The sequence below is a fragment of the Homo sapiens genome, chromosome 5 (genome assembly GCF_000001405.40).
Source record: "Homo sapiens chromosome 5, GRCh38.p14 Primary Assembly".
Lineage (NCBI taxonomy): Eukaryota > Metazoa > Chordata > Mammalia > Primates > Hominidae > Homo > Homo sapiens.
In genome coordinates this window covers 179,430,483-180,544,942 of record NC_000005.10, presented here as the reverse complement: position 1 = coordinate 180,544,942, position 1,114,460 = coordinate 179,430,483, and the positions used below count along the sequence as shown (strand labels likewise).

At 48.3% G+C, this 1,114,460-nt stretch overlaps 15 protein-coding genes, 13 long non-coding RNA genes, 3 other non-coding genes and 13 pseudogenes across 150 annotated transcripts in view, besides 151 other annotated features; 23 read left to right on the top strand and 21 right to left on the bottom strand.

The window, feature by feature from the left end:
* The window catches only part of CNOT6 (CCR4-NOT transcription complex subunit 6), an 83,980-nt gene extending 33,416 nt beyond the window's left edge, over positions 1 to 50,564 (bottom strand). For 6 of the 14 annotated variants that reach the window (NR_163438.1, NM_001370472.1, XM_017009672.2 and 3 more), the window contains exons 1-2: positions 50,180 to 50,564; positions 15,555 to 15,668 (exon numbers count right to left, since the gene is read on the bottom strand). Coding sequence is in view for 9 of the 14 variants with exons in the window: in NM_001370472.1 (NP_001357401.1) it covers positions 15,555 to 15,666 (112 nt within the window). In the remaining 5 variants the exon portion in view is untranslated. The other 8 variants (XM_047417436.1, XM_047417440.1, XM_047417438.1 and 5 more) reach the window with 4 other exon arrangements.
* Positions 4,587 to 4,756: an enhancer, noted in NCBI's record as "active region_23769". NCBI's record gives its function as "activates an Ori minimal core promoter by ATAC-STARR-seq in GM12878 lymphoblastoid cells {active_cell/tissue: GM12878}" and the evidence as "EXISTENCE:reporter gene assay evidence [ECO:0000049][PMID:35858748]".
* LOC100329129 (proteolipid protein 2 (colonic epithelium-enriched) pseudogene) lies at positions 10,285 to 11,165 on the top strand (annotated as a pseudogene).
* Positions 12,930 to 13,584: an enhancer, noted in NCBI's record as "H3K27ac-H3K4me1 hESC enhancer chr5:179958359-179959013 (GRCh37/hg19 assembly coordinates)". NCBI's record gives its function as "activates a minimal SCP1, AML or CMV promoter by ChIP-STARR-seq in primed H9 embryonic stem cells {active_cell/tissue: H9 hESC(primed)}" and the evidence as "EXISTENCE:reporter gene assay evidence [ECO:0000049][PMID:30033119]".
* Positions 16,978 to 17,479: an enhancer, noted in NCBI's record as "NANOG hESC enhancer chr5:179954464-179954965 (GRCh37/hg19 assembly coordinates)". NCBI's record gives its function as "activates a minimal SCP1, AML or CMV promoter by ChIP-STARR-seq in primed H9 embryonic stem cells {active_cell/tissue: H9 hESC(primed)}" and the evidence as "EXISTENCE:reporter gene assay evidence [ECO:0000049][PMID:30033119]".
* Positions 49,795 to 50,054: a silencer, noted in NCBI's record as "silent region_16769". NCBI's record gives its function as "represses an Ori minimal core promoter by ATAC-STARR-seq in GM12878 lymphoblastoid cells {active_cell/tissue: GM12878}" and the evidence as "EXISTENCE:reporter gene assay evidence [ECO:0000049][PMID:35858748]".
* Positions 50,085 to 50,184: a silencer, noted in NCBI's record as "silent region_16768". NCBI's record gives its function as "represses an Ori minimal core promoter by ATAC-STARR-seq in GM12878 lymphoblastoid cells {active_cell/tissue: GM12878}" and the evidence as "EXISTENCE:reporter gene assay evidence [ECO:0000049][PMID:35858748]".
* Positions 50,355 to 50,494: a silencer, noted in NCBI's record as "silent region_16767". NCBI's record gives its function as "represses an Ori minimal core promoter by ATAC-STARR-seq in GM12878 lymphoblastoid cells {active_cell/tissue: GM12878}" and the evidence as "EXISTENCE:reporter gene assay evidence [ECO:0000049][PMID:35858748]".
* Positions 50,625 to 50,824: a silencer, noted in NCBI's record as "silent region_16766". NCBI's record gives its function as "represses an Ori minimal core promoter by ATAC-STARR-seq in GM12878 lymphoblastoid cells {active_cell/tissue: GM12878}" and the evidence as "EXISTENCE:reporter gene assay evidence [ECO:0000049][PMID:35858748]".
* Positions 58,212 to 59,411: an enhancer, noted in NCBI's record as "BRD4-independent group 4 enhancer chr5:179912532-179913731 (GRCh37/hg19 assembly coordinates)". NCBI's record gives its function as "activates an origin of replication core promoter dependent on BRD2, P300/CBP, MED14 and CDK7 cofactors, and independent of BRD4, by STARR-seq in HCT116 cells {active_cell/tissue: HCT116}" and the evidence as "EXISTENCE:reporter gene assay evidence [ECO:0000049][PMID:35650434]".
* Positions 61,659 to 77,710, bottom strand: LOC102725231 (uncharacterized). Its single transcript, XR_941323.2, has 4 exons — positions 77,579 to 77,710; positions 77,272 to 77,341; positions 76,674 to 76,832; positions 61,659 to 61,828 (listed from the first exon to the last, which is right to left on the bottom strand). It is a non-coding gene; the product is annotated as an uncharacterized LOC102725231 (long non-coding RNA).
* Positions 69,587 to 70,118: an enhancer, noted in NCBI's record as "H3K27ac-H3K4me1 hESC enhancer chr5:179901825-179902356 (GRCh37/hg19 assembly coordinates)". NCBI's record gives its function as "activates a minimal SCP1, AML or CMV promoter by ChIP-STARR-seq in naive H9 embryonic stem cells {active_cell/tissue: H9 hESC(naive)}" and the evidence as "EXISTENCE:reporter gene assay evidence [ECO:0000049][PMID:30033119]".
* Positions 73,680 to 73,879: an enhancer, noted in NCBI's record as "active region_23768". NCBI's record gives its function as "activates an Ori minimal core promoter by ATAC-STARR-seq in GM12878 lymphoblastoid cells {active_cell/tissue: GM12878}" and the evidence as "EXISTENCE:reporter gene assay evidence [ECO:0000049][PMID:35858748]".
* Positions 76,681 to 77,880: an enhancer, noted in NCBI's record as "CDK7 strongly-dependent group 2 enhancer chr5:179894063-179895262 (GRCh37/hg19 assembly coordinates)". NCBI's record gives its function as "activates an origin of replication core promoter dependent on BRD2, BRD4, P300/CBP, MED14 and CDK7 cofactors, with strong dependence on CDK7, by STARR-seq in HCT116 cells {active_cell/tissue: HCT116}" and the evidence as "EXISTENCE:reporter gene assay evidence [ECO:0000049][PMID:35650434]".
* LOC124901153 (uncharacterized) lies at positions 79,647 to 81,927 on the top strand. The gene is made up of 2 exons (XR_007059087.1): positions 79,647 to 79,968; positions 80,384 to 81,927. It is a non-coding gene; the product is annotated as an uncharacterized LOC124901153 (long non-coding RNA).
* RNU6-525P (RNA, U6 small nuclear 525, pseudogene) lies at positions 100,331 to 100,434 on the bottom strand (annotated as a pseudogene).
* LOC124901152 (uncharacterized) lies at positions 101,703 to 103,184 on the bottom strand. The gene is made up of 2 exons (XR_007059086.1): positions 103,088 to 103,184; positions 101,703 to 102,213 (listed from the first exon to the last, which is right to left on the bottom strand). It is a non-coding gene; the product is annotated as an uncharacterized LOC124901152 (long non-coding RNA).
* Positions 102,356 to 103,555: an enhancer, noted in NCBI's record as "P300/CBP strongly-dependent group 1 enhancer chr5:179868388-179869587 (GRCh37/hg19 assembly coordinates)". NCBI's record gives its function as "activates an origin of replication core promoter dependent on BRD2, BRD4, P300/CBP, MED14 and CDK7 cofactors, with strong dependence on P300/CBP, by STARR-seq in HCT116 cells {active_cell/tissue: HCT116}" and the evidence as "EXISTENCE:reporter gene assay evidence [ECO:0000049][PMID:35650434]".
* Positions 120,603 to 121,102: an enhancer, noted in NCBI's record as "H3K4me1 hESC enhancer chr5:179850841-179851340 (GRCh37/hg19 assembly coordinates)". NCBI's record gives its function as "activates a minimal SCP1, AML or CMV promoter by ChIP-STARR-seq in primed H9 embryonic stem cells {active_cell/tissue: H9 hESC(primed)}" and the evidence as "EXISTENCE:reporter gene assay evidence [ECO:0000049][PMID:30033119]".
* Positions 174,171 to 174,672: an enhancer, noted in NCBI's record as "H3K4me1 hESC enhancer chr5:179797271-179797772 (GRCh37/hg19 assembly coordinates)". NCBI's record gives its function as "activates a minimal SCP1, AML or CMV promoter by ChIP-STARR-seq in naive H9 embryonic stem cells {active_cell/tissue: H9 hESC(naive)}" and the evidence as "EXISTENCE:reporter gene assay evidence [ECO:0000049][PMID:30033119]".
* Positions 191,351 to 191,580: a silencer, noted in NCBI's record as "silent region_16765". NCBI's record gives its function as "represses an Ori minimal core promoter by ATAC-STARR-seq in GM12878 lymphoblastoid cells {active_cell/tissue: GM12878}" and the evidence as "EXISTENCE:reporter gene assay evidence [ECO:0000049][PMID:35858748]".
* GFPT2 (glutamine-fructose-6-phosphate transaminase 2) lies at positions 191,607 to 244,245 on the top strand. Its single transcript, NM_005110.4, has 19 exons — positions 191,607 to 191,732; positions 206,343 to 206,450; positions 208,366 to 208,464; positions 208,990 to 209,115; positions 213,390 to 213,448; positions 214,109 to 214,243; positions 216,605 to 216,666; positions 220,048 to 220,127; positions 220,638 to 220,755; positions 225,987 to 226,150; positions 227,885 to 227,980; positions 228,082 to 228,179; positions 228,482 to 228,602; positions 230,979 to 231,136; positions 232,399 to 232,513; positions 237,640 to 237,767; positions 240,004 to 240,171; positions 242,359 to 242,520; positions 243,335 to 244,245. The coding sequence occupies exons 1-19, from the start codon at positions 191,726 to 191,728 to the stop codon at positions 243,377 to 243,379; spliced, it is 2,049 nt and encodes a 682-aa protein (NP_005101.1). The 5' UTR covers positions 191,607 to 191,725; the 3' UTR covers positions 243,380 to 244,245.
* Positions 192,953 to 193,453: an enhancer, noted in NCBI's record as "H3K4me1 hESC enhancer chr5:179778490-179778990 (GRCh37/hg19 assembly coordinates)". NCBI's record gives its function as "activates a minimal SCP1, AML or CMV promoter by ChIP-STARR-seq in naive H9 embryonic stem cells {active_cell/tissue: H9 hESC(naive)}" and the evidence as "EXISTENCE:reporter gene assay evidence [ECO:0000049][PMID:30033119]".
* Positions 200,575 to 201,492: an enhancer, noted in NCBI's record as "NANOG-H3K27ac-H3K4me1 hESC enhancer chr5:179770451-179771368 (GRCh37/hg19 assembly coordinates)". NCBI's record gives its function as "activates a minimal SCP1, AML or CMV promoter by ChIP-STARR-seq in naive H9 embryonic stem cells {active_cell/tissue: H9 hESC(naive)}" and the evidence as "EXISTENCE:reporter gene assay evidence [ECO:0000049][PMID:30033119]".
* Positions 201,520 to 201,814: an enhancer, noted in NCBI's record as "tiled region #8548; K562 Activating non-DNase unmatched - State 20:ReprD". NCBI's record gives its function as "activates a minimal TATA promoter and a strong SV40 promoter by Sharpr-MPRA in K562 cells {active_cell/tissue: K562}" and the evidence as "EXISTENCE:reporter gene assay evidence [ECO:0000049][PMID:27701403]".
* Positions 207,715 to 208,258: an enhancer, noted in NCBI's record as "H3K27ac-H3K4me1 hESC enhancer chr5:179763685-179764228 (GRCh37/hg19 assembly coordinates)". NCBI's record gives its function as "activates a minimal SCP1, AML or CMV promoter by ChIP-STARR-seq in primed H9 embryonic stem cells {active_cell/tissue: H9 hESC(primed)}" and the evidence as "EXISTENCE:reporter gene assay evidence [ECO:0000049][PMID:30033119]".
* Positions 208,259 to 208,803: an enhancer, noted in NCBI's record as "H3K27ac-H3K4me1 hESC enhancer chr5:179763140-179763684 (GRCh37/hg19 assembly coordinates)". NCBI's record gives its function as "activates a minimal SCP1, AML or CMV promoter by ChIP-STARR-seq in primed H9 embryonic stem cells {active_cell/tissue: H9 hESC(primed)}" and the evidence as "EXISTENCE:reporter gene assay evidence [ECO:0000049][PMID:30033119]".
* Positions 210,163 to 211,150: an enhancer, noted in NCBI's record as "H3K27ac-H3K4me1 hESC enhancer chr5:179760793-179761780 (GRCh37/hg19 assembly coordinates)". NCBI's record gives its function as "activates a minimal SCP1, AML or CMV promoter by ChIP-STARR-seq in naive H9 embryonic stem cells {active_cell/tissue: H9 hESC(naive)}" and the evidence as "EXISTENCE:reporter gene assay evidence [ECO:0000049][PMID:30033119]".
* Positions 212,139 to 213,126: an enhancer, noted in NCBI's record as "OCT4-NANOG-H3K27ac hESC enhancer chr5:179758817-179759804 (GRCh37/hg19 assembly coordinates)". NCBI's record gives its function as "activates a minimal SCP1, AML or CMV promoter by ChIP-STARR-seq in primed H9 embryonic stem cells {active_cell/tissue: H9 hESC(primed)}" and the evidence as "EXISTENCE:reporter gene assay evidence [ECO:0000049][PMID:30033119]".
* Positions 214,117 to 215,104: an enhancer, noted in NCBI's record as "H3K27ac-H3K4me1 hESC enhancer chr5:179756839-179757826 (GRCh37/hg19 assembly coordinates)". NCBI's record gives its function as "activates a minimal SCP1, AML or CMV promoter by ChIP-STARR-seq in naive H9 embryonic stem cells {active_cell/tissue: H9 hESC(naive)}" and the evidence as "EXISTENCE:reporter gene assay evidence [ECO:0000049][PMID:30033119]".
* Positions 215,105 to 216,094: an enhancer, noted in NCBI's record as "H3K27ac-H3K4me1 hESC enhancer chr5:179755849-179756838 (GRCh37/hg19 assembly coordinates)". NCBI's record gives its function as "activates a minimal SCP1, AML or CMV promoter by ChIP-STARR-seq in naive H9 embryonic stem cells {active_cell/tissue: H9 hESC(naive)}" and the evidence as "EXISTENCE:reporter gene assay evidence [ECO:0000049][PMID:30033119]".
* Positions 221,129 to 221,814: an enhancer, noted in NCBI's record as "NANOG-H3K4me1 hESC enhancer chr5:179750129-179750814 (GRCh37/hg19 assembly coordinates)". NCBI's record gives its function as "activates a minimal SCP1, AML or CMV promoter by ChIP-STARR-seq in naive and primed H9 embryonic stem cells {active_cell/tissue: H9 hESC(naive and primed)}" and the evidence as "EXISTENCE:reporter gene assay evidence [ECO:0000049][PMID:30033119]".
* Positions 230,900 to 231,194: an enhancer, noted in NCBI's record as "tiled region #4162; HepG2 Activating DNase unmatched - State 4:PromP, and K562 Activating DNase matched - State 4:PromP". NCBI's record gives its function as "activates a minimal TATA promoter and a strong SV40 promoter by Sharpr-MPRA in HepG2 and K562 cells {active_cell/tissue: HepG2 | K562}" and the evidence as "EXISTENCE:reporter gene assay evidence [ECO:0000049][PMID:27701403]".
* Positions 238,004 to 238,517: an enhancer, noted in NCBI's record as "H3K27ac-H3K4me1 hESC enhancer chr5:179733426-179733939 (GRCh37/hg19 assembly coordinates)". NCBI's record gives its function as "activates a minimal SCP1, AML or CMV promoter by ChIP-STARR-seq in naive H9 embryonic stem cells {active_cell/tissue: H9 hESC(naive)}" and the evidence as "EXISTENCE:reporter gene assay evidence [ECO:0000049][PMID:30033119]".
* Positions 238,518 to 239,032: an enhancer, noted in NCBI's record as "H3K27ac-H3K4me1 hESC enhancer chr5:179732911-179733425 (GRCh37/hg19 assembly coordinates)". NCBI's record gives its function as "activates a minimal SCP1, AML or CMV promoter by ChIP-STARR-seq in naive H9 embryonic stem cells {active_cell/tissue: H9 hESC(naive)}" and the evidence as "EXISTENCE:reporter gene assay evidence [ECO:0000049][PMID:30033119]".
* Positions 245,398 to 245,898: an enhancer, noted in NCBI's record as "H3K4me1 hESC enhancer chr5:179726045-179726545 (GRCh37/hg19 assembly coordinates)". NCBI's record gives its function as "activates a minimal SCP1, AML or CMV promoter by ChIP-STARR-seq in naive H9 embryonic stem cells {active_cell/tissue: H9 hESC(naive)}" and the evidence as "EXISTENCE:reporter gene assay evidence [ECO:0000049][PMID:30033119]".
* Positions 249,690 to 252,711, bottom strand: LOC124901151 (uncharacterized). Its single transcript, XR_007059085.1, has 2 exons — positions 252,643 to 252,711; positions 249,690 to 249,972 (listed from the first exon to the last, which is right to left on the bottom strand). It is a non-coding gene; the product is annotated as an uncharacterized LOC124901151 (long non-coding RNA).
* Positions 251,740 to 252,382: an enhancer, noted in NCBI's record as "H3K27ac-H3K4me1 hESC enhancer chr5:179719561-179720203 (GRCh37/hg19 assembly coordinates)". NCBI's record gives its function as "activates a minimal SCP1, AML or CMV promoter by ChIP-STARR-seq in primed H9 embryonic stem cells {active_cell/tissue: H9 hESC(primed)}" and the evidence as "EXISTENCE:reporter gene assay evidence [ECO:0000049][PMID:30033119]".
* Positions 251,740 to 252,644: a biological region, named in NCBI's record as "H3K27ac-H3K4me1 hESC enhancer GRCh37_chr5:179719561-179720203".
* Positions 252,305 to 252,644: a silencer, noted in NCBI's record as "silent region_16764". NCBI's record gives its function as "represses an Ori minimal core promoter by ATAC-STARR-seq in GM12878 lymphoblastoid cells {active_cell/tissue: GM12878}" and the evidence as "EXISTENCE:reporter gene assay evidence [ECO:0000049][PMID:35858748]".
* Positions 252,655 to 253,024: a silencer, noted in NCBI's record as "silent region_16763". NCBI's record gives its function as "represses an Ori minimal core promoter by ATAC-STARR-seq in GM12878 lymphoblastoid cells {active_cell/tissue: GM12878}" and the evidence as "EXISTENCE:reporter gene assay evidence [ECO:0000049][PMID:35858748]".
* Positions 252,860 to 311,800, top strand: MAPK9 (mitogen-activated protein kinase 9). Of its 15 annotated transcripts, NM_001364611.2 has the most exons (14): positions 252,860 to 253,095; positions 257,876 to 257,968; positions 264,335 to 264,503; positions 264,907 to 265,147; positions 275,534 to 275,663; positions 280,104 to 280,162; positions 283,121 to 283,259; positions 295,805 to 295,970; positions 297,433 to 297,504; positions 302,188 to 302,370; positions 303,788 to 303,912; positions 304,956 to 305,019; positions 306,540 to 306,611; positions 308,417 to 311,800. In NM_001364611.2, the coding sequence occupies exons 4-14, from the start codon at positions 265,104 to 265,106 to the stop codon at positions 308,557 to 308,559; spliced, it is 1,197 nt and encodes a 398-aa protein (NP_001351540.1). In that variant the 5' UTR covers positions 252,860 to 253,095; positions 257,876 to 257,968; positions 264,335 to 264,503; positions 264,907 to 265,103; the 3' UTR covers positions 308,560 to 311,800. The 15 variants fall into 15 exon arrangements, with proteins under 15 accessions (NP_001351540.1, NP_001351542.1, NP_001351537.1 ...); NM_001364613.2 differs by lacking the exons at positions 257,876 to 257,968; positions 297,433 to 297,504 and adding an exon at positions 297,017 to 297,088; NM_001364608.2 differs by lacking the exon at positions 264,907 to 265,147.
* Positions 253,155 to 253,344: a silencer, noted in NCBI's record as "silent region_16762". NCBI's record gives its function as "represses an Ori minimal core promoter by ATAC-STARR-seq in GM12878 lymphoblastoid cells {active_cell/tissue: GM12878}" and the evidence as "EXISTENCE:reporter gene assay evidence [ECO:0000049][PMID:35858748]".
* LOC100419721 (zinc finger protein 670 pseudogene) lies at positions 286,232 to 287,263 on the bottom strand (annotated as a pseudogene).
* LOC124901218 (uncharacterized) lies at positions 317,202 to 317,300 on the top strand (annotated as a pseudogene).
* RPS8P7 (ribosomal protein S8 pseudogene 7) lies at positions 317,921 to 318,610 on the top strand (annotated as a pseudogene).
* Positions 335,597 to 335,816: a silencer, noted in NCBI's record as "silent region_16761". NCBI's record gives its function as "represses an Ori minimal core promoter by ATAC-STARR-seq in GM12878 lymphoblastoid cells {active_cell/tissue: GM12878}" and the evidence as "EXISTENCE:reporter gene assay evidence [ECO:0000049][PMID:35858748]".
* On the top strand, positions 335,732 to 444,148 carry RASGEF1C (RasGEF domain family member 1C). The gene is made up of 14 exons (NM_175062.4): positions 335,732 to 335,915; positions 406,885 to 407,067; positions 407,231 to 407,353; positions 408,428 to 408,565; positions 416,333 to 416,533; positions 417,260 to 417,334; positions 423,794 to 423,883; positions 425,495 to 425,597; positions 426,077 to 426,156; positions 426,239 to 426,334; positions 430,402 to 430,497; positions 433,363 to 433,486; positions 442,800 to 442,872; positions 443,418 to 444,148. The coding sequence occupies exons 2-14, from the start codon at positions 406,891 to 406,893 to the stop codon at positions 443,440 to 443,442; spliced, it is 1,401 nt and encodes a 466-aa protein (NP_778232.2). The 5' UTR covers positions 335,732 to 335,915; positions 406,885 to 406,890; the 3' UTR covers positions 443,443 to 444,148.
* Positions 336,941 to 337,733: an enhancer, noted in NCBI's record as "H3K4me1 hESC enhancer chr5:179634210-179635002 (GRCh37/hg19 assembly coordinates)". NCBI's record gives its function as "activates a minimal SCP1, AML or CMV promoter by ChIP-STARR-seq in primed H9 embryonic stem cells {active_cell/tissue: H9 hESC(primed)}" and the evidence as "EXISTENCE:reporter gene assay evidence [ECO:0000049][PMID:30033119]".
* Positions 407,395 to 407,894: an enhancer, noted in NCBI's record as "H3K4me1 hESC enhancer chr5:179564049-179564548 (GRCh37/hg19 assembly coordinates)". NCBI's record gives its function as "activates a minimal SCP1, AML or CMV promoter by ChIP-STARR-seq in primed H9 embryonic stem cells {active_cell/tissue: H9 hESC(primed)}" and the evidence as "EXISTENCE:reporter gene assay evidence [ECO:0000049][PMID:30033119]".
* Positions 417,624 to 417,693: a silencer, noted in NCBI's record as "silent region_16760". NCBI's record gives its function as "represses an Ori minimal core promoter by ATAC-STARR-seq in GM12878 lymphoblastoid cells {active_cell/tissue: GM12878}" and the evidence as "EXISTENCE:reporter gene assay evidence [ECO:0000049][PMID:35858748]".
* Positions 417,764 to 417,813: a silencer, noted in NCBI's record as "silent region_16759". NCBI's record gives its function as "represses an Ori minimal core promoter by ATAC-STARR-seq in GM12878 lymphoblastoid cells {active_cell/tissue: GM12878}" and the evidence as "EXISTENCE:reporter gene assay evidence [ECO:0000049][PMID:35858748]".
* Positions 418,040 to 418,334: a silencer, noted in NCBI's record as "tiled region #5800; K562 Repressive DNase matched - State 20:ReprD". NCBI's record gives its function as "represses a minimal TATA promoter and a strong SV40 promoter by Sharpr-MPRA in K562 cells {active_cell/tissue: K562}" and the evidence as "EXISTENCE:reporter gene assay evidence [ECO:0000049][PMID:27701403]".
* Positions 427,677 to 428,442: an enhancer, noted in NCBI's record as "H3K4me1 hESC enhancer chr5:179543501-179544266 (GRCh37/hg19 assembly coordinates)". NCBI's record gives its function as "activates a minimal SCP1, AML or CMV promoter by ChIP-STARR-seq in naive H9 embryonic stem cells {active_cell/tissue: H9 hESC(naive)}" and the evidence as "EXISTENCE:reporter gene assay evidence [ECO:0000049][PMID:30033119]".
* Positions 451,065 to 451,209: an enhancer, noted in NCBI's record as "145 bp enhancer 81 fragment used in the MPRA reporter construct; PK_construct_4475". NCBI's record gives its function as "activates an SV40 promoter by MPRA in K562 cells {active_cell/tissue: K562}" and the evidence as "EXISTENCE:reporter gene assay evidence [ECO:0000049][PMID:23512712]".
* Positions 451,128 to 451,145: a transcriptional cis regulatory region, noted in NCBI's record as "GATA motif; enhancer activity is reduced when this motif is scrambled". NCBI's record gives its function as "necessary for full MPRA enhancer 81 activity {active_cell/tissue: K562}" and the evidence as "EXISTENCE:site-directed mutagenesis evidence [ECO:0005528][PMID:23512712]".
* Positions 454,287 to 454,416: a silencer, noted in NCBI's record as "silent region_16758". NCBI's record gives its function as "represses an Ori minimal core promoter by ATAC-STARR-seq in GM12878 lymphoblastoid cells {active_cell/tissue: GM12878}" and the evidence as "EXISTENCE:reporter gene assay evidence [ECO:0000049][PMID:35858748]".
* LOC646058 (histone PARylation factor 1 pseudogene) lies at positions 457,888 to 459,334 on the top strand (annotated as a pseudogene).
* Positions 472,803 to 473,510: an enhancer, noted in NCBI's record as "H3K27ac hESC enhancer chr5:179498433-179499140 (GRCh37/hg19 assembly coordinates)". NCBI's record gives its function as "activates a minimal SCP1, AML or CMV promoter by ChIP-STARR-seq in naive H9 embryonic stem cells {active_cell/tissue: H9 hESC(naive)}" and the evidence as "EXISTENCE:reporter gene assay evidence [ECO:0000049][PMID:30033119]".
* Positions 472,834 to 472,913: a silencer, noted in NCBI's record as "silent region_16757". NCBI's record gives its function as "represses an Ori minimal core promoter by ATAC-STARR-seq in GM12878 lymphoblastoid cells {active_cell/tissue: GM12878}" and the evidence as "EXISTENCE:reporter gene assay evidence [ECO:0000049][PMID:35858748]".
* On the top strand, positions 473,184 to 633,292 carry RNF130 (ring finger protein 130). Of its 3 annotated transcripts, NM_018434.6 has the most exons (9): positions 473,184 to 473,487; positions 504,296 to 504,490; positions 531,632 to 531,882; positions 564,743 to 564,814; positions 566,658 to 566,740; positions 574,437 to 574,533; positions 577,933 to 578,137; positions 581,379 to 581,472; positions 589,274 to 589,876. In NM_018434.6, exons 1-9 carry the CDS (start codon positions 473,241 to 473,243, stop codon positions 589,287 to 589,289), a joined length of 1,260 nt encoding a protein of 419 aa, NP_060904.2. In that variant the 5' UTR covers positions 473,184 to 473,240; the 3' UTR covers positions 589,290 to 589,876. The 3 variants fall into 3 exon arrangements, with proteins under 3 accessions (NP_060904.2, NP_001397758.1, NP_001267730.1); NM_001410829.1 differs by lacking the exons at positions 581,379 to 581,472; positions 589,274 to 589,876 and adding an exon at positions 624,517 to 633,292; NM_001280801.2 differs by lacking the exon at positions 581,379 to 581,472.
* Positions 483,053 to 483,819: an enhancer, noted in NCBI's record as "H3K27ac-H3K4me1 hESC enhancer chr5:179488124-179488890 (GRCh37/hg19 assembly coordinates)". NCBI's record gives its function as "activates a minimal SCP1, AML or CMV promoter by ChIP-STARR-seq in primed H9 embryonic stem cells {active_cell/tissue: H9 hESC(primed)}" and the evidence as "EXISTENCE:reporter gene assay evidence [ECO:0000049][PMID:30033119]".
* Positions 509,703 to 510,902: an enhancer, noted in NCBI's record as "MED14-independent group 3 enhancer chr5:179461041-179462240 (GRCh37/hg19 assembly coordinates)". NCBI's record gives its function as "activates an origin of replication core promoter dependent on BRD2, BRD4, P300/CBP and CDK7 cofactors, and independent of MED14, by STARR-seq in HCT116 cells {active_cell/tissue: HCT116}" and the evidence as "EXISTENCE:reporter gene assay evidence [ECO:0000049][PMID:35650434]".
* Positions 517,020 to 517,314: a silencer, noted in NCBI's record as "tiled region #9602; HepG2 Repressive non-DNase unmatched - State 23:Low, and K562 Repressive non-DNase unmatched - State 10:DNaseD". NCBI's record gives its function as "represses a minimal TATA promoter and a strong SV40 promoter by Sharpr-MPRA in HepG2 and K562 cells {active_cell/tissue: HepG2 | K562}" and the evidence as "EXISTENCE:reporter gene assay evidence [ECO:0000049][PMID:27701403]".
* On the top strand, positions 529,546 to 529,640 carry MIR340 (microRNA 340). The gene has a single exon (NR_029885.1). It is a non-coding gene; the product is annotated as a microRNA 340 (primary transcript).
* Positions 536,892 to 537,393: an enhancer, noted in NCBI's record as "NANOG hESC enhancer chr5:179434550-179435051 (GRCh37/hg19 assembly coordinates)". NCBI's record gives its function as "activates a minimal SCP1, AML or CMV promoter by ChIP-STARR-seq in naive H9 embryonic stem cells {active_cell/tissue: H9 hESC(naive)}" and the evidence as "EXISTENCE:reporter gene assay evidence [ECO:0000049][PMID:30033119]".
* Positions 543,032 to 543,239: a silencer, noted in NCBI's record as "fragment chr5:179428704-179428911 (GRCh37/hg19 assembly coordinates)". NCBI's record gives its function as "represses an EF-1alpha promoter that drives an FKBP-Casp9 reporter gene in an ReSE screen in K562 erythroleukemia cells {active_cell/tissue: K562}" and the evidence as "EXISTENCE:reporter gene assay evidence [ECO:0000049][PMID:32094911]".
* Positions 556,886 to 557,420: an enhancer, noted in NCBI's record as "OCT4-NANOG hESC enhancer chr5:179414523-179415057 (GRCh37/hg19 assembly coordinates)". NCBI's record gives its function as "activates a minimal SCP1, AML or CMV promoter by ChIP-STARR-seq in primed H9 embryonic stem cells {active_cell/tissue: H9 hESC(primed)}" and the evidence as "EXISTENCE:reporter gene assay evidence [ECO:0000049][PMID:30033119]".
* Positions 564,705 to 570,414, bottom strand: LOC124901150 (uncharacterized). The gene is made up of 2 exons (XR_007059084.1): positions 569,790 to 570,414; positions 564,705 to 566,384 (listed from the first exon to the last, which is right to left on the bottom strand). It is a non-coding gene; the product is annotated as an uncharacterized LOC124901150 (long non-coding RNA).
* Positions 569,672 to 569,731: an enhancer, noted in NCBI's record as "active region_23767". NCBI's record gives its function as "activates an Ori minimal core promoter by ATAC-STARR-seq in GM12878 lymphoblastoid cells {active_cell/tissue: GM12878}" and the evidence as "EXISTENCE:reporter gene assay evidence [ECO:0000049][PMID:35858748]".
* Positions 598,370 to 605,693, top strand: LOC101060066 (dnaJ homolog subfamily B member 6-like; annotated as a pseudogene).
* RPS15AP18 (ribosomal protein S15a pseudogene 18) lies at positions 610,717 to 611,168 on the top strand (annotated as a pseudogene).
* Positions 618,692 to 619,192: an enhancer, noted in NCBI's record as "H3K27ac hESC enhancer chr5:179352751-179353251 (GRCh37/hg19 assembly coordinates)". NCBI's record gives its function as "activates a minimal SCP1, AML or CMV promoter by ChIP-STARR-seq in naive H9 embryonic stem cells {active_cell/tissue: H9 hESC(naive)}" and the evidence as "EXISTENCE:reporter gene assay evidence [ECO:0000049][PMID:30033119]".
* Positions 626,951 to 627,868: an enhancer, noted in NCBI's record as "H3K4me1 hESC enhancer chr5:179344075-179344992 (GRCh37/hg19 assembly coordinates)". NCBI's record gives its function as "activates a minimal SCP1, AML or CMV promoter by ChIP-STARR-seq in primed H9 embryonic stem cells {active_cell/tissue: H9 hESC(primed)}" and the evidence as "EXISTENCE:reporter gene assay evidence [ECO:0000049][PMID:30033119]".
* Positions 636,895 to 637,054: a silencer, noted in NCBI's record as "silent region_16756". NCBI's record gives its function as "represses an Ori minimal core promoter by ATAC-STARR-seq in GM12878 lymphoblastoid cells {active_cell/tissue: GM12878}" and the evidence as "EXISTENCE:reporter gene assay evidence [ECO:0000049][PMID:35858748]".
* TBC1D9B (TBC1 domain family member 9B) lies at positions 637,046 to 682,872 on the top strand. 2 transcript variants are annotated; one of them, NM_198868.3, is made up of 22 exons: positions 637,046 to 637,239; positions 640,131 to 640,241; positions 645,636 to 645,754; positions 650,329 to 650,557; positions 651,476 to 651,734; positions 653,357 to 653,564; positions 656,631 to 656,840; positions 665,154 to 665,315; positions 665,746 to 665,896; positions 666,420 to 666,634; positions 668,906 to 669,023; positions 669,756 to 670,041; positions 671,695 to 671,824; positions 671,953 to 672,051; positions 673,413 to 673,481; positions 674,448 to 674,688; positions 675,109 to 675,174; positions 677,094 to 677,165; positions 677,448 to 677,498; positions 679,055 to 679,105; positions 679,583 to 679,689; positions 680,815 to 682,872. In NM_198868.3, the coding sequence occupies exons 1-22, from the start codon at positions 637,122 to 637,124 to the stop codon at positions 681,493 to 681,495; spliced, it is 3,753 nt and encodes a 1,250-aa protein (NP_942568.2). In that variant the 5' UTR covers positions 637,046 to 637,121; the 3' UTR covers positions 681,496 to 682,872. The 2 variants fall into 2 exon arrangements, with proteins under 2 accessions (NP_942568.2, NP_055858.2); NM_015043.4 differs by lacking the exon at positions 677,448 to 677,498.
* Positions 637,125 to 637,184: a silencer, noted in NCBI's record as "silent region_16755". NCBI's record gives its function as "represses an Ori minimal core promoter by ATAC-STARR-seq in GM12878 lymphoblastoid cells {active_cell/tissue: GM12878}" and the evidence as "EXISTENCE:reporter gene assay evidence [ECO:0000049][PMID:35858748]".
* Positions 637,195 to 637,334: a silencer, noted in NCBI's record as "silent region_16754". NCBI's record gives its function as "represses an Ori minimal core promoter by ATAC-STARR-seq in GM12878 lymphoblastoid cells {active_cell/tissue: GM12878}" and the evidence as "EXISTENCE:reporter gene assay evidence [ECO:0000049][PMID:35858748]".
* Positions 637,195 to 638,092: a biological region, named in NCBI's record as "H3K27ac-H3K4me1 hESC enhancer GRCh37_chr5:179333851-179334628".
* Positions 637,315 to 638,092: an enhancer, noted in NCBI's record as "H3K27ac-H3K4me1 hESC enhancer chr5:179333851-179334628 (GRCh37/hg19 assembly coordinates)". NCBI's record gives its function as "activates a minimal SCP1, AML or CMV promoter by ChIP-STARR-seq in naive H9 embryonic stem cells {active_cell/tissue: H9 hESC(naive)}" and the evidence as "EXISTENCE:reporter gene assay evidence [ECO:0000049][PMID:30033119]".
* Positions 637,385 to 637,434: a silencer, noted in NCBI's record as "silent region_16753". NCBI's record gives its function as "represses an Ori minimal core promoter by ATAC-STARR-seq in GM12878 lymphoblastoid cells {active_cell/tissue: GM12878}" and the evidence as "EXISTENCE:reporter gene assay evidence [ECO:0000049][PMID:35858748]".
* Positions 641,873 to 642,372: an enhancer, noted in NCBI's record as "H3K4me1 hESC enhancer chr5:179329571-179330070 (GRCh37/hg19 assembly coordinates)". NCBI's record gives its function as "activates a minimal SCP1, AML or CMV promoter by ChIP-STARR-seq in naive H9 embryonic stem cells {active_cell/tissue: H9 hESC(naive)}" and the evidence as "EXISTENCE:reporter gene assay evidence [ECO:0000049][PMID:30033119]".
* Positions 650,476 to 650,976: an enhancer, noted in NCBI's record as "H3K4me1 hESC enhancer chr5:179320967-179321467 (GRCh37/hg19 assembly coordinates)". NCBI's record gives its function as "activates a minimal SCP1, AML or CMV promoter by ChIP-STARR-seq in primed H9 embryonic stem cells {active_cell/tissue: H9 hESC(primed)}" and the evidence as "EXISTENCE:reporter gene assay evidence [ECO:0000049][PMID:30033119]".
* Positions 650,977 to 651,477: an enhancer, noted in NCBI's record as "H3K4me1 hESC enhancer chr5:179320466-179320966 (GRCh37/hg19 assembly coordinates)". NCBI's record gives its function as "activates a minimal SCP1, AML or CMV promoter by ChIP-STARR-seq in primed H9 embryonic stem cells {active_cell/tissue: H9 hESC(primed)}" and the evidence as "EXISTENCE:reporter gene assay evidence [ECO:0000049][PMID:30033119]".
* Positions 668,620 to 669,819: an enhancer, noted in NCBI's record as "CDK7 strongly-dependent group 2 enhancer chr5:179302124-179303323 (GRCh37/hg19 assembly coordinates)". NCBI's record gives its function as "activates an origin of replication core promoter dependent on BRD2, BRD4, P300/CBP, MED14 and CDK7 cofactors, with strong dependence on CDK7, by STARR-seq in HCT116 cells {active_cell/tissue: HCT116}" and the evidence as "EXISTENCE:reporter gene assay evidence [ECO:0000049][PMID:35650434]".
* Positions 677,270 to 677,796: an enhancer, noted in NCBI's record as "H3K4me1 hESC enhancer chr5:179294147-179294673 (GRCh37/hg19 assembly coordinates)". NCBI's record gives its function as "activates a minimal SCP1, AML or CMV promoter by ChIP-STARR-seq in naive H9 embryonic stem cells {active_cell/tissue: H9 hESC(naive)}" and the evidence as "EXISTENCE:reporter gene assay evidence [ECO:0000049][PMID:30033119]".
* Positions 682,873 to 683,659: 787 nt separating the features above from the next.
* Positions 683,660 to 685,940, bottom strand: MRNIP-DT (MRNIP divergent transcript). The gene is made up of 2 exons (NR_134283.1): positions 685,731 to 685,940; positions 683,660 to 684,913 (listed from the first exon to the last, which is right to left on the bottom strand). It is a non-coding gene; the product is annotated as an MRNIP divergent transcript (long non-coding RNA).
* Positions 685,565 to 685,694: a silencer, noted in NCBI's record as "silent region_16752". NCBI's record gives its function as "represses an Ori minimal core promoter by ATAC-STARR-seq in GM12878 lymphoblastoid cells {active_cell/tissue: GM12878}" and the evidence as "EXISTENCE:reporter gene assay evidence [ECO:0000049][PMID:35858748]".
* Positions 685,765 to 685,964: an enhancer, noted in NCBI's record as "active region_23766". NCBI's record gives its function as "activates an Ori minimal core promoter by ATAC-STARR-seq in GM12878 lymphoblastoid cells {active_cell/tissue: GM12878}" and the evidence as "EXISTENCE:reporter gene assay evidence [ECO:0000049][PMID:35858748]".
* Positions 686,126 to 707,667, top strand: MRNIP (MRN complex interacting protein). Of its 2 annotated transcripts, NM_016175.4 has the most exons (7): positions 686,126 to 686,212; positions 691,506 to 691,565; positions 696,877 to 696,965; positions 700,716 to 700,791; positions 702,879 to 703,036; positions 703,984 to 704,071; positions 707,058 to 707,667. In NM_016175.4, exons 1-7 carry the CDS (start codon positions 686,147 to 686,149, stop codon positions 707,550 to 707,552), a joined length of 1,032 nt encoding a protein of 343 aa, NP_057259.2. In that variant the 5' UTR covers positions 686,126 to 686,146; the 3' UTR covers positions 707,553 to 707,667. The 2 variants fall into 2 exon arrangements, with proteins under 2 accessions (NP_057259.2, NP_001017987.1); NM_001017987.3 differs by lacking the exons at positions 696,877 to 696,965; positions 700,716 to 700,791.
* Positions 686,595 to 686,704: a silencer, noted in NCBI's record as "silent region_16751". NCBI's record gives its function as "represses an Ori minimal core promoter by ATAC-STARR-seq in GM12878 lymphoblastoid cells {active_cell/tissue: GM12878}" and the evidence as "EXISTENCE:reporter gene assay evidence [ECO:0000049][PMID:35858748]".
* Positions 692,549 to 692,598: an enhancer, noted in NCBI's record as "active region_23765". NCBI's record gives its function as "activates an Ori minimal core promoter by ATAC-STARR-seq in GM12878 lymphoblastoid cells {active_cell/tissue: GM12878}" and the evidence as "EXISTENCE:reporter gene assay evidence [ECO:0000049][PMID:35858748]".
* Positions 693,141 to 693,300: a silencer, noted in NCBI's record as "fragment chr5:179278643-179278802 (GRCh37/hg19 assembly coordinates)". NCBI's record gives its function as "represses an EF-1alpha promoter that drives an FKBP-Casp9 reporter gene in an ReSE screen in phorbol 12-myristate 13-acetate-treated (for megakaryocytic differentiation) K562 erythroleukemia cells {active_cell/tissue: K562(+PMA)}" and the evidence as "EXISTENCE:reporter gene assay evidence [ECO:0000049][PMID:32094911]".
* On the bottom strand, positions 698,875 to 699,111 carry RN7SKP150 (RN7SK pseudogene 150; annotated as a pseudogene).
* SQSTM1 (sequestosome 1) lies at positions 706,865 to 738,550 on the bottom strand. Of its 3 annotated transcripts, none has more exons than NM_001142298.2 (9): positions 738,352 to 738,550; positions 733,261 to 733,369; positions 721,890 to 721,985; positions 720,856 to 721,085; positions 720,620 to 720,761; positions 719,717 to 719,797; positions 711,697 to 711,911; positions 711,161 to 711,356; positions 706,865 to 708,507 (listed from the first exon to the last, which is right to left on the bottom strand). In NM_001142298.2, the coding sequence occupies exons 3-9, from the start codon at positions 721,936 to 721,938 to the stop codon at positions 708,350 to 708,352; spliced, it is 1,071 nt and encodes a 356-aa protein (NP_001135770.1). In that variant the 5' UTR covers positions 721,939 to 721,985; positions 733,261 to 733,369; positions 738,352 to 738,550; the 3' UTR covers positions 706,865 to 708,349. The 3 variants fall into 3 exon arrangements, with proteins under 3 accessions (NP_001135770.1, NP_001135771.1, NP_003891.1); NM_001142299.2 differs by lacking the exon at positions 738,352 to 738,550 and adding an exon at positions 737,820 to 737,934; NM_003900.5 differs by lacking the exons at positions 733,261 to 733,369; positions 738,352 to 738,550 and adding an exon at positions 723,802 to 724,038.
* Positions 707,880 to 708,174: an enhancer, noted in NCBI's record as "tiled region #15558; HepG2 Activating DNase unmatched - State 17:Gen3', and K562 Activating DNase unmatched - State 14:Gen5'". NCBI's record gives its function as "activates a minimal TATA promoter and a strong SV40 promoter by Sharpr-MPRA in HepG2 and K562 cells {active_cell/tissue: HepG2 | K562}" and the evidence as "EXISTENCE:reporter gene assay evidence [ECO:0000049][PMID:27701403]".
* Positions 707,949 to 708,098: an enhancer, noted in NCBI's record as "active region_23764". NCBI's record gives its function as "activates an Ori minimal core promoter by ATAC-STARR-seq in GM12878 lymphoblastoid cells {active_cell/tissue: GM12878}" and the evidence as "EXISTENCE:reporter gene assay evidence [ECO:0000049][PMID:35858748]".
* Positions 716,468 to 717,272: an enhancer, noted in NCBI's record as "H3K4me1 hESC enhancer chr5:179254671-179255475 (GRCh37/hg19 assembly coordinates)". NCBI's record gives its function as "activates a minimal SCP1, AML or CMV promoter by ChIP-STARR-seq in naive H9 embryonic stem cells {active_cell/tissue: H9 hESC(naive)}" and the evidence as "EXISTENCE:reporter gene assay evidence [ECO:0000049][PMID:30033119]".
* Positions 720,642 to 721,179: an enhancer, noted in NCBI's record as "H3K4me1 hESC enhancer chr5:179250764-179251301 (GRCh37/hg19 assembly coordinates)". NCBI's record gives its function as "activates a minimal SCP1, AML or CMV promoter by ChIP-STARR-seq in naive H9 embryonic stem cells {active_cell/tissue: H9 hESC(naive)}" and the evidence as "EXISTENCE:reporter gene assay evidence [ECO:0000049][PMID:30033119]".
* Positions 721,180 to 721,718: an enhancer, noted in NCBI's record as "H3K4me1 hESC enhancer chr5:179250225-179250763 (GRCh37/hg19 assembly coordinates)". NCBI's record gives its function as "activates a minimal SCP1, AML or CMV promoter by ChIP-STARR-seq in naive H9 embryonic stem cells {active_cell/tissue: H9 hESC(naive)}" and the evidence as "EXISTENCE:reporter gene assay evidence [ECO:0000049][PMID:30033119]".
* Positions 723,424 to 723,603: a silencer, noted in NCBI's record as "silent region_16750". NCBI's record gives its function as "represses an Ori minimal core promoter by ATAC-STARR-seq in GM12878 lymphoblastoid cells {active_cell/tissue: GM12878}" and the evidence as "EXISTENCE:reporter gene assay evidence [ECO:0000049][PMID:35858748]".
* Positions 723,614 to 723,873: a silencer, noted in NCBI's record as "silent region_16749". NCBI's record gives its function as "represses an Ori minimal core promoter by ATAC-STARR-seq in GM12878 lymphoblastoid cells {active_cell/tissue: GM12878}" and the evidence as "EXISTENCE:reporter gene assay evidence [ECO:0000049][PMID:35858748]".
* Positions 723,827 to 724,536: an enhancer, noted in NCBI's record as "H3K27ac-H3K4me1 hESC enhancer chr5:179247407-179248116 (GRCh37/hg19 assembly coordinates)". NCBI's record gives its function as "activates a minimal SCP1, AML or CMV promoter by ChIP-STARR-seq in naive H9 embryonic stem cells {active_cell/tissue: H9 hESC(naive)}" and the evidence as "EXISTENCE:reporter gene assay evidence [ECO:0000049][PMID:30033119]".
* Positions 723,984 to 724,233: a silencer, noted in NCBI's record as "silent region_16748". NCBI's record gives its function as "represses an Ori minimal core promoter by ATAC-STARR-seq in GM12878 lymphoblastoid cells {active_cell/tissue: GM12878}" and the evidence as "EXISTENCE:reporter gene assay evidence [ECO:0000049][PMID:35858748]".
* Positions 725,057 to 726,256: an enhancer, noted in NCBI's record as "P300/CBP strongly-dependent group 1 enhancer chr5:179245687-179246886 (GRCh37/hg19 assembly coordinates)". NCBI's record gives its function as "activates an origin of replication core promoter dependent on BRD2, BRD4, P300/CBP, MED14 and CDK7 cofactors, with strong dependence on P300/CBP, by STARR-seq in HCT116 cells {active_cell/tissue: HCT116}" and the evidence as "EXISTENCE:reporter gene assay evidence [ECO:0000049][PMID:35650434]".
* Positions 725,057 to 726,668: a biological region, named in NCBI's record as "P300/CBP strongly-dependent group 1 enhancer GRCh37_chr5:179245687-179246886".
* Positions 725,144 to 725,303: an enhancer, noted in NCBI's record as "active region_23763". NCBI's record gives its function as "activates an Ori minimal core promoter by ATAC-STARR-seq in GM12878 lymphoblastoid cells {active_cell/tissue: GM12878}" and the evidence as "EXISTENCE:reporter gene assay evidence [ECO:0000049][PMID:35858748]".
* Positions 725,534 to 725,713: a silencer, noted in NCBI's record as "silent region_16747". NCBI's record gives its function as "represses an Ori minimal core promoter by ATAC-STARR-seq in GM12878 lymphoblastoid cells {active_cell/tissue: GM12878}" and the evidence as "EXISTENCE:reporter gene assay evidence [ECO:0000049][PMID:35858748]".
* Positions 725,704 to 726,003: an enhancer, noted in NCBI's record as "active region_23762". NCBI's record gives its function as "activates an Ori minimal core promoter by ATAC-STARR-seq in GM12878 lymphoblastoid cells {active_cell/tissue: GM12878}" and the evidence as "EXISTENCE:reporter gene assay evidence [ECO:0000049][PMID:35858748]".
* Positions 725,959 to 726,668: an enhancer, noted in NCBI's record as "H3K27ac-H3K4me1 hESC enhancer chr5:179245275-179245984 (GRCh37/hg19 assembly coordinates)". NCBI's record gives its function as "activates a minimal SCP1, AML or CMV promoter by ChIP-STARR-seq in primed H9 embryonic stem cells {active_cell/tissue: H9 hESC(primed)}" and the evidence as "EXISTENCE:reporter gene assay evidence [ECO:0000049][PMID:30033119]".
* Positions 727,632 to 727,701: a silencer, noted in NCBI's record as "silent region_16746". NCBI's record gives its function as "represses an Ori minimal core promoter by ATAC-STARR-seq in GM12878 lymphoblastoid cells {active_cell/tissue: GM12878}" and the evidence as "EXISTENCE:reporter gene assay evidence [ECO:0000049][PMID:35858748]".
* Positions 727,812 to 728,261: a silencer, noted in NCBI's record as "silent region_16745". NCBI's record gives its function as "represses an Ori minimal core promoter by ATAC-STARR-seq in GM12878 lymphoblastoid cells {active_cell/tissue: GM12878}" and the evidence as "EXISTENCE:reporter gene assay evidence [ECO:0000049][PMID:35858748]".
* Positions 732,740 to 733,518: an enhancer, noted in NCBI's record as "H3K27ac-H3K4me1 hESC enhancer chr5:179238425-179239203 (GRCh37/hg19 assembly coordinates)". NCBI's record gives its function as "activates a minimal SCP1, AML or CMV promoter by ChIP-STARR-seq in naive H9 embryonic stem cells {active_cell/tissue: H9 hESC(naive)}" and the evidence as "EXISTENCE:reporter gene assay evidence [ECO:0000049][PMID:30033119]".
* Positions 737,333 to 737,502: a silencer, noted in NCBI's record as "silent region_16744". NCBI's record gives its function as "represses an Ori minimal core promoter by ATAC-STARR-seq in GM12878 lymphoblastoid cells {active_cell/tissue: GM12878}" and the evidence as "EXISTENCE:reporter gene assay evidence [ECO:0000049][PMID:35858748]".
* Positions 737,673 to 738,232: a silencer, noted in NCBI's record as "silent region_16743". NCBI's record gives its function as "represses an Ori minimal core promoter by ATAC-STARR-seq in GM12878 lymphoblastoid cells {active_cell/tissue: GM12878}" and the evidence as "EXISTENCE:reporter gene assay evidence [ECO:0000049][PMID:35858748]".
* Positions 738,077 to 747,346, top strand: MGAT4B (alpha-1,3-mannosyl-glycoprotein 4-beta-N-acetylglucosaminyltransferase B). 3 transcript variants are annotated; one of them, NM_014275.5, is made up of 15 exons: positions 738,077 to 738,456; positions 742,974 to 743,159; positions 743,249 to 743,389; positions 743,476 to 743,609; positions 743,990 to 744,036; positions 744,346 to 744,459; positions 744,684 to 744,759; positions 744,875 to 744,989; positions 745,307 to 745,437; positions 745,633 to 745,740; positions 745,822 to 746,015; positions 746,352 to 746,430; positions 746,509 to 746,596; positions 746,666 to 746,778; positions 746,875 to 747,333. In NM_014275.5, exons 1-15 carry the CDS (start codon positions 738,360 to 738,362, stop codon positions 746,896 to 746,898), a joined length of 1,647 nt encoding a protein of 548 aa, NP_055090.1. In that variant the 5' UTR covers positions 738,077 to 738,359; the 3' UTR covers positions 746,899 to 747,333. The 3 variants fall into 3 exon arrangements, with proteins under 3 accessions (NP_055090.1, XP_024310117.1, NP_463459.1); XM_024454349.2 differs by lacking the exon at positions 738,077 to 738,456 and adding an exon at positions 738,609 to 742,139; NM_054013.3 differs by lacking the exon at positions 738,077 to 738,456 and having other exon boundaries at positions 742,068 to 743,159; positions 746,875 to 747,346.
* Positions 738,260 to 738,921: an enhancer, noted in NCBI's record as "H3K27ac hESC enhancer chr5:179233022-179233683 (GRCh37/hg19 assembly coordinates)". NCBI's record gives its function as "activates a minimal SCP1, AML or CMV promoter by ChIP-STARR-seq in primed H9 embryonic stem cells {active_cell/tissue: H9 hESC(primed)}" and the evidence as "EXISTENCE:reporter gene assay evidence [ECO:0000049][PMID:30033119]".
* Positions 738,260 to 739,222: a biological region, named in NCBI's record as "H3K27ac hESC enhancer GRCh37_chr5:179233022-179233683".
* Positions 738,463 to 738,532: a silencer, noted in NCBI's record as "silent region_16742". NCBI's record gives its function as "represses an Ori minimal core promoter by ATAC-STARR-seq in GM12878 lymphoblastoid cells {active_cell/tissue: GM12878}" and the evidence as "EXISTENCE:reporter gene assay evidence [ECO:0000049][PMID:35858748]".
* Positions 738,663 to 738,792: a silencer, noted in NCBI's record as "silent region_16741". NCBI's record gives its function as "represses an Ori minimal core promoter by ATAC-STARR-seq in GM12878 lymphoblastoid cells {active_cell/tissue: GM12878}" and the evidence as "EXISTENCE:reporter gene assay evidence [ECO:0000049][PMID:35858748]".
* Positions 738,803 to 739,222: a silencer, noted in NCBI's record as "silent region_16740". NCBI's record gives its function as "represses an Ori minimal core promoter by ATAC-STARR-seq in GM12878 lymphoblastoid cells {active_cell/tissue: GM12878}" and the evidence as "EXISTENCE:reporter gene assay evidence [ECO:0000049][PMID:35858748]".
* Positions 742,994 to 743,063: a silencer, noted in NCBI's record as "silent region_16739". NCBI's record gives its function as "represses an Ori minimal core promoter by ATAC-STARR-seq in GM12878 lymphoblastoid cells {active_cell/tissue: GM12878}" and the evidence as "EXISTENCE:reporter gene assay evidence [ECO:0000049][PMID:35858748]".
* Positions 746,597 to 746,665, top strand: MIR1229 (microRNA 1229). The gene has a single exon (NR_031598.1). It is a non-coding gene; the product is annotated as a microRNA 1229 (primary transcript).
* Positions 748,296 to 750,957, bottom strand: LTC4S (leukotriene C4 synthase). Its single transcript, NM_145867.2, has 5 exons — positions 750,805 to 750,957; positions 749,260 to 749,359; positions 749,087 to 749,157; positions 748,921 to 749,002; positions 748,296 to 748,690 (listed from the first exon to the last, which is right to left on the bottom strand). The coding sequence occupies exons 1-5, from the start codon at positions 750,860 to 750,862 to the stop codon at positions 748,549 to 748,551; spliced, it is 453 nt and encodes a 150-aa protein (NP_665874.1). The 5' UTR covers positions 750,863 to 750,957; the 3' UTR covers positions 748,296 to 748,548.
* Positions 748,317 to 748,528: a silencer, noted in NCBI's record as "fragment chr5:179223416-179223627 (GRCh37/hg19 assembly coordinates)". NCBI's record gives its function as "represses an EF-1alpha promoter that drives an FKBP-Casp9 reporter gene in an ReSE screen in K562 erythroleukemia cells {active_cell/tissue: K562}" and the evidence as "EXISTENCE:reporter gene assay evidence [ECO:0000049][PMID:32094911]".
* Positions 748,317 to 748,532: a biological region, named in NCBI's record as "ReSE screen-validated silencer GRCh37_chr5:179223416-179223627".
* Positions 748,373 to 748,532: a silencer, noted in NCBI's record as "silent region_16738". NCBI's record gives its function as "represses an Ori minimal core promoter by ATAC-STARR-seq in GM12878 lymphoblastoid cells {active_cell/tissue: GM12878}" and the evidence as "EXISTENCE:reporter gene assay evidence [ECO:0000049][PMID:35858748]".
* Positions 748,553 to 748,602: a silencer, noted in NCBI's record as "silent region_16737". NCBI's record gives its function as "represses an Ori minimal core promoter by ATAC-STARR-seq in GM12878 lymphoblastoid cells {active_cell/tissue: GM12878}" and the evidence as "EXISTENCE:reporter gene assay evidence [ECO:0000049][PMID:35858748]".
* Positions 748,643 to 749,352: a silencer, noted in NCBI's record as "silent region_16736". NCBI's record gives its function as "represses an Ori minimal core promoter by ATAC-STARR-seq in GM12878 lymphoblastoid cells {active_cell/tissue: GM12878}" and the evidence as "EXISTENCE:reporter gene assay evidence [ECO:0000049][PMID:35858748]".
* Positions 748,643 to 749,834: a biological region, named in NCBI's record as "H3K27ac-H3K4me1 hESC enhancer GRCh37_chr5:179222110-179222782".
* Positions 749,162 to 749,834: an enhancer, noted in NCBI's record as "H3K27ac-H3K4me1 hESC enhancer chr5:179222110-179222782 (GRCh37/hg19 assembly coordinates)". NCBI's record gives its function as "activates a minimal SCP1, AML or CMV promoter by ChIP-STARR-seq in naive H9 embryonic stem cells {active_cell/tissue: H9 hESC(naive)}" and the evidence as "EXISTENCE:reporter gene assay evidence [ECO:0000049][PMID:30033119]".
* Positions 750,898 to 750,967: a silencer, noted in NCBI's record as "silent region_16735". NCBI's record gives its function as "represses an Ori minimal core promoter by ATAC-STARR-seq in GM12878 lymphoblastoid cells {active_cell/tissue: GM12878}" and the evidence as "EXISTENCE:reporter gene assay evidence [ECO:0000049][PMID:35858748]".
* Positions 751,142 to 751,769: an enhancer, noted in NCBI's record as "H3K4me1 hESC enhancer chr5:179220175-179220802 (GRCh37/hg19 assembly coordinates)". NCBI's record gives its function as "activates a minimal SCP1, AML or CMV promoter by ChIP-STARR-seq in naive H9 embryonic stem cells {active_cell/tissue: H9 hESC(naive)}" and the evidence as "EXISTENCE:reporter gene assay evidence [ECO:0000049][PMID:30033119]".
* Positions 751,318 to 751,467: an enhancer, noted in NCBI's record as "active region_23761". NCBI's record gives its function as "activates an Ori minimal core promoter by ATAC-STARR-seq in GM12878 lymphoblastoid cells {active_cell/tissue: GM12878}" and the evidence as "EXISTENCE:reporter gene assay evidence [ECO:0000049][PMID:35858748]".
* Positions 751,488 to 751,567: an enhancer, noted in NCBI's record as "active region_23760". NCBI's record gives its function as "activates an Ori minimal core promoter by ATAC-STARR-seq in GM12878 lymphoblastoid cells {active_cell/tissue: GM12878}" and the evidence as "EXISTENCE:reporter gene assay evidence [ECO:0000049][PMID:35858748]".
* Positions 760,042 to 760,567, bottom strand: LOC100884169 (NADH:ubiquinone oxidoreductase subunit A12 pseudogene; annotated as a pseudogene).
* MAML1 (mastermind like transcriptional coactivator 1) lies at positions 767,660 to 812,121 on the bottom strand. Its single transcript, NM_014757.5, has 5 exons — positions 811,516 to 812,121; positions 778,202 to 779,617; positions 775,854 to 776,093; positions 773,700 to 773,796; positions 767,660 to 771,048 (listed from the first exon to the last, which is right to left on the bottom strand). Exons 1-5 carry the CDS (start codon positions 811,828 to 811,830, stop codon positions 770,066 to 770,068), a joined length of 3,051 nt encoding a protein of 1,016 aa, NP_055572.1. The 5' UTR covers positions 811,831 to 812,121; the 3' UTR covers positions 767,660 to 770,065.
* Positions 771,588 to 771,788: a silencer, noted in NCBI's record as "peak5609 fragment used in MPRA reporter construct". NCBI's record gives its function as "represses an SCP1 promoter by STARR-seq MPRAs in K562 erythroleukemia cells {active_cell/tissue: K562}" and the evidence as "EXISTENCE:reporter gene assay evidence [ECO:0000049][PMID:32103011]".
* Positions 784,616 to 784,695: an enhancer, noted in NCBI's record as "active region_23759". NCBI's record gives its function as "activates an Ori minimal core promoter by ATAC-STARR-seq in GM12878 lymphoblastoid cells {active_cell/tissue: GM12878}" and the evidence as "EXISTENCE:reporter gene assay evidence [ECO:0000049][PMID:35858748]".
* Positions 794,695 to 795,195: an enhancer, noted in NCBI's record as "H3K27ac hESC enhancer chr5:179176749-179177249 (GRCh37/hg19 assembly coordinates)". NCBI's record gives its function as "activates a minimal SCP1, AML or CMV promoter by ChIP-STARR-seq in primed H9 embryonic stem cells {active_cell/tissue: H9 hESC(primed)}" and the evidence as "EXISTENCE:reporter gene assay evidence [ECO:0000049][PMID:30033119]".
* Positions 811,217 to 811,717: an enhancer, noted in NCBI's record as "H3K27ac hESC enhancer chr5:179160227-179160727 (GRCh37/hg19 assembly coordinates)". NCBI's record gives its function as "activates a minimal SCP1, AML or CMV promoter by ChIP-STARR-seq in naive H9 embryonic stem cells {active_cell/tissue: H9 hESC(naive)}" and the evidence as "EXISTENCE:reporter gene assay evidence [ECO:0000049][PMID:30033119]".
* Positions 811,529 to 811,588: a silencer, noted in NCBI's record as "silent region_16734". NCBI's record gives its function as "represses an Ori minimal core promoter by ATAC-STARR-seq in GM12878 lymphoblastoid cells {active_cell/tissue: GM12878}" and the evidence as "EXISTENCE:reporter gene assay evidence [ECO:0000049][PMID:35858748]".
* Positions 811,829 to 812,028: a silencer, noted in NCBI's record as "silent region_16733". NCBI's record gives its function as "represses an Ori minimal core promoter by ATAC-STARR-seq in GM12878 lymphoblastoid cells {active_cell/tissue: GM12878}" and the evidence as "EXISTENCE:reporter gene assay evidence [ECO:0000049][PMID:35858748]".
* Positions 812,479 to 812,578: an enhancer, noted in NCBI's record as "active region_23758". NCBI's record gives its function as "activates an Ori minimal core promoter by ATAC-STARR-seq in GM12878 lymphoblastoid cells {active_cell/tissue: GM12878}" and the evidence as "EXISTENCE:reporter gene assay evidence [ECO:0000049][PMID:35858748]".
* Positions 813,302 to 866,287, bottom strand: CANX (calnexin). 14 transcript variants are annotated; one of them, NM_001363993.1, is made up of 16 exons: positions 845,841 to 846,014; positions 845,173 to 845,368; positions 839,091 to 839,264; positions 838,612 to 838,685; positions 837,753 to 837,811; positions 836,563 to 836,704; positions 835,884 to 835,965; positions 834,878 to 835,070; positions 828,649 to 828,838; positions 825,162 to 825,275; positions 824,383 to 824,539; positions 821,924 to 822,139; positions 821,164 to 821,283; positions 820,160 to 820,286; positions 818,184 to 818,263; positions 813,302 to 816,352 (listed from the first exon to the last, which is right to left on the bottom strand). In NM_001363993.1, the coding sequence occupies exons 2-16, from the start codon at positions 845,329 to 845,331 to the stop codon at positions 816,299 to 816,301; spliced, it is 1,941 nt and encodes a 646-aa protein (NP_001350922.1). In that variant the 5' UTR covers positions 845,332 to 845,368; positions 845,841 to 846,014; the 3' UTR covers positions 813,302 to 816,298. The 14 variants fall into 14 exon arrangements, 13 of the variants coding, with proteins under 13 accessions (NP_001350922.1, NP_001350924.1, XP_011532967.1 ...); NM_001363995.1 differs by lacking the exon at positions 845,173 to 845,368 and adding an exon at positions 828,943 to 829,044; NR_157048.1 differs by lacking the exon at positions 845,173 to 845,368 and having other exon boundaries at positions 821,164 to 821,279.
* Positions 839,207 to 839,707: an enhancer, noted in NCBI's record as "OCT4-NANOG-H3K4me1 hESC enhancer chr5:179132237-179132737 (GRCh37/hg19 assembly coordinates)". NCBI's record gives its function as "activates a minimal SCP1, AML or CMV promoter by ChIP-STARR-seq in primed H9 embryonic stem cells {active_cell/tissue: H9 hESC(primed)}" and the evidence as "EXISTENCE:reporter gene assay evidence [ECO:0000049][PMID:30033119]".
* Positions 839,708 to 840,208: an enhancer, noted in NCBI's record as "OCT4-NANOG-H3K4me1 hESC enhancer chr5:179131736-179132236 (GRCh37/hg19 assembly coordinates)". NCBI's record gives its function as "activates a minimal SCP1, AML or CMV promoter by ChIP-STARR-seq in primed H9 embryonic stem cells {active_cell/tissue: H9 hESC(primed)}" and the evidence as "EXISTENCE:reporter gene assay evidence [ECO:0000049][PMID:30033119]".
* Positions 844,722 to 844,781: an enhancer, noted in NCBI's record as "active region_23757". NCBI's record gives its function as "activates an Ori minimal core promoter by ATAC-STARR-seq in GM12878 lymphoblastoid cells {active_cell/tissue: GM12878}" and the evidence as "EXISTENCE:reporter gene assay evidence [ECO:0000049][PMID:35858748]".
* Positions 845,592 to 845,881: a silencer, noted in NCBI's record as "silent region_16732". NCBI's record gives its function as "represses an Ori minimal core promoter by ATAC-STARR-seq in GM12878 lymphoblastoid cells {active_cell/tissue: GM12878}" and the evidence as "EXISTENCE:reporter gene assay evidence [ECO:0000049][PMID:35858748]".
* Positions 845,922 to 846,331: a silencer, noted in NCBI's record as "silent region_16731". NCBI's record gives its function as "represses an Ori minimal core promoter by ATAC-STARR-seq in GM12878 lymphoblastoid cells {active_cell/tissue: GM12878}" and the evidence as "EXISTENCE:reporter gene assay evidence [ECO:0000049][PMID:35858748]".
* Positions 846,342 to 846,871: an enhancer, noted in NCBI's record as "active region_23756". NCBI's record gives its function as "activates an Ori minimal core promoter by ATAC-STARR-seq in GM12878 lymphoblastoid cells {active_cell/tissue: GM12878}" and the evidence as "EXISTENCE:reporter gene assay evidence [ECO:0000049][PMID:35858748]".
* HMGB3P22 (high mobility group box 3 pseudogene 22) lies at positions 850,157 to 850,765 on the bottom strand (annotated as a pseudogene).
* CBY3 (chibby family member 3) lies at positions 863,909 to 866,383 on the top strand. 2 transcript variants are annotated; one of them, XM_047417524.1, is made up of 2 exons: positions 863,909 to 863,950; positions 865,678 to 866,383. In XM_047417524.1, exon 2 carries the CDS (start codon positions 865,923 to 865,925, stop codon positions 866,358 to 866,360), a length of 438 nt encoding a protein of 145 aa, XP_047273480.1. In that variant the 5' UTR covers positions 863,909 to 863,950; positions 865,678 to 865,922; the 3' UTR covers positions 866,361 to 866,383. The 2 variants fall into 2 exon arrangements, with proteins under 2 accessions (XP_047273480.1, NP_001157916.1); NM_001164444.2 differs by having other exon boundaries at positions 863,909 to 864,070.
* Positions 865,945 to 866,204: an enhancer, noted in NCBI's record as "active region_23755". NCBI's record gives its function as "activates an Ori minimal core promoter by ATAC-STARR-seq in GM12878 lymphoblastoid cells {active_cell/tissue: GM12878}" and the evidence as "EXISTENCE:reporter gene assay evidence [ECO:0000049][PMID:35858748]".
* Positions 865,945 to 866,707: a biological region, named in NCBI's record as "H3K27ac-H3K4me1 hESC enhancer GRCh37_chr5:179105237-179105852".
* Positions 866,092 to 866,707: an enhancer, noted in NCBI's record as "H3K27ac-H3K4me1 hESC enhancer chr5:179105237-179105852 (GRCh37/hg19 assembly coordinates)". NCBI's record gives its function as "activates a minimal SCP1, AML or CMV promoter by ChIP-STARR-seq in naive H9 embryonic stem cells {active_cell/tissue: H9 hESC(naive)}" and the evidence as "EXISTENCE:reporter gene assay evidence [ECO:0000049][PMID:30033119]".
* Positions 870,648 to 887,181, bottom strand: LOC105377763 (uncharacterized). Of its 2 annotated transcripts, NR_134259.1 has the most exons (4): positions 886,462 to 886,837; positions 881,840 to 881,968; positions 880,526 to 880,620; positions 870,648 to 870,928 (listed from the first exon to the last, which is right to left on the bottom strand). It is a non-coding gene; the product is annotated as an uncharacterized LOC105377763 (long non-coding RNA). The 2 variants fall into 2 exon arrangements; NR_134260.1 differs by lacking the exons at positions 880,526 to 880,620; positions 881,840 to 881,968 and adding an exon at positions 886,846 to 887,181 and having other exon boundaries at positions 886,462 to 886,636.
* A 4,520-nt stretch (positions 887,182 to 891,701) lies between these two features.
* Positions 891,702 to 1,022,486, bottom strand: LOC128966623 (uncharacterized). Its single transcript, NR_185480.1, is given in 5 exon segments — positions 891,702 to 892,954; positions 1,020,228 to 1,020,643; positions 1,020,863 to 1,020,923; positions 1,021,469 to 1,021,526; positions 1,022,239 to 1,022,486. It is a non-coding gene; the product is annotated as an uncharacterized LOC128966623 (long non-coding RNA).
* On the bottom strand, positions 891,710 to 893,660 carry LOC100502572 (chromosome 5 open reading frame 60-like). Its single transcript, NR_171894.1, has 4 exons — positions 893,591 to 893,660; positions 893,029 to 893,370; positions 892,486 to 892,649; positions 891,710 to 892,038 (listed from the first exon to the last, which is right to left on the bottom strand). It is a non-coding gene; the product is annotated as a chromosome 5 open reading frame 60-like (long non-coding RNA).
* SPATA31J1 (SPATA31 subfamily J member 1) lies at positions 899,897 to 903,399 on the top strand. Its single transcript, NR_131066.1, has 6 exons — positions 899,897 to 900,144; positions 900,857 to 900,914; positions 901,453 to 901,513; positions 901,733 to 902,074; positions 902,503 to 902,617; positions 903,065 to 903,399. It is a non-coding gene; the product is annotated as an SPATA31 subfamily J member 1 (long non-coding RNA).
* Positions 910,159 to 930,765, top strand: HNRNPH1 (heterogeneous nuclear ribonucleoprotein H1). 52 transcript variants are annotated; one of them, NM_001364233.2, is made up of 15 exons: positions 910,159 to 910,494; positions 910,786 to 910,878; positions 921,779 to 921,906; positions 923,546 to 923,701; positions 923,908 to 924,051; positions 925,536 to 925,674; positions 926,620 to 926,798; positions 926,883 to 926,954; positions 927,011 to 927,144; positions 927,294 to 927,429; positions 927,833 to 927,892; positions 927,985 to 928,074; positions 928,725 to 928,817; positions 929,348 to 929,397; positions 929,984 to 930,765. In NM_001364233.2, the coding sequence occupies exons 3-14, from the start codon at positions 921,810 to 921,812 to the stop codon at positions 929,395 to 929,397; spliced, it is 1,350 nt and encodes a 449-aa protein (NP_001351162.1). In that variant the 5' UTR covers positions 910,159 to 910,494; positions 910,786 to 910,878; positions 921,779 to 921,809; the 3' UTR covers positions 929,984 to 930,765. The 52 variants fall into 52 exon arrangements, with proteins under 52 accessions (NP_001351162.1, NP_001351154.1, NP_001351163.1 ...); NM_001364225.2 differs by lacking the exon at positions 929,348 to 929,397 and adding an exon at positions 920,828 to 920,965; NM_001364234.2 differs by adding an exon at positions 920,828 to 920,965 and having other exon boundaries at positions 910,159 to 910,878.
* Positions 911,939 to 912,439: an enhancer, noted in NCBI's record as "H3K27ac hESC enhancer chr5:179059505-179060005 (GRCh37/hg19 assembly coordinates)". NCBI's record gives its function as "activates a minimal SCP1, AML or CMV promoter by ChIP-STARR-seq in naive H9 embryonic stem cells {active_cell/tissue: H9 hESC(naive)}" and the evidence as "EXISTENCE:reporter gene assay evidence [ECO:0000049][PMID:30033119]".
* Positions 919,661 to 920,445: an enhancer, noted in NCBI's record as "NANOG-H3K27ac-H3K4me1 hESC enhancer chr5:179051499-179052283 (GRCh37/hg19 assembly coordinates)". NCBI's record gives its function as "activates a minimal SCP1, AML or CMV promoter by ChIP-STARR-seq in primed H9 embryonic stem cells {active_cell/tissue: H9 hESC(primed)}" and the evidence as "EXISTENCE:reporter gene assay evidence [ECO:0000049][PMID:30033119]".
* Positions 920,446 to 921,231: an enhancer, noted in NCBI's record as "NANOG-H3K27ac-H3K4me1 hESC enhancer chr5:179050713-179051498 (GRCh37/hg19 assembly coordinates)". NCBI's record gives its function as "activates a minimal SCP1, AML or CMV promoter by ChIP-STARR-seq in primed H9 embryonic stem cells {active_cell/tissue: H9 hESC(primed)}" and the evidence as "EXISTENCE:reporter gene assay evidence [ECO:0000049][PMID:30033119]".
* Positions 920,446 to 921,275: a biological region, named in NCBI's record as "Sharpr-MPRA regulatory region 11836".
* Positions 920,981 to 921,275: an enhancer, noted in NCBI's record as "tiled region #11836; HepG2 Activating DNase unmatched - State 1:Tss, and K562 Activating DNase matched - State 1:Tss". NCBI's record gives its function as "activates a minimal TATA promoter and a strong SV40 promoter by Sharpr-MPRA in HepG2 and K562 cells {active_cell/tissue: HepG2 | K562}" and the evidence as "EXISTENCE:reporter gene assay evidence [ECO:0000049][PMID:27701403]".
* Positions 921,331 to 921,500: an enhancer, noted in NCBI's record as "active region_23754". NCBI's record gives its function as "activates an Ori minimal core promoter by ATAC-STARR-seq in GM12878 lymphoblastoid cells {active_cell/tissue: GM12878}" and the evidence as "EXISTENCE:reporter gene assay evidence [ECO:0000049][PMID:35858748]".
* Positions 931,056 to 931,115: an enhancer, noted in NCBI's record as "active region_23753". NCBI's record gives its function as "activates an Ori minimal core promoter by ATAC-STARR-seq in GM12878 lymphoblastoid cells {active_cell/tissue: GM12878}" and the evidence as "EXISTENCE:reporter gene assay evidence [ECO:0000049][PMID:35858748]".
* Positions 934,931 to 994,389, bottom strand: RUFY1 (RUN and FYVE domain containing 1). Of its 17 annotated transcripts, none has more exons than XR_245276.4 (19): positions 994,064 to 994,389; positions 984,745 to 984,918; positions 982,279 to 982,396; positions 977,381 to 977,482; positions 975,518 to 975,641; positions 967,807 to 967,868; positions 963,931 to 963,996; positions 959,078 to 959,147; positions 955,296 to 955,397; positions 953,202 to 953,318; positions 951,298 to 951,465; positions 949,980 to 950,077; positions 948,262 to 948,381; positions 946,122 to 946,251; positions 942,957 to 943,051; positions 939,019 to 939,067; positions 937,284 to 937,361; positions 936,478 to 936,658; positions 934,931 to 935,567 (listed from the first exon to the last, which is right to left on the bottom strand). XR_245276.4 is itself a non-coding variant. In NM_025158.5 (18 exons), exons 1-18 carry the CDS (start codon positions 994,371 to 994,373, stop codon positions 935,424 to 935,426), a joined length of 2,127 nt encoding a protein of 708 aa, NP_079434.3. In that variant the 5' UTR covers positions 994,374 to 994,389; the 3' UTR covers positions 934,931 to 935,423. The 17 variants fall into 17 exon arrangements, 12 of the variants coding, with proteins under 12 accessions (NP_079434.3, XP_047273733.1, NP_001035542.1 ...); XR_245277.4 differs by lacking the exon at positions 936,478 to 936,658 and adding an exon at positions 936,327 to 936,453; XR_007058642.1 differs by lacking the exon at positions 994,064 to 994,389 and adding an exon at positions 989,153 to 989,287.
* Positions 937,066 to 937,125: an enhancer, noted in NCBI's record as "active region_23752". NCBI's record gives its function as "activates an Ori minimal core promoter by ATAC-STARR-seq in GM12878 lymphoblastoid cells {active_cell/tissue: GM12878}" and the evidence as "EXISTENCE:reporter gene assay evidence [ECO:0000049][PMID:35858748]".
* Positions 937,193 to 937,693: an enhancer, noted in NCBI's record as "H3K4me1 hESC enhancer chr5:179034251-179034751 (GRCh37/hg19 assembly coordinates)". NCBI's record gives its function as "activates a minimal SCP1, AML or CMV promoter by ChIP-STARR-seq in primed H9 embryonic stem cells {active_cell/tissue: H9 hESC(primed)}" and the evidence as "EXISTENCE:reporter gene assay evidence [ECO:0000049][PMID:30033119]".
* Positions 937,694 to 938,194: an enhancer, noted in NCBI's record as "H3K4me1 hESC enhancer chr5:179033750-179034250 (GRCh37/hg19 assembly coordinates)". NCBI's record gives its function as "activates a minimal SCP1, AML or CMV promoter by ChIP-STARR-seq in primed H9 embryonic stem cells {active_cell/tissue: H9 hESC(primed)}" and the evidence as "EXISTENCE:reporter gene assay evidence [ECO:0000049][PMID:30033119]".
* Positions 941,202 to 949,039, top strand: RUFY1-AS1 (RUFY1 antisense RNA 1). Its single transcript, NR_110560.1, has 9 exons — positions 941,202 to 941,336; positions 942,171 to 942,566; positions 942,677 to 942,879; positions 944,845 to 944,870; positions 945,308 to 945,458; positions 945,554 to 945,675; positions 946,588 to 946,690; positions 947,982 to 948,121; positions 948,350 to 949,039. It is a non-coding gene; the product is annotated as an RUFY1 antisense RNA 1 (long non-coding RNA).
* Positions 967,371 to 968,570: an enhancer, noted in NCBI's record as "CDK7 strongly-dependent group 2 enhancer chr5:179003374-179004573 (GRCh37/hg19 assembly coordinates)". NCBI's record gives its function as "activates an origin of replication core promoter dependent on BRD2, BRD4, P300/CBP, MED14 and CDK7 cofactors, with strong dependence on CDK7, by STARR-seq in HCT116 cells {active_cell/tissue: HCT116}" and the evidence as "EXISTENCE:reporter gene assay evidence [ECO:0000049][PMID:35650434]".
* PRDX2P3 (peroxiredoxin 2 pseudogene 3) lies at positions 972,070 to 972,856 on the bottom strand (annotated as a pseudogene).
* Positions 972,564 to 973,064: an enhancer, noted in NCBI's record as "H3K4me1 hESC enhancer chr5:178998880-178999380 (GRCh37/hg19 assembly coordinates)". NCBI's record gives its function as "activates a minimal SCP1, AML or CMV promoter by ChIP-STARR-seq in naive H9 embryonic stem cells {active_cell/tissue: H9 hESC(naive)}" and the evidence as "EXISTENCE:reporter gene assay evidence [ECO:0000049][PMID:30033119]".
* Positions 985,391 to 985,510: an enhancer, noted in NCBI's record as "active region_23751". NCBI's record gives its function as "activates an Ori minimal core promoter by ATAC-STARR-seq in GM12878 lymphoblastoid cells {active_cell/tissue: GM12878}" and the evidence as "EXISTENCE:reporter gene assay evidence [ECO:0000049][PMID:35858748]".
* Positions 989,128 to 989,304: a silencer, noted in NCBI's record as "fragment chr5:178982640-178982816 (GRCh37/hg19 assembly coordinates)". NCBI's record gives its function as "represses an EF-1alpha promoter that drives an FKBP-Casp9 reporter gene in an ReSE screen in K562 erythroleukemia cells {active_cell/tissue: K562}" and the evidence as "EXISTENCE:reporter gene assay evidence [ECO:0000049][PMID:32094911]".
* Positions 990,009 to 990,509: an enhancer, noted in NCBI's record as "H3K4me1 hESC enhancer chr5:178981435-178981935 (GRCh37/hg19 assembly coordinates)". NCBI's record gives its function as "activates a minimal SCP1, AML or CMV promoter by ChIP-STARR-seq in primed H9 embryonic stem cells {active_cell/tissue: H9 hESC(primed)}" and the evidence as "EXISTENCE:reporter gene assay evidence [ECO:0000049][PMID:30033119]".
* Positions 993,755 to 994,464: a silencer, noted in NCBI's record as "silent region_16730". NCBI's record gives its function as "represses an Ori minimal core promoter by ATAC-STARR-seq in GM12878 lymphoblastoid cells {active_cell/tissue: GM12878}" and the evidence as "EXISTENCE:reporter gene assay evidence [ECO:0000049][PMID:35858748]".
* On the top strand, positions 994,439 to 1,010,398 carry LOC105377762 (uncharacterized). Of its 3 annotated transcripts, none has more exons than XR_941315.4 (4): positions 994,439 to 994,999; positions 1,004,111 to 1,004,268; positions 1,008,802 to 1,009,178; positions 1,009,619 to 1,010,398. It is a non-coding gene; the product is annotated as an uncharacterized LOC105377762 (long non-coding RNA). The 3 variants fall into 3 exon arrangements; XR_002956240.2 differs by lacking the exon at positions 994,439 to 994,999 and having other exon boundaries at positions 1,003,923 to 1,004,268; positions 1,008,802 to 1,008,909; positions 1,008,985 to 1,009,178; XR_941314.3 differs by lacking the exon at positions 994,439 to 994,999 and having other exon boundaries at positions 1,003,923 to 1,004,268.
* Positions 1,000,247 to 1,000,306: an enhancer, noted in NCBI's record as "active region_23750". NCBI's record gives its function as "activates an Ori minimal core promoter by ATAC-STARR-seq in GM12878 lymphoblastoid cells {active_cell/tissue: GM12878}" and the evidence as "EXISTENCE:reporter gene assay evidence [ECO:0000049][PMID:35858748]".
* Positions 1,013,960 to 1,014,565: an enhancer, noted in NCBI's record as "H3K27ac-H3K4me1 hESC enhancer chr5:178957379-178957984 (GRCh37/hg19 assembly coordinates)". NCBI's record gives its function as "activates a minimal SCP1, AML or CMV promoter by ChIP-STARR-seq in naive H9 embryonic stem cells {active_cell/tissue: H9 hESC(naive)}" and the evidence as "EXISTENCE:reporter gene assay evidence [ECO:0000049][PMID:30033119]".
* Positions 1,014,566 to 1,015,172: an enhancer, noted in NCBI's record as "H3K27ac-H3K4me1 hESC enhancer chr5:178956772-178957378 (GRCh37/hg19 assembly coordinates)". NCBI's record gives its function as "activates a minimal SCP1, AML or CMV promoter by ChIP-STARR-seq in naive H9 embryonic stem cells {active_cell/tissue: H9 hESC(naive)}" and the evidence as "EXISTENCE:reporter gene assay evidence [ECO:0000049][PMID:30033119]".
* LOC100289470 (chromosome 5 open reading frame 60-like) lies at positions 1,019,769 to 1,022,447 on the bottom strand. Its single transcript, NR_171571.1, has 4 exons — positions 1,022,239 to 1,022,447; positions 1,021,469 to 1,021,526; positions 1,020,863 to 1,020,923; positions 1,019,769 to 1,020,643 (listed from the first exon to the last, which is right to left on the bottom strand). It is a non-coding gene; the product is annotated as a chromosome 5 open reading frame 60-like (long non-coding RNA).
* Positions 1,025,839 to 1,026,614: an enhancer, noted in NCBI's record as "H3K4me1 hESC enhancer chr5:178945330-178946105 (GRCh37/hg19 assembly coordinates)". NCBI's record gives its function as "activates a minimal SCP1, AML or CMV promoter by ChIP-STARR-seq in primed H9 embryonic stem cells {active_cell/tissue: H9 hESC(primed)}" and the evidence as "EXISTENCE:reporter gene assay evidence [ECO:0000049][PMID:30033119]".
* On the top strand, positions 1,026,323 to 1,038,402 carry LOC100128622 (uncharacterized; annotated as a pseudogene).
* Positions 1,029,972 to 1,030,819: an enhancer, noted in NCBI's record as "OCT4-NANOG-H3K27ac-H3K4me1 hESC enhancer chr5:178941125-178941972 (GRCh37/hg19 assembly coordinates)". NCBI's record gives its function as "activates a minimal SCP1, AML or CMV promoter by ChIP-STARR-seq in naive H9 embryonic stem cells {active_cell/tissue: H9 hESC(naive)}" and the evidence as "EXISTENCE:reporter gene assay evidence [ECO:0000049][PMID:30033119]".
* Positions 1,035,472 to 1,035,521: a silencer, noted in NCBI's record as "silent region_16729". NCBI's record gives its function as "represses an Ori minimal core promoter by ATAC-STARR-seq in GM12878 lymphoblastoid cells {active_cell/tissue: GM12878}" and the evidence as "EXISTENCE:reporter gene assay evidence [ECO:0000049][PMID:35858748]".
* Positions 1,044,482 to 1,044,982: an enhancer, noted in NCBI's record as "H3K4me1 hESC enhancer chr5:178926962-178927462 (GRCh37/hg19 assembly coordinates)". NCBI's record gives its function as "activates a minimal SCP1, AML or CMV promoter by ChIP-STARR-seq in naive H9 embryonic stem cells {active_cell/tissue: H9 hESC(naive)}" and the evidence as "EXISTENCE:reporter gene assay evidence [ECO:0000049][PMID:30033119]".
* Positions 1,048,775 to 1,048,824: an enhancer, noted in NCBI's record as "active region_23749". NCBI's record gives its function as "activates an Ori minimal core promoter by ATAC-STARR-seq in GM12878 lymphoblastoid cells {active_cell/tissue: GM12878}" and the evidence as "EXISTENCE:reporter gene assay evidence [ECO:0000049][PMID:35858748]".
* Positions 1,052,786 to 1,052,928, top strand: LOC124901224 (U4 spliceosomal RNA). Its single transcript, XR_007059181.1, has one exon. It is a non-coding gene; the product is annotated as a U4 spliceosomal RNA (small nuclear RNA).
* Positions 1,071,558 to 1,072,057: an enhancer, noted in NCBI's record as "H3K4me1 hESC enhancer chr5:178899887-178900386 (GRCh37/hg19 assembly coordinates)". NCBI's record gives its function as "activates a minimal SCP1, AML or CMV promoter by ChIP-STARR-seq in naive H9 embryonic stem cells {active_cell/tissue: H9 hESC(naive)}" and the evidence as "EXISTENCE:reporter gene assay evidence [ECO:0000049][PMID:30033119]".
* Positions 1,072,058 to 1,072,559: an enhancer, noted in NCBI's record as "H3K4me1 hESC enhancer chr5:178899385-178899886 (GRCh37/hg19 assembly coordinates)". NCBI's record gives its function as "activates a minimal SCP1, AML or CMV promoter by ChIP-STARR-seq in naive H9 embryonic stem cells {active_cell/tissue: H9 hESC(naive)}" and the evidence as "EXISTENCE:reporter gene assay evidence [ECO:0000049][PMID:30033119]".
* Positions 1,075,994 to 1,076,718: an enhancer, noted in NCBI's record as "H3K27ac-H3K4me1 hESC enhancer chr5:178895226-178895950 (GRCh37/hg19 assembly coordinates)". NCBI's record gives its function as "activates a minimal SCP1, AML or CMV promoter by ChIP-STARR-seq in naive H9 embryonic stem cells {active_cell/tissue: H9 hESC(naive)}" and the evidence as "EXISTENCE:reporter gene assay evidence [ECO:0000049][PMID:30033119]".

Sequence of the window (1,114,460 nt, the reverse complement as noted above, 5' to 3'; positions counted from 1 at the left end):
CACCCAGGCTGGAGTGCAGTGGTGTGCTTGCTCATAGCTCACAGTAGCCTTTAACTCCTAGGCTCACGTGATCCTCCTGCTTCAGCTTCCCAAGTAGCTGGAACTACAGGCGTGAGCCACTGCGCCTGGTTCCCTACTAAGTTTTCTGTGTCTTTGCCCTCTTCACTCAAGAGAGGGGAAGGGTATGCCTAAAGAAGCAAACAGAGCTCCTGAATGGAGACATACAACTTCTACGGATTTATGGCGGTTCATTTTCAAAGCCTGCCAATTTGTATAGCTCCTTTTCCCATACAGGGTGATCATAATTCCATCTGCCAGAAAAATAAGCTGACAATTCAAGAAGGTAGAAGGTAGCCAGAAAGAAAACCACAAAGTCTGGGAATAAGGGAAAGGAAAAAAAGCCAAGTAAAGGAATAAATCATATATGAGGTAGAGGCAGGAAGACAAGGAGAACTCGGATGCCTACCATACACACACACGATTCTGGAATAAATTTCTAAGTACCAAAAAACCAGGAAAGAAATGAAACAGAATAGTTATCAGCATAACTCAAACACTAGAATTCAAATATGAAAACAGTTGTCAGGTTTGAATTCATTAAAATGTAAAACTTCTTTCTATATGGTGAAGACACCAACTTATATGGGAAGCTAACCATTATTCAGTCAATTTTCAGTATCCACCATGCTGGTATGGGGATAGAATGGTAAATAATAGCATGTGCCTGCCCTCATGATTTCCTGTGAGTTTTATAATGAGAGAAAAGAAAACAAAGAAATCAACAGGAAAATGAACAATGGATAAGAATAGGTCACTTAAAAAACAAAGTCATGGCCAGGAGCGGTGGCTCACGCCTGTAATCCCAGCACTTTGGGAGGTCGAGGCGGGTGGATCACGAGGTCAGGAGATCGAGACCATCCTGGCTAACACAGTGAAACCCCATCTCTACTAAAAATACAAAAAAATTAGCCAGGCGTGGTGGCGGGCGCCTGTAGTCCCAGCTACTTGAGAGGCTGAAGCAGGAGAATGGCGTGAACCTGGGAGGTGGAGCTTGCAGTGAGCTGAGATCGTGCCACTGCACTCCAGCCTGGGCAACAGAGCAAGACTCCCTCTCAAAAAAAAAAAGTCATATTAAAAATAAATCTTCAAACTCAGTAATAAAAAAATGTTTACGATAGCAAAATAAAAAAGACTAATATCCAATATTGACAAGAAGGGGGAAACAGACACATTCTTTCATTTTGGGAAACATGCAACTATTTTGAAGCCAATCTGGTAATATCTACTAAAATTTTAAAGCTGAGTCGTCTTTGCCCCATCAATTCCACAATTTGTGATTTACCTTATGAAAACACTTGTTCAGGTATGCTAAGACATATATTGTTGGGGAAAATTAGAAATATAAACGATCATGAATCGAGCATACTGAATTACGTTTCATTCATGTAACATTCCTTAGCCATATTCTCTTTTAGAATGAAATAGTTACATACACTGATGTGGAACTATGTTCACAACAAATGAAGCAAAAAAAGCAAACTTCAAAACATGGTACTTCATTTTTGTTTAAAAAATCAGAGTGCAGGCCGGGTGCACTGGCTCACGCCTGTTATCACAGCACTTTGGGAGGCCGAGGTGGGTGTACCACGAGGTCAGGAGATCGAGACCATCCTGGCTAACACGATGAAACCCCGTCTCTATTAAAATCACAAAAAATTTAGCCAGGAGTGCTGGTAGGCACCTGTAGTCCCAGCTACTAGGGAGGCTGAGGCAGGAGAATGGTGTGAACCCAGGAGGCAGAGCTTGCAGTGACCAGAGACCGTGCCACTGCACTCCAACCTGGGCGGCAGAGTGAGACTCCGTCTCAAAAATAAATAAATAAATAAATAAATTTAAAAAAATTCAGAGTTTAAAAGATTAGTAACAGAAGTAAAAGAACATAATGTACTAGAGAAAGATATATCTCTACCATTGAACTACGCAATACAAGAAATTAAGGATCCTAATTTTCAGGAAGAGGTCAATGAACAAAAGGAAGTCACCTTTTGATAATCTCATATCTATCTACTTCTTCCCCACAAAATTGTACATACTCATAAGTACCCAAAAACTTGCATTTACTTTTAAGCAGCTTAGTGACTTGAGGAAGGCTGGGATTATCCTGACCTATGTTAAGAGCCCTGTTTTGATAAGTGATTTCATTATAAAATACCCAGGATCCTTTATTGCTAAATGCTAAGAGACAAGAGAAATCAATTTATGTGTTCTGAAATCACGTGGGTGATTAGCAAACACTAAAAGAACTAGGTGTAATTAGTATACCTACCAGGAAATCAAAATAACTATGCATTTGCAGATATAGAAAAAAACTAACAAGCGGCCGGGTGCAGTGGCTCACGCCTGTAATCCCAGCACTGTGGTAGGCCAAGGTGGGTGGATCATTTGAGGTCAGGAGTTCGAGACAAGCCTGGTCAACATGGTGAAATCCTGTCTCTACTAAAAATAAAAAAATTAGCTGGGTGTGGTGGCGCGGGCCTGTAGTCCCAGCTACTCGGGAGGCTGATGCAGGAGGATGGTGTGAACCCAGGAGGCAGAGCTTGCGGTGAGCCGAGATTGCACCACTGCACTCCAGCCTGGGCGACAGAGCGAGACCCTGTCTCAAAAAAAAAAAAAAATTGGTAGCCCAAACCAGAAACCCAGAGCCGACGAGCTCAGCAAAACCTCAGCAAAACCTAAGCAGCACAAGAGAAATAAAAGAACAAAAGAAAACTACACGAAGACACATCATTATCACACTGCTTAAAAGAGTAATGGCGAGAGACTCTTAAGGCAGCCACAGAAAACAGGCATACATAAAAGAAACAAGGATAAGAATGACCTTTTCTCAGAAACAATGCACGCTGGAAGGCCACAGAGCAACACGGAAGAACTCACCATGACATACGCCTTCCAAATCGTCACAGCTACTAGGAAGGCAGAAGGATTGCTTGAGGCCAGGAGTTTGAGGCTGCAGTGTATCACAATAGTGCCTGTAAACAGCCAGGGGGCACTGTAGCCTGGGCAACAGAGCGAGACCCCGTCTGCTAAAAAAATTTCTCTGGCCGGATAGTGCCACTACACTTCAGCCTGGGGGACAGAGCAAGACTCCATCTCAAAAACAAAAAAATACCAAAAAAAAAAAAAATTTCTCTGGCCGGGCATGGTGGCTCACGCCTGTAATCCCAGCACTTTGAGAGGCTGAGGTGGGTGGATCACGAGGTCAGGAGATCGAGACCATCCTGGCTAACAAGGTGAAACCCCGTCTTCACTAAAAATACAAAAAATTAGCCAGGCGTGATGGCAGGTGCCTGTTAGTCCCAGCTACTCGGGAGGCTGAGGCAGGAAAATGCTGTGAATCCGGGAGGCGGAGCTTGCAGTGAGCCAAGATTGCACCACTGCACTCTAGCCTGGGCAACAGAGCGAAACTCTGTCTCAAAAAAAAAAAAAAAAAAAAAAAAAAAATTTCTTGGCCAGTTGTGGTGGTTCATGCCTGTAATCCAGCACTTCGGGAGGCCGTGGCGGGTGGATCACGAGGTCAGGAGTTCGAGGCCAGCCTGGCCAACATGGTGAAACCCCGTGTCTACTAAAAATAAAAAAATTAGCCAGATGTGGTGGTGCGCACCTGTAATCCCAGCTACTCAGGAGGCTGAGGCAGGAGAATCACTTCAACCAGGGAGGCGGAGGTTGCAGTGAGGTGAGATTGTGCCATTGCACTCCAGCCTGGGCAAGAGAGTAAGACTCCATCTTAAAAAAAAAAAAAATTCTTAATTTAATTTAAAAAGAAGAAAGAAAATAAAGTACCGAAACATATGAACTGTCAATCTAGATTTCTATGCTCAGCAAAAACCTCTTTCAAAAATAGGTCAACAGAAAGGCTTTTCCAGACATAAAACCTAAAATACAAAAAATAAACAAAAACAAAAAAATCACTGGCAGACCCCATTACGTCTTTTTGTCAGAAGGAAAATTACAGAAACTTGCACTAGAAAGAAATGAAAAACATTGGAAATGCTAAGTATACGGAAAAATACTAACCAATTTTCCTATTACTTGAGTGTTTAAAGTAAAATAACAATGTATTTTGAGACTTACACCATATGGAGAAATAACATACATGACTACAATAGCATAGAGGCCAGGAGAGGAGAAACAGAAATACAGGTGCGCCTCAACTTACAATGGGGTTAGGGTCCAATAAAAACATTGTAAGTTTAAAATGTCGAAAATGTATTTAATATACTTAACCTACCAAACATCATAACTCAACCTAATCTACCTTAAATGTGCTCAGAATATTTACATTAGCCTACATTTGGGCAGAATCATCTAACACTAAGCCTATTTTTAATCAAGTGTTGAATATCTCATGTAATGACTGAATACTGTAGTGAAAGTGAAAAATAGAATGGTCATATGGGTACTCCAATTACGGTCTCTACTGAATGCATGACACTTTCATACTATCAAAAGGCGAACCATCGTGAGCCAGAGACTGCCTGTATATTGTTGTAAGACTTTTATGAGTGAAATGGTATAATATTACTTATTTGACCCTAATCATATCAATAACTGCATTAAATGTAAATGTGTTTAATGGAACTAAAAAAAGGGAAACCCACTGGTATACACTGGAAAGCACCAGTTTCAGAACATCACTACAACCAAGGGGGATATAGTCCCAATGAGTGACAAGTGAGTACAGGGTGTCCACAGTAAGTCTAAAATGGAAGCGTCCAACAGTCTCTGCCCCAGGGACCCTCGGAACTGACCAGTCAAGGCCCCACACTGAGAAAAAACTCCAAAAATGGAATTAAAATTAGTAGGATAGGAATAAAAAAGATGAAGGAAAAAGATAAAAATGAGAGAGAGGAACAGAACCAGAAAGTCTCAGAAAGCAAGTTCCCACAGTTGTGAACACTCTGAAAACTACAGAAAAGGGAGCACAGACATTAGTACAACTACCCTGAGTCACATCTTCTAAGTTTAGAAAAACTGAATTCAAATGAAAATGAACAGGCTGGGCGCGGTGGCTCACGCCTGTAATCCCAGCACTTTGGGAGGCCGAGGCGGGCGGATCATGAGGTCAGGAGATGGAGACCATCCTGGCTAACACGGTGAAGCCCTGTCTCTACTAAAAATACAAAAAATTAGCCGGGTGTGGTGGCGGGTGCCTGTAGTCCCAGCTACTCGGGAGGCTGAGGTAGGAGAATGGCGTGAACCTGGGAGGCAGAGCTTGCAGTAAGCCGAGATCACACCACTGCACTCCAGCCTGAGTGACAGAACAAGACTCCGTCTCAAAAAAAAAAAAAAAAAAAAAAAAAAAAAAAAAAAAAAAAAAAAAAAAAAAAAAAAGAACAGAAAAAGTACTGAAGTCAAATCCCAAAAAAATTATTTTAATAAGTTGCTATAAAAGCATACTCCAAACATGCCCAAAAAACTATTACCTAGTATTTCAAAATGAGGTGAAAGATATTTAAAAAATGATAGAAGCAAGAAAAGAACAAAAAATTTAGAAAAGCTCAGTAAAGGAAAACTAAACTACAAGGAGCCTAATAATGAATAACTACAAAAAAAAAAATTTAAGGAGGAGGAAATGCAGTTTTTTTTTGTTTGTTTGTTTTTAAAGAGATAGGGTCTCACTCTGGGGCCTTGCCATCTTGCTCAGGGTGCTTTCAAACTCCTGAGTCCAAGTAATCCTCCTGCTTGGCTGACTTTTTTTTTTTTTTTTTTGAGATGGAGTCTCGCTCTGTTGCTAGGCTAGAGTGCAGTGGCATGATCTCAGCTCACTGCAACCACTGCCTCCCGGGTTCAACAAATTCTCCTGCCTCAGCCTCCCGAGCAGCAGGGACTACTGGCACATACCACCACACCCAGCTCATTTTTTGTATTTTTAGTACAGATGGGGTTTCACCATGTTGGCCAGAATGGTCTCCATCTCTTGACCTCATGATCTGCCTGCCCTGGCCTCCCAAAGTGTTGGGATTATAGGCGTAAGCTACCGTACCCAGACAATTTTTTTTCTTTTGAGAGAGGGTCTCACTCTATCACCCAGGCTGGAGTACAGTGGTGCGATCTCAGCTCACTGTAACCTCCACTTCCTGGGCTAAAGTAAAGTAATGCTCCCACCTCAGCCTCTTGGGTAGCTGGGACCACAGTTGCACACTACCACACCTGGCTAATTTTTTTGTATATATATATATATATATATATATATATACCTTTTTCTCAGACAGAGTCTCGCTCTGTCGCCCAGGCTGGTGTAATCTTGGCTTACTGCAACCTCCGCCTCCCGGGTTCAAGCAATTCTCCTGCCTAGGCCTCCTGACTAGCTAGGACTACAGGAGCACGCCACTATGCCCGGCAAATTTTTTTTGTATTTTAGTAGAGACGGAGGTTCACTGTGTTGCCCAGGCTGGTCTCAAACTCCTGAGCTCAGGTAATCGGCCTCCCTTAGTCTCCCAAAGTGCTAGGATTACAGGCGTGAGCCACCGCGCCTGGCCTAAGAAGGGATTAAATGAGAATTAACTACATTAATCCTTGTATTTTTTAATAAAGATGATGTTCCGGCCAGGTGCGGTGGCTCACGCCTGTCATCCCAGCACTCTGGGAGGCCCAGGCAGGCAGATCACGAGGTCAGGAGATTGAGACCATCCTGGCTAACACAGTGAAACCCCGTCTCTACTAAAAAATACAATAAATTAGCCGGCAGTTGTGGCGGGCACCTGTAGTCCCAGCTACTTGGGAGGCTGAGGCAGGACAATGGCTTGAACCTGGGAGGCGGAGCTTACAATGTGCGGAGATCCAGCCACTGCACTCCAGCCTGAGCAACAGAGCGAGACTCCGTCTCAAAAAAAAAAAAAAAAAAAAAAGATGATGTTCCACCATGTTGCCCAGGCTGGTCTACTGTATAATCTACCCACACTGGCCTCTCAAAGTGCTGGGTCTGGTGTGAGACACTGCACCCAGCCTTAAAACTTATTTAAATCACAAATAAGCGAATACTTAAAAGATCTGAAGTTAGTCACTTTCTTATACACTGGCAATGAACAAATGGAATTCAGAATTAAAAATACACCATTTACACCAAAAAAAAAAAAAAGAGAGAGAAAGAGGAATAAATCTAACTAAATATTTACAAATTATATATGAGGAAAACCACAAAATTCTGAAGAAATCAAAGAACTAAATAAATGGAGATATTCTATGTTCACAGATATGAAGACACAATACTGTCAAGATGTTCTTCCTAATTTGATATATAGACTAAACAGAATCCCAAAGTCCCATTTAAATTCAGCACTTCTGCCCTGTGAAAGACACGGTCAAAAGAGTAAGACAACCCACAGACCGGGAGATATTTTTGCAAAAGACATATCCGCATTTTTTAAAAGTTTAAAAAAAAAACTCTTAAAACTGAACAATAGGAAAACAACCCAATTTAAAAACGGGCAAAAGATTTGAACACACACCTAACCAAAGCAGATATACCCATGGCAAAAAAGCATATGAAAAGATGGCCAATATATATGCCATTAGAGAACCGCAAATTAAAACAACGAGATACTGCTACACACCTATCAGGATGGCAAAAAAATCCAAAACACTAACACCACCAAATCCGGAAAAGGATGTGCTGGTAGGAGGGCAAAATGATACAGCCACTTTAGAATACAGTTTGGTACTTTTTGGCAAAACTAAACACACTATTCCCATATAATTCAGCAATCATGCCTCGTTGGTATTTACCCAAAGGAGCTGAAAACTTAATGTCTACACAAAGAACTGCACACAGATGTTTATAGTAGCTTTACCAAAAATTGCCAAAACTTGGAGGCAACCAAGATGTCCTTCAGTAGGTGACTGGGTAAATAAACTGGTACATCCAGACAATGGAATATTACTCAGTGCTAAAAAAGAATGAGCTATCAAGCCATGACAAGACACAGAGAAAACATAAACATCTATTACTAAGTTAAAGAAGCTGGCTGGGCACAGTGGCTCATGCCTGTTATCCCAGTGTTTTGTAAAATTAAGACAGGAAGATCACTTGAGGCCAGGAGTTAGAGACCAAGCTGGGAAACACAAGACCCCTGTCTCTACAAAAAATTAAAATATAAAAACTTGCCTTTAGCTGGGCATGGTGGCATGCACTGTAGTCCCAGCTACTTGAGGGGCTGAGGAAGGAGGATTGCTTGAACCCACGAGGTCGAGGCTGCAGTGAGCCGAGATGGCATCACTGCACTACAGCCTGGGTGACAAAGTGAGATCCTGTCTCCAAAACAAAACAAAACAAAAAAGCCAGGCATGGTTGTGTGCACCTGTAGTCCCAGCTACTCAGGAGGCTGAGGCAGGAGGATCACTAGAGCTCAGGAGTTTGAGATTATACCACTCCATCCAGCCTGGGCCACAGAACAATGATATCTTATCTCAAAACAAATAGATAAATGGGACTTAATTACATTAAGAAGTTTCTGCACAGCAAAAATAATAATAATGATAATTAACACTACAGAATGAGAGAAAATATTGGCAACTACACATCTGACAAAGGGTTACTATATAGAATCTACAAGGAACTCAACTCAACATGAAAAAAACAACCCTAGGCCAGGCACGGTGGCTCACACCTGTAATCCCAGCACTTTGGGAGGCCAAGGCAGGCGGATCACAAGGTCAGCAGATCGAGACCATCCTGGCCAACATGGTGAAACCCCATCTCTACTAAAAAAAAATACAAAAAATTAGCCGGGTGTGGTGGCGGGTGCCTGTAGTACCAGCTACTCAGGAGGCTGAGGCAGGAGAATGGTGTGAACGTGGGAGGCAGAGCTTGCAGTGAGCCGAGATGACACCACTGCACTCCAGCCTGGGCAACAGAGTGAGACTGTCAAAAAAAAAAAAAAAAAAAAAAAAAAAAACCCTAATAAGTGGGCAAAGAACATGAAACAATATTTTTCAAAAGACAAATTGCCAACAAATACGAAAAAAATGCTCAACATCAATAATCATCAGAGAAATGCAAATTAAAACCACAATGAAATACCATCTTACACCACTCAGAAAGGCTACTATTAAAAAGTCAAAAACAACAGATGCTGGCAAGGATGTGAAGAAAAAGGAACGCTTGAACACTGTTGGTGGGAATGTAAATTAGTACAACTTGTATGGAAATCAGTATGGAGATTTCTCACAGAACTACAAATACAACTACCATTCTATCCAGCAGTCCCACTACTGGGTATCCCCAAAGGGAAAGAAATCATCATGTCAAAAAGATAACCTGCACTCGTGTATTGTAGCACTATTCACAATAGCAAAGATACGGCCTCAACCTAAGTGTCCAACAATGGATGACTGGATAAAGAAAATGCAGTGTATATATACACCAAGAAATACTACTGAGTTATAAAAAAGAATGAAAGCATATCTTGTGCAGCAACCTGGACAGAACTGGAGGCCGTTATCCTAAGCAAAACAACTCAGAAACAGTCAAATACCGATGTTCTCACTTACAAGTGGGAGCTAAACAATGGGTACACATGCACATACAGAATGGAAAAACAGACACTGAAGATTCCAAAACACGGGAGGGCGAAAAAGGTGAAAAAGTTACCTTTTGGGTACAATGTTCACTATTAGGGCAATGAGTACACTAAAAGGCCAGACTTTGCCACTACACAATATATCCGGTAAGAAAACCGTACTTGTGACTCCCTCTGCCCCAGACGCCCCCTTCCTAGCCAGATGGCTGGGTGTGCAGTGTCCTCCACCCCACGAATCAGTGAGCACATCTTCTGCGTCGCCAGGGACTCCGGCCCATGCCATGGTGGATTCCAAGGGCCTCTCGGACCCCAGGGACTCCGGCCCATGCCATGGTGGATTCCGAGGGCCTCTCGGACCCCAGGGACTCCGGCCCATGCCATGGTGGATTCCGAGGGCCTCTCGGACCCCAGGGACTCCGGCCCATGCCATGGTGGATTCCGAGGGCCTCTCGGACCCCAGCGACTCCGGCCCATGCCATGGTGGATTCCGAGGGCCTCTCGGACCCCAGGGACTCCGGCCCATGCCATGGTGGATTCCGAGGGCCTCTCGGACCCCAGGGACTCCGGCCCATGCCATGGTGGATTCCGAGGGCCTCTCGGACCCCAGGGACTCCGGCCCATGCCATGGTGGATTCCGAGGGCCTCTCGGACCCCAGGGACTCCGGCCCATGCCATGGTGGATTCCGAGGGCCTCTCGGACCCCAGCGACTCCGGCCCATGCCATGGTGGATTCCGAGGGCCTCTCGGACCCCCGCTGCTGAGGCCAACTTCTTGCGCACCCAAAAGGGAATCCTCCAGGTTTGCTAAGATTACATTGTGCCTGGTGATCCTGATCTACTTCAAGTGCCTCCACACCAGACTATTCCTCCCTGTTGGTGGCTGAAATGATACTTGCTGCTACTTTGTCAGCTACGTGTGTGATCTGCACACCAAAATACCATTCATCAATTGGCCCTGGAGTCATTTCTTCCAAACCCTCTTAGCAGTGATCCTCTACCTAATCACCTCCATTATCGACAATGTTGAGAAAGAAAACCACTCCAAAATCATCGCAGGGGTACTGGGCCTAATTGCTAAGGGCCTCTTTGGCTTTAATGCCTACGTCAACCTTCCCCTTTCGGTAGCAAAGATATACAAGATATACAGCAGCCCCCACTGGCCCCACAGATGGCCCAGTGTAGGCAAACTCCCCTCATTTCTCTCTGTAACCTGCAAATAAGTTTTCCATGGAAATAACTCTTCCCTGTCCCAACACCACCACTTCCAACCAACCAATTCCCACCCCCCTATAGAGGTAAAAGTGCCTTCATTGGGAGAATATTGTCTTCCAGCCTGCCAATCAACCCTGATGGGTGTGGCCACCTTTATGGGTATGCTTAGGTCCTGCTTCTGCAGTATCCAAAAGGAGACACGAGTTTTGCCTGAACCATGCCACCACCTAAGCCATAAAGTGAGGGAGGAGGAAGCCTTAGATTTCAGAGTCCAGGCCCCAGGTGGTGACCCACTCCAAATAATCTCCTTGGTGTGAGTGGTGGTTCTATGGAGGGATAAATAAATAATAAACAGATTGTTAAAATATAAAAAAGAAAACTGTACTTATACCTCCTAAATCTATAAAAATGAAATAAATAAGTTAAAGAAGCCAATCTGGGCTAAGTAAGTTGGCTTATGTCTGTAATACCAGCACTTTGGGAGGCTAACGCGGGAGGACTGCTTGAGGCCAGGAGCTCAAGACCAGCCTGGGCAACAAAGGGAGACCCCTATCTCTAAGGAAAATTTTTAAAATGTTAGCTGGGCATGGTGGCATGAGTCTGTAGTCCCAGTTACTCAGGAGGGTGAGGTGGGAGGATCACATGAGCCCAGGAATTCAAGGATACAGTAAGCTATGTATAATCATGCCACTGCATTCCAGCCTGGGCAACAGAGCAAGACCTCATCTCTAAATAATAATAATAACAATAAATTAAGAAAGGTTACTTTAGAGGCGTCTCCCCTCTTCCTTCCTATGTTGTATTACGGTGATATATATATATATATATATATATATATATAGGTTTTCATCCATGGTTCCTGGTTCCTAACTCCCATAGTCTTTGTTATAATGTTAGAGTGCTTAAGGCCTCAGGAAACAGGATCTATGACCTTCTCCTATCCTCCTTTCCCCTGCCCAAGGCAGGACTCTAATCTCACTGTGGGTCAGAAGACCGTCATTCCAGAGAGGGTCCTGCCCCATACCTTAGAAGAAGGAATGCTACACAGCCCAAGAAAAGTCTGAGCAGACATGCCTTGCTTGTCTAATAATCACATTTCTACAGCTGTCAACCATGCCTATGTAATGAAGCCTCCATAAAAACCCGAAAGAACAGGGTTCAGAGAGCTTCCAGATAGCTGAATGCACGAGGTTCCTCCTGAAGGGTGGTGTGCCCAGGGAGGGCATGGACACTGCACTTTTTCCCCTACACCTTGCCCTGTGCATCTTTTCATCTGTATCCTTTGTAATATCCTTTATAATAAACTGGTAAACGTAAGTAGATGTTTCTCTGAGTTCTGTGAACCACTCCAGCAAATTAACTGAACCCAAAGAGGGGGTCGTGGGAACCCCAACCTGAAGCTGGTCAAAGCTCTAGAGGCCCAAACATGGGACTGGTGATAGAAGTGGGAGAGGGCAGTCTTGGGGACTGAGTCCACAAACCGTGGGATCTGATGCTACCTCCAGGAAGACAGTGTTGGAATTGAATTGGAGGGCACCTAACTGGTGTCTGCTGCTTGCTGTGTGGGGAAAAGAAACCCACACCTTTGGTCACAGAAGTCTTCTTTTGTGTTGATGACTGTGGTGGTGTGAGAGCAAAGAAAAAACATGGGTTGAGGGTTTTTCCCTATATGTGTATACAGAACTTCTTCCCAAAGTTCAGGGTAAGCAGAGAACAGTGACTCAAAGTCACCAAGGAGTTCACAGCATGTGGTGGAAGGAGGAGAGGGTGGAGGAGAATCTCCTCAGCCTCAGAGATGTATCTCAATGACCTGAGTGCTTTCTTGCGTATCCTAATGCTGTAAGATAGGGGACACTTCCTTACAAGCAAAGGAATTGTAATGCAAAAACTGCTAATAAGGGCTGAAAAAAGGAGAGGTAAATATAGTCAAATGCCAATCCTGAAAAAATTAAAAGGGAAAAATAGGAGTGGTGACTGACTGTGCTTTGAGAATAACTACAAAATTAGTGCATATTTCTCTTTGGGCTCCCCTGGCACAGAAAGCCAAATCTGACAGGTGAGAAGAAGAGAAATTTCACTCTCCATGACCACACCTACTTACTGAGCTGAACTTGGTTTAATAAAGTCCAGCATTCTAGAAATCAGAAGAGGGGTCCCTCTCCCTCTCCCCGGTCTCCCTCTCATGCCACCAAAGTTGTGAAAGCCGAGGCTGGACTGTACTGCCGCCATCTCGGCTCACTGCAACCTCCCTGCCTGATTCTCCTGCCTCAGCCTGCAGAGTGCCTGGGATTGCAGGCACGCGCCGCCACGCCTGACTGGTTCTTGCATTTTTTGGTGGAGACGGGGTTTCGCCATGTTGGCCGGGCTGGTCTCCAGCTCCTGACCCCGAGTGATCTGCCTGCCTCGGCCTCCCGAGGTGCCGGGATTACAGACGGAGTTTTGCTCACTCAGTGCTCAATCTTGCCCAGGCTGGAGTGCAGTGGCGTGATCTCGGCTCGCTACAACCTCCACCTCCCAGCCGCCTGCCTTGGCCTCCCAAAGTGCTGAGATTGCAGCCTCTGCCTGGCCGCCACCCCGTCTGGGAAGTGAGGAGCGTCTCTGCCTGGCCGCCCATCGTCTGGGATGTGAGGAGCCCCTCAGCCCGGCCGCCCAGTCTGGGAAGTGAGGAGCGTCTCTTCCCAGCCGCCATCCCGTCTAGGAAATGAGGAGCGTCTCTGCCCGGCCGCCCATCGTCTGAGATGCGGGGAGCGCCTCTGCCCCGCCGCCCCGTGTGGGATGTGAGGAGCGCCTCTGCCCGGCCGTGACCCCGTCTGGGAACTGAGGAGTGTCTCTGCCCGACCGCTACCCCGTCTGGGAGGTGAGAAGCGTCTCTGACCGGCCACCCCGTCTGAGAAGTGAGGAGCCCCTCTGCCCGGCAGCCGCCCCGTCTGGGAAGTGAGGAGCCCCTCTGCCTGGCAGCCGCCCCGGCCAGCCGCCCCAGCTGGGAGGGAGGTGGGGGGCGCCTCCGCCCAGCCGCCCGGTCTGGGAAGTGAGGAGCCCCTCTGCCCGGCCGCCACCCCATCTGGGAGGTGTACCCAACAGCTCATTGAGAACGGGCCATGATGACAACGGCGGTTTTGTCGAATAGAAAAGGGGGAAATGTGGGGAAAAGAAAGAGAGATCAGATTGTTACTGTGTCTGTGTAGAAAGAAGTAGACATGGGAGACTCCATTTTGTTCTGTACTAAGAAAAATTCTTCTGCCTTGGGATGCTGTTAATCTATAACCTTACCCCCAACCCCGTGCTCTCTGAAACATGTGCTGTGTCCACTCAGGGTTAAATGGATTAAGGGCGGTGCAAGATGTGCTTTGTTAAACAGATGCTTGAAGGCAGCATGCTCCTTAAGAGTCATCACCACTCCCTAATCTCAACTACCCAGGGACACAAACACTGCGGAAGGCCGCAGGGTCCTCTGCCTAGGAAAACCAGAGACCCTTGTTCACATGTTTATCTGCTGACCTTCCCTCCACTATTGTCCTATGGCCCTGCCAAATCCCCCTCTCCGAGAAACACCCAAGAATGATCAATAAAAACTAAAAAAAAAAAAAAAAAAGAAATCAGAAGAGGGAAAACAGGAGAGACCCGTGTGTGTACTGACCTCTACTATGGCTGCAAAGGCAGGCATTTAAGTTTACTCAACAGGTTAACCAGAAATTTTGAGCTGACAAAGGAGGAATGCTATTATCCTTATTTCCTTTTTGCTTCCTGTTATATAGCACTTTTATACCTAGATTTGTTATGTTTTGTCTATTAGTTATTTATACTTGTGCACTCCCTCTCACTCCCTAATGTCATAAGCTCCATAAAAAGCGGGACTTTATAGATCTTCCACGCACGTGGGCCAGCGCCAGGTAAAATGTTTTACACACAGCATATGCTCAGTATGTCTGCTGCATTAAATTTTTAAAAATCAAGGGCGGTCAGGTGAAAGACGACAAAATTTGTTCTGTACTATTTTAGAAGGCAAAAATCAGAACAAACTGAAAGGAAAGTAAGGGGAAGCATAATAGGCCAACAGTAACACAAAACTTCATTAGCACTGGTTGCCCTGAGAAGTAATGTCCCTTCACCATCTTCAAAATATTTAAAAAGAGACTGTGTGCCCACTGGCAGAGATGCTGGGGAAAGGATATCCTTCACATCTGAGGGCTCATATATTTCTTTGAATATGTCCAGATTGCATTAAAAGGGGAAGGGAAATTTGAGATCTTCTTCAAACTCTTAAGATTTTGTGTTTCTGAATAAGGCTGTCCTCAGTGACTCAGACTCAGAAGCCAATGAAGAAAATAAGGAGAAACAAACCTACCCAAAACCTATACAGATCAGCCATTCCTACCCCACCAGAAATCTATCATTGACAATGCAAAAGCTCAATCCTACTTTATCAGAGAATCAAATACCAGAACAAATACGTGACTGGGCACTAGCACTTCACATGTGTTATTTTCATTTCATCCTTGTTATTATTTTACATTTATGTATTTTGTAAGAGGACACTGATACTGAGAAAATATTCAATGAATGGCTTTTGAACTTTGACTCAAATCATATTCTTTTCATTGAACCTTCCTGCTTCTAAGATAAGTTACTAAAATACAATCATTTATAAATACATTACATTTGTAAAATATAAAATCAATGTTTCTTTCCTGTATTGGCATTAGAAAACTCAGTTTACTACCATATCTTAATTTCCATACCATAAATTCATGCTTCCATGTCTTACCACTTATTTCAAGCTCTGCCCAGTGGGATTTCTTTCCATTTGCTGCTTCCTCAGAAGACATAATTGTATACATCCTCCGAGGGTCAGGGGGCTCGTATTTTTCTTTGGGCATGCCTGTTAAGAAAAGAAACCAATCAGTATTCTAAAAAATCAAATAAACAAAAGCCACAACACCTTTTTTTTTTTTTTTTGAGACGAAGTCTGACTCTGTCACCCAGGCTGGAGTGCAGTGGCACGATTTTGGCTCACTCCAACCTCTTCAAGCAATTCTTCTGCCTCAGCCTCCCAAGTAGCTGGGACTATAGGCGTGCACCACCATGCCGGGCTCATTTTTGTATTTTTAATACAGACGGGGTTTCACCATATTGGCCAGGCTGGTCTTGAACTCCTGACCTCATGATCCGCCCGCCTTGGCCTCCCAAAGTGCTGGGATTACAGGAGTGAGCCAGCATGCCCGACCCACATCTTTTAAAAGTGGACACCCATATTACAATCTCTACCATTTCCCACTGAAAGAAACTAGGAGCTTCTTGCAGAAATTGATTATTCCAAGCACAGGACAAGACAGATACAAACAAGCTGTGAAGCTAACAAGGGTGCAGCAGCTGTGGGGGACACAGAAGCCAGCTTGAAGAAGCTTCCACTGACCAACTATGAGACAATCTGAACATCAGAAAAATGACTGCAACTGAGTCATCATGAACTTCATGAATTCATAATTTTATCTAAAAATCAAAAAACTCAGTCACCTGAAAATTAGAAAATAAAAGAATCGGCCAGGCATGGTGGCTCACGCCTATAATCCCAGCACTTTGGGAGGCCGAGGCGGGTGAATCACGAGGTCAGGAGATTGAGACCATCCTGGCTAATGTGGTGAAACTCCATCTCTACTAAAAATACAAAAAAAAAAATTAGCCGGGCATGGTGGCAGGCGCCTGTAGTCCCAGTTACTCGGAAGGCTGAGGCAGGAGAATGGCGTGAACCCGGGAGGTGGAGCTTGCAGTGAGCCAAGATCGTGCCACTGCACTCCAGCCTGGGCAACAGAGCGAGACTCCGTCTCAAAAAATAAATAAATAAATAAATAATAAAAGAATCAAACATTTATCCTGCATTTCTGGCAGAAACTAGGTGAGTGACTGTTTTTAACAGAATTCTAGCTAATAAATCCAAAAAGAGTTACATAATTAGAAAATAATCAGTTTACAATCTCTAAGAAAATAATGGATCTAGGCAATGATCAATGGTTAATAAAACCATTAAGTGTGAAAAAAAATCAGTGGAAAATTTTTAAATGGATAGTCAGGCTACAACAGTGGTTCCCAACCTTTTTGGCACCACGGACCAGTTTCGTGGAAGACAATTTTCCACAGATTTGGGGAGGGTGGGGTGGTTTCGGGATGAAACCGTACCATCTCAGATCACCAAGCATTAGTTAGATCGCATCATAAGGAACGCACAGCCTAGGTCCCTCGCATGCGCAGTTCACAAGAGGGTTTGTGCTCCTATGAGAATCTATTGCTGCTGCTGATCTGACGGGGTGGACCTTGGGCAGTAATGCTTGCTCACGTGCCGCTCACCTCCTGCTGTGCGACCCAGTTCCTAACAGGCCATGGACGAGTACCAGGGTTGAGAACCCTTGGGCTACAAGACCTAAACCCAATGATCAGTCTCATCGTTAGGACAACCAGACATTACGTGCTTCCCAATAAGACACCATGAGAAGTACACATAAACCACCTATGTCCTTGACCCCTCACCAACAAAGTTAAAAACTGAACCTGAATCAAATCCAGCCTCTCTAGATCTGATACTAGTTTACACAAAGTAAGGGATCTAGAGGAACGTGTTTAAAATAACACCACAGGACACAACCATGTGAACGTATTTAATACTACAGAACGTTACACTTGCTTATGTAGTAACTATCATGTTGTGAATTTTACAATTAAAAATTTTTTTAAAGTAAAAATAATACAAGAATACAGACATCCAGACGCAGAATACAGAAGTTCTAGATGACAAAAGACCAAATATCTTGAACAAATCAATGGTCTGAAAAAGAGGAGTAAAATGAAACATATGGAATAAATGACTTAAGAGGCACAGCAATCAAATGCAATGTACAGACCTTGTTTAATTCCAACTTAAACAAATCTGGTTTTTCTGATTTTGAAAATGAGAGAAACCTGAAGATAGACTAAATATCAGTTAATATTAAACAAGTATTGTGATTCAGGCACAGTGGCTCATGCCTGTAATCCCAGCACTTTTGTGAGGCTTGGGCCCAGGAGTTTGAGACCAGCACCACCCTGGGCCCCATCTCTTACCAAAAAAATTAAAAATTAGCCAAGCATGGTGGTATACACCCATAGTCCCAGCAACTCAGGAGGCTGAGGTGGGAGGATCGCTTGAACCCAGGAGGTTGAGGCTGCAGTAAGATGTGACTGTGTCCCTGCACTCCAGCCTGGGCGACAGTGAATCCTGTCTCAAAAAAAAAAAAAAAAAGTTTTACGGTTGTATGTGATTTTTTTAAATTCTTGTCCATTATAGATACATTCTAAAATATTTAGGTGAAATAAAACATCACTCCCATGCATATTCCCTCAAAGCCCTTGTTCTTGTCTCGCTTTTATTCTTTTGGATAAATCATAATCCTGGTTTAACCAATTGTCTACCTACTCTGTATACCCATGCAGCTAAACATAGCTGGAGAAAAGCCTATGACCATGTAAGTTTAAAGTGAGCCAGTCAGCAATCATTCCTCAGACTCTGTATACTGCCCAGAAATAATACTGTAAATTCCTAGTCTATCCCCTTCTCCTAGATGACTTCTGTCTTCAAACCTCTAACACCTACTCCTCCATCCTCCCTCTCAGCTGATGACCTGACTTTCGCAGTGAAACAGAATGCCAGAAGGGCCCTTTCTACGAACTCCCACCTATGCCCATCTATCCCTGCCCTTAGCACGTAAGCCATTTGTGCAATTCGATCCACCCCCTCATTCTGCCTATTCAAGGACATTACTCTGGCAATCCCTTCCTTCCTCTCATCACATTATGCCTCCCTCCTGGATCTTTACCTTCAGCACACATATATGTGCTATTCTTTCCTCTATTAAAAAGTCTTAAGTTCATTTCTCGCTCCAGCTACTTTGCTTCTCTCATTCTCTCTATAGCAAAAACAATCCTCAGGAATTGTGTATGTTCTCTGCCTTCTCCTCCCAGTTAAACCCATTCAAGTTCGTAAGTGTTTTCAACCTTTCACCAAAAACTATCAAGAAGAAACCCAGTAGCCAGGCACAATGGCTCACGCCTATAACCCCAACGGCTTTGAGATGCTGGGGAGGGAGGAACACTTGAGTCCAGGAGTTCAAAGCTGCAGTGAGCCATGATCATGCCACTGCACTCCACTCTGAGTAACAAAGCACAACCCTGTCTCTAAAAATATTTTGTTTTTAATTTTTTTTTAAAAGAAGAAACCCAGTGATCTTATATTCTTATTTCCAATGGTCACTTCTCTGACCTCTTTTTGCTTATGATCAGCATTTGATATAGATGATCGCCCCCGCCTAGAAACACACTGCTTGGCTTCCAGGATATCGGTTTTCTTGGTTTTCCTCCTAACTCTTTAGATTTAGTTTTTTCTAGTTCTTCCTGCAGAGTTGCAATTATCTCCATTTTACCAGAAAACAGAAACTCAAAATGGTTTAAGCAATTTGCCCACTGTTACAAGGCTGGGAAACAGCAGAGTCAGGCTTTAAATGAGTCTGATTAAAAGTTAAAGCTACTTTAATTATGCTATGCTGCCTCCCTGCTGACAGGAAATAGAACTACTTTTTTTTTTTTTTTTTGAGACAGGGTCTCACTTTGTCACCCAGGCTGGAGTGCGATGGTGCCATCTCTGCTCACTGCAGCCTTCACCTCCCAGGCTCAAAAGCCATCCTCCCCTCAGCCTCCCGTGTAGTTGGGACTACAGGCATGCGCCACCACACCAGGCTAATCTTTGTATTTTTTTTGTAGAGATTGGTTTTCGCCATGTTGCCCAAGCTGGTCTCAAACTCCTGGGCTCATGCGATCCACCTGCCTCAGCCTCCCAAAGTGTTAAGATTAGAGGCATGAGCCACCGCACCCGGCCTACTTTTCAAACATAGAAATGGGTTTTGACTGTTTAATCAAAGCACAGAAGGAAGTAAGTAATCCTAAAAAGCTTCTTAAGAATATAAATGGTGAGATAAAACAAACTGGTCTTATACGTTAGTTTCTTCAATATAGAAATATAATAACTGCTGTTTTTAGACGGATAAAAAAATATTCAATACAAAAGAACAAACACAAAGAAGTGCTCCTTCTGTCTAGAGAACCATATGGTAAGGAAAGTGCTCTTTCTGAATGACACGCATGTATCAGTAATAACCTAGAAAATATAAAATGCTCTGTTCTATGCTACCAGAGCTTGATGACAGCATCCCTTAAGATCACCTAAATGCCACTGTTCTGACCAGACTCCACTTACAAAGTAACTATCTGATCTTCATTAGCTTTCCCAGATAGAATTTAATAATGGTAAGAAATTGCTCTGACCAGCTGAGATTAGTATTTTTGTCCTATTAATCATTAGAATTATTGATGAAAGTTCAGAAGTCTGATTTATCAATCTCATGTAAGCTTAGTGTGAATCAATGTTCAGTTTGATCATACTTCAGGAAGTGTTACTGGACTAAGAAATCTGAAAACCATGCCCTGTACCTGTGGTCATTCTATCAAACAGTCTTGATTTCCACCTAGGCAGCCAACCATTCCCTTTCTTGGTTTTTCGTATTGTGAGACTGGCTGTCTTAAAATTTAAAGTACTCATCATTTTAAGCCCCAAGGCACTGAAGATCTCTTCAGTGCTTCTCTATTTTCCAAATCTCTGAGATTGAGAATTAGGAAGTAAAAAAAAAAGGCTAGAATAAAAGAAACATAGCAAATTGGACATATGCCCACTGAAAAACCCAATCCATTTTTCTGGGAGTCTAACAAAGTATAGCACTGCAGATTAGGTAAAGGAAAGGATATAGGAATACATGCAGTTTAGGATCTTTCCCAAGGCTGTGAAATCAACAAGTACTTCTTGCTCTCTAAAAAGTATAGTATGTCACTGAAGATTACTACCTAAAATAATAAAAGTATTCCAAAAAACACCTGAAAACTTTCAAGAATTACAAAAGAATTTTTTTTAAAATAGCTAGGCCAGAGTCAAGAGTCAGCAGGCATATAGCACCTAACTAGTTAACATCTTACCAATCAAATGCCAGACATCACTACTGATCCTGGCACAATCAAACAAAAATCTCTACCTGTTTCGGTTCTCAGAGCACTTTTTCATGATCTTAGAATAATTATTTCACTTAAAGAAACACAAAACATTCCTTGTATTTATTAGAAAGACATGCTTTCAGATCTGCTTATGAAACAGCTTAAACATACAAAACCTATGGCCATCCTGGGAAAGTTAGTGGTGCAAAGCAGAATTACAAACCATGAAAAGACTATCCAGGAACATTTAAAGAGCGGCCTGCACGTATACCATAAACTTTGAATGTCTGCCAGAATCTAGAGGGAGAAAAAAAACCTTCAGGAATCCAGTCTACTTCACACTTGCAGAAATGCTGGGGGTTAGCGGGAGCTGGGGATAGGAATCACAGTGAGGGGTTATAAGAGACTTAGCAGAATATGAAGTAAAGTGAAAAGAAATGAAAGTGAAGAAAACCAACTGGAATGAAGATACCCACAAAGACCAAGCAGAAAAAGTTACATTTAAAGCACTTAAATATATTTGAACCTCCTCTGGTTAGGAGAGAGGTGAAAAGAAATAGTTGTTGAAAAGAGAACCCTAAGAAAGGGGGAGAGCCTCTGGTCTATTTTTCAGTCAGGAATCAAACATGTTCAGTGAAATTAGGGACAATCAAACATTTGAGTGTGCCCCTGGGAAAAGGATTTGTAGTTACAAAATAGTAAAAACCAGAACTGAAATCCACCCATCCTAACAGCCCCTAACCAGCAGATATGCCACAACCCCCTGCCCCACCCCAGTAAGCAAAAGAAAAGCCATCTCTACTTAACCTTCAAAATGAACATCTAAGGGGAAAAGAAAAGGGGTACCTGAGAAGCAACTGTAAAAGACAAACTGTTTTTCCTCTATGCTCACACTTAACACAAACGCTTGTGACCAGATGTGTGAAGGTTTTTCCCCACACACCAAGCAATTCTCCAGCATATACCACACACCTGAGTGTCCTATAGCTCAATTCAATCCTGACAGTATCTACCTGGAGTTAGATCCCACTGAGATTATGGGCTGAGTCCCACAATACTGCCCCTCTCTTCTTCAGACACAAGTAAGGTCATCACCCACACTTCTGATGACCGGCTATAAAGCTGGGTTCCCAACACTCCCTCCTGGAGTTGGATTAATTTGTTAGAACGGCTCACAGAATGCGGGCAAACACATTCACTGGTTCGTTATAAGGATATGGTAAAGTATACAGATGAACAGACAGATGAAGTTGTATACAGGGTGAGGAACAGCGCAGGGGTGCAGAGCTTCCATGCCCTCTCCCACCTCAGCCTACTTTGGGAGCTAAGGCAGAAGGATCACTTGAGCCCAGGAGGTCCAGGCCACAGTGAGCAGAGATAACACCACTGCACTCCAGCGTGGGCAAGAGTGAGACCCTGTCTCAAAAAACAAGACATACAAGCAGCCAACAAACATGAAAAAATGCTCCACATAACTAAACAGAAAAATGCAAATCAAAACCACGAGATACCATCTCACACCAGTCAGAATGGCTATTACTAAAAAGATAAAAACTAACAGATGCTGGCGAGGCTGCCCCAAAAAGGGAACACTTATACACTGCTGGTGGGAATGTAATTAGTTTAGCCATTGTGAAAAACAGTTTGGAGATTTCTCAAAGAACTAAAAATAGAACTAAGCCAGGCCCAGTGGCTCACACTTACAATCCCAGCATTTTGGGGGGCCTACGAGGGCGGATCACCTGAGCCAAGAATTCAAGACCAGCCTGGGCAACAAGGCAAAACCCCATCTCTACAAAAAAAAAATACAAAAATTAGCCAGCATGGTGGCATGTACCTGTGGTCCCAGCTACTTGGGAGGATCGTCTGAGCCTAGGACATGGAGTTTGCAGTGAGCTGAGATCACACCACTGCACTCCAGCCTCGGTGATAAGAGTGAAACTCTGTCTCAATAGACAGATAGATACATAGACAGACAGATAAAAATAAATAAATAAAAAACCAGAACTACCCGTTTGGCCCAGCAATTCCATTACTGGTTCTATACCCAAAGAAAAATAAATCTTTCTACAAAAAAGGTACATGCACTGGTATATTCACTGCAGCACTATTCACAATAGCAAAAACATGGAATCAACCTAGCTGCCATCAACAGTAGGCTGGATAAAGAAAATGTGGCACATATACATCATGGAATACTACATGGCCACAAGAAAAGAATGAAATAATATCCTTTGCAGCAACATGGATATAGCTGGAGGCTATTATCCTAAGTGAATTAACGTAGGAAAAGAAAACCAAATACTGTGTAAGTGGGAGCTAAACACTGGGTACATATGGACACAAACATGGGAACAATAAAACTAGGGACTATTAGAGGGAGGAGAGGGAAAGGAGTGCAAGGGCTGAGAATGTACTGACTACCTGTGTGATGGGATCATTTATGTCCCAAACCTCAATGTCACACAATATACCCATGTAACAAACCTGCACATGTACCCCTTGGATCTAAAATAAAACTTGAAACTATTTTAAAAAAGTAATTACTCAGTCTGTAAGTCAGCGCATATACCTTTGAGTATTTACCCAAAAGAAATGAAAATATACACACCCCAAAAGATATGTATATTGCAAAAATAAGTAATTCAAAATCTAGGCTGTTGGAACTTGTTAAATATTTTGAGCCTTAAGAGAATGTGATTATGAAACCTGAGTCACTTAAACAGGCAACTGTAACCTAGGCAGCTGTAGCTTTTGCTTCTCTGATTATAAATTACCTTATTTCTTACCTACATTGTTCTGTAAAATGTCGTAAATGACTAACCAGTGAGTGCCAGGGAAGATGTCTTTCCTCTTCCTCTTAACTGCTGATATTCATTACAGATTAATTTCCCTCTTTCCTCCTCTTTCACACAAAAACTTCATGACTACCACATTTTTGGAAGATGGAATGTGCCAGGCGCGGTGTCTCACACCTGTAATCCTAGCACTTCGGGAGGCCAAGGCAGGCGGACTGTCTGAGCTCGGGAGTTCGTGACCAGCAACACGATGAAACCCTGTCTCTACCAAAAATACAAAAATTATCTGGGTGTGGTGGCGGGTGCCCATAGTCCCAGTTACTCGGGAGGCTGAGGCAGGAGAATTGCTTGAACTCAGGAGGCAGAAGTTGCAATGAGCTGAGGTTGCGCCACTGCACTCCAGCCTGGGCGACAGAAAGAGACTCCATCTCCAAAAAAAAAAAAATAATAAAATAAAATAAAAAATAAAAAGATGGAATGTTAAACACACTCTTGGAAAGAAAAAACAAACAAGCTATATGGAAAAGAAAACAATCTGTAACTAAACTGTTGTAACTCATAAACCCCAACCTTGCAGAGAAAATGTTGTAATCCTATTAAATGTCTTTGTTTCCTGCCTATATAAATAAGCGGCACCTTTTCTTTTTCTTTTGGAGATGGAGTCTCGCTCTGTCGCCAGGCTGGAGTACAGTGGCGTGATCTTGGCTCACTGCAACCTCTGACTCCCTGGTTCAAGCGATTCTCCTGCCTCAGCCTCCCGAGTAGCTGGGATTACAGGCAGGCGCCACCATGCCCAGCTAATTTTTGTATTTTTAGTAGAGATGGGGTTTCAACATGTTGGCCAGGATGGTCTTGATCTCCTAACCTGGTGATCTGCCTGCCTTGGCCTCCCAAAGTGCTGGGATTACAGATGTGAGCCACCGCGCCCGGCCCAGGCCCTTAACTTTTAACTTTGAAGCCCAGATCCCAGTGCTCTGGAGTCCATATTCCCCAGTTAGTCATTCCCAGATGTTCATCTAAAAACTCTTATTTAAAAACTCTTTGAAACTGGATTCTGATCATTTCAATTATTTCAGGTTGACAATATAGTTGTTCATAACAACTTTATTCATAATTGCCAAAAACTGAAAATCTAAATGTTCATTAATAGTATATGGATAGGCTGGATGCGGTGGCTCACACCTATAATCCCAGCACGTTGGCAGGCAGAGGCAGGCAGATCACTTGAGGTCAGGAGTTCAAGACCAGCCTGGCCAACATGGTGAAACCTTGTCTCTACCAAAAATACAAAAATTAGCTGGATGTGGTGGCACATGCCTATAATTCCAGCTACTCAAGGGGCTAAGGCAGGAGAATCCCTTGAATCCAGGAGGCAGAGGTTGTGGTGAGCAGAGATTGAGCCACTGTACTCCAGCTAGGCAATAGAGCGAGATTCCTTTTCAGGGAAAAAAAAAAAAAAAGCAAATGGATAACCAAATTTTAACATATTGACACCACTAAATACTACTGAACAATAAAAAAAAAAAAGAATCGATTAACTGATACACACAAATATGAATGAATCTCAAACATTAAATAAGAGACCCAAGAGATTCCATTTATATGTATTTGTGGCGATAAAAATCAGAACATTTTGCCCCTATAGTGATGGAAATATTCAATATATTAATTGGTGTATGGTTTATATGGATATACATATTTATCAAGACTCAAATTATACATTTAAGGTGTACATGTACATTGCATTTTATGTAAATTTTACCTGAACTAAAAAATATTCTATATTCTAACACTTGGCCAGATGAAAGGACTTTTTCCAGATGAGCAATTACTAAGGAAACATACAGCCCACGAACTTTTGCTAAATAAGTACTCATTATCACATTGTTAATGACATTAATGCAAAAGTTATCAGTATCAAAATGGAGTGACTAATGTCAAGCTCTAACCAAATGGAGACCTCACTATGCAAGGAATTCCTCAAAATGGCAGTGTCCCAGATAACCTGCTTGCACAATTGCCTGACACAGCTTTCTCTACCAATGAACCAACATCAACTCCTGCAATAAGCCCTTGTAACCAACAGTCTTTGTTTCAAAACAACTTACTTGGACTTCCTCTTTGTCTTTAAAAGTTTCCTCTTACCCCAACCTCTCTGGATGCACCTACGATTCCTTACAGCACACGTGTCCCTGATTACAATTCCCTGCTATTCCTGAATAAACTCTGGAAAGTTGGTCTCTCAGTAGCTCATTTTAGCTTCATCTTAGGAACCCAAGACAACCTGGACAATATGGCTCACGCCTGTAATCCCAGAACTTTGTAGGCCAAGGTAGGCAGATCACTTGAGCCCAGGAGTTCGAAACCAGCCTGGGCAACATGGCAAGAACTCGTCTCTACAAGAAAATGTTTTAAACAACTAAATTAAGTTAAATTAAAAGGAACCAAGATTTTCAGAGAAAGAGCGCGTTTATAAATCAAGGAAATTAAACGGAAACACTGGCCAGGCTCATACCAGTAATCCCAGCACTTTGGGAGGCCAAGGCAGGAGGCCTGCTCAAGCTCAGAAGTTCGAGACCAGCCTGGGCAACAAAGGGAGTTCCCTCATCTCTACAAAAACTAAAAAGAAATCACCCAGGTGTGGTGGCACATGCCACCTGAGGCTCAGGACTACCTGAGCCTGGGAGGTCAAGGCTACAGTGAGCTACAATCACACCACTGCACTCCAGCCTGGGTGACAGAGTGAGACCTTGTCTCTCCCTTCCCCCATCAACTCCCTCCTCCCCCCCACACACACAAATACTAAAACTGGCTTGAGAATATCAATATAGACTTGTGATTTAATTTATTTCTATCTACTGAAGTGTTGCAGAAGTAATATTATCTCCGGAATAATGGCACTCCTAAACTCTCAATTTCAAGCTCTAATACCAAGAAAGCAAAGTTCTTTGTAAAATGGCCAATCAAAAGATGGGCAGGAAATGTATAAAATGAGCCTGGGACATCTTTCAGTGCCAAAAAGCTAAGTCTAATGGAGTCATCATGTCAACATGATACAGAAGCCAGCTAGAAGGGGTCCTCACAGGACAAACTATGACCATTTGAGCAGTAAGAATCATAATCACAATGAAATGAAACACACTGAATCAATACAAATCTATGAGAACCTCAAAAAATCAAGCCAAAACAAAAGAGAGATAACATAATCCTTTCTGTGCTGCAAAAAAAGAGCTGGCAATGATGTAAAAGACGAAACTACTATAGTAATCAAGACGAGGAGAGAGGGGGAGATGGGGGAAGAGACAGCATATGGACTGCAAGTCAGTCACTATCTGAAGCAGCTATTACAATATGGAGACACGTAACTAAAAAGAAAGATTTAAGTGGTTACACCTCAGCAGCAACTGGATTCAGTGTAATCAAACAGCCCTCGTTTAAGAAAAGGTCTACTCGGCCAGGCGCAGTAGCTCACGCCTGTAATCCCAGCACTCTGGGAGGCCGAGGCGGGCGGATCACGAGGTCAAGAAATTGAAACCAGCCTAGCCAACATGGTGAAACCCCATCTCCACTAAAAATACAAAAACTAGCTGGGCTTTGTGGCAGGCGTCTGTAGTCCCAGCTACTCAGGAGGCTGAGGCAGGGGAATCGCTTGAACCCGGGAGGCAGAGGTTGCAGTGAGCCAAGATCGCGCCACTGCACTCCAGCCTGGCAAAAGAGAGAGACTGTCTCAAAAAAAGAAGAAAAAAGAAAAAAAAAGCCCTACTTTACAAAACAATGATAGCTAATAAATTAAGTATGAAAGAATTTTTTTCAAGCAACATCATTTTATAATTCCCATTCGACATTATTCAAGGATTATAAAAACGGCCGGGTACAGTGGCTCATGCCTGTAATCCCAGCACTGCAGGAGGCTGAGGTGAGCAGATAGCTTGAGCCCACGAATTCAAGATCAGCCTGGGAAACATGGCAAAACCCAGTCTGTACTAAAAATACAAAATTTAGCTGGGCATGGTGGTACATCCCAGCTACTTGGGAGGCTGAGATGGGAGAATCACCTGAGCCAGGAAAGTCGGGGCTACAGTGGGCAGTGATCACGCCATTGCGCTCCAGCCTGAGCGAAAGGAGTGAAACCCTTAGAAAAAACAAAAAGGATTATACTGGGTTAAAAGCATTAGATGAATATTGGCATTAATGAAATGCTAAAAGCCACCACTACACAGATTCTACATAGATTACTTTCTGATCATAAGGTAGAAAACGTTTAATGGAGGAATAAATTGTTACCCCCTTCACCAATCTTACCAATACTATGGAGGAAGAACCAGATATTGGGGTCTCTTGATGTGGTGCAGTATGAAACACACGTCAGTAATGTTTACACCTTGATTTGAAAACTAGAGGAACTGGCCAAATGACACCAAAGGAGCAATCAGATAAAATGAGAATGTGGGATTTTCTGCAAGTAAACTGGCCTGTTGCCTTCAACAAACTGGTGTCAGCACTATTCTAGATTTGAAGAGAATTAAGGAATATAATCAGATGCAATGAATGATCCCTATGTTGGATCCACAAATCAGCAATAAAAAAAATTTTATGGACAATGAGAGAAGACATTTAACACCTAGTTCATGTTTACATTAGTGATTTGCGTGATGTTACTCTGACCAGGTATAAAAATGTGGTTTTTTGTTAAAAGCCTCTCAGACGTTTAACTATTTATTTTAGTGGGCCAGATTTTCTTCAAGGGAAATGAGACTGAGTTACAGGCAATCTTAACTGACAAGATAATATCCTGAATTTTCCCAGCACTTTGGAGCTGGGCGCGGTGGCTCACGTCTGTAATCCCAGCATTTTGGGAGGCCAAGGCAGGCGGATCACAAGGTTGGGAGATCGAGACCATCCTGGCCAACACATGGTGAAACCCCATCTCTATTAAAAATACAAAAATTAGCCGGGTGTGGTGGCATGTGCCTGTAGTCCCAGCTACTCGGAGGCTGAGGCAGGAGAATCGATTGAACCTGGGAGGCGGAGGTTTCAGTGAGCCAAGGTGGCGCCACTGCACTCCAGCCTGGTGACTGAGCAAGTCTCCGTCTCAAAAAAAAAAAAAAAAATCCTGAATTTTCCCAGCTCTTTGGGAGGCCTGGGCAGGCCAATCACTTGAGCCCAAGAGTTCAAGACCAACCTGGGCAACATGGAAGATCCTGTCTACACAAAAATTAGCCAGGCGTGGTGGTGTGTGCCTGTAGTCCCAGCTACTTGAGAGGCTGAGGTGGGAGAATGGCTTGAGACCAGGAAGTGGAAGTTGCAGTGAGATGAGATCAAGCCACTGCACTCCACCAGCCTGGGTAACGCGGTGAGACCCTGATCTCAAAAAGAAAATTTTTTTTTTTAATCTTGAATTTGACATCTCTCTCTCCTTTTACTATGCTTTTCACATTTTCTTCTTCTCCATTCTTTGTGCTTTACTTCTTTTCCCAACCATAAAGGAGAAAACAAAGAGCAACAGAGGAAAGGAAGGGAGGTAAGGAGGAAGAAATAAACTCACGTGCAGAAAGACCCCCTTTTTTTTTAGTAATCAGGCTCCTTAGAGCTACTGTAAGTTAGGGCGCATATGAAAAGGCAGTGACACTAACTTTCATGCCAATCTACTTCCACTGAAGTTAATACAGACCCTCCTCATTTCTCAACTTCAACTATTACACATCCTCCCCACACTGCCATCGATTACCTTCCTCATATGCACCTGCTCATGCCACTCTCCTATTAAAACTTTAGATGGCCCTGCCTGCCTGCCTAAAGTCCAAACCTCAAAGTCCTCTACTACCTCAACTTAGCTAACTATTTTCTCACTTATCTCCAGCCCTTTGACACATGCTACCCTACAATGTCCTAATTAGAGGAAACCTAGTTCTAAGACTTTGAGACAATGTCTCGCTGTCACCTAAGCTAGAGTGCAGTGGTGCAATCATAGGCTCCTGGGCTCAGGCACCACCACACCCAGCTAATATTTTCTGTTTTTTTCTTTCTTTTTTTTTTTGTAGAGATGGGAGGCATCACTATGTTGCCCAGGCTGGTCTTGAACTCCTGGCCTCAAGGGATCCTCCTGCCTCGACCTCCCGAAGTGCTGGGTTTACAGACGTGAGCCACTGCATCCAGCCTAAAATATAAGTCTTTCAATACATGCTAATCTCTTTATCAAAGACAACCTTCATCCTAAACTCCTACTTTCTCTTCACAGGAACTCAGACGACATGTTACAGCCTCTGTAAGCCCTCCTCAACACGGAAACAAGTTCAGTACTCCCCACTCTGCATGCACACCATACGTTTACCACAGCATATATCACCTCTAAACAGTTTGTATCTCCCAATGTCTTGTGTAATGCCTAGCAAATTACGCTAATGAACTGGTCTATTTTTTTCTTCACAACCAAAATCAGGTTTTCATAGAAAAAAAATCCAAAAGCAATTCAGTACAGTGGAATCATGCTTTCTTAAGGAAGTTTTCTTTACAGAATCATTTATTCAACAAATATTTACTGAGTACCTTCAATGTGACAAGCACTCTGCCAGGCACGATGAATAAAGAATAAATAAGAAATGCATGATCTTACAGCTTAAGCAACTGGAAAGCAAACAAAAACCTCAAAACCATGCACTCACACTACAACTCTCTTATTTTTGCTACCACCACTCTAATTTAGGACTTTAATTCTCATTTCCTCAGCCATTACAATGGCCTCTTCTAATTGGTACTTATGCTTTTAGGATTACAACTAACCTAAATACCACTTAGATTATTCTTCCTAAAGCCAAGTCCTAATTACACTGCAAAATTCAGTAAAACAAGCTCTTTGTGAAGCAGACTTGAAGAAGATGGAGTTTCGCTCTTTCGCCTAGGCTGGAGTGCAGTGGCGCTATCTCGGCTCACCGCAACCTCTGCCTTCCAGCTTCAAGCAATTCTCCTGCCTCAGCCTCCCGAGTAGATGGGATTACAGGCGCCCCCCAACACATGTGGCTGATTTTTGTATTTTTAGTAGAGACGGGGTTTCACCATGTTGGCCAGGCTGATCTCGAACTCCTGACCTCATGATCCACCCGCCTCGGCCTCCCAAAGTGCTGGGATTACGGTGAAGCTGACTTCTGACTATAAAATCGAGAAGTTTCAGCCATATGGTGTGGCTCAAACCTGTAATCCCAGCACATTTGGAGGCCGAGGCAGGAGGACCATTTGATTTCGAAACCAGCCTGGGCAACATAGGGAAACCCCTATCTCTACAAAAAATAAAAATGGGCTGGGCCCGGTGGCTCACGCCTGTAATCCCAGCACTTTGGGAGGCCGAGGAGGGCAGATCATGAGGTCAGGAGATCGAGACCATCTGGCTAACACGGTGAAACCCCGTCTCTACCAAAAATACAAAAAATTAGCCGGGCGTGGTGGCGGGCGCCTGTAGTCCCAGCTACTCGGAGAGGCTGAGGCAGGAGAATGGCGTGAACCCAGGAGGCGGAGCTTGCAGTGAGCTGAGATCGCGCCACTGCACTCCACCCTGGGCAGCAGAGCACGACTCCATCTCAAAAATAAATAAATAAATAAAAATAAATAAATAAATAAATAAATAAAAGGGCCAGGCATGGTAGCTCATACCTGTAATCCCAGCACTTTGGGAGGCGGAGGCGGGTAGATCACGAGGTCAGGAGTTCAAGACCAGCCTGGCCAATATGGTGAAACCCTGTCTCTACTAAAAATACAAAAATTAGCTGGGCCTGGTGGCACGCGACTGTATCCCAGCTACTCTAAGAGTAGGGAAGCTGAGGCAGGAGAATCGCTTGAACCTGGGAGGCGGAGGTTGCAATGAGTGAGATTGTGCCAGACTCCAGGCTGGGCGACAGAGCAAGACTCTGTCTCAAAATAATAATAAAAAATAAAAATAAAAAAAATCAGTCAGGTGTGGTGGCACACGCCTATGGTCCCAGCTACTCAGGAGGCTGAAGAGGGAAAATCGCTGGAGACTGGGAGGTGGAGGCTGCAGTGAGCCTTGATTGTGCCACTGCACTCCAGTCTGAGCGACAGAGATCCTGTCTCAAAAAATAAATAAATGGCCGGGTGCAGTGGCTCAAGCCTGTAATCCCAGGATTTTGGGAGGCCAAGGCGGGTGGATCACGAGGTCAGGAGTTCCAGACCATCCTGGCTAACAAGGTGAAATGCCGTGTCTACTAAAAACACAAAAAAATTATCCGGGCATTGGTGGCGGGCACCTGTAGTCCCAGCTACTCGGGAGGCTGAGACAGAAGAATGGCGTGAACCCAGGAGGCGGAGCTTGCAGTGAGCCGAGATCGCACCACTGCACTCCAGCCTGGGCGACAGAGCAAGACTCCATCTTAAATAAATAAATAAATGGCTGGGTGCAGTGGCTTATGCCTGTAATCCCAGCACTTTGGGAGGCCAAGGCAGGCGGGTCACCTGAGGTCAGGAGTTCAAGACTAGCCTGACCAATATGGAGAAACCCTGTCTCTACTAAAAAATACAAAAATTAGCCGGGCATGGTGGTGCATGCCTGTAATCCCAGCTACTCGGGAGGCTGAGGCAGGAGAATTGCTTGAACCTGGGAGGTGGAGGCTGCAGTGAGCAGACATTGCGCCACTGCGCTCCAGCCTGGCAACAGAGCAAGACTCTGTCTCAAAAATAAATAAATAAGAATAAAAATAGTAATAAAATTTGAATGTTTAGCTGTAATGATTTCTGGTCCTATACCCACTTAAAATGATGATTCTATATCATCCCTTCTCTTCCCCTTTAAGATCTCTACTGCTGAGAAGAATTCAAACTCCGCAGTTGAGAATTCAAAATATTCCACCTTTCCAGACTTCTGTCCCAATATTTCCTTCTATATCTTTTGATGCAACTGGCAGACAAACTGCCATCCTTCAGATACGCTCCACTCTTCCCTATCTCCAAGCATTTAGTGATACCATTTTCACACTGAAATTCTATCTATAATTCAAGGTTAAGTTAAATGTTACCCACCTCCTTCCCACCTAGCCTCCACAGTGGGTCTGCTCACAAGCTGTTTTCTCACAAAACCAGAACCATGAATGCCTTACACAAAGCAAGACTAAACAAAACAATAATGAAGTTTTGCTGAGTATTCTTCAAAGACCATTCTGAAATCCACAGCTTTCACAAGTAGACTAAAATACAATACAACTCATCTTTCCAAAGATCCTGTCTTTATTGCAGTTCATAATTTTCACACATTACAAGAGAAGACAGCTGAATGAAACTACAAATTTCAAAACAGATTAAGAGAAATGAGTTCCAAGCCATGCTTTTGATGGAAAGGGAAGAAGGAAAACAGTGATATGTTAAAAATGGAGCCAGGAGCAGTGGCATATGCCGGTAATCCTAGTTACTCAGCAGGCTGAGGTGGGAGGATTGCTTGAGCCCAGGAGTTCAAGGCCAGCCTGGGCAACAGAGAGAGAACCTGTCGCTCAAAAAAATTTTTTATTTTTAAAATTATTTTTTTTTTCAGATACAGGGTCTCACTCTGTTGCCCAGGCTGGAGTGTAGTAGCACAATCATGGCTCACTGCAGCCTCAACCTCCCCAGGCTCAAGCGGTCCTCCCATCTCAGCCTCCCAAGTAGCTGAACTACAGGTGCAGGCCACCACACCCAGCTTTTTTTTTGAGACAAAGTCTTGCTCTGTCACTCAGCCTGGAATGCAGTGGTGTGATCTCGGCTCACTGCAACCTCTGCCTCCCGGGTTCAAGTGATTCTCCTGTCTCAGCCTCCCGAGTAGCTGGAACTACAGGTGCATGCCACCACACCCGGCTAATATTTTATATTTTTAGTAGAGATGGGGTTTCACTGTGTTAGCCAGGATGGTCTCGATCTCCTGACCTCGTGATCCACCCGCCTCAGCCTCCCAAAGTGCTGGGATTACAGGCGTGAGCCACCGCCCCTGGCCTTTTTTTTGTATTTTGTAGAGACAAGGTTTCACCATGTTGCCCAGGCTGGTCTCCAACTCCTGGATTCAAGCGATTTCCCCACCCTGGCCTCCCAAAGTGGTGGGATTACAGGCGCGAGCCACTGTGCCTGCCCTCCAAAAAATTTAATTATATTTAAAAATGGAAAAGGAATTATCCAAAGAAAGGAAATCAAATTACAAACATATGCCAAAAAAAACCTGCCTGTCTGGACACGGTGGCTCACACCTGTAATCCCAACACTTTGGGAGGCCGAGGCAGGCAGATTACCTGAGGTCAGGAGTTCGAGACTAGCCTGGCCAACATGGCAAAACCCCATCTCTACTAAAAGTATAAAAATTAGCCGGGAATGGTGGCAGGTGCCTGTAGTCCCAGCTACTCAGAAGGCTGAGGCAAGAGAATAGCTTGAACCCGGGAGATGGAGATTGCAGTAAGCTGAGATGGCACCACTGCATTCCAGCCTGGGTGACGAGAGCGAGACTCTGTCGCAAAAAAAAAAGTAACTGTGCTATTTTCCATTATTACAAAACAAAAAGCCCCAAAAGACACTCACCCAAAAATCAGTCCCTCTTTGAATACAATCTAAATGACAATTCATTTATAGGTATATTAAAACTTTTAGATAATGAACATTTAAATGTCATATAAAGACAATAATTTAATAAATGCTATTTTTAAATACACATACTCTGGAATTTCAAATTACAATTATGACTGAGATGGCAGGCCTACCACATTCTTTAATATATTCGCCTGCTGTTTTGCCAAGTGTATGATTTGAATTCTACAAATTAAAAATATGTGCCTGTGCCTCTAGTATAAACAAACCCACTTAGTTCCATTAGACGATAGTCACAAGCCTTTCTCGCAGCCTCAATTCAGTTAAGGCACTTCTACTCTCACTTCAAACCCAAAATCTGCTGCCTCCCAATGTCATCACATTTGTTTGTTTCTCTTTCTAGTCAGGTTTCCTTCACATATTGGCCAGTTAAAAGTTTACGGATAGAAGTCCTGGCTACTCGGAAGGCTGAGGTAGGAGGATAGGCTGAGCCCAGGAGTTTGAGGCTATAGCGTGCTATCATTGCACCTGTGAATAGCCACTGCACTCCAGCCTGGGCAACACAGAAAAACACCATCTCTTAAAAAAAAAAAAAAAAAAAAAAAAAAAAAAAAAAAGGTTTACAGACGATAAACCTCATTTAGGAGCTGTCCTTAGTGGCAAATGTCTATCATTAGTCTTTCCTTGTAGGAAATCAAACAAAAAACAGCAACAACAAAAAGCTTCTGCAAAAGATAACTACTCTTGACTAACAGGCAAAACTTAAATCATAACTACACATTTTGAGACTACTATAAATTGCTGATGATACTATGGCAGGTATCTTGGTATCAGAACCCCGTGATAATCTCCCAAAGCAAACCATATGAATTGCATAGGAGGAATTTAACAAAGAGTAGCTAGTGAAAAAAAAAAAAAAAAAACACCAAGGTATCAAAAAGGTCTTACTAGGCCACGGTAGGAGGATCACTTCAGCCCAGGAGTTCCAGACTGGGCAGCATAGGGAGATCCTGTCTCTACGTAAAAATAAAAAATTAGGCTGGGTGTGGTGGCTCACGCCTGTAATCCCGGCACCTTGGGAGGCCGAGGCAAGTGGATCACCTGAGGTCAGGAGTTACACCAACATGAAGAAACCCCATCTCTACTAAATACAAAAAAAAAAAAAAAATTAGCCAGGTGTGGTGGCGCATGCCTGTAATCTCAACTACTTGAACCCGGAGGCAGAGGTTGCAATGAGACGAGAATCCGCCATTGCACTCTAGCCTGGGCAACAAGAGCAAAACTCCATCTCAAAAAGACAAAAGCAAAAACAAAAAAAATCAGGGCCGGGTGTAGTGGCTCACAACTGTAATCCCAGCACTTTGGGAAGCCAAGGCTGGCAGATCATTTGAGCCCAGGAGTTCAAGACCAGTAACATGGCAAAACCTGGTCTGTAGAAAAAAAAATACCAAAATTAACCAAGTGTGGTGGCATGCCCCTGTAGTTCCAGCTACTTGGGAGCCTGAGGCGGGAGGACGGCTTGAGCCCAGGAGGCGGAGGTTGCAGTGAGCCAAGATCGCACCACTGCATTCCAGTCTGGGTGACAGAACCAGACCTTGTCTCAAAATAAAAAAATAAAAATAAAATAAAATAGGCCGGGCGCTGTGGCTCACACCTGTAATCACAGTACTTTGGGAGGCCAATGCAGGTGGATCACGAGGTCAGGAGTTTGAGACCAGCCTGATCAATATGGTGAAACCTGTCTCTACTAAAAATACAAAAATTAGCTGAGCATGGTGGTACTTGCCTATAGTCTCAGCTACTCGGGAGGCTGAGGCAGGAGAACTGCTTGAACCCGGGAGGTGAGAGTTGCAGCGAGCCAGGATCACGCCACTGCACTCCAGCCTGGGCGAGAGTGAGACTCCCTCTCAAAAAAAAATAATAATAATAATAAAATTAATTAATTAATTAAAATAAGATACATTAGCTGGGCATGTTGGCACACACCTGCAGTCCCAGCTACCTGGGAGAATGAGGTGGAAGGATTGCTTGAGCTCTAGAGATTGAGGTTGCAGTGAGCCATGATGGCACCTGTGCTCTAGCCTGGGTGACCGTGAGACCTTGCCTTGAAAAAATAAAAACATAAAATAAAAAACTTTACTAGGCTGGGCGTGGTAGCTCACACCTGTAATCCCAGCACTTTGGGAGGCTGAGGCAGGTGGATTACAAGGTCAGGAGATCGAGACCATCCTGGCCAACACGGTGAAACCCCGTCTCTAATAAAAATACAAAAATTAGCTGGGCATGGTGGCGTGCGCCTGTAGTCCCAGCCACCCAGGAGGCTGAGGCAGGTGAATCGCTTGAGCCCAGGTAGCAGAAGTTGCAGTGAGCCAAGATTGCGTCACTGCACTCCAGCCTGGGTGAGAGAGCGAGACTCCGTCTCATACTAAAAAAACAAATTATCATCTTGGTCTTCAATCCTGCCCTTTCTCCTATGCTTACACCCAGATTTCCAAACCAAAAATATGAGCATATCCTTGACCCTTCCTTACCTAGTCACAGTCTTCATATCCAGTCTCCAACTCTAGCCCATTTTACTTCCTAAATCTCTCACCCACTCTGCCTTAATTCCCTCAGCTCTTACCTGAGCTATTCCAACAGTCTCACACCCATAGTCTTTCCTCCACCACTCTCCCCATCTCTAATCCATCCTAGATACGGTCTGATATGGTCTGGGTCTGTGTTCCCACCCAAATGTCATGTCAAATTGTATCCCCAGTGCTGGAGGTGGGGCCTAGTGGGAGGTGACTGGATTACAGGGGTGGCTTTTCCCCTTCGGTGCTGTCTCAGAAAGTGAGTTATCGCAAGATCTGGTTGTTTAAAAGTGTGTAGCATCTCCACCCCAACTTCTTCCAGCTCTGGCCACGTGAAGACTACCTGCTTCCCCTTCACCTTCCTCCATGGTTTTAAGTTTCCTGAGGCCTCCCCAGCCACGTTTCCTGCACAGCCTGTGGAACCAAGAGCCAATTAAACCCCTTTTCTTCATAAATTACCTAATCTCACACATTTCTTTATAGCAGTGCAAGAATGTACTAAATATACCGTCCAAAGTGACAGTCCTAGAAATACAAGTACATCATGTTCCTAAAACTGTATCTTTTTTTGTTTTTAAAACGGAGTCTCGCTCTTGTCCCCCAGGCTGGAGTGCAATGGCGTGACCACGGTTCACTGCAACCTCTGCCTCCCGAGTTCAAGTGATTCTCCTAACTCAGCCTCCAGAGTAGCTGGGATTACAGGCACCCACCACCACGCCTGGCTAATTTTTTTGTATTTTTAGTAGAGACGGGGTTTCACCAGGTTGGCCAGGCTAGTCTCGAACTCCTGACCTTAGGTGATCTGCCCGCCTGGGCCTCCCAATGTGTTGGGATTACAGGCGTGAGCCACCACACCGGGCCCCTAAAACTATATCTTGTTCATCTCAATACCCTTGGAAACAGGAAACCCAGGCTCATTTACAAAACAAGTAAGTTGAGTTTGACTTGATCTCTGTATACCTCCTTAGTATCATCTTGGATCTCCCTAATTCCCACTTACCCCTCACAAACCTTCATGCCTTAGCAATGCCATGTCTTCTGCCTGAAACGCCCCAGACACCAAAAGGCCCCTAGTCATCCTTCAAATGCCAACTCAGACATTCAACTTTAAAACATGCATTACAACCTTCCTCCATATCCCTCCCAAACACAGAAGTTTACTGTTTCCAGCTCTGAGCTATGCTAAACCTCGAAAACATGTCTACTGTTGTATTCATTAAACCTGCCTTAGTATTTTTTTATCTCACATTCTGTAACACAGGCTTCTTCCATTTACATATCTTAAATATTTTTATAACTCCAGAGCTTGGCAAATATTCAGGTAATGCTTATATGAATTTAAAGGGAGAAGCCAGGATAGTATAAAAGCAAACATTTTCTAAGAGTGCAAAAGAAGCCTTAAAAGCAGTGCCTATCTTACTAGGAATAAGAAAAACTATTACCTAAAAGGCAAAATCTAGAGAAAATAGAAAGGACTTTAATATCCAAGAGAACTAAAAATACTGGTTCTGGGATAGCCTGAGGTAAGAAGCAAGGGGACAAACTTAAACTATAAAAAATCTATCTTAGTGACACGCTACGGCAAAATAAGAGCAAACATCAAATAGATAGGTGTAATGGCAAAAGTGTGTTGGGCACCTATCTGCCATGCACTGCACTAGGCATATAGTAGCCAACTATTCTGTGAGCACTCATTACCTGCCAGGTCTATCCAGCACTTTACATGCATTATCTCATTTAACCCTCAGAACTCTTGTGAGCAGACACTATTATAATCTTTACATAAAGAAAGAAGGTCCGGAGAATAACGTTCCTGAGGTCACAGGGATACTAAATGACACAACTGTTATTTTAACCCAAGTCTGATTCGAGTTTGTGCTTTCAACTACTATGCAATAATTTACCTGTATGACCTTGATTTAATTCTCACAGCAACCCATGAGGTAGATTCTACCTTTATCTTATAGAAGACGAAACTGAGACCCACAGTTTATGCAATTTACCCAAGATTGCACACTTAGTAACTGAATTGTAGAGCTGGGATTTGAACCAGGGACAATCTGACTCCAAAGCTAGTCTTTCTATTCTACCACAGCCTCATTCTCAAGAATTCTATCACTTGCAAGACCAAGATCTTCTGTTCATTATCCAAATAATATGTTGCTGGGATCATGAGCCCCTCATTTATGTCTCAGATGCATCATCTTTCCCAAATTAACCTCCTCACCTATACTTTACAGTCCCAAACCCTCCACAATACACTAAGACAGCAGATCTCAAAACACTACCGTCTCGGGACCCTTTTGCAGTCTTAAAAATTAACTAGTACTTGGCTGGGCTCAGTGGCTCAAGCCTGTAATCCCAGCACTTTGGGAGGCCAAGGCAGGCGGATCACAAGGTCAGGAGATCAACACTATCCTGGCTAACACAGTGAAACCCCGTCTCTACTAAAAAATACAAAAAATTAGCCGGGCGTGGTGGTGGGTGCCTGTAGTCCCAGCTACGCGGGAGGCTGAGGCAGGAGAATGGCGTAAACCTGGGAGGCGGAGCTTGCAGTGAGCCGAGATCGCGCCACTGCAGTCCAGACTGGGCGACAGAGCCAGACTCCGTCTCAAAAAAAAAAAAAAAAAATTAACTAGTACCACCTGTAATCCCAGTACTTTGGGAGGCCGAGGTGGGCGGATCACGAGGTCAGGAGATCGAGACCAGGATGGCTACACAGTGAAACCCCGTCTCTACTAAAAATACAAAAAAAATTAGCTGGGTGTGGTGGCGGAGGCCTGTAGTCCCAGCTACTCGGGAGGCTGAGGCAGGAGAATGGCGTGAACCTGGGAGGTGGAGCTTGCAGTGAGCCGAGATCGCGCCACTGCAGTCCAGACTGGGCGACAGAGCCAGACTCCGTCTCAAAAAAAAAAAAAAAAAAAAAATTAACTATTACCGCCTGTAATCCCAGTACTTTAGGAGGCAGAGGTGGGTGGATCACGAGGTCAGGAGATGGAGACCAGGATGGCTAACACGGTGAAACCCCGTCTCTACTAAAAATACAAAAAAAATTAGCTGGGTGTGGTGGCAGAGGCCTGTAGTCCCAGCTACTTGGGAGGCTGAGGCAGGAGAATGGCGTGAACCTGGGAGGCAGAGCTTGCAGCGAGTCAAGATCGCGCCACTGCACTCCAGCCTGGGGACAGAGCAAGACTTCGTCTCAAAAAAAAAAAAAAAAAAAAAATTAACTAGTACCTCAGAACTTTCATTGATGTGGGTTATAGCTATCAATTATCAGTAAGAATCAAATTAGAACTGAGAACTTTAAAAAATATTTATGAACTCTTTAACAGTAATAAACCTATCACATGTTAAATGACATTTTAATGAAAACTATTTTAAAAAACAAAGTAAAATTTAGTGAGAAGAGTGACACTGTCTCAGTTCCGCAAATCTCTTTAAAGTCTGCCCACTAATGTAAGGTATTAAGTCAAAACCATGATTTGTGTAGTAAAATCTCACCAAGATTAAAAAGGTAAGCAGTGGGGAAGTCATCAATCCTAAATCTGTTCTCTTACCATGAGACAAGCAACCACCATTTAGTTTATCACTTCAGCACCTTAATATTTATGCCAACATGAATCTTTGCAGTTTTCTTACCTTTTGCCAGACTTTCCAAAATCTATTTACTGCCCCCGCTCTTGGAATGAACCATAATATTCTAAGTACTACTATCTAGTGGGAATCTTGGTCTTTTGAGCCATTCAATATTTACTCTAGGCTGCCAATTCAGATACACAATGACTTGGGAAGTTGTAATGTATGAGCAATCAGTTTTGATCCACTAGTCTTTTCCCCTTAAAACTACAAAAGAAAATTATTCATAAAATGTTGACCTTACAAAGCATCAAGAAGCCTTTAACAACACCAGAATCTTACTCTAAGGCCACTGATAATGTTTCAGAAAATTTGAAAGCTATACACTGCTTTTTGACTACAGATGTATAACAGACTGCCTTTTCCAAAATAATGAAATGCTTTAGAACTGAATTTTTGACTAGCATGAAAAGTACTCTTATGTGGACTCTTGGGAGGTTTTTGATCCATAACCAAAAAGAGAATCACAAATATTAACAAAGATTCTGCCACTTAGTACTATTATGTCAACATGATCAACTACTAGTGTAAACGGTTATAAATTTGGGCCAACAATTGGGTTTTCCTATATTATCAAATTAACCTCAAAAGACCATTCCAAGTCATAATACCATGAGAGTGTGTTAAGAAGAAAAAGGGGCCAGGCGCAGTGGCTCACGCCTGTAATCCCAGCACTTTGGGAGGCTAAGGCAGGCAGATCACAAGGTCCAGGAGATCGAGACCATCCTGACCAACATGGTGAAACCCTGTCTCTACTAAAATACAAAAAATTAGCCGGGTGTGGTGGCGCACGCCTGTAGTCCCAGCTACTCGGGAGGCTGAGGCAAGGGAATCGCTTGAACCCGGGATGCAGAGGTCACAGTAAGCCAAGATGGCGCCCCTGCACTCCAGCCTGGATGACAGATTGAGACTCTCTCAAAAAAAAAAAAAAAAAAAAAAAAGGAAGTAGGGCACAGTGTCAGTAAGAATACAAACTGGGGCCGGGGGCAGTGGCTCACACCTATAATCCCAGCACTTTGGGGTGCCGAAGCAGGCACATCACTTCAGGTCAGGAGTTCGAGACCAGCCTGGCCAACATGGCAAAACCCCGTCTCTACCAAAAATGCAAAAAATTAGCCAGGCATGGTGGCGCGTACCTCTAATCCCAGCTGCTCGGGAAGCTGAGGCTGGAGAATCGCTTGAACCCAGGAGGCAGAGGTTGCAGTGAGCCGAGATTGCTCCACTGCATTCCAGCCTGGGCTACAAGAGTGAAAACTCCATCTCAAAAAAAAAAAAAAAAAGAAAAATACAAACTAGAGTCAGACCTGCATCAAGTCCTGGCTTGAAATGATGGGTTTACAATCATCTTTAATGCCTAAATTTCCTCACTTATAAATTGGTGGTATCTATGTCACAATTTTGGTGTGAGGATTAAATGAGACACATGTAAAGCAGCAGAGCCCACTGCACCACCGGCATTCAATATCATTTTTTTTCTTCAGTGGCTATGAACCCCTAAATCTTTGAGTTTCTATAGTTTCCATAAAACTAAAAACCAAATGACAATTCTTTAGTCTATAAACTATAGTTATCATTGTCATAATTTTAGATTAACAAAGGAAACTACTGGTCTAAAACATGGCAGTTAGCTTCATCAAATATTGTTTTATGATGCTGAAGTGTTTACTTAACAACAATACATAACCTTACAGAAGAAAAATATTTGCCTCCCAAAAGGCTGAGTGCAATACAATTTTTGATTTAACTTAGTCAAGTCATATCTTCATCTCTGTTTGGTTTTTAATTAGGAGAGATTACTAACACATCTATCTCCGTATAATCAAAATCTGCCTAGTAAAACTATATACAACCACTCAATGCACCTAATCACCTGTAATACTCTGTATTTGGATACACAGAGCCACTGGCTAATTTATTAAGTCTCTATGTGTTTGTAGCAATAACTTGGAAAGAAAATGACCATGTCTAATGATTTCCTCTTTGCTACTATTTTACACTTAAAACCGCATCAAATATTTAACCAAAGTTTGGGCAATGGAGCACAACATAAGTGCAAACCTAGTATATGGCATATGAAAGCAAATCTTATCCTTCTAGTAACTGAAGGCTGAAAATTGTAATATTATGAGTTTACATCAGATAATCTCTACCGCTAATGAGGACAAATCTTCTTCTTCTAGTAACTGAAGGCTGAAAATTGTAATATTATGATTTTACATCAGATAATCTCTATCGCTAATGAGAAAGAGTTTTTTTTATTGTTTTTGAAATCACATAAAATTCCGCAGGCAAAACAATTTTGTATCACCAAATAAAAATGCAATAATTTCAACCAATAGATCAGGGGAACGTTTGGAAACATACACGCAATATACATTATAAATTTATTTCCAAAGTTTTGGACTTAAGGAAACAAAGCTGGTGACTAACACAGGTGCCTACCTTCTCTCGACCCTGTCTCCTCTTTAAACTATTACCCTTCTTTCCTTCTCTTCTAGTTTAAATTTTTGCAAATAGTAGTCTATAACCTTCTTCATCTTAACCTCCCATTTGCTCCTCCGCCCAATCTACTATCTGACTTATATATGCCCTGGTCCCATAAAAATTTTCCCTGCATTCATTCCCCCACCTGTCAAATCCTATCAACCCATTTCCAGATCTCATCCCACCCTAAACCTGGGCACAATGATGACTACTGAAAACTCCTTCTTTCTTGGCACTATGACCTCTCTCGGCATCTGTAGCGTTACTCTCTCCTGTTCTGCCCTTGTCTCTTCAACCATTTCAATGCTGTCCAAAACAAAATATTAGCTGTTCCTTAGGGTTCCCTTAGTCCTCTCCTCTTGTGGTCCATAAGTTTCACACTTGCATATATGCATACTTTCATTCCCTTCAGCAGAGTCCATAATTCTTAACTGATTCTCAAATGGAGATCTTACCTCTGTCAAAAGGGTGAAAAACATTTGTTCACACACTCTTCCTGAGTAATCCCCTAACTTCCAATGCCAACTATACAATGACCAAATCTATCAAACCCCAAACCGCTCTCTGGTCCAGATATCTGTTAGACATATCCACCTAAGTATCCAGGAGGTATGTCAAACTTAACAGGATCAAAAATCAAACTATTCTACTTTCCTCGTCCAAATCTGTTCTTCTGTTTCCCAAGTTAAATCATACCAACAGTTCTCTAAGCTAAACAAGTTCTGAATCATACTCAACTCTTTCCTATTTTTATAGCTCATGGCTAGTCTGTCCCTAATTCTGGTATCCTGTGCTTTTCTATCCCCTATGCTGATGTACTTGAGCTCTCACAGGACGTAAATGAACTCTAACTCCTTTAATCCAGCTTCTACATTTTCATTATGTGCCTCCTGAAAAAGTATGTTACATGAACCACTTGCTCACCCATATCCACCTAAACTCTCACTGGATTTCTATCATATACAGGAAATCTCAACACTTTAAGAAAAACCCTACAACTATTCACAAGCTGTTTCTGACCACTCTTCCTGTCCCTCTCATCCCTGTGTCTTATGCTCCACAGCCCATGTTGTTCCCAATATGCTGTTCCTTCTCCCTGTCCTACTCAACCTAACAAATCCCTATCCATCCTTTAAAATCCAGCTTAAAGACCTCTGAGATGACTCCCTGGGTTTTCCAAGCAGAATGACTTTCTCCTTCCTTAGCATGCCCAAAATGCTTTGTGCTTTCTTAATTACTGTATAACCCGATGAGTACTCTATTGGTTCATTTGTCCTTCTCCACAACACTATAAACCTACTTGGGACAAAAGACTCTAAGCCCCACAAAGGTAGCATGTTACCTGACACATAGATTGTTCAACAAGTATTTTTGAAACTGAGTTATAGTACTATTTAAAACTAGTATTAAACAAGTATAATCAACTATAAAACTTGTTTTGAAAACGTGCATTTGAATTAGCCAGGCATGATGGCAGGTGCCTGTAGTCCCAGCTACTCAGGAGGCTGAAGGAGAATGGCGTGAACCCGGGAGGCGGAGCCTGCAGTGAGCCTAGATAGCGCCACTGCACTCTAGCCTGGGCAACAGAGTGAGACTCCATCTCAAAAAAAAAAAAAAGAAAAGAAAAGAAAAAGAAAACGTGAATTTGGCCAGGTGCAGTGGCTCACACCTATAAACCTAGCACTTTGGGAGGCCGAGGCAGGAGGACTGCTTGAGCCCAGGAGTGTGAGACCAAACCGGGCAACGTAGAGAGACCTCATCTCTACTAAAAATAAGAAAAATCAGCCAGGTGTGGTGGCACACACCTGTGATACCAGGTACTCAGGAGGCTCGGGTGAACCTGGGAGGTCAAGGCTGCAGCAAGTCATCATCACTCCAGCCTGGGTGACACAGAGTGAGACCCTGTCAAGAAAGAAAAGGAAAAGGAAAAGCAAAAGAAAGAAAAAGGGGGGAAAAAAAAAGAAAAGAAAAGGTGAATTTGTTCCACTGTGATTGATACACAAATTAGAGAACAATTTGAGCACAATCCATATTTCCTGTTTATTTATGTGCTATTCTGTCACATAAACACTAGATGAAGGGAGAAAGCTTGCACCCAGCCGAACTGAACTGTGTAGAAATACATGAAACACACTTCAAACACCCACCAGCTAAGTCAGTTTATTATGGGTTAAGAGCCACACCTATTTGCTTCTCGTGTTACAACCTTCCATCTGATTATAAGTAATTCTTCTACCACTTCACAGTAACTCACCAGCAGCAACCTTTCTGACATCCCTTTCCACAAGCAAACCAGGGCTTTTTCAAAGAAAATGCCACATTTATTACAGTATCTATATATTTCTTAACCATTCAACGTGTAAAACTGTTCTATCATTTTTACCAGGTTCCTTTTTTAAATGTGTCACTGATAAAGCTTTAGAGTGCTGTACCCCAACCCCATTTGTAAGTCATTTCTACTGCACGATTCTGCAAAGCAGTGATTTTTAGGAACCTGTATGTTGCTTTACAGCAGAACTGACTGTATAAATTAACAGTTGTATGAGAACTTCTTAGACCTTAAGCTAGTCTCACTATTCCAATTCCAATAATTTACTAGAGAGAAAACTGCCTTCCCCCCAAAATTTCACAAAATGTTTACAACCCATATCCTAGCAAACCATCAGGATACTGGTAACTTTTTAAGCTTGGTGGCTTTGATTTCAAGTGGACATAGGGTTGAATTTTCCAGCTTAAGGTCTATAGCCTGCCTAAGCCTAACTCAGAAGACAAGTATTCTCAACACCTGAACTTTCATGAGTAACATTTTATAACTTTCATTGTTTTGACTGCTTTTAACTTCTTCCAAAACATACTGACACTTTGATTTTAAATGACCCTGTATTATAGAGCAACTGGGCATAGCCCTAAAGTCCCTTAAGGGACCACAGACTCAGAAGACACCATATCCAAGTTAAAAATAGATCCAGGCCAGGCATGGTGGCTCACGCCTGTAATCCCAGCACTTTGGGAGGCCAAGGTGGGCAGATCACTTGAGGTCAGGAGTTTAAAGCCAGCCTGGCCAACATGGTGAAACCCTGCCTCTACTAAAAATACAAAAAAATTAGTCGGCGTGGTGGCAGGAGCCCGTAATCCCAGCTACTCGGGAGGCTGAAGCAGGAGAATGGCTGGAACCCAGGAGGCGGAGGTTGCAGTGGGCCGAGATCGCGCCACCGCACTCCAAGTGAGCCTTCATCTCAGAAAAAAAGAAGAAAACAGATTCAAAGTCACTAACTCCATACTATCTCAAATATACACTTGTAGGGCCTCCACTCTATTCTCCACAGGGATGCCAAAGTGACCTCCAAATCGCCTTGCTCCTCTGCTAACAATATTTTGGCTCTCTCTTCTGCTGTCAGATAAGGCTATACACTTCCCTTTTAGCTTAGCAAGGCTGGTCCTTCAAAATCTAGACCAGACACACCTTTGCAGGCTCATCTCGAGTCATTCCCACTGTTCCAGTAACACCTTATCACTAGCCTTACCCTAACACTTGACACCTCAGTGCACCCACACTTCCTTCTGTTTGACATGACTCCCTCTCCCCAGTTTGGCAAATTCCTATTCAGTGTTATTTTCCGTAAACTGCCCCCACACCCTCCACAAGTTTAATCATTCTCTATTGTGTTCTCCCACAGCACTCTGTGCACCTATGAAGCCTATACACTATGAGAAGGCAAAATCGGAGTATTATTTGTCTTTGAATTCTCAGTGTTAAAACACTATGGCCAGTACATACCTTAACGTGTAACTGAAGTTACCAAGAAAATATAAATGGATGAAGGAGAGGTGAAGGACAGAGAAGAGCGAAGTGGAGACAGCCTAAATGAGTCCTCATCTTGGATCAAATAACCCCCCACCTCGCTAATTACTTATTCAAGTACCAAAATACAGTACATTCCATTATACTCTAATGTACCCCAGCTATGCATACAGTATATGTTTACAGTTTACTCAGCATTTTTTTTTTTTTTTTGAGATGGAGTTTCACTCTTTTTGCCCAGGCTGGAGTGCAATGGCGTGCTCTCGGCTCACTGCAGGCTCTGCCTCCCAGGTTCAAGCGATTCTCCTGCCTCAGTCTCCCGAGTAGCTGGGATTACAGGCATGTGCCACTGCGCCTGGCTAATTTTGTATTTTTAGTAGAGACAGGGTTTCTCCATCTTGGTCAGGCTGGTCTCGAACTCCTAACCTCAAGTGATCCGCCCGCCTCGGCCTCCCAAAGTGCTGGGATTAAAGGCATGAGCCACCGCGCCCAGTCTCAGCAATTCTTAATTTCACATACACAGCGTTTTATTAATCACACTTTTGTTATAAAATGACTGTATGAGTAATGGGTATAAAGATATCTACATATCCAAGTCTTTGGTTTTCCCAGTAAAACATACATTTTTAGCTGAGCCTATTAGGACTTTTCCAAAGTAATAAATGCTTTCAAGCAGAGCTTCCCAAGCCAGTGGACCTTGCATATGGGAATGGGTTCTAAAGGTGCTGAACATACTGATCCCTCACCCCTAACGGCCCAAAGAATACAGCTGTGAGCTGCCTTAACCATTTATTCCAATATGTCTTACATATATTATCCTTTTCTGTTGCACTATGAAAAAGGTTTATCATTTAAAGAATATAAGAAGGCAAATATAGGTACTGGAATGTCTAAGCATTCACCAAAATGCATACTTTTTTTTTTTTTTTTTGAGACGGAGTTTCACTCGTTGCCCAGGGTGAAGTGCAGTGGCGTGATCCTGGCTCACTGCAATCTCTGCCTCCCAGGTTCAAGCCATTCTCCCACCTCAGCCTACTGAATAGCTGGGATTACAGGCATGCGCCACCACACCTGGCTAATTTTGTATTTTTAGTAGAGACAGGGTTTCATCATATTGGCCAGGCTTGCCTCGAACTCCTGACCTCAGGTGATCCACCCATCTCGGCCTCCGAAAGTGCTGGGATTACAGGCGTGAGTCACCGCGCCTGGCATAAAATGCATACTTTTAAACTACATGTACAGTGGGCAAATTCCTACAACGCCTTTACACATTTGTAGTTAGGACCAAGTTCTATAAACCAACCTTATGTCTGCTCAAAAGTTTGAAATTTCCCAATAATTGTAGTTTTACTTTGCCAACAACATTTAAGCAACCTGAAAATACCTACAAATTGAACAGGCATTCAAGAGGAGCCGCTTGGGCTGCATCACCACTATCAAGACACTATGGAAATTACCTAATGATTGACTTTCAGAGAAAATCTTCAGTCTCACAAGAAAATCTGTCTTTCGTCACCGTTTTTATAAAGTGATCAAGACAAGGTCTCACTACGTTGTGACAGTTATCACAGACTTTATATATGTTACTTTATATTTTTCTGAGACAGGGTTTTGCTGGTCTCAAACACCTGGGCTCAAGCCATCCTCCTTCCTCAACCTCCCAAAGCGCTGGGATTACACGGTGAGCCACCATGCCTGGCAATTGCATCATCTTTTTTGATCATTTCGTTCAGCATCTCGTTCATCGACTGAGAAGTGACCTGAAATAACTTCCAACCATTAACATACCCTCCCTCCTCCCAAAAGAACAAACCTCTAGCGATTAGGTCGCACACTCATGCGCTCTCACACGCACACAAACCCGGTCCTTTCCCTCCTCATTACAGTACCATGGGCAAGTCACCTCCACCTAGAAAGGTCTGTCTTCTCATTAGCAGCTGTTCATGTATTTTGTTTAAAGCAAAACACCTGGAGTAGATCACAGATCTAAAGATATTAAGCAATTTTTATTCTAAATTTTACTCTAAAAGTCATCACATTCTAAACACTGTGATGGCCAGGCATGTTGGCTCATGCCTGTAATTGCAGCACTTTGGGAGGCCAAGGAAGGAAGATCGCTTGAGCCCTGGAGTCGGAGACCAGCCTGGGCAACAGAGCAAGGCTCTACAAAAAATTAAAAAATTAGCCGTGGTGGTGTCTGCCGGTAGTCCCAGCTAGTCAGGAGGGTGAGGCAAAAGGATCGCTTGAACCCAGGAGGCGAAGGCTGCAGTGAGCCGAGAACTGTGCCACTGCACTCCAGCCTGGGTGACAGAGTGAGATCCTGTCTCAAAAACAATAAATAAATTAAATAAAGACTGTGATAAATGTCTTAACAGCAATTCCCCAAAAAAGCCTTTAAACCCTTTTGATCAATGGCCCACGTCCACTCCTACAGCCTACTAATCTGTTCTAGAGTAGTAAATTCTAGTATATTGTAAAAAATACAAAGTGCTACTACACACCATTTTATTTTTCAGTTATTCATATTCACTCTCTTCCTCTTCAAAGTTAAATTCCCAGATACAAGTAGGCAAGAAGATTCAGCACTAACAATGAGACAATCCACCTGGAAAACAGGTAAGTATGGGAACTCAAATTGAAGCAGATTATCTAAAACACATCAGCTTACACAGTAACAACAAATCCAAAGAGCTCGAGCGAGATGACCATTCACAACGCTGTCAATGGCAACAACAGTTAAAAACAGAAGGCCACAGGTGTTGGTTAGCAGGCTCTTCGGGGAAGGTGAAGGAGGTAAAGAATCAAAGGAAGTTTCCAAAGAAAATAGCGATTAGTGCTGAAAAACAAAAAGGAGGGATGCAATTTGGGTTACCAGAGAAAACTGCTTGTAGAAACCAGTACAATCTCCGAATCCTTCGCAATACTATAAAATAAGCATCCTCATTGCATGCCAAGTGCTTCTTTAACCTGTAATCCACCCCGTCCTCTCCCTCAAAATCTGCGTTAAACTGAATTTTAAAAACATTTTAGGGGAGGGGGTAAGCAGTTGGTTTCCCGCTTGACAGTAATTGTGGCCACGGAGCGCGAAGCTCCACACTCCACACAGCGCGCCACCCACAGAGGCGCTTCTCAAAAGTTGCCACCCATCTTGGCCACGAGTCCCGGGACACGGACTCGCCTCCTCCGACGACGGCAGCCGGGACCGGCCGGGATCCGGGAGCCCAGCGCCGACCCTCTCCCCTCTGCGCGCCGCCGCCGCCGCCGTCAATCAACGCCCCCCTCCCAGGGACTCGGCCCGGGGGCGCGGCCCGGGGCGGGGCGCGATCGCGGCGCGTCGAAGGGGCCCCCAACAGCCGCCAGCTTGCGGAGCAGCGGGACCGCCGCCCACGAAACGAAAGTTGCCCGCGACCGAGCCCGGCCGACGGGGGGCGGTCCGTGCGCGGCCGGAGAGAGGAGCGGCGCCCCGACCGGGCCTCCGGCCTGCCTCGCTCACCTCTCGGGGTGCGCCGCCTTCCTCCGCCGCTGCCGCCTCCTCCTCCCTGTGAGTGCAGCGGGGTCTGCCCTGTGGAACCACCATACCAGTCCCGCCCGCTGCTGCAGCGCCGCCACCGCCGCCGCTCCTCTGCCGCCTTAGTCGCTGCTCTTTGTTCCCCCTCCGAGAGCCACTGCTTCGGCTGCCCGCCTCAGCCGCCCCGACGGGCCGCCACTACGCCCTCCCGCCCTCTCGGCCCCCGGCCTCGCCCTCCTCGCTGCGCCCGCCGCTGCCTTCGCCTCCGCGCCGCCGTCGCCGCCGCCACCGACGCCGCCGCCTCCTCCTCCGCGCCCCCCTCGTTTTCATTGAAAGCAAACAAGCATCATGGCGGCGGCCGCCGTCCCTCAGCCAGCGAGCGCCCGGACCGCCGCCGGCGCTCCAACATCCTGGCCGCTCATTGGGCGCCGTCGCCGGGCACAACCATCCGCCCTTCGGTGCGGGGGTCGCTCCCGGCACGCAGCTGCCCAGGCCCCGCCCCCTTACCCCCGCGCTGGAGAGCGGTGGACCGGCCCGGCGCGCTGCGGGCCCTGCCTCCCTGCCTGCCGCCCTCCATCCCTTCCTCTCCGTCCATCCTTCGTCTCCTTCTGTTCCCGCTCTCCTCGCTCCTTTCCTGCCTTGGCACTTCTGTTTTCTCCTCTCCTTAGCGCTCCTCCATTTTTCATCTACTTCTTTTTCCGCCCCAGGTTGTCCACTTTTTTTTTGTTTTTTGAGACGGTGTCTTGCTCTTTCACCCAGGCCAGAGTGCAGTGGGGCGATCTTGGCTCACTGCAAGCTCCGCCTCCCGGGTTCACACCATTCTCCTGCCTCAGCCTCCCGAGTAGCTGGGACTACAGGCGCCCGCCACCGCGCCCGGCTCATTTTTTGTATTTTTAGTAGAGACGGGGTTTCACCGTGTTAGCCAGGATGGTCTCCATCTCCTGACCTCGTGATCCGCCCACCTCCGCCTCCCAAAGTGCTGGGATGGCAGGCGTGAGCCACCGCGCCCGGCTGGGTTGTCCACTTTTATCTCCTCTTTTCCTTGATCGTCCTCCCCTTTTTTTCTCCTCTTCCTTTTCCTTAAGCCTTCGCCTGTCAATCACGTCGAAACACAGTATTTGACCGGAGCCAGTATCTTGATCTGCCTAAAGACAAGACATTCAATCGTGAACAGTCGAATATTATTCCTTCCTCAATTATACAAAGAAGAGTAAGTTAACATACCACTTCAGCCTATTAATGGTAATTCATTCCATTACATTAATGGACAGTTTTGGTGCTGGGGTCCTAGCCTGGGTAACGGACAGCAGCTGCTGTGCTCCAAGATCAAAAGGTGTTCAGGGCAAACTCTGGTGTTTGAAGGTCAGCAGAGAAATGACTGGGCTGATTCATGATGCTTACATCAAGAAATATTAGTTGACTGATGGTCAGGGCACAGAGATGAATCAGACCCCACCCAGCCCTGAGTAAGCTCACAGTCTAGGGGCAAGAATAACACCCAACAGACTTAATATTGGAGGTATATTGGTCGGGCGCGGTGGCTCACGCCTGTAATCCCAGCACTTTGGGAGGCCGAGGGGGGCAGATCACCTGAGGTCCGGAGTTGGAAAACAGCCTGACCAACATGGCGAAACTTCGTCCCTACTAAAAGTACAAAAAATTAGCCAGGTCTGGTGGCTTGCACCTGTAATCCCAGCTACTCGGGAGGCTGAGGCAGGCAGGAGAATCATTTGAACCTGGGAGGCGGAGGTTGTAGTAAGCGGAGATCGCACCATTGCACTCAGGCCTGGGCAGCAAGAGCGAAACCCTGTCTCAAAAAAAAAAAAAAAATTTGAGCTATATGTTGAAGGCGTGAAGGAAAAGGAAAGCTGCCTGCCCACCTATGTGGCAAACTAGGATAGGCTGCTAACTGCTTCCTGGAAAATCAACCCTGAAGAAATGAGAGTGAGACAGGTTCCAGGAACTAACAGTAGCAACAAACCGAGGCTTCTGCTTCAGTGAAGGCTGTTGAGAGCTGGGGATGTGGGAAATGGGTTGCTGTTGCCTGGGGTGGAGGAGACCTGGCTGGAAGGGCAAGGAAAGGATGAGGGACAAAAGCTGTTCAGAGGTGAAGATGATCCCCCTCTCCCCAGCACGGCCTTGGGATGGTCATCGCTTGGCACTGCCATGACATCAGGAGTGACAGCCCAGGCCTCTAGCGCCATAGGACACTGGGCAAAGACAGAGCAGTGCAGAAGTTTAGGAGTCAGGAAGAACACATGTAGACCAGTAAGCTGCCTGTGGCCATCCCTCCACAACCTCCTCCTGTACAGCAGGGAGTTGTGCGGCCCTGTGCTGTACAGAGTATCCCAGGCTGAGGGGCCAATGGGACAGACACCCTGCAGGGCCTCTCCTCCCTGTGTGAGTGCCCTGGCCGTCTGTGCTCCAGCCTGGGTGCCTTTTTGTAATTTGGCCAGAGGCAGCTACCTCAGCCCGGTGCGGGGACTCAACGCCTGTAATCCCAGCACTTTGGGAGGCCGAGGCGGGCAGATGACTTGAGGCCAGGAGTTCGAGACCAGCCTGGCCAACATGGCAAAACCCCGTCTCTACTAAAAATACAAAAAAAAAAAAAAAAATTAGCTGGGTGCAGTGGCGGGCACCTGTAATCCCAGCTACTTAGGAGGCTGAGGCATGAGAATCGCTTGAATCCAGGAGGCAGAGGTTGCAGTGAGCTAAGGTTGCGCCATGGCACTCCAGCCTGGGCAACAGAGCAAGACTGTCTCAAAAAAAAAAAAAAAAAAACTCAAACAAAACAAAACAAAAAACAGAGGGAGCAATTCCCTTGTGACTGGCACGACTGTATGGAGGAGGGGAGGTCTTGTTGCACAAAATCTTGGTAGCATAAAGCAACAGTTTTACTGTATCTCATGATTCTGATGTTCACCCTTGGGGCCTCATGCCTATACCAAAGGTGGCAGCTGGGTGTTGAATGTCTGGCACCTCGCTGCCCCCTAACGAGGCCTCCCCCGCAGTGTCTCATCCTTCAGCCTTTGTGTGTGGCCCCTTTCCCCAGCAGGAGGTGATCCTGCACTTCCTACATGACAACCAGGGGCTCCAAGAGGAAAGCGAAGCTGCCAGGCCTTCTGAAGAAGGCCACTTCCTCAATATTCTATGAATTAAAGCAGGCACAAGCCCAAGCCAGATTCAAGAGGAGAGGACATAAGCTGTGGAGGAGCTGCGCGTGCATGCAGGGCGGGGTGGACTAATTGGAGCCCTCTGGGGAGACTTGCTGCCACCAGGAGGGTACGATAGTGGCTCTGCTGTGCATGCCCTTTTCTTTCTGCATATCCGAGGAGAACCCCGCAAAATACCTACTCACCCTTTCAGGCCAGATCAAAGTGCCCCTCATGTTAGGCCAGACCTCCCATTGCAAGTTATAAAACTCACAACTCAATATTTCTTTGCAAGAAGGAGGGAATTGAATTGAAAGAGGGAATGCTGAACCATTCAGGCATTGTAAGGTGGCATCAAGAATCGATCTCACCTCCCACCCTCCATCCTGTTCTCTCTGCAGGCCTCACAAGCGGGAAAGATGCCACCAACACCTGCAGGCTTAGATTCTACCAGCTTCTCCGCTTAGAGAAGGTGCTTCTTTCCTAATGATTCCAGCCAAAGACCCAGGGCAGGCTCTCACTGGCCTGGCCTGGGCCTTGTTTCTACTGCAGTCAGGCAGTACCAAAGCAGGACCAGTCTGGGATTGATACGTGCTAAGCGAGGACAGCATGAATTGGTGGCAGCCAGTGCCATCTTCCCCACCACATGGAGAGATGAGACACTGGTGAAGATGTGGAGTCTCAGAGCAAGGGCCTGACAACTTGTTTCAGTAGTTTTTTCCTTTAGCTCGTGACCTATACCAGAACCTATTCCAGGTATACAAACCAATACTTTTTTTTTTTCGCTTAAGTTTGAGTTTGGCTTCTGTAGCTTACAACCAAAATAATTCTAATTTGACCAGTAAATGCGTTGCACAGAGGGATGCGTCACCAGAATAGGGTCATCATCCGATGTGCACAGCAAGTCAATGCGCCAAGACACCAGGCTGCAGCAGAGGAGGTTTGAATCCTAGGGCCACTGGATGTGGAGACAAGAAGAAACCAAATCTGCCTCCCTGATGAGTTTGGGGCTAGGATTTTCAAGGGTTTTGGAGTGGGCTGAAGAATGGAGATTGCTGGTTTGTCAAGGAGAGCAGGATGAAGCCGTGCTGATTCTCATGCTGATTGGTTCCTTTGGGCAAGGGTTGGGGGTCTTCAAACTGGTTGGCATCACCTGTTCGACTGGAGTTCAGGATCTGCTTGAGCACTTCTTTCATATTTATTTACTTATTTTTGTTTTTTTATTTTTTTCCCTGAGACAGAGTCTTGCTCTGTTGCCCAGGCTGGAGCACAGTGGCACAATCTCGGCTTGTTGCAAGCTCCACCTCCCAGATTCAAGCAATTCTCCTGCCTCAGTTTCCCGAGTAGCTGGGATTACAGAGGCACACCACCACACCCAGCTAATTTTTGTATTTTTAGTAGAGACGGGGTTTCACCACGTTGGCCAGGCTGGTCTTGAACTCCTGACCTCGTGATTTACCCGCCTCGGCCTCCCAAAATGCTGGGATTACAGGTGTGAGCCACTGTACCCGGCCTATATTTATTTATGTTACTGTATTTTTGAGACAGGTTCTCACTCTGTCACCCAGGCTGGAGTGCAGTGGCATGATCACGGCTCACTGCAGTCTCAACCTCCTTGGGCTCAGGTGATCCTCCCACCTCAGCCTCCGGAGAGGCTGGGACTGCAGGCATACACCACACCCCGTTAATTGTTGTTGTTGACATGGGGTTTCACCTTGTTGCCCAGGCTGGTCTCCAGCTCCTGCCCTCAAGCAATCTGCCCGCCTCGGCCTCCCAAAGTGCTAGTATTACAGGCGTGAGCCACTGTGCCAGGCTGCTTAAGTGATTTTTAAACAAAAGCCTTAGGACCCTAACATCAGAAATCCCATCTGTAGTAACAGCGGGGGTGCATAATGGTCAGTGTCCGGAGCTACATGACTTTCTGTTACAAGGAAGTGGGCCTAAGTGCCGCCTGATTAATGCTTAATTATAACTATATTTCTGTCCGGGATTCCTGTTAACTCTGAGAGGGTGGCCTCAGATGGGTGGTTCAGTAATGAAAATGGACACCTAGGTGATGGCCATGATTGTTGATGTTGCCGTGGTGTCTGTCACTCAAACATGACTGGGGCATTGGAATTCCAACCTGGGACTGATGGAGAATGTTGCTGTGGTTTGAATATTTGTCTCCTCCAGCACTCATGAAGACAGAATTAACAATCAAAAGAGAAACAAAGCAGACAAATTTGCAAAACTCAGCCTGGCCATGTAGAATGAAAAAGTGTGTTCAAAAGCAGAAACCAAGGGTGGCCCAGTGGTCTTTCACCAAGATTAGTACAGAGAAAAAGGATCATCAAAGAGCATGGAGCTGGTCACTCACGGTGGCTCACACCTGTAATCCCAGCACTTTGGGAGGACGAGGCGGGGTGGATCACCTGAGATCAGGAGTTCGCGACCAGCCTGGCCAACATGCTGAAACCAACCCCGTCTCTACTAAAAATACAAAAAATTAGCCGGGCGTGTTGGCAGTCGCCTGTAATCCCAGCTACTTGGGAGGCTGAGGCAGGAGAATTGCTTGAACCTGGGAGGTGGAGGTTGCAGCGAGCCGAGATCATGCCGTTGTACTCCAGCCTGGGCAACAAGAGCAAAACTCCACCTCAAAAAAAAAAAAAAAAAAATAGAAGAAAGACCTCTAGGGCATTTTGGAGGTCTTTGAGGCTACACTTGCTGTCACAGGCTCTGAGGCCTAGAGGGCCTAGAGGGCAGAATGGTTTCAAGGGATGGCCCAGTATTGAGAGGTGGGGTCTTTAAGAGGTGATTGGGCCATGAGGACTCTCCCAGGCTGGCAGATCGCTTGAGCTCAGGAGGTTGAGACCAGCCTGAGCAACATAGCAAAACCCCATCTCTACAAAAAATACAAAAAATGAGCGGGTTTTGGTAGATATTGCCAAATGGCTCTTTGAAAAGTCTGTACCAGTTTATATTTCCACCAACAGTGTATAAAAGTCTGTTTCCTTTTTTCAAGTCAACTAAAACTCTGTCTCCGACTCTGTTTCTCTCTGTCTCTTACACATACATGAATAAGAGTCTAAGGGAAATAAGTATTTGAATTTCACAGTATGTATATATGAAGGTAAATAATTCCTCAAAGTTTCTCTGACAATGTTCTCAAGGTTAGGTTACCCTATTTTCTTTAACTGAGGTAAAATTCAGCCCACATGAATGAATGAATTCATTCATGGATTAATTAATGGGTTATCATGGGAGAGGAACTGGTGGCTTTGTAGGAAGAGGAAGACAGACCTGAGCTAGCACCTTCGCACACCCATCCCTGTTGCCATCTGATGCCTTGTGCTGCTTTGGGACTGCAGGGAGTCCCCACCAGCAGGAAGTCCCCACCAGATGTGGCCCCTTGACTTTGGACTTCTCAGCCTGCAGAACTGTAAGAAATAAATTCCTTTTCCATATAAATTACCCAGTTTAAGATACTCTGTTATAGGCAAAAGAAAACGAATGAAGACAAATGTGGACCATTACTGTATGGGTCCAGCAGCTGGATTTGCCAGGGGCCCCAGAGATATGCAGTGTCGATTACAGACTGACCACAAGAACCAAAATGCGCAGGAGAATGATGAATGAAGCAGGTCCCAAGGTTTATTTGCAAGAAAAATTTGAACAGCCGTGTGACAAACCCGCTTCTAGTAGGAAAGCACATTCTAGAGGGAAGCAAAGCCATTCGGAGGTTGTTTGGTGAGTCTGAAATACAGACCTGTGGAGCCATTCAGCTCTTAACAGTCTGACACCTCCTCTCTAGGGCTGCAGGCTTAGTGGCCAAAGACCAGCGCTGGTGACAAAAATTTCCCACTGCCATGCAGTGCCAGAGACATGGACACACCCTGGACATCTGTCTCCCTTTCTCTGGACTTGAGGCTTGCAGGCCACAGTTCTCCTTAGATAGGGCCTGGTATCGTAGATGAAGTTTCAGATCCCAATCATATCTTACCCCTATTATCCTTTGTCCCTGAGCCCATTGTATTAGCCTGCAATTGGCTGAAAACCTAACTCAAACAGCTTTAAGAGGGGGACAAAGGAATTAGTTGGCTCACGTAGCATTAAAAGACCAGGAAGATGGCCAGGCATGGTGGTTCAAGCCTGTAATCCCAGCACTTTGGGAGGCCAAGGCAGGCGGATCATGAGGTCAGGAGATGGAGACCATCCTGGCTAATACAGTGAAACCCCGTCTCTACTGAAAATACAAAAAAAAATAGCTGGGTGTGGTGGCGGGCGCCTGTAGTCCCAGCCACTCGGGAGGCTGAGGCAGGAGAATGGTGTGAACCCGGGAGGTGGAGCTTGCAGTGAGCTGAGATCGCACCACTGCACTCCAGCCTGGGCGACAAAGCGAGACTCCATCTCAAAAAAAAAGAAAGACCAGGAAGAGTCCACTAGCTGCAGGTGTGGCTTGATCTGGGAGCTAATGCCACTCGGTTCTGCTCACCTCCATGGTGACTTTATCATCAGGTGCCACATTCAAGAAAAGGGGATACCATCTCCTTCAAGGTTCAAGCCTGGCAGGAAAGAGAATGTCCCCAAAATGGTCGAACAGAGGTCCTAGGCCTGACTCATTTCCATCTCTGAATCAAACACCATGTTCTGGCATGTGTCATACACCAGTCAGGAAGAAGTCACATGCCCTACTTGTGGAGGCAGATCGTCTTCAGCTGCACTCAAGCATATATGGAAAGAGTTGATGGGGGCCGGGTGCGGGAGCTCATGCCTGTAATCCCAGCACTTTGGGAGGCTGTGGCGGATGGATCACTTGGCGCCAGGAGTTCGAGACCAGCCTTGCCCACATGGTAAAACCCTGTCTCTACTAAAAATACAAAAAATTAGCCAGGCATGGTAGCGCATGCTTGTAATCTCAGCTACTTGGGAGGCTGAAGCAGAAGAATCATTGAACCTGGGAGGCAGAGGTTGCAGTGAGCCAAGATCACACCATTGCACTCCAGCCTGGGCAACAAGAGTGAAACTCTGTCTCAAAAAAAAAAAAAAAATTAGTGTGGAGTAGTCAGAGGAAAATCAGGGATACCGTTGCTGGAAGAAAGAGGAATAGAAGCAGCAAGGAAGAAAGGCAGAGGCCTGAGGTCCACGTAGAAGCAGCAAGGAAGAAAGAGGCAGAGGCCCGAGGTCCACGTAGAAGCAGCAAGGAAGAAAGAGGCAGAGGCCTGAGGTCCACGTAGAAGCAGCAAGGAAGAAAGGCAGAGGCCCGAGGTCCACGTAGAAGCAGCAAGGAAGAAAGAGGCAGAGGCCCGAGGTCCACGTAGAAGCAGCAAGGAAGAAAGAGGCAGAGGCCCGAGGTCCACGTAGAAGCAGCAAGGAAGAAAGAGGCAGAGGCCCGAGGTCCACGTAGAAGCAGCAAGGAAGAAAGAGGCAGAGGCCCGAGGTCCACGTAGAAGCAGCAAGGAAGAAAGAGGCAGAGGCCCGAGGTCCACGTAGAAGCAGCAAGGAAGAAAGAGGCAGAGGCCCGAGGTCCACGTAGAAGCAGCAAGGAAGAAAGAGGCAGAGGCCCGAGGTCCACGTAGAAGCAGCAAGGAAGAAAGAGGCAGAGGCCCGAGGTCCACGTAGAAGCAGCAAGGAAGAAAGGCGCGGAGGCCCGAGGTCCACGTAGAAGCAGCAAGGAAGAAAGGCGCGGAGGCCCGAGGTCCACGTAGAAGCAGCAAGGAAGAAAGAGGCAGAGGCCCGAGGTCCACGTAGAAGCAGCAAGGAAGAAAGGCAGAGGCCCGAGGTCCACGTAGAAGCAGCAAGGAAGAAAGAGGCAGAGGCCCGAGGTCCACGTTCCATCAAGCCTCCACCTTCATGCAACAGGCCTCCTGCCAGCTGCTTCCTTCGGCACTTGTCTCTTCCTGGCCTCACACTCAGTATGTGGAGTCAAGAAGGTGCCTCGAGGCCTCAGAATGCAGGAGACAGAGCTTCCCATGCAGAGTTCAGATGCACTCCCAAAGACTTACCTTAGAGAATTGCTGGGAAGGGGAAAAGGCAGCTCATTTGGTTTTGTTTCTGGTTTTGCGTTTTGTTTTCTGTCTCTCTTTTAACTTCTTTTTCCTTATTCTTTAACACAACATCAAAACTATACTGATGCTTTTTGGTTTTTTTAAGAGATGGGGTCTTACTTTCCACCCAGGCTGGAATGCATTGGAATCCACCCACTTTGGGAGGCTGGGGCAGGCGGATCACCTGAGATCAGGAGTTCGAGGGCAACATGGTGAAACCCCGTCTCTACTAAAAATACAAAAATTAGCCGGGCATGGTGGCAGGCGCCTGTAGTCCCAGCTACTCGGGAGGCTGAGGCAGGAGAATTGCTTGAACCTGGGAGGCATAGGTTGCAGTGAGCCGAGATCGTGCCACTGCACCCTAGCCTGGACGACAGAGTGAGACTCTGTCTAAAAAAATTAACAAATAAAATAAAATAAAATGGTAAAACTTAAAAAGCAGAAAGGCATGATAAAGGAAGTGAATATCTCATCCCTATCCCTATTCCAGCCACACTCCCCAGAGACAAGCATTTGAACTGATAGATTACCATGCGCTGACCTTGAATAACAAACCCGGCGCCCTTACTGACTCCTGTGACGAGAAGTCCAGATACAGGCAGCCTTTAGGGCTGTTTGACTTAAGGCTTAATACTGGTGTCTAAAAGGCCTAGAAACAGGACAAATTTGTTTTTAAACAGCACGTTAAGCACATTTCAAATAATATGCTCTGTATGTCTTTCTTCAACTACTAGACACCGTTTCAGATGAATTAACCTCTAAATTTAAACCAGTGGGTCCGATTGTCAATCGGGGGGAAAAAAGAACCAAACAAAGCTCTAGGCTGTTTAGACAGTCTGCATTGTATTGATTGTACTCCCCCTGGGAGTTTCTGATGGTCGGGTGTGTGGTGTGAGAGGCAGGGGGCGCTGGGGCACCACCGAGCTTGGGTCTGAGCTGCTGAAGGGTGGGTCTGTTTGGCTGCAGTGCCTGGCCAGGGTGGAGTTCCAGGGAGATGCCCCAAGATGCCAACGCCTGCTGGCAGATTAATCACTGATACTCCCCTGGGAGAAAAACATTTTGAGTTGCCCTGCTGCTTATTATGGGATATGACGTATTGGCCGGAGAGCAGGAGGCTGACCTAGGACAGGAATTTTTTTTTTTTTTTGAGATAGAGTCTCGCTGTGTTTCCCAGGCTGGAGTGCAGTGGCGTGATCTCGGCTCACTGCAAGCTCTGCCTTCCGGGTTCACGCCATTCTCCTGCCTCAGCCTTCCAAGTAGCTCGGACTACAGGCGCCCACCACCATGCCCGGCTAATTTTTTGTATTTTTAGTAGAGAGGTTTGACCGTGTTAGCCAGGATGGTCTTGATCTCCTGACCTCGTGATCCGCCTACCTCGGCCTCCTAAAGTACTGGGATTACAGGCGTGAGCCACCGTGCCCAGCCTTTTTTGTGTTTTTTTTTTATTATTATTTATTTATTTTAGACGGAATTTTGCTCTGTCGCCCAGGCTGGAGTGCAGTGGTGCAATCTCAGCTCACTGCAACCTCTGCTGCCTGGGTTCAAGCGATTCTCCTGCCTCAGCCTCCCAAGTAGCTGGGAATACAGGCACGCGCTACCATACCCAGATAATTTTTTGTATTTTTAGTAGAGATGGGGTTTCGCCATGTTGGCCAGGCTGGTCTTGAACTCTTGACCTCAGATGATTTGCCCGCCTTGGCCTCCCAAAGTGCTGGGATTACAGGTGTGCACCACCACACCCAGCCTGGACAGGCATTTATTATGGATATTACCCTTGGAAAGTTTAGGGCATGGTGACTTTTGTTCCTTCCAGATTAACACAATGCTTATTAAGTTTCCAAAAACTGACCTGACTGTCCCAGGATGCCACAACATGCCAGCTGAGGAGTGGCGTTTGTCTCCAGGATACCCGAAGGGGTATTGTGCACTGAACTGGTGGCCTCACATCCACTCCCCTGCCTCTGCAGGCAGTGGGTTAGTCCAGAACCCCCATGCGGGGTCTCCAAGAGGAACATCAGCAGAGCTGAAGGCAAAAATCTGAAGAGATGCAGAGGATGTGGGTCCTCCCAGAGATGGAGGGGGCCACAGGGTTTTATCTGGGAGCCCCGGGACAGGAGTCCCAAGTTTCTTCGTGCATAACTTGATTCACAGGCCACTGTCTGAATTTATTAGGACTCATTCAGTTTCTACAGTAGAAACTGATTTAAAGTGATTTAAGCAGAAATGGGAATTTGTTGGCTCAGGGTAATGCTAGCTGCTCTAATAAACAAATACAAACAAAATCTGTGGGTTGCCACGCTCTCCGTTTATTTCTTGGCTAGCTAGCTGTTGAGGCGTTCTGATTCAGCAGGTGACTTCCCCCGTGTGATTCAGGGACCCAGGTCCCTTCCTTTTACAGTCCTGTCATCCCCTAGGGCAGAGATTCTTACTCCAGGGTCTGTGGACCACCAAGGAATCTGTGGATAGAATTCAGGCAAAGGGACCTGTGAACTCAATTGGGTAGAAATTTAGCACTGTCATTTTGAGCGTAGGTAACAGATCCCAATGGAATGAGCGATCCCCATGACCATCACCAGTAGAAGCCCCAGCCGGATACTGTTGTACCCTATCACAGCTGTGGGGAGATCTCCCCACCCCCAGTTCCTTTTTTGAGATGAAATTCACATGATATAAAATGAACCATTTTAAAGTATACAATTCGGTACTACTTAGTACACTCACAATGGCGTGCAACCACTGCCTCTCTCTAGCTCTAAAACATTTTCATAACCCTAAAAAAGTGTTGGGGTATCCTGAAATATGGGCCAGGTGCGGTGGCTCACGCCTGAAATCCCAGCACTTTGGGAGGCCGAGGCGGGCGGATCACCTGAGGTCAGGAGATCGAGACCATCCTGGCCAACATGGGGAAACCCTCTCTCTACCAAAAATACAAAAATTAGCTGGGTGTGGTGGCAGATGCCTGTAATCCCAGCTACTCTGGAGGCTGAGGCAGGAGGTTGAACCCATGAGGCGGAGATTGCAGTGAGCCAAGATCATGCCACTGCACTGCCTGGCAACAGCGGGAGACTCCATCTCAAAAAAAAAATCATTTTCAGTCATTTGCTACTTAAATGTGAGAGATATTAGATCTACCAAAAGATTTTATTATTTAATATGCTATTATATGCACAAATATTGTTATAATACTTGAAATAGTTTTGTAACTATTTCAATATAACTAGTTCCCTTTGCCATCCTGTGTATTTTACTTTGTGTTTTTAAAATCATTATTCTGAGTGGAGGTCCGTGGGCTTCATCAGACTTCCAGGAGGGGTCACGGCATAAAAAAAAAACCTGGGGAACCCCTGCCCTAGGCTTCAGAGCCCTCTGTATCCAGCTGGTAAAGAGGGAAGAGAGAATAAGAAAGCTCAAGCGCGGCCGGGCGCGGTGGCTCACGCCTGTCATCCCAGCACTTTGGGAGGCCGAGGCGGGCAGATCACCTGAGGTTGGCAGTTCAAGACCAGCCTGGCCAACATGGCGAAACCCCGTCTCTACTAAAAATATAAAAATTAGCCAAGCATGGTCGGGCGTGGTGGCTCATGCTTGTCATCCCAGCACTTTGGGGGGCCGAGGCGGGCAGATCATGAGGTCAGGAGATCAAGACCATCTTGGCTAACACAGTGAAACTCCATCTCAACTAAATATACAAAAAAATTAGCTGGGCATGGTGGCGGGTGCCTGTAGTCCCAGTTACTAGGGAGGCTGAGGCAGGAGAATGGCGTGAACCCGGAAGGTGGAGGTTGCAGTGAGCCAAGATCGCGCCATTACCCTCCAGCCTGGGCGATAGGGTGAGACCACATCTCAAAAAAAAAAAAAAAGAAAAGAAAGCCGAAGTGCTTCCTAACCAGCTCAGCCCAAAGTCACCCACATCACTTCATCTCCTGGCCCATTCGCAAGAACCAGTCATACCTTCCCACCAAAAGCAAAGATTTGGGAAGATTTCCACAAGCCTGGAAATCACTTGCTCAATTCTGTCTGAGCACCTGCTTCCGGCAATAAATCTGTACAGTGGAAGAGAGGGCATGAATTTTGTTGAACAGACAAACGTTTCTGACACAGTCCAAATATCTGATGGCCAGATATCCACATTCACACTTCTTCCAATGAGTAGAACCTAGTCTTCCCATACCCAAGGGAGGCCGCACCTATTGCCGCCTCCTCCTGAGCCTGTCTTCCATCCTGCTGCCTGGAGCAGGGAGTTTGCATCTGGGACCATGAGAATGAGGGCCATGAGGTCAGAGTAAGAATGGGAGCTGCAGGAAGGCTGGTGGGGTCCCGAGCATCTTGTGGAGCAGAGACGGCACAGTACTGTAGGCTGCTGCCACCAGAATCGAGTGGTGCATGTGTGGCAGAAGACAAGGCTGATGCTCTGCCATGCAGAGACTGAGAGCTTGCTGGCCAAAAGTGGACTGAGGGTGTTGGCTTCCAAACCAAGCGGAGTATTTCAAAAATGGCCTCAGATTCGTTAAATTGTGAAACTGGATGACAAGCAGAACACAAAAGCAACCAAGTAAAGGACTCGAGTCTTAACGTTTAAGAGCTGTGTCCAGACAAGATCTTTGGCAATGAGTGCTTTCTTTTTTTTTGTTGAGTCAGAGTTTTGTTCTTGTTACCCAGGCTGGAGTGCAATGGTGCGATCTTGGCTCACCGCAACCTCCACCTCCCGGGTTCAAGCGATTCTCCTGCCTCAGCCTCCCGAGTAGCTGGTATTACAGGCATGCGCCACCACCCTGGCTAATTTTGTATTTTTAGTAGAGACAGAGTTTCTCCATGTTGGTTAGGCTCGTCTCGAACTCCCGACCTCAGGTGATTCACCCGCCTCAGCCTCCCAAAGTGCTGGGATTACAGCCGTGAGCCACTGCGCTCGGCCTTGTTTTTCTTTTTTTTGTATAGATGGGGTTTCACTATGTTGCCCAGGCTAGTCTTGAACTCCCGAGCTCAAGCGATCCACCAGCCTCAGCCTCCCAAAGTGCTGGGATTACAGGCATGAACCACTGCACTTGGCCACTGTAATACAATCTCGAACCCAGAAAGTGGACATTGGTTCAAGCCATAGAGTTTATTCAGATTTTACCAGTTACACATGCACTCATTTATGTGTGTGTGGGAGAGGGGCTCTCTGTGCAACTTTGTTACATGTAGCTTCAGGTGTCCACCACCATAATCAAGATACTTCCCTGGGGCCGGGCGCGGTGGCTCATGCCTGTAATCCTAGCACTTTGGAAGGCTGAGGCGGGCGGATCATGAGGTCAGGAGATCGAGACCATCGTGGCTAACACGGTGCAACCCCATCTCTACTAAAAATACAAATTTGGTGGAGGCCAAAGTTTTTGTATTTGTAAAAATACAAAAAAAAAAAAATTAGCCAGACGTGGTGGCGGGTGCCTGTAGTCCCAGCTACTCTGGAGGCTGAGGCAGGAGAATGACGTGAACCCAGGAGGCAGAGCTTGCAGTGAGCCGAGATTGCACCACTGCACTCCAGCCTGGGCGACAGAGCGAGACTCTGTCTCAAAAAAAAAAAAAAAAGATGCTTCCCTGGGCCAGGCACAGTGGCTCACACCTGTAATTCCAACACTTTGGAGGCTGAGACAGAAGGATCGCTTGAGCCTAGGAGTTGAAGACCAACCTGGGCAACACAGTGAGACCCTATCTCTACAAAAAATTAAAAATACTAGCTGAGCATGGTGGCACACACCTGTATTCCCAGTTACTCAGGAGGCTGAGGTGGGAGGATCACTTGAGCCCATGAGGTTGAGGCTTCAGTGAGTGACCCATGATCACACCACTGCACTATAGCCTGGGTGACAGAGCCAGACCCTGCCTCAAAAAGAAAAAAAAAGATACTGTGCCATCACCCCAAGATCTATAGCCACACTCACCCCTCCCTCGCCTATCCCTAGCTCTGGTTAATTGCTCTTTAAATTTCTTTCATTTATTTTTTTCATTAAAATTTATTTATTTCTTTACATAACAACTGTTTCGTTTTGTTTGAGACAGGGTCTCGCGCTGTTGTGTTGGCTGGAATGCAGTGGTGCAGTTATGGCTCACTGCAGCCTCCACCTCCCAGGCTCCAGTGATCCTCCCACCTCAGCCTCCTAAGTAGCTGGGACTGCAGGTGTGCACCACCACGTCCAGCTAATTTATTTTTATATTTATATTTTTAATTTTTTTTAGACAGAGTCTCGCTCTGTCACCCAGTCTGCAGTGCAGTGGTGCAGTCTTGGCCCACTGCAACCTCTGCCTCCAGGGTTCAAGCAATTCTCCTGCCTCAGCCTCCGGAGTAGCTGGGACTACAGGCACGTGCCACCATGCCCGGCTAATGTTTGTATTTTTAGTAGAGAAGGGGTTTCACCATATTGATCAGGCTGGTCTTGAACTCCTGACCTCATCATCCACCCGCCTCGGCTTCCCAAAGTGCTGGGATTACAGGGGTTAGCCACTGCACCCGGCCTATTTTTATTTTTTGTAGAGATGGAGTCTTGCTATGTTGCCCAGGCTGGTCCCAAACTCCTGGGCTCAAGCAAAGATTTGGGGCAAGGTGGTGCACACCTGTATGTAACCCTGCTACTGAGGAGCTAAGGCAAGATGATTGCCCTAGCCCAGGAGTTCAAGGCCAGCCTGAGCAACATAGGGAGACCTCGTCTCAAAAAAAAAAAAAAAAAAAAAAAAAAAAAAAAAATTGAAAGACTAAACACTTAACATAGTAAAGATGTAAATTCTCTCCAAAATTGATCTATAGGTTTACCAAAATTTCTATTAAAACCTCAGCAAGATTTTCTGAACACATAAAAGCTTATTCCAAAATTTCTGTGGGAAAGGAAAGGCTCTAGAATAGCCAAACAATATTTAAAAAGAATAAAGTGGGAGTAATCACTCTTGCAGATGCCAAGTCTTTACTATTAGCTACAGTAATTAAAACAGTGTGGTACTGGAAAAGAGATGAGTCACATTGATCAGTGAGACAGACAGAGAACCCAGAAATAGATTTATACAAATATACCCAATTAATTTTTTGTTATTGAGACAGGGTCTTGCTCTGTCGCCCAGGCTGGAGTGCAGTGGCGCGGTCTTGGCTCACTACAACCTCGACCTTCTGGACTCAAGCGATCCTCCCACCTCAGCCTCCCTTTCACAGCCCCAGTAGCTGGGACTACCAGCACGTGCCACCATGCCCAGCTAATTTGTATTTTTAGTAGGGATGGAGTTTCGCCAAGTAGGCCAGGCTGGTCTCAAACTCCTGGCCTCAAGCAATTGTCTTGCTTCAGCCTCCCAAAGTGCTCGGATTACAGGCGTAACCCACCTTGCCCGGCCTACTAAATTAATTTTTGATGAAAGAAGAAAGTAATTCAATGGAGAAAGGGGCCACCTTCTCAATAAATGGTGCTGGAGCAATTATACATTCATCTTGCAAAAATCCCACAAAAAAGATCCTGAACTAATCTTCCCATCTTCTACAATTTTTTTTTTTGAGATGGAGTCCCGCTCCGTTGCTCAGGCTGGAGTGCAGTGGCGCGATCTCAGCTCACTGCAAGCTCCGCCTCCCAGTTTCACGCCATTCTCCTGCCTCAGCCTCCTGAGTAGCTGGGACTACAGGTGCCCACCATCACGCCCGGCTAATTTTTTGTGTTTTTAGTAGATGGGGTTTCACTGTGTTAGCCAGGATGGTCTCAATCTCCTGACCTCGTGATCCGCCTGCCTCAGCCTCCCAAAGTGCTGGGATCACAGACGTGAACCATTGCGCCCGGCCTACAATTTTTAACTTATAATGGACCTTGGACTTAAATGTAAAATTACAGGACATCTAGAAAAAAAATAGGAGAAAATCTTCAGGACCCAGTCTAGGCAGAGTTGTTAGACTTGACACCAGAAGCACCATCCATAAAAGGAAATGTCAATTAATTGGACTTCATCAGAATTAACTTTTGCTCAATGAAAGACTGTTAGGAGTATGAAAAGACAAATTATAGACTGGGAGTGGATATTTGCAAGTCACATATCTGACAAAGGCATTGTATCTAAAATATATAAAGGACTCTGTAATCCCAACACTCTGTGAAGCTGCCGTGGGTGGATCACCTGAGGTCAGGAGTTCAACACCAGCCTGGCCAACACGGCGAAACCCCATCTCTACTAAAAATACAAAAATTAGCCAGGTATAGTGGTGCGTGCCTATAATCCCAGCTACTCAGGAGGCTGAGGATGGAGAATTGCTTGAACCCGGGAGGCAGAGTTTGCAGAGAGCCAAGATCGTGCCACTGCACTACAGCCTGGGCAACAGAGCGAGACTCCATCTCAAATAAATAAATAAAATAAAATAAAGAAAGAACTGTCAGACCTCAGTATTAAAAACACCAACAATCTAATCTGAAAATATACAAAAGGTATGTATAGGAATTTCATCAAAGAGGGTATACAGATGGCAAATAAACACCTAAAAAAAGTTCAGCATCGGCTGGGCATGGTAGCTCACGCCTGTAATCCTAGCACTTTGGGAGGCCGAGGCGGGCAGATCACGAGGTCAAGAGATCGAGACCATCCTGGCCAACATAGTGAAACCCCATCTCTACTAAAAATACAAAAAAAAATTTTTTTTTTTGGTGGTGTGCGCCTGTAGTCCCAGCTACTAGGGAGGCTGAGGCAGGAGAATCGCTTGAACCTGGGAGACGGAGGTTGGTAACTCTGTCTCAAAAAGAAAAAAAAGAATAAAAAAAGTTCAGCATCATTAGTCAGTAGAAAAATACCAATTAAAACCACAATGAGCTATCACTATATACCTTTTAGAATGACCAAAATAAACAATAGTGATAACACCAAATGCTGGCAAGGATGCAAAGAAACAGTTTAACTCACACATTGCCAGTGAGAATGTAAAATGATACAGCCAATCTGGAAAACATTTTGGCAATTCCTTTCAAAACTAAAAATGGAGTTACCATACAACTCAGTAATTATATTCTTTGGCCTTTGTCACAGAGAAATGAAACCTTATTTTCGTGGAGAAAATTGTACATGAATGTTTATAGCAGTTTCATTCATAATATCCCTAAACTAGAAACTACTCAGATATCTTTCAACAGACAAATGCTTAAACAGACTGTCATGCGTCCAAACCGTGAAGCACTACTCAGCAGGTAAAAAGAAAGGAGCCATCAAGACACACAACAACGGGGATGAGTTGCATGAACATTACGTGAAGCACTACTCAGCAGGTAAAAGGAAAGGAGCCATCAAGACACACAACAACGGGGATGAATTGCAAGAACATTATGCTGAGCCACTCTCAAAAAGATACAAGCGGCCGGGCGCGGTGGCTCACGCCTGTAATCCCAGGACTCTGGGAGGCCAGAGCGGGTGGATCACAAGGTCGGGAGTTCGAGACCAGCGTGGCCAATGTGGTGAAACCCTGTCTCTACTAAAGATACAAAAAATTAGCCGGGCATAGTGGCACATGCCTGTAATCCCAGTTAGTCAGGAGGCTGAGGCAGGAGAATCGCTTGAACCCAGGAGGTGGAGGTTGCAGTGAGCCGAGATCGCACCACGGCACTTCCAGCCTGGGCGACTGGGTGAGAGTCCATCTCAAAAACAAACAACAACAGAAAAAAACAGCTGGGCATGGTGGCTCACATCTGTAATCCCAGCACTCTGGGATTCTTTCTTCAAAGAAATCCACACCAAGACACATCATAATTAAACTTCTGAAAACTATAATAATATAGTAATAACAATTAATAAAAATAATTTCTTTGTGCTCTCCCCAATTCTGGAATCTGTAGGTTTATGCCTTTTGCCAAGTATGAAAAATTTTCAGCCATGATTTCTTTGAATACCTTTTTTTTTTTTTTTTTTGAGATGGAGCCTCGCTCTATCACCAGGCTGGAGTGCAGTGGCACGATCTCGGCTCACTGCAACCTCCACCTCCTGGTTCAAGCAATTCTCCTGCCTCAGCCTCCTGAGTAGCTGGAATTACAGGTGCACCCTACCACGCTCAGCTAATTTTTGTATCTTTAGTAGAGACGAGGTTTCACAATGTTGGCCAGGCTGGTCTCGAATTTCTGACTTTGTGATCCACCTGCCTTGGCCTCCCAAAGTGCTGGGATTACAGGCCTGAGCCACTGCGCAAGGCCGGTTTTTTTTTGTTTGTTTGTTCGTTTTTTTGTTTGTTTGTGTTTGTTTGTTTTTGAGACAGGGTCTGGCTCTGTCGCCCAGGCTGGAATGCAGTAGCGTGATCTTGGCTCACTGCAACCTTTGCCTCCCAGGCTCAAGGGATTCTCCCACCTCAGCCTCCGAAGTAGCTGGGACTACAGGCGCATGCCACTATGCCCGGCTCGTTTTTGTATTTTTTGTAGAGATGGGGTTTTTGCTATGTTACCCAAGCTGGTCTCAAATTCCTGGGCTCACGTGATCTGCCCACCTTGGCCTCCTAAAGCGCTGGGAGTACAGGCCTGAGCCACTGTGCTGGCTCTGGGATCCTCAATCCTATTTCAGGCTTCTGTTTCAGCAGGCAGCTGCCCAGGTTAGCATGTAGGTTCTGTCTACTTGTGGGCTTCAGTTCTGAAGGCAGTTTAGTTTTCTGAGCCCTCGCGATGTTAGTCTCCTGTGCTTTGTTTTTCTGGTGCCACCGGGGCACCCTTTCAGTCCCTGCTGGTGGGAGCAGGAGCACATCCCGGGTTGGCCCGGTGTTGCTAGATGACTTGCATGGGAAAAAGGGGCAGACGCCACTGGGTAGGGGGCAGGGAGACATGAGGCTTTGCAGATGCTGCCCCTGCAGAGCCCACCAGTGCTTTGGTGGTAGAGCAGGGTGAGGGACTCTCCCAGGCTTTGCTGCTGCTGAGGGCAGATGGCACCGTGCCAGGGTCCTGCGTGTGGAGTGAGAGCTGGGGTGACCAGGACGGCCGCTTTGCCGATCCCAACAGATTGTAGGACCCAAGGTGTGGGGCAGGGGCTGGGTCTTGAGGTTTTAATCCTGTTTCTCAGCTTTCCCCTCTTCTGGATTAGTTTACATTGTCGGAACTCTAAGTCAGTTATGGCTCAAATATCTACTTTTCATCTTCCAAACTTTCTTGTCCTTTCCCCCTCTCTGTTCTCCCTAGTTTCCTTTTGTGCGTTTCTTTGCCCATCCCCACTCCTTTACTATAGTTTTTGTGGCGTTTTGGGGATGAGAGGCTGTAGAGAATATGCCATACTAAACAGAATTCTTTCTTACAGTTTTTAATTTCCTGTATATCTGTGGTTATATCTCTTTCCTCATTCCTGACATTGTCTGTATCTGTTGCTTATTTTTCCCCCTTAAAGTTAGACTTGTCAGAGTTTTGTCTATGTTACTATATCCTTTTAATTAGCTTTAAACAATTCTTATCTCTTAAATTTTTTTTTTTAGTGGAGACGAGGTCTCACTATGTTGGCCAGGTTGGTCCTGAACTCCTGGCCTCAAGTAATCCTCCCTCCTCAGCCTCCCAAAGTGCAAGGATTACAGGTGTATGCCACCGTGCCCAGCCAGAGCTCTCTTTAACATAAGTATTTTGCTGGTGTATTTTATTGGCATTTTAGAAAGTACTCATTTATGGATGCTACTTTTGTATTTCTTTCTTTCTTTTCTTTTTTCTTTCTGTTTTTTTTTTTCAGGGTCTCACACCCAGGCTGGAGTACAGTGGCTGCAATCATGGCTCACTGTAGCCTGGACCTCCCAGGCTCAAGTGACCCTCCTACCTCAGCCTCCTGAGTAACTGGGACGATAGGTGTGCGCCACCACACCCAGCTAAGTTTTAAGTTTATTTATTTTTTATTTTGAGACAGAGTCTCACTCTGTCACCCAAGCTGGAATGCAGTAGCACAATCTCAGCTCGCTGCAAACTCTGCCTCCCGGGTCCAAACAGCTTCCCAAGTAGCTGGGATTACAGGCGCCCGCTGCCATGCCTGGCTAATTTTGTATTTTTAGTAGAAACAGGGTTTCGCCATGTTGGCCAGGCTGGTCTCGAACCCCTGACCTCAGGTGATCTGCCTGCCTTGGCCTCCCAAAGTGCTAGGATTACAGCGTGAGCCACCCGCCCAGCCTACTGTTCTATTTCATTAATTTCTTTTTTATTTTTATTAATTTCCTCCTACTCTCTTGGTATTTATTTTATTATTCATTTTCTTTCTAGAAGTAAGTGCTTAGCTGATTTGTTTTCAATTTTCTTTATTTTATAAAATTTCATAGGACTATTTTCCTGAGTTTTCCCTTGTACTCAGTAGCTCTTAACATATAACATTCTTATTTATGTTACTTTATAAATTAATATTTCACTTTGTGTTTCTTCTCTAACAAACAGTTACTTATGACATTTTAAACATTCCAGATAGCTTTGGAATTCTGGATAGGTGAAGGGAGGTAGGGGTGGAGCAGGAAGAAGCTCCCCTTGGTAGTTAATTTCTCAATTATTGCTTCATGGTGAGAAAATATTCTGTATGATTTCTACATTTTAGAATTTACTTAGATGTTCTTTATGGCTGAATAAAACAATTTTGATAAATGTTCCATGAGTATTTGAAGGGAGTGATAGTTTCTGTGAGACACTCTCACACTTGTACATCGATGATAAGGAAAATAATTTTCACTGCAGCTCTTAAAAAATAACGAATATTGATTGAGTTCACATTTTGTGCCATGCATTGTTCTGGGGTTTCTCAACCGGCTGGGCAGTTCTCTCAGGGGATGTCCTGGGCATTGCAGGAGGCTTAGCAACCTCCCTGGCTTCTACCCACCAGTCATTTCAACAAAAATGTCTCCAGACATTGCCAGCTGTCCTCTGGGTATAAAATCAGGCCCAACTGAGAACCACTGCACTATTCTAAAGGCTTACATTTATGAATCATTTAATCCTCATCACAAACCTGTGTGGTAGGTTCTCCTACTGTTATCCTCATTTTCCAAATAAGCATCTGTAAACAGAAGCCAGGTAAAGTTAAAAGTAATTTTCCAAGGTCACAGTGCTATTAAGCACCATTTGTAATTGCAAACAAAACCAGAAAACTCAGTCCCCAGAATCACCTTACGTGTCATTTGATGAATTGTGGTACGTACATACAAAGGAATGTAGGACAGATTCACTGGTTGCTTTGATTTATGTTTGATGAAGAAATTTCAGAAGCGACATTGAGAGGGAAAAAAGCAAGTTGCAGCTATCTTTCAGATGAGGAGAAAATATGCAATCTCACCTGAAATCTCTGATAATTCTAACTTCAGTTTCCCTTTGCAATTTCCTTTCCGTTCCCAGAATTTCCCTTGCGTTTGTGGGAATGGTTTGGGTCTCTTCTTCTTGGTCTTTTCCTTTCAGGAAGCTGCGTTTCCTCAAGTGTCGAGTGGCTCTCGTGCTTCCAGTCACATTTCCGTGAAAGAAACTACTGGGATATTGGGGGCAGGACTTGACGACTGACAGCCATCACCACAGCGCTGACTCTGTCCCTCAAGACCATGAGTGTACCGGGCAGACACACTTCTCCTAGCTCTGGCCAGCCTGGCACTGCCAGTCCCAGCCAGGCAGCTGGGAGGGTGCCTGAACTGCCCCTGGCTGGGTGGCCTTAAGGACCCCAGGGGGTGCTGCCAGCCATGACTCACCCACTTTCCACTTCTTTGCAGAAACCTAACTATCAGTTAACTATCAGGGTCCCCTTTTCTTTGTGTTAGGGACCCACGGGCCTGTATTCCTTTACTGTCATTTGAACGGTATTTTGAGAAAACAGTAGGCACTCAACCAAGGCACACTGCTAAGTCAGTTTCCACTCGAGTATCTGCTTTCCAGCTTCCAAGATTTTCCAAGGTTGTGTTGCTGTTATTCCCTCTTCTATTCCCACACTTGTAAGATTTTGTGTGTGTATGTGACACAGTCATACACACACACACCAGTTGTTAAAATGCTGAAATATCTGGTTAATAAACAGAAGCTTCCCTGAGCTTCAGGTGCCCCATAGCCCCAGCCTTTTCCCTGAGACCCCAGTCCCCTACACTTTGTCCTGGGTGGTGAGTGTCTTCCCGCCTTTGGCGATTTCGAGCTTTTCCTCACGTGGGAGGGCAAGGAGCTGCATGCAAAGGGGTGATGCTGAAGGCTGCACCTCCAGTTTAAAAAGGCTCCCCGGATGATTTTGACTACCAGCCAGATTTACAAGCCATTGCACAGACAACAGGGCTAGGGTTCAGACTCTTCCGCTTCCCACAAGTGGGGTTTTAGAGACGTCACCTCTCCTCTTTGAGTCTCGGCTTCTCCATCAGTGAAACGGGGATGAGGATCTCTCTTGCAGAGTTGGGAAAATTAGAAGAGATGCTGTGTGCAGCGACCCTATACCATGTGCAAGGACGCCCCTCCAGGAAGGTGGTGTAATGTACATGATGACCACCAGGTGGTGCCATTGGCATCGGTGGGGAAGCGCAGCCAGGCTCAGACTCGGGTGGGTGTCTGCAGCTCCTGCTTAGCTTTTGCTTGTTTTGTTTTTTTCTTTTAAACTGATGGCTCCCCCAGGAACACAGAATCAGAATCTCCGGGGTTGGGGCTAAAACGTATATTTTAGCAAGTGGTTTTAGTCCACACTGTGAAAATCTGTGATCTGCTGTTTTTCATAGAGATGGGGGTCTTGCTATGTTGCTGAGGCTGGTCTTGAACGCCTGGCCTCAAATGATCCTCCCACCTTGGCCTCCCAAAGTGCTGGGATTACCAGCATGAACCACCGTGCCCAGCCTCTTAAGACCGGCTATCTAGAGCACCAAGCAAGGGTGCTCTCTGGAGTAATGGGTTCTTGCCCTTGGCTCTCCCTGGCTTTGGCACGGGACCTCCATGGGTGAATGAGCCCCCGGGATTGATAGGACAGCCCCTGATGGAGCCCACTTCCTGGCTTTGATCTTGGCTGTCCCTCCATGGCGCTTCTGTGAACATCCTCCCGCCCCATCCATGCACAGCATCTGCGCTGAGGAGAGGCTTGGACCCTGCAGGCTGCAGGGAAACGCCACTGGATAAGTGACGCCTACCGCGGAACAGCCCTCAGCAGCTTAAAGCAAAGGAAGGCGTGCCAGGAGGTGCCATAGTCCATCCAGGTCAGAGATGACGGGACCTGAGCTCAGGTGGTAGAAGGAAGGGAAGAGAGGAAGACCCAAGAAGCTTCCAGGATGTGTGGGGTGGGGAGGAGAGGGACAGGTCTAGAAACGCCTCATCCCTGCAACTGTGGTTAAGGGCCAGCAGCAGCAGTAGCTGGGTTTCTTAGAAATGCAAAATCCAGTCTGTAGCCCCAACTACTTAGGAGGCTGAAGCAGGAGGATCACTTGATCCCAGGAGTTTGTGTTCAGCCTGGGTAACATAGTGAAACCCTGTCTCCAAAAGAAAAGAAAGGAGGGAGAGAGGGAGGAGAAAGAAAGAAAGAAATAGAAAAGAAAGAGGAAAAGAAAGAAAGAAAGGGAGGGAGGAAGAAGGAAAAAGGAAGAAGGGAGGGAGGGAGGAAGGAAGCAAGGAAGGAAGGAAGGAAGGAAAGAAGGAAAAAAATAGAGAAGAAAGGAGAAAGAAATCCAGAATCTTAGGCCTACCAGGCTTGCTGAATGAGAACCTGCATTTTAATAAGACCTCCAGGTGATTTACGCATGCCTTGAAGTGTGCAAAAGCCCTGGTCTACAGTGTGCAAAGCCCTGGTCTAGTGTGTGCAAAGCCCTGGTCTAGAGTGTGCAAAGCCCTGGTCTAGAGTACCAACTAAGATGCTCGCTGTTATGAGTGGGCAGCAATGACATCACCCATGGTAGAGGATGGAGAAGGAGGAGGAGCAGGAGAAAGCCAGGGGCGGTGGGGAGGGGGGTATCTGAGTTCCACTGGAGTCTCCAGAGTTGGAGGGAGCCTGAGGTTACCAGGTGCAGTGTTGGGGAGGAGCTGGGCATGTGCCTGAAGCTAGGGGAGGGCAGGGTCTTGCAGGAGGTGCAGGAGTGGGAGCTGGGGGCACACCTGTGATGGCTGGAGTCCTGAGTGCAGATGACATCTCTCTGGGAAGTGGGGTGGCACTGACAGTGCCCAGATGGCCGTGATATGGACGGAGTGGATTTGGGCTCAGCTCCTCTGACTCCATGGTTTGTGTTGTCTGCCCAGGGCCTTCCTCAGAGTTGCCTGGCCTTTGTGACAACTTGTCCACCTGATGCCTCCACGCAGTCCTTCACTGGCTTGCAGTCCCCGGGAGCACTCACGACCTTCCCGCAGCCCAGGTTGCTGCTGGGAACCCCCGCCCCCCAACCCAGGGAACTGCACACCACACCTGCTCGCTTCTGCCAGAAGCCTGAGCAGTCCCCCTTATCCCCAAGCCTCACTGATTCTGCACCCCAAATCCATCCACTTCTCTTCATTCCCACTGCCACCACCCTGGTCCAAGAACATCACCTTGAATCAGACGACACAAAGGGCTGTCCCAGGATCCAGCACTGACCTCTACAATCTACTCCAGCCACCGCAGTCAGAGGGACTGTCCCAAAATGCAAATCATTCCCACATGCTTCCGTGTGGGCATCTCTGGTGGCTTGTCACCAGGACGGTGTTGCTGCCACAACCTCTCCAGCTCTGCCTGGGTGTCTCCCCGTGGCACCAGCACCAGCCTCCCCCGTGGCCTTCTGCCTCCAGCCAGGCCGGCTCTTTTCAGCCCCAGGACTTCCCGTGTGCCCCCAGATCTCCGTAGTGGGCTCCTTCCCTACCTCCCCACCTCAGGGAGGCCTTGCGCGTCATTCCCGTTCTCAGCACCATTCCCCCACCAGGGACCCACGCTGCAGCAATGCATCTGCTCATCGCCCTGGTTATTGTCCATCTCTCCCCACAACTATCAGCTTCCTGCAGTGAGGACGGCGGGACCAGACAGACACGTGTATTCACTCTGGTGTTGAGTGACCGGCCAGCGCGTTCCGGAATCCAGAGAAATCTCAGGACCCTGGGGCTGAAGTGGTTGGGAAAAGCTTCCTGAAGGTCCTTCCTGAGATAAAGCTGGAAAGAGGGGCAGACTCTTCGTAAGTACAGACTATTTTGGGCAGGGTCAAGGGTGAGAGATGAGACTGAAGTGTGTGCACAGGAGATGAAAGAGACCAACCTGGCTGCCCGGAGCTGGATGGAAGTGCAGAGGGCCTCAAACACCAGGGTGGTGAGGCTGGATCCAACCAGAGGCCTCTGACAGAGTCCAGGTAACCCTGAGCTCTGGCCCCAATGTCCTGCTCCTGACCTCTGTGCCCTGGGCCAGTCCACATCCTGACTCACACCAGGCCCCATTCCCATCTGAGCTCACCTTGGCCTGCGTCTTCGTCTGTTTTCTGTTGCTATCACAGAATATCACAGACTGAGTAATTTACAACGAAGAGAAGTGTATTAGGCTGGCAGCGCAGGAGGCCGGGAAGTCTGAGATCAAGGGGCCAGCATCTGGTGAGGGCCCTGCTGACGTGTCATCCTGTGGCAGTAAGTGGAAGGACGGGGTGTGTGTGCTCCAGAGACAGACCAAGAAGGGACCGAACTCGCTTTGATAACAAACCCACTCCCATGATGATAGCATTGATGGGCTCAGGAGGGCCCAGCCCTTGTGACCTCATCACCTCTTAAAGGTCCCACCTCTCCGTGCTATTGCACTGGGGACTAGGCTGCCAGTGCAGGAACTCTAGGGGACACTTTTAAGCCACGGCAGCTTCTCTGTCCCGACTCCCGTGGCCTTCCTGACTTTCAAGCCCCCCTTCCTCCAGGCTAATAATCACAATTGTCCCTGTCCCAGCACAGGCCGTCAGCCCCTCCTCCACCCAGGCCAGAATCAGCGGCAGCAACCCTGGGCACCCCGACCTGCCCTGCCTGCCTGGCCCTTGGGGGACTTTAGCCACGCTCTGAGCCCATTTCCTCACCTGTAAACCGGGGTGAAGACGTTTCCTCCCTGAGCACGAAATGTTTTTCCACCTTCCTGCTTCAGACTTTCTGGACCAGTGGGGAAGAGGGGACCTCCTGGAGCTGACTCAGCACCAGAAAACAGTCCCCACCAGCTCTCTAATTTGACCCCAGATGTGTCTTTCTCCTTGAATACGGCGGGACGGGCGGCTCCCTCCCTCACCACCTCCCCTTAGAGCCCTGGATTCTTATCTTGAGTGCAAAGCAGGGCCTTGCCCCGGGGCCCCAGTACACCTCTCCTCCCTCCCATTAGTCCTTCCAGCTCACCTCAGTTCTCCACCAAAGGCTGAGCGTGCCAGCTATCCACGGGCGCCTGCCCAGGGCTTCCCGGCTGTGGCCAGGGCAAGAGGACAAGACAAGCTCTTGGACAACCCACTCCGCCCCGGCCTTCTGGCTTCTGGAAAGCCCTGGGGAATTCCAAGCTCACTGCTGGCCCCAGCCCAAGCTGCCACACCCTGCCTCTCCAGCAGCACCATAGCCTCACCCACAAATACTCTCTGCTGCCATCCATTCCTCAGCCCTGCCTCCTCCTCCAGGAAGCCTCCCTGGTGACCCCAGCCCCCAGGAACAAATAGCATTTATCTTTATGCAGAATTGCAGAACTTTTAAAATTTTATTTTTGAGACAGAATCTTGCTCTTGTCACCCAGGCTGGAGTGCAGTGGCACAATCTCAGCTCACTGCAACCTCTGCCTCACAGGCTCAAACCATCCTCCCACCTCAGCCTCCCGAGTAGCTGGGAATACAGATGCACTCCACTACACCCAGCTAATTTCATATTTTTAGTAGAGACGGGGTTTCGCCATATTGGCCAGGCTGGTCTTGGACTCCTGGCCTCAAAGGATTCACCCGCCTTGGCCTCCCAAAGTGTTGAGATTACAGATGTGTGCCACGGCGCCTGGCCTCAAACTTCTTTTACAGATTCATGCTTTGTGGGGTGTAGGGTCTCCCCTTTGTTTCTGACCAAGTGCCCAGTGTTTGGGGGCTGCCGTGAGCCCCTCCTCTGCTCCCCGTACACAGAATGGAAGCCTGGCTGAGTGCTAGACCACTCGTTTTCTGGACAGGGTCAGGCAGGCATACCTGGGAGCAACCACACCGCGCCCGCGCGTGGCTGAGGGACAGGTTTGGGAACCTTGGAAGCGCGTTAGGCCTGAAGCTCAGAATGCAGAAGCTTGAGCCGAGTATTGGGCAGCCATGGAAAATGCTGCACCGCCACCCTGCCCGGAAAAAGAGGCAAGGCAGAGAGGACTCTGCATAATGGCATCTTTGAGCAGGCCTGTCCGCAGCCACAGGGCTCTCAACGGGTGTTATCTGGTGAGAGGGTGCCAGTAGCTGTGGGGGAAGGTGCTGTGCCTGCCAGACCTGCAGCTCCTAGGCTGAGCCACTTTTGGCCAGGTCTCCCCCAACGCCGGAGCCCCAAGCCACAGGCCCCAGAGTCCCCTGTGCTGGTGGCTTTCCTGGAGGGGTGAACTTCGCTGAAAGTTACCAGGTGGCCATCTGGTTAGCATGGACAAGTCCAGCCTGGAGCTACTGAACTGGGGACACAGCCCAATCCAAGGCACCTTCTCTTAACTCAGCCATGTGCCACAACTGCCTGAAGGACTGTGGGCCAGCTCACGTTTGGACAGGGCCTTTTAGCCTCCCCCGAGCCCAGGCAGGTCATTTTGCAGATGAGGAAACTGAGGTTACAGAGGCTGACACATGGTTCTCCAGGGTGTTATGTGGCAGACGTATCTTCACTCCCCTGGTGTCTGTCCCTGTCATTTCTGGGTGGGGAAGGTGAAAGGGGTTTCCTGGCAGGAATCAGTCTGGTTCCTACAAAGGGCCGAGGCCATCATGCTGGGGCTGAGGCAGATGCCGGCCAGCAGGCTACATAAGGCGGAGAGGACCACACGTCACCCTCAGTGGCCAGGAGCACCAGTGCCAGGGCGAGCATCCTGTCAGTAGCAGGGAGGTGGGGTGCACCTAGTGTGTCTGGAGTTTGTCCCTTCCGGTGGGTTTGTAGTCTCGCTGACTTTAAGAATGAAGCTGCGGACCTTCACAGTGAGTGTTACAGCTCTTAAAGGTGGTGTGTCCGGAGTTTCTTCCTTCCGGTGGGTTCCTGGTCTCGTTGACTTCAAGAATGAAGCCGCAGCCCTTCACGGTGAGTGTTAACAGCTCTCAAAGGTGGTACAGACCCAAAGAGTGAGCAACAGCAAGATTTACTGTGAAGAGGGAATCAACGAAACTTCCACACCGTGGAACAGGACCCTAGGGAGTTGCTACTACTGGCCAGGGGTGGGGTGGGTGGCCAGCTTTTTTTATTCCTTTATTTGTCCTTGCCCACATCCTGCTGATTGGTCCATTTTACAGAGCACTGATTGGTCCATTTTACAGACTGCTGATTGGTCCATTTTACAAACCTCCAGCTAGCCACAAAGCACGGATTGGTGCATTTTTACAGAGCACTGATTGGCACATTTACAAACCTCTGGCTAGCCACAGAGCATTGATTGGTGCATTTTACAATCCTAGCTACAGAGTGCTGATTGGTGCATTTTACAATCCTCTCGTAAGACAGAAAAGTTCTCCAAGTCCCCACTGGACCCAGGAAGTCCAGCTGGCTTCACCTCTCGCTAGGGGCACCTGCAGGAGACGCAGCAGATATAGGCATCTTTGGTGAGTATCCACTCCCTCTTATGGTGGCTCCCTTAGGGCTCGTTCCTGTCCCTCTCTCAGTAGATGGGGTTCCAGCCAGATGGCCCCTTCTGTGCCCTGCAACAGGCCTGGGGCCAAGGCCTGAAGGCTGACCCATAGCATTCCTTTCCCTGTCAAAATTCCTGCTGCTGAGATGGGCACGAGTTCAACCCAGGATGACAGACACCATTCAGGGACTTTTGGAGGGAATGTTTACTTTGGGTTTATTGAGCTGGGTGTGTGGAAGTCAGAAGTGCTGGAGCCTGTGAGGGTGAAGGCAACACGAACTGCAGCTGACTGGGGGAGGTTGGGGAGTGGGGGAGGCACAGGCCTGGGGTCGGGGACGGGACCCTGGCCAGGGATGCCCAGCATCTACACATATGGTCCTTTATCCCAGATCCCATCTTCACTGGGTTTCCATCCCCTCCAAGAAGAGTCCAGCGAGGCTCAGAGCCCAGCAGTCTGAGGCCGGAGCGTGATGTCTTGATGGAGTGCAGCAGCAGGCGGCCACAGGGGGGCTCCAGGTGGAGGCAGGGTGGACAGAGGGTGGCCTTGGAGGTGCGTGGGGCGGGGGCAGGGAGAGTCAGGGGCCTGAGCCAAGACCACGTTGTTGATGGGAGCTGAGGCCCAGAAGACAGGTGCTGGGAAGGGCCAGGGAGTCTTCCAGAGTCAAGATCCCAGAGCCTCCACCTCCCACCCAATGCTGGGATTTGTAGCTGGGGGTGGGCCGGAGACAGGAGGGGGACTGGGAAGATGGCCCTGATACTTTCCAGAGGAAGCCAGCTTTCTCAGGGGCTGCAGGAGCTGTTCGTTCAACAAACCTCAGACCTGTGCTCACCCCTGTGAGGTGGGGGGCGTGGGACCTGGGTTAGACCCAGTTCTGACCTTGCCCTCCAGAGCCCACAAGGATAACGGGAGGCAGGCCTGGTCCTCACACCAGGTGCCCAGCATCCTGCCCAGGCTGTGCTGGGGCTGACCACCCCACGATGAGGGTCCATTTCTACCCGCTCTGCTGCAGAAAGGACAGGGTCTGTCTAGGGACAGATGTGGAGACCCTGAAAGATGCAGCAGCAGGATGGGCCTGGGTGGGAGGAGCTGGAGCTGGAGGAAGCTGGGCACCAGCTGTGAGCCCCACCTCACATCTCCAGCTCACCTGGACTTCTCAGTAATCCCTCAGGCTGGCCTGGGCTGCAGAGGGGGTCCCAGCTGTATCAGCACGCAAGGCCTGCTCTGGGGCAGGCTGGGAAGCCCTGGTTTGTCAGAGAACTGAAACCACACTGAGCAGACGCGGCTGCAACCCATGCAGAGAGAGAAGAGCAGCTTTCAGGGCTGCTGACTTTGCACTGGAACCCCAGATGACTCCCACAGACCCTGCTAGACCTCTCCACCAGGCTGCAGCTTCCAGGAGGAGGAGATGCCCCATGGCTGATGCAACAAGTTACCACAAACCTGGTGGCTAACACAAGTTTATTCTCTACAGTTCTGGAGGCCACAAGTCTAAAGTCAGTTGTACGGGGTAAAGTCAAGGTGTCAGCGGGGCTGGTTCCCTCTGGAGGCTCCAGAGGAGAAGCTGCTCCTGGCCTCTGCCAGCTCCTAAGGGCTGCCAGCATTCCTTGGCTTGTGGCCACAACCTCCAGTCTCTGCCTCCCTGGTCACGTCGCATTCTCGTCTGTGTGTAATCTCTCTTCCACCTTCTCTTCTGTGTGTAGTCTCTTTTCCTCTCTCTTGTAAGGACACTTGTGATTACATTTAGGGCCCACCTGGCTAACCCAGGACAACCTTTCCATCCCAAGATCCTTAGCTTCGCCAGGTGCAGTGGCTCACACCTGTAATCCCAGCATTTTGGGAGGCCGAGATGGGTGGATCACTTGAGGCCAGAAGTTTGAGATCAGCCTGGCCAACATGGTGAAACCCCCTCTTTAATAAAAAATACAAAAATTAGCCAGTTGTGGTGCATGCCTGTAATCCCAGTTGCTCGGGAGGCTGAAGCAGGACAATCCCTTGAACCCAGGAGGCAGTTTGCAGTGAGCCGAGATTGTGCTAGTGCACTCCATCCTGGGCAAGGAAGTGAGACTCCATCTCAAAAAAAATCCTGGCCAGGGCCTGTAATCCCAGCACTTTGGGAGGCTGAGGCGGGTGGATCACGAGGTCAGGAGATTGAGACCATCCTGGCTAACAAGGTGAAACCCCATCTCTACTAAAAATACAAAAAAAAAATTTAGCAGGGCATGGTGGCGGGTGCCTGTAATCCCAGCTACTCGGGAGGCTGAGGCAGGAGAATGGTGTGAACCCGGGAGGCGGAGCTTGCAGTGAGCCGAGATCGTGCCACTGCACTCCAGCCTGGGCGACAGAGCGAGACTCCATCTCAAAAAGAAAAAAGAAAATCCTGGCTGGGCGTGGTGGCTCATGCCTGTAATCCTAGCACTTTGGGAGGCCAAGTTGGGCGGATCACCTGAGGTCAGGAGTTTGAGACCAGCCTATTCAACATGATGAAACCTGGTCTCTACTAAAAATACAAAAAATTAGCCGGGTGTGCTGGCAGGTGCCTGTAATCCCAGCTACTTGGGAGGCTGAGGCAGGAGAATCACTTGAACCCAGGAGGTGGAGGTTGCAGTGAGCCGAGATCATGCCACTGAACTCCAGCCTGGGTGACAAGAGCAAAACTCCATCTCAAGGCCAGGTGCGGTGGCTCATGCCTTATAAACCCAGCACTTTGGGAGGCCGAGGCAGGTGGATCATGAGGTCAGGAGATCAAGACCTTCCTGGCCAACATGGTGAAACCCTGTCTCTACTAAAAATACAAATATTAGCTGGGCATGGTGGTGGGCACCTGTAGTCCCAGCTACTTGGGAGGCTGAGGCAGAACAATTGCTTGAACTTGGGAGGAGGAGGAGCTTGCAGTGAGCCGAGATTGCACCACTGCATCCCAGCCTGGGCGACAGAGCAAGACTCCGTCTCAAAAAAAAAGAATCCTTACCTTAATCACACCTGCAGAGCTCCTTCATGCCACAGAAGGCAACGGTTGTGTGCTGCAGGGATTAGGACTGGATGTCTTTGGGGCCATCATTCAGCTGACCACACTCTCCCTCCTTGAGGAGACCTAGCCTCACCTGGAGCATCCTTCATTTCCACAGGCACTCATGGTTGGGCTCCTGGGAAGAAGCTGCTGTCAGGATATGCCAGCCTCCGGGGCTGAGCAGGCTCCCACCCCGCACCTGGCCTGGGGAGCCCAGGAGCTTGGTGAACCACCAAGGGGGCAGCAGGAGCTATGTGGCTCCTGCAGTGTGGCTGTGGCTCCCCATGAAGTGGGGCCTGGAAAAACGTGATCCCACTCTCCCAAAGCAGGAGGGGGTGGCTGGGGATGCACATTCCCAGGCCCAGGAACCTGGGACTTCCAGAAGCTCCCTTGGCACTCGGGTGCTATTGAGGCCTGGGCACCACTGGGGTGCCGTTCTCTGCTGGCGAGCTTAGGGTCCCTCTGAGAATCACTGTCCTGGGAGCCGTTTACATTCGGAGCAATTCCTTCCTCTGTAGGTCTGACCCTGAGGCCCTATGAGTCTGGGGAACAGATGGCTGAGCCCCACGGCCTCTCTCCAGCCTGGGTGGGCAGCAGTGCGTGTGTGGGACATCTCTACGAATAAGGGACAAAAGCCACGTCACCAAGGGACTGACCTTGTGAGGATGGGTCAGGGAGGACTGATCCCCTCCGCCCCTCACCCAAGGAGCAGAGGTGAAAACCCAGCTCACTGCCAGGAGCATGAGGGACAGAGGGCGGAGAACAATGTCACTCGTCTGCTTTGGGTGCCACCCACGCTCTGCAGCCCCAAGTGGCATCTGCTCCCCCAGGTGCTCAGGGCTCGCCCGCCTCACCCCAGGATTCTCCGTCTTGGCCGCTCTGAGTCCTAAGGGAATGTTGTCTTCCTGCTATGATCTCTTCCCCAATCAGGTCACAAGCACCGGCTCCCCGCCCATGAGAGAGGAAGGCCTGAGACACAGCATGGAGCTGGAAGTCCTTGTGCTTCACCACCGACTCCTGCTGGGGGCCAGCTTGGCCTCCCATAGGCAGAGCATGCTTCTCTTTACTGACCACATGTCTTCCCCAGGGCCCTACTAGCTTCTGTCCAGGGCAGGGTGGAGAAAGGGGAAAGAGCTTCCCAATGGGGGGTTGGGACTTGAAGTCCCATGATGGCCCTACAGCTCAGGACCCCAGCCACAGGAGACACCACCTAGAGTGCCTCCTTTCCTCCATGACACCCAGCACTACATCTGTGTCATTCCTGTTTCTTTGGAGAACAGTCTGTCCTTCCCACCATGGTAGCCACATGATCTGAGTGTTGTGATCACCTCCCATACACCAGGTGCTGTTCTAGGCACTCTGAGTACAGCAGTGACCAATCCAGACGCTCTGCCCTATGGAGCTTATATTCTAGTGGAGGCCAAGAATAGGTGCTGGTAGGGCTTAGATTCGAGTACACACGTGGTTAAAACATGGCTAACTGGGAGGCTGTTTAGGGTGAGATGCTCCGGAACCTTGAGTTCTCATGTGAGCAAATGGAAACCTACCTCAGAAGCTCAGGGTGAACGGTCACAGCCTGGGAGAGCAAAGCCAAAGCTTAACCCGTCAGGAGCCACCACCGCAACTCTCACTGGGGACTTTCCAGTTTGACCAATCAAATATCTTCTTCTTTTGTTGTTGTTGTTGTTTTGAGACGGAGTCTCACTCTGTCGCCCAGGCTGGAGTGAGGTGGCGCGATCTCGGCTCACTGCAAGCTCCGCCTCCCGGGTTCACGCCATTCTCCTGCCTCAGCCTCCCGAGTAGCTGGGACTACAGGTGCCCACCACCACACCCAGCTGATTTTTTGTATTTTTAGTAGAGACAGGGTTTCACCATGTCAGCCAGGACGGTCTCGATCTCCTGACCTTGTGATCCGCCCGCCTCGGCCTCCCAAAGTGCTGGAATTTACAGGCATGAGCCACGGCACCCAGCTCAAATATCTCCTTTGTCTTGTTTTGGCCAACACCTTAATAAAGTTTTCCCCTGAGCCCCCAGGTGGAGTGCTGCCGCTTATGGTCTGGTGCTGCCTGATTCACAAATCGCTGAATGCTCAAACTAATGAACATTTTTGTTGTTGTCGAGATGGGATCTTGCTGTGTCACCCAGGCTGGAGTGCAGTGATCATCGTGTGTCCGGAATTGGTGGGTTCTTGGTCTCACTGACTTCAAGAAGGAAGCTGGTGGCCCTCGAGGTGAGTGTTACGGTTCTTAAAAGCAGTGTGTCCGGAGTTTGTTCCTTCTGATGGTTCATGGTCTCGCCGGCTCGGGAGTGAAGCTGCCGACCTAGTGGATCTTGCACAGGGGCCGCAGGTGGAGCTGCCGGCCAGTCCCGCGCTGTGTGCCCACACTCCTCAGCTCTTGGGCGGTCGATGGGACCGCGCCCCATGGAGCACGGGGTGGCGCTCGTCAGGGAGGCTCGGGCCGAGCAGGAGCCCACGGGAGTGGGGGTGGGGTGTGCTCAGGCACGGCGGGCTGCAGGTCCCGAGCCCTGCCCCGCGGGGAGGCAGCTGAGGCCCGACGAGAATTCGAGCACAGCACCAGCAGGCCGGCACTGCTGGGGGACCCGGTGCACCCTCCGCAGCTGCTGGCCCGGGTGCTAAGCCCCTCACTGCCCGGGGCCGGTGGCGCCGGCCGGCTCCAAGTGTGGGGCCCACCCAGCCCGCGCCCACCCAGAACTTCTGCTGGCCCGCAAGCGCCGCACGCAGCCCCGGTTCCTGCCCGCGCCTCTCCCTCCACACCTCCCCGCAAGCTGAGGGAGCCGTCCGGCCTCGGCCGGCCCAGAGAGGGGCTCCCACAGTGCAGCGGCGGGCTGAAGGGCTCCTCAAGCACAGCCAGAGTGGGCACCGAGACCGAGGAGGCGCCGAGAGCGAGCGAGGGCTGCGAGGGCTGCCAGCACGCTGTCACCTCTCAATAGCTTCCTGCAGGCTCAAACTGCTGGGCTCAAGCAATCCTCCCACATCAGCCTCCCAAAGTGCTGAGATTACAGGTGTGAGCCACTGTTAGCAGAACACCAGCGGTTCACTCTGGGACCCACTGCTCACCGCACAGAGAGCCAACGACTGGGACGAGTATTGCCAAGGAAGAAAGCTTTAATCGGGCGCTGCAGCCAGAGAGATGGGAGCTCACTCTCAACTCCATCTCTGACCTACTAAAACTAGGGGTCTGTATATTAGGAAGAAATGTAACAATGTTCAAGAAAATAGGAACTGGGATGAAATGTAACAATGTGTAAGAAAACAGGAACTTGAGAGGGTAAGGGAGCAATCCTGATGGATGAGGGGCCTGGAGTCTCATTGTCTGGATGTCATGATCTGGTGAGTTTCAGTTCTTGGATACTTTTTTTTGAGAGGCCTGAAGGTGTTTCCCAAGGAAGGAACTCAGATAAAACAAGTGTAAGGTTCAAAAGGGTCAATTTCTATGTTTGTCCAAACAACTATCTTTGGGACAATTGGGTCAGTTTCACTACCATGCCTGGTCAAAAATTTCAGCCTGCCTAAATGTGACTTTTCAGGCCCCAGTTGGGACCATACTCAGCTATTCCCTTGTGAGGCACTGCCCACCTGCCACCAAATTAGGCCCTTGATGCCTGCTGGTCCAGTGGGTGTGTCCAGCCCTCGTCACAGGGGTTGACCTGCAGGGGCAAGGGGACATCCCCCTGAGCCAGGCACTGGGTATTCTTTCCAGCTGGAGTGGGGAGAAGCTCCTTCCCCCACTGGTCCACTGGAGGAGCCTGCCCTGTCTTCAGCCAGGGGAAGGCCGGCCTGAGTGAATGAAACCAACATACGATTGGAAAGAGATGGAGAGGAGGGGAAGAGGGGGTTCTGGTGGCCCTGGCCCTGGTTCCCATTGTCCCCCAAGGCCACTTGCCCCTGTCCTTCCTGTGTGTCCTATAGCCAATTGGAGTTGGCTTTTGAGTTGTTTGTATTTTTCATTTTCTGTATAGTATAATGTTTTGACATCTTTAAAAAGACCTTTCTGGCTGGGGAGAAGGAGAACTGCCCTCTAACTGGCCAATTTCTAGAGATAGCATATCTGGAGCACGCCTTCGATATATAAACTAACCATCCACAGCCAGGCCTCCTCCCTCAGGCCCGTACACACGCGAGGCAACATTCCTCTGCCTTCATCATTCCAGGGTCAGGCTGGGCACCTAGGGACCCCCACACTATAGTTTGGAGCCCAACTAGCCAGCCCTAAACTCTTCACATCTCCCTGCGTGGCCTCTCCCAATAAAGGCTGTGGCCTGGACTTTGCCTTGCCCCTCTTTTCTGTGTCCCGACCAAAACATGGTAGTCACATGGTCCTGCAGCATGTTCCGTGCCTCCTGTGTCTGTAGCATCCGTGAGCACAATCAGCTTTCTTTTCTTTCTTTCTTTTTTTCTGACACAGAGTCTCACTCTGTTGCCCAGGCTGGAGTGCAATTGTGTGATGTCGGCTCACTACAACCTCCGCCTCTTGGGTTTAAGCAATTCTCTTGTCTCAGCCTCCCGAGTAACTGGGATTACAGGCGAGTGCCACTGCGCCCAGCTAATTTTTGTATTTTTAGTAGAGACGAGGTTTCACCATGTTGGTCAGGCTGGTCTTGAACTCCTGACCTCAGGTGATCCGCCTGCCTCCACCTCCCAAAGTGCTGGGATTTCAGGCGTGAGCCACCACACCCAGCCTCAATCAGCTTTCTTTTCTTGTGTCTCTCCTGTGTCTAATTTTGTTGCTGTTGATCTGTTGCTGTTGCTGTTGATCTGATTGACCATCACAAAGCTAAAACCAAACACACACACACACACACACACACACACGAACTGAGTGGGGCATCATGACATGTGCCTGCAGTCCCATCTACTGGGGAGGATGAGGTGGGAGGATTGCTTGAACCCAGGGGTTCAAGGTTACAGTGAGCTACGATCATGCCACTGCATTCTGGCCTGGGCAACAGGTGAGACCTTGTCTCTATTTCAAAACAAAAACAAACAAAACCACAGAACAGTTTTCTCTCACTTCCTACCAGAAAGTCCTTCCCTTCCCTCCCCATATGTAAAACTCTTCCTTCTTTAAGCTCTAGTTTAATGTCACCTTCCCCAAGAAACCTACCCCGGTAGCCTCTGAAAGGGCCCCCTCTCTTCCCTGGGGCCCTGCAACCCTCAGTCAGATGTCATGCCTTTGTATCAGAGATGCTTAGTGCCTGGCTAGAGCCTAACTTAACAGTCAGGAAGTAGGATGGAAGTCCAAATTAGAGCAGATTGCCCATGGAATGGAGCTGATACAACTCTTTAAAGGAGAATATGTTAAAATGTGGCAAAAACTTTTAAAACAGTGCACCAGCCAGGTACAGTGACTCACATCTGTAAGCCCAACACTTTAGGAGGCCAATACTGGAGGATTGCTTCAGGCTGGGAGCTCAAGACCAGCTTGGGCAACATAGTGATGTTACCGGTGGAGGGTCTTGACTATGAGTTGTCCAGTTTCTTGGTGTTTTCAACAAAACATTGGAAAAAATGCACAAATGAAGCAATGAAAGAATGAAGCACAGATTTATTGAATGAAAGCATAGATTTATTGAAACGAAAGTACACGCCACAGAGTGGGAGTGGGTTTCAGTAAGCAGCTCAAGAGTCCCTGGTTACAGAATTTTCCGGGGTTTAAATACCCTCTAGAGGTTTCCCATTGGTTACTTGGTTATACCCTATGTAAATGAAGGAGTGGCCCCTGACCAGTCTGACTGGTTGCAGAAGGCAACCTAGGCTGAAGTGAAGTTACAAAGTTACACCTTGTGCAAACGTCTGATTGGTTGCAGGAGGGAACCAATCAGAGGCTGAAGTTACAAAGTTATACCCCTATGCAATTGAAGACTAGGCCCATGACCAGTCTGATTGGTTGCAGAAGGGGATCAATCAGAGGTACTTTGCATTTTTCTTCTGCCTCCCAGAAAGGTGGGGGAAGTTGCAAAGGGAGTGGCCTCTGATCCTTTTGTTACTTGGGTGTGGAAAGTTGGGGTTTTCATTTTGATTCAATTCTAGGAAGTCAGAGCAAATTGGCCTTAGGTTCTCTGCCTCCAGACCCTATTCTCCTGCCTCAGTGAGACCCTGTCTCTACAAAAAAATACAAAACATTAGCCAGGTATGGTGACGTGCGCCTGTAGCCCCAGGTACTTGGGAGGCTGAGGCAGGAGGATTGCTTGAGCCCAGGAGATTGAGAGTGCAGTGAGCTGTGATTCCAACACTGCACTCTGATCTAGGGGACAGAGTGACACCCTGTCTCTAAAAGCAAACAAAAATGCCGGGAGCAGTGGCTCACACCTGTAATTCCAGCACTTTGGGAGGCCGAGGCGGGCGGATCACGAGGTCAGGAGATCGAGACCATCCTGGCTAACACGGTGAAACCCCGTCTCTACTAAAAATACAAAAAATTAGCCGGGCGAGGTGGCGGGTGCCTGTAGTCCCAGCTACACGGGAGGCTGAGGCAGGAGAATGGCGTGAACCCGGGAGGCGGAACTTGCAGTGAGCCGAGATCGCACCACTGCACTCTGGCCTGGGCGACAGAGCGAGACTCCGTCTCAAAACAATAACAACAACAACACAAACAAAATAAAAAGGGTACATCATTGGCCCAAGACTGTCACTTTTTACAACCTACCCGTTGGAAGTAATCCTTAAAAATTAAAACAAAATGTTGAAGAATTATACCAAGAACAGCAGTCTCTTCATTTCCTGTTGTTCTATTTCATTATTTAGGCATTAACTTCCATATCTCTAAATAGCAGCTTCTATTCTGCTTCTTGGTTGTTCCATTTTAAGCTGCATTTATTGTGTTTCCACAATCCAAGATGAAAATCAGGCTCTTTCCTTCCCGCTGTGTCCCTAACCCCCCCACCCATTTTTAATCCCTCATCTTCCCAAGTATATGCAGTTTTACTGGCATTTTGGCTAGATTGCTATTCCAGAGTAATGGCATTGTGACTATGTAAATGCTATTCACAGCTGAACCATGTGGTACTGTAATTACTTTCCATGTCATAGAACAGCTTTTGTCTGTACTAGAGGCAGTGACTGTCATCTATATCTCTATGTACTTATCACTATTTTTTTTTTTTTTGAGATGGAGTCTCACTCTGTTGCCCAGGCTGGAGTGCAGGTGGTGCCATCTCGGCTCACTGCAGCCTCCACCTCCCGGGTTCAAGTGATTCTCCTGCCTCAGCCTTCTGAGTAGCTGGGATTACCAGCACTTGCCACCACGCCTGGCTAATTTTTGTATTTTTAATAGAGACGGGGTTTCATCCCATTGGCCAGGATGGTCTGAAACTCCTGACCTCAGGAGATCCAACTGCCTCAGCCTCACAAAGTGCTGGGATTACAGGTGTGAGCCACTGCACCCGGCCACTTTTCACTAATTTTATCCCCAAACTTTTCCCTGGTGAGATAAATCTACTTTCAATTGCATAAAAACACATTGGATGCCTTTGCAGATTTAACTTATTGAGGAACTCTCTTCTGAGGACTCCTGCTTTGCTCGTCTGGATGGGTGGCCCTCGTGCCTGGTACTAGCTTTCACTCAGGTGCCTCCTGTCACCATCCCCCAGGGCCTCTCCTTTGCCTCACTCCTGAGCTAGAGCCTCTCTTTCTTGGACTCTATGACTCCTCTTTTCTGTTTTTTCCCCCCACTGTGTTATTAACACATTCCATAGTAGCTTCTAGAAACCAGAAGCATGGGAGATAATTATTTTGAGAACCTGTATGTCTGCAAATGTCTTTAATCTACCCTTATACATGATTGGTGGCTTTCTAGGATATACACATCTAAGTTGGGAGTGTTGTTTTTCCCTATAATTCTGAAGATGCTTGCTTCCTTCCAGAGCTGTTGTGAAGACATCTGAAGCATTCTGATTGATCTTTCTTTCATGGAAGCTGTTTTTTTTCTTTCTATCTGGGAGCATATAAAATATGTGCTTTTCATTCAATGAGCTAACATTTCCTAGTGATGTGCTTTAGTGTTGGTGTGTTTTCATCCGTTGTGCAGAGCACTTGTTCTGGGCAGTGCTTTTTTTTATTCTCGAGGCTTAGGCTTCTGGTAGCTTCTTGACTATTTATTTGGTATCTCTGGCTCCTGTTTTCTCTGAAACTCCTGTTATTCAGATATTAGACTTCTTGCACTGGATTAGAAATTTTAAAATCTTTTGTGCCCCTCATATTTTCCATCTGTCTGTTGACCTTTATATTTTTGTGATGTTTTTCTTTTCTGAGATGGAGTCTCGCTCTGTCTCACCTAAGCTGGAGTGCAGTGGCGCGATCTCAGCTCATTGCAGCCTCTGTCGCCCGGTATGTCTGGAGTTGGTTCCTTCCGGTGGGTTCCTGGTGTGGCTGACTTCAAGAACGAAGCCGTGGACCTTCAAGGTGAGTGTTACAGCTCTTAAAGATGCCATGACCCAAAGAGTGAGCGGTAGCAAGGTTTATTGTGAAGAGTGAAAGAACAAAGCTTCCATAACTGGAAGGAGACCCAAAGGGTTGCTGCTCCTGGCTGGGGGGATGGCCACCTTTTATTCCCTTATTTGTCCCCGCCCATGTTCCGTTTTTGTCCTATCAGAGTGCCCTTTTTTCAATCCTCCCTGCAATTCACTACTTTTAGGATCCTGCTGATTGGTGCATTTTACAGAGCACTGATTGGTGCATTTTACAGAGCACTGATTGATGCATTTTACAATCCTCTTGCTAGCTACAGAGCACTGATTTGTGCGTTTTTACAGAGCACTGATTGGTGCATTTTACAATCCTCTTGCTAGCTACAGATCACTGATTGGTGAGTTTTACAATCCTAGCTACAGAGTGCTGATTGGTGCATTTTACAATACTCTTGTAAGAGAGAAAAGTTCTCCAAGTCCCCACTCCACCCAGGAAGTCCAGCTGGCTTCACCTCTCACTGGGTTCAAGCAGTTCTCCTGTCTCAGCCTCCCTAGTAGCTGAGACTACAGGCGTGTGCCACCAGACCCAGCTAATTTTGTATTTTATTTATTTATTTATTTATTTATTTATTTATTTATTTATTTTTGAGACTGAGTTTCACTCTTGCTGCCCAGGCTGGAGTGCAGTGGTGTGATCTCGGCTCACTGCAACCCCGCCTCCCAGGTTCAAGTGATTCTCTTGCCTCAGCCTCCTGAGCAGCTGGGATTACAGGCGTGCACCACCACGCCCAGCTAATTTTTTGTATTTTTAGTAGAGACGGGGGTTTCACCATGTTGGCCAGGCTGGTCTTGAACTCCTGACCTCAGGTGATCCACCCGACTTGGCGTCCCAAAGTGCTGGGATTACAGGCGTGAGCCACTGCACCCGGCCCATGTTTTTATTTTCTAAAAGCAGTTTTTTTCTCTGTCGTTTCTCACCCTTTTATTTTATTTTTATTTATTTATTTACTTATTTAGAGACAGAGTCTTCCTCTGTCACCCAGGCTGGAGTACAGTGGTGCAGTCTCAGCTCATTGCAACCTCCACCTCAGCTTCAAGTGATTCTTGTGCCTCAGTCTCCCGAGTAGCTGGAATTACAGGCGTGCACCACCACGCCCGGCTAATTTTTGTATTTTTAGTAGAGATGGGGTTTCACCGTGTTAGCCAGGCTAGTCTCAAACTTCTGACATCGTGATCTGCCTGCATCGGCTTCCCAAAGTGCTGGGATTACAGGTGTGAGTCACCACGCCTGGTCTCACTCTTTTATTAAAATATAAAATTCTGTTCTTGAATCATGGATGCACTACCTCCCTGGGGATATTAATAAGAGGCTTATTTTTAAAGCCTTTCTTTCCATGTGTGGTTTCTGCCTCATTCAAGCTCTTGTTTGTTTGTTTGCCTGTTAGTTTTGGTCTCTAGACTTGACATAAGAAGCTTTCCTCAAATGTGTGGTAATCTTTAACAATCCATTCACATTCAGCCATGGGGAAAAATAGGATGGAGGATTTTCAGTTCTAGCCATGACAGAGAAACAAGAGTTGGATTCAGCTTTGTGTTTTAGGCAGCAGTAATACTGTAGAAAATATATGGAGTAAAACTACAGAAATGTGACTTTGAAAGAAGAGAAACACATGTGATAAGCTCCATATTACTCCCAGCTCTCTGCCTGGGAGAACTTTCCAAACAATAAACTGTGGCTGAGACAGGAGGCATTGGCCTTATTGAGTAAAGGACATGGAGATTAGACTTTAGAGCTGCTGCAGTGGCTGGAATTTATGGGGCAGAGTAAGAGAGAGGAAGGACTTGTGCAAAGAAGAAACTGAGCAAGATGCATAGTGCTTCTGTTGACTCCAGCCAAATACTAAGCTGGAATGCTCAGGAAAATATTCTGTGAGGCCAATGAGAGAAAAACTACTGGGAAACCGAACTGAATTGATTTCAGAGGTCACATAACATTGGAAAAAAATTGTATTTCAAACAACTCAAATAGAACGAATTTGCTGAATGACAAGCATTCATATGAGATGCCATAAAGGTAAACCAAAAACACTCTTTAAAGGAAAACAACATAATCTAGACTGATAATAAGGTAGCATAACAACGTCCAACATACCATAAAAAATTGCTACACATATAGGAAGTAGCAGAAGCCCATGAAGAGAAAAAGCGGCCGGGGACAGTGGCTCCCGCCTGTAATCCCAGCACTTTGGGAGGCCAAGGTGGGTGAATCACAAGGTCAGGAGTTTGAGACCAGCCGGACCAACATGGTGAAACCCGGTCTCTACTAAAAATGCAAAAATTGGCCAGACGTGGTAGCGTGCACCTGTAATCCTAGCTACTCAGGAGGTTGAGGCAGGAGAATCACTTGAACCCAGGAGACAGAGGTTGCAGTGAGCCAAGATTGCGCCACTGCACTCCAACCTGGGCAACAGAGTGAGACTCTGTCTCGAAAAAAAAAAAAAAAGAGAGAGAGAAAGAAAGGGTTAATAGAAACAAATCCAAAGATGACAAAGATTATAAAATTGGCAGCTAAGGTTTTTTGACCAGCTATCACTAGAAATTATTCAAGGATTTAAAGAAAAGCATGGAAATAGTAAACAGATGGGGACTTAGCACAAAAATGAAAGTGTGAAAAAGAAAAATTAGAAATTCTAGAACTAACTGATACAATATCGGAAATTAAAACTTCACAGGATGGACTTAGGAAAATGAATAGTGCAAAGAAAGGATTAGCAAATCTGAAGGCAGGTCAATAAAAACTATCCAATTTAAAGCACACAGAGAAATACAAAAAGAATAGAGCTTTCGGGACCTATCAAGCACTCTAAGGCAAAAGTAATTAGATCCTTAGAAGGAGATATGTTATATTGGGGCAGAAAAATATTTGAAAAAATGGTGCCAAATTTTTTCTAATTTTGATGAAAATGACAATCCATATATCCGAAAAGCTCAATAAACTCCAAGCAGTATGAACATACACCCCTAGCCACATTAAACTGGAATTGCTAAAAACAAAAAATAAATAGAATATCTTGAAAGAAGTCAGAAGAAAAGGATGCAGTACATATAGGAAGACAACAGTAGGAATGACCGTGTCATTCTCATCAGAAATAACAGAACTCGTAGAAAATGAAACATGAAGTTCTGAAAGAAAAAAAAATCTGTCAATCAGAATTACACATCTATTGAAAATACCATCAGAAATGAAGGTGAAATAAAGATATTTTAAATGAACAAAAGCTGAAATAATTCACTAACAGAAGATCTACATTACAAGAAATATTAAATAATTTTTCAGTATGAAGAGAAACAATGCCAGAGTTTCCTTTGTTTAATGAGTTGCCTTCAAATATTTGTCAAAAATTAGTTCTGCAAGTATATGTGGGTCTATTTCTGCACTCTCTTTTCCATTAATCAATTTGTCTATTACGCCAGTCCCATGCAAGTCTGATTATATTGCTTTATGATAAGTACTGAATTTAGGTACCGTTACCCTTCTAACTTTGTTCATCTTTTTCAAAATGACTTTGGCTAGTCTAGGTGCTTTTAATTTTCATTTTTTTTCTTTCTTTTTTCCCGAGAAGCCTCTAATCTCTCATAGTTGCTTTTAATTTTCTTTTCTTTTTATTTTATTTATTTATTTATTTTTATTATACTTTAAGTTCTAGGGTACATGTGCACAACGTACAGGTTTGTTACGTATGTATACATGTGCCATGTTGTGAATTTTAGAAACAGCTTTTCAATTTCTGTATTTAAGAAAGCCTACTGGATTTTAATTGGAACTGTATTAAATCTATAGATCAATTTGGGGATAATTAATATGTTAATTTGCAATTCATTGTTAATACATAGGAATAAAATTGACTCTAGTACCTTGATCTGGTGTCCTGCAACCTTGCTGAATTCATTTATTAGTTTCAGTAGCTTTTTTGGAGATTCCACCAGCTGTGTTCTAAAGTATATATACACTGTGGAGTGACTAAACCTAGATAATTAACATATGCATAATCTCACAGTTATCTTCTGTGGTGAGAATACATCCATTATGTTAGCATTTTTAAGATTACAATATACTGGCCGGGCGCGGTGGCTCAAGCCTGTAATCCCAGCACTTTGAGAGGCTGAGGCGGGTGGATCACCTGAGGTTAGGAGTTCGAGACCAGCCTGGCCAACATGGTGAAACCCCATCTCTGCCAAAAATACAAAAATTAGCTGGGTGTGGTGGCACGCGCCTGTAATCCCAGTTACTCGGGAGGCTGAGGGAGGAGAATCGTTTGAACCTGGGAGGCACAGGTTGCAGTGAGCCCAGATTGTGCCACTGCACTCCAGCCTGGGCAACAGAGCAAGACTCCATCAAAAAAAAAAAAAAAAAAGACAGATAAAGTGAAAAGACAACCCAAAAAATGGGAGAAAGAAATTGCAAATCACATATCTCATAAAAACCTACTATCCAGAATATATATAAATTACTTCTTTTAGGAAATATCTATTCAGGTCCTATGCCCATTTAAAAAACTGGGTTATTATCTTGCTATTGAGTTGTTTGAGTTCCTTATATATTTACATATTGACTTTGTATTAGATGTGTAATTTGCAGTGTTTTCTCTCATTCTGTAGATTGTCTCTTCATTCTGTTGATTGTTTTTTCCTTCGCTGTGCAGAAACTTTTTAGAGCTGGGTGTGGTGGCTCACACCTGTAATCTCAGCACTTTGGGAGGCTGAGGTAAGCAGCTTGCTTGAGCCCAGGAGCTCAAGACCAGCCTGGGTAACATGGCAAAACTCTGTCTTTACCAAAAAGAAATCCAAAAAACAAAAATCAGCCGGGCATGCCGGCCTGCACCTGTTCTCCCAGTTACTTGGGGGGCTGTGGTGGAAAAATCATCTGAGCTGACTAATATAGAAGAAAAGAGAGAAGAATCAGACAGACTCGATAAAAATGGAAAAGGGGACACCACCACTGATCGCACAGAAATACAAACTACCGTCAGAGAATACTACACACACCTCTATGCAAATAAACTAGAAAATCTAGAAGAAATGGATAAATTCCTGGACACATACACCCTCCCAAGACTAAACCAGGAAAAAGTCGAATTCCTGAATAGACCAATAACAAGTTCTGAAATTGAGGCAGTAATTAATAGCCTACCAACCAAAAAAATCCCAGGACCAGACGGATTCACAGCTGAATTCTACCAGAGGTACAAAGAGGAGCTGGTGGTACCATTCCTTCTAAAATTATTCCAAGCAATAGAAAAAGAGGGACTCCTCCCTAACTCTTTTTATGAGGCCAGCATCATTCTGCTACCAAAACCTGGCAGAGAGACAACAACAACAACAAAATTTTCAGGCCAATATCCCTGATGAAAATTGATGCGAAAATCCTCAATAAAATACTGGCAAACTGAATCCAGCGCACATCAAAAAGCTTATAAACCATGATCAAGTCTGCTTCATCCCTGGGATGGCTGGTTCAACATATGCAAATCAATAAATGTAATCCATCACATAAACAGAACCAATGACAAAAAACACATGATTATCTTAATAGATGCAGAAAAGGCCTTCGATAAAATTCAACACCCCTTCATGCTAAAAACACTCAATAAACTAGGTACTGATGGAACATATCTCAAAATAATAAGAGCTATTTATGACAAACCCACAGCCAAGATCATACTGAATGGGCAAAAGCTGGAAGCATTCCCTTTGAAAACCAGCACAAGACAAGGATGCCCTCTCTCACCACTCCTATTTAACATAGTATTGGAAGTTCTGGCCAGGGCAATCAGGCAAGAGCAAGAAATAAAAGGTATTCAAATAGGAAGAGAGGAAGCCAAATTATCTCTATTTGCAGATGACATGATTGTATATTCAGAAAACTCCATCGTCTCAGCCCAAAAACTCCTTAAGCTGATAAGCAACTTCAGCAAAGTCTCAGGATACAAAATCAATATCCAAAAATCACAAGCATTCCTAAACACCAATAATAGACAGAGAGCCAAATCATGAGTGAACGCCCATTCACAATTACTATGAAGAGAATAAAATATCTAGGAATACAACTTACAAGGGATATGAAGGACCTCTTCAAGGAGAACCACAAACCACTGCTTAAGGAAATAAAAGAGGACACAAACAAATGGAAAAACATTCCATGCTCATGGATAGGAAGAATCAATATCGTGAAAATGGCCATACTGCCCAAATTAATTTATAGATTCAATGCTATTCCCATTGAGCTACCATTGACTTTCTTCACAGAATTAGAAAAAAACTACTTTAAATTTCATATGGAACCAAAAAAGAGCCCGTATAGCCAAGACAATCCTAAGCAAAAAGAACAAAGCTGGAGGCATCACGCTATCTAACTTTAAACTGTACTACAAGGCTACAGTAACCAAAACAGCTTAGTTCTGGTACCAAAACAGAGATATAGACCAATGGAACAGAACAAAGGCCTCCCAAATAACACTACACATCTACAACCATCTGATCTTTGACAAACCTGACAAAAACAAGCAATGGGGAAAGGATTCCCTATTTAATAAATGGTGTTTGGAAAGCTGGCTAGTCATACGCAGAAAACTGAAACTGGACCCCTTCCTTACACCTTATACAAAAATTAACTCAAGATGGATTAAAGATCTAAATGTAAGAACTAAAACCATAAAAACCCTAGAAGAAAACCTAGGCAATGCCATTCAGGACATAGGCATGGGCAAGGACTTCATGTCTAAAACACCAAAAGCAATGGCAACAAAAGCCAAAATTGACAAATGGGATCTAATTAAACTAAAGAGCTTCTGCACAGCAAAAGAAACTATCATCAGAGTGAACAGGCAACCTACAGAATGGGAGAAAACTTTTGCAATGTATCCATCTGACAAAGGGCTAATATTCAGAATCTACAAAGAACTTAAACATATTTACAAGAAAAAAAAAGAACCCCATCAAAAAGTGGGCAAAGGATATGAACAGACACTTCTCAAAAGAAGACATTTATGCGACCAACAAACATGAAAAGAAGCTCATCATCACTGGTCATTAGAGAAATGCAAATCAAAACCACAATGAGCTACCATCTCATGCCAATTAGAATGGCTATCATTAAAAAGTCAGGAAACAAGAGATGCTGGAGAGGATGTGGAGAAATAGAACGCTTTTACACTGTTGGCGGGAGTGTAAATTAGTTCAACCATTGTGGAAAACAGTGTGGCCATTCCTCAAGAATCTAGAACCAGAAATACCATTTGACCCAGCAATCCCATTACTGGGTATATACCCAAAGGATTATAAATTATTCTGCTATAAAGACACATGCACACTTATGTTTATTGTGGCACTATTCACAATAGCAAAGACTTGGAACCAACCCAAATGCCCATCAAGGATAGACTGGATAAAGAAAATGTGGCACATATACACCGTGGAATTCTATGCAGCCATAAAAAAAGAATGAGTTAATGTCCTTTGCAGGGACATGGATGAAGCTGGAAACCATCATTCTCAGCAAACTAACACAGAAAACCCAACACTGCATGTTCTCACTCATAAGTGGGATTTGAACAATGAGAACATATGGACACAGGGAGGGGAACATCACACACTGGGGCCTGTTGGGGGTGAGGGGCAAGGGAAGGGATAGCATTAGGAGAAATACCTAACGTAGATAATGGGTTGATGGGTGCAGCAAACCACCATGGCACATGTATACCTATGTAACAAACCTGCATGTTACGCACATGTATCCCAGAACTTAAGTATAATAATAAAAAAAAAGACACCCAGGAAGAACAAAAAATACAGAATTTAACATACTAAATGGTTAGCTACATGGTATGGTCATAGTAAGATTGAGGGAAGAAGAAATGTAATAGTATGTCTGAATATACATTTTATATGCTTTTGAAATATTTTAGATACATACAAAAATAAAAGTAAATTTTAAAAAATCACCTGAAGCTGGAGGTCAAGTCTGCAGTGAGCTGTGATCGCACCACTGCACTCCAGCCTGGGCAACAGAGTGAGACCCTGTCTCAAAAAAATGAAAAAAGAAACTTTACAGCTTGATGTAATCCCATTTATCTATTTTTGCTTCGTTGCCTATGCTTTGGGGGTTATCTGCAAAAAGTCCTTACCCAGGCCAATGCCGTGGAGTTTTCCCAAATGTTTTCTTTTAGTAGTTTCATAATTTGGTTCTTACATTTAAGTCATTAATTCGTTTTGAGTTAATTTTTGTATATGGTGTGATCTGAGGGCAGGTTTAGAGGCTCAGTCCATGATTACTGGCCTGGAATATGGGATGTGGGATGTGGGGGTTTGCCTGGTGCTGGGCCTGGTACTGGGGTCTAAGGAAAAGTCCTATGCTTACTTCCCTCTCTTCCTCCCCAGAGGATGGCATCTCTCAATTCAGTGCTGCCTGGGGCTGGGGATGGATGATGTGGGTAACTTAAAACTGCCTCTCCTGCCCTCGCCAATATATACTTTCTCATTATGCTACAACCAGATACTGCTCTCTCTCACCTGGTTTCCTTAGCTCGTGTGAAGATATTTTCAAGCATGAATAGTTGTTCAAATTGATGTTTCTGTGGCGGGACAATCACTGTAAAGTCCTATTTTGCCATCTTGCTTCACTCCTATCCAGCAAAAGAGAGAATCTTGAAAGCATCACAAGAGAAGTAAACTTGTCTCATATAAGGGATCCTCAATAAGATTAACAGCTGATTTCTCATCAGAAACCATGGAGGCCGGAAAGTTGGCATATTTAAAATGATGAAAGAAAAAAAAAACTGTCAACCAAGAACTCTATATCCAAAAAATAATTCCTTAGAAAATTTGTAATTTAATTTTTATTTCTAATAAAATGAACACTTCACAAATTTGCACGTCATCCTTGCCCAGGGGCCATCCTAATCTTCTCTGTGTCATTCCAGTTTCTAGTATATATGCTACTGAAGCAAGGGAACCCAGAAAAACTATTCTTCAACCAATAATAATTCAAAGCCCTTTCATGGAGAACAATCTCATCAATAAATGATGCTGGGCCAACCAGATATCCAAATGCAAAAAAATAAAGCTGAGGCCTTTCCTCACACTATAAACAAAAGTCAACTCAAAAGGGACCGAAACCCTAAGTATAACAGTTAAAGTTACAAAAAACTCTTAGAGAAAACACTGGGGCAAATCCTAATGCCCTGGATTTGGCAATGGGTGCTCAGATGTCACCAAAGTCACATGCAACAACAATAGATAAATTTGTACTTTATCAAGACTAAAAACTTTTGTGCATCAAAGAACACTGTCGGCCAGGTGTGGTGGCTCACGCCTATAATCCCAGCACTTTTGGGAGGCTGAGGCGGGTGGATCACTTGAGGTCAGGAGCTTGAGACCAGCCTGGCCAACATGGTGAAACTCTATCTCTACTAAAAATAGAAAAATTAGCCGGGCATGGTGGTGCATGCCTGTAATCCCAGCTACTCAGGAAGCCGAGGCACGAGAATCGCTTGAACCCAGGAGGCGGAGGTTGCAGTGAGCTGAGATCATGCCACTGCACTCCAGCCTGGGCAACAGAGCGAGACTCCTTCTCAAAAAATAAATAAATAAATAAATTAGTCAGGTGTGGTGGTGCACACCTATAGTCCCAGCTACTTGGGAGGCTGAAGTGGGAGTATCACTTGAGCCCAGGGGTCTGAGGCTGTAGTGAGCTAAGATTATGTCATTGCACTTTAGCCTGGAAGAAAGAACAAGACCCTGTTTTTTAAAAAGAGGAGAGAGAAAGTGTGAAAAGACAGCCCTCAGAATGGGAGAAGGAAATTGCAAATCATGTATCTGATAAAAAATCTACTATCCAGAATATATAAAGCATTATTATTATTATTATTATTATTATTTTTGAAATGGAGTTTCGCTCTTGTTGCCCAGGCTGGAGTGCAATGGTGCGATCTTGGCTCACCACAACCTCCGCCTCCCGGGTTCAAGCACTTCCCCTGCCTCAGCCTCCTGACTAGCTGGGATTACAGGCGTGTGCCAGCATACCCAGCCAATTTTTTTTGTATTTTTAGTAGAGATGGGGTTTCTCCATGTTGGTCAGGCTGGTCTCGAACTCCTGACCTCAGGTGATCCGCCTGCCTGGGCCTCCCAAAGTGTTGGGATTACAAGCGTGAGCCACCGCACCTGGCCGTATAAAGCACTGTTACAACCTAACAACAATGAAGACATACAACCCAGCTTAAAAATGGACAAAGAACTTGAATAGACATTTATTCAAAGAAGATACACAAAGGGCCAACAAGCACATGAACAGATAGATGCTCAACATCACTAATCATCAGGGAAATGCAAATCAAAATCACAACATGATATCAGTTTACAACCACTACGATGGCATAACAACAGAAATTAACAAGTGTTGACAGCGTCTTAGTCCACTTGTGCTGCTGTAACACAACTCCATGGACTGGGTAAATTATAAATAGAAATTTATTTTCTCACAACTCTAGAGGTTGGGAAGTCCAAGATTAAGGCTCCAGCAGACTTGGAGTCTGGCGAGGGCTGCTCTCTTTGCTTCCAAGATGGTGCCCTGTTACTTCATCTTCCAGAGGGGATGACCACTGTGTTCTCGGGAACAGAGAAGGGGTAGAAAGATGAGGCTCCTAGCAGGAAACCCTGGCACATCCCATCTCCCTCAGTCTCTTCTCTGAGTCCTCTCTCTAAGGGGCCTGGAGGGATGGACCAGGTACCTGTTGGGAAAGGAAAGCTGTCAGCCTTTAGGGCCACACTTAAATGGGACATGAGGGCCCAGCACCCTGAGGGTGGGGCTTGACATCAGATCCTGGGTCAATAATTGAGGAGGCTGGCAGTGCAGTTACTTGTGTAAGCCTGTAAGTGTTCAGCCTCAGTTTCCTATCTAAGAAGCCACAGGTGATACTGGAGAGAGAGAGAGAGATGACCTGGGCTGATTTCCCCAGAGAGCCTGGCCCCAGAGACACAGATCTGGGTTAGTATCTCAGTTTTACACCTAAAAACTTAGTAAATCTTTGTAAGGTTACCAATCCCTTGGAGCCTCAGCTTCGTTGTCTGTAAAATGGGGACAATAATACCTGCAGAAGACTGTAGTGAAGGAAAAGTGAAGAAAGTTTATACCGTGCCTCATTCCCCAAACATTTTGAGGCAGTGAGATGATGTACGCAGAGGACCTGGACCAGTAAGCCTCCTTTGCTGTGTTCCCTCTCCCCTCCACATCCTGTCCCTTCCTCCCTCCCAGGCTGCCTTCATGACCTCACCTGTTTCCCACCCGCGATTTCAGGAAAGGGTCTGATAATCCTATCCCACGCAGAAAGCCGGTCTGTGTGGGAGCCCAGGGCCCCAAGACTGGCAGAGAGGAATGGGGGGAAGACAGGGTCTCACCAGGGTCCCTGACAACCCAGCTTTGCCCAGTGTAAGCCCGGCTGGTTTCCACCAGGTGTTCAGGGGTCACTCCAGCTCACAATCCATTTGCACTGAAGTTGTACCTGTGGCCATGGCAGCACGGTACCAGCTTGCAAACACACCCTGCCCCTGCCCCCTGCTTCCTAGCGGACCTGCCTCTCCCCCAGATCCAGCCACCACACTCACCTCTCCAGGCACCCCGCTGGCCAGGCCCCAGCGCGCATGCCTTCACGCGGCTGTAATCACAGCACCCCTTCCAGCTGCTTGCGCGGGCTTCCAAGTTGCAACACAGTCCTCGGAACTTTGCTTTCTAGTGCCGTCAAGGCAAAGCACGTAACTCCAGAGCCACACCCTTGCCCTGAGTGGTTTTCCCCTTCTTTCGGGTTATTTCATCAGGGTAAATTCCCAGCAATCAGAGTCTTGAGCTAGAGAACATGGTATTTGTATGGTTCTCGCTGCTTATTGCCAAATTATTTTCCCACAGGCTTGTGTGCTTTTGCTATGAATAAATGAATAGATTGAATAGATGAGTTTGACTATACCATTACTGCCATTGAGCTTTTTTTTTTTTTTCTTTTTTTTAGACAGAATCTCACTCCATCACCCAGGCTGGAGTACAGTGACGTGATCTCAGCTCACGGCAACCTCCACCTCCTGGGTTCAAGCAATCCTCCTGCCTCAGCCTCCCGAGTAGCTGGGATTACAGGTGTGCGGCCACCATGCCTGGCTAATTTTTATATTTTTAGTAGAGACAGGGTTTCACAATGTTGACAGGGTGGTCTCGAACTCCTGACCTCAAATGATCATCCCTCCTCAGTTTTTCAAAGTCCTGGGGTTACAGACATGAATGAGCCACTTCACCTGGCCTCATTGATTCTTACCATTAACTTTTCAAAATTTTTGCAAATAGCTTTTTTTTGTATGTGTGTGACAGGGTCTCACTCTGTCACCCAGGCTGGAGTGCAGTGGCACAATCATAACTCACTGCAGCCTTGAACTCCTGGACTCAGGTAAACCTCCTGCCTTAGCCTCCTGAGTATTTGGGATTGCAAAGACCTTTATTTTTGTTTCTATAAATAAAAACTGCTTGTCAAAATATTCTTACACTATAGACCAATAGGAAGGCCTCTGGTAAACAGATATCTTACACCAAATAACCGTACATTTTTAGTCTGCCGTCATAGCTCTTCCTGAAAAACATATCCCATGTTATCTCCACGTCCTTCATAGGATATTTTCCTGCATGATTGTAATGCTATTATGACACTTAGTGGTCAGGAAGTCTTTGATGTCATCTAATGCCCTGTCCACAGTCACACTTCCCCATTGCCTGAAAAATAAAGTCTCTTTTCATGTCTTTTGTTCAAATAGAATCCAAACACAGGCCACACGTATCTGGGTGTTGTGCTTCTTAATTCTCTTGTAACCTAGAGCGCCCCCTCTTCCCTTCTCGCGGTTGGCTTGCGGCACGAGCTGGTTTCTGTCCTGCAGAGGGACCCTCCCTCCCGATCTGGGCTGCCTTGAGGTGTTGTTTAATGCGACCCTCCATCCCCTTCCTCCTTGAAACTGGAAGTCAGTCGTAAAGCGAATGCGCAGGATTCAGGCTCAACTTTTTTGGCAGGAAGTCTCAGGGGTGGGGCTGGGAGCATCCTCACACATTCCTTTTGGAGGCACAGGGCATCTGGCTGCTCCTGTCTTGGGGATACAGTCAACAGCCCCTCCAAGGTAACTGTCCCCATCGACATTCTAGGTGTTGATCAGTGCCTGTGGCTCAGCGGTCAGCAAGGATCTACTCCTCAGCTCACTGCTGAGGGGAGCAGTGATTCCCTCATTCACTCATTCATTGAAGCTTTCCAGTTGAAAATAAATCTGGAAAGAGGAAGGAAGCTGGCGTTCATGGAGCACCTTCTAATGTGCTGGCACAGTGCCTGACGCTGTGTTGTACTGTTTTATTGATCTATTTAATTTATTTATTTTATCTATTTATTTTAGACAGAGTCTTGCTGTTGCCCAGGCTGGAGTGCAATGGCATGATCTCGGCTCACTGCAAACTTCCCCTCCTGGGTTCAAGTGATTCTCTTGCCTCAGTCTCCTGAATAGCTGGGATTACAGGCATGCGCCACCACACCCAGCTAAGTTTTGTATTTTTTTATAGAGACGGGGTTTCACCATGTTGACCAGGCTGGTCTTGAACTCCTGACCTCAGGTGATCTGCCCGCCTCAGCCTCCCAAAGTGCTGAGATTACAGGCATGAGCCACCACACTCGACTGTTATATTTAATCTTCAGAACAGCAGGGCGAAGAAGAAAATGGGTAGGATCACGACAGAAATCACAGCCAGTAACTCGGGCTGCCTCATCTCATCAATCCCATCCTCGTGGCAGACTGTGCGTTAGATCCCTAATTTACCAGTGAGGAAAGCAAGGCTGGGATCCGGTACTGACAGGCCCCAGGGCACAGAGCCAGCAGGAGGCGGGGCAGGGTTAGCACAGGTTTCTTCCCTTCTGCAGCGAGCCTCCTTTCTGCACAGGCACCGACGGGGTCACGACCCGCCTCAGTGCTGGCTGCCCTCAGGCAGTGCCGACCCAGACGGGGTCTGTGTGTACACAGGCCCACCTAACACTGCCTTTAGAACTTTCTGCTATGAAGACACAAGCATGACCAACAGTGTCCTTGGCTCAGCAGATGTTTCTTCGCCACGGTCCCAGCTCTTCACAGTCCCCGTGCAACACCGAAGCAGTCCGGGAGCCTGTGGGCTGTCCAGCAGAGGTGGCCGGGGGAGGCCAGCGGAGGCTCACCTGGAGATGGAGCTGTGGGGAACACTGGCATGGAGATGGGGCTGGGGCCAGGCAGTGCAGGAGATGACCAGGCTGTGTAGAGGGTGAGCAGCCGTGGGGCTTCGAGACAGCCCAGAATAATGGAGGAGGAATCATCTAACTCCTAGGAAGGCGTCTTAGTCCATTCAGGCTTCTACTGCAGAATGTCACAGACTGGAGAGCTTAACAACAACAGAAATTGATTTCTCAGAGTTCTGGAGGCTGGGAAGTCCAAGGTCACGGCACCAGCAGCTTTGGTGTCTGGCAAGGGCCTGCTTTCTGGTTCTCTAGCTGTGTCTTCTCATGGCAGAAGGGGCAAGGGCCCCCTTTTATATGGGCAATAGTTCCATTCATGAGGGCTTCATCCTGTGACCTAATAACCTCACAAAGGCCCTCCTAATACCATCACTTTGGGGCTTATGCCTCAATATATGAATTGACGGGGCTGGGGACAAACATTCAGTCTACAGCAGAAGGGAGCTGCAGAATCTTACCCAGAACCTCCACATCATCAGCGGGAGAAAGACAGCACCAGCCGTCTCCACACTGGGGAACACACAGCCATCAAAAGAACAGCAGGGGCCACACACTGGTGGAGGTTTCACTCAGCAAGACAGGCGGACAGTGAAAAAGTCAAAGGGGCAGAACCATGTGGACACGTTGTGCGCTTTGTGACACACTCATAGAAACTCTTTTTTTTTTTTCTTAAGACGGAGTCTCACTCTTGTCACCCAGGCTGGAGTACAGTGGCGTGATCCTGGCTCACTGCAACCTCTGCCTCCCGGGTTCAAGTGATTCTCCTGCCTCAGCCTCCCGAGTAGCTGGGATTACAGGTGTGTGCCACCACACCCAGCTAATTTTTGTATTTTTAGTAGAGACAGGGTTTCACCATGTTGGCCAGGCTGGTCTGGAACTCCTGACCTCAGGTGAACTGCCCACCTTGGCCTCCCAAAGTGCTGGGATTACAGGCATGAGCCACCATGCCCAGCCAATAGAAACTCTTTTCTTTTTTTCTTTTTTTTTTTTTTTTGAGACAGAGTCTTGCTCTGTTGCCCAGGCTGGAATGCAGTGGCGCAATCTGGGCTCACTGCAAGCTCCGCCTCCCGGGTTCACACCATTCTCCTGCCTCAGCCTCCTGAGTAACAGGGACTACAGGCACCCGCCACCACGCCCGGCTAATTTTTTGTATTTTTAGTAGAGACGGGGTTTCACCGTGTTAACCAGGATGGTCTCAATCTCCTGACCTCGTGATCCGCCCGCCTCAGCCTCCCAAAGTGCTGGGATTACAGACGTGAGCCACCTCGCCCGGCCAGAAACTCTTTATCCACGCTGCAGGTGGGTGTAAACACAGGAAAGGCCTGCAAGGAGAAGGAGCAAAAGCTGAAACCGCTGTTACCTGGGACCTAGGATTTGGGCGGGGAATGGGGGCAGTTAATTGTACATATATATAAGAAAAGTGAATTCATGGATTACTTGGATATTTAAAACTAATCTAACAATACAAATGGAAAGTGGTTCTGAGGCTACGTGGAAGCTGCCAAGGCTCAGGGACACTTCCAGGCACAGAAGGAAGGCAGCACAGACAGGCCCCTGGGAGCCAGGTCAAGGACTGAAGAATACAGGAGGAGACACATGGGTACTCCCAGCACCACGCCAGGCCCACAGCGGGCCCTTATGCACAGCAGCTGCGGCCACCGTCCTGGGCAGTCTCTCCCTGGCCTGCCTTTATTTTATTTTAATTTTTTGTTGTTTAGAAATGGGATCTTGCCATGTTGCCCAGGCTGGTCTTGAACTCCTGGGTTCAAGTGATCTTCCCATCTTGGTCTCCCAAAGTGCTGGGATTACAGGTGTGAGCCGCCGGGCCCGGCCTCTCTGGTTTTCCTTTGACTGATGGGGGTGGGGACAAGCTGGGACCTTGGGGGTCAGACTCCAGCTAGCTGTGTGCTGAGGCTCCAACCCTGCTGTGTGGAGCCCTAAAGTCCTGAGCCTGAGGCTGCCCTGGGCTGGTGCTGCTGGACCGTTGGCTGCCCTGGGCTGGTGCTGCTGGACCGTTGGCTGCCCTGGGCTGGTGCTGCTGGACCATTGGCTGACCCAGCAGTCTTGGTCATCCAGGCCTGGTCTGTGGTCACTCCCCCAGCTCCAAAGCCCCTCGAGGTCGCAGCTGGAGGGAGAGGAGGTGCTACCGTCCTTAACCCAGCACCATCATGTTGGTCAGAACACTCAGACCTGGCCAAGCGGATGGAAGGGGCCTTTGCTGGGGGTAAAGCCTGGGGAAAACTTTCTTCCCTCAAAAGATGGAGAAGCTCCCAAGAGCCTCCTTCCTGCTGCCTTGTGCTCTAGACCCTGGGCTCTGGAAGGCCAGGGCAAGGCCAACTAACCAGATAAAGCTGAAAAGCAAAGGAGAATAGAGAGCCCAGGCCCTCAGCACATCGCCGGGCAGCTAAGCAGCCCTGATACTGAAATCCTGTTCCGCTCACTGCTGCTGTTTGGCATGTAGGGTGGGCATTCTGTTCCTCACAGCCAAACTGCCCTGCGGAGAAGCAGTGCAAACTGAAACCCTGCCAGCAACATGCCAGCGAGCCGCCTCCTGCAGCCTTTCCTGGAGAAGGGCTCTGTCCAAAACCCTTGATGAGAGAGCGAGGAGGATGCGATCTTGGGAAAAGGTCAAATGCCCTCACTCGAGCCCCTGGCCTGCCTCCCTAGCTGTGAAGCTGTGTGGACACTGCGGCGGATGCCCTGCCCAGAGCCGAGGCCTGCCCTAAGGTCACACGACTCTCCCCGTCTCTCTTCAGGGCAGGCTGGGCCTGGGGTGCGGGGGAATTGATTCCCCTGGGTAGAAGTGAGTGAGGAAATACCCCATCTTCTTCCACTCAGAGGGACCCCTTGAGGCTTGAGCCTCCGATTCTCTAGAAGACCCCAGGGGACAGAGCCTCGGTTGCTCCAGGGTAACTGCTCCTCGACACATTCTCATGGCCTCCCCTCCCTTCCCTGCCTCCCTTCCCCACACCCCACAGTGTTTCCTGGGAACCTGCACCCAAATAACCTACTTTGAGCACCCTGTTAACTACCTGCACATACGTCCTCGTTTCAGAGTCTGTTTCTGGGGATCCCAACTGAGACAGCAACCTCAAGCAAGCGGCACCCCCATTCGTGCCTCAGTTTCCCCATCTGTAAAGGGGGGATAATCGTGAGGGCTGGTGCCCAAGTGCCAATGCCTCCTGCTTCAGGTCACGGCACCCCACTCATCTGGGGGCTCGCCATGCCCCATGCTCAGTCTTAGTGGCACTTTCCATGCTGGTGCCCAGGCCTCCCTCGGCCCAGAGGAGCAAGCCCCAGGCAAGGCCAACTAGGGCAGCCCACCTGGGCTGTGAGCCCTGAAAGGTGTGCAGTGAGGACAGACAGACGGCTCAGTGCCCTGGCGAGGCTGCCCATGGTGCTCCCCTGCTCACCTCTCAGCCCCCACTCCAGCGGGTCTGGCTTCTGCTCGGGCCGGCCCTGGTCTCAAGCCTTCCTGCCCATTCCATAGGCTGCCCCTTGGCCTTCCATCACCCTGTCCATGCAAGCAAGCCAGGCTCCTGTGGATGGAAACAAATCCTGGCCCCCACTTCCTTTTTCCCCAGCTCTCTGCATTTCTAGGGGTCTCCAGGAGCATCTTCCATGTGTTTGATATAATGTGTGTGGCACCCTTGTCTCCTGCCAGTGGGGGGCATTGCCATGTTGCAACCCCGTTTCCATTTCCAGTGCCTTCACTGGGCACCTGAAACCTGGGAAGCACGCACTTTACCCCAGAACATGTGTTTTGAAGACAGGGACTCGACCTCTGCCTCTCCCCACAGGGACCCAGAAACCAGCCCCAAGTGGGGTTCCCTGCACCCCCTGCATCCTCCACCCCCTTCGTTTCTGTCCTCCCACTCCAAGCATCTACCCTCACATCAACCACACACACACCCAAAAATGCAAATAAGGGCTGGGCACAGTGGCTCACACCTGTAATCCTAGCACACTGGGAGTCCGAGGCGGATGGATTGCCTGAGTTCAGGAGTTTGAGACCAGCCTGGGAAACATGGTGAAACCCAGTCTCTACTAAAATTAAAAAAAAAAAAAAAAAAATTAGCCTGTAGTCCCAGCTACTCGTGAGGCTGAGGCAGGAGAATTGCTTGAACCCGGGAGGCGGAAGTTGCAGTTAGCCAAGCCAAGATCACACCACTGCACTCCAGCCTGGGCGACAGAGCGAGACTCCGTCTCCAAAAAAAAAAAAAAAAAAGCAAATAAGACAGGAACCCACGCAAGGCAGTGTACAGGGTCAGTGCACAGGGCTACTGACCCAGCGATTTGGCTGTATCCTAGTCTGGGCTCATCCTACATGACCAACGAGGTGCACAATTGAACCAACACAGTGGGGCACATGGAAGTTGCTGGACACATGACTGCCATCAAGAGCCACATCTCCAAGGACTCTACCTGCTCCCACCAGCACCTTCCAGTACCCCCAGGTCCCCACCCATCAATTAATGTAGCACAAGAGGTGGCAAAGTCATGGAAAAAAGAGATTGCCTCAATAGGGATAAACCAAGTAATTTGTGGGACAGCTATTTCATGGTAGACTAGGCAGCCTGGAAGAATGGATTAAATGCGAACAAACACACTTGGAGGAATTCCACAGTGAACTTCCAACCAGGATGCAGAGAAGTAAACATAATATCCCAAAACAAAACCGAGAAGAACTGCATGCGTGTGTGAATGGTTACATGAATGCGGAGAGAAAGGTAGGGAAGTTATACACCACGAGGTTAGAAATAGATGCCTGGAAGAGCTGGGCACGGTGGCTCACGCCTGTATCCCAGTACTTTGGGAGGCCGAGGCGGGTGGATCACCAGATTAGGAGTTTGAGACCAGCCTGGCCAACACGGTGAAACTCCATCACTACTAAAAATAAAAAAATTGACTGTGCACGGTGGCTCACACCTGTAATCCCAGCACTTTGGGAGGCCGAGGCGGGCAGATCATGAGTTCAGGAGATCGAGACCATCCTGGCTAACACAGTCAAAACTCCACCTCTACTAAAAATACAAAAAATTAACTGGGCGTGGTGGCAGGCGCCTGTAGTCCCAGCTACTCGGGAGGCTAAGGCAAAATCATTGCTTGAATCTGGGAGGTGGAAGTTGCAGTAAGCCAAGACTGTGCGACTGCACTCCGGCCTGGGCAACAGAGTGTGAGTCTGTCTCAAAAAAAAAAAAAAAAAAAGAGAAAGCGTGGAGGAGAGGAAAGAAGGGAGAAAGCTGCCAGGACCACATAGCTAGGAAGTAGGGAAGATGTTATTCAAACCCACATCCAAAGCCACTTTGGCAGAATAATGGATCTCCTTCTCTGTACGTCCTGCTCCCTATCCCCTGGTCCAGGAAGCTCTCTGTCCTCAGGGCCCTTGGAGTAAGATGCTTCCTGGAGAAACGCCTGGAGGAAGGCACAGACCAGAGCTGGTATTTGCTGGGAGGCCTTAGGGATCCATGGCTTGGACCATCCATCGCTCTTACAGGAAAAGCTTTTAGGTACAGAGACAGGGTGTACTGAATTCCAAAGGAGAGCGTGAGCTCTTGGTTAGCACAATGCTGTGACAGCCCAGTTCCCTGGGCAGGTGTGGGGCCTCCCAGAGCTGGAGCAAGTAAAGCGGAGACAAGCGTGTCTGAGCCTCTGAAAAAGGACCCTGCTTTCAACTCACTCCTCCCACCTCCCAAGGGTGAGACAGGGCCATGAGCCAGAAAGGCTCAAGGGACCCAGAATAGAGGGTATCTTCCCAGGGAGCCGCAGGAGCCAGGACCCCACTAAAAACACCAGGTCTAGCACCAGAGGCTAAAGGGCAGCAGAGCCCTGGGCCCACGCAAGGAGGGTGGACCTAAGTGCAGCCTCTAGAGAGACATGTGGGCTCCCACCCACAGCTCATGGGTGCCATGAGGGAGGCAGAAGCAAGCTAGCTGAAGAAACCCCAAAGACACAGAGTGAAGCAGGAAGTGGCAGGAGTGTGGGCATCTCTGTGTGTCCCGGATTCGTGGGTGCTTGGTCTCCCTGACTTCAAGAATGAAGCCACAAACTTTCGCAGTGAGTGTTACAATTCTTAAAGATGGTGCGTCCTGAGTTTGTTACTTTAGATGTTCAGACATGCCCACAGTTTCTTTCTTCTGGTGGGTTCGTGATCTCACTGACTTCAGAAGTGAAGCTGCAGACCTTCACAGTTAGTGTCACACCTCATAAAGGCAACTTGGACCCAATAAATTAGAAACAACATTTATCGCAAAGAGCTAACAAACTAACCTTCTCACAAGGTGGAAAAGGACCCCAGTGCTGGCTTACGCAGCCTGCTGCTTTTATTCCCTTATCTGGCCCCACCCACATCCTGCTGATTGGCCCATTTTACAGAGAGCTGATTGGTCCATTTTACAGAGAGCTGATTGGTCTGTTTTACAGAGAACTGATTGGTCCGTTTTGACAGGGTGCTGATTGGTGCGTTTACAATCCCTGAGCTAGACACAGAGTGCTGATTGGTGCATTTACAATCCTCTAGCTAGACATAAAAGTTTTCCAAGACCCGCCCCCCAGCCCAACACGACTCAGAAGTCCAGCTGGTTTTACCTAGTGGATTCTGTGCCAGGGCTGCTAGCAGCCAGTCCCGGGGCGCACGCCTACACTTCTCAGTCCTTGGGTGGTCGACGGGACCAGGCGCCGCGGAGCAGGGGGCGCACCTGTAGGGGAGAGGCTCACTGTGCGGGAGCCCACGTCGGGAGGGGTAGGGGCTAGGGGGTGGCAGGTTGCAGGTGCCGAGCCCTGCCACATGGGGAGGCTGCTGAGGCCCGGCAAGAATTCCAGTGTGCTGCAGGCAGGCCAGCAGCGTTGGGGGACCACGCACCCTCCACAGCTGCTGGCCCAGGTGCTAAGCCCCTCACCACCCGGGGCTGGTGGCCCTGGCTGGCCGCTCCGAGTGCAGGGCTCGCCGAGCCCACGCCCACCCAGAACTCGCGCTGTCCCGCGAGAGCGCACAGCCCCTGTTCGCGCCTCCCGCCAGCGCTTCTCCCTCTACACCTCCACGCAAGCAGAGGGAGCCGGCTCCGGCCTCGCCAGCCCAGAGAGGGGCTCCTGCAGTGCAGAGGCGGGCTGAAGGGCTCCTCAAGCACGGCCCGAGTGGACGCCCAGGCCAAGGAGGCGCCGAGAGAGCGAGGGCTGCTAGCACGTTGTCACCTCTCACCAGCAGCTTCAGGAGACACCAAGACTGGAGAGCCACCTACAGTGCTGCTGCAGCAGGTGCCTTCCATCTAGGTCCCCTCCCCACTGGCCCTGTCACCTCTTGAGAATCTAGAACTCAGACATCACCCTGGAAGAAGAACAGGGAGAAGAACCGTGACAGGACTGATACCTAAACACCACATAGTTGAGAAATAAAATTGGACAGGACTCACCCAGAGTGGCTCAACAAGGATTCTTCAGCACACATCTTGGGCCAGAGACAGTGGAGTCATGGCTTTTGCACATCTGGTTTGAGGACTGTGGGGTTCGTGCCCTGCCTTGCCACTTGCTGACATCTGGAGCTCCACAGTTGGCAAGGTCCAGGTTTGTCTTATTCCCCACGCTGTCCTGCCCAGTGTTGTGCACGTTATAGAAGCCAAGTAAGGACTTATTTAATGGCTATATAATTGGAGAAGAGTGTCCAGCATCTAGCCTTGGAGAAGGCTGGCCGTAATCACAATTAGAATACAAAATATTGGCCGGGCACGGTGGCTCAAACCTGTAATCCCAGCAGTTTGGGAGGCCGAGGTGGGGGGATCACCATCCTGGCCAGCACAGTGAAACCCTGTCTCTACTGAAAATACGAAAAGTAGCCAGGTGTGGTGACACGCGCCTGTAGTCCCAGCTACTCAGGAGGCTGAGGCAGAAGAATTGCTGGAACCCAGGAGGCGGAGCTTGCGGTGAGCCGAGATTACGCCACTGCACTCCAGCTTGGTGACAGAGTGAAAATCTATCTCAAAAAAAAAAAAAATACAAAACAGTTTAGCCACCCCCCCAAAACTCCCTCATGCCATCCGTTTGTAGAAAATCCAGCCCCTTGACCAGGCGAGGTGGCTCACACCTGTAATCCCAGCACTTCGGGAGACCGGGGTGGGTGGATCACCTGAAGTTAGGAGTTTGAGACCAGCCTGGCCAACATGGTGAAACCCCATCTCTACTAAAAGTACAAAAATTTAGCCTGCTGTGGTGGCACATGCCTGTAGCCCCAGCTACTCGGGAGGCAGAGGCATGAGAATCGCTTGAACCTGGGAGCTGGAGCTTGCAGTGAGCCGAGATGGCGCCATTGCACTCTAGCCTGGGCAACAGAGTGAGACTCCGTCTCAAAAAGAAAAAAGAAAATAAAACCCAGCCCCTATATTTAACTCCTGGTTACCACTGATAGATTTATCTTTTCGGGAATGTCCTATAACTTCTTGAGTGTAACCCCAGCAGAGGGCCTCAGACATTCGTGCTAGTTACTACACGTATCAATAGCTCATTGTTCTTAGCACTGGGAGTCTTTCATGCTATGAATGAACCACAGTTTATCCATTCACTTGTGTTATTTCTGATTTTTTGGCAATTATGAATTGAGCTGCTGTAAACATTGGTGTAAGATTTTTGTGTGGCCGGGCACGGTGGCTCACGCCTGTAATCCCAGCACTTTGGGAGGCCGAGGCAGGCCGATCACGAGGTCAGGAGATCGAGACCATCCTAGCTAACACGTGAAACCCCGTCTCTACTAAAAATACAAAAAATTAGCCGGGCGTGGTGGCGGGCACCTGTAGTCCCAGCTACTCGGGAGGCCGAGGCAGGAGAATGGTGTGAACCCGGGAGGCGGAGCTTGCCGTCAGCCAAGATAGCGCCACTGCATTCCCGCAGCGAAAGAGCGAGACTCTGTCTCAAAAAAAAAAAAAAAAAAAAAAAAAAAGGATTTTTGTGTGAATATATGTTTTCATTTCTCTCAGAAACACCTGAGTGGGACTCCAGAGTCATATATAAGCACATGTTTAGCTCTGTAAGAAGCTGCTAAGCTTACCCAAAGTGGCTGCACCATTTTTGTGCTCCCACCAGCAATGGATGTGAGTTCCAGTTACTTTGTATCCAGCACTTGGTATTGACAGAGTTTATTTGAGGGTTTGCTTAATTCTAGTCATTCTCAAAGGTATGTGATGGTATCTCATTTTGGTTTTAATTTGCAGAGCAAAACGTTTCCATTTTGGTGAAGTCATATTTATCAAGTTCTACTTTTTTTTTTTTGAGACGGAGTCTCTGTCACCCAGGCTGTAGTGCAGTGGTGCAATCTTGGCTCACTGCCACTTCCACCTCCCCAGTTCAAGCGATTCTCCCACTTCAGCCTCCTGAGTAGCAGGGATTACAGGCGCCCGCCACCACAACCGGCTAATTTTTGCATTTTTAGTAGAGACGGGATTTCACCATGTTGGCCAGGCTGGTCTTGAACTCCTGACCTCAAGTGATCCACCCGCCTCAGCCTCCCCAAAGTGCTAAGATTACAGACATGAGCCACCACACCTGGCTCTATTAAGTTTTACTTTTGTGAGTCATGCTTTTGGTATTGTATCTGAGAACTCTGCCTAAGCTAAGATCATGAAGGTTTTCTCCTACACTTTCAAGTTTTCTAAGTTTTCATTTTATATTTAGATATATGATCCATTTTGACTTAATTTTTGTATAATGTGAGGTTTGGGTTGAGGTTCATTATTATTGCAACAAAACTGTTGAAAATATTATCCATTCTTTGTCAAATCGTCTTTGCACCTTTCTAAAAGATAAATTGCCCGTAATTGTGTGGGTCAATTTCTAGACTTTCTATTCCTTTGAATTCATCTATGTGTCTGCCCCCTCTCCAGTACCGTGCTGTCTTGATGACTGTAACTTTATAAGGTCTTAAAATCAAATAGCGTGGAGTTCCACTTGTGGCCAAGATCGATAAACAGGGACCGGATTGACCCTCCTTCCTAAAACAGCAGCAACAAATAAACAAAACCAGGCAAAATATGTGAAACAATGGTTTTCAAGACACAGGACAATGTAGGACAGTAATCCCTGACAGACGGGAAGCAAACAAGATGTTCCCTGCAATTACCCCAGCTTGCCTTGAGGTGGTTTCCAGGCTGTGGAGCAGAAAAGGAAACTGAGGCAGATTCAGTAGCCTTCTTGAGGAGATGTGGTTGAGAGAGAACAAGGCCACTAAAGGTCACAGGACAGAATTCCAGGGAGGAGAGAGTTGTGCAGAGAGAGAACTGGGGAGATTTGTACAGGGCCCTCCTGAGTAAGCACCAGAGCACACGCATATGCGGAAACTACCCATGGCCAGGGCAAGAACCTCATGGAAGGGTTACAGGGAGCACGGCCTGGACACAGCCTGAAACCCAAACAGGGCTGGGAACACTGTTCTCACCGGCTTACAGGAAAAACTCATAATTCACGGGCTATTGGGTACAGTGTTCAGGGAGGTCTTGCCTTAATAATAGGGAATAATTACCCGTAGACGGCGTTGCTTTGGACCTGCATAACAAGTAATAAAAGCAAGATCTGAAAGGATCAAGTTGTTTCCAAGTAACTTAACTGTGTCTTAGAACAAAGTTCAAGAATTCCCACAGAATACAAAAATATTCAGCACCCAACAAGATGAAATTCACAGTATCTAGCATCCAGTCAAAGATCACCTGGTGTACAAAGAAGCCAGAACGCATGCCTCCTAATGGGAAGAATCATCAAATCAAGACCTACCCAGAACGACGTATACGTTAGAATTAGCAGACAAGAGCGTTAAGACAGTTACTGTGCCCCGATTACAACACTCAGTACGTTAGTTATGGACATAGCACTTCCAGAGATGAAAATTACAATGCCGAATATGAAAAATACACTGAGTGGGATTAAGGGCAGGTCAAACATTTTAGGAGAAAAAGGGTAGCGAATTTGAAAAACAAGGAGAAAAAAGTAAATTAAAAAATGAAAAGAGCATAAATGATTTGTAGGAAGGCTTCAGACAACATAATACGTGTGTAATTTGGAATCATCAAGGGAGAGGAGAGAGAAGAAAAGGAACAGAAAAAATACTTGAAGAAATAATGGTCCTGAGTTTCCCAAAGTTAATTAAAAATAAATTCACAGATGCAGGAAGCTCAACAAAGCTCAAGCAAAAGAAACCAGAAAAAAATCACATCATAATCACAAAGCTTCAAACCAGTAATAAAGAGAAAAACTTCAAAGCAGCCCCAGAAATCCTTCTATACAGAGGAACAAAGATAAAGCTGACACTAGATTTCTTGTCTGGAGAAGACAGTGGAATAGTGAAAATATTTTTCAAAAATAAAAGTGATGGGCAGGCATGGTGGCTCATGCCTGTAAACCCAATAGTTTGGAGGTGAAGGTGGGAGGATCTTTTGAGGCCAGGGGTTCAAGACCAGCCTGGGCGACATAGCAAGCTCTTATCTCTACAAAAAGATTTAAAAAATAGCCGGGCACGCTGGTGCACACCTACAGTCCTAGCTACTCAGGAGGCTGAAGCAGGAGGATCCCTTGAGCCCAGGAGTTTGAGGCTGCAGTGAGCTATGATTGCACCACTGCACTCCAGCCTGGGCAACATTGAACAACAGAGGCCAGATGCGGTGGCTCACACCTGCAATCCTAGCACTTTGGGAGGTCAAGGTGGGTGGATTGCCTGAGTCCAGGAGTTCAAGACGAGCCTGGGCAACATGGCGAAACCCCATCTCTACTAAAAATAAAGTATCCGGGCATGGTGGTGTGTGCTTGCCGTCCCAGCTATCTGGGGTCTAAGGTGGGAGAATGGCTTGAGCCCAGGAGGTCAAGGCTGCAGTGAGCCATGATCATTCCACTGTACTCCAGCCTGGGCGACAGAGCAAGACCTCATCTAAAAAAAAAAAATGAGCAACAGAAAGATAGCTCTGAAATCCTCAAATATTTCAAAACTCAGTTAAACAATTCTAAATAACCCATGGGTGAAAGAATAAATCAAAAGTAAATTAGCCAAATTAGTAATTATTCTGAATGGAATGAAAGTGAAAAAACAAAATATCAGAACTTGTGGGATGCAGGTGAAGTGCGAAATTTATGGCACTATATGCTTCTATTAGAAAAGAGAAAATATCTCAAATCGATGGCTTCAGATTATACCATAAGAAACAAGAAAAAGGAGAACAAATACAATGCAAAGCAAGCAGAAGAAATATAAGAATCAAAGAGGAGCCGGGCGCGGTGGCTCACGCCTGTAATCCCAGCACTTTGGAAGGCCGAGGCGGGCGGATCACGAGGTCAGGAGATCGAGACCATCCTGGCTAACACGGTGAAACCCCATCTCTACTAAAAATACAAAAAATTAGCCAGGCGTGGTGGCGGGCGCCTGTAGTCCCAGCTACTCGGGAGGCTGAGGCAGGAGAATGGTGTGAACCTGGGAGGCGGAGCTTGCGGTGAGCCGGGATCGCTACACTGCACTCCAGCCTGGGAGACAGTGCGAGACTCAGTTTCAAAATATATATAAAATATATATATATAATGTATACATTATATATAATATATACATTATATGTGATATATACATTATATATGTATACATTATATATAATATATATATTATATATATATATATGCCGGGCATAGTGGCTCACGCTTGTAATCCCAGGGCTTTGGGAGGCTGAGGCGGGTGGATCACGAGGTCAGGAGATCGAGACCATCCTGGCTAACAGGGTGAAACCCCGTCTCTACTAAAAAATACAAAAAATTAGCCGGGCGTCATAGCGGGCGCCTGTAGTCCCAGCTACTCTGGAGGCTGAGGCAGGAGAATGGCGTGAGCCCTGGAGGCAGAGCTTGCAGAGATAGCACCACTGCACTCCAGCCTGGGCGACAGAGCGAGACTCCGTCTCAAAAAAAAAAAAAAAAAAAAAAGAATCAAAGAGGAAATCAATAAAATTGAAAACAAAAAAAAGAGAGACCTATAAAATTGGTAAACTTCTAGCCAAATTGATTAGAATGAAAGAGAGGATACAAATTCAAGAGCAGAAATGAAAGAGATTATAGTACTACAAATTCCACAAGTATTTGAAGGATGATGAAGTAATATTATAAAACAATCGAGACCTGGACTGGCATGGTGGCTCACACCTGTAATCCCAGCACTTTGGGAGGCCGAGGCGGGCGGATCACGAGGTCAGGAGATCGAGACCATCCTGGCTAACACAGTGAAACCCCGTCTCTACTAAAAATACAAAAAATTAGCCGGGCGTGGTGGCGGGCACCTGTAATCCCAGCTACTTGGAGAGGCTGAGGCAGGAGAATGGTGTGAACCTGGGAGGCGGAGCTTGCGGTGAGCCGAGATCGCTACACTGCACTCCAGCCTGGGAGACAGCGCGAGACTCAGTTTCAAAATATATATAAAATATATATAATATTTACATTATAAGTAATATATACATTATATATAATATGTACATTATATATTATATATTATATATATTATATATATATATAGGCCGGGCACAGTGGCTCACGCTTGTAATCCCAGGGCTTTGGGAGGCTGAGGTGGGTGGATCACCTGAGGTCAGGAGGTCAAAAGCAGCCTGGCCAACAGTGAAACCTCGTCTCTACTAAAAATACAAAAATTAGCCAGGCGTGGTGGTCGGTGCCTGTAATCCCAGCTACTCGGGAGGCTGAGACAGGAGAATTGCTTGAACCTGGGCGGTGGAGGTTGCAGTGAGCTGAGATAGCACCATTACACTCCCACCTGGGCAACAGAGTGAGACTCCATCTCAAAAAAAAAAAAAAAAAGAAAAAAAAAAAAGAAAGAAAGAAAGACATATTGTCTATAAATTTGAAAGCCTAGATTAAATGCACAAATTCCTTGGAAGCCACAGACATTAAAAATGACTCAAGAAGAAACAGATAACTTAAGTAGCACTTTGTTTATTAAAGAAATTAAATTCGTAGTTACAAACTCACCCACAAAGAAAACTCCAGGCCCTGGTGCTTTCACTGGGGAATTCTACCAAACATTTAAATAAGAAATAATAACGATTTTACACAAACAAATCCATAAAATTGAAGTGAAGAGAATATTTCCCAGCTATTTCTATGAGGCTGCTATTATGCTGATATCAAAACCGAAGACAAGGCTGGGCATGGTGGCGGGCACCTGTAATCCCAGCTACTTGGGAGGCCGAGACAGGAGAATTGCTTGAACCCAGGAGGCAGAGCTTGCAGTGAGCCAAGATACTGCGACTGAACTCCAGCGCGGGAGACAGAGTGAGACTCCATCTCAAAATAATAATAATTATCATCATCCAAAGACATTACAAGAAAAGAAAATTAAGGACTAAAATCTCTAATGAATATAGATGAATTTTTTAAAGAAAAGTTTATAAAGATTAACTTATAAAGATTAATACATTATGACCTATAGGGGTTTATCTCAAGAAGGCAAGTTTGGCTTAGCATTCATTCAAAAATCGAATAAAATATGTCATGTTTAGTGGGTTGACTAGTGTCCCTCAAAAATGTATGTTGGCTGGGCGCAGTGGCTCACGCCTGTAATCCCAGCACTTTGGGAGGCTGAGGCAGGTGGATCACCCGAGGTCGGGAGTTCGAGACCAGCCTGACCAACATGGAGAAACCCCATCTCTACTAAAAATACAAAATTAGCTGGTGTAGTGGCACATGCCTATAATCCCAGCCTCCCGAGGGAGGCTGAGGCAGAAGAATTGCTTGAACCCAGGAGGTGCAGATTACAGTGGGCAGAGATTGTGCCATTGCACTCCAGCCTGGGCAACAAGAACGAGACTCTGTCTCAAAAAAAAAAAAAAAAAACAACTGTGTGTCAGCCGGGCACAGTGACTCATGTCTGTAATTCCAGCACTTTGGGAGCCTGAGGTGGGAGGCTCGCTTGAGCCCGGAGTTTGAGATGAGCCTGGGAAACATAGTAAGATGCTGCCTCTACAAAAAATTTAAAAATTAGCTGTGTGTAGTGGTATGCACCCGTGGTCTTGGCTACCTGGGAGGCTGAGGCAGGTGGATTGCCTGAGTCCAGGACTTTGAGGCTGCAGTGAGCTGTGATCGTGCCACTGCCCTTCAGCCTAGACAACAGAGCGAGGCCATGTCTCAAAAAAAAAAAAAAAAAAAAAAAGGTCATTTCCACCCAGAACCTCAGAATGTGACCTTATTTGGAAATAGTCTTTTTAGATGTAATTAGTTAAGGATCTCAGATGAAACTGTCCGGAATTTAGGGTGGTCCCTAAGTCCAATGACTGGTGTCCTTGTAAGGAGAGAAGTGACCACAGAGGCAAACAAGAAGGGCCGTGTGAAGGTGAAGGCAGACAGAGATCAGCGCTGCGCCACCATTACCCAGGGAAGGCCTGGGGCCACCAGACGCTGGAAACAGCAGGCAGGTTCTTCCCTGGAGCTTTGAGTGAGCATGGCCCAGCTGGCACCTTGATTTCAGATTTCTAGCCTCCATAACCATGAGAGAATCAATTTTTGTGTTTTAAAGACACCAAGTTTGTGGTAATCTGTTACCATAGGAAACTAGTACACCATATTAAGAAACTAAAAAAGAAAAATCATATAATCACCTCAATCAATTAAAGAAAAAGCATTTGACAAAATCCAACATCTACTCCTGATAAAAAACAAGTTTCAGCAAACTAGGGAGCTTCCTCAACCTGGTAAAGAGCGTATGGAAAACCTCCAGCTAACATAATATTAATACTGAAAGGCTAAATACCTTTTCCTACAACCAGGAATGTGGCAAAAATATTCACCCTCACCACCTCCACTCAGGATTGCACTGGAGGCTCTAGCCAGTGCAGTCAGGCATAAAAAAGAAATAAAAGTCATCCAAATTGGGAAAGAAGAAAAAAACAATGGTTTTATTCACAGATGGCATGATCCCCTATGGAGAAACTATGATGAAATCTACAAACAAAACAAAACAAAAAAAAACCCTACTAGAATTCATAACTGGGTTTAGCAAGATTGCAGAGTTCGAAATAAATATACAAAATTAATTATATTTCTACATATCAGGATTGAAAAATGAGATATTGAAGTTAAAGATAAACATCATTTAAAATAGCATTAAAATATGACAAATCTGAGAAAATATGTGAAAGGCCTGTGTATTCACACTACAAACCATATCTGAGAAAAATTAAAGACTATCTAAATAAATGGGGAGATATACTTCACTCATGTGCTGGAAGATTCTCTATTGCTAAGATGTTTGCTCTACCAAAGTTAATCTACAGATTCAGTGCCATCTCAGTCATAATCCCAGGAAGCTATTTAGTGAAAATTGACTAGGTGATTCTAAAATTCTTATGGAAATGTGAAGGACCTACAACAGCCAAGATAGCTTTTGAGAACAATGAAGGACTAACCCATACCAGATTTCAGGACTTTTAAACTTACAATGATCCAGACAGTGTGGTTATCAGCCTGAAGATACCATCTTTTCAGTTATTTGAGAATTTTTTCATATTTCATTTTAATTTTTTTTTTTTGAGATGGAGTTTCTGTCTTGTCACCCAGGCTGGAGTGCAATGGCACCATCTCGGCTCACTGCAACCTCTGCCTCCCAGGTTCAAGCAATTCTCCTGCCTCAGCCTCCCGAGTAGCCGGAAGTACAGGCGTGCCCACCACGCCTGGGTAATTTTTGTATTTTTAGTAGAGATGGGGTTTCTCCAGGTTGGTCAGGCTGGTCTCGAACTCCTGACCTCAGGTGATCCACCTGCCTTGGCCTCCCAAAGTGCTGGGATTACAGGCGTGAGCCACTGCGCCTGGCCTCCATTTTAATTTATCTATATGCTTCTGACATATATCTTTTTTATTTTATTTATTTATTTATTTAGACAGAGTCTCGCTCTGTTGCCAAGCTGGAGTGTAGTGGTGCCATCTCGGCTCACTACAACCTCCACCTCCCAGGTTCAAGTGATTCTCCTGCCTCAGCCTCCCGAGTAGCTCTCGATCTTTTGACTTCCTGATCTGCCTGCCTCAGCCTGCCAAAGTGCTGGGATTACAGATGTGAGCCACCGCGCCCAGCCTGTTTCTGATATGTATCTTTGCATGTTTTTTAGTGATCACACTAGGGATTGTGATTTGTATATACAACTTTTCACTGTCTGCTCAGAATCAACATTTTGACTTTAAATAGAATACAAAGACCTTCACCACACCCTCTCCTTTTACACCGTAGTTGTCTTATGTGTTGTATCTATTTGCATTAGGAGCCCCACCAGGTAATGCTATAGTTTATTTATTATTTATATGTTATTTATTATTTCTATTTTATTATTTATATATTATTTATTTATTACTTGGTATTTTACTTTAAGTTCCAGGATTACCATTTGACCCAGCGATCCCATTACTGGGTATATACCCAAAGGATTATAAATCATTCTGTTATGAAGACACTTGCACACATGTGTGTCAGGCCTCTGAGCCCAGGCTAAGCCATCATATCCCCTGTGACCGGCACCTATACATCCAGATGGCCTGAAGCAACTGAAGATCCACAAAAGAAGTGAAAATAGCCTTAACTGATGACATTCCACCATTGTGATTTGTTTCTGTCCCAACCTAACTGATCAATGTACTTGGTAATCTCCCCCACCCTTAAGAAGGTTCTTTGTAATTCTCCCCACCCTTGAGAATGTACTTTGTGAGATCCACCCCCTGCCTGCAAAACATTGCTCCTAACACCACCGCCTATCCCAAAACCTATAAGAACCATGATAATCCACCACCCTTTGCTGACCCTTTTCGGACTCAGCCCGCCTGCACCCAGGTGAAATAAACAGCCTTGTTGCTGACACAAAGCCTGTTTGGTGGTCTCTTCACACGGACGCATGAAACAATATGTTTACTGCAGCACTACTTATAGTTTTTTATTATTTCTTTATTTATTTTTTGAGACGGAGTCTCTCTCTGTTGCTCAGGCTGGAGTGCAGTGGTGCGATCTTGGCTCACTGCAACCTCCACCTCCTGGATTCAAGCGATTTTCCTGCCTCAGCCTCCCGCTGAGTGGTAGGCGCCCGCCACCACTCCTAGCAAAATTTTATTTATTTATTTTTATTTTTTAGTAGAGACAGGGTTTCGTCATGTTGGCCAGGCTGGTCTTGAACTCCTGACCTCAGGTGATCCACCTGTCTCGGCCTCCCAAAGTGCTGGGATTACAGGTGTGAGCCACCGTGCCTGGACACTTTTTTATTTTTAACATCAAACATGTTTTAAAGTATTTTAAAGGACCTAATAGAAGAATAGCCTATGTATTTACCCATACATAGGTAAATGTTCTTCTTCCTTTATTCCTCCTGTTTCAAGTTTCCTTTTTATATAATTCCCCTTCCGTCTCAAAAAAATTCCTCTAAAATCTTTGAAAGGTAGGGTACCAGTGACAAATTATCTTAGTTTCTCTTCCTCTGAGAATGTCTTTATTTCACCTCATTCCTGGAGAATATTTTTACTAGATCTGAAATTCCATATTGAACCATTCTTTCCTTCCCACAATTTAACAATAGTCTTCCATTCTCTTCTGTGTGCCATGGTTTCTGATGTGAAATCCGCAGTTATAGGCCAGGTGCGGTGGCTCACTCCTGTAATCCCAGCACTTTGGGAGGCTGAGGCGGGTGGATCACCTGAGGTCAGTGTCAGGCCTCTGAGCCCAGGCCAGGCCATCGCATCCCCTGTGACTTGCAGGTATACATCCAGATGGCCTGAAGTAACTGAAGATCCACAAAAGAAGTAAAAACAGCCTTAACTGATGACATTCCACCATTGTGATTTGTTCCTGCCCCACCCTAACTGATCAATGTACTTTGTAATCTCCCCCACCCTTAAGAAGGTTCTTTGTAATTCTCCCCACCCTTGAGAATGTACTTGGTGAGATCCACCCCTGCCCACCAGAGAACAACCCCCTTTGACTGTAATTTTCCATTACCTTCCCAAATCCTATAAAACGGCCCCACCCCTATCTCCCTTCGCTGACTCTCTTTTCGGACTCAGCCCGCCTGCGCCCAGGTGAAATAAACAGCCATGTTGCTCACACAAAGCCTGTTTGGTGGTCTCTTCACACGGATGCGCATGAAATTTGGTGCCGTGACTCAGATCAGGGGACCTCCCTTGGGAGATCAATCCCCTGTCCTCCTGCTCTTTGCTCCGTGAGAAAGATCCACCTATGACCTCAGGTTCTCAAACCGACCAGCCCAAGAAACATCTCACCAATTTCAAATCTGGTAAGCAGCCTTTTACTCTCTTCTCCAATCTCCCTCACTATCCCTCAGCCTCTTTCTCCTTTCAATCTTGGTGCTACACTTCAATCTCTCCCTTCTCTTAATTTCAATTCCTTTCATTTTCTGGTAGAGACAAAAGAGACACGTTTTATCCGTGGACCCAAAACTCCGGCGCCGGTCACGGACTGGGAAGGCAGCCTTCCCTTGGTGTTTAATCATTGCAGGGACACCTCTCTGATTATACACTCACGTTTCAAGGGTGTCAGACCACGCAGGGACGCCTGCCTTGGTCCTTCACCCTTAGCGGCAAGTCCCGCTTTTCTGGGGAAGGGGCAAGTACCCCAACCCCTTCTCTCCTTGTCTCTACCCCTTCTCTGCTTTTCTGGGGAAGGGGCAAGTACCCCAACCCCTTCTCTCCTTGTCTCTACCCCTTCTCTGCTTTCCTGGGGCAGGGGCAAGTACCCCTCAACCCCTTCTCCTTCGCCCTTAGCGGCAAGTCCCGCTTTCCTAGGGGGCAAGAAACCCCCAATCGCTTATTTCTGCACCCCAACCTCTTATCTCTGTGCCCCAATCCCTTATTTCCGCACCCTGACCTCTTATCTCTGTGCCCCAATCCCTTATTTCCGTGCCCCAACCCCTTCTCTGCTTTTCTGGAGGGCAAGAACCCCCCCCCTCCTTCTCCGTGTCTCTACTCTTTTCTCTGGGCTTGCCTCCTTCACTATGGGTAAGCTTCCACCTTCCATTCCTCCTTCTTCTCCTTTAGCCTGTGTTCTCAAAAACTTAAAACCTCTTCCACTCACACCTGACCTAAAACCTAAATGCCTTATTTTCTTCTGCAATGCCGCTTGACTCCAATACAAGCTCGACAGTAGTTCCAAATAGCTGGAAAACGGCACTTTCAATTTTTCCATCCTACAAGATCTAAATAATTCTCGTCGTAAAATGGGCAAACGGTCTGAGGTGCCTGACGTCCAGGCATTCTTTTACACATCAGTCCCTTCCTAGTCTCTGTGCCCAATGCAACTCGTCCCAAATCTTCCTTCTTTCCCTCCCGCCTGTCCCCTCAGTCCCAACCCCAAGCGTCGCTGAGTCTTTCTAATGTTCCTTTTCTACAGACCCATCTGACCTCTCCCTTCCTCCCCAGGCTGCTCCTCACCAGGCCGAGCTAGGTCCCAATTCTTCCTCAGCCTCCGCTCCTGCACCCTATAATCTTTTCATCGCCTCCCCTCCTCACACCTGCTCTGGCTTACAGTTTCGTTCCGTGACTAGCCCTCCCCCACCTGCCCAGCAATTTACTCTTAAAAAGGTGGCTGGAGCCAAAGGCATAGTCAAGGTTAATGCTCCTTTTTCTTTATCCCAAATCAGATAGCGTTTAGGCTCTTTTTCATCAAATATAAAAATCCAGCCCAGTTCATGGCTCGCTCGGCAGCAACCCTGAGACACTTTACAGCCCTAGACCCTAAAAGGTCAAAAGGCCGTCTTATTCTCAATATACATTTTATTACCCAATCTGTTCCCGACATTAAATAAAACTCCAAAAATTAAATTCCAGCCCTCAAACCCCACAACACGATTTAATTAACCTCGCCTTCAAGGTGTACCATAATAGAAAAAAGTTGCAATTCCTTGCCTCCACGGTGAGACAAACCCCAGCCACATCTCCAGCACACAAGAACTTCCAAACGCCTGAACCGCAGCGGCCAGGCGTTCCCCCAGAACCTCCTCCCCCAGGAGCTTGCTACAAGTGCCAGAAATCTGACCACCAGGCCAAGGAATGCCCGCAGCCTGGGATTCCTCCTAAGCCGCATCCCATCTGTGTGGGACCCCACTGAAAATCGGACTGTTCAACTCACCTGGCAGCCACTCCCAGAGCCCCTGGAACTCCGGCCCAAGGCTCTCTGACTGACTCCTTCCCAGATCTTCTCGGCTTAGCGGCTGAAGACTGACACTGCCCGATCGCCTCGGAAGCCCCCTAGACCATCACGGACACCGAGCTTTGGGTAACTCTCACAGTGGAAGGTAAGTCCGTCCCCTTCTTAATCAATATGGAGTCTACCCACTCCACATTACCTTCTTTTCAAGGCCTGTTTCCCTGCCTCCATAACTGTTGTGGGTATTGACGGCCAAGCTTCAAAACCCCTGAAAACTCCCCCACTCTTGTGCCAACTTGGACAACACTCTTTTATGCACTCTTTTTTAGTTATCCCCACCTGCCCAGTTCCCTTATCAGGCCGAGATATTTTAACCAAATTGTATGCTTCCCTGACTATTCCTGGATTACAGCCGCATCTCATTGCCGCCCTTCTCCCCAACCCAAAGCCTCCTTCGCATCTTCCTCTCATATCCCCCAACCTTAACCCACAAGTATGGGACATCTCTACTCCTTCCCTGGCAACTGATCACATGCCCATTACCATCCCATTAAAACCTAATCACCCTCACCCCGCTCAACGCCCATATCCCATCCCACAGCATGCTTTAAAAGGATTAAAGCCTGTTACCACTCGCCTGCTACAGCATGGGCTTCTAAAACCTATAAACTCTCCTTACAATTCCCCCATTTTACCTGTCCAAAAACTGGATAAGTCTTACAGATTAGTTCAGGATCTGCGTCCTATCAACCAAATTGTTTTGCCATCCACCCTGTGGTGCCCAACCCGTACACTCTTTTGTCCTCAATCCGTTCCTCCACAATTCACTATTCTGTTCTCCACCTTAAAGATGCTTTTTTCACTATTCCCCTGCACCCCTCGTCCCAGCCTCTCTTTGCTTTCACTTAGACTGACCCTGACACCCATTAGGCTCAGCAAATTACCAAGGCTGTACTGCTGCAAAGCTTCACAGACAGCCCCCATTACTTCAATCAAGCCCAAATTTCTTCCTCATCTGTTACTTATCTCGGCATAATTCTCACAAAAACACACGTGCTTTCCCTGCCAATCGTGTCCGACTGATCTCTCAAACCCCAGCACCTTCTACAAAACAACAACTCCTTTCCTTCCTAGGCATGGTTAGCGTGGTCAGAATTCTTACACAAGAGCCAGGACCACACTCTGTAGCCTTTCTGTCCAAACAACTTGACCTTACTGTTTTAGCCTAGCCCTCATGTCTGCGTGCAGCGGCTGCTGCTGCTTTAATACTTTTAGAGGCCCTCAAAATCACAAACTTTATCAGTCCTCCAGGCCCAAGTTGACTCGTTAGCTGCAGTTGTCCTCCAAAACCGCCGAGGCCTTGACTGACTTACTGCTGAGAAAGGAGGACTCTGCATATTCTTAAATGAGGAGTGTTGTTTTTACCTAAATCAATCTGGCCTGGTGTATGACAACATAAAAAAACTCAAGGATAGAGCCCAAAAACTTGCCAACCAAGCAAGTAATTATGCTGAACCCCCTTGGGCACTCTCTAATTGGATGTCCTGGGTCCTCCCAATTCTTAGTCCTTTAATACCCATTTTTCTCCTCCTTTTATTTGGACCTTGTATCTTCCGTTTAGCTTCTCAATTCATCCAAAACCGTATCCAGGCCATCACCAATCATTCTATACGACAAACGTTTCTTCTAACATCCCCACAATGTCACCCCTTACCACAAGACCTCCCTTCAGCTTAATCTCTCCCACTCTAGGTTCCCACGCCGCCCCTAATCCCGCTCGAAGCAGCCCTGAGAAACATCGCCCATTCTCTCTCCATACCACCCCCCAAAAATTTTCGCCGCTCCAACACTTCAACACTATTTTGTTTTATTTGTCTTATTAATATAAGAAGGCAGGAATGTCAGGCCTCTGAGCCCAGGCCAGGCCATCGCATCCCCTGTGACTTGCAGGTATACATCCAGATGGCCTGAAGTAACTGAAGATCCACAAAAGAAGTAAAAACAGCCTTAACTGATGACATTCCACCATTGTGATTTGTTCCTGCCCCACCCTAACTGATCAATGTACTTTGTAATCTCCCCCACCCTTAAGAAGGTACTTTGTAGTCTCCCCCACCCTTAAGAAGGTTCTTTGTAATTCTCCCCACCCTTGAGAATGTACTTGGTGAGATCCACCCCTGCCCACCAGAGAACAACCCCCTTTGACTGTAATTTTCCATTACCTTCCCAAATCCTATAAAATGGCCCCACCCCTATCTCCCTTCGCTGACTCTCTTTTCGGACTCAGCCCACCTGCACCCAGGTGAAATAAACAGCTTTATTGCTCACACAAAGCCTGTTTGGTGGTCTCTTCACACGGACGTGTATGAAAGTCAGGAGTTCGAGACCAGCCTGGCCAACATGGTGAAACTCCGTCTCTACTAAAAATACAAAAATTAGCTGGGCGTGGTGGCGGGCACCTATAATCTCAGCTACTTGAGAGGCTGAGGCAGGAGAATTGCTGGAATCTAGGAGGCAGAGGTTTCAGTGAGCCGAGATCCCACCATCTCATTCCGGCTCGGGCGAGAACAGTGAGACTCCATCTCAAACAAAAACAAAAACAAAAACAAAAACAGAAATCCGCAGTTATTTGAATGGATGTTTCCATATTTATAGTGTGTCCTTTTTTTCTATTTTAAAGATATATTTCTTTATCATTAGTTTCAGTACATGATATGTGTGGGCATGGATTTCTTTAAGTTTATCCTGTTTGTGTTTTACTTAGCTTCTTACATTTGTAAGTTTATGGGTGTTTTTTTTTTTTGCCAAATTTGGGGAGTTTTCAGTCATTCTTTTTCAAAAATTTTTTCACACTCCTTTTCATTATTTCACCTTTTCTTTTGGAATTATGATGACATGAATATTGGGCCCTTTGATATATCTCACAGGCTTGAGGCTGTGTTCATTTTTTTCTACATTTTTGTTCTCTGTAGTCATCCAGTCATTTTAGTAATTTAGTTTGCTCTGTCTTCAAGTTCAGTAATTTTCTTCCCCAGTCTATTATTATTACTACAGACAGGGTCTTCCTCTGTCACCCAGGCTGAGTACAGTGGCCCAATCATAGCTCACTGCAGCCTTGAACTCCTGGGCTGGAGTGAGCCTCCCACCTCAGCCTCCCAAGTGGCTAGGACTACAGGTGCACACCATCACATCTGGCTAATTTTTAAATTTTTTGTAGACATGAGGTCTTACTATGTTGCCCAGGCTGCTCTCAAATTCCTGGCCTCAAGAGATCCTCCTGCTTCAGTCTCCCAAAGCACTGGGATTATAAGTGTGAGCCACCACACCAGGCCTGGTTATAGTTTTTTTAAGTTTTAAAATTCCCATTGGGTTCTTTTTAATATCTTCTATTTCTCTGCTAAAAATTGCTATCTTTCCACTCCTTTCAAAGGGTTGTTTGCCCTAACTTCCTGGAACATGACTGTGATAGTTGCTTTAAAATCTTCTTCTAATAGCATCTGTGTCATCTCTGGGTTGGCATCTGTTGACTGTCTTTTCCCTTGAGAGTTGTCAAGATTTGCCCAGTTCTTCATATATTGAGCACTCTTGTGTCCTGGACATTTTGAATATTACATTCTGGAACTCTAAGTCTCGTTTAGCTCTAATGGAGAATGTTGAGATTTGTTTGCTTGTTTTAGCAATCAGGTGCTTCCCTGCTTTCTGAGTACTGTGATTCCAATCTCAGTTTACTTTTCAAAGCCTTCGCAGTGGTATTTATATTTGTCCTGCCTGTGCGGCACCCAGTGGCCAATCTGGGACCTGAATGGTGGTCTCCCCTGTAGCTTAGCTCTCAAAGCCATCAATCTGACGTTTAGGGTCAGATGCATACATGCACATGGCCAGCTAAGAGGTGAGTGCAAGAGTTCAGACAAAATTGTATATGTATCAGATGGATTTTTTAAAGCTTCTTCCTCTCTGTCATCTCTCCAACACGTTTTTGCATCCAGTCACCCCACCAACCCCAAAACTTCCTGAGTTTCTTTTCTTTTTTTTTTTTTTTGAGACGGAATCTTGCTCTGTCACCCAGGCTGGAGTGCAATGGCAGGATCTTGCCTTACTGCAACCTCCGCCTCCCGGATTCAAGCGATTCTCCTGCCTCAGCCTCCCAAGTAGCTGGGATTACAGGTGCCTGCCACCACGCTCAGCTAATTTTTTGTATTTTTAGTAGAGACGGGGTTTCACCATGTTGGCCATGGCTGGTCTTGAACTCTTGACCTCAGGCAATCCACCCGCCTCGGCCTCCCAAAGTGCTGGGATTACAGGCATGAGCCACCGTGCCCCGCCCCAAACTTCCTGAGTTTCTAACTCGAATGTTGGGACTTTCGTTTTCCAGCTCTGTCATGTACTTCTTCCCACTGTGTCTGCCTGTGGAGCCAGGCAGTGTGAGAACACAGAAAACAAAAGCTGTGGGGAGTCCCCCTATCCTCTTGGGACCACAGCTGTCTGGTTAGGAAGGGTTTTCCTCCCTCAGAGTTTCAGGTACCTTCCAGAGGCTACTGTTGCTGCAACGCTGTGAGACTGCCTGGAGGGCAGGGTGGAAGAGATGGAAGCAAGTAGATTTCCCCGACTCTCTGTTATACCTAGGGGCCCCCGTCTCCACTCTTTGCATCAAGGGCTTCTCTTAGAGCTCTTTCTGTTCACATCCAGCACTTACTTCTGGGCTTCAGGCAGCCTGTGAGTCTAGGCCAGGCAATACCAAAGGGAAACAAAAGAAGAGAGGAGTCTCAGGCTGGCTCAATGGCATTAGTGATCTGTTTTTCTGCCCAATTCCTATTATTTTTAAAAATAAACTTTTTTTTTTTTTTTTTTTTTTTTTGAGATGGAGTCTCGCTCAGCCGCCCAGGCTGGAGTACAGTGGCGCAATCTCGGCTCACTACAGCCTCCATCTCCGGGATTCAAGCGATTCTCCCATCTCAGCCTCCCGAGTAGCTGGGATTACAGGTGCATGCCACCATCATGCCCAGCTAATTTTTGTATTTTAGTAGCGATGGGGTTTCACCATGTTGGCCGGGCTAATCTTGAACTCCCTGACCTCAGGTGACCCGCCTGCCTCGGCCTCCCAAAGTGCTAGGATTACAGGCAAGAACCACGGCACCCGGCTAAAAATAGACTATTTTTCAAGAGAAGTTTTAGGCTCACAGCAAAATTGAATAGAAAGTACAGAGAATTCCTATATATCCCCTGCACCATTGCCACCCACCCCTCTGCACAGCTCCTCTGCTATTAACATCTTTCTTTTCTTTTTCTTTTTTTTTGTTGTTGTTGAGACGGAGTCTCGCTCTGTCGCCCAGGCTGGAGCACAGTGGTGCCATCTCCGCTCACTGCAAGCTCCACCTCCCGGGTTCACACCATTCTCCTGCCTCAGCCTCCCGAGTAGCTGGGACTACAGGCCCCCGCCACCACGCCCGGCTAATTTTTTGTGTGTTTTTAGTAGAGACGGGGTTTCACTGTGTTAGCCAGGATGGTCTCGATCTCCTGACCTCGTGATCCGCCCGCCTCAGCCTCCCAAAGTGCTGGGATTACAGGCGTGAGCCACCGCGCCCGGCCCCACGTTTTTATTTTTAATGAAGTCCAGCTGACCAATTTCTTCCTTCACAGATCATGCCTTTTGTATTGCATCTGAAAAGTCATCTAGGTTTTTTCCTATGTTATCTTCTAGGAGTTTTATAGTTTTGCATATTATTTAAGACTGTGACCTATTTTGAGTTAATTTCTGTGAAGGATGCAAAGGATGTAAGAATTGTCTCCAGATTATTCACCCCCCACGCCCGCCCCGCCCCGCCCCGCCGGCAACATAGATGCTGATATGGTTTGGCTGTGGCCCCACCCAGATCTCATCTTGAATTGCAGTTCTCATAATCCCTACGTGTTATGGGAGGGACCCGGTAGGAGGTAGTTTAATCATAGGGGTGGTTACTCTCATGCTGTTCTCATGATAATGAGTGAGTTCTCACAAAATCTAATGGTTTTATAAGAAGCCTTTTCCCCTTTTGCTCTGCACTTCCCCTTGCTGCCGTCATGTTAAGAAGGACGTGTTTGCTTCCTCTTCCACCATGATTGTAAGGTTCCTGAGGCCTCTCCAGCCATGCTGAACTGTGAGTCAATTAAATCTCTTTCCTTTATAAATTACCCAGTCTCATGTATGTCTTTATCAGCAGTGTGAGAACGAACTAACATAGATGCCCATCACCATTTGATGAAGGCTATCTTTGCTCCATAGGATTGCCTTTGCTCCTTTGTCAAATATTAGTTGACTATATTTGTGTGGGTCTATTTCTGTCTGGGCTCTCTACTCCCTTCCATTCATCTATTTGTCTGTTCTGTCATCAATACCTTACTGTCTTGATGGCTGTAGCTTTAAAGTAATCCTGAAATCAAGTAGTGTCAGTCCCCCAACTTTATTCTTCTCCTTCAATATTGTGTTGATGGCTCTGGGTCTTCTTGCCTCTCTACATAAACTTTAGAATCAATTCATAGATATTCACAAAATAACCTGCTGGGAATTTCGTTATGATTGCATTTAACCTATAGCTCAAGTTGAGAAGAACTGATGTTATGGTTTAAATGTTTGTGTCCCCACAAAATTCATATATTGATACCTAATCCTCAATGCAATCATACTAAAATGTGTGGCCTTTGGAGGTGATTAAGTCACAAGGGCTCTGCCCTTATGAATGGGATTAATATCCTTATAAAAGAGGTTATAGCTCCTTTTATAAGGCTTGTTTGCCCATTCTGCCATATGAGGGTATATGAGAAGGTGCCATCTGTGAAGAACAGGCCCTCACCAAACACCAAATCTGCTGGTGCCTTGATCTTGGATTTCCCAGTCTCCAGAACTGTCAGCAATAAATTCTGCTATTTATACAATACCCAGTTTAAGGTATTTTGTTATAGTAGCCTGAACAGACTAAGACACCTGACATCTTGACAATATTGAATCTTTCTGTCCATGAACATGGACTATCTCTCCATTTATTTAGTTCTTTTATTTCTTTCCTTAGAGTTTTGCAGTTTTCCTCATATAGATCCTGTACATGTTTTATTAGATTTATATCTAAGTATTACATTCTTTTGGGTGCTAATTAAAATAGTATGTTTTTCCTTTCAAATTCCACTTGTTCATTGCTCATATATAAGGAAGGAATTAACTTTTATATATTTACCTTGTATCCTGAAGCCTTGCTATAATCTCTTATAATTTCCAGGAGGTTTTTTTGTTGTTTGTTCTTTTAGACTTTATACATAGAAAATCATGTCATCTGTGAACAAAGACAGTTTTGTCTTCCTTCCCAATCCATATTCCTTTTAGTTCCTATTATTGTCTTATTGGATTAACAAGAACTTCCAGTATGATATTGAAAAGAAAAGGTGAGGGGACATCTTTGCCTTGTTCCCAATTTTTTTTTTTTTTAGACACAGTCTCACTTTGTTACCCAGGCAGCAGTGCAGTGGCGTGAACTCAGCTCACTGCAACCTCCGCCTCCTGGGTTCAAATGATCCTCGTGCCTCAGCCTCCTGAGTAGCTGGGATTACAGGTGTGCACCACCTCGCCTGGCTAATTTTTGTTTTTTTAGTAGAGACGGGTTTTCCTCATGTTGGCCAGGCTGGTCTCAAACTCCTGGCTTCAGGTGATCCACCCACCTTGGCTTCCCAAACTATTGGGGTTATAGGCATAAGCCACGTGCCCAGCCCTTGTTCCTGATCTTAATGGGAAAACTTGTAGCTTCTTTCCATAAGGATGATGTTAGCTGCAGGTTTTTGGTAGATGTTCTTCATCAAGTTGAGGAAGATGCTTTTTATCGCAGTTACTAAGATGACCATATGATTTTTCTTCTTTTGTCTGTTGATGTAATGAGTTACATTACATTAATTGGTTTTTGAATATTCAATTAGTCTCACATACTTGGTCAGTGTTTATAATTGTTTTTACAGATTGTAGGATTCTATTTGCTAGTATTTTGTTGAGGATTTTTTCATACATGTTTATGAGAGATATTGGTCTGCCATTTTATTTTCTTATAATGCCTTTGTCTGCTTTTGGGATTAGGGTAATACTGGCCTCACAGAGTGAGTTCAGAAGTATTCCCTCTGCTTCTAACTTCTGGAAGAGATTGGAGAGAATTTTAATTTCTTCTCTAAATGTTTGGTAGAATTCACCATCTAGCACAGTCCTTTCTTTTATTTTTTTCTTTATTTTTGAGTCAGAGTCTTGTTCTGTCGCCCAGGCTGGAGTACAGTGATGCAATCTTGGCTCACTGCAATCTCCGCCTCCCGGGTTTGAGGGTGAATCAATTTCTTTAACTGATATAGGAGTATTCAGATAGTCTATTTTTTCTTGTGTAAGTTTTGGCAGATTGTGTCTTTCAAGGAATTGGTCCATGTCATCTAGGTTATTTGTGGGCATAGAATTGTTTATAGTATTCCTGTATTATCCTTTTAATGTCTATGGGGCCTATAGTGATGTCCCTCTTTCATTTCTGGAGTGCAACGGTGTGATCTCAGCTCGCTGCAACTTCCGCCTCCCAGGTTCAAGCCATTCTCCTGCCTCAGCCTCCCGAATAGCTGGGATTAACAGGCGCATGCCACCACATGCAGCTAATTTTTGTATTTTTTGTAGAGACAGGGTTTCACCATGTTGGCCTGGCTAGTCTCAAACTCCTGACCTCAGGTGAACCCCCAACCTAGGCCTCCTAAAATGCTGGGATTACAGGTGTGAGCAAGCATGCCCAGCCACTCTTTCATTTCTAATATTAGTAATTTGTGTCTTTTTTCTTTTTTCCTTAATAGCATGGCAAGATACGAATAAATTTTACTGATCTCCTCAAAGAACCAGCTCATTTTCTCTACTGATTTTCTGTTTTCTTTTTTCTTGTTTTTTTTTTTTTTTTTTTTTTTTTTTTTGAGACGAGGCCTGGCTCTGTCATGCAGGCTGGAGTGCGGTGGCGTGATCTTGGTTCACTGCAACCTTTGCTTCCCAGGTGCAAAGCATCCTCCCACCTCAGCTTCCTGAGCAGCTGGGACTATAGGCACACACCAACATGACAGGCTAATTTTTGTATTTTTGGTAGAGACGAGGTTTTGCCATGTTTCCTAGGCTGGTCTCAAACTTCTGAGCTCAAGCCATCCTCCTGACTTAGCCTCCCAAAGTGCTGGGATGAGCCACCATACCTGGCAGATTTCTTGTTTTCAGTTTCATCGATTTCTGCTCTAATTCTTATTATTTCTTTTCTTTTGTTTACCTTGAACTTCATTTGTGCCTCTTTTTCTATTTTCCTGTGGTAGAAGCTTAGATTATTGATTTCATACCTTTCTTCTTTCCTAACATTTGCATAGAATGCCATAAATTTCCCTCTAAGTACTGCTTTCACTGCATCCTACAAGTGTTAAGTTGTATATTTTAGTTTCATTTAGCTCAAAATATTCCTAAATTTCTCTTGAGATTCCTATTTTGACCCATGTATTATTTAGAAGTGAGTTAATCTCCATATATTCTGGGATTTTCTGGCTATCTGTTATTGGTTTCTAGTTTAATTACATCGTGGGCCGGGCATGGTGGCTCACACCTGTAATCCCAGCACTTTGGGAGGTTGAGGTGGGGGGAATCACAAGGTCAAGAGATGGAGACCATCTGGCCAACATGGTGAAACCCCGTCTCTAATAAAAATACAAAAATTAGCCAGGCGTGGTGGTGTGTGCCTGTAATCCCAGCTACTCGGGAGGCTGAGGCAGGATAATGGCTTGAACCCAGGAGGCAGAGGTTGCAGTGAGCCGAGATCACACCACTGCACTCCAGCCTGGGCGACAGAGCGAGACCCCGTCTCAAAAAAAAAAAAAAAAAAAAAATTACACTGTGGTCCGGGAGCATACATTGCATGATTTCTATTCTTTTAAGTGTGTTAAGGTATGTTTTATGGCCCAAAATATAGTCTATTTAATGAATGTTCCACGTGAACTTGGGAAGAATATTCTGCTATTGTTGGTTAAAGTTGTCTATAGATGTTAATTATATACAGTTGTTTGATGGTGCTGTTGAGTTCAACTATGTCCTTAATCATTTTCTGCCTGCTAGATCTATTTCTGATAGAGGGGTGATGAAGTCTCCAGCTACAATAGTAGTTTTTTGTATGCATTGTTGTTACACATTAAGGGTTGTTGTGTCTTCTGAACTGGCGTCATTACCATTATAGAATGGCCCCATTTATCCCTGAGAGTTTTTTTTGCTCTGGAGTTTGCTCTGTCTGAAGTTAGTATAGCCGCTCCACGTTTCTCCTCCACCCAGCTTTATTGACGTATAATTGACAAATAAAGATTGTATGCACTTAAAACATACTGTGTAAGATTTGATATATGTATGCATTGCAAAATGATTACCATAATCAAGTTAATTAACACATCTATCACCTCACATAGTTACTATTTTGTGAGTGTTTGTGTGTGTGTCAAGAACACTTAAGACCTACTCTTTTAGCAAATTTCAAGTATACAATACAGTATTATTAACTATAGCTATTATGTTGTACCTTAGAGTCTCAGAACTTACTCATCTTATGACTGGAAGTTTATGCCCTTGATATTTTCCCCACTTACCCTGCTCCCAACCCCTGGCAACCACTGTTCTACTCTCTGCTTCTCTGAGTTTGACTTTTTAAGATTCCACATATGGGTGAAATCATGCAATATTTGTCTTTTTTTTTTTCTTTCTTTCTCTCTCTCTCTCTCTTTTTTTTTTTTTTTTTTGAGATGGAGTCTTGCTCTGTTGCCAGGCTGGAGTGCAATGGCGTGATCTCGGCTCACTGCAACCTCTGCCTCCTGGGTTCAAGCCATTATCCTGCCTCAGCCTTCCAAGTAGCTGAGACTACAGGTGCATGCCACTGCACCCAGCTAATTTTTGTATTTTTACTAGAGACGGGGTTTCACCATGTTGGCCAGGCTGGTCTCAATCTCTTGACCTTGTGATCCGCCCGCCTCGGCCTCCCAAAGTGCTGGGATTACAGGCGTTAGCCACCATGCCCGGCCGCAATATTTGTCTTTCTGTGTCTGGCTTATTTCACTTAGCACAATGTCCTCCAGGTTCATTCATGTTGTTACAAATCACAGGATTTCTTTCCTCTTTATGGCTGATTAATATTCCACTGTATGTGTGTATATGTGTGTATGTGCCATATTTTCTTTATAGAATTCATATATTTCACATTCATCCATCCATTAGTGGCACTTAGATTGTTTCTGTATCTCGGCTTTTGCGAATAATGCTGCAATGAGCATGGCAGTGTAGATATCTCTTCAAGATACTGACATCATGTACTTTGGATATATATCTAGAAATGGGATTGCTGGGTCATATAATAGCCCTATTTAAAATTTTTTAAGTCCATACTGTTTTCTGATGGTTACACTCATTTGCATTCCCATCAACGATGTACAAGGGCTCCCTTTTCTCCACACCGCTACTCATGATCACTGTCACCACTCCATGCCAACTACTAGTATTTCCTATCTTCTTTCTTTTTTCAGTCTCTAAGATAAGAACGCATTTGATAACAGCACCTAGCTTTCTTTTGATTAGTTTGCATGGTATATTTTTCTCCATCTCGTTAAGTTTAATCTACATGTGTCTACATATTTAAATCGGATTTATTGTAGACAACATATAGTTCGGTCTGTTTCTTGATCCACTCTGACAATCTCTGTCTTTTAATCGGTATAGTTAGACCATTGATGTTTAAAGTAATTATATAATTGAATTAATATCCACCACATTTGTTACTGTTTTCTATTAATGGCTCGTGTTATTTGTTCCTCTTTTCTTCTTCTACTCTTTTTCTGCCGTTTGTGTTTTTTACTGAGCATTTTACATGATCCCATTTTTCCTTCTTTCTTAGTGTATCAATTATACTTTTTTGTTTGTTTGTTTGTTTGTTTTTTGACAGGGTCTTACTCTGTCACCCAGGCTGGTGTGCAGTGGCCTGATCATGGCTCACTGCAGCCTCGACCTCCTGGGCTCCAGCAATCCTCCTACCTCAGCCTCCTGAGTAGCAGAGACCACAGGTGTGGGCCACCATGCCAGGCTAATTTTCGTATTTTTGGTAGAGATGAGGTTATGCCATGTTGCCCAGGCTGATCTCGAACTCCTGAGCTCAAGCAATCCACCTGCCTCGGCCTCCCAAAGTTCTGGGATTACAGGCGTGAGCCACCACGCCCAGCCTACTCAATTATACTTTTTCAAAAACTTTGTTTTAGTGGTCATCCTAGAGCTTGCAATACACATTTACAACTCGTCCAAATTCACTTTCAGAATAACTCTATACCATTTCACAGGTAGTGCAAGTACCTTATAATAACAAAATATTCCTAATTCCTCCCTCCTGAGTCTTGTATCATTGCTGTAATTTTTCATTTATACATATGCTATAATCGTTGAATACATTGTTGCTGGGATTATCTGAACAGTTATCTGTTAGATCAATTAAGAATAAGAAAAATAAAAGTGTTTCTTTTACCCTCACTTATTTCTTCTATATTACCCTTCCCTTTTTATGTAGATCTGATTTTATCTTCTCTCTGAAAAACTTCTTTAACATTTCTTGCAAGGTAGGTCTACTGTTGCCAAACTGTCAATTTGTGTTTGTCTGAGAAAGTCTTTCTCCTTTACTTTTGATGGTTTCACAGAATATGGAATTATAAGTTGGGGAATTGTAAGTTGGTGGGTTTTTTTCCCTTAACACTTAAAATATTTCACTTCACCCTTTTTGCTTTCATGGTTTCTGAGAAGTCAGATGTAATTCTTATCTTTGCTTCTTGGGTAGATAAGATGTTTTCCCCCTCTGGTTTCTTTCAAGATTGTGTTGTTATCTTTGATTTCTGCAGTTTGAATATGATATGCTGAGGGGTCATCTTTTTGGTTTTGGAGGGATTTATCCCGATTGCTGTTCCCTGAGTTTCCTTGCCTGTGGTTTGGTGCCTGACATTAATGGGGGAAAATGCTCAGTTATGATTGCTTCAAATATTTCTTTTGTTTCTTTATTTCTTCCCTTTCTGGTGTTCCCTTTATGCATATGTTACAACTTTTGTAGTTATTTCACAGTTCTTGGATATTATGTTCCTTTTTTTTTTTTTTTTTTAGACAAGTCTCGGAGTCTCGCTCTGTTGCCCAGGCTGGAATGCAGTGGCGCAATCTCGGCTCACTGCAACCTCCACCTCCTGGGTTCAAGTGATTCTCCTGCCTCAGCATCCTGAGTAGCTGGGACTACAGGCGTGCACCACCACGCCCGGCTAATTTTTGTATTTTTGGTAGAAATGGGGTTTCACTATGTTGGCCAGGATGGTCTCGATCTCTTGACCTTGTGATCCACCTGCCTCAGCCTCCCAAAGTGCTGGGATTACAGGCATGAGCCACCGCACCTGGCCCCATTTTGTGTGTGTGTGCGTGTGTTCTCTTTTCTCCTTGCATTTATGTTTGGGAAGTTTTGATTGACGTATCTACAAGCTCAGATATTTTTTTCCCTCATTATGTGTAATCTACTAATGGTCCCACCAAAGGCGTTCCTCATTCCCTTTACAGTAGTTTCCATCTCTAACGTTCCTTTTATTCTTCATTAGAATTTCCATCTTTCTGTTTACATTGCCCATCTCTTCTTGCGTGCAGTCTACTTTTCCCATTAGAGTTCTCAGCAATTTTTTTTTTTTTTTTGAGACAGAATTTTGCCCTGTCACCCAGGCTGGAGTGCAGTGGCACGATCTCGGCTCACTGCAACCTCTGCCTCCCGGGTTCAAGCGATTCTCGTGCCCCAGCCTCCTGAGTAGCTCGGATTACAGGCGTGCGCCACCACACCTAGCTAAATGTTTTGCATGTTTAGTAGAGACAGGGTTTTGCCATGTTGGTCAGGCTTGTCTCAAACTCCTGACCTCAGGTGATCCACCCCCCATCTTGGCCTCCCAAAGTGCTGGGATTACAGGTGTGAGCCACTGTTCCTGGCCAAGAGCTCTTAGCATTTAATCATAATTGTTTAAAATTCACAGTCATCATTTCAACATCCCTGCCACCTCTGAGTGTGGGTCTGACACTTGGTCTATCTCTTCAAACCATTTTTTGCCTTTTAGTATATGCCTTCCCTAAGGGAAGGGGGAGAGCACTACATCAAGGGAGCACCCCATGGGACAAAAGAATCCGAACAGCAGCCCTTGAGCCCCAGATCTTCCCTCTGACATCGTCTACCCAAATGAGAAGGAGTTAGAAATGTAATTCTGGGCCGGGCGCAGTGGCTCGCGCCTGTAATCCCAGCACTTTGGGAGGCCGAGGCAGGTGGATCACGAGGTCAGGAGATCGAGACCATCCTGGCTAACACAGTGAAACCCCGTCTCTACTAAAAAATATTTTAAAAAAAATTAGCCGGGCGTGGCATCCTGGGGGACAGAGCGGGACTCCGTCTCCAAAAAAAAAAAAAAAAAAAAAAGAAATGTAATTCTGGTAATATGACAAAGCAAGTTTCTTTAACACCCCTAAAAGATCACACCAGCTCACGAGCAATGGATCCAAACCAAGAAGAAATATCTGAAGAAATCATTAAACACTCATAAAATAACACTTAGGAGTGGTGAACCCACATTCAGTGGTCAGAAAAATTTCTAAGACCTAAGTTGCAGACATTTGGACAGATGGAGAGTTCCCATGAATTACTCTTAGAGGGAAAAGCCAGCACCCAAATGGTGTGAACATTCCCATCCCAGCCTTGGACATCTTATCAGCTCAGGCAGAAGGAAGAGAACCAGCACAGACACTGGTCCCTACTCAACAAAGCAATGGGGACTTGAGGCTTTATTTTACTTTTCATTTTATATTGCCTAAATATTCCATTAACATAGAAATAGGAAAATTGAATACCTTAGTCATTGCCATGGGCTCTGACAAAGGGTTCCATACCCCCACGTCATTTGTTGGCCCTGGGGACACATATATTGGCTGAGTGGTAGCTTCCAAAAAGATATGTCCATGTCCTAATCCCTGAGACCTGTGAATGTTCTTATTTAGAAAAAGGGTCTTTGCAGGCCGGGCATGGTGGCTCACGCCTGTAATCCCAACGCTCTGGGAGGCCGAGGCAGGCGGATCACTTGAGGTCAAGAGTTCAAGACAAGCCTTGCCAATGTGGAGAAGCCCCATCTCTACTAAAAATACAGAAATTAGCCGGGCGTGGTGGCGGGCACTTGTAATCCCAGCTATGCGGGAGGCTGAGGCAGGAGAATCGCTTGAACCCCAGACGCAGGGTTTGCAGTGAGCTGAGATCGTATCACTGCACTCCTGCCTGGGTGACAAGTGCGAAACTCCATCTCAAAAAATAAAAATAAAAAAATAAAAAAAGGGTCTTTGCAGATGTAATTAAGTTAAGGATCATGAAATGAGGAGGTCATCCTGGATTGTCCAGGTCGGCCCTAAATCCAATAATAAGCATCCTTATAAGACACATATAAGGGAATACACACGTGGAGGAGAAGGGGGAGTGAAGACCCAGGCAGATACTGGAGTGGTGTGACCACAAGCCAAGGAAACCACAGCCACCAAAAGTTAGAAGAGGCAAAGAATGGGCCAGATGTGGTGGCTCACGCCTGTAATCCCAACACTCTGGGAAGCCGAGGTGGGTCTGAAGTTCAAGATCAGCCTGGCCGACATGGTGAAACCCCGTCTCTACTAAAAATACAAAAATTAGGCGAACATGGTGGCACGTGTCTGTATTCCCAGCTACTCAGGAGGCTGAGGCAGGAGAATCACGTGAACCCAGGAGATGGAGGTTGCAGTAAGCTGAGATTGTGCCACTGTACTCCAGCCTGGGCAACAGAGTGAGACTCCATCTCAAAAAAAAAGAAAAAAAAGAAGAGGCAAAGAACGGATTATTCTCTAGAACCTTGAGGCACCTTGCTGAAGCTCATTGGTTTTGGACTTGTGGACTTCAGAATTGAGAGAACAAATGTCTGTTGTTTTAAGCCACTAAGTTTGTGGCAGTTTGTGAAAGCAACAACAGGAAGCTAATATAGCTTCAGAGGCAGGATCGCTGGTAGGGCATCCTGTCCAGGCCAGCTCGGTCCAGAAGTCAGACCGCAGACAGACTGATGAAAAGTCGTTTCCATCTGAGGTGGGAGGGCAGAAGTGTAAAGACAGGGGCCTTAGCAGGAACCAAGACCTCAACCAAGGAGGAGCACAGTGTCCTTTGAGCAGAGACTCTTGGGAGACCTGCGTAGCTGTGCTGTGGAAGCCTCTCTGTTGTGCGTGTTACTCAGTGTTACATCCTTTGGCAAATTTGTGCATCAGTCAGGATAAGCGAAGCCATGCTTCAATAACAGAGAACCCTCAACTCTTAATGAGGTATAGCAGCAAAGCTTGACTTCTTCCTCATGTCACATGTTTACGATAGGTTATCCATGGCTCCTGCTCCATGTCTCATTTCTCCAGGACTCAGGCTAAAAAAGCAGCCACCATTTCAACAGTCATTTCAATCGTCATCATGGCAGGGGGAAACCGAGAGCTTTGGCAGATCTTGCATAAGCAATTAAATGCTTCAGCTCATTTGTCTGACTCATTAGTCGTCCAACCCCACCCAAACACGGCGGCTGGGAAGTGTGAGCCTATCATGTGCTCAGAGGATGAAGAGCTAAAAATATTTTGTAAGGCAGGGTACCATAGCTCACACCTATAATGTCAGCACTTTGGGAGGCCGAGGTGGGAGGATTGCTTGAGCCCAGGAGTTTGAGACCAGCCTGGGCAACATGGCCAAACCCCATATCTACAAAAAATATAAAAATTAGCCAGGAGTGGTGGTGCACGCCTGTGGTGCCGGCTACTTTTGGGAGGTTAAAGCAGGAGAATCACCTGAGCCCAGGAGTTCCAGGCTGTAGTGAGCCATTATTGTGCCACTGGACTCCAGCCTGGGCAACAGAGTGAGACCCTGTATATACATATTTTGTAAACAGCTGAATGATAGCACACTCTCTGTGAATCTGATGCCCTAGGTCCCACTGATCTTTCCATGATCACTGCCCGGCACAGGCATTGCTGACGTTATATTCAGCTACTGTTGAGCAGCAAGAAGGAAGGAAGGAAGAGAGGGAGGAATGCAGGGAGGGAGAAAAAAGTTTTTGACATGTAAAAAGTGTTGGAGATGGTTTTCCAAAGGAGGACTGAAAATGGAACACAGTGGAAGCTCCATAAACATGCGCTGAACACAACTGAATTGACTTGCATTTGTCTCCTAATTTTGACTTGTTTTTTGTCGTGCCTGCAAAGCCTGGGGTCAGGTGTGCGGTTGGTGCTCGTGGAGCCGACCTGAGCAGTCAGAACACAGGGTTGGCCTCTGAGTGCCCACAGACGAGCCTGGGTATCAGGTCAAACCTCGGTGCTAGGTTGGGTGCCAGGGCTGCGCTTCCCTCCCCTGCCCTCCCCTGCCCTTGGTAAAGGTACAGGCACCATTGCAGCTGAATCCCGGTGAGGCAGGGCATGCCTAGTCCTGTACACCATTGCATTCACTTGCTCTGTTCTGGAAGGTTCTGTCTGAGCCAGTATCTACATCCTGCCTCTAACCAGTCCCTCTGGATGACACAAGGCCTATGACCTTGCTTTTGATACGGTTTTTATCCTTGAATTAGATTTGACTTGTTGCATGCAAGTCTCAAAACGGTTTACAAGAAAGAATGCAGATGGTTCCAGGTGTGGTTGGATCCAGGGGTCTAAAGCCAGGCTCTGCTTCTCGATTTGGCTTTCTTCTGTGTTAGCCTCATCCTCAGACTGGCTCCTCCCCACTTGGAAGCTGTGACCTGTGAGTCCAGGCCACTGCCAGGAGCATAGAAAGGGTTCAGTAAATTCTCATATCATAAATGAAATACATGTACAGTAAATGACCGGCCCCTGGCACTCCAGGTTTATATCCTAATGGCTTAGCAACTTCAGGGAAAAGAGAGACGCTTTCCAAACCCAAGTCCTTAGGGCCCCACTCTAATTAGTCTGGCTTGGGTTTGGGTCGTATATTTGTCAGCGTGGGCTAGACTTTGCTATGGCAACACATAAATCCTGAGAGTTCAGTGACTTAACATTATAAAATGTTACCGCTCACGTCATAGTCCGATGTCGGGGGGATGGGAGCCCTCCAAGTAGTCACTAACATGTCTGGGCTCCTCCCATTTTGTGACCCTAACATCTTCAGTGCCAGGTCTCAAGGTTATCCCAGAAAGGCAAAGGAGACAATGTCACACCTGGGAGATATCGCGAGCTGCAGGCCGGAAAGCGGCATGAGTCACTTCTGCTCATATTCCATGGGCCAGAGCTGGCTCAGGGGGAGAGTCATGTGGCTTAGGAAACCCCTCGTGTTGTATCTTGCTGTAGGCCGCGTGGCGCTCCCTGAGCTGATCACTGAGACCAGGAGGTCCTTGCTCTTATTGACCAGGCCTGGGCTTCATGCTCACCCCTGAAGTCAGAGCGTGGCTCAGCCCCATGAGACTGCATGAGCTGCCTGTGGGGGAAGGCTGCTCCCCTGCGGGAAAATCAGGGCGCCTTTCCCAGAGAGGGGAATGGCTGCTGGGTGAGCAGAAATAACACTGACCACTAGTCCCCAGGTGACACTTCCGGCCTCCCCCTTAGCCCCACCAGGGCCAGCAGACACACAGTGAGCACCTCTGCAGGGTCAGGCTGGCAAAACGGCCCAGAGCAACTTTGGCTTTATTTAAATTATTCCCAAGTAACGTCCAGACGCCAGTATCCATCAAAATCTAATTTAGTGAGAATATTCAAGAATTGTTTTCATAACACAGACTCTGGACACATCCAAGACTTGCCATAATGTGCTCGAGACCCTTAAAGGAATATGTATTTTCACAGCTTACAGAAGCCAATGATAAAACTCATGCACAGGCCGGGCGCGGTTTTTGTTTTACACTTTGGGAGGCCGTGGCAAGCGGATCACCTGAGGTCAGGAGTTCGAGACCAGCCTGGCCAATATGGTGAAACCCCCGTCTCTACCAAAAATACAAAAATTAGCCGGGAGTGGTGGCGGATGCCTGTAATCCCAGCTACGCGGGAGGCTGAGGCAGGAGAATCGCTTGAACTCGGGAGGCGGCGGTTGCAGTGAGCCGAGATTGTGCCACTGCACTCCAGCCTGGGCGACAAGAAAAAAAAACAATGAGCAAAGGACATTTTTCCAAAGAAGATATGCAGGTGGTGAACAACCACATGACAAGACGCTCGTCAGCATCACTACTCACTGGGGAACGTGTGTTAGTCTATTTTGCATTTCCGTCAAGAAGTCACTGACGCCGGGTAATTTAGAAAGAAAAGAAGTTCATGTGCCTCACAGTTCTGCAGGCTGTACAGGAAGCATGGCAGTGGCATCTGCCGCTGGTGAGGCCTCAGGAAGCTTACAATTCTGGTGGAAAAGTAAGGCAACAGTGTGTCACATGCGAGAGAGGAAGCGAGAGTGAGAGGGAGGCAATGCCAGGCTCTTTATTTTATTGTATCTTATTGAGGTGAAGTTCCACTCTTTTTGCCCAGGCTGGAGTGCAGTGGCACAATCCTGGTTCACTGCAACGTCCACCTCCCAAGTTCAAGTGATTCATTCTCCTGCCTCAGCTTCCCAAGTAGCTGGGATTACAGGTGCCTGCCACCACGCCCAGCTAATTTTTTTTTATTATTTTTTTTTATTTTCAGTAGAGATGGGGTTTCACCATGTTGACCAGGCTGGTCTCAAACTCCTGACCTCAGGTGATCCACCCACCTCGGCCTCACAAACTGCGGGGATTACAGGCGTGAGCCACTGCACCTGGGCTCTTTTAAACAACCAGATCTCGTATGAACTCACGGAGTGAGAGCTCACTCATTACCTTGAGGACAGCACCATGCCATCCATGAGGGATCCGTCCCCATGATCCAAACACCTCTCCCTAGACCCCTTCTCCAACACTGGAGGTCACATTTCAACATGAGATTTGGAGAGGACAAAGCATTCGAACCATATCAAAATGCAAATCAAAACCACAATAAGACACCACCTCATATCCACTAGGGTGGCACCAGCCATAGCAAAGCAAATACCGAGAGCTGGTGAGGACATAGGGCAACCGGAACCATGGGCACTGTTGGTGGAAGGTGCAGTGGTGCAGCCACCGTGTGGTTTTGATTCCTCAAAAAACTAAAAATAGAATCACCATATGATTCAGAAACGCCACTTCTGGGAATATACCAAAAGCATTAAAAGCAGGATCCAAAAGAGATACGTGTAAGCCCGCATTCACAGCAGCGTTCTTCACAATAGCCAAAAGGTGGAAGCAGCCCACGTGTCTGTCCACAGGTGAACGAATAAACAAAGGTGGCACAGAGCCACGATCGAGTATCATTCAGCCTTAAACATGAAGGAAATTCGGCCTGGCGCGGGGGCTCACGCCTGTCATCCCAGCACTTTGGGAGGCCGAGGCGGGCGGGCCACGAGGTCAGGAGATCGAGACCATCCCGGCTAACACGGTGAAACCCCGTCTCCACTAAAAATACAAAAAGAAAATCAGCTGGGCGTGCTGGCGGGCGCCTGTAGTCCCAGCTACTCGGGAGGCTGAAGCGGGAGAATGGCGTGAACCCGGGAGGCCGAGCTTGCAGTGAGCCGAGATCGCACCCCTGCACTCCAGCCTGGGCGGCAGAGCGAGACTCCGTCTCAAAATTAAAAACAACAACAACGACAACAAAAGAAAACACAAAAACAGAGCAAGGCAAACAGCCACGGGTGCTGCTTCTGAGATGAGGCTGTGAAGCAGCGGCTGCACCTCCCTGGCAGGCTCCCTCTCTTACCCACCGTTGCCAGCTCGCTTGGATGGAGCCAGCAGCCGTGCTGTGAGCTACCCTACAGAGAGGCCAGTGGGCCGAGAAACTGAGCGTGGCCTGTGGCCAACAACCAGCAAGGAACTGAGCTTCTCAGTGTGACGGCCTGTAAGTGTTGCCAACGACCATGTGAGCGAGCTTGGAAGTAGATCCCTCCCCAGTCGAGCCACCAGGCCTTGGGATCATCTGTGACACAGCAGCAGACAGCTAAGAAGACCTCAGGGAGTATGAAAAGCTTGTGTGTGTTTTTCTGAAATGAAAATACTTTTAAATATTATGTGTTGAGAACATGTGCTCTAGATGAGAGGGGACAAAGTGATCAATCACAAGCCACAATCAACCTGCACGTAGGCTTGCTGTGTTTCCCCTCCTTGGACATGGGATGGCCTACACACTGTTTCAAAACATTTTGCACCGGCATTTAGAACTCGGGAGAATCACATGCACACTGAGATTGCTGGCCTCCCTTGACAAGCTGGAAGCTGGGCAGCTGTAATCCTCATTCCTGTGGGGCAGCTGCCAGTGGAGGTTGGTCGTGCTGTGCTGAATTCGGGCAGGCACTCTCTGTTTGTCGTAAAACACAGTGCTCCGGGCCGGGCGCAGTGGCTCAAGCTTGTAATCCCAGCACTCTGGGAGGCCGAGGCAGGTGCATTACCTGAGGTCAGGAGTTCGAGACCAGCCTGGCCAACGTAGTCAACCCTCTCTCTACTAAAAATACAAAAATTAGCTGGGCATGGTGGCAGATACCTGTAATCCCAGCTACTCAGGAGGCTGAGGCAGGAGAATTGCTTGGACCTGGGAGGTGGAGGTTGCAGTGAGCTGAGATGGCGCCACTGAACTCCAGCCTGGGCGACAGAACAAGACTCCATCTCAAAAAACAAAAAAATCAAAAACAAAACAAAACAAAACAAAACAAAAAAACACTGCTCCTTATTGTGCAGAGGCCAAATGCCAGCTGCATCGTATTGCATTTCCACCATTTCTTATGATAGAGTTAAGAGAATGTTAAGATACAGCAAAACACTGCTGCCAAACCTCCATCAAAGGACAGTGAAGACTGAGACAGTCCAAAGTCCAGACGGAGCCCAGCGGGATGGCTCATCTCTGCTCCATGTGATGTCTGCTGAGGCTGGCATGCCCAGGGTGGTGTCTTCATCTGTTTGGTACTTTGGCTAAGATTGCTCCGATTGCCAGGGGTGGCTCAGCCGCAGTCGTACTTGGGAAGCCTCGGCTCCCACTGTTAGTTGAGTTCTTTGGTTCTCCTCCTCATAGTCTCAGGACGTTTCCCTCTCCAAGTGGCCTTTCTGGGTCATCTTTCCAGCAGAGAGCCGGACTTCTTACATCTTATTTCTGACATGACAGCTCTCGAGGGTGCAAAAGTGGAAACTGCCAGGCCTTCTCAAGGCTTAGGACTGGAACTGGCCCTGTGTCACTTCTGACTCATTCTGTCCGTTAAAGCAAGCGACACAGGCTCAGCGCATATTCTAGAGGAGAGGACTACACGAGGGTGTGAATGTTGGGAGGCATGACTCGCTGGGGACCATCGAGGTTGCAAAATGTGTCCATGCTTCCCAGGAATACTTACAAATATGCTATTGGGGACCATTCTGGAATTTTTCACTTGGAAATGAAAAGAAGGGGGAGAAGCTGACCCCAGAGAACAGGAAAACATGGAGCTACTTGGATTACACACTGAGAAAGTGAAAAACGGACTGGCAGCTGGAAGCTGCCACAGGGGCCATAATGTTTCCAAATGAATATGAACTGCTTTTGCAGAATATCACAATACGTGGGCAAGGCAAGCACACAACCACATCAACTCCAAAGGGTCCCTCTCTGACTCCCCTGGGACACAATTGCTGTTTTTTTGTTTTGTTTTGTTTTGTTTTTTTAGACAGAGTCTTACTGTGTCGCCCAGGCTGGACTGCAGTGTTGCAATCTCGGCTCACTGCAATTTCTGCCTCCCAGTTCAAGCGATTCTTCTGCCTCAGCCTCCCGAGTAGCTGGGATTACAGGATTACAGGCACCCGCCACCATGCCTGGCTAATTTTTGTATAATTAGTAGAGACGGGGGTTCGCCATATTGGCCAGGCTGGTCTCGAACTCCTGACCTTGTGATCCGCCTGCCTTGGCCAAGGCCTCCCAAAGTGCTGGGAATACAGGCGTGAGCCACTGTGCCCGGCCTTTTTTTTTTCTTCTTCTTCTTTTTTTTCTGAGACAGAGTCTCCCTCTGTTGCCCAGGCTGGAGTGCAATGCCGCAATCTCGGCTCACTGCAACCTCCACCTCCTGGGCTCAAGTGATTTTCCTGCCTCAGCCTCCTGAGTAGCTGGGATTTCAGGTGTGTACCATCAATCCTGGCTAATTTTTGTATTTTTAGTAGAGACGGAGTTTCACCATGTTGGCCAGGCTGGTCTCGAACTCCTGACCTCAAGTGATTCACCCGCCTCGGCCTCCCAAAGTGCTGGGATTACAGGCATGAGCCACCTCGCCCAGCCCACGATTGCTTCTTAACCCAATAACAACATTAATCTTTCTTGTTCTTCCCATCTCCTAGGTAAATGTTATGAAGAATCATCAAACTTCCCCTGCTTCCGGATGGCGCCCAATTCAGAACCCACTTACATTCCTGGAAACCCTCCTTCGGCTCACCCAGCATGAGCCCACATCCTAGAGGCCTCTCCCAACTCAGTCCTTCCCGTCTGTGTGCACTCCCCAGTGGCAGCCCAAGCTTAAATGAGGGAATGGTCCTGGTGGTCCTCCGCTGGGGGCGCTGGGGCAACATGTGTTCATACATTCTTTATTCAATGACTTTTACAGTCTGACCCACACTTCTTCCTTTCTTCCCAAGGCTTCAGGCTGCCTCGTCCCAGGGTCCGACTCCATCTCCAGCACTCAGGCCCCCTAGGACTAGCCTAGATACACGGACCTCCTGGGATGGGGAAGCACTGTCTTAGCATTGACCAGAGGGGCAGCTTCTGAAGGCCTGACCTCAGCACATGCAAAGGGAGGAGTTCCCAGTCGGACCTGGCAGCCTTCCGGGTATGCGCCCCTGTCTGAGGAGCACACCTGCTCACTCTCAGGGTAGGCTGGACTGAGGAATTGACCGACCTCACCTGTTGGGTCAAGGTCAGCCTCTTTACTCTGTGTCCCCGGTGAGGGACAGGGCCCAGCCCTGATCAGGGATGTTCTGGTGGGGGGTCAGCTCTGAAGAAGCCATGGGGAAAGAATGCTAAACTCAGGGAAGCAAAGGGCAGAACTGAGGGTGGAGGTCAAAACCCATCCCTGCTCAGAAGAGAGGACAGGACCCATGGGGAAAGCAGGAACAGGCTGAAGCCCCACAGGTCATTCTGGACACCATGGCTGAGGCCACCCCCCGTGCCTGCCATGGGCAGATGCTTTATTCTCTTTCTTTTTCTTTTTTCTTTTTTCTTTTTTTATGCCTCACCTTGCTCTGCCCTGCCCTGCTTTGCTTCTTTTCTTTTTTTTTTTAGATGGAGTCTCGCTCTTGTTGCCCAGGCTGGAGTGCAGTGGCACAATCTCAGCTCGCTGCAACCTCCGGCTCCTGGGTTAAACCGATTCTCCGGAGTAGTGGGGATTACAGGCACCTGCCACCACGTGCAGCAAATTTTTGTATTTTTAGTAGAGACGGGGTTTCACCATCTTGGCCAGGCTGGTCTCGAACTCCTGACCTCATGATCCACCCGCCTCAGACTCCCAAAGTGTTGGGATTACAAGCATGAGCCACCACACCCAGCCTCTTTTCTTTTCTTTCTTTTTGACAGAGTCTCGCTCTTTTTGCCCAGGCTGGAGTGCAATGGCACCATCTTGGCTCAATGTAACCTCCACCTCCCAGGGTCCGACTCCATTTCCAGTGATTCTCCTCTTTCAGCCTCCCAAGTAGCTGGGATTACTGGCATGCACCATCACCCCTGGCTAATTTTTGTATTTTTAGTAGAGATGAGGTTTCACCATGTTGGCCAGGCTGGTCTCAAACTCCTGACCTCATGATCCACTCGCCTCGGCCTCCCAAAGTGTTGGGATTACAGGCATGAGCCACCGCTCCTGGCCTTTTTCTTTCCTTTTTTCTTTTTTTTTTTAGAGACGGAGTTTTGCCGTGTTGGCCAGGCTGGTCTCAAACTCCTGGACTCAGGCAATCCGCCTGCCTTAGCCTCCCAAAGTGCTGGGATTTCAGGCATGAGCCACTGTACCCAGCTGGCAGATGCTTTATAAATGCCTCCACAAGCCTCTGTTTTGGGGGTCTCAAGATCACCCTCGAGTTTGATGTTTCGCTAGAAGAGCTCACATGATTCAGTAGCAGGCTATATTCACGGCTAACCTTTATGACACAAAGGATACAAAGTCAAAGCGACAGTTAAGAGGTATGCCCGGGTGCTGGGAGGCCAAGGCGGGCGGACCACGGTGTCAGGAGATCGACACCATCCTGGCTAACACGGTGAAACCCCGTCTCTACTAAAAAAAAAATACAAAAAATTAGCTGGGTGTGGTGGCGGACACCTGTAGTCCCAGCTACTCCGGAGGCTGAGGCAGGAGAATGGCGTGAACCCGGGAGGCAGAGCTTGCAGTGAGCCGAGATCACGCCACTGCACTCCAGCCTGGGTGACAGAGTGAGACTCCGTCTAAAAAAAAAAAAAAAAAAAAAAGTGACAGGTGCGACTTGAACCTAAGGCCATGAGGGGAGGGCACATAACAGTTAAGAGCACGGACTCGGAGGACAGATAACACTGTTCCTAGTGTTGGTGCTGCTCTGAATCCCAGTGTTGCCATGAGCAATTCCAGCCCATCTGTAAACAAAAATAAAAATAATAAGACTTAGCTCAGAGGACTGTTATTGGAATGCATGAGATAGTTCAGTGAGGCCGGGAGTGGGTGGCTCACGCCTGTAATCCCAGCACTTTGGGAGGCCGAGGCGGGCAGATCACCTGAGGTCAACATGGGGAAACCCCGTCTCTACTAAAAATACAAAAATTAACTAGGCATGGTGGTGGGCGTCTGTAGTCCCAGTTACTCAGGAGGCTGAGGGAGGAGAATCACTTGAACCCGGGAGGCGGAGGTTGCAGTGAGCCGAGATGGCGCCACTGCACTCCAGCCTGGGTGACAGAGCAAGACTCCGTCGAAAAGAAAAGAAAGAAGGAAGGAAGGGAGGGTGCAGCGGAGGTGCCTAGTGCAGTGCATGGAACACTGCGTGTGAGTCACGCGTGCAGATGAGCGATCAGGATTATGGTGATGATGATGTAATAAGGAGAAGGGAGTGAGGAGGTGAAATTGCTCACCAGAACATCTCTTACGCTCCGGTGAAGTGGCAAGATGCGCACCTTCACTCCAAGGGGACTGCCCCAGCTCAACTTGGGGCACCCTGGCCTTCCAGCCCCCCAGAGCCCCTCCTCACTATGTCGGGAACAGCAGACAGGGCCTGGAGAGGTGATCCTGGCAGCCTCCTTAAGACAGGTCCAGGCTGTGGGTCCTGGCTTGTTGGCATGTCAGCTCTGATGGGGTCCACAAGGAAGGGAGGCTGGGGGTTTGGTAAGGGGAAGAGCACCTTGAAGGGCTCAGCCTGTGCATGCAGGGTGTATGGGCCTGGGGCACCCGGGGCCCCCATTGGTCTGTTCTCCTGTGCCCAAGAGGGGAATCAGTTCCCAGCGCCTGCAAACTATTCTAAGGCCCGGCCTGGGCTTTGGAAGCATGTCCCCAGGTGTTTATTGGGGGCAGGACTCCAATGAGGTCCTCTGCATGGCTCACCCAGAAGGGGTGGCAGTTCACTGAGCAGCCAGGTTGGTGGCCACCATCCAGCCCTCACAGGGGCAGCTCGACTCAGGCAGAGGGGGTGGAGGATGTCTACACCTGGCTCTGCCTCCCGTGGGCGGTCACCGTGGGTCTCTGGGCCTCAGTAGCCTCATTTGTAAACTGGGGCAATGTTTCAGTGAAAAGCAGAGGATGCAGATGGCCACTGGAGGCCATGCCAACCCACAGACTTGTGTTAACTGGCCCTCATGGAGCATTTTCACATTTTGAACTGGTTGCTACATGTTAACATCAGAAGGCATTTACCTAATATCTGAATTTCCAGCCTCTCTTTAAAGATGGGGTGGGGCCGGCTCTGTGGTCTGGCCACATGTGACTTGTAGTTCCACGAAGCCACAGGCGGGTGGTGCTGGGCAGCAGCCACCCCTGCAGATAGTCACCTCCCTTCCCAGTTGGCCACAGCCCCAGCGGCTACTGATTCTCCAGCACAGGCCACCACGGTGACTCTCCCACGGGAGTCAGAAGAGCCAGGTCGCACCGAAGCCTCCCCAGCTCCAGTCAAGGCTCCACCAAGTTCCAACCGTGCCCTGATCCTGCACAAGGGAAGTCACCCTCCCACCATCCAGCTGTGGACATGTGCAGGATGGATGGAGGTTGGGAGGGGGTGACTGCAGAGGCCCTGAGTGGGGCCATGCTGCTGGGTCCTCACCTTTCTCCTTCATGCCCAGGTTGGGGATAATGGAGGCCCCAAGGCAACCTGAGCGAGGTTGGCAGCCGCCTCCTGGCCTGGGGTTTGTGGCCAGAGTGGCGAGCACTTGGAAATGACACACGGGGGGCAGGCAGGCCAGGGATGGGCAGGAAGGAGGCTTCCTCACTGTTAGAGCCAGACGGCCTCAGGGACCTCCCTGGATGGGAGGGGTCCCCATCCGAAAGCTGGTGAGGTGGGGCCTCACCTGTCACCCTTGAGCACTGGGGACCCAGGATGTGGAGTGCTCAGCTGCACTGAATCTGTGTGGCTCCTGGGGTCCCTCTGGGAGGAGAAACAGAAGAAGCTCGGGGCAGAGGGGTCAGCGTGGCCAGGGTCCCAGTCCTTTGGCCCTTGAACTTGGCCTTTCCCAGACAGCCCTTCTTGGCATCCCAGCCTGGAATCCCTTTCCTTATCTTTCTTTGGCAAGCCCCTTCAAGACACAGTGGACAAATTTTCCCCTTCCAGAAGCTTCCCTTGACCCACAGGCAGAATAATTCCCTTTCTTCTGAGTGCCCTGTGCCTGGACGTTCCCTGCTATGCTGCTGGCTGGCTGCTCTGTATTGTGCTAAAATATTCACGACCGTGTCCCCACCAGGGATCCCGGAGGCAAGGGCCACCCTCCGTGTCCCCAGCACTTACGCCTAGGCCTGGCACACACAAACGTCGAGTACTTCTCATCCGTGGCTCGCGGGGCAGGGCCGGCATGTCCTCCTTGAGCCGCCCATGTCCCTGTGCTCCTTGCGCAAGCTGCAGGCCCACCCCCAGGAGCGAGGCCCTGTGGCGTCAGCGCCCATGTGCAGCAGGTCCAGGGGACAGGAGGGGTCTGCCTGATCTCAGAGGGGTGTGTGCGGGACGAGCGTGAGGTCATGCTTGTTTACGAGGCTCTGACACAGAACCATCGTTTCCTCCCTCCTGGGCTGCACAGCCGTCCTCCCGGCTCAGACAGCCTCTGACTTACTCACCGGCTTCCCGCACCGTCGCTCTGGACGCCCATTTCAACTGCGACAAGGGGGTCAGAGCTGTTTGTAATTTGCAATCAGGAACGTCAGGGAAGCACTTTGGCCTGAGGCTGAGAGACCCTCCCAGCAGCTGTCCTACAGCCCCACTGCAGCTCAGCATCTCTGCGGGATAGGGACAGACTTGTGGAGAGCCCGCCCGAGGGCGCTCCCAGAAGGAAATAGCCAGAGAGACCGAGTGGGGATGGCCAGCCCTGGTAGCCCTATCCCGCCCTTACTGCTCATGGGCCTCTCAGAGAAGGGCCCATGGTGCCCAGGGAAGGGGGTCACAAGGAATGAGTGCCAGAGGGGCCTCAGAGAGAGGGTGGGAGGGCCGTGAACCTAGACGCAGGGCAGCAGTGGGGGAGAGGGTGCTGGAGAGCGCCCCATGGCCCAGGTGGGGGAAGGGCCAGCTGACAGGTGTCAGCACAGGGATCGGGTGGAGCAAGAGGGCCCTGGAGTTTTCTGATGGAAGTGGGAGGGAGCCCCAATTCTACTCCTTTCCCCTGGGTTCTGCCATGTGAAACCAAGTGGAGTCCTGACTCCTTCAACCTGCTGGAACTAGAGTCTGAGGCCCAGGAGATGGCAGGCAGGCAGCTGGCAGCACGCAGGCACGAGCGCTGTCCATTCTGGTGCACGCACAGCCACTTTGTGGTTCCTGGCAGAAAGTCTGACGGGTCCTCACACCTCAAGAACGAATTACTTTGTCTGCCAGGGTCAGAGACTAGGCCAGGCCATGTTAAAAAAACAAGACATTTACTGCAAAGATAGCATAGGGAATTCTAGCTATTCTCTGGCTCTTGATTTCTTTCTTTTTTCTTTTTTTTTTTTTTTTGAGATGGAGTCTCCCTGTGTCGCACAGGCTGGAGTGTGCAGTGGCACGATCTCGGCTCACTGCAAGCTCCGCCTCCCAGGTTCACGCCATTCTCCTGCCTCAGCCTCTGAGTAGCTGGGACTACAGGCGCCCGCCACCACGCCTGGCTGATTTTTTGTATTTTTTAGTAGAGACGGGGTTTCACCGTGTTAGCCAAGATGGTCTCGATCTGCTGGCCTCGTGATCCGCCCACCTCAGCCTCCCAAAGTGCTGGGATTACAAGAGTGAGCCACTGCACCAGGCCTCTTGATTTATTTCTATTTTTTATTATTTATTTATTTATTTATTTATTTATTTATTTATTTATTTATTTTTTTGAGACAGAGTCTCGCTCTGTCGCCCAGCCTGGAGTGCAGTGGTGCCATCTCGGCTCACTGCAAGCTCTGCCTCCTGGGTTCACGCCATTCTCCTGCCTCAGCCTCCCAAGTAGCTGGGACTACAGGTGCCCGCCACCACGCCCGGCTAATTTTTTGTATTTTTTAGTAGAGACAGGGTTTCACCATGTTAGCCAGGATGGTCTCCATCTCCTGACCTCGTGATCCGCCCGCCTCGGCCTCCCAAAGTGCTGGGATTACAGGCATGAGCCACCGCTCCTGGCCATCTATTTTTTTATTTTTTTGAGATATAGCTTACAAACAGTAAAATGCACAAATCTTCTTCTTTTTTATTTGTTGAGACAGGGTCTGGCTCTAGTTACCCAGGCTGGAGTGCAGTAGTGGCATCTCGGCTCACTGCAACCTCTGTCTCCTGGGCTCAGGCCATCCTCCCACCTCAGCCTCCCAAGTAGCTGCGACTACAGGTGCACGCCACCACGTCTGGCTAATTTTTTGTATTTTTTGTAGAGACAGGGTTTTGGCATGTTTCCCAGGCCGGCCTTGAACTCCTGAGCTCACGCAATCTGCCTGCATTGGCCTCCCAGAGTGCTGGAATTACAGGCATGAGCCACTGCATCTGATCCTGAATAAATCTTAAGTACATTTTAAGGTGGTGAATTTTCTTTTCTTGTCTTGTCTTGTCTTTTTGAGATGGAGTCTCACTCTGCCACCCAGGCTAAAGTGCAGTGGCGCTATCTTGGCTCACTGCAACTTCCGCCTCCTGGGTTCAAGTGATTCTCCTGCCTCAGCCTCCCGAGTAGCTGGGACTACAGGCGCACCCCACCACGCCCAGCTAGATTTTCGTATTTTTCGTAGAGACGGGGTTTCACCATGTTAGCCAGGATGATCTCGATCTCCTGACTTTGTGATCCTCCTGCCTCAGCCTCCCAAAGTGCTGGGATTACAGGCATGAGCCACTGCGCCCAGACAATTCTTGTATATTTAGTAGAGGCAGGGTTTCACCATATTGGCCAGGCTGGTCACCTGACCTTAAGTGATCCGCCTGCCTCAGCCAACCAAAGTGCTGGGATTACAGGTGTGAGCCATCGTGCCTGGCCCACAGGTGGTGAATTTTAATCTATGAGTGTACCCATGTAACTTCAACCTAAATCAATATAAATAACAAGCTCTCCTATACCCCAGACCAGCCAATCCATACCCATATTCCCCCAGAGGCAACTACTATTCTGATTTCTATCATTATACAATAGTCTTGACAGTTCTTGAACTTCATATAAATTGAATCATCCTGTATGAACCTTCTTGCACCACCCACCCCATCTGCACTTACGGTTTCTTTTTTTTTTTTTTTTTGGAGACCGAGTCTCACTCTGTCACCCAGGCTGGAGTGCAGTGGAGCAATCCTGGCTCACTGCAACCTCTGTCTCCGCCTCCCAGGTTCAAACAATTCTCCTGCCTCAGCCTCCCAAGTAGCTGGGATTACAGGTGCACACCACCACGCCCAGCTAATTTTGTATTTTTATTAGAGACGGGGTTTCACCATGTTAGCCAGGCTGGTCTCGAATTCTTGAACTCAGGTGATCCACCCTCCTCAGCCTCCCAAAGTGCTAGGATTACAGGTGTGAGCCACCACGCCCCGCCCTGGTTCATTTCTGTTAGGTAAATGCCTAGAGTAAGATTGCTGGACCACAGAGTAGCTATATGTTTGCAAGAAACTGCAACACTTTTCCAAAAGAGTTGTACTTTTTTTTTTTTTTGAGACAGAGTCTCACTCTGTCACCCAGGCTGGAGTGCAGTGGCACAATCTCAGCTCACTGCAACCTCCACCCTCTGAGTTCAAGCAATTCTCCCACCTCAGTCTCCCGAGTAGCTGGGACTACAGGCGCCCATCACCACACCCGGCTAATTTTTTGTATTTTTTAGTAGAGACGGGGTTTCACCGTGTTAGCCAGGATGGTTTCAATCTCCTGACCTCATGATCCATCCACCTCGGCCTCCCAAAGTGCTGGGATTACAGGCGTGAGCCACCGCGCCCGGCTCAACAACATTTATTTAAGAGACTGTCCTTTTTCCATTGTGTGTTCCTAGCACCTTTGCCCAAAATAATTTGACTGTAAATTTGTTTTGTTTTTTTGAGATGGAGTCTTGCTCTGTTGCCCAGGCTGGAGTGCAGTGGCGCGATCTCAGCTCACTGCAACCTCCACCTCCCGGGTTCCAGTGATTCTCCTGCTTCAGCGTCCTGAGTAGCTGGGACTACAGGTACATGCCACCACGCCCGGCTAATTTTTGTATTTTTAGTAGAGATGGAGTTTCGCCATGTTGGTCAGGCTGGTCTCGAGCTCCTGACCTCTGCCCACCTTGGCCTCCCAAAGTGCTGGGATTACAGGCGTGAGCCACCACGCCTGGCCAGTCACTGATGTTTTATAGTTTTTAGTATACATGCCTTTTGCCATTTGGGTTAAATTTACAGCCAAGTATTTAAACTTTTATTGATATTCCACGAGATTTTTAAAAATTTCTGCAGATACTTTATTGATATATAGAAACACTACTGATTTTTCTAAGTTGATTTTGTACCTGCAGCTTTGCTGAATTTGTGCCTCTGTTCTAACAGTTTTCTGGCCTAATTTTTCTGGCTGGGAATTCCACTACCAGGTTGAAAAGAAATGATGAGAGTGAGCACGCTTTTTTTTTTCTTTTTGTACTTGATTTTAGAAAGAAAAAAAAAAGCTTTAAGTTTTTTGTAGAGAATGTTTGCTAAGGGTTTGTTATATATGACCTTTTTGTGTTGAGATACATTTCCTCTATACTTAATTTGTTAAGCATTTTCTTCCAATCATGTTCTTCCCCACTTCCCTCTTATTTCCTCTCCTTAACTCCCACTCTTTCCCCACCGCCTTTTCCCCACCATGTTCTCCCAGAATCTTCTCCCCACAATGTCCCCTCTCCACTCCCTCTCCCCAAACTCTTCTCAGCCTCTTCTTTCTCTTCCCTCCACCGTCTTTTTCTTCCCTTCCCACGTCCTTCCCCTTCTCCCAACTCTGTTCTGCCCAACAACTTCTCTCCCCCCCGACCATCTTCTCCCCATCTCCACCGTCTTCTTCCCCACAGCCTTCTCCCCGCCCCTCACCCCACCTGCCCTTCCCCACCGCCTTCTCTCCACTCCGTCTCCCCAGCGTTGTCCTCCCAAGGTCATCTTTCCACCTCCCCGTAGTCTTCACCACCTTCTTCCCCACCTTCCCCTCTCTTTCTCCCTCCACCGTCTTCTTCCCCCTATCTTCTCCACCCCATCTCTCCACCATCTTTCCCCCGACTCCCTCACCCGGTCCAACTTTCTTCTTCCCCATCATCTTCTTCCCTACCGCGTTCTCCCCACTCCCTCTTCCCACCCTCCCCCCATCCTCTTCTTCCCGACCTTCTTCTTCTGGACCTCTTCTCCCCCACCGTCCTCCCTCCACTCTTTTTTGTGGGGGCGGGGGGAGGGGACAGAGTCTCACTCTGTCTCCAGGTCCGAGTGCAGTGGCGCGATCTCGGCTCACTGCAACCTCCGCCCCGAGTTCAAGCAATTCTCCCGAGTAGCTGGGACTACAGGCGCCCGCCACCATGCCCAGCTAATTTTTTATATTTTTTAGTAGAGACAGGGGTTTCACCGTGTTAGCCAGGATGGTCTCCATCTCCTGACCTTGTGGTCCGCCTGCCTCGGCCTCCCAAAGTGCTGGGATTACCTGTGTGAGCCACTGCGCCCAGCCCCTCCACTCTTTTCTTTTCTTTTTTGACAGAGTTTCGCTCTTGTTGCCCAAGCTGGAATGCAATGGCATGGTCTTGGCTCACTGCAACCTCTGCCTCCCAGGTTCAAGCGATTCTCATGCCTCAGCCTCTGTAGTAGTAGGGATTACAGGAGCCTGCCACCACGCCTGGCTAATTTTTGTATTTTTAGTAGAGATGGGATTTCACCATGTTGGTCAGGCTGATCTCGAACTCGTGACCTCAGGTGATCCACCCGCCTTGGTCTCCCAAAATGCTGGGATTACAGGCGTGAGCCACCGCTTCCGATCTATTTTTTATTTTCCTATATATTTTTTGAGACCAGGTCTCGCTCTGTGGCCCAGGCTGGAGTACAGAAGCACAATCTTGGCTCACAGCAGCTTCAACTTCCCAGTTCGAGCAATCCTCCCGCCTCTCCCTCTGGAATAGCTGGGACTACAGGCGCGCACCACCACGCCCGACTAACTTTTGTATTTTTTTGTAGAGAGGGGATCTAGCCATGTTGCCCAGGCTGGTCTCGAACTCCTGGGCTTAAGCGATCCGCCACCTTGGCCTCTTAAAGTGCTGGGATTACAGGTGTGAGCCACCTGGCCCAGTGACTTCTTATTTTTGGAACAAGCCCTGTTTGGTCATGATGTTTGTGTGTGTGTAATTTTTTTTTTGTATATTACTGGCTTTAATTTTCTAATAACTTGCCATAAATTAAATGCAATCATAAAAATACAAACAAAATGAAAGTATTAAATTCTAATTACATGCCATTGCCTTAGAAAGACAGTATGTATGGGGGTTAGATCACAGCTTGGCTTGCATATGGAGGTGGCCAATTAGTTATACGTGGAAGTCTGTGTGGGCCTTTTGAGAAAGCCTGCTCTTTTGTATTTTTGCTTGCCAGGCTGGAGTGCAGTGGTGCCATCTCAGCTCACTGCAACCTCTGCCTCCCCGGTTCAAGCAATCCTCTTGCCTCAGCCTCCCCAGTAGCTGGGACTACAGGCGTGCACCACCACATCAGGCTAATATTTTGTATTTTAGTAGAGACAGGGTTTCACCACGTTAGTCAGGATGGTCTCGATCTCCTACTTCGTGATCAGCCCACCTCAGCCTCCCAAAGTGCATGGATTACAGGCGTGAGCCACCACGCCCGGCCTCCTTCCTCTTTCTATCTAGACACTGGACATGATGGCTGGAGACCCAGCAGCTGCCTTGGGACCCTGAGGATGGATGCCACCTTCTGAGTACGGTGGAGCAGGAAGGTAGAAGGAGCCTGGCGACACAGAGCCACCTCCCTGCCTGTGGCCTGCCTAAGCCCAGACTGCACTTACCTGAGATCCAAATGCACTTGTCTTATTTAAGCTTCTGTCATTTCCTGAATATAATTTTCAGCTGGAAAAAGTAACAAAGGCGCCAACTCACCCCACCACACGGGATAGGATGGTTCTGTGGAGTCTGGCGTACTACACGCCACTTGCCCAGCATGTACCGCCTGCTGTGGGCCAACCTGAGGAGAGAAGAAGAGGGTTACACGGGAAGTCAGGGCCTGTGCCATCCAGCCACATAACCCTCGTGAGGATGCATGCAGCATCAGCCATGCTGTTTTGGGCACCCTCAGGCTGTCCAAGACACCTGTCATCTTCAGGGGGTTGCCCCAGACATCTGAGCCCTAACTTTCGTGGGACCTAAAGGCCACAGATGTCTTCAAATCAAGACCCTCCTGTGCCCAGGTTGTGGCCAGTCAGCCTCTGAACCCAGATCAGTGCCTCTAGCTCTGCAGTGGGCCCCTCCCTCCCGAAAATCCCAGCCTCATTTCGGTGTGACTGGCATTCCCATTGGGGGAACAATTGCCCATGATTGTAGGTCCAGCCTTGAGGCCAGGACAGCAGGCTTGGCCATCTGCAGGCAGAGCTGCTGGGCCCAGAAACCTTGGCCCCTGGCAGAATGGGGACTGCCCCACGTGCACTCTTGCAGCTTCCTATGTCTTGCTTTCAGTGTTCAAAACCACCAGACAGAGACGCCTTTCTGCTGAAGCCTGAGTGGCTGGGGGCTGCTCTCTCCTTTCCCAACCCTACATGCCACACAGACACTTTTGGTTGGGAGGTCATTCCATTCTGCATCTACACAGAGATACTGCCCCCTTCTAGTTGTGGTGTTGGCCCTCACCAAGGTTTCTTCTCCCTTGCCAGGTGTTTCCCAGCAGTGCTGGCCCTACCCTCCACTTCTCAGTGAGAGCTTCTGCTTCATCCAGCTTCCTGCTCACCCTGCTTCCCGCCATGGCCTACATTTGGCTCCTGGTTTGGGAGGCCAAGAGTCCCTCAGGAATCTTTGGGATGGCAGTGGCATAAAATCACATAACACTGACTTAAATGCAAAAGGAATGTATTCGATCATGTACCTGTAAAGCCCAGGGTAGACTTCAGGTGAGGCTTGTTCCAGCTGCTCAGACAATTATCACCGAGAACCCAGCACTTTTCTCTCTGCTCTTCCTTCCGTGATGACAGCGTCCTCCTGGTTTTCCTTTGGGAAATGGTCCTCTCCCCTGTGGTTCAAAAGAGGCCGACCTCACAAACTGCAGAGGTGAGGGTTCCACTCACAAGCACCTCCCCACCCCGGCTGAGGAACCCAGGCTGGGGCCAAACTGGCCCGCAGGAGCCCTGGGCCAGAAGAGGCCGTGGAAGGCACAGTAAGGGGTAGGACCTGCAGGCCAGAGGACCTCAGGCATAGAGAATTTCCCAGAGTAGGCCTTAACAGAGCGGCTAAGCGTGAAGGAGAGTGTTTCTTACGAGGGCACGGCCTAAGCAAAGCCATGGGGGAGTGAGACACAAGGTGGGATGCAGGGACAAGCCACAGAGACACAGCTGCCAGGCAGGACAGGGCAGGGCCCATGGGGGGCTACAGGGAACCAGACAGTGTCAGCAGGGAGGGGCTCACAAGCCCCAGCTTCAGCAAGCACACCTGCATCTTTCTCATGGCAGGCTGGGTCCTGACCACATGGCCTTTTCTGTAGCTTCTCCTTCCTCCCAAGGGACCCCGTCTCTCCCTCCAGCCCTGCCAGCCCTGCTCCCATCGCCCCAGCCTGGTCCAGCTGCTCAGCTGTACTCCAGGCCATGTCTGCAAGTCATTAGCAGACAGTGGGGGCCTCCTGCCGTCTGCACCCAGCCAGGAAAGCAAACAGAGCTGGGGGTGGGGGGCATGAAAGGCCAGTCTTGGCCCCGAGGAAACAGCTGGGAAAGGCAAAGGGGCAGGGGCTGTGAGACCCAGGCTTTGGGCAGGGAACTGAGAAGACGTGCAGATTTGGGGGCTGTGGTATCTTTGCAGAGGAGAAAGGGACCTGAACTGGGCTCAGCAGGGAAGTGATAGGAGGCAGCAGTGGCAAAGGAGCATGTGGGTCACCGTGGCCACAGCTCTGTCCTCACAGAGGAGGACACGGGGGCTCAGAGAGGTGAAAGGGCTCCTCGGGAGGTCTTGATGGGGAAGACGCATCCCCCGGGCTTTCTGGGACCCTCCTCTGGCCATTATGGTAACACGGGGGCACTGGGAGAGGTGACCCACCAAGGCTGGAGTGGAGAGGCGGCTGCGGAAGCAGCGCCCCGTTGAAGACGAGGAGGAATGCGGAGGCCTGGCCCAGGGTGGGTGGAGGCTGGATCCTCTCACTGCTCTGAGAAACAGCTGCTGGGACTCCCTTATTACCCAAGAAATCTGACGGTTCTGGTTGTCAGACTGAGCTCGTGTCTACAGGAATAAGCAGAGATGGAGTGGGAGTCAGGCTCTGGTGTTGCTTGGGGGGCCAGTCGAGGCAGGTGCCTTGTACGCACGGCTTACTGAATTGTCACCACCACCTGGGGTAGCATTAACCCATTTTACAGATAAGAGGTTGTGGCTCAGAAACAAAGTCACCTACGCAAGGTCACAGTCTGAGGACTGCAGCCTCCTGGGCCCTGAGGCTCCCTCAGTCCTGGATAAACGGGAGGGGCAGCAGTCAGGTGTGTTCCTGAGAATGAGCAGGAAGGGGCCGGGCCAGCCTGTCGGGCTTCACCCTGTAGGAAGCCCACTCCCATCCATCTCCCTCCCCGCCGGTACATTCTTGGGGTAGGTATCTTGTTCCCGGCCCTGGAGGTGGACCTTTCCTGGCGCCTTCTTATTTAAGGTCAGGGGCACGGAAGGCAGGCTTGCAGTTGGAAGGACCAGGTGCTGGGACTCTGCTGAACAAAGTTTCTTTTCTTCCTCCAGGAAAAGAATGAGGGAGCGAGGGCCAGACCATGGACTCCCCACCAGAGAAGGAAGGGCTTGGCCCAGACAGCGGCTCCACCGGAAGAAAGCAAGGGGTTCTCAGACCAGGGGCCTTCTCTGTTCCAGGGCCTACAAGTTCCAAGTTTGAACTGGTCTCTGTGTTCATCTTCAAAATTTTGGCAAGAACTGGCTTCCGGTTTTCAGGGTGGGAAGCTTCCCGCATGTCACCAAGACGGCTCCAAGGCTCTCCAAGCCACCTCCCCGGCTCACAGGTACCACCCTGAGGACAGGAACATCATGCTGCCATTAAAAAATATGCAATAAAAAAGCAATTTAAAAAGGTAAGTTTCAGTTGGTGTTACTTGGAGTTTTACCTAAAAGAGAGAGCAGAGAAACCATTCAGAAGTATCTTTATGTATAAACAGACCAATTTCTCCTTTTCAGACTTGGCAGCCCACCCGCCCCCACAGGTCCAGGGTTTGAGGCTCCACCGAGAGTCATCGGGCTTGGTCGGAGCCAGCTGCCCCCTGACCCCCGACTCTACCTTCCTTCCCAGCCCCACGCATTCCTCAGTCGACATGTGCTTCCTGAGCACCCACTGTGGGCCCGGCACGGTCTAGAATCTCGGACTACAGCAGTGGACAGAACGGACAAAACGTCCCACGCTCACAGTGCTCAGGCTTCAGCGAGGGGGGCAGACATAAACACACACCGTGCACCGAGGGCGAGGGAAGGAGGGAGGTGAGGACCCGGGGTTGGGGCTGCAGGATGTACAGTGTTCAGCGCTTGGGGAAAGTCTCACTGAGAAGGTAACACGGGAGCAAAGACCTGAAGCAGTGACGGAGCAGACTGCAGGATCCCGGGGGCGGACAGAGAGCTCCAGGCCGAGGGGGGAAAGGCCTGGCATGGAGCAGAAACACGCAGGGGCCAGCCGTTCTGTGCAGCTGCAGTGAAGACACTGAACAGGAGAGTGGCCGGGGAGTGGGAGAGGGGGCACTGAGCTTGCAGCTCCGAGCAGAGGCCGGACAACACCTGGAGTCCAAGTCTGCATGTGGAGAACACACTTGGAGTGGGTTGAATTACGACCCTCTCACCCCGCAAAAAAAGATGTGTCTACATCTCAGAACCTGTGAACGTGACCTTATTTGAAAAAAGAGTCCGTGCAGGTGTAGTTAATTTAATAATCTCAAGATGAGAGCATCCTGGATTATCCAGGTAGACCCTAAATGCAAGCATGTGTCCTTAGAGGAGACACAGAGGAGAGACACAGGGAGAAGAGGAGACCCTCACGGACCACCAAGGTAATGATGTAAGTTATGCATCCACAAGTCAAGGAACACCTGGAGCTGCCAGAAACTGGGAGAGACAAGAAGGATTCTCCCCTAGGCCCTTGCTGACACCTTGATTTGGGACTTCTGGCTTGAAGAACAGTGCAAAGATAAATAGGTGTTGCCATTGAGTCACCCATTTGTAGCAGCTTGTTATGGCAGCCACTGGAAATTAACACCCACTGCAAGGGGTGAGGGTGTAGGTGGGGAAACCAGCATGGGAGGCGCTCTGCAAGACACAGCCACCCAGCTGACTCCCAAGTACATCAGGCCTGCCATGGTCAGCATTTGCTATGTTTACTCACCACCTGGATTTTTTAAAAATGTGTCTCCCTGTTTTCATTTAAATAAACTTATTTTAAAATGCAGTATTACATCACTAAGTTAAATATAAAACTAGATTCATTTCCCATAAATAGAAGGGAACCATGAACATTAATTCAATGAAAACAAAACTTACTCCATTCTAATGACATGTTCTGCTGCCTGCCAAGGTCTCTGAGTCTGTGGCCTCCTCTTTGAGTCTAAAAACATAAAATAGGGCTAGTGTCAGAGAGGCGCCCATGGCGAACTGGCGTCAGAGAGAGCTTCTCCTGCCATGTAACTCCATGTCCCTATACCCGCTAAGGTCAGCATCACTCCCACTTTGCAGGGCCCACACCTAGACAGCACAGCCCTCAAGGCTAACGTCCTCAAGCCCTGGCTGGCCCAGCCAGAGTAACTCTGCGCAACGCCGGCATACACAGGGTGGTGTTGGTGCTGTAAATCCAGCAAAATTCAGACTGAGGCGTGGGCAACAGAGTTTTCATGACGGGATGGGATGGGGTGGGGGCGGGATTGGCTGCCCTAGGGAGGTTGGAAGAAGGCGGCTACCTTGTGTCAGGAAACTTGGGGGGTCGGGGTGGGGGAAGTCGCAGGAGCCAGGCTAGGACCCAGGGCTGACCCCAAAGGGGACCCCTGTGAAGAAATGGTTGAAATTGGAGTGAGCTTTCCCTTTGGACAGTGGAGACAGTCCTAGGATGAGCCCAGTTTGGTTGGTAGTTTTAGATGTTGAGAGAGAAAGTGAAATGCACCCGTGTTTAGCTGCAGGTTGATTTCGCCATGCACGGTTTTTAAGTCACATGCACTAACTCGTACTCGAATTCCTCAACCCACAGAGCCAAAAAAGCACTGTGCCTCGGAGGGATTCCTGTGGCTGGGCTCCAGGGCCCACGCAAAGGAGTGACACGGGGCACCATGTAAATACCTGTCTGGTTCAGACACAAGCTTCCTTACATCAAAACAGCGTGAAATTGTAGGAGACCCAAATTCCAAGCCAGGAATTCAGAAGTGGAAGAAATCAGTGCCAGATGACTTTGCTTTGCCTTGCGGATGCCGTTCACACCCTGCCCCAGGAGCCTGACACTAGGGGGGACCAACAGGCCTTCCTGAGAGGGAGTGGCTCCGCAGGGTCACCTTGGGCTGGCCTTGTTCCTTTGCTAAGGGTCACAGATCCTGGGAGGTGGCTCCTCTCCGACCCCAGCAGGACAGCCCTGGAGGGCTGCACTCTCCTTGGGGCTCTCCTGCACCCTCCCCACACCTTGGTAGAGTGTCTCATTAAACTCTCCACCAAAGAAGGACATTCTGCAATATCTGAGAACATGGATGAATCCGGAGGGCATTACGCTAAGTGAAATAAGCCACTCAGAAGGACAAATACTGCCAGATTCCACTTATATCAGGTGTCTAAAATAGGCAAACTCATAGAAGTAGAGAAAAGAACGGTGGTTGCCAGTGACTGGGGGCTGGGGACACTGGGGAATTGTTTCTCAATGGCTTACAAAGTTCTGTTATGCAAGATGGATAAGTTCTAGAACTCAGTGCCCAGAGTTCATGATTCGGAATTATACACTTTAAAATATGTTAGTCAAAAAAATTAGCCAGGTGCGGTAGCACCTGCCTGTAGTCCCAGCGACTCAGAAGGCTGAAGCAGGAGAATCGCTTGAACCTGGGAGGCGGAGGTTGCAGTGAGCCGGGACTGCGCCACTGCACTCCAGCCTGGGTGACAGAGTGAGATTCCCTCTCAATAAATAAATAGATAAAATATGTTAGGAGGGTGGCTCTCGTGTTGGGTTCTTACAAAAATAAAAATAAAAGAACAAAAGGAAATTTTCAGAGGTGATGGATATGTTTAGTACCTTGGCTGTGATGGTATCCCAGGTATATGTATATCTTCAAACTCACCAAGATGTATACATCAAATGTGTGCAATTTTTGTATATCAGTTATACCTCGACAAAGCTTTAAAACAAACCAAACTCTCCTCAACTTACCATATTTGAATGTGCCCCAGGAAACAGATCCTCAAAATAGTCTCTGGGATCTGGCTGCTCACGTATTTGAGGAACACACAGCTCACACCTCCTCGCCAGAAAGAAATGGGACTTGGGACATCTGGCCTGCGGTGGCATCGTGATTACTCAAAGGATGTCTGGTAATAGCAAGAGATAAGGAGGCCAAGGCGTTGGAACAGCAAGTGGCTGCCACCCTAGCTGCTATGGCAACCATGGCCCAGGGAATAGTATCTACTCTAGAGCATCATTTTTCTTTTTTCTTTCCTTTTTTTTTTTTTTTTTTTGAGATGGAGTCTCTCTCTGTCGCCCAGGCCGGAGTGCAGTGGGGCGATCTCGGCTCACAGCAAGCTCCGCCTCCCGGGTTCACGCCATTCTCCTGCCTCAGCCTCCCGAGTAGCTGGGACTACAGGCGCCCACCACCACGCCCGGCTAATTTTTTGTATTTTTAGTAGAGACGGGGTTTCACCGTGTGAGCCAGGCTGGTCTCGATCTCCTGACCTCGTGATCTGCCTGCTTTGGCCTCCCAAAGTGCTGGCATTACATAGAAATTTTTTTAAATGACCCTTCCCCACAGAAAGCTTGAGAAGTGCTAGTGTCCCTAGGAATAAGGAGAAACTGACAGCTAAGCACGTCCAGGTGCACATGCAGGTGGAGGATGGCAACGCTCCACGGCAGCCTTGGCAGTGCTTTCATCTCCTGAGCAGCAGGGCAGATGAACTGCAAAGGTGCAGAGCTGCAGTGACAATTGAATGCTCAATGTGGCCGGGGTCCATCACACACAAGAAAGACGTGGGACCCTGAGACTTGGGAGACAGACAAGTCAGATAGGCACAAATGAGACTGAGAGCCCTGAATCCTCAGACTTCCTGAGTCTCCCTGGACAACAGAGGCAGTTCTCCAGCCCAGGGAGCTGGCCTCCCCTATGGAAGAGCCTTTCCATGATTCCCTGAATCCTCAGACCCCCTGAGTCTCTCTGGACAACAGAGGCAGTTCTCCAGCCCAGGGAGCTGGCCTCCCCTATGGAAGGGCCTTTCCATGAGTCCATGAATCCTCAGACCCCCTGAGTCTCTGGACAACAGAGGCAGTTCTCCAGCCCAGGGAGCTGGCCTCCCCTATGGAGGAGCCTTTCCATGAGTCCATGATTCTGCCTGCATACACCTGCACCCTCCGGAGCCGCTGTGCCATCAGAAGCCCAGAGACTATGGGGAGTGGATGGAGGAGAGAGGATGGATTCCAACGCATTTGGCCAAGGGGATGAAATGTGAGATTCAGTCAGCCCACAGTCATTGACATGGACACACCCTATGGTCCCGCTGGATGTGATGTGCCGGCTGGAGAGGAGGGAGAGATGCTATCGGTCTGCGGGTTGGCTGATGGAAGCTTTGAAGGAACATGGCTGAAATGTTGGAATGTCCTGGCACACTGAGTCTGGAGACCTAGGGACGTAGGCATTTGGGACACTTCCTCCACTGTGGATGCCCTTGAGTGGGTATTCACGGAAGCTGCCAATATCATCATGCTGTGCCCATTACAAGTGCCCCAGCCACACGACTTGCCTCCAGACCACCTGGCCCCCAAATTTCCAATCTCATTCTTTCCGGATCCTGCCCAGGCAATCAAGCTGTTTGCCACTGCCCCTGAGTCTGGGTATTTGTAGTGAGATTTTCACCCCAGGTCTCCCAGCAAAGCAAAGGCTTGGGCAGCCATGTTCTGACCTGTTGTTTCTCTCCTATGCCGTGTTAAAAACATGCTATCACATGTGAAAAACATGGGTGGTGGCTAACATTTTCGGTTTCCAGTAGGACCAAACCAAGGAGCCAACCCCACCCCACAATGACACTACGGCTCAGGGTTTAGCAAACTATGAACCCGATTTGCTCTGCCATCTGCTTTTGTAAACAAAGTTTTATTGGGACACAGCCACACTCATTCGCGTATGGATTGTCCACGGCCACAGCCAAGCTGAGTTGCAACAAAGATGATATGGCTCACAAAACTTCAGTATTTACTATCCGATACTTTCTGGAAAAAGTCGCCAACCCTGCTGTTGCTATCAGGAATTACTGTACCCCTCTTTGGTGACATAAAGTTTTACCTGAATGAACTGGGTGCTGAGGAGAGAAGGGGTGAGCTGTTTTGGAGATCTTCCATCTACCTTTCCTGACCCACCCTCCACTTTTCTCCATCCTGTTCTGTATTCCAGGAGGCTGGTTATGGGTCACATGGAAAGGGCTCTTTTTTCTTGTCACTTCGAGTGGGGTTCAGCCCAAGGGAGGTGTTTAGCAGAAGACTGGAGGGAGAGAGAAGAAGAAAATCCTTCCTGCAGGGCCTCCTGCGTCCCACAGCCGAAGGTCACAGCTTCTATCAGACAAACTCCACACAGCCCTTTCAGCCTCAGAGTTCCAGAAACTTCTCTCTCCCATTGCTCCTTCTGGCCTAGAAACAGTAACGGTTCCCTGCTGTTACTAGCACCAGAGTACTGCCTGTGTTCTCCTCACACCCTGTCCTCACCTTCACACACCTTCTACTAACATCTTCTCAAACTACCTATTTTGAGGGTGCCACCTGTATCCTGCAGGAATATAAAATGTAACTGCTTATTTTTTTCTATAACTATTTTTTTTCGGAGATAAGAGTCTCACTCTGTTGCCCAGGCTCAAGGGCAGTGGCTTGATCATAACTCATTGCAACCTCAAACTCCTAACTGAAGCAATTCTCCTGCCTCAGTCTCCTGAGTAGCTGGGACTACAGGCATGTGCCACCATGCCCAGCTCATTTTTCATTTTTGTAGAAATGGGATCTTGCTGTGTTGCCCAGGATGATCTCAAACTCCCAGGCTCAAGTGATTCTCCTGCCTCGGCCTCCCAATGTGCTGAGATTACGGGCATGAGCCAGCATAACTAAGCCTACAACTAAGTTTAATTTGAATTTTGTGCCCCATTCCACCAGGATGGAGTTCAATTTCAGTTTTCTGGTTATCTCCATTAGTTCAGGGTTTCACACACACATGCGTCACACATATCTGCCCCTGCCTTCTCTGGGATTTCGTGAGAATAAAGTGGCCTCACAACTGATTTGTGGGGTACAGTCCCAGCTTACTTCTGTTGTCTTGGCATGGTTACAAACAACACACCTCTTTACTCTCAGAGTCCCTGGTTTAGACAGGAAATTATGCGGTGACCCTATGTAGAAAGCACTAGGTTGGTCTGGGGGACGATCTTGTTCTCTGTTCGTAATATCCAGCTGGCACCAGCCACAATGGCCCTTATCTAGTCTGGCCCTGAGTTTTCAGTCCTCAAAGTTTCCAGCAGCCTCCTCCTCCTCTCCTGACCACAGAGCCTGCCCCATTCTGTCCTCCTCAGCTTCTTCCGCCTCCTCGGCTCTAGGCACTTGGCATATATCAGTGAACAAAACAGAAAAGAAAAAAAAAAAAAAAGCCCTGCTTGCAAGGAGTTTTCTTCTTTTATATTTTCTAAAAGATGTTTTTAGGCTATGAACTTTCCTGTGAATACCACTGTGTATGCATCCCGCACCTTATAGGTTTTAATATACACGTTCTTACACAGTTTCAGTTCTTTTTTTTTTTTTTTTTTTTTTGAGTTGTAGTCTCGCTTTGTCGCCCAGGCTAGAGTGCAGTGGCGCGATCTCGGCTCACTGCAAGCTCCGCCTCCCGGGTTCACACCATTCTCCTGCCTCAGCCTCCCGAGTAGCTGGGACTACAGGCGCCCTTCACCACGCCCGGCTAATTTTTTGTATTTTTAGTAGGACGGGGTTTCACCACATTAGCCAGGATGGTGTCCATCTCCTGACCTCATGATCCGTCCACCTCGGCCTCCCAGAGTCCTGGGATTACAGGCATGAGCCACCGCGCCTGGCCCACAGTTTCAGTTCTAATGTCCTCTTCTGCTCTAGGCTTATTTTTTTTTCTTTTTTCTTTTTTTTTTTTTTTTGGTTTTTTTTTTTTTTTTTTTGAGACAGAGTTTTGCTCTTGTTGCCCAGGCTGGAAAGCAGTGGCATGATCTCGGCTCACTCCAAGTTCCGTCTCCTGGGTTCAAGTGATTCTCCTGCCTCAGCCTCCTGAGTAGCTGGGACTACAGGCACACGCCACCACGCCCAGCTAATTTTGTATTTTTAGTAGAGACGGGGTTTCACCATGTTGGCCAGGATGGTCTCGATTTCTTGACCTCGTGATCCACCTGCCTCGGCCTCCCAAAGTGCTGGGATTACAGGCGTGAGCCACCACGCCTGGCAGAGATTTTTTTTTTTTAATTATCCTCTTATTGTAACCAGAAAAATATTTTTGCTTGATTTCTATTTTTTTTGAAAATACTTAAATTTACTATAGAATTTTATGAACATTCCTGTTACCTTCTCTTATGTTATCCTCACAAGTTATTGAGCTGGAGTATAATTCCCATTTCACATGTGAGTCCACATGTCTGGAGAGAGCTGAGCTAGCAATGAAGAGCCTTGGGATCAGAGCAGAGATCCAAACCCTAACCCAGCAGGCTCAAAGCAGCCCTGTTCCCTGCCATGAGAGGGTTCCAGGTATGGAGGCCATGCCTGGGAGGCCACAGAAATGGAGCTCTCTGGGGGAAGCGCCTGCTGGGCAGTTGCTTCTCAGCCCAGGCCTGAGCTTTGCACCGTCTCAGTGGTTGGTAGCGGAGGAATGAGGCTGTGCAGTCGCCCTCTCAGGCCCAGTAAGACACCTGATTGCCTCTGCCCAACCCCACTCCTCAGATCCCAGGGGCAGCCCTGGCCCCCCAGCTTGTCCCTTCCTCTAGGAGGGAGGTTACTAAGGCCCTGCTCGCCCAGCCAGGGTCCTCCCAGAGGGAGCTGGAAACAGGATGGAAGCTTGGCTAAGGCCTGGTGATGGAAGCTGCGGCTTGGCCTGCAAGGGGGCACCCCAGGGGCACTGGGCAGGGTCTGGGCGTCAGGCAAGTAGCCAGGTTGAATTAGGTGACTGCTGTCAACGGAGCAGTCAGGAAGGCTTCTCTGAAGTGGGGACAAGAGCCACCTGGGAAGGGAGGAAGCCTTCAGGCCGGGGAAACAGCAACCGCCAAGGCCTGGAAGAGGAGCAGCAGTTTCTTGTGCTATCCACTTTCCCTGCCATTAGAGAATGGAGCTCACATACCACTCGTGGCCCTGGAGATCACACATGCCCGGCCTCCAGCTCCCCCTTTGCGTGCGCACACACACACGCAAAACCTCTCACACCACGACTCCAGGATACGGTGGGCCCCTCTGAAAGCATCCCTAAGTGGGCCGCAGGCAAGTTTAGGGGGTGCCGGAGCTCATGCCAAAGCCCGGAGTGCAGTCCCACCTGAAGGCAGGAGTCCGCACCAGCTGGTGGCCTGGAGCTCATGCCAAAGCCCGGAGTGCAGCTCCACCTGAAGGCAGGAGTCCGCACCAGCTGGTGGCCACCTCGAGGGCCCTTGACCTGCCGGATGATCCACACAAGGCGCCCAGCCTCTCGGGCCCCTCTCCCATCTGTCCAGTGGGTGGATTGGTCCAAAGGCCTGAGACTCTCTGTAGCCCCACCACTGTCTGACTCACTCGCGATCTGAAAACAGGCAGCACACAGCTCATTTTCCTCATCCGATGACAAGACAATTTCCCAAAATCCCTTTTAGCTGGGAGGGGTGACAGAAAGGCCATCTGGCCAACACCCATCCTTGCAGCCAGTGATCATTTATTTCCCAGCTGTGTGTTCTGAAGAAAATAATGAAGGCTCTGAATGCCACCGCCAGGGTGGCTTTGCAGCTGTTCTTGGCAGTGACCCCGCTGCAGAACCCCCACTGACGGAGCGTCCTTCCCCAGCTTGAGCCGCACCCATCGGACTCCACCAGGGACACTTGAGTTTAGCTCACAGGGAACCAGAAGCAGCTGCCCCTCCCCATGGACAGCCTGCCCCTCCCTGAGCTGTGGCTCTGGGACCTTCTCTGGCCTGGCCCCTGCCCTGCCTGCAGGCTTCCTCACTGTCCTCTGAGCATGCACGCTGTGCCACGCAGTTTGCAGAGCCTGTTCTCTTCTGTCCTCATGACTGCCTGGGAGCTAGGCCTTCCCAGCCCCGTTTTACAGATGAGGAAATCAAGGCTCCAGGAGATGTGGGGGCTTGCCCAAAGTCACAGGCCAGCAGGAGCAGGCACCTGAGTGCAGATCAGGCCTCCTGGCACGGGTTCCTCTGCATCTTCCCCGTCCCCGCCCTCCACCTCTTCCCATCCAGGTCCCCCGACTCTGACCAGCCTCCAGCCCAGCTCCTTCTCTAAGCCCCAGATACATATCCAAGTGCCCATGTACCTCTCCACTGCAGAATGGGGTGTCCACTGGCACCTATCCAACCAGGCGCAACCATGTTCCTCACCTCCCCAGCCTGCTGCTGCCTTTGTTCTGAAAGCCAGCCTCGGCGCTCCTGGTGCCCTCCAGGGCTGGATCCATGGGGCATGCCACGCTTCCTTCCCTCCCTCCCCTCCCCAGCAGCTCTGGGACCGTTTGTGCTCCCCTGAAGCCTCCCGCCCACCCAGCATCCCACTGCCCCAGGGATCTTCCTAAAGTGCAGGTCCCTCCAGGTCACTTCTGTGTAAGGCCCTCCGCTGAGCCTCCCACAATGGAGGGCATGGGGAAGGACTGCCCAGCCCGCCCTATCTGTGGGCCCCACACCCTAGGCTCCCGGGCTCCACCTGCAGCACCCCATGAGGTTCCTACTTCAACCCATTGGGCTCCCCTCCCTACACACTTCCCTTCCGCCTGGCCCTGACTGCCCTGACGTCCCTCCCACTGGCCCAGGCCGACTCTTACACATTTGTGATGGACAAAAGGTTTTTTACAGGCTGGGCACGGTGGCTCAAGGCCTGGCGCAGTGGCTCATGCCTGTAATCCCAGCATTTTGGGAGGTTGAGGTGGGCGGATCATGAGGTCAGGAGTTCGAGACCAGCCTGGCCTACATAGTGAAATCCCATCTCTACTAAAAATACAAAAAAATTAGCTGAGCGTGGTGGTGTGCACCTGTAATCCCAGCTACTCGGGAGGCTGAGGCAGGAGAGTTGCTTGAACATGGGAGGTGGAGGTTGCAGTGAGCCGAGATCGCACCATTGCACTCAAGCCCGGGCAACAGTGCAAGACTCGGTCTCAAAAAAAAAAAAACAAGTTGTTTACAACCCATCGTCCATGCCTTGGTCTGTTAACAGCACCTCAGATTTGTCTGGGAGATGTCCAGCCCACCCCACCCCACCCCACGATGGGTGTGAAGCCCAGACCTGTAGTGACCATACAGTGACTGGCTCAGGGATGCATGATTCCCAACACAACCTGAGGAAATCCCAGCTCTTCCTCTGAACTTTTGGGGATGGGCGCTTGCTGTCCACTGGGGTTGCTAAGTCAGTAGGATACAAGCCTGGAACCTTCAGGGCCACCAGGCAAAGAAAACCGACCTAAAGCAGCACAGAGAAAAGCAGAGCTGAGAGACGGAGACAGGAGGAGACCTCAGTATCCGAGTGTCTGGATCCAGCTGTGCCTGCACCTGCCCATGAATTTTTCAGTTATGTGAACTAATTAAGTCCCCTTTTGACTGGCACCACTTTGAGTTTTTTCACCCAGTTGCATAGCATCAAGACTGGCTCCAGTGACCCTCTACTCCTAGGCACGGCAGGTGGCACCAGGAAGAACTGCCTGAGCCCCTGGACCCACTTGGGAACAGTACATTTCCTTTCTTTTTTGCTTCAGCTGATTTGAGGTGAGTTCTGCCCCACAGGCTTGAGGCCTGTGCTCGGCGGGACTCCAGGCTAGACTCAGAGTCAGGGGACAGAAGCTGGGAGAAGGCAGGAGAGCCTTGTGCTCAGTGGAGCTCTTGGGGCCCATCACTGTGATCCATCGAGGCACCGCAGTCACAGACTACAAGAATTTTTTCTTTTGTTTTTTTTTGAGACAGAGTCTCACTCTCGCCCAGGCTGGAGTGCAGCGGCATGATCTCGGCTCACTGCAAGCTCCGCCTCCCGGGTTCACGCCATTCTCCTGCCTCAGCCTCCCCAGTAGCTGGGACTACAGGCCCCCGCCACCACGCCCGGCTAATTTTTTTGTATTTTTAGTAGAGACGGGGTTTCACCATGTTAGCCAGGATGGTCTCGATCTCCTGACCTCGTGATCCACCCGCCTCGGCCTCCCAAAGTGCTGGGATTACAGGCGTGAACCACCGCGCCCGGCCAGGGATCTTCTTGTTGGCCCATGAGAGAACAGTGTCGCACCTCAAATGGTTTTCCAGACAGCAGGTATAGAGGCACCTGGCATGAAGTCTCATGATAGTCAGGATCTAGGACCCCCGAGTGGGCAGTCACTGTGACCTGCCTATGTTTAGGGTCAGCGGGCGCCAAGACAGGGTTGGCGAGTCCCTTCCAGGAAAGTGGCCCCTGCCATCAGGATCTCTGCTGTGACTCCATCTATGCACCTGCACCACTGGGACGTGCCAGGCTGGAAGGCTGGGAGTCTGGATGCTGGCTTGTTTTCAGTTATTTTTGCTCACCAACATCTGCAGATTCATGAGACGGTCCAAATCATTTCACTCCACTGATTGAGATCGTGATGTGGGGCAGTTTGCACCCCTAGAGGACACAGAGCCCCTTGTTCTCCCTGCCCTGACTTCTCTGCCAAGGAGCAGACTAGCCAGACAGGCTGGTGCCAAGAGGCCCGTGACCCCAACTCAGCAGCCTGGGCAGATGGGGGAGGCACCAGGGACTCCTGAGAGGAGCTGCTGGTGGGAAGGGAGGTCCAGCTCATTACACTTCTGTAGGTGTGGTCCTGTCCAGCCTATGAGGGCTCCAGGACAAAGGCCTGGCACAAGCCTCCATGGCCCCCTGGACGCGCAGCATTCCCGGGCCCTGCTTACAGGCCTGCCACTAGCCACTTTGCAGGCAGGACAGGGAAACCACGCTGCTTCTCCCAGGCAAGGGGCCAGCCTTTCTGCTTCCAGAACACCACGGTCAAGAAGCCTTCCCTCCAGATTCAGAGGTTCCCCATCTTTTTTGGTTGGAGGATGATGAAAATGTTCTCAAACTGATGGTGATGAAGGCCGCACGACTCTGGTCATGTACTAGATGACACTGAATCATACACCTTATTTTTCCCCCGTTTTACTGTGGCATAATTGACAAATGGACATTGTACATATTTGTGGCATACAGTGTGATGTTTTGATACAGATAGACATCATGAGACGACTAACACCAACCAACTAACATATCCATCACTTCACACGTTATTGGGGTTTGTGGTGTTTTGTTTGTCATTTCACACCGTTATTGGGGTTTGTGGTGTTTTGTTTGTCATTTCACACCGTTATTGGGGTTTGTGGTGTTTTGTTTTGTTTTTGTGGTGACAGCATTGGCGATCTACTTTCTTAGCAATTTTTCAGTACACACATGCTGTACCTGAGGTCTCCAGCACACATTTCCCCTGTCTAACAAAACCGCACCCACTCACCAACACTCCCTATTTTATACACATTAAGCGGGTGAATTGTATGTAAGTGAATTATATCTCAGTAAAGCTGTTAAAAATAAAGCAAGAGCACAATGAGGATTATGCAATACAACAACGTTGCTGTAGCCCTCTTCTTCTGCTTAGCAATATAACCTGTGTCTGAGTCTCAGGGCTGCGTGACCTTTCCTGGTGGGCATGTTCCATTCTTCACGTAACCCGTCCCTATTGAGGGATGTGGGTTATTTTCAACGTTTGCTAAGTATAAACAGCACCAGGTGAACATCTCAAATATTTTTTGCCCAGTTGTTCATTATCCCATTAGAATAATGCGTCAGAAAATAGACATTTTAAGGTCGTTCATATATACTACCAAATTTCTCTCTAGAAAGTTGTACCCCCAGCACTTTGGGAGGCCGAGGTGGGACAATCACTTGAGGCCAGGAGTTCGAGACCAGCTTGGCCAACATAGCGAAACCCCGTCTCTACTAAAAATACAAAAATTAGCCAGGCATGATGGTGCATGCCTGTAATCCCAGCATGAGAATCTCTTGAGCCTGGGAGGCAGAAATTGCAGTGAGCTGAGATCGCGCCACTGCACTCCAGGCTGGATGACAGAGTGAGACTCCGTCTCAAAAAAATCAAACAAACAAAAAAGAAAGTTGTACCCATGGATACTCTCCCCAGCAGTGTATGAGAGTGCCAGCTGCCTCCGTCTGATGCAAGAGGAGAATGCCAGAGGCTCGAAGCCGCAGGGAGTCAAGGCTCGGCCCTGGCCAGCCCAACTATGGAGCCAGGACTGTCCACACCCTGCAGCCGCCTCTTGTGGGCACCGGCATTTCTACACATCCCTCCCTTGTCTTCACATCTCCGGCCACTCTGGGCTCCGGGCCCTGGGGCTGCTGCTTTTCCAGCAGCACGTGGTGCCCACACAGTCTCAGTGCCTGCTCCGGGCCAGGCAGGAAATGGACATTCACGGGAGCACAGTTACAGAGGGTTTGCAGGCTGTAAAAACACTTGCTACTCTCAGACCACCCCAAGATGGGAGAGCGAATGGCATGGGGAAGTTGTGAAAGTTCTCATGGATTCCGTATTTTACAAGTCTTAGAAACACACTAGCCATGTGTGGATACTGTTTGTACACTGATTTGAACCAACAAGCTGTAAAAAGATGTTTTTGAGACAATCGAGGAAGTAGGAATAGGAAGTGAGTGTTAGATACTATTAAGGTATTATGAGTTTTGTTTGCTGTGATACTGGTATCATGGTCATAAGAGTCTTTACTTTAAAATCCACATCATGAATTACAGGCATACCCGGAAGATACTTTGTGTTTGGTTCCAGACCATCACAATAAAGTGAATATCCTAATAAAGTGAGTCACACAAGTTTTTTGGTTTCCCAGTGTATATAAAAGTTATGTTTAGGCCGGGCACATTGGCTCATGCCTGTAATCCTAGCACTTTGGGAGGCTGAGGTGAGTGGATCACCTGAGGTCAGGAGTTCGAGACCAGCCTGGCCAACATGGTGAAACCCTGTCTCTACTAAAAATACAAAAATTAGCCAGGCGTGGTGGCACGTGCCTATAGTCCCAGCTACTCGGGAGGCCGAGGCAGGAGAATCCCTTGAACCTGGAAGGCAGAGGGTGTAGTGAGCCGAGATCACGCCACTTCACTCCAGCATGGGCGACACAGTGAAACTCTGTCTCAAAACAACAACAACAACAAAAGTTATGTTTATACTATGGTCTATTATTATTATTATTAATTTTGAGACAGACTCTTGCTCTATCGCCCAGGCTGGAGTGCAGTGGCTCGATCTCGGCTCACTGAAACTCTGCCTCCCAGGTTCAAGTGATTCTCCTGCCTTGGCCTCCTGAGTAGCTGGGACTACAGGCACGCGCCACCACGCCTGGCTAACTTTGGTATTTTTGGTAGAAACAGGGTTTCACCATGTTGGCCAGGTTGGTCTCGAACTCCTGACCTTGTGATCAGCCCGCTTTGGCCTCCCAAAGTGCTGGGATTACAGGCATGAGCCACTGCGCCCGGCCTACTATAGTCTATTAAGTGTGCAATAGCATTGTGTCTAAAAAATGCACATATTTTAATCTTAAGATACTTTATTGCTAAAAAATGCTAACACAGAGACACAAAGTGAGTACTACATGCTGTTAAAAAATGCTAACACAGGGACATAAAGTGACACAAAGTGACTACATGCTGTTGAAAAAATGCACCGATAGACTTGCTCAATGCAGGGTTGCCACAAACCTTCAATTTAGTGAAAAATTCAATTTTTGAAAAATGCAATAAGGCAAAGTACAAGAAAATGAGGTATGCCTGTATTAGCAAATCAAACCATATCAGGATTTGGTCCAGCAAAACAAAACAAAGCAAAAACTGTAGGGATAGATGGAGCAAGACAGGCCAAATGTTGATAATAGCTGACTCTGGGTGATGAGTACGTGGAAGTCCATCAGATTATTTTTGTGTATGTGTGAAATTTTTCATAACAAAAATACATGTGTGTATACATATCCTTTAAGATCAGAAAGATTTTCTGAAGATAATATTATCGAGAAAAGAAAGTCAAAAAGTGATTTACAAGAAAAGGAAGATGAGTTTCGTAAATGGGTCTAGTTATTTCCAAACATAAGCAACACGTGGCCATATCCTCAGAATGTGGAAGCCCCGTTTTATTGGCTTGGCTTGTCTATGAATACACCTGGGAGTTGTTTTCCCTCCTAGAGCCATTATGAGCTCCCTTTATGTCAGCTCAGGCTGGGTAGAGAAAATCTCCACCCCCAGCAACAGTGCGACTCACTTATGTGAAAGGATGGAGCAGATGCCCCGGTGAGCACTCATGGGTTCTCCGGCAACAGGCTTCCGGGGGCATCGTGAGCTGTGAGACCTCCACTCTCACTGCTCCATGGAAGATTAAAGTTATGGTGTCAGTCATCTCACAGATTATGTAAACAGGTGGTAGTGCTACCAGCATCCCATGAGAAACCTCGAGGAATTTCACAAAGATCAGTGCTTGAAGACCATATCACAGGAAGGCTTCCCAGAAGGGAAGGGCCCACCTCCACCGTGCAGTGTGCATGAAGATAAGGAATGCCTAAGTGACTGGGCAGGCTGCTTGGAAGACCTCTAAACACTGCCAGGCCCAGGGCAGCAAAGGCCAGAGGAGAGGGCAAATGGTGCAGAAGTCCCTGGGGACAAGGGTCAACCTCGCCAGGCAAGCCAAGGCCCCCATCCAAGCAAGGAACAAAAAGCCTGAGGAGGCTGGGTGTGGTGGCTCACGCCGGTAATCCCAGCACTTCGGGAGGCCGAGGCAGGCTGATCACTTGACCTCAGGAGTTTGAGACCAGCCTGAGCAGCACGGTGAAACCCCATCTCTACAAAAAATACAAAAATTAGACAGGCGTGGTGGTGTGTGCCTGTGGTCCCAGCTACTCAGGAAGCTGAGATGGGAGGATCGCTTGAGCCTGGGAGGTGGAGGTTGCAGTGAGCCAAGATCGTACCACTGCACTCCAGCCTGGGTGGCAGAGAAGTCTAGGCAAGCGTGGCTATGGGAAGGGCTGGACCAGGCACACAGATCTTCTTTCCCGTTTTATCCCCACTCTCAGAGTCTCTCCACTTGGATCAAGTTGAAACCCCACAAGCAAAACCCCAGTCTCGCATTCTCATACCTTAGTAACTCTGCGGGAAAGAGACCCTCTCTTTTCTGATGAGTCCAGCAAGACTCCTCTGAGATGACACCTGCTAGTTCTCGTCAGGCTGATTGAGGTCCCCTGTCCAGCCTGGAGCTAGACTGTGTTGATTGGCAGCCCCTCACGATCCAGCAGGCTGAGTGGAGAGAAGGGGTGATTCCACAGAAGAAGTCAGGGTGCTATCCCCAGTGGAGAGGGAAGCAGGCACAGATGACCCCCCTGCCTGTTGGTCACTCCAGAAGGTACCATTGCTGGCTCACTTAGTGGACACCCTCCCTAAGCCTCCTACCTGCACCAGCAGAGGCTGGGAGAGTCTCATGTCCCACCCAGCTGCCTAGACGCACAGGGAAACAAGGCCGCTCAGGGGGCAGGGAGTGGCTCCAGGCATGCTCTGGGGTCTGGCCCATGCCCTTTGGTGCTGAGCTGACGTTTGCTTGGGATGCTGCCCATTCCTGTCTGCATGGCTCACCCAAAACCCACTGTCTGGAGGGAGACACCAGAAGTGTCCTGGGTCCCAAACCTTCAACTTCTGTCCCTGTACTGAGTTCTAAGAATTACAGCCAAATGCCTCTGCTAGACTCAGAGGAGACATTCAGCACCACACTCAGAGCGCTTCCTACTCTTCCTACCCGCCCCCCAGCCCGCAACCTGTAGGACTTCTGCAGTATGTGGTGTTGCTGGCTCAGCTGCCTATGGGGCCAGGCGGGAACCCCAGGCAAGTAGCACAGCCAGCACCCAGCCTAGGCATTGGGATAGGAAGAACTTGGAGGCAACCCCCTTGAAGAAACAGCCACACTCAGTGCTGGGCAACTGCTGCACTTCTCACACTGGTCCTGAGACACTGGGAGTCCAACCTTGGGGCTTTTTTTTTTTTTTGAGACAGAGTCTCACTCTGTCACCCAGGTTAGAGTGCAGTAGCATGATCTCGGCTCACTGAAACTTCTGCCTCCCGGGTTCAAGCAATTCTCTGCCTCAGCCTCCCAAGTAGCTGGGATTACAGGCACCTGCCAGCACCTCTGGCTAATTTTTCGTATTTTTAGTAGAGACGGGGTTTCACCATCTTGGCCAGGCTGGTCTTGAACTCCTGACCTCATGATCCACCCGCCTCGGCCTCCCAAAGTGCTGGGATGACAGGCGTGAGCCACCCCGCCTGGCCCCAAACTTGGGCCTTTCTCACTCTCAGCTTACTAGACAAGAATGCAAGGAAACAGGCGGCAGCCAGAGTGACAAGTGTTCCGGTTCGTCCAGGACTGAGGGGTTCCCTGGGACGTGGGAATTTCAGTGTTAGAACCAGGACAGTCCTGGACAGACACAGACAGCTGGTGCCCCGAGGCTGCAGCCTTGGACACAGTGATTGAGGAGCATTTCTTGATGGGAGTGTGCAGGTGTAAGGGGGTGCCCAGCTGGAGAAAGGCCACTCCTAGACCTGAAGGGGCTGGACCCCGAGAGTGTAGCTGCGGGAGAGAAAACCACATAGAACCTGAGGCCCATGGAAGAGACTCAGTTGCCTCCTGGAGGGCAAATATCCTGACCTCACTCCCCACCCTTCCTGGACCTCCTGTTGGGTGTCGTTCATTAGCCAAAGCCCACCAGAAGCCAGAGGGCCCTGGCCCCCTGATGAAGCCAGACTCACAGGGCACAGAGCAGGAGGAGTGGGTGGAGAGGGGATCTGCAGGGGTGCAGGGTAAACATTGGCACAGAGGCAAAGTTTAGGTCAAGAGAGCCAAAAGTAGGCCCCTCAGAAGAAGGCAAACCTGCCAGGGCAGGGCCCACCTCTCCACAATCACCATGGTAGCTTGAGTGAGTGGGCCAGGCCATTCTAGGCTCTCTGGCCTGCATCACAGCTGCCCCTCTGGGGCATGTGCTCTGGGAAGCCTGGAGTTCCTCATACTCGGGGCTCCTTCCCCCAGGGCTCCTGGCCAGGGCTGCTGTAACCCCAGAGCACACGTGCATCTTCCTGGGAAAGCATGCAGACGCGGCCCTTTGCTGGCCACAGTAGCTCTTGTGCAGCCAGCCAGAGCCCCCTTCCTAGGCTGCTGTCCTGGAGGACTCTGGACACCAGGCTGCCCTGGAACCCTGCTGATTTCCTGAGCCAGGTTCTCAGGGCTTCCCATTGACTGTGTGAGCTCCTCACCCCCTGCCAACAGCAGCCGTATACAGGTCCATCACATACAGCCCTCAAGCGGCCCAGTGCAGACACCCTCTGCTGAGGGTTGAACTCCATGGCCAGGCCTGGGTTGAGCACTGCCATTAAAGAAAGGACCCACAGCCGGGTGCGGTGGCTCAAGCCTGTAATCCCAGCACTTTGGGAGGCCGAGGCGGGCAGATCACGAAGTCAGGGGATCGAGACCATCCTGGCTAACACGGTGAAACCCCGTCTCTACTAAAAATACAAAAACAAAGTTAGCCGGGCGTGGTGGCGGGCACCTGTAGTCCCAGCTACTCGGGAGGCTGAAGCAGGAGAATGGCGTGAACCCGGGAGGCGGAGCCTGCAGTGAGCCGAGATCGCGCCACTGCACTCCAGCCTGGGCGACAGAGCAAGACTGTCTCCAAAAAAAAAAAAAAAGAAAAGAAAGGACCCACAGACAGACCACAGGCCAGCCACAAGGCCAAAATCCTGACCCTGGCCTGCTTTTGTATGCCCAGCCAGCCAAGAATGGTTTCATATTTTTAAAGGACTATGAAAGACAAATCAAAAACAAAAACAACGCACAAAGAAGAATATGCAACAGAGAAGAGATCTCGTGTGGCCCACAGTGTGAAACTCTTTTCCTAACAAACCTCTGTCATCCCACTCTGCTGGGTCACGGCCCAGCCTTCAAGCCCCAGGCAAGTGCTCCAGGGCTGGCTCCCCCTGGGGTTCTACAGGGAGAAGTCCCGAACAACAGAAGAGGCTCTGATGGGGCAGACGGCCCAAGGTGAACGCAAGTGCCGCCCTCTCCCCTCAGCACATCCGAGCCACTGGGTCGTCCTCAGCCCTCCGTCAGGGCCGGGCTGCAAAGCTCTGCTCCCAGGAGCACTTGGCTCTGGCCTTTCAGGAAAGGTCTATTTATAGAATGGGCACATCAACACAACTTGAAACACCTACCTTGAGTTATTCAAAAGAGGCCCTTACAGGCTTCCTACCCACCTCCACGCTGCGCCCTCGCCACACATCGGTCTCCACCCAGTGACCAGCCTCTTGCCTTTTTTTTGGTACCAGGAAGACCACTGAGAGGTGAATCCAGGGGGACTTCCTGGGTCCAGTGGGGACTTACGGAACTTTCCTGTCTTACAAGAGGTTTATAAAATGCACCGATGAGCGAGCTGTAAAACGCACCAATCAGCGCTCTGTAAAACGCACCAATCAGCGCTCTGTAAAATGCACCAATCAGCAGGATTCTAAAAGTAGCCAATCCGGGGAGGATTGAGAAAAGGGCATTCTGATAGGACAAAAATGGAACATGGGTGGGGACAAATAGGGCAATAAAAGCTGGCCACCCCCAGCACACAGTGGCAACCCATTTGGGTCGCCTACCAGGCTGTGGAGTGTTTGTTCTTTCCCTCTTCACAATAAACCTTGCTACCATTCACCCTTTGGGTGCTACCATCTTTAAGAGCTGTAACACTCACCGCAAAGGTCCGCGGCTCCATTCTTGAAGTCAGTGAGACCACGAACCCACCGGCAGGAACCAGCTCTGGACACACCACCGCTCCCTACTGCCTCCCCTCCCACTCACCTTCCTTCCTTACCTTATGTGGGTGTATGGTTCTAGACAAGGTGTGCAGGATTGGCACTGCTCATTCTCTGTGCCTGGCCTGCTTTTCTTTTCTTTCTCTCTGTCTTCGCTTTTCTTTTCTTTTCTTTCTTTCTTTTTCTTTTTTTCTTTTTTTTTTTTTTTATTTGAGACAGTCTCACTTTGTCACCGAGGCTGGAGTGAAGTGGTGCGACCTGGGCTCACTGCAATCTCCACCTCTCAGGTACAAATGATTCTCCTGCCTCAGCCTCCCACGTAGCTGGGACTAAAGGTGCCTGCCACCACGCCTGGCTAATTTTTTTGTATTTTTAGTAGAGATGGGGTTTCACCATCTTGGCCAGGCTGGTTTTGAACTCCTGACCTCAAGTGATCGTCCTGCCTAGGCCTCCCAAAGTTCTAGGATTACAGGTGTGAACCACCGGGCCCAGCCTGGCCTGCTTTTCTTACCTGGCCTTTGCTTCAGCTGGCCTTACCCCAGCGTGCCCTTCCCCACCCAATTTGCTGCTGAATGCCTTCCAACTTATAAAATTCAGTTAGAATTGGAATGCCACTCCCTATTTTCTGTGTGTGTGTGTGTGTGTGTGTGTGTGTGTGTGTGTGTGTGTATTTGCTGTTAGACTGTGAGCTATAAGCTCTTCAAGGGTGGAAACGGTTGGTTTCCTCTCTACACCCCCTGGCCTAGCACAGAGCAGGCACACGTAAGTGCCGAGGACGTTTGGAAAATAAATGAACAGCCATACTTTACTTCCCCACATGGTCCGTGGATGTGAGGCCTCTGCCTGCTCCAGCAGGGACCCCAGCATGTGCCTTTTTGTCCCTGAGAAGATGCTTTGCCTGAAATAACTGAGTGATTGGCATGGGGTGAGCATAGGTAGGGCCACACAGGTGAGGAAAGGCAGGCGTTACCTTCATCAGCATCTTCCCCGTCCATTTGGCTGCCACAACAGGACACCACAGACTGGGTGGCCTGTAAACAACAAGGTTATTGCTCAACGGTTCTGGAGGCTGGGAAGTCCAAGATCAAGGCACCAGCAGATTTGCTGTCTCCTGAGGGCTCATTTCCTGGTTCATGGACGGTGCTTTCTCACTGTATCGCAAGGGGCCAAGGTAGCTCTCTGGGGTCCCTCAGGTAAGGCACTAACCCCGTCATGAGGCCTCAGTCATCATGACTGAGTCACCTCCCAAAAGGCCCTGTATCCTAATAGCATCATCTTGGGGGCTAGGATTTCAACATATAAATTTGGGGGGACACAAACATTCAGCCCACAGCCCCAGCTCCCTTGTCTCTGCCAGAGAGTTAACAGGAACAGGGCGACGGGGTAGCCTGCTGCCCTCCCACCAGCGCCGTCTCTCAGTCAATGCTTAGTGCAATATCAGATTAGTGCTTGTCTCGCACAAACCCCCACCCTTTCCTGGCCAAGCAGAGTGGAAAGCCCAAGCTTTCCAGGATGCCGTGGCACAGAGGTGCATCAGGGACAGCGCTGACGACTCTGGGCCAGATCCCAGCTTTGCAGCACAATTTGAAGTTCTCTATAACCAGAAGTCAAATTCCAGCTACAAAACAATGTTTGCAGAATGACTGTATTGTTGTTTAAATACTGACTATAGATGCAGAGAATAACATTTGGTGGTAGGTAAAAAGATGAGTTATTAACCCTTTAAAAATATTTTTATTCTCTGTTTCCTAAAATGAACATGTATTTCTTCTGTAAGAAAAAAATTGGCCGGGTGCAGTGGTTCAGGCACTGCGTGGTGGCTCATGCCTGTAATCCCAGCACTTTGGGAGGCCAAGATGGGTGGATTGCCTGAGCTCAGCCTGGGCAACATGGTGAAACCCTGTGTCTACTAAAATACAAAAAAAATCAGCTGGGCATGGTGGCAGGCACCTGTAATCCCAGCTACTCAGGAGCCTGAGGCATGAGAATTGCTTGAATGGGGAAGGCAGAGGTTGCAGTGAGCCGAGATCCTGCCGCTGCACTCCAGTCTGGGCAACCAAGTGAAACTTTGTCTCAGAAAGAAAAAAGTTATAAAATGTATATGTAGCCCTATTAAAAAAACAAACCCTACAATCATAAAAGAATGCATGAGTTCAGCTTTGTGGCAGACCTCCTCCAAAGGAGGAGAGAGATAGGTGGTGAAATAGGACCATGTCACCCAGGAACTTGAGAGAGAGGACCACTGTGCACCCTGGCCTGCCCTCATAACAGGGATGGGGTGTGGCCCTCTCTCACCTCAGCCCCGGGGTGGTGGTGGGGGCCGGTGGTGAAGCCATCTGGGGGACAAAACCTGAGCTACGCGACCCTGCCCCTTTCTCAGGCCCCAGACGATCTTCTTACTCCTTGCAAGGATTCTTGCCTTGGTTTCCTGCCTGGCTCTCCACTTCTGGCTGTCCTTGAATCCTGGCCCCAGATCAGTTTTCTCAGATTTTTCCTAACCAGGGATTTTTCTTTTTTCTTTTCTTTTCTTTTTTTTTTTTTTTTTGTGACCTGCTCATGCCCCATCCACCCTATCCCAGCCTCTCAAGAGGGGCGGGGGGTGGAGCGGTGTGGCTTCCTGCCCCATGCCCAGGTCTGGCCCTTAGTCCTGCTACCCCTGGTGCCCCATCATCTTAAGTTTGAGCTGAGGATCGGCCTCCCTGAGGCAGGACACTTTGTCCGAGTCATGACACCTGTGATGTCTCCCCTGGGCTCCCTGAACCCCACCCACTGCCCACTGTGGGCAGCACTCAGAGGTTCCCCTAGGATCTCCCTCCCCACGCCACGGAGTGATCCAGTGCAGGACTCCCAGCTGCAGGCCTCAGGGACCTGCACCCCCAGCCCCCTGGGCCCTCTGCTGAAGTTCAGGAGGCCCTGTGGTCCCTGGCCTGGGCTGTGTCTCTAGGCCACAGTGAGATGTGCCTGGCATTTCTACATCTGGAAGGGCAAAGGGAGATCAGGAAGAACAGGTGACCACTCCAGGTCACCCTGCAGCCATAGCCCAGCCAGATTCAGGCAGAGCTGGGCTGGTGGAAACTGGTAGAGAGGACCCTGATGACAGCATGAGAATTGGCGAAAGTCCAGCCTGGATCCCACAGGAGTTGGAGGAGGCCTTCATCCTACCATGGGCCACATAACCCTCCCCAGACCGTAGTGGAAATGTCACAGGGAAAAGCAGCTGAACAGGGCCTGTGGCCAAGGGATGGCAGGTGTAGTCCTCATCTACCTGGACAGCCATGGGACCCAGCTGGGCAGTTTGTGTTGGGGGTAGAGCCTGGGGGAGGGGAAAAGATCTCTGGGTTGTTCGGGAGAAGCCAGATCAATGAGCAAATCTCCCAACTATCAAGTGCTTGCAAAAGCTGTGTAGGTGAAGCAGCCAGGTCTTTGGCTCACTTGCTGGCCAGAAGGGTGGAGGCACTCCGGGAAAGTGTGGCTGGGGCCAGCGGTGGAGAGCAGGATGGGCAGTGGACACTGGGACCATTAGGAGCAGACTCAGCACCCTGCTCCCCTGTAAGCACAGGTATGGGGTCCAGCTGAGAGAGGCACCTGGGCATGGCTCCCCGTGTAAGCACATGTATGGGGTCCAGCTGAGAGACGCTCCTGGGCACGGCCCTGCATCTTCCCTCCTCCTGGGCCCCCTGATCCAGACCAGGTCTCCTTTCTGGGCTGCCACCGGCTTCCTGCCTACCCACTCCCCTGGGCCTCAGACTTTAGTTCCAGCACGATCCAAGAGTCAGGACTCTACTTGGTTGCAAATGACAGAAGTCACTTCAGAGTACCTCAAGCAAAGATGAGAATTTATTGAGCCCTGATACTGAGAAGTCCAGGGATAAATCCTGGCTTCAGACCTGGCCGAATCCAGGGGCTCTGATGTGTATCGTCTCCATCCTAGATCCATCTGCCTTGCTCCGATTGCCCCGCTCTTCAGTGGCCTCTCTCCACCCCACTGCAAAAGTGATGAGAAGGTCCCAGCATCATCAGGACATTCTCCTACCAGCCACACCACTCAGGAGAGAATAAGCCATCTTTTTTACTTAAAAAAATTATTTTGTAGAGACAAGGTTTTAATATGTTGTCCAGGCTGATCAAGCAGTCCTCCCGCCTCCTGAGTAGCTGAGACTACAGGCACGTGCCATCACACCTGGATTTTTGTTTTGTTTTGAGACAGTCTTGCTCTGTCGCCCAGGCTGGAGTGTAGTGGTGCAATTTTGGCTCACTTCAGCCTCCACCTCCCAGTTTCAAGCCATTCTCGTGCCTCGGCCTCTCGAGTAGCTGGAACTACAGGTGCACATTACCACACCTGGCTAATTTTTGTGTTTTTAGTAGAGACGGGTTTTGCTGTGTTGCCCAGGCTGGTCTCGAACTCCTGGGCTCAAGCAATCCCAAAGATCTCAAACTTTTGCCCCCCAAAGTGGTGGGATTACAGGCATGAGCCATTGCACCCAGCGTGCCTGGCTTTTTTTTTTTTTTTTTTTTTTTTTTTTTACTTTTTGTAAAGATGGGTCTCCCTGTTGCCCAGGCTGGTCTCCAACTTCTGGCCTCAAGCAGTTCTCCCACCTCAGCCTCCCAAAGTGCTGGGATGACAGACCCAAGCCACTGTACCAGGCCAAGTTCATCTTTTCTGCTGGTTTCCCTCATGTGCTGGAGCAGGTCATCAACGTCCCAGCCTGGGCCATATGCTGACCTCTGAACCACTGCCCAGGCTGTGTGGCCAGGCCCAGGCCATCAACCTCCCAGATGACTCTCAGAGGGTTCTCAAAGCAGGAGTGATGCTAGGCCGGCAGCTGCTACAGACACATCCCCATGGGTGGTAGTGTGCACTCATGCCGTTCCTCACCGTGGACCTGTGACTCCTCCAGGAGGATAAAGGACAGATTTGGACCCTGCTAAGACCCCAGGGCTCCTGGGGTCTTGGTGCTATCAGAGGGCCTGTTGACATCACCCTGTCCCCGCCTCAGTTACAACAGTGGAGGCCAGTCTGGGCCAAACAACCTGATCTCCACATTCAAGTTCTAGCCCTCATCCAGGGGACCTTTGCACTGCCTGCTGCTCCCTCCTTCCTGGCTTCGCTAGGCTCTGGACCACCTGCACCAGCGCAGCCCTGCCCAGTCCCAGGCAGAGCCTGGCACCCTCTCCACCGCTGGCCCAGCCCCCTCCTTGTATCCTACCTGGAATTTTTAGCTCTCTGTGTAACCACGAGCTTAGTGTCTGCTTCCCCTTCACTTGTAAGTGCCAGGAGGGCAGGGCCAGATCTGTTCTCATTCATCAATAAGTCTCTTGCACCTGCACCCTGACAGGTGTGAAGTGGGTTCTTAGGAATGAGAGAAGGAAGGAAGGAAAGCGACCCTGCATAGTGGAGGGTTGGGGGCAAACGCTGCGGCTCCTGAATCGCTCTGAGATTTCCCAACAACAGGACTCACCCAAGCCCCCTCCTTCGCTGTCGTGGAGCCTCAGTTTTCCCAACCCTCCAATGGCACAACCTCCTTCCCCCAGGGCTTGCAGAGTCGCGGTGAAACTAGGGAGGGATTATGTTAGAAAAATGCTCTAGACGAGATGTAAAAATCTTTTTTTTTTTACACGACTGAGGAGGATCCGTTTAGAATTTCAGGATTTTTTTAAGAAAAAAAAAAACTTCAAAGTGCGCAAACGTTGGGCCGGTTCTCGTGACCTTCCTCGGGAGACGAGGGGCCCAGAGTGCAGGGGGAACGGGAGGGACGGCCGGGAACCAGGGCGGAGAAACGCGGGCCTTGGTGCCTCACTGGGGGGTCGGATTCCGACCCCAGGCGTAGGAACCCCCGGGTCCCTCGCGGGCCTGCAGCGCGAGGCAGATCTGGGGAGGGGGCAGCTCGGCGCGGGTGGGGTCGGGGCTTCCTGGGGCGCCTCCAGCTTCGTTCACAACCTGCGGAACCCTCGCCTTCAAGCTCGGGCTCCGCGGCAAATCCCAGGGTCGAATTCTGCCACCGCCGCGGCGTCCGGTTTTGGCAGAGTCCTTGTCTGCCTCCGGGAGCCTCGGTTTTCTCGTCTCTCCGCCAAGCCCGGGCGTTCTCTCCACGCAGGGTGAGGGCCAGGCTTAGAGGTCTGCGGAGCTCTGAAACAAGCCTGTCACTCAGATGGGAGCGCGGCAGGAACAGCGGCTCACGCGGGTTTCCGGAGCGCGCGAGTGATGCCGGACCCCTCGCTCTGCCCCTTACGCGGCCCGTCTGACTTCTCAGCACCCCGTGGGAGGGAGCTTCCCTGGGTAGCCCCGTTTCACAGACGGGAAAGCGGAGGCACAGCGCGATCGGGCCCTGCCCGGCTTCCACGCCTACTCTGGTTGAGTCGGGGTCTGAACTCGGGCCGTTGGTTGCCCTAAGCCCCGCTCCGGGATCTGGCGCCCGGCGCCCCAGCCTTACACGCCCGACCCGCGCCTGGGAGCCGCCCCTCGGCCCCCCTCCCTGGCTCCTGGGGGCCGGGTCCCGTCGTTGTCACGACAACCGGGGGCCAATGGGAGCAGGCGGGCGGGGGAAGCCCCGCCCCTTCCCCGCCCCCTTCCCCGCCCTCTCGGAGGGCTCCGGGTTATAAGGGCTGGAGGCCGAGCGGACGGGAGCTGGAGCCCGCGGAGCCCACGGAGCCCACGGAGCCCACGGAGGAGCCCACGGAGGAGCCCCAGCGTCCGAACGGGCAGACCCCCTCGAGCCGCGAAGGAGCCCGAGAAGCAGCCACGATGTGCGGTGAGTGCCGCGCCCGCCCGAGCCGCCTCCTCCACGCCGTCCGCGGGTCCCGGCGCCGCAGCCTCTCCGCGCCTCCGCCCGCAAGCAGGCGCCGAGGACCTGGCTGGGGGCGCCGATCTGCCCCGGGCCCCTACCGAGGGGCTGTCGTCGGCCGGGCCTGGCTGCCCCTCACCCGCGTTCCCCGAGTGGCCGTCTCGGAGGTGTGGGTGGGGGATGCCCAACCCGACTCCTGGTCTCGGACACAGTGAGGGGGACCGAGGCCCGGTCCCCACGGAGGGGAGGGACCTGGTCCGGTCCGGCCTGGACCCCGTAACAGAGGGGTCCCCACCCCATGCCGACCGAGGTCGCTCTCCTCCACGTCTCCCAGTCGCCCACAAAGGCGGCCACGCGCAGGCCGGCGCATCCCGAGTGCGGGGCGCCCATCCCGACTCAGCCCGCCGCGCCCACCGAGGAGAGGAGAGGCGACCCCGCCCCGCCGTCCCCGCAGCCCGCCCGGTCGCCCCCGCTGCGTCAGTGCCTCAGGCAGGGCCTGCGCGTCCTCCTCGCGACCCCAAAGGAACGTCTGGTCCCTAGAAGGGTCGCTGCCGCGTTACCGCCTCTTTGCGCGGGGAAGAGGCAGTCACTGCCCGAACCTCGGCCCGAAGCCACGAGAGGGAGTCCGGGGCGGGGAGCGGGGCCGGGCGTCCGATTCCCGCGGCGCTCCCGCGCTGTCCCGCGTGGCTGCGGGACCGTGGGGAGGGCGGCCGCGGCCCGGAGCGCACATCTGCAATTCTTTACTCTCCTGGCTGGGCCGCCTCCGCTGGCCGGGAGAGAGCCGGGAACTTCTGCTGGGACAAAAGGTCACTGTGCTCTTTTTTTTTTTTTTTTTTTTCCTTGAGTAGGATTCGGTTACCCATTCCAGCCTCCTGTGGCTGGAGGACCTGGAGGAACTTTCGAAGCCATGAAAGGCCTCTCTCTGACTTTGCTGAGGGCCGGGGTGGGGTGCGCCCGCGGTGAGCCCTGGCCGAGGTCTGTGCAGGCCTCTTGTCTCGGAGGCCAGCTGCTCGGCAGAAGGGAACGACCTACGGCGGAGCGGGCAGCGTGCTTCGGGATGCCGCCTCACCCAGGCTGAACAGGCATCCGTGGAAATTCCTGAACCCTCAGCTAAAATCTCGTGCTCCCAGACGCCATTCTCCATGTGTAGAGCCACCTTTGGGTGTTTCTGGGGGCAGAGATGAGGCAAAGGTGGTAGTTTTGCCAGATGTCCAAGCCCTGATGTTCCACACCTCTCAGTGTAGCATTCAAGACCCTTGGCCAAAACTGGTGGCCTTGGGGCCAGACTTGTGCAGGAGACCCTTGAACCAGGAGGGTCTGCCCACAGCACCAGAGGCTCCCCTTCCCCTTCCTTTCAGATGCTCCTCTGCCCCCACTGCCACCCCTGCCTGTCATCCTCCTTCCTACTGGCATCTTGCTTTTTCCCAAGTCTCTCTGAGCTTTGGGGGGGCTCTACCTCCTCCAGCTCACAAAATCACAAGTGTTTTTGTTCTGCTTCTTAAAGGGACACACACGCGTTGTCTCCTAGGGAAAGGTTGAGCTTTGGGGTGTGACCACCTGTATCTTCAGATTTTCTGGTACTGACTTGTGGTTGTATGTGAGAAGGAGCTTGAGGTCCCCAAAGGACACCCAGGGCTCAGGAGTGGCTGCGGTCCATGGGGGTGCCCACTCGGAGCCAGAATCAAAGAGTGCGTGCTGGCTTAGGTGCCTTCTCAGAATTCCCAGATTTGCTGATTTGGGGCTGGGGGCAGGGTGGGGGAAGTGGGGAGGGCACAGCTCAGCAGGAAGTCGTGGAATCCCTGCATGGGAAAGTTATTTCCTTTTCAAGAACATCAGGAGAAAGTTTCAACTTGGTGCTAACGTGTCCTTAACATCTCTCTGACACTTGCTTAAGTATCCTGTGCAGAGGGGAAGCCATTCCTGGCTCAGAGCAGGCAGCAGCAGCTGGCTAGAATTGAATACATTGGTCTGTTTGGGGGGGATGATGGTCTGAGTATGTATGACAAGTGATACTGATTTTCCTTTTATGGTTGTTTTCTTTTGGCATGAATTCATTTAAATTTTTGAAAATTTAATCAAATTCTGCAGAAGAAAAAGTAGTGATTATGCTATTAGTACAAGGATACTGCAAGAATCGTGAAGATGCTCCTAGAAAGAACCAGATAAGCTCTTCACTTTACGCTGGGGAAGCTGAGGCCCTGCGAAGTCTGTGCGCACCTGGCGTCTGAGCAGGCCTCGGGTCTCAGATCTCCTGGGCCGTTCCCTCAGGGGCGGAGACCTAAGGCCCTTCCTTATCACTTGGCTGATGACACTGCTGAGATTATGTCTTGCTGTCCTTTATCCTGCTGCTTCTCTCATGGGAAGCCAGGACTCGGCAGTAGTTGATCCTCTACAAACAGCAGATGATTCTCAAAAACTTTCAGTGCACTGAGAATTTAGCTGAAATGACACTTTGGTTTTATTGACATCTGAAAGTTGCTGGCATTTTGCTGACTTTCTGCGACAGAAAATTTACAATATTTCCTCCCTGTCTCTCTCCTTTCCTTCTCTGCTTCCTTTTTCATTCAGCCACTAGTGGAAATGCCCAGTGTTTTCCAGGCCCTGGGGGACTCGAAGATCTCATGGGTGTGGTCCTCCCCTCAAAGAAGGGGCAGGTGAGCCGCAGGGCTAGTCCAGAGACTGGTCACCAGCAGGGACGGGATGCCGATCAGGGCAGTGCTGCTGTGGAGGGAGGACCTTGAGCACGGGCTACAGCCTGGTAGAGTACTGGCCGAACAGGGAAGACAGACATCTTTTTGTTTGGTGCACAGGGTTTAAACCTTTTCCTCTATTAGTTACCAAAGTACAAAATTGGGAGATTTCACATAAGTAGGTGGGAGTTTTGGCTTCTCTTGACAAAATCTGAAGATGAGCAACCTGGAGTCCTTATTTCCAAATAGGGCCTGGGTGACCCCTTGGGTGATGGACACAAACTCGCCTGTTCTCCCAGTCCTTCCCAGCTGCCTCCCTCACTCATGGGACTCTGCACAACAGAGGCAGGAGCTGACCTTCCTAGGAAGAAGGGGAGGGACCTGGGGCAGTGCCACAAGGACCCAGACACGAGCACGGGCCCTGCAGAGAGGAGGGGGTGGCAGGCACGCTGGGCTGGGGCACAGCATGAGCTGGAGTGTGGCAGCATGGACCAGGCATGCATGGGGATTTGGCAGGAAGGATTTGCGCTTCCCATCCACGAATTTGTAAACTGTCCCTGTGCGTCCCATACTGCACTTAGTAATCTGTGAGGGAGAAAAAAAAAAAAACAATCACTGTGAAGAGCTGGAGAATTCTTAGTTCTTGCCAGAAGGTGAAGCCCTTGCCTTGACATCACCGTCTTTTGTCCTGGTTGGTGTGTTCGTCTCCACTGGCTGCTGTAACAAATGACTGCAAACTTACTGATTTAAAACAACAGAAATGTATTCGCTCACAGTTCTGGAGACCACAAGTCCAGAATCGGTTTTACTTGGCCCAGATCAAGGTACCTTCAGGGCTGAGCCTCCTCCAGAGGCTCTGAGGAGAATCTGTCGCCGGCCTCTCCCAGCTCCTGGGGCTGCCGCGTTCCTTGGCTTGTGGCTGTGTCGCTCCAGTCTCTGTGCTGGCTGCAGCCCTCCACTGTCTCCTCAGGGGATTCCCAAGTTCAGAAAAACCTTCTTTTTATAACTTTATGGTATAGCATCAGTAAACAGTGCTTTTCAATTGAGAGATTATTTTTGTATCTAGCAAAATTAGCTTATAAAGAGTGATTAATTTGAGGTTATAAGTTTGAGAGAAAATTCTGAAAATGAATTTCACAATAAAACAATTAAACTATTTAGGTATTTTATTTTTATTTTTAGAGGCAGAGTCTCACTCTGTTACCCAGGCTGGGATGCAGTGGGGCAATCATGGCTCACTGCATCCTTGAACTCCTGGGCTCAAGCCATCCTCCCACCTCGGCCTCCCAAAGTGCTGGGATTACAGGCATGAGCCACTGTACCTGTCCCCTTCTTTTCTTAAGATTTTTTTTTCTTTTAATTAAATATATATCACTTCCCTCTTTGTTTTTGGTGAAACTGTAAGAATGAAAGGGACACTGGCAACTTTTCTATTAAAAAATAGAAATGGCCGGGCACGGGGACTCACACCTGTAATCCCAGCACTTTGGGAGGCCGAGGTGGGTGGATCACGAGGTCAGGAGATCGAGACCATCCTGGCCAACATGGTAAAACCCTGTCTCTACTAAAATACAAAAAATTAGCCAGGTGTGGTGGCACGCACCTGTAGTCCCAGCTACTCGGGAAGGAGAGGCAGGAGAATTGCTTGAACCCAGGAGGCAGAGGTTGCAGTGAGCCGAGATCGTGCCACTACACTCCAGCCTGGCGACAGAGCAAGACCCTGTCTCAAAAAAAGAAAACAAAAAAAAAAAAAAAGAAAAGAAATGTCCTGTCCAGGTTACCACAGGAAGCAGAGTCTATTATCTCATGGATTCCAATGGTGAGGTCACTTTAACTCCTGGGGTCCCAAAGAGGCCTGGGGCAGTCTGGGGCTGTCTCCAGGGGAGCCAAGTCCCCTTCTTACCCTGAGCCAGGTGCCGCGTCTGCTCAGGGCCCCCGCCAGGCCCGCAGGCTCCTCTGTCTTTCTGTAAGAGCCTGGCGTGGGATCACATGCATCCGCGGCACCTCCAGCTTTGATCTTGTTTCTGCAAGGAGGTGGCAGGAATTGTCATCCCTGCTTCACCAAGTGACCTTTCCCAGTGTATGAGAGGCCACAGCTCCTCAGCAGCCCTTGCCCAAGGCCCAGGGGACTCTCCACACCTGTGGGCCTCACCCAGGAGAGTGGACCTGTCCCTCTTCCCCCAACACACACAGGCAGGCCCAGGCACACACGTGCACACGCTCGGGAATTTCACGAGCCCTCATTGAGGCAGACATTCAACTGGCCGTACTCTTCTGTTGAGGCAGGAAGTAATCCAGTTTGGGACCTGGGATGATACCTAATCTCTAGGAGGCTCATGGACTATAAAGGTCAGCCCCTTCAGTTCGGAGAAGCAACAGATGGTGGGAGAAAGACAGATCTCTGAGGGGTGAGTCCTGGCCTGGGTGGGTGGTGACATAGCTTCCAGAGCCAACCTGTCCTGTGTGGAGCACTGGCTGGGCCTCTCCCTGGAACGGTCCCCTCACTCAGAGTGAGGGCTGGGCTTTCGTTGGGAAGCCGATGCTTGGAAAGTTGGAGAGATTTTTCAAAACAAGCGTCACCAGAATCAGAACGTGGGCCCAACCTGGCTGCTGCGAAGTGGTGTCTTCCCCATCCCCCAGGCCGCAAATCATCCCTCCCCTCCACCCCCACGCTCAGCACTCCAGGGGCTGTAGAGGAAATCCCAGGAATTCAGTGCCCTAGTGTGGCTGACCTTCTGGCTGGGTGTCCAGGGAATATCATCTCCCTGCGCTGGCCATTGTCGTTATCTGTCACTTGGGGGTTGAACCCTGAGCTTCAGAGGCCCTGCCTGCGTGCCCCTTCATGATGTCTTTGCTCCTGACTTCCTGTGTGATCTCTCGGGCCTTGTGCAGAGAAAGTGCTGGAAGCCCCAGAATATAGCAGTGAGCCGGGGCCAAGAGGCTACAGTCTCCTCTCGGAGGGCTCATGTCGAATCCCTTCTGGAATCCCCTTGAGTTTTTCTCGGTCCCTCTCCTTCTGGGACCTTTCCCGGTTCATTTTATCTATCAATTTTGAGGATAGGGCCCTGAAAGGCTGTCTGGAAGCTCTGGGTGGGTGACCACAGGGCACATGACCAAACTGGGTGGTGGGGCCAGGGCAGCCTCTGCCCCCAGGCCGGGCCTTTCTCCAAGCCACCTGGGCTCTCCTGCTGGTAGGAAGGATGCTTGGCCCAGGGCCATCTTTGCAGAGGTTGCAAAGTGCTCCTTTTCTTTAGAAAGATCTCCAGGCTCCTGTATCTCAGACTTTCCATAAAGCCTGCATTTTCAGGCTCTCCTGCCTTCGGCTCTCCTGGCCTCTCAATCCCAACCCTCTGCAGGCTCTTGGGAACCTGAAGGCACCTCCCTGTCCAGCCCCTCTGGGCGCTCAGCATCCCCCACCTGGCTGGGTCCATCCCCTGTCTCTTCAATGTGAGAAATAAGACTGCTCCCAGGTTTGCTAGGCCTGATGTCTGTTCCCTCTCAGTTCTGCAAGGAGATTTCCAAGCTAAGAAGAGTAACAGAAAGGGGAAAACTTTCCCCCAAAGAAGTTTGGTGTTATTTACTGCCCCGTTCTCAGCTCATTTAAAATCCTGTCGCCTGCCAGTGATGCCTTTCTTACGCCGTGGGCAGCCCTGGGAGTGGAGGCTAGGAAAGAGCAGTAGATCAAGGTAGAAAGTGACAGATGCCTTGAAAAGGGGACGGAAAGTTGGAAAAAGGGGTTCAGAGGAGGGAAAAGATCTTCATCTGGGGTAGGGGGTTGGAGAAGGCATCACATGTGCATAGGCCTGGGGGCCCCAGGGGCGCACGCACTGGGCTGAGGGCACCCTGCAGGAGTGGGACCCAGAGGGCGGAAGCTGCAGGGTGGCATGGGGAGCAAGGCGGGCTCAGGCCAGACAGCAGGAGGGGTTGACGTCACGCGGTGGGCCCGCGGGGCAGAGAAGACGAGAGAGGGATGTAGCTGGAACCTGCCTTGCCGTGGTCACCGAGGCCCTGGTGGGGTGGGGGCTGAACAGGAGGAGAAAGGTGGAGTTGGAAGCTGGACTGTCCCGTGGTGGGGCTTGGCTCTCAGGGGGCAGCACCTGTCCTGGACCCATCTGGTGCTAGGCGGGCATCTCCTCAGAAGCCAGGGACCCTCTGTGTGAGCTATACCTTTCTTCTTGGGATAGGTTTCTATGCTGATTGTGGGGAGGTGGGGGTAGAAGTGGTGAGCCCAGGCTTGCAAAAAGGCAGACCTGGCTGTGAATTCCTCAAGTCTTTGGCAGTGGAGCCTCCGATGCCATCTCTATCCCTGGGAACCACAGTCTCTTCACACAGGATGTCATGAGGATTAGAGGAGGTGAAGCTCGGGAAGGGTTGGCATGCGGGGAGCCACTGTAGATGGTGGTTTACCCAGCAGGGTTCTGGGAGCCTTCCCTAGGCCCTGGCTCATTTGATTAGAAGGCTGTCCTCATGCCAGTCCTGGGATCCTCATGGTGCATGGGGCCGGGGGTGTTGTGCGGGGGGATGTAAGCCTCTGTGTTTGATTATCTTGGGGTTAACCGAGAGTTCTGGTGGCACCGTGCTCCCATTGTAAGGGTCTGGCACTCAGGGACCTCCTGCCTCTGTGTCCCTCTTGTCCTTGCTGTGGGTCCCAGTGAGCGGAGCTGCTTATGCTTGGCTGAACGTGGCTGTCTCAGACCCAGCTCAAAGGCTACCTTCTCTGGCATTCCTCCATCTGTTCATTCATTCACTCAACATGGATTTATTGAGCACCTAAGATGTGCCAGGCCCTGGGCCAGGTGCTGGGGACTCAGCAATGGATGAGACAGATGTGGTCCCATCCTCCAGAAGGTTACAATCCAGCGGGGAGCCGAAGAAAAAGACAAGGAAGCAAGTGCAGCGTGGAATAACCAGGGCTATGTGGCTGGAGAAGGTGGTGGGAAAGATCTGCTAAAACCTGCAGAATGGGTCAGAGGCGCCTTTGCGAAGAGCTAGCAAGAGCCAGCCTTGCAAAGAGCTGCCTACTCCCACCCCAGCGGGAAGCCCTTTCCCACCTCCCCTGTGGGCTTGGGAGGTCCCTGTGCATCCCTGTCCTTCCCTGGAGCGCTCAGTGAGGCCCCCCGATGGGTCCATCCCAGTAGCTTGCAGCACCTAGTACAGCAACGCGGCCTTGTGGGCCTGAGAACTGCTTACAGATGAATTAAATCTTGACCAAGCCACAACCAAGTAACGCATTTGGTTTAACCATTATTTCCCCAGGCAGAAGGCCAAGATGAAATGACAGTAAATGGTACTATTTCCCCCTTGGTTTTATTGAATGATAAATCTCTCAAGGGATAATTTCTCAAGCTCCTTGCCCTGTGGCAGGCACTATTGTAGCCATCACCCTGTTTCACTGACAGGGAAACTGAGGTCCGAACATTCAGTGGCTTGCTGGAGAGTGCACTGAAATCAAGGGGTGGAGCTGGGGTTCGAGGTGGGTTCCGGCACTGGCCACGGCCTCTGTGCTTCTGGGTATGCCTTGGCTGGTGAATGGCAGCAGCAGGGAGGAAGCCAACCCAGGCGGGTGGCCCTGGGCTGGTGTTTTTAAGGCTGGGGCATGTGCTTAGGTTGCCCCTTATTACAGCCCTCTTATGGCCGTTGCTCTTCCAGGGGAGTGGAACAGGGGACCAGCCAAGTCAGGTGGGCCCGGCCCCTCTTGTCGAGGGGCAAGAAGGCCTGGCCAGGGCAGGCCTGGCGTCCCCTGCAGAGGGAAGGGCCATTGTGGCCCTGGTGCTTCGGACATGCCAGGAGGGTTCAAGCACCGGTGGAAAGCAGAACCAGCCAGAGGTCCGGCCTGGCTGGGGGTCCCAGGTGCCGCACGGTCACTCCTCCTGTACCCAGAAGCTCTCAGGTCCCACTCAGCAGAATGCCTGTGCCACAGGAAATCCAGGTGAACCAGGCAGGTCTGCGTCATGTACACCACTGTCCAAACAGTCGGTCCATGTTAACCCTCAGGCCTTGGCTAGGACATCCCCCTGTGGATAGAATGAAGTCTTTGCTTATTTAGACATTATCTGGCATCTAGATAATGGTGATGTACTCATCACCACCTAATTCACATAGGGGCACATGTGCCATGGCACACGGTGAAATGTCTTAACCATCTAAAGAGGACACGTGCAGTGGAAAGGAAGTTTCTGCTCAACATCCAGTGACCTCAGAGGCTACCTTTGACTGCCCTCTGGGCGTGGTGCCCTTCTAGAAATGCTCCATGCTCCTCCCCCAGCCCTTGCGTAATTTACTCATATTCTGCAAGCTTCTTTTTCCCTTGACACATCTTGGAGATTTAAATTGCCTTCCAAGAGAATGCACAGCTTTCCCTTGCTCTCTGTTGAGGGCTGCCTGTAAAAGGCCCTGCTGTGTGGCTGCACTGTCCCTTGCCTGTCCCTTGCCTGTCGCTTGCCAGACATCAGACTGTCACTAGTCTTTGGCAACCACAAGAGCCCTGAGCAGCTGTCCTCGCACGTGTGCACATGCATCTCTGCAAAAAGTCCGCTGGATACCTTCTTAGAAGCCCAACAGCTCTGGTCCACAGATGTGTACATTTTTAATTTTGAGAGATTGCCAGATTGCTTTCCAAAGAGGGTATGTGAGTTTAAACTCTCACTGTCCAACTGTTTGATCTTTACCGACCTCATGGGTTTAAAAAAGTGGATTCTCACTGTAGCTTTTATTTATGGATGGAAGGAATTCCAAAAGGGAATTCTGATGTAAATAGCAGGAGAAATTCCTGGGAAAGGAGCTTCATTTTATTCTGTGTTTTATTTTTAAATGATAAGAGCACAGCGTGAACGCTATTTTATTCACTTGAGTGCAGTAGAGTGCAGGGAGGATCCAGCCAAGAGGATGAGCTGCAAAAGCAAAGAAACAGAGCTTCCTTCATGAAAGAAGTGACCGAAGGGATGTCACTACGCAAGAGGGCTCGTGGTGAAAATGAGATTTATGCTTTCTTGCGCCAAGATGGTGAAAACCACACTCCTTGGCAGCTTTTCTCACTGCAGTCAGCTCCCCTGCTGTGCCTGAGTGGGCACCGGGCCTCCTGGCTGGGTACGGACACAGCTGGTGGTCCTGAGGACAAGGACCCCTTATGCCCCCGCTGCTGTCCAGGAGGCTGTCGTGGGTCTGAAAGTCAGCGGTGCCTTGCGGAGCGTGCCGAACGTTCTCGCCTGACGTGTGCAGGAGTGAAGTGTGGCTGGGAGGTGGGGGAGCTGCAGGGGGGAGTTGCAGAGCTGACTCATTATGCACTCGGGAACATCATTCAGATGCAAAACCTTTTCAGAGTTGGCAATGGGTACATTTCTGAACCTTTGTGTCATCTGTGATGTCTGTCTGCTTCCCTTAGGGTGGTACAAGTATAATTCTAGAACATTCCCAGCCCAGGATGCCAGGAAAGTTCAGTGTAAAAGACTCTAACAGATTTTATTGAGTTGTTCCCTCCCTCGCTTAACTGTGGTCTTTACATTGACCACAATTTGACCATGTCCCCACAGGGAACTTTCTGGTTGTTGTTTTTTTCTTTCTTTCTTTCTTCCTTTTTTTTTCTTTTTGAGATGGAGTCTCCCTCTGTCACCCAAGCTGGAGTGCAGTGGCGTGATCTCAGCTCACTGCAACCTCTGCCTCCCGAGTTCAAGAGATTCTCCTGCCTCAGCCTCCTGAGTAGCTGGGATTACAGGCACGCACCACCATACCCAGCTAATTTTTCTATTTTTTAAGTTCAGACAGGGTTTCACCATGTTGGCTAGGCTGGTCTTGAGCTCCTGACCTCATGATCTGTCCAGCTTGGCCTCCCAAAGCGCTAGGATTACAGGCGTGAGCCACTGCGCTGGCCTCTGGTTGTTTTTAGAAGAGTTAATGTTATGAAAAGTTTCACCTAGGCTGGGCACTGTGGCTTATGCCTGTAATCCCAGCACTTTGGGAGGCCAAGGCTGTGGGGATAGCTTGGGCCTGGGAGTTCGAGGTTGCAGTGAGCCGAGATCACAACACTGCACTCCAGCCTAGGCAACAGAGCGAGACCCTGTCTCAAAAAAAAAAAAAAAAAAAACATTTCACCTAAACATGAATGGTGATAATTGCACAACTCTGAATATACTAAACCACTGAATCGCATGCTTTAGATGGCAGGCTGCTACGGTACATGACTTATGTCTCCAGAAAGCTGTTAAAATTTTTTAATTGACATTAAAAGATGTATTAGTCCATTTTCATGCTGCTGATAAAGACGTGCCCAAGACTGGGCAATTTACGAAAGAAAGAGGGTTAATGGACTCATAGTTCCACATGGCTGGGGAGGCCTCACAGTCATGGTGGAAGGTGAAAGGCACATCTCACGTGGCGGCAGACAAGAGAAGAGAGTGTGTGCAGGGAAGCTCCCCTTTATAAAACCATCCGATCTCATGAGACTTATTCACTCTCACGAGAACAGCATGGGAAAGAGCCGCCCCCATGATTCATTTACCTCCTTACACGTGGGAATTGTGGGAGCTGCAATTCAAGATGAGATTTGGGTGGGGACACAGCGAAACCATATCAAAAAATAACTATCTTTTTAAAAAATAAGGTGACAAAAGTACCTCCCATGCCCAGATGTTTGGGGGCTGTCGTGTGAGCCTCTGGAACCATAAATACTCAGCAGCAGTGCTGCGCGGCCCTCACTGGGGACACTTTGGCCCTGCCGGAGAAGGGCCTGAACTGCACACACAGCCCATACATTCAGCTCCTCTCACCTGATCTAAAGATGGCAAGGAAGACAAAAATAGCCTACCGAGAAAATTGCCCTTGGCTGATTTTAAAGGAAAACGCCTGTAACTGCTCAGAAAGCATAGTGTACATATTTTTATATATAAATCCCCCACCTTAATACATATGTGCAAACATATCCTGTGTACAGTAGCTTTCAGTAAGAATTTAAGTATAATTTATAGTACTATTTAATTTTATTGCCTATTTTTGACTGTTTATAGATTAATTAAGTTTATATGATGGGACCCCACTCACTGTTTAGGAATATAACATTCATTTCATTGAAGTTTATCATTTATTCAGATGTAGCATATTGACATGAATCTGATCTTCTTAATTACCAGAGATATTCCAGGTGGTTTCGTATATAATCACAATCAGCTGTCTGTTATCTAGGGGCAGGTTGTCCTCTCTGAGGTTCACCTCTGGAAAAATTTCAATCCTGATCAGACCTTTCTCTCATCCCAGCAAAACATAGTTGGGAAAATAAACCTTCTTGTAACCCTCGTGGCATCCATCCCGGGGTACTGGCCAGTGGGTAGGAGTGTTTAAGTCCTGAGTCGGGGATTCTTGGTTCCACTCTGGCTCTGGACGAGTCACAGGCTCCCCTGTGGCTCTGGTCCAGAAGTTAAGAGGAGGGCCATGGACTAGCCTCAGAGGCTGTTTTGAGCATAGGATGACCCTGTGGGAACTGGTGGCCCAGTGCCCGGCCCACAGGGACTTCTCAGTGAGGCGAGTCGCTGTTGTGGCCTGAGAGTTTGTTCCCCCGTCATTCATCTGTTGAAATCCTCAGCTGCATGGTGGTCTTACTAGGAGGTGGGGCCTTGGGGAGGCGATTAGGTCATAGGGACATGGGCCTCACGAATGGGATGAGTGCCCTTATTTAAAAACTGCGGAGCCAGGCGTGGTGGCTCACGCCTGTAATCCCAGCACTTTGGGAGGCGGAGGTGGGCAGATCATGAGGTCAGGAGATTGAGACCATCCTGGCTAACATGGTGAAACCCCATCTCTACTAAAAATACAAAAAAAAATTAGCTGGGCATGGTGTCGGGCACCTGTAGTCCCAGCTACTCGGGAGGCTGAGGCAGGAGAATAGTGTGAACCTGGGAGGCGGAGCTTGCAGTGAGCCAGGATGGCACCACTGCACTCCAGCCTGGGCAACAGAGCTAGACTCCGTCTCAAAAAAAAAAAAAAAAAACCTGCAGGCCAGGCAGGGTGGCTCACGCCTGTAATCCCAGCACTTTGGGAAGCCGAGGCGGGCGGATGACCTGAGGTCGGGAGTTCGAGACCAGCCTGGCCAACATGGAGAAACCCCATCTCTACTAAAAATACAAAATTAGCCAGGTGTGGTGGCACATGCCTGTAATCCCAGCTACTCGGGAGGCTGAGGCAAGAGAATCGCTTGAACCCGGGAGGCGGAGGTTGCCATGAGCCAAGATCGTGCCATTGCACTCCAGCCTGGGCAACAAGAATGAAACTCTGTCTCAAAAAAGAAAAACAACAAAAACAAAAACAAAAAAAAAAACCTCCAGAGAGACCCTGGCCCCTTCCACCGTATGAGGTTGGAATGAGCAGTCACTGTCTGTGAGGAACGGGCCCTCACCAGACACTGAATCTCTGGCACCTTGATCTTGGACTTCTCGGCCTCCAGAACTGTGAGAATAAACATCTGTGGCTTATAACCCAGGCAGTCTGTGGTATTTTGTTACAGCAGCCCAAGCCAACTTAGGACAGTTACCGTGAATATGCCTGAAACCCAGTGACATTTCTATGACCCATACTATTGCCTCCCTCCAGGGATACAGATACACACTCATCACATATTCTGTTCCACATGTGAACAGGACTGGGTGCCAACACACAGTGAGGAATACAAAGATAGAAGCACCAGCCTGTGCCCTTGGTGGGGACTGTGGGTGTCCCATGACGTGAGAGCACTGAGGTGGCCAGAGCCAGGAGCACACCTGCCCAGGGCGGGGGCTGGAGCTGAGCTTTGAAGTGGGCAGGTTTTCCTGAGCAGTGGGAGCGAGGATGAAAGGACAGAGGGATGATGGGATGAGGATGGGGCATGCACAGGGCAGGAGAGAGGACATCAAGGATCTGTCATCACAAACAAGGAGTGGAGGAATCTGGAAGGCAGAACCAACACAACGGCTAACTTTCTGTTTGGAAAATTATCTTGAAATATGAATACAGAAAGTCAAGTGGAACAAAATCTTCTTGACTCATAGGCCTACCTTGAACATAAGGATTCTGCAGGGGCCAAGGGGCATGAGATGGTTTTATTCTTGCTGTCATAAAAGTAGTGCTTTTTTTTTTTTTTTTTTTTTTGAGACAGAGTCTAGCTCTGTCGCCAGGCTGGAGTGCTGTGGCACGATCTCGGCTCACTGCAACCTCCAGCTCCCTGGTTCAAGCAATTCTCCTGCCCCAGCCTCCCGAGTAGCTGGGGTTAGAGGCACACACCACCACACCCAGCTAATTTTTGCATTTTTAGTAGAGATGGGGTTTCACCATGTTGGCCAGGCTGGTCTCGAACTCCTGACCTCAGGTGATCCACCCACCTCGGCCTCCCAAAGGGCTGGGATTACAGGCATGAGCCACCGCCCCCGGCTCAAGTAGTGCTTATTTAAGGTCAAGTTCCAGCCTTACGGAGAAGGGGACCGTGGAAGCAAAGGCCCCAGCGCCTGTCCCATCTGCCCTGGGGGCTGCTGTCCCTTTCTATGGCACTCCTAGATGTGTGCTCTGCAAATCAGGGAGTGCATGGAGGTGGGGACTTCCGGATGTCCTAAGGCGGTTGGATTTCATTGCTGCCTTTTCTATTATGGACATTGCCACGCTGAAAGCTGCCTCCTGCAAGTACAGCATAGGATAAGTTCTCAGCAGTGGAACTGCCAGCCCAAGACATGTGACACAGGCTTTCTGGGGGTTTTTGTCACAGGAGGAAGAAGGGGTGCACCGTTCTTCAGCTGTGCTCAGGGAGGGGCATACCCACCTCTGCAAGCCCCTGGGAGACCTTTGTGATGCCACCTCGGTGCATCCCCCAGAAGCGTTTTCTTCCAAACACGAGCTGAGTATTTTATGAATGCACCATTTTTTTCTCTTTGAACAGGAATCTTTGCCTACATGAACTACAGAGTCCCCCGGACGAGGAAGGAGATCTTCGAAACCCTCATCAAGGGCCTGCAGCGGCTGGAGTACAGAGGCTACGACTCGGCAGGTGGGTGTGCGGCCGCCCGCCTCGTGGCTGGGGACCGGGCTCCGCTGCTGTGGTCTCACCCATCTCCACTGCAGGGGGGTTTACAACCAGGGCATTTTTTCTGCTACTTTTTAACGTCTCTTTTCAATATAAAAATAACACTTGTCCGTTAAAGAAATTCGAAAACTATGGAAAAATAGAAGAAGCAAGGGTAAAAAACCCCAGAAAACCCCCTTCATCAGAAGTCCCCCCATCAGGAAGCAGAAAGGGTACAAAGCCACAGTCATGCAGCATGAGTAAGTCCTGGACAGCTGCTCTGCCGTGCGGTGCCTGACTTGAGCAACACTGTATTTTGCACATAAAAATTTGCCAAAAGGGTAGATTTTCATATTTTTATTTTTATTTTTGTTACTCAGGCTGGAGTGCAGTTCCAAGAAATTGGCTCACTGCAGCCTCAAGCTCCTGGGCTCAGGCGACCCTCAGCCTCCTCAGCATCTGGGACTACAGGCGTGCACCACCACACCCGGCTAATTTTTTATTTTTTGTAGAGATGAGGTCTCACTGTGCTGCCCGGCGTAGCCCCAAGCGATCCTCCTGCCTTTGCCTCCCAAAGCACTGAGATTGTAGGTGTGAGCCAGTGAGCCCAGCCAAGAGGGTAGAGCTTATGCTAAGTCCTCTTATCACACACAGAACAATACATAAAGAGGGCAGGAGCAGACTCTCGGAGGTGATAGGTTGATGGCATAGACGGCAGTGGTGGTTTCATGGGGGCACACGTGCCTCCAAGCTCATCGAGTTGTAGACATTAAGTATGCGCAGCGTTGTGTTTGTCAGCCCTGCCTCAGTGAGGTGGCTTCATTAAAAAAGGAGCCCCCATCAGTCTTTGGGACCCTTCTCCGGTCGCTGTTGTCTGTGGGGGTGGTCTGTGGTGGAGGTGTTGTACGTTGATATTTTTTGTTTTTACCTAATTATAATTATGCAATTTTGTAATTTTATATTCTTCTCTTTTCACTTGGCATTTCTAGGATCCTAAACTCATTCATTCTTTTTTTTTTTTTTTCGAGATGGAGTCTCGCTCTGTCACCCAGGCTGAAGTGCAGTGGCGCGATCTCAGCTCACTGCAAGCTCCGCCTCCTGGGTTCACGCCATTCTTCTGCCTCAGCCTCCCGAGTAGCTGGGACTACAGGCGCCCACCACCACACCCTGCTAATTTTTGTACTTTTAGTAGAGACGGGGTTTCACCGTGTTGACCAGGATGGTCTCAATCTCTTGACCTTGTGATCCACCCGCCCTGGCCTCCCAAAGTGCTGGGATTACAGGCGTGAGCCACCGCACCCGGCCGATCCTAAACTCTTTCTAAGTAGCTTTCTAAGTGGCTACACAATGCTCCGCTGGGTGGCTGTCCCAGAGTTCAGGCCTCCATTCACTGCAAAGGTGGATGTTTAGTCTGTTGACCTTGTTTAATTATGCAGCCTGAGGAGAAAGGGGGAGCCCGATGGTTTTAAATCCTTGTCGACTCTTAATAGGAAGCACGTCCGATAGACGACGGGAGGAACACTAACGCAGTGGAGATACCAACGAAATATCACAATGCGAGGAGCCCTTGGGATAAATGCCCTGCCTGGGCCCATTGCCATCAGCCGAGGGCCTGGGAGCGCCTGCAGCGGGGAAGTGTCCCGAGGGGCTCACCCTAGCTAGGCAGGAGCAGGGCTGGGGGCAGCTGCGGCCTGGAGGAGGCAGGGGCTTCCTCACTTGCTGTTAAGCCTGGCCGCAGTCACAGCCTCTTTCAGAGCAGATTTCCTGAAAACTGTACAGCTCTCCAACCTGCCATAAACGGACAGCCCGGGGCATGCAGCCCTGACCCTGCGGAGCACCTGTGCCAAGTGTGTGAGAAAAAGCTTTGGTTGCAATATAACAAATGCTGTCTACATCACAGGTGTGGCGATCGATGGGAATAATCACGAAGTCAAAGAAAGACACATTCAGCTGGTCAAGAAAAGGGGGAAAGTCAAGGCTCTCGATGAAGAACTTTACAGTAAGTGGAGGACCTCTGAGTGGGAGGAGCCGCTGCAGCGCCGGCCGCTTTCTAGGACCGTATTCCAACAGCGCCGGAGAATGGAGATTCTCCTTTGTCCCAGCTCAGATAAACAGAGGGAGGGCTAAGCCCGTGCTGTAAAACCGGGCTTCGCAGGGTATGGGATGGTTTATTTTAGGTGGTGGCGGCGCATGGATAATTTTTTTAAGTGTGAAGGGTTACATACAGTAGTTATTTTAATTATTCCAGCAAATGATACTGCTTCTCTGTTTATGGTAGGGATATATCATTTTCTTTTTAAAGCAAGTTTATTTCTGTGAAGAAGTGAGCTAAGCTACAGACAAGTAGTAAATAACCTTCAGCACGGGTGGTTTGTGGGCCTGCGCGGACTCCCAGGGTGGGAGCTGGTGGGGAGGTGCCATCGGTGTGGGTGACGTGACTTGGGTAACGACACCAGGTTGCACTCACAGTCCTGGGTCGAGGCTTGTTGTTCAAGTGCGGCAAACTGATTTTCCTTTCATTTAGAACAAGACAGCATGGACTTAAAAGTGGAGTTTGAGACACACTTCGGCATTGCCCACACGCGCTGGGCCACCCACGGGGTCCCCAGTGCTGTCAACAGCCACCCTCAGCGCTCAGACAAAGGCAACGGTATGTGGCATGCTTCCCCGTCCCCATGGTTCCACCTCACCCTGAGCTGTGTCAGGGCCAGTGCCCGCCAAAGCAGGTTCCGCGCCCACCTCTAACTGACTTCTCAGCCTACTTCATCTTCCCAAGAGAATGCGGATGTCCCCTCTCCCAGAGCTCTGCCAGTGGCCTGGGCCTCAGTCAGGAGGCAGGCAGCCTGGTCCTAGGGTGGTGCTGGCCTCCCAGGAGTGCACAGGAAAACGATGGCACTTAACCAGGAGAGCTGCTGGCTCCTTGGAACCCAGCCCATGAGTGGGATGAGGCCGCGTGAGGGACTGAGGGGCCTGGGCACTGTTCCTCCCCAAGTGACGGAAATGCTGCAGAAGGGTGTACCCTTCAGGCAAGGATGGGTTCTGTCCTTATGCAGCTAAACCTGTCTTTTCCCCACAGAGTGGTCCAGGTGAGGGCAGGGGCTGTACTGGTCTTGATTGGTGCCACCAGACACACCGTGGGCCCCAGCGGGAGACCTCAGCAGCCAGGGGCTTAGGGTTTGGAGAAGTAGGGGCCGCAGCCCGAAGCCCAGGGGCTCTTCCCAGGTGGAGAGCCCTCAACTCAGCTTGCTTCATGTTCTTAAAAGTTGAGAACCACTGTGCATAAAAGTCCAGACTTCTGGCATCACTTGAAAAACTGGAGGATCTGGAAACACTGAGCTGACAGCACGTTGGAGCACCACAGATTGGCAGAGGGCCAAGGTTGCTGCACCTGCTGTCCTTGGTGGGTTTCAGGCTCTCCTGTTCGCCCAGTCACCCCCTCAGGCCAGCTCACAGGTCTGTGTCACTTGCATGGGTCGCCAGGACAGTTCTCCACGCGTGATTCTCTTAAATGACACCCTTGCCCCCTCTCATGGGGGAAAGACTGGTAGGTCTGCAGCTCCTGGTGGCAGTTCTCAGGGGTCTGTGGTCAGCCCCAGGGCGCCGGGTCCCCTGCAGTGGGATGCAGTAGGCATGGAGCAGAAGAGAGGATCTAATCCCTGTCTCCTCCCAGGCCTCCAAGGGCAGGCAGGAGTCTAAGACATAAGCTGGGCCTTCCAGGGGGTCCCCCACTCTAGGTGAGGCCTGGTCCAGTCACGAGCCCCTGAAGCCCCCAACCTGGACATGCCAGGGGAGGGTGTACAGCAAAGACAGTGATTTCTGAAGTCAACTGGACCCCCCAACCCAAGACATCCTCTGGCATAGTGTAAGTTCGTGCCAAGCCTAATGTTAGATAGGACCAAATACATCAGAGCAGTTACTGGGAGCTTATTAGCAGGCACTAAGCCTTGACACTTGACAAGTCCCACTGCGGTTAATCCTTGTGGAAGTCAGGCCACAGGAGAGCAGCACCAGCCTGCTTGGTGTCCCCCACCCACTGCTGATCAGTGGTTCTCCGAGGCAGTGTAACTGGGCGGGATGGGCAGGCACCCCCACCACCCACAGAAAGTGCAGTGGTGCTGCTTCTCCCCAGAGCACTCTGCAGGGCCTCACCAGCTCACCCCGCCCAATTTGGAAGGGAAGGCGTCCCCCAGAAAACGGAAGGAGAGCCCCATCCACCCTGCTCAGCAGAGCAGCTTGGTGGTAGCACAGGAGCCAGGGCTACTCATGCATCCTAGTGATCAGGGTCTTGAGGGAGTGAGGTTTTTGCGAGGGCCTCTTCCTTGGGTCTGGCTCATGCCCTGAACCATAGGGCATTTCGTGACTGAGGCACACACCCTATGTCCAGGAGGAGGACAGCAGACCCCATGGTGCTGAGGACCTAGAATGTACATCTGGCCAGAGCCCAGGTCAAGTGCAGAAGCTGGTCCCTGGGGCAGTCGTGCTGGCCGAGAAAACACTGCGCCCAGACCATGTGCCCTGAGATGTTGCCACTTTAGCCACAGCCTCCTGCCCTTCCCAGTGATAAAATGAACCTCATTGGAAAATCCCCCACTTCAGTGTAGATGATGATTCTCATTGTGTCCCCAAAGCAGGGAGGCTCCCAGGAGGCCCACCCACACCCAAACTTGGACACTCCAGCCCTGACTCAGGATGAGTAATTGAAAAGAAAACAACAGGACAATAAGCAAAGATTTATAAAATTTCTTTGACACTCAGCAGTGATAGCTGAAGAGCATGCTTTTAAGGAAGTCTGAACGCCCAGCAACTATACCACACAAGGAAATTACACAAAGATTCTGCAGAGACAACATGGATTCCAGAAAACAAATTAATGATAGGATCATAGACTGAGATGAAAGAAAGTGTAGCAGAATTAAGAGAATAATGTAAAGAAACAATATCACCGGCCAGGCATGGTGGCTCACGCCTGTAATCCCAGCACTTTGGGAGGCCGAGGCGGGCGGACCATGAGGTCGGGAGATCGAGACCATCCTGGCTAACACGGTGAAACCCCATCTCTACTAAAAATACAAAAAATTAGCCAGGCATGGTGGCGGGTGCCTGTGGTCCCAGCTACTCGGGAGGCGGAGGCAGGAGAATGGCGTGAACCTGGGAGGCGGAGCTTGCAGTGAGCCGAGCTCGCGCCACTGCACTCCAGCCTGGGCGACAGAGTGAGACTCCATCTCAGAAAAAAAAAAAGAAAGAAAAAGAAACAATATCACCATAGATATAAAAAAATGGAGAAGGGGATGGACGTGGAGCCAGTTAATATGGATCCAACATATGGGTAACTGGTGTGCACAAGAAGCGATCAGAGCACAGAGCAGTAAAAAATAAATAAATAAATACATAAAAAATAAAGCTGAGCTGTGGTCAGCACATCTGTTGAAACTGGGCTTTTCTTATTTAAGCCCTCCCATTTTTGGGTGTGACCTCACAAAAACAAACACTACAATTTTTTTAAATAGAGGAAATCATGGTGAGAATAAAGAAAAAGAATAATGGAAAAGATTTCAAAAGATGCTGTGGGAGAAATCTTTCCCGAACTGAAGGAAAACTTGAGTTGGATATCCAAAGAAGGGATCAAAAATAGTCAATAGACCAGGCACAGTGGCTCAAGCCTATAATCCCAGCACTTTGGGAGGCCAAGGTGGGTGGATCGCCTGAGGTCAGGAGTTCGAGACCAGCCTGGCTAACATGGTGAAACCCTGTCTCTACTAAAAAAATACAAAAATTAGCCGGGTGTGGTGGCGAGCACCTGCAATTCCAGCTACTTGGGAGGCTGAGGCAGGAGAATCGCTTGAACCCGGGAGGCAGCAGTCGTGGTGAGCCAAGGTCACGCCACTGCACTCCAGCCTGGGCAACAGAGTGAGATTCTGTCTCAAAATAATAATGGTAATAATAAAAACAAATAAGACTTCACAGTGATGCTTTGAAAAAAATAGTCAATATTTATGAAGCGTATCCCACATCTAGACACCTCCTGGTGGAATTATTGAACCTCAAGGGTAATAGGGAATCTTTCTGTCCTCTAGGGGGAGAGGGAAACGGAGCTACTTGCCCAGAAAAATTCTCAGGCTGGCCTTGGATCTTTCCCTCAAGGCACTCATATGCGGGCTATTCATTGAGAAAATGCAGTGGGGTGGAGGCAGACATCCCTCACCGCATCCCCCGCATCCCCCTGCTCCCCCCGCCCCCCCGCCACCTCCCCGCCAGGATCAGCGGGGTGCTACCTGTGCAGGAAGCCGCCCGCGTGAGCTGGGTTGTGCGGCAGGAACTGGGGAGGTGGGAAAAGCTGCAGCTGGCAGATCCTGCTGTGCAGGAATGTGGCTGAGCCTGGGGATGCCAGAACTTCTGGGATTTTTCCCCCAAGGAAACCAGGATTTTAAAGTGAACACTCAGAATTTTAAAAACTCAAATATTTTTACAACACAGTGTGGGTCAAACACAGCACGGTGCTGGACTGTTCTTTGCGACCTCTTTGTGCCTAAAGCCAGTTGAGAGTGCCTGGAATCACTTCTGGAACGAAGGGCTCATCATCCCCGTGGGACATGAACCCCAAAGCCTGTTTGATACTATAATAGCGCACAGGGGAGAGCTCTCTGCACGGTCAGGCTGGTGGCTGCTGGTCACTGAAAGAGGGATGTGTATTTCCTCCGGATCCCATTGTAGTAGCCGCTGCCCTAGACATCCCTGGTGCTAATCCCTGGTTCCACTGTAGTTGCTGCCGTAAACATCTGTGCTAATCACTGTAAACAAAGTGTGCTTAACAGAAGTCTTGAGGCCTGGAGTTTGCAGAGAGTTCTCAAGCCTTGAAATCATCTCTCTTCACATCTGACATGAACCTCCTTCTCAATAGCATTTCTCTCTTAACTTTTCTTTCAGAATTTGTTGTCATCCACAATGGGATCATCACAAATTACAAAGATCTGAGGAAATTTCTGGTAAGATGCTTCCCCTAGGTGATGTCTCAGTCCGGTGGGATTGGTCTCCCCAGAAACTTTCCAGCCAGCTCATTTCCTTGCGGAAACCAGTGTGGGAACTGAGTGAGACCCACACTCAGCCACGTCACCGTGTTGAGAAGAAACCTCTGCCTTGGCTGAGCCAGGCCCTGCAGATCTCGTTTGAGGAGATAACAGGGCATTAGTGTTTATCTCAAGGGCCACTGCAGATTCCCAGAATCAAAATAACAGGAGCTTCGTTTTATTAAACTGTCTGCATTATATAACACAGCGACTCGTATACCGGCGGAGTTGGGACGGAAAGTCAGACAGTGACTGTCTGAAGTTTGAAAGGCTCTGTGGTGTTAGTTGGGATGTGGGTGGGTTTGACTCAACGTATTTTATCATTTTGACTGCTGTTATTTTGCAATGTCCAGATTAGTGGCAAGGGTGAGCTTCTGAGGTGGGATGATCTCAGGGCCTCCGGGAGTGACTCAGAGGTATTTGGCTGTGATGCTGGCAAACATTTTTCCCCCCTTCCCGGTTTTCCCTGTTCTTGACTTAAGTCACTCCAAGGGCAGATCACCAGGGAGGAGAGGGAGTTGGCCAGGCAGGCATTGTGCAATGACCAATCTCTCACACTGTGCCGACTGCATATTCCAGGAAAGCAAAGGCTACGAGTTTGAGTCAGAAACAGATACAGAGACCATCGCCAAGCTGATTAAATATGTGTTCGACAACAGAGAAACTGAGGACATTACGTTTTCAACGTTGGTCGAGAGAGTCATTCAGCAGTTGGTGAGTTACAAATCCCATCTGTCTAACTCATTCCTTCATTCTTTCATTAAAAACATTTTTTTCAAGCAGCAAGTGCCAAGGAATCCTTCATTTTTTATAAGCCCTTGTTAGACAAACTTGCACAGAGTCCTGGGGATAAAAGACAGCCCATCTGCAGAGCCTGGCCTTAAGATGTTACACTCTTGTAGAACTGGAAGACGTTCTGTGGTTTGGGTAGTCAACATCAAATAGAAAGTGCCCTGCTTCATCGTGACACTTCTGAAATTGTGACTGGCATTAGAGTCCGTGGCTTTTTATGATGCACACGTGAGCTTGGTGGTGGTGTGCAGAGAGAGTTGTGGTACCAAGCGAGGATGTGTTTCTAGGTTTTTCTTTTTTGAGACAGAGTCTCACTCTGTTGCACAGGCTGGAGTGCAGTGGTGTGATCTTGGCTCACTGCAACCTCCACCTCCCAGGTTCAGGCAGTCCTCCTGCCTCAGCCTCCTGAGTTAGCTGAGACTACAGGCACGCACCACCACACCTGGCTAATTTTTGTACTTTTAGTAGAGACAGGGTTTCACTATGTTGACCAGGCTGGTCTCGAACTCCTGACTTTAAGTGATCCACCTGCCTTGGCCTCCCAAAATGCTGGGATTTACAGGCGTGAGCCACTGTGCCTGGCCTGTTTTTGTGATAGGTGATATCACAGCATGTCTGTATGTGGAACGGAATGGCCCAAAAGAGGGAGAGAGGGAGAGAGATTGGGGACATCCCAGAGGACAGGGCCCAGGGAGAAGAAGTCCCTGAGAAGGGAGCACACACTGGGCGTATTGTCCAAGGGGAGGCCCCTACACTGAGGAGGAGGTGGAGCAGACACAGGCCCATGCAGGGTGCGGGAGGACGAGAGGGGTCCGGGCCTCTCAGAGCCCATCCTGTCAGACAGCAGTGCCACCCAGTAGCTCCCCCAGGGCTGTGGCAGCCTGGACACTGGCCCAGAGTCCAGAACATCTGGCAGGCACCATCCTGTAGTGTAAAATACATCATTCTTGAGCAGGTGTTTTCAGAGTCTGATTTAAAAAGTAAGTCTACTGTTGAAGCCTTTTTGTCCTCTAACTCCCGTTTTTGGAGGTCCATCATTTAGAGGACGTGTTTATAAAAAACAGCCTATCCCACATTTAATGTGCTGGATAAGGTACAGTGAGCCAATTAGGTATTACAGCATGCTGTTTCTTCTTTTCCATTTTTATTTTGAAATTTCAGAAATACCTCTCTCATAATGACACTTTTAAACTTAAGACTTTTCCTACCTGGGACAGTACCGGGCTCTTTTTGGCAGAGAACGTGCAGTGTTTTTCCATTCAGTCCTATTTTATTGTTGACAAAAGCACCAGGGTCTGCCTGAAGCCCCCTGGTTTGGGGCAGTTTGAAAGCCCCAATGAGGCCTGGGGACGGTGACTCAGGTTCCTGGCCCTGTAGCTGAGTTGGCAACCTGGACCCGACACGCTGACCACCCGGGGCCTGGGGCTGCCCGTGGCTTCCACACTTGGAGGATTTCTTGTGGAAATTCAGATTTGCAGCTGGTTATATATAACTGAGCTCTGCTAGGGTTGCGGTAAGTTAGTACAGGATGGTCAGGACGTGGGGGAAGAATTTACACCAAGAATTTAAGTCAAAAAACCATCTGGCCTCTTGTGTTAGGAGAGCTGGATTCTAGTTCTGGCTTTGCACAAACCAACCAGCTGAGGCCCAGAGGGCAGGTGGCAGTCGTATCCATGGAAAGGATAATAGCAGTAACGGTCATGACAACCTGTGCTTCTCTTGGGTCTCCGGATGCCAGGCTCAGTGCATTAGCTTATCATCGTCACGGAAGCCCCGCCAGGTGGCGCTGTTCTCACTTCCTTCACCGATGAGGAGAACGAGGCGCCAAGAAGGCTAAAGGGAGAGCCCAGTGCAGGGGTGGAGCCAGGATTTGAACCCAGGCCCTACCGTGTGTTGAGCTAAAGTGCACTTCACAGGGGCTTGCTGAGTAGGTGCTGTCCCTGAGCAGGGCAGGGAAGCCTGGTCCCAGCTATCATTTCCTGTGACTCTCACTGCCCCGTCTACCCAGCTGGCACCCCTGCCGGGCTCCCTGTGGGCCTGGGCAAGCCGCACATCGCTCACCGTGGAATTCACATGTTCTGGTTTGTGGTACTTCCCGTGGCACCGTCTGTTTTGCTTTCCCTCGTGATGTCACCCCGGATGCGCTGTTCTGCACTCAGCTCCCCGAGGGACCCCAGGACCTCCCGCCATCAGGAGGGGCCCAGGGAGACGCACCTGGGCTGTGGCCAGGCTGCAGCAGCGGCTGCTGGAACGCGTTGACCCTCACTGTTTGTGTGTTTTCAGGAAGGTGCATTCGCGCTGGTTTTCAAGAGTGTCCACTACCCAGGAGAAGCCGTTGCCACACGGTGAGGCAAAACACACTGGCATTTCCCATAAGAAAGAACGAAAATAAAATCACTTAGCTGGAGGGAGACGGGAGAGGTAGGGCCTGTGGCACGCTGAAAGGTGCTCGTGGTGTCTAAAGAACAACTGTGGCTCAGCCCCGGGGACCGCGCCCCACCATCTCCATGGCTGGTGGTGCTACACTTCTGAATTAAAAAAAAAAAAAAAGAAACCAGAAAGTTGGATTTGTGTTTGAAATCTCCACAGATTTTTAGAGGTGGGCAACAAATTCCAGTTATAAATAAAATCGTACAGACAGGGCAGATCCAGGTTTTGTGGGGCTTGAAGCCTGTACAATGTGGGCCCCCCTTTAAGAAAAAGCAAAATTATGAACATGAAACTAGGGAGCAAAGTGAATATTGATTTGGATCCAGTACAGCAGAGGCCTTGAAGGCCCGGGGCTCAAGCTTCACCTTCACAAAGGAGCATGCCAGGAATCGGCTCAGAGAGCCTGCTTGCCCCAATGTGTCCCTCTGTTACGGTGGGCCCCCAGTGCTGCATGGATTTACAGAAGCAGGTTAAGTGCCATCCTGTTTATATTCACATAGGTTGATCATCCATCCAACCATGCAACTAATATTTACTGTGCACTTACTGTGTGCTGGGCCCTGGGGACTTAGTGACATCTGACCTGGTCCCTGCCTTGAAGGGCTGAACAGTTGTACAGGAGGGCAGAGAAGGGCAGAGGATAGTGATGCCCTGTGCCCGGCCCCAGCACAGGATATCACCTTACCTGGCAGGGGGGCAATGGCAGGTAGCCCCAGGCAGGCAGTGGGAAGAGGAACCAGCATGAGCAAAGGCAAGGGGCCCAGAGGGAGTGGGACCTCCCAGGATCCCCGTTGGCAAGGTGGGGGCATGGTGCAAGGGCATTGGTGGGACGGAGGCGTTCTAGGCCCAGTGTGTGTTTACTGACACCTGCTGTGTGCCAGGCATGGGAGACAGTGGTGAGCAAGGTGGTATGGACACTGCTCCAGGGCCTCAAAGGCTGTGGGGAGTGGAGAGGCGGACAGAGGCCGGCTCTAAATGGCCTCAGTGCCCTGTGGGCTGCGGGCTTCATCTGAAGCCCCAGGGGAGCCATCTGGAATGAACCTGTGGCCTGGGAGACGGCCGGAGAGGGTGAGGCTGTCTCTTCCAGACTGGCGTAGTATCTCAGCAGGAAACAACAGGAATTTATCATCATTTTTTTTAACCTTTTCTAAAACTGGAACTAATTTGCCATTTGGAATTTAATTCCTTCAATTCATAGAATTATAAAATACCAGTTGGTTCCTATCAAATTTAGAAGCCCTTTTTAAAATCCAATTTTATCATGATTTACTATTTTAAATGAACTCAGAAGAAGGCAGCGTGAAGAAGCAATAAAGCTTTATTTTTCTAAATTGCCTATAACTGAGGGCTCTATAACCTGCAGTACAATCTTCGGGTTGTCTTGGGAGAATTATATGTCTCAAGGTCTAGAGAAACCACAGAGCTCAACCTACAGCAATAAAATTTGGGGGAGTCATTTGCCAAGAAAATTAGATATCCACCTACTTTCTCACTGCCATTATTATAAACTATTTATGCTAGTTCCCCACTGGCCCCAGAACTATGTCTCAGATTTGCTTTACACAATAAATGATTAAAATATTCAAGGTGTTCATAGCACCTTCCTCAAAGCCCCAGACTTTGTCCCCCGCTTTGAGAAGCCATAAGTGGGGTCCAAACAGGCCAACGTGACTGGAAAACAAGGTCTGTTATTGTTGAAGAAAAATTTAGGAACTGCATTGAGTCAGGCTAACAGATTATGGATATATGTGGACTGGATTCAAGCCGATGAGCAAGCACTTCATTAGTTCATTGATCTAAGTTAGCAAGAAATCACCTAAGGTAAAATGTTACTGGATTGTATTCCAATTCATGTGTTTGAAACAGCTCTCTTAAATTGTCTTATTACAGTGTTCGTCGGTGTTTTCTTCTTATTAATAAATTAATGTGTAGAGGGGAAAGGCACACATCCTTTCGTAACTACTGCACTTTTACCTGCCTGGTTTTGAAGAACCGCAGGTTTAGAGCGCATGTGTTACCAGAGTGAGCCTCTTATTTCTGTGCACACCTATGGTAGATTTTATTTGCATGCTATAATTTATAAGAATGAGCAAAGGATTAGATTTTGGAATCAGGATATCATTTAAATCATGAGATCCTTTTATTTATTTATTTATTTATTTATTTAGAGATGGAGTCTCGCTTTGTCGCCCAAGCTGGAGTGCAGTGGCACGATCTCGGCTCATTGCAACCTCCGCCTCCCGGGTTCAAGTGATTCTCTTGTCTCAGCCTCCAGAGTAGCTGGGATTACAGGCACCCCCCACCATGCCCAGCTAATTTTTGTATTTTTAGTAGAGACAGGGTTCCGCCATGTTGGCCAGGCTGGTGTCAAACTCCTGATCTCGTGATCTGCGCGCTTCAGCCCCGCAAAGTGCTGGGATTACAGGCGTGAGCCACTGTGCGCCCAGCCAAATCATGAGATCTTCATCACGTCCACCACTAGAAGTTGTGAATCAGAGGAAATATCCTAAAGCTCTTTCCTAAAGATCCCCTGCTGAGGTGCTCAGAGAGCCGGGCTGCAGTGGCTGAGACAGTGACGCTGGGACAGGAGGCCTGAGTGAGGGCCCCTCACCTTGGCCAGCTGCAGACTCCCTGAGATTTTGCCTGTGACAGTTATTGTCCTCTTTATGATGAAGTCTACCTGGTGCGGGGTGAAGATTCTAAACTTCCATCCACGGGGTGTCACTTTGGCAGAGACAAAAAACCACCCAAGAAATCACCTTATGTCACCTACAAAGTAGAGAATATACAAAAGTCAGTCAGACTAGTGCCCACTAATGCTAGAGAACTGGGCTAGGGGAAGGGAAGGAACAACAGGGGGTCTTTGGGCAGATGGTGGGTGCAGAGCCCTATTGTTATAGGGATGCGCTGCCGTCGAGGCTGGGTGGAGACCTAGAGTGCCCCTGTGCCCCACCAGCGCCTCCTCTGCTGCCAAACGCTCAGCCTCCGCCATCTAACCTTGTGGGTTGGTCACATGTGGGGACTTGACTGGACTGGAGGAGGCCCGGCCTAGGAGGGTGGGAGTGAGACAGGTTACCAAGCTTTCTGGGCAGGTGGGTGATGCCAAGTCAGGGACCTGGGACTCAGGAGCTGGCCTTTCCATCCTGTGCTCCAGGCGTCCGTCCTGTGGGACCTAAACAGGATCCTCCACCACTGGGAAAGGGCTAGATTTGGGGATCCTACCTCAGATGCTGGGCAGACACCCAGCACTGGGCGTCAAAGGCAATGGGTAATGGGATGCCTCTTTCTCCCTACAGGAGAGGCAGCCCCCTGCTCATCGGAGTCCGGAGCAAATACAAGCTCTCCACAGAACAGATCCCTATCTTATACAGGACGTGTAAGTTTCTCAAGAAGTACCGGAACAGCACAGCTGCTGGTGTCGCAGGACTCGGCAGCTGCTCTGGCACAGTCAGCTCCCCTCTGAGGCAAGGAAACCCCACTCTGAGCCAGACCCAACAGGCGCACAGCTCCAGGTCTAAAAGGTTTTTGTGCAACTGAGACTTGGCTCCATTTTTTTTAAGCTTTTTATCATGGACATGAATTTATCATGATTTTGTATATTGTCAAACATACACAAAAGTGCCATTGTATAACGGCAACTGGGCTTTGATGTGAGTGCTTCTTTGGTTTGTTTTTGTTTGCATTCCTCTCACACTGTAGCCATTTAAATGCTTTTGCAGTGGTACTGTGCTATTGGGGGATCTTTTACACGATTTGGCTGACACAGCCAAAGCTAAAAATTGCAAATTTCTCCCACACATATTCAGAGGGGAAATTGGTTCCTTGCTGCATATTATGCAAACAAAACATCCCAGTGGGATTTGCAACCCATTCCTCCATTTGCTAGGCACTCTGGAGAATGTGAAGAATATCTGTAAGACACGGATGAAGAGGCTGGACAGCTCCGCCTGCCTGCATGCTGTGGGCGACAAGGCCGTGGAATTCTTCTTTGCTTCTGATGCAAGGTAACTGAGCCTTCTTCTCTTCGCTTCCTGGGATTACATAATCAAAGAATGCCTGTCTAAACACTGCCGGTTCTTATTCATCCTTCCATGTGAGCTATCGTGGCTCAGCAAGTCGCAGGGCCAAAGAAGAGTTCAGCCATCCCTGGGCCTGGGCCTGGAGTCCTTGTCCTAGGAGCACCTGCATGACTGTGGTAGGCAGCCCTGGTGGCCAAAGGCCAGATGCACTGGTGGGCACAGTGCTTCGAGCCTGCACAAAATGAATGGGTTAGTTGCCAATGTTGTAAAATTTGGAGATTTCACAGAGAAATCTGAAATCTCTAGCTTCTCTGGAAGAACTAGCAGATCGGGGCATGCTGTGCAGCCCTCTCTCAGGTGGCAGGTGTCTGGATCTGCTCAAAGGCTGCCCCCTTTAGATGAGACAACTGTGTCTAGACCTCAGTCCCTCCCATGCCCCTCCCTGCCTTTGCCTGGGGTGAGACCATTTGTGAAAGACAGAGCCAAGACACAGGGAGTTTTTCAATTGATTCTAAAGTCCATGCTCTCATCAATCCACTGAATAATGATTTTGAAATTTGAGAAATTCTGCTTTATACTCATTTCAGAAAAAAAAAAAGTTATACACACACTCACACACACACAGAGAGAGAGAGAGGGAGAGAGAGAACCAGAGCACTTTCCTGCCATTTGAAGTAGAAAACTGCTGTAATCACCTCTGGTACCTTCTTCAAAGACCCAAAGGCTTGGGCCTTTGTTATGTTTCCATTCTTGATGGGTTTTCTCTTTCCCGACCAGCCTCTAATAGGGCCGTGCTGTGAGGCAGGGAGGACACCAGGCCGGGTCTCCTGGGAAACGGGAGCGACAGGGAGGCGAGGCCTGATTAAACGCACAGCCAGCATCATACTTAACGCTGAGGTCAAGGCAGCGCTTCCCAAATGGTGCCCCTTAGAACACGCCGAGAATACCAACGAGACGCTGGTATTATTTCAGTGATTCTAAAACACGGAGAATTGTAGATTTTGGCATAGTACCATTAGAATTTGTTGAAGCTTTTATTTCTTAGAAGTTTGTCAAATAATTGTGATCTTAACGATCAATAGTAACTTATATTCAATGAAATATGATAGATGTTTCTTTTTTTATTTTTATTTATTTATTTATTTTGTCTCACTCTGTCGCCCAGACTGGAGTGCAGTGGTGTGATCTCGGCTCACTGCAAGCTCCGCCTCCTGGGTTCAAGTGATTCTCCTGCCTCAGCCTCTGAGTAGCTGGGACTACAGGTGCCCGCCACCACGCCCGGCTAATTTTTTGTATTTTTAGTAGAGATGGGGTTTCACTGTGTTAGCCAGGATTGTCTCCATCTCCTGACCTCATGATCCGCCCTCCTCAGCCTCCCAAAGTGCTGGGATTACAGGTGTGAGCCACCGCGCCCATCCAGATGTTTCTTTTTTTTTAAAAAAAAGGCATGAATGCCTGAAAGGAGAGGAAATAATTATTTGTAGGCAATACTATTACACATTTTTAAATCCAGCCAAAAGGCTGTTAGAACTGATAGTACTAGCAGCTGGGAGTAAAGGTGTGGAAATCCTATATCCTGGCCTTAGCCACTAAGCTGTATCTGGTTCAAGTGGGACCTTGTCCACCTTATTCTCAGGTGTCACCTCACGTGACCAGGCACGATGCAGTCAGCAAACGTTAGGTGAACCAAAAAAGCAATACTATTCACCACAGCTGGAAAAAAAAATGCTTTAGAGTAAATTTTAACAAAAATACTCTAGAACATATTTGGAGAAGTCTACAGAAATTTACCATGAGGAAGTAAGAGATTTGAATATAGGAAGAGATTCCACATTCCTCAGTAGGAAGGCTTACTATTCTTTTCTTTTTTTTTTTTTGAGACAGGGTCTCATTAAGTTGCCCAGGCTGTCCTCGAACTAACTCCTGGACTCAAGGGATCCTCCTGCCTCAGCTTCCAGAGTAGCTATTTTCAAAAATTAATGCACTCAACATTTAAAACTAATTTAATGATTACAAGTTATTTTTAAAAAATATTGACTCTACCCAAATTATTCTGTGAATTCTGTGCTGTAATTAAGACTGTCCAGGCCGGGCGTGGTGGCTCACGCCTGTCATCCCAGCACTTTGGGAGGCCGAGGCGGACAGATCATGAGATCAGGAGATCGAGACCATCCTGGCCAACACGGTGAAACCCGGTTTCTACTAAAAATACAAAAAAAAAATCAGCCGGGCGTGGTGGCGGAGGCCTGTAGTCCCAGCTACTCGGGAGGCTGAGGCAGGAGAATGGCGTGAACCCGGGAGGCGGAGCTTGCAGTGAGCCGAGATCGCGCCACTGCACTCCAGCCTGGGCAACAGAGCGAGACTCCGTCTCAAAACAAAACAAAACAAAACAAAACAAAACAAAACAAAACCCTCCATATTATTTTATTTGTTTATGCCTTTGGAACTTCAGGAAGTGATTCTGTCGCGTGTAGTGTAGAGATAAGAAAGACAACACATGCTGAGAAAGGAATGGCAGGTGGCCCTCCCAGATGTGAGCACACTGTCCAGCTTTTGGGCAACGGTGGCCAGTGTGTGCGGGGCACGGTATGAGAGCCTCACCAGGATCCCATGCGATAATCATGACAGACCTCTGGGGAAGGCACAGCTCTTTTCTGTTTACAGAGGCGGAACCTGAGACAGGAACTCCAGGGGGTTATGTATGTTGCCCACGGGCACAGGTCTGGCAAGTGACAGAGGCCCCGAGTCCACCTCAAGCCTAACTGGTGGGCCATTGGTTTTAATGACTAGATTACATGACTACCCATTTTGGAAATAAAATAATTATATTTAAACAAACATGTACATGCACACATAAATATAAACACACATGCGTCATGCATTGTTGGTTGGTTAATGCTACAATGGAAGCAGTGTTGATCTCTCGGAGACAGGATAGGGCCGTTTTTACTTCTTGTCACTCCATGTTTCTACTTTTTATACAAAAAAATATATTTCTATACAAAATTTTGTATAAAGCTCTGTATACTTTTATACAAAGCATACAAAGTTATTTGTACACTTTTATACAAAGCATACGAAGTTATTTGTACACTTTTATACAAAGCATACGAAGTTATTTGTACACTTTTATACAAAGCATACGAAGTTATTTGTACACTTTTATACAAAGCATACGAAGTTATTTGTATACTTTTATACAAAGTTTTGTTTAAAATATTTTTTCCAGTACAGTGGCTTGCCATCTTTCTTTCTCTTTCTTCCCTAGGATCTGGCTGGATATACGTCTTTTAGAGCCTTAGACCTTGATGGTTTCTCTCTTTACCTTTGCACCAGGAGTTTAAGTGTTCATTTTCAGGCAGTCACGTGTGGGTGTGGCTCTTGATAGAATGAGAGTGTTTTTTTTGAGACGGAGTCTTGCTCTGTCACCCAGGTTAGAGTGCAGTGGCACAATCTCAGCCCACTGCAGCCTCCGCCTCCTGGGTTCAAGTGATTCTCCTGCCTCCCAAGTAGCTGGGATTACAGGTGCCCGCCACCACACCTGGCTAATTTTTGTATTTTTAGTAGAGACGGGGTTTTGCCATGTTGGCCAGGCTGGTCTCAAACTCCTGACCTCAGGTGATCTTCCCGCCTTGGTCTCCCAAAGTGCTAGGATTACAGGTGTGAGCCAGGGCTCCCGGCCGAGAGTGTTTTCTCCAGTAGTCCTTCAAGCCCAACCTGATGGTTTATACCACAACTATATACCATTAATCACCTTTCTTTTTCATTTAGCAACTTTTCAAACTTAAAATGATTTTAAAAGATACTTTGTATTATGATCTCAAGGGAAAAAAATCATTATTCTTTTCCATACAGAGAAAGTTATAAAAATAAACACAATGGGCTGGGCACGGTGGCTCACACCTGTAATCCCAGCACTTTGGGAGGCCGAGGCGGGCGGATCACGAGGTCAGGAGATCGAGACCATCCTGGCTAACACGGTGAAACCCCGTCTCTCCTAAAAATACAAAAAAGTAGCCGGGCATGGTGTCGGGCACCTGTAGTCCCAGCTACTCGGGAGGCTGAGGCAGGAGAATGGCGTGAACCCGGGAGGCAGAGCTTGCAGTGAGTGGAGATCGCGCCACTGCACTCCAGCCTGGGCGACAGAGCGAGACTCTGTCTCAAAATAAATAAATAAATAAACACAATGACCCTATGTTTCTTTGGTAAGCATAGCTTGTAGACTACTTTTAGGGCTCCTTTGTGTATGTGTGTGTGTGTGTAAGAAACTAGGTCTTTTGTCCTGATGAGTTTCCCATTGTCTGGGTTTTGCTGAGTGCAACCCCTGGTGTCATTTACCATCTTCCTCTGTCCCCTGTGTTTCCTGTACGCTGGAGTTTACAAGTGTTAAAAGCTCGATCTTATTCAGGTTTGATTTTTTTTGGCAAGACTACATAGTTGGTGGTGTGTCCTTCCATCAGGAGGCGGGTGATGTCTCACCATCTCTCTTTTTGTGCTAAGAGCCATCAGGGGTTTGAGTGTTGCCAGCCTTATCCATCCATGATAAAGCTTCGTCCAGCTTTTTACCTTCTGGTTTCAACAGCCATGAATGGTCCTTGATTAGAGCTATTAATAATTAGGAGTTCATAAATTGATTCTTCTATTATTTCTTCATTACTAGCTGTATCACTTCTTAGAGAAACTTGCCTTCATAAAGTATGTGGTTGTTCTGAAAGACAGATTGTTTAGAAAGGCGAGATAAATGCTTTATTCTTTCCCTTCACGATTCAGAATAATGTGTTGGTTCTCGAGTATCTTCCAGAGGTGACATTGTTTGGATCCTGATTTGAAGAAACCGGTTATAAAAAGACAGCCGTGAGATTATTGGAGATATGTAAACATGCTGAATATTTGATGATATAAAGGAACAACTATTCATTTTAGATATGATTATGGTATTATAGTAGGTTAAAATAGTTTTAGAGCTCTATGGTAAAGTGTTTACAGAAGAAATGATATAATGTCTGGGACTGGCTTCAAAATAATTCCGTGGGGACAGGAGGGAAGAGTGGAGAAGAAAAGGAAGATTCACCTGCAAATCAATGTTTTTAGTGTGGTCTCTCTGTCCCTCCTAAAATGCCAACGATGTGGCCTCCACGCTTGGGAACCAGCAAGGGGCTGCTGCCTCGTAACTGCTCAGGGCAGGGCACTGATGATGCCTGTTTCCCTTGCCCCAGCGCTATCATAGAGCACACCAACCGGGTCATCTTCCTGGAGGACGATGACATCGCCGCAGTGGCTGATGGGAAACTCTCCATTCACCGGGTCAAGCGCTCGGCCAGTGATGACCCATCTCGAGCCATCCAGACCTTGCAGATGGAACTGCAGCAAATCATGAAAGGCAGGTGTCCTCCAGAGTCCACGTGCGGCAGCCTCGGGAGCCAGCGCGCCTGGTGGAGCTCCTGACACTCTGCCTGGTCCTAGTAGAGGCCACAGCCCTCCTGCCCTCTGTGGCCACCAGGGCGGGGCTGCAGGTAGCCTGTGGCTTGCACAGGTGAGGGGATGTGGGGAGGCTGGCCTGGCACCTCCAAGCGGGGGCTCCTGTGTGCAGCCAGCCGCCAGGTCTTTCCTACTGGAACTGAGCCCAGTGTGTCAGCTGCCTTCCTTCACCGACTCCGCGGGACACATGCCCACCCTCAGGCATCATTTCTCCTCTGGGTGGAAGTCTGCAGGTCTGCAGTAAATGGGGGGTGGGGGTACACTTTCTCCCTACAAGGAGAGCCTCTCTGTCTGCACCCATTTCTGTCCCCTTACAACCTCTACCCCACAGGGCAGCCTGAGCAAACGTCTAAGAACATGAATCAGCCCCTGTGATCATCCCGCTGCTCAAGGCCCTCCAATGGTTTCCTACTGTTCTTAGAATAAAATCCAAACTCCCTGCCACAGCCCACAAACCCCACACCCCAGTGGGGCCAAAGCCTGGCCCCACCACACTCAACCCTCTGTCCCACTGTGCCCCGCCACAGCCCCTGCATTCGCTGTTCTTCTCATAGGACTGGTTCCTTTTCATTGCCTCCAGCTCCCTTGAAATGTCACCCCCTCAGAGACTCCTTCTCTGCTCCTGTGTCTGCCATGGTCCCTCCCCAGCCCCTCCCCTATGGTGGCCACCCCTCATTCCCCTCACTTGCTTCATTTGCTCGTCGCACAAGTGCCAGGTCATGGGAGACAGGCCGGGAGCATGGGCGATGTTGGTGTCATGAGTGTGCGTATCCTAGAGAACACGGCCTGCCCTGCCTGTGGGTACCTCCAGAGCATCAGGTGCAGGGGCTTGAACACCCTGCAGCCCCATTGTCCCATCAGCACCATCCAATCCCACTCAAATCAGAGCCCTGGAAATGCCTGTGTGGCTGGAAAGGTTTTTTTTTTTTTTTTTTTGAGACGGAGTCTTGCTCTGTCGCCCAGGCTGGAGTGCTGTGGCGCGATCTCGGCTCACTGCAAGCTCCGCCTCCCGGGTTCACGCCATTCTCCTGCCTCAGCCTCCCAAGTAGCTGGGACTACAGGCGCCCGCCACTACGCCCGGCTAATTTTTTGTATTTTTAGTAGAGACGGGGTTTCACTGTTTTAGCCGGGATGGTCTCGATCTCCTGACTTCGTGATCCGCCCGCCTCGGCCTCCCAAAGTGCTGGGATTACAGGCGTGAGCCACTGCGCCCGGCCTGGAAAGGTTTTTATTACGGAAACCAGGAGGGTATTTATTAGAAGGAAAATTGCCTGTTTCTTTGGGCCTGCTTAGCTGTACTTTCCTAGCTGGATGGCTTTTTGGGAGTGAAGCACTTTACTTTCTTTTGGCCTTGCTAAGGGAGCATGGCCCAGAGGGATCAGCCAGGCCATTTGTTACTTGCATGCCTTGGGCAAATCCCTCCCTTTCTCAAGCTGCAGGGTCCAATATGTAAATTGGAGATAGTCCTGGTTCCTGACCTGCTTCCCTCTGATGGTAGTGAGTGTCAGGCAGGGTAATCCCTGGGGATGCCTTTGGGAATCTGCAGTAAGCTTTACAGGAGTTACTATCGCTGCTGCATAATGAAAAGCAGTGAAATATAATGAAATTAAAACTGACCAGACGTTTATTTGACCAGGTAACTTCAGTGCGTTTATGCAGAAGGAGATCTTCGAACAGCCAGAATCAGTTTTCAATACTATGAGAGGTCGGGTGAATTTTGAAACCAACACAGGTAATTCCTACACTCGGTGGGGAGCCTCCGCCCGAGCCTAGTCTCAGGGAATGCGGTGACTGTGTAGACTCAGCATTAACGCCTTGTCGTGTGCCCTGCAGTGCTCCTGGGTGGCTTGAAGGACCACTTGAAGGAGATTCGACGATGCCGACGGCTCATCGTGATTGGCTGTGGAACCAGCTACCACGCTGCCGTGGCTGTAAGTGTGACACATGTGCGTGGGGAAGTCGACGGCAGTCTAGGACCAGACACTGGCCTTCAGTTTTATCACTCATGTGGCCTTCTGAATTTGGCTAAGCCCTTGTACCCATTCCCATGAGCTAGCGTGAGAAATGACACGGAGCCCTTTTATCTTCGAGGTGGCCTGTGGGTGACCGAAGTCCCCTCGCCACCTGGACAGTGAGGTTCCGTGTCACAAACTGTCCCTAGAAGCCCAGCTGCCCCATGTCCCTGTCGTGCCTGTGACTGACTTTAGTCTCCATGCTTGCTTGTTGGCTTCAGACGCGGCAAGTTTTGGAGGAACTGACTGAGCTTCCTGTGATGGTTGAACTTGCTAGTGATTTTCTGGACAGGAACACACCTGTGTTCAGGGATGACGTTTGCTTTTTCATCAGCCAGTCAGGTAAGGGACACAGGCATTGTGGCCAGCCTTGCATCAGGTCAGCTCTGGGCTCTCTCCTCTTCTCCTTCATTCAGTTAAGTCCTCTGCATGGCTACCCTGTGCTGCGAACCCTCTCTTGCAGCGGTCATTTAACCCGTAGAGCCATGGATTACTGTCGCCATTGTACGGGGAGGGCAAGAGATGTCTAAGGCCATGCAGTCAGGGGGTGACAGCTGGGATTGGGCTGGAAATCCACGCACGTTAGTCTTTCCCCTGCCCCGTGGCTTCTCCCTCTTCTTGCCTATCCAAGACTTCAAGGACCACTTACCGAAGTGCTCATAAATGTTTGCTGATTTATGTTAATAGAAAAAGCATCTCCTTTAACATTTTGTTAGGTTGAGAGTCACGTGGAGGACCCAGTATGGGCTCTGTGCCCAAGTGTCCAAGCCGAGCTGCCTGTGGCATGCAGTGCCCATGCTGCCCAGCAGGGGGAGGTGTGGGGGAGACAGTGCTCCCTTTTAGGGCCAAGGAAGGTCTCCCAAGCTACATGCACCCCATCTGGTGCCATCCCAACACTGGGCTTGACATTTGCTCCAGCTGTCTCAGGGAGGTGATCCAGGGCCATAGGCTTGGAGTCTCCTTGAGCTCGTGGAAGATTTTTGAAATGTTTTAATTACGGATAATTCCAAGCCTTTATAAAAGTAGAATTTTCATATAATGAATATCCTAGCCTTATCCAGCCCATCTTGTGCCGGTCGGACACACTCATATTAACCCCTCGTCTCCATGGGGTTACTTTGAAGCCAATCCCGGGCATCATGATATTCATCCATATAAATACTTCAGGCTGCATGATTAAAATGACAAAAGAAAAACATATAACCGGCCGGGCGCGGTGGCTCACGCCTGTAATCCCAGCACTTTGGGAGGCTGAGGTGGGCGGATCACGAGGTCAGGAGATTGAGGCCATCCTGGCTCACACAGTGAAACCCCGTCTCTACTAAAAATATAAAACAATTAGCCGGGCGTGGTGGCGGGCGCCTGTAGTCCCGGCTACTCAGGAGGCTGAGGCAGGAGAATGGCGTGAACCCGGGAGGCGGAGCTTGCAGTGAGCTGAGATCGCGCCACTGCACTCCAGCCTGGGCGACAGAGCGAGACTCCGTCTCAAAAAAAAAAAAAAGAAAAAGAAAAACGTATGACCACGGTGTTACTACCACAACTAAAATACTGATTGTAATGCCCTATCATCTATTAGGACTTTTAGTACTCCTGCCATTTTCCATTTTAAATACCATTTCCATTTTGTTGACAAGTGAAGAAAAACCAGTACAGATACACCGACCATCCGGCCCACCACCTTATGACGCAGGAGCTGCTGCCGTGTTCACCTTTGGGTTTCTGATCCCACCAGAGCCTCAGACTATTTTATAAATTGGTGGGAGACATTAACAAAAGAACAGAGGTGGAGCTAATATGAAAATAATGCAGTGGCAGCTTCCGAATCTCTGTGTGTATAGAAGTCAGCCCTTTAATGAGATTGAAAAAACACTATCGAACCCTAGGGCGCGGGTGACAGAAGTTAGAACCCCCTTTCCCGCACCCTCACCGCAGTACCCCGTGACACTCCAGTGCCATAACCCAGGGCTCTGAAGAAAGAAAAGCAGAGGAGAATTGGGCCACCTAGCACCGGGCGGCACCTGCCTGCCCTGCAAAGCTGGGACAGACACAGCCAAGAGCAGTGGCCCTGCAAACAGAACAGCCTCCCGACTCATGAGGATTTCAACAGTTTTGATTTTATAGTCTGGCTTATGCTGAATTTAATTTGAGTGCTTTAGGACTCACAAACATAGGGAGCTTGTGCTGGTTTATGCATGAAGCTGTTTAGCTTTATTCTAAAAACAATTTGAGTCCACACTGAGAGGCTTGCAAGAAGTGTCCTTTCAAACAGGATCTAGCTGAGAAACACCACTTGGGGACATTCCTGCTTGTCAGATGTTAAATCTGTTCCATCTCAGCACGTTCTGAATAAGGCAGCTTATTCAGTTGCAGAGAGGGCGCTGGGAGCCAAGCCCACCTGTCACCAGCTGTATGGCTTTGATCAGAGCACCGGTTTCCTCCTGTCTCTGAGCCCTCATCCTCAAGAGGAAAATGGGGACGATGGTCCTCACGGGGTTGTCACGAGATTTAAATGAAAAGATGCTTGCCACAAATAGTAACACACCTTGAATGTAAGAATCAACCGAAAAGGCTGTTGAGCGAGCGTTTTCCTTTCTGAACACCCGCTGGCTGTGTCTCGGGCGCCGATTTCCCTGTAAGAGCCGGCGGTGAAGGAGGAAGGGGTTTGGGGTGGGGCCGAGGCTGGCGGAGCGCGGCACTGAGAGGGCCCCTGGGCGGCAGGCGAGACCGCGGACACCCTCCTGGCGCTGCGCTACTGTAAGGACCGCGGCGCTCTCACCGTGGGCGTCACCAACACCGTGGGCAGCTCCATCTCTCGCGAGACCGACTGCGGCGTCCACATCAACGCAGGGCCGGAGATCGGCGTGGCCAGCACCAAGGTAGGAGGAGCCACGGGCGCCCGTCCCAGGGAGAGCCTGGCGGAGGCAGGTGCACCAGAGGCCGCCCTCCTCCGGCCTGCTCTGCCCGCGCCACCGCCTTTCTTTCCCCTTCCCGCCTCACCCCTTCTCTCCGCTCCTTTCCTTTCCCCTCCCCTCTTGGATTCCCGTATCTTCATTTTTTTTATTTTTATTTTTATTTTATTTATTTATTTTTTTTGAGACGGAGTCTCACTCTGTCGCCCAGGCTGGAGTGCAGGGGCGCGATCTCGGCTCACTGCAAGCTCCGCCTCCCGGGTTCACGCCATTCTCCTGCCTCAGCCTCCCGAGTAGCTGGGACTACAGGCACCCGCCCCACACCCGGCTCATTTTTTGTATTTTTAGTAGAGACGGGGTTTCACCGTGTTAGCCGGGATGGTCTCGATCTCCTGACCTCGTGATCCGCCCGCCTCGGCCTCCCAAAGTGCTGGGATTACAGGCGTGAGCCCCCGTGCCCGGCCCCCATATCTTCATTTAGTCTCATTTTATTCCCATGCCACGTTCCTGTGTTTCGTCCATGTTGTCCTGTGGCTCTTTGAGCACCTTGGAGATGCTTATTTTAAAGTCCTTTAGGGCTGGCACGGGGCTCCCCCCTGGAATCCCAGCACTGTGGGAGGCTGAGGCGGGAGCATCCCTTGAACCCAGGAGTTCCAGACCGCCCCGGGCAACCCCGTCCCTTCAAAAATAAAACTTAGGCCAGGTGCGGAGACTCAGGCCTGTAATCCCAGCACTTTGGGAGGCCGAGGCAGGGGGATCACCTGAGGTCAGGGGTTTGAGACCATCCTGGCTAACACGGTGAAACCCCGTCTCTACTAAAAACACAAAAATTAGTCGGGTGTGGTGGCGGGTGCCTGTAATCCCAGCTACTCGGGAGGCTGAGGCAGGAGAATCGCTTGAACCTGGTAGGTGGAGGTTGCAGTGAGCCGAGATCGAGCCACTGCACTCCAGCCTGGGTGACACAGCAAGACTTTGTCTCAAAAACAAAATAGAAATAAATAAATAGATAAATAAAACCTAAAAATTAACTGGGCAGGGTGGTGGCACCTGTAGTCCCAGTTACTCGGGAGGCTGAGGTGGGAGAATCACTTGAGGAGGTTGAGGCTGCAGTGAGCCGTGATCTCGCCACTGCACTCAGGCGTGAGCAACAGAGTAGACCCTGTCTCAAAAATAAAAGTTGATTTAAAAAGTGAAAATAAGGTCCCTGCCACCTCCTTCTTTGTGCACAGGCTTATACCAGTCAGTTCATCTCTCTGGTGATGTTTGGTTTGATGATGTCTGAAGACCGAATTTCACTACAAAACAGGAGGCAAGAGATCATCCGTGGCTTGAGATCTTTACCTGGTATGTTCTAGAATTCAGCTTTCCATGTTTTCAGATCTAGTGGACTGTTGCTGGCCATTCTCTGTTGACTCTCACCTGTACAGGATGTTGTTCATTTCTTCTTCCTCCTAAAACTTCCTAGCTTCCCCAACTCCCTCCTGGAGGCCTTGCTGCCTCTGACCTCATCCTGCTCGGCCCCCACCTCCCCCTGCGCTGCCGCGCTGCCTCCCTGCCTCCCTGCCTCCCTGCCTCCCCGCCTCCCTGGTCCTCAGCCTCCCTGCCTCCCTGGTCCTCAGCCTCCCTGCCTCCCTGGTCCTCAGCCTCCCCGCCTCCCTGCCTCCCTGGTCCTCAGCCTCCCTGCCTCCCTGGTCCTCAGCCTCCCCGCCTCCCTGCCTCCCTGCCCCTCAGCCTCCCCACCTCCCCGCCTCCCTGCCTCCCTGCCCCTCAGCCTCCCCACCTCCCTGCCTCCCTGGTCCTCAGCCTCCCTGCCTCCCTGGTCCTCAGCAGTGCTCAGTGCTTTCTCACCGCAGGGCCTTCGCACTGGCTCTTTACTCTGCTGAACCATCTTCTTCCTGCTCTGCATACAGCCGACAGCTTCTCATCTCCCAAACCTCAGCTCAAATGTCACCTCCTGAGACCCTCCCTGGCCATGCTCACAGAGGCCCCGACGCCAGCACTCTGTGAAACATTAGCCTGTTTATTTTTTTCATAACACACCTCATGACCTGAAATTCCCTGTTCACCTGTTGACTGGCCTGTCTCCCCCAACTAACATGTCGGCTCCGTGAACACACAGCTCTGTCTGCCAGAGCTGCCACTGGACAGCTGGTGTCCAGCACAGGGCAGGCATACAGTAGGTGCTCAGTAAGTACTCGAGAAAGAGCAAATGGCCCCAGGTCCTTCCTATGCCAGGCGCTCCTTGGCAGCCCCACCACACTTTCCCCGTTTGCTGGGCAGCAGCAGTCGCAGCTGTCGTAGCTGGTGAGATACAATATCTGTTGCACTAAATCATGACCTCCTTGGGGACCGTGGCCTCCCCTTTCTTCATTCATCCACCACATATATTAAGAACCAGTGCCGTGCCCTGTCCCATGTGCTATCCCTGGCCTGCCAAGATAAGCAGCAGCTCACCTCCTTCAGTCACTCACATGCCAGAGTAGGAGAGAGACTTCTGTGCAGGCCTGAGAGGCGGAGATGAATCGAGCCTCGCCCCAGGCTGGCATGGAACGCTCACTGCGGACAGGACATCATGGGGCTTCTGGGGAGTGCCCTCCCAGAGACAGAGTGGACGCTGGAGCTTCCCTGGGAGCCAGGGCCAAACCCCAGAGCAGGCAGTTGGGGAAGGGCCATCATAGAGAATGGTCAATTCCAGGCCCTCGGGGCCTGACACTGGCCGAGACAGCTTGCTGAAAGTTTATTTCTGAGAAAAGCATTCTTCCTTTAAGCCAGGTCATAACCATGCAAAACAGGACCCAATTCTGACGTCTAAGTCAGTGGTTCTCCAGATGTGGTCCACAGGTCCTGGGTGTCTGCAAAGCCCTTTGAACAAAATTGTTCACATAGTAATACATTCTTTATACTAAAAATTTTTTTTTTTTTTTTTTTTTTTTTTTTTTTTGCCTGTGTCCACATTTGCAAAGGCAGTGGTGGCTGTGCCCGGCACCCAGCACACTAGAAGGCCTACTGGTCATTGTGTCCTTCACCAGCACACACCCAGTTTCCCTTAAGAATGGCCTTGATGGCCGGGCGCGGTGGCTCACGCCTGTAATCCCAGCACTTTGGGAGGCTGAAGTGGGCGGATCACCTGCGGTCAGGAGTTCGAGACCATCCTGGTCAACATGGTGAAACCCCATCTCTACTAAAAACACAAAAAGCAGCTGGATGTGGTGGCAGGTGCCTGTAATCCCAGCTACTCGGGAGGCTGAGGCAGGAAAATCACTTGAACCCAGGAGGCAGAGGTTGCAGTGAGCCAAGATTCTGCCACTGCACTCCAGCCTGGGCAACAGAGTGAGACTCCATCTCAAAAAACAAAAAAGAATGGCCTTGATGGTGAGGCGCAGTGGCTCACGCCTGTAATCTCAGTACTTTGGGAGGCCGAGGTGGGCAGATCGCCTGAGGTCAGGAGTTCGAGACCAGCCTGGCCAACATGGTGAAACCCCATCTCTACTAAAAATACAAAAATTAGCTGGGCGTGCTAGTGGGTGCCTGTAATCCCAGCTACTTGGGAGGCTGAGGCAGGAGAATTGCTTGAACCCAGGAGGCGGAGATTGCAGTGAGCCGAGATTGTGCCATTGTACTCCAGCCTGGGCGACAAGAGCGAGACTTCATCTCAAAAAGAAAAGGCTGGGCACGGTGGCTCATGCCTGTCATCCTAGCACTTTGGGAGGTCGAGGCAGGCAGATCATGAGGTCAGGAGATCGAGACCATCCTGGCTAACATGGTGAAACCCCGTCTCTACTAAAAATACAAAAAATTAGCCGGGCGTGGTGGTGGGCACCTGTAGTCCCAGCTACTCGGGGGGCTGAGGCAGAAGAATGGCGTGAACCTGGGAGGCAGAGTTTGCAGTGAGCCGAGATCGCACCACTGCACTCCAGCCTGGGTGACAGAGTGATACTCCATCTCAAAAAAAAAAAAGGAATGGCCTTGATGAGGTGGTAAAAATTATTAGTCTGTAAATTGCAACTCTTTGTAATATCCTTTATGATGAAATGGGGAGTACACGTAGCGCCTTTCTACTGGGGCCAGGCGTGGTGGCTCATGCCTGTAATCCCAGCACTTTGGGAGGCCAAGGCGAGCGGATCACCTGAGGTCAGGAGTTCGAGACCAGCCTGACCAACGCAGTGAAACCCCATCTCTACTAAAAATAGCTGGGTGTGGTGGTGTGCGCCTTTAATCCCAGCTACTTGGGAGGCTGAGTCAGGAGAATCACTTGAACCTGGGAAGCAGAGGTTGCAATGAGCTGAGATCACGCCGTTGCACTCCAGTCTGGGCAACAAGAGCAAAACTCCGTCTGGAAAAAGAGAAAAAGCCTTTCTGCTCTACACTGAAGTGTGATGCTTGTCTCAAGAGAAGCAGCCATCCCATTGAGTAGCAAGCTGATTTTGGTGTTTGTTAGACATTTTCTCAAAATGAAAAATCAGCTGACGCATCAGTAGAAGCAACCCATGGTATTTGTTGCCAATGATAAACTTTAAGCTCCCAGGCAAAACTTTTGAGTGTTAGAAAACACCTCTGTTACCATGAGCTTGACCAGTTCCTAACATTTAAAGACTTCTCTAGGGCCGGGCACGGTGGCTGATGCCTGTAATCCCAGCACTTTGGGAGGCCGAGGTGGGTGGATCATGAGGTCAGGAGTTCAAGACCAGCCTATCCAAGATGGTGAAACCCCATCTCTACTAAAAATATTTAAAAAATTTAGCTGGGTGCAGTGGCAGGCACCTGTAATCCCAGCTACTCAGGAGGCTGAGGCAGGAGAATCACTTGAACCCGGGTGGCCGAGGTTACAGTGAGCCGAGATCGTGCCACTGCACCCCAGGTTGGGTGACAGAGTGAGACTCTGTCTCAAAAAAAAAAAAAAGTCTTCTCTGATGAGATCAAGGTGACTTCAACAAGGTGATTTTTAAAGAACATTTTATAATAAAAGTGTCCATTTTAAGAAGATTTACATACCTTTGTGGCCAGTTCACGATGTCACAGAGTTATGCACTTGTAAATGATCCATTTAAAAGCACAAGACAGAAAAATAAATTTTAACCTAACAAAGTAGAAAAAGTTTATTGATAGGATTTCAGATTCTATATTGGCACCTACCCTTTCAAGAACCTACTGTTTCTCAAGTTTGATGTACTGTGGTGTCAAAGAACAATATTCACAATTATTTGTAAAATAATTTAAATACTCCTCGCTTTTCCAACTACAAATCTGTATTTGTAGGCTGAATTTTATTTTTATACTTCAACCAAAAGAGCTTATCACCACAGATTGAATGTGAAAGCAGATATTAGAGTCAACAGTCTTTTATTAAAAAGGCAGACACTAAAAAGATTTGCAAGAACAAAAAGCAGTGCCATTCTTCTCACTAATTCTTGTTGGAAATGAAGTAATGTAATAGATTTAGTGTTGTTATTTTAAAGTGAATATTTTTAAATTTCTCATTGTTAGTTTCTTTCTTTCTTTTTCTTCTTTTTTTTTTTTCGAGATGGAGTCTCGCTCTGTTGCCCAGGCTGGAGTGCCGTGGTGCCATCTCAGCTCACTGCAAGCTCCGCCTCCCAGGTTCACGCCACTCTCCTGCCTCAGCCTCCCGAGTAGCTGGGACTACAGGCGCCCGCCACCATGCCCGGCTAATTTTTTGTATTTTTAGTAGATACCAGGTCTCACCATGTTAGCCAGGATGGTCTCGATCTCCTGACCTCGTGATCCGCCTGCCCCAGCCTTCCAAAGTGCTGGGATTACAGGCGTGAGCCACCGCACCCAACCACGCCCGGCTAATTTTTTGTATTTTTAGTAGAGACGGGGTTTTACCATGTTAGCCAGGATGGTCTCGATCTCCTGACCTCATGATCCACCCGCCTCGGCCTCCCAAAGTGCGGCGATTACAGGCGTGAGCCACCACGCCTGGTCCTCAGTGTTATTTTCTAATCTGGTAAATGTTGACAGATTTAACTCAAAAACAAAGGCTCTTGGGGATGTGCAATAATTTGAGGGACTTGCAATAATTTTCAAGAGTGTAAAGGAGTCCTGAGACCAAAGGGTTTGAGAACCGGTGGTCCCACTTACAGGGGCCTTGTCTTGAGACACAGCAGGAAAGAGGGGTGTTAACTGGTGGTGTCAGCTCTGTCTCCAGTGGGTGATTTTTGCCTCTCTGAGCCTCAGTTGTCTTACCTGCAAAACGGAGTGAGAAATGGTACTTCCTACCTTGTTGGTGCTCAAGAAAGTGTTCACACAACACGAATCCCCATCCTAACAGAATCCTGGCCAGGAGCCCAAGTTATTTCCTGTAATCTACGTTTGAAACGAATGCGAGGAAGCAAAGTGTGCTAAGTGATGCGGTTTCAAAAGCTCCTCTTAAACCCCAGCATTTGTCTTCATGAATATTGCTTTAAAGTCGGCCTGACTGGTTTTCTCCCTCTGCTCCGTGCATGGCCCAGAGCTGATCAAGGAAGTGCTGTCTCTGGAGGAGAAGATCCACGACTTGGCCCTGGAGCTCTACACGCAGAGATCGCTGCTGGTGATGGGGCGGGGCTACAACTATGCCACCTGCCTGGAAGGAGCCCTGGTGAGCCCCCACCCCCAGCCCCCACCCCCACGGAGGACAGGCACAGGAGACCCTGAGGAGCCAGCGGGAAGGAGGGCAGGGCGTTGGGCTTGGGGAGGGCCGGGCCTAAGGACCCCTTGGCCAGTCCTGTGAGCCTGCGCTGAGCACCAGCTCTCCACCAGGTTTCTAGCCCTGGGCACACAGAGATGGGTGAGGCAGGTGCCTGCCCCCAGGGATCTCCCAATCTACTGAGGAGAAAGGGACAGGGCGCCTGGGGTGTGCCCCTCCGGCTGTCCAGGCACTGCCAGGGTCCACTTGGAACAGCTCACTCAGACCTCATGAGCTGCTTCTGAGAGGTTGGCGGTTGCTATTCACCCTCATTCAGGAGGAAACAAAGCCTCTGAAAGCTTAAGTATCTCACTCAAGATGACGTAGGGGACCCGAATCAGACCTGAGTCCATGGGGCCTTCGCTTTTTTCCACCAAAATTGAGGGGTGGGTTCTCCGCAGAGTTTCCTTGTTACCCCTCAAACTTCCAAGGGGAGTTTGAGATCCTGCAGGAATTAACTTCGAAGGCCTTGCTTTTTCAAAAATTGGTGACAGGCCATTTGCCCCCTGCAGCATTAAAGATCCACGCCAGGAAAGAGAAAGCTGATGGGGCAGGGACAGGGTGCCAGGGCCACAGGGCTGCCCAGAGGGTGGGCAGAGAGCCGTGCAGGGTCCTGCATCTCGGACTTGCCCTTTCCTCGCTGTCAGCATGCCATGCACGGAGCAGATGCTCAGCCCAGGTGACGGGGACAGTGCTCCAGCTGAGGCTGCACTGGCCACCAAGACGAGGGCATTAACCGTGGCCCAGCTGGGCTGCCATCCTCTCCCATCTCCTCCCCACCACCCCCATTTGAAAGACAATGCTAGGCTGGCACAGTGGTCCACGCCTGTAATCCCAGCACTTTGGGAGGCCAAGGCAGTCAGATCATTTGAGGTCAGGAGTTCGAGACCAGCCTGGACAACATGGTAAAAGCCCATCTCTACCAAAAATTCAAAAACTAGCTGGGCGTGGTGGTGCACGCCTGTAATCCCAGCTACATGGGAGGCTGAGGCAGGAGAATCGCTTGAATCCAAGAGGAGGAGGTTGCAGTGAGCCAAGATCATGCCACTGCACTCCAGCCTGGGAGACAGAACGAGACTCCCATCTCAACGAAAAAAAAAAAAAAGAAAGAAAGAAAAAAAAAAGAAAGACAATGCCAGTTACAAGTGGTTACCGGAAACATTCAGAGTTGATTTCCTTGGTCTTGGTGGGGAGTGCAGGGCTGTCCTCACTGAGCTCCATCTCCTGCACCTGCCCCCTGGAGATTCTGACTCCTGTTAAAGAACAGGCAGGTGCTGCTTCTTGGAGTGCAGTAGAGGCAAGGCCTGGGGTGCACTGTCAGTCCCCAGATGACTCTGCGTCATGGGTGGGGGCTGAGCTGCGGTGGCTGAACGTGCTGGCGGGAGATGCACATTGCAGCTATGCCTCCGCATGAGTCTGCTGAAGGAAGAAGCGTTTAGGTGGCTGCTGGCACGAGCCCATGGTCCTCTGGTCACTGGGAGGCCGGCACTGCAGCTGTCTGCGCCTCCAGACTGGAGCCGCACTCCTTACAGTGTGGCCCTGACCTAAATCAGCAGTGCTAGCGGGGAGTCGAGAGATGATTTATTTGACTGTCTCACCATTTCAATGACGTGGATTTGTGGTAACTGAATAGAGATGGATCTACCTGAACACAGGAAAAAAATTAATTCAAATAACACCCCAGTTTGTGTGATTTTGCTTGGAACCACTCTTTAGAAGTTATTAATGGGCAAATGCTTAATCAGATAATTAACTGAAGGTGTAGCTAAGCTGAATACGATGCTGTCGTTATACACGTGGCTGGCTAGGGAGGAGCAGGGGGTGAGCTAGGCTGACTCCGACTTGTTTGTCCTAAGGGGTGGCTGTGCGTGGGACTGGAGAGAGACAACAGCAGTGCCCGGGGCTGGTGTGGGGACACAGAGGTTGTGTCCCGGGCTGGTGCATGCTCTGGATGGTAGCCAGGCCTCTCCCCAGGCCCTTGCTGGGTGTCCTCAGTGCTGTCAAGCACTCCAGGCATCTGTCTGCCTTGCAACCCTTGGCTCTCTGCCTTCCAGAGTCATCCTTCCCCTGGTTCCCCTTCTTCCCCTCTGGCTGATCTGCTCCAGCCCCATCTGCCCAGTGTGACTCTGATCTCACCTCCTGTTTCCAGAAAATTAAAGAGATAACCTACATGCACTCAGAAGGCATCCTGGCTGGGGAGCTGAAGCACGGGCCCCTGGCACTGATTGACAAGCAGATGCCCGTCATCATGGTCATTATGAAGGATCCTTGCTTCGCCAAATGCCAGAACGCCCTGCAGCAAGTCACGGCCCGCCAGGTGAGGGCTCTCCACTGGACTGGGCCAGCTCTCTCCTGCTTTTCCCCATGCATGCCCACCTCACCACTGTCTGCCAGTACCAGTGATGGATGGTCTGGCCAGTGAGTGGCTGTGACCACACACCCTCCCCCGGGCCGCCTGTGGGGAGTGCACACACTTGGAAAGGAGCTGGTCAGCCCGCAGCTGTCCCACACAGCTCTTTGGTGGGGCCCAGGGACCCACACTGCTGTGAGCAGCACCAGATCCTAGCCTGGAGCTCAGGGGAGGTACTCCTGGTGGACATCCCTGGGGCAGGGTTTCCCCAGGTTCTGCGGCCAAGCAGCTCCGATGGGAACTACCTGGAGTTAGGTCAGGTCTCATAGGGCAGGGGCACAGCTTTCCATAAGACTGCCCTCGATTCAGGCACCTGTTGCAAGCCAGGGGTCCACCCACACATCTGAGCAACTGACTATGAATCCAAGGATTCCCACTCTCCCCTGAAGTTCAGTAATTTTCTAGAACGACCCATAGAACTCAGGAGATGACTATATGATTACAGTTTTATTATAAAAGATATAAATCACAGCCAACCCAAAAGAAGAGACCCCTAGTTTGAGGGCCCCAGATGTGAAGCTTGTGTCCTCAGGATGTGTCACCCTCCCAGCACGTCACTGTGTGTCGCCCGGGAGCTCCCCTGAGCTGCTAGCTCCAGTGTCCAGAGTTTGTATTGTGGTTTTATTAAGTAGGCAGGATGGAGTGAACCATTGGCCATGTGATCAAACTCAGTCGCCAGCCCCACTTTTGTCCTTGGAGGTTGGGAGGTCAGACTGACAGGCTCATGTCTCAAAGCCCCAACCTTCTAATCATGTGGCTGGCCTTTCTAGCAGGGCCAGACGCCATCCTGGAACTATCTACAGGCCCACCACGAGTCGTCACCTTAGCATAAAGTTAGGTATAGTCCAAGGGACCTCCCATAAATAACAAAGATGCTTTTGTCACATGGGAAAGTCCAGAAGCCAGGAGCTCCCTTCCTGGAACCGGCCACAAAGACCAACCAAATGCTTTGTACACAGCAGCTGCCCTGAGGTAGGAGGGCAGAGTTCATGAAGTTTCGGGGAGGTGAAATCCAATGAGGTGCCCCATCCAGATGTTGCCACCTGGCTCAGCACAGAGGTCAGAGTGAGGGTATAAAACACAATGGCATCATTTCCCCACTTAAAACCCTCCCATACCTGCCTGTCAAGCCACAGAGACCCACAGTCCTGCGTTATCTGGCCCTTTCCTCCTGTTTCAGTGAGTTCCAGGCACTCCAGCTTTCCTTCTGCGTCCCACTCTCATTGCGCCCGCGCCCGCCTCCGGGCCTTTGCGCTGGCCGCTCCTGCTGTCTGGAATGCCCTTCCCACAGAATGCTCCGCCGAGGGTTGTCCCCTCATCATTTAGGGTTCAGTCCAGATGTCTCCTGTTTTTGAGAGAGCTTTGGAGACCTCACCAGTCTCCCAATGACATTATCCTGTTTTCTAGCCTTGGTGGCATTTCTTTGGAATTCATTTTTTTTTTTTTTTTGTGACGGAGTCTGGCTCTGTCGCCCAGGCTGGAGTGCAGTGGCGCCATCTCGGCTCACTGCAAGCTCCGCCTCCCAGGTTCACGCCATTCTCCTGCCTCAGCCTCCCCAGTAGCTGGGACTACAGGCCCCCGCCACCACACCCGGCTAATTTTTTGTATTTTTTAGTAGAGACAGGGTTTCACCATGTTAGCCAGGATGGTCTCGATCTCCTGACCTCGTGATCCACCCGCCTCAGCCTCCCAAAGTGTTGGGATTACAGGCGTGAGCCACCACGCCCGGCCTGGAATTCATCTTTATTTCTTGGTTTGCTTGTCTAGGTTTTTGTTTTCTACCACTAGACTATGAGCCCCGCTAGAGTTAGGAGTGAGTCTGCCCCGCTCTCGGCAAGGCACAAATGGGTGCCAAATGATGCAGCAGGATGGCAATCTCCTTACCAGGGAAGGGGAAGAAACCCCCAAAAAGCATCAGACACTTTATCCTTTCCAAGCATTTGTGTCCCACACATACCACCTCACCCATGACTCCAGCAAATGCAAAAGAGGACTGTTCTCATCACAGTAATGTAGCTTCCAGATACTCTGTATGCATCAGGGATAGCTTCTTTCAGAGAGGGTCTATTTTATGATGCTATTTCTCTGCTCTAGGGTCGCCCCATTATACTGTGCTCCAAGGACGATACTGAAAGTTCCAAGTTTGCGTATAAGACAATTGAGCTGCCCCACACTGTGGACTGCCTCCAGGGCATCCTGAGCGTGATTCCGCTGCAGCTGCTGTCCTTCCACCTGGCTGTTCTCCGAGGATATGACGTGCGTCTAAAAACTGCACCTAACAGCAGAGAGGAGAGACATAACCCCAGAGTTCCTTTCTGTTCTTTAAATACTTGGAGTAAATAGTCATAGAGTAAATAATTTTATTTAAAGTAGCTTTCTTTTTTTTTTTTTTGAGATTGAGTCTCGCTCTGTCGCCCAGGCTGGAGGGCAGTGGCACAACCTCGGCTCACTGCAAGCTCCACCTCCTGGGTTCAAGCGATTCTCCTGCCTCAGCCTCCCGAGTAGCTGGGACTACAAGCACCCGCCACCATGCCTGGCTAATTTTTTGTATTTTTTGTAGAGACGGGGTTTCACCGTGTTAGCCAGGATGACCTTGATCTGACCTCGTGATCCACCTGCCTCAGCCTCCCAAAGTGCTGGGATTACAGGTGTGAGCCACCGCACCCGGCCCAGTAGAAGCGTACTTATGAACCATTCCTACCTTTCCTTCCCACTCCACCCTAAACAAATAAGTCCCATGGAATTCATATATATTCTTGCAAGAAAAGTTAATTTTTAACAGTACACACCAAGTTACCTGTGTTTAAAAGCATGAACCTTATTCTTTAAATCATGTTAACAGATCATGACACACATCAGGTGCACAGTAAATGTTTATTGAGGGACTAAACCTTATACGGTTAAATGAGGCTTCTGGACTAAGGAATCTGCCTCCAAGACGCAGGTCTCTAGGTTGGTGACCATGGTGAACATCTGTCTCTTGTTTTTAAGTACTCTGAAAATTGTCTGTGAGAGGTAGCATGTTGCTGAGATCTTTGGGGTCCTGAACAGTCACTTTCTTTCATTTTAGGTTGACTTCCCCAGAAATCTGGCCAAGTCTGTAACTGTGGAATGAGGCTGAGACCGTGACAAGACCATCACCACCTTTCATCTGATTCCAGACCTGTCCCAACAGCAGGGATGCTACATGGGAAGAGAAGTGGACATCCCACATGTTCTGCGTGCTCCTGTAGAGCTTGACAGCTTCCACGTGCCTTCTACCCAAGTGCTTTTGCTTACAGCAGATACTGTTTCTCTGTGTCCTGAAGTCGCCAGAGGAGAAGGGAATCATTGTTTACACATGGGGATCAGAGCAGACTTCTCCACTACTGTGCAATAGAGATACAGCTCTCTTCAGAGTAACTGTGAACCTTTTATAACCAACACTAGAGTTAGTTTTAAAAGACAAGATATTTATAATGACGACTGTATAGCTTTTAAGTTATTTTTCTAGTATGTGGCTTTCTGTAGCCGTGGTAACGGCCAAACTGTTCATCCTAGCTACCCATGCTCTGTGTCCAGGCTTGCTCCTGGCAGGTGGCATTCATCTCAGATGTGAGCACAAGGCATTGGCCCTCTGGACTCCTTTCTCCTTTTCTTTCCTCTCTAGGCTGCTCCTGAATCCTGTTCTCTGACATCCGTGGAGCCCCTCCTGCATCCACCTATGCCTCCTATAAGTCCAGTTGAAATCTCAGCCTCCTTCAACATTTTCTTCTCGTGTGTGGCCCACATCCCTCCACTTCTCCAACTTCTGTTTAATCTGATCACGGCTCTTTTTAAGCCCTGGCAGCATTTTGGTCCCTGCTCCTTGCCCATAGTAAAACAGCTTGAAATATCCCATGCAAGAGAGTAGTTTCAAGTGGGCAACTCTGCTCTCTATTTAAAAGCGTGCACAATCAAAAGTACTATGCAATTTTAGGACAATAAAGAACATACAGTTTTTTTGTGTGTGTTTGCATTTTGTTAACCTCATTCTTTTTGTGTACTTTGAATTTTGAGGACTGTGCAGGAGCTCGGCAGTGTTTGGAGGGGCAGCCCTGTTTGTTAGTAACATTGGCCTCGTCCACACCTGAGACCTATGGGTTTCTAGTAGGAAAAGGAGGGCTGTTGTCCAGGATACAACAAATCCAAGAGATTTGGGACTCAGCAGAGGGGCCACTGAACCTGGAAGGGGTTGGGCAGAACCTGTAGACAGCATAGAGGGGTGAAACTCTCAAATTTGTATTTTTTTCCCAATAAGGCTATTATAGTCCCTGGTTTCATTAATACAATCAGATGGAAAGATTGAAAGCCAGAGAGTTCTGAAGTTTTGTGAAGTCAGAACTTAGGCTTCCTACGTAAGTGCTGTCACACACAACCTGAATGATGTCTTCATGACAACGGGTGTGTGTAGCCCTAGTATCTCATAAACCCTGTCCAGGATTACCTATGGGCTACTCAGCAAATTTCCATCCTGTCCTATGCCCTCACCTGTATCATGGGCTGGAAACCTGGGAGCTACATTTCCAGTTATCCACCATCCTGTCCTATGCCCTCACCTGTATCACAGGGGCTGGAAACCTGGGAGCTACATTTCCAGTTATCCACCATCCTGTCCTATGCCCTCACCTGTATCACAGGGGCTGGAAACCTGGGAGCTACATTTCCAGTTATCCACCATTCTGTCCTATGCCCTCACCTGTATCACAGGGGCTGGAAAGCTGGGAGCTACATTTCTAGGTTATCCACCAGTGAGAGGCATTCATGGGAGACTTGGAAGATAGTTGAGTGGCAGAAATCATATTTTGTATTTATCTCTGGCAGAAGCAGATAGAAATGTTGCTTCAGCAAACGGGGTTCTGCTGTGGCCCTCAGGGGCTCCCCAAAACGCACCCACCTCAGCATGCCAGGCAGTGGTGACCATGAACAGAGGTCGCCTGTGGCTCCTCTAAAATCCCAACTCTGGAGAGCTGGCAGCAACCAGGTGCCACAGGGGCTTTTCCTGACTTCTGTCCTCCAGGCCCTGGGTCAGTCCCAGGGAAATGGCTAGAATAGTTTCTGTCCTACTAATCAATCCATGACCAATACAACTTCCAAGATTAGGAGACTACAAACTAGCCAGAACATTTTTCTCTGGACAAGACCTAGAAAGTGTATTTCATCCTTATGCCCAAGAGGCGACGGCCATTCTGACTTTTGTGCCAATTGTTCCCTTGCTTTTCTTTATAGTTTCACCTGTGTATCTATCCCCCAAATACACTGCCTAGTTCGAAAGTGGAGGGTGAGTGCATGCTGGCGGTGCAAGGAGAGGGCGGCACTGCCTCCACTAGACGGAGGTTCCAGGAGGTGAGCAGATCAGTCTCCAGGTCGTGGTCTGACCCCTGCTTCTCTGGGAACTGACAAGGCCCCTCCTGGGGAAGTCATGAGGAAGGTCTCGAGGAAGTCTTGGGCTCAGCACAGTCAGGCACCTGGTAGGGCCAAGGTGGGGACCACGCGCTGGACCTGCAGTGGAAATAGTCAGAGGGAGGGGGCTGACCTGTACGTCCTGCTTCTAAGCTCGCCACGGCCTGCCTCCAGCTCTCGGTGGGGGGAAAGCTGGAAACTTCTGTGAATGTTGTGCGTCCTCAGCAGAGGAGGGGAGCGCCCCTCGTCGGCACATGGCCAAGCCAAGTACCGCCAAGAACCTAGGCCAGGCTCTCCTGGGCATTTTGTCCCCGGGCTACAGATGGCCTGATGGAGGTGGGGTCTTGGTGAAGACAGTTCACCCCGTGGGTCACGCTGCTCAGTATGGCTCAGTCGCTCTCCACGTCTGGTGCAGAGCCATCACCTCAGGGTCACTTCTCGCCACCCTCCATGGGCCTCCCAGGCCATGTCTTCTGTGTTGGGTTCCTGTTTTTGTTTTTTTGTTTGTTTGCTTGTTTTTTGACAGAGTTTTGCTCTGTTGCTAGGCTGGAGTGCAGTGGCGTGATCTCAGCTGACTGCTACCTCTGCCTCCCGAGTTCAAGCAATTCTCCTGCCTCAGCCACCCAAGTAGCTGGGACTCTAGGCGTGCGCCACCACACCCAGCTAATTTTTGTATTTTTAGTAGAGACAAGGTTTCACCATGTTGGCCAGGATGGTCTCGATCTCTTGACCTCGTGATCCACCTGCCTCGGCCTCCCAAAGCGCTGGGATTACAGGCGTGAGCTGCCATACCGGCCTGGGCTCCTGTTTTCTGTATCTGTGTCTTCCTTCTTCTGAGTTTCCTTTTTTGTTCTGGTGAAGCCCATTCTTGAGAAAAGGTGCTTGAGAGGTGTCTTAAGTCAGTTCAGCCTGCTGTAACAGCCCTGGTGCCTTATAAAAATCCCACATTTCTTTCTCACAGTTCTCAACAGTGGGAAGTCCAAGATCAAGGCACCGGCAGATGTGGAGTCTTGGTGAGGGCCCATTTCCTGGTTTGTACAGAGCAGCCTTCTTGCTGTGTCCTCACATGGCAGAAGGGACAAGGGAGTTCTCTGGAGCCTCTTTGATAAGTGTACTAATCCCATTCATAAGGGCTCCACCCTCACACTCATCACCTCCCAAAGGCCTCACCTCCTAATAACATCACATGTGGCAGGGGTTAGGATTGCAACATATGAATTTGGGGAAACACAAATATTCAGGCCACAACAGAAGGCAAGTTTTTTGAGAATCTGCAGGTGTGGAAATGATTTTTTTATTTATACTTGATAGAGGGTTTAGCTAAACACACAATTCTAGGTCAGAAAAAGGTGTTCCTGCAGAATTTTAAAGGTAGTGCTTCATCGTCTTGTTCCCAGTGCTGCTATTGAGTCCAAAGTCTGATGTCTTTGTAGGTGACCTTTTGGTCTCTTTTTTGTTTCCTGTGTTCTGAAATACCACAAGTTGCCTAGAGCACATTTCATTTAGGGTTGATTGCATCTGGTAACTTTTGCCTTTCAGACTAGGAAATTTTCTTGAATTATTTTGTTGTGGATTTCTCTGTTTCTCTGTCTCTGGAGTGTCTATTATTCCCAGGGTGAAGCTGCTGGACTGGCCTCTAATTTCTTATCTTTTTTATCATTCATTTGTTGTCTTTTTGCCCTACTGAGAGATTTCAATTTTATCTCCCAACCTGCTACTAAGATTTTTCATTTCTGCCAACATGATTTAATTTTTCGAGGGTTTTTTTTTGCTCTGACTATATATATATATATATATATTTTTTTTTTTTTTTTTTTGAGATAGAGTCTCACTTCGTCACCAGGCTGGAATGCAGTGGCGTGATCTCGGCTCACTGCAAGCTCCACCTCCCGGGTTCACACCATTCTCCTGCCTCAGCCTCCTGAGTAGCTGGGACTATAGGTGCCCGCCACCACACCCGGCTAATTTTTTTTGGTATTTTTAGTAGAGATGGGGTTTCACCGTGTTAGCCAGGATGGCCTCGATCTCCTGACCTCGTGATCCGCCCACCTCGCCCTCCGAAAGTGCTGGGATTACAGGTGCGAGCCACTGTGCCCGGCCACAAACTTTTCTATTCTTCCCCATTTATTATTTCTATTAGAATGAACCATAGATATTTATTTTATATTTTGAGTCATGCCCAATACTATGTTAGTTTGTTGTTCCAATGGTTCCAGCAACAGCCACTGGGGGCTCTTTCAGTTGGCTCTTGTGTCTCTTTGACATAGCCCCATCTGTGTGTGTGTGTGTGTGTGTGTGTGTGGTAAGTACTTCCGTGTGTGTGTGTGGGGGGGTACTTCCGTGTGTGTACTTCCTTACGTGTGTGTTGTACTTCCTTGTGTGTGTGTGTGTGTGTGTGTGTGGTAAGTACTTCCGTGTGTGTGTGGGGGGGGGGGTAAGTACTTCCGTGTGTGTACTTTCTTACGTGTGTGTTGTACTTCCTTGTGTGTGTGTGTGTGTGTGTGTGTGTGTTGTAAGTACTTCCTTACCTGCACAACAATATTCTCCAGGCTCGTCTTGTCCATCCCCTGTCCCAGCCCTAGAATCAACCATTTCTCCAGGGATCCCTGGTTCCTTTTATGGCGAATGACATTAGAGAACAAGATCTGGGCTCTGGGTGTGTCAGCCACTGCTGAGATGTCATTGCTTCTAGGCCATCTCAGCTGACAGAGCAAGGCCATGTTGCATACACCTGTGCTGCATAATTTTTAAATGGCTGGTTCTTGTTTGAAGGATGCAATATTTTTTCATTCTCTCTGAAGCTAGCAGTAGTTTTATTTTTATTTTTTGAATTTTCCTTCTCCACAGAGTCTGTTTCTTTCAAGATGCAGTTTTTTGTCTTACTTTTCTTAGCCATATGACATGGAGCTGTCTGTTCAGATTCAAGGGGGGCTGACTGGAAGGTCTAAGGCATGGTAGGGCTGGTTGATGCAGGATTCACTGCTGGGAAATCTGGTGGGGGTGGGGGTGTCATAATGTTCATACCTCAGGTCTTCCCTTCAGGGCTGGTCAGACTTCTGGAGAACAGCTTGCTGGCTCCCTGCCTGAGGACAGTCCCAGCTGCTGGTGCTCTGGGGGATTCCCGGAGGAGGAGGGCTAAGGGCCACTGGGTTCAGCATTCAGTTATACAGCCCCCAAATAACCCTGTTTCCATACAGTGCCACACCCTCAGCTGCGCCCCAGCTCAGATGCCCTCATTCTAATCATCACCATGGAAGAAACTTCCAGACTTCTGCCTTTCCCAATTCTGCCCTTCCCTGCCATGTCCTCACATGAGCCTGTCTGCCCAGCATGGCTGACTAGTTCCAGAATGGAAGCCCTGTCTGGGGGACCATCAGAGTCCATTGTTGTGGGTTTTCAAACTCCATTTGGGCCTGCAGTGGCCTCCATGGCCCTAGAGTTTCCAGACCAGCTCTGCCCCTACCTCCCCTGGGTATGATGTTACAGGCACCTCCCAGTAAACGTCCCCATTGGTTTAAGTGCAGTTTAGTTTTCTACAACACACAGCTGGGACAGCCCCGACTTACACCCTCTAGCACATCTCTGGGTCCTTGTAGGGGAGAAGGGAAGATGTGGGTTAGTGCAATGGGGGGAGGGCAGGCAAAGTGTTGAGGGGACAGAGGCAGTCAGCATAAGGACCTACACCATCCCTGCTGCATGGGCCGCACCCAGCTCTTCCTGCTTCTGTCCTTCTCCATGCCACTTCCTACAGAACCAAGGCAGACAGAAGTGAATCCCTTGCCCAGAGGAGCACAGCTGACAAGAGTCGGATTGGAATCCAGGCCAGTCAAGGGTGGGGGATATCAGGATCACAGAAACCCGTTGGCACTGTGGCTGCATACACAGCTGGCCTCCGGACAGGTCCCCAATGCCCCAGGCACCCCTAGCTCCTCCACCCCGCTGTGCTCTTGTCTTAGTCTGTTTCTTATTCTGTTGCTTATAACAGAATACCTGAAACTGGGTAATTTACTTTAAAAAAGAATTTATTTGTTACAGCCCTGGGGGCTGAGAAGTCCAAGGTTGAGGGGCTGCACCTGGTGAGGGCCTTCTTGCTGCTGGGGACTCTGCAGAGTCCTGAGGGTGGCGCAGGTGTCACATGGCCAGGGGGCGGAGCATATTCACAGGCCAGCTCAGGTCTTCCTTCCTCTTCTAATGAAGTCACCAGTCCCACTCCGGTGATAACCCTTTAATCCATGAATCCATCGACAGGTTAATCCCAACCACGCTTAGAGGCCCCACCTCTCAGTACTGCCACATTGGAGATTAAGTTTGAACATGAGTTTCATTGAGGATAAACATCCAAAACAGCTCATCCCAAATCTAAATGTTTCTTAAATCAACTAATCAATTAAAAAAAGAAAACCTCTCTGGGCTGAACAAGGCGTATCAGTGAGCTAAAGCCAGCCTACATGCCTGGCAGTGCCAATCTACCTCAAGGTCCTCAGAACTCTCCAGTCCCCTCACCTTTCCCTAAGACCAGGTGACTTGTGGCTCCCTGAACACAGCAAGCAGGTCCTCACATCTGAGCATGTGGGCCTGAGCGCCCTTTCTGCCTAAGTCACAGGCCCAACACATCCTGCTCGGCAGCCTCAGCAACAACTTCCTCCTGCCCAGAAGGCCTTCCTCAATTGCTTCTCCCCACCATAGGCCGGATCAGGTGAGACGTGCTCACGTGTCACACCTGGTTCACGTATGTCGTGGCAGGATCTTTTCACTTGGAGGGTTCAACCAGGATTCTTGGTGCTGTTCCAAGGCCCCCCTCCCCACCCTGTCACCTCAGCTTTGTGTCCATAAATGTTCACTGTATTTCATAAACCAGAAAAAAAGCAGTGTCTCTGCAATAAAAAGAACTCTTACAGAAAACTTAGTGTGAGATATGTATAGCTGTGTACATATGTACACTGATTTTTGGTTACTCACTTGACATGATGTGAGTGCTATGAAGTTAGGCCTGGAGTGCTGGGAACTGGTGTCCCCTCTGTTTTTTTGTTTTTATTTTTTTGAGATGCAGTTTTTGCTCTGTTGCCCAGGCTGGAGTGCAGTGGAGCAATCTCGGCTCACTGCAACCTCTGCCTCGTGGATTCAAGTTATTCTCCTGCCTTGGTTTCCTGAATAGCTGGAATTACAAGCACCCATCACCACGCCCAGCTAATGTTTGTATTTCTAATAGAGATGACGTTTCACCATGTTGGCCAGGCTGGTCTCGAACTCCTGGCCTCAGGTGATCCACTCACCTCGGCGTCCCAAAGTACTGGGATTACAGGTGTGAGCCACCGCACCGCCTTCCTAATGAGAAGCACCCATCAGTGCTCCTTGGTGGAACCTCAGATCTGACAGCTAGGCTTTTACTCTTTTCCCATAATCCTCGATCCTGACAATTTCTGGTTTCCTGTTCTCTCTCATGCACTTGAGGCAGGTGGCAGGTGAGTCTGAGGTAGCGACAGGTGTGGGCCCTCCTCAATGCAGGCCACACTGTGACGTAGAATTTCAAGCAGCGATGAGCCATGCTCAAATTTAGAAAACTCCCTCTGGTGGCCAAGGGGGACACCATGCTGGATCCGTTCCTCTACCCCACCCCTCCTCTGAGGCTCTGGTGCCTCCAAGCGGCCTGGCCCAGACCTCAGTGCCCTTGGAACCTGGGTCACAGGCTAGCTGCCCTCCCCAAATTCTGCAACCACCCTTCACGCCACCCAGCCCCTTACCCTCCCCATCTGCAGAGTCCTGTTCCTTCTCCCCACTCTGGCCCTGGCCACTCTGTGGATCCTGGTATTGTGTTACTGCTGTTCTACACCACACTCACCATTTGTCAACCATTGTTCCCACTCTTCTAGTCCCCAAAGGCCGGCTCTCCACGGTTTTCCCCATGTGCCCAGCCTCAGTGCCTCTCTTCCTGCTTCACTTTTCAACGTAGATCTGGCAACATCCCAAGCCCCGGCCTCTCCCATCCTGTACGACCCCCAGGCCGCTGGTACCTGATCCAGCCTCAAAAGCAGCTCAGAGTCAACGGGTCCCAGTCCCTAGGGGGCTCTGAGCAAGAGACTCCTCGCCCCGCCCCCCACTCCTCTCAGAGGCTTGACTGAGCACCTCCCTTTTTTTTTTTTTTTTTTTTTTTTTTTTTTTTTTTTTTTTTGAGAGAGTCTCACTCTGTCACCCAGGCTGGAGTGCAATGGCGCAATCCCGGCTCACTGCAACCTCCGCCTCCCAGGTTTAAGTGATTCTCCTGCCTCAGCCTCCCGAGTAGCTGGGATTACAGGCGCCCGCCACCACGCCCAGCTCATTGCTTCGTATTTTTAATAGAGACGGGGTTTCACCAGGTTAGCCAGGCTGGTCTCGAACTCCTCACCTCAGGTAGTCCACCCGCCACGACCTCCCAAAGTTCTAGGATTACAGGCGTGAGCCACCGCGCCCTGCCGCACCTCCTAATTTTTAGATGTTGTCAACTAAGTGATCCCGCCACCAAGCGCAGTCTCCTCCTGCGTCACCGACCCACCGGGTCACCTGTCTACACACCGCCATCTCTTCGCACCCCCTCCCCCTCTTCGACCCGGCTTCTGGCCTCACCCACACCCCCATAGACCCGTTCCTCCGGCGCCGCAGCGAGCAACCGAGTGCGAGGCCCGCCCCGCCTACCGGGCCCTAGCACGCCGGGCTCCCGGACGCCAGGCCGGCCTCCCCCCGCGATCGCCCCGGGCTCTCCCCGAAACGGGCGGGCTCCCGTGCCGCTCCAGTCGCCTCACCGCCACAAGCCTGCACCTGCAGCCCGAGGCCCGGCTCCCCGCGGACCCCGCGGTGTGAGCCCCGCGCGCCTCCAGCCCGGTTCCCGGTCCTCCGGGCCACCCTCTCCACCGAGCTGCGCCCCCCTCGCAGGGAGAGCGGGCTCAGCCGGTGGGCCGCGCAATGCCTGCGTCTCCAGCTCACCGCGTGCACTGCGCGCACCCGAGCGCCATGGCCACTCGGCCCGCGCCACTGAAAGGCCCGGGGGCGAAGAACCCGCGGAACCCCGGCCCAGGACCTCGGGCGCCCGACCCGGCCCCCGACCCCGCCCGCGCCACCCTCCATCGGCCCGCCCCCCAGGCGCCATTGGCCGCGCCTGCTCCGCTCTCCGCGCGCTGATTGGTCGGCGCGAGGGTCTGTCAGACCGGGCGCCGCGGCGGCGGCAGCGGCGGAGAAGGGAGCGGGACCGGAAGGGTCGCAGCGCCCCGGCGCCCCTCACACCCACTGCGGCGGCGGCGGCGGCGGCGGCGGCGGGGCGGAGCGGAGCGGGGCGGGCCGGCGGCGGAGCCGGGGCCGCGGAGCCAGGAGTGACTAGCACGCAGCGCCGCCAGTCCGCCCGCCCGCCCTCTCCCCGTGGCGCGGCGGCGGGGAGGCGAGGTGAGCCCGGCGGGCGGGCTAGGCCTGGCGGCGGCTGCTCGGGCCGGGCCCGCGGGGAGGGGCGGTGAGGGAACCGCGCGGCCGGGGGCTTCGGGGCGGGCCGGGGGCTGCGGGGCCCTGGCAGCCGCAGCCGTCGCCCCTGTGCTGGGGGATGCCGCAGGCGCCCCCTTCCGCCCGGCTGTCAGCAGCCCCGGGCTGCGGGCCTGCTCACCGGCCTGGCCCGGCCGACCTGCCCGTGGGGTCTGCGGGCGCCATCCCTCCCGGAGGTGGGGCAGACAGCTGCACTCCTGCGCCGGGTGCCCAGGGGCCCGGGGTCGCGTCCCCGCGACCTTGGCCAAGGCACTGACCCTCGCTCTGCCGCGGTTTTGCCTTCGGGAAGGTGGGGAAATGTCTCTTCTGGACAGGGTTGTTGTCAGGCTGTGTGAATGTATGCAGACGCCTGGGCAGGACCCCGGTGTGCATCTGTGGAAGACTGGGCAGGGTGCTGGCCCGTGCTGGTGTGAGTGGTGTAGGAACCCCCTCCCCACCCGCCCAGCCTCCCGCCTCCCCGCGCACTCCTCTCTTGCCTTGTCATTGCACACTCGGTGTCCAGCAGTGCCAGAGGGGACCCAGCCCGAATCCCTTACCACCGCGCCCCTCCCCCAGAAGACTGCTGCCCCGTCCCACTCATCTCGCCCGCCTTGAACATGCCAGCCCGCATTTGCCCCAGGACCTTTGCATTTGCTGTTTCCCCGTCTTTGGAGTTGTCTCCGTGATCTTGGCACAAGTAGCTCTTTCTGCTCCTTCCTCTGGTCAGATGTCTCGTTTTGGGTGAGGCCCTCCTCGACCACCCTCTTTCTTCCCTTAGTCATGCTATTTCATTATTTAAAAAATTTCCTTCCTAGCTCTCATCTGGTTTGAAACTATTCTATTTATTTGCCTGCTTATTTTCTGTCTCCCCGACTAGGATGTAACTTTGTGAAAACAGGTAGCTGTCTGATTTGTCCACTGCTTTATCCCCAGTGCTTAGAAAGCACACAGGAAGTATTCAGTAGTATCAGCTCAATGAATGAATGAATGATCAAAGAAATGGCCCAGCCTGCCTGTTGTCTCTGCTTTATCTGTTCATTTAGTGACTTCTGATTAGCGTGTGAAACTTGTAAGCAGATGGAAGCTTGTTCTATTTTGTGAAACATTTTGGTGTCCTTGACCCCTTTAATTGCTAACTGTTGGAACAAGCTGTGATATAAAATCTCACATTTTTATAATAGTTTAGCTGTAGCTTTCTTCCACACATACAAGAGACATTTACTGAATTCTGCATTATCTAGGTCATGCTTTCTGCTAGACCCTACGGACACAAGGCAGATAGCAACGGGGTCCCTTTCCCGAGAGAGCCCAGGAGCCCAGTAGAGAAGGCAGGCATGCAGACACTTAGTTCCAGGACTGTACAACCCTTGCTATAGGGGAGGGGCTATGCCATGGAAATGTGGAGGAGGTGACAGGTGGTGCTGGGGGGCCTTGAGGGTGATAAGAAATTTGCTAGGCAGGGAGAGGCACAGAGGTGTGAAGGAGCAGGGCCAAGGAAGGACCGTAGGCCACTGTGGAGTTGAGAATCAGTCTGGAGGGCCAGGTGTAAGGACACAGAGTCGTGGGGACCCTAAAGAACAGGAACCTTACCCAGCAGTTTTCTAGAAGAAGGTGGAATTTGGCTGGGTGCCATGGCTCACGCCAGTAATTTCAAGACACTTTGGGAGGCTGATGTGGGAGGATCACTTCAGGCCAGGAGTTCAAGACCAGCCTGGGCAACGTAGCGAGATCTGTCTCTACAAAAAATTTTAAGAAATTAGCTAGGTGTGGTGGCATCCACCTGTAGTCCTAGCTGCTTGGGAGGCTGAGGTGGAAGGATCCCATGAGCCCAGGATTTGGAGCCTGCAGTGAGCTATGATCACACCACTGTGCTCCAGCCTGGGTGACAGAGCAAGACCCTGTCTCTAAAAAGGAAGGCAGCACTCCACATTTGTTCTGATTTTTAAATGTTGGCAATAGCTAATTAAATTTTTTTTTAATGCTGTGAGCCAAGCCAAATACAGATTCATTCAGCTTGGTTGCAGGATCGTCATCCTCCAGGACTGGCTGTGTGGGAGGGAGGAGCTGTGAGGAGAGCAGGAAAGGTAGCCTAAGGCCAGGGGAGCCAGGCCCTGTTTGCCCAGGTGCCAGCCCAGATACTCATTTGATTGTAACTGGAGCCCTGTGGAAACGGAAGCTCAGGAGTCTAAGTAGTCTGTTTCTTAGCAAGCAGCTGGTGAGTGGAGTTCGAACCCAGATCACTTCCCAGATAAGGATTCTTTCCTGGGTCCCTCAGCTCTGAGTATTCTCTTTTGGCTTTTAACTTGTTCTGGAAGAATGACCACCAATCTATTTAATGTTTTCCTCCATTTAACTTTTTTTTTTCTTCAAAAGGATCCTGCAGAGTTAAAAACAATACTATTTTTGCATAGACTTCTCTTTTGACAGCTTTGATTTTCCTGGCAATTTAATTTTCAGGGTGCCAGGACTTTAATTTGTTCACAGATTAAAATCTGTTTATTTGGTCCCGTAAATAAACAACAGAGGGGATACTTGAATGTGTCTAAGATAAAATATTCTTAATTTTCTGGATAAAGAAAAGGACCAGACAAACCAGTTAATAGCGAGTAAACCAGTTGTTTTCATGAGGCATAAGATAAAACAGAGACCAGATTTTTTTTCTTCTTGAGACTATTGATTTGCCAATAGGGCAACTATTTTTGGTCTACATACATACAGTAGTTACACCTCACACTTGGTTAGGAAGGTGCCATTTTTACATAATTTTCCTTCAGAATAATTAATTCCTGATACTTTGTACTTGATTGTATGAACCAGTTTCAACATCATTCTTTTTATTTTAACTTTTATTATGGGAACTTTCAAACATATACAAAATAAACAGAATAGTGTCCTGCTTTAACAGTTATTAACTCCTGACCAATCTTGTTTCATCTCTAATGGTATCCACTTGCACCCTTACCACCCATAATTATTTTCAAGCAAATCCTAAATATCATGTCATTTCATTCATTATTTTTTGGGATACTAATTACACAGTGGGTGCCCAGTAAATGTTTGGTAAAGACAAAGCTAAATGGGAGAATAAATGTGGTAGGGTAGCTCGGAGCAGTGGGTAAGATCAGGACTTTGAGTCAGACTCCCAGTGGGTCTGCTGCTTATCTGGGTGATGTGCAGAAGCGATTGCACTCATCTGTAAAACATACGGGCACAACCTCAGGGTGCTCAGGAGGTGTACAGTAGTTATACTTCACACTTCGGTAGGTCTCTAAAGGTACTGACTCTTTTAAAGTTGAAAAAGTAATAATTGCTTAATATCATCAAATAACTAGTCAATATTCAAATTTCCAGCTGCCCCATGAATTTTAGGTTTCCTTAATAGTTTGAAAGTAGAGCAAGAGAAGGCCATACGTTGTTGATTGGATGATACGTCTTTTAAGTTTCTCTTAATCCATAGATCCCCCTCCTATTTCTTTGTTTTCTTGGTAGTTTATTTGTTGAAGCAATCGAGTTGTTCCTTAGCATTTCCATAGTTGGTATTTGATTGATTGCATCTCTGCAGTGTAATTGAATGTGTTTCTCTGTAATCTCTGTAAGTTAGTAATTGGATCTAGACGAGGCTTCGTCAGATTTAGGGTGCATTCCTGCATCAAGATGCCTTCCTAAGTGGGCTGTGCACTTCTTATCTAGAGGTACCCTGAGGCTCTCTGCTCGTCCGTGTTGCAGATGAGTGCAATCGCTTGCTGCACATCACCCAGATAAATAGCAGACCCACTGGGAGTCTGAAGTCAAAGTCCCGATCTTAACCACTGCTCCCAGCTGCCCTACCGCATTTTTTCTCCCATTTAGCTTTGTCTTTAACAAACATTTTTTGGGCACCCACTGTGTAATCAGTAGAGGATTGAGAAATAAATCAGACACATTTTCTGCCCTTACAGAGTAGAAGTGTAAGTAGACTCGGAATGCAATCTAAAGCGAATACTGGGAGGGTGGCAAAAATGGGGGCATGCCCAGCATGGTTTGAAGGGAAAGGCTGGAGGAGGAAACATGTAAGAGAAGCAAGTGCTTGAACTAGATTTTTGAAGGAGGGTGAATGTTGACCAGCAGGTCAAAAAGGGGAGGGAAGTCATTTCAAGCAGATGGAACAGCTTAGGCAGAGGCCTGAAGGTGTGCAGTAGCTGGGTGTGTCCGCTGATCCCAGGTGGTTTGATGTTGCCTAAGATTGGGCCAGAGGACTGCCATCTCCTGTGCTGTGCTAGGGAACTGAATCTTATTCTCCAGGCAGTCAGTCACTGTTGAAGGAGTTCAAATGGGAGAATGGTGTGATCACTGCACACTTTCAACAAATCTCTCTTTTTTCTTTCCATATTTTGAAATAATTATAGATTCACAGGAAGTTGCACAAATGGCACAGAGAGGTCCCAGTACCCTTCCCCCAGCTTTCTCCCACGGTTACATATTTACACAACTGTAGTAAAATGTCTAAACCAGGACATTGGGCATCGGAGCAAGGTGTATAGAGTTCATTGTCATTTTTTATCGTGTGAAAATTCCTATAACCACTACCACAATCAAGATTCAAAACTATGTCATCATCCCAGATATCTCCTTGTCCCACCCCCTTACAGCCACAGCAGCCCCTTTTCCCCACCATTCATAACTGCTGGCAAGTACTAATCTAGTCTGCATCTCTATACTTTTGTCTTTTCAGGAATGTTATATGCATGGAGTTATACAGGATGTGACTTTTTGAGATTGGCTTTTTTCGTTGACTATCCTGCCCCTGAGATCCACCCAAGTTGTGGTATGTTTCAGCAGTTGCTGAGTGGTATTCCATGGTATGGGTATACAGCAGTTAGTTTAACCATTTACCCATTGAAGGACAGGTTTGGGTTGTTTCTAGTTTGGCACTATTAAAAATAAAGCTGCTGTGAACATTTGTGTACATATTCTCACGTGGAGTGATTTCTCTTTCTAAAGTGGCATGTGTGCAGTGGTTCGGAAGTCACAGAAATGGTGGCTGGGAGAATGCTTCTGCTGTCGCTGGTCCAAGGAGCCACGAGAAGCCCTTACCCAGGGCCCTGGGAGTGGGGGATTGAGAGGGAAATAGGCAGGCCTGGGTGCCTGGAAGTGGGGCTGGTGACGGAGATCCTTGCAGGGTCCTATGGATCCAACAGTGGGTGAAGTGATAACCAAATGCTAGTTGTTCTGTATTGTGGTATATACTGTGGCTTAAGAACTACAGAGGATGGCCCTGAGAGCTGCAAGGTTCTTGATTATCAAAGAAAGATTACGTTGTTATACCAAGCTATTCTTCATAAGAATTACAGTAGGAGGCCAGGCGCGGTGGCTCACGCCTGTAATCCCAGCACTTTGGGAGGCTGAGGCGGGCGGATCATAAGGTCAGGAGATCGAGACCATCCTGGCTAACACAGTGAAACCCCATCTCTACTAAAAATACAAAAATTAGCTGGGTGTGCTGGCGGGCGCCTGTAGTCCCAGCTACTTGGGAGGCTGAGGCAGGAGAATGGCGTGAACCTGGGAGGCGGAGCTTGCAGTGAGCCGAGATCATGCCACTGCACTCCAGCCTGGGCGACAGAGCGAGACTCCGTCTCAAAAAAAAAAAAAAAGAAAAGAAAGAATAAAGAATTACAGTAGGAAAATAGAACTTTTTAAATTTTTACTATTTTTTTTTTTTTGAGACGGAGTCTCGCTCTGTCGCCCAGGCTGGAGTGCAATGGTGTGATCTTGGCTCACTGCAAGCTCCGCCTCCCAGGTTCACGCCATTCTCCTGCCTCAGCCTCCCTAGTAGCTGGGACTACAGGCGCCCGCCACCACACCCGGCTAATTTTTTGTATTTTTTTAGTAGAGACGGAGTTTCACCATGTTAGCCAGGATGGTCTCCGTCTCCTGACCTCGTGATCCACACGCCACAGCCTCCCAAAGTGCTGGGATTACAGGTGTGAGCCACCGCACCCGGCCAGATTTTTACTATTATTATTATTATTATTGTTTAATATAGAGTTGAAGCCTCACCATGTTGCCCAGGCTGGTCTGGAACTCTTGGGCTTAAGTGATCCTCCCACCTTCGGCCTCCCACAGTGCTGGGATTACAAGTGTGAGCCATCTTGCCCAGCTGGAAAACAGAACAATTTAATGAAAAAAATGTCGGCAGCAAGCATTGAGACAGAGGGTGATTGTGAGAATCTGCTTTTAATCACAATAGTTAGTTGATTTAAATATCGCATGTCCTGGGTACTCTGAAGCTTTAGTGTGATGAAAGGTTCACTTGAGTCTGTGGATCACTGAATCGTTGTCATCGTTAGAGGAAAAAGTGTTTTGGTAGGTTTTGGTAGGGGGAGTCAGCAAGGTGAAATGTGCAGGACTGTGTGCTGGTCCTGGCCAGCCCATGTGCAAATAGCTTCACTTTCTAAAGGGATATCAGAATGGTGCTTTGGGAGGAACTTGAATATTGTGGTGAAACACTCCTAAATTCAAATCTGAGCCATGCTGGGAATTTGGACAACTTCCTTACTGGACAACTTCCTCTAAGCCTCAGTTTCCTCATTTGCAGAGCGGGGATAGTAATATGCTTCTCACTAGTTGTTATAAGGGTGTTGATAAATGTGTACCTCAGAGCCAGGCCCACTCTCATGCCTCTAGCCTTATCTGCCTGAAGCCCGTCTTCCATACAAGTGTCAAATGATCATTCTGCAGCTTTTCATTTAACATGTGTTGTTTAATCAGTTTTTAAATGTGAAATATGTACATTTGAAAAACAGAATAGAAAGTTATAATGGGAAGAAAGTTTCTCATTTCCCACTATTTCTCTACTTGCCAGCATTGTGTATGTGCGTGTGTATGCGTGTGTGTGTGTTTACGTAGCTGGGCATTATGTGTTCTCTTCTTCAACTTGGTGTATTTCCTTTCTGTATCTTAGACATCTTTCCACATTGATACATAAAGTCCTTGCATTCTGTTGAATGGCCTTGTTGTACTTCTGTGCCATAATTTATTCAGTCCATCCACAGTGTGCATTTTAGATTACTTCTAGTTTTTTGCCTGTTACAAGAAGTGTTACAAACATGCTTGCACAAATATGTTTGGATACTTGTACACGTATTTGTCAGATACACTTAGAGAATTGTGTTTGCCAGTTTAGGATATGCAGTTAACATTTTTATTAGCCAGATCTATATTCCATCTAAAAAAATGTTTTACCACTTCTCAGCTCTCACTGACGTGTATGAAAGTGCCTGTTTCCTCATGCCTCGGTCGATACTGTGAACAAACTTGAGCTCAGGTCTTGCCTCCTCCAGGAAACCTCCTTGTAGCGTTCCCTCCCAGTTTTGAGTTGCTCATAGCCTGGAAGGGAGGCAGACCCTACAAAGGCTGTGACAGTGCAGCCTGGCGGGCGCTGCTGAGTGCACAAGTGGCAAGGAGGGAGCCCTGTGCTGGACGGATGGTGGCAGCACAGCCTGGGAGCTGAGGGGGAGGAACCAGCACCGGCTGGTGTGGGAAGTGGAGGCAGCGAATGCAGGCTTTAGTGTATTGCTAATGTGGTTTCATGAAGAATTCTTGTACTTCCCGATTTGTAAAACTGTTTTCTGAGCCCCAGTTGATGGTCCATTTTGTTGAAATATCATCTCAATAGAGTTGACTCATGAATAGCTAAATTACACACCTTCTCAGGTGGCCTTAAGTTTCTTTCTCTTGCTCTCACAAAGCCCAAACTTGACAGAGAAGGTGGCTTTAACAGGTTTTCACTTAGGTGACTTTTTTCTCCTGCATAATAAGGGTACCTTATTTTAATTTTATAATTATTTTAAATCTTTTTGTTTGTTTGTTTTTGAGATGGAGTCTCGCTGTGGCCCAGGCTGGAGTGGCACGATCTCAGCTCACTGCAATCTCCACCTCCCGGTTCAAATGATTCTCCTGCATCAGCCTCCCAAGTAGCTGGGATTACAGGCACGCACTACCACACCCGGCTAATTTTTGTATTTTTAGTAGAGATGGGGCTTCACCATGTTGGCCAGGCTGTTCTCAAACTCCTGACCTCAAGTGATTCCCCCACGTTGGCCTCCCAAAGTGCTGGGATTACAGGTGTGAGCCACCATGCCCGGACTATTTTAAATCTTGAGATGGAATTACAATTCTAAAACCTAATATGAGTGAATATACTCCCCAAATTTAAAAAAGTTAACCTAATATTGTCATAGTCCAAATATAGGTTGAAAGCAGTTATAGCAGGGAGAGTTGCAGAGTTGGTCAGCAGGGTTGAGATTGATCTGTCAGTCCCAACGTGGACACGGGGTCCTGAATGGGGGGTGGCTCTGTGCCATGAGGTAGTTAAGGAATCCAGCTGGTGGGCAGCTTTCCATCTACAGCATGTGACTTCCATCTCTGGGTCTGTGACAGCTGATCCCTCAGCCAGCAGCAAGGAAGAAAGATTGGAGGGCAAGCAGCTTTCTGTAAAGAAAAATAAAAGTGATCTGGAAGTTGCATACATCACTTCTACCCACATCTTATTAGTCAGAACTTGGTCATCTGGCCATACCTGGCTGCTGGGAAAGCTGCCAGGCGTCGTCTCTAGTTGGGCAGCCATTTATCTAGCAGGAAGGGGAAGGAAGGCTTCTCTTATGAAAGCGAGGAAGGGAGGGATGGATCCTGGAGCACCTCAGCGCCTGTGTCGCACCTCTGATGTTTTGACGGCTTCCACAGCCCTCAGGACTGAGGCCAGACGGCTCTGCGTGGCTTCTGGGGCTCATAGTGATCTGGCCTCCTTTTCTCTCTCCAGCTTCACTCGCCCTCTACCCAGCAAGTCCCTAGTGACTTGTCACATTCCGAATGTGCCTCCGCCTCTGCTGCTTCTCCTCCCATTCCCCCAAATCTTCTTCACCCTACTGGGTTTAGGACCCTTGGTGTGCAGGGCCTCCTCCTGAGTGTGCGCTCACTGAGGGCAGGCGAGTGTCCTGGCATGGTACCTCACCATCCACAGCGGGTGCTCAGTACATGCTTGCAAGTAACTGTGTTGCTGGTGTGTTGACGGCATAGCAGAGGAACAGCCACCCTCCGTAAAGCAGGTGGTAGTGGGTGCCTGCCTTTTTGCTGAGTTGTCTCTAATCCTTTGCACTTGTACCCCGCTAGCCAAGCTCAGCAGTTCGCTGTGTCTGGACACAGTCAGTTTGAGCTCTGTGGCTCTACTGTCCATCTCTGGCAAAAGAGTCTGAGGGCGGATGCCGCCTCCTCCTTGAAGCCGTCCTTGTCTTCTGCCCCTGCCAGTGGGTAGGATCTCTTTTGCCTTTTGATTTTGTTTACATTGTGCTTATGGCCCTTACCGCACTGTGACTTGTAATATAGATAATGGACTCACTGCTCGCGCTTCTCCCCCAAATAGTGAAGTACATGTTGTTTCAAGACTGGTTGCTAGCTGACTATGGCATATCTTTTGCTATACTTACCACTTTCGTGCATAAAGGTACCCCCTAAATGTTGAGTGGAATTGTTTCAGCCTCTTGCAAACTGTAAATAAGCTAATCTTTAGAAAGGATCTTCCTTTAGATATCAGTAAAATGGAGCAGCACTGTGGGGAATCAGATCAACAAAGGTTTATTGAATGCTCACAGTGCCCCAAAGACCAGCTTCCTGTCCTCCTGTCCTTGGAGTATGAGATGCCATGAGCAAGACAGACCTGCCTCGCACCTCCTATAGCTTAGAGCACAGTGACCTGCCAGCCTGGAGAGCTCCTGAGTCCCCTTCTCACAGCAGTGTGGGCTAGGCAGGTGTTCCAGCTCACTCAGCCCTAGATTGCTCCCAGGTAACACGGGACTGAGACTCCTGCGGTGCGGGTTGTATGAGCAGCTGTTTGTCCAGCATCTAAGCGCTGTGGCGTCACTGGAGTCACTCCCTGGCTGGCACGCTAACACACCTCGGCAGGAGTGGTCAGAGTGGCAGCCACACTGCAGCCACCACCCAGAGGACGGGGAGAAGACCGTGGGGCAGTGGTCACTTGGAGAAATTATTAATTTGACTCAGTTCTTTATTTAGACTTGTTATTAATCCATTTTTTCCATGTTTAAGGAAAATCCTAGCATTTGTGTTGAAATATAAATCATCACCACAAAAATCTCATTAGGTTGACGTTAAATATTAGATACTAGAACATAAAGGCAAGGGATTTGACAGAGCTGTAGAATACATTCTGTAGTCTTAAACGGTATAGAATGTTTACCTATATGATTTTATTGTTGGCTATGTAGTTTTAAAAGACCAAAATAAATAGCTTGCTGACTTTTAAATAAGCATAACCAGACACGAGCCTAGGAACCACTTGCCAATTTGTTTGCTTGTTTTCTGTATAAAATCATCCAGGCTCCTGCAGAGCAGCAGTCTCAGCCTGTGCCTCAACCACAGAAAAGCTGCTTTCTGGGCCTGCTGGCCTACACTCAGACATAGTGGATAGACTTCCTAGTGTTACTATGATGGACTGTCAGTCACAGCAGAGTTCTTCATATACAGATCTCTACCCTGAAGTCCGGTGGTGATGTGGGACTCTGGGGCTGTGCCAGCTGATGCCAGCTCTGGGACCCACCTCCTGAGGCAGGAGCACGTGCTTGGGCACATGCAGCACACTGATGCCACCAGGCCTCTGACAGCCTGTCACTTTGGCGTATGAATCTTGCTTTTTGGTTCATCATTTCAACCAGAATCTATACACTGAGCAGAAGACTGGTCCGTTTGCTTCTCTTTAGGCATTCTAGAAGTGATCATTTTTGAAACAATGCCTCCGTCTCTAGACAGCTAGGTGTAAATGAACCATTTACACCTAGCTTGCCCACAGGGGGCAAGCTGATGAGACGCACAGAGTGATGTAGTCTTTTCATAGCCAGTAGTAATGCATACATTCTTTTCTCCAAAGGTGGTTATTTTCTAGTCCAGCCCCTTAAAGTGTGGTCTTGCTGGGCCTCAAAATTCCTTCCTTTCATAATGGTCTGGTACCACTGAAATGTCTGCATTTTTTTGTGTCTTGCTTAAGTTCAGAACTTGGTCAGATTGACTTTATCAACTTACAGCCACATTGTCTTACATACCAATAAGTTCAGAACTCTCTTACGTGAGCTGCGTATGTACTTCCGGTAAGAATGCACGTTCATTCTGTTTTTCTTTGAAGGGATCTGAAACTTGCCCACCCTTCGGGATATTGCAGGACGCTGCATCATGAGCGACAGTAAATGTGACAGTCAGTTTTATAGTGTGCAAGTGGCAGACTCAACCTTCACTGTCCTAAAACGTTACCAGCAGCTGAAACCAATTGGCTCTGGGGCCCAAGGGATTGTTTGGTAAGTATGGTCTGTTTTAATAGCGTGGATTGAGTTTTTGCTGTAATAAAAAGTAAAACTAAAGTGTCAGGATTTAGAAACATTGATGATTAAAAAAAAAACTCTGTTATAGGTTTATGAGCTAAATTGAATCAACTGCTTGCTCTAGTTCTGTGTAGTCAGGCTGTAGGGTACAAACCCATATTCTTAGAATGCTGCAGGAATTTAAATAGGTAGCAAGTTTTCTTTTTTGTTTGTTTCTTTTTCCTTTCATTTTTTTTTTCATTTCTCCTGTCATTATGATATCAGAGTAGTAGGTATGACAGTGAGTTGTAACAGAAATTTGGAGTTTTATTCATTTCTTCATCATGGCCACCTTTTCCCCCCTCCCCTTTTATTCCCGATCACTCCTGTTCATTTCCAGGCGCCATCATTGCAGTGCCTTGCCATTCATTGGCAGGATGAGGCCAGTCAGTGTCATTGTCACTCCATGGATTAACCAGGAAGGGATGCTGTGTGAGGGGTTGGGCTGGCCATCTCTTCCTTGGTGTCTCACTTCAACTGTGTGTCCAGCCCAGAACGTCAGAATCGTTAGTCTGACCCTGAACGTTAGTCTCTTGCATGGTAAGACGGTCAGCCGCCGCAGCATCACGGGCCAGCTCAAGGTAAAGCTCTTCACATGTTTCCTAGACTGCAGCTATCAGCACTTCCCACACTTTTTACCCCTTATTTTTCTGGGCAGAACTTTTTTTTTTCTTTTTCTTTTTCTTTTTTTTTGGTCAATGAAAACAGGATTACCTTTGCGCCTAAAGAAACCGTGGTGCAGTTAAACATCGCGTGTTTACAGCTGGTAGGCAGAGGGGGTTGAGGGAGAAGAAAGCTCTTTTCGATGCTCTAGTAGGGTAGTTTACATTTCCTTGTAGAGATGTTGGGTTTGGAGAATCTTTAACGATGATTTTTAACTGATCCTTTGTTGCGGAGACCTATGATCAGGGAAACAGTTGTTTTTTTCAGCCCTGGCGGCTGAAGGCCCTGGGAGCTAAGAGGAAATTGCAGTCCAGAGCTTCTTTGAGAAGCTAAGGCGGGAAAGGGACTGTTTGGAAGGAATGCCCAGCTTGCATCTAAAGTAATGGTGATCTTAACTTCCTGATGACACATGCTGTATCGGCACTTAAATCCAGTGTGCCAGAAGAAGTGTTAAAGGTGGCCGGGCACGGTGGCTCACGCCTGTAATCCCAGCACTTTGGGAGGCCAAGCTGGGCAGATCACGAGGTCAAGAGATCGAGACCATCCTGGCCAACATGGTGAAACCCCGTCTTTGCTAAAAATACAGAAATTAGCCAGGTGTGGTGGCACACACCCGTAGTCCCAGCTACTCGGGAGGCTGAGGCAAGAGAATCGCTTGAACCTGGGAGATGGAGGTTGCAGTGAGCCAAGATCGCGCCACTGCACTCCAGCCTGGGCGATGGAGCAAGACTCCGTCTCAAAAAAAAAAAAAAAAAAGTTTTAAAGTTAGTGGAGGATGGTTCAAATTAGGAAACTTTGATGGTAATGGAAAGTTATAAACAACAAAGCATTCTTTTGGTTTATAACCCATCTCCTATTTGGAATTAGATGATAATTTGACAGATAATTTGATGTGTGCATGCGAGAGAGAGAGAGAAAAAGGAGAGAGGGGGCAAGAAGGGAGAAATGTCGGAGGTCTTGGGGAGTTGTTTGTGGCTATAGACAGGTAGCTGTTTTATTTATTTATTTATTTTTTTGAGACAGAGTCTCACTTTGTCACCAGGCTGGAGTGCAGTGGCGCGATCTCAGCTCACTGTAGCCTCCGCCTCCTGGGTTCAAGCAGTTCTCCTGCCTCAGCCTCCCGGTAGCTGGGACTACAGGCGCACGCCACCACACCCAGCTAATTTTTGTATTTTTAGTAGAGACAGGGTTTCCCCATGTTGGCCAGGATGGTCTCGATCTCTTGACCTCATGATCCACCCACCTTGGCCTCCCAAAGTGCTGGGATTACAGGCATGAGCCACTGCGCCCGGCCTACAGGTAGCTGTTTTAAATACGTGCTTCATTTATCCCAGCTGGCATGTCATTCACTTGCTTTTGAAGGTTGGTAGTAATGTGAATAGTGTATATTGTAGAATCACCATGAGCTCTGCCATAACCCTCACTGGTGGTGAATCGAAGGACTAGGAAGGCTCACTTGCTTCTCCCGTCTCACGGGGTGTTAGTGGTAGGCCTGGGACCAAAACAAGCTGTGGGCCTTTGGGACCTTATTGCCTGTACCACGGAGAGACTTGTTGAAGACTTTGAACCACTGATACTTTGATAGGTCAAGGCCTCTGACCCACCTTCTGTTTAGAATCTTAGTAATAATGAACAAATATTCACTAAACACCTATTAAACAATTTTCATTTAATTGTATTTATCTCTATAAGACAATTGTTACATTCAAGAACAGTTTCAATTTTTATAGCTATAACTGACTTTCAGTTTTATGGTATCCTTCTATCTTATGTTCTAATAGGGAAAGTAAACACTTTATAAGTGATTTTCGCTTCCTTTTCACCTTTCTCTTTTCTCTGTATCCTTCACCAGGCTATGAGGCACCAAGTAGAATTGGGAAATAATCTAGTTACGGCACATTCCCGTTTCAAAAAAGAAAAAAAAGCTTGCTTTTCCAAAAATAAGCTCAACAGTAGATTAGCTAACACTGACAAGAGGAATTGGATTTTCTATCATATTTCGTATTAAAATATTGGCATTATGTAGTTAATTGATGATCTGAAACTTCCTTTCATCACTATTGTACTTGAAAATCATCTGTCAGTGATTCTTTGGGGAGTGTAGCATGCAGAATAATGGTCCCGCCTGAGATGTCCACGTCCTAATCCCTGGAATTTGTATATTTCTTTACATGGCAAAAGGAATTTAGCCGGTGTGATTACATTAATGGTCTTGAGATGGGAGGGTTATCCCAGGTTTAGTTGGGTGGGTCCTTCTTACAAAAGGGAGACAGGAAGGTCATAGTCAGAGATGTGATGGCAGAGCGAAGTTTGGAGTGATGTGGGGCCACAGCCAAGCAATACAGGAAGCCTCCAACCAGCTGAGAGAGGCAGGGAGCAGACTCCCCCCAGAGCCTGCAGAAGGAGCCACGCAGCCCTGCTTACCTCTTGAGGCATAAGATGCATTTTGGACTTCTCACCTCCAGAACTGTAAGATAGTAAGTTTGTGTGGCTTTAAAGCAGTAAATTGGTGGTTACTTGTTACAATAGCAATAGGAAACTAATTCACAAGCATGTGTATTTCTACATTTTTGAGAAATATAACAGCAACAGTGTATGGTTTATGCAACTAGTTAATCTTCTATTTAAATTAGAGCTTTATGAAGGGCAGGTGTGCAGATAAACCAACGTGCAGGTAGGGCCTGTGACCTGTACAGGATTAAATGGAAGAGCTGGAGCCAGAAGAAAATATTCTGGTTCCTAATTTTGAATTGTTTTTATAGTTGTCTTTGATTTGTTTATTTGTTTTTGTTCCTTTAAATATGTTAGTAAAATTTATTAGGAAATAAGTTTTTAAATTTTAAAATATTTTATTTTATTTTTGAGACGGAGTCTTGCTCTGTCACCAGGTGGAGTGCAGTGGCGTGATCTTGGCTCACCGCAACCTCCGCCTCGCGGGTTCAAGTGATTCTCCTGCCTCAGCCTCCCGAGTAGCTGGGATTACAGGTGTGCGCCACCACGCCCAGCTAATTTTTTGTATTTTAGTAGAGATGGGGTTTCACCATGTTGGCCAGGATGGTCTCCATCTCTTGATCTCGTGATCTGCCCACCTTGGCCTCCCAAAGTGCTGGGATTGCAGGCATGAGCCACCGCGCCTGGCCTAAAATAAGTTTTAAAATATAATTTTGAAGTATTCATAAATATCAACTGTGTTATAGTACAATTAAATAATTGTAAGATTTTGAAGCTCTAGTGGAGAAAATGTATGTACATTTCTTTCATACATATATTCAGTTTTTCTTTCTCCTTCAAAAATCTCAAGTTTGGCCAAAATAGTAAAGATTATTTGCTTTACGAAACCATTCTATGAAATGCTTAACCTTTAAAAAAGTGTTCAATATTGAGTCTGGCGGTTCTTAGAAGTAACAGTTACAGCCTTAACATGAAATAATTGGTATAGCGTGTTCCTTTTTGTGTCCTCAAGTTCTGTATAAACATGAGTACTGGCCTGTTCTTAACATGGTTTATTTTCTATTAATATAAATAAATAAAAACATAACAATGTTCACAACAAAATTTCTGTGATAAAGGAGACATGGTTTGAGGCACAGGATGGCTGTGATTCAGAAGACTTGAGTTCTGAGTCCAGCTCTTTTCCTCAGCGAAGAGTTCTTTGTGAGCAGGGCAAATCAGTTTCTTTATGGGCCTCAATATTTTCACCTGTAAAATGAGTGGTTTGGAACTTCTCATTTAAGATGGTGGCCCGAACACCTGTACAAAGATAAGAGGGCAGTAATAAGTGGAAGACAGTTTTAACAAATTTATGAAATATAGAAAGTAGCTTGAATCTTGTGATACAGATAAAACAGCAGATAAAGTGAGAATAAGCAGCTGAAGTATGTGCGTAAGGAAGAGAACCTAGCTATAGTAAAACTACAGAGGCTGTGGGCATAGAGATGACAATGAAGAAGAGATGAAATGAGTGGCTAAAACTAGGGCTGTTAATTAAAAGTGTGCCTGTGAAACAGCTGTGCCAGTTTTCTGCCAACATTCCCACTGTCCCCCATGCTCAGCATTTTCCCCTAGAGAGCTAGTAAGTTAGTGAGGAGTTACTAGGTCAGGATCTGGGGAAGCACAGAAGCCTAGTGAGGGGAGCTTCAGCATGTGGGGCTGTCTTTCCCTTGGGGGCATTTGAAAATTCTGGAAGGGGCTGTTGAGAGAGTGTTTTGGACTGCCCTGTGGCTAGGAGACAGGGATGAGAGTCCAGGGCCCTCTAATATTGTGTGGCAAACTTCTTTTACTTGTGTTGGGACCAATAAAAGGCTGCTTCCTAGAAGTAAAGGTAACTCAGAGATTGGCCCTTATAGGCACTGCCACTCAGCTTCAGATTATCATCTCATTTGCTGAACTTGTATGGGGGTAAACAAAAATTGCTAGTGCCCCCAGGTACCTAGTAGAAATAAATTTAAATTCTTTGTGGAAGAAGACAGCATCATATTAGATAAAATTATTTCTAGATAGCAAACAGTTTTATACGTGCAAGGCCCAGTCTAGGCACACAAGGAGATATGACAACATGAATAAAATCCTGCAGAAACAGCAGACAAAAGAAACAGATCCATAGGAGATATTGGCATTATTAGATCCACATTTTTAAATAGCTATGATATTACGTTCAAGGTGATAAAGGCAAGATTAAAAGTTTTGGTGGAGAAATGAAAACTTCTTTTAAGAGGAATAAATCAAAATTCTAGAAGTAAAAACTATAGTAATTGAATTATGAATTTAATATGTGTAACAGCATGCTAGATATAACTGAAGAGAGATTTAGTGACCTGGAGGAGAGGTCAGCAAAAAGTATCCAGAATGAAAGCTGCAGAGGCAAAAATGGTAGAAGAGCCCAAAACAGAGAAGGTGTTAGTTTTCTATTGCTGCATAACACATTAACACAAACTTAGTTGTTTAAAACAACACCTATTGATTATCTCATAGTTCTATAGTCAGAAACCTGGGTGGGTTTGCCTGGGTTCTTTGCCCAGCATCTCACAAAGCTGAAGTCAAGATTTCGACTGGGCTGGGCTCAGCTCACAGATGGAGGTTCTGGAAGGGTATCTGCTTCCAAGCTCCTTCAGCCTGTTGGCAGAGTCTAGTTCCTTACAGCTTTAGGTCTGTGGTTCCCAATCTCTTGATCTCTTTCAGTCAGGCGCTGCTGTCTGCTCCCAGAGGCTGCATGTTTTCCTTCTCAAGTGACCTCCTCCATCTTCAAGGCAGCAGTGGCATGCCCAGTCCTTCCCATACTCACATCTCCCTGATTTTCCACCCTTTCCATGAGCCAGAGCAAACTCTGCCTTTAAAGGGCTCTCGTGATAAGAATAGGCCCACCTGGATAATCTGCGTTTTGTTAAATTAATGAGTACGTTTAGCCCTTTTGCAAGATGCAGGGTCAGTATATGTACCCCTCCCCCTGCAAAATTGCATATTTATATACTAGCAGCATATAGAAAATGAAAATTTGAAAAGGATACCACTTAAAATAGGATAAAAACTTTTAAATTATCATATCTGGAGGAAAAATCTAACAATATGAAAGACTTGTATACAAAAAGCTAAAAAAATTAGAAAAAATAGAGAAAACTGAAATCGTGGTGGGATGTCTGATTTTCAGAGTTAGAATATTTAATACCATGAAGGTCATTTTTCAGACTTGTCTAGAGTGATTGCAATCAAATCTCAGTCGTCTTAAAAAACAAAGAAATGAACAAACTGATTTTAAAATTTATATGTAAAAATAAAAACCCTAGAATGGTCAAGACACCCATTAAGAAGGGAGGAACACTCCCTCTGCGAGATGTGAAGACTTACCATAAAACTGGTGATCAAGCTGGTGTCGTGTGGTGCAAGGAGAAACAGTGGACTAGCCCTGAAACAGAGTCATGCATGTGTGGGCTTCTGACTTATGGCAGTGGTGGCCTGTGGAGCAATGAGGAAAGGCTAGCCTTTTAAATAAATGGACATAGGAATGTTCATGTAGAAAAAAGTGAAATTTGACCCCAACCTCATATTATACACAAAAGTGAATGTCAGTTGAATTGCTGTAAATATATAAGGCAAGCCAGTAAAGCTATTTGAACATAATATAGGAGAATGTCTTCATGATCTTTGGGGTAGGGAAGGACTCCTTTAAACACAACATAAAAAAACATTTATCTGCTGGATGTGGTGGCTCATGCCTATAATTCCAGCACTTTGGGAGGCCAAGGTGGGAGGATCGCTTGAGGCCAGGAGTTCAAGACCAGCCTGGCCAACATAATGAGACTCCCCCCATCTCCACTTTAAGAAAAAAAAAAATTATCATAGAAGATTGATCAATTTTGTATTAAAATTAAGAAATGTTGTTTATTTTAAAAAACCAAGATCAAGAAACTGAAAAGATAAGCATAGATGTGAGAAGATATATGACTGAAAAAAAATCTCTTGTTCAGAATATGTAAAGAACAACAGTCAAGAAGATTATAAAGATAGACAAACAAATAGTCAATAGGTTGTCACAGGAGGATACCCAAATAACCTATAAACAGGAAAAGTGCTCAATGCCGTTATTCATCAAGATAGTGCAATTTAAAACTGCGACGAAATACCATTCCACACTCAGCAGAATGGTTAGAAACTAAGCTGTTGGTGATACCAAGTGCTGGTGAGGATGTGGAACCACCCAGAGGCAGCTCTCAGATGTGACCCCTCGTGTACTGGAACCACGCAGAGGCAGCTCTCAGATGTGACCCCTCGTGCACTGCTGGCAGCTGTACAAATTTGTAGAAACGCTCTGGCAAAGAGTTTGACATTATCTACTGAAATACAATGGATACGTTCCCACTCTTAGTTGTCTACTCATCAGAAACACATGCATAGGGGATCCGGAGCTGCGTACAGGAATGGTGATGACTGTGTGTTCTGTAATAGATTGAAAACTAAAAACAACTGAAATATCTATCAACGTAATGTGATATAGTTATACAAAGGAATCTTATAGCAATGATGGAAGGAGTTATAGCTACATACAGCAACAATGGATGAGTCCCATAATATTGAGCCACAGAAGTCAGACACAGAAGATTTCAAAAAACAGGCAAAAATAAACTGGGAGCTCCAGGGTGCATGCTTTAGCTGGTAAAGCAAGAAAGTGATTATTGTACATGTCAAAGCAGTTATCACTGGTGGACAGGAGGGACACTAATTAGTTGGGGGTGTGAGAAGCTTTTGGGATACAGAGAGAACATGACTGATAAATCATTGAGCTGGGAAACAAAAAAAGAAGCAAAGGAATCAGTACAGTATCGGGCATAAGCCTCCTCACTGTCAGCACTCAGTGTGGAAATCAGTGGAAAAGTGCCTTCAAAGTTCTCACAGAAAATTGATTTTAAACTCAGAAAACTTATTATCAATCAAGGGTGGGGGCAGAGCAATACCATCTATCTTCCATGCACCTTTTCTGAGGAAATTCCTTGAGGATGTACTCCAGCAAGAGAGGCAACACAAGAGCGTAATGCAAGAAGCAGTGGGGACTGTGAAAAGAAATCCCAGGATGGTGGCTGCATGGCAGGTCTTAAGGAAGCTGCAAGAAGAGTGTCTGCAAATCATGTGGAGGAGATGCCAGACAACAATAATGTAAGAAGCTAGGAAGTGCCAGTGATAGGCTAAAGAGTGTCTGCAAATCATGTGGAGTAGGTGCCACACAACAGATAATGTGAGAAGCTAAGATGTGTCAATGATAGGCTAAAACTGGCATTTTTTATTAGTAAAAACTAATAATAATCTAGAATGTAATAAAATCTATTATTTATTAGAAATGTGTGGGGAAAACTAGAAAAAATCATGGTCTAATTATGAAACAAAGAGGACATGATGTTTGAGCAGTTGATGAAATATAAGAGAATCCTTTGTCCTTGATCCTGGAAATAGTCTCACCCTCTTATGAGTGGCAGCAAGAGCCATGTGATCTTTAGAAAATGAAATGTAATCCCAACTCTGGCCGTTAGTGATATTTACATTGTACACATACACACCTACACTCCATGTATTGATTTTCAACTTCTAGAAACATCCTAAAGAAGAAATACAGAAGACTTAGTTATGAATATATGGTAAATGGAGGAGAAAGGGATGGAACAGTCTCATTTTACGTAAGCAGAAGTCAAGACGTTCCCTTCAGAGTTGAAGAAGCGTGAAGATTAGGGGTGTTACTTAAAGACGTAACCAGGGAAAACCCAAAAAGCAGAACAACAAAAAAAATAGGAGGTGTTGGCGATTGGGGATTTCAAGGAAGTGGCCAAATACTCAGTTTTCGTAATGGGGAGTAGGTGAATCATTTCTAAAGCTGATAAATGAAGAGATAGTGATAACAATGTATTCTTTGAGTGACCGCAATAACCACAACCAGGAATAACTGAAGGTAGTTCCTCATGGAGCTGAGCTACAAGTGGGGAAGCTTATGCCCACTTAGATGCTTAGACTTGGTCCATTTGCCTTGTTTTAGCCAAAAACTTTTTTAAAATGACAAATAAAAATTGTATATATTTATCATGTCCAGCATATTGTTCTGAAATATGTATACATTATGGACTAGCTAAATTGAGCGAATTAACATATGCATTACCTCACATACTTTTTAAAAGTTTCTGATGAGAACAAATCTACTCTCATCAATTTTCAAGAATACAATACATTGTTATTAACTGCAGTCACCATATCTCACAGTAGACCTCCTGACCTTATTCCTCCTATCTAACTGAAATTTTGGACAAAAACTTTTGATACCAAAAAAGTGTGTCTGTTTTCAAATTCTTTTTTTCTTTTTCTTTTTCTTTTTTTTTTTTTTTGAGACCCTGGGCAACAGGGTCTCAGTCTGTCACCCAGGCTGGGGTGCAGTGGAGGGATCAGTGCTCACTGCAGTCTCGACCCCCGGCTCAAGCAGTCCTCCCACCTCAGTCCCCTGAGTAACTGGGTCTACAGACATGCACCACCACACTCAGCTAATCTTTGTATTTTTTGTACAGACAAGGTTTCACTGTATTGCCCAGGCTGGTCTCAAACTCCTGGGCTCAAGCGATCTGCCTGCCTTGGCCTCCCAAAGTGCTGGGAATACAGGCATAAGCCACCACACCTGGCCTATTTTCAAATTCTTGAGTCTGAGAAGTATATAGGTATAAATACATACATGGCTACATGTATGTCAATGACTTGTTTCACAAGTGGATATATCCTTCTCATTTTATAATTCATATAAATGGTGCAATTTGCATATGAACCTGTGGATTTACATATGTATATAGACAGACACATAATATGAACTGAATTAAAGTAAGGTAGCTTCTTAACCAAATGCTACAACAGATAGCCTTCAACTTTAAAACAGATTGAATTAGGTTCGAGTTTGGCAAAAGCATTAATAGAAGAGAATAAATGTAAACAATGTTATAAACTCAATGGAATAAAGAAATAGAAACAGTATTTAAATCAGTGCTTAGGTTCTCAGGTGGCCTTTAGTAGCTGTTAGCCCTCATGAGTAGCCCAGAGGTGATAATACAAATGATACTATTTAGTACCAGTTTGAAACCTAAAAATGTGTAATCAGGCTACTTGATTCTTCATGTCTATTTTCTGGAGGAAAATGAACAGAATTTCAACAGGAAACGAGATGCTGGAAACACAGCCTGTAGATTTTATTCTTACTATAGTAGTAGGAGGAGATAGTTCTAAAAGAACTTTATATAGCAGTTGCTTACGTTAGAGATTTTGTATCTTGAACATTTACCATGAGCTGAAATTTTGGCTTCTTTTCTTTTTAGATACTGTTATTTGTGAAAAAAACACAGTGATTCAAAATTTAGATTTATTCTCCTCATGAATTCAGCCATTTCCTCTACTGTGATATTCCAAAATATACACATTTTAAGACAGGAAACAGTGACTTTGTTTCCAACTTCTTGTCATGTTTAAACTGAAGATTTCATTTCTTGACTGGTTTTATGCACTCTATATTAAATTACCTGGTTTTGAATGTAATCTAAACTATGAAACCTTGGTGTGTGAAGGATTGCTGAACCCCATCTTAACTGTGGCTGAAATGTGCCTCTGCAAAGGAGTTAGTACATGCTGTAGTCTTAGACAACTCACTCTGCTCTTCATATGTGCAAGTACCTTGAATGAAATAAGCAGATTTTTCCTTGTTACTTATTAAAAAGATGATATATTCAATGTATATTCTGGCATTGCTGTATTTTCCAAAACCGTTCTAATGGATTGTGCATTATATTTCCTAATTCTAGTGCTGCATTTGATACAGTTCTTGGGATAAATGTTGCAGTCAAGAAACTAAGCCGTCCTTTTCAGAACCAAACTCATGCAAAGAGAGCTTATCGTGAACTTGTCCTCTTAAAATGTGTCAATCATAAAAATGTAAGTTATGTATGTATTTTGTCTGTGTGCTTCCATATTGTCAATAATGTGGTAATCTTCAGGGTTTTCTGGAGATACATTGAGTTCAGACCTAGGATAAGCTAAGGATAAAAATGGCTATTAACATTGGTTTTTTGTTTTTTGTTTTTTTGTTTTTTTGTCGCCCAGGCTGGAATGCAGTGGCGCAGTCTCGGCTCTCTGCAAGCTCCACCTCCCGGGTTCATGCCATTCTCTTACCTCAGCCTCCCAAGTAGCTGGGACTACAGGCGCCTGCCACCACGCCCGGCTAATTTTTTGTATTTTTAGTAGAGATGGGGTTTCACCATGTTAGTCAGGATGGTCTTGATCTCCTGGCCCCATGATCCACCTGCCTTGGCCTTCCAAAGTGCTGGGATTACAGGCGTGAGCCACCATGCCCGGCCTATTTTTTATTGATAACATTCTTTTTTTTTGGAGACGGAGTCTCGCTCTGTCGCCCAGGCTGGAGTGCAGTGGTGGGATCTTGGCTCGCTGCAAGCTCCACCTCCCGGGTTCATGCCATTTTCCTGCCTCAGCCTCCTGAGTAGCTGGGACTACAGGCGCCCGCCACCACGCCCGGCTAATTTTTTGTATTTTTAGGAGAGACAGGGTTTCACCGCGTTAGCCGGGATGGTCTCGATCTCCTGACCTCATGGTCCGCCAGCCTCAGCCTCCCAAAGTGCTGGGATTACAGGCGTGAGCCATGGCGCCCGGCTGATAAAATTCTTAATAAACATTGAGGAAATCAAAGCTAGAAAGAGGCATCATTATGGTGCATAGGAATTTAGGTCACTTAACCAAAGTAGGAATATCAATTGATACTCTGTTTCTATAAAATAGGAACAGTATTGATCTAACAAATTGAGAAACAACTAAATATTTTGTGGAAAGATGTTGTTCTATAAGTAGGTTTTTACCTTGTATATGACACACCAGTTTCAAATACACGTTATTAGATGATGTTACATTTAGAGTAGCTATTCTTGGAAGCTCCACAGAAATCAAAGCACTAAATTTTACGGAGAAATAATGTTTCTAGAAAATGAAGTTGGGTTCAATCAAGCACATTGTTTGTTCTCCTAGTGGTCGCTGAGCATTATGTTGATAACGTTGCCATGTTATAAAATTACAAAATGTTGGCCGGGTGCAGTGGCTCACGCCTGTAATCCCAGCACTTTAGGAGGCCGAGGCGGGTGGATCATGACGTCAGGAGATAGAGACCATCCTGGCTAACATGGTGAAACCCCATCTCTACTAAAAAGTACAAAAAATTAAGGAGGGTGAGGTGGGAGAATGGCATGAACCCGGGAGGCAGAGCTTGCAGTGAGCTGAGATAGCACCACTGCACTCCAGCCTGGGCGACAGAGCGAGACTCCGTCTCAAAATAAATAAATAAATAAATAAATAAAATATAAAACGTGAAATCTGGTTTTTTTTGTTTTGTTTTTTTGAGACAGGGTCTCATTCTGTCACCCAGGTTGTGATTCTCCCACCTCAGCCCTCCAAGTAGCTGGGACCATAGGCGTGCGCCACCATGCTTGGCAGTTTTTAAAATTGTTTGTAGAGGTGGGGTCTTACCACCTTGTCTAGGCTGATCTTAAACTCCTGAGCTTCCTTCTTTTGAGTCTGTGGCTTGAGTTGGTTTAAATTTCTCTAATGCATGCTTTATTTTACTTTTTCTTTTTTTTTTTTTTTTTTTTGAGACGGAGTCTCGCTCTGTCGCCCAACCTGGAGGGCAGTGGCGCGATCTCAGCTCACTGCAAGCTCCGCCTCCCAGGTTCACGCCATTCTCCTGCCTCAGCCTCCCGAGTAGCCGGGACTACAGGTGCCCGCCACCACACCCAGCTAATTTTTTGTATTTTTAGTAGAGACAGGGGTTTCACCATGTTAGCCAGGATGGTCTCGATCTCCTGACCTCGTGATCTGCCTGCCTCGGCGTCCCAAAGTGCTGGGATTACAGGCGTGAGCCACCGCACCCGGACTTGTTTTACTTACTTATTTAAAAAATTTTTTCAGGTTACAAAAAATATATATTATTTTTAAAAATTCAAACAATATAAAAAAGTAAAAACTCCTGAATACCGCCACCCACAGATTACTAGCATTAACAGTTTGGTGAGCATTCTTATGCATACATGTGCACAAGTACATAAACAAGATTAATCGTGTTATTCTTCATCCTGCTTTTCTCCTCGTGCAATGTTGGTAGACCTCATATACTTTAATGAACATAGATATGAGCCAGTTTTTAAATGGTTGCATAGCACAGATGCACAGTAATTTATTTAAGAGACTGCCAGCCGCCTGTTGTTGGATAGATTGTTTTGTTTCTCACTGTTATAAGCAGTGCTGCAATGAACATTCTAACGCCTGAATTTTTGCATACTCGTCCAGGTGAATTTCTTGGCCAACATTGTCAGGTCAGAGTACACACACTTCTAGTTTAAAATATACTGACAAATTGACCTCAAGGAAGACTATTAGTTTGATATTTTCATTAAGAGTATTTGAGAAGCTGGGCACGGTCACTTCACCTGTAATCCCAGCTACTTGGGCTGAGGCAGGAGGGTCGCTTGAAGCCAGGAGTTTAAGGCACACCTGGGCAACAAAACAAGACCCCATCTCCTAAAAAAAAAAAAGTATCAGCCGGGCGCTGTGGCTCACACCTGTAATCCCAACACTTTGGGAGGCCAAGGCAGGTGGATCACCTGAGTCATGAGTTTAAGACCACGTTGGTTGGCCAGCGTGGTGAAACCCCGTCTCTACTAAAAATACAAAAATTAGCTGGGCGTAGTGGTGGGCGCCTGTAATCCCAGCTCATTGGGAGGCTGAGGCAGGAGAATCACTTGAACCCAGGAAGCATAGGTTGCAGTAAGCCAAGATTGCGCCATTGCACTCCAGCCTGGGGGACAAGAATGAAACTCCATCTCAAAAAAAAAAAAAAAGTGTCTGAGAACGTCTGTTACTTCAGAATCCCCCAGCACTACATACTGTTGATTTTTTTTGTTTTGCTTTTGCCAATTTGATAAATAAATGATATTTTATTTTTATTGGTGAGGTTGTTACTTATTTTTATGTGTTTTGGTAATTTAATTTTTATGGCCTTTATCCATTTTTCTTTTGGACTGCTGGTCTCTTCTGCATTTGTAGGAGGGTTTTTTTTTTAAATATTAAAACTATTGCCCTTTACTTTTTTTTTTCCATTTGACATTATTTATGTTGTTGACATACTGATTTTTTATCACCCATTTTTTGTTTCATTTTAATGTAATCAGATCTCTTAGGTTTCCTGTCATGTTTAGAAAAGATTTTCTACGCTAGGATTATATAAATGTTTATCTATATTCTGAGGTTTTATTTCATGTTTTAGATTTAAGTCTTTGTTCCATTTAGAGTTTTTCTTGGTATAAAGATTGAAATATGGATGCAGTTTTATTTTTGTCCTTAGCTAACCAATCACCCCAATCCTGTATAATGGATAATTCATCTTTCCCTCAGTCATCTGGAATGACTGAGGTTATGTGTTTGGTGCCTAAGCCGTGGGACTCGCTGTTTACACCATGGGCTGTGTACTGGTTCGTTCCCGCACTGCCATAAAGAGATACCCAAGACAGTGTAACTTATAAAGGAAAGCGGTTTAAATAACTCATAGTTGCGCATGATGTGGGAGACCTCAGGAAACTTGCAATCATGGCGGAAGACGAAAGGGAGGCAGGCACCTTCTTCACAAGGCGGCAGGAGAGAGAAAAGTAAAGAGCAAAGTGGGCAGTGCTCCTTAGAAAACCATCAGGTCTCCTGAGAACTCACTCACTGTCACAAGAACAGCACGGGGGAAACCGCCCCCATGATCCAGTCACCTCCCACCAGGTCTCTCCCTAGACACGTGGGGATTATGGGGATTACAATTCAAGATGAGATTTGGGTGGGGACACAGCCAAATCATGTCAGGGTGCCAGGATGGAGGCCTGCCGCAGGATCAGCTCTTTAACCCTCTTTAGGTAAAAATATGATGCTACGAGGCCTTTCACTTTATCACACCAAAAACAAGAGCTTAGCCTTCATATTTCAAACCTTTTTAGAAATTTGTGCGTAGTATTTAAGTTTTCAGAGTTAACATACTGCTTTAATGTCTTTTTACCTGTAAATTCTACTTTTTTATGTTCAAAAAGACATTATGTGTTTAAATTCTGTAATAATTAAGTTACTAGGGACACATAAAAGTGATTTGATTAAAAGTGCATCTTTCCTTTAATTGATGTTTAACTTTTCTCAAATGCCATGTAATTGGTAAAAGCAGTAATAATAAGAAGTACTGAATTCTGCTGTGATTTTTTTCCCGTCTTAATGCATTTCAATATTAAACTTAATTTTTGTAATCAAGTAATCTGACATATTGAAGTATAATTAATTTTCTCTTTTCAGATAATTAGTTTGTTAAATGTGTTTACACCACAAAAAACTCTAGAAGAATTTCAAGATGTGTAAGTATCATTTTTATTCAGTAATGCACTGTACATCAAAGAATGAACATCTAGAAAAGACAGCAACTGCTTTTTATACTTAGGAAATGTAGGTGGCAATACATTTTGTGACATCACAGATAACTTTCTCTGTTGCAGAGAAATATTTAGAAAATTTGATAGTTATATTTAATTATTTGTACCACATGGGTTTTCATCTTCATAACAGATAAAGGATGACTGGAAAGAATTCTTCAGAGCAGACCAGGATCACTAATGTGTTTTGCTGAACTATAAAATGTTTTTCTCAAATCCCTGATAGCCAGGATTTTAGGGTTCAGGAGTTTATGAGTATTACTTAAAATGATTAAGTCACTAATTCTATTTAAGATTCTGTATTTCCAGAATCTTAAGTAGAATCATCTTACTAACAGTGAAATGAAGTATTAATCTATTGAGAGGCATAATGCCCAACTTCATCCTGAATTTATTGGTGTGTTCAGTCATTAACAAATATCTGATTGCCCTCTGTGTGCTGGGCACTCTCTGGGACTTGGCCTACCTGGCTTCCCTGGAGCCTGTCAGGGAAGATAGACAAGCCACATGATAAATGAGGAAAGCATGTAGTCCATTAGAATGTGCTAGGTGCTGTGGACAAAGGGTGGAGCTGGGTCAGGGGATCAAAAGTGCTGAGGGTTGGACTTGAGGCTGCAGTTTTAAATAAGGTGGCTGGGGAAAGACCTCCATGAGTTGGTGACATTCGAAGAAAGCCTTGAAGGGGATAAAGAAGTTGGTCTGGCCGGGTGCGGTGGCTCACGCCTATAATCCCAGCACTTTGGGAGGCCGAGGCGGGCGGATCACGAGGTCAGGAGATCGAGACCATCCTGGCTAACACGGTGAAACCCCGTCTCTACTAAAAATACAAAAAATCAGCCGGGCGTGGTGGCGGGGGCCTGTAGTCCCAGCTACTCAGGAGGCTGAGGCAGGAGAATGGTGTGAACCCGGGAGGTGGAGCTTGCAGTGAGCCAAGATCGCACCACTGCACTCCAGCCAGGGCGACAGAGCAAGACTCTGTCTCAAAAAAAAAAAAAAAAAGAATTTGGTGCCGCAGATACTTTGGGGGCAAGTAGAATGGAGATAGAAGGAACAGACAGCGCTCAGGACAGCAGTGGATGCCCGCCTGGTGTTTTCCAAGACCATCAAGAGGTGGCGTGGCTAGAGATGAGGGAGCAGGGGAAGAGAAGAGGGTGAACACCACAAGCCTCTAGGCCGTTGTAAGGATGTCTTTTGCTCTAAGGCAAGTCAGAGTAAGAGTCTTAGCAGAGCAGTGAGCTCACCTGCCTTCTGTTTGAAAAGCGTAACTCTGGCATCTGGGTTGGTAACCCACTATAAGGGGTGGGGGCATGGAACATCAGTTACTGCTGTTGCAGCAGTTCTGTTAAGGGATGACGGAGGGTCCATTTGGCCCAGAGGGGTAATAGGAAGGGTGAGAGGGGAAGAGACTGGATGCTGAAATGGTTCTAAAGATAGAGCCATGGTATTAGCTGATAGATGAGATGTGTGGTATGAGAGAGAGGAATTGAGAATGACACCTAGATTTTTGGCCTGAGCACCTGAAGGATGAGGGAGCTCTCAACTGAGATGATGAAGGCTGTGAGAAGAGCAGACTGGGCTAGGGATGGAATCAGGAGTTCAGTTCTGGAGATGGCTTTAAGATGCCTGTTAGACATCAAGGTGGAACTGGGAATAGGGAGGCAGAGGAATGAGCCTGGAGTTCAGGAGATATGTCTGAATTGAACGTAGGAATTTGGGAGCTGATGGCCTGTAACTGAGATCACTAAGAAAGTGAGTGTGGTTACAGAAGAGAAGAGGGTCAAGGACCAGTTGCTGGGTATTTTGACAGCGAGAAGTTAGAGACAGGACAGGGCAGGGCCCGCTGGGATTATAGGACTGGCCAGTGGATTTAGCAGCATGGAAGACATCAGTGGCCTCGAGGAGGACAGTTTCAGCAGAATGGTGGCTGCACAAACCTGATCCAAGTGGGATTAAGAAAAAAATGGGAGAAGGCTGAGTGCAGTGGCTCATGCCTGTAATCCCAACACTTTGGAAGGCCCGAGGTGGGCGGATCACTTGAGGTCAGGAGTTCGAGACCAGCCTGGGCAACATGGCAAAACCCCGTCTCTACTAAAAATACAAAAACTATCCAGGCATGATGGCTGTTTTTTTTTTTTAATTTAATTTTCAGTTCTGGGAGTCCGAGGCATGAGAATGGCTTGAACCCGGGAGGTGGAGGTTGCAGTGAGGCGAGATCACGCCACTGCACTCCAGTCTGGGTGACAGAGTGAGACCCTGTCTCAAAAAAATTTAAAAAATAAAAAGAAGGGAGAAGAATTGGAGATAGCACATGAGACACCTCTTTGGGGAGTTTTGCTTGCAAAGGGAGCAAAGAATCGGGGCGTTGCTAAGCGGGGAGTGGGGTCAAGTGTCCTTTTTGTTGTTGTTGTATAATCACTTTTAAAAACGTATATATTGTAGAGCAATTTAGAGCCACAGCAAAATTGAGCGGGAGGTACTGAGTTCCTGTCTGTCTCCAGCCCCTTACGTGCAGAGCCTCCCCCGTTCTCAGCATCTCCCACCAGAGGGTACATGTGTTGTGATTGATGAGCCTGTAACAGCATGGTCTTTAGGCTGGTACGGAGAATTTCAGCCAAAAATGTAAGAAGTAGGAAAATTTGTGTTTGAGATTCTATTTACCATGCTATAAAAGGTTGTTGTTTTTTTTTTTAATTTTTAACTTGTAAGACGTTAAGTTTGTTATTTATATATTCTTTGGAAAATTTTTAGAAAGTTCCATTATACCAAGTTATCTTTTTACTTTAGCCAGTGCAGTGATTGGAAGTAAGTTACAGTTTCATGAAATTTAGTCATAAAGGAACTTTGGATAATTTTCAAATAAATAACTGACCTTTTCTCCCTCAGGTATTTGGTTATGGAATTAATGGATGCTAACTTATGTCAGGTTATTCACATGGAGCTGGATCATGAAAGAATGTCCTACCTTCTTTACCAGATGCTTTGTGGTATTAAACATCTGCATTCAGCTGGTATAATTCATAGAGTAAGTGGTGATGTATTAATTTTATTTTTAAAAACAATCATTTGGTTGTCATAATCCTTTACATACAAAATAACATTTAAAAAAAATTGTTAGGCTTGAAAATCCAAATAGATGATGGAATCATATGGTGTTTTAAGAGAGTCATTCTAGGAGGCATCTGTGGAGCCGCCTGGCCTGCCAGGCTAGACCAGCTGCTGTGGACACAGCCAGGTACTGCGCTCTCAGTCAGATACTGCGCAAGAATACATTGTTTTAAACTTTTCATTTTAAAGTAACTTAAAACTTAGAGAAAAATTTCAAGAATAGGACAGAGAACTTCCAACTACCATTTATCTACATTCACCTGTTTTTAATATATTTGCCATATGTGAAATCCCATTTTTAATGAGCAAGGAACTTAAAGGCCAAGTAGTCAGTGAGACAGCTGCTTGAGAACTCTCTTTCTTAAATAATGACCCACATATCCATTTCTCTTATCCTAAAATTCTGCCGTGCCAGCTTCCCTGCATCACTGGTGGGAGTGGCCAGACCCTGCACCGCAAGGGTTCAGAGCAGGCCTGTGGGCTCAGCAGAGGCCGGGATTTGAATAACAGTGTGACTGTACTGTCAGGAAAAACATTTAATAAGCTAGGGAGCGATAATATAATTAATATAATTCTCTCTAAGCTGATTTTACAATTTTTTGTTATTATTACTTGTACGGCTGTGTAAGCAGACTATCATGATAGATTTTTTTTTTTCACAATTTGATACCAATACTTCAGTAGCAAAGAAAATGAAATAAACTTCTTCCTGCCAAAAAACAGTACATTTTTCATAAAAAAGAAAGATGGAATTGATGTAATAGGTGAAGAACAATTAAAACTTGTCAAATAAGGCCAGTAAGAAAACCCCAACAGTTAACAAAATCTGTTTTCAATGACATATTACAGAACAATTAAAAAGCTACATAAAAATCAGTGTTACCTACTTATTAGAAATACATTTTAATTCACCTGTAGATCCAAAAACATTTAGACATACAGACAAAATTTTGTATTAACTGACAAAAAAACCCACACTACCTATTGGATTCATGTTGCTTAAAGGGTATCTACAGAATTCTCACCTCAATATTTTCGTGTTAAATAAGGTGGAAATCAACAGTCCAGAGATGGTCATTAGAAATGAGCCACTGACAAACACAATATATTTATAACTTGTATAACATTTCATTCATGTGCATGTTTTGAGCATTGTGGAATATTTAATTTGCATCAGGCTTTCCAAATTCCTTAAATTTATAAGATTTGTTCTCAGTGGGAGTTCTCAGATGACTTTTGAAATAATTATTAAAATGAAAATTTATTTGCAAACTACTAGGGTTTAGATACAGAATACCTTCTTGTATTTAAAGATCCATCTCCAGTTTGCATACATCATGTCTTTCAATGTGCCGGAGAGAAACAAAGGCATCCCCACGTTCTTTACATTTATAGGGTTTTTTAGAAATGAGTTCTTTTATGTCTTCAAGTAGAACTGGAAAGACTGAAGACACTACCACATTGTTTACATGCATAGAATTTTTCCTCAGTAGTAGTTTTGTTTCGTATTTTCAAAGGGAAATGGAAGAGTTCCATGTGCTTTTTAATGTGCTCAGAGGTAACTGGAACATATAAAGGCATCATCACATTCCTCATATGCATGTTATGTAAATTATACGGTTTTCCTCCAGTATAATTTCTTTCATGTTTTCAAAGATAACTGAATTAACTGAATGTTTTCCCCAAATCCTTACATTCTCAGGATTTCTACAGAGTATGAGTTTTTTCATGTTTACATACAGGACTGGAATATCTAAAGGCTTTGCCACATGCCTTACAGTCATAGGGTTTCTCTCCAGTTTGAGTTCTTTCATGTTTACATAGAGAACTGGAATATCTGAAGACTTCACCACATTGCAAGTCTGAAGACTTGACCACATTCCTTATAGTCAAAGGGTTTCTCTCCAGTATGAGATTTTTCATGTTTACCTAGAGAACTGGAATGTCTGGAGACTTGACCACATTCCTTACAGTCAAAGGGTTTCTCTCCAGTGTGAAATTTTTCATGTTTACATAGAGAACTGGAATGTCTGAAGACTTGACCACATCCCTTACAGTCAAAGGGTTTCTCTCCAGTGTGAGTTCTTCCGTGTTTACATAGAGAACTGGAATGTCTGAAGACTTGACCACATTCCTTACAGTCAAAGGGTTTCTCTCCAGTGTGAGATTTTTCATGTTTACATAGAGAATTGGAATGTCTGAAGACTTGACCACATCCCTTACGGTCAAAGGGTTTCTCTCCAGTGTGAGTTCTTTCATGTTTACGTAGAGAACTGGAATGTCTGAAGACTTGACCACATTCCTTACAGTCAAAGGGTTCCTCTCCAGTGTGAGTTCTTTCATGTTTACATAGAGAACTGGAATGTCTAAAGACTTGACCACATTCCTTACAGTCAAAGGGTGCCTCTCCAGTGTGAGTTCTTTCATGTTTACTTAGAGAACTGAAATGTCTAAAGACTTGACCACATTCCTTACAGTCAAAGGGTTTCTCTCTGGTATGAGATTTTTCATGTGTTCAAAGGGAGCTGGAATGCCTGAAGGTGTTACCACATTTTTTTTTTTTTTTTGAAACAGAGTCTTGCTCTGTTGCCCAGGCTGGAGTGCAGTGGTGTGATCTTGGCTCACTGCAACCTCCACCTCCCAGGTTCAAGCAGTTCTCCTGTCTCAGCCTCCCAAGTAGCTGGGATTACAGGCACCTGCCACCAAATTTGGCTATTTTTTTTTTTTTTTTTTTTTTTAGTAGAGACAGGATTTCACCATGTTGGCCAGGCTGGTCTCGAACTGCTGACCTCATGATCTGCCTGCCTCAGCCTCCCAAAGTGCTGGGATTACAGGTGTGAGCCACTGCGCCCAGCCACATTTTTTATATTCATAAGGTTTCTCTCCAGTATGAGTTCTCTCATGTGTTTGGAGGTAACTGAACCGACTGAAGCCTTTATCCCATTTTTGACATTCATTGGGTTTCTCTCCAGTATGAGTTCTTTCATGTCTTCTAAGGGAACTGTGTTGACTGAAGGCTTTGCCACATTTTTTACAGTTATAGGATTTCTCTCCAATATGTGTTCTTTGATGTCTTCACATGGAGCGGGGATGACTGAAGGCTTTGCTACATTTCTTACATTTATAGGGTTTCTCTCCAGTATTATTTCTTTTATGTTTCTGAATGGAACTGGAAAGAGTGAGTCTTTTACCATATTTCTTAAACACATGGAAGATTTTTCACATTGTGAGCTCTTTATGTCTTTGAAAGTAACTACAAAAACTGAATCGTTTCCCACATTTCCTACATTCACGGGGTTTCTCTTCAGCATGAGCACCTTTATGGTTATGAAGGTAACCAGAATGTCCAAAGGCTTTCTCACATTTCTGACATTTATAAGGTTTTTCCCCACTGTGAGTTCTTTTATGTTTTTGAAAATAACTGCAAAATCTCAAGGCTTTACCACCTTTCTTCCATTCACAGGGTTTTTCTCCGTTGTAAATTACTTTGTGTCTTTGAAGTAAATAGAGAAACTTAAATGTCTTCCCACATTTCTTACATTTATGAGGCCTGTTACCAGTGTGTGTTACCATGTGTCTTTGGACATTTGTGAGAGAAATGAAGGTTTTCTCACATTGTTTACATTTGTATGGCTTCACCCCACGTTTCTCCCATGCATGTAGTTTGTGTCCAGAATGAGATAAGATGTGCCTATTAAGGGATGAAGGACATGTGAAGACTTGTCCACACACTCTGCATTCACATGAATTTACATCAGCAGAAATTTTCTTCTTCAGGTTCAGATTTGGAATCTGGCCGAATATTTCTCCACAATGACTACCTTCTTTACATTCACAGAGTCTTTCTCCCATAGGACTTCATAAATTTTTTCCAGAATTATTGAAATGACTTTCACTGTTCTGGTCTTCCCATTTGTTTCCATTTCCTGGCTTCCAGGATTCTATGGCATCCTGCTTAGGGATCTCCAAGGTCACAGGGTGACAGTCTGTGGCAGAGCCACCTAGGGCCTCCTGGCCCGAATTTTTTCTAAAAAACAATTAAAATACTGAGTGAGACTAGAGGCAGAGATAATATAATTTTATCGGAAATAGATATTCTTAGCATTCCCTGGATTATTACTATACTAATTTTATCAACAGATTGCCATTAGATTTTATGTTCCAACAGCAAGAGGTCATCTTTTTGCTGAACTGAAATCTGTGGGGAAGAAGCTAGTGAGAGACAAGAACAGCAGAGCCTGTTACTACAGAAATAAGCAGATGGGTTTTAGATGGTGGAGTGGTAATAATTTTTTCAGATCTCTTTTGCCAGGAAAGATTGGTTCCATCACAGCCATTGAAGGCCTCCCTTGGGGGTAGAGCCCACCGACCCACAGAGGGCAGGGTTGTCTCGTCTCAAGCCTCAGGTCTGTGGCCCAAGGGCAGCGTCAGGGATAGCTCTTGTCCTCCCAGGGCTAGCTGACAGCCTCCCATCTGCCATCTAGTGTACTGTTTTTTAAAATAGAACCTTTGCTGCCATCAGATGGTCAGTTAAAATAATATATTGGTGACTTTGCTTTAAAAATAGTAACACTAGGCTTCTGAATTAAAGATCTCCTGATGTACCATTCTATTTCTGTTCCTGAAGTTTCCACAGACCTTCATATAATTTAAGGTACTCTTGATATCTCTTAAATACATTTTATTTATGCTTTAGAATAATTTCCCAGATTATTAGTCTTACTACATTAGGCCTTATTCATTTTATAAGGGGAAATGGTTTGTCTGACTTGTTCCCCCTTGGGCCCCAAGGTAAGTGGGAAACAATGGCCTCCTGTCACTGGGGGCTTTGTGAGAGCTGCAGCGTCGGCAGGCCTTTTTTATGGAATAGCCGGTGCCTGCAGCCTGAGTCAGATGGGGCCCAAAGGAGTGTTTGGTTTGCCCAGCACGAGGTATAGAAACCTAAGAAGCCTTCAGAAAATGGCCCTGTTGCCATCCCTGCCTCCTGCTCACCATCCCCACCCACCTGGCATCTTGCTGTGTCCTCTCCTCCCTGTCACCTTGTTCCCTGCTGCTTCCCACATCCATGGCCTTGCCAGGCTCTCCCCACATCTGTGTCCATGTGGGAGAGTGATGCATGCTCACTGTGGGGAAGTTCCAAACATTGCACAGGTGTATAAAGCAAAGGGGGAAACTCCCTCTTGCCCCCTGCCCCCCTGCCCCACCCCTGCCCACATCCCAGGAAGGGAGGAGCCCTAAGTTAACTGTTCTGTGTGGACTGCACCATCCTTTGTTCCATCTACAGTACCATGCACAGAGATAGACACACTTTTAATTTTGCCTATTAAAATGGTTTAATACAAAACATAAATTTTAAGTATTTGAAAGATAAAGTTTTGCCCATGATATCCCACCGAAGTATATACTTTATATAATTCAAAAAATGAAATGCAAGTAACCCAGCCCTCTGTTAGCACCTGGAGATGGCCAGTGAGAGCACGCTGGTGCATGTCCTGCCTCACTCTGCATGGCACCTCTCTGTTGACTGATGTTAACACCAGCATATCTGTACTTATGTCCTTTTGAACTTACATCCTTCAAAGACAGGATCACCTTGCATATAACTGCGTAGCAACTTCCTAAACAGGTAGCTTGGTTTGTTTTTTTAAATCAAGGATCAAATATTTCTATAAATATTTATGAAAAACAGATACCTCCACCTCTCCCTTTATTTCTCTCTCCCTAGAAGCAAACTCCTTCAGTTCATTTAGCTGATTATTTTGGTCTCTATTTCCATATTGAAATAATATGCTTAGCTCTTTCTTCATTGATCCTTTCTCAGTTTGGGGCATAAGATGCTGATTTAGCTTCTTACCAACCCAGCCCTCACCCTCGGCCTTCCTCGCCCTCCTCCCAGGCTGGTGGATGTGATGGTGTTTGGCTCGTTGCGTCATCGTGAGCGTGTAAATGCTTTGCACAGCAGACCTTCCCCTTTCACCTTTTGTTCCCTGGAGTTAACAAACACTTATACTCTATTTGTGTGAGGTTTTTGTTTGTTTTGGGGGGTAGTTTCTGTGTTCTTGGTGGTAATTCAACCCTAACTCTTCCATCAGGCATCTGAATTTTCTCTCAGCACATGTAGATGTCTTGGGTATTTCATCAGTTTCATCTTCTCAGGAACCTCTCCCAAGCCTCAGCCCTGTTCCCCTTTGCACTGGCTGCCACTGCACCTGCTCGAAGGGGCTGTCCTGGATCTCCCTTGGTGATTTTGTGGGGGTTTCCTTCATCTGCCTCCCATGTTGGATTCCTTGCTTGCTGTCCTTGTCTCTCAGATTACCCCCTTGTTTTGGTGGGACGCATCCTCCAAAAGCTTCCTAAATTGCCACAGGGGAGAGAAATTTTTTGAGGCCTCAAATGTCTGAAACTCTTTATTCTGCCCTCTCACATGATGAGTAGTGTGGTTGTGTGTAGATGTGTGTAGAATTCTTAGTTACAGATCAGTTGCGCTCAGAATGGCGGAGGCAGTGCCTGTGGTAGCAAGGCATCTAGCATGGCTCCGGAGTTTCTTAGTGCCATCTGATGTTTTTTTAGATGGAGTCTCGCTCTGTCGCCCAGGCTGGAGTGCAGTGGCATGGTCTTGGCTCAGTGCAAACTCTGCCTCTCGGGTTCACGCCATTCTCCTGCCTCAGCCTCCCTAGTGGCTAGGACTGCAGGCGTCCGCCACCACGCCCAGCTAATTTTTTGTATTTTTAGTAGAGACAGGGTTTCACCTTGTTACCCAGGATGGTCTCGATCTCCTGACCTCGTGATCCGCCCGCCTCGGCCTCCCAAAGTGCTGGATTACAGGCATGAGCCACTGTGCCTGGCTGATGACTAACCTTTTTTAAGTGCTGTGGTTTTGGGTTTTGGTTTGGTTTTATCTCTGGAAACTTTTAAACTCAGTTATTTATTCCTTGTATTCTGAGATGTTTTGATGTATGCCTTGATGTGGGCATTTTTTCTTTAGTTTTGCTGGGCACTTGGCCTTCAGTCTGGAAGCACATATTATAGAGGTCTGAGAAATTTATATCATTTCTTTCAGAATGTCCTCTTAACTCCATTCTTTATTCTTTTTCTCTGAAGCACGAGTTAATTGACACTCATTTGCTCTTAAAAGTTCCTTTTTACAGCATTCTGTTCTTGTTGCATGTATATACTATCATCTCTGAGGATAAGCTTTTGTTGAAGGGTTTTATCACTCCCTGCATTGTCTTTCTCTACTGAGAGTTCCCTTTTTAGTGTGTTAGGTCCCTCCCTGTCACACGCAAGGCTTTCCCCAAATGTCTGGTTGGATCATGTTTAAGATTGAAACATTAGGCCAAGCACGGTGGCTCATGCCAGTAATCCCAGCACTTTGGGAGACTGAGGCGGGCAGATCACCTGAGGTCAAGAGTTCGACACCAGCCTGGTCAACATGGTGAAACTCTGTCTCTACTAAAAATATAAAAATTAGCTGGGCGTGGTGGCAGGTGCCTATAATCCCAGCTAGTCAGGAGACTGAGGCAGGAGAATTTCTTGAACCCAGGAAGCGGAGGTTGCAGTGAGCTGAGATAGTGCCATTGCACTCCAGCCTGAGCAACAAGATCGAGACTTCGTCTCAAAAAAAAAAAAAAAAAAAAGAGATTGAAGCATTAAAGGCTGACTGGAAGTACTGAGTGAATGGGTAAATTGTTAAAGAATGGGTGTCTCTTGGACCACAGGCAGCCACAGGTGTCACCTTCTGTAGGTTTTTTCTCTGGGCACCATTTAATTTCTCTGGAAAAGGCCCCTTCAGTCCCTTGGTGGAGGGATGTAAGCCTGGCTGCTGGGGTACAGGGCTGTGCTTCTCATGTGGCAGAGCGCAAACTCACCAGGCAGCCCTGTTGCAGGCAGGCCTCACCGTGCCTTCCCTGTTGGTACCCACAGGACTGTGCATGCGGCGCCTGTGGCCCTGCACCTGGAAGCTGGGCATCAGTTTCTCTGCGTGAAGGGCCAGCAGGAGTGAGGAAGGAGTGGAGCCTCACTTCTGGGATGGAGATGGGGATCTGGGACATCTACTACGTACTTGGACTTTCAATAAAATGAAAACTTCTCCAAGTGCTACCCTTGCCTCTTCTGCCTCCATAGCACCTGCATTTCACTTGCTGAGCCTTTCCTGGGTGTCGTGGCCATTTATAGAGGTTGGCATTTCCTTCGCTCAGCTAGGGCATTTGGGCGGCCCTGCAGCTTCCTGTCCCTGTAGCGTGGGGCTTTTCGTGGGCGGCTTCCGCATGCCACGGTGGGTTAGACAGGCGAGGGACTGGCCGGGAGGAGGCCTGTGCGAGAAGGAAGGGGGAGCAGCCAGAGGAGGCAGCAAATGCTAGCTGAACGTAGTGCAGTCCTGGCCCCTCAGAGGCCTGGTCCAGACTGCGGTGCAGCTCTGAGGGCCTCCGGTGTCACACAGGAACGGGCCTGCCTCAGCATCCCTGCCCGGTCGGCCCCTGGCTGACGGCTCTGTGGGAGGTGTGCCCTGGCAGGGACAGAGGGTAGGTGCAGACACCACACTGGGCCATCTGTCACTCTCACTCCTGTGGCGGGAGACCAAGGAGTGCATTTCCGTGGACCCCACAGTCCACCCTGGCCCCCTCAGCTCTACTTCTCCACATAAGTTGGGAATGGCTTTCCTGTGGCGCCCATGGTTCTCTCTTCCTCAGGGGAAATCTGGAAGACAGAGGTTAGTGGGACACCCTGTAGTCCCTGTCACTGTGGTCTCTCTGCTGGCTCTTTCCCTACCCTTTCCTGTTATTCATACCCTCAGCTCTCACATTGGCAGGCCTCTGTGGCTTGCCTGGCCTGTGTCCCAGGCCTTCATTCCTGAGCCGTCTGTGTCTGGTGGCTCTCAGTGGGCCACAGGGTCCCAGGCCACCCAGTGGCCGTCTCCCCAGTCCTCAGTGTGTAGCCGGAGCGGAGGCGCTTGGCAGGTGGAGTAACGCCCACACGAGTTCCTTGGCCTGTGAGTAAGAGTCGTCACAGTGGGAAGGCCAAATGGAAACCTGAAACTGCCCCCAAGATAGTAAATCAAAAACAAGATCACACCCTGCAGGGCCCGGGGTGGGTGGAGGAGACTAGGGCCACCATGGAAGCCTCAGGGGAGCAGAGACAGTGGTATCTTGCATCCCAGTCTAACTCGTTAGTCCAGCCCTTGAAGAAGCTGCATGGATTCTGGAGAATGACCCCAGACGGCCACAGGCTTACGGCACTGGCAGTCCTGGCCGCAGCTGCTGTGCATGTCAAGGTGCAGTTGTTGCTGGAGCAGATTAATAAGGCCTCAGGTCTGGCATGTTGATGGGGCAAATGCATCCTCCACACTGATTAGAAGAGAGGCCCAGACAGCGCCCACACTGCTGCAGGCTGGACAGCAATGTTCTCTCACAGCCTTGCTCTAAGCCTTTGCTAACGTTCCCACCCTCCCATAACATGGCCGCAAGAGACCTGGCCCAGACTTCACTTATGCCCTGACCCCTGACCCCTGACCCCACGAACCCTGCAAGTGGAGGAGCCCTGAGAGTGTTTGGGGTCTTCGGGTTTCAGTGTCTACTTAGAGCTGTGTCCATTCATCCTCAAGAGTGCCTGGCTGTTCTTACCCGGTGGGTGGCCACAGGTACCTGTGGGGAAGGACCGGCAAGGCCAGACAGTGGACACCTGTCATGATGTGCTCCTTCCTGGGATACCTCTCAAGCAGTGGGTCTGGATCCCAGAGTTGAGCGGGCAGTGGGGGAGGTCAGCACCTGCCCCACTCATGCTGCGGGTGCTGTGGGTACCCTCACTGCTGCCCACAGGGTAGCGTTGGGTTCCAGGCATTTTGGGAGCCAAGCCCCGATCCAGGCGTCACTTGGATCTGTACTTGGCATTTGTCTTCTTTGTTCTGAGTGATTTTCAAGACTTGAAGGGGCAGAACTGTCTTTCCTCTGCTGTCTTGAAATTGAAGTGAGGTGTTGGGAAGCTGCCTCAGGTTGTATTTCGGGGGTGACTAGAGAGGGTCCCAGGGTGCGGGGAGAGCACCTCCTTAGCCACCTCCCCATTGGCCACACAGAGCACCCACACAAGCTTGGGACTTTATCACCACAGTCTTCCAGCAGACGGCAGTAAAGTGTGCTTTTCCTGTTAAATTAGTATGTGATGACAGTTTTTTGACAGATGGCAGTGTCTTCAGATGAGCGTGTTTCTGGCGCACTGGGGTTCACAGAGCTGGCAGGCAGCCCGTGGAGATGGTTCCACTGCTGCGTCTGTCCTTGGTAGAACCAGGCTGTCCTTGTCTTCCTTGCTCCTGCGGCCGTGCTGTTAGTTCTGGGTGGGCTGGGCTTCAGGGCCTGCTGGCTGGGGAAGTGTGTGCATTTCACACCTCAGAAATCAGCCTCCTGGAGAGAAAGTGCCCACTGCACACCCTCTGTGGCCTGAGGAAGCGCCTGTTTCTGCTTCTCCCGCCAGCACCGAGTCTGCTTGCTTTCCATCGCTGCCAAGTGATAGACTAAAAATGGGCATTCATTTTGGGTTTTTAAAGAAGATTTTTGTGAGATTGAGCATTATTTTATCTGTTAGTAATTTATGTTCTAAAATGCCTGTTCTTGTCATACTCTTTGATTTTAAAAAAGGAAACAAGAAGCGAATTCGTTCATTTGGTCTTAGCTCCCTGACTTGGTCCTCACAGCGGAGCGTCCCTGGTTGAATGTGGGCTGCTTCTCCCTGGCTTTCCTTCATGCAGGGAGGCAGCCCGGTTTCTTCCTCTCAGGCCTTTCTGGGAACCGGGGGTGTCTGCACAGTACTCTAAGGTGGAATGGAGGGGCTGGGGGCCTCTTTTTGGGGCCAGGTAGAGATTGTGACTGCATTTTTAAACATTATATGTTTATCATTTAAATCTTACAGAATCTAGGAAGCCTAGAAACAGGTCACTTAGCAGCATGGCAGTGTAATTGTACCTGTTGTCAATGTCGAAATGGCTTCCTGCTTGCCCTGATGACAGCCCCACAGCCTTCACTGAGGCATGCCGCCTGCAACCCCCCTTGTGGCCCATCAGTTGGGGTGTCTTACAGGCAGGTGCTAGGCAGTGCTACTGAACCTGCAACTTCCTGGGTAAAGTATCCTCATGCCTTACGCCATGTCAGTGGCTTGGCAGTTTGACATTGCAGGTGCACTACTCTTGTGAAAAGAATGGGTGTGGGTTGTTTACAAGTCACAGTTTCTCAAGTGAGTTTGCAGGCCGAAGTCCCCAGGCAAAAGTCAAATTCCTAAGGCCTGAGGAAGGGGCTAGGGTGGAGGATCAGCAGGAAGAAAATCCCTTAGTTATGAGGGAAAAGGTTGCAGAAGTTGTGTTAAGGCTTTGCAAGTCAGGTGGAATATGATGCATGTCTTCATTCTGCAGACACTTCCCAAGTGTCTGCTCGCGCCAGGCGTGCTTCTGAGTGCTGAGAGCTCACACAGAGTCAGCACTGGGGAGGGAAGAGAGGTGGCAACCAGAACATGAGCAGGTGAGTTTTTGTGCCACGTACAGATGGAGACAGCAGCACCAGTGCTGGCGTGTCTTTGTGGCGAAGGTGAGAAGATTGGAGGTGGATGATCATGGAATTGCTCTTCCAAGGAGAGAAAGAGCCATGGGAAGATTCCAGGATCAGACGATTCTAGACCTGTGCTGTCCAGTATGGCAGCCACTAACCACAGGAGGCTGTGGAGCACTCAGGATGTGGCCGTGCTGCAGTTGTAAAATACATACTGGACTTCAAAGGCTCAGTACTAAAAAGAGAATGTAAAATATCTCAGTATTTTTCTTATGTTGATTACATTTTGAAATGATAATATTATGGATATATTGGGTTAAAAAAATATACTGTATGATTAAAATTAATTTCACCTATTTCTGCATGCTGTTGAGCATGGCTAGTAGAAAATGTAAATTATACACATCGTTCGCATTATATGACATTGTCTGTGGGACAGCACTGCCCTGGACTGACAGACAGCATGAGGACCTTAGCAAGAGAGAGTCAGAGTATTGGGGAACTCAAGTCCAGGCGTGGAGAGCAGGAGGGGGCCGTGTGTGCTGGACTGACAGCATGAGGACCTTAGCAAGAGAGAGTCAGAGTATTGGGGAACTCAAGTCCAGGCGTGGAGAGCGGGAGGGGGGCATGTGTGCTGGACGTGTAGATGCATGGATGGAGGGTAGATAGGACAGCCTGAGGGCCTGCGAGACCACAGAAAGGGCAAATGGGGGCCATGAAGGTTTCCACTGGGGGTAAGGGGCACCATCTGACGGCTTTAGGCTGATTTGTTTTAGTTTCAATTTGAGAGTAAGATTTTCCAAAGTTGTTCCCAAATCTCAGAGTTCAGTTCACTCCCTACACTCTCACACTGGCTTCACGACCCTCACGGATGTGAAGTAGTTTATTTAGCATGCTTCATTCATTTTACTAATTTAAGCCATTTCTTTCCTAGGATTTGAAGCCTAGCAACATTGTTGTGAAATCAGACTGCACCCTGAAGATCCTTGACTTTGGCCTGGCCCGGACAGCGTGCACTAACTTCATGATGACCCCTTACGTGGTGACACGGTACTACCGGGCGCCCGAAGTCATCCTGGGTATGGGCTACAAAGAGAACGGTGAGTATAGCCGGGGCTGGAAGAGGCTGGGATGTTTAGAAATTGCTCTAGCGGTGGTCTCGAGTTTTTTCTCTTTCCTTTGAACCATATGATATATACTGTGGGGACTGTTACACCCAGAATATAGCATGATCCAGAGATAAGAAATAATTAATTGTGTTTTTCCATTGGTTAAAATCATTCTCTTTTAAAAATTCACTTTTAAAATTGTTATTTTTGAACTTTTTAATCAGAGTTAAGCTGTCTATAGCCAAGTGTGCAAATCCTGAGTGTGCAGCTCAGCTGAGGTGAGCACACCCACAGCAGCAGCAGCTCTGGCCTCCCCATGGCCCCTCCTCGCAGCCCACGAGGCTGGCCAATCTCCTGATCTCCAGTACCATGGATCAGCTTTATTTGTTGGTCTGCATATTGTTTTTTTGAATTTGATGTAAATAGAATAACACATGTTTTCATGTAAAATTGGTGTCTTTTTACATCAAAACTTAGCTTATTCTAGCAATATCAGAGCTCTTTGAAACTTGGCTTTTAGCAAATTTGTTGAAAATAACGAAATCACGCTTACTTATTTTTAAAAAGACTGAAAGTTTGCCCGGGTCATCTGAAATGAGTTTTGCTACAGGTTCATCTTGCTGCGTTGTAGCTTGTGTTCCCACCCTGAGGGGCACAGCTTCATGTGCTTCCTGTGGAGGGGAGAGAAAACTTGATCCCCTGTTCACTTCTCCCCTCGGCCCGCCAGCAGGGCACTTAGAGGCCTCTGCTGTCTGTCTGAGGCCCCACAGATGAGGGTGGGCACCGTGGAAGTCTGGGCCCCTCTAGCAGGGCCTCACCTGCAGTCCTGCAAGCCAGCCAGCCTGTGCCGCCAGTGAGTGCTGCTGCCTTTCTGACGGGGCAGTCTAGAAAATGATCGCTCAGGAGGTGTGGTATCAACAACGCACAGAGGCTCCCGCCGGCAAGCTAGTGACGTGTACCGGGTTTGTCCTGGGAGGGGGTTTGAAGAAAAAAGATGGGGGACTCTAGCTGGTTTTTAATCCCCTGGTGTTTGGTAGTGGACATCTGGTCTGTCGGGTGCATCATGGCAGAAATGGTCCTCCATAAAGTCCTGTTCCCGGGAAGAGACTGTATCCTTCACAGGGGACCCGGTACTTGGCCATGGAGGCTGGGGTGGGCGTGTGGCCCTGAAAAGCTTTGTGTTCACAGGCACTTCTTGTTTCTGGTTTTTTGTTTGTTTGTTTGTTTGTTTTAAGCTATAAAGTATTGGACTCTTTGGCACTAAAACCCCAGATTGCTACAAACCGAAGGCTAAAATAGAGGTCAGCAATCATTCATATTGTGTAAAATGTCACCCTTAGCTAGCAATTTATTTTTCCATATTTGTGTGTTTAGTGCACTGTTAGAATTCCTTTTCCTCACTTTTGTTTTGTTCATGGCACTTCATAATTTTATCATTTCATTTTATTTTCAGTTGATATCTGGTCAGTGGGTTGCATCATGGGAGAGCTGGTGAAAGGTTGTGTGATATTCCAAGGCACTGACCGTATCCTTCCCCGCGACCTTGGCCCCGCCATGCTTTCTTAATGCCTCAGGCAGCATGACCACCTGCTTACACGAGCGCTCACGAGGACAAAGTCGTAAAATCCACTCCAGACTGTGTTCTAAGGGGGGCTTTACTGTATTTGTTAATTAGTGTCACAAGCCAAGTGGTTCAATTTCATTCTTTATTTTTAACTTGACTACCTGTGATGACTTTGAGACTTAGAGTTCAGTTAAACCGATTATATTAGCTCTTAATTTTGCCAAAAATAGCTGGACACATAGAAGAAATTATTTACTCTTTGATAAGTATATTCTGATATTTAAATGAAAATACTGTATTATTTAGTTTATTCCGTTAATTTAACTAGGAAAGATGCTATCTAAATTTAATAGGCTAGTGTGCTTGTGTGCTTTAATTAAGTACTATTTTGTTAGTTACTGGTATGCATTGAAATATTTTCCCCCAAAGTAAGAACTGAAGCACATTACAAAGGACCTAAGTGAAAGAGATTAAAATGAAAATTTTGTGAGGAACAATATGTTAAACTTTCTTGTTTGTTACTGTGCTGACATTTTGTAGAATTTTTTTTAAAAATCTGTCTAGTGGGTTATTTTGTGACACACTGGGGAAGTCAAAATAAATGTAAAATGAAAGAGATAAACTCATACTGTAGTCAGCAAGTCATGTTAGAGATACAGCAGAAAGGAGAATAACTACTCTAATTGTTACAATAGCCTTCTTTCCTCATTTGCCATTCTTCCATCCTCAGTATTTTTTACCCTAACATGGTTCTTCACATCTTCCCTTTTTCATTTGTGTTTTAACCACTTAGTTTTTCATTAGTCTTTGACTTTGTTTTCGTTATGAAAGTTTAAATTGGTCTCCATCCTTGGGCAGATTGATGGTTGCTTTTAAGGAAATCAAGCTCCATAGTCAGTGTTTTGTATGTATCTTAGGAAAATAATTTCAGATTTTAATAATTTTATCAAAGTGGTCTCCTTATAAATTCTTCACAGTGCAAACTTAAAGTGAAAATATTTTTATTTCTCTCATTTTATTTACCTTTCTTTACATTTTCTATATCATAGATTATATAATATGTCAAGTTATTTTATTTGTTCTACTAAATTTTCTAGCAGTTTCCATAGCCTCATCTCAGATTCACTTGTTGCAACCTATAAATAAGGACGTCTTTATTTTGCAAGTAAACTTAATTAAAAAGGGAAAAGTTGAAAAATTAAAAGACTAATAATTTAGAAATATCTACTTAATGTTCAGTTTGTCTCAATTCTTACTCATTTTGTGCCATTCCTTGTTTTATTACAAAATGTTTTCTTCAAAAAGTACAAAAATGAAAAATGTGAGTACTTTTTGGTGCATTTTAGTAAGTAAAATTAAAATTCCTGCTATACATATGAACATTAATGTCAGTAATTAATAGTGTTATATATAAGGTTACCTAATGTTATTCCCAAAAGCCACACAGAGTTTAACATCATTTTCTAAAGAAAATTTTGCCAACTCTTTCAAATATTAGATTGAAATTTGGGAGATAGAAAAAAGTTGCAGAAATCAGACTGAGGGTCTCAGAGATTTGCTTTAATTTGCGACCCAGGGTAGAAAAGGAACTCCTGTCCCTGCGGTGGTCTATGAGAAAGAGAAAGCTTTAGCCCGGCCACCTCGGGCCCCAGCTCAGACTCCTCCCCTTGGCAGCCATGCATCCTTGAGAAATTTAGGGCCTCTCTGAGCCTTGGTTTCCCCTTCTGTAAAATAGACCTGTGGTCTGCCTGCAGCTTCACGAGAGTTAGACAACAGGGTCCACTGGGCTTGTCGGAATTATTGTTCCCCTTCCCCCGTCCCTCTCATCTGTCCCCCATCCCTCCCACCTGTAGGATGCTGGGGTGGAGTCCTCTCGGGGAATCTGTGGGTCTCCTCTCACAACTGGTTTAATTTCTAGTCCTTTATCATTAACCCAGCAGATATTTCTCTCACCTGCCCATTTCTGGGTGCCTAGTCTGACTGAGATGCAAAGAGGCTCCTCCCAGCTGCTGAATTGAGGGTGGATCGTCAAGGGCAGGGCAGAGCAGGAGAACAGAGCAGAGGCTGCCATCATCCAGAGGAGAGGTGGAGGCCCCCAGCAGGCGGGTAGGGGTGTGGCCGGGGAGATGGGCTTGTACTCTGCTTTGAAGCTGGACCCTTCAAGGAGCCTTGCTAGGGTTTGGAGATGTCTGTTAGACAGTGGAATTTAGGGGCAAGGTCTGGGATAGAGAGATCAAAGTGGGTGTCATCCGTCTGTCGGTAGCCTTGAAGCCTAGGACTGGTAGCGAGCACTTGCAGGGGAGGAAGAGACCAGGACCCGGGACTTAGCCCCCTTGAGGTGGAGGGACAAAGGGAATAGGGAAGGAAATGGAGAAGGCACTCACGTGACCCCTCCTCCTAGAGTGTGGTGACTGAGGGAGGCTCATTCACATGAGGAGATGAGGACGGGGGATTGGCCCCTGGGCCTTGTGATGGCTGCTGGCAGCCATGATGGGCACAGCATTTATGGAGTGGAGGGAAGAAAGCCTGATGGGAGTATGTTTGAGAGAAAATGAGAGGCTGGGAATTAGAGACACAAGTGTAGACAGCTCTTTTTTCTTTCCTTTTTTTTTTTTTTTTTTCCTTTGAGACAGAGTCTCACTCCATTGCCCAGGCTGGAGGGCAGCGATGCGATCTCAGCTCACTGCAACCTCTACCTCCTGGGTTCAAGCGATTCTTCTGCCTCAGCCTCCCGAGTAGCTGGGATTACAGGCGCCCGCCACCACGCCTGGCTAATTTTTGTATTTTTAGTAGGGCCAGGGTTTCACCGTCTTGGCCAGGCTGGTCTTGAACACCTGACCTTGTGATCCACCTGCCTCGGCCTCCCAAAGTGCCGGGATTACAGGTGTGAGCCACTGAGCCCGACCGACAGCTCTTTATGGAAGTTTTTGCTGCAAATAGGAATAAGAAATAAAGCGATAGGTAGGGCCAAAGGAAAGCAGCTACTGTGTTAACATAGGAGAAAACACCATCATTTACCAACGTGGTGGAATGTATTGGTAGAGTGCAAAATGTCGATGATGTTGGAGAAGGAAGAGTTGAGGGAGCTTGTCCTTGAGTCAGGGGGGTTAGGGTCTAGAGCTGAGCAGGCTTAGTGTAGCCGGGAGCCCAGATGGTTGCTGTGTGGCAAATGGCACACAGATGCTGGGTGGGTGCATCCTGGGAAGTCTGTGGGAGTGAGCAGGCAGAAGAGGTATCAAAAGTATAAGGTGGGCTGGGCGCAGTGGCTCACACCTATAATCCCAGCACTTTGGGAGGCCGAGGCAGGCAGATCACTTGAGGCCAGGAATTCCAGACCAGCCTGGCCAACATGGCGAAACCCCATCTCTACTAAAAATAACAAAAATTAGCCGACCGTTATGGCAGGTGCCTGTAGTCCCAGCTACTTGGGAGGCTGAGGCACGAGAATTACTTGAGCCCGGGAGGTGGAGGTTGCAGTCAGCCGAGATCATGCCACTGCACTCCAGCCTGGGCGACAGAGCGAGACTCTGTCTTTATTTATATATGTATATATGGCAGAAGGAAAAGGTGTGAGACAGTTTTCACATTTTGGCTAAATAGGTAAATAAAATGTGGGCATAATTCTGATTTGACAATATGTATGAACCAGGAGTAGGAAGGAGAATTTGCTAGTGAATTGAATGCCAGAAACACATTTCCTGAGCGGGTCTTTTGGAAGTATAACATTTTGGAAGAACTGAGTTCATGTACCAGTTCCCTAGGTTATTTCATGGTGATGTAAGTTCATTTTTCTAAGACATGCCTCAGTGAGCACTTTTTTAAGCTGCTGTTGATGCTATTTTTTTCTCACTTGCATTCTCTTGTATAGCGAGTACAGTTTCAGTGTCACTTTCCCACATGTAATCCTAATTATCCCAAGCCTAACAAGCACCCTGTGGAATAGGCAAAGCTGGTAATGTCTGCATTGAACAAATAAGGAAACAGACCCCAAGGAAGCCTGACTTTCCTGACACACTGAGTGTTTAATGCAGAGTTGAGTCTGAAACCCAGGTCACGCACTTTGAAAGGAAATAAAATGCATTACCTAGGGATCGCAGTGATGGTTGGGAAGAGTCAGTTCCAAGTAAAATAGAGCATCATTTGAAAGCTGTCGCTGGGCTCAGTCTAAGCCCAGTTGCTTGGTTCCCAGCTGTAAACTGAGGAGGTCAGATAGGTCTCTCCACAGGTCCCTTGAGATCCTCTGTTCTTTAGAGAGCTGTGAATGAATCTAAGGTAGCATTAGTATGAAAACTGATTTCAATTTGCTTATGTAATGTTTATCTAATTTCGTGTTTAATCATTTTTGCTATAGGTATTCTTAGTTATAAGATAAACTTTATTTTGAACTAGAGTGGGAAGGTGTGTAGACTTCATTGTGTTGATTTAATAAACTGTGATCATAGTTTATGAAGATGCAGAGTGTGAGAGTTTTAAAAAATAGTGTAACTTGGAAACCCAAACCTTATTTGAATATTATTTCAAAATTCCGCTGCTGATCCAGTGGGGTGGCCTAGTCGATAGGTTTAAATATTATTCAAGTGATGCTGCCGCATGTACTGTGAATACAAGGTACTTCAGTTGTATTTTCCTCAAGAAACTCCTTAGATATTGATCAGTGGAATAAAGTTATTGAGCAGCTGGGAACACCATCAGCAGAGTTCATGAAGAAACTTCAGCCAACTGTGAGGAATTATGTCGAAAACAGACCAAAGTATCCTGGAATCAAATTTGAAGAACTCTTTCCAGATTGGATATTCCCATCAGAATCTGAGCGAGACAAAATAAAAAGTAAGATATCCTTTTTTTCTTATACTTGTGTTTTGTAATTCAGGTGGTGCTTTCACTCTTTCATGTTTGTATTCTAAAAACCTGTGTTTTGGGAGAGAAAGTCATTTTAGGCCTGAAGTCTGAGGTACGAAGGCACTGAGGAGAGAAAGCTTAAAGGTCTAGAAGCTTTATCCTCTATAAGACGGCTTAATTGAAGCCTTTGGCCAAAATAAAAATAATCAAATCAGTCTGAAAGAATCTTATGTTACAGTTACAGCAACTGGAATTCAAAAAGTTTTCAGGTAAGAAGAACACTTAATGCAGATTCTAGAGTCAGAAGCGATGTGACAGTTGTTCGATGAAAAAGGTCCTTCCTCCCCACCTTCTCCTGCACCCTTTACTACAGTGTGATTGTTTAAGGAAAAAGAAAAGATTTGATTCTGTCCGCATGAAGGTAAACTGTGCCTTAATCAGAAAAGCCCCAGTCTTTGCTTATTCAGGTTGTGAACTTTAATTGACAAAACCTAGGTGAGCCTTATATTTAACTAAGTTATTGAACTTGTTTTTCTTTTTCCTAAATACCAATCTGTAGATTAAAAAAAAAAGTGTAAGTTGCCAGCACTGTATACAGCTAGGCCAGCCAGAAGCATCTGTGAGTGTTTTATCCTGTGGGAATGTGAGATTGTTGTGTGGTTTGAAAAGTCTGTTCTAATTTCATTTCGATGTGACTTAGAGAAAAATACTCCCCCGTGCCTCATGCCCACACTCTGGGCAGTGCCACCCGCAGCTCGGCAATTGCCACCTTCCTTGCTGTGGTTTCCCAGCCTTGGGCCCTGCCCAGACATTGGTCTGAGGCTGCCTGGTGCTCTTCCCCACCACCCTGGGAGCCCAGGTTTCTCTTCCCCTTGCAGATCCAGAGGCGTAAAACTACATTTGGAAACCTGGTTTGTCATGAAAGTGGACATTTGACTTTTTCTTAAAAATGTTTGGGTTATGGCTGGGTGCGGCGGCTCACGCCTGTAATCCCAGCACTTTGGGAGGCTGAGGCAGGCGGATCACGAGGTCAAGAGATCGAGACCATCCTGCCTAACACAGTGAAACCCTGTCTCTACTAAAAAAATACAAAAAATTATCCGGGCATGGTGGCAGACGCCTGTAGTCCCAGCTGCTTGGGAGGCTGAGGTAGGAGAATGGCGTGAACCCGGGAGGTGGAACTTGCAGTGAGCCAAGATTGCGCCACTGCATTGGGCGACAGAGCGAGACTCCGTCTCCGAAAAAAAAAAAAAAAATTTTGGGTTATATTCATCTTGAACCTATCAAACATTTCTCAAAATTAATATATCTTTGTTCTATCTGTGTTGTCATATTTAGTTCTTTATTGTATGATTCTGTTTGTTTCATATTAACAGCATTAATTTAATATTTGTTGTCACCCTAGCAAGTCAAGCCAGAGATCTGTTATCAAAAATGTTAGTGATTGATCCTGACAAGCGGATCTCTGTAGACGAAGCTCTGCGTCACCCATACATCACTGTTTGGTATGACCCCGCCGAAGCAGAAGCCGTGAGTATCTGTTTTGAAAAGATTTATATAGAGAGGCCAGGCTTATATTTCCTTGGATCTTGTCTGTCCGTCCAGAGTGGCTACATATGGGTAGCAAGTTCTCCATTTGGGGGCTCCCAGTTACAGAAAGGCCAAGTGTTGTCTGAGACCTGGGTCGCTTGCTCTTTTGCTGCTGGAGCCCCAGCTCAGAGTACCTCGGGAATGAACTTCCGCTTTGGTGCTACCAGTCTCCATTTTGCAAATGCTGCTGTGAGCTCATAGTTTATTAAGCATCTATTCTGTGCCATTGGCTTTGGTTACATCCTCTTGTTTAGGCCACTTAACCAGAGAGGCTGAGCAACTTGCTGAAAAATCACACGTCTGTTTATCCTTCCCTAAAGGCATTGTAGCTCCTGGTTCCCCCGCTGGAGGAGCTCCACTCTGAGTTTGGTGCTCACGTGCGTGTTTCTGTGTCAGCACTGGTGTGAGTGAGCTTTAGCTGTGAGGGAAATCACTGCGTAGTGGCAGGCTTCCTTCATGCCATGAGTGAAATACATGTTTATGTCATGGCCTGTGGTTTTGCCATCAGTTTAAACATTGTTTTATATAAAAAGAATCCAATTTATAAGCAGACTTTTATAACAGTCCATTTATGAGTTGGACATTGGATTTGGGAGTTCTCCCATGAAGAAAATGTAAAATTTGTTCTAAGAAACAACAGTACCTTCCATAGCTGCCAGCACAGTGCCTTGTCCATAATGGGTCTCTGGGAAACAGCCTGTGATGATGAGTTTCTAATGACATCTGGGCAGATGTCTGCGTTTTGAGGTCAGGTGATTATTAAGAGGAACATAATAACTCTTCTTTGGTTAACTTTTTCATAATTATTTTGATTCTAAAGTTGATATAATATCACATGACAAATCTTTATTAAACCACGTGTTGAATTAAACTAAATCCATATCATAAATAGACTAGAAGTCTTCCAAGCAATTTTACCTTTTTTAGTGCCTCATTTTTTTTTGAGGCATTACTGTTGACTTTACATATGATTTAATTTTTAGCCACCACCTCAAATTTATGATGCCCAGTTGGAAGAAAGAGAACATGCAATTGAAGAATGGAAAGGTAAAGATGGAGCTTATTTTGATCCTTCCTTTTGACATTTCTTCCAATCCTGTAGAGCAGAGGCTTTTCATTTTGTGACATTTCCCTTCAGGAAGGGGCAAGAAACCCTGCGACCCACTTAGCCTCTTTCTCCCCAGTTTCCAGTAGAAAATGAACTTGAAGAGAACAGAGTTAGAGAGGAACATTTATGAATTTCTTATCATTTGCTTCAAGAGGGAAAAATAATATTTTTTTCATGGCTTTTCACATATTGATTTATAAACTGAGCTTAGTAATTGTATCATACTTATATTGATTGATATGTTTTTAAGCCATGTAGTTGTACATATGTTTTAAAATCTAGTTTGGGGGAAATTGCAGATTGAAAATATGCAAATAGGTATTATTACCACTATAAGATTAACCAAACAACCCACAACAAACTATACCTGTAATGAAGAGGTTGAACTAACAATTTTTCATTAAGAAGCAGGATCAGTAGTAACTGAGAACCACAGTCAGAGTCAGTCAACACTGATGAGGGTCATGCCCCAGGGCCATCCTGGGGTGTGGGAGTGCCGGTTACCTGTGTGTGCCCGTGCTCAGCAGTGCATGCACACAGCGTGCTCACTGGCCTCAGTCAATGCTCACTGGCCTCAGCGAATGCTTGCAACGTGCTAATGTTGGTTTATGAATACTGACATTTTAGGAATCCCTCATCACTTACTTCGTAGGTAATTAGTTTTTCTTACAGATGAAAGTTGAGGAAAACCGAAGTTGAAATTAAGAAAAGACTTAGGCCTGTGGATTCATTTCTGGCCAGTGTGGGGGGCTCCTAGCCCACATGTGGGTGCTGGTTACCTTTGGAGAACCCCAAGTAACCACATAGAGAAACATATTCAAATGGGTGTGAGAATATCCAATCCCCTACAGTGTTCTGTGGGAGCCACTCCACTTCATAAAGCCCCCTTATGGATCCAGAACCACCCTACATGTTTTGCTGCCTTACTAGTTGCATTGAAAAAGATGTAATGTAGTCCAGGCGCAGTGGCTCACACCTGTAATCCCAGGACTTTGGGAGGCCAAGTGGGGCAGATGGCTTGAGGCCAGGAATTCAAGACAAGCCTAGCCAACATAGCGAAACCCTGTCTCTACAAAAACTACAAAAGTTAGCCAGGCATGGTGGTGAACACCTGTAATCCCAGCAATTTGGATGGCTGAGGCATGAGAATCACTTGAATCCAGGAGGTGGAGGTTTCAGTGAGTCAAGACCATGCCACTGTACTCCAGCCTGGATGACAGCATGAGACTGTCTCAAAAAAAAAAAAAAAAAAAAGAAGAAGAAGAAAAGAAAAGATATAATGTATCAAAATATGAATATTTTGGTCCAGGTAGACTATATTACTGAATTGACTCTGTCTTACAATTAAAAATAACAAATCGCAATGCCTTTGTTCCAGTTGATTTGGAAGCAGAGTTTAGAGATACAGTGAAACTGTTTAGAAACTGATTAAGCATTTTAACTTGTATTTTTATTAAAGAGCTAATTTACAAAGAAGTCATGGATTGGGAAGAAAGAAGCAAGAATGGTGTTGTAAAAGATCAGCCTTCAGGTTAGTGATTGCTTTAATTGATTGTATGATATTTTTCTTTCCCTATTCAACTTTTTTTTTTTGAGACAGAGTTTCGTTCTGTCGCCCAGGCTGGAGAGCAGCGGCGCGATCTCTGCTCACTGCAACCTCCGCCTCCTGGGTTCAAGCAATTCTCCTGCCTCAGCCTCCCGAGTAGCTGGGACTACAGGCACGCGCCACCATGCCCTGCTAATTTTTGTATTTTTAGTAGAGACGGGGTTTCACCATATTGGCCAAGCTGGTCTCGATCTCCTGACCTTGTGATCTGCCCGCCTCAGCCTCCCAAAGTGGTGGGATTACAGGCACGCACCACCATGCCTGGCTAATTTTTGTATTTTTAGTAGAGACGGGGTTTCAGCATATTGGCCAAGCTGGTCTCGATCTCCTGACCTCGTGATCCACCCGCCTCAGCCTCCCAAAGTGGTGGGGTTACAGGCGTGAGCCACCGCACCTGGCGTCTTTCCCGATTCAACTTTTATAAATGGCAGCAACATGTGAAATGCCAGCCTGGCTAGCATCAGATTTAAAAACCGCTGTATGAATAGCCAGCCTTTTTGGCTTGTCATAGTGGTGGTGGTGGTGGATGACATTTTACTGATGTGCCAGGCACTGAACTTTGTTATAAGCATTTCTCTTTCATCTTTGCAATAACTGCTGTCACCTCCATTTACAGATGAAGAAATTGAATTTAAAGCCTTTTCAATGTTGATAACCCTTTGTACTGGTCCCACCCAAAATGCCAATCTAAGTAAAATGGAGTATGGTATTCTTTTTGAGAAAATTGTTGATATCATTTTCCCATTTTTCTGCTTGATCTACTGATCTTCATAGTGGTGGAAGCCTCTAATGACCAGGTAGTTGTATGATCATGAGACTCTGATATGAGTCGTGTTCACTTACGTCTGAAGGATTCTTCCTGTTTACTAAATGAAACGCTCACGTTATATCATTGTCTCTCTCCCACTCCCACTGGGAAGCATGCACACACATGTGTGCGGATGTGCAGAGAGCACAGCTTACTTTTTATTCTTGAATTTTATGTTCAACATGACGTATGTGTCAAGCATCTAGAGATTATATAACTTCAGCAAGAACTTAGGTGCTTGTTAACTGAGCACACACGTATGACTGCAGACGTCGATCTCAGAGAGTGCATGTTGTGTTTTTATTCAAACCAGACTAAAATATGGATAGTAGGAAGTAGGATAGTTTCATTTGCTTTAAAAGATTAAAATGTCAGTTTTCTGGAGTTATAAAACCATAAAATATACAAGGCCACTAATTTTTTTCCTTTTTCTGGTATATAGTCTTTATTTATTGCAAAAGATTTCTTTGAAAGTTGATGCTTTTTTTCCTGTAGATTTAGTGTTTATGTTATAAATTGTTACAATTCAAGTGTCTGGTGACACTGGAATCCTAGTCAGGCTTAAGCTTTTGTGATACTGCATTTTCAGATAAATATAGCTGTGTCCTTTTGATGTCTGCTTGAAAGCAGCAGGTATTTTTTAAGTAGCTAACATGATTATACATGGCCACATATATGTTTAGCTACTGAGAAAAAAAGAAGAATCTTGCAAGGAAAGACATAGGAATATGGGACTCTTGGCCCAAAGAAAGACTCAAGGAAAAGTTCAGAAAGTCCAGCTGACTGACTTCTTGTCTATACTCATAGTTAGGATTGGGAAACTGCAAAAGGACAGAGCCGAGAAATGGCCTGCAGTCTCGCTGCCTGGATTTGCAGCAATGTCGTGCCTCAGATTTTATTATATTTGGTTTTCTTAGCACAGATGCAGCAGTAAGTAGCAACGCCACTCCTTCTCAGTCTTCATCGATCAATGACATTTCATCCATGTCCACTGAGCAGACGCTGGCCTCAGACACAGACAGCAGTCTTGATGCCTCGACGGGACCCCTTGAAGGCTGTCGATGATAGGTTAGAAATAGCAAACCTGTCAGCATTGAAGGAACTCTCACCTCCGTGGGCCTGAAATGCTTGGGAGTTGATGGAACCAAATAGAAAAACTCCATGTTCTGCATGTAAGAAACACAATGCCTTGCCCTACTCAGACCTGATAGGATTGCCTGCTTAGATGATAAAATGAGGCAGAATATGTCTGAAGAAAAAAATTGCAAGCCACACTTCTAGAGATTTTGTTCAAGATCATTTCAGGTGAGCAGTTAGAGTAGGTGAATTTGTTTCAAATTGTACTAGTGACAGTTTCTCATCATCTGTAACTGTTGAGATGTATGTGCATGTGACCACAAATGCTTGCTTGGACTTGCCCATCTAGCACTTTGGAAATCAGTATTTAAATGCCAAATAATCTTCCAGGTAGTGCTGCTTCTGAAGTTATCTCTTAATCCTCTTAAGTAATTTGGTGTCTGTCCAGAAAAAGTCGATTTATGTGTATTAATTGGCCATCATGATGTTATCATATCTTATTCCCTTTTATGCTATGATTTATTCTATCTTTTGTATTTCAGAAGACATATAATTAAATCTATTTAATAAATAAAAATATATAGCTTTTCTTAGATTTGTGATGTTTGGGGCTGAGAATTATCACGGCTAAAACCAAGACACTTATGTGGACATCTTGTTTTCTTTAAACTGTCTTGTCTGGGATGATTGTACATTCAGCTTTACTGCACGATACAATTTTAAGTTTTGCTTAGTGCTGCTTGAAATCCTAGCTACCTTATCTCTTTTCTTCTTGGTCTTCTAGACTTCTTATGAATTTAAAATGCTACCTAGAACTTCACCTTCTTTATTAGGTGCGTAACACTCCATCTTAATTAAATATGATGGCAGATAGGTTCCTGCATCCATGGCCTAACGTTGGAGTGGAATTTTACAAAATGCTCACTAGAGATCACTGCAGTCATTTCCTAAGTGCTTCCTTTGCCACAGACTGGCCTGGGTCCTTTATTTACCTTCCCTCATTCACTTTCCCTCGGCCAATACCACGTTCTTGATTTTCTTTCTTCACTGGAAGAAAGCAGATAAACTCCTCTTTGGTCTGTTTTCAGAGGCCAGGCTGATTCAGATGCCTGTTGCTATTGTTGCTCTCCATTGTTGGGAGGCATTCCTTTTCACAAGAATGTTCTGGGAAACTCTTCAGAGGACGTGAAGGAAATACCCTGAAGAGTCATGATTAACTATTGACTATTTTCTGATTTAAAACTGCTCACCTGAAATTGATACTTTTAGACTTTACGATCAGTAAATTATTCAGAATTCATGAAGATGCTGAGTATGTTAAGTGTCACTGCAGGAACGGAGCTGTGGTGATCACGTTTTGCCTGCCTGTGCCCATGTCTCTTCCCTTGAGCTTATTCTGTTGCTGATTCATATCTTGTGTTCAATTATTTTGGAAGCTTTTCAGTCGACATTCTGTAGAGTGTGTTCTGAGGAGGAACTGTGATAAGAAAGTTTATTATAAATATTATGTAAAATATATGGCTCTCTCTGCACCAGTTATATCTTATTGGTTGGTCATATCACTGGAAACTGGAACCTTTGATTAGCAAAATTAATATTGAAATAAGAAATAGTTCTTTTATATTGTGTCATTTGGACACTTTCAAGTACAAAATGGTAATAATAACTTGGATTGAGGCGGAAACACCTATTTTATGGCTATCTATCTAAACATCTTAAAATGGCCTTCTCTGTAATACACTTTCTTTTAAAAGACTTCACTAAATCTATCTTTAAAAGGAAAAACAAAAGGGAGAGGTTGAAAATGCGCGAGCTGCCCTGCACTGTGTGATGCTCCCTCCCCGGGAGACGTGGACGGGGGACGAGGCACCCGCAGACGCCCTTCTGCTCACTCGCTCCTCTGTGCATTCAGCGAGCCACTTGCCACAGATGGAGCCCGTGACGGTGTGGAGGGTTTCCTGGAAAGGCCATCTTCCACCAGGTAGAGGCGAGCGTGCCTAGGACAGGCCACAGGGCTCCACAGAAATACCTCACCCCAGCTTCAGGGTTCTCTCTCCTGAGCCTAGATTTGCCAGGGTCTTGGTGCCACGCAAATGGTTTCAAACTGATCTCTATGGATAAATGCTGATGTTGGTTAAAGAACTGAAAAATGTGCTCAACTGTTTCATCTTTTCTATTTTATTTTTGTAATTTATATTGTACACAACCCAGGAAGTAACTATTTTGGACATGTATTTTTATAAACCAGGTAATTTACTATTATCCTGGAATTTAGACTAGGTTTGTTTCATTTGTTGACTTAGTTTCCAGCCAAGAAGGAAACGACTGTCTCCCCCATGTCCAGGTCTCAGTTTCAAGGGCAGAGTCCAGAGAGCAGACAGAGTTCTGTGAGAGCAGGAGAGCAGTCTGGAAACCCTGGCTGTGCATACCGTGTCAGCCGTGGGCCTGGAGATGGGAGCAGGTGAGACGCAGAGCCCCAGTACTGAGAGGAGGAAGCCCTCTTACAGGGCCCCTTGCCCACCCCAAGTCCGTGTCTGAAACACGGAGCGGGTGCTGCTTCAACCCGCATTTAATGCTGTGTAAGTAGCGATAACCACGTACGAGTCTGTCTGGTTGATTTCTAATGTGACTCCTCTGGTATTTCCTCCTGGTAATAAATACAAGTGTGACCTTTCAGATTGCATATCTCAAAAGTAACATTGCTAATGTTTTATAATAAAATATATTATGTGTGTTTTGGTTGGTGAAAATAATACAGACTACATTTTAAAAGATAAATGTATAGCATGTCCAATTTTTGTGTGTTTTTACATGGCAATTAGATATTTCTCCATCACCATCTCTGATGACAGATTTAACATGAACACAGATAGATGATAAAGTGTCATGCTTTTGATCAATATTAGCAAGAGGTTTCACACTGAGAGGCAGAAACATTGCTGTTTGTTCTCTTATTGAAAATATTCTGCAAATTCCTAAATCTGTGTTTTCAAAACTAATGGCAGTAAGTTTTGACTTCACCAATATGCAGGTCCAATTCAGAGTATTGGTGTAATTGTTTTCTCATGAGGCGTGGCCAGGAGAATTCACCAGTCAGCCTTAGTCATGTTACTTAACGTCATTCATGGTGCTTGTGGCTTTGTGCCTGGGATGAGCCAAGTTCATCTGACGTCTGTGTTTGAAGCACTTCAGGCTGTTTAGTACTTAATACCACAGGAGTGGAAGGACACTCAGTGGCTCACTTTCTTTTCTCTGCTTAAAAGGACTAGAAGCATTCCAGAGAGATGAGTACCAGCTGTGTGTGTGTGTGTGTGTGTGTGTGTGTGTGTGTGTTTAAGACGGAGTCTCACTCTGTCTCCCAGGCTGGAGTGCAGTGGCACTATCTCGGCTCACTGCAAGCTCCGCCTCCCGGGTTCACGCCATTCTCCTGCCTCAGCCTCCGGAGTAGCTGGGACTACAGGTGCCCGCCACCACACCCGGCTAATTTTTTGTATTTTTAGTAGAGATGGGGTTTCACCGTGTTAGCCAGGATGGTCTCGATCTCCTGACCTCGTGATCCGCCTGCCTCGGCGTCCCAAAGTGCTGGGATTACAGGCGTGAGCCGCCGCGCCCGGCCCAGTTGTGTTTTCAAAGGTCTTGAAAGAAGGAAGATGTTTCTTGAGATACTGGGGTCTGGGTCTGGGTTCCATTTCTCTGTCCTATTCCCTCTTCCCTCTTTCACTGTAGACAGCACTGAAATGCTTTTTATTTATTGACTGAAGTAATACACATAGGTGGGGTGGGGGTTTTCAGGGAGGAGGGAGAGTGCCCATATTTCAAAATAACTTCATAATTAGCTACTTGCATTATCTTGAAGATTCTGTGGCTACTTTTGTGAATTTAAGCATAAGGTGGTTACCTTTGACAATAAGGCAGTTCTTTGATACTGTTTTAATCAGGAAAATTGGTAACAAAATCAGTAACAACAGTGACAGAGTGGTCAGTCACATCTCCTTGCAGCTGAATGTAACCGTGATGGAAGAGAGATGCGCGTCTCACCCTTCGGAGCTGGTCAAAGGCTGAGTCTTCAAGGCCTGGAGACCGCATGCTCTTCCGCAGTTAGAATGCCCAAGGGTCACTGTGAGCAAGAGTGTTTGCTCCTTCCATTTCCTTTCATGGTGTTTGAGAGTTGGAAGGGAAATCCAGAATCATTTTGTCTAACCCCCACCCTACAATAGTGAGGGGGCCTTACGCCCGAGAAAGAGGGTGCCTGGGCACCTCAGCACCAAGAAGGAGCCGTGGGTCTGCCCTGACCCCGTGGGTAGCATGTTCTTTCAAATCTCACTCTTCTCTTTTAGTCATAAACACTTTTGAGAATCTGCTGACATCTGTGACCTTCTTCCAAGAAAAATGCCATAAGCACAAAATTTTTGCCAAGCTTTCAGAGGAGCCCTGGACCCCAGTGGATACCATGTAAAGAGCCCCTTTCTTTTCTTTCTTTCTTTTTTTTTTTTTTTTTTTTTTTGAGACAGAATCTCACTCTCACCCAGGCTGGAGTGCAGTGGCGCGGTCTCAGCTCTCTGCAACCTCCGCCTCTCAGGTTCAAGCGATTCTGGTGCCCCAGCCTCCCGAGTAACTGGGATTACAGGCGTGCACCACCACGCCTAGCTAATTTTTGTATTTTTAGTAGAGATGGGGTTTCACCATGTTAGCCAGGTGAGTCTCGAACTCCTGAGCTCCAGTGATCCACCTGCCTCGTCCTCTCAAAGTGCTGGGATTACAGGCATGAGCCACTGTGCCCGGCCAAAAAGCCCCTTTCTAGACATAGCTCCTAGATGCTTTATGTTCTCGGGGGAGCAGAGCCTCAGGAGGGTTCAGCTGCCTTTTCTACCCTTGCTGGCCCTGACTCATTTGTACACAAATCTTGGGTGTACAGGGCATCGTCACTCAGCTCCAGCACTGGTCGGCATTCTTACTTGATGGCAGAAAGAAAAGACAAGGACTTTGTTCCAGTGAACTGGGTCATTTCCATCACTTCCTCCACATGGAACTCAGGAACTAAATGGAAATGTACAAAGACACAGTTATCATTAAACACATCTCCTAATTGCAAAGGAGTAGTTCTGGCTGAGCTTTGAATTAAAATCTTTCACTTAAAACCATATTTTACATTCATTCTCCAAAAATATATTGTCTCCTCTTCCCTCAATCTCCCTGTGATTTTCTTATAACTTTTATAAATATGCTTTGAAATTAATTTCATTCACACATTTTGAAGTATGCTTTGAAGTTAACTTCATTTGCTCATCCAGAGTGGAATGCACAGAGGGACTCTCTGGGTCACACCCATTCAAGTAGGCATCAGCGTGAAGAGTTCCTCACAGCTGGTCACCCAGCCCCTGTTCACATGAAGGGAATTCCTTTCCCACTGAATCGTTTGTAGTTTTAACTGCTAGAACGTTCTTTCTTAAACTGAACTGACACCTGGCTCCTGTAACTTCTGCCCATGGCTCCTAGACCTTTCCTCTGGGCAAAATAGAGCAAGTCCGACCTGCTTTGAATAGCAGGCTGTAATATGTTAGTTGGAAAGGTAAGCTCCAAGTCTTCCCTTCTCTATGTTAAACTCAAAGTTCATCCAACCCTCTCCTATGAAAAGGCCCCCACTACTGAGGAGGCTGAGGCAAGAGCATTGCTTGAGCCCAGGAGTTTGAGGCTGCAGTGAGCATTGATGAGACCACTGTAGCCTAGGCGACAGAGTGAGACCCCTTCTCTAAAAATAAAAATCTCCCAGAGCCTCACCACCTTGGGGACCCACTTGTCAGCTGCACCCCTAAAATATGGGCCCAGAAGTGGACACAGTATTCGAGATACAGCCTGAGCAGGGCACCCTCTAAGGGCCTGCATTAATTGACACACTGTCGGGTGGCCTCAGCCTTGAGAGCCGTGTCACACTCTGGGTCTAGGTCCATCTCAGTTCCTGAATTTTGTGATGTTGCAGAGTCAATCCCAGTTCTGTCATCGCCACAAACATTCTCTCCCAGCTTGACATTTGTGGTCCAAGGGCATGAACCTGTCTCCTGAACCTTCCTCTGCATGGTGATGAACAGCCTTGAGAGCAGTGCCTTCAGGCAGTCATCAGGACAGGTCCGTGTGGCTGTTGTCTCCCCCGTCAGCGGGGCAGTTCAGCTCTGCAGCCTCGCCACACAGCTGCAAGGTCACAAAGAAGGAGCTTGACGGATGGGTCACAGAAAGCATGAATGCACTTCAGCGTCATTCTCTGCTCCATTTACTAGTCACATTTCAAGAAAAAGAAATGAGTTTGGCACCCTCCCTGGCTCTCAGAGTGCATTCTTTTATTTTTACTTGAGAGGGGCAGGTGGTGAGCGCCCACCTCCCCCTTGATAGCCACATTTTTGCTATCCTGTGGCCACTTAGAAAACATGGTGTTTTGTCCCAGTGTCCATAGGTCCGAGTGAGTAGGGGAGCAGGGCACTCAGTGGCCTTGTGTTGTTTCGGTGTGAGTAAAGAAGTGATGTGTTTTGAAGCTGTGTGACTCTGATTCCACAAAGGACCATACAACCAACGCCAGGCAGCTCTCCTGTTGCCTGACGACTACAAAAATGCCTCCATCAGGGCAGAACCTGGCTCACGCTGGGTGTGACTTCAGACGCTTCTCACCTTGAGCATCCCTTGCCTTTTTTTCCAGGGCCTAGTCAACACCCCATGCATTCATAGTGCCCGATTTCTGGTTGTCATGTCCTTAAGGATCTTGTTATCCACCATGGAACCAACTTACAGCGCCAGGCAGGCTGTCCTGCAGGATGTGCACCCTCCAGCTTTGTGTGTCCACTTCTAAGAGTTTGCCCTGACCTGCTCCCCATCCCCAGGATTTCCTGGAATCTGGAAGGTACAGATAAAGCTTTGCTAGATTCACCTGCATCTTTTGGTTGTAATACATTTAAGTGATATTGTGTCCTTTCTATTAAATCACACCAAAGGACATTTCGTATCTTCTTAACCCACTGTCAGTGATGCTAAAACTTTGATTTTTGATTTTTAAGTGTTTTTTAGAGGCAGGGTTTCTCTCTGTTGCCCATGCTAGTCTCAAGCTCCTGGGCTCAAGCAGTCCTCCCTCCTCAGCCTCCCAAAGTGCTGGGAGTATAGGTGCGAGCCATCACACCAGGCCAGTGATGCTAAAATTGGCCACTGGTTAGGGTGATGACAGTCCCGTCCTCCGTCACTCAGTCACATTTTCCTCCCTGTGAAGAGGAAGTTGTCCACGTGGGCTTCCTTTGGGGGTGCCTCATCCACCATGTCGCGTGCTGTTGGCCTCAGTTGACAGTCCTGGCCATGAGCAAGAATTCTTTGAGGGCTCGGGGAAGAGTGACCTCCTTAATTTGTCCCGTTGCCATTATGTGCTGGCAGTTTGCTGTCAGCGAGAGCTCCCACGTGTCAGCCAGGGCTGTTTGGTGGTCCTGTGCCCCGCCTCAGCCAAAAGGCAACCCTGCACCCTGTTCTTCCCCTTAAGTGGTCAGGGCTCAAGGCGTGGTGTTGGTTTCATAGCTGCCTCAGGCGGCATCACACCTTATTTCTCTGTGTTTTTCATTCCTCTTTTTGAGACTTGACTTGCCAAAACTGTAGTCAGGGAAGCTCTTCAAAGCTGAGTCCCCTGTCCTGTTGGCTGACCCCATTACATTTTAAATTTTAATTTTGAAATAAGAAAACTTGCAAAAATAGCACAAAGAATTCTTCCTCACCCAGATTCTCCAAATGTTATTTCACCACCTGCTATATCCTGTCTACATGCATGCGTCTGTACATGCGTTTATACGGATATGCAGTCATTCATTTCACCATTGATTTTTTGCAAGCAACCAGATTTTAAAAGTGTCTTAACTTCGGCCGGGCACGGTGGCTCACGCCTGTAATCCCAGCACTTTGGGAGGACAAGGCGGGCAGATCACAAGGTCAGGAGATGGAGACCATCCAGGCTAACATGGTGAAACCCCGTCTCTACTAAAAATACAAAAAATTAGCCAGGCGTGGTGGTGGGTGCCTATAGTCCCAGCTACTTGGGAGGCTGAGGCAGGAGAATGGCGTGAACCCGGGAGATGGAGCTTACAGTGAGCCAAGATTGCACCACTGCACTCCAGCCTGTGCGACAGAGTGAGACTGTCTCAAAAAAAAAAAAAAAAGTCTCAACTTCATGTATACATCATGTATACACATGTATTTTATAGACAGACACAGGTATAGGTAGCCATGTACATGTGTGTCTGCATAATAGCGTTTGTAGTGAGCTACCTACATGCGGCTGAATGCGTTGGTGTTGACTTCAGAGAAGCTACTAAGGAGTCAGTGTGGCTTCTGAGAGGCCTAAGGAGTAACTCGTAACCTTTGGACATTTTTCTAGACCTCAAGACTTCATAAATAAAGCTCCAAGAATGATACCAACTCTGCTGATGGAGGTGGAGATGAAACAGGGAGAGAGACCAGAGGAATGTGAGAGGATGTTAGGGACGCACCTGGGTTTGTGGGATGGATGCCTAACATTTTAAAAAATTGTTAAAATTGATAGACAAAAATAAAATTCATTACTTGGGCCAGAAGGAAATTCAGTCAGGAAAAGGGGAGAAAAAGAAAATATCACCCTTGCTTCTTGGCCTTTTGGCTGAGATCAAGTATAGTGTTTGTTCTTATCAGAAATATGGTAAATAGGAAAAATGAAATAAAAGCATAAATAAGCCCTAATATACCAGTAGTTAAAATAAATGTAAATGACCAAAACACACTAATCAAAAAGAGTTAAGGTCCGTGAGCAAATAGAAAACCTAACAATATATAAAATTACAAATCATGCACCATGTAGTATATGTATAATATATAACTCTGTGTGCGTGTGTATGATGATTGACAGTACCATGAGGAGAAACAAAATACCAAAAAGTGTGGCTTGAAATTTGAATGCACCCCTCTCAGGAATGGACAGGTCAGGTGTGTGAAAAAGGAGCGAATAACTAGAAGACTGGAATGCCACAGCTCTCTACCTGGGCCCAGAGAGAGCACTAGACCCAACAGGCAAATTCTTTTCAACACAGGGAACTTACAGGAATACTGCCTGTATCAGTCCACAGAAGAAGTCTCAGTAAATCCCAAAGTCAACATCATAGGATAATGTGATACAATTCAAAATAAATTTTAAAATATCTTACACATCTGGAGACTAACAATACACTAAGCAATCTAGGTGACAGAGGAAATCATAAGGAAAAATTTGAAATTCCTAAAAGTGTGTGGCCTCAACAAAGTATGTGCCTAATTTGGTAAGACCCAGCCAAGGGTTAAATATGTTTATTAAGAATAAGACAGATTTGTCTTTCCAGCCAGCGCCAGGACAGCTGGCACAAGCACCACAAGACCGGGGGCAAGAGAACGCCCAACGACGAGAAGTGGAAGTATGAGCTGGGGCGCCCTGCTGCCAATGCCAAGATCAGCCCCCACCACATCCACACAGTCCGTGTGCAGGGAAGTAACAAAAAATACTGTGCCCTGAGGCTGGATGTGGGGAGTTTCTACTGGGGCTCAGAGTGTTGTAATTGCAAAACCAGCATCATCGACGCTGTCGACAATGTGTCCAAGAATGAACTGGTCCGTACCGAGACCCCGGTGAGGAGCTGCATCACACTCATTGACAACACACTGTATCAGCAGTGGTACGAGTCCTACTATGTGCTGCTCCTGGGCCGCAAGAAAGGGGCCAAACTGATTCCTGAGGAGGAAGAGATTTTAAACAAAAAATGATCTAAAACATTCAGAAGAAGTATGATGAAAGGAAAAAGAATGCCAAAATCAGTCTTCTGGGGAAGCAGTTCCAACAGGGCAAGCTTCCTGCGTGCATCGCATCAAGGCTGGGACAGTGCGGCCGGGACATTGTGGCCAAGCAGATGGCTACGTGCTAGAGGGCGAGGAGTCAGAGTTCTATCTTAGGAAAATCAAGGCCCGGAAGGGCAAATAAATCCTCATCCTTTCAGTCTCCACCCATGTAATAAAGGTGTTTATTCTGTCAAAAAACAATTTTTTAATGAGTTCAAAGACCAAAAAAAAAGAGAAAAAATAAATAAACCAAAAAAGGAAAAACAAAACAAAAAAAATGAGTTCAGCATTCAACTCAGGAGGCAGAGAATAGAGCAACAGAGCAAGCCCAGAGAAGCAAAAACGGAGGAATAATGAAGATAAGAGCAGGGATCAAGAAACCAGAAGACAAATTGAGAGAAAAAAATTAGCAAAACCCCAAAGGTTAATAACTTAGACAAATCTCTGGCAACACTGATGAAGAAGAAAAAGTCAGTGCAAGTAACATGCAAAACGGCAGACGGAGATAACTGTAGGCATGCAGGGTTCCAACAGATGTGGTTGTCCACATGAAGCAGATATTCGTAGAAATACCAAATTGGCTCAAGAAGAAAGATTAGAAGAAATACCAAAATTGGCTCAAGAAGAAGAATAGCTATGCACGTCACACATTTGAACATGTTTGATGTAATACTGACAGTTTTATGAGGTCAGTATTATTAGCTCCATCTTAAAGTCAGGGAAAGAGAGGCAGGAAGAGAACCTGAGTTCCCACCGTTCCCTTCCTTCAGAGCTCCTTTGGCTTATTGGCCAAATTCAGTTCCTTACTGTTGTAGGACCGAGGTCCCCATCTCCTTGCTGGCTGTTAGCTGGGGCCACCCGTAGTTCCTAGAGGCCTCTCTGCGTCCTTACAAGTGGCCTCTACATCTCAGAGCCAGCAGGTGCGTGTCGAGTCTCTCTCACGCTTGCAATCTCCGACTTCCCTTCTGCTGCATATATTCTGCTCCAGCCAGATAATTTTCTCTGCTTTTAAAGGCTCATGTGATTAGATGGGGCACACCCAGATAATTCAGGATAATCTGCTTATTTTAAATCTTTTAACTTTACATCTTTGTAGTTCTTGTTGCCATGTAACGTAACGTATTCACAGGTTCCAGGGATTAGGAAGGGGACATCTTTGAGGAGCCATTACTCCGCCTACCACAGCAGACACTGCCCAACGATTTTCCCAAGTCATTTTTTTCCATTTACATTCTCACCAGTGGTAGATGAGAATTCAAGTTGCTACATATCCTCTCTAACCTTTTCCTGCTTTAAGGTAAGGTAACCCATCTTCTCCTCTGTTTTACCCATTCTGAGGGTGGGTAATGGTCTTGGTTGTAATTTGCAGTCAGTGGTGACTATTCAAGTTAAGCACATTTTCATGTTTATTGACATATGAATATCTTTTGTGAAGTTCCTTTTCAAGCCTTATACCCATTCTTTTTCAGAGATTCTAATTCTCTGTCAAAATTTTTTATCCTTTTACCAGTTTGTCATCTTTCCCTCTATTTTCTTGAACCATAGTTATTTTCTTTTTCCTTTTTTTTTTTTTTTTTTTTTTCTTGAGATGGAGTCTCACTCTGTCTCCCCCAGGCTGGAGTGCAGTGGCGCAATGTCACCTCACTGCAAGCTCCGCCTCCCGGGTTCACGCCATTCTCCCATCTCAGCTTCCTGAATAGCTGGGACTACAGGCGCCCGCCACCACGCCTGGCTAATTTTTTGTATTTTCAGTAGAGATGGGGTTTCATCATGTTAGCCAGGATGGTCTCGATCTCCTGACCTCGTGATCTGCCCGCCTCGGCCTCCCAAAGTGCTGGGATTACAGGCGTGAGCCACCGCATCCGGCCCAGTTATTTTATTTTTTCGAAGTATTTTTATTTTAAAGTCCTCATCTGCTCATTTCAGTATCTGGGTCATTGGTGGGGCAACATCTATTGTTAGTGGCCGTGTATAGTGTATAGTAATTTAGTGTATAGTCTATAGTAATTTTTTACTGTGTGCTAAACACCCCCACTCCAGGTCCCACTCACCCCACAGCCTCAGAATTCAGCAAATGCTTTAGGGAGAAATTAGCCTCAACTCTCCAGTCTTCTGCACGTGCTAAAAGCTTTGCTGGTTCTCTTCCTCCCAAAAGTAGCCCTTTGTCTTCTTTAAACCCCATTTCCCCAGTCCATGCATAGAACCAAGTTCACCGTGGAAGAGTTTTCCCCCTCGGGAATTTTAGTCCATCTAGTCTTTGTGCTTCCATGACTCTCTGGTGCCTTTGAAAATGTGTTCAGCTTTTTCTGGTTATCAGAAGGAACACTGGTCTGCCACAATGTACTACCGAGAAGCAAAGGCCCTTTTGACTTTTTATTATGAAAATGCTCTCATATAGGAAAGAGAGAATGGAATAATGAACACTCTTCTTTATTCCCTTGGCTTAACAGTTGTTAACTTTTTTTTTAGTATCTCTTGTTTTTGACTGAATTGTGTCTCCTACCAAAATCCTTATGTTGAAGTTCTAACCCTCAATGTGACTGTATTTGGAGTCAGTTACCTTTTAGGAGGTAACTGACATTAAATGAGGCCATAAGGGTGGGTGGCCTTGTAACTAGAGGATGAGAGAGAGGTCCATCTCTCCACATGTATGCACTGAGGAAAGACCATATGAGGACACAGGGAGAAGGCAGCCGTCCACAAGCCAGGAAGAGAGTCCTCACCAGAGCCCGAACATCCCAGCACCCTGATCTCAGACTTCCAGCCTCCAGACCGTTTAAGAAAATAAGTTTCTGGGCCGGGCGTGGTGGCTCACACCTGTAATCCCAGCACTTTGGGAGGCCAAGGCAGGCAGATCACGAGGTCAGGAGATCGGGACCATCCTAGCCAACACGGCAAAACCCCATCTCTACTAAAAATACAAAAAATCAGCCGGGCGTGGTGGCGGGCGCCTGTAGTCCCAGCTACTCGGGAGGTTGAGGCAGGAGAATGGCATGAACCCGGGAGGTGGAGCTTGCAGTGAGCCGAGATCGCACCACTGTACTCCAGCCTGGGCGATAGAGCGAGACTCCATCTCAAAAAAAAAAAAAAAAAGGAGTTTCTGTTGTTTAACCCAACCCAGCGTGTGGTATTTTGTTATGGCAGCCTATGCTGACTAATATGTCTTCTTTACTAAGTAATTTATTGACATCATTAAATTTTATCCCTAAATTTTCCAGTATCTGTCTTTAAAAACTAAAGTTAATGCCAAGTCTATATTCAAGTTTTCTAAATTACAGAACTTTTTTGAAAGAAAAACAGTTGTACTAAATCCCAGTGCTGCTTTAAATTGTTTGTGTTATCTTATTTAGGTATATTTGAACATAAAATCAAGTATAACCAGTACGCTGAATAAGCAGGGCCTATGTGACATAACTAATATGCGATTTTATTTTACTCCCTGACTCCTTAACAGTTAGTCAGTGGGGGAGCAATTGATTAAAAACATTGATAGACCCCATGCTCTTTCTGGTCTCATAGAAAACAGAAAACTTAGTCTAAGCAAAAAATTCCGTTTCAGTTTAGTTATTAAAATGGCTAGTGCTGTGTGATATTCAAACTTGCCAGATTGATTCAGAGATAAATCTTCTACCTTCCCTGCTTGGGATATTCAATATACAGGAAGGCAGGGAAGGTGGCATGGGATATTCCTTCCCTTCCCCATATTTCGCTTCTATCCCTCCTCTCTTTTATTACTAGCTTGAATTTTTTTTATCCTACTAGGGTCAAACTAGGGAGCAGGAGATAAGGGATGGGAAAGTCCCACACTTCACTGGCCCATCACACTATGGACTTGAACTCCCCCGTCTTTGAGGATCTGTTTCCCAGGACACCACTCCTGATACCAGGCTGGGTCACCAAGTGGGGACCAGTCAGGGAAACAGGACCCACACTAGGTATTTCAACAAAGAATTGAAGGTAGGGACTTGGCTAAACAGATGTTGGAAGACTTAGAGAACCAAAAAGGAAACTGAGGTAACAAATAACTTTTAAGAGGTAGCTACCACCCTCTAGGGATTAAGGATTAAAGGGAAGAGTGCATCTGGGCTTATCAGAGCCTGAAAGTTCAGAGAAGGGCCCCACGGAGAGGGAACGAGACCTGGGAGGAGCAGCATGGCCAGGCTGATGGTAGGCCCTGTGGGAGTGGTGATGAAGCTGTCCTGGGAGAGCAGAATGAAGCTAAGTCTGGAACCAGCCGCCCCTGTTGGCATGAAGGGCTGTTGCTGACATGCCACCATCAGGACAGTGGGCACGACGGGAAGGAGCAAGTGCCTTCTTGTTTCCTTCTAGAACCTCCCATTTGCAAGGTCAACAAGGAGTCGGCTGAGAACGGAGAGATGTGTAGCTCAGCCGAGGCTAAGCATAGGAGCGAGACTTGGAGCTGAGAGACAGCAGCTTGTTATCTGGCACGAGGAGACGGGGTCCTTCCCCGCCCCTCGTTTTGCTCCCATGTCACTTCCTCCTCTTCAGTTTCGGACCCCACCAAGCTCAAAGCAGGGAGAAGGAGGGGAGGGGCACAGAAGGTCATCCACCCCATGGCTCTCTTGTAGGAAAGCATCAGGCTGTCTGGCCTGGCCTGTGTTTACACATGTCTTGTTCTCGAATGGAACGCAGTTGGGGTGCTCACAACATCCCCTCACAGCCTGCCTCCGTGATCTCCCTGGGCAGTTCTTTTTTTTCTTTTTGGAGACGAAGCCTCGCTCTTGTTCCCCAGGCTGGAGTGCAATGGCGCAATCTCGACTCACTGGAACCTCCACCTCCTGGGTTCAAGCGATTCTCCTGCCTCAGCCTCCCGTGTAGCTGGGAATACAGGCACCTGCCACCAAGGCCGGCTAATTTTTGTATTTTTAGTAGAGACGGAGTTTCGTCATGTTGGCCAGGCTGGTCTCGAACTCCTGACCTCAGGTGATCCCCCCGCCTCAGCCTCCCAAAGTGCTGGGATTACAGGTGTGAGCACCCGGCCAACTCCCTGGGCAGTTCCTGAAATCCAGGCAAAGCCACTTCTCGCTTCATCCCAGGGCTGGTTACGTAACATTTAGGGGCCAGAGCGAAATGAAAAGGTGGGGCTTGAAAATCAGGGAAATCGTGCTATTAGCGTTAAAGCACTTTTTTCCTTTCTGGCTCACTCTCTCTCCCCTTGTCCTGGCATTTTTATGTGCCATTTAATGTTATTCTAAGTAAATAAAATATGAGGTTATCATTAAAATGTAAGATGAACATTACTGTTGGTTTTTACATTGTTCAATGCTTATTTTAAATGCAAATATAAAATAATGCCTATACAGAATCACTGAAATTACACAATTTGTCTTGTGTAGCTTATACATGCATAAGGATTTCATTCTTACCAGGGCAACTCTGCATAAGGCCAACTCAACCACAGTCACGCGCCATATAATGGCCTTTCAGTCTACCGCGGACCATGTAAGACAGAGGTCCCATAAGATTATAATACTGTATTCTACCTTTTCCATGTTTTGAGGCCAGGTGTGGCGGCTTATGCCTATAATCCTAACACTTTGGGAGGCTGAGGTGGGAGGATCGCTTGAGGCCAAGAGTTCAAGACGAGCCTGATTGACATAGTGAGACCCCATCTCTACAAAAAATGAAACAATTAGTTGGGTGTGGTGGCATGCATCTGTGGTCTCAGCTACTCAGGAGGCTGAGGTGGGAGGATCTCCTAAGCCCAGAAGTTGGAGGCTGCAGTGAGCTGTGGTCGTGCCACTGAACTCCAGCCTGGGCAACAGAGTGAAATCCCATCTCAATCAACAAACGCATATATTTTGTTTAGATACAAAAATACTTAGCACTGTGTTACCATTGCCTACAGCATTCAGTACAGCAACTTGCTGTACAGGTTTGTGGCCCAGGAGCAATAGGCTTTGCCATACAGCCTAGGTGCTGTGCCATCTGGGTTTGTGTGAGTACAACCTGAAGTTCTCACAATGACAACATCACCTAACACATTTCTCAGAATGTGTCTCCGGTGTTAAGCGAGGTATGACTGTCACTTTTTGACCTATACACATTCTACCTACTCTCTCCACCTGCAGCTTACTGATGAGTGCGGAAGGCTGACAGGGAAAGGAAGGACTGGCCCCATCTTCCCCTTTCCTTTTCTGTCACTATTTTTGGCTCTGTGAATGACTGATACAGGGAAGCAACCCGAGTGAGAAAGGCTATGATCGGGAAGAAATGGAAACCCTGAACAGACAAGTAATGAGTTCCAAAATTGAATCAGTAATAAAACACCCACCAAGCAGAAAAATCCCTGGACCAGACAGATTCACAGCCAAATTCTACCAGACATATAGAATAACTTGTACTAATCCTGCTGAAACTATTCCAAAAAATCAAGGCCAAGAAAGGGACTCCTCCCTAACTCATTCTATGAGGCCAGCCTCATTCTGATACCAAAACCTGGCAGAGACACACATGAAAAAAGAAAACTTCAAGCCAATGTCCCTGACGAACATAGATGCAAAAATTCTCAACAAAATACTTGCAAACCAAATCCAGCAGCATATCAAAAATCTAATCCACCTTGATCAAGTAGACTTTATCCCTGAGATGCAAGGTTGGTTCAACATACACAACTCAATAAATGTAATTTATCACATAAACAGAACTAAAAAGAAGAGCCACATGATCATCTCAAGAGATGCAGAAAAGGCTTTTGGTAAAATTCAACATCCCTTCATGTAAAAAACCCTTAACAAACTAGGCATCAAAGGAGCATACCTCAATAAGAGCCAAATATGATAAACCCACAGCCAACATCGTATTAAATGGACAAGAGCTGGAAGTATTCTCCTTGAAAACTGGTACAGTACAAGGATGCCCTCTCTCACCACTCCTTTTCAACGTAGTATTGGAAGTCCTAGCCGGAGCAATCAGGCAAGAGAAAGAAAGAAAAAGCATCCAAATAAGAAAAGAGGAAATCAGATTATCTCTTTTCTCAGAAGATGATTCTATACCTAGAACACCTCTTATTCTCTGCCCAAAGGCTCCTGGATCTGATAAACAACTTCAGCAAAATTTCAGGATACAAAATCAATGTACAAAAATAAATAGCATTTATTTACACCAATAACATCCAAGCTGAGGGCCAAATCAAGAATACAATCTCATTCACATAGCCACAAAAAGAATAAAATATCTAAGAGTATAGCTAACCAGGGAGGTGAGAGTTCTTTACAGTGATAATCACAAACCACTGCCCAAAGAAGTCAGAGATGACACAAAACAACATGTTTATGGATAGAAGAATCAATATCGTTAAAATGGCCATACTATCCAAAGCAATTTACAGATTCAGTGCTATTCCTGTCAAACTACCAATGACATTTTTCATAGAATTGGAAAAAACTATTCTAAAATTCATATGGAACCAAAAAAGAGCCCAAATAGCCAAAGCAATCCTAAGCAAAAAGAATAAAGCCAGAGGTGGCACACCACCTAACTTCAAACTATACTGCAGGGCTACAGTAGCCAAAACAGCATGGTGTTGCTATAGAAACAGACATATAGGCCAATGGAACAGGTTAGAGAACCCAGAAATACAACCATCTGATCTTCGACAAAGCTGACAATAACAAGCAATGAGGAAATGATTCCCTCTTCAATAAATGGCACTGGGATAGCTGGCTAACCATATGCAGAAGATTAAAAGCAGACCCCTTTCTTATGTCATATACAAAAATCAACTCAAGATAGATTAAAGACTTAAATGTAAAACCTAAAACTATAAAAGAAAATCTAGGTTGTACCATTCTGGACATTGGCTCTGGCAAAGATTTTATGACAAAGACTCCAAAAGCAATTGCAACAAAGATTGACAAGCAGGACCTAATTAAAGAGCTTCTGCACAGCAAAAGAAACTATCAATAGGGTAAACAGAAAACATGCAGAATGGAAGAAAATATATGCATCTGACAAAGGTCTAATATCCAGATTCTATAAGGAACTTAAACAAATTAACAAGGAGAACACAACCCCATTAAAAAATGGGCAAAGGATATGAACAGACACTTCTCAAAAGAAGACATACAGATGGCCAACATCTATATGAAAAAATGCTCAACATCACTAACTGTTAGAGAAATGCAAAGCAAAACCACAATGAGATACCATCTCACACAAGTCAGGAATGGCTATTACCAAAAATAACAGATCCTGGCGAGCTTGCAGATAAAAGGGAATGCTTATACACCGTGGGTGGAAATGTAAAGTAGTTTGGCCACTGCGGAAATCATTTTGGATATTTCTCAACTAAGAGGTGAAGTGCCATTTGACCCAGCAATCCTTTACTGGTTACATACCCAGAGGAAAATAAATCATTCTACCAAAAGATACATGCATGCGTATGTTCAACACAGGACTGTTCACAATAGCAAAGGCACGGAATCAACATAGGTGCCCATTGATGGCAGATTGGATAAATAAAATGTGGTACACCATGGAATACTACACAGCCATAAAAAAGAACTAAATCATGCCCTTTGCAGCAACATGGATGCAGCTGGAGGCCATTATCCTAAGTGAATGAATGCAGGAATAGAAAACCAAATACCACACGTTCTCATTTATTTTTATTTTATTTTATTTATTTTATTTATTTACTTTTTTGAGACGGAGTCTTGCTCTGTCACCCAGGCTGGAGTGCAGTGATGTGATCTCCGCTCACTGCAAGCTCCACCTCCTGGGTTCACGCCATTCTCCTGCCTCAGCCTCTCCAAGTAGCTGGGACTACAGGTGCCCGCCACCACGCCCGGCTAATGTTTTGTATTTTTAGTAGAGACGGGGTTTCACCGTGTTAGCCAGGATGGTCTTGATCTCATGACCTCGTGATCCACCCACCTCCGCCTCCCAAAGTGCTGGGATTACAGGCGTGAGCCACCGCGCCTGGCCTTTATTTTTATTTTTTGAGATGGAGTCTCACTTTATTGCCCAGGCTGGAGTGCAGTGGCACAATCTCAGCTTACTGCAACCTCTGCCTCCTGGGTTCAAGCAATTCTCCTGCCTCGGCCTCCCAAGTAGCTGGGATTACAGGTGCCTGCCAGTATGCCTAGATAATTTTTTTGTATTTTTAGTAGAAATGGGGTTTCACCATGTTGGCCATGCTGGTCTCGAACTCCTGACCTCGTGATCCACCCGCCTCGGCCTTCCAAAGTGCTGGGATTACAGGCGTGAGCCACCGTGCCCGGCCAACATGTTCTCATAAGTGGGAGCTGAACACTGAGTACATTTGGACACCAAGAAGGGAACACTAGACGCTGGGGCCTACTTGAGGGTGGAGGCTGGGAAAAGGGTGAAAATTTAAAAAAAACTATCAGGTACTGTGTTTAATACCTGAGTGATGAAATAAAGTGCACACCAAACCCCCACGACATACTATTTATCCGTGTAGCAAACTCGCACTATACCCCCGAATCTAAATAAAAGTTGGGAAGGGGGAAAAAAAAAAGAAAGAAAGGCTATGATCAGGTCACGTGGCCATTCGTGGTTTTTAGGACACCATTGCCTTCTCTCTGTCTGACGCAAGTTCTGCTTAGAACAGGAAGCATGGCCCTGGGGCTGTCAGTGCCCCGCTGACTCAGTTGTCCAGTACTGTGCCTACCTGGAACCTGCCTGAGTCTGGGCGGCCTGAAACAGCCGTCCCACCAGCACCCTGCCTACAGGGGCGTCCTGAGCCCTAAGTGTGAATGGGGCAAGCAAGGAGTCGCGTGGACACGCAGCCTGAATGTGTTTCCTCACAAGCATACTCCGTGGTCCCAGTGGACTTAGCAACCACAAATTCAAAGATCAAATTACTAAGAACTTTCAGATGGTGACAGGCTAAGGGCCCGCACACCTGCCCAGGTCGCAGCCCTGCAGGGGCTCTGTTCAGCCTGGGGATTCTGCAGTCCTGCAGGGTCTCCTCCCCGGCCCCCGCCAGTGCTTCGCACACGGCGCACATGTGGCCCACCAGAAACCCTCACCACGTTCGCCACAGCTCCCTGCAGCACCTCCTGCCGACGTTCACGGCAGCCGCTCACTCTTGCTTGGAGGTTTTCTGTCCTGTGAACCTAAAAACTTTGCCACACGTGTGCCCAGGTGTCCAGCCTGTTCGCCAAGGTGCCTGATTCACATGTGCTGAATGAGCAAACACGGGCACCCCTGGCAACTTCCCACAAGGACATGGGCACCCTGGCTCCCCGACAGCCCGTGGCACGTTCCGGTTGTCTGCGGGCCCTCTGGGAAAAGCGACAGGCCCAGCCATAATGTACGGGAAGGAAACAGTTGAGGCAATGGCTCCCTAACTTGGCTGGGCTCAGGACCACTGGAGCACCTGCTAACAGACTCGGATTCCCCAGCCCTGCCCGAGCCCTCTGAGTCAGAAGTCTGGGCAGGGGCCTAGGGGACATGCGCCTTAAGCCAGCTCCTGGGGGAGGCCAGCACTGCTTCACGACCACTCTGCCCAGCCAGGCTGTTGGCTCTGGGGAGGGGAATAGCCCAAGCCCAGTCCCATAGGCTCCCACCCACACGGGGCAGCCAGTGAGAGATGTGGGAGGCTTGGGCATCGCCTGCGCGAGTCACCCGATTTTCCCAGCCTCTCTTGTGGGATGGTGTCTTCCTTTCCTATTGCTGCTGTCGCAAATTACCACCAACGTAGTGGCTCAAAGCAGCACAGTTCTGTGGGTCAGAAGTCCAGCGTGGGTCTTAGTGGGCTGAAAGCAAGGTGTTAGCAGGGCTGGTTCCTTCTGGAGGCCCTTGGGGAGAATCTGTTTCTTGGCATTTTGCAGCCACCCACATTCCTCTGCTCATGGCCCCTTCCTCCAAAGCCGGAAGGGCAGCATCTCCCAGACCCCGCTCCCATCGCCGCCTGCCTGATTGCCTTCTGCCTCCCTCTTCCACGTGTAAGGACCCCTGTGATTACGCTGGGCTCACCGGGATAATCCAGGATCATCTCACCATCTCAAGATTCATCTAATTCCACCTGCCAGGTCCCTTCGGGCACCCAAGGCAACATATCCACAGGTTCTGGGGATTAAGAAGTGGTCTTCTTCAGAGGTCGTTATTCTGCCTACCACAGATGGGGATGGTAAGCCTGGATCCCTCTACACCAGCATTTCTGGAGTTTGCCCATCTTCGGCTTGCATCAGCTTCACCTGGGCCACTTGTTCCAGATACCGAGAGCAGGGCCGCCCAGACCCCAACCCCACACCCGAGCCGTGGGTTGCTGGCTTTTCCTAGGCATTCCAGGTGATTCCACACATGCTGACATTTGATAGCCCGGGAGAGATGAAACCTCGAGTGTGACAGGTGCCCTGGGGTACTCTGTAGGGAAGAGGAGGGTTACATCCCCAGCCCTCAGCTACAACCTGACGGCCCCATCGAGTCACAAGTTCCCCCAAGCTTTGGGGTTGAAGACCCTCGGGAGGTGCTTCCCGTGCCTGCAGATTTCACTCTGCTGGACGCTTTCCCCAGGACCCAGGAGGACTCCCCAAACCTAAACCCATGCTCCAGGCCACTTGGGACTGCTCATGCCAGTGATTCAGCAGGTGGGGCCAGGAGTCCCTGCCAGCAGGGGTGCCCAGCCTGCCTCCTCCTGGTGAGGCATGACTGGGTGAGGGGATGATGTCAAGGACTCAGAAGAGCCACAGGCCCCTCTCATTTCCATGCCCTATTATAAACATAGATGGGCATGGCCCAAGGAGAGCCTGGTTACCAGTGCTCCAACACTGCAGGTCACCCCTGGATAAGCCACCTACTGCCTATGGGTGAAGGGACCCTAGCAGGGTGGTAGGGGAGGGAGGTGACCTCGTGGACTTAATGCGGGACCTGGGGGAATCTTGAGTGTTCCGAGGGGTGCACTGCAGCTGGCAAGGTTTGCACCTGCACCACGAGCTCTCCACCTGCGCTCAGCACAGTGAGCAATGGCTCTATGCTGGAACCTTGCAGTGACCACCTCCAGCTCCTGCATTTCTGCCTCTGGAATGTTTCTTAAGCCCCGGAACTCTCCTCAGCCTTCATGCAGCAGCAACCTGAAAGCATAGGAGACGTGGGGGAAATCCTCTGCCCAGCAGGAGAAATTCCGAGATGCTTCCTGCAGTTCCCCAAAGGGGCTCCACCAGGCTGGTCACCTGGGATCCCCCCCCCACATAAACAACCTGCACCCACATCTCTACCTCTGCTCCCAGGGGATCCCATCTGTGATGCTTTCCTTCATCTTTGGGCCAGTCCAGATTGGGATCAGACCCACACTTACCCTCCACACACGTGCATACGACACGTGCATACAACACACACATGCACACAGCACACCATATGCACACAGCACCACATATATGCACACAGCACACACACACATGCACAAACCGCCCACACATGAATACAGCACACACATGCATATAGCACACACATGCACAGCACACCACATGCATACGCTACACACACATGCACACAACACACACATGCACACAGCACATGCATGCACACAGCATAAAACATACACCACACACATGCACACAGCACACAGGCACACAGCATAAAACATACACCACACACATGCATACACCACACACATGCACACAGCACATAGGCACACAGTACCACACATACAGCACACCCACATGCACACAGCACACACATGCACAGCACCACACACATGCATAGAGCACAAGAATGCACATGGCACCACACACATAGGCAGAGCACACATGCACACAACACATACATACACCACGCACATGCACACAACATACATACATGCACGCAGCACCAACATGCACACAGCACACACACATGTGCATAGCAGACAACACACACATGCATATACCACACACTCATGCACACAGCATCACATATATACACACACGTGCACAAAACAGCGCTACATACACAAGCATACAACACACACACATTACACACATGTGCTGCATACACATGCATAGAACACACCACACATTCACACAAGTGCACATACACATACTGCATATACCATGCATGCACACATGTGCAAATCCATATACACACACACACCCTCTCTCTTGCTCCTCCCAGCCCAGGCTCAGTGGGTTGGCAGCCCTGGACTGTAAAGGATCATTAAATGTGGCCCCCTCCCGTGGCTGACTATAGGATGACTTCTCCTGGAGCTCTGCCCTTGCAGTAACTTTGGAGGGTTTTCACCAGACCAAGAATGGACGAGTTACGGGTCGGCTAATAAAATGCTTTGGCCAGAGCCCAAAGTTCTGTCCTCAGTGTTTCCTGATTTTATTGGTGAACTTGCTCAGCAGCCTTGCCCGGTGCCCCTTCCCTGAGTCACGTGCTGTGGCTGTGCCAAGCATCCCGGGCAGACGTACTGCAGGGCCTCACAGGCTCCTGCTCTGCGTAAGCGCCTGCAGCTGCTGGAGCCCGTGCTGTCCTTCCTTCCTCCCTGAGGACCCGCACCAGGCAGGCACCCGCAGGCCCCGCTGCCTCCAGACCTCCTCCACATGCCCCTGGCCCCACAGTCCCAGCAGGTGCTGTCTGCTGTGAAGGGGCTCCTCGCCCTCCTGGGAAAGGTACCCCATTCATCCTGCCAGGACCCCTGCCATCGCTGTCACTTCTCACACATTCTCCTATCTCCCATCATCCAGTCCTGTGGCTTCTCCCCCAGAAACAGCCCTCAGGTCTGCCCCATTCCCTGCCCCCTGCCCAGGTCTGTACTCATCAGCTCTCCCCTGCCTGCCAACTCCTCGTGGGCCTGCTGCCTGTCCCTCGTGGCCACACCCAGTGAACAAGGACTCCAGCCCCACTAACCCAGTGCTGCGTTGGTGGGGCACACTCAGGTCTCCCAGAGTCACACGTGTGCAGGATGTGCCATCCAGGCCAGGGGCAGCTACGCAGGGGCTGAAGGTGCTGGGAAAGGCCTCATGGGTGTCAGGACCCCTACATCTGGGGACAGCACCACCCCCTCCTGCTGGGGGTGCTGCTGGCAGAGCTGCAGCCACACCTGCCCCTGTGTCGACACCCAGAGGACAGGATCCAGCTCCTTGCCCACCTGGACACCCTGCCTGGCCCTGTTCCCTTCCACCTTGGCTCCAGCCTCTTTTTTGCAAAAACAATGCAAAGTCCATGCCAGCCACAGGGCCTCGCCCTTGCTATTCTCTCTGCCCACGGTGCTTTTCCCAGACCCTGTATGGCCAGTGCCTTGTCTGATGTGCCTGGAGAGGCCCTTCCTGGGCCCTCCCTTCTAAAGCAGCCCCACCGCACTCAACCACCTCCCCAGTATGGCTTCCTTCATGGCGCTCGGCGCTCTCCGAAATGATTGTTTTTACTCTTTTGTTTGTATGGTTAGTTTTCAGCCTCCCTTCTCTAAACCATGAGTTCCAGGGGGCAGGAACCCCATGTCGGGCTCTCTGCTATATTCCCAGCACCCAGCATGGTGCCCGGCACACATAGGCCCTAGGTAAGTGTCCACCCAATAGATGTCTCAGGGCAGTGGTGGGGTGAGGGGAGACTGAGTTGACGGCCCTAGGGATGGCTCACCCTCTGTCCCAATGCCCTCACTCAGGGATTAGCCCCGGGGCACGTTCTGGAGTGAGAAGTTGGGTGGGCAGGGTAGGGGCTGGGCAGGAGAGGTTCCTTGCTAGAGGGCACTCCTGGGTGGGCTATGAGGGGGCGGGAGCAGATACCTCCCAGGGCCCAGTGGTGGCACCTGCAGCCAGGGTCCCACAAAGCTGGAGGCTCAGGGCAGAACTCCACGCTGGCCGCGAGGCTCAAAAACCTTCCTGGTGTTGCATGAGCCGCGACTGCAGCTCATGCGTCTTCCTCAGCACAGGCCCAACTCTCGGCAGCGATGGGTCTGGCAGGGAGAGGACGCAGGAGACCTCAGGGGACACGGTCTTCTCCTTTGTCCCAGAGCAAAGCTCTGCCACCCTCACCCCTGTGGGACACGGAGCTGTGGCCATGAGCTAGTCCACACCCATGTTCCAGTTGCCCTGGCCTCATCCAAGCATCCCCTACCCTGCTCCCAGCAGGGCAATCATGCTTCAGTGGCCCCAGCCACTTGCTGGAGAAAGTTCTTTATCAGGGGACAGCAGCCTTTGCTCACAGAGCAAGGGTGAGCTGGGGAAAGACTGGCCTCACCACCCTGACCTGCACTTGGTTAGGAGGGCCGCTCAGTGCTGCCCAGACCCCAGAACAACACAGCTGAGTGGGTCAGCTCTTCTGAGGTGCCTCTTGCGGCCTCTCCTCCTAGACTCCTGGCTTCCTCCAGGCGACACCCTGGGACTGGACCTGAGGCTTAGGGGCATAGGGTGATAATCGGAGAAGATGCAGGGAGGGCCCAGTGCCTGCACCCTGAGGCGCATCTGTCTATCTGCTGGGAGCACACTGCTCACCCCTGACCAAGTGCCTGCCTCTGTTCCTCCTCCCTTTCCCCACACCTGACCCTTGGTCTCAGATGTCACCCTCCCTAGGGCCAGCCTCTGGCCCTGGCCCTGGCCCCAGCCCTGCTGTCTCCCTGCCTAGCTACCTGGCCCACATTCATTCTAATACATCTGTATGCCCTAGGCAGCTGCCTGCTCTCTCCAGGACTCAGTTTCCCTAACTGTTCAAGAAATGGGCTGGACTGTTGTTCTTAACCTGTCCATTCTTCCAGGAACAGCCTTCACGGAAGCTTGGAACAGCACCTTACTCCATCCTCAAAGCTGACACAGGACTAACTCTGCCTCAGCTCTAGTGAGACGACACCCAGGCCTGCTATTCCTGCTCCCTAGGTCTTTGGAAATGGCCTGAGCTCAGCTCCTCGGAGCCTGTGTGTGGCAGCCGCAGGCTGTCCTTGCAACTATCAGGCAGCTGTGCCCTCTCTGAGGTGTCAACCCAGGGCCATTCTGCCACAGAAAGACTGGGAGATAGGGGAGGCCAGTTTCTATGCACATAGGTTAAGTACCTGGATCTAGCCATTCCTCTAAGCAGTAAACCTTGGCTTTTTATGATCCACAAACCAGCTTTTTGCTCAAGCTGGTTGGGTTGAGTTTTGGGCCACATCTCATCAGGCAGGTCCTGACTAAAGCAGAGTGAGGTGAAGGCAGCTGGAACTTCCGTGTCGGGTGGGGACTTGGAGAACTTTTCTGGCTAGCTAGAGGATTGTAAATGCACCAATCAGCACTCTGTAAAAACGCACCAATCAGCACTCCGTGAAACGGACCAATCAGCAGGACATGGGTGGGGACAAATAAGGGAATAAAAGCTGCCCGCCCACCCCTCGCCAGCCAGCAACAGCGGCGACCGGCTGTGGTCTTTTTCCCTGCTGTGGAAGCTTTGTTCTCTTGCTCTTCACAAGACATTTTGCTGCTACGCACTCTTTGGGTCTGCACCACCTTTTTCTTTTCTTTTCTTTTTTTTTTTTTTTGAGATGGAGTCTTGCTCTGTCGCCCAGGCTACAGTGCAGTGGTGCAATCTCTGCTCACTGCAAGCTCCACCTCCCCGGGTTCACGCCCTTCTCCTGCCTCAGCCTCCCGAATAGCTGGGACCACAAGCGCCCACCACCAAACCTGGCTAATTTTTTTGTATTTTTAGTACAGACAGGGTTTCACCGTCGCACCACCTTTAAGAGCTGTAACACTCACTGCCAAGGTCCCTGGCTCATTCTTGAAGTCAGCCAGACCAGGAACCCAGCGGAAGGGACAAACTGCGGACACAGGAGGACAGGTGTCCTGACCTCTATGCTGGGACCAACCAGGGAACTTTTCACTGAAGACCCAGTTCAAGGAGGCCACTGGATCCTGTTAGAGCCCCTCTCCCTTTCTAAAAGTGAAATCATGCATCGCCATCCTCCCAGAACCCCGGTGTCTTCAAAGTGGTGTCCACCCTCCCTGGGGGCCACGGGAGAGCGCCGAGAAGGTTGGGGAGGGGGGGTGTCCACCCAGGGATGTCCCATTGGGGGACACAGACAACCTAGGTGGCCAGTCCAGAGAACCGGGCCGGGCCCAGTCTTGAGGAGAGAGGGTGAACTGGGTTTTGGGGCGCCAGAGGCCCACCAGGTGAGGTGTAGGCTGGGGCAGCTGGGGCGCAGAGTCCGCCAGGGTCCGCGCGCGGGAGGGCAGCGTCTGACGGCCCGAGCGGGTGGTCCTGGCGCGGGGGGCCAGCCGCCGCGGAGGCCTGAACGCAGGGCGGGACGCTTGGCTCCGCGGCCGGGGCACGGAGGGCCCTGGTGTGCAGCGCCGCCCGCGGGCTCCCGCAGCTCCACCCCCGCGCCCCGCCCGCTCCGCGCTGCCTGAGTGCCACGAGGGGGCGCAGCGCCGCGTTGCTCCGGGGCCGCCGCCAGGCGCTCGTGCGGGCTGCGCTGGGAGCCGGGCGGTCGGGCGGCGGCGGCGGCGGCGGCGGCGGCGGCGGCGGCGGCGGGCGGCGCCCCGGTCCGCGGCGCCGAGGCTCGCACCGGGAGCTGCCCATGGGCCGGGCCCGGAGTTCCGGCGCGCCGGGAGCCGGTGAGTGGTGCGCGGCCGAGGGACACCTGGCGGTGCGGGCAAGGGCGCGGGCTCGCGGGGGCTGGGGAGGGCTGCCGGCGGCGCGGCGGGGTCGGCGGGAGGCGGGAGGCTGCGCGCGGCGCGGGAGCGTGCGCCGGGGTCAGCAGGGGCGGGGTCCGCGCGGCCGCCGGGACTGGAGGCGCGGGGGTAGCGGGTAGGGTACCCTGAGGGCACACCCCCGGCCACCTGGCGGGAGACCCAGCTCTGCCGCGCGCCGCCAGCCCCTGCTGGGCGCGAGGAGCAAGCTTCTTTCAGCCGCTAGAGTGGCAGGAAGAGCCAGCCTAGACCAAAGCCTCCACCCGCACCGGACCTCAGTTTCCCCGTCTATGAAATGGGGACGGGAAAGCAGACCTGCCGGTGCACGTGCAGAAGGGAAAGGGCCTTGCGCCTGGGGGAAGAGGGTGCTGTCACCCTTGAGGATGGGATCGGATTTGAGGAAAGGACCAGCGCCACTATCAGAGGGCCTGCGAGAACAGTGGGGTCTGCTGGGAGTCCTGGGTGTGTCCCTCACGCAGTGACAGCGGACGGCATCAAGGGACCACCTGGTCCACTCATTGTATTTAGATTGGGAAAGCGATGCTTGGGGGGACTTGGGGAAGGGTGCTGGCGACGCCGCCCCATGCTCAGCGTGGGCGTGGGAAACTGTGGGAAAGACAGAGCTGGGAAGTTGGGGTGCTGGTGGAGCTCTTCCGGGCCCGTATCTCCTGCCTCCTGGGGCTGTGGGAGAGACAGAAGTTCTGAGCCCCGGGAGCCTGAGAAGAGTCCTGGGAAGCTCTGCCTGCCAGGCAGGTGGAGTAACTGAGGTTTAGAGAGGGGCGGGACCATGGAGTGGCAACGCTGGGGTCCCACCTCTGGTAAGACTGGCTCCAACAGCCATAGTGCAGCCACTGTGCAGGCGACCGGTGGAGGGGGGCTAGGGTTGTCCACTCACTGGCCACATTCATTGAGCGCCTACTGTGTGCCGCCTGCTGCCTGCCCCCGTAAGTGCTCACTAGCTGGTGTGGGAGGGGACACCAAACAAGAAATCAAAGGCAAAAGCAAGGACATGGCCAAGATCTTATGCGTGCTGGGAAGAACATGCAGTAGGGTGACTGGGGCAGAGGGAGACCAGGGCGCGGCGGAGCCTTCGTCTGGTCAGGGAGGCTGTCCTGAGCGGGGAGCCCAGCCTGTGATGGACGGGTAGCCCGGGGGAACAGCGCGGGTGAGATCCCTGAGGGCAGGAGGGGGCGGAGCTGGAGCTGAGACGCTACAGGGTCTGGACGTCCTGGGCAGCCCCCAGGCGGTTTGCAGGTTGGGCGTCGAAAGGCTGCCCGTGGCGGCGGGTGGGCGCACTGCCGGGGCAGGAGAGGGAGGGCAGGCGAGAGAGGGACGGGCTGCGGAGCCCAGGGCGGGACTGGCGAGGGGGAGCCCGCAGGCCACCAGGTAGAGGTGGGGCCCTGCCCGGGACCTGGCCCTTTTCAGGCCGGGGTCTGCACCCTCCTGCCATGTCCCCGCCAGTCTCTGAGGTGGTTCCAGCTCTCACTTGTACCTGGACCCAGATCCAGAGTCAGCCATTTGTCCAAGGGGCCTTGGTTCCTTGCGTGGGACCCGGGCTTAGTGTGGGGCGTGCACTCGCCGCCTCTAGGCCTTGTCAGTGGACCAAGCCAAGGCCCCTTTTTTACTAAAAATTAATATTTCCTTTCCCTTTCTCCTGCAGTGAGAACCTTATTCCCCCAAACATGAATATATTTCATCATTTACTTAGCTCCACAATGCACCCCGAAAGAGTTTCAGAATGACTGCATCCACACCGAAGCCAACCAAAACCTGCTAGGTCAGCATCGGGATTTCCACGGGTGTGCAGGCAGAGTGCTGTGTGGTGACGTTATCAGTCGGACACACTGTTAGCTTCGTGTGTTTCTACTTGCATTCAATTTGGAGCTTTTTTTCCTTTAGACTTTAGGATGTAATTTTATTTTTTGAATACGTAAAACACATGGTTTAAAGGTCAGAACTATTAAAAAGCTATCCTTAAAGGTCTCAGTCCCACCCCTGCATCTTCTTCCTTGTTCCCACACCATTGGGAGCCATTTAAAATATTTTCTGGTTTATCCTTCCTGTGTCTCTTTCTGCAAAACAAGTCATTTAAGCATTATCACAAAAGTTAGCCGTACAGCTCCTGGTTTTTCTTCAGTTAGAAGTATGTCCTGAAAGTAACTTCTTACCAGTTCATGGAGACCTGGCTCATTCTTTTTTACACTCACATAGTATTTCGTTCTGTGGCTGTACTATTATTGTTTATTCAAATTATGTCCTCTGGATGAACAATTTTGTTTTTTTCCAAGTCTTTTTAAATTTAAAATAATGGAGTAATGGATAACTTTGCACCTATATTGTTAATGTTTGCAAAGGTGTATATTTAGAACACACTTCTAGAAGTAGGAGTGAATGTGGATTTATTTTGTTAGCTAGTCCCAAATTCCTTGTCAAGAGGTAGCACCGTTTTGCATTCCCACCACCGATGTATCACAGTGTCTTCTGTTTCCCCACAGCCTCGCTGGTTTGAGAGCTGAGAAACAGTATTTCAGTGTATTTTAAATTTATATTTCTATTATTATAAATGAAATTGGACATCTTTTCACATAGATTTGGAATCATACTTAGACTTTTCTAACTATGAAAAGCCCAATTATAAAGCAATCATCTGTGTTTTCTAATATTTGTTTAGTTGTGTACTTAGTCTCTGCATCCAATTTAATCTTTTTCTAAGTGTCTGGCACTCTGTCCCAAAGCCATTTATTTAAAAGGTCATCTTTCCTCCAGTGATCTGAAATGCACCTTTCTCATACACTAAAAATCCAAGCCCTGGGCCTGTTTCTGGGCTTTCTAGTGTGTCTCACAGGTCTGTCTGTTCCATCTGTTCACATACTGGTGAAAGAGAGAGAGAGAGAAAAAATATATTTAAAGGCAAGGAGGGCCTGGCACAGTGGCTCACGCCTGTAATCCCAGCACTTGGGAAGGCTGAGGCAGGCAGATCACTTGAGGTCAGGAGTTTGAAACCAGCCTGGCCAACATGGTGAAACCTTGTCTCTACCAAAATATATAAAAAATTACCCGGGAATGGTGGCACATGCCTGTAATCCCAGCTACTTGGGAGGCTGAGGCATGAGAATCGCCTGAACCTGGGAGGCAGATTTTGCAGTGAGCTGAGCTGAGATTGTACCCCTGCACTCCAGCCTGGGCAACAGAGTGAGACTCTGTCTCAAAATAATAATAATAATAATAATAATAATATTATAATAATGGCAAAGAGGACTTTATTCAAGACCATTGCAATAGAGGAGAGAGATTGGGCTCAACTCTCCTTGTTGTGTTTTAACATGTGGTGGGCAAGTTCCTTCCATCGCTTTTTACTGCAAGGATTTCCTGGCTGTTGCAGCACGTTGCTGCTGTTCGGGCGGGGAAGGAGAGCGTATTAAGTTTATATTAGGCTTGTATATTAACTTTAGGATAATTGGCATCTTTATGAAGTTGAGTTATCTTATCCAAAACTGAGAGATGTCTTTCTGTTTGTCAAGACTACTTCTAGGAGTGTTTTGAAATTTTCCTCATATATGTTTTTCCTATTTCTTATGAAGTTTATTCATGAGTATTTTTATCTTGTGTGTTGCTACTATAAATGGTTTTTTCTTCAATTATATCTTTGAATTGGCTACTGTTTCGTGTATGTTATTTTATATCTTTCTGTCTTACCTGAATTTTTATTGTTAGTTTTATTGTTAGTCTTTTTTTTTGTTTTTATTTATTTATTTATTTATTTTGAGACGGAGTCTCGCTCTGTCACCCAGGCTGGAATGCAGTAGCGTGATCTCTGCTCACCACAACCTCCACCTTCCAGGTTCAAGTGATTCTCGTGCCTTAGCTTCCCAGGTAGCTAAGATTACAGGTGCCTGCCACCACGTCAGGCTAATTTTTGTATTTTTAGTAGAGACGGGGTTTTGCCATCTTGGCCAGGCTGATCTCGAACTCCTGACTTCAGATGATCTGCCATCTCAGCCTCCCAAAGTGCTGGGATTACAGGCATGAGCCACCATTACCGGCCTGTTGTTAGTCATATCTTTGATTCTGTTAGTCATTCTGTCATCTACAAATTCAAATAGCTTTACTGCTTCTCTACTGATTTTTATGCTTTCTTTTATCTAATTAAATTGGCTGAATACCTCCAATTCAGTATTAAATATTGGATGTGGTGGGCCTCCTTACCTTGTTCCTGACCTTAGTAAAAAGGCCTCTAATACTTCCCCTATTAAGAAAGATGCTGACTTTAGGATGGGAAGAGATAGATAGATGAGATAGATAGATAGATAGATAGATAGATAGATAGATAGATAGAGGAATATCCATTGACTCCTATTTTATTGGCAGTTTTAAAAATCAGGATTGGTGTTGACCTTTGTTAGAGCCATGTATGTAGATAATGATCTGATATTTCTCCTGATTACTAGTAGCATAATGAGTCATGTGATGGATTTCCCAATATCAGGTCTGGGACTAGGCTGAGGTAAACAGACACAAAACGTATGAATATTAACACTAGGCCATCTTTGCATTTCTGAAATAAGTCCCACTTGGACATGATGTAGAAAATAGTTTGGCAGTTTCTTTAAAATTTAAACATAAAAATACCATATGACCCAACAGTCCCACTCCCAGGAATCTAAGAGAAATGAAAACAATGAAATGTCCACACAAAGACTTGTACACAAATGCTCATAACAGCATTGCTTATAATGGCCAGAAAAGTAGAGACAACGCAGTTGTTCATCAACTGGTGAATAAATAAACAAGATATATATCCGTACGATGGAATATAGTTTAGCAATTACAGTTGGCCCTTGAACAATGAGAAGGTTAGGGATGCTGACCCCCACACAGTCAAAAAGCTATGTATAACTTTTGTCTTCCCCCAGATTTCACTTTGTTGTTGTTGTTGTTGTTGTTTGTTTGTTTGTTTTTTGAGACAGAGTCTCACTCTGTCGCCCAGGCTAGAGTGCAGTGGCATGATCTCGGCTCACTCCAACCTCTGCCTCCCAGGTTCAAGCGACTCTCCTGCCTCAGCCTCCCAAGTGGCTGGGATTACAGGCGTGCACCACCATGCCCGGTTAAGTTATATTTTTGGTAGAGATGGGGTTTCATCATGTTGGCCAGGCTGGTCTCGAACTCCTGGCCTCAAGTGATCCTCCCACCTTGGCTTCCCAAAGTGCTGGGATTACAGGCGTGAGCCACCGCGCCCAGCCTGTAGTATGTTTCAATATCATTGTATTAGTTATCTATTGCTGTGTACTAAGTTATCATTGACCTAGTGGCTTAAAGCAACGCATGGCTTATTAGCTCATCATTTCTGTGAATCAAGAGCCTGGGCATGGCTTAGCTGAGTACTGCTGGTGGCCAGCACTAGGTTCTCATGTAGAGACTCAGCTAGGGAAGGATTTGCTTCTCCACTCATGTGGTTGTTGGCAGTATTTAGTTCTTTGTAGTTATATTTAGAGCTTAAAATTTTGGCTGGATGTTGGCTGGAGGCCAACCTCAACTTGTTAGGGTCACCCCCAGTTCCTCGGGACTACCCACAGGTCTTTGTCACATGGGCTTCCCCAGCATGACTGCTTACTCTATCAAGCCAGCAAAGAGTCCCTAGAGAGTCATAACATAACAAAACATAACATAGTATAACGTGACATACATGATATAACAACGTAACATAATCCCAGTAGTGATATCCTATCATCTTTGCCATAGTCTGTTGGTCAGAGGAAAGTCAAAAGCCCCACCCAGTCCCAAATGTATGAACACCAAGAGGTAGAGCTCATGCCGGTGAGCACCATAGAAACTGCCTGTTGGATGTTGGATTCTGATTACTAATATTTATTTTTGCCAAAGTTTTCCCAGTCACCCTTTGACTGGACAAAGCTTAGCTTCTGTTGGTTCCTTAAGAAAGACTTGTGAGTACTGGCCAGGCGCGGTGGCTCACACCTGTCATCCCAGCACTTTGGGAGGCCGAGGCGGGTGCATCACGAGGTCAGGAGATCGAGACCATCCTGGCTAACACGGTGAAACCCCGTCTCTACTAAAAATACAAAAAATTAGCCCGGCGTGGTGGCGGGCACCTGTAATCCCAGCTAGTCGGGAGGCTGAGGCAGGAGAATGGCGTGAACCCGGGAGGCGGAGCTTGCAGTGAGCCGAGATTGTGCCACTGCACTCCAGCCTGGGCGACAGCGAGACTCCGTCTCAAAAAAAAAAAAAAAAGAAAGACTTGTGAGTACTGTTATTTCCTGCTTGCTTGCTTTCTATACTCTTGCTACTTGAAGGATAGATTGGCAGGTTATAAAATCCTTGCCTCTTACTTTCTGTCCCTAAATTTTTAAAAATGTTGTTATGGGTTGTATTGCTTGTACATTGTTGACAAGATGTCTGATATAAACATGCCTTTCTTTCCTTTGTAAGTGACTTGATTGTTTTTCTGGAGCTCCAAAGAATTTTTTTTCTTTATTTTTAAAGTTTAATCATTTTACTAGGCATTCTCTTGGAAATGATCTTAGGTACGTGGGGGACTCTTTGAATATGCATATTTAAGTCTTCTTTTATTTCTAAAACATTTTCTTAGATTATAGTGTTAAATATTATGTACCATTATTTTACCTTTTTTCTTCAGAGATGCCAATAATATGTTTGTGTTAGATCTGTTTTTCATCTGTATTCTAGATTGCTTTCTCTATGAATTTTATTTTTGTTTTATGGTTGTTTTCATTAATTTCCTTAATGAACACTATTAAGCTTTTAGTCAAATCTGTTCTCCCTAAGAGATTTTCTAATTCAGTCTTCATTTCTGAGATGATGGTCTTTTCCTCATTTTTTTTCATGAGTTCAGGCAACTCTAATTTCACATTTACCTTTTTTTGGGTCCATTTCTGTTGAGTTTTTGAATGTATAATGTAGGGATTTTCTTCATGTGTCTGAATTTTTAGTGTGTCTTCATCTGTTCATCTGTATCAGAAACTGGGTTAGTTTACAAACAACAGAACGATTTCTCACAGTTCTGGAGGCTGGAGGTACAAGATCAAGGTATTTGGTGAGGGCCGCATCCTGGTTCGCAGATGGCTCCTCTCCTCACGCCCTCACATGGAGGAAGGGACAAGGGAGCTCTCTGGATCCTCTTTTCTAAGGGCACTAATCTCATTGATGAGGGCTCTGCCCTCGAGACCTAATCTCGTCACAAAGGCCCCCGCCCCCAAATGCCATCACACTGGGGACTACGTTTCCATTATAAATTTTGGGGGACGTAAACTTCCAGACCATAGCATTAGGTAATTCAAGTTGAGGTGTTGCGTGTGGTTTTTCCCTTTGTAAATTGGGGGTTTGTGGGAAGGATTAGTGTCGGCTCTTTATACTGGCTTTGTATGGATATTATCTGTTAACTTAGAGATGTCTTAATTTGCCTGGACTGGTGGTAACAGATGGCTGCAGGCAGGAGCTGGGGGCTTGGGAACCGTAGTAGGTTTCTTAGTGTAAGAGCGCCCTCTCCTGTTGTTGTTATGAAGTGCACCATTTTCTTGTGCTTTGGGAGGCGGGAGTGGACTTGTGTTTTCTGAGTTTACAATATTCACTTTTGCTTCCGTAGGTCCTTGAATGTCCAGGCTTGCTACTTCCTGTCTGTTACTAGCAAGCCTCCGAAGGCTGCCTCTACTTCCAGGCCACATGCCTGGCCCCTAGAAGCAGGGCCTTCCTGAGACAGCCACCTCCGGGCTCGAATGCTGTCTCCTTTCAGTTCCCCAGCCGCCAGTGCTCTGACACCCACCCTCAGGCGTGCTCTGTTTCCCCATGTAGGGTGGGACTTTCTTCTTCTTGTTTTTATTTAGAGACAAGGTCTCGCTCTGTCACCCAGGCTGTAGTGCGCTGGTGCGATCACAGCTCACTGCAGCCTCCAACTCCTGGGCTCAAGTGATCCTCCCACCTCAGCCTCCCGAGTAGCTGAGACCACAAGCACCTGCCACCACACTTGGCTAAAGGACTTTCTTTTTTTCATAGTTCTTGGTCCCAGCTCCCCTCTCCTCATTCCCACAGTGCCTCTCCCTGAGCCCTCACCCCACCAATGCCAGCGTGGGCCCTGGAGCCGGTTCTGAAGGTTGGCTTTCCTCGCCCACACCAGTTAGAGGAGCGCGCGCCCTGTCTCCTACTCATGCTGGAGGCATGGGCATGGATGGTTTTATTTGCTCTCCTGCTTGGTCCATATTGGCTTTTACCAAGGAGAGGATTGGATTCAGGTGGCCACCATTATCTCTGGGGACCTAGAGATGTCTGCAGCCTTTTTACTTGAAAAGCTCCATAAAGAATGGTGTACTTGGCTGGGCGCGGTGGCTCACGCCTGTAATCCCAGCACTTTGGGAAGCCGAGGTGGGCGGATCACAAGGTCAGGAGATCGAGACCATCCTGGCTAACACGGTGAAACCCCGTTTCTACTAAAAATACCAAAAAAAAATTAGCCTGGCGTGGTGGCGGGCGCCTGTAGTCCCGGCTACTCGGGAGGCTGAGGCAGGAGAATGGCGTGAACCCGGGAGGCGGAGCTTGCAGTGAGCCTAGATCGCGCCACTGCACTCCAACCTGGGCGACAGAGCAGGACTCTATCTCAAAAAAAAAAAAAAAAAGAATGATGTACTCTTCATCTCTTCATCTATTAAATAAATCCATCAATTTTTTTTTCCAGCTCTGTAGCCCAGGCTGGAATGCAGTGGCACAATCTCAGCTCACTGCAACCTCCGCCTCCCAGGTCCCGGTTCAAGCAATTCTCCTGCCTTAGCCTCCTGAGTAGCTGGAATTACAGGCACATGCCACCGTGCCCAGATAATTTTTGTATTTTTAGTAGAGACAGGGTTTCACCATGTTGGGCAGGCTGGTCTTGAACTCCTTACCTTGTGATCCACCCGCCTCAACCTCCCAAAGTGCTGAGATTACAGGCGTGAGCCACCACGTCCGACCCGATTTTTAACACTTTGGAACATTTGCTCATTATTTTTACTAAGCCATTTAAGAGTAAGCTACAGGAATCAAGACATCAGCATCACCTTAGAACACGGAAATTCTTCTAGGAAACCACAATTTGAATGCACGTTCAAGAAATTTAATATGAGCCAGGTGAGATCACTGATACCTGTAGTCCCAGCGCTTTGGGAGGCTGTGGTGGGAGAATCGCTTGAGGTCAGGGGTTCAAGGCTACAGAACAAGATCCCATCCGGGAAAGAAGGAAGGAAGGAGGGAGGGAGGGAGGGGAGGGGAAGGGAAGGGAGGGAGAGAGGGAGGGAAGGCAGAGGTCACCTTGGTTTATGAATTTTGAATAAGCTGACACCACTGTTACCAGTTCAGGGCCTTCCGGTCCCACACCAGCATCCTAATTGGTGCATTTCTGCTTTACGTGCAGTGGATGTCGCTAAGCGTGGGACGGAGTGCAGACCCTTGGAATCAGCTAATTAGTGCCCCTGCAGAGGAAATATCTCCCCGGGTCATTTGGTCAGGAAGTTGTTTAGTTGTTTGTTTAGTTGTTAGTTGTTTAGTGTCCTTTCTGGCCTTATTTTAATATCCAGGATCCGGTCAGTGATGAAGGCTTGGATGTTTGCCGTGTCTTTTTGATCCCTTTAATCTACAGCGGGACTTCCACATGCTTTTTGTCGTTCCTGTAGAAAGCTTGCGTCCATTTTCTCCCACAATCCGGATTTGTCAGACTCTTTCCTAAAAACTCAATGCAGGCTAAGCATTTTGAGTCAGAATTGTTTTAAAATTGCAGAATGTGATGCTTCTCTAGGAGAAAGGCACCCCCTGCCACCTCTCCCGTCCTCTGCACTCCTGGGGGCTGCATGTCTGCCAGCAGGGGGTGGCAGGTGGGGGTTGGGGAGGAGAGGTGTGGTCCTTTTGGCTGAGACCACTAGGGGCCTGGGTAGGCTTTGCCAGGATGTGCTGTGGTACTGTTGGGCTCCTGCCTCAGTTTCCCTTCTACCCTCTGGGAGTCCTTCCTGGGGGCTTTCTCCTACTTCCTCACTCCTCCAGCCTCAAGGCCTGGACCTGTGGGCCCAGCTCTGCCTCCCTGGGTTCCTACTCTTGGCAAAGGTCCTTGCCAGGCTCATTTCATGCAGGACCCCCTAAAGGATCCCAGAAGCAGCAGAAGGTGCCCAGGTCATGGAGGCCTAGGTTTGAACCCATCTGCTATGGTCTGAGCATGTCCCCCCACAAATTTATATGTTGAAACATAATTGTTGACTGGTATATATTGAAACGTAATTGCCAGTGTGATTGTATTGAGAGGTGGAGCCTTTCATGGGTAGTACCCTAAAAAACGGAATTCGTTCCCCTATAAAAGAAAGAGGTATGAGGGAGCTGTTGTCCTTCCCCCATGTGAAGATGCAGGAGGGAGGCACCCTCTGTGGAGCAGAGAGCAACTTGATCTTGGACTTCTCTGCCTCTAGAACTGTGAGGCATACATTTCTACTACTTATAAATTATCCAGCCTCAGGTATTTTGTTATAGCAGCAGAAACAGACTAAGACACACTCCTTCCTCTCTGGGAGACTCTTACAGTCCTAGGATTGCTCTGGGCCTCAGACACCAGATGGGGCTCTCAACGCCAGAGCTGGCCAAGGCAGGCGTCCAGTATGCCTTCACTTTCTTCCCTTCTTGGGCACCCGACATGTGTCTTTGACTTTCAGAAATCATAGCAGGGGTCCTGGTCCTCTTCTGCTGGGTGGCGCTGTCTGGGGCTGGGGCCTGCAGAAGGGTGCGCTTTTGTCCTGCCTGTTTCCAGTTTCCTTAGGGCCTTACTGCCCAGGGTCCTGCCACCAATGGTGCCCCAAACTGCCACGCCCCATAAGCCTGTCCAGGAAGCGTCCTACAGACTCATCTGTGAAAGGCTCATGAATGTGAGGGGTCACCTTGGTTTATGAATTTGGAATACGCTAACTCAGGCACCGCTGTTGCCAGTTCAATGCCTTCCGGACCCACACCAGCATCCTAATTGGGGAATTTCTGCTTTACGTGCATTGGATGTCGCTAAGCGTGGGACGCAGTGCAGACTCTTGGAATCAGCTAATTAGTGCCCCTGCAGAGGAAATATCTACCTGGGTCATTTGGTCAGGAAGTTGTTTAGTTGTTTGTTTTAAAATCCAGACAGTGTTCAAAAGTGCCAATCTGGCTAAATAATACATAGTAAAATGACCACTGCTCTCTGTGACGGTTTAAGCACCTGCACAGTGCCATTGGCTGAGTCCCTGTGGCCTCAGGTAATTCCCACAGCAGCTGCCATCAATTTACAGATGGGGAAACTGAGGCTCAGGGACACAAGGGGACATCCCAGGGCCATGCAGCCAGTGTGGGCCTTGAGCTCAGCCTGCTGTCTGGGGTTTGTGCGGTTGACAGTCTGGGCTATTTTTGAGCGTGGACTGCTCTCACTCTCTGTCTTTGTGGGCCTCTCTCTGCTCACAGCCTCCCATCTGTCCATCACGTGGACCACCCAATAAACACATGCTGAGCAGCCGTGGGTTTCAGGCCTGAGCTAGGCTCAGCCAGGAGTGCCTCTCTGTTAACCCCCAGGCCTTCTCTGTCCAGCCTGGGTCCACTGTCAAGAGGCCACCACTGCCCTGAGCAGCACCCTGGATCCCGCCATTGCTTCCCCCTGCCGTCCCAGGGTTCGGGCTCCCCTCTGTCCCAGCCATTGTTGAGTGATTCACAGGTGTGTGGCTGAGGGAGGCAAGGCAGAGAGCTCCCGTGTGCCTGATGCACCCCTGCTTCCTGACGCCAAATCTCAGTCCCCAGATGGGACTCTCCAGGAAGGGGATCGTGCTGCAGAGGGACCAAGGAGGCTCATCAGAGGCAGGCTGGCCACAGGCGCCTGTCAGTGAGAGCAGCCCTGCCCTGTGGTGAGGTCTGAGGGGAGCCTCACCGACGCCAGCCTCGGGCAGCACACCCAGCTCCACATTCTGGGGTGAAGTCAGGTCTTGGGAACCCTCGGGCTCTTTGGATATTGTTACCCTGGTGTTACTCAGAAATGCTGCAGCTAGGTGTTGCTTTGAAATACAGAATTTTTATTGAGTGCTTCCTATCAAGCAGAGTGTGCCAAGTTCTCCTTAAACTTTATCTTGTGAGAATGGAGATTGATAAACAGAGAAATACCTGTTTCAAAAGATGAATAAGGTTGATTGCCCGCCAGCATGACCAAGCAAGACAAAAAAAGAGAAAGCACAAATGATCAACATCAGGAGGGAGAAAGGGCCATCGCTGCAGGTTCTCCCCAGGTGGCGAGGATAGCAGATAGCAAGGGATTTTTATGAAGAACCTCGTACCAATACATTTGATATACTTCAGAGAAAAATGAACAAACACCCCAAAAGACGTAACTTACCAAGACTGACATAAGAAGAAATACAAAACCTGAACAATACTATTTCTTTTTTTTTTTTCTTTTTTTTTCTTTTTTGAGACAGAGTCTCACTGTTGCCCAGGCTGGAGTGCAATGGTGTGATCTCGGCTCACTGCAACCTCCTCCTGCTGGATTCAAGCAATTCTCCTGCCTCAGCCTCCTGAGTAGCTGGTATTACAGTCTTCCGCCACGACACCTGGCTAATTTTTTATATTTTTGGTAGAGATGGGGTTTCACCATGTTGGCCAGGCTGGTCTTGAACTCCTGACCTCAAGTGATCCACCTGCCTTGGCCTCCCAAAGTGCCGGGATTACAGGTGTGAGCCACTGAGCCCGGCCCTGAACAATACTATTTCTGTTAAATAAGTTGAATTTATCATTAATAGGCTTCCCAAACAGAACATACCAGGCCCAGGAAGCATCCCTAGTGAGTTCTATTGAATAGTCAAGGAAGAAATGTTTTTAAATGAATTTTTAAAAGCTCTACATGACAAAAAAATGGTAAGTATGCAAAGTGATAGGTCCATTATCTTGACTGAGCCATCGCACAGCGTCTGCGTACATCAAAACATCACATTGTACACCATAAATACAATTTTTATTTGTCAATCCTACCTTAAAAATAAATAAATAAGTGTTTTTAATAATATTCCAGATAGTGGGGACCTGGACGGGGAGGATCTGTGGGCAGGGAGGATGCACGGGGGATTGTGACATGCCACTGCCTCACCGGACGGCGGGCCTGCAGGTATCTGTTTGTTGTGCTTTTCTTTTTTTTTTTTTCTTTTTTTTGAGACGGAGTCTCGCTCTGTCGCCCAGGCTGGAGTGCAGTAGTGGTGTGATCTCGGCTCACTGCAAGCTCCGCCTCCCGGGTTCACGCCATTCTCCTGCCTCAGCCTCCCGAGTAGCTGGGACTACAGGCGCCCGCCACCGCGCCCAGCTAATTTTTTTTGTATTTTTAGTAGAGACGGGGTTTCACCATGTTCGCCAGGCTGGTCTTGATCTCCTGACCTCGTGATGCACCCGCCTCGGCCTCCCAAAGTGCTGGGATTACAGGCGTGAGCCACCGTGCCCGGCCCTTGTGCTTTTTGACACGTGCACGCTACAGGTAAGCTTTTCATGTAGCAAATGTTACATAGCACAGTCATTTTCACAGTCATGTTGTAAGGAGTTCCCGTGTCGTCGTCTCATACACCTCCTGTTGGTCCGTACTCTGCAGATGCCCTTCTCAGTTTGGAGACCACTGAGTTAGTCAGGCCCCTGGGCCTCAGGGCACCTCCCTGCAGGGTCCCTCAAGGTGTCCCTGAGCTCATGTCTGTGTGAGGGCTGCAGTGGGAGTCAGCTCCAGGGACGCTGGCGGGAGGGCACGATGCCCCAGCTGCTCCCCAAGGTCAAACAGGAGTCAGGCCACGTGTGTGTTTGGAGAAGGAGAGGAGGGAGCAGCCAAGGTCAGGGCCCCCAGCTTGAGAGGCCCTGCAACTCCAGGCTGTTCTCTGCAGCAGGCACTGGGCCCCGCCCTGGTCGCCATCCTGCAGGCAGAGGGGAAGCATGGCCTCGGTACAGGAGGGCGCTGGGCCTTCCTCACCAGCCATTTCCCGATTTTCCTGTCAACCTTCAGCAGACCTGAAGCACAAGAAAGGCAGGTGGAGAAGCCAGGAGAAGCCGCAGCTCTGAGCTGCAGCAGGTCACTCAGCACGCTCCACCGCCCTGGCCACCGCCACTGCACGTGGGCTGGGGAGAGAGGGCTGGTTCGGAATCCTCGGAGAAGGTCGGTCAGGCTCCGGAGCCCTGTAGGGAGATGGATCTCCTGTGACGTACTCCCGTAAAATGCCCTAACTTTCCAGGACTGGAGTGGCTGACGGTAGCGCCCATCAGTCACCTGGGAAGTGGCAGTGTCCTGACCACAGTGGGGCTTTTCTCCAGCTTAGCACTTCCGACCAGCGGGCTGTGCTGACAAGCCCCTTGAGAATAAAAAATGGTACACTCAGTGGTTTTTGTGAACGTGCGCAAGGCGGATTTGAAAAGGGTGAGGCGAGAGTGTGACAGCTGCTCCCGGGACTTGAGCGTAGACCCCGTGGCCTCTGCAGTTTGCGCAGATGCTTCCGCATGGGTGCGGCCAAATTGTATTAGCACTTTGGATGATGAAAAGGACCTTAAAGTGTCTGCATGTCACCGTTCTTGAAATGTTTGCCGGGGAAAGCGTACTTCTATTTTGCAAACAGCGAGTATAAGAAAGAGGAACAAATTAGGTTATTGCGCTCTAACCAATTTCAGGAGCAGAGCCGTTGACAGATGCGCATTTCATATAATGAACGCGATCCGTGGTGTTGCCACTCACCTTAATGAGGAGAGAGAGGAGCGCCAAGCTCGCGCGTTCGGCTGCCCTCCCCGTCCGGCTCACACAGGGAGGAAGGCCCAGTGGTCCTGCTCTCTGCAAGCAGGGAGGACACCCCAAGGTCACACCGCATCCAGGCCCAGTGGACTTTCAGGGAGAAAGAATCTCTTTTTTTTTTTTTCAACCTTTTCATACAGAAAACAAACAAACAAACAAACACCATACAGAATAGGAAGAGTGTGAATCACCACACACCCGTCTCCCAGCTCCCAGGGCCGCAATGCCCGGCCGGTCTTCCTTGATCGCCACCCCAACCCTATTAGGTGCTTACAGCAAATCTGAGACACACTGTGGATTCCTCCTGGACTGATGGGGACTTTGTCTGCGTAAACTTCATGCCAGTTGACACATCTCATAAAATTAATAATAATTTCTTGGTATCATCTAATGGCCGGTCTGTAATCTGATGCCCCCATTACTTCAAAAATATCTTTTTACAGTTGGTTTGTTCAAATCTGGAAAGATCCACGTCCCACGTGCTGCATTTGATTTTTGTATCTCTTAAGTCTCTTTTATTCTGTAACAGTTCTTTTTGTTTGGTTGGTTGGTTTTTATTTGTTTTTTGGTCTTCACTCTGTTGGTTTGTGAGGGGATGGGAACACTTGTCCTGTTGAGTCCCCCGGTCCTGGCTGGGCTCTTCAATCCTTAGGGTGTCACCTTGCATGTCCCTCCCTGACTTTCCCCCCAGGGGAATCAGATCTGTAGCAGCTCTGTCCTGTCAAAATACTATGAGGGCCCCTGGCCTAATTTGAAATTTTCTAGTAGCCACGTTAAAAAAGGTGAAATTAACATTAAGAAGATATTTTAGGCCGGGCACGGTGGCTCACGCCTGTAATCCCAGCACTTTGGGAGGCCGAGGCAGGCGGATCACGAGGTCAGGAGATCGAGACCATCCTGGCTAACACAGTGAAACCCCGTCTCTACTAAAAATACAAGAAATTAGCCGGGTGCGGTGGCGGGCACCTGTAGTCCCAGCTACTCGGGAGGCTGAGGCAGGAGAATGGTGTGAACCCGGGAGGTGGAGCTTGCAGTGAGCCGAGATCGCGCCACTGCACTCTGGCCTGGGTGAAAGAGCAAGACACCGTCTCAAAAAACAAAACAACAACAAAAAAAACTGGCCGGGCGCGATGGCTCACGCCTGTAATCCTGGCACTTTGGGAGGCCAAGGTGGGTGGATCACTTGAGATCAGGAGTTCAAGACCAGCCTGGCCGACATGGTGAAACCCCATCTCTACTAAAAATACAAAAAATTAGCTGGGCGTGGTGGTGGGCACCTGTAGTCCCAGCTACTCGGGAGGCTGAGGCAGGAGAATGGCGTGAACCCAGGAGGCGGAGCTTGCAGTGAGCCGAGATTGCGACACTGCACTCCAGCCTGGGCAACAGAGCCAGACTCCATCTCAAAAAAAAAAAACAAAAAACAAAAAAACACTATGAAGATATTTTATTTAACCCAGTATATCCAACCTATTATCATTTCTACGTATAGTCACTATAAGTTACTAATTATTTATTTTACATTCTCTTTTCATGCTGTCTTTGAAATTGACGTGTCATTTGTGCCTACAATTCATCAGTTCCAGTGTTGTTTTCATGAGAAATAATTGATCTATATATATAGATTTCATGAAAATTACAGTTGAAAAACATTTAAATGTTTTCCAATAACTGTATCAAATACCAGGTTTTATAGGCCTCTTTTTTCAAGCGGCTGTGTGACTGATGTACAGTAAACACAACATGTGTCAGCCTATGTGAACACTCTTGAGAGCCTCACCCCAGTGAGGACGCTGAGCTCATCCGTCCCTCCGCTTTCATCCGGCATGATTAGTTTAGAACGTATCCGTGCTGTGGGTGTCAGGAGCTTCTTCTTCCTGTCCATTGCTGAGCTGTGTTTCCATTGTATGGGTTCCAACGTGGCCCCAAGATTCCCGCCCTGTTAGGTTGTTAGCCATCTTATATGGCAGAAAGGATATTTTCCCGTGTGATCAAGGTCACTAGTCTGTTGACTTTTAGTTAACCAAAAGGGAGATGTCCCAGGTGGGCCTGACTAAATCAGGCAAACCTTTAAAAGCACAGGGTCCTTCCCAATGTCAGACAGACACGAAGCTAGAGAGAGACTCTGCTCTTGGTCTTGAGGAAGTAAACTGCTGTGTTGTGGAGAAAGTGGGTGGCCTCTCACAGCTGAGGTCCTGAGACTCACGGCCAGAAGAAAACGAATGCTGCCAACAACCAGTGAGCGTGGAAGAGGATGCCCAGGCTAGGATGAGAGGGCAGCCCTGACCAACACCGTGATCTCAGCCTGTGAGCCCCTGAGCAGAGGTCCAACAAGCATGTTCCAGAATCCTGAGCCTTAGGAACTAGGAGATGGTACATTTATGTTGCTTTACATCATTACATTGTGCTAACTTGTTACACGGCAGTAAGAAACTAATCCACAGATCCAGTGCATCTGCTGATGGACGTTTGGGTGGTTCACTCTTTGAGACTCTTATAAATAAGCCACTGTGGCCGGGCGCGGTGGCTCACGCCTGTAATCCCAGCACTTTGGGAGGCTGAGGCGGGCGGATCACGAGGTCAGGAGATGGAGACCATCCTGGCTAACACGGTGAAATCCCGTCTCTACTAAATATACAAAAAATCAGCCGGCCGTGGTGGCGGGCGCCTGTAGTCCCAGCTACTTGGGAGGCTGAGGCAGGAGAATGGCGTGAACCCGGGAGGCGGAGCTTGCAGTGAGCTGAGATCGCGCCACTGCACTCCAGCCTGGGCGACAGAGCTAGACTCCGTCTCAAAAAAAAAAATAAGTAAATAAAGCTACTGTGAACATTTATAAGCAAGTCTTTGTGTGGACATGTGTTCATTTTTCTTGGATAAATACCTACCAGTGGAATGGCCAGGTTAAATGGTAGGTTCACATTTAATGTTTTAAGAAACTGCCAAATTCTATTCCAATGTGGTTGAACCAGTACATTTTCTCTAGCAGCGTATGGCAATTCCAGTTGCTTTCTATCCATGCGGCATCTGGTATTGTCAGTCTTTAAGTTTTAGCCGTTCTAACAGGCATACAGGAGTATCTCATTGTGATTTCGATTTTCACTTCCCAGATGACTAATGATATGAGACATCATTTCTTATGCCTATTTGCCATCTGTAAATCTTCGATGAACTGTCAGTTCAGATATTTTGCACATTTTTAATTGGGTTCATTTTCTTATTGTTTTCTGAGGGTTCTTTTCATCAAATAGGTAATCTATAAATTTTCCACCCAATACCTGGCTGCCATTTTATTCTCAATGGTGTCCTTTGAAGAGCACAAGTTCTTCATTTCAATTAAGTCCACTTCATCAACTTTTAAAATCATGTTTTGGTGTTTAAGGAATTTTTACCTAACTCCAATTTATAGATTTTCTCCTACATTTTATTCTAGAAACTTTATAGTTGTAGGTTTTACTGTTGTTTCTGTAATTTTTAAAATTTTTATTATTATTATTATTTTTGAGACAGGGTCTAGCTCTGTCACCTAGGCTGGAGAGCAGTGGTGCGATCACAGCTCACTGCAGCCTTGCTCAGCAATTCTCCTACTACAGCCCCCCAAGTAGTTGGGGCCACAGGCATGTACCACCGTGCCTGGCTAATTATTATTATTATTATTATTATTTTTTTTTTTTTTTTTTTGAGACGGAGTCTCACTCTGTCACCCAGTCTGGAGTGCAGTGGCGCGATCTCAGCTCACTGCAAGCTCCGCCTCCCAGGTTCACGCCACTCTCCTGCCTCAGCCTCCCGAGTAGCTGGGACTACAGGCGCCCGCCACCACGCCCGGCTAATTTTTTGTTTTGTTTTTAGTAGAGACGGGGTTTCACCGTGTTAGCCAGGATGGTCTCGATCTCCTAACCTCGTGATCCGCCTGCCTCGGCCTCCCAAAATGCTGGGATTACAGGCGTGAGCCACCGTGCCCGGCCTATTATTATTTTTTGTAGAGACAGATTCTCACTGTGTTGCCCAGGTTGGCCTCCAACTCCTGGCCTCAAACGATCCTCCTATTAATACCTTGGCCTCCCAAAGTGTTGGGATTACTGACAGGAGCCACTGCGCCTGGCCCTGTGATCAGTTTTTAGTTGATTTTTGCCTTTGGTGGGAAGAATGGATCAATATCAGGTTTTTTTTTTCGCATGAAGTAACTATTCCAGCACCATTTCCTTGAAATAACTGTCTTTCCTTTTTTTTTTTTTTTTTTTTTTTTTGAGATGGAGTTTTGCTCTTGTTGCCCAGGCTGGAATGCAGTGGCACGATCTCAGCTCACTGCAACCTCTGCCTCCTGAGTTCAAGCAAATCTCCTGCCTCAGCCTCCCAAGTAGCTGAGATTACAGGCACCCACCACCATGCCTGGCTAATTTTTTGTATTTTCAGTAGAGATGGGGTTTCACCATGTTGGCCAGGCTGGTCTCAAACTTTTGACCTCAGGTGATCCACCTGCCTTGGCCTCCCAAAGTGCTGGGATTACAGGTGAGAGCCACCAGGCGTGAGCCACCAGGCACGGCCGAAATAACCACCTTTCTCCACTGAATTGCATTTGCATCTTCTTTAAAATTCCCTTGACCATATATATTTGTGACTCTATTTCTAGTTGTTTTCAGTTGATCTTTGCCAATCTTGATGTCCTTACTCCATTCTCTTGATTTTGTAGCTTTAAATAAGTCTTGAAGACAGCATAAGCCCTTCAACTTTGTTCTACTTTTTCAAAATAGTTTTGGCTCTTCCAGTTCTTGGCATTTTGAAATAAATTTTAGAATCATCAATTTCTAAAGTCTATAGATCCATTTGGGAAAACTGACATCTTATAAAACTGAGTTTTCTAACCCACAGACACTTACTTACGTGTTTAATTTCTCTCAGCCGTATTTTGCAGTTTTCCATCTACAGCCCTTGTACATCTTTGCTCAGATTCAGCCTTGAGTGTTTCATTTTTTATGTAGTGTAAATAGTGTTTTTAAATTTCCATTTCCAACATTTTGTTGCTGATAGGTAGAAATACAATTGATGCTTACGTATTGATCTCATATCTTGGAATCTTGCTGGAATCACCTATTGATTATAGTGCTCTTGGTACAGATTCTGTAGAATTTCCTACATAGATGATCACATTATTTGTAGATAAAAACAGTTTTATTCCTTCCTTTTCAATTTGGATGCCTTTTGTTTCTTTCTTTCTTTTGTCTTATTATACTAGACTGAACCTCCCGTACAGTGTTGAATAGAAGTATTGGAAGTGGATTGCTGGGTATTCGTGGACATAAAGATGGCAACAGTAGACACTGAGGACTACTAGAGGGGAGGGAAGGAGGAAGACAAGGGTTGAAAAACTATTGGGTACTATGCTCAGTACCTGGGGGACAGGATCATTCGTACCCCAAGCCTCAGCATCATGCCATATACCCATGTGACAAACCTGCACATGTACCCTCTGAATCTAAAATAAATGTTGAAATTATAAAAGAAGAAAAGAAAGTGGATCACCTTGCCTTTTCCTGATCTTAGGGAGAAAGTATTCCAATTTTCACTGTTAAGTATGATGTAAGTGCAGGTTTCTCACCGATGCCTTTTATCCAGTTGGGGAACTTCTCTTCTATTATTAGTTGGCTGAGAGTTTTTATTGGGAATGGATTTTGGATTTTGTCAATGCTTTCTCGCATCTATGAGATGATTATGTGGTTTTTCCTTTAGTCTTTTAAAATGATAAATTGCAAAGGTTCTGTAACTGCCACCTCTGTCTAGTTCTAAAACATTTTCATCACCCCCAAAGAACATTTTATACTCATTAGCAGTTACTCACTACTACCCTCTCCTGCCATGACAACCAGCAGCCTGTGTTCTTTCCCTGTGTATGTACCTATTCTGGATATTTCATATAAATGGAATCCTGTGGCTTGTGGCCTTTCGTGTCAAGCGGCTTTCACATAACATAATCTTTCTGAGGTTCATTTATGCAGTGACATGTATCTGTACTTGATTCCTTTTTATGGCTGAATATATTCCATTGTATGTCTGTATCACAGTTATTTATCCATGCATCTGTTGATGGACATGTGGGTTGTTTCCCCCTTTTGGCTACTGAAGATAGTCCTGCTATGATCACTCATGTACAAGTATTTGTTTGAGGATCTGTTTTCAGTTATTTGGGGCATGTAACTGGGAGTGGAATTGCTGGGTCATTTGCTAATGCCATAGTTGACTTTTTGAGGAACTGTCAAACTGTCCTTTCACATTCCCACCAGCAACACACAAGGTTTCCCGTTTCTCCACATCCTTGTCAACACTTATCACTTTCTGTTTTGTTGATTATGGCCATCCTAGCGGGTGTAAAGTGGTATTTGATTGTCTTGTGATTTGCATTTTCCTAATGACTAATAATGTGGAATATCTTTTTATATTCTTCTTGGCCATTTGTGTATCTCTTTTGGAAAAATGTCTATTCAAGTATTTTGCCTGCTTCTTAAAAAATTGGGTTATTTGTATTTTCTTTAAGTTATAGGAGTTATTTATATGTTCAGAATACTAGACTCTTACAGGTGTATAAATTTGTGAATATCTTTCCATTTATTTAGATTTTCTTTAATTTCTCTTAAATAATATTTTATAGTTTTCAGTGTACAAGTCTTTCTCCTTTTGGTTAAATTTTTCTCCCATTTTGTAGTTTGTCCTTTCACTTTCTTTGTAATGTCCTTTGATGTACACAGGTTTTTAATTTTGATGAAGTCTAGTTTATCTGTTTTTTCTTTTGTTTCTTACACTTTTGGGGTTGCATCTAATAATCCATTGCCAAATCCATGTTTCTCCCCAGGTTTTCTCCTGAGAGTTTTATAGTTTTAGCTCGTATATATAGGTCTCTGATCCATTTTGAATTAATAATTATATATGGTAAGAGGTAGGGGTCCAATTTGATTTTTTTGCATGTGGATTTCCAGTTGTCCCAGCAACATAGAGACTGTTTTTTCCCTCATTGAATTAATGATGTTGGCTCCCTTTTCAAAAATCAACTGGCCAGTACCACACTGTTTTGATTACTGTAGCTTTGTAGTAAGTTTTGAAATCAGGAAGTGTGAGTCCTTCAACTTTGTTCTTTTTCAGGATTGTTTTGGCTATTTAGGGACCTTTGCAATTCCATATGTATTTTAAGATGGGTGGTTTTTTTGTTTTGTTTGTTTGTTTGTTTGTTTGTTTGAGACTGAGTCTTGCTCTGTCACCCAGGCTGGAGTGCAGTGGCACGATCTTGGCTCGCTGCAACCTCCACCTTCTGCCTCAGCCTCCTGAGAAGCTGGCATTACAGGCATGTGCCACTGCACACAGCTAATTTTTGTATATTTAGTAGAGATGAGGTTTCACTATGTTGGCCAGGCTGGTCTTGAACTCTGACCTCAACTGATCCAGCCCGCCTTGGCCTCCCAAAGTCCTGGGATTACAAGCGTGAGCCACTGCGCCCGGCCAGGATGGGTATTTTGATTTCTGAAAAAAAAGGCTGTTGGAATTTTGCTAGAGATTGCATTGAATCTGTAAATCACTTTGGTTAGTATTGCCATCTTTACACATTAAATCTTAGAACCCATGAACACAAATGTATTTCCATTTATTGAGACTTTCTTTAATTTATCTTAAATAATATTTTATAGTTTTCAGTCTGCAGATCTTTCTCCTCTTGGTTAAATTTATTCCTAGGTATGTTATTCTTCTGGATGCTACTATAAATGTAATTGTTTTCTTAATTCATTTTTCAGAGCATTAATAGATGATGTATAGAAATACAGCTGATATTTGTTTGTTGATCTTGTATCCTGCAACTTTGCTGAATTTGTTTTTTAGCTCTAATAGTTTCTTTGTGGATTCTGTAGGATTTTGTATATATGGGATCATGCCACCTGTGAATAGAGATCATTTTACTACTTCTTTTTAATTTCAAAGCCATTTATTTCTTCTTCTTGCCTAACTGCTCTAGTTAGAACGCCTAGTACAATGTTGAATAGCAATGGTAAAAGCGAGCATTGTTGTCTTTTTTTTTTTTTTTTTTTTTTCTGTGGAGATAGGGCCTGGCTCTGTCACCCAGGCTGGAATGCAGTGGTGTGATCTTGGCTCACTGCAACCTCGACCTCCCAGGCTCAATCAGCCTGCCCATCTAGCTTCCCAAGTAGCTGGCACCACAGGTGTGCACCACCATGCCTGGCTAATTTTTGCATTTTTTGGAGAGACAGGGTCATGCCATGTTGCCCAGGCTGGTCTTGAGCTGCTGGACTCAAGTTATGTGCCTGCCTTAGCCTCCCAAAGTGCTGTGTTTACAGGTATGAACCACCACGCTTGGCTTTGTCTTGTTCCTTATGAGAAGGTTTTTAACTCCAGTTGAAATTTCTTTGATAGATATAGTCATTCAGGTTATCTATTTTTTGTGAGATTTGGTAGTTTGTATCATTCGAATAATTTTTGCATGTCATCTAAATTTTCAACTGATTGGCATAAACTTGTCCATGGTATTTTCTTATTATCCTTTTTATTTATTTATTTATTTATTTATTCATTTTTAAATTTATTTATTTAAGATGGAGTTTCACTCTTGTCACCCATGCTGGAGTGCAATGGCACAATCTTGGCTCATTGCAACCTCCACCTCCCGGGTAAAGGTGATTCTCCTACCTCAGCCTCCTGAGTAGCTGGGATTACAGGCACACACCACCATGCCCGGCTAATTTTTGTATTTTTAGTAGAGATGGGATTTCACCATGTTGGCCAGGATGGTCTGAAACTCCTGACCTCAGGTGATCTGCCCACCTCAGCCTCCCAAAGTGCTGGGATTACAGGCGTGAGCCACTGTAACTGGCCTCTTTTTTTTTTTAGACAGAGTCTCGCTCTGTCACTCAGGCTGGAGTGCAGTGGCGCGATCTCGCTCACTGCAAGCTCTGCCTCCCGGGTTCACACCATTCTCCTGCCGCAGCCTCCCAAGTAGCTGGGACTACAGGTGCCCGCCACTACACCCGGCTAATTTTTTGTATTTTTAGTAGAGATGGGGTTTCACCGTGTTAGCCAGGATGGTCTCAATCTCCTGACCTTGTGATCCGCCCACCTCGGCCTCCCAAAGTGCTGGGATTACAGGTGTGAGCCACCGCCCCTGGCCCTCCTTCATGATTTTCTATCTGCTGGTTTTATCCATTATTGAGAAACAGATGACAAAAATCTCAACTAAGGTTGTGGTTTGTTTATTCTCGCAGTTCTATCAGTTCTTGCTTCATGTATTCTGAAGCTCTGTTATTAGGTGAACACATGCTTAAGATGGTTATATCATCTTTATGGATGACCCTTTGTCATTATGGAATGGCCTTCTTTACTATCCTATTATTTGATCTGAAATCTATTCCGATAATCATATAGATAAAATAATTATAGACATACCAGCTCTCTTTCCTTTTTACATACTTTCACTTTTAATCTATTTATGTCTCTGTATTTAAACTTGGGTTCTTGTAGACAGCATTTATGTGGTTCTTGCTTTCATATCCAATCTGAAAATCTCTGCCTTTTATGTTATTTTATTTATTTATTTAATTTTTTGAGATGGAGTCTTGCTCTGTCACTCAGGCTGGAGTGCAGTGGCACGATCCCGTCTCACTGCAACCTCCACCTCCCGGGTTCAAGCGATTCTCCTGCCTCAGCCTCCCGAGTAGCTGGGATTATAGGTGCACACCACCATGCCTGGCTTATATTTGTATTTTTTTAGTAGAGACAAGATTTCACCATGTTGGTCAGGCTGGTCTCAAACTCCTGACCTCAGGTGATCCACCCGCCTCGGCCTCCCAAAGTGCTGGGATTACAGGCATGAGCCACTGCATCCAGCCCAAATCTCTGCCTTTTAATTGGATTGTTTAGAACATTTACATTTAATGTGATTAAGATATTGTTGGATTTAAATTAACCACCTTCTATTTATTTATTTATTTATTTATTTATTTTTATTTATTTATTTCAAGATGGAGTCTCGCTCTGTTGCCCAGGCTGGAGTGCAGTGGTGCAATCTCTGCTCACTGCAACCTTCATCTCCCAGGTTCAAGTGATTCTTGTGCCTCAGCCTCCTGAGTAGCTGGGCATGCGTCACCACACCCGGCTAATTTTTGTATTTTTAGTAAAGATGGAGTTTTACTATGTTGACCAGGCTGGTCTCAAACCCCTGACCTCAAGAGATCTGCCAGCCTCGGGCTCCCAAAGTGCTGGGATTATAGGCATGAGCCATCACACCCGGCCGGCTGTTTATTTATTTGATCTGAAATCTATTCTGAAATCTATTTATTTATTTATTTATTTATTTATTGAGATGGAGTTTTGCTCTTGTTTCCCAGGCTGGAGTGCAGTGGTGCCATCTTGGCTCACTGCAACCTCTGCCTCCTGGTTCAAGCGATTCTCCTGCCTTAGCCTCCCAAGTAGTTGAATTACAGGCATGCATCACCACACCCGGCTAATTTTGTATTTTTAGTAGAGACGGAATTTCTCCATGTTGGTCAGGCTGGTCTTGTACTCCCGACCTCAGGTGATCCACCTGCCTCAGCCTTCCAAAGTGCTGGGATTACAGGTGTAAGCCACCATGCCTAGCCTTTATTTTTTAATTGTTTCATATGTTTTTCCTTGTATCTTTTTTTTTTTCTGACTTCTTTTGAATTAATTGGGTTTTTTTTTATGATTCTAGCTTATGTCCTTTGTTGATTTTTTAAGCTATATCCCTTTGCTGTGTTATTTTAGTGCTTAATTTAGGTATCATTCATTGCATTACTTTTCTGTTGCTACCCAAAACATTAAACCGATCTTGGTAATGTAAAACACAAATTTATTATTTTAGAATTTTCATGAGTCAGGGGTTCAGGGTCTCACAAGTGTGGGGCTTGGGTCTCATCTGTGTTTTAGTGTCTTCTTCCAAGCTCATGTGGCTGGTGGCAGAATTTATTTCCTTGCCACTGTAGACTGCATGGTGGCTTGCTTCTTCAAGACCATCAGGAGAGTCTCTGATGCAAGTATCTGACCTTTTTTTAAAAAAGCTTATCTGTTTAGGTTACACTCATGCAGCATAATTTCCCTTTTGATGATCTCAAAGTCAACTGATTACAGGCTTTACTTAAACTTGCAAAACTCCCTTCATCTTTGCCAGATAACATCACCTAATCACAGGAGTGACATCCATCATATTCACAGTCCTGCCTATACCTAAGAGGAGAGGGGATTGTATGGGGTGTGTACACCAGGGAGTAGGAATCCAGGGCCATCTTAGAACTCTTCTGACCACCACAGCTTGATCCCAGTCTCCCTCCAGGTGATAGTGAGAGGTGAAGCCAGCTGGACTTCCTGGGTCCAGTGGGGACTTGGAGAACTTTTCTGTGTCTAGCTAAAGGATTGTAAAAGCACCAATCAGCACTCTGTAAAAACGCATCAATCAGTGCTCTGTGTCTAGCTAAAGGATTGTAAAAGCACCAATCAGCACTCTGTAAAAATGCACCAATCAGTGCTCTGTGTCTAGCTAAGGGATTGTAAAAGCACCAATCAGCACTCTGTAAAAATGCACCAATCAACACTATAAAATGGACCAATCAGCACTCTGTAAAATGGACCAATCAGCAGGACATGGGCAGGGACAAATAAGGGAATAAAAGCTGGCCATCCCAGCCAACAGCGGCAACCTGCTGGGGTTCTCTTCCAGCTGTGGAAGCTGAGTTCTTTTGGTCTTCACAATAAATCTTGCGGCTGCTCACTGTTTGGGTCCGCGCCACCTTTAAGAGCTGTAACACTCACCGTGAAGGTCCGCGGCTTCATTCTTGAAGTCAGCGAGACCACAAACCCACCGGAAGGAAGAAACTCCAGACACACCACCTTTAAGAGCTGTGTAACACTCACTGTGAAGGTCCATGGCTTCATTCTTTTTTTTTTTTTTTTTTTTTTTTTTTGAGACGGAGTCTTGCTCTGTTGCCCAGGCTGGAGTTCAGTGGCGCGATCTCGACTCACTGCAAGCTCCACCTCCCGGGTTCCCGCCATTCTCCTGCCTCAGCCTCCCGTGTAGCTGGGACTACAGGCGCCCGCCACCATGCCCGGCTAATTTTTTTTGTATTTTTAGTAGAGACGGGGTTTCACCGTGTTAGCCAGGATGGTCTCGATCTCCTGACCTCGTGATCCGCCCGTCTCGGCCTCCCAAAGTGCTAGGATTACAGGCGTGAGCCACTGCGCCCGGCCCATGGCTTCATTCTTGAAGTCAGCGAGACCACAAACCAACCGAAGAAACTGTGGTCTCAATAGTGTGCTGCTGCATATATAGCATGAAGACATCCTGCCAGTGGCGTTCATGCTCCACTCAGCCTTGTGTTTGTATCACTTTCCTAGGGCTGCCTTAACAAAGTGTCACAGACTGGGATGGCTTAAAACAACGGAAATGTGTTCTCTCATTTGGAGTTCTGGATCAGGGGCTCATGGGACACATTCCCTCTGAACCCAATAGAACCCTTCCCTGCCTGTTCCCAGCTTCTGGCGGCTTGTTAGAAATCTTCTGCATTCCTTGGCTTGAAGCCGCATCACTCCAGTCTCTGCCCTCAGTGTCACATGGTGCTCTTCCTGTGTGCCCACGTCTTCTAAGGTCATTAGTCATGTTGGATTAGGAGTCCACCCCACCCCACTCCACTCCACTCCAGTGTGGCCTCCTCTTCACTCATTACATTTGCAGTGACCCTATTTCCAAATAAGGCCTCGTTTTGGAGATATTGGAGGTGAGGACTTCAGTCATCTGTTTAGGAGGGACTCAGTCCAACCGACGACAATGCTAGTGTTGTCATACATCTCTTTTCCACATATTTATAAACCCCACACTACAGTATTATTTTTGCTTTAAACACTCAAGTATGTTTTAAAGGCATTTTTTAAGTCTTTTATGTTTACCTGGTAGCTGCCATTTCCTTTGTCCCTGATCCCGGTGGGATTGCAGCCCAGCAGGACTGGCACATCCTGGGGAGGCACTGCCTGACTGCCAGTGATGGGAGGGGCAGAGCCCCAGGCTAGTAGTCCGCAGCCACGTGGGGTTCCTGTTCGTCCTCTTGCTCCTGCATTTAGGACAGGTACCCACCTGGGCGTGACGCATTTCGAGTTTCGTGTGAACAGTGATTGATAGTGCCCTGCGTGGTGATCCCTCCCATTTCTAGTTTTGTGTGAACATTGATTGATAGTGCTGTATGCGGCGATCCCTCTTGGTGTTTCTTTGCAATTGAAATTAAAGGGTTAGTGGGTGAAGAGGGGCACAGGTGGACTTTTCAGGGTCTGGAAATGTTCTGCTTCTCAATCTGGGTGCTGGTGGCCTGGTTCACTTCGGAGATCTCATCTAGCTGCACGCTTCAAGCTTGTGTGCTTTCCAGGATGTAGGTTATACTCCAGTAAAAAGGTAAACAACACAACCACAGCCATGCTGGCTGAAAAGAGAAGCTGGAGGCACCAGGGCCCCTGCTTGTGGCAATGGGTTTGGCCGTTCCTTGGGCAGGAGCCAGGTCCTGGGGTGCTCCCACCGATGGCCAGTCTGGGGCAGCGGCTTTGCTCCTGGCACCTCTGGGCAGGGACCTGGGACTCAGGAGCAATGACATCTCTGAAAGGACTCTGCAAACTGTGAAGTGAGGTACACACATGTCAGACTGCAAATTGTTAAGTACTGTGCACATGTCAGTCTGACTGCAAACCAAAGCATGGTGCACCGGCCAGTTTGTCTTCTGACTGCTTTGGGTCGTGGAGCTCGTCTCAAACAGCAGCAGTGGTGGCACTGGCTTTAGGAAAGAGGCAGCTTTGTGGCTGTCATAAATCTGACAGCAGCGGCCAGGCCACCCTTTCCACCAGCCTGCATGTGCACAGCTGACTTGGAGTCAATCAGACCTGCTCTTTGTCGAACTCAAGCATGCCCTAAATGCTTCTACTTGTTATTACCTCCACAGACTGAGAGTGGCTGGAGAGAGAGGCAGCTGTGCCCGCTGCCTTTTTGTGTAATTGGCTGCTGGCTTTCCCCCCAGAGCTGCTGGTGGATGTGCTACAGGCAGTGTGAGCAGGCCACCGCCTCCCAGGGCTTGGGGTGGCCCTGGCCTGCCCCCGCCTAGCTGGCAGCTCCATCACTGCACTCCACCTTCTCTCTGCCCACTCGCCCGGTCCTTCCTTTCCTTTGTGCTTTTCTTTCTGTTGGTAAAAGTAATAAAAACTCGTTGACGGACGCAAAGCCAGGAATGTAGAGAGGGTAAAGGAGGAAACTGACACCTCTTACTCCCCCAGTTCCACATCATGAGTCTGCTATCATTTAATGTACACGACTTATCTCTGGGTACACGGAGATGTACGTTTTTGTTTTGCAAAGATCCATTCATCCGAAGCATAGTGTGCATTGTTTGGCTTCTCTCCTTCAGTAGCTCAGAGCTTCTTCCTCAGGGTTCCTTTCAGTATTCCTTGAATGGAGAGACCACAGTTTGCATACCTGACGCCCAGTGGCAGGACGCGTCTCCTTCCCAGCCTCTCGGCAGCGTGGGAGCCTCCTCACCCTGGCAGCTGCTGTATTGATCACTGCTTTCTTGCTGGGTTAGCTCCTTAGGGTAATTGCTGGGTCTGAGGTCAAAGGTGTCGGTGCAGGCTGGTGCAGGCTGGCTTCTGCCTTCACGCCCCTGTCCTGGGTTGGTCTGCTCAGCACACCATGGGTTCCCTGGGCTGCTCCACTCCCTGTGCACCACTGGCCCATCCATCGGCCCTTCTCTCCTGAAATGCTGCCCTCTGGGCTTCCAAGCCCCCTCCTGTCCCTGGGCTTCCTGCTGCTCTTACCTCCCACCACCCTCTACTCCCTTCTCCCTGCAGCCTCCCTCATCTCAGACAAGTCACCCAGGTGGGTAACGCACAAACCCCGGGGGCTGAGTGCTCCCTTTATGTCAGCAGTCCCCCTCCTGCATCCAAACATCAACACGGCCCATGCACGCCACCCTCCCAATCTGCGCAGAATGCAGGCACTGGGCTGCATGCCCCTGATTCCAGCTCGATCCAGACCCACGACTCTCCCTCCAGCCCCAGCCCGTTCTTCACTCAGCAGGCAGAGACGCTGCAGGACTATCCCATGGTCATAAACCCGCCTCCTCCCGGCCCCAGGCCCCATGGCCGGGGGCCTCCCTCATCCTGCTTCAGCCCTCAGACCTTGCTGTCCTTGGCTTCCTCCCCACTCCGCTCCTTGGCACCTGCGCCCCTCCCCCCCCAAGAACATTCTCCAGTCCCTTCTGCTGTTGAATTTTAGACCAGCTGTCCCCTCCACATATCAGCCGGGGGTGCATTAGGCCCATTTTACATATAAGGCTGTCTGAGGAAAGTGACGCCCCGGGGTCTCATGGCCAATAAGGACCCCGCCCACATCTGCGCCGTGGTCTGCTGCGTGGAAAGCCGGTGATGAAAGCCAGCAGCAGCTGGTGATGGTGCACTTCAGAGCTGGGGTGTTAGGTTCTTTCTATTTCAAGTGGAGAAACCCACCTCAGACTTAAGGACTCAGAAAACGCATTTGCTTCTGTAAATAAAAAGCCCTGGGATAGCCAGTCACGGTGGCTCACACCTGTAATCCCAGCACTTTGGGGGGCTGAGGCGGGCAGATCACTTGAAGTCAGGAGTTCGAGACCAGCCTGGCCAACATGGTGAAACCCCGTCTCTACTAAAAATACAACAATTAGCCTGGAGTGGTAGTACATGCCTGTAGTCCCAGTTACTTGGGAGACTGAGGCAGGAGAATTGCTTGAATCCAGGAGGCAAAGGCTGCAGTGAGCTGAGATCACGCCACTGTACTCCAGCCTAGGTGGCAGAGTGAGACTCGTCTCAAAAAAAAAAAAAAAAAAAAAAAGCCAGCCGGGTGCAGTGGCTCACACGTGTAATCCCAGCACTTTGGGAGGCTGAGGCAAGCAGATCACGAGGCCAGATAGAGACCATCCTGGCTAACACAGTGAAACCCTGTCTCTACTAAAAATACAAAAAAAAAAAAAAAATTAGCCAGGCTTGGTGGTGCACGCCTGTAGTCCCAGCTACTCAGGAGGCTGAGGCAGGAGAATCACTTGAACCTGGGAGGCGAAAGTTGCGGTGAGCCGAGATCATGCCACTGCACTCCAGCCTGGGCAACAGAGCGAGACTCCACCTCAAAAAGAAAAAAAAAAAAAGCCCAAGGTGGGCTTCAGGCATGGCTGGATGTGGGACATGGTCTCGGTCTCTGTGAGTCTTGGCTCCGTTTCCTCCATGTGGGCCCCTTTCACAAGAAAGCCCCCACCAGCTCCATACTTACTTCCTGTCCTTACCTTGCCCTGAGCAGAGAGAGAGGCTCTGCTCAGACAGTTCAAATAAATGTCCCACGAACTGAGTCTGGTGGCCCACCCAGGTGACATGCCTGCCCATGGATTTATCCCAGAGGCCAGGGAGATGAAAGGCACTGAGTGGCTGGGCCTGGATCACATGCCATCCCAACTGTCACAGACCAACGCAACTCCTTCCCCAAGTGGCACCAGGGCCATGTCCTCCTACCACGGGCAGGAGAGGAAGGACAAATGGGCTCTGTTTTCAGAGGGAAGAACAGATGCTGGCCAGGCAGAAGCCGCAGAGGCCATGGCCTTGGACAGCTGCAGCAGGGCTGAGCCTTGGCAGGGGTCCCGGAAGGAAGCCCGGGGCTCTGCCCTGCCCGTGGACTGCTGCGGCCCAGCCGGGCAGATTGCGCAGGCACTCACCGAAGAGCTTTTGCTGGGGCTGCTGGGACTAAGGAAGGTTAAAAATGGAGCCGATGAACAGCCTGTGTCTTTGGGGAAGCTGCTGGGTGAGCCGGGCAGGCCAGCCCCTTCACTGGGTGGGGAGGTGGGGCCGGAAAGGGAAAGCAGCCCCTGGCTTCGGGGCTGAGGGGCTGATGTGCACATGGTTTGAATGCATCCTCTACTCGGCTGGACGTTTCTGGAAGTAGCCCAGCCAGCCCCCCATCCCACTGCCCCTCATCCAGCCCCTCCGTCAGGCTCTGAGAGTCTCACCTCTCACCCTGGTCCTCCTCCATGCTGGCAAAAGTTGCCGTCCCTTGGAAACCCCTCGTCTGCAGCCCTCTCCTCTGGGAGGTTGACCAAGGTTGGGTGGGAGTTGGAGGCCAGGCCAGGGGCCCTGTCTTGGGTTATGCCAGGGGGAGACATGGGCAGGACTGACCACTGCCCAACCCTGACGGCTGGCACCACGCAGCAGTCATGCTTTCATAGCTTCTGCTGTGGCTGAATCTTTCTGGAAAAAAGTATTAGCCCCGGGACCAGGCGCGGTGGCTCACGCCTGTAATCCCAGCACTTTGGGAGGCCGAGGCGGGCGGATCATGAAGTCAGGAGATCGAGACCATCCTGGCCAACATGGTGAAACCCCATCTCTACTAAAAATACAAAAAATTAGCCGGGCATGGTGGCAGACGCCTATAGTCCCAGCTACTCGGGAGGCTGACACAGGAGAATGGCGTGAACCCGGGAGGCGGAGCTTGCAGTGAGCCGAGATTGCGCCACTGCACTCCAGCCTGGGCGACAGAGCAAGACTCCATCTCAAAAAAAAAAAAAAAAAAGTATTAGCCTTGGAAAGCCAAGGCCCTCTGTTACCTGAGTGGCACAGCTGGGCCCGCACAGGCAGCCTTTCCCCTCTGCCTGGTCCTGGCAGGGGCAGGAGGGTGCGATGGATGGCGCGGGGCCTGCCTCATGCAGAGCCCAGAGCAGCAGAGACTTGGCCAGAAGTCGTTATTGTGGTGACTGGATTGATGGGCTCAGGTGAGGCTGAGTCTTCGCAAGATTAAAACAGGCACTCAGCGTGGCTGGGTCAAGTGCCCTCCCACGGCTGCTCTGCCTGCCAGAAGCCTGCAGGAGTGGGGAGGCCTGGGGCTGGGGCCCCTGCCTCCAGGGCCCACCTGCTCTCTGGGAGGCATGGCCACCAGGGCCCAGGCCAAGGGACTTTTGTCTAAGAGACCCCAAACCAGGAGGTCCTGAAGTCCACCCTATCCAACATCCACGTGTCCTTGTCTCCTTGTGGCCAGCGATGTGGCCTCTTTGGGTTGGGCTGATGACTGAACACAGTAATGCAGCATTGTCACTGTCTCTAGCCATTATTATGTGTTTCTTTGAATACCTTTCTTTTTTCTTCGAGACGGAGTCCCGCTCTGTCGCCCAGGCTGGAGTGCAGTGGCGTGATCTCCGCTCACTTCAAGCTCTGCCTTCCGGGTTCACGCCATTCTCCTGCCTCAGCCTCCCGAGTAGCTGGGACTACAGGCGCCCGCCACTGCGCCCGGCTAATTTTTTATATTTTTACTAGAGACGGGGTTAGCCAGGATGGTCTCAATCTCCTGACCTCGTGATCTGCTGCCTCAGCCTCCCAGAGTGCTGGGATCACAGGCGTGAGCCACCGCGCCCGGCCCTTTGAATACATTTTTAAAGGCATGTCACTATTGCATTAGAGCTCATAGATATTCTTGGCGGGGAGAAGTGGTCGTTTTAAACTGTGGATTGATGCGGGGGACATGAGCATGTGAACAACACAGGGACTGCTCAGGCTCGGGAAATGTCCCGAGTGTGGCCCTGGAGTGGCTCCTTCAACAAGCACCGAAATGCAGGTTCATGGCCTGAGGGTCCTGAGCCCAAGGCCGGGCTCTTAGCAGGACTCAGGGGGCTGCACATGGCAGGTGTGCCCAAGAAGCCCCAAATCTGAGACTCCTTCTCTGCTTGAAGGAGCTGGCCAGGATGAGTCTGGAGAGCAGCAGGGCTGCTCAGGAGCTGGGGCGAGGCCTGGGCATCTGCATTTTCCAGAAGCTCCTCTGGCGTCTGGGGGCCTCTGAGCATGCTGAGGGTGGGCACAGGTGTCCAGTGCCTGCCCTGCACAGAAACGCCTTTCCCCGGCGCTGGGGGGGCTCCAACCCCAGAGGCTAGGCCAGGCTGGCTTCTGCAAAGTTGCCCATAGCCAAGTGACCTCTTACACAGGACTTGGGTTCTCACACCATCTGCTCCTGGTCTGGAGTGTCTTCCAGGATGGCGGCTGGGTCCCTGGTGTGGAGCCCTGGGCAGCAGGTGCTGGCCGCTGGGGCCTTTCCCCACCTGAGCTGCCAGGGTCCCTCTGTGTGGAGACCCTCTCAAGTCTGAAGCAGAGTCCCTGTGCCTGGCAACCCTAAACCCACTCTCAGAAGATGATAAAACCCACTATCAGTTCAAGTCTGCAAGAGGGGTGGGACAGTCTCGTGACCTCATGTTCTAGCTGAGTGACATACATAGCACAGGTCGGCCCCTCTCTCTGAGCCTCGGTTTCCCTTTCTGGGAAAAGCAGATCAGAGAACTGCTGCGCAGTGAAGTCAAGCAGGAACCGGTCACGATCGTGTGTGCGATCTGTGCGCATGCTGTCTGAGTGCTGGCTGTGGACCACAGCCCAGAGAGGGGCCTGCACCCAGGATTCCATGTGGAGCCACTGGGCTGGGGGTTCAGATGCACCCCACACACACATGCACGCACACACACACACACACACAGACACACACATGCGTGCACACACACACACACGTGCGCACACACAGACACACGTGCACACACAGACACACGCACACACGCACACACAGAGACACACGTGTGTACGCGCACGCACACACAGACACACACGCGCACACACAGACACACATACACACAGACATGCACACACGCACATGCACAGACACACACGTGTGCACATGCACGCACGCACACACAGACGCACACACATGCATCTCTGACAAGGGCCTTTTCTCTGCCTGCTTGAAGTTTCTGAGGGAAGCCAGAGAAAACAGTATGTTTCTTTGTTTTATCATAAACTGATGACTTCATCTTCCCTCGTTCTTCCCAGAAAAGACGATGACGAATTTGTTAAAGTTTAGCTGTGAGAGCCTCTTCTTATAGCAAGAATGAGAAGTATTTAAATGGCTCCTTGCTTTTTGGAGTTATTTTCAGATAAACAGTCTGCCCGAAGTCACTCAGCATTCATCAAGCCCACACCACGGCCCAGGCTCCATGCACTGAGTGTTTCTCTGGTGCCCACCGTCTCCAGGCGGAAGGAGCCCCCGAGAGCAGCAGCGAGGAGGACCACACTTCCCCAACTTTCTGAGACCATCCCCACGTCTGGGCCCCCCAACCCCTGAGCCTCCATGTCATGGATCACAATGAATGAAAAATTGCGCAGGTTTTTTTTTTTTTTTGGTGGTTGTTTTGAGACAGTCTCGCTCTGTTGCCCAGGCTGGAGTGCAGTGGCACAATCTCAGCTCACTGCAAACTCCGCCTCCCGGGCTCAAGCGATTCTCCTGCCTCAGCCTCCCTAGCAGCTGGGATTACAGGCGCCCACCACCACGCCCAGCTAATTTCTGTATTTTTAGTAGAGACGGGGTTTCACCATGTTGGCCAGGCTGGTCTCAAACTCCTGACCTTGTGATCTGCCCACCTTGGCCTCCCAAAGTGCTGGGACTACAGGCGGGAGCCACCGTGCCCGGCCAACTGCACCAGTTTTAACTCATTCCCCCAAATTTGAAATTTAGGGGAGAAATGAAATTCTTTTCTCTTTCAATTCTTATTTCTCTGTCATTTAAGATTTTCCAGACCTTGACAGATACATCTCCAGCTAGAAGGAAATGGCCCCAGGGAGTGACGTCCACATAGCTGCTTCTGCTTAGACAGCTGTAGTCAGTGTGGGATCTGCCTTCCCCACCTCAGGGTCCCCTTCATGGCCTACACCCTGGGCAGCCACAGAGGCTTTGGTCTGGAAACCGGGTGGCAGGCTTAGGTGGGGCAGAGGGAGCAGGTGACGGAGACAGTGAGGTGGTGGCATCCCCAGGTCGAGGGGCAGCCCTTGGTTCTGGCCAACAAACAGTACCAGGCAGGAATGCAGGCCCTGTGTAGCTGGCTCTTCTGAGTTTTTGCAGGAAAGCAGACGCACTGATTCTCCTGAAAGGCCCCAGTGTGTAAATAAGGCCAGTAAATTCGCAGTCTAAAAGGGCATTATGCAACCCATGCAGGACACCCAGGCGGCTTGTCAACTGCAGGTGACTTAACTGGAGCAGGCAGGAGAGCCAGGCAGGGTGCCGCAGGTCCTGCCAGGGGACAGAAGGGCCCCAAGGGCTGTGCTCAGCTGCCAGGGTCAGGTTGGGGCAGAGGAAAGGAAGATGCATTGACCCTCAGGGCCTCAGCTGGCAGACTGGCAGGAAAGGGCAACCCAGAAGAGGATAGAGCATGGGCAAAGGCATGGAGGCGGGAGCACAGGGAGAGGCACAGGGAGGTGAGGAGCACAGGGAGGCAGAGGACAAGGGAGGTGAGAAGCGCAGGGTGGCAGGGAGTACAGGAGGCAGGGGGCACAGAGATGAGGAGCACAGAGGAGCCCAGGGAGGTGGGGAGCAGGTGGCAGAGGTGGCCTGGCCTCCCCTCTTGGGGAGCTGGGCGTGAGAGAAGGGCTGGGAGCCCGAAGCTCTGGGGTGGAGCCTCAGGCAGAGATTCTGGAGAAAGGACAGTACAGACCTGGCTCTTTGCCAGCTGGGGCTGGAAGGCCCTGGCAGACACCCGGGGCTAGGCTTTGTGGGAGGGTCTGAGAGAAGTGGCGGGCAGGCAGCATCTGGAGTGGAGTGTGCCACAGATTCCGTGTCAGGCTGCTGTGCCCCCTGTCCCTCTGCCCCTCAGCCCTCATTTCCTTGGCTGCCTCATGACCCCTGGGCCCTGGTCACATGCAGGAGAGAGGCCAGGGGAACACACGCAGCAGTAGAGAGCTGGGCATCCCAGGCCAGGTGGCCGTTCCTGCCTAGGAGGAGGCATGGGAGCCTTCCTGGAGGTGGCATCTAAGGGCTGGGGGAGCAGGTGGGAGGGACCACCAGCCATCTGGGCATGCTGGGGCCCTGAGTGCTCAGGCAGGCTTGGGACACCCAGTGGCTGCTGTTGCCCACTGTGCTCTCATCACAGGGAAGGTGGCCCTGCCCGTCCTGCCTGGCCTACCTTTAGGTGAATCGGACAGGGTAGATGGGCAGGGCAGAACACACAGATCTATTTATAGCTATTGAGACTTTTTAAACACTATTTTTATTCCTATGAATGTAAGGGTAGAAGTGCAGATTCCTTGCGGGTGTCGGCCTTTAGTGCACCCACTGACCCCACCCCTAACCCAGTAGGCCCACCTATAGCATGGGTCTCGTGAGCCCACTTTACAGATGTGGAAGCTGAGGTCCGACAGCTGAGGGGCCCGCCCCACAGCCAGGCAGCGGAGGAGACCCCAGTGGGCCCACACCCTGGCTGCCGAGCAGGTCCTGGCCCTCACAGCCTTACCTCCCAAGACCACTCTTTGAATTGACTCCCAGAAGCCGCAGGGAGAAAACAAAGCATTTATTTTTGCTACGCATTCGCTGTTCTCCAGAGTGCCGAAGGGTGTTTGTCAGGAGGTGTGGGTGACACACGCCATCACTTGGAGACAGAACTGGCTATTTTTGCCCTAGACTCTGGCATCCCTGCAGGGTGCCCACTGCAGTGTGCAGGTGCTCAGGCAGCTCACGCTGACCTGCGTGGGGACAGAGCCTGGGACCCAGGGGCTGAGTGTGAGTGCTGTGGAGGCCTGCCCTGGAACAGACAATCCACACGTGTGACAGTTATTTCAGCACGTCCCTCGGCCTCGGAGGTGGGCTCTGAGGGTGCTGGGGTGCTTGTCACTGCGGGGTCTCCCATCTTCTCATGGGCGGGTTGGATTCCCCGGGCTGTAGGAGGAGGTGCTTGTTAATGTCCTTTTTCCACCAGTCTTCAGGTCTGAACACGAGGCTGCTGCTGTGGCCTCTGGGGTCAGCAGTTTAGGACCTGCCCTCCCTTCCCCAGAAACAGGTCACACTTCTTCCAGATCCTCCCAAGCAGAAAGTCCCGGGCTCCTGCAGCTCAGAAGCCTCAGACCCTAAGCTCCTGAGAATGGTTTTCCTCCCTGTGCTCCCCTGGCTCCTTCCCCCTGAAGATGTGAAGCCCTCGGGGGTCCCACTCCTGGGCTGGGGGAAGGCCACAGGATGCCTGGATGGGGGTGCCTGGCTGCACGCGTCTCACACTGTGGTCCCTGAGTCCTGGAACTCCGGCCGCGTCTTCTGACCTGGGCCATCTGCATGCTCTCTGGGATTCAGGGCCTCCAGTTTGGAGCAGCAGCGCTGACAGCCCCTCCTCCCCACTCTCCAGGCAGGGAAAGGCCCCCAGGGCAAGGTGGGGACAGGGGACAGGGGCAGGGGCAGGGAGCCCTGCCTGCAGGCAGACCCACACCTGCCACCAAGTTCCGACTTTGGCCCTGAAGACAAGCGGAGCAGGACCGGGGTATGCCACAATGCACCTGTGAAGCCTGTTTGGCTGTCGGGGCTCCGAGGCAGGTGGCCAGGCAGGCAGGCCCGGGAGGGAGAGGTCTGGTGGCCCCATGCAGGACTGGGGTAAAGGGAGAGCACCGCTGGGGGGCCAGGTGTGGCTCGTGACTGCCACAGGGACCTCCGGAAGGTTCGATGAAAGAGGAAACCAGATGGTGACTTTGGCAGGTCTCAGGAGGGCAGTGAGCCTGGCCAGGGCGGGGGCTCCGCGGGGACAGGCGAGGACCAGGCAGCAGCTGCGTAGCGCGGGGGCTGGAAGGACAGTACCCCTCGGCTGGGGCGTGGGGAGTTGAATGAGACGCTACAACTTGCGTCCCTGGCCCTGCTGGCTTCACACATCTCAGAGCAAGTGGGATTTTCACACAGAGCCCGATATTCATTCTCGTGGTAAATAGGACGCTTGTTTTCTCCCTCACAGAACAGGCCCGCGCCCCTCCTTGCAGCTGCCTCCTGGCTGGCGGCCCTATGGGAGCAGCCGGGTCACCTCTGTCAGCCTCAGCCCTGGCCAGGGCCTCCTGAGCTCTCGGCCCCTCCCCTGCTGCCCGGCTTGGTCCCCTCCCGCATCCCGGGGGCCATCATTCACTCACTCACTCATCCACTCGGCCAGGAGGCTTTTGCTGAAACCTGCTCTAGTGCTGGGGTGCAGCCGCGAGCAGGAACAGGCAAGGTGGTGCCCCAGTGGAGCTCCCAGTCCCTGGGGAGACACATGGATTTGGATTTGGAGAAAAGCCACGAGGAAAATGAAACGGGGTCCAGGGTGGAGAGCGGCTGGGCAGCCAGTGCCGTGTGGAGCAGTGGTCACGGAAGGTCTCCGAGGGAGGGGCAGGCAGAAGCCCTGCGGAGGCCTGGAGCAGGGAGCCCAGGGGGAGGACAGCAAACACGCAGCCCCAGGGCGGGAAGGCAGCCTGCACAGGGGGAGGGCGAGGGGAGAACTGAGGCTGGGCCAGAGAGGCGGGCTTGGAGCCCCATGGGGTCGGGGGGTGGGTGCTGGGGGGTGCGCATGGGGCTACGAGAAGGGCCAGGGCAGGTTGTGTGACGTAGCCAATGAGGGTGCAGACCAAGTCCCCACGCTGTGCTGGGTACACAGGCTCACAGCCTCTCCATGCTCATGATCCTTGTTGTGCATAGGGAAAACTGAGGCTCAGTGAGGAGCCCGCCCCCCTGCCCCCACTGCTCACGTCCCCCAGCCCCCTCTCCCAGCTGACCAGCAGCCCTCTCCAGACCTTCCCCTTGGGCCCTGTTGCTCAGAGGACCTTTCCTTCACTTCACTCACTTCCTCTAGTGGCTGCCTCCAAAACCCATGGGCCCCTGCCCCCAACCACTGCATTTGTGAACGCTGCTTCCAGGAGCAGACACTGGAGCCCCCTTCAAAGGGGCCAGGGGATGTGTTCCAAACAGAGGGAACCATGAAGGCCCTTACTCCGAGGCGAGGTGGGAGTGTGGATGGCCTGTTCGGGGCGCAGCCAGCAGGGAGTTAGATCTGTTCTAGTCTTGCTTACTTTGTTTCATAAAATCAGCTCGTTTGTTAAAATAAATATATTTTGTAATGAAATATTATATTCCTACCTAAATCATCAGTATCACTTCCCGTAAATAGAAAGTGACCATAAACATTAATGTAATGAAAGCAAACGTGATTTATTTTTAAAATGAATGAAATTGCAGCATAAACAACAGCTTTCTGGTTCTGGGCTAGTCTGAGCATACTCCACTCTCCCACTGAACACAGCTTAAAACCAACAGAACGCACAGAGAAGCTACTTGAGGGCTTTGAAAACTGGCATTTGGAGTACTACCCAGCTGGAAGTAGGTTTGCCGTTTTTCCCCCGCTCTAGCCAAGCCTGCACTCAGGGCAGCATGGAACCTGGACGGACATCAGCACTGACAGTGAACTCCAGGAGAAACCCTCTGCTTCTGGTTTGAGGAACGGGAGGAGGGTCTCTTATTATTCACAGAGCATGGAGAAAATCCATTTTAAAAATCTTTGCTCTCTCATACCCCAGCCCACAAGTAATCCCATGGGAGCATTGCGTAGGTCCCACAGGAGCCCAGAATTCCAAGAGGGCGAGGCCTTCCTCTCTGAGGGGAGGAGCTGTTGCCTCAAGGAAGATGAACTCCCGGCTTCTCTTTCACTCTCTGACCCCCACACCTTGGCCCTGGAATCAGGCATAGCCCTGGCAAGTGCACAGCAAAACCAAGGAAGGAAAGCCCTAGCTTTCTGGCTCGACGACGGAAATGCAGAGCCCCAGGAAACTGGAAGATACCATAAAGATTGCTCAGGAAAGCAATCCCCTGGAGTTTTTTGGTTGTTGTTTTTTTTGTTTATTTATTTTGAGATGGAGTTTCGCTCTTGTTGCCCAGGCTGGAGTGCAGTGGCGCCATCTCGGCTCATGGCAACCGCCACCTCCCGGGTTCAAGCAATTCTCCTGCCTCAGTCTCCCGAGTAGCTGCGATTACAGGCATGCACCACCAGGCTCGGCTAATTTTGTATTTTTTTAAGTAGAGACGGGGTTTCTCCATGTTGATCAGGCTGGTCTCGAACTCCTGACCTCAGGTGATCTGCCCACCTCAGCCTCCCAAAGTGCTGGGATTACAGGTGTGAGCCACTGCGCCTGGCCTTTTTTTTGTTTGTTTTTGTTTTTGTTTTGTTTTGTTTTTGAGAGTTGTTTATTAATTCCTGGGCTTATCCTTAAGCTGCAGGAGCATGGCATTAACCCATCATAGGCTTTGACAACTATAGTACAAAATAAAACACGGCCCAGGTCTCAGACTGGCCGCTAGGTAGCACACGAATTTAAATACCAACTCAGTGACTTTGAAAACAGAGCTTACGTGGAACCACAACCCACAGAAGCCTAAACTTTTGGCCCAAGCCATTCTGGGTCAATTATCTGCCAAAACAAAAATATAAATATTCTCCATAGGATTTAAACAAGACCCAGAATTCCATAGCATAGTATTCAAAATGTGCAGACCATTCAGAATTACTTAACCTGTGAAGAAGTAGGAAAATCTCAACCTGCACAGGAAAAGATAATGAGCAGATAGATAACACTAAGATGAAACAGACATTGGGATTATCGGACAGAGACTTGAAAGCAGCTATTATGAAAATGCTACATCAAGTAAGGGCAAATGTTCTTGAAACACATGGAAAGCTAGAAAGTCACAGATAAGAAATAGAGGTATAAAGAAACAAATGGACATCCTAGAACTGAAAAATACAATAACCAAAATTTTATTTAATTAATTTATTTTATTATTTATTTATTTATTTAGAGACAGGGTCTCACTCTGTCACCCAGGCTGGAGTGCAGTGGCGCAATCTTGGCTCACTGCGCCTCCGCCTCCAAGGTTCAAATGATTCTCCTGGCTCACCTTCCCACAAAATTTTAAAATTCACTGGATGGACTTAATAGCAGAATGGAGATGACAGGGGAAAGGATCAGGGATATTGAAGATAGTTCCACAGAAATTATCCAATCTGAACAACAGAGAGAAATTGAGAGAAAAATTAAGAGCCTCAGGCCTCTGGGGGACAATAGCAAAAGCTCTAACATTTATGTCACTAGAGTCTCAGAAGGACAGGAGAAAGAGTGCGGCACAGAAAAAAAGCATTTGAAAACATAATAGCTGGAAACTGTCCAATTTAGTCAAAGACATAAACTTACAGTTCAAGAACCCGCCAGACAGGATGAATCTCAAGCAGAATAAAACACAAAGACACTCCATGCCCAGATACAACATAATCAAACTACTGAAAATTAAGTCAAAGAAAAAATATTGTAAGCAGCCAGAGAAAAATGATATTTTACTTATAAGGGAAGAATGGTTCAAATGACTGTGGACGTCCTTTCAGAAGCCATAGAGGCCAGAAGTAAGTGGAACAAGAGTTCTAAAAGAAAAGAACTATCAACTCATAACTCTACATCTATTAAAAATATTCTTCGGGGCTGGGTGCAATGGCTCACACCTGTAATCCCAGCACTTTGGGAGGCCGAGGCGGGTGGATCATCTGAGGTGAGGAGTTTGAGACCAGCCTGGCCAACATGGTGAAACCCCGTCTCTACTAAAACTACAAAAATTAGCTGGGCATGGTGGTGGGTGCCTGTAACCCCAGCTACTCAGGAGGCTGAGGCAGGAGAATCGCCTTAATCCAGGAGGTGGAGGTTGCAGTGAGCTGAGATCGTGCCATTGCACTTCTAGCCTGGGTGACAACAGTGAAACTCTGTCTCAAAAAAAAAAAAAAAAGAAAAATTCTTTGGGAATGAAGGTGATATAAGACACACTCGGGTAAAGGGAAGCTAAGAGGGTGTGTTGCCAATAGAACAGCTCTGCAAGCACTGCTCACAGAAGTTCTTCTGGCCAAAGGGAAGTGATACTGGAAGGACACATACATGGGGAATGAAGGAAGAGCAACAGAGACAGTAACTGTCTGTGTCAATATAATAGACTCCTCTGTCCCTCTTGAATTTTTAAAGTATGTTTGATGGTTGAAAATGAAAATAACAGTGTCAGATGGCATTTTCAATGTATGCAGACCTACAGTATAAACAAGGGAGGATGAAACTTAATGCCTACGGGGTGGCAAGTTTCTAGATTCCACTTGAAGTGTTGGAATATTTATTCTAAATAAACTGTGAAAAGTTAAATATATATATATGCTGTAATCTCTAGTGCAAACCATGAAAAAACTATACCAAAAAATGAAAAAATTAGGCCGGGCGTGGTGGCTCACGCCTGTAATCCCAGCACTTTAGGAAGCCGAGGCGGGCAGATCACGAGGTCAGGAGATCAAGACCATCCTGGCTAACATGGTGAAACCCCATCTCTACTAAAAATACAAAAAATGAGCCGGGTGTCATGGCAGGTGCCTGTAGTCCCAGCTACTCAGGAGGCTGAGGCAGGAGAATGGTATGAACCCGGGAGGCAGAGCTTGCAGTGAGCCGAGATCACACCACTGCACTCCAGCCTGGGTGACAGAGCGAGACTCTATCTCAAAAAAAAAAAAAAAAAGGAAAAATTAAATGAAATACTAAAAATGTTCATATATTCAAAAGAAGGCATAAAGGGGAACAAGAATTTTTTTTTTTTTTGAGACAGAGTTTCGCTCTGTTGCCCAGGCTGGAGTGCTGTGGCACAATCTTGGCTCACTGCAACCTCCACTTCCTGGGTTCAAGTGATTCTCCTGCCTCAGCCTCCTGAGTAGCTGGGAATACAGGCCCATGCCACAATGCCTGCCTAATTTTTTGTATTTGTAGTAAGGATGGGGTTTCACCATGTTGGCCAGGCTAGTCTCAAACTCCTGACCTCAGGTGATCTACCTGCCTCAGCCTCCCAAAGTGCTGGGATTACAGGAGTGAGCCACCACCCCCAGCCTAGAATTTAAAACCAAAATTTAAAAAGAAAAAAGAAAATCATTGCCATGAACCTAAACCTGCTCTAAAAAGTTTATTTAATAAAATAAAACAATAGCCTTCATTCAAACATATCAATAAATATAGTAATTGTAAAGTCTTAAGACTACCCATGAAAGGACAGAAATTGCCAGAGTGGGTTTTTTTAAAGATCCAATTTTATGCTACCAAAAAGAAACTCATTTCAAATATAATGGAATAGATAGGTTCAAAGAGAAAGAATGGGAAAAGGATATATCAGGAAAATAGTAATCAAAAGAAACCCAGAGTGGCTATATTAATAACAGACAAAGCATAGTTTAAAGCAAAGAGAATTACCACAGATAAAGAAGGACATTACGTAATGATAAAAGGGTCATTTACAAAGAGAACATAACAATCCTAAATGTATGTGCACCTAACAACAGAGCTTCAGAATACATGAAGCAAAACGGACAGAACTGAAAGGCAAAATAGACAAATCCGCAAATATAGAGACTTCAACACTCCTCTCTTAGTAGGAGACAGAAATCAGCAAGGATATAGAAGAACTGAACAATATCATTAACCAACCTGAGTTAATTGACATTTGTAGAAACTTTACCCAACCACAGCAGAATTCTTTTCAAGTGCAAATGGAATATTCACCAAAACCGTATCTTGGAACATGAAACAAACCTCAGCAACTATGAAAGATTGAATTCATATAAAATATGTTCTCTGACCAAAATGGAATTAGATTAGAAATCAAAGATAGAACCACAACAGAGAAATCTTAGAACAAACCCTTAGAAATTAAGCACGTATCTAAATAATTCATAGGTAAAAATGGATGTCTCAAGGGAAATTCAAAAACATTTTTAACTGAATGAAAATATAGTGTATTAAAATCTGTTGGATATACCTAAAACAATGCTTAAATGAGTAATTTATATCAAAACATCACATTGTACCCCATAAATAGATACAATTATCTCTTGTCAAGGAAAATCTTTTATTTTTGAGAAGAAACTTGCAGTATTCTTACATTAGGAAGATCTCAAATCAATCATTGAAATTTCACATTAAGAAACTAGGGAAAGAGGAGCAAAATAGACCCAAAGCAAACATAAAGAAGGAAATGATAAAAAATAAGTGTGGAAATATCAACGATGTTGAAAACAGAAAATGATAGAGAACGTCAATGAAACCAAAAGCTGTTTCTTTAGAAAGATCAATACAATTGACAAATCTCTAGCGATACTGACAAAGAACAAAAGAGAGAAAACACAAAGGTCAAGAATGAAAGTGGGGATATCACGAGAGATCTGCAGACATTAAAAGGGTGATAAGGCAAGGCTATAACAACGCTACACACATAAATTTGACAACTGAGGCAAAAGGGACCAATTCCTTGAAAGCAACTAACTTCCAAAACTTACCTTAGGTGAAATAGATAACCTAAATAGTCCTATAACCGTTAAAGACCTTGAATTTATCATTTCAAATCTTAGAAAAAGAAATCTCCAGGAAGAGATGGTTTACTGGTAAATTCTACCAATCATTTAATGAAGAAATAACACAATTCTATACTGTCGCTTTCAGAAAATAGAAGAGGTTTGGTTTTTTGAAATCAAAACCAGACAAAGACAAACAGACCCATGTTCCATATGAACAAAAATCTTTAGCAAAATATAGTAAATAAAATTCAGCAGTATATATAGGTTATAGATTATAGATAAAGGTATAGAGAGATATACCACGACCAAGTGGGGTTTATCCTGGGGATGCAAGACTGGTTTACTATTTATAAATTAATCAATATAATCTATCACACTAACAGTGTAAAGAAGAAAAGCATCACAGCAATTGATGCAGAAAAAGCATTGAACAATAGGTAAGAAAGGAAGTCTCAAGGGAAATTTAACATCCATTCGTGATAAAACTCCTCACAAACTAGGTACAGAAGGGAACTTCCCCAATCTGATAAAGGGCATTTTCACAAAACCTACCGCTAATATCATATTTAATGGTAAAAGACTGAATATTTTCTCCCTAAGATCAGGAACAAGTTGACTGTCCATTCTCAACCCTCCTATCAGTATCCTACTGGAAGTCCTAGCCAGTGCAATAGGCTGGAAAAAAAAAAAAAAAAAAAAAGTGAGGGGGTGGTGAGAGGAAGGGAAGCCTACAGATTGGAAGGCAAGAACTAAAACTGTCTGTTTACAGACAACATGATAATTTTCTACCTAGAAAATCCAAAGGGGGAAGAAAACCTAGAATTAATGCATAGGTTTCTACAGACGCCAGGATACAAAGTCAACAATCAATTGTATTTCTCTGTGCTAGCTATGAACAATTGGTAGCCAACATCTAAAATACAATGCTGTTTGCTATAGCTACTCCCAGCCCCCCAAAGATACTTAGGTATGAATCTAGCAATCTGTGTGCAGTATCTGCGTGCTGAAAACTATGAAATGAAATTCTGATGAAAGAAATCAAAGGAGACCCAAGTAATCATAGCGACACACTGTATTCATGGATTGGAAGACTCAACGTAGTAAAGGTATTAGTTCTCCCAAAATTAATCTACATATGTAATGCAGTTCCCATAAAAATCCCAGCAGGATTTTTTTGTGGAAATATATAAAGTAATTCTAAAATGTATATAGAAAGGCAAAGGAACTAGAATAGCTAAAAACATCAAAATGTGAGTAATAATAAACATAAATCTATTTATGACAATTCACACCGGTAAAAAGTTCCTTAATGCGGTGAGGGGAGCTTGTTGATCAAATGTGGAAGGGCTGTCTGGCTTTGAGTTGCTTGGGGTAATACAGAGAGGGCAGTTCCATTTTCAGCTTTGAGAATCTGAGGCTGCCGCCTGGGTCTGCCCCACATGGCTGCCTGTGAAAGGCCACCTGGCTCTTGGCCTGTGGCCCCTCCAGTTACACGCCCAGGCCGTGGATCCTAGGGGTGACATCAGAGTTGGGACCTGGAGTGCCAGTGCACTGGGTGCAAATGTCCTCCCTCTGGGACTCAGTTTCTCCACTGCCCAGCCCAGCTGGATTTTTACCCTGCTGCTTTGAGAACTCAGGAGCCAATGCCACATCCATGGCCCAGGAAGATGGGGATTGCAAAGTGGCTAGAGACAAGCAGACAATGTCGTGATTTTCAGCGAGGGAGGCAGGGCCTGTGAGTAGGAAGCCAAAGAGCTGGTGGCTTCAGACAGTGCTCACACCCCCTCTGCAGGCCAGTGCTAGACAACCCAGGACCTTCCTGTCCCAGGCTTGCTAGCTCCGTGGGGGACATGAGGCCACCCTGAAGGTCAGTGATCAGACAGGACCTCATCTATGGTCATCCATCCACTCACTGATGAATTTGTCTCAAACTTGCTTTGGGATACCCACCACGTGCCCAGCACATCCCAGGCCCTGGGGGCACTGCCATGGGTATGGAGACCCTGTCCCAAGGCTCCTGGCCTTGCGGGGAGGCAGAGAAGAGACAGGAGAACCTCAGTCGGTGACAGGGGCTGTGAGAAAGTAGCCCCAGCGATGTGATGTGGAGGGACGCCCCTCCCGCAGGTGGGTCTGTGTGACCTGGCCTGAGACTGTCTGGCGAGCTGAATGGGGGCGGGGGCGTCAGCCACGCGCAGGAGGGAGGGGGCTCCCGGCAGAGATGGGCGCGAATGCGCAGCCACAGCGGTGTTCCAGGAGCCGCGGGGCTGGGGAGGCGAGGCTGCACCTGCTCCCCCTCTCGGGCTCGGCCTGGCGTCCTGCAGCGCCGCCCTCACAGCCCCGGATCCCAGTCAGTGCAGACATCTGCCCTCCCTGGGCTGGCGTCCAGGACCACAGAGCTCGCGTCAGGTCCTCAAGACGCCACGGCGATGGCCCCGGCCCCATCAGGTCCACACAGGTGAGCCACATTCTGGGCAGTTCCCCCCTGGCTGCCGTGGCTCCTCGTGTCGCCGGGGCTGCCGCAGGGCTGCGCGGGGCTAGGGCCAGTTCTTGCCACCTCCGCTTTCCAGGGAGGAAACCACCTCAGTCTCCTTGCCTCGGAGCCCACTCACCTCCCAAAAGACACTCTGGAAGCGGGGCGGAGGGAGTCCCTCTCCTGCCCACTGCAGCCCACGTCCTCAGGGCCTCCCTGCACCTTCTTCCTCTCCCCCAAATCTGGGAAATGTTTTTCTAGTCTGGGGGCTGTGGGGGAACTTTGCGTTTATCCCAGGTACATCAATCTCCAAGGTCCAGAAGAAGAGTCCCATTTTTCTCTGCTCTCTGCCACCACTTCCTCCCCCAGGTCCTGAGCACAGGCTGGCCTGTGTGAATGGGGAAATGGGCCCCTATGTTTAGTGATGGGCCCCTTCCCGGCCTCTCTTTGCACCCACAACTTCCAGGGCTGTGCCAAATGCAGTCACACGCCACTTCCTCAGTTTTCTGTCGTCTGTCTTGCTGACACGTTTCCCTAATATTGCCACATTGTGTTATACTGTAAACACAGATGCTCTAAAGGTGCGTGCAAAAATCAGCATTCGGAGGAAAGTGCCTTCGAGCACTTGTAGGACGCATTTATGAGTTTATATACCAGGGGTCTGCCTGGTTTTACAGGGACGTTCTCAAGCTGTGCATGGCTTCTTGCTGATGTGAGACCCTTACTGGAGAAATACTCTTCTGCTTGCTGTTTTCTCCACTGGGCACCTATCTAGAAGTTAATTTTGTATTTTTCAGCTTTAAAAGTTTTCCTAATACTGATGACATGCATATTGTGTGTGGCCTACTGAGATTCGGAGCCAATTTTCCTTCCCAGAGGCAAAGCTGACAGTGTGGTAGGAATGATGCTGGGCATTAGGATAGAAATGGGTGCGTGCAGTTCGGGGGGCTTTGCCTTGGGGAGCCAGGTGGAATGACCCCAAGTGGGGGAGTGATGGTCAGTGTATGTCACCAACAGAGGGGACACCCTCTGCAGCGTGGAGCCCACCTCTTGTGCACAACCTGGAGAAAGGTCTCTAGGCTCACAGGGCGACATGCCCAGGCACCTGGAGCAGAGGGTGTCCAGTCTGGAGGCCCCAGAGGCCAACTGCACATGGAAGGTGAGTGGGTGCCTTGACTCGGACCCTGGAGGCCTCAGGGACCCCTGGCTACTCCTCAGGTCCAGAAAGAGCCAAATGGCTTCTTGTAGGAGGGGCTTGGGAGGGGCGCTCTACTGAGTCACCAGGAACAGACGAGATTTGCAGGAAACACCTCCAAGTTAGCAAAGAAGTGGCATCCAGAGAGACCTTTCCACTGGTGCACCTTCCGTGGGATAAACAAGGCCATAGGTGAGCAGCCATGAGCCCTGGAGGCAGGAGTATCCCCTGGGGCAAATTTTTGGTATCAAGATTCTACAAGCAGGGCTAACTTCGAGTGCAGCTAGATTCAGGATCCAAACAATGTGCTCGAAGCTTGGCTTCCTGCCCCCACGTGTTGGCTGGGCAGCCACGGCAGCTCACATTCATCTGCTCGGCCTCCAGTCCCGCTGGCAAGAGAGCATCAGGAGGGCTGGCTGAACACTTGGCCCCTCCTGAAACCTCAATGAAGTACACCCGTGGGACTTTTGTCAAAATAAACAAACAAAATGAAAGCAAGTGGGTAAGTAACCAATGATAGAGCAGACCTCAGAAAGCCAAATCCCCAGCCTGTGGATCAGTTAAGGGGGTGCTCCCAACTTCAGGATCAGAGTTCCCCCAAATGGCCTACCTAGATCTCCCCACTGCGAGCTTGTCCGCAGCCCCATCATCTCTCTTGAAGCATTCAGTCAGTCTCAGTCTCTATGTGGTGGCCAAGGAGTCCCAGACATCTGAGTGGATGCTTCCAGCATGGCAGACGGAGAGCAGGGCAAATAAGGAAAAAAGGCAAATTGGAGGAAACAAAAAGGCAGCGCAGGAAGAAGAAAACTTTAAATAAAACTTGTTAAGGCCGGGCACGGTGGCTCATGCCTGTAATCCCAGCGCTTTGGGAGGCTGAAACAGGTAGATTGCTTGAGCTCAGGAGTTTGAGACCACCCTGGGCAACATGGTGAAATCCCATCTCCACTCAAATACAAAAAATTAGCCGGGCGTGGTGGTGCACGCCTGTACTCCCAGCTACTCGGGAGGCTGAGGCAGGAGAATCGCTTGAACCTGGGAGGCAAAGGTTGCAGTGAGCCGAGATCGCGCCGTTGCACTCCAGCCTGGGCAACAGAGTGAGATTCTGCCTCAAAAAAAAAAATTAATTAAAAAATTAAAAAAAAACTTGTTACTAATGTTCTCAGAGAGGTAAGAGAAGATATTACATCTCTGAAAAAAAGAACAAAAAGTAGCATTCAAAGGACAAAAAAAAAGACCTCATAGAAATTAATAATACATCAGCAGAAATAAAAGATTTAGAAGATAAAATTGAAATGCTTTCAGAAAGTAGAGCACGAAGATTTTGTAATGGAAAGTAGGAGAGAAAATATTTTTTAAATTGGAGGACAAGTCCAGGGGGTCCAAAAATGAGTGCTAAGAATTCTAGACAGAGAAAATGAAGGAGAGGAAACCATCTGTGAAATGATTTAAGAAAGTTTTCCAGCACTGAAGGGCACGAGATTCCAGCCCGTGAGACTGGAAAGTGCTCCACACGAGGGACATAGAAAGGCCCGTGTCAAGGTGCGTCCTTGTGAAATTTCAAAAGACTTGGGACTAGGGTGACCAACTGGCTTTGTTTACCTGGGACTGAGGGGTTTTTCTTGGGATACGGGATTTTCAGTACTAAAACTAGGACAGTCCCAGGCAAACCAGCATGACAGGTCACCCTACGGGAACAAAGAAAATTCTACAAAGTTAAGAGAGAAGCCAGAAAACAATGCCTTCAAAATTGTGAAGACAAACGAGCACAGATCTAGAATTCTATGCCTTGCTGAACTATAAACTACACTAGCAAGTGTGAGTAAAATGAGAACGTTTACAGGCATGTGAGATCTTAAACATTTACTTCCTAAGCACCTCTTCTCAAAAAGCTACTAGAGTATGTGCTCCATTAAAATGAAAGACCAACCCAAGAAAGAAGACTTTAAATACAGGAGACGGGAGCCCAACACATAAAGGAGAAGGAATCTCTTGGAGGATGGTGAAAGGTGATCTCAGTGTAACAGCTTCGTACCACATCCAGAGGGCAACTGAGCCCCACTGCAGCAGCGTGAGCTAGGAAGTAGATGATCATCACCAAGACCCCCACTCCCTTCAAGCCATCTTTTAAAAAAATGGGCTTTATTTTTTAGAGCAGTTTTAGGTTCGCAGCGAAACTGAGCAGAAAGTAGAGATTTCCCACATCCCCCTGCCTCCACACATGCAGAGCCTCCCCCATTATCGACGTCACCCACCAGAATGGTATGTTTGTTACAGCTGATACACCTACATTGCTACATCATTATTACCCAGAGTGCATAGTTCACCTTAGGGGGTCATGCTTGGTGTTGTACATTCTATGGGTTTTGACAATAATGTCACATATCCACCATTATAGTATCAGGCAGAATAGTTTCACTGCCCTAGAAATCCTCTGTGTTTCACCTATTCCTCCCTCCCCACTAAACCTGGAAACCATTGGTCTTTCTACTGCCTCCATAAATGTTCATGTTCCAGAATGTGATCTAGTTGGAATCATGCAGTCTTTTCAGATTGGCTTCTTTTGCTTAGTAATATGCATTTACATTTTCTCCACGTCTTTTCATGGCTTGATACTTCATTTTTGTTGTTTTTTTTTTTTTGAGACGGAGTTTTGCTCTTGTTGCTGAGACTGGAGTGCAATGGCGCAATTTCGGCTCACTGCAACCTCCGCCTCCTGGGTTCAAGCAATTCTCCTGCCTCAGCCTCCCAAGTAGCTGGGATTACAAGCATGCGCCACCATGCCCGGCTAATTATGTATTTTTTTTTTTAGTAGAGACAGGGTTTCTCCATGTTGGTCAAGCTGGTCTCGAACTCCCGACCTCAGGTGATCCGCCCACCTCGGCCTCCCAAAGTGCTGGGATTACAGGCGTGAGCCACTGCACCCAGCCCTGATACTTCATTTCTTTTTAGCACTTGGATGGATGTACCACAGTTTATTTACCCACTCACCTGCAGAAGGACATCTTGGTTGCTTCCAAGTTTGGGCAATTATGATAATACTGCTAGAAACACCTGTGTGTAGGTTTTTATGTGGACATAAATTTTCAACTCTTTTGGGTAAATACCAAGAAATGAGATTGCTAGATTATATGGTAAGAGTATGTTTAGTTTTGTAAGAAACTGCCAAGCTGCATTGCAAAGCGCCTGTACTGTATTGCCCTCTCACCAGCAATGATGAGAATTCCTGCTGCTCCCCTTCCTTACCAGCATTTGGTGGTGACAGTGATCTGGATTTTGACCACTCTAGTAGGTGTGTAGTGGTATCTTGTTCTAATTTGCATTTCCCTGATGACATATGATGTGAAGCACCTTTGTAAATGCTTATTTTCCGTCTTATATCTTCTTTGGTCAGGTGCCTGTTAAGGTCTTTGTCTCCTTTATTAATCAGGTTGTTTGTTTTCTTATTATTAAGTTGTAAGATTTCTTTGTATGTTTTATTTTATTTACTTTTTTTTGAGACAGGGTCTCACTCTGGTTGCCCAGGCTGGAGTGCAGTGGTACGATCTCGGCTTACTGCAGCCTCAACTTCCTGGGTTCAGGTGATCCTCCCACCTCAGCCTCCCAAGTAGCTGGGACTGCAGATGCACGCCACCATGCCCAGCTAATTTTTTAGTAATTTTTAGTAGAGACAGGATCTCACCATGTTGCCCAGGCTGGTCTTGAACTGCTGGACTCAAGCACTCTGCATGCTCAGCTTCCCAAAGTGCTAGGATTACAGGTGTGAGCCACCATGCCTGGCCCTTTATATATTTTCGATAACAGTTCTTTATCACAGAGGTCCAGCGCTTGGTTCCCACCTCGGCCCTGCCAGGCACCAACTGTGCTGAGCCCAGTGTTTCCGAAGACTCCCTTTCAACCCTGCTCACGACTTCCCCCGGAGGGGCCTTGTCAGCTCCCAGAGAAGCGGGAATCAGACCACAGCCTGGAGACTGATCCGCTCACCTCCTGGAGCCTCCGTCCAGCAGGGGCAGTGCCGTCCTCTCCTTGCACCATCAGCATGCACCTGCCCTCTGCTGTCAAACTAGGCAGGGTATTTGGGGATAAATACACAGGTGGAACTACAAAGAAAAGTAAGGGAACAATTAGCACAAAAGTCAGCATGGTCTTGTCTAGAGGTTAGGGGGATGAGGAGTGGGACCGGTTGAGGAAGATGCATTAGGGATTTTAAGGTACTGGTAACGCTCTTTTTATTAGCCTGGGTCCTGGGAACAGATGTTCATGCTGTAATAATAATAATAGTAATTGTCTCGAAGCAAAGCCCAGGCTTTGCTCTAATTGGATAACCTGGTCACTTGCTTGCTCAGCAGTGAGGGGGGGACAGTGCCCTCTTGGCCAGGACTCCGGTTCCCACCCTGACTCAGGCTTCAGCCAACGGGGAGAAGTTCCTGAAGGGAAGGCAGCATGCGGGTTGGGAGGTGAAACAAACCCCTTCACTGTGGCTTGGGGAGTGACTGGGCTGTGCCTCTCCTTGTAGAAGTATGTTCTCAGGACGTAATTGAGAACGTGGGCCAAGAGTAAGGGACAGGATGGAAGACGGAGCGGGAGAGAGGCTGACTTGCCCTCTTGGGAGAGCTCTATATTTAGTGGCCAATCTGCCGTGGGTCTTGGTGCTGTCGCCTCGCATCCAACAGATTGCCTGCAAGCCGGGCCCTGAGCAATCAGAAACAAGAGCTTCCTGAGGGAGACAGCGGGATCTGTCAGCAGGAGTTGAAGGCCATATGGAGCCCAAAAATAACTCAGGCCAATCCTCCCCTCACAGCCAAGCGCGTTGCCCTCCTGAAGGCAAGGCCAGGTGCATTCTCAGCCTCCGCAAGCAGATCTGGGCTCGGCCTAGGGAGGCTGCAGTTCCCCCACAGCGTCCCTTCAGACATCAGGGAGCAGGCAGGAGTCCTTCATGGGACCCAAATGGAAATGAAATGTGTGTCCAGGCTCCAGGCTCTTCCAAGGAGAGAGAAAAGGAGGACCACAGAGGCTTTCAGAGCCTAGACGTGATGCTACCACTGCTCGGGGCAGCCAGACATGAGCTAGCATAGTCCAGACCCATACTCAGGGTTGGGGGCTTTCCTCCCTTGAGGTTTCTGTGCAAGGTGGGGAAGGGCTGGGCTGTGGTCTGAGGCCTCTCCTTCAGCTCAGTCCATCAGGGCTGCCCAGAAGCTCCCTGCCTCCTGGAGGCTTCCAAGAGTCACACTGTGGCTTCAAGTACTCAGGTTGTCCCCCAGCTCCCAGTGCCAGCACCTGGCTTTCCTGCTGAACCTTCAGGCCAAGTCTGTCTTCCACTCAGGCTGTACCAATTCCCCCTCAAAGGTCCAGGGCCAGGAGCTGGGCCTGGAGTCAAGAGTCCAGGGTGGGCCGGGCGTGGTGGCTCATGCCTGTAATCCCAGCCCTTTGGGAGGCTGAGGCGGGTGGATCACGAGGTCGGGAGATCGAGACCATCCTGGCTAACACAGTGAAACCCTGTCTCTACTAAAAATACAAAAAAAATGGGCAGGCGTGATGGTGGGTGCCTGTAGTCCCAGCTACTCGGGAGGCTGAGGCAGGAGAATGGCGTGAACCTGGGAGGCAGAGCTTGCAGTGAGCTGAGTTTGCACCACTGCACTCCAGGCTGGGCGACAGAGCGAGACTCCATCTCAAAAAAAAAAAAAAAGAGTCCAGAGTCCAGCCCAGTCCACCAGTCAGCAGCTGGTAACTTGTCCACCCCACTTTACCCTTGAGGGTCCGGGTTTATTCAACTGTAAAGTGGGTAGTCATTTCCCTATGGTCATTTTAAGGATTAAGTGACACTGACATATGAGAACAAAAGACACTGAAGAATGATAGAGTGTATTTCTTCTTTAACTTAAGTCCCTGGAGTTCAGAACCTGTCCGGGTAAGGTGGAGCAGGTGCCTCACCCAGGAGCCTTGGAAACAGTGCTGAGTTCAGCTCCCTATCCCTTAAGGGGACAGGGACTGTCCCTGTTCCTGAAGAAGCCAGCAGAGGTAGTCCCAAGCAAAGAGGCCCATTTGACCCTTGCAACAGTGCCCGGGGCCAGCTGAGGCTCCAGACACCTGCCCAGGGGGTAGACCTGTCCTGGGCCCTGTAAGAAAACTTAGAATTCCGGCCTCTTCTCGGAGCTTCTGGGCGCCCTTCACAGAGAGAAGTAAAACTGAACAGAATCGTGGACTCTGAGAAGGCCCAGGGCTGGTCAGTTCTCTCTCATGGCAGGAGAAGGAATAAGACATAAACATCCTGGGGCTTCTGGGACACATGCTGACCAGGGGCCACATGGCCCCAGCCCCTCCCAACAAACCAACATTTGGGTTTGGAGTACGGGGACTGGGAACATCACCCCAGAGGGGCTTTCAGCTCTGTTTCCAGAGCACACCTCACCCTGATGGAGAGATAGAGCAATATAAGATACTTATTCTTACCAGTATTGTTTCTGCTAGCAAGTTCTGTCCAATGCATTATGACAAGAAAAGGGAGAAAATTTAACCACCAGAAGGGAAAAGATGAAATTACCATTAATTGTAGACATGATTGACTTCTGCAAACTCCAAGGCTATTAGAACGAATAAGATGCTATACAAAGCCATATACAAAACACAGTAGCAATAGCCAGTTAAAGATGTAATGAAGAGAAGTCAGGGAAGACGGTGGAGTAATGAGAAGAAGTCAGGGAAGACGGTGGAGTAGCAGGCATCAGGATTCCATCTCTCCATGTAGATGACAAATGAACTGGCAGAATCTGTCTGATATGACTATTTTGAAATTCTGGAGTCTATTTGAAAGCTTGCAGCTCCAGAGGAGGGCTTGGATAGTAAATCATGGTGAATTCTGGTCAATTCCAGCTCTTAACATGGTAGCAGCTAGCTATCCCCCACCCCCAAATCCCATGGCAGGCTGTGCATGTGTTTGTGGAACAGCTTACACACAGCCTGTGGGAGCCAGGGTGGGCCATAAAGACCTTGCACTCCAAATATCAATATCAGGGATCTGTGTTCTGCTGCCTCTGAGCACGGATGTGCAGACACAGAGGTGGGCCCCCATTGTATAATCTCCACTTGGTGAAAAGGCTTCCATGGGATTTAAAGAGCCAGAAACTTTAAATTCCCCACTACCTCCCCTTTAATTGTTCCCATTTTCCCCATTTGGGAGCCAGGCATTTAAGGACTAGAACATTCAAAAGCAGTAACATATGGGGACGTTTATAAAGGTACTGCAATTTCCCTGGGAAAGGTACAGCCTCAAAAAAGACCCAAGAAGACTTACCATTTATACCTTATGCTGATCCCAGTACAGAGGCAACCTATAACTTTTTTTTTTTTTTTTTTTTTTTGAGATGGGGTTTTGCTCTTGTTGCCCAGGCTGGAGTGCAGTGGCGCAATCTCGGCCCACTGCAACTTCCGCCTCTCGGGTTCAAGCAGTTCTCCTGCCTCGGCCTCCTGAGTAGCTGGGATTACAGGCGCTGCCACCACGCCCAGCTAATTTTTTGTATTTTTAGTAGAGACAGGTTTTCTTTCTTTTTTTTTTTTTAATTATACTTTAAGTTCTAGGGTACATGTGCATAACGTGCAGGTTTGTTACATATGTATACATGTGCCATGTTGGTGTGCTGCACCCATTAACTCGTCATTTAACGTTAGGTATATCTCCTAATGCTATCCCTCCCCCCTCCCCCCACCCCACAACAGGCCCCGGTGTGTGATGTTCCCCTTCCTGTGTCCATGTGTTCTCATTGTTCAATTCCCACCTATGAGTGAGAACATGCAGTGTTTGGCTTTTTGTCCTTGCGATAGTTTGCTGAGAATGATGGTTGCCAGCTTCATCCATGTCCCTTCAAAAGACATGAACTCTTCATTTGTTATGGCTGCATAGTATTCCATGGTGTATATGTGCCACATTTTCTTAATCCAGTCTATCATTGTTGGACATTTGGGTTGGTTCCAAGTCTTTGCTATTGTGAATAGTGCCGCAATAAACATATGTGTATCTTAATAGCAGCATGATTTATAACCCTTTGGGTATATACCCAGTAATGGGATGGCTGGGTCAAATGGTATTTCTAGTTCTAGATCCCTGAGGGATCGCCACACTGACTTCCACAATGGTTGAACTAGTTTACAGTCCCACCAACAGTGTAAAAGTGTTCCTATTTCTCCACATCCTCTCCAGCACCTGTTGTTTCCTGACTTTTTAATGATCGCCATTCTAACTGGTGTGAGATGGTATCTCATTGTGGTTTTGATTTGCATTTCTCTGATAGCCAGTGATGATGAGCATTTTTTCATGTGTCTTTTGGCTGCATAAATATCTTCTTTTGAGAAGTGTCTGTTCATATCCTTCGCCCACTTTTTGATGGGGTTGTTTGTTTTTTTCTTGTAAATTTGTTTGAGTTCATTGTAGATTCTGGATATTAGCCCTTTGTCCGATGAGTAGATTGCAAAAGTTTTCTCCCATTCTGTAGGTTGCCTGTTCACTCTGATGGTAGTTTCTTTTGCTGTGCAGAAGCTCTTTAGTTTAATTAGATCCCATTTGTCAATTTTGGCTTTTGTTGCCATTGCTTTTGGTGTTTTAGACATGAAGTCCTTGCCTATGCCTATGTCCTGAATGGTATTGCCTAGGTTTTCTTCTAGGGTTTTTATGGTTTTAGGTCTAACATTTAAGTCTTTAATCCATCTTGAATTAATTTTTGTATAAGGTGTAAGGAAGGGATCCAGTTTCATCTTTCTACATATGGCTAGCCAGTTTTCCCAGCACCATTTATTAAATAGGGAATCCTTTCCCCATTTCTTGTTTTTGTCTGCTTTGTCAAAGATCAGATAGTTGTAGATATGCAGCATTATTTCTGAGGGCTCTGTTCTGTTCCATTGGTCTATATCTCTGTTTTGGTACCAGTACCATGCTGTTTTGGTTACTGTAGCCTTGTAGTATAGTTTGAAGTCAGGTAGCATGATGCCTCCAGTTTTGTTCTTTTGGCTTAGCATTGACTTGGCAATGCGGGGGTCTTTTTTGGTTCCATATGAACTTTAGAGTGGTTTTTTCCAATTCTGTGAAGAAAGTCATTGGTAGCTTGATGGGGATGGCATTGAATCTATAAATTACCTTGGGCAGTATGGCCATTTTCACAATATTGATTCTTCTTACCCATGAGCATGGAATGTTCTTCCATTTGTTTGTATCCTCTTTTATTTCATTGAGCAGTGGTTTGTAGTTCTCCTTGAAGAGGTCCTTCACATCCCTTGCAAGTTGGATTCCTAGGTATTTTATTCTCTTTGAAGCAATTGTGAATGGGAGTTCACTCATGATTTGGCTCTCTGTTTGTCTGTTATTGGTGTATAAGAATGCTTGTGATTTTTGCACATTGATTTTGTATCCTGAGACTTTGCTGAAGTTGCCTATCAGCTTAAGGAGATTTTGGGCTGAGACGATGGGGTTTTCTAGATATACAATCATGTCATCTGCAAACACGGACAATTTGACTTCCTTTTTTCCTAATTGAATACCCTTTATTTCCTTCTTCTGCCTGATTGCCCTGGCCAGAACTTCTAACACTATGTTGAATAGGAGTGGTGAGAGAGGGCATCCCAGAGACAGGGTTTCTCCATGTTGAGGCTGGTCTCGAACTCCTGACCTCAGGTGATCCGCCTACCTCAGCCTCCCAAAGTGCTAGGATTACAGGTGTGAGCCACAGCACCCAGCCAACATTTTTTTTTTTTTAATCCCTGGGGAAGGAGGAGAATCTGATTTCAAGAGTTGCCACATTGCAAGAGTCAAATGTCCAGTTTTCTACAAAATAAATACCACAAGGCATATAAAGAAACAGGAAAACATGGATCATTTGAAGGAAAAATAAGTAAATCAACAAAAACTGTCCCTGAGAAAGACTACATGACAGACTTATTAGACAAAGGCTTTGAAACAACTGTCCTAAAGATGTGCAAAGACGTGAAGTAGCAGTCAAGAAAAAGATGTATGAACAAAATGGAACTATCAATAAAGAGACAGAAAAACATACAAAGGAACCAAAAATAAATTTTGGAGCTATAAAGTACAATAACTGAAATGAAAAATTCACTAGAGGTATTCAAAAGCAGATCTGAGGAGGTCAAAGAAAGAATCAGCAAACTTGAAGATAGGGCAATTGAAATTATTGAGTCTGAGGAACAGGAAAATAAAAAAGATTGAAAAAGTGAACAGAACCTACAGGACCTAAGCAATACCATAAAGCAGACCAACATACACTTTGTGAGAGTCCCAGAAAAAGAAGGGAGAGAAAGGTATAGAGAGATTATCTGAATAATTAATGGCTGAAAACTTCCCAAATTTGATGAAAAACATGAATATAAACATCCAGGAAACCCAGTGAACCAAGTAGGATAAACTCAAAGAGACCCACAGTGAGACACATTATAATCAAACTGGAAAATACAACAACAAATAGAGAATATTGAGAGCAGCAAGAAAGAAGTGAGTCATCACATAAAAGGGGTCCTCGGCTGGGCGCAGTGGCTCACGCCTGTAATCCCAGCACTTTGGGAGGCCGAGGCGGGTGGATCGAGAGGTCAAGAGATGGAGACCATCCTGGCCAACATGGTGAAACCCCATCTCTACTAAAAATACAAAAATTAGCTGGGCGTGGTGGTGCATGCCTGTAGTCCCAGCTACTTGGGAGGCCGAGGCAGGAGAATCGCTTGAACCAGGGAGTTGGAGTGCATTGCAGTGAGCCAAGATTGTGCCACCACACTTCAGCCTGGTGACAGAGCTAGACTCTGTCTCAAAAAACAAAACAAAACAAAACAAAAACTGATCCTCAGTAAGATTATCAAGAAATTTCCCACGGAAACCTTAGAGGCCTTGGCGGGCACAGTGGCTCACACCTATAACCTGTAATCCCAGCACTTTGGGAGGCTGAGGTGGGCAGATCATGAGGTCAGGATATTGAGACCATCCTGGCCAACATGGTGAAACTCCGTCTCTACTAAAAATACAAAAATTAGCTGGGCGTGGTAGTGTGTACCTGTAGTCCCAACTACTTGGGAGGCTGAGGCAGGAAAATCACTTGAACCCAGGAGGCAGAGTTTGCAGTGAGCCGAGATTGTGCCATTGCACTCCAGCCTGGTGACAGAGCAAGACTCTGTCTCAAAAAAAAAAAAAAAAAAGAAAAAAAAAGAAAAGAAAAAGTAGAAAAGAAACCTTAGAGGCCAGAAGGCAATCGGTTGATGTATTCAAAATGCTGAAAGTAAAAAAACCTGTCAACCAAGAATCCTATGTATGGCAAAACTGTCCTTCAAAAATGAGTACAAAGTTAAGACATTCCTAGATAAACAAGAATCGAAGAAAGTCACTACCGCAAGGCCTACCTAGGAGAAATACTAAATGAAGTGCTTCAGGTTGAAATGAAAGACACTAAAGAGTAATTCAAAGCTGTGTTAACAAAAATATCTGGTAAAGATTTATCCATGGGCAATTATAAAAGCTGGTATTATGATAACTGATTTGTAACTCTACCTTTTTTTTACATGATTTAAGAGACTAATACATTAAGAAAATAAGTATTAAGTCTGTGCTTTTGAACATAATAAAAATGTAATTTTGTGACATCAGTAACTAACAGGGTGGGGACAGAACTGTATAGGAGCAGAGTTTTTGAATGCTACTGAAGTTAAACTGGTCTAAATTCAAATTAGAGTGTTGTAACTTTAGGATGTTAAATGTAATTCCCATGGTTGCCACAAAGAAAGTAGCTATAGGATATACACAAAAGGAAACAAGAAAGGAATTAATGTTTCACCACAAAAAAAGAACACAGTACTGCAGGAAATAAGGAACAAAAAGATACAAGGCAATAGAAAAAAAAAAACAGCAAAATGGCAGGAGTAAATCCTGTCTTAACAGTTATTATTTAAAAAGGAAATAGATTACACTCTCTAGTCAAAAGACAAAGATTGGCAGAATGGATTTTTTAAAAAAGATCCAACTATATATTGTCCACAAGAGATTCATTTTAGATCCAAAGTCATAAATAGGTTAAACATGAAGGGACTGAAAAAGATACTCCATGTAAACAGTAACAAAAAGAGAGTGGGAGCAGCCATACTAATAACAGAAAAAATACTTTAAATTTTAAAGGATTACCAGAGACAAAGAAGGGTATCACATATCAATGAAAATTTAATATAGCAAGAAGACTTAACAATTATAAACATTTATGACCCCAAAACAGGTCATTAAAATATATGAAGCAAAAATGGGCAGAATTGAAAGGAGAAATGGACAGCTCTATAGTAATAGTCAGAGACTGCAATACCTCACTCTCCAGTCTAATGCTTTCCCAACTAAGCTATTTCAGCAGCTGCTACCTCACTCTCAATAATGGATAGAATGCCCAGACAGAAGATAAGTAAGGAAATAAAAGACTTACACAACACAATAAGCCAACTAGGTCTAACAGACATATACAGAACTCTACTCAACAACAACATACACAGTCTTCTAAAGTGCACGTGGGATATTCTCCAGGATAAACCATATGTTAGGACACAGATTAAGCCTCAATAAATTTTAAAAGAGAGATATCATATGAAGTATCCTCTCCAACTATGACAGGATGAAATTAGAAATCAATAATAGAAGGAAAACTGGAAAATTCACAAATTTGTGGAAAGTAAACAACACATTCTTAAACAACCTATGCATTGAAGAACAAGTCCCAAGGGAAATTCGAAAATACTTAGAGATGAATGAAAATGAAAACACAACATACTAAAACATGGGATACAGCAAAAACTGTCCTTAATGGAAAATTTATAGCTGTAAACACATTAAAAAAGAAGAAAGATCTCAAAATAACAACCTAATTGTACAATGTAAAGAGCTAGAAAAAGAGGAACAAACTAAACCCAAAGCTAGCAGAAGGAGGGAAATTATAAAGATTAGAGAAGAGATAAATAAAAGAGAATAGAAAAACAATAGAAAAAAATTTAAAAAGCCTAAAGTTGGTTCTTCAAAAAGATTAACAAAATTGACAAACCTTTAGCTAGACTGACTGAAAAAAAAGAGATGACTGAAGTTATTAAAATCAGAAATGAGAGTAGGGATACTATTACCAATTCACATAAATTAAAGGGATTATAAGAGTACTATAAAAAATTATATGCCAACAAATTGGAAATTTGAACAAATTGGAATTTCTAGATGAAATTCCTAGAAACTGAAATCATGAAAAAAAAATTAGAAACCGTAAATAGACCTATAACTAATAATGAGGTTTAATTAGTAATTAAAAGCCTTCCAACAACAAAAAAGTCCTGGACCTGGTGGTTTCACTGGTGAATTCTACCAAACATTTAAAAAAGAACCATCACCAATGCTTCTCAAACTTTTCCTAAAAATTAAAGAGGCAGAAACACTTCCTAACTCATTTTATGAGGTCAGCATCACCTTGATACCAAAGCCAGACAGAAGCACTACAAGAAGTAAACTACAGACCAATATCCCTTATGATGCAAACATCCTCAACAAAATACTAGCAAACCAAGTTCAGCAGCATATTAAAGAAAATTATACACCACAACCAAGGGAGGTTTATTCCTGGAATGCAAAGATGGTTCAACATACGAAAATCAATCAATGTAATACAATAGATTAACATGATGAAGGAAAAAACACATGATCATTTCAATTGATGAAGAAAAAAGCATTAAACAAAATTCAATGCCCTTTCATGACAAAAAAAAAAAGTACTCCAAAAACTGGAATAGAAGGAAACTACCTCAACATAATAAAAGTCACATATGAAAAACACATAGCTGGCCAAGCACAGTGGCTCATGCCTGTAATCCCAACACTTTGAACGGATCACTTGAGCTCAGGAGTTGGAAACCAGCCTGCGCAACATGGTGAAACCGTGTTAAAAGTACCAAAATACAAAATACAAAATGAGCCGGGTGTGGTGGCATGCACCTGTAGTCCCAGCTATTCATGAGGCTGAGACAGGAGAATCACTTGAACCTGGGAGGCAGAGGTTGCAGTGAGTCAAGATTGTGCCACTGCACTCCAGCCTGGGTGACAGAGCCAGACTCCATCTCAAAAAAACATTGGGGGAAAGCTTCATGATATTGGATTGGGCAGTGACTTTTTGGATATGATACCAAAGACACAGGCAACAAAAGACAAAAATAGACGAATTGGACTTCATCAAAATGGAAAACATTTGTGCCTCAAAGGACACTATCAACAAAGTAAAAAGATAACCTACCGAATAGGAGAAGATATTTACAAATCACATAGCTAATAAGGGATTGATATCCAGACTATCTAACAAACTCCTAAAACTCAAAAACAAACAAATCCCAAACAACTCAATTCAAAAATGGGTAAAAGAGGACTCTTGGGGCTAGCTGCCTCATGCCCCTGCAGAGGTCCCAGCAGCAGCCATGCTCGAAGCGTGAGCTCCAGTTCTGTGGGGCTTCTCCTCTGATCTGGGTCTTGAAACGCCACGGCTTCTCTTTTGTTCCTTAAATCTCAGGGGTGGGGTAATTACATCCTGTCACGGAACCAATTCTATGAATTAAATTTTCTTTGCTTGAAAAAAGTGGGGAAAAGTCTTGAACAGGCATTTTTCTAAAGAATATATACAAATGGCAAATGAAAAGATGCTCAAGATCACTGATATTTAGGGAAATGCAAATCCAAACCACAATGAGATACCACTTCCCACCCATTAGGATGGCCATTATCAAAAAAGCAGAAAACAACAAGCATTGTCAAGGATGTGGAGAAATTGGAACCCTTTACATTGCTGTTGGTAATTTTAAATGGTGCAGCGGGCCGGGCACGGTGGCTCACGCCTGTAATCCCAGCACTTTGGGAGGCTGAGGCGGGCAGATCACCTAAGGTCAGGAGTTTAAGACCAGCCTGGCCAACATGGTGAAACCCCATCTCTACTAAAACAAAAATTAGCCGGACACGGTGGTGGCACATGCCTGTAATCCCAGCTTCTTGAGAGGCTGAGGCAGGAGAATCGCTTGAACCCGGGAGGCAGAGGTTGCAGTGAGCTGAGATTGCACCACGGCACTCCAGCCTGGGTGACAGAGTGAGACCGTCTCAAAATAAAAATTAAAATAAAAATAAATAAAATGGTGCAGCTGCTGTGGAAAACAGTATGGTAAAGGGGGAAACAACCCCCACTGCCCACTGACAGATGAATAGATGAACAAAATATGGTATGTGCATGCAGTGGAACAGTATTCAGCCTTAAAAAGGAAGGAAATTCTGACGCATGTTACAACAGTGGTGCACCTTGACAAAGATGAATGAAATACGCCAGTCACTGAAGGACAAATGTTTTATGATTCCACTTATATAAGGTACCCAGAATGGTAAAAATACATAGAATGTAGAACTGTGGTTACCAGGGGCTGGGGAAGGAGAGGAGGAGAAATTGGGGAGTTAGTGTTTACTGGGTACAGGGTTTCAATTGATGATGAAAAACTTCTGTGGACGGACGGTGGTGATGCTTGTGCAACAGTGTGAATGTACTTAATGCCACTGAACTTTACACGGTAAATTTATGTTAAGTATATTTTTTTAATTTTTATTTTTTTGGTAGAGGCAGGGTCTTGCTCTGTCACCCAGGCTGGAGTGCAGTGGTGCAGTCACAGCTCACTGCAGCCTTGAATTCCTGGGCTCAAGCAATCCTCCCATCTCAGCCTCCCAAGTAGCTCGGACTACAGGTGTGTGACATTACGTCAACCTAATTTTTAAAAACTTTTTCTAGAGATGAGGGTCTCACTGTGTTGCCCAGGCTGGTCTCAAACTCTTGAGAATGTGTAAATGTGTAAAATTCTGCACATATTCAAGCAAGGGCAGAAAGGGCTCTGATTTGGGGCCGTGGACCCACCACAGCCTTTGAGGCTAAAGCAGTGGGACCATTTCCAGCAGCTGTTGGGACGTGGTTTCAGCTGCAGGGCTGGATGGGCAGGTAGAGGGTCGCCCCAGCTGCAGCCAGCACAGAAGCCATGGGGAACCATGGCGGTGCAGTTGGCAAGTCTTTTTGGCACACACAGAGCCTTGGTTAACAGCAGTTGCTGCCTGTGTTGTGGTCTGGCCCTAGCAGGTGGCGAGCTCCCCGTGGCGAGTGCTGGCCTTGGGGGTCCTTTCTCCACAGCAGGCACTGTGCGAGGTACTTCGTGCACCAGTCTCCATAACCTGAAGAGGGGGACTGCTCCCTCTTCTCAGAGCTCACAGGTGTCTTCCTGAGACACGCGCGTGGTCCTCACAGGGGCCTTCGGGAGCCTTCTTTACCTCTGTCCCTTCTGCCACACCTGGCCCAGGGAGAACATCCCTCCAGCCCCCAGGACGCGCTCTGACCAGCCACCTGCTTTTCTTCTGCAAGTTCGATGGATTTCCATTTTGCAGATGTTTAATGCCAGCCACCCATGCTGAGGGATGTGGGGACCCCAGCAGGAACAGGGTCTGTAAACTGACCACCTTGGCACTACAGATGTCATTTCTAACTGTGCTTTAACTCACTGTGTGGCCCCATCAGTGGCTTTTTAAAAAAATAGAATTAATTGCCACCCTTACAATCACAATATGAAACGTAAGTCAGGAGTCCTGGATGTCCTGGATGACTTTTACACCAGGAAGGTCTGAGCACGCCAGCTCCCAGAGCACAGCAGAGCTTGTGGGTTTTCACTGGTACAGCCGGCCCACCTTCTGCCAGCCCCACGCTGAGGAGGAACAGCAGGGCCCTTGGGCACGTTTTCAACTGGCTGGGGGCAGGTGACCATTACCTCTTTCCAGCACCCACTGGAATAGCAGGAGAATGCACATCCATCTTCAGGGCTGGCCTTCCTTATAAACGCACCACATGGTGCCCCTGTCCCTGCACACATTTCCCGTCTCCCATAGAGGGGTTGGGCTGGGGCCATGCTGTCCCAGAAACTTTGCCAGCGCCAGCGGCCTGGAGCAGGGTGGGCCCTGAGCCTGTCAGTGAGGCCTCCAGAAGGAAGGATGCCCAGCTGGGTGCTGGCAGGCATCAGAGTGCCCCCCTGCAGGGTGGCACGTGGGATCCTGTCCCCTGTCTGCCTGTCTCTCTGCAGACCTGACCCCACACAATCCTCGCCTGCTGTCTCTTGAACTGCTGCAGGAGCCCCAGGACCTCCAGGTGCAGGGCCTGGAGACACACACAAGGAGAGATGCCTGAGGGGCTGGGGGCCAGGCAGTGGGACAGGAGCCATGGAGAGGGAAACCGAGGCAGAAGCTCATGCCTCAGCCACTTGGGGCTGTGTGCCAGAGCCAGGCATTTCCTCTCAGTGTCCTGTCAGTGCCCTTGCCACAGCGGGGGCACGTGCCCCCAGCCTCACCATTCCAGGCCTGGAATCAGTTCAGGTGTTCCCAGAGCCATCCTCTGATGAGTGGACTTCAGCTTGGACGAATGACTCTAAAACGATGGGGTGCGAGGAGGGCACAGCAGCGACTCATTTCTCAGGGCCTCACTGCAGTCTTCATCCACGTGAATGTCATTCCCACCATCCGCACCTTTCTCTCCTGCTGTTTTCCCCTCCTTGTGCCACACTGTTTTCTGTGTTATGACCGTGTGTTCAGAACCATCACTGCAGCGGCCACAGCCACTCCGCCAGTGCGTCTGTGCACCTCCCCGTCCATGCTCCCTTTGTTTGCCATCTGTGCTGCTCGAGAGTGTTCGCTGCTGGGATTTAATGCTGAAGCAAGGGCCTTTCTTTCCACAGCTTGTCCCCTTTATTTTCTCAGGATACATTTCCAAGGCTTTGATTAGGATGAAAGGACGCTATAGAACATAACGCTCTTGGTACATTGAGCCAAATCTTGGTACAATTAAAGGGACCATGACAACGCATACCACCCCTCCCCGCAGTGGTGTGTAAGGGGCTGCCCTTGCATGCCTGCCAGCACTGGGCATTTAATTAAGTCTCATTCATTTCATGGGTAGGAAGCGGAACCCCACGGGAGCAGCCACACCGTGCATATATCTAGTTCACACACACCGAGCCCCACGTCCCAACGAGGCAGACAGAGGGAGAAATGGAAAGGTCTCTCTACAGGGTACGAGCAGAACGTTCCCCATCCATGCTGAGCCCCTCATGCTGACAGCCCATCTATGCAGCCCCCAAGACTCCCAGCCCCTTTGTCACGTGCATCATTCAGGCCACGTGCACAAAACACAGATGGGAGACTTAACAGTGATTTCAAGACTTCTGAGAGATATTGTAACAATAAACAATTGTCCCATCATCACTGCCTTTTTTAAAAAGTGTGATATGAGGTCAGGAGATCGAGACCATCCTGGCTAACATGGTGAAACCCCGTCTCTACCAAAAATACAAAAATTAGCTGAGTGTGGTGGTGGGCACCTGTAATCCCAGCTACTTGGGAGGCTGAGGCACGAGAATCCCTTGAACCTGGGAGGTGGAGACTGCAGTGAGCAAAGATCGTGCCACTACACTCCAGCCTGGTGAGACTCTGTTTAAAAAAAAAAAAAAAAAAGTGTGATAAAATACACATAACATAAAATGTATCATTTTAACCCTTTTTAAGTGACAGTTCAGTGACATTAAGTACCTTCATATCGTGGTGGAACTGTCACCTCCATCCCTCTCCAGAAATCTTTTCTTCTTCACAAGTGACACTCTGTTCTCCTGTCCCACCCCCAGCCCCTGGCACTCGCCGTCCCACCGTCTGCCTCTGTGAACGTGATGACTGTAGGTGCCTCCACAAGTGGGGTCACTCAGTGTTTGTGCTTCTGTGTCAGGCTCATTTCACTTAGCATGACGTCCTCAAGGTCATCCGTGTTGCCGCAGGCTCAGAACCTCCTTCCTCTCTGAGGCTGACTCCTGCCCCACTGTGTGGAGAGGCGTTTTCTCCATCCATTCGTCACTGATGGACGCTTGGGCTGCTGCCTCATTTCTTTTTAAAAATTATTTGTGGACATCCAAACAATGGAATATTGTGAGGCAATTTTTATAAAAATGAATGAGGCAGCCCTGCCCTGCCATGGAAAGGTCCTCAAAACGCATTGTTAGTGAAGAAAGCCCAGTGCGGGGGAGTGTGGACAGTATGCTACCTTTTTGTGTAATACAGACAGAAAAGGGGTTATGTGTTTACATGTCCTTGTCTTTGCGTAAAGAAGCTACAGAAAGACTAGAAACTAATAAAAGCGTCACTTACAGGTGGAGCGAGGGACCCTCGTTACATGGCTGTTTTTGCACACAAGGAACGTGATGCTCTGATCACTCTGCACACTCCCTGACCCCAACTCAGTCACTCCCCACTACACTTCCAGGAGCCACTGCCTGGCTCCTGACACCTAAGCATATACTCCCATGATCACACCACGTTGCCCCCCGCTCCGCCGAGCCTCTGCACATGCTGGTCAGTCTGTCTGGCATGTCTCTCTGCCGATTGCATCCTGCCGTCAGCCCTCAGTGCAGCCACCCTCACCCAGCCCATTCCAGGCAGGCTGGAGCTCCTGCTGGAGGGAGGAGGAGCTGGCTGTCCCTGGCGGATGGAGGAGCAGCAGTGTCCTCTGTGTCCCCAGCTGTCCTCATGCAGAGGCCAGAGGTGGGCACCTGGCCTGTCTGCACCAGCACGCCTGCAGGGAGGGGTGGGAGTGGTGGGGGAGCCCGCTGGTAGCAGCAGCTCTGACCTCACCTTCTCTTAGGGGCCAGGACATCCACCGCAGTGAGCACAGAGAGTGGTCACCCCCTTTCCCTCACAGCACGCCTCCCGTGGGGCAGTCTCTGCACAGCTCTGCCTCCCTTACCAGCTCCCTGAGGTCGGGCTTTGTCCCCATTGCCTGGAATGGAGCCAGGAGTCACCCCATGCATACACGCATGAATGGATGACCCTTGGCAACCACAGGAAAAAACTGAAGGCTGCGGCACAAGGATAAGCCCATTCATTGAGACCCAGACCTGGACCCAGCTGGTGATACGATGGGTGATTGGAGGTCGGAGGACCACTGGCAGCCCAGCCCCTCTCTGGGCATCCCTGTGGGTCACAATAGTTCAGCAACCACCACCACCCCTGGCTCCAGCGAGAGCTAGTCGCTCCAGAGCAGAGCTGGATCTGAACACTGCTCCCACCTCCCATGTGCCCAGCACCTGGGTCCAGGCCAGGCCCCAGGTCCCCTGGGAGCCTCCTGGCTGTCTCTTTAAAGTGGCAGCCTCCTGGCCTCCTTCAGAAAGGCCCCTGCATGGCACCTCCCACCATCCTGCAGAGGCTTCCAGAGCCACCTCCACCCTTGCCACTGGCTTGTCAAGAAAATGGGGCTGGGATCTGGGGCAGGCCCAGCGTTGCAGGGTGAACAGGTGCCAGGTGTCCAGCAGGAGACAACGGACCTCCCAGGCTCACAGGTTTTCTATCTTGTGGAATCAGGCTGAGCTGCCGGGCCCTGGGCAGGAGGCAGAGCAGCGTGCACCCTGCAGCCGGCCCATCCCGCAGCTGTCCCCCTCCCACTGAGCATGTGCAGCTTCCTGCATGCCCACCTGCTCAGCCGCCTCCCCCTGGGACAGACAGGAGGTGATTTTGTGAAATTTTACGGTTTCATTGGCTGAAAATTGAACACTTACAGCATTGTCAGGGAGGCGAAAATAAGCTGTCTGTCACCATGGCCAGGACTGTCTGGGCTGCTGTCCACACCAATGCCTGAGCCCTTCCCATGCTGTAACCCAGTCCCAGCACCTCCCACACCCACATGGCCACGGGACAGCCCTCTGAGGGGCTCCCTCTGATCCCCAGTGTCAGCTCTGACCCACCACGTCCCTCTGTCTCTACTCCCAGGGCAGGGTCACTCAGAGTGCTGCAAAGGAGAAATAGGCCAGGGTCAGGGTTTGCCATCGGGGCAGCAAGGACGGCATGAGCAGGGGAGCCTCAGAGTCCATAGAAGACCCTGCAGTGAGCTGGCAGGACTCCACGATCAAGAATGTAGGGGCTGTCTAAACAGTCACAGGTTTAGCCAGGATGCGTCACTGTGAGGGCTCCTGGGCTTTCAAGGAAGACTGGCCTAGAGGGGTAAGTGGAAGAGCTTCTGAGAGTAAGCATGGGCTCCCTGCAGGTGGGTATGGACACCTGCTGCTGCCAGGCCCGTCACTCAGAGCAGGGTCACAGAGGATGTGCTCTGGCCTCTGCCTGGAGGTTTGGGTAGAGAAGACACTGTAACGGCTGCAGCTGGCCTTTCCCTGTGCCAGGTACTGACAGCAGCACCCAGGCACCCAACAAGGCTGACAAGCAGAATCTGCTGATGCCCACCAGAGGTCAGGTGCAGCCTTGGTGGGACGCAGGGAAGGCTTCACCGAGGACGAGGCATTTCAGCCATACCTGGAGGGATAGGGGAGTGAAGATGGTGGGAGAGCCTTCCTGCAGGAGGGAACGGCATGTGCAGTGGTTCAGAGTTGGAGAAGGCATTTGGAGGAGAGAACGTGGCTGGTGCCAAGAGCAATGGGGTGTGATAGGCGGTGAGGATGGACAGGTCAGCTAGTCCAAATCACAAAGAGCCCAGAATGCCAGGTTAAGGAGGACAGCAGTTTTGACTGTACCTGAGAGAACCCCAACTTAAAGAGGCACATGTGATGGAGAAGTCCATGGAGCAGCTTCTGTGCTCAGCACAGCGACACTGTGCTCAGGAATGTGCCCACTTTCCTGCCACAATGGCCCCAGTAGCGTCGGGCATACATTCCACCAGCTCAAGGACTCCAGGGGGAAAGAAAGCCTCCAAGTGCCACATAAGTTCTGGGATTGCAGCTGAGCCCCCCTAATTTGGATGGGGCCAATCCCTGAACCAATCTTTGTGGCCAGAAGCAGGGGGATTAGGCTGATTATCCAGGCTTGTGAAAAACAACCTTCGTGGAGGGGTGCCGGGGGGAAGAATCTAGAAGAGGCCTGCCCCTGAGTGGGGCAAGAGGAGTAGACAAGAGATGGGTCCTGCAGGAGAGTTGAGAGGCCATGAGAAGACGGAGAATGAAGGCTGTGCTGTGAGGAAGGGGCCCTGACAATACTCCCAGGAAGTGACCACTGGACTCAAGCTGGCACAAAGTGGCTGTGGGGGGAGCCTGCCCAGCCAGGAGCCCCGGGACCAGCAGCTCCCACTCAGGTGCACCCAACTCAGGTGTGCCCCCACTCAGGTCCTCACTGCTCCTTGCCATTGCAGGCAGACATGCCACAGACGCTGAGTGCCTCCGACATGGTCACCCCAGGCAGCCTCAGCCCACCCCCCACCGAGCCCACAGATGGCGAACAGGCTGGGCAGCCCCTCCTGGATGGAGCGCCATCCTCAGCCTCCCTGGAAACACTGATCCAGCACCTGGTGCCCACAGCCGACTACTACCCCGAGGTGGGTGATCCACCCAGCGGGCAGGAGAGTGGGCTCTCCTCCACCACGCACGGGGGGCATCAGGGTTGGGCGTGACCTTGGGCCAGGGTACAGGGCCAGCTGGGAAGCATGCCCCTCCTGGTGCCCTCCTGAGCCTGTGCCCTCTTTCTCGTGTGTCCCCCAGAAAGCCTACATCTTCACCTTCCTGCTGAGCTCTCGCCTCTTCATCGAGCCCCGGGAGCTCCTGGCCCGGGTCTGCCACCTGTGCATCGAGCAGCAGCAGCTGGACAAGCCGGTGCTGGACAAGGTGAGGCGGAGGGCAGGCCAGGGGGTCTCAGAGTGTACCAGCACTGCCCTGCCATGCCCTCAACGCATCAGCCTCTCGGGGAGGCAATGATTGTCCCCGTTTTCCTGACAAGGTGGCTACCGGGTGTTTCCACCTTGTCTGAGGCCCAGAGCCAGAAGGAGCAGAACAGGACCTTTAACCTCCATGTAGTTTTCCAGTGCCCGACGGGAACCCTTGAGCCCATTAAGCCCAGACCTGAGTATCCGGAGCCCGGTCAGTAGGACCCATCTGTGGCCGGGAGGGCCTGCTGCCTCTGGTGGGCTTCCTTCCCCCAGCACATCCGCTCCACCTTCCCAGTCCTGGCCGGGTCCTGCGGGCTGCCTCTATTGCACACGCGTCGGTAGGGCTCTACCGCTAGTGGGAGAGACCCAACTTCAACCCGCCTGAACCAAAAGGACTTAGCTGGCCCGTGTACCTGCCCTATCTCAGGGACCGCTGGCTCGGGCCTCACACCACAGCACTGCACCGTGGCCTGTCTCCCTCCCGCCCTCTGCTGCCGCTTCCCGGGGCTGGCCTCCCTCGGGCTGGCTGGTGTGGCGCTTGGCCGCCTCCACCGCACCAGGCTCACCTACCACCCTTTCCGGTCACGTGGAAGCCTCAATTCCTTTTCTCTACTGGCCCAGTGAGTCTCCTCATTGGCGTATCCTAGGTCACGTGGCCACCTGTGAGCCAATCACTGTGCACGATGGCGTATGCCTGCTCTGATTGGTCGGCACAGACCTAGACCCACCCCTGGGGCAGGGTCCCCTGCTCTGAGGACTCCCCACTCCCCGCAGCGCGAAGACTCACCAGGGAGGATGGAGCCGTCAACCGCAGAAAGGCCAGAGCAAGAGATGGCCCTGCCCAGAAATGTGTCCGTCCCCCCTCCTCTCCCCGTGGGCGCAGAGCAGGATCGCACCCCCCTCCTCCTCCCTGGCACAGAGAGGGCACGAGGCCCTGCCTGCCCCGGGCGGCCAGACCCGCAAGGACGCGCAGTGAGGCTCACGTGCCCACCCGGCGCCCCTCACGAGCGCGGTGCCCCTCGCTTGCCCGTAGGCCCGGGTCCGGAAGTTCGGCCCCAAACTGCTGCAGCTGTTGGCCGAGTGGACCGAGACCTTCCCAAGGGACTTCCAGGAAGAGTCGACTATCGGGCACCTTAAGGACGTCGTGGGCCGCATCGCCCCCTGTGACGAGGTGGGCAGCTGGGCGGGGGTCGCGTCACCCTGGGTCCCTCCCGTCCCAGGCCTGCGCCTGTTCCCGGCCCGCACCCCAGGGCCCTCATCTCCCCACCCTGCACACCACGGCCCGTCCAAATCCAGCCGCTTTCTGGCCTATCAAGGAATCAGGCACTGCCGAGCTGGGAGGGAACGCGGAGTCTGGTGACCTCTCCCTGACTGCTCTCACCAATGGCATCAGATGGCGGGTGAGGGGGGACCCATTCCTGGGCTTTTGGGGCCAGGTGGCCAGGCTGTTGGCCTCTGACCTACTAGGCGGGGCTGGCAGAGCCCTGTCCTGGGCCTTGGCCACGGAGACCTACCCCCTCCTGCCCCTGCCCCACTTCCCGTGCAAGAAGGGCTGGGCTGGTTGTCAGTGCTGCTAGGCAGGGACCTGCAAATCAGGGCCAGGGAAGAGTGTCTACAGGATGAACAAAAAAACAGTAGCAAGGAAAATGGCCACATCTGTCCAAACAGATTTTCCTGAGATCCTCTCTGCCTCCACGGGTAAGCTGCAAACCTTCAGGGTAGGGGCAGAGGAGGGGACAAGACCTCCCCCTGCAGTTAAACCACACCAGGTAAACACGGCCCTTGCCCTCAGGAACCCCAGCGGCTTGGGAGGCCTTAGGTGTGCTGGGCATCAAGTGCTGCTGTGGCCCACACCTGCTTTGCTCTCCCAGCTGTGTTACTCTGAGGAGAACACTGAAGGGTCTCCAAGCCTCACTTCCCTTATGGGCGAAAGGAGGACAAAAATCTTCACCTCCCAGGATTATGGAGCTAGACGTCTCCTGGTGTGTTTAGAAGGGGCAAGTTTATCAGCATCCCAGGGCGCCACTGTGGGCAGCACTGGTGTAGCATTACCTGGAAGGGGGAAACGTGGGCGGGGGCACATGTTGACCGTCCTGGAAGGAAATGGAACATGGCAAGCTGGTAGCTGGTGACATGCCGCAGAGTAGGTCTGGACATGGCAGAAGAGCTGTGTGTGAGAAAAGGGAAAACTGCCAAGACAGGCTGGGCAACAGGAAGCCAAACGCCCACAGCAGACATCACTCAGGCTCTGAGGGAGGCACTGCCCGGGGTCACTTCACACAGCAGGCAAGTGACTCAGAACTGAGCAGGCAAGTTCTGAGGCTCAGTGAGGTGAGAGTGGTTTCCTCTTCCTCCTCCCCACACTTCTCCCCTCCTCTGTTCTGCTCCTCATGGCCTCCTCTCCCTCCTCCGCATCCCCTAATCCATCTCGAGATTGTGACATTTGGCTTAGGATGCAGCACAGAACAGGGCCAGGGAACAGTTGATGATTGGACGGGGGGGGTGGGGACAGCGGAAACGGGATGGGGTGCTGGCTGGCCGGCTGGGAAGACATTTGGCTACTTTTATAGATGAATGTGGGAAAGAATAGGTGACTGGGTAATTGGATAGGCAGGTGGATGCATGGGGTAAGTGGATGTGGAAAGATTAATGGAAAGAAGAGAGGGAGAAATGTAGGAAGGGTGGACAGGTGGGTGGGTGGATGGGTGAATGCTAGAAAGGAGGAAGCAAGGGTAGATGCGTGAATTGACAGTTCTGTTGGGGGGTTGGGGGTCACTGTAAAAGAGGTGGGTGATAGCAGCTGGGTGAAGAGATGGGGACAGGTGGATGGGGATGGATGAGTGAAAGTGAATGGTGGACCGATGGGTAGGCAAGTGGATTTGTGAGTGGGCAGATGTTAGAAGGAAGGAAGGGGAGAGGAGTGAACTGATGGATCTGGGGTGGGTCACTGTATAAAAGGGGAGGTGGGTGGTAGCACGTGGCTGGAGAAGAGGTGAGTGTGGGGATGGTGGGTGCTGGGTGGATGGTCTACAGGGGGTGAGACCCCAGTCTCCTGTTTTGTTCTCTTTGACCACCAAGGGTCAGCAGTGAGGTCTGTCCTATGACCAGGCAGATTTGTCCTGCCCGATGTTGGAGCCATGTCTTGGTGGTGGGGCTGGGGTAAGCCCTGGCCTGGTTCCCCTCGGGAAACTAGTAGCACCTATCCACCTGGAGAACGCACAGGTCTGTCACCAGGCTGTGTAGTGTGGACTGGAATAGGAGTTCCCCAGTCCCAACCTAGGCCCCGGCCAGTAGTGCTTCCCCATGTCTCTGGTGACCTCAAGTTGCCCTTCCACAAAAAAGCATGCACCCCAAAGAGGACCTTCTCTGGGCACTGCCTCTCCTCACTGGGCGCTGCTGTGGACTGTGGGTTGTTCCCCTCCTGGCGCAGAATGGTTTGGGATGGAAGAGCCCTGGAGCAGACTGATGAGGCAGGGCCTGGGACCCAGCTTGAGCCCACCCAGATCCGGACTGGGAAACCACAGCTGCGTGACCTCAAGCAAGGTGCTTTGCCTCTCTGAGCCAGTTTCCCTATCGGTAAAACAGGATAATACCTGTCCCCACCACACAGCTTTGCAGCGGGGAGTCCCTGAAGTCAGGTGTGTGCTTGCTTCAGCACTCACTAAATGAGGGCTGTGAGGAGAACAGATGCTTCCCCAAATCAGGCATAGGAGCGCTGTTTCTTAAGTTTTACAGAACTTTCCTTGTGAAACATTTCAAACATACAAAAGTGAAGAATGGTTACCATGCACTCCTCTGTCCTCATCACCCAACTCCAACAATATTTTGCCGAACTGGTTTGTCCTGTCCTCACACACATTTTGCTTTCCCACAAGTTAGCTGTAAGCAAACCATAGACATAGGCTTTGCTTCCAAAATATTTCGGCATTATCTTTTTGAAAGATTTCTCACACAAGGGTGGGGTGGAATAAAATGATAGAAAGTGCTGTGTGCAAGATATTGAGGTGAGCACGGGTCTTTTCAGAGCTGTGTGTCTTTGGGCAAGTTACTTAATCTCTCTGGGCCGTGTCTTTCTGTAAAAGGGAGGGTGATCATTCTTCCCTCACAGGGCTGTGAGGGAACCACAGAGCTCAGGGCTGCAGAGGAGACAGCAGTGGGCTCCCCATCAGAGTGACAGTGAAAGGTGGCACCTTCCTCTTTCCCCCGCCCACTCCCATGTCGTCGCTGTGCTCCACACCAGCTCTCGGCAGCTGGAGCAGCACTGGAGAGGGACTGAGGAGGCCATTCTCCATGACCGTGGTTCTGGGGAGTCCCGGGAAGCCTTCCCAGCATCGGGCCACCCTGTGCTAGGCAGCAGACCCAGAGGAGTGTCATGGCAGCCCAGCCTTTGTGGGGCTCCCGGTAGGTTGGACGCAGTAGTTAGAGCTCAGGGAGGCCAGTGCCAAGGCTGAAGGAGGCTCAGGGAGCCAGGGAGGACCCCAGTGCTCTGGCCATACCCACTGGGCCGGCCACAGAGGAGGCCGACTCAACAGGCAGCCCCTCTCCGAGGACTGGTCTTGCTTTTTTTTTTTTTTTTTTTCTGAGACGGAGTCTCTCTCTGTCACCCAGGCTGGAGTACAGTGGCGTGATTTGGCTCACTGCCACCACCACCTCCTGGGTTCAAGCAATTCTCCTACCTCAGCCTTCTGAGTAGCTGGGATTACAGGCGTGCGCCACCACGCCCAGCTAATTTTTGTGTTTTTAGTAGAGACAGGGTTTCACTATGTTGGCCAGGCTTGTCTCGAACTCCTGACCTCGTGATCTGCCCGCCTCGGCCTCCCAAAGTGCTGGGATTACAGGCATGAGCCACCGCGCCCGGCCTGGTCTTGCTTTCTAACTCGCCCACACGGACTGTCTGGGGAACTGACCACTGCCCTGTGAGGCTCCCTCTGTGGCAGAGGTGGCAGAAAGCTGACATAGAGGACAAACCAATGGAGGGAGCAGACCCCTAGGAGCCTCACGAGCTCCTGCGTCGGCTTTCTGCCACCTCTGCCTGTTATTCAGTAGGCAGGAGGACATCAGCCCTAGGCTGGCTCAGGAGGGAGTCTCCTAGAATTTCAGAGAACAAAGGCCAGTGCTCATCTAGCCTCACCTGGTCAGGGACAGGGGTTCCAGCTGTGAAATGCCCAGTCCAAGAGAGCTTGGAGGCACCTGGAGAGCCGTGGCTGCCGCCCAGGCCACCGTCGGACGACTCCGCATTCACACCCGGCTCTATGCACGCAGCAGATGGCTTGTGGAAATAGAAGGAAACGTGGCTCCAGACCACCCAGCCTCCCGGGCAGCCTCCCAACTATGATCAGTGCGGAGAGAGGGCTTCAGCCCGAGGCAGGAGGGGCAAAGTGCTGCTCCACCCCAGCACGGCCTGGTGCTTCATAAACATGGACCCACGATAGTGACGAGGGGATGCCTTGACATGCTCGGTGGTTCAGGTCTCTGGCCCTGCCCTTATCTACCAGCGAGATCTCCAAGCTCCTATCCACGAGTGTGGAGAAATCAGTGAGAAAATGAGAGGAGGCCAAGGAGCAGGGCAGATAGCATAACCACACTCAGAGGGGGCATAGAAGAGTCAGGAAAGAACAAACAAGCTAGAACCTAACATCACTGGAAAAATCGAAATAAATTAGCAAGCAGGAAAGGATGATTATTTGGAATGAATATTGGTTCATTCAACAGTAACAAATCTTGCTAAAGTATCTGTGTTTTTAAAAAATAAGGCAATCTCGTGGCCCTATCAAGGGGTAGGCACAGACACCCTGCAGCCTTGATTTTGGCACGGGCCTGCAGTCCGCCCTGACACCCTGCTGGAGAGAGCGTCTGACTGTCAGCAGGTGAAGGCGGTGTTTATCCACGCATTCAGCAGACGCTGGTGGACACCTCCTGTGAGCCAGCTACGGCCCTTCATGAACACAGGGCAGCCCGCAGTTGGCTGTGTGGAGCTTGTGGTCCAGGGAGAGGAGATGCACGTGAACAGAATCATTTCCCTGACAGCTCTAAAAGTGGTGTGGCAGAAGGGCTCACAGCACTGAACACCAATGGCCCATCTGGGGAAACAGCACTTGAGCTTCGGTCCAGTGGATGAGGAGAACGTGCCAGAAGGGAGAAAGCTGTCCAGATCCTGCCGGGGACATGGGGAGTGGGGACATGGGGAGGGTGGGAAGGAGTCAAAGGGGCGGAGGAGTGACCTGTGTCCAGAGCACAGAAGGGGAGCAAGGGCGCATAGAGGCCACCAAGCCTGGCCAGAGCTGACCTCGGAGCCTCAGAGTCACGCCAGGGCTCCTATCTTTGCACAAGCCATGGAGGCATTTTCAGGAACAGGGAGGCAGCGATCAGATTTGCATTTTGAACAGACCTCTGTGGCTGCAGGGTGGAGAGAAACCGGCGTGGATGCATTGGGGGCATTAAGAAGGCCAGTGCAGCAGAGAGATGACAGTGGCCTGGGCTCCAGAGACAGTGGTGGGATGCGCAGAAATAGAAGAAAATGAACTAGAGAGGGGTGGTGATGGCCTAGAGGGGCATGAGGGAGAGGGCGGGGTCGAGGATGGCACCAAGCCTGTGTGTCTGGTGGCCGACGCGCTATCCACCAACACTGGGAATACCAGCTTTGGACAAGGAGAGTCGACCTCCATTTGCTGTGCTGGGCAAACAGAGGACCATGGGCCATATGACGGACCGCCGCCCATATGACTCTGGAGATCAGAGGGAGACTGCAGGTGTGAAGCAGAACAGCCAGGAGCTAAGTAAGAGTGAGAAGAGAGGCCTAGACAGAGCAGGAAGAACCCCGAACCCCAGCATCTCACGACAGTGAACACAGGCAAGCCTGCAGACAGCCCAAGGCAGGAGCAACCAGGAGGCTGAGGCGGAGGTGGCCAAGGAAGACGCAGCCTGAGAAACGGCCACTGGCTTTGGTGACAGGAGGGCCCAACGAATTGACTGATGGGAGTGGCAGCCAGGTGAAGTGATTCAGGAGTGAGTGGGGGTGAGGAGACGAAACAGCAGGTGTAGCCACTCGTGGGACTCTGGCTTTGCCTGGGAGAGAGACAGGAGGTCCGTGGAAGGGCCAGGGCCCACAGGGGACTGACCGTGCCCCTCAAGGCTGGCAGTGGCTGCGCCCCACTCCCCATCTTCCCAGCACTCAGATGAAGCCCTGGGAGGCAGTGTGCCGACCACAGTTTTGGACACAGCCTTCCTGAGAGGGGTCGTTCCTTCCATGGGCCCCCTGCCCCCTACCCCGCAGAGGAAGCAGGCCACTTCAATTACCCAGCGTGGAGCCTAGTTTCCCTGGCCTCTGCTCCCAACAGTACTCATCCAGGTCACCCTATGCGACTTCTTTGATAGGACCACCGTCGAGACAATGGGGTCATTTCCTCCCACACTAGAATAACAGCTCCACAGGGCTGCAAGGTCTGTGCTGCCGCCGCTGTGCTATGAGAGCCCAGCCCTGCTCTGGGCACACAGTGGGTGCGCAGTAAGTGCTCACCCCCACCAGCCAGCTCAGACGCACGGGCTCTTGCTTTGGGCCACATCATGGGCTGGGTACAGGGATGAAAGGCCGTGGCCACCCCTCAGGGGCACCTCCTCTCCCACCGTCAAGGAAAACCTAATTATTTCCCCTCGGAAACCCCTATTTCCAAGGAAGTGCCATCAGACTGGCTGGGTTTGTTAAGGTAGACATCCTCATGTCCTCAAGGGGTTTGGTCTAACTCAGAGTGAGATGCAACCCCCTACAGCCAGGAGCCGGCCTGGGCACTGGCAGAGGCAGTGGTGGGAGCTGGAGCCTGGTCCCCAGCGATGGCGCACCTTGACTGGACAGGCTGCTGCTCCCAGAGGCCTCGGGAAATAACGAAGGGTGGCAGTCGGCATCATCAGGTCACTTCAGAGATTGCAGGGAGTTTTCCTTCATGCGATTTTGAGACACACAGAGCCTGCAGTGAGCGGTGGGCAGGTGTGGCATCTGCATGCTGGCTGTGAGGGTCTGGGGGCTCCGATTGCTCTGGGGGGGCCTCAGCCAGGGCCCTGGGGTGCTGCTACTGTCTGAGGACGCTGGAGCCCTGTGCTCTGGTGGCGGGGTTGGGAGTCGTCTGGCACTCCTATGGCAGTGGGCAGCTGTGGCAGAGCCTCAGATGGGAGGAATGGGACAGGACGTGGCTTAACCCTAAGCCTAACTCTCAGAGCACGGGCCAGGTGCAGAAGGCGCCCACTGGTTAGCCGGGCAGTTGTCCGACTCTTCTATCTGTTGCCCATGGAAGGAACGACCCCTCTAAGGAAGGCTGTGTCCAAAACTGTGGTCGGCACACTGCCTCCCAGGGCTTCATCTGAGTGCTGGGAAGATGGGGAGTGGGGCGCAGCCACTGCCAGCCCTGGGGGGCACAGTCAGTCCCCCGTGGGCCCTGGCCCTTCCACTGACCTCCTGTCTCTCTCCCAGACAACAGCACAGCTGGTCGGGGAAGGCCGAGCTGGGCCTGGGAGATAACAGAGGCCCCATTAAAGCCAAGCCAAATGCCAGTCGTCTGCCCAGGGCAGGGCCCATGCCATGTCTCCCGCCTCTCTCCCTTTCTCTGGCTTCCTGGCCGTGCCCACCCCACTCTACCCCACTGCCCCAGACAGCTGCCCCCGGCCCCCGTCACCCTCCCTGATGTGTGCTCCTCTTGGCTCCCACCCACAGATGGGAAGCCCTGCAGCCTTCACCCCAGATCCCTTGCCAGGTGGCCCCACCCTGGCCGGGATTGGGTCCTGTTTCAGGGTAGGGGCAGGTCCTGGCCCCTGCGCTGGTACCTGGCCTTTTCTCCAGAGACCCTGAGGAAAAGACCCTCCCTTTGGAGCCCAGGTGGCTGCCTGGTTCCAGTGTTAGAGATGCAGAGATGAGTGTTCAGTCCTGAGCGCCCTTCTTTCCACCCACCAGGCATACCGGAAGAGGATGCATCAGCTCCTACAGGCTCTGCACCAGAAGCTGGCGGCTCTGCGCCAGGGGCCAGAAGGTCTGGTGGGTGCCGACAAGCCCATCTCCTACAGGACCAAGCCACCAGCCTCCATCCACAGGGAGCTCCTTGGTGTCTGCAGCGACCCCTACACACTGGCCCAGCAGCTGACCCACGTGGAACTGGTAAGCCGGCCCAAACCACCTTCCTCACCCGGGATTCAGCAGGACACACACAGATACACTGTGCCCTCCCTGGCTTCCCAGAGCAGCCCCACAAGCTTGTGAAGGAGGCCCTGGCCTAGCCTCGAGCATGCACTGGGCCCCTTGTGGATGCAGAGGCCAAGGGCCCACCCCAGGGAGAGGGAGGCTGGGGCGGGTTCTTCCCTTTGAGACTGAGGGTTGATGGCGACCTCCCTGCTCTCCAGGCACTCTTCAGCGCGCTCCCGTGCGCTCGCTCATGTCTCCATCACCTGGCCAGGCAGGCCCTGTACACAGAGGAAACTAAGGCCCAGAAAGGTGAAGCGACTTGCCAAAGTCACACAGCAGAAGGGACAGAGCCAGGGTTTGATTCTGACCCAGATGCCATGCTCCTAGCCACCAGCCCCTCCACCCCGCAGAGGAAGCAGGCCACTTCAGTTACCCAGCGTGGAGCCTGGCTTCCCTGGGCGTCACGCCTCATAGCATTGCTCCCTGCCCCCATGAACCGGGAAAGGAGGGGCTGCCTCCTCCAGGGAAGGCGCTGAGCTCTGTGACAACCTAAAACAGGGTCTCCAAGCCCCAGTGGGGAGGGCAGTTGCAGAGTGACTGTTGTGAGGAGGACTAGGGGCTGGGGCACCACGGCAGGCCCCCCAGTGGACACCCCCTCCCCATACCTTCCCTCTTTTACCCACTCTTCACCCTTCCCTGCAGGAGCGGCTGCGGCACATCGGGCCTGAGGAGTTTGTCCAGGCCTTTGTGAACAAGGACCCTCTGGCCAGCACAAAGGTAGGAGGCTCTTACGGGCTGTCCCAAAAGTGAGCCTCACCCAGTGACTGGCCGCTCTCCGGGGAGCCCGCGAGCCTTCTCTGGGCGAGCGCTGGAGTGGCCCAGAGTGGGACAGGTGGGCTCGGGGGGCCCTGCCCACTCCGCCACGCCCCTCCAGCTCGGGGGCGCACCACGACAACCGAGTCCCGAGTCCCCGGAAAGCCTGGACGTGCGGGACGTGGGGGTCACCCACCCAGCGAGGGAGGAGGAGTGGGCCAGGAACCAGGCCGTGGGCCGCGCTGCTCGGGTGGGCCAGGACCCTGGGCAGGGAGGAGGGTGGAGGGCCCCCTGGCGCGCTCCGGGACCCCGTGCGCCTTCCCGGTGCGTTTCGGTGGGCGCCGGTGCCCTCCAGCGGCCACGCGGGGAAGCGCGGGTTGCTGCCCGCTGCCCGGGATGGGTAAGGGAACTCCTGGGTCCCGGTGCTCAGGACACAGCCCACGCACCCGGATTTCGATCCCGCCCTTCTGGGAGCCCAACCAGCAGGGTGCCGGTGCCTCCCACGGGCTAAATCCAAGCCAGAATTGCAAACATTGTGCCTTCTGCCCTCACACCTAATAAAAGTACAAACTATGAGATTGCATTTTTCACTTCTCAGATAAGCAAAAATCACCTAGTAGGTTAGACACATTGTGGAAGACACACTCCACGTGGCTGCTGGGGTGAAGCTGGCGCAGCCACTTTGGAGGGGAGACTGGCACTAGCATCGACGCTCTAAATGGACTTTCTTGACCCCAATTTTCCATACCTACGAATTTATCCCACAGATACACACCCATGTACACGAACATGCACGGACGAAGATATTTGGGATAGACAATGTTTATTATGGCCAAACACTGGGGGCAGATTGCCTTGTCACCCATGGGGACTGGATTACAAATTATGAAACGTCTATAACTAGAATGGTGTGCAGCTGTGAAAGGGAATAAGGTGGACAGAACAACCTCCAAGACCTATCCCTCCAGGCACTGAGAGAAAACGGTAGAGGGAAGAGCAGGGGCGAGAGTGTGTGACCATTTGGGTAACAAAAAAAGAGGGTAACACAAAACCATGTATGTTGCCTGTGTCCGTCAGCACTCTCTAGGAATGCTGACTGCTCTGGGAATTCGGAACAACTGTGGTGCTGGGAGGCAGGAACGGGAGGGAGATTTTTTTTCTTTTTTTGAGACGGATCTCACTCTGTCGCCCAGGCTGGAGTGCAGGGGCGCGGTCTCCGCTCACTGCAAGCTCCGCCTCCCGGGTTCACACCGTTCTCCTGCCTCAGCCTCCCCAATAGCTGGGACTACAGGCGCCCACCACAACACCCGGCTAATTTTTTGTATTTTTAGTAGAGACAGGGTTTCACCGTGTAAGCCATGATGGTCTCGATCTCCTGACCTTGTGATCTGCCCGCCTCGGCCTCCCAAAGTGCTGGGATTACAGGCGTGAGCTACCGCGCCCGGCCGAGATTCTTGTAAGATTTTTTGTTTGGTTTGGGGCCATTTCCAAATATTACTTTTTTATTGTGAAATACATCAAGACGACACATGACATTTGTTTTATCCCCCTACTGTAGATGAACATTTGTGTGTCCAGCTTTTTGCTGTTATAAATATTCCCACAGTGGACATTCTTACACCCGCTGGTATACACGAGTGCACACTTTCTGTAGGGTGTCCGTTCTCAAAAGGCTCAGGATCCCTTTATACTCTTAAAAATTATTAAGGACCCCAATTAACTTTTGGTTATATGGATTATATTTATCAATATTTATATTAGCAATTAAGATTAGCTTTTTTTTTTTGAGATGGAGTCTCACTCACTTTTGTCACCCAGGCTGGAGTGCAGTGGTGCGATCTCGGCTCATTGCAACCTCCACCTCCCGGGTTCAAGCGATTCTCCTGCCTCAGCCTCCCGAGTAGCTGGGATTACAGGCATGCGCCACCACGCCTGGCTAATTTTGTATTTTTAGTAGAGACAAGGGTTCTCCATGTTGGTCAGGCTGGTCTCGAACTCCCGACCTCAGGTGATCCACCCGCCTTGGACTCCCAAAGTGCTGGGATTACAGGCATGAACCACCACGCCCGGCCTGACTAACTTATTGTGCTAACTTGCACCTCTGGTACAATGTCAAATAGAAGTATTGATAGCTGGCATCCTTATTTTATCCTGATTTTCAAAGGAATGCTTTTAACGTGTTGTCCCAATAGAGTATGATGTTTGCTACAGGATTTCTTGAGATGTCTATTATCAGCTTAAGGAAGTATCCTGTTCCTTCCTAGTTTTCTCAGAATTCTCATCATGAATGGTTGTTAAATTTCATTTATTTTTTCTGGATCTGTTACTCACATATTCTCTTCTCCTTTAAACTGTTAGCTGATTGTTTATATTAGTTTTTAAAATAAATGTTTCTTTTGTTTGTTTTGGGTTTTTTGTTGTTGTTGTTGTTGGTATTTTTGAGACAGAGTCTTGCTCTTTTTCCCAGGCTGGAGTACAGTGATGTGAACACAGCTCACTGCAGCCTCAACCTCCCGGGCTCAAGTGATCCTCCTGCCTCAGCCCCCCAAGTAGCTGGGACTACAGGCACATGCCTCCATACCTGGCTAATTTTGGTATTTTTTGTGGAGACAGGGTTTCTCCATGTTTGCCCAGACTGGTCTAGAACTCCTGAGCTCAAGAGATCTGCTTGCATTGGCTTCCCAAAGTGCTGGGATTACAGGTGTGAGCCACCTCACCTGGCCTAGTTTTTTATTGCTGTTGTTGTTTGAGACGGAGTTTTGCACTTGTTGCCCAGGCTGGAGTGCAATAGCACGATCTTCGCTCACTACAACGTCCGCCTCCTGGATTCAAGAGATTCTCCTGCCTCAGCCTTCCAAATAGCTAGGATTACAGGTGCCCACCACCAAGCTCAGCTATTTTTGTATTTTTAGTAGAGATAGGATTTCACCATGTTGGTCAGGCTGTTCCCGAACTCCCGACCTCAAGTGATCCACCCTCCTCGGCCTCCCAAAGTGCTGGGATTACAGGCGTGAGCCACTGCGCCAGGCTGTTTTTTTAATCAATGTTGAACCAACTTTGCATTTCTGAGATAAACGAAACTGGGATAAATGAAATCATTATCTTTTTCACACTTCCCTGGATTTGGTTTGCTAATGTTTTAGGATTTCTGCAACTATAATCGTCAGTGAGACTGAACTGTTATTTCCCCTTCTGATACTGTTCTTGTGTAGTCTTTGTTTCTCTTACCCTGATCTCTATTCTTCCTGAAAGACTGGAATTACTTGTTCTTGGAGCATTTTGTAGAATTAGCCAGTGGAACCATCTAGGCTTGGTATTTTCTTTTTCTTTTTTTTTTTTTTGAGACAGAGTCTCGCTCTGTCGCCCAGGCTGGAGTGCAGTGGCGCTATCTCGGCTCACTGCGAGCTCTGCCTCCTGGGTTCATGCCATTCTCCTGCCTCAGCCTCCCGAGTATTTTCTTTGAGGGATGACTTTCGTGTACTGATTCAAGGTTATTCTTGTTTGTTTGTTTGTTTCGTTGTTTATTCTTGTTATTAATTTAATGGTTTTAGGACTATTTAGGTTTTATGTTTCTTCTTTAGTCTGTTTTGTAATTTATATTTTCCTAGGAATTTGGCCATTTCCCCTAAGTTTCCAAATTTATAGACATACAATTATTTGTAATATTCTCTAGGTATCTTTTTAATTTCTTCACATCTACATTGATCCATCTCTAGTATTTTGATTATTTACACCTCTCTTTGTTTCTTTATCAATCTTATCCGAGGTTCATCAATTTTATTAATGTTTTCAAATAAAGATCTTTTGACTTTGTTGATTCTGTAGATTGCAGTTTTTTTTACTATTTCATTTCTTTCTTCTCTACTCTTTATTATTTCCTTCCATCTACTTTCTTTGGATTTATACTGTTATTCTTTTTCTAGTTTCTTATGTTGGATGTTCAGCTTGTTTTTATCCTTCTTTTCTAATAAAAGCATGAAAGATGGTTGATTTCTTTTTACATAAATTTTTATTTACAGCCTCCAAGTTTTATTTTTTAACATTTTCATTATCATTCTAATTCCATTATGATTTCATCTTTGAAACATAGATTATTTCAAAAAATTTTTTAAGTTTCTGAACATTTGAAAAGAATGCGTATTCTCAAGTAGTTAAGTTCAAGTTTCCGTGTTTGTTTATTGCTTCAAATTGTGTTGCTGAGATTCATATTCATCCTGGGTTGCGTTTTGTTTTTCTTTTTCAATCTCCCTAAGCTACTAGTTACCGTCATGTGTGTTAAAATCTTCCATGTGACTGTAGGACTCAACTTCTCCTGATAAAGAACTTCAGCTTTCTGATTGTTTTTGCCTCCATATATTGAACCTATGTTACTAGCTGCAATCAAGTTAAGACTTGTGACATATCCCTGATGAGCTGACCCTTTTATCATTATGCAATTTCTCCTACAGCTTTTTGCCTCAGGGTCTTTTTTGTTGCCTTAAAGTCTATTTTGTTCAATGTTAATATAGTTACGTAATATTTATCAGATATATTTTTCTCTTTTTTTTACTTATATCCTTGTGTTTGGAGTGTATCTCTTGAAAGTGGCAAGCAGCTGCATTTGTTAATTACAGTGTTGTAATCACTAGTCCATAAGAATTTGTTCTTGCTATCTTCTGTTGTACCACATAGTTATCTTCCTTATCTGTTTCTTTTTCCTCCTTCCTTTGCTTCCTTTGGATGAATAGGTCCCCCATTCCATCTTCCCCTCTATTTATTGAAAGTTACCCTGGCAGTTTTTTGGGGATTTTTTTTTGTTTTTTGTTTTTGTTTTAGTTTTTTTTTTTTTTTTTAGATGAAGTTTCGCTCTTGTTTCCCAGGCTGGAGTGCGGTGGCACAATCTCGGCTCACTGCAACCTCTGCCTCCCGGGTTCAAGCGATTCTCCTGCCTCAGCCTCCTGAGTAGCTGGGATTACAGGCACCCACCACCACATCCAGCTAATTTTTGTATATTTAGTAGAGACAGAGTTTCATCATGTTGACCAGGCTGTTCCTGAACTCCTGACCTCAGGTGATCCACCCACCTTGGCCTCCCAAAGTGTTGCGATTACAGGCGTGAGCCACTGCGCTTGGCCTACCCTGGCAGTTTTAACAAACACATTTAGGTTAAGTTTCATCTTTTAAATGGTGGTATATTATACAGTGGAAAGTTCTAAATCCATTTAAAAATTTTTTTTCCAAAGGATATGTTATGGCACAGGGAAAGGTTCGCATAGCAAGGCATGGGAATATATATGGTTATGATAGATGCATGCATACACACAGCTGGTGCCCATTACTCCCAGCAGCTGCAGCACCGAGTGAGGGAGCACAGAACCATCGCTCCCGGGGGGAAATGCAAGGTTAGGCTCCTGTGAGACTCTCATCACAAGGCTTTTGCCAGCGGATCAATATATCACCTTGTTTTATGTGTGCTTATGTTTAAAGACATTATTTAATATAAATTATTGATTACTATTGATCTCATGGCTAACAGTGCTGTTACTCACAGCTGAATGCTGATGTCACACACATTTTCTCTGTGAGGCACAGAGCAGCCTTTGTGCGCATGGGAATACTAGACGGCACTTCAGCACCATGCTTGGGGGCCTTTCTCAGCAATGAAATTATCAGCAAAAAGCATGAAAATGCAAAGGACATGATACTCAGTAGGCCAAGTCTGAGCGTGTGATGCGGGACAAAGCATTGCTTAGCCTCCTCTGGAGATGCTTGCGGACGCTCATGACTTCGATATTTTTGCCACCGCACACGTGTGTACAGACGACCACGAAAGTGACACAAGTTTTTGGGGTTACGAATACATTTTAGAGAGCAGGCAAATTTGCAAATACAGGATCCAGGAATAATGAGGGTGTGTGTGTGTGTGTGTGTGTGTGTGTGTGTGTGTGTGTGTGTGAAGTTACATTTTAAAATGTATTTTTAGCCGGGCGCAGTGGCTCACGCCTGTAATCCCAGCACTTTTGGAGGCCGAGGTGGGCGGATCACGAGGTCAGGAGATGGAGACCATCCTGGCTAACACAGTGAAACCCCGTCTCCACTAAAAATACAAAAAATTCTCTGGGCGTGGTGGCGGGCGCCTGTAGTCCCACCTACTCGGGAGGCTGAGGCAGGAGAGTGGCGTGAACCCGGGAGGCGGAGCTTGCAGTGAGCCGAGATCGCGCCACCGCACTCCAGCCTGGGCGACAGAGCGGGACTCCGTCTCAAAAAAAAAAAAATGTACTTTTAAGAGGACTGAAAGCGTACATACCAAATCTTTGGTATTTCTGGATGGTTTGGGGGTTTTAACATTTCCCAGATCGTAAGGATCATGAACTGACTTCATGCTCTAAAAGATGATAGACAAAAAGGCTCAGAACGTGGTCCCGTGTGCTGTGTTTGTTCTAGCCCTGCTTCAGTGACAAGACCAGCAACCTGGAGGCTTATGTGAAATGGTTCAACAGGCTGTGCTACCTGGTGGCAACTGAGATCTGCATGGTGAGTAGACAGCCAGGGTGGGCACCACCTGGCATAGCCCCAGGCGGCCGGAGTTGGGAGGAGCCCACGGGGGAAGGAACCGGAAGGACACCTTGAGTCTTATTCATTTCTAAGTCCAAGGCCAGGCTGGGCACCCCTCCAGGACTCCAGGTGACACCAGCTTTCCTACAGTGACATTTCCCTCCAAGTAGAACCCAGGCCAGATCCACCGGCCAGGCACAGAGGGTGCTGGAGAGGGTTTGCTGAAGGAGTGAGAGGCCGTCACTCCCAGCCCCAGTGGCTCTGCTCTCTCCATCTGTGCCGGCCTGCCTTGGGCAGCCTGGCCTGCAACGGGCCTCGTTTGGCTGGCTCGGGACCTAGAGGAGGACGAGAGCCGACCTTTGAGCACTGGGAGATGCACGTAAAAGCCCGTGGTTCTAGCTGCTCCTGGAAAGCACCAACACTCAGCAGCCTGGAGCCAGACGTGCTTGTCCCTGAGTCGCGGTCCCGCCTGGCCACACCCACCCGTCCTCCTCCTTGCAGCAGAGGGACCCTCCTCTGAACCCACTCTCTCACCTTGAGCTGAAGCCCAGGGGGCTGCTCATCTCAGGGCCAGGCTGGAGGCAGCGCTGGGCCAGGCTGGGCTCTCCGCAGCAGGTGCTGAGACTGAGTATGGGGCACATGTTCATGAGGGGTCCACACCTGCGGAGAAGAGTAGAGAGGAGGCGGCCCCATGCGACGTGGCGATGGACACAGGAGTTGGCCTCTGTCCCCCACCTGGCTCAGCCCCCATCACAGGGCGGACTGCCCTTCAAAGGACAGGGCCAGCCTTGGGTGCGCAGCTCTCTGTGGCCAAGACAGCCCCTGGAAGGGGGTTTGGTGACACATCTCAGAGCACAACACCCCACTTCTTGGTGACAGTAAAGACCCCTTGGTGCATCTTTGGTAGGCAAGCAACACCGACCTGTGTGGAAAGAATGCAACGCGGGCCCCACCGGCCCAGCCCACTTCCTACCCTCACGCCGCTGGCTGCAGGCGAGAGGGCCGAGCCTGGGCGAAGCCTGGCCTGAGCCCCCCAGGGAGCCAGCTGCAGCCCAGGATGGCTGGGGAAGGACATGGTGTGGTTCTGCGCATCACAGGGGTCTGAAGTCCCGAGCGCCTGGCCACAGACAAGGGTTTACCAGTCACGCAGTTGTCAGATGGAGAGAGCGGAGGGGCTGCTCGAGGGACAGGCCTCAGGGCCAACTTGTACCCCAGTGAGAGGAGAAAGCCCAGGGCTGGGGGCAAGTAGTTGGGGCTCTCTAATTCAGGGGAAGAGTGGGGTGGGAGCTGGGCCCAGAGGGAGGAGGGCGCTGGAGGGGAGCCATGGAGCCTCTCCTGAAGGTGCCTCTCAGCAGCTCCAGGGCTACAGGGGGTACCCGTGCCCCCACCGGGCCCACCTAGCCCTCTATGGCATTGGGCTCTGCTGGCTCAGCCCATGAAGCACTCTGAGACCCTGTTTACCCTGAGCCTCAAGTGCCTCAGCTGTGCAATGGGTTTAGAGAAGGTGAAGCGGGCCAGGTGAGGGGAGCGGGCCTGATCAGGGCAGGGTGGAGGCGTGTCACCACTGAGGCTCTGCTGCCCTGTCCCCAGCCAGCCAAGAAGAAGCAGAGGGCCCAGGTGATTGAGTTCTTCATCGACGTGGCCCGCGAGTGCTTCAACATCGGCAACTTCAACTCCCTCATGGCCATCATCTGTGAGTGGGCCGGCCTGGCCTGTGGCCCCCAGTGCACGGGTCCCCCGAGAGGCCGGAGTGGGTGCAGCCAGGCAGGCAGAGTGCAAGCCAGGGCTCTCCTCTGAGCAGCGGGAGGGCGTGGGCCGGGCTCTCTGAAGGCCTGGGCAGCCCCATGTCCCCACCTCAGAGGTCCTGGGGAGCCACCCCTTTTGAGGCAAGCCCAGCCCCCTCGGGATGTTTGGTGAGGGCTTGGTGGTATGTCCCCAGACCCAGAGAGAACGAGGGCCCAGTGCAGGTGCTTGGTACAGAATGGGACCAGCATGGTGGCAGCAGGCCTACCTGACCATGATGTCCACCAGCACCCCCTCACCCACCCACCATGTGACAGGCTGAGCCCTGCAGACCTCAGCCCTGGTCAGGGTGCAGTCCAAGGGGGTGCAGCTACGCAGAGGCCCCCCTGTCCCAGGAGCAGCCCTCTCCAACCCTCCTCCCTCTTCCAGCCGGCATGAACATGAGCCCTGTCTCCAGGCTGAAGAAGACCTGGGCCAAAGTGAGGACGGCCAAGTTTTTCATCCTCGAGGTAAATGAGGCTGCTGGGCTGCCGGGTGCCTCCGGCCATCCCCTGGACAGAACTGCCCACATGCCTCCCTGTCTCCTTCCAGCACCAGATGGACCCAACGGGGAATTTCTGCAACTACAGGACAGCCCTGCGCGGGGCGGCCCACCGCTCCCTGACGGCCCACAGCAGCCGAGAGAAGGTAGGTCGGGGCCACGTTGGCCCAGGGGGGCTGCAGCAGGGAACCTGGGTGCTGGCTCAGAGTTCACTTGCTGCAGCTCCTGCCCCCTGCAGCATCAGTAATAGACAGCCAGGTCTCCTTGCTTGCGTGCCTCCAGCGTGGGGAACTCACCACCTCCCAAAACCTGAGGGAAGCCAGCCTCAGACAGCTCTGACTGACAGGAAGTGCTTCATGAGGGCCTGAAGCCGGGCTGCCTGGGGTCATCCTTTCTTGGGGGGCCACACGAGTGAGGCCACTTCGTCTTCTGCTCACCAGTTCTTCAGAGCCCCCATGGCCTCTCCTCTCTTCTCCGGAGTCAGCGGCCCCAGACCTGCCCTGCCACACTACAGTTTCCAGGCTCCTCCCCACTTGGGGCCCTTTGGTCCCTAAACAGCTCCATTTGTCAAAATTTCTTCTGTTTCAGATAAAATTGAGGTGCCAGGTACACAGGATCTTCCACCTCCCTGATTCTAAACGTAATACTTTTATTTATGTGGCCTCAGATCACATTTACATTTTTGGCAATCACTGAACCAAGCTTTTTCCTCACCCAAACTCCCTGTTCACAGCTCGTATTTTTTTTTTTTTTTTTTTTTGGAGATGGAGTCTCTCTCTGTCGCCCAGGCTGGAGTGCAGTGGTGCAATCTTGGCTCACTGCAACCTCCACCTCCTGGGTTCAAGCGATTTTCCTGCCTCAGCCTCCCAAGTAGCTGGGATTATAGGCACATGCTACCATGCCCGGCTAATTTTTGTATTTTTAGTAGAGGCGGAGTTTCACCATATTGGCCAGGATGGTCTTAAACTCCTGACCTCAGGTGATTTCCCTGCCTCGACCTCCCAAAGTGCTGGGATTACATGCGTGAGCCACTGCGCCCAGCCACAGCCTGTATTCTTATATCCCTGCATTTGTGGAGCCTCTGCGGACCTGATCAATTTTATTTTTCCTCCAAATTCTACTCATGGCATGTGGTACAGAGAGTCATGCACAGGCTCTGGGATTGCAATGATCCTCTGGCTTGAAACCTGTTACCATCCTGATGATTAGAGTTGTTCATCTCTATGGAGAGGAAACTCCAAGACTTGTTGTACCTTTGAAGGCCCGTGCCATGCGGGAACATTGGTGGGATCAGGTCCCTGCTGTGGTGCATGCATGTCTGTCTCCAGCTTGAGGATAATAGAACACATCGCTGGTGTTGGAATGCAGGTGCCCCTGGAATTGCACTGGAGGGAAGCCAGTGGGCAGGTTTGGGAAGCAAGCTGAGGTGTGCACGCTTGTGCCACCTGCCGGGCCTTCTTGGCCCTCCACCCAAGGGGCAGACACCGGCCACACGGATGGCTCTGTCCTGTCCAGCTGGCCTTTCCTGTTCAGGCTGTGAGTGTGTCAGTGACTCTGGGTCCCAGGCAGGGGTCTGCTGCAGAGGGGAGCAGCACCCAGGGATGCGAGACCTCAAATCCCAGGGCAGGTGGCGGCCTGCCAGGAGCCGGAGCCCGGGAAGCCAGACAGCAGGGGTAGGAACCTCATGTCACTGAGCACCTGCCTCATTCCAGCCACTTGGCCTCCATACCCCAACTGAATTCTGACAACGACTCTATGGGGGCATCAGCATTGCCAATTCCCAGATCAGCAGACTGAGTCTCGGGCGGGAGACCTCACTAGTCCACTCACACTGCAGGTAGGTGGCGGAGCCAGGATCACACTCCAGCCTGTCTGGCTCTGAAGCTCGTGGTCTGCACACCGCCAGGCTGACTCCTGTTCCCAGGCAGTGGGTGTGTGTGGTGTTCGCAGGGCACTGGCTACAGGCCTAGGTTGGATGCAGAGTCGGTGTACAGGAGCTTGGTGCCGAGCTGGGCTGGGAGCCGTCAGCCATGGCCTGGGCGCTCCGCACTACTTCCTTCATCTCCGCTGGGACACGGGGGCTGTGGGGCAGGTAGACAGACTGGGATTCGGATGCCTGTGTTCTGAGCCCCTTCCAGCTCTGGGTGCTGGGATGCTGTGCATTGGTGCTGTAGGCGGGCGGCTTACAGCTGCGTATTGACTTTAACCGCATTGTCCTCTAACTTCCAGAGAGAGGCGGGTCTTGGGCTAGGCCCACAAAAGCTGCTTTATGGATGGAGAGGGGTGGAGGGGCAGAGGGAGGGAAGGAAGGAGGAAGGAGAAAGGGATACTTAGAGTGGTGCTCACAGCTTCCTGGTGCCCCAGCTGAGTTGATGGGGCTGGGAGATCTCGGTGGTCGTAGCACTTTACGCTTCCTTCCTGTCTGTGGGCGGCAACTGCCCCTCTCCCAGTCTGTGTCACAGGGCCCACTTATCCGGGTGACCTCCAAGCTGACCGGGGCTGTAATTAAACTTCTCATGTCAGAAGCAAGGGCAGTGGATTTGCAGATACAAAGGCCTGTTTGGCTGCTGCGAGGGCAGGGAGACCAGGTCAGACATGGGGGGTGGCCTTGAGTGGCGTGGCCATGGCGGAAGGGGTGAGAAGTGCTCACGTATGGGACGCGCCACCTCTTGAGGACCAGCTCAATGCCACTGCCTCCAGGAAGCCCAGACCAGGCCCCAGAGGAGCCTCCTCTGTGTGCGGAGTCCCACATTCCTTAAACCCCCTCCCTGTCTTGGTGCGTCTCCCTGTTCCAACACAGTTCGGCTGTCCAGAACCTGCACTAGGACTGGGGACTCAGCACCACTGAGGGAGGGCACAGACACAGACCACCCCCACAATCCCCCCCCACCACTGATCCCGGCACAGTGAGGAAGAGGTAGGACGGGGCACTAGGGCAGAGCCACCTGGGACTCAGCCCTGCTTCCGCTGCTCACTGCTGTGTGAGCTTATGCAAGGTATTTAACCTCTCTGGGCCTCAGCTTCCTCATGTATAAATGGGGTCATGAGAGCCCTGCTTCACAGGACCATGTAAAGATGGAAAGTAACCCTGTATATAGCCCAGCAGTGAGGCACGCAGGCTTGATAAAGGCATAAGTAGCGGGCTCTGTGGGAGCACAGATGGAGACTAAACCCAGCCGGCAGTGGGGAGTTGGGATTAGCAAAGATTTGCCAGATGAGGCCTCCTCATTTTGTAGGTTACTCCTACAACTGTGTCTCCCACTACAATGAGGTCAGGAGTGAAGAGTCTGGGGGGGCCTGCACGCAGCCCGCAGCCCTTCACAGGCGGGGTCCGTGAGCCTTTCTTTTCCTTCAGGCAGTGGAGCAAGAATTGCTTTTGGTCTAACAGTAAGTGCATCGGGATCAGATCTTAGCATCAAGAAAGACAGAGGGGGACAAATTGTTAAATTTTTTTTTTTTTTTTTAAAAAGGAGGCCACCTTGGGAGGCCGAGGCGAGCAGATCACAAGGTCAGGAGTTCAATACCAGCCTGGCCAACATGGTGAAACCCCCGTCTCTACTAAAAATACAAAAACTAGCCGGGCGTGGCAGCAGGTGCCTGTAATCCCAGCTACTCGGGAGGCTGAAGCAGGAGAATCACTTGAACCTGGGAGGCGGAGCTTGCAGTGAGCTGAGATCACGCCATTGCACTCCAGCCTGGGTGACAGAGTGAGACTCCTCTCAAAAAAAAAAGGAGGCCACCAAATTTCAGAATAGTTGATGCACATCTATTCCATGTGTCTTCAACAGTGTGTTCAGCAGGGACTGCACCTCCCGGTGCCCACAAGCCTGTGGACCTTTGGATGGGGATGGGGGTAGTGGAGACCTACCAGCCCCTCCCAGAAGGCAGTGGAAGGAATATTCAAGGGTCATCGTGACTGTGCATCTCTTACCCAGCCCCAGGACGGGCGGTGGCACCACGGCGCTCTGCAGGGTGATGCGCGCCTGCTCCTTTCTTTGGGGTCCTTATTGCCCTCCATGGTGCACAGGAATTCACCTCGTAACCCGTGAAGTCCCAAGGCCCCGGCTAGCCCAGGAAGTCTCCCCTGCCCTCTGCACCCTGGGGTCGGGTCTGAGGTCCCTGGGGCAGCTATCTGCTGGCAAGGCTGCCCCCCGTCCTGGAGCCCGCTGTGTGGAGGGCCGGCTGGGGCCGACCTGCCCCCTCTTTCTTCCAGATTGTCATTCCTTTCTTCAGCCTGCTCATCAAAGACATCTACTTCCTGAATGAGGGCTGCGCCAACCGCCTTCCCAATGGACACGTCAACTTTGAGGTAGGACCTCCGTGTGGACCGCCACTGAGGTAGACAGGCCGGGAAAAGTTCCCAGGGCAGGACCACTGGCCCTTGGACACCCAGCCTCATGGGGGACCCTGGGGCAGAATGAGCAGTTCACAGCCGACCTTGGCAAGGTTATCAGGGTCCTCCCACCCTGACATCCACTGCAGTGGAGATGCTGAGGCTCAGGGTCATGTCCATCCAGGCTGCGCCGCACGGCCAGCACAGGTGAAGCAGGGTCCATCTGAGCCCTTGAGGAGCACCAGGCTGGCGAGAAAGGCAGCTCCGTGGGCCCACAGTGACAACCAGCAAGGTGCTGTGACAGGGGCTGTGCCCTGGGGGTCAGGACCAGCCCAAAGGCGGAGCCTTGAGTAGCAGGAGGACGCTATCAGGCCGAGGCCAGAGTGAACAGAAAAGAAAGAATTCTGCTCCCTCTGTAGACACTCACCACTCTCAGCTCAAGTGTCTCCTCCTCCAGGAAGCCCCCCTGGACCTGCCAGGCAGAGAGAGCCCACCTGTCAGGCCTCCCAAAGCACAGCAGGCTGGGCATCCCTCCATCCATCCTCGATCCCTCCATCTATCCTCGATCCCTCCATCCATCCTCGGTCCCTCCATCCATCCTCGGTCCCTCCATCCATCCTCGGTCCCTCCATCCATCCCCAATCCCTCCGTCCATCCCCGGTCCCTCCGTCCATCCCCGGTCCCTCCGTCCAGCCCGGATCCCTCCATCCATCCCCGATCCCTCCGTCCATCCCCGATCCCTCCATCCATCCCCGGTCCCTCCGTCCATCCCCGGTCACTCCGTCCATCCCCGGATCCCTCCGTCCATCCCCGATCCCTCCGTCCATCCCCGATCCCTCCGTCCATCCCCGGTCCCTCCGTCCATCCCGGATCCCTCCGTCCATCCCCGGTCCCTCCGTCCATCCCCGATCCCTCCGTCCATCCCCGGTCCCTCCGTCCATCCCCGGTCACTCCGTCCATCCCCGGTCCCTCCGTCCATCCCGGATCCCTCCATCCATCCCCGATCCCTCCGTCCATCCCCGGTCCCTCCGTCCATCCCCGGTCCCTCCGTCCATCCCGGATCCCTCAGTCCATCCCCGGTCCCTCCGTCCATCCCCGGTCCCTCCGTCCATCCCCGGTCCCTCCGTCCATCCTGGATCCCTCCGTCCATCCTCGGTCCCTCCGTCCATCCTCGGTCCCTCCGTCCATCCCCTGTCCCTCCGTCCATCCCCGGTCCCTCTGTCCATCCTGGATCCCTCCGTCCATCCCCGGTCCCTCCGTCCAGCCCAGATCCCTCCATCCATCCTCGATCCCTCCGTCCATCCCCGGTCCCTCCGTCCATCCCCAGTCCCTCTGTCCATCCCCGGTCCCTCCGTCCAGCCCGGATCCCTCCGTCCATCCCCGGTCCCTCCGTCCATCCCCGGTCCCTCCGTCCAGCCCGGATCCCTCCGTCCATCCCCGGTCCCTCCGTCCATCCCCGGTCCCTCCGTCCATCCCCGGTCCCTCCGTCCATCCCGGATCCCTCTGTCCATCCACGGTCCCTCCGTCCATCCCCGGTCCCTCCGTCCATCCTCGGTCCCTCCGTCCATCCTTGGTCCCTCCATCCATCCTCAGTCACTGCACCCGAGTCCCTGAGCTCCTGAGAAGAAAGGCCAGGCTGACCCGCTCCGTATCCTGACCTCCAAAAGGGCCCACCCAGCACACGTGTCTCGGCGTAGCTGTGAGCTAGGCAGACACTGAGTCAGACAGAGCATGCCATGCAGCAGCTGGACCCCGAGTCTGTAGGAAGGAGGGGGCTCTTCTCCCACTGAGAGCCAGCCCCACCCTAGCGTTGGCCTTAGCAGTGGGTGACACAGTGGGTGCGAGGCCCCACCCAGCTTCCAACTCCAAGGAGCCGTAAGTCCTGGGCCAGTCACCAGTCACTGCTCTGTCTGAGCCTCAGTCTCTCCCTGTGTAAGATGGGTCTTCATCTATAGCCCAGAGAGGGGCTGGGGGTAGAGGTGCAGCATGGCCTCCGTGGGCTGTGAGTGTCCCCTGCAGCTGGGAACCACAGCACATGGCCAGACGCTTGGGCCTGGAGCTGCCCTCCTCACAGACACCCCAGCAGACCGTCACATGCTACCCACAGGCCTTGTTAGAGGGTCCCAGGCTGCCTCACCTGTTTGTTAGGTTAGCCCAGGCTGGAGGTGATGTGGACAAGATGGGACTTAGGCAAGACACTGCAGGGGCCCAGGGAACTGGGATCCTCCTCCGCAGGTGACACCAGCCCAGAGCCAGGCGTGGGAACCCCCTGCCTTAGCCCTTCCTGAATTGATCCTCAGAGCTGAGGCCAGGGACAGGTAAGACTACAAGGTGCTTGTGTGGTCCCAGCTTTGGGGAGCAAGCAGAAGGGACTGGACCTGGCTTCCAGGGCAGATCAAAGGGTGTCGTGGAGCGGGGGTCCCTGCCATTCACAACTGTGCACTGCTCTTTATTTAAAGTTGGCACCTTTTTTAAAAATTAAATACATGTGTTTACATTTTACTTAAATAAAATCACACTTAAATGAATTACTTAAGTCTTACTTAAATATACCTATTTAAATATATTTGCATAATTACATAAATCAACAAACATGTATCACTTGCCATACATAGAGGATAACAACAAAGTAAATACAATGACATAAAACCAGGCCCACTCTTGCTCCACACAGGCTGCAGGCCAGGACTGCTCTCGCCCTCATTTATCGCCCCCTGCTCCTCCTCAGAGCCCTAAAGCCACTGGGTGTTGAGAGGGTCTCTGCCAGGACCAGCCCCTCCCCCTCATGGGGACCTCCAGGCACTGGAGTGCCTCCATTCTGTGTCTCTGTGACCCTGGCAGAAATTCCTGGAGCTGGCCAAGCAGGTGGGGGAGTTCATCACCTGGAAACAAGTGGAGTGTCCCTTCGAGCAAGACGCCAGCATCACCCACTACCTGTACACCGCCCCCATCTTCAGTGAGGATGGTAAGGTAGCCCTGCAGCCCTCCTGCCTACTGGGCCACGGAACTCTGGGGTAGCCTCTCAGTCACCATTCAGGACCCCTGCTCTGAGTAGGTTAGGGATGCACCCTGCCCACCTGGGCTGGCTCCGGGAGGGAACAAGGAGGGCTCCATCCCCCTGGCTGGCCCATTGCCACTCCAGGAGTACAGGATGGGCCTGAGGAGGTCCAAGCTGGGGCCTCAAGGACCCCCGGGGCCAGGCTCCTCCCCGGACACAGTTTGGACACCTTTAGAATTCTAAATCAGAACCATCTACCTGTCTGGCTCACTTTCCTCAGTAAAGTGGGGATGATGATAAGAATCACCCTCGCCAGGCACAGTGACTCACGCCTATAATCCCGGCACTTTGGGAGGCAGAGGCAGGCAGATCAGAAGATCAAGAGTTTGAGACCAGCCTAACCAACATGTTGAAACCCCGTCTCTACTAAAAGTACAAAAATTAGCCGGGCGTTGTAGTGCCTACCTGTAATCCCAGCTACTCAGGAGGCTGAGGCAGCAGAATCACTTGAACCCGGGAGGCAGAGGTTGCAGTGAGCCGAGATCGCACCACTGCACTCCATCCTGGGTGACAGAGCAAGACTTCGTCTCAAAAAAAGAAAAAAAAAATCACCTTCCCAGAGCTTACGTGGGGAGTGCCAAGCACAGCACTGACTGTGTAGGCGTGTACGTGTGTGCAGGTGTAACAGACACAGGCACGAGGTGAGGCCTCTGCTGCAGTGCCATTCATTTCTGTCCTCTCCACTAAATAAGCATTTCCATATGATCATTTGTCAGATGTAGGTTTGCTTGCAAGCGTGCTAAGGGGGCAGGTCCCGGGGCCCTCTGCTTTCAGGAAGCAGAAGTGGTAGAGAAGCAAGTGGCCCTGTGGGCTTGAGCTGGGGTGGAATGGCCCCGCGGCCCCACATCACCCTGAGAGGGCCTGCTCAGGACGCAGAAGACCTGGCTTCTCATCACAGCAAGCATGTCACAGAGGGACCCACACTTAGGCTCAGTGGGCACTTTTACTTTCTCCAAAAAAAAAAAAAAAAAGGGAGAAGGATCTTTTAATGATTTTGCTTTTGAATACTTTCAACTTTGCCATTTTATTGTTTATATTTTGAAGCTGGGAACTTTTTGGAGGGGCTTTCACCCCTATCTGTAGCCACCTCCCTGCAATGCCACTAAGAAGCCGAGCAGCTGATGAATAAACCTGTCTGAGCCGCTCCCACCCCAGCGAGCTGTGCGATGAGCAGGACTCATCGTCTCTAAGCCTCTCCTGCAGTATCTGGAAAGCGGGGTGATGTGAGAACCTGCTCCCCAGGGCCCCGGGGAGAATGCCTGGAGCTGCCCAGGCGAAGTCCACACAATTACCCTCAATCCACACTAGTGCGTGAGTTTCCTGTTGGTGCTGTCACAAATCACCACAAGCTTGGTGGCTCAAAACAACACAGATTTATCCTTACACACTTCTGGAGAGCAGAGGGCTGAAATGAGTTTCCTTATACACTTCTGGAGAGCAGAGGGCTGAAATGAGTTTCCTTATACACTTCTGGAGACCAGAGGGCCGAAATGAGTTTCTCTGGGCTAAAATCAAGCTGTCAGCAGGGCTGGTTTCTTCTGGAGGCCCTGAGAGGAGAATCTATTTCCTGGCCTTTTCAACTTCTAATGGCCACCTGTATTCCTTGGCTGTGGCCCCTTCCTTCATCTTCCAAGTGCATCACTCCAATCTCTCCTTCCATCATCACATCATCTTCTCTCCACCTTAGTCAAATCTCCCTTTGCCGTCCTCTTATAAGGACACCTGTGATTGCATTTAGGGCCCCCACATATAATCCAAGATATTCTCCACATCTCCAGATCCTTCATTTAATCATGTCTGTAAGGTTCCTTTTTGCCATAGAAGGTAACATTCAAAGGTCCTGGGATTAGAACCTGGATACCTCTGGGACCATTATTCAACCTAATTATTATTATTATTTTTTTTTGAGACGGAGTCTCGCTCTGTCACCCAGGCTGGAGTGCAGTGGCGCAATCTCGGCTCACTGCAAGCTCCGCCTCCCGGGTTCACGACATTCTCCTGCCTCAGCCTCCCGAGTAGCTGGGACTACAGGCACCCACCACCACGCCCGGCTAATTTTTTTTGTATTTTTAGTAGAGACGGGGTTTCACCATGTTAGCCAGGATGGTCTCAATCTCCTGACCTCATGATCCACCCGCCTCAGCCTCCCAAAGTGCTGGGATTACAGGCGTGAGCCACCACGCCTGGCCCTACTACCCTAATTATTATGATGATTGTTGTCATTAGCCAGTGACCTCTTCATGGAACTTGGGCATTAAGATGAGTTAAAGACACATGAGGAGAGGCATAGAGGAGTCTCAGGGCAGAGAGGGAGAAAAGGGGGGCATTTTATTTACTCCTTTAGTCAACCATATGTCTTCAGAGACTGCTGTGTGCCAGGCAACAATCTAGCAGTTAACACAGACAAAACTGTGGCCCTCCTGGAGCCCCGTTAGAGAGGGGCATCTTCCATTTTTACTGTCTCTTCCTTCTGTCCCTCCCACAACCCCAAAAAAGTGGAGGGAAGTAAGGTAAGAGACCTAGGATGTACTGAGCCCCAGCTGGGTCACTTACAGCCTCTGACAAAAACCTGGCCCTGACCTCAGCTCCAGGCTTCCCTGGCAGGGCCCACCTGGCAATTAGTCAGACTTGAATCTCCTTGAAGCAAATGAAAATATAGAAAGTCTCAGCAAAGAAACAGAAGATATAATAAGGAAGAGCCAATGGGAGTTTTAGAACTGAAAAATACAATAACTGAGATGGAAAACTGAGTGAATGGGCTTAACAGCAGAATAAAGAAGGCAGAGGAAAAAAATCTATGAACTGGAAGATGGAACAATAGAAATTATACAATCTGAACAACAGGGAGAAAATAGACTGAAACGGCTGGGCGCGGTGGCTCGTGCTTGTAATCCCAGCACTTTGGGAGGCTGAGGCAGGCAGATCATGAGGTCAGGAGATCGAGACCATCCTGGCTAACACGGTGAAACCCCATCTCTACTAAAAATACAAAAAATTAGCCAAGCGTGGTGTCGGGCACCTGTAGTCCCAACTACTTGGGAGGCTGAGGGAAGACAATCACTTGAACCAAAGAGGTGGAGGTTACAGTGAGCCGAGATCGCACCACTGCACTCCAGCCTAGGCCATGGAGTGAGACTCTGTCTCAAAAAAAAAAAAAAAGAAAGAAAGAAAATAGACTGAAACATATTTTCAGGGACCTGTGGGATTATAACCAAAGATCCCACACTCATGTCATCACAGTCTGTGGAGGAGAGGAAAAAGAGGGCAGGACTGAAAAAGTACTCAAAGAAATAATGGCTAGAAAGTTCCCAGAGTTGGAAAAAACATAAACCTACAGATTCAAGAAGCTGAATGATCCCCAAAAGGAAAAACTAAAGAAACCCCTACCAAGACCCATTGTAGTCAAACTTCTGAAAACTGAAGGAAAAGAAACAAATCTTGAAGCCAAGTGCAGTGGCTCATACCTGTAATCTCAGCACTTTGGGAGGCTGAGGCAGGTGGTTTGGTTGAGGCCAGGAATTCGAGACCAGCCTGACCAACCAGCCTGACCAACATGGCGAAACCTCGTCTCTACTACAAATACAAAATTTAGCCAGCTGTGGTGGCACATGCCTATAATCCCAGCTACTTGGGTGGCTGAGGCACAAGAATTGCTTTAACCTGGAAGGCAAAGATTGCAGTGAGCCAAGATTGTGCCACTGCACTCCAGCCTGGGTGACAGAGCAAGACTCTGTCTCAAAGAAAAAAAATAATTAAAAAATAAATTTTTTTTTAAATATTAAAAACACTGAGAGAGAAATGACACTTTACCCATAGGGGGAAAACACTCTGAATCATGTCAAATTTCTCATCAGAAACCAAGAGGCCAGAAGACAGTGGCACATTTTTCAATTGCCAAAAGAACTGTCAAGCCAGAATCCTATATACGGTGAAAACATCCTTCAGGAATTAACTATAGATAAATCAAAATAGAATTCTAAAAGCTGTTCAGGTAAACCACAGGAAGACAAGAAAAATAAAACAGAGAACAAAACACAGAACAAAAAGAAAACAAAAAAATAGACAAAAAGGCAGACTTAAGTCCTAACATACTAATAATTACATTAAATGTAAATGGTCTAAATACACCAAGTAAAAGAAATTGACAAAGTCGATTTTTTAAAATGATCCAACTATAGGCTATCTACAAGAAACTCACTTCACTATAATGATAGAGACATTTTGATAAGTAAAAAAAGAAGAAAAGATATAGCATGCTAATATTAATTAGAGGAAAGCAAGAGTAGCAATATTAATTTCAGATAAAGCACACTTTAGGAGAAAGAAAATTACCAGAAACAAAGAAGGACATTATACAGTAATAATAGGGTCAGTCCCCCAAGATATAGCAATCCTAACTATGTATCCACCAAACATCAGAGCTACAAAATTCATTAAGCAAAAGCTGATCAAACTGAAAGGAGAAATAACTAATCTACAATTACAATTGAAGATGTCAACACCCTTCTCTGAACAATTGATAGAACAACTAGACAGAAAATCAGCAAAGACAAAGAACTCAACAATATCATCAAACAACAGGAATCTAATCAACATTTACAGAACACTCCATACAAGTGCAGTAGAACACACATTTTTTAAAATTGCCCCCAGAATATAGACCAAAATATACCATCTCCTGAGCCATAAAACAAGCTGAAACAAATTGAAAGTAACTGAAATCATAACACACTATGTTCTTCAACCACAGTGGGATTAAATTATAATCGGTAGCATCAGACAACAGAAAACTCTTGAAACATTTAGAAATTAAATGACACACTTGTAAATAATCCATGGGTCAAAGAGGCTCATGGAAAATTTAAAAAATAATTGAACTGACTGAAAATACAATCAAATTTGTAGGACAGCTAAAGCAGGACTCAGAGGAAATCTTATAGCACCAAATGCATACATTAGAAAAAAGGGGAAGTGTCAAATCAATAATCTAAGTTCCTACATCAAGAATCTAGAAAAAGAGGAGCAAAATAAACTCAAAGCCAGCAGCAGGATGGAAATAAGAGCAGAAATCAATGAACCCGTAAGCAGAAAAACAATAAAGTTAATCAAAGGGCTGGTTCTTTGAAAAGAACAATAAAATTGCTGCCATCTAGCAAAGAACCTCTTGACAAAGAAAAGGAAAAGACACAAATTACTGATACAGTAGTCCCCCCTTATCTGTAGTTACCCTCAGTCAACCGTGGTCTGAACATACTAAATGGAAAATTCCAGAAATAATTCATAAGTTTTGAATTGTGCACCATTCTGAGTAGTGTGATGAAATCACACGTCATCCCACTGGGTTCCTCCTGGGACATGATTCATCCCTTTGCCCGGCATTTGTGCTGTGTTTATGCTGCCTATCAGTCACTTAGTGGCCACCTCAGCTATCAGATCAACTGTCAGTGTCACTGTGCTTGTGTCCAGGTAACCCTCATTTTACTTCTTTTTTTTTTTGAGACAGAGTCTCGCTCTGTCACCCAGGCTGGAGTGCAGTGGCACGATCTCGGCTCACTGCAGCCTCTGCCTCCCAGGTTCAAGCGATTCTCCTCCCTCAGCCACCCAAGTCACTGGGATTACAGGCGTGAGCCACCACGCCCAGCTAATTTTTGTATTTTTAGTAGAGACGGGGTTTCACCATGTTGGTCAGGCTGGTCTCGAACTCCTGACCTCAAGTGATCCACCAGCCTCAGCCTCCCAAAGTGCTAGGATTACAGGTGTGAGCCACCGCGCCCAGCCTATTTTACTTCTTTTTTTTTTTTTGAGACAGAGTCTTGCTCTGTCACCCAGGATGGAGTGCAGTGGCGCAGTCGCGGCTCACTGCAACCTCCGCCTCCCGGGTTCACACCATTCTCCTGCCTCAGCCTCCCGAGTAGCTGGGACTACAGGCGCCCGCCACCACACTTGGCTAATTTTTTGTATTTTTAGTAGAGACGGGGTTTCACCGTGTTAGCCAGGATGGTCTCCATCTCCTGACCTCGTGATCTGCCCACCTCCGCCTCCCAAAGTGCTGGGATGACAGGCGTGAGCCACCGCGCCTGGCAAAGTACCTGAGCAGTGATGCAGGCAGTTCAGATATGGCAAAGGGAAGCTGTAAAGTGCTTCCGTTAAATGATGAGGTGAAAGTTCTCAAGGGAAAAAATTGTATGCTGAGATTACTAAGATCTACAGTAAGAACAAACTTATCCATGAAATTCTGAAGAAAGAAAAATAAATTCTTGCTAGTTTTGCTGTTGCATCTCAAACTGCAGAAGTGCCTGATGAGTGCTTAGTTAAGATGGAAAAGGGATCCAAGACAAGTATATACAGGATTCCGTACTATCTGCAGTTTCAGGCAGCCACCAGGGGACTTAGAATGTATCCCCCACAGATAATAGGGGACTACTGTACCAGGAGTAAAACAGGATATCACTAACGACTACAGACATTGAAAAGATAATAAGGGAATACGACAAACAACTCCACACACACGAATTTAACAATTTAAATGAAATGAACTAATTCCTTAAAAAGCACAAATTACCACAACTTGACATAAAATAGATAATTTGAATAGCCCTGTGACTATTAAATAAATTGAATTTATAATTTTAAAACTCCCAAAAATGAAGTCTACAGGCTCAAATGGTTACACTGGAGACTTCTACCAAATGCTTAAAGAATTAACACCAATTCTCCACAATCTCTTCCAGAAAGTGGCAGAGGAGGGAGCCTCCTGATGAAGCCAGTTGTCTTAGTCAGTTTGAGCTGCCGTAACAAAATACCTTAGACTGGGTAATTCATAAACAACAGACATTTTCTTACCACTGAGTTTATATATATATATCTACAGTTTCAGAGGCCAGAAATCCAAGATCAAGGCAGATTCTGTGTCTGGTGAGGGCTGCTCTCTGCTTCTAAGGTGGAGCCTTCTTGCTGTGTCCTCGCATGGCAGAAGGGGCAAATGCTGTGTCCTCATTTGGCAGATGGGCAAAAAGGGGCCAGACTGGCTCCCTCCAGCCCTTTCATAAGGGCACTAATCCCATCCATGAGGGTGGAACCTCATGGCCTAATCGCCTCCTCCAGACCCCACCTGTTAGTTAACACTGTTGCATTCGGGATTATGTTTCAACATGAATTTTTCAGGGCACAAACATTCAAACCCTGGCACCAGTATTACCCTGATACTAAAACCAAAGACAGTACCAAAAAAAGAAAATACAGGCCAATATCCCTCATGAATATAGACACAAGAATCCTTAACAAAATAAGCAAATAGAGTTCAGCAATATGTAAAAATAATTATACGTCATGACTAAGTGGGTTCATTCCAAGGATGCAAAGCTGTTCAATATTTGAAATTCAATCAGTGTGATTCACTATACTAAACAGCTAAAGAAGAAAAGACACATGATTATATTAATCAATGCAGAAAAGGCATTTGACAAATTTCTACACGCATTTATGGTAAAAACTCTCAGAAACTAGTAATAGAAGGGAATTTATCAGCATGACAAGTTGCATCCACAGAAACGCTTCTGCAAACATTATATTTAACAGCAGAAGATTTAATGCTTTCCTCGTAAGACCAATAACAATGAAAGGATGTTCACTCTTCCCCACTCTTAGTCATCATAGTAATGGAAGAACTAGTTAGTGCGATAAGGCAAGAACAGGAAGTAACACACAAATCAGAAAGAAAAATTAACACTGTCCCTATTTGCAGATGATGAGGAAAAAAAATCCCAAAGAATCTACAAAAACCCCTAGAACTAATAAGGGAGTTCAGCAAGGTTGCAGGATACAAGACACACATGCAAAAATCAACCATGTTTCTACGTATGAGCAATAAACATGTGCACGCTGAAACTAAAATGATAATACCATTTACAGTCACTCACATGAAATATGTAGGTGGAAATGGAACAGAACACGCACAGGACGTGTACGCTAAAAGTTAATGCTGATGTGCCGGGTGCGGTGGCTCACGCCTGTAATCTCAGCACTCTGGGAGGCCGAGGCGGGCGGATCACAAGGTCAGGAGATCGAGACCATCCTGGCTAACACGGTGAAACCCCATCTCTACTAAAAATACAAAACATTAGCCGGGCGTGGTGGTGGGTACCTGTAGTCCCAGCCACTCGGGAGGGTGAGGCAGGAGAATGGTGTGAACCCGGGAGGCAGAGCTTGCAGTGAGCCGAGATCGCGCCACTGCACTCCAGCCTGGGCGACAGAGCGAGACTTCTGTCTCAAAAAAAAGTTAATGCTGATGAAAGAAATCAAGAAAGATGTAGATAAATGGAGACATAGGATGTTCTCGAACGCAAAGACTGCATAGCAAAGGTATTAATTCTCCTCCCAGAATTTAAGTACAGGTTTAATGCAATTCCTACCCAAATCCCAGCAAGACTCTTTGTAAGATAGAGACGAGATTCTCCTAAAATTTGTATCGGAAGTCAAAGGAACTAGAATTGCTAAAACAATCTTGAAAAGGATTCGTGGGAGGAATGAGTCTGCTTGATGTTAAGGCTGATATGATAGCGCTATGGTCGTTAAGACAGCACAGTATTAGGGGAGGGATGGACGCATGAATCAATGGGACAGAATAGAGAACCCAGAAAGAGACCCACGCAAATATACCAGGTGATTTTTGACAAAAACAAAACAAAACAAAACAAAACCCAATGGAGGAAAGCTAGCCCTCCAACAAACAGTGCCGGAGCATCCGGACATCCACAGACCAAAACATGAACCCCAGCCCAAGCCTCACACCTTATACAAATAATTAGCTCAGCATGGATCACAGACTAAAATGTAAAATGTAAACCTATACAGCTTTTAGCAGGGAAAAGCAAGAGATAACCCTCAGAATATAGGGCTAGATAAAGAGTTTCTTATTCCAAATATGCCACTATGATATGGCCCAGCCATTGCATTCTTGGGCAGTTAGTTATTCCAGAGAAATAAAGACTCATGTATTTATACATCATTTGAAGTGAGTTTCACACAAAAGCAAAAGCCCTCACGCAAATGTTATAGAACTACTGTCGTTAAGACAGCACAGTATTAGGGGAGGGATGGACACATGGATCAATGGGACAGAATAGAGAACCCAGAAAGAGACCCACGCAGATATAGCAGGTGTAGAACAGGTTATTATCATCAACCATAATTGTGAAATTTCACTTCATTTTCTGTCTAGGTCTTTATTTGGCTTCTTACGAAAGTGAGAGCCCAGAGAACCAAACAGAAAAAGAAAGATGGAAAGCTCTAAGGTGAGTCTTCCTGCCAAGGTGGGGCCTGGGGGCTGCTTGGGATGGAAAGCTCTAAGGTGAGTCTTCGCGCCGAGGTGGGACCCGGGGACTGCTTGGGACCAGGACAGGGCCGAGGGGCTTCAGAGATACCCGGCTCACCAGCCTCCTGGGAGCCTCAGCAGCCCACAGTGGGGATCAAGCCACAGTCATAGGGGTGAGGAGAGGAGGCTGAGCCTGTGACTCCCCCACGGCTGGTGGCTGCCTCTGTGTGCAGTCAAGATGCATGTCCCAGGGACAGGGACTCCCAGTCTATATTTGTATGCCAGACAGTGGGACACACACCCCACCTCCTTCTTGCTCGGCGTGTTAACACGTCCAAGTGGCGGTCGGAAATGATCCATAGCAATGGACTTCGAGGGCTGAGCCCCAGGGATTTGCAGAACACCCCTCTGGGGCAGGAGGCTGGCTCTCCTCAGCGCACTGAGAAAGTGGCTGTGCTGGAGAGCAGTCTAACTGGGGTGGGGAGCTCCAGGCTCTCACCGCTCCCGACATGCTTAAATCTGCAGATCTTCTATTTTGGGGAAGACATGAAAGCGCTGAGCTGAGGGACGAGGAAGAGCTGGAGCCCGCAGAAGCCGTCCACAGCCCTGCCTCAGTGGCCCAGTGGGCAGAGGCCAGGGAGTGCCTCACTATTTTGCAAATGCCGACCCTGTGGCCTGCTGCCCGCCCCCCCCCCCCCCACAGTGGCCATACGGGCACAGGAGACCTTTTATGGGACTTTGGCCCTGGCAGGACCCAGGGCCTCCAGACGTGCGGGCGGCACATGCCTTGGGGACATCCTGCCTTCAGGACCGTGGGGCCTGGTCAGTCTGTCCATCCTCGGCAAGGACACAACACTGCCCCAGAGGGTGGGACCACTGCAAGCTCGAGACCTTGCTTGGTGACATGTGCCACTTTGGCCACCACCCACAGTCTGTCACCACGTGGCTTGGGAACTTCTGGAGCCACAGCAGGCATCACGGTGCGACGTGAGATGCCTGCGCCAGCCCCGAGCCCACTGGCAGCCACTGCCATTCCACCCATGGTCCCTCACCCTGCCCTGCCGACGAGCTTGTCTCTGCAGCCCCAGGTACCCCCTTCCTGGATGCTGCTGGCCCCAGGAGATAGCTTTCCGGTGACAGCTGTGGAACGCGTCAACAGGACAAACTGGACACATGGAGTTACAGTGTGTACACGGCAGTCCCGCCACCCAGCCCCCTTGTAAACTCTAGTCACTATAAACACACCCGTACGCCTATCCATGTCCACCCCACGTCCACCCCATGGCAGGTTTTCAACTCAGCCCGGGGACTGCTGTAGCCACAGTTCAGGCATGGGACTGGGTAACTGTTTCCCATCCAGAGACCCCGTGTCGTGCTTACAGAGCCTGGTGCGTGGGGGATGCTCAGTTAACCTTTGGTGAGGGATACCCACAGCCTTGCCTGGTGCCCCTTGTCTAGAGCAGGGCATGAGGAAGCCAACAAAACCCCCTTGGCCCACCAGCAGGCCCCTCCCACAGCCCCACCCTGTCTGTTTCCAGCCCCTCAAAAACTGAGCCAGCAAGCAGTGGGCCGGGGAGCAGCCGAGACCCCACCTGACACGTGACAAGGTCATCTAGCCAGGAAGTCAGGGAGTGCAATTTGTACCCCCTTTGCTGGTCAGGGCCTGCTGGGTGGCGGATGGGTTGAGGAGGGAGCGCTGGGGTGCACTGACCCACCCCTGGCCTGCTCTAGGCCATGTCAGGCCCCTCAGCGGTGGAGTCCCACTCAGTATCAGACTTGGCTGTCCTGGACTTGGGTCCTATCTGGGGAACGGGCAGAGACAGGGCCACCAGCAGCCGGTGCCTCAGCCAACTCAGGGATTCTGCCTGGTGAGCCAGGACCACAGCAAGGCCCCAGAAGGGCCCGGCAGAGGCATGGGGCCTGCACATCGGGGCCAAGCAGAATCTGCCCTGCACCGCCCCAGCCCACCTCTTCCATCTGAGACCCCAGGGACGGCAAGCAGTGTGGAGAGGTGGGGGCAGGGCTCCCGCAGGGCCTGGGCAGAGCCCTGGGGGCCAAACCCCAGGAGTTTGGGGGGTTCCAGGAGCTGGTTAGAGCCATCGTCTCACCCTCATCCCTACCTGGCACCCTCAGTCCCTGGCACCCCTTGGGCAACATGAGAAAAGCCCCCTCCAGAGGTCAGCGGGGATCGTCCCTGCCTCCTGGCCACACCAGTATGCTGTTCCCACTGCCTGACATGCTGTTCCCCACCTTGTCGATCCAGTCAGAGCTGCAGCCTCAGGTGCAGGGCCCATCTCCCAGAAGCCGTTCCTGGCAGCAGCCCCCAGTGGCCCAGCGCAGGATGGGTATCAGGAGGATGGCCAGGTGAAGCTGGGTGCCCCGAGGCTCACCCCAGCAGGGGAGGCTCTGGGGCAGCAGGGAAGGAGGCAGCCCACAGCCAGCCCCGTGGAGAAGGCAGGGCTGGGGGCTCAGGCTGAGCACATTTGTGCCTCAGGATCCTCCAGGGGGCCTTCAACCTGGCTCTGCACCCCTCTGAGCAGCTGCTGTGTGCCAGGCCCTGGTGCAGCCAGAGGGCGTGAGCTCCCTCAGAGGACCCACCCAGACATGGTGTGGCTTCTCCAGGTGCAGCCTCGGAGCCCAGGGAGGCCTTGCTCACAGCCACACGGTCTGCTCCTTGGCTCATGGCCCTTCCCTGCAGAGGCGTCTTTGTCCTCCTGTAGTCCTGGCTCCAGCGTCATGGCCAGCCAGATGGGACGGCCCCCAGGGGCTCCACAGGGCAGGGCCTGTGCCTGTGGGGCAGGTGTCAGCAGCGCAGGTGGTGCCCAGGACTAATGCCTGTGAGCTCGGCGTGGCACCAGGTGATGCGAACCCCTAACACCACTGCGAATCCCTAACACCACTCAGTCGAACCGCAGGCATGAGGCAGGGCCTGGCCATGGGCTCTCCTTCACCGCCTGGGCTTCTTCTCCAGGGAGGGAGCTGGGGTGGCATGGAGCCTGCAGACCGGAAGATTCTTCCCTGACTGGGGCTTGCCTCAGAGGCCCTGGGCCTGGCTGGGGTTCCATATTGATTCATTCTCACATGGGGGACCCCTCGGTTCTCTGAAATCCCTGCCCCCCATCACTGCATCACTGGGCACTGCTGCCCACCCCAAGCAGTTCCTTGGGAAATGGTGTCTTGGTTCTGGCTGCTGTAACAATACCAGAGGCTGGTAATTCATACACAACGGGAATGCGTTGCTCACAGTTCTGAGGGCTGGGAAGTCCAAGATGACGGCACCGGCTGATTCAGTGTCTGGCCCCTCACAGGTAGTGCCGCCTGGGTGCCCTCACACGGAAGGGGGATGCAGCTGCCTCCAGCCCCTCTTATGAGGGCGCTAAGCCCATTCACAAGGGCACCACCCCCATGACTTACCCACTCCCCAAAAGACCCCACCTCTTAATACCCTCACACTGGGGATTCTGCTTCAACATGGGAATGTGGGGGTCACCAGCATTAGACCAGAGCAGGCATCTCCATCGTGGCCAGCAACTTAGCCTGGGAACCCAGCCGCATCCAGCCCTCCGCAAAGTCCATGCAGCCCCCAGAGCAGAACCCCAGATAACCTCAGAGGTGTGAGTAGGGCTGCCCCAGGGACTGTCACAGTCTCTTCCCTAACAACTCAGGAACAGATAAACAAACGCTGACATGGCCCCTCATCCTTCACATCCCTCAGGCAGGCATCAGACCTCAAGCCTCTGCATCTCCCAACCCTGCAGGGCTCCTGAGTGGTTCTCCAGGAGGGGCAACCCCCTCACCCCTTGGAAGTGCCCCCATGTACCCACAGCACCCTCTGAGCAATGCCCTCCCCAGTTTCTAGCTCCCGACCACTGACTCACCCACCCATGGGTCAAGGAGGTGAGCAGCTGGGATCTCAGTCAAGAGCCCCATTTGGGATGTGCCTCAGCTGGAAGCTCATACTTCACACCTGGAAACTCAAACGCTTCCCCGTGACACCGAGCCTCAGGCCAGCACTTCACCTACAGCCTAACAAACCCCGCCAGCTAGGTGCTGTCACCATCCCCCTTGGCAAGTGGGGAACAGAGGCTCAGAAAGGCTAAGCAACTGCTCATGGACAACAGCATGGAGAGGCGGGGACTGCAGGGTCTGTCACCTCCACAGCTCTGCTCCTAACCATGGTGTGGGGCAGAGGGGCTTCTGCTGGCCACCGGGGCTTCCCATAGTCACACTCAAGGTGACATGCATCTTTCCTCTGCTCCTGCCTCCTCCTCTTTTGCAGGTCCCTGAGCCCCCTGTGTCCCCTGGTGTTTCAGGAGGACCCTGCACTGTCTCATTCATGCTCAAGACAAAATCTGCCACAGCCCAGCTCCCCTCCTGCACCTGCCCCGGCCCTCTGCAGGCCCTGCTGGGTAAAGCCATGCCTCATACCCAGCCATAGAGAAAAGCAGGCCTCACTCCCTATCACGCCACCCTCCATCCCCAGGCATCCAGGCCATGTGGCTCATGGCCCACTACACAGAGTCTTCAGTGAAAAGGCACCATTTTAACTCCCCAGGACTCAGGTTGGGGTCCTGGGGCCCTAGGCCAGGAGATGGATCCAATAGGAAAACCTCGAAAGGCCTGACGAGAGGCTCCTCAACCACAGTGGGGCCCTTGCCTGTGGCTGGGCGGGGTGCCTGACACCGTCCTCTTCAGCATCCCACCCTGCGCCTCCAGGTAGGACCGAAGAGATGGGAAGTTTAAGTGGAATGAAGGGATCTAAGGCATAAGCTACCCCCACTACAGACCAACAGACCTTTACCAAGTGGGCAAGCTGACAGCAGTTCAGCAAGGAGGAGACGGAAATCCCACATGTCGGGGCAGAGAGCAATGGCAGGAAAGAGCAGCAGAGGCCAACGGTAAAGAACCCCACAGGACAGACCAAGGAGCTTGACGTTTACCCCAAAGGCTCTAGGGGAGCCAGTGAAGAGTTCTGGGGGTGGCAGTAACATGGTCAGTTTTAAAAAGATCTCTGATCGCTTTTGACCCAACACTTCCACTTTTACAACCTAAACTCAGCGAAAAAACCTGAGACCAGCATAGTATTTGCATAATGGAGATGTCACGAGCGGCCTCCATCATCCTGCTCCTGTACCAGCACGTGGGTTTGCTCCTCAGCCCAGCCCAGCACCTGGAGAGCCCAGTCGAAGGCCCTCAACCAGCAGGAGCCCGAACCCTTTCTTGCAGCCTCAGAGGGAGATGGGTGTGTGCTCCTGGCCCTATGCAGGATGGGCTGACAGCCAGGGGCTTGGTGGGACAATAAGACTAGTGCACCCACTGGGCGCGGTGGCTCACACCTGTAATCCCAGCACTTGGGGAGGCCAAGGCGGGTGGATCACTTGAGGTCAGGAGTTCAAGACCAGCCTGGCCAACATGGTGAAAACTTGTCTCGACTAAAAAATACAAAAAATTAGCTGGGTATGGTGGCGCGTGCCTGTAATCACAGCTACTCAGAAGGCGGAGGTGGGAGAATCACTGGAACCTGGGAGGCGGAGGTTGCAGTGAGCCAAGATTGTGCCGCTGCACTCCAGCCTGGGGACAGAGCAAGATGCCGTCCCAAAAAAAAAGGAAGGAAGGGAGGGAGGGAGGGAGGGAAGGAAGACAGGAAGGAAGGGAGGGAGGGAGGGAAGGAAGACAGGAAGGGAGGAAGGGAGGGAGGGAGGGAGGAAGGGAGGGAGGGAAGGAAGGAGGGAAGGAAGGGAGGAAGACAGGAAGGAAGGGAGGGAGGGAGGGAAGGAAGACAGGAAGGAAGGAAGGAAGACAGGAAGGAAGGGAGGGAGGGAAGGAGGGAAGGAAGGGAGGAAGACAGGAAGGAAGGGAGGGAGGGAGGGAAGGAAGACAGGAAGGGAGGAAGGAAGGAGGGAAGGAAGGAAAGAAGGAAGGAAGACAGCAAGGAAGGGAGGGAAGGAAGGAAGGAAGACTGGTGCCTCATGGGGGCAGAAAGCTTCTCAATGAATTACTCCTATTGCTTTTGTGGACAGTTGCACCCCACTATTTAAATGATTTACCCTTCTGTATGAAAATATAAACGAAGGCCAGGTATGGTAGCTCACACCTGTAATCCCAGCACTTTGGGAGGCCAAGGTGGGTAAATCACTTGAGCCCAGATGTTCGAGACCAACCTGGGCAACATAGACCCCATCTCTACAGAAAATTTAAAAATTAGCCAGGCGTGGTGGTAATGGTACATACCTGTGCTCCCAGTCACTCGGGAAGCTGAGGTGGGAGGATTGCTTGAGCCCAGGAGGTCGAGGCTGCAGTGAGCTATGATTGCGTCACTGCATTCCAGCATGTGTAGCAGAGTAAGACCCTGTCTCAAAAAAAAAGAAAGAAAAGAAACATAAATGAAACACAGCAATTTAGAGCACAGTTTGGTTTAAATCAAGAGCCGTTAGCACTCACATAGACAACCTCTTCATCTAGAACACGTCTTTATAGTTGATCGTTTGATCTTACACATCGAGACCCTTTGCAGGAAACCTGCCAGGAGGCTACTGAAGACCTGGATAAAGGGTCTACGGGTCAACACTCAGAGAGAAGGTAACTGAGCCCTGGAAATTCAGATGTTTAGAGGTTGAAGAAATAAGGAAAATCCATCAAGGGCATTGAGAGTTTCTGGAAGTTAAGAAGGAAACCACGGAAGAGACAGAAGCTGTTAAAGAAAGACTCGAGAAGCAGCAGCCACCCAGCTGTGTCACATGCTGCTGAGAACATCCAATAAGAACCAAGAGCTGGCCTGGGGATTGGGCAATGTGGACATCAATAGTGACCTCAAAAGAAGGAATTTCAGTGAAATGTTGGGGATGAAAGTCTGCCTGAAGATGATTCCAAAGCAGATGGAAAGACCAACTATCCAATGGAAAAATGGGTAAGAAACGGTTCACAGAAGAGGAAATGTACATAGCTCGAACATGTAAAAAGATGCTCACGATGGCCGGGCGTGGTGGCTCACGCCTGTAATCCCAGCACTTTGGGAGGCCGAGATGGGTGGATCACGAGGTCAGGAGATCAAGACCATCCTGGCTAACACAGTGAAACCCCGTCTCTACTAAAAATACAAAAAATTAGCTGGGCGTGGTGGCAGGTGCCTGTAGTCCCAGCTACTTGGGAGGCTGAGACAGGAGAATGGCGTGAACCCGGGAGGCGGAGCTTGCAGTGAACCGAGATCCCGCCACTGCACTCCAGCCTGGGCGGCAGAGCGAGACTCCGTCTCAAAAAAACCAAACCAAACCAAACAAACAAACAAAAGATGCTCACGGTGATAGAAACTTTCAAGTTCTCTGAAAGACGACCACACTGATTTGCCATTTTTACCTCTTAGATTGACAGAAAACTAATAGTAATGTTTTGAAGCACAGCTGGGGAAACAAGCACTCGTCATTGCTGTTTGGAGTGTAAATTGATGCTCTCCCATGGAGGTGGATTTGGCGGTTGCCATCAAAATTACAGGCCGGGCGTGGTGGCTCATGTCTGTAATCCCAGCACTTTGGGAGGCCGAGGCGGGCGGATCACCTGAGGTCTGGAGTTCGAGACCAGCCTGGCCAACATGGTGAAACCCCATCTCTACTAAAAAATACATAAAATTAGCCTTGTGTGGTGGCGCATGCCTGTAATCCCAGCTATTCGGGAGGCTGAGGCAGGAGAATCACTTGAACCCTGGGGGCAGAGGTTGCAGTGAGCTGAGATCGTGCCACTGTATTCCAGCCTGGGAAACAAGAGCAAGACTTCGTCTCAAAACAACAACAACAAATTACAAATATGTGGATGCTGTGACATGGCAATGTCACCTCCAGCAAGTAATCTTCCCTTCACCCTTACACACCTTCAAATGAAGTCTGCATATGGCTATTCGTCACAGCAGTGTTTGACAGCAAAAGATTGGAAACAACCCTTGTCCATAAATAGGAAGCCAGGAAAACACATCCCTGTGTGCCTCCCCATTGAATACTCTGCAGCTGTAATAAGGATGCTTCATGTACTGACGTGGAAAGGCACCCTCACCCCACAATGGACGTACCAGCCCACCAGCATGGTTAAGTGGCCCCACAAATCCTTGCCAACGCTTAGCATCAGGATTATGTTCCTGCAGCAAGACATATGCCACCAAAATGAGGAAATAAACCAAGAAAGATGATGTGGGTCAGCAGTCACAGGACCCAACGCAGGGAGAGAACAGGAAGTCCTGGGAGACAGCCTCTTATCAGCACCCAGCAGATGACAGCCAGTGGGAGGACAGGGCTCCAGGAGAAGCCCAAACGCCTCTGCGGAACAGAAAACATGAAAGGAAGGGGGAGTGGGAATGGCAGCTTCTGTTAAAAGCCTCTTAACACTATAAATTACCTTTAAGTACTACTTTGATTTTTTTTAAATGGATTTTAAGCTGGGCATGGTGGCTCATGCCTGCAGTTCCAGCACTTTGGGAGGCAGGAGGATAACTTGAGGCCAGGCGTTCAAGACCAGCCTGGGCAACATAGGGAGACCTTGTCTCTACAAAAAATTTAAAAATTAGCCAGGCGTAGTGGCGCACACCTGTAGTCCCAGCTACTTGGGAGGCCGAGGGAGGGGAATAGCTTGAGCCCAGGAGTTCAAGGCTGCGGCGAGCTATAATTGAGCCACTGCCCTCCAGCCTGAGTGATAGAATGAGACCCTGTCTCCCATCCCCCCAGAAAAACATTTTACAACCAAAAAGTACAGTAAATCACTGTAGGGAGTAGGGTAGAGCTCCCAAAGCTGAGAGGGCCTATGGCCTAGCAAGAGAGCTCTGCACCCAAAGAAATGAGCAGGAAAACAGGGAAGGGGAGTACACAGACAGCAAAAGGTGGGTCTCTCTCAAATGTGATGTTCCTCCAAAATAATAGCATCTCAGACACACGCAGCTACCAGAGGAGGAAACACCCTGGGGCCCAGGCCCAGGGAGGGAGAGCCGGGGAGCTCCTCAGGGCCGTGAGGATGAAGGGTATTTGCCAAGCATCAGGAGCAGGAATCTCAAAGGGCAGGCAGAGGAGAGGAGCCGAGGGAAACCTACGGACCCCCTTCCCAGCAAAACGAGTGCAAGGGGTAAAAAGGATTTTTTTAAGCCTCCAGAAATTGTCTTTTTTTTTTTTTTTTTTTTGAGACAGAGTCTCACTCTGTTGCCCAGGCTGGAGTGCAGTGTCACAATCTGGCTCACTGCAACCTCCGCCTCCCGGGTTCAAGCAATTCTCCTGCCTCAGCCTCCTGAGTAGCTGGGATTACAGGCGCCCACCACCATGCCTGGCTATGTTTTTTTTGTATTTTTAGTAGAGACGGGGTTTCACCATGTTGGTCAGGCTGGTCTCGAACTCCTGACCTCGTGATCCGCCTGCCTCGGTCTCCCAAATGCTGGGATTACAGGCGTGAGCCACCACGCCCGGCCCGGAAGTTGTCTTAAAATAATAGACCAAATGAAGAAAAACTGATTCAAGAAAAAATCTACTGAAGCTCAGTAAGAACAGTGAGCACTATGAAATTTGAACTATTACCACTTCCTCCATCCTTACTCTCAGCTCAGAGTGACAAAAGCTCTGTGCCAGGTGGGTGCAGTCAACAACACAAAGCTCTCTGTCCCCCAGCTCCCAGGCAAGGCTACCATATCCCCACGGGAGGGGCAGGCTTCCAGCATCTCTCTCCGCAAGCCCAGCTCTGTGTTAGAAGCTAAATCTGGAGCAAGTGCAGCTGAGAGGTCAGGGCCCCCTCCTCCACTCAGCCCTTCCATTGCAGAGTGGAGACTCTGCCCTAGGTGCTTCAGTCTGAGCACACCGAGTCAGGCTGGCTCCAGCTCACTCAGGGTGGAAATTCCATGCTGGGAGAGGCAAGCCAGGAAGATCAGAGGCCGCAGTCCCCACCCAGTCCACTCATCAAGCAAGGGTGTCACTCTGAGAAAGTGGGCCGTTGTCCCTACCACCCACAGTGAAGCAGTGACTGAGAAATTTTGCCCAGGAGAGGAGAGGCAAGGCACAGGACAGACAGCTTCTAAGCTCTCCCCAAAGGAATTGCCTTTATTTGAACACAGTGTAGGTAAGTTCAAGGCTAAGGGCACTCAAAAAACAAGAGAGGCTAGGTGTGGAGGCCGACGCCTGTAATCCTAGCACTTTAAGAGGCTGAGGCAGGTGGATCACCCGAGCTCAGAATTTTGAGGCCAGCCTGGCCAGCATGGTGAAACTCCGTCTTTACCAAAAATATAAAAAATTAGCCTGGTGTGGTGGCACACGCCTGTAATCCCAGCTACTTGGGAGGCTGAGGCAGGAGAATCGTTTCAACCCAAGAGACAGAGGTTGCAGTGAGCCGAGATTGTGCCGCTGCACTCCAGCCTCGGCGACAGAGCTGGACTGTCTAAAAACAAAACAAAAACAGTAGAGATCGTGTTGGTAAGCGATTAACAGATAACTAGTAGCTTCAACAGAGCAACAAGCTAAACCATAAGCCAGCCAATTTACCAGATAGAACCATGGAGAAAGCAGCCACAAAGAGCCCTCTGGGGTCAGAATGAACCTCGAAGACTGACCTGGAACACTGCCCCTGCAGAGGCACCTGCATTTAATTGAATCAAACTGTGGAGAAATGTTGGTCCCAGGACCTGGTCTTAACAGTAGAACCATCATCCAGCAGTTGGTGGCGCCTAACAGCTGGTGCGAGACCAACAAAGGCAGACAGTTAACAGAATTACGAGGGAAAGGGACAGCCAAAGAGAGCCCTGCTAAAGCCACCGCCACCCCAGGATGACTGTGAGCATGCCCAAGGCTCCCCCTGAGGAGCAACATCAGAGGCATCACCTTGCAGGTGAAACAGACTGCGTTAAAATAGCCCAGTTAAGTCTCATGCTTTTCCCTGGCACGTGGCCTGCACCTGAGGCCTTTGCTCTCTATTTTTTGCCAGTTTGCCAGTAAAACTTTACTTATCAAAACAGGCAGCCAGCCTGTGGGCAATAGCTTACTGATTTAATTTTTTTAAATACTGCCTTGTTTATCCTGATTCTCTCCCGTGCCTTGGCATCCCTGGGAAGTTGCTTACTTAAGAGGCCAAGGGGCCGGGGGCGGTGGCTCACGCCTGTAATCCCAGCCCTTTGGGAGGCGGAGGTGGGGGGGGGGGGTGGGGATCATTTGCGGTCAGGAGTTCGAGACCAGCCTGGCCAACAAGGTGAAACCCCTTTTCTACTAAAAACTCAAAAATTAGCCGGGCGTGGTGGCACACGCCTGTACTCCCAGCTACTCAGGAGGCTGAGGCAGGAGAATGGCTTGAACCCGGGAGGCGGAGGTTGCAGTGAGCCGAGATCTCGCCACTGCACTCCAGACACAGCGAGACCACGTCTCAAAAAAAAAAAAAAAGAAGCCGAGGCCGTCGCCGGCCCGCGCCGAACCGCCAGGGGGCGCCCTCCCTCCGGCACCGCCCACTCAGCCCGGCAGGAATCCGGGGCACAGGGGGCCCCTGACGCCGCGCTGGGCGTCCCGAGTGCTGGGCGTCAGATTTGCTCCTTCGCGCTCCTCCGGCGGCAGCGCTCCTCCCCACCCCGCCCCCAGCAATCGCCCACCGACCTGCGTCCCTTTCTCCGCCGAGATGCCTTGGGATCTGCTCCCTCCTTCCCCTCACGGACCCTCCCCCAGGTCTGGCCTCAGCTGCTCCCACCTCCTGAGGTTTTTCTCGCGTTTTGATTTTAGGGCGGGCCTCCCAGCACGAAAGCCTGACCTAAAATCAAGGCTGATTATAGTTCCTGCTCCCAAACAATCCTTCCCTTCAGCCAGACCTGAGCCTCCTGAGAGCCCGCGGCTGAGCTGAGGGAGAGCCCTCGCGACCCCCGCGGGGGATGTGGGCGAGAAAGCGCCTCACTCTCCTCCCGCGCAAAACGCCGGAGAGACCGGAAAACGCAGCCGTCGAGGTGCGCAATATTTTAATGCCATGTTTTTAAAAGTTAAAGTTAATGAAAAAGTCCATGAACAAAATATCAACATTTTAAATAAAGACAGGATTGGATTTTTTTTTTTTTTGACGGAGTCTCTCCCCGTCGCCCAGGCTGGAGAGCAGCGGCGCCATCTCTGCTCACTGCAACCTCCGCCTCCCGAGTTCAAGCGATTCTCCTGCCTCAGCCTCCTGAGTAGCTGGGATTACAGGCGCCCGCCGCCATGTTTGGCTAATTTTTTGCATCTTTAGTAGAGACGGGGTTTCACCATATTGGCCAGGCTGGTCTCGAACTCCTGACTTCGTGATCCCCCCACCTCATCCTCCCAAAGTGCTGGGATTACAGGCGTGAACCACCGCGCCTGGCCGGATTGGATTTTTCTTTTGGCCTCAGGCTCCAGTCCTCTGACTGACCTTGTCTTTGACTTTTGAAAATATTGTATTAAAATATTATTTATGCTGATGACTGAGATTTTGAGGACCCTTCTCCAATTTTCCACCTGAGGCAACCATCTCACTCACTTCATCCCAGTCCCAGCCCCCTGTAGAGACAGTCAATAAACAAGTAATAGGTGGATGTGGTGGCTCACGCCTGTAATCCCAGCACTTTGGGAAGCCAAGGTGGGCAGATCACCTGAGGTCAGGAGTTCTAGACCAGCCTGGCCAACATGGTGAAATCCCATCTCTACAAAAAATATAAAAATCAGCTGGGCGTGGTGGCACGCGCCTGTAATCCCAGCTACTCGGGAGGCTGAGGCAGGAGAATCACTTGAACCTGTCGGAGTTTGCAGTAAGCTGAGATAGGGCCATTGCACTCCAGCTGGCGACAGAGCAAGACTCTGTCTCAAAAAAAAAAAAATACATAAAAGAAAAGTAATAATTTCAGAAAGTGATAAGATCTAGAGAAAATTAAACATGACCACGTGACCCAGCAACTCCACCCTCCTAGGTATTCCATTCCAAAAGAAATGACAACATACAGTCACACAAAAACTTGCACACAAATGTACATAGCCACACTGCTCACAATAGCCGAGGAGTGGGGAACAAACAAAATGTACTTCAGTGGATGAATGCTACACAAAATGTGGCTGTGATCTTATCAAATATACATTTGGTCTTCATCCGGGCTTCCTGGCCTACAACTGCTAGAATCCTCAGAATCTCCACAGTAGTGTCTTTCATATGCTAAAGAGGTGGGTGAAGGCGGGCAGCCCCCAGGTAGCTCCAGGATGGGGCTGGTCACCAGAAGGACCAAGGCAGGACTAGAGGCCTGGGACTTTCAGCCTCACCCCCCAGCCTCCGGGGAGCGGAGAGGGGCTGAAGGTTAAGTTGGTCACCCATGGCCAGTGATTTCACCAGCCACGCCCAAGAAATGAAGCCTCCGTATAACCTCCAGGATAGCTGAACACATGGAGGTTCCTGGAGGGCCGCGTGCCCAGGGAGGGGTAGAACCTTCGTGCCCCTTTCCCCATGCCTTGCCCAGGCATCTCTTCATCTGTATTCTTCCCAATACCCTTTATAATAAACCAGCAAATGTAAGTGTGTCCCCGAGTTCTGTGAGCCACTCTCGCAAATTAATTGAACGCAAGGAGGGCGTCATGGGAACCCCAACTTGAAGCCGGTCCCTCAGAAGTTCCTGAGGCCCTGACTTGGGAGTGGCATCAGAAGTGGAGGCAGTCTTGGGGACTGAGCCCCACCCTGTGGGCTCTGACGCTCTCTCCAGGTAGATAGCATTAGAATATAGAGGACACCCAGCTGGTGCCTAATGCAGAATTGGTTGCTTGCTTGCTGATGTGTGGGGAGAAACCCCCAACATTTGGTCACCGAAGCCTTCTGTGTTGCTTACTGTGGCGTGGGAGCAGAGGAAAAACGGTTTGTGTTTTTTCCACTCACAGATGGTTCTCTTGAAGTTTTTTCTGCCCATACATGCTGCACTGTTCTATACTGGGGCTGACCTCAGTTCAAAACTGGGAGACAAGAAAGAAAAAGCAACTGGGAAACTTGCCCTTGAATAGGTCATTCTTCAAGTTTCAGCTCTTCTCTCCTATCCACCTGCTATTGTTAACACTGCAGAGTCCTTAGCTAGTGACTTGTTGATTTTGTCCCTAGACAGCGGCATGGATGGATTGTAGTGGTCTCTTACTTCATCTTGGCCAGCTTCAGAATCCAAAATGTAATATTTAACCTCCCTAATTACGACGAATGTTAATTCTCCCATTTATTTTATTTTATTTTTTATTTTTTTGAGATGGAGTCTTGCTCTGTTGCTCAGGCTGGAGTGCAGTGGTGCAATTTCGGCTCACTGCAACCTCTGCCTCCTGGATTCAAAGGATTCTCCTGCCTCAGCCTCCCGAGTAGCTGGGATTACAGGTGCCCACCACCATGCCCGGGTAATTATTTTTTTGTATTTTTTAGTGGAGACAGGGTTTCACTATGCTGGTCAGGCCGGTCTCAAACTCCTGACCTTGGGTGATCCGCCCACCTCAGCCTCCCAAAGTGCTGGGATTACAGGCGTGAGCCACTGCGCCTGGCCGATTCTCCCATTTTAAGGATTAAAAAGTTGAGGTTTAAAGAGGTATAGTCATCTGCCCAACCTGTATAGCCAATGCTAAGGTTTATTTAAAATTAACTGATGAAACCTGTGTGGGGTGGAGTCAGAAAGCAGGAGAGGGTAAAAGAAAACAGGTGATGGAAGAACAGAGTGGTAGGGGAGGAAGAGGGTGAAATGGGAGAGAAAAGGAAGAGAAGGCCAGGCACAGTGGCTCACACTTGTAACCTGAATGCTTTGGGAGGCTGAGGTGGGAGGATCACTTGAGGCCAGGAGTTCCAGGCCAGCCTGGGCAGCATAGCAAGACCGTGTCTCAACAACAACGAAAAAGCATCCAGGCATGGTGGGGCGTGGCTGTAGCCTTATCTACTCAGAAGGCTGGGTCAGGAGCATGGCTTGAGCCTGGGAGTTTGAGGCTGCAGTGAGCTATGATTGTGCCACTGCCCTCCAGCCTGGGCAGCAGAGCCAGATCCTGTGTAAAAAAAAAAAAAAAAAGGCACTGCGGCTGCAGAATGGTCGGCGGTGGGAGGAAGTGCAAGCCCAGCGGGGAGGGGCCTGTGAAAAAATGGTTAATGTGAAGAAAAGTAAATTCTATGAAGCTGATGTGGTCTTCGACAAGAAGTAGAAAATCATTATAAGCTCTCTTCACCTGAAGATTCCGATCGTTTCTGGAAGTTCTTTGAAGAACTTGATCCTGAAAAGCCAGCTGATCACTTTCTGCAAGCCTCGGACTTCAGTTAGGTGGTCCTTATGATATCCTTGCTGGAAAACATAAAATTAAGAAAAATTCAACAGGCCTGAATGTTAGCCTTCATTGGAGGTTTTACCATGATCCTCCTGAGTTCCAGACCGTCATTATTGGAGATAATAAAACTCAGTACCACATGGGGTATTTCAGGGATTCTTCTGATGAACTTCCTGCATATGTTGGTATAAATGAAGCAAAGAAAAAGTGTACAATTGTTCCAAATGGAGATAATGTATTTGTGGCAGTCAAATTATTTTTGATGAAAAAACTTAAAGAAGTAACGCATAAAAAGAAAACTAGGCCGGGTGCAGTGGCTCACGCCTGTAATCCCAGCACTTTGGGAGGCCGAGGCGGGTGGATCACCTGAGGTAGGGAGTTTGAGACCAGCCTGACCAACATGGAGAAACCCCATCTCTACTAAAAATACAAAATTAGCCGGGCGTGGTGGCGCATGCCTGTAATCCCAGCTACTCGGGAGGCTGAGGCAGGAGAATCGCTTGAACCCGGGAGGTGGAAGTTGCAGTGAGCCAAGATCGTGCCATTGCACTCCAGCCTGGGCAACAACAGCAAAACTCTGCCTCAAAAAAAAAAAAAAAAAAACTAATCTCTTGAAAAACATAGATGAAAAACTCGCAGAAGCAGCCAGAGAAATGGGGTCCTCACTGGAACAGACAACCACGAAGATGAAACCGATAAGAAAGTTGTGACGAAGGCCTTTCATGGTGCAGGCTTGGCTGTTCCAGCAGATAAAAATGATGTTGGGTACAGAGAGCTCCCTGAAACAGATGCTGACGTCAACAGAATTTGCAAGACAATAGTTGAGGCTGCAAGTGAGGAGAGACTGAAAGCTTTTGTTCCCATTCAGGAAATGATGACTTTCGTGCAGTTTGCTAGTGATGAATGTAATTGTGGGAAGGGGCGTGAGTTGGGAATGGAGCTCTTTTGCTGTGGCTCACATTATTTTCATAAAGTTGCTGCTCAGCATTTACCTCTTGCATATAATCTGTTGAAGAGGAATCTGCAGAAATTATTGAGGATCATTTGGCAAACAGAAGTAAAGAGAACATAGAGCAACTTGCTGCATGAGTCAGGTGGCTTTGTTTGGTGTACAGTATTTCAAAGGATTAGTATTAAACTTGTGATTTTTGTTTTGTTTTTAAGGAATATAAAAAATAAACATTTACTAAAAACATTTATAATTAAAGAAAAAAAAGAGAAAAGGCAAAGGAGGAGAAAATCGAGAAGGTAAGGGCATCTCCTACCCCATGGGTCAGGATGGTACCAGGCAATGCATCTCTACACACAGAGCACCCACCCAGAACCCGCTGCCTTCACACAGTCCCCTCCCTTCGGGAAGTCAGCATAAGCACACCAGCCGGTCTGCGATGTCATCTTATCTGCTGTTGCAGTCAGGGGCTCAGGCTTAAAGCAATCAGCCCTGGCATTTCCTTGTTGACTCTATTCGTCCAGAGTGGTTGGGCAGGTATCAAAATTGGCTGAAGGCCAGGTGTGGTGGCTCTTGCCTGTAATCCCAGCACTTTGGGAGGCCAAGGCAGGAGGATCTCCTGAGCCCAGAATTTGAGAGCAGCCTGGGCAACATAGAGAGTCCCCGTCTCTACCAACGGAAAAAAAATGGCTGAAGATAAGAATTTTTTTTCTGCCATTGAGGGAATGCTTTCTCTCTCCCCATCTAGCAGGAATGAGGAAGTGCCTTGCTCCAGTTGCGGCTGGCATTTATCTTGCAGCTGTGAGAGAAGACGGCCTTGGGGACAAAGACTGTGAAAGGCCACGCAGGCTGTCCAAAACCCTTTCTTCCCCGGATCCCCTTCTCAAGGAAGCCCATGTCAGTGAGGGTTTCTGTTACTTGCAGCCCAAGGCATCCCAATGGCCCCCAATGGGTGTCTCTTGTCCCAGCCTGGGATGCTGCTGGCATGCCCCAGGTGATGCTGGAGAGACTCCTGACTCATCCCAGGGGCAGGGCAAGCCACATCTGTCACAGGGGAACAAGTGTGCCTGTTACTGCCGCTACCCAGATCTATGTGCCTTATACCTATAAGTGCATCCCAATTTTCCTTGGGAAACCCTCCAGACACCAACCAATTCTGGCATCAACTGGGTGTCCTATGGTTCAAGCTGATTCTGACACTTAACTACTCGGAGTTGACTTGACACTCCATAGGGTTTAGTCCCATAATACTGGCCTGTCTTCAGGTGCCAAGTTACCCACACTTTGGTCTGACTTGGCTACAAAGTCAGGGGTTCCCACAACCTGCCCTACTTCAGGTTCTGTAATTTGCTAGAATGACTCACAGGACTCAGGAAGGTACTTACCTTACTCTTGCCATCATAAAGGATACAACTCAGGAACCGCCAAATGGAGGAGATGCACAGGGCGAGGGATGAGGAAAGGGGCCTGGAGCCCGCATACCCTCTCTGGGTGCATCCCCTCCCAGCATATCAGTGTGTTCACCAACCCAGAAGCTCGGAGGCTTCATTACCCGAGCCTTGACCAGTGGAGACTGATTCAGTCTCCAGCTCCCCACCCCTCCCTGGAGATTGGGGGTTGGGGCTGAAAGTCCTGACCCTCTAAATGCATCGTTGGTTCCTCTGGCAACCAGCCCTCATCCTGAAGCTATCTAAAATCATTATCAGAGATTACCACCATTATCAGAGATTCCAAGGGTTTCGGGAGTTATGTGCCAAAAGCAGGGACCAAGACCAACATTTATTTTTTATTGTACCACCCTCTCCATTTTCAGCCCATGGGGCTGGGTCAAGGGGTCCTCCCCCTAGGCCTCTAGGAAGAAACACGTGGTCTGGTCCATTGGAGCATTTTATTGAGCTGGTCCAAGTGGCTGGCTTAATGGGACTCACGACATGAGATAAGCCACTGAGGCTCAGAATACGGAATGGTAAGTCCTTTAAAAAAGAGAAAGCATTTCTGTCCTGCTGTGCCCCGCTGGGATTCTGAGACGGCAGAACGTTCCTCCTGAATGTGCTGGGACACGCCGGGGGTCATCTTGTACCCACACAGGGAGAGCCACCTGAGAACAAATGAAGGCAACCCAGGGGAGAGCAAGGTTGAGACAGGGACAGAGGGAGCCCAACATTGATGATATCTTTTGAGCGTGTAGATTCAGTCATGCCTTAGATCAGACCCATTATATTCTCCTCCTGCTTGAGCTGGGCTTCACATACTTGCAACCACCATGGCACTGATCAGTGCCTGCCACCCTTAGTTTGCGGGGCCATCAGATTGCTTAAGGGCCCTCCCCAACTGCCCTCTTCACTCTTAGCTGAAAATCCCAAGTTCTAGATTTTCAGAGTTGGGGCCCCTCCATCAGGAGGAGCTCCCTTCTCTAGGATAGGCCTAATTTGGGAGTGTTTTAAAATGAGTACATGGGAAATTTCAAGAGGCCAAGACCCCAGAGCCCAGCCTGGGAGTATTTCAGTGCTCCCTCCCCTTTGTCTCTACCTCCGTCAGTTAGGGCTGCATTCAGATGCAAATAACAGCAAATCTTTCACACGAGGGTTTAAACAAAGAAGTGCAGAAGAATGCGCCAGGCTGGCTGAGCCCTGGCTCAGCTCAGGGGCCCAGGCTCCCTTGTCCGTCTCCACTGCCTTTAGTGCATGGCTTCTGTCCTCAGGACCCCATGTGGCAGGAAGAAGGAGAAATACAGCACAACTGACCTCCCAGCCGGTGCATTGCCCAGAACCTCTGCAGGCTGGGACGTGCTGTGGGAGGGGGGCGGGTGGGGAGGATCTTCGATTGTTTGCTAATGTATTCCAAGTACCTAGAACTGCTGCTCCATAAAAATGTGCTGAATGAACGAGTGGGTGGATGAACGGATGGATGCCCATACAGGCAAACTGAATTTTTACTTCCTACAGCCTCTGCTGTGGAGTCAGGCGTGGGAGAAGGGGTGAGCATTGAGTGGCCCCTTAAGGCATCTGTCACTCTGTTCCTCACGCTGACACGTGATCTCTTGACATCCCCATTGGCTGTCACCTTCTACAGGTGGAATCTCTTCTTTTGTTTGTTTGTTGGAGTTGGAGTTTCGCTCTTGTTGCCCAAGCTGGAGTGCAGTAACGCGATCACGGCTCACTGCAACCTCTGCCTCCTGGGTTCAAGTAATTCTCCTGCCTCTAGCCTCCTGAGTAGCTGGGATTACAGGTGCCTGCTACCACACCCAGCTAATTTTTTTGTATTTTTAGTAGAAACGGGATTTCACCATGTTGGCCAGGCTGGTCTCAAACTCCTGACCTCAGGTGAACCACCCGCCTCGGCCTCCCAAAGTGCTGGGATTACAGGCGTGAGCCACCGCGCCCGGCAAGAGATTTCTCTTGTCATCTATGTGAGCCGATCTGGAACTCTCAACCCCCACCAAACTTTTTTAGAATATTCTTGTTGTTGTTTGTATTTTGTTTTCTTTTGAGACAGGGTCTCATCCTGTCACCCAGGCTGGAGTGCAATGGTACAAACACAGCTCACTGTAGCGTCAATAGCCTCAACTTCCTGGGCTTAAGCAATCTTCCTGCCTCAGCCTCCAGAGTAGCTGGGACACCACAACGCCCAGCAAATTATTTTATGATTTTTTGTAGAGATGGGGGTCTCGCTATGCTGTTCAGGCTGGCCTTAAACTCCTGGCCGCAAGTGATCCTCCCGTCTCAGCCTCCCAGAGCACTGGAATTACAGGGGTGAGCCATTGCACCCAGCCCGCCTGAGAACTTGCACCTTTCTGTTGGGATCTGGCAAATGCATCATACTAGCAACAGCTATTCATCCGGAAGAGGGGGTTGCATGGCTCATCCTCTAGGCTTAACCTTGGGCAGGAGTTTGAGGGTCCTGGGATTTTTAAAGTTTCCCTTTGTACTTTCCAGTCCTTGTTCATACATATGGACTTGTTCCACATAATGGCAACCAGAGATTTATTTGTATTCTGCTTTTGCACTCAACAGAACATCGTAAGTGTTCACGTTGCTACAGCCTGTTCGATATATTAATAGCTGCATAACCATCCTCAAATTTGTTGCACCACAATTTGCTTAACAAATAAAGGAGTTTATTTCCAACTTTTTGTCCCTGTAGCTAATGCTACAGTAAATATCCTTATGCACATAGTTTGTTTTCTCTTGTGTTGAATGTTGGCTTAAAAGTGTCCTGGACTCTGGTGTCAGCTCTGGACTGGCAGCTTGCATTGCCCGCCCACCTGAATCCCCAGGCTGCTGGTCATGGAAAAGCTTCTGGGTCTCTCATGTCAGACTCTCGGCTGACCACAAATGATCTGCACATTGTCCCCTACCTGGAAGACATGTCTGAGAGAGAAGATCAAAACCCCACCTCTACTTCTGAAAGAAACCAGCCAGCGTTCACCTGGCAGGAAGTGGGATCAGGGATCTGCATGGGCTTCCCCCTGCAGCAGACGGAGGCTGCCCTTGCCTGCCCGTTGCCCACTAAGCTATTTTGGCCCTGGAAGGGGGCCCATTCCTCCTCCATCAGATACTCTCTTGGCAGAGCTGACAGTCAAGGTGGTTCGAGTTTCTACAGTCAAGGGGCAGGCATCTGATCCAAGGTAGGAAGCTTGTGTTCTTCCTTGAGGAACCCAGCACTGGCTTTGCCCGACAGCAGCACCCTCATAGAACCCTTTGGTTCCAGCCACCCCAACCCGCACGGCTGCATGAGGGCTGTCCTTTCTGAGCCTAGCCCTGCTACCCTCCCTCTGAGAAGTGAAGTCGGCTAGGCTTCTGGGTCGGGTGGGGACTTGGAGAACTTTTGTGTCTAACTAAAGGATTGTAAACAGACCAATCAGCGCTCTGTGTCTAGCTAAAGGTTTGTAAACGCACCAATCAGCACTCTGTCAAAACGGACCAATCAGCACTCTGTAAAATGGACCAATCAGCACTCTGTAAAATGGACCAATCAGCAGGATGGGGGGGCGGGGCAAATAATGGAATAAAAGCTGGCCACCCCCTGCGGCAGCGGCAACCCGCTTGAGTCCTGTTCCACGCTGTGGAAACTTTGTTTTTTTTTCTTTGCAATAAATCTTGCCACTGGCTCACGGTTTGGGTGAGGCACTGCATTTATGAGCTATGACACTCACTGGAAAGGTCTGCAGGTTCACTCCTGAAGTCAGTGAGACCACAAACCCACCGGGAGGAACGAACAATCTTGGACGCGCCGCCTTTAAGAGCTGTAAGACTCACTGCGAAGGTCTGCGGCTTCACTTCTGAAGTCAGGAAGACCACGAACCCACCAGAAGGAAGAAACTCTGGACACATCTTAACATCTGAAGGAACAAACTCTGGACACACCGTCTTTAAGAATTGTAACACTTGCTGTGAGAGTCTGCAGCTTCATTCTTGAAGTCAGGGAGACCAAGAACCCACCAGAAGGAACCAGTTCCGGACGCACTTCCAGCCAGATGAGTGGCTCTGCAGACTTCCAAAGGAGCCGCTTTCTGTGCAAGTTGGACCAAGTCTGTTTCTCCTGTCCATGAGGATAAGGGTCCTGGATATCCTAGGTCGCCTGGTGGAGGGGCCCTCGGGAATCCAACGATCACCACTGCAAGTCAGCCTCAGCACCAGCACTCAGATGCAGGGGTGGCTGGCCTCAGGCTTCCTCAGCCCAGGTGCATGGCCTCTCGCTCAGCTCTTTGTGGCTCAGTCATTCATCACTCTGATCAAACTCATCTTGACAAAGGACAAAGCAATACCTTCGATCCTGCTTTTTAGCAGCCATCCTGGCAGCCTGTGACTGCTCAGCCTCCCAAAGGCAGGACCAGGTCCAGGACCCACCCGAATTCCTGGACAGAGCTCGACTGTCAGCTTGAGGCTTCCTGGGCTGGGCCAAATGCAAAGAAACCCAGGGGTCCTCTGCATCCTGAGCCTGGCGCCAACCTGCAGTAGCAACATGAGTGAGGCCCAGGAGCCTGCCAGGACTGGGTTTACGCCCCAGAGCCGCCACTCACTACTCATCAGCTGGACAAAGAGCTTCTCTGAGTTTCAGTTTCCAGATCTGCAAAATAGGTGTAACAATCCCTGTGTCTGAGCATCTGCAGGGAGATCAAATTCTCGTCTCTGGAACATGACAGCTTCCAAATCTGAGCCATCCTGTCACTTCTCTTGGGTCAATTGGGGTTTCCACGATGTCACCCCATCAGACTGTCACTAACATGGCCTGAGAGCCCTGGGCTCGGGGACTGCCAGCATGGTAGGTTTCCCTCCCCGTACTCCTGCCGTTACTTCCCTGATGAGACCATCCCCCAGAGAAGGGAAAGGAGGGCAGTTTCGTTCATTTAGTGCAGAGCCTGGGAGGTGGGAGGAGCCTGGGCTAGCTTCATTTTTTTGAGGTTCTTGGTATGCTACAGATGAGAAGGTTGCAGTGATTGTGGTATAATTTCAGTGTTCTCACAACAAATTAGAACACAGCATACTTGTGGTGTTGACAGGACAACTGCAGAACTCAGTACATTTCCTGGGGAGTTCTGAGTGGTGCAGTCTTAGGGCAGGATACAAGCTTTGGGTCTCAGGATGGCTGTCCACTTCTGCTGGATCTGGGGTGCACCCTTACAGTCTGAATTTCTAGAAAAAGGCATAATCAAACCCCCTGCAGAACTTTCACGGGATCCCATTCAAATAAAACAGGGTGGAGGGACACGTTGAGATGTTTGGAAATATCTGAATAAGGGTGGGATATGGGGTTATTTTAGGGAATTCATTGTTCATAGGGAATTCACTGTTCATTGTCCCAGCCGTGATAGCATGGAAGAACAGCCCAAAGGGTCATAAGATAGTTCAGGAAAGAGCTTTACAAGTCAAAGTGACAGAGCAGCAGGTCCCCAACACTTTTGACACCAGGGACCAGGTTTAGTGGAAGACAATTTCTCCATGGACTGGAATCAGGCTGGGGGTGGTTTTGAGATGATTCAAGCACATTACATTTATTGTGCACTTTAATTCTATTATTATTAACTTGTAATATATAATGAAATATTATACAACTCACCATAATGTAGATCAGTGGGAGCCCTGAGCTTGTTTTCCTGCAACTAGACAGTCCCATCTGGAGGTGATGGAAGACAGTGACAGATCATCAGGCATTAGATTCTCATAAGGAGCACGGAACCTAGATCCCTCGCACACACAGTTCACGGTACGGCTCACGCTCCTATGAGAATTCAGTGCTGCTGCTGATGTGACAGGAGGTGGAGCTTAGGTGGTAACGTGAGCAATGGGGAGCAGCTGTAAATACAGATGAGGCTTCACTCGCTCACCAGCCTGCTCCGTGAGGTTGGGGACCCGTCAGATACAGCATTTATGACCACATGATAACCACAGCTGAATCCAGGTGGTGGGATACACAGCTGCTTCATTGTACCAATCTCAACTTTTTCATGTATTTGAAATTTTTCATTAGAAGAGAGTAAATTTTTTGGATTGCTACTGCAAATATGTTGTAGATTTTTCTAAATAAAATGCCATTACGTCATGTCCTGGTGGCAGTGGGCACCCGGTGCCTGCGAGTGCCTGCTCTGGGGGGTGCCTGTGGGAGGGTGGTGTTTCAGTCCTCACCCAGGCTGAACCCTTCACAGACCTCACCTCTATAGCAACAAGTCACAGGGAATGGGGTAACTACAGCGGCCACATGTTCCAGGCATCTGTCCTCTGATTTGCATCTGGCAGAGCTAGAGAGGCAGAGGTCATCATCTCCACTTCACAGAGAGAAACTGACCCCAAGGGGACGAGAACTTGCAGAGATCACAGAGCTGATTCGTGGCCAAGTGGGAATTTGAACCAATGGCATTCTGCTAAACCACTGTGAAAAATAAGAAAGAGGGGGAGGGGGAGGGAAGGGAGGCCTGATTTGTAGTGTGTGCCAATTTCCATGGTATAAATACTACTTTACTGCCGTGGCTGGTTTCAGAGTACCAATGTTTAACAACCGGCTTGCAGAATTTCTGAATATTTAATAATTGGCTCCAGCACAGCATCGATTTAAACCCAGGCCTAGGCATCTGTCCCTTGAGCTCCTCTTCCGTTTTCTGTCCTTTGCACACCAGTTGCATAATTTCTCCACATCTGTGTTCTACCTGTTATTTATTAAATAGTTTTCTTTAAGACATCTCACTTTTTGAAAGCAGGTGACATGACTATCATTGAAAGCTAAATCACTTGCTCTGAAGTAGAAGCTTATATTAAAATGAACGTTTATTTTTTTTAAATTAAAAAATGGTATTTGTACTTATTAAAGCTCCTAAGGAGAGTCGCAAAATACCCTTGCCGTGTGCTTGCCCTGGCGACCCACTCTGGGGACCTGGAGCCTGTCTCTTGGCCTTCTGTGAAGCCCATTAGATGGACACGGCTTCTCAATGGATTCTTTTGTTTTGAGATGGAGTCTTGCTCTGTTGCCCAGGCTGGAGTGCAGTGGTGCAATCTCGTCTCACTGCAACCTCTGCCTCCCAGGTTCGAGTGATTCTCCTGCCTCAGCCTCCAGAGTAGCTGGGATTACAGGTGCATGCCACCATACTCAGCTAATTTTTGTATTTTTAGTAGCGACGGGGTTTCACCATGTTGGCCAGGCTGGTCTCGAACTCCTGGCCTCAAGTGATCTGCCCACCTTGGCCTCCCAAAGTGCTGGGATTAACAGGCGTGAGCCACCGTGAATTCTTCACAAGGCAAATTCAGCAAATCTGATGTGAATGTGAAAAAGCTCGGCCAGTATCAGAAGCATCTCTTGTGTGGTTGATGTCTCCATAGAGCCCTTCACCTACAGCATCTGTGAGGACTTTAGGGTCTATAAGGAACACAGCCTCCCTGGACAGCCTGCTCCATGGAGTTGGACTGGGTTTCTGCAGGGCTTTTACCTGCAGCCACAGCTGGGGGTGGGGTTTCATAATTACCAACAGTGGAAGCCGCCAGCATAGATGGAGACTTACAAGGGGCAGGAGCAGGAGGTGGGCGTGGGGAGGGAAGACACAGATAAAAGAGGCTCAGGTGGGGAGGAAGGGGGCAGCTTGAAAATATGGCGCCAGTGCCTACCAACACGAAATACATGCCTGCACATGACACAGCATCCCACTCCGAAGGACACTCTCAGAGATGCAGACACATCCCCACCGAGAGGCATGCAGGCTTCATAACGGCTTGATCCATCACATTCACAAACGAAAATCAATATGAATGCCCATCCACAGGAAAATGGATAAATCAACAGTGGAACACTATACAGCAAATAAAAAGAGCAAACTATACCTACACACACAAAAACACGAAATCTCACAGACATAGGTTAAGAAAAAGAAACGACACCAAAGATTCCATATTGTATGATTCTATTTATATTATATAAAGTTCAACAACAGGCAAACTAATCAATGGTAACAGAAAGCAGGATAGTAGCTGGGTATGGTGGTGCACACCTGTAGTCTCAGCTACTCGGGAGGATGAGGTGGGAGCATTGCTGAGTCCAGGAGTTCAAGCCTGCAGGAAGCCATGATTGCATCACTGCGCTCCCGCCTGGGTGACAGACTAAGACCCTGTCTCTAAAGAAAGAAGAAAAGAAATCAGAATGGTGGGGTGCTCACGACGGAGCAGCTCAGGGAAGCTTTCAGGAGTGCTAGTAATGTTCTCCATCTTCATCTAGATAATGGGTAAAGGGTGTTTCCGCCTCATAAAAGACGTTTTGAGTTGTAAACATAAAATTTTTGCACTTTATGTATGTTATGTTGCAATATAAAAAAGCAATAAATGTATGAAAGAAGTAAAAAAAAAACACAATATAGTGCTGGGTGAAGAGGATCAGAAACAGAATGACATCAATAACCCAATACAGTTTAATAATTAAAAAGCACAGGCACATTAAGCAACAACACACATTTTGCAAGAACACAAACAAAAGAGACGCATGAGGCACACTAAAATGGTTCCCTATGGGTCAAGGAATGGGAGTGAGAAATAGTGATAAAAGGGAGCATGTTAATAATGAAACAAGAGCAGGGCCTTCCTAGGACCAGTGGGGATTATGTGCCATTCAAGAAAGAAAAGGAAGAGGAGGAGAAAGAGGAGTTGGACTTTGGGAAATCTGGGCAACCCCCTGGGGTTTGTAGCACTGTTCAGGGGACCCCCGCTTGGTCTCTGATTGCTGGCATCCCAAACTCTGTGCAGCATGCTTTACACACACCCATTACCCTGTCTGCTGTCCTGGGAGGGCAGACATTGCTCACAGGGGAGACAGATCTCCTCCTGAAGGACTGAAGCTCTTACGGGGCCTGGATGTGGGAGGCTGGCAGCTCGGGCCCCACTGGAGTTCTGGGGAGAAGGGGATTTTGAGCTGGGGCTTACAGGTGACCTAGGATTTATTGTAGGCTGAGAAATGGACACAGAGGCAGGGGAATATGGTGCGTGGTGGAGTCAGGGAAATAACCCCATTAAGGAAAAAGGTTCGTGGGCAGCTCATTCACAGGCCAGCGTGGGCCAGAGCCAGACTGCGGCACACATCCTCCGTGAGACCTGCCATGTCCGATAAAACCACTCGTACTTTTATTTAACCAATACTTTTAATTCACTTTTTTCTTAAATGTTTTAAAAGATAGCATCGTGTAAAGATATACACATGGCCAATAAGCACATGAAAAGATGTTCAGCACCACTAATCATTAGGGAAATGCAAATCAAAACCATAATGAGAGACCACCTAATACCCATTTAGATGGCTACTATTTTGAAAAAGAAGTAGAGAAGTGTTGGCAAGGATGAGAAGAAACTGGAACCCTTGTGCAGTTGGTGGGAATGTAAAATGGGGCAGCTACTATTAAAAAAACAGTAGGGCAGTTCCTGAAAAAAATTAAGCATAGAATTACCATTAGATCTGGTAATTCCACTTCTGAGTATATACACAAAAGAATTGAAAGCAGGAAGGGATATTTATACGCCCAATGTTCATAGCATCATTATTCACAATAGCCAAACAGTAGAGGCAACCAAGTGTCCTATGATGAATGGATAAACAAAGTGTATTATATACATACAGTGGAATGGATGAATGGCTAAAAAAAAACTTGGAATATACATACAATGTGATATGATTCAGCCTTAGCAAAGGAGGAAATCTGATACGTACTTCAACAGAGGTGAACCTCAAGGACATCGTGCAAAGCAAGATAAGCTACTCACAAAAGGACAAATACTATATGATTCCACTTATGCGGGTAAGTAGAATCATCAAAATCATAGAGACAGAAAAGAAGAATGGTAGTTGGGGAAGGGGGAACGTTTAATGGGTGCAGAGTTTCAGTTTTACAAGATGGAAAGAGTTCTGGAGATGGATGGCAAAGGTTACACAACGATGTGAATGTACTTAATGCCACTGATCCATATGCTTAAAAATGGTTAAGATGGACAATTTTATGTTATGTGTATTTTACCATAATATTTTAAAAGGTAGCGTTGTATCACTATTATAAATGAAAAACTTCTTGTCTCCCTAAGGTCTCCTTAAAACCTTGAGGTTTCCTTAAAAGACAATGCCACTCCCAAGTACAGGCTGGTGTGAATGTTGCCGTACATGCTGGTGCGTGATGAGGCTGTGCACCGAGACCTCATCTTGCTTTATTTAAAGGGGAGATCAGCAAGTGCCAGGGAAGTGTTAAAGGTGCTCTGGAACCAATTTTCTCCTTGACAAATTCAGAAGGGTTGAGAAAGCCACTTCCTCCCCACCTGATTAACAAAGTGGTGCTTGTGAGCTTCTATAATTGTTTCTTGTGCCAGGGGTCATGGGCACCTTACAGTTTGAAGACTCCTCCTTTATAAGGACAAAGGAGTAGAGGCCATGAGCCTCTTGGGCAGGGGTAGGCCAGGGCATGCCCAGCAAGAAGAGCAGGAGACCGTCACCGGGAAGAGCCCTACACAGGCCCTAGATGTGGCCCTGGGCTGTGGGGAGAAGGAATTTCTGGGTCTTAGGTGCTAGAGCATGGGTACCTTGGTGCTAAGGACTCCTTGCCCTATGAAGGGTCCAGCTGGAGGGGACCAGATTAGAGCACTCTTTAGGTGCCAGGCCCAGGGCGAGGACCCCGCTGCTTTGGCCTAGGGTCTGTACTTGCCGAGGATAAGTAAATAAGTAAAAGCCGTTCTCCATAGGCCAGGGCACGGTTTATAAGGACTATGGTAGAGGATGGAAGAGAGGGAAATGGAGGGAGAAATTGTAAAGGATGTCTGCCAAGTCATCAATAGTGGACATCTGTTTTCTTTCTTTTTTCTTTTTCTGAGACGGAGTCTTGCTCTGTCGCCCAGGCTGGAGTGCAGTGGCTCGATCTCTGCTCACTGCAACCTCCGCTTCCCGGGTTCCAACGATTCTCCTGCCTCAGCCTCCCGAGTAGCTGGGACTACAGGCACGCATCACCACGACTAATTTTTTTATTTTTAGTAGAGACGGGGTTTCACCATGTTGGCCAAGCTGGTCTCGAACTCCTGACCTCGTGATCCGCCCACCTAGGCCTCCCAAAGTGCTGCGATTACGGGCGTGAGCCACCGCGCCTGGCCAGTGGTGGGCATCTTAAGTTTTAGCCTGCACTGCATCCGTACCCTTTCCTGGAAACAGTGCCTCAAATTTCTTTTTGGGGAGCCACCTCTTTTCCGGATTTTCAGAACATTTGGTTGTGCAAAGCTGACTCCACCCACTTCCCGCAGTAGGAGACAGGAGACTCAACCCTGGCTGGTCAGAAGACGCCAAACTTTCCCCCTCCGCCTCCCCACAAAGATCCTGTAAGTTCCTGAATTCGGCTGCACTGCCCCATTCTTCCTTTTAGCTGATACTTTATAGCGATGTGTATCTTTTAAACGCCATGGAGAGAGAAAATGAGAGTCGTGTGTGTGTGCGCGCGCGCGCGTTTCGGAAGGTGGAGGGGGGGTTCCCACTGCAACCCTCTGGTCCGGGGGCCCCTGGAGTAGTTCACCTAGTCACTAGAGCAGGGGCTCCCCAACCGCCCGGCCGCGGACCTGTACCGGCCCAGGGCCTTCGAGGAACCAGTAAGCGAGCAGGAGGTGAGTGAGCATCACCGCCTGAGCTCCGCCTCCTGTCAGATCAGGGCGGCATTAGACTCTCATAGCAACGTGAACCCGGCTGTGAACTGCGCATGCTTGGGACCTAGGTTGCCCACTTCTTACGAGAATCTAACGCCTGATGATCTGAGGTGGAGCAGCCTCATCCGGAAACCACTTCAACTCCCTCAGTCCCTGGAAAAACTCTCTTCCTGGAAACCCGTCCCCCAGTGCCAAAATGGTTAGGGACGGCTACCCTAGAGGTCTTTCCCAACCACTCGTGTCCCTGCAGGTCCGGGCCAGAGACATCCCCCATCCATGATGTCAACCGCATGACGTGAATGTTAAATCTCATGACATTTAATTTTAAACATTTCTTTTAAAGTTATGGCTTTTTTTCCTTTGTAGTCTGTTCTCACACATTTCCATACGTCCTCGCAAATCTCCCGGGCTCCACGCCCTGCGGCTATCACGCCTGACAGAGAAACAACCAGCACCAGCGGCTGACCCGGCTGCCCGGGCCCTCGTGCAGGCGGGCGGGAGCGGACAGGCCCTGGCACGCATGCGCTCGGGGCGGGACTGCGCCTTAGGCCTGCGCGTTGCCGCTAGACCAGCGGGGGGGCGGGGCGGCGGCGGACACGCGCCTCAGGCGGCAGCCGCGCGAGAGGGACTTTGTGTTCCGCTGACCCTCCTCGGGGCGCTTCCTCCCGTGCCGCCCTTCCCCTCCCCCGCCGCGTCCTTGCGAGGCGCCTCCCATTCGGTGGGACCGACCCGGGGGGATGGAGGGGGCACGCTTCTACAACCCTCCTGGGACCCCGAAGAGACGCCCGCGTGCGACCTGAGACGCCGCCCTCGCCGAGGGCCCATGGGCGCGTCCCCACAGGCGGGCAGTGGACGTGAGGGCGGCGAGCGGCGGGGCCGCGGCGTCCAGGAGGGCCGCGCTCGGGCTCGGCCCCGCGCAGGCCGCGCGCGCGCGCTCCCGCCGCCGCCCGGGCCGCGCCCGCCCCGCCTCTAGGCGCCGGCCCCGGAGCCCGGTCCGCGAGCAGCGGCGGCTGCCGGAGGGACGATGAGCTGCGCGGGGCGGGCGGGCCCTGCCCGGCTCGCCGCGCTCGCCCTGCTGACCTGCAGCCTGTGGCCGGCACGGGCAGACAACGCGAGCCAGGAGTACTACACGGCGCTCATCAACGTGACGGTGCAGGAGCCCGGCCGCGGCGCCCCGCTCACGTTTCGCATCGACCGCGGGCGCTACGGGCTTGACTCCCCCAAGGCCGAGGTCCGCGGCCAGGTGCTGGCGCCGCTGCCCCTCCACGGAGGTGAGTGCCGGCCCGGGGGCGGCGGGCGGTGGTCGCTGCATCCCGCGTAGGCGGCGGGACTAGGGTTCCCGGCCCCGGCTCTGGCCCTGGCTCTCCCGCGCTGCCCGGCCGACAGCCCCAGCCAGGGTCGAGGCTTCCGTCGTGGACAGCCCGGCCTGCTCCCGTGGGAACCAGGCTCCAGGAGCGTGACTGGGTTTTTCCCTTCTTTTAAAAAAGACTTGGAACGGTCATCTTTGCGTTCAGGCAGCTCGTTTGCTGGAGGGCATTGAGCTAGGAGTTTGCAGGGACAGCGTAGACAAAGGAGGTGGTGCAAGAGCGCAAAACTACTTCATGGGGAGGACGTCTCAGCCTGTATTTTGGAAGCGGCAGGTTCCTCAAATCACGGACTTAAGGCTGCGCTAGATCTGGAAGGATGCGGCCCTTTTCTAATATAAAAACGTGCCGTTTTTCTTAAGTGGTAAATTGGGGGGGGGGTGTAAATGGAAAATGGACATCTTCCCTGTTGCTTTTGGCTCTTGTTCTTGCCCTAGTAGTTTTACTGTAATTTGACGCCTGAAAATGTCACATTATGAGGATCTGACACTAATCGGAACTACTAGCCAAGGCTTTTCAGGTCACGGGTGCCGACCAAAAGGGAAATAGGTAAAATTTTCAAGAATTGTCTTTGAAACCATTCGGCTTAATGTCATGTTTTCCTATGAACAAGGACTTTGTTTAGTTGATTATTTGGTGTAAACATGTATTTGTTTAAATTATTAGTCATGGTTTGAAAGAAACCTTTTGCACATCGTGGAATATGATTTTTTGGGTTTTGGCCCACGCTGAACTTTTGGGAGATATCTGCCATTATCCCCACCCTCATTGTCACCCTGAGAATGCTGAGAGGGGATTTTTCTTTTCTAAACTGCTGTTCATGTTAGGATGACCTAAAGTAGGCAACCTAAATAAAGTCATGATTTGCTTGTACACTCTTAAGATACTAACATATTATGCCCCTCTGAGGTCTGTATTTGTATGCCAAAGTGCTAAGCTGTTTTCTTCTTTGAGACAGTCTGGCTGGGGAAAAATAATCACATAAGGCTTTTACTGTAGCCTGTCCGCAACTCAGACTAGGCTTTGAAAAGTCCGTTTTACACCAGTAATCAGGTGCTTAAGGTGCATATCTCATCTCTACTGTGTTAAAAATGGCAGTTAGGGTCCCAGCTTGGCCGTAGAAACAACTTTTGTCTTGGGTTCATTCAGTAAATATTTGCGTTCCTGCTCTGTGCCAGTCACTGTGGTTGAGATGCACAGTGTTGCCAGACTGGCAACTAACAATGGTAGCCTCTTTTCTGGTGGAGAGAACCGTGAGGGTCACGTGGAAGGGTAGAAAGAGGAAGGGGAGGCAAGCTGTTGTGGAGCAAGAGCTGGTCCTCTGCAGTGTTGTGAAATCTGTGGTTTGTCTTTGAGGCTTGGTTCCATCAGGCACCCCAAATCCATGGTCTGAACTTCAGATCCTTCCTCCACGGTGTTCGTGTGCTTCAGCTACTTGTTGCTTGCCTGTCACCCCAAACAAAAGCCCCGTCTTTGAGAAAGCTTGTTTTAGGTGTTTCTGTAGAAGGGTATTGGAAACTAACTCATGTGTATTGAGGTATGGATGAAGATTAGTCCTGTTCCCCTCTCAGTGGGGAGGCAGCATTGTAGGATTAAAGGTTCTGAGTCAGGCCTGTGCTTTACGTCCATTGTGTGACACTGTAAAAGTAACTCTGCCATTTAGCCTGTTTGCTCATCTGTAAAATGGAATGATGAAATGTACATCTCTTAAGGTTGTTGACAGGTTTAAACGGTTCCTTAATTCTGAAAAGAGGAGATTTGTTAACCTAGAGGAATCTCTCAGTTGGTGAGATTTCAGACACTGCAACAAAATGAACACATTTGGGCAGTGTGTGAAGACTGGGTGTGAAGTCAGTCCCCTTGAGTTTTAGCCTCCCTTTCCTTGATTCCCTAGGGGTCATTCTGTGTCCGTCCCACAGGGGCTTGCTCCAGGTTTTCTCGGGGTGGGGGTGAGGGTGGGGGATCCTACAGGTGGTTTAAGTCTGGCTTTGTACCAAGGGTCTTCACACATACGCAGTTTTTCAGTCCAGCAAATATTAATTGAAATCCTGTGTGCCCAGTCTCAGTCAAGGCATTGGTGAAGGAGAGGCAACAGCAGTGAACAAAACAGATTTAAAAAAATCCGTCTCTATGAAGCATAGCTTCTGCTGGGATCTTTGTAAGTTAGCCTACCTGTCAGTAGTTTCTAAACCTATGGGTTTATATGAAATCTAAATCTTCTGCTGTTGCAGTAGGAACTTAGGAATTTATTTTAGAAACAGAAATGGTGATATAAATCTGTTAAAATTATTCGTGTTAAGAAAATGATTTAAAATTGGAATACTTGGGTATTTTACATTATAATCTTGATTTAATGAGTTTAACAATTTTTTAGTTTTAGAAAAAATAGTGCATCTTTATGACCTTGATGCTCTTATAATTTTGAATTGAGGAGAATTCTTGACATGTTTATTGAGGACTTACTGCACGTTGACACTAAGCAAAGTAATGCTCAGATTACACACAAAGTTATCAGACAGGTCCTGGTGGAAAAACAGCTGTGGCCAATACGTGAAATTCATGAAAATTTGTTTTGAGGGTGTTTGATAGAAATGAACATAAAGACAAAAGAACTTTATAGTTTTCCTAGAGTTGAACCTGATGGCTCATTTTGAAGCTGTGGATTGATTTATGAAACTAGAAACCTTCCTGTTCGCTTTGCAGTGCTACTATCAGTTTGGCACGTGTGAATTTCTGAATAACATTTATTTGTCCTATCCCTTTAAAGAGCAAATAGTCAATTTTTTTCTTAGGCACTTTGGTATTTTAAAAGTATATTTTGGCAAGTGCTATACTTTACGTAGTATACTTTATGAGATATCTTATAAACAAGTGTACTTTAAAAATATGTCTTTGTCATTAAGTCGAATGCATTGGTGGGTGTAGAATCATTTGCCTGGGGCTAACACATTTTATATTTTAACTGGTAAAGAATTCGTGTTTAGAAACGGAGTTTTGAAGGAACATGTCTTGTATTTATGCACAGATCACGGTTGCTTTCTTATTACTTACTCAAATGGTGAGCTTAGAACTAGGAGCAAAATATTTAGTACCTTTGCGGAGCAGCCTAGCTAGGGTCTGCTGTGGAGCAGACATTGTAAATGTGCTTTATGTGTGTGCACACTAACTTTTTGTTTGGCCCCAGAGTGGGGGTTGGGAGAGGAGAAAGCCCTGTGTTGATGATGTGATTATGTATGCAGATGTGCTGGTGGGGAAGAGTTTAGTATCGGCCACTTCTTGCTTTGCATAGAAATTTTCAGGATTGGATGTTACAGCCTTAGAGAATAATTTTACCAAATAATAAATCTTGTTTTGCTAACTTGCTTAGGGATACAATAAAACTCAAAAAAGTGAATCTTAGGTTTTCATGTTTAAAAATGTAATCCTATTAGACGAAGCCTTTAATGGTTCCTTTAATGAATCTGAAATCGGTTTTTAGAAATTCTCATGAACAGTGGAGGAGATTGATGCGAAAACAGGATTTGGGTGAAAGGGGTCATGTAATGTTTGAATTCATAACAGCAAAGGCAGGGGCTATTGGACACAGATTTCAAAATATTCAGAGAAAAAGGATATATGATCATGGGAGCAGGGTCTCTGAACATTCAGAAAGAGCTGGAGGCTCTAAAAATCAAATTTTAACATAAATAGGCTGGCAAGAGAAAAGGGGATGTATATAATAAATTATATTTATGTTGAACTTTACAGCTTATGACATGTTTTTACATACCGTGTTTTTCCTTCACATTTGAATGATGATTTCCATTAGCCTATAAATATTTGAATTTTTTTAAAAACCACTTGATCTCTCCACCAAATCCCTGTCCTGCTACCACCCCATTTCTCTCTTACAGCGAACCTCTAAACGTTATCTACATTTACTGCCTCTGATTTTTCCTCCTGCTGCTCTTCTCTTTGTGAAGGTCTTCTATTGCCGTGCCAGTGATTTTGATGAAGACGTGGCATATGTAACATATATTTGATAGCAGGGTCAGAATTGCAAAGATCTTAATGTGTACAATGATGGGCTATATAGCTTTAAAAAAATTAATAGGAATGAAGACATAGATTTGGGTTAAAAAAAAATCACCTTCATGGAGGGGAGCAGAAGGGAGCTAAGGCTTAGCTACCTGTCAGATGACAAAGCTTGTGAGCTCTCACTGACCTCACCCCACCTTGCCCTGTCTAATCTTGCGCTGCATTTGGGCCTCAAGACTAGATAACTTCTGAGATCCCTCCCGCCTTGAATAAGGTGTGACTGTAAATTGGTAAGACATGTCTTTTATTTTATTTTAAGGACAGGGTCTTGCTCTGTTGCCCGGGCTGGAATGCAGTGGTGTGGTCATAGCTCACTGTAGCCTTGACCTCGGGGAGTTGAGTGATTGATCCTCCTGCCTCAGTCTCCCCAGTAGCTGAGACTGCAGGTGCATGCCATTATACCTGGCTAATTTTTTTATTTTTATTTTTATTTTTATTGTATTTTATTTTTTAGAGACAGAGTTTCGCTCTTGTTGCCCAGGCGGAGTGCAATGGCGCGATCTCGGCTCACCGCAACCTCCACCTCCCGGGTTCCGCCTTCCTGCCTCAGCCTCCCTAGTAGCTGGGATTACAGGCATGTGCCACCAAGCACGGCTAATTTTTTGTATTTTTAGTAGAGATGGGGTTTCTCCATGTTCATCAGGCTCGTCTCGAACTCCCAACCTCAGGTGATCTGCCCGATACCTGGCTAATTTTATAGATTTTTTATAGAGACAGGGTCTCGCTGTATTGCCCAGGCTAAGACAAATCTTTTTAAACAAACTTGCTAGACTATACCCATGAGGGACAGTGTTGTTCTTGTCCCTCATGTTGGGGAGTATATTAGTCATATTGGGAAGGTATATTAGTCTGTTTTCATGCTGCTGATAAAGACATACCTGAGACTGGGAAGAAAAAGAGGCTTAATTGGATATACAGTTTCACATGGCTGAGGAGGCCTCAGAATCATGGTGGGTGGCAGAAGGTACTTCTTACATGGCGGCAGCAAGAGAAAATTAGGAAGATGCAAAAGTGGAAACCCCTGATAAAAACCATCAGATCTGGTGAGACTTATTCACTATCACGAGAATAGTATGGGGGAAACCGCCTCCATGATTCCAGTTATCTCCCACTGGGTCCCTCCCACAGCATGTGGAAATTATGGGAGTACAATTCAAAATGAGATTTGGGTGGGGACACAGAGCCAAACCATATCAGAGGGCGTGTGTATGTGTACACATATATGCACATATTATGCAGCAGTGAAAACATTAAACATTATTAGGATGACACTGTTTAATGTTTGTGATATTACCTTTTTGATTGAATAATTTTATAAAGTCTGCAATATGTAAAATTTTTATCTTTTCTTGATAGATTTGAATTTGGACAATAATTGAAAGTTATTCCGAGGCAGTTGTGAATAAGATACCTGCTTAAGCAAGGTAATGAAAGTTTAATTAAAAAAAGAGAGAAACTATAAAGGAAGGAAACATTTTTTTCTGTGTTTGTGAACTCTTTCTTTACATAGTTGTTTTTTTTTTTTTGAGACAGAGTCTCACTCTGTCGCCCAGGCTAGAATGCAGTGGCATGATCTTGGCACACTGCAACCTCTGTCTCCTGGGTTCAAGCAATTCTCCTGCTTCAGCCTCCTGAGTAGCTGGGATTACAGGTGCCCACCACCACACCCAGCTAATTTTTTGTAGTTTTAGTAGAGACGGGGTTTCACCATGTTAGCCAGGATGGTCTCGATCTCCTGACCTCATGATCCGCCTGTCTCGGCCTCCCAAAGTGCTGGGATTACAAGTGTGAGCCACCGTGACCGGCCTAGTGCCTGTACTTTAACCACTTCTTTGTACAGCTTCCCAAGTGGGTTTAATAAATTATGATATATCCACTCAGTGGAGTGTTACACAGCCATAAAACGGGAACATTGTGAACTACGATTGTGTTAAATTTATTTACAGTGGGTGAGGACTCCAGATAGGATGCAGACATAAAAATGGTTGTGTTATATCGATTAGATAATGGGTGACATTTCTCTTAAAAATTATTGTTAATTTTTACTATGAAAGGGGAAAATTTTCCATGAAAGGACAGGGGGAAAAGTTGTACCTTCTGAAGGGGACAACCAGGAACGAGTAGGTCTTTGCAAGATTTTTTTTTTTTTTAAATTCATTCTGTAGCTCCAAGAACAAAATGAATTCCAAGCATTGGTTAGGATTATTAAGGAACTGGAGGATACTAGGAAAATGTTGAAAAAGGCGTGTTTTTTCTCTAGTAAGAAAAGAGGCACTCTAGGACCAAGACAACTTGGTCCAAATATGAAGCAAGCTAAAATATGTCATAATTTTGAGCAGTTTGTGAATCCTAGAGAGAAGTAAGTGGAATCCTAGTTCAGGACTTGGCTTTTAGTGTAATATTTATATGCTGATGATATTAATGCTCTTACTGGTTTTGTGGTTTTCACTGCTTAGAACTAATCTGTAGTTAAAGCATGGAAGACTTAATTCTAGTTACAGAGCAGAAAGCTTGAGACTCTACAAACACAGATGACAAAGGTGGAGAAATGGAAGAGAGAAAAGTTAGGGAGGGCGAGGGAGTCAGTGTATTCATCTCACAGGATGGGGATTCAAGAGATAGTTTCTAGTTGCGAAGCTAGAAAGGTTTAAAAACAGAGGAAAATGAACATAACAATAAAATTGGGAAGAAGGGGAGATGAAGAGTAAGTGAACACACAATCCTAATTAGTGACATCATATATCTGCACACAATTTCCAAAGTTGGCAAACCAAGAAATGATGGCTAGAGACCTGTTTGGAACGGTGGAATAGACCACCAGAAGAACTAAAAACTGTTGGAAGTGGTTGCCTCTGGGGACTATGGGCAGGTAGGGTGACTGGGGCAGGTGTGTGTCATTGCAAGCCATTGAATGAATTTGCTTTTTTCATAGATGCATGCAGTTAAGATTCCCACTCTTTTCCCTTTGCTTGCTGCAAATGAATCTGCTCCCTATTTTTATTTTTTCTCATTTGAGAAGCTCATTATTTTCCCAGCATCTTCTCCAACTCCAGTGACATGCTGTGGAATTTGAGATTGTGCACAAACTAAACAGTATTTCAGGAGACTCTGAAATCAGGGAAAGCTACTGTTAAATTGATTTTATTCCATAAATAGGCTTAAATCCATGGACATAAAATAATTTATTATAATAGGTCCTACGTTGCCTAGCTCATAGTGTTTCCATTTTCTCTGGCACTTCCCTCCTTCCCCAGTCCACTGTGGCAGGCTCTCAGCGGTAATGGAATTGGGCACAGTGTGATTGTGTCCTTTGTCCCCATTGGGTAGAATGAGTTATCTTTCAGCCCCCTCCTGGCTTCTCACTTCTCTTCTTTTTTGATGTAATTCCATGAAATCACCTCTTTTTCCTCTGTCTTCCAAAAATAATTTTGTATTTACAGAAGTCTTTTGTAAACACAAAATTTCCATTGTGGATGAACCATGTACCGTTGGTCTTTCTCATGCTTCCTACAGCTCAACAGCTGAGTGTTGCTGGGAAAAGTCTTAGGTTTGAGATCAGACATGTTAAGAAAAACCAAATGGGCACTTAACAGTGTCCAGTAATCCAAAAATATTTTCTTGTAATGAAATAAGACAACACTGAGACAGGAATTGTTTTCTCTCCACGTACCTCCTGTTACCTCCTCCCGTATCTTGATTTTTAGCCTAGGCCTCTCTAGGTTCATGCGCTTGGCTTCCTATTGGTATCTTTACTTCAGTGTCACAAAGACATCTCCAAATTGATAAGCTCCAGATGGAGCTTTGATTCATTTTTTCACCTCCCTATCTGCTACCACTGCTCTCCAGTCTTTCCCATCTCAATAAATGACATCGCCATCCACCCTTGTTATTTACACAAATTAGGACCATCCTTGCTTCTTTGGCTCACATTCCACATCTAATCCATCCTTCATGATTTACCTCTAGAATGGATCGTACGTATCTGTTGTTTGACATTTTCACGGCTGCCGCCTTAGTTCAGGCAACTATCATTTCCTACTCTCTTTTTCTTGGTCTCTCTGCCTTTTTTCTTAACTTCTTTCAATCTTTTCTTCTATAGTAGCCAAAATAATCTTAAAGGTTCACCCAGTCATGTTACTGCTTGCTTAAACCCCTGCAGTGGCTCGTCATCATCCTTAGAACGGACATCAGAAGTCTCTGTGCAGTATGAGGTGTTCACTACCTGGTCTAGCTCCAGCCCCTTCCTCCTCCCCACCCCCAGGTCATTTCACCCTTACTCACCTTCTGAAACCATTCTGATATTCTTTCAGTTCCCAGGGCTTCTATGTCTTCTTTACAGTGTGTGCCCTCTGGTTGGCATCCCACAGTGTTTGCTATATTAGTGGAACTTTACAAAAATTCTTGGGTTCTGTAAAATGGCCAGTTAACGGGACAGATTGAGAATCTTAGAATGTAATGGCCATTAGTAGTCAACAAGTCAAGTCCCCCATCTGAGGCTTCAGCATTCCAGTCAGATACTTGTACAGGTTAAGATTGAACAAATGTGACAGAAGTCTACCACATTCATCTCTGGCAAACCCAATGTTAGAAAGTCTTTTTCATCTGGAAAAAAATGGTTCAGGTATTTATAGACACTTTCCTTGTCTGATTCAAGTCCTCTAACCTTTAGGCTTCATATCCCTATTTATTTTGACCATTCTTGGGAATATGGTATCTTAAACCTCAGAATGCATTTGTCTATTAATATTCCACTTAAAGGGTGTAGTAGGTGCTGTAGTCTCAATGTTGGTGTCCCACCCAAATTCATATGTTGAAGCTCCATTTCCAATGTGATAGTGTTAAGAGGTGGGGCCTTTGGTGGTGATTAGGTCATGAGGGCAGAGCTCTCATGAATGGGATTAGTGCCCTTATAAAAGAGGCTGGGGGGACCGGGCTCAGTGGCTCACACCTGTAATCCCAGCACTTTGGGAGGCAGAGGCAGGTGGATCACGAGGTCAGGAGATCGAGACCATCCTGACCAACATGGTGAAACCCCATCTCTACTAAAAAAATAAATAACAAAAATTATCTAGGCGTGGCTGTGCGTGCCTGTAGTCCCAGCTACTCAGGAGGCTGAGGCAGGAGAATTGCTTGAACCTGGGAGGCAGAGGTTGCAGTGAGCCAAGGTCGTGCCACTGCACTCCAGCCTGGGTCACAGAGTGAGACTCCGTCTAAAAAAAAAAAAAAAAAAGAGGCTGGGGGAGGGGGAAGCATGTTTGCCCTTTTCTGCCATGTGAGGACACAAAGAAGTCTCCATTGATGAAGCAGACAGCGGGCTCTGACACCACATCTGCTGGTGCCTTGAACTTGGACTTCCCAGCCTACAGAACTATGTGAAACAAATTTGTGCTGTTTATAAATTACCCAGTCTAAGGTATTTTGTTACAGCAGCCCGAAAGGACTAAGAGATGAGTTAAATAGTGTCCACAAAAATTCATGTCCCCCTAGAACCTCAGAATGTGCCCTTATTTGGAAATAGGATCTCTGCAGATGTAATTAGTTGAGGATCAGGATAAAATCATTTCAGTTTACTGTGGGCCCTAAATCCAACGACTAATGTCCTTATAAGAAGAGGAAAAGATACAGGAAGACACACAGAGAAGGCGGCCATAGGAAGAAGGAGGTTACAGAGATGGCATCATTCTGCCACAAACCGGCGGGTGCAAAGGATGGCTAGCAGCCATCAGACGCTGGGAGAGGGGCTGGAGGTGGTTTTTCCCTTGAGCCTCCAGTAGGAATCAGCCCTGCTCACACCAGACTTTGGGGCCCCAGAACTGTGAGACAATGAGACTATGTTGTTTTAAGCCACCAAGTTTGTGATGTCTTGCGGCCGCCACTGGAAACTAATACAAAGAGAATCCCAGCGTTGAACACAGGCATGCAGGGTTAGCTTTGCCAGCACAGGAGAGAGTCGAGCTATACTTTCTTCATCCTTCTGGATGTGCCTGAAGTCACGTCAGTTGTTGTGGTTTTTTCCAAAAGACCATCCTGAGCCCACTGTTGATTAAACTTCCAGTGTTTTCCACCGAGGCTGCTCCTAAGCCATCAGCCATTTCATTCAGCCTTTCAGGATACTTGCTGAATCCTGATGCGTCACCCACAGTCTTTACTCTTTCTAGCAGCTTGTGTCACTAGTGAATGCATGAACATAGCTTTTTTTTTTTTTTTTTTTTTTTTTGAGACGGAGTCTCGCTGTCGCCCAGGCTGGAGTGCAGTGGGACAATCTTGGCTCACTGCAGGCTCCGCCCCCCCGGGGTTCACGCCATTCTCCTGCCTCAGCCTCCCGCGTAGCTGGGACTACAGGCGCCCACTACCTCGCCCAGCTAATTTTTTGTATTTTTAGTAGAGACGGGGTTTCACCGTGTTAGCCAGGATGGTCTCGATCGCCCGACCTCGTGATCCGCCCACCTCGGCCTCCCAAAGTGCTGGGATTACAGGCGCCCGGCCGAACATAGCTTTCTGTATCTTCATCTAGGTTAGTGGTTCTTAGCCTTTTGCTTTATAGATCCCCTTTGATAAGTGATGAAAGCGGTGTACCTTTCTCCAGAAGACTACGTATTTATGTAGAGATACACAGAACTTTTAATAAGGTTAGGAGGCCAGTTGCCTCTTGAAGCCCCAAGTTAAGAATCCCTGCGCTAAGTTAGGGTGGAAGTGCTGGCAAGTGAACGGACAGGCCCTCGCGGTGTGTTGGTAAAAATCTAGGCTGCTGGGCGTTATTCCATTAATCAGCACTCTTCAAGGATGGCCGTTTCACAGAGTTCTAACTCACTTTATTGACTTTGCATTTAGCATGTGTTTCTTCAGCTTATGATACCATAAAAGACATAATCAGATGCTTTGCTGGAAAAAACAAGGATACTCTATGTACTTTGTTCCTGATTGGCTAGGCCAGGAGCCACTGCACGGAAGGAAAAGAAGTGAATCTTTCATGGCTTAGCCTTGGTGTGTTAGTTTCTTATTGCCGCAGTAACAAATCACCAAAAACTAGGTGGCTCACAGCAACACCAATTTACTCCTCTTACAGTTCTGGGGGTCAGAATTCTGAAATGAGTTTTACTGGCCTCAGTGAGACCAAGGTGTTGGCAAGACTGCGTGGCTTTGGAGCTCTCAGGGGGAATCATTTCCTTGCCTTTTTCAGCTTGTAGAAGCTGCCTGTGTTCCCTGGCCCATGGCCCCTTCCCCCATCTTCAAGTCTCTGACTTTGACTTTCTCCGTCTGTCACCCACATTTAAAAGACACTTGTGATTACATTGGGCCCACCCAGACAGTCCAGGAGAATCTCTTTATTGTAAAGTCAGCCGATGATCAACCTTGTTTCATCTGCAACCTAGTTCCCCCTTGCTCTGTAACCTGATGTATTCACTGACAGGTCCTGGGGATTGGGAGATGGACGTCTTTGAGGGAGCCGTCGTTCTGCCTCTCTCACGTAGCAGGCCTGTGCTGGCACCCCACCATTACAGCTTTCTCTTCACACTGTCTGCAGATTATTCCTTCAGTAATCATTTGTGAAATTTTTCTAAGGCTTAGCAGGACCCTAATGGGTCAGTTGTTTTCACGGCTCACCTTCATTGTTTCGTATCAGTGCTCTGTACACGGGTTGGTTTTCCAACATTTCTTTTCTATGACTCCTTAAAGGTCAGTGATGCACCTTCTCATTTGCATGTTATCAGCAGACTAATTCATCTGGATCAGAAAAATCCTAAATTCCTGTGGGACAGCTGCCTCAAGTATTCATTCATCAAATAATTATTAAGCACCTACTGAGTTCCAGACAGGACAGGAAGTTCCTGCATGCTGTTGCTGTCTGGTGGGGGGAAGTAAAAGGAGTCAGCTCTTGTGTCCTATCTGGGGAAAGCAGACCGTTACACAGGTCATAACACGATTATTTAATCATAGTCTTGGGAAAGCATCGGGATGCTGAGAGCATAAATGGCAGAAGAGACTCAGTCTAGGGTGGTCAAGGCGTCCCTGAAGAAATGATGTTTCAGCTGAGACGGCAGCATGAGCAGATATTACACTGAGAGGGGGCAGAAAGGAGGATGTTTCAGTCCAAGGAAATATACACGAAGACTAAAAGGTGCAAAAACTGTGATGTACTTGTGGAATTTGAAAGGAGTTAGAGAGTAAGGGGGAGAGTGGGGCACAGTAGAGTTGAAAAAGTCAGTGTTTTCCAGGCCTTGTTAGGATTTTGGACTTTATATAAGAGGAATGGAAAACTATTGGAGGGATTTTTGTTGGTGTTTTAAGATTTTTTAATTGTGGTAAAATAACGTATAAATTGACCATCTAACTGTTAAGTCATGGTAAGTACATTTCCACTGTTGTGCGACCCATCTACAGAACTCTTTGTCTTGCAAAATGGAAACTCTATACCCATTATACCAGCTGGGTGCAGTGGCTCAGCCTGTAATCCCAGCACTTTGGGAGGCTGAGGTGGGCAGATCACTTGAGGTCACGAGTTCGAGACCAGCCTGGCTAACATGGTGAAACCCCATCTCCACTAAAAATACAAAAATTAGCGTTAGCCAGGCGTGGTGGTGTGCACCTGTAGTCTCAGCTACTCAGGAGGCTGAGGCAGGAGACTCGCTTGAACCCGGGAGGCAGAGGTTGTAGTGAGCCGAGATCACACTACTACACTCCAGCTTGGGCGACACAGCAAGACTCCATCTCAAAAATAAAAAATAAAAACATACCCATTAAATGACAAGACTCCATTACCCCCTCTGCCGCAGCCCCTGCGAACACCACTCTACTTTCTGTCTCTATGAATTCGACTAGGTTAGTTCCTCATAATTTGTAACTGGATTATTTCACTTAGCATATGTCCTCAGGTTCATCTGTGTTGTAGCATGTGTTAAAATACTGTTGAAGAATTTTAACCTGGGGAATAAAGTGACCAGATTTTTAAAAATTAGCACACATTTTTACCAGCTGTAACATACACTGAAAAATACACAACCGTAAGTCTGCAGCCTGATGACTTCCCACAGAATGAACACACTGATGTAGCCATGAACCTAGTGGAGAAGTTGAGTGTGGCCAGCTTTGCAGACCACCTCAGGTCCCTTCCAGTCACGGCTCCTTCCCTCCTCGCTCCCCAGCAGTAACTTCTGTCCTCGCTTTGACACCGTAGTTTATACCTGTTCCTTAACTTATGTGTAAAGGACAGCTTTTTACCTGCAGCACTCTGATACCAAATGTGTGGATTTTCAACATCAATTGGATGTCCTACAGTTTAATTCAATTCTGACACTAACTACCTGGTAAAGTTAGCGCAGACCCCACAGGTAAAGGGCCTAGTCCCACAAAACCGCCCCCTACTTCAGACACCGGTTGTAGGTAGTGGGACAAAGGGTACCCACACATCTGTCTTGACTTGGCTACAATTCAGGAGGTTCCCGTAACGCCCTACTCAGTTTGATAATTTGCTATATAACAGCTCATAGAACTCAGGAAAACACTTTACTTACTGTCCCTGTTATTATAAAGGGTGTTATGTAAGATACAAATTAAGAGCCGGATGGAGAGGTACATAGGGTAAGGTCTGGAAGGGTCCCATGACCAGGAGCTTCTGTCGCGGTATTGCGGGGGTGTAATAATCCTCTTGGCATACGCCTAGCCCAAAGCTACCTGAACCCTGTTGTTTAAAGTTTTTAGGGAGGCTCCATTACACATTACACATGATTTTTTTTTTTTGAGACTGAGTTTCGCTCTGTCACCCAGGCTGGAGCGCAGTGGTACGGTCTTGGCTCAATGCAGCCTCCACCTCCTAGGTTCCGGCAATTTCCTGCCTCAGCCTCCCTAGTAGCTGGAATTACAGGCATGCACCACCATGCCCGGATAGTTTTTGTATTTTTAGTAGAGATGGGGTTTCACCATGTTGGCCAGGCTGGTCTCAAACTCCTGACCTCGGGTGATCCTCCCGCCTCGGCCTCCCAAAGTGCTGGGATTACAGGCGTGAGCCACTGTGCCCACCCCGACACAGACATGATTGATTTAAGTCATTGGCCATTGGATTGGCTCAACCTTTAGCCCCTTGCCCCTCCCCAGAGGTTTGAGGGGCTGGGAGTTGGGCTGAAAGTTTCAGTCCTCTAATTACATGATTGGTTCCTCTGGCAACCAGACCCCATCTTCCAAGAGTCACCTTATTAGCACAGACGCTGGTATGGTTGAAAGGGGCTTATTTTGAATAAGAAAACATGCTCCTCTCACCCCTGTCACTCAGGAAATTACTAACGTGTTAGGAATTCTATGACAGAAACCAGGGATGAAGACTAAATATGTATTTCTTATTATATCACAATATACATGGAATCACGGTATGCCTTCTTGTGACTAGTTTCTTTTGCTCACATCATGTTAGTGAGATGAATTCATGTTACTGCATGTAGCAGTGGTTTTGTCGGTGATCTGCTTTATGAATATGTGGTAGTTATGCATTCTGCTGTCCATGGGCCTGTGGGTTTCCTGCTTTTTGGTGGTTAAGAACAATGCAGTCCAGTCATGAGCATTGTATGTGTCTTTTGTACACATATATACACATTTTATTGGGAATACATTTGAGTGTCCATAAGACACTCTTAAGAGAGGAAGAATTGTCTTCTTTCTCTGAGTCTTCTTTCAAGCCCAACGTGTCCAACATGGTTCATCTTTCCTAATCTTTTCCTCCTCTAGTGTTTGCTGTCTGTCGGTAACACCACCTCTGCCCAGTGTGTTTTGCCAGAAACTGAGGCATTTCCCTCTTTAGACCCCCCACTCCCATATCTAAGTAATTACTGGGTCCTATTGATCCAAACTCCTAAATATCTCTAAAATGTGGTCTGTTTCTCTCCACACCTGTTGCAGCCTCCTCTGGTCTGTGGCTCCCTTCTAGCCCATTCTCTATAGTAACAGGACACAGACTTTCTCTGTTGCACATCCACATGTAGCCCCAGGGTATGCATTAAACTCATAAATGTCATACATACACTATTAGGGTTTTTTTTTTTTTCCCCACAGATACTATCTTAAGGCTCAACACTTAGGCTAAGAGTAACAGCGGGAATAAATCTATATTTCTGATAGTCTTCATGATATTTTCTAGTTTTTTGACTTTCTTTTCCAAATCTGATTGGTGGTGATGGTTTGTTTGTTTTTTTGTTTTTGTTTTTGTTTTTTTTTAAGACCCAGTTTCGCTCTGTCGCCCAGGCCAGAGTACGGTGACACCATCTCAGCTCACTGCAACCTCTGCCTCCCGGGTTCAAGCAATTCTCCTGCCTCAGCCTCCCGAGTAGCTGGGATTAAAGGTGCCCACCACCATGCCTGGCTAATTTTTGTATTTTTAGTAGAGACAGGGTTTCACCCTGTTGGCCAGGGTGGTCTTGAACTCCTGACCTCAGATGATCCACCCACCTCAGCCTCCCAAAGTGAGAGGATTACAGCCATGAGCCACGCACCAGTTGTAATGGTGATGGTTGTTTTTTAACCCTTTATAGTAGCTAAAAAGAGAGAAGTATCAGCTCTACCAGTTTATTTTTGCTGGGGTTTTTAAAAAAAGGCATTTGTCCATTTGATGAGGGACAATTTAGTAAAAAGTGGATCATTTCGTCTGTAAATCCTGTAACTGAGTAGTGTATGGCTATTATACTGTTGGCAGTATTATCTGAAAACAAACGGATGAATGAGAGAGTCACTACCATCCCTGTTGCATTTCAGAAATCCCTCTCTTTATTTAGGACAACTGGTATACCACATGAGACAGACAGACACACAGACACATACGCGTGCGCGCGCGCACACACACACACACACGCACACACACACAAAGTCATCTGACATTCAGGTTGAGGAAAGCAGCCAGTGTTAATCCTTAATTAAATGCCAGTAAAACTTAACTTACTTCTAGCTGGGCATGGTGGCTCAGAGTGACTCCTTCTCAAAGAAAAAAAAAATTGCATTTTTTGTTTGTTTGCTGTTTTTTTTTGTTTTTTTTTTTTTTTTTTTTTTTTTTTTTTTTGAGACAGAACCTCACTCTGTTGCCCAGGCTGGAGTATAGTGGCTCGATCTCAGGGCCTGGCTAATTTTTGTATTTTTAGTAGAGATGGGTTTTCACCATGTTGGCCTCAAATTCCTGGCCTCATGAGATCTGCCCGCCTTGGCCACCCAAAGTGCTGGGATTACAGGTGTGAGCCACCACTCCTGGCCAAAATTTATTTCTTGTTACCAATAACCAGCAGAGTAATTTTTTAAAAACTCAAATACATTTAGGAACACCCATAGATAAAAGATCAATAAAACAAAAATTAAGTCAGTTGTAGTTCTATATGCCAGTAACAAACAATTAGAAAATAAAAATTTCACAATATCATTTAAAGTAATATTGGCACTGAAAACTGCAAAGCACTGTTGCAAGGAATTAAAGATGTAAATAAACAGACTTTTCATGTTCATAGGTCCAAAGACTTGTTTTGTTAAGGTACCTGTGCCCTCCAAATTGACCTACACATTCAGACCATCCTGTGAAAATACCAGAACTTCATATGGAAGTAAAAGGGACTCACAGTAGTCAAAACAATCTTGAAAACAAATAATAAAATTAAGAGAATTCACATTTCTCAATTTGAAAACTTACTACAAGACAGTGTGGTACTGATAGAGACATGGTAGATCAGTGGAGTAGAACTGAGAACCAGAAAGAAACCCTTTTGTCACTTGATTTTTGAGAAGGGTGCCCAGACAATTCAATAGAGGGAAAGAATAGTCTTTTCAGTAAAGGGTGCGGGGACAACTGGATATCGGAGAAGTTAGAGGGAGAGGGAGGATGCGAAAGGAATGTGCATTGTCTCAAAAGCTAAGTGGGCATCTGCATCTGACCCTGGCCTGGAGGGTGACATGCCACGGGGTGGAAGGAATTCTTTGCATTTGGTGATATAATGCAAAGTGCCTAGAAATTGGGAAGAAAGCGATTGTATCATTTTTTAAGTTTGCAAATCCTAGGACAAAGAAAGCTGGGTCGTTACAAATCATCTCAAGAAACAATATGAGTGATTAATTGAAGAAACCAGCATGAATGCATAAGATATAAACAGCTGTTCTACTGAAATGAAGTAAAAATAGGTAACAGAGAAACCTATTCTAAGAATGTATTTGCTGGCCGGGCGCAGGGGCTCACACCTGTAATCCAGCACTTTGGGAGGCCGAGGCGGGCAGATCACGAGGTCAAGAGATGGAGCCCATCCTGGCCAACATAGTGAAACCCCATCTCTGCTAAAAATATAAAAATTAGCTGGGTGTAGTAGTCCCAGCTACTCGGGAGGCTAAAGCAGGAGAATCGCTTGAACCTGGGAGGCAGAGGTTGCAGTGAGCCGAGATCGTGCCACTGTACTCCAGCCTGGGCGACAGAGTGAGACTCTGTCTCAAATTAAAAAAAAAAAAAAAAAGAATGTATTTGCTTTTTTACAGTCTCTGCACTCATTGTCAGTGTCATGTAGCCGTGCTTGTTGCAGTTCTCAGGTTATTCTCTGTGGTAGAGAAAGCAAAAGCAAAAAAGTCTTGAGAAATGTTTCCATCCATCATTTAGTTGGCCCTGGGCAGTAAACCTATTTCTTTCCAACTCTTCTTGCTCTGAATATACTTAAAAAAATAATAAAACTTTTGTGAGAAGTAGCTTTGCTTGTTCCTATCATTACTGGCAACCTTCAACTTTCTGGGCTTTTTAAAGAAAAGCTGTGTAAGCCTGTACCATCATCTTGTGTTTGCCTTTTCAGGTTTTGTTTGAGTCCTCCTTAAAGCTTAATTTGTCTTGTGTGTTCTTGCTGCTTTCTTCATAAAATGTGTCATTTTCTTTCTCATCAAGATGATTTGTTACTGAGCTTTGTTTGCCCAGGATTTTGTAAACTCTGAAATGATACGTTGCTTTCTTCCATGTGACTTGTCACTTCTGTTCGGGGCCTGCATTGGGTTCGGGCAGCTGTTCACCGGGATATGCCTGGCCACTGTCCTGTGGGAGGCAAAGTGAATGGAAGCGGAGGGGTGAGATCTCTTCTGCAGCTCTAGGTGGTTGCAATCCCTGTCCATGCCCTATCCTGTCTGCCAGTTTTGAGATCTGTTAAAAACCTTTATCTTTACTCCATTTGGCCAGTTGACCTCGGCATGCTCCCGCATCGAAGTCTAATTTAGCTTTCTGCCTCTCAGAGGTGTTCTTGAGTGCTTCTGTTTACTTGGGATTCCTTGAAGGACGTACATTATCTTGACATAAAATCCTTTTTTTCCCTCTGAATAATAGTGTGCTTTCCATCATTATAGGCCAATCTTGAGACCTGCCTCAACAAGTGTCACTGATTATTTTCTATATTTAAGGTGAACTTTAAGGTTTTTTCTTATTACTTGTATTTATTGGTTTATGGACGTCTCAGATTAAGAACACTTTAAACCTCTTATTTTCTCAGGTGAGCAATCTCTCTCAGTCTTTCTTTTTCTGTAATCCTCCGTAGGGACTGATTTTATGATTTCCCTTGTATTCTCTTCCTCCCTCCCTCCTCACCAATTTAGCTTAAAGTCCTTTGGTTGCTGGACAGATGGCTTCTTCCCTGTTAGTGTGAGCTGCATGGCTCCTGGCCTGTCATTACATTTTAAATTATGGTCCAGATAGCCCAGTCTTTGTCATTACTGTCATTGCATCGAGTCATTAGTACTGGAAATACTCATACTAGAAGAAAGAAGTGATGAAATAAAACAAGCTTGCTCCCACATTCTTTTCTGCCCAAGAGTTAGTAGTGCCTTCAGGCGCTGCTCTGGATCAAGGGTGGTGTCCTTGTGTCCCTATGTGTGGCAGCAGCAGTGGGAAGTTGAGTCTCCATATGGCCACTTGGTTTCCAACAGGAATTTTCGTCCTTTGTGTTTCAGTAGATGATGCTGTTAGCCAGAACTCTACACTGGAAAGACGTCACATGTGAGAGGAAGCTAATAAGTTTGGACTGCTCAGTATTCATGGAGAAATGTCAAGCAGGCAGGTGAATATTAAACAGAAAAGCTCAAGAGGGAGATTTAGATTTAGATTGTGATGTACACAGGTGGTAGTCGAAGGCAGGGGAGTGGATGATACTGTCCACTGAGAAAAGAGGGCCTGGGACAGACCTTGGCGAGGGTCTAGCAGTGGAAAGTGAGAAAGAATAGTTAGAGAGGTGGGAGGAAAACTTGATGGATAGGAGCCAAGAGAACAGAGAGCCTCGGGAAGAGTTGTACTCAGTACTGTAATTCCTTTGTGGAACGAAGAGTGATGTGGATAAACAATTAACACTTATATTGCACTGTGACACCAACTTTGTATGAGGACCAAGCTCTAATTTTCAGTTATTTAGATCTGTAGCATCTTGCATGAAGTATCTGTTGCATCATTTATAATAGAAATTATTATTTTTGAAATTGACTTTTCATGCAAAGTGATTTGTATTAGCCGTCATTTAAACTTACTCTTAAGATGCTTTTTATTATGTCATGGAGAACATCCAACAGATATATTTGCGTTCTAAGGATGTAAAAAATAATCAAAATCCATTTGAGATACACAGTAACTAAGTTCAGCAGACAAACAATGATGGACGGCTGCTGACAAGTGCATCTGCTGCAGTTCCACTGTTAGGACATTCCTGCCATGTTGACTGCAGCATCCAGCATTTAGGTGTCCAGAAGGTATTTTGCTGCCACCTTCTTAAAAATTCTGTACAAAGGCCGGGGCGCGGTGGCTCACGCCTGTAATCCCAGCACTTTGGGAGGCCCAGGCAAGCAGATCACAAGGTCAGGAGATCGAGACCATGGTGAAACCCCGTCTCTACTAAAAATACAAAAAATTAGCCAGGTGTGATGGCGGGCACCTGTAGTCCCAGCTACTCGGGAGGCTGAGGCAGGAGAATGGCGTCAACCCGGGAGGCAGAGCTTGCAGTGAGCCGAGATCGCACCACTGCATTCCAGCCTGGGTGACAGATCGAGACTCTGTCTCAAATAAATAAATAAATAAATAAATAAATATAATATCTATACAAAAAGGTGATAATTTGTTGTAAGAATGTATCACCTTTTTATTTACAATTGGTAATTGTAAGAATTGTCAATTAGGAGAAAAACAAGAAACACATTTAGTTTACTTTTTAAAAGTACTAGAATTGGCCAGGTTTGGTGGCTTACGCCTGTAATCCCAGCAGTTTGGGAGGTCGAGGTGGGCAGATTGTTTGAGTTCAGGAGTTCGAGACCAGCCTGGGCAACATAGTGAGACCTCATGTTGGGGTAAATACAAAAATTAGCCAGGCATGGTGGTGCATGCCTGTAGTCCCAGCTACTCAGGATGCTGAGGTGGGAGGATTACTTGAGCCCAGGAAGTTGAGCAGTGAGCTCTGATTGTGCCACTGCACTCCACCCTGGGCGACAGAGTGAAACCCTGTCTCCAAAAATAAAAATAAAAAGGACAGTGCAAGAACAACCCCGAAGTGCTGAGAGAAAATTAACAGTCTGGAATTTTTTACTTAATTAACCTGTCACTCAAGAATGAGAACAAAAGAAAGATGTTTTCAGATGTAAAATACAAGTTTACCTAACAGATCCTCATTGAAAGAACTTCTGAAGGATGTAGAATAAGGAGGAGGGAAATGGAACACAGAAGGAAAAAAGTGAGCTGTGAGGAGGACTGTGATGGTGAATTCTATGTTTCACCTTGACTGGGCCACAGGTGCCCACATACTTGGTCAGACAGTATCCTGAGAGAATTCTTGTGTTTCGGTCAGGGTGGTTTTGGACGAGGTTAACGTTTGAATGGGTAGACCGAATAAAGCAGATTGCTCTCCATAATGTGGGTGGGTCTTATCCATTCCACTGATGGCATGAATAGAACAAAAAAGTGACACTCCCTGGAGTCAGAGGGGTTTCCTCCTGCCTGACTGCCTTATGGCTGAGACCTTTGACTCTTGTGGGCGCGGAGCCTGCTGGTCTTTGGCCTGGAACTCCATCGGCTCTGCTGGGTCTCCAGCCTGCCAGCTCACCCTGCAGAGCTTGGGATTTGTCTGTCTCCATAATTGCCAGAGCCAATTCCTTATAATAAATCCCTTTGTATCTACATATCTGTATAAAGAAATAACTAGATAGAGCTAGACATAGGGAGAGTGGCCCTGCCTACACCTTGATTTTGGACTTCTGGCCTTCAGAACTGTGGGAGAATACATTTCTGTTGTTTAAGCCACCATGCTTGTGGTACTTTGTTCTGGCAGCCCTAGGAAACTAAGAGCCTTGAGGTATTCAGGAGGAGAATAGAGGTACTGATTAATTGTAGACCTTTTATCAGGTATGCATGTTAACATTTTAAGGGTAGGCACTAAAAAAATAGAACTTGAATATATAGATGAGGAAAAGGGGGAAATGAAATTCGGTCAATATATTCAGAGGCAGAAAGGAGAGGGAAAAAAAGTATAAAGAAGCTTAGAAAAGTAGAATAAATAAGAACACAATAAAATAATAGAGATGAATCCAGCTATATCATATACATATGCAAATAGACTAAGCGTGGCAGTTGAGACTCCTTTTGCAGTCTGATTTAACCTGTGGGCTGCTTCTCAGAATAGTGTTAAGTGCAGGAGTAAATAGGATTAAAGAAACCCAAGTATACTGAAACAATGTATCAAAGTATTTAAAATACTTAACATGTCTGTGACATGGTAATACTTGTACAGTTAACATTAGGGACAGGATTCAGTGGTGGGCCTAATCACCTTATCAGTATTTTGCAGTATTTGCAATAACTGTAATGTGGTTGCTGCTGGTTACAGAGTTACAGATGGTTTGTTATCTGTGTTTATAAATAAATAAAATGCTAGATTTCAGTTAGATTTTAGCAGAAATAAAGATGATTTCCCCTCATCCAAATGTCACTCAGCCCTGAATTCTATCCCCAGAGCCTTGTCAAGAATGCTTGCTGTAGCTGCTGATCTTCAAGTGGGGCTCTCCACTCCCAAATAGCTCATGTTTCCCTCGAGTGAGGGAAGGAGGCAGAGGGGTGGTACCTTAGCTGTCTCCCTGTGTCAAAGCGCTTGGAAACCAAAGAAGCTTTCTTTTTGGGTTTTGTCCTTTTTGGTGGGTTTGAATTGCCAAGTGTGGATTCTGATGAATTAAGAGCCACTGTATAAGGTTACCTTGAGGTTTGAAGTGAGCTGTTAATTGCCTACCAGCCTCTGCTTATTTAAAACAGAAAACAGAAACCTTATGTAATTCAGGCATCTGTGATCACTTCCATGCAGCCACATGCTTTAAGTGACACCTGTTTGAGTCCCAGAAGAGGGTGTGGGGCACAGAAGGATAAATGACCTAGGGTGAGCTGCACAGAAGTGAAGAGCTTAAATTACATACCTGGAGGGTTGGCTTTTTCTGTCTCCCACTGAATATGAACAGGGAGCTGTGTGACTTCATTTGCTGCTGGCAGTCATCTTATGATAAAGAGGGGACTCTTAGGATGAAGCTGAAGCTACAGATGGCAAAGGGAAGAGATGAAAAGGAACCAGATCCTGGTGACACTGCTGAGGTGCTGAATTCTTCACCGCAAAATACAGCCCTGTTCTGAGACAGGATAAATTCCCTCTTCCCGTTTTTGAGATAGCATCTCTCTCTGCCTCCCAGGGTGGAGTGCAGTGGCGCCATCCCAGTTCACTGTAGCTTTCAACTCCTGGGCTCAAGGGATTCTCCCACCTCAGCCTCCCAAAGTGCTGGGATTACAGGCATGAGCCACCGCACCTGGCCTCATTATTTTTAATCAATCTAAGTCATTGATTTTGTTACATGGAACACTGGTTCTTCCTATGTGAGTCAAGCAGAAATTGCCTAGATTCGGAGGTTAATCCTGTAGCCTTTGATAATAATATCATCCTCTAGCCTAGAAGCAGGGCAGAGCAACCTGGAAACAGACAAATTAGATACAGAGTGATTTGCCGTAAACCGGACTACAGACTCCCTTCCGTGCCCCTTCCATGTAAACCAGTTGAAATCTTGGAGAACTCCTATTAACTCATCAAGGCAGAGGTTTTGCTTGGAATGGAAGGGAATGAATTCCCTTCTGTGTGTGTAATTTTCCACTTTCCTCTCCCGATTCTTAGCATGCTGTTGACCTGATTTAGCTGTGTCTATTAGAAACTGGGTTCATAGAAGTAAAAATGAAAAATAATTTCTCAGAAGAGGGCTGCTCAGCATGAGATGTTAGTAAGCATTGTTGTTCCAATAAAAAAAAAAAAAGTGTGCTGTTGACATGGTGAACATGAACCCTGGAGAGTCCTGGGCCCACGCCAGGGAAGGCAGAGTACTCGGGAGCGTCAGTATTGAAGGTTCGACTGGAGGAAGAAGAGGCAGTAAAGACCCAAAGAATGACTGTGGTAGTGCAGGAGGAAAGCCTGGAGGAAGTGGGACGTGGGAGTGGAGAGAGGAGAGCGCTTGGCTGGGGCAGGCCAGTTTGGAGAACAAAGAGTGGCCTGAGATTTATTTTATTTATTTTTTTAGACAGAGTCTCACTCTGTCGCCCAGGCTGGAGTGGAGTGGTGCAATCTCGGCTCACTGCAACCTCTGCCTCCCAGGTTCAAGCAGTTCTTCTGCCTCAGCCTCCCGAGTAGCTAGGATTACAGGCCTACACACCACGCCAAGCTAAATTTTGTATTTTTAATAGAGACAGGGTTTCACCATGTTGGTCAGGCTGGTCTTGAACTCCCGACCTCAGGTGATCTGCCTGCCTTGGCCTCCCAAAGTGCTGGGATGACAGCTATGAACCACCACGCCGGGCCAGAAAAAAACATTTTCAATAAGACTAAACACCCAATGAAGCTAAGTAATAAAAAGAAATGTTAGGTTTAAGTGAAAGTGTAGAAGCAGTAAAATAATAAGTTATATCCATGGAAGTGGATAAAGAGAATGAAAGCTCCACCTAAGTCCAGTAGCTGCCATTAAAAATAAAATTAAGAAATTGATAACAGAAATGATGAATTGTATTTTTTCTTTGAATCATAAAATTAGAATTTGACAAAGGAAAATAAGGAAAGATAGGGTAGAAGCAGGAAATTTAAAGAATAAAGAAATTATAATCTAATTCAGGAGTAGGAAAGCAACCAGACCATAGCTGACAATGGAGGAATCTAAATCCGGGGTAACTAATTAGTCTCATTTTTATTTTTACCTCTTTTGTAGGAAGCAACTGATAGAACATTACCGTAGTCAGGATATTACCACGTGAAACAGAGAACTCTTTGCCACAAACTTTTTTTTAATGCCAGTTTTGGCTTAATTTCCCTGTTGTTTTTCCCCTTTTCCTTCATCAATCATGTTAAACATCTATGTGCCAGACATATTCGCAGGAGATGCTAGACCTCACATTCCGGAAGGAAAGCCTCAGAAGTAAACAGCCAGTTACTAATACAGTATGATAAATGCCAAGATGGATGTAACCTAAGGGTGCCATGGCAACTTGAAAAAAGCACCCAACTCAGTCTTAGGAGGCTGGGAAAGCGTTCTGGAGAAGACATTTTGGCAGAATCCTGAGGCTCAGAAGGTGGTGAGCAAGAGTGGTGGGACTGGCATTTCAGGAGGATGAAGTGACACACACAGGCTCTGAGAGGGAGAGGCACATCTTTGCCACTGTGCTGTGCGGCCGCCTGTTTTGACCATCACTGCAGAAAAATACTGTCCGAGGCTATCACTTCTGCCCCTGCAGCAGACTGACAATTCTCAGGGGTAGGAAGGAAACCCTTAGCCTACACAACATGGTGAGTGCTTCTTATGTGGCGTGTTTACATTTCTAAGAAATGAGGTTTTACTAAATCAAATGAATCAAAGAGGAGGAGAGTTTCAGACTGGTGGTGAGAGGTGACAACGTGCTAGCAGCCCCTGCTCGCTCTCGGTGCCTCCTCGCCTTGGTGTCTGCTCTGGCCACGCTTGAGGAGCCCTTCAGCCCACCACTGCACTGTGGGAGCCCCTCTCTGGGCTGGCCGAGGCTGGCCCTGGAGTTCTGCGTGGGTGTGAGCTTGGCGGGCCCTGCACCTGCCCCGGTCAGTGAGGGGCTTAGCACCTGGGCCAGCAGCTGCGGAGGGTGCGCTGGGTCCCTCAGCACTGTGGGCCTGCACGCGCCGCGGTCCACCGCGCACAGATTCTCGTGGGGCCTCAGATGCCTCCCCATGGGGCAGGGCCTGCCATGCCCGAGCCCCACCCCCCTCCGTCCACGCCACTGGAGCCTCCCCGGCGAGCGCTGCCCCCTGCTCCACGGGGCTCGGTCCCATCCACCGCCCAGGGGCTGAGGAGTGTGGGCATGCCGCACGGGATCCACTAGGGGAAGCCAGCTGGGCTCCTGAGTTGGGTGGGGTCTTGGAGAACTTTTCTGTCTAGCTAAAGGATTGTAAATGCACCAATCAGCACTCTGTGTCTAGCTCAAGGTTTGTAAAGGCACCAGTCACTGCTCTGTGTCTAGCTAATCTGGTGGGGACTTGGAGAACTTTTGTGCCTAGCTGGAGGATTGTAAATGCACCAATTGGCACTCTGTGTCTAACTCAAGGTTTGTAAATGCACCAATCAGCACTCTGTGTCTAACTCAAGGTTTGTAAACGCACCAGTCAGCACCCTGTCAAAATGGGCCAATCAGCTCTCTGTAAAATTGACCAATTAGGATGTGGGTGGGGTCAGATAAGGGAATAAAAGCAGGCTGCCCGAGCCAGCAGCGGCAACGTGCAGAGGTCCACTTCCGCGCTGTGGGAGCTTTGTTCTTTCCCTGTTTGAGATAAATCTTGCTGCTGCTCACTGTTTGGGTCCCTGCGGTCTTTATGAGCTGTAACACTCACTGAGAAGGTCTGCAGCTTCACTCTTGAAGTCAGTGAGACCACGAACCCACCAGTAAGAAGAAACTCCGGACATACCATCTTTAAGAACTGTAACACCGTGAGGGTCCGCGGCTTCCTTCTTGAAGTCAGCAAGACCAAGAACCCACGAATTCCGAACACAGTGGGGTGTGGAATAGAGATTTCATTCCTACAGCCCTTTAAATATTTACATACTATTCTTACCTGAATATTCTTCTCCTTCTCTCATTGCAAATGAGATCTTTTCTGAACTTGACCTTCTTAAATTTGTATAGTGTTGTAGGCTCTGTTACATATCGTCTTACTTAATTTTGCAAGAGTTCAAGAGAAGAGTTTAGTCTTTGCTCTGTGTTTTTATGCTGGCAACTTGCGTATCCACCTCCTTCCTGGCTGCGCAAGTTTCAGGGGTTCCATGTGGGCTCCAGCTAACACTAAATCTTGACCATCGTCCTGCCCTCCTCCCTCCTTCAGTCTCTTAAGTGCACTTCGTGTTGGCACCCTCTAACGTCAGCTTCTGTGCTGGTGCCAATTATGATGCCTCAGTGAATGTGGAGGCTTTTATTTTTTTTTTTTGAGACGGAGTCTACTTCCGTCGCCCAGGCTGGAGTCCAGTGGCACAATCTTGGCTCACTGTAACCTCCGCCTCCTGGGTTCAAGCAATTCTCCTGCCTCAGCCTTCTGAGTAGCTGGGATTACAGGCACCCACCACCATGCCCAGCTAATTTTTGTATTTTTAGTAGAGATGGGGTTTCGCTGTGTTGGTCAGGCTGGTCTCGAACTCATGACCCCATGATCTGTCCACTTCGGCCTCCCAAAGTGCTGGGATTACAAGCGTGAGCCACCGCGCCCGGCCATGTGGAGGCTCTTTAAGAGTCAAGAGCAAGGCGTTTGCCACATTGTATCTCTCTTTGGTACTTAGCGTGTAGCTGAGCACATAAGTTACTATTCATTGAGGTGAGGAGCCCAGAATTGTTTGGTGCCTGTCAAGAGGTAAATAAGTCTCATTACTTTTAATACTTTTGGACTCAGCAGGAAAAAGCCCTAGAGGAAAAAAAAAATTAAGTTCTGTAGTAAAATATTTTGTATTATCTATCTTGAAATTTTTATCAGAACCTCTAGTAAGTTTTTCCTGGCTCTATAATTAATAAATGCAAATAATTCAGAGATAGTATCCTCTTATAAAAGTTGGCAGGTAAGAAAAACGGAAGTACCGTTATTCTGAATTTTAACAGAATTGCTATTGACAAATTTTAAAGGCTCATAATTATATAGATATTTTACACCATAATATGTCTTCACTTAATAAATTGCTCAAGTGTAAACAACTGGTATTAAATTTTGGAGTAATACTACTTAATTATAGTCATCAGTCATGAAAAGTTGTTATAGAACCGTTGTTTTCATTATTTATATTTTCTTAATTACAGGAGGGAATAACTAGGTAGAATGAGTATACTACAGTATTAAGTTCCTGTTTATGAAAACCTCTTATTTTCTTCTGAATAATAAATACCACTTTTTTGAACAGAAGCTTCCTATCCTTGCTTATTTTGTATTGTACTACCAATATGAATGTTTTCAGAGACCTTTTATGGATGATGATTAGATGAATTTTGGGAAACAGGAACATTCTTTTGCTTATACAGGCCGTTGTTGGATTTGTTTTGATCATGCTGTTGTTCATAGAATCTGTTCTCAGTGGGCGGGATTCCTTTAGCAGAGTTTTAAAGTCCTCCTGCAGTATGTTTGATAACTTTTGCTCTGTGGTTGCACCCCTTGCTGTGTCTTTTCATTCTTAGAATATTATGAATATTACTGAACTGCTGTCTTCTGAGTGGACTGTGACACTGTCGAAAGAGGTAAAAAAGATGAGGCTTGGGATCTGTGAGTGGTGGTTACTAAGAGCAGAGGAGTGTGGGGTGCTGCTGAGCGTGGGGTAGCTCACATATTTTGGCACAGAAACTCCCAAGGGGACCAAACTGGATCACCAAGACAACATAGGATGAATGTCAGTGAAACAAACAAAGGGAAAGAGTGTTTTTTAAGCATTGAAGAATGAAGGAATTATTACTGTTTTTTAGAGATAGAGTCTTGCTCTGTCACCCAGGCTGGAGTGCAGCGACATGATCATAGTTCACTGTAATCTTGAACTCCTGGGCTCAAGCGATCCTCCCATCTCAGCTTCCTGAGTAGCTGGGACTACAGGTGCGTGCCACCATGCCTAGCTAATTTTTTTGTTTTTTATTTTGTGTAGAGATGAGGGTCTTACTATGTGCCCAGGCTAGTCTTGAACTCCTGGCCTTGAGTGGTCTTCCCACCTTGGCCTCCCAAAGTGTTGGGATTACAGGTGTGTGCCACCACGCCTGGCCAGAAAGCATTACTCTTGGCTTTTTCACGTGTAAAATTCTGTGAGATAAGACTATCTAAATCTTTATAAATAAGTACAAATTAAAGATGGGAGAATTTCAGTCACCTGTGATAGTTACACAGCTAGTAAGCAGTTGATCTAGACCTTGGAGCACAGTCTTGCTGATTCCATAACTATGTTGTTTGCTTTTTACTACATTGTGCATGTATGCGAGACCACAGGGAAGAAGAGATAAGTCACAGACAAATGATTAAATGTGTTGCACAGAAGGCAGGGGTACACATCACTTTAGATATTCTTGATTTTGCGTTTTCTTCCAGGGTTTGTGCAGCAGTATGTTTTGAAAAATAACGAACAGAACACCTAAAACCAGTTCCTTGGTTATTCCCCGTTTGGATACAGTATTAGACATTTTTCTAAGAGGAGATTATCGTAACAGGTCACTGAGCTGCTTTTATTTTACAGCATAATTATCGGTGAAACAGATAGTGATGAAAGTAAACAATCTGTTTCAGGATTTTAAAGTTTTATAGTGCATCGTCTGTGTCTTTCAATAGTTGACTCCTAAAATCATGACATAGGCTTCTATCCCCGTTTAATTTGATTGAGGAAGGGTTAAAGGTTCAGAGTGCAGAAACCTTTTAAGGAAAAGGGTAGGTAATGGTCGTATACAATATCAATCATGAAAAATTGTGAAAACATTCATCTTCCATTTCATGTATTAGGAGACCTCTGGTAGCAAATACACTCTTGGTGCAGTCTCTCACCACAATAGTTGAAAGAAAATTTGGGGAAAGATATTTAAGTGGGAATGGTAGATGTAATAGTTCTCTGAAGTTACTGGCATCTTTACATTTTACAATTTAAGTCGTGTAAGCATTTAGTTTCTTTTGCTAGGCATGTGCTTCCAGGTGTGTAGAAAGCCAACATTTTCCCACTGGCGTCATCTCTTTATCTACTACAATTAATACTTCATGTTTTTATGATTTGTTTTGAGACAAGGTCTTGTTCTATCACCCAGGCTGGAGTTCAGTGGTGCGATCATGGCTCAAGCAGTCTTCCCACCTCAGCCTCCCCAGTAGCTGCGAATTCAGATGTGCCCCACCACACCCAGCTAATTTTTTTGTATTTTTTGTTTCACTTTGTCGCCCAGGGTGGTCTCAAACTCCTGGGCTCAAGCAATCTACCTGCCTCGGCTTCCCAAAGTGCTGGGATTAACAGGCGTGAGCCACCACACCTCGCCTTGCTTTTATGATTTATTTACTTCTGGTGTCACCTTTTTAGATCCATGCGCTGTGTTCCCTTTCCTTACTTCCTTCCCGGCACACAGAGGACCGGCAGGGCTGACTCAGGGCACAGGGCTGGCACCCTCTGCCACTGTGCGCCAGCAGTCTGCAGACTCTACCTTTGGTGACTTCTCTCCCCTTCTGGGCTGCCCTTCTCTCTCATTTGAACCTGTTATAAATGTGAAAGTGGGAGTGGGAAGAGCAGCCGGGGGCTTCTTCTTAAGATTTGCAGAGGATGCCAGAACCATGATGGCCATATGTGCAGAGTGAAAAATTGAGGCGCTTACTCTGACAGATTTAAATGTACTTATGAGTATTTTAAATAAACTATCCCAAAAAATCCAGAACAGTGGCCATGTAATTTGTAGTACCAACATTCTTAGTGTCTTCTTGTAACCTGTTAGACAGATGGATACAGTAAGTGTATCTTGATACGGAGTTGTGGGGTGACTTTTGCTAACATAAATTAGAGGAATAATACATTTATTCTACTTAGATGTTATTTTAACTACTTCAACTTTCAAATATAAGCCAAAACCAAACTTTTAAATTTTCCTTAGACATTTATGAAGAAATTTGCTCTAACATGGTTGAATTTCAACAGGATCACTTAGTAACTGAACCGAGGATTATTTTGGCCTCCTCACTGGCCCCCAGTCCAGGCTCCTGTTTTCTCACTGTGGGGATAGCGGTGGTGGCGGTGTGTGGAGAGGCTAGTACATGAACAGGAATGAGTAAGAGTCAGGGTGTCAGGGTTACATCAGTCACCTGGGTTTCTCGTCTGTGTTGGCCTTTTCTTCCTCCTCCCTTTACCACCCTGTACTGGATATTATCAGTCCTTTTTTATTTTTTATCAGTCTGTAAAGTTAAGAAATTTTCATTGTTTTAATTTGCATTATAGGTAACCGTCCCATGGAGCATCTCTCCCTATAGGTACTGATTCAGCTTCATTGTATTGTTTGTGGATGTATTCATAGCTCTGCTGGCAGCGAGCTGCTTCACGTGCTTTAGCTCTGTGTGGTATTCAGAAAGCAGTTGACACTTTGATAAAGACTTGGTCAGTTTTATTTATCTTTAATGTGTGTATTTCTTTTTCTTTTCAGTTGCTGATCATCTGGGCTGTGATCCACAAACCCGGTTCTTTGTCCCTCCTAATATCAAACAGTGGATTGCCTTGCTGCAGAGGGGAAACTGCACGTTTAAAGAGAAAATATCACGGGCCGCTTTCCACAATGCAGTTGCTGTAGTCATCTACAATAATAAATCCAAAGAGGAGCCAGTTACCATGACTCATCCAGGTAAACAAAAATGAGGGTTGTTGATTTTGTTTTTCTTCTTAGAAATCATTGCTTTATAGGTAAGCATTCTGCCTCTGCTGAAGCCATGTAATTTCCAACATAATCCTATTAGTATTGCCATTTGTTTGTTGGGATGCATGTTTTTTCCCCATAGTTGAATTTCTTCTTTTTTGTAAGTAATGGTGATAGCAGTCTGTAAAGCTTGGACTTATTAAATAACTGGCTGTGATTAAATCCTTAGTTGTTTTGCATTTCTACATTTTGCTTAATAACTTTGACAAATAATGTATTTGATTTGGAATCATTCGCCCAGGTTATGTCATGGATTCTCAAGGATTGCCTGTCTGGGAAGGATTCTGTTTTCATCAGGATAAATGTTGAAATTGACTTAGTAATTAATATAATTTCAGTAGTAACAATGCTTCTTTATTTCTTCTGGAAGCATTTAGGATATTTCTGATTGTTTAATAACAATAGTTGCAGTTTATTGAGCACTTACTATATAAATGCCAGGCGCTGTGCGATGAGTTTTTAAATATATTTTTTAGACAGTCTTTACAATAACCATGCATGATGTATGTTCTCTCCCATCTTACAGACTAGGAAGGGGACTGAAAGAGGTAAGGGCCAACAGAAGAGGGCTCACACCCTAGTTTTGTTGATGTTCTGTTAGTTTCACCACTCTGTCTCCTTAAGTTGAAATCCAGATAAAATTTAGTTTTGCATTCATGAGAATTTTAGAGTTTGGCTTATTTAAAGAACTAACTTTTCATCGTGTAATTTTTACATAATTATTTTTAGCAAGTTTCTTGCAAAGACTTGCCCACCTTAATTGAGAGTCGTTGGTACTTCCCCACACATCTTGATAGAATGGTGCAGATGGATTTCAACTTTAGTGCCCTCTGACTTGTTTTCTTCCTTTCAAACTAAGCCTTTTAGAAGTAAGATATACTTTAGGAGGCCAAGGTGGGAGGATCACCTGAGGTCAGGAGTTTGAAACCACCCTGGCCGACATGCTGAAACCCCTGTCTCTACTAAAAATAAAAAAATTAGCTGGGCACGGTGGAGGGTACCTGTAATCCCAGCTACTGAGGCTGAGACAGGAAAATTGTTTGAGCCCAGGAGGTGGAGGTTGCAGTGAGCTGAGATCACACCACTGCACTCCAGCCTAGGTGACAGAGCAAGACTCCATCTCAAAAAAAAAAGAAAAGAAAAGAAGTAAGGTGTATTTTTTCCAATTGCAAAAGTAACACATGCTTATTGTACAAAAACTGAAACTAAAGAAAAACACAAAGAATAAAATAAAATGTGTGATTTTTCACTATCCGGAGATCACTGGGGTCGTGTAACTTTTAATTTATTCAGGGAAAGCAAAAGAAAATTAAGGGGCAGTTTAATTTAGCTGGACATCTATGTGGAAACACAGGACTCGAGGGTAGTTTTTCTGCTAGGTTTCAGAGCAGGTGCCGGTTTGCTTTCCTCAGTTGTCTCAGAGGGAAGAAAAACTATTTAAAGATGTGGGCCTAATGTAACTTATCTTCATTCCATGCTGATTTCTTCTTTACTTAAAACATGAAGAAAAATGAATAGGGAGAAATTCAACTGAGCAAAATGTATTTTTCTTTCTTATTAATGTTGTTTTACTTACACAAAACCACAGAGAAGTAGCTAGAATGAGAGTCTTTTAATAAAAGTATGAGATGATCTGGGAATTATGAGGGAATTGAAATCTTAAAAAAAAATTAAATTACTTGTATTTAAAAAGGATGGGAAGCCTGTATCAATGCAGCATTTCCCAGCTGTGTTCCTTGAAATGTTAGTTTGTTTAGATATGTTCCTAGAGGACTCATGGGGAAACAGTAAGTTTCAGAAAATGCTTGAAATGTAGTCCACATTTAGGGGCTCCTAGGACTTATTAACATTTTTGGGTCTCTGAGAAGTCTTAAAGAACCTGTTTTGGCTGGTCGCAGTGGCTCACACCTGTAATCCTATAATCCAAGCACTTTGGGAAATACTAGGTTAATCAAAATAAAAAAAAAAACAAAACAGGCTTTTTTTTTTTCCCCCTCCCCGAGACAGGGTCTAACTCTGTTGCACAGGATGCAGTGTGGTGGTACGATCATGGATCCCTGAGCCTGGGGAAGCCAAGGTAGGAGGATTGCTTGAGCCCAGGAGTTCGAGACCAGCCTGGGCAACATAGGGAGACCCCATCTCTACAAAAAAATACAAAAATTAGCAGGTGTGATGGTGCATTCCTGTAGTCCCAGCTGCTTGGGCGGCTTGGGTGAGAGGATTTCCTGAACCTGGGGAAGTTGAGACTACAGTGAGCCGTGATCACACCACTGCACTGCGTCCTGGACAACAGAGTTAGAAGCTGTCTCAAAGACAAACACAAAACTAAACAAAAAACCCTGTTTTATTTTGAGTAATCTAGTGTTTCCCAAACCTATTTGACCATGTAACTCTTTTTATCACAGATGAGTGTATAACAGCACAAATTAAAGAAATGCAGGGGTATAGTTTGAGGATATATTTAGGAAGTGGAAGGTAAGGCAAACAGTGGAGGTGTGCATAAGAGCAATAGGAAACGGCTTTATGTTGTGATTAGATTCATAGACAGTTAGAAAACATAATGTGGGAAAGTAAATTGGGTAAATTGGAACAATACTTTGGAGAGAAATTTGGCATTATGTGGTATAGTTAAAAGAATCTGCACACTGCGATCATTAATTTCACTCCAGATACATACTCTAGAGTACTTTTCCATCTTTAAAACTTGAATGTGTAGCTCAGAATCTTGTTAAAATGCAAATTCTGATTCAGTAAGTCTGGAATATGACCCAAGAGCCTGTATTATTAACAAGTTTCTAGGTGACACTGATGTTGCTGGCCTACAGATCTTGATTTGAGAAAGAAGGCAGTGAAGAAGGGAAACCTAGTTTTAGTCCCAGGTTTTCCACTGACGTGCTCTGTGACATAGGCCAAGCTGCCTCCTGAGTGCGGGTTGGAGGATAGAGGCCTTCTGTAAGGCCTCTTGTGACTCTAAATCTAGACTCTGTGGAGGGCCATGGATGCCTACGGTGGAGCACAACTGCTGTTTGCCCTTCTCTCACATTTCACCTCCAACCGTGTGAGAGCCAGCGGGCAGATTTCATATACTCACACAAGCACTGATAGCCTCTCTCTGTCCTTCTTTCCACCCTTGTTACTCTCGCACATGTGCATGGACGACACGTAGGAGAGTGTTACAGCATTGTAACAGCAGATTATTGAAAACACCTGCATCTGTCATAGGAGACTGGATTAATTGTGGCACGTTTATGCAGCAGTTAACTGTCAGTGGATTAAAGCTACATGTATTTACATGAATAAGTCTCCCAAACACAGTAAGTTATAGAAGAATATTTATAGTTGGATATCATTTGAATACAATTAAAATGCAAAACTTTTTAATTAAGTCATTTAAGAGCATGTATATAGGTATAAACTAAGAAAAACATACATAAGATTAAGAAATACAAAATTTAGGGTAATGGTTGTCTCTGGAGAGGGAAGAAAGGAAATAGGATCAGAGAGAAGTAAATGTATCTATAATGTTTTATTTCTTAAGCTGAGTGTGGGGGTAGACAGACATTATATTCTTTGTAATTTTTGCTTATTTGAAGTATTTCAAAATAATCATTAGAGAAAAACTTTGTGAAATATTTATAAGGTAGGATTAAAAATAACAGAGAAGTAGGGGTAGCACTTCCGGTTAAGACGAAGTGAAGAGATCAGCAAATCCTCTTCCAAAAAAGCAACTATAAAACTGGACAAAATTGACGAAACAGCCATTTCAGTGTTCTGGATATTAATGAAGGGACAATAATCTGAGACACATTTATGCTTTGAAAAACTTCTAGACTTCAGGTAAGAGCAGTGGAAATTTGTGGTTTAGCAGGGTGCTGCTTCCCAAACTCCCCAAGCTATGCTGTGTGGAGTTTCTGCCAGTGTGGAGCAGGCTGCAAGGACTGGCAGTTTCTGTTTGCAGTGGTGAATGACACCAGAGTCCAGTGTCACTGTCTGTGGAAGTGACTTCACAGAGGTGGGCTAGCAGAGGAGAGCCAGTGACTGGGCAGTTCCTAGGAAACCAGTCTTATTAAAAAGAAGGAGGAAAAAGAACATAGAACAAGAAGAAACTGAGTGGAAACATCATGGTTGCACATCACAGTGAAAATAGATTTCATGTGTTTAACCCAGCCTGTTACTAAACAAAAGTGAACAAGCAGACAAGGCAACACCACCAACTTTAAGGGGGAAAATATCAGAATCCAGAGTTGCTACAATATACTGTCTAAAATGTTCACTTTTCAACAGATTATAAGACATGCAAAATATAGAGATGTTTGACTCATATTCAGGAAAACAAAAGTCTATAGAAACTGTCTATAAGTGTTCCCAGATAATGGATTTAGCAGAGACAAACTTCAAAGCAATTAATATAAATATGTCCAAAGACTAAAGGAAACTATATTAAAGAAATAAAGTATGACAATAATGAATGGCAGCAATGAGTCAACAAATAGAGATTCTCAGTAAAGAACATAAAAATTCTATAAAAGAGCCGAGCCAGACAGACATGCTGGAATTGGAGAGTACAATTTTGGAAATGGAAAATTCACTAGAGGCCTTCAACAGCAGATTCAAAATAGTAGAGGGAAGAATCAATTGAAGGAAAATGAACAGAGCCTCAGATGCCTGTGGGACACTGTCAGACACACCAACATATATCAGAGACCTAAGATACACAAAGCAAAAACTGACAGAATGGGAAGGAGAAACAGACATTTCAATCATTATAGTTGGAGATTTTAACACCCTACTCTTAGTAATTGATAGAATAGCTAGATAGAAAATTAGCAAGCATATAGAAACCTTGACCAACACTATTAACCAACTTGACCTAGCCAACATATGTAGCACACTCTACATACTGACTAGAATACACATTCATTTCAGGCACACATGGAGCATTCTCTCGGATAGACCATATGGTTGGCTGTAAATCAAGTCTGAATATATTTTCAAAGACTGAAATTGTACAAAGTGTATTCTTCAACCACAACTAAAGAAAAGCTGGGAAATTCCCAAGTCTTTGAAATTAAGCAGCACACATCTAAATAACACACGGGTCCAATAAAAAATTCAAAAGGAAATTTTAAAAACATTTGGAACCAAACGAAAATGAAAACACATCCGAATTTGTAGGATGCTGGGAAAGCAGTACTTAGATGAAAGTTAATAGCTTTAAATACCTAGGTCAGTAAACAAAGATACTTTTGCCTTTGGAAACTATAAAAAAGAGGAACAAACAAAACCCCAAACCAGTAGAACAAAGGAGTTAATAAAGATTAGAGGAGAAATAAGTGAGACAGAAAAGTCATAGAGAAAGTCAACGAAACCCAAAAGTTGGTTCTTTGGAACTATCAATAAAATTGACAAACCTTTAGATAGACTGACCAACAATAAAAAAGAAGACAGTTTACCAAAATCACAACTAAAAAAGGACATCACTACTGACTCTACAGAAACTTAAAGGATTATAAAGGAATATTGTGAAGAACTTTATGGTAACTATGTCTGGGGTCCCCATGACCATCCACAGGTTCAGTGACTCACTAGGAGGACTCACAGGACTCACCACATAGTCACACTCACAGTGAGTCACTCTTATTAGGTAATGGTGGGAATCCTCCCCAAACCCATGTTCCCAGATGCCACCCAAGGGCCAAGATTGTAAGCAGGCCTTTCGACGGATAGTAGTTCAAACCTGCTATGTTTACTTTTTTCTGTATACTGACAAATTAGACACCTTAGATGAACAAATTCCTAAAAATATACAGATTGTCAGAATTGACTCAAGAAAAAATAGCATATCTGAGTAGCTATAATAAGTAAGAAATTGAATTGGGGATTAAATATCTTCCCATGAAATTCGCTGGTGCAGTCTATCAAATATTTAAAGAAAAAATAATACTAATCCTTCACAAACTTTCAGAAAATAGAGAACATTTCTCAACTTATTCTGTGGAGCTGGTTTTTACCTTCATATCAAAGCCAAACAAAGAGATCCATGGAAACTATATACCAATATCCCTTACGAATGTAGGCACAAAAATTCTTTTAAAATTATTAGCAAATAGAATCTAGTAATATATAAAATGGATTAGATTCATTACCCCAGGAATGGGATATATGGTTTTTTTTTTTACATCTGAAAATCAATAGAATAAATGAAAAAGCCAACTAACCATTTTCGGTAGGTGCAGAAAAAGCATTTGACAAAATCTCAGTACCCATCATGATTTAAAAAAAAAAAAGCATTTAACACATTAGGAAATATCCTCAGCCTGATAAAGGGCATCTGTGGAAAAGCCACAGTTAGCATCATATTTGATAGTGAAAGACTAACTGCTTTCTCCCTAAGATCAGGAACAAGCCAAGGATGTCCACTCTCATTAGTTGTATTCAACATTATACTTACTCAACATTTTTCTTGTGGTTTTAACCATTGTACACAGGGAAGAAAGAAATAAAAGACATCCAGTTGGGAAAGGCAGAAATAAAATTCATTATTCATAGGTTGTGTATGTAGAAAATCAGATAGAATTTATTAAAAACCACTAGATGTAATAAACAAGTCTTGAAAGAATGTAGAATACAAAGTCATTATACAAAAACCAATTGTATTTCTCTCTCTCTCTCTTTTTTTTTTTTAAAGGCAGAGTCTCGCTCTGTTGCCCAGGCTGGAGTGCAGTGGTACGACCTTGGCTCACTGCAATCTCTGCCTCCTGGGTTCAAGTGAAAGTGATTCTCCTGCCTCAGACTCCCGAGCAGCTGGGATTATAGGCGCACACCACCATGGTTTCACCATGTTGGCCGGGCTGGTCTCGAACTCCTGACCTCAAGTGACCTGCCCACCTCAGCCTTCCAAAGTGTTGCGATTACAGGCATGAGCCACTGGGCCTGCCCAAAAGCCATTGTATTTCTATATGCTAGCTATGAACGTTCCAAAAATGAAATTAAGAAGAGTTCATTCTCAATAGCCTAACAACAAAAACTTGTTAAAAAGAAATGTAAGAATTGCACATTGAACCTACAAACATTACTGAGAGAAATTCAAGAAAATCTCAGCCAAGTGTGGTAGCACACACCTGTAATCCCAACACTTTGGGAGGCCAAGGAGGGAGGATCACTTGAGCCCAGGAGTTTAAAACCAGCCTGGGCAACATAGGGGGACCCTGTCTCTACAAAAAAATAAAAAATAAAAAAAGTAGCCGGGTGTAGCAGTATTCACCTGTGGTCCCAGCTACTCGGGAGGCTGAAGTGGGAGGATCATTTGAGCCCAGAAGGCAGAGGTTGTGGTGAGCCCAGATGGTGCTGCTGCATTCTCGCCGGGCAACAGAGCGAGACCCTGTCTCAAAAAAAAAAAAAATCTGGATAAATGGAGAGACCTTTCATATCCTTTGATTCCATTGTTCAGTATTGTCAGGGTGGCAGTTATCTTAAAATGGATATATAAATTCCTTGTGGTATGTACCTATGCAAATCACAGCATGTGTTTTGTAGAAATTGATAAGCCGATCCTAAAATTATATGGAAATGCAAAGTACCTAGAATAGCCAAAGCATTTTGGAAAAAGCACAGCATTAGAGGACTTACACACTCCGTTTCACAACTTTAGTAATCAAGGCATTGTGGTATTGGTAGAAGGACAGGCATATAGATCAGTGGATCCAAATTGAGAATCTAGAAATAAATATCTTTACGGTCAATTGATTTTCAACAAAAGTGCCACGATCATTCAGTGAGGGAAGGACAGTCTTTCAACAACCAGTGCTGAAACAATTGTTATCCACATGCAAATTTAAAAAAAGAAGCCGGGCCTCGTGGCTCATGCTGTAATTACAGCACTTTGGGAGGCTAAAGTGGTAGAATCACTTGAGCCCAGGAGGTTGAGGCTGCAGTGAGCCATGATGGCACCACTGCACTCTAAGGTGAGCCACAGAGCAAGATTGTTTCAAGGAAGAAGGAAAGAAGGGAGGGAGGGAGGAAGGGATTTAGACTATATAAAAATGACTTCACTTGGATATTAGACAAAATGTAAGAGGTAAAACTGTAAACTTTTAGAAGATAGTCTGTGATTTTGAACAAGAAGTTCTTGCCTATAACTCCAAAAACACTGTTTATAAAAAAAATTAGATTTTATCAAAATTAAAAACCTTTGTCATTGAAAAGAAACCATTGAAAAACAATGAAAAGATAAGCTACAAACAAAATATTTTTCAATCATACATCTGATATAGGACTTGCATCCAGAATATATAAAGAACTCTTATAAATCAACAAGATAAACAACCTAGTTTTACAACGGGCAAAAGGTTTAATAATTAGACATTTTATTGATCATTAGACAAATGCAATCAAAACAACAGTGCAACCAAAACAATACTATTTCACATCCTCTAGAATGATCATAATTAAAAAGTCATACAGTACCAAGTTTTGTTGAGGATGTGGATAAACTAGAATCCTTATGTATTGCGAGTAGAAATGTGAAATGGTACAACCAGTTTGGAAAATAGTTTGGCAATTTATTTAAACATTGAACATAAAAATACCATATGACCCAGCAGTCCCACTCCCAGATATCTAAGAGAAATGAAAACAATGAAATGTCCACACAAAGACTTACACACAAATGCTCATAGCAGCATTGTTTATTATGGCCAGAAAAGTAGAGACAACGCAGTTGTTCATCAACTGGTGAATAAACAAACAAGTTATATGTCCATAAAATTGAATATAGTTTAGCAATTACAGTTGGCCCTTGAACAGTGAGAAGGTTAGGGAGGGACACTGACCCCCACACAGTCAAAAAGCTACGTATAACTTTTGCCTCCCCCCAAATTTAACTTTTTTTTTTGAGATGGAGTCTCAACTCTGTCACCCAGGCTGGAGTGCAGTGGTGTGATCTTGGTTCACTGCAACCTCCGCCTCCTGGGTTCAAGCAATTCTCCTGCCTCAGCTTCCCGAGTAGCTGGGATTACAGGTGCGTGCCACCATGCCCAGCTAATTTTTGTATTTTCACTAGAGTTGGGGTTTCGCCATACTGGCCGGGCTGGTCTCAAACCCCTGACCTCAGGTGATCCACCCACCTCAGCCTCCCAAAGTGCTAGGAGTACAGGCGTGAGCCACCGTGCCCAGCCCTAAATTTAATTACTAATAGCTTGCTGTTGACCAAAAGCCTCACTGATAACATAGTCGATTAATACATACTTTGTTATATATGTTATATGCTGTTATATAAGAAAATGTTATTAAGGAAATCATAAGGAAGAGAAAATATATTTACTGTTTATTAAGTGGAAGTTGGTCACATCACCATAATGGTTTTCATCCTTATCTTCTTCCCATTGAGTAGGCTTAGGGGGTAGGAGGAAGAGGACGGTTGGTCTTGTTATTTCAGGGATGGCCAAGGAGGAAGAAAATTTGCCTGTAAGTGGATCTGGACAGTTCACACTGGTGGTATTCTCAGCTGTAAATGGAATTAACTCTTGACACATGGATAAACCTCAAAAGCATTATGCTAAACGAAAGAAGCCAGACACAAAAGGCTACTATTATATGATTCCATTTATATGAAATGTCTAAGAAAGTCAAACATACAGAGACAGAAAGCACATTAGTGGCTGTGTAGGGTAGAGCTGGGCATGAAGATTAATTGCAGTGAGCATGAGGGAGCTGGCATGTTGGCAAGCATCAGTAATCCCAGCTACATCGGAGACTGAGGCAGGAGCACCCTTGACCCCAGGAGGTCAAGTCTAAGCCTGGGCAACACAGCAAAACCCCCATCTTTTAAAAAACAAAAATAAAACACCAAAAAGGGAACATGTATTTTTAAAAACGGCGTGAGTGAATTTTCTGGGGGGTGATGGAAATGACCCAAAACTGGATGTGATGATGGTTGCACATCCCTGTAATTTTACTCATTGTACACTTACAAAGATGAGTCTTGTAGGATGTAAATTATACCTCATTAAGGCTGTTTTTAAAAAGTATAATGCAAACTAAAGTTCAAAAGCAACACAAATACAAGATTCTTAAACTGAAACAGGTTTCAGTTGTATGTCCTCAAGTATTCTTACTTGGAGAGACAAAGCAAGTATTTATGAGGTGATCTTTTTTTACTTTTATTTGTATTTTGAGTATTCAAGATAGAAATTAAAAGAGCATATAAGGATAGAATGGTATTAAAAAGTGGACAGTGGCTGGGTGTGGATCACGCCTGTAATCCCAACGCTTCAGGAGGCCGAGGTAGGCGGATCACCTGAGGTCAGAAGTTCAAGACCAGCCTGGCCAACATGATGAAACCTCATCTCTACCAAAAATACAAAAATTAGCCGGGCGTGGTGGTACACACCTATAGTCCCAGCTACTTGGGAGGCTGAGACAGGAGAATCCTTGAACCCAGGAGGCAGAGGTTTCAGTGAGCTGAGATTGTGCCACTGCGCTCTAGCCTAGGCAACAAAGCAAGACCTTGTCTCAAAAAAAAAAAAAAGAGGTGGATAGTGGCCAGGCATGGTGACCCACACCTGTAATCTCAGCACTTTAGGAGGCCTAAGCAGGGTGTAGCTTGAGTCCAGGAGTTCTAGGTCAGCCTGTTCTAGACATAACAAAACCCCATCTCTACTAAAAATACAAAAATGAGCTGGGCGTGGTAGCACTCACCTGTAGTCCCAGCTACGTTGGACTACATGGCTGTATTGTTCACAAAAGCAATGGAAGTAAACCCATTTGTTTAAAAAAATTCTGCAATATAATATTGCTTTTATTTTTAAGATTAGTAAAAATGCCATTTTGTTTGGGAATTTGTGAATTATCTGCAAACTACTCATCTTAGTGTGTGAAAAGATTCTTGGTTCTTGGTTAGAGCTTTTATCCTTTTTCTTTGAGCACTTTCTGTTTTCCCTTTGAACTTCTAGGCTGTTGCCCATTGTCTCCTGTTTTTCAGACAGAATAAATTCTTGGTTTCATGCTGTTCTCAGTGGAGATGCTGCCTGTCACATATTCATCACCTTAGAAAAACATTATTGAAATACTTCATCCAATTTATAGATCACTGTTTCCATAGCTGTCTCAGTTTCTTCTGGTTGTTCATCTTCCAAAATCATATTTAATAATTTATCACAGATTTTAATTTTTTATGACATTCTCAATCATTTTTAGTTATAGAAGAAAAAAATGTTTTAGTTGGATGATATAGTACCTCTAAAATAGAGAAAAGAATTTGGCATAAATGTCAAACAGTCACAAGATTGGGATTTGAATCTTAGACCAAGTTGATTATCAGCTTTGTGATTTCGGGTAACGGAGTCCTTAAACTGGCATCCTCGTCTACCTAAAAGAGGGTGATTGCAAAATTTATTGAGCTAACAAACTGTAATGTATAACAGTTGTACAATTTTTCTTATGCCTGGAATAAGCAGTAGCTTTTATAAAATTATGAAATCAATTTTTCTTTCATTTTGAGATTGGCACTTTAAAAAAATTTCTAAGTATACTTTTTCTTCATTCTCCTGGTGTTTTTCCATATAACTTAATTGTTTAAAATATATCTAGTACAAAAAAATAGTTAATCAACAGGTATCGATTTATACCTGCTATATGCCAGGCATTCTGTGATGGACACTGTAGGGATTTGTAGAAGGATGTACGAGTGAGTGTTTGCCGGGAACACTTCCTCCCTTAGGGAAACACACACGCCTGAAGTAATTGGGGAACCACTCAGTGCATAACTTTGCATACCTACGTAGCGGGATCAGCTGTAGTGTTATTACGAAAGGGGTTCTGACCCAGGTCTGGAAGACTTCATGTAGGAGGCATTCATTGTGCCAGGCCCTGCATAATGAGGATTACTTAGGATTCGACCAGAAAGAGAAAATCCTCTCAGTAGACGAACCACATGAATCAAAAATCTGGTGAGAGGAGAGGGAGTCGGAAGGAAATGGAGAAAATCAGGTAACTGCAAGTAGAGAGAGGGAGTTGGATTCTATATGCTAATTGTTTTTTGAACTCTTGTTAGAGCTCCAAGCATAAACAAGACACACATGGTGCCTCTTTCCATGGAGTTATAACAAGCAGAGAAGATGAACATTGAGTACGAAGTCATGACTGTGGGAAGTGACTTAGGTCCAAGGGGTCAGAGAGGAATGCCTTGAGGAAACAGCATCCGAGTCGGAGTTGAGGAGTTGAGAAGAGTATTCTAGGCCAAAGGCCCCTTGTAAGTGAAGGATCTGAGGTGGGGAAAAGCAAAACAAAAGTAATTTTAAGTACAGGAAAAAAACAGCACAGCTCAACATGGTGGATAGGGTAATAGTAAATTCAATTCAGAGCAGAAGTGTGCCTAAAGCAGGGACTGTCGCTTAGTAACACGGGAGGATTTGAAAGAAGGGAGGCGTGGTCTCGATGAGGTTGATGCGGCCTAAGCTGTGCTTTCCAGCGCTGCACTGGGGTGTGCAGTCTCACACCGGCAGCAGCCACAGAGCCGGGCAGCCGGAGCCCCAGTGAATGATGGCAGCTGTCTCAAGCAGCTAGCAGGGTTCCTAGCTTCTTCTCTGCCATCTGATTGGGACCTGGAAAACCAGCAGGAAGCATTGGGTGGGAGTGTGGAGGGAACCAGTGGTGGCAACAGAAGCCCCACAGGTGACGTGTGGAGAGGAAGAGTGGAGCAGGAAGGCACGCGTCCTGGCTGCTAGGGTTCTTAATGGAGTGGGTGCTCAGGATGAGAGGGACAGTGGTTATAGAAAGGTCCTGTTTCAGTCCAGCGAGCTGCACTAGCTGAAAGCCTGTCCTAAGAATGGGGTGAGAAGTGCAGGTTAAGTAGCACAGAGAACACACACACTATCAGAAGCTTCTCTGAGTCTCGTCTTTTCAGCCAGGCATTCACGGTAAATCTCCAGAATTATGATCCTCTTCTGACTTTCGTATGCCATAACTCTCTGCCTTTCTGTTTCTGCTTATACTCAGAGAAGGTCATTATACACTGGCAACTCCTTGCTTTCCAGGCTCATCAATGTGTTACTCAGTTCCCTTCCTCCACAGATAACCCTTCTCACCCTGTAGGGCAGTGCTGTCTACAGAAATTCAAGAACCCTGGTGTCAGAATCACATAAGCTAATTGGAAAGACACTGATTCCAGGATCCTCCCCCCACCCCACCCCAGACAGTCTCAAGGGATGGACCCAGAGACCCGTGCTTTCACCCCGTCCTGCTCCTGTGCCAGTTTTGCCCTCCCTTCATCATAGGGCAGAAGCAGTGGTTTGGCAGCTCTCTGTGCTGTGCATTTTGATGTGAACTAGTAAGAACTGGTAAAAGTCAAAAGGAGAGAAACCCGGATCATTGCCCTTACTGAGTTTACAGTCCAAGGCTCCTGCAGTCTTCAGAGCCCTCTCTGTGCCTCCATGACAGTATTGTCCTTTTCCTTTCATGTGGTCATTCTTTGCATACTGGACTGGCAGTAAGGAAAAGCCCAGGGTTTCATGCAGTTAAAGTTTGTGTCATGTCTTTCGGTTCTCTGCAGTGGTCAGCAGAATGCCCTGAACAAAATAAATATGGCTTGCTCTGAAATGATTTTATTAAGTTATTTAGTTTGGTTGTTAAGCTTTCTTTTCATTTAAGGCTATGTTTTATACCTAATTTTAAAATTCCACATTGGAATATAAGTATTCCCTATATACTGTATGTACCAATACAAGTGTAAGTATTTTGTTTTCTTGCCTTGTCAACCAAGAGCTTGGTCCTGTTTATTCTAAAGCATGCCCTTCACCTGGTGACTGAAGGACGTCTGTTCCAGTGCCCTGTCCATGACGTCATTGACAGGAAAGGCTACTCATTGTGTGGTTTCACTTGTTACCTCTGGTTAGCAGAGTGAGTTCTTTGTCATGTAGTTAGCGGATCTGTGGTAGTATGAAGGGGACGTTATGGGTTCTTGGATAGTTTACAATAATGCATACTTGTCTGAAAATTATGGATTTATTTTCCTGGTTTTTAAAGATTTATATAGACTTTACTGTTATTGTTTAATCATCTTAAGTTGTGTTAAATCACTGTCTGATAGAATTAGCTGTAGTTTTATCTGTATGTCTGTAAGAATTTTGTGGACATTCTTTCCATTGTTGAAAGGAAGATGAGGTAATTTAGATAAACATGTAACCAAATAATAATGTTGCTTTTTAATCTTTTTATCAATCAGCAATATCAGATGCTTCTTACTGGGTTTTTCTTTTTTTTTTTTGGATGGTTGAACAAAATTAGTTGAATGGCTCTTCACCTTTTTTCCATCATATTCTCTTAAAAACGTATTTAGCTCTATATTTATTATCTAGCATTGAATAGAAAAATGTCACACTTTGTAAAATATAGAAAATTCACTGTGAATACAAAAAATACTTTATGAAAACAAGTAAAAAGAAATCACAAACACATTGTAGAATACCTTTACGTATCAGTAATTTGGGCCACTTAACGTAAATCTATTTTCTTTATTCTAAATGCCTATCAAGAAAATGAGTAATATAAGTATACTATTGTTTTACCGTTTAAAGTTTTTTAGCTTCTAATTGAATATGGATTTAACTACCTCAGAAAAGATGGAGCTTGGAATTGAAGTGTACTGCTGTGGCAGGAAGTAAGGGTTTAAATTGCATTTATATTTTTGCCTGAGTTTGCACATGCTTCTACTGTATCTTCCATCTGGTTCATACATTTTTTTAAAAAAAATTCATAATTATCAAAATCTAAAACTGAAACACTTAAGCAGTAGCTTTAAAAAAATAAAAATAGCCTTTAATAAAATAAATGCAATGGTTCCATTTTAAAACTTCCATAAGCTCTTAATTTTCTTTTTTCTTTAAATCTGAAGTGGAACTGGAGAGTGCCTTCACCAGCAGATACATGAGACTGTCCTCTAGCCTTCCTTGCAGTCTCCGTGTCCCAAGTGGGTTGTTTGAAGTTGTCACTTGATTTACTTTTTTGTCTTTTCTGTGCTTCTCTTTCCTCACTGGCAGCAGAAGAGGAGGAAGGTAAAATCATATAAAGGATCTACATGGGTTTGAAATACTGTTTTAGAAATCAGTTTCCTAGGTTCCAGGACGGAGGATGTTCTTAACTGATAGAAGTTCATATGATGATGGACCTGACCTTGGAGTTAGGATCTCAAGAGTTGGTCTCACTGGCACAGCTGCTAAGGAGGATCATGCAGCCTTAGGCTATAGGTGTTAGAGGTCTGGGTGAGGATCTCTACCCCGCATTGATGCTTACAGTGCTTCTCGATTCAGGATGGAAGTGGAGGACAAGGCAGGGGTATTTTGGGACAGTCCTTTTGCTCTGCAGGTCTGTCTTTTGTATTACAGAGTGTTTCACCTCCCAGGTGTGGACCTGCTAAGTGCTGGTGGCACACCTCTGCGCCTGCGACAGCATGGAGACCCCTCCCACAGGGCTTCCAGACACCCCCAGGAGAGCTTTACTGCCCCTGTTGAGACCCACTGTCAGATGCTTAAGTTTGAGGAGCGTTTAGAGGAAGAATGAAAAGGGACCCCTCATTCGTGAAGGGAGTGGGAATGGCAAAACTCATGAAAAAACGGTAGGCTTTTATGTTTGCCTACATACTAACAGTTCTGCTGTTCTTTATTTCTTTCTGAATTTCCAAGTTTCCGTTTGGTGTCATTTCCCTTTTTTTAAATCATTTCATGCAGCACAGATCTCCTGATGATGAATTCTCTCAACATTTATTTATCCGAAAGTGTCTTTTTTTGGCCATCATTTTTCAAAGACAGGTATAAATTTTTGTGTTGACAGAATTTTCCTTTCAGCACTTCAAAGGTGTTGTTTGTTGTTTTCTGGCTTACGTTTTTTTCTGATGAGAAGTTGTTCCCTTTTATATAATGAGTCTTTAAAAAAAAACTTTACTTTTTAGAACTGTTTTACATTTATGGAAAAATTGGGAAGATAGTACAAAGAATGTCTGCAAACCCTGCACCCAGTTTCCTGTTAGGTACCATGTGACATGTTAATTTGTTGTACCACAGGGAACTAATGTTGGTACATAATTATTAACCAAAGTCTATTACTTTATTCATATTTCCTTAGTTTTCACCTAGTTTTTTTTCTGTTCTAGGATCCCACCCAGGACACCACATTACATTTAGTCATCATGATCCATTAGTTTTCTCTTGGCTGTGATACTTTTTTAGACTTTCCTTGTTTTTGATGACCTTGACAGCTTTGAGGACTGCTGGCCCAGCATGTTGTAGAATGTCCTTCAACTGGGACATGTTTGATAGTTTTCTTATAATTAGGCTAGGGATATGGGTTTTTGGGAGGAAGACCACAGGGATTTGTAAAGTACCATTAGCATGCATCCTGTCATACCAAGTTTATGTGCTATCAGTGTGAAGTATCACCAGTGATGTTGACTTTGGTCACCTGGCTGAGGTAGTGTCTGTCAGGTTCTCCACTGTGAAGTTAACTCTTTTCCCCCTGCCATATGATAACTTTTGACACCACTGTGCACAGCCCACACTTAATAAGTGGGGATTTATGCTCCATCTCCCTTAGGGTAGAGTATCTACATAATTATTTGGAATTTTTCTGCATGGGTGATTTGCCTCTGCTCCATTTATTAATTTATTCAGTCATTTATTTATATCATTATGGACCCATGGGTATTTATTTTACACTCTGGATTATAGTACAGTACAACTCTGTTACTCAAATTATCCTAGCTTTGGCCACTGGGGATTCTTTATGTTGGCTCCTGTGTCCTTTGACATGCCTCCATTGTTGTGGGTGTTGGATTTTTGTTTTTTTGTTTTGGTTTAGTTTAGTTTTTGAGCACTTTCTTACTTTCTGGTGCTGTAAGATGTGCCAGGCTCCTTTTGCATATATTTTCTGCCCCTTGAGCATTATTGAACTTTATCAGTAATGACACATCAGTCCTAGAATCAGCCATTTCTCCAAGGAACCCTGGTTTCTGTTTATTGGAGAGTGGTATTAAAAACCAAGATCCGGGCATTAGATGTGATGTTACTGCCGAGATGCCTGTTGCTTCTGGGCCTTCTCAGCTGACAGAACAAGGAAATACATGCGTGTATCCTAACTCCTGCATATCTACATATCTATAAATATTTCTATCTGTAATCATCTGCATTGATATTAAGCTAACAATGAGTTCATACTTATGTCTCCAATTCTAATATATTGCCACATGGATCATTGTAGCTCTCTCTCCTTTCTTATCACTAAACTCCCACTCCTAAATGAAAAACCTGGCTCTTGCCATCCTACATCTATTTACTTAATTATTCAGCTCACTGAACTCTCAGATTTATAAATTCTTTAATGTAAATAACAGATTTGAAGGTCTTTTAGAGTTCTGGTGCTTGGCGTGAAAGCTTCTGTAGCCCACTTTCCTCCCAACCTGAATCTCCCTTGGTTAGAATGCCGAACTCTCTACTTAATGTTTCTTTTCCCACCCATTTAAAATTCTTTTATCAAAAGCTTGTAAGAAAGCATAAATGTAAGCATCTTACTTGAAAGAGGCACAAAACTAGGGAGGTGAAATCTTGAAACATAGATAAGAGGAGTATTCCTTAAGTCAACCTGCAAATGGGTTGTTTAAAACTAGTATAGCAAAGGTTTGTGGAGACGTGGCTTAAGTGGAGACGTGGCTTAAGTAACAGTTCAAATGGAGAAGGAGAATGCCTGGGAACCTTCAGTCACGTGAGCTCCGTGTACATTGATGTGTGCCGTGGCTTCCAAACATTACATTGGAATCTTAGGCTGTATCCCTGTGGCCATAATCAGATGTAAGGAGATGTTAGTGTCATGCTACTCTTGATACTGAAAGCATTGTATTTGTAGTTCACATTTACGTAAGTGAAGACACTGGAAAACTGATGTCCAGAAAAGAATAAGTTAGGAAAGCTCTGTACACAGGGTCTTATGAAGCATAATTTAGAATTTCAGCATCAAAATGAATAACGTTAGTAGCTGTTTCAACTGATTGAATAAAATAGGAACCATGAATCTGTACTGATTTAAAAAGTAAAAGTAAACTGAAGGTTTCATGAGGATGGAATATTTACCTAGCCTCAAAGCACCTCCCCACAGAATACATACTAATTACAAAGGGGAAAAGAGGAACTTCACAGTGCACATGCCTGGAGGACATCACCTTTACCAAATTATCAAAGTGAACTTTACTAGTAATGGCAAATAAAAAAAAGCTCTCGGCCGCCTGGTGGTGTACACTGAAAAGAGCGCAGCCTCACCTCCGTGTTGTTACTGCCAGCGGCACCTGACCTGAATCTAGCCACAGGGAAATACCTTCGACAGATCAACTGGGCCGAATGTAGTCTTCGAAAGTGCCAAGGTCACAAACACCAAGAAAGACCGAGAGACAGTTGCAGACTGACGGAGATGGCTATGACGTGACGACTGAGTGTAGCATGTGACTCGGACCTGGGCTGCTGTAAAGGACGTTATTGGGAAAGTCGCAGAAGCTTGGATGGACTTCGGGATTGGATGGCAGTGACACATCAGTGTTAAGCTCCTTATTTGGGGGTTGTATTATGTTTATAAATTTTGTTTGTAGGAAAATACCACATATTCGGGGGTGATGAGGCATCATGCCAGGAACTTACTCTTGAATGGTTCTAGGTTTTAAAAGTTTTTATATGATATTTCGAATTTTTCTGTAAGTTTTAGATTCTTTAAATAATAATAATTATTATTATTTTTAAATGAATGATTTGGGACTCTAGAATTAGTATGGAAAAAAGACTGAAGTGGGGACCCAGGGAGGCTGTCTTTGCACATTTTAAGAATTGTTATGTTGAAGAATTCTCATTGGTTCTGGGATGCTCAACTTAAAGTGGGAATGTTTCTTGTATTCCATGACATCTTAGAGTTGCTTGACAGATTTTTTTCTTCATGATACATAATGATGTACCTTGTGGTTGATGGTATTTTATACATCAATAAATGAAAAACAGGTTTATTCAGTGGTGTTTTTCCGGAGGAGAGAACCACGAGCCACAAACAGATGTTTAGAAATTTAGATTTTGGCCAGGCGCAGTGGCTCACGCCTGTAATCCCAGCACTTTGGGAGGCCGAGGCAGGCGGATCATGAGATCAGGTGATCAAGACCATCCTATCAGGTGATTGAGACCATTTTGGCCAACATGGTGAATCCCCGTCTCTACTAAAAATACAAAAAAATGAGCCGGGTTTGGTGGTACGTGTCTGACATTGCAGCTACTTGGAAGGCTGAGGCAGTAGAATCAGTTGAACCCGCGAGGCAGAGATTGCGCCACTGCACTCCAGCCTGGCGACAGAGTGAGACTCCGTCTCAAAAGAAAAAAAAAATTAGATTTTAAGGAAGGAAGACCTAAGACTTAAATCCAGGTGACCTGTGGACAGAACTACTCAGTTGAGAGGATCAGTAATTTGTGGGAGTTCCTGTGTTGTGTTGAAAGTTGGCAACCCCTGGAAATTCTTCACTGAGAGTCTGTGGCTCTCCACTGATTGGTGGCTTGTCTTCTTCAGTGCCCACCCCCCTTCTGCCTCTGTGTGTGAAGGAAGAAAGCTTTCTGTTCTGGGCAGGTGCTTGCTCCTGCCCCCTTTTCTTTCTCTTGACATACAGTCAAGAGATAGCATAAGAAGAAAAGCTGACATTCAAGTGCTGTACTGTGGCCCCTTGGCCCTACTTGTATGTGATTGAAGAACTTCCTGTTCAAGGAAGAAAGAAGAGAAGACCCTTGGCTTTTGGTGACAAGCTGTAGCCCACTGTCCTCAGGAATTATCAGTGAGTGACTACCACTCAGTGGCTTACACATTCGGCTTCCCAGCAGACGCATGGCAGGAGGTTCAGGTTCAAGCATTTGCAAAATTACAGGTTGGTCTTTGCTGTGCGTCTGTGGGTGCTGAGGGATCCTGTGGTGGTGGCGTACAGCACGTCCACACCAGTCACTTCCACGTGGGGAGACTTCACTTTCAGTTTTGTGCAGCAGACCGCGTTCTTCCTCTCCGTAGTCACGTGCTTCCCCGCCTGTCACTGCTCCCCGTTCATCAGCGGTCCTGCCACCATCCTGGGCAACTTGAGAATCCACCTGGAAAGTGAACACCTAACCGAAAATTCCTTCCACAGGCCCGTCAGTCATTCCACTTCTCCAGGAGCCTGGTCCCATAGCTGCTCCCTGGGCCTCATCATCTCCCAGAATTGTTACATCTCGAGTTGCAAACTCCTGTGTCCTGTGTCCTGACCAGTGCCTCTTCCCTTTCTCCCCCTCTCTTCCTGTCATTTAGTTTTGTTGAAGCTTCCAGTTCCCTGGACCCTTTCTTAGTTTTCTCCCAGTTTCCCTCCTGGCTTCACCTCTCCGTCCTGCCCAGATTGCATGAACCACTATTCCAGTCACTTTGCCCAACAGTTTCACTGGGTCCGAGAGTGTTCACCGTTCCGTGACTCAGTTACCCTCAGGGCCATGTGGCTCCCCAGTGCTTGAGTGTCCAGTGAAAGAGTTTGCACTTTATTTTTCTGACAGAAGGGATACATCAAAGGCTTTTGAAAGCAGAGTGACAGCAGGTCTATATTTTAGGAAAACTACTGACAAGTCTCAGCAGGAAATCTATAATTGATATAACCTCCATCTGTCAGAATTATTGCTATATTCATTTCCTAAAAGAATGTAGAATGTATCTGTTTTTCCCCCTTGAGTTCTTTAAGGGATCAGTGAAGAGAAGAATGAAGATTGGGTTTGAAGAACTGAAAGTTGTGGATGAACATTTGAGAAGGACTTTCATTAAGTCAGTGGAGTGAGATGAGAAGTCTTGGGATCAGGAGCCAGCAGTCTCCCTGAGACACAGGCAGCCAGGGCTCTGCCCCATGTGCAGCTTGACCCTGAATACACCTAGCTGTTGCCTCAGCAGCAGTCCTTCTGGAACTTCAAAGTGATTTTTTTTTTTTTTTTTGAGACAGAGTCTCGCTCTGTCGCCCAGGCTGGAGTGCAGTGGCGTGATCTCGGCTCACTGCAAGCTCCGCCTCCCGGGTTCATGCCATTCTCCTGCCTCAGCCTCCCGAGTAGCTGGGACTACAGGTGCCCGCCACCACGCCCGGCTAATTTTTTGTATTTTTAGTAGAGATGGGGTTTCACCGTGTTAGTCAGGATGGTTTTGATCTTCTGGCCTGGTGATCCACCTGCCTCAGCCTCCCAAAGTGCTGGGATTACAGGCGTGAGCCACCCCGCCCGGCCTCAAAGTGATTTTAATCTTTTTCACTTAAAGTATATGGTGTTCTGCTTTACGTATAATAGGTTATATAGGAATAACTAATGCCACTGTGAGTAACCAATAGTAAAAATGCTTATGGTAAAGCCACCTCTCTCCTCTTGCAGCCTGGTGCCTCAGACAGCTCATTTGTTCTCTTCCTGGATCTTCCTTTATCAGCTGCTCAGCTACACTGGGCTTGCCCCGGGGTTTACTCCCAGGAGGAGTGGAGGGAAGCCAAGAGGGTGAGGGCATAGATCAGACTCTTCCCAGCTGGGTAGACTCACTTTCTAAACTAAAGCATAAATTCTTTTGTAGCTGGCAGGACTGTGTTGGTCAGCAGATCCCTGGGCATTTTCTGAGCAGTGGGCAGGGGGCGAAGAGAGAATGGGCATCCAAAAATCTGTGGTTAGAGGCCTTTTGATTTTCTTCCCACAACATTTTCTTTTGCTTTCTGTGAGTAATAATACAAGTAGGATTAGCTCATCATATGGTTTGGCTCTGTGTCCCCACCCAAATCTCACCTTGAATTGCAATCCCTATAATCCCCACATGTCAAGGGTGGGACCAGGCGGAGGTCATTGAATCATGGCTAGTGAGTGAGTCTCATGAGATCTGATGGTTTTATAAGCATCTGACATTTCCCCAACTTGCACTCGTTCTCTCTCCTGCTGCCCTGTGAAGAGGTGCCTTCTGCCATGATTGTAAGTTTCCTGAGGCTTCCCTAGCCATGTGGAACTGTGTGTCAATTAAACCTCTTTTCTTTTTTTCTTTTCTTTTCTTTTTTTTTTTTTTGAGATGGAGTCTCACTCTGTTTCCCAGGCTGGAGTGCAGTGGCACAGTCTCGGCTCACTGAAACCTCCACCACCCTTGTTCAAGCAATTCTTCTGCCTCAGCCTCCCGAGTAGCTGGGATTACAGGCGCCTGCCACCACACCCAGCTAATTTTTGTATTTTTAGTAGAGATGGGGTTTCGCCATATTGGCTAGGCTGGTCTCAAACTCCTGACCTCAGGTGATCCATCGCCTTGATCTCCCAAAGTGCTGAGATTACAGGTGTGAACCACCACGCCCAGCCTGAACCTCTTCTTTCTCAATTACCCAGTCTCAGGTATTTATTTGTAACAGTGTGAGAACAGACTAATACAGCTCATTACGCTGCAGCAGTTACTGAACATCTGCTGTGAAGCCTGCAGGTAGTTTGTCATTTTTTGAAAGAAGAAACTGAAGTTCAAAGAGGTTAAAGTACCATGCTGGGATTTGAACCTAGACCCTCCGATTCCGGAGCCCAAAGGAGCTTAATTCTGAGGTTCCTTCTGTTGGCCTCTCAAAACTGATTTTGTAGTCAGGATTATAGCAGTATTATCATATTTTCCCACTTTTTTTCCTCATTAAAAAATAGAATTGATGGGGATGGGGGGCTCTTTTCCGAAAAACTGCCCACCCAGCATTTCTGTTTTTTTAATGGGAAACAAAGATAAGTAGAAAGTGTTGTTAATGCCTTTGATTATAGAATCAGTTTACAAAATGTAGAAGAAATCACAGCATTAGGGAATTAGAATTTTACAAATACCATTGTCGTAACAGATTCAGGCAAACACCAGTGGATGCTGAGAGCATTGAGTGAAAGGTTTTTGGGGAACTGGCTAGTCACACAATCTGGAAGTATCAGCCCACAGATTGCTTATTAATTAAGAGGAAAACATTTATTTACAGTGAGGAAACCTGGCAGATACCAAAATAACCAAGTCATAAAATTTGCCACCAAAAATAAAGGTACAACCCGGCCTGCACTTCCTGAAGTGACGAGCTGAGGAGGGACACGCCATCACCTTGTGGTATTCTTACTAGAAATATTTAATTTGGAGATCTAATCATTAGGAAACAGTCAAATCCAGATTGAGGGGCATGGTCAGAACATCTGGATTGGACTCTTTAAAAAGGTCAGTGTTGTGATGAATGGACCGGAAGTGACTGAGGAACTATTCTAGATCAAAGGAGACTAATGAGACATGACAGCTAAGCATGATGCCGACAGCCCCGATTGAATCCTGGACACAAAACTAAACAAGTTAAACAGCTATTAAAGTCATCACCACAGATACCTGAAAATGGACCATCTATTAAAGAACACAGGGTTAAATTTCTTGAGGATAAGTAAATGAATTGTGGCCACGTAGCTAGCCTTGTTCTTAGGAGGGACCGTGGAAGTATTTAAGAATAAAATGTCATGTGTTTGCAGTTTACTCTTAATTGGTTCAGCAAAAATAAATACATATAGAAAGGACAAAATGTTGACAAATCTAAATAAAAGGTCCATGAGTGTTCTCACAGTATTGGAACTGCTCTATGGGTTTGAAAATTCTCAGGATGAAAGTGGAAAGAATAGAATTGTTTATTAAAGTAGCCAGACTCAAGCAGTGTGGAAACAGAAGTTCCTGTTAAAGAATAACAGTGGGGGAAGTTTCTCAAGAAAATAGTTGGAAGCAGGGATCACAGATGGGCTTTCACTGGATTGCCATCTCTGACAGTTAGTACTGGCGGCCAGACGTGGAAGTGCGTGGGAGCGTGGCCGCATCCGTGACTTACTAGCAGTGTTTGCCCAGGGCCTGGGACATGGGAGTGGTGGGGCATGTCCCAAATGTGCTTTGATATTTACAGCGTTACAGTCTAATTATTCTTCACTCTTTTCAGTCACTGCCTCCTCTGACCGGCCCTTTATTGTGAAGCCTACATTTCCTTTGGCGTGAAACTGGGCCAGAGCTCCTCAGATCCTTAAAAGTCAAGTGTCTGAGGCAGCTTTAGGTCAGGGTCTTTGAGCCCTATCAGGCTTTAGGGGTGGAGTATGGGGAGAAGGCCCTTTCTCCTAGGAGGGGACTCCTATATAACTTTCGCCAGATTCTGTAAAAGATTTAAGACCTAAAACTCCAGTCCTTTGCAAGTTGGTGGCGGGCTTTCGTTCTGCTGTCCTCCTGCCCGATCGGCAGGGTCGGGCTCCTCTGCCCGGCTCTTCTCTGTGCTGGTGTAATGACGCCACCGCGAGCGGCTTCTCTTCCTAGTCCAAAAGGTTCCCCCTTTGCTCCTGAGGGCGTGTGGATTTTTGCATCAAGAGCAGGTAATTTTCTACTCTCTTTAAGAGGTGAAAGGAGCCTGATCATAGTATGTGCTCAATAAATATTGTTGAATGGATGGTTGAAATAATTACACACTTCTTTTCCCAAACAGCTTTCCCGTTGAAATTAGTTGGTGTTCTTATTTAGTGTTCTTTGAATAGAATCACATGGATTGGTTTCCTTGGCTACCTGTTCAGCTTTCCTTTCCCTACTCCTTTCCCTACTCCTTTCCTACTCCTTTTCCTACTCCTTTCCTACTCCTTTCCCTACTCCTTTCCCTACTCCTTTCCTACTCCTTTCCCTACTCCTTTCCTACTCCTTTCCTACTCCTTTCCCTACTCCTTTCCCTACTCCTTTCCCTACTCCTTTCCCTACTCCTTTCCCTACTCCTTTCCCTACTCCTTTCCCTACTCCTTCCCTACTCCTTCCCCTACTCCTTTCCTACTCCTTTCCCTACTCCTTTCCTACTCCTTTCCCTACTCCTTTCCTACTCCTTTCCCTACTCCTTTCCCTACTCCTTTCCCTACTCCTTTTCCAGCTTGAGTCTTCAAGAGGGAGCCTCAACTGATTTCTAAAACCGTTTGTACCTGGTGTGATTATAAAGCAATGAGACTGATTGTCATATGTCGTTTGTGGGATCCGTCTCAGTTACTTTATAGCCATACCTGGTATCTTATACCACAGATCATGGCCCGTTGAACAACATTTTAAGAGATTTCTAAAGGGAAATTTAAAGCGGTTTAGCATTATTTTGTGATTGTCTCTAATTTACTGATCACAACTCTTATTTCAGAAAGGTAATTAGATATTAATTAGATGTTTATTGCTTGCTTTAATTTTATAGTTTTTTGTAGATTTTTAATCGGTATTCTGGTAAACTGCTGTTCTAATAAAGTGGCTGTAACAATTTTGAGTAAGGTAGTAAAAAGGTATATGTTCCATTGGGTTACATTTTCCATAAAACTCCTTTTACTGTTGTATTTCTCTTCTTTTTTTTGAGGGTCTTGCTCTGTCACCCAGGCTGGCGTGCAGTGGCGTGATCTCAGCTCACTGCAGCCTCAACTTCCTGGACTCCAGTGATCCTCCCACCTCAGCCTCCTGAGTATCTGGGACCACAGACATGTGCCACCATGCCTAGCTAATGTTCCTGTTTTTGTGAGAGACAGGGTTTCACCATGTTGCCCAGGCTGGTCTTGGACTCCTGAGCTCAAGCAATCCACCTGCCCTGGCTTCCCAAAGTGCTGGGATTATAGGCATGAGCCACCACGCCCAGCCCTGTTGAATTTCTTTTCAGTTGCGTGTAGTCTTCTGTGACTGCATGTAACACAAAGATGGTTCTTTTAGCTAAATATGGTAAATGAAACATGTAAAACCAAATATTTCAATGTGTTATTCATTGAAGAAGGATTGAAAAGGACAAGTTTTGGGGACTTCTGCTTGATTGTTTTGTTGGTTTACATTGATATGTACAAACCTTATTCAAATTCAAATAAGTGGTTATAATTTTCTCTTTCCCAAAATAAAATATTTATTTCCCTTCTAATGACCCCTAGTCTCTCTCAGGGGCTCTCTGGAGAAGGCAAATGTAGAAGCTACATGTTGCCACCGGCAGCTTCAGCTTATGAAAGGACAATCGCTGATAGATTGATAGAAGTTTCTCTGTTTCCTTAAAAGACAGTGGGAAGTTATTTCCTTTGTGGAGGAGGAAAGGGATAGCAGTTTCCTGCTGTCCATAGGAAGAGGTATTCAATTCCTTCACTGTTACTACTTCTGGAAATTATGTAGGGGAAAGGTCTAGGTAACTATAAGGCAACTTAAGACTGTCCTCGTAATTAACTTGCATAGCCTGTGCTTGTGGGCAGACCTCTGGACAACTGTTAGAGGCTGGAGGTATTTCGATGCCAAACTGGTCCAGAATGTTGAAGCCTGGACCTGTCTCTGGAACGTTTGATTTCCAGAAGAGTTCTGGGGTAAACTAGCAAGGAGCCTCAACTCCACTCAAGTCTGGACATAAGACCCAAGTTAGTTTCAGATGTCACTAATAAAAGGTGGCACCATTTGGCACTTTGTAGCTCTGTTACCAGCTGTGTGTCCCCTGTCTCAGTGAGATTAGAAAGCTTGGTATCCTGTACTTGTTTTTGTTCCTGGCACTAGTTCTACAGACAGTGGGTACTCCATGAATGTTCCTAGATTAGTGCAAGAAGTACCAATTTATGCTATAAAAACAGCACTTTACTCCATTTCTTAAGGAATTAAGACTTTCTGAAGATCATTTTAAAATAGAAAAGGTTTTACAGTGTAAATCTACCATGATGTTGATACACTTCTCTTGCTGTATAATGTTATGTTGCTGTCTGTTGTCACATTTGGCTGGTTTAATAATCTTTTTTTAAAAATGTAGTTGTCAGACAAGTTAATATGGTTCTTAACACTGCAGTCGTTCTATGCCTTATGTCTGTTTAAGTCTTAAGTACCACACAACAAATTACATGTTCCTACTTGGTGCCAGCATACCCAGCTGCATCTACATTTCAGTTGAGAAGTGGAGTTTGCATACCCTTTCCATTACCAGACATTATAGTAGTTACCTAAGTAGCGTGTTGATACATTTGATGTTTCCATAAGTTTTAAATGTCACTTGAGTTATATATTTATTTTATATTGCAGGCACTGGAGATATTATTGCTGTCATGATAACAGAATTGAGGGGTAAGGATATTTTGAGTTATCTGGAGAAAAACATCTCTGTACAAATGACAATAGCTGTTGGAACTCGAATGCCACCGAAGAACTTCAGCCGTGGCTCTCTAGTCTTCGTGTCAATATCCTTTATTGTTTTGATGATTATTTCTTCAGCATGGCTCATATTCTACTTCATTCAGAAGATCAGGTACACAAATGCACGCGACAGGAACCAGGTGAGCTCAGTACTCAACAGTGATTGGTTCGTAACAGCCAGAGTTCACAGTCATCTGTCGTGACCATGCATCTTACTAACATGTTTTTTCTTTTAAAAAATGTTGTTACCCTCACTCAGTCATTTTAATATGTTGGAAACGTCTACATGAGTATTTAAGGGATATTTAAAATAACCTAAAAGGTACTAAATTTATTGTGATCACCTAGAATATTCTAGTCAGGTAGATAGCTTGATATCATAGTATTATCTAGATAATTCTGTTAATTTGGAGAAATAGCACAAAGTTGCATTTTTAAACCAGTAACTTTGGATGTTTCTGCAAATGGGAACTTGGAGGGGGGTTAGGGAGACTTCACTCTTCCCCTTCCTATGTGAAATTCTTTCCCATGTGAATTTTGAACTGGGAAAGTATTATCTATTCAGAAAATGAAATCAATGAAAAACCTCTGTCATCTAAGCTCAGACATGGGGTAAGGGTGAGTGGGGGAAGACCAATAGAAGATGTCTGTCTATGTAGTCATCCTAGGAGTTCCACTGACAGCGCATCTATTTTGGTTGAGTGAATAAACCTAGGAAAAGCAGTGTGCTTCCCCGGTGTGAGGGCCTGGAGATGGTGGCCCTCAGTTGGTGACTGAGTTTGATTGATGTGCTGTGGACAGAATACACACCCTAGGTGCCAGGTTCCAGGTGTTAGGTCCCTCTCCTAGACTTTTTGTGTAGAAAACTAAGAAGTGACTTGCTTGGAGAGTGATTTGAAGCCAGTTTTTGTATAACGCTGTCTTCTCCTAACATGGTACATTCAAATTCCTGTGGGGATGGGCACACTGGGATTTTTATCCTTCCTCTTTCTAGCGGAAAAAGCGCAGACTTTGGCATGGAACAGGTCTCAGCTCACATCCCTCCTGCACCACCAGTTCACCATGACCCCTCACCCTGTTGGACAGTTTCTTGAGCATCTCAGCTTCTTTCTCATCTGAAAGTAGATATAAAACACCCAAACGCTGACTGTGAAAGTAGATATAAAATACCCAAACGCTGACTGTGGAAGTACATATAAAATACCCAAACACTGACTGCAGTTTATTGAAGCTTTCTGTGCCAGGCTCTCCCTGTGCACTTTTAATTTTTTTTATTTTGAAAATTTTTATATTTGTAATTTTAGACTTAACAAAAAATTTGTAAGATAAGTGGCAAGTATTCCCTTCACTCAGATGCTACAGCTGTTAATGTTTTACTGTATTTCCTTTTCTATGTAACTATACTTTTTTAATTTAAAAAACTTTTTTTTTTTTAAGAGACAGGGTCTTGCCCTGTCACCCAGGCTGGAGTGTGGTGGCAGTCATGGCTCACTGCAGCCTCCAGCTCCTGGGCTGAAGCTATCCTCTGGCCTCAATCTTCTGAGTAGCTAGGACTGAAGGTATGCACCACCATGACTGGCTAATTTTTTAATTTTTTTGCACAGGCCAGGTCTTGCAGTGTTGGCCAGGCTGGTCTCAAACTCTTGGGCTCAAAGGATCCGCCCACCTTGGCCTCCCAAAGTGTCAGGATTATGGGTGTGAACACCACCCTCAACCTTTGTATATATACCTTAACAAAACTATTTGAGAGTAAGTTTGAGATATGATGCCCTGTTACCCTTAAATACTTTGTTATATATTTTATAAAAACAAGAACATTCTCTTACATAACCATAGTGTGGTTATCAAAATCAGTAAATTAACATTGATATAATACATTATCTGATTGATAGACCTTTTTTGGGTTTTGTAAAACTGGCTCAATAATGACCTTTATAGCAAAGAAAATCCTGGATTGATTGGAGCTCATTGGATTTTGCATTCAGTTGTCTCTTCTTACTTGGTTTTATGACATGGACGTTTCTGAAAAGTACAGATCAATTATTTTGTATTTGAGTTTATCCGACGTGTTGTGTTCCTTCGTGATTAGTTTCAGGTTATATGCGTTTTGTGAAAATGTAGATTTGCTTGCATTTGTAAGAGATAATACAAATACAAAGATGTCTCTTATCCCCTTCACTCATTTCTCCTTGTGGTAACAACATGTATAACTGTGGTCAGTATCATAACCTGGAAATTGGCATGGATGCAATCCACTGATCTTCCTAAATACACTGAAATCTCCCCACCTCTCCAGTTTAATGTGTACTTATTTGTGTATGTGTGTGTCTGTCTTTAGTCTGTGTAGTTTTATCGCATGTGTAGATTCACATGACCAACAACACGGTCAGGATACAGACCAGTTCCATCACAAGGAACCCTTGTGCTACTCTTTTATAACCACAGCCACCTCCCTCCTTCCCCCTTCCCTAATCTACCAGGAATCTGTTTCTCATCTCTATAGTTTTGTCATTTCAAGAATGTTAAATAGGTGGAATCATGGGCCAGGCACGGTGGCTCACACCTGTAATCCCGGCACTTTGGGAAGCCAAGGCAGGTGGATCACTTGAGGTCAGGAGTTCAAGACCAGCCTGGCCAACATGGCAAACCCCATCTCCACTAAAAATACAAAAATGTAGCTGGGCAAGGTGCCATGCGCCTGTAGTCCCATCCATTCAGGAGGCTGAAGCACGAGAATTGCTTGAACTTGGGAGGCAGAGGCTGCAGTGAGCCATGATCGTACCACTGCACTCCAGCCTGGGTGACAGAGTGAGACTCTGTTTCAAAAAAATAAAGAAAAAAATGTTATATAGGTGGAATCATATAGTATGTAACCTCTAGAGTTTGGAATTCTTCACTTCCTCACTCAGCATAATTACCTTGAGATACTTTTTTTTTTTTTTTTTTTTTTTTTTTTGAGATGTAGTCTCACTGTCGCCGAGGCTGGAGTGCAGCGGCTGGATCTCAGCTTACTGCAAGCTCCGCCTCCCAGGTTCACGCCATTCTCCTGCCTCAGCCTCCGGAGTAGCTGGGACTACAGGTGCCTGCCACCGTGCCTGGCTAATTTTTTGTATTTTTAGTAGAGATGGGGTTTCACCGTGTTAGCCAGGATGGTCTCGATCTCCTGACCTTGTGATCCGCCCACCTCAGCCTCCCAAAGTGCTGGGATTACAGGCGTGAGCCACTGCGCCCGGCCAAGATACTTTCAAGTTGTTATGTGTATCAGTCATTTATTCCTTTTTATGGCCGAACTATATCCCATGGTTTGGATGTACCACCGTTTGTTTAATTGCTCGCTCATTGAAGGATATCTGGGATGTTTTCAGATTTTGGCTATTACAAATAAAGCAGCTGTGAACAATCACATACAGGTTTTGGTGTAAACATGAGTTTTCGTTTCCCTGGGATAAATGTGTAATTTCTGAGTTCAGTGTAAATTCCAAGAGTGAAGTTTTTGGGCTGTTAAGATAAGTGCATATTTAGTTCTGTAGGAAACTGTTAGACTCATTTTGCAAAGTGGCCATACCATTTTGCATTCCTGCTAGAAATGTATGACTGATCCAGTTCCTCCACACTCTCGACAGCACTTGGTGTTTTCATCTCTTGTGATTGTTGAGTTGTGTAGTAACATCTCTTGTGGTTTTAGTTTGCATTTCTCTAATTAGACATTTTTTATGTGCTTGTTTGCCATCCGTATATCCTCTTCAGTGAAATATCCATTCATGTCTTTTGCCCATTTTCTACCTAGATTGTTTTTCACTGTTGAATTTTGAGAGCTTTTTATGTATTCCAGATACAAGTCCTTCGTCAAATATGTGGCTTGCAGAGATTATCTCCCAGTCTGTATTTTGTTTTGTTCAACCTCTTAACAAGGTCTTTGAAAAGCAAAAATTTCTAATTTTTATGGTTTATTAATTTTTTCTTTTATGAATTGTGCTTTTGGTGTCAAGTCTAAAAATTCTTTACTTATCCCTAGATATCCCAAAGATTTTCTACTATTTTTCCTGGAAGTTTTATATTATGTTTTACATTTAAGTCTGTGATTAGTTTATTTGAAGGCTTTCCTGTTTTCTAATGTAAGAATTAAGTGCTATAAATTTCTCTCTCAGCACTTCTTTAAGGCTATGCCTCACATATTTTGATATGCTGTATTTTCATTTTCATTCAGTCCTATGTATTTTTTTCTTTTGAGACTTCTTCTTTTACCCATACATTACTGAGAAGTATGTTATTGAATTTCCAGTAGTTTAGATATTTTACTTTTTTTTTTTTCCTTTTGAGAGAGGGTCTTACTCTGTCACCCAGGCTGGAGTGCAGTGATACGATCTCAGCTCACTGCAACCTCCACCTCCCGGGTTCAAGTGATTCTCTGACCTCTGCCTCCCGAGTAGCTGCGATTACAGGCGCATGCCACCGTGTCCGGCTAACTTGTATTTTTTGGTAGAGATGAGGTTTCACTGTGTTGCCCAGGCTGGTCTTGAACTCCTGACCTCAAGCGATCTGTGCACCTCAGCCTCCCAAAGTGCTGGGATTACAGACATGAGCCACTGTGTCCTGCCAAGATTTTACTATTATCTTAGTGTTACTGATTTCTGGTTTGATTCCATTATGCTCAGAGAAATACTCTATGATTTCAGTTCTCTTCTGTTTCTTGAAGTTTGTTTTATGATGTAGGATGTAGTTTGTCTTAGTCAGTGTTTCATTGGTGCTTAGAAAAAATATTCTGCTGTTGGGTGGCATGTTCTCTGGGTGTTAATTAGACCAGTGGGCACAGCTTTTCTTCCTGAGGAGCCGGGCTGGGAGAGCCTATTCCCACTGGGCTCTGTGAGACCAGGGTGGGAGGAGGATTGTGATTTTGCCCTTGGCGCCTGGCTGGAGTAGAATGAATATTACTGCAAGTGTTTTCTGATGTTAGGCCATCCTTCTCTTGGTACTTTGGCTAGCGGAGTTGGGCTTTTCTCGGCTTTTTCTGGGGTCGGGTGGTGGGCTGCTCTGGTCCTGTTGGCTGTTCCAGGTTGGAGGCTTCTGCAGCACATTGTCAGGAATCTATGGGGGAAGTAAGGAAGCTTGGAAGCCACCACCCGTTTCTCATGTCTTGAGGGCCCCAGGCAGCCCACCTCCTTTTCCCTCCTATAACATGTAATATACCTGTTAAAAAAAAAAAAAAAAAAAACTAAAAGATTTGTTTTTAAAATATGTTGACATACGAAACACTGAAAGTAAAATGAGAAGGAGCTGCTCTGGAGTGGTGTTGTTGACAGGCAAGCCTGTGTTAGTGGACTGGGTGTAGCTCACCCTGAGGACGTTGGAACAAAGGCTCACGGTTGTCCCAGGAGCCTGCTATTGGAAGATAGTGCTTTAATTAGCACCCAGTGTGGGGCCGGGGCTGATGAAGGAGGAAACATAATCACCATCTGGTGCAGGCCACAAACTGCGAGCTTGTTTCCTAGCATTTATTTTGCGGCTGACTGCATGCAGGATCCTTCCAAAGCGTCTCTCCAGATGCTACTGTGGTGGAAAGTGATGTTCTGACCTTTTTTCCTCCTTCCGTTTTCCCCAAGGTTGACAAATGCTTGATGAAATTTTTATGTGGCTTAAAAAGCTTAGCTTATTAAAGTTTAATAAGAAGGTGGCAGCAGCTAGACTGGTTGAAACCTTTGGCTATTTTAAAAGAGAAGCCATAATATTAGCAAAGGAAAACCAGTGAGTTTAAGGACAGACTCTGATTTTCTCTCACAAACTGTTTTTGTTTTTGTTTTTTGAGACTGGGTCTCACTCTGTCACCCAGGCTGGAGTGCAGTGGCGCGATCTTGGCTCACTGCAACCTCTGCCTCCTCGGCTTAAGCAATTCTCCTGCCTCAGCCTCACACGTAGCTGGGACTAAAGATGTGTGTCACCATGCCTGGCTAATTTTTGTATTTTTAGTAGAGATGGGATTTCACCATGTTGGCCAGGCTGGTCTCAAACTCCTTACCTCATGTGATCCTCCTGCCTCAGCCTCCCAAAGTGCTGGAATGACAGGCATGAACCTCCACACCTGGCCCCCACAAACTGTTATCATGAAGCAGTTCTTCCTGTAGAACATGCTACCAAAGAGATCCATATATTGTAAATAACTTTCTAAGCATAGTAAAATGCTCACAATTGAGAACATTTTGCATGTGATATAAGAATCTAATGCTTTGGCTTTTCAGTTCATGACTAAGTGTCTGTGGTTTGCTCTTCCTGGAAAACTGTCAGAATGTATCTAATTACTATCTATAGGTGTAGATAGTTCAAACTACCACTGATGGTAAACTTAAATGTCGCTGTCAAATTAAGTCACTGATAGTTATTTTACACAAAACGGTAGATGTTTGTTACCTTTATTTTGAATAAATGCTTAAGGATTTTCTGAAAAATGTAAAATGTTTAACAGTTACATGGTTAATATTGCACCTTTAATTTCAAAGTGGTCAAATTTAATTTCTAAAGCAGAACAATGAAATTTTCATTTTACTGTTTAGGAACGGGGCAGATGTAAAATATTCTGCCACTTAATGGACTCCTGAATATTTAGAATGTATTCTTAAAACTTCCCAGTGAAAATGCATGTGCTTTTTAAGGTATTTAAAATTTGTAAAAGCTTCTTGCCATAACATGTGTATATAATATTCTTTGACTTTATAAGTATCTCAGGGTTGCTGAAATGAAATACACTCTTATTGCCCATTTTCATCATGAAAGGTCAGTAGCTAATTGGAGAATGCATTTGCCTGTCAGAATGTGGAAATATATGGAACATTCCTGTGTCAGAGAAAGGTTAAAACTTTGCATGAGTACAGTTAATCTTTGAAAACTGGTGGGTTCAAAAGGTTTTTTTTTTTCTTCCACATTGGAAGAGAGGAAGTATTGTATATACTGCCAAGATTTGTCCTACAGAAAAGGATTATATGGCCCCAAAACAGACTTCTTTTGTCATTTTAGATGGCAGAGTGAATTTTGTTCATTATGTTTCTTAAGGATTAACAATTCCAGAAGAACTGGAAAGGGGAAATAGATGTTTGAGCTGAGAAGTTATTATCTTACCAGTTTTAAAAAAATACTGCAAATACTCTGATACCTTGTTTTTCATGTCCTGCCATTTTGTAAATAAATAACACTTTTCATATACAGAGACTGTATTATATACCTTCTAAATATTACATGTCAGGGGCTTAAGATCTGATTTTTTTAAAGCACAAAATATGCTCTTAAGATCATAGTGTTTGCAAGATAATTCATTTCTATATCCTTGGGGTTTAGCATGGGGCCTGGCACATCACACTGCCTCAGTAAATATTTCAATGAATTCAAGAATGAGCTTACCTTCTGTTGCAATGACAGATGCAGTCAAAATACTGTGTGGTATAGGAGTTATTCTTTGGGGGCAGAGTGATATTACTCTCAGGGAGTCAAGGACACTTCACAGAGAAGGTAGGTTGTGACCTTGGAGCTGAATTTTAAAGGATGAATTAAGACTTCATCAGATGGAGATGAAGGAGAGTCAGGCAAATGGATCATTTTCCACAGAGAGATGAAAGAGTTGAATGACTGAAACATCAGGAATAGTGGGCAGGAGACTTGTGAGTGTTGAGCTGATATTAGATGAATAAATTGTCACTAGACTATGAAGGGCATGAATCACATAAGAAAGTTAGGCTTTATTCTATAATCAATATGGTTTCTGTTGGTGTTGTTGTTGTTGTTTTTCTGAGACAGAGGCTTGTTCTGTCGCCCAGGCTGGAGTACAGTGGCTCGATTAACAGCTCACTGCAAGCTCCGCCTCCCAGGTTCAGACCATTCTCCTGCCTCAGCCTCCTGAGTAGCTGGAATTACAGGTGCCCACCACCAGGCCCGACTAATTTTTGTATTTTTAGTAGAGACGGGGTTTCGCCATGTTGGCCAGGCTGGTTTCAAACTCCTGACCATAGGTGATCCACCCGCCTCGGCCTCCCAAAGTGCTGGGATTACAGGCACGAGCCACCACGCCGGGCCATCAGTACGGTTTTTTAGCAGTGGAGTGATATACAATTCTTTTCTGGTGCGAGAGACTTAGGGAGAAGGAGCTATGAAAAGAGGAAATATTGAAGAGCAAAGGAAGATGATATTAATAAAATAAGGTTATGTAGAGAGGAGAGGAGTGATCTGGGCACAGGCAGATGGTGTCTTGCAAAAGAGTTAACAGAGGCTTCTTTTGAGAAAAAAAAATGGGAAAAAATGGTGGTGAATGAATGAAGGAGGGTGCAGACTACAAGGCACTTTGCATTGGGGAAAGATTTTATACCTAGATTTCACCAGTGTTTACAAAAAGAAAACCCTACTCTGTGCAGATACAGACTTACTCTAATTCTGTGAGAGAGTTCTGATTGCCGAATGGCAAAACCTGAGATGAATTTCATCAAAGTGACCTATCCTCAATATACTCTGAACCATTTGGCTTTGAACCAACTATTCCTATTAGATTAAGCCGTAAGAATTGTTTTAACTTGTTTTCTGCCAATTCAAACATTTTGTCACTTTGCTTTCAAATATAGAATGGTGTTTATTGTTGCAGCTTTGACCAGATGAGATAAGATAATCTGGCCCCTAACAAACCCCTCAAGCTGTATGCTATAGAAAGTCTTTTCAGCATTTTATAGTGGAGGAAGAACTGAAGTGGAAAGGAGATCTATGGTCCTAGTCCGAATACTTTTAGTAACTTCAGACAGATCTCCTCATCTCTTTCTGGGGCTTGGTTTTTCTCCTTTGTAAAATGATGCCTTTCTGTGGTTTTGTCATTTCTAACATTCTGTGTGTGATGAGGTGTAAATTTGAGGAGTTTTATTATTAAAGGAATAGGGCACAGTGTGAAGTACGGAGAATATCAGTGAGTGGGTAGCGTATTACGGGAAAATGCTTTGAAACCAGGGTTTGTACTTCATTTAGTGAGTCTCAAACTTTAGTATACAAAAGAATCATGTGAGAGCTCCTTTTAGGGGCTGGAGCACTTTTTAAAATTGCAAATTTCCAAGATCGTTCCTCCCCTTAATTCAGCAAGTCTGGATAGGGCCTACTTACTAGCCTTTGATGTGGGCAAATTATTTAATCTCTGCCTCAATCTCCTCTTCTGTAAAATGGGATATTATAGTTCTTTTCTCATAAAATGATTGTGACGATAACACGAGTCAGTACTTGTGAAGGGCTTAGAACAGTACCTAGCACATGGTATGTACCGAATAAACCTTAGTTAGTATAGATTTTATTATTATATATTACTAAGCATTCAAGGTAGATTTAATGCATCTGCCCCATGGACCACACCTTGAAAAACAGTGACTTAATGGCATGGTGTTTAGGTGAAGGTAAGAGACTTTAATAAAAAGTGATCTTCATGGAAGAATTTTGTACCTCATCGTAGGTACTTGAGAGTTAGCCGGATGCAAATAGACTTAGAATGAAAAATTTTAAAAAAATAGTGGCTTTTAGACAGATTCCAGGAAGAGATCAAATTGTACACACATACATAGACACTTATACCTGTCACAGGTTTACCTGTCGCAAAGTGATGGGAAATGTTAAAGGACTGATTAAAAACTCAAAGGATAATTCAGAAGAAGGTAGTAATACTGAAGCCAAGTCCAAAGAAAAATTACAGTGAAGGTATTGACATTAATACCTAACACAGAGAAGAGATATTTTGTCCTTGTGCTATAAGAGGTGTTCAAAGTTCAGAGGTGGAAAATATGATCTACCTAAATATTTGTAGGTCTCTGATTAGATAACCTACATGCATTCACGTCAGCTTGCTGAAGACTGGACTGCTTCCACCAGCACCTGCTCTCTGCTTTTGGCTATTCCATAATGCAGTGTGATGGCAGGCGCTCTCACACGGCTCATCACCGAGCCAGAAGTCTGGGGGCACCTCTCCTCAAACCCCCCTCTTCGTGCCTCCATGTCAGTCATGAGGTTCTGTCGGTTTTACCTGCTAAATCTTTCTTGACTTTGCGCTCTTCTTTCTTTACCTACTGCTGCTTGCCTAATTCAGGCCCTTCTTGTCTCTGAAATATTAGAGACCCTACCTGGACATCCTGTGGAGGCAAGATTTTAATTCTCCAAGCCTCAAATAGCATCAGGAACTTTTCTGTTCAGAACTCTTTGGTAGAATTCTGATCTGAACAGAATGGAAGCAATGAGATTCTTGTAAAATCTCCTCAAATTCCTTAATAATAATAATAATAACAACCCAGATCTGAGTTACCTTAGGAAAATGACCCATTAGAAATCCTTAGAACTTGTCCTCCTTGCAAAAAAAGCCTGAACAATAAATAAACAACTTAATGAAAATAACAGAGGGAGAGTACAGGGGTGCATCCGAGGAATGACAGAAGCTCTGGAGAGCACAGACGTTTGAGATAGCCACATAGAGATGGGAAGGAAACACTGGGCCTCCACTGTCCCATCCTCTAACCAGGATCAGCTGGGAACCAGGAAGAGCTCACTGTGGTGAGGAGGTAAGTGAGAGGATCCCAGCAGCCCCTTCAACACTGTGGATACCTACAGACCTCACCACCAGGGTTCCCACCAGTCCTCACAGGCACTAAGCCCAGCTGAGTCCACCCGGCTATGCACCCCACAGAGAAGGAGCTGACACTGTGCCTCAATCCCTGTGGCCCACACAGCTGCTGTGCTATACCATCTTGGAATTGGAGCTGTGACTGAAGTGTGTCTTGCTCCAGGGGTGAGTAGTCATGGCTCCCCTTTGTCCCTAAGGCTAAGCTGCCACCAAACCACCCCAGCACAGTGGCCCCACATCTCCAGGCTGAGCTGGGAGCAACTGTTGGCTCTGTTCCTCGGGGGCCAGCAGAGATGGAGCTGCTCCACCTGTTCTTCCCCCAGCTGCTTTGGACTGGAGCTGAAGCAGTATCCTGCCTTTTGGGAAAACAGTACCTTGAACACTCAGAGCAATCATGCCTCCCCAGTGTCTCAGTTGAAGCAGCGCCACGCCTCCCAGGAAGTGGTGCATTGGCCATCCAGAGTGATCACACATCCCAGTACCTAAGCTGAAGCAGCTCCCAGCATCACAGGGAAATGGTGCCTGGCCCACCCAAAAGAGTATGCTCCCTGGGCCTGAGCTGAAGCAGCACATTATCCTTTGGGGAGTTGGTGCCTTGGCCAGACTGAGCAGTTGTGCATGCCAGGGATGAGCTGATATAGTACACCATGTCCCAGAGAAATAGAGCGGTGACTGAGCTGAGACACCTTGCCCTTACAGGCCGTAGAACTCTAGTACCCTGCTTGCTTGAACCTGTACTAGTCTTCAAGAAGCTCAGCTGCTTAGATAACCTTCCTCTTGGAGAGTGGAATTATCACTGTGCTATCCTCCCCTCCCATGCTGGGTCCACACAACAGCTCTGCTCCCCTAAGCTAGGATACTTGCTGTCATTGCACTGGACTTCACAGATCTAAGATACTGCTGAGCCCTGCCATCCCAGGGTCTATAGTCAATACTGTATGGTGCTTCATTCCATGGGACCTAAGTTGCCACTGAGCCCTGCTGACTCATGTTCCTGAATTGCAGCCAGACCCTTGACCCAAACTTCCAGAATGCCCCTTCTACCTAGTCAGGCCAGTGTTATGCCCTAATTCCCAGGGATAGAATCACAGCTACAAAGTAGACTCTTAGGTCCAAGCTACCAGTGGGTACCTGACAGTCACAGATCCTGACCATGTGGGTAACATATCCCACTTTGCCACAGGTGCCACAAATACATTTGTGAGACTCTGAGCCTAGGACATGGTCCCATTGTCATTCTGAGCACCTGCTCCTGGAATCCAGTGCTGCTGCAGCTGCTTGTGGGTAACATCAGACCTCACACCAAGAGGGATCACTTTGGCTAAGTCTCCTCATTGTGGGGAAAGCAAGAATAGTAGGTCCCCAAAGGCCTTTGAAAGGATAACAGCCTACACCACTGCAGCAGACATCCACAGCTTATACCACTGAGGCACCCATGGTTATTGCTGATGTTGAATTCAGCTGAAACTGCACAGAGACTGTACCACTGCACCTATCCAGAAATAGTCACCACACCCTTCCCAACTGGCACACTAAGATTAAACTGTAGGCGAAAATCTTTGTCCAGGAGAGCCACTCTAGAAAATTTGAAAGAAGTGATTGTTCCACCAGATGCACAGACATCAACACAGGGACGTGAGAAACATGAAATAAGGAAGTAGGACACCATCAAAGGAACGTAATTCCCTAGTAACACACTCCAATGGGAAAAAACTTAATGAATTGCCAGAAAAGGAATTCAAAATTATGATCGTATGGAAACTCAGAGAGATACAAGAAAACGTGTAGACAATCAATAGAGTTGGGGAAACAGTTCACAATATAAACAGGAAATTGAATAAAAGAGAAGTAAGAATCAAATCCTGCAGCTGAAGAATTCAATGAATGAAAAAACATACAGTGGAGAATTTCAGCAGCAAACTTGATCATATGTAAGAAAGAATCTCTCAACTTGAAGATAGGTTATTTGAAATTAACAAGTCAGAGACAAAAAAAAAGAAATAAGAATGAAAAATAATGAAGAACGCCTACAAAACTTATGGAACATTAGGCAAACAAATATTTGTATTATGGGTGTTCCAGAAGGAGAGAAGGGGAAAGGCATTAAAAAATCTATGTGATAAAATCTGAAAACTTCCCAAGTCTACGGAGATATATGGACAACAGATCCAGGTAGCCCAGTGGTTCCTAAATAAGAGTAAATCTGAAAACATCCTCCCCGTGTCACATTACAGTCAAATTGTCGAGAGTGAAAGAGTTCACAAAACAGCAAGAGAACAGCATCAAGTCACATAAGAGAATCCCTATTAGACTAAAAACAGATTTTTCCAGAGAAATCTTACAGCCTAGGAGAGAATGGAATGATAGAATTAAAGTGCTTAAAGCAGAAAATTGCCAGCCAAGAAAGAATACTGTGTCCATCAAAGCCATCCTTCAGAAATGGGGGTGAAATAGTCTTTCCTAGACAAAAATTGAGAAAGTTATACATCTTGAGAGAGTTTTACATTTTGAAAAGACAGTATTCACTACCAGGAAAACATGCAGGAGTATGAAAGTCACTGGTAGAGAGCAGATACACAAAGGAGAAAGAGAAGGGAATCAAATCTTAGCACTACAGTAAACCGCCAAACCTTAATGATAAACAATAGGAGAGAACAAAAATAACAAAGGATATATAAAACAACCAGAGGCAATTAAAAATTGATAGGAATAAGTCCTCACCTACCAGTAATAACCTTGAATGTAAGCAGATTAAATTTCACCACTTAAAAGACATAAACTGGTGAAATGAAATTTTTAAAAACCGTGACACAATTATATGCTACCTACAAGAAACTCACTTCACTTCTTTTTTTTCTTTTTTCCTTTTTTTGAGACGGAGTCTCGCTTGCTCGCCTAGGCTGGAGTGCAGTGGTGCAATCTTGGCTCACTGCAACCTTCGCCTCCCGGGTTCAAACAACTCTCCTGCCTCAGCCTCCTGAATAGATTACAGGTGCCTACCACCAAGCCCGGCTAATTTTTGTATTTTTAGTAGAGACAGGGTTTCACCGTGTTGGCCAGGCTGATCTCGAAATCCTGACCTCAGGTGATCCGCCCGTCTTGGTTTCCCAAAGTGCTGGGATTACAGGCGTAAGCCACCATGGCCGGCCAACTCACTTCACTTCTAAAGGCACATATAGGCTAAAAATGAAGGGGTGCAAAAAAGATATTCCATGCAAAGGGAAATAAAAACTAAGCAGGAGTGGCTGTACTTGTATCAGATAAAACAGGCCAGGCGTGGTGGCTCACGCTTGTAATCCCAGCACTTCGGGAGGCCGAGGCAGGTGATCACTTGAGGCCAGGAGTTTGAGACCAGCCTGGCCAACATGGTGAAACCCTGTCTCTACTAAAAATACAAAAATCAGCCCGGCATGGTGATACACACCTGTAATCCCAGCTACTCGGGAGTCTGAGGCAGAGAATCGCTTGAACCTGCAAGGCAGAGGCTGCAGTGAGTTGAGATCACACCACTGCACTCCAGCCTGGGTGACAAAGCGATATTCCATCTCAAAAAAAGAAAAAATAATAACAAAATAAAATAAAATATTGAAAAATAAAAGACAAAGAAGATCATAATATAATGATAAAGAGATCAGTTCAGCAAGAGGATATAATCATTGTAAATATATATACACCCAACACTGGAGCACTCAGATATATAAAACATATATATATATATATATATATATAAAAAATACTAGATCTAAAGAGAGAGATAAACTCTAATACAGTAATAGTTGGGGAATTCAACACCCCACTCTTAGCATTAGACAGATCATCTAGACAGAAAATAAAGAAACATTGGGTTTAAACTGCACTTTAGACCAAATGGAAGTAACACATTTACAATATATTTCATCCAACAGCTGCAAAACACACATTGTTTTCATCACCAGTAGAATATTCTTCAAGATTGGCCACATGTTAAGCCACAAAACAAGATTTGATATCAGCTAGGCACAGTTTTGCTTGCATGTAGTCCCAGCTACTTGGGAAGGTGAGGCAGAAAGGATCTCATGAGTCCAAGAGTTCAAGACCAGCCTGGGCAATATAGTGAGATGGCGTTTCTTAGTTTTAAGAACTTTTTAAAAATTAAAATCATACAAAGGATCTTTTCTGACCACAAATGAAATAAAGATAGAAATCAGTAACAATAGAAACTTTTGGAATTGTACAAATACATGGAAATTTACAAACGTGCTCCTAAACAACCAGTGGGTCAATGAGTAAATTAGGAAGGAGACTTTAAAATTTCTTCAGTAAAATGAAAAGAAAATACCAAAACCTATGGGATACAGCAAAAGCAGTTTGAAGAAGGAAGTTCATAGCAATTAACACCTACATCAAAACAATAGAGATTTGCAATAAACAATCTAATGAAGCATCTCAAGGAACTATAAAAGCAAAAACAGGCCAAGCACAGTGGCTCACGCCTCTAATCGCAGCACTTTGGGAGGCCAAGGTGGCGGATCACGAGGTCAAGAGATCAAGACCATCCTGGCCAACATGGTGAAACCCCGTCTCTACTAAAAATACAAAAATTACCTGGGTGTGGTGGCGCGCACCTGTAGTCTCAGCTACTCGGGAGGCTGAGGCAGGAGAATTGCTTGAACCCAGGAGGCAAAGGTTGCAGTGAGCCGAGATCACACCACTGTACTCCAGTCTGGTGACAGAGCAAGACTCTGTCTCAAAAAACAAGTGAAAACAAAGCAAACCCAAAGTCAGAAGAAGCAAAAAAAAATAATGAAGTTCAAATCAGGAATAAGTGAAATCAAGACTAAAGGGCCAGGCATGGTGGCTCATGCTTATAATCCCAGCACTTTGGGAGGCCAAGGTAGACTGATTGCTTGAGTCCAGGAGTTCAAGACTAGCCTGGGTAACATGGCAAAACCCCATCTCTACAAATAAAAATACAAACATAAGGCCACTCGCGGTGGCTCACACCTGTAATCCCAGCACTTTGGGAGACCGAAGCAGGCAGATCACGAGGTCAGGAGATCAAGACCATCCTGGCTAACACGGTGAAACCCCGTCTCTACTAAAAATAATAATAAATAAATTAGCCGGGTGTGGTGGTGGGAGTCTGTAGTCCCAGCTACTCGGGAGGCTGAGGCAGGAGAATGGCTTGAACCTGGGAGGCGGAGGTTGCAGTGAGCCGAGATTGCGCCAGTGCGCTCCAGCCTGGGTGACAGAGCGAGACTCCATCTCAAAAAAATATAATATAAATAAATAAATAAAACATAAGCCAGGCGTGTTGGTGTGCACCTGTAATCCCAGCTACTCAGGAGGCTGAGATGGAAGAATCACTTGAGCCCAGGAGGCAGAGGTTGCAGTGAGCCAAGATCACGCCACTGCACTCCAGCCTGGGCAACAGAGCAAGACCCTGTCTCCAAAAGAAATAAAATTTTAAAAAAGACTAAAAAACAATACAAATGATCAGTGAAATAAAAAGATTTGAAAAAATAAAATTGACAACCACTAGTAAATTTTCCCAGACACATATACCAACATAGATTCAAGAGGAAATAGAAAACCTGATCAAACAGACCAGTTATGAGTAATTAAAGTGAATCTGTAATTAAAAGTCTCCCATTAAAGAAAAGTCCAGCACTTGATTCCTTCACTGCAGAATTCTGCCAAACATTTAAAGAAGAGCTAATACCAATTCTTCTCATACTCCTCCAGAAAACTGAAGAGAAGGGAACTCTTCTGAACTCAATCCACAAGGCCAGCATTACCCTAATAGCAATACCACATGAGGATACAACAAAATAAAGAAAAATATAGACAAGTATCCTTGATGAACATAAATTTTTAAATCCCCAACGAAATACTAGCAAACTGAATCCAGCAACACATTGAAAAGAGCATTCATGATGAAAAAGTGGGATTTATCCCAGGGATGCAAGAATGGTTCAACATATGCAAATCCATAAATGCGATGCATCACATCAACAGAATGAAGAACAAAAACCATGTGGTAATGCCAGTAGATGCAGAAAAAGCATTTGATAAGTGGCTTCATGATATGAACTCTTAACAAGTTAGGTATAGAAAGAACATACTTCAACACAATAAAGGCCATATATGACTTACCCACAACCAACATCATACTGAACGTGGAAAAGCTGAAAACGTTTCCACTAAGATGTGGAAAAACACAGGATGCCCACTTTCACCACTTCTATTTAACATGTTATTACTGGAAGTCCTTTTAGGACTGATAAGTAAAGTTGCAGAATACAAAATTAACATACAGAAATCAGTTCTGTGTATATACACCAACAATTAACTCACTGAAAAATAAATCAAGAAGTCCATCTTATTTACAATAGCCACCAAAAAAGAATAAAATACATAGGAATAAATTTAGTCAAAGAGGTGAAACGTCTGCAAGGAAAACTAAAACACTGATGACAGAAATTGAAGAGGAAACAAAAACAGACATCCCATGTTCATGGATAGGAATAATTAATATTGTGAAAATGACAGTACTATCAGAAGTGACCTGCAGATTGAATGTAATCCCTATCAAAATGCCAGTGATATTATTCACAGAAATAGAAAACACAATCTTTGTATGGGTTTTTCCCCCAAAGACAGCAGATTAGAGGCTTTTCCAGCATGCCTAACCCACTTGGAAAAAGCAAAATAGTGTGCAGATAGTCACATCATTAACTTTTATCCAAGAAGGAATACAGGAATTGAACAGAACATTTCAGACACTGGGAAAGAGAAATTTGGGAGACAGCCCTCCTGGCAGAGTCTGGCTAAAAACAGAAAATCCCCAATACAGGAGATGGGGAGTCAGTGTTCCTCTGCAGTCCATCTTCCCACTGGGGAAGTGTGCAATCCAGGCCACAGGAGAGCACCTTGAGCTTCCCAAGCCCTGGATCTTACTTAGGGAGTAGCTGAGAGACATTGAGAAGGAACAACCTGGGATGCATCCCATGCATTTTCCCAGACCTGGTGGCTGATAAGAGGACTCCAGTCTCAGTCCTAGCTCATAGCAAACTGTGTGGGAATCCTGTGGCCTAGCAGCAGCAGCAGAAGCAGCATCTGTTAGCATTATAAAGTCTCATGCCAGGATTGGAACACTGGGTCTTTGGTAGGAAAGGGGCCCACACAGCCAGAAATGATAAATGAGTACAGCTTGGGCCTCCAGCTTTGGGCACTAGAATTGGACCCCTGCACCCCCATCATGGGACTGGAGCAGGAGATTTGCCTGAGAGGTGTGGTTTTGGACCCAATAGCAAATTTGCAGGCTGAAGGCAGATATATGGTCTGTCTGATTCCTGTGGTTGGGATGAGGAAATGAGTCCTGATGGTTCTGGAGAGAGAGAGAGAGGCAGGTCCCATACTGTTTGCCTGGTTTTAACAATGGGTTTGCCCTTGCCTTCCTGTGCTGGGACATTGATGCAATGTCAGTTGCTCTCATCTTTGCCTAGGCATTTCTACAGGGTTTGGCAACTGTCCCTAGATCCCTGTCAGAGCCAGTGCTTCTGCCTGCTACTGGGGGACCAAATGGCTGTCTTGCCCAGTCCAGCTCTACCCAGCTTCACCTCTCCCCACCAGTCCCCTCCCCTCCCCCAAGGCTGAGTGTAAGACCCAAACCACTGAGCTTTCCCTGGCCCAACCCATTGCGTGGGACACTTAAGTACTTCTCTTGGTTAACAAAGATAAGTCGTAAACCCTACTGTTAGAACTGTAGCCAGCTGTGACCTGCAACTACCACCTGCTGGCCTGGAGGTTGACCCACACAGCCCATTACAACATCTGCTTACATAAGTGCACAGCACTTGGGAATAAGAAAAGCTTCTCATGACTTCTTTTACCACCATTGCTCATGCCACCCCAGCTTCTCAGGAGGTTATGAGCCAGCTCACCCACCCGATACACCACTACTGTAACCAGCATTTGAGAAAGCCACCACACTAAGGCTGTTTATATCCAAGGAAATCCTAGAATATTTGCTACTGAACACACTCAGAAGCAAAGTCAAACAATCCTACTCAAATTACATCATAGTAACATCCTCAGGATTAAAAAAAGTCCACTCCAGAACTCCCATTCACAATTGCTTCAAAGAGAGTAAAATACATAGGAATCCAACTTACAAGGGATGAAGGACCTCTTCAAGAAGAACTACAAACCACTGCTCAACGAAATAAAAGAGGACACAAACAAATGGAAGAACATTCCATGCTCATGGATAGGAAGAATCAATATTGTGAAAATGGCCATACTGCCCAAGGTAATTTATAGATTCAATGCCATCCCCATCAAGCTACCAATGACTTTCTTCATAGAATTGGAAAAAAACTACTTTAAAGTTCATATGGAACCAAAAAAGAGCCCGCATAAGCCAAAAGAACAAAACTGGAGGCGTCATGCTACCTGACTTCAAACTATACTACAAGGCTACAGTAACCAGAACAGCATGGTACTGGTACCAAAACAGAGATATAGACCAATGGAACAGAACAGAGCCCTCAGAAATAATACCACACATCTACAACTATCGGATCTTTGACAAAGCTGACAAAAACAAGAAATGGGGAAAGGATTCCCTATTTAAGAAATGACGCTGGGAAAACTGGCTAGCCATATGTAGAAAGCTGAAACTGGATCCCTTCCTTACACCTTATACAAAAATTAATTCAAGATGGATTAAAGACTTAAATGTTAGACTTAAAACCATAAAAACCCTAAAAGAAAACCTAGGCAATACCATTCAGGACATAGGCATGGGCAAGGACTTCATGTCTAAAACACCAAAAGCAATGGCCACAAAAGCCAAAATTGACAAATGGGATCTAATTAAACTAAAGAGCTTCTGCACAGCTAAAGAAACTACCAATAGAGTGAACAGGCAACCTACAGAATGGGAGAAAATTTTTGCAATCTACCCATCTGACAAAGGGCTAATATCCAGAATCTACAAAGAACTTAAACAAATTTGCAAGAAAAAAATCAAACAACCCCATCAAAAAGTGGGCAAAGGATACAGACAGACACTTCTCAAAAGAAGACATTTATGCAGCCAACAGACACATGAAAAAATGCTCATCATCACTGGCCATCAGAGAAATGCAAATCAAAACCACAATGAGATACCATCTCACACCAGTTAGAATGGTGATTGTTAAAAAGTTAGGAAACAACAGGTGCTGGAGAGGATGTGGAGAAATAGGAACACTTCTACACTGTTGGTGGGACTGTAAACTAGTTCAACCATTGTGGAAGACAGTGTGGTGATTCCTCAAGGATCTAGAACTAGAAATACCATTTGACCCAGCCATCCCATTACTGGGTATATACCAAAGGACTATAAATCGTGCTGCTATAAAGACACATGCACACGTATGTTTATTGCGTCACTATTCACAGTAGCAAAGACTTGGAACCAACCCAAATGTCCAACAACGATAGACTGGATTAAGAAAATGTGGCACATATACACCATGGAATACTATGCAGCCATAAAAAAGGATGTGTTCATGTCCTTTTTAGGGACATGGATGAAGCTGGAAACCATCATTCTCAGCAAACTATTGCAAGGACAGAAAACCAAACACCACATGTTCTCACTCATAGGTGGGAATTGAACAATGAGAACACTTGGACACAGGATGGGGAACATCACACACTGGGGCCTGTCATGGGTTGGGGGGAAGAGGGAGGGATAGCATTAGGAGATATACCTAATGTAAATGATGAGTTAATGGGTGCAGCACACCAACATGGCACATGTATACATATGTAACAAACCTGCACGTTGTGCACATGTACCCTAGAACTTAAAGTATAATAATAATAAATAAACCATAAAAAATAAAAAATAATCCCACTTCAACTAAAATTTAAAAATAAGGACAAGCAACTATTTGTGCAGATGTGAAGAAGTCAATATAATACTATAGGAAGTATGAAAAAGATAATATGACACCCCCCCAAAAAAACACAGTAATTCTCCAACAATGGATCCTTAAATCCTCAAAATGTCAAGTAAGATAAGTTTTTTATTTTAAAAACAGACAACTCCTGGAAATGAAATACTCATTGAAGGAATTGCAAGATACATTTGAAAGCTTTAACAATGATTTAGGGCCGGGCGTGGTGGCTCACGCCTGTAATCCCAGCACTTTGGGAGGATGAGGTGGGTGGATCACGAGGTCAGGAGATCGAGACTCATCCTGGCTAACATGGTGAAACCCCGTCTCTACTAAAAATACAAAAAATTAGCCGGGCATGGTGGCGGGTGCCTGTAGTCCCAGCTACTCGGGAGGCTGAGGCAGGAGAATGGCGTGAACTCGGGAGGCAGAGTTTACAGTGAGCCGAGATCGTGCCACTGCACTCCAGCCTGGGCAAAAGAGCAAGACTCCATCTCAAAACAAAAAGCAAAAAACAATGATTTACATCAGGAGTTCCCAACAATGATCTAGACCATGGATACAGGACACACAGCAGGAGCTGAGCATCAGGTGAGTGACTGAAGCTTCATTTGTATTTACAGTCGCTCCCCATTGCTAGCATTACTTCCTGAGCTGCTCCTCCTCTCAGATCAGGGGTGGCATTAGGTTCTCATAGGAGTGTGAAGCCTACTGTGAACTGTACATGCAAAGCATCTAGGTTGAGTGCTCCTCATGAGAATCTAATGCCTAATCTCTCACTGTCTCCCATCTCTCCCAGATGGGACCATCTGCTTGCAGGAGAACAAGCTCAGGGCTCCTACTGATTCTACGTTATGGTGATTTGTATAATTATTTCATTATATATTACAATTTAATAATAATAGAAATAAAGGGCACAATAAATGTAATGTGCTTGAATCATCCTGAAACCATCCCCTACCCGCCAGTCTGTGGAAAAATTGTCTTCCACAAAACCAGTCACTGGTGCCAAAAAGGTTGGGGGCCACTGATCTAGATCAAGTGGAAGAAAAACATCCCACAACTTGACGACAAGTGTTTTGGATGAATCTGGTCGCACAGAAATACAGAAAAGAAAAACTTCAAAAGAACAAGGCCTCCAAGAAGCATGGACTATATAAAGCAACTAAACTGAATCATTGGTGTTTCAGAGGAAGAAGAAAACAGCAAGGAGTTTAGAAAACTTACTTAAGGAAATAATTGATGAAAACAACTTAACTCGTTTAGCAAGACATCTAGTCATTCAGATACAAGAGGCAGAAAGATTAACAGGCAAATACATTGCAAAAGGACTTCACCATGACATATAGTCATCAGATTGCTTAAAGACTTCACCATGACATATAGTCATCAGATTGCTTAAAGTCAGTGTGAAGGAAAAAATTCTAAAATCAACAAGAGAAAAGCACCTAGTCATCTATAAGGGAAGCTCCATCAGACAAACAACAGACTTTCTCAGCAGATAGGGAAAGATACACTACACAAGCCAGAAGAGAATGGGATGCTATTTTCAAAGTGCTAAAAGGAGAAAAATTTTCATCCAGCTAGAATAAACTTCGTAAGTGAAGGAGAAAACGGGTCTTTCTCAGACAAGCAAATGTGGGCAACAAGCCACCCAGGTGCCGAGGCAAGAGACCGAGGGCACGAGCTATTCCAATATTATAAAATAACAAGAATTATACTAGATGTAAATCATAGATATGATTATATATGAATATCATTAATCATTAGTTTGTAGCAATTACTCTTTATTCCAATATTATAGTAATCCTTACTCTACAATTATAACCTAGGAAAAACCAGGCCATACAGAGATAGTAGCTGAAGGGGCATGGTGAGAAGTGACCAGAAGACAAGAGTGTGAGCCCTCTGTCACGCCCAGACAGGGCCACCAGAGGGCTCCTTGGTCTAGCGGTAACGCCAGTGTCTGGGAAGACGCCCATTACCAAGCGGACCATGGTCTAGCGGTAGCTGTCAGTGCCAAGGAAATGTACCCGCTACTTAGCAGACCAGGAAAGGGAGTCTCCCTTTCCCTGGGGGAGTTTAGAGAAGACTCTGCTCCACCACCTCTTGTGGAAGGCCCGACTGATGTCAGGCCCACCCGCAGTTATCTGGAGGCCTAACCATCTCCCTGTGATGCTGTGCTTCAGCGGTCACGCCCCTGGTCCGCTCTCATGTTCCATCCTGTACACCTGGCTCCGCCCTCTAGATAGCAATAGCAAAATTAGTGAAAGTGTTAAAGTCTTTGATCTTTCTGAAAAGAGCATAGAAGAAATGATGACGTAAGCTGTCCTCTCTCTCTCCGCCTCGGCTACCTAACAGGGAAGGGCCCCCTGTCCAGTGGACATGTGACTCACGTGACCTTATCAGTCACTGGAGGTGACTCAAACTCTTTACCCTGCCCCTTTTACTTTGTATCCAATAAATAACAGTGCAGCCAGGCATTCGGGGCCACTACTGGTCTCCGCATCTTGGTGGTAGTGGTCCCCCGGGCCCAGCTATCTTTTCTTTTATCTCTTTGTCTTGTGTCTTTATTTCTGCAATCTCTCGTCTCCACACATGGGGAGAAAAACCCACCAACCCCGTGGGGCTGGACCCTACAAGCAAACACTAAGAGAATTCATCACCACTGGACTAATACTATAGTAGAGGCTCAAAGGAGTCCCAGACATGGAAACAAAAGGTTGATATTTGCCATCATAAAAACACATGAAAGTATAAAATTAATAAGTCTCATAAAACAATTACACGAAGAAGAGAAAGGAATCAAATGGCACCATGATAGAACTCCATGAAACCACAAAGACAGAAGAAAAAATAAAACAAAGAATTTACAAAACAGCTAGATAACAATATATTTCAGTAACAAGATGTCATATATCAATGTTAACCTTGAACCTAAATGGATCAAATGCTCCGCTTAAAAGATACAGCCTGACTGAATAGATTTTTTTAAATGACACAACTGTGTGATACCTAGACACACAGATCGACTGAAAGTGAAGGGGTAGAGAAAAACATGCTACACAAACAGAAAGCAAAAGCAGTAAGAATAGCTATTCTTATGCCAGATAAAACAGACGTTATGTAAAAAATAAAAATTAAAAAACGTAAATAGATAATAGTGAAGGGATCAATTCTGCAGGAGGATATGACAATTCAAAATATTTATACACCCAACACCATAGCACCCATAAATAAGTAAAGCTAATATTACTAGGCCTCAAGGGATAGATACACTCCAATACAATAATGGTTGGGAAATTCAGTATCCGGCTGATACGATTTGGCTGTGTCGCCACCCAAATCTCATCTTGAATTATAGTTCCCATAATCCCCATGTGTCATGTGAGGGACCCAGTGGGAGGTAACTGAATCATGAGGGTGGTTAACTCCATGTTGTTCTCGTGATAGAGAGTGAGTTCTCACAAGATCTGATGGGATAGTTTTATAAGCGTCTGGCGTTTCTCCTGCTGGCACTCATTCTCTCTCCTGCTGCCCTGTGAAGAGGTGCCTTCTGCTATGATTGTAAGTTTCCTGAGGCCTTCTTAGCCATGCGGAACTGAGTTGATTAAACCTCTTTTCTTTATAAATTACCCAGTCTGGGGTATTTCCTCATAGCAGCATAAAAACGGACTAATACACCCGCTGTCAACATTGGACAGATCATCTGGACAGAAATTAACAGAATACTTGGATTTGAACTGTACTATATACCAAATGGACGTAACAGACATTTACAGAACACTGTATCAAATTGCTGCAGAATACACATTTTCCTCAACATATGGAACATTGTTTAGAAACACTATATATTAGACCACAAAACAAGTCTCAACAAATTTTTAAAAATAGAAATCATATCATGCATCTTAGAACACAGTGGAATAAAACTCAATAACCAGAGGAACTTTGGAAACAGTATCTACGTGGAAACTAAACAACATGATCACTGCCATAAGGTTGATGAATATATTAAGAGATATTTCTTAAGTTCTTGAAATAAATGAAAATGGAAATAAAACATACCAAAACCTACAAGATACAGCAAAAGCAGTGCTAAGAGGGAAGTGTTTATAGCAATGAATGCCTAAATCAGACAATTAGAAATATTTCAAATGAAGAGCCCAGTTATGCACCTCAAGGAACTGGAAAAGCAAGAATAAACCAAACCCAAAATTGGTAGAATGAAAGAAATAATAAAGATCAGCATAGAACTAAATGAAACAGAGACTAAAAACACAATACAAAGGATCAACACAATGAAATTTGGTTTTTCAATAGATAAATGGCTAAAAGAAGCCTCAAATAAAATCAGAAGTGAAAAAGGAGACATTACAACTGAAACCAACAAAATACAAAGGATCATTAGAGGTTTGTGAAGAATTATACACTAACATACTGGAAAACCTAGAGAAAATGGATACATTCCTAGCCACATACAACCTACCAACATTGAACCAAGAAGAAATAGAAAACATGAACAGAACAATAAATAGTAATGATCCCTCAACAAAAACTCAGGACCAGATGGCTTTACTGCCAAATCCTATCAAATTTATAAAGGAGAATTAACGTCAGTTCTTCTGAAACTATTTCAAAAAATGAAAGAAGAGAGAATTCTTTCTAACTCATTCTACCAGACCCAAATTATTCCAATATTAAAACCAGACAAGGGCACAACGAAATAAGAAAATGGCAGGCCAATGTCCTTGAACATAGACACAAAAAGCCTCAACCCAGTACGAAGCAAAGTGAATCCAACAACACATCAAAAAGATAATACAGCAATATAACGTGGGATTTGTCCCGGGGATAGAAGGATGTTTTGGCATTTGCAAGTCAATAGTCATGATGTTTCACATCAACAGAATAAAGGAACAACAAATACCAGATTCTCAATAGACACAGAAAAGGCGTTTGATAAAATTCAACACTCTTTGCAAATTAGGTATAGAAGTAACATACTTCAATATAGTGAAAGATACACATGACCCACAGCTAACATCATATTGATTAGGAAAAGCTGAAAGACTTTCCTTTAAGAACTGGTTCAAGACAAGGATGCCCACTTCTACCTACCACCCCCTCTGTTCCACATAGTGCTGGAAGTCATAGCCGGAGCAGTCAGAACATAGAAATAAAAGGTGGCCAAGCTCGGTGGCTCACACCTGTAATCGCAGCACTTTGGGAGACCAAGGTAGGCGGATCACTTGAGCCAAGTAGTTCAAGACCAGCCTGGGCAATGTGGGGAGACCCCTTTCTCCACAAGAAATATAGAAATTAGCCAGGTGTGGTGGTGTGTGCCTATAGTCCCAGGTATTCAGGAGGCTGAGGCAGGAGGATGGATTGAGCCCAGGAGGTCCAGGCTGCAGTGAGCCATGATCACACCACTACACTCCAGCCTGGGTGACAGAGCAGGGACCCTGTCTCTAAGAAAAAAAATAGAAGAAAGAAAGGAAGGAAGGAAAGGAGGAAGGGAGGAAGGGGCATCCATATCATAAAGAGAATGTTAGTTGTCTCCCTTTTCAGGTTATGTGACCATATGTAGAAAAAAAACAAAGAGTTCACCAAAAACTCATAAACCTGATAAATTCAGTAAAGTTGGAGAATACAAAGTTTGTGTACAAAAGTTAGTATCATTTCTGTACACCAGTAACAAACTGGGTAATAAGGAAATCAAGAAAGCAGTCCTATTTGCAATAGTCACATAAAAATAAAATACATAAGAATAATAAATTTAACCAATATTCTCAAATACTGATGAAAGAAATTGAAGAGATCACAGAAAAATGGAGAAATATATGTCATCATGTATAAAATACATGTAGATACTAGTCTATTTGATCATTTACTATCATAAAATATACAAAAATCCATTGTAAAAAGTTAAAAATTATTAAAACAAATACATGGCACCATTCACAGTTGGAAGAAATGTAAACCATGTTAAATCATAACCGCATAAAATTAACAGTAGTACGTACTGTATTAATGTAATAATTTCATAGCCACCTGTTGCTATTGTGATCACCAGTGTTGCCAGTGTCCACTTGAAATGTCATGTGACATACGCTTATGAGTAGTTCGTCCCTCCATTAGGTTGATTATTGCAGTAAAAGTGACCTCTTGTGGTTCTCACATAGTTTTCAATGTGTTTAGTGCAGTATCATGAATCTTGAATATTACACCATGGGACCTGTATGAAGTGCCATAGTGCTGCTGGAAATGCTCCCAAGAAGCGGAGAGAAGTCATGACGTTACAAGAAAAAGTTGTATTGCTTGATTTGTACCATAGATAGAGGTCTTCAGCTGCAGGTGCTGCCATTTCACAAAGAATGACTTAGCATATCATTGTAAAACACATAAAAGGACAGAAAAATCTATTCATGAAGCCATTGCTATAGCTACACCAACAGGCACAAAAACTTTATACTTTTTGCTAAATACCTTTTGCAGCCTTTATGTGGGTGCAGGATTTCTATAAGGAAGGCATACCTGTAGTATCCAATGTGATTTGAGGAAAAGAAAAGTCATTATATGACAACTTAAAAGGAAAGCAAAGGATATAGCACTGGAGAATTTAATGGCAGCAAACGTTAGTTTGAAAAGTTTAGAAAGAGATTTGGCTTTAAAAATGACAAGATAACAGGAGAAGTAGCTTTTGACGATCAAGAAGTAGCAGTCAAGTCAGGTTCCCAGATTTCATTAAGAAAATCATTGAGGAGAAAGGTTATTTTTGTGAACGGATTTTTAATATTGATGAAAGTGCCCTATTTGGGGGGAAAGTGCCACAAAGGACATTTATTAGTAAGGTAGAGAAGAGAGAATTAAGACTTCAGGCATTTGTTTTGTGCAAATGCAGTCAGGTCTATGATCAAGACTGCCCTTATTGATAAAGCTACTAAACACCAGCCTGGAAGGGAAATTATAAATACCATCTGCCGGTTTTTAATTGCAAAACAGGGAGGACCGAATAGTGGGAACCCTCTGAATTGGTTTTATCAGTGCTTTGTCCCTGAAATTAGGAAGTACCTTGCCAGGGTAGGACTGCCTTTTAACGTTTTTTTGATATTGGATAATGCCCCTGGCCACCCAGAACCCCATGAATTCAATACTGAAGGCTTCAGAGTGGCCTTCTTGACCCCAGACATGCCTCTAATTCAACCTCTAGAGCAGGGGGTCCTAAGGACCCTTACGGCTTAGTATGCACAGTATGCTATGTAAAGCATTTAATGCTGTAGAATAGAATCCAGATAAAACATCACAAAAGTCTGGAAAGATGGCACTGTTGAAGATGTCATTATTATTATAGGAAATGCCATGAAAGTCTAAACAAAAGATTTCTATGGGAGAAAACTGTGTCCAGACGTAGTACATGATTTCACAGGATTTATGATAGAGCCAGTCAAGGAAATCATGAAACAGATTGTGGATATGGCAAAAAAAAAAAAAAAAAAAAAAGTTAGGGGGTAAAGGGTTTCAAGATGAGGATGTTGAAGAAATTCAAGAGCAAATAGATACTACACCAGAGTAATTAAATTAATAGGAGATGACTTGATGGAAATGGGTGTTTCCATGTTGTTCAAGGGGCAGCTATGATAACAATATCAAACAAACTATAGGTTGAGTACCCTTTATCCAAAATGCTTTGGACCAGAAATTTTTCAGATTCTGGAATATTTGCATTATACTTACCGTTTGAGCATACCAAATCCAAAATTCTGAAATGCAAAATGCTCTAGTGAGCATTTCCATTGAGTTTCATGTTGGCACTGGAAATGTTTCATACTTAGGAGCATTTCAGATTTTAATTTCAAATGCTTAACTTATATGGAAAAGGCAGGAATACCTCCAATTTCATTGTATGGCACCAGTATCATTCCTAATACCAAAACTAGACAGAACTACTACAAAACAAAACTACAGACCAGGACCCCTCTTGAACATAGATGCACAAATTCTAAAAAATTTAGCAAATTATATTTAACAATATATATAAATTCATCATGACCAGGTGATGTTTACTCCAGGAATATAAGTTTCATTTAACATTCAAAAATTAATGTATTATTACCATATTAGCAGGCCAAAAAAGCTAAAACTGTATGATCTCAATAGATGGAGAAAAGATATTTGCCGAAGTCCAACATCGATTCCTGATTTTTAAACTTTCCTCAAACTATTAGGGCATCTATGAAAAACTGACAGCCACCATTATATTTAATGGTGAACGACTAAATTCTTTTTTCTAACATTAGGAACAAGAGAAGAATGTGTCCTCTGATCACTTCTGTTTCTGCGTTGTTCTTTAGATTCTAGCCAGCACAGTAAGTAAAAAGGAAAAGACGTAAAAGACATCCATTGTGGAAATGGAGAAGTAAGCTGTCTTCATTTACAGACAACATTATTTTCTGTAGAAATTTCGTGTAGAAGATATGTTGGAATCTATGAAAAAGACCAACAGTAGATTTAACAAGGTTCCATGATACAAGATCAATATGAAAGAATTAATTTTATTTCTATATATGAGTAATGAATAATTGAATTGGTTTTAAAAAATGCATTTTCATCAAGCAGATGGTGCACACCTGTAGTTCCAGCTACTTGTGAGGCTGAGGTAGGAAGATTATTTGAACCCAGGAGTTTGAGTCCAGCCTGGGCAACATAACAAGACCCTATCTCTAAGAAAGTTAAATTTTAAGAAATCCCATTTTCCATAGCATCAACAAATAGGAAATTCTTAACAATAAATCTGACAAAATATGCAATATGCCCTATGTAGTGAAAACTAACTATTGCTGAGGAAATTAATCAAGAACTAAGTAGGTGGAGAGACACATACACAGTGTTCAGTGGAAGACTTAATGTTGTTAAGATGCCAGTTCTCCCCAAGTGGATGTATACATTCAGCACAATCTCATTGTAAATCCCTGATGTCTTTTATCATAGAGATGGACAAACTGATCCTAAAGTTCATATGGGAATGCAAAATATCAAGAAAAACCACAAGGATGTTAGAATAGAAAGGAAATGTGGGATGGTTAACACCACCTAATTTCAGATCTATTACAAAGCCTCAGAAATCAGGACAGGATTGTATTTCCTTAATGGTAAACAAATAGATGCATGGTACAATAGTGTCCGCACATAGACCCACATATTTATGGACAACTGGTTTTTGACAGATTTAGAAAGGTAATTCTGTGGAGAATGGACAACCTTTTCAACAAATGATTCTAGAACAATTGTATGTCCATATGCAAAAAAAAAAAAAAAAAAAAGTTCATCTGTACCTGACAGAATACACAAAATGAGTCAGAACCCTAAATACAAAGTACGAAACTATAAAATTTCTAGAAGAGAAAACGGGGAAGTCTTTGTAACCTTGAAATAGGCAAAGCTTCCTTAATATGATACTAGAGCACAGTCTACCAATGAAAAAATGATTAATCGACTTCATCAAATTAAAAACTGCCATAAAGTGAGGGGAAATACATGCAAAAGGATTTTTATCTGGAATATATAATGTTCTCTCAAAAGTCAATAATACAAAACAACTCAGAAATATAGGCAAAACACATGAACAGACACTTCACCACAGACAATGTACACATATAGGCAAAACACATGAACAGACACTTCACCACAGACAATGTACACATGGCCAATAAGTACATGAAAAGATGGTCAACATCATTACAATAGGGAAATGCAAATTAAAACTGTAAGGAGGCTGCGTGCCGTGGCTCACACCTGTAATCTCAGCATTTTGGGAAGCCAAAGTGAGAGGATTGCTTGAGCCAAGAAGTTTCGGACCAGCCTGGGCAACATAGTGAGACCTCGTCTCTACAAAAATAAAAATAAAAAATCAGTTGGTCATGGTGGTGCACCCCTGTAGTTCCTGCTATTCCAGAGGCTGAAGCTGGAGAATCACTTGAGTGAGCCCCAGAGGTCAAGGCTACAGTGAGCCGTGTTTGCACCACTGTACTCCAGTTTGGGAAGCAGAGCAAGACCTTGTCTTAAAAACAAAACAAAACAAAACAAAACACAAAATCTCACCATACCAAGTGTTGGTGAGAATGTGGAGGAACTATAATTTTCATGTATTGCTGTTGCAAATGTAAAATAATATGCCCAGTTTGGAAAACACTTTGGCAGTCTCTTAAATAAAAGTCAGACAACTATCAGGTGAGCCCATCTTTCTACTTGCAGTATTTACCTCAGGAAAAAAGAAAGCATATGTCCATGCAAAGAATTGAGAATGTTGTTGTCAGCTTTTCAGTACAGCCAAAAACTGGACCACAGTGCAGATGTCCCATCAACAGGTGAAAGGATATTGTGGGCCATCTCTTCAGTGGGATACTAGATAACATTAGAAAGGAGTTAACTGTTGAAACATGCACCAAGGTGGCTTAATCTCAAGATAATCATGCTGAGTCAAAGAAGCCGTACACACAGTAGTACATACTGTATCTATTCCATTTATGTAAAACTCATGATGTTGCAGACTGTTACAGCAAAAAGTAGATCATGGAGGGATGGGGTGGCGGGAGGAGGGAATTAGGAAGGGGCACAAAGAAGTTTGGGGATGTGGTAGATACACTGTCTTGATTGTAGTTAGGTTTTCATGGGTAATGAAAACAGCGTAGATTTCATATGCAACTTCAAACTGTAACTTTAAATATATGTCAGGGTGTAGATTTTAAATATATGCAGTCTATTTTAAGTCAATTATATCTCCATAAGGTGGTTTAAAACCAGCGTGACAGAAGGGACTCATAGATTAGGCTTCAAAGACGGAGCAGCCACACGCAGTGTGTGGATTTTGTATCTTGATTCAAACAAGCCAGCTGCTTAAAGACATTCTGTAAACACCTAGGGAAATTGTAGTATAGTGTGAGTATTGGATAATGTTGATTAATCATTGTTACTTTTGTTAGGAAAGACAGTGGCATCTAACAAAAGCCCGTGTCTATTAGAGGTGCTTAGTGAAAATTTTATGGGTGAAATTATGTGATGCTTGCCATATGCTTCAAAATCATCTAACACAGTAAAGAGGGAAACAGATGAAAAATAGAAGTAAAGTACTGGTAATGGAAGCCGGATGTTAGATACATAGGGAAGGCTTTATTAAATCATTCTCTGTTCTTTTGTGTGTTTAAAACTTTCCCCTAAATTTTTTCTTACATGTTTCTATGGGTTTTTAACATTCTTAAGGTGTCCGTTGTTTTGGTCCCCGCCTTGCTCCGTCAGGAGCGGCATCTGCCTTTTCCCACAGTGTAAGGCCTGGATGTGTCTAGAGTGACGTCTCCCTGATGTGCCTGGGACAGTCGCGGTTTTTGCCCCTTGTCCCAGTGTGAGTGTTCCTAGGGCCCTCTGATGCACAAAGCTTTCTAATTTGAACAGGAAAGCAGATGCTCACCTTAGTTTTCTTCACATACCTGTTCTTTACACCTATTTATCTTTACTAGATTATTACTTTGCCTGGAACCCACTCCTACCCCTACACCCGGAACCCCCTCCTAACCCTACGCCTTTCCCATCTAACCCCTTCCCAGTCTTAGTCCAGGCCTCGACTCCTCAAGACCTTCCCTGACGTTCCTCCCCTGCCTCGCCCCACCCCTCCTAGTCGCCTCCTCTGTGCTGCCACCTGGCCCTGGGCATGCTTGAGTATACACCATTAACGCAGCTGTCCCAGTTCAGTGAGCTTTTCCAGGGTAGGGATCACCATCTCTTCATCTGTGGGTTGTTGGTGCCAAGCAGTGCTAGCAGTGTCTGGGAGAATGTTGCATAAATCCAGCCTTGGAGTTTCTCTGCCCTCACCCTTACAGATAATGAAAACAGCTCAACCCTGGAAGGTAAGTACACCTTCCCAGGATCCCAGAGGATGATAGTATAGCGAGCCAGAAGTGGAGCTGTGACGCATTCCTTCTCTTCACACTTGATGATGCGATAAGCAATTTCAAGGAGCGGTCAAGGTTTCCCTTAATAAGACGGCATTTACACACCTAATGGTGATCATTCGTTGAGCAGAATCCAAAAGCCATTGGAGCAGCAGGAGTGGCTCTGGAGTGTGCAAGAAGTAGGTTTGATAGTGCTGTGATGTTTCAAATGTTTATTCGACACAAAATGCAGCAATTATGACACCTAACTTTTTTACTGCTGGAGAATTGAAGACCTATAGTTCTATATTTCTGTTTGACCTAACAGGGTGTTCTAACACTTTTTACTTTTCAACCAGAATGCTGAATCTTGATACAGCCACCATTTTTTCTATTTTATCATTCTCTTATATGTAGGACATGGAGAGGGATGTAGTAAAATAGAGACTTTATACTTTTAATTGCTTAAAAATAAAGTACGTCATTCAGAGATCTTACACTTAGTATCTGTTTTTATTTGCAATTTTCATAGCGTCGTCTCGGAGATGCAGCCAAGAAAGCCATCAGTAAATTGACAACCAGGACAGTAAAGAAGGGTGACAAGGTACAGTCATGAAACAACTTCAGCACCGTAAAAGTAATCCAGCAGTTTTGTTTTTGTTTGGTGGGAGAGGACACACCCTAATTGTTTACATTTCATTCGTTAGATTTTCTCCAACTACACTACCTAATGCTTTATTTTAAACTACCTTCTTACAGTAACTCTAGCTGTGTTTTCCTACAGAGGTTTCTTCTGCTAAAACCTAGCATGCATTTTCAGAGAATTCTGGTGGGACCATTTGTGCGTTAAAAAGCCAGGAGATGTGTTTTCTTCCTATACTTCCTGGGACTTTGCTATGTCTCTTTTGTTGTTTTATTTTTTCACTAGATACATGGAGAGTTGAAGACCTGCATTTCTAGGGAGTTTCACCTAAAAAGGTGCTCTCTTTACAATGGGTTGAGCAGTTTGAAAGAAGAGCAAAGTGTGTCAGGGTCATCCCTGGTGGCTTGGAGGACCAAGGGAGAGAGGCAGTGTCAGGATGCTGTGGCGGAGACCTCTAACTGACATCCCGCCTCAGAGCTCTAGTTATGGTAGAGCCCTGCTTCTCCGCTAGAAGGACACAGTTGCATCTTAGTGCTGCCCCTACATTCAGAGTATTCAAGGTTATCTAGAATGGGAAAATGGCATCTCAAAAGGCATAAAACGAAAACTGTCTCCTGCCCCACACCCAATTCTAATATTTAAGCACAGACTTGTGCCTGGAAGGATAATTTCATATGATTCTCTGTCTTCCTAAGTTTTACCAATTTCTTGGACTTTACCCATTTTATTCCCATTGCCTTGATACCACCGTATCTAGTTGCCTTTGAAACAGCTTCAGAGGGTGGAGACATTCTTAGTGAACTTTATTGTACACCAAAGAAACAGAAAAGGGGGAAATCACTTAAGAAAATAGAAGCAGCATCAAAACGGCTTGCATTTCAATGGCAGAGGAGTGGTGACCACGGTGACAGTGTAGATGCCTTCTTGGCCTGGTAGCCTCAGCTGCCACAATAGTATGAAATTCCCTGGAGCGGATTTAACCTACCCATCTGACTTTGTATCCCGGGCCAGCACAGTTATTTCCTTTAATTATTAAAGCCAATTCATCTTAGTTTGTACCTCCTAGACCTGGCAAGAGTTGTCCACTGAGTTTCAGTCCAAGTGACAGTGACACAGCAAATAGTCTGTTTTCTTGGCTTAGGTTCCTGGCATGTTTTGTTTTATGACAACTTTTGCAAAACCCCTTCTCAGTCCTAGGAGGAAGGAAATCAATTAATCTGGTGTCTGAATACCTGGCTGACTCTTTCTCACTCTTAATGAAGACCGAGTATTGAATTGAGCCAATGACCCTTCTCCATCCCAAATCTGTGACCAGATTCACAGCTCCCATTCTTGGGGTGGGTTTCTAGACAGCAGTCTGCTGGGACTCAACTCACCATCTTTCCTGTCTGTACTTAGGTGTGTGTTTAAGTGAACATCCTGGTGAGCTTCCAGGCTGTGTCAAACATAGCAGTGAAACCTCTTCAGACCAATAAGTAATGCAGGGGGAATGAGGGATGGGGAGATCATGATGGTCCAAGCTGATTCTAACCTGGAAAAAATTAGAATTCCGACTTAATTTTTGTAAGACATATCATAACAAAATTAATATAGATTGTTATAATTTTTAAAACAAAATAGATTGACTTAGACATAATTTGGGCCAATATAGTTAGGCAAATAAAAACAAAATAATTTTAATCATTTTTCAGTTTATAACACTTGCTTACCATAGTAGCCACAGAAAGATTCTGAGCTGAATTGCATCCCAACCATTTATATACTTGCAGCGTGTGACTTTTTGTTTCTGTACTTTTCATTTTAGGAAACTGACCCAGACTTTGATCATTGTGCAGTCTGCATAGAGAGCTATAAGCAGAATGATGTCGTCCGAATTCTCCCCTGCAAGTATGTCAACTTCATTTGTTTGAGAAAGAATGATATTAATGTGCTTTGTATGCCTCCTTTTCAGGGTGGGCATCTCCCTTGCTTTTGAGCGCCACCCACCTCGTGGCTTTCTGGAGGCCAAGTCCGCTGTGCATTGCTGGCCATGGGGCTGAGGCCAGCAGGGAGTGGTGCTGTTCAGCAGGTGCGGGCTGCACGGCCTTCCGAGGTGTAGCCAATATGCGATGTGGCACGCGGCCTCCAGACTCCCCAGACACAGCCTAGGAGTGTTGAGGTCGAGAATTCTTGTTCTATGGTTTCGTTTATCTTTTTATGTTTGTTTTCTTTTATTTATTTATTTATTTATTTTTTGAGACGGAGTCTCGCTCTGTCACCCCAGGCTGGAGTGTGCAGTGGCGCAATCTCGGCTCACTGCAAGCTCCGCCTCCTGGGTTCATGCCATTCTCCTGCCTCAGCCTCCCGAGTAGCTGGGACTACAGGTACCCACCACCATGCCCAGATAATTTTTGTATTTTTAGTAGAGACGGGGTTTCATCATGTTGGCCAGTTGGTCTTGAACTCCTGACCTCAGGTGATCTGCCTGCCTCAGCCTCCCAAAGTCCTGGGATTACAGGCGTGAGCCACCGCACCCGGCCTGTTTTCTTTAAAGATGGGGTTCTCACTATGTTGCGCACAGCTGAACATGAACTCCTGGGCTCAAGCAGTCCTCCTGCCTTGTCCTCTCAAAGTGTTGGGATTACAGGCATGAGTCACTGTGCTTGGCATTGTTTTGTGATTCCTGTGGGTTTCAAAAACAGCCCCTTGTTCCTCTCCATCTTAGACTACATCTCCAAGCCCTTCAGTGAGACTTCCATCGAGCTCACCTGGCTCTGGGTACAACAACTCCAGGGACTTGGATTAAATCTTTTTCTAAACCTGGATTATGCAAAATGGAAAGAACTGATACCTGCTTTGTGCCTGCTGTGGTTCAGATGCTCTGCTCTGAGCAGACTATACTCACTGTCTCCTATAATTCTCCCAGCAGTCCTAAGAGGGTGTGTTTTCCCCGTTGTACAGTGAAGGATGGTGAGCCGATAGCAGGTTCCAGGGTCGCACAATTCAGAAATGGCAGAGCTGTGTCAAGGCCTGCCTTTAATGTGGTGCTCCCCACATGGGACCAAGCCTTCCTCCATGAGGAAAGGACTCGCCTGTGCCTGGTTGCCCTGGAAACAGCATGTTGGTTTCTCCTGTGGCTCCTCTCAAGCTGGGGAGCATGAAACTAAGATACACAGTTCTGAGTATCAATTGGATAAATAGGAAATCACCTGCCAAGAAGCCTAAAACCAAAGAGTTTGCCTCTTCCTCCTCCCTTCCCTTTAAAAGACATCCACACAACTCCAGCCTTATAATATGGAGCATGTGAATTAATAAAATAATTGTGAGTTGTTATCTCCATGAGGCTACTGGTCTTATTTTACTTACAAAGTAATCTATTTTGAGTCTAGGAAGATCTGTTTTTAAAAAAAAAAAAAAAATCAAACTGAAGAAGAATTACATGTACTGAAACAGAAATCCAAGATTCTGGAAGTCCAGTCATTCTAGTTTACATATAAAGGAAAATCTATAAAACTAAATGTAAGCTGTCCTCTAGAAAATTAAACTGTGGAACAGCCAGTCTTCCTTCACATGCAGTCATTGACGGTCTAAACGTGAGGCTAAAGGAAATGCACACGCCAGTGCAAATCAGGAGAAGGGCCAGCGGGACACAGGGAGGCGTCATCCACACTTGCCTGCTTCAACACTGGAATGACCAGGAGAAGCCAAGGCTCTCCAAATTCTGTCTTGCTGTTTCAGCCCAGGATCCTCCAGAACCATATGGCACCTAAAACTACGGGCCTCCAAAACCATTCATGGGTATATTACTAGAATGAGGGGATCTTCCCTCAGGGGAGGCTCGGCCTAAAGTAGTTTATTCTGGGAACTTAATCCCATTATCTTCATCCCTTCAGTGTTGACTTTTCCAGTTTCATTCGGAGTTATCTTTTTCCTTTTGTATAATTTTTATTTTTTGTAGAGTTGGGGTCTCACTATGTTGCCCAGGCCGCTCTGAACTCCTGGCCTCAAGTATCCTCCCACCCTAGCATCCTGAAGTGCTGGGATCACAGGCATGAGCCTGACGTCTGGCCCTCTTTTTAAAATTTAGTTCATTGCTTTCCAGACCTGACTGCATCAGAGTCAGTGGGAGGCTTTCAGAAGCATCCCGGGTGGAGGCCGGGCATATGCGCTTTAATTATAAGTTCCCGCCCGATTCTCGTGCTGCAAAGCCACGCCTGCCACCAAGGTCCAGGCCATGGTTGATCTGAACCATTTCTGCGCTGCACCTGCCACCATAGAAGTGGTTTGTGTTTGTGGTCTGCTTGTGAATGTTAGAATTTTTGGCACGGTTCACGGAATTTCGCTGCACCCTCTATGGTACTGTTACTTGGTTGTCTTTCAGTACTGGGTCACTGTGTTACTAGCTGTGCTTACTGCCCTGGCTGAGTGTAGAGTTTTCCCTGTTGCTGTGGAACTGAGCGGCTGTTTGTTCCTCTTACACTCCACGCATCACCAAGCTGTAACTTTCCCTGAGACTGCACCACACAGCCTGCTCAGCACAGCACACCATCTCACTGCCATGTAGCGACAGTGCAGTTATCAGGTGTAGCAAAAATTAACTTTACACATCAAGCGGTACTTGTGACAGTCTTTAAGCTAGAGCAGCATTTCTCAGCCTTGGCACTGTTGACATTTGGGACCAGGTCATTGTGTGGGGGTGTGGGCCTGGCAGTGTCCTTGGCCCTCTACCCACTAGGTGTCAGTAGCGCCCACCCACACACAGTTGTGACAACCAAAACTGCCTCCAGATGAGAACCGCTGAGCTGAGGATGGCTGTGCGCGGCTCTTCAAGCCTCACCCCAGCAGATGCCACTCGCAGCTGCGCCTTCGCGCTCACCAAACTGCCGCTTACAGAATTCCTTCTGCCTTGGGACGCCTCCCCGCCCCTATTGTCTTTGAAGCCCAGAGTCGGTGTTACCTGCTGTGGCTTTCTGTACCTCATGTTGCTAAGCGGTTCTGTTCCCTCACCGTCTTCCCACGGGACTCTGAACAGACTTGGCAAGACAGAGCCTCCCCGCCTGGCTGGCGCTCCGCATTCGGCACAGCAGCACCTGCAGGTGTGTTCACTCTACTTCAACACCTTAACTCACACGCTTGTTCTTCACTCTCAGAGGACCGCTTCACCATTGACTGCCCAGAGGAAGCAATGGGTTTAATTCCCTCAGCGTGCTGACCCGGGTGCGCAGGCCGGAGAGGCCGTCTGCTGCGGTCCATGCCGCTCCTCCCCGCGCCGCTGCGTGCCTGCTCTCTCCCTTCCTCGGGGCCTCGTTCTCTTGGCTGGCTGCTCCTTCCAGTGTTCTGTCTCCACTCGCCGGCATCTCGTGACACTCGCATTTCCCAGTCCAGTTTTTAAAACTCTCTTTCAAAGCCATCGCCCTCCAAGTACTGCCCCACAGCGTCTGCTGTCACACCTGCCCACTGCCTCTTCCCTCCGTGAGGGAGGGAGATGGGCCTGGACACCCTCGTGTCCATCTTTCCTTAACGATTCACAAGCTCAGCTAGGACTTTCTATCCAGAGCTGTCAAGCCGCTCATGGATTGCCTGCTTCTTGCCACGTGACGTTTCCTTTTCCTCTTCTGTCGCACTATTTACTGTGGACAGATGGCAGTTGGCATGGCGGAGGGGCCTCCTCCTCGGCTCAGTGATCACGGCTGATTCTCCTTTGGATGTTAGCCAGCAGGTCTTAGAAACCGAGGAACTGTCACCTGGTCTTATTAGACCTCTTAAAGGTCGGCCATCGGAGTGTGTAGTCGTTAGAAGTACGTTTTCAGAAGTGGAGTTGCCGCGTGGATGAACGTATGTTTCCATGCCACTTCAGGAGCTAAAGCGGGGGGCCGGCCGCTGCAGATGTCTGAGGCTCCACTGCAGCCGAGGGTCCATAGAGACAGAGACTGCTGCCAGCCCCAGCTAGCAGAAGAGAGTTCTTGTCTGGGACCTTTAATAATCCTGCATCCTTTTATATTTGCCAGGTTCTTACATGGCACCAAGAGGCTGCAGAGCTGTGAGAGCAACTCACCTTCAATATAGAGGCCTCCCCTCCCGCAGCACTCTTCTGCTCACTCTAGTTCATGGCATGTGTGGGACATAGGAAAGGGGAGGGCGCTGAATTTCATGATTGCTGGGTTTGTTCCTTTCATGTTCTATTTGTTTCTCGTTCTGTATCCCCAAGTATTTCTCATAGGAATAAAGGACTTTGTTGGCGCTCAGTATGCTTGTGCTTTTCAGGTTTCACTGTCCACGTTACCTGCTTTCCGTCCCGATGCACCACCCACCCTGTGTGTGGCGGGCCTGTTTTTTATTTATGTGTGTTTTTATCACGTGAGTGGGGAACTTCTTTTCAAGGCCCTACTTGCCCCAGGTGCCTCTTTCTGAGGCCTCCTGGGTGTCCATGGAGCACCTTCCATAATGAGAGCCCAGAGCCATAGTGAGGGTGAGCGCGGTCAGGCGTGCGGGAATGGCCAGGTGGCGGGGCCGCTCTGCCCGTGTGATGGCCCTGCAGGTGCTCAGCCTTGGCCCACATGCTGTGTTGCATTGACTGCTCCAGACACTTCCCAAGGTAGATTAAACGCCCCTGGCCCAGTCCTTAGCTGAGACCTCTGCACAGCAGAAAGGTGGTTTGCCGAGCACCAGACTGTTGTAGCAGAACTTTGCCTAGAAGGGAAGAAAAGGCCACAGTGAGTTCAGTGAAAGTTGCACTGAAGAGACTAGCAGGAGGGTTAGACAATGGGTGATGAGGAGAAAAAGGTGCCGTGTTCAGGGCAGCTGCCTGTGGAGATCACAGAAGAGACAGGAGAGGAGGGCCATGGGTGAAGAGAACAGCCACCCAGCTTTGTGGAAGCGAGGGATGTGCCATGGGAATTTGAGACTGAAGATCTCTGGGTGAGTTGCACAGAAGCTGGACTAGCGGGGAATTTGGAAAGACAGGAGGGAAGGGTGTTCAGTGCTCAGAGGTAGGGTCAGGAGTAAGAGAGGGATGGGGTGGATGGAGAGCCCAAAGGAACTTTTTTTTAAAGACCAAAAATATTTCAGATTTTCATTTAGCTGAGGAAGGGAGGTTTTCTAAATTTGTCACCAGAGAACCAGTTGGTCTTTTTTGTTTTTCTTCATAGTACCCCACAGCCTAGAGGAGAAATTTTTAATTGTTTAGTAAAACAGAGGGGTGGGCACTTCTTTTATATCAATAATCCTAGAAGGAAACAGTTACTCAAGAACCCAAACATATTTATAACTAATTTCAGGTTAAAGAAACAGGCAGAGAACACTGTACTCATGCAGCTTTAAAAATGAAATATGAGGATTATACCATTTGGTTCTTTCTGGATAGTAAGAGAAAAGAAAGACGGAACAATAAGAAAAGGGCAAAGCAAAATCTGGCCCCAGTAGGGAGCACCAGAGCCGCACCTCCATCCCCCCAGGTGGTGCTGCGGCTTTACCAGGTCCCCACCAACAGTTCAGCAAGCCCAGCCACCCCCCACCCTCATCTGGATACCTCTCACTCCTGCACCAGAGCCCTGATCAGAAGTCAAGGCACCTAGGCCTCCCCCGACCCCCAGCGGGATGCCTCCCATTCCTGCACCAGAGCCTTGATCAGAGGTCACAGCATCATATGTCTTCCATTACCTGTCAGTCAGCCAAGTCCCATCGTCCACCCTGTGTAGGCCTGACCTGCAGCACCTTCCCGGCCACCCCACCCTAGCGCTAACCCAGTGCATAGGTCCGTACTCCTCCTGAAAATGTATGCAAGGTACTAGGCATTTGCGTCCCCGTGACTTTTCAGAGGGAGGTTCTGTAACTTCTATCAGATCTAAGGGAGTTTGTATGCCCCAAAAGGGTTAAGCCTGTTGTGGTCTTTGTTGGTCAGTAGCCAGCATTAGTGCACTTGACCCCTGCTGGAAAGTCCAGCTGGCCCTGGGGACACCCTGGAGTAAGGAACCACTCCACACACAGAGGCTACGAGTAACAAGACATAACGCCTTAGGTGTACTGAATGTATCTGGGGCTTACCTATGGATTGGTGGGTTTCCAGCCCTTAAGTAAAAGCTTTAAGGTTTAAATAAATGCCTTCAGGGGTGATGGTTCTGGTTATTTCATTGTCTGTGAATTTAAGACTAGATTGATAAATTCATTCTTCAAGATCTTTACTCTTGTCCCCAAAGAAGTGAGTATAAGGCCATCAAACAGTGATAGGCAGACGTGTGTGTATATTGTTCAGGCCAAAGTTGTAAGCATGAATGTTTGTTCCAGATCCCAGTAGAAACTGAGTTCTCTAGACCTCTTTTTATAAATCAAAACTGCATTTTTAAACAGCTGTAAATAACATTAACTTAGAAATTGACAATCAAAGTTGTAAAGGTATATACCATGATTCAATTTGGCATCTTACTTAAAAATTTCTTTTATCTTGGCCGGGTGTGGTGGCTCACGCCTGTCATCCCAGCACTTTGGGAGGCCGAGGCGGGCGGATCACGAGGTCAGGAGATGGAAACCATCCTGGCTAACATGGTGAAACCCCGTCTCTACTAAAAATACAAAAAATTGGCTGGGCGTGGTGGCGGGCTGCTGTAGTCCCAGCTGCTTGTGAGGCTAAGGCAGGAGAATGGTGTGAACCCGGGAGGCGGAGCTTGCAGTGAGCAGAGATTGCACGACTGCACTTCAGCCTGGGCGACAGAGCAAGACTCCGTCTCAAAAACAAACAAACAAAAATTTCTTTTATCTTATCCCAAACTCAGATTAGTGTTTCTTCCAAAGCTGCCCTGAACGTCTGTCCTGGCACCCACCTTCTCCCTGTTTGGCCAGGACTCTAGAGCTTCAGAAGGCTGCTGGGCCGGGTGCTAGAGCTTGAGAAGTAATTTCTGCAGCTCTTCCGGAGGGCACAAGTTCCTTTTTTTAAGAATGCAAAACCCTGTATGACTGACTTATTTCCAGTCACAAGACTGTGACTTTCTACTTGCCTGAATAAGAGAGAAAATCTCCCATCCTCCCCCGTTAACATTTCAGCTGAAAATTGCTGAGTGTTACTTGAATCTAGGCACAGTTTACCCCTTAAAATAGTTTCAGCTTCCCTGTAGCTTTTATAAACATTCAACATAAGTTGCTTAGAAGTTTTTAAAAATGATGTTTTAAATGACATTCAATCAGGGTGCCAAAAAACTAATCACTATACAGAGAACTCTTCACTTAGCCATGATTTAGTATCTTTTTGAAACTCCATTTTTCTATGTTAGCTATTGTAGAAAGCATAACTGGTTTATAAGGTGTGATTATTTTCATTCTTAATAAATTTTCTAAGTTTCCATTAGTCCTTTTTGGAATTTGGTAAAATAAAAGGCCCAAACAACCAAATCCTACTTAGCAGTTCTTACACGGTGTTGTACATATGAGGTTGGGCTCAGGAGATTTTCTGCAAGTTATATTTTAATAAATTCCCAATATTTGTCTCTTGGGGCTTAAAATATGTCCTGAAAGGGGGAAAAGAAAACTTAACTAAAAATTCCCTTTCTTTCCATTTTGGCCTAATAAGTTTCTTGGTATGTAACTTGTGACATAATTCTCCATTATTTTATAGGCATGTTTTCCACAAATCCTGCGTGGATCCCTGGCTTAGTGAACATTGTACCTGTCCTATGTGCAAACTTAATATATTGAAGGCCCTGGGAATTGTGGTACGTTTCCTATTTTATTTGTTACCACTTTTGTATATTATTATATGTATGTGTAATACAATATAACATAATTGGCATAATAGGAGGCATGACTAAGACACAGAAGAAAACACTGGCTATATTTGCCATGTAACCATGTAAGCCCAACAGGACCTTTTTACCAGATTACTAAGAAGTCTAATCCATCTCAGAGAACTCCTGGAAGAGAAGGTAAATAACTCTACTAGGCCTTTTTTTTTCTTTTTTTAAATTTAAGAGACAAGGATTCACTCTGTGGCCCAAGCTGGAGTGTAGTGGTGCAATCATAGCTTACTGTAACCTCGAACTCCTGGGTTCAAGCAGTCCTCCCACCTCGCCTTCTGAGTAGCTGGGACTACAGGCATACACCGCCATGCCTGGCTAACTTTTTTGTTTTTTTGAGAGGGAGTTTTGCTCTTGTTGCCCAAGCTGGAGTACAATGGCACGATCTTGGCTCACTGCAACCTCCGCCTCCCAGGTTCAAGCGATTCTCCTGCCTCAGCCTTCTGAGTAGCTGGGATTGCAGGTGCCCGTCACCACCCCTGGCTAATTTTTTGTATTTTTAGTAGAGACAGGGTTTCACCATGTTGTCCAGGCTGGTCTCCAACTCCTGACCTCAGGTGATCCACCCGCCTCTGCCTCCCAAAGTGCTGGGGTTACAGGCGTGAGCCACCGTGCCTGGCCACTTTTTTATGTTTTGAAGAGACAAGATGTTCAGGCGGGTCTCAACTCCTGGCCTCAAGTGATCCTCCTGCCTCAGCCTCCCAAAGTGCTGGGATTATAGGCGTGAGTCACCACACCTGGCATGGTCCACTTTTAAAAGGGTGCTTCTGTTGGTCGATGAGTATGGGATGAAGAAAGAGAGAAGGACATGATTTTTCTTCATTCCAGTACCTACCTTTAGAAGGTAGGCTGTATGCTGTTGACTCTGTTCCAGTCATAAACTCCTCTGTGCTTGGCATAATATAAAACGATGTCATTGCTTATGTTCTTTAGCCTGAAGTTTGACTTTGATCTCTTGAGGGTTGGTAAGTTGCAAGCAGAGAAGGCAGGCAGTGACTGGAGCCCAAGGAGAACTGTTGACAACCACAGCCTGGCAGGGGCTGTCGCCAGGCGTGCCAGAGTCCAGCTGTGGCAGGTGCCAGGTCAACACTGACTTGAGTAACCAAGGACCTTCGTTAGCCCTTGCTTAAGAGAAGCATGTATAGCCAGGGTTATGCTTTTTATTGGAAAATAACATAGTTTCTGGTCTCAAAAAAGAATGAAAGAATGATCTCCTTATGGAACAAAAAGTTTAGTTTGATCCAACAGATGAACTCATTTTAGCTTGCAACCCAAAGGAGATCGAAGTCATCTTATTTTAAATATACTGTCAAACACAGTTTCAGTGTATACAGTTGGGCAGTAATGCCCCATTTGTCCTTTGTCTCCAGAGATCATGTCAGTAGTGATGGGATTTCTCAAAGTATCGGGCATTAGTGACACCATGGACTGGACAATCCCTTCTTGTGGGGGCTGTCCTGTGCATCGTAGACCGTTCAGCAGCATCTAAATGCTAGTAGCATGGCACCACAGCCACGACAGTCAGAAATGTCTCCAGACGTTGCCAGATGTCCCCCAGGGAGCAAACTCACCCCCATTTCAGACTGGTCTAACATAGAGCATCTGCCATGATGCCTAGCACAGTGTAGAAACTTTCTCTCTTTTTTTTTTTTTTTTTTTTTATGAGACAGAGTCTCCCTTTGTCACCCAGGCTGGAGTGCAGTGGTGTGATCTCAGCTCACTGCAACCTCCACCTCCCAGGTTCAAGCAGTTCTCATGCCTCAGCCTCCCTTGTAGCTGGGATTACAGGCACCTGCCACCACACCTGGCTAATTTTTGTGTTTTTAGTAGAGATGGGGTTTCCCCATGTTGGCCAGGCTGGTCTCAAACTCCTGACCTCAAGTGATCTGCCCTTCTCGGCCTCCCACAGTGCCGGGATTACAGGCGTGAGCCACCGTGCCTGGCCAACAGTGTAGAAACTTGAAAAACAGTAACTTACCCTCTGTTGTTACCGCTAGCCGCCGCCTTCTTTTTTTGTTTGTTTGTTTGTTTGTTTTGAGACAGTCTTGCTCTGTCGCCCAGGCTGGAGTGCAGTGGTGCGATCTCGGCTCACCGCAAGCTCCGCCTCCTGGGTTCATGCCATTCTCTTGCCTCAGCCTCCCGAGTAGCTGGGAGTACAGGCACCCGCCACCATGCCCGGCTAATGTTTTGTATTGTTAGTAGAGACGGGGTTTCACCGTGTTAGCCAGGATGGTCTCGATCTCCTGACCTCGTGATCTGCCCGCCTCGGCCTCCCAAAGTGCTGGGATTACAGGCGTGAGCCACCGCGCCCAGCCTGTTTGTTAAGTATATTAAGTGCTAATACTTTTCTCCTCTGTTTATAACAAAAATCCTCCTAAAATGTATTGCAGGTTATCATTGGATCCTTAAATGTAATGAACATAAAAAAACCTCTTTTAACTGGGTGTGAGCCTAAGCATCACTTAGTACACTGCCTTTTGCTGTTTTAAATAAGGCTTTGAGATGACCTGAAACAGTTCTTTTGCCCAGGAAGCCATTAGTTCCAGGTTTGGTTGGCTGAAACTTCTCTCTATAAACATACAAACTTCTCACAACCACCCCTCCCAGCTGTGCTTCTCATGTGCTGCCTGCTGCTGCCTGCTGAGAGAACCAAAGGTTGTTAGGTAAACAAATAGCCACATTGTTACAACGGAAGACTTTTGGTGCTCACTTTTTAATTGGTAGACTTTGGCCCCAAGCAGCTCTATACCTCTCCCTCAGGATTAGGTGCTTAGGTTTTGAAACAGATCATTTTCTTATAGTTCAAAAGTCTTTTCAACTTTGACCTATTCTTGGTTTTATGCTTTTCTTGTGTTTAAAGGCAGACCATACTTAAAAACTGACTACCAGATAAATGGGGCTTTTAGAGAAGTTAGTAGGATGAAAGAGGTGTTTTCTATTACCTGGGATTCTTCAACATGGACATTTACCATGAAGCAAAGTAATAGTTTACTCTTTTAAACTGGATGTTTGCTATCTTTATGTTAATGATTACGACTCCCTGTGCCTGTGGGCCATGACCAGTCTTCTCTGATCTGCAATGAATTTTAGTTTTCCTTTGTAACATTTCTGAGAGGAGATCTCTGTGCCTTTTGAAGAAAAACTCTTAGGGTGAGAGAAGAAGGAGTAGGTAGGTGGGCAGATAAATGAGAGGACATCACAGGAAAAGAACCTGGTAAGGTCTTTGCAACAGGGCGTCAAAGTTTAGAATCTTTTTTAGAATCTTATGAAAGGTTGTGTTTTCCTTACAATTATTTTTAACCTGGAAATATTTTGCAGCCGAATTTGCCATGTACTGATAACGTAGCATTCGATATGGAAAGGCTCACCAGAACCCAAGCTGTTAACCGAAGATCAGCCCTCGGCGACCTCGCCGGCGACAACTCCCTTGGCCTTGAGCCACTTCGAACTTCGGGGATCTCACCTCTTCCTCAGGATGGGGAGCTCACTCCGAGAACAGGAGAAATCAACATTGCAGTAACAAGTAAGTGGGGGCCTCCGCTCAGGCACAGGGCATGTGGCTGCCTATGTGGGCATTCGGGACCATCAGGAGAGTCAAGGCACTCGCCTCAGCCTGCAACACAGACTGTAACCAAGAAAGTGATGTGTGTTGCTGTTAAAACAGGTATTTGGAAGAATGAAACTTTATTTATGATAAGTAGCTGGTGTGTTTGTGTATAATTAATAGGAATAGCTGCATTTGATGAGTAGCTGTTCAGAGGTCTGTCTTAGTCGCTGTTTTATAAACCTTGTTTTGAAATCATTGCATTACAAACAGGCATTTAAAGGGAGATGTTGGAAGGTGACACAGTCCCCCAGCAGTATTGCTGGTGTGTTGTATGCTGTGAGCGCTCGTGCTCTCCACCTCCGGGGCTACAGGCTACTTAGTGGGAAACTCATCTAGAACTTGAACCTAAAAATTCACAGTTCTTGGAACATAGCCTGTTGCGCACTTTATTTTACATTTTTTATGGAAGTTTGGTCTCTTGGCACTTAACTCTTTGGTGTAGTTGTACATGAGGTAGGAGAAAAGCCAAAGGACAATCTGCCTGAAAAAAAAATACCGTGAGCTAGTTATGAACGTCTTCACATTGCACTGTCGACTAGCAGGAAAGAAATGCTGAGTGTATTGATGGCGGTGCCTCAGGACGGTGTGAGTGAGCTGACAGCGTGTGTGTAGGCATCATAGACATTCAGCCCTCAACAAGCCAGCTCTTCTCTTCGCTTCCATTCTCTACATGTTCCTTTCATCTAACAACCTTTCACCCATCTTCCTGGTTGCTGCTCTGCTGTTGCCTTTCCCAGCACCTGCTGCTGCTTGCCTAGCACGTCACGCCCTGAGGCTCGTGGGACCCTTCTCCAGTCTGGGAGTCAGTGAAATGGATGACACTGTTACAAAATGTTTCTCCTCACATGTTAAGACTCGTGTGGTCTGTTCAATCAAAGTATTCATGTTTTTAACCAACCAGACATTATTATTAGAAAATGATTGCCCAGGTTGTATTCTGTCATCTGTGTAAACTCAGGGAGGCTTCATTCAGCTATGCAATAGAGAAAACTGTGCTTTGAGTGTAGTTTGGCTCATTTCTCACCATCTCTCGATTCGTTTAATAGCATTTCATGGTTTTCTTACTTTGGCGTTGAGGTTTTATGGTCTACAGTTTTAAAACTTGATTGAGTAGTAATAAAGGACACAAAGGTTGTTGGTTTATTAGTGAGTTTTTCAGGTCCTTCATTGATCAAACATTTATTGAGCACCTACTACTTACTACATTAAGTACTGATCCCATTACATTTTATGTAGAAATGTCCTTTCAAAATCTTATACTTTGATGAAAAAAAGTTACTTCATATACCAAATTAATCACCTTTAGCAGAATTTGCACATGATGTTAATAAATAAAACCCACGTGATTGAACTAAACCACAGCTACCTCTGCTTTCCCTCCGAAGCCCTGGGCACCGTAGCAACCACAGTGCCTCCCGCTGGCACCCACTGTGTGCCAGGCACTGTGCTAAGTAGGCACTGGGGGCAGAGGTAGCCAGGCCGGCTGCAGGGGGGCACTGTGGAAATGCTGCCAGCATATTGGGTGTTTTATGATGGTGTTTACTTCCTTTTGTTACTAGTTTTTAAAATTGCAATCACACACACACAAAGACATGCAAATACGGGATGGTAGACTCAGAATTTGGAAGCATAGATGTGACGAAGTTCTACAAGGTAGTCTGCATATCATATATAAAAGTCTCCAAGAAGAAAAAAGAGGATACTGTGTTAAGTTCCTTGATGATGATGACATTCGGCTCTTGATTTTTATAAATGCCATATACATTTTCCCTAACTTAAAACATTACAGGTAAAAATGGTGGGTTTTATATGTGTTTTTGAATGTTCATGCTGATTAAATAAAAAGCTTCAATCTACTGATGAGGAAGTTTGTAATTTGAGAGGCCGTGGCTGCACTGGTGTCTAAAAGATAGGGGTTTACTAAGCATTTTAATAACACAAGCTAAGGTGGGCAGAGAAATGCTCCTAGAGCACTCTCTGGACCGGAAGTCCCCAGGAGCAGTGCTGCGTGACCTTTTGAAAGTCACCACCTTTAAAATCTAACAAAAGTATGTTTTTCTAGAAAAATGCCTATGCACACACAATTCTGCATGCAGGGTTAGGATTTGTGGAACCCAGATTGAGAAACACACATGCTGTATACAGCTTGTGCATAAAACATTTGGCAGTCCACGTGTAAAGAGTTCTCTCTGCCTTCTTGCACATATATAGGTAATTTTATTGTATAACATTTTGTTAAAACAGCCCTAGTCAGTGTGTACTCAAAGAAATATTTTATAGTTAAGACTTTTTAGCAAGTCAGATTGGTTCTTAGGTTGTTTTAGAGGTTCTCAATAAATACTGTTTTTAAAATGTTACCTTGACAACATAGGCTCTGAAAAGGTAAAGGAGAATATCTGGATGGAGAGAGAGAGACAGTCTAGTAAACATCCTTATTGTTGTAAGCACCAGAGGTTTTCAGCTCTGTGGTGGCCAAGTACCCGGTCAGTCGCCCGCCCCTCCTACTTGTGCTTGTCACAGCCTGGACAGCCAGTGCTGCTCCTCGGCAGGGGTTGGGAAGAGTAGTTTCTACTTTCTTGAGACACCAGTGAGATGTCCTTTTTACGTAAATATCCTAAGTAAGCCCATGCATAAGAGAGAAGAATGTAGCCATGGATGCCATGGGAGGCCGGCTCGCAGACGGCTGGGAGCACCCACAGGACCTGGAGAACTGCTGCTCCGTGCTCCTCAGCCTTTGACTAAGAATGAAAGCCCTGCAGAAATGACAGAATGAAGAAGGAAAGAAGGTTATAAATATGCTTAGTCTACTTTACTGTCATTTACATTAACAATGAAAAAAATCTATGTCCTTGTGCAATTTTATATACATATTTTCACCGCACACTTTTTGGTGGCTACACTCCTCACAGACCTCAGGACCTAAATGGAAGAAATGGTTGAGCCATGCTTTCCTTTCTCCCTTGCAGCTTTCACCAGTACTTCCACTAACCTTCTCCAGTTAGTAGCTCTCTGGCAAACCTCCTGCTTCACTTCCTTGGGCCAATCTTGGCTTACACCTCCGTTGACGTCTGCTTCGTTGCATTTGAGGGAAATGTTGGCATCGATTTGACTTAAACCTTCTCCCCAGAGTGATTTCCTCCCTTTCCTTTGTCAACAGAAGAATGGTTTATTATTGCCAGTTTTGGCCTCCTCAGTGCCCTCACACTCTGCTACATGATCATCAGAGCCACAGCTAGCTTGAATGCTAATGAGTAAGTAACAAATTGTTTTTGGATTGCATGTGCCAGATGATCCCAGGAAAACACATGGAGCAGTTTTCATGAAGGTGGTGAGAACTGGCTTTCTACCAGTTTCATACGGATCCTGATGGGATCGTATCTAGCAAAATACTTTATTTCATGAGCATATATTTTTAGTCAGTAACACAGATTGGGAATTCACCTTATTCAACAAGAGCAGCCCGTTTGAGAAAAGATCCAGAGGTTTTCATTAGCCACAGGCTTAGAATGAATCAGCAGTGTAATGCAAGTGGCAAAGGAGCAGTATAGTCTTAGAGTGTAAAAGGCTGTCAGCATCCTCATCGCTGATGGGAAGAGCCCACTTTGCGTTCATCACACACATCTGGAGCCTGGCATGTCTAGCTTCTGGGGAAGCCCCGGCGGCCGTGCCTGTGGTCAGGACCAGTGCCTTGGGTACTTGGCCTGCAGGAAAGAAGCAGTTTGAAAGACCCGCTGTTTCCAGATGTTAGGACAGCTGTGAGGAGGAAGAGAAAATAAGTCTAAGCGCTATCTCCATGGGCAAAATGGCGACCAAAGAGCAGGCTCCATGACGGCAGGCTTCACGTCGGTAAAAGGAAGGACGTCTGTCGGTGGGGTTGGTTAGTGGCGGGATGGTTTGCTGTAGGGCACGCTCAGGACTGGGAATGTAGGCAGAGGCTGGATGTCACTTGTCAGGGGTGCTGTAGTGAGGTGTTTTGAGAGGATGGAGGATTGGGCTAGATGACTGTTATGGTCCATTTTGATCCAATGCTGTTCCAAGAGTAGCTTTCCATAGGGATAAGGTATAGAAAGGGTTTTTTTATTTTTGCTTTGTTTTGTTTTGTTCTAAATTTTGGACATTTACTGAGGATATCGTTCAGTCCTTTCTTTTACCAATATTCATGAAAACTAATTAGAGATGAAAGCAACCCTGGGGTCCTGCCCAAATTTGAACCTAGGTTGATATGGGTGGAATTCACGTGATCTCCATATTCAATTACGTCCTGATACTTTAATTGATGAGTAATAACCAAACTGATTACCTCATGCAGTTGATGTAATTGACTGCCCATTGTCTGGCTATAGAAACTGTAATTGACATCTATAGAAACAATGGGCAAGTGGCCTCCACTTGCAGTGGCATGTGTTATTCAATCTAACCTCATCTGGGGCTAGATACTTGGAAGAAGTGCCCCCTGGCATCTGTGAGCCATACATGTTGAGGCTCACAGATGTCAGGGTCGGGTGGCATTCCCCAGCCTTCAGAGGAGCACTGCACCTCATCCAGCAGGTGAACCACTAGCTGCTGCTGTTGGCCACCCAGGCAGTTTTCCTTCAGCATGGCGCACCTAATTCCTTAGACTCTAGGTCACACACACCTGGATTTGACTCTCAGCTCCTCCGTTTTTCAGTTGTAAGACCTGGGCAGTTATATTTATTTGAAGCTCCTTGTAGTCATTCATAAACAGATAATGCTAGGACCATATCGCAGGGTTGTTATGAGAATCAGCCTATAAAATGCTTAGCACAGTGCCTGGTACATAAGAAGTGCTCAATAAATGTTAGCCAAGCCAATGCCACTGCAGTGCCATTGAAGTTGTGTGAGTCAGATGACCATCTGCCTTTATTGTCTGGGAAGTGAATTTAATTTCTTCTGTGAAGTGGGACACAGTACCATAGTAGCTCTGTGAGTAGCTGTGATTCAAACCTGAGTTTAGAGGGAAACACTTATTTCACCCACAGCCACCTCTTTTGCTTATTCCCATGCTAACCCATCAGGCAAGATAGTAATACAAGCCTACTTCTTAAAAAGTTCACAAATGAGTGATAACCAGTACAAGCAAATAATTACACTAGGCACTTTTCGAGAATTATTGGGTAGTTTAATAGTCACCTGACTGCCACTCAGAATCTGTCTGATGTTCAGTTCATGCATCAGATTAAAATGAGAGTGCTCAGTAGACATGTTACCTATTAGAAATCATAGTATGTGGGCCGTAATATTTTAGTTCCATGCCTAAATACCTGCATGACTCAGAATCTAAGTCATGGATCTTAGATCCATGCCTTACTTAGTTCAACCCTTCTCCCATTAGCAGTTGTAGAGGGTTGATTTCACAGTTGCTCATTTGGTTATTATTTCTGTGCCTTCAGTCAAAACCACCGAAGGACAATATTCATGATCCCATTTAGAGAGAAAAATGGAGAGAGTGTGTGTGTGCGTGCATGTTGTGTATGCACGCATGTGGATACGAGCAAGGATGCTCACCAGAATGTGGTGATTATCTTACTTTAGAATCTGGGGCAACGTCTTCTTCAATTTGTGCTTTTATGTGTTGTGTTTTTTTTTTTTAACAGTAAGCATGAATTACTTAATCTTTTTAAAGGCAGTTTTTATTGTGGCAGATGATAGGAAAGATAATAGTACTCTTACCCAATGTCTTTTTCTCAAAAATATCAATGAAAAATTCCTACTGATTTTATTCCAGAGAAAAGTTTATTTTAGCAAACAAATTTGTAATTATTCGTTATTAATGAATTTTTCAACATCTATTTTATTTCTGTTTTTGCCTTTATCTACCAATAAACTTACAACCAAAATAAGATTTTTTTTTTTTTCACCTTAATTGCCCTGGCTTAATTTTCTGGGTAACCTCATCCATTTGTAAGATAGTCATATATAAATAGATTTCATCTCTTGGCATTTTAATGACTGTCCAAAAATTGATACTAAACTCCACCTCTATGCATATACCTACTAGAATAGTTTACCTTTCTGGCAGTGTTACTAGTCACTGTTCTTGTATATTACTGTTCAAGCAAGTCCTTGACCCTGTCTACTCACTGTTGAAACCCTGTGGGCAAGATGTCAGGGCAGTGTGTGGGACCCAGGTGGTCTAGGGCCCCCTGTCATGGGTGGGTTGCTAACTACACAAGGAGGATCCCCACAAGGGGTGCAAGCCCCCATCCCTTCCTCACCACGCTCGGTGCATTGACCAAGGGCTTCGTGCTGTTGGCTTCAATCAGAAGTCCATCAAAAAGCCCTTGTGTTTGGAGTCACTGCCCTTCTGTTATGATGAAATACTGTTTATTTAGTACTGCGACTGATTATACATTAAATTTTTTTAACACTGCAAACAGATCTGGTAAATTTTGAAACTTTGCAAATATAAACAGGATGGTAGTCAAAGAAGTGAATAAATGCAAGGTAAATATATTTACATATTGGCTTCTCACACCTCGGTTTCTTAGTACCTAGGTAAGCGAGGTTACTGAATTTCAATTCCCAAAAGAGGTCTTCTGCTCTACTTGGCTATTCATATAAACCTTGTGAAATGTCAACATTTACCAACTGAAATTTGTGTCACTCTAGTTTTCCCTCAAAATAAGAAAAATAAATATTTTTATTATTTTTATTTGAGGAACATATACAAATGTGTAGTAGAGATTTGAAGTTTAGTGGGAGGCGTGACTAGGTATCCCCTAGAGCCCTTTTCCCATTGCTGGATTCTGATTCATAGAAATCACGTTCTAAGATTTGCAGAGAACGGTAGCTCATTATTCAAGATTCAAAAAAATCTTGGCATGAGGAAATGAATCTGAAGTGGTAAAGGTGACGAAATAACTAGAGCAAATGATCCAGTGGCATGACCGGAGATCAGGAAGCCCTGGCTTCTTGTAGCAGGTCCACCAGAAAGCTCCCGGTGATCTTCCTCCTCTTAGTGTAGTAGTAGAAATTTATATATATAAACTCCTTTATTTATACAAAAAGAATGATGTTTCTATTTTACTCTCAGTATTTCTGAATTATTTTGCTCAGTACTCTTTTTTTTTTTTTGAGACGGAGTCTCGCTCTGTTACCCAGACTGGAGTACAGTGGCGCCATCTCAGCTCACCACAACCTCCACCTCCCGGGTTCAAGAAATTATCTGCCTCAGTCTTCTGAGTAGCTGGGATTACAGGCACCCGCCACCACGCCCAGCTAATTTTTTTGTATTTTTAGTAGAGATGGGGTTTCACTGTCTTGGCCAGGCTGGTCTTGAACTCCTGACCTTGTGATCCACCTGTCTCGGCCTCCCAAAGTGCTGGGATTACAGGCTTGAGTGCTCAGTACTCTTTTTAAGAGGAATATTGAGAAACTAGCACACTCAGCATAAAAGGGTCTGAAAATTTAATTATTTGATGTCTTGGGGATGCTTGGTTTGGAAGAGAGGGGACCGGGTAAGATGAGAGCTGTTTCCAGGTGTTTGAAGGACTCTTAAAGATGAGAATAACAAAGATGAGAATAACTACTGTTTATTGAATGCCTACCAAGATCTTAGTCCTGCACTGGTCTCTTTTACCCGTATTGCCTGGTTTAATACTCAAAAGAGCCTCATGTTGACTAACCAGTGCATACAGAGTGATGCTTACTCTGTATTTCTGGAGCTCTGGCGATATCTACAGGGAGGCAGATTTCCACTTGATATAAGAAAGAACTTTGTGGCCTGGCGTGGTAGCTAACACCTATAATCCCAGCGCTTTGGGAGGCTGAGGTGGGCAGATCACCTGAGGTCAGGAGTTCAAGACAAGCCTAGCCAACACGGTGAAGCCCCATCTCTACTAAAAATATGAAAATTAGCTGGGTGTGGTGGCAGGTACCTGTAATCCCAGCTAAGGCTGAGACAGGAGAATCACTTGAACCTGGGAGGCGAAGGTTGCAGTGAGCCGAGATCGCCCCATTGCACTCCAGCCTGGGTGACCAGAGTGAAACTCTGTCTCAAAAAAAAAGAAAGAAACAACTTTGTAGTAGTTAAAATTGTCCGTCCAAAACACGGGACACTTTGAAAGCTAGCGAGCCTGCACCAGGACCTGATTCTTCAGACAGAAGCTACAGGATAGACCTGTTCACAGGCCGACCTCAGATCAGGTAGAAGGCTCTGAGATGCGTCCTGTGCTGAGGGTCCCTCTTGAATTGTTCCTAGGAGGGATCAGAGGCCGAGGAGAGCTGTTGGGTTCTCTTTCAGTTACCTCTTTTAGAACCTTAAATATCAAAAGCAGTGTTTTTCAGACTTTCTAAAAACCATCTTCCTACTGTAAGAGATACATTTTGTGTTGTGACCCAGTACTCCCATGTGTAACTGAAACAAATTTCACACACTTCCCTGACTGCATGCAGTATTCTCTGATGTAGTCAGTCCTGTGCCTTGTTGTTAATATTAGTCGTTAACTCCTAAATTGATGGTATAACCATTAATAGGTTGTATGCTTTAGTTTTGAGAAACACTTGTCTAAAGAATTTTGAATTTGGCCGGGCGCGGTGGCTCACGCCTATAATCCCAGCACTTTGGGAGACCGAGGCGGGCGGATCACGAGGTCAGGAGATCGAGACCATCCCGGCTAAAACAGTGAAACCCCGTCTCTACTAAAAATACAAAAAATTAGCCGGGCGTAGTGGCGGGCGCCTGTAGTCCCAGCTACTTGGGAGGCTGAGGCAGGAGAATGGCGTGAACCCGGGAGGCGGAGCTTGCAGTGAGCCGAGATCCCGCCACTGCACTCCAGCCTGGGCGACAGAGCGAGACTCCGTCTCAAAAAAAAAAAAAAGAATTTTGAATTTTTAGTTCTCAACCTGATAACCTTTTGCTCACACAGCCCGTCTTGTAACAATTCCAGAAAAGATTTAAAATTAACCTCTGTTTGAGGTGTATTGCTGGATAGTGGATCCTTTTCTTTCTCTTGGTATTTATTCTCCTTGTAGCCAATCTGAGTGTGAGATATATGTACACAAAAGAATAAAGTAGGGCTTCGAGGGATTGAGTGACTCTGAAGGGATGCCATAGGAAGAAGGCCACTGGAATTCAAACCCAGCACCTCTGGTTCCAACCTTTTCCTTTAAACTGCTTGCATTTGACTACTTCAGAGAGGAGGATAGTGCCAAATAATGTGGTTGAAGGAGACAAATTTGGTTTCCTAAAAATGCAGTTGCAACATGAGTATTAAAGGCAGTGGGAACTTGCACTTCTCTGCTCTCTTTGGCAGTGGTTATTATTTTGCTTTATTTTATTTATTTATTTGAGACAGGGTCTCGCTCTCTCACCCAGGCTGGAGTACAGTGGTGGGATCTCGGCTCACTGCAACTTCTGCCTCCCAGGTTCAAGCAGTTCTTCTGTCTCAGCTTCCCGAGTAGCTGGGACTAGAGGCGCCTGCCAGCACCCCTGGCTAATTTTTGCATTTTTAGTAGAGATGGGGTTTTGCCATGTGGGCCAGGCTGGTCTCAAACTCCTGACCTCAGGTGATCCACCCACCTCAGCCTCCCAAAGTGCTGGGATTACAGGCGTGAGCCACCAGGCCCAGCCTATAATTTCTTTAAGAGGCAACAAGATAAAGTAGATTTGAAAACTAAATTACCCCTAAAAATTCTTTATATCTAATATCCAGTTTTTCTGAGGAAATATTAGAAAATGTGTTACCTTAAATAGGAACTACAAGAAATAATAAGGTACAGAACTTTATGTGAAGTTGTGAATATCCTTTATACCAGAGGTTTTTCAAAAAAGTTGACAACGCCCCCTCATTCATTGAGATGCTGTTTCCCAAGTAGGCTCCCGGGCTTGTGCCAAGCACGGGGCTCGCAGTGCTGAAGGTAATGGAGACCTGGTCTGGCCCCGCCAGAGCTCAGGGCTATGCCCTCATGTGCGTACTGATGTGGCTGGAGAGTGAGGGAGTACGCAAAGGCCCTTCTGGGTCATGCCTGCGGAGCTGCCGCCTTACCTTTGGGGGAGCTGAAAAGGCTGCATGGAAGAGTGACTTAGGAACCAGCCTGGGCATAATTAGGGCACACAGTGAGGACCGCACAGAGCAGGATCAGCGAGTTGTGTGGTTTGGTGTGTCTGCTGTAGGTGGTGGTGACGGTAGGCAGGAGACAGATTTTGGACTTGATTCTTATAAAGAGCTGGTAATGGGCTCTAAGGCCTTTCAGCAGAGAGATATTCCTAGTGGCTGCGAAGTTGCTTGCTGTGGTAGGGCATGAAGGCAGGAAGATAGATTAGGTAAAAATAGGGAGTTGAAGGAGCAAGTCAGGGTGGCGAGCAGGAGCTGAAATCAGGAGTTGCTAGAGAGTTGTGTAATAACCAAAGCTTATATGGTTTGAAGCAGAGATCTGGAGCTCAGCAGAAAGAAAAAGATCAACGCTAACAGCTTGATTTGGGGACCCTGGAAATGAGCAGGAATCCAAGGCATCAGAAAGCCAGGACAGCCCCACAGCACAGGGCTGCAGAGAGGGCAGCAGGAGCTCGGGCAGCGCAGGGGCTTGTCAAAAGGTCATAGGCTGTTTTTACACCTGATGCAAGGACAGAAACACACACAAGGTCTGGAGGATTCCTGTGAGACAGCCATACATCCCTATCACTTCAAAATAAGTGAGGACATTCTTGTTTGAGAGGTAAGAGGAGCATTTTTTAAAGACAACAGCGGCAGATTTCAGCACCCTCAGCATTCAGAACATGTGTTTAAACCAGGAAAAATTGTAAATTGTATGATAATTGTCCCTGTGTATTTAAACAACACGCCATGGGCCTGACCTTTTCCTTCATCCTTTTGGGAGTATTAAAGCACCTCTAAGATGGATGAGTCAGTCAACTGCAGATCTGAAACTGCTGATTTTGGGAAAACACTTAATGGCTTCCTGGCCTTACCAGAGGGGTTGGGAACTAGCTGGGGACAGCCAGGCCACCCTTCAGTTAGGGTCACTTCTCTGTTATTTTAAACATTTGACTACTCTTTAATTTATGACCTCTTTTTTCCTTTTATTCCATAGGGTAGAATGGTTTTGAAGAAGAAAAAACCTGCTTTCTGACTGATTTTGCCTTGAAGGAAAAAAGAACCTATTTTTGTGCATCATTTACCAATCATGCCACACAAGCATTTATTTTTAGTACATTTTATTTTTTCATAAAATTGCTAATGCCAAAGCTTTGTATTAAAAGAAATAAATAATAAAATAAAAAGTCTGTGCTGTTGAGTCTTATTAACCAGACCTGTGTTTTGAGGGCTGATTTGAAGCTCGCAGACCCAGATTGCATTTGTTTGTGTTTCAGAGACAGAATGTGCTCCTGGCTCCCGTGAGAGGAACAGGGATTGACACTTACTATTGGTGTCTTCACATTGGCTCCTACCCACATAGGGCGCAAGAGCGGGGACATCCTGCTGGTGATGCCGCTTAGGATGGTCAGTTGATTTACTCATTCTTCAAGGGGGACATTCACTCTGTGATAATTTCTTCTCTGTGGTTGATCAGCCTCCACCAGAGCTGCAGCACCCCCAGCAGCAGGGACTTGTAACATTTGCTCCCCACTGTGCCCCTGCACCCAACAGAGTGCTTTGCACATCGTAAGTGCTCAATAAATATTTGTGGAATGAAGGAATGAGTGTCAAAATGATTTTCCAAACCACATCTAATTAGTAATAAATTATTACCTACTTTGTATTCTTGTAAAAACAGCAAACTCAAAAAAGTAGGTGAGAGCGATTTTACATGTGCCGGTGAAATACTTTTGCTTTACTGATGAGGAGAATTTCAAAATACTTTGTTACATCGAATTATATGCTTGAAGGATTTTCAGTATTTGTAAATGTTTGCAGCAGTGAATTCTTAATCTTCTACCTCAGCTTACCTGAGGAGTGAGAACGTATTCCTATTGAAAACGGGTTCACTCCAGTAGTCATGCTCAAATCAGCAGGGGGCTGAAAGGATTTTTGCAATCAAAATGTAATTCACATGCTATAAAATTACCCGTTTAAAGTGTGTATTTCAGTAGTTCTTAGTATAGTCACACAGTTGTGCAACCATCACCACTATCAGATTCCAGAACATTTTCATCACCCCGTAAAAAACCTCATACTCAGTAACTTCTCACCCTTGCCAGCCCTGGAAACCTGGAAATCTACTCATTGTTTCTATGGATTTGCCTGTTCTGGGCATTTCATGTAAATAGAACCATATAATATGTGGCCTTTTGTGTCTGGCGTCTTTGACTTAGCATGTGTTCACGGTTCATACATGTTGTAGCATGTGTCAGAACTTCTTTGTGTGGTTAACACTCCATAGTATAGATGTACCACATTTTGTTCTGCTGATGGACGCTTGACTTGTTTCCGCTGTTCGGCTGTTATGAATGTTGCTGTGAACATTCATGTACAAATTTTGGCCTGAACATATATTTTCAGTTCTCTTTGATATGTCCCTAGGAGTGCAGTTGCTGGATTATGTTATAACTCTATGTTTAACTTCTTGAGAAGCTGCCAAAATGTTCTTCAAAGCAACTGCACCATTTTGCATTCTCACCAAGAGAGTATGCGGGTTGCAATTTCTTCACAACCTCCATAACACCAGTGACTGCCTGTCTTTTTTCTTATAGATGTCATAGTGGGTGTGAAGGAGTTGTCTCATGTTTTTAACATGCATTACCCTAGTGACTGAAGATGCAAAGCATCTTTTCATGTGCTTTTTGGCCATTTTCTATTTTCTTTGGAGAAATGTCTATCCCGGTGCTTTACCCATTTTTAAATTGGACTGTTTTTTGTTGTAAGAGTTCTTTGTATGTTCTAGATACTAGGCCTTTATCAGATAGGTCATTTGCAAATATTTTCTCACATTCTCTAAACTATTTATTCACTTTCTTGGTAGTGTCTTTCAAAGCACAAAGTTTTAAATTTAGATGAAGTTGAATATGTTTATTTTTCCTTTGGTTGATTGTACTTTAGATGTCTAAGAATGTATTACCTAATTTAAGGTCACAGAGACTTCTAAGAACAATATAGTCTTTGCTCTTAACTTTTAGATCTTTGATGATCCATTTTGAGTTAATGTTTGTATACGGTGTAAGGTAGGGGTGTTACCTTCATTCTTTTGCATGTGGATATTCAGTTTTCCCAGTGCCATTTGTTTAAGAGACTTTTTTCCTCCATTAAATGGTCTTGGCACCCTTGTCAAAAATCAATTGAGAATGACATATGAGTTTATGTCTGGACTCTGAATTCTTCCATTGGTTTCATAGTAAGTTTTGAAATTGGGAAGTGTGAGTTCTCAAACTTTGTTCTTTTCCAGGTTTGTTTTCTTTATTCAGGGTCCCTTGCATGAATTTTAGAATCAACTTCTCAATCTCTGTAAAAAAAAAAAAAAGCTAGGATTTTATAGGGATTGCACTGCATATGTAGATCATTTTAGTTAGCATTGCTGTCTCAACAATATTGTCTTCCAACTCATGAGCATGGGATATCGTTCCACATGTTTAATTTCTGTAGAACTATGATTAATTTTTCTACATTGATCTTTTATCCTACAACATTGCTGAACTCATTTATTCTCATATTTTTTTGTGGATTCCTTGGGCTTTTCTGTCTACAAGATCATGTCATCTGTACATAGAGATCATTTTTCTTCTTCCTTTCCAATCTGGATGCTTATTTATTTTATCCTCATGCTTAATTGTTCTGGCTAGAACCTCAAATAGTAGATTGTTGAATAGAAATGGTGCAAACAGACATCCATGTGTTGTTGTGATCTCGTAGGGAAAACCTTTCCATCTGTCACCACTGATGATGAAGTTAGCTATTAAGACTATAGACTAGATACCTTTATCAAGTTGAGAAAGTTACCTTCTATTTCTAGCTTATTGAACGTTTTTATCATGAAATAGTTTTTGATTCTGTCGGAAGCTTTGTGTCTATTGGGATGATCATGTGAGTTTGCCCTTTATTCTATTCTATCCTATGAATGTGGTGCATTACATTGATTTTCTTACATTGAACCAATTGTGGGACAAATCCCACTTGGTCATAATGTACAATCCTTTTTATATTTGCTGGATTTAGTTTGTTAGTATTTTGCTGAGGATTTTTGCATCTATATTTATAAGGGATATTGATATGTAATTAATTCTTATCATGTCCTTATCTGACCTTGGTATTATTGTAATGCTGGCATCATATAAACAATTATGAAGTGTTCTTTCCTCTTCTGTTTTTTGGAAAATCTTAAGAAGAATTGTGTTAATTCTTTAGATATTTGGAAGCCATCTGGTCCTGGACTTTTCTTTGTAGGAAGTTTTTTGATTACCAACTCATTATCTCCTCACTTAGAGGCCTATTCAGGTTTTTTATTTATAGTTGAGACAGTTTGAGTCATTTGTATCTTTCTAGGAATTTATCCTTTTTTGTTTTATTGATTTTTCTCTCTTCTATTCTCTATTTCATTAATTTTTACTCAAATCTTGTTTTTTTGTTTTGTTTTTGAGATGTCTCGCTCTGTCACCCAGGCTGGAGTGCAGTGGCACAATCTCAGCTCGCTGCAGCCTTGAACTCCCTGGCTCCAACAATCCTCCTACCTCAGCCTCCCAAAGTGGTAAGATTACAGGCTTGAGCCACCACACCTGGCCTTACTCAAATCTTTATTATTTTATTTCTTCTACTTGGTTTAGGTTTAGTTTTTTTGTTTTTTAAGGTGGAAGATGAGGTTATTGATTTGAGGTCTTTTTTATTTAATGTAGTTGTTTATAGCTATAAATTTCCCTCTGAGTCCTATTTCACTCATTTGTAAATTTTGATATTGTTGTGGCTTTTATTTCATATCTGGTTTCCCCCTGTTATTTCTTCTTTGGCCCATTGGTTATTTAGGAGTATGTTGTTTGAATCCTATGTGTTCATAAATTTCACAAATTTCCTTCTGTTGTAGATTTCCAATTTCATTCTAAATTCAGTTATTGGTTGGAGAACATACTTTGTATGATTTCAATCATAAATTTATTAAGGCTTCTCTTACGACCTAACATGGTCTATCCTGGAGAATGTTCCATGTGCACTTAAGAATGTACATATTCTGATCGAGACCATCCTGGCCAACACGGTGAAACCCCGTCTCTACTAAAAATACAAAAAATTAGCCGGGCGTGGTGGCGGGCGCCTGTAGTCCCAGCTACTCGGGAGGCTGAGGCAGGAGAATGGCGTGAACCCGGGAGGCGGAGTTTGCAATGAGCCGAGATCGCGCCACTGCACTCCAGCCTGGGCGACAAAGCGAGACTCCATCTCAAAAAAAAAAAACAAAAACCTATTCTGCTCTTGTTGGATGGACTGTTCTGTAGACGTGTGTTAGGTCTAGTTAATCGTGTTGCTCAAATCTTATCTTGTTTTTCTTCTCTGTAGTTCTAGAATTTGTTGGAAGTGAGTATTGTTATCTCTAGTATTGTTGAATTATGTTTCTCCCTTTTATTCTGTCTGTTTTGCTTCATGTAGTTTGGGGCTTTGTTGTTAGGTGCATACGGGGTTGAAGAATGTTTTAAAGCTGCACTGGTTATTCATACACCTCTATCCATTGAGATTCCCTGGTTCAGTGGCCCTCCTCTGAACCAACTCCAGCCAACTCACAATGCCAGAGTTCAGCCGAGCATGTTTGGCCTTATTTTCTAGAGTGGACTCTCTTGTATTGATAGCTTCCTCAGTAAAAAGTTTTTTCCTCTGGTGGTATTTCGTAGATTCATGGTATAGTTCCTCCCCACCTGGTTTCATCTCAGTGGAGATCAAAGCAATTCTTCCTTTTTCTTTCCTTCTCTCCTTATTTAACGGTGATTCATTATTTTCCTTCATCAGCAGTCATCAGAAGATGCTGAAGTACATCAGGAGGTGTAGGACTTTTAATGACAGTGTTACTCTTTCTACTAACTTAATGTGCTTTCTTTTCACATTATTTCAAGTCATAGTATTAAGACTTCAAAAAAATAGATGCTGTTCAAGGCCAGATAGAGAATTTTTGTTAAGAGCTAAGAAGCGAAATGAGTGAATTGATAGATTGGGACTTCCCATCAGTCTTAGGGAACATTTGTCATCTGCCTTTGAAATTTGAACCTGTTTGTGACTTTGAAATTTAACAGACATTATTAATTTTTCATAATTTAATCATGGTCTCAGTAACCATGAAGGTATATTTTGTGTGCACATGTGCATGCATTTGCACCTTAAACATGTATTTTTGTTCCTAAAACCAGAAATACGATTAGTATCAAAATGCAGTTATTTAGGCCGGGTGGGGTGGCTCACACCTGTAATCCCAACACTTTGGGAGGCTGAGGCAAGTGGATCAGTTGAGCCCAGGGATTTGATACCAGCCTGACCAACATGGCAAAACCCCATCTCTACTAAAAATACAAAAATTAGCCAGGCGTGGTGGCAGGTGCCTATAATTCCAGCTACTTGGGAGGCTGAGGCAGGAGAGTCTATTGCTTGAACCCTGGAGGTAGAGGTTGCAGTGAGCTGAGATCATGCCATTTCACTCCATCACCCAGGATGGAGTGAGACTCTATCTCAAGAAAAAAAAAAGTTATTTAATAAGCATGATGCTATCAACTGTCAACCTTAAATAATGAGATTCAGAAAATATCATTAAGTATAGAGTTTGCTCAAGCACAGAGCTGGAGGATGGCCACCCAGGAAAACAGCTTCAAACAAATGGGGTCAGTGTTCCACTCTGGAGAAGTTAAAGTATCATATAGGCAGAGACAGAAGTTTTAGCAAGATTATACCATTTTCCACGTGAGGCTAGTGAGTATGTTACAGTGATCCGATTGATTACAGATTGCTCCTTGAGGAGGGGTGGTGATCTGAGGGGTCTCATCTCTGGTCTTAATTATTTACAGCATTTCTGAAAGGCAGAAGTTGCAGCTGCGTGCCAAGCGACGCAGGCTGCAGAGCCACATTCCTCTGAAGTCTCAGGATAACTTAAAGTTACAACAGCTTTGAGTTATTTAATTTCACACAACTAAGAAGTCAGATTTACAAATAGAAGCAATGTATAAAGTTGAATAATTTTTGTTTACTATTTAAAAAATTCGAGATTAAAATTTAATCTGGTATTTCAGAGTTTTAAACCCTTCTTGGACAAACTTTTGTAATGCAAGAGACAGGTTGTTTTGTCTTTGTTTTTTCTTTCTTTTTTTTTTAAAGTATTTTTCTAGAGTATTTTCAGCCTGGGCAACATAGCAAGACCCCATCTCTACAAAAAAATTAAAAATTAGCTGGACATGGTGGCTTGTTCTTATAAGCCCTAGCTACTCAGGAGGCAGGAAGATTACTTGAGCCCAAGAGTTCAAGGATATAGTGAGCTATGGTTGCAACACTGCACTCCAGCCTGGGCATCACAGCAAGACCTTGTCTTAAAAAAAAAAAAAAATTGTCTGGGCACGGTGGCTCATGCCTGTAATCCCTGCAACTTTGGGAGGCCAAGGCAGGCAGATCACCTGAGGTCAGGAGTTCGAGATCAGCCTGGCCAACATGGCGAAACCCCATCTCTACTAAAATACAAAAATTAGCCGGGCGTGGTGGCACATGCCTGTAATCCCAGCTACTCAGGAGGCTGAGGCAGGAGAATCCCTTGAACCCGGGAGGCAGAGGTTGCAGTGAGCTGAGATGGTACCGTTGCATTCCAGCCTGGGTGACAGAGCGAGACTCCATCTCAAAAAAAAAAAAAAAAAAAAAATTATTCCAAGGAAGCATTGGCCAGGTTGGTCAGAAGTTGATAAGAACGTCACCTGAAGACCCTCCACGGGAAAGCAAGTGCCCCTGATTCTACCCAGCAGCTTAAGGCAGTCTTAGCCTGATAAGTCCATTAAATCACATTTCTCATTGGCTAGCTAGGTTGTCACTTTAGACTTTAAAAATAATTGGTAAAAGATCCTGAAGCTTCCTTGACTTTTTATCTTCCAAATTATTTAGTTATGCCAAGTTCCTTATCAAGACTCTTTTTTTCTCTCTCTCTCTTTTTTTGAGACAGAGTCTCGCTCTATCTATCATCCAGGCTGGAATGCAGTGGCGTGATCTCGGCTCACTGCGACCTCCACCTCCTGGGTTCAAGCAATTCTTCTGCCTCAGCCTCCTGAGTAGCTGGGATTACAGGCGCCTGCCACCATGCCTGGCTAATTTTTGTATTTTTAGTAGAGATGGGGGTTTCACCATGTTGGCTAGGCTTGTCTCAAACTCCTGACCTCAGGTGATCCGCTCGCCTCAGCCTCCCAAAGTGCTGGGATTACAGGCATGAGCCAATGCACCAGGCCAAGAGCAACAAACAGAACAAAGAATAGAGTCCCGGTGAAACAGAGACCACCATTCCAGGTCTGCCATGAAGCTGGGCAGGAAGAAACTGTTAACTGTTGCCAGGGGCTCCTGATCACTTAGGGTGTACCAGGTAGCATGCTGAGTTGTTCACATGTATAACCATTTTAATCTTCGCAATATCTGAATGAGAGAAGATATAGTTGGTTTTCTGTTTTACAAGTGAAGAAAACTGATGGTTCAAAAGGTTCAAGTTTCTTGCCCAAGTTCACTCACCTGCTAAGGGGCAAAGTCAGAATGAGACCCAGGCAGCCCAGAGTCAATGCTCCCAACTACTTTATACCCTCCAGCCTGGAGACAGTTAGACCAGGACCTACTATGTGCACAGCCTGCACCCTAGAGCAATTCAGAGTCTCAGGGTGAAAACGGGGGAAGTGAATGGAGGTAGCTATTTGAGGGCTGAGCTACACAAACACATACACACCCATATTCTTACATGCATATATGGTCTGTGTATATAGATATACTGTATGTATAATATATAATAGCATATTGTGTAGGTATATATATACCATATGCAGTATATATATGCTATATCAATGTATACCTACTATATACTTACATATACACACATATACTTTTGTTTGATAATAGTGTACAATAATAATAGCTAACACATACAGTGCTTAACTGCATGCTAGGTCCTCTTTGAAGCATTTTGCTGCATTAACTCATTAAATCCTTGCAACAACCCTCTTATTAACTCCGTTTTACAGATGAGGAAACAGGCTTGGAGAAATCCAGTAACTTGCCAAGGTTGCCCTGCTGGTAAGTAGCAGAGGCTGGATTTCAACACATAAGCTGGCCCCCAGGGTCTGTGTTCCAAACCCCATTCTATTTGCCTCTTAGAGAAGCTCACCAAGTGTCAGGGGCAGGCTGTGGGGTGTCCTGACCAGTGGCCCCTAGTGTGCAGAGCATGATAGTAGAAAAGGCCAGGAAGTGTGCTGGGCTTGATTTAGGACACAGGTGGGGTGGGTGAGAGACGTGTCCTAGGGCTGGATGGTGATGTTACAGGGCACGGACTTTACTGTGGGCAGCAGTCAGGAGGCCCATGCATTTTGGAAGGTGGCATCTGAATGCAGACTGGTCCTGAAAATAATAAAATAGTGGGGTTACTAAAGATAGAATTGCTAGTTTAAACTGTTTTAATGTAGAAACTGCCTCACCAAACCAGGAGGCAAGAATGGTGAAGACAGTTGTGTCAGTGATGAGAAGATTCTAGAAACCCAGGTATGGAGACTTCCGTGAAGAATTCATTCAGTACAGTAGGGTTGCGTCAGTGTGCACTTGTGCACACTCAACAGTGCATCCTCAGGGAGAGAGGTGTTGAGATCCTGTAAGGAGAGTACTTTATTTGCCAAGGAGTTGAAAAAACAGGTAGAAATAACGGGAGCTAGGGTGGCAACCGGCCCTGAGATCAGCCCGAGGCTAAAGAAAGATAAAGGCAAACCCAGCTGATGAAAAGATCCCCTATGGTGCTGGGCGCGGTGGCTGACGTCTGTAATCCCAGCACTTTGGGAGGCCGAGGCTGGTGGATCACGAGGTCAGGAGATCGAGACCATCCTGGCTAACACGGTGAAGCCCCGTCTCTACTAAAAATACAAAAAAATTAGCCGGGCGTGGTGGCGGGCGCCTGTAGTCCCAGCTACTCGGGAGGCTGAGGCAGGAGAATGGCGTGAACCCGGGAGGCGGAGCTTGCAGTGAGCCAAGATCACACCACTGCACTCCAGCCTGGGCGACAGAGCGAGACTCCGTCTCAAAAAAAAAAAAAAAAATCCCCGGTGGGTGTGCTGTACTGGTCGGTCTGTTAAGACTAAGAAGAACGCTAGTACATTTGTAGAAATTATCCACTTTCTTTACTCTTGTTTCTTTACCTTAAAGTTTTTTTTATAAAAGTCCCTTTTAAGGGAAATGTCCATTGTCTTGCCTGACCAAAGGCAAGCATTTTGAAACGGGGTTTCTCACCGTGGGTCAGGAGGGGGGCCTGACGCGGGCCCTCCCTGTGGGGGCTTCTTTCCTCCTGACCACACACAGACCCCGCGCGGCTATGGCAGGAACAGCCTAGACACATGGACAGTGAAGAGTCACTCAGAATTCGGACGCACGAATGCTTGCTTGCTTTTCAGATCCAGAAAAGTGAGTTTCCAGCATGGGCCTTTGGTCACATACTTACCGTAACTGTAGGGGGTTGCACCCTAGGAGCTTGGGGCTTATAAATACAAGAAACAGTATCGCCCAAATGGCATTTGAAAAGTCCCTTGGAGGACAGCGAAACGCTGATGGGAAGCACAGGGGAACTGAGACTTGCTGAAGGAACGTCAGTCATATGCTTCTGTCACTCACAGCTGGGCAGATGCGGCCGTGGGGAGTGATAGGCAGAATCGCCCCCGCCCCCATTTAAATATCCCTGCCCCCGCCTTTTTCCCTCCGGGCATTTATTGTTGAGTGGGTATAAATGCATGCAGCTCAGGCTCCCACACTCTTCGGGCTGGAATCCCATCTGGAAGCGTGCATGCACTGCCCAGGACAGATGACAGAGTTTCCTGCAGCGGCGCGTAGTATTTAGGTTCCTGCCGAGGCCGGACACCGCTCATAAGCTTAGGGCAAAGCAAATTGAATTTCCATTGTCCCTCTGGAGTCTGTCACCTGCACCTCCGATACATTCAACACACAAGCCAGCATCCTCTCAGTGCTTTGTATTGATTTGATCTGCACCTTAGACTGTCCACCGCGGTGTGAGTCCTGCTTGACCTCTCCCAGCCTCTGTTTTCTCACCAGTGGAATAAAAGTCACTGTAACAGCAACGTAGCACTGTGAGGATTGGAAACATGGTGTGTGTGAAAGTACCCGGCGTTTAGTGTTGCTCAGCAATGTTTTCTCTTTCCTTGTATGAAAAGATGAACTGCTCATCAGAGCCCTTTTTAGCACTGATGATAGGAACGCCTTGCTCAGGTACCACTCAGCCCAGAAAAGCCCCCGCCGCTGAGGTTTTGCAGCTGATCTGTGCAGCGTTTGGGTCCATTGGGTCCCACTGTTTTCCCAGGTGCAGTCAGCACACCCTGCAGGGTGTGGGACTGAGCCTTGCTCATCGTAGTGGAGGGAAAGGGGTCACAGGTGTGGGCGAGAACTCCTGCAGCCCTTAGGAAGGCCCAGCCTCACCTCCAGTGGCCGTTCCTGTTTCATATGAAAGCCTTATGTGAAAATACTAGTCAGTTATCACTTTATTTTTTTAACCATGTTGGCCAAACTGGTCTTGAACTCCTGGCCTCAAGCGATCCACCCGCCTTGGCCTCCCAAAGTGGCTGGGATTATAGGCGTGAGCCACCCCACCTGGCCCAGTTATAACTTTCAACAGGTGCAGATACCATTAAGCCCAAGGCATTAGTGATAAAATAAAGCTTTGCCACGTGTGAGCAAATATATGTGCCTTATCTGGAAACAGGGCCTGCTGTCATGCTAGAAATAATGCAGAGAAATTAGGAGGAAAGGGGACTAGCAGGGGTAGGAGCCCCTTTCACAGAGCCAGACACGTTACCCCTGTAGCCCTACTCCATGTGAACTTTTTTTTTTTTTGAGACAGGGTCTCACTTTATCACCCAGGCTGGAGTGGTGTGATCATGGTTCACTGCAGCCTCAAACTCTGGGACTCAAGAGATCCTCCCACCTCAGCCCCCTGAGGAACTGGGGGACTGTCTCTACAAAATTCAAAAAAAAAATTTAGCCAGGCATGGTGGCTTGCAAGGAGGCTGAGGCAGGAGAAATTGCTTGAACCCGGAAGGTGGAGGTTGCAGTGAGCCAAGATTGTGGCACTGCACTCCAGCCTGGGCGGCAGAGCAAGACTCCATCTCAAAAAATAAAAAATAAAAAATAAATTGAGAAAATTGGAGCGTTAATTCCGTTAAGGAGATATAAAATATAGATCTGTACATAATTGTTAAGTCAATTATAGGAACACAATGAAGTTTCCATCATGAAAATCTTAAAACTTGTCAGATCCTTTAGTTATTTAATTTATTGGAAATAGCACTGAACACTTAGGACTTAAAATTTATTAGAAATAAGGCTGGGTGCGGTGGCTCACGCCTGTAATCCCAACACTTTGGGAGGCCAAGGCAGGCAGATCACGAGGTCAGGAGTTCGAGACCAGCCTGGCCAATATGGTGAACCCCCCCGTCTCTACTAAAAATACAAAAAGCTAGGCATGGTGGCAGGCACCTGTAGTCCCAGCTACTCGGGAGGCTGAGGCAGGAGAATTGCTTGAACCCAGGAGGCGGAGGTTGCAGTGAGCCAAGATCGCGCCGTTGCACTCCAGCCTGGGTGACAGAGCAAGACTCCGTCTCAAAAAAAAAAAAAAATTTCTCAGAAATAAAGAGAAGTGGTTAGTTACATGGGACCTTTGTAAAGACCTTGAGAAGTTTTTAATTTTAATTACATTTCTATTGCCTTAGAAAAAGTGTATTTTCTCATTTATGTTGCCATTTCTTGAGCAGCATAAGCTCTTAAATCAGTCAACATGTTGCAACTCAGGAATTTTAATCACTGTTAAATATACTTTGCGGTTTAATCATAGCTGCAATCTAAGTTACTTATGAGAATATAAGGCTGAAAGATAACTTGGCTTTGGGTTCAGTTTTACCTGGATTCTAGTTTTAGCTTTATGATTTTGAGTAAGTTATTTTATCTCTCTGAGCCTCACCTTTTCTGTGTATGAAATAATGACACATCTATCTTGCAGGCAGGTTGTTGTGAAAGTATACATGTTACGCCTTTTCCTCTTTATCCCCTTTTTCTTCTAGTTTGAAATTGTTTTAAATTGTTTTTCTGAATAAGTAATAAGTGCACATGGCAAAAAATAAAAATAGTAAAACTGATTACAGTTTAAATAGTAAAAAAGGTTGGAAGGTAGAAAGTCCACGTCAGGCCCTCCCTGATCCCAGTGTCCCAGACCTCTCCTGGCAGTCTCTGTTGTCTGTGCCTTGTGTGTACACTTCCAAAGAGATTTTGTGTCTGTATGAGCATATGATGGTTTCACACACATTCCCCAACAAAATCCCTCCCACACAGTCATAAAACCAGTCACCTATTGGTCAGTGACCTGTCCATTTTCCTTTAGCCCAAAGGAAGACTTTTTTTCTTTGAGACAGTGTCTCGCTCTGTCCCAGGCTGGAGTGCAGTGGCGCGATCTCAGCTCACTGCAACCTCTGCCTCTCTGGTTGAAGCAATTCTCCTACCTCAGCCTCCTGAGTAGCTGGGACTACAGGCACGTGCCACCACGCCCAACTAATTTTTGTGTTTTTAGTAGAGACGGTGTTTCACCATGTTGGCCAGGATGGTCTCGATCTCTTGACCTCATGATCCACCCTCCTCGGCCTCTCAAATTGCTGGGATTACAGGCCTGAGCCACGGCACCCAGCCAGAAGAAAAGACATTTTTGAGGCTCTTCTGTCAAACAAAAAGCCCTATCTTATATCCACAGGAGAGAGTTACACATAACTGGAAATATGTCACCCATAGCAGCAAATTCGCAGAGGATGTTCTAAGAAACATTACAGCATCTCTGAAGAAAACATCACATATTTGAAGTCCAGAAGTCTCAGAAAGGGACTTCACAAATGTACTCTAATGATTACAGTTTAAACAGCTAAGGCTTAGGCTTTCAGTCTTCATAGTAACCTGAAAATTTTCTCCTAAATGGCTTTGCTGTATAGAATTCTGTTCTCTTTTTGCATCCGCATCAACAATTCCCTTTAAAATGTCTAAAATTCTTTCTTACTCAAGGTTGCAGTTTCAAGGCTCAGCTGGGCTTCCACTTACTATTTTCTAGAACTTAATCCAAAAACAGTTACTTAAATTCGAGACTAAGAACATATAATACTATAGATTTTCCAAAAAGAGCATACGGACCATATATTCTTTTTTTCCAAAATTTGGAGATTTTTCCACATCAGTGCATACAGATCTGTCTGCCTCAGTCTCTTTAATATTGATAAATGCATTGTATATTGAATCAGTCCTCAACTGATGAGTGTTTCAGTTATTTAAAACCTTTGTAATCTTCATTAAAGCCGTCTAACTACCATAACTGATGGTACAGAAATAACAACTGCTGGTTAATTTTCAGCTTCTTCATTGTTTCTTGGTGCCAGTGCCCTCTTTATTTCATACTGAGATGGTTCTAAGTGAAACCTATTTGGACACAAATTAGTGACTCTAATTAGAATAGTGTACATCCCACTCAACTCAATTTAATGGAATATTTATTGGCATGATGTGAAGAAACTGAAATAAACTGTATCAGAGTTGTGCCCATGGGGAGTTTATGGTCTTATTGAGAAAGAAAGACATAAAACAGCAAATAGGATAACAGACATAATGAGATTCTTATGTTTTACAGAGACTTGCAGAATGTACTTCTCTATTTCATTTTTTAAATTCCGTTAATCAGTTTCAGTATTCTATTAAGCCTCATTAAGGAAACTCTAAGCCACTGGTAATAAGTTTATCAGGTTTCTCTTTCTGGTAATGTCAGACTAGCTTGTTGTGGTGCAACCATCATATCAAGAAGAACTAGAAATATGGAAAAAGTATTTTTAAAACATTTTATTTTAAGAAATTAAAGAGCTATCAGTGCAGTGATGACTTGAGGAGAAAAGATCCTAGAGAAGAGGGAGGTACAGAGATATGAATCCAGTATTCAACACTACTTTTTTTCTTGTGGCATCTGCCAGTTCATAAGCAGTGACTAGAAAGTGATGGCCCAAAGACCGAGAGAGAAGGAGAGCTCAAGCAGTCTTATTGGGCTTGTGAGATGAAACTCGGAATTCATGGGCCACCAAGCAGAAAGAACCCCGATAACCATCCCAGGCCTTCCATTGGGATCCCCAAAGGGCTACAGCCTGGAACTGGAGGTTGAACCAGAATTTGACTCATCTCAAAGACAGAAGCCCAACTGTGAATCTGTTCAATCTCTAATTAGATTAAAGTGATATGCCCATATTCTAAAAGTGATACGTCACTTCCAGAGGCAATGGGAAGTCCTCTAGAGAAAGGTCACCATCAGCAACGTCAAATTATCTCTGTTTCTTGTATACATGTCCAGCAATCCATTAAAAACCAACCAAACGAAGCAGGCAAGCCAGGAGATAAGACCAAATGACCAAAAAGGAGAAAAAACAAAGAACAGAAATAGATCCACAAGAAATCTAACTATTAGAAATACAAGAACAGACTTTTAAAATAATTAAGTATGTTCAGGAAACCAATGACCAATAAGTGGAAATAACAAAATCAAAAGGAAATGCGAGGACTGAAAAATAATTGAAAGGAAGAACTCAATAGAGAGTTTAACATCAACTTAAACACAGCTAAGAGAGGATTCATGAACTGGAATGCAGGTCAGGAGAGACTATCTGAGCTGAAGCAAAAAAATAAAATGAGAAGAAAAATACAGAAAAAGGCATGAGTCTTTAGATGATGAAAAAATTAATATACATGTAATTCAAGTCATAGAAGGAGAGAAGACAGAGAATGGGGCAGAAGCAGTATTTGAAGAGATAATGACACAATTTTTCAAACCTGACAAAAGACATCAAACTGCAGATTAAAGAAGGACTGGGAACACCAAGCAGAGTGAAAAAAAAACCACACCAAGACATATCACAGTAAGTTATTTTAAGAAGCACAGAAAAACTTAAAGGCAGAGAAAAAGATACTTTATCTCAATTTTTAAAGTTTTTAAAATTGAGATGAAATTCTCATAACATAAAAGTAACCATTTGAAAGTGAACAATTTGGGCCGGGCACAGTGGCTCATGCCTGTAATCCCAGCACTTTGGGAGGCCAAAGCGGGAGGATCATGAAGTCAGGAGTTCGAGACCAGCCTGGCAAAAGAGACCAGCCTGGCCAACATGGTGAAACCCCATCTCTACTAAAAATATAAAAATTAGTTGGGTGTGGTGCCGGGCACCTGTAATCCCAGCTACTCAGGATGCTGAGGCAGGAGAACCGCTTGAACCTGGGAAGCGGAAGTTGCAGTGAGCCGAGATCGCACCCCAGCCTGGGTGACAGAGCGAGACTCCAACTCAAAAAAAAAAAAGAAAAAAAAGAAAGTGAACAATTCAGGAAAGTGAGGAGCCACTGCCAGTGCCACCACCTGCACCCTTGCCCATTCCAACCGTCTGTTAAGCACAGCGGTCACTATGAAGGTCCAGGTGTGCAGACATGCCTGGTCTGAGGATATTAAAACAGCATGTTGGAGAATGACACCGATGTGGCACCCAGATAAAAGTCCTGAGACTAAAGAAGAAGCAGAGAGAAAATTCAGATGAGCAGTGGAGGCATATGAGGCGCTGCTGTCTGATGCTAGAAAAAAAAAAAAGGGACGTTTATGACAAAGAAGGATTAGACAGAGGAAGGAGGTGGAATGCATTTTGACATCCGTTTGAGGTTGATTCACCCTCCATAACTCAGATGATGTCTTCAGGGAATTTTTGGTGGGAGGGACCCATTTTCATTCAACTTCTTTGAAGACCCATTTGAGGACTTTTTTGGGAATCAAAGGAGTCGCCAAGGGAGGGGGTCGTTTTTCTCCGCTTTCAGTGGATTTCCGTCTTTTGGAAGTGGATTTTCTTCTTTTGATGAAGATTTTCTTCATTTGGATCACTAGGTCACAGGGCCTCACTTCATTCTCTTCCACGTCATTTGTGGTAGTGGAATGGCAACTTCAAATCTATATCAACTTCTACTAGAAATGGTTAACGGCAGAAACATCACTAAAAAGAGTTGTTGGGAATGGCGGAGAAAGGGTAGAAATGGGAGAAGACGGCCAGCATAAGGAGCAGCTGCTGCGCTTGCATGCAAAGTCATCGAACAAAAACGTTCAGCTACAGAAGCACCATCTGAGGGTTAACAGGAACATTTTTTTGAATATTTCAAATGAACTCAACTATTGGTAGAATTGTACCTGAAGTATTGATAAACAACTCACAGAGCCCCTATTTGTCATAAACTTTTGAGTTTATTGTTAGGACCACATAATAGGACCACTTTTTTTCTGTCTTAAAAGTTGTTATAAATCTCTGTATGCACTTTTATTTATTTATTTATTTATTTTTGAGACAGAGTCTTGCTCTGTATCCCAGGCTGGAGTGCAGTGGCGCGACCTCAGCTCACTGCAACCTCTGCCTCCCGAGTTCAAGCGATTCTCCTGCCTCAGCCCCCCAAGCAGCTGGGACTAAACATGCCCGGCTAATTTTTGTATTTTTAGTAGAGATGGGGTCTCACCATGTTGGCCAGGCTGGTCTTGAACTCCTGACCTCAGGTGATCTGCCCACCTCAGCCTCGCAAAGTTTTGGGCATTATAGGCGTGAGCTGCTGTGCCCGGCCTGTGTATGCACTTTTGATCCTTGACTCTTTAGTGGTAGGACAAGATTGTACCCTAACGCCAGCATGAATCGGCTTTTCCATTTTGTCTGAAATGTGAGCCATGTGGTGTCAGCCTGCTGTGAAGTTAACATTGCCAGGGTGAGTCTTCTACAGAAATAATTGCAAGGTTTTCAGTAGTTAGTAGTGAAAGGTATTAATGCAATAATGATAATATATTTCTGGTTTAATATAAATTAAGGATGTTTTCTAATTGTGCATGAATGCTGGCAACTTAATTTTGACAATTATTTAAATATATAATGTTAAGCTTAGGTTTTAAAATGTAAAGCTGGTAAACTAGGTCTTTGTTATATGCCTAAAAAAAGAAGAGAAATGAGAATGTGTTTGGTGAAAATAAATGAATAAGTAAGTGAACAATTTAGTGACATTTAGTATATTCACAGTGGGGTGTAACCACTACCCTCTCTAGCTCCAAAACGTTTTCATCACCCCAAAAAGAAACCCCCTACTCATTAAGCAGTTGCTCCCCATTCTGCAATCCCCCCGGCCCCTGACAACTACCAATCTGTGTCCTGTCCCCATGATATACCTGTTCTGGTGCTTCATATGAATTGAATCATGCAAAGTATGTGACCTTTTGTGTTTGGCCTCTTTCACTTACCATAATGTTTTCAAGATTCATTGAAAGGGTTGGGCGCGGTGACTCGTGCCTGTGATCCCAGTACTTTGAGAGGCCAAGGAGGGTGGATTGCTTGAGCACAGGAGTTCAAGACCAACCTGGGCAACGTGGCAAAACCCCATCTCTACAAAAAAATACAAAAATTAGCCAGACGTGGTGCCGCGTACCTGTAGTCCCAGCTACTCGGGAGGCTGAGGTGGGAGGATCACTTGAGCCCGGGAGTCTGGGTTGTGGAGCTGTGATCATGCCACTGCACTCTAGCCTAGGTGACAGAGTGAGACCCTGTCTGTCTCTGTCTCTCTCTCTCTCTCTCTCTCTCTCTCTCTCTCTCTCACACACACACACACACACACACACACACAGATTCATTGAAAGCATATGTCAACACTTCATTTTTTTTATGGCTGAATAACAGTGCATTGTATGTCTACACCACAATTTGTTCATCTCCTCATCCACTGATGGACATTTGGGCTGTTTCCACCTTTTAACCATGATGAACAATACTGTGAACATTGGTTTGCAGGAATCTGTTTGCATCCTTGTTTTCAATTCTTTGGGTTATATACCTAGCAGTGGAATTGCTGGGTCATAGAATTCTAGTTTAACTTTTTGAGGAGCCTCCAAACTCTTTTACACAATGGCTAAACCATTTTACATTCCTGCCAACAATGTATAAGGGTTCTGATTTGCTACCTCCTTGCCAACACTTGTTATCCCCCCTCCTTTTTTAAAATTATAGCCATTTCTAATGAGTGTGAATGGCATTTCATCATGGTTTTGATTTGCATTTCCCTAATGCCTAGTGATGCTGAGCATCTTTTTACGTGCATTAAGTTAGCCACTCATACATCTTCTTTGGAGAATTGTCTGTTAAGTCCTTTGCCCATTTTTTAATCAGGTTGTCTTTTGCTGTTGAGTTGTAAGAGTTTCTTTATACATTCCAGATACTAGGCCCTTATCAGATACGTGATTTACAAATGTTTTCTCCATTCTATAAGTTGTGTATTCGTTTTCTTGATAGCATCTTTCAAAGCACAAGTCTTTCGTTTTGATGATATTTCGTTTTGATGATATTTCGTTTTGATGATACTTCGTTTTGATGATATTTCGTTTTGATGATATTTCGTTTTGATGATATTTCGTTTTGATGATATTTCGTTTTAATGATATCCAATTTGTCTGTTTTTTCATTGGTTGCTTATGCTTTAGGTGTCAAAGCTAAGAAACCATTGACAAATTGGTGGTCGCAAAAACTTCCATCGGTTTTATACTTTTAGAACTCACATTTAGGTATTTGATCCATTTTGAGTTAATATTTTTGTATGGTGTGAAGTAGGGTCCAACGCCATTTTTTTGCATGTGGATATCCAGTTTTCTCAATACCATTTCTTGAAGAGACTGTTCTTTCCCCCACTGAGTGGTCTTGGAACCCTTGGCCATAGATGTATGAGTTTATTTCTGGACTCTCAATTTTATTCCATTAATCTGTATGTCTGTGTTTATGGCAGTACCATGCTGCCTTGTTTACTGTAATTTTATAGTAGTCTTAGAATTGGGAAGTTTGAGTCTTCCAGCTTTGTTTTTCCTTTTTCAATAAAGAGATGCTTTACTTTAAAGTAGCAATGAAAGGCTAACGGTTGGTATCTTGACAGAAACCAGAAAATAGTAAAGTATTGGGAGGAAAAATATCTGCCAACCTAAACATCTAGTGGGGAAAGCCATTGAAAATAAAGTTGGCTAGGTGTGGTGGCTCACACCTGTAATCCCAGCACTTTGGGAGGCTAAGACAGGAGGATTGCTTGAGCTCAGGCGTTCAAGACAAGCCTGGGCAACATGATGAGAACCCGTCTCTACAAAAAAAATTAAAATATAAAATATTAGCCAGCATGGGTCCAGCAGTTTGGGAGTCTGAGGCAGGAGGATCACTTGAGCTCAGGAGTTCAAGACCAGCCTGGGCAACATAGCAAGACCCTGTCTCTACAAAAAATTTTTTTTAATTACCTGTAGTCCCAGCTGCTCAGAGGCTGAGGCCTCAGATTGCTTGAGCCCAGGAGGTCAAGGCTGTGGTGAGCCATGATCGTGCCTCTGCACTCCAGCCTGGGTGACAGAGCGAGACCCTGTCTCAAGATAAGAGAAAAGAAAGATGAAATAAGACATTTTCCAGCAAACAGAAATACTAAGAGCTAGTTTTTCAGGCAGAAGGAAGAGGATTCCAGATGGAAACACGGAGATGCAGGAAGAGTAAAGAGCAGAAAGGAGACACATGTGGGTAACCTAAGTGCTGCTCGATGTGTGAGACGCTGATACTCATCCCTTGTGGAGACCGCTTGACATCAACTGCACAAAAGATGGGAGGGGACAAGTGAGGTAAAACTGCTCTAACATGCTTGCATTGTCCAGGAAGGAGTCAAAGTACTCATTTATATTAGGTTCTAATAAATCAAGGATACGTGTCATAATCCAGGGTAACAACTAAAAAAAAAGTAAAATGATCTCTAGGCCAGCATAGCCACTAAAAGCATTATAAAATAATAATATAATACACTAATAGAGAGAAAACTGTAATAACAAAAAGTCATCCAAAAGAAGAGGAAAAAACTTAGAGGAGAGGACTATAGGACCAGCGAGCCAAGCAGAAAATGAGTAATGTAATTATGGATTTAAGTCCCAACATGTTAGTAATGAATAGAAATGGATAATTAAATACTCAAAGATAGATTTAAAATGTATACACACACACACACACACGTGCTGACATATCTTTAATGAAAAGAAACAAATGTTGAAAGTCAGATGATAGAAAATAAAATGAAAGTAAAATGATAGAGCATCAGACAGATGCTCCCCAGGGATCTAGAAGATTTGAATGTCACAATTAACAGACAAGATGTAATTAACATATATATTTATATAGCCCTCATCAACTACAGGGTATATATTTTTTTAAGTACACATAGATTATTTACTAAGATAGACTTATATGCTGGATGATAAATTTCAATAAATTTAGCAAATTTCAACTAATATTTAAGGATTGAAATCTGTAGAGTATGTTTTCTGACCAGCGGAATTAAGTTATAAATCAATAACAAAAAGATAATTAGAATGATCCCCAAATGTTTGGAATTAAACAATATACTTCCAAAAGAAAAAGTCATGAATCAAAGAAGAAATCGCAGTGGAAATTATTTTAAAATGTTTCATTGAATGCTCATAGAAGTATGACATATCAAAACTTACGTAATTCAGCTAAAGCCATGCTAGAGGGAAATCTGCGACCTTAAATCTCGAAAGCCTAGCGAAAAGTTCGAAGCATTTGTCTCAAAGAACAACAAACTAAATCAAAGGAAGGAAATAAAGATCTTACCTAAATTCAATGGAAAACAAATATACAATAGAAAAAAAATCAACCAAGCCGAGCATGGTAGCTCATGCCTGTAATCCTGGAATTACGTGACCCGGGAGGCTGAGGCATGGAGGATCACATTAAGCCAGGAGTTTGAGACCAGCTTGGGCAACATAGCAAGAAAAATCTCTACAAGAATAAAAATAAAGTAGCCGGATGTGGTGGCGCACACCTGTGGTCTGGCTACTTGGGAGGCTGAGGCAGCAGGATCACTTGAACCCATAAGTTCGCAGTGAGCCATGATGATCTTGCCACTGTACTCCAGCCTGGGCAACAGAGTCAGACCCTGTCCCCACCACCAAAAAAAAAAAAAAAAAGGAAAGAAAAGAAATCAACCAAACACGAAGTTGTTCCTTTAAAATGACGAATAAAATTAACAGGTTTCTGCTGATCAAGAAAGAAGACCCAAATGACCATTATCAGGAATGAAAAGAGACATCACTGCAAAGCCTACAGACATTAAAAATAATCATAAGGTGCAAAGAAGTAGAGTGCAGAGGAGCGATTACCAGGGGGTTATTTAATGGGTGTAGAGTTTCAGATTTGCAAGATGAAAAAGTTCTGGAGATGCATTTCACAATAATGTAAATATATTTACCACGACTGAACCGTATACTTTAAAATGATTGAGCTCTTCCCACCACCTTTCCATGCCGCCAGGCTGCTATGCGCCAACGTCGAGGCTGCTGCTCTCAAGAGCATCCACAATGTCTAAAGGAGAGGCAAACACCAGGTTCTTATTAGGCCGTGCTTCAAAGTCGTCTTCCGGTTTCTAACTGCGGTGATGAAGCATGATTCCACTGGCAAATCTGAAATCTGATCGTCACAGAGCTGGGAACACTGTTGTGAGCTTCACAGGCAGGTTAAACAAGTGTGCCATAATCAGCCCCAACTTGGAGGTGCAGCTCAAAGATCTAGAAAAAATGGCAGAACAGTCTGCTCCCATTCTGACAGTTTGGATTCATTTTACTAACAACCTCAGCTGGCAACATGGACCATGAAGAAGCAAGACAAAAACACACAGGAGGGAAAATCCTGGGATTCTTTATCTAGTGATGTAATACATACTTAAAATTAAAATGCTGCCTAGGTGAATCGCTTGCGCCTAAGAGTTCGAGACCAGCCTGGGCAACATGGTGAAATTCCATCTCTACAAAAAGTAGAAAAAATTAGCCCGGCATGGTGGAGCGTGACTGTGGTCTCAGCTACTCGGGAGGCTGAGGCAGGAGAATCACCTGAGCCCGGGAAGTCAAGAGTGCAGTGAGCCATGATTGCACCACTGCACTCCAGCCTGGGCAACAGAGGAGATCATGTCTCAAAAAAAAAAAAAGTTTTAAATTAAAAAGTAAAATAAAATGCCTCAATGGACAAAAACCACAATAAATAAATAGAAATGGTTGAGATGGCAAATTTTATATGCTTTTTACCACACACTCACACACACACACACACACACACAAATAGGGTTATGAGAACATTGTTAGTAAATTCTGAAAATAAATTGATGATTTTGAAAAATACAAAGTACCAAAATTGATACAGGAAGAAATAGGACACCTAAATTCTCCTACATCTAGGTAATAAATTGAATCCATAGTTTAAAATATTTCCTCAAAGAAAAACTCTGGGCCTAGATGATTTCATTGGTGAATTCTTTTTAACTTTTGAGGGAAAAAGTAGCACCAGTCTTCCACAAATTTGTCCTGAGACTAGAAAAAGAGGAGAACTTCCCAAGTCCTTCTGTGGATCTTGCAAATCTGAAACTCTATACCCATTAAATAACACCCTGGTAATCGCTCCTCTGCGCTCTATTTCTTTGTACCTTATGATTATTTTTAATGTCTGTAGGCTTTGCAGTGATGTCTTTTTCATTCCTGATAATGGTCATTTTGGTCTTCTTTCTTGATCAGCAGAAACCTGTTAATTTGATTTGATACCAAATTATTACAAGGGCATTACAAGAAAGAAAATTACAGGTTAATTTCTTTTGTGAATACAGATGTAAATTTTTTGTGTATTTTTGAAACCAAGTCTCACTCTGTTGCCCAGGCTGGAGTGCAGTGGTACAATCTCAGCTTACTGCAATCCCCGCCTCCCAGGTTCAAGTGATTCTCCTGCCTCAGCCTCCCAAGTAGCTGGGATTACAGATGTGCCACCACGCCTGGCTAATTTTTGTATTTTTAGTAGAGACAGGGTTTCACCATGTTGGCCAGGCTGGTCTTGATCTCCTGACCTCAGGTGATCCATCCATCTCGGCCTCCCAAACAGACGTAAATGTTTTAAGAAAATATTAGCTAAGGCCGGGCGTGGTGGCTCACACTTGTAATCCCAGCACTTTGGAAGGCTGAGGCGGGCGGATCATTTGAGGTCAGGAGTTTGAGACCAGCCTGACCAATATGGTGAAACCCCGTCTCTACTAAAAATACAGAAAAATCAGCCGGGAGTGGTGGCGCATGTCTGTAGTCCCAGCTACTCAGGAGGCTGAGGGAGGAGAATCGCTTGAACCTGGGAGGTGGAGGTTTCAGTGAGCTGAGATTGCACCACTGCACTCCAGCCTAGGCAACAGGGCGAGACTCCCTCTCAAATAAAAGACATTTGTATTAAAGGTCTTGAAATGAAGAGACAATGATTAAACACATGGAACTTAAAATTACAATTAGAATTGGTACAACAGTAAAATTTTGCTCTTTGCTTCTGAAGGAACACCCTATAACAGGTAACTTTAAATTTTTTTAATGGTACAAAAGGGGAGCTAAATACCTGAAATTTTAACTAAAGTGAAACAAAGAAAAGGAAACAAATTTATTGCAAGAGATGGAAATTACATTTTAAAGGCTGCAAATAATAAAGAAATTTACTACACAGCAGACCCCTATTGTCTTGGCTCCTTCAGAAAGATGACTCAAAGGAAAACTGGGAAGTGGTTTGGGGGATAGCAGATCTGGGATATGGCGGGAAGTTCACAGGTTGGCACTGGCTGGGACAGCTGAGTTTTGAAGGTACTCTACAGTCACGGGGGTGCTGGGGGGCCTGAATCACAGTTACAAAGTCTTTGTACTGTAGTTTTGTTGTTTGTTTGTTTTAAGACAGAGTCTGGCTCTGTCGCCCAGGCTGGAGTGCAGTGGCACCATCTCAGCTCACTGCAACCTCCGCCTCCCAGGTTCAAGCAATTCTCCTGCCTCAGCCTCCCGAGTAGCTGGGATTGGGATTACAGGCAGGCACCACCACGCCCGGCTAATTTTTTCTATTTTAGTAGAGACATAGTTTCACTATTTTGGCCAGGCTGGTCCCGAACTCCTGACCTCAGGTGATCCGCCCACCTCGGCCCCCCAAAGTGCTGGGATTACAGGCATGAGCCACTGCGCCTGGCCTGTACTGTAGTTTAAACAGTGATTCATTAAAATCTGTTACTGCCAACAAAAAAGAAAAAAAACAAAAAACAAAAAAGCTACACTTAAAGCACACACACAAAAGAACACAGAAAATGTGCAGAACTGTAATATGTTTTCACAGCTGATTAAAAACAAATACTACCATTGTCCCTAGACTCCCCTTTGATACAATAGGTAAACAAAATGGACTTTGTGTGATTCATTTTGACATTTCTGGCACCCCACACTGTATCGCCATCAGTGTTACAGTCCCAGTTCAGATGTGCGGTACTTCAGGCGGGAAACACTGTCACAGGAATCCAGCTTTGCGTGGACGTCATCAAAATGCCAATCAGTCATGCGGTCACCATGTTTTTATCTTAATAGGTACAAAAAAAGCATTTGCTAAAATTCAACACCTATTCTTGATTTTTTTTTTTTTTTTTTTTTTTTTGAGACAGAGGTTTGGTCTGCAGCCCAGGCTGGAGAGCAGTGGTGCAATCTCAGCTCACTGCAACCTCTGCCTCCTGGGTTCTCATGCCTCAGCCTCCCCAGTAGCTGGAACTACAGTCATGCATCACCACGCCCAGCTACTTTTTTTTGTAATTTTAGTAGAGACCGGGTTTTGTTATGTTTACTGGGCTGGTCTTGAACTCCTGGCCTCAAGTGATCCACCCACCTTGGCCTCCCAAAGTGCTGGGATTACAGGCATGAGCCACCACGCCCAGCCTCCATTCTTGATTTTAAAAGAAAAGAACTTTTAGCAAACTAGGAAAAACAGAGTGCTTCCTTAATCTAATAATGGATATTTTCAAAACTACAGCAAACATTATACTTATCAGTGAAATATTAAAAACTTTTTCCCTAAGATTGTAAATAAGGTTATCTGCTGTCACTGTCTCTTTCAACATTATATTGGCAGTGTTAGCCATTACCATATGGCAAGAAAAAGAAATAAAAGGTGTAAGGATTAGAAAGGAAGAATGAAACTGTCACTCTTCACAGAGAAAACGATTACATGTAGAAAATTCAATATATTCTACAAATCAGCTCTTAAAATGAGTAAGTAAATTTAACAGGATCAATTATATTTCTATAGACTAACAATAAGCAATTTAAAATGAAATTTTTGGCCGGGTGCAGTGGCTCATGCCTGTAATCCTAGCACTCTGGGAGGCCAAGGCGGGCAGATCACGAGGTCAGGAGTTCGAGATCAGCCTGACCAACGTGGTGAAACCCCATCTCTACTAAAAATACAAAAATTAGCCGGGTGTGGTGGCAGATGCCTGTAATCCCAGCTACTCGGGAGGCTGAGGCAGGAGAATCGCTTGAACCCGGGGGGCAGAGGTCGCAGTGAGCCAAGATCACGCCATTGCACTCTAGCCTGGGCGACAAGAGTAAGACTCCATCTCAAAAAATAAATAAAAGATAAATAAATAAAATGAAATTTTCAAAAAAGATAACATTTACAAAAGCATCAAAGAAACATCATACTGAGGAATATATGTAAGAGAAGATACGCAAGGCTTTTATACAGAGAACAATTATGTGTTATCGAGAGAAATTAAAGATGACCTAAGTGAATATAACAGGCTGAAATGAGTGACACGATACTATGGAGGTGTTAGCTCTCCCCAAAGTGACTTATAGACTTACTGTGATTTCGGTCACACCCCAGTGGGTGGGTGTGGGTGTGTGTATTGAAACTGGACCAATTGATCCTAGAATTTTTTTTTTTTGAGACACAGTCTCACTCTGTCACCCAGGCTGGAGTGCAGTGGCACAATCATGGCTCACTGCAGCCTTGACCTCCCAGGCTCAAGTGATCCTCCCACCTCAGCCTCCTGAATAGCTGGGACTACAGGCATGCACCCCCATGCCCAGCTAATTTTTGTATTTTTTGTAGAGATGGGATTTTGCCATGTTGCCCAGGCTGGTCTCAAACTCCTGGGCTCAAGCAGTCCTCCCACCTTGGCCTCCTAAAGTGCTGAGATTACAGGTGTGAGCCACCACGCCCAGCCTGATCCTAGAATTTACGTGGAAATGGAAAGAGCTAAGAATAACAAGAACATTTTGAAGAATAATAAAGCAAAAGGACTTAGATACTGGAAATCAAGACTTTTGACAAAGCCACAGTAATTAAGACAGTAAGGTATCGATGCAAGGATGGACAGACAGCAGAACAAAATAGAGTTCTGAAACAGCCGTGCATGTACAGACACTTGGCTCATGACAGAGGTGGCACTGCACAAGCCGTGGGGTAAGAATGGTCTTTTCAAGATGGTGCTGGCTCCACTGAATATTTATAAAGAAAGAAATGAATCTTAATTCCTACTTCACACTATACTGAAAAATTGACTTGAAATGGATGATAGACCTAAATGCAAAAGGTAAAACCATGAAGCTTCTAAAAAATAAGATAAAATGTCATCAAAACCTTCAGATAGGCAAAGACTTCTTCAACTGGACTGAAAAAGCCCTAACCATAAAATAAAAGTTAGATAATTTGTTCCACACTAAAATTAAGAAATTTTGCTCATCAAAATACAGTTTTGGATGGCCAGGTGCGGTGGCTCACGCCTGTAATCCCAGCACTTTGGGAGGCCGAGGCAGGGGGATCACGAGATCAGGAGATTGAGACCATCCTGGCTAACACGGTTGAAACCCCGTCTCTACTAAAAATACAAAAAATTAGCCAGGCGTGGTGGTGGGCGCCTGTAGTCCCAGCTACTCGGGAGGCTGAGGCAGGAGAATGGCATGAACCCAGGAGGCGGGGCTTGCAGTGAGCCGAGATCGCACCACTGCACTCCAGCCTGGGTGATAGAGCGAGACTCCGTCTCAAAAAAAAAAAAAAACAACAACAATTAAAAAAATACAGTTTTGGAAGAAGGTACCTGCAATGCTTAACTCACAAAGGACTCACAGTCACAATAAAGGAGAAGAAGACTGACAACCTGATGGGAAAATGAGCAAAAGAAACAAAGAGACATTTCAGAGCGAACCAGATACACAAACAGCCTGCAAATGTATGAAAAGTGTTCATCCTTTTTGGTCATTTGGGGAATGGACGTTAAAACATAGTGAAATGCCGTGTATACACCTGCTGGAATGCTAAAATGAAAAAAAAAAACAAAATATCCATTATTGGCACAGAAAGAGAGCCACTGGAATTCTCATTTACTGGTGGGAGTCAAAGTTGGCACAGCCACTTTGGAACATGGCCAGTGTCTGCTGACGCTGAAAATATGCACACCTAAGACCCAGCAATCCCACTCCCAGGCATCATCCGAGGGAAAGGCATGTCCATGTGTACAAAAGATAACTCACAGAAACAAGTGTCCCTAACAGCAAGATTCAGAGAGCCTCCAGAGGAAACAATGCAAATGCCTGTCCGTAAAGATTAGACCAATCAATTGTGTGGTGGCCAGACAGTGGAACATGATGCGGCGGTGAAAAGGAAGGAACTGTTGCTATATTCCCTGAGGCGGATGGATGTTGCAACATAAATGTCAGACATTTGTGTGTCAGACAGAGTCTAGACACAAAAGAATATATTCCCTGTTTCCATTTATATAAAATTAAAAATAGACAAAGCTAGGCCGGGCATGGTGGCTCACACTTGTAATCCCAGCACTTTGGGAAGCCAAGGCGGGTGGATCATGAGGTCAGGAGATCGAGACCATCCTGGCTAACATGGTGAAAGCCTATCTCTACTAAAAATACAAAAAAAAAATTAGCCAGGCGTGGTGGCGGGCACCTGTAGTCCCATACTCAGGAGACTGAGGCAGGAGAATTGCTTGAACCTGGGAGGCAGAGCTTGCGGTGAGCCAAGATCAAGCCACTACAGTCCAGCCTGGGCGACAGAGTGAGACTCCATCTCAAAAAAAAAAAAAAAAAAAAGACAAAGCTAAACTGTGTGGGAGAAGTCTGGATTATGGTTTCCTTTGGCGGGGGAGAGAGGACATAGTGATTGGGCGGTCACTGGAGGGACTTGTAGGGCGCTGGTAGTATTCTATTCTTGATCCAGTGATTATTTTGTAGGTATATTCTCTTTGTGGAAATTCATTGAACTGGATACTTATGATTTGTGCACATATCTGTATGTAGGTTATGCCTCAATTAAGAGTTTACTTAATAACATTATGTAGCCAATAACAAAGATAATAATTAGTTGACCAGTACACATCTGGTGTATTTCCAGGTGTCAAAAATTATGTGTGCTTTCTTGGCAAAGCCAGACTCATACCTTCCTCTGAAATTCAGCTGCTTGTGCATTCCTCTGTTTGCATTATATTTTTCTCAAGAAAACTGGTTAGCAATGTAGATTACTGACTTAAGTTCTGACCCATTTTCTTATTGCCAAAGATTTGGTATCAGCTGATGACTACCCTAACAAAAAAGATTCGGTCATTTCCACTTCTGACGGTGACTAGAAAAAGCAAACTGTTTTTCCTCTGTTCTCACCCCATAACAGTCAACACAGAAGACTTCCGTGACCAACAGTCAGTGGTGGGGGCAGTGTCGAGTGGGGCGAGGGGGCCCCCACACACGAAGTAAGCAAGCAGTTCTGAGGCAGATGCCAACTGGGTGTCCCTCAATTCAATTCAGTTCCAACGCTGTCTACCTGGAAATGGCATCAGGTCCCCCAGGGTGAGGGCTCAGTCCCACAAGACTGTCTCCACGTCCAATGCCCAGCGCAAGCCCAAGTGTTCAACCCATGCTTCTGACCAACTGGCTATGAGTCAGGGTGCCCACCGCCCCCTCCTTAGGTTTGGTTAATTTGCTACAGCAGCTCACACAACTCTGAGATTTTTATTTATTTATTTATTTTATTTTTTTGAGATGGAGTCTTGTTCTGTCGCCCAGGCTGGAGTGCAATGGCGCTATCTCGGCTCACTGCCACCTCCACCTCCCTGGTTCAAGCAATTCCCCTGCTCAGCCTCCCGAGTAACTGGGATTACAGGCATGCGCCACCACACCCGGCTAATTTTTTTTGTATTTTTAATAGAGACAGGGTTTCACCATGTTGGCCAGACTGGTCTCAAACTCCTGATCTCAGGTGATCCGCCTGCCTCGGCCTCCCAAAGTGCTGGGATTATAGGCATGAGCCACCGCACCCGGCCTGAGATTTATTATGAAGGATATTGCAAAGGATACAGATGAAGAGACGTGTCAGAAAAAGGAAAATTCAAAAGAAAATTTTAACAGTGGCCCATGATGGCTGTAGTCGGGCACATGAATAATAAATCCTAGGCCTATAAATAAAGCTGACCTCTTGCCTGTATGACTGGAGTTTACGTAGTTCACTGACAGGCACTAGTCGTAAACCCATTTATCAGAGGTAGAACAAAGACAGGATGGAATTGGTCAACCCCTACCAGACCCTAAGTTGCCTAGCCTTTCTCCCACCCCACACAAGTGCACATTTACCTTATCGTATGGGTAGCGTCACTGAGCACCAATCAGAATCACAAGAATGGAAAGCTGCTTCCCTGCCTCGCCTCTGCTGCTCCCCCTTTCCGTGCCACATGCATCCCCCTGTTGGAAAATGTATGTCTACTGTGCCTCATGCAGCCTCCTTTGAGGCACGTTCTCCGTCTATATGGAGTCTGTGTTCTGGGCCTACGTCTTCCAACTTGGCTCAGAATAAACCCAGCCAGGTGTGGTGACTCACGTAGGTAATCCCAGCACTTTAGGAGGCCAAGGTGGGAGGATGGCTTAAGCCCAGGGATTTGAAACCAGCCTGGTCAACCTAACAAGACCCTGGCTCTACAAAAGAAACATTTCAAAATTAGCCAGGCTTGGTGGCATGTACCTGTAGTCCCAGTTTCTGGGAAGGCTGAGGCAAGACAATTGCTTGAGCCCAGGAGGTTGACGCTGCAGTGAGCTAGGATCGCACCACTGCACACTCCAGCTTGGGCAACAGAGTGAGAGCACCTCAAAAAGAAGAAAATAATAAAATAAATAAATAAATAAATGAAAAAACAGAAGAAACCCAGCCATGCTTCTCTAGTTCCAATGCCTGTTATTTCTCTTTTTGGTTGACAGATGCGTAGGGCAAGGCATGTGAGAAGCAGCTTGGAGTTCAGTGCCCTCCCCTACCGGTACCTCTACGTGTTTAGCTATCCCCGAAGTATCCCAGTCCCAATCTTTTGGGTTTTTATGGAGGCTTCATTACGTGGGCATGACTGATTAAACTGTTGGCCATGGGCGATCAACTTAACTTTCAGCCCCTCTCCGCTCCCTGGAGGCTGGGGGGTGAGGCTGAAAGTCCCAGGCCTCTAGTCCTGCCTTGGTCCTTCTGGTGACCAGCCCCATCCCGGAGCTACCTGGGGGCTGCCCGCCTTCACCCACCTCTTTAGCATATGAAAGATACCACTGTGGAGATTCTGAGGATTCTAGCAGTTGTAGGCCAGGAAGCCCGGATAAAAACCAAATACACTTTTCACAATATGGCAGATAGCTTTAATTCATCCTGAAGAGAGGAAACTCCCCTGTCATCAGCTCTTTGTTTTTCATCTTCCTCCCTTAGTGCTGTTGGATTGTGCTGATGCTTCTGGGGGCTGAGGATCCTTTGTCAGAAATGAAATAGCTCATATTTTATGTGGGACCTTGCTCTTAGAGGGCTACTGTGGATAGATAGGAAGCATTTTTGAATTGATCCCATTTTAAATTTTTTATTTATATTTAATTTTTTTTTGAGATAGCCTCACTCTGTCACCCAGGGTGGAGTGCAGTGGCACCATCTTGGCTCACTGCAACCTCCACCTCCCAGGTTTAAGCAATTCTCCTGCCTTAGCCTCCTGTGTAGCTGGGATTACAGGCACCCGCCACCATGCCTGGCTAATTTTTATATTTTTAATTCACCATGTTGGCCAGGCTGGTCTCGAACTCCTCCTGACCTCAGGTGATCCACCCACCTCGGCCTCCCAAAGTGCTGGGATTACAGGCATGAGCCACTGCGCCCAGCCTGTATTTATTTTTTTTTTTTTCAGACAGAGTTTTGCTCTGTTGCGCAGGCTGGAGTGCAATGGCACAATCTCAGCTCACCGCAACCTCCGCCTCCTGGGTTCAAGTGATTTTCCTGCCTCAGCCTCCCGAGTAGCTGGGATTACAGCCATGCGCCACCATGTCTGGCTAATTTTGTGTTTTTAGTAGAGACAGGGTTTCTCCATGTTGGTCAGGCTGGTCTCGCACTCCCAACCTCAGGTGATCCACCCGCCTTAGCCTCCCAAAGTGCTGGGATTACAGGCGTGAGCCACCACGCCCAGCAGTAATTTTTATTTATTAAAAAAAAAAAATTGTTTAGGGACAGGGTCTCACTGTGTTGCCCAGGCTGGACTTGAACTCCCGGGCTCAAGCGATCCTCCCACCTCAGCCTCCCTAGTAGCTGGGATTACAGATACTGACCATCAAGCTGGACTTCATGCCAATTTTTTAAATGCAGAAGACTTTTAATATAGAAAAGTTAAGAAAACAGAGGTTGCCCTGCAGCTCATGAGCTAGCACTGAAATGCTTTCATTTAATACTCGTCTGTTGAGTAATCTGCTGAGATTATATGCGCAAACCTCCGTGCCCATCAAGTTCGAGAATTTCTAATCCTAATTTCAAGACCTGTAAAGCTACAGTAATCAAGACAATATGGTGTTAGTGTTGTTAAAAGAAAAACTTTAGGGAAACTAAATTTAACAGAGTTTAATTGAGCAAGAGTGATTGAAGAATTGGGCAGCCCCCAGGACCGAAATAGGTTCAAAGCAACTCCAGGGCTGCACCGTGGTTGGATTTATGGACAGAAAAAGGGAAGTGAGGTACAGGAAAGGGAAGTGAGGTACAGAACCAGCTGGATGGGTGAAGCTCAGCCTTTGCCTCACTGAACACGCTTTGCACTGTTGGCCACCTGTGATTGGCTGAAACTCAGCCGCTGGGATTGGCTGAGACTCAGCTCCTTGGTACAAGAATCGGTTACAGTCTGTCACACATCCATTTAGGTGACAGTTCACTGTGTATGGAGAAACCTTTAGGCCGAACTTAAAATATATAAGGAAGCAGTTTAGTCTAAATTTAATTTAACAGCATAAAGACAGACAAATGGATTGCTAGAACAGAATAGTGCCCAGAAATAGACCCACACATTTACAATCAATAGATTTTCCATAAAGGTGCCAAGACAGTTCAGTGGGGGAAAGGATAATCTTTTAAACAATCGACGACGGAACAATTGGATATCCATATGCAAAAAAAAAAATGAACTTCAACTCTTATTTTCTGCCATTTTCAAAGATTTACTTGAAGTGGACCATCTAAGTGTGAGAACTAAAACTATAAAGCTTCTAGATGAACATGTACGAGAAAATCTTAGTGACCTTGGGATTCTTAAATCTGACACAAAAAGCACAAACTATAATAGGAAAAAATCAATAAATTTGATCTTACCAAAATTTGAAACTTTTAATCTTCAAAAGACATTGTTATAACAATGTCAAGGCAAGTCACAGACTGGGAGGAAATATTTGCAAAATGTATGTCTGGCAAGACTTGTATCGAGGATTATTATTATTATTTTTTTTTCTGTAGCACAGGCTGGAGGGCAGTAGTGTAGTCTCGGCTCACTGCAGCCTCTGCTTCCCGGACTCAAGCGATCCTCCCACCTCTGCCTCCCAAGTAGCTGGGACTACAGGTGCTCACCACCACACCTGGCTACTTTTTGTATTTTTAGTAGAGATGGGGTTTCACCATGTTGCCTAGGCTAGTCTTGAACTCCTGAGCTGAAGCCATCTGGCTCAGCCTCCCAAAGTGCTGGGATTACAGGCATGAGCCACTGTGCCCGGCCTAGAATTTTTTTTAAACCCTCATACTTGATAACACGAAGACAGCCCAAGCCGGGCGTGGTGGTTTGTGCCTATAATCCCAGCACTTTGGGAGGCTGATGCAGATCGCTTGAGCTCAGGAGTTCGAGACCAGCCTGGCCAACATGGTGAAACCCCATCTCTATTAAAAATACAAAAATTAGCTGGGCATTGTGGCCCACGCCTGTAATCTCAGCTACTTAGGAGGCTGAGGCACAAGAATCTCTTGAACCCAGGAGGTGGAGGTTGCAGTGAGCCGAGATGGCGCCATTGCACACCAGCCTGGGCAACAGGGCAAGACTCTGTCTCAAAAAAAATTAAAAAAAGAAATTTTTTTTAAAAGCCCAGTTTTTTTAATGGACTAAAGATTTGAACAAAACACTTCACAAACGAAGATACACGGTTGGCTAATAAGCCCATGAAAAGATGCTCAACGTCACTAGTCATCAGAGAATGCAAATTAAAACCACAATGAGAAGCTCCTACACTCCTGCTAGAATGCCTAAACTTTTCCAAGACTGACCATGTCAAGTGTTTGTGAGTATGAAAAGGAGCTGAGACTACCATAGGCTGCCGGTAGGGCCATCTTTTTTTTTCTTTTTCCTTTTTTTTCTTTTTTCAGACGGAGTCTCACTCTGTCACACAGTCTGGAGTGCGGTGGTGCAATCTCCGCTCACTGCAACCTCCGCCTCCTGGGTTCAAGTGATTCTCCTGCCTCAGCCTCCCGAGTAGCTGGATTACAGGCACCTGCCACCATGCCTGGCTAATTTTTTGTATTTTTAGTAGAGACGGGGTTTCACTATGTTGGCCAAGCTGGTCTTGAATTCCTGATCTCGTGATCCACCCACCTCGCCTTCCCAAAGTGCTGGGATGACAGGCGTGTGGCGCGATCTTGGCTCACTGCAACCTCCACCTCCTGGGTTCAAGCGATTCTCCTGCCTCAGCCTCCCAAGTAGCTGGGACTACAAGCACATGCCACCATGCTCAGCTAATTTTTGTATCTTAGTAGAGACAAGGTTTCACTACGTAGTTGAAGCTGGTCTTGAACTCCTGATCTCAAATGATCCACCCGCCTTGGCCTCCCAAAGTGCTGGGATTACAGGCATGAGCCACCACACCCAGCCAGGACCATCTTAGAACAGCCTGGCAGTTTCTGAAAAAGTTCAGTTTTTGCAGTAATTTCAGTTCTGAGTATTTACAGGTCTAGGAGATGTGAAAGCATATGTTCACACAATTTATGTGCACAGATGTTCTAGCAACTTTATTTGTAAGAGCCAATATATACTATGCAATTCTACTTATATAAAATTCTAGAAAGATGCAAACTAATCTATGTTTCCCTGGCAATAGGAGTAGGGTAGAAAGAAGGGCAAGGGATTGAGAGGCACCAGGAAACTTTGGGGTAATGGATATGTTCGTTATCTTGATGGTGGTGTCGGTGTCACTGGCCTATACAGCTGTCAGAACTCACCAAATGATGTACTTTAAACATGTGCTTTTCATTGTATGTCAGTTATACCCCAGTAAAGCTTAAAAACAGTTTTATAGAAAAGGAAATGTAAGCACAGCTCAGCTTTGAGTAGCACAGATAGTCAAATAATGTAACTATGGAATTTTAAAATCAAAATATAATTATATTGGGGCAATGGAAAGTATGTGCAATTTGGGTGCGGGGGTTAGGAGAAAATCCTCATCTTCCACAGTGGGAATTCAGTAGATAAAGTCTAAGACTGAAAAAAATTCGGAAGGATCAACATAGGCATATTAGGTTGCAGTGAGCCAAGATCACACTACTGCACTCCAGTCTGGGCAACAAAAGCAAAACTCCATCTCAAAAAAAAAAATATATATATATATATAAATATATATGCCCAGATGAGAGGGCTGGGGGGCAGTCCTCCATAAGATCATGTGCCCAGGAAGAAGTCTTCACGTTTCTAAGTGGAACCCTTTTACGAGCACCAGGCAGCTTTTGCTTTGAGGAGCTCCAGTGGTTAGTCTCTTGGGGATCCGAAGATTGGAACTTAGATGCTTAAAGCCTGCGTGAATTGAAGGATGCCCGCACTTTTTGTATCTCTCTAATAAGAGCCCCTTATGAAGGATAGTTAAGAAAATGTCATGCTTCAAAGATAATCTGCATTGTTTCCTCCTAGCCATGTGAGAAACACAAGCCTGGTGACCTATTAAGTCTCTTTCTCTTCTTCCTTTTCCAGGTGGTCACTTCTTTCATCGAAACTCCTTGTCCCCTCGGAGTCTGGTGTATGAAAGTGAATTCTCCACCATCGAACCTTCTTTGGACATGTATGATGAGAACAAAACCTGAATTTTAAACATGGCCTGGCTGTTGGGGTCACTGCTTTTGTGATTTGATTTCTGATCACCTTTCTTATTTTGTATTCTCCTGTCAGCATCCGTTTTGGAAGAATGGCAGCACTTTCCAAGCACAGGTTGGGGTTCAGGGTTAATTTGCAAAGTTCCCCCAAGGTGAGGCTTTGAGGACAGTAGCATTGCCCAGGTGAGCCTTGTGGTATTGAAAACCCGCCCAAGCTGATCATTGAAGGTGGGCGCCCAGCAAGGCTGGCTGTTTCCAGAGAAGAGGCCGGGCCCAGGATTAATGTTGCATTGCAGACGCATCTCTGAACAATCACATGCTGTTCTGCACCAGGGAAGCTGGGGTTTTTAACATCCTTTTGTGGTCCCTGCTTACGATGCATACTGCCCTGTGGGAGAAGCTTCCTACCCGCGTGGAGTACAGGTGCTGCTCCCTGACCTGGCTCTGGATGTTCCCCTCTCGCTTATTCTACTTCCTGCTGAAGGGCCCCTTCTAAAGGGGGTTGAGAGAAGGCCTTGCCTTTGTATCTCCTCTGAGACTCTGACCACCCACTTCCTGCCAGGGCAGGGCCGTGGGAGACCCAGGCCGTGGGGCCGGGTCTGTGTGCGGGGCCAGGCAGCCGTCTGCGTCGCTGTTTTCCAGCCTCCGTGTTGAGCATGACGTAAAGTGACAAGTGTTTAAGTCAGCACGAAAACACTGAAGGCCCCTCCGTCCCTGCAGCCTGTGAACACGTCTACTCGGCCACCCGTCAGTATAGGGAGTGTGTGTATAGGGAGGTGGCACCTGGGAGCCCAGCCCAGCAGTGTCTCTGGGCACAGTGATTTCAGGGGGATGGCCAGCAGTTGTGAAAGACAGAATGATCTGGAATGTCTCATTGGGAAGACCAAACCCCCTTCTCGCTGCAGATACCAGATAAGCACCCATCTTCACTGTCCACTGTGCAGCCCAGTCCCCTCCAGCAGCCCCAGCACAGCATGAAGAAGGCACATGAGCACCGGCCGACAGGCTTACAGGACAGGGTGCAGTGGCCAGCATCCCAGGCATCAGGGACATGTGGGATCTTCCCACACACCTGGGATGACATCGAATTAACATGATGAGAAAATTGCATCTTACTGCTAATCCCAGTACAGAACCACTATGGGCAAATTTATAAAACTAATCTGCACACCCTCTTTGCAAAAGGACACACCTGAGTTGAGTCTGCCTCTCATTGGCATGAGCTTTGTGGGGGCGTGAGGCGCACAGACCCTTGCTGTGAGAACAGGAACCCCAGTCTCCACATGCCCAGGGTCAGATCCGACAGCAAACGAAGCAGATGCGTGAATCCCCTGCCCTGTTCTCACTGACTGTGGAATATACGTTTGAAGTGAACACTTGCCATTTTTCCACGTGCAGCTTCTCCTAAAGTGTCTTTTCTCCTAACGCGTCAATAACGCCTCAGACACAGGTGTGCCTGAAGGAAACCTGCAGAGCCCCGGATGGGGACAGGCTTCAGGAGCATTGTCAGAGAGCGGGCAGCGGCATTTCGTTTTCGCTCATTTGAGGCTAGAATGGTGCAGATTTTAAAGGTCTTAGCAGCTTTTGTGTTTTACCTTTTACCAAGGGCTTTGGGGGTTTTTTTGTTTTGTTTTTCTTTATGATAGTCTTCGTACTATAAAAATATTTTCAATGAGCAGCTTCAATATAGCATCGTTCAGAAAAGCAGGTTTCCCCATTGGGCTCTCAGAGAGAGGGTGAGTCTGCAGGAAGCTGGAGCCCATTTGCTGGAGGTTCCAGACACGCGTCTGCATTTGTATGTGTTTGACCCACCTGAAAGGTAGGAGAGCTCAGTTCGGATCATTGCCGTGTTGTCTATACCACCTCCTTGTTTTCCCAAACCAAAACGCAGATCCTGATGTAGCATTTTCTCCTGATTTGAGGTCTTACCAATGTGTATACGTTAAATTCCACTCAAGACAGTTTCTTTACTGAAAAGGTATGAAATTACGTGAGAAGAAGTACAAATTTCAGGCCCCTAGAATCTGTCTATTAATATAACATTTGAATTTCTGGGAAATCTGGGGCACACATTCACGGTAGAATAACAAGGAGGCATTGCTTGCAGGGGAGCGTACTCAGAACAGTGCTGTGGATCCTGGCTTGACACCCTTTTCTGGAAAATTGGGGTCACTCTCTGGCTCAGCTACAGAATGGCCTGTCTTTGTCAGGAGGGACACTAACTTCTCATTAAGGCCATGCTCTTCAGGAACAGAGAGGATGATTTGGTTTTTGGTTTCAGGTTTTTATTTTTATTTTTGTTTTGAGACAGTCTCACTCTGTCACCCAGGCTGAAGGGCAGTGGCGCAACCTTGGCTCACTGCAGCCTCCACCTCCTGGGCTCAAGTGATCCTCCCACCTCAGCCCACCGAGTAGCTGGCACCACAGGCACGTGCCACCACACCCAGCTAATTTTTGGATTTTCTGTAGAGATATGGGACTTTGCCATGTTGCCCAGGCTGGTCTTGAATTCCTGGGCTCAAGCAATCCACCCCCACCTCGGCCTCCCAAAGTTCCGGGATTCCAGTTGTGAGCCACCATGCCCAGCCAAGAATGGCATTTTTTTTTTAATCCCAAATAACAGCCTCTTTACTAGCTGCTATGCTGGGGGAAATCCCTGCTAAGTCGGGACCCTGGCAGGAAGTGGCCGGGGCTGCTTGTCCGGTGAGCATTGTGAAGACACACGTCGCCACATGGGCAGCGCTTCCCTGAGGCGCTTGGGGAGCAGTGTTCCGCCTGCTGCAGGTGTGATGGGGTGCAGAGAGTGAGTGCCTCCGTGGTTGCAAGTCTTGCCACCAGCAGCGGTTATTAGGAAATGTATGATAACCTCAGTCATTGTTGAGGGGGGAACTGTTTGAAGTAAGGAAGAGGCTGAGGAGTCAGCTATTTACACCACACATCCACCCCCCTGCCTCCAGTGGACTGCTGTGAGCTGGGCCTGTGCCCGGGTGAGGAGACCATGGGCCTGTGTGGCAGGATCAGCAAGTCTAGGGCCAGGGCAGCCATCAGCATCCTCTGGGAGTTGGTTGTGACTATTGAAATGCAAATGCTTCCGCTTTGGTGATTTTTTTTTTTTTTGAGACGGAGTCTTGCTCTGTCACCCAGGCTGGAGTGCAGTGGCGCGATCTTGGCTCACTGCAACTTCCGCCTCCCGGGTTCACACCATCCTCCTGCCTCAGCCTCCCGAGCAGCTGGGACTACAGGCACCTGCCACGACGCCCAGCTAATTTTTTGTATTTTTAGTAGAGATGGGGTTTTACTGTGTTAGCCAGGCTGGTCTCGATCTCCTGACCTCGTGATCCGCCTGCCTTGGCCTCCCAAAGTGCTGGGATTACAGGCATGAGCCACCACGCCTGGCCAAGCTTTGGTGACTTTTAACATCCTAAGGGAGGAGTAACCCCTCTTTCCTGTTAATCCAGAGGGAGGGGAGGGAAGGCCAGATAGCCAGGGCTTCCAGCGCAGGAGGCAGAGCTTGGCAGCCACTGATGGTGGTAAGCATGTCTGCCCAGGGCTGCCTGCCTCTGCCCTCCTCTTGGGAAGACAAGCTCTGCCCCCAGCTAAAAACTCCTCACAACCCTGATGAGCCTTGCTTTTGCAGAGAGGCCCCAGCTCCCCTGGTGGTCCTCAGGCCTGGCTGCGAGGCACATTCACGAGGCACTGCCTTGAGCACTGAGGTCTGGCACCTGCCGGCTTCCCTGATGCGGCAACAGCCCCAGCTGCCAGTGAGTCTGATGATATTTGGAAAAGTATTTTTAAAAACGAGATTACTGAATTTTACAAGCTTGACATTTTCTATTGGCTTTATAAGCTCTTCTCATGTTTTTATTACCCTCACATCCAATCCGTTCGAGCTACACGCTAAATCAAATTGGTATTTTATATTTTTATTTTTTTAGAGGCAGGATCTCGCTCTGTCACCCAGGCAGGAGTGCAGTGGCACAGTCATGGCTCGCTGCAGCCTTGACCTCGCCTCAGCCTCCCCAGTAGCTGGGACCACAGGCTCATGCCACGCACGCCCGGCTGAAGCTAGTTTTAACTGAAGAAAACTCAAAGTGTTCTCTCGCCGTTAACCTTTATTATTGAGGCATTGGCTCTGCTATAGGAAAACGAGGTGACGTTAATGTCGGTGGTTGACATTAACCACTGGCAAGTGACAGTGTGGCTCCTTGACAAGTGGTTGCTGCTCATAAATGTCATGAAACAAAAACACTGATTTTAGAGAAGTGGGATTCTACAGTTAATATCGCCAGCAAACTTTTATTAAGCTCTCACTCTGTGCCAAACACATGCTTGAAGTTGGGGTGAATCTGTGACCATTAAGATGTTGGCTGTTCATGGGCACGTTATCAAGCAACTGGGGTGTGAGAGCGAATGATAAGAGGGTGAATCTGGATGAGGAGGGACTTCCAGGGCACAGGTGGAGGAGAGGCATTGCAGCCATAGAGAGGCCCAAGGGAACAGTCAAGACAAGGCGGGGACAGTGGCCAGGAGGCGAGGGCAGCACTTCCTGGGCAGGGAAGGCTTGCCAGGGAGACCAGACTCCTGTCTCTGTTTGGAAAGAAAAGGAACCGCACTGGGGGTCAGGGAGGCTAGGCACGGCACCAGCCTGGGATGCCAGTCCCGCCTGAGGGGCCAAGGCAAAGGGGAAGCATTCACAGACCCCACACCAGGCTCTGACGCCAAGTGGAAGAAGAGGGAGATAGAAGCAGAAGCCTGGGCTTCCAGGCCTGGTTCCTGGGCGGGTGTTGATGGGACCCAGGGAGAGTCCTGTGGGGATACTTTGGGTCTGGGCTGGCAGGGGCTCTGGAAGGAGAGGCATGGAGGTGCGAACCTGGTGCCCAGGTGGAGGTGCAGTGGGGGTAAGGTGGCCAGGCTGCAGACCCCTGCATCAGAATGCCTGCGAAGCTGTGGGTTTTTTGTTTGTTTGTTTGTTTTATTTCGAGACAGGGTGTCACTCTGTCGCCCAGACTGGAGTGCAGTAGCGCCGTCTCGGCTCACTGCAAGCTCCGCCTCCCAGGATCAAGTGATTCTCCTGCCTCAGCCTCCCGAGTAGCTGGATTTACAGATGCATGCCACCACGCCCAGCTAATTTTTTGTATTTTTAGTAGAAACGAGGTTTCACCACGTTGGCCAGGCTGGTCTCAAACTCCTGACCTCAAATGATCCACCTGCCTCGTCCTCCCAAGTGCTGGAATTACAGGTGTGAGCCGCACCAGCCTGTTTTTTAATTTTATTTAGAGACAGGGTCTCACTCTGTTGCCCAGACTGGAGTGCAGTGGTGTAATCTTGGCTCACTGCAGCCTCAACTTCCAGCGCTAAAGCAATCCTCCCACCTCTGCCTCCCGAGTAACTGGGACTACACACGCATGCCACTACACCCAGGTAATTTTTAAAAATTTTTTTTAGAGACAGAGCTTCTCCATGTTGCCCAGGCTAGCCTCAAACTCCTGGGCTCCAGTGACCCTCCCGCCTTAGTGTCTCAAAGTGCTGGGATTACAGGTATGAGCCACCACGCCCGGTCAGAAGCTGTGTTTTTAAGTGGACATACCATCTTGTCCTGCTGAAGTATCTCCATGTAATCACAATATCTATGTCACCCAAATCTCCTCCTTCCTCCTCCCTCCCCCAAAACACCCCCACAGGCATGCATACCCTCCCATGCGCTGGAGGCAGAATCTCCCAAGGGGAGCTGGCCAGGAGAGGTGTCCCTGAGTTCAGATGGAGGTGGAAGCCAGAGTGGGGCTGGGACCACCCAGTGACATGAGGATGGGGCTTGGGATAAAGCCCTGGGGACACTGACATTTAAAGTGTGGACAGAAGGAGCTACTGAAGGCAATGGATTTAGAAAAGCAATTGAGTATGATTTCCTTCTTCAAGAAAGGCTGTCCAACTAGCTCTCACTTCCTCTCGTGTGTTCAGTGTCACCCGGAAGCAGAGTTTAATGTGACTAAAGTCAACATTGGCTCACACTGTCAGGGAGTGTGGGAAGATGAGTAAGGACTCATCGCAGGGCGATACCCACAGCTTAAAATAGGCACCTTCCCCTCCCAGGTCTGGTTAGGGCAGTTGTTACATATGAGGGGCGTGGAGTTTTGTCTTGTATTTTGGCCTTGTTGGTAAAGCATTCCAAAGCTTCGACACACCCTCCTTTCAGCCCATTAGGAAAGGCTGTTGATTGTAATATTCACACAGCTCCCTGGGCTATGGTTAAGAGCCTTGCAGAAGGACTGGGAGAAGCCCTGTGTGTTTGAAGTATTGTAGCATCAGAAAAAAACACCGGAAGAAGGCAGGTGGGGACAAGGTGCCTATGTCTGCTCCTTGGAATTCCTTTCCTTACTGTCCGAGGCAACTACAGGGAAAGCAAAGCGTGAGCCCCCAAATCCACACCTGGGAGGAACGTTCCCCTTTGCAAGGCATGGGACTGGCTGGCCCTGTGTCTCACGGGGGCTCTGAGTTTTGAGGTCACACTAGCCTCCTGAGGCCTGGCTGAGAGGGCTGGGTTGGGGGTCAGGAGGCCCCCTGTAGCCACGAAGCTCCTCTGGGGCATTGTTAAAGGTTCACCCTCTTTTTTGTGGGTATCCTGGAAGATCTCAAGAAACTGAGCTTGGAAGAAGAGAGGCTGAGAGGGTCTCCCGCCGCCTGCGTTCTCTGCAGCTATGGCCCCACAGCCTCCAGTGACCATGGAGGGGAAGGTGCCACCCGCCTTGGCTGCTGAAAGGGTGATGCTCTTATGCCTGAGTCTTGGCTCCTGTGGTCCTGCAGAGACCCTGTGGGGGCCGCCCGGTCGTCACCTGCACTCATCTTGGGTTTTCCTTCCTTTTCCACCCTAAGCTGAAGGTATTTTTTTCCTGTTTTCTTCACTCTAACTTGGGGAAGAAGGAAGATCCTTTATGGAAAAGAAAAAAAAAAAAGCACCTTTGAACGTCCTGCAACTTGAGTTTCAAGCTTTCAGAAGGATTCGGTGCTGCTGGCCTGCTCAGACCTCCGCCTGGGCTGTGGAGTTCCTCCTGTTGGCCCCTCCTCTCTGTACCACAAAAGCTCTAGGCGGCCCAGCCACCCCTGTGAAAGCGGCGCCCGTAGCCAGACGCCAAGGCTGCCGTCCCGAGCCGAGGGTGGCACCTTGCCCAGCGCACGTGCATTCTCCTGTGGGAACTCGGAGGGCATGTGGTGAGCAGTCTCCTGTCAGTTGAGGTGGAGGCTCCCGGCCCATCTTTGCTCTCCTCAGGCTGCCCAGCTCCTGGCGGCACATGGTGGCCTGGCAAAGCTGACTTGGCCTCCTCAGTTCCCCACCCATCCGCGGATCATCGCCTTCCCTAGCCACCTCTCTCTATAGCCACCGACATCTGCGGAGCGTCACAGACTGGTTCTGAGCTGTGGTTTACAAATTCAACCCAACACAGAGTGAATTCAAATTTGCTTTTGGAACAGCCTTTATCTCCAATTAAGTGCAAGTATATTTACACTATGTGATATTAAAGGACTTCTCCAATGACTGGGAGGTACTGAACCAAGATGTTTGTAAAGAAACGGTGGGGTGAGGTGGTTAGGTAGAATATACCGTCCTGGCCATTTCTCTTCCTTCAGGCGAGTAAGCGCTCCTTCAGCAGAAAGGCTGCGGATTGCTGGCTGTGCTCTGTGGACTGGGCCAGTAGGTGTGGCCCAGGTCCAGGTCCTGGCACCTCTGCTGAGTGCCCAGCCTGAGATGACACATGCCATCCTGGAGAGAAGCAGAGAGGGTGCTGTCTCCAGGCGTTCTCCAGACAGCCTGGGCCTGGCTTGCTGAGCCAGCTGCAGGAGGGGATCTCCTGACTGGGGCTTGGGACCAGATCTGCTGCAGAGAGGCAATAACTCTGTCTAAAAAGAAAACTTGTCCCGTGTGATTACAAAAACAGGAAAAGGCTCCAAGCTAGGAAATGAGATTTGAGGTATGGAGAACATTCTCACCTGATGGAAGCATCCTGTTCCTGTACAGGAGGAGGAGCTGGTGCAAGCCCTAGGCCACATATGTCACAGTTGTTTTGGACCCTCCGTAGCTTTTATACTCATAAAATATTAAAGTTGCCCCTTTCATATTTGGGTCATTGAAAGAGCCCACCGTACTCTAGGTTCCTGCTCACTATGCACAACATCTCAGAAGATGGCGTACAAAACTATTTTTCTAACTATAGCACAGGTAATGTGGGGGTGGGGAGGCTTGGGATATACCTAAATGTGGCAAATGATTTATCTTCCACCTTGAGGGATGAAAAGGAAACTATGCACTTGAATTTTAATTAAAATTTTAATTTAATTCATTGGATAGCTTGTGCCAGAAAGAACAGTCAATATTCAAGAAGCAAAACTGACGATTAGCTCAGTTTCGGGCCTCCCTGTCGGGGGAGTTTTCTTGTCTGGAACACAAACACCTACAAGTAGAGTGTGAGCTGGTTCTTGACAATCAGATCTCATCAACCCTTTGAAATGTTCTGGGCAGCACAGCTCCTTGGTCTGCATGGTTGGTGTAAGTATAATCAAGTAGTGAAATTGTATGGTATATACCTATATGCCAACAGTGTACACCCGTATGTGCAGAATTTGCTAATATAACCATTTCAATAAAAACCTATTGAAAAAGCTGATTTGACCACATGGAGTATTGTTGGTGGTGACGTGTATCACTGAGGACTCTCTTGGTTACAAATGACAGAAAACCCAGCCAAAACTGGCTAACACAAAAGGGGAATGTCATGGCTCCCAAAAGCCAAAATGCCCAGGGGTGCCTATGTCAGGCTTGGTGTGATTTCACCCTCAAATGCTGACACCAAGACACATGCCAACTTTGCTCCTCATTGGGAACCCCATCCCCAGGCTCAGGGTGGCAGTAGCTCCATCAACACAAGAGCCAGTCCCCAGGAGGTGGCCCAGGTCAGGACGGTATTTCCCTGGCCCAACTGACTTGGTTGGAGGCACATGGCCATCACCAGCCAGCCCCTGTGATCACAGATAGAATGCACCGATGGCCTCAGCTGGCATGGGCTCCACCTTCACAGCCCAGGAGTCCATGTGTCTTCACCTGACAGACAAGAGCTGAGCGTTCTAAGGCACGGTTCCCACTGCAGAAAAACAAACGACACTGCACAGACGGGAGAAGTGAATGCTGGGGGCAAAGGCAGCACGTGTCTGACACGTGTGGAAAAGCACTGGAGCCAGAGGCCGGGTGCAGTGGCTCACGCCTGTAATCCCAGCACTTTGGGAGGCCGAGGCGGGCAGATCACTTGAGGTCAGGATTTCGAGACCATCCTGGCTAACATGGTGAAACCTCCTCTCTACTAAAAATACTAAAATTAGCCAGGCATGGTGGCACGCACCTGTACTCCCAGCTACTTGGGAGGCTGAGGCAGGAGAATCGCTTGAACTTGGGAGGCAGAGGCTGCAGTGAGCCAGGATCATGCCACTGCACTCCAGCCTGGGCGACAGAGTGAGACTCCGTCTCAAAAATAAAAAAATAAAAAAATTTTTTAAATGGGCAAAGGACATTTCTCCAAATAGACATTTCTCCAGATAAAATATACAAATAACCCAAAAGCCCATCATCAGTCATCAGGGAAATGGAAATCCAAACCACAGCGAGATACCATTTCCCACCCTCTAGAAATGAGCATCAAAAAAAAAGAAAGACAATAACAAGTGTTGACAAGATATGGAAAAACTAGAACTCTTTTTTTTTTTTTTTTTTTTGAGACGGAGTCTCACTCTGCTGCCCAGGCTGAAGTTGCAGTGGCGTGATCTCGGCTCACTGCAACCTCCACCTCCCGGGTTCAAGCAATTCTCCTGCCTCAGCCTCCCGAGTAGCTGGGACAAGCATATGCCACCACGTCCGGCTAATTTTTGTATTTTTAGTAGAGACGGGGTTTCACCGTGTTAGCCAGGATGGTCTTGATCTCCTAACCTTGTGATCTGCCCACCTCGGCCTCCCAAAGTGCTGGGGTTACAGGCGTGAGCCGCCGCGCCCTGCCTAGAACTCTTACACCCAGCTGGTGGGCATGTGGAATGCTACAGCTGCTTTGGAGCGCAGTGTGGTCACTGCTTAAAAAGTTAAACATAGCTGTACCACATGACCCAACAATACCACTCCTCAATATATGCCCAAGAGAATTAAAAACACATATTCACACAAAGACTTGTACACATGTTCATGGCAGCATTATTTATAATAGACGAGGGGTAAACAATCCAAATGTCCATCCAAATGAATAAAATGCGGTGCATCCATACCGTGGGGTACTATTCAGCCATAAGGAGGAATGAAGCATCAATACGTGCTACAACGTGGGTGAACCTCGAACACATGATGGGAAGTGAAAGAAGACAGACACAAAAGACCACATATTGTAAGGTTCCATTTATATGAAGAAATGGCTAGAATGGGAAAAATGTATAGAGACAAAATAGATTGATGGTTGCCAGGGCAAAGCCGGGGGGAAGTGGGGAATGGCAGCTAATGGGTAAGGGGTTTCTTTTGACTTGATAAAAATGTTCTGGAATTAGTGATGATGGATGCCCAGCCTAGTGAATATACTAAAAACCACTACGTTTTGCACTTTAAAAGAGTGAACGTTACGGAATGTGACTTATATCTCAGAAAATCAAAAAGAAGTAAGCTTAGCACGCACATACTAAGTGATCGATAAATGTTTGTTCTTTTTCTTCTTATAAAAAACCATTCTCGAGGAGTGGTCTCCAGGTCAGCAGCATCAACATCACCTAGGAACGAGTTAGCAGTGCAAACACCCTGGGAGGGAGGGGGCAGCAACCTGTGTGGCTGTTTTTTGTTTTGTTTTGTTTTCAGATGGAGTCTTGCTATATTGCCCTGGCCGATTTTGAACTCCTGGCCTCAAGTGATCCTACCACCTCAGCCTCCCAAGTGGCTGGGACTACAGCAGCCTGTTTGAATCAGCCTTCCAGGTGATCCTAATGTATACCCAATTTGAGAACCACTGGGATTAAGGAACAAGACGACTCTTTACCTCCTCTCAGGGTGTTAAAAAGTGCAGTTCTTCCAAATTCTTTCCCTCTAGAGAGCACAATGACAATATTAGTTCAGACTTCCAAGGTGTTGAAGAAAGCCCGCCTCTGCATCTTGAAAGCTGATTCCTATATCCAGCAACATTGAAGAAGACTGCAGATCACTCTGGGTGTCAACTGCATGTACCTACATCCATCGCACCAAGATTCTTGAGTGCCAATCACAGAAACCCACCTGGAAGTCAGGTCCAGCTCCAAGGATGGTTTAACTGCCCCCTTCCCTTTGCCCTCTAGCCAGACCCTGGTGAGGGTTCCAGCCAGCAGGGTGACCCCACATCCCAGTCGACCCCGGACAGGCCCCAGGCCCGTTGTCCCAGGTGGAGTTGACAGCCCCCTCATGCAGAAGGCTGTGTGTGGACTGGCGCTGCCCCTGCAGGCCAACACTGGGAGACCAGGGACCCGCATTCGCCTGCAGCCAGCCTCACACTTGCGCAGAAGCCGCCACTGGGCCCAGGGCCAGTCCAGACCCCATCCCCAGGGCCGGCCAGCCTCTGTGACCCGTCTGTCAGGGGAGGGGCAGCACTGATTTCCAAGGATGCAGCCCGTATCAGGGCCTCCTGGCACCTGCCCTGCGCTGGAAGATTCTTCTAGTCTCCCGGCCCCAGTGTCAGAATTCTGAGAACTGGCCGGGCGCGATGGTTCACTCCTGTAATCCCAGGACTTGGGAGGCCAATGTAGGCGGATCACCCGAGGTCAGGAGTTCGAGACCAGCCTGGCCAACATGGTGAAACCCCGTCTCTACTAAAAATACAAAAAAATTAGCCGGGCGTGTTGGCGGGAGCCTGTAATCCCAGCTAAAGAGGCTGGGGCAGGAGAATCACTTGAACCCGGGAGGCAGAGGTTGCAGTGAGCTGAGATTGCGCCACTGCACTCCAGCCTGGGCGACACAGCAAGACTCTGTCGAAAAAAAAAAAAGAAAAGAAAGCTGAGAATTAGGAGGAACTGCAAACCCTTTCCAGGCGCCCTTTGCAGTGCTAACACGCCCCGGGTTGCACGCGCAACCAGCCAAAAGCCGCCAAACTCTGCTTCTTGACATCCTTCTCTCACACTGCACAGCTTTCAAAACGCCAGAAGCCCTGCTCTGCACAGCGGCTCCCCTGTCTGCGGACTGGGCCGTTCCGTTCTGGACCCAGGCCGGAGGCCGTGGGCTGCACCGCTCCAGGAGGCCAGGCTGGCGCGCGCCCGAGGCCGGGGCTGAGGGGGCGGCGCGGAACTCGGGCCGCGTGCGGGAGCGCCACACGCCCGCCAGGGGGCGCCGCCCGCCCGGCCCCGCCCCGCCCCGGCCCGCTCCGCACGCTCCGCTCCGCACGCTCCGCTCCGGGACGCCGACGGCGGCGGGCGCTTCCGTCTCGCGGGCCTCGGCCCGGTGCGAGCGGCTCCGCGATGTGGCTGAGCCCGGAGGAGGTGCTGGTGGCCAATGCGCTGTGGGTGACGGAGCGGGCCAACCCCTTCTTCGTGCTGCAGCGACGCCGGGGCCACGGCAGGGGCGGCGGCCTTACGGGTGAGAGGCGCGCGGGCGGCCGGGCCTGTGGGCGCCGCGGCTGGGCTGGCGGCGGGGCTGGCGGCGGGCGGCGGGCGGGTCCGGTTCCGGCCCGGCCTCGGCGCGTCGCGGCGGACACGCACGCCAGCGCGCGGCGGGGCGGGGGCGCGAGGCCAGGACCCGGGAGCCGGGCGCGGAGGGGCCGGGGCGGGGAGGCGAGGGGCTGGCGGGAGGCGAATGCGCCCTCGGCGGGCTCTCCTCAGGTCGGCTTGGGGCGGCCAAGTGGAGACCGGCGGCGGCTTCTGCCCGGATTCGGCGCCCGCGAGCCCCGGGGGCCGTGCAGCTTCCCGGGATCTCACCGCCGAAAGTTGGCGAGACCGCCCTGTCCTCATCCTCCACCTCAGTTTCCCCAGGTGCCTCTAAGGGGCCAGGTGACGCCAGCGCACGTTTTCTTTTGCCCTCTTCTTCGTGCCCATCTCACCAAAGTATCGCCCTTTTAGCAAGATCAGAGGTCCCTGGAGCTGGCCGCACCCCCATTCCCCCAGCTTCTCCTCCCCCACCTTTCCTGCTCCTGGCTGCTCTCAGAGCTGCGCACCCAAGGCTGTGGGTAGCGGCACAGGGTGTTCCTGCAAGCTCGCCAAGGTGGCCCTTTGTGGGCCCGGGTGCCACCATCACACAGGATGAAGCTGGACAGGCACCCTTGGAGTCGTGCGGCCTGTGGGATCCAGGGGAGGCCCACAGGCCACTCCCTCCGCAGGTGGTGTCCGGGGCCCCTCATGCTCCAGGGCCTGCGCCCAGCACTGCAGGAGCCCGGCTGGCTCGGGCTCAGTGCCTGTGCTCTTCGGGGCACCGACTGTTGCCCTACAGGATTGCGGTCCCAGTGTTGCCAGGTCGTCCAGTTTATCAAGAGCATTTTCTGTGAATCATCCTGATTTTCAGTGTGAGCAGCTAATAGCCAGATGCAGACGGAGGCTTCTCCTGGGCCACGTTTCTTCATGTGGAAGAGACTGTTCTGTTCCCAGAAACACTCAGTGTTCCCTTCAGCTTCGGGTTCCCTCCCAGTGGGCTTCAAGGATCTCGGGCTCCTGTTCTGGACCCGCCTCCTAGATCCAGCTGTTCAGTCGGCAGCCCCTGTGGCTAACCTCGAAGCTACTGCAAGCCCGATGAAGAAAGCGAGGGACCGGCACCTTTTCTTCCGCCAGCGCGCCAGGGTGTCATCAGCGCGCCAGTGTGTCATATTCGCTGGTGTACTTGAAACACTTGTGCTGTGCTCGGCAGGCTTATGTGGGTCGTCTCATTGAACGGGCGGGTGCAGGTGCAGCCCGGTCTCTGTACACCTCCTTCCTGCGGGCTCTTCTCCTTTCCACCTCACTCTCCGTGTCCCCTGGGACCGAGCTCCCAGGGTCCCCCCAAGGGAACCCTTCTTTGAACCCTCTCCCAATCTCTCCCCACTGCTAGGTTTGGTGTGTCCTGCTGTGCCCTCTGACAGGGCCTTCCCTGTGCCATCATGGGCATCGTGGCCTCCTGAGTACTGTCCTCCCTGAAGAGGAGCAGACAGGGATGTGGTTTTATCCAAGCCATCTATTAAAAACATGCCAACCTAGACTTTTCATTAAAGAATCTGAATAGCTAGCTTGGCCAACATGGCAAAACCCCGTCTCTACTAAAAATATAAAATTTATCCAGGCATGGTGGCACGCGCCTGTTATCCCAGCTACTCGGGAGGCTGAGGCACGAGAATCGCTTGAACCCAGGAGGTCAAGGTTGCAGTGAGCCGAGATGGCGCCATTGCACTCCACCTTGGGCGACAGAGCGAGACTATCTCAAAAAAGTATTAATGGACTATGAAACAAAAGTGTTAAAGTTGAATAACAGCAATAAAAATTGTTCTGACATCAACAGGAAAAATGGTAACAAAATATTTTCAGATCATGCCAAAAGCAGCACTTCGTTAAAAGGAAGAAAAAATTTCAAGTAAAAACAATAAACAGGTTTTTAGATTGCTCGATAATTCAATTAGTGAATCAAACAATGATAAAAGCTATATATTTCCTGCTGATTTGTCAGGAAATAGTGACACTGACAAAGATAGCATTACCTAAAATATAAAAGCAAAGATAGCGTTGCCACAGACTGCTTAATGTGTGTCATCTATCAAAGGGGTATATGTGATGAGAAGAAAAACTTGAAATGCCCTCAAATGTTTCAGTTCAGAAATGAAAAAACTTTATATTTTCCCAAATTTGACAATTCTAAAGATCGACTTCTTCAGTTATGATTTTTTGAGGCTAAAAGAAACTTCCTTAAACTGTCGGTAATAAAAAATCAGTGAGTCATGGCAAAGGGGAGACATTATCTTTCTGTTCTTGATATGGAAAATAATGTTGCAGAATCATTGTCCTGTGTGTGAAGAAGCGATGAGTACAGGACCAGAACTGTCCGGAAGACGTATTTCAGGAGACGCACATGGCAGTTAGGAAAACATTGTGTTGGTTTTCTGGATTTTGTGATATTTCTGATATTGTTCTTTTTTAACTTTAACGTGTAGCTCTGTACTTTCTCGGTCTAAAGCAATACTTGTTTTGTAGTCTAGTTTTGTATACGTAAAGAGGGCTTCCCAGAATTGTTTAAGCTCTGGCCCCATGAAACTTGTATCTGCCTCTGCCTGCAAGTGTTTCTGAGCCAGGAGAAGAAGCAGATGCTTCCAGGAAGAAGTAGAAGGGGATGTTTTTGATCGGGATCAGACACTGGCTGAAGGCCTTTGACCGCAGGGGTCATTCCGGACGTTTCCCTCGTTGGGCTGGACCCTTTGGGTAGCGTCACCATCCTGTCTGCCTCCGGCCAGACTCAGCCTTCAGGGGCCTCAGTCCGGCCCTCCCCTCACCCTCTATGTCTCTCTGCCCTGTTCCCAGGTCTTCTCGTGGGCACCCTGGACGTGGTGCTGGACTCCAGTGCCCGCGTGGCCCCTTACCGCATCCTGCACCAGACCCAGGACTCCCAGGTCTACTGGACAGTGGCGTGTGGTAGGTGCCCTGAGTGGTGAGGGGTGCTGGGCAGGGCCTGCCCTGGAAGGGCCGTTGCCGAGAGGAAGGGGTGTGTAGCCCACGTGTCTGGGTGGTATTCCCTGCTGACAGCATAGCCCAAGGCTGCAAGAGGGAAGTGGAGGAGCCTTCGCTTCCATCTTAGAAAGGCAGCTCCGTGGCCCGGTGCGGTGGCTCACGTCTGTAATCCCAGCACTTTGGGAGGCCGAGGCGGGCTGATCACGAGGTCAGGAGATCGAGACCATCCTGGCTAACACGGTGAAACCACGTCTCTACTAAAAAACACAAAAAATTAGCTGGGGGTGGTGGCGGAGGCCTGTAGTCCCAGCTACTCGGGAGGCTGAGGCAGGAGAATGGCGTGAACCCGGGAGGCGGAGCTTGCAGTGAGCCGAGATCGCGCCACTGCACTCCAGCCTGGGCGACACAGCGAGATTCCGTCTCAAAAAAAAAAAAAAAAAAAAAAGGCAGCTCCACTGGTCATGGGGACAGGGCAGGAGAGGACAGCCCCATGGATCCCCATGTACCTCTAGGGACGCAGGTGTGGGGCTAGCCAATGTCCACATTCTCATGCCACCTTTTCTCAAGGTAGACGTAGTCGGCCTCATTCAAAGATTCCATATTTGCAAATTGGCCTACTCAATAAAATGTATTTGCAATCCCCAAATCAATACTTCCAGCGATTTTGTGGTCATTTGGAGACACTCATGGACACATGCACGTTCAAAGCAGTGAAAAATTTGACTCGCCTGATGCCCATGTCCCCAGCTGAGGCAGAACAGGACGACGCTCTGCCTTCTTGATTCAGCTCTCATACTGCACTCACGTGTCCTGTTCACAGTCTCTGCAGTGCCATGTTTTTCCCATGTTTGTGCTCGTTGCTGATGACTTGGCTGTTTAAAATGGCTCCCAAGCATAGCGCTCTTGTTCCTAAGAGCAAGAAGGCTGAGTTGTGCCTTGTGAAGGAGATCTGTGCATGAGAGCAGCTTCATTCAGGCGTGAGTGATAGTGCTGCTGGCCGTGAGCTCAATGCCAATCGATCAGGAATACGTATTAAATAAGGCATCTTTAAACAGAAACACATGTAAAACAGTTATGTATCGGTCAGTCGACAGAAGTGTGATTAGAGGCTCCAGGAACCTAACCCTGTGTTCCCCCGGGGTACTGGTTCAGGATTCGCTAACTCAGTGTTCGCGGCCACCTTACAGAATCTGACCACCTGAATAACGAGAATCCGCTGTAGTTGTCCTCCTAGGTGGAAGCGCACTCACCCGTCCAAGAGTGCGGAGGGAAGTCCCCTTTCAGCGGGTACCTGCTGGGTTGAGTTTGCTCTGAGAAAATGACAGTCCTAGCTGACGCTCAGACAGTGCTTCCTGTGTGCCAGGCACTTGCCTGAACCACCCGGTACCTCCAGAAGGCATAAGTACTTTGGTCTTCTCTATGTTGAAGGTGAAGAAACTCTGGCCCAGAGGGGTTGAGTAACCTGCTCAGAGTCACACAGCTGCAGTTTGGACCCTCTCAGTACCTCTCTGAAGCAGAAGCCACAGTGCCCTTGTTCTCCAGGGTAGTGGTTTCCCTTGAAGGCCTGGGAGAAGATGATGAGACTCAAAAGTTTGTCAACCTCACGGCTGGAACCCAGCTTCAGGAGGGGAAGGGTCAAGGAAGTAAAAGCACAGGGCGGGCGGCACCCCGGGAATAGCCCCACTCCCAGGTGGGCGCTCTGCACGGGCATCCTGACCAGCAGTGCCCTTCTCCTTTGCAGGACTGAATAACTCAGTAAGAGTTAGGAAGGGGAGTTTGTCCAAGGCCAAGCAGGGAAGCCCAGTTAGACCCCCGATCTCTGGCTTCAGAGCCTGAGTGGACCCTGGGGGCAGCAAGAGTTTGCCAGAGGAGGGGCTTCCTGTGGGGAGGGGACCATTTCTGAGTGGGCCAGGAGGTTGGTGTGTGCTAATGAGGAGAGGAGCTGCTTTAACATGGGCCCTTGAGATTTCCATCTCTGGCAGCAAGAGCTGCCCGTCCCTGGGGAGAGAAAAGTACGAGGGGCAGAGTGGGAATCCCTTTAGTCACAGCAGGCCTGGTGCTGGGGAGGGGCCCAGCCACAGCCACGCAGCGGAGCCCATGTACGTAGCCCCGTGCCACACACTTGACCTCTCCCCTCCTGCCAGGCCCAAAGCCCTGCACTGGCCCTGGCTGTGCCTCCCTTTCCTGCCAGCCAGGCTAGGCCCCAGAAGCAACTCACCAAGACCAGACATGGCCCTGCCAGCACCTGCTTAGTGAGTCCTGACCCTTGAGCCTGGTGTTCGAGGACACCTGGGGGTCTGCCTGCCTCCATTTCTGGCCTTGTCTCCCCAGCTCACAGCCTGGCCTTCAGCCGGACCACACAGCTGCAGGGCCTGGAGGAGCCACACCCCTCCTGGCTGCTGTGCCTAGTGTCCGCCATGCCAGCTAACCTTCCCTCCCGCTCCTCTGAGAACTGCCCAGACTCCACAGACCCATCCTTCCTCCTTACTCCTCTGGACATGACGTGTCTGCACACGCTTTTACGTGGAAGCCCATGAGGCCGGGAGCTTCCGAGGGTGAGGGCAGGCTCTGCAGCCAGGCACCCAGGGTTAGGATTCTGATTTGATCACTTCCCAGCTGTGTGACCTTGGGTAACTTATTTCACCTCTCTGTGCCTCAGCTTCATCTGGTAAAATGAAAATAATGGTACCTGTCTCCACTGTGTTCTGAGAATGAAATAAGATAATCCATGGAAAACTCTGAAAACAGAAACAGCATTTAATACTCTAATTAGCTATTATATTATTTTTATTCCCAGCACCTAGCATAGAGATGGAATAGTTTCTTAGTATGAAATGAAGATTGAGTTACTTTTAACTAATATTTTTAATGCACATATGTAAAAAAAGAAATGTTTTTTTGAGGCGTTCTCTTTCTGTTGCCCAGGCTGGAGTGCCGTGGTGCAATCACAGCTCACTGCAGCTCTCTGGCTAAAGCGATCCTCCCACCTCAGCCTCCTGACTAGCTGGGACTGCAGGCCCACGCAACCATGCCTCATTTTTTCTATTTTTTGTAGAGACAGCCATGTTGCCCAGACTGATCTCAAACTCCTGGGCTCAAGCGATTCCCCTGCCTCAGCCTCCCAGAGTGCTGGGATTATAGGACTGAGCCACTGTGCCCGGCCTATAAATATTTTTAATTAAAGTGCTGACACATCCACACAGGCAGCGAGGAGGAGATTTCTTCTGTTTTAGTTTTCTAGGAATGTTATGTGTAACAGAAAATAATACAGTAGAGTTGCACCACATGTAAATTTGACTTCCAAATTCAACTGTGGGTTCCTGGCAAAGAAACCGAAAAAGAAATCTCTACCTACCAACTAGGCCTTGGCCTCTGTGCATCAGGGAAAGGAGGCTGTAATAGAAATGCAAAGAAAAATGAAAAAAAAAGTTTAAAGTGAATTATGGATGACTTAAGGGGCTTCCAGGAGTAATTCTGGGGGCCTTTTGTGACTCACTGCAAGCTGTGTGATTCTGGGTGGAATCGTTTTCCCGTGGGCATCCTCCCCCAGGCCAATCGGGAGGATCTATCCTGTGGCCTTGCTTCTTAGGTCAGGGTCTGCTTGAGGAGATTTGACAAAGCAAACAAATCAGTCCCAAGCAGAACAGCCGGGCTGTGACACAGCCTTGAGCGGGTGCCACGGGCTGGAGCAGGTGACAGGCCCAGCCTGGCCTGGAGGGAGGGTCAGAGCTGTCTCCAGCTGGCAGAAGAGCCTGGTCAGGGAGGGAAGGAAGGTGGTCGGGGCAGGCGTGCCAGCAGAGACGTCTGGTTCACAGTCACACTGGCCTCCCGAGCATAGTGCCGTAGTGCTCTTGTTCCTAAGAGCAAGAAGGCTGAGTTGTGCCTTGTGAAGGAGATCCGTGCATGCGAGCAGCTTCTTTCAGGCGTGAGTGATAGTGCTGCTGGCCGTGAGCTCAATGCCAATCGATCAGGGATACGTATTAAATAAGGCATCTTTAAACAGAAACATGTAAAACAGTTATGTATCGGTCAGTCGACAAGAGTGTGATTAGAGGCTCCAGGAACCTAACCCTGTGTTCCCCCAGGGTACTGGTTCAGGATTCGCTAACTCAGTGTTCGCGGCCACCTTACAGAATCTGACCACCTGAATAACGAGAATCTGCCATGTCTTGGCTGAGGCTGTCTTCATGCCTGGTGGGTGGGCCTCCTGTCCCACCCCCGGACAGCTGAGAATGATTCAGGGTGTCATTCACTCCTCATCCTTGTGTTCATTCAGTACAGGCAAAACCCCAGAAACAGGTGCTGGGGGTAGGGGAGCCAGGCCAGGCAGAGATCTCCCCTCATCCCTTTGCTCTTCCCCCGGGGCTTCTTCCCCGATTCCTTAATGGGAGCAAACAATTCTTCCAGCCTTTGAAAGTGGCATCGTGCTGCCTTCTCTACGTTTTTGTTTTGTGTGTTGTTTTGTTTTTTGAGACGAGGTCTCACTTTGTCACTCAGGCTGCACTGTAGCCTCCGCCTCCCAGGCTCAAGCAATCCTCCCACCTCAGCATCCTGAGTGGCTGGGACCACAGGTGCATGCCACCACGCCCAGCTAATTTTTTGTATTTTTGGTTTCGCCATGCTGCCCGGGCTGATCTCGAACTCCTGGGCTCAAATGACCCTCCTGCCTCAGCCTCCCAAAGTGCTGGGATTACAGGCATGAGACACGGCGCCCAGATTTTCTCTACATTTTTTTTAATTTCCGTTGGGCCTATGGAGGACAGGGACCCCCTCCCTCCTAGGTGGGGCAGACACAAGGTAAGAAGGTGGCCAGGAGAAACTGAAGAGAGGGACAGTAGCTACTCGCCTGCCCAGCAGGAGCCTCGCTGGCCAGGGGCCTGGAGTCTTGTAGGAAGCTCCGGCTGCTTATCTGTGGATACCTAGATGCTCAGGAAAGAGCTGGACTCATTTATACAAAGTATGACTGTGTCTGATTAATCACCTACATAGCAAAAGCCACATTAAGTTCTTTCAACTTGAGGAAAAGTGTAAGTTAGCAAGCTTGCAGGCACACAGACTATTTCTAGGACACATAGGAGACTTAGTGACTCTCCCTGTTGGCTTCAGGGACAGGTGGAAACATTCTCTCCCACACGACTGTGATTCAGCCTGGACGTTTAATTTTTTGTTTTTTTACCAGGACCATTTATTACTTTGTTATGCACATATCCATCAGCTTAAGAGGGAAAAGCAGCTTGAAGATTCTGGTCACTTAGATTTAGCAAATGAGGTCACCCACTTTCATCTCGCTTCTTTGAATGTGCGTTTAAGGCCTGGGGAATTCATGATTTTTCTTTTACTTTACCAAACCTCTTCTAGGTTCTTCCCGCAAAGAGATCACAAAACACTGGGAATGGCTGGAAAATAACTTGCTCCAGACACTGTCCATCTTCGACAGTGAGGAAGATATCACCACCTTCGTCAAGGGCAAGATACACGTAAGGTTTACCCGCCACTCTCTGTTCTCACCCTTCCCTGGCCAGCAGTGTTCTCGTGTATTATCCTATTTCATCTTCACGATGTAGGGTGCGTCCCCATTTTACAAAGGTGGAGACTGAAGTGTCAGCGCTCCTTCTCTTGGAGTTGAAAGGGGCAGAGGAACTCGTGACCCAGGAAAACCCCTTCTTACCCTGGGTGGGCACTGGAGGCTGCTGAAGCCTAGTGCGGGGCTTCCATTCCTACCCAAGTGCCTTGGAAGGCGTACGCAGATAGACGGTTCTGTTTGCCAGAAGAGATGCTGGAAACAATTGGATATTTTGAGTTGTTTTTTATAATAAAACTAACGTTATTTTAAAAGACACATGCCCTTTACCCAAAAATTCCATTCTTGGCGTTTACCCTACAGTGTATTCATATATGCAGAATATACAGTTTAAAGGGCCAGGTGTGGTGGCCCACACCTATAATCCCAGCACTATGGGAGGCCGAGGTGGGTGGATCATCTGAGGTCAGGAGTTCAAGAGCAGCCTGGCCAACGTGGCAAAACCCCATCTCTACTAAAAATACAAAAATTAGCCAGGCATGGTGGCACGCGCCTGTAATCCCAGCTACTCAAGAGGCTGAGACAGGAGAATTGCTTGAACCCAGGAGGCCGAGGTTGCAGTGAGCTGAGATCGTGCCACTGCACACCAGCCTAGGTGACAGAGTGAGACTCCATCTCAATTAAAAAAAAAAGGCCAGGTGCGGTGGCTCAGGCCTGTAATCCCAGCACTTTGGGAGGCCAAGACAGGCAGATCACGAGGTTAGGAGATCGCGACCATCCTGGCTAACACAGTGAAACCCTGTCTCTACTAAAAATACAAAAAAAATTAGCCGGGCGTGGTGGTGGGCACCTGTAGTTCCAGCTAATCGGGAGGCTGAGGCAGGAGAATGGCATAAACCCGGGAAGCAGAGTTTGCAGTGAGCCAAGATGATGCCACTGCACTCCAGCCCAGGCGACAGAATGAGACTTCGTCTCAAAAAAAAAAAAAAAAAGTAGAGATGGGGTTTTGCCATGTTGGCCAGGCTAGTCTCAAACTCCTGACCTTAAGTGATCCACCCACCTTGGCCTCCCAAAGTTATGGGATTACAGGCATCAGCCACCGCACCTGGCCTGAATGTATATGTCTTTTTCTTTCTGTTAGGTTATTGCCTTAAGTTAGATTCATGGGAGGGCTCTTACCAGGTCAAAGTCGTGTGGTGCAAAGTTGCTTTGGGCAGGCCCATGTGAATTCCTGATACCAGAACTTCCTAAGCCTGGACAGACATTACCAGCTTTCTCAGCTCTTCTCAGTGCACTTTGGGGTTCAAGGTGAGACCTGGTTACCTCTATCTCCAGGAAAACAGGTGGAGAGAGCAGAAGCAAGCCTTTACTCTGGTGAGCAATTGGGCGATGATAATAATAGTAGTTGTGACATTATTCACTGCCTCCTATATGCCAGGCCCAACAAACGCATCAGCAGAACAAACCAAATGACTCATAGGCCAAGGAAGAAATGGAAATTAGAAAATATTTAGAATTGAGGCCAGGTGTGGTGGCTCACACCTGTAATCCCAGCACTCTGGGAGGCCAAGACGGGCGGATCACTTGAGGTCAGGAGATCAAGGCCAGCCATCCTTTGCCAACATGGCAAAACCCTGTCTCTACTAAAAATATTTAAAAAGTAGCTGGGCGTGGTGGCATGGGCCTGTAGTCCCAGCTACTCGGAATGGAAGACTGAGGCAGGAGAATCACTTGGACTTAGGAGGCAGAGGTTGCAGTGAGCTGAGATCACACCACTGCACTCCAGCCTGGGCAACAGAGCGAGACTCCATCTCAAAAAAAAAAAAAAGAAAAGAAAATGATTGAAATACTACTGCATGTCAGGATGTGTGGGATGCAGTGAGAGCAATACACAGAAGGAAATTTAAAGCCTTCAGTCTTACAAAAGAAGGAAGGATGGGCCAGGCGCAGTGGCTTATGCCTGTAATCCCAGCACTTTTGGAGGCCGAGGCGGGCGGATCACGAGGTCAGGAGATCGAGACCATCCTGGCTAACACAGTGAAACCCCATCTCTACTAAAAATACAAAAAAATTAGCCGGGCATGGTGGCGGGGGCCTGTAGTCCCAGCTACTCGGGAGGCTGAGGCAGGAGAATGGCATGAACCTGGGAGGCGGAGGTTGCAGTGAGCCGAGATCATGCCACTGCCCTCCAGCCTGGGCAACAGAGCGAGACTCCGTCTCAAAATACGCTGTGAGGAGCATCTTTAAAAAAGCAAAACTCTAAAGAGAGAGGATGACAAAACAGCCTTAAACCAGTACCTTTAAGAATTTAGACAAAATGGGGCTGGGCGTGGTGTCTCACACCCGTAATCCTAGCACTTTGGGAGGCTAAGGCAGGTGGATCACTTGAGGCCAGGAGTTTAAGACCAGCCTGGCCAACATGGCAAAACCTTGTCTCTACTAAAAATATAAAAAATTAGCTGGGCATGGTGTCGCGCACCTGTAATCCCACCTATTTGGGAGGCTGAGGCACAAGAATTGCTTGAACCCGGGAGGCAGAGGTTGCAGTGAGCCAAGATTGCGCCACAGCATTCCAGCCTGGGCAATAGAGTGAGACCCTGTCTAAAAAAAAAAGAATTTAGACAAAATGGGCACTTTATTAGAATAACATTTATTAATTTCCAGTTGCTTCTGCAACAAATTACCATCAACTTAGTGGCTTAAAAGAACACCAGTTTGGCTAGGCGCGGTGGCTCACACCTGTAATCCCAGCACTTTGGAGAGAGATGTTTAGATCGCAGCTGCGGTAGCACTGGTATAAGAGAAGAAAAACCCTTTTCCTTCTCCCCATTTAGGTTCTTGGCTGGGGCTCTGTTACAAAAGGCAGATTAACAAGACAAAAACAGAAGTTTACTAATGTGTGTATCTCATATATTCATGGGAGAAACTTGGATAGGTGACTCAAAAGTTTAGTTGGAATTGGGTTTACACAGCCTCTTAACACAGGGACAGGCCACTTAAAGAACAATAACAGGACAGACGAAAACAGCTTATGCTTCCAAGGGCAGGAAACTGTGAGAAGATAAATACGTGGGATGAAACCGATGGAGTAAGGTTTGTTTGCAGATGCGTGCGGTGTCATCTCTGGGCTGATAGGAATCTAGAATTGTCTCCAATAAAGGAGAACGTATATCCAGCTTTTAGGCAGAAAGGGGGAGGGAGGGCAGAAAGAGCTTTTCCTGTGTTTGCTGCTACTTAATTGCCTTCAGCTCAAAATACTTCTTATGTCAAAAGGGCATATTTTGGGATGGCATATTGTAGTTTCCTTCCCTGGCTACTCAGAAATAGAAGAAATCAGAACAGATCCCACCTTTCAGTCCTCACCTAGGCTCATGGCTGTCCTCACTGCCCATGGACAGAGGGATCGGGGGTGGCCCAGCCACCAGCACTGACCTTGACTGACTAGTTTATCTTGTAATTGTCTTTCTAGAAAATCAATGTGTACATTTTGAGCTGAGGGCACTGCTGAGGACCTGTTTTACCCCAGGAGGCTTGGGGCTGGCTCTGTGGCCCAGGGGGATGTCTCTGGGCACCCTGAGCCCTGTAACAATGCCAGCAGCATGAGGGAGTATGGACGGGCCCTGAAACTGCAGGTCCTGCCGCTGGTTTGTGTGCAGGGCCAAGAGGCAGGAGCCCCCTGGCATACAGGGGGCCAAGTGCAGGACGTCCTCCAGGATGTGATAAGAGAAGCGCTTTACAGAACAGAGCTGCAGGGTGATCCCATTTGGGCAAATAAAGGGGGAAAGAGGAAAACATACATTTGCTTATGAATCCATTGGTGTTTGCATGTCTGGAAGGAACCAGGAAAGTCACTACAGAGAGCGAGAAAAGATTCCCTTTTCACTGAATACACATTTCTACTGTATGCATTTTTTACCATGTTTATGGATAATGTTTCAACAATTTTACATGAAAATAACTGAAATATTCATTTTAAAAGTGTCAGGCCAGACACAGTGGTTCACACCTGTAATCCCAGCACTTTGGGAGGCTGAGGCGGGCGGATCACTTGAGCCCAGGAGTTTGAGACCAGCCTGGGCAACATGGCAAAACCCCATTTCTACAAAAAGTACAAAATTAGCCAGGTGTGGTGGAGTACACCTATAGTCCCAACTACTTGGGAGGCTGAGGCAGGAGGATGGCTTCAGCTGTTGGGTTGAGGCTACAGTGAGCCGTGGTTGAGCCACTGCACTCCAGCTTGGGTGACAGAGTGAGACCCTGTCTTAATTTTTTTAAAAAGCCTCTGCTCACAACTGGTGATGACAGTAGTTACGGGAGTTGCAGGAACTTTGTCTAGAGAGTCACACAGGCAGCGTCTCTCATCCATGTGCCTTGACTGCAAGCCAGCAAGAGCCACTGACTGTTCCCAGCTGTGCCTGTAGCCCTTAGACCAAGGTCCATGAGTCCTGGGTTCCCTGGGCCTCTCTGCTCCACCCTTTGACCTGTCCGGGACTGTGCAGGGCAAGCCCTTGTCCTCTTGCCTTCCTCCAGGGAATCATCGCAGAAGAGAACAAGAACCTGCAGCCCCAGGGAGACGAGGACCCCGGGAAGTTCAAGGAGGCTGAGCTGAAGATGCGGAAGCAGTTTGGGATGCCTGAGGGCGAGAAGCTGGTGAATTACTACTCCTGCAGCTACTGGAAGGGCCGCGTGCCCCGGCAGGGCTGGCTGTACCTGACGGTCAACCACCTGTGCTTCTACTCCTTCCTGCTGGGGAAGGAAGGTGAGCCCGCCCCTCAGTGTGCCCCAGCCCCCACACCCTCAGCCCCTCCCTGCCTTCGGCCCCCAGATACTCCATCCCCACATGGCCACCAGAGGGGTCTCCCTGAAACCCAAATGCCACCTTAGCGGCCCAAGATGGGACTGTCCGGCCTTGGCCAGGCGTACACCTGCTCCCAGCCGACTTTTACCATGCCCCCCACTCGCTAGTAGGGTTCTCTACATGGTGACTCCGCGTGCCTGCCCTGCCCTCTTCTGCTGAACTGGCGTATTCAGGCACACGTCTGTCCCAAATTCCTGGTGATTCCATGTCATGCAATGCCTTGGGTGCGTGCCACAGCCCTCATCTGCTGCAGGTTCCTCCCTACAGACATCCCGGCCACAGGATGCGAGCCTGATTTCCCAGCAGCTCCAGAAAGAGCCCCAGGGTCTTAGCCATCCCCAAGCCCACCAAGCCCTCCTCCCTCCTTGCCTCCCTCAGCCCACAGCCTCCCTGTGCCCCCTCCTGCCCTTGCCGCTTACCTGTCACGACCAGGTGGCCAGTCACCTCCCGTCAGCAGGGGCTGTGTCCTGTTCTGTGTTGGCCGCGCTGTGCTGTGACTGTTCACACCTCCGTGCGCTCCCACTTGGGGGAGCTGCTGGGTGGGTCTCGGTGGTTCACCTCCGCACGTTCGTTCCTTTCCCCTTCAGCCACTGGTGGGGGAGACACTCACCGTGTGTGGTTGGTCTGGAAGGCAGTGGACACCTCAGTGGCCTGGTCCCTCCACATGGAGGGCGTGACACAGCCCAGACAGGCCTGGGCACACAGGAAGTGCTGCCCCCAGAGAGCAGTTCCCTGGGATGGGTCTGGGGTACAGATGGGCATCAGGAGCCTCGCCCTGCCAGGCCCTAACTTGCGGTGTGTCTATCTCTGTGGGCACAGTGAGCCTCGTGGTGCAGTGGGTGGACATAACGCGTCTGGAGAAGAACGCCACCCTGCTCTTCCCCGAGAGCATCCGTGTGGACACCCGCGACCAGGAGCTCTTCTTCTCCATGTTCCTCAACATCGGCGAGACCTTCAAGCTCATGGAGCAGTTGGCCAACCTGGCCATGCGGCAGCTGCTGGACAGCGAGGGCTTCCTGGAGGACAAGGCCCTGCCTAGGCCCATCCGGCCACACAGGAACATCTCAGCCCTGAAGCGGTGCGTTGCCCTCCAGGGCTGGGGTGGGCTCATGTGAGCCAGGTTCGCTGACCTTGGCTGGGACCTGCCTGGTCCAAGTGTGTAGACCTGGAGAAGGTGTCCACATTCACCCCTCATGGGCTCCCCACTTGGGAAGGAAGCCAGGTAAACAGATCATTGCAGTCCCGTGTGGAGAGGCAGCAGGAGATAGCAGTGATGTCCTGAGGATACCACTAATGGGGAGGAAGCTCTTCACACTTTATTCCTCTTGGCCCTATGATGGGAAGGGGCTCTTACCATCCCTAGGTATCAGACAAGGAAGCTGAGGCACAGAGAGGTTAAGTAACTTGCCTGAAGTCCCTCGGTTAGTGAGCAGTGGAGCCAGGATGTAGCCACCTCAGCCAGGGTGTTCTGACACCCCCAGAAAGGCTTTGGTAAATCTGGGCTCAAGTGCACGGCCTCCGTCCCACCGTGATTGACAGCTCTCCTGTATACCCTGAGACTCCTTGGCCAGAGGCCTCTCACAGCCATGGGACCCCCAGGGGTCCTGAGTTTGACGTGGAAGCAGACCTCTGGGTCTGAAGCCAGCCAAGGAGATGGGCCATGTGTGGGTCTGAGTTCCCTGCTGCCCTGTCCAGGGGACCGATAGGCAGGAACACATCATAGCAGCCAGCCCTCCCGGGCTACTTAACGTTTGGGTTCCTAGGTTGTAGCTTATGGGAAACTCCAGAGGCTGGACAAGATCTCTGAGGTTCCCTGGGTCCCACAGCCAGCCTGACCACAGCCAGATTCACACCCTTGTGTTGAGCGACCTCATTCCAGCCAGGCCATTTCCTGCATTGCACCCACAGACTGTGGTCCAGGCCCAAACTCTGGGGTCCACCTCCAGGACCAGAAAATTGTGCAAGCATGTTGTCCTTGGGATGCAAGTGACAGGTTGGCTTGTTGGACCTTTTGGAAAGAACACGAGCAGAGATGGAACATGACTGCTCCTGGCACTGCCGGTGAGAATGCAGTCAGGCCCTGGTCAGGCCACTGCGGCCCAGGGCAGGCAGGAGGCTCCCTTTGGGGCTGGGAGAGTTTATGTGGACAGAGCCACCAAAGGGGTGAGGGCCTGGGCCAGGCCACTGTCACAGCCATCAGATACACAGGTGTGCATTTCTGTTAGCAGCCGCATGCTTTAGTTTAAGCTCCACACCTCCCTGTGGGGAGCTCCTCACCTAGGTTTCAAGGTGAAACCTGGGGTTAGGCCTGCCCAGGGTGGAAGAGCTGCCCGGGGCCCTCCATCTGAGTGGGATCCAGGGCAGGTGCTCTGGGCTCTGCTTGCCCATCAGTACCGAGGGATGGGTTGCACATTGCCCAGGCCAGCATCTAGGTGTGTCCTTTTCAAAGCAGTCTCAGGACACATTGCTTGCTGGCCACTTCTCCGCTGGTTATGTGACTGTCTCACCTTCTGCCTGCTCACTCAGCATGCATCTTTTATTGAACTCTGAGGTCCCTGAGCATGACTTGCTCAAGGGACCACCCCAGGGATCCTGAATCTGATGTGGAAACAGGCCTGGGGAGGCCCCAAGGCTTCCTTGAGAGTGTGCTGGTCCTGACCTTGTCCCCTTTCCTCCTGTCCTCCTACCTTGTTTCCCCAGAGACCTGGACGCCCGAGCCAAGAATGAGTGCTACCGAGCCACGTTCCGGCTGCCCAGGGATGAGCGGCTAGACGGCCACACAAGCTGCACCCTGTGGACGCCGTTCAACAAGCTGCACATCCCTGGCCAGATGTTCATCTCCAACAACTACATCTGCTTCGCCAGCAAGGAGGAGGACGCTTGCCACCTCATCATACCCCTGAGGGAGGTCAGCATCCCCTAGTTGAGAGGCCAAGGCCTTTCCAGCCCCGAGGTGTCAGTGGGCTCAGGGACCAGCCTGTCCTGCTCTGCCCTGTCTCACTGGGGGGTACCTGGGAGGATGCCCTAGCCCAGGCAGTCACATGTCACTCAGTGATGGGACAGGTGGAGGGTGTAGGACAAGTGAGCCCCTCCACAGGCACCTGCCCTGTTGGGGAGGCAGGTAACATGGTGGGGGCACACTGCTTGCCCTCTCAGGTCACTTGCCTAGTGGAGACAGGGTCTCCCACGCGTGAGTTTCCATCAGGCCTGCCTTCTGGGCCCTGCAGGGCAAAGTGCTGCTCCGTGGCTGCGCTTAGAGGACCGTGTTCCTGCACCGGTCCCATATGTCACTCTCAGAGGCCACCTCACCAGTCCTCTCTGGACATACCACCTTGGCGTGGCTCGGCTCCAGCAGGCCATCAGAGGTCGGCTCTCCCCTGTGGGGCGGCGTCGGCTCTCCCCTGTGAGGCTGCATTGGCTCTCACTTGCTCCTTCTTGGGTTTCTTGGACTTCCACAGTGACCCTGGTGGGAGCAAGGCCATCTGTCCTGCACTGCACCGAAGGGGTGTGGACAGCAAGGACAAGGGCCCTTGCCCAAATAGAAGGCATGAGACTGAGTCAGGACAGGTCCCAAGGCCTCCTTTTCCTTGTGGCCAAGCAGGGCTCTGACTGTTTAATTATAAGAAGAATCAAGTGAGATTCTTAACTTAAAGACCTCCCTGCCATTTGCACAAATCCCTCAAGTTGCAGATGTAGCTGAGAATAGGTGTGGGAGAGTTGCTGCCTCAGTTTCCCCAAGGGAAGTCAGAGGGAAGGAACTCAGAAGAGCCACAGCTCCAAAAGCTCCAGGTTAAGAGGCTCAGGTGTGACCCGAACCCCACATTCTGTTAGCACCAGGGCCCTGTGGATCTGTCCGGGGCACTGTACTGACCTGTCCCCCAGGCCTAGGGGTCTTCCTGACACCTGAGGCTCCGTTTGGATTTCTCCTGCCGGGCCCTTGACATCTCAGATGGTAGAGAGCCCTGGCGGAGCTCGGGGAGCAGGACTAGCTCACACTGGAGGACTGAGTGTGCTCTGGTGATGGAACTCTGCAGCTGGTCAGGGTGGGGGCCGCCTGCCCAGCCAGCGCTGACCCCTCAACACACCTGCTCCTCCACGTTCCAGCCTGCAGGCTTTTGCGCACGCAGCTCACTCTGCTGTGGGTGTAGTGGACTCTTGAATTTCACTCCCAACCACCCGCTTCCATGCTTCCCTCGGGAAGTGACCCCTCTTCCACCCTTTGCCCAGGTAAAAGCCACGTATCGGCCTAGATTCCGACCTCTCCCTCCTCCCTACAGCATGTCTTGCCAGCTCACCCCGCAGAGCTCAGCCCTTCCTCTCCACGGACACCACCTAAGACACCATCATCTGCTTTAGCCACTCCCTAACCACACTGAACCCCAACCCCCGCCTTTTTTTTTTTTTTTTTTTTTTTTGAGACAGGGTCTCACTCTTGCCTGGGCAGGAGTGCAGTGGTGTGATCATGGCTCACTACAGCCTCCATCTCCCGGACTTAAGTGATTCTCCCACCTCAACTTCCCGAGTAGCTGGGACAGCAGATGCTTGCCACCACACCTAGCTGTTTTTTTTAAATTTTTAACAGAGACAGGGATTCATCATGTTGCCCAGGCTGGTCTCAAACTTCAGGATTCAAGTGATCCTCCCTCAGCCGTCCAAAGTGCTGGGATTACAGGCCTGAGCCGCCACACCCGGCCTAACACACTTAGCCCCTTTATGGCGTATCCTCCCACAGCAACCAGCAAAATTCGAAATGTCAGTGGGAGCATGTTGGCACCCTGCTTAGAGTCCTCTAGAGTCTTCTCCCACCTGCCTCCTATGACCTGTGAGACCTTCTGTGCGCCTCTCCCACCTGCCTCCTGTGACCTGTGAGGCCTTCTGTGCGCCTCTCCCCCTCTCAGACCTGCGCCCAGGCACACCCCATGGATATGTTCACACACAGACATAAAAAGTGCACACTCAGACTGGGCGCGGTGGCTCACGCCTGTAATCCCAGCACTTTGGGAGGCTGAGGCGGGTGGGTCACGAGGTCAGGAGATCGAGACCATCCTGGCTAACATGGTGAAACCCGTCTCTACTAAAAATACAAAAAATTAGCCGGGCGTGGTGGTGGGCACCTGTGGTCCCAGCTACTTGGGAGGCTGAGGCAGGAGAATGGCGTGAACCCGGGAGGCAGAGCTTGCAGTGAGCTGAGATCGCACCACTGCACTCCAGCCTGGGCGACAGCGAGACTCCGTCTCAAAAAAAAAAAAAGTGCACACTCACCTCCACCACTGCCCAGCTCACACTGTCCTGGCTTCTCTGGCCTTCTCTTCCTCCCTCAGGCAGTCCTACTCCCCTCTGCAGGGTGACTGCTGTGCCCCCACCCATCTCTTCCCCAGCACTCACCTGGCTGGACCAGGTCTCAGCTCAGTGGCCGCCTCCCCTGGGACCACCCAGCCTTCCCTCTTCCCAGCACTCACCCCTGCTGACTGTGCTCAGCTGGTGCATCCCTCGTCCGTCTCCCTGCCAGGCCTTGGGCTCTGCAGAGGTGCCCACTGAAAGCTTGTCCTGTGCCCTCTACACCTCAGAGGGGTTCAGAGCCAAGCTCCAGGACCCCTGCTGTCAAAAAGTGTTCCCTGGGAACAAGTGCAGGGAACAGTCCTGCAAGCAAGGGACTGCTTGCCCTGCTTTCGGACAGCCTTCTGAGAGCCAGTGAAGGCCAGCAGCTGGGCTGAACACTACATCATCCTCAGAACCACCCTGCACAGCCGGTGTGCTCCCCGCCATCGACAGGAAAAACGGGCCCTTAGAGGCACAGGCAACTTGCTCGGGGTTAGGTGCAGCGGGTGGCAGAGTCAGAATGTGAGGACAGTTGGGCCACTCACTGCATTGTGCCCAGGAGAGGACAGCTGCATGACAGTCTGCCATTCACAAAGCATGCCCAGCTGCAGGGCCTGAGATGCAGACACCCAAAAGAGTTCTTTCACCTTCTCAGGTGACCATTGTCGAAAAAGCTGACAGCTCCAGCGTGCTGCCCAGCCCCCTGTCCATCAGCACCAAAAGCAAAATGACATTCCTGTTTGCCAACCTGAAAGACCGTGATTTCTTGGTGCAGAGGATCTCTGACTTCCTCCAGAAAACACCATCCAAGCAGCCAGGCAGTATCGGGAGCAGGAAAGCCAGTGTTGTGGACCCTAGCACAGAGGTGAGAAGCCCCTTGGGAGCAGCAGGGTCGAGTTGGGCCCAGGAAGAGCCAGGGCATCCATCAGCCTCCCCGCTGGAGCCTGACCCCATGGTTCCGGCTGTGGGCCTCCGCCTAGGGGTGGATGTGTCAGAGCTGGCAAGAGACCCCTAGCCCAGACCCACACTGCCCAGCAACATCACAGCCTCTCTGCACCCCCAGCCACACACCCGGTACTCCTCACTCCTGCTGGGCCCATTGCCCATGAGGAACCTTCTCTGGCTGTCCTTTCTGCATTGCTGCTGCACTCAGAGCAAAGCCACACTGTGGAGGCCTGTACACTTCGGCTTTGTTCCCATGACCTTCCCTGCCAGGCGTTCAGGCTGAAGTTCTTGACGGTAGAACTGCAGTATCACTATTGTACCAGCAAACTTAACAAGAATTCCTTAATATCACCAAATATTGTATTCACACTTCCCCGTGTGCAAGTGTACTTTTCACGGTTTGATTATTTGAACTGAGGCAGACGAAAGTCACACATGTCACTCTTGGTTGATAGGTCTCTTAAATCTGTTTAATCTACGGGCTTCTGCTCCACCTAGCTCTCGTTTATTCTTCCACAATATTTTTTTGAAGGAATCGGTCACTTGTGCCATAGAGTCTCTCATCGTCTGGTTTTGCTGATTGCATCCGCTGCAGGCGTTTAGCAAGCTCCTGTGTCTCTTGTTTAAGTTGGTTGAGCGGTGAGACCGAGAGCCGTGATCACATTCAGGCTCAGCTGATTTTGGTTCTGGCAGGTCCGCCTGTGGGCAGGCTTGAGGTGCTGTTTATTCCCAACAAGAGATGTCTGGCAACCAGCCACCTCTCTATGCTACTGTCAGTCATTGAGAATATGCCTGGATCCAGCGGCCAGTGGCCAGCGGCATGCTCATTCCATTCCTCCTTTCGTCTGGGAGCTGAAATTCTCCCAAAGAGGGAAGCTGACCCCAGGCACAGTTCATAGAGGAAAGGTGGAATACATGTTTTACTCTTTCCTCTTACTCACCAGTTGTCAAAATAATGATGAGTTGGTTTTCTAGTGTCTTCCACATGTGACCAGTGAGTTTTTTGGTTTACTTTTTATTGTAATTATGAACGTATGGATTTAAGCAACTTGATGTGTGTCTTTCCACTGGAATCACTATGCTTATTCTGTCTGTGGCCAGAGGGGCTCATCTGGTCTAGCCCTGAGAGTCCCTGGGCACGACACTGGTCGTCTTTGATTCCTTGCTTTCTGGTGTGACAAGATGGATGTGCTGCTGCTGTCGTTGAGTCTGAATTTGCAAAAACATTTGGCCATTAGAAGAGTCCATATGCAAATTCACAGATCCAGCTTCTCTAGAAAAGTCAGTGCCCAGCCCTAAAGGCCCCATCCCATTGGGCAGCGGGCGTGGGAGCTGGGGCTGTGCGTGTCCTCCATGCTCTAGAGCCGTGTGTGGTCTGGCCCAGGCAGACCTTTACATTGTCTGCCCCAGTAATAGATGCTAAATAAATTACTACGTCAGTGAGCGCATGGGAAGGGGTGGGCGGAATCAATGTGGATTGCAGACATGAAGAAAGGTGTGGAGAAGGTTGGGCTTCATCTGGGATTTCAAGAAAGAGTGAAGTTGGATTGAGTGGCAGGGGCAGTGAACAGGGTGGTCGAGCCTCCTCTGCCTCCATGAGGCCCCACACTTCCTGAAAGCTGAGTAAGCACCACTCACGGCCCCTCCCAGGCACTCGGCTTCATGCATCCAAACACATTTTATTGCATTCCTGTTAGGTGCCAGCTGCTATTCTAGGCCCCAGGAGTAGAACAGTGAACACATCGGACAGAGTGCCTGTTCACTTAGAGCTGTATTCCAGTGAGGGAGGCAGTAAGCAAATAAACATACAATATGTCAGGCAGTGATAAGGGCTGTGGGTAGAAATAAAGCAGGATGAGGGGATCAGGAGTGCCAGGGGAAAGAAGGGGGCTCCATTTTCTCTCTGTTGCTCATGGGCAACCTCTCTGATCAGGCAGCACTGGAGGAGAAACTCGAAAGAAGCAGGGGAACTAGCCATAGCCTGTCTGGGGCAGGGTGTTGGAGGCAGAGAGCACAGCAAGCTGGGAGACAGGATTGGATGTGGCACGGGCTTCTGGGACCAGGGCTTAGGAGACTGACCAGGTGTAGGAGGTGAGACCAGAGAGGTGGCAGAAGGCCAAGTCACCGAAAGCCCGTAGGCCCTGTGAGTGCTGCAGCTTTGACTTCAGGTGAGAGGGGAAGCCAGTGAAGAGTCATGACCAGAGGAGGGCACGACCTGTTTACGTGTTAATGGGGTTACTGTGGCCGTCCATGTTGACAGTGGATTAGAGGTGCCCCGTCTAGTACAGCAGCCACGTGTGGCCATGGAGCACTGGAAATCCAGCGGGTGCCAATGGAAATGTGCTGTGAGTGTTCAGATCACTGTACACGGGTTTTGGAGACTTCGTATGAAAAGAAAAACGTAAAATACCTCCATCTTTTTTTTTTTGGGGGGGGGACAGAGTCTTGCTCTGTCACCTAGGCTGGAGTGCAGTGGGGCAGTCTTGGCTCACTGCATCCTCTGCCTCCCAGGTTCAAGTGATTCTCCTGCCTCAGCCTCCCGAGTAGCTGGGATTACAGGCGTCCACCACCACGCCCGGCTTATTTTGTATTTTTAGTAGAGACGGGTTTTTGCCATGTTGGCCAGTCTGGTCTTGAACTCCTGACCTCAGGCGATCCACCTGCCTCAGCCTCCCAAAGTGCTGGGATTACAGGGGTGAGCCACCGTGCCTGGCCACTCCATCATTTTTTAATTGATTCCTGTTGAAATGCGAGTATTTTGGATATATTGGATTAAGTCAAATATATTGTTAAAATTAATCTCAATAATTTACTTTAGGACTTTACAATGTGGCTACTAGAAAATTTACAATTACATTTGTGGCTCTCATCATCTCTCTTGGGCAGTGCTGGACTAGAGAGTGGCAAGAATAGAAGCAAGGAGGCCGGCTGGAGCCCATCACAGAAGCAGGGGCACAAGATGATGGAGTCGAGCATCAAGGGTAGGAACAGTGTAGGTGTAAGAAGGGGTCAGATTCAGGAGACGCTATTGTGATAAAATACACATAACAACATTTACCATTAAGTACATTGACATTGCTATGCCATCACCACCATCCATCCACAGAACTTTTTCAGTTTTGCAAAACTGAAACTCTGAACCCATTAAACAGTAACTCCTCAGCCCCCACTCCCCCAGCCCCTGGCAAGCACCATTCTACCTTTTTGACTTGAATTGAACTATTCTAGGTAATGCACATAAGTGGAAGCATATAGTATTTTCCCTTTTGTGCCTGGCTTATTTCATTCAGCGTGATGTCCTCCAGGTTCATCCCTGTTGTAGCGTGCTCAAGATTTCTTTTTTAAGGCTGAATCATATGCCATTGTATGGATAAGCCACGTTTTGTTCACTGTTGAAACTTGGACTGCTTCCACCTCATGGCTATTATGAGTAACACTGCTGTGAACATGGGTGTACAGATGTCTGTTTGAATCTTTACTTTCAGTTCTTTTGGGGACATACCCTGGAGTGGAATTGCTGGATTGTATAGCAGTTCTATTTTTAATATTTCAAGGAACCTCCGTGCTATGCTCTATCCACCAACTGTGCACCACAGTTGGAGGCCAGACCACCAACTGTGGCATGACTCTGTGCAGACACAGAGCCAGTAGCTGTGCTGAGGCAATGGCGGGAAGGAAGAGGGGCTCTGATAGTCCTAAGAGCCAAGGAATCCAGAAGTCACCAGAATACCCCTCACAAGAGACTACTCAGCAAATGGAAACCTCAACAAGTGAATCTGAGAGACAGCCAGTGAAATTGGGAGCCGATTTCTCAGGCTCCAGTTTATAGAGGAGGCTTTTTTTTATTAATGGAAGCACAAAATCCTGCTTTATTTCTACCCACAGCCTTATCGCTGCCTGACGTATTATACGGCTGAGGAAAGATCAAGAATGTGAGGGAAACCCATGCCCTTAACAAAAACTTCTCTTCTGAAAGACAAGAGCTCACCCCAAGAAAAAAAGGACTGGGATTGAACAGAGCAGGAACACTTGGGGTAAAGGAGAAAAGCTTTAGATACAAGAAAGAGGTGGCCAATCCCAGAAAGTACAGGAGCAAGGACTACACAGACCGACCACAGCAGGGGAAAGGCCTCTCCAGCTGTGGAGTTCAGAAAGCTACTCTGACCCACAACTGCCCGTACGTAGAACATCCTGCTGAAAGAACAGGAAAAGATGCTGATCACACCCTGTACAAAGATATTGCGGGGAGAAAGTGAACCAGATAACCTCCCACAGATAATGAAAGCACACCAGAAAAACATTCCTCCAGGCAGATGAAAACTGTGTCCTGATGTTTCTGAGTGATCTCAAAGGAATTAGAAAAACGACAGAAACTACTAAAGAATGGTATAAATTAAAAATGTTTAAAAAGCTCAGGTTAAAAGTGACTAGTCAACAGAAAAATATGAAGAGAGTTGACAGGACTCAGGAGGAAATAAGAAAAAAAAAACCAGATATTTCTGAAATGAAAATCAGGAACACAAGAATGAAAATACATTAAGGTAAATAAGGAAGAGATAGGAGAAAAATGGAGTCAGAGGAGACTCAAACAAATAGAGAAGAAGTTGTCCAGAGAAGGGATAAAGAAGTTAGGCAAAGAAGATCAAACTTACGTATAATCGTAGTGCCATCCCACACCCTTCCCAGAAAAAAGCAGTGGAATAACAGATAATAGAAACTGTGATTCAGGAAAACTGATAAAATAAGCTTGAACTTGTATAGTGGAAGGACACATTGAATGTCTAGAAAAATCAACACAAAATAGTCGATATTGACATAAAATCTCATAAAACTGTTCAATTTTAAAGATTAAAAAATTATTCCAGGCTGGGCACAGTGGCTCACACCTGTAATCCCAGCACTTTGGGAGGCTGAAGCAGGCAGATCACTTGAGGCCAGAAGTTCAAAACCAGCCTGGCCAACATGGTGAAACTCTGTCTCTACTAAAAATACAAAACTAAGCTAGGTATAGTGGCACATGCCTGGAATCACAGCTACTTGGGAGGCTGAGGCACAAGAATCACTTGAACCCAGGAGGTGGGAGAAGGAGGTTGCAATGGGCCACGATCCTGAGAGATTCCTCCTCAAGAGAGGTATCAGACTTTGTGATACAGTAACAACATTTTAGAGTAACTTTTTGTTGGGGGTTGGGGAGGGTGTCTCCTGGAGTGCAGTGGCACAATCTCGGCTCACTGCAACCTCTGCCTCCCAGGTTCAAGCAGTCTTGTGCCTCAGGCCCGTGAGTAGCTGGGACTACGTGTATGTGCCACCATGCCTGGCTAATTTTTGTATTTTTTGTAGAGATGGGGTTGAGATTTCACCATGTTGGCCAGACTGATCTCGAACTCCTGACCTAGGGTGATCCACCTGCCTCAGCCTCCCAGAGTGCTGAGATTATACAGAGTAACATTTTTAAGATATACAATAAAAGAAGCTGTGACCCAGGGATTTTATACCCAGCCAAACTGACGTTCAGGTATAAAGACCATAGGCTGTAAAGAACATGCAGAGGAGTTCAGGGGCTCTCTCAGCTTCTGTGGAGTCTGCTGGAGAACAGACTCCAGATAACCAAGGAGTGATGGAAGCAGCTTGGGCCTAACGACTGGTGGTAGCATTGATTATATTTAGCTGTGGAATTAAGGTTAGATAGTAGGAATAGAGGTGACAGTATATAAATGTTATAATCTCTGATGATGGAGACATAGTACAATCAAAACCTGAGGTTAGGGAGGTATATGAGGCTGGGCTTGATGGCTCATGCCTGTAATCCCAACACTTTGGGAGGCCGAGGCAGGCGGGTCACCTGAAGTTGGGAGTTTGAGACCAGCCTGGCCAATATGGTGAAACCTCGTCTCTATTAAAAATACAAAAATTAGCCGGGCATGGTGGCACACACCTGTAATCCCAGCTACTTGGGAACCTGAGGCAGGAGAATTGCCTGAGCCCAGGAGGCAGAGGTTGCAGTGAGCTGAGATCACACCTCTGTACTCCTGCCTGGGTGACAGAGCAAGACTCCATCTCAAAAAAAAAAAAAAAACGGAAGGTATATGGAAAGATATGGAAAATAGAATAAGCTCACTGATTGCCTTATTAATTAAAAATATATCCTTTTGATCAGATGTTGGCAGAGAGGGAGGAAAGTGGGAAGAAAAGGCCTGCTAGCTAATTTCAATATTGCTTGTAGTAGGGAACTGACATCTTAAAAAGAGAGGACTAAGAAACTATATAATGATATTAGCATAAAATGTTACAGTATAAATATACACTTTCTAACAGGGAAAAAAACTTGAAAGGGGGAAAGGAGACAGTGAGATTAAGCATCTCTTTCAAGAAATTTTGTATAAAGGTCAACAGAGTAATGGAGGTAACTTCTGGGAGGGCTAGAATTTTAATTGAAGTTTAACATATATATCCAAAAGTAAACATACGGTGTACAACTGGATGAATCTTAGCAGAGGGAGCATAATAGGTGAACAGCACCCAGCCAAAGTGAGGGTGGGCTTTAGAGGAGTAACAGTGCAGTTCTGTGCTGGGAGAGCGACTCCTGCAGAGAAGGCAGGGGATGGGGTCCAGGTGCAGGCAGGTGGGCGGGCAGGAGGGCACCCGTGGAGGGCTCGGATTGTTCCCTGTTCTCAGTTAAACAGGAAGAAGTGTGGTTCAGTGGGATGCAAGGATGGCAAGTGGTTTTGGAGGTTTATGTGAGGTGGTTACCTCGGGGAAGAGGGGAGGACTGGACTAGGAATACATAAGATCCCAGGCAGCTCTGAGCACCCACCTGAGGCCAGTAAGCCCGAATGTAAGGTGGGACTTGAGCCAAGCTTCTGCCGAAAGCCGCCTGGTCCCTGAGCTTGGTGCCACGCTTGCCGCCTCGCCAGGAGCACACGTTGGCTGCACGCCACACACCCGGCGGTCTGGCCCCTTCCCTGGCCAGGAGCACACGTCTGCTGCACGCCACACACCCGGCGGTGTGGCTCCTTCCCTGGCACTGAGATGTGTGATCCTCCAAGGCACCTCACAGCCTGCGAGCCCGTGTGTGTCCTAGTCGGTCCCTCTGGGGGAGCTCAGGTGGGAAGCAGGATCTCCAGGCAGGCAGTCAGTCTGCGCTGGGGCCGTGCCCACTGGATTCAGGCAGCTTGTCGTCAACATTTGTTTAAGTGGACCCAAAATCCATTTCTAACATCACAGGGGCCAGAGGGGTAGACTGTGGGTGTGAACCTAGCAGAGTTCTCTCTTTTTTTTTTTCCTTTTTCCTTTTATATTAATAACAACTTTATTGAGGTAAAATTGATACGCAATACACTGTACATATTTAAGGAATACAATTTGGTACGTTTTAACAGGTATACGCCCATGAAGCCATCACCACAGTCAAGATCAGGGTTCTCTCAAAAAAACACAGAATGTGAAGTGTTTTAGGAGGGCGCCCAGCACCCTGGCAGCTGCCCCAGCCCTGGGTGGAGTGGGACCGTGGCCACGGGACCAGAGCCAGTGGGAGGGTGTGAGGGGTAGAGAGCCCAGCCCAGGCCAGAGCCCACCATGGGGAATCGACCACCTGCCCAGCCAAGAAGTTCAGGCAGTCAGCTGGCCCTGGTCGAGCTGGGCTCTCCCCCACTGGACTTTGCTTTCTGCCAAGACAGCATCACTCTCAGGCCGGTGTGGCACCATGATGGCAGCAGCAGGCCTTGCATGCTCCCTGGGTTATCCCAACACTCCTGCAGAAGGGCCACTCATTTCCTTGGTAGCAACCGGGTGACGCAGTCGCCCTAAACCCACCCTGAGCCCAGCCCAACATCACAGGCCATCACCCAGCCCTCTGTGCAGCCCAGGAAGCATGGGCCCGAGGGTGGGCAGGGGTGTGCCTCCACGTTAGGATAGGGCCTCTCCTGTCCTTTGCACTGACCCCCCTCAGAAAAGGGCCCCACAGGGTGAGCCCAGAACCCGCTCCCTGAGACTGACTCGCTGGTGAGAGTGGGGTTAATTACTGAGGACTCGGTGTCCAGCAGCCAGAGAGGAGCTGAGGGCTGAGCTGCAGCCACAGCCTCCTGCCCAGCCAGACAGGCTCTTCTCCGTGCACCGTTTGCCCCCATGGCCCTTCTTGCACCGGGCCCCGATCCAGCTCTGGATGGATGGGCGCATCAGAGGCCACCTGGCAGCACAGTTGTTAGGGCGTCCCCTTCCCTGTTTTATTTTCTAGTCTTCCCCAGCTCCTCAGGAGGGGTCGGAGCAGCCCGCCAGCCCAGCCTCTCCCCTCAGCAGCCGCCAGAGCTTCTGTGCGCAGGAGGCGCCAACCGCATCCCAGGGCCTGCTGAAGCTCTTCCAGAAAAACTCGCCCATGGAGGACCTTGGAGCCAAGGGGGTGAGCCCTGAGCGCCGGCACTCCAGCCTCCGTCAAGAGCGGAGCCCTCAGGAGGAAAGCTGGAGCCAGTCCTGGGCCTGGGCCTTCCCTCAGGGCCCTGGGCTGACCGCTGGGCAGTGCCCACCCAGGCTGCACCCTGGCAGCGTGAGACGGAGCAGGCACTCTCTGGGGGGCTCCGCTGACCTGCTCAGTGTGCTGTTTGCCACGGACTCCAGGCCTCTGAAGGGAAGGGCCCTCCCGCTGAGGAGCTGGTCTCCTGAGCCTTGGGAGGTGTGGCTCAGCGCGGCCTGGTCTTTCCCGGGAATTGCGAGGAAGGCCACACTTGCTGGCCAGCACTGTCTGGAGTGTTCACGAGGCTTCCGCGGTGGCCTAGGCCTCGGCACTCAGATGCGCTTCGGCCCCCAGGCTCCCTGATGCGCTTTTCCCTCAGGCCAAGGAGAAGATGAAAGAGGAGTCATGGCACATCCACTTCTTCGAGTACGGGCGTGGCGTGTGCATGTACCGCACAGCCAAGACGCGGGCACTGGTCCTGAAGGGTATCCCTGAGAGCCTCCGGGGAGAGCTGTGGCTCCTCTTCTCCGGTGAGTGGGGTGCAGCCACCCCCAGCCTCAGCTCAGCCAGTCAGTCCCCAAGCTCTCCCCGTGTGAGCTCGTCTGTCCTGAGCCGGCCTGGAGTTGGCCAGGCAGGAGCTCCCAGCTCTTTCACACAGCCGGGAGCCGGGCTCTGGGCTCTGGGCTCTGGCCCGGGACCCAACCAGAAGGAGCATCTCGAGGGACAGAGGCTGGGGAATGGGCACTCTGCTGGCCGGGTGGTGCCCTCCCGCCCACAGCGGGAGGGAAACAGGTCCCCTAGAGGCCTCCTTTCCTTGGGACAGGCTCTGACAGCATTCACACCCGTGGTTGCTGGAAGAGGCAAGTCAGCCACTTGAACTTTCGGGTAGAGCACCCTCCCCAGGAGCACAAGGGAAACCTTGCCTCGCAGCTTGTGCTTGACCCCAAGTCCCACCTCTCCTCTGTGGGGCACCCGGTGACTCCAACCTGCCCTGTTACTGCCCCCAAAGTACCAGAAGAAGGACAGAGACAGCTGGCACCCGTGTCTCCCCAGGGGCCTGGAATGAGATGGTGACTCACCCCGGGTACTATGCTGAGCTGGTGGAGAAGTCCACCGGGAAGTACAGCCTGGCCACAGAGGAGATCGAGCGAGACCTGCACCGCTCCATGCCCGAGCACCCTGCCTTCCAGAACGAGCTGGGGATTGCTGCCCTCCGGCGGGTGCTGACTGCCTATGCCTTCCGAAACCCCACCATCGGCTACTGCCAGGTAAGGGGCCTGACAGGGGCCCAGAGACAGCATCTGCCACCAGAGGTTCACAGGAGCAGGTCCCTGTGGTCCCAGGCCTGTGTGGTGACCCTGCCTTGTGTCCCAAGGAAGGAGCCCAGCAGAAAAAGATGTAATTTAAAAACAGTATTAATTGCTCATCGCATCCCCATGCCGAATAGAAGTCGTCGTCTTTGTACTTTTGTCTGAGTCCCAGCAGCATTTGATTGTTGTATGTGTTTGGTGAAACAGGCACATACAGAACATAAAATGTCCCATCTTCACTGTTTTTAAGCGTGCAGCTCAGTGCTCTAAGCACATTCACACTGTTGCACGCCCGTCACCGCCATCCATCCCCAGACCTCTCTTCATCTTGCAAAACCACAGCTCTGTGCCCATTAAACATGCCCCGATCACCATTAGCAACCACTGTTCTACTTTCCATTGCTATGAATTTGACTACTGTGTCTCATATAAGTGAAATAACACAGTATTTGCCTTACTGTGCCTGGCTTATTTCACTTAGCAAGATATCCTCAAGGGTCATCCATGTCATATGAATGTGTCAGAATTTCTTTCTCAGGCTCCATCATATTACATAGACCACATTTTCTTTTCTTTTCTTTTCTTTTTTTTTTTTTTTTTTTGAGATAGAATCTCACTCTTGTTTCCCAGGCTGGAGTGCAGTGGTGCAGTCTCAGCTCACTGCAACCTCTACCACCCAGGTTCAAGCGATTCTCCTGCCTCAGCCTCTTGAGTAGCTGGGATTACAGGCATGTGCCACCATGCCCAGTTAATGTTTTGTATTTTTAGTAGAGACGGGGTCTCGCCATGTTGGCTAGGCTGGTCTTGAACTCCTGACATCAGGTAATCCACCTGCCTTGGCCTCTTAAAGTGCTGGGATTACAGGCGTGAGCCACTGTGCCTGGCCAGTATTTCTATTTTTAATTTATTTTAAATTATTATTATTATTTTTAGAGACAGGGTCTTGCTATGTTGTCCAGGCTGGTCTCAAGCTCCTTGGACCAGGGGATCTTCCGGTCTCAGCCTCCCAGGGCATGTACCACCACACCCAGCTAATATTTTTTTTTTAGACATGGGGTCTCACTGTCTTGCCCAGACTGGCCTCAAACTCCTAGGCTCAAGTGATCTTTCCGCCTCAGCCTCTCAAAGTGCTGGGATTATAGGCGTGAGCCACCAGCCACCATTCCTGGGCTTTTTTTTTTTTTTTTTTTTTTTTTGAGACAGGATCTCCTTCTGTTGCCCACACTGGATCTCAGTGGCATGATCATGGCTCACTGCAGCCTCCACCTACTGGGCTCAATCGATCCTCCCACTTCAGCCTCCTGGGTAGCTGGAACTACAGGTACACACCACCACGCCCAGTTACTTTTTGTATTTTTTATAGAGATGGGGTCTCACTGTGTGGCCCAGGCTGGTCTTGAACTCCTGGGCTCAAGTGATCCGACCTCCTCAGCCTCCTAAAGTGCTAGGATTACAAAGTGTGAGCTACTGTGGCCTGGCCTATTTTTAATTTTTTGAGGAACTCCATACTTCCTCCCCAGCAGCTGCACCATTTTATATTCCCACCAGCAGTTCACAAGGGTTCCGATTTCTCCACATCCTCATCAACACTTGCTATATTCTGTTGTTGTTAGAGTGATGGGCATGAGGGTATCTAATTGTACTTTAGGTTAGCATTTCTCGCAGCTTTTGATTTTAAATCTAGGCATTTTCCTGGCCAAGTCATATGGCTTTCTGTTTGCCTTAAAGGTCTTGTTAGCAGCTAGGGCTGTGTGTGGTCCTAGTTGTGCACCGAGTGGGTGGCCTTGGTGTGGGGCTCTGGCCTTGTGGCTCACCTCCACATCAGCTTGGTCATAATCCCACCTCCAACACCCAACACCACTCCGCAGAAGTGTGATGTGTTGATGTTCACCTTCTCTGGTTTCCCAGTGCCTTCTGACCCAGTTTGAAGGAGTTGGCAGACTCTCTGTTCCATCAGTTTCCTACAAATTGCCTTTTGACATTTCCCAGAGTTGGGTAGGGGCAGTTTCTCATTACCGGATGCCCAGCCCTCCTGAAGAGGCAGATTTGCTTGTAGGAGGAGGCCATTAATCTTCACCACGAGAACCTGAAAAATAATAAAAATAACAACAACAAAAAGAAGATCATGTGGGCCCTTGCAGGGAGGGGTGGCTGGGAGGGGTGGGGAGAGACAGTTTTATTTGCTGGCCAGCAGTGCAAGCCTTCCCCGGCTGTCTCTGTGCCCGGCAGGCAATGAACATCGTGACCTCGGTGCTCCTGCTCTATGGCAGTGAGGAGGAGGCCTTCTGGCTCCTGGTGGCCCTGTGCGAGCGCATGCTGCCCGACTACTACAACACCAGGGTGGTGGGTGAGTGTCCCCGGGTGCTGCCTCGCCTGGGTCTCCAGGTGCCTGCTGGTTCCATGAGGGTGGCAGCCCTTCCCAGGCCAAGCTCCAGGCTTCACGTGGGTTCCCTAGGAGTTAGAGGGTAGTATTACACATTCGGTGGTTTATAAAAGTCCCCTCAGAGCCTAAATTCCTATCCATCTAACTTCCTGTCAACTTTTTGATTATGGAAAATTTCAAACATCAAAACTAGAGAGTATATATCCCCCATGTAACCTGATGCTCAACTTTACTGAACTCATATCCAGTGAAATCTGTTATGAAGTGGAAATGGACTTGCAAGAGTGTTTAATTAGGTTCATATTTAAGCATGTTATCCTGTCCTTCCCCTGCTGTCTGGTGTTTGGAGTTACCGCTCTTGGGGTCCTTCAGAGCTGCGTCTATTCACAATCATCAGGATGGGACAGAGTCATTGAGGGTGCTGTTTACCTCTCATGCCTTACGGAGAAATCAGTATTTCCCCAAAATAAAATTCAAGTGTAGTAGAAGAAATAGTTATTTCGCCCAGTGGTTTGGGAGCTGTAGAGAGACTTGAAGGGTTTTTTCGTCCTTGTTTTCTCCCAGCACTCCAAGTCTCCCTCAGCCCTCACTGCACAGCTGGCAGGGCTGGAGTGGCCAGGGCTCGTACGCTGCAGGTGAGGGCCCACCCAGGCCACAGGGTGGGCTCACCATCAGCCTCGCTCATCCTGCCCGCAGGAGCCCTGGTGGACCAAGGCATCTTCGAAGAGCTCACGAGAGACTTCCTGCCGCAGCTCTCGGAGAAGATGCAGGACCTGGGGGTGATCTCCAGCATCTCGCTGTCCTGGTTCCTGACCCTCTTCCTCAGCGTCATGCCCTTCGAGAGCGCCGTGGTCATCGTCGACTGCTTTTTCTATGAGGGCATCAAGGTGATCCTGCAGGTGGCCCTGGCCGTCCTGGACGCCAACATGGAGCAGCTGCTGGGCTGCAGCGACGAGGGCGAGGCCATGACCATGCTGGGCAGGTGACATGCCGGGTTCCTTCTCCTGCTGGGGGCTCACAGCAGAACCCCTCACCAGCCCCGGGCACTGTCCAGTCAGCCTGAAGTGACTGTGCCCACCAAGTGCCAGGCTGCAGCTGGACCCGGGGGTGCTCTGGGGTCAGGAGGCGGCTCCTTTCTAGTGGGAGATGAAGCAGCGCTCAGTGATAGGTGCCAGGAGGAGTAAAGCAGGCACTGCGGGCAGAGCATGCTGGCTGGAGGGCCACCGCTCAGATGTAGGGTTGGAGATGCTTCCCCTGAGGGCAAACCAGAGCCAAGATCCAGTGACCACAATTCCAGTTGGTGGCACAGCTGGGCATTTCATGTCCACCAGGTGGTCCCGGTCATACCTCTCCAAGCTCAGCTGCATTGCAGCCCCCATGCCCTGGAGGGAGCAGGCCTGCCCTGGGCCCGCTGGAACAGCTGGATGAGCTGATGTCCCACTAGTCACGCCAAATGTCCAGGGTCATCCCAGCCCCTCCACCCCCTCCTTAGTCCCCACATCCCATCTCTTGCAGATTCTGTCTGGGATCCAGCCCCTTCCCTTCAGCCTGCTGCCTCAGCCCAGGCCCACCATGCCCTTTCCCTGGGGTTCCCCTCTCAGTCTTTGACCTGCCTGCATCCCATGACTCTGATCAGACCTGGCCCTGCCCCTTCCCTGGGTCCTCTGTACAAAGGCACTGTCTGAGCCTCCAGCCTGGCCTTCAAGCCCCGGCCCCTCCTGGCTACACTCTGCCCTGCCCTGAGCTCTGTGCAGTCCCACCCTCCTACATAGCGTATTTGTCCGGACTGGAATGCCCCCAGCCCCCAGGAACAGCCTGGGACTCTGCCACTTGCCCATGGCCAGGCCAGGTGCTGCCTGGGACTCTCTAGATCCAGCAGGGTTGTCACCTCCCTACTGTGGGCCTAAGTAGCTTTTGGTCCACACTGATGTTAAGATACTCAGCCTGTGGCCGGAGTCTGTGGCTGGTTTTCCTGCCGCTTCCTACAATAGGCGGATAGGGCCTCCTCCAGAGCAGGGGTCTGACTGGGGATATGACCAGGGCTATGGGCATGGGGAGTCAGCTACCTCCTCCCACCTGAGTGTCAGGCTCAGCCCAGGGACCCAGAGAGGCCATGAACTCTGGCGGGGCTAGGTCAGCTGACAGAGGTAGGGCTCCATCCCCAGGACTGTGTCCCTAGAGAAGCTGATTCCCTGGGCTGCAGCAGGCCTCCCCACACCTGACTTTCTCCTGCGACTCAACCTTTGATCCCTGAATCTTCTTGGCCAGGGCGAGAAGGTCCCACATCCCCAGGGCCCCGCCAAAGGGAGGAAGCTCGTCATCCTTCCAACTGGGTAGGATCTGGGGTTATAAGGCGTTCCTGCCCAAGGGACCCCCCCACTGACTAAGAAAACAGCCCAGCGTCCTCAGGGTTAGTGCTCAGGCCTTGTCGGGGGCACTGCCCTGTAGAGGGCTCCCCAACTTGCTGGGGGCGCTGCCAGGGCACACCTCTGCCCTCCTGCAGGGTGCCCAGTCCTCTGCACACTCCTTATTAGGAGTCTGCATAAAGATTGGGTCCCTCCGCATCACCCAGCTGTGGGAAGGAGGCTCCCTCTGCCTGGGCGTGGTCTGGACTGTTGTCCTCTGTCCTTTGCAGATACCTGGATAATGTGGTCAACAAGCAGAGTGTCTCTCCTCCTATCCCGCACCTCCGTGCCTTGCTGAGCAGCAGCGATGACCCCCCTGCAGAGGTGGACATCTTTGAGCTCCTGAAAGTGTCCTATGAGGTCAGCACCCAGTGGGGCCATTTTGGCCAGGCCGCTCCATCTGGCATGTGGGTTGGGGTGGCTATGGGCAGGTGGTGGCCCTCTGCCCTGCAGTTGGCTTGATCTCACCAAGTCACCTCTCCCTATAGAAATTCAGCAGCCTGAGGGCCGAAGACATTGAGCAGATGCGGTTTAAACAGAGGCTGAAAGTGATCCAGTCCTTGGAGGACACGGCCAAGAGGAGTGTGGTATGGGTGCCAGCAGGGCTGGGCAGGGGCTGGGCTGGGGGGGCAGCAGTGCCTTCCCCACAGAGCAGGGTGGGTACAGGGCTCCACCGCACCCAGTCTCCTACACTGCTTTGGTATGTACATCATGGTAGGATTCATGGGACCGGGATCCAGGGGTGTAGGTGGGAATGTGGGGAGAGGTTCCAGTCACTTTTCTCTGCTGGTGGATGTGTCACCGGGAAGCTTCTCAGATGGCTCCCACCCTGAAAGCCACATGCCCAGCCCTCTGGGCCGAGCCCGCCCAGCCTGGCTTCCCATGTGTTCCCTGCCCCACTCCCAGGTAGCAACATGCCGCCATCCTCCGCACACCCCAAATGGCATGTGTCTGCCACAAGCTGCTGTTCTCATCTCTAGAGGGGCCAGGCCCTCCCTGCCACCCTGTGCTGCAAGACCTGTTTGTGGTCTCTGCCCCCAAAGGCAGGGACTTCCTCCATTGTTTCCACATTCCCAGCCCTCCTGCAGGCTTGTAGGACACTGTAAGGACATTGGGTCGCAGCACCACAGACTGACTGCTTTGGCCAATTAAAGTACAGGAGCATTGGCTGGCAGGTTCTCGGCCTCCTTCCACAGAGCTGGCACCAGGGTCTCTGCAGGGATCCAGATGACGGGAGCCAAATGAGTATCCCTCACTCTGCGACCTCAGCTGCACGTTGAGGACAGAGGCTCCCCCACGCCCATCCTGGGAAGGGGCCCGGAGTGTGAGAGAGAGGCTCCCCCACGCCCATCCTGGGAAGGGGCCCGGAGTGTGAGAGAGAGGCTCCCCCACGCCCATCCTGGGAAGGGGCCCGGAGTGTGAGAGAGAGGCTCCCCCACGCCCATCCTGGGAAGGGGCCCGGAGTGTGAGAGAGAGGCTCCCCCACGCCCATCCTGGGAAGGGGCCCGGAGTGTGAGAGAGAGGCTCCCCCACGCCCATCCTGGGAAGGGGCCCGGAGTGTGAGAGAGAGACTCCCCCACGCCCATCCTGGGAAGGGGCCCGGAGTGTGAGAGAGAGGCTCCCCCAAGCCCATCCTGGGAAGGGGCCCGGAGTGTGAGAGAGAGGCTCCCCCACGCCCATCCTGGGAAGGGGCCCGGAGTGTGAGAGAGAGACTCCCCCACGCCCATCCTGGAAAGGAGCCCGGAGTGTGAGCTGAGTGGTAGGTGGGGGGCCAGGGATGGGCTGTGGGCCTCGCTCTCTCCCGAAGGGTCCGCCCTTGAGTGCTGGGCCACTGAGAGGGCGGTTCACACCCTTGCCCTTGTCTGCCGAGGATGCTCTCACAGAGTGCCGTACTTCTGTGCCAGGAGCTTGTGATCCAGCTATATACCCTGTTTCTCCTTCCTTCTAGGTCCGAGCTATACCTGTGGACATTGGTTTCTCCATTGAAGAGCTGGAGGACCTTTACATGGTGTTTAAGGTGACAGCTCAGAGCCAGGGCAGGACCCGTTCCTAGCTTCCTAGCTTCCTGCCAGAAAAGAAATGGATCTAAGAGTATCCTCTTAGAAGTAGATAGAAATAGGGAATAGAATAGAAAAACAGAAACAGATCTAAGTGCATCCTCAGATGCAGTTGCCATGAACCTCCTGTGGTAGAATCGAATCCCTCTTGGAGTTTAGGCAGGACCTCTTAAATGGCAGCAAATCCATTCAAGTCATCTTACACAGAAGAGGGAATACATTGCCCCTGTATTGCTAGACTGAAAAGTCTAGCAATGCACAGCTTCAGGCATGGCTGGATCCAGGTGCTGAAATGTGCCGTCAGGCTTCCCCATCTCTGATGTCCTCTGCACTGCTCTTCCTACACCATGCCAGGACTGTCGTCACAGCTCCAGGGTCATACTCTCTTCTCAGTAATCCCAGTGCAAAGAGAATTTTTCTTTCCCTTGTGCTTTTAGCAAAAGACCCAGCCTTAATGGTTGGAATCTGCCTTTCTGTTGTTGTTGCCAGTTCCCGTCCACCTCTCCAGCTGCCTCAGGTTCCGTGCTCAAGGTGGCTGCTGCGCTGTGGCCCTAGCGTCACAACAGTTGAGCCAGCTCTGCCTGCCTCCTAGAGAGGTCATAGGAGCGAGAGCAAGCCTCAGGCCTCTTGTTTCCCTGGAGCCCTGCCAGGAAGGCTCAGCCCTTCTCTGGGGCCAGCAGACCAGCTCTGCCCCCTGCAGGCTGCCAAGGACTCTGTCTCTCAGCCAACCCCCTCCCCATCTGTTAACAAGGGGCTGATGACAGCCTGAGAGCTTTCGGGAGGTGCTGCAGTGTCTGGCCCGTGCTTACCGCCCCAGGGCTCCGCAGGCTTGGACAGAGGGGGAGGGTGGACACACCACCAGCCTAGGGGTCCCCTCGACCCACAGGCTTAGCGGCTGGACCGTCTCACCAGACCGTGTCCCACAGGCCAAGCACCTGGCTAGCCAGTACTGGGGGTGCAGCCGCACAATGGCCGGCCGTCGGGACCCCAGCCTGCCCTACCTGGAGCAGTACCGGATTGATGCCAGCCAGTTCCGGGAACTCTTTGCCAGCCTGACACCCTGGGCCTGTGGCTCCCACACACCTCTGCTGGCAGGGCGCATGTTCAGGCTCCTGGACGAAAACAAGGACTCGCTGATCAACTTCAAGGAGTTCGTGACAGGGATGAGTGAGTGCCTGCAGGGCCTACCAGGGGCTTGACCCTCCCTCACCCTTTCCCAGGAAGCCTCCAAATGCCAGCATCTCCTGTCTGTTCCCCCTGCAGCAAGTAGGGGGCAGCTTGAGCCCCTGGCCCTAGATACGGGAAGAACAGTTTACCCACGGGAGCCGAGATGGGGTCCAGCAGGAGCCTTGCCCGCTCCCCTCCCTCATGCAGTCTGGGGCTGCTAGAAGCTGGTCTGCCAGCCCCAGGGAAGGGCTGAGCCTTCCCAGCAGGACGCCAGGGAGACAGGAGATCTGGGACTCACCCTGTGACCTCTCCAGGAGGGAGTTGGGCAGCACAGGCTGTGAAGAGGGTCCTACTCGGACCCCCTGGAAGGGGCTCTGCAGCCATGTTGCCAGACCCAGCCCTCCCTGGCCTTCTCCACAGGCGGGATGTACCACGGGGACCTGACAGAGAAGCTCAAGGTGCTCTACAAGCTACACCTTCCCCCAGGTGAGAGCCTCCTGCCCACTCCCCAGCCAGGGTCTCCCACTTGTCCAGAAGTTCAGCTGCAGAGGACAGGCCTCTGTGAGACTGTGGGGCCTCGAGGGGGCACAGCAGCGTCGCAGGCTGGAGGTTCACATTGGAGGAGAGGGAGCGGGAGCTTGAGCACTTCACAGAGGTCTGAGAGCAGGGCCTTGGCCTGGGAAGGGACGTGGAGGAGAATCCCATGGGTGACCGGGCACTGCTGGGTACAGAACTCCCACCGAGGAGGCAGCTGGACCCAAAACCCACTAGGAGGGCCATGAGTGGAGCTTCAGGGCTGGAACCGAAACTGCTGCATTTATCTGTCAAGTTTCTTAAGGGTTTATTCCCAGAGTTTCAGCTAGAGAATCCTGTCACATGGCCATGAGGAGGGGCCACTTCTCTCTGGCCTCTCAGTGGTGCTGTAGCCTAGTGGGGCTGCACTGGCGACAGGCTGTCTGTGCAGGGGGCAGGGCTCAGCAGGAGTGGCTGCATGGACAATGCTCCAAGGAGGGGTCATCTCCCTCATCACAGAAGGAAACAAAGGCGCAGGCAGGTGGAAATCCTGGGCTGGGCACTCTGCTGTGGCTGGACCTGCCCCAGGTCCCTGCTGTCGCTTTGCCATCTGAGGTTAGCAGCTGCCCTCAGAACCGACCCCGGGGATGTTTAGAATACTGGGGCTGAGCTTCACCCGAGGAGATTCTCACTTGATTGCCTGTGATGGGGCCCAGACCTGTGGTTTTTAAAGCTGGCAGGCCATTGCTCTGTGCCTCCAGAGCTGAAGGCTCTTGACATAGCTGTTCTCGTTTGTGGCTGGCTCACCAGAGAGGCCGTGGTAGGACAGACCCCACTGGGCCTGGTCCCAGGGTTGAGAGCATGCGGGGCTACCCTGAGACTCCTGAGCCTCCTCAGCCTGCCCTGCCCTGTCCTGTCCAGACACAGAGAACACTTGGGCTCTGCTGGGCTTGTGGCCCATGCCCGCTACACTCACCCAGGACCATGCGATCCGCAACCCTGGGTACTGCTTGGTGACCTCCAGCAAAGACTGCACTGAATGAGGCCGGCCAGCACGCACAACGCGGCCCGACCTCTGAGCTACCCAAAGGGAGAGCAGCAAGTTGCCTGTGCGTGGCTGGTTCCTGTGCGCCCATAGGAGCATGAAACGCCCCCAAAGGGCCCACTGGCCAGATGGTCACTGGGGCAGGCGGGCAGCTGCCATTCACTGGACTCCTAATTGTGTTGATTGGATTTTTACCTGGGACATGTATTTCCTTTTCAAACACAATGTCAAAGTCAGGAAAGCGGCTGGATGCAGTAGGAGGCCCAGGCGGGTGGATCACTTGAAGTCAGGAGTTGGAGACCAGCCTGGCCAACACGATGAAACCTGTCTCTACTAAAAATACAAAAATTAGCTGGGCGTGGTGGTGTGTGCTTGTAGTCCCAGCTACTTGGGAGGCTGAGGCGGGAGAATCACCTGAACCCGGTAGGTGGAGGTTGCAGTGAGCCGAGATCGTGCCATTGAACTCCAGCCTGGGCAACAAGAGCAAAACTCCAGGCTGGGTGCGGTGGCTCACGCCTGTAATCCCAGCACTTTGGGAGGCTGAGGTGGGAGAATCACTGTAGCCCAGTAGGCGGAGCTTGCAGTGAGCTGAGATCATGTGACTGCACTGCAGCATGGGTGATAAAGTGAGAGTCCATTAAAAAAAAAAAAGCTGAGGAAAGTAACAAATAACCAGAACCAATCATCACCATCAAAACTATTACCGGGCACTGTCATGGGCAGGTGCTGGGACTGGCCAGGCTCGTGGGCAGGGAAAGCAAGGCTCTGCCCAGGGCTGGAGGGAACTTACTCTGAGAGGATCTCCTTGTTTCCTCCTGCCCTCACTCTGCCTTCTCTCCAAGCACAGCTCTGAGCCCAGAGGAAGCCGAGTCAGCCCTGGAGGCGGCCCATTATTTCACAGAGGACAGCTCCTCAGAAGGTGAGCGGCCACTGGAACACCCGACATGCCCAGCCAGCACTCTGCAGCCACCGCCGCCTTCCTGTGGGGCTCGGGCAGTGGCCAGCAGTCCCACCTGGGCTCAGGGAGCAGGCCGCATGGGGTTCTCCCCAGGGGACCACGGGCTGGGCTCTGCCATGCTGGCGGGGGCTGGGGCCGCCCCCTGTGGATGTCCTCACTCCTGTTTCTCTTGTGTCTCTGTCTTCCTGGACCTTGGCTCCTCCCCACTCTGCCCCTCTGCCTCTCCTCTGCTGTCCCTTCCAGCATCTCCTCTGGCCTCAGATCTGGATCTTTTCCTGCCCTGGGAGGCTCAAGGTCAGTCCCTGGAAGGCAGGGGCGCCCCCTGTACCTCCTAACACTCTTCCTGCACTATCAGGAAGCCTGGAAGCTCTTTGTCCCAGGGACCTCTCTGGGACTTCATCCTCTGGGGCATAAGTTCTGAGAAGGACCCAGAAGCAAGCCACTCCTCTGCACCGCCTCCGTGTCTGCTGTAGGTGGGCGGTAAATAAGGCCCCCACACTAGGCGCCAAGCAGGCCCAGGGCAAGGCCTCCACAGCCACATGTTAGAGACATTCTGTCTTCCTGTGAGTAGGAAACAAATACAAAATGCTGTCATTGGAGCGTGTGAAAGACACAGTGTGGCTGAGTGGGGGCTGGAAAGAATAGTGGATGCTTTCCTAGGAAAAATCTTCATGTTCCACGTCACGTTTTTTGTTAAGGAAAAACACGCATGTTGAGTGCCTGTTAGAACTCATCCCTGTGCTATGTTTAAAGCCTGTTGGGAGCATCTGATCCCAGGTGATGGGAGCATGCTAGGCCCTGGGCTTTCGCAGTCGAGCTGGTGACATGCAGCACACTTGCAAAACCGACCATAATGCCACCTGGTGGTTTCACATGGGGGATAATGCACACCAAGGAACCGACTCAAAAGAGAACCAAAAATAGTGTGTACCAAGATGCCCATGGCAGTCCTGGTGACAGTGGCAGAGGCTGACTTGAGCTTGAGGACCTTGATTTCAAGGACAGAAACTACAGAAGCAGGTACACCTTCTGTTGTACATGGAACCAGCAGGCCACTCTAGGCTTGTCCCGCATGCTTCTGGGAGCGGCATGTTGGTGCAGAGCCCTGGCCTCAGACCGCATGTGGCCCCCAGGAAGCAGGGCCTCCATTCCAGGGTGAGTTGCCTGAGCCCAGAGAGGTGTGCCCTTCACTGCCACCAGACAGCCAGCGAGAGCAGCTCAGAACTGGGGTGCTGCCGACCTGCCTGAGGTGCCCCCACCAGCCACACTGCCTTTGGGGAACAGCTCCAGGAGAGCTGGTCGGCTGCTTCTCTCCCCAGGTGCATGTTCCCACGCAGGGAGTATAGTGCGCGCCAGTTCCGGCAAATGTCCTCCCCGAAACGCTGCACCAAGCACAGGAGCTGTGCACAGACCACCCCTCAGTAACAGGCACAGCAGGCGCGGGTGGAAGGGGTCATTAGGGTTCCCCTGAGTTCTAGCAGGAACATTCCCCAGAGTTCTAGCAGGAACTATAGAATTCGTTAGTCCTCAGACTGGTCTATAGCCCTCATCATTGTTCACGTCAAAACCAGCATGTTGAGACTTGTATTCATTTGAAAAAAGGAATTGAGGGTTTGGCGGCCTTTATTTTAACCTGACCAAGTGAGGGAATGCTCAGGCCCTTTTGCTCTGGTGCCATAGGGCGGGGCTGGGCGGGCCAGGCAGGAGGTGTGGCATGGGAGACCTGCTCCCCAGGGCCTGGCCTGGGGCTGGCTGTACAGAAACACAGACTACATCTCAAGGACCCCAGGAGCTTGCAGTCCCAACAGCAGAATGTTATTCATGTTCTTTTTATTTTTGCGTTTGTCCAGAAGCACTACCACAGGAAGAGCAAGAAGGAAGTGGAAGTGAGGAGAGAGGAGGTACAGGCCATTCTCTGCCGCTGTTCTTAGAGACCCCAGCGTTGAGGCACCCTTGCTTGCTGGTCTTTTCCCCAGTCACTGCCAGGGAGCCCCCTACCCCGGGAGATGGCGGATGCGTCCCCCGATCAGGGAGCAGGCCTCGGGATGCACAGGAGGCTCCACGCTCTCCACCAGCCCCACGGGCACCCAGCCAGCCCTCTCTTGCCAGCTTCTCTCCAGCTGCCCTGTGACTCCCCATCTGAGAGAAGACATTGTGGATCATTGTCATCAGCTTAGGTCCAACCACTGCAGCAATTTAGGGAAAACCTGTGGCTGTTCTGGGTTTTTTTCCCATGACCACCTTCCCAAACGCCAGGGTGTTTTATGATAGGGCCCTGGTAACTCCATGCCAGAAAACACCCAACTCTTCCTCTCCCTGCTGTCAGCCCGCAGCCGTCTCACATGACAAAGATTAATCTCTTTCCTCCTAACCTGCAGAGGAGAAGGGGACCAGCTCTCCGGACTATCGGCACTACCTTCGAATGTGGGCCAAGGAGAAAGAGGCTCAGAAGGAGACGATTAAGGATCTTCCCAAGATGAACCAGGTAGGCTCCACTGGAGCCCACAGTAGACATTTCTGGAGAGTTCTGACCAAGACTGGGCCCTAACATCACCGCACCTGCACTGCAGCATCTCCTGGTGGGTGGGAAGGCTCCTCCCTGCCTCTAGAGCCCGTTAGTCCTGGTTGCCAGTCAGCGATGATTCCAGAAAGACAAGAGGCCAGTTGCTCCAGGGCCTTGTATAGGGGCATGTTTCCAGATTGAGTGAGTGTCTGTGAACCAGGAGCCAGAGGCTTGTAGGCTACCTTTGACAAGATATGCGTTCCACACCCTGCACCCTCCCAGCCCTGCCCAGGGCTCTGCACACGCAGGCTCACATGCATCCTCCACACCCGCTCTTCATTCACTGGTCTCGCAGATCAGAAGCATGGTGTCTTGCCAAGGGTCTCAAAGCCAGAAAATGGGAGACCCCAGCTCCAAACTGCAAGCGTTGAGCCAAAGGCAAGTCTGGAGCACCAGCCTGACCATGGCCCTCGGGCCAGACCCACGGTCTAGCTGTGCCCAGTAGGGGACCCTGCAATCTGACCACTCCCCCAGCAGGCCTGGAGGGTGGGCACCACGTGCGATGAGGATTCTTCCCATTCTTGGGCCAGGAGGCCTAGACGTGTGGCTTCAGGACCTAGCACCCACCCTCCCCAGCACCCCCCTCCCCAGGATCCCCCTCCCCAGCTGACCCAGGCTGTATTTTCCTCACCATCACCTTCTAAAGAGCTTCATTCAAGGGCTGAGTTGAGGCTGCTTCTGATTAAAACCAAAGGTGATTCTAAAACACAACGAAGTCCTTGTACTGACTGGATTTAGAGTCGTGGTAGAAATCCATCTCCCTGTGCCAACAGAACGGACCTAGAAACAGGGAGGCCCCAGGTCAGACCAGCATGCTCTGAGTGCCAAGAGAAAGGCAGCTGGAGGGGAAAGCCTTTTGAAGAGCTGTGTGGCCTCTCTGAGCCTGTGTCCTGATCTGTGAGATGGGACTGATGAGGCTCATGGAGATGATTAGCAAGACGGCAGCCAACATCCTTAGGCTGGTGCTTGTCATCAGTTTGGCTAATATGGACCCCGTCTGACTGGTCTTTTACCATCTCCCTGTTCTTCTGTTTTTCTCCCTAAAAGGAGCAGTTCATTGAGCTGTGCAAGACGCTTTACAACATGTTCAGTGAAGACCCCATGGAGCAGGACCTGTACCACGCCATCGCCACCGTGGCCAGCCTCCTGCTCCGCATCGGAGAGGTGGGGAAGAAGTTCTCAGCCCGCACAGGCAGGAAGCCCAGGGACTGTGCCACTGAGGAGGACGAGCCACCAGCACCCGAACTGCATCAGGACGCAGCCAGGGAGCTTCAGCCCCCAGCTGCAGGAGACCCCCAAGCCAAAGCAGGCGGAGACACACACCTCGGAAAAGCCCCACAGGAGAGCCAGGTGGTGGTGGAGGGGGGCAGCGGCGAGGGACAGGGCTCACCCTCCCAGCTGCTGTCTGACGATGAAACCAAAGACGACATGTCCATGTCCTCCTACTCGGTGGTCAGCACGGGCTCCCTGCAATGTGAAGACCTTGCAGACGACACGGTGCTGGTGGGCGGGGAGGCCTGCAGCCCCACAGCGCGCATCGGCGGCACCGTCGACACCGACTGGTGCATCTCCTTTGAGCAGATCCTGGCCTCCATCCTGACGGAGTCCGTGCTGGTGAACTTCTTTGAGAAGAGAGTGGACATTGGACTCAAGATCAAGGACCAAAAGAAAGTGGAGAGACAGTTCAGCACCGCCAGTGACCATGAGCAGCCTGGAGTTTCCGGCTGATGCCTGCAGCTGTGAGGCCTGGCCCAAGGTGTCATCAGTGGGGCTGGCCTCATCTCCTCCTGCCTTTCCTCCCTTATCAGTTTCTCTTTAAAGGTGTGCCCCTCCTGCTCTCCCAGGAGCAGTGAGTTGTGAGTGGAAAGAAGGCTGGTGCAGACCCAGCTGCCTTAGACAGATTCCCTGGGCCTGCATCTCCTGGCGCCGGCTGCTTCTGGGCCCAGGAAGAGGCTGTGGCTCCCACCTTCCTTACACCTGGTGGGAGCCCGCCTCGCACCAGCTGCACCTGCCTAGCATTACAGGCTCTCAGATCTGCCCTTGCTTGCCTCATACCTCTGTGCTCCACACTGCGGCCAGGCCAGCTGAGTCCCTCCATCCGTGGATGCTTTCCTGCAGCTATGTGGTATGGGGGTCATTCCTGCCTCTTGGCACCAGGTTGGGGGGCATGTGCTTGTTGGGCACCAAAGTGATGGAACCCTCAGGTGCTCTCCGGGAGCCTGAACCTCCTGACTGAGGAACATGGGCAGAACATGTTTATTGCACAGAGTGGGCGCTGCGCACAGGCGTGGCTGTACACGTGCTCTCAGCTCATCATCCTTTCCAGTAACTTTAAAAAAACATCCCTCAGGTCCTGATATATTTCCTTGGATTCATTTCACTTGGCTAGAAATTACACTGTGCTCAATGCCTTAATAAATCCCTGAAAGAAATAAAAACCACTGTGTGCAATGCCTTGCTGTGGCCCCCAACCACTGCTTAGGCCTCCCAACTTCTCCCCAGGCCAAGTATGGGGCCCTGGCTGTGTTCTGGAAGTTCAAGACACTTAGTCCTCCACAGTGGGTGGAAGAGTGCAAGGTCTGCCAGGTCAGATGGAGACGCAGAACCTGCTGGTGCAAGCTGGGCAGGTCCTGACCAACCTGCATCAGGGGATGCCCTGAGCTCCACAGGTCTTCATGGGCAGGGGTTGTGGGTCCTGGTGAAGGAAGTGCATCCTCAGGCCTGGGCTGTAGCAAGCTGTCTGCCCTTGGGTTCAAGAACCAGACTGTGGAGCCAAAGGTGACCGCAGGGGGCCCCAGGGCTGGAGCCACAAGGATACCCTCACTTTGCATGAGGAGCTGAAACTGACCAGTGTCCAGTGTTAGCCCCCACATGGGGCTGCTCTTGCTTCTACTAAAAGATACAGCAGTTACCCCCTTATCCACAGGGGATACAGTGGATATCTAAAACCAGACCCCCAGTGGATGTCTAAAACCACAGATAATAACAAACCTTATACATACTGTTTTTTCCTATGCATACATACCTGTGATTAAGTTTATGAATTAGGCACCTTAAGAGATTGACAACAATAACTAATAATAAAATGTAACGGTTATACTGTAATGAAAGTTGTAAATGTGGTCTGTCTCACAATATCTTCTTGTACTGTACTCATCTCTTTTCCAGGTGGCTGTTGACTCTGGGTAACTAAAGCTGCAGAAGGTGAAACTCAGGTACTATTGTATATCTCTGTGGCTGCTGTTTTTGTTTTAATTAAGTAGCTTTGTTTTTTTGTTTTTTTGTTTTTTTGTTTTTTGAGACCAAGTCTTGCTCTGTTGCCCAGCATGGAGTGCAGTGGCGTGATCTCAGCTCACTGCAACCTCTGCCTCCTGGGTTCAAGCAATTCTTCTGCCTCAGCCTCCCAAGCAGCTGGGACTACAGGCGTGCACCACCACGCCCAGCTAATTTTTCTATTTTTACTAGAGATGGGGTTTCACCATATTGGCCAGGCTGGTCTCAAACTCCTGACCTCGTGATCCACCCGCCTCGGCCTCCCAACATGCTGGGATTACAGGCGTGAGCCACCATGCCCGGTCTGCTTGTTTGTTTGTTTTAGAGACAGACTGGAGTGCTGTGGCATGACCATAGCTCATGGCAGCCTCAAACTCTTGGCCTGAAGTAATCCTCCTGCCCCAGCCTCCCTAGTAGCTGGGACTACAGGCATGAACCAGCATGCCTGGCTTCAATTTCCTTTCTAGTATTTACACAAAGTACCATAAAATAATTTCAAATGATTTATACCAAAAAGACCATTGTTGGCCTTAATATAATTAAGATATAATAACCCCACATATTTGGCAATTTTAAGTCTTACACTGATTATATTCAATTAGATTTGAATAACTTGGAATTTGGATAAATGGCTTTTTATTTCCCATTTTTTGTCTTTACAGAGGTAAGATAAATGTTTTTAATATATGGAAGTATAAGCTTGTGAATACACCAAAGAAATTAACCAAAGAATAGGAAAGAGGAATCTGGCCTATTCACGTGATACAATGTACGAAAATGTACAATAGTACTTTAATCCATAAATCATTCAACCTGGGAAGATAACTCAAAATGTTTAACAACCAGAACAGTAACATTAAATAATATATAGATAATACAAATAAAAAATTTAAATTTTATAAGTAAACATGAATATTTTAAAACTGCTTACCAAGTAATATAAGTTGCATCAAACCACTCATCAAATCATTCTTATAATTTCCAAGAAAAAAAACTATATACATGAATTTTTAAAGGATTACCGGTTCATTGCCAAAAGGAGAAAAATATACAGAAAAGTAGAACAATTTTTCCTAGTGCTACAGATTACTCAGTATTTTGGTGTTTATTCTGTATTTTTTTTCAGAGTTTAACTGATGTCATATATGAAATTTTTATTCTACTCCTTTCATTAAGCATAAAACATTTTTTGCAGATGCTTTCTGTTCTCAGCCACAGTAGCTCAAACGTAGAAATGAAGGAAAACCACCCAAATGAGAAACAGTATTCAGAGCTTGCTACAGCAAGGGAGTCAGCAACATCCCCGGTGTGGGTAGGCGCAAGGACGCAGGGGGTGGAAAACGGGGAAGGCTCCAGGTGGTTCTGACCGCAGGCTGTTGGAAACTGGAGGTGAGCTAACAAGAAGCAGGATGTTTTCTGTGACTGGTTTGGGGAGCGCTTTCTTGGGTTGGTTCTGACATGGGGAGGGTGGTACAAAAAATAGAGGAGCAAGCAGTCCTGACCACGTCCTTCCCAAGCAGCCGACTGCCCGGTTACTGCAGAGGCTGCAGTCAGTTTATTGTCATTCGTTATCTGACCATTGTCTATTGGCATATTGTCTCTCAATTTTTTTTTCTAACTACTTACTGTACAAAAGTTGGAAAAATTTAAAAATTAGCATTACCTACGACCTTAGCCACACACACACACACACACGCCAGAAAATAATGCCGGTGTCACAGAAGTCAAACGATGTACTGTAATTCTGTAACCTTGCCTCTCCACAGCACGTTGTCACTTCAAACTCAGGTTCTTGCTGATGGAACTGCCTAAGAGTCCGTGCCGTTCTTCAGAACACTGATTTCCATTTCTTCCTAGTATTCTTCAGGGAACACTAGGGAATGAATAATAAATCACCTAGGTGAAGGGATTCCTTTCTTGGGGTAGCAGTATTGCCAGGTTGCTTTCCACGGTTTTGCACTTGACCGTTCTCCCAGCACCCTGTCAGAGGGGTAGCCCTCCCTGCACCCTTGTCAGGATTGGGTGTTTTCTTCAACGGGATGGTTTCTGCTGTTAAAAGCGAGTGTCGGCCGGGTGCAGTGGCTCACGTCTGTAATCCCAGTACTTTGGGAAGCCGAGGCGGGTGGATCACCTGAGGTCAGGAGTTCGAGACCAGCCTGGCCAACATGGAGAAACACCGTCTCTACTAAAAATACAAAAATTAGCTGGGCGTGGTGGCGGGCATCCGTAATCCCAGCTACTGGAGAGGCTGAGGCAGGAGAATCACGCCACTGCACTCCAGCCTGGGCGACTGAGCGAGACTGTCTCCAAAAACAAAAAACAAAAAAAAAACACCTCGCTTTTTTGGTGATAGTCACTGTGTAAAAGTTGGAAAAAAAATTAAAATTACAACCCTAGACACCGAGGGTTGTACGGTGGGAGGTAATTTTAATATTTTTTGTATTTTATTTTCCAACGAGGTTACAACCCTAAGCCACACAGGGTTGCGGCGTGAGCGTCGGGCTGCGGGGGCGCCTCCACCCTCCGTAGGGTGGGCCTGGGACGCTCCCGGGGCTGCAGGGGGACCGGCTTCGCGCTCGGCGGCCGCGCGCCTCCGCCGCCCTCTCCGGGAAGCGTGGGTGTGGTGAGCCCCTCCGTCTCCCCGTATTCCACCCCGGGCTCCGGTTCAAAGGCTAACTGTTCGCTGCTACCTAAAAGCACGGCAGCGCAGGCCTGGCAGGGCGGCCCCTCAGCCCCGCTCCGCGTTGTGTCCAAGGACTGGTCAGCGGAGGCCCTGTCGTCTCAATTCCAGTCTCCCCAGGGCCGGAACCAGTGCCTTAGGAAGATGCGGGCACGGCCCTGGTCAGACGACGAGTCGGCTACCAGGAATCCCGCACCCAGGACTCTTTCCGAGGTCGGAGGGGCGCAGATGACCAGCGAGAGGCGCGGCAGGCTAGAGGGATCCCAGTGCGCAGGGGCGGGGCCGCGGCGGCCGGAGCGAAGAGTATAAGCGCATGCGAGACGGCGTAGGGGACTAGAGGGTTCGGAGCGCGTGCGTGGGGCGGGGCCGCGGCGGGACAAATGCAGAGCGCACGCGCTTGGCTGCCTGGCGACTGCACAAGCAGGGATGGCGTCGCTTCAGCGTTCTCGGGTGCTACGCTGCTGCAGCTGCCGCCTCTTCCAGGCGCACCAGGTCTGGCGGGTGCCAGCCCCCTCCTCCTCCTCCGGCGCGGGGACAGCGGACGGGGAGTGGCGGGGCTGTGGGTGTTGTCTCGAATGGCTCCGGGATGCACCGGGCCCGAAGGAGTGCAGGGACCGCTGAGGGCGGGTCTCATTGGGGTCGCCCCCGCATAACGTTCTGAGCTTTTTGTTTGGTTCTTGTACAAACCAGAGGTAATGGTTCTGCGGAGGTGGCCTCTTGTGAATTGTAGCAGGTAGTGGGAGAATCCGGTTGAGTATAGCATCCTTTACGCAGAGCCTACCCCACGAAGTAGCGCTGTCGCAGTTTCAGTGAGAGGGGGAGGACGGTTCTTAGAGACCGAGCGCGCCGCGGCGGCGTCCCTGCTCCACACCTGGGCGCCCTCTCCGTCGCCCCGCGCCTCTGCCGCCGTCCGTTTCCGCGGGGCCAGGGACTTGATATGGCTGTTCGCCGACGCATAAACCACGGGCCCCGGAGTCTTAAAGACAGATAATCTGTGTTTCTAGGACATATTTGCCTCCCTAACTTTCAGCGTGCCAGATAGAGAATGCCACTTAACCTTTTCCGGATCGCACCTGTCTCCCTGCTTGATATCACTTAACACTGCAGTCACCGTATCTGCTTCTGATAGTCCCTCCCTCCTAATTATTGGTAATCTGCTATGCCCTGAGAAAGAATAGCATCAGACTTCTTCTTCTTTTTTTTTTTTTTTTGAGACGGAGTTTCGCTCTTGTTGCCCAGGCTGGAGTGCAATGGCGCGATCTCGGCTCACCGCAACCTCCGCCTCCCAGGTTCAAGCAATTCTCCTGCCTCAGCCTCCCGAGTAGCTGGATTACAGGCATGCGCCACCATGCCCAGCTAATTTTGTGTTTTTAATAGAGACAGGGTTTCTCCATGTTGGTCAGGCCGGTCTCGAACTCCTGACCTCAGGTGACCCGCCTGCCTCGGCCTCCCAAAGTGCTGGGATTACAGGCGAGAGCCATTGTGCCCGGCGTGGATCAGACTTGTTTAAGAGGTATGTTAAAAAGTCAGCAAGATGCTGAGTATGTGTCTGTAAGCTTGCATTTAATGCTAAGCGTTTGTAAGGGCCATTTTAAGGGCTCAGAAACTTTTTACTTATTTTCTTTCGGGAGCTGGGTCCTAAGAGTTGCAAATAAAGGGAGATCATTTGCATTTTTAAATTATTCCACGTCTAATGTTTCATGCTGTTTTTTAAAAACAAATTTTCCGTTTATTTTTATTTCCTTTTTTTGTTTTTGAGACAGAGTCTCACGTCTCACTCTGTCGCCAGGCTGGAGTGCAGTAGCGTGATCTCGGCTCACTGCAACCTCCGCCTCCTGGGTTCAAGCGATTCTCCTGCTTCAGCCTCCCGAATAGCTTGGATTACAGGCGCGCGCCACCAAGCCCAGTTAATTTTTGTATTTTTAGTAGAGACGGGGTTTCACCATGTTGACCAGGAAGGTCTCCATCTCTTGACCTCGTGATCTGCCCGCCTCGGCCTCCGAAAGTGCTGGGATTACAGTGCTGGTGTTACGGGTGTGAGCCACTGCGCCCGGCCTCTATTTCCTTGTTTGTTTTCCTGTTTCACTCTTCCATGTTCACCAGTGTTATTTATTTATTTATTTACTTATTTATTTTGAGACAAGGTCTCGCTTTGTCGCCCAGATTGGAGTGCAGTGGTAACAATCACAGCTCGCTGCAACCTGCATCTCCCGGGCTCAGCTGATCCACCTCAGCCTCCCACGTAGCTGGTACTACAGGTGTGGGCCACCATCCCCAGCTAATTTTTATATTTTTTGTAGGAATGAGGTTTCGGCCGTGTTGCCCAGGCTGGTCTGGAACTCCTGGGCTCAAGTGTTCTTCCCGCCTTAGCTCCCAAAGTGCCGGGACTACGGGTGTGAGCCAGCGCCCCTGACCCTCGTGGTCATTTTCAACCTTATGAAATGTGAGTTGCTTGGCCCCGGTGGCTCACGCCCATAATCTCAGCACTTTGGGAAGCCCACTAGGGCAGATCACTTGAGCTCAGAAGTTCCAGAGCAGCCTGGGCAACGTAGCGAGACCTTGTCTCTACTAAAATTCAAAATAAAATAGCTAGATGTAGTGGCGCGCATCTGTAGTCCTAGCTACTCAGGGTCGCTGAGGCAGGAGAATCGCTTCAGTCCAGGAGGTAGAGGTTGCAGTGAGCCGTGTTCACACCACTGCACTCCAGCCTGGGCGACAGCCAGACCCTGTCTCAAAAACAAAGAAAAATTACTTGAAACCAAAGAGGACGGCAAGTCGGCTATGTACTACTTTAATTTTAATTGCAAGTCGGCTGTGTACTACTTTAACACGTTTAACTTCAACAACCTTTGACTTAGGCATCATTCCCATCTTAGAGACATGAGAATTCCGAAATACACGGGAATCAAGTGGTTTCTCCATCTAGGGAGTGGCAGAACCATACTATCTCAGCAGTTCCCACAATTAATTCCTTTACCAGGTTCTGTGAGTCCTAAACTTTTAAAAAGGCTTTTCTTGGCCGGGTGCGGTGGCTCACACCTGTAATCCCAGCACTTTGGGAGGCCGAGGGGGGCAGATCATGAGGTCAGGAGTTCGAGACCAGCCTGGGCAATGTTGTGAAACCCCGTCTCTACTAAAAATACAAAAAATACAGGTCGTGGTGGCGGGCACCTGTAATCGCAGCTACTTGGGAGGCTGAGGCAGGAGAATCACTTGAATCCAGGAGGCAGAGGTTGCAGTGAGCCGAGATCACGCCACAGTGCTCCAGCCTGGGCAACAGAGCCAGACTCTGTCTCAAAAAAAAAAAAAAAAAAACAACTTTTCTTACTTGTTTATATACTCATAGAAAATCCACAGTTTTATTGGTGTTTTAAGGTAGAAGCTGAGAAGTAAAATTGCTAAGTCATTACCCAGTTCAATTTTTGGTAGGTGCTCATTGTCCTCCTTAGAATCCTTTTGGATACTTCCCCCGAAAACCTCATGATTTTGTATTAGGATCATATTAATCGTATTAATGTTAATGGATCAACCTAGACATCTTTGTGGTGTTAAACATGATCCATTACGTTTCTTCAAGTAACCTTGGTATCCCTTGGTAACATTTTATTTGTTGCTGTTATAAATGGACTCTTTATCAATTATGTGTTCTAATTAGATGTCTGCTCATATAAAAGCTATATTAATTTTTGAAGGTATCTTAATTTTGTACCTAACCACTGTATTAGACTATCTGGTTTTAGTGGCTTCTCATTTCATTATGTTGGTTTTCGGATAAAAAATTATGTCAGGTAGCAGCCGGGCTGGTGGTTCATGCCTTTAATCCCAGCACTTTGGGTGGGTCACTTGAGGTCAGGAGTTCGAGACCAGCCTGACCAACATGATGAAACCCTGTCTCTGCTAAAACCACAAAGTTAGCCGGGCGTGGTGGCACGTGCCTGTAATCCCAGCTACTTGGGAGACTGAGGCAGGAGAATCTCTTGAACCTGGGAGGTGGAGGTTGCACTAAGCCGAGATCTCACCATTGCACTCCAGCCTGGGCAATAAGAGCGAAACTCCGTCTCAAAAAAATTAAAATTAAAATTAAAATTAAAAAATTGGCTTTTCTTTGGGAGGCCGAGGTCTGCAGATCATTTGAGGTCAGGAGTTATTTCAGGTATTATAATTATGTCTATAAATAATGATAGGGTTTTCCGCTCCTTTATAATTTTTATACATCTTACAACTTTCTTCTAATTCCATTGGCTAGTACATCCAGAAAAAAATGGTAAATAATAGCGGGCAACCCTGGCTTGTTCTTGACTTCCATGTGGAATGCTGGTAAAGATTCTCCAGCATTAGAGTGGGTTTTAGGCATTTTATATGTTAAGAGAGAACACATCTAGTCAGGTTTAACAAGAATTGAAAATAAATGTTACGGAATTTTTTTTAGACCCAAGTTTAACAAGAATTTAAATATTATGGAATTTTTTTTACAGCTTCAATTTGAGTCTTACGGAGTGTTTTTGTTTTGTTTGGATTTGGTTTTGCGAGACAGGAATATTATGGAATTTTTTTTTACAGCTTCAATTTGGGTCTTTCAGAGTGGTTTTGTTTTGTTTGGATTTGGTTTTGTGAGACAGCCTCTTGCCATGCTACCCGGGCTGGCCTCAAACTCCTGGGCTCGAGTAGTCTTGGCCTCCCTCGTCGCTGAGACTACAGGCTCAAGCCACTGTGCCCAGCCCAATTTGATTGTGTTTCATACAGATAGCCAGTTTTCCCAGCACCAACCCGGACTTGTTAAATAGTCTGTTCTTTTCTCACTTTTAAAGTACCACCTTTATGATTATGATACGCTAAATGTTTACACATGCTTTGGTTTGTTTCTGGACTCCTTCCATCAGTTTTTAAAATTATTTCAGGCCAGATCCAGCCCTGGTGGCTCACGCCTGTAATCCCAGCACTTTGGGAGGCCGAGGCGGGTGGATCACCAGGTCAGGAGATCGAGACCATCCTGGCCAACACGGTGAAACCCCGTCTCTACTAAAAATACAAAAAATTAGCCAGGCGTGGTGGCGGGCACCTGTAGTCCCAGCTACTCGGGAGGCTGACACAGGAGAATGGCGTGAACCCGGGAGGGGGAGCTTGCAGTGAGCCGAGATTGCGCCGCTGCACTCCAGCCTGGGCAGCAGAGCCAGACTCTGTCTCAAAAAAAAAAAAAAAAAAATTATTTCAGGCCAGGCATGGTGGCTCACACCTGTAATCCCAGCACTGTGGGAGGCCAAGGCAGGTGGATCACTTGAGGTCAGGAGTTTGAGAACAGCCTGGTCAACATGGTGAAACCCCATCTCTACTAAAATACAAAAATTAGCTGGGCGTGGTGGTACACACCTGTAATCCCAGCTACTTGGGATTTAAAAAAAAAAAATTTCAGATCCAATTCCATTTGTTTTTTGTTTGTTTGTTTGTTTTTTTGAGATGGAGTCTCACCCTGTCGTGTAGGCTGGAGTGCAGTGGTGCAATCTTGGCTCACTGCAACCTCCACCTCCCAGGTTTAAGCGATTCTCCTGTCTCAGCCTCCTGAGTAGCTGGGATTACAGGTGCCCGCCACCATGCCTGGCTAATTTTTGTATTTTTAGTAGAGACTGGGTTTCACCATATTGGTCAGGCTGGTCTCGAACTCCTGACCTTGTGATCTGCCCGCCTCGGCCTCCCAAAGGGGGATTACAGGCATGAGCCACCGAGTCCAGCCCAATTCCATTTTGTTTTAAATAATTATCTGAGTTGTATTTCTGAAATTTCATTGCAGGTAAAAAAGAGTGTCAAGTGGACATGCAAAGCTTGTGGAGAGAAGCAGTCCTTTTTGCAGGTGAGTCCTACAAAACAGAAAGCAAGTGGGGCGCAGGCCTGCAGCGAGCCCTTCCAGGGAGTCCCAGCATGCCACAGCTGGGATCATCCTCTCTCAAACAGAGTTCCCCAGACACGGAGCTCCTGCTTCCGAGCTTCCTGTTCCTTCAGGAAGTGAAATGGATGGAGCAGAATCTGGAAAGGTACTGCCATTTGATTCTTCATTCAGCAAGTATTTCTTGAGTACTTTCTGTGTGCCAAGCACAAGGGGAACAGTGGAAAGTAAGCCCATTGTCATTCTTGCCCTCACAGATGCACTTGTGTGGAAGGGGAAGAGAAACTAATGCACACATGCATCTGCATAATTTAAAACTCGGCTGAGCACAAGGAAAGGAAAGCACTGGGGACTGTGAGAAGATGACAGAGGAATCAGGGCAGCCGGGGAAGGGCAGAGGCCGTTGGTGGAGGTGGAGGTGTGGGATAGTGGGCTCAGGAAGTGGAGGCAGGCAGGGGCAGGCTGTAAATGCTCTCATCCAGCTGTTTGCAGCTGGCATTCAGTACGTCTTTTCAGTCCATCCGTATTGCCCCTCCTGAACTCTAGGACCCCAAACTGTCCTGCATCCTTTGCCTTACTGAACTTGCTCTTTTCCTGCTCCAGCCCCAGTGCCACCTCTCCCTTCACCTCTCATCTTTCCTCTCCTTCTACAGCCATGTGCTTTCTTTCTGACCTTAAACCCAAATTTGCTCCCTCTTCAGGCCTTTGTGCTCACTGTGGAGTTCCCCTCCCTCTTCTCAGTATCCTATGGAAGTTACATAGTCATGTGTTTATGCACGGATTGTCCATCTAAGGCTGTAAGTTCCGTGAGAACAGAGGCTTTTTATTTGCTGGTGTATCCGCAGCACCTAGCACAGTGCTCGGTGTTTGTGGAGTGAGTAAGGAACTGGCCCAACCTTGTTGGGCATTTAGGTTGATTTCCCTTTTGACTGTTATGCACAACTCTACCGTGAAGCTTTTCACAAAAACCTCTTTATCCACGTGACCAGCTGTTTACTGTTTACTTAGGACAAAGTCCTAAAAGTTAAATTGCTGTTTTTTGGGGTTTTTTTTTTTTTTGACATGGAGTCTCTCTCTGTCATGCAGGCTGGAGTGCAGTGGCGCAATCTCGGCTCACTGCAACCTTCGCCTCCCGGGTTTAAGCAGTTTTCCTGCCTCAGCCTCCTGAGTATCTGGGACTACAGATGCATGCCACCACACCCAGCTAATTTGTTTTTTGTATGTTTAATAGAGACGGGGTTTCACCATGTTGGCCAGGCTGGTCTTGAACTCCTGACCTCAAATGATCCACCTGCCTCCGTAGACAAAAACATTTCATAATGTTGGTGAGTGCCTTCACCTGATATTTTTTATTTTTTTATTTTTTTTTAGACGGAGTCTCGCTCTGTCACTCAGGCTGGAGTGCAGTGGTGCGATCTCGCTCACTGCAAGCTCCGCCCCCTGGGTTTACGCCATTCTCCTGCCTCAGCCTCCTGAGTAGCTGGGACCACAGGCTCCCACCACCACGCCCGGCTAATATTTTGTATTTTTAGTAGAGATGGGGTTTCACCATGTTAGCCAGGATGGTGTCAATCTCCTGACCTCGTGATCTGCCCACCTTGGCCTCCCAAAGTGCTGGGGTTACAGGCGTGAGCCACCGTGCCTGGCTGATATTTTTTTTAAAAAAGGGAAAAAAAACACTTCAGAATGGGTTCAGCAAAGTTAAAAAATAAATAAATAAATAAATAAAGTGCTGGCAAGGTAATGAGATCTCTTAGGGAATCCAAGGGCAGAACTTCATCCCCGGTCCCTTGAAAAACTAGCCCCAAGAACTGAAAAGCTGCCAACAAGCCAGACATCAGCTTTTCCTGCCCATCACCCAGCTTCTCCCTATATCTTTACTCTATTTTCTCCTCTCCTTCCCTTTCTGTTTCTCCCCAGACTGTTCAGTCAGATTCTCTGCTCCAAGTCCATAGAATCTCATTCCAAGCCAACTGGAAGAGCTGAGTCTCAATTATAAATTCCTAGGAGAAGCAACCTGGTTGGCCCAGGCTGACTCGGATGCCCACCTCTGGTCCAGTCAACTGGGATTGGGTCTCAGAAGAGAGGGGCTGGCTTACCAGGTAGGCAGACACCCCACATGGTGAGCATGGCTTGTTTGAGATGTATATATTTCTACATTCTCCTTGAGGAAGCCTTCTTACTCCCCTCAATGCCTCTGTGCTGTGTGTGGTATGTGGTGTATGGCTGACTAGGCCACAGTAACAAACACACCAAAATTGTGGTGGCTTAATACAATAGACGTTTCTCTTGCTCTCATAACAGTCCTGGGAAGATGATAAGGTCAGCAGGGCGCTGCCCTTGATGTGGTTGCTCAGGGATCCAAGCTCCTGCCATCTTGAGCTGCTTCTATTCCCTGAGGCTCATCTGTAGCTGCTTCTAGCCACTGTGCTTCTAGCCACTGAGAAGGGCAGGTGCTTGGAGGAGCTACCGAGAGGCTTTGAGGGCCAGGCTGGGAAGCAAGTGACAGTGCCATGGAAAGAGGCTGGTTTCGTGGCCACCCCTGACCACACGCACACTGGAAAATGACATCTAGTTTTCGGGAAGAATGCGCTTCAGTATCCATCCAGCAGTCCCTGCCCTATGGAAGAGCACACCGCTACTGGTTATGCCAGCCTGGTCTTTGCCATTTCCCCCTCCAGCTACTCTTCTCCGTTCTCAGGCGAATGTGCTCCAAACAGGACTGCACTCCCTACGTGTCCATTACAATTGCTTCTGTCAGCGTCAGCAGTGGTCTCTGTGTTGCTAAAAACAACGGTTGGTTCTCAGTTCTCACTTGACTTACTAGCTGCCAGGCACTGGGAGTCCACCAGAATTCTGTGCTCACGGGACATCAAGAATGCTCCTGCCAGTGGGGTGTTGAGGAACACTGGACACGTATAGTGTGTGTGTCTGATCACAGATGTGCTCCATTGTCCCAGCACACTTCACTTAAAAAACACAGGTTCAAAGGCCAGACTGTTAAGAATTTCAAGATGGCGACAGCAGAGCGGCTGTCACACCCTGAAGCTGATTCTGCCTGTGCCATAGCAGGACGCATGCTCTCAAATTCCATCTCGTACCATCTGCCTGTGCCATAGCAGGACGCATCCTCTCAAATTCCGTCTTGTACCATCTGCCTGTGCCATAGCAGGACCCAGGATCTCAAATTCAGGCTCTTAACATCTGCCTGTGCCATAGCAGGACTCATGCTCTCAAATTCCATCTCGTACCATCTGCCTGTGCCATAGCAGGACCCGTGGTCTCAAATCCCGTCTCGTACCATCTGCCTGTGCGATAGCGGGACCTGAGCCCTCAAATTCCGTCTCGTACCATCTACCTGTGCCATAGCGGGACCCGTACTCTCAAATTCCATCCCGTACCATCTGCCTGTGCGATAGCGGGACCCGAGCCCTCAAATTCCGTCTCGTACCATCTGCCTGTGCCATAGCGGGACCCGTACTCTCAAATTCCGTCTCGTACCATCTGCCTGTGCCATAGCACGACCCATGGTCTCAAATTCCATCTCTTACCATCTGCCTGTGTCATTGCAGGATCCATGCTCTCAAATTCCGTCTCGTAGCATCTGCCTGTGCCATAGCAGGACCCATGGTCTCAAATTCTGTTTCTTACCATCTGCCTGTGCCATAGCAGGACCCATGGTCACAAATTCCATCTCTTACCATCTGCCTGTGTCATTGCAGGATCCATGCTCTCAAATTCCGTCTCGTAGCATCTGCCTGTGCCATAGCAGGACCCATGGTCACAAATTCCATCTCTTACCATCTGCCTGTGCCATAGCAGGACCCATGGTCACAAATTCCATCTCTTACCATCTGCCTGTGTCATTGCAGGATCCATGCTCTCAAATTCCGTCTCGTACCATCTGCCTGTGCCATAGCAGGACCCATGGTCACAAATTCCATCTCTTACCATCTGCCTGTGTCATTGCAGGATCCATGGTCACAAATTCCATCTCTTACCATCTGCCTGTGCCATAGCAGGACCCATGGTCTCAAATTCCATCTCGTACCATCTGCCTGTGCCATAGCAGGACCCGTACTCTCAAATTCCATCTTGTACCATCTGCCTGTGCCATAGCAGGACCCATGGTCTCAAATTCCGTCTCGTACCATCTGCCTGTGCCATAGCAGGACCCGTACTCTCAAATTCCGTCTTGTACCATCTGCCTGTGCCATAGCAGGACCCATGGTCTCAAATTCCGTCTCGTACCATCTGCCTGTGCCATAGCAGGACCCGTACTCTCAAATTCCATCTTGTACCATCTGCCTGTGCCATAGCAGGACCCATGGTCTCAAATTCCGTCTTGTACCATCTGCCTGTGCCATAGCAGGACCCATGCTCTCAAATTCCGTCTCGTACCGTCTTCCCCTTAGACCCCTCAGCTCCAGCGATGCTGGCCTCTTTGCTGTTCCTCCAAAATTTCAGGCTCAGGGTCTTCACACTCATTCTCATGTATTGCTTCTGCTGGAATGTTCTTCCCCTAGACAGCCATGTGGGTTGCTTCTTCATATCTTCCTGTTTGTGCTCAAACGTTACCTTCTTAGAGATGCATTTCTTGACCATTTTGAACACCTTATGTAAAACGGTATGCTCTTATGTACGACCTCTTTCCTGGCCTTGTCTTTCTCAGGAGCACTTACTAGCATCTGATAGGTTATATGGCTCACTTGTTTCTTTCCTGTCTCTTCTCACTTGAATGTGAGTTCCATGATGACAGGGAGTCTTGTCCATTCCTGTATTGTCTACCCCAAGATGAGGCCTGGCACACAGTTGGTATTCAATAAATATTTGTTGGATGAATTTGTGACTGGTAAGTGGGAAAAAATGTATTTTATTTTGTATTCCTTTGATTATCAGTGAAGGTAAGTATCATTTCATATATTTTTTGGCAGTATGTTATACAATATGGCAATATGTGTTACTTCTCTTGTGACCTTTTTACTCATGTGCACTAACCATTTTGTGTAGGGCTTTGGGTTGAGTTTGGCTTCAGTAGGTAGAGTTCAGGGTGATTGTGGGACAGCCACATAGATGTAAACTATTAGTTCCGGAGACTGTTGGTTTGTAAATCATTCTAGAGACAGCCGTCAGTCATTAGGATTCCTGCATGCTGCTTTAGGGGTCTTTGGGCCTTGCAGAATACAGCTTTGTCCTCCCTGAGGTGCATCTCAAATGGATCTGTTTCTCAGCATTCTGCCAGCACTTTTTCAATGTAATATATTTTTTGGTTTCTCAGGCTTATGGTGAAGGCTCTGGTGCTGATTGTAGACGCCATGTCCAAAAGTTAAATCTACTACAGGGACAAGTTTCAGAGCTGCCACTCAGGTACAGTTGTTTGAGAAGAGCGTGGTTGTCTTGCCCTGTTTTCGTCTTGACTGGATAATAGAAGTACACAGTGGAAATCCTGAGCTGGGCACTCTGCTGTGGCTGGACCTGCCCCAGGTCCCTGCTGTCACTTTGCCATCTGAGGTCAGCAGCTGCCCTCAGAACCGACCCCGGGGATGTTTAGAATACTGGGGCTGAGCTTCACCCGAGGAGATTCTCACCTGATTACCTGTGATGAGGTCCAGACCTGTGGTTTTTAAAGCTGGCAGGCCATTGCTCTGTGCCTCCAGAGCTGAAGGCTCTTGACACAGCTGTTCTTGTTTGTGGCTGGCTCACCAGAGAGGCCCTGGTAGGACAGACCCCACTGGGCCTGGGTCAGTGGAGAAGTCCCTTAGACTTCCACGTCTTACAATATGGCAGTCAAACACCCTGAGCAATTCTCCCACTGAAAATAACTAAAAATGCTAGCTATTTTAAATGCACTGATGAGCTGACAAGAAAGTAACTCTCGGCCAGGCGCAGTGGCTCATGCTTGTAGTCCCAGCACTTTAGGAGGCCAAGGCGGGCAGATCACGAGGTCAGGAGTTCGAGACCAGCCTGGCCAGCATGGTGAAACCCCGTGTATATTAAAAATACAAAAAAATTAGCCTGGCATGATGTTGCATGCCTGTGATCCCAGCTACTCAGGAGGCTGAGGTAGGAGAATCACTTGACCCCAGGAGGCAGAGGTTGCAGTGAGCCGAGATCGCGCCATTGCGCTCCAGCCTGGGCGACAGAACGAGACTATCTCAAAAAAAAAAAAAAAAAAAAAAAAAAGTAAGTAACTCTCAGAGGTCAAAAATGAAGAAGCGGGTCTGATGGTGGTGGGTTATGAGAACTGATTAACATTAGTGTCACTAACGTTGGTATACAACTCTCCACTGCTAAGTTTAACTGGCTTAAAAAAAAATGTAGAAGCCAAAATCCAGAGAGGAAGCACCTGAGCTGCTGGGGTGATTGAAGCCCGGTGCTCTGGAGCCTCCATTTCGACGGCTGGGAGAGGGGCAGGAGGCCCTCAGAAGACAAAACCTACGGCAGTGTGGGCGGACCAGTAGGACACCTCCTAACAAAACTGAGCTCCCGGAGGACTACACCCTCGGTGTACAAATGAACTAGATCCACTCTGCAACAGGCAGCTTGCCTGTATTGACCTTGGCAATGGCTGAAGAGGGGGAAATATCTCTAAGATTTTGGAAATAAAAGGAAGTAGTTGCATGGTTTTTCAGCCTTTTACATACCCTGTGTGAAAAGCCTCAAGCAGAAAATTTATGTTTTAATTGTCCCAGGAAGCAGAGGTAAATGGAGCTCCTCTTTGCAGCAATATATCTTCAATTGCTGGGCCTTAAAGTTCCCACAGAGGCCGGGTGTGGTGGCTCACCCCTGTAATCCCAGCACACTGGGAGGCCGGGGCAGATGGATCATGAGGTCAAGAGATCGAGACCATCCTGGCCAATACGATGAAATCCCGTCTCTACTAAAAATACAAAATCAGCTGGGCGTGGTGGCGGGCGCCTGTAATCCCAGCTACTAGGGAGGCTGAGGCTGGAGAATTGCTTGAATCTGGGAGGCGGAGGCTGCAGTGTTCCGAGGTGGTGCCACTGCACTCCAGCCTGCCAATAGAGTGAGACTCCATCTCAAAAAAAAAAAAGAAAAAAAGAATCCCCAAAGAAAAAGTTCCAAGTAGCATAATATACTCAGGAGTTTAAAATCATTTAACATTCAAGGAAATACACCACCAGGAGCAAAAGATCAACAGTCAGAAAAGTCAGACCCATAAAGACTTCAGAATACATGATATTGCATGTTTAATATATTTAATCCAATAAAAGAAGTGGGTGATAAGATGAGGGCCTTCAAAAAATAGGTGTATTTGAGAGCTTTTTTGGAGGTTCTAGCAGGGGAGTGCAGCTACTCATATACCCTGGACCAAAGACCGCTCCTCCTCTATTGGAGGTGGTCGTCCTCTTCGACCAAGCGCACAGCTTCAGGAGGGACGCACATGGAGCGGTGAGGGAAGAAGGGGACACCACCTAGCCATCCAGATCAGCTAACCAACCCTGGTGATTGATGGAGTGACAGATGGTGCAGCCACATCACCCTCACATCCAAAAAAATAGGTGTATTTGAAAAAGAACCAAAAAGAGGCCGGGTGCAGTGGCTCACACCTATAATCCCAGCACTTTGGGAGGCCAAGGCAGGCGGATTATTTGAGGTCAGGAGTTCAAGCCCAGCTTGGCCAACATGGTGAAACCCTGTCTTTACTAAAAATACAAAAGTCAATTGGGTGTGGTGGCACATGCCTGTAATCCCAGCTACTCAGGAGGCTGAGGCATAAGAATCGCTTGAGCCTGGGAGGCAGAGGTTGCAGTTAGCCAACCTCCGCCTCCCAGGCTCAAGTGAGGCCTGCACCAGAGTGAGACTCTGTCTTTAAAAAATAAAAGAGTTTGTAGAACTTAAAAGTATAATCATTGAAATTAAAAATTCATTTCAGGCCGGGTGCAGTGGCTCATGCCTGTAATCCTAGCAATTTGGGAGGCCAAGGCAGGCAGATCACTTGAGGTCAGGAGTTCATGACCAGCCTGGCCAACATAGTGAAACCCCATCTCTACTAAAAATACAAAAATTAGCTGGAAATCACTTGAACCCAGGAGGCGGAGGTTGCAGTGAGCCAAGATTGTGCCACTGCACACCAGCCTGGGTGACAGAGTGAGACTCCATCTCAAAAAAAAAAGAAGAAATTAAAAATTCAGTGGACACGTTAAACAGATTAAATGCAGCTGAAGAGAGAATTAGTGAAATGGAAGATAAATCTAGAAAATTATTCACAGTGCAACACAGAAAAATGGAAAAGTAGAAAATATAAGGGAAAGTTGAGAGACGTGGAGGTTACAGAGGAGAGTTCTAGCAAAAGATAATTAAGAGAATGGGGCAAAAGCAATAACTGAAGAGATAAGAGCACAGCATTTTCCAGAATCAAAGACATAACATTTTTAGATTAAGGAAACACAGTAAATCCCAAACTGGATAAAAGCATTATTTTATTTGCAAATAGCATGATTGTGTATGTAGAAAATCCTAATGAATCTACAAAAAAGCTACTAGAACTAATAATTTAGCAAGATCACAAGAATACAAGGTCAACATACAAAATTAAATTGTATTTCTATATATATGCAGTGGACAATTGGAAAAATGATTTTTAAAATCAAATACCAGCTGGATGCGTACTTCACGCTTGTAATCCCAGCACTTTGGGAGGCCGAGGTGGGTAGATCACTTGAGCCCAGGAATTTGAGACTAGCCTGGGCAAGATGGCAAAACCGTCTCTACAATAAAAAGAAGAAAAAAAAAGGGCAGGCGTAGTGGTGCGTGCCTGTGGTCCCAGATACTCAGGAGGCTGAGGTGGGAGGATCCACCTGAGCCCAGGGAGGTTGAAGCTGCAACTTATCTCCATTGTCATGTGATTCCATCTTCCAGCAATCTTGGCTCACTGCAGCCTCTGCCTTCCGGGTTCAAACATTATCTGCCTCAGCCTCCTGAGTAGCTGGGAATATAGGTATGCACCACCGTGTTCGTCAGACTTGTCTCGAACTCCTGACCTCAGGTGATCCACCTGCCTCAGCCTCCCAAAGTGCTGGGATTACAGGAGTGAGCCACTGTGCCCAGCCCCTGGTCATTTTTCAAAGGGCATATGTATGGTCTTCCCTGAAGGTCTCTAGAAGAAACTGTCAGTGCCAGTGAAGAAGAAAACGTGGGACACCAGCAGGCTGGGAATGTGAAGCAGCAGGTAAGCCTCAGGCCCACCTGCCCCAGGCTGGCTCTGTGTCAGGGAAGGGATGAATGCACAGATGTATCCAGTAGTCATTATAGCAAATGTGTGTTGATGCCACCCAATGACAGGCAGTTGGCTTAAAGCTGCAGGGAACACAAAAATAAATAAACCTGTACCTTTTGTAAGGATGGAGGCAGCCATGTGTACCAAGCATTACAATACCCTGCAAAGGACTCTCTCCTCTGTCTGCTTGGAGAACTCCTGAATGTAGCTCAAATATCACCTTATACTGCTTCCACTTTGCTCCCACAGCACTCTGGGCATACCTCTGAGAGGGAAAGAATAATGGGGTGAAACACCTGGGTTTCCATCTTTCCTTGTTCCAGACTGCAAGCTGTTGTTTTGTTTTGTTTTGTTTTTTTTCTCTGAAACGAGGTCTCACTCTGTCGCCCAGGCTGGAATGCAGTGGCGCGATCATGGTTCTCTGCAGCCTTGACTTCCTGGGCTGAAGTGATCCTCCCACCTCAGGCTCCTGAGTAACTGGGACTACAACTGTGCCCTACCACGCCCAGCTAATTTTTTTTCTTTTTTGTAGAGGCAGGGTCTCCCTGTGTTGTCTAGGCTGGTCTCAAACTCCTGGGCTCAGGCCATCTTCCCACCTCAGCTCCCAAAGTACTGGGATTACAGGCATGAACCACTGCACCTGGCCAGACTCACACTTTGTTATAAGCAGAGGAAGATGCTCTTCTGGTACCTGTGCCTGTGCTTCCAATTCAGTCCATTTACAGACTTAATTTTATATCATTCTCATCAGAAATACTTTTTTGCATCCTAGTTTTGAGTTGTATCATTCTTCTGTGCTGCGGTATAGTTTTCAGTGATTTTCATTTCTTATTTATTAATTTTTGAGACAGGGTCCCTCTCTGTCACCCAGGCTGGAGTGTGGAGGCATGATCGCTGCTCACTGGAGCCCCAACGTCTCAAAAAACAAAAGTATTTACAGAATGTAGTAGATGCACCAGTATTGATTCCTTATTATGTGGCATTTAGGTTGTTTCCACACTTCTGCTTGCCTGCTTGCCTGCCTCCCTCCCTCCCTCCCTCCCTTCCTTCCTTCCTTCCTTCTTTCCTCCTTTCGACAGAGTCTCGCTGTGTCCCCCAGCCGGAGTGCAGTGGCGTGATCTCAGCTCACTGCAACTTCTGCCTCCTGAGTTCAAGCAATTCTCCTGCCTCAGCCTCCCAAGAAGCTGGGATTACAGGCACGCACCACCACGCCCGGCTAATTTTTGTATTTTTAGTAGAGACGGGGTTTCACCATGTTGCCTAGGCTAGTCTTGAACTCCTGAGCTCAGGTGACCCGCCCGCCTCAGCCTCCCACGGTGCTAGGGTTACAGGTGTGAGCCACCGCGCCTGGCCATGTTTCCACCCCTCTGTTCTTTTTTTTTTTTTTTTTTTTTTTTTTTTTTTGAGACGGAGTCTCGCTCTGCCCCCCAGGCTGGAGTGTAATGGCACCATCTCGGCTCACTGCAGGCCCCGCCTCCCGGGTTCACACCATTCTCCTGCCTCAGCCTCCTGAGTAGCTGGGACTACAGGTGCCTGCCATCACGCCCGGCTAATTTTTTGTTTTTTTTTTGTTGTTGTTTTTTTTTTAGTAGAGACGGGGTTTCACCGTATTGGCCAGGGTGGTCTCGATCTCCTGACCTTGTGATCCGCCAGCCTCGGCCTCCCAAGGTGCTGGGATTACAGGTGTGAGCCACCGCGCCCGGCTACTTCTGTTCTTATAAATGAAATTTGCTATTTTTTATAAGACTGGGACTGGCACCTCTGCCTTCTCTGTGTGGAATCACTGGGCCAGGGAGCATAGACTTTCATGAGTCTCTTGGTGGGCCGTGCCCTGCCGCCTTCCCGAGGCCTGTGCCAGTGAGCACTGTCCTGCCAGCATTGCATAGTATTGGCGTCCATCACCTTCCAGCCGGTGCCTTTCCTAGAGTGGAGCTGGACATGACTCCTGAGATCCTCAGGCCCAAGAGTTGGGCTAGGGGTTTTCGATAAAACTGCCTGGTTTCCAGTACTGAGAATCAACTTTTTTCTCAATCTGGCAGGAAAAATCGCAGCCCTCAGAGAGTCGCTGGCTGAAGTATCTAGAAAAGGACTCCCAAGAACTGGAGCTGGAAGGAACAGGAGTGTGTTTCAGCAAACAGCCTTCATCCAAAATGGAGGAGCCAGGCCCCCGCTTCAGTCAAGACCTGCCTAGAAAAAGGTACCAAGTGCGTCTCCGTTCCAGCCCTGGCCCAGGGCCTCTGCTGCCTCCAGCAGTGGGGCACCAGTGAGCCACTGTGAGCGTCAGCCAAGCGCGGGAAGCCTAGGTGGCAAGTGCCAGCAGGTGGGAAATCGGGCAGCTGCTGCCACTGCTGGCCCCACAGCCCACCTGGGCATTGGGCACTGCTGGTGCAGAGGCGAAGGCTGGGCAGGACACCCGTGTGCACACCCTTTATGATGCCCACTTAATTCTGAACATCTCAGACTGTACTGACCCCAGGGGAGAGGTCGGAGTAGCTGGCAGGCCTAAGAGCTTTTAGCTCAGAGAAGCAGAGGCCTCAGACTTGAAGGAAGTTTTCTTCTGCTTCAGGCATTTCAGTGAGATTTTTGGAGAGACTGCTTTAGGTTAAGGATCTAGGGAGGCTCTTAGAGGGCAGGTGCTTTCAGGAGGTAGATTCTGCTTTCAAACCAGAACCTTCATCCGGGTACAGTGGCTCACACCTGTAATCCCAGCACTTTGGGAGGCTGAGGCAGGAGGATCATTTGATCCTCCAGTCCGGGCAACATAGGGAGACCCTATCTGTACAACAGATTTTTTAAAACAAATTCATGGGGCATGGTGGTGCATGCCTGTGGTCCCAGCTACTTGGGAGGCTGAGGCAGGAGGATCACCTGAGCCCAGGAGGTCAAGGCGGCAGTGAGCCATTGCACTCCAGCCTGGGTGCCGGTGAGACCCTGACTGAAATAAAAACAAAACTTTCTAGCACCTAGAAGCTGTGAAGCAGGGGAGTGGGGCCTGGGCGGTGGCTGGACACCCTGAGCAGCTGCCTGGGAAGCCGTAGGAACAAGCAGGTGGCCACCCGAGCCTGTGGGCCATGTGATCGTGGAGTCAGGCTCGGGGTGCCACTGGAGAGTAGCACGGGACTACTGACGGTCCTGTCCTGACAGGAAGTGGAGCAGGAGCACCGTCCAGCCTCCGTGCAGCCGTGGCGTGCAGGACTCGGGTGGCTCTGAGGTCGCCTGGGGACCCCAGAAGGTCAGTGACAAACAGTTTCTCTCTGGTCCCAGTGACCACTGAGCGTGTGTGTGATAATTCTGTCTTTTGTCACAGTTGACGAAGTGTGCGATTCCTACCCGCAGAAAGCCCATCTTCCCACCCGGGTTTCTTGTCTTTTCTGTCTGAAGCCAACTCCTTCCTCGGGTCTGTACCCCCTTTTCCCTCCCATGCCTCTCGTCTCCCATGAGGGTAACTCAGGACCAAAGAGCATTGTGACCCTTGGAGAAACTGAGGTTGGCCAGCAGGTCAACCTGACGATGGGTCAGGGCCATCGTCTCATTCTGCGTGGAGCACGGGGACCTTTGTCCGGGCAGGAGTCGTCAGCGGGCCGCCCTGAATCCTGGGAGATGCTTCCCTCCACACTCGCATTTGCCCTGCTGTGGACTCTTGTATGTGAGGCACTCTTCACTTAGGGTGTTGTCTTGTTCTTTTTTGTTTTCTGAGACAGGGTCTCACTCTGTCTACCCAGGCTGGAGTGCAGTGGCACAGTCATAGCCTACTGAAGCCTCAACCTCCCAGGCTCAAGTGATCCTCCTGCCTCAGCCGCCAAGTAGCTGGGACCACAGATGCACACCACCACACTGGCTAATCTTTAAAAAATATTTTGTAGAGGCCAGGCGCAGTGGCTCACACCTGTAATCTCAGCACTTTGGGAGGCCGAGGTGGGTGGATCACTTGAGGTCAGGAGTCTGAGACCAGCCTGGCCAACATGGTGAAACCCCATCTCTACTAAAAATAATTAGCTGGGCGTGGTTGTGCACGCCTATAATCCCAGCCACTCGAGAGGCTGAGGCAGGAGAATTGCTTGAACCTGAGAGGCATAGGTTGCAGTGAGCTGAGATTGCATCACTGCGCTCCAGCCTGGGCAACAGAAAAAAAAAATTTTTTAGAGACATGGTCTCACTATGTTGCCCAGGCTTGTCTCAAACTCCTGAGCTCAAGCAATCTTCCCACTTCCCAAAGTGCTGGGACTATAGGTGTGGGCCACTGCGCCTGGCCCATTTGTCTTGTTCTTGAAGCTTCCAGTCCAGCAGGCCCCACCGCATATCCAGTGCTGCAGAGTGCAGGGTTTGCTCTGCCTGTCAGAGGAGCCAGGGCACAGCAAGGGCACTGCAGTTGGGAGTCCACTGGGCGTCAGTCACTGCCCCCACCCCCACATCAGCCAAGGTCGGTCTCCGCTGGCCTTGCACCACGCACAGAGCACTGGCTCATGCCAAGAAGCAGAATTCAAACTTTGATGTTGCCGCCAACTAGTTTTGTGATCCTGGGTAAGTAAGTGGCTTTGAATCTCCAAATCCTAGAAGAATGACCAGAGAGTCTGCCACGGGCCAGTCCCTGGGCTGCATGTTGTAATGGTATCATTGTGTTTCATGCTCCCTCAAGCCTGTTGCTTTGTTTTAAAGGTGAGGAACTGAGGCTTGCAGTTTTTGTGCAGTCATGGCAAGTTCAGTGGCAAAGCCAACGTCAAGTTTCAGGGCCGCAGAGCCTCTTCTGTACTGCCTGGGTGGCAGTGCTGCAGGGACCCACTCTATCGCTGCTTTCACATTGCTTTTCCCTTTGTAAGCAGCACAACCCAACTGTTGTTTTTTTTTTTTTTTTGAGTAGGAGTTTCACTCTTGTTCCCCTGGCTGGAGTGTAATGGCACGATCTTGGCTCACTGCAACCTCCGCCTCCCAGGTTCAAGCGATTCTCCTGCCTCAGCCTCCTGAGTAGCTGGGATTACAGGCACCCGCCACCACGCCTGGCTAATTTTTGTATTTTTAGTAGAGACAGGGCTTCCCCATGTTGGCCAGGCTGGTCTTGAACTCCTGACCTCAAGTGATCCACCCGCCTCGGCCTCCCAAAGTACTGGGATTACAGGCATGAGCCACTGCACCCAGCCTTTTGTTTTTGAGATGGGGTGTCACTCTGTCACCTAGGCTGGAGTGCAATGGTACAATCACACCTCATAGCAGCCTCCATCTCCCGGGCTTAAGTGATCCTCCCGAGCAGCTGGGATCACAGGCACTCACCACCACAGTTGGCTAATTTTTTGTAGAAGAGGGGGTTTCACCATGTTGCCCAAACTGGTGTCAAACTCCTGGGCTCAAGCAATCTGCCTGCCTCAGCCTCCCAAAGTGCTGGGATTCAGGCATGAGCCACTGCTCCCAGCCTACAACCCAACTTTCTTTTTTTTGAGACAGAGTTCGCTCTGTTGCCTAGGCTGGAGTGGAATGGCGTGATTTCGGCTCACTGCAACCTCTGCCTCCCAGGTTCAAGTGATTCTCCTGCCTCAGCCTCCCGAGTAGCTGAGATTACAGGCGCGTGCCACCACGCCAGGTTAATTTTTGTATTTTTAGTAGTGATAGGGTTTCGCCATGTTGGCCAGGTTGATCTCGAACTCCTGGCCTCAGGTGATCTACCTGCCTTGGCCTCCCAAAGTGCTGGGATTACAGGCGTGAGCCACTGCGCCCGGCCGACACCCAACTTTCAGAGCATCTTTGGTTCCTGGGGTGAGAGAAGCCAGACCCCAGCACCAGTCCTATCCCACAGGGAGCTCGGTGCTGCCACCTCTGCAGCTGCAGAACCCGGCAGGCTCTGGAGAGCTGCCCCCCGGTGGGAGGTAGCAGAATGGAGCCAGCGCACCCCTTTCCCGATGTCTCGAGGCCCTTCTGCTCAAAATTCTTTTGTAGGCACCGGTAACCTGATTCTAAGGTCCCCAGGAGATGGATCACCTGATGACATGAGAATGTCTTGTTTTTGGAAAGCCTGGTCATGCAATTTAGCAGAAGGTTTGCGGTGAGGTGGAAGGCATTTATTTGCTTTGTCTTGCTAACCCTCAAAATCAAAGCCTGTCCCAGCCTGACAGCTTCCAGCAGAAAGTGTCAGAACCAGAGGCCCAGCCAAGGCCCAGGCAGGGCAGGCGGTCCTCCTGGGCCCTGGCATTGTTCTTACACATGGAGGGCATGGCCATCTTCTCTTTCAGGGACAGGCTGGCCTGACATGGAAGGTGAAACAAGGCAGCAGCCCCTGCCTCCAGGAGAACTCTGCAGACTGCAGTGCCGGGGAGCTGAGGGGTCCTGGGAAGGAGCTATGGAGTCCCATCCAGCAGGTTACAGCCACATCCTCTAAATGGGCGCAATTTGTCCTGCCACCTAGAAAAAGTTCACATGTGGACAGTGAGCAGCCAAGGTCTCTTCAGAGGGACCCCAGGCCAGCTGGTCCAGCACAGGCTAAGCAAGGGACCCCCAGAGCACAGGCCTCAAGAGAAGGCCTCAGCAGGCCCACTGCCGCTGTCCAGCTTCCTCGGGCCACACACCCCGTCACATCTGGGTCTGAGAGGCCTTGCGGGAAGACCTCATGGGACGCAAGGACTCCCTGGGCAGAGGGTGGGCCCCTGGTCCTGGAGGCACAGAATCCTCGACCCACACGACTATGTGACCTCTTTATAACTGGGGAAGACTTCGATGATGATGTGTGATCTGGGACTGGCAGGTTATTAATCGAGATACACTTGTTAGGAGGGACAGGGTTCCCCTAAGGCACTTTTAAAGATACTCTGTAAGAACCATTAACAATAAACTTACTGTCAATCATTTCTCTCTATGCAAACGTCATTGGTTAAAGTGCTGATGCCATTTAATTAGATTGTTTACAAATTTAACAGGATGGCTACAAAGAGATCTTATTTTAAAAGCAGCTGATGGTTTGGAAATGAGAGAACTACAGTGGTGAAGAGACCAGGAGGCAGCTCTCAGTGAAACCAACATTGCGGATGCCCTTCGTGAGCCTTCTCAGTCCCAGCAGGAAGCCCACAACACTGGCCTCCCCAGCCTGCCTGCTGACAACACCTAGGCTTACTTTATCTAAAATCAGAGTGTACCAGGTCTGTAGCAGAAAATAATCAACTAAATGTCAGGGACCTATGAGTCATTTAAAACAAAAGAGAAAGTGAAAGCCATTAGGCAAGCTATGTGCTGGGCTGCTAACGTAGCCCCTGCAGGGAGGGGTCAGGAGCGCGCTGCAGTGAGCCTTGGGTCTCGCAGGCCCAGCCCTGCTGCAAGGAGCCAGGGCACCCAGGAAACATCAGCACACACACACACAGGGACCCTCCCTTCATGTCACTTGTTTTGCTGCCCTAAATGGCTTCTTGCACCCTAACCCCTGATCCTGGAAGAAGGCAGAGAAACTGGCCCGTACAGAGACCTGCAATTCTACGCAAGCTTAACACAACTATGAGACAGAAGAGGGGCACGCAGAAGAGGTGGGCAAAAGTGGTCACAACGGCGGGGGATGCTTTGAATACTGGATGGTGTCCAGAGCCGCTCCGATGTCATAGTTCTTGGTCTGCAGGAGCCTGGTGAGCCAGCCGCCTTCATCAGAGAAGCCCATGGACAGCATCTGGGAGAGGGACTCAATCAGCCGCGGGTCAGCCTCTGCCGAAACAGTAAGGAAGCCATGAGGAGTGGTGCTGAGCCCTGTGAGTGACCCGAAACACATACCCTGCTGCCTTGGCCAGCCAGGACCAGGGTCTGCCAGTGTCCGAGCCTGCCCAGAGCTCTCGTCCTCACAGGCCACAGTGGACCTGCTTTCCCTGTAAAGGGCCAAGCAGTCTTTTTCACACTGCTCAACTCTGCCACTGCGACACCAGGCAGCCAGGTGGTGTGTAAGCAGAACCATCAATGGACACTGAAATAGGCATTTCACCTGTCACATCTTTTGATTTTAAAATGTAAGAACAGGCCAGTTAGCCAATTATTACACTCCTCCATGCAAGAGATGATGGGGCATTGAAATAGATTGAAGATGGAGAGAGATGAATGGATACAAGATACATTTTGGAGGTAGAATGAACAGGACTTGGAAATGTATGTGGAGAAGGCAAAGGAGTTAAAGATGATATCTGGAGCAGCACAACTCACAATTGCAAAGATGTGGAACCAACCTAACTGCCCATCAAGCAATGAGTGGATAAAGAAAATGTGGTATATATACACCATGGAATACTACTCAGCCACAAAAAGGAACGAAATAATACCTTTTGCAGCAACTTGGACGGAGCTGGAGGCCATTATCCTAAGTAAAGTAATTCAGGAATGGATACCAAATATCATATGTTCTCACTTATGAGTAGATGCTAAGCTATGATGATGCAAAGACATAAGAATGATATAGCTTTCCCTCTCCCTCTTTCTCCACGGTCTCCCTCTGATGCCGAGCCAAAGCTGGACTGTACTGCTGCCATCTCGGCTCACTGCAACCTCCCTGCCTGATTCTCTTGCCTCAGCCTGCCGAGTGCCTGCGATTGCAGGTGCGCGCCGCCACGACTGACTGGTTTTCGTGTTTTTTTGGTGGAGACGGGGTTTCGCTGTGTTGGCCGGGCTGGTCTCCAGCTCCTAACCACGAGTGATCCGCCAGCCTCGGCCTCCCGAGGTGCCGGGATTGCAGACGGAGTCTGGTTCACTCAGTGCTCAATGGTGCCCAGGCTGGAGTGCAGTGGCGTGATCTCGGCTCGCTACAACCTCCACCTCCCAGCTGCCTGCCTTAGCCTCCCAAAGTGCCGAGATTGCAGCCTCTGCCCGGCCGCCACCCCGTCTGGGAAGTGAGGAGCGTCTCTGCCTGGCCGCCCATCGTCTGGAATGTGAGGAGCCCCTCTGCCTGGCTGCCCAGTCTGGAAAGTGAGGAGCGTCTCTGCCCGGCCACCCATCGTCTGAGATGTGGGGAGCGCCTCTGCCCCGCCGCCCTGTCTGGGATGTGAGGAGCGCCTCTGCCTGGCCGCGACCCCATCCGGGAGGTGAGGAGCGTCTCTGCCCGGCCGCCCCGTCTGAGAAGTGAGGAGACCCTCCGCCCGGCAGCCACCCCGTCCGGGATGTGAGGGGCGCCTCTGCCCGGCCGCCCCTACTGGGAAGTGAGGAGCCCCTCTGCCCGGCCACCACCCCGTCTGGGAGGTGTACCCAACAGCTCATTGAGAACGGGCCATGATGACAATGGCGGCTTTGTGGAATAGAAAGCGGGGAAAGGTGGGGAAAAGATTGAGAAATCGGATGGTTGCCGTGTCTGTGTGGAAAGAAGTAGACATGGGAGACTTTTCATTTTGTTCTGTACTAAGAAAAATTCTTATCCTGTTGATCTGTGACCTTACCCCCAACCCCGTGCTCTCTGAAACATGTGCTGTGTCCACTCAGGGTTAAATGGATTAAGGGCGGTGCAAGATGTGCTTTGTTAAACAGATGCTTGAAGGCAGCATGCTCCTTAAGAGTCATCACCACTCCCTAATCTCAAGTACCCAGGGACACAAACGCTGCGGAAGGCCGCAGGGTCCTCTGCCTAGGAAAACCAGAGACCTTTGTTCACTTGTTTATCTGCTGACCTTCCCTCCACTATTGTCCTATGACCCTGCCAAATCCCCCTCTGCGAGAAACACCCAAGAATGATCAATAAAAATAAATAAATAAATAAACAAAAATAAGAACTACTCTTGGCCCATAGGCCATAGCTCGCCATCCCCTGCCCTAAGGCAGAGAAGACACACAGCGGCGGCCCACAGCAGGTTGTGCACACGGACCTTGGTTTACACACGGCTGCCATGTGACAATGAGGAGTTTCTGTCAGCTGTCCCCACCCCCCACCCCCCCACTGCTGCCTGCCACACCATCCACTTCAACGGTGGCTTCTGCCTGGCTCCTACAGGGATCTTGGCTATGACCCCCCCCCCTCTCAGACCAGCACTCCCTGAGGCGGCACTTGAGTGTGAGTAGTAGGGACACACCCAGTGCTGCCCCCTCTCTGTGTCACACCTGCCTTAATTCCTGGTCTGCATGTTAAGTTTTAGAAACTCCTACAATTAATATTCCTGGCTCTGGAGTTTGCCTAAAGAAAAACATTTTCAGAACTGCATTAGCAGAGCTTACTCGCTATTGCTCAGGGTACACATAATAGGACAAAACCAACTCCTAACCTCCCACACCTACAGACAGCCCTGCAGTGGAGAACATCTCATCCTTCTGTTTGTGTCGCTGAAATCAGAGGAGGGCAGGATGCTCTAAAGGGAAAGGTAGGAATATGTACAAAACCTCTTGGTTCACTTGCCTGGCGGGAGATGTGGGTACAAGGCAGCTTCCTTCAGCCCTGTGGGTCCCTCCTGGGAGGGGTCCAGAGAGCTTGGCCCTTCGGATTCTGGCATCTGTAGGGACTGGAGTTCACCTGTAGACGGGTCCACTTCTTTTGAAGACAGATGGGTCCAGTCATCATCTCCTCCTGAACAGTTATCCGACTCCATCTGTTCCTGGAACAAAACTCACCATGAGCACACAGGAGACACGCGCAACAGGCCAAGCCTGACCATGGCCCTGGCTCCTGGCAGACAGTCGGGGAGCACGCATGCACACGTGCAGTTAAGGCTGCAGGGGTCTAGGGGGAACAGTGGCCACTCACAAAGACCAAGTAACTACAAAGTTCTAGCAGGTTCCCAGCGTGACTTTAATGGCACAGACATCACTGCAGCAGCAGCAGCTCCCTCGGGTTTGTAAGTGGGGCTGCAGAGGTGCTGAGGATGAGGCGGAGGTGCAGGCCACAGATCACTAGGCTGGCCGTGGTCCCAGGTGGCGGGAGGGGCACAGGCTTGCCTCAGGGCGCCCCTCGGACTCCAAGGCGATCTTCCTCATCTGCTCCGCCAGAGACTGCGTGGCGCCCTCAACATTCCCACCCGGCTTGCTGGGGTCAGAGCAGCAGCTGCTTGGCTGTGAGCTGCTCTTCTCCTCTGTGCTGGAACTCTCTGGAGAGACGGGGGTCAGGCGGCTTCTTTTCCCTCCGTGCTCCACATCGATATCAACTTCAATGCCTAGAGGCGGAGGAGGAAAGAGCAAGCCGTGAAGTTCCCCCAAGGATGCACCTGCAAGCAGGAGCTTGGCCTGTGGAGACTACAGACTCACGAAGATCTCAACGTTCAGTCCCCACAAGCAGCTAAGTGTCTGGATGGTGGCACTCAGCGTGTGGATGCAGGTGCTAGGTTCTACCCAGCTCGACCCCGCAATCACACAGCCAGTATGGGACCAGACGATACAAACCCATGAGTCAGAGGCTTCTCCCCATATCCCAGCTACAAATCTCTGTGGCTTCTGGAAACATTCTTGGTGGGCCCATGATACTGGACCTTTCTCTTTCTCCAATTCAGTAAAACATTAACCTCAGCTAGCATCTAAAGTCAGCTTCTGAGCCAGAAAGTCGAAAGAGACCTTTTTCCTAACCATGCAGGACACGGGCCACACGGCAGGTGGGGCCAGGCCCTAAGTACAGGGAGAGCCAATACCACATGTGGCAGGCGCTTCCAGCCACAGTGATGGAAGGCCATGTGCCTCCTGACACCTGCACACAGAGGCTTTGTGCGACGACACACACGCACACCTCAACGCCGGAGCTCTGCTCTGGGAGGTGGATGGGCCGTGCAGGCGCTGCGTAGGGCCCAACGCTGGCCCCACAGGGAACCTGCACACCTCCAGGCTCACGTGACTCACCAGGGACAGAGGGGAGAATCACCTGCACTATTTTTGAAATTAAATGTGTCAAAAGTCTCCACACCCACAGCTTAGAGTCACCAGTTGCCAAAGGCTGTGGTGCACACTCCCTGCCCCCATCCCACTCCCCAAACTCTCCCTGTGCCCTTTCAGCTCACGCTGCTCTTGCCTGCTGCTGGAGTTCACATCTGCGCACTTCCTACTCTGGACCAGTACCTGCCTCTCCTTCCACTACCCTTTCCAAGACGCAATTTTTTGTTAAAAGAACATTCAGTAGGCCGAGCGCAGTGGCTCACGCCTGTAATCCCAGCACTTTGGGAGGCCGAGGCGGGCGGATCACGAGATCAGGAGATCGAGACTACCCTGGCTAATATGGTGAAACCCCGTCTCTACTAAAAATACAAAAAATCAGCTGGGCGTGGTGGCAATCGCCTGTAGTCTCAGTTACTCGGGAGGCCGAGGCAGAAGAATCGCTTGAACCTGGGAGGCGGAGGTTGCAGTGAGCCAAGTTGGCGCCACTGCACTCCAGCCTGGTGACAGAGCAAGACTCCATCTCAAAAAAAAAAAAGAACATTCAATGTTTCAGCTAGGACCTCTATCTAAATGTTCTTTGCTGGGTCAAGTAGCAGACTATTTCTTTGTATCGCTTTTTGTTTTCCTACCACTGATAATGGCTTCTCTTTTCCTTTGTTTTGTAGACAGAGTCTCGCTCTGTTGCCCAGGCTGGAGCGCAGTGCCGCAATCTCTCGGCTCACTGCAGCCTCTGCCCACCAGGTTCAAGTGATTCTCCTGCCTCAGCCTCCCGAGTAGCTGGGACTATAGGCACGTGCCACCACGCCCAGCTAATTTTTATATTTTTAGTAGAGACGGGGTTTCACCATGTTGGCCAGGCTGGTCTTGAACTCCTGACCTCAGGTGATCTGCCTGCCTTGGCCTCCCAAAGTGCTTGGATTACAGGCATGAGCCACTGCACCCAGCCTGCCTTCTCTTTGCATTTGCTAACTTTCCCTATGTTCTCCCACAGCATCTCCATAGTTTTCTACAAGGGTGAAGTGGATCAGAGACCCCACTGGTTCTGGTGTTTTCCATAGAGAGTGCCGCTTGCTGTGCAGCCTCCTGTTCCAGCCAGGACTGGCAGCTCTCTGGGCAGAGGCTGCGCTGTGATGCTGTGACCCCCTTTACGTTCACCCTCTGTCCTGTTAGGTCCCCCGTTTCCTAATACCTCTGTGCTTCATTTTGGGTTTCTCTCTTCATGTGGTTCAAACCAAGGTTAAAATAATTAAGACTGTATACCAGAAAGTAACTTTGTTCTGCCCTGATACTTGATCGTTTTAGCTGGGTATAGAATTCTAGGCTGGACCAGGCACAGTGACTCATGCATGTAATCCTAACACTTTGGGAGAACAACATGAGAAATCTCTTGAGCCCAGGAGTTCAAAATCGGCCTGGGCAGCATGGCAAGACCCCATCTCTACAAAAAAATTTTAAAATAGCTGGGCACGGGGCTGGGCACAGTGGCTCATGCCTGTAATCCCAGCACTTTGGGAGACGAAGGCAGGTAGATCATGAGGTCAGGAGTTCAAGACCAGCCTGGCCAAGATGGTGAAACCCCATCTCTACTAAAAATATAAAAATTAGCCAGGCATGGTGGCGGGTGCCTGTAATCCCAGCTACTCGGGAGGCTGAGGCAGAAAATTGCTTGAACCCAGGAGGTGGAAACTGCAGTGAGCTGAGATCACGCCGCTGCACTCCAGCCTGGGCGACAGCGAGACTCTGACTCGGGGGTGGGGAAAGAAAAAGAAAAAAAAAAATATCTAGGCACAGTGGCACATGCCTGTAGTCCCAGCTACTGGGGAGGCTGAAGCAGAAGGATCACTTGAGCCCACGAGATGAAGACAACTGTACCACTGCTCTCCAGCCCAGATGACAGTGAGACCCGGTTTCAAAAACAAAAGAATTCTAGGCCGAAAAGCCTTTTTAACTGATTTCTGGAGTCATCAGTTGTTCCATTGTCTCCTAGCTGTTCATGTTTGTTTGCTCTTTGTATTCCCAAGTATTTACAATAACCTAGAGTTTTAGAAGCCCCTCTTTCTTTATCCTCAGGGTTCTGACACTTGACAATGATAAGCTTTGCTGTGGGGTCTTTCTCAGTCATTGTCAGGGCCGCTTTCAATCTAGAAGATAATGGCCTCATTGCCAAGAAACTATCTTGCATTTTTGTTTTTTGTTTTGTTTTGTTTTGTTTTGTTTGAGACAAGGTCTGTTTCTGTCTCCCAGGATGGAGTGCAGTGGTACAATCCAGGCTCGTTGCACCCTCTGCCTTCCAGGCTCAAGCCATCCCCAACCTCAGCCTCCCACGTAGCTGGGGCCATAAGTACACAACTCCATGCCTGGCTAATTTTCATAGTGTTTGTAGACACGGGAAGTGGGGGATGGTGTCTCCCTATGTTGCCAAGGCTGGTCTCAAACTCGTGAGCTCAAGTCATCTGCCTGCCTTGGTCTCCCAAAGTGTTGGGATTACAGGCATGAGCCACCATGCCTGGTGCCAAGAAACTATCTTGCATTCTATGTTCATTTCCTCCTTTCAGTTTTCTATTCTTTCTGGAATTCCTACTCATCCTATATTGGGCTTCTAGACTTGTTCCTACATTAGGAGGAGAGGAAAGATAAAAAAACTATCTCTATTTTGCTTTTGGAATATCTCCTTGAGACAATAGTAGAATCTAAGCCTTCTTTTGAAGTTTTTTTTCTATTTTTTAATTTTAAGAACTTTCTTATTCTGTTCCCTTTGTTATCCTTTTTCTAGTATCCTGTTCCTTTTTCATGCAGACAATGCTCTTTTGTATCTCACTGAGGACATTAACATTCTCTTCCCTTTAAGACCTTTTCTCCCATGTGTGGGGGCTTTCCTCAGATGGCTGGTGACCCAGGGGTCTGATCCCACTGAAGCACTAAGGTTGACAGGAAGCCTTCTGTGGGGCCAGCGCCATCACTAACTTTCCCTCTGCAGGGTGCCTGGGGGTCTGGCAGGCAGGAGCTGTAGGACACTTCTCTGGGGGCATTCAACCTCCCTCAGCAGGGACTCCCCACCTCCTGCCTGGCCAGGGAACTGACTGCTGGGCCCATTGCTCATTCGGGATGCCCAGTTTCAGGCTGGTGCCTCACCCTGGCCTGTCTCTAGTATCCCATGCTGAAGCTTCCCTGGGTCAGGTGCTCCTGGAATTAAACATGAGGTCTCCTTCAATTGTTGGCAAGAGCCATCATCTGGCCAAGTGGGCCCTGAAGTCTCTAGCTGACACTCCCTAGAGGTTTTCAACCCTCCCCCCTTGTTCCTGTCCCCCGATCACTCCCACCTCTTGCCTTTCCTGGTACCTGAACAGATGGTCTTCCTTCTCACCAGGATGCCCTGTTCTGGCACAGAGATTTCTGAAGCTTCCCTCAGCAGGTTGCCACCCTCCCTCCATGTCCATCTTCCAAAATCTGATCACATCTTTGTCTTTTCCTCTATTACTTTCTTTGTCTATGGTGTTTTCTTTTTTGTGTAAGCCCTTTCCTGTTATTTCAATAGAGTTTAAGGGGGGAGCAGAGGTAAAAGCAGGCTTAACTACAAGTACCTCCATCTGTAATATTTAAATTATTTTTCTCCTTTATTCTTCCCAACTTGTGATTATGAAAAGGTTGAAGCTGCCGGGTACAGTGGCTCACGCCTGTAATCCCAGCATTTTGGGAGGCCAAGGCGGGCAGATCACCTGAGGTCGGGAGTTCGAGACCAGCCTGACCAACACAGAGAAACCTCGTCTCTACTAAAAATACAAAATTAGCCAGGCGTGATGGTGCATGCCTGTAATCCCAGCTACTGGGAAAGGCTGAGGCAGGAGAATCGCTTGAACCCGGGAGGCAGAGGTTGTAGTGAGCCAAGATCACACCATTGCACTCCAGCCTGGACAACAAGAGCAAAAGTCTGTCTCAAAAAAAAAAAAAAAAAAAAAGATAAGAAAAAAAAAAGGTTGAAACAAACAGAAAAGTTGAAAAGTTGAAAGAATAGTACAATCAATACCCATATGCTTTGTAAATGGGTAATGAGACTCGCCTGTAAGCAGATCAGAGAAATTATAGAATTAGGATCTCTCCAACTTGGTGATGAAAGCGTGAGATTTTCAGGCCTTGTCGTAAGACTGGACAGGCTACTTTGTCTACGGAGTAGCCATTCTTGTATTCCTTTACTTTCTTAAGAAATGTGCTTTCACTTAAAAAAAAGACTAGACGATGCTCCGTGCCCTGCTGCCTCACAAAGCCTCTGCGTGTCGGTTTATCAAAGATCCCACGACCAGGAGGGGCCCTGTGGCTTCGGGGCCTGTAGCCTCCCAGCCAGGAGCAGCCTGGGTCTCAGTTGTGGCTCCCTCAGCAGGTTCTCAGCCCCCCAACCAAAAGGCCTTGGCACTTCACATGAAAGCTGCCGCTTACCCTACACACACTGCCACCGGGAGGCAGCTGTTGACTCGTTCGTTCCCCTTTGGGCCCTGCTCTGGGAACAGTCCCTTCTAGGCAGTTAACCTGTGAGTCATCCAGCTTATAGTTCCTCATAAAGAAAGAAACTAGCCCTAACTTCCACAACAGTCTAAGCCGCTCCTCCACTGGCTCTCCTCAGCTGAAACCACTCAGTCTATTTTACTGAAATATTCCTTGTTTGTAGAGCTTCAGGCTCCTCCCTAGTTCGGAGAAAGCAATTCTATCCACTTTAAGCCTTTAGCTTTTAGTGCTCAAAGACATCTGAGGGCCGGGTGCAGTGGCTCACGCCTGTAATCCCAGCACTTGGGGAGGCTGAGGCGGGTGGATCACGAGGTCAGGATATCGAGACCATCCTGGCCAACAAGGTGAAACCCCGTCTCTACTAAAAATACAAAAAACTAGCCGGGCGTGGTGGTGGGCGCCTGTGGTCCCAGCTACTCGGGAGGCTGAGACAGGAGAATGGCGTGAACCCAGGAGCCAAGATCGTGCCACTGCACTCCAGCCTGGGCAACAGAGCGAGACTCCGTCTCAGAAAAAAAAAGACATCTGAGCATCTGCAAGATTATTCCTGTCTGTGCCAAGTGGGGCGTCCAGTTCAGTTCCGAGATGCTGCACCAGCACAGGTGGGTCTTGAGACAGTGTGACCCCAAGCACCTGGGCAGCCTCCCAGACAAATCCCAGGCCCCACCAACACTCACTCACCAGGATCAAAAAAGGTAAGGTCTGGGGATCTGCACTGTTTTAAAAGTCTCTACCTGAACCTAGACTTGGTTTTGTGACTTCCCGGGATGTCTCCTTTGTTCTTTGAGTGAAGGACTCTTGTTCATATCTCCAAATTCACCGGCAATCTCTCAGACCTTTACTACGTCCAGAGTGAGTGGCAGGATTTAGGCACAGCCGATCTCTCAATCATGACCTCGGTGTTCCACTGTTTACCCTCCTTGGAAAGCATTAAGAATACTGATTCTTGGCCGGGCTCGGTGGCTCACACCTGTAATCCCAGCACTTTGGGAGGCCGAGGCAGGTGTCGAGATCAGCCTGGCCAACACAGTGAAACCCCGTCTCTACTAAAAATACAAAAAATAGCTAGGCGTTGTGGTGGGCACCTATAATCCCAGCTACTTGGGAGGCTGAGGCAGGAGAATCGCTTGAACCTGGAAGGCAGAGGTTGCAGTGAGCCGAGATCACACCACTGCACTCCAGCCTAGGCGACAAGGGTGAAAGTCTGTCTCAAAGAAAAAAAAAAAAAAACAGACTAGCGATTCTTCTTTCCTATTCTCTGACTTCACCTCTAAACTCTAGTACAGAAGCCATGCGTGTTTGGGCTGTTTAGTTCAGAAGCAATGCCAAGATGTCACTGCCGCCTCAAAGTGGAATGAGCAAGGCCAGGCGCAGTGGTTCACACCTGTAATCCCAGCACTTTGGGAGGCCAAGACGGGTGGATCACCTGAGGTCAGAAGTTCAAGACCAGCCTGGCCAACGTGGCGAAACCCCGTCTCTACTAAAAAAATACAAAACTTAGCTGGGCGTGGTGGCGGGTACCTGTAATCCCACTTACCCAGGAGGCTGAAGCAGGAGAATCACTTGAACCCAGGAGGGGGAGGTTGCAGTGAGCAGAGATGGCACCACTGCACTCCAGCCTCCGTGACAGAGCAAGACTCCATCTCAAAAAAAAAAAAAAATCGGAATGAGCAAAGTTGGAGCAGATGGCAGTCACGCCCTGTAGCCACAGGAGGCAGCAGGCATGGTTCGGACGCCCCTCCTAGCAGCATTCTTTCAGACACTGAACACAACCTTTGGACAGGCTGGGTGGACACAGCCTGCCACTGCAGTCACAAAAACAAGCTCACTCGTCTAGCGAGAGATGCAGGTGTCCCAGCGATCCATCTGCCATCACAGATCCACCGTCATCTTGAACTAGAAGTTGGCTTCATTCACTGATTCTCACTGCCGCATGCCTAACCCTGCAGCACCCACCCGAGACCCTTAGCCAGACGCAACAGGCACTTTCTAAAGCCCAGCAGGGAGGGGTCTCAGAGCCTGAGCTCATGCCTGGGGTCAGGTGGCACCTTCACCCACCCCACAGACCCACTGTGCAACCTGAGGCACCAGAACCGGGTGTCACCCAGAGCACCTGCCTCCACCTTCTCCCCGCTCTGAGGCAGGCCCAGCACTCAGAAGCACCAGAAAGGTTTGGGGGTTGTAAACTAAAAGAAGGAAAAGATAAATAGCATGTCAACTAACTACTACCCAGGTCCTCAAAAGTCCAAATCCCAAGGCCTGGCTTAGGGGAAATTGCAGACTATTGTTCATCCAAAGGAGGGCAGTCAGAGGTGACAGGCAAGACCTGCAACCACAGTCTGGTCACCCTCCCTCACTGGGATTATCCCAACCAAATGCCAGCTGATTCGACTTCACTCCATGTAGAAAGCTCGAGAATTTTGTCAGGGAATTCAACCTTGAGTTGCCCGTGGTCCAGCACTACTAAAGGTTGATTTGAGGCAACAAATCCTCACCAGTGTCAAGGGCATGTCAATTACCCATTCCTTTGCAGTATTCCAGGTGAAAGTTACATAAAGTGCAGGCTGAGTTAGGGAAGCACTGGGCAAGGAGGTGCACTCACCCAGAGGGCTAAGGGCAGCTGCCACACTCTCCCCAACGTTCTTCAGGAAATTCACACTCGGATCCTCCGATGGACCAGAAGCTTTGATTTTTACAAAGATAAGATAAAGATATCTTTAATGCCTTGGATACCTGTCACAGTCCTGTCACCTTCTTGCCAAGGTCCCTGTGTTCCCGGGTGACCTTTAACCCGGACATCTTGTCCAGTGACCCACTCAGCATCCCCCTCTCCTTCCTCCCACTCTGCACCCCCTGGCCCTGCACAGAGAGCATCTCCACTCTCCCGTGCCATCTCCCCCTCATCTGTGACCCTGGTGCTCAGCAACCCCACAGAGGCTCAGGCTCAGTACACTGTGAATATTGATCACCTCCTTGAGTAAATATGTTATTTACTCAAAGTCAAGCAAACATCCCCATCTTTGTCCCAAAGGGTGAGGTGATTCACAGGACACAGTAACATTAATAAAATCAGAATCCAAAAATCTAGACTACAAAGCTAACGGTAAGTCTTTCACTTATAACTATGTTTCAAAGGACTTCAGCAACTTTGGCTCTGATCTTCCTGACAACCATCACAAAAGAGAACAAAGTGCATCAAAGACCCCTGGGCTGGAAGGGCCTCCCTGCCTGCACCTCAGGGTACCTTGAGAGGGCAGCCTCCTGAGGTAGGAAGGGCTGTGCAGGTAAATTTGTGGCCTCAGGCACTTAGGCACCTCAGTTTCCCCATTTGGGAAATGGAGAGAATACACCCCACTTTGCAGGGTTCTTGTGTGATTGTAGGGCACCAGGAAGGTGGGGGGTATCCTGAATTCTTGCCTTGCACACACGCTTTGCACAAGGGCCCTGCACACAGGCTGCCTGACTACTGTCACCAATCAGAAGCAGGTTCCAACACAAGCCTCACCTGATTCTGCCGTGGGGCCAGGGCGGGCCTCCCCTGCACGAGGAGGACGTGGGCTCCAGTTTCCTGGTGGACCCATTTCCCATCCTGGCCACCCGAAGTGTCCGTGTTTCACCTTCCGGAGCCAGCGGCTGTGCGAGAAGCCCTGGGGGAGGAATTAGCAGAGCGGCAGGCAGTGAGCGGGTCAAGGTTCCTGCCACCCTGAGCCCACCCCAGGCCTGCACAGAGGGCCTGCTCACCTCAGACAGGTGCCCGAAGGGGCTGGGGAATGCGAGCTTGGTGTGCCCCCGGTGCAAGCCCTTTCCCTCGCAGACGCTACACAAGTCGTAGTCTGGGCAGACGCTGCACTTGTAGCGGGTTCCTACCACAGGCCCATTGCAGCCATCGCAGATCACATTGGGGTGCACCATGTTGCGGGGCGCCTCCTGAGCACACGGTGGGCGGTGGTCCCGCCGGCACTCTTTTTTCTCTACAGGAAGGGTAAAGAGAGCCGCTAGGGTGGGACCCCCTAAAGTCCTCCCCCTCTGTCGTCACTGTGGGGCTGTCACTGCCAGCAAGGCCCCCGGCCCTGCTCTCCAGCATGGAATCCACACAAAATTCAGCCACTTAGGTGAGGGCAGCAGAGCCACCAAGAACCTGCTAGGAGGTTCCCAGTCCCTGTGTCTGTTTGGCCCAGGCAGCAGAGCAGCAGCAAGGAGCCCTGTCTGCACAGCTTTGGCCTTGCCCTTCACCCAAGCGCCACGGCACCAGACCCCATCCCTAACCCAAGCACCACGGCACCAGACCCCATCCCTAGAGTGAACATGGACTCCTCTTTCTCAGGTCAGGCACAGCACTTAAAATGTCTTTTTTTTTTTTTTTTTTTTTTTTTTTTTTTTTTTGTCGCCTAGGCTGGAGTACAGTCATGTGATTTCGGCTCATGGCAACCTCCGCTCTCCAGGTTTAAGTGATTCTCGTCTCAGCCTCCTGAGTAGCTGGGACTAGAAGCATGTACCACCACACCCGGCTAATTTTTGTATTTTTAGTAGCGACAAGGTTTCACCATGTTGGCCAGGCTGTTCTTAAACTCCTGACCTCAGGTGACCTGCCCGCCTCGGCCTCCCAAAGTGCTGGAATTACAGGCGTGAGCCACACCTGGCCTATGTCTCTGTCTTAAACAGCCCTCAAATTGCTGACCCCTTCATTGGTGGAACATCGAGCCCTGTTTTTTACTCAGCAGGGAACTGAGTACAAGCTGAGCTGGCTTCAGGCAGCCCCCAGAGCAGCCCCTTACCTTTAATGTAGATTCGGAAGATGTCATCCTTCACGTAGGACATGGCCATTGTCAATTCCTCGTCACTGGAAAAGGCAACCAAGTCCCCGTCCTCATCTAGATTGTTTAAAAGACAGCACGTGAGCACCCAGGGGTTCTCAGCTGGACATAAGCTGCTGGAATGGGCTGAGGCAAGTATGAAAGGGACACTCACAGGGCTATAAACAAACACACCTACTTGAGCCACAGAGGGCAGGAGTGAGAGGCAAGACTACCCCCTTGCTCTGGCACCTCCTGGAAGGTGAGTGCTCCGACCTGGGCCCTGGACCACAGCCACATGCAGGGGGCGGAGGGCCTGTGCACAGGGGCAGCAGCTTTGGCTGCTGCACTTATTTAGCCTTGGGCCAGCTGCCTTTTCAGAAACGTGCCACCTCATTCCCCATCCGACCAGGCCCATGTCCGTCTTCAACTGTGGGAGATCCCTGCCTGTGACCTGCTCCTGAGGGGCCCAGCCCCACAAAGGCCTTAGACTTCTAGTGGCTTGGGAGTAAAGGAGAAGACAAGGGCATCTGCCTGCTTCCTTCCCTAACAAAGCTGAAAGACACGTATTTGTATGTAGTCTCCATTTGTGACAGATACATATGAGCTGAAATGGCTTTAAAGCACAGCTGTGCAGACCAAACCACGCCATCCACCGAGGGCACAGGTGAGGCACCCAAAGATGCAAACAACCCAAATGTCTGTCAACTAATGAACAGGTAAACAAAACATGGCCTGTCCACACAACAGAATATTATTCCTCCAAAAAAAACTAGTTCTGATATGTGCCACAACACTGAACACATTACACTAAGTGAAAGAAACCACTTGCAAGACTACATTGTCTGATTCTATTTACATGAAATGTCCAGGATTGCAAGATGAATAGATACAGAAAGGAGGTTGCTGGGGGCATGTGGATAAGAGGGTGATAAAAGGTATGTATGGCGTTTATAAGGTGATGAAAAGCTCTCACACTGAATATGGTCCACAAACCTATGAAAATAGTGAAAACCACTGACTTGTACACTAAATGGGTGAACCCTTATTTCAGTTACAGCTCAATAACATCACAATTTTTTTTTTTTTAAGAATAGGAGAGGGCCTGGTATGCTGGCAGCGCTCCAGAGGGAGGTCCTAGCACTGCACCCTCCCAGGGGCCGGCCTTGGCCACCTCCCGCCCTCCTGGCCACAACCACCTCCCTAACCCCACCCCCAGCAGCCACTGGTCACACCAGCGCAGCAGGAAACAGGGCTTCTGTGCCAACACCAACACTTCTGAAGAACGTTCTCGTCCACTTGCCAATGGGAAAACATCTGTACTCGACCTGGCTCGGAGCGTTCCGCCGGCGATCCGTGCCCTTCTCCCAGGCGCTGTCGCGGCGCTCGCGAGTCCCCCGCACCCCCGCGCTTGTTTACCCGCGTCACTCCCTCCCCTCGCCGGCGCTCGCCCGGCTCCTCCAGGGCATTATCTGAACCCACCACCTGGCGCAGCAAGGTGTCAGTGTAACCCGAGTGCCCGCCTGACCACCCAGTGCCCGCGGAGAGCCAGAGCGTTCGCCCCGGCGCGTCCTTGCCAAAATCCCCAACAGCGCGGGGGGTGGAGCGGGGCGTCTGACGCCCCCAGGCTCGAGCCCCCGGCCGGCAGGGCTCCACCGCCCCAGGGGGCCGACGCTGAGCAGCGGGTCCCGGCCTTGGTCACCACTCCAGTCACCAGGCCGGCTCCCATGGCCGAACTGGGGACCCATGCAGGCCACCGCCATCCAGGGAGCAGCCAGCGCAGACCCCCTCACGGCCCGCCAGGCGTCGCCGAGAAGGGAGGGGGCAGCCACCCCGCGGCAGGAGGCCGTGTCCGGCCTGCGTCACCGCCCCCGCCGCTCCCCGGCCCGCTCACCGCGGTAGTGCGCCTGGAAGCCGCCAGGCCGCAGCGCGGGGAACAGGGCGGCCACCCGGCTCAGCAGCCGCTCGCAGGGTCCCGGACCCGCCGCAGCCTCGGCTTCCGCCTCAGGCTCGGGGCTGCAGCAGAAGCTGAAGCGGCGAATCTCGCGCGCCGCGTCCTCCTTGCCCAGAAGGTAGGCCTTCACGGTGAGCGACGCCATAGCGAGCGGCGAGCTGGCGGAAAACGGGCCGTCCCGGTCGCAGCCGCCGCGCGGCTTTTGTAGCGAACGCGGAGGCCCCGCCCCGCCTCGAGAGGGGCGGAGTCTCTCGCGCCCTCCCCGCCCCCGCCACCGTCGTCGCGGCGCGAGAGCCGCCCTGCAGAGGCCCCTTCACTACTCTCCCCTTCCCCGCTACCCCTCGCTCCAGGTCTCCCGGCCCCCTCATTGCTGACCCCTCTCTTCATTGCCCCGGTGCACCAAGGACCCCAGGAAACCGGCCCTGGCACTCATACAGGCCTGGGCTCCAGCCTCTGCACCTGGGATCAGGGTACTGGCGGGGGTCCAGCCCCTCGCCCCTCCCAGGCTTGGGCCTGGCCATGACTCAGCAATATCCTCAGTTGGGGGTACCCAGTGCAGGGAGAGGGGGACACAGCCCCCATATCAGGAGGCTGCTAGGTCGCCCAGTGGGCACTGCTGGCCAGAACAAGCTGGCTCTCAGGTTGCTGTTCCGACCCTGCCATGGTCAGCCTGCCGCGGTGGCAGCCCTCTTACAGCGCATGGCATCCTCGGTGATGGGCAGCGCATAGCATACTCGGTGACGGACCCCGACTCTGGCCTGAGCACCAGAGAAGTTCCCAGTTTAGTAGGAGTGGAGTTGAGAGGTGCTGGAGGACCAGCTAAGGTCTCCTGAGTGTCAGTGGTCGCCAAGTGTTCACTGTGGTCCAAGTGACTCCTTATGGGCTCCTCAATTCAGCAGGTAATGCCCATGGCCCTGTGGGGGCTCAGGCCCGTTGGCCTTGTGGGCAGCCAAGGGGGTCAGCCAACAGCCTCCTCAGCTAGGAAGGAAGAAACACTGCTTTATGCCACCAGAGTAACCTGTCCGCCAGAACTGGGGCAAGGAGAGGGGCAGGACGAGTGGTCACCCTCTGGAGCCTCCCAGGCAAGGTCCTGTGAGTAGGAGGTCAGAACCTGCTGGGTCCAACTCATGCCATTTCAGCCCAGGGCTTGCAGGAGCTGGAGAAACCTCCCAGGGGAGGAAACCCAGAGGGAGGCAAGAGTGGCTGGATGGGGCCAGTCAGGTGCGAAGGTGATGTGTGGGTGTGCGCACAGCAGGGGCTGGTCCACAGGTGTGAATGATCCTTCCCGGAGGGCTCCGAAGTGGGCAAGGCTTCCACCCTGCCCAGAGCAGCCCTGTGGAGAGGGTTCAGGCCTCTCCCTGCATCCGGCGGTGGAGAGTGGAAAATGCCCCAGGGCCTGCTGGAGCCACTGCCTTGCAGACAGGGGCAGGGGACACAGAGGGGCGTGCTGGCAGAGGCTGTGGCCTACAGACAGGTGCTGGCCAAGCGTGACTCAGCAGCCCAGGCGCCTGAGAGCCACGTGGCCCCCGCCGAGGGCCGGCTTTCCTGCCCCAGCCCCCGGCTATGGCCCGGTCTGAGCAGGGTGAGGGACACAAGGAAGGCCTGTGGCTCTGGGAACATAGCTTTGAGGAAGCGCTCAAGGCGCCCCACTCACCCCCAAGAAGGAGCTCCTTTGCTTTCTCGCCATTTGGCCCGTTTGGGATCGCGGGAAGTTTCCGCGGGGGCTAGGGGCATGTGAAGAGACTGGGGGGGGGGCGGGGAGGGGAGAAGGAAGCACAGAAGAGGGAGTCTTTGGGAAGCTGGGGTGGACACCCGGCTCTGGCCCTTCCCCGCACGCCTTGCGGCCCCAGCGGCCGCCCTGCCCCCACGCGAGGCCGAGGCCTCCCGGAGGTAAACAAGGCGCGGCGGGAACCCCCTGGCAGGGCCCTCTCCTCCCGCCGCGGAGGTCAGGTGGTCTGGCCGGCAGTGAGTCAGCGTCCCATGACCGCTGTCGTAATAGGGGGATCCCCGGCCCCTGCTGCCACCCATCTCAGTGACCTCTTACCTGGAGGCTGGGCTGGGGAGTGGCTCCGGGGTCACCGTGAGTCCCCTGAGCAGGAAGAGCGTGCAGCGGCTGGAGCCAGACAGACACTCTCCCCCTTCTCGCCTCTGACTCCTTCCCCTTTCCCGATGCAGTCCCACCCCGCAGGCTCCCCGCGTCCACTGGCCCCTTCCCACCCTCCAGGGCCCGGCGTGCATGCCCAGGGAAGGCTCGGCACCTGAGCCGCGAGACCCACTATGGACCAGCCTCTCATTTCCTCATCTTTCAAATGGGGCTGAAGTGGAAGGATTTGGGCTGCCCTCCCAGGCGATGCCCCGTGGGTGTGCGAGTTGTTTAGCTGCTTTTGGGGCTGTAAGCTGGGGGGTCAGGGCAGGACAGAGACTGCAGGGGGGCTGAGGTGGAAGAGTGGGGAGGGCAGGAGAGGCCTGAGCCAAGCGCCCAGTGGTCCCAGGAGACCAGCCGGGGCAGCCACAGGGGTGGTCTGGTTCTGTCTGTTGCTGCCCAGCATGTTGTAACCACCTCCTCAGTTCCCCCTTCCCCCCTCCCAAATAATCCTATGCCTTGGCAGTGGTGTTCCCAGGTTCGCTTCTTTTCTTTGGGGCGTGGAGTCAAGTGTCCGCGTGGGTGCTGGGGCAGCCAGAGACAAGGCCACTGAGGGATTCAGGCCGCACTGCTCTGGGCCATCTTTAGGGAGATTGACAATCACAGGGGACACAGGGGATGAGTTCCTCTACAGAGGTCCTGGTCTGTGCGGGGGCCTCCAGGCCTTCTGCGCTGCAGCCACTCCCTTCCACTCACATGGGAGGGCCACAGCCCTCCCTTGCCATCTTCCTAATCATGCCAGCTCATTCTACCTGGTGACTTTTCCCTGGCTCTCCCTCTGGTCCAAAACCCTTTCCACTCCTGCCCTACATGGCAACTTCCCACCCTAAATGTCTCCTCCTCAGCGGGGCCTTCCTTGACCACTCCCTAGGAAAAATCCCCAGGCACTGGACATCACTTTTTTTTTTTTTTTTTTTTTTTTTTTTGAGACAGTCTCTCTCTGTCACCCAGGCTGAAGTGCAGTGGCACGATCTCAGCTCACTGCAACCTCTGCCTCCCAGGTTCAAGCAATTCTCCTGCTCCTGCCTCAGCCTCCCAAGTAGCTGGGACTACAGGTGCCTGCCACCAAGCCTTGCTAATTTTTGTATTTTTAGTAGAGATGGGTTTCACTATGTTGGCCAGGATGGTCTTGAACTCCTGACTTCAGGTGATCCGCCCACCTCGGCCTCCCAAAGTGCTGGGACTGCAGGCGTGAGCCACCCGCCCGGCCAGGCATCACCCCCTTTTAGCCCTTTCAGACAAGCCCAAAGCCCAGGCAAGAGGCACGGGGGCCATGGGAGGGGCACGCCCACAAGGGGTTTGCAAAGATCTTTCTAAAAGAAAAGGAGTTCAAGTCATGGACAGACATGGTTAGAGAATTCAGTGATGCCAAGTTGTCAGGCCTGAGAGCCCCAGGGACCCTCTCCTACTGGAAGGCCAGAGCTGCAGAAAGAGGTCCCCTGGGCTGGGCGAATTTCTCCAAATAAATTCAAACATGGCCTGCCTCGGGACGGGGGCGAGACCCTGGGCCCTCAGGGGCACTGAGGGGTCGTCCATGCCGGGGGACATGGCCACTTGGGGGCGGCCCTCGTCAACCGCGGAGTGGGGAAAAGGGGGGAGGGATGGAGGACGAACGCCCGGCGGTGTCTAAAGGCACGACGCGGAGCAGGAACCACAGCCCTGGTCCCCAGAAAGCGCGCGCGGCCCGGGGCAGAACCTGCCGAAGTTCCAGCTCGGGGCGCAAGGGATGTGGGGGTCACTGGAAGACGGGGCGCGGGCCGCCCGTGGGGAGGAGACTGGACCCGAACCCGGCCCACCCCACCCGAGCGGCGACGCCAGCGCTGACCCCAGGCGTGTCCCGGCCCCCGGCGCGGCTCCGGCCCAACCGTGCACGCCCGCGGAAGGCCTCGCACCCGCGTCAGAAGTGGCCTGCCCGGGGCCACCGGCCCGCAAGTCCCCGGTGTTCTCGAGGTCCCTGCCCCGTCCCGCGCGGCTGTAGCCGGCGGGAGGGGCTGAGAGGCGGGTCGCGCTGGGACCTAAGGCGCCGCCCCCTCGCCAGCCTCTCCCTCCCTCCGTCACCGGGTGGCCGGAGACCCGGGGGCACTGCTGGGGTACCCCAAAGCATAGGGCCAGCCTGAGTGCGCAAGGTCCTGAAAAGACGGGGGGGCGGCGACAAGGAGTAGGGAGGGGGGCTGGAGGAAGACGGCAAAGTGACCCCGGAAGGGTCCAGGCGCCCCAAGCCCATCGAAGACGGGAGGCTCTCAGTGGCGCCTGGGGGGACTGTGGGAAAAGCAGCTCAAGAAGGGGAATCTGGAGCGAGGTGGGGGAGAGGTCGGCATGGCCTTCTCTAGGAGCGCCAGCGCCAGACAGAGCGGTGACAGGCCGCACCGGGAGTACCCCGTCTATACTGAACGGGTCAGGAGTGTGGGATCCCGTGGAGGGGCTGCCCTTGCAGCAGGAGCGATGGCCCTCTCGCTCCCCTCCACCTGCTGCCATCGAAAACCTTCTGGAAGAGGCCAGGCGCGGTGGCTCACACCTGTAGTCCCAGCACTGGGAGGCCGAGGTGGGCGGATCACGAGGTCAGGAGTTCGAGACCAGCCTGGCCAACAGAGTGAAACCCCATCTGTACTAAAAATTAAAAAAATTAGTTGGGCGTGGCGGCAGGTGCCTGTAGTCCCAGCTAGTCGGGAGGCTGAGGCAAGAGAATTGCTTGAGCCTCGGAGGCGGAGGTTGCAGTGAGCTGACATGGCGCCACTGCACTCCAATCTTGGTGCCTCAACAAAACAAAACAAAACAAAGAAAACCTTCTGGAAGAATTATCCTCCTTTGAGGATCTAACCCTTCTTGCTCCCAATGCTTCCCAGCAGGGCCCGCACCCCAGGACGGGTACTTACCGCAGTCCCCCACCTCCAGCTCTGCACACTCGCAGCCCAGTGCCCGCTCTTCCCCCTCAGCCTCCCGACGAGACTCAGCTCTTCGACCTCCCTGCGAGTCCCTGTGCACCCACTTTGTTCTGTGCCTGTCCCTGCCCTGACTATGTGGGCTCAGGTAGTTTTGTGGGGTGTGTGGATGTTGCGTGGGAGTGTATGTGTGCCCCGTGTGTCCCATGTGTTATAACCCTGATGCTCTGGAGCAGAAGGCGTGGGGTCATCTGTGGATAAAGGCTGGTATTGAAGCAGGGTCCCCCACCTGTGTTAGGCCACCACATACTCTTGCGTAAAAGTAGGGTGAGGTAAACCCCATGGCCAAAGCTTGGCCAACCAGAGCACTGTAGCACCCTGGTCAGGGATGGACATGTGACCCACGCTGGCGGACGAAATGCACACTGGGGTCATCTGGAAGCAGGAGCCTTGGGGAGGGGGGAATCCTGAGCAGATCAAAGCTTGATCTCAGTATCTGACCCCTGGATCCAGGCTGGCCTAATGCTGGGTTATAAAACGGCTTAAGCCAGTTGATTGTGGTTTTCGTCAATTGTATCCAAGAGTAGTGACCCATGACGTATACCCCATGCCTGCTCCAGGTTTTCTTTTCTTTTTTTTTTTCGAGACAGAGTCTTGCTCTGTTGCCCAGGCTGGGGTACAGTGGCTTGATCTCTGCTCACTGCAACCTCCACCTCTCGGATTCAAGCAATTCTTGTGCCTCAGCCTCCCAAGTAGCTGGGATTACAGGCGCCCACCACCATATCTGGCTAATTTTTGTATTTTTAGTAGAGACGGGGTTTCACCATGTTGGCCAGGCTGGTCTTGAACTCTTGGCCTCAAGTGATCCACCCACCTCAGCCTCCCAAAGTACTGGGATTACAGGCGTGAGCCACCACACCCGACCTGCTCTAGGGTTCCTGATGGCAGTGATGGTCACAATACAGGCCAGAAACAGTCACAATACAAGCCAGAAACCTGGGAGTCAGCTATGACCATATGCTCCCCCTCAAGCCACCAGCAGTTCCTGTTGATTGTACTTTCTGGCAATAGCAACAGTAATAATACACACGTAGCACATCTTTTATGCTAGGAAACATTCTAAATATTTTAATTTTTAGAGACAAGGTCTCACTTTGGTCCCCAGTCTGGAGTGCCGTGGTATGATCATGGATCACGGCAACCATGATCTTCTTGGGCTCAAGCGATCCTCCCGCCTCGGCCTCCTAAAGTGCTGGGATTAGAGGCGTGAGCCACCTCACCCAGCTTGAATATTTTTCTGCATTTAACTCACCTGTTCCCTTGAGGTGAGACCATGTGATTAATTCTGGCCAAGGACCTGAGCCAGAAGAGCCATATATCACCTATACGCCAAGCATTTATTTATTTGCCAGTGCTAAAGCTTCTAGAGCTCTCTTTCTCTTTGCCAAGAAAGCCTTTGATTTCCACATGGTTATGCCTGTAGCCAGGGCAGGAACTACAATGAGCAGAGACCCCAGGGGACCCTTGAAGGGTATACAGCTTTGAGTATACTTTTATTAGATCAGAGAAATTTGGGGTTGTTAGAGCAGCATAATCCAGCCTATCCTGACTGATTATCCCCACAGGCATAGAAGGGACTAAGTTGCTGTTAACCGACGGAAGCAGAATTGTGAACCCAGAAGGGCCATTCCCTAGGACATCTTGACCTCAGTGATGTACATTCTCCAAAGACTGTCCTGAATCTATCTACTTCTCCTAACTCCATTCCCTACCCCTCTGACCCTCCATTCCAGACTTTCTCCTGGATGGTTATGTCAGGGAGGAAAAGCTTTTCCTCTGCCCTCTTAGATTCAGCATCTGGGGCCTGCAAATTAAACTGACAAAAGACAAATTAGCAAGAGAAACGGAGTTGTATAGCTTTCTGTTTTTTGTTTGAGATGGAGTCAGTATTGCACAGGCTGGTCAGGAACTCTTATGGTCAGAGGATCCTCCCACCTCTGCCTCTCAAGTACCTGGGACTACAGGCTCACGCCACCACCCCGATAGACATTTTTATTCGTGTACTAGGAGGTTAGAATTGAGAGCTCGTAAACCAACAAAAGGTTGGGGGAAAGGGCACTTGGGGAAAACAAAGGACTTCTAGGAAAGATAATATGCTAGTTTTGTGACAGTGTCTGTTTGCCTGTGGTGCCATGTCTGGGGATGAGTCCCTTGTGCTCCCAGGGAGGGGGCTTATCTCTGTTTCCTCTTATTCTCTCCAGCCCCTTTCCATGCCTGCCCAAAAGGTTATATTTTATTTTATTTTGAGAAAAGGTCTCACTCTGTGGCCCAGGCTGAAGTGCAGTGGCAATTAGAGCTCACTGTAACCCAGGAGTCAAGTGATCCTCCCGCCTCACCCCCTGAGCAGCTAGGACTACAGGTACATGCCAACATGCCTGGCTTTTATTATTGTTTTTTTTTTAATTTCTCACAGAGAGGAGGGTCTCGCTGTGTTAACCACGCTGGTCTGAAGCTCCTGGCTTTGTGTGGCAAATGCTCATTTTAAAATACAAATACAACCTCAGCCTCCACTCCTCTTCTTGTTTTAGACTTTATGCACAGCTTCAAAGGTCAAAACCCAAATTCAATTCCCAACACTGTGTACTAGGTCCTGCAAGCTGTGCTCTGCCCTGCCCAGGTCTGCCCCAGGGCCAGCTTTCCTGGTACTCATGAACCACCTCCCGCTACCCAGGCGGCCCCTACAGGCACGGTTAATTTTCCCATTACAAGTTGTCAGAGTCCCATGGACTCTGATAAGGTGGCTGTGGATGGGACTATAGTAAGACAGTGAGGAGGTCAATGTCAGTGCACATGTGTTTGTATCATTAGTGACATGTGTGTTTGGTACATGGTGAATATACAGAACATTTGCTATGAATGAAACACCCAGCTGCCAGGTGAGGTGAGGCTTTAGGGCAGGGCTTCCAAACTTTTACTGTGCCAGGGACACCCTTGGCATCTGCAGAAGATGAAGGACCCCTGGTTAGAAACATGCTTTTTTCTTTTTCTTTTCTTTTTTTTTTGGGGGGGGGGGGACCATGTTTTGAATGCATTACATTACCAAAAAAATTAATATTGAAATGCAAAAGTCAAAATATAAAAACACGGCCATTTGCTCTTTTCCTAGACTAGCTATGGCTGGGCCTGGTCAAGCTTTGGGAGGCTGAGGCTGTGGAGTTCCAACCCTCAACCTTGGAAGAGCTGTCTTGGAGGCAGGCAGGTCCAGAGCCCCACGTGCCATGGGACCTAAACCGAGAGCAAGCCTGGGCCTGGGCACTGGAGAACTTCCCTGTGCTGAGCCGCCACTCCTGCCAATGCCATCAGCTCTACGGGAGCACTGCTGCGAGCTGGCTGCTGCACTGCACCTCTACTGGGCACGGAGCCCTTCCCGGATATGAGAGGGGCCAAAAATGGCCTCGACACTTCCATGTCCAGAAGTCAATGGCTGAAACCATAGACGGGCTCCAGTCACCTCAAGAAGACGCAGATGCTACCGATGGTGAGGTCCAAAGCGGCCTGAAGCAGCCTGGAGATGCCAGCGCCTGCGGAGGTGGAAGTACACACGCCCAGGGCGCCTTCTGCAGTCCAGGCGGCCTCCGGAAGCTGCTGAAAACCTAGGATTCCATCAGGAAGGAACCGCTGAAAACCTAGGATTCCATCAGGAAGGAACCCGAAAAGGAGAGGAACCCCAGCCTTTCTGCAGGCCTGCAGTACGACCCGCTTCAACTGCTGCCCTGGAAGGAGCCCGAGGCACCCAGTGGGGGCCCTCATGCCGTGCCTGCGGACATTTGCACTGGAACTGTGCCCTGCATGCATAACAGCCTTGAGGTCTGTGCGGTGGAGATCATTCCTTAATCTGTTCTTTCTCTCCTGAGCGTCCTAAACATTTTTCATTTAGAAAAACTTTCTTCATGGAGGGGTGGGCGCGGTGGCTCACGCCTGTAATCCCAGCACTTTGGGAGGCCGAGGCGGGCGGATCATGAAGTCAGGAGATCGAGACCATCCTGGCTAACACGGTGAAACCCCGTCTCTACTAAAAATACAAAAAATCAGCCGGGCGTGGTGGCGGGCGCCTGTAGTCCCAGCTACTCAGGAGGCTGAGGCAGGAGAATGGTGTGAACCCGGGAGGTGGAGCTTGCAGTGAGCCGAGATGGCGCCACTGCACTCCAGCCTGGGCGACAGAGAACCGCCGTTCGCCCATCCGTCCAGAAGTAAGGAAAAGGCCACGGAGACCAAGGGGGTGGGGTCACGGTTTCCCCTCCCCTCCCCCTCAGAAGTCCGAAGATAAATAGGCTTAGAAAGAGAGGAAAAAAATTTCTTGGTTTGCATCTCACTCACCCTTTCTCAAGCCCCATGTTGCACGCCAAACTGTTGTAGGACTTTCTCCTTAGTTCAGCTAAAAGCCAGGTTCTTGTGCAGCGGCCATGAGAGATTAATCTCGCAGACACTTTGAAGAGTGAGAAAAATGGAATTTATTGGGCAAGAAGGAAAAAAAGGGAAACAGGGACTCTCAGCAAAGCGAGAGAGAGTCCCGCTAGCTGGTTTCTCGCCTCCCAGATAGAATCCCAAGTTCCACCCCGAACATGAGACCAAGCTCCTCCCCCCTGCATAGCTCCTCCCCCTGCATAGCTCCTCCCCCTGCATGCTCCTCCCCCTGCATAGCTCCTCCCCCTGCATAGCTCCTCCCCCTGCAAAGCTCCTCCCCCCTGCAGAGCTTCTGTGGCTCTACCCAGTTCTTCCAGTGCTTAGGCAGGTGTGGGAGTTTCTCCTGGACCTCTTTTTTTTTTTGAGACGGAGTCTCGCTCTGTCGCCCAGGCTGGAGTGCAGTGGTGCGATCTCGGCTCACTGAAAGCTCCGCCTCACAGGTTGAAGCTATTCTCCTGCCTCAGCCTCCCGAGTAGCTGGGACTACAGGTGCCCGCCACCACTCCCGGCTAATTTTTAGTAGAGACGGGGTTTCACCGTGTTAGCTAAGATGGTCTCGGTCTCCTGACCTCGTGATCCGCCCGTCTCGGCCTCCCAAAGCGGGACCCCTTTAGACTTGGCTGTCTCACTTGGATTACAGGCGTAGGCCACAGTGCCCAACTGAGTCACTTTTTTTTTTTCCTTAAAAAAATTGTTGGCCCGCAGACACATGAAAAAATGCTCAGCATCACTGGCCATCAGAGAAATGCAAATCAAAACCACATTGAGATAGCATCTCACACCAGTTAGAATGCCAATCATTAAAAACCCAGGAAACAACAGGTGCTGGAGAGGATGTGGAGAAATAGGAATGCTTTTACACTGTTGGTGGGACTGTAAACTAGTTCAACCATTGTGGAAGTCAGTGTAGCGATTCCTCAGGGATCTAGAACTAGAAATGCCATTTGACCCAGCAATCCCATTACTGGGTATATACCCAAAGGATTATAAATCATGCTGCTATAAAGACACATGCACACGTATGTTTATTGCGGCACTATTCACAATAGCAAAGACTTGGAACCAACCCAAATGTCCATCAATGATAGACTGGATTAAGAAAATGTGGCACATATACACCATGGAATACTATGCAGCCATAAAAAAGAATGAGTTCATGTCCTTTGTAGGGACACGGATGAAGCTGGAAACCATTCTGAGCAAACTATCACAAGGACAGAAAACCAAACACCGCATGTTCTCACTCATAGGTGGGAATTGAACAATGAGAACACTTGGACACAGGGTGGGGAACGTCACACACTGGGGCCTGTCGTGGGGTGGGGGAAGAGGGGAGGGATAGCATTAGGAGATATATCTAATGTAAATGATGAGTTAATGGGTGCAGCATACCAACCGGGCACATGTATACATATGTAACAAACCTGCAAATTGTGCACATGTACCCTAGAACTTAAAGTAAAATAAAAAATTAAAAAATAAAAATTTAAATTTAAATTAAAAAAAAATTGTTGGCCCGGTGCGTTGGCTCACGCCTGTAATCCCAGCACTCTGAGGGGCCAAAGTGAGCAGATCACCTGAGGTCAGGAGTTGGAGACCAGCCTGGACAACATGGTGAAACCCCATCTCTACTAAAAATACAAAAATTAGGCTGGGCGCCGCCGGTGGCTCACACCTGTAATCCCAGCACTTTGGGAGGCTGAGGCAGGTGGATCACCTGAGGTCAGGAGTTCGAAACCAGCCTGACCAACATGGTGAAACCCCATCTCTACTAAAAATATAAAAATTAGCCGGGTGTGGTAGCACACGCCTGTAATCTCAGCTACTCAGGTGGCTGAGGCAGGAGAATCGCTTGAACCCGGGAAGCGGAGGTTGCAGTGAGCCCAGATCACTCAACTGCACTCCAGCCTGGGCCAGGGAGCAAGACTCCGTTTCAAAAAAAAAAAAAAAAAAAAAAAAGGGCCAGGCGCAGTGGCTCATGCCTGTAATCCCAGCACTTTGGGAGGCTGAAGCAGGTGGATCACGAGGTCAGGAGTTTGAGACCAGCCTGACCAACATGGTGACACCCTATCTCTACTAAAAATACAAAAAAATTAGCCGGGCTTGGTGCCGTGCACCTGTAATCCCAGCTACTCAGGAGGATGAGGCAGCAGAATTGCTTGTATCCAGGAGGTGGAAGTTGCAGTAAGCCGAGATTCTGCCATCGCACTCCAGCCTGGGCGACATAGCGAGACTCTGTCTCAAAAAAAAAAAAAAAAAAAAAAAAAAAAATTAGCCAGGCGTGGTGGCGGGCGCCTATAATCCCAGCTACTCGGGAGGCTGAGGCAGGAGAATCGCTTGAACCTGGGAGGCTGAGGTTGCAGTGAGCCGAGATGGTGCCACTGCACTCCAACCTGGGCGACAGACCGAGACTCCGTCTTAAAAAAAAAAAAAAAAAAAAAGGCCGGGGTGGTGACTCACGCCTGTAATCCCAGCATTTTGGGAGGCCGAGGCAGGTAGATCACGAGGTCAGGAGATCGAGACCATCCTGGCTAACACGGTGAAACCCCGTCTCTAATAAAAATACAAAAAATCAGCCGAGCGTGGTGGTGGGTGCCTGTAGTCCCAGCTACTCGGGAGGCTGAGGCAGGAGAATGGGGTGAAGGTGGGAGGCGGAGCTTGCAGTGAGCCCAGATAGTGCCACTGCACTCCAGCCTGGGCGACAGAGCAAGACTCCGTCTCAAAAAAAAAAATAAGATAAACTAAAAATAAATAAATAAATAAATAAAATTACAAAAAAATCCAAAAAAATTTGTTTTAAAATTTTTAATGAGATGAGGTGTCACTATGTTGCCCAGGCTGGTCTTGAACTGATGAGCTCAAATGATCCTCCTGCCTTAGCCTCTCAGAGTGCTGGGATTACAGGCATGAGCCACCACACCCGGCTAATTTTTTGTATTTTTTAGTAGAGACGGGGTTTCACCGTGTTAGCCAGGATGGTCTCGATCTCCTGACCTCGTGATTCGCCTGCCTCGGCCTCACAAAGTGCTGGGATTACAGGCATGAGCCACCGCGCCCGGCCTCTGGGTGACTAAGTTTTAACATTAAGTAACTCATTAACAATTTCTAAGGCCCTTTATGTCACAACCTAAGTGAAAAGCCATTATCCTTTGCCACAAATAGAAGACACCTGTGAAAACACGACAGTTTCCTCTAGAAGGCTCCTATAAGTCCCAGTCTCTAGTTCGGAAAGTTCCAGGAGCACTGAGTGGGGAGCCCTCTCCTTTAACAGGGGGCCTCAGGATCCAGCCCACTTCAACCTCTGGCTCGGCCACCCCCTTCTTGGCATCAATCTCTCTGTCCAGACCCCTCGAAGCTCCCGATTCCACTCAGCCCCAGGTGTGGGCCGGGGCTGAACTAGGAAGACAAAGCCGCATTCAATCTCAGTCTGAGTCCAGCCCCTCGGGCCTCCCCCGGGCGGGTGGGGCAGAGGTCCCTGCAGCCTCCACCAGGAACCGGGCCCCTAGGTCTGGGAGGTCCAAGCCGGCAGCGGGCCAGGCGCTGCCCAAAGCCTGCCCAGAGGCGGCGCTGGGCCAGTCCCTTTATAATTTGCGCCCTTCCTGGTTCCACAGAGGATTGAGGAACGCCTGAAATTAGAACGCAAATGGGCCGTGCGTGGTGGCTCACGCCTGTAATCCCAGCACTTTGTGAGGCCGAGGCGGGCGGATCACAAGGTCAGGAGTTCGAGACCAGCCTGGCCAATACGGTGAAACCTCGTGTCTACTAAAAATACAAAAATTAGCCAGGTGTGGTGGCGGCCGCCTGTAGTCCCAGCTACTCGGGAGGCTGGGGCAGGGGAATCGCTTGAACCCGGGAGGCGGAGGGTGCAGTGAGCCGAGATTGCGCCACTGCACTGCAGCCTGGGCAACAGAGCGAGACTCCGTCTCAAAAACAAACAAACAAAAAACAACAAAAAACAACAACAACAAAAAAACAATGAAGGCGTGGGCCCCCATCAATATCGGGCTGGGCTGGGCGGGGCGAGGTGGCCCCTACACCACCGGGGGCAGGGCCCGTTGCTCCCGTTAGCGGCGCTCTCGGGCCGCCCCTGCCCCGGGAAGCCGGTACGGTTCTGGGCTGGTCACTGCTCTGCATCCACGAGCATCGGCCCTGATACCGCCTAGAAAGGCCCATCGTTCCCGCCTCCCGGGCCCCTGCGCGCCTCCGTCCAGAGGCCCAGAGGAAGCTCCTGAGCGGGGAAGCGCCCTGGGCGGCAGCGAAGGCAGCGGTCGCTCCCGGCTTCAACCGCCCAGTCCCCCGCGCCACCCAGAGCCCCTCACGCCCGGGAAAGAGCCCCGAGAACGTGCGAATGGGGTCGGGGTCCGCGCGCGGAGGAGATGTTGCTGAGAAGGGTACCGGGGTCCCGGAGCGCCGCCCCCGCCGCCCGCCCCCCGCCCCGGCTGCGGTCGACCTGCACTCCCACTCCAGCCTTACCTGAGGCCGACTCGCACGAGCCCACGCGGGGCTGCGGGAGCCGATCGGGATCCCGGCCGCCGGCCCCCACCCCACCCCCTCGCGGCGCCGGCGACGGCGGTGCTGCGGCCCCTTTAAATCCGGGCCGCCCCGCCCTGCGCCGTCGACTCCGCGGCGGCCCCAGATCCAGGCCCCAGATCCAGGCCGGGCCGCGGCTCTCGCCGCCCAGCCCAGCCCAGCCCGGCCCGGCCCGGCCCTGCCGCGGAGGCGAGGCCGCCAGTGTCCCGCGCCCCTGATATCTGCAGTGAGCCTGATACCTGCCTCTGCCCTTCTGAGCCTGTTCCTCTTCCCTGAGTACAGGGCACAAAGCTTGCGCCCTGAGGGGCGGCCGGCGCGCTCCCTGGCCCGGTCCCCGCCCGGCCCCGGGCCCCCCGCCCCTCCCCGACCCGGGGCCGGGGCCCCTGCCGCCGCCGCCGCCGCCTTCCGACCCCTGCGCCCCGGCCCCGGTCCCCCGGGCCATGCAGCCTCGGCCCCGCGGGCGCCCGCCGCGCACCCGAGGAGATGAGGCTCCGCAATGGCACCTTCCTGACGCTGCTGCTCTTCTGCCTGTGCGCCTTCCTCTCGCTGTCCTGGTACGCGGCACTCAGCGGCCAGAAAGGTGAGCGCGACCCCCGCCCGGCCCGCACCTGGCGCACCTGGGCGTCGGCGGCGGGAGCGGGCCCGGCGGTGGCCGCGGAAGGCGGCCGGAAGCCGACGCAGGCGCCCCTTCCCCGCCCGGGCGGCGCGAGGACGCCCCTCCCACCCTCCCCCACTTGTTTGCTGCTGGAGCCGCGGCGTTCTCCTCGGGCCCGGGCCGCGCCCGTGGGTGCTCCGGACCGGACTCCGCGGGCGCAGCTGTCCCGACGCTGAGCTGGGGACCCGTGGGGTTCTCGGAGAGGGGCAGAGACCCAAGGTCACAGAGGTCCCGGAACGCCAGCCACAGCCACCTGGGCAGGAGCTGGGGCGGCGTGAGGGACACAGGCGCGAGGGCACCCCCCCACCCTGCTGCCTGCTGCCCCGCGCCGGCCTGGGCGACCCCGGCGTGACACCCGGTCCTGGGACTCCCTTCGGCGCCCAGAACGCGTCGGCAGCATCCGGCCTGTGGGAGGGAGGGAGGGAGGGAGGGAGGCGTCCTGAGGCAGCCCGGCCCCTGCTGCCCTGCGCTCCCGTGCGGCCCCAGCCCGTCCTCCGCACCCCGAGCTTCCCGGGCTGGCCCCCGCCCTCCGCGTGCGCCCAGCGCTCTTGCAGGCGGAGGGTGCGGGCCGATCCCCCCGCGCCGCCCCGCTGGCCGGTCTTGGCGATGGTGGGGCCGAGTAGGGCCTGAGCCCTCGGAGGCGCTCTTCCCCCGGCCTGGAGGTTCCGGGAGAGTGGCCTCCTGCCTGCCTGCCTGCTGGAGGCCTAAGCGGGCTGAGTCCAGCTGCCCCTCGGCCTCCCCGCCACCTGCTTCCCTGTTTCCCTGTCCCGGAGCGCCATCCCAGAGAGGCTGCGGAGGAGGGCGAGGGAACCTGGACCCTTCCGGACCCTCCGAGCTCCATCTACCCACGCCGAGCTCTGCCAGCACGCCCGCCTGCCGCACTTGTTCTGCCAGAGCAGAGGCCTGGGCTGGCCTTGGGGCTCCAGGGCCAGAGAGGCATCACCCAGGGACTCTGCGGGGAGCCTGCCTGACACGGGAGGGATGGCTGGGCAGAGGCCGTGCTGGCGGGGTATATTATCAAGGGCAGGCATGGCTGGGGCAGAATTCTCTGTAGGTAGGGTGTGTCACCTGGGGAAGGACATTCTGGGTCCTTGGCAGGGTGACTATAAAAGCACACTGGCATGAAGGCCTAGGTGGGGCCATATCTGAAGGGCTGGGGCATGCTCTTTGAGTCGTGGGTAGAGCCGTGAGCCCTTGCCCTTTGTCCTGAGCCAGTGTGTGCCTCCCGCAGCAGCCACATGCCCGCGGATTGATGTCAGGAGCCACCTCTGCAAGCCTGGCTTACCACAGGGAGCCAGGCTCCAGGACAGCAGAGTGAGGGAGAGGCACTGGCTCCATGGCACCCACTGTGTCTGGGGGGCATCCAGGAGGCTGGCTCTCTGAGGGCCTGGGGAACAGGAGAGCAAAGAAGGGGAGCACTTAGATTCACGAGCCCAGCCCCTAGGGGATAGAAGCCTAAGGATCCTGTGAGGTATGAGTATGGGGTGACATAGGCCTCCCTTGTCGAGGGGCTGTCACTGTTTCTGTGGTGACCCAGTAGTACCAGGTCTTTGGAGGCCTCAAGAGAAGCTGGGAATCTGGGCTCTTATGTGAACCCATCTCGTTGTCACATGTAGAAAATCTGTCTTAAACCCCTGGTGAAACCAGACGTAGCCAGTCGGAGGCCAGATTGGAACCTGGCCTCCACTTTGCAGCCAGCGGGGGTCCAGGAACTTGAGGGAAGGACCCAGGAAGTGGAATCTGCAGGGAAGGAAGGAGGTGGGCAGGGAACCAGAGAGGAAGGGCAGCAGGTGTGGGCATCATCCTGGAAACGCAAGGTCAAGCCCAGGACGGCCTCTTAGACCAACGCAAAATGGACCCTGGAGAAGGGTTTGGGGCCCAATTTCCTATCTAGCCCGTGCAGCAGCTCTGCCAGCGCTCAAACTGTGGCCCTCGGTCAAGCACCTGCTGAGGATCTGCCCAGGGAGGCAGACCCTTGGGGGCAGCCCGGGGTCTCAGCCATGCAGCGCTCCCAGCCTTCAGGCTGTCCGCCTCCCCAGGCCTGGACTTCAGCAATGATGGACACCCTTACTCCTAGGAGGTTGCAGGGTCTGGAGAGGAGGCAGACACCTGCCACACACATGCATGGTGACAGCAGACCGTTAACGGGCCTGATATCTGCCTATGCCCCTCTGAGCCTGTCCCTTTTCCCTGAGTACAAGGCACAAAGGTTGTGCCCCAGCTTGGCTCTTTAATCTTTCCCCAACCAAGAGGGAAGCAGGGGGAACTGTGGTTTGTGGGCCCCAGGATGTCCTAATGACTCGCCTCCAGGGGAGGGTGACACAGCCTCCAGGCCTCATTGCTGCTGCTCTTAACAACGTGGTCCTGAGGCAAGAAAGTGTGGCAGGGGCTCCCAGGCTGGTCCCTCTCCTCACCTGAGCTGCCTCCCCAGCTCCCGAGGGTTATAGGGTGCCAGCATGGCTTGGCAGAGCCCTGGCATAGGGCCTGGCCCATGGGGAGGCAGTCACAGAGTTGGACCCACAGTCAGAGAAGCTGAGGGCAAGGCGGGTGGAGGAGCTGGCAGGCGGGGGAGGCTGCCCAGGGCCAGGGCCTGCAGTGTGTAGGGAAATGACAGAAGGGTTGGTGTGGGCGGGAGCCCGTGGGGCCCTTTATCTCCTGGTAAACAGGACCCGGGGGAGAGGGGAGGCCCCTAGGAAGGAAGCGAGGGTAAGGCGCAGGCTGTTGCCAGGGTGATTCAGGCAGCATCACCCACCACTGCCCACCCAGCCTGTCCATCTGAGGCAGTCGTGTGGGACAGAGAAAGCCAGGGTGGGGCTCGGGGGTGGGGGTGGGCAGTGGCTGTAAGTAGGCAAGCGGGGACTGGCATCTAGGCAGGAGGGAGGCGCACCTGCAGGTGCAGGTGGCTCTGAACCCATTCCTGATGGCTCTCTAGGCCTCTGCACCTCCAGTCCCATCCCTGTGGGCGAGTGCTGCCTACACCTGGTGTCACCCAGCAATGGGTGAGCCCTGGGGATAGCCAGCTCTGCATTCAAGGGGTTAGGTTTCCAGGGTAACCGAGCCCCTGAGCCCAGCGTGGAGCCTGGCAGAGCCAGTAATCTGACTCCCCTTTCCCTCCCGCCAGGGGCTGTCCAGAGGCTCCGCTTTGCCTCAGCCTTTAGCCCCAGAGAGGCAGGGTGTGGAGGGTGGGGGCTGGCTTCTTGGGTAAGAGATGCCTCAGGGAAGATCTACCTGGCTCCCTGCTCCTTAAACCTTTCCCTCCTGCCCAGGTCCACCCCTTCCTCTTCCCTGGTCACTTGGCACTTCGACCTCCTGCCCGTTTCGGAAAGGGGTGTGCCCTGAGGTGACTGAACTTTGCCTGATCATGACCTTGATCATGCACAGGGCTGCTGGTGGGGTGAGGCCATCCCACGCAACTCTGGGGTCTGTGAAGCCACCAAGGATCAAGGAATGGAAGAGCTGCCTGAGTGTAGAGGGAGTTCGGTCAGGCTTCTTAAACTTGGAGACTTGGAAACAGAAGGCCTTGTAGGCCACATAGGTTTTCAGAGACTCGCCTGGCAGAGGCCTGGAGCGTCCTGCTGCGTGGACTGTGGGCACCGAGCCACCAGGAGGTTGTTGATCTCATTCTTGCTCACTGGTCCCTGCCAGACTGGTGGTGCCTCTCTACTGTCGGGCAGCCCCACCTCTGTGCTGCCCCATCCACCTACAGCCCTCATGCCTGGGCCCAGCTGGAGGTTCTGACAGGGGCCCCCTGGGGTGGCATGCGGACCCTTCAGGGTGCCCCAGGCGCAGCACAGGTCTCCAGAGACACAGGCACCAGGGCGTTCAGAGCTAGTCCCCTCGCTGCTGTTGACTGTCCTTGAGCAGCCCCAGGGCCGGTTTCTCAACCTCATTTGCTCACCTGAGCAATGAAGTGAGGTGGGCTCCTGGAACTGCAGCAGCCACCCCCCGGGGCCATCGTGAGGCTAAGAATCCAGTGCAGGGTGAGCAACCAGCGACCGCTACAAGGACAGTGAAGAGCTAGCACCAGGACCTTGGGTAGCCCACCCGCTGGAGGGAGCGTGTGCTGCAAAAAGCAAGAGTGGGCTTTGGAGGCCAACGGATGGAGCGGATTCAGTCTGAGGCTGTTCCAGCCCTTGCTTAGGATCCACCTACCTAGGTCTGGAAATCGTATTTCCACTTCAGATGCCTTCTCAGAGGATAAAATAACCCCCGGTGGGGGAGAGTACTGGAAGAGGGCTAATTCCCCTGGTTTTCTCCCCATGAGCATTAGTGTCAGTGTAATTTTAGAGTGACCCCAGCTATGTCACGTGTGGCAGGCACAAGAACAGATGTCAATGAGCTATTGCAGAGGTGGACACCCAGATGTGTGCGCTGGCACACTGGAGGGGCCCGTAGGGTGGCTCTAGACCGCCCCCTCGTGACGGCTTGCCTACCACCTGCAGGCGACGTTGTGGACGTTTACCAGCGGGAGTTCCTGGCGCTGCGCGATCGGTTGCACGCAGCTGAGCAGGAGAGCCTCAAGCGCTCCAAGGAGCTCAACCTGGTGCTGGACGAGATCAAGAGGGCCGTGTCAGAAAGGCAGGCGCTGCGAGACGGAGACGGCAATCGCACCTGGGGCCGCCTAACAGGTGAGGTCTGGGGCGGGAGGGGGAAAAGGCGGGGGCGGGCTGGTTGTAGGTTCCCTGGTCTCAGTCCCGATCCTTCCCGACCCACCCAGAGGACCCCCGATTGAAGCCGTGGAACGGCTCACACCGGCACGTGCTGCACCTGCCCACCGTCTTCCATCACCTGCCACACCTGCTGGCCAAGGAGAGCAGTCTGCAGCCCGCGGTGCGCGTGGGCCAGGGCCGCACCGGAGGTATGGGCGCAGACAGGGAGGAGCACGGGGTGGGGGGACGGGTGGCCCCCGCACCCTTTCCAGCGTCGGGCCTCCGTCCCCCATAGTGTCGGTGGTGATGGGCATCCCGAGCGTGCGGCGCGAGGTGCACTCGTACCTGACTGACACTCTGCACTCGCTCATCTCCGAGCTGAGCCCGCAGGAGAAGGAGGACTCGGTCATCGTGGTGCTGATCGCCGAGGCGAGTGAGCCGGGACGCGGGGTTGGGGGACATTCAGAGGAGCCCCCGCGGTGCAGAACTGACAGCAGGAACCATTCCGAGGAGAAAGCTGTCGGAAGTTCAGTTGCTAGTTTCATTCGCAAATGCTCCGAGATAGAAAGTTGAAAGGGCTTTCTGGCACCCTCTACCCCTACCCATCGCCCCCGCCACCCCCTAGTCCTTGGCCATGCGAGTCCCAAAGGGAAAGGGCCGTCTCTGGGGGCCCCCTTACTCCGCCCTCAGCACAGCAGGCTCACTCCCTCCACGTGGGGGGCATCTGAAGCCTGTGCCCCTTCTCCAAGCCCTTCCAGGCCTTTTGGGGCAGCAGCAGGGCTAAGGGAGGGTGCTTGGTCTCCCCACAGACTGACTCACAGTACACTTCGGCAGTGACAGAGAACATCAAGGCCTTGTGAGTACTGGCGACCCCAGAGAGCTGGTGGCGGGAGAGCTCGGTGCGGGGTGTTGTGCTGGCAGGTTCCTGCCTCCCCATGAGATAGTGCCTTTCCTATCTCGTGGGGAGGCAGGGACCTGGTGGGGGAGGGGTGGGTGTGCAGAAGTGGCCCAGCCCCTCTGGAGCTCTGCTACCTCAGTTGGCTGGGTGTAGGGGGTGGTGGGGGGCTGGCACTGGGTGAGCCTCAAGAAAGGGCCACAGTCTGGTGGGCTCGGCCCCTCTCAGCCCCTGGAGGCTGCATACGGACTAGGCCTTCCCGTCCCCCAGGTTCCCCACGGAGATCCATTCTGGGCTCCTGGAGGTCATCTCACCCTCCCCCCACTTCTACCCTGACTTCTCCCGCCTCCGAGAGTCCTTTGGGGACCCCAAGGAGAGAGTCAGGTACTAGTTACTCCCCCATACCCTCAGCAACCCGCCTGCCTGTGCTGAGAACCCATCTACTGGTGTTTGAGTCCAGGGTGTTTCCCTGCAGTGCCCTGAATTCTCCATGGGAGGACCCGTGCATGGGGGTGGGGGGACAGAAGCTGCCCACCCAGCGGCTTCTCTGCGGAGCCACAATGGAGGTGGAGGGGTCTGAACTTCTGAGGCCCCGCCCCGGCCCACAGGTGGAGGACCAAACAGAACCTCGATTACTGCTTCCTCATGATGTACGCGCAGTCCAAAGGCATCTACTACGTGCAGGTCAGCCCCAAGCCCTGCGTTGCCCTGCCCTGCCCTGCGCCGCCCTGCCCTGCGATGGGTCTGGTCCATCTGGGTGCCCTTCCTCAGCCCCAGCCCCTCTCTGCTCACCTCGCAGCTGGAGGATGACATCGTGGCCAAGCCCAACTACCTGAGCACCATGAAGAACTTTGCACTGCAGCAGCCTTCAGAGGACTGGATGATCCTGGAGTTCTCCCAGCTGGGCTTCATTGGTGTGCCCCTCCCCTTACCTGACGGTGCCTTTCAGTCCCACCTGCCTCTGCCATCCTCTCTCCCAGTCCCACTGTGTCCACTGTGAGCCTTTGCCCAGGTGGGCCCTGCCTGGTGTGCGTGCTACAGCCCCACCTGGCCTGTTCTCATTGCCTGTGCATCAGACATGTCTGCCCTCATCACCTGTCTGCCTCCCTGCCCCGTTATGCCCACACCTGCCTGAAGCCTGCCCCTGGGTTTGCTGTGGGACTCGGGGGCCGCTGCAGGGAGAAAGGAAGTAGGCAGAGCAGCACTGCCCACTCAGGCCCCTCCCCACCAGGTAAGATGTTCAAGTCGCTGGACCTGAGCCTGATTGTAGAGTTCATTCTCATGTTCTACCGGGACAAGCCCATCGACTGGCTCCTGGACCATATTCTGTGGGTGAAAGTCTGCAACCCCGAGAAGGATGCGGTGAGCAAGAGCTGGCGGGACTGGCAGGGGCAGGGCCAAGGGGCAGGCAGCCTCCACCCCAAACTGTGTCCCTGTCCTTGCATCTGCTCACATAGAGCACTGTCAGCTGTGGGAGGGCCCTGGTAGTCCCCAGGAGAGGCCGTGTTGAGGAAGGAGGGCTAAGCCGAGCCCTGGGGTGTTGCCCACCCTCCACAGAAGCACTGTGACCGGCAGAAAGCCAACCTGCGGATCCGCTTCAAACCGTCCCTCTTCCAGCACGTGGGCACTCACTCCTCGCTGGCTGGCAAGATCCAGAAACTGAAGGTGGGCTGCACTGCACGCTCTCCCTAGGCCGGGATCAAGGTCGGGGCCCACGCCATCACTGCTGTCCCTCCTCCGCTGCAGGACAAAGACTTTGGAAAGCAGGCGCTGCGGAAGGAGCATGTGAACCCGCCAGCAGAGGTGAGCACGAGCCTGAAGACATACCAGCACTTCACCCTGGAGAAAGCCTACCTGCGCGAGGACTTCTTCTGGGCCTTCACCCCTGCCGCGGGGGACTTCATCCGCTTCCGCTTCTTCCAACCTCTAAGACTGGAGCGGTCAGTGCCAGCACCATGGGTCTGCGATGGGGGCGGGGCTGGGTGGCCCCCAGGGTGTAGGCTTCACCGGCAAGTTATCCTCACGTTCTTCAGTTTCCGCATCTGAAGTGGGCCTCGTAATGGTAGCTACCTTGTGAGGACTAAGTCAGGCAGCCCCTAGGAGCTCAGGGATGTTTCCTGTCACCATCCTCCCAGAGGAAGGCCCTGGTCTCTTTGCACAGCCTGACAGCTGCCTGGGGGGCCCTCCTGGCGCAGGCCTGGCCTTTCTCTGCTGGGCCCTGGGTGCTGTGCTGGAACGCTGCCCCTGCAGCAGCTCACAGGCCTGCCTGGCTGCAGGTTCTTCTTCCGCAGTGGGAACATCGAGCACCCGGAGGACAAGCTCTTCAACACGTCTGTGGAGGTGCTGCCCTTCGACGTAAGTTCGGTGGGTGTGGTGTGCACTGAAGCCGGGCCTCCTGTGACCACCTGCCTCAGCCCTTGATTCTGCCCCCAGAACCCTCAGTCAGACAAGGAGGCCCTGCAGGAGGGCCGCACCGCCACCCTCCGGTACCCTCGGAGCCCCGACGGCTACCTCCAGATCGGTGGGTAGGGTTTGGGGGAGAGCGTGGGCTGGGGTTCAGGGACACCCTCTCACCACTGCCCTCCCACAGGCTCCTTCTACAAGGGAGTGGCAGAGGGAGAGGTGGACCCAGCCTTCGGCCCTCTGGAAGCACTGCGCCTCTCGATCCAGACGGACTCCCCTGTGTGGGTGATTCTGAGCGAGGTGAGGCTGGGCAGGGCCAGGCCAGGCACGGGGAGCAGCCAGGGAGACCCTGGCGGAGCTCAGAGGCCCTGCTGACCCTGGGTCCGGCTCTTCCAGATCTTCCTGAAAAAGGCCGACTAAGCTGCGGGCTTCTGAGGGTACCCTGTGGCCAGCCCTGAAGCCCACATTTCTGGGGGTGTCGTCACTGCCGTCCCCGGAGGGCCAGATACGGCCCCGCCCAAAGGGTTCTGCCTGGCGTCGGGCTTGGGCCGGCCTGGGGTCCGCCGCTGGCCCGGAGGCCCTAGGAGCTGGTGCTGCCCCCGCCCGCCGGGCCGCGGAGGAGGCAGGCGGCCCCCACACTGTGCCTGAGGCCCGGAACCGTTCGCACCCGGCCTGCCCCAGTCAGGCCGTTTTAGAAGAGCTTTTACTTGGGCGCCCGCCGTCTCTGGCGCGAACACTGGAATGCATATACTACTTTATGTGCTGTGTTTTTTATTCTTGGATACATTTGATTTTTTCACGTAAGTCCACATATACTTCTATAAGAGCGTGACTTGTAATAAAGGGTTAATGAAGTGTGTGCCTCAAATGTGAGCGCCCTGGGCATCTCCCTCTGCCCCTGCGGTTGGCTTCATTTGGTCTGTGCCCCAACATGCCAACTAAGCCTGGCACTGGGCCTCCCCAGCCAGCATCAGCAGCGACCTTTCCCTGCTAAGTCAAGGAGCCAGCCTGGCCTGCAGGCGCGGGGTCCAGCCCCTGGCTGTGCAGCTGCAGTGCCACCTCGGCGCCAGCGTACCCCCCTTCCTAGGATCAGGCCGCAAAGTCTGTCACTGGTGAAACCAGCTCAGAATCTGGGACCACAATGCCTATAGCAGGTCCCCCGAATGTCTCCCCCATGTCCAAGGCCTGCGATGAGGCCTTCCCTTAGCTCCTCAAGCTGAAGGCATTTCCCAGCCTCCTTGTTCCCCTCCGTGTGTCTCAGCTTGGTCCTCATCCTGGGTCCCCGACACTCCTCTGGCACATTAGGGTCTCCCGCTCACCTCAGGGCCTTTGCACACACTGTTGCCCCTCCTTGGAAAGCTCTCCTTTCTCCGTTTCTCCTGCATACTTGGCTAAAAGTCACTTCTTTGTTTCTGTGGGCCTCCCCTGGATCCCCAAGGCTTCTGGACATTTCCTTGAGACCGCCTGTCACTGACTCACTTCGTTCCCATGGTGCCCGCAGCTCTGCGGACCTCGGAGGGCTGCCCTGAACACCTACAGTTAACGAGGGGGATCCAGTGCTGACCAAAAGAAAAACCCCTGCCCTCACCTGGGGAGAGAGCCACAGGCTCTATCTAGTGTCAGCTGTGAAGGCCAGGGGACGAGGGACTGCGGCGGCTGAGAGTCGAGGGAAGGCCCCTGAGGAGGGGGACCGGTGAGGAGACCGCTGAGCGCTAGGAGGGTGAACCCCGGCAGGACTGGGCGGCCTTGTGACCCCGAGGCTGAGTAGGGAGTGGGGTAGGAGGTGAAGACCGGATCCAGTCCCGCCCCAGGGGGAGGGCTCGTTCCTTCGCAGCCACTCTCACGCCGCCACTAGGAAGCCCGCCCCGGGCTGCCCGGACTCGGGCTGGGCCCCTCCAGGCTCCGTAGCCCGCGGTGCGCCACCCCCGCGGACCCAGAGAACGCAGCCCGGGTCTCGGTCACTAGAACTTTAATGATAGAGACTAGGATGCGGAAGCGAGCGCCCCTCCCCGGGGCAGCTGGAGGCTCCGGCTCTTCTTTCCCGGCTCCGTCGGCCCGGGGGCCTTGGTCTCAGGCCCACGGCAGCAGCGTCCGGAGCCGTCCGAGGAGCGCGGCGCGCAGCGCGGCCGGGAGGAAGTGGGCGAGCAGGCCGAGCGCAGCCAGCGCCACCAGCAGCCAGAGGGCGCGCGCGCTCGCGTACAGCGGTGCCAGCCTGCGGGCGGCGGTCAGCGGGGAGGTGGCGCGAGGAGGCCCGCTTCTTCCCCGCCGCAACCCTGGCCCCACGGGGACTTCCTCTGGCCGCCGCCAGGGCTCGCCCACCGAATCCCCAAAGGCGCTGGGCTCCGGCCCGTCGCCCGCCCCCAGCTTCGGTCCCGCTCCCCAGGAGCCCCGCCCGCCCGCGATCTTTCCCCGGCCCCGCCCCGCTCCCCGCCCGGCCCTCACCTGAGCTGCGCGGAGCGCGCGTAGCCCTGGAAGTAGCGGAGGCGCGCGAACAGGTAGACCAGGCCGCACAGGGCCGCCGCCCCTGCGAGAGGTACGCACGGGCCTGGTGAGCGCCCTGCGCGGGTCCCGGGGGTCCAGCGCGTGCGCCCCTGCCCCACACCCCGACCTTCATGAAAGAAGATGCCGGCGACCCAGAGCGTGGCGAGGAACAGCGGGAAGTACTCGCTGCAGTTCACCCTGCGGTGGGCGGGTGGGATGAGCGCGCCGGCCGGGATGGTCCTGCGACCCGGACCCGCCTGGGGCTCGCTCCCCGCCCCGCGCCCTCCCGCCGCGCCTCACTGGGCTCGGTAGACGCGCTCGAACTCGGGTGGGCCGGTGGTGAGCGGCGGCGACACGCGGAAGGCCCTGCGCGCCGAGATCACCTGCAGGGAGAAGTAGGCTGGGGGAGGAGGGGGAGCGGGAGTCAGGTCTGGACACCCGAAGCCCCAGAGATGGGAGTGGGAGGGATCCTGCAATCTGGCCCTTCACTTGGCCGTGTCCTCTCCTCCCTAAGGCGGAACCCCGCCCCCTCCCCGCCCGAGGAGACCTCTCGTCTCACCCATCCCTGGCCTGCCCTGTGTCCCTGACATTCAGCGAGGAGGGCAGGGCTGAAGCCTGGGGCGCAGAGAGGCCCTGTCCCAACCTGTGAGTGTATGGGGGAGGGTGAGTGATTCAGGCACAGGGACACCTGCTCCGCGAGAGAGACCACTTGAGTCCTTGTTTCTGAATCATTTCACTCTCAAAACACAGGCAAATGCAGCTTTCAGGTCCCTGGCCAGGAAGTGCCTCGGGAGTCTGAGGGCAGAGCTGGCTGCATCCTCCCAGGTGCAAGGAAGCACACTCCCTGTAGCTAACAGTCCCTGGTCACCCACCTACCAGCGCCCACCAGCAGGGCCCTCTGACCCTGCCTCAGGCCGGGATCACTAAAGCCTGCGTCCCTGTGCCTCCAAACCTCAGTTTCTCTGTTCCTGCATTCCGGTCCCAGGCCTAAATCTGACAGACACCTTCTCTCCTGCTCCCAGGAGGTTGCAGCTGGGACTCTCCTAGCCTAACCCCAGGACCCCAGGGCTGGGGTAGTTGCAGAGGGTGGGCTGGCCCTAAAGTTTCTCTGTGGGCAGGAGCCCTTCTCTTGGTCAGGTGAGGCCAGGCCAGACCACACACAGACCAGTGCTGGCTGTGCGCTCCCTCCCCAGACCTCCCGTCGGACCATCTCCCCCTGAGTCCTGCAGCCCTGGCACCTTTGGTTCTGGGCCCTCTGCAGATGGGTGTCACAGGGTGGCCATCCAGCTCAGTGCAGGAGCAGCTGGAGGTCAGGCTGGCCTGTCTGTTCAGCCCCTTCAGAGCCCCCTCCCCAGGCTGTGCCTTATCCTAGCCCACACACTGTGGAGTAGTGGTGTCTCTTAGGTGGCAAGGATATCTGGCCAAGGAATGTGTCCTTTAGGGCCAGTCTGAGAAAGGCATTAAGCAGGCTCTTTTTAGGGGGCTGGAGGAAGGAGTCCCACCTCTACCCTGCTCCACGTGGTCCCAGTATGGAGGTGCCTTTGAAGCAGAGCCAGGGAATGGGGGCCGCTTGCTGGGACGCCCAGAGAGGGGACAGCTGGAAAGAGCAGAGATCAGCTTCCCCAAGCCCATGGCTATCCTACCATTTGTCCTGGCACCCTTGCCACCCCCAAGTCCTACAGCTCTCACAGCCAGGTGCCCCCCAGTTCCCTGAAAGTCCCCACCCTCTTCCAGCTTGGGCCTGGGCTGGAGTCCCCACCTCTGCCCTCCACCTGGGCCTAGGGGGCAGAGGGCAAGCTGTAGGGATCTAAGGCCCACCCTCTTCCTAGATAGGAACCAGCCCACCTTGCAGCAGGACTCCCAGGAGGGTGACAGCAGCCAGTAGAGCTACCTCGTCCTTCATGGTACCGTCGGTGTGGTGGCACGGGCTGTGTGTGAAGGCGAGCTGGGGAACGCTTAGCCCCGTCTGCTGCTCAGAGGACGGCCCAGGAGAGGAAGAGCAGCCTCGGTGCTCTCCCCGCCCCATCTCAGTGGAGGGGGTGCACGGGGGTGTGACCATACCACACAGAGCCAGGGAGCCAGGCCAAGCCAGCAGGGAGGAAACCAAAGTCTGGGCAGGGGAGAGCAGCTAGCTGGAGACCGCCTCACCACTTCCTGCTTGTTCGTGCCCCTTCCTTGCCTAGTCCCGCGTGGCAGAGCCCAAGCTGTCCATCTGGGTCAGCTCCAGCTGTGGGTGTGCCCCCTGCTGCACCACCCCACTTTCTCCAGGGCCTTGCAGACCCCCACATCATGCTGGAGCCAGCCCCAGGCTCCCGGCTAACTCCTCCACCCACCTTATCTGTTCCCTGTCCCCATCCAGGCTGTTCCTGGCAACCCCTGCCAAACCCTCCTCTGCGGAAGCCCTTCCCAGTGCCTTTGGCTTCAGAATGGAGTCCCAGCGCCCCCCCAGCCACACTGGGCCCCACAAGCTCTTTCTCCTTCAGGAAACCTCATGCCTGCCAGCCTTAGTCGTTGTAGGGGTTCCATGCACAAGGGCCACCCTGCCAGGAGGAAACCTGTCCAAGGCCCCCTGGGTGGCGGGAGGGTCAGCCCTTGTGGGCCATCCCTCTCCCAGGCCTCTCTTGGGCCTCCCACAACAGTCACCTGCTGTGTCTTTCTGCCCCGCAGCCCTCTTGCCTCAAGGTAACAACCCTCCACCACCTTCCTAGACGGCTGCCCTCCCCACACTCAGGCCCTGTGGTCTGGACAGTGCTGACTCCTGCCCCTTCCAGGCCTGTGAGATGGACACTGAGCCAAGGCTGACTCAAGATGGTGAGATGTAGTTCTGGAAACTTCCTTAGGACTTTGGGACAGGAAACTCAGAGTGGGGAGGGGGACTACGGCGGGCCACCCTGAGGACAGAGCCCACGCAGGGCCAGGTGGAGAGGAAAGGTGGCACCCGAGGACTCCTGCCTGGAGTTCTGGGTGTCTCCCTCGCCCCGCCTGGAGCGCCCCCGGCCGCCCCCCTCGCCCTGCCTGGAGTGCCCCTGGCCGCCAGCCTTCCCAGTTGGGCCTAACGGTCACTTCCTCTTTTGGCTTGAGTGGGTTTGCGGTGGCTTTTGGTCAGAAGTGGCAAAGTCCAGACTGACCCAGAAGCACGGGCAGGAGCTGGGGGAGGCCACAGGCCGTGCTGCAGGGGTCGGGCCGCATGGTTCTGCCCTCGCACCTGGTCCTTCCTTGCTGCCCCAAGCTCAGCTCCAGCCTGAGGCTCGGAGCCTGTTGGGCTCTCTCAGAATCCCTTCTTCCTCCTCTGGGTATCGCCCCTGCCCCCGGAAACCAGATATGCCCCAGCTGGGGGCTCTGTGAGCTCCTCCAGGGCAGGGGCCAGGGCTCAGGCCCGGCCCCTGCTTTAGACCAAGCTGTGACAGTCATCTTGGGGCTCAGTGATGGAGGACTGCCTCCTAGATCCCGGACACAGATGTAGTGCCAGGGAGCGATGGTGGCCGCGTCCTCAGACTCTGCCCACTCAGCCTCCTTCCTCCCTGAAACCTGCCCCACAGGGCCTGCCTGAAGGGTGGGATGCAGCCCACCACGCAGGGGTTGACGCTGGTGCCAGTGGGCTGTGCCCAGGGTGTCTGTGTGCACCACGCATACATACCTGCATGCCCCTTGGTCAGTTGTCACACACCCATGTCTCTGTGCTTGTGGGTGTCCAAGTGTCTTCGTGAGTCCAGGCCCTCCTGTCAGCCAAGCTCTCATTTCCTCCAAGGCCTGAATGTCCTCCCGTCGGAGTTCATCCCCTCAGTCCACAGCAGGAAGCCAAAGCCTAACATCAGCAGCTTCTGAGGAAGTCCCTTGGCAGATGTGCAGGGCAGGGACCTGGGTCTTGGCCCCGGGAGCCCTCCCCGGGTCTCTTGGTTCCCACCTCCCTCCCTCTGAGCCTGCCCAGGCTGTCAGGGCCCTGCCTGGGCTCAAGCCAGCTCAAGCTGACAGGAGGGCCAGCCAAGCCCCCACCCCTGCTCGGGCCACCCAGCTTCCATCTTCCTGTCTAGCTCTGGAGGCACCAGCATCAGGAGGGAAGCGAAAGCTCCTCCCTGAGCCTCCACAGAGCCCTAAGGAGTCTCTGATGCCCACTCACCAGGACCTCTGGGCGGCAGAAAGGCCGGCAGAACCATTGCACAGAGAAGAAATCAGAACTTCTGTGGAGTGGATCATAGGCAGTGCACAACTCAGACCCTGAGCTTGAACAAGAAAGTTTATTTAGAAATTATTTTATATTTGAGACAGGATCGTGCTCTGTTGCCCAGGCTGGAGTGCAGTGGCTCAACATGCCTCACTGCATCCTCAAACTCCCGGGCTCAAGCAATCCTCCCACCTCAAGCCTCTCAAGTAGCTGGGACCACAGGCTCTAATTTTTTTTTTTTTTTTCCAGAGATGGAGTCTTGCTATGTTGCAGGCTGGTCTCAAACTCCTGGGCTGAAGTGATCCTCTGCCTCAGCCTCCCAAAGTGCTGGGATTACAGGCATGAGCCACCATGCTTGGCTGAAATTATTTTAGACTTACAAAAAAGTTGCAAAAATCTACAGTCTCGGCCAGGCGCGGTGGCTCATGCCTGTAATCCCAACACTTTAGGAGGCTAAGGTGGGCGGATTACCTGAAGTTAGGAGTTTGAGGTCAGCCTGGCCAACATGGTGAAACCCCATCTCTACTAAAAATACAAAAATTAGTCAGGCGTGGTAGCAGGCACCTATAATCCCAGCCACTTGGGAGGCTGAGAGAGGAGAATTGCTTGAACCCAGGAGGCAGAGGATGCAGTGAGCCAAGATCACACCTGAGCGACGGAGCGAGACTGTGTCTCAAAAAAAAAAAAAAAAAAAAAAAAAAAAAAAAAAAAAAAAAAAAAACTTGTATAACCAAAATTCAGTTATAAACCAAGAGATTTCCATTGATACAAGTTAGTAATCAAGTATTTTACGGATCTTATTCAAGTTTCACCAACTGTCCTACTGGAATAGTACAAAGACCTCAAAAACTTTATGCTAAATTGTGCCAGGCTGGGCATGGTGGCTAACGCCTGTAATCCCAGCACTTTGGGAGGCCGAGGTTGTGGACCACCTGAGGTCGGGAGTTCAAGACCAGCCTGACCAACATGGAGAAACCCTGTCTCTACTAAAAATACAAAATTAGCCGGGCATGGTGGTGCATGCCTGTAATCCCAGCTACTCCGGAGGCTGAGGCAGGAGAATTGCTTGAACCCAGGAGACAGAGGTTGCAGTGAGCCAAGATCGCGCCATTGCACTCCAGCCTGGGCAACAAGAGCGAAACTCCGTCTCCAACAAAAAAAAAAAAGAAAAGAAAAGAAAAAAAAAAAAAGGCACAGAGAGGGCCAGGCGCGGTGGCTCACGCCTGTACTCCCAGCACGAGGTGGGCAGGTCACGAGGTCAGGAGATCGAGACCATCCTGGCTAACACGGTGAAACGCCGTCTATACTAAAAAATACAAAAAATTAGCCGGGGGTGGCGGTGGACGCCTGTAGTCCCAGCTACTCTGGAGGCTGAGGCAGGAGAATGACGTGAACCAGGGAGGCGGAGCTTGCAGTCAGCCGAGATCGCGCCACTGCACTCCAGCCTGGGCAACAGAGCTAGACTCCGTCTCAAAAATAAAAAAATAGAAAAATTAAACCATAGACTTAGAGAAAACATTTGTGAATCATATATATGATTAAAAAAATACTTTGAATTCAAAATATATAAAAACTCTCAAAACTGGATAGTAAGAAGACAGTTTCCTGAGTAAATGGGTGCAGATCCCTGTAGGGCAGAGATCACCTGCTGTACAGCTGAGAACTGATTCAGTCTGGAAGTGGCCTGGGATCGTGAGAACCTGAGTCTTTACTGGGGCAGCTGGCCTGGCTTCTCTCTGCTTCTCTGTTCTTCTTCTTTTCTTTCTTTCTTTCTTTCTTTTTTTTTTTTTTTGAGACAGAGTCTAGCTCTGTCGCCCAGGCTGGAGTGCAGTGGCGCCATCTCGGCTCACTGCAAGCTCCGCCTCCCAGGTTCACGCCATTCTCCTGCCTCAGCCTCCCGAGTAGCTGGGACTACAGGCGCCCGCCACCACGCCTGGCTAATTTTTTGGTATTTTTAGTAGAGACGGGGTTTCACTGTGTTAGCCAGGGTGGTCTCGATCTTCTGACCTTGTGATCCACCCGCCTTGGCCTCCCAAAGTGCTGGGATTACAGGCGTGAGCCACTGCACCCAGCTTTTCTTTTCTTTTTGAGATAGGGTCTTACTCTGTTGCCCAGGCTGGAGTGCAATGGCGTGATCTCAGCTCACTGCAACCTCCGCCTCCTGGGTTCAAGCAATTCTCCTGCCTCAGCCTCCTGTGTAGCTGGAATTACAGGCGTGCACCACCATGCCCAGTGTATTAGTCCGTTTTCACGCTGCTGATAAAGATATACCCAAGACGGGGCAATTTAACAAAAGAAAGAGGTTTATTGGACTTTGGGGAGGCCTCACAATCATGGCAGAAGGCAAGGAGGAGCAAGTCACATCTTACGTGGATGGCAGCAGGCAAAGAGAGAGGAGCTTGTGCAGGGACACTCCCTTTTTTTTAAATTTTTTTATTTTTATTTTTGGTTTTGTTTTTCGAGATGGAGTTTCGCTCTTGTTGCCCAGGCTGGAGTGCAGTGGTGTGATCTCAGCTCACTGCAACCTCCGCCTCCCAGGTTCAAGCGATTCTCCTGCCTCAGCCTCCCGAGTAACTGGGATTACAGGTGTCCGCCACCACGTCTGGCTAATTTTTTGTATTTTTACAAAAAATACAGCCTGCCCATGTTGGGCAGGCTGGTCTCCAACTCCTGACCTCAGTGATCCACCCGCCTTGGCCTCCCAAAGTGCTGGGATTATAGGCGTGAGCCACCAAGCCTGGTCCATTTGATGGTTTTAAAAACAGGAGTTTCCCAGGTGGGCCTGTCCTCACCTGAGGTCAGGAGTTTGAGACCAGCCTGCCCAACATGGCGAAACTCCGTCTCTACTAAAAATACAGAAATTAGCTGGGCATGGTGGCATGCACCTGTAATCCCAGCTACTTGGGAGGCTGAGACAGAATCACTTGAACCCGGAAGGTGGAGGTTGCAGTGAGCTGAGACCGCGCCACTGCACTCCAGCCCGGGCAAAAATTCAAGTTATAGCACTTTTGATCTCTTGCCACTAAGAAAGGCACACAGGCCTTGGCGGGCCTCTGGAGGCTTTGGATGCAACACAGTTCACACTCGGGACTGCTGCTTTGACTCCTGCCAGGATGCAGGGCAAGCAACCTTCTGCTTGGTTCAGAAAATCGAGCACACCCCCTGGTGCTAGAAATAGCTGTGGTAGAGACAGGGCCAGGTGGTGTTTCTAGCAGAAGCCTCGTGAGAGAGTCATAGTGCATAATCTTATGGTCCCAGATCAAGGCTGTGCCTTCCCCAGCAGGGAATGGACATTGTTCCAAAAACAAAACAAATGAAAACTGGACCTTGGGACATTGGGGCACCAAGTGACTGCGTGGCCAGGGCAGTCTGCCACAGGAGCTGGTTCTGTTGGGCCCAAGAAGTCCAACAGTGTGCAGGCCCAAGGCCATCCTTCCTGCAGTAGAAGGATGCTCCAGCACCCACGGCATCCCAGTGCACAGGTTAGCACAAGCAAACTCCTATGTCACCCACTGCTGTGGCTCCAGCATGCTCCCTGACAGTAGCCAAAACCTGCCTCCAGGGAGAGGCTCTCTTTCACCAATGGCTTGTGTTTCCAGGCTCCTGATGGTGTCTCCTGATGCACAGAAGCTCTTAAATTGACTGTAACAAATGAATCAGTGTTTTACCTTATGGTTAACTCTTTTTGTATTTTGTCTAATAAATTCTTCCCAACTCTGAGGTCATCAAGATAGTCTCCTATATTCAGGTCTGCAATCTACGGTAATCCCAGCTACTTGGGAGGCTGAGGCAGGAGAATCGCTTGAACCCGGGAGATGGAGGTTGCAGTGAGCAGAGATTGCGCCATTGCACTCCAGCCTGGGCGACAGGGTGAGACTCCTTCTCAAATTAAAACAACAACAACAAAAAAAACATTCATTCATGAGGGTTCTGCCCTCATGACCCAATCACCTCTTACTAGGCCCCACCTCCCAACACTGTTGCACTGGGGATTAAGTCCAACACATGAACTTTTGGGGCATGCATTCAGCAGATTTGCTTTGTCTGGATATTTCATATAAATGCAACTATACAATATGTGGTCTTCTGTGTCTGGCACAACTTAGCAAAATGTTTTTGAGGTCTTTGTAGTATTTTCACAACTTTTTTGTAAGGTTGAAAATATTTCAAAATGAAAAGCTAAAAATAGAAAACATGGCCGGGAGCCGTGGCTCATACCTGTAATCCCAGCACTTTGGGAGGCCAAGGCGGGTGGCTCACCTGAGGTCAAGAGCTGGAGACCAGCCTGGCTAACATGGTGAAACCCCGTCTCTACTAAAAACTACAAAAATTAGCCAGGCATGGTAGTGGGCACCTGTAATCCCAGCTACTCAGGAGGCTGAGGCAGGAGAATTGCTGACTCCTGCCAGGATGCAGGGCAAGCAACCTCCTGCTTGGTTCACAAAATCCGGAGGCAGAGGTTGCCGTGAGCCAGGATTGTGCCACTGCACTCCAGCCTGGGCGACCAAGCGAGACTCTGTCTCAAAAACAAACAAAAAAAAGAAAACATGAATTGCTCGTGGCCCTTTCCCGCGTGGAAGGGACTCAGTTTGCACCGGGTGGTGACTGGTCTCCTCACTCAGTCCCTTGAGGAGACCAACGCTGGTCTCTGTCACTGGCAGGCTGGAGACTTGGGCACTTGGGTGGCAGATCCGGGTTTGTCTGGGTGAGCCAGAGCCACGATGCTGGGATCCCGCTGGGCCCCACCCCTGCCACTGCTGCTTACTGCTCTTGAGCCCGCCTTGCTGGGCCCAGCACTCGGGGGCCATGACAGAGGCTGGCTGGTGGTCACTGCAGCTGCAACTGGGACTCAACTTTGCTGTGTTTGCAGCAGACTGCTGTCAGCTGCTAGGGATCATTTGCGTTTCGTTGGGCCCAGACTGGAAAATCAAATGGGCATCTATGGCCAGGCGTGGTGGCTCACTCCTGTAATCCCAGCACTTTGGGAGGCTGAGGTGGGCGGATCACCTGAGGTCAGGAGATTGAGACCAGCCTGGTCAACATGATGAAACCTCGTCTCTACTAAAAATACAAAAATTAGCTGGGCGTGGTGGCGGGAGCCTGTAATCCCAGCTTGGGAGGGTATGGCAAGAGAATCGCTTAAACCCAGGAGGCGGAGGTTGCAGTGAGCCGAGATCGTGCCACTCTACTCCAGCCTGGGCGACAAGAGCGAAATTCCATCTCAAAAAAAAAAAGGCACCTATGAGGCAGACGCCACCCTGTGTCTGACCCACTGGGAAGCAAGGCTCCTTGTCATTTCTTCTCTGGGCCTTCCCCACTGTGGCTTCCCAGGCCAATACCCCGTGTGAGGCTTCTGTCAACTATGAAGTGAGTCCTCTTTGATTAGATATCAAGGCCAAGGAAATGGCTGGGTGGAGCTGTGGACCCAGTGGTCCCACTGGGAGCTGGGCCTAGGCCAGGATGATTCTTCTTTCTTCTTTCTTCCTTCTTTCTTCTCTCCTCCTCCTCTTCTTCTTCTTCCTTTCTTCTTCTTCCTTCTCTTTCTCCTTCCTCTTCTTTTCTTCCTCCTCCTCCATTTTTTTTTTTTGAGATGGAGTTTCATTCTTGCTCCTGGAGTATAATGGCACAATCTCGGCTCCCTGCAACCTCTGCTTCCCAGGTTCAAGCGATTCTCCTGCCTCAGCCTCCTGAGTAGCTGGGATTACAGGTGCGCCCCACCACTCTCTGCTAATTTTTTGTATTTTTACTAGAGACAGGGTTTCACCATGTTGTCCAGGCTGGTCTTGATCTCCTGACCTCAGGTGATCCACCCACCTCGGCCTCCCAAAGTGCTGGGATTACAGGTGTGAGCCACTGAGTGCAGCCCTCCTGCAGAACATATTTGGCTGGTAGGTGTCAGGGCCATCACAAACAGAGTACAGCCGACCCTTAAACATTGTGGAGGTTAGAGGCGCTGACCCCTGCACAGCCGAAAATCCACTACATCTTTTGGCCCCTCCAAAACTTAACTACCAATAGCCTACTGTTGACGGAAAGCCTTAGAGAGAACATAAAGAGTCCACGAACACCTGCTTTGTATGGGAAGTGTGTTGTCATACACTGTGTTCTTACAATAAAGTAAGCTAGAGAAAAGAAAATGTTCAGAAAATCATAAAACACATTTATAGTACTGTACTGTATCAATACCGTGCGTTTATGTCATCCATTTACAAGATGAATCGGCTGGGAGGGTGGCACCCGTGGCTGCAGACCTCAATCTATAATACCTATCAAGCAACTTAAATTGTTCTTATCGTCATGACTTTCCTTTGCTTCTTGGAGGCACTTGCAGCATCACTAATGGCACGTTGTATGGGTCCCATGGTGTTACTGAAGATTTACAGTACTGCACCAAACATGATGAAAAAACACAAGAACTGACAGAGATCCCTTTTTTTTTTTTTTTAAATAAAGTCTTGCTCTGTTGCCCAGGCGGGAGTGCAGTGGCACGATCTCGACTCGCTGCAACCTCTGCCTGCCAGGTTCAAGTGATTATCTTGCCTCAGCCTCCCGAGTAGCTGGGATTACAGGTGTGCGCCACCACGCCTGGCTAATTTGTATATTTTTAATAGAGACAATTAAAAGGTCAGCAGGAAAAGGTTTCACCATATTGGCTAGGCTGGTCTTGATCTCCTGACCTCGGCCACCCCAAGTGCTGGGATTACAAGCATGAGCTACTGCGCCCAGCCGAGAGATCCCTTTTTACTGTGATCTACAATTTACTGGAGGGACAAACTGCTCCCTTGGAGCTGATGAGACGCATGGCGCTTTAAGCAGATCATCGCCACTCTCAAGTCCACTGCAGTAACTACAGGAGATGGCTGTGAGATCAGCAGGGCAGTACAGTATGTGCTACGGTCAACTGTATGCAGTTATAAGTTTTTTGTCAAACAATTTTAATCCAGTTAATGGTAAGCAAAGTGCAATGCCATGAAAAGCCCTGTATTTTGCGTGTTTAAACTGTTTTTCATTGTCTTTGCTTGTCAGGTTTTGAAGATGGGACCCGCTCCTGTCTTCTTTCTAGTGGTAGAAAATGGCACATATTGTTCTGGGGTGCCACTCACGCTTAACTTATGGTTTGTCCAAAGAATCTGCGAGCAGGAGGTGGTTTTGTTGTTGGAGGATCATGAGTCTGAGTGAAGCAGAGGATGCCACTTGGGAGGCACCATGCTTCCAGCCACATCCCAGAATGTTTTTGTCACTCATTTCAGTATATGTGACCCATCAGTGGTAGCCAAACGTTGCTTGTTGTCTTCATAGTATTTGTTTCCATATTTTTCCTCCCCCACTTATGTGCCAACCCTCCCATCATTTGCCCTGAAAAAAATTCATAACTAGCCATGGAGGCAGCTGTAGCTGCTGACCTGCTGCAAGCTGGGCTTCAGGACCTGCAGTCATTTGGCCTCGTCTTTCAGGCTGCGGCTATATTTATACTGCACCTTTACATTTCTCTTAACTACAAATGTGCCACGTAGTGTTTGCATGTGTAACTTTTGACCAAAAAAACTTTTTTTTTATTTTCTTTTTTGAGATGGAGTCTTGCTCTGTCCCCCACATTGGAGTGCAATGGCGCGATCTCGGCTCACTGCAACCTCCGCCTCCCAGGTTCAAGTGATTCTCCTGCCTCAGCCTCCCCAGTAGCTGGGATTACAGGTGCCCACCACCACACCCAGCTAGTTTTCATATTTTTAGTAGAGACGGGGTTTCACTAGGTTGGCCAGGCTTGTCTCAAACTCCTGACCTCAGGTGATCCACCCGCCTCGGCCTCCCAAAGTGCTGGGATTACAGGCGTAAGCCACTGCCCCCAGTAAAAAACCTTTTTTTTGGAGACAGGGTCTTGCTATGTTTTCCAGGCAGGAGTACAGTGGTGTGACCTTGGTTCACTGCAGCCTCAAACTCCTCGGCTCAAGCAATTCTCCTATCTCAGCCTCCCAAGTAGCTAGGACTACAGGCATGTGCCACCATATCCAGCTAATTGTAGAGACGAAGGTCTCACTGTTTCCCAGGCTGGTCTGAAACTCCTGGCTTCAAGTGATTCTCCCACCTCAGCCTCCCAAAGTGTTAAGATTACACGTGTGAGCCACTGCACCTAGACTAACTTCTAACTTTCTGTAATAGATTTGTGTATATTTTATGGTAGTAAATGATAAAATAGACTAGTACCTACAAATATTTTATGCGTCCATGACATACCTAGCTTTTTCTTAATTTGTTCACTATCTCTAAGGCAACACGGTTCAGTTGTGAGTTTTTTCAAATTGTCACAAATTTCAAAAAAAATTTCCAATATATTTATTGAAAAACCCACATGTAAGTGGCCCCAGGCAGTTGAGACCTGCGTTGTTCAGGGGTCAGCTGCATTTCCACTCTCCCACACCCGCTTCTCTGGGCGTTCGTTCGCTTCTTGCAGAGCTGCCACGGTTGCCCCTAGGTTGCTATTCTCTTCCTTGTGGGCCATGGCTTCCTGGGAAGTTTCAGAGAGCCGACCGAGCTGGCAGCCTACGGGCACTGCTTCCTGGGGGCTCTGCAAGGGTGCTGAGTCCTAGGTCATAGCAGAGCCCCATATGGCCATGCCCTTGTCTCAGGCACACTCCTGCTCCCCCCAGGCAGCTCATCTTCTTTCTTCTCTGGCAGGCCCAGCACCCTCCTGCTGACCTTCTTGGTCCAGGGGCCAGGAGGGGTGGTGAGCACAGATCCTAAGGGGAGGTGGCAGAGGCCTGGGCATGACCTTCAAACAAGAGCAAAGCACCGGCCCTTAACAGGGAGGAGTGGGCTTAGAGGTTTCAGGGTGTGGGGGAGGGTGGCGGGGCTGGGGTGTCCAGGTTTTCTAGAGTTCTAGAGTATCGATCCAGATGTCCCCATCCCAGTGTAAGGGTCCCACATTCCTAACTAGGACAATGACCTTGGTATGGCACACTCGGCTAGGTTGAAAGTTCTACCTTCTTGGAGCTCTGAAGCCTTAGTAACAACCCCATGCCTGATCCCTTCAGCTGTGTCCACCCTCTTGCCTGGCTGCCAAGGAGGCCTCTAACGGATCTCACATCGTGTCTTTTCTAGTGATTAGTCATGATCAGCTTTTCATTATCTTTCTCCGAGGTATCACCTATAACCCCCGCAACATCTCTCTCAAGGTCACAGTCACTCCTCCACTTACACTTCCCAAAGGCCTAGGGTACTCTATTCCCTTCCCCAGTGTCCTGCCCTGGTGCCACCACAGCGAACGTTTAACAGTTCCTCTTTACAGCTGTCCCACTTGCCACAGGTGATGGGGTCATCATGGCCAGCAGTCAGCAGCGAGCCAGCTTACAGTCGGCTTCCTGGGACCACTCCCCGCACCAAGTCTCTCGAGCCAGGTGCCCCAAAGGCAGATTTCAAAGGGCATCAGCACCACTCATAAGGGAGCAAGGGCTACTGGATTGGGCAGGCGAGAGGTGGAACTGAGATGCAGACGCAGCAGAGGCCTCAAGACGACAGCACCGGTGCAGTGGAGCCAGGATGGCTCTTTGGAGATGTCCCAAATTGAGGCAAGGGTGTTGGGGTCTCCATACTCCCATATCGACAAGTCTCCAGACATGGGCTGCCCCTGGAAGAGGGCATAACCTTGGGCAGCTCCCCTCCACTGAACACAATTCCCAGGAAGAGTCAGCTATGAGCTGGCAGCAGCTCTGAACAATGAGTGTCCAACACTCCTGGAAATGGGTCTCAGTCCTGACAGGTATCTGGAGTGTATCACAGCCTCTGTAACTGTCCGCTCAGTCTGGTCCAATCTCCCCGCTTTGGGACAGCCACAGAGAGGTCCCATACATGGTTAGCAGTGGCACACTCAGGCTTAGACTCGCCCTGTTCTCCTGCTCTAGTGTTCCTATAATGCCATAGGTTTACTAAGAAGTGGACCCAGGGGAGGGGAATCCAGGATCAACTGGATAGAGTAGGTTAAATGCAAGGAATGACAGACAGCTGCAAAGTTTAAGGAACATGCCTGTTACTGCACAAGCAAGAATCAAAAAGAAGCCACAGATTTATCTTTTTATGTTTTAAGGGACAGGGTTGGCTGGGTGTGGTGGCTCATGCCTGTAATCTTAACACTTTGGGAGGCTGAGGCAGGAGGCTCGCGTGAGCCCAGGAGTTTTGAGACCAGCCTGGGCAACATACTAAGACCCTGTCTCTACAAATTTTTTTTAAAAAAATTAGCTTGGCATGGTGGTACACGCCTGTAGCCCCAGCTACTCGGGAGGCTGATGTGGGAGGAGTGCTTGAGCCCAGGAGGTGCAGGCTGCAGTGAGCTATGATCATGCTACTGCATTCCAGCCTGAGCAATTCATAGTGAGACCATCTCAAAAAAAAAAAGAGACAGTCTTGCTATGTTGCCTAGGCTGGAGTGCAGTGGCTACTCACAGGTAAAATCATAGCTCACTGCAGCCCCAAACTCCTGGCCTCAAGCGATCATCTCTCTTCAGTCTCCTGCGTACCTGAGACTACAAGCAAAGGCCACCATGCCCGGCAAGATTTAATTTTTCTCATTTTTCAGGCAGTATCTCACTCTGTCACCCAGGCTGGAACACAGTGGTACCATCATGGCTTACTGCCGCCTCGCCCTCCCAGTCTCAAGCAAGCCTCCCACCTCAGCCTCCCTAGTAGCTGGGACTACAGGAGTGTGTCACCACGCTCGGCTAACTTTTTGTAGAGATGGGGTCTCACCATGTTGCCCAGGCTGGTCTCAAACTACTGGACTCAAGCGATACTCCTGCCTTGGCCTTCCAAAGTGCTGGGATTATAGGCATGAGCCACCGCACCCTGCCAAGATTTAAATTTTTTATTACTTGGGGGCTAGGACCTCCTTAGGCCTCTAGCTCTAGAGAGCTCGGACGGCAGTATCTATAGCTCTTGAAGATTCTGCATGTGGTTGGACTCTGTCTTGCGTTATATAAAATCATCTGTTATTACAAGTATAGAACCAGCCTAAAACTTTAAAATTCATGAGAAATGTTATCAGTAGTAATAAATCCAGAAGTAGTGAGCAAGCAGTTGTCTCTGCTACATAAAATGTAGTTAGATCTTAATAAGGATGCAAAATTCCAGTTTTTCGTCCTCAGTCTTGAAAAGTTCTGCTTTCCAGGCACAAAGAAAAGTGGAGGCCTCCACACTGATCCCACATAGCAATCTAACACGGCCTGCTGCTTCTCACCACAGCCCATGTGGTCAGGGCTTGCTTAAGGTCGCCCGCAGTGTGGAAATCCTCAGAGTAAGTCCGTTCTGCAGCCCTGCCTCCAGCAGGCAGCTGGCTGCATTTGTTTGTTTTTGCAGCAGATGGCATCTAGTTCTTCCTAATGTACGTGACCCTTCCCAGAAGACTGACAGGGTGGTGGATCCCTGAATTCTCCCCTTGTGGCGCTGGTTTCTGCTTTGGGTGGGAGTCTGAAGTTATCTTTCCCAACGTCCATGAAATGGTTTTCATGCACTAGCTAAACTCTGCAGCTCAGCTTACTGTAAGCGTGCGAAGAGCAAATTATCCATGAAGCATAAGTAAAGCCAATCTGAAGAGTGGCCAGGACATTAACTGCTTGAACGCAAAAGGGGAAGAAAAGTCCAGTCAAGACATTTGCCACCACTCGCCATTTCCTGTGCTGGCCAGGGCAGTGCCTGGAACACTGAAGTTCAGCCACTAGCTTTGGACCAAGTTCGCAGGTAGCTAACATCTTGCATCTTTCAACAGCTTTAGAGCCACATTGCCAGCTCCAGGCATCAGCTGGCTGGCCTGCAGGGAGCATTACTGATAATGCCACCAACCATGGTGTGCCATCCAACTCCAGGGGCAAGCAAGAGACCCTGGAGCTTGTCCTTGACTTACCTTGGGCATCTTCTGGGGCTGGACAGGGGAGGCGGGCAAGTCTTGTCCAGGCTGGCAGAGGTTTCAGAACAGCACAGGCCTGCACTGCAGGCTGGTTGCAGCTCACAGGCACCTGGAGGATGGCAAGAGCCACCATCCTACTAAATGCAGTGGCATATTGCTTGCTTTCAAATTTGTGGGTTTTTGTTGTTGCTGTTGTTGTTGTTTTGAGACAGAGTTTAGCTTTGTCGCCCAGGCTGGAATGCAGTGGCACGATCCTGGCACTGCAATCTCTGCCTCTTAGGTTCAAGCCATTCTCCTGCCTCAGTCTCCCAAGTAGCTGGGACTACCGGCACGTGCCACCAGGCCCAGCTAATTTTTGTATTTTTAGTAGAGACAGGGTTTTGCCATGTTGGCCAGGCTGGTCTCGGAACTCTTGACCTCAGGTGATCTGTCTGCCCAGGCAGACAGATCCCTCCCAAAGTGCTGGGATTACAAGCGTGAGCCACTGTGCCCGGCCTGCTTTTAAATTTAACATGTGCAGGCATCTGTTAACTTGCTCCTAAGCACTCCTCCCTCTTCCTGTTAACAGCACTGTTTTTTGAGACAGGGTTTCTGCTGCCCAGGCTGCAGTGCAGTGGCATGATCTTGGCTCACTGCAGCCTCAACCTCCTGGGTTGAAGTGATCCTCCCACCTTATTCTCCTGAGTAGCTGGGACCACAGGTGTGTGCTACCATGCCTAATTTTTTTTTTTTTTTTTTTTACAGAGACAGGGTCTCTCTATGTTGCCCAGGCTGGTCTCAGTGATCCTCCCACCTTGGCCTCCCAAAGTGCTGTGATTAGGCCTACGTTGTGTGTCACTTTCTTAAGAGACCTACGTTGCTACCGTGTCTACAGTAGTCTGTGGCTCACCCCAGCCTCTGCAGCCCCACTGCCCTCTCTCATTACCTGGCTTTAGTTTCTCCCTAACACTTACCTCACCTGTGTAAGAACTCCTTCCCATGAGACTGTGAGCTCTGCGGTACAGGGACCTTACCTTCCTGTACTGCCGCAATTTCTATCATATTCCCTGCCTCTAGGGCAATGCCTGGCCACAGCAGGTGCTCCCTAAACATTTGCCAAGTGAACTGTCCCTTACCGAGTCCTCCTCCATCACCCCCAAGCCTGGCTGGTGACCTGGAGAGACTCGGGGTAGTGGCAGGCTGCAGGGATCTGGAACTGCCTGGGCCTTGCCACTACTGAGGCCTGGCCATCCGATGTCTCCTTTGATTCTGAAAGTTACTGGGAACCTTAAAAATGGGCTGTAGGGAAATAATTTATAGGATTATATTAGCCAGATTTCTTTTCTATTGGCTTGCAAGTTAAGAGCCCCAACAAAACCATTATTCCAAATGACTGTCCAAAACCTTCATAAATATTTCAAATGGCTGCATCCTATCTCATGGAGTGGAAGCACCAGTTTGCTTAACCAATCCCCTAGGGCAGCAGTTTAGCATCTCATTTTCTGCGACTGTAAACAGCCATACTAAGAACACCACTGTGCTGTACCTTTTTCTATACCCAGAATCATTTTCAAGGATCGCTTCTCAGAATTGCAACTGTCCAGGCAGACACAGCACGAACATTTTAAGGAGCTTGATAACTTCTACAAAATTTCTTCCCACGAACAATCATACGGCAGCCAGCCTCCCATCCTGCAGCCAGCGCTGGGTGCCGCTCAGCACTGTGCATCTCACAGGTAGGGCCACTCACTTCTGTTCTCGTTTGTGTTTTTAGATCACTGCAGATAACGTGCATTCTTAGCCAAGAATTCACAGGGAGTCTCCGGAGTTTTCCTCCTTTACTGCGCCTTCTATGGCAAGGCCACGAACACTGTTTCCTGTGTGTCACAGATGTCTTCCCCTTTTTATTAGCATAATCTAGCTTTTTGAGTCTATCATGGCATGGTTCCTCCCTGTGGTCCCCTGAAGGCCATTCTTCTCTGCCCTTTGAGGAACTCCAGCCTCTCCCAGGCTGCCCTGCTCCCTGCTCCCAGCAAAGCAAAGCAGGGAGAGTTCTGAGGTGAGCGGCCCCATTCACCCTTTCAGTCCAGGCTCCATCATCTGGTCCCCTTTCACAGTGTGACATGCCAGAGCACATCATTCTTACAATTAAAAAAAGGGAAAACCAAGCTCTATGCTGAAAAGCAACTAAATAGTACATGGAGCAGACAGACTTCAGGGGCAAACCTAAGGGTTCTACATGAAGCACGAGAAGCACAGTCGTCCGGCCCAGCTCCCTCCATCAGCCGCATGGATGCCCGTGAGTCCCGGAGACAGGCTGCTTTCTCAGGGTGATGCTAGAGCTAAGAGAGCACAGTCGTCCGGTCCAGCTCCCCTCCATCAGCTGCATGGACGCCCGTGAGTCCTGGGGCCAGCCTGCTTTCTCAGGGTGATGCTAGCTCTAATTTAGTATCTATCAGCAGATAACAGAAGCTCCTCTGAGGCTTCAACCAAACCAGCTCCCACCCAACAATGTGCAATAAGAAAGCAGCTAAATCTATGACTCGACAAGCATTTCTTTAAAAAGAAAAAATTAAAAAACCAAGAAAAGCAAGCAGCTAAATTACAAAAGAAAACCAATCCCCAAACTTCTGCCAGCAGACCCCAGGTGACGTCAAATACAAAGGTTGTTTCCATACTAGCAAAATACTTTATTTTTATAATGATAAAACAAGGAAAGTAAAGATTTCTTTTTGGTGTATACCAGAGTTAAGGGCAGTAGAAGAATATGGGGATTAATAGGACTTTTATGAACTTTTGATGACAATAAAAAGTTAACAATACCAACCGTTTGCCATAAAACTTATCATAGCTCCCCCAAAACACACATATAAAGGATCATAGTTTTAAAATCTATAAAAGTAAAAAATATACAGTTGGAAGCTCTAGCGCTTATTCCATCTTTCATATAAAATTGTAAACATTTATTTACACAAAGCAAATGTGTATAACAAAAGTCTGAGCACCCTTTTCTTCTGAGTTGTGGCTCCTGGAAGACGGGGCTGTGCACAGAAGCAAAGTCATCTCCTCCCCTGACTCCCGAAAACCAGGTTCATAAATAAAGCCATGGGCAGCTCCCTGGGGGGACCCCAAGAATCACATTTTATTGCTATGACACTGCAGCAAGTGAGGAGCCCCCACTGTGTCGCCGGCCCCAGGACTAAGGCGGAGTGCAGGGCCAGCGAGCCCCGGGGACAGGGGTGGGAGACGGGGCAGCAGCCAGATGGGGTCAGGAGAGGAACAAGGATCCACAACCAGCCTTCAGCCGATTTTTGGGAGAAAAGCCGCTGAGGTCACCCTCTTCCCCTTCAGATTGGGGAACTCCCTCAGAGGGTGAAATTTTCACTGGCTTTATGATTCACCCCTTCTTTGAGAGCTAAACTGAGTACATGGGAAAGGTAGGGAAGGTGTTTTAAGGAGAAATGGCCGACATACCACTTGGGGTGGCAAATGGCTATTAGAAAAGAAGATCTGAGGGTCCAAGTACCCCCAGTGAGAAAGGCACTGCTGGTGCAAAATAACTACCAATGTGTGTACAACCTCTCGTCCCCTCACCGCGACTCAGGCTGGTTGCATGAGTATTTTCCTTGGCTCAATTCTCACATAGGACACTCCTGAATGATCCATTGGGAGACTCCAGGGAAACAGAAGTGGGGCTGCAGTTTCTCCACAGAACACTCTGCATCTGAGCCACTTTTCAGCATTCTCTTTTCTCTCCACCATTCTGTGTAAAAGGGTCTCACCCTGTGCTTACCACTTTGCTTTCGTTACGGGGAAGTGCTCTCTCCATCTTCGTTTTCCAAAAACAGCTCACATGTCATATTCTATTTCGTGGACCCTCAGCTTAGTCAAGTCCACTTGAATCTTTAGAAAGGATGTCTTAGTGTTATAAAGCAATCTCTTTAAGAAGTGCAAGTCATCTGACATGGGAGTGGCAGAAGTTGTCAAACCAAGTGGAATTGCTTCCTCCGGGCCGGCCTACGGCCTCCTTCCCCAAAACCTTTATGCTAAGGTTCCCTTAGGAATTCTAAGACTCTTCCTTTCCCTCCAATGGAGTAAATAATTGTTTTCCATTTGGGCTGCAGAGAGGAAGGAGAGGCAGACAGAAAGGCCAACGGTAAAGGAAAGACATCTGTGCACAACTGCACAGTGACCACGCTCCCACCATGGGCAACATACATGTTCAGAGAAAACTGCAGAAGGTGGGGAGACATAATACTCCAGGATACAGGACCCCCACATCTCTACCTTCCATATGTAGCCTGGGGTCCTGCTGCCAGGACATGGGAGGAAGGGATTCCTGGGGGCCTTGGGAGGGAGGAGGAGGAGCTGCTAGGAAGACCCTAGCTGTGTCACCAGACCTGCTATCCCATGCCTCCTGTCCCTTTTTGGCATACGCAGTCAACAGCCTGCACTTAGGGAAATAATTTTCCAGTGGCCTCCTTCTCCCCTGAAAGCTGACAAAGAGCAGAAACAAAAAAGGCTCTTAATCAAAAGGAAACCCTAGGTTTCCAATGCCACTTAATTGATTTAAACCATCACCTACCCTAATCTGTTTAAAAACCTTTTGTAAAAAAATTTAAAAATCTTTTCTATGCTACAAATTGCAAATAATTCTGCTATCTAAAGTTTCAACAGAAACTTGTCCCCAGCACTGGGGTAAGTGGAGCAGTCTTGGATAAAATCACCATGATGGCACAGATTTTTATAAGCCCGACAGTGTGGGGTTTCACTGGTGTTACTGTTGGTTTTTTGGTCGTTTGGATAGAAAACCACCTTTAGAACCCTATCCTGCTGTCCCAACACCAGGTACTGATGCCAGCAGATGGGCTGGGGCCAGCCCGATGGACCTCAACTGCTGGCCTGAGGGGCGCAGCCACAGACCCTGCCCAGGGCCAGGCCTCACCTGGAGCTTGGGCTCTACCTGCCCAGCTCCCCAGGCCATGGGCTTTTGGTCCAAAGTAGTTGCTCTTTCTTTGAATCTGAGAATAAAAATATAGGATGAATGAACACTAAAAACACTACAAATCCTTCCATTACTGAGACCCTAACAGGTCGTCCAAATCACTCATCCACTCCTCTGAAGTCCTGTTCTTCAGCAGGGAGTCGATCAGATCGGTGTGTCCAGCCACACTAGAGAGCCCACTGCCACCTGGCTGCCCGCTATAGGCAAAAGGCAGCTCCTGGCCCGCGGTCCGCACAGGGTAGGCCTGGGTGCAGTGCAGCCCCGCCCGACCGCCCATCTGTGAGGCAGGGCTCTGGCTGAAGGCCCCCAGCTCAGGCCCTGCTGGGCTCAGGCCAGGCAAGCCCTGCTGAGGGGCTGTTGGGGGTGGTGCTGGGGCAGGGGCGCTGGTCCTCTGCTGTGCACTCACTGGGGGTAGCAAGGACCCCACGGCAGCTGCTGAGCTCATGGGAGCCATGGGCCTGTTGGGCACTGCCTGGGAGAATTGCGGGCTAGACATTTTCAGGTGGGCCTGCTGCTGCATGTGGAAACTGGAGGCTGCAGTGAAGGGACTCACGTTGCTGTTCCCTGGGGTCTGGCCACTGAGGTTCGGCATTCCCTGATGCTGCCAGGAGGAATTCTGGCCTCCCATGGCTGGTGACACCCTTGGGACCGGTGGCTTTGTTAAACCAGGGTTCAGGGTCCCCTTATTGTGCTGCTGGGAGAGGCCAGAGCTTCCCAGAGAGTTCTGCCCATAGGCAGCTGAGACGGAGGTGTTCTGGCCCACGTTGGTCTGCCGTGGAATGTGGGCATGTCCATTGGTGGCCTGTGGCGGGGGCTGGGCAACTATCTGGGTTATGCCAGAAGCCATGCCATAGAGGCTGCTCTGAGGCATGTTTTGGGAGCCAGGGAACTGAGCCACACCCCGGTCCTGTTGGCCTGAGTTTGTGGGGAGAGAGGAAACTGAAGCATGTCCAGGGCCCATTGGCATCAGATTCCCAGCCTGAGGGAACACTCGAGGACAGCTGGAGTTGGATGGACCCAAGGTGTTCATGCCGGGCACGGCAGCAGAGGACCCTACAAGACAGAGAAGAGTCTGGCAGTCAGGAGTCGACCACCACTGGGTCCCTCTGAGACTCGAGCCGCAGCACCAGAAGTCTCACGTTCACGGCACACTGGGAAGAGGGCCCCGGGGGCCATGGGGCAGAAAGCCTTCCACAGGTGGAATGGAGGCCTGGTCTCTGAAACAATGATGGGGTTCAGAAAGGCACAGAGGAAGGGCAAAGCCCCAGGGGAGAGAAAACCAGTGACCTACTTCATCTAACTTTCAAGCACCCACCAAATTTCTGCTCTGTGGGGACCCTGTGGTGGGCACCGGGGACTCTGAGGTGGACCCAACGCAAGATCCGCCTCTGGGAGGCAAAGTTAGCACATGGCACGATGGGGCGCAATGGGGCGCGATGGGGCGCGCCTGGCCAGCAGGCTGCAGGGTGCAGGCTGGAAGCCCTGGCATCTGGGAAGCCTTGGGCAAGGCTTGAGAGAGACAGTGATGAATCCACTAGGTTTAAAAGCACAGAAGTTTAGCAATTTAACAGTTTGGGGAAAAAGAGCATTCCAGGCAAGTGTGTGCAAAGGCAGAGTCAGAAAAAGGCATCTGTGTGGGGAACTTTCAGAGACTGGCCGTGGCCGGGATATGCAGACAGTGGCCAGCTGGTTAGAGATAAAATGGAAGAGCTAGTTCCGGCCAGATAGGGAAGAGCTGTGGATGGCGTGTGAAGAACGGGGTTGTGGCCGGGCGCGGTGGTTCACGCCTGTAATCCCAGCACTTTGGGAGACCGAGGCGGGCGAATCACGAGGTCAGGAGATCAAGACCATCCTGGCCAACATAGTGAAACCCTGTCTCTACTAAAAATACAAAAATTAGCCAGGCGTGGCGGCGCGCGCCCCCAGCTACTCGGGAGGCTGAGGCAGGAGAATTGCTTGAATCCGGGAGGCGGAGGCTGCAGTGAGCCGAGATCATGCCACTGCACTCCAGCCTAGGCGAAAGAGCAAGACTCTGTCTCAAACAAACAAACAAAGAACAGGGTTGTAAAGCCCAAGAGTGGCTGGACTGAGAGTGTGGCTGAGACCATGCTGGGGAGAGGCTGTTCAGTCACGGAGATGAGGGAGGGCAGACCATGTGGGAATGGGGGGTGGAGGTGCAGAACTGTGTGACAACATCTCACCAGACAATATACCATCTTATGGCACACCATTTATACTATGAAATGACAAGGTGGCCAAAGGAGGGAGGAGTCGCAGGAAATTACCAGATCTTCACTGAGTACCCACTCTGTGGCAGGTGCTGTGCTGGAGAGACAGCAGAGGGTGGAAGAGAAAGCACCCCTATGCTCAGGGAACTGCTGTCTAGGCCTCCTGGCTTAAGCAATGGACATATGACAACACCATTAACTGAATTAGGTTTTGTGGGTAGGAGAGTCATTGTTCAGGGATTGGCCGTAACTCAGTGCTTTGTTCTTCTTCCTCTCTACTAGCAACCATATAATAAAAATTGGGGCCGGGCACGGTAGCTCACACCTGTAATCCTAGCACTTTGGGAGGCCAAGGCGGGCAGATCACGAGGTCAGGTATGTGAGATCAGCCTGGCTAACATGGTGAAAGCCCATCTCTACTAAAAATACAAAAATGAGCCGGGCGTGGTGGCAGGCGCCTGTAATCCCAGCTGCTTGGGAGGCTGAGGCAGGAGAATCGCTTGAACCTAGGAGGTGGAGGTTGTAGTGAGCCAAGATCGTGCCACTGCACTGCAGCCTGGGCGACAGACCAAGACTCTGTTTCAAAACAACAACAATGAAATTGGGTTGAGGAAAAGAGGAGAGCTGAAACCGGCTATTTCATTCCCATCAATAATCCACAAAATGTCAGATGGGTCTGAAGGCAGAAAACATGGGTCAGACCCATGCTTCTGAAATGCCTGCAGATTTCAACCCCACGTTGACCCCAGGTAGCACATACATAAAACCGTACCTGGTCTCCTCCAGGACACACAGCTGTGGTCAGTCTCTCTGGGACCCTTTATAGCAAGGTCCCAAATAAGGAAAAACAGAGGTTTCTAAGACATTCTGAGAGGAGCTAGGAAGGCGGGCAGACCAGAGCTTCCTGTATCCATTCCCTGAAATCTTTGTGCATTTCTGGAGGGATGGCCTATGAAGTTCCCTGGCACATCTCAGAGGCGACAGCTAGACTCAAGTGTGCTTCCTGCCCTTTTCTGGCCAACTGTCCACTAGTGATGCTGCCATCTGTGATATTCAAGTGAGCAGACAGGAGGAGAGAAAGAAGCCAAAGGCCACGCAAGTGCATTAAGTCCTTATCTGGAAGATAGGAGTCATTTTTTGAAGACACATAAAAGCAGAAGCAAAGAACTTTCTTGAGAATTACAGAAGCTATTTCCTGCTGATAAGATGTCCTCCAACTAGAAATGATTTTGCTTCAGAAAACTGTACAGCCAGGGACCCAGCAAAGGTAGTTCTAGTGGTTTGCCTCTGTGCCCTCTTCTCCTGATGCCGTGGAGTAACTAGAAAACCAGGCCCCTTAGGCAAACTGAGGTGTATATGATGACAATGCATGCAGCCTGATGAAGTCAAGGCATAGAGCTGGGCAGACAGCAGGGATTCAACCAGCACCAGGCAGCGGCCTCCCCTGTCCCTGCTCGTCACACAGACACCCCCTACCTGTGAACTGTCCAACCTGCTGTGGGAAGCTGCCTTGTGTCGGGTCTTGGTACTGGGGTGGTGGGCGGGTCAGATGGCGCTGAAACTGTTGCTTCTCCTAGAAAATGCCAAGAACAACAAAACAAAACCAACATATAACAAAATCCAAAACAAAGGGAGTGAGGGAGGTCAGAGAAAAGTAACTTATCCAAGTTTGTTACTCACAAATGGGCTCCTGTGGAAATAGTGCTGATTTCATTTTGGGGTTTTTAAATAGTATGAAACAGATCTAGGGAGCAATGACTTTTTTAAAAGGTAGGTATACCTGTTTTTAAAAAATGGAGAGCTGGTTAGGAAAATGCAAATCACAGCTACAATGAGATCCCACTAGGATGGCCAGAATCAAAGTCAGATGATAACAAGTGGTTGGTGAGGATGTAGAGAAATCAGCACCCTCATACACCGCTGGTGGGAATGTAAAATGAGACAGCCTGTGGGAAACAGTCTGACAGTTCCTCCAAAGGTTAAACATAAAAATTACCATGTGATCCAGCAATTCCACTCCCAGGTATCTACCCAAGAAAAATGAAAACAGATGTCTATATGAAAACTTGTACATGAATGTTCATAGCAGCAATACTCATTAACAGCCCAAACAAGAAACCCAAATGTTCATGAACAGACGAATGAATAAAATGTAACATGTCCATACAATGGAATATTATTATCAAGAGGAATCAATTGCTGTTACCTAGCACATGATTGAAAATGACATAACATAAATATAAAATGTCCAGAACAGACAATTTTTTTTTTTTGAGATGGAGTCTTGCTCTGTCGCCCAGGCTGGAGTGCAGTGGCGCGATCTCTGCTCACTGCAAGCTCCCCTCCCAGGTTCACGCCATTCTCCTGCCTCGGCCTCCCGAGTAGCTGGGACTACAGGCGCCCGTCACCACACTTGGCTAATTTTTTGTATTTTTAGTAGAGACGGGGTTTCACTGTGTTAGCCAGGATGGTCTTGATCTCCTGACCTCGTGATCCGCCCACCTCGGCCTCCCAAAGTGCTGGGATTATAGGAGTGAGCCACTGCGCCCAGCCCAGAGCAGACAATTATAGAGACAGAAAGTAGATCAGGAGCTGGAGAGGCAGGGTGGATGGGAGAATGGCTGCTCATGGGTATGGGATTTGTTTTAGGGTAATGAAAATGTTCTAAAATGGATTGTGGTAATGGTTGCACAACTCTGTGATATACTAAAAATGACTAAATTGTTCACTTACGTGGGTGAAGTGTATGCTGTGTGAGTTACATCACAATAAAGCTGCTTTTCTTAAAGGCAGAACTGAGGCAGGGATTGTCCTCAATGAACCTCACTGTCTGGAGCCAGTTCTTATGTCTTAAAGATGTAATTTAAGGCCAGGCGTGGTGGCTCACGCCTGTAATCTCAGCACTTTGGGAGGCCGAGATGAGTGGATCACTTGAGGTCAGGAGCTCAAGACCAGCCTGGCCAACGTGGTGAAACCCCATCTCTACTAAAAACACAAAAATTAGCCAGGCATGGTGGTTCTTGCCTGTAGTCCCAGCTACTCGGGAGGCTGAGGCAGGAGAATTGCATGAACCCATGAGGTGGAGGCTGCAGTGAGCCAAGATCGCACCACTGCAGTCCAGCCTGGGTGACAGCAAGACTCTGTCTCCAAAAAAAAAAAAGAACTCTCACTTGTAACCCTTAGTGCCTGCACACTACACTTGCTAACCAAGCGAGTGAACTGTGTTTCCCTCAGGGATGACTTCACTTCCCTCTTCACGTTCTGGCTTATAACAGGCTCTGTAGTGGCAGCAAAGCTGACTCCATAGTGGAATGACAGACACGTGAGCTCAGTGGCTTGGAAGCTGCTGACCTGAAACATAGGAAAATGTCCCTTCCACAAACAGTTTTAGCCCCCGAGTCTGCCTTGAGTACTCTCCACTAAGTGACACGAAGCAGCTTCTGACAAGACTACCCCTGTCTGAGAAATGCCACATTCCTGGAAAGATGTTTTTAAAAGGCAAAGCACTCTAACAACAGGCACGCAAGTCTGCGCAAATCCACACGCACAAGCAGAAGGTGTGACTGTAGCAGTGACGCAGGGTGCAGGCAAAGGTGGGAAGCGGTGGTTTCCTTCCACTTTTCTTTTTACCTGTTCCGCGAGAAGGTGCTGTTGCCTCTGAAGGAACTGCTGTTGCTGTAAATGCTTTTGCTGCTGCTCCCTTTGTTTCTGTTGGTCCAAAAGCAACTGATGCTGCTTCATTACAGCGGCCTGTTGCTGGCTGCTGAGATAGGGGGAGCTGTTGTGGGAGCTGGCCACGGACACGGCAGGCGGCTGGGTCCCAACACTGGTAGCCTGGGCTTGCACAGGGACACTGGAAGGGTTCTGCTCCTGTCAACACAGATAGGGGACTGTGAAGTCTCTAAGCTCTGATCAGACCAAATAAGCTCCATCCAGTGAATTCAAGGTTCACTCTCTTGAAGCCAAGTCTCTGCTTCCCTTCTGACCTCGAATAACAACCATCCCACAGGGCTGGAGCACAGACCAAAAGTGATGACATCTGAGCATACAGGCGCCTAGCAACGAACAATTACTCCATAGGTGTTAGTTTTACTCCCAGTGATTCACCAGTGACAAAGGTATGGTTTTACGTTAAGCATATGTAAGCTTTCATATTTGCACACAATAGTTCCAGTAAGCAATCGAGGCTTAGAAATGCTCACTTATCAGGACATCTGAGTGCAGAGCGGGCCAATAGGGGAAGAATACTTTTTGTTTTTTTTCAGACGGAGTTTCGCTCTTGTTGCCCAGGCTGGAGTGCAATGGCACGATCTTGGCTCACCGCAACCTCTGCCTCCCGAATTCAAGCGATTCCCCTGCCTCAGCCTCCTGAGTAGCTGGGATTAGAGGCATGTGCCACCACACCTGGCTAATTTTGTATTTTTAGTAGAGATGGGGGTTTCTCCATGTTGGTCACGCTGGTCTCGAACTCCCGACCTCAGGTGCTCCACCCACCTCGGCCTCTCAAAGTGCTGGGATTACAGGCATGAGCCACTGCACCCGGCCTAGGGGAAGAACACTTTGAAGGGGGCTTTGGTCAATGGAGACCACTCTGTCCCATGTGCATAAACCTTGGATTTCGGGCTATCCCTGAACGACCCGAAACTGTACATCTGCGCAAGCATTTTACTGGAAGAGACTGCTTAGCTTTTGTCAAATACCCATCCTCAAAAAATACTGAGAATCAATGAGAACTTTAACAGATATTCTCTGTCAATATATAGACCACAAGTGAGAGTCATGTCAAAGGCCACCACAATATTATCCCGTCATTACTGACACTTAGAAGAAAAGGGGAACTTAGCAGAAGATAGGCAAAAAGCAATCATTATTTAAACCAGTTCAAATTGTTGAGCTCCTTTCTAGTTATTCATTCTAAGATTCTGGTATAATTTCTTCACTCTAATCACCAGAAGCTTAAGAACTACTGAGAGTGCTTCGTAAGTTGCAAAGTGCTACCCAGATGGCAAGCACCCTCACTGTGTGCAGCTGAGCCTCTCTTCAGGGGGTGCTGAACGGCGTGAGACATCTTACTGGCTGAAGTAAGTGGAATTATCAGCACTGGGAGATGCTTAAATGGCTTACAGTTTTTGGCTATTAGAAATAACCACACAATGAATATCTTGGATATAACTTTTTCTTTTATTTTGGATTATTTCTTTAGATCAACTTGTCGGGTATATAGTGTGTCAATGCATATGAACATTTTACAGCATGTGAAAAATACATAATGTCAAATGACTTCCCAAAAGCAGTGAGCTCATTTACACACTCTCATCAATACAGGAGTGTGTCTATTTCCTCATGATATTACCGGCACTGGGCTTTTTAATTTGCAAAATTTTAGCATGTATTACAAATTCACGTTCACTGCAGGCTTATCTGCACTAGCGGAAAACAGGAAACAACCCGAAGGGCCATTTTCCATTTGATGCTACCGGGCTTTAGAACCATGATGAAGTAAGCACAGAGCTGAGCTGTGCTGGGAAGCAGCACATGCCTACAATGTTATAAGCTTACCAAAAATTAGGGAATTTTGTACATGGAGATCTGAAAGGTAGTAAAAAAAAAAAAAAAAAAAAAAAGCCAAGCCTCTAAGAAGCACGTGAAACGTAATGTTTATCTGCAAAACACAGTCGCAAATTACTTAATTTAAATCCTACGGCACGAAAGAGACAGTGGACTAAATGCAGGTGATTCCTGAAACCTTCGTGCAGTTAATAATCAAGCTATGCCAGGGAACTTTACCCTATTTTTTATTAACAATCAACCCTGGTTTATTTTATAAATTTCCACTCCCAAGAGGAGCAAGGATGACAGCAGCTATTCCCTCCTCCCTCTTCCCACAACTACCTCGGATCCAATTAACATCCAAAGTAGTGAGTAACCTCACTGAAGTGTCTGCAGCAGAGGAACAGAAAGCAAAGGCTCATACTTACCTGGCCAGGTGGAACCAGTGATCGGAAAGGCATATTTCCTGGCTTTGGCTTCATCAGAAACAGGGAGTTCTGCTCGTGACTTATATGGGACAGCTGCTGGGGAAGATAAGCCATCAGGGCTGGCTTGCTCTGGCCAGACCCCGGGCTGCCTTGCCCACAGTCCGCTTTGTAATGAGAAAGGGGTTTTGTATTGCCGTAGTCCAGCACAGACCCCTGGTTATTCGCGGAGTTCTGATTCAAGTTACTCGGTGGCTGGTGACTCAGCAGGTTCACATGGCTGGGCTGGAGGTAGGGGCCTCCGGGCCGAGGGGAACTCTTATTCACACTAGGCATCATGAGCAGTTTGGAGTTAGTGAAGTCTTGCTTGTAGCTGGAAGGGCTGGCAGGCTTCTCCATGGGGTAAGGGACATCTAAGGAACTGTGGGAGGGCCCCGTCTGCTGCCATGTGGACATCTGGCCCGGGGCTGGTGCCGGGGTGGCCTGCTGTGGGTTCTGGAGCATCTGCTCGCGCTTCTGCTTGGCAGCGATCTGCTGGAGCTGGTGGGCAGAGGACAGCTCTGAGGCCCCTCCTGGGCCCTGACTGGGCAATACCACACCTGCAAGGGCTCTTTGTGCGTTCTGGGCCTGGGCTGATGCCGGCATCAGGTTTGGACTGGGATTGTCCGCCCGGGGCTGACCAGAGGTGTGGAATAAGGTTTGGGAGCCCCCTAGGCTGGGGGAATCTGTACTCACAGGGGCAGAGGAAGGCCCCAGAAAGGTCTGCCCTGCAGACCCGGCCCTCACTTGTGGAGAGCCTAACTGTTCTTGCTCAAAGGCTGCTGGAGAGAATTCCGTCTTAATATTAATGTCCTGTGCCAAGGGGGTTTGTGTGGCAGAGCCAGAAGACTCTGGGTCCTTCTTCTCCTCGAAGTCCTCATTAAACAGGTCCTTCATGTCTTCATCGGGCACCGACCTGTTCAGCTCCTCGATGAGCTCCTTCCACTCCTGCTCGTTAAGGTTGAGGTCTGGCATGAGGTTGCTTTGCGATATGGAGCCGACAGTCCCAGTGATCATGCAAGGCAGGTCTTCGACAGGCTCCTGCTTCAGTTCTTTATTCAGGCTCAGAGGAAATGACTCACTGGGGTTACTGCCTCCATTCAAGTGAAGGCTGGAGTCAGCCAGACGCTTTTTGTTGAGAGAGTCTAGCCCCAGAGAGTGCTTCCCACTGGACTGCAGGGCGTCGGCTCCAGAAGGCTTGTCAGACTGACCGAGGGGGGAGGCTGGAGGCAGTCCATTGGAAGAGATGGCAACTCCCAGAGGGGCCTCCCGGCGAGTCTTCTTATGCCCAGGAAAGAGGTCCCCGTAGCCATTCTGTTGATCGCCATTCTGAGGGGAAGTGGCGCTGTCAAGATTCCTCTTAACTGTATCATGAAGATGCTGAAAAACATTGAAAAGAATGACTTAAGATACATATGAATTTGCTCTGCTATGACAGTAACAAGCCAAGGGCTGATGTCCCTGCAATGCTCGCCAGTGGGTTCTGCTTGCATAGTGTACACTCCCATTTCTGGGGACACACCTCCATTTTCCCTGACGGTCCTATACCTGGCCAGTCAGAACTGATGTCTAGCTAAAGTGCTTCTGCAGTCCTCTTTCTGCAGGAGACAGGCATGAGGCTGCCCACAGCCATCTCGTCTGGCGGTATGCCCAAGAATGGAGCCAACAAAAAAATGCCAGAGAGTACACACACACACACACACACACACATATATATATTATATATATATATATGTTTTGAGATGGAGCCTTGCTCTGCCGCCAGGCTGGGTGGAGTGCGGTGGCACAATCTCAGCTAACTGCAACCTCCGTCTCCTGAGTTCAATCAATTCTCATGCCTCAACCTCCCAAGTAGCTGGGATTACAGATGTGCACCACTGTGCCTGGCTAACTTCCGGTATTTTTTGGTAGGGACGGGGTTTCACCATGTTGGCCAGGCTGGTCACAAACTCCTGGCCTCAAGTGATTCACCCGTCTCAGCCTCCCAAAGTGCTGGGATTACAGGCATGAGCCACTGTGCCCAGCCCCTCACTTTTTTTTTTTTTGAGACAGAGTTTCGCTCTTGTTGCCCAGGCTGGAGTGCAATGGCGTGATCTTGGCTCACAGCAACCTCCGCCTCCAGGGTTCAAGCCATTCTCCTGCCTCAGCCTCCAGAGTAGCTGGGATTACAGGCATGTGCCACCATGCCCAGCTAATTTTGTATTTTTAGTAGAGACGGGGTTTCTCCATGTTGGTCAGACTGGTCTTGAACTCCAGACCTCAGGTGATTTGCCCACCTCAGTCTCCCAAAGGGCTGGGATTACAGGTGTGAGCCACTGCGCCCGGCCGGCCCCTCACTACTTCTTATTGGGACTATTTGCTTGAACATAATCTGTCTGGTGTGACACTGTGACTCTGCTTCCCATCTGCTCCTCGATGGATTCATGCCACTGAAGTTATTAAGATTCTGCCTTGTGCCAGAGACAAGTGCTGTGGGGAACATAAAGACAAAGAAGACAGCTCCTCCTCGGGTGGGCTTTCAGGACATGGGACATACACAGACAGGGCTACAGAGTGAGAGCAGCACACAGTAAGTACCCTGGGAGTTCAGGGGCGGCGATTTCAAGATAAGAACATGTCAGAAGGGATGGGAAGGGGACAGAAGACGGACTCCTTCTACTGCTTCCTCACCTGCATGTGCTGCAGTCAGGACTCAACTCCACTGCTCAGAGGGAGTGCCTATGCTCAGCTTCCAAACACATGCTGCTCCTTTCCTGTGTTTACTTTATTACGTTTTTGTCCTTTATCCCCCACCCCCAGTACCATCCCCCCTTCCCATAAACCCTAAGCATCTATAGCATGTTATTAGAAAATGTTCCAAGTAACAGCCCTCATTATTATCTTTAGACAGGATTCAGAGGAGACGGGGAGCCCCCTGTGCTAGCTTCTCCGGCTGCAGAGAAAGGCCACCTGACTCTCCACACCAACCCCAGGGGCCCAGGTGAAGTGCCCTGGCCTGGGCGTCCTGCCTGGGGCAACTCCACGGGCATCAGTTCTCAACAGCAGATTACCCACTGGACACCAGGGAGGACCATTTTCTCAACCTCTAATCCCCAATTCTAATGTTCCTGTTCTTCTTTTCCCCACATCAAGATTTGCTTATTTCTTAACTGTTAAAGCTGACTACACAGTGCTCTATAAATCCTAGCCAAGTCAGTATTTTTAAAAATCCATATATGGGTAACTAAGTCGGTCTGAAAAAAAAAAAAAATCGCAGGAATGCCTGACAAATGGAACTGCAGGGCAGAGGTAAGCAACAATCCTAGGATTCAGAACACCGCCCCACAGCTGCAGGACGTTTGCTTTACTTTCATGCAGGTTCTTCTGCTTTCTCCTGCCACCTAGGGGTGGAAGGGAACCACGCACATAAAATAGACCCTTTATAAAAAGCCATTATTTGAAAAGTTTTCCTTGTGGAAGGTAAATTCATACCCATTTAAATGGTCAGAGGAAATAAAAATTAGTTGCTAACATTTCCTTGATTTTCATCTTTTCTACCATTTTCTTTTGTTCCACAGTGCCAGGTCTGGGCTATCTGTAAACCTGGGAGCTCAGTTTTCCATCTTCCTAGGGGAAAAAGAAAGATGGAAATCTAAAGGGTCAAGGCACTTGATGAGTCAGCTGGTTGTCTCAGATTAGAAACAGAATCTTTCTTTGCCCTAACAATTACAAAAGCTACCACTCCCTCATTCAATATTCACATGCAAACAGCTGCAGACAAGTTCCAATGTAACAACTGAATTTTGTAATACCTATTGCTTTTAACCAAAGGAAACAGTAGGGCATTTTGTCAACTACTCACAAAATTTAACTGGAATAACGTAGACGGGGATAGGAGTGTGTAATGTGGTGGCCCCGGCAGATTTTTAAGCCCTGAGCATTTGCAGGAGTGTCTGATATGCAGGGCAAGGATGAGTGAGCCTTGGAGCCTGAACTCAAAGAATCACAATAGAGATGGGCAAACAGCCTGAACAGATTAAAAGTTATGTAAGAACAGACACAGAAGGTGCTATAAAGCAATACTAGACTGGCTGCCACGTATAAATACAGGAGCCTGCTCCAGCACATCTGGTACTTCTGGGTGCTCAGCTCAAAGGTTCCTGTTGTAACTACTGAAGAGTTTCTGCAGTGTACAGGGTTCCAGGAGGACCCAGTCCTGGGAGATAATATGATCAGATGCTCGTGGTCGGCTGGAGAACCACGTGTGCTCAGCCTTCCACCAAGACACCCCGCTGACCTAAGTCCCATCCTAGCCTGTGCCAGCTCCCTCGCTGGGAGGCCACACTCTCCAGGCGCCACCTGCCATCCTCTGCTCTGGGAGAGGAGCTCCAGGATACCACCACTGCTCTGAATCAAGCTGGAGCTGGCCACACCTTTTGGACTCCTAAGCAGCATCCTGTCAGTCTCTCACCCACCATGCACTAGCCTTATAGGAAGGATAATCCTTTGCCTATCTCCACTTCCTCCTTCTTCAACCACCCACCGCTGCACTCCCAGAATGCTTTGTGGCCAAACTCACCAAAAAATGACAATACCTACATGCTTCCACTCTGAGCTGACAGACACAGCTGCTGAAGACACGCGTGGTTCTTTCATGAGTGCTCCTTACACACTGGCAGCCAATGCCCCTTTCTAGCCCTACTCATCAGGAAATTTGCTTTTCCTCCTGCCTCCTCTTTTTTACCTCTTCTATCATCTTCCTGTCAGCCAAACTCCACCAGTTCCCACCCCTTAGAGCCAGCACCTTGATCTATGGCAATATGGATTACATTCCTGGCCAATCTGGAAATCAATGGGATGTGGGGAAAAGGAAGGGAGGAGTTGAGAACTGCTTTCTCCAAGGCCAGCAATGATCTTCCTACTGTTACACATAGGCCATATTTTCAGTCCTTCCTTTCCCTCTCTCCCTGCACTCCCTTCCTCTCCCTCTTATCATCTGCCACTTAATAATTCATCTTTATTATTATTATTGAGACGGAGTTTCACTCTTGTTGCCCAGGCTGGAGTGCAATGGTGCAATCTCGGCTCACTGCAACCTCTGCCTCCCAGGTTCAAGTGACTCTCCTGCCTCAGTCTCTCGAGCAGCGGGGATTACAGGCGTGCACCACCATGTCCAGCTAATTTTGTATTTTTAGTAGAGATGGGGTTTCGCCATGTTGGCCAGCTGGTCTCAAACTCCTGACCTCAGGTGATCCGCTCACCTCGGCCTCCCAAAGTGCTGGGATTACAGGTGTGAGGCACCTCACCCAGCCCTTTATTAATTTTTTTTAAGAGACAGGGTCTCACTCTGTCACCCATGCTGGAGTACAATGGGTGATGATCAAGGCTCATGGCAGCCTCAAACTCCTGGGCTCAAGTGATCCTCCCGCCTCAGCCTCCTGAGTAGCTGGGACCACAGGCATGAACCACCATAACTGGCTAATTTTTTTGCTTTTGTGGAGACAGGAGTCTCACTATGTTGTCCAGGCTAGTCTCAAACTCCTGGGCCGAAGCGACCCTCCTGCCTCAGCCTCCTAAAGTGCTGGGATTACAGGTGTGAGCCATTGCACCTGGCCTCCTTCCATCTTTTTTTTGAGACGGAGACTCGCTCTGTCACCCAGGCTGGAGTGCAGTGGCGCGATCTCGGCTCACTGCAAGCTCCACCTCCCGGGTTCATGCCATTCTCCTGCCTCAGCCTCCCAAGTAGCTGGACTACAGGCGCCTGCCACCACGCCCGGCTAACTTTGTTTTTGTATTTTTAGTAGAGACGGGGTTTCACTGTGTTAGCCAGGATGGTCTCGATCTCCTGACCTTGTGATCTGCCCACCTCGGCCTCCCAAAGTGCTGGGATTACAGGCATGAGCCACTGCGCCCGGCCTGCTTCCATCTTTAAAGTTCCCTTTTTCTTTACCACTTTTCTTGTATCCTCTTCTGCTTTTATGGTTGGTTGTTTCTAGTATCCTTTGAGAAGTCTCCCCTTCTCCTGCCCTTCTATCAAATAGTACAGTCCTCTCCCCCTTTTACTCTACATAGTCTACCTGAGAGATTTCACACATTCCCATGCCTTCAAATTCCCATGACTGAACATCACACTCAAATAAACCCAACTGTCTGGGAACCAAACGCTGATCCACTCAGCCCTTGTCCCTTCCAACTTCCCTCATAGCCCTCCCTGCTGTGCAGCATGCTGGGGTCATGCGGCTGGCTTACAGCTTATAGCTTCTCAAATGTGCCTGCTCAGTGCTGCCTGGGGCCTCTGCACCTGCTCTTCTCTTTGCCCAGAGCACCTCTTCCCTCTAACTTTTCTGGGGATGACTCAGCTTCTAATTCAGGTGGCTTATCTCCTCCATCATCCACATCACCTACCACCCACACCATAGTACTTTCTTGCTGATCCCCTCACCAGAGGCACTCATCTAGTGTCAGGGCCTAACCCGACACTAGAATGCCAAGCAGAGACCCCAGTGCCTTCGACAGTGCCCAGCACTTGATAAGTGTCTGTGAATAAATGTGCCATCTGATGCCCCACCTCTGCAGAGCTCTTACTTCTGTCTATCCGAAGACCTACTGAGCCCCTGTCCACTTGAGTGATGACTCAGATGACATCTGTCCAAAGCTGAGGCCAGCCTCTCCCCAGTCCTGTTTCCTTTCCTCTGTTCCCACATAAGACTGTCACTACCAGCCGCCCTGTCACATAAACCAGAAACCAGCCTCCCTCCCGCTCCTCCTTAGTCCCTACATACAACTGGTACCCAAGTCCTGTAGAGTCTACCTCCTTAATATTTCTTGAACCCACCCACTTCTCTCCATTCATTAACACACATATCTCTCACTTGAATTATTTTAACCATGTGTTGAGATCCTGCCCTCCCAACCTGTGTTCCTCATCAGAGTCAGAGGGACTCCACCAGCGTGGCTCACTGGGACTCCACGTGAGGGTAGGACTTACAACATCAGAAGTTTTTAAGGCAATAATTGTTAACTATTGGCAATTCCAACCCAATCCCATGGTCAACATTTCTCTCCCAGTCCCTGTATGTCCACAGGACACTCGGGAGCCCTGACCCTCTCTTCAGGTAAAGTAGGTCCATTTCATGAAACACTCAAGTTTTCAGTGACTTGAGGAAGGGAAATCCATGTCAAGTAGCAACTTGTTAATTTGATAAAGCACAAATCTGAACCAAGTGCTGTAGGAAGAAGTCCTGACTTAAGTCATGTGCTTGCTGACCCCTCATTTCCAGTTACTTATGATGTATTCCCAGTTAATCATTCTTAACCTATTATTCCCAGTGAATTCAGGATCTCACTCAACCTTCAAAACAACCCTAGAGGATGAGCATCATTGTTCCTGTTTTATTGCCACTGAAACTGAGAAAATTACACAAGGTTTCCTGAGGTTTGATGTCTCAAGAAGGATCCCTTCTGAATGCTGGGGTCTGCTGCCGACAGACTCCCTTTGTCAGAACAGACTTGGTGAATTGATCCCACTTCCGAGAGTGATGCCGAAAGAGAAGCTTGCATGTCAAACACCAGCAGCAGGACAGAGTGAGTCAGTTTCAAACCGTACAAATAGGAGCACCTTCGTGAAGCGCAGATACCCAGCAGCTGTCATTACCAGAAAAATGAACTGTGCTGTGAGGAAATCCCACATACCAGCGCCACAAACAATCTTTGTAATTTTTTTTTTTTTGAGTCGGAGTCTTGCTCTGTTGCCCCAGTTGGAGTGCAGTGGCACGATCTCAGCTCACTGCAACCTCTGCAGGTTCAAGCTATTCTCCTGCCTCAGCCTCCCGGGTAGCTGGGATGACAGGCGTGCGCCACCATGCCTGGCTAATTTTTGTATTTTGAGTAGAGACGGGGTTTCACCATGTTGGCGAGGCTGGTCTTGAACTCCTGACCTCAAGTGATCTGCCCACCTTGGTCTCCCAAAGTGCTGGGATTATAGGTGTGAGCCACCGCGCTGGGCCAGTAAAATATTTTTAAAAAAGAAAAAAAAATGGTCGGGTGTGGTGGCTCACGCCTGTAATCCTAGCACTTTGGGAGGATAAGGCAGGAGGATCACTTGAACCCAGGAGTTCAAGACCAGCCTGGGCAACACAGTGAGACGCCATTTCTAAAAAAAATAAATAATTAGCCAGGCACAGTGGGGCATATCTGTAGTCCCAGCTATTTGGGAGGTTGAGGTGAGAGGAACACTTGAGCCCAGGAGGGAGACTGCGGTGAGCCATGATCGTGCCACTGCACTCCAGCCTAGGGGACAGAGAAAGACCCTATTAAAAAAAAAAAAAAGAAAAGAAAAAGAAAAAAAAATCAGAGAACTGTCTAAACGTTCTAAAATTCCTGCTAGTAAAATTCCCACTTTTAAAGACATTATTTGTCTTACTAGTTTGGAATAGTCACTGATTTAGAATACAAACCACTCAGCATGATAAGAACTAAAGATCCCTATAAGCTCCATTCCTGTCACTGAATCCACTTGTCGAGGACATAGAGAAGGTAAGTTCCAGTTCCGGTATTTTCCAGAAAACTCTGTAGTTTGGTGCCTAAACGTTTTCACATCATCTTTTTAAATTTAAACGTTTTTGAAATAATTATACATTCACAGGAAATTGCAAAGATAGTACAGAGAGGTCCTGTGCACCCTTCACCCAGTTTCTCCCAATGACTGTGTTTTACGTAATTACAGCACAATATCAAACCCAGGAATCTGATATCAGTATAATGCATGTGTATAGTTCTATGTGCATATAACCATCACCTTTTTCGATGGAAAGTTTTTAAAGAGATTTTTTTAAAGCAAAGCTATGTAAGTATTTAACAATACAATCTCTTCCTGCAGGATAAGCAAAGTTAGAATTCACTGAGAAACAAAATTGTTAAATAGATTGATTCTTGTGCTTGGCAGGCAGTCAGTATATTCTCTTCACTAGAGAAAAACCAATTTGGGAAACCAGTGAGGCTCAGAAGGTTGCTTGGTAGACATGAGAACAATGCAGGCGATTGCTAACTGGATGTGTGACGTTAAGACATAACCCATTTAGAACCTGAAGATGGCTGGGTTAGATGATCTAGAGTTCCATTGGCTTTAAAACTCCACATTGCTATACTTCTTTTTTTTTTTGAGAGGAGTCTCACTCTGTCACCCAGGCTGGAGTCCAGTGGCACCATGCCGGCTCACTGCAACCTCCGCCTCCCAGGTTCGAGTGATTCTCCTGCCTCAGCCTCCCGAGTAGCTGGGATGACAGGCACCCGCCACCATGCCTGGCTAATTTTTGTATTTTTAGTAGAGACGGGGTTTCACCATGTTGGTCAGGCTGGTCTTGAACTCCTGACCTCAAGCAGTCTGCCCGCCTTGGCCTCCCAAAGTGCTGGGATTACAGGTGTGAGCAACCTCACTTGACCCACATTGCTATAATTCTAATACCAACTTTTACTCTGAACAAGGAGACGCTCTCAGGGGCTCATAGAGTACTCATTCACCAAAGTCCTCCTATACAGCAGACACTGCTCTGTACAGGCTGTATATAAATTAACAGTAAATAGAGTGCAAGTCATTATTCCAAACTCACAGCCGGGCACAGTGGCTCAGCCTGTAATCCCAGCACTTTGGGAGGCTGCGGGTGGGTGGTTCCTTGAGCTCAGGAGTTCAAGACCAATATGGTAAAAACCCTGTCTCTACTAAAAATACAAAAATTAGCCAGGCGTGGTGGCGCACGCCTGTAATCCCAGCTGGGTTTACTGTAAACCCAGTCCGAGCTGGGTTCTTTGCCTTCCTCCCCAAATCCACACCTTGCTCTCATGCACCCTGTCTCAGTGCATGGGTCAATCCTTGTCCTCTCCGATGACCAGGCATTGAGTTCTGATTCGCCCTTCTAAATCTCTCTCCAGTGAGATACCTCCATACTACGCCCATGTTAGTTCAAGTCATTTTTTATCCTAGATGACAGAAATAACTTCATGCTGACTTCTGTTTCTATTCTCTCTCGGATCTAACACACCCTTTATGATGTTATCCGTGTGACCGCTATAAAACACATATCTGCACCATTTTAAGTGTCTTATTTCCCCATTACTTACAGATAAAGTTCAAACTCCTTAACCTGGCACATAAAGGCCTGTTTGATCTGATTCCCAATTAACTTCTCTGTTGAATTCCCTGCCATTCCCTTGGGGCCCCAACTTAAACTGAATGTCTTTCAGGACTGAGAATATACTTCCAGGCTGGTGACCGCCTAATTTTTTTTTTTTTTTTTGAGACAGAGTCCCGCTCTGTCTGTCGCCCAGGCCCAGGCTGGAGTGCAGTGGCATGATCTCAGCTAACTGCAAGCTCGGCCTCCCAGGTTGACGCCACTCCCCCGCCTCAGCCTCCCGAGCAGCTGGGACCACAGGCGCCCGCCACCACACCCGGCCAATTTTTTGTATTTTTAGTAGAGATGGGGTTTCACCGTGTTAGCCAGGATGGTCTCCATCTCCTGACCTCGTGATCCACCTGCCTCGGCCTCCAAAAGTGCTGGGATTACAGGCATGAGCCACCGCGACCGGCCACCTCCTACTAATGTTTTAAGATTTAGCTCGGGGTGTCCAATCTTTTGGCTTCCCTGGGCCACACTGAAAGAAGAAAAACTGCCAGGCATGGTGGCTCACACCTGTAATCCCAGCACTTTGGGAAGCTGAGGCAGGTGGATCACGAGGTCAGGAGTTCGAGACCAGCCTGGCCAACATGGTGAAACCCTCTCTCTACTAAAAATACAAAAAATTAGCTGGGCGTGGTGGTGGGCTCCTGTAATCTCAGCTACTCGGGAGGCTGAAGGAGGAAAACTGCTTCAACCTGGGAGGTAGAGGTTGCAGTGAGCTGAGATCACGCCATTGCATTCAAGCATGGGTGACAGAATGAGACTCTGTCTTAAAAAAAAAAAAAACTGTCTTGGGCCACAAATAAAATAAGCTAACAATAATAGTAGCTGATGAGCTTAAAAAAAAAAAAAGGTCCATGCATAAATCTCATAGTGTTTTAAGAAAGTTTATGAATTTGTGTTGGGCTGCATTCAAAGCCATCTCGGCCGCAGGCTGGACAAGCTTCATTTAGCTCAAACATCAACTCTGCAGTGTTTTCTCTCCAACCACTTATCCTACTGCTGGTCAAATTCCTTATTCTATCCCTAATGCTCTAACAGTACTTTGTATACAATACTACGTTTCATGTTTGTGGTAAAGCATTTGTGTCGTACTGTACATGTTCACTTTCTCTGCATCTCCTTCCATCCCTGAAGACCAAAGCCTTGCCCTTTTCATCCCCAGGGCCAAGTCTAATGCTCAGCAAATTACAGGTATCCAGTGAAAGTTCACAGTTAACTTTCCCACCTCCCCCACTGCTACAGTCAAGGTCACTCTGTTCTTTGTCTTTTTGTTTCCCAGGCTCGCTCTCTCTGCTCACTAACAGGAAGCAGTACTAGCTCATCACTCAATCTTCACAACAACCTACAGGCTAAGTGCTGTTCGGTTATCCTGAATTTCAAGATAAAGGCACTAAGGCTTGGAGAAGTTATACAACTTGGAATGTGAGTGTGACTGCTGAACCAGGATTTGGACACAGATCTATTTGATTTAAAGCTGTGTCTCAAAGTCCAACTTAGGTGACTCCCTTAAATATGCCTCTCTTTCACCTCAAAACCTTTTAGCGTCTTATCAACTCTTTTCTTTCTCTCTTCTGTAAGAGGGAAGCACTTCTCCTTGCAAAGATTAACTCCCTTCAGCTGCACCTTCTTATTCCCTCTGGACCTGCCTCATCTGAGACTTTCTGTCCTTCAAATTCGTCCCCTCTTCATCTCAAAAATAACTTGAATTTGTTTTGTTCTAGAGCAGTGGTTCTCTAAGTGTGATCCCAGGCCAGTAGCATCAGCATCACCTGGGAATCTATTGGAAATGCAAATTCCCAGGCACTACCCCATACTCACTGAGTCAGAAACTCTAAGCGTGGGGCACAGAAAGTGGTTTTAGTCAGCCCTTCAGGTGATTTTGACAAAGGCCAAGTTTGAGAACCACTGTGGTAGTGGCTTCTTTCAAATATATGCTCAATTTCACATTTTTTTTTTCTTTTTGAGACAGGGTCTTGCTCTATCACTCAGGCTGGAGTGCAGTGGGGTGATCCTAGCTTACTGCAGCCTCCACCTCCCGAGCTCTATCTTCCCACTTCAGTCTCCCCAGTAGCTAGCACTACAGGCATGCGCCACCATACTCAGCTAATTTTTTACTATTCAAATAAATGGGGTCTCATTATGTTTCCCAAGCTGATCTGGAACTCCTGGCCTCAAGCAGCCCTCCTGACTTGGCCTACCAAAAGGCTAGGACTGCAGGCGTGAACCACCATGCCTGCCTTCAATTTCATATTCATTTATTTCTTCTTCTTGAGACAGCGTCTCGCTCTGTTACCCAGGTTGGAGTGCAGTGGCGCAATCTCAGCTAAGTGCAGTCTCCACCTCCCAGGCTCAAGTGATCCTCCCATTGTAGCCTCTTGAGTATCTGAGACTACAGATGGAGCCACCACACCCAGCTAATTTTTGCATTTTTTTAGAGATGGGGTTTCACCATATTACCCAGACTGCTCTCAAACCCCTGGGCTCAAGGGATCCACCCACCTTGACCTCCCAAAGTGCTGAGATTACAGGCGTGAGCCATTGTGCCCAGCCCAATTTTACATTCTAAAACAATCCAAACAAGGCCAGGCAAGGTGGCCCACGCCTGTAATCCCAGCACTTTGGGAGGCCGAGGTGGGTGGATCACTTGAGGTCGGGAGTTCGAGACCAGCTTGACCAACATGGTGAAACGCCATCTCTACTAAAAATAAAAAATTAGCCAGGCACCATGGTGTACACCTGTAGTCCCAGCTAGCTACTTGGGAGACTGAAGCAGGAGAATCACTTGAACCCGGGCCCGGGAGGCGGAGGTTGCAGTGAGCCAGTATCGCACACCATTGCACTGCAGCCTGGGCAACAAGGGCGAAACTCTGCCTCAAAAAAAAAAAAAAAAAAAAAAATAATAATAATAATAAAACAACCCAAACAGAAACACTTCTCCCCCCCGATTCATCTCATCCACTACTGTCTTAATCCTTTGCCATTCGCTTTCTTCGAGGCATCAATCACTCGGTGTGTAAGTCCAGAACATGCATGTACTCCTCAAACTCCTTTGACCAAGCTGGACACCCTTATTCCCTTTACAAATAAAACAATTGAATCTACTTGTCCAAATGGATCTGGGAGTTAAGTGCAGCAATTCTATCTTAAGGAGAAAAATTTGAAATATTATCAAACGTAGCACGGAGGGTAATAAAAGTAAAAACGCATTAAAGATGTCAAGATAGACTGGTTTAATTGAGTAGTGAAATCAGAAGGCAGATTGCCAGAGGCCAAAGACAGACAATGTGAATTCAGGACTCCTTCACCCCAGCACGCGCGCGCGCGCGCGCACACACACACACACACACACACACACACACACACACACTAAAAAATAGCATCTAGGATTTAGGTGAGCAAACTGAAATCAGTAATTATAAATACAGTCTTTCCTGTTCCAATGATTGTGAAGTGACAGTGAGATAAGAGTTCCACAGATGGGCCAGGTGCTGTGGTTCACGCCTGTAATCCCAGCACTTTGGGAGGCCAAGACGGGCGGATCACCTGAGGTCAGGAGTTCAAGACCAGCCTGGCCAACATGGTGAAACCCTGTCTCTACTAAAATACAAAAATTAGCTGGGCATGATGGCGGGTGCCTGTAATCCCAGCTACTCAGGAGGCTGAGACTGGAGAATCACTTGAATCTGGAAGATGGTGGTTGCGGTGAGCCGAGATTGCACCACTGCACTCCAGCCTGGGCAGCTGAGTGAGACTCCTTCTCAAAAAAATAAAATAAAATAAATGAGTTCCACAGATGAAAGAGGACATAAAGAGTAATATCCAGAGGCTGAGGCAGGAGAATGGCGTGAACCCGGGAGGCGGAGCTTGTAGTGAGCTGAGATCACGCCACTGCACTCCAGCCTGGGCGACAGAGCGAGATTCCATCTCAAAAAAAAAAAAAAAAAAAAAAAAAAGAGTATCTAATAAAGTGTTAAACTCAACACAGTACAAACGTACTCATTACTCAACAGCACTAATAGAAATATGCCAGCCACAAGTGTGGGCAAAATTTGCTAGTAGCACATAAAAAGAAACAGATGGTGCCAATTTTAATATCATATTTAACCCAATATATATGAACTTTTTAACATATAATCAGTATTTTTTGAGAAAAAATCTTAATATCTTTAATAATGTTATTTAACCATATATATATATATATTTTTTTTTTTTTTTTTTTTTTTTTTGGAGACAGAGTCTAGCTCTGTTGCCAGGCTGGAGTGCAGTGGTGCGATCTCGGCTCACTGCAACCTCCACCTCCCGCGTTCAAGCGATTCTCCTGCCTCAGCCTCTTGAGTGGCTGGGACTACAGGCGTGCGCCACCACACCCAGCTAATTTCTGTATTTTTAGTAGAGAGGGGGTTTCGCTATGTTGGCCAGGATGGTCTTGATCTCTTCACCTCGTGATCCACCCACCTCGGCCTCCCAAAGTGCTGGGATTACAGGTGTGAGCCACCACACTGGGCCTATATTATCTTTTTAACATGTAATCAGTATTTTTTTTTCTTTGAGACAAGGTCTCACTCTATTGCCCACGATGGAGTGCAGTGGTGCAATCACAGCTCACTGCAGCCCTGACCTCCCAGGCTCAGATGATCCTCTCACCTCAGCCTCCCTAGTAGCTGGAACTACAGGTGTACACCACCAAGCCTGGCTAATTTTTTGTAAAGATGGGGTTTTGCCATGCTGCCCAGGCTGGTCTTGAACTCCTGGGCTCAAGTGATCTGCCCAGTTCAGCCTCCCCAAGTGCTGGGATTACAGGCATGAGCTACTGTGCCTGGCCATAATCGGTATTTTTTTCTTTTTTTGAGATGGAGTCTCGCTCTGTCACCCAGGCTGGAGTGCAGTGGCATGATCTTGGCTCACTGCACCCGCTGCCTCCCGGGTTCAAGTGATTCTCCTGCCTCAGCCTCCCGAGTAGCTGGGATTACAGGTGTGCGCCACCATGCCCGGCTAATTTTTGTATTTTTAGTAGAGACGGGCTTTCGCCATGCTGGCCAGGGTGGTCTCGAACTTGACCTCATGATCCGCCCGCCTTGGCCTCCCAAAGTGTTGGGATTACAGGTGACAGCCACTGAAGTGAGTGCACCAAAAAAATCTGTGGTACTAAATTATCAAAATCCAGTGTGCATTTTACACTTTTAGCACAAGTCAAGTTTAACAAGGTGCATTCCACGTGCTTAAGAACCTGACCTGGCTGATGGCTACCCTCATGGACAGTATAACTATAGAAAGTAGCCAGCTGGGCACGGTGGCTCACGCCTGTAATCCCAGCACTTTAGGAGGCCGAGGCGGGTGGATCACCTGAGGTCAGGAGTTTGAGACCAGCCTGACCAATATGGTGAAACCCTGTCTCTACTAAAAATAAAAAATTAGCTACGCATCGTGGTGTGCGCCTGTAGTCCCAGCTACTCGGGAGGCTGAGACAGGAGAATCGCTTGAACCCAGGAGGCAGAGGTTGCAGTGAGCCAAGATCGTGCCACTGCACTCCAGCCTGGTGACAGAGCGAGATTCTGATTTAAAAAAAAGTAGCCTTGAACAACTAAGTTTTCAGGACAGCACTGAAGATAAGGGAAGCCCCCGGGACCTGCCGCCTGGGCCCAGCAGCAGCTCCTTACTGCACAAAGGGCTCCATACAGCAGGCACTGTGGCTCTGTGCCAGCTGCCTCCTTGCTGGGAATCGTCATCCTTGCCCACCTTTCTCTTTCTAGCAAACTCTTCCTCATCATCTCATTCAATTTATCCAATAAGAATCTACTGAGAGCCGTCAGGCCTGTAATCCCAGCACTTTGGGAGTCCCAGGCAAGCGGATTGCTTTGCACTCAGGAGTTCGAGACCAGCCTGGGGAACACGGCAAGACCCCACCTCTACAAAAAATACAATAATTAGCCGGACATGGTGGCTCATACCTGTAATCCCAGCTACTAAGGACACTGAAGCAGGAGAATAGCTTGAGCCCGGGAAGCAGAAGTTGCAGTGAGCCTAGATCGGGCCACTGTACTCCTGCCTGGGAGTCAAGAGACCCTGTCTTAAAACAAAAACAAAAAAATCTATTGAGAGCTGACTGAGCCAGCCACTCTCTGGGCCCTAGGGATACAGCAGAGAAACAAGCAAACAAAACCACAGGCTCTCCTAGAGCCTATATTCTAGCTGAGACGTACTCCCGAGAAAACAAATCACTCAAAGAGAGAGTTGGTGGGACTTATGATTCCAAATAAGGTGCTCAGGAAAGGGCTCACAGAGTAAGCATGTGAAGTCTAAGCAAGAATCCGCAGGAGATAAGAGCACATGGCCACATCCACAGAAGATCATTTGGTAATTTTATTTACTATTTCACTATTTGGGCAGCTATTATAACTACATGTAAATGAATATCAAAGATGATTAATATTAAAGCGGAGAGCAGGTGCACACTGGCAGTGCAAGGAGAGGGCAGCACTGCCCCTGCTGGATGGAGGCTCCAGGAGGTGAGCGCATCAATCTCCAGGTTGTGATCTGACTTCTGCTTCTCCGGGAGCTGACAAAGCCCCTCCTGAGGAAGTCGTGAGCAAGATCTTGGAGTTTTGGGAAACACAGGGCTCAGCATAGTCAGGCACCAGGCAGGGCCAAGGTGGGGACCAGGCGCTGGACCTGCAGTGGAAATACAGTCAGAGCAAGGGGGCTGCCCTGTACTTCCTGTTTCTAAGCTCACCATGGCCTGCCTTCACCTCTCGGTGGGTTGCACTGCTGCAGTATGGCTCAGTTGCCCTCCACGTCTGGTGCAGAGCCGCCACCCTAGGATCACTTCTCGCCATCCTCTGTGGGCCTCCCAGGCCATGTCTACTGTGTTGGGCTCCTGTTTGCTGTATCTGTGTCTTACTCTTTCATGATTTAGTCTTTCAATTTGGTGGAACACATCTTCCAGTAGCTTCTTGAGAAGGAGTATGACATTTAAATTTTTTAAACCTTTTTCGGCCAGGCACAGTGGCTCAGGCCTGTAATCCCACCACTTTGGGAAGCCGAGATGAGTGGATCACTAGAGGTCAGGAGTTCAAGACCAGCCTGGCCAACATGGTGAAACCCCTTCTGTACTAAAAATACAAAAATTTGCTGGGTGCGGTGGCTCACGTCTGTAATCCCAGTACTTTGGGAGGCCGAGGCAAGCGGATCACTTGAGGTTGGGAGTTCAAGACCAGCCTGACCAACGTGGAGAAATCCTGTCTCTACTAAAAACACAACATTATCCAGGCGTGGTGGCGCATGCCTGTAATCTCAGCTACTCGGGAGGCTGAGGCAGGAGAATCGCTTGAACCCAGAGGCGGAGGTTGCAGTGAGCAGAGATCGCGCCATTGCACCCCAGCCTGGGCAACAAGAGCAAAACTCCATCTCAAACAACAACAACTAGCCAGGTGTGGTGGCAGGCGCCTGTAATCCCAGCTACTCAGGAGGCCTAGACAGGGGAATTGCTCAAACCCAGGAGGTGGAGGTTGCAGTGAGCCAAGATCATGCCACTGAATTCCAGCCCGGGCGACAGAGTGAGACTCCATCTCAAACAAACAAACAAAAAACAAAAAAAAAAAAAACAAAAACACCTTTTTCTCACTTATTCTTGTTGTATAGTTAGGCTAGGTACAGAAGTCCAGGTTAGTAATCACTTTCCTTCAGAATTTTGAAGACATTGTTCCAATTCTCTTTTTGCTTCCTATGCTGCTGCCATGAAGTCCAAAGACATTCTGATTCTTGATATGTGACCTGGTACCCTCCCATCCAGAAGCTTGTAAATCTTTTCTATCAACTCAATGTTCAGAAATTCCATGCCTGGTGCAGGTCTATTTTCTTCCCTAGTGCTAGGCACAAGTACACAGTTTTAATCTGTTGGCTCATGTGCTTCTGTTATCAACTATTTTATAGGTCACTTCCCACCTTGTTTTCTCTCTTCCTGTAATTCCTATTATTCGGATGTCGGACCACTTACACTGGTCCTTAAATTTTATTGATATGCCTTTATTAAACAACTCTTATAATATTGTTAGAACATTTTTAGGGCATGTGGTTTATAAAATCACAGTTTCTGTCTCACTTTTCAAAAACTGTGGTCAAAGGCACAGAACATAAAATTTACCATCTTAACTTTTTAAAGTATACAGTAGTCGGCTGGGTGCAGTGGCTCATGGCTGTAATCCCAGCACTTTGAGAGGCTGAGGTGGGTGGATCACTTGAGGTCAGGAGTTCGAGTCCAGCCTGGCCAACATGGCAAAATCCCATCTCTACTAAAAATACAAAATTAGCCAGGCGTGGTGGCAGGCACCTGTAGTCCCAGCTACTCAGGAGGCTGAGACACAAGGATCGCTTGAATCCAGGAGGTAGAGGCTGCAGTGAGCCAAGATATCACCACTGCACTCCAGCCTGGGCGACAGAGTGAGGCTCCATGTCAAAAAAATTAGTAAATAAAGTATGCAATAGTGTTAACCAAATGCACATTGTTGTGTAAGTAGAACTTACTCATCTAGTTATATCCATGAACAACTCCCCTATCTCTTCCCCGAGCCCATGACAACTACCATTCTACTTTCTGTTTCTATGAGTTTATTTTAGACATCTCAAATAAGTAGAATCATGCAATATTTATTTTTTGTGACTGTCTTATTTCACTTAGCATAATGTCCTCAAAGATCATGTTGCAGCACAGAACAGTATTTCCTTCTTTTTTTTTTTTTTTTTTTTTGAGATGGAGTCTCGCTGTCGCCCAGGCTGGAGTGCAGTGGGACAATCTCGGCTCACTGCAGGCTCCGCCTCCCGGGGTTCACGCCATTCTCCTGCCTCAGCCTCCCAAGTAGCTGGGACTACAGGTGCCCACCACCTCACCTGGCTAATTTTTTGTATTTTTAGTAGAGACGGGGTTTCACCGTGTTAGCCAAGATGGTCTCGATCTCCTGACCTCGTGATCCGCCCGCCTCGGCCTCCCGAAGTGCTGGGATTACAGGCATGAGCCACCGTGCCCAGCCTATTTCCTTCCTTTTTAAGGCTGAATAATATTCTGTTGTATGGATATGCCACATTTTCTTTATCCATTCATCTGTGATGGACATTCAGGTCGCTCCCTCCTAGTGTGATCAATGAAGCCCTAAACATGGATGTGCAAATCAGGACCTCCTGCCTTACCTCTACCAACTCCACTTCCCAACTGGTCCTAGCCCAAAGCCATACAGCTTCTGACTCTCACTTCAGAGCACCTTCTATAATACCATTAACACACAGTCAACAGATGCTTGATGACTGCCAAATACAGCAGGTACAATGCCAGACTCTTGGTCTTGCTCTTAAGTTGCTCATAGTCTAATACAGAACAGCAAAAACACACTAATTAAAAGTGTGAAAGCCAGGTGCATTGGCACACATCTGTAATCCCAGCTACTAGGGAGCTAAGCCCAGGAGTTGAAGGCTGTAGTGCACCATGATAGCACCTATGAATAGCCACTGCACTCCAGGTTGGGAGACAGAGCAAGACTTCGTCTCTACCAAAAATAAAAATAAACCCAGCCTGAGACTCTGTTTCAGGGGTAGGCGGCTGGGAAATAACAAAGAAAGAAAGAAACAAGGTACCTCTTAACTGAAAGAATAGCAGGCATAATCAATAACCAATTTATAAGACTTGCTAAAGGCTTTTTGTTATATTTCTCACTGAGAGTGAAGACTAATGACTAGATAAATCCTTTTGCAAGTCGGATGGTTTCTAATTCTTAGTTTTCAATGAAATTAAAAGACTAACCAAGTTGTCAACTGATAAGTTAATTTTTGATTATATGTAACTGTGATTTTTTGGCACACAATTCAGGTTTCAAAATATTGAGTAACATTGCTGGCTAGGTGTGGTGGCTCACGCCTGTAATCCCAGCACTTTGGGAGGCCGAGGTGGACCAATTACCTGAGGTCGGGAGTTCAAGACCAGCCTGACCAACGTGGAGAAACCCTGTCTCTACTAAAAATACAAAATTAGCCGGGTGTGGTGGCGTATGCCTGTAATCCCAGCTACTCGGGAGGCTGAGGTGGGAGAATCACTTGAACCCTGGGAGGCAGAGGTTGCGGTGAGCCAAGATCACGCCACTGCACTCCAGCCTGGGCAACAAGAGCGAAACTGTCTCAAAAAAAACAAAACATTGCTATAACTAAACTTATTCCCTTTTTTTTTGAGACGGAGTCTCGCTCTGCCGCCAGGCTGCAGTGCAGTGGCACAATCTCCGCTCACTGCAATCTCTGCCTCCCAGGTTCAAGCGATTCTCCTGCCTCAGCCTCCCAAGTTGCTGGGATTACAGGCAACAGCCACCACACCCGGCTAATTTTTGCATTTTTAGTAGAGACGGGGTTTCGCCATGTGGGCCAGGTTAGTCTCGAACTCCTGACCTCAGGTGATCCGCACCTGCCTCGGCCTCCCAGAGTGCTGGGATTACAGGTGTGAGCCACCGTGCCAAGCCATTTTTTTTGGTTTTGTTTTTTTTTTTTGAGGCAGAGTTTTGCTCTGTCACCCAGGCTGGAATGGAATGGCGCTATCTCAGCTCATCGAAACCTCCGCCTCCCCAGTTCAAGTGATTCTCCTGCCTCAGCCTCCCGAGTAGCTGGGATTACAGGCACATGCCACCACGCCCGGCTAATTTTTTTTTTTTTTTTTTTTTTTTTGAGACGGAGTTGCGCTCTGTCGCTCAGGCTGGAGTGCAGTGGCACGATCTCGGCTCACTCCACGCTCCGCCTCCTGGGTTCACGCCATTCTCCTGCCTCAGCCTCCTCAGTACCTGGGACTACAGACGCCCGCCACCACGCCTGGCTAATTTTTTGTATTTTTAGTAGAGACGGGGTTTCACTGTGTTAGCCAGGATGGTCTCGATCTCCTGACCTCGTGATCTGCCCGCCTCGGCCTCCCAAAGTGCTGGGATTACAGGTGTGAGCCACTGCACCTGACCACGCCCGGCTAATTTTTATATTTTTAGTAGAGACGGGGTTTCTCCATGTTGGCCAGGCTGGTCTTGAACTGCTGACCTCAGGTGATCCGCCCGCCTCTGCCTCCCAAAGTGCTGGGATTACAGGCGTGAGCCACCGCGCCCAGCCATTATTACTTTCCTTTATAGTTTATTTATGTGAGCAAGAATTTCTGGGACTTAAATTTACAAAAACAAAAACAAGAACTGAACTGAGAACTCTTACTTTGGCTACAAGTAACTCCATAAATGACATGAATAAATCAAGGCAGGTAAGGGAGCCCTATCTCATTAGGGAGGGCATTTCTAATAAACTTGTACTTTTTTACATAATAATTACTTATAAAAATTTATAATGCGGCCGGGCACGGTGGCTCACGCCTGTAATCCCAGCACTTTGGGAGGCCGAGGCAGGCGGATCACGAGGTCAGGAGATCGAGACCATCCTGGCTAACACGGTGAAACCCCATCTCTACTAAAAATACAAAAACAAAATTAGCTGGGCGTGGTGGTAGGAGCCTGTAGTCCCAGCTACAAGGGAGGCTGAGGCAGGAGAATGGCGTGAACACGGGAGGCAGAGCTTGCAGTGAGCCGAGATTGTGCCACTGCACTCCAGCCTGGGCAACAGAGCAAGGCTCAGTCTCAAGAAAAAAAAAAAAAATTTATAATGCATGCGTTGTTTTGTACTAAATTACTATAACTCAACTTGTTGAAATAAGAAATAGATGTACCAGAATCTTATAAATGCTACATCTATTATTCTGCATGAATCAACTTGAAAGAGAGCAAAAGCAGCTGGGCGCGGTGGATTACCTGAGGCCAGGAGTTCAAGACCAGCTTAGCCAATATGGTGAAACCTCGTCTCTACTAAAAATAAAAAAATTAGCCGGGCATGGTAGCTACTCGGGAGGCTGAGGCAGAACTGCTTGAACCCGGGAGGCGGAGGTTGCAGTGAGCCAAGATCGTGCCACCACATTCCAGTCTGGGAGACAGAGTGAGACTCCGTCTAAAAAAAAAAAAAAAATCCTGCCAAAAGGATCCAGCTTAATGGTGAAAGTAAATTTAAAATTTTTATTTTGGCCAGGTGTGGTGGCTCACGCTTGTAATCCCAGCACTTTAGGAGGCCGAGGCAGGTGGATCATGAGGTCAGGAGGTTCAAGACCAGCCTGGCCAACATTGTGAAACCCCATCTCTACTAAAAATACAAAAATTAAGACAGGCGTGGTGGCAGGTGCCTGTAATCCCAGCTACTCCGGAAGCTGAGGCAGGAGAACTGCTTAAACCCGGGGGAGTGGAGGTTGCGGTGAGCCAAGACCATGCCACTGCACTCCAGCCTGGGCAACAGAGCAAGACTCCATCTTGAAGAAGAAAAAAAATTTAATTTTTTATACCTCTTTTTGTTGCAAAGAAATGTGCTAGAATGATAAATAAAAGGCTTCCAAACATATATTACGTTAAAATAAAACATATTATGTGGGCTAAGTGTAAAAAGAATGCAAGTTCCAGGAGAAAAAGGAATTTAAAATTTCTGTTAAAGCATTCTTTAAACAGTTGATGAAAGATAGCATATCGCTAAGATATTCGGATTCCACTGGCTACATTTTAAAAACTGATGTAACCATTTTATTTTTAAATGATAATATTTATAATTCTCTGGAAGTTATATACCCTGCAACTATAAATAGCACCTTCTTTTAAAAGAGTTGATTCAAATTAAATATATGTAGCAATTATAAGACTGTTACCTAAATGTATTATTTCATATATTTAATTTAATAAAATTGAATTATGGTAACTTAGTTTACAATTGATAAACAAAAAAATGCATTATAAGTTTTCATAAGCTTAAAAACTTAAGATGAAAAGTGCTAGGTGTCAACTTAAAAATGTGTGAGCGAGGGCCGGGCGCAGTGGCTCACATCTGTAATCCCAGCACTTTGAGAGGCTGAGGCGGGTGGATCGCAAGGTTAGGAGATCGAGGCTGGCTAACAAGGTGAAACTCCGTCTCTACTAAAAATACAAAAAAAAAATTAGCCGGGCGTGGTGGTGGGCGCCTGTAGTCCCAGCTACTTGGGAGGCTGAGGCAGAAGAATGGCGTGAACCTGGGAGGTGGAGCTTGCAGTGAGCCGAGATCACACCACTGCCCTCCAGCCTGGGAGACACAGTGAGACTCTCTTAAAAAAAAAAAAAAAAAAAAAAGCGTGGGGCAGGGGGTCGGGCATGGTGGCTCACGCCTGTAATCCCAGCACTTTGGGAGGCGGAGGCAGGCGGATCACCTGAGGCCGGGAGTTCGAGACCAGCCTGACCAACATGGAGAAACCCCATCTCTAATAAAAATACAAAATTAGCCTGGCATGGTGGTGCCTGCCTGTAATCCCAGCTACCCGGGAGGCTGAGGCAGGGGAATCACTTGAACCCGGGAGGTGGAGGTTGCAGTGAGCCAAGATGGTGCCATTGCACTCCAGCCTGGGCAACAGGAGTGAAACTCTGTCTCAAAAAAAAAAAAAAAAAAAAAAAGTGTGAAGGGGTTCACAGTATTTCAACATTATTTTGTCCAAACACCCAGTCTCAAATATAAGGCTTTTCATGACCTAACTCACCTTCTTGCCTTTAAGTCCCAAATTCAAAGAACTACTAGTGCTTTTGCTTAGTGCCCTAAAGGAAATCAAAGTCCTATTAAATACCACCTGATAAGAGCTCATGTCTTCATGCATAGCCGCATATTAAAGATTTGAAATGTTCTTTCTTTTTAGATGGAATCTTGCTCTGTCACCTGGGCTGGAGTGCAGTGGTACAATTTCAGCTCACTGCAACCTCCGCCTTCTGGGTTCAAGTGATTCTCCTGCCTCCTGCCTCAGCCTCCCAAGTACCTGGGATTAGAGGTGTGTGCCGTCACGCCCAGCTAATTTATTTTTATTTTTTTAGTAGGGACAGGGTTTCACCATGTTGGCCAGGCTGGTCTCGAACTCCTGATTTCAAATGATCCACCCACCTCAGCCTCTCAAAATGCTGGGATTACTGGTGTCAGACACTGAATGTGGCAAAAATGTTGGTTTTTTTTTTATTATTTATTTTGAGATGGAATCTCACTCTGTCGCCTGGGCTGGAGTGCAGTGTCACGATCTCGGCTCACTGCAACCTCCGGTGCCCAGGTTCTAGGGATTCCCCTGCCTCAGCCTCCTGAGTAGCTGGGATTACAGGCACGTACCACCACGTCCGGCTAATTTTTGTATTTTTAGTAGAGATGAGGTTTCACCATATTGGCCAGACTGGTCTCAAACTCCTGACCTCAGATGATCCACCCGCCTTGGCCTCCCAAAGTGCTGGGATTACAGGCATGAGCCACCGTGCCTGGCCAAAAATGTTCTTAATAAAGCAAATTAAGTTTGTTGGCCAGGTGCGGTGGCTCACGCCTGTAATCCCGGCACTTTGGGAGACCGAGGCGGGTGGATCACCTGAGGTCAGGAGTTCGAGACCAATCTGGCAAACATGGTGAAACCCCGTCTCTACTAAAAATACAAAAAATTAGCCTCAGCTACTTGGGAGGCTGAGGTGGGAAAATTGCTTGAACCCAGGAGGTGGAGGTTGCAGTGAGCCGAGATCACCCCACTGCACTCCAGCCTGGCGACAGACGGAGACTCTGTCTCAAAAAATAAATCAATAAAACAAATTTAAAAAATAAAATACATTTGTTTAGCCAATATGTGCAGATGCTCAGAGGGAAAAAGAATTGTTTAGCCCAGTGTTCCTCAAATGTGTTCCACTGTAACTTTCAACAGCCCATGAAATTAGTGTTCCATGGAACACCTCTGGGGAAAGCATCTGGCTAAAGCTTAAGATCCACCTTAAAAGTAAATTCTTTTTTTTTTTTTTTTTTTTTGAGACAGTCTCGCTCTGCCACCCAGGCTGTAGTACGATGTCACAATCTCAGCTCACGACAACCTCGACCTCCTGGGTTCAAGTGATTATCCTGCCTCAGCCTCCTGAGTAACTGGGATTACAGGTGTATGCTACCGTGCCCGGCTAATTTTTGTATTTTTTACCAGAGACGGGGTTTCACCATTTTGGCCAGGCTGCCCTTGAACTCCTGATCTCAAGTGATCCGCCCACCTCAGCCTCTCAAAGTGCTGGGATTACAGGCGTGAGCCACCACGCCTGGCCAAGAGTCAATTCTTTAAAGCCTTCCAAACTTCACCAAAAAGGCATCCCCCTTCCTCAATATTCTCACAGGCTTTAGCCCTGAACTCGGCTTTGCAATGACCTGTGTATCATCTGCTCCCACTTAGGCTCCGCGATACAGGTTCACCATCTACCACGATTCCTGGCTCCAGCAGGACTTCAATGTTGGTTGAAAGAACCACCAACTGAACGCTGGGAATTGTGGAAAAGGAGTGGAAAATTCCCAGGTTTTTACTCTGGATGACTGGGTTAGGGAAAATACTTAGAAGGAACATATGATTTGGTAGGAAAAAGGGAAAGTCCATTTTGGATATGTGGGAAATATATCCTGGAAAGATGAAAATGTCCAGCAGACAGCTGGAAATGTGGATTTGAAATCTGGAAGACAGATCTGGACTGGGGATTTGAAGAGTATTATTACAGGTGACAAATGAAGCTATGAAAGAATCAATAACATCACCCAGGGGAAAAAAAGAGTGAAAATGGCCAGGGATATAGTTGCCTAGAGAACACTAATATTTTTAAAGTGCAAAGAAAGTTTCTCAAGCCATAAAACTAGGAATTTCCCTTGAATACTCCCCTCTCCTGCCCGCAAAACAAAGCCATCTAGTCCAGCAACCCAGTCCTGTCACCTCTGCCCTCAGGAACTGTCCAAAACCCATCTCCTCTTCTCCATCTCCACTGCTACCACCAGCCCCAGCCCTGGCATCTAGAGAGCTACAAAAGCTTTATATGCATCCACTCCTATCCACACCAACCCCAGGCATCCTCCACCTAGCACCAGAACCATCTTCCAAAACTTAAAGATCGGCCGGGCACAGTGGCTCACACCTGTAATCCCAGCACTTTAGGAGGCCGAGATGGGCGGATCACGAGGTCAGGAGATAGAGACCATCCTGGCTAACACGGTGAAACCCGTCTCTACTAAAAAAAAAAATACAAAAAAATTAGCCGGGTGTGGTGGCGGGCACCTGTAGTCCCAGCTACTTGGGAGGCTGAGGCAGGAAAATGGCGTGAACCCGGGAGGCGGAGCTTGTAGTGAGCTGAGATTGCGCCCCTGCACTCCAGACTGGTCAGCAGAGCAAAAAAACCTAAGTTGGATCATATCATGTTTCTGCTCCCTATCCTGCTACTGCTTCCTACTGCACTTGATCTGGTCCTAGGTGCCACGCTGCTCCAGACACACTGGCCTGCTTTCTGTTCTTCATGCCAGCTCAGAAGGGTCCTAACTCAGACACTTGGTACTGGTGGTTCTCTCTAACTGGAATGTTCTAAGACTTTCAGCTGACTGACAGCCTCTCAATCATCAAGCTCAAATCAAGGCATCTTAAGCTACGACTGTCATTTAGTATCACATGACTCTGCTTTTAATTTTTGCTTAGCACTTATTATAACAAAGTTAACAAAAATATTGACCTCCTCTTTCTCCATGACAGCAGAATTTTAATTTGTCCTATTCGCTACTGTACACAGCAGTTCCCTTGGTGTCCATGGGGAATTGGTTCTAAGACCCCTGCCCAGCCTCGCCGGGACACCAAAATCCAAGGATGCTCAAGTCCCTTACATAAAATGGCCTAGTATTTGCAATAATATATACACATCTTCCAGGATACTTTAAATCACCTCTAGATTACTTACAATACTTCGTATGATAGAAATGCTATGTAAATGTTGTCATATTTTTATTTTTTATTTATTTTTGATGCAGGGTTTGGATGTCACCCAGGGGCTAAGGTGCAGTGGCGCAATCATAGCTCGCTGCAGCCTTTACCTCCCGGTCCCACGCAATCCTCCTACTTCGGTCTCCCGAGGAGCTGAGAATACAGATGCATGCCACCATGCTTTTATAGAGATGACATCTCACTATGCTGCTCAGGCTGGTCTTGAACTCCTGGGCTCAAGAAATCCACCAGCTTTGGCCTCCTGAAGTGCTGGAATTACAGGTGTGAGCCACCATACCCAGCTATATTTTTATTTTTATTTTTCTATTCTATTCTATTCCGTTCCGTTCCGTTCTATTCTATTCTATTTGAGAGATGGAGTCTTGTTATATTGCTAAGCCTGGTCTAAAACTCCTGAGCTCAAGCTATCCTCCCACCACAGCTTCCCAAAAGTTCTGAGATTACAGGCATGAGCCACCATGCTGAGCTGCATATTATAATTTGTGTTAATTGTTGTACTGTTATTTTTTTACTTTTTTTTCCAAAAAATATTTTCTATCTACAGTTGGTTGAATCCGCAGATGCAGAATGCGCAGATACGGAGGGCTGATTGTACTCTGGCCCACAGCAGGTGCTCAAATATTTGCTGCATGAATTAATAAGGGAAAATAGTAAGGAGACTGAGAAAAAAAGTCAGAAAGCTGAAAAGGAAATCAGAAGAGAGGAGAAGCTAAGAAAAGGAAGAAGTCACGAAGAATGATGACTAAGATGCCAATGAGGCTGGGTGTGGTGGCTCACGCCTGTAGTCCCAGCTACTGAGGAGGCTGTGGTGGGAGGATCACTTGAGCCTGGGAGGTTGAGGCTGTAGTGAGCCATAATGGTGCCACTGCACTCCAGCCTAGGCAACACAGTGAGACCCTGTCTCCAAAAAAAAAAAAAAGATGCCAATAAATTTGGCAAGTCCATCCTTGGTGTCCTTTACGGAGGCAACTTCAGAGTAATAGAAGAGGTAGAAGGCATATTACCATAGGCTAATGAGTAAATGAGAAGTTCAAGTGGGAAGGGCAAAGGGAAAGAAGAATATGGAATACTATTTTGACAGTGAGAAAACACAGGACTTGTCAGTGTGGAGAATATTTGTTCATAATTTCAAGCTGAAGGGAAAGACTCAGTTGGGAAGGGAGATACTGAAGACAAAAAAGGAAAGAGGGTTCTAGACAAGGTCTCAGGCATTACAGGAAGAAATGAGATCCTAAAGCCACACTGATCATCTTTTTAAAAAAACTAATGCCCCACATGATTACAGTACAGTATCTGTTTTATATTCAGAAATATCTACTTCCTGGAAATAATTTGTTATTTCATAATTCTTACAAGAGTTTGGTCTACAAAATTAACAGCTTTCTTAACTCTTAAAAGGTACACATGGGGTGGTTTGGCAGCAGAGAGCTATGAGGTGTGCAGCATACTCTCAGGTGGTTCAGAGAATAAAAGTCTGAGAGAGAGAGAAAGAGGCAGAGAGTGGGAGAGAGAGAATGTGCAAATGATAACAAATGGGGCACAACAGTGACAACAGGTAAATCTAGGTAACCAGATGTTCTTTGTACCAAACTTAGAGCTTTTCTCTAAGTTTGACATTATTTACAAATAAAAGGTTAAAAAAGAGAGAAAGAAACTTTACACACCTAAAACTAAGTAAGAAAATCAACTTTCGGCCAGGCAAGGTGGCTCACACCCATCTCTACAAAAAACTTTAAAACCTAGCCGGGTGCGGTGGTGCACACCTGTAGTCCCAGCTACTCAGGAGGCTGAGGTGGGAGGACCCCTGGAGCCCAGCAGTTCAAGGCTGTAGTGCCCCACGATCGCGCCACTGGGTGATAGAGCCAGACCCTGTTTCAAGAAAAAAGGAAAAGAAATGAAAACCTAATAGACTCATTCCTTGAAAATTAGAATAGAGAAAAAGCCTGAAACAGTGTTTCTGATTCATCTCTAACAGACTAAGCAGATAGTGGCTAAGACTTCGCTGTGGTGGGATATCCTAAGAAAACAATAATCTGAAGTGAAGTAAACTCTAGCAGTAAATCTGATCCCTTCTCAGTCATACAAATGGGTTGCTGGTGAAGTAACTATGAAATGACTGCCAAACAGTATATAGTTCACTTGGAAAAAACTTAAGAACTTATAATATTCCTTAAGTAAGAAATATTAATGAGATCAAATACATGGAGTTGTCAAAAATAACAATGACTAAGAGGTACCTTCTTTCCATCTCTTTCTGCAAAGCTGTTTTCTCCAAGCCAAAATCGTACATACTCAAGGACTCTCTTCCCCCCTGAATTGAAGGAGCCACTGTTTTCTTAATGATACTTATCTTCTGTTCCGATGACCCCATTCCAAGGCCAAAGAGCTCAGCTAGACTAACTTGGAGTCCAAATGCAAAGCGTCCCTCTTCCTAGCAGAGACACAGAAAAGCACATCCACCGTAGAGTTTAAACTCAAGAAATCCATAAGTCAAGGTTTAATGTGATAAAAAGACATCACCTTAACATGGCACATCTGATTAAGCTCTGATATCAAAAGGAATGACTGACAAATTAGATTCAAATTCTAACACACTCAGAATTAATTTCTCTTCAAACAGCATGCCCAGTTTCCCCCACTGACTCAGGACTAAAAAAAATCATACAGGGTCTAAATTCTTAGAACAACTTTAAACAAAAATTGAATCATTACTAATATACCTTTTTTTTTTTTTTTTAATTTGAGACGGAGTCTCCCTCTGTTGCCCAGGCTGGAGTGCAGTGGTACGATCTCAGCTCACTGTAACCTCCGTCTCCCAGGTTCCAGCGATTCTCCTCCCTCAGCCTCCCGTGTAGCTGGGACCACAGGCGCACGCCACATGCCCAGCTAATTTTTGTATTTTTAGTAGAGACGGGGTTTCACCATGTTAGCCAGGCTGGTCTCGAACTCCTGACCTCAGGCGATCCACCCACCTCTGCCTCCCAAAGTGCTGGGATTACAGGAGTCAACCACTGCTCCCGGCCCCCCTAATATACTTTCTAGGGAGGATTCAAGGCAACTATTTGTGTATTAAACTATGATTTTTATGAGCTTTCATTATTTACTTCAATTGCAATGACCACGAACTACTCTTAAAAGTCCTTCCTTACACAGGCCAAGCGTGGCGGCTCATGCCTGTAATCCCAGCACTTTGGGAGGCCAGTGCGGGAGGATCACAAGGTCAGGAGATCGAGACCATCCTGGCCAACATGGTGAAACCCCGTCTCTACTAAAATACAAAAAATTAGGGGAGCGTGGTGGCACAAGCCTGTAGTCCCAGCTACTTGGGGGGCTGAGGCAGGGGAATTGCTTGAACCTGGGAGGCGGAGGTTGCAGTGAGCCAAGATGGCACCATTGCACTCCAGCCTGGCGACAAAGCGAAACTCCCTAAAAAAAAATAACAAAAGTCCCTCCTTACAAGAGTTGTTACTATGAGCCATGAAAGGTGGCTCATGAAGTTACATCAACTTGCTTTTTGAAGTTAGTGTATAGGAGGAGAGATTACTGAGTAAAGCACTACCAAGTTTCTATCAATAATTCAACAAACAGGCACTTAAGATGCACCTCAGATGTGTACTACCCAAGTGTGAGCCCTCCCTGCCTCCAAGAGCTGACAGTCTAGTTGAAAAGATGCGACCTAAAGTAACAAGTGACCATGTGCTAAAAATAAATAGCATAGGCCGGGCGCGGTGGCTCACGCCTGTAATCCCAGCACTTTGGGAGGCCGAGGTGGGTGGATCACGAGGTCAGGGGTTCGAGACCAGCCTGCCCAACAAGGAGAAACCCTGTCTCTACTAAAAATACCAAAATAAGCCAAGCGTGGTAGTGTGCGCCTGTAATCCCAGCTACTCAGGAAGCTGAGGCAGGAGAATCGCTTGAACCGGGGAGGCAGAGGTTGCAGTGAGCAGAAATCATGTCACTACACTCCAGCCTGGGTGACAGGGCGAGACGCTGTCTCAAAAAAAAATAAATAGGCTAGGTGCAGTGGCTCACACCTGTAATCCCAGCACTTTGGGAGGCCGAGGTGGGTGGATTATCTGAGGTCAGGAGTTCGAGACCAGCCTGGTCAACATGGTGAAACCCCATCTCTACTAAAAATACAAAAATTATTAGCTGGGCATGGTGGCCAGCACCTGTAATCCCAGCTAGTAGGGAGGCTGAGGCAGGAGAATCACTTGAACCTGGGAGGCGGAGATTGCTGTGACCCTAGATCGCGCCATTGCACTCCAGCCTGGGCAACAGGGCAAGACTCCATCTCAAAATAAATAAATAAATAAAACAAATAGCATAGATAATATGTTTCCTAAATGTTTTGACAAAGGAGATTCTTACTGCTGTGGGTTAGGCTGGTCAGGAACTAGCTTTAAGGCAGAAGAAAGAGATAAGCTGGGACTGGCAGGGTGGCAGGATTCTGAAAGGGATGGAGGAGGGTCCCACAGGCGGCCTTTAAATTTATGAAATACTGTATTTTATTTATTTATTTATTATTATCATACTTTAAGTTTTAGGGTACATGTGTACAATGTGCAGGTTAGTTACATACGTATACATGTGCCATGCTGGTGCGCTGCACCCACTAACTCGTCATCTAGCATTAGGTATATCTCCCAATGCTATCCCTTCCCCCGAAATACTGTATTTTCATGTCCACACTCATTTCTTTTTATTCTTAAAAGAATCCTGGGGGCGGCACGGTGCGGTGGCTCATGCCTATAATCTCAGCACTTTCAGAGATCAAGTTGGAAGAAAGGATCACTTGAGCCCAGGAGTTCAAGACCAGCCTAGGCAATATAGTGAGACCCCATCTCTAACAGAAAAAAAACTTTTTTTATTTAGCCAGGCATGGTGATGTGCAGCTGTGGTTGATCCCAGTTACTCAGGAGGCTGAGGCGGGAGGACTGAGGAGGCTGAGGCGGGAGGATTGAGGAGTCTTGAGCCAGGAAGGTTGAGGCTGCAGTGAGACATGACTGTGCCTCTGCACTCCAGCCTGGGCGACAGAGTGAGGGGAGGGCAGGGAAAGAACACGGGGCGATAATAAGCCCAACATGCCCCTAGTTTACAGATGAGAAAAGTGAAGATGAGAAGGCTTGACCAGTTGATACAATAAGCAATGAAATCTGAGTGGTTTTTTTTCTTCTAACCCAGCAATCGAGGCTAGTGTGGAAGAGAATGAGAAAAATAATTCAACCAGAGCAGAGGACCTGTGAGGGACATTAAAAGATAGGTTAGGTCAGACTGGTCCCAAATGCCAAACTAAAGACTTTGAACTTCATCCTTTCAAGCAAGAGAAGGATTTCCAGCATTTCGAGAATAAGGGAGAAAGAAACTAAATGCCTACAGACTGGTTAGTTAGCTAGGGACAGGCACTGCAATAGCCCAGGTGAGAGATAATAAAGGTATGAATTTAAAAATACACATAACAAATTAGATTTTAACATTGGTTTTAAACTAAAATCCCCAAGAAAACCACTGAAAAACCTTGTCTCTTTTGTAAATCTGTTTCAGGAAGAAAAACCTCTAACCAACAAATTTCAGGAACATTTACTGAGAGCCCAAAGGGAGTAATAATTGACCAACAATCTAACATCATCAGAGATTTTAAACAGGCCTGATAAATTAAAACTAGAATTGTCAACAATATTGCAGGAATCTCAAGTTCACAAAGTTCAGGCTACCTAAACAAGGAATACTTATATGCAACTCATTGAACATTTTACTAAGTTTTCCAAAAATTTCTTGATTTTCCATTCAGAGGAGTTTCAGTTGGTCAACCAAAGGCCGACTTATTTCCACATGAAAGCCCTGATCCTGCTCACAGCACAGGATCTTGTAAAGGGCAAGGACCCAATAAACATTTGCAGAATAAATGAGGCCAGGCCTACGGTGCAGGAACTCCCTCCATCACAGGCGACTCGAATGCTAGTCTATTTCGAATAAAGATCTCAACATCCCGGAATCAAGTCTGGAAGAAAAACCCTCCGGTTAGCGTTCGCCAGCCTTCCCAGGTCGGGCCTCCTGCAAGGCCCTCAAGGCGCTGTTTTCCCAAAGTAACGCCACCGTGCCACTTCCCAAAGATGACAACCTCTCAGCTCCCTGCCATGTTACCCTCTCTCCAGCCAGATCCAGGAGTCGCGGACGCCTGGGGAAGTCTCCCAGCGGCCCGATCCGCGTCAGAGGAAGCGTTTTCGGGAGAGGGGGCTGCCGCCACGACAAGCGCCTTCCCGCGCCCTACTCACCGTGGCCGGGCGGCCGTGCTCGGGGCCGTCAGCGGCGTCCAGGCGCGGGGCCGGGGCGGCGGGCGCCGGGGCCGTGGCGGCGGGCGGCTGCCTGTGCTTCCCGGCGCGCTTGGCCTTGGCCTGGATGCAGCGCTGGTGCAGGGCGAAGGTGTGTTGGCGCTCCAGCTCCAGGCGCTCGGGCGACACGGCCTCGTAGCGGGCCTCGCAGGTGCTGTGGTGGCGCCGGCACAGCTCGATGCGCCGGCGAAGGCGCTCCATGACCGCGCTGTGCCGCGGCAGCGCGAACTCCGCCATGGGGCAGGTGGGCAGCACCATGGGCCGCGGGCTGCACGGGCCGGGCCCGGGGCCGGGCCTCTCGGGGCCGGCTGGCACTGCGGGCTTCGCTCCCCGCGGCTACCCCTCTCCGCCTCACGGCCGCGCCATGCCCCCGAGGGCAGCGGAGCGGGCTCGCGCGCGGCGGCGGGTTTTCCTCCTGCCCCGCTCGGCCCGACCCCCAGCCGGCGCTTGCTGCCTACCTCAAGCCTCGGCCTCTCCCCACCGCCCCGGCCCCATTGTTTTCCGCGCTACCGCCGCGGCCGCCATCTTAAAATTGTTTTCGGGCCTCTCGGAAGAAGGCGGGGCCTCGGTAAGAGACCTTGTGCATCACGACTGATGAGCAGGGGCCCTGGCCAATCAGAGAAGGAAGAACCGGCCGCCCGAGGGCGTGGGGACGAGCACGCAAGAGGCGCGCTCGGGCGCCAGAGCGGTATTTAAAAGGAATTCTCAAGCGAAGGGCGGAGGGAAGCCCCTGGGCGGGCCTTAATCCTGGGGGCGGAGCTAAGCGTGACTGACAGGAGCCCGTCCAAGAGGCGGCTATTGGTTTCCTGCACAGCACCCGCTGAAGGCAGGCCCTTCCGGCTACCCCGAGAAAAGGGGAATCTGGCAGGCGAGTGCGGCGCAGCTGGCCAGTCCCTGTCGCCCGCCTGGCAGTACAGAGACCTTTTTTTTAAATTATTTTTTAAATTTCGACTTTGATAAACTCTAAGTAGCCACGCTATTTTAATGTCAGCCGTTTTACTTTGACCTTATTCCTTGTATCCAGCCCCATAATTGGTCAGAATCGTCTAGTGAGCTGGTAGTTTCCTCTTGCAACATTCCGAATCACTGGTAGTTTCCACCTATTTGTAAAAGCCCGAGCAAGTTTCAAAAGTGCAGTATTACTCACTACTTAAAAAAAAAGTCCAGAAGATGTGAGCAAAAGCATGCAAGAGTGCAGCTCCATTAGAGGGAACTGGAAATGCAAAGGACGACGTTTCACCACAACCACCGCCTTCCAGGCTCAAGCGATTCTCCTGCCTCAGCCTCTCCAGTAGCTGGGATTACAGGCATGCGCCACCACGCGCGGCTAATTTTGTATTTTTAGTAGAGACGGGGTGTCTCCATGTCGGTCAGGCTGGTCTCCCACTCCTGACCTCAGGTGATCCGCCCACCTCGGCCTGCCAAAGTACCGCGATTACAGGCGTGAGCCGCCGCGCCGGACCAAAAACAGTCCTTTAGGTAAAACTGAGTTACTCAACAAAACCAAACCAAGACAAATTATGCCCCATTATTAAAACTAATAGGCAAAGGGGAGTAGAGGGACTGGAGCAATCAAACAGTGTTAGTACTAAAACTAGATAGTGTGATGCCAAAGGATATCAGGAACTCTAGATATGGGCACTCTAATTGCTAAAAGGTTAAGCAGGAGGTGGCAGGAGGCTGCACATTGAGATACACCATCAGTAGTTCAAACATTCGTTACTCTAGCTTTTTACTAGGGCTCATGAGGTTTTATTTTAAAATCAAGAGAAAACAACAATCAAATATGTCTTCATACAAACGCAGCAGAAAAATACAAATCCTAATGTTTTAAATGGAGAAAGTGGGCCACCAAGGCAAAAGTGCCATAATGCAGTCCTGCTTTTTTTTTTTTAGCATTCAAACAAATTTTACACCAGAACTAAACTATTTCTTAATAGAAAAAATAGTAACTAGGAGCACTACATTCTGTGTACATACTTTTCTTTAGTATGTAATCTAAAAATTTAATAGCACATAAAAAACTGGGCTAACTTTCAAAAATACCCCTAAAGTATTTAAGTATATGTAAAATAATGGAGTCTGATTCTGAACAAATAATTTTCTAATAAAAATTTCAAAGTTCAATGGTTCCCCTAAGTCTTAAAGAATATTATCTACAAATTATCAGTAGCATTCCCTCCTTTTCTGAGCTGCTGTCCACACTATTATACAACAGAAACTACTGCACCGCAATCACATGGGCAGGAAGAGGCAAGGGCTAGACAGAAAAGACTGCATCAAACTCACGTGGTGAGATAAAAGTCATTATTTCACTGTCCATAATAGTTTCTGCCTAGTAGTGAACTCTCACATAGTGGCCAATTATACGAAGATCAACCCACTAATTGAACATAGTCACACACACACACTGAAGGTTACTATGAAGAAATTCAGTCAAAAGCAGACACTTAACACAGGGCTTTAATGTAACACCATTTAGTAACATGACAAATTGAAAAGTGAGGAGTACTTTGTGGATAAGAAAATGGAGGAACACATCTGATGGAGAGTGGGCATTTGACAACAATGGAACAGGTAACCAGCATGTAAAATCAAAATATAAGTGTCTTTTTAAGAGCTGAAAGCTGCTGCTGGTCATTCATTAATGTGTCAGACATTTAATCAGGATGCTGGACCTTCAAAATAACTGAAAAAAGAACCAAGAAAAGGCGTTTTTGTTTTCAACAAACTTTACTAAATAACCCTGGAAAGGCAATGAACGATCTGACAATTTAAGCTCTAATGATTTAAAGCTCAGCTAGAAGAAAGTGAGGCATGACATATACTGTCAACGGAGGGTGAAGGAGGCAGATTTCTGGAAATGCAATGATCCCACACATTTGCTTCAAGGAGAAACCTGCAGACATATTTTCAGGTCTTGCTAAGTAACAACTGTTTATTTGTAATCAATACATTTGGGAAAGTCTGCTATGTAGCTAAGGTCACTGTGACCACAGAACAACAGATGAAAAGGAAAAAGCACTGAACAGCAAGAAAAATACATCCCATCCTCAAAAGAATTTAAGTGAACAAACTTTAAAAAGAAAAAAAAATAGATACAGCCTTCATCTTTTACAAATATATTTCCTTCCCAATATCTTCCCAATATAAACACTGTGGAGTGTTTATATATTCAGTGCAAGAAACAGTATCATCGGTACATTTGAAAGCCTCTAAAGAACAACTGAAGCTAAAATAATATCTAACTCTGAATACGTTTCAGTGTAGAGTAATAATAACATTATTACACTATAGTGGTGTGGGAGAGGCTCTGATAGCACCCATCTGCATCCCGCATGAAAAAACAAACCTAAGATCACTTTTTTAAAAATTCTACAAGCCACGTTAAAAAAAAATTTGAACAGGACTGCTTTATTGTGTAATTTATGACACAACTGTTACATGAATTGCAAATGAAGGCTTAAAATATATAGCAGCTACAAAAAAAATCAGATAACTCATGCTTCATGTCACTCCTCCCACAAATACTTCTAGTCTGTTCAACTGCAGTCAATTCTGTATTGGTTTGCCTGTGAATTAGACTTCTCAAGTCTTTACACAGAGTAAAAGAAATGGATAAAAATCAAAGTATTTTTCTGTACTTTGTATCAATGTATTCTATTCTGTACTTTGACCCTGGAAAGGTATGGGTCTGCTTAAAAGAAAGAAGAAACATACACGTAATCACAATAAAGCTTAACATTATGCAGGGCTTATAATCATTTTCAGCAACGGACTGCAAGCTGCACTGTGAAGAAAATGCATAGCAGAGGAGAAAGCTGGGGATCTGAGGAAATAGGTAAGGAAAACAGTGTCAACACACAGTGGAAGAAGTGATGAAGACATCTATTCCGGAGCTCACGTGCCATGCCCTGCTAGCATTCCTTAACAAGCCACCTGCTCCAGAAGGCCACAGCCTGACCCTCCCAAGTGGAATATAAATGCCCAAGTGCCACATGAAGCCACCTCCTCCACTACCTAAAAAGCTGTCTGGGAACTGAGCTACAGAACACACACACTTTCTGGTCTAACAAACATCAAGTGAAAGAATTTTTTCTTATATATCTATTTTTAATACAACTTAAACGCAACTTTTATATGAATTTGGGCTTCTATTCAGTCCCTCTCCTCAATTTCCTTAGGAGGAACTCAATAATGGAAGCAAACAAAACAAGATTCTAACCACAAATGACTGCACTTTAAACGTAATTATCAATTTTGAGGGACAGAGGTGTGAATGTTTTACAATACCAAACTTTAAAAAAAATCTATTATAAAAACTGCAACTCATCTCCCTAACATTTTTAAATGGTGGTATTATGTTTGCACAAACAGATTAATACATTAAATTAAGCCAAGATCTTAAAGACTGGCAAAGTTCTATCATTCTATTTTAAAAACAAAGATGTTAAAAAAAAAAAAGTTAGTTTGCTTCATGTTACATTTCACAACCATTATGTTAAATGTTTTCTTTTCTACAGAAACAGGGTCCTTTATATCACAACTGCAAGTATTTACTGCTAGATGTTTAAAGTTACACAGACTAGTGTTCAACTGGAGCCTGCTGATGGTGATGTCTTGAAGTTTTCTGAATGTCAACCTAAGGTGTGCCAGGTCCTCTCCTAGGACCACTCTTGCAGGGGAGGAGGGAGAAGAAATCACAGATCAAGCTCTTAAGATTGTTTCACTCTCTTCGTGGCTTTCTGTTTCTTGGTGATCTGTTCAAAATTTCATCCTCCTATTGATTGAAAAGAAATTCATTATAATTAGCACATTTAAAAAATAATAAAAGTTCACCATATTTTCAAGATCAGCCAGACTGAGGGTAACTTATTTGAGGAAAAAAATGAGGAAAATGATGAGAAGAAAATGCACCAAGAAGAATGGTTGTCTCAGAGGTGGTGGAATTATGCCTACTCTAATTCAGTTTAGTCTTTATTGTTTTCTATAAACATACACTTTTCTCAATCTAACCCATAAACATTTTCTTAAAAAAGGATCAGACACTGTGATTTCTTAATCTTGCTTAATCCCAAACAATCTACTGGCCTATGGCACACTAGCCCCATTCTGAGGATAAGAAACCAAGGATTCATGAAGATGGAAGGCTATCCAAGTAGACTGACTCCAAGGCTGCTGCTCTGTACTCTATCACAAGTTGCTAAGATTGTAAATTACCCTATGAAAATATTCCCTTTTTTTAAATGCACCAGCAACTTTTTAACGTGTGAGGGAGTTTGGGGGAAACATGGTCTCTACTTTTAAGAATTGCATTCTAGTTAAGACAGAACATATCCATGGAAAATATACAAAAGATACAGATAGCAATGATCTTTATTAATAGGAAGGCAGAGTTGTAGCTGAAAGTAAAACCTGAGGAGAGCTTTCCGGGAGAGACCAGATTTAGACACAGAGGTGCTGGGTAAAGGACTTTAGTAAGCAATGGTACATACAGACAGTGACTGTTCCCTTTCTCTCATACTCTATATATCCAATCTACCACAAAACCAAGATCCAGATCTCCAACTAGTTCTCATACCCTCTGTTCCTCTCCTGTCACCCTTTGTGGGGCCACCGTATCTTTCCTAGATGATTACAGGGACCTCCTAACTGGTCGCCCTGATTCTCCCTGGTATATAGGAAACACAGCAGACACAGTCATCATCCTGTGACACCTGTGTCCAGTAGCCTGTGATGGCTGCCCGCTTCACTAGGAGGGAAAGCCAAGTCCACACAACAGCCTGTCTAACCTGGAGCCTTCTCCACCCTTCTTTTCTCCACTCTCTCTGTCCACTCACCATACTGGCCTTGTAGACAACCACTTTAGGCCTCAATACTGGCTGTTCTCTGTGCCTGGAATGCTCTTCCCACTTACATCCCCATGGAAAAGTTCTCTACCTCTTTCAAGTGTTTGGTTCGATGTCATCTTTCGAGTAAGGTTTTAACATGGTGACCCGCCTACCTCTAGCACTTTTAGTATCTTTTCCTGTTTTAATTATTCATCGTTTCTTACTTCCTAATACGCTGTGTTGTTTACTTCCTTAAAATGTTTACTGCTCATTGCCTGTTTCCCCCAAGTAGAATTTAAGCTCCCTAAAGGCAGAGTATCTTTGTCTGTCTTACTCACTGACAATGCCTGGCACAAAATGGGCACTCAACAAATGTCAGTTAAATGAATGAATGAACCCATCTATGGACAACGGGGACAAAAAGTTTAGAACACAGTGATTTGTATAAGAAATACTTTTCAGGGCACAGTGAGGAGAGGCAAATAGACTGTTAATGACCCGAAGTTTCCTTCTTAGCAAGCATTTTATTTTCCCCCTATAACCTTCTGCTTATTTCAGAAAATGATTTTCAGCTAAAAAGATACTTCTGAGATTAATATGTAGCTTAAAATTATCAAACAAAACACTGACCTGTATCACAAAGAATCCCACTTCAACAAAATTGGCTTTAACAGAATTTTTACTGCCATAAGCCACTGTAAACTACCCTATTAAAATATTCCCTTTACATAAATGTACCTTCAGCTTGGTAAAACAAAATGTGTGACCCCTTTCCTTTACCTCTGCTTTAGGTTTTCTGTCTTCCTCCTCTTGACTGACAGTGCCACCATCTTCTTCAGCATCACTTTTCTGTTTCTCTTCTAAGACAGAAGTTAAACAACTGAGCAAAACCTTATTATTTTTGGTGATTATATATTAGCATTAGAACACATCTCTAGATCTACAATTTTTTTTTTTTTTTTTGGAGACAGAGTCTTGCTCTGTCGCCCAGGCTGGAGTGCAGTGGCGCGATCTCGGCTCACTGCAAACTCCGCCTCCCGGGTTCACGCCATTCTCCTGCCTCAGTGTTCTGAATAGCTGGGACTACAGGCGCCTGCCACCATGCCCGGCTAACTTTTTTTATTTTTAGTAGAGACGGGGTTTCACCGTGTTAGCCAGGATGGTCTCGATCTCCTGACCTCATGATCTCCTCGGTGGCCTCCCAAAGTGCTGGGATTACAGGCGTGAGCCATCGCGCCCGGCCACTATTTTTTTTGAGATCGACTTTGCTTGTCACCCAGGTTGGAGTGCAATGGCATGATCTCGGCTCACTGCAACCTCTGCCTCCAGGTTCAAGTGGATCTCCTACCTCAGCCTCCGGAGTAGCCGGGATTACAGGTGCCCACCACCACGCCTGGCTAATTTTTGTATTTTTAGTGAAACGGGGTTTCACCATGTTGGCGAGGCTGATCTCGAACTCCTGACCTCAGGTGATCCACCCACCTTGGCCTCCCAAAGTGCTGGGATTATAGGCGTGAGCCACCTTGCTCGGCCAACAATTTTTTTTTTTTTTTGAGACTCAGTCTCGCTCTGTCGCCAGGCTGGAGTGCAGTGGCGCAATCTCGGCTCACTGCAACCTCTGCCTTCCGGGTTCAAGTGATTCTCCTGCTTCAGCCTCCCGAATAGGTGGGACTACAGGCGCCCGCCACCATGCCTGGCTAACTTTTTTATTTTAAGTAGAGACGGGGCTTCACTGTGTTGGCCAGGATGGTCTTGATCTCTTGACCTCGTGATCCACCCACCTCGGCCTCCCAAAGTGCTGGGATTACAGGCGTGAGCCACCATGCCTGGCCAACAATTTTTTTTTTTTTTTTTTTTTTGAGACAGAGTCTTGCTCTGTCACCCAGGCTGGAGTGCAGTGGCCCAATCTCGGCTCACTGTAAGCTCTGCCTTCCCAGGTTCACGCCATTCTCCTGCCTCAGCCTCCTGAGTAGCTGGGACTACAGGCACCTGCCACCATGCCCGGCTAATTTTTGTATTTTTAGTAGAGATGGGGTTTCACCATGTTAGCCAGGATGGTCTCGACCTCCTGACCTCGTGATCTGCCTGCTTCGGCCCCCCAAAGTGCTGGAATTACAGGCGTGAGCCACCGCACCTGGCCAACAATTTTTTTTTAAGAGACAGGATCTCGCTGGGTCTGGTGGCTCACGCCTGTAATCCCAACACTTTGGGAGGCCCAGGTGGGAGAATCGCTTGAATCTGGGAGGCAAAGGCTGCAGTGAACCGAGATCACACCACTGCACTCCAGCCTGGGCAACAGGGCCAGACCATATCAAATAAATAAATCAATAAACAAACAAACAAACAAACAGCTGAGCATGGTAGCGCATGCCTGTGGTCCCAGCTACTTGGAGGGGTGCTGAGGTAGGAGGATCACTTGAACCTATAAGGTCAAGGCTGCAGTGAACTGTGACTGTGCCACTGTACTCCAACCTGAGTGACAGAGTGGGACCTTGTCTTAAAAAATAAAAAAGAGAGAGAGAGAGAGACAGGGTCTCACTCTGTTGCTCAGCTGGAGTGCAGTGGCACTATCCTGGCTGACTACAGCCTTAAACTCCTGGGCTCAAGTGATTTTCCTGCTTCAACCTCCCAAAGTGCTAGGATTACAGGCTTGAGCCACCACGCCTGGCTAAAAACAATCCTTAACTTGACTGTAAAGGTTTAACAACATCGTAGGGTCTTGGCTTAAAGCAGATTTTCTGGACTCTGTTTCTTACCAAGTTTCTCTTCTCCTTCCTCCTCCTCATCTCCCTTGTCCTTTTCCTCTTCCTTCTCTTCTTCCTCTTCCTTCACATCCGGTTGAGGTGCATCAGTTTTCTTATACTCCATACCACTGGTCTGTTTCTGAAATGTTCCCCAAAGTACAATTTTGTTTACATGTTCATGTATTATGTTATATAATTCCTGAATGCCTACAGGCAAAGTTCTGTTCCAGGCTGTATACAGGGATAGATATACAGAAACGAATAGGATGTAATTCCTACCCTGAAGAGCGTGTATGTACGTGTGTGTATGCACATGTGCTTGTGTGTTTCAAGGTAGAACAATAAAAACAAAAGGGCCAGGCAGGAAAATAAAGGTCAAAAAAGTCAAGGTGACTGAGGCACCGATACACAGAATAGTGGCAGAGGCTGAGGCTGGAAAAGGAACTTGGGATCCAGTTACAAAGTGCTATGAATGCCAGATGAAGCATAATCCTCATTTAGCAGAAGTAGAGTCCAAAATAAGACTTTCTTTTTTTATGATAGCATGCAAAAAAAAAAAGGCTAAACAAGAAAAACTAACAATAAGGCTGTGGTACCCCAACATACTGTTTTGAGAGTGGGGAAGGTGAAGGCAGAATGGATAATGAGGAATCAAAGACTGAATTACAAAGAATAGAAATAGCTATGCCAGCAGGCAAAGCTGATTATTGCCCAAGTGGCTAGTTTGGTATCTAAGTTTATTGTTTTTTTTTAGAAAGTTGCTGCCGAACACTATGGAGAGTAACAGATTAGGATAAATAATAATAGCAACCAAGGGGCTATAAATCCTGCTCCCATCTGGGCACAATAAACGGCCACTGAGGAACAGTAAGTAAGGTTTCTGAAGTCAACACCAAACATGGCTTGGTCATTACTGAGCCACTACAAAGAAAACCTCAGGCAACATATCTTAGTTATTTTTAATAATCACTAGAGTGATGTCTCTAAAATTGATTCTAAAAAAAAAAACTTCCTACCTTTCCAGAACAGCAGAAGAGGATAACCAGGAACACAGGAAGGGCTACAGTTAGAATATAGACTACCCACAGCCACGGGCGCTCTTCAGCTGCCTCGATCATCTGCCCCACAACGCCTGGCTGAAAAACAAGACAGGGCTGATTGAAAGTTCCAGCTTTTGACACCAAACATAGGCCGTGCTGTTTTTCTGCAGTTCAGTTATGGCATGGCACTACGCAGGACCTTCTTTTTCAGAGAAAATGCTCATAAAATGTAAAAAAGAAATTAGAGAAAGCCTCCATCCTCTTGCTCTCCTTATAATCAAGATGATTTCACTCTCATAGGTGCAAAAGCTGGCTTCTACATCACCTGCAAAAGGCTCCCTTAACCTCAGGATCCAGTGAATTTCTTATCTCAGTATCCCTGGCTCTCCAATTCTTAAATCGGCCACATGACCAGTTGTTTGAAAATTCTGTATGTAGTGTAAACCGAGATTCAACATATAAGAGTGTATTAAAATATAGCCTAAATGACAAATTTCGAAATATATACCCAGACAAATAATAAAAAAAAAACCCTGAACACAAACAGACTCTAAAGCCACTACATTAGACTAATGAAATCATGCCCCAAAACCCAATATTGTGTCTTTTGCAGGCATATGGTTATACTTTTTATGCCAATATTGCCAAATGAAGAAAAAAAACCTTAACACAGACTTTCACAAAATAACAGCTCCTTACAATAACAGACACAAATGCACAAGCAGCAAACACGAACCTCAGCAGCCCCATCAGCAGCTTTCTTCAGGCCCCATCCATCATTGGCCCAATCATCAACTATTCTTCGATCAGCACAAATGATAAAGTTGTCAAAAAAAATGTCAGAGGTCATGGACCACAGCTCCAAACCAATAGCACTAAAAGGAGTCATTCTGAAAGGTTCCAGATCTTCAAAGAAATCTGGATTTGGTATTTTCCTGGGTTTCCAGATTCCCTAGAAAAAAAAATGTTTCAGAAAATCATTTCAGATAATGATCAACAAAAGTTTATGGTGAATCTACCGTAAGAGAAATTTTGCATGAACAATGGAGAGAAATGCCAACTTCATGAAACTTGAAATAAGCAACAGGAAAATAAATAACAAATGCTACAGATTATTTTACGCACTCTGCCTCTAAGACTGCAGGATTCCAACTACTTCCAATTTCTACTGTCACCCATGACCTTGGTCCAAACCAACCCCTCAAGTTCCTGGCCCATTCAACAGCCTCCACTCTTAGCAACTGCTAATGAGAGTGGGAGCATAAGTCAGTACGTACTTCTTCAGTGGTGATTTAAAATAAAACGCACATGATCATCAACCAGCAATTCACTTCTAGATAACTACCTAGAGAAATACTCACAACATACACCCAGACATGTACAAGGATTATTACAGCAGCAGTGACTCTGAAAGCAAAAGTGACAATCCACCTAAATGGCCACCAACAGGAGAACAACTAAAGGGCAACTTCTTTTTCACTGTAACTTCTGCCTCCTGTGTTCAAGTGATCCTTGTGCCTCAGCCTCGTGCCTAAGCAGCTGGGACTACAGGTGTGTGCCACCATACCAGGCCAATTTTTGTGCTTTTAGTAGAGATGGTGTTTCACTATGTTGGCCAGGCTGGTCTCGAATGGCTGACCTCAGGTGATCCACCCACCTCAGCCTCTCAAGTGCTGGGATTATAGGCGTGAGCCACTACGCCCAGCCTAAAGGGCAACTTTTTTAAAGTAAAACTTTTATCTTATTGTTTGACTACACAATTAAAAATACATTCACATAACATCTTTAACGACTATGAGGAAAAAAATAAAAAATTTACAAACAGAAAAACATATATTAGTATATGTATATATACATATACTATGCCAAGATCCTGCTGAAATGTTTTCACAGTATCAGACCAGCTTCTCCTGTTTCTGTATATGTATATACATATATTAGTATTTGTATATAAATAAAGTAGAAATTAATGATTATAAATAATTTTAATTGCCACTCTTTGTAGAGATTATAAATAATTTTACTTGGCTAGAAAGATAAAAGGAACAAAGGTCTGAGGGTGTACATTTTTGCATGAGGCCTAAAGCCTCACAACCTTACTACTTGTATCCTTACCATCTCTTTTGGGCCTCAGTCTTTTTATAGTTGCAAGCATTGAGGCCAAGCAGTGAGCTGACTTGATGTAGTCAAGATGCTGACTCAAACCACAGTCCTCTACCCACCACATCACAGATTGTCCAGACTCAGCTGTGGATCCTATGGCTGAAGCAACCCTAGCACCCAAGAGCAGGGTACCCAAATCAACAGTTTTCCATTTCTCTTTTGTTTTTAAATATAGTTACAAAGCAACTATGAAAGTTATTCTTGGCTGGGCACAGTGGCTCCCGCCTGAAACCCCAGGACTTCGAAAGGCGAAGGCAGGTGGATCACCTGAGGTCAGGAGTTCGAGACCAGCCTGGCCAACATGGCGAAGCCCCGTCTCTACTAAAAATACAAAAAATCAGCCAGGTGAGGTGAGCACACCTGTGAGCACACCTGTGCTCCCAGCTACTCGGGAGGCTGAGTCAGGAGAATTGCTTGAACCCAGGAGGTGGAGGTGGCAGTGTGCCGAGACTGAGCCATTGCACTCCAGCCTGGCCACTAGAGTGAGACTCAGTCTCAAAAAAAGAAAGTTGACCAGATGCAGTGGCTCACGCCTGTAATCCCAGCACTTTAGGAGGTTGAGGTGGGCGGATCGCGAGGTCAGGAGTTCGAGACCAGCCTGGCCAACATGGTGAAACACCATCTCTGCTAAAAATATAAAAATTAGCCAGGCGTGGTGGCAGGCACCTGTAATCCCAGCTACTCGGGAGTCTGAGGCAAGAGAATCGCTTGAAACCGGAAGGCAGAGGTTGCAGTGAGGCGACATCACACCACTGCCCTCCAGCCTGGGTAGAAGAGCGAAACTCCATCTCAAAAATAAATAAATAAATAAATAAATAAATAAAGTTAAAGAAAGTTATTCACTCCAGTTTCTAGGTTTATCTTTGCAATACCTAACCCATTAAGCTCTCTTTCAACTTAGGAAGTCTACTTTCTGCTTTTAATTCAACAGCTTGAATATAATGACCAACCTGGCAGCCTTACTCTAGATAAAACTTCTATCTGAATACAAACAGATTAATGAAAGCAACTCAACCATCAAGAGGCACAAACCTGGTAACTGGGATTGTCAATCATAGGAGGCTTCCATTTGCCTTTATAATTGGGGTTGTCAATCACAGGTCGCTGCCAGACACCACATCCAGGAGCTGACTCACATCTAGGGTTGGCAATCTGAGGAGCCTCCCATTCTCCATCCATGTCTTCATCCCTACGGAGGTACAAACAACAAATTATAAACAGGTTCTGTGATGCAGGACTATGAACAGCTGGCTGGCCCAGGGCTGCCAAGATCCTGCTGAAATGTTTTCACAGTATCCCAGACCAGCTTCTCCTGTATTTCCAGTAATAACAGTTTTTCAGGAAAAATTTATTTTTTAAAAAAGAAGAAAATATAATTAAAATTGTCAAATTCTACCCTGAAATTAGGGAACTTGGCTATATTTAAGTATTAAGATTGACTTCAATAAAAACAGGTAACTTATGCTGGGTGTGGTGGCTCACGCCTGTAATCCCAGCACTTTGGGAGGCCAAGGCAGACAGATCACTTGAGGTCAGGACTTTGAGACCAGCCTGGCCAACACGGTGAAAGTCCGTCTCTACTAAAAATACAAAAAATACAAAAATTTGCCGGGTGTGGTGGCACACACCTGTAATCCCAGCTACTCGCAAGGCTGATGGAGGAGAATCACTTGAACCCAGGAGGTGAAAGTTGCAGTGAGCCGAAACTGCGCCACTGAACTCCAGCCTGGGAGACAGAGTGAGACTCCATCTCAAAAAAAAAAACAAACAAAAAAACCAGGTAATTAAAAAAAGTTAACTGAAGTTCTTACCAATCCTCAGGTTTCTCTGCGTCTGGATCAGGTACGTACTCAGGCTCATCATCTAACCAGCCTTCGGGTTTTGTGGCCTCTTCATCTGGAATCTTAGCAGGGGCATCTTCATCCCTTAAATACAAAAGAAAAAGCCAGTTATGACAACACTGGTCACAGTATAGTACCACTTTGTGGATCAGAACAGAGTATTCTAAAAAAATTTGTTTTTAATCTCAAAATTTAAAATAATTCCTCTTAGAAAATACTTGTAAATCATATATCTGCTAAGGGCCTAGTAAAATAACTCTTTACAACTCAATAATATAAAGACAACCCAATTTAAAAATGGGCAAATGATTTTAATAGACATTTCTCCAAAGAAGACATACGAATGTAAAAATATACAATATGAACATACAATAAGCACACGAAAAGATGCTTAACATCATTAGCCATCAGGGAAATGGCAAATCAAAACGATACCACTTAGTACCAAGTTGGCTCTAATAAAAAAGACTCATAAAAACAAATGCTGGAAAGAACGCAGAGAAACTGAAACCCTCATACACTGCTGGTGGGAAAGTAAAATGGTACTGCTCATTTGGAAAACAGTTTGGCAGTTTCTCAAAAAGTTAGTTACCACATGACCCAGCAATTCCACTTTTAGGTATATATACCCAAGAGAAATGAAAATATATATCTATAGCTAGACAGAGTGGCTCATGCCTGTAATCTCAGCACTTTGGGAGGCCAAGGCAGGAGGATCACTTGAGGCCACACCAGCCTGGGCAACAAGGTGAAACCCAGTCTCTAGTAAAAAAAAAAAAATACACAAGGCCAGGTGCGGTGGCTCACACCTGTAATCCCAGCACTTTGGGAGGCCAAGGCGGGTGGATCACCTGAGGACAGGAGTTCAAGACCGGCCTGACCAATATGACGACACCCTGTCTCTACCAAAAAATACAAAAATTAAGCCAGGTGTAGTGGCTCATGCCTGTAATCCTAGCACTTTGGGAGGCCAAGGTGGGCAGATCACCTGAGGTCGGGAGTTTGAGACCAGCCTGACCAACATGGAGAAACCCCATCTCTACTAAAAATACAAAATTAGCTGGGCGTGGTGGCACATGCCTGTAATCCCAGCTACTCAGGAGGCTGAGGCAGGAGAATCACTTGAAACCGGGAGGCAGAGGTTGTGGTGAGCCAAGATCACGCCACTACACTCCAGCCTGGGCGACAAGAGCGAAGCTCCGTCTCAAAAAAAAAGAAAAAACATGCACAGCCAGGCACGGTGGCACACGCCTGTAATCCCAGCACTTTGGGAGGCTGAGGCTGGTAGATCACTTGACATCAGAATTTTGAGACCATCCTGGCCAACATGGTGAAATCCCATCTCTACTAAAAATACAAGAATTTTTTGTAGTAGTGCGCGCTTGTAGTCCCAGCTACTTGGAGGGTGAGGCACGAGTGCAGTGGTGCACGCTTGTAGTCCCAGCTACTTGGGATGCTGAGGCACGAGAATCGTTTGAACCCGGGAGGCAGAGGTTGCAATGAGACGAGATCGTGCCACTGCACTCCAGCCTGGGTGACAAAACGAGACTCTGTCTCAACAAACAAACAAAAAACCCATAAAAATTAGCCAGGCGTGCATACCTGCAGTCCCAGCTACTTGAGAAGCTAAGGCGGGAGAGGATCGCTTGACCCCAGAAAGTGGAAGCTGCAGTGAGCCGTGACCGTACCACTGTACTCCCACCTGGGCAACACAGAGATCATGTCTAAAGAAAAGAGGCCAGGTGTGGTGGCTCACGCCTGCAATCCCAGCACTTTGGGAGGCTGAGGCGGGTAGATCACCTGAGGTCAGGAGATCGAGATCAGCCTGACCAACATGGTAAAACCCCGTGTCTACTAAAAATACAAAAATTAGCTGGGTGTGGTGGCATGCGCTTGTGATCCCAGCTACTTGGGAGGCTAGGGCGGGAGAATCACTTGAACTCGGGAGACAGAGGTTGCAGTGAGCCGTGATGGCGCCACTGCACTCCAGCCTGGGCGACAGAGCTACACTCCATCTCAAAAAAAAAAAAGCAAGAAAAGAAAAAACATATTTATGTAAAAACCAGTACATGAACATTCATAGCAGCATTATTCATAATCACAGACAAAAAGGAGCAAACAACCTAAATGTCCACCAAAGGATGGATAAATAAAATGTGGCATTATCAAAACAGTAGAATTTATTCAATCATAAAAAGGAATGCAGTACTGATACATGCTTCAACACAGATAAACCTGGAAAACACTGTGCTAAATGAAAGAAACTGGACAGAGAAAGCCACATACTGTATGATTCCATTTTATATGAAATATACAAAGTGGACAAATGTAGAGAGGCAGAAAGCAGGTTAGTGGTTGCTGGGAGTTGGGGGAGGAAACAGGGAGTGGCCGCTTAATGGGTACAGGGGCCTTCTTAGGTGATAAAGCTAGTTAAGGAATATAATACTGAACAAGGCTAAGTCCAAATCTAATATACACCAAATATACAAGTAAACTTGGCATTTATACTAGTGCAGTACAAAAGTTCAGTTATATGTATCTTACCTTTCAAGGAGGAAAAAGATAATCTAGAATGTAATTGCTAAGCATAGGAGGATATTTTACAAAGGGTAAGAATTTCTTTGTTCACTTTCTGACATTTCTGGAGTCACTGTGTGAAGTTGCAAGTTCAAAGACAGCCATATACAAGAATACAGCCCCAGCTATCTTCATTTCTCCTCACTCTTCAATGTGCACCCTACATAAAAGGCCATGTAATTTCTCCCTCGCATGTCAAGCTCATTGCTGCTCCTCTACTTCTGCATACGACATTCTTCAATCAGAAACACCCCTTCCCATATTCACCAACTCCTTAATTCTCACCTCACTGCCAAGTCTCAATCTGATTTGCCTTGCTCCAAGAAACCATGCCTAGTTTAGGTACACCTGGTGCTCTGGTCTCCTGTGGCACCTTCTCATGAACCCTTACGATACCACATGCCAACATCATGCCTCACAACTGGACTTCAAGCTCTGTGTAGGCAGATGGTGGTGTCCTTGTGGCTTTGTATTCTACCACCCAACCCACAGCAGAGAATTGACTGTTGTTTAAATAGGAAAAAGGTTATTTTTCAAATTAAAATTTAGCATTTCAGAACTTTGGCTTTAAATGTGAGTTCACAGAAGCCCTGGAGTAGCCAGGTTAAAGGACCTGAGATTCTGCCACAAACCAACAGTGTCACCACAGACAAACTCTTATCAAGTGTGGCATTCTGTGGCTTGTAAAATGGTGAGTCAATCCAGATGATTACACTATGGCCCCTTTCCAGCTATAGTACTCTATATTTTCCCTACAGATTAGACTGCATCATGGATTACTGAAATTATCAGAGCTTACTCAACCAACATTTCGTTGTTCAAGCCACATGGAATATATGAAATGCTCCCTTACACTTGAAGACAGTTCCCCAAGACTCACCAGTCATCTGGCTTGACAGCTTCTGGATCTGGGATTTTTGGTCTTTCATCCCAATCCTCGGGCTTCCGGTCTTCTGGGTCCTCAATTTCACGTGAAGGATTTACAGGAGGAGTCATGTCATTGAGCAGATTTCCACTATTCACCACAGATTGGTCAACCAGTATTTCAAAACTATTATCTGGATTCAAGACTGAAAGAAACATTAAATGGAATTAAAAGTACTTAATTTTCCAAGCTCCCTTTACCATAATACAAAAGATCATGACTTCTAACGTGAAGCAGCAGAAGTCTGACCTGAGGCTTTGGGGTAAGAACAATGCCTGGCTCCTGGGGTCTTGGGGAAGCTAACGCCCATTTCCTTATGCACGAAACATAAATGATTAGTCCCTCGGCTTTCTAAGAATTACAGCAAATGATAGTTAAAATCTTTAACACCAAAGACTTGACTTATAGACACTAAAAAAAAAAAACAAAAAAAACAAGAAACTACATAAACTAACACAATTATTGGGCTTACACATATACACCAGTGAGAAGACAAATACGTGGACTTACAACTACTTCCCAGTACAAAAGGTCCATTTCTTCATTTTTAATAGAGCTGGTATTATTACGTTACTGAAATTACACAAACCTCCAATTTATTAAAACGCATGTCCACTCATGATTCTACTTTCTACTTTTTAACTCCCATGGAGAATGAAAAAACAATTTTAAATCCATAAAAGCATTTTTTAAAATTTTATTTTATTTTTTTGAGACAGAGTCTCGCTTTGTCTCCCAGGCTGGAGTGCAGTGGTGTGATCTCGGCTAACTGCAACGCCCGCCTCCCAGGTTCAAGCGATTCTCCTGCCTCAGCCTCCGCAGTAGCTGGAACTACAGACGGCCCCGTGCCACCATGCCCAGCTAATTTTTTGTATTTTAAGTAGAGATGGGGTTTTGCAATGTTGCCCAGGCTGGTCTCAAACTCCTGAGCTCAGGCAATCTGCCCAACCTCAGCCTCCCAAGGTGTTAAGACTACAGGTGTGAGCCACCGTGCCCAGCCACATGGGCCCCATAAAAGCATCTTAAGTGTGATGTATATTAAAGCCCAGATTCCACACCTAGATATCTAATACACAGGAGACTGAGTTACAGCACATCCAAACAAGGAATCCTATGCTGCTGTGTCAGTGATAATGAAAATGAATATTTCTGTGAGGAAGAACTTCACACTCTTTTGTTGTTAAGAAACGGGTGTGGTGGCTCATGCCTGTAATCCCAGCACTTTGGGAGGCTAACGCAGGTGGATCACTTGAGGCCAGGAGTTCGAGACCAGCCTGGCCAACATGGTGAAACCCTGTCTCTACTAAAAATACAAAAACTAGGTGGGCATGTTGGTGCACACCTGTAAACCCAACTACTTGGGAGGCTAAGGCACAAGAATCGCTTGAACCTGGGAGGTGGAGATTGCAGTGTTTCTGTCTCAAATAAAAAAGGGCCGGGCGCAGTGGCTCACGCCTGTAATCCCAGCACTTTGGGAGGCCGAGACGGGCGAATCACGAGGTCAGGAGATCGAGACCATCCTGGCTAACACGGTGAAACCCCGTCTCTACCAAAAATACAAAAAATTAGCCCAGCGTGGTGGTGGGCACCTGTAGTCCCAGCTACTCGGGAGGCTGAGGCAGGAGAATGGCGTGAACCCGGGAGGCGGAGTTTGCACTGAGCGGAGATCGCACCACTGCACTCCAGTCTGGGAGACAGAGCGAGACTCCGTCTCAAAAAAAAAAATAAAAATAAATAAAAAAATAAAAAAGTTAGATATAGCATGTAAAGTTGTATATGTGTATATACACATATTGACAAATATATATCACAATGCTGATGTTTAAGATAATTTTAAGTGACTTCTTTGTGTATGTTTTTATTGACATATCGTACTTGTACATATTTTCGGGGTACGTGTGATATTTTGATACATGTATATAATGTGTAATGACCAAATCACAGTCATTGGACGGGCCCAGTGGCTCATGCCTATAATCCCAGCACTCTGGGAGGCTGAGGCAGGCCCATCATTTGAGGTTGGGAGTTCGAGACCAGCCTGACCAACATGGTGAAACCCCAACTCTACTAAACATACAAAAAAATTGGCCGGGCATGGTGGCGCATGCCTATAGTCCCAACTATTCAGGAGGCTGAGGCAGGAGAATCGCTTGAACCCGGGAGGCAGAAGTTGCAGTGAGCTGAGATCAGGCCACTGCACTCCAGCCTGGGCAACAGAGAGAGACTCCCATCTCAAAAAAACAAAAAGAACAAAACAAAACAAAACAAAACAAACAAATCACAGTAATTGAAATATCTGTAACCTTAAACATTTACCTTTTCTTTCTATTTTATAGAGACAGAGTCTCATTCTGTGACCCACGCTGGAGTGCAGTGGCCCAATCATAGCTCACTGCAATCTCGAATCCTGGACTCAAGGGATCCTTTTATACCACAGCCTCCCGAGCACCTGGGACTAGAGGTACATGCTACCAAGCCTGAATAATTATTTTTTTGTAGGAACAAGGTCTCACTATGCTGCCCGGGCTGGTCTAGAACTCCTGGCCTCAAGTGATCCTCCCACCTCAGCCTCCCAAAAGCGCAGGGATTATAGGCCTGAGCCACTGCACCTGGCTCCATTTACTTTTTCTTTGTATTGGGAACAGTACAATTCTCTTCCAGCTCTTCTGAAATACACCATAAATTGTTCTAACTATAATTTCCCTACTGTACTATCAAATATTAGAATTTATTCCTTCTACCTTATTTCTGTACCAATTAACCAACTTGTCTTCAACCCCTCTCCCTCGCTTTAAGTGTTTTCTTTTTGCTTACTTATGGCTTCTGAATTTCTATACCTTAAATATGTATTACTTTTGGAAATAACAAAAAAAGGTTAAGCTGGGCTCAGTGGCTCACGCCTGTAATCCTAGCACTTTGGGAGGCCGAGGTGGGCGGATCAACAGATGGCCAAGAGTTTGAGATCAGCCTGGCCAACAAGGCTCTACTAAAAATACAAAAATTAGTTGGACATGGTGGTGTGTGCCTGTAATCCCAGCTACTGGGGAGGCTGAGACGGGAGAATCACTGGAACCTGGGAAGCGGAGGCTGCAGTGAGCCAAGATGGCGCCACTGCACTCCAGCCTGGATGACAAAGCAAGACTCCGTCACAAAAAAAAGAAAAAAAGGTTGTTATATTCTAGGCTGGGTACAGTGACTCACACCTGTAATCCCAGCACTTTCAGGAGCTGAGGCGGGCAGATCACTTGAGGTCAGGAGTTCGAGACCAGCCTGGCCAACATGGTGAAACCCGGTCTCTACTAAAAACAGAAAAATTAGCTGGAAAAAAAAAAAAATAATAATAATAAAAAAAAGAAAAATTAGCTGGGCATGGTGGCACAAGCCTGTAATCCCAGCTACTCAGGAGGCTGTGGCAAGAGAATCGCTTGAACCCGGGAGGCAGACGTCACAGTAGGCCAAGATCACGCCACTGCACGCCCACCTGGGTGACAGAGCAATACTCCGCCTCAAAAAAATTAAAAAGGTAGTCCAGGCGCGGTGGCTCACGCCTATAACCCAGCAGTTTGGGAGGCTGAGGCGGGCAGATCACCTGACGTCGGGAGTTTGAGACCAGCCTGACCAACATGGAGAAAACCCATCTCTACTAAAAAAAAAAAAAAAAAAATTAGCCAGGCGTGGTGGCACATGCCTGTAATCCCAGCTACTTGGGAGGCCAAGGCAGGAGAATCGCTTGAATGCAAGAGGCAGAGGTTGTGGTGAGCCAAGATCACACAATTGCACTCCAGCCTGGGGAACAAGAGTGAAACTCCATCTCAAAAAAAAAAAAGGTTATTATATTCTTCAGAAAGAGGCATGCCTATTTATGATCTCAAACTAGCAGGAAAAGCTTCAATAAACAAACAAACCAAAAAAAACCCTGTATCAAAATGATTCAACTCAATTGTCAATTGTCCAGGTATTGGAGCATCCAAATAAGTTCAACTACAAGATACTTCTGAAAAACTATTTTTATTGGATTTATGTATAATTATAAATATAACTTATTCTATTATTCAACATTTCTCAACAACAACAACAAAAAAAAGGAAGAAATTAGATCAGCAAAGCTCTTTGTAGAAAAAAAAAAAAAAAACACCTTTTTTTTTGGAGTGGGGGACGGAGTCTCACTGTGTTGCCCAGGCTGGAGTGCAATGGCATGACCTTGGCTCACCGTGACCTCCGCCTCCCGGGTTCAAGTGATTCTCCTGCCTCAGCCTCCTGAGTATCTGAGATTATAGGCGCCCACCACCCCACCCGGCTAATTTTTGTATTTTCAGTAGAGATGACGTTTCACCATGTTGGCCAGGCTGGTCTTGAACACCTGACCTCAAGTGATCTGCTCGCCTCAGCCTCCCATCGTGCTGGGATTACAGGCATGAGCCACCATGTCCAGCAAAAAATACCAATTTTTTTTTTTTTTTTTTTGAGACAGAGTCTTCCTGTCGCCCAGGCTGGAGTGCAGTGTCACAATCTGGCTCACTGCAACCTCCGCTTCCAGGGTTCAAGCAATTCTCCTGCCTCAGCCTCCTGAGTAGCTGGGATTACAGGCACCCTCCACCATGCCCGGCTAATTTTTGTATTTTTAGTAGAGATGGGGCTTCACCATGTTGGCCAGGCTGGTCTTAAACTCCTGACCTCAGGTGATCCGCCCACCTCGGCCACCCAAAGTGCTGGGATTATAGGCACGAGCCACCATGCCTGGCCAAAAACACCTATTCTATTCTTAAAATTATCTCGAACCTCAGTTCCTGTGGAAAAGAAGTTTTTTGGGTTTTTTGTTTTGTTTTTTGAGACAGCATCTCACTTTGTCACCCAGGCTACAGTGCAGTGGCAAGATCATGGCTCACTACAGTCTCGACTTCCTGGGCTCAAGCAATCCTCATACCTCAGCCTCCTGAGTAGCTGAAACTACAGGCACATGCCACTATACTCAGTTAATTCTTAAGATTTTGTAGAGACAGGGTCTGACTATGTTGTCAGGCTGGTTTGGAACTCCTGGACTCAAGCAATCCATCCGATTCAGCCTCCCGAAGTGTTAGGATTACAGGTGTGGGCCACCATACGTGGCCAAGAAGCTTCTTTTAATGCTGACAAATTAAGGTCATTTCCCAACTAAGATACTAAAGTGAAGAGATTCTTTTCTTTCGTGGAGGGGGTACAGAATCTTCCTCTGCCACCCAGGCTGGAGTGCAGTGATACAATCTTGACTCAACTGCAACCTCTGCCTCCTGGGTTAACGTAATTCTGCTGCCTCAGCCTCCCGAGTAGCTAGGATTACACCAGCTACTCAACACCACGCCCAGCTAATTTTTGTATTTTTAGTAGAGACGGGGTTTTACCATGTTGGCCATGCTAGTCTCGAATGCCTGATCTCAAGTGATCCGCCCGCCTCAGCCTCCCAAAGTGCTGGGATTACACGCATGAGCAACCATACCAGGCTGAGATTCTTCTTGTTTGGAGGCTGGGGTACTCTCCAGATATACAATCTTTTTTTTTTTTTTTTGAGATGGAGTCTTGCTCTGTCTCCTAGGCTGGAGTGCAGTGGCGCGATCTCGGCTCACTGCAAGCTCTGCCTCCCGGGTTCGTGCCATTCTCCTGCCTCAGCCTCCCAAGTAGCTGCGACTACAGGTGCCCACCACCACGCCCGGCTAATATTTTTGTATTTTTAGTAGAGACGGGGTTTCACCATGTTAGCCAGGATGGTCTCGATCTCCTGACCTTGTGATCCACCCGCCTCGGCCTCCCAAAGTGCTGGGATTACAGGTGTGAGCCACCGCGCCCAGCCTTTTTTTTTTTTTTTGAGATTGAGTCTCACTTTCGCCCAGGCTGGAATGCTGTGGCACAATGATCTTGGCTCCCTCCCAGGTTCAAGCAATTCTCCTGCCTCAGCCTCCCAACTAGCTTCGGTTACAGGCGTGCACCACCATGCCTAGCTAATATTTGTATTTTTAGTAGAGGTGAAGTTTCAACATTTTGGCCAGACTGTTCTCGAATTCCTGATCTCAGGTGATCTGCCCATCTCGGCCTCCCAAAGTGCTGGGATTACAGGCGTGAGCCACAGTGCCCGGCCAGATATACAATCTTTAAATTAAATGGATGATATATATGTAATACCATAAGCCCCCAAACTAATGCTTTTTCTTACTTAGTGTGTAAAGATGTGTTTTCTTATCAGTAAAATAGGTCTTCAGATCTGCATCTGGCCTCTTAGCATGTTTTTCTTCATAGATACCCGTTTTGGGGTTTTTGTGTCGGAAGATGAAGTGCAGTTTATAGTCCTCTCCACATTTATCTGGACCAAACATAATCGTATAAGGGGTCTTGTCATGGAACTGATCCTTCAAAAACAAAAAAGGATTATTTGAAGTCACTGTACTCAAAGTGTTCAAAAGCAACGTTTCAAAAGTGTATGATAATTCCTCTTATAAAATTCCAAATATATTAGTGACAGTTAAAGGAAAAGCTAACTACAAGTTTGTTTAGTAAAAAGGAATAACCAGCAATCATCAGTAAATTTAAAATAACGTTTAAGTGTCTAAAAAAAAGTAATGCACACATCTAGACAGTTATTGCTTCCTCATAAAACAAAGAAATAAGCTTGCCAAAACTAAAACTTACACAGAAGCAAAACCAGAAATTCAGATAAAAACAGTTGGTAACAACTTTGTAATTTACACTTCAAATAAAAAGCACGTTAGCGTCAAAGTCAATTTTCCCAACTCATCAAAAGAGTTAAACAGCAGGGGAGGAAGCCTTTATTTTCACAATTATTACAAAATTCTCTTTTTTTTTTTTTTGAGATGGAGTCTCGCTCTGTCGCCCAGGCTGGAGTGCAGTGGCGCAATCTCGGCTCACTGCAAGTTCCGCCTCCCAGGTTCATGCCATTCTCCTGCCTCAGCCTCCCAAGTGGCTGGGACTACAGGCGCCTGCCACCACGCCTGGCTAATTTTTTGTATTTTTAGTAGAGATGGGGTTTCACCATGTTAGCCAGATAGTCTCAATCTCCTGACCTCGTGATCCGCCTGCCTTGGCTTCCCAAAGTGCTGGGAGCTAGGATTACAGGCGTGAGCCACTGCACCCGGCCCAATTACAAAATTCTTACAAGGTAATAGTGGGTGTCCAGCCACATTCCAGAAATGGGAATTACATACCAGGTTGAGTTCTGGTGTTTTAGAAAGCAGTTTCACATAGGCACCACCACATTCTATTCCATTTTGGAAATTAACCTCATACCTAATATCAGAGAGAAAAGCAGAAAACTGTATGGCATTTTGAAAGATCGAAACTCTCTTAATGTATTTCCTCTCTCCCTCATCTTAGTCACGTTTTATCATAGGTCAAATGTTTACCCTTACAAAGGATTCCATCTTCTATTGTTTTTGAATAGTTATCAAATGCCACAAAAATAAATAAAATTAAATTGAACATTAATGCAGATTTCCAGTAAATTTGTTCTGCAAAATCTACAAGTTATTTAGAGTCAGGAAAATGAGTAACCAGTTTCTTTCAAAATAATGCATTAGGCAGGAAAAACTATTAATTACTAGTTTTGTAATTAATTAATTACAAAAACTATTAATGCAGATTTCCGGTAAATTTGTTCTGCAAAATCTACAAGTTATTTAGAGTCAGGAAAATAAGTAACCAGTTTCTTTCAAAATAATGCATTAGCCAGGAAAAACTATTAATTACAAGGTGTTTAAATTCACCCAAAAATCCCTACCACCACTTATATAATCTCATAATTTTTTAACATAGAGTAAAAGTTACATAATGTCTTCTAAGATTACCCTTTGCAGAAAGCTTTTATCCAACAAGCATTTCACTTACTGAACAATGAGAGGCTTGGTGTCAAACAGGAAGGGCTTGTTCAGTTTAGCAGAGATGGCATGATGCTTGGCCCGAGACATCAACACAAGTCCTTTATCACCTGGAAGCTTTGACTCCTTCATTTCCTCTACCTCCCACTTTCCTACAAGACAACACAAAAAAGTTCCACTGCTTAACTCTACCTCTGAAGGTCCTTTAAATGCCAAAAAAAACACCTCCTAGTTGCATAAATATATTATACTGGGGCAGCCGTGGTCGCTCACACCTATAATCCCAGCACTTAGGGAGGCTGAGGGCAGGCGGATCACTCAAGGTCAGGAGTTCGAGACCAGCCTGGCCAACATGGTGAAACCCCATCTCTAATAAAAACACAAAAATTAGCCGGGCGTGGTGATGGGCACCTGTAATCCCAACTACTCGGTAGGCTGAGGCAGGAGAATCGCTTGAACCCAAGAAACAGAGGTTGCGGTGAGCCAAGATCACGCCACTCTATTCCAGAAGCCTGGGTGGCAAGAATGAGACTCCGTCTCAAAAAAGTAAATAAATAATAAATAAACACACTTTATTTGGCAAATATTATTCAGATATGGCTTTTTAAAACTGTAGTGTATTATACTACTGTCTAGAAATTTCCAACATTCAGTAGCACAGGTGATTAAACAGATCTAATCCTATTAAATATAAGGCTACACATGCACCCCTGAACCTTAAATAAAAAAAAAAAAAAAAAAAAAATTAGGCAACACACAAAGGTGGCAAAACTTCCATGGAAAAATCTTTTTTTTTTTTTTTTTTTTGAGACGGAGTCTCGCTCTGTCACCCAGGCTGGAGTGCAGTGGCGCGTTCTCGGCTCACTGCAAGCTTGGCCTCCCGGGTTCACACCATTCTCCTGCCTCAGCCTCCCCAGCAGCTGGGACTACAGATGCACGCTGCCACGCCCAGCTAATTTTTTGTATTTTCAGTAGAGACGGGGTTTCACTGTGTTAGCCAGGATGGTCTCGATCTCCTGACCTCGTGATCTGCCCGCCTTGGCTTCCGAAAGTGCTGGGATTACAGGCGTGAGCCACCGCACCTGGCTGGAAAAATCTTAAAGCCTACTATGTCCTTTTAAACTAGTCTTAGGAAATGCCATGGAGACAACATGTCAAACCTCTATCTGCTATTATATCTAAACCAAATGGGATTCTCACCATCATATTTGGCAATTTCATCATCGGTATCGTCTTTCTTGGCTTTGGATAAAATCCACCTGTAAATAACAAATCCCAAAATCAGTCTTAAAATGACAGTTGACTTGTGAGGGAAAATTATGTAAATACTCATTAAAGTAGGACCTATTCTGCTCTTAGCCTATTTAACCACTCTACTTCCAACCTTTAAATCTGTCACACAACTAATGATAATACATTATCTTCAACTCACAAACCTATATGAAAAAGTACCAAACCTATGAGATAATTCCACTGATGTTTTAACATCAAGAGAAAATTTTTTTCCTCAATCAAAGAACAAAATATAGGGTAGAGTGGGGGAGGGAAAGAAGTGGAAGTAAAAACCACAAATTCCAAAAGACTATTTTCCTGCATGGATGTTAACACTGAAGATATTAAAGCTAGAAATTTCAGGCCAGGTGCGGTGGCTCATGCCTGTAATGCCAACAATTTGGGAGGCTAAGGCAAGTGGACCACCTGAGGTCAGGAGTTCAAGACCAGCCTGGCCAACATGTCAAAACCCCATCTCTACTAAAAAAATAACAACACACACACACAAATTAGCCAGCATGGTGGCGCATGCCTATAATCCCAGCTACTTGGGAAGCTGAGGCAGGAGAATCACTTGAACCCAGGAGACGGAGGTGGCAATGAGCCGGTATCACGCCATTGCACTCCAGCCCAGGCAAAAGAGCGAAATTCTGTCTCAAAAAATAAATAAATAAAATAAAATAAAGTTAGACATTTCACTATAAAAGATGCTATCCAAAAAGGAATCTACTATCCCATCTTATTTACATGTCTGCCTCTAACATATATTTCTCTGGAAAACACTTACCCTGACAGAGTTCCTCTGTCAAAAGAATCAGCAAAATATACTTCCCCTGTTGGAACTGGAGCTTTGTAAGTAACCTGTGTTAAATACATAAATGAATTAAAAATTTAAATTTTCAGCAACATGCCTTTTTATCTAGAATCTATTCTCCTGGTTTGCTTTCAACTGTCACAAAAATTTCATAGCTGGCCTTCAAATTCAACCCATATAATTGGCCTCTAGCAAGACAAAGGCTGCCAGAGAGATCAATAAGTATTTTCACGAATTTTGCTTTCCCTTTGAAAACGTTCCAAATTTATCTTCACCATGTTTTTCTTTTATATTTTATTAGAGATGATATCTCCCTGTGTTGCCAAGGCTGGACTCACACTCCTGTCCTAGGCCTCCTGAGTAGTTGAGACTACATTTCCCTGCACCCGGGTATCTTCATAATTTTATCATCTCAAGACGTAAAAGGAATAGATTCAAAGACCATTTCAAACCTTGGGAGATGAAGGAGGAGCAGTGGTATCTGGTTTTGAGTCTTCTACCTCTTCAATGACATCGTCAAGGTCATCCTCAATATCAATCACATCATCATCATGTCCATCATGAGCCTCAACAATAGCAGTTCCAAGCACCAGTAACATACACAGCAACCACTTCCCTTCCATGATCTACACATAAAGAGCAAAATCAGTTAAATGTATTGCCACCTATCAAACTTCATGAAGATCACTAACCACTCTCTCATTTAAAATTAAAGCTTTTAAATCGCAGAGCTAAAAAGAACTTACTATTTCATTTCATAGATAAAGAAAGGCAGCCTAGAGAGATTAAAGGGTTTCCCTAAAATCAGTTAAAAGATTCCATTTCTGGAAAATTTCAAAATAAAACTGAAACATACACAACATCCTCATATAGAGAGGATTGGTTACACAGATGTGGGGCATTCAAATACAATTTCCAACAAACTTTTGCATTTGTAAAGTGCTTTACAACAGACAAAAGCCCTTTCATACACTAATTTACAGGGGGTACCCGTTAAAACATTACAATGAAATAACAGAGATGGCCGGGCGCCGTGGCTCACGCCTGTAATCCCAGCACTTTGGGAGGCCGAGGCAGGTGGCTCACTAGGTCAGGAGTTCACAACCAGCCTGGCCAACATGGCGAAACTCTTCTCTACTAAAAATACAAAAATTAGCTGGGAGCGATAGCGGGCGCCTGTAGTCTCAGCTACTTGGGAGGCTGAGTCAGGAGAACTGCTTGAACCCAGGAGGTGGAGGTTGCAGTGAGCACGCCACTACACTCTAGCCTGCGTGACAGAGCAAGAGTTCGTCTCAAAAAAAAAAATTAACACAGAAGATAATTCCTCTCATATTAAGGCTTAATATGGATACGGTTGCTCAAATATCATCAATAGACATGTTTTCAAATTAGCGTTTTAGAACTCAAAAAGAATATTAAACTAAGAACAAGCTACTTTTTAAAATTTATATATTTTATTTATTTATTTTGTGATGGATTCTCCCTCTGTCGCCCAGGCTGGAGTGCAGTGGCACCATCTCAGCTCACTGCAACCGCCGCCTCCCAGGTTCAAGTAATTCTCCCACCTCAGCCTCTTGAGTAGCTGTGATTACAGGCACCCACCACCATGCCCGGCTAATTTTTGTACTTTTAGTATAGACAGGGTTTCGCCATGTTGGCCAGGCTGGTCTCGAACTCCTGACCTCAGGTGATCCACCTGCCTCAGCCTCCCAAAGTGCTGGGATTACAGGCGTGAGCCACTGCACCTGGCCAAAACAAGCTCCTTTTTTTTTTTTTTCCTGAGATGAGTCTTGCTCTATCGCCAGGCTGGGATGCATTGGCACTATCTTGGCTCACTGCAACCTCCGCCTCCTGGGTTCAAGTGATTCTCCTACCTCAGCCTCCCAAGTAGGTGGGATGACAGGTGTGCACCACCACATCCAGCTAATTTTTGTTATTTTTAATAGAGACAGGGTTTCACCGTGTTGGCCAGGATAGTCTCAATCTCTTGACGTCGTGATCTGCCCGCCTCGGCCTTCCAAAGTGCTGGGATTACAGGAGTGAGCCACCGCACCCGGCTTATCTCTTCTTTTCTAACCACGTAAGCGCCCTGTGTATTATATTAGATGTGTCTTGGGGTAGTGGCTCTCTTTCCACGGAGGACCACAGATCTAAAGAAATAAAAACTGAGCTACACAGATGCACAAGATGATGTGGTTGGTAGCAGGTAAATTTTCATTTTTGGGCTTGAGAAAGTACAGGTACAAGGTGGGGGAGAAAACAAGTAGAAGATACACAACTAAAAATGTGTGCGCACACACACACAAGATGTCCTTTTCTCCTCACATCCTCTGCCCACACAGTCACCCAATCAATCATAGTCTTTCACTCTTCTCCATTACTGACATCAGGATACTTAATGTTACCTTATATTACCAGGGCCTCTAGTTTCCTCCTCCTCTTTCAAGCTATCCTACAAGAAGACTCATCACCCAAAAACTATCATGAGTCCATGTTTGCAAAAATTTCTAAGTCTTTTAGCTAGTAATCAGCACCCTCTCCCTCTATAGCTGCTCTACATGCTATTCCCCCAGGAATCTTCAACTTCCTCTATTAAGACCTTATTTCCCAGCCTGGCCAACATAAACATAGCCTGACCCTGTCTATACAAAAAAAAAAAAAAATTATCCTGTCTCTACAAAAAATCAAAAAAAGAAAAATTTAGCCAGGTATGGTAGCACACACCTGTTGTCCCAGATACTAAGAAGGCTAAGGTAGGAGAAGCCTGAGTCTGACAGGTTGAAGCTAAGTGAGTCGTTGGGCAGGGTGGGGTGGCTCACGCCTGTAATCCTAGCACGTTGGGAGGCTGGTAGACTGCCTGAGCTCAGGAGACCAGCCAGGGAAACATGATGAAACTCCGTTTCTACTAAAATACAAAAAATTAGCCGAGTGTGGTGGCGCACACCTGTAGCCGCAGCTACTCAGGAGGCTGAGGGAGGAGAATCGCTTGAACCTGGGAGGCGGAGGATGCAGTGACCCGAGATGGCGCCACTGCACTCCAGCCTGGGCCACAGAGACTCCACCTCAAAAAAAAAAAAAAGACTCCACCACTCCACCAGGCGCGGTGGCTCACGCCAATAATCCCAGCACATTGGGAGTCCAAGGCAGGCAGATCATCTGAGGTCAGGAATTCGAGACCAGCCTGGCCAACATGGCAAAACCCTGTCTCTACTAAAAATACAAAAATTAGCTGGGCAGGCTGGGCGTGGTGGCTCACACCTGTAATCACAGCACTTTGGGAGGCCGAGGCAGGTGGATCACCTGAGTTCGGGAGTTCAAGACCAGCCTGACCACCACGGAGAAACCCTGTCTCTACTAAAAACACAAAATTAGCTGGGTGTGGTGGCAGATGCCTGTAATCCCAGTTACTCAGGAGGCTGAGGCAGGAGAATAGCTTGAACCCGGGAAGTGGAGTTTGCAGTGTGAGTTGAAATCACGCCACTGCACTGCAGCCTGGCCAACAAGAGTGAGACTGTCTCAAAAAAATAAAAAATAAAGTGAGCTGTAATGGCACCACTGCATTCAAGCCTGGGCAACAGAGTAAGACTGCCTTAAACAAACAAACAAACAAACAGAAAAAGAAGGCAGAGTTTCAGAGATATTTGCAGACCCGTGTTCATAGCAGTACTACTCACAACAGCCAACAGTCAGAAGCAACCCAAGTGTCCATCAATGGATGAATGATTAAACCATATGTGGCATAGGCATACAATGGAATACTATTCAATCTCAAAAAGGAAGGAAATCCCATCACCGGCTATAACATGGATGAACTTTGAAGACAATATGGTAAGTAAAATAAGCAATTCACAAACAGATACCACAAAGTTTTAAAAAAGAAGGAAGGAAGGAAAGGAGGGAGGGAGGGAGGGAAGAAGGGAGAGAAAGAAAGCTGAGCTTAATTTCTGGTCTCCTGGTTGGCATCGTGGCTCGCGCGTGTAATCCCAGAACTCTGGGAGTTGGAGGAAGCAGGATGATCGCTTGAGCTCAGGAGTTCGAGACCAGCCTGGGCAACAAAGCGAAGTATCTATGAAAAATTAGGAAAAAAAAAAAAATTAGCTGAGTGTAGCGTCATCCGCCTGTGGATCCAGCTACTCAGGAGACTGAGGCAGGAAGATCACTTGAACCAATAACAGCAGGAGTTTGAGACTGCAGTGAGCAATAACCACGCCACTGCACTCCAGCCTGATGAAGAGCAAGACCCTGTCTCTAAAAAAATAAGTAAGGCTGAGCGCGGTGGCTCACACCTGTAATCCCAGCACTTTGGGAGGCCGAGGTGGGCGGACTGCCTGAGCTCAGGAGTTCGCAACCAGCCTGGACAACCCGGTGAAACCCCGTCTCTACTAAAATACAAAAAACCGGGCCGGGTGTGGTGGTGGGCACCTGTAGTCCCAGCTACTTGGGAGGCTGAGGCAGGAGAATTGCTTGAACCCAGGAGGCGGAGGTTGCAGTGAGCCAAGATCACACCACTGTACTCCAGCCTGAGAGGGAGACTCCGTCTCAAAAAAAAAAAAAAAAAAAAAAAAAAAGTACATCTGTTGGAGTAACAAAGAATTCAACCAGGACTTTCCTGAAAAGTTTTACCAAAAGCTGTATAGGTTTTAACTGTTTAGGTACTTTTATTATTTCCTAGGAGTTATTATAAACGGCGTATTCTATTTGCACAGTTCATTACACTTTTTTTTTTGTTTTTCCTGAGATGGAGTCTCACTCTGTCACCCAGGCTGGAGTGCAATGGAACCATCTCCGCTCACTGCAACCTCCGCCTTCCAGGTTTAGTGATTCTCCTGCCTCAGCCTCCCGAGTAGCTGGAGGTTAATTTTCTGTATTTTTAGTAGAGACAGGGTTTCACCATTTTGGCGAGGCTGGTTACCAACTCCTGGCCTCAAGTAATCCGCCCACCTCAGCCTCCCAAAGTGCTCGAACTACAGGCGTGAGAGCCACCGTGCCCAGCCAATTCATTACACTTTTTAAAGTAGTTTCATGTTCACCATTTTATCTGCCCCTCCCAATTGCCCCCTAAAGGTGAGGAACCCAGGAGACTTCTCATTCCTATTTTGAAGTTACGGAAACCAAAGTGGGACAAAAGCTACCACACTGGGCCGGGCGCAGTGGCTCACGCCTGTAATCCCAGCATTTTGGGAGGCCGAGGTGGGCGGATCACGAGGTCAGGAGATTGAGACCATCCTGGCTAACACGGTGAAACCCCGTCTCTACTAAAAATACAAAAACAAAATTAGCCGGGCGTGGTGGCGGGCACCTGTAGTCCCAGCTACAAGGGAGGCTGAGGCAGGAGAATGGCGTGAACCCGGGAGGCGGAGCTTGCAGTGAGCCGAGATCGCGCCACTGCACTCCAGCCTGAGTGACAGAGCGAGACTCCGTCTAAAAAAAAAAAAAAAAGGTTACCACACTGGGCACACAATTCAAGTTTCATGAGCCTGCAATTCATGCTCACCAACTGCCACTTCATCCCCTTAAGCTGTCTTCCAGGGCAAAGAGAACTCTAACTAAAAGGATGCAATAGTGTGATTGCCAAAACGGCAGCAACGACTTCTGTCAAAACACTTATCCCTTGTGGCCCTGAGAAGATAATGCGCTAAATGAACTGGGGAGTAAGGATAGTAAGGTGTCGGGGAATGCTGACAGCCATTTGCAGATAAGTCAGAAAATTTCTGTTGTGCAACACTGACCCCCACACACAGTTCACTCGAGCATTCTCATGATCCAGTTACCTGGCTTGTGTGTGCACCCTGGCTGATGCACAGGAGAACTCCCACATAGTCCTTTACCTCTGCTCTAAGTATAATTATACCAAATGTACAACAGTTGATCCATATGGCAGTTGCTTCTATTCATGACCCTCAAACAATGTTGGGAAAAGACTGAGATACAGAATGATTTTAAAGATCAATAAAATTCTTCCCCCTTAAAAAAATCTACTTATTAAAAAATTAAGCAAAATCTTCCATTTCCTAAATCAGAGGTAAAAAGACTTAACTATGGTTAATCTTGTCCTCTCAATCTTTTAATATTAAGCTCAGTTTAACTTCCCTCAACCAGCAATCACTTGTGTCATGCCCAGCGGTAATACACAATGCCCGGTTTCTTCTATCACCATAACTGTGACCTCAGGTCCTGCGAAACAGGACTGAACCAGTTCACTAGGATGGCAGTGTATTGGTCCAAAGGCATTCAGATTATAATAACGTACCGCAATGATCATCGAGCAGTTACTAAATGTCGGACTTCCCTGTCTTATTGTATACATATCTTAATTTAATCCTCACAAATCCATCGGGTATTATTATATCCATTACTTGACAAGAACGGGGGCACAAAGGGTAAGAAAACTGCCGAAGTTCACAGAGCAACCAATGACCAATCAAAGACTCGAGCCAGGGCCTTAGCGTTAACCACTGCACGGTCTATCCCTGAACTATAATCCCAGCACCATCAGTACACTAATCGCATGACCTTGGGCCAGTCATTTCATACCTCCAGGCCTCCGGTGTGGAAAGAGATGCACTTAGATGAGCTTTCGGGGGCTTTCCTGCTTTTAACGCCCTGTCCCTCTCCAACTGGATTACTCGCCTCCAGAATAGGTGCTGTAACTGCTAAGTTTCTCAACCACTGCGTGTTCTCCTTCTGGTACATTCCCCTTTCTCTTCAGGGAACTAGGGTCCAGTCTCCGCTTTGGATTTTCAAATATTAAACTGTAACGCTAGTTGTAAACATTCCCTCTCGGTCTAATACCACCCTTCCCTACTACTAGGGGTACCTAGTAGGCCCGATTCCACCCTATACTTTTACCCAGTTACTCCAGCCCACCTCGCGGCTGCCCAGGCAGCCGGCAAAGAGGCCTAAGAAAGCCCTAGAAGCAAAGCCATAGGAATAAGTCAGCTTTCCCAGAGGTCAAAGAAGGCTGTCGGGCCACCTGCCACGCCTCCCGACCCCGGCGGCGCGGCCTGGGCCCGCAACCCAACCAAAGACGCCCGGATTCGGGCCTCCTCGCTCACGGCGGGCGCGTCGGCCAGGGCCTGGGCCCTCAAGAGCCAGCCCGACCCCTCAGTCGCCGGCCACGCCCGACCCCTCAGCCGCAGAGGCGCTCCCAGCCCCCCGAGGTCCTCACAGGCCCGAGGACGCGCTCAGGTCTCCCCTCTCACCTCTAGCCTCCCGGGGACCGCGGGGGTGCCCGTGCCCCTTCCCGCCCGCACACCTTGCCCCGCGCCGCAGTAAAGAGAGAGGCGGAGGCGGCCCGACCGTCACGTGCCGCAGAACCAAGAGGCCTCGGCCACCGCTGCCGCGCGAGCGAGCCCCACCGCACGAAGCCCGGCCCTGTGCCCGCCCCTGGCCCCTGAGTAGCCACAGCCGGCGCCAAGTCCCGCCCTCCCGCGCAAGCCCCGACATCCGGTTGGCCGGCGTGGGCATCGCTCTACGCACCGTCCCATACGCCCCCTACGGCTATTCTTCGTGGAGTGTGAAGATTGGCCGGGAGTGAGGCAGGAAGTGGCTGTTGGTTGGGCGGGAGGTGAGGGGCGGGCCACGCTGGATCGAGACCGCCGGGCGCGCGCGTCTCGGGGCGGGGCTGGTTTAACAGGCGTTCCCGCGTCGGTTGCTGTGGTGCCTTCGGGGCGTTCCAACCCAACCCCCAGTAGCCCTCACCCGTCTGGTTCCTGGAGCCGAGACTTGGGACGCATCGCGCGCCCTTCGCTGACGGGGCAAACGGCAGCCGGCAAAAGGGGTAGGAGTCCGACGATCGGCCATCAGGAAGGGCCCGTTGCAGCGAACGCGGGCCCCTACGGGCGTGAGCAGAACCCAGCGCGAGCGCCTGGCCGGATTGGCGTGCACTGCTCCGCGCTGTGTGAGCCGGCGCCGCAGTTCCTGCAGAGTCATGGCTCGGCCCAGGAGCCTGCGCAGCCTCGTCGCCCAGCATAACACACAGTCCAGAATAATATAATCCGAGGTTATTTGAACTTTCAATTTATGTTTCCTGAAGTGAGATTAGGTGTCAGGGCAGAGAGATACAGGGATGACAGGACGAGAGAAAGGATGGTGCCATGGAAAGATTTAAGATACGCCACCATTTTAGTAACCCACTCTTAGTACATCTTCAGTTTTCAGTATGCTGAGAACCTCACAAAATGGAAGTGGCCCAGGGTTTTTCTAGACCTTTAGAGATCCTGATCTCTTGTTCTCTATTTGTTTGGACACCCAAAGGCTTGACTACTAGGGTGGAAAACACTAGAATCAGCGAATGTATCACTGATCTGAAAAGCCCTCTTGCCACCGGGAAGGGGAAGAAAGGCAGGGTTTGGTGTTTGCATGAGTTAGTATCATCCAACCCTCAACCCCCAAATTTTTTTTATTTTTATTTTTTTGAGACGAAGTCTTGCTCTGTCGCTCAGGCTGGAGTCTAGTGGTGCGATCTTAGCTCACTACAACCTCCGCCTCCCGGGTTCAAGCGATTCTCCCTCAGCCTCCCGAGTAGCTGGGATTACAGGCGCCCGCCACCACGCCCGGCTAATTTTTGTATTTTAGTAGAGACAGGTTTCACCATGTTGGCCAGGCTGACCTCAGGTGATCGACCTGCCTCTGCCTCCCACAGTGCTGGGATTACAGGCGTGAGCCACGGCGCCCCAACTTCAGCCCCAAAATTTGTGTAGGAGAATTTTGGTTTCCTGTCTACCTGGGGAAGCAGCTATTCAAAGCAGAATAAAATTCTGGATGCTACATGATCCAAATAATGAGCTTAAAATGTAGTTACAGGAAGTACATTTGTGAGCAAAAGAGCTACTCCTGCAAAGGTAAGTGCCAAAAGACTGTGGTACTATGGAGAATTCAATGGGATTCTGAAGGGGAGGGACTGCTTCCATCCAGAATGGACTGGCAAAGAGGTCAGAATTGGCTGGGCGAGGTGGCTCTCCCTGTGATCTGAGCACTTTGGGAAGCTGATGCAGGTGGATCATTTGAGGCCAGGAGTTCAAGACTAGCCTGGGCAACATAGTGAGACCCCTGTCTCTACAAACATAAAAATAAAAAAATTAGCCTGGCATGGTGCACACCCGTAGACCCAGATACTAGGAAGACTGAGGCAGGAGTATCCTTGACTCCTGATTGAGGAGGCTGCAGTGAGCTAAGATCAGGCCACTGCATTTCATCCAGCCTGGGCAACAGAGTGAGAACCCGTCTCTAAATAAATAAATAATAAAAACAAACAGATGTTTTACATGGGCATCGTTTGTGCAGTCCAAAGCAATTACAATAGTAACATCAACCTGGATCACCATGACAGATATAATAATGAAAACATATTATACGAATTCCCAAAATGTGACAGAGACCAGAAGTGAGTACGTGCTGTTGGAAAAATGGTGCTTATAGACTTACTTGATGCAGGGTTGCCACATTCAATTTGTAAAAACACAGCATCTGTGAAAACCAATAAAAGGAAGTGCAGTAACAAGAGGTTTACAGCCTGTTTACATTCTGACATGGAGCAACAGTCAAGATTTAGTGTCATGTGAAAAAGCACAGAGAAAGGTGTGTTTCCTTTCATACTGAAAAGGGAGATGTATTCTCATACATGTAAGCTTGGCCAAACAAGCTTACTAGAAAGAAACACGAGAAACTGCTAGGAAAGGTTAATGCTGGAGAGGGGGCCTGAAACTCTAGAAGCAGAAATACTTTCTTGGCCAGGCACAGTGGCTCACGCCTGTAATGCCAGCACTTTGGGAGGCTGAGGCGGGCGGATTACCTGAGGTCAGGAGTTCAAGACCAGTATGGCCAACATGGTGAAACCCTATCTCTACTAAAAATACAAAAATTAGCCGGGCATACTGGTGCACACCTATAGTCCCAGATACTCGGGTGGCTGAGGCAGGACAATCGCTTGAACCCGGGAGGCAGAGGTTGCAGTGAGCCAAGATTGTGCCACTGCACTCTAGCTTGGGTGACAGAGCCAGACTCTGTCTCCAAAAAAAAAAAAAAAAAAAAAAAAAGAAATGACACTTTCTTTAAACATGCATATGATTTTTTCAACAAAGAATCAGGCCGGGTGAGGTAGCTCATGCCTCTAATTCAGCACTTTGGGAGGCGAAGGTGGGTGGATCACTTGAACCCAGGATTCAAGACCAGCCTGGGCAACATGACAAGACCCCATCTCTACAAAATATACAAAAATTAGCTTGGCATAGTGGCTTGAGCCTGTAGTCTCAGCTACTCAGGAGGCCGAGGTGGGAGGATTGTCTAAGGCCAAGAGGTCAAGGCTGCAGTGAGCCAAGATTGGGCCACTGTACCAGAGTAACACCCTGTCTAAAAAAATAAAAATAGGCCAGGCACAGTGGCTCACGCCTGTAATCCCAGCACTTTGGGAGGCCGAGGCGGGTGGATCATGAGGTCAGGAGATCGAGACCACGGTGAAACCCCATCTCTACTAAAAATACAAAAAATTAGCCGGGCGCAGTGGCGGGCGCCTGTAGTCCCAGCTACTCGGGAGGCTGAGGCAGGAGAATGGTGTGAACCCGGAAGGCGGAGCTTGCAGTGAGCGGAGATTGCGCCACAGCACTCCAGCCTGGGCGACAAAACGAGACTCCGTCTCAAAAAAAATAAAAATAAAAATAAATAAATAAATAAAAATAGGCCAGGCACAGTGGCTCACGCCTGTAATCCCAGCACTTTGGGAGGCCAAGGCGGGTGGATCACCTGAGGTCAGGAGTTCGAGACCAACCTGACCAACATGGAGAAGCCCTGTCTCTACTAAAAATACAAAATTAGCCGGGCATGGTGGCTAATGCCTGTAATCCCAGCTACTCGGGAGGCTGAGGCAAGAGAATCGCTTGAACCCAGGAAGCAGAGGATGCGGTGAGCTGAGATTGCGCCATTGCACTCCAGCCTGGGCAACAAGAGTGAAACTCCGCCTCAAACTCACGCCTGTAATCCTAGCACTTTGGGAAGCCGAGGCGGGTGGATCACGAGGTCAAGAGATCGAGACCATCCTGGCTAACACGGTGAAACCCCGTCTCTACTAAAAAAAACCACACACACAAAAAAATTAGCCGGGTGTGGGGCGGGTGCCTGTAGTCCCAGCTGCTGGGGAGGCTGGGGCAGGAGAATGGCGTGAACCCGGGAGGCGGAGCTTGCAGTGAGCTGAGATCGCGCCACTGCACTCCAGCCTGGGAGACAGAGCAAGATTCCGTCTCAAAAATAAATAAATAAATGAAAGAAATAAAAACTTAAAAAAGGAATAAATTTTAGCTTTAGCTTTTGTACTTTTTTCAAAATAGGCAGTATGTTTAAAAGAGTAAACAAAATTGTTGATCCATTTATCCTTCGTATCCAGCTTCTTCTCATAGCTTGTCTCTCCATCCTTCCCTCAAAGCCACCCTCATCCTTGCTCATGCCTACCTTTTGCTTGAAGGAGAAAGTGGGCACACAGAGAGAGGGAGCACTCACATTTTTATCCATTTACTTTTTTTTTTTTGACAGATAAACACTTTGTTTATTCATCCTCCTCCTCATCTCCTCCTCGTCTTCATCTTCCTCTTCCACCTTTTTCCAGGCAACTTTAGCAGGACGCTTTGAGCCATCAAACTTCCCTTTCGACTTAGAATCAGCAACATCCTTCTCGTACTTCTCCTTCAGCTTTGCCGTCTTAGTGATGTAAGGCTGCTTTTCACTGTCATTTAAGTTATTCCACATCTCACCCAGCTTTTTTGCCACATCTCCAATAGAGATGCCAGGGTTTGTGGATTTGATCTTGGGGCGGATTTCCGAAGAGAACAGGAAGAATCCAGATGGTGGCCTTTTGGGGGCACTAGGATCCTTCTTCTTCTTGCCTCCCTTAGCTGGTCCCTTCATTTCCCGATCACAGTGCACTTTATCCGTCTTTGCCATTTCATCAAATTTAGACTTCTCTTTCCCGGACATTGTCTTCCACCTTTCAGAGCACTTCTTGGAAAATTCTGCAAAATTGACAGGGTTTTTCTTTTTACATTCTTCTCTGCATGTCTGCACAAAGAAGACATAAGCAGACATCTTGCCCTTTGGTTTCTTGGGGTCACCTTTAGCCATCCTGGCTGTATTGTTCGCTCTCATTCCTTTTTTTTTTTTTTTTTTTTTTTTTGAGACGGAGTTTCTCTCTTGTTGCCCAGGCTGGAGTGCAATGGCAGGATCTCAGCTCACAGCAACCTCGGCCTCCCGGGTTCCAGCGCTTCTCCTGCCTCAGCCTCCTGAGTAGCTGGGATTACAGGCATAAGCCACCACGCCCGGCCCATTACTTTCTTAATAGTTAGGCTGGTAATGGTCATTTCTCTAAAGTTTCTCTATACTCATGCTAATCTGGCATTGTCAAAATGATGGACAAAGAAAAAGATATGTAACTATGTTAATTGAAGTTTATTTTATTACAGTGAAATTAAACTTTTTTTTTTTTTAAGACAAGTTACCGGCCAGGCTAGAGTACAGTGGCACAATCATGGCTCACTGCAGCCTCAAACTTCTGGGCTCAAGGGATCCTCTTGCCTCAGCCTCCCAAGTGGCTAAGACTATAGGCATGCACCACCATGCGTGGCTAGTTTTTATTTTTATTTTATTTTTTTGAGACAGATTCTCACTGTTGCCCAGGCTAGAGTACAGTGTACAATCTCGGCTCACTGCAACCTCTACCTCCCAGTTTAAGCGATTCTCCTGCCTCAGCCTCCAGAGTAGCTGGGACTACAGGCATGTGCCACCTCACCCGGCTAATTTCTCTATTTTTAGTAGAGATCGGGTTTCGCCATGTTGGCCAGGCTGGTCTCAAACTTCTAAGCTCAGGTGATCCACTTGCCTTGGCCTCCCAAAGTGCTGGGATTACAGGCCTGAGCCACCGTGCCCAGCCTAATTTTTATTTTTTGTAGAGATAGAGTCTCACTTTCTTGCCCAGGCTGGTCTCAAACTCCTGGGCTCAAGTGATCTCCCTGCCTCAGCCTTCCAAAGTGCTGATATTACAGGTGTGAACCACAGCACCTGGCCAACATTTTTCATGTTCATTAACCATATATATTTTTTTTCCTTTGTGAATTCTCTATTCATGTCGTTTGTCCATTTTTCCACTATAGGGTTTGTCTTTTTTTTTTTTTTTTTTGAGACGGAGTTTCACTTTGTTGCCCAGGCTGGAGTGCAGTGGCATGATCTCGGCTCACTGCAACCACCACCCTCCGAGTTCACATGATTCTCCTTCCTCAGCCTCCTGAGTAGCAGGGACTACAGGCGCCTGCCACTGTGCCCGGCTAATTTTTTGTATTTTTAGTAGAGATGGGGTTTCACCTTCTTGGCCAGGCTGGTCTTGAACTCCTGACCTCGTGATCCACCCGCCTTGGCCTCCCAAAGTGCTGGGATTACAGGCGTGAGCCACCACGCCCAGCCTAGGTTTTGTCTTTTTCATACTGGTTTGTAAGGAATCATTATGTACTATGTGCTCATGCGATGGCTCTTGCCAGTAATGCCAGCAATTTGGGAGGCCGAGGCAGGCAGATCACTTGAGCCCAGGAGTTTGAGACCAGCCTGGGCAACATGGCAAAACCCTATCTGTACAGAAAATAAAAAATTAGTGGCATATGCCTGAGTGCCAGCTACTCAGGAGGCTGAGGTAGGTGGATAGATTCAGCCCAGGAGGTTGAGGCTGCAGTGAGCCATGATCATGCCACTGCACTCCACTAGCCTGGGCAACAGAGCAAGACCCTGTCTCTAAAAAATAAAATAATTAGACAGGGGCTCTTTGTTGCTCAGGGGCTGCTCCAAGTGATCATCCTCCATTGGCCTCTGAAAGTGCTGGGATTACAGATGTGAACCACTGCTCCCAGACCTTTAAGAGCTTTTAAACCGGGGGCTCTTTTTGGTTATAAGGAACACAGATGGCCAGGCATAGCGGCTCATGCCTGTAATCCCAGCACTTTGGGAGACCGAGATGGGCAGATCATTTGAGGTCAGGAGTTCAAGACCAGCCTGGCCAACATGGTGAAACCCTGTCTCTACTAAAAATACAAAAATTAGCCGGGCATGGTGGTGCGTACCTGTAGTCCCAGCTACTTGGGAGGCTGAGGCAGGAGAATCACTTGAACCCAGGAGGCGGAGGTTGCAGTGAGCCGAGATCGCACCACTGCACTCCAGCCTGGGCAACAGAGCGAGACTTTGTCTCAAAAAAAAAAATAGGCCGGGCACGGTGGCTCACGCCTGTTATCCCAGCACTTTGGGAGGCTGAGGTGGGTGGATCATGAGGTCAGGAGATCGAGACTGTCCTGGCTAACATGGTGAAATCCCGTCTCTACTAAAAAATACAAAAAAAATTAGCCGGGCGTGGTGGCGGGTGCCTGTAGTCCCAGCTACTCGGGAGGCTGAGGCAGGAGAATGGCGTGAACCCGGGAGGCAGAGCTTGCAGTGAGCTGAGTTCGTGCCACTGCACTCCAGCCTGGGCGACAGAGCGAGACTCCGTCTCAAAAAATAAATAAATTAATTAAATAAAATAAATAATAAAGAAGAGAGATATAGTGAAACTACCTCAAGGAAAGTATATAGGGATGTCAAAGAGCCCAAGGAGAGGAAGAGAGTACTGCCTCGCCTCATGCTATCCCGAGCTGGGATTGCAGTGTAGTGGCTCTTCCTGTCTTCCAGAGCCAAATGACATCTGCTTCATTCTCCCTTTCATGATCAGGCAATTTGACTCATTTTTTTTTCTTTTTTTTCTTTGCAGAGATGGGATCTCCCTGTGTTGCCCAAGCTGGTCTCAAACTCCTGGGCTTAAAGGGATCCTCCCACCCTGACCTCACAAAATGCTGGGATTACAGGCATGAAGCACTGTGCCCGGCCCACTCACTTTTTTACTCAGCTTGGTCTGCCTGAAAAAACAATACACTGGCTAACATTTCAAAATATTAACCAGCCACACAGTGTTGTTTAAATGTATATAGGCCAGGCATGATGGCTCACACCTGTAATCCCAGCACTTTGGGAGGCTGAGGTGGGTGGATCACTCGAGGCCAGGAGTTCGAGACCAGCCTGGCCAACGAGGCGAAACCCCATCTCTACCAAAAATACAAAAATTAGCTGGGCATGGTGGTAGGCCCTGTAATCCCAGCTACTCGGGAGGCTGAGGCAGGAGAATTGCTTGAACCTGGGAGGCAGAAGTTGCCATGAGCCAAGATCATGCTGCTGCACTCCAGCCTGGGCAACAGAGTGAGCACAGTCTCAAAAAAATGAAGTAAAAAAATAATATATCAATGTCTATAAACATAAACCCACTATAAATTTATAGCTCATATCAATATAAAACCATGTTTATAATTTTACCTATAATACAAACCAAAAAGTCAAATTAACATTTATGTTACTTATTATTTTTTTTTTTGAGAGAGTCTCACTCTGTCGCCCAGGCTGGAATGCAGTGGCATGATCACGGCTCACTGCAAGCTCTGCCTCCTGGATTCAAGTGACTATCATGTCTCAGCCTCCCAAGTAGCTGGGATTACAGGCGCATGCCACCGCGCCCGGCTAATTTTTGTATTTTTAGTAGAGACGGCTTCCACCATGTAAGTCAGGCTGGTCTCCAACTCCTGACCTCGTGATCCACCTGCCTGAGCCTCCCAAAGTGCTGGGATTACAGGCGTGAGCCACTGGGCCCAGCCTTTTTTCAGATTTTTTTTTTTTTTTTTTTTTTTGAGATGAAGTCTCACTCTTGTCCCCCAGGCTGGAGTGCAGTGGCGCGATCTTGGCTCACTGCAACCTCCGCCTCCCAGGTTCAAGTGATTCTCCTGCCTCAGCCTCCCAAGTAGCTGGGATTACAGGTGCGTACCACCACACCTGGCTAATTTTTGTATTTTAAGTACAGACGGGGTTTCACCATGTTGGCCAGGCTGGTCTTGAACTCCTGACCTCAGGTGATCCACCCGCCTCGGCCTCCCAAAGTGCTGGGATTACAGGCGTGAGCCACTGCGCCTGGCCAACTTCTTTTTTAAAACTATATTAGCACAGAGAACACCATGTTGTTTCAGGGAAGGGCAAATGTCACTAACAGACTATCACAGAAGCCAGACTGAAATTTCCATGGGGAAAAACAAGATTTAGCTTCCTTGGTTTGGGGAATATTCCTCTTGGTTGCCAGAAGAGACCCACTGACATTCACACCCAGTGTGATTCACAGCCAGTGTGGTAGAAATGCTGGTGATGTGGAAAACTCTGAAAAATCTTCAGATGCTCTTCTCCTTTCCTTTCTGCCATCAGAATAAACCTTATGTCCTTCAATTCAGACCTGTTGGGACCCGGTAGCACACCCTTCCCTTCCTCACGGGCTCCAAACCTCATCTTTTCAGTGACATTGAGATGGGGATCCTCAAAGGAACCAGGAGCCATTTTTTAAATTGTGAATCTTTAAATTCTGAAGTCTTCATTAAATGTCCTCAAAATCAAGGTCTTCTTGTGAAAGGAGTTAACATCCATTTTAAGTGGGAATTATCCATCATCTCTCCTAACATTTCCTGTTCAAATAATCAAATAAAGACTTCCAGGAGTAGGCAAGAACTTAAAAAAGAAGAAGAAGAAAAAAAGAGGCCGGGTGTGGTGGCTCACGCCTGTAATCCCAACACTTTGGGAGGCCGAGGCGGGCGGATCAGCTGAAGTCAGGAGTTTGAGACCAGCCTGGCCAACACGGTGAAACCCTGTCTCTATTAAAAATACCAAAAAATTAGCCAAGCATTGTGGCGGACGCCTATAATCCCAGCTACTCAGGAGGCTGAGACAGGAGAATCGCTTGAACCCAGGAAGCAGAAGTTGCAGTGAGCCAAGATTGCGCCATTACACTCCCACCTGGGCAACAAGAGCAAAACTCTGTCTCAAAAAAAAAAAAAAAAAAAAAAAAACTTGTTGGGTTTTGTAGCTTTCTCTTTTTGGTAGGCCATGAAATAAGGGAAGTTGTGTACCATTCCTAGTGGTCATCTATGATCGGTCTGACGTATGTTTTCGTTGGTTTTTTGTTATTGTTGTTCTTGCTGTCGTTTTTGAGACAGCTCTGTCACCCAGACTGGACTGCTGTGGCACGATCTCTGCTCACTGCAACCTCTGCCTCCTGGGTTTAAGCGATTCTCAGCTTCCCAATTAGCTGGGATTATAGGCGCACACCACCATGCCCAGCTAATTTTTTATTTTTATTTTTAGTAGGGAGGGGGTTTCACCATGTTGGCTGGGCTGGTCTTGAACTCCTGACCTCAAGTGATCCACCCGCCTTGGCCTCCCAAAGTGCTGAGATTACAGGCATGAGCCACCACACCCGGCCTCTTTCTGTTGTTTTTTTGAGATAGTGTCTCACTCTGTTGTCCAGGCTGGAGTGCAGTGGTACGATCATGGCTCACTGCACCATCAAACTCCTGGCCTCAAGTTATCCTTTTGCCTCAGCCCCTGGAGCACTCTGGCTAATTTTCGTATTTTTAGTAGGGGTTTCACCATGTTGGCCAGCCTAGTTTCGATCTCCTGAGGTCAAGAGATCCACCTGCCTCAGCCTCCCAAAGTGCTGGGATTACAGGCATGAGCCATCATGTCTGGCCAAATATCATGATTGCTAATGAAAATTGACCTTAGGCGGCCGGGCGCAGTGGCTCACGCCTGTTATCCCAGCACTTTGGGAGGCTGAGGCAGGTGGATCACAAGGTCAGGAGATCGAGACCATCCTGGCTAACACGGTGAGACCCCGTCTCTACTAAAAATACAAAAAATGAGCTGCGCGTGGTGGTGGGCACCTATATTCCCAGCTAGTTGGCAGGCTAAGGCAGAAGAATGGCGTGAACCCGGGAGGCAGAGCTTGCAGTGAACCGAGATTGTGCCACTGCGCTCCAGCCTGGGCGACAGAGTGAGACTCCGTCTCAAAAAAAAAAAAAAAAAAAATTGACCTTAGGCCAGGCACCGTCGCTCACGCTCGTAATCCCAGCACTTTGGGAGGCTAAGCCAGGCGGATCCTGAGGTCAAGAGATCAAGACCATCCTGGCCAACATGGTGAAACCCTGTCTCTAAAAATACAAAAATTAGCTGGGTGTGGTGGCGCTAACCTGTAGTCCCAGCTACTCGGGAGGCTGAGGGAAGAGAATCGCTTGAACCCAGGAGGTGGAGGTTGCAGTGAGCCGAGATCGTGCCACTGCACTCCAGCCTGGCAACAGAGCGACACTCCATCTTAAAAAAAAAAAAAAAGAATACTGACTTTATTTATTTATTTTTGAGAGGGAGTCTTGCACCATTGCCCAAGCTGGAGTGCAGTGGCACTATCTTGGCTCACTGCAACGTCCACCTCCTGGGTTTAAGTGACTCTTCTGCTTCAGCCTCCCAAGTAGCTGGGACCACAGGTGTGCGCCACCACACCCAGCTAATTTTTTGTATTTTTAGTAGAGACAGGGTTTCACCATGTTGGCCAGGCTCATCTCAAACTCCTGCCCTCAAGTGATCTGCCTGCCTCAGTCTCCCAAATTGCTGAGATTACAGGCATGAGCCACCGTGCGTGGCTGAAAATTGACTTTAATAACATAGACATACTGTGGAGGGAGAAAGAATGAATATGAATCACTGGCTTGGTTAAAATATTCCTGGGCTCTGATTCCATGTCCATCAGACAACCTTCTGGGGGTTGATTTAAGCTCTTGAGTGTCTTCATGACAAGAAGAGAAAGCTTTCAACAGTGAGCATGAGGGTTTATTTGTGAACACTGACAATCAAATTCTAAAATTTATATGGAAATACAAAGGACCTAGAAAGCCAAAGCAATCTTAAAGAATATTATTGGAAGATTTACATTACTAGGTATCAACAGTATTGGTGCAACGATAAACAGACCAAGCACAAGAACACAGAGCACAGGCCGGGCGCGGTGGCTCACGCCTGTCATCCCAGCACTTTGGGAGGCCGAGGCGGGTGGATCACGAGGCCAGGAGATCGAGACCATCCTGACTAACACGGTGAAACCCCGTCTCTACTGCAAATACAAAAAAATTAGCCGGGCGTGTTGGCGCATGCCTGTAGTCCCAGCTATTTGGGAGGCTGGGGCAGGAGAATGGCCTGAACCCGGGAGGTGGAGGTCGCAGTGAGCCAAAATCATGCCACTGCACTCCAGCCTGGGTGACAGAGCGGTAGCCGGGCATGGTGGCATGTCTCAAAAAACAAACAAACAAACAAAAAAACTGCAGGCCGGGTGCAGTGGCTCATGCCTGTATTCCCAGACCTTTGGGAGGCCAAGGCAGACGGATTACCTGAGGTCAGGAGTTCAAGACCAGCCTGACCAATATGGCAAAACCCTGTCTCTACTAAAAATACAAAATTAGCCAGGCATGGTGGCAGGCACCTGTAGTCCCAGCTACTCAGGAGGCTGAGGCAGGAGAATTGCTTGAACCCTGGAGCCGGAAGTTGCAGTGGGCCGAGACTGTGCATTGCACCCCAACCTGGGCAACAAGAGCAAAGCTCTGTCTCAAAGAAACAAACAAACAAAAACTGCAATTTGAGCAGGCATGGTAGCTCACGCCTGTAATCCCAGTACTTTGGGAGGCTGAGGCAGGCACAACGCTTGAGCCCAGGAGTTCAAGCCCAGGAGTTTTGCAACATGGCAAAAGCCCATCTCCACTAAAAAATACAAAAGTTAGCAGGGTGTAGTGGTGCCTCCCTGCAGTCCCAGCTACATGGGAGGATCACCGGAGCCTGGGGAGGTCAAGGCTGTGGTGAGCCATGATCACACCACCAATAGACTCCAGCCTGGGCAACAGTGAGACCGTGTCTCAAAATAACAACAAGAAAAACTGCAATCATTAAGACAAACAGTCCAATTTTTAAAATAGGCAAAAAGACTTGAACCACTAAAAAAAAAAAAAGATGGCCGGGCTTGGTGGCTCACACCTGTAATCCCAGCACTTTGGGAGGCCGAGGCAGGCAGATCACTTGAAGTCAGGAGTTCAAGACCAGCCTGGCCAACATGGTGAAACCTCATCTCTACTAAAAATACAGAAATTGGCTGGGTGTGGTGGCGCGTGCCTGTAATCCCAGCTACGCAGGAGGCTGAGGCAGGAGAATTGCTTGAACTCGGGAGGTGGAGGTTGCAGTGAGCCAAGATTGAGCCATTGCACTCCAGCCTGGTGACAGAGCGAGACTCCGTCTCAAAAAAAAAAAAAAGACTTGAACAACCACTTCATCAAAATAGATAACAAATACCCACATGGAAAGATGCTTAATAGCATTGGCTGTTAGAGAAATGCAAATTAAAACCTCAATTTATTAAGGATGAGGCTGGGCACGATGACTCACGCCTGTAATCCCAGCATTCTGGGAGGTCGAGGCAGACAGATAACCTGAGGTCAGGAGTTTGAGACTAGCCTGGCAAACATGGTGAAACCCTGTCTCTACTAAAAATACAAACATTAGGCAGGGCGTGGTGGCTCACACCTATAATTCCAACACTTTGGGAGGCCAGGGCAGGTGGATCACCTGAAGTCTGGAGTTTGAGACCAGCCTTGCCAACATGGTGAAACCCCACCTCTACTAAAAATACAAAAATTAGCTGGGCGTGGTGGCAGCTGCCTGTAATCCCAGCTACTTGGGAGGCTGAGGCAGGAGTATCTCTTGAACCCAGCAGGCAGAGGTTTCAGTGAGCCGAGATCACGCCACTGCACTCCAGCCTGGGCAACAAGAGCGAAACTCCATCTCAAAAAAAAAAAAAAAAAAAAAAAAAGCTGGGCGCGGTGGCTCACGCCTGTAATCCCAGCACTTTGGGAGGCCGAGGTGGGCAGATCACCTGAGGTCAGGAGTTCAAGACCAGCCTGACCAACATAGAGAAACACCGTCTCTACTAAAAATACAAAATTAGCCAGGCATGGTGGCACATGCTTGTAATCCCAGCTACACGGGAGGCTGAGGTGGAGGTTGCAGTGAGCCAAGATTGCACCACTGCACTTCAGCCTGGGCAACAAGAGTGAAACTCCATCTCAAAAAAAACACAAATAAACAAAAAAATTAGCCAGATGTGGTGGCGTGTGCCTGTAATCCCAAGTACTCAGGAGGCTGAGGCAGAAGAATCGCTTGAACCCAGGAGGCGGAGGTTGCAGTGACCCGAGGTTGCGCCACTGCGCTCCAGCCTGGGTGACAGGGCGAGACTCTGCCTCCAAAAATTAAATAAGTAAATAAATAGATAGATTTATTAAGGCCGGGCACAGTGGCTCAAGCCTGTAATCCCAGCACTTTGGGAGGTAGAGGCAGATGGATCACTTGAGGTCGGGAGTTCAAGACCGGCAGGGCCAACATGGTGAAAACCCTGTCTCTAGTAAAAAAAAAAAAAAAAAAAAAAAAAAAAAATACAAAATTAGCCAGGTGTGGTGGCACACGCCTGTAATCCCACTTAGGAGGCTGAGGCAGGAGAATTGCTTGAACCCAGGAGGTGAAGGTTGCAGTGAGCTGAGATCATGCTATTGCACTCCAGCCTGGGCAACAAAAGTGAAACTCCATCTCAAAAAATAAATAAATAAGTAAAATAAATTTATTAAGGATGAGCTTGCTGTTAAAAATTTAAAACAACAACAAAACAACAGCAAAAACCCCACAATTTAGACACGCTACCACTATGGCTAAAATTAAAAAGGCTTGGCCGGGCACGGTGGCTCAAGCCTGTAATCTCAGCACTTTGGGAGGCCGAGGTGGGTGGATCATGGGGTCAGGAGATCAAGACCATCCTGGCTAACACAGTGAAACCCCGTCTCTACTAAAAATACAAAAAAATTAGCCGGGCGTGGTGGCGGGCACCTGTAGTCCCAGCTACTCAGGAGGCTAAGGAAGGAGAATGGTGTGAACCCGGGAGGTGGAGCTTGCAGTGAGCTGAAAAAAAAAAAAAAAAAGGCTTACTAGCTGGGCCCTGTGGCTCCTGCCTGTAATCCTAGCACTTTGGGAGGCTCAGGTGGGAGGATCCCTTGAGCCCAGGAGTCTGAGACCAGCCTAGGCACCACGGTAAGACCCCGTCTCAAAAACGCCACCACCACCTTTAATTAAGCGAATTTTTTAAAAATGAAGGTTTACCAAACCAAGTGTTGGCCAGGATACAGAGAAACAGAAACTTTCACTCACTGTTAGTGGCTTAATAAAAAGGTAAACATGCACCTGCCATATGACACAGTCATTCTATTCCTAGGTGTTTACTTAAGAGAAATGAAAGCATATGTCCACACAAAGATGAGCAAAAATGTTCAGAGCAGTTTTATTTGCAATAGCCCCCAAACTGGAAACAACCCAAATGTGCATCAACAGCTGAATGGAAAAACAAATTGTGTGGTGTTTCCATACAATGAAATACTACTCAGCAATAAAAAGCAATGAACTGTTAATAAATGCAACAACATGGATAAATCTTAAAATAATTATGCGGCGAGAAGCCAATGCCAAAAAAAATCTATACTGAGGCTGGGCGCGGTGGCTCACACCTGTAATTCCAGCAGTTTGGGAGGCCGAGGCAGATGGATCACTTGAGGCCAGGAGTTTGAAACCAGCCTGGTGAATATGGTGAAACCCCATCTCTACTAAAAATACAAAAATTAGCTGGGTGTGGTGGCAGGCACCTGTAATCCCAGCTACTTGGGAGGCTGAGACAGGAGAATCACTTGAACCCAGGAGGCAGAGGTTGCAGTGAGCTAAGATCATACCACTGCACTCCAGTCTGGGCAACAAAGTGAGACTCCTCTCAAAAAAAGAAAAAAAGGTAATGGATACCTCCAGATGGATACATTATCTTGATTTTGGGAATGATTTCACATAACAAATTATCGAAATACTTCACATTATACATTATAAATATATGTAGTTGGCCGGGCGCGGTGGCTCACACCTGTAATCCCAGCACTTTGGGAGGCTGAGGTGGGCGGATCACAAGGTCAGGAGATCGAGACCATCCTGGCCAACACGGTGAAACCCCATCTCTACTAAAAAAAAAAATACAAAAAATTAGCCAGGCATGGTGGCGGGTGCCTGTAGTCCCAGCTACTTGAGAGGCTGAGGCAGGAGAATGGTGTGAACCTCGAAGTGGAGGTCGCAGTGAGCTGAGGTAGCGCCACTGCACTCCAGCCTGTGCGACAGAGCGAGACTCCGTCTCAAAAATAAATAAATAAATAAATGTAGTTGATTTTGTCACTTATACCTCAATAAAACTATTACAGAAGTTTCCTAGGAGGTGGCACCACCACCGGGCTCTGCCCCAGCTTGTGAGCTCCTGTGGATCTGGGTCTGTCCCTTGCAGTCAGGTGGGTGGGCTTAGTAGGTAGGACTGACGTCATTTCCTTCCACTGTCCGCACACGTGGCACGTGTCCTTCAAACATGCCCAGCCACTTCCCTCCTCTACCCCCAGGTCTTCAAGGGATTGGGGTCTCCTTATTGTTCAGGTTTTAGCAAGAATGTCAAGGGCCTTCACCGAGCACCACATCTAAATTACTTCCTACTCCTCACCCTGTCCCAAAATCACTTTCTGTATTTCCCTGGTTTGTTTTCTTCACTGTACGTATCAGAATTAGGGTTTTTTTTTTTTTTTTTTTGAGACAGAGTCTCGCTCTGTCACCCAGGCTGGAGTACAGTGGTGTGATCTCGGCTAACTGCAACCTCTGCCTCCTGGGTTCAAGCGATTCTCCTGCCTCAGCCTCCCAAGTAGCTAGGATTACAGGCATACACCACCATGCCCGGCTAATTTTGTATTTTGAGAAGAGATGGTGTTTCTCCATGTTGGTCACGCTGGTCTCAAACTCCCAACCTCAGGTGATTTGCCTGCCTCGGCCTCCCAAGGTGCTGGGATTACAGGCGTGAGCCACTGCACCCGGCCAATTTTTTGTATTTTTATTAGAGACAGGGTTTCACCATGTTAGCCAGGATGATCTCGATCTCCTGACCTCATGATCCGCCTGCCTCAGCCTCCCAAAGTGCTGGGATTACAGGCGTGAGCCACCGTGCCCGGCCTGGATATTCTTATTAATTTAATCATTCCTTTTTTTTTTTTTTGAGATGGAGTTTCGCTCTTGTTGCCCAGGTTGGAGTGCAGTGGCACAATCTTCGCTCATTGCAACCTCTGCCTCCCAGGTTCAAGCAATTCTCCTGCCTCAGACTCCTGAGTAGCTGAGATTACAGGCACCCGCCACCACACCCGGCTAATTTTTTCTATTTTTAGTAGACACGGAGTTTCACCATGTTGGTCAGGCAGTTCTCGAGCTTCTGACTTCAGGTGATCCACCCACCTTCCCCTCCCAAAGTGCTGGGATTTACAGGCATGAAACATCGCGCCTGGCCCTCTTTTTTTTTTTTTTTTTTTTAAACACAGGGTCTCTATCGCCCATGCTGGAGTGCAGTGGCACAATCACTGCTCACTGCAGCTTTCACCTCTTGGGCTCAGGTGATCCTCCCACCTCAGCCTCTTGAGTAGCTGGGACTACAGTCGCATGCCACCACGCCCAGCTAATTTGTTTTTGTAGAGATGGGGTCTTGCCATGTTGGCTAGTCTGCCCTTTCATTTTCATCATCTATCCTATTATCTTCCTCCCTCCTCAGCTGGCGCCCTACTGAGATCCCTATCACTGGTGGTGCACCCATCCCATAGGTGCTGTAGGAGCTGGCTGGTAACTCTCAGCTGCCCTGGCCAATAACTGACATGTAGAAGGAGGGTACAAAAGACGGGCTCCCTTGCTTTAAGGAGGCCTAACTGTGGTGCCATTTGTGCTCAGAGTTCCCCATGAGAGCAAGCGGAAGCTAGTCTCCACGTGAGACCACACTCTGGCTCAGCCTTAGCCTTTTTCTCGCCCTGTCTTGCTTCCCTCACCCCCTTCTCCTGAGAGCATTTCCCCAATAATTCACTTGAACAAGAATGCTCAGCTTAGGCTCTGCTTCTAGGGAACCTGACCCATGACACGCTCTGTTAGCTTCCTGAGAGACTATCTTGTTAGTTCCCCTAGAACAAATTCCTGTCTTGGACTCTGCTTATGATCACTCCCTTCATTCCCCTGCCAAGAATGACAGCTCAGTGAGGGAATATGTTCTTCACTTCCCTAGAACTGTTCCTAGAACACAGTAGGTGCTCAATGATGCACTGAATGCATGCAGGGGAGAGCCCAGAGTCTATCTGACAGCTCAGCGGTCAGCACCCCTTCTTGTCCTGGGGTGGCCTGGCCTGGAGGCATTGTGAGTCATAGCAGGTGGACAAGAGCTGAGTGGGTCAGAGATGGGACTAGCCCTGGGACAGCAGCTCAGCAACTCCACCCCATCTTCCAGGTGAGGCACAACATACAGTGAGGACTAACGGGGAAACATCCTCCGAGAAGATACAATCTCAAGGGTGGGCCTGGATGTGGGCTTCCAGAGACCATCTCCCTGAACCAGATCTTGGGGATGGTATGTACCATCCAGCCTCTGTCCACCTATATGTGAGGGATAAGTGTATTATGAATTAACGAAGGCATAACAGAGGGAACCCTGCTCTAGTTCTTTCTCTTCTCACTGCCCATGGGCAGAAGAGGAATTAGAAACAACACATAGCTCCCTTTTTCACATAATAGAATCAGCACTTACTGGGCAGGGGTGGGGGGTGCAGAGAGAAGTGAGCAAAATGGGACTTGTCTGTTATCTGGACTTTGGACTTCCTGAGGGCACAGTTTGTTTGGAATAAAAGTCATGTTTAGTGTGCACAATCCCTGATACTTTGAGCCCTATGCATAGGTCTAGCCCATGGCACACACCCCAGGATGTCAGTGAACACACTGGACTGTGGTCTATACACGCATCTGTCTTCCAAGCTGGATTAGGAGCACCTTGAGGGCAGGCAGAGGCTGTTTCAGGTCCCCTTCCCAAGACCAGAGTCTGGCACAGAGCAGATGCTAGTTCAAGTCTATCAAATGACTGAATGATGAGGGCAATAATGCTGTTGGCTATGCTAGATATCCTCCCAGATTGCTTTCAGAATCCAGATCTAACCCCGGCTTTCTAATCCTTCAGCAGTTCCCTCTTACCCACAAAAGGAAGTCTAAGCTTCCGAGCCTGCCTGTAGGGCACCTTCACATAGTGCACTGGTCCACCTTCCCAGCTTCCTCTTCTGCTCTTCCCAGCACCAATCCTATCCAAGCTCGTGTTCACATCTGAAATATGAAAGTCCTGCCCTGCCGGGTACAGTGGCTCACACCTGTAATCCCAGCACTTTGGCGCTGAGGCGGGCAGATCACCTGAGGTCCGGAGTTCGAGACCAGCCTGGCCAATAAGGTGAAACCCCATTTCTACTAAAAATACAAAAAAAAAAAAAAAAAAAAAAAAAAGGCCAGGCGCAGTGACTCATGCCTGTAATCCGGGCACTTTGGGAGGCCGAGTTGGGTGGATCACCTGAGGTCAGGAGTTCGAGACCAGCCTGGCCAACATGGTGAAACCCCGTCTTCACTAAAAATACAAAAATCAGGTGGGGGTGATGGCAGGCGCCTGTAATCTCAGCTACTCAAGAGGCTGAGGCAGGAGAACTGCTGGAACCCGGGAGGTGGAGGTTGCAGTGAGCCAAGATCGCGCAATTGCACTCCAGCTCGGGCAACGACAGCGAGACTCAGTCTCAAAAAAAAAGAAAAAGAAAGCCCTGCTCGGCTCTTCCCTCTGCCTAGAAGTTCTCCATTTTCCATCCTCAACCCACCTGGCAAAGTCCTACTCCTCCTTTAAGTACCTACTTACTTGTCTTGCTACCATTCCCTACCCCTCACCCTTCCAGCTGCAACTCAGAACAAGGCCCTCCTCCCGTCCTTCATCTGCATATGTATCCCAGGGCCTGATCCTCAGTGGTCTTTGGGGAAGATGGTTTAGGTGAGACTGCTGCCTGTGCAGCGTGGAACGACGGGCTCCTCGGTGGCCAGCAGCTGGTGAGACACAGCCGCAGCCGTAGCTGCAGGGCTAAGACATGTCCGCCGGCCTCGCGGTTTGAGAGGCGGCCTGTACCAAGCACGCTGCTCACCCGGACTCTTGTCTCCCAGCAGCGCCCCCTGGCTCGCCTTCATCATTCTGGACATCCGGGCTCCCGAGACAAGAGCGCAGCACGAGTCGCCAGCGCTCCCGAGGCTCCCCTTCGAGCACCTGCGTGCCCTACAAGGTCCACGCCCTGGCAACCTTCGAGTGCTCGGCTACGAGCCATGCCAGCCGCCTGTGGCAGACGCTGCAGCAGTTTTGGGCCGATCACATCTCGCGGCCCTTCTCGCCACGGCGGCCGCCACTGCGCCGCATGCCCTCCCTGTCCACCTTCTACCTGCTGGACCACAACACGCGCCAGGCCGAGCTGGGCCTCGCCTACGGCGCGCCGTGCATGCGCCTCAGCAACCAGGCCTTCGTGTTCCGCGGCGGGCGGTGGACCACTGAGAGCCAGCTGGCGAGGACGCGGTCGCCGCTGCTCTCGCGGACCGCCTGGGGCTGGAAGGCGCAGGTGCAGCGGTCCAAAAGCCAAGTGTTGCTGGAGGAGAACAACTACCTGAAGCTGCAGCAGGAACTGCTCATAGACATGCTGACTGAGACCATGGCGCGCATGCACTTGCTGGAGAAGCAGCGCAACCCCGAGGTGATCCCGACGGCTGCGGCGCGCGCCGGGCAGAGGAAGATGCGCAAGCGCGCAGGCGCCAGCGCGGGCGTGCTCATGATCCAGCCGTGCGCTCTGGACTCGCAGTGACGCAATAAAGGCCGCGCTACGCATGCGCGCCTCACGCCTCGGGTCTGCCACTGCCCCAGCGCGGGACTGGCTCCCGCGGTTCCCCGGGTCGGTCTGTGCGTGTGGGTTGGGGAGGTCTGCGTGGCCTCGGGGACTGCCCCTCGGTGCTGGGTGTCGGCAGGGGACGCAAGCCTAAGCTGCCTGTCTTGGGAGGGTGTGATGGGGCCGTGGAGGAGGGTCTGCGCGTGGCTCTCCGGGAGTGCGGAGTGGAAGCCAAGCTTGCAGCCGACATGGCCCAGATAGGGTGGAGTGGCGGGTAATGGCCTTGCAGGCCATCCAGGTAACGGAGGGCGAAGTCCCGGAGACGGAGGAACCGCGGTGCTCAGGGAATGAAGGGTGTGGTGCGGAGGGAGCGGAGGACGGTGTATGGGGTCGGGGACTTTGCACTTGGTCCGTCTTCAGGGCCTCTAGGCTCAGGAGGTTTAGAAACTAGAAGTCCCAGGGTAAGTGTTATTTTACATTCCCAAGAGAAGCTTTCTGGAAACCATGGGCTGTGCGGCCCCCACTTGCCTGTGTGGCATTTTGGAGAGTCGCGTCTCTGTTACAGGCCTTTTTTTTTTTTTTTTTTTTTTTTTAAACTTATTTTTAAACACGGGGTCTCGCTCTTGTCACCCAGGCTGGAGTGCAGTGGCGCGATGATGGCTCACTGCAACCTCGAGCTTCCGGGCTCAAGCAGTCCTCCCACCTCAGCCTCCCAAACGTGGGATTACAGGCGTGAGCCACCGCGCCGGGCTCAGGCCTCCTTTTCTTTTCTTTTCTTTTCTTTTTGAGACGGAGTTTAGCTCTTGTTGCCCAGGCTGGAGTGCAATGGCGCGATCTCGGCTCACCTCAACCTCCGCCTCCTGGGTTCAAGCGACTCTCCTGCCTCAGCCTCCCAAGTAGCTGGATTACAGGCATGCGCCACCACGCCCGGCTAATTTTTTGTTTGTTTGTTTTTGAGACAGTCGCGCTCTGCCGCCCAGGCTGCCGTGCAGGGGCACGATCTCGGCTCACTGCAACCTCCACCTCGCGGGTTCAAACGATTCTTCTGCCTCAGCCTCCCGAGTAGCTGGGACTACAGGCGCTGCCACCACGCCCGGCTAATTTTTATATTTTTAGTAGAGATGGGGTTTCACCATGTTGGCCAGGCTGGTCTCAAACTCCTAATCTCGTGATCTGCCCGCCTCGGCCTCCCAAAGTGCTGGGATTACAGGCGTGAGCCACCGAGCCCGGCCTCAGGCCTCCTTTTCTACCTCCATAGAATGCAGTCTGCCTGGCCCACAGTCTTCTAAAAATTGCATTAGTTGCCAAAGTTTCAGAATTTGGAGATACCACATTAAAAATCCAGATTTCCTGGGGCCAGGCGTGGTGGCTCACGCTTGTAATCCCAGCACTTTGAGAGGTCGAGGCGGGCCTATCACGAGGTCAGGAGTTAAAAGGCCATCCTGACCAACAAGGTGAAACCATGTCTCTACTAAAAATACCAAAAATTGGCCAGATGCGGTGTCGGGTGCCTGTAAGCCTAGCACTTTGGGAGGCTGAGGTGGGCAGATTGCCTGAGCTCAGGAGTTCGAGACCAACCTGGGCAACATGGTGAAACTCCATCCCTACCAAAATACAAAAAAATTAGCCGGGTGTGGTGGCGCATGCCTGTAGTCTCAGCTACTCCTGGAGGCTGAGGTGGGAGAATCACCTGAACCTGGGAGGTGGAGGTTACAGTGAGCCGAGATCACACTACTGCACACCAATCTGGGCGACAGAGTGAGACTCTGTCTCAAAGGAAAAAAAAAAAAAATTAGCTGGGCTTGGTGGCATGCGCCCTACAGTCCGAGTTACTCCTGAGACTGGGACAGGAGAATCGCATGAACCTGGGAGGCAGAGGATGCAGTGAGCCAGCATCACACCACAGCACTCCAGAGCCAGACTCTGTCTCAAAAAAAAAATAAAGAAAATTTTAAAATCCAGCCGGGCACAGTGGCTCACACCTGTAATCCCAGCACTTTGGGAGGCCAAGGCAGGTGGGTCACCTGAGGTCAGGAGTTCGACACCAACCTGGCCGCCAACATGGTGAAACCCTATTTCTACTAAAAATACAAAAATTAGCCAAGCATGATGGCAGACGCCTGTAATCCCAGCTACTTGGGAGGCTGAAGCAGGAAAATCACTTGAACCGGAGAGGTGGAGGTTGCAGTGAGCCAAGATCGCGCCACTGCACTCCAGCCTGGATGACAAAGTGAGACTCTGTCTCAAAACAAAAACAAAAACAAAAAACAGATTAGGTTACCAAGGGATGGGAGGACACAGTTTGTGTGTGTGTGTGTGTGTGTGTGTGTGTGTGTAAACACAAGGGGGCTTCCTTTTGGGCTGATGAGAAATTGGCACTATAGTGGTGATAGTTTTGCAACATTGTAATAAAAGTCACTGAATGGTACACTTCAAAACGGTCAATTTTATATGAGTTTTATCACAATAAAAGAAGTAAAAGGAGGAAGATGCTTTACATAAAAACATTAAGCAAAACTTACATGTAGCATGCCAAAATAGCAAAACTCATAAAGGGATCCAAGAATGCCTAAAGTTTAGGGAATATTGCTTTGGCCAGACTACTTGAAAACAAATACAGTCCTAGGGTGGAGAAAGGTATCTGCCCCACCAAACCTGCAGAAGGCAGGGAGTCCCACAGCCCAGTGCGGGCCCTGTTTAGAAAGGTTCATCTACAGGTCAGATGCGGTGGCTCACGTCTGTAATCCCAGCACTTTGGGAGGCTGAGGTGGGTGGATCACCTGAGGTCAGGAGTTCGAGACCAGCCTGGCCAACATGGCAAAACCCCATCTCTACTAAAAAAAATACAAAAAGTTAGCTGGGTGTGGTAGCAGGCGCCTGTAATCCCAGCTACTTGGGAGGCTGAGGCAGGAGAATTGCTTGAACCTGGGAGGTGGAGGTTGCAGGGAGCTGAGATCGCACCATTGCAGCCTGGGCGACAGAGCGAGACTGTCAAAAATAAAAAATAAATAAAAAAAGAAAGGGGCATCCAAGTGGATCAAGGGCCTGAAATAAAAGGAGCAGGATGATATTTTGAAATATCTAACTTTGTTCTTTCTGCTCTAGAATTTCACACCCTGGTCCTGAGCCCTGCCAAAGGGCAGCCCAACTCATTGCCCCAGGAGATGAAAGCCACAGAGCATAAAGTCGGAACAAAGAAAGCAGGAACAAAGGACCCTGGCTTTCACCTCCTACAGCTCAGAATCCTCTGGGGAATAGAGCTTTGCAAAAATATTTCTGGGTTTGAGGAGGCAGGTCAAAAAGGCTGTGTAGGTTTGTCAAGCAAGAGGAGAGATGAGGGCCAGGTGTGGTGGCTCACACCTGTAATCCCAGCACTTTGGGAGGCCAAGGCAGGCGGATCATCTGAGGTCAGGAGTTCGAGACCTGCCTGGCCAACATGGTGAAACCCCGTCTCTACTAAAAATACAAAAATTAGCCAGGTGTTGTGGCACAAGCCTGTAATCCCAGTTACTCGGGAGGCTGAGGTGGGAGAATTTCTTGAACCTGGGAAGCAGACGTTGCAGTGAGCTGAGATTGTGCCACGCATTGCAGATTGGGCAACAGAGCGAGACTCCGTCTCAAAAAAAAAAAAGGAGAGATGAAGAGAAGCGTAAGTGAGGATCTCACTTGGTCTTCTATCTTGGAAAAAAATCTTTTCTTGCTGGGCACGGTGGTTCATGCCTGTAATCCCAGCAGTTTGGGAGGCTAAGGTGGGAGGATTGCTTGAGCCCAGGAGTGTCAGACCAGCCTGAACAACATGGTGAAACCCCATCTTTCCAAAAAGTAAAAAATTAGCTGGGTGTGGTGGCGCACGCCTGTATTTCCAGCTACTCTGGAGGCTGAGGTGGAAGGATCACAAACCTGGGGAGGTCAAGGCTGCAGTGAGCCGTGATAGTGCCACTGCACTCCAGCCTTGCTGACATAATAATACCCTGTCTCAAAAAAAAAAAAAAAAAAAAAAGCCAGGCGTGGTGGCTCACGCCTGTAATCCCAACACTTTGGGAGGCTGAGGCAGGTGGATCACTTGAGGTCAGGAGTTTGAGACCAGCCTGGCCAACGTGGTGAAACCCCATATCTACTAAAAATACAAAAGTTAGCTGGGCATGGTGGCAGGCGCCTGTAATCCCAGCTACTCAGGAGGCTGAGACAGGAGAATCACTTGAACCTGGGAGGCTGAGGTTGCAGTGAGCCAGGATCATGCCATTGCACTCCAGCCTGGGCAACAACAGCAAAACTCTATCTCAAAAAAATAAAAAAGGCCGGGCACAGTAGCTCATGCTTGTAATCCCAGCACTTTGGGAAGCCAAGGCGGGCAGATCATCTGAGGTCAGGAGTTCAAGACCAGTCTGACCAACATGGTGAAACCTCATCTCTACTAGAAGTAGAAAAATTAGGCATGGTGGTGTGCATCTGTAGTTCCAGCGACTCAGGACTCTGAGGCGGGAGAATTGCTTGAACCCTGGAGGCGGAGGTTGCAGTGAGCCATGATCATGCCATTGTACTCCAGCCTGGGCAACAGAGTGAGACAAAATAGTCTTTTCTTGGTGCCACATTCCCCTTCCAGCTACTGTGTCATTTCTTTGCTTCCCTTTATAACTAAATTCCAAAAAGTTGCTTATATTCACATCCCCAATTCCTCCCTTCCCTGTTTGCTCTTAACCCCCTTCAACTTCTTTTTCTTTTTTAGAGATGGGGTCTGGCTGTGTCACCCAGGCTGGAGCGCAGTGGTGTGATCATGGCTCACTGAGTCTCAAACTCCTGGGCTCAAGTGATTCTCCCACCTCAGCCTCCCAAGTAGCTGGGACTAGAGGCATGTACCACCACGCCTGCCTAATTTTTTGTATTTTTAGTAGAGATGGGGTTTCACCATATTGGCCAGGCTGATCTTGAACTCCTGTCCTCGGGTGATCTGCCTGCCTTGGCCTCCCAAAGTGCTGGGATTACAGGTGTGAATCGCCGTGCCCAGCCTAGTTTTTTGTTTTTTGTAGACCTGGGGGTCTTGGGCCAAGCGTGGTGGCTCACGCCTATAATCCTGGCACTTTGGGAGGCCAAGGCAGGAAGATCGCTTGATGCCAGGAATTTGAGAACAGCCTGGGCAACAAAGTGAATTCTTGTCTCTACAAAAAAAAAAGGCCAGGCACAGTGGCTCACGCCTGTAATCCCAGCATTTTGGGAGGCTGAGGTGGGAGGATCACGAGGTCAGGAGTTCAAGACCAGCCTGAACATGGTGAAACCCCGTCTTCATTAAAAATACAAAAATTAGCTGGGTGTGGTGGCACACGCCTGTAATCCCAGCTACCCAGGAGGCTGAGGCAGGAGAATTGCTTGAACCCTGGAGGCAGAGGTTGCAGTGAGCCGAGATCGCACCACTGCGCTCCAGCCTGGGCGACAGTGAGACTCCATCTCAAAAAAAAAAAAAAAGAAGAAGAAAGGAAAAAAAAGTCCAGGCGTGGTGGATCATGCCTGTAATCCCAACACTTTGGGAGGCCAAGGCGGGCAGATCACTTGAGGTCAGGAGTTTCAGAGCCACCTGGCCAATATGGTAAAACCCCGTCTCTACTGAAAATACAAAAATTAGCCAGGCATCGCCGGGCATGGTGGCTCACACCTGTAATCCCAGCACTTTGGGAGGCTGAGGCAGACAGATCATGAGGTCAGGAGTTCAAGACCAGCCTGAGCAATATGGTGAAACCCCATCTCTACTAAAAATACAAAAATTAGCTGGGTGTGGTGGCACCCGCCTCTAGTCCCAGCTACTCAGGAGGCTGAGGCAGGAGAATCGCCTGAACCTGGGAGGCAGAGGTTGCAGTGAGCCGAGATTGCACGAGATTGCGCCACTGCACTCCAGTCTGGGTGACAGAGCCAGACTCTGTCTCAAAAAAAAAAAAAAAAAAAAAAAAAATTAGCCAGGCATGGTGGTGTGTGCCTGTAGTCCAAGCTACTCGGGAGGCTGAGGCGAGAGAATCGCTTGAACCTGGGAGGCAGAGGTTGCAGTGAGCTGAGATCATGCCACTGCATTCCAGCCTGGGTGACAGAGTGAGACTGCATCTCAAAAAAAAAAAAAAAAAAAAGGCCAGGCATGGTGGCTCACGCCTGTAATCCCAACACTTTGGGAGGCTGAGGTGGGCGGATCACGAGATCAGGAGATGGAGACCATCCTGGCTAACACTGTGAAACCCCGTCTACTAAAAATACAAAAATTAGCCGGGTGTGGTAGCACGCGCCTGTAGAAGCTACTTGGGAGTTTAAGGCAGGAGAATCGCTTGAACCTGGGAGGCGGAGGTTGCAGTGAGCCGAGATCGCACCACTGCACTCCAGCCTAGGCGACAGAGCGAGACTCCGTCTAAAGAAAAAAAAAAAAAAAAAGGAAGAAGAGATGAGGGGGTCTCACTACGTTATGTTGCCCAGGCTGGTCTCGAACTCCTGGGCTCAAGTGATCCTCTCACCTTGGCCTTCTAAAGTAGTGGGATTACAGGCATGAGCCACTGCACCTGGTCTACCTTGAACTTCAGATTTCTCACGTCCCACTGTCCCCCGCCTGCCCTTGTCAAGGATGCTGTGCCCTCCCTGTGGTTAAGGCTTCTGCCTAGTTTTCTATCCTCATCGCAGTGCATCAGCAGCGTCTCGTGAGTTGACCCCTCCTCCTTGAAACCCTGGCTTCACTTGGTTTCTAGGGCACCATGCTCTTCTCATTTCCCTCTGATTTACCTCACAGGTGTGCCCTCCCAGTGTCTTGCCAGTTTCATTCACTCTCATTTCTTTGAGGTATGTGCACAATGTATCCTCCCTTCCCACTTCATGTTTTCTTTTGTTTTTTTTTTTTTTTTTTTGAGACGGAGTCTCGCTCTGTCGCCCAGGCTGGAGTGCAGTGGTGTGATCTCGGCTCACTGCAAGCTCCACCTCCGGGTTCACGCCATTCTCCTGCTTCAGCCTCCTGAGTAGCTAGGACTACAGGCGCCCGCCACCACGTCCAGCTAATTTTTTTTTTGTATTTTTAGTAGAGACGGGTTTCACTGTGTTAGCCAGGATGGTCTCCATCTCCTGATCTCGTGACCCGCCTGCCTCAGCCTCCCGAAGTGTTGGGATTACAGGCGTGAGCCACCACGCCTGGCCCTTTTTTTTTTTTTTTTTTTGAGATGCAGTCTCACTCTGTCACCCAGGCTGGAATGCAGTGGCATGATCTCAGCTCACTGCAACTTCTGCCTCCTGGATTGCAGCAATTCTCCTGCCTCAGCCTCCTGACTAGCTGGGATTACAGGTGTCCGCCACCATGCCCAGCTGATTTTTGTATTTTTGGTAGAGATGGGGTTTCACCATGTTGGCCAGGCTGGTTTTGAACCCCTTATCTCAGGTGATCCACCCACCTCGACCTCCCAGAGTACTGGGATTACAGGTGTGAGCCACCGTGCCTGGCCCCCACTTCTTGTTTCTAGCACCCATTAACACTTGACCTACTACATATTGTATTTATTCTTAGTCTCCTCCAACTAAAACATAAGCTCTATGGGGTTTGTTGTTCTGTTCCCGCCTGTATCTCAGTGTGGAGAAGTGCTCCCCACTTATTTGGCCCTCTCCAAATAGTTGTATTGCTATTTTTATTTTTATTTTTTTATTTATTTTGAGATGGAGTCTCACTTTGTCGCCCAGGCTGGAGTGCAGTGGCACAATTTCAGCTCACTCCAACCTTCGCCTCCCAGGTTCAAGCTATTCTCCTGCCTCAGCCTCCCAAGTATCTGGGACTGCAGGCACACACTACCATGCTGGACTAATTTTTGTATTTTTAGTAGAGACGGGGTTTCACCATATTGGTCAGGCTGGTCTCGAACTCCTGACCTCATAATCCACCCGTCTCAGCCTCCCAAAGTGCTGGGATTACCGGCGTGAGCCACCGCGCCCAGCCTATTTTTTCTTTGAGACGTAGTCTCACTCTGTTGCCCAAGCTGGAGTGCAGTGGCGCAATCTCGGCTTACTGCAACCTCTGCCTCCCGAGTTCAAGTGATTCTCCTACCTCAGCCTCCCAAGTAGCTAGGATTACAGGTCTGCACGACCACGATTGGCTAATTTTTGTGTTTTTAGCAGAGGTGGGGTTTTGCCATGTTGACCGGGCTGGTCTCAAACTCCTGACCTCAACTGATCCGCCCACCTTGGCCACCAAAGTGCTGGGATTACAGGCGTGAGGCACGATGCTTGGACCTCTCCAAGTACTTCTAGAATGAACAAAGCTCCACAAGAGATAGGCACCTGAATCCAGAGGAGCAGATACTGCTTAGCCATTGTCACAGATTTCTGCACCCTTAGGAGGCAGGAGAGGTGTCCAGGATGCTGTTGGGACTTCTGGTTATATCTGGTCAGCCCTGCTCTGACTGAAGCTGCAGCTGTGGCTCATGGTTCTGTACCCTGGGTCACTCTTCCCAATCTCTCTCCCCATGTTGACCAGGCTGGTCTCAAACTCCTGGCCTCAACTGATTCACCCACCTTGGCCCCCAGAGTGCTGGGATTATAGGCATGGAATTACATGGATTACAGTTTCCTGGAATGTCCCAAGTTAACTATGCCGAAGTTCCAGGATCAAGCTCTGTTTTTGTGAGGATTCAAGCTAAGGCAATGAGTAATAGAGGTAGCACTAGAAGACAGACCTAGCGATAGGAATCTAAAAGTAGATCACTTACCATTCGGAAGGCAACAAAGACACACACACACACACACACACAGTTGGTGATAACCTTGTGTCCTGAAGCATGAGACTCTTACCTGTGGTAGATAAGGAGATAGAAGTTGAAGAGAAAGCTTGGCTTATGCAGTAGCTTTGTCACTTGAAAGATGTGGAAGCAGCTGCTGTTGCAAGGATTATGGAGGTGGCTAGCTTTTCTAAATCACCTTAGCAGCTTTGAAGCAAGAGAATGAAAGATGCAGTTCAGCCTGCTATCTACTCAGAGTATGCTGTGAAAGGCAGGAACTCTCCCAAGACAACATGTAAAGAAAACCTTGCTTCCGTGGCCAGGAGGCAGAGCATGCTGAAAATGAGAACCAATATTTCATCACAAGAGCAGCAGAGCTGCAAAAGACACTTGTGCATCCTCAGCAGGTCTCCTGTACTAAAGTGGGGGCTTCTATTATTTTTATTTTTGTAGAGACGGGGATCTTGCTATGTTCCTCAGGCTGGTTTCGAACTCCTGGCCTCAACTGATCCACCTGCCATGGCCTCACAAACTTCTGGGATTACAGACATGAGCCACAGTAACCGGCCCATTGGGTGCTTTTAAAGGAATAAATGGGACTCTAGGCCTGACGTGGGATGTTTGGGTGGATGTACCAAAGAACCTTGAGCCCCCAGAGTCCCCTGAAGCATCCTGGCCAGCAGAAACTGCCTTCTTCCCATTGACAGAGGAGGACAGCTTCATCTAGCCTGGAGACAGTGCAGAGATCTCCCCGTTACAGGTGAGTACCCTGTAAGATAACACTAATCCTCCTCAAGATCCACCTCCTCTCATTGCCTCCAGACCAACAAGCAGGATCACATCTCAGCATAGCCCAAGCAGTGAAATATTTCCTACCCTAGGAGGAAATCACTCAGTCACCCAAAAAGTTGCAGGACCTGGGAGAACACTTGCGGGAGCGATCATGAGGGTACCAGATCCAGGTGGGGTACCAGATCCAGGCGGGGAGGGGGCAATAGAAGACCGGTGGGGCATTGATTGACAAGGGTGCATGCCCCAAGACTCAGGATTTAAAGTCCTGTCAAAGGACAGCTGGAGCTTGTCTTCACGCCAGACGGCTCCCGGAAGCTTGGACACCATAGTGGCCTACCATTAATGAGGTAGAGATGAAGGCTCAGGGAAGTGGGAATGTTAGAACGGATTTATTACATGAGACCAGAAGGTGTTTCATGGAGCTGCCCAGAGGAGGCGCTCTTCACTAAGGCAATGCAGAATGTGGACGTGAGGGGGCACTGGTGTCATAGAAAGCTGGTGGTGGCTGTGCTCTGTGGCTAGGAGATGCTGCCATGGAACTTGGCTCCTTAGTGTCTTGGGGATGACACGATTCTGGAATGGCATTTAACCATTCTGGATGGCAACATTTAACCCTCAGAAGCCAAGAGGGCTCTTATACTGTGTAGCAAGATTGGAATGGCAACTGTGGGAGGGGGAGTGCTTCTCAGGGATCTATGGCAATGATGATAATAGGTCATTGATGGGCAGCCAACCAAAGAAAGGGAGGCAGACAGTGACTGACAGAAAAGGTTGGGAACAAGGATGAGGGTCATGCTGCAGAGATCTGACAGTCTTCCGCTGACAGTGCCATACCCCTGTGGGAAAGACAGGAAAACCTCCAAATTAACTGAAATTCAGTTTCTACCACTACATTAGAGTGGCAGGTTTGACCTACAGATTGAATTACAGAAAGATATTTTAGGCCAGGTGCAGTGGCTCACGCCTGTAATCCCAGCCCTTTGGGAGGTTAAGGCAGGAAGATCGCTTGAAGCAAGAAGTTCAAGACCAGCCTGGGCAATATAATGAGACTCCCATCTCTACAAAAAGAAAATCAAAGAAAAAGAAATTTTGTTTTGTTTTTGAGAGAGTCTCGCTCTGTCACCCAGGCTGAAGTGCAGTGCTGTGATCTCAGCTCACTGCAACCTCCGCCTCCCAGATTCAAGTGATTCTCCTGCCTCAGCCTCCCAAGTAGCTGAGATTACAGGCACCCGCCACCACGCCTGGCTAATTTTTTGTATTTTTAGTAGAGACGGCATTTCACTGTGTTGGCCAGGATGGTCTCGATCTCCTGATCTCATGATCCACCTGCCTCGGCCTCCCAAAGTGCTGGGATCACAGATGTGAGCCACTGCGCCCAGCCAAAAGAAAAACATTTTAAAACCGTTTGAGAATGTGGAGTGAGCTATACCAGCCACAGGGACGAAGGAGGAGGCCAAGCAGTAAGAGATGCTAAGGAATGGCCTGTGGGGAAGTAAATGTGACGTATGCATCGGAAGCAGACTCAGCAAGCAGCAGTGACGAGACCAGGACCTCAACCTGCAGCTAGGCACTCTGAAGCCCCTAACACAGGTGACAGGTGGCGTCTGGGACTGTAACAAGTACCAGTAAAAATTGTCAGTGGCGGCCAGGAGCGGCAGCTCATGCCTGTAATCCCAGCACTTTGGGAGACGGAGGCGGGTGGATCACTTGAGGTCAGGAGTTCAAGACTAGCCTGGGCAACTTGGTGAAGCCCCATCTCTACTAAAAATACAAAAACTAGCTGGGCGAGGTGGCGCACACCTGTAGCCCCAGCAACTCGGGAGGCTGAGGCAGGAGAATCGCTTGAACCCGGGAGGCAGAGGTTGTAGTAAGACGAGATTACACCACTGCACCCCAGTCTGGGCAACAGAATGAGACTCGGTCTCAAAAAAAAAAAAATTGTCAGTGGCGATTGTGCAGGGATGGTTGTCCAAAATAGAATATTAGCCAGAAAAGCACAAGAAGCACAAATCTTTAGAGGAAAAACTGACCCTGCAAAGCCCAGAAGTCCTTGAGGCCGGGCGCAGTGGCTCATGTCTGTAATCCCAGCACTTTGGTAGGCTGAGGCGGGCAGATCGCCTGAGGTCAGGAGTTCAAGACCAGCCTGGCCAACATGATGAAACTCCATCTCTACTAAAAATACAAAAGTTAGCCGGGTGTTATGGCATCCACCTGTAGTCCCAGCTACTTGGGTGGCTGAGGCAGGAGAATCACTTGAACCCGGGAGGTGGAGGTTGCAGTGAGCCGAGATTGTGTCACTGCACTCCAGCCTGGGCGACAGTGCAAGACTCCATCTCAAAAAAACAAAAACAAACAACAACAACAACAAAAAACAGCCTGAGCAACATGGCCAGACTCCATCTTTACAAAAAAATTTTTTTAATTAGCCAGAGGTAGTGGCATGCACCTGTGGTCCCAGCTACTCTGGAGGCTGAGGCAGGAAAATCGCTTGAACCTGGGAGGTTGAGGCTGCAGTGAGCTATGATCACACCACTGCACTCCAGCCTGGGCAAAAGAGCAGGACTCTGTCTCAAAAAAATAAAAATAAAAGGTGCTTGAGAGAACGTGTGCAGGGTAAAAAGGGTGAAAAACATATGCGACTGTGCCACAGCCACAGGTCCCATGGAGGATCCATGCATTGGCCTTGTGTTGGCCAGGATGGAGCTGTGCCCTCCTTTCCGTAGGGGCCCCAGGGTGTCTGATTACAGCTGGCAGGGTGTTCTCCAGAAAGTTACCTGCCTGTCCCATGTCTGGCCAGGAGTACAGTGTTCACAACCACAGTCCCCACTTCTCTACTTTTCCTGCCTGCATCTTGCTTAGCTCCGAATGGCTTCCCACTATACACTTTAATCTTGCTCCTGCCAGACATGGTGGCACATAGCTGTGGTCCCAGCTACTTGGGAGCCTCAGATGGGAGGATGGCTCGAGCCCAAGAGTTCGAGCCTGCAGTGAGCCATGATTGTGCCCCTGTACTCCAGCCTGGGCAACCGAGCGAGACCCCATCTCTAATAAAAAAAAAAAAAGACCTAGCAATGTCCACACATCTAGCCGGTTCATCCTGTGACTGCAGGGTATTTCCCAGCGGGGGAGTGCCATGCTTTTCCTCTCTGCCTGATGGAAGGGGACAGTCAGGCTGGTCCCACTTTGGGGCCCTTTCATCACCCAGGCTCTGGTTCAAGGCATAGCCTAGCCCTCTCTCCTGGAGCTCCAGCTGGAGCAGCCACTGCTTCACTGGGCAGGAGGATGAGGGACATGAGAGGGTGGCCCCAAATCAGGGCTGATGATGGAGGTGGCCCCGGCAGGTCTCTGCTCTGACCTGGGGGCCTCATTTCTGCTCCTCAGCCCAGGTGGTGGCTCGATGAGCAGCATTACCACAGGTCTGGGGCCTGGATCTGGATCTCAGCCCGTCAGAAGTGTGAAAGCCACACAAGGAGCTCCTTGACCCTGCCATGGCGGTTGCCACAGCAATGCCTCCCTGGTCCCCTTTGCAGCTATGCAGAGAGATGGGGACATCAGTACCCTGCAGACAGAGGGGAAATGGCCTATGCAAACCCAGTACAAAGCATATTTTTAAACCTAGGGTAATAATTAACACTCGCCCGGCACAGTGGTGCCCACCTGTAGTCCTAGTCACTCTGAAGGCTGAGTCGGGAGGACCACTTGATCCCAGCAGTTTGAGGCTGCGGTAAGCTATGATTGCTATGAGCTACAAGCAAGACCCCATCTTAAAAACCCCAAAAAACCTTGCTCCTGCCTCAACCATCATCTCCAACACTTGTGTGTTGGTCTCAACTCTCCTATGACACTCTCGAGACAGTCCCACCCTTAATGATGCCCCTGGCCTGGGCAGTCTGGAAGCACCCCTTCTCTGCATGGCCTTGCTTGCTGCCTATGCTCACACATGTCAAAAAGAGGGTCCAGGCCAGGGGTGGTGGCTCATGCCTGTAATCCAAACATTTTGGGAGGCTGAGGTGGGCGGATCACTTGAGATCAGGAGTTCGAGACCATCCTGGCCAACATGGTGAAACCCCATCGCTATTAAAAATACAAAAATTAGCTGGGTGTGTTGGTGTGCACCTGTAATCCCAGCTACTTGGAAGGCTGAGGCAGAGAATCACTTGAACCCAGGAGGCAGAGGTTGCAGTGAGCTGAGATCGTACCACTTGCACTCCAGCCTGGGCGACACAGTGAGACTGTGTCTCAAAAAAAAAAAAAAAAAAAAAAAAAAAGGAAGGTCTAGATAACTTAGAAGCCTGGCCTAGTTCTTTCCCACGTGCACATGGGAAATGATGGCTGCAGAAGCCTGGTGGCCACTGGAGTGGACTGTGTAGGGACCAAAGGCCCATGACAGCCTGCTGGGTCTCCAGGAACAGTGGAAAGAAGGAAGCCTATGCTGAGACGGGATGGGCCTCGTGTGGGGCTGGGGAGCATGAGTGGCCCCAGGCTGGGCCTGCACAGGCTGCCCCTGGAGCCACAGAGCAAGGGCTTTGGCCCCTGCCACACTGGAAGCCATCGTCAGTGGTGTGTCTGCTGCTTTCTGTTCCCTCCTAAGATACCGCACATATAAAAACCTAACAATACTGTAATATCAAATACTTAGTCTATTTTCTCCCAGTCCTGTGTATGTCCTGAGAAGGGAAAGGCAGGTGGCAGGGGCAGTGGGAGCTGGGACTCGCAAACCTCAAGCCGACCTGTGGGGAGACAGAGATCAACCAGTCACAATGCGAGGTCTTCATTTGCCTCTTGATTCAAACAAACCTAACAAAACAGAACAACATATACCACCAACAAAGGCAACACATAAGACAACTGGAGAAGAGTGAAAATGGACCAAATATTTTTTTTTCTTTTTTTTGAGACAGAGTCTCATTCTGTCACCCAGGCTGGAGTGCAGTGGCGCAGTCTCGGTTCACTGCAACCTCCGCCTCCTGGGCTCAAGCTATTCTCCTGCCTCAGCCTCCCAAGTAGCCAGGAGTACAGGCGCACGCCACCACGCCCAGCTAATTTTTGTATTTTTTAGTAGAGATGGGGTTTCACTATATTGGCCAGGCTGGTCTCAAACTCCCGACCTCATGATCAGCTTGCCTCGGCCTCCAAAAGTGCTGGGATTACAGACATGAGCCACCGTCCCCAACTGGATCAAATATTTTCTATTGCAGTATTCTTAGATTTCTACTGCGGTATTGTTAGATGCATGCATGACATGTATAGATTAGGATTATAGGTTTTTTTTATCCTTATCTTTTGAAGATATTACTAGAGTGTTTACAGATAAAGGGATATGATGTCTGCCATTTGTTTCCAAGTAGTCTGGGAAGTCAGTAGAGAAAATGGGTGGGTCTATATAGGAAAAAATTTGGTCATCAATTATTATAGAAACTGGATGATGAGCACCTGTAATCCCAGCACTTTGGGAGGCCGAGGCAGGCGGATCACGAGGTCAGGAGATCGAGACCATCCTAGTCAACATGGTGAAGCCCCGTCTCTACTAAAAATACAAAAAAATGAGCTGGACGTGGTGGCAGGTGCCTGTAGTCCCAGCTACTCGGGAGGCTGAGGCAGGAGAATCGCTTGAATCCGGGAGATGGAGGTTGCAGTGAGCCCAGATAGCACCACTGCACTGTGGCGACAGAGCGAGACTCCATCTAAAAAAAAAACAAAAAGGAACTGGGTGATGAGTACATGAGGGTTTATAATACTGTTCTCACTAATTTTGTTTATGGTTGGATATTTTCTATGATAAAATTTTTTTCAGGCTGGGGGCAGTGGCTCACACCTGTAATCCCAAAACCTTCGGAGGCCGAGGCAGGCGGATCACCTGAGGTCGGGAGTTCGAGACCAGCCTGACCAGCATGGAGAAACCCCGTCTCTACTAAAAATACAAAATTAGCCAGGCATGGTGGCACATACCTGTAATCCCAGCTACTCAGGAGGCTGAGGTAGGAGAATCACTTGAACCCAGGAGGCGGAGGTTGTGGTGAGCTGAGATCGTGCCATTGCACTCCAGCCTGGACAACAGTGGGCAACAAGAGCGAAATTCTGTCTCAAAGAAAAAGAAAAAAAAATTTTTTTTTCATTGGCTGGGCGTGGTGGCTCACTTCTGTAATCCAAGCACTTTGGGAGGCTGAGGCAGGCAGATCACCTGAGGTCAGGAGTTCAAGACTAGCCTGACCAACATGGTGAAACCCCGTCTCTACTAAAAATACAAAACTTAGCTGGGCATGGTGGTGCGTGCCTGCAGTCCCAGCTGCTCAGGAGGCTGAGGCAGGAGAATCACTTGAACCTAGGAGGCAGAGGTTGCAGTGAGCTGAGATCGCGCCATTGCAGTCCAGCCTGGGTGACGGAGCGAGACTCTGTCTCAAAAAAAAAAAAAAGAAAAGAAAAGAAAATCACCCTCAGTTCCCTCAGAAAGATAGAAGCAATTTAATTTGAAGTCAGCAACAAGAAAGCCAAATGCAAAAAACTCTACAAATTATTAGCAAACCAAATTCAACAATGTATTGAAGTGGCAATTTGTCATGAGCAAGCTGAGTTTATCCTAGGACTACAAAGGTGACCAATGTTAGGAAAAAATCTATAAATATAATATATACATAAACAGATTAAAAGAGAAAAAGCAGGCTGGGCGCAGAGGCTCACACCTGTAATCCCAGCATTTTGGGAGGATGAGGTCGGCAGATCACTTGAGTCCAGGAGTTTGAGACCAGCCTGGACAACATGGCGAAACCCCATCTCTACAAAAAAATTAGCTGGGCATGGTGGCATGTGCCTCCCATCTACTTGGGAGGCTGACGTGGAAGAATCACTTGAGCACAGGAGGTCAAGGCTGCAGTGAGCTATGATTGAACCACTGCACTTCAGCCTGGGCAACAACACAAGACCCTCTCTTAAAAAAAAAAAAAAGGAAACAAAAGGAAAACAAGAGAAAAGCCATACGATCTCAATAGATACAGAAAAATCATTTGAGGCCAGGTGCGGTGGCTCATGCCTGTAATCCCAGCACTGTGGGAGGCCAAGGTGGGTGAATCACTTGAGGTCAGGAGTTTGAGACCAGCCTGGGTAACATGGTGAGACCCTGACTCTACTAACAACACAAAAATTAGCCAGGCATGATGGCACAAGACTGTACTCCCAGCTATTCGGGAGGCTGAGGTGGGAGGATCGCTTGAGTCCAGAAGGTCAAGGCTGCAATGAGCTGTGATCCTGCCAGTATGCTCCAACCTGGGCGACAGAGTGAGACCCTGTCTCAAACAACAACAACAACAAAAGGCTGGGCACAGTGGCTCACGCCTGTAACCCCAGCACTTTGGGAGGCCAAGGCCAGTGGATCACGTGAGGCCAGGAGTTTGAGACCAGCCTGGGCAACTTGGTGAAAACCCATCTCTAGTAAAAATACAAAAATTAGACAGGTGTGATGGCACACACTACTTTGGAGGCTGGGGCATGAGTTGCTTGAACCCAGGAGGCGGAGGTTGCAGTGAGCCAAGATCGTGCCACTGCGCTCCAGCCTGAGCAACAGAGGAAGACTCCGTCTCAGATAATAATAAATTAATAAATACTACAATTTGTTTATTCATTCACCCGTTGATGGAAATTATTTATGTTGTTCCCAGGTTTGGCTATTATAAATAAAGCTGCGTCATGCCTGTAATCGCAGCACTTTGAGAGCCTGAGGCAGGAGAATCATTTGAACCCAGGAATTTGAGACCAGCCTGGGCAACAAATTGAGACTCTGTCTCTATTAAAAAAAAAAAAAATTAAATTTAGCCAGATGCATGGGCGCAGTGGTTCACACCTGTAATCCTAGCATTTTGGGAGGCTGAGGCAGGCAGATTACTGAGGTTGGGAGTTCAAGACCAGTCTGGCCAACATTGTGAAACCCTGTCTCCACTAAAAATGTAAAAAATTAGCCATGTGCAGTGGCGTGCACCTGTAGTCCCAGCTACTTAGGAGGCTGAGGCAGAAGAATCACTTGAACCCGAGAAAGTGGAGGCTGCGGTAAGCTGAGATCGCACCACTGCACTCCAGCCCTGCGCTACAGAGCAAGACTTCTTCTCAAAAAAAAAAAAAAAAAATGGCTGGGCGCAGTGGTTCACGCCTGTAATCCCAGCACTTTGGGAGTCCAAGGCGGGCAGATCACGAGGTCAGGAGACCGAGACCATCCTGGCTAACATGGTAAAACTCCGTCTCTACTAAAAACACAAAAACTTAGCCAAGTGGGAGTGGTGGTGGGTGCCTGTAGTTCCAGCTACTAGGGAGGCTGAGGCAGGAGGATCCCTGGAACCCGGGAAGCGGAGCTTGCAGTGAGCCGAGATTGCATCACTGCACTCCAACCTGGGCAACAGAGCGAGCTTCTGTCTCTAAATAAATAAATAAATAAATAAATAAAATAATTAGCCAGATGCAGTGGTATATGTCTATAGTCCTAGCTACTGGGGAGGCTGAGGCAGGAGGATGGCTTGAGTCCAGGAGTTCGAGGCTGCAGTGAGCCATGATCGTACTACCGCACTCCAGTCTAGGTGACAGAGTGAGACCCTGTCTCAAAAAAAAAAAAAAAGATACATAAATAAATGAAGAACTGCTTTGAGTTCTTTTGGGTATATACACAGAAGCAGAATTACTACATATAGTTCTGTGTTAAATATTTTGAGGAGCCTCCATACCATTTTCCACAGCAGCTGTATCTTTTTCCATTCCCACCAACAGTGCACAAGGGTTCCAGTTTCTCCACATCCTTACAACACTTATTTTCTTTTTCTTTTTTTATTTTTTTGAGACAGAGTTTCGCTCTTGTCACCGAGGCTGGAGTGGAATGGCACGATCTTGGCTCACTGCAACCTCTGCCTCCCGGGTTCAAGTGATTCACCTGCTTCAGCCTCCTGAGTAGTGGGGATTACAGGTGCCCGCCACCACACCTAGCTAATTTTTGTATTTTTTTTAGTAGAGACGGTGGGGGGTTTCACCATGTTAGCCAGGCTGGTCTTGAATTCCTGACCTCAGGTGATCTGCCCGCCTTGGCCACCCAAAGTGCTGGGATTACAGGCGTGAACCACCGCGCCCAGCCAACACTTGTTATTTTCTGTGGCTTTAATACTAGCCATCCTGATGGGTGTGAGGTGGTACCCCACTGTGGTTTTGTGTTTCCTGTCTTTCGTTAATACAATTAATACTGCAATGAGGCTGGGTGCGGTGGCTTGCATGGTGGCTCACTTTGGGGGGCCGAGGCCGGCAGATCACCTGAAGTCAGATCACCTGAGGTCGCGAGTTCGAGACCAGCCTCACCAACATGAAGAAACCCCATCTCTACTAAAAATACATTAGCCAGGCATGGTGGCGCATGCCTGTAATCCCAGCTACTCGGGAGCCTGAGGCATGAGAATCGCTTGAGCTGGGGAGGCTGAGGTTGTGGTGAGCCGAGATGGCGCCATTGCTCTCCAGCCTGGGCAACAAGAGTGAAACCCTGGCCAAAAAAAAAAAAAAAAAAAAAACCGCAATGAAAAGCCTTGAGTATAAGGTAGGGTGCTCAATCTTCCTCCTAATCACAGAAATGTAAAATAAAAATTAAAAATAAACTAAGAGCCATCCTGGCCAACATGGTGAAACCCCATCTCTACTAAAAATACAAAAATTAAGGCCAGGCACGGTGGCTCATGCCCGTAATCCCAGCACTTTGGGAGGCCGAGGCCGGTGGATCACGAGGTCAAGAGATCGAGGCTATCCTGGCCAACATGGTGAAACCCTGTCTCTACTAAAAATACAAAAAATTATCTGGGCGTGGACCTGTAGTCCCAACTACTCGGGAGGCTGAGGCAGGAGAATCACTTGAACCCGGGAGGCAGAGGTTGCAGTGAGCCGAGATTGCGCCACTGCACTCCTGCCTGGGCGACAGAGCAAGACCCTGTCTCAAAAACAAACAAAGAGGCCGGGGGCGATGGCTCATGTCTGTAATCCCAGCACTTTGGGAGGCCGAGGCAGGTGGATCACAAGGTCAGGAGTTCAAGACCAGCCTGGCCAACATGGTGAAATCCCGTCTCTACTAAAAATACAAAAATTGGCCAGTTGTGGTGGTGCATGCCTGTAATACCCAGCTTCTTGGGAGGCTGAGACAGGAGAATCGCTTGAACCCGGGAGGCAGAGGTTGCAGTGAGCACCGCACTTCAGCCTGGGAGATGAGAATCCGCCTCAAAAAAAAAAAAAAAAAAAAAAAAAAAGGAGATCTCTGCTCTCTTGACGGATTAGCAAAAACCCAAGAGTTTGCAACATCCACTGCCAGCAAGGCTGGGGGAGGGCACTCACATAAATGCTGAAGAAAATGCACGATGGAGCAATTCCTACGGGGAGCAAAACTGCGTGTGCCTTCACCCTCTGATCAGGCAATTCCACTTCACGGAATGTATCTCAAACACGCACCGATTTCCCTCTGTCATAAATAGCCCTGACATAAGGCGCTTGGTAGTCACTGTGGTGCTTTCCTCAGGGTCCCCTCCCACAGGCGGCTACTGAGGTCATTTTATCAGGCCCCCTGGGCTCACCTTTTGTTCCATCCCGCACAGGTGAGCCGTCTGGGCAGGCTTTGGCCAGCTTCGCGCAGGTGCCACTGCACAGACTCTCCCTTCAGAGCAGCGCTGGAGGACGGGGTCAGGAGTCAGTGCACAAATCCCTCCTGTCCTTGGGGCCGGGCAGCCACCGCGGCGGGGAGACCCCTCGCTAAGGAGGAGTGTTGGTGTTGCCTCTACTCGCCGGGTCGCCCAGGGCCCTTCACTTCCGAATCAACTCCCCACAGCCGCTGCTTTCAGGGGAAGCCAAGCCAAGTCACATACGGCACGCGCACTGGATCAAAATAATACACGCCTCGACATGCGCCAGACGGTATGTCTAGTATTTAAAGAGCAGGGCTGAAAATGAAAGGTCCTTACCCGGCTTCCTTGCGATTTTCCCACTGCTTCCCCGCGCCAGGGCCGCCTCCTCCGCGGTGCGCGGGAGTTCGGGGAGCGCGCGCCCCCTGCCGGCCGGCCGGAGCGCGGGGCGGGTTTCGCGCCCTCCGTGACCTGGTAGAGCTTGGAATTGCTTCGCTTGTTCTCGCCCGAGGCTACTTTGAGGTTCTAAGTGACTCCCCGTTCCCCGGGTGCCTCGCCGTCGAGAAGCCCAAAGCTTCTCCATCTCCAGCGCTGGATGAGGCTCCCCTAGTTTTCCTTCTGCCCAGATACCCTGTGCTCTCACACAGGTCGTGCTCATGGCGGGGAACCGGGACTGCCGTTGTACGTGGCCTGGAGCTCACTTCCGCTCTCCCCCTCGCTGGACCTCTGACCGCAGGTCTCTGAGTCTGTTTCTTGGAGATTTGGGATAGCTGGGAGGCCCCATGAGAGCGAGACGGTGAAGCTACCAGCAATGGGGTCTGGTTCTGATGTAGCCATTGACCCCAGCTTGCACAGCTGAGCTTGCACATTCCTCCTCTCCTCCCCAGCCCCTGCCCCCGCTCCCAGCTGTGGCTGCCCCATGTCCTCTCCAGACCACCCCGCACAGCTGTGGCTGCCCCATGTCCTCTCCAGACCACCCCGCACAGCTGTGGCTGCCCTCCCAGCCTCCCTCTCACACCGCTCTGTGTGACTTTGTCCTGTGCTTGCTCCTGACACATGGACTTCGCTTTATCTTTCTTTTTTTTTTTTTAATTTTAATTAAAAAAAAAATTTTTTTTTTTGAGACAGAGTTTCTCTTTTGTTGCCCAGGCTGGAGTGCAATGGCGCACTTTCGGCTCACAGCAACCTCTTCCTCCTGGGTTCAAGCGATTCTCCTGCCTCAGCCTCCCGAGTAGCTGGGATTACAGGCATGTACCACATGCCCGGCTAATTTTGTATTTTTAGTAGAGACAGGGGTTCTCCATGTTGATCAGGCTGGTCTCGAACTCCTGACCTCAGGTGAACCGCCCACCTCAGCCTCCCAAACTGCTGGGATTGCAGGCATGAGCCACCGCGCCCGGCCTCAATTTATCTTTTATACTTGCCCAGGGCCAAAGGGAAGTCTTACATTAGTCAAACTCACCAGATTCAGTAAAAACTCAACCCTAAAATAATTATTTGAGACCGTGCAGTGGCTCACGCCTATAAGCCCAACAATTTGGAAGGCTCAGAGGTAGGCTTACTTGAGCCCAGGACCTCAAGACCAGCCCAGGGGGCCAGGCGCCGTGGCTCACGCCTGTAATCCCAGCACTCTGGGAGGCCCAGGTGGGTGGATCATGTGGTCAAGAGATCGAGACCATCCTGGCCGACATGGGGAAACCCCGTCTTTACTAAAAATACAAAAATTAGTGTGATGGCGCCCGCCTATAGTCCCAGCTACTTGGGAGGCTGAGGCAGGAGAATTGCCTGAACCCGGGAGGTGGAGGTTGCAGTGAGCCGAAATCGTGCCACTGACTCCAGCCTGGCGACAGAGTGAAACTCTTGTCAAAAAAAGAAGAAGAAGAAAAAAAAAGAAACCCAGAAAACAAAACGAGTCTTCGTCTCTACAAAAAATTAAAAAATACTTAAAAAATAATTACTTGGGTGTGGTGGCACCTGCCTGTGGTCCCAGCCAGCTGGGAAGTTGAGATGGGAGGATAGCTTGGGCCCAGGAGTTGGAGGCTCCAGTGAACTGTGATTGTGCCACTGGACTCCAGCCTGCGTGACACAGCAAGATTCCACTTCTAAAAAATAATTATAATCTGTCAAATTTCGGGACAGATAATCTTGGCCTCCCAGCCCAAGATTTGATTTGATTTCATTTTATTTTAGAGACGGAGTCTCGCTTTGTCGCCCAGGCTGGAGTACAATGGCACAGTCTCAGCTTACTGTAAACTCCACCTCACGCGTTCAAGCTATTCTTCTGCCTCAGCCTCTTGAGTAGCTGGGATTACAGGCGCGTGCCACCATACTCAGCTAATTTTTGTATTTTTAATAGAGATGGGGTTTCACCATGTTGGTCAGGCTGGTCTCGAACTCTTGACCTCGTGATCCGCCCACCTAGGCCTCCCAAAGTGCTGGGATTACAGGGGTGAACCATCCCGCCTGGCCAAGTTTTTATTTTAACAACTACTGTGTGTGAGAGAAGGGGGTGGGCTAGAGTAGGGTAATATGTACACGCTATGGCTGAAACAGAAAAATGGTAACTTTATTTTCTACTTCCCAGCATGCCCTGCTCTGAGCCCTCATTCCTAGTGAAGGTGGAAACAGAGCAAACTTGCTCTTGTATGGATTTAATTTAGTCTTTTTTTGTAATTACTCAGCCTTTCAGGTTGCTTTCTTCTCCGCTGCTCATTCTGTAGCAGACACTGGGTTGCCTACATAATCCCTTTTCCCCATTCTTTGCCAAGACCTCTGACTTTCTTTGGGATCCACCCTTGGAGAAGGTGCCTCTTGTCCTGGTTCAGGGACATATCCTGACGTGTCTAAGCCAATCACTGTAATGCCATTTCTCTCACCTCGGTTGGCTGGGGTGTGCATGAGACCAATTTCTGACCATGAAAACTCATGGATGTCTGCCATGGGGTCCATTCTTGAAAAGAAACACAAGTGGCCGGGCGCAGTGGCTCACGCCTGTAATCCCAGCACTTTGGGAGGCCGAGGCAGGCGCATCACGAGTTCAGGAGATCGAGACCATCCTGGCTAACACGGTGAAACCCCGTCTCTACTAAAAATCCAAAAAAAAATTAGCCAGGCGTGGTGGCGGGCGTCTGTAGTCCCAGCTACTCGAGAGGCTGAGTTGGGAGAATGGCGTCAACCCGGGAGGCGGAGCTTGCAGTGAGCACAGATCCTGCCACTGCACTCCAGCCTGGGGAACACACGGAGCAAGACTCCATCTCAAAAGACAAAAAAAAAAAAAGGAAAAAAGAAAAAAAAAAGTAAGGAGCCACCCACAGAATGAGGGAAAATATTTGCCAACAACTAATGGAACAACTCAATTCAAAAATGCATGAAGGGGGCCTGGTGCAGTGACGCATGCCTGTAATCCCAGCACTTTGGGAGTCTGAGGTGGGTGGATCACGAGGTCAGGAGTTTGGGACTAGCCTGACCAACATTGTGAAACTCCGTCTTTACTAAAAATGCAGAAATTAGCTGGGCATGGTGGAGTGCGCCTGTAATCCCAGCTACTCAGGAGGCTGAGGCAGGAGAATCGCTTGAACCCGGGAGGCAGAAGTTGCAGTGAGCCGAGATCGCGCCATTGCACTGCAGCCTGCGTGACAGAGGGAGACTCCGTCTAAAATGAATGAATAAATAAATAAACGAACAAAAAAGCATGAAGGGGCCGGACCCGGTGGCTGAGACAGGTGGATCACTTGAGGCCAATAGTTCAAGACCAGCCTGGGCAACACAGCAAACCCCATCTCTACAGAAAATACAAAAATTCGTCAGGCATGGTGGTGTGTGTCTGTGGTCCCAGCTACTGGGGAGGTTGAGGCAGAAGGACTGCTTGAGCCTGAGAGGCAAAAAAAAAAAAAAAAAAAAAAAAAAAAATAGCTGGTGGTTCATGCCTGTAATCCCAGCACTTTGGGAGGCCAAGGCCAGCAGATCACTTGAGGCCAGGAGTTCGGGACCAGCCTAGGCAGTGGTGGCGAGCGCCTGTAATCCCAGTTACCCGGGAACCTGAGGCAGGAGAATCACTTGAACCTGGGAGGTGGAGGTTGCAGTGAGCCAAGATCGCGCCACTGTACTCCAGCTTGGGCAATAAAGTGAGACTGTCTCAGACAAACAAACAAACAAATGAAAAGGCTGGGCGGGGTGGCTCAACGCCTGTTATCCCAACACTTTGAGAGGCCGAGGCGGGCGGATCACGAGGTCAGGAGATCGAGACCATCCTGGCTAACATGATGAAACCCCATCACTACTAAAAAAAAAAAAAAATTAGCAGGACGTGGTGGCGGGCGCCTATAGTCCCAGCTACTCGGGAGGCTGAGGCAGGAGAATGGCGTGAACCCAGGAGGCGGAGCTTGCAGTGAGCCGAGATCACACCACTGCACTCCAGCCTGGGCAACAGAGTGAGACTCCGCCGTCTCAAAAAAAACAAAAAAAAAAAACAAAAACACCAGGTGTGGTGGCTCACACCTGTAAACCCAGCACTTTGGGAGGCGGATGCAGGCAGATCACGAGGTCAAGAGATTGAGACTATCCTGGTCAACATGGTGAAACCTTGTCTCTACTAAAAATACAAAAATTAGTCGGGCGTGGTGGCACACACCTGTAGTCCCAGTTACTTGGGAGACTGAGGCAGAAGAATCACTTGAACCCGGGAGGCGGAGGTTGCAGTGAGTCGAGATCGCGCCACTGCACTCCAGTTTGGGTGACAGAGCAAGAGCCCATCTCAAAAAAAAAGAATCCTTCTAAGTAGTTTATCAGCTTAAGCCATGTTGGCTGAACATTAAGACTGTCAAATCCTAAGGAACAAAATAATATTAAAATTAGGAAGAATTATTTTGCCATAGGATAAAATAGAAATACTGCCATACATTTGACTCATTTGTTTGAAAATCTTTATATGGTTGTTGCTTCATTTAAAAACCAGACCTCACAAACCTGACCCAAGTTATGTGCAAAATAATGTGCCAGTTGCACAGCCCCTGGAGGCCAGTGTGAGCCCACATGCCTCTGCTGGTTTATTTCTAGAGTCCACTCGCTGTGGGTCTTGATCATGTTTCCAAAATAGGGAAGTCACCCATCTCTATTTCAGGCCTTGTTGCCAATGAAATTTTAAACTATGACATTGATACCATTTGACTAGACAATAACTAAAATTGAACAAAGAAGATATTTTCCTCTCATTGGAGGTTGCAGCATTTTATTCAGGTTTACAATTTGTGATTCATCCAGCCGTGGTGGCTCAAGCCTATAATCCCAGCACTTTGAGAGGCTGAGGTGGGCAGATATCTCAAGGTCAGGAGTTCAAGACAAGCCTGGCCAACATGGTGACACCTTCTCTCGACTAAAATTACAAAAATTAGCTGGGTGCGGTGGCACAAGCCTGTAATCCCAGTTACTCGGGAGGCTGAGGCAGGAGAATGGCTTGAATCCGGGAGGCGGAGGTTGTGGTGAGCCAAGATGGTGCCACTGCACTCCAGCCTGAGCAACAGAGTGAGACTCCATCTAAAAAAAAAAAAAAAAATTGTGATTGTGTAAACTGTGACTCAGGGAACTGCAGAGAACAGAAGTTTGCAGGTCTACACGTGGAATCTGCAGTTCTGTTAGGAGAGACTGGCATTGCAAAAGAGCAGCAATTCCTGAGCATCTTCCCCAGCAGAGAGCCCATTCTGGGGGCAATGTTGACAATGACCCAGAGTCTCTGGGTTCTCCAGTGGGGTGCACAGCTGATGTTATCCCTCCTGTGCTGGCAGTTTTCTAAGTGAGTTCAGATCCTCTAGGAAGGAAGATCTGTGTGTGCAGCGCTGTGGAAGAGGTCTCTGTGGGCGCCAAGCCTCCCAAGGAGATTTACGGGCTCCAGGGACTGGAGGTTTGGACCCCATCTCCTTCTCTCCCAATCCATTAGAACACGCATTTCCAGCATCTGTGGGGTGCCCAGATGAGGGGACGCGCCTCCAAGTTGTCCTCAGGAGATTCCCAATTGTTCGTGGATGTCGGATATTCGGTGTCCATGGGAGTGTCTGGGATTTTGGTGTCTTGTGCGTCCAGCAGCGTTGGCACATCCAGGCTGAGGAAAGCGGGACCCCTGCCTCCGCCTGCCTGCATGTGGGGTCTCCCTAGAAAGAAGCCTTTGGTAGGTGGGTGGGAAGATTAGGGTGCTTGAATGGGTACTGTGAGGAGGTGCAGTGGCACCAGGCTCTAGCAGCCTCCTGCCTCCAGGAGAGGCCCAGGTTGGGATCACTGCAGCGACCAACGCCTCGGATCACTCGAGGGCTAGAAGGCACCCACCAGGTGTGTGGACAGGAGCGCTCAGGGGCCTTGCACATTGGGCATATTATGGCGTCAGTTTCGGAATCAGCCTGCATGGAGTCGGACCAGGACACCCAGCCAGGATTCCGTCGTCGGGGAAGGGAACGCCCACATGGCTTGTGTGAAGGACATTCCAGGGGACGCAAAGGCTCTGGTGGCTGAGAGGAGCTGAGGGATGACAGATACCCCAAGGATTCTGTGGAGCTGGTCAGGTTTGGTGATAGGGTGCTCGCAGGTGGCCGGTGTGAAGGGTGCTTCAGGGGACACAGAGGCTCTGATGCCTGGGAGGAGCTCAGGGATGATGGAGACCCAAGGGACTCTATGGAGGTCTTCGGGACTGATGACGGCATGGAGGCCAGAGGAGCCAGGGGAGCCCGTGGGGACACATGGAAGCTGGTGGGAGAAGCTTTCCCACGCCCCCCACGTGGCCGGTGGTTCCTAGCAGGTGCTGGTTTGTACACTGGCCCTGGGCGGACTTGGCGTGGAAGGTGATGGGAGCTGCCCTCCCTAGAGAGCTTCTTCAGGCGCCTGCAGGAGACAGGAGGCACAGGCTGCAGCCGGGAGCACTGGGCACCTGTGGACCTCCAGGGCCCCCCTGCTGACTTCACAAAGCTCTGCCTACCCCTGCCCAGGGCTTTAGTGACATCACGGCTGTGATCTCCCCTCCCAGATCAGCCCTAGGCCCTGGGGTGGCATCCTAGGTCCTGGTAGGAAGGAGGACACGGGAGGGAAGAGGAAAGAGCCTCACTTTTCCAGCAGGAGAGTGTGGTCCTTAGTGTTCTCTAGTTCTTTCAAGAGACTTCTGCAAGCTGGAAAGCAGGAGATGGGTTATGGTGGTGAGGGAGGGATTAACACTTGAATAAGTGGACTGCAAAGCAAAGACGCTCAGTCTGGCCAGGAGGGGGTGACTACCTCCCACAGGCCCCCGAGTGGTGGGTGCATCCCACGCCAACCTCTCCTGGCCGGGCTGTCCCCTGGTAAAATGAGGTGGGAGCACTGGCCAGCAGATGAGGGCAGAATCCCACCCTCCTGGCCCCACAAAAGGATGGAGCCCTGTGCAGCAAAGACTTCAGGAGGCGGCCAGATGTGGTGGCTTATGCCTGTAATTCCAGCACTTTGGGAGGCCAGGGCAGGCGGATCATCTGAGGTCAGGAATTTAAAGGCAGCCTGGCCAACATTGTGAAACCCCATCTCTACTAAAAATACAAAAAATTAGCCGGGCGTGGTGGCGGGCACTTATATTCCCAGCTACTCCAGAGGCTGATGCAGGAGAATTGCTTGAACCCGGGAGGTGGAGGTTGCAGTGAGCTGAGATTGCGCCACTGCACTCCAGCCTGGGCAACAGAGCGACTCCATCTCAAAAAAAAAAAAGAGGGCCTCCCGAGGTGCCGGGATTGCAGACGGAGTCTCGCTCACTCAGTGCTCAATCTTGCCCAGGCTGGAGTGCAGTGGCGTGATCTCGGCTAGCTACAACCTCCACCTCCCAGCCGCCTGCCTTGGCCTCCCAAAGTGCCGAGATTGCAGCCTCTGCCCGGCCGCCACCCCGTCTGGGAAGTGAGGAGCGTCTCTGCCTGGCCGCCTATCGTCTGGGAAGTGAGGAGCCCCTCCGCCCGGCAGCCACCCCGTCCGGGAGGGAGGTGGGGGGTCAGCCTCCGCCCGGCAGCCGCCCCGTCCAGGAGGGAGGTGGGGGGCGCCTCTGCCCGGCAGCCCCGTCTGGGAGGTGAGGAGCCCCTCTGCCCGGCCACCACCCCATCTGGGAGGTGTACCCAACAGCTCATTGAGAACGGGCCATGATGACGATGGCGGTTTTGTGGAATAGAAAGGGGGGAAAGGTGGGGAAAAGATAGAGCGATCGGATTGTTGCTGTGTCTGTGTGGAAAGAAGTAGACATGGGAGACTTCATTTTGTTCTGTACTAAGAAAAATTCTTCTGCCTTGGGATCCTGTTGATCTATGACCTTACCCCCAACCCCGTGCTCTCTGAAACATGTGCTGTGTCCACTCAGGGTTAAATGGATTAAGGGCGGTGCAAGATGTGCTTTGTTAAACAGATGCTTGAAGGCAGCATGCTCCTTAAGAGTCATCACCACTCCCTAATCTCAAGTACCCAGGGACACAAACACTGCGGAAGGCCGCAGGGTCCTCTGCCTAGGAAAACCAGAGACGCTTGTTCACATGTTTATCTGCTGACCTTCCCTCCACTATTGTCCTATGACCCTGCCAAATCCCCCTCTGCCAGAAACACCCAAGAATGATCAATTAAAAAAAAAAAAAAAAAGAAAAAGAAAAAAGCTCCCGGAGGCGTCGTCCCTGGGAGCTTTTCTCCAGCCTCATAGCCCGCCTTGCGCCCAAGTGACAGCACGTAGCTTTCCTTTTGTGAGGGGAGCCCACAGGATTCACTCCCTTTTCCTATTTCCTCCGGGGTGAAGCCTCATGTGTCGGGACAATGTGGGATCAGGGACTGTCTGGGTGACCCTGGCGAGCCTCTCCTCACGGAGTTCTAGCGGCCATCAGGGAAAGGGGAGCACGCCCAGGGCAGCCGCCCCCAGGGGTGTTTGGATACAGGCCAGGAGCAGGCTGCTCTGTGATGGTGGGGCGGGGGGTGATGAGACTCCCCTGAGAGGCTCCCTTGGGCGCTGGAAAGATGGGACATGGGGAACCACCTCCTGCCTGGACCAGTTGATGCCCAGAGCCACTCCCCTGGGTCCTCATAGCTCCTTCCAGGAAGTGGGGATGTGGGTTTCCAGGGGAATCCAGGCCTTTAGGGAGAGTGGGAATCTGACTTTGGTCTTGCAGCTCCGCATTTTTCCTGCACATTTGCTGATTAGTTTATGCCTGTCAGGGGCCTCAGGGCCAGTGCTCAGTCCCAGGGTCTTAGGGTAGGAAAGATGATTCCCCAGATTTCCTGCAGGCATTTGAGCATGGTGGAAGGATCAGTGGAGCCTCCAGTGAAACTTGGCAGATTGCGCACTTCATTTATTTTCACTCTCCCAGGATCCTTCCCAAATTATCATAAATAAACAGAGAATTCTGAAACCTACAAAGAAAAATACAGCAAAAGAACAATGAATCAGTTTCAAAGCCTAGGCAGAGAGGCCGTAGGGTGACTGACAGCAGCCCCTGTGGGACTGGAGAGCAGACGGTTTGGTGGAAACGGCGCCCAGTTCCACAGAGGGAACTTGAGGAGAAGCAAAATGACTGAGCCAGCAGAGCCGGGCCCCAGACCCCCACCCCAGCCTGTAGGAGCTGCAGGTGTGATCTGGGAACACACTGTTCTGTCCCTTCTATTTTTCTCTTCATATAAGCTCTGGTTCTAGAAACAACTCACCTGCAGCCCGCTGTCTGGACCAGAACGTGGTAATGGGGCTGGACTATTTACAGGCCCATTGTGACTATTTACAGCCCTACTTACAGGCTGTACCACGGCCATCTCCCAGCACGTGCTCAGCTATGACGTCAAAATAAGGTAGAGCCGGCTGGATGAGGTGGGGCAGGGGAACCGGAGCTGTACACACAAGTGGTGGGGGCTCAGGGGCTCAATACTGTCTGGGGCCAGGGCTGTAAACATGGCTGGGGTGGCCCCTGTGTCATGGGGAGGAAGCCCGTGGGGGAAATGTCATTCTCATCACATCACATCACACCAAGGGTACCTGCTATTAACATGGCTTATCGCTTTTTAAAACATTTGAGATTCAGTGGGTGCATGCGCAGGTTTGTTACATGGATAAACCGTGTGGTGCTGAGGTTTGGGCTTCTAGTGAACCTGTCACTCAGATAGTGAAGACAGTGCCCAACAGGCAGTTTTTCAGCCCTTCCCCTGCTCCCGCTCTCCACACTTTTTGAGTTTCTAGTCACTTTTTTTTTTTTTGAGATGGAGTCTCTGTTGCCCAGGCGCTGGGACTACAGGCACCCGCCACCATGCCCGGCTAATTTTTTGTATTTTTAGTAGAGGTGGGGTTTCACCGTGTTAGCCAGGATGGTCTCGATCTCCTGACCTCGTGATCCAGCCGCCTCGGCCTCCCAAAGTGCTGGGATCATGTAGGGTATGATCTCGGTGCCCTGCAACCTCCGCCTCCCGGGTTCAAGTGATTCTCCTGCCTCAGCCTCCTGAGTAGCTGGGACTATAGATGTGTGCCACCACACTCGGCTAACTTTTGCATTTTTAGAAGAGACAGGGTTTCACCACGTTGGCCAGGCTGGTCTCAAACTCCTGACTTCAAGTGATCTGCCCGCCTTAGCCTCCCAAAGTGCTGGGATTACAGGCCTGAGCCACCACGCCCGGCCCTTGGTCCATGGTTTTACACCAGTGACACCTATAAACTGATGATTCCCACATTTAAAATATCCAGCCAAAGCTCTCGGCCAATTTCTAGATTGTTCCTGTGCTTCCACAGCTTCTAGTGCCACTGGTATGTCTGACACCATCTTACGTTTAAGGTCAAAAGATTTCTGAAGCCCCCACACAACTCAAACCCAACTGCTCCCCCAGTGTTTTCCATCTCAGTCAAAGTAGCATCCTTCCCTCCCTTCCCCACCCACCCCGCAATTTACCTAGTTCCCTGGCCCCAGGTTCTCTCAGTGCCCACATGAGCAAGACCAGCTGGCTTTATCTTCAAAATAGACCCCGAACCTGTCTGCAGTATTTCCACCCTAGTCCAAGCAACCCGCAACCTTCCTGTCTGGATTCTTGTACCTGCTTCCTACAGGGCATCTCTGCTTCTACTCTTGCCCCCACTCCCCCACATAATCTTTACATGGATTTTTTAAAATAGGTAAATCAGACCATGCCACTTCCCTTCCCAGAGCCCTGCGGTGCTTTCTCATCATTAGAATAAATAGGTCTCCTGATCCAGGCCTTGCTTAGCTTTCTGACTTCCTTTTATTTTTTATTTATTTATTTATTTATTTATTTTGAGACGGAGTCTTGCTCTGTCGCCCAGGCTGGAGTGCAGTGGTGTGATCTCGGCTCACTGTAAGCTCCGCCTCCCGGATTCACCCCATTCTCCCACCTCAGCCTCCCGAGTAGCTGGGACTACAGGCGCCCGCCACCACACCCGGCTAATTTTTTGTATTTTTAGTAGAGACGGGGTTTCACTGTGTTAGCCAGGATGGTCTCAATCTCCTGACCTCGTGATCCTCCCACCTTAGCCTCCCGAAGTGCTGGGATTACAGGTGTGAGTCACCGTGACCAGCTCTGACTTCCTTTTCTAATGCTGGAGACAGAGGTGACCCTGTGGAGACGTGGACCCTCTATTAGGTGGAGGGGAGAGGAGGAAAGGGACGGAGGGAGGGAGGGAAGAAAGGGAGAAAACACCAATAACTCAAAGAAGAATCACCATGTAAGCAACTGGTGCCCATCAGGAACATGCATCTTGCAAGAATCACCATGTAAGCAACTGGTGCCCATCAGGAACATGCATCTTGCAAGAATCACCATGTAAGCAACTGGTGCCCATCAGGAACATGCATCTTGCAAGAATCACCATGTAAGCAACTGGTGCCCATCAGGAACATGCATCTTGCAAGAATCACCATGTAAGCAACTGGTGCCCATCAGGAACATGCATCTTGCAAGAATCACCATGTAAGCAACTGGTGCCCATCAGGAACATGCATCTTGCAAGAATCACCATGTAAGCAACTGGTGCCCATCAGGAACATGCATCTTGCAAGAATCACCATGTAAGCAACTGGTGCCCATCAGGAACATGCATCTTGCAAGAATCACCATGTAAGCAACTGGTGCCCATCAGGAACATGCATCTTGCAAGAATCACCATGTAAGCAACTGGTGCCCATCAGGAACATGCATCTTGCAAGAATCACCATGTAAGCAACTGGTGCCCATCAGGAACATGCATCTTGCAAGAATCCCCATGTAAGCAACTGGTGCCCATCAGGAACATGCATCTTGCAAGAATCCCCATGTAAGCAACTGGTGCCCATCAGGAACATGCATCTTGCAAGAATCACCATGTAAGCAACTGGTGCCCATCAGGAACATGCATCTTGCCTGCTGTTATCTAATAGTCGAGACGTGAAGTGGGCTGGCAAATTTGTGGGTTCTGTTTTTTTTTTCAAGATGGAGTCTCACTCTGTCGCCCAGGCTGGAGTGCGGTGGCGTGATCTCAGCTCACTGCAACCTCTGCCTCCCGGGTTCATGCCATTCTCCTGCCTCAGCCTCCCGAGTAGCTCCGACTTCAGGCACCCGCCACCACGCTAATTTTTTGTATTTTTAGTAGAGAGGGGGTTTCACCGTGTTAGCTAGGATGGTCTTGATCTCCTGACCTCGTGAGCCACCGCGCCCGGCCGGCAAATTTATGGGTTCTTGTTATGGAGAATTGACCTAGGTTGATATTCATTCTGCCAGAGCCAGTGGAATTTGTAGTTTCTGAAAAGAGTTGTGTTATTTGGCAAAACCTGAATTGGGCATCACTTATCTTCATGTACTTAGCCAAAGCCCTAAAAAAACTTTTTTGAGGCTGTGTGCGGTGGTTCACGCCTGTAATCCCAGCACTTTGGGAGGCCGAGACGGGCCGATCACGAGGTCAGGAGTTTGAGATCAGCCTGGCCAAGATAGTGAAACCCTGTCTCTACTAAAAATTAAAAAAATAAGCCAGGCGTCGTGGCAGGCACCTGTAATCCCAGCTACTCAGGAGGCTGAGGCAAAGAATTGCTTGAACCCAAGAGGCGGAGGTTGCAGTGAGCAGGCAGAGGAGACCCTGGAGCAATAATCCCTGGAAATAACAGGAATTTCAGGGACAAATCCAGATCCTCAAAAACTGTGAAACTGAGGGAGTCTGAGCAGAGATCTCCAATGAACCAGGTACCATCTGTGTGCCAGGGCAAGAGGACGGAAAACGGACCAGGTCTGTTTCTGACAGGTTGAGCAGGTGGAGTGGGAAGGAGGGATCCGGAAGGCCAGGAGGGTGGAGGGAACTGCAGGGGTGGGTGGTGGTGGGCGGGGCTGGGCTTTAGCCTCCTCCTCCCACTGCCCACCCCACCCTTAGGAGCCCTTTGTGAGGGGGAGGCCCCAGCTCTGTGATGTGGACCTGGGCCCCAATAACTTGTCCCAGAGGGGATGCCCAGGGCTCAGTTGCCTGAGGACAGCAGTGCAGTTGACATGGATATTCTCTTTCCTCTGGACAGTGTTATTGGTACAGAGCTGTGCCCCAGCCCCATTCCCCAGATCATCCATTTCGTCCTCTTTGTTGTGTTCAGCCTGGTGATCCTGATTATCTTACGCCTCTACATTCCCAGGGAGCCGTCCTCAGTGCCTCCCAGAGAGGAGGACAGCGAGAATGTAAGGAGCCCTCAGCCCACACCCAGCAGAGAATGCTTCTATTTTTCCTGCTCTCTTTTCCACTTTTCCACATCAGCCAGAGGCGCTCCTGTGATGGGAACTCTCATCATCCCTCTAGGGACAGCAGGGCAGGCAGGGGTTGGAGTGGGCATAGGATTTCCAACCCAAGCTCCCAGACCATCTGTGGAGGTGCACGGGAGGCGTCAGAGCAAAACCAAACCCCAGGACTCAGCGGCGAGGACCCGGTCATGAGAGGGGTGAGGTCTCTGTGGAAGGACAGGCCCTGAGCCCGGGCTCATCAGCCGCCTTCCTGGGCAGGTGCCTCGGGGCCCAGCCTCTGTGTGAGGTGCTCTGGGGGCTGTGCTGAGCCCCTGAGAGCCTCCCACCTGAGACTGGAGTCGCCCCTGGCCTCCTCGGAAGCAGAATCCTCCCTGCCAGCTCAGAGGCACCTGCAGACCCAAGAGTGTGCGTTTCCCAAGCAGCGGAACAGGGACTGAGGATACCCAGGGCAGGCCTCACATAGAAAACCCCTCCATGCTTTCCAGAGAAGGAAACCAGAAAAAGGTTATTACGCACTTTAGAAACCAGTGAAAGAGAAGCACACAGGCTCCATGAGCTGGGCGGAGAAAGTGTGTCATTCACGAGCACTGGGTCTGCAGCTGTGGGGACAGGAGACTGAGACCCGGCCTGCACCCTCTTTCTTGTCTCTCAGGATCAAGCTGAAGTGGGGGAATGGCTCAGGATCGGAAATAAATATATCACTTTGAAAGGTAAGGCTCTGAGGGTCCCAGAAGCCCCAGAGATGACAGCTTCACCTGTCCCTAGGAACAAGCACCAAGTCTCCTAGGAAGTCATCTGCAGAGGCCTGATGGGGAAGCTCCTGGTAGGGCAATTGGAACCCGGGATCCATCTCCGATTCCCTGCTGAGTTGAAGCCATGGGGTCCAGGGAGCGGGTGTTGCCCAGGAGGGGACCAGTGACCACCTGGACGTGCAGGAGGGGATGCAGGTCCATGTGGGCAGCTGTTTAACATGGCTGAGTCCTCTTTGAGACTGCCTCTGTCCTCTCTCCCCAGGAGGTTGTCGTGACCCCCATGATGGAGCGTGTCGGGAAGCACTTTGGAGAGGACAAAGTGCTGCCCACCGGGCACCTGGCTATCACTCCTGGGGCCCTGTGGCCTTGGACAGGGATGCTGGGGCTCCAGGGTCTAATCCCCAATCCCGGGGTCTCCCCTAAGGGCACACGCAATCGGCCTCCTGTAAGTCCCAGTTCCCTCCCTCGCCACCATAACCCATCTCCTGCTTTCCAGATTACAGAATTCTCTTGAAAGAACTGGAGAACCTTGAGATCTACACTTTCCTGTCGAAAAAGTGAGGCTCTTCCCCTTCCCTCCCATGTCCTTCTTCCTACCAGGGCCTAGGATGCCACCCCAGGGCCTGGGGCTGATCTGGGAGGGGAGATCACAGCCATGATGTCACTAAAGCCCTGGGCAGGGGTAGGCAGAGCTTTGTGAAGTCAGCAGGGGGGCCCTGGAGGTCCACAGGTGCCCAGTGCTCCCGGCTGCAGCCTGTGCCTCCTGTCTCCTGCAGGTGCCTGAAGAAGCTCTCTAGGGAGGGCAGCTCCCATCACCTTCCACGCCAAGTCCGCCCAGGGCCAGTGTACAAACCAGCACCTGCTAGGAACCACCGGCCACGTGGGGGGCGTGGGAAAGCTTCTCCCACCAGCTTCCATGTGTCCCCACGGGCTCCCCTGGCTCCTCTGGCCTCCATGCCGTCATCAGTCCCGAAGACCTCCGTAGAGTCCTTGGGGTCTCCATCATCCCTGAGCTCCTCCAAGCCACGAGAGCCTCTGTGTCCCCTGAAGCACCCTTCACACCAGCCACCTGCGAGCACCCTATCACCAAACCCGACCAGCTCCACAGAATCCTTGGGGTATCTGTCATCCCTGAGCTCCTCCCAGCCACCAGAGCCTTTGCGTCCCCTGAAGCACCCTTCACACAAGCCACGTGGGCGTTCCCTTCCCCGACGACGGAATCCTGGCTGGGTGTCCTGGTCCGACTCCATGCAGGCTGATTCCGAAACTGACACCATAATATGCCCAATGTGCAAGGCCCCTGAGCGCTCCTGTCCACACACCTGGTGGGTGCCTTCTAGCCCTCGAGTGATCCGAGGCGTTGGTCGCTGCAGTGATCCCAACCTGGGCCTCTCCTGGAGGCAGGAGGCTGCTAGAGCCTGGTGCCACTGCACCTCCTCACAGTTCCCATTCAAGCACCCTAATCTTCCCACCCACCTACCAAAGGCTTCCTTCTAGGGAGACCCCACATGCAGGCAGGTGGAGGCAGGGGTCCCGCTTTCCTCAGCCTGGATGTGCCAACGCTGCTGGACGCATAAGACACCAAAATCCCAGACACTCCCATGGACACCGAATATCCGACATCCACGAACAATTGGGAATCTCCTGAGGACAACTTGGAGGTGCGTCCCCTCATCTGCGCACCCCACAGATGCTGGAAATGCATGTTCTAATGGATTGGGAGAGACGGAGATGGGGTCCAAACCTCCAGTCCCTGGAGCCCGTAAATCTCCTTGGGAGGCTTGGCGCCCACAGAGACCTCTTCCACAGCGCTGCACACACAGATCTTCCTTCCTAGAGGATCTGAACTCACTTAGAAAACTGCCAGCACAGGAGGGATAACATCAGCTGTGCCCCCCACTGGAGAACCCAGAGACTCTGGGTCATTGTCAACATTGCCCCCAGAATGGGCTCTCTGCTGGGGAAGATGCTCAGGAATTGCTGCTCTTTTGCAATGCCAGTCTCTCCTAACAGAACTGCAGATTCCACGTGTAGACCTGCAAACTTCTGTTCTCTGCAGTTCCCTGAGTCACAGTTTACACAATCACAATTTTTTTTTTTTTTTTTAGATGGAGTCTCACTCTGTTGCTCAGGCTGGAGTGCAGTGGCACCATCTTGGCTCACCACAACCTCCGCCTCCCGGATTCAAGCCATTCTCCTGCCTCAGCCTCCCGAGTAACTGGGATTACAGGCTTGTGCCACCGCACCCAGCTAATTTTTGTAATTTTAGTCGAGAGAAGGTGTCACCATGTTAGCCAGGCTTGTCTTGAACTCCTGACCTTGAGATATCTGCCCACCTCAGCCTCTCAAAGTGCTGGGATTATAGGCTTGAGCCACCACGGCTGGATGAATCATAAATTGTAAACCTGAATAAAATGCTGCAACCTCCAATGAGAGGAAAATATCTTCTTTGTCCAATTTTAGTTATTGTCCAGTCAAATGGTATCAATGTCATATTTTAAAATTTCATTGGTAACAAGGCCTGAACTAGAGATGGGTGACTTCCTTGTTTTGGAAACACGATCAAGACCCACAGCGAGTGGATTCTAGAAATAAACCAGCAGAGGCATGTGGGCTCACACTGGCCTCCAGGGGCTGTGCAACTGGCACATTATTTTGCACATAACTTGGGTCAGGTTTGTGAGGTCTGGTTTTTAAACAAGTAAGTCAAATGTATGGCAGTATTTCTATTTTATCCTATGGCAAAATAATTCTTCCTAATTTTAATATTATTTTGTTCCTTAGGATTTGACAAAGTCTTAATGTTCAGCCAACATGGCTTAAGCTGTTGAACTACTCAGTTTTGTTTTGTTTTGTTTTATTTTTTTGAGACGGAGTCTTGCTCTGTTACCCAAACTGGAGTGCAGTGGCGAGATCGCAACTCACTGCAATCTCCACCTCCTGGATTCAAGCCATTCTCCTGCCTCAGCCTCCTGAGCAGCTGGGACTACAGGCGCCCGCCACCACGCCTGGCTAATTTTTGTATTTTTAGTAGAGACAAGGTTTCACCATGTTGACCAGGATGGTCTCCATCTCTTGACCTCGTGATCCGCCCGCCTCAGCCTCCCAAAGTGCTGGGATTACAGGTGTGAGCCACCCCGCTCGGCCTTTTTGTTTGTTTGTTTGAGACAGAGTCTCACTTTATTGCCCAAGCTGGAGTACAGTGGCGCGATGTTGGCTCACTGCAACCTCCACCTCCCAGGTTCAAGCGATTCTCCTGCCTCAGGTTCCCGGGTAACTGGGATTATAGGTGCTGGCCACCACTGCCTAGGCTGGTCTCGAACTCCTGGCCTCAACTGATCTGCTGGCGTCAGCCTCTCAAAGTGCTGGGATTACAGGCATGAACCACTGGCTATTTTTTTTTTTTTTTTTTGCCTCTCAGCCTCAAGCAGTCCTTCTGCCTCAACCTCCCCAGTAGCTGGGACCACAGACACACACCACCATGCCTGACGAATTTTTGTATTTTCTGTAGAGATGGGGTTTGCTGTGTTGCCCAGGCTGGTCTCGAACTCTTGGCCTCAAGTGATCCACCTGCCTCAGCCACCGGGTCTGGCCCCTTCATGCATTTTTTTCATTTATTTATTTATTTTAGACGGAGTCTCGCTCTGTCACGCAGGCTGGAGTGCAGTGGCGCGATCTCGGCTCACTGCAACTTCTGCCTCCCAGGTTCAAGCGATTCTCCTGCCTCAGCCTCCTGAGTAGCTGGGATTACAGGCGCACGCCACCACGCCCAGCTAATTTTTGCATTTTTAGTAGAGATGGGGTTTCACAATGTTGGTCAGGCTGGTCTCAAACTCCTGACCTCGTGATCCACCCACCTCAGACTCCCAAAGTGCTGGGATTACAGGCATGCGTCACTGCACCAGTCCCCTTCATGCATTTTTGAATTGAGTTGTTTGATTTGTTGTTGGCAAATATTTTCCCTCATGCTGTGGGTTGCTCCTTACATTTTTTTTTTTTTTTTTTTTTTTTTTGAGACAGAGTCTCACTCTGTCACACAGGCTGGAATACAGTGGCAGGAGCTCTGCTCACTGCAACCTCTGCCTCCCGGGTTGACGCCATTCTCCCAATTCAGCCTCTCGAGTAGCTGGGACTATAGGCGCCCGCCACCACGCCTGGCTAAATTTTTTTTTGAATTTTTAGTAGAGACGGGGTTTCACCGGGTTAGCCAGGATGGTCTTGATCTCCTGACCTCATGATCCATCCACCTCGGCCTCCCAGAGTGCTGGGAACACAGGCGTGAGCCACCATGCCCGGCCGCTCCTTACATTTTTGAGCCTTCATAATCAATCTTCCTTCCTTTCTTTCTTTCTTTTTTTTTTTTTGATGGAGTTTTCCTCTTGTTGCCCAGGCTGGAGTGCAATGGCGTGATCTTGGCTCACCGGAACCTCCACCTCTTTGGTTCACGCGATTCTCCTGCCTCAGCATGCCAAGGATTATGAGCAGGCGCTGCCACCACGCTCTGTTAATTTTGTATTTTTCAGTAGAGACAAGGTTTCTCCATGTTAGTCAGGCTGGTCTCCAACTCCTGACCTCAGGTGATCTCCCTGCCTCGGCCTGGTTACAGGCATGAGCCACCGCACCAGGCCTTTTTTTTTTTTTTTTTTGAGACAGAGTCTTGCTGTGTCACCCAGGTTGGAGTGCAGTGGCGCCATCTTGGCTCACTGCAGCCTCCGCCTCTCAGGTTCAAGTGATTCTCCCACCTCAGCTTCCCGAGTAACTGGGATTACTGCCCCACCACGCCCGGCTAATTTTTGTATTTTTAGTAGAGACAGGGTTCCACCATGTTGGCCAGGCTGGTTTCGAACTCCTGACCTCGTGATCTGCCCGCCTTGGCCTCCCAAAGTGCTGGGATTACAGGTGTGAGCCACCACGCCTGGCCCAAGTCTTCATAATTTCATTCTCCATTTGGAAGGATGCTTGGCCCATTGCTTACTAGCTCCGCATTTGTGTCTTCATTTCATGCATTTGTCCATCCAGTCAGTGAATGTTCAAGTACATTCCATTTGCCTTGCCCTAGGATGACCGGAGGAGAAAAGATCCCTTTCCTGGAGAAGCTTAGAATCTAGCAGGGAGATGAAGAAAAATGAGTAACTTTACAATCCAGTCCACAGCTACAAGTTTCAGCAAGTGCTATGCACTATAATGAGAGCCCCTAATTGGGAGCTATTTGGGAGTTGGGGAGAGTTGCTGAGAAAGTGATGCGTGGCCTGGTCAGGCAGAGGGAAGCAGGCTTTGAGGCTAAGAGGCCAAGGGCCTGGAGCGGCAGCCCCCAAGCTGGACAGGGAGGGAGCCGATTCTACTTGGAGAGCAAACACTGAAGCCTCAAGTGACACAATCCAATTCATATCCTTTTTTTTAAATTTTATTTTAAGGATGGGGTCTCATTCTGTTGCCCAGGCTGAGTGCAGTAGCACGATCATAGCTCACTGCAATTCAAACTCCTAGGCTCAAGCAATTCTACTGGCTCAGCTGGAGACTGTAGCTGGGACTACAGACACGCACCACCACACCTGGTTAATTATTTTTATCTTTAAAAAATTTTTGTTTTTTGTTTTTGAGACGGAGTTTCGCTCTGTCGCCCAGTCTGGAGTGCAGTGGCGAGATCTCGGCTCACTGCAAACTCTGCCTCGCGGGTTCAAGCAAATCTCTGCCTCAGCCTCCTGAGTAGCTGAGATTACAGGCGCCCGCCACCATGCCTGGCTATTTTTTTTTTTTTTTTGTATTTTTAGTAGAGACAGTGTTTCACTGTCTTGGCCAGCTTGATCTTGAACTCCTGACCTCGTAATCCACCTACCTCGGCCTCCCAAAGTGCTGGAATTACAGGCGTGAGCCACCGTGCCCGGCCTGGAATTTTCTTTTTGTAATGCTTTTGTCAGGTTTTTGTCTTAGGTTAAGCTGGCCTCACATAAGGAACTGAACACTTCCTCTATTTTCTCAAAGCGTTTGTATGAGACTGGTGTTGATGTCTTCACTGAATATTTGATTCAAAACAAATGATTAATATAATAAAAAAAAATTGACCAGTCAGCTGAGTGTGACGGCTTTTGCCTGTAATTCAAGCACTTTGGGAGGCCGAGGCAGGAGGATTGCTTGAGGCCAAGAGTTTGAGCCAAGCCCTGGCAACATAGCAAGACCCTACCTCTCCAAAAGATAAAATAAAAAGCCAGGCACGGTGGCTCAGGCCTGCAATATTAGCAGTTGGGGAGGCCGAGGCGGGCACATTGCCTAAGCTCAGGAGTTTGAGACAAGCCTGGGCAACACGGTGAAACCCTGTCCCTACTAAAACACAAAAATTAGCCAGGCGTGGCAGCGGCATGCACCTGTATTCCCAGCTACTCGGGAGGCTGAGGCAGGAGAATTGCTTGAACCCGGCAGGCGGAGGTTGCAGTGAGCCGAGATCGGGCCACTGCACTCCATGCTTCAGCCTGGGTGACAGAGCAAGACTCCGTCTCTAAAATAAATAAATAAAATAAAATAAAACAAAATACTAAGCGGTTAAATCATCCAGGCCTGGGTTTTTCTTTTCGGAAAGTATGGATAACAAATTCAGTTTCCTTACTTGTGTTTCTTTTTTTTTTTTTGAGACGGAGTCTCGCTCTGTCTGTTGCCCAGGCTGGAGTGCAGTGGCCCGATCTTGGCTCACTGCAAGCTCCGCCTCCCGGGTTGACACCATTCTCCCAACTCAGCCTCTTGAGTAGCTGGGACTACAGACGCCCGCCACCACGCCTGGCTAATTTTTTTTTGGATTTTTAGTAGAGACGGGGTTTCACCGTGTTAGCCAGGATGGTCTCGATCTCCTGAACTCGTGATGCGCCTGCCTCGGCCTCCCAAAGTGCTGGGATTACAGGCGTGAGCCACTGCGCCCGACCACTTGTGTTTCTTTTCAAGAATGGACCCCATGGCAGACATCCATGAGTTTTCATGGTCAGAAATTGGTCTCATGCACACCCCAGCCAACCGAGGTGAGAGAAATGGCATTACAGTGATTGGCTTAGACACGTCAGGATATGTCCCTGAACCAGGACAAGAGGCACCTTCTCCAAGGGTGGATCCCAAAGAAAGTCAGAGGTCTTGGCAAAGAATGGGGAAAAGGGATTATGTAGGCAACCCAGTGTCTGCTACAGAATGAGCAGCGGAGAAGAAAGCAACCTGAAAGGCTGAGTAATTACAAAAAAAGACTAAATTAAATCCATACAAGAGCAAGTTTGCTCTGTTTCCACCTTCACTAGGAATGAGGGCTCAGAGCAGGGCATGCTGGGAAGTAGAAAATAAAGTTACCATTTTTCTGTTTCAGCCATAGCGTGTACATATTACCCTACTCTAGCCCACCCCCTTCTCTCACACACAGTAGTTGTTAAAATAAAAACTTGGCCAGGCGGGATGGTTCACCCCTGTAATCCCAGCACTTTGGGAGGCCTAGGTGGGCGGATCACGAGGTCAAGAGTTCGAGACCAGCCTGACCAACATGGTGAAACCCCATCTCTATTAAAAATACAAAAATTAGCTGAGTATGGTGGCACGCGCCTGTAATCCCAGCTACTCAAGAGGCTGAGGCAGAAGAATAGCTTGAACGCGTGAGGTGGAGTTTACAGTAAGCTGAGACTGTGCCATTGTACTCCAGCCTGGGCGACAAAGCGAGACTCCGTCTCTAAAATAAAATGAAATCAAATCAAATCTTGGGCTGGGAGGCCAAGATTATCTGTCCCGAAATTTGACAGATTATAATTATTTTTTAGAAGTGGAATCTTGCTGTGTCACGCAGGCTGGAGTCCAGTGGCACAATCACAGTTCACTGGAGCCTCCAACTCCTGGGCCCAAGCTATCCTCCCATCTCAACTTCCCAGCTGGCTGGGACCACAGGCAGGTGCCACCACACCCAAGTAATTATTTTTTAAGTATTTTTTAATTTTTTGTAGAGACGAAGACTCGTTTTGTTTTCTGGGTTTCTTTTTTTTTTCTTCTTCTTTTTTTGACAAGAGTTTCACTCTGTCGCCAGGCTGGAGTCAGTGGCACGATTTCGGCTCACTGCAACCTCCACCTCCCGGGTTCAGGCAATTCTCCTGCCTCAGCCTCCCAAGTAGCTGGGACTATAGGCGGGCGCCATCACACTAATTTTTGTATTTTTAGTAAAGACGGGGTTTCCCCATGTCGGCCAGGATGGTCTCGATCTCTTGACCACATGATCCACCCACCTGGGCCTCCCAGAGTGCTGGGATTACAGGCGTGAGCCACGGCGCCTGGCCCCCTGGGCTGGTCTTGAGGTCCTGGGCTCAAGTAAGCCTACCTCTGAGCCTTCCAAATTGTTGGGCTTATAGGCGTGAGCCACTGCACGGTCTCAAATAATTATTTTAGGGTTGAGTTTTTACTGAATCTGGTGAGTTTGACTAATGTAAGACTTCCCTTTGGCCCTGGGCAAGTATAAAAGATAAATTGAGGCCGGGCGCGGTGGCTCATGCCTGCAATCCCAGCAGTTTGGGAGGCTGAGGTGGGCGGTTCACCTGAGGTCAGGAGTTCGAGACCAGCCTGATCAACATGGAGAACCCCTGTCTCTACTAAAAATACAAAATTAGCCGGGCATGTGGTACATGCCTGTAATCCCAGCTACTCGGGAGGCTGAGGCAGGAGAATCGCTTGAACCCAGGAGGAAGAGGTTGCTGTGAGCCGAAAGTGCGCCATTGCACTCCAGCCTGGGCAACAAAAGAGAAACTCTGTCTCAAAAAAAAAAATTTTTTTTTTAATTAAAATTAAAAAAAAAAAAGAAAGATAAAGCGAAGTCCATGTGTCAGGAGCAAGCACAGGACAAAGTCACACAGAGCGGTGTGAGAGGGAGGCTGGGAGGGCAGCCACAGCTGTGCGGGGTGGTCTGGAGAGGACATGGGGCAGCCACAGCTGTGCGGGGTGGTCTGGAGAGGACATGGGGCAGCCACAGCTGGGAGCGGGGGCAGGGGCTGGGGAGGAGAGGAGGAATGTGCAAGCTCAGCTGTGCAAGCTGGGGTCAATGGCTACATCAGAACCAGACCCCATTGCTGGTAGCTTCACCGTCTCGCTCTCATGGGGCCTCCCAGCTATCCCAAATCTCCAAGAAACAGACTCAGAGACCTGCGGTCAGAGGTCCAGCGAGGGGGAGAGCGGAAGTGAGCTCCAGGCCACGTACAACGGCAGTCCCGGTTCCCCGCCATCAGCACGACCTGTGTGAGAGCACAGGGTATCTGGGCAGAAGGAAAACTAGGGGAGCCTCATCCAGCGCTGGAGATGGAGAAGCTTTGGGCTTCTCGACGGCGAGGCACCCGGGGAACGGGGAGTCACTTAGAACCTCAAAGTAGCCTCGGGCGAGAACAAGCGAAGCAATTCCAAGCTCTACCAGGTCACGGAGGGCGCGAAACCCGCCCCGCGCTCCGGCCGGCCGGCAGGGGGCGCGCGCTCCCCGAACTCCCGCGCACCGCGGAGGAGGCGGCCCTGGCGCGGGGAAGCAGTGGGAAAATCGCAAGGAAGCCGGGTAAGGACCTTTCATTTTCAGCCCTGCTCTTTAAATACTAGACATACCGTCTGGCGCATGTCGAGGCGTGTATTATTTTGATCCAGTGCGCGTGCCGTATGTGACTTGGCTTGGCTTCCCCTGAAAGCAGCGGCTGTGGGGAGTTGATTCGGAAGTGAAGGGCCCTGGGCGACCCGGCGAGTAGAGGCAACACCAACACTCCTCCTTAGCGAGGGGTCTCCCCGCCGCGGTGGCTGCCCGGCCCCAAGGACAGGAGGGATTTGTGCACTGACTCCTGACCCCGTCCTCCAGCGCTGCTCTGAAGGGAGAGTCTGTGCAGTGGCACCTGCGCGAAGCTGGCCAAAGCCTGCCCAGACGGCTCACCTGTGCGGGATGGAACAAAAGGTGAGCCCAGGGGGCCTGATAAAATGACCTCAGTAGCCGCCTGTGGGAGGGGACCCTGAGGAAAGCACCATAGTGACTACCAAGCCTGGATGGTTTTACTGCTTACTTTGTTATTTTATTTTATTTTATTTTATTTTATTTATTTTAGAGACGGAGTCTCGCTCTATCACCCAGGCTGGAGTGTGGAGTGCAGTGGCCCGAACTCGGCTCACTGCAACCTCTGCCTCCCCGGTTCAAACAATTCTGCCTCAGTCTCCCGAGTAGCTGGGAATACAGGTGCACTCTGCGACGCCTGGCTAATTTTTGTGTTTTAGTAGGGACAGGGTTTCACCGTGTTGCCCAGGCTGGTCTCAAACTACTGAGCTTAGGCAATCTGCCCACCTCGGCCTCCCAAAGTGCTAATATTGCAGGCATGAGCCACTGCGCCTGGCTTTTTATTTTATTTTTTGGACAGGCAGGGCACGGTGGCTCACGCCCGTAATCCCAGCACTTTGGGAGGCCAAGGCAGGTGGATCACGAGGTCAGGAGATGGATACCATCCCGGCTGACACGGTGAAACCCCGTCTCTACTAAAAATACAAAAAAAAAAAAAAAAAAAAAAAATTAGCCGGGTGTGGGGCGGGTGCCTGTAGTCCCAGCTACTCGGGAGGCTGAGGCAGGAGAATGGCGTGAACCCGGGAGGCGGAGCTTGCAGTGAGCCGAGATTGTGCCACTGCACTCCAGCCTGGGCGATAAAGTGAGACTGTCTCAAACAAACAAACAAACAAACAAACAGGCCGGGCGTGGTGGCTCACACCTGTAATCCCAACACTTCGGGAGGCTGAGGCGGCGGATTACCTGATCTCTGGAGTTCAACACCAGCATGACCAACATGGTGAAACCCCATCTCTACTGAAAATACAAAAATTAACTGGGCATGGTGGCTCACGCCTGTAATCCCAGCACTTTGGGAGGCTGAGGCAGGTGGATCACGAGGTCAAGAGATTGAGATCATCTTGATCAACATGGTGAAACCCCGTCTCTACTAAAAATACAAAAAATTAGCTGGGCGTGGTGGTGGGCGCCTGTATTCCCAGCTAGTGGGGAGAATGAGGCTGGAGAATCGCTTGAATACAGGAGCTGGATGTTGCAGTGAGCCGAGATCGCGCCACTGCACTCCAGCCTGGCGACAGAGCAGGACTCCGTCTCAAAAAAAAAAAAAAAAAAAAAAAAATTCGCCGGGCTTGGTGGGGCTGTAATCCCACCTACTCGGGAAGCTGAGCCTGGGCAACAAGAGCGAGACTCCGTCTCAAAAAAAAAAAAAAAAAAAAAGATATTTGATTTGGCTTTAGACAGTGAGTGACCTGGCTGAAGCCTTGGGAGGTTCGCACCCGGAAAGTTCAAAACCGGCCGCCTGCGTTGTCCGCCTGGAGGAGGCGCGCAGCGTGAACCGGAGAGGGCGTGCTCGGTCCCTCCTCAGGTGGCCGTCGGGCAGACCCTTCTCCTCAGCGGACGGCTGGACACTGTGGGGACGCCTTTGTTTCCGCCGCTCATGGTGTCTGAATCCACAATTCGTTTACGTGGTTGTGGAGCCGGACTCGGCGTCGGAAGGACGGTCTCCTTCAACACAACAGTGGGGCTCCAGCGAAGGCGGAGAGACGCGGGGATCCCAGCCGCAAGGGCGGACCGTGCTGCCTGGCCGCGGCGGGGGAGGGGGTGCTACCCCATACCCGGGCTCTAACCGAGACGCCCTTTTCTTTTTTCTTTTTTTTTTTTTTGAGACGGAGTCTCGCTCTGTCACTCAGGCTGGAGTGCGGTGGCGGGATCTTGGCTCACTGCAAGCTCCGCCTCCCGGGTTCACGCCATTCTCCTGCCTCAGCCTCCCAAGTAGCTGGGACTACAGGCACCCGCCACCACGCCCGGATAATTTTTTTTGTATTTTTAGTAGAGACGGGGTTTCACCGTGTTAGCCGGGATGGTCTCGATCTCCTGACCTCGTGATCCGCCCGCCTCGGCCTCCCAAAGTGCTGGGATTACAGGCGTGAGCCGCCGCGCCCGGCCGAGACGCCCTTTTCTTAAGTCTCCGCAGCTTGCAGTGTACCACCCGAGCAGGTCCCGGAGGCGGCCGATGCTGTTTATCACTCAGAAATTTAAAGTTTGTTTGTTTTGAGAGAGGGTCTCCCCACTTTGCCTAGGTTGGAGTTAAGGGGCGCGATCTCAGCTCACTGCATCCTCCACCTCCTGGGCTCAAGCGATCCTCCCACCTCAACCTCCTGAGTAGCTGGAACTACAGGCATGTGCCACCAGGCCTGGCTAATATTTAAAAAAAAAATTTTTTTTTTTGAGGTCTTGCTCTTGTTGCCCAGGCTGGAGTACAGTGGCGCGAACTCAGCTCATCGCAACGTCCAATTCTTGGGTTCAAACAATTCTCCTGCCTCAGCCCCCTGAGTAGCTGGGATTACAGGCCTACGCCACTGCACCTGGCTAATTTTTTGTATTTTTAATAGAGGCGGGGTTTCACCATGTTGGCCAGGCTGGTCTTGAACTCCCGACCTCAGGTAATTTGCCTGCCTCGGCCTCCCAAAGTGCTAGGATTACAGGTGTGAGCCACCGCGCCCAGCATGTTTTTAACTTTTTGTAGAGATGGGGCCTCAATATGTTGCCCAGGCTGGTCTTGAACTCCTGACCTCAGGTGATGTGCCTGCCTTGGCCTCCCAAAGTACTGAGATTATAGGCATGAGCCACCACACGGAACCTAGATCATTTTTTCTCAACTTTTTTTTTCATGATCGCCATCTTAAAGATCCTTTCTAGATCTTTTTTCCTAGTTTCCCACCACATGATATTTTAATAACATAGATATACCGTAACGTATATCTTTTCATGTCCTGTGGCCCTTTGGAAGGCAACAAACCATTATGTTACCTAAGATTTATTTCCTTCCCCCTCACAGCCTCCCCATCCCACTACCCCCATGCATTCATACCAGAATTTATTCCATACTTCATTAGACATTAAATTGTTTTCTAAAGCTTCCCTATTTCATGCTGCCATGAACAATCTTGTAATTAAATCAGTGCAAAAGTAGGAATGGAATGTATGCTTTAATGAAATGTATGTTTTTTGATTTTTGTTTTTGTTTTTTTTTTGAGCTGTTTTTGTTTCTTTTTTGAGATTTTTTTTTTTTTGAGATGTCGCCCAGGCTGGAGTGCAGTGGCACGATCTCGGCTCACTGCAAGCTCTGCCTCCCGGGTTCACGCCATTCTCCTGCCTCAGCCTCCTGAGTAGCTGGGACTACAGGCGCCCGTCACCACACCCAGCTGATTTTTTGTACTTTTAGTAGAGACGGGGTTTCACCATGTTGACCAGGATGATCTCAATCTCTTGACCTTGTGATCCGCCCACCTCGGCCCTCCAAAGTGCTGGGATTACAGGCGTGAGCCCCCGCGTCAGGCCGAAATGTATGCATTTATACTGCAAATAGCCCTGAGCGAGAGGGTGTACCAATTTACACTCCAAGCACAATGTACCTTGATGGCATCTCCCTGCATCCTTTCCAGCTCTCTTAATTACTCTTTTAAATGATCATTAATTTGAAAATTAGTTGCAAAGGCTTTGCGTTATTTTATTTAATTTGCATTTCTTTGGTTACCACTCAAAGGGACACTTCTCAAGCCTATGGATCATCTGCATATTTTCTTTTCTTTTTCTTTTTCTTTTATTTATTTATTTTTTTGAGACAGAATTTCACTGTTGTTGCCCAGGCTGGAGTGCAATGGCAAGATTTCAGCTCACCACGACCGCCGCCTCCCACATTCAAGCGATTCTCCTGCCTCAGCCTCCCAAGTAGCTGGGATTACAGGCATCTGCCAGCACGCCTGACTAATTTTTGTATTTTTAGTAGAGACAGGGTTTCTCTATGTTGGTCAGGCTGGTCTTGAACTCCCGACCTCAGGTAATCCACCCACCTTGGCCTCCCAAAGTGCTGGGATTACAGGCATGAGCCCGGTCATCTGCATATTTTCTTTTGCAAATCTCAGGGTTCTGTTTTTTTGTTTTATTTTGAGACAGAGTCGTTCTGTCACCGAGGCTCGAGTGTAGTGGCGTGATCTAGTCTCACTGCAACCTCCGCCTCCCAGGTTCAAGTGATTCTCCTGCCTCAGCCTCCAAGTAGCTGAGATTACAGGCAAGTGCCACCATGCCTGGCTAATTTTTGTATTTTTTTAGTAGAGACGGGGTTTCACCATGTTGGCCAGGCTGGTCTCCAACTCTTGATGTCAAGTGATCCACCTGCCTTGGCCTCCCAAAGTGCTGGGATTACAGGCGTAAGCCACTGCACCCAGTCTACTTCATATTATTAAGAAATCCATGAAAATATAATTATAATGGCTATAACATGTCTTCACATAAAATAATTGGAGTATAACAGTTTCCATCAAATCTAAAATATCATCAATTTTAAGTCCCACCATTATTTTCTGTACTACTACGAACAAATTCTGGCCTGGCATGGTGGCTCATGCCTGTAATCCCAGCACTTTGGGAGGCCGAGGCAGTCAGATCACTTGAGTTCAGGAGTTCCAGACCGGCCTGGCCAACCTATCTCTACTAAAAATACAAAAATTAGCCTGGCATGGTGGCATGTGCCTATAGTCCCAGCTACTTGTTGGGAGGCTGAGGCAGGAGGATCACCTGAGCCTGGGTGGGGGAGGTTGCAGTGAGCCAAGATCATGCCACTGCACTCCAGCCTGGGCGACATATCATCATTATTATTACTTTTTTTTTTTTTGAGACGGAGTCTCGCTCTGTCACCCAGGCTGGAGTGCAATGGCGCGATCTCGGCTCACTGCAAGCTCCGCCTCCCGGGTTCGAGCCATTCTCCTGCCTCAGCCTCCCGTGTAGCTGGGACTACAGGCGCCCGCCACCACGCCCGGCTAATTTTTTGTATTTTTAGTAGAGACGGGGTTTCACTGTGTTATCCAGGATGGTCTCGATCTGCTGACCTTGTGATCTGCCCACCTCGGCCTCCCAAAGTGCTGGGATTACAGGCGTGAGCCGCCGCGCCCAGCCGGGTTATTTATGATTGCATTTATTTTCTTTTCTTTGAGGCACAGTCTCGCTCTGTCACCTAGGCTGGAGTGCAGTGGTGTGATCTTGGCTCACTGCAACCTCTGTCTCTGGGGTTCAAGCCATCCTCCCACCTCACACTCCTGTGTAGCTGGGATTACAGACGTATGCCACCACACCCGGTTAATTTATCTTTTTTCCTACACTTGATCTTTGCCAAAAGGATGAGATGTGATAATGTAGTAGAGACGGGGTTTCACCGTGTTGGCCAGGTTAGTCTGGAACTCTTGACTTCAAGTGATCAGCCCACCATGGCCTCCCAGAGAGCTAGGAGTACAGGGTGAGCCACCATGCCCAGCTGATATCATTGGTTTTAAAACACATTCCTGGCCAGGTGCGGTGGCTCATGCGTGTAATCCCAGCAATTTGGGAGGCTGAGGTGGGTGGATCACCTGAGGTCAACATGGCAAAACCCGGTCTCTACTAAAAACACAAAAATTAGCTGGGTGTGGTGGCAGGCACCTGTAAACCCAGCTACTCTGGAGGCTGAGGTAGGAGAATCGCTTGAATCTGGGAGGTGGAGGTTGCAGTAAGCCGAGATCATGCCATTGCATTCCAGCCTGGGTGACAGAGCAAGACTCCATCTAAAATAAATAAATAAATACAAATTTTTAAAAAAGCAGAAGAAAATAAATAAAACACATTCCTATCTTATTGAGGCTAAGCTGTACAAAATGTGTCTTACAAATGATACTAAAGATAACAAATATGTGCTCAATCTCTGGATGGGAAAGGGCTTTCTAAACTTAAAGACAAACCTCAAAGGAACATATCCATGGCTTTGACATCAAGAAATTTAAAACTTCTATATGTCCAAATATTAAAAAGCAATCATAGGCCGGGTGCAGTGGCTCACACCTGTAATCACAGCACTTTGGGAGGCTAAGGTGGATGGATCACTTGAGGTTCGGAGTTCCAGATCAACCTGGCCAACATGGTGAAACCCCATCTCTACTAAAAATACAAAAATTAGCCGGGTGTGATGGTGCATGCCTGTAATCACAGCTATTTGGTATTTTTTTCCTTTTTTTTTTTTTGCAATGGAATCTCCCTCTGTTGCCCAGGCTGGAGTACAGTGGCAGGATCTCTGCTCACTGCAACCTCCACATCCTGGGTTCAAGTGATTCTCCTGCCTCAGCCTCCCAAGTAGCTGGGATTACAGGCGCCCACCACCATGCCCGGCTAATTTTTGTATTTTTGGTAGAGACAGGGTTTCACCATGTTGGCCAACATGTCTGAAACTCCTGACATCAAGTTATCCACCCACCTCAGCCTCCCAAAGTGCTGGGATTACAAGTGTGAGCCATTGCACCTGGCATATCCCAGCAATTTGGGAGATTGAGGCACAAGAATTGCTTGAACCCGGGAGGTGGAGGTTGCAGTGAGCCGAGATCACATACCTGCACTCCAACCTGAGTGACGAAGTGAGACCCTGTCTTAAAAAAAAAAAAGGCATAAATCAGGGCCGAGCATCATGGCTCACATGTAGAATAATCCCAGGGCTTTGAGAGGCCAAGGTGGGAGAATTGCTTGACGCCAGGAATTCAAGACTAGCCTGGGCAACATAGTGAGACCCCCATCACTACAAAAAAAAAAAAAATTAGTCGGGCCTGGTTGAAAGTGCCTTTAGTCCCAGCTACTCAGGAGGCTGAGCTTGGAGGATGGCTTGAGCCCAGGAGTTCAAGGCTGCAGTGAGTTATGATTGTGTCACTGCACGGAACAAGACATTGTCTGTAAAACAAACAAAAAATACCACCACAAAACCACAAAAATAATTAAAAGGTAAGCAAACTGAGAAGAATGTCTGGGGCAACTATCCTAAGGGCTAACAGCCTTAATAAAGAGCTCTGTAAACTGTAAGAAGTATACGAAGACATTAGCCGGGCGCAGTGGCTCACACCTATAATCCCAGCACTTTGGGAGCCCGAGGTGGGCGGATCATGAGGTTAGGAGATCGAGACCATCCTGGCTAACACGGTGAAACCCCGTCTCTAGTAAAAATACAAGAAAATTAGCTGGGCGTGGTGGCGGGCGCCTGTCGTCCCAGCTACTCTACTCGGGAGGCTGAGGCAGGAGAATGGTGTGAACCTGGGAGGCGGAGCTTGCAGTGAGCGGAGATCGCGCCATTGTACTCCAGCCTGGGCGACAGAGCGAGACTCCGTCTCAAAAAAAAAAAAAAAAAGAAGTATACCAAGACATAAAGACCACTGAGGCAAGATGATGAATTTTTTTTTTTTTTTTTAAAGACAGAGTCCTGCTCTGTTGCCCAGGCAGGAGTGCAGTGGTGCAATCTCTGCTCACTGCAACCTCCACCTCCCAGGTTCAAGTGATTCTCCTGCCTCAGCCTCCTGAGTAGCTGGGATTACAGGCACGCGACACCATGCCCGGCTACTTTTTGTATTTTTAGTAGAGACGGGGTTTCACCATGTTGGTCAGGCTGGTCTCTAACTCCTGAACTCTTGATCCACCTGCCTCGGCCTCCCAAAGTGCTGGGATTACAGGCATGAGCCCCACGCGTGGGCTGATGATTAACTTTTTATTTAAAAAAACCTTTGGCCGAGCATGGTGGCTCATGCTTGTAATCTCAGTACTTTGGGAGGCCGAGGCAGGCAGATCACTTGAGGTCAGGAGTTCCAGACCAGCCTGGCCAACATGGCAAAACCCCATCTCAACTAAAACTTAAAAAAAAGTAGCCAGGTGTGGTGGCACACACCTGTAATCCCTCTACTTGGGAGGCTAAGGCATGAGAATTGCTTGAACCTAGGAGGCAGAGGTTGCAGTGAGCCAAGATTGCACCACTGTACTCCAGCCTGGGTGACAGAGTTAGACTGTCTCAAAAACAAAACCAAACAAAAAAACCTTTCATTGCCAGCCATGGTGGCTCACACCTGTAATCCCAGCACTTTCTCTGCGAGGCTGAGGTGGAATGATTCCTTGAGCCCAAGAATTCAAGACCAGCCTGGGCAACAAAATGAGACCCCATTGCTACAAAAAATAAATAAATAAATAAATAAATAAATAAATAATCTGAGCAAGGTGGCACATGCCTGTGGTCCTACCTACTCAGGAGGCTGAGGCAGGAGGATTGTTTGAGCCCAGAAGGTAGAGGCTGTGGTGAGCCATGTTTGCACCACTGCACTCCAGCCTGGGTGACGGGCTGTGTCTCAAACAAACAAATAAAAAATAAAAATTTAAAAACCTTGTTTTAATATAAGTTGGACAATTTATATATAAGAGAATTGGCTATAAGTGTATGAAATGTATTCTACCTTACTACTATTCTTTTTTTTTTTTTTTTTGAGACGGAGTTTTGCTCTTATTGCCCAGGCTGGAGTGCAATGGCGTGATCTCAGCTGACTGCAACTGCTGCCTCCTGGGTTTAAGTGATTCTCCTGCCTCAGTCTTGCCAAGTGGTTGGGATTACAGGCATGCATCACCATGCCTGGCTAATTTTTTTTTTTTTTTTTTTTTGAGAGGGAGTCTTTGTAGCCCAGGCTGGAGGGCAGTGGTGTGATCTCAGCTCACTGCTTCCTCTGCCTCCTGGGTTCAGGTGATTCTCCTGCCTCAGCCTCCAGAGTAGCTGGGATTACAGGCGTGTGCATGCATAGATAATTTTTGTATCTTTAGTAGAGATGGGGTTTCACCATGTTGGCCAAGCTGGTCTGAAACTCCTGATCTCAAGTGATCTGCCTGCCTCGGCCTCCCAAAATGCTGGTATTACACGAGTGAGCCACCGCACCTGGCCGGACTCTCTTCTTGATTACCTCAGCCAAAGTGCCTTCTGAAATGGTACCACAGGTGTGTGCTTCTAGTTCAGTTTGTAGTAGAGGGCCTGGTATGTACCGTCATTCACCCTGCCTGCTCCATCTGCATCCCCCTCACATCCAGCAAGAGTTTTCCTTTACACAGGGTTTACGGCTCCCCTGCTGATCACCTGCCAAAGCCTTCTCTCGGAGATAACACCCTTGCCAAGGCCTAAGTGGCCTTTGAAGATCAGGCCCTGCTTAGCTCTGGGCTCCTGTCTTTCTTTTGATGTCCTCTCTACTTTTTCTCAAACCTGTCAAAACTGGATTCGGACTCTGTGGCACTGGGGTTGGAAACATGCTTTGTCCGCATCTTCCCAGGGTGGCACTCAGGCTTGCACTAGCTAAGGTAGCTCTGCGGCAGGGTCCAGCACTACCTTATTGTTAATTTGTGTATTGTCTGTGTCCACTAAAGCTGGGGTGAGGAAGGCAGCCAAATCAGACATGGGGAGGCCTGGGAGGCTACGGCATCTTAGGTTTTGGGCAGTGCTGCTAGAAACCACGAACATTAGTCATCTCGCAGCATGTGTGCACATGGGGTGACCCGGGGGCCTCCTCGAATGCAGCGTCTACGCCTGGTGAATGGACGCACTCTTACCAATTCTGCTCTGGGAGATGCAGCGGTAACCTACCGAGCGCAGAGGCCGGCGCGCACCCGTGGAGCCCGCGCTCGCGATCCCTCCTCGTGCCAGGGCCCCAGGGCAGTCAAGGCCTGCCGACCGTTAGGCGGGTCAAGGGGTACACAGGGTGCGAATTCGTTAGGCAAAAGCTGGGTACAGGCGCGAGCCACAGGCACGGAAACCTCGCGCCGACCGGGGCCCTAGGCCCGACGACGGCAGGTAAGGGGAAGTGGAGGCACACAGGGCTGGGACGTGCCCCAGGCACCATACGGGTGGCTTCGGGCGCGGGACGTCCGCAGCCCCGCAGCTCCCAGGACGTTCGACAATCTGCAGCTGACCAGCTTCGGCCGGTTTGGGGATAAAGGGAAGACAGGCGGCGCGGGGAGTGGGAACGCCTGAAGGCCGCGCCCCTCCTTTCAGGTCGGCCAGGAGCGCGCCGGTAAGAGCCTGGGGGCAAGGGGTAGAAAGACGCCCACCTCATCACAACCCAGAGCTCGGGACTCCTATACAGTCCCATAGGGAACAGGCGGCCGCCATTCCCCTCCCCCACGCTGGCGGGTAAGGCTAGAGAACGGTTTCAAGGAAGACGCATGCGCATGAAATAATTATAAACCGCTAGGACTCCGAAGTTCAATATTCGCGGGAAGGCGCAGGCGCAACAAAAAGCCCGGCGGGTTTATGGGTGGGGGTGCTGAGCCCAAAACCCAAGCGTGTAATAATCCGCCGGCGGGAGGTGGGCTGGCTCTTGAAATTACGCATGCGCCAGAGCTCTTTGTGACGCAACGGGGCGGTGCGGGCAGCTGGCTGCGCGTGCGCAGAACTCGCACAAGGGACCTTATTTAGGTTGCGCAGGCGCCCGCTGGCCATTTCGTCTTAGCCACGCAGAAGTCGCGTGTCTAGGTGAGTCGCGGTGGGTCCTCGCTTGCAGTTCAGCGACCACGGTGGGTACCGTTTTTGCGAGGATTGTTTGTCCCCATATCTCTGGGAGGGCCACGGGGACCTTGGCGAGCTGCAGGCTGCCGTCGAGAGCCGCGAGTGGTTCGCTGAATCTCGGCACCGCCGCTGAGGCCTGCAGGCCGCGCCGACTCTATTGTGTGAGAAGTCGGAGGAGGCGGAGCGGAAGCGGCCGCCGCCATTTCCTTTCCTCTACGCTGGCTCTCGGCCCGGGCCCCCACGGTTCGGGGCGCCGACAGCTGTTGCTCAGGACAGCTTTGGGGGTCCGGTCGCCGGACGAGGAGGTGTTGGAGTCGCCGGGGTGGGTGCATCCGCCCGGTTTTTGCTCCGTGGGGGGGCGGTGCGGGCCCGGGCGCGCCTCGGAGGCGAAGGACAGCTTAATTGGCGCTCTCAGTTCTGGTCCTCCCCGCTTTGCAGTTTGTTTCGACGCCGGACCGCGTAAGAGACGATGATGTTGGGCACGGAAGGTGGAGAGGGATTCGTGGTGAAGGTCCGGGGCTTGCCCTGGTCTTGCTCGGCCGATGAAGTGCAGAGGTTTTTTTCTGGTGAGTTAGAACTAGGACGCGGGAGTTCGAGTTCGAGGCCGGGGCGGGCGGGCTGGCGGGCGGCCGGGCTGGGGCGGGGCGGGGCGGGGCGGGCCGGGCCGGGCCGGGCCGGGTGGGACCCGGGGCGCCCCCTGGCGAGGCGCGGGCGACTACACTCACCGCTGTGCTGCTCGCGCCCGGCGGCCCGCTGTTACGCAATGGAAATTTCGAAAGCCCCGCCCGTCCTCCTGGCCCTTGGGGGAGTGCGGCAGGTTTGGCAGACTTTGTTTTCTTTACCTATCTTTGAACACCAGCTTTTCTTTTATGGGTGTCTTTTTTTCTTTTTCTTTTGAGTTGGAGTCTCTGTCACCCAAGCTGGAGTGCAGTGGCGCGTTCTCGGCTCACTGCAACCTCCGCCTCCTGGGTTCAAGCGATTCTCCTGCCTCAGTCTCCCGAGTGTCTGGGACTAGAGGCGCGCACCGCCACGCCCGGCTAATTTTTGTATTTTTAGTAGAGACGGGGTTTCACTATTTTGGCCAGGCTGGTCTCGAACATCTGACCTCAAGTGATCCGCCCACCTCGGTTTCCCAAAATGCTGGGATTACAGGCGTGAGCCACCGCGCCTGGCCCGGGTGTCTTTTTTCGAAAGGATAAATTGGCATAGGTGGGATTTCCTCCTCAATCTTGAGAAAATGGCCGAGTGATTAGACAAATAATAGTAATGTTTTGCAATATCTTGAAGTGTAACCTCTTGTTTCCAGTTTTGGTGTTTTCTTAAAAAGGAGCATTCTTCGGAAAGTTAAAATGTCACGTCTTAATTTCAGTTTTCCTAATCAAGATTTGATAATTGAAGAGTGTTTTCTTATCTAGTTCTTAATCTGGCTCACTATACAGTTGAAGACACTGAAGCCCAGGGAAGTGTTTTTGCAGTACATAGGTTTCCTGAATATTTTCTATCAGAATGTCCTTGTTCCTATTATTAGACTGGGAAAAAGAAATTAGACTGATTAAAATTCTATTTGGATGAAATTAACAGCTTTTGGCAAGACGTTTGTAGTATTGACTTACTATCTGAATTTAGCGTTGGTAACGGAAAGCGACCTGTAAAACAAGAACCAAGTACGCTGGAAGCCGCCTTGCAGGGGGCAACACTGGGTTTGGCTTCAGCTGTGCAACTTGGAGCATTTTAGCTTGGTAACACTGATCCCCTTTCAGGTGAGTATTGGGCTTGTAATTTGAATTTGAATGAGAAACCGTAATGTGGCTACTGGTAAGGTAAAACGGATAAATGCCCCAGACCAAAACAGCTCGCAACGAAGTATGTTTGCCGTAAAGTCACACAGTCCAGGCTTGATAATCTTCTGAGAAATTGATAAAAGATGTGTGATGTAGACATGAGTAGCAAGGACTAAAGAGATAAATTCATTCTGAAACTGCTTTGAATATTGTATGTTGTTGATGGGTTGGAAATATATCACCTTAGGAATGAGTTTGTTTTTTTTTAATTGGAGTTTTAGGAGTTGGTAATATCGTGGTCAGTATATATAGGCTTCACAAGTTATGTAATTTGTAGTGGGGACATGGAATAGACATTTCATCTGTGTCACCCAGAGGTGGTTTTAGGTTTTAAATTCTGTATTAACGGTTGTTTTCTTTCCAGACTGCAAAATTCAAAATGGGGCTCAAGGTATTCGTTTCATCTACACCAGAGAAGGCAGACCAAGTGGCGAGGCTTTTGTTGAACTTGAATCAGAAGATGAAGTCAAATTGGCCCTGAAAAAAGACAGAGAAACTATGGGACACAGATATGTTGAAGGTTTGATTTACATTGCCCTAGTTACAGTAAATAAAGCATTAAACAATAGAGGTCTCACCCCTTCTGAATTTTAGGTATTTGACTGCATGGAAATGGTCATCTAAGGGAGTTTGTGGCAGCTCTTCCTAGCTTATCTAAAGACCCAGGAAGTCTGAACTTTGTTATCTAATTTTCCAAAAGTGACTAATTCTAAGCACCTCTTTCAGTATTCAAGTCAAACAACGTTGAAATGGATTGGGTGTTGAAGCATACTGGTCCAAATAGTCCTGACACGGCCAATGATGGCTTTGTACGGCTTAGAGGACTTCCCTTTGGATGTAGCAAGGAAGAAATTGTTCAGTTCTTCTCAGGTATGTAGTCATGTTTGTTGCTGAGCAGTGAGTTTTGGCTAGCTTATGGCAAGGTGATTTAATAGACGTTAAAGTTGAGTAGCTTAGGTATTTCAGTAGGTTGTAAATTGCCAATGAATTAATGTTTTCTTCCTAGAGACCTTCAAATAATTTAAGCCCATCTTAAAGGTGGAAATGAAGTACTTCCAAAATGTTAACTTTGCCTATATTTAGTATTATAGTTCAGAGTAGATCTTTCATTGAGGATTGCCCTCAACAGCTTAACTACTTTCCTCACATTGGTGTCCAGCTAAGTACCTCAAGTTAAAGGTAAGATCCCTTTACCAGCAGATCATCAGTGCGATGAATTAGGTTGTTGTAAATTATGGCAAGTGTCTGTGTTGCAAGAGACACGTATTTGGGTCATGTGACCAGAAGCATCTAATGGTCTAATTCTCTTTAATGCAAAAGTCGGTTTATGAAAGACTTGGTTTAACCTGTGTGGTATAAACTTACTGAAAATCAGATGTAGTGAGAGTAGTTTGAATGCTTGTAGTCTCAGTATCTGAAATAAGTGTTTTGAAATTGTTCCTGGGCCTAAAGTATTTGAATGTTTTTATGCTGAAGAGCTGATAAGATTGCATGTTTAACAATGTTAGATAAGATATCGTATATTTTAAGTATTAATATTTATGATGTGATACGCTGGAAGCAGGAAATCCTTTCATGGTTTAGTGTAGTATGTTAAAAATTGATATATGTATCGAGTCCTAATGTCAGAATTTTTAAAATCAAGTCTGTTTTGTTTTGACACTAAATTGGTGAGAATTGAATGCTGTCAACGTTAAATATGAACATAATTTCATATCTTCTAGGAAAGTGCTTTAAGTCCTTTTTGTAAGCTTGGGAATGTATCCACGGAAAGGATTTTTCATAGACGGAATTTCCAGAAGTGAATCATAACTACTGTTAGAGCATAAGCATGCATGATTGTGCTGTGTAGATCAGTTTTGTTGAAAGTTTAGATTGTTGTGTTTGTCAATTATAATTTAATGTTTCAGTTTTTATATGAAATGTTGTAAATGTATACCTTTTTAAAAACTTGAAGTTCCAATAACTTAAAGCATTGAAATATAAAATGAGGTAAAAGGTGTTTTGAATTTAGTAAAACTGTTATTTAATGCTTAAAACTTAATTGAATTGTATAATTCTCAACATTAAGTTGCATAGATATGTGTTCTTAAGTTGTTGAATTCTTAATGCATCCTGTGTTCAGCAAGTTTTTTTTAATATATACTGTACCATGGGTGTGTTAAGAATAGTTATACTTTATAATAATGGAACTTCATATTATTGCAATGCATATTTAAAGAGTACTTGTTGAAAGCATACCATTCACCTAAAGTTAAAAATTCTGGTTTATTTAAAGCTATAAGAAGAATCATTTCTGGGCTTGTGATGTTAATATTGCCCCCCTACTGGGGTTATTTGTCCTTGGGTTGAAGGGTTGGAAATCGTGCCAAATGGGATAACATTGCCGGTGGACTTCCAGGGGAGGAGTACGGGGGAGGCCTTCGTGCAGTTTGCTTCACAGGAAATAGCTGAAAAGGCTCTAAAGAAACACAAGGAAAGAATAGGGCACAGGTGGGGATGGATGGTTGGTTGGATATGTCACTTTTCTTATGGTAAACAATTAAATCCATATTCTCTCTGCTTAAAAGAAGAAATTAATGTTTTGTAGTCCTAGGTAATTGATGTTTTGCCATGATTTCCAAACTTGTGTCAGTCCCACGTTACACGCAAACTAAATTTTAGGTTTGAAATTTGTCCCTAGTTAATTGGTCTGCTTGACAATTTTGTGAGTCTTATTAACCCCAATCAATAGAGTTGAGAGACTATGGCTTTAAAAAATTAATGCAAACCTGGCTTTAGCTGTAATAACACCCACCTAGAATAAATTAATATTACCATAAGAAAATGTGATACTTTCTGATCTTGTTTTTAAAGTTGAAATGCAACAAACTTTTTCTTGCTGTATATAAATATTCTGCATAGTATTAATAAGCATAGCTTTCAAGAAATTGTCACAAAAGGTTTTATTCTCTTTGCTTGTGACTATTTTTCATTGAAGCATGCGCTTACCTATGCTGATTCTTACTAAAAGCATAGGCTGGGGTATTTATTGGCGAAAGGAAATGTGTAGTGTGGGCTGGACTGTTGGTGGAGGCTGGCTTTTTAGCCCACTTGCTATACATGCTGCCAATGGATTTAAGACTTGAAATGTTGAAAGTTGAGTGGAATTATTTCCCTCCTAAAACATTTATTTACAGTACTCCTCTCTACCCCTAAGGTTGGGCTCTGCCTCAGAGGAGTGAGTTTTTTTTTTTTTTCTATAAAGTTTACATTGTCTTACTATTTATTGAGTGAATTTCTGGTCATTGCCTATGCAAATATAAGAAATCTGGCTTTAAATATTAGTCAGTTTCATGGCTATGACTAGATTGTTTTCTTGTATAACTAAATACCTGTATAAAATGAACTAATGTTTTCTCTCCCCTCCCTACCCCTTCCTTATGAACAATGCTTTAGGTATATTGAAATCTTTAAGAGCAGTAGAGCTGAAGTTAGAACTCATTATGATCCACCACGAAAGCTTATGGCCATGCAGCGGCCAGGTCCTTATGACAGACCTGGGGCTGGTAGAGGGTATAACAGCATTGGCAGAGGAGCTGGCTTTGAGAGGATGAGGCGTGGTGCTTATGGTGGAGGTACGTGAGGATTCGTAAGGTTCGGCAAGTCGTCTGTTCCTTTGTCTAGGTGTTTTATTTGATTGATTGTACTTTGTCTTTCAGGCTATGGAGGCTATGATGATTACAATGGCTATAATGATGGCTATGGATTTGGGTCAGATAGATTTGGAAGAGGTAAGGTAAGAATTGAATTTCTCAGTTGAAGGATGCTTACACTCTTGTCCATCTAGACCTCAATTACTGTTTTTCAGGAATGTCTGATCACAGATACGGGGATGGTGGCTCTACTTTCCAGAGCACAACAGGACACTGTGTACACATGCGGGGATTACCTTACAGAGCTACTGAGAATGACATTTATAATGTAAGTGTGAGATGAACTCACAAGTCAATATTTCAGTATGGCAGTAAGTCAGCCTTATTCTATAAATGTGAGCACTATGTTAGAAATTTTAGGTTTTTTTTGTAACGTTAGAAAGTTGGTTGAATTCTTTGAAATGCCTTGTGTTGTAGTTTTTTTCACCGCTCAACCCTGTGAGAGTACACATTGAAATTGGTCCTGATGGCAGAGTAACTGGTGAAGCAGATGTCGAGTTCGCAACTCATGAAGATGCTGTGGCAGCTATGTCAAAAGACAAAGCAAATATGCGTAAGTGTGATTGAGCATTTGTGGGCTCTTAACAGGTGATTGTGTGACTAACATTTACAATAGAGAAATGGAAAAATAAGGATATATGAGAAGTTTCCTCTCCAGTAATAGATTAATTCTTGGGGGATGCGGGGGCAGTGTGTTGAAGGTTTGGGTTTTAAAAATTAGTATAACGGATTTGTGATATGCACATCTTGAAGTGTATATCCTTAATTGACAATACAGATGAATATGTAAAGGCTAGATTTTGGAGTTAAAGTAGATCACCTAAGAGAAGTAGCTAGAATTTCTTTGCCAAAGTATTTGAAGTTCACAGATCTGCTTGTTTAAAAACTTTATAAAAGTGCTTATTCTGTTTTGTTTCACCAACAAACATTTTCAAACTTTTTTTTTCTCATTTCAGAACACAGATATGTAGAACTCTTCTTGAATTCTACAGCAGGAGCAAGCGGTGGTGCTTACGGTAGCCAAATGCTAGGAGGCATGGGTTTGTGTAAATATCACTTTAGTGTCTTTTTTTTAAGCTAACCTTGTATGCCTTTTCTCTCATTTCAGAACACAGATATGTAGAACTCTTCTTGAATTCTACAGCAGGAGCAAGCGGTGGTGCTTATGGTAGCCAAATGATGGGAGGCATGGGCTTGTGTAAATATCGTTAGTTTTTTTAAAAACCAAAACGTTTATATCTGTATAAGTCAATTATAAGTTAAGTTAATCTATTTATTTAATAAGTTTAGCATAAGAAACTTAGGCAAAGCAGTTTCTTGATATTTGAGTTTTGTATCTGGCTTACTTAAATCCTTGTGAGTTATGAAGTTCCTTAGGATAGATAATTCAAATTAGGTTTAAGTAGTCTTGGGGGAGGGGACTACGGAGTGAAACTACTTAAATTTTCTAAGTATAAAGTTTAAATCAATAGCAAAACAGGATTAAGATAAATGTGGGCATAATTAGGTGTATTGACATGCCTTTGATGTATCAAACTGAGGGGGAACCCACTAAATCCAGTCAAGCAGTTTCATAAGATCTTCACAAAATGCCTCTACTTACGGAATCATGTTGATTTTAGTCCTGCTGATGTGTGTACCGTTAGCACTTTGGTTTATCAATATTTGACTGGCTCAAATGATGGATAGAAGGGTGGCCTGGTTATAGACAGTAGGCAGAAGGAGGCAGAGGGTTACAGTAATGTAAGATCAAGACTGGAAAATGATAGCTATAGAATTACAAGCCCGGTACCACCAGGTACCACATCACATAAGAAAAAAGGTTCTAATGTTTTCTTAACTTAACAGCAAACCAGTCCAGCTACGGGGGCCCAGCCAGCCAGCAGCTGAGTGGGGGTTACGGAGGCGGCTACGGTGGCCAGAGCAGCATGAGTGGATACGGTAAAGCCTGTTTGTTACTGTACTTAGAGTAAGTTATGGTAAAGCCTGTTCATTACTGTACTTAGAGTAAGTTATGGTAAAGCCTGTTACTGTACTTAGAGTAAGTCGCAGGCAGGTGCCTTTAGTTGGGAAGATGCAGGCTCCTTTCGGTGAAATTGGGTTATGAAATGTATGCTTTCAATCCAAATGTAACTGTTTTTACTAGCTAATTTTCAGAAACAATCATTGGGAGGGGGAAGTGTTCTTTGAATTAAGAACTAGTCATTGCAGCTTTGGAATACTGTCGAGCCAGAAAATATCTGCCTCCATGTATTAAAACATTAAATAAAGTTGTTCACTTTTTTGTCTTTTGGTTAGCATTAAGTCAGTTTTAGACAGAGGGAGAATTTGAAATAGTAGAATGGTGGTTGGGTTCAGGATCGTATTTATTAGTCAGTTAACCTAGGATTGGTTTTATTTATTTTTTTTCAATTGGTCTAAAGAATGGTGATTTTGGTATTATAGTCTTACCCTACAAAATCCTTTTGCAGACCAAGTTTTACAGGAAAACTCCAGTGATTTTCAATCAAACATTGCATAGGTAAATATTTTCTCAAAAAATATAAATTCCCAATAGCAAATACTGATATGTTGTAATAATGCTTTCTATAGCAGTCAATGGCTCTGACTTAACTCCATGGAGGCTGCCATTTGGGCACAGTGAGTTGCCTTTAGTCCAGCTTGGTTGTCTCACTTCCTGCCCACCATGAATAGGAAAAGCAAGAGACTTCCCCTGTGCTCCCTTTTCTCAAATGCCATTCGAGGGACACATTGTGAATGTTTATGTTAAATTTTTTTTAAAAATGCCTTGTTTAGCTTTAAAAATACGAAGTAATTTTGCAATTTTTGAAAAACACTAGTTTTCCTTTAAACTTAATTTTTCATGTTGATCCTGAAGAATCCGTTAAAATGGTAGCACAAGAGTCTGGCAAGTTGGTACTGCAGAGAAAAGGGGTTAATTGAGGCTTGTTTGGAGTCGGGATTCCCCTTTCCCAAACATGCGTCTCGCCACTTGGACAGCAGCCATTTGTACTCGTATACTTTTTAAACTTTTTCTTGGAATACTATATTTTATTTGACTGGTAGTCTGATATTACTCCTAACTTGTCAAATTGATCTCTTTGCAGGTAACCAAGGAGCAGTGAACAGCAGCTACTACAGTAGTGGAAGCCGTGCATCTATGGGCGTGAACGGAATGGGAGGGTTGTCTAGCATGTCCAGTATGAGTGGTGGATGGGGAATGTAATTGATCGATCCTGATCACTGACTCTTGGTCAACCTTTTTTTTTTTTTTTTTTTTTTCTTTAAGAAAACTTCAGTTTAACAGTTTCTGCAATACAAGCTTGTGATTTATGCTTACTCTAAGTGGAAATCAGGATTGTTATGAAGACTTAAGGCCCAGTATTTTTGAATACAATACTCATCTAGGATGTAACAGTGAAGCTGAGTAAACTATAACTGTTAAACTTAAGTTCCAGCTTTTCTCAAGTTAGTTATAGGATGTACTTAAGCAGTAAGCGTATTTAGGTAAAAGCAGTTGAATTATGTTAAATGTTGCCCTTTGCCACGTTAAATTGAACACTGTTTTGGATGCATGTTGAAAGACATGCTTTTATTTTTTTGTAAAACAATATAGGAGCTGTGTCTACTATTAAAAGTGAAACATTTTGGCATGTTTGTTAATTCTAGTTTCATTTAATAACCTGTAAGGCACGTAAGTTTAAGCTTTTTTTTTTTTTAAGTTAATGGGAAAAATTTGAGACGCAATACCAATACTTAGGATTTTGGTCTTGGTGTTTGTATGAAATTCTGAGGCCTTGATTTAAATCTTTCATTGTATTGTGATTTCCTTTTAGGTATATTGCGCTAAGTGAAACTTGTCAAATAAATCCTCCTTTTAAAAACTGCACTCTGTCTTGTCTGTGCTTCAGTGTCATGTGGACTGAGTCTTGGTGCTCTGTGCCCACCTGGGGCCTAGGGCCACATCTCTGGCTTGGCAGTTGAGGCTGTTGCGTAGATGTCTTCAGTCTTCCCTCCAGTGCAACTGAAGGTAAACTCGTCTTTGGGGCCCTGGTGGAAGGGCTGTATGTCATTTGGCTGCACAGGACCTGATCTGAACTGCCTGTAACTCATTAAGCACTTGCACAAAACAAAGGGGGAGGCGCCAGTGCCCTCACTGCATGCCTGCATGTCTTTGAGGCCTTCATGCTTGGCTGGGAAGGTGCCGGAGGCAAGGGAGGTGTGATGAATATGTGGGTTTCTTCTAGCTCATAAGCTCATAGGTTTGTTTTTTTTTTTGAGGCAGAGTTATATTCTGTTGTCTCAGGCTGGATTGCAGTGGCGTGATCTCAGCTCACCTGCAACCTCCACCTTGTGGGCTTCTGCCTCAGCCTCCCAAGTAGTTGGGGTTACAGGCGCCCACCACCACTCCAGGCTAATTTTTTTTGTATGTTTAGTAGACACGGGGTTTCACGATGTTGGCCAGGCTGGTCTCCAACTCCTGACCTCATGAGATCTGCCCACCTCGGCCTCTGAAAGTGCTGGGATTATAGGCTGGAGCCATTGCCCAGCCTTCACAGATGGTTTTCAAATGGAAGTTTTGAACTTCTGTATTTTTGGGTCATTCCTAAAAATCAATTCCACTTGGAAGCAAAATTCCATGTAAGTCTCCTAAGGTAGAACGATAGGTAGAGATTGAGAGCTAACATGAGAAGTTTAAATGAACTCTTAAATATATCACGTTTTGGTAGTTCGAAGCTCCAACATGATGATAGCAAGTATTCAAGCTGCTTCCAAGTGGTGTACCTGAGCGAGTTAGAAACGCCACACTTGGAGACGAGTTCAGGAGTCCTTTATTAGCCGGCGACCGAGAGACGGCTACCGCATGAAAGTATCTCGGCCTCGAAGAAGGAGCTAGATTTTCTTTTATACTTTGGTTTGGAGAGGGGAGGGGGATTCTAGCTGCAGCCATCTTAGGGAAGAAAAACAGACAAAAAAGTTAAAGACAAATGGTTACAGGAAAACAGTTCCAGGTGCAGGAGCTTCAAATTCATCACAAAGTGACAGGTGAGGGGGCTCTGGGTGTTATCTACCGGACAAACATGGGGGCTTGATGGTACCATCTCTGAGTAAATTGCTGGGAACTGGACATCGCTTGCCTCAGCACCTTATCAGTTAACTGCACTCTTTGATACGTTGAGAGCTTGCACAAGTTAAAGTCCTTGAGGAAAGGGGGGTGGGTAAGGAGCCCTTGATGTCTTGTAAATGAAGGAGCCAAATGGAGTTGGCCTGGTTTTCTCAGCGAAGGGAGTCTTCATATTAAAAACAAGGTTAGGCATGTAAGGGAGAGTCTATTCGTGTTAATACAAGGTTGGGTATCACAAAAGCAGTCCTGAAAAGCACGCTCCCGGGGTTCCTTCAGCAGATGCTCAGGGGTGCTGCAGTGTGGGAACTGCCGCTACTACTTTCATCCCATTAGATTCAAGTCCCTGATAATGAAATTAGAATGTAGTGTCTGAACTAGGCTGTCACATAGGCTTGTGCCTTTTTTTTTTTTTTTTTTTTGAGACGGAGTCTCGCTCTATCGCCCAGGCTGGAGTGCAGTGGCGGGATCTCGGCTCACTGCAAGCTCCGCCTACCGGGTTCACGCCATTCTCCTTCCTCAGCCTCCCAAGTAGCTGGGACTACAGGCGCCCGCCACTACGCCCGGCTAATTTTTTTTTGTATTTTTAGTAGAGACGGGGTTTCACCGTTTTAGCCGGGATGGTCTCGATCTCCTGACCTCGTGATCCGCCCGCCTCGGCCTCCCAAAGTGCTGGGATTACAGGCGTGAGCCACCGCGCCCGGCCGCCCTTTAAAGCGAAGTGTGGATAAGCTTTCTCTTTTCTGCGATTACACGAGCTTTTCTTGAGTTTGTTGTTGGGGTAGAGCTAGGTAGGGTGGACAGAGTGGCTTAGTATCGGTCATTTCTAACCATCTGCCCACAGGAGCAGTGCATGCAGGAGACATGGAGGGGAGGGCTTTGCAGATCTACCTTGCTTGCCCCTACCAGGACTGGACACTAGCAGAGGGAAGGGTCTGGAATGTGTATTGTTGGTTTTGTCTTTGGCAGGTCTAGAGAACAGCAGTTGTCGGGGGAGGCAGTGTTGAGAGTTGTTGAGCTGTGTTCTAAGCTTGGTTACTGCCCTTGAGATCTTGCGTTAATAGTTTGGTACTGAGGCCCAGTATTGAGAAAGATTGAAGGTCCCTTCTCTGGGTTCTTTAGTTAACTGTGGTACATTTAAGGATAAAGCTTGCCCTGTTAGAGAAGGGAGTAGAACTAGAAACTTGGAGTAAGGTTAAACTAAATCCAGAGCCATACGGCTAGTCTAGGGCAGGGGCGGTGGCTAACGCCTGTGATTTCAACACTTTGGGAGGCTGAGGTGGGTGGATCACCTGAGGTCAGGAGTTCGAGACCAGCCTGGCCAACATGGTGAAACCCTGTCTCTGCTAAAAAATACAAAAATTAGCTGGGCATGGTGGTGCACGCTTATAATACCAGTTACTGAGGCAGAGGTTGCAGTGAGCCAAGATCGTGCCATTGCACTCTAGTCTGGGTAACGAGCGAAATTCCTGTCTCAAAAAAAAGTCTAGAAGCATTATGGTTCTTTGGAATCTTATGCTCCATAGCTTGTTTGCAGTAACTTAACCTCCTGACCTTGTCAGTTGGAATCTGCATTTTAAACAAAATCCTGACCACTCACCCCTACCTCAGTTGACTTGGGAAGTGCTGCCTTAAAATATCTATCTTTCATTTCTCAGGCCTGGGTAAAGGTGGTATGGTAGCAGACCAGGGACTGGAGATTCCAGAGTTAGGGCTTGGAATATATTTCAGTTTCTGAGTAGGGAAGTTATCTTGACCAAATATTGCCAACTTTGAAAATTTCACTTAAACACTTGTGTTTATACCCAAGTGTCAGGCACAGAGGTGGGAACCTCCTGCATGTTTTTATACTGAGCTGTCAGAACAGACTTGAAGTAGGGGAGGGATAGATTATTCTGCTTTTGTGTGTGCAGATGAGAGCTAAGACTCAAGTGAACTGACTTGCCTAAGGCTGCCCAGCAAGTTAGGGGTCCAAACTGGGTGTATTGAAAAGGCACAGATGTCATATATGCCAGTTAGGGGTAGTGAGTGATAGGCAGTTTTTTCTGAAAGTTTGGCCCTGTATGAGACGGCAGCTGTTACGGTGAGGGGTGAGGAAAGGGGAGGGCTGCCAATGTGCTTGCCTAATAGGGTTGGAACCCTGCTAGGACATGGCTTTGGAGCAGGGCGGACCTCGTCTTGAAGTCTGGCCGCACAGTCCTAAGCGGTATAGGATGGAGGGGGAATCCTTGAGTCTTGCCCAAGCTCCCACCTTTTCCATCTTCAGAGCGGTTTGAGGGGAGGGAGCGGCAGAGGAGGAATTCAGTTGAGGGTGCCATGCAAGCATCTACCAGGGCTGACCAGGTCGTGGGGGAGCCTGCTTCGGAGGAAGAGCCCAAAGGAGGAGTGGAATCCTGAGGCCTGGATTTGGCGAGGGTAGGAAGCCCGTGGGAAGGGAGGGTAGGGTCGCGGACAAGGTATGTGTATAGAAGGTGGAGAAGGATGAGGCCTGGAAGACTTGACTGTTGGCTGTCTGGACTTGATAATGCTGTTGTCTCTACCGGAAGGGAGCCCCGGGCCATTGGATCTTTGGGGGTGGGGGCCTCCGAGGGAGGGACTGGAAGCCAGTCGTAGCGCTGCATTTGAAATGTGAAAAATGGCTGCCTGGCACGTGCCTTTTCACAGGTGTCTCCATCTGTAACCTATCAAACTCCCAACTATGTACGTGAACGACTCTTGCACTTTGGTGACAGGCTTGGGGTCACCTCCTCTGCCTGTTGACGGCAGGCTGACCCTGCAAACTGCCCTTGGCTCACCAGGCTGCCCTGCAGGCTCTGGGGCAGCACCAGCAGCCTCTCACTCACACGGGGCTCGGGCACGAGGGGCGCTCTGAGGCCTCCTCCGGTGCGGTGGGCTCTTTGGAAGTTGACACAAGCTTCTGCACGCACCAGAGTGAAAAATAAATGATTTTATTGCAGGGCCAATGATAGGTAGTCACAAGGGCATGAAATGGCAGATCTCTTGTCTGAAGCAGAGAAGGCACACTGGCAGACTCCATGTGTGTCAAACGCTGTGCATGAATCAGGTTTTTAGAAGGAAGGTAGGAGAGGAAAACTACTCACTAGCAGAACTGAACTGCTGTAAAATAGGTTAAATTCTTTGAAAAGTGAAAAATGATAGTAGCAAAATCATGAAGTTGTATCTGAACCAGAGCCGTGATGTAACCAAGTAAGATGGAAGTTTCCATCCAGAGGAGTTAATTCCGAACAAGTCACAGAAAGGTGAGAGCTGCCGGTTCCGGCACGCTGTCTTCTGGAGTGCCAGTGACCGGGCAAGAAATTTGATTCTTTCCTTTGATACTCTTGGGAAAGAACACATTTCCCAAGCCCCTGGAGACCCACAGGGTTTGGCACTGTCCGTGAGGCTGTGCTCCTGAGGACGGACGTTCAGGAGGCCGTGGAGGAGCAGCGCTGCAGGAGCAGGGTGTGGCAGCTGTCGCACACTCGCACCGGCTTGGGGTAGGAGGGCAGGGCCAGCTCGTTGCTGGAGCAGGTGTTGCAGAAGATGTGGCCACAGTTCCGGCAGTGGTGCTACAGGACGGGAAGAAGGCGGTCACAGGACACCCGGGGAAAAGCCATCCGCACACCCTCCCTGCTTCCTGACCCAGAAGCGCATCATTTGCTGGGAATGGGTTCTTATGTTTCTGTGGGGTGGTGAGGGGCTGTGTGCAAACAAGGGTCTTTTTTTTTTTTTTTTTTTGAGATAGAGTCTTGCTCAGTCGCCCGGGCTGCAGTGCAGTGGCGCGATCTCAGCTCACTGCAAGCTCTGCCTCCCAGGTTCACGCCATTCTCCGGCAGTAGCTGGGTCTACAGGTGCCCGCCACTATACCTGGCTAATTTTTTGTATTTTTAGTAGAGACGGGGTTTCACCATGTTAGCCAGGATGGTCTCGATCTCCTGACCTCGTGATCTGCCTCCGCCTTGGCCTCCCAAAGTGTTGGGATTACAGGCGTGAAACACCGCGCCCGGCTTTTTTTTTTTTTTTTGAGTCTCTGTCGCCCAGGCTGGGGTGCAGTGGCGCAATCTCGGCTCACTGCAACCTCTGCCACCTGGGTTCAAGCGATTCTCCTGCCTCAGCCTCCCAAGTAGCTGGGATTACAAGTGCCTGCCACCGTGCCCGGTTAGTTTTTGTATTTTTTTAGTAGAGATGATGGGGTTTCACCATCTTGGCCAGACTGGTCTTGAACTTCTGACCTCGTGATCCACCCACCTCAGCCTCCCAAAGTGCTAGGATTACAGTCATGAGCCACCGTGCCCGGCCTAAGGGTGTTTTTAAGACAAAAAGTTTACTTTTGCTGTACTTCATCACTAAGCCAGTGAGCTGCTAGTCCATGTTACAGGAAGAGTCTGGTTCGTTCTCTTTGCTGCATTCCAAGGGGGTGGAGTAGATCCCTTTCTAAACAGGTTCCCTGGGTGCCTGATAAGACATCAAGATGAGCACCTGTGCAGCCTCTGCTTCTGACTCCACAGATGGGGACAGCCAGGCCTTGTAGACACATGTGATCTCAAAGGCAGCCTCAGGACGTGGTTTCTAGCTCTGAGCTTACTGCAAGGCACTGCCTGAAACTCGGGTTGGGGAGCGGGTGGGGTAGCTGTGGCTTCCTCTCTTCCACAGAGCTAGGCTGTTGATGGGAACAGACAGAACATGGCTGTGGCAGAAAGGTGGGTGGCGCTGGCAGTGTTTCCTTTAGCTCCCAGTTTTGCTTATACCCAACTCTTCCCCTACCCAGCTGGTCTTGGTGAGACTGTTAATAAGGCCCAGTCAACCCTAGACCCAAGGGTGAGCCTAGGACCTTGTTTCCAGAACCTAAAGGGCAGGGGCAAGCACGCTGCCTAGATCACTAGTGATTTTTGGTGACCTGCTGCCCTGTAGGTTCCCCATAGATTGTTTTTGCCTAAGTTGGGCCAGATTTTGTTCCTGCCGCATACAGAGAATTTTCAATGACACTCCCCTAGAGCAGCTCTGCACACAAGGAGCCCCATCTCCCCAAAAATCATTGTCAATCACTGAAAGGATGTGCTGGAGACCAGGGGCCTATGACTGGCCAAGGCCTCCCAGAAAGAGGGTGCCAGGATGGAAAGCCATCTGCACAGGCAAACAGGAGAGGCGGGGCTGCCCATCTGCCACAGTCAGCACAGTCACCGGGCAGTGAGCCTGCTCTGATATGGGCTTCTGGAACCAGAGAAAGGGGAATCCAGCGGGCAACGACTCAGGGCACTGGGAGGGTGGGTGGAGCCCCCACGTACCTTTCTCCGGGAAATGGAGAACTCCTTCTCACACTGCCTACAGTGTGTCGCTTCGTCATCTTTCAGCCAGGCGTGGCCCTGAAGAGGAAAGGACATTCTAGAATCCACTTTCTGTCTAAGCCCCTGATGAGTGGGTAGCTGCGTTCTGGCCACATCCATTGTCCCTCATAGCACCTGTTTCCTAGTGAGGCACTGTTTCTCCATCAGATGGGGCCTCACAGGACTGTCATCAAGGGGCTCTTTCCCCGTCTGGCCGCAGCCGGGATTTCTGCATCCTAGCTCCGTGCTCCACCTCTTGGCCTCTGCAGGCTGCCCTGGGGCCTCCAGGCGGTCTCCAGCATCTGCTCACTCAGGCACACTCCCACTTTCAATCAGTTCCCTTTGGCTGAAGTAAGCAGAGCGAGCTTCTGGTGCCTGCAACCCTAGACCCTGCCTGAGACACTGGCCGAAGTGCTAGCTGAACTGGCAGGCGCGGAAGAAGGGCCAAATCTGAGTGAGACTAAGACACTTGTTGACGCTGATCCTTGTGGAGAGACAGAAGGTGATGGACAGCGGGCACTGCGTCCCACAGGCCTGAGGAAGCCCTTCTCCATGCGGGCCAAAGCCCTGATTCTTGACCAGCCCTGGGGAGCACATGGACTCCATTCCACAGGGGAGGCGGCTGAGGCTTTGAAAGGTGGCCCCTCAGAGGGCTTTCTCAGGGCGAAGCAGCACCTGTGATTTATTTGGGCTTAGGGACTGGGGTGTTCCAGAGAAGTCAAAGGCATGAGGTACTTTTCTGGCCTGTTAACATCTGCTGGACAAGATTTTCTTGCTGACAAATAGATCCTCACAGACTGAGCTAGAGCCATATACCCTTGGGGCTGCCAGTGTGTGCCCAGGACATTCATCCTGACATCAAAGAGCTCTGGCGGCTCTAGAGTCCTGTTTTATGATTTCTATCCTCTGATGCTGTGAAACTGATATTACCTAGAAGTCCCGGCTGCTGTTAGTTGCTGCCCCTGACCTGGCACTTGGAAGTTAGATGCCCAGAGACATCAGGGTCCCTGCTCTGCACCACGTGGAACAGTGTGCAAAGGGACTGCTTTTGCATTGCTGCCACGGCACAGCTGAGGCCGAAGCGGGGTGCTCCTGCAGGCAAGGCTGTCTTGAAGGCCAGGCTGCCGTGCCCCCGAATGTCTGCCTCCTCTCCCACACTCTCCGCCCTGCAGCTCAGCCTGGCACCCGCACCCACACCGGGCCACCTGCAAACTCCTGCTTTTCGGTGGAATGTGTCATTCTGCCCTCCCCACCAGGGTGCGGAAACCTGGCCCAACTCAGGGCTTGGCTTGAGTGGTCCCTAGCAATGGCACAGGGCACTGCAGTGGGGCTGGCTGGCCTCTGGCCCCTCACTTCAACAGAAGGGCCTGTTTTCCACTGTTTAAAGATATCCGCGGGTCCCTCCTCTCCGCCACCTGCTTCCCCCTTAGGGAATGCCCATCAGGCCTATTTTGAAAGCACAGCTGATGGTGGAGGAACTGGAGTCGGAAGACCTAGGCTCAGCTTCGGCCACCTGTCAGCATCGCCCTCAGCCGAGGGACACGTTTCTGAGCAGCGTTTGGCTTCTCTGTCAATACGTCATCACCACTGCCTCAACCACACGCTCTCACCTGACTGTTGGGATACTTAAACGTACGAGCACACGGGCAGTCAGCACAAGCTGACAGCAAAGAAGTGGTTCTTAGCAAGGCAGTACCTTCAGTGCCTGGTTCACTTCTTTTATATCTTCCATCTTCAGCTTGGACCTAAGGAAAAAAAAAAGGCCATTTCATAGCAGTGAGAGAGAGTGAGGCTCTGAATCCCTAACACAGCTGGCTCTCAGGACTAGCTTTGTGAGGATACCGGACTTGTGAGGAGACCCAGAACGTGAGTTGTTAAAATGCCTTCCGCCTCTGTACAATCCCAGAGTTGCCTCATCACACTGGCTCCCGTCTGCTGAGGGCTGAGGCTGAGCCTGGGACTGCATCTGGCACGAGAACACACTGCTTAGCCTGCAGGGGCTCAAAAAGACTTTGAGGGAGGCTGAGGCGAGAGGATGGCCTGAGGCCAGAAGTCCAAGACCTGGCCCTGTTCTGCACTAGTCTCTACCGCTCTCCCCAGCAGGAACCTGAGTCTGCAGGCTTCTCCCCGGCCTCCATTCTGCTGCCTGCTGTCTGGAAGGGGGAAGGCTCAGATGGCATAGCCATTTGTTCTTGCTCCATTCTTGTTCAGTGTCAGAACAATTCCTTTGTTTACACAAGAGACAGGACTGAACATGGTCTAAATTGGCAGAACTAAACCAAATAAAATGAAGCAGTTTGTGCAATTGAGGGAAACAGTCTGATCCTTTTTTTTTTTTTTTTGAGACAGGATCTTGCTATATTGCCCAGGCTGGAATGCAGTGGTGCAATCATGGCTCACTGCAACCTTGACCTCCTGGGCTCAAGTGATCCTCTCACTTTAGTCTCCCAAGTAGCTGCGACTACAGGTGCATGCCATCACGCCTGGCTAATTTTTGTATTTTTTCTAGAGGTGGGGTTTTGCCATGTTGCCCAGGCTGGTCTTGAACTCCTGACCTCAATTGACCCACCTGCCTCAGCCTCCCAAAGTGCTAGGATTATAGGCCTGAGCCTTTTTCTTTTTTTCTTTTTTTTTTTTGAGATGGAGTCTTGCTGCATTGGCCAGGCTGGAGTGCGGTGGTGTGATCTCGGCTCACTGCAACCTCTGCTTCCTGGGCTCAAGCAATTCTCCTGCCTCAGCTTCCCAAGTAGCTGGGATGACAGGCGCCCGACACCACACCCAGCTTATTTTCTTGTACTTTTACTAGAGATGGGGTTTCACCATATTGGCCTGGCTGGTCTTGAACTCCTGACCTCAAGTGATCCACCTGCCTCGGCCTCCCAAAGTGCTGGGATTAGAGGCCTGAGCCCCCACGCCCAGCCTGGCCTGGGTCTTTCTTAAAAGCTGAGATCAGTCTGAACTATCATCAGATTAGACTCATCTCAGTGACAAAATGGCAGGTCTCTGGGAAACACAGGCTAGACTTCGAAGGGAGGGATTAGAAAACAGCATCAGGGCATTTAGAAAAATCCCTGTGGCTTTTACTAAAGATCGGGAGGCAGCTCCTTCCCTTCCTGGTCCGGCTGCAGAAACAGGAAATAGGCCAGCAGATTGACAGGATGAGAAGAGGCTGCGCAGATGGACAGACCTTGGGAAGCCAGGTCAACAAGGCAAACTGAACATACAAGAACTCTGGGAAACACAATTTAGGAAGAATCCAGATGTTCCCAAGCCAATGAAACTGGAAACTGTTCCTGTAGCTAATGTAGGGCCTGCGAAGAGGCTTTGCCATCTCTGTCATCCGGTATAGGCTTGCAAGAGGAAGAAGGGAAGAGGGGAGAGAGCACAAAAGCAACTCCTCAGGTAGTCCTGTCTGGGTTTGCAAACACCTGATGCTGTGACACCCACAGCACTCACTGGGAGGGAATGGTGGCCAGGCAGCTCACACTGGGATTTGGAAGCTAGGTTAGCCGGTAGTGCCAGGCGGCCACAAAGTGCAACAATACATTTGTTTGTTTGTTTTTGAGACAGAGTTTCACTCTTATTGCCCAGGCTGGAGTGCAATGGCGCGATCTCGGCTCACCGCAACCTCCGCCTCCCAGGTTCAAGCGATTCTCCTGCCTCAGCCTCCTGAGTAGCTGGGATTACAGGCGCGCTCCACCATGCCCGGCTAATTTTATATTTTTAGTAGAGATGGGGTTTCTCCACGTTGGTCAGGCTGGTCTTGAACTCCTGACCTCAGGTGATCCACCCACCTCAGCCTCCCAAAGGGCTGGGATTACAGGCATGAGCCACCACACCCGGCCACAATGATACATTTTAAAGATCAGAGACCAACCACAGTTTCGAGGTCTATGGTCCACTAGGAGGGGACCTGTGACACTGCCTTGCTGTCCATCCAATGTAAAGAGGAAAACACTGGCTGCAAACCCCAGAAGCCAGCTCCACGCCAGCTCTGTTCCACGTCTGCTTCTGGTGAGTGCTCTCGGGATGCCCTCACAGCTGGCCTATGCTCTGAGCATGGGGACAGACACTGGGCCTTGCGTCCCTCAAGGAGCTCCCTGGGGGTTGGGAAGGAACGGGCCAGAGCACGGCAAGTTGACAGGCCAGACGGGAGCAGCACAGGGCACTCAGCTGAGTGGGTGGCAGGCAGGGCGGAGGGTGGGAGGGGAGGAAGCAGCGGCCATGGGCTAGTCTAGAAAGGTAAGAGGCACAGGAGAGACGGCGAGTGGCCAGCACCTGCATCTGGGAGTGGGCAGACCGCATTCCCACCAGAGACATCAGATTCCCTGACCAGCTATTTGTTTTTTTTTTTTGAGATGGATTCTCACTTTTGTTGCCCAGGCTGGAGTGCAGTGGTGCAATCTCGGCTTACTGCAACCTCTGCCTCCCGGGTTCAAGCGATGCTGCTGTCTCAGCCTCCCGAGTAGCTGGGATTACAGGTGCCCACCATGCCTGGCTAATTTTTGTATTTTTAGTAGAGACGGGGCTTCACTATGTTGGCCAGGCTGGTCTCGAACTCCTGACCTCAGGTGATCTGCTCACCTCAGTCTCCCAAAGTGCTGAGATTACAGGCGTGAGCCACCGCACCCGGCCTATTTTCTTAATAGTACTAGACTCTACAAATTTCTGGTGCAGACCAGGCTGTGCTGAGGTCGTGAGCCCCATCTCCTTGGTCATGGTGCTTATGTCAGGCATGGGTACTCGGGAGCAGGGTCAATCTCGGGTGATCCTGGCAGCTATGCACAAAGAAGAGGGAGTTTGTTCCTCTGATAGATGGCCTTGCTGAGTGCTGTTTTGCCCCTGCAGGGTCCAGACCCACCTGTGAGGCAGACAGGATAGCAGAGGTAGGAGACAGAGACCGATTCCTGATGGCTTCTTTTGCTTAAGCCACTTTGAGTTGGATTTCTGTTACTTGCAACCATGCGCCCTGACTCGAGGAGAAAAGCTACCCACTATGTTGAAAATGCAGAATCATCACACAAATGGGCAAGTTCCACAGTCCGCAGTGTGATCCACCCCAAGGCCCAGGCGTCCACAGCAACCTATCTAGACTGGGACACCAAGGAGGAGAGCTGTCAAGTCAGAGGGGAGCAGAACTACCAGGGTCTGCACCCCATCAGCACCTGCAGCAGAGACAGACAGACTCTGGCGGATGCAGTGGCCAGTTCCCCGAAAGGAAGGGGGCTGTGCTGTGCAAGGCGGGTGAGTGCACCTCTACTGTGCCAGGCTTCCGTTCCCAAACCAGCCCTGCTCCCTCTGGCCTGACTGTAGGCTGACCAAGCGATCCTCTCATTGCCCATCTGTTCCCTCAGGCCCTGGATATGAAGCTAAGGAATAGGAGTGTCCTGGTCACTAGGAATGAACGTGCTTCCTGAATTAACTAAGAGCTCGCTGACACCCCATGTGGGTAGCAGAGATCAGTGCTGGGCCCCTCTGAGGCCGGGCTTCCTGAGAGCTCATCCGTGAACGGCGGACTGAGCTCCTAAATGGCCCACCCTCCGTTCGCCAAAAGGAGGTAGGTTTGGGGCCTGAGGGATGTGGTGGGTAGCCTGGTGTGCCTGCAGTGGCAGACAAGGGGAGTGGGGTTCTTACTGGCTGAGGTGCAGGCCCATTTCCTGGAGGGCTTGTTCCTGCTCCTCGCAGATCTTCTGCAGCTCTGCCTTCTCGTCCTGAAGCTCCCGCAACTCCTAAAATGAACAAACCAACCAGATGCTGGACAGAGGATTACACGGTCCTTTTTTTTTTTTTTTTTTTTTTTTTTGAGACAGGGTCTTGCTCTGTTGCCAGGCTGGAGTGCAGTGGCACGATCTTGGCTCACTGCAACCTCCGCCTCCTGGGTTCAAGCGATTCTCCTGCCTCAGCCTCCCAAGTAGCTGGGACTACAGGTGCCCGCCACCATGCCCTGCTAATTTTTGTATTTTCAGTAGAGACGGGGTTTCACCATGTTGGCCAGGATGGTCTCAAACTCCTGACCTCGTGATCTGCCCGCCTCGGCCTCCCAAAGTGCTGGGATTACAGGCGTGAGCCACTGCACTGGCCTTTAAAAAAAAAAAAAAGATTCAGCAACCAGAGCAACAAGCAGATCAGAATGTTTTTCAAGAGCAAAAGGTGGCCAGGCACAGTGGCTTATGCCTATACTTCCAGCACTTTGGGAGGCCAAGACAGGTGGATCACCTGAGGTCAGGAGTTTGAGGCCAACCCGGCCAACATGGTGCAACCCTGTCTCCACTAAAAATACAGAAATTAGCTGGGTGTGGTGGCAGGCACCTGTAATCCCAGCTACTTGGGAGGCTGAGGCAAGAGAACTGCTTGAACCCGGGAGGCGGAGGTTGCAGTGAGCCGAGATGGTGCTACTGTACTCCAGCCTGGGCGACAGAGCAAGACTCCATCTCAAACAAAACAAAACCAAAAAAAAGAGCAAAATGCAGTCCTGTATTAATGTCATTCAAGATTATTTCTTGCTAGCTTACTCTTGACACTGGGCAGCTAAAAGGCAAGCACTCGACGAGGGCTCTGCAGCTGGGGACAGAGACATGGGACAGGATAGTTACATTCATCAGCCACATTAAAAATAGTTACCCTCAGCTGGGCGCAGTGGCTCACACCTGTAATCCCAGCACTGGGAGGCTGAGGTGGGCGGATCACCTGAGGTCAGGCATTCAAGACCAGCCTGGCCAACATGGCAAAACCCCTCCTTTAGTTAAAAATACAAAAATTAGCAGGGCATGGTGGCACATGCCTGCAATCCCAACTACTCGGGAGGCTGAGGCAGGAGAATCGCTTGAACTGGGGAGGCGGAGGTTGCAGTGAGCCGAGATCACACCACTGCACTCCAGCCTGGGCAACAGAGCAAGACTCCGTCTCAAAAAAAAAAAAAAAAAAAAAAAAAAAAAAGTTACCATCATAGGACAAATGAGGCTTTGCCTATTTGAGCTTCTTTTTAAAAGATAAACATTTTACAAAACAGATTGCTATCTCAAAAAATCTATAGAAGAACTGTACACAAAATCACACGAACCTTGCATCAGCAAAGACTAGTTTGAAAGGTGGTTTCCTGTTCAATTCTGAAAAAGCTGCTTTTTTGGAAAGCACTGGTCAAGGATGATGAAGGGGGTGACCTGGGACCTCATTTCATGGCTAGACCACTTGGAGGCTGGCTAGACCATGTGAGGAGCCCTGCACGGAGGGAGTTCCCCAGGGGGCAACGGCACTGACACCTGGGGCCAGTGCACCTTGAGCCAGTCTGTTAAGGCCAGGATGGAGACCCAGAAAGTAACTGGGGTTTCTGGGACCACTGGGAGCAGCGGTGGAGCTCGGGCCCGAGTGGCGGGGTGGCTCTCTGCACACCCTGTGCCGTAGCTTCTGCTTCCATGCACAGGCTTGCAAAGCACAAAGCTGTGGCTTAACTGGGGTTATTAGACATTGTTTTGTTCCTATTGTTGGGGCGGGCTGTAATTGTGTAATTCGAATCTTTTGACAGAAGCATTCTGAAGCAGAATAAAGGAGGTATGCCCCGTGATGAGGCGGGACTTTCTGAAAGTCCTCTTCTGCCCTCCACTTCCTCCCTTCCACTCTCCAAGCCTGATCTGGCTCTTGAGGAAGCTCTCCCTTCCCCAACAACTCCAGGCACTTTCCAATGGAAATCAAAAGGGCCTTTCCTGACTCGCTCGAATCGTGCAGTGTGTCCATTACCACGTTCAACACAACAAAATCCAGGTCCAGAAGCCACCCTGGCCCTGAAGGCCCCTCCGGGGCAGGTGCCGAGGGGAGGTCTGCTTTGGGCTCAGTTTTCCTGCAGCGCTCGGCAGCGCAGGGGCCTGAGAAGAGGGCACGCCATCCCCACGTGGGAGGAGCCCCCCAGAGCGCCCCAGGCTGCAGTCAGCTCCATCCAGGATCGCAGAGCCTCCTCCCCTCTGGGAAAACAGCCGATGATTTTACATTAGGGCAAATGTTCCACACGGCCTCGGAGTTTCCTGGGAGGTCCAGTTCCACAGCCAGACAGTGAAGGCCTGCTGGACCCCACTTCTCTCGCCCTCTGAAGCCCACAGCATCCAGGCCATGCCTCCAAGTGAGAGGGTCCTCCATGGAACTGAGGTGATGTAGGGGAAGTGGAGGGCTGGGGTCGGTCTGCTTCCCAGGGATGACCCGACCCTGGGCACAGTGGCTGAGGTGAGGCTGGCATGTGGTAGGAGATGTTTACTGGTTCCTCCCAGCTTCCTCTCCTGCGAGCCTACCACCCACTCTCCACACAGGAGCCAATGACCATCCGCAAACAGAACGGATCCTGTCCCTCCACCAGCTGCCCACTCTGGTAAAATAAAACCCACGTTCCTTCCCCTGGCTCCCAGGGCCCATGAAGGGCTTCCTCCTGCCTGCCGCCTGAGGCCGCCTCTTTGCTCCTCACACTGCTGTCTGCTCCTGCAGTCTCCACCCAAGAGGTGCTTTGCAGGGCATAACTCACTGGAGCCTCTGCTCACCGGTCGCTCCCTCCCCAGGCCCCTTGCACACGGGTGAGGACACTGTTCTGCTTTATTCTCTTCATGGCACTTGCCTCTATCTGAGCTGCCAGCAGGCTTAGTGGTTTATGATTTGTCTTTGTCTTATGCTCCTAAAACAGGAGCTCCCTAACAGCCTCCCCACACCCTGGAGCCGCCTGGCCCCCACACAAAGGGTGCGGGGAGAGGAGCCTGCCCGGAGCATGTTAGGGGTTTCTGGAGGCTGCCAGAGGCTCTCCTCTCCCGGGATGGCCCACCTCACCTTTTTCAGTCCTTCCACTTGTTGCAGCTCCATCCTGAGTAGAGAGGAAGTGTCTTTCTCGTGCTGTAATTCGCGCTGAAGAGCCTGTCTTTGCTCTTTTTCTGATTTCAATTCTTTCTCCAGGCTTGAGCTGTTTTCCCAAAATGAACTTGAGTTAGTCTCAGTGGGAGACTTTCACGGAAGATTCACAACCCAATTCACCGCCCAGGAAACAGGGAAGTCTCTGAATTGCCTCTTGAGCATCTAAAGCCTTCGGCAACGCTTCCCTCTCCTCCAGGGTCACCTGCCCTTCCACAAGAAAGAGCAGGAACCAGGGAGAGAAAAGCCTGCAGGCACACACTTGACACTTACGCAGGGGAGAAGGAAGAGAGCTCTAGAACACTTAGACCACATAAGCAGAACCCTCCCGACATGGAGACCTGAGGAAAGGAAGCTCAAAATTCGTTCTTTTCTTTTTTTGAGACAGGGTCTAGCTCTGTCACCCCAGCTGGAGTGCAGTGGCGCAACCTCAGCTCACTGCAGCCTCGACCTCCTGGGCTCAAGTGATCCTCCCGCCACAGCTTCCCAAGGTGCAGAGATTACAGGCATGAGCCACCTCACTGGCCAATTCATTCTGCTTTTTGTTTTTTTTTGAGACGGAGTCTCGCTCTGTCGCCCAGGCTGGAGTGCAGTGGCACAATCTTGGCTCACTGCAACCTCTGCCTCCTGGGTTCAAGCTAGTCTCCTGCCTCAGCCTCCCTAGTAGCTGGGATTACAGGCACACGCCACCACGCCCAGCTAATTTTTTGTATTTTTAGTAGAGATGACGTTTCACCATGTTGGCCAGGCTGGTCTTGAACTCCTGACCTCGTGATCTCCCTGCCTCGGCCTCCCAAAAGTGCTGGGATTATGGGCGTGAGCCACCGCGCCCGGCCTCATTCTGCTTTCTACAACCTACAGCCAGACTGACAATGAAGGATCCTGGAGGGAGAAGGCCAGGAGGGAGCCTCAGCCTGAAGCTGACTCTGCCCTTTACCAGCTGAGTGGCCCTGGGGGCACTGCTGGACCGCCTGGAGTCTGCTCTCTCTTTGTGGGAATAAAGATGTCTCTTCTCTCTTCTCTCAACATCAGGCTTTTAACTTGGCATATATATTATCTCAAAAAATCTATAGGCCAGGCACGGTGGTTCACACTTGTAATCCTAGCATTCTGGGAGGCCGAGACGGGTGGATCACTTGAGGCCAGAAGATTGAGACCAGCCTGGCCAACATGGCAAAACCCTGTCTCTAATAAAAATACAAAAATTAGGCTGGGCGCAGTGGCTCACGCCTGTAATCCCAGCACTTTGGGAGGCCGAGATGGGAGGATCACGAGGTGAGGAGATCGAGACCATCCTGGGTTAACACAGTGAAACCCCGTCTCTACTAAAAATACAAAAAATTAGCCAGGTGTGGTGGCTGATGCCTGTAGTCCCAGCTGCTCGGGAGGCTGAGGCAGGAGAATGGCGTGAACCCGGGAGGCAGAGGTTGCAGTGAGCCGAGATCGCGCCACCGCACTCCAGCCTGGGCAAGAGAGTGAGACTCGGTCTCAAAAAAAAAACAAAACAAAACACAAACACAAAAATTAGCCGGGTGTGTTGATGTACACCTGTAGTCCCAGCTACTCAGGAGGCTGAGGCACAAGAATCGCTTGAGCCCAGGAGGTGGGGGTTGCAGTGAGCTGAGACTGCACCACTGCACTCCAGCCTGGATGACAGAGTGAGACTTAAAAAATAAAAAATCTGTAGATGAACTGTGCACAAAATTATATGAAGCTTGCATCAGCAAAGGCTAGGTGAAAGGTGACTTTCTGTTCAACACTGACAAAGCTGTTTCTTTTTAGAAAGGGTGGTTAAGGGTGATACAGGCTGTGACCTGGTACCATGGTTTGAGAGTGGCCAGATCTTCTGGAGGCGAGCTGGACCACGTGAGGAGCCCTGTGGGGAGGGAGCTCCCTAGGGATAACATACGAACCCTGCAGGGGTGAGTGGTGAAGCAGGATACCACCTGCCCCCCCGCCCCCCCTCCTCCCGTTCGTGCTGAAGCAGGATACCACCTGTCCCCAGTTCTTCCCAGTCCCTCCTGAGCCACACCCCAGCCCAGGCTCCCTGCAGGGCCCCTACCATTGCTCGTGCAGCTGGGAGAGCTGCAGCTGCAGGGCGCCGATCCTCCCGCCCAGCTCCTGCTGCAGCTTGTGGCTCCGCTCCTCAGCCCCCTGCCTCGCCCGCTCCGAGTGCTGCAACCTGGATGCGACACCAGCAAGAGTGCAAATGAAGCAAATCTTTGTAAGGAAAGGATGACTTTTGCTGGCTGAAATTCATTTTTAAAATTACCATACAGTAAAATTAACTCTTGTGAGTTTTAACACGTGGAGATTCAGCTCCACCACAATCAGAATACAGGACGGTCCCACCACTCCCAAAACTCCCCACCTCAGCCCCTGGCAACCACTCATCTGTCCTGCAACAATATGGCTTTGGCTTTTTGAGAATGTAATCTCAATGTAATTATACATTATATAACCTTGAGACTGACTTTTTCTCAGAATAATGTCTTGGAGATCAATCCAAGTTTCCATGTGTATCAATGGTTCATGCCTTTTGTTTCCTCTCTGAACGTCCTGAAAGGGCAGTGGTTCATTCCTTTCTACGGCTGAGTCATACTTCACCGCACAGACGTACCACTTTGTTTATCCATCACCCAATGCAGAACATTGGGATTGCTTCTAGCTTTTGGCAGTTATGAACGGAGCTGCTATAAACATATGTACTAGTTTTGGTGTAGACATAAGTTTCATTTCTATTTGGATCATATGGTAAGAGGACGTTTAGCTTCTTGAGAAACTGTTTTCCTGAGTGGTTGCACCATTTTGCATTCCTACCAATAAAGTATGAGAGATCCATTAGCTCCGTGTCCTCATCAGCACTTGGTATTGTCATTAAAGAAACGGTAGCTGGCCAGGTGTGGTGGCTCATGCCTATAATCCCAGCACTTTGGGAGGCCTAGGTGGGCAGATCACCTGAGGTCGGGAGTTCGAGACCAGCCTGATCAATATGGAGAAACCCCATCTCTACAAAAATACAAAATTAGCCGGGCATGGTGGCAGGCACCTGTAATCCCAGCTACTTGGGAGGCTGAGGCAGGAGAATTGCTTGAACCTGGGAGGTAGAGATTGCGGTGAGCTGAGATCGCACCATTGCACTCTAGCCTGGGCAATGAGAGCGAAACTCTGGCTCAAAAAAAAAAAAAAACAAGAACAAACAAACAAAAAACCAAAAAGAAACCGTAGCTGCCCTAACAGATGTGTGGTGGGATTGTGCCACTCACTTCTCTAGTGGCTCATGATCTGAATATCATCTCATGTACTTTTTTGCTGTCCATATGTTGTCTTTGATGAAGTATCTGTTTCAAGTCTTTTGCCCCCTCCTTTTTTTGTTTTGTTTTGAGATGAAGTTTCTTTCTTGTTGCCCACTAATTTTTTGTATTTTTAGTAGAGACGGGGTTTCACCGTTTTAGCCGGGATGGTCTCGATCTCCTGACCTCGTGATCCGCCCGCCTCGGCCTCCCAAAGTGCTGGGATTACAGGCGTGAGCCACCGCGCCCGTCCTAATTTTTAGTATTTTTAGTAAAGACAGGGTTTCACCATGTTGGCCAGCCTGTTCTTGAACTTCTGACCTTAAGTGATCCTCCCGCGTCGGCCTCCCAAAGTGTTGGGATTACAGGCGTGAGCCACCGCGCCCAGCCTCTCCCCTGCACTTTGGAGAGGGACTCTGAATAAGTCTCCAGGCCCAGGGAATGCTCAGAGCCTTCCCGAGAATATCTGCCAGGGGGAAGTGATTACCTTTCTTCCATTTGTTTCATGCTGGACATAACTTGGTTGGTTTTTCCTTCAAAGGATGTGATGGCTTCATTCTTCTGCTGCAAACTGCTCTCTGCATTCTACAAAAGCAAAGGAAGGGTTCATACTCTGCCTGTCCCACATCCTTGCACCTGCTCTGGATTACAAACAGGGCTTATTTGCTTTTTTTTTTTTTTTTTTTTTTTGAGACAGAGTCTTGCTCTGTCACCCAGGCTAGAGTGCAGTGGCGTGATCTTGGCTCACTGCCAGCTCCGCCTCCCGGGTTCACGCCATTCTCCTGCCTCAGCCTCCCAAGTAGCTGGGACTACAGGCGCCCGCCACCACATCTGGCTAATTTTTTGTATTTTTAGTAGAGACGGGGTTTCACTATGTTGACCAGGCTGGTCTCGAACACCTGACGTCGTGATCCGCCTGCCTTGGCCTCCCAGAGTGCTGGGATTACAGGTGTGAGCCACCACGCCCGGACTAGATGCTGTTTTTCAAAATCTGGCATGATTGGTTCTGTCTGGGACAGTTCCCTTGGACCACCCTGAAATGACACAGGAGAGGCAACCAGCTACCTATGTGGCCCGGAAGACTCAGAAAGATTAACTTAGCGGCAAAGTTTGAAAAGACAATACTAAATGACTTTTTTTTTTTTTCCCCCGAGTTGGAGTTGCGCTCTGTTGCCCAGGCTGGAGTGCAACGGAATGATTTCGGCTCACTGCAACCTGTCTCCCGGGTTCAAGCAATTCTCCTGCCTCAGCCTTCTGAGTATCTGGGATTAGAGGCGTGCACCTCCATGCCCAGCTAATTTTTGTATTTTTAGTAGAGACGGTGTTTCACCATGCTGGCCAGGCTAGTCTCAAACTCCTGACCTCGTGATCTGCCCGCTCGGCCTCCCAAAGTGCTGGGATTACAAGCGTGAGCCACCGTGCCTGGCTCTAAATGACGTCTTTAATTCTCTCCTCCATGCTTGCTATAAACAATAAATCGTTGAAATAGAAGAAAACAGACAGTGGAGGGACAGTGAAGGTGGATGGACAAAGTTTGGGTTTGGGTTAAAAAGACCCACGTCTCCCCTTAGAAGCTACGTCACCAGGGGCATGTGACTTAGTGACTTGGCTCTGCCTTGTCACTTACATTTCCCCCCATTTCTCAGGGACTGCCATGAGGATCAAAATCATAATAGGTCCTAGGAGCAGGTCTGACACATACGAGGGGCTCTATGTGTCTACTCGCTCATTTTGTAAGAAGAATGACACAAGACTGGCGAGCAGCAGAAACCAGGCTGTGCCATGGACACAAAGCCAACTCCCACCTGAGCTTTGTGAAACATCTGTAAATTAATCGCTTTGACTTCTTCCAGCTGCTGGCGGAGGGCAACTAGTGTGTCCTGCTTCTCGTGGGTGTCCTTTTCCAGTAACTTCATTGCAATTTCCATTTCGGTTTTCATTCCAATTTGTAACTCCAGTTCTTTTTCCAGTTCCTTAAAAGGATATTTACAAGGAAAATGTTATTAAAATAGATCACAGAAATGTATTTAACTGGGGTTGAATCTCAGGTAATGCTTAAAATACAAACTGAAGGCTGGGTGTGGTGGCTCATGCCTGTAATCCTCAGCACTTTGGGAGGCTGAGGTGGGCGGATCACTTGAGGCCAGGAGTTCGAGAGCAGCCTGGCCAAGATGGCGAAACCCCATCTCTACTAAAAATACAAAAATTAGCTGGGTGTGGTGGCATGCGCCTGTAATCCCAGCTACTCTCAGGAGGCTGAGGCAGGAGGATTGCTTGAATCCGGGAGGCGGAGGCTGCAGTGAGCCGAAATCACACCACTCCAGCCTGGGTGACAGGGTGAGACTGTCTTAAAGAAAAAAACAAACCAAAACAAAACAAACAAACTGAAGGTGAGAATAGCTTAGGGAGATTGAAAAGAGTCTGTCTGGGGCAGGAGTAGATGGTGTTTGCCCTTTTCCTCACTGCACGGTTAAAGCTGACTCCACATCAAGTCAACAGAAAGCTGGTCAGTAACAGGATGAGCCTAGGTTCCAGCAACCATGTTTTCCATACCCACAGATCAGAATGCATGTTTTCAAAGAATATCTGTCTCGTTTGAGTGCTGGAAGAGATCTGATAGTGCAATGTTAGAATTTCTGGAATGGTTTGCTAGTTTATAGCAACAAAAGTGCAACCATTTCGAAATGGTTCTGTCCTGACCCAGGACATGTTTCCCTGCATCCATGCAAAGAAGCAAAGAAATAAAGCAGGTACAAGAACAGTGTTTACAAGTAACTCTGGTCACTGATGCACAGGTTGAGTGGAAATAAATAGGCCAGAGGTTATGACGGAGAGAATTGTATTGTCAAAGAAACCGTTAATCTGGTCTCATAGCAATCCCTGTAAAGATTTATAAAATGGCCAGGCGCAGTGGCTCACGCCTGTAATCCCAGCACTTTGGGATGCCGAGGCAGGTGGATCACGAGGTCAGGAGTTCAAGACCAGCCTGCCCAAGATGGTGAAACTCCGTTTCTACTAAAAATACAAAAAACTGGCCGGGCACGGTGGCTCAGGCCTGTAATCCCAGCACTTTGGGAGGCTCAGGCGGGCGGATCACAAAGTCAGGAGATGGAGAACATCTTGGCCAACATGGTGAAACCCCATCTCTACTAAAAATACAAATATTAGCCAGGCATGGTGGCGTATGCCTGTAGTCCCAGCTACTCTGGAGGCTGAGGCAGGAGAATTGCTTGAACCTGGGAGGCAGACGTTGCAGTGAGCCGAGATCACACCACTGCACTCTAGCCTGGGCGACAAGAGTGAAACTCCGTCTCAAAAAAAAAACCAAAAACCAAAAAATTAGCCGGGTGTGGTGGCGGGTGCCTGCAATCCCAGCTACTCGGGAGGCTGAGGCAGAGAACTGCTTGAACCCAGGAGGCAGAGTTTGCAGTGGGCCAAGATCGCGCCATCGCACTCCAGCCTGGACAACAGAGTGAGACTCCGTCTTGAAAAAAAACCCAAACAAACAAAAAATATTTATAAAATGGGAAAAAATATGAGTGACAATGCACAACTGAGTTGTAACCATAGACTTAAAAAAAATTTTTTTAATGAACAGCTTCTGACTTTCTATGACCATCAGGATGGTGAAGCATGTCTATGAAAAGTGTTGACAGAATTAACACTACGGGGAAACTCTTTCTAAAGACACTCGGTCTTGCACACTCACCAACCGGACTTTCTTCTCCTCTTTTAGCTGCTTCCACACATCACTGTACATTTCATCCAGACCTTGCCGAGTTTGCTTGTAAGTCTCCAGCTCAACTTTGGTATCCTGTTTTGTTATCTGTATCAAACAAGGACACCAAGAGGAATTGTTTGCTTATGGAAAGCAAGCTAATTATGAAGTATTTCAAAATATACCACAATTTTAAAAAATGTAAGGTAATTTTTATTTTTTAAGCATGGTAGAAAAAGGTTAAAACTTGGCTGGGCGCATTGGCTCACGCCTGTAATCCCAGCACTTTGGGAGGCCGAGGCGGGCGGATCACGAGGTCAGGCGATCGAGACCATCCTGGCTAACATGGTGAAACCCCGTCTCTACTAAAAACACAAACAATTAGCTGGGCGTGGTGGTGGGCGCCTGTAGTCCCAGCTACTTGGGAGGCTGAGGCAGGAGAATGGCGTGAACCCGGGAGGCAGAGCTTGCAGTGAGCCAAGATCGTGCCATTGCACTCCAGCCTGGGCGACAGGGCAAGACTCCATCCCCCCACCAAAAAAAAACAAAAAAAAGAAGAATGAGAATAAGTCAATAGATATTTGAAAAGTTAAGTTCATAGGCTGGGTGTGGTGGCTCATGCCTGTAATCCCAGCACTTTGGAAGGCCAAGGCGGGAGATCACTTGAGGTCAGGAGTTTGACACCAGCCTGGCCAACATGGTGAAACCCTGTCTCTACTAAAAATACAAAAATTAGTCGGGTGTGGTGGCATGTGCCTATAATTCCAGCTACTTGGGAGGCTGAGGCAGGAAAATCGCTTGAATCCGGGAGGTGGAGGTTGCAGTGAGCTAAGATCACGCCACTACATTCCAGCCTGGGTGACAGCAAGACTCTGTTTCCAAAAAAAAAAAAAGTTACATTGATAAAGCAATTTAAATTTAATTTTCTTTAAAACAGAACAAGACTTGGCCGGGTGCGGTGGCTCATGACTGTAATCCCAGCACTTTGGGAGGCCGAGGCGGGTGGATCACGAGGTCAGGAGATCGAGACCATCTGGCCAACATGGTGAAACCCCGTCTCTACTAAAAATATAGAAAAAAATTAGCTGGGCGTAGTAGCAGGCGCCTGTAGTCCCAGCTACTGGGGAGGCTGAGGCAGGAGAATGGCGTGAACCTGGGAGGCGGAGCTTGCAGTGAGTCGAGATCACGCCACTGCACTCCAGCCTGGGCGACAGAGGGAGACTCTGTCTAGAAACAAACAAACAACAACAACAAAAACAGAACAAGACTCCATTCGCAGGAAAAACCCTCATTCAACTCATCATCCAGTACTTATGAACATGTTTTTAGCACTGAGTGAATTTAGAAGTCAATCAGATATGGTCTCTCTTTTTTTTTTTGAGACGGAGTCTTGCTCTATGGCCCAGGCTGGAGTGCAGTGGCGCGATCTCAGCTCACTGCAAGCTCCATCTCCCGGGTTCACACCATTCTCCTGCCTCAGCCTCCCGAGCAGCTGGGACTACAGGCACCTGCCACCACGCCCAGCTAACTGTTTTGTATTTTTAGTAGAGACGGGGTTTCACTGTGTTAGCCAGGACAGTCTCGATCTCCTGGCCTCGTGATCCGCCCGCCTCGGCCTCCCAAAGTGCTGGGATTACAGGTGTGAGCCACTGTGCCCGGCCCAGATATGGTTTCTATCCTCAAGTCATCATGTGATAGAGCTGCAAGCCAACAATTCTACAAAACAGCAAAGGGACTGTATCATGGAAGGACACAAAGAGCAATGGGAATACAGGAGGATGGCCCAGGCCCGCCCACGGCTCCTGGGATGACATCATGGAGGACATGGCAGGTGAGTGGATGCTGAAGAACGAGTAGGAACTTTGGCATGCAAAGGCCCACAGGCCATGAAGGGAGTCCCCGTCCAAGGGATCCAGGTGGTCTGAGAGTGATGTGGGCAGGGACCGCAGTGAGAGGCCCTTTCTGACATAAGCAAGGCACCTTTGCATTCTGAAGACTGGGTTGTTGTTAAGCCATGAGCTTGAGATTGACAATAGGTGTGTCTGAGTGAGAAACATGCTGCCCAAATGTAGGTCAATTTCTCACCTCTACACTCTTTTCACTTCTTTCTCGAATTAATTCATTTTGTTCTCTTAACTGCTGCTGTTCTTCTTGAAGTGAGCAAATTCGGTCTGTTGCAGCTGAAAGCTGATTAAGGAAAATTTTTACAGTTCTTAACATCAAAATTAATCTTATTGTTCAAATTAAAAACATTAATTTGGCATCTTCACAGTTGACAATGTATGTTCACAGGTTTGATATTTTATTTCCTTGTTTTCAATAGGTAATAATACATGGTTCCAAATTCCAAAGACATGAAAATGTATGTAGTAAAATCTCTCCTCCGCCCTTGCCCCTAGCCATCTCTGCCCTCTCCAGATTTTCTCCCTCTACAAAAATGATAGCATATTGCTGAATGTGGACAAAGATTTATAGACACAAAAAATTAGAAACAGCCTGAATGTTCACTATTAGGGAAATAGTTACATCATAGTGGAAGCATAAAACAAACATGTACTCAATAAAATGTTTACAAAAACTTTTAATCACTTGAGAACATACTTAAGATATAATACTAATAAGGAAAAAAGGTTATATGGTATGCTCTCACCTGTATTAAAAAAAAATCAACTAGGTTAAAAATGCTTAAGAAAAGATGGAGTGGCTGGGTACAGTGGCTCACACCTGTAATTCCAGCACTTTGGGAGGCTGAGGTGGGTGGACTGCTTGAGCCCAGGAGTTCGAGACCAGCCTGGGCAACATGGTGAAACCCCATCTCTACAAAAAACACAAAAATCAGCCAGGAGTGATGTCTCATGCCTGTAATTCCAGCTACTTAGGAGGCTGAGGTGGGAGGATGGCTTGAGCCCAGGAGGCGGAGGTTGCAGTGAGCTGAGATCATGCCACCGCACTCCAGCCTGGGTGACAAAGCCACAGCCTGTCTCAAAAAAGAAAAAAGAAAAGTTGGGAACAATACAAATCAAATAATAAAATGACAAGAATAGTTGTCACTTAGTAAAGGGGTTATGGGCTTTTTTCCTGACTCTTCTTTCTTTCCAGTTTTTCCAGCTAATGATCGGTAAAAGTATATTTAAATCACTAGAGGGAGAATTAAAGAATTTGCAGGGAGGAATAAAAAACAAATCATTGAAGATATGCCCAAGAGGACCTCTTATTCCCCTGGAAGGACTTCTCATGGCTGAGGGAAAAGCATAGAGAAGCAGGACGCTGTCCAGGACCTGCCTAAGGAGAGGCTGTCACAAGAGGCAAGGCAGATGAGTAAACACACCAACCCATCCCTCCTCATTCCAGCCTCATCACACAGCTTGCAGAGAGGAAGGTGCAGCTGGGGAGAAAGAAGCAAGATCTCTGTCCTTGGTGCTTGGCTGGCTCTCGGCATCATTCACTAGTGGAGGGACCTCGAAGCACTGAACTCCTCACTTTCTCTGTCAACAGTGTCTACACCCCCTGAGAATTCCTCTCCACTTAGACTCAGAACCCAGGCCTGGGGTTTCTACACATTAACTGCTGTGCCCAAAAAAAGAAACACCAAGGCTTGAAAGGGCGTGTTACTTGCCCGAAGGGAAGAAGCAGGCAAAAACCATAAGCTAATTCCCATTCCACTCTCTGGAGATGCAGAGAGCACACCCTGAAGAGGGCTACGCTTTTCATTAAGCACATTTCTTTGTTTTTTTAATTGAGACAGGGTGTTACTCTGTCTCACTGCAGCCTCCAACTCCTAGGCTCAAGTGATCCTCTCACCTCAGCCTCCCGAGTAGCTGGGAGTACAGGTGTGTGTCACCACAGCTAACTTTTAAATTTTTTGTAGAGACAGGGTGTTGCCATGTTGCCCAGGCTGGTCTCAAACTCCTGGGCTGAAGCAAGTCTTCCACCTTGGCCTCCCAAAGAGCTGGGATTTACAGGCATGAGCCACCACACCTGCCTGAAGCACATTTTCTATTACAATCATTTGCCTTTAAAGAAAACATAACCTGGCTGGGTGCAGTGGCTCATGCCTGTAATCCCAGCACTTTGGGAGGCCGAGGTGGGCAGATCACAAGGTCAGGAGATTGAGACCATCCTGGCTAACATGGTGAAATGCCATCTCTACTAAAAAAAAAAAAAAAAAAAAAATTTAGCCGGGCGTGGTGGCGGGCGCCTGTAGTCCCAGCTACTCGGGAGGCTGAGGCAGGAGAATGGCGTGAACCCGGGAGGTGGAGCTTGGGAGCTTGCAGTGAGCGGAGATCACGTCACTACTGCACTCCAGCCTGGGAGACAGAGCAAGACTCTGTCTCAAAAAAAAAAAAAAAAGAAAGAAAGAAAAAAGAAAACATAACCGAAGCTGGGCTCAGTGACTCATGTCTGTAATCCTAGCACTTTGGGAGGCCAAGGTGGGTGGGTCACTTTAGCCCAGGAGTTTGAGACCAGCCTGAACAACAAAGTGAGATCCCGTCTCTACAAAGAGTTAAAAAATTAGCCGGGTGTTGGTGGTGTGTACCTGTAGTCCCAGCTACTGGGAGGTTGAGGCAGGAGGGTCTCTTGAGCCCAGAAGTCTGAGGTTACAGTAAGCTATGACTGCGCCACTGCACTCCAGCCTGGGTGACAGAGTGAGACCCTGTCTCAAAAAGCAGAAAAACCCCACATAACTCTGCTTAGTTTCAAAAGCTCAATTGGAGCTTCATCAAAGCACGCCATCTTGACTGAGATGCAGGGAATCTGCTTGTTCTAAAATCAAACAACTCGAGTGCTCCCACGTGGCAAGTGTTGTCCTGAGCACATTTACCAGATATTCGTCTTAATCTTTGCAACAGTAAAGGATGTATTATTACCTAATTTGGAGGTGACAAAAGTGAGGCTCAACCACCGACCTGCCTGACCTGAGGCTCAAAGGCCTGCCTACCAAGGTGACTGTGAAGCCTCCAATCCTAAGTTCCATGAAGCTTCTCCCATGACACCCCCATCTGTGACACCGTCTTGAATTTCCTTCTACTCACACAAATCTGAGCTCCTTTCCTGAAGGCCTTTCAGGGCTGGCGCCTCAGGAGGGAGCAGTCAGCTTTAAGGGAGGCTTACACGGGGTCCCTCATTACAGAGATGGGCTCTGAGGCTCTCTTCTCTGCTGTAACCCACCTCCATGCCGTGGAGGTGTTCCTTCTCAAGCCCCTCTCAGAGCCCTTGTCCTTCTAGGTGGGAGGCCTGGGCAGCCGGGGACTGCTACCTGTGGAAAGCCTCAGAAGGGCTGAGCACCCCCCTCCTGCTAACAGGAGACAAGATGTGTCCAGCAAGGAGACTGCCGGGCAGCTGGCAGCAAGCTCTCTTCCTCGGCTCAGCCCTCCTTTGTCCTGTCCTTTCATTCTCTCTTCCTAGTGAGAAAGCAGAGAAAGACCGCACTGTGGGGAGGCTGGTTGCATGCTCCTGAGGCCAAAGCAGAAGGGGTGGGCTGGATACTTATTCCTTATGACAGAGTCTGTGCTTTCTGGGGCAGCAGGGAGGCACACGGCATCATGGGAAGGGCAGAAAAAGAGGAAGACACGGCACTTCCACAACACAAGCTGGGCTCTTCCAAAGAACAATTTCCTTCTATGGGATGACTTTGAGGTGATAAAATCTAAGTCACTTAGAACTGGCTCGTGATCCGCTGCAGTGTCTCACTGGGAGCCTCGGACAGAGCAGAACACAGACATTCTCCTGTCCCACGTGGGGTAGCTGGAGGCTAGCAAGTCCCCTTCCTACCAGCAGGAAGCTCTGCTATCGCAGACCGACTACACAGATTCTCTTAACCTTGGGTCATTCTGTTTTGTCTAAAAATTTCAATAAAACTTACAAACCTCTTCTTGAAGCTTTGAGTTAGTCTTTTCCAAGCCATCTATCTTGGTTTGAAGATCCCCAACTGTGCAGCTGTAGAAAATAAGAATATTAAGTAAACATAAACTTATACAAGCTGACTGTTTTCTCAATCTGTAAACAGTAAGAGAGATTCCTAGATTTCCTGTATGAAATGGAAAGGCAGAGGGTCTCCAATTAACTCAGAGAAGATGAGAATTCTAAATATACATTTGCAACATACTTTTCAATAAGTTTTGTCCCGAAAATTTAATCTTTCTTTTTTTATTTTGAGGCAAAGTCTCGCTCTGTCGCCCAGACTAGAGTGCAGTGGAGTGATCTTGGCTCACTGCAACCTCTGCCTCCCGGGTTCAAGCGATTTTCCAGCCTCAGCCTCCCGAATAGCCTAGACTACAGGTGCGTGCCACTGCACCTGGCTAATTTTTTTGTATTTTTAGTAGAGACAGGGTTTCACCATGTTGGCCAGGCTGGTCTCGAACTCCTGACCTCAGGTGAGGCTGCCCACCCTGGCCTTCCAAAGTGCTGGGACTACAGGCATGAACCACTGTGCCCGGCCTATTTCTTTTTTAGTCATCTGGAAAGAGAATTTTTTTCTCCCAACACAAATGGTGATAGAAACCAAAATGTGTTGGCAGTCATATACCTAAAGTAAAATTCATTAACAAGGTATTAGTATTTTTGGGTAGAAGGATCCAAGGTGTTTTTTGTTTGTTTGTTTTGAGACAGAGTCTTACTCTTTCGCCTAGTCTGGAGTGCAGTGGCGCGAGCTCAACTCACTGGAACCTCCACCTCCTGGGTTCAGGTGATTCTCCTGCCTCAGCCTCCCAAATAGCTGGGACCACAGGCGCCCGTCAACATGCTCGGCTAATTGTATTTTTAGTAGAGACGGGGTTTCACTGTGTTAGCCAGGATGGTCTCAATCTCCTGACCTCGTGATCTGCCTGCTTCGGCCTCCCAAAGTGCTGGGATCACAGGCGTGAGCCACTGCGCCCGGTCCCAAGGTGTTTTTAAATCCCTTTTACACCTTCCCCATTTAAAAAATATTATTTAATAACATGTACTACTTTTTTTTGTTTTTTTTTGTTTTTGAAACAGGGTCTTGCTCTGTCGCCCAGGCTGGAGTGCAGTGGTGTGATCATGGCTCACTGTAGCCTCAACCTCCAAGGCTCATGATCCTCCCACCTTGGCCTCCCACCTTGCCACCAGGCCCAGCTAATTTTTGTATTTTTTTGTAGAGGTGAGGTTTCACTATGTCACCCAGACTGATCTTGAACTCCTGGGCTCAGGTGATCCTCCTCCTGCCCCAGCCTCCCAAACTGCTGAGATTACTGGCATGAGCTTCCACACCTGGCCTCTAAGCACTTTAAATGCATCAACTCATTTAATCTTCCCCACAATTCAATGAGGTAGATCCTACTGTTAGCCCATTTTACAGACAAGGCAGCCATAATTTTATATAAAAGAATTCACTCAAGTTCACATATCTACAAAGGGGTGCTGGCATCTGAACCCAGGGAATCTGGCTCTAGAGCCTGTACTTCTGGGCAACAGGTCATGCTGCCAAAGACCAGTCCCTGTTGCCAGTGAGTGGGGGACAAAGAAATAAACTTAGCAAGGCTAATGAACCAAGGCTTAGGAACCGGGGGACAAATATAAAAATACAAAGACACAAAATGAAAAAGGGAAAAAAACCAAAAGATACAGAGGGAATGGAAAGTTTTAAGAGTATACAATTGTCAATTCTGTGCCAACTTGATAATTTAGAAAATACCCCCCAATTGTATATTTTTCTTAAAAATATAGGCCTGACGTGGTGGCTCACGCCTGTAATCCCAGCACTTTGGGAGGCCGAGGCGGGCGGATCACAACGTCAGGAGATCGAGACCATCCTGGCTAACACGGTGAAACCCCGTCTCTACTAAAATACAAAAAATTAGCTGGGCATGGTGGTGGGCGCCTGCAATCCCAGCTACTTGGGAGGCTGAGGCAGGAGAATGGCGTGAACCTGGGAGGCGAAGCTTGCAGTGAGCGGAGATCATGCCACTGCACTCCAGCCTGGGCGACAGAGCAGGACTCTGTCTCAAAAAAATAAAATAAAATAAAAAATAAAAATAAATAAAAATATAAATGACTGGCCGGGCACAGTGGCTCAACACCTGCAATCCCAGCACTTTGGGAGGCCGAGGCGGGCGGATCACGTGGTCAGGAGATCGAGACCATCCTGGCTAACACAGTGAAACCCAGTTTCTACTAAAAATACAAAAAATTAGCCAAGTGTGGTGGCAGGTGCCTGTAGTTCCAGCTACTCGAGAGGCTGAGGCAGGAGAATGGCGTGAACCTGGGAGGCGGAGCTTGCAGTGAGCCGAGATCGCGCTACTGCACTCCAGCCTGGGCGACAGAGCAAAACTCCGTCTTAAAATATATATATATATATATATTTATATGAGAAAAGATATATCCTCAAAAGAAAACCCAGATGAACTAAGTAAAAACTGAAAAGCTAGCAACGTATTGCCTCATAAATGCTTTCAGCTTCATAAATTTTTTTTTGAGACAGAGTCTCACTCTGTCACCCAGGCTGGAGTGCAGTGGCGCAATCTCAGCTCACCACAACCTCTGCCTCCCAGGTTCAAGTGATTCTCTTGCCTCAGCCTCGAGCAGCTGGGACTACAGATGCCCGCCACCATGCCGGTTAATTTTTGTATTTTTAGTAGAGATGGGGTTTCACCATGTTGGCCAGGTTGATCTTGAACTCCTGATCTCAGGTAATCCATCTGCCTTGGCCTCCCAAAGTGCTGGGATTACAATCGTGAGCCATCACACCTGGCTGCTTCATATTCACAAGGGGCAAATAATGCCCATGATCTAGAAGCTAGCTGTTCCCAGGCATAAGGAAAAGCTTACTAATTCATTTTGCAATGCTACATAACCCTGATATGATGGCGGAGAAAGAAAACTATAAAATTTCAGCAAGTCAGGTTTATTTTTATTTTTATTTTTATTTTTGAGATGGAGTTTCGCTCTTGTTGCCCAGGCTGGAGTGCAATGGTGCAATCTCGGCTCACTGCAACCTCCGTCTCCCGGGTCCAAGCGATTCTTCTGCCTCAGCCTCTCGAGTAACTGGGATTACAGGCACGCACCACCACGCCTGCCTAATTTTGTATTTTTAGTAGAGATGGGGTTTCCCCATGTTGGTCTCGAACTCCCAACCTCAGGTAATCCACCCACGTCGGCCTCCCAAAGTGTTGGGATTACAGGTGTGAGCCACCACACCCAACCAGGTTACATGTTAAAAGGATAATTGAATTATGAAAACTATGATCCTGGCTGGGCGAGGTGGCTCATGCCTATAACCCAGCAGTTGGGAGGCTAACCAGGGAAGATTGCTTGAGGCCAAGAGTTTGAGACCACCTTGGGCAACAAAGTGAGACCCTGTCTCTACAAAAAATACAAAAAATTAGCCAGGTGTAGTGGTGCATGCCTGTAGTTCCTGCTACTTGGGAGGCTGAGGTGGGCAAATCACCGGAGCCCAGGGAGGTGGAGGCTGCAGTGAGCCACGATTGTACCACAGCACTCCAGCCTGGGTGACAGAGTAAGACCTTGTCTCAAAAAATCATAATAAAAAATATTATGATCAAGTGGAGTTTATTCCTGTGATACAGGAATGGTCCAGTATGAAGAAGTCTATTAATAAAATACACCACATCAGTAGATTATGGGATGAAAACCATGATTACATTAACGGACACTAAAAGGTATTTTCTAAAATTTAATATCTATTTCTTATAAATACTCTCAATAAACTAGTAATCGACCAAAAAACTCTTTCAAAAAATAGCCAACATCACAGTTAAGAAGAGCCTCAGGCTGGGTGTGGTGGCTCATGCCTGTAATTCTAGCACTTTGGGTGGCTAAGGTGGGAGGATTGCTTGAGCCCAGGAGTTTGAGACCAGTCTGGGCAACATGGCGGAGCACTGTCTCTACAAAAAATACAAAAATTAGCCAGGAGGGGTGACGTGTGCTTGTAGTCCCAGCTACTTAGGAGGCTGAGGTGGGAGAATCAATTGCCTGAGCCTGGGAATTCGAGGCTACAGTGATCTGAGATCACGCCACTACACTTCAGCCTGGGCAACAGAGTGAGACCCTGTCAAAAAAAAAAAAAAGAAAAGTAAAAACAGCCCCAGAGCAATGTGTCCGTAACTGCACCGGGAGGAACATGCCAGCTTCTTCACCTGGCTTTTGGGGCCGGAGAGGTGGCCACTGTGGAGAACTGTAATGTGCAATGTACTCTCTAGAGGGGACTCAGAAAGGGAATAACATGTCTCTCCACATTCCCCACAAATACCTCCAAGGATTAGTGTTTCATGAAACACATCCACAGATTTCCAGCAAAAAAAAAAAAAAAAAAAAATCAAGATAAAGATGCCGGTGATCACTAGTACATTGCTCTGGAGGGCCTAGCCCAGTGGTTTTCAACTCTTTTTTCCTGGCCTAATGCACTGGGTGCTGTGTGCTGATTCCCAGCAGCAACAGTGCTTGCCATGAAGGGATTTCCAGCCACGTGGCTGTGGGGCGAGGAATGGAGAGTCAAGGTTTAATGTAGTTACTTCTGTGTATTATGTAACTGCAAAAAGCACAGAATAAAGATTTCCCAAGAGTTTATCAAGAAGAAATCATACTTCTTCAGTTTGTACAAATAAATGTTGCCTGAATGATGACCCTTTTGTCTTGGTTTGGAAACAAGTTATTTATAAATACGTGGCAACTCGAAGTTCCATGAAGCAATGACAGGATACCGAGTATGTAACTGTCACATTGAAAAAAAAAGGAGTCTTACCTCAAGTGCCGGTTAAGTTCTTCCACATAATTTTTTTGATCAAGGACATCAGTAATTCTTTCATGCCTTTTAAAAGGAGCATAAGAAGGAAGAACTTTTTTTTATTAATGGTTAATACTTTGTAACTGTTCCCCAATATTCCAATCACCTTGTAGAAGTACCAATGTCTTCAAGAAACCAAGAGACAGCCAGAGCTCAGTAACATCCACATCCCAGAGTACAGAGAGAAAGCCAGCCTGGGTCACAGTAGTCAGCGTCTCCAGGGCCAGGCTGCCAGGAGAGTGGGCTCCCTGCAGACCAAGGTTTCAGGATGAGCAAGCAAGGTGAAAACACCAACTTGCCACACGCAAATGGCTCGACACAACCCTTATACTACTGAAGGAAAGGAGCGCACGGGACTTTTCAAAACACGAAGCTCATCAGTCTAAAGTCTAGGCCAGTTTGGATTAAAAAAAAAAAACAAAAAAAACTGGCCAGGCGTGGTGGCTCACGCCTGTAATCCCAGCACTTTTGAAGGCCAAGGTGGGCAGATCACGAGGTCAGGAGATGGAGACCATCCTGGCTAACACGGTGAAACCCCGTCTCTACTAAAAATACAAAAAATTAGCCGGGCGTGGTGGCGGGCGCCTGTAGTCCCAGCTCCTCGGGAGGCTGAGGCAGGAGAATGGCGTGAACCCGGGAGGCGGAGCTTGCAGTGAGCCGAGATGGCGCCACTGCACTCCAGCCTGGGCGACAGAGCGAGACTCCGTCTCAAAAAAAAAAAAAAATATACACACACACACACACACACACACACACACACACACGGAATTTTTTGATTTGTTTACAAAAACGGGATATATGTACTCCTCAGCATCATACTTTCCTCATTCAATATAGTATAGTCTCATTCAATATACCAGTAGATACACTTTATTCTTTCTTACGTCTGCAAAATATACCACAGTGTGGAATATTACATATGTTCCATAATTAATTCAATTATTTCCTGACTGGTAGATACTCAGTTTATTTTCAGCTTTTGACATTAAAAGTATATTCTGTGGCTGGGTGTGGTGGCACACACCTGTAATCCCAGCACTTTGGGAGGCCGAGGTGGGCAGATCACCTGAGGCCAAGAGTTTGAGACCAGCCTGGTCAACACGGTGAAACCTCGTCTCTACTAAAAATACACACAAAAAATTAGCTGGGCGTGGTGGCATGCACCTGCAGTCCCAGCGACTCAGGGAGGCTGAGGAGGAGAACTGATTGAACTCGGGAGGCAGAGGTTGCAGTGAGCCAAGATTGTGCCACTGCACTCCAGCCTGGGCGACAGAGGGAGAGATTCCATCTCAAAAAAAAAAAAAAAAAAAAAAGAAGAAGAAAAGGGTATATTTTGTTAGGCCAGGCACAGTGGCTCATGCCTGTAATCCCAGTACTTTGGGAGGCTGAGGCAGATGGATCAGTTGAGGTCAGGAGTTTGAGATCAGCCTGGCCAACATGGCAAAACCCCGTCTCTACTAAAAATACAAAAAATTAGCCAGGTGAGGTGGCGGGCGCCTGTAATCTCAGCTACTTGGGAGGCTGAGGCAGGAGAATTGCTTGAACCTGGGAGGCGGAGGTTGCAGTGCGCTCAGATAGTGCCGCTACACTCCAGCCTGGGCAATAAGAGCGAAACTACAAAACTGTCTCAAAAAAAAAGAAAAAAGAATATATTTTGTTCCTCTGACGTATTTGGCCTGATATGAAATAAAAGAATATATTTTGTTTAAATTTCAAGTGGGTGAGCCCTTGTACTTAGGATGCATGAAGCTTTAGTGTGGTTCTTGCTGGTCCATTCTTTGGTAAGGTGCACTGCCAGGCACTCAGACCGTGAGAGTCCTCAGGAAGACATGGAAGGGCAGGTAACATATGCGCAAGGTGAAATATTCAAACGCGATCCCAAGGTTTACAGTGAAAACCCCCTCCCATGACTGCCTCCACAGGCAATCACTACTATAAGGTTGATACGCCACTCTAGAAATGTTCCATGCATACATATGAAAGTAAAACATATGTATGCATATCCTTTTTTATTATAACATAAATGGGGCCGGGAGCGGTGGCTCACGCCTGTAATCCTAGCACTTTGGGAGGCTGAGGCAGGCGGATCATCTGAGGTTGGAAGTTCGAGATCAGCCTGACCAACATGGAGAAACTCCATCTCCACTAAAAATACAAAATTAGCCAGGCATGGTGGCACATGTCTGTGATCCCAGCTACTCAGGAAGGTTGAGGCAGGAGAATCGCTTGAACCTGGGAGGTGGAGGTTTCGGTGAGCCAAGATCGTGCCACTGCACTCTAGCCTGGTCAACAAGAGCGAAACTCGGTCTCCAAAAACAAACAAACAAACAAACAAACAACATAAATGGTAGTATGTTATACATTGTTTTTTTCCCTTGGGTAACTGATTATAAAAGAATACCCTTGTTAACAAGGGTGAGGGAGAGCTTCATAATGGCATAAAAAGATACTAGACTGGGCGCGGTGGCTCACGCCTGTAATCCCAGCACTTTGGGAGGCCGACGCAGGTGGATCACCTGAGGCCAGGAGTTCAAGACCAGCCTGGCCAATATGGTGAAACCCGGTCTCTACTAAAAATAAAAAAAAAAAATTAGCCAGGCATGATGGGGAACGCCTGTTATCCCTGCTACTCGGGAGGCTGAGGCAGAAGAATCGCTTGAACCGGGGAGGCGGAGGTTGCAGTGAGCCGAGATTGCACCACTGCACTCCAGCCTGGGCGACAGAGCGAGAATCCATCTCAAACAAAACAAAACAAAACAAACAAACAAATCTAAAACACTATGATTACAGAACAAGTCCAAGGGCAACTTATATAATACTATCCCATTTATATTTGACCAATGGTAAAGCAAAATAGACGATCAACAAATACCTGTAAGGCATTAAACAGTCTTCCTTTGAGGGGAGGAATGAGATTGACATGGAGGCAAGGGGACAGTGTGAATGGGGAAATTTCACCTGTACACTCTATTCTTCTGCAGAGCCAAATTCCTTAAACAATGAGAATAATGCACTGCTTCTGTATTTAAAAATAACTAAACAAAACAGAAAATCTCAAAGCAAAAACAAGAAAAGTGTTCTTTGCCAGAATTTTTTTTTTTTTTTTTTTTTGCTGCAGAGAAGAGCCTCATTACCCGTTCGGCAGGCGGGGGACACCACCCGATGTGCGCACATCCAACTCCGGCGCTCCCACCGCCTCCGCCGCCCGACCACCGGTGAGTGTGAAAGGAGCGGACACACCTAACCTGCCCTGCCCACACCACCGGGCCCAATCACACAGTCCAACCCGGATTTGCTCTTTCGGCTGAAACTCCCCACCCCCGCCCTCCCCTCCAGCCCCGGATTTGCTCTTTCGGCCGAAACTCCCCACCCCCGCCCTCCCCTCCAGCCCCACCACGCCCGGCCTCGGAGCCTCCGCTAGTCTTCGGCAATTTCCGTCCGGAGACCCGGCCCTCCGCTAGCCCCAAAGACCCGCCTTTGCCAGAATTTTATTAAAAATGTGACGTGGCTGGGCGCGGTGGGTCACGCCTGTAATCCCAGCACTTTGGGAGGCCGAGACGGGCCGATCACGGTCAGGAGTTCGAGATCAGCCTGGCCAATATGGTGAAACCCCGTCTCTAAAAACACAAAAATTAGCTGGGCATGGTGGGGCGCACCTGTAGTCCCAGCTACTCAGGAGGCTGAGGCAGAAGAATCGCTTGAACCCGGGAGGCGGAGGTTGCAGTGAGCCAAGACTGTGCCACTGGACTCCAGCCTGGGCGACAAAGCCAGATTCTGTCTCAAAAAAAAAAAAAAAAAAAAAAAAAAAAAAGTGACATACAACGCAGTACTTACTCCTTGCCACCATCAAGATCCTGCACATCCTTAAGGTAGAGGGAAAAATCTATTACTCCAACCTAAACGAAATAAAATGCACAAGTTTAAATAAAATGTCCTATTTTTCATAAACTTTACAACCTTTGAAATTCAGGTATTTCATTCTTATCTCTTTCCTATGAACATTTATTTAGGTCAGCCAGCTCTATGAAGTGGAAATCAATTGAACAAACCAAAAAAACCTAACCCTACCACCTTCTAGAAGAAAAACTTACTAGATATCAGATTTCAGAGACTATTCTGAAATTTCACGACCTAGTTTAGTTTTCTGTTTATTCAATAATCACATTATTTACAAAGATCAACAAAATTATTTGTGTACAAAGTAATTAATAATAATAATAAAAAGTTCTGGATCTCTAAAGTGGTGACCTGGCCAGGCGTGGTGGCTCACGCCTGTAATCCCAGCACTTTGGGAGGCCGAGGCTGGTGGATTGCCTGAGGTCAGGAGTTCGAAACCAGCCTGGCCAGCATGGTGAAACCCTGTCTCTACTAAAAACACAAAAATTAGCCAGGCATGGTGGCAGGTGCCTGTAATCCCAGCTAATCGGGAAGCTGAGGCAGGAGAATCGCTTGAACCTGGGAGGCGGAAGTTGCAGTGAGCTGAGATCGTGCCATTGCACTCCAACCTGGGCAACAGAGCGAGACTTCATCTCAAAATAAAATAAAATAAGATAAAAATAAAGTGGTGACCTTAACTGACATTTCTGAGTCCTTCTTCCCCCAAATCTTGGTAAAATGGTCTAATCAATATTTCAGGAAAATTCTCTATCCCTTAGGTACAAGGGAGAACCAAGACCCCTTACACATCTAAACATCAACGGCTTTGCCAAGAAATAAAGCACTTGAGAATGAATAAGTGAGGTCATTCTTATCTGAAATACAGGAAAACTGGGTGTACCCTAAATGTTCATCAATAGAGAAAAGTTGAAATCAATCATGTTACAGCCATATCACAGAACCTATGCAACTATAACAAAGAACGCAGTAGATACATTTGCAGAAATATAGAAAAGCTGGGCACGGTGGCTCATGCCTGTAATCTCAGCACTTTGGGAGTCTCAGGAGGGTGGATGGCTTGGGCTCAGGAGTTCAAGACCAGCCTGGGCAACACAGTGAGACCCTGTGTCCACAAAAATACAAACATTAGCTGGGTGCAGTGGTACATGCCTGTAGTCCCAGCTACTTGGGAGGCTGAGGTGAGAGGATTGCTTGAGCCCAGGAGGTTAAGGCTGCAGTGAGCTGAGATCATGCCACTGCACTCCAGCCTGGGTGACAGAGTCAGACACTGCCAAAACAAAACAAAAAAAACAACAAAACTCCAGGATACAATTTCAAGTCAAAGAATCATATGTACAATCTCATTATAGTAACCCTACTTATGTTGCAACCAAGGCTATGTGTAACGGTTCTAACACATGTCTGCAACCTCTCTGACACACCTACCAAAAGGAATCCATCCATATTTCCAACCTTCAACTCTGGGGGGTCTTAGTGCCTGTCTCGATGAGTAAAATGCAGTAGAAATGATGCCGTGTGACTTCTGCAGCTAGGTTAAAAAGGGCAATACAGCTTCCACCCAGCTCTTTCTCTTGAGGCATATGCGTTTGAAGTTCTGAGCTTTCATGTAAAAAGTCTTGACTTCCCTGAAGCCACAATGCTGGAGACCATGTAAACATGGAGATGTCCAAGAAACCCCTGCCATTCCAGCCCCCAGTTCCTTGGTCTTCTCAGCACAGCAGACAGACGAGGAGAGAGCAAGTCTTCAGGTGATTTCAGCCCCAGCCATCACCTGACTGTAAGCACGTGCGCTCTTGAACAAGAACCGACTAGCTGAACCCAGTTAGCCCCCAGCTGTGAAAGATACAGTGATTGTTATTGTTTAAGTGCTGTTGCTGACTTGTTACACAGTAATAGAAGACCAGAAAATATTTAATTTAAAACAAAACCTACGTGAACATAAATGTATAGAAAAAGTAGAAAAGCTTCTAGAAAAATTTTCCCCAGAATCTTTACCATCACCTGTGGGAAAGGGAGGAGGACTGCGGCTGGGGCGGGGGGTGGGGTGAGAAGAGGAGGTTCAACTTCTCTTTTCACATTATATACTTTGGTATTGCCTAACTTTTTTCAACAAGCAAGCATTTCTTTTATAATAAAAAACCAAATCATAAAAAAATACAGCCAGGAAAAAGCAACAGAAAGATGAGAAAGAATTAATACCCAAAGCAAAAATCAATGGATTAGAAAGCAAATAAAGCCCTACTCCCAAAGTAGAATTGATAAATAAGACAGCTGGTTTGTCAAAGTTCAACCAAGTAGACAAATTTCTACTAAGTGTGATCAATATTTAGCAAATACACATTATAAATGAGAACAGTGAGATTTTTCAAAAGCTGTAAGAGAATACTTTCATACAACTCTAGCTTAGTAGAGCTGAATGAAATGGTTTCTAAAAAAATTATAAATGACTTTAAAAATTGTCTTAAGACTTAGGAAACCAATAAATTGATCAAAACTATGCTAAAAGTTAAAGTGGTCAAAGAACAAAGACCAAAAAAGGCATAAGGGTGAAGTGGTCATACCAGTAAGTTCTAGCAAGCCTGCACAGAAAAAATAATTCCTGATCTAATAAGCTGCGGTAGAAAACAAGAAAAGGAAGGCTATTTTCCAGTTTATTTTATTTTTATGTTTATTTTTTTTGAGACGGAGTTTTGCTCTGTTGCCCAGAGTGGAGTGCAGTGGCACGGTCTCAGCTCACTGCAGCCTCTGCCTCCCAGGTTCCAGCGATTCTCCTGCCTCAGCCTCCTGGGTAACCGGGATTACAGGCACACGCCACCACGCCCAGCTAATTGTTGTATTTTTGGTAGAGACCAGGTTTCACCATGTTGGTCAGGGCGGTCTCAACCTCCTGACCTCATGATCTGTCCACTTCGGCCTCCCAAAGTGCTGGGAGTGTGAGCCACCACGCCCGGCCTTCCAGTTTATGAGGCTAATACAATTCTGACACGGAAAGGTGGCAAAGGCAGTATAGAAAATTCAGAATAGTTTCACTTACAAGCAGAGACACAAAAATTCCAAACAGTAAACATATCAAATCCAGGGTTTACAATGATCAGGTAGGGATTATTTTAGAAATTCAGGGATAGTATTCAATAAGAAACCTATGAATTAGTTCAATTATATTTATGGGTTAAAAGCAGGTTGACATGTTGATAGATCCAAAAAAAGTATCTGACAACATTCAACATTCATCTCTTAAAAAATCACAAAGTAGGCCGGGCACGGTGGCTCACGCCTGTAATCCCAGCACTTTGGGAGGCCAAAGTGGGCAGATCACGATGTCAGGAGTTCAAGACCAGCCTGGCCAACATAGTGAAACCCCATCTCTACTAAAAATACAAAAAATTAGCCGGGCATGGTGGCAGGCACCTGCAATCCCAACTACTCAGGAGGCTGAGGCAGGAGAATCACTTGAACCCAGGAGGCGGAGGTTGCAGTGAGTGGAGATTATGCCACTGCACTTCAACCTGGGCGACAGAGTAAGACTCCATCTCAAAAAAAAGAAAAAAACAAAACGACAACAACAACAAAACACAAGGTAAACTGGAGTGGAAAGCACTCTCTAAACGTGAGAAACCGCATCCCTCAGACATCAGCAGCAAACATGTATACTTTATGTATACTATTATGTATATGATTATGTATACTATAGTGTGTTTGAAGAACACACTATAGGCACTGCCATTCAAGATAGCACTAGACCAGATTGCTCACTCATGTCTATTAATTAATTAAAATCTCAATGGAGTTTTTATTCTGGAATTTGACAAAACGATGTTCAAGTTCATCTGGCAGAATGGATGGCCCAGAAATATTTGAAACAGAAGTACAGCAGAGTAGGCAGGCGCTTAACTACCAGAGTCTAGAATATACTATCTGGCTCCAGTCATTAAAAGAATGTGTCACTGGCATAGGAACACAGATTCAGATTTACAACAGAAGAGTCCAGAAATAAACCAATGCATATTATGGATATTTCACATATGATAAAAGTGGAATTTCAAATTAGTAGAAAAAATATATTACATGATGATATTGCAAAAACTGGTTAACTATTTGTAAAAGAAATTTAGATTCCTACTTCACACTATGCCAAAACAAATGGCAAAAATGTGTAAAATTTACACATTTTTTACACATAAAGTGTGTAAAAAATTACCCAGGTAGAAGCAGAAGGTCTTGGCCTGGCCCTCCAGGGTCCCAGACTGTGGAGATTGGAGGGGCAGGTCTGGCCTTTCCTGGGTTAGCACAGGGTACCCAGTAGGGGCACAAGCTCACTATCCATCGGCCAGCCTAGTTGTGTTTGAAGAAGTATTCCTTGTCATCCACATTGGGCTTCATTGTCGCTACCAGGCTTCCAGCCAGTGGGACAAACTTTCCCGTGCTCATCTGCGTACTGGAATGCCTGGACCAGCTGCAGAGCCTCATCCATGGAGCACCCCAGAGGCAAATCATTAACAGTGATCTGGCAAAAGTCACCCTTGCCATCGATGATAAAGAGGCAGGGTAGGCAATGCCCTCATTGGTTTTCAGCACACAGTAATCTTCAGACAAGCTTCCCGTCACATCAGCGGGTGGGGGATGCTCGGGGGCCTAAGCCTCCCTACTTCTGGGGGTTGTTGATCCAAGCCAGGTGGGTGAACTAAGTCCACCCAGACACCCAGCACTTCGCAGCCCAGCTTGCGGAAATCCTCGGCATGGTCGCTGAATGCGACGTTCTCCATGGGCCACAGAAAAGTGAAGTCCAGAGGGTAGAAAAAGAGGACGACGTACTTCCCTTTGTAGCCCACAGCTTCACCTCCTGGAAGGCGCCATCCACCAGGGCAATGGCCTTGAAGTCAGGGGCTGGCTTTCCGAGCTGCGACTGACTGGAAGCCATGACTGAAAGCTGTGGCGGTAAAGGCTGGACAGACTGACAACCAGACGCGTGGACTCAGGTTCCAGCTCCCCACATTTGATATTAAAAGTTAGGGTAATGTTTAGATAGGGAAGGACCTTCAAAGCACAATACCTTAGAAGGTATAAAGGAAACATCTGCTAAATCTGGTTGCCAAAAACTAAAAATAAAAAACTTACAGGGCAAACCACCACTGAGAAACCAGAAAAAAAATTTATAACAAATAATTCTGAAAAAGGGTCAATGTGCTTAGTCTTTAATAAAGAAGTAGAGAAAGAAAACTCAAAAATGGACAAAGAATATGAAAAGATAATCACAAATGCTGAACCACCAATGGCAAATAAAACAGGAAAATACTTGTAAATTTGAGATAATGAGTTGTTTTGTCCATGAGGCTGAAAAAGACTGAGAATGCTCATCACATCCAGTGTCAGGAGGAAATGTGTTCTCTCCCACACTGCTGGTGGGTGTATATAATGAAGACCTTTCTGGAGGTCCGTTTTATGTTATCTAGCAAAATGTAGCCTGTATACTTTGACACAACAACCCCAAATTTATCCTAAGGAAATACACGGACAAGAGTACAGAGAACTTCAAGGATGTCTATAATATTGGTGTTTTTTTTTTTTTTTTCCAGACAGAGTCTGGCTCTGTTGCCCAGACTGGAGTGCAATGCAGTGGCATGATTAGAGCTCACTGCAGCCTTGATCTCCCAGGCTCAAGCAATCCTCCCACCTCAGCCTCCAGAGTAGCTGGGATGACAGACAGCATGCCACCATGCTCGGCTAATTTTTTTAAATTTTTGGTAGAGACAAGGTCTCACTATTTTGCCCGGGCTGGTCTCAAATTCCTGGGCTCCAGTGATCCTCCTACCTTGGCCTCCCAAAGTGTTGGAATTACAGGCGTGAGCCATGTGCCCAGCAATAGTATTGTCACAATATGGAAACAATCTAAATTAATAAGGTACTGGTTACATAATTGTACGTTAAAAAATGAAATACTACATAGTCATTTTAAATGGTTTATATCTCTCGTTATTGAGAACTGTGTGGAACATATTGTTAAATTTTTTAAAATTACAAAATGGTGTGCTTAAAATAATCATAGTTTGGTTTCATAAAAAAAGAAACCCTTCGAACATCTCACTCTAAAATACACAAACATATACACACACACATGCATGCACACACCTTTATTCATCTGCTAGAAGGGTGTATACCAGAATGTAACACTGAATTATCGGTCTAAGAGTAATGAGAATATGTGTGATGTTTAGTGTCTTTTCAAAAATACTTCTCTGAATTCAAAAAAAGATATTTTTCAACATGCAAAGACAATCGAACTTTTTTTTTTTTTAAAGGGAGGAGAGGTTATAAAAAAACACTGACCTGCACATGGAGGGATCAGGGAATCTTTAGATTCACCAAACACAATGCAGGAAAAAGGCTGGGAATTTTGCTAGGTAGTGTAAAATAATCTCTTTTTTCTGGGCAGTGGCCCAGCTACAGCTGCGGATGCCCCGAAGAGGGGGTGGAAGTGAGGAATGGGTTAGGGTACCTATTCCCCTCACACATTTACAGTCCCTGCCACCAGGAGTTTAGGCCTTGGCTCTGGTCACCAGCTCCTATGCAGGAAGAAAGCCCATCCCAAGAGGGCTGTCCTTCCCACAGAGCACTCTACACCTTACTGGTTACTCTCCTTTGTGCCATTTTATCAACCTGACTTCCCAAATCTCTCCTGACTCTATCTTCCTACTCCCCATCCAGGCTTGCAGGACTTCTAGACTAGTCTCCTCAAGGCTTTTGCTGTATCTATTCTTGGCCACTTCCAACTCATAACCTGAATGGCTGCTAGATTGAGCTTTCTCAAATCCAGGCATGATCATTTCAGTGTACTTTTTAAAAACCTCCAACAGCTCCCCAAAGCTCAGGATAAAAGGGGATAAAAGCTATACCCTTCAGGCAAGGCACAGTGGCTCACACCTGTAATCCCAGCACTTTGGGAGGCCGAGGCGGGTGGATCACGAGGTCAGGAGATTGAGACCATCCTGGCTAACATGGTGAAACACCATCTCTACTAAAAAAAAAAAATACAGGCCGGGCGCAGTGGCTCACGCCTGTAATCCCAGCACTTTGGGAGGCCGAGGTGGGCGGATCACGAGGTCAGGAGATCGAAACCATCCTGGCTAACACGGTGAAACCCCGTCTCTATTAAAAATACAAAAAATTAGCTGGGCGTGGTGGCGGGCACCTGTGGTCCCAGCTACTCGGGAGGCTGAGGCAGGAGAATGGTGTGAACCCGGGAGGCGGAGGTTGCAGGGAGCCGAGATCGCGCCACTGCACTCCAGCCTGGGAGACACAACGAGACTCCGTCTCAAAAAAAACAACAACAAAAAAGCTACACCCTTCAGCATAGCACCAATGGCCTAACTATCAGGCCCAGCCTCCACTTTCACCTCGCCCACAGAGCATCCTCTACTCCAGCCATGGAGAGCTGTCTGCCTGTTCCCAAACCTGCCAAGCTTTCCGTGTGTACCTCTGGCTATGCAACTTCTTCACCCTTCCGAGACCTTCCCCAGCTGCATCCCTGGGGTCCTCTACCAGTGGGCTCTTTGCCATTTGCCCTTCTTTGGGTTCAGTACCTGTTTGCAGATCCTATGTAAAGTCCCTGGACTAACGAAAGTGTTCATCTAGAGCCAAAATTTCATTTTACCTGAGAATCCAAGTCTTCTCCTTTCAAGCAGAGATTGGCATCGAGAACATTGAGTCCCACCAGCAGACCAACAATCACCATCCCTTCTTCCTCCATCATTAAAGCCTCAGGCTCATAGAACTCGCTGAAAGAGATGGACAGGACAGGGCGATGCTCAGAAACAGCTTCACCATCCCCACTCCTTCCCCACCCTGAACTGCCTTTTCACCTGTGCCCTGGAGCCAGAAGATACTGCTGTGGATTTCCTCCCTCCCTTTCATTTCTCTTCACTGCTTCAACGGCTGCTTTTTCTCCCGTCCTCTCCTCTCTTCCTGTGGCTTAGAATGGGCTCGCCTCTCCTCCTGTCTAAAGTTAACTCCTCCATGCAGACCCTGGACCCCAGTTCTCCTCGTCTCCTCTTGACTCCTGTCACTCTCCCCTCCTGTGTCTCCACTGGCTCCTGTTCTGTGTTGATATGAATTACTTCTCCACTTATGCTGATATAAACAGGAAATGGGATCCCACATCCAAGAATAACACTCCTCCTTCTTGCGTCCCACGGAGCAACATCTGTTGCTTTACTTCCTTTATTGCCCAGTTATCGCGGCCATTTGCAGGGGGTGGTCCATCCCCTGCCTGATATTGCTCTGGTCAGCAATGACTTGCTAATGTACCAAATCCAGTGGCATCCAGGCCACTGTGTGTGTGTGCGTATAAGACTTTTCTCTTAAGAATTAGTTCATTAGTAAAGTGAGGGATATGGTAATTACCCTGATTTCATCATTACATAGTGTATACATGCATAGTATCCCATAAATATGTATAATTTTGTATCGATTATAAATAAAAAATTGAAAAATACTTTGTTCATTAGAAGAAAATCTGTAACTCAAAGTTACTCAGTGTAACTACTCAGAGTATGTGAAATATTGTAAATCAGTATTTGTCGTGTAAAGATATGTTCGACAATGAGCCATGACTTGAAAACACTGAAAGGCTTGGGTTTTAGGCTATGCTGTAAAATGTATCTATTTCTCAATTACAAGAAAGCTTTAACTCTGGAAAGAGTCCTTCCTCGTAAATCATCACAGTCTAGAGAACATTCCTTTTATAATGATTATTGCTTACTTATAAATATAAAAAATGAACCAGTCATAAATTTCTGTAAATATTATATACTTATTTTTTTATTTTTTATTTTGAGACAGAGTCTTGCTCTGTTGCCCAGGCTGGAGGTACAGTGGTGTGATCTTGGCTCACTGCAACCTCTGCTTTCCTGGGTTCAAGCAATCCTCCTGCCTCAGCGTCCTGAGTAGCTGGGATTATAGGCATATGCCACCATGCCCAGCTAATTTAGTATTTTTAGCAGAGATGGGGTTTTACCATGTTGTCCAGGTTGTTTTTGAACTTCTGACCTCAAGTGATCAGCCTGCCTTGGCCTCCCAAAGTGCTGGGATTACAGGCATGAGCCACCACACCTGGCTGATACACTTATTTTAATTCAAAATGATCTACAGAACTATGTTCTAATTATTATTTTTTTGAGAAGGAGTCTCACTCTGTCGCCCAGGCTGGAGTGCAGTGGCGTGATCTCGGCTCACTGCAACCTCCGCCTCGCGGGTTCGAGCGATTCTCCTGCCTCAGCCTTCTGAGTAGCTGGGATTACAGGCACCTGCCACCACACCTGGCTAATTTTCGTATTTTTAGTCTCTACTAAAAATACGACACCATGTTGGCCAGGCTGGTCTTGAACTCCGGACCTCAAGCAATCCACCTGATCTTGGCCTCCCAAAGTGCTGGGATTACAGGTGTGAGCCACCGCACCCAGCCTATGTTCTAATTATTTACCAAGCAAAAGATAAGCAAACATGGTTGATGAAATACCTTAAGAGATGTTTATTGTCTATAAGCACTTTCAGATAATCTGCCAGTTTCTTTTGCATGAGTGCAAGATAAAGCCACGCTCGGCCTCTTCCCACAGCTGTCCTAGAATTCAAACAGAGAATCAACTATTGTGGCATAACAACAACAAACACAGAAAAGACACCTGATTTAGCCAGGGAGACACATAGGAAACACACCCTTGTAAATGCAGACGATACTCTAAGAATGGCTGTTTGGGGTTGGGGAGGGATGCACATGGCCTGGGCAGGCAGCGAAAATGGCTCACCACATACCTTTGAGTACTATTACAAATACAATTAGATAATGCTTTGCTTATAGTCATAAAATATCACAGGAAAATATCAGGTTAGATTTGTGTAATGGATAAACATTCCTTCAAAAGACGAATAGAGAACTTAGTGCTTGTTAAAGTGCTGAAGCTTATAAAATCTCTAAGGGGTTAGGGTTAGCTCAAACGTACTTTTTATTTTTTATTTTTTATTTTTTTTTGAGATAGAGTCTTGCCTGTTGCCCAGGCTGGAGTGCAGTGGTGCAATCTCAGCTCATTGCAACCTCCGCCTCCTGGGTTCAAGCGATTCTCATGGCTCAGCCTCCTGAGTAGCTGGGATTACAGGCATGCATCACCACACCTGGCTAATTTTTGTTTTTAGTAGAGACAGGGTTTTGCCATGTTAGCCAAGCTGGTCTCAAATTCCTGGCCTCAAGTGATCAGGCTGCCTTGGCCTCGCAAAGTGCTGGGATTACAGGCATGAGCCACTGCACCTGGCCTTAAAGGTATAATTTTATGTTTTATTATTAATTGTGGTAAGATACACAGAACATAAAATTTACCATGTTAACCATTTTTAATCTTACAGTTAAGTAGTGTTAAGTACATTCACAATGTTGTGGAACCAATCTTTTTTTTTTTTTTTTTCGAGATGGAGCCTCACTCTGTCACCCAGGTTAGAGTGCAGTGGCACAATCTTGGCTCACCGTTGTGATCTTGGCTCACTGCATCCTCCACCTCGCAGGTTCAAGTGATTCTCCTGCCTCAGCCTCCCGAGTAGCTGGGATTACAGGCACCTGCCACCACGCCCAGCTAATTTTTGTATTTTTAGTAGAGATGGGGTTTCCACCATGTTGGCCAGGCTAGTCTCAAACTCTTGACCTCAAGTAATCCACCCACCTTGGCCTCCTAAAGTGCTGGGATTACAGGCCTGGCCCCAATCTTGAAGGTGTAATTTTTCTGTATTCTAGCATTATCTCCAGAGAAGCAGAAAAGAAAGAAAAGAAGAGAAAAGAAAAGAAAAAAGGAAAAGGAAAGAAAGAAAGAACAGGCCTGCATTAAACATTAAAAGAAAAAAGGCCTCTCAAGTGCTGCTTGGTGAGACTGTAAACTTCACAACTTTCTTTTTTTTTTTGGAGACAGGGTCTTGCTCAGTCGCCCATGCTGTTGAATGGCATGATGATGGCTCCCTGCAGCCTGGAACTCCCAGGCTCAAGTGATAACCCTGCGTTAAGCCTCCGGAGTAGCTGGGACAGCAGGCACGTGCTACCACACCCAACTAATTTTTTTTTTTTGTAGAGATGGGGTTTTGCCACATTGTCCAGGCTGGTTTCAAACTCCTGGGCTCAAGCATTCTTCCCATCTCAGCCTCTCAAAGTGTTGGGATTATAGGCGTGAGCTGCTGTGCCTGGCCAACTGTGCAACTTTCTAGTGGCAATTTGATGACAACAGGTTACCAAAATTCTACATTTAGTAATATATCCTAGGGAAATAACTGAAGACGGACACAAAGAAGTATGTTTCGGGATGGTCACCTCATCATTATCACGGTTTGTGGTAACAAGAATTTGAAGACAGCCACAAGGCGGGGTTAAACAAAATTAGACAGACAACAGAATATTATTTGGCCATTTAAAAAATGATATTGTAAATGAATATTCGATACACAAAGAGATTTAAAATCTAATATTAAGTGGAATAAATGGAAAAAAGGCTACAAAACAGTATATGCACTTTAATGCTGAATTTTTTTTGAATGGGCAATATCTTCACTTGGTTTAAAACCTAGAAAGTAGGCCAGGTGTGGTGGCTCACACCTGTAATCCCAGCACTTTGGGAGGCCAAGTGGGGTGGATCACCTGAGGTCAAGAGTTTGAGACTAGCCTGGCCAACACGTTAAACTCCCATCTCAACTAAAAATGCAAAAAATAGCTGGGTGTGGTGGCTCATGCCTATAATCCCAGCTACTCAGGAAGCTGAGGCATGAGAATGGCTTGAACCCGGGAGGCAGAGGCTGCAGTGAGTCGAGATTGTGCCACTGCACTCCAGCCTGGGCTGGGCGATAGAGTGAGACTCTGTCTCAAAAAAAAAAAAAAAAAAAAAAAAAAAGAAAACCTAGAAAGTATTAAAAGGCATATACTTGTCTCCTTGTCCTCCACCTTCCCATCCCCCTCCCCTATACACTAATATAGTGTCCTCTGTTTAAGTTCATTTCCGAAACATGTTTCTACACATGAAAACAGGTACCAAATATAAATTATTTTTCTCTCTCTTTTTACAAAAAAATTTAACATATTTTACATGCAGTTCTCAACCTGATTATTTCGCTGAGTATCTGTCATCTTGAAAATCTTTCCATATCAGTACACAGAGGACTTTACTTTTTTTATAGCTTTAGTGTGTCATTATTGGACAGCACCATAATTTATTTAGCTGGGTTAAAAAAAACTAGGGTGGTTCTAATCTCCTGTTACCAATAACGACTGCAATAGATCATTCTGTACATGTGTCATTTTCATGTGTTACATGTGTAGGATAAAATGTATGTAAGGGGAATTGCTGGGTCAAAGTGCAGATGATTTTTTTTTCTTTTTTTTTTTGAGATGGAGTCTCACTTCACTCTGTCATCCAGGCAGGAGTGGTGGCGTGATCTCTGCTCACTGCAACCTCCACCTCCTGGGTTCAGGCAATTCTCCTGCCTCAGCCTATAGTCCCAGCTATTTGGGAGGCTGAGGTGGGAAAGATCACTTGAGCCTGGGAGGTGGAGCTTACAGTGAGCTGAGAGACTGCACCACCACTGCACTCCAGCCTAGGCGACAGAGAGACTGTCTTAAAAAAAAAAAAAAAAAAAAACAGCCAGGCACAGTGGTTCACACCTATAATCCCAGCACTTTGGGAGGCTGAGGCAGATGGATCACCTGAGGTCAGGAGTTGGAGACCAGCCTGGCCAATGTGGTGAAACCCCATCTCTACTAAAGATACAAAAATTACCTGGGCCTGGTGGCAGGCACCTGTAATCCCAGCTACTTGGGAGGCAGAGGCAGGAGAATCGCTGGAACCCAGGGGGTGGAGGTAGCAGTGAGCCGAGATCACGCCACTGCATTCCAGCCTGGGCAACAAGAGCGAAACTCTATCTCAAAAAAAAAAAAAAAAAGAAAACATCAGGACGCCGTCTGTGTAGGTGCTTTACTCTTGAGGGAGTGAGTGAGCTGGACAGGAAGGGTATGAGAAATTGTACCATATAAAGAACAACTGAAGACGCAGGGCAGTAGACTTGAGAGGCTCATGAAAAAGGTCATTAAGGCCGGGTGTGGTGGCTCACGCCTGTAATCCCAGCACTTTGGAAGACCGAGGCAGGTGGATTACCTGTGGTCAGGAGTTTGAGACTAGCCTGGCCAACATGGCAACACCCTGTCTCTACAAAAAATACAAAAATTAACTGGGTGTGGTGGCACGTGCCTGTAATCCCAGCTACTCAGGAGGCTGAGGCATGAGAATCGCTTGAACCTAGGAAGCGGAGGTTGCAGAGAGCTGAGATTGTGCCACTGCACTCCAGCCTGGGCAAGAGTGAGACTCCTTCTCAAAAAAAAAAAGGTCATGAAATAAACATTTGAAAGCTTGGCAGGTGCAAAAGGCTTTAAATATAAGCGATGTAGGCCGGGCAGGCAGAATTTGCATAGAGGGCTTAAATCTAATCTTGAGAAGAATGCACAGGGCTTGGCAGCAATGGAGTTTCATGGGATTTGGAGGGCTTCAAGGCATAACAGACCTGTGTCCTCTTCCTGCTCCATCACTCACCTGCCAAGGCACCTCGGGCAAGTTACTCAACCACTCTAAGTCTCAGTTCCCACACTTGTAGATGAGGACACTAACAGCTATCCTAGAGGATGGCTGTGGAGGATTAAATGAGATAAATGAGAAGGAATGTTCTCAGCACAATGCCTGTCATTGAGCAGGTCCTGAGGGCAGTGGCTATTATTATTATTATCTGAAAATGGAATAGGCAGGCTCCCTAGGAGAAGGGTCAAATAAACGCTCAACAGTCCAGTCCCGTCTGGGAAACTCTGCAGAGGGTTCTTTTGCATTGGCTCAAGGATCCCTAAGACCCTTTCTAGATGCCAAATTCCATGAAGATGACTTATTTGTGTTCTGGACTGTTTTTGATTTTGAGCCTAAGCATAGCGATCCCAAGGACAAATCCAGACATGGCAAATAATTCGTTAGTCCCACCCTAACAAATTACAAATGTCCTTGGGCCTGGAATCTACAATCTGGCCCAAAATGTATTATTCAGAAAACTGCCCACCTGTGTCTGAAGCAGTGATTCCAGGAGTGTACCAGTAGTTCCTTTTCCTCCTGTGAGTGCCCTTTGGTTGACAACACCTTTTCAACCTATTTGGCCTGTGTGGCAAGCAGGAATCACTGTCCCCATTTTAAAGAAAAGGAAACTGAGGCTCAGAGAGAGTCAAGTCTTGCTAGAGATCATGTGGATAATGAGCAGCAGAGCTCTTTCCAATTAGAAAGGGCTTCATCAGCAAGGAATTGAGAAATGAGTAAATATGAGGGAGTTTTTAAAATCATCAAATTGGCAGAACTACTTCTCACTCACTTTAATTCTGGAAGATTTCTGACACTAGTCGCTATATCTGATGCTTCTGGACAAAGTTTCTCCACCAGCTCCAAAGGACCAAAGAATGATTTATTTTGGCCAATAAAACTCTTCTTAACTAAAAGGAAAAACAAAAGTGTTATTCATAAGAACAGGTTGCAAAATTTCTTCAGGGACCCACAGCCTCTCCCCACAAAAGCCAAGTGGAAGTGAAAGCTGCTAAACTTCACTGCTTAATCCTTTTTTAAAAATCTTTTTTGAGATGGAGTCTTACTCTACTGCCCAGGCTAGAGTGCAGTGTGCAATCTCAGCTCACTACAACCTCTGCCTCCCGGGTTCAAGCAATTCTCTGCCTCAGCCTCCTGAGTAGCTGGGGTTACAGGTGCCCACAACGCCGGGCTAATTTTGTATTTTTAGTAGAGACGGGGTTTCACCATGTTGGCCAGGCTGGTCTTGAACTCCTGACCTTGTGATCTGCCCGCCTCGGCCTCCCAAAGTGCTGGGATAACAGGCGTGAGCCACAGCGCCCGGCCTGCTTAATCCTTCTTGATTTACTCTTGGGGACTGGGAGAGGCCATGTAATAAATTAGTCTCTCTTTCTCTGGCAACAGAGTTTCTCTGATATGCTTACTGTGCTCTTTCTGGAAGTATGTATTGCCCATAGAATAAAACAGGCGCCTCAGCCGGGCACAGTGGCTCACACCTGTAATCCCAGCACTTTGGGAGGCCGAGACGGGTGGATCACGAGGTCAGGAGATCGAGACCATCCTGGCTAACACGGTGAAACTCCGTCTCTACTAAAAATAAAAAAAAAATTAGCCGAGAGTGGTGGTGGGCGTCTGTAGTCCCAGCTACTCGGGAGGCTGAGGCAGGAGAATGGCGTGAACCTGGGAGGAGGAGCTTGCAGTGAGCCGAGATTGCACCACTGCACTCCAGCCTGGGGGACAGAGCGAGACTCTTCAAAAAAAAAAAAAAAAAAAAAAAAAGAAAGAAAAAAACAGTTGCCTTATAGGCTCATCTACTATGAAATTCTTCCCCCTTTTTTTCCTTGATGGCAAAATCAAGGATTTATTTTTTTTTGTTTTTTTCAGATCCTCATCATCTGTACTGCTGTAATTGGTCTTCCTGCTCCTAATACTGTCACCTCCCCACCATTACAATCTGTTCTCTACATAGCTAGAAATTCTTTTAAGAACTGAAGTTAGGACACATTTCTCCCTTTAGGATCTTCCAAAGACACTAAGAATAAAATGCAACTCCTCATCTGACCTTTAAGGACATATATGGTCCAGCCTCTCCCTACTCCCCTGACCTCATGTCCTCCCCTCCTCTCCCTCAGCACACTTAGCACACCTGTTACCTGGAGTCTTTCTCAAGCTGAGGAAGGTTGGTCCCACTCAGAACCTTTGCATCTGTTTTAATTAATTAATTAATTTATTTATTTATTTATTTTTGAGATGGAATCTCACCCTGTAGCCTTGGTTGGAGTGCAATGGTGCAATCTCAGCTCACTGCAACCTCCGCCTCCTGGGTTCAAGAGATTCTCCTGCCTCAGCCACTCGAGTAGCTGGGATTACAGGCATGCGCCACCACGCCCGGCTAATTTTTGTGTTGTTAGCAGAGGCAGGGTTTCACCATGTTGGCCAGGGTGGTCTCCAGCTCCTGAGCTCAAGCGATCCTTCCGTCTCGGCCTCCCAAGGTGCTGGGATTACAAGGCGTGAGCCACCGCGCCTGGCCTAATAAGGCTTTTAAATATTGAATATGTGTTGAATGATATTTTGGATATACGGGTTCCATGAAATATATTATTAACACTAATTTTAAAACATTTTAGCAAATTAGGTTAACTTTTTTTTCTTAATTTTTAAAAGTTTTATCCCCACAGAAAGGCATCTCATCTAACACTTTTTTTTCTTTTTTCTTTTTTTTTTTTTTTTTTGAGACGGAGTCTTGCTCTGTTGCCCAAGCTGGAGTGCAGTGGCGCGATCTCAGCTCACTGCAACCTCCGCCTCCCGGGATCACGCCATTCTCCTGCCTCAGCCTCCCGAGTAGCTGGGACTACAGGCGCCCGCTACCACGCCCAGCTAATTTTTTGTATTTTTTTTTTTTAGTAGAGACCGGGTTTCACCGTGTTAGCCAGGATGGTCTCGATATCCTGACCTCGTGATCCGCCCGCCTTGGCCTCCCAAAGTGCTGGGATTACAGGCGTGAGCCACCGCGCCCAGCCTCATCTAACGCTTTTAAAGTAACCTGGCTACCAGAAACTTTAAAATTGCCTATATAGCTTGCATGCTATTTCTATTGGCCAGCGCTGCTCTAGGACGTCGCTTCTGAATACAGGAACCTTGCCTGTTCTGTACACTGCTGGCATTTCAGCATCTAGAAGGATGTCTGGCGCTGATGAAAAAATGCTGAGCAAACACCCAGCCCGAACTTCCACGCTCCCAAACGCCCCCTCAGGCTCACCTTTCAGCCCATGTTTGAGGCAGTGCTCCATCACTACAAAGAACTGCTGCAAGGGGGCATGGTCCGCATCCAGGCTGCGGCCCAGGCTCAGAGCCGACTGGAGCAACACCTTGATGCTGAGTTTCATCATGTGCATCAGGTTGGCACGCTCCTCCATCATCTGGCACTTAGAAGCTGTGGGGCAGGAGCAGGGATAGCTTCGTTAGTGGACTGAGCGTGGGGAGGTCAGACTCCGGGCAACGGTGAGAAGACGGGTCAGGCAGGAGGCCAGGCGGTCTGCTTAGGGAACGGACGTGCTGGCGGGCGGGCAACCGGGATTCGCAGGTAAGTAGTCCCTGATCCCTAGAGGCCACAGCCCCCTACCTGGACGGCGGGGCCTTGGGTCAGAAGAGCCACTGGGCCTCCTGCTCCAGAGGCCTCTCCCAGACGGCTCCGCGCGTTGCTACGGCGACGGCTTTAGCAAGACTCGCCGCGTTTGGCTTCTCCCGCAACCCCGGTTCCATTTTTGACCAATGGAAGGGCGCTACCTACAGGAAGCCCTGCCCCAAGCTCTTAGAGGGCGTGCTGGGAAAGCGTCCCGCCCCCAAACATTCCTATTGGGCGAGTCCAGCTCAAGGCCTCTCCTACGGAGCTGGTGGGCGCCATTTTGCACCCTCTGTCCCGGACGGAGGAGGATGCGCACCCCGCCCAGAAGGCTTTTCCAGCCTTCTCTCTTGCCGGATAGTGCCAGCCGGGTGCCTGCAGGGAAGCATCTTCCCCTCAGCTCCAGGCTCAAATTCTTGTTGCCGATCTTTCGTCCGCTACTAGTGGACAATTTTAGGTTTTACGCACACTTTGTTTTTTGGTAAGGAAAACCGTTGGAGTCAAATGAATTCAGAGAGTTCCATTTCAACTCCCATTATCTTGTCGCATTGCCTTGAGGGTGTAATAAAGACTGTGTGCAATTATCATCAGATATCTATACGTGCTGGCCAAATGCTCTCTGAAACCCAGTAAGCTGGTATCCTAGAAACTAAAAGTTTAGATCCCAAAGTAAGAGTCCTGGCAGGAAAGTCCCAGGTGCGAAGCGCGGCCCTCACCCGGGCGCGCGCGCGCGTTTACATTGTCTTGGAAATATTTGCCAATTGGAATGGGGGCGGGGGATCGTATTGTTTTTGGTTTGCAGCTGTCCAATTACTACTGAGGTTAAATAACTTCTGTTTATTCTCTGCTAGTATTTCTTCTGTGAATTGCTTGCTCAATTGACTTTCGTGTTGAATTGCTTGCCTTTGTCTTACTGACCTGTATATTTTGGATACTAATCCTTTACCTGTTTTATTTCACCAGCATTGATTAATATGGACAATTAAAGAGCATATTTATACGTACTATATTTTTATATAGTTAATTACAGTTAAATCTGAACGATAATATTATGGCCGTGAACTTGTAGTAAAGGTCTTAAATAAATACTGAGACATCCTGGGACTAAAAATTCAAAATTATCTCAGCAAAACCCAAGAAGGTAGGGGGAGAGCTGCTGGGCAAGAAGAAACAGCCTAAGCATTTCACCTTGGTTGTGGAGAGGGTTAAAAGTGGCTTAAGTAAAGCATTTCGTTGGGGGTGGTATAATTTTTTTTTTTTTTTGAGATGTTGTTTCACTCTTGTTGCCCAAGCTGGAGTGCAATGGCGCCATCTCGGCTCACTGCAACCTTCGCCTCCTGAGCTCAAGCAATTCTCTTGTTTCAGACTCCCGAGTAGCTGGGATTACAGGCATGCGCCACCACGCCTGGCTAATTTTGTATTTTTAGTAGAGACGGGGTTTCTCCATTTTGGTCAGGCTGGTCTCGAACTTCCAACCTCAGGTGATCCGCCCGCCTTGGCATCCCAAAGTGCTAGGATTACAGGCGTGAGCCACCATGTCTGGCCAGTATAATTATTTTTATATTTCGAGAGAAGCCTATGTATTATATTTATAAATTTTAAAACTGTAATGGATGATTGGCAAAGGAAATAAAACTTGTAAAACTTCATCAAGAGAAGGGAGAAACTCTGAAGACAGCAATAACCATAAAAGCAATTTGTAAAGATTTATCTTTAAAGAAGACACCAAGCCCAGTTCTATCATCTAGTGGTCTTGAAATTGGAATACATATACAGCAGTCTTGCCAAAGCTAGGTATGCCCAGATGTTTTAAGGAACTCAATTTCCAGATTTTCAAGTTTCACAGGCACTCTTTCTCCTCCCTCTAAAGAAGGGCAACTCACTCCATAACCTGTCTTCCTCTTGATACGGTGACCTGGGGTGCCCTAGGTTCCATACACCAAATGGAGGTGGTGTCGCCCTTGATGATTAAGTAATCAAAAACATGAAGACCAGCCTTTTACTGCTTTATGGTATTCAGTTAAGCTTGGTCTTGGGGCAGAGGGGTGGTCTCTAACCCTCTGCTTGGGTGTCCTAAATTTAGAAAATTAAATTTTTCTCCCTACAAATCTATGTAATTATGTTCAACCAGTCAATATTCACAACCCTAAGATGTGCCATTAGCTTGATGGCCATTTTCCGTAAATTAAATGAGCCCAAACTGCAGCTAAGTATTTGATGAAAATGGATTTGAAATACATGATAAACTAAAAGTATTTTTGTCAAAAAGTACTGTATTGGCAAAGGTGAATGAAATAAGCAATACTCAGATGTCTCCAACCATTCTGAGTATTCTGGGTTAAACAAAGTGCCTAAGTGAAAGAATAAGAAGTGAAATTATCCCTTGATAAGTCTTTTTTTCTTTTGAGATGGAGTTTTGCTCTTGTTGTCCAGGCTGGAGTGCAATGGCACGATCTTGGCTCACTGCAACCTCCGCCTCCTGGGTTCAAGAGATTCTCCTGCCTCAGCCTCCCCAGTAGCTGGGATTACAGGTGCCCGCCACCATGCCCAGGTAATTTTTTGTATTTTTAGTAGAGACGGGGTTTTACTATGTTGGCCAGGCTGGTCTCGAACTCCTGACCTCAGGCCATCCACCTGCCTCAGCCTCTCAAAGTGCTGGGATTACAGGCATGAGCCACCGTGCCTGGCTCACACTTGATAAGTCTTGGTAAAACTTTTGTTTTGGTAACTCCCAACAGTTGAGAAATTTTCTTAATATGATTAGGTTGCAGGTCAGGTAATTTTCAATTATTTGCTTTGAATGAAAATAAGGGAACAAAAAATAATTTTTGGCTTTAGATCAGTGTGATTTGGGGCATATAACTTGGAAAGAGTTCAAAGATGACCAACATTACTAAAACAAACAAACAAAAAACAGGACTAAAACTGATGCTGAATTCTATCACGCTTTAGCAGTAAATCATATATATTCATCTACAGATATATGCTAATGACAAAAACCAACACCATTCATCTCATTTAGAGATGCAATTCATTGGCTGGGCGTGGTGGCTCACGCCTGTAATCCCAGCACTTTGGGAGGCTGAGGCAGGCAGATCACCTGAGGTCAGGAGTTCGAGATCAGCCTGGCCAACATGGTAAAACCCGTCTCTACTAAAAATACAAAACTTAGCTGGGCGTGCTGGCGTGCACCTGTAGTCCCAGCTACTGGGGAGGCTGAGGTGGGAGGATCACTTGAACTCGGGAGGCGGAGGTTGCAGTGAGCCGAGATTGCGCCACTGCATTCCAGGCTGGGCAACAGAGTGAGACCCTTCTCAAAAAAAAAAAACGCAATTCAAGAAAAATTTATGTATAATTCTTTATAAAAATTATATTTATGTTCCTGTTACCAATGTAGCATTACTAATAAACTTAATGATAATTCACTCCAGAAGAAAAATTTTTATACACTTAGAGCTTCAGTCACAATAAAAATTTATTAAACTTTAACTTATTTACATACTTTTTGCTGAGACTTATAAGATGACCAATAACACTTTTAAAAACATACAAATCTATTACATTAATTCTATGGCAGAAGTGGAATGGAAATCCAAGTTCAATGAATAAAAGGGAAAATGTAAAATTTTCAAATATTAAATAACTTGCTATTTTAAAGATGGATGGTGGTAATTATCAATTCATTAAGGTATTTACATACCACTTGATACATTTCAAAAAACAATGTAACAGTTTTATTTTAAAAAGTCAATATTTACACTATGCCAGAAAATGAATTCTGAGCAACTTTAAAATATGATGAATAATCTTATACGTTAACTTTAAAAGTTAAGTTTTCGGCTGGGAGCAGTGTCTCATGCCTGTAATCCCAGCACTTTGGGAGGCCGAGGTGGGCAGATCACTTGAGGTGAGCAGGTCACTTGAGGTCAGGAGTTTGAGACCAGCCTGGCCAACATGGTGAAACCCTGTCTCTACTAAAAATCCAAAAAATTGAGAAACACCCAAGAATGATCAATTAAAAAAAAAAAAAAATCCAAAAAATTACCTGGGCGTGGTGGTGCATGCTTGTAATCCCAGCTGCTTGGGAGGCTGAGGCAGGAGAATCGCTTGAACCTGGGAGGCGGAGGTTGCCGTGACCCGAGATCACGCCATTGCACTCCAGCCTGGGTGACGAGCAAAACGCCGGCTCAAAAAAAAAAAAAAAAAAAAAAAAAGTTGGGAGTTTTCTTAGGGGGTTACATGAGCAAAAAATGTTAAGACCAGTGTTCCAGGCAATCAGCGCTGGGTGGTGCTGTCTCTGGAAGTGCTGCTGGCAGTGTTTTGCCATCTCATGCATCCCCTACTATGGGGTTACCTGTACCCATTAGCACTCAAGTTAGAGGCATGGAAAATTAAACCTGGAACGATCTTTTAGCGGTTCTATCTCTCAATTTTACTGGCTTTGTGACCTTGGCCAAACTATTCACATCTCTAAGCTTCATTAATAATAGTTCAACATGACACAGAGAATATCGTGAAGTTCTACACCTACTGAATTGCCAAATAAATTGCCAGGCCAGTATCAGACTCCTGGGCTCAAGCAATCCTCTCTCGTTGGCCTTTCAAAGTACTGGGATTACAGGCATGAGCCACCTGCACCCCGCCAGCATGTTAATTCTTAAAACACGCATGTTTGTTACTCATCCTTTAGGAAGCATTACTCTAAAAAGCAAGATACATTCCTTGTGGGTACATCCTATTGCTTGCGTGAAAACAGCCAGTGTTGAGAGAGGAAAGCACATGTGCTATGTGCGGAAACTCTCAAAGATACAATAGTACTGGGGAAAATTTCTGGGAAGGAGGATTTAGTATTTGTCCTTTTTTTTTTTTGAGACAGAATTTTGCTCGTCACCCAGGCTGGAGTGCAGTGGCGTGATCTTGGCTCACTGCAACTTCTGCCTCCTGGTTTCAAGCAATTTTCCTGCCTCAGCCTCCCGAGCAGCTGGGATTACAGGCGTGCGCCACCACGCCCATCTAATTTTTGTACTTTTAGTGGAGACGGGGTTTCACCATGTTGGCCAGGCTGGTCTCAAACTCCTGACCTCAAATGATCCGCCCGCCTCGGCCTCCCAAAGTGCTGGGATTACAGGCATGAGCCACCATGCCTGTCCGAATGTTCTTTTGTATGGTTTGATTTTTAAAAATCATGTTCGCTTATTACCTTAAAAAAAAATCCCCCAAAACCAAACAGGACACCTATGGACAATACAATCACATACCAGACCCCACATGGGAAAACTTTTCTTTTCTTTTTTTTTTTGAGACAAAGTTTTGCTCTTGTTGCCCTAGCTGAAGTGCAATGCGGCGATCTTGGCTCACAGCAACCTCCACCCCCCAGGTTCAAGAGATTCTCCTGCCTCAGCCTCCTGAATAGCTGGGATTACACGCCTACGCCACCATGCCTGGCTAATTTTGTATTTTTAGTAGAGACGGGGTTTCTCCATGTTGGTCAGGCTGGTCTCAAACTCCCAACATCAGGTGATTCACCCACCTCGGTCTTCCAAAGTGCTGGGATTACAGGCATGAGCCACTGCACCCGACCGGGACAACATTTTAAAACAAGTATTCAAAATATTCCGCAGCATTTCCTTTAGCTTCTACCATTGAAAAAATATCATCCAGCAAGAGTGCTGCTCACATTCAATCTCTGCTCCTAAACTGCTCCCTCTGAAAGTCCTGCCTGTCCTCATTGCTTGTGTAGGCAGATCAGTGGGGAAAGAGAATGAGTCAGCCTTGGGCCTGGCCCTGGCTGAAGTGGTGTCACTGTCTTTCTCCCATCCTGTTTTTCTTGTGTCGCTGCAGAGCGAGCCGCCCTTGGCCCATTTCCTTTCCCACCTCTGCTCCTGTCCTACCTGATGGCTTCAAATCCCGGTGACCTTTGGGACCAGCCTCATGGCTCTACCCAGCAGTTCCCCAAATTTCATCTCTTTGTAAGCCATGGTCACCATTTTGCTAGATTGAGTGGTAGTTATTAATACTTTCCTTAAATTGAGTTAATTATTATTTTTTGAGATAGTCTCGTTCTGTTGCCCAGGCTGGACTGCAGTGGAATGGTCTCGGCTCACTGCAAACTCCGCCTCTTATGTTCAAGCAATTCTCCTGCCTCAGCCTCCTGAGTAGCTGGGATTACAGGTGCGTACCACCAAGCCCGGCTAATTTTTGTACTTTTTTTTTTAGTAGAGATAGGGTTTCACCATGTTGGCCAGGTTGGTCTCGAACTCCTGACCTCAGGTGATCTGCCTGCCTCGGCCTCCCAAAATGCTGGGATTACAGGTGTGAGCCACCATGCCCGGCCTAGTTTTTTAAATCCATATGGGATATATATATAGACATTTTGCAGTTGGTGAAGTTACTTCTCTTTAATACTCTCTTTATAAAATAGGGATAATAATGGTACTCATCACCCTGTGCCATCTACATGATTTACAAGGCCCAGTGCAAAATTCCCGGCCTGGAGCAGAGCACAGAAGTCAGACTCCCCCTTACTACAGCCCTAATGGATTGCAACTTCCCTGCAGGGATGGGACAGGTGAGAGGCCCCTGCCCACTTGCCTGCCTAATGTGCTGTGGTACCAGCCACCCTGCCCTGAGATTCGGAGGGTGCAATCCCAACGCTGCCTGGGCAAGAGTGGGATCAGGGAGGGTAGGGAGAAGCCCCAGGGCAGCTCGAGTGGGCCAGGGCAACTGAGAACCTGTCCCATTGGACTTCACTTAAAAAACACAAATTCAAAGATAAAATTAAGAATTTCAAGCATGGGATACTTCTGAGTGCCTGGCCCTTTCCACCAGAGTGATCAAAGCCTGCATTGACTGTCCACCCATGAAGCTAGTCCTGCTATCACATAGGGTTGTTGTGAGGAATGAATGAATACTTGTACAGGTTTAAGACTAATGCCTGGCACCTTTGAAGGACAATATAAGTGTTGGCTATTGTTTCTATCACTTCCATAGATGGAACACAGGTATTTTTCAAATATGCATTTGTTCAGCAAACACTTATTATTCTGTGCCAGGTACTGACACATTTCATTTTATCTTTTTAATTTTTTCCTTGATTCTGCATTAAAGGAAAGAAATTCTAGCAGGGAAGAACTTTTATTATTTGCTTACTCCTGCCACGAAATATCTAAGAGGCCTCCAGGAGACGCCATGCCTTGACTTTCAGTACTGACTGTCAATGAGTATGCAACTCAGCATCCACTGATGTGTGGAAAAGTCTCGGGAAAAGGTGTCAAGCTAGAGGGCAGTAGATTCCCGGCCTGCCCAGGCTCTCATCATCCTCTAATGCTATTTTCCACTGCCAGGATCTCAAAACGAGTCAGCCTTTCAACTTTACTCAGTAATTATTCTTGACCACTGAAAATCTCACAATTCACTACCTGGGGTCAGTGCATCTACAGCAAAGGTACCAGTGGATGGGGAGGAATCAGGAAGCCTCGAGTGTGTGCTATGATGCTCCTTGGAAGGCACCACAACCTTTCCTCAGCTCTGTCCCAGCATTTTCTATGAAGTTGGCAATGTTCTATTATGTGCTATCTCATACAGTAGCCACTGGCCACACACAGGCTACTGAGCATTTAAAATGTGGCCGCTGTAATCGAGGAACAAGTTTTTTTTTTTTTTTTTTTTTTTGAGACAGAGTCTCGCTCTGTCACCCAGGCTGGAGTGCAGTGGCGCGATCTCGGCTCACTGCAACCTCTGCCTCCCAGGTTCAAGCGATTCTCCTGCCTCAGCCTCCTGAGTAGCTGGGACTACAGGTGCATGCCAACACACCCAGCTAATTTTTTGTATTTTTAGTAGAGACGGGGTTTCACCATGTTGGCCAGGATGGTCTCGATCTCTTGACCTCGTGATCCACCCGCTTCGGCCTCCCAAAGTGCTGGGATTACAGGCGTGAGCCACCGCTCCCGGCCGAGGAACTCAATTTTTAATTCAATTTAAAAGTACTGAATTTCAATTGATTCAGTTAGAAATTGAGGAATCCGGCCGGGCGCGGTGGCTCAAGCCTGTAGTCCCAGTACTTTACGAGGCCGAGGCAGGTGTATCACAAGGTCAGGAGTTCAAGACCAGCCTGGCCAAGATGGTGAAACCCCGTTTCTACTAAAAATATGGGAGGGGGGTGGGGGCGGGGAACTTAGCCGAGCGTGGTGGTGGGCACCTGTAATCCCAGCTACTCGGGAGGCTGAGGCGGGAGGGAGGATCGCTTGAACCCGGGAGGCAGAGGGTGCAGTGAGCCGAGATCGCACCACTGCACTCCAGCCTGGGCGACAGAGCAAGACCCGGTCTCAAAAAAATAAAAATAAATAAAAACAAAAACACACACACAAAAACATATGCGTGCTGTTGTATTGGATAGCACAGCTCTGGATGTCTGGCGTTAGAGGGCTAAGTTACTTAACTCTTACTATCACTGATATGCTGGCACTCTGTTCATTACAAGGGCTGAAAAGGTCTTTAAGAGATCATCGGGTGACTTTAAAATCCCCATCTCACAGGCAGAGGTGAGCGGAGGCGCCGCTGGTCCGCTGCGCGCAGGGCCCACGCCCTCCCAACACCCGCCGGCGCTCCACTCCCGCACTGAACGGCTGAAAAGCAGAACAGTGCTGGCTCCGTTTCGTGTGTGGAGTTACTACAGAGTTCCGAAGCCCGGACGCGCACACGTCCTTCACCTAGTTAGTGGGAGAGCATAGAGGCGCGGGTGCGGGAGCGCGCTCAGGCACGCGGGGCTGCGGGGGGCGGTCTCGGCTGGGCCGCCGGAGTAAAGACCCAGGCGCAGCCAGGCGCCGCCCGCCCGCCAACAGCTCGCGTAACCTCCCGGAACGGCCAGTGCCCTCCCAGCCCGGCCCCCACCGCGCCCGCGCCGGCGGCCAGCGGGGACACGCGAGTCCGCCGCGGGACAGACCCGGCCCGAGCCTACCTGCGCGCGCCGTGCCGTCCCCGCTGTCCCCGCCGCCCAGCCCCGCGGCCGCGCGCAGCGCGCTCCCGCAGCTCGCCGACAGGTTCCCGGTGGCCCTGCGTGCCAGGGTCAGGATGGGCGCCGACCAGCCCTCGGCCGCCCGCGGCCTCGTTGCGCTCCGCAGGTCGCCTGGGCCGGGCAGCTGGCTTCGGTCCACGATCTCAAACTCTTCTCCCGGCTCAAGCGCTGACCCGGGCCCCGGCCCCGGCTCCAGCTCCGGCTCCAGCTCCCGCCCCCGCCCAGCAGCGCAGCCGCCTTCCCGGTCGGCCATCTTGGCCGTGTCATGTGACCCAGCGGGCGGGCGGGCGCGGGGTGGGGGCGGGCGGGCATCGCCTTTGCCTTAGGTGGGGGAGATTTTTCTCCCTCTTCACCGCCTCGCCTTCCCTCTGTTTCGAAAGGTTCGGGAAAGTCCAAGTCATAACATAAAAAGTGTGCGTATTCCCGGCCGCCGGCAGGACCTGTTCGCGGGGAAGTTCCTCTTGAACTTTCTCCGAGGACAGTTGTGCACCCTGCCCGGCGCTTCACGGGGTTCCCTGGCCGTCGTTGTCTTTGTGACACCATTTCCTCTTTTAAATTTTCATTTCATGGTCTATATTTTCCACTTCGTCATTTTTCTGTAGCACTCATTAGAACAAGCCCCGAAAGGGCGACTAAGGAAACGCACAGGCGAGGCAGGAAAGCAGGAATTTTTTTTTTTTTTTAATCTAATGACTATGACGGCTTGGCAAGAAAGAGTGCACGATAGTGGACTGGAAATCAGAGGTGGCTTCTCCTATTGATTAGTTAAGTGGGATAACAAAAACCGACCTCATTATTAAATAAGATTTGCAGTAAGGACCACATGGCAGATGTTAGCGATTGTGACTACTATCTCTGGTATCCAACTGTGTGGCCTGGGTAAGTCACTATACACTCAGTCTGTTTCTTCACTTGGAAAAGAAAGGAATTTGAGTAAGTACAAAGGAAAATTTTGGCCGGGCGCGGTGGCTCACGCCTGTAATCCCAGCACTTCGGAAGGCCCAGGCGGGCCTTTAGTAGGACGAAACCCCGTCTCTACTAAAATACCAAAACAACAACAACAACAACAACAAAAAACCAGCCAGATGTCGTGGCGGGACAGCTCTACTCCTAGCTCCTTGGGGGGCTGAGAGTGGGAGGATCGCTTGAGCCCGGGAGGTCGATCCCACAGTGAGCGGAGATCATGGCCACTGCACTCCAGGCTGGGCGACAAAGTGAGACCCTGTCTCAGAAAAAACACTAAAATTTACTAGCACTTAACACTTTGCAAAGTGAGGCAACATGAGCCACACCAAACCAGCAGAGCTGTTTTGATTCCCAGAATGTTTACAAATCTTAAAACTTGTTGCCAATATTTAGAAATCAAAAGATTTCACATAAGAATCTGGATTTTAGCTTTCTCTGGAATCACTGGAATATTTGGTAACTCATGGCATATTCCCAGATGGCAACAAACTGTTGGGAATAAACTGTGCTGCCCCTTTAGACGCCCAGCTGCTCCCTGGACCTGTCTTGGTCCAGCCCACTTCACTAGGTTGCATGATATGTCTGGTCCCTGAAAGGCCAGTTCTCAGTGAAGGGATACCACTTCATCTAGGAGTGTTTTGGGAATTTGTGGAGTTGGTGTTTGAGTTGTGTAATGACTGAGGGCATACTACCAGTCTTTTTTGTTTGTTTGTTTTCGTACGGAGTCTCGCTCAGTCGCCCAGGCTGGAGTGCAGTGGCGCGATCTCGGTTCACTGCAAGCTCCACCTCCCGGGTTCACGCCATTCTCCTGCCTCAGCCTCCCGAGTAGCTGGGACTACAGGTGCCCGCCACCACGCCCGGCTAATTTTTTTTTTTTTTTGTATTTTTAGTAGAAACGGGGTTTCACCGTGTTAGCCAGGATGGTCTTGATCTCCTGACCTCGTGATCCGCCAGCCTCGGCCTCCCAAAGTGCTGGGATTAGAGGCGTGAGCCACCACGCCCGGCCTGGTCTTGTTTGTTTGTTTGTTTTTGAGGCCAAGTCCTGCTCTGTCACCAAGCTGGAGTGCAGTGGCGCAATCTCGGCTCACTGTAACCTCTGCCTACCGGGTTCAAGCGATTTTCCTGCCTCAGCCTCCCAAGTAGCTGGGACTGCAGGGGCGTGGCGCCACACTTGGCTAATTTTTGTACTTTTAGTAGAGACGGGGTTTCACCATGTTCGCCAGGATAGTCTCGATCTCTCGACCTCGTGATTCCCCCGCCTCGGCCTCTCAAAGTGTTGAGATTACAGGCGTGAGCCACTGAGCCCGGCCCTACTAGTCTTTACTGGATGCATAGACAGGGATGAAGATAGTCTAGAATAACAGCATTGTCCCGAATCCTTCATGACTTTCCAATGCTACTGGACATTTATGTAGGTGAAAAGTTTGTTTATAATGATCAGGGCGTGGAACCGAATTCCATTTTGTATAAAAACATTAACTCTTTTTTGGGGGAACAGTTTCAACATTTATCAGGCAAGGTTATTCTTCAGTAACAACCCCCAAATCTCAATGGCTTAACCTAAAAGCTGGTTTCTCATCATGCTACATGTCAATGTAGATGGGGTGAGTACTCTGCCCAACTCATTGTAGTCTCTCAGGACCCAGCCTGTTGGGAGTTTTGCATAAATATTACATGCTCCAGTCCTGCATGACAAAGGTCACTTATGCACATTTCATTGGTGAAAGCAAATCACATGGCCACGTTTAATTTCTAGGGAGTTGGGAAGTTCAGACCTATTTCTGTCTGGGAAAACCACAACTGGGAATCTTTGTGAGCAGTGTAATGACTACCATAAGTGTACCCTAAATTTTCCTGGAACGTAGCTAAATTGATTTGTTCAGAATTACACGTGCAAATGTCTATGTTATTTCAGTGGTAGTTGTGCCTCGTTTACATATTGAAATATATCTCATTTTATAGTGCTTCGCTTTATTGCTTTTTTAACAAATTAAAGTTTTTGGCAGCCGGGCACGGTGGCTCACGCCTGTAATCCCAGCACTCTGGGAGGCACAGGTGGGTGGATCACCTGAGATCAGGAGTTCGTGACCAGCGTGGCCGACATGGCGAAACCCCGTCTCTACTAAAAACACAAAAATTAGCCAGGCGTGGTGGTGGGAGCCTATAATCCCAGCTACTCTGGAGGCTGAGGCAGGAGAATCGCTTGAACCTGGGAGGCAGAGGTTGCAGTGAGCCGAGATCGAACCACTGCACTCCAGCCTGGGCGACAAGTGCAAAAAAAACTGCGTCTCAAAAAAAGAAAAAGTTGCTGTTGGCAACCCAACAGCACGTGCTTATTTTGTGCCTCTGTTTCACATTTTCGTAATTCTCAAAATATTCTAAACTTTTAAACTACCCTTACATCTGTTATATGATTTGTGATCTGTGATCTTTGGTGTTACTATTATTAATTGTTTTGGGGCACCACAAACTGCACCCATATAAGATGGTAAACTTAATTGATAAATGTTGTATGTGTTCTTACTGCTCCACCAACCACGTGTTTCCTTCTCCCTTACCCTCTCCTCGGGCCTCCCTGTGCCCTGAGACACAATATTGAAATTAGGCCAATTAGGCCGTGGCTCAAACCTGTAATCCCTGCACTTTGGGAGTCTAAGGTGGGCAGATCACTTGCGATCAGGAGTTCCAGGCCAACATGGTGAAACCCTGTCTCTACTAAAAATACAAAATTAGCTGGGTGTGGTGGCAGGCACCTGTAATACCAGCTACTGGGGAGGCTGAGGCACGAGAATTGCTTGAACCTGGGAGGCGGAGGTTGCAGTGAGCTAAGATTGCATCACTGCACTCCAGCCTGGGCGATAGAGTGAAACTCCATCTCCAACCAAAAAAAAGAAAAGAAAAAGGAAAAGAAATTAGGCCAATTAATAACCGTACAATGGCCTCTGAGTGTTCAGGTAAAAGGAAGAGTTGCATGTCTCTCTCTTTATATCAAAAGCTAGAAATGATTAAGCTTAATGAGGTAGGCACGTCAAAAGCCGTGATGGGCCAAAAGCTTGGCCTCTTGCACACAGTTAGCCAAGTTGTGAATGCAAAGGAAAAGTTCTTGCTGGAAATTAAAAGTGCTACTCTGGCCAGGTGTGGTGGCTCATGCTTGTAATCCCAGCACTTTGGAATGCTGAGGCGGCCGATCACATGAGGCCAGGAGTTTGAGACCAGCCTGGCCAACATGGTGAAAACCTGCCTTTACTAAAAATACAAAAATTAGCCAGGTGCAGTGCTGCGCCTGTATTCTCAGCTGCTTGGAAGGCTGAGGCATGAGAATCGCTTGAACCAAGAAGCAGAGGTTGCAGTGAGCCAAGATCAGGCCACTGCACTCCAGCCTGGGCAACAGAGCAAGACTCTGTCTCAAAAAAAAAAAAAAAAGTGAAACAGCCTTATTTCTGATAAGGAAAAAGTTTTGGTGGTCTGGATAGAAGATTAAATCAACCACAACATTCCCCTAAGTGAAAACGTAATCCAGACCAAGGCCCTCAACATCAAGGCAACACCCTCCACTGGCAAAAAGATTATGATTCACTGAAGGCTCAGATGGCCTTTAGCATTTAAAATTTTTTTTTTAATTTTTAATTTTTTTTTGCGATGGAGTCTCGCTCTGTCACCAGGCTGGAGTGCAGTGGTGCCATCTCTGCTCACTGCAGTCTCTGCATCTTGGGTTCAAGTGATTCTCCTGCCTCAACCTCCTAAGTAGCTGGGATTATAGGCGTGCGCCTCCATGCCCAGCTAATTTTTTGTATTTTTGGTAGAGACAGGGTTTCACCATGTTTGCCAGGATGGTCTCGATCTCCTGACCTCGTGATCCGCCCACCTCAGCCTTCCAAAGTGCTGGGATTACAGGAGTGAGCCACTGCGCCCGGCCAGCATTTTTTAGTTATATATATATATTTTGAGACAGAGTCTTGCTGGGTTGCCCGAGCTGGAGTGCAGTGGTGCGATCTCGGCTCACTGCAAACTGTGCCTCTTAGGCTCAAGTGATTCCCCTGCCTTAGCCTTCTGAGTACCTGGGATTACAGGTGTGCACCACCATGTCCAGCTAATTTTTGTAGTTTTAGTAGAGACGGTTTTTTTCCATGTTGCTCAGGCTGGTCCTGAACTCCTGGACTCAAGCGATCTGCCCGCCTCAACCTCCCAGAGTGCTAGTATTACAGGCGGGCGTGAGCCACCGCACCTCGCTGTAAACCATCTTTTTTTTTGAGACGGAGTCTTGCTGTCGCCCAGCCTGGAGTGCAATAGTGCAATCTCAGCTCACTGCAACCTCCGCCTCCTGGTTCAAGCGATTCTCCACCCTCAGCCCGTAAACTGAGACTACAGGCACCTGCCGCCACACTCGGAATTTTTTTATTTTTAGTAGACACAGGGTTTTACCATGTTGGCCAGGCTACTCTCTAACTCCTGACCTCAAGTGATCTGTCCACCTCGGCCTCCCAAAGTGCTAGGATTACAGGTGTCAGCCACCACGCCCAGCCAGTGAAATCATTTTCTGAACGATGCTATATGAAGTTTTCTTGCCAAAAATGTTTGCCTAGGCTGGGCACGGTGGCTCACGCCTATAGTGTCAGCACTTTGGGAGGTTGTAGCGGACGGATTTCTTTGATTCAGGAGTAGAGACTAGCCTGGGCAACATGGTGAAAACCTATCTCTACAAAACACAAAAATTAGCCAGGCGTGGTGGCTGGCACCTGTGATCCCAGCTACTTGGGAGGCTGAGGCTGGAGGATCGCTTGAGTCTGGGAAGTGGAGGTTGAAGTGAGCCAAGGTCGTGCCACTGCACTCCAGCCTGAGCAACAGAGCAAGACTCTGTCTCAAAAAAAAAAAAAAAATTAAGTCTGAGGTATGATCATGAAAAGCAAAATGGTAAAAAAAAAAAAAAGTTTGCTTAAAAACACATCAGGTATCTGGAGCAGCACTGTCCAACAAAACCTTCTGAGGTGATGGGAATGTTTTTCATTTGCACTGTCCAGTAAGATAGCCAGTGGCCACAAGCAGCTACTGAGCACTTGACATGTGGTTTGCATGACTGAGGAGCTGAATTTTACTTCAGTTCAATTAATTTAAATTTATATGTGCCTGGTGACTACTGTACTGGCCAGCACAGCTTGAGATCTAGCTTCCAGTTTGCAGAAAACGTAGAGGAGAAAGGAGGAAGTGAAAACAGCACCTGTTGTAAACCCCAAGAGACAACCCTGATGAGATCAGAGCAATCTGCTGGGAAAGACATTTTTTAATTGGGGAACTTTGAATATGGGCTAGATACTAGGTGATATTATGGAATTACTGTAAATTCTGTTAGATGTGATAATGGATTGTGCTTGCATAGGAAAATTCCCTTCTTTTTAGGAGCTGCATTAGTCTCTTAAGTAGCAGCATGTCAGGATGTCTAGACCTCACCTTAAAATACTTCCAAAAAATAAAATAGATGATGCAAAAATGGCAAATTGTTGAAAACTTTTAAATTTAGGTAATGAGTATAAAAGAGTTATATTCTGTTTACTTCTCTGAATGTCTCAGTTTTCATAATAAAAAGTAAAATGGGCCGGGCGCGGTGGCTCACACCTGTAATCCCAGCACTTTGGGAGGCTGAGGCGGGCGGATCATGAGGTCAGGAGATCGAGACCATCCTGGATAACACGGTGAAACCCCGTCTCTACTAAAAATACAAAAAAATAGCCGGGCATGGCGGCAGGCGCCTGTAATCCCAGCTACTCGGGAGGCTGAGGCAGGAGAATGGTGTGAACCCGGGAGGCGGACCTTGCAGTGAGCCGAGATCGTGCCACTGCACTCCAGCCTGGGTGACAGAGCGAGACTCCGTCTCAAAAAAAAAAAAAAAAGTAAAAATGATGGGCTGGGTACAGTGGCCTACGCCTATTATCCCAGCACTTTGGGAGGCCGAGGCAGGTGGATCACGAGGTCAGGAGTTTGAGACCAGCCTGGCCAACATGGTGAAACCCTGTCTCAATTAAAAATACGAAACTTAGCTGGGCATGGTGGCTCACACCTGTAGTCCCAGCTTCTCAGGAGGCTGAGGCAGGAGAATTGCTTGAGCCCAGGAGGCAGAGGTTGCAGTAAGCCAAGATCGCACCACTGCACTCTCCAGACTGGGCGACAGAGCAAGACTTTCATCTCAAAAAAAAAAAAAAAAAAAAAAAGGCCAGGCGCGGTGGTTCACGCCTGTAATCCCAGCACTTTGCGAGGCCGAGGCGGCAGATCATGAGGTCAGGAGATCGAGACCATCCTGGCTAATACAGTGAAACCCCGTCTTTACTAAAAATACAAAAAGTTAGCCGGATGTGGTGGCGGGCGCCTGTAGTCCCAGCTACTCCGGAGAGGCTGAGGCAGGAGAATGTTGTGAACCCTGGAGGCGGAGCTTGCAGTGAGCCGTGATGGCACCACTGCACTCCAGCCTGGGCAAGAGTGGGAGACTCCATCGCAAAAAAACAAAAAGTAAAAAGATGTATAAAAAAGTGAGTCCATATGAAACAAGAATCAATGTTTCATAAATGGTGAAAAGCCCCTACAAAAACCTTGACTGAGATTTTATTTTGGATAATAAAAACAAAAATTATGAAAATAAGTTTATCTTATATATAACAAAATTTAGAATATGTTTGCAACTGTGTGCTAGTTTTTAGAACGAATCAAGAATGAACAAGTGTTGACTTTTGTGCATAATTTTTCTGGAAAATTACATGATTCAAGATATCATTCATTTTACATCTGACTCACGGTAGAGTCAGAAAGAGAGTCTAAAAATATTTAGACTTCATTTTCCTCTCAAAGTCCTCTTTAATTCTTTGGTAGTCAATTTTTTGGTGTCTCTATTTTCATTTTATTTACATCTCTTTGGATTTAGCTAGTCCTCAGCTAATTGACCAAAAGTGGTAAAGTAATTATCCCATTCACCATGTTATTAGTCATTCTGGATTTTTTTTTTTTTCGAGATGGAGTCTCACTCTGTCGCCCAGGCTGGGGTGCAGTGGCGCAATCTCGGCTCACTGCAAGCTCCACCTCCTGGGTTCACGCCAGTCTCCTGCCTCAGCCTCCTGAGTAGCTGGGACTACAGGCGCCAGCCACCACGCCCGGCTATTTTTTGTGTTTTTAGTAGAGACGGGGTTTTACTGTGTTAGCCAGGATGGTCTTGATCTCCTGATGTCGTGATCCACCTGTCTCAGCCTCCCAACGTGCTGGGATTACAGGCGTGAGCCACCGCACCTGGCCCATTCTGGATATTTTTATGGGATATCTCATAGAAAAAGCCATTTTATGATATTGCTGTTCCCTTTATATTTTGAGCCTAAGCTCACTCTTCACTTTAATTCATTTTAAATTTATTGCTTTTTTCAAACCATTCTATTTTGAAGCTCCTGGTGAGTCATCAGCGTTAATTTCCTTCTGTTCACTTGTTGATTGGTCCATAACTCTGCTGACCTCGCCTGTCGGTGGCTTTGTATGCCACTCGAGTGGGGCTTTAATGTCACTTGTTGATTCTGTGAAATCTTGCATTGTGTGTAAGATTCACAATTTAACCGTCCAAATGACTGGCATCCTAGACATCTGAGAACGAGTGAGAGGCTGGCTGGCCATTGGTATGGGACATGGGGATCGATGCTTTGGGGTTCAGCAGGGAGTAAATTTTGAATAGGGATCAGTTTTTAAGTGGTTAATTCATTAGTGAATATGTTATCATTACGAATACCTTTGCTTCTCCAAATGGTCTTGTAGCTGCAGGGACTTGGGGAAAGTATCTTCAGATAAAGAGGACCCTGTCTATCTTGAGTTTGGAACATCAGAGCTTTTTGTGGTGGTTGTAACTAAATGGGGTGTAGGTGCTATTGCTAGGATAAATCAGAACATGGCAGTTATTTTATGAAAATAATCTTGTATTTATTAAAGGACTTGCAAAAAAGTTAACCTGAGGATTTGTGTAATGTGTCTCTAAGAGAGAGCTGTCATTACGTTGGTGAAGTGACCAATCCTTTCCCTGTTTGGCACCTCATACCAGCCACAGGGTAGTAAGAATCTCAAGTGCAGCTGAACTCCTGCTTTCAGAGGAAATACCGGGAGACAGTATGAAAAGAAAGGTGGGCTTTACGCCCCTTCCAGTGGCTTCTACAACAAAAGACTTCCTGATTTGGTGACATTTTTCCATGACACGTCATATTGATTTGTCTTGTTCTCCTCTCTGCCCCACACCATTTTATTATAAACAAATCTGAGGCTGGGCGAGGTGGCTCACGCCTGTAATCCCAGTACTTTGGGAGCCGAGGCGGGCAGATTACGAGGTCAGGAGTTCAAGACCAGCCTGACCAACATGGTGAAACCCCGTCTCTACTAAAAATACAAAAATTAGCTGGGCCTGGTGGCGCGTGCCTGTAATCCCAGCTACTCAGGAGGCTGAGGTAGGAGAATCGCTTGAACCTGGAAGGTGGAGGTTGCAGTGAGCTGAGATCGCACCATTGCACTCCAGCCTGGGCGACAGAGTGAGACTCCATCTCAAAAAAAAAAAAAAAAAAAAAAAATTGAAGATAAGCCGGGTGCGGTGGCTCATGCCTGCAATCTCAGCACTTTGGGAGGCCAAGATGGGTGAATCACTTCAAGTCAGGAGTTTGAGACCAGCCTGGCCAACATGGTGAAACCCCATCTCTACTAAAAATACAAAAATTAGCTGGGCGTGGTGGCGCATGCCTGTAATCCCAGCTACTAGAGGGGCTGAGGCACAAAAATCGCTTGAACCCGGGAGGTGGAGGTTCCAGCGAGTCTAGATTGTGCCACTGCACTCCAGCCTGGGCAACAGAGCGAGACTCTGTCTCAAAAAAAAAAAAGAAAATTGAACAGAGATTATAACACTTTTACCATATCTATCCATTTATCATTCCTAATTTCATCTATTACTCTTACTCTTTGGTGTATTTCAAAGGAAATTCCAGACCCTAATAGTTTAAAAAGCTTTTTGTTATTTCAATCCTACAGAAGAGTTACGAGAATAAAGATGGCACAAAGTACAACTGTATGCCCTTGACCCCAATTCACCTGGAGCTCACGTTTACTTCATTCGTGTCATCATCTGCATGTGCTCCCTCTCTAGATCTGTATGGATATAAGCACATTTTTCCTTGGACTTTGTGAGGGTGAGTTACATACATCATGACCTTTTATTTTTAAACTTTTCAGGATATATTTCTTTTTAAAAAATTATATTCAAATTTTATTGCATTAAGATGATGCATTGGTTAGGACTTGAAAAACTTTGTTTTGGCCAGGCGCGGTGGCTCACGTTTGTAATCCCAGCACTTTGGGAGGCCAAGGTGGGGAGATCACGAGGTCAGGAGTTCGAGACCAGATTGGCCAACATAGTGAAACCCCGTCTCTACTAAAAATACAAAAACTTGCCGAGTGTGGTGGCACGTGCCTGTAGTCCCAGCTACTTGGGAGGGTGAGGTAGGAGAATTGTTTGAATGCGGGAGGCGGAGGTTGCAGTGAGCCGAGACTGAGCCATTGCACTCCAGCCTGGGCAACAGACTGATACTCTGTCTCAAACAAAAACAAAAACAAAAAAAACCCTGTTTTATAGAGATACATCTCTTTTTGTTATTTTTCAGCTTTATTAAAGCTTAACAGACATATAAAGATTATATATATTTATGCTATATGATGTGATGTTTTGGTATATGTATGATTAAATCAAGCTAACTAGCATATTCATCACCTCACATACTTTTCATTGTTTTGTGGTGAGAACATTTGCAGTCTACTCTCTTAGCAATTTCTTTTCTTTTTTTCTTTTTTTTTTTTTTTTTGAGACAGAGTCTTGCTCTGTCACCCAGGCTGGAGTGCAGTGGCACAATCTTGGCTCACTGCAGCCTCTGCCCCTCGGGTTCCAGCGATTCTCCTGCCTCAGCCTCCTGAGTAGCTGGGATTACAGGCGCCCGCCAACATGCCTGGCTGATTTTTGTATTATAAGTAGAGACGGGGTTTCGCCATGTTGGCCAGGCTGGTCTTGAACTCCTGACCTCACATGATCTGCCTGCCTCAGCCTCCCAAAGCGCTGGGATTACAGGTGTGAGCCACTGCACCCGGCCAGCAATTTTCTTTTTTTGTTGTTTTTGAGATGGAGTCTCGCTCTATTGCATACACTGGAGTGCAGTGGTGCGATCTTGACTCACTGCAACCTTCACCTCCTGGGTTCAAGTGATTCTCCTGCCTCAGCCTCCTGAGTAGCTAGGACTACAGGTGTGCACCACCACACCCGGCTAATTTTTGTATTTTTAGTAGAGATGGGGTTTCACCGTGTTGCCCAGGCTGGCCTCGAACTCCTGACCTCAAGCGATCTGCCGACCTTGGCCTCCCAAAGTGCTGGGATTACAGGTGTGAGCCACGACGCCTGGCCTCTCTTAGCACTTTTCAAGTGTACAATACACTATTACATATAGTCACCATGCTATATGTACATTAGTTCTCCAGAAACTCCGTTCCTTTCATCATCATCTCCCCATTTCCTACCCCCATTCCCCAGCCCTCCCCTGATAACCGCCATTCTACTCTGTCTTTCTATAAGTTTGAGGTTTTAGATTCCACATGTGAGATCATTAAGTATTTGTTTCTCTGTGCCTAGTTTATTTTACATAGTATGATGTCCTCCGTGTTTATCCAAGTTGTCACAGTGACAGAATTTCCTTTTTTTTTTTTTTTTTTTTGAGGCTGGGTCTTACTCCCTCACCCAGGCTGGAGTGCAGTGGCGCTGTCTTTCCTCAGCTTCCCCGGGTTCAAGTGATTCTTCCATCCCAGCCACCCAAGTAGCTGGGACTACAGGTGTGTGCTACCACACCCAGGTAATTTTTGTATTTTTTGTAGAGACAGGGTTTCTCCATGTTGCCCAGGCTGGTCTCAAACTCCTGAGTTCAGGTGATCCACCTGCCTCAGCCTCCCATAGTGCTGGAATTACAAGCATCAGCCACTGCGCCTATTGGATTTCCTTCTTTTTAAGGGCTGACTTGCATTCCTTTTTAAAAAAGAGATGGAATCTTACTGTATTACCCAGGCTGGAACTCTTGGCCTCAAGCAATCCTTTGACTCTCCCTTCCAAGTAGCTGGGACTACAGGCACGAGCCACCTCGCCTGCCTTCCTTCACATTTACACACAACACATTTTCTTTATCCATAAATCCGCTTAGGTTTTTTCAATATCTTAGCTACTGTGAATAACGCTGCAATGAACATAGGAGTGCAGATAGATCTTCAACATACTGATTTCATTTCCTTCGGGTATATACCTAGAAGTGGAATTGCTGGATCACGTGGGTAGTTCTATTTTTAATTTCTTGAGGAACTTCCATACTGTTTTCTATAATGGCTGTACTAATTTACATTCCTACCAACAGCAGGACCTATTTTTCGAGAACTGGGATATTCTCTTATGTAACCGTGATAAAGTCTCACCTTCAGTACATTAAACATTGATACATACTTTTAATGTAATCTTGCATTTTATTCAATTCTTAATTTAAAAAAATGATTATATTGTCTGGGCACGGTGGCTCACACCTGTAATCCCAGCACTTTGGGAGGCCGAGGCAGGTAGATCACGAGGTCAGGAGATCGAGACCATCCTGGCTAACAGGGTGAAACGCCGTTTCTACTAAAAATACAAAAACAAAATTAGTCAGGTGTGGTGGTGGGTGCCTGTAGTCCCAGCTACTTGGGAGGCTGAGGCAGGAGAATTGCTTGAACCCGGGAGGCAGAGGTTGCTGAACGGAGATCGCGTCACTGCACTGTCACCCAGGCTGGAGTGCAGTGGTGCAGTCATGGTTCCTTGCAGCCTCAAACTTCTGAGCTCAAGTGATCCTCCCACTTCAGCCACCTGAGTAGCTGGGGCTACAGGCATGAACCATCATGAGTGGCTATTTAATTTAAATATTTATTTAGAGATGGAGCCTCACTCTGTCATCCAGGCTGGAGTGCAGTTCTCGGCTCACTGCAACCTTTACCTCCCGGGTTCGAGCAATCCTCCCACCTCAGTCTCCTGAGTAGCTGGGATTACAGGCATGCGCCACCACGCCTGGTTAATTTTTTTCATATTTTTAGTAGAGACGGGGTTTCACCATGTTGACCAGGCTGGTATTGAACTCCTGAACTCAAGCAATCCACCCACCTCAGCCTCCCAAAGTGCTGGGATTACAGGTGTGAGCCATCACCCCCAGCCTATTTTTTTTTAAACCTTTAATCAATTTTATTCTTCATATTTGGGTAAAGGTACAGATTCTAGAGCATGTCTATGAAGTCATGGTGATATCACCGTGCTAAAGATGATGGCTGTAGGCGAGGCGCGGTGGCTCACGCCTGTAATCCCAGCACTTTGGGAGGCCGAGGCGGGTGGATCACGAAGTCAGGAGATCGAGACCATCCTGGCTAACATGGTGAAACCCCGTCTCTACTAAAAATACAAAAAATTAGCTGGGCGTGGTGGCGGGCGCCTGTAGTCCCAGCTAATCGGGAGGCTGAGGCAGGAGAATGGCGTGAACCCGGGAGGCAGAGCTTGCAGTGAGCCGAGATCGCGCCACTGCACTCCAGCCTGGGCAACAGAGCGAGACTCCGTCTCAAAAAAAAAAAAAAAAGATAATGGCTGTAGGTTGGCTGATAATTTAAAATGCGAGAAAAATGAGAAGCAGCACATCATTGCTTCTTATTCTAGGACATACAGAGAGTTTCTTCACTAAGTGCCACTCCAGTTGTCTTCACAATTTAATGCTACGGAAACCTAAATATTTCTACTTCATCTACGAAATCATTCAATTGGCAGGCAAAACATTTTTTATCACCTATTTATAAAAGTATGAGAAAGGGAAGAAAAGTAATAAAATGAATCAACTCATGCTATCGTAATTCTCCTGTCTAGCTATAAAAGCATACGGTTGTAGGAATTGCTATCTAAAATTTTTATGAGCTGCAGTAGCTGCATTCCATTTTCATTACCATTTTTAAAAATCTTTTTGCTCGGTCATCTAAAGACGTTTTTCAAATTTCAAAAGATCAGCTATTATTGTCCTCCTTGTGCCCCTAGGAATTAATAAAATGCACATTAATTTCCTTCTTTCTAAATGTTCCAGCTAAGAACTAAAAAATAAAAAAATGGGAAACATTTTCTTGGACCATTTTTGTTTTCACTGTAACAACAAAAAATGTGCAAGATAAACAGAACTCAAGTTTTGTTTTATTTTTCTTTTTGTCTGTTTTTTAACAAGTCTGTCCAGAATACTACAGGTTACATAGCTGTAACCATCTTAAGGAAAATGACATTAAGTTTGCAACAAATACCTGCTGGTGAAAACACATTACTAGCATTTCAAAAATTTAACAAAATATCCTAAACAGCTATCTTTATATTTGTAAACGAAGTATAAACAACTGGCTTAACCAGTTTCCACTGCACGTCAAACAGGTGGCAAAGTGATAGAGATCATCTTTGATTTTTTTTTTTTTAAAATCTTCACTTTTCTAGGGTAGGTGGTTCTTCCTAATCGTTTCTTGAGCCAATATTCTCAAACTTTATGGTCTTTTCATTCCTTTATTAGGACCAGAAATTCTCACTCTCTAAAGCTGTGCCTCTTAATCTTTTTCACATTATGATCCCCCTGGGACATGATACTATTTGTTGTATAACACAGCGTTGTAAATGGACGAGCCTGCTTGCTGCAGAGGTAACCCTCGGGACCTGGGACACTGTTTGTTGTATAACACAGCGTTGTAAATGGACGAGCCTGCTTGCTGCAGAGGTAACCCTCGGGACCTGGGACACTGTTTGTTGTATAACACAGCGTTGTAAATGGACGAGCCTGCTTGCTGCAGAGGTAACCCTCGGGAAGTCTGGTTCCCCCGAATTTTACCTGCTCATCTCTGGGCCAAGGGCATAATATCTCTGCACAGCTAATAGCCCGATGGCCACACTAGTCCAGAAGCTCCGCTCTGCACAGAGTTGGAAGTTCATCTACTTCTCAGTGAACAACATCATGAGTTCTTCAAAATTGATGCCGGTGTAGGCCAGGTGAGGTGGCTCGTGCCTGTCATCCCAGCACTTTGTGAGGCCAAGGTGGGCGGACCATTTGAGGTCAGGAGTTCGAGACCAGCCTAGACAACATGGTGAAACCCCGTCTCTACTAAAAATACAAAAATTAGCCAGGCATGGTGGTGGTTGGGAAACTATCCACAGTCATCCGGGTGAGAGATGAGGACTGAACTGAGGCAGAAGCAGTGGGGATTTCACAAGGGAGTCTAAGACCACAGATGCTGGAGAAGGGCGATGGGGAGGCTGTGGTTGTTGGTTGGACATGGGCTACGGGAGGAGAATGAAGTATCCACTGGGCTTGCTGAGCTGGGCATGGGTGAGTTGGGGGGCAGAGGACACATCCAATGTGGACATCCAGGTGGATGCTCAGGCCTGGGAGTACCCCAGGAGTGCAGCTATGTGTGTCTCCTGCCCCACAGACAACCATGAAGGGATGCTGGTGTACGTCAGCCCAAGGTAGGAGGAAGGGCTGGGCAAGGCAGGGAGAGGAGGCCCCAGACCTTTCTACCAAAGCCTATTTACCCGGAGGAGCACAGACCAGACTCTCGTTCCTGTCCTCCCTGTCGTTCCTGACTCTAGGTAACCTTGGTGGACCCCTGTAACTGTCTGGCTCTAGGATTCCTCTTCTGCACAAGAGTGATGCTACCTCATGAGCTTGTGGGGACTCTCACATGCTGAGCTTTTTACATAAAAAAATAGCACAGGACTACATGAGTATATTCTCATTGCAAAAAATCAAAACATGGAAAAGCAAAAGTGCAAGTTTCTGTTCTCCAAACTTCCTTACCCCCTCCGCCCCCCACCTGCCCAATTCCTTCCCTTCCCTTTTTGGGTATCCATATAGACAGTTTCCTTCACATTTACTTACAGACATAGACTTATATGACAAATAGTTTTGTTTTTGGTGTTTCCCTCTAACATTTTGTCCAGAAAATCATATAGAAAAGTTGAAAGAATTGCAGAATGAACACTCTTACAATCACCTAGGTTTTAGAGTAAACACTTTGCTGTACTGCGTTATCACACGCCTCCTTATTTACCCATGCTTCCTTTCCTCCATCTGTCCTTTTACACTTTCACTTTAGCATACGGTGAGTTGCACCAATCTAGAGTCAACATTGTGTAAGGGTTTTTTTTTGTTTTCGTTGTTGTTTTTTGAGATAGGGTCTTGCTCTGTCTCCTCGGCGGTGGCATGCATGATCTTGGCTTACTGCAACTCCTGCCTCCTGGGCTCGAGCGATCCTCCCGCCTCAGCCTTCTAAGTAGCTAGGACCACAGGCGCCCACCACCACGCTCGGCTAATTTTTGTATTTTTTGCAGAGATGGGGTTTCACCATGTGGCCCAGGCTGGTCTTGAACTCCTGAGCTCAAGCTATCTGCCCACCCAGGCCTCCCACAGTGCTGGGATTACAGGTGTGAGCCACTGGACCTGGCCTATTTCTTTACTTTAAAACCTCAGAAGATAACTTACCTCAAATAAAAAATTACTAAAATTAAGGATTTCTAATTGGCTGATTCTTTTTGTTTTTAATTTGTGGTAAGAACATTTAACATGGGATCTACCCTCTTCACAAATTAAGTGGGCAGTGCAGTATTATGAACAGGCATGACGTTGTGCAGCAGATAACACGTTCATCAATGGGCTGAAACTTTCAACCCATTGAACAGCAACTCCCCACTTCCTCCTCCCCTCAGCCCCTGGAAACTACCATTGTACTCTCTGCTTCTGTGAGTTTGACTATTTTATTTTAATTAATTCATTAATTTTTTTAGACAGAGTCTCGTTTCGTCACCCAGGCTGGACATGATCTCGGCTCACTGCAACCTCCACCTCCCAGGTTTAAGTGATTCTCCTGCCTCAGCCTCCTGAGTAGCTGGGATTACAGGTGCCTGCCGCCATGCCCAGCTAATTTTTACAATATTTTTAGTAGAGACGGGGTTTCACCATGTGGCCAGGCTGGTTTCGAACTTCTGACATCAAGTAATCTGCCCACCTCGGCCTCCCAAAGTGATGGGATTACAGGCATGAGCCACCACACCCAGCTGGTTTCCTTTTTTTCTTTTTTCTTTTTCTTTTTTGAGAGGGAGTCTCACTCTGTCCCCCAGGTTGGAGTGTAGTGGAATGATCTCAGCTCACTGCAACCTCCGCCTCCCAGGTTCAAGTGATTCTCCTGCCTTGCCTCCTGAATAGCTGAGATTACAGGCATGCACCACCACGCCCAGCTAATTTTTGTATTTTTCGTAGCGAGAGAGTGGGTTTCACTATGTTGGCCAGGCTGATGTCAAACTTCTGACCTTGAGTGATCCACCTGCCTCTTCCTCCCAAAGTGCTGGGATTAGAGGCCTGAGCCACCGCGCCCAGCCGGCGGTTTCTTTCTAGGTAGACGGTGATATCATCTTCGAATTATGACAATTTTCTCTCATCTTCCAATCCTTACATCTTTTCTTTCTTTTTCTTTCCTTAGGGCATTGACCAGGAGAATGCAGTTCTGTGTTAAACCACAGGGGATTACTGAGTATTTTTGTGTTAATTAATCCTGACTTAAAGGATTAATTAATTAAGGATCTTTGCAATTTTCTTCCTCAAGTAAAATTTTGATGTAAGCTTTTGGTATATGAAATTTACTAGTTGAGAAAGTTTCTTCCAGTCTTAATTAGTTAAGAGGGAAAAAATCATAAGTAGGCTTTAAATCTTATCAAATTTCTTTCTGAATAGACTGAGATAATTATATGTTTTTTTTCTTTTTACTGTGGTAGCTCATGTTAATAGATTTTTTGATGTTGAAAAATTCTTCCCAGGACTCCGGGAGTCTGAAGCAGGAGGATCGCTTGAGCTCAGGAGTTTGAGACCAGCCTGGGCAACATAGTGAGACCTCATCCCTATTTAAAAAAAAAAAAAAATATATATATATATATATGTGTGTATATATACATATACACACACATGTATACCTATATAGACACACATATATACATATATATACACACATACTATAAAAAAGAAAAATTCTTATATTCCTAAGCTAAGTTTTACTTGATTTTATATGCAGTTGGCCCCTCGTATCCTGGGGTTTTACATCTGTGGTTTCAATCAACCGTGGATCAAAAGTATTTGAAAAACAAAAGCAATAAAAAAAAAACAAGAAAAAATAATATAAATAAAAAAATCAATACAACAACTTTTTTTTTGAGACAGTCTTGCTTTGTTGCCTAGGCTTGAGTGCAGTGGTACCATCACAGCTCACTGCAGCCACAACTTCCTGAGCTCAAGTGAGCCTCCCACTTCAGCCTCCTGAGTAGCTGGGACCACAGGCTGGTCTCGAACTCCTGGGCTCAAGTAATCCTCCTGCCTCAGCCTCCCAAAGTGTTGGGATTACAGGAGTGAGCCACCATGCTTGGCCCCAACAGCTATTTACATAGCATTTACATTGTATTAACTAGTAGTGTAAATAATTTAGAGGTGATTGGGCCGGGCATGGTGGTTCACGCCTGTAACCCCAGCACTTCGGGAGGCCGAGACGGGCAGATCACGAGGTCAGGAGATCGAGACCATCCTGGCTAACACAGTGAAACCCCGTCTCCACTAAAAATACAAAAAATTAGCTGGGTGTGGTTACAGGCGCCTGTAGTCCCAGCTACTCGGGAGGCTGAGGCAGGAGAATGGCGTGAAGCCGGGAGGCAGAGCTTGCAGTGAGCCGAGATCACACCACTGCACTCCAGCCTGGGCGACAGAGCAAGACTCCATCTCAAAAATAAAATAAAATAAAATAAAATTTAGAGGTGATTTAAATTATACCTCTAAATAATTAACCTGGGACAGAGGATGTGCATAGGTTATAGGTTATACGCAAATACAGATGCTCCTTGACTTATGATGGGGTTACAACCAAATACATCCATCGTATAGATTGACCATATGGCGAGTTGAATTTACAATGGGTTTATCCAGATGTAACCCTATTGTAAGATGAGAAGCGTTCTGAATGCCCATTGCTTTTGCACCATTGGCAAGTCAAATCCCAATTGAAGCCATCATAAATTGGGGACTGACAGTACAATGCTACTTTATATAAGGGACTTGAGCATTGTGGATTTTGGGGGGAGGGTCCTGGAACGAATCCCCTGTGGATACAGAGGGACTGCTGTATATATACATCTACAGGGCAAGATAGTTTATTTTTAAAAATTATACCATGTCGATTGTGATGACTGGCATATAGATTATGATGGTTTTTCTCTGATGTTGTATACTGAAATGTTTTCATAGGACCAAGAATGTTAGAAAAATAAAGATCTTAAATACAATATGATAAATTTATATATATACTATTTGATTCTGTTAGCTATATTTTGTTTTATATCAGTGATCATAAGTAAAAAATGGTTTTATAATTTTATTTTTATGTTAACCTTATCTGATTTGAGAATTAAAAATTCTAGTTTCATAAAATGAACTGGATAATTTTTATACTTTTTCTATTTTCTTGTACAGCACACTGTCCAGTAGAAATATAATGCAAGAACACATGTGACTTAATGTTTGTAGTAGCCACTTAGAAAAGTAAAAAGAAATATGTGCAATGAGTTTTAATAATATATTTAATTCAATACGTCCAAAGTAGTGTCATTTGAACATGTTATCAACATAAACATGAATGAAATATTTCACCTTCTATTTTTGTACTAAGTTTTCGAAATCTGTTCTTTTATATTGATAGCACTTCTTAATTCAGACACGAAATTTTCATAAGAAGTACATGATTTGTATTTAGGTTTCATAAAATTTACAATTCAAAAAGTAGATTCACATACGCGAATCGTTTCAAACATACCTCTGGGCCCAGCGCCTCGCCCTGTCCTCGCCGGGTGAAGTCGGCCCTGACTGCAGCCTGCGAAGCACCCGCCCATTGTCCCCGGAGAGGGCGCCCTGGACGCAAGCGCAGAGCCCCGGGAGGCGCGGGAAGCCGGAGGAGGGCGATGGGGGCGAGGCAGGAAGAGTACGTGGGGCCGAGGGGGGCGAGCGCTGGGCCGCCCGCAGCCGGAGAGTGTCGCCCCTCCTGAAGGCCCTGGGCAGGTGAAATGAGGACCAGCGCTGACAAAGGGCAGGATGCAGAAGACTCCTGACTTTGGATCTCAGATCACCCTCGGAAGCTCCGATTCGGATCCGCGTCCACAGACCCGGCGACCTCAGACAGACCGGGCGTCCGGGGAAGAGGCGGCGGCAGTGAGCACCGCAGTGAGGAAACCAGGCTCCGGCGATCCCCAGGCCTTACGCCCGACCCCAGGGCATTTGGGAGCAGGTCTGCGTCCGGGACCAGCACACTCTGGACGGGAGCTCTGCCTTTCTGGGGTCCTCCAGCTGAAGGATGTGAGTTGCAAGAAACCCATTCTGTAGACCTCGAAATCAGCGGGGAGCCCCAGGCACTTGTGGGGGGACTTTGATGTGGCTCCCACGCATCCACCCGGCACCGCGTGGATTGCCAGGGGCAGGACGAGCTTGAGTGGACGCTGGGTTCGCTGAGCCCCCCAGAGGCTCCTCGCCCTGGGTCACCTGTGCCGCCTTGGACCACCCAGAGAAACCTTTCCTCCCACCAGGTGAGCCGCAGGCCAGGCGCCAGGCCTGAGTGTGCCCGGGACGGGGATTTCTCTGTGAACGGCCCATCATCCCATAATATCCACGTTGTCTTAGCCTCATGTTCTGAAGAAACACGAATTTCATACACAAGCGTGGATTTTTGCATGTTTTAAATTGTAAATGCGACTAACTCCAAGGAAGTTGGAACTTGAAGCAGGCTCAAAGCAAACTTAGTCGCGTCATCCGCCACCATCCTCCAGGGTAAACCGAGGAGCACAGTTAATTGGTTTTCCACGGGTATTTGCCACTTGTCAGATGGGCTGTTATGGACGTAACCACGTAATTCCTGGAACCCAGTGAGAGTCAGCTTCCTTTACGGGCGTCTGACAAGATGTGCTCAAACACCTTGAAGATCTTTATGGAAACAACTTTTGGCTCTTTATCAAGATGTCATTCAGGGCTCTGAACAGTCGAATACGTTGTGGATGGGTTTGCTGTAGTTATACAGTGTGCATTTGATACTTGTCAATAGCGCTAGTAATGTTATTGCAAAAATAAAACCTTCTTTAAAAAAGAGGCCGGGCGCGGTGGCTCACGCCTGTAATCCCAGCACTTTGGGGAGGCTCAGGCAGGTGGATCACGAGGTCAGGAGATGGAGACCATCCTGGCTAACATGGCGAAACCCCGTCTCTAGTAAAAATACAAAAAATTAGCCGGGTGTGGTGGCGGGCGCCTGTAGTCCCAGCTACTCGGGAGGCTGAGGCAGGAGAATGGCGTGAACCTGAGAAGCGGAGCTTGCAGTGAGCCGAGATGGCACCACTGCACTCCAGCCTGGGCGACAGAGCGAGACTCTGTCTCAAAAAAAAAAAAAAAAGAGAAAAAAGAAAGAAAGAAAAGTGGCCCGGCACAATGGCTCACGCCTGTAATCCCAGCACTTTGGGAGGCCGAGGCTGGCGGATCGCGAGGTCAGGAGTTCGAGACCAGGCTGGCCAGCATGGTGAAACCCTGTCTCTACTAAAAATACAAAAATTAGCCGGGCATGGTGGCCCGCGCCCAGGCAGGCTGTTCTGGGAGAGAAAACTTGGCTCTCCAATGCGGTGTGGCCATTTGGCTATGACATCACACTGCATAGTTTAATGAGTGAAATCAGACCTCTTCTTGTTATTGGAGATGACTGGAGGATTTTTTTTTTATTTTCCTGAATGTAAGTAGGTAAGCCATGAAGATCCCAGATTTCATTCAGGGACTCAGAACCAGCAGCAAGGAGCAGGCTGCGTGGAGAAAACAGAGTTGGCTCTGGAGTACCCCATGAGTCCAGCTTGTTCAAAGTAAAAGTGGCAATGGCTTTGGGATCACAAAACAGCCCTTGAACATCAAAGTCAATTAGTAGAAACCCCTAAATATCATGGGGCAAAAAATATTTCAAATTTACTTAAATATTCGGTTTATCAGATGGGACTCACTTTTTTTTTCTTTTTTTTTTTTAAACAGATTCTCACTCTGTTGCCCAGGCTGGAGTGCAGTGGCGCCATCTTGGCTCACTGCACCCTCTGCCTCCCGGTTCAAGCAATTTTCCTGTCTCAGCCTCCTGAGTAGCTGGGACTACAGGCACGAGCCACCACGCCCGGCTATTTCTTATATTTTTAGTAGAAATGGAGTTTCACCATGTTGGCCAGGCTGGTCTCAAACTCCTGACCTCAAGTGATCTGCCAGCCTGGACCTCCCGAAGTGCTGGGATTGCAGGCGTGAGCCACGGTGCCCTGCCGGGACTCAATTTTTAACACCTATTTTTAACACTAGCTTTTGTGCTAGTAAATTAAATTAATTCTTTTAAAAAAACCCAATTGTGTGTACTTTAACAAGTAAAACTAAGTTGGTTATAATGTGACAAAAATACAAGCAATAATAATAGCAAAATTATCCAATAGGAACCATGCAGAGAGTTTTATATTATAACTCATGTCCCCTTTCCTGCAATGTTATTAACTTCTATCCCCATTTTCCACATCAAGGAAATTAAGTTTGGAGACACAGAGTGACTTACCTAAGTCACAGGTCTGGTAGGTGGAGAGTTTCTCTCACTCCAGGGACCACAATCTACAAAATAAACTTGCATATTCTACAAAATATTTGTTACCATTGGAAGTAGGTAGGCAGAGTGTTACTAGCATCAAATTATGGCAGGAATAAAAAGAAAGGGTGGTGGGCTGGTCTTGCTTCTGCAGTTTAAGGGGGATCCCTGCGCCGAGATGTCTGGCTAAGTGGTCGTTGTAACAAGTGGCAGAGATGGTGAAAACATCAGGGAGCAGGTGGTGGCTGTTCCAGTTTCTTATCTCAGGAGGGAAGAGCTGCAGATGTCTTTACTGTGAATGAGGGAGAGAAACGCTAAAGCACAGAAATGTTCAGAACCAAAGAGCTGGATCACTCATGCTTCTAGAAAAGACATTGGCATCTTCTCATTGCTCATCTACTGTGCCTGGCACAGCCTTATTTTCTAGCTTTCTGAATGTGAGTTCCATCCATATCCTTTGCATAACGGTGGTACTGGGCTGTGGAGAGCTTGGAATGTGTGTCCATGGGGAAATGGGCTGTTCTGGTTATTATAAAACGGCCAAGGGAGGGCTCCATGGCACACCTCTGAGTAACCCAGGACACTCCTGTTTGGGAAATGCAAACCATCCATACGGCAGGGGCACAATTATAAAGATTGATCCTGTCACGGGAATGGTTTCAAATCTGACCAACCTCATGGCATACATTGGGGAAGCAATTGTGAAACCCCTTGATTCTTTGGATCTGGACATGCTGTACTGTGACAATGGTTTGTGTGTGACAGAAAATGTAGCTGTGTCTACCGGGAAAGACTGGGGAAATTTCTTCCTGTGGAGTTCTTTATAAAGCAAAAGTGCATGAAACTGTCAGTAATATTGTAGTCTATAAAGGGAAATTGCTCTTAGAGGCTAATATTGCACAATGACTACTTTTTTTGCTTATTTGGAAAAGATCTTTATCTCTTGGAGTATTAAGAAGTCAACATATAATTGCCACCCTATACATTGTGTTCTGGAGTGCCTGATTTATTGAAATCAGTGTGAAACCTATTTTAAATAAATATCTATTTCAAAACCAAGGCCAGACATGGTGGCTCATGCCTGTAATCCCACACTCTGGGAGGCTGAGGTGGGAGGATCACTTGAGGCCAGGAGTTCAAGACCAGCCTAGGCAACACAATCTCCACCAAAAAAAAAAAAAAAAAAAAAAAAAAAAGCAATTAGCCAGGCATGGTGGCACATACCTGTTGGTCCCAGCTACTCGGGAGACTGACGCAGGAGGATCGTTTGAGCCCAGGAGTTCAAGGCTACAATGAGCCGTGATGTGCCACTGCACTCCAGCCTGGGTGTGAGACCCTGTCTCCAAAAATAAAGAAGTCTGGAAATATTGACAGTATTTTTCTAATAGATTGAACCCACTTATTCTTCTGGGGTAAAGGCATAAGTTTACACCCGGGAAGTTGGACACATAAATCATCTGCAGCAATGTATGGTGGACGCAGGTGCAGCAGATGATGGGAACGTTGCTTTAAGGCACACCATGCATTGCGGTTTTGCACAACCTGTTGAACTAAGAATTCCTAGTGAGGGGCAGCACATTAAACATGTCATAACAATAAACTATTTATTATGGACAGTAGTCTGTTTTCAGACATTGTGGCTACCCCAAACAACTTTAAGTCAAAAGACATGATCATTTAGTTTAAACCTGTATAAAAAGTCAGTTTAAAAAGGGTGCAGTACTCTGTAATGTATTTTCTATATGGAAATCTTTCCTAATTGGTCCGTTTTTCTGATGATTAAACATCTGGCACACTATAAAAAGAATACAAGCCAGTGGTGTACTAGAGGACACTCATGACCGTGTTTCATCATTTTGAGATTCAATGACATTGAAGGGAGTAAAATAGAAAATATAATAGGTATAAATTTGTAATTATAAGGAATAGGAGGGAAGTTCTTGTTGGAACAAATTGGCTGCAAGGGCCCTCGTGTCGACTTTGCTCCTTTTGAAGAAAGGAGTGTGATGCTTTCACCCTGAGGGATAATCTGAGAGACTTCACCAGTGACACATACTTGACAGATGATATTAAAGCAGACTTTAACAAGCCAACGACAATGTGTTACTTATGAGCAGTAAGAAATACACAGTCTAACCAAAGTGCACCCTTTAGAAAGTGCTGGGCATATAAGTAGTGAGGCCTTTCATTATTCTAATACACATGTTGACTAAATGGACACTTTCTTCAATTCGGATGATAAGACGCCTCTTCCCAGTAGTTGGGATGGCTGTGCGTCTGTCTCAGGCACACATTCCGTGAGAAGCTGTGTAAGATTTCAGTTTATTTGGAGCATCACATCCTTTTTAAACCCTTTACTGAATATAAAATGAAGCCTGACCTCCTGAGTCTTGGAAAATGTGCATTTCTTAGAATTATTTAAACAATGAATCCTCCGGCTGGACTTGGTGGCTCACGCCTCTAATCCCAGCAGTTTGGGAGACCAAGGGGAGTGGATCACCTGAGGCCAGGAGTTCGAGACCAGCCTGGCCAACATGGTGAAACCCCGTCTCTACTAAAAATACAAAAATTAGCCAGCTGTGGTGGTGCATGTCTGTAATCCCAGCTACTCGGGAGGCTGAGGCAGGAGAATCGCTTGAACCCAGGAGGTGGAGGTTGCAGTGAGCCGAGATCACACCACTGCACTCCGGCCTGGGTGACAGAGCGAGACTCTGTCTCAAAAAAAAAAAAAAAAAAAGAAAAGAATCCTTTTAAGTAGTTCATCAGCTTAAGCCATGTTGGCTGAACATTAAGACTTTGTCAAATCCTGGAAACATAGGTAATATCATTTGAAGGTATTAAATTTTAAGGAACAAAATAATATTAAAATTAGGAAGAATTATTTTGCCATAGGATAAAATAGAAATACTGCCATACATTTGACTTATTTGTTTGAAAATCTTTATGTGATTGTTGCTTCATTTTAAAAATCAGACCTCACAAACCTGAGCCAAGTTATGTGCAAAATAATATGCCAGTTGCACAGCCCTGGAGGCCAGTGTGAGCCCTGCCTCCATCTGCCTGCATGTGGGGTCTCCCTAGAAGGAAGCCTTTGGTAGGTGGGTGGGAAGATTAGGGTGCTCGAATGGGTACTGTGAGGAGGTGCAGTGGCACCAGGCTCTAGCAGCCTCCTGCCTCCAGGAGAGGCCCAGGTTGGGATCACTGCAGCGACCAACGCCTCGGATCACTCGAGGGCTAGAAGGCACCCACCAGGTGTGTGGACAGGAGCGCTCAGGGGCCTTGCACATTGGGCATATTATGGCGTCAGTTTCGGAATCAGCCTGCATGGAGTCGGACCAGGACACCCAGCCAGGATTCCGTCGTCGGGGAGGGGAACGCCCATGTGGCTTGTGTGAAGGGTGCTTCAGGGGACGCAAAGGCTCTGGTGGCTGGGAGGAGCTGAGGGATGACAGATACCCCAAGGATTCTGTGGAGCTGGTCGGGTTTGGTGATAGGGTGCTCGCAGGTGGCCGGTGTGAAGGGTGCTTCAGGGGACACAGAGGCTCTGATGCCTGGGAGGAGCTCAGGGATGATGGAGACCCAAGGGACTCTATGGAGGTCTTCGGGACTGATGACGGCATGGAGGCCAGAGGAGCCGGGGGAGCCCGTGGGGACACATGGAAGCTGGTGGGAGAAGCTTTCCCACGCCCCCCACGTGGCCGGTGGTTCCTAGCAGGTGCTGGTTTGTACACTGGCCCTGGGCGGACTTGGCGTGGAAGGTGATGGGAGCTGCCCTCCCTAGAGAGCTTCTTCAGGCGCCTGCAGGAGACAGGAGGCACAGGCTGCAGCCGGGAGCACTGGGCACCTGTGGACCTCCAGGGCCCCCCTGCTGACTTCACAAAGCTCTGCCTACCCCTGCCCAGGGCTTTAGTGACATAACGGCCGTGATCTCCCCTCCCAGATCAGCCCCAGGCCCTGGGGTGGCATCCTAGGTCCTGGTAGGAAGGAGGACATGGGAGAGAAGGGGAAGAGCCTCACTTTTCCAGCAGGAAAGTGTAGACCTCAAGGTTCTCCAATTCTTTCAAGAGAATTCTGCAGTCTGGAAAGCAGGAGATGGGTTATGGTGGCGAGGGAGGGAACTGGGACTTACAGGAGGCCGAGTGCGTGTGCCCTTAGGGGAGACCCCGGGATCGGGGATTAGACCCTGGAGCCCCAGCATCCCTGTCCAAGGCCACAGGGCCCCAGGAGTGATAGCCAGATGCCCGGTGGGCAGCGTTTTCTCATTTATAGAGTGCCTCCTGACACTCCCCATCATGGGGGTCACGACCACCTCCTGGGGAGAGAGGACAGGGTGGCCTCAGAGAGGGCTCAGCCATGTTAAACAGCTGCCCACATGGACCTGCAGCCCCTCCTGCATGTCCAGGTGGTCACTGGTCCCCTCCCCCACACGGTCCCCTCCTGGGCAACACCTGCTTCCTGGACCCCATGGCTTCATCCCATGGAGAGGGATCCCGGGTTCCAATTTCTCTCCTAGGAGGTTCCCTTCAGGCCTCTGAAAATGAATTCCTTGGAGACAAGCAGCATGTTCCTAGGATCAGGTGAAGCTGTCACCTCTGGGGGCTTCTGGGACCCTCAGAGCCTTACCTTTCAAAGTGATATATTTATTTCCGATCCTGAGCCATTCCCCCACTTCAGCTTGATCCTGAGAGACAAGAAAGAGGGTGCAGGCCGGGTCTCAGTCTCCTGTCCCCACAGCTGCAGACCCAGTGCTCGTGAATGACACACTTTCTCCGCCCAGCTCATGGAGCCTGTGTGCTTCTCTTTCACTGGTTTCTAAAGTGCGTAATAACCTTTTTCTGGTTTCCTTCTCTGGAAAGCATGGAGGGGTTTTCTATGTGAGGCCTGCCCTGGGTATCCTCAGTCCCTGTTCCGCTGCTTGGGAAACACACACTCTTGGGTCTGCAGGTGCCTCTGAGCTGGCAGGGAGGATTCTGCTTCCGAGGAGGCCAGGGGCGACTCCAGTCTCAGGTGGGAGGCTCTCAGGGGCTCAGCACAGCCCCCAGAGCACCTCACACAGAGGCTGGGCCCCGAGGCACCTGCCCAGGAAGGCGGCTGATGAGCCCGGGCTCAGGGCCTGTCCTTCCACAGAGACCTCACCCCTCTCATGACCGGGTCCTCGCCGCTGAGTCCTGGGGTTTGGTTTTGCTCTGACGCCTCCCGTGCACCTCCACAGATGGTCTGGGGGCTTGGGTTGGAAATCCTATGCCCACTCCAACCCCTGCCTGCCCTGCTGTCCCTAGAGGGATGATGAGAGTTCCCATCACAGGAGCGCCTCTGGTTGATGTGGAAAAGTGGAAAAGAGAGCAGGAAAAATAGAAGCATTCTCTGCTGGGTGTGGGCTGAGGGCTCCTTACATTCTCGCTGTCCTCCTCTCTGGGAGGCACTGAGGATGGCTCCCTGGGAATGTAGGGGCATAAGATGATCAGGATCACCAGGCTGAACACAATGAAGAGGACGAAATGGATGATCTGGGGAATGGGGCTGGGGCACAGCTCTGTCTCAATAACACTGTGCAGAGGAAAGAGAATATCCATGTCAACTGCACTGCTGTCCTCAGGCAGCTGAGCCCTGGGCATCCCCTCTGGGACAAGTTACTGGGGCCCAGGTCCACATCACAGAGCTGGGGCCTCCCCCTCACAAAGGGCTCCTAAGGGTGGGGTGGGCAGTGGGAGGAGGAGGCTAAAGCCCAGCCCCGCCCACCACCACCCACCCCTGCAGTTCCCTCCACCCTCCTGGCCTTCCGGATCCCTCCTTCCCACTCCACCTTCTCAACCTGTCAGAGACAGACCTGGCCCGTTTTCCGTCCTCTCACCCTGGCACACAGATGATACCTGGTTCATTGGAGAACTCTGCTCAGACTCCCTCAGTTTCACAGTTTTTGAGGATCTGGATTTGTCCCCGAAATTCCTGTTATTTCCAGGGATTATTGCTCCAGGGTCTCCTCTGCCTGCAATTCTAACCTCCCCACACAATATGTTCTTGCCTTGCTTCAACTCAGACATAGAGCTTACATTTTTATACTTGTTTATCATTGTGAGTTTTGAATAAATTTTTATAATTTTTGCTTCAATTAATCTTTACTGTCTTCAGCTAGACTTAATCAAAAATTAAATCAATTCTTTATTATTAAAATTCATAGGACTAAAAAAGTATAAAATTGAACTAAACCTTCAAAGAATATTTTTATATATTTGCAATATTTTTGCTTCTAAAATCAATAAAAGTTAAAGTGCATGAGAAATTTTGGAATATTTGGCATACACACACACACATACACACACACACATATACACACATACCCTGTGACAAATCAATTCAGTATTTTCAAATAGAAGAATCAAGCCTTTCTTTCAGTTCAGAAGCTTTCTTTTAGTGTTTCTTATGAGGTAGGATGGCTGGCAGCAAATTTTCTGTCTTTATCTGGGAATATCTTTATTTTTAAAAGATAGATTTGCTGGACATGGCATTTTTAGTTGACAATTTTTTTTCTTTCATTCTTTGACTATGCCATCCCATTGCCTTCCCATCATTCATTCATTCATTCTTTTTCTTTCTTTCTTTCTTTCTTTCTTTCTTTCTTTCTTTCTTTCTTTCTCTCTCTCTCTCTCTCTCTCTCTCTCTCTTTCTTTCTTTCTTTCTTTCTTTCTTTCTTTCTTTCTTTCTATTTCTCTCTCTCTCTCTCTCTTTCTTTCTTTTTGAGACAGAATCTCCCTCTGTTTGTTGCCCAGGCTGGAGTGCAGTGGTGTGATCTCAGCCCACTGCAAACTCTGCCTCCCAGGTTCAAGCGATTCTCTGGCCTTAGCCTTCAAGTAGCTGGGATTACAGGTGTGCACCAACATGCCTAGCTAATTTTTTCTTTTTTTTTCTCTTTTTTTGAGATGGAGTCTCACTCCGTCGCCCAGGCTGGAGTGCAGTGGCGAGATCTTGGCTCACTGCAACCTCCACCTCCCGGGTTCATGCCATTCTCCTGCCTCAGCCTCCCAAGTAGGTGGGACTACAGGCGCCTGCGACCACGCCTGGCTAATCTTTTGTATTTTTAGTAGAGATGGCATTTCACTGTGTTAGCCAGGATGGTCTTGATCTCCTGACCTCGTGATCTACCCACCTCGGCCTCCCAAAGCTCTGGGATTACAGGCGGGAGCCACCGCGCCTGGTCTAATTTTTGTATTTTTAGTAGAGATGGGGTTTCACCATGTTGGCCAAGCTGGTCTCGAACTCCTGACCTCAGGTATTCCACCTGCCTTGGCCTCTCAAAGTGCTGGGATTACAGGCGTGAGCTGCCGTTCATGGTCTCACCATTGTTTCTGATCAGAAATCAGTGGCTAATTTTATCGTGGTGCTCTTGTACATGAGGAGAAGTTTTTGTCTTACTGTTTTCAATATTTGCTCTTTGTGTTTTCGTAGCTTGACACAAGGTGTGTAGGAGTGGATATATTGGTATTTATTTTACTGAAAGTAAACATTGATTCTATAGATTAATGTTTTATATCAAATTTGGTAAGTTTTCAGCCATTATTTCTATAAATAATTCTTTCTTTCCCCTTTTCTTTCTTTCTGAGACTCTCATTCTACATATGTTGTGCTTGACGTTTCATAAGTCATTTTTCTTTTTCTTTTTTGTTTGAGACAGAGTTTCGCTCTTGTTGCCCAGGCTGGAGTGCAATGGCGTGATCTCGGCTCACTGCAACCTCTGCCTCCCAGGTTCAAGCGATTCTCCTGCCTCAGTCTCCTAAGTAGCTGGGATTACAGGCATGCACCTGTAACCTCAGGTGATTTGCTCGCCTCGGCCTCCCAAAGTGCTGGGATTACAGGATTGAGCCACCGTGCCTGGCCCTTTTTAAGTTCTTTTAACATAAGTAACTGCTTTGAAGTCTTTGTTTGCTAAGTGTGACATCTGGGGACACAAAGACAGTTTTCCCCCACACTTGCCTGTTTCTTTTTGTCTTGTAACTTATCATTGAACACTGGATACTTTAGGTTATAGACTCTTCAACTCTGGATTCTGAATCTTTTCCGCTGAGAGTTGTTACTGTTTGTTCGTTTGTTTGTAACCAGCCTGTACTAAATTTGTAAATTCTGTGAGCAGCGTGTATCCGGAGCCGTCTCTGCTCATTTTTTGTTTGTTTCTTATGCATGGCTTCCCAGGAACCGCTCCTTTATCTGCGTGCTTGGTATTCTGCCAACAGTTGTCTGAATTTGTACACGAACACCTTGAGTCGGTGAGGCTTCCACTGTTGCTGATGGATCTACCCGTGGACTAGGGCGTGCACACACAGCTCAGGCCATCTGCTTTCCACAGGCATCTCCCCTCGCTGTGTCTTCTCTTCGCATGAGCTCAGGAACCGTCATCTGTCAGTGATGCTGGGTGGTTTGGGCAGGTTCTGGTCTCTGAGGAGAAGAGCAGAGCTACTGGTCCTTCCTGTTTGTTTGCATCAATATCCCTATTTGAAAATTCTCCAAATCATGTGAGTCCCTCTGGTGGTGACAGCAAAGCTGCTGGTTTCATGGTGTTCAACAAATGTGTTTTATATTTAGGTCTATGGGCCGGGAGTGGTGGCTCAGGCCTGTAATCCAAGCACTTTGGGAGACTGAGGTGGGCAGATCACCAGAAGTCAGGAGTTCAAGACCAGCCTGGCCAACATGGTGAAACCCCATCTCTACTAAAAATACAAAATTTAGCCAGGCATGGTGGTGGTCACCTGTCATCCCAGCTACTCAGGGGGCTGAGGCTGGAGAATCGCTTGAACCTGGGAGGCAGAGGTTGCAGTGAGCCGAGATTGCACACAATAAATAAATGATTTAATGCCCATACAATGGAGTGCCGTGCAGCTCTTAAAAAGAATGCCACGAGGATGGTCAACACATGCTGTTCTCCTGGATGAGGATTATTACCATCAGCTCCATTTTTCAGGTGAGAAAACTGAGACTTAGGGAGGCTACATAATTTTCCGAAGGTCACTCCCTACTGAATGTAGGAGCAGGGATCTGACAGCCACCTAATGACACCCTAGAACAGCACTCTCTCCTCCGCTCTCCTCCATGTCCCCCTCTGACTCCCGGGAGACCTCCCCAGCTTGCAGTCCCCAGGGCCCTGGTGTCCATAACCCGAGGAAGGGGAGGGGCCCATGAGATCTTGGACTTTCTCACTCTCTGAAAATGAGCAACTGAGAACGAGACTTGACTTTGCTTAGGAAGTATAAACAAATGCGACATTTATTGCCTATCAAATATTAGAAGCAGTTCGTCTATTTAACGTGTGTTAGTATCGGTGTTCCTTTTTATTCAAACTCTCCCTATTGAGCTCAAGAATCAAAGTCAGATAACTTTGTCGATAAATCCCTTCCTTTCTACACCCTTGCTACTCACTGTCTCAAGACCCAAACTCACTGGGACAAGGCGCTGCCCCTCCTGATTCAAGCCTGGTGTCTGCCTCTCACTATGCAAATCAGGAGCCAGACAGCCGCGGAGAGGGCGGCGGTGAGTGCACAGAGCACACGCATGCGTTCGGCTTGCCCCCACGCCGCCCCCGTTATCTCTGTGGGTGTGAAGGTGAGAATTTTTCACTTTTCCAGTGAGTTACTGTACTGCTTTGACTCTCACAAGCGTGTCGACTTGATGGATTTTTGTAAATATAGCCGTCAGCGGATGCCTCTTGTCCCCATCTCGGGAACCATAACCCAGATTCCCAAAGGGGAGCTTGCCCACATGGATGGAAACTGAGGCCCTCAGAGAGGCCATCGGCCTTGATCCCTTGCTCCTATTCAAAGATCTCAACATTATTGCAGCCTTCCTTGGGGCAGCCGGACATTCCCGTGTGGAGGAAGCGTCCACTCACGTGCCATGGGAACTTTGTAGATTTCACTGTGATGCAAACAGCTGCCCGTGAGGCCCTCAGTGCCCAGGGCCCGTTGTTGGGTGCTTTTGAGGGTGGGAGGTGGAGGGGTTTCCATTTTGCTTGGGGGATCAGCATCACCCATTCTTTCTCCTTTTCCTCTGGGCTGGTGCTCAGATGGTGAGAGCACTGTGCTGATGAGGTGGGCCCTGGGGTGGAACCCATGGCCCCCTCTGACTCCCAGGAGACCTGGCCAGCTGCAGCGGCCCCCGTGGACCAGCAGAGGGACAAGAGAGGAGCTGACGTGGAGGAGCCGAGGCCCACTGGGGGCTCCTGGAGAGTCCGTCCGCCTGTGGACAGCAGCTCAGGTGTTCAGCTGCTTCCAGAGAGGAAGCACCTCTTCCTAGACTGAGGCATCGTTTTGGTAAAAAAAAAAAAAAAAAAAAAAAAGTTGATTTTTTTCACCTTGGTGTAAATTTTTGTTTGTAACTATATGTTAGTTGTGACAGTTACCACTATTTGTTTTTCTTTTCTTTTTACGTTTTTGAAATTATTTATAGAGATGGGCTCTTGTTACGTTGCCCAGGCTGGTCTCAGACTCCTGGCCTCAGTGGTCCTTCCACCTTGGCCTCCCGAAGTGCTGGTACTACAGGTGTGAGCCGTGGCACCTGGCCTGTTTTTCTTTATTACCACAGATATTATATGGAGCCTTAAAGCCTCCTGGAGTGAGAGCTAGTTCATAACCATGCTGTTTGGAGAGAAGAAAACCACCTGGAATTCTTGTTCTCCAAAGATGTGGAATTATCATCCCAACAACAGCTGTCCTTCACTCTGTCCGGGGGCCTTCAGGTGTGGCCCATCCACCCCCTCAGTGTTTTCCTCGGTCCTGAGGTCACTCAGGTGTGGCCCATCCACCCCCTCAGTGTTTCCCTCGGTCCTGAGGATGCTCAGGTGTGGCCCATCCACCCCCTCAGTGTTTCCCTCTGTCCTGAGGATGCTCAGGTGTGGCCCATCCACCCCCTCAGTGTTTCCCTCGGTCCTGAGGATGCTCAGGTGTGGCCCATCCACCCCCTCAGTGTTTCCCTCGGTCCTGAGGATGCTCAGGTGTGGCCCATCCACCCCCTCAGTGTTTCCCTCTGTCCTGAGGATGCTCAGGTGTGGCCCATCCACCCCCTCAGTGTTTCCCTCTGTCCTGAGGATGCTCAGGTGTGGCCCATCCACCCCCTCAGTGTTTCCCTCTGTCCTGAGGATGCTCAGGTGTGGCCCATCCACCCCCTCAGTGTTTCCCTCGGTCCTGAGGATGCTCAGGTGTGGCCCATCCACCCCCTCAGTGTTTCCCTCGGTCCTGAGGATGCTCAGGTGTGGCCCATCCACCCCCTCAGTGTTTCCCTCCGTCCTGAGGATGCTCAGGTGTGGCCCATCCACCCCCTCAGTGTTTCCCTCTGTCCTGGGGATGCTCAGCTGTGGCCCATCCCCTTAGTGTTTTACCTCCCACGTTCTCTATTTTTTGTTTCCAATCTTCCCACACAGGTGGAGAGAGGAGGGGATCCAATTGCCTGTGAGGAGGACACGGCTCATGGGTGGACCCTGCAGATTGTGAAGTTCAAGTCACAGCTCCTGGGAAGGTCTCTGTGTGTAAAGATTGTGGGGGCGAGATAGATTCAGGGACCACACTCTGCTCTGCTCTATATCTCTGAGTGTCGATCCAGCTGCCTTGTGACCAGGACACTTGGAAGAACCATGGACCCTGCAAGAGGGCAGGTTCAGAGAGTGAGATGAGCACGCTTGAGGGATTAAAGTGTAACTTGAACCACTGCCTTGCAAACTGCGTGAGGGCATGCAGGTGTGTGTCTGTGCGTGTGTGTGCTGGGAAGATGTTTAGCAGCCTCATGGAGGGGTAACTGACATACAAGAGAACAAGCCAGGCATGGTGGCTCACGCCGTAATCCCAGCACTTTGGGAGGCCGAGGTGGGTGAATCACCTGAGGTCAGGAGTTCGAGACCAGCCTGACCAACACAGTGAAACCGCATCTCTACTAAAACTACAAAAAATTAGCCAGGCATGGTGGCGGGCACCTGTAATCCCAGCTACTCTGGAGGCTGAGGCGGGAGAATCACTTGAACCCAGGAGGTGGAGGTTGCAGTGAGCCGAGATCGTGCCACTGCACTCCAGCCTGGGCAACAAGAGCGAAACTCCATCTCAAAAAAAACAAATTTTTTTGATCAATGTTAACACACGTACGCACCCGCAAAACCATGACCAGGAGCATCACGACTCCCAAAGCTTCCTCATGATTCTTTGGAATCCCTCCCTACAGCCCCTCCCACCCCCCCCCATCCCAAGCAGCCACTGATTTGCTTTCTGTCACAGTCAGTAGATTTGCAATTTCCTTAATACCATGTCTGAGCCCAGTAGGCAAATACTTTCTTTTTATTGGGTGGACATTTCGTGGCATGTTCAAGCTTTTGAATTCAGAGAGTGAGAGGATGAGAAAGAAAAGGCTGGTCTGGGTCACTCCTGGGAGGCCTGGCCCTAAGCACCGTGTGGCTCATGTGCCCTGGAGCCCCTGTGCACCGGTCATCCCTGACTGCCCTGCCGCAAGCTTTATAGCTCCCCCATCACCTTTCCCGGACCAGCTGGTACAATCTCAAACTTTTCACCAATTCTGACATCTAAACAACTAACGCCAGAGACAGGCTCTGTGGGACCAGCAGCTGCGACCTCACCTCCGGTCACTGGAACACTGAGCTGTTAAATGAAAGGTGCGTCCTTCTTTCTCCCTTTCCAGGGAGAATGCTCTGCTCTTCTTCCTGCTGGATCCCTCCTCTACCTGCTTCTCTCCCACCTCCTGCAGCCCCCGGAGCCCCGTGGCGATGCAGGCAGACTCATCTGTACCCTCATTCTGTTTGCAGAACCACATCTCTGGGCTGGCTCTGCCCAAGGACACCACACCTTCTCCATTCCTCTTGCCCTTTCCCCGTGGGGTGCAGGTGGGGCTGGGCCCACGATGGCATCAGGCCCACTCTCTCTAATGCAGGAAGGGATCAGATGCCGGGAGCCATGGAGATTGTCCTCATCCCGATCATCTCCCAGCTTAGCAAATGATGATGAAGACAGTTTTCCCACAAGATAGGCATAGCCTCTGGGACAGTGCCTCGTTTATTTTCTAGCACAAAATAGACGTTAGAACAGTGGGGCTTTGTGGGCATATGGAGATTTTTAAGGCTCCTTAGGAGGCAGGTAAAAATTTCTTCAATAAGACAAAACACTATCCCCAAAGAAAATGATTGATAAATGTGGGGAAAAGCAAGAGAGATCAGATTGTTACTGTGTCTGTGTAGAAAGAAGTAGACATGGGAGACTCCATTTTGTTCTGTACTAAGAAAAATTCTTCTGCCTTGGGATGCTGTTAATCTATAACCTTACCCCCAATCCCGTGCTCTCTGAAACGTGTGCTGTGTCAACTCAGAGTTAAATGGATTAAGGGCGGTGCAAGATGTGCTTTGTTAAACAGATGCTTGAAGGCAGCATGCTCCTTAAGAGTCATCACCACTCCCTAATCTCAAGTACCCAGGGACACAAACACTGCGGAAGCCCGCAGGGACCTCTGCCTAGGAAAGCCAGGTATTGTCCAAGGTTTCTCCCCATGTGATAGTCTGAAATATGGCCTCGTGGGAAGGGAAAGACCTGACCGTCCCCCAGCCCGACACCCGTAAAGGGTCTGTGCTGAGGAGGATTAGTATAAGAGGAAGGCATGCCTCTTGCAGTTGAGACAAGAGGAAGGCATCTGTCTCCTGCCTGTCCCTGGGCAATGGAATGTCTCGGTATAAAACCCGATTGTATGCTCCATCTACTGAGATAGGGAAAAACCGCCTTAGGGCTGGAGGTGGGACCTGCGGGCAGCAATACTGCTTTGTAAAGCATTGAGATGTTTATGTGTATGCATATCTAAAAGCACAGCACTTAATCCTTTACATTGTCTATGATGCAAAGACCTTTGTTCATGTGTTTGTCTGCTGACCCTCTCCCCACAATTGTCTTGTGACCCTGACACATCCCCCTCTTCGAGAAACACCCACAAATGATGAATAAATGCTAAGGGAACTCAGAGGCTGGCGGGATCCTCCATATGCTGAACGCTGGTTCCCCGGGTCCCCTTATTTCTTTCTCTATACTTTGTCTCTGTGTCTTTTTCTTTTCCAAATCTCTCGTCCCACCTTACGTGAAACACCCACAGGTGTGTAGGGGCAACCCACCCCTACAGATACATTGGATGATAGTAAAATTAAGAATTTTTTCATCAATAAGAGAGTAAAAAGATGGGGCCGGGTGTGGTGGCTCACGCTGTATCCCAGCACTTTGGGAGGCCAAGGCGGGAGGATCACTTGAGGTCAGGAGTTAGAGAACAGCCTGAGCAGCTTAGCAAGACCTCGTCTCTACGAAAAATGAAAAATTGGCTGGGCGTGGTGGTGCATGCCTGTGGTCCCAGATACTTGGGAGGCTGAGGCAGGAGGAACACTTGAGCCTGGGAGGCTGAGGCTGCAGTGAGCCATGATTGTGCCACTGCACTGCAGCCTGGGTGACAGAGTGAGACTCTGTCTCTTAAAAAAAGAGGTGGGGAATGGAGGAGGGTGAAAAGATAAATCACATGTAGAGTATAAAGAGAATTCCTGTAAGTTAATAAGAAAAATGCATGCGGGACTTAATACCTAGGTGACGGGTGGATAAGTGCAGCAAACCACCATGGCACATGTTTACCTGTGTAACAAACCTGCACGTTCTGTACATGTATCCCAGTACTTAAATAAAGTTTTTTAAAAAATTAAGAAAAAAGCTGGCAGACCAATAGGACAATGGGTGAAAGAAATGAAGAGGGACAAAAAAGGGAAGGAAGAAAGGGAGGGAGGGGGGAGGGAGGAGGGGGGAAGGGAGAGGAAAGAGCAAATGAACATCCAAATGGCCAAAAAGCATTTAAAACATGCTCAGCCTCATAAGCCATCAAATTTAAACCACAGTGAGAAACCAATATTACACCTACCAGAATTGCTAAAATTAAAAACACTGTTGATACCAAGTTTGGGCAAGAATGTGGAGTAACTGAAACTTCATATACTATTGGGAATGTAAAATAGCACAACTACTTTGGAAAACCCTTGGGTAATACCTACTAAAGGAGACCACACATGTGATCCCCACATTCCACTCTTACGCATAGACCCAAAAGAACTGTGCACTGTGCACGTGTTCACCAAATGACGTGCGACGTGCACTAGGATGTTTATACCAGCACCCTTCACAATAGCCCCAAATTCCAACAGGAGAGTGGATAAGTACCTCTCAGTATATTTATAGAGTAAAATTCTTACAGCACTGAAAATGGATTCACAGCCACCATGCACAGTTGGTGAATCTCAGCAACATACTGTTGAGCAGAAGCAGCCAGACACAAATGAATGCGTACGGCACGATTCTGTTTCTGCGAAGCCCTAAAACAGGCCAAAGAAACATCTGGTGAGAAGTCAGGATAGCGATTATCTTAGTGCTCTGGGGGAGGGTGGCTCTGGTAATATTCTATTTCTTGATCTGAGGGCTGGTGTCCCAGACGTATTCACTCTACGATAATTTACCAAGCTGCCCTCTGGGGATTGGTGGCTTCTCTGTATGAATATTACACTCAATTAAAAAAACACACTCAATAACAAAAACCTAACAATCAAATTCAGAAATGAGCAAGGCTGGGCGCGGTGGCTCACGCCTGTAATCCTCGCACTTTGAGAGGCCGAGGCGGGCAGATCACCTGAAGTCAGGAGTTCGAGACCAGCCTGGCCAACATGGTGAAACCCGTCTCTACTAAAACTACAAAAATTAGCCGGGTGTGGTGGCACATGCCTGTAATCTCAGCTATTTGGGAGGCTGAAGCAGGAGACTCGCTTAAACCTAGGAGGTGGAAGTTTCAGTGAGCCGAGATCACGCCACTGCACTCCAGCCTGGGTGACAGAGTGAGACTCTGTCTTAAAAAAAAAAAAAAAAAAAAAAAAAAAGGCTGGGCGCGGTGGCTCACACCTGTAATCCCAGCACTTTGGGAGGCCAAGGCGGGCGGATCACAAGGGCAAGAGATGGAAACCATCCTGGCTAACACGGTGAAACCCCTTTTCTACTAAAAATACAAAAAATTAGCCAGGCGTGGTGGCGGGCGCCTGTAGTACGAGCTACTCAAGAGGCTGAGGCAGGAGAATGGTGTGAACCCGGGACGCGGAGCTTGCAGTGAGCCAAGATCGCGCCACTGCACTCCAGCCTGGGTGACAGAGCGAGACTCCCTCTCAAAAAAAAAAAAAAAAAAAAAAAAGAGCAAAGGACTCGAATGGACATTTCTCCATACTCAGCATCACTAATCATTAGGGAGATGGAAATGACAACGAGATTCCTTTTCACTCCTACTACATTGACTAGTATCAAAGAAAACCCAGAATATAACGAATGTTGGTAAGGATGTGGAGAGACTGGAACCCTTGTGCACTGCTGGTGGGAATGTAAAATAGTGCCGCCCCTCTAGAAAACAGTAAGGCAGTTCCTCGGAAATTACACCTAGGGACGCTCCAGCAATTCCACTTCTGGGTATATATCCCCCAAAAATTGAAAGCAAGGAAATAAAGAGACACTTGCCCATCCCTGTCGATAGCTGTGTTATTCACAATAGATAAAAGGTGGGAGCAACTCAGCCGGGTGCGGTGGCTCACGCCTGTAATCTCAGCACTTTGGGAGGCTGAGGCAGGCGGATCATGAGGTCAGGAGTTCGAGACCAGTCTGACCTACATGGTGAAACTCCATCTCTACTAAAAATACAAAAAAAAATGGCCAGGCGCGGTGGCTTATGCCTGTAATCCCAACACTTTGGGGGGCCGAGGCAGGCAGATCACCTGAGGTCAGGAGTTTGAAACCAGCCTGGCCAGCACGGTGAAACCCTGTCTCTACTAAAAATACAAAAAAATTAGCTGGGCGTGGTGGTGGGAGCCTGTAGTCCAAGCTACTCAGGAGGCTGAGGCAGGAAAATCACTTGAACCTGGAAGGTGGAGGTTGCAGTGAGCTCAGATTGCGCCATTGCATTCCAGCCTGGGCAACAAAAGTGAGACTCCATCTCAACAGAAAAAAAACAAAAAAATTAGCCAGGTGTGGGGACACGTGCCTGTAATCCCAGCTACTCAGGAGGCTGAGGCAGGAGAATCGCTTGAACCCGGGAGGCAGAGGTTGCAGTGAGCAGAGATCGTGCAACTGCACTCCAGCCTGGGTGACAGAGTGAGACTCTGTCTCAAAAAAAAAAGAATTCTAGCTTGTTGCTTAGTGTGTGTGTGTATACATATATGCGCATGCACACATACACACACATATAAAACGGTGTGTTAAAATACATTATTTCATATGAATGCTGGAAAATCATAGTTTTTTTTTTTTTTTTTTTTTTTGAGACGGAGTCTCACTCTGTCGCCCAGGCTGGAGTGCAGTGGTGCGATCTTGGCTCACTGCAAGCTCCACCTCCCAGGTTCACGCCATTCTCCTGCCTCAGCCTCCTGTGTAGCTGGGACCACAGGCGCCTGCCACCAAGCCTGGCTAATTTTTTGTACTTTTAGTAGAGATGGGGTTTCACCGCGTTAGCCAGGATGGTCTCGATCTCCTGACCTCATGATCTATCTGCCTGCCTCAGCCTCCCAAAGTGTTGGGATTACAGGCGTGAGCCACCGCGCCCGACCAAAAACTTAGTCTTTTAAATAATCATTAATAATAATGATAGGCTGGGCACGGTGGCTCATGCCTGTAATTCTAGAACTTTTGGAGTCAAAGGTGGTCAGATCACTTGAGCCCAGGAGTTCAAGACCAGCTTGGGCAACATGGGGAAACACCATCTCTACAAAAGATACAAAAAAAAAATTAGCTGGGCATGGTGGTGCATGCCTATAGTCTCAGCTACTGAGGAGGCTGAGGCAGGAGGATCAGTTGAGCCCAAGAGGTCGAGGCTGCAGTGAGTGCTGATCTGCTACTGCAGTCCAGCCTGGGTGACAGATTGGGACCTCATCTCAAAAAAAGGGAGAGGGAGAGGAAGAGGGGAGAAGAAGAGGAAGAGGAAGAAAGAAGAAGGAGGAGGAGGAGGAAGAGGAAGAAGAAAAAAGAAGAAAAAGAAGAAGAGAAGAAGGAGGAAGAGAAGAAGGAGGAGGAGGAAAAGAAGAAGAAAAAGAAAGAAGAAAAGGAAAAAGAAAAAAGAAGAAGAAGAAGAACAACAACAACAAGAAGAAGAAATTAATAATAGTAATCATCATCATCATCATCATCTGGGCTTACTTCCAGTGTCACTATGGTTCTATTATTCTGGAGAAAATAAGTCTTGTTTCTCATTTATAACAGAATACATACATGAAATAGGCTAGAGCAGACTGGAGAAATTATTTTGAACCCCGGGGTCTTAGGCAAAAACGTTGTTTGCTAAACTATGTAATTCCTGGAGTCTTGGATGTTGGCGCACCCAGCACTGCGATGCTCTGCACATTGCGTGTGTTTGTGTTTGTAATTCGAACATTGTGTTAGAATGGGCTGACACTGTCACAGTGGGGGACATCACTGGCTAAGCCTTATTTATTCTGGGAATCTGCCTCTTGGGATCTAAATTTTTACATGTCAGAAACAAATGTTATAGGGAAAATTACACCAGTGGACTTCTGAGAACTAAATGCAATGATCATATTCTGAAACACATGTGTCTAGAGTGTGTGCATGTGATCAAGTAGATTCTAGGTACTGCATAACGGTTGCACTTCCTCTGTTTCACTAACGGCGATTTCCAGACGTATGTTTTGAAGTGTTTAAGAAGCAATTTAGAACTCCAGAGAGCATGCATTAGGACACTGGAAAATCTACAAGAAACTGGAGCAACTTGTTTTTGAAGAATGCTTCATGTTAACATGGAGCTGTAAACTGTCTTTGTGAAAGTTGCTGTTCTGATTGCTGTATTTTTCTTCATCTTTCCCAATGAGTACAGCAGTTTTATGTCTACGTTGGCTTCTTTCTTTCTTTCTCCTATCAAAAACATTGTAGCTTTATGAGAACTTTATTTTGTCTTGTTATGGTTCTTTACCTACACCAAAATAAATGCAGATGATTTTCTATTGACATAGGACATAGGAAGTCTTTTCTACTTACTTATCAAGTAATGTAGATTTACAGTCTATTTTCATGAGGTTCTTTCAGAGGATACAAGTTTTTTTGTTTTTGTTTTTGTTTTTTTTTTTTTGAGATAGAGTCTCGCTCTATCGCCCAGGCTGGAGTGCAGTGGCGTGATCGCTGCTCACTGCAAGCTCCGCCTCCTGGGTTCATGCCATTCTCCTGCCTCAGCCTCCTGAGTAGCTGGAACTACAGGTGCCCGCCACCATGCCCGGCTAATTTTTTTTTGTATTTTTAGTAGAGACGGGGCTTCACCATGTTGGCCAGGATGGTCTCGATCTCCTGACCTCGTGATCTGCCCGCCTTGGCCTCCCAAAGTGCTGGGATTACAGGCATGAGCCACCGCGCCCGGCCTAGAGGATACAAGTTTTAACTCTCACACCAAAGCAAAATTTCATCCAATTAATTCATCCAATCATATTTTTAAATATGTTGGGTTCAGCAAAGATATATGCATAGTTATACAGGCATTTACCCTTCATTGCTTCTTATTATTTTTAATTCCATCTAGATATCACCACATAAAAATTCCATTATCATTAAGAAATAAACACAGAAACATCTGCTAGAAACATTTGAACTCACATAGCTGAACTCTAGTTAATGTTTTGATCCTTGAGTAGTTTGAATATGGAGCATGGAATCAAGCCCTGGACAACTGCTTCTGAACACTGCTTCTGCACACTGCTTCTGCACACTGCTTCTGCAAACTGCTTCTGCAAACTGCAAGCAAACTGCTTCTGCACTCTTTTTTTTTTTTTTTTGAGAAGGAGTCCGCTCTGTGGCCGGGGCTGGAGTGCAGTGGCGCGATCTCAGCTCACTACAAGCTCTGCCTCCCGGGTTCACCCCATTCTCCTGCCTCAGCCTCCTGAGTAGCTGGGACTGCAGGTGCCTGCCAACACGCCTGGCTAATTTTTTGTATTTTTACTAGAGACAGAGTTTTGCCATGTTGGCCAGGCTGGTCTCGAATCCCTGACCTCAGGGGATCTGCCCGCCTCGGCCTCCCCGTGTGCTGGGATTACAGGGGTGAGCCACTGTGCCCAGCCAGAAGAAAGTAAGCTTTTTAAGGTAGGACTGTGCATTTCACTTCCTTGTTTTTACCTAGTGATTTCTTTTCTTTTCTTTTCTTTTTTTTTTTTTTTTTGAGACGAAGTCTCGCTCTTGTCCTCCAGGCTGGAGTGTGATGATGCGATCTCAGCTCACTGCAACCTCTGCCTCCTAGGTTCAAGCGATACTCCTGCCTCAGCCCCCTGAGTAGCTGGGATTACAGGCACCTGCCACCATGCCCGGCTAGTTTTGGTATTTTTAGTAGGGATGGGGGGTCTCACCATGTTGGCCAGGCTGGTCTCGAACTCCTGACCTCAGGTGCTCCACCCACCTCGGCCTCCCAAAGTGCTGGGATTACAGGCATGAGCCACCGTGCCGGGCCACCTACAGTGATTTCTACATAACAGGCTTAGCAAAATATTTCTTAACTGTAACAGACTTTTCCAGACAACACTGACAGGATTATTGCCTTCAGATCCCACATGGACCAGGTAAGATTCTTAGGAAAACCTGGCAAAATCAGTGACAGTGATGGTCGCCCTCCCAAAAAAATTGCACTTAGGGGTTATTTTATAAAAAGTACTGTTGTTTGGCTGGGCGTGGTGGCTCACGCCTGTAATCCCAGCACTTTGGGAGGCTGAGGCAGGCGGATCACGAGGTCAGGAGATCGAGACTATCCTGGCTAACACAGTGAAACCCTGTCTCCACTAAAAAAACACAAAAAAATGGCTAGGCACGGTGGCTCACGTCTGTAATCCCAGCACTTTGGGAGGCCGAGGTGGGTGGATCACGAGGTCATGAGATCAAGACCATCCTTGCTAACATGGTGAAACCCCGTTTCTACTAAAAATACAAAAAAAAAAAAAAATTAAATTAGCCAGGAGTGGTGGCGGGCACCTGTAGTCCCAGCTACTCGAGAGGCTAAGGCAGGAGAATGGCATGAATCTGGGAGGCGGAGCTTGCAGTGAGCCGAGATCATGCCACCACACTCCAGCCTGAGCGACAGAGCGAGACTCTGTCTCAAAAAAAAAAAAAAGTACTGTTTTTTGTACCGTTTAAAATCTACTGTGAAATGTTACTGATTAATATATATGTATATATAACACGTATATTTATATATGTATAATATATATGTCTATGTATATATGTATATATCTTTTTTTTTTGAGATGGAGACTCACTCTGTCACCCAGGCTGGAGTGCAATGGTGAGATCTCGGCTCACTGCAACCTCCGCCTCTCAGGTTCAAGCAATTCTCTGCCTCAGCCTCCCAAGTAGCTGGGATTACAGGTGACTGCCACCACGCCTGGCTAATTTTTTTTTTTTTTTAGTAGAGACGTGGTTCTACCATCTTGGCCAGGCTGGTCTTGAACTCCTGACCTCACGATCCACCTGCCTCGGCCTCCCAAAGTGCTGGGATTACAGGCGTAAGCCACTGCGCCCGGCCTATATATATGTATATATCTTAAATTGAGGCGTATGAGAGGGATTTACACAGGAGAGAAATCCCTATATTTTCCTATTCAGTAGCCTTTCCGCCTATACTGAATAAATAGCAACATCATTTAACAAAGAAATTTTCATAAATATTTCTGTTCAATTTTCCAAGAAATAGAAAAACTGTCTTTTTCTCGAACCAGCCAGTGAAATCCACACAGTGTAAAGGGTGTCAGGGTCTCCAAAGCAGCCCAGAAACCCCATGCGCCTGGAAGGAACATGAGCCTCAAGACAATGCTGAGAACCCCCAGGCTGAGCCCTCATCCTGCACTGAAGCATGGGGAGACCAGGAAGAGGAGCGGCCAGCCCAGGGCCACGAAGGCATTGGGAGCAGTGGCTGCAGTGCTGTCCTGAAATTCTCTGTCCAGCCAGCGAGTCTTTCTCCTGTCTGTTCACACAGGGTGGTGGCTCACCAGGGGAGCAGTCCTGCGCCTTCCTCTCAGGCTTTCCTCCAGCATGGCTCTTTTCATGGAATCCGGTGTCTTCAGGGCCAAGGGGAGGTGCCCACCTGGAGCCCTCTCCCACAACCCCTGGAACATGCTCTGGGTACCCCAGGCCCCACGGTTCCCTGCCCCAAAAGCCCCAAGCCCCTTTCAGGGCCTAGCGCAGGCCTCTTGCATGGATCTCTCCTGGAGGGTGGACCACAGAGCTAGTAGGCCTGAGAGGTGGGCATAAAACAGCTGTTGGCAGGGCTGCTTGGAGCCGGGGCTGACCAGAGGTCGGGGTGCTGGGCCCTCCCCACTGCAGTCCAGCATAGAACCCGGCGGCGGCCAAGAATTCTCAATGGGAATAAAGTCACTTTAACAGCAGATTTCTCCAGGGTGGAGCTAGAACATATTTTATTTACCAATTTGTTCATTAATTTATAAGTTGATTTATAAATATTTAGACCAGCAGTTCTCAAACATTTTGTGCTGAGGATCCCTTTGCATTCTAAAAGATTGTTGAGAACCCCAAAGAGTTTTTGTTCGTGTGGGTTACATCTATCAATGTTTACCATATTGTAATTTTAAACTGAGGCATTTTAAAAATATTTATTCATTAAGTTTTAGAAAAATAACAATAAGCCCATTATACAGTTATACAAGTAACACACTTTTTGTTTTGTGTTTAAGAAAACTAACTCTATTTTCCAAGACAACCAAAAAACTGTAGTGAGAAGAGTGGTTGGAGAGCTTTGCAAATCTCTTCACGGCCTGGATGAAGAGCAGACAGCTGAGTTCTCATCTCTGCTCGGCCTTCAGTCCGTGTTGCGATGTGTTGTCGGGCTGAAGCATACGAAGAAATTCCAGACTCCCGCAGAGAGGAAACTAGAAAAGGGAGCCATGTTTCAGAGCTGTTTCAGATCTTTTTCAGAGAGCTGCGGGTGTTCTGATTTGATGCTACTCCAGAACTCAACGAGTAGCAGTTTCCTAAGGATTAGCTGCTGGGGCCAGAGAAGGGTTTGGAGAGTGAGGCCCAGGGTGCAAACTCAGGGAGGCGCTGGTTCTCAGGGGTGTGCAGCTGCTGACCCAGCGCTTCGTTCCCTTCAACCTAATACCCACCCTGCTAGATGCAAAGTGAAATTTGAATCCAGAGTGATAAACTTTTGCTCTCTGCTCCGTCAAAATTCATTCATTTTTCTTGGACTTTGAGTGGATCTTTTGCCCATGCATGTTTGCACGGGCATGGAACCGTCAGGACTGGGATTTCATCTTACTCCACTACAAACTAATCATTAACTTGTTACTGTTGCATGGATGCTGGCAAAAGAGTTGAGATTCCTGTGTCAGAGACAAAGGACTTTATTATTCACAGCATGCTCACACAGCAAGCAGAGCGGGCAGCAGCCCGTTTTGCACTTGTTCCCTCTGTCCCCCAAGTCCTGCAGAGGTGATGCAGAGGAGCTGAGATAGATGCTACACGCACAGTGGGTTTGCGTTGCAGCTGAGGAGCACTGAGCTTGGAGGCCCATCGCTTTTGTAGCATGCAGTAAGCAAGCCTGCTGTTTGTCCCGGAGGGAGACAGTAGCTCATTCCTCAAGGCTGCTCACTACAAATATAAATCTTAGAAACAGTTTGGATGAAAAGAGTGCCCAAGCTTTGCATTCTTGGCACACCCAGAAAGACCTGTGGGAGCGTGAGAGATCCACAGAGGATGATCTTTTCCTAACGGAAGCATGAAGCGTTGGTCATCTGGAAAATATTGGTTCACTGAGTTATGTGGATCCTCCAAATGTTGACACATTTCTTTGCACAACATCAAAAAAGCACATTTATTTTTATGTATTTATTTATGTGTGTACTTTTTTTTTTTTTTTTTTGAGATGGAGTCTCATTCTGTGGCCCAGGCTGGAGTGCAGTGGTATGATCTCGGCTCACTGCAACCTCCGCCTCCTGGGTTCAAGCGATTCTTCTGCCTCAGCCTCCCGAGTAGCTGGGACTACAGGTTAGCGCCACCACACCCAGCTAATTGTTGTATTTTTAGTAGAGACGGGGTTTCACCATGTTGGCCAGGATGGTCTCGAACTCCTGACCTCAGCTGATCCACCTGCCTCGGCCTCTCAAAAGCAACTTTTCTTGACATTGGGAGTGTAGAGCAGTAAGGAACACAGAGCTGGCACATCGGGGATCCACTGCCTTGATCTGAATTAGTTTTACCCACGGTCATTTTGTACCTTTTACACTAAATGTCAACATGATGAAAAGGGCAAATAATGTCTTAACAGTCACATGAAAATACTTTTACTTCACAGACCTCTGAATAAGTCGTGGGAGCCCTCGGGTCCTGCAGACCACAAGGGAGGAGCGACTGATGTTCACTTTGGAGACGCGGGCTTCTGATTGCACCCTTGCCCCAGGCCCCGTGAACTCCAGGAAAGGATCTTCCAGGGACACAGACAACAGAACAAAATACTTGTTTGTCTTCAAGGACTTCAGGGTCTTCAGCATGTTCAAACCCACAGGTGCCTTCGGGGACCAAGAGGCAGAGAGATGGGAGGAGCGGCTGGGTGGGGCCCGGGCAGAGCGGAGGACACAGGTGTGAATTTGTGCGCAGCCGCTGCTCCCTCCGGCCAGCCGTGGCCAAGTGGACATTCGGACCCAGAGCGGCCAGATCTTGTAATTTCCAAGAAAGCCAGAAACCCAGATTTTTATATAAAATTTCTGAAATGTTGAAAGTTGGCAACTAATTGTCTTTTTTTTTCCTTTGAGTCGGAGTCTCGCTCCGTCGCCCAGGCTGGAGTGCAGTGGCACAATCTCGGCTCACTGCAAGCTCCGCCTCCCGGGTTCACACCATTCTCCTGCCTCAGCCTCCCGGGTAGCTGGGACTACAGGCGCCCGCCACCACGCCCTGCTAATTTTTTTGTATTTTTAGTAGAGACGGGGTTTCACTGTGTTAGCCGGGATGGTCTCGATCTCCTGACCTCGTGATCCGCCCATCTCGGCCTCCCAAAGTACTGGGATTACAGGCGTGAGCCACCGCGCCTGGCCGGCAGCTATTTATCTTAACAAAACAAATCTGTGAGGCTAAACAGAAGACCCCCAGGCTGGGTTCAGGCTATGGGTGCCAGTGTGCAGCCTCTGGTCTCGAGGGAGAGCCAGACACATACATCATTACAACATGAGCTGATGTGGGGTTACAAGGTGCCCTGGGAGCAGAGAGAAAGAAGGGCCTGATAATCACAGCTTCCCTTTCCTGAGAACTTGCAGGTACCGGGGGGTCTACACACCACGGCTTCACGTAATCCACTTGGCAACCTCACAAGGTAGGAATCATGATGACCCGCGCTATTTTATAGAGGAGGAAACTGAGACTTAAGGTGCATAAGTAACCGACCAGGCCGCAGCTCTCCCCTCGCCTCCTGCAGCTCTCCCCTCACTTCCACCTCTCTGTCTCTCTGGGTTTCTTGCTGCACTCATAGGAAGCAGGCTTCTGCCTTGGGGCCTTGGCATATGCTGTCTCCTTCTGTCTGGATGGTTCTTTCCCCAGAAGAACTTCCCCCTCCACTGCATTCAGGCAGCTACTGAAAACCACCTTCTCACAGAGCCCTTCCCTAACTCCCTGTCCCATGATAACCACACACACACACACACACACACACACACACACACACTGTACACCCTCACCCTGCTTTATTTCCTTCTGTGTATAATTTCCAGAAATTACTGGATTCCTGTTCCTGTTTATTTTCTATCTGCTGTCCCTGCCAGTGCCATCCCCACTAGAATGCAGCTGCCTGCGTGAGGTCACCTGGCACCTAGGACAGCGCTGGTCCCTGTGAGTGCTCCCTAACTGTGCCGCCTGGATGGAGGGAGACCTACCGCTGGGCTCAAGACGCAGGAACACGAGGCACACACAGTTATGACTCATCAGACCCTTGCAATTTACTTCAAAAGAGTCTAATGACAACGAACTGTAAAACGCTGTGAGAAATCGGCACAGGGAGGGAGAGGTGAGCTGAGTGTGAGATCGGGACAGGCCCCGTCTGGGGGGATGTGGTGCTTGGGCTCCAGAACACCCCCCCGGGGTCTTTCCCACAGGCACAGCCACCCAAGGAGAGCTCACCTCGGCCGGCCACAAGCAGGTTACCTACTCAATTCTTCATGCACAAACAGTAGTGACAGACTCACAATATGAAATTGACTGACAACCCAATTTCAAAAATAACTTATGGGAGCCTTCCCAAAAGAAGATAGCAAGTGGCAGATACATGTATGAAAAGGGGCTCAACCTCATTCTTCATCGGGGAAACTCAAATGAAAACCACGCTGAGATACTGCAGTGCTCCAGCAGAATGGCTGAAATTAAAGGCTGGCTGTACCCCGTGTGGGTGTAGATGTGGGGCAGTTAGGACCCCCGTGCACGGTTGGTGAGCATATTAATTGGTACCACCACTGCACAGAAATGTCTGGAAATCCCTCCTCTTCCCTAACATATGCGGGTCCTTTGACCCACATGTTTCTCTCTTGTTCTATATTGAAGAGAAATGAGTGTGTATGTTACAGAAACACCAGGGGTTTGTCTAGGTGCTGCTGCTCGCCACACAAAAAGCCAGTCACTGAGACAAGGAGCATTGCCAGAGAAGAAGCTTTAATCCCGTGCTGCAGCCCAGGAGATGGGAGATCAGTCTCAGCCCATCCCCTGACCCACGAAAATCAGGGGTTTATGTAGCAGAGAAGAAATGTAACCATGTGTGTGAAAACAGGAATCAGGGAGGGGCGAGGAAGAGTCGGTCACCAGGAAGCAGGTGGTGGGTTAGGCAATTCCCAGGCTGGAGGGTGTGGGGGTCTTGGGAGTTTTTTTTTTTATTCTATCTGGGAGGCCTGATAGGTGGTTTCTTGGGAAAGGAACTCAGATAAGACAAGAAGGATCTTATCTTGTGAGACTGGAAGGATCATTTCTATGTTTATTCAAAGAAACCATAAACATCAGTTCTATGGGGCAATTGGGCCGGTTTCACTTCTCTCCGATAACGAACACATTGAAGAATGTTCATCATAACTTTATTCCTAATAGTCAAAACCCCAAACACTCATCAGTAAATGAGTAAGTGAACTGTGGCCTGTGCATCTGAAGGAGAACTACACACACACAGCAGAGAACAATCTCAGCAGCGTGGTGACGCTCACGCTGGGTAAAAGAGGCCAGACACAAAAGGGGATGTACCGAAAGATTCCTTTTATATAAAGGACAAGAGTAGGCAAAACTGTTATGTGGAAATGAGAACAATGGTTACCTCCTAGGGCAGAGGAGCGTACAGACCAGGAAGGCAGAGGAGGGGCTGTCTTGAAATGCACCTGGGACTTTGTTTTCCTCAGCTCTGGTCAGATGACAGCCTGGGAGACACTGCCTTTGAATGAAGAGTTGATGACTTTCCAGCATGGGGAAGCACCAGGTCAGTCCCGAGGCAGAAGGAGCAAGGGGAGGGCCCAGGCTGGGCCTTCACTGGGGTCTCTGTGGGAAGGAATAGATGAGGGTGGAGGTGAGCTTGAGCAAGCTTCGGGTGGCCCCGTTTGCCTAATGTTGGCAGGCCCGGAGCTATGGCATGGTCCCTAGTCATCCAGTACCATGCTCTGGAGTGAGATGGGGCAGGGAGAATATTTCCTGGGTGTGTGAGTTAGATAAAGGGTGTGGTGGGGGCAGGGGCTTCTGACTGCTGGTTTGCATAGGGAGGTATGTGCTGTCTCCAGAACTAGCCAGCCCTGGGAGGGGCAGTCCCTTCCCCGCCAGCAAAGCCTCCTGCGATGCCAAAGCGCCATAGAACACAGAAACCAGAAAGCGTGGTTAATCCAGGAGCCACACGAGGACTGATGCCTTCCATATCGGTGTCCTGTATGTGCTCTGCCGTATTCTACCTCCTCTTTTTAAAATGCAAATAGAGAATCCAATCTGAAGAAATAATGCAAAGAAACTCTTTTTGTTGTTGTTTGTTTGAGACAGTCTCGCTCGGTCGCCCAGGCTCTAGTGCAATGGTGCGATCTCGGCTCACTGCAACCTCTGTCTCCTGGGTTCAAGCGATTCTTCTGCCTCAGCCTCCCGAGTACCTGGGACTACAGGCACGTGCCACCACGCCTGGCTAATTTTTGTATTTTTAGTAGAGATGGGGTTTCACCATTTTGGTCAGGCTGGTCTCAAACTCCTGACTTTGTGATCTGCCCGCCTCGGCCTCTCAAAGTGCTGGGATTACAGGCGTGAGTCACCACGTCCGACCGCAAAGGAACTCCTTAGCGCTCCTCAACCACCTCCCTGCCCCTCGCTGTCTTTCTTTCTTTTTTTTTTTTTTTTTTGAGAGGAAGTCTCGCTCTGTCGCCCAGGCTGGAGTGCAGTGGCACCATCTTGGCTCTCTGCAAGCTCCGCCTCCCAGGATCACGCCATTCTCCTGCCTCAGCCTCCCTAGTAGCTAGGACTACAGGCGCCCACCACCAAGCCTGGCTAATTTTTTGTATTTTTAGTAGAGACGGGGTTTCACTGTGTTAGCCAGGATGGTCTCCATCTCCTGACCTCGTCCACCCGCCTTGGTCTCCCAAAGTGCTGGGATTACAGGCGTGAGTCACTGCGCTCGGCCTCGCTGTCTTTCTGGTATCAGCATCCGCCTCCTCCTCCCTCCCAGACTCCAGGCCCTGGGCTCCAGGCACGGTCCATCCCTGTGGCCTCAAGGCACTGGGCACATCCATGCCAGTTTTAGTCTCTGTAACTACACAGCCATGCAGCTGTGAGCTGAGAATTTAACACACTGTCCCTTTCAGTGTCTGTTTCTCCTTCACTTTCCTGTAGCAAAGCAAAAAGGAGGGAAAATGCATCCCAGGTGCCGCCAGCTGCCACTGTTTTTCTTTGTGTGGTGTGTGTGACAGAGTCTTACTTTGTTGCCCAGCCTGGAGTAAAGTGGAGTGATCCCGGCTCGCTGCAACCTCCGCCTCCTGGGTTCAAGCAATTCTCCTGCCTCAGCCTCCTGAGTAGCTGGGATTACAGGCACATGCCACTACATCTGGCTAATTTTTGTATTTTGAGTAGAGACGGGATTTCACCTTGTTGGCCAGGCTGGTGTCGAACTCCTGACCTCAAGTCATCCACCTGCCTCAGCCTCCCAAAGTGTTGAGATTACAGGTGTGAGCCACTGTGCCTGCCCTGCTGCCATGCTTTCAAGCCACTGTTAGGCTTTTCCACATCCCCCAGCATGCACCCACTCTCCCGGGATGGTTAGGGGGCTCCATCACCATTTTCTGGAAACTGCCTCTAGTCAGAGGTTGCCTGGGGCTCTCCACACAATCATGGAGACGTAGAGGACACAGCCTGATGCTAGACTGCACAGGACCCTCTTCCGCCAGATTCCCTGGACACCTCCATCCCCTCTTCTAGCAATCATGTCAGTGCACGGTAGCGCCTGTGTCCTAAGGTTCCCATGCCACAAGGCTTGAACCCTTCACCCCTGTCTCCCGAGGCCAGGATCAAGCCTGCTTGGCCCAGGGGAGGGGGCGATAAATGTCATGGTTGGAAGCATCAGGTGGGAGAGGGCTTAGTGTGGGGTCGTCAGAGTGACACTGAGAGGCTAAGACACACTGTCTGACACAGCCCAGCCAGGCGCTGCCCACAGCTGAGTTTCCAAAGGACACGTTCTGTGTCACCATATTCCAGGATTCAAATCCTTCCAGCCTGGGACAAGTTCCACGGGGTGCCATGAGGCTGCCCCAATTTGATTTTGAAATGTACAGTGAAATGCCTACCTTGGTGGTGGCCAAGGCAGGGTGGGCCCAGATGCCCCTGCTGATGGACACACAGGCACGACACCCACAGTTCAGGGAGCCCGCTCCAGCCTGCCGTGGAGCCCTGGGCCAGGTCGTGAGCCATGAGCCTGCTCGGGACAGTCCTTCCCGATCCTGGAAGGGAGCGGCCCAATTATAACGGCTCCCTCGAGGCTCTCAGTGGAGCCGAGCCCAGAGAGGAGGCCTGCACTGCCAGATGGGCAAACTCATTAGGACTGTGGCATTTTTTATGCAAACGAAGGCAAATACATCCATGGGAGAAATGTAAACAGCAGACACGCACAAGAGCACGGACTTCACCGGGTTTCAAGAGGAGAGGGAGCTGGGACAGGAGGCCAGGAGAGATCCCCACCCCCAGCACTGCCCTGCAGTGGCCTAGCCCAGGCCTTCTGGATCTGCCTACCTGGGATGCCCAAGAGGGAAACTGAGGCCCCACGAGCCCTGCACGTGGGCGGAGCCTGGCCTGACCTGTAGCTCCTTGGGAGGCTGAGGGAGAAGCATTGCTTGAGGCCAGGAGTTTGAGACCAGCCTGGACAACACAGTTAAACCCCATCTGTACAAAACACTAAAAAATTAACCAGGCATGGTGGCGCATGCCTGTGGTCCCAGCTATTCAGGAAGCTGAGATGGGAGGATCACTTGAGCCCATGACTTAGAGGTTATGGTGAGCTGTGATCGTGCCACTGCACTCTAGCCTGGGCAACAGGGTAAGATCCTGTCTTTTAAAATAAATAACATACAATAATATAAAATAAATAAAAATTATAATAAAAATGACTGTAGCGAGAACTCTTAAGGAGAGTCAAGAAGATATTGCAAAGAAACAATATGAAAAAACCAATCTCTTTAAGGGTTCTTCTCATTACAGTTTTTTTTTTTCTGATTCTGTCTTGTTTCTTCACTGGCCAACCCCGCTCTGATGCTTAGCTTGGGTCCCTGCCGCTCAAGCTACTATGTCCTTCCCATCAGTGCTGCTCAGTGTAGTCTTGGACCCATGGCATTCTGGCATCCCCTGGGTGCCTGTTGGAAATGCAGATTCTTAGGCCCTGCCCCAGACCTCCTGACTCAAATCTCTGAGGTGGAGCCCAGGACTGCATATGTTCCAGCTCCCCAGGGGATTCTGTTGAGACCCGGCCTCTATTCTCGGTGGCCTGGCTTTTCCTGCTTCTGTTGGGGGTGAGGCCCCTCCAGACTGAGCTGGTCAGGATCTAGGCTCTTGGCAGCCTGCATGAGGCAGGAGGCAAGTCCCTCTCTCGGGGAAGGCAGTGGCAGGTAAGCAATGGCAGGTGAGTCGGCCAACAAGGCCCTTGCCACTGAGCTGTCCTATGGAGAAGCCCCGTGCCTTTTTCTCAGGGCGCTCTGCGGGTGTGCCTGGGGTCGGACTGAGCCCCAGCAATCTCCCTGCATGTCAGTTACTGCTCTTACTTTCACTGTGGTCCCCGTGGGCTTTTTCAAGGCTCTGTCCTGGCCCAGGGAAAGGTGGACCATGAGACCTCACAGCCAGAAAGAAGCAGCAGCCAACTGAGTTTCCGAATGGATTTGAAGAGCTCACAGCAGAGGAGATACCAGTTTGAAAATCAAGATGTGTTTGATTTGCTTTGGCCATCAAGAGACACATCCTGAAGGACTCTGTCTCAACATTTTTCTACATAAAAAAAGAGTGGGGAAGAATGCAGGTTGGTGGGAGCTGGGAGATAAGGTCCACAGGCCAGGAGAGGGCCCCCAGGCTGGGTCGTGTGAGGCAGTGTCCATCTGAGAAGGAAAGTCTGCTGGCTGCAGGGTCCCAGCACCCAGGAGCTAGAGGAGAGGGGGTGGGAGGGAGAGCAGCTACGTGTCCCTGGGTTTCTTGAGCGAGGACTGATAAACCCCAGGGGCACGTGTAGCTGCCACAAAAGCATGCACCTCGAGTGCTTCCCCCTCCTAGCTGGCGGGAGAGGAAGGGACCAGGATGGAGGCGAGCTTGGCAAAGTCTTTCTGGAATCAGCATCCTCCTCCTCCTCCTTCCCAGACTCCGGGCCCCAGGCTCCAAGCACAGTCCATCCCTGCGGAGGACTTCCGTGGATGCTGGTGGGCACAGATGCCAGCCCATCATGTGCTACTCAGGCAGATGCTAGGGAGCCAGGGGCCAGTCATCGTTCTCCCTGATGCCAGGGCACCACTCTGAGGAAAGGGAGAGAAGGACAGGTTGGTCTAAATCCACCTGCAGGATCTGAGTGACCGTACATGGGGCTGGGGGCTGAAATTTTCTGAGAGGGACTGGATTACATTTTCAGAAATTGGAATCAGAAATTAAAACTGTGTTATGAAAAATAATGAGTTACATTTTGCACATGTGATGTTTGAGCCGGATAATTTGTGTTTGCCGCCTTTATACTTGAATGTGAAAGCACCTTGCACAGCACTTGGCATAAAGTCAGTGCCCAGTGATTACTAGTGAATGCCTTCCTAACTGTGTACATGGCCTGAATGCACACGAACACACGATGGAAACAGTCAGGGAGTGGAGAGGGTGTCCTGCTGATTACTAGTGAATGCCTTCCTAACTGTGCGTGGTCTGAATGCACACAAACACAAGATGGAAACAGTCAGGGAGCGGAGATGGTGCCCCGCTGATGCTGTCCTATTATTTTTATTCAGAAGTCTGTTTGCCTTTTTACACATTTTTGATCCTACCATATAAACGATTTTTATAACATTCATGTTATGTTACATTCACATTTATTGCTAATTTTTATAACATTAGTACAAGATGATTGAATTCCTCCTTGGTCAGAAGACCCACGTCTGAATCCTGGATCCACTACTTGTTAGTTGAAGCAAGCAACTGTGCCTCTCAGTCTGTGAAAAGGAGGCAATGCCTAGCTCAGGAGGCTGACAGGATGAAGTCGGAGAGGAATGAATGGAAGTCTCTTGGGACTCAGGCCTGCCTGATACTTTCTGGGCAGCTTAAAATATGTTTTCTGAATGTTAAGGGAAGCACAGAGCAGGCATGCATGCAGATGGGGGTGAAATATTACTTCCATTCTTCCATGTGTGAGTCCTAAACACACACCACCTCCCCCACACACAAACAGACCTACAACACATGCCACACGTAACACAGGCACAGGCACACGCACACGCACCGCAGCAACACACACTGCACGCACACACAACACAGACTGTAACACATACACACGTATACCACCTACCACACTACACAAGGCCCCACATTCACATGATACACATGTACCACATGCACATATATGACCCGCATCACCAACAAACACACGTGCATCATGTGTACACATACACATCATAGGTACACATCACATGCACACATGGCCCACAGGAACACACACATATGCCACATACTGCATGCATGCACATCCACAACACACGCAATACAGGCACATACAAGCCATATGTAGACACTGCGTGCACACACATTTACACCACACTACATGCACACACCATATTCACACATACTTGCACACACACCACTGATACACATACTTCCACACATGTCCGCAGCCTGCATGCACAAACCATATTATGCACACACACCCCATATACTATTAGGTTGGTGCAAAAGTAATCGCAGCTTTTGCCATTACTTTCAATAGCAAAAACTGCGATTACTTTTTTTTTTTGAGACACAGTCTTACTCTGTCGCCCAGGCTGGAGTGCAATGGGGTGATCTCAGCTCACCGCAGCCTCTGCCTCTGGGGTTCAAGTGATTCTCCTGCCTCAGCCTCCCCAGTAGCTGGGATTACAGGTGTGCGCCACCACTCCTGGCTAATTTTTGTATTTTTAGTAGAGACGGGGTTTCACCATGTTGGCCAGGCTGGTCTTGAACTCCTGACCTCAGGTGATCTGCACACCTCGGCTTCCCAAAGTGCTGGGATTACAGGCGTGAGCCACCATGCCCAGACAAAAACCGTGATTACTTTTGCACCAACCTGATACGTGTGCACAGACAAGTTCGGTAAGCAGGCATTGCAATAATTAAAGATGACACGAGGTGGCACCATGACACTTTTACTCAGAAATTTTATTTGCCTATTTTTATACAGTTGTGATTATACTCTATATTAGTAGTTCTCAAAGTGTAGCCAAAACTATTTTCATAATAATGGTAAGATGTGATTTGCCTTTTTTCATTCTTATTCTCCCATGAGTATACAGTGGAATTTTCCAGAGATGCTGTGATGTGTGACATTGTAACAGATTGAAGGCAAAAGCAGATCTGAGAATCAGCTCAGACATCTACCTAGAGATTTGCCAGCGGCAATGCAACTCACTAATTTTGCAGAAGATATTGTTGCTTTCCATACAAAATTATTTATTGTTAACATACAACAATGGGTTTGTTGTTTTTAATTTAAAAAATTGAGCAATTTGAATTCTTTTTAAAGCTTATTTTTAATTGAAAATGAAATTATTTAACGTGTACAACATGATGTTTTGAAATATGTAGACACTGTGGAATCATTACTATTTTAAAATAAGTAAATATTTCAAAACCTCCTCAAATTTAATCTGTATTACAGTAAAATTGATAGATGCAATTCACGTAAAGTTCCTTAGGGTCCACAGGAGATTTTCAGAGTATAAAGCTATCCTGAGAAAGAATATTTAACAATCACTCTTCTATATGTAATCACATGTCCACAAATACTTTTGAGGTTAATCATTTATTTTAAATTTATAAGGAACCAACAAGAACAAAGAAAAGGAAAACACTTGTAATCCTATTGCATGGGGACAAGAGACAATCACGACTGACATTTGCCAGGTTTTCTCCTAGTTGTGTTTCAGAGCATCTGTTTCCAGGTTAGTGTGTTCTGAATACAGGCTCTGTGTCCTACGCTCTGAATATGAGCCCCGCGTCCTAGCCTCTGGGTATAAGCCTTGTGTCCTAGGTTCTGGGTATAAGCCCCGGGTCCTAGGTTCTGCATATAAACCTTGTGTCCTAGGCTCTGGGTATAAGCCTTGCTTCCTAGGCCCTGGGTATAAGCCTAGGGTCCTAGACTCTGGGTATAAGCCCCGGGTTCTAGGCTCTGGGTGTAAGCCCCGCCTCCTAGGCTCTAGGTGTAAGGCCTGGGTCCTAGGCTCTGGGTAGAAGCCCCGGGTCCTAGGCTCTGGATACAAGCCTTGTGTCCTAGGCTCTGGGTATAAACCTTCTGTCCTAGGTTCTGGGTATAAGCCTTGTGTCCTATTCTCTGGTTCTCAGCCCCTTGTCCTAGGCTCTGGGTATAAATCTTGTGTCCTAGACCTTGGGTTAAACCCCATGTCCTAGGCTCCGGGTATAAGCCCTGTGTCCTTTCTGCATATAAGCCTTGTGTTTCCTAGGCTCTGGGTATAAGCCCCATGTCCTAGGCTTTGAGTATAAGCCCCATGTCCTAGGCTCTGGGTATAAACCTTGTGTCCTAGGCTCTGAGTATAAGCCCCACGTCCTTTCTGGGTATAAGCCTTGTGTCCTAGGCTCTGGGTATAAGCCCCATGTCCTAATCCCTGGGTATAAGCCCCGGGTTCTAGGCCCTGAATATAAGTTCTGTGTCCTTTCTGGTTATAAGCCTTGTGTCCTAGTCTCTGGGTATAAGCCCCATGTCCTAGGCCCTGGTTATAAGCCCCGAGTTCCAGGCCCTGGGTGTAAGTTCTGTGTTCTTTCTAGGTATTAGCCTTGTGTCCTAGGCCCTGGGCATAAACCTGTGTCCTAGGCCCTGGGTATATGCCCCAGGTTTTAGGCCGTGGGTATAAGCCCCAAGTCCTAGGCTCTGGATAGAAGCCCTGGGTTCTTGGTCCTGGGTATGAGCCCCATATCCTAGGTCACCAACCAGATTGAGAGCCCAGTCAAAGTTCTTTCTCATGGTGTGTCTAGGACGTCAGAAAACCTAGAGATGTGGCCGGACTCTGAGCCCCCTGAAAAGGGTTCCCAGACCTTTTGTGAGAGGGAGGCTTTGTCTGCCCAGAGCCCACCTAGTCTTGGAGTCTTGGAAGGCTGCCCGGCACCTCAGGTAGGCCTGTTTGCACCTCAGCCTCACCCTGGTCTGGGTATCCACTCCATACAGACATGTTTTTAAAAATTGAGGAATAGCTTTGTGCAGTGGCAGTATCATAGCCAATGAGGTTTATCCGAGGCGTGATTATTGCTAATTGAAAAATTGAGGAATAGTTTAGTAAAACACACAGATCTTAAATATATAATTCAATGGCTTTTTACAAATATCTATCTGTAGCCAACACCCCAATCAAGGCAGAAAACATTGCCACCATTGTAGAAAATTCCCCCCAATCCCTTTACAGTCTACTCAACTTCCCTTGTCCCCTAATCCCCAAGCAGCCACTATTCTGATTTGCATTCCAGAAAAGTAGTTTTTCTGGATTTTTTTTTAACTGACTTTCGCTCTTGTCGCCCAGGCTCGAGTGCAGTGGCGCAATCCTGACTCACTGCAACTTCCACCTCCTAGGTTCAATCAATTCTCCTGCCTCAGCCTCCCAAGTAGCTGGGATTAGAGGCGTGCACCACCACGCCTGACTAATTTTTGTATTTTTAGTAGAGACGGGGTTTCACCATGTTGACCAGGCTGGTCTTGAACTTCTGACCTCGGGTAATCCGCCCACCTCTGCCTCCCAAAGTGCTGGGATTACAGGTGTGAGCCACCGTGCCCAGCCTGGTTTTGAATTTAATAAATCTGTATGACATCCTTTGTATGGCTCCTTCAGTTCAAAACACTGTGTTTTTGTTGTTGTTGTTGTAGAGATGGAGTCTTGATCCATTGCCCAGCCTGCTTTCAAACTCCTGGGCTCAAGCAATCCTCTGCTCTTGGCCTCCCAAGTGTTGGGACTGCAGGTGTGAGTCATCGCACCAGCCAGAGTCCAATCGTGTCTCTAGTGAGAGCAGCCACTTTAATATAAAGGCTCAGGAATTCCTCCTCATGTTTGCTGCAGTGGCACTTGCCCTCTGAGTATCAGTTAGCTATTGTCACACTTATGCTGTGTAACAAACCATCCCCACATCTCAGTGGCAAACAGTAATAATCATTTATTTCTTACTCATGAGTTTGTGGGTTGGCTGGGCAGCTCTGCTCCACATGCCTCTCATCCTCTTCCTGGGACCAGCAGGGGCAGTTTCGTCTCTGGCTGATGGCAGGGCCCTGAGAGACGGCACATCTAACCCCACAAACACATTTCCAGTTTTGCTGTGTCATGCCTGCTGGCATCCCTTTGGCCAAGCCCAAAGTCAAGGGGTGGGAAAGGGAGGCTATGGCGAGGGTGTGAGTGTGGGTGAAAAACTGGGGCGGGTCATTCAATCTATGTTACCAGTTTCCTGACAATGTAAGTTAAGAGAAAGAGCTTTGTGGCTGACGCCTGTAATTCCAGCACTTTGGGAGGCCGAGGTGGGCAGATCACAAGGTCAGGAGATGGAGACCATCCTGGCTAACACGGTGAAGCCCTGTCTCTACTAAAAATACAAAAAATTAGCCAGGCGTGGTGGCGGGCACCTGTAGACCCAGCTACTCGGGAGGCTGAGGCAGGAGAATGGCGTGAACCCGGGAGGCGGAGCTTGCAGTGAGCTGAGATCATGCCACTACACTCCAGCCTGGGCGACAGAGCGAGATTCTGTCTCAAAAAAAAAAAAAAAAGGTAAAACTGGTTTGGTTTGCTAGTCCAATTATTTAGTGAATCAGTCCAGTTTATTAGAAATCCCAATGAGGTTGTTTTCAGAAGTGAGACAGGTCTGACCGGATCATTTGCAGAAAGCTCTGTTCTTGCTTTGGGACAGTCCTGCCCGCACTGGGAATGTGAATTTAATCGCCGTTCTCTCGCCGCTGCTCCTGCCCGCCTGGGACCAATTCCCTACCACACTGAGCTCATTGGAGACTTTAGTTTCATATTTTTAAGACCAGTTTAGTGCATCATCTCTGTCTTTATTTCTCCCTCCAGCACTTACTGTAGTTGATCTCTTTTATTTTCTTAGATTCTTTGGGGGGAGTTTATAGGTGGGATGAACCCATATATGCATGAAAATGTCTTTATTTTGCACCCCCAATTTAAGGCTAGATTGGCTGGGTCTTGGATCCTAGATTACGAATAGTTTTTTCTTTGGAATGTTAGAGAAATTGCTCTACTATCTTTTAGGATTCGGGATTGATGATAAGTCTTGATGTCAAGCTGACTTTCATTCTATTGTGACAACCTATTCTCTCGGTCAGAAAACTATGAGGATTTTCCTTTTTTCCTTGGTATTCCAAAATTTTGCTGCAATGTGCCTAGATTTCTAAAATTCCACTTTACTTTTTTTTTTTTTTTGAGATGGAGTCTTGCTTTGTCATCCAAGCTAGAGTGCAGTGGGGTGATCTCAGATCACTGCAACCTCCGCCTCCTGGCTTCAAGTGATTCTCCTGCCTCAGCCTCCCAAGTAGCTGGGATTACAGGTGCGCCACCATGCCAGGCTAATTCTTGTATTTTTAGTAGATAAGGGGTTTTGCCATGTTGGCCAGGCTGGTCTTGAACTCCTAGCCTCAAGTGACTGTCTCAGCCTCCCGCTTTATTTAATTAATTTATTTTGAGACGGAGTCTCTCTCTGTTGCCCAGGCTGGAGTGCAGTGGTGCAATCTCGGCTCACTGCAAGCTCTGCCTCCTGGGTTCACGCCATTCTCTTGCCTCAGCCTCCCGAGTAGCTGGGGCTACAGGCACCCGCCACCATGCCCGGCTAATTTTTTTTGTATTGTTTTAGTAAACACAGGGTTTCACTGTGTTAGCCAGGATGATCTTGATCTCCTGACCTCATGATCCACCCACCTCGGCCTCCCAAAGTGCTGGGATTACAGGCGTGAGCCACCACACCTGGCCATGAGTTCCCTGTCCTTCTCAGGGACAGGGAGTCAGTGATTCCTGGGGAGACTGTCTTTCTTCTCTGGACCAAGTATTCGCACTTTCTATATCAACTGGGGGCAAATGCTGTGCGATGCTGGTGACCTTGCTGATTTATTCCCAGAACATGATGCATTTCCTTCCCCTTTCTTTCCCTTTTGTGCTACTTCTAATTAAGGAAGATATTTCTGTCATTTATGGGATTTTGGTTCGGAGGGAGGTCAATCAGGGGTGCTTGTTCCTCCATCTGGCCCTGATCTGCGTTTTTAGCAAAACAACTGAGTTTGGAAGTTTGAAACTAATGACATTAGGGCTGGGAAATTTCTTAATGTAAATATATTTTAGCAGAGTTAATGAAAACTTGGAGTGCTTACAAAGTTGGATATCTTACATGTGTGACAAATTATATATAAACCAGATTTCATTTCCTGTTTTTTTTTTTATTTTTTCTTCTTTTTAATCAGCAAAGGAAAAATGGCAAGAAAACCAAGTCTCTTATCTTATAACTACACATTTTAGGGGAGAATGCATATTGAAACATTTTCAACATTTGCTGTTAAAATGAATACAATTTTACAAAAAGAACCCCCCCCCACACACACAAAGCATAAAGTTCTAGGCGATGATGAGCCCCTCATTCAGAAATGGTCCAGGCTTTGCCTCCGGGAGCCCGTTGGCCCCAGCCTGCTGCTGTTGGCAACCGCAGTGCCGTTTCCCTCACACATCTCTCATCACTATGGTGATTCTTGTTAAATAAAGTGAGCAGTCCCGATCATGTGCACTAGTGCCTTCTTCTGCGTTTAATCTGTGGCTGTCAGTTTCCACAACCCATCTATTCAATAAAGATTTGTTGATTATCTACTATGTGCTTGGGCCCAGTGACGCAAAGATGAATAGGACAAGATGCTTGCCCTTGAGGAAGCTTCATGTAGGGGAGAAGAGGCAGAACAGTTAGATTCCATGGATCCTCTGGCATTTGGAGTCCAACTTTACATGTTTTTGTGAAGTGACTGAATTTAACAATGTCTTATGCTTGTATAATTTTTCAAAAAATATGTTTAACTTTCAAATGGGAGATGCATGACATAGTTCAAACCATCAAAATGATATGAAAAGATATCCCCACCTGCTCATTCTCCTTCCCCCACCTCCCCCTCTAGGCAACCTTTTTCTTTGAGACAGTCTTGCTCTGTTGCCCAGGTTGGAGTGCAGTGGAGCGATCTTGGCTCACTGCAAGCTCCGCCTCCCGGGTTCACGCCATTCTCCTGCCTCAGCCTCCCGAGTAGCTGGGACTACAGGCACCCCCCACCACGCCCAGCTAATTTTTTGTATTTTTAGTAGAGACGGGGTTTCACCATGTTAGCCAAGATGGTCTCAATCTCCTGACCTTGTGATCCGCTCATCTCGGCCTCCCAAAGTGCTGGGATTACAGGCGTGAGCCACCACACCTGGCCATATATATATATATATGGAGTGTCGCTCTGTCACCCAGGCTGAAGTGCAATGGTGTGATCTTGGCTCACTGCAACCTCTGCCTCCCGGTTTAAGCAATTCTTCTGCCTCAGCCTCCTGAGTAGGTGGGATTACAGGCATGCGCCACCACGCCTGGCTAATTTTTGTATTTTTAGTAGAGACGGGGTTTCACCATGTTGGCCAGGCTGGTCTTGAACTCCTGACCTCAGGTGATCTGGCCGCCTTGGCCTCCCAAAGTGCTGGGATTACAGGCGTGAGCCACCGCGCCCGGCCGAGTCAGAATATTTCTAACCCTTTCTTATTTCCCAGTACCAACAAATATTTGCACCCTTTTTTTCAAAGTACTGTATTTGTTTTTGGGTACTATTAAAGTTTCTATTCGCAAAAGGAAAGCCACCCGTCAGTGGACAATGTGGTACACTTGCTGTGTGGTGTTCAGATGAGAACGCACTGAGGGAACTAAGTGTCGCAGGGGTGATGTGGAGGGCAGGCTGGCTGGGGTCCACATTCAAGCTGTCGAGCACCCGGAGGGAAGATCAGGGCCAGACTGTGAAGAACGTGAGCTGCCATGCACTCAGAGCTCTGGGTTTTTCCTGCAAGCAATGGGCAGCCACAGAGGGTTTCACAAAGGAGGAAGGAGGAGGCCAGAACTCCGTTAAGGCAGATGTGAATTCCAGTGGCTGTGAAGGATGGGGAAGAGACTGCAGTGATTCTGTAACTTTTAATTGCTCCATTTACCTGCTATGGTAGCACATGAATGCTACCACTCCTTACATGACATGGAGGGGCCTGGGGAGAAACCCTGGGGACGAGGAATCTCTCTACAATGCTTTCCGACTGCAAAGGTTGAGGGCCACTTTCCCACTGGCTTCCTCAAGAGCGGTCCTTGTCATCGCCATGCAGTGCATGTTGATTCAAACACTATGTGAGTCACTTCAGGCTCACAGAGCAGCTGGTGCCTCAGAACCAGGGCTCCGTATCCTCGAATCGAAGCGTGAGATTGTTTATCCCTTTCAAGGGAGCAAACCATTAGTGGGGCAATACCTTGTTCCAGACACGGTGAAGAGGGGGCGGCAGGGCTGAGAAGAGAAGCCCAGCTTCCCGAGGCTCTGCTCAGCTGCCTTCTGCCCACCCAGTGGCCCTGCCAGCTGTGTTCGTCTGGCTCCTCAAGCAGCGATGCTGTGTGCGGTTTCCATGGCAGTGGGCCCCGGAGGGCAGCCGGGGACACAGCCAGGTGGCTCGCAGCTCACCTGACTGGCTGTTGGCAGGAGGCAGGCGGCCTCCTTCTGCTCCTCTGTTCCTGGAGCTTTCAGAATGTCTTCAGTTACTCCCTTTAGGAGTCTGATCTCTGTGTGAGAGAAACTTAAAGTTCTGGGCTTATAAAGGGTACACTTTATCTCCGAGCGATTGCCTGGCAGTCATGCAGAATGCCAGGGCGGAAAAGTACCGGGAAAGCGCACATCTCTGCAAGGGAGGCTGGAACTCAGGGGCCCAGCTTCCCACGGTGGGCAGCAAGAGCACGCTTTGCACAGAGGAAAGACAGGCTCCGCCTGCAAGGGCCACAGGATGACCTTCACAGGGCCATTGGCACCCGGCCCTTGGGGCTCAGGGTCTGGCATCTTTGATTCATGAACTCAAGAAAACTGTGTGGGTCAGAGTTGCCTCCTGCAGCACACAACTGCTGGCTTACTCACTGTCTTCGCTCCAGGGAGGACTCATCACAGGGTTATTAGGAATCCAGAATCTAGTGGGGGAAACAAAAGCTCTCAAACAGAGAAGAAGTCAAAGTCAGGTCCAAGTTCACGTTGAGCCTTTTCAGCAAGTGCTTCCTGCTCCAAGTTGTAGGCTGTGGCTGCTGAGCTCCCAGCCTGGGGTACTGGGCAAGCCAGGCATGGGGCTCGGCCCTCAGGGTGGGTTCTGGCAGACCACAGGCTTTATGCGAGGAGCTAACACTTAAAAGAATTGCTTGACAGGGATGGAGAGAAAGGCCTGGGGCCAAGGACTCAGGCTCTGTCTCCAGAAATGAAGATGTTCCAGCAGTTTCCATCCAATAGAGACATGAATGTTGGGTCCGCTGGAACACGAGACAGAGCAAAGCTCTTCCTATCTGCTTAGGACCCTAAAGAAATGGCCCTGGGGCCACCTGTTCTTCTAGACTTGTTGAAGGATCAACAGCGGAGTGAAACATATTTTAGTATCAAGCACCACCGGGAAACAAAAAATAAAACTCACTGGGCCGGGCGCGGGGTCTCACGCCTGTAATCCCAGCACTGTGGGAGGCTGAGGCGGGCGGATCACGAGGTCAGGAGATCAAGACCAGCCTGGCTAACAGGGTGAAACCCCGTCTCTACTAAAAATACAAAAAATTAGCTGGGCGTGGTGGCGGGCGCCTGTAGTCCCAGCTACTCGGGAGGCAGAGGCAGGAGAATGGCGTGAACCTGGGAGGTGGGGCTTGCAGTGAGCGGTGATCACGCCACTGCACTCCAGCCTGAGTGACAGAGCGAGACTCCATCTCAAAAAAATAAAAAAAATAAAAATAAATAAAACTCACTTGAAGACCACACACGAGACAAAAGCAGATTTCGTTTTCTTAAGGGGCAACATCTTTTTTGCGCTAATCACCTACCATTAAATCATGAACAAAGACAGTGAAATTCCTGTTGGTAACCCCCAAACTAATTAAGTACATTTCTTGGGTTCTGTATTATGAGCAGTTAGAGGAGACGGAGAGGGAGGGGTAAGTCCATTCAATCGCACTGCAGGAAAACAGTTTTGAAGTACTTACTAGGTTTTAGGTTCCAAAGTAGGAACTGAGAGACCTAGCCCATGTCCCCAGTGGCTGGGGTTTGCTGGGCATTCAGGAAAGCAAGCGGCCAGCCAGTAGGTAGATGGAGGCCCAATGCCCTGGTCCTGGGGCAGCGGCTGGAATGAGAGGGCCGGCCGGCATGGGGGTGTGGACTCCATGTTGCCCACAGAAGAGGCCTTTAAACAGGACAGATGGGATTCTCAGAGACCACCCTGGCTGGTGGCTGGGGCAGGGGAGATGAGACTGTCATGGAGACAGAGAATCTAGTGAGACGTCTGCAGTGGAAAGCCAGAGGGCAAACAGTGGAGGTGTGAGTGGAGGGTGGGTGCGAATTCTCAAAACCCCTGGGCTGGCCCAATGCCTGGGTATAGGAGGAGAGAGAGGGAGGAGCCTGGCCAGACTCCGCAGCTTCTGGCCTGGGCAGCAGCAAGGAAGACCATGCCATTCACCAGGATGAGGACTGGGAGGGCGCCTCGGGGGGTGTGTTGGTGTAGGATAGTGGGAAAGAGAATGATGAGTTTGAATTTAATTGATTTTATTAGGTAGTGTATTGGTCAGGGCTCTACCACAGAAACAGAAGCAGTATGTATATCCATATATACAGAGAGAGAGAGATGCATTGCAAGGAACTGGCTTCCCCAAAGGTGGGGCTGTCAGGGCAAGTCAGGAATCCGTAGGCCAGGGCACTGGAAGGGCAGGCGGGAACTCTCTGGCAGGCGCCGACGCTGCAGTCCAGACAGGGTTTCTCCTTCCTCAGGGAAGCCTCAGTTCTGCTCAAGGCCTTTCATCCTATTGGATGAGGCTGACCCAGGTTACCAAGGATAATCTCCTTTTCTTAAAATTGGCTGACTGCAGACGTGATTTGCATCTACAAAATGCCTTACAGAACACCTAGGCTAGTGTTGAGTTTGTTAGAATCAATTAAAATGAAGACCAGGTCTGAAGAATCCTTGAGCAGACAAAGCCAGTTAGGCCTATATGCGACCTTCACCTTGTTTGATTTGCAAACATAAGTGAAACTTAACTTGAGCTATTTCTTATAAATGTCTATGTTAAAGAGAAACAGAACTTAAGCTCAACTAGTCAGAATCAGCCAAAAAACTTCTCATTATATAACTAAGGACTTTCCAGTGGGATAGACCAAATAAGGCAACTTATAATTATAACCAATTAAATATTTTCTCAGCATCTCTTCCACATTTACCCTAAAACATCTGTGCCTCTGCGTCCTCAGTGCAACCCTCCAACCACCTCTGGTTTGGAGCTGCCTGATTCGTGAATCACTCTTTGCTCAAATAAACTCTTTAACATTTTATTGTCTTGGTTTACTTTTTTAACAGATTAAATAACCGAGTACTATTGTCTAGCCAAGTTGACACCTAAAGCTGACCATCGTGGCCAGGTGCCGTGGCTCACATCTGTAATCCCAGCACTCTGGGAGGCTGAGGTGAGAGGATCACTTGAGCCCAGGAGTTCAAGACCAGCCTGGGGAACACGGCAAAACCCCGTCCCTACAAAGCATGATTAGCTGCATGTGGCGGTGCATACCTGTAGTCACAGCTACTTGGGAGGCTGGAGTAGGAGGATTGCTTGAGCCCAGAGCAAGGCCTCCCCCCCCCCCCCTTTTTTTTTTTTTTGAGATGGAGTCTCGCTCTGTTGCCCAGGCTGGAGTGCAGTGGCACAATCTTGGCTCACTGCAACCTCCGCCTCCTGGGTTCATGCCATTCTCCTGCCTCAGGCTTCTGAGCAGCTGGGACTACAGGTGCCCACCACCACGCCCGCCTAATTTTTTTGTATTTTTAGTAGAGACGGGGTTTCACCATGTTAGCCAGGATGGTCTCAATCTCCTGACCTTGTGATCTGCCCGCCTCGGCCTCCCAAAGTGCTGGGATTACGGGCGTGAGCCACCGTGCCCAGCCAGCCCTGTCTTAAAAAAAAAAAAAAAAAGGACAAAAACACAAAACCAAGTAATTATAATCTGTTGCCCAGGATGAAGTGCAGTGGCGTGATCATAGCCCGCTGCAATCTCAAACTGGGGAGAACTAGCAGGAGTTTGAGATGGGAGGAAAACACTTATAATCACCCTCTACAACGTGTATATATCACTTTATGCTCCTCACAGCTCTCCCTAAAGGAAACCACGGTGAAAGAGTTTCTGTGTCTCCATCCACACATGGGAGGGGGATTTGGACAGGAAACAGAAACGGGGGGTCCTTAGCAACTGGGTAAGATGGGAAGCCATGGGACCCAGGGAGGGTGTGAAAGTCACGAGACGCAGAGGAGAAGGGCAGAACTCTGGGGACACCGTGAGTAGGCGACAGGGTGGAAGGGAAACCAGGAGTGGGGGCACATGGAAGCCTCAGTCAATAGAATCCCAACGAGCTGGTGCACGCTGAGTCCAGAGCAGGTGGCCAGGCAGCCCCCCTGGCTGCACGGCAGAGGGACAGGGAGCAGGGGTGCCAGGGTGGATGATGTTCTTCACACCCAGTTCTGCAGGAAGAAACACCCCACCCTGCAGTCAAGGCTGGGGGCCTTGCTAAGAGCAGGTCAAGGGTATGCTGAAGAAGAAGGAATCAAAGCTTCTATGTTGTGCTGCTGACAGCAGGGGGCAAGGGTGGTTGACACTTTGTTTAAGGTTCACCATCATGAGTTTCTGGTTGAGCAAAGGTTTTCCTGGAGCCTTATTTGGGATTGTGCATAAGAATTTGAGGATGAGGGGTTGACACCATGTAAGGAGGGAGGAGGAGACCCAGCCTATGGCAAGAGGTGGCATGAGGAGTAAAGACGATCAGTGAGATCATCTCGCATAGGGTGGTGGTTCAGGGGCTTGGCAGACGTGACCCACTCCTCAGTTTTACACTGTGCCCTGTTGTGTACAATGGTGGACCCAACCCTATGCCCCCTACTTCTCCAAAAGCTGGAGGGACAGTCTGTATAGCATGACAAAAAAAATGTCTACCAAGTGCATGTGAAGGCCTTGGCCACTGTGCTGGGCCCCTGCCAGTTGTGGCGACCCTTACAGGTGCCCTAACTCCTCCCTGGAGCAGGATCTTTCCAGGCCCCACATCAAATGAAGGCCCAGGGCACTTGCAGATATGGTGGTTACTGGCTTAGCCCATCAATCTCTCAGGGGGATTCGAATGGGAAGGAGTACTTCCCTCTAACACGCAGCCCATGTCCTGGACCTGGAGTTGCCTGTTTCCAGTCATCTTCTGAGGCCCAGAGGAACAAGTACCATGACTTATGTATCTCTTTATGGAGACAGATCTCCTGTCTGCCATCTTTTCTTTCCCAGGCCTTCTCTCTTGATACCCTTGGCTGTTCTGATAAGCTTTGGCCTTTCACTTCCTTAGGCATACTAATCAGAAAGTCCCTCTGTTTTATGGTAAAGATTTTTTTTTTTCCCTAGAGTTCATGGGATGAAGCTTCTAAAGCTCTTGGAATTCTCCAAGTGACAAGCATGTGTTTGTTATTCATGGTGACCCTTGGACCACATCTGAGTTTATGCTATCAAGACACAGGATGGGCCAGGCGTGGTAGCTCACACCTGTAATCCCAGCACTTTGGGAGGCCGAGGCAGGAGGATTGCTTGAGGCCAGGAGTCTGAAACCAGCCTGGACAACATAGATCTCATCTCAAGCAAAGCAAAACAAAACAAAACAAAACAAAACAAACCACCACCCAACACCCAGGATTCTCCTGCTAATAGCTGGCCTGGGATCAAAGAACTTACCCAAATATTAGTAACTTAATAGCTATAACTTCAAATTCATACAAAATACTGTAAGAAAAACCCTGAAAAAGAGAATTTCTCTGCAGACGAAGAAAATATATCAGAAAAGTGTTGCCAAAGGCGGAGGAAAATTGCACTCCAAACTTCCAACATATATTAAGAAAAAAAACCTCAATGAAATAGTTGCAACTATAAAGACCACAAAGCAGAAATGCAAGAACTTACGATAGAAATAGCCAGACAAGAGGAAGAGATGACCAGATAGCAGGTGGACATTATGGACTGGTAGAATTAGAAAAAAAATGAGAAGAAAAGGCCAACCTATTTCAGAATGAACATGAAGTTAAAAGGAGTTTAAGAGAGATAGAGTTGAAAGTATGCTAAGGCAAATAGATGACAGAAATGAGGAAAAAGCATGAACTAGAAGTAAAGGGATGAAGCAGGTTAGAAATACCAGGAAAAGTGGTAAAAGCCTTTGAAATGGACCAGAAGAATGATTAGGTGTCTTCAGTGGAAAACTGCTTTGGATCACAGTGTAAAATGAAGCACTCTCTTCTGGGCCACCCACTTTTGGGTTTGTGCTTTTCATTGTCTTTGTGCTGTTTTGTAATTTTGTAAACTGTAGATAAGCAACAGCAATGCAAAGGATTTTTATCTGTAGATGTGCAAATTAATTCTTTCTGGTAGAAAGAACACTTGATTCCCCATCGTGGCAGGCAGAGTAATGGACCCCCAAAGATATCCACAGTTTGAGTATGTTACTTTACGCGGCAAAACAGACTCTGCATATGTAAATTAGGTAAAGATCTTGAGGTGAGGAGATTACCCTGAATTATCTCGGAGGGCCCGGTGTAATCACAAGGCTCCTTCTAGGAGGAAGGCAGGAGGGCTGGGGTTAGGGCAGGAGATGTGGCTTTGGAAGCAGAGGGTGCAGTGAGGCCTGGCCATGAGCCAAGGGATGAGGGCAGCCTCTAGAAGTGGGAAAGGCAAGAAAACAGGCTCTCTCTCTTTTTTTTTTTTTGAGGCAGAGTCTCGCTCTGTTGCCCAGGCTGGAGTGCAGCGGTGCAATCTCGGCTCACTGCAAGCTCCGCCTCCTGGCTTCAGGCCATTCTCCTGCCTCAGCCTCCAGAGTAGCTGGGACTACAGGCGCCCGCCACCACACCCGGCTAATTTTTTGTATTTTTTTTAGTAGAGACGGGGTTTCACCGTGTTAGCCAGGATGGTCTCAATCTCCTGACCTCGTGATCTGCCTGCCTCGGCCTCCCAAAGTGCTGGGATTACAGGCGTAAGCCACTGCGCCCGGCCAGAAAACAGGCTCTCATGGGGCCTCCCGAAGGAACTCTGCTCTGTCCACCCACTTTGGACTTCCCATCTCCAGAACTGCAAGACAATACATTTGCTGTTTTAAGCCACTTACATTTGTGATAATTTGTTATAGCAGCAAGAGGAAGCTAATGCAAACCCTACCAAAAAAGAGCCAATTTGATATATATTTATACATCCACTTCATGATCCATAGGTGTCTCTGTTCTTTGAATTCTCCTTTAAACTAGTTGTGGTAGCTTACTGATTTTTTCATTCATTCACGAGTTGAGTCAAATATTTTAAATGTGTGTATTTTTATTTATTTGTTTATTTATTTCGGAGACAGTCTCACTCTGTAACTTGGGCTGGAGTGCCGTGGTGTGATCACGGCTCATGGCAGCTTTGAACTCCTGCACTCAGGTGATCCTCCTGCCTCAGCCTCCTGAGGAGCTTGGACCACAGGCACATGCCACTATGCCCGGCTAATTATTTTTTAATTTTTGTAGGGACAGAGTCTCAGCATGAATGAGAAGAGACAGCAGACACGAACACTGAGATGACACAGATGTTAGAATTATCTGATAAGAATTTTAAAGCAGCTGTCATAAAATGGTGCAATGTGCACATTATGAATGCGCTTGAAACCAATGAAAAAGGAGAAAGTCTAGGCAAAGAAATAGATGATATTAAGAAATAAATGAGGCCAGGCACAGTGGCTTATGCCTGTAATCCCACCACTTTGGGAGGCCGAGCTGGGCGGATCACCTGAGGGAGTTTGGGACCATCCTGGCTATCACGGTGAAACCCCGTCTCTACTGAAAATACAAAAAAATTAGCCGGGCATGGTGGGGTGCACCTGTAATCCCAGCTCCTTGGGAGGCTGAGGCAGGAGAATCACTTGAACCCAGGAAGCAGAGGTTGCAGTGAGCCAAGATTGCGCCACTGAACTCCAGCCTGGGCGAAAAAGAGTGAGACTCCATCTCAAAAAAAAAAAAAAAAAAAAAAAAAAGTAAGGATAAAATATAGAATAACAATATAAAAACTCAATGGATGGGTTTAACAGCAGAATGGAGAGGATGGAGGAAAGAAATCCATGAACTTGGAGGTACAATGATATATATTATCCAATCGGAATAGCAGAAAGAAAATAGCCCGGAAAAAACAACAACCCATTAGCAAGTCACTGCTGAAGGGCAGGGCCTTCACCTTCCTGTTCACTAAAGTATGCCAAATGCTCTGTCCAGCACCTGGCATACGGTAGGCACTCATATTTGTTGAATGCTCTAATGCCCTGTGCGTGTGGATTCCCCTTTGTCAATGTTTTTGTTTGTTTGGTTTTGGTTTTGCTTTTTACCAGTTTAAGTGAAGTGTTTTTTCTGAAGGCTCTGAGACAGAATTGGATTCATGCCTCTCTCCTGGCTTCTGGTGGCTGCCGCAATCCTTGACCTTCTTTGGCTTTTGGACGCATCACTGCCACCTGTGTCTCCGTCTCCACATCGCCTTCTCCTCTTTGCCTTTTGTCTCCAATGTCCTTCTTCCTTTTCTTACAGCTGTCATTGGATTCAGGGCCCACTTTGACTCCAGGATGATCTCAACTCGAGACTCTTCATTACAGTTGTAAGGACCCCTTTCCAAATAAGGTCACACTCACAGTTCCAGGGGTTAGGAGCTGGACATACATTTTTGGAGGCCTATTCACCCCCTACAGAGATGGAAAACAGACGAGTGGCTGTCAGAGGTTAGGGATGGTGGGGACATGGCTGTGTAGGTGACTATCATGGGGTGGCTCCCAAGGGTGATTTTTGTGGCAATGGGACAGTTTTGTATTTTGATTGTAATAGTTACATGAAACTACACATATGATAAGATGACACACATTGGGTCGGGCTTGGTGGCTCACGCCTGTAATCCCAGCATTATGGGAGGCTGAGATGGGCAGATCACCTGAGGTCAGGAGTTAGAGATCAGCCTGGCCAACAAGGTGAAACCCTTTCTCTACTAAAAATACAAAAACTAGCCAGGTGTGGTGGCGGGCTACGTATAGTCCCAGCTACTCGGGAGGCTGAGGCATGAGAATGGGTTGAACCTGGGAGGCAGAGGTTGCAGTGAGCTGAGATCGCGCCACTGCACTCCAGCCTGGGCGAGAGAGTGAGACTCTGTCTCAAAAAAGAAAAAAAAAAAAGATGACGCACATTGCACCAATGTCAATTTTCCCGGTTTTGATGTTGTACCATAGTTATGTAAGATATTGTCACTGGGAGAAACTGTGTGAAGTGTAAATGGGGACATCTCGATACTATCCTTGCAACTTCTGTGAATCTATAATTGTTTCCAAATAAAATGTTCAACAAAACCCTACGTGCACATGCACACACAGACACAAACATAAGCAAAGTCAAAAGACAAATGACAAACAGGCAAAAAAATTCTTTTCTTTCCCAGAACAAGACCCAAATTGATTCAGCAGACATTTTAATTAGGAAATCCTATAAATCAGGACCACTTTTAATTTCAGACACTCCGTTATGAAGCGTACATCTACATCTGGAGGATGAACAGGCCATTGAATCTCTTAAAAACTGGCTTTGCTACCTTCGCATTTGGGGGTAGGACCTTCGTAAGACACCATTAAGCTTCAAAGGGCAAAGCCTGTGATTTCTCCTCGGGGAAAGCCACATTTTAAAACCAGCTTCGGTCACAAAGAACAGCTGCATGGGAGAAGGAGACAAACCGCACGGGGAGGATGTGCAGAGCCTGAGGCCCACAGCTTCACAGAGGCCAGCACAGAGCAGAAAAACATCCAGGGTCTCTTGTCCATTCCTACAGACACCAGCAAGGATGGAATAAGAAAGTTGGGCTGGGAGGATGGGAGAGAGGCTCAAGAGATTGTTTAGGTGGGCCCAGTGGCTCACGTCTATAATCCCAGCATTTTGAGAGGCCAAGGCAGGAAGATTGCTTGAGGGCGGGAGTTTGAGATCAGCCTGAGCAACATAATGAGATCCCATCTCTACACAAAAATACAAAAATTAGGCGGGGCGCGGTGGCTCATGCCTGTAATCCTGGCACTTTGGGTAGCCGAGCAGGGGGTGGATCACGAGGTCAGAAGTTCAAGACCAGCCTCGCCAAGATGGTGAAACCCCGTCTCTACTAAAAATACAAAAATTAGCCAGGCGCTGTGGCAGGTGCCTGTAATCCCAGCTACTTGGGAGGCTGAGGAAGGAGAATCGCTTGAACCTGGGTGGCAGAGGTTACAGTGAGCCGAGACCATGCCACTGCACTCCAGCCTGGGCAACAGAGCGAGACTCCGTCTCAAAAAAAAAAAAAAATTAGCCAGCATGGTGGTGGCATGCACCTGTGCTCCCAGCTACTAGGGAGACTAAATCAGGAGGATCACTTGAGCCCAGGAATTTAAGGCTGCAGTGAGCCAAGATTGTGCCACTGCACTCCAGCCTCGGCAACAGTTTTTAAAAAGCCAGTTTTTAAAAGATTCAATGGCTTATTCATCCCCTAGAGGTAGATGTACACTTCATAACGGAGTGTCTGAAATTAAGAGTGGTCCTGATTTATAGGATTTCCTAATCAAAATGTCTGCTGAATCAATTTGGGTTTTATCTTGGAAGAAAAAAGATTTTTTTTTTTTGCCTGTTTGTCATTTGTCTTGTTGTTTGTCATTTGTGAGACCTTGTCTGAAAACAAAAAAAGGAAAAAGATTGTGACTGCTTCTGAGAAAGCTCCTGGTGTGGCTAGAGTGGCCTTGTGGGAAAAGAACAAATTCTGTAAAGAAGAAAGCAAGAAAAAGCAAGTACTTCTCCCCACACATCCCCTCGCCCGTTTGCGTCCTCTGGAGACTCCAGGCAGTAGCGGAGCACAAACAGGGCTCTTCTCGGCGTGAGACAGAAAAGACACCGCGGTGAGTTAGCTTTCCCAGGAACTGCACGGCCTCCCACCTACAGCCAACCCTGATCTTGAACCGCGACTGGCAGGGTTGAGTCCTTTACAAGCGCACACTCAAATTCAACTCTCAAATTCCCCTTCAAAACTGTCCAGGTCCCTCCAGTCCCCTAAATGGAGTTGACATCTCCCACCTTCTCCAGCCATAAACCGGTGGGAGAAAGGGTCGGCCCCAACCCACCCACGGCCAAGCTTTTACATTTTCTCCCCGACCCCGTAACACCACCTTCACTAAGTTCCTCCACCGAAAATCACAACGAAATGTATGCGTGTCCTCAGTTTTTAGTATTGTTATAGCCCTCAAGATTCCCAACCCTCGGAGCCCTGTCTTTAAAGAATCCAACCTCACGATGCCCCCAAGGGCTAAGACAGGCTCACGGTGATGCCAGCGGCTGCCCCCGCTCTCCCCGTCTATCCCCGGTCTTTGGCCCCGACGGCCACCAGTGCGTTCCTTCCCTGCAGCCCACACCACTTCTCCCACCCAGAGGTGGGGTCTATTTCCTATTCCTTAAATCTGGGCTGACCTTGTGACTTTCTATGACCAAAGGAATGCAGAAGTGACATTTCCTGACGTTGGAATCCAGGCCTTAAGAGGACTGGCAGCTTCTGTTTCCTCCCTCTTGAAAGCCAGCTGCTATGTAAGAAGGCTGACTTCCCTGAGACCACCACGCTGTGAGGAGGCCCCAGCCGAGGTGACGTGGCTATGCAGACGAGCACAAAGGCACTCGACAAGTGAGTGAAGGCTTGGTGGACCATCCAGCTCAGCCAAGCTGCCGGCCAAATGTAGCCGAGTGAGTAAGCCCAGCTGGTAGCAAGTAGAGCAAGAGCCACCCAGCTGTGCCCACTCGACCCGCAGAATCCTGAGGAATAATAAATTATGTCGCTTTAAGCCATTAGGTTTTGAGGTAGTTTGTCATGCAGTAATAGATAAAGATAGCTTTTACTTTCCTAAGAAAGAGACCAAGGACTACAAAGAAAAAATGGGCAAAAGAAAGAAATAGTTCATACAGAATGAAATGCAAATGATCCTTAAACATCAAGAGATGCTCAACCCCAGTTGTAATAAGAGAAATGCAAATTAAATTGCCCTTAGACATCATTTTGCGCAATTCAATTTGGCAAAAATCCAAAATTGTAAAATACATCGTTGGTGTGGCTGTGAGGAAACAGGTTTGGTTGTGGAGAATACAAAATTGTACAAACCTTATGGAGAGCAGTTTGGCATTGCTTATAAAAAATACAAATGTATTGGCCGGGCGCGATGGCTCATGCCTGTAATCCCAGCACTTTGGGAGGCCGAGGCGGGTGGATCACGAGGTCAGGAGATCGAGACCATCCTCGCTAACACAGTGAAACCCCGTCTCAACTAAAAATACAAAAAATTAGCCAGGCATGGTGGCGGGCACCTGTATTCCTAGCTACTCAGGAGGGTGAGGCAGGAGAATGGCGTGAACCCGGGAAGCGGAGCTTGCAGTGAGCTGAGATGGTGCCACTGCACTCCAGCCTGGGCGACAGAGCAAGACTCCGTCTCAAAAAAAACAAAAAACAAACAAACAAACAAAAAAATGTATTTATCCTTTGACCCAGCAATCCTACCTCTGAAAATCTATTCTACAGACAGATATTCACGAGTATAAAATGACCCATGAACGAGGTTATACACTACAGCACTGTTTGTAATGGTAAAAGCTTGGAAACAAGCCAAGGGCCTGCCCATGGGGAGCTGGCTGAATAAACATGAAACACAACTGGAAGAAAGAATAAGGAGCTACTTCAGGATATAGTAAGAAAAAAAAGAAGGTGCAAGATACTGTATCAATGATGTTACCTTTCTGTAAGAAAAGAGTGGAAAATAGGAATAAATATATTTGCATTTCCTTGTTGTAGTTGTATAAAGAAATACAGAAAAATAAACAGAAAATGAATAAAAATGGTTATGTGAGTGTGAGAGAGACAATTGTGGGGAAGATGAAGATGGGAGTTAGAATTTTTTTTGTATAGTTTTATACCCCATTTTAATTTTTAATTTTTTAGAGACACAGTCTTGCACTCTTGCCCAGGCTGGAGGTGCAATGGTGTGATCATGGCTCACTGCAGCCTCGAACTTCTGGGCTTAAGCAGTCCTCTTGCCTCAGCCTCTCGAGTAGCTGGGAATACAGGCACACACCACTATGCCCGGCTAAATACAGGCACACGGCACTATGCCTGGCTAAGTTTAATTAAAAATTGTAGAGATGGGGCTTCGCTATGTTGCCTAAGCTGGTCTTGAACTCTTGGCCTCAAGTGATCCTCCTGCCTTGATCTCCCAAAGTGTTGAGGTTATACGTGTGAGCCACCGTGCCCAGCCTATACTTATTTTATGCCTCATCATGTCATTTTGACTTTTGAACCATGCAAACATGCAACAAATTAAAAGCCAATCTCGGCCCGGCACTGGTGGCTCATGCCTGTAAGCCCAGCACTTTGGGAGGCCGAGGCGGGCAGATCACGAGGTCAAGAGATTGAGACCATCCTGGCCAACATGGTGAAACCCCATCTCTACTAAAAATACAAAAATTATCTGGGCATGGTGATGGGTGCCTGTAGCCCCAGCTACTCGGGAGGCTGAGGCAGGAGAATCGCTTGAACCCGGGAGGCGGAGGTTGCAGTGAGCCGAGATCACGCCACAGCACTCCAGCCTAGGTGACAGTGTGAGACTCTGTCTAATAAAAAAAAAAAAGTCTCAGGTGGAGAATGAAACAGAAGGGAGTGGCTGTTGATGTCGCTGGGATTTCTTTTAAGGATGCTGAAAATGTTCTAAAATTAGATGGTGGTGTTGGTTGTACCACTGTGAATATTCTAAAAATCATTAAACTGTATGCTTCACATGGGTGAATTTTATGGTATGTGGAATATATCTCAATAAAGCTGTAAGAAAAGAAGTAAGGCACACATACACCCCAAAACTTTCAGGAGTGAAAAAGAAGATACATCTCAGGTACAGCAAAGATTAAAATGACAGTAAAAAGTACTATGGCTTTGATACAGAAGTGCTGGGAAGGGAAGGGCACGGTCCCTGGCTAGGGCTCCACCCCCAGGCCTGCGCCCACGGACCTAGGTGAGGACAGGCATTTTTGTTTTCCTGCCCATATATTGCATTTTCCAAGACTACCCTGGCCGGCCACGTCCCTATCCTGTGCCTATAGAAACCCGAGACCCTAGCGGGCAGACACGCAGGTGGCTGGACAGAGAAGCACGTCAGCAGAGGAACACACGGGCGGCTGGACGTTGACAGGAGCACATGGGTTGAAGAGCACGCCCATAGGCACAGGCAGAGGCCGGCACGCCGGCAGGCCATTGACCGGGGGAATGACATGGAGTTTGGCTGAAGTGGTCGGAGAAGAGTCCAGCCGCTGAGTGGCTGACTCCAGGGGAAAACCATCTCCCTTCTGGCTTTGCCATCTTCTGACAGCTACTTCCACTCAATAAAACCTCGCACTCATTCTCCAAGCCCACGTGTGGTCCGATTCTTCCGGGACACCAAGGCACCTGGTACACACCTGGGACACAGAAAGCCCTTTGTCCTTGCAACAAGGTAAAGGGTCTAATTGAGCTGGTTAACACAAGCCGCCTATAGATGGAACACCTAAAAGAGCACATGCAGCCCACGCCCACTGGGGCTTCAGGTGCTGTGAACATTCACCCCCAGACGCTGCCTGTCTGTATGCTCTCCTAGAGGCTTGAGCAGTGGGGCCCTGAAGAAGCGAGCCACACCCCCTGTCACATGCCCTGTGAGGAGGACAAGGGAACCTTCCCCATTTCAACCTGATGCTCATAAACTCAAAACTGTCTAAAACACCTAGAAAATACAATTAATAAAAACCAGCTTAAGGATAAATAGAAAACCTGAATGAAGAGTCTGATAAAATTTAAAGAAATTAGATTATTAATAAACAATCTTTCACAAAAGAAACAGACCGAGGTAAGTTTAAGACCTCTTTAAAGGAGAAGATGGTTTTGGTTTTATATATAAAGTGTTCTGGAGACAAAGAGGAAACATTCTCCAATTCTTTTTATAGTTCGAAAAAGAGAAAATTGGGAGAAAAGTCATTACAGGCCAATCTACTTATGAACATGGATGTGAAAACCCTCTAGGTAAAATATTGCGCAAATCAAATCCAGGCAAAACACATAGTAGTATAAGAGTTCAGGCCGGGCGCGGTGGCTCACACCTGTAATCCCAGAACTTTGGGAGGCCGAGGCGGGCGGATCACCTGAGGTCAGGAGTTAGAGACCAGCCTGGCCAACATGGTGAAACCCCGTCTCTACTAAAAATACAAAAATTAGCCGGGCGTGGTGGCACATGCCTGTAGTCCCAGCTACTCAGGAGGCTGAGGCAGGAGAATCCCTTGAACCTGGGAGGCAGAAGTCGTAGTGAGCCGAGATCGCACCGCTGCACTCCAGCCTGGGCGACAGGGCAGGACTCCATCTTGAAAAAAAAAAGAAATATAACAGGTCACGTCCAGGTTGTTATGTTCCAGAAACTCAAGGTTGATTTAACATTAGAAAATTGACCTGTGAAGTCACCATATTAATAGGCACAGGGAAAAGAGAGCAGATGATATTCTTTTTTTTTTTTTTTGAGACGGAGTCTCGCTCTGTCACTCAGGCTGGAGTGCAGTGGCGCGATCTCGGCTCACTGCAAGCTCCTCCTCTTGGGTTCACGCCATTCTCCTGCCTCAGCCTCCCGAGTAGCTGGGACTACAGGCGCCCGCCACCTCGCCCGGCTAATTTTTTTTTTATTTTTAGTAGAGGTGGGGTTTCACCGTGTCAGCCAGGATGGTCTCGATCTCCTGACCTTGTGATCCGCCGGCCTCGGCCTCCCAAAGTGCTGGGATTACAGGCGTGAGCCACCGTGCCTGGTCAAGAGCAGATTATATTCTTAATAGATGCATGAAAATAAATTGATAAAATGTAAAAACCACTCATGATTGGAAAAAAACTCAAACTCTTAGCAAATCTGAAGTGAAAGAAGATATACACTAACAATCTATGGGAAACGTCACATTTGACAGTGACATACTAGTCGTCATCCTCAGCCAGTCAGGAATACAATCAGATGCCCAGCACGCTGTTTCCACTGGAGATTGTCCTGAGGGCCCCAGACAGTGCAGACAGAGAAGAAAAAGAAACTCAATGTTTGAGAATGAGAAGAAGGGAAAGCAAACTGTAATCACTGTCTAATGATATGATCATATAAATAGAACCTCCCCCAAACTTGCAGACAGATGACAGAATTAATAGGGTGGTTGAGCTAGTTGGTTGATCAATAAACAAAAATCAATTGCCTTTCTACATTCCAAAAAGCAATGAAAAAATCAATTTACCAAAGTAACAAAAAGTATAGGGTGCCTAACAATAAAGCTAGCAAGCGTTCTGCAAGGGACTTCTAAAGGTCCCAGTTTCGATGGCCTCAGGTCCAACCCAAATGTGGCAACAGAGGAGAGAGACGGCGGAGCACGGACTGACATCTCAGACCCACCCTATAGCTCCTGTCAGATTTCCCCTTCATCAGCCTCCAGCATGGTGTCAGAAGGTGTCGAGTTAAAGAGAATATTAAACAGAGCGTGTAGGCAGCTCCCCAGCAGCCACCATCTTAAAAGCCGGCCCCTCATCCTGCCTTCCCCAAGGAGCAGCTGGCGGCGCTGACCCGGCCCAAGGCCTCTGTGTCCCCCAACAGGTGTCTCCGATGACACCTGGTCCCACTCACAGAGCAGGGGGGCACCAGCCGTGCCTGCTGGGTCGGAGGGTGATAATGGACGCAGCAGCTGGCTGGGGATGCTTCTGCCTCATGCTTCCACGTGTTTTTTTTTTTTTTTTTTGAGATGGAGTCTTGCTCTGTCACTCAGGCTGGAGTGCAGTGGCACCACCTTGGCTCACTGCAAGCTCCGCCTCCTGGGTTCACGCCATTCTCCTGCCTCAGCCTCCTGAGTAGCTGGGACTACAGGCGCCCGTCACTACACCCGGCTAATTTTTTGTATTTTTAGTAGAGACGGGGTTTCACTGTGTTAGCCAAGATGGTCTCGATCTCCTGACCTCGTGATCCGCCTGCCTCGGCCTCCCAAAGTGCTGGGATTACAGGCATGAGCCACCGCGGCCGGCCTTCCACATGTATTTTTAAGAAGAATTTTATTTTGCCAATGCGTAATCCTATGGTCTGAATGTTGGTGTCACCCCCAGCTTCATATACTGAAGTCTAGTCACCAACGTGATGGTATCGGGGGTGGGAGGGACCTTTGGGGAGTGATGAGGGCAGAGCCCTCATGAATAGGGCTAGGGGCTATCTATGAACCAGGAAGCAGCCCTCACCAGACGCTGAATTTGCCAGCACTTGATTTCGGGCTCCCAGCCTCCAGAATTGCAAGAAAGAAATTTCTGTCGTTGATAAGCACCCAGTCTATGGTATTCTGTGATGACAGCTGAACGCACTAAGAGAGGCAAAGCATCTACATTGTTAACAAAACAAACCTCAGGGCAGGTGAGAGAGGGGACCCACAGCACATGTAGGAAGTGGCCTGAGCTGCACGCGCCCCACCCACCCCAGGGCCCTGCTTGTCCAGCGTCTCTCTCCTCTGGAGAGGCCCCGTCCCATGCCTGGGCTTGCCCTGCCTCCACCTTGAACAAATCTCCTAGAGGAAACAAAAGGAAGAAAGAGAGCATTTCCCTGGGCAACCTCTCCACCCTGAGAAGACCACCTAAGCTCCTTGATGCCCACTCCCTATCCCACCCTTTGCTCTGAACCTGGTGTGACCCAGGGGCCAGTGGGGGGTCTTCCTGACCCCCAGGGCAGGTCTCCCTATGCTCCCATCCCCAGCCTCGCCCCCACTTCATGATAGAACGTGGCTTTCCCTACAACGGGCAGGGACAGGCCATGGCAGACCACAGCAGTGTGGGGGAGTCTGTAGGGACTGTCTGCATTAGCAACACAGGGTCCCCAGAGCTTAGGTGGCTGACCTTCCTTGGCTGGTGTGGTGCAGGTGAGGGGTGGGGCAGAGAGTGGGGGTCATTCCGGCCTCATAGAGCAGCTCCTGCCAAGGCATGAAGTGGGAGGGTGTTTGGGGCCCACACCTCAGACACCTTTCAAAGTCACCCTGGTCAGAGATGCATGGCTTGGGCCTTCGGATAGAAGAGGCCTGCTGGGTTTTCGGAGCATCCTGCCCTGCCATGGGTACCCCCGCTGGGGACCTGGGAGAGAGTGGGAGGGGCCTTGGGGAGATCCCCCTGTGTGCCTCAGAGGCTAGGCTCCCAGGATGGGGATGTCTGGGAGCAGGGATTCCGCAATAAGCCGGGCGCCTTCCTACTCCCCCCAGGCTCTTGGATCCTGTTTAGCGACCCTGGGCAGAGATGATGGCTGGATCCACCATGGGCTGGGAGCTGAGCTGGGGCAGGGGTGGAGGCTCTGCTCACCCAGGCTCGTGACCTTGTGTGGCCCAGAACCTGAACTATCTGCTGTGCAGACACCAACTGGCCAATAACAGCACCCAAAATTGTCCAGAGCGAAAATGTAGTTTGTTGTTATCGCAGCCTGAAATTTCAGGAGTGGGCAGTGGCCTCGGGTGGGCGTCTGTGTCATCCCGAGAACAGGAAGAGGCTTGTCTCTGTGGGTGCTGATGGAGTGGGACAAACTGTAGGAATTCGGGTGCCCTTGCCCTTCAAATCAAGCCCCAACACGGAATTTAGCATTTTTACACTGATTGGAATTTGTGGCTTATCGCTGCTACTCACACCATCCCAGCAAGCATGGCTTAAATGTCAAGATATATTTTTCAAGTGCATAAGACACCAAAGATCACAGCTGCCTGGAAGAGTGAATTTTAATTAGCGAATGGATCCCATAAAACCGCCCAGCCCCACTGGAGCGGCCCTGACGTGCTTTGTTCGGTGCTGGGTGTTTGTTACAGACTCAGATGGTTGGCGATAGTGTCCAGAGGACCCCGGGGCTGCCTTAGTGGGAACTGGTTTTAACTTTCAAACCTTATCAGTTAAGTCACTCATGCCAAATACCTGTGGAGAAAGAAGTGGGCACACAAAGCACTTCATGAGTAGCTAATGGTGTGGGGCGCCCCAGAACCTTTCACGCACCCTGGTTGCTTAGCAGTTAATTCACACGGTCTAGAGTGAACTCATTACCCCATAGGAAGGCTTGGTGGGCCACTGCATTTGGAAAGGCATTCCCTTACCAGTTCCCAGCTCATGTTCCCTCCTGCCTGCTCCCACTTTTTGCCTCCTAGGTATCAAAGAAGGGGGTGCCAGAGAAAGCCAAGGGCGCCCCCTTCTTTGATGCCAACAGAGACTCATGTAGTTCAGTGACAGTTGGGCTAGCCTTGCCCCAGCAACTGGGCACTGAGATGAAGGGTGAGGTCCTGACCTCTGGCGAGCTCACAGATTCCTGACATGGAAGCATGCAGGCTGTGACAGGGTGACCAGGTGCCCGGGTGACAGCGTGACCGCGGTGGACAGCGAATGCAGAACACAGTGGGGAAGGCACGTGTGGGCGTGTTGGGAAGGTGGTGAACTGGGTCAGTATTAGATGGATTTTAGATGATGAATACGAACTTCCTAGGCAAAGGGGGACAGCAAGGCCTGGAGGGAGGGCTGGGGACAATCGGTCCTCAGTGCTCAGAGCTGACTGGCGAAAGTGACAGTAAAACAATCAGGCATCAGGTAAGAGCCAGAGGCAAGAGTCAGTGACCCCGAAGAGCACGTGGGTGTTCCCAGCGGCTCCACAGGTACCTAGGGTTAAGGTAGGAAAAGTTAAACAGGTCACTGATACCGAGAAGTCAGTGTTGATCAATAACTTTGAAAAGAGAGGATAGGGCTGAGCGTGGTAATCCCAGCACTTTGGGAGGCCGAGGTGGGTGAATCACCTGAAGGTTGGGAGTTTGAGACCAGTCTGGCCAACATGGTGAAACAACCGTCTCTACTAAAAATACAAAAAAATTAGCTGGGCGTGGTGACGGGCGCCTGTAATCCCAGTTGCTGGGGAGGCTAAGGCAGGAGAATCACTTGAACCAGGGAGGCGGAGGTTGCAGTGAGCTGAGATCATGCCATTGCACTCCAGCCTGGGCCACAGCAGTGGAGAGGATAGGTCCAAGTGACAGAAAGGGAGGATTGGAATTAATTTTTTTTTTTTTTTTTTGAGACGGAGTCTCGCTCTGTCCCCCAGGCTGGAGTGCAGTGGCGTAATCTTGGCTCACTGCAAGCTCTGCCTTCCGGGTTCACGCCATTCTCCTGCCTCAGCCTCCCGAGTAGCTGGGACCACAGGCCCCTGCCACCACGCGTGGCTAATTTTTTGTACTTTAGTAGAGACAGGGTTTCACTGTGTTAGCCAGGATGGTCTCAATCTCCTGACCTTGTGATCCACCTGCCTTGGCCTCCCAAAGTGCTGAGATTACAGGCGTGAGCCACCACGCCCGGCTGGGGAGGATTGGTATTCTTACTGAGTCCTTTGCATCTAGGGGAAATGATCAATTCCAGCCTAAGGAAAACGAGTGCAAGGTGAGCTGGGAACAGCTTGTTGTACCCCAAAGCAAGGACATTACTGAGGATCACGAGGTCAACATTAATAAGGCTCAGGGGCCACTTGAAGAGTTCCTCCTGCCCCAAATGGGGTCAATTTGAGCATCAGTAATAATAACTGCAATGGACTGAAACTCATCATATGTGTTTGAATCCATGTTCATAAAAAAAATACAAAAGCCCAAAGCAGCACACCCAATTTGTGGCAGATTAAAGATGGCCCCAGAGTTTTTGATAGTCTTCCTTCCAATGGTGGGGCCTTTGTCCCCATCCTCATGAATGTGGGTGGGCTCATTGACTGCTTTGACTGGTAGAATACAGCAAAAATGAGACATGTGTGGGCCCAGGCCTTAAGAAACTAGCAGCTTCCACTTCCTCTGTTGGAAGCCTGCAGACACCCTGAATTGCCCTGTGGGAAGGTGCCTGTCCCAAGGCCCTCATGCTTCAGTGGCTGCGGGTGGGCGCTGTGTGGCAGTGCAGCTGCATCTGGCCTTCCCGTCATGCCCATCAATGTGCCAGCCAGGTGAATAAAGCCTTCTGGGGTCCGAGACCATTCATCTGCTGGTGAAAAACCATCCAGTGACCTCAGTCGGTGCGATGAGGAGCAGAACAATGCTCAGCAGGGCCTTGCTGCATTCTTGGCCCACAAAACCATAAAAACCATAATGACAGTTGTTGTCTAAGTTGCTGACATTGGGGTGATTAGTTGTACAGTAGCAGATAACCAGAATGCAGTGTGTCACACACCTAGGGAGGTGGTAGGGAGCCAGTCATTATTTTGAAAACTGATGAACAAAGGAAAAGACTCAAGCTTTAAAAAAAGAGAAGGGGCAGCCGGGCGTGGTGGCTCATGCCTGTAATCCCAGCACTTTGGGAGGCCGAGGTGGGCAGATCACAAGGCCAGGAGATCAAGACCATCCTGGCTAGCACGGTGAAACCCCGTCTCTACTAAAAAAATACAAAAAAATTAGCCAGGCGTGGTGGTGGGCGCCTGTAGTCCCAGCTACTCAGGAGGCTGAGGCAGGAGAATGGCATGAACCTGGGAAGTGGAGCTTGCAGAGAGCCGAGATTGTGCCACTGCACTCCAGCCTGGGTGACAGAGCAAGACTCTGTCTAAAAAAAAAAAAAAAAAAAAAAAAAAAAAAAGAGAGAAGGGGCATCACTTACAGAAATACAAAGGATTACAAAGGAATATCTGGACAAGTATTTGCTGAGAAATTAGATAACTTAGATAAAATGAACAATTCATAGATGGAGACAAACTACTGAAACTGACTCAAGAAGAAATAGAAAATTCTAATAGACCTATGGCACATAAGCAGATTGACACCAACAGCACAGGCAACACAAATCAGTAAAGCTAGAAAAAAGATGAAAAACAGGCTGGGCATGATGGCTCATGTTGTAATTCTAGCACTTTGGGTTCGAGGCCAGCCTGGGCAACATTGTGGAACCCCATTTCTACAAAATAAAAATTGAAAAAATTTCCATTGTGCACTTGCTTCTGTGTGTACTCAGCAATGAAAGGAAATAATAGATAAATTGGACTTTGTCAAAATTAAAAACTTTTGTGTTGCTGATATGGGAACAGGGCAGGGAAGTGCTGGGTAGAGAAGGGCTGGGTCCCTGGCGAGGCTTCCACCCTCAGGCCTGTGCCCACGGACCTATGTGAGGACAAGCATTTCTGTTTTCGTGCCCCAAAAGTTGCCTTTTGGCCCATCACACCCCCCATCCTGGGCCCATAAAAACTCTGAGACCCTAGTGGGCACACACACAAGTGGCTGGACACTGAGAGGAGCAGAGGACCAGAAGAGCACATCGACAGACACCAGCAGACGTTGGCAGGCCATCAACAGCGGGACGACGTGGAATTCAGTTAGGGGTGGTCGGAGGAGAGTCCGGCTGCTGGGCAGCTCAACTCCAGGGGAAGACCACCTTCCCACTCCATTCCCCTTCTGGCTCCCCATCCATCTCACTGACAGCTACTTCCACCACTCAATAAAACCTTGCAGTCATTCTCCAAGCCCACATGTGATCCAATTTTTCTGGTACACCAGGGCAAGAATCCGGGATACAGAAAACCCTCTGTCCTTGTGATAAGGCAGAGGGTCTAATTGAGCTGATTAACACAAGCCACCTGCAGATGGCAAAGCTGAAAGAGCACACTAACACACACCCACTGGGGCTTCGGGAGCTGTAAACACTCAACTCTAGTCGCTGTTGTGGGGTCGGAGCCCAAAAGTGCTCCCCACGACCTGCCCATTTGCATGCTCCCACTAGGGGTTTGAGCAGTGGGGCACCAAAGAAGTGAGCCACACCCCTGTGAGGGGAGCAAGGGAACTTCTCCCATTCATTGCAAATGACACCATCAGAAAAAGTAAAAATATTTGCATATCTGATAAAGGTCTTGTATACAGAATATAAAAAGAACCCTTACAACTCAATAAGAAAAGACAAGCCAATTAAGAATGGGCATATGATCAGAATGGAAATTTCTTCAAAAAATATATGAATGGCTAATAGGCACATATAAAGATGCTCAACATCATTAACCATCTTGGAATTATAAATCAAAACCATAGAGAGACACCACTTCACACCCAGCGGCATGGTTACAATAAAAAAGTCAGATAATAGCAAGTGTTAGCAAGAATGTGGATACATTGAAACCCTCTTACACTGCTGATAGGAATCTACAACTGTGCTGATGTTTTGGAAAACAGCCCAGCAGTTCTTCAAAAGGTTAAACATAAAGCGACCATGTTACCCAGCAATATTGCTTTTCGGTGTATACCCAACAACAATAACAAAAAATTTTTGCGGGGGCGTGGTGGCTCACGTCTGTAATCCCAGCACTTTGGGAGGCTGAGGCTGGTGGATCACGAGGTCAGGAGATCGAGCCCATCCTGGCTAACATGGTGAAACCCCGTGTCTACTAAAAACACAAAAAATTGGCTGGGCATGGTGGCAGGTGCCTGTAATCCCAGCTACTCGGGAAGCTGAGGCAGTAGAATGGCGTGAACCCGGGAGGGGGAGCTTGCAGTGAGCTGAGATCGCGCCATTGCACTCCAGCCTGGGCAACAGAGCGAGACTCTGTCTCAAAAAAAAAAAAATTCGCAAAAAAAAAAAACTTGTACATGAATGTTCATAGCAGTGTTAGTCATGATAGTCGAACAAGAAAAACAACGTTCAAATCCATCAACTGGCTGAATGGAACAAGAGGTGCTATAGCCACATGACACATACTACAACATGGATGAATCTTCAAAACATGCCAAGTGAATAAGAAGCCAGCCTGAAAAGACCAGTGATATGATTCCATTTATATGAATCGCCCACGGGAGGCAAATTCATAGAGCCAGAAAGTGGCTTACAGGTTGCCTAGGGCCAAAGGGTGAATGGGGAGGGACAGAGGGGTGAGGGCTAATGGGACATAGGGTTTTTAGGGGGTAATGAAAGTGTTCTGGGTCTGGTGTGGTGGCTCACGCTTGTAATCCCAGCACTTGGGGAGGCCGAGGCGGGTGGATCTCTTTAGGTCAGGAGTTCAAGACCAGCCTGGCCAACATGGTGAAACCCTGTCTCTACTAAAAAAAAAAAAAATACAAAAATTAGCCAGGTATTGTGGTTCACTCCTGTCATTCCAGCTACTCAGGAGGTTGAGGCACGAGAATTGCTTGAGCCCGAGAAGCAGAGGTTGCAGTGGGCTGAGATCCTGCCACTGCACTCTAGTCTGGGCAACAGGCTCTGGAGACAGGAGACTCTGTCTAAATAGTAAAAAAAAAAGTTCTAAAATTGTGATGGTTATGGTGATGGCGAATATACTAAAAACCATTGAATTTACACGTTAAAATGGTGTGAAATGGTGAGTTTTATGGTATATGAATTGTATCTCAGTAAAGGTTTTTTGTTTTGTTTTGTTTTGTTTTTGAGACAGAGTCTCACTCTGTCACCACGCTGGAGTGCAGTGGTGCGATCTCCGCTCACTGCAGCCTCCACCTCCTGGGTTCAAGCAATTCTCCTGCCTCAGCCTCCCGAGTAGCTGAGACTCCAGGCACGCACCACTGTGCCCAGCTAATTTTTGTGTTTTCAGTAGAGACGGGGCTTCACCATGTTGGCCAGGATGGTCTCCATCTCTTGACTTTGTGATCCACTCGCCTTGGCCTCCCAAAGGGCTGGGATTACAGGCGTGAGCCACCGCCCCCAGCCTCAATAAAGCTTTTATTTAAAAAGGAACTCACCAGACAGTGTAGAAGGCGTGCCGGGCTGGAGAGCAGTGTGGTCCAGGGGTGTGAGGAAGCACACGTGGTGTATTTGGGACCCGGTGTGCTGATGGCAGCCTGCAGTGTGGGCGTGGTGGGGGGAGGGTGGCAGACAGGGACTGTGGGGACAGCAGGGACAACAGGCCGTGACGTCAGGATTTTCTCTGGAGGCCGCAGTGAGCCTGTGAACAACTGGAACGGGATAGGGAGAGCAGAACACTTACCCTTTAGACAGCTGGTCCTGGAACAGGAGTATGCGGCTGAAACCAGGGCTGAACCGGGACGGCGGTGCCAGGCATGGGGTGGAGGGAGTGGATTTGAGAGTTCTATGGAAGGCCTAATCAATGGGGTGTGGAGGGTGGGCCCAGGGCCCAGGAGAGATTCCCCAGGACATCCCAGGGAGGAGGGAGGTCCTGGAGTGAGAATGGCCTCTGTCCCCTGGCCTCAGGCTGCTAATTACTGAATCAATGAATCCAACCAACAGGGCCTGAGTGTCACTGCTGCCTGGCCCCATGCCAGGTGCTGGGATGTGGACACAAAGCTGGACCCCATCACCGCCCTGGGGAGGTGCATTTGGGAACTCAGTCTTGAATGGTGTAGGGGATCAGGGTGGAGGGTCCCAGCATGGCAGACGAGCCATCGGGTAGGTGTCCTCAAGTGGGGGCTGGGTGCTGATCCTTTTACAGATGTCTTTTTTTTTTTTTTTTTTTTGAGACAGAGTCTTGCTCTGTCGCCCAGGCTAGAGTGCAGTGGCACAATCTTGGCTCACTGCAACCTCCGCCTCCTGGGCTCAAGCGATTCTCCTGCCTCAGCCTCCTCAGTAGCTGGGATTACAGGCGAGTGCCACCACGCCCGGCTAATTTCTGTATTTTCAGTAGAGATGGTGTTTCACCATGTTGGCCAGGCTGGTCTCAAACTCCCGACTTCAGGTGATCCACCCGCGTTGGCCTCCCAAAGTGCTGGGATTACAGGCATAAGCCACCATGCCTGGCCCCTTTCACAGATTTCTTGTGGATTTTCTTTTAATTGGAAAAGATAATGGAAAAACTCAAGATGAAATTTGAAACCAAACCAACAAATAAAAAGCCCCTAAACCACCTCCCCTTTTCCATGACTGCTGTTCCCTTTCCTGCTGCCTTTGGAGCTTTGGCTTGGGGCCCGCAGCCTGGGTTTGGGACCCCCTTCTTGACCATGGTCAAGCGATGGACTGCTTGATGCCTCAGTGTCTTCCTTTGCAAAATGCACCTGCCTCAGAATGAGAGTGAATGTGACACGTGACAACACAGGTGAGCCATGGAGCACCAGACCTGGCACAGGGTAGCGTGCAGTGAACACCTGCCATCTGGACCATCTTGGCCTACCCATGTGGCTCCTTTTCTATAGCCGGAAGCACCGGACGGGATCCTTCAGGGCTCTGCTTTCCCTTAACTGGGAATCCTGTGTGGTTTGTTTTTCCATTTTTCTTTTCTTTTTTTTGAGGCAGAGTCTCACTCTGTCGCCCAGGCTGGAGTGCAATGGCGCGATCTTGGCTCACTGCAACCTCCACCTCCTGGGTTCAAGCCATTCTCCTGCCTCAGCCTTCTGAGTAGTTGAGATTACAGGCATGTGCCACGACGTCCAGGTAATTTTTTGTATTTTTAGTAGAGACAGGGTTTCATTATGTTGGCCAGGCTGGTCTTGAATTCCTGACTTCAGGTGATCCGCCCGCCTTGGCCTCCCAAAGTGCTGGGATTACAGGTGTGAGCTACCGCACCCGGCCTGTTTTTCCATTTTGCTATTAGTCTTCGTATTATTCTGTTGTGCTGACATGTCAACATTTTTTTAGCTAGTCTTGTGCTGTAAGCCGAGGTGGTCTCTAATCTTGCACAGGTGTTGTAAGCATCTCTGTGCACTGTCCTTGTTTAGTCAGAACTCCTGGGTTCCAAATGACAGAGACGACCTGAGCTTGCCAAGGGAAAACTGGAGAGTTACTGGTTTCTATGCCTTCTGGGGAGAAGGCCCGTGCTCAGCAGCCCTGTGTGCCTGTGTGTGCCAATTTCATTGTGTCCTGGCCAGAACTTTCTTATTCTTTGCTAATTTGGTGGATATAAAACAGGACTTCAACGGTGCTTTAACAATAGCAAGGGGTGCATGTATTTGGGTTGCCTGGTCCAGGCTCCTTCCCCATTGGTAATCCACAGTGTTTATTCCCTGGTTCGCTGCCCATGGGGGCTGCCTCCTGACGCTGTTGGGGAAAGGAGGAGGAGGTCCCGGCTTGCACACAGATTCCCTGTTTCTCAAGAATATACAGCATGCTCTCCCACTGTGCAGCCAAGGACAAGGTGTTCTGTGCGGCGCCACGGGGCAGTCTCTGTTTCTGCAGGCTGCCCAAGAGGGGCCGGGGAAGTGATAAGTGAAAATCCATCACAACTTCTAGAACCAGCTCCAAGGACACACTCAGCGGCTGGGGCACCAGCAGGACTCGGTAAAACTCAGCAATGCTTCAGCACAATGATTACATTTCAGCCCCATAGTCCTCGCTGGGGAAGGGCTTTGGAGGACAGCTTACAAAAAGCCTGAGGACTGTTGGAAAGGAATTTTCGTAGGGGGAGGAGAAGGGGAAGGAAACTTGGGCTTTGCCTGAAACCCAGTGGACCAGGTTTCTCCCCTCTGTGGAGTGTCCGAGTAGTGGGCGCATCCCCGGGGGTTTATTTTCTTTGTTTGAACAAACCACGAGCAAACATGGCAAGTGGTCCTGGGGGTGCGGAGAGTGTAAGTCAGTGTGTTTTACACAGGTTTATGTATTGTATTATACAAGGGATGTTGGTCTACACCAATAAAAAGCCTTTGAATTTGAGGAATTTCCATTTGATTCATTTTCCCCAAATCTTCGCAAGAGGAGGATGATTTTTGCAAAAGGGGGATGAACAGAAAGGTTATTCCATTAGTCATTTTTCTCCTTATTAGAGTATTGGGTTTCATCTCCGAGAATGAGCGGCACACGCCCTGGGACTCAGGTATGTTGGGATGTCGAGAACCCCTTTGCAAGAGGCACCAAGGAGATTTGGTGGGAAAAATGAATCCTCCCTCTAACATGAAACTTCCTCTGCTCTGGTTTCTCTTATAAGTTTGATATAATTTGCTGTTTTCCAGAAATCCTCAAAATATATGGCTCACCAAGAGCATGATTCTCATATCCCCATGCAGCTGGGGGAACTTATTCCCTCGAAAGTGATGTATTATCTGGCCATTTCTTAGCTATTTGGGGAGTGAAGGATATGATACAAATATGGTCCCTCATCATGAATTGGACATCTCTGAATCATTTAGCTTTTTTTTTTTTTTTTTTTTTGAGACGGAGTCTTGCTCTGTCACCCAGGCTGGAGTGCAGTGGCGTGATCTCGGCTCACTGCAAGCTCCACCTCCTGGGTTCACACCATTCTCCTGCCTCAGCCTCCCAAGTAGAGGGGACTACAGGCACCCGCCACCACACCCGGCTAATTTTTTTGTATTTTTAGTAGAGACAGGGTTTCACTGTGTTAACCAGGATGGTCTCGATCTCCTGACCTTGTGATCTGCCTGCCTTGGCCTCCCAAAGTGCTGGGATTACAGGCGTGAGCCACCATGCCTGGTCTGAATCATTTAGTTTTAAAAATTTGATCCATCAGGACTTTGAGTGAAAGGAGTATAGCTGTGACCTGGCATTAATAATAATAATAGGCCAGGCACTGTGGCTCACGCCTGTAATCCCAGCACTTTGGGAGGCCAAGGCAGATGGATCACCTGAGGTCGAGAGATCGAGCACAGCCTGGCCAACATGGTGAAACTCCATCTCCACTAAAAATACAACAATTAGTCAGGCGTGGTGGCACGCACCTGTAATCCCAGCTACTTGGGAGGGTGAGGCAGGAGAATTGCTTGAACCCAGGAGGTGGAGGTTGCAGTGATCCTAGATTGTGCCACTGCACTCCAGTCTGGGCGACAAGAGCAAAACTCCACCTCAAATAATAATAATAGTAATAATAATAAATCATTAACCAATCAACTTTGTAGTCTTCTCAATGCTCTTTATTGAAAGATCTATGTTTGGCCAGGCGCAGTGGCTCACGCTTGTAATCCCAGCACTTTGGGAAGCCGAGGTGGGCGGATCACCAGGTCAGGAGATTGACACCATCCTGGCTAACATGGTGAAACCCCGCCTCTACTAAAAATACAAAAAAAGTAGCCAGACATGGTGGCGAGCGCCTGTAGTCCCAGCTACTCGGGAGGCTGAGGCAGGAGAATGGCGTGAACCCGGGAGGCGGAGCTTGCAGTGAGCCAATATCGTGCCACTGCACTCCAGCCTGGGTGAGACTCCATCTCAAAAAAAAAAAAAAAAAAAAGAAAGATCTATGTTTGCCCACTGATTTGACATTCCTCCCCCGTTGTGTACTAAATCCCCGTTTATACTTAGCCTATTTTGGAACTCCGTCTTCTGTCCCGGGCCCTCCCTCTCAGCAGCGGGGCCACTCCCTGGAAGGGAGTGCTGGTCCTGCTCTGTTACTTCTCTTTTTCAGAAATTTCCTGGATCTAACTCTGTTTTCATTCTGATACGTTGACATTTAAGTCTCTTACCCTTCCAAAAAAGCAAAAACAAGAGGAAAAAAATAGAAAACACTATCTTAAACCAAACAAAAAACCAACCAACCAACTGAACAACAAGTCAAAGCACAAAACCTCAAACCCAAACAAACCTTTTTAGGACTTTGATCAGGATCGAATTAACCTTGTAGCCAACATGGGAAGAACTGAGATCCTTATTAGTGTGCTAAGACTGCCGTAACAAATGACCGCAAACTGCGCGTCTGAAGACAGTAAGAATGTATTTTCTCACAGTTCTGGAGGCTGGAGTCCAACGTGAAGGTACTGGAAGCCCATGGTCTTTCTGAAGGTCCTAGGGGTGAATCTGGTCCATGCCTTTCTCTTGGCTTCTGATTTTGCCGGCAACCCTTGGTGTTTTCTGACCTGCAGACACATCACTCCAATCTGTGTCTCCACCTTCACACAGCATCTTCCCTGGTGTTTCTCTGTTTCTTGTCCTTGTCTTATGAGGACACCAGTTGTGTCAGATTAAGGACACATCCTGCTGTACTAAGACCACATCTTAAATTACATGTGCAATGACCCTGTTTCCTAATAAAGCCACACTCTGAAGTTACAGGAAGGACCTGAATTTTGGGAGAACAGTACTAAAACTGGTATAATATTTTTAAAATTCGTGTTGACATTGTATTAAAAAACAAAATATATTATTTAACCAAAACTTTCACATCATTTAGTATAATTTTATTATTATATTATATTATATTTGTTTATTTTTGCTCTGTTACCAGGATGGAGTCCAGTGGCACAATCTTGGCTCACTGCAACCTCCGACTCCCTGGTTCAAGTGATTCTCCTGCCTCAGCCTCCCAAGTAGATTATCTTATTATTTTTAATACCTTCACAGTCCATTCTTGTGAGTTTTCCAGGTTTATAAATGTATCATCTACATTATAGTAGAGACAGCTCTTTCGAATATTTAAACGTCTTATTTTGTCCTCGTTGTGTGGTCCTGTACCTGTAGAACAATGGGATATCATGGCCACCACCCTTCTTTGTCCTGACTTCATGGCTTCTGCCTTTGGGGGTTGGTGGAGGGTGGGGTCAGGAGAACGTGTAGGGAGCTGTTGCATGTTAAGCTGCTTTGCAACCGAGGCTAGATTCTGGCTAACGGGGCTCTTTTGACCACGTTGAGCCTTTTGCATTACTTCACATCTGGGTGGTGACTGAGGTGGGAAGAAGACAGCTCAGGTTTTCCGGGGGAGGCAGGTTACTCCTCGGGTCAACCCTGGTCAGTGCTGGGACTGCTAGGCCTCTTGGGAGTGGTTCCCACACCCCTGGCGGGCACCCCAGCATGGACAGCTGCTCAAGTTGAGACAGCCAGGTGGGAGGGGGTCCCTGGAGAACCAGCCCGCCCGCTGAGACGAAGCCTCGAGGTTTGTGACCTTTGCAGCAGGGAGGAGCCTCGCCCCGCCTCTTCCTGTGTGGAACCTGGGAACCGCCTCTTCCTGTGTGGAACCTGGGAACCGCCTCTTCCTGTGTGGAACCTGGGCGTCTCTTCCTGTGTGGAACCTGGGAACCGCCTCTTCCTGTGTGGAACCTGGGAACCGCCTCTTCCTGTGTGGAACCTGGGAACCGCCTCTTCCTGTGTGGAACCTGGGCGTCTCTTCCTGTGTGGAACCTGGGAACCGCCTCTTCCTGTGTGGAACCTGGGAACCGCCTCTTCCTGTGTGGAACCTGGGAACCGCCTCTTCCTGTGTGGAACCTGGGAACCGCCTCTTCCTGTGTGGAACCTGGGATTAGAATGGGGCGGGCAGGGAGCACTCTAGCAGGAGACTCTGGCCTTGTGGAGAATCCCTGTTACCCACCCTCCTTTTTTCCCTTTTCACCCAATAAAACATTGCTTTACTCACCCTTTAAAGCGTCTGTGAGCCTAAATTTTCATGGCCATGGGATGGACAAGATCCCGTCTTTAGCTAAACTAAGGAAAATCCTGCAACAAAGCCAGCCACGTATCTGCACTGAGGTATCAGGCTTCACTTGCCTTCCATCCGAGTCCCGTGGCTCAGGCGGACTCCGTTTTCCGGGGCTGGGAGTCCCGTATTCCATCCCCTGGAGGGCGACTCGGCTGGGGGTGCCTGATTCAAGCTGGGCCCAGGCAACCTAATATCGGAAGTCTTCTTCAGAGGAGCTCTGCCTCAGGGATTTGAGCGGGGAGGGGGCTGGCCTGAAGCTGTGGAGCCGCACAGGAAGAATAGCCTGCCTCAGGCTCAAGGCAGCAGGAAAGAGCTCAACCCGTGACCACAGCATCTGCTTGAATGGATCCGCCCATGCCTGCAGCTAATTCCTCTTTATTGCCTGAGCCAATAAAGGCTTGTTACATCATCTTGCATTAGGACACGTTAAACTAGAAGATTCTTGAAAAATACCCGTCCTGCCGGGAGCAATGGCTCCTGTCAGTAATCCCATACATTGGGAGGATGAAGTGGGAGGATAGCTTGATCCCAGGAGGTGAAGGCTGCAGTGAGCTATAATTGCGCCACTGCACTCCAGCCTGGGCAATGGAGCAAGATCCTGTCCCAGACAAAAATAAAAAGGAAAAAAATACCCATCTTACTAATCTCTCTCCTAAGAGTCAAGCTTGGAAAGTTAGTTCGACCCAGAGCTGTACTCACCTAATGCTCCTAAGCAGAGTGGTCATGGGGCATTTCATGTGTATTCATTCAGCTCATCTGTACTTATTATGTAACAGTATTATTCAAGGAACTTGGGACACATCACTGATCAAAACGGATCAAAATGATCCCTGCCTTCAGGGGGCTCATATTTTAGTAGGAGAGAACAGCTAATGAACTATAAGCGTGATTAGTCAATACATTACTTCATGTGCTAGGAAATGATTGGTGCTATGGAAGAAAGATGAAGAGTGGGGTGAGGTAGTAGGAGGTAGGCTTCAGTATGAAACAGGGTGGTCAGGTTGGGCATCACTGAGAAGGGACCTTCTGGGCAAATCCTCAAGCTGAGTGAAGGAGCTGGCGGAGTGGGGAAGAGTTCCCGGCCCAGGGGAACTGCAGCCCAGCACCCAAGACTGGACCAGGAGAGAGATGGGTGTGGCCCGCTGGAAGTGAGCCAGGGAGAGTGACAGGGGGTGGGTCCAGAGAGATAAAGCGGGCTGGCCCTGACGGTCTCAGGCTGCTGAAAGGACTTCTGCTTTTACACGAGAAAATGGGGAGCCATGGTGGGGGCCATGAGCAGAGGAGGGAAGGAGCAGAAGCAGGTCAGAGGCGGTCACAGTCTTCCAGGCTAGAGGTGATGGTGGGCCAGAACCGGAGGCTGCCATGGAGACAGTGGGACGGGGTGAGTATGGGAGTGTACTTTCAAGGTAGAGCCCAGAGAATCTGCTGATGGATTGGATGGGGGGCGGGGGGGCGGGGGCAGGGGTGTGAAGGAAGAAGAGGAGCTAAGGCACCTGGAAGAAAGATGTTGCCATCAACTGAGATGCAGAAGTTGATGCCTGGAGCAGGTGGGGCTGGGGAAGAGCAGAAATGCAGCTTTGGGCTTATTTCATTGGAGTCAAGGATGAGACATCCAGGAGAGATGCCAGCAGGCAGCTGGACATTTGACCTTGGGCTTTGGGAGCAAGGGCTGGGCTGAAGGCATGCACCTAGGGGTGGGAGGTCTATAGATGGCATCTAAAGCTGTGAGCTGGGAGATCAGTGTGGAAGTGAGTGCAGTTAGAAGAGAGGAGAGGACTGCACTGTGGCAGTCAGAAGCTGGGGAGAAGAGTAGAACCAAGCCAAGTTGGAGGGGAAACAACCAAGGCGGAGGGCAAATGCCAGGGTGGATGTCCTGGGAGCCAAGTGAAGACCGTGGATCCATGAGGAGGGCGCCATGGGCTGGGCCAAAGCCACTGACTGCTGGAGGAGGATGACCCAGAGGCCATGAGCCTGCATGAGAACAGCCTTGGTGGAGAGGTGGGGAGAAGCCCGGATGGAGTCACTGAAGGGAGGGTGGGGGATGCTGCTGCAAAGGGCGGGAACTGCATGGAAGCTGGGGGGGGGATCTGGAGTCATCTCAGTTGTGGTCAAGACGGGTGACAGAAGAGCCTATCGATCTGCTTATGGGATGATACAACAGAGAGAAACATGCAGAGAATTGCTGGGCAGCGCGTTGGAGTTGGTGAGTGGATGGGGATCCAGGCCCAAGAGGAAGAACAGAGCAATGTGTCCCTGCCTAGTGCACTCATGCTAACAAGTGAGAGGGCAGAGCAGGGAGCGATGGTGACGGGTGGGAGGGTGGGAGGGTGGTGTGTGGGGATGATGGTGATGGGTGGGAGGGTGGGAGGGTGGTATGTGGGGATGATGGTGACGGGTGGGAGGGTGGTGTGGGGAGGATGGTGACCAGTGTGAAGATGATGTGTGGGGAGGATGGTGATAGGTGGGAGAGTGGTCTCTGGGGGTGCACGTGCTGGGGAGGGGGCTGTTGTGGGTGAGAGCTATGGAAAGCCTCTCCTATTGTTGCAGTGAGCTGGGCGGCCAGGTCCGAAGCTGAGGTTGTGTGTGTGGCTGTTAGGTCCTGGGAGCTGAGCAGAGCAGAGGGTGTTCAGTCGCCAGGTGGGACGGCAGAGTGGGAGGGACCGGGGGTAGGTCAGGCAATTGTGTGTCTTCCCTGTGCCTGCCAGGGGTTCTAAGGTATGGGTCCATGACCCTGGGCCTGGCCTGGGTGTTGTCTGTTCACCTGCAGAGGGTGCTGGAAGGCAGAGGTGGGGTACCCAGGCCTTCGGCTTTGCCCAGGGCTTTGCCTAATGAGAGTGGAAAGCGTGTCGAGAGGCACAGTAGTGGAATTCAGCAGGGACGGGCATGATGGTGGACTGCAAGTCCTGGTTGAGGGTGTTGGTGTCTGGGTTATGATGGTGCAACCTGGACAGACGGGAGCTGGCGGAGCAGAGGGCGATGTCTGCAGAGATCAGCGATGACAGTGCTGAGAAGGCCCTGCGCGCCCTGAGCCAGGGCAGGTCACTGGAGAGTGGGAAGGAGCCCCAGGAGGATGCTGGAACTTGAGGATTGGACAGGGTTGGGGGGCAAAGGGACTGGTCAGTGGAAGGCAGCACAGACCAAGGGCCAGGGCGGCAGCCTTGAGGGAGCTGCAGCTGCCAGGGAGGAGAGAGGGGGCTGAAGGCAGCCATGGTGGGCAGGGTGAGCAGGCCGCGAGTGCACTGGGAAGGGACAGGGAAAGAGATCTGAGGTCTGCAGAGGCGTGAGGCAGGGAGGGGCAGAGATGGGAGAGGCAAGGGGCTTACTGTGGATGTGTAGGAGCAGGGGCTTGCAGGACCCTGAGGGGCAGGATGCCGGGGAAAGGGCTCAGAGGGTGTGAGCCCAGTCCTAGATCTGGACTGTAGGTCATAGGATGTGGCAGAATGGAGATGGAGCAGGTGCATCTGACCGGTAACCCAACCTGGGTGAGCCCAGAGTGCTGAGCTGTGGAGTCTCTGAGGCGCAGGACAAGCCCTGCCTCCTGTGGGGTGCTCCCTAAAACTGGGCCCTGGTGCTTCTGTTCTGGGTCCCTTGGCTACAGTCTACATCTGGCCCGTGTCCCATTTGCTGGGGCATCTCCCTCCCCTGGAGCCTGTCCAGGATTGTGGACCTGGCCTTGCACCTGTCCCTCTGCCCAGTGACTTCCTGCCTGCCTATAGGTGCCCGGGCAGCTCTCTGTTCCAGGATGCAGGTCAGGCCAGCCTCCACCCATATGCAGGGCCCCTGGGGCCTCAGTTTCTCTCTTGAGCATTCCATGTAGGCAGATCCAGAAGGCCTGGGCTAGGCCACTGCAGGGCAGTGCTGGGGGCAGAGATCTCTCCTGGTCTCCTGTCCCAGCTCCCTCTCCTCTTGAAACCCGGTGAAGTCCGTGCTCCTGTGCATGTCTGTTGTTCACATTTCTCCCATGGATGTATTTGCCCTCATTTGCATAAGAAATACCACACTCCCATTCTAATGAGCTCGCCCATCTGGCAGTGCAGGCCTTCTCTCTGGGCTCGGCTCCACTGAGAGCCTTGCCGGCCGGGAGCTGTTATAATTGGGCCGCTCCCTTCCAGGATCAGGAAGGACTGTCCCGAGCAGGCTCATGGCTCACCACCTGGCCCTGGGCTCCACGGCAGGCTGGAGCGGGCTCCCTGAGCTGTGGGTGTTGTGCCTGTGTGTCCATCAGCACGGGGCATTCAGGCTGGCCCTGCCTCTCCCAGACTGTCCTTGGCAGGGTCAGGGCTTGGCCACCACCAAGGTAGGCATTTCACTGTACATTTTAAAATCAAACTGGGGCAGCCTCATGGCACCCCGTGGAACTTGTCCCAGACTGGAAGGATTTGAATCCTGGAATATGGTGACACAGAAGGTGTCCTCTGGAAGCTCAGCTGTGGGCAGCGCCTGGCTGGGCTGTGCCAGACAGTGTGCCTCAGCCTCTGTGTCACTGTGACGACTCCACATTAACCACTCTCCCATCACTGCTTCTGTCCATGACATTTACTGCCCCCTCCTCTGGGCCAAGCAGGCTCAATCCTGGCCTCGGGAGACAGGAGCGAAGGGCTCCAGACTTGTGGCATGGGAACATTAGGACACAGGCGCTACCATGCAATGACATGATTGCAAGAAGAGGGGATGGAGGTGTCCGGGGAACCTGGCGGAAGAGGGTCCTGTGCAGTCTAGCATCAGGCTGTGTCCTCCACGTCTCCATGCCTGTGTGGGCAGCCCCAGGCCACCTCTGACTATAGGCAGTTTCTAGAAAGTGGTGATGGAGTCCCCCAGGCATCCCAGGAGGATGGGAGGAAACTGGCGGGGGTTGGCCAGCCTAACGGTGGCTTGAAAAGGTGGCAGCTGGAAACCCCTGGGATGCATTTTTCCCCCTTTTTGTTTTGCTACAAGAAAGTGAAGGAGAAATAGTCAGAGGGACAGTCTGTTAAATTTTCAGTTACAGCTGCACAGCCGTGTCACTGGAGAGGATGAAGCTGGCATGGATGTGCCTGGTGCCTTGAGGCCACAGGGATGGACCTTCTGGAGCCCAGGGCCTGGAGTCTGGGAGGGAGGAGGAGGAGGATGCTGATACCAGAAAGACAGCCAAGGGCGGAGGGGTGGCTGATAAGCATTAAAGAGGTCCTTTGCATTAGTTCTTCAGATTGGATTCTCTATTTGCATTTTAAAAAGAGGAGGTAGAATACGGCAGAGCACATACAGGACACCGATATGGAAGGCATCAGTCCTCGTGCGGCTCCTGGATTAACCACGCTTTCTGGTTTCTGTGTTCTATGGTGCTTTGGCATCGCAGAAGGCTTTGCTGGCGGGGAAGGGACTGCCCCTCCCAGGGCTGGCTAGTTCTGGAGACAGCACACACCTCCCTATGCAAACCAGCAGTCAGAAGCCCCTGCCCCCACCACACCCTTTATCTAACTCACACACCCAGGGAATATTCTCCCTGCCCCATCTCACTCCAGAGCATGGTACTGGATGACTAGGGACCACCCCATAGCCCTGGGCCTGCCAACATTAGGCAAACGGGCCCACCCGAAGCTTGCTCAAACTCACCTCCACCCTCATCTATTCCTTCCCACAGAGACCCCAGTGAAGGCCCGGCCTGGGCCCTCCCCTTGCTCCTTCTGCCTCGGGACTGATGTGGTGCTTCCCCATGCTGGAAAGTCATCAACTCTTCATTCAAAGGCAGTGTCTCCCAGGCTGTCATCTGACCAGAGCTGAGGAAAACAAAGTCCCAGGTGCATTTCAAGACAGCCCCTCCTCTGCCTTCCTGGTCTGTATGCTCCTCTGCCCTAGGAGGTAACCATTGTTCTCATTTCCACATAACAGTTTTGCCTACTCTTGTCCTTTATATAAAAGGAATCTTTCGGTACATTCCCTTTTGTGTCTGGCCTCTTTTCCCCAGCGTGAGCGTCACCACGCTGCTGAGATTGTTCTCTGCTGTGTGTGTGTAGTTCTCCTTCAGATGCACAGGCCACAGTTCACTTACTCATTTACTGATGAGTGTTTGGGGTTTTGACTATTAGGAATAAAGTTATGATGAACATTCTTCAATGTGTTCGTTATCGGAGAGAAGTGAAACCGGCCCAATTGTCCCATAGAACTGATGTTTATGGTTTCTTTGAATAAACATAGAAATGATCCTCCCAGTCTCACAAGATAAGATCCTTCTTGTCTTATCTGAGTTCCTTTCCCAAGAAACCACCTATCAGGCCTCCCAGATAGAATAAAAAAAAAACTCCCAAGACCACCACACCCTCCAGCCTGGGAATTGCCTAACCCACCACCTGCTTCCTGGTGACCGACTCTTCCTCGCCCCTCCCTGATTCCTGTTTTCACACACATGGTTACATTTCTTCTCTGCTACATAAACCCCTGATTTTCGTGGGTCAGGGGATGGGCTGAGACTGATCTCCCATCTCCTGGGCTGCAGCACGGGATTAAAGCTTCTTCTCTGGCAATGCTCCTTGTCTCAGTGACTGGCTTTTTGTGTGGTGAGCAGCAGCACCTAGACAAACCCCTGGTGATTCTGTAACATACACACTCATTTCTCTTCAATATAGAACAAGAGAGAAACATGTGGGTCAAAGGACCCGCATATGTTAGGGAAGAGGAGGGATTTCCAGACATTTCTGTGCAGTGGTGGTACCAATTAATATGCTCACCAACCGTGCACGGGGGTCCTAACTGCCCCACATCTACACCCACACGGGGTACAGCCAGCCTTTAATTTCAGCCATTCTGCTGGAGCACTGCAGTATCTCAGCGTGGTATTCATTTGAGTTTCCCCAATGAAGAGTGAGGTTGAGCCCCTTTTCATACATGTATCTGCCACTTGCTATCTTCTTTTGGGAAGGCTCCCGTAAGTTATTTTTGAAATTGGGTTGTCAGTCAATTTCATATCGTGAGTCTGTCACTACTGTTTGTGCATGAAGAATTGAATAGGTAACCTGCTTGTGGCCGGCCGAGGTGAGCTCTCCTTGGGTGGCTGTGCCTGTGGGAAAGACCCCGGGGGGGTGTTCTGGAGCCCAAGCACCACATCCCCCCAGACGGGGCCTGTCCCGATCTCACACTCAGCTCACCTCTCCCTCCCTGTGCCGATTTCTCACAGCGTTTTACAGTTCGTTGTCATTAGACTCTTTTGAAGTAAATTGCAAGGGTCTGATGAGTCATAACTGTGTGTGCCTCGTGTTCCTGCGTCTTGAGCCCAGCGGTAGGTCTCCCTCCATCCAGGCGGCACAGTTAGGGAGCACTCACAGGGACCAGCGCTGTCCTAGGTGCCAGGTGACCTCACGCAGGCAGCTGCATTCTAGTGGGGATGGCACTGGCAGGGACAGCAGATAGAAAATAAACAGGAACAGGAATCCAGTAATTTCTGGAAATTATACACAGAAGGAAATAAAGCAGGGTGAGGGTGTACAGTGTGTGTGTGTGTGTGTGTGTGTGTGTGGTTATCATGGGACAGGGAGTTAGGGAAGGGCTCTGTGAGAAGGTGGTTTTCAGTAGCTGCCTGAATGCAGTGGAGGGGGAAGTTCTTCTGGGGAAAGAACCATCCAGACAGAAGGAGACAGCATATGCCAAGGCCCCAAGGCAGAAGCCTGCTTCCTATGAGTGCAGCAAGAAACCCAGAGGGACAGAGAGGTGGAAGTGAGGGGAGAGCTGCGGGAGGCGAGGGGAGAGCTGTGGCCTGGTCAGTTACTTATGCACCTTAAGTCTCAGTTTCCTCCTCTATAAAATAGCGCGGGTCATCATGATTCCTACCTTGTGAGGTTGCCAAGTGGATTACGTGAAGCCGTGGTGTGTAGACCCCCCGGTACCTGCAAGTTCTCAGGAAAGGGAAGCTGTGATTATCAGGCCCTTCTTTCTCTCTGCTCCCAGGGCACCTTGTAACCCCACATCAGCTCATGTTGTAATGATGTATGTGTCTGGCTCTCCCTCGAGACCAGAGGCTGCACACTGGCACCCATAGCCTGAACCCAGCCTGGGGGTCTTCTGTTTAGCCTCACAGATTTGTTTTGTTAAGATAAATAGCTGCCGGCCAGGCGCGGTGGCTCACGCCTGTAATCCCAGTACTTTGGGAGGCCGAGATGGGCGGATCACGAGGTCAGGAGATCGAGACCATCCCGGCTAACACAGTGAAACCCCGTCTCTACTAAAAATACAAAAAAATTAGCAGGGCGTGGTGGCGGGCGCCTGTAGTCCCAGCTACCCGGGAGGCTGAGGCAGGAGAATGGTGTGAACCCGGGAGGCGGAGCTTGCAGTGAGCCGAGATTGTGCCACTGCACTCCAGCCTGGGCGACGGAGCGAGACTCCGACTCAAAGGAAAAAAAAAGACAATTAGTTGCCAACTTTCAACATTTCAGAAATTTTATATAAAAATCTGGGTTTCTGGCTTTCTTGGAAATTACAAGATCTGGCCGCTCTGGGTCCGAATGTCCACTTGGCCACGGCTGGCCGGAGGGAGCAGCGGCTGCGCACAAATTCACACCTGTGTCCTCCGCTCTGCCCGGGCCCCACCCAGCCGCTCCTCCCATCTCTCTGCCTCTTGGTCCCCGAAGGCACCTGTGGGTTTGAACATGCTGAAGACCCTGAAGTCCTTGAAGACAAACAAGTATTTTGTTCTGTTGTCTGTGTCCCTGGAAGATCCTTTCCTGGAGTTCACAGGGCCTGGGGCAAGGGTGCAATCAGAAGCCCGGGTCTCCAAAGTGAACATCAGTCGCTCCTCCCTTGTGGTCTGCAGGACCCGAGGGCTCCCACGACTTATTCAGAGGTCTGTGAAGTAAAAGTATTTTCATGTGACTGTTAAGACATTATTTGCCCTTTTCATCATGTTGACATTTAGTGTAAAAGGTACAAAATGACCGTGGGTAAAACTAATTCAGATCAAGGCAGTGGATCCCCGATGTGCCAGCTCTGTGTTCCTTACTGCTCTACACTCCCAGAGCCACAAAAAAAATGACTTTACTTAAGAACGTGCTGGGTTTTTTTGTTTTCTTGTGTTGTTAAGACGGGATCTCACTATGTTTTCCATGCTGGAGTGTAGTGATGGGATCCTGGCTCGTTGCAGCCTCCACGTCCTGTGCCCCAGCGATCTTCCTGCCAGAGCCTCCCAAGTAGCTGAGACCACAGGCATGTGCCACTATGCCTGTTTATTACTTTTTTTGGAGAGACAGGGTCTCCCTTTGCTGCCCAGGCTGGCCTGGAACTCCTGGGCTCAAGTGATCCTCTTACTTGAACATCTCAAAGTTCTGCCATTAGAGGTGTGAGCCACTGTGTCCAGCAAGAATGTCCCTGATAGCAAAGTAAAATTTATTAGTTTTTAAAAATCTTGACCTCTGGGCACGTGTCTTTTTAGTGTTTTGTGTCATGAAGTGGGAAGTAGGAAACATTTCTGCTACGTTCTCAACTACGTTTGTCTCAAAGAAAAGCACGTGTGCGATTGTTTGAGTTGCAAGCTGAACTAGCCCCTTTTCTCAGGGAATACAATTTCTACCTGGAGGGTTGGTCAACGGTCATACGATGGTTATTCAGACTTGGATATTTGGAGGACATTCTATTGAAAACCAGCAAAGTAAGCATATCTCTTCAAGGAAAATAACTGACAGCACGGAACAGTTATTTTTAAACAACTCCTAAAGATAAAATTTGAGCTCATTCCTCAAGATGAAATTTGGGCTTTCAAGCAAAAATTAGAATTTTGGCAAACCTGTGTCTGCCACTGTAAGCTTGCTGGTTTGTCGGTACCTAAAGACTTTTCTGATGAGATTAATGATGATGTTAATAAATGTGGTTTTTGATATTGTGCAAAGACATGTGTCAACATTTGGAGGATCTACATAACTCAGTGAACCAAAATTTTCCAAATGACCAATGCATGATATTTCCGCCAGGAAAAAACAATCATCCTCTGTGGATCTCTCACACTCCTACAGGTCTTGCTGGGTGTGCCAAGAATGCAAAGCTTGAGCACTCTTTTTATCCAAACTATTTCTTTCTTTTTTTTTTTTGAGACAGAGTCTCACTCTGTCCCCCATGCTGGAATGCAATGGCATGATCTCGGCTCACTGCAACTTCCGCCTCCTGGGTTCATGCAGTTCTCCTGCTTCAATCTCCAGAGTAGCTGGGACTTCGGGCACCTGCCACCACGCTCAGCTAATTTATTTATTTGTTTATTTATTTGAGACAGTCTCACTTTGTCTCTGAGGCTGGAGTGCAGTGGCATGATCTCAGCTCACTGCCACCTCTGCCTCCCTGGTTCAAGTGATTCTTCTGTCTCAGCCTCTCAAGTAGCTGGGATTACAGGCGCACACCAGCAAGCCCGGCTAATTTTTGTATTTTTACTAGATATGGGGTTTCACCATGTTGGCCAGGCTGGTCTTGAACTCCTGACCTCAAGTGATCCGCCCACCTCCCAAAGTGCTGGGATTAAAGGCATGAGCCACTGTGCCTGGTCCATCCAAAGTATTTCTAAGATTTATGCTTATAGTGAGCAGCCTTGAGGAATGAGATACTGTCTCCCTCTGGGACAAACAGCAGGCTTACTTACTGCATGCTACAAAACAGACGAGTCCCCAAGCTCAGGGTTCCTCAGCTACAGCACAAACCAACTGTGTGTGTAGCATCTATCTCAGCTCCTCTGCATCACCTCTGCAGGACTTGGGGGACAGAGGGAACAAGTGCAAAACAGGCTGGTGCCCGCTCTGCTTGCTGTGTGAGCAGCAATAATAAAGTCCTTTGTCTCTGACACAGGAATCTCATCTCTTTTGCCAGCATCCACGCAACAGTAACAAGTTAATGGATTAGTTTGTAGTAGAGTAAGATGAAATCCCAGTCCTGATGGTTCCATGCCCATGCAAACATGCATGGGCAAAAGATCCATTCAAAGTCCAAGAAAAATGAATGAGTTTTGATGGAGCAGAGAACAAAAGTTTATCACTCTGGATTCAATTTCACATTGCATATAGCAGGGTGGATATTAGGTTGAAGGGAACGAGGTGCCGGGTCAGCAGCTGCACACCCCTGAGAACCAGCGCCTCCCTGAGTTTGCACCCTAGGCCTCACTTGTCTCACCCTAGTCTGGCCCCAGCAACTAATGCTTAGGAAACTGCTACTCGTTGAGTTCTGTAGTAGCATCAAATAAGAACACCCGTAGCTCTCTGAAAATGCTCTGAAAACATGGCTCGCTTTTCTTTCTTTTTTTTTTTTTTTTTTTTTTGAGACGGAGTCTTGCTCTCTGTCACCCAGGCTGGAGAGCAGTGGCATGATCTTGGCTCACTGCAAGCTCTGCCTCCCAGGTTCACGCCATTCTCCTGCCTCAGCCTCCCGAGTAGCTGGGACTACAGGCGCCCGCCACCACGCCCGGCTAATTTTTTGTATTTTTAGTAGAGACGGGGTTTTACCGTGTTAGCCAGGATGCTCTTGATCTCCTGACCTTGTGATCTGCCTGCCTCAGCCTCCCAAAGTGCTGGGATTACAGGCATGAGCCACCACGCCCGGCCACAGCTCCCTTTTCTAGTTTCCTCTCTGTGGGAGTCTGGAATTTCTTCATATGCTTCAACCTGAGAACACATCACAACACAGACTGAAGGCAGAGCAGAGATGAGAACTCAGCTGTCTGCTCTTCATCCAGGCAGTAAAGAGATTTGCAAAGCTCTCCAACAGTACCACTCTTCTCACTACAGTTTTTGGTTTGTCTTGGAGAATAGAATTAGTTTTTTTTTTTTTTTAAATACACACACACAAAAGTGTTACTTATATAAGCATGTATTATTGTTGTTTTTATTATTATTATTAGGCTTATTATTGTTATTTTAAAAATAACTTAATGATTAAATATTTTAAAACTCCTCAATTTAAAATTACAATATGGGCCAGGTGCGGTGGCTCACACCTGTAATCCCAGCAGGTTGGGAGGCCAAAGTGGGTGGATCACCTGAGGTCAGAGGTTCGAGACCAGCCTGGCCAACTTGGTGAAACCCTGTCTCTACTAAAAATACAAAAATTAGTCGGCCATGGTGGTGCATGCCTGTAGTCCCGGCTACTTGGGAAACTGAGGCAGGAGAATCGCTTGAAACCAGGAGGTGGAGGTTGCAGTGAGCCGAGATCACACCACTGCACTCCAGCCTGGGCAACAGAAGGAGACTCTGCCTCAAAACAAAAGAAAGATATATACATAGATATATAGACATATATGTTATACATATATATAAATATACATATATTACATGTATATACATATACATATTATATATACATATAAATAAATCAATAACATTTCAAAGTACATTTTAAACGTTACAAACAACAGCAGTTTTCATAAAGTAGCTCCTAAATGCAATTTCTTTTTTGGGGGGTGGCCATTATAAAGTTACTCCCACTGATTTTACCATTTTTTCCTTAGAATCTTACGTGGTCTATGTGGGATCTGAAGGCAATAACCCTGTCAGTGTTGTCTGGAAGAGTCTGTTACAAGGAAGAAATATTTTGTGAAACCTGTCATGCAGAAATCACTGGAGATAAAAACAAGGAAGTGAAATGCACAGTCCTGCCTTTAAAAAGCTTACTTTCTCCTACGAGAAATCCATCTATTTTTTTCATCCATTAAATGGTCATCCATCCACCTACCCATCTGTCCATCCATTTCTCAATCCTTTCATCTGTCCACTCATGTGGCCACCTTTCATTCATCTGTCCATCTAGCTACCCACTACTCACTCATTACTCATTCATCCATCCATCCACCCCAACCATCCTACCACCCATCCCTTCATCCATTCATTCACCCACACATCCATCCATCCATTTCTCAATCCTTTCATCTGTCCACTCATGTGGCCACCTTTCATTCATCTGTCCATCTAGCTACCCACTACTCACTCACTACTCATTCATCCATCCATCCACCCCAACCATCCTACCACCCATCCCTTCATCCATTCATTCACCCACACATCCATCCATCCATTTCTCAATCCTTTCATCTGTCCACTCATGTGTCTACCTTTCTTTCACCTGTCCATATACCTACCCACTACCTACTCACTACTCAAAGATCCATCCATCCATCCATCCATCCATCCATCCATTCATCCAACTCAACCATCCTACCACCCATTCCTTCATCCATTTGTTCACCCACACATCCATCCATCCATTTCTCAATCCTTTCATCTGCCCAACCATGTGTCTACCTTTCATTCACCTGTCCATATACCTATCCACTACCTACTCACTACTCAAAGATCCATCCATCCATCCATCCATTCATCCAACTCAACCATCCTACCGCCCATTCCTTCATCCATTTGTTCACCCACACATCCATCCATCCATTTCTCAATCCTTTCATCTGCCCAACCATGTGTCCATCTTTCATTCATCTGTCCATCTAGCTACCAACTACCGACTCACTCTTCGAACATCCATCCATCCATCCCAACCATCCTACCACCCGTTCGTTTACCCACACTTCCATCCATCCATCCATTTGTCCATCCATCTTTATCTTTAGCAGGTATTTGGATGGTGGCCCTGAGGGGGGTGCAGCCTAGTACATAGTTCATGTGGAGACAAAGGTGGTGGGATGATTAGCAAAGGAGGGTGTAGGCCGGGCGCGGTGGCTCACACCTGTAATCCCAGCACTTTGGGAGGCCGAGGCAGGTGGATCACGAGGTCAGCAGATGGAGACTATCCTGGCTAACATGGTGAAATGCCATCTCGACTAAAAATATAAAAAAATTAGCTGGACGTGGTGGCGGGCACCTGTAGTCCCAGCTGCTCCGGAGGCTGGGGCAGAAGAATGGCGTGAACCCGGGAGGCGGAGCTTGCAGTGAGCCGAGATTGCGCCACCGCACTCCAGCCTGGGCGACAGAGCGAGACTCCGTCTCAAAGTAAAAAAAAAAAAAGAAATGCAGGGCGTGAGAAAGTATCTGTGCATCTGTGCCCTGGCACCTTTCATTGAGAGTTTTGGGAAGGAAGTATCGCCATGTGACACAGTAGGGGAAGGGGCGAGTGTCTTCCCCATTAGCCAAAGGAGCAACGTTGTTATTCATTCACCAGGAAGAACATCAGAGTCACGTGACTAGGAGGCATATTAACTTCCCATATGGAGCTGCTGATGGGAGAATGCAGAATGCATCTTACTCTGCAACAAGGCTTGACTTAGGCGGTGTTTTTCTTTTTTTATTTGTCACAGGGTCTCACCGTCTATAGCCTAGAGCTCCTGAGTGTGTGTGATACTCCCATCTCAGCTTCCTGCATAGCTAGGGCCATAGGCATGTGCCAACACCCCAGCTAATTTAAAAATTTATTTATTTATTTATTTTTATTTTTATTTTTTGAGATGGAGTCTGCAACTGTCGCACAGGCTGGAGTGCAGTGGCGCGATCTCAGCTCACTGCAAGCTCCGCCTCCTGGATTCACGCCATTCTCCTGCCTCAGTCTCCCGAGTAGCTGGGACTACAGGCGCCCGCCACCACGCCCGGCTAATTTTTTGTATTTTTAGTAGAGACGGGGTTTCACCGTGTTAGCCAGGATGGTCTCGATCTCCTGACCTCGTGATCTGCTTGCCTTGGCCGCCAAAAGTGCTGGGATTACAGGCATGATCCACCGTGCCAGGCCCAAAAAATTTATTTTATAGAGACAAGGTCTCACTATGTTTCCCAGGCTGGTCTCCCACTGTGGCCTCAAGCTATCCTCCCACCTCAACCTGGGGTTACAGGAATGAGCCTGAAGTGCTGGGATTAAAGGAATGAGTCACCACGCCTGGCTCAATTTAGAGTGTTTTTGAAGTGAACCCCCTGTGTCCTAGAGAGGAAGGCCCTGTGACTCTCATTCTTTCCTCCGCCCACAGACACAGGACTACTCCCAACCCCAGACCCAGCAGATCATGGGATGAGGTGTCTAGTGGAGGGAAACACTTCTGTTTCCCATGGGCTGGGAATGCCTAGGGCTTGGCGGAGCTTGGGTCACGTGCCACTCACGGTGGTGACAGGAGTGGGGAGGACCTAACATCAGGGAACGGACTACAGAGATGGGCCAAGCTGGAAACATAAGCCCAGCCTGGAGGCCAGGGAGGTGGGTTCAGTCCCACCCCAGCTCAAAGTTCTGAGTGGAATCTTTATGGAATGGTGGGGCTGGGGAAGCGGGGGGCGATCCTAAAGAAAGGCAAGTGGGGCAGAGAACAGTGCAGCCACCCTCACGGCCACCCGTGGGCAAGGGGCCCTGGCGCCTGTGATATGGTTTGGATATTTGTCCCTGCCCACATCTCAGGCTGAAATGGAGTCTTCAGTGTTGGAGGTGGGGGGTGTTTGGGTCATGGGGCAGATTCCTCATGGCTTGGTGCTGTCCTCGCCATAGTGAGTTCTTGGTAGACCTGGTTGTTGTAAAGTGTGGCGCCCGTCCCCTTCTTTCTCACTCCTGCTTTTGCCGTGTGATGTGCCTGCTCCCCCTTCACCTCCCGCCATGACTGGAAGTTTCCTGAGGCCTCCCCAGAAGCAGATGCCAGTACCATGCTTCCTGTACAGCCTGCAGAACCATGAGGGAATTAAAATGCTCCTTCTTATAAATGACCGAGTTCCAGGTGATTCTTTACAGCAGCATGAGAACAGCCAGCACAGCCTCCTGTCTTAGCCCTGTCCGACCCCGCAGGACCATCTGGATTGCTGCCTTCCCTTTGGTCCCCTCCTTGTCTCCAGGACTCTCTCCCCTCCCACTGCCAACAGCCTGGCGCAGCTCCTTCTACCTTTGGTGGTGGATTTTTGTGCCAGCTGCCGTTAGCCCTACCGAGGTCCCTTCTGGGAGGGCTGTCTCTCCCCTGCAAGACCGCCTCATGCAGCTGGAGAGAAGCACGGCTGCTCCTCCTGTCCCTGCGGGCGCAGTCGTGTCGGAGGAAAAGCTGCTCCTCCCTGCAGCACCCTGGCCTTGGAGGGAGATGAAATCAATAGGTGGCTGCCTGCTGGCTGCGGTTCTCCTAGACTGGGGGCTCGCGCCGCCGTCTCTTCTTGCTTGGTATTTACCAAGTAAAAGTCATTTCCCTGGAGACGTCCGATTTATTGACACTGAGAGATGAACGCCATCTGGTCTTGGATAGGCTCAGAAAGCCTCTGGTGTTTCTGAGCAGAGTCTCGGAGAGAAGGAGTCTGCCTGGGCCCAGAGGTTGGCAAAGGAGGCCGGCCTGGCTCCCACCCTGGCCTGGAGTGGGGTGGCCTGGGCACGGGGAACAGGTGGTGGCAGCATCTGAGCTTTGCACCACCTGGAATCTGGGGTGTGTGGGGTGATGCTGCCTGCAGATTGAGCCTGGGTGGCTAGTCCAGGCTCCAGGGAGCTGCCCCCTTGAGTGTCCCTTTCATCCCAGGCCAGCCCTTCCTCTGTCCCTTGTGTCTGGCTCAGCCCTGGCTCTTGGGAGGGAAGGGTTGGGATGCCCTCGGTCCTGTCACCTGGGGTCTTTGTAGTCAGTATTGCTTTAGACCTGGGTGGTGGGTGCCCTGCCCTGGGATCCTGGGCCCCCGAGTTTGGAATACCGTTCTCAGAAATTCCAAGACCCCCTCCAGTGCCTGAGACCAGTCAGCACTGCCAAAGGTGCCGAGGGGTAGCTCCCCAAGCCTGAGTGGGGAACCATGTGGGGCCTGGTGGCCCCTGTTCCTCTCCACGGAGCACTGTGTGGCCCCATGCCCAGTGTGGAAAGTTGGTTGCATGTCTGAAGGAGCTTTGGAACTCAGGCTGATGGTGGTTGTGAGGACTGTGTGGCTGGGGTCCAGTCCTGGAAAGGGGGCCTAGGAACAGATGGTTCCCTGCTAGCCTGTGTGGGCTTCCTTTAGTTGGATCACGTGAGGTTGGGCGGCCAGCATGGTGCTGTCTTGTTGATTTTAGGAAAACCTGATAGTTTATAGAAACGAGGACTCCCGCCTTAGAATGTATTTGCCCGGGGTCCACATGCCCTAGGGGAGGCCTCTTCCACCCACCCAGGAGCTTGTCTGCTTCCTACCTGGAAATGCCTCAGCGCCCAGGCCTCCCTCCTTGAGACCACACCCTCCTTTCCAGCACAGTCCCTGGGCGGATGATTGTCTGCCTGTCCCACTTTGAGTCCTCCCTCTGTAGTTGAGGACTGGAGAGGGAGGACACGCTGCCTACCCGATTGTGACCAGCCGTCGGGCGACCGTGTGCTCCAGGGGAGACTGGGCCCCTCTCCATGGCCAGGCTGGCAGTGAAGAGGGATCCTGGGGGTCCTGGGGGTCCCAGGCAGGCTTTGCTCCTCCTCAGGCCCAGCCGGGAGGCCCCTGCCCCGGCTGCTCCCTGCCCCTCCCTTCTCCACGCTCCTCAGCCCCTCTGTGTGCCGGGCACCAAGGGATGGGAGGAGTGAACAGAGGCCGGTCACCCAGGTCCCGTGGTGCCTGCATCTGCCTCCTCCCGGCCTGGGCTGCGTCCCAGAGTAGCTGACGGCTCTGGTTGTTGCCTGACCCCAGGGCCGGCCCTGCCCCCAACCGTGGTGTCTGGGAGGACTGGTTCCAGCATGCGGGGGCCACCGAGTGGAGCCCTGGGAGACTGGGAGGCTTTACACTGGTGACAGATGCTTCCTTCCAGACAGCAGATAAAGGTCGCTCCCAAATTCCAGAATAAAAACATCCACTTATCTGGAAAATGTCAAGAAGAACAGCTGCCCTGTGCGGAGTTGAGCCCACAGGGTGCGGCAGGAGCCAAGCAGGGGCTCAGGCCTAGGCACATGTGTCCTGGAGGGGCAGACAACAGCCGCCCCCCACCCCCAGGCTCATGTGAGAACACCGGCTGGGCTGGGTCCCTGTGTCAGGGAGGTGGCAGCCTGCGGCAGGAGAAGCAGGCAGTGCAGATGCCAGATCTCGCGGCAAGATGCATTCTGCTTGACACCACCCACGGTGGCGCACCGGCAGCTCCACACCCCAGCCTCGATGCTCTGGGTCTCTCTGAAGATGCCCGCCCTGGGGCCGACATCCTTGTGTGCTGGAAGGCCCTGCTTAGCTGGCTTCACCCACCCGCTGCTGCCCTACGGGCCCCCTTGGGCATCTGACCCTTTCTGTGAAAGGAGCTCCAGGCAGTGCCCTGAGACCATGGCTCGGGCAGAGCGGTGGGACATGAGAGCTCACAGGCACAGCGGCAGCCTTCATCCTGCCTTGAGGAGTCACAGTGCTCCTGGCCCCGAGCTGCAGAGAAAGCAGGGCGTGGCCACAGAGAGTGGATGTCTGTCTTGGTGGGTGGTCGCTGTCCTGTTAGCCAGCAGCCAAAACGGGGGCCTATGGCAACAGTCCAGATGTCAGACCGTGGGCTGGTGGGGAGGCCTTGGGAGGCAGAGTGGCGAAGGTAGAACCTTGCTCCTGGCCCTGGGGGCAGCGTGCAGGGGCCATAGAGGCTGCCTGAGCAGGTGGGGCTGGAAGCCACCGCCAGCCGCCTTTGCCAAAGTCACCCTGCTGATGATGCCTTATTTCTCCATTGCTTACTGAAACCATAAAACTGGACATTTTATGGAGAAAAAAGCAAGCTCCATTCTCCTGAACTTTAAATGCCCATGTAGCTCTTTCATGAGAAAGACATGTGTCTGCCATTGCATAAATGCACACATATATGGACATTTCAGCCAGGAAAATTAGCCATGTTGAGCTGACGGGAAAGGCTCATCTTTACTCTGCCCAAGCATTTTTATTAAGGATGGAAGGATGCAGGCACCCACCCTCTATTCCCTGCCTCCCCGGTACTGGCATGAAACGCCTTTTGTATGTTATTTTGCTGAGTGTGCAAAACAACTTCCTGAGGCACATTGTAGTTTTGTTCCCATTTTATAGACTAGGAAGTTGAGGCCGGGCATGGTTAGCACCTTCCCAGGGTCACATGGCTGGACAGTGCTGGGGCCTAGCCTCTGCAGCAAGGACCAACGAGGCCCTAGCTGGGGAGGTGGGAGTCACCGCAGCAGCCCCGACCTGCCACTTCCTTCACCTCGGAGTGTCCTTAGAAACGTCTGAGTGCAAATCCTGAAGCTGAATTCTCGTTTCTGGCTCTGGACAGCTTCACTCATCCGCTGTGGTCGTCATGTCAAAGTTCAAGCAGGCAGACAGACTTGATTAGATTTGATTTTATCCCTTGTTTGAATTATTCATGCCTCTCCTCTAATCTCCCCGGGAATAATTTAATAACGCACGGCAGCAGGAGGGCGCCTGGGTGAGTGGTGTCTGCGACGTGCTGGCCAAGAACTGCCGCCATGGCTGCCGAGCAGGGGCTGCCCCACACTCTCTACTTTAAAGCAGAGCCCGCCCTGAGTATGCAGCACCCAGGACCCCGCTTGGGACAGTTTCCGGGCAGGTAGAGCTCCAGCACCTGCACAGTCCTGCATCCTGGTCCCTGACACTTCGGCTTCCAGCACTCTCCCTAGTCCTGTGCCTGGACCCCTGGACTCTGCTCCTGTCATCTCCCACCCAGGCCACGTTCCCACAGCCCCAGACTGTGGGGGAGAAAACCCCAGCCACAGTTCTCTCCTGTCCAGATCCTTCCGGAGGTACCTACGTATTTCTCTTGGGCAAGGTCCCAGCTCATTGGCCTGGGACTGTGGTTTGAATGTTTGTCCCCCCCACAGCTCAGGCTGAAATCCAATTGCCATTGTCAAAGTGTTGAGAGGTGGGGCCTTTACAAGATGATTAGGCCTCAAGGGCTCCACCCTCAAGTGTTCAGCTCCTTTCCTCTAGGAGCTGCTCCCCACCCCTCCCAGGCATGGGCCACAGCAGCCAAGTTCAGGCCACGTGGTCCTGTCGCCTCGGCCACATTCATCTGGCTGGGGTGGATAACTGACCCTAGCGTGGCCAAGCAGATGCCTTCTTCTAGGAATTTGTAATGGAAGCGAAGATTCTAATTGAGTCCGGGCTGGGGGGTGAACCCAGGTGAAGGGAACTCAGGCCCCAGGTCAACAGCCCTGCATCATACCCTCACCCTCAGAGAGGCGGCAGAAGGAAGGGACGGAAGACGATGTGCTGGGAGCTGCAGACGGGACCTGGGGCCTGGGCCTCACATGCATTGGCACAAACTTACTTGTTCATAATCATCTCTTATCTTTTTTTTTGTTTCTTTGCAAAATTGTTTTTGAGACAAAATTCATATGACACAAAGTTCACTATTTTAAAGCATACAATTCAGTGGATTACGTATATTCACAATACTGGGCAACCACCACTACAGTCTAATTCCAGAACATTGTCATCCCCCCACCAAAGAATCTCTGGACCTATCAGCAGTCACCCACCCCTTGCCCTGCCCCATCCCTGAGCAAACACTGATGTATTTCCTGTCTCTAGATTTGCCTGCTCTGGACATTTCATAAAAAGAAGTCATCCCACATACAACATGGGACCTTCCGGGAGAAACTGCAGCCACTCAGCACCGTGTGTTTGAGATCCATCCTGCTGGAGTGTGCGGCAGCACTTCAGTTACTTTCAAGAGTGAATGATACTCCATTGCAGAGAGGGACCACATTTGGTTTCTATGTTCATCAGTTGGTGGGCACTTGAGTTGTTTCCCCTTTTTGGCGTGTGCGAACAATATTGCTGTGAACATTTGGGTACGTTTCTGTGTGGACGTGCGATTTCAATGCGGGGTTATCTGGTAACTTTCTGTTTGATATTTTGTCCTCTTATTTTTTGAATGCCTGTAAGACCTATAGTGAGCTCTCCCAAACATTTCTGACGGTATCTTCTTGCCCCATCTCTACTGTTTTTCTGCTCAAGTGCTCAGCAGGGTTTCCTCATTTTCTTTTGCTTTTTAAAGAACTATCTTTTGGCTTTGTCTATCCTCTTTATTGGATGCTTTAAAAATTTGATCAACTTGGCAGGGTGCGGTGGCTCACGCCTGTAATCCCAGCACTTTGGGAGGCCGAGGCCGGCGGATCACGAGGTCAAGAGATCGAGATCATCCTGGCTAACACGGTGAAACCCCGTCTCTACTAAAAAATACAAAAAATTAGCCGGGCGTGGTGGCGGGCGCCTGTAGTCCCAGCTACTCGGGAGGCTGAGGCAGGAGAATGGCGTGAACCCGGGAGGCGGAGCTTGCAGTGAGCCGAGATCATGCCACTGCAATCCCGCCTCAGTGACAGAGCGAGACTCCGTCTCAAAAAAAAAAAAAAAGAAAAAAAGAAAATAGAATAAGATCAAATTTCCTCAACTTAATAAAGGGTGTCTGCTGGAAATCTCAAACAAATGTTATATTTAATGGTGAAATAATTAGACTCATTCCTGATAGTCACTCAGGATAAGTTCTTTGTTATCACTTCTAGCTAAAAAGTGGAGTTGGCCATGAAAAAATTAAAATTGCAAAGGAAGAGAAGAAAAGCTATCATTGATTCAATCACCTGTGAAATTAATATTGTTTGAGAGTTGAGCAAAATGGTGAAATATAAGATCAACATAAAAAGCCAGTAGCGTTCCTAACCACAGCATTAACTAATTAAAAGCACAACAGAAACGAGATGTCAGTCACAATAGCCACAGAATCCAGGCAATGCCTCGGAATGAATCTAACATAAAATGGGAGGATCCCACTGTGGAAAATCATAAAAACCTTACTAGAGAATATAAAAGAAAATCTGAAGTGATGGTAAGAAATAGCACATGCAGCCGGGTGCGGTGGCTCACGCCTGTAATCCTAGCACTTTGGGAGGCCGAGGCAGGTGGATCACAAGGTCAGGAGTTCAAGACCAGCCTGGCCAAGATGGTGAAACCCTGTCTCTACTAAAAATACAAAAAAATTAGCCAGGCATGGTGGTGGGCGCCTGTAATCCCAGCCACTCGGGAGGCTGAGGCAGAGAATTGCTTGAACCCGGGAGGTGGAGGTTGCAGTGAGCCGAGATCATGCCACTGTACTCCAGCCTGGGCAACAGAGCAAGACTCGTCTCAAAAAAAAAAAAAAAAAAAGAAGTAGCACATGCAGGAAGCAAATAGCTAATATCGCAAAGACTTCCTTCCTGAATTCATATAAATTCAATAAAATCTCAATTAAAATCTTCCCAGGGGCTGGGTGCGGTGGCTCATGCCTGTAAACCCAGCACTTTGGGAGGCCAAGGCTGGCAGATCACGAGGTCAGATCAAGACCATCCTGGCTAACACAGTGAAACCCCGTCTCTGCTAAAAAATACAAAAAATTAGCTGGGTGTGGTGGCGGGCACCTGTAGTCCCAGCTACTCGGGAGGCTGAGGCAGGAGAATGGCGTGAACCTGGGAGGTGGAGCTTGCAGTGAGTGGAGATCGCGCCGCTGCACTCCAGCCTGGGAGACAGAGCGAGACTCTGTCTCAAAAAAAAAAAAAAAATCTTCCTAGGAAAGATGTTTCATGAAGCTCATCAAACTGATCCCAGAATTCACATAGAGGAAAACATGGGCAAGAAGAGTGGAACATGCTTTACAGGAACAGCAGCAGCTACTCACCTCACCGTTATGTGGGGAGTAGCAGCCAACGGGCACTACCAGGTGCCTCTGAGATGCTGGAATCCTTAGGCTTGGACTAGCGTGCTGTTGGTACAAGACACAGAATGGACAGTGAGCCAGGAGAGAGGCCGGGACACATCTCTGCATTTATGGGAATTTACTGCAAGGTGGAAGTGGCATCTCCAATTGGTGGGAAGAGCTTTTTTTTTTCTTTTTCTTTTTCTTAAAATGAAAAATAAACAGGATATGATTATTGCTATTTGTGTTAGTCAGGGCACACACAGGAAAGGAATACTGAAAATAGGAGGAATTGAACACAGGGAACTGGTTACACAGGAGATGGGAGAGTTGAGATGCCAACAGGGTCCAGAGACACAGCAGTCCCAGCAGAGGCTGGAGGGATGAGGGGGCGGGGGCTACTGGCAGAGGGTGGGAGTGCAGGGGTGCTCCCCCTGGGGAGCTAGAGCAACCTGGGCAGGGCACGAGGAGTGGAAACACCTGGCTCCCCCTGCCCTTGCCCTCCAGTCTCTTGCTGGTGCCTTCCATGGACTGAGCCCAGCTGGACACAGCCTGGAGGTGGGGAACTTGACCTGCAGGGGGCTGCTCCCTACAGGCCGTGGCTGAGCAAGGGAAGGGCCGGGTGCAAACAGGCCAAGGCTGGTGTACCATGTTCTCCGGATAATAGAAACCGAGGTACCTCCTCACGGCTTTCAGAAGATAAATTCTTCATTGATCAAAGATTGAGACATAAGAAACAAAAGAATCAGAGTACTGACAGAATATAGAATATGGTCATAGCATTTGAGTACACGATGCTTTAAAGAATATTCAACCTAAAAATAAACCAGAAAAGAGAGTTCATACAATTTTTAATATGGACCTGAAAATTCTCCTTATGACAAAAGATGCCATAAGCAACAAGAAAATGATAGACAACGTGAAACTATTTGCAACCTATAAAAAAGAGAAAAGATGAATACTAGAATATGTAAGCATCTTGCAAATAAACCATTGAAAGACAAACCAATCCAAAAGAAAATGTGGGAATTCCAAAAAGAAGAAATTCAGGAAATTCCAAGAAGGGAAACCACAAATAGACAGGAACGATGAAATGATGGCCAAGGTCACTAATAACTGAGGAAATGTTCATTAAAACAACAGCAAGTCTGGGCGTGGCGGCTCACACCTGTAATCCCAGCACTTTGGGAGGCCGAGGCGGGCAGATCACAAGGTCAGGAGATCAAGACCATCCTGGCTAACATGGTGAAACCCTGTCTCAACTAAAAATGCAAAAAATTAGCCGGGCATGGTGGCGGGCGCCTGTAGTCCCAGCTACTCGGGAGGCTGAGGCAGGAGAATGGCGTGAACCTGGGAGGCTGAGCCTGCAGTGAGCTGAGATCTCACCACTGCATTGCAGCATGGGTGACAGAGCGAGACTCCGTCTCAAAAAAAAAAAAAAAAAAAAAAAGAAAGAAAGAAAAGAAAAGAAAAAAAAACAGCGAGACAGCATCTTGGGTTAACATGAATGAAGTGGTAATCAATGTCAGCAAGAGCTATGACGGAGACTCAGACACACTCCCATCACCCACGTCTCTCTTTCACCATAACTACACCCACATTTTTAGCAGGGCACAGGCCCTTCCAGAATAAAGGCTGCATTTCGCAATGTGCTTTGCAGCTAGGTATGGCCATGTGACTAGGTCCAATGACATGAAATACAAGTATGGAAGGGGGATTTCTGGAACTTCCTTAACAGATGGCTGGTGCATGCTCTTTGCCCCTTCTTCTCTGCCCCTTCCTCTTTCCCAATGGTGGGAATGTAGCTGTGATGGCTGGAGCCACAGCATCAGCCAGGTGACCTGGGGAATGGAGGCCAGGCATGATGGAGCCACTAGGCCGGGTTCCTGGGGATGTTGGGGAGCAGAAGTGCTGAGCGACATCAGCCTGCCCAGCTATGGTCTGTGATGTAGGAGAGGCATCCACCTCTGTCTTGTTTATTTTCCATTCCTGCTACTCATTACCAAATGGATTCTTAATTGGTGCAGGGCATAGATGAGCACAGGCACTGCTATGGGCTGAATTGTGACCCCCAAATTCATAGGTTGAAGTCCAAACCCCTGGTGCCTCAGAACGTGGGTGTATTTGGAGATAGGGCCTGTAAAGACATAGAGAAGGTAAAATAGGCCCTATGGGTGGGCCCTAATCCAATAGGACTGTTGTCCTTACAGAGGAGATGAGGACACAGACACACACATGGGCGGCCACTGGAGGACACAGGTAGAGGCAGCGTCTGCAAGCCAAGGAGATAGGCCTCAGGAGAACCAGCCCTGCCCATGCCTTGATCTCGGAGCTCCAGCCCCCAGGACTGTGAGGGAACACATTTCTGTTGTTCAGGCCCCATCTGCGGTAGTTTATCATGATAGCCCTAGTTCAGCCAAAGACACTTTGGGGGCAACAGTTTACTAAAATCAAAACCGCTCCTGCTCTTTGATGCTGTGTATGGAGGAGGCTCAGATGCCCAGCACCCAGCAGGTGCTCAGCAGACAGTTGTCCTTTCCCGTGGACACGTGTATGAGGCTTCTTGCAGCAGTGGTCTCCGTGCGTGTAAACTCGTGGACAAGTGTCTGTAGGAACAGGTTCCATGCTGGCAATGCGGTCACCTCTGCAGAGAGCTGTGCTGGGCTTGGGCTGTGAGGTGCCACGGCCAGAGCTCCACGGGGCAGCCTTGTGCCCACCTATCTGCCCCATCGCCTGTGGCTTCGGCCTCCCCACCTACCCTCCTGCCCATCTCAGCCCATGGAACCTGCT

Bases quoted from the DNA above. Each gene is read 5' to 3' on its own strand.
- CANX (NM_001363993.1), bottom strand. From the start codon at position 845,331: ATGTACCAGAAGGAGAACACGCAGTGGTTGAGAAACTTAGCAGTTACA. The intron at 828,839-834,877 runs GTAAGAAAAAGC...TGTTTCTTTCAG, and splicing joins AACACATCTTTACACACTAA to TCTTGAATCCAGATAATAGT. The intron at 816,353-818,183 runs GTAAAGGAAAGG...TTCAATCAATAG, and splicing joins ACAGAAAACCTAAAGCAGAG to GAGGATGAAATTTTGAACAG.
- MRNIP (NM_016175.4), top strand. From the start codon at position 686,147: ATGGCGTCGCTTCAGCGTTCTCGGGTGCTACGCTGCTGCAGCTGCCGC. The intron at 703,037-703,983 runs GTACCAAGTGCG...CTGTCCTGACAG, and splicing joins CAAGACCTGCCTAGAAAAAG to GAAGTGGAGCAGGAGCACCG. The intron at 704,072-707,057 runs GTCAGTGACAAA...CTTCTCTTTCAG, and splicing joins TCGCCTGGGGACCCCAGAAG to GGACAGGCTGGCCTGACATG.
- RUFY1 (NM_025158.5), bottom strand. From the start codon at position 994,373: ATGGCCGACCGGGAAGGCGGCTGCGCTGCTGGGCGGGGGCGGGAGCTG. The intron at 955,398-959,077 runs GTTTGTAAGTTT...TTCCTTAATCAG, and splicing joins ACTCAAAGCTTCAAGAAGAG to CTTTCAGCTGCAACAGACCG. The intron at 943,052-946,121 runs GTGAGGTGGGCC...TGTTCATTTTAG, and splicing joins AAGTGGAAGGACTGAAAAAG to GAGTTGCGGGAGCTTCAGGA.
- CBY3 (NM_001164444.2), top strand. From the start codon at position 864,025: ATGTGGGCTTCCAGAGACCATCTCCCTGAACCAGATCTTGGGGATG. The intron at 864,071-865,677 runs GTATGTACCATC...CTTGTCTCCCAG, and splicing joins TGAACCAGATCTTGGGGATG to CAGCGCCCCCTGGCTCGCCT.
- SQSTM1 (NM_003900.5), bottom strand. From the start codon at position 724,006: ATGGCGTCGCTCACCGTGAAGGCCTACCTTCTGGGCAAGGAGGACGCG. The intron at 721,986-723,801 runs GTGAGCGGGCCG...TAAACAATCTAG, and splicing joins CTTCCAGGCGCACTACCGCG to ATGAGGACGGGGACTTGGTT. The intron at 719,798-720,619 runs GTGAGGCTTGTG...TAAAAATCAAAG, and splicing joins TGGCCCCACGGCAGAATCAG to CTTCTGGTCCATCGGAGGAT.
- RNF130 (NM_001410829.1), top strand. From the start codon at position 473,241: ATGAGCTGCGCGGGGCGGGCGGGCCCTGCCCGGCTCGCCGCGCTCGCC. The intron at 531,883-564,742 runs GTGAGCTCAGTA...CAATTTTCATAG, and splicing joins ATGCACGCGACAGGAACCAG to CGTCGTCTCGGAGATGCAGC. The intron at 564,815-566,657 runs GTACAGTCATGA...TTTTCATTTTAG, and splicing joins CAGTAAAGAAGGGTGACAAG to GAAACTGACCCAGACTTTGA.
- TBC1D9B (NM_198868.3), top strand. From the start codon at position 637,122: ATGTGGCTGAGCCCGGAGGAGGTGCTGGTGGCCAATGCGCTGTGGGTG. The intron at 640,242-645,635 runs GTAGGTGCCCTG...AACCTCTTCTAG, and splicing joins CTACTGGACAGTGGCGTGTG to GTTCTTCCCGCAAAGAGATC. The intron at 671,825-671,952 runs GTCAGCACCCAG...CTCTCCCTATAG, and splicing joins TCCTGAAAGTGTCCTATGAG to AAATTCAGCAGCCTGAGGGC.
- RASGEF1C (NM_175062.4), top strand. From the start codon at position 406,891: ATGCCACAGACGCTGAGTGCCTCCGACATGGTCACCCCAGGCAGCCTC. The intron at 416,534-417,259 runs GTAAGCCGGCCC...CCTTCCCTGCAG, and splicing joins AGCTGACCCACGTGGAACTG to GAGCGGCTGCGGCACATCGG. The intron at 417,335-423,793 runs GTAGGAGGCTCT...TGTTTGTTCTAG, and splicing joins ACCCTCTGGCCAGCACAAAG to CCCTGCTTCAGTGACAAGAC.
- GFPT2 (NM_005110.4), top strand. The intron at 213,449-214,108 runs GTAAGATGCTTC...TGCATATTCCAG, and splicing joins AAGATCTGAGGAAATTTCTG to GAAAGCAAAGGCTACGAGTT. The intron at 228,180-228,481 runs GTAAGTGTGACA...TGTTGGCTTCAG, and splicing joins GCTACCACGCTGCCGTGGCT to ACGCGGCAAGTTTTGGAGGA.
- HNRNPH1 (NM_001364225.2), top strand. From the start codon at position 921,810: ATGATGTTGGGCACGGAAGGTGGAGAGGGATTCGTGGTGAAGGTCCGG. The intron at 927,430-927,832 runs GTAAGTGTGATT...TTCTCATTTCAG, and splicing joins AAAAGACAAAGCAAATATGC to AACACAGATATGTAGAACTC. The intron at 928,075-928,724 runs GTAAATATCGTT...TTAACTTAACAG, and splicing joins GATGGGAGGCATGGGCTTGT to CAAACCAGTCCAGCTACGGG.
- MAML1 (NM_014757.5), bottom strand. From the start codon at position 811,830: ATGGTGCTGCCCACCTGCCCCATGGCGGAGTTCGCGCTGCCGCGGCAC. The intron at 779,618-811,515 runs GTGAGTAGGGCG...AATGTTTTTCAG, and splicing joins AGCACGGCCGCCCGGCCACG to CATCTTCATGATACAGTTAA. The intron at 776,094-778,201 runs GTAAGTATGAGC...CTGTGTTGACAG, and splicing joins CACTGGTTCCACCTGGCCAG to GAGCAGAACCCTTCCAGTGT.
- MGAT4B (NM_054013.3), top strand. From the start codon at position 742,832: ATGTCACGTGTGGCAGGCACAAGAACAGATGTCAATGAGCTATTGCAG. The intron at 744,990-745,306 runs GTGTGCCCCTCC...CCTCCCCACCAG, and splicing joins CTCCCAGCTGGGCTTCATTG to GTAAGATGTTCAAGTCGCTG. The intron at 745,741-745,821 runs GTGGGCTGCACT...CCTCCGCTGCAG, and splicing joins GCAAGATCCAGAAACTGAAG to GACAAAGACTTTGGAAAGCA.
- LTC4S (NM_145867.2), bottom strand. From the start codon at position 750,862: ATGAAGGACGAGGTAGCTCTACTGGCTGCTGTCACCCTCCTGGGAGTC. The intron at 749,158-749,259 runs GTGAGGCGCGGC...CGCCCACCGCAG, and splicing joins GAGCGCGTCTACCGAGCCCA to GGTGAACTGCAGCGAGTACT. The intron at 748,691-748,920 runs GTGAGGGCCGGG...CGCCGCCCGCAG, and splicing joins GCGCGCTCCGCGCAGCTCAG to GCTGGCACCGCTGTACGCGA.
- MAPK9 (NM_002752.5), top strand. From the start codon at position 264,382: ATGAGCGACAGTAAATGTGACAGTCAGTTTTATAGTGTGCAAGTGGCA. The intron at 297,505-302,187 runs GTATCCTTCCCC...GAAACTCCTTAG, and splicing joins GATATTCCAAGGCACTGACC to ATATTGATCAGTGGAATAAA. The intron at 303,913-304,955 runs GTGAGTATCTGT...TTTAATTTTTAG, and splicing joins ACCCCGCCGAAGCAGAAGCC to CCACCACCTCAAATTTATGA.